Source organism: Sebastes fasciatus, chromosome 18 (assembly GCF_043250625.1).
Source record: "Sebastes fasciatus isolate fSebFas1 chromosome 18, fSebFas1.pri, whole genome shotgun sequence".
Classification (NCBI taxonomy): domain Eukaryota; kingdom Metazoa; phylum Chordata; class Actinopteri; order Perciformes; family Sebastidae; genus Sebastes; species Sebastes fasciatus.
Genome location: NC_133812.1, coordinates 9,620,942 through 10,678,441, shown reverse-complemented (window position 1 = coordinate 10,678,441; position 1,057,500 = coordinate 9,620,942). Strand labels below are relative to the sequence as shown.

General features: G+C 41.5%; 21 protein-coding genes and 2 long non-coding RNA genes across 54 annotated transcripts in view; 14 read left to right on the top strand and 9 right to left on the bottom strand.

Moving 5' to 3' along the window:
- plcb4b (phospholipase C, beta 4b) overlaps positions 1 to 51,599 on the bottom strand; it is an 89,311-nt gene extending 37,712 nt beyond the window's left edge. Inside the window, exons 1-5 of one of the 2 annotated variants that reach the window (XM_074615712.1) lie at positions 51,537 to 51,599; positions 49,031 to 49,356; positions 45,883 to 46,143; positions 38,586 to 38,631; positions 20,648 to 20,715 (exon numbers count right to left, since the gene is read on the bottom strand). The gene's annotated coding sequence lies outside the window, so the exon portion shown is untranslated. Of the gene's footprint in view, positions 1 to 20,647; positions 20,716 to 38,585; positions 38,632 to 45,544; positions 45,663 to 45,882; positions 46,144 to 49,030; positions 49,357 to 51,536 lie in introns of those variants that run through there. The other variant, XM_074615713.1, reaches the window with a different exon arrangement.
- Positions 51,600 to 52,931: 1,332 nt separating this feature from the next.
- plcb1l (phospholipase C beta 1-like) lies at positions 52,932 to 191,558 on the bottom strand. 3 transcript variants are annotated; one of them, XM_074615711.1, is made up of 34 exons: positions 191,189 to 191,558; positions 186,235 to 186,312; positions 154,005 to 154,073; positions 119,682 to 119,822; positions 117,805 to 117,884; positions 114,509 to 114,562; positions 111,843 to 111,918; positions 109,975 to 110,075; positions 108,287 to 108,453; positions 100,155 to 100,301; positions 98,850 to 99,007; positions 94,282 to 94,364; positions 93,931 to 94,015; positions 88,580 to 88,754; positions 86,458 to 86,544; positions 85,912 to 85,982; positions 85,556 to 85,652; positions 85,315 to 85,399; positions 82,948 to 83,072; positions 82,605 to 82,759; positions 82,320 to 82,484; positions 82,023 to 82,122; positions 80,835 to 80,939; positions 80,622 to 80,737; positions 77,556 to 77,694; positions 77,033 to 77,086; positions 76,192 to 76,411; positions 74,591 to 74,759; positions 72,660 to 72,736; positions 72,471 to 72,560; positions 72,266 to 72,323; positions 71,386 to 71,472; positions 70,424 to 70,448; positions 53,055 to 53,300 (listed from the first exon to the last, which is right to left on the bottom strand). In XM_074615711.1, exons 1-34 carry the CDS (start codon positions 191,285 to 191,287, stop codon positions 53,203 to 53,205), a joined length of 3,636 nt encoding a protein of 1,211 aa, XP_074471812.1. In that variant the 5' UTR covers positions 191,288 to 191,558; the 3' UTR covers positions 53,055 to 53,202. The 3 variants fall into 3 exon arrangements, 2 of the variants coding, with proteins under 2 accessions (XP_074471810.1, XP_074471812.1); XM_074615709.1 differs by lacking the exon at positions 70,424 to 70,448 and having other exon boundaries at positions 52,932 to 53,300; XR_012591411.1 differs by lacking the exons at positions 53,055 to 53,300; positions 70,424 to 70,448; positions 71,386 to 71,472; positions 72,266 to 72,323; positions 72,471 to 72,560 and having other exon boundaries at positions 76,202 to 76,411.
- Positions 191,559 to 224,241: 32,683 nt separating this feature from the next.
- bmp2b (bone morphogenetic protein 2b) lies at positions 224,242 to 231,885 on the top strand. The gene is made up of 3 exons (XM_074615971.1): positions 224,242 to 224,729; positions 226,063 to 226,443; positions 230,769 to 231,885. Exons 2-3 carry the CDS (start codon positions 226,077 to 226,079, stop codon positions 231,686 to 231,688), a joined length of 1,287 nt encoding a protein of 428 aa, XP_074472072.1. The 5' UTR covers positions 224,242 to 224,729; positions 226,063 to 226,076; the 3' UTR covers positions 231,689 to 231,885.
- Positions 231,886 to 253,002: 21,117 nt separating this feature from the next.
- LOC141755961 (uncharacterized) lies at positions 253,003 to 262,086 on the bottom strand. Its single transcript, XR_012591383.1, has 3 exons — positions 261,978 to 262,086; positions 255,199 to 255,255; positions 253,003 to 253,122 (listed from the first exon to the last, which is right to left on the bottom strand). It is a non-coding gene; the product is annotated as an uncharacterized LOC141755961 (long non-coding RNA).
- Positions 257,773 to 270,063, top strand: fermt1 (FERM domain containing kindlin 1). The gene is made up of 16 exons (XM_074615333.1): positions 257,773 to 257,877; positions 259,515 to 259,672; positions 260,254 to 260,351; positions 261,727 to 261,862; positions 262,034 to 262,171; positions 264,356 to 264,539; positions 264,642 to 264,744; positions 264,831 to 264,938; positions 266,233 to 266,364; positions 266,560 to 266,609; positions 267,054 to 267,178; positions 268,523 to 268,629; positions 268,756 to 268,980; positions 269,079 to 269,203; positions 269,298 to 269,439; positions 269,511 to 270,063. Exons 2-16 carry the CDS (start codon positions 259,522 to 259,524, stop codon positions 269,682 to 269,684), a joined length of 1,998 nt encoding a protein of 665 aa, XP_074471434.1. The 5' UTR covers positions 257,773 to 257,877; positions 259,515 to 259,521; the 3' UTR covers positions 269,685 to 270,063.
- Positions 270,064 to 273,328: 3,265 nt separating this feature from the next.
- Positions 273,329 to 280,311, top strand: trmt6 (tRNA methyltransferase 6 non-catalytic subunit). Its single transcript, XM_074615970.1, has 12 exons — positions 273,329 to 273,624; positions 273,762 to 273,889; positions 274,355 to 274,464; positions 275,318 to 275,409; positions 275,515 to 275,598; positions 275,695 to 275,819; positions 275,928 to 276,095; positions 276,321 to 276,490; positions 277,264 to 277,349; positions 278,031 to 278,133; positions 278,491 to 278,577; positions 279,668 to 280,311. The coding sequence occupies exons 1-12, from the start codon at positions 273,515 to 273,517 to the stop codon at positions 279,827 to 279,829; spliced, it is 1,425 nt and encodes a 474-aa protein (XP_074472071.1). The 5' UTR covers positions 273,329 to 273,514; the 3' UTR covers positions 279,830 to 280,311.
- Positions 280,312 to 280,356: 45 nt separating this feature from the next.
- Positions 280,357 to 285,904, bottom strand: chgb (chromogranin B). Of its 2 annotated transcripts, XM_074615968.1 has the most exons (7): positions 285,656 to 285,904; positions 285,451 to 285,497; positions 285,252 to 285,342; positions 282,666 to 284,853; positions 282,370 to 282,466; positions 281,890 to 282,000; positions 280,357 to 280,743 (listed from the first exon to the last, which is right to left on the bottom strand). In XM_074615968.1, the coding sequence occupies exons 1-7, from the start codon at positions 285,693 to 285,695 to the stop codon at positions 280,663 to 280,665; spliced, it is 2,655 nt and encodes an 884-aa protein (XP_074472069.1). In that variant the 5' UTR covers positions 285,696 to 285,904; the 3' UTR covers positions 280,357 to 280,662. The 2 variants fall into 2 exon arrangements, with proteins under 2 accessions (XP_074472069.1, XP_074472070.1); XM_074615969.1 differs by lacking the exon at positions 281,890 to 282,000 and having other exon boundaries at positions 280,523 to 280,743.
- A 7,452-nt stretch (positions 285,905 to 293,356) lies between these two features.
- LOC141756323 (solute carrier family 23 member 2-like) lies at positions 293,357 to 307,378 on the top strand. 6 transcript variants are annotated; one of them, XM_074615962.1, is made up of 14 exons: positions 293,357 to 293,579; positions 298,483 to 298,583; positions 299,287 to 299,372; positions 299,730 to 299,870; positions 300,606 to 300,763; positions 302,608 to 302,767; positions 302,988 to 303,169; positions 303,438 to 303,558; positions 303,689 to 303,845; positions 305,284 to 305,537; positions 305,621 to 305,785; positions 305,864 to 305,972; positions 306,119 to 306,214; positions 306,327 to 307,378. In XM_074615962.1, exons 3-14 carry the CDS (start codon positions 299,325 to 299,327, stop codon positions 306,599 to 306,601), a joined length of 1,866 nt encoding a protein of 621 aa, XP_074472063.1. In that variant the 5' UTR covers positions 293,357 to 293,579; positions 298,483 to 298,583; positions 299,287 to 299,324; the 3' UTR covers positions 306,602 to 307,378. The 6 variants fall into 6 exon arrangements, with proteins under 6 accessions (XP_074472063.1, XP_074472062.1, XP_074472064.1 ...); XM_074615963.1 differs by having other exon boundaries at positions 293,383 to 293,575; XM_074615961.1 differs by lacking the exon at positions 299,287 to 299,372 and having other exon boundaries at positions 293,381 to 293,579.
- A 7,174-nt stretch (positions 307,379 to 314,552) lies between these two features.
- gpcpd1 (glycerophosphocholine phosphodiesterase 1) lies at positions 314,553 to 332,765 on the top strand. 6 transcript variants are annotated; one of them, XM_074615957.1, is made up of 21 exons: positions 314,567 to 314,930; positions 315,100 to 315,182; positions 317,552 to 317,648; positions 317,767 to 317,851; positions 319,012 to 319,087; positions 320,925 to 320,966; positions 321,337 to 321,460; positions 321,696 to 321,939; positions 322,092 to 322,254; positions 322,407 to 322,536; positions 322,711 to 322,765; positions 323,564 to 323,656; positions 323,879 to 323,956; positions 324,455 to 324,494; positions 324,749 to 324,807; positions 324,956 to 325,021; positions 325,194 to 325,330; positions 325,463 to 325,598; positions 326,775 to 326,935; positions 327,758 to 327,807; positions 331,355 to 332,765. In XM_074615957.1, the coding sequence occupies exons 2-21, from the start codon at positions 315,134 to 315,136 to the stop codon at positions 331,396 to 331,398; spliced, it is 1,929 nt and encodes a 642-aa protein (XP_074472058.1). In that variant the 5' UTR covers positions 314,567 to 314,930; positions 315,100 to 315,133; the 3' UTR covers positions 331,399 to 332,765. The 6 variants fall into 6 exon arrangements, with proteins under 6 accessions (XP_074472056.1, XP_074472058.1, XP_074472059.1 ...); XM_074615955.1 differs by lacking the exon at positions 327,758 to 327,807 and having other exon boundaries at positions 314,553 to 314,930; XM_074615958.1 differs by lacking the exon at positions 327,758 to 327,807 and having other exon boundaries at positions 314,577 to 314,930; positions 317,517 to 317,648.
- A 9,462-nt stretch (positions 332,766 to 342,227) lies between these two features.
- napbb (N-ethylmaleimide-sensitive factor attachment protein, beta b) lies at positions 342,228 to 352,968 on the top strand. Its single transcript, XM_074615430.1, has 11 exons — positions 342,228 to 342,464; positions 345,162 to 345,241; positions 345,475 to 345,591; positions 347,390 to 347,436; positions 347,860 to 347,937; positions 348,053 to 348,108; positions 349,708 to 349,792; positions 349,899 to 350,003; positions 350,081 to 350,149; positions 350,262 to 350,312; positions 351,696 to 352,968. Exons 1-11 carry the CDS (start codon positions 342,364 to 342,366, stop codon positions 351,795 to 351,797), a joined length of 891 nt encoding a protein of 296 aa, XP_074471531.1. The 5' UTR covers positions 342,228 to 342,363; the 3' UTR covers positions 351,798 to 352,968.
- A 1,462-nt stretch (positions 352,969 to 354,430) lies between these two features.
- On the bottom strand, positions 354,431 to 853,384 carry gzf1 (GDNF-inducible zinc finger protein 1). Of its 3 annotated transcripts, XM_074615421.1 has the most exons (9): positions 853,373 to 853,384; positions 361,189 to 361,215; positions 359,316 to 360,319; positions 358,584 to 358,767; positions 358,248 to 358,417; positions 357,772 to 357,866; positions 357,450 to 357,617; positions 357,160 to 357,317; positions 354,431 to 356,268 (listed from the first exon to the last, which is right to left on the bottom strand). In XM_074615421.1, the coding sequence occupies exons 3-9, from the start codon at positions 360,302 to 360,304 to the stop codon at positions 355,495 to 355,497; spliced, it is 2,538 nt and encodes an 845-aa protein (XP_074471522.1). In that variant the 5' UTR covers positions 360,305 to 360,319; positions 361,189 to 361,215; positions 853,373 to 853,384; the 3' UTR covers positions 354,431 to 355,494. The 3 variants fall into 3 exon arrangements, with proteins under 3 accessions (XP_074471522.1, XP_074471523.1, XP_074471525.1); XM_074615422.1 differs by lacking the exon at positions 853,373 to 853,384 and having other exon boundaries at positions 359,316 to 360,316; XM_074615424.1 differs by lacking the exons at positions 361,189 to 361,215; positions 853,373 to 853,384 and adding an exon at positions 360,840 to 360,995.
- On the top strand, positions 412,469 to 420,420 carry trib2 (tribbles pseudokinase 2). Its single transcript, XM_074615168.1, has 3 exons — positions 412,469 to 413,804; positions 415,502 to 415,794; positions 418,145 to 420,420. Exons 1-3 carry the CDS (start codon positions 413,535 to 413,537, stop codon positions 418,617 to 418,619), a joined length of 1,038 nt encoding a protein of 345 aa, XP_074471269.1. The 5' UTR covers positions 412,469 to 413,534; the 3' UTR covers positions 418,620 to 420,420.
- On the top strand, positions 440,706 to 687,345 carry klhl29 (kelch like family member 29). 8 transcript variants are annotated; one of them, XM_074615419.1, is made up of 16 exons: positions 440,706 to 441,018; positions 455,619 to 455,687; positions 483,569 to 483,647; positions 523,166 to 523,477; positions 568,824 to 568,971; positions 572,347 to 572,871; positions 600,665 to 600,803; positions 608,659 to 608,855; positions 612,049 to 612,161; positions 613,574 to 613,720; positions 626,888 to 627,086; positions 644,521 to 644,703; positions 648,433 to 648,613; positions 672,844 to 673,037; positions 683,381 to 683,525; positions 687,003 to 687,345. In XM_074615419.1, exons 4-16 carry the CDS (start codon positions 523,205 to 523,207, stop codon positions 687,184 to 687,186), a joined length of 2,628 nt encoding a protein of 875 aa, XP_074471520.1. In that variant the 5' UTR covers positions 440,706 to 441,018; positions 455,619 to 455,687; positions 483,569 to 483,647; positions 523,166 to 523,204; the 3' UTR covers positions 687,187 to 687,345. The 8 variants fall into 8 exon arrangements, with proteins under 8 accessions (XP_074471520.1, XP_074471516.1, XP_074471517.1 ...); XM_074615415.1 differs by having other exon boundaries at positions 440,878 to 441,018; positions 608,659 to 608,882; positions 687,003 to 687,325; XM_074615416.1 differs by having other exon boundaries at positions 440,878 to 441,018; positions 455,619 to 455,692; positions 608,659 to 608,882; positions 687,003 to 687,325.
- ubxn2a (UBX domain protein 2A) lies at positions 669,632 to 792,552 on the top strand. Of its 2 annotated transcripts, XM_074615431.1 has the most exons (7): positions 785,040 to 785,171; positions 785,533 to 785,595; positions 786,763 to 786,865; positions 787,323 to 787,432; positions 788,800 to 788,937; positions 790,759 to 790,920; positions 791,594 to 792,552. In XM_074615431.1, exons 2-7 carry the CDS (start codon positions 785,552 to 785,554, stop codon positions 791,775 to 791,777), a joined length of 741 nt encoding a protein of 246 aa, XP_074471532.1. In that variant the 5' UTR covers positions 785,040 to 785,171; positions 785,533 to 785,551; the 3' UTR covers positions 791,778 to 792,552. The 2 variants fall into 2 exon arrangements, with proteins under 2 accessions (XP_074471533.1, XP_074471532.1); XM_074615432.1 differs by lacking the exons at positions 785,040 to 785,171; positions 785,533 to 785,595 and adding an exon at positions 669,632 to 669,637 and having other exon boundaries at positions 786,766 to 786,865.
- atad2b (ATPase family AAA domain containing 2B) lies at positions 689,634 to 780,343 on the bottom strand. 2 transcript variants are annotated; one of them, XM_074615412.1, is made up of 28 exons: positions 780,105 to 780,343; positions 776,938 to 777,101; positions 776,412 to 776,443; positions 776,158 to 776,299; positions 775,538 to 775,637; positions 775,296 to 775,425; positions 774,963 to 775,106; positions 774,761 to 774,836; positions 774,449 to 774,550; positions 773,386 to 773,497; positions 773,144 to 773,259; positions 772,758 to 772,932; positions 772,382 to 772,470; positions 770,647 to 770,806; positions 767,491 to 767,581; positions 766,939 to 767,250; positions 766,125 to 766,275; positions 763,253 to 763,439; positions 762,880 to 763,065; positions 754,125 to 754,260; positions 751,816 to 752,009; positions 751,563 to 751,722; positions 746,350 to 746,472; positions 742,507 to 742,635; positions 717,171 to 717,908; positions 715,689 to 715,819; positions 702,315 to 702,443; positions 689,634 to 693,089 (listed from the first exon to the last, which is right to left on the bottom strand). In XM_074615412.1, exons 1-28 carry the CDS (start codon positions 780,201 to 780,203, stop codon positions 693,048 to 693,050), a joined length of 4,350 nt encoding a protein of 1,449 aa, XP_074471513.1. In that variant the 5' UTR covers positions 780,204 to 780,343; the 3' UTR covers positions 689,634 to 693,047. The 2 variants fall into 2 exon arrangements, with proteins under 2 accessions (XP_074471513.1, XP_074471512.1); XM_074615411.1 differs by having other exon boundaries at positions 776,938 to 777,104; positions 780,105 to 780,342.
- On the top strand, positions 797,093 to 817,827 carry mfsd2b (MFSD2 lysolipid transporter B, sphingolipid). The gene is made up of 14 exons (XM_074615429.1): positions 797,093 to 797,508; positions 802,258 to 802,383; positions 802,505 to 802,629; positions 806,655 to 806,778; positions 808,427 to 808,505; positions 808,649 to 808,833; positions 810,083 to 810,173; positions 811,950 to 812,071; positions 812,569 to 812,652; positions 813,580 to 813,663; positions 813,800 to 813,909; positions 815,591 to 815,734; positions 815,969 to 816,145; positions 817,468 to 817,827. The coding sequence occupies exons 1-14, from the start codon at positions 797,125 to 797,127 to the stop codon at positions 817,526 to 817,528; spliced, it is 1,896 nt and encodes a 631-aa protein (XP_074471530.1). The 5' UTR covers positions 797,093 to 797,124; the 3' UTR covers positions 817,529 to 817,827.
- wdcp (WD repeat and coiled coil containing) lies at positions 819,178 to 824,374 on the bottom strand. The gene is made up of 4 exons (XM_074615427.1): positions 824,230 to 824,374; positions 821,239 to 823,159; positions 820,773 to 820,893; positions 819,178 to 819,886 (listed from the first exon to the last, which is right to left on the bottom strand). Exons 2-4 carry the CDS (start codon positions 823,138 to 823,140, stop codon positions 819,693 to 819,695), a joined length of 2,217 nt encoding a protein of 738 aa, XP_074471528.1. The 5' UTR covers positions 823,141 to 823,159; positions 824,230 to 824,374; the 3' UTR covers positions 819,178 to 819,692.
- fkbp1b (FKBP prolyl isomerase 1B) lies at positions 825,712 to 838,138 on the top strand. Its single transcript, XM_074615750.1, has 4 exons — positions 825,712 to 825,942; positions 828,158 to 828,205; positions 836,171 to 836,283; positions 837,340 to 838,138. The coding sequence occupies exons 1-4, from the start codon at positions 825,906 to 825,908 to the stop codon at positions 837,466 to 837,468; spliced, it is 327 nt and encodes a 108-aa protein (XP_074471851.1). The 5' UTR covers positions 825,712 to 825,905; the 3' UTR covers positions 837,469 to 838,138.
- mmut (methylmalonyl CoA mutase) lies at positions 839,388 to 860,998 on the top strand. 2 transcript variants are annotated; one of them, XM_074615425.1, is made up of 13 exons: positions 839,388 to 839,521; positions 841,073 to 841,503; positions 842,869 to 843,236; positions 843,342 to 843,499; positions 848,020 to 848,191; positions 848,292 to 848,540; positions 848,844 to 848,955; positions 850,142 to 850,257; positions 851,910 to 852,025; positions 855,239 to 855,370; positions 855,465 to 855,612; positions 857,203 to 857,370; positions 859,894 to 860,998. In XM_074615425.1, the coding sequence occupies exons 2-13, from the start codon at positions 841,107 to 841,109 to the stop codon at positions 860,020 to 860,022; spliced, it is 2,265 nt and encodes a 754-aa protein (XP_074471526.1). In that variant the 5' UTR covers positions 839,388 to 839,521; positions 841,073 to 841,106; the 3' UTR covers positions 860,023 to 860,998. The 2 variants fall into 2 exon arrangements, with proteins under 2 accessions (XP_074471526.1, XP_074471527.1); XM_074615426.1 differs by having other exon boundaries at positions 839,512 to 839,751.
- Positions 860,999 to 864,536: 3,538 nt separating this feature from the next.
- opn8b (opsin 8, group member b) lies at positions 864,537 to 885,531 on the bottom strand. Its single transcript, XM_074616046.1, has 4 exons — positions 885,102 to 885,531; positions 873,360 to 873,653; positions 868,398 to 868,726; positions 864,537 to 866,509 (listed from the first exon to the last, which is right to left on the bottom strand). The coding sequence occupies exons 1-4, from the start codon at positions 885,184 to 885,186 to the stop codon at positions 866,171 to 866,173; spliced, it is 1,047 nt and encodes a 348-aa protein (XP_074472147.1). The 5' UTR covers positions 885,187 to 885,531; the 3' UTR covers positions 864,537 to 866,170.
- A 10,331-nt stretch (positions 885,532 to 895,862) lies between these two features.
- On the bottom strand, positions 895,863 to 906,944 carry opn8a (opsin 8, group member a). Its single transcript, XM_074616445.1, has 4 exons — positions 906,850 to 906,944; positions 905,458 to 905,783; positions 902,971 to 903,296; positions 895,863 to 896,694 (listed from the first exon to the last, which is right to left on the bottom strand). The coding sequence occupies exons 1-4, from the start codon at positions 906,942 to 906,944 to the stop codon at positions 896,302 to 896,304; spliced, it is 1,140 nt and encodes a 379-aa protein (XP_074472546.1). The 3' UTR covers positions 895,863 to 896,301.
- A 9,288-nt stretch (positions 906,945 to 916,232) lies between these two features.
- On the top strand, positions 916,233 to 920,786 carry LOC141756128 (uncharacterized). The gene is made up of 4 exons (XR_012591404.1): positions 916,233 to 916,316; positions 916,597 to 916,788; positions 919,563 to 919,615; positions 920,047 to 920,786. It is a non-coding gene; the product is annotated as an uncharacterized LOC141756128 (long non-coding RNA).
- An 81,846-nt stretch (positions 920,787 to 1,002,632) lies between these two features.
- runx2b (RUNX family transcription factor 2b) lies at positions 1,002,633 to 1,050,405 on the top strand. 6 transcript variants are annotated; one of them, XM_074616163.1, is made up of 8 exons: positions 1,002,644 to 1,003,543; positions 1,003,764 to 1,003,887; positions 1,022,275 to 1,022,534; positions 1,024,184 to 1,024,340; positions 1,026,310 to 1,026,414; positions 1,040,313 to 1,040,480; positions 1,043,684 to 1,043,845; positions 1,047,100 to 1,050,405. In XM_074616163.1, the coding sequence occupies exons 2-8, from the start codon at positions 1,003,830 to 1,003,832 to the stop codon at positions 1,047,576 to 1,047,578; spliced, it is 1,389 nt and encodes a 462-aa protein (XP_074472264.1). In that variant the 5' UTR covers positions 1,002,644 to 1,003,543; positions 1,003,764 to 1,003,829; the 3' UTR covers positions 1,047,579 to 1,050,405. The 6 variants fall into 6 exon arrangements, with proteins under 6 accessions (XP_074472268.1, XP_074472269.1, XP_074472264.1 ...); XM_074616164.1 differs by having other exon boundaries at positions 1,002,644 to 1,003,547; XM_074616167.1 differs by lacking the exon at positions 1,043,684 to 1,043,845 and having other exon boundaries at positions 1,002,633 to 1,003,543.
- Positions 1,050,406 to 1,057,500: the final 7,095 nt, after the last annotated feature.

Here is a 1,057,500-nt window from a genome sequence, read left to right as displayed (position 1 = left end):
ATATAGTAAGCAACACACAAAAAAAGAGCTTAGCAGTTAAATGATGAACAGAAAAAGAGCAATGTATTTACATTTTAATACATAATTAAATTAGGTAATGTGATTTTAAACAAGGTCATGACCTGTTAAGTCTAGTTTAGCCTCGGGCCAGTGCACAAGACATTAATGGACATTTCTAAAAGTAGAAACAAATCCATCACTGCTGTCATAAAATCTGATTTTGGCTCTTAATTGCTAATAATCACTTGATTATGCAGTAACTGGCAGCACAACAGCACAAGTTTTAACAGCACAACCCTCCTCCACAACCTCTCTAAGCACATCCAGTACCTTATTCAACCTCACAGTATTTCAGTGCAATGTTTTATACAGCGAAGCAGACATTGTTGAGATATATATACATATATATATTTTATGTTTATGCTTGAAGGAAACCCTAGAAACTCTAGCTGCCAACAGGCCTTGCAATTCTAGGACTTACTCTTGGCTTTGCTTATTCCTAGAAATGTTGTTAATGTGACGGGCAGTAGGACATCTTCTAGATATTTATAAAGGGAGCAATTCACTGTGAAAGACCAGACTCTCCACCAGTAGCCTCACTACGCCAGAATGCAATGGAGCTGTAATATGTACAGTATAAGTACTGAAGTATAAGTAGGCAAGGCAGGTTGAGGGAACGTGGGTGCACCACATCATCACCGGATAACCCCTGGGTGGGACAGAACGACACAGGGTGAGCATATCCGACATTTAAATAGTATCTGAGGGTGGAATTTTCCATTAAGCGTCTACTTATATCTCGCACTTGGCCTGGAACGGTCTGGATGTGCACTGTACCTCCTCTTCTAACACAAAAAGCAAGTCAGACTTGATTCATGTGACACACACCTGCACGTGTAGCGTCACGTTAAGCTATCCAGCTCAGAGAGGGGAGGGGGGTCCTGACAGGAAACTGTAATATTGTTGATGACACCTCCCAAATATAGGCTCTCCTTACGTCAGCCGCAAATGTGCCAGGCAAAGCTGAGAACGTGACATACTATGTATAGACGAAGAGCTCAGCCGGTATTAAGTCATTATGGGAATACTCTGAGGTGTGATTTGAGTTTGATAAGGAGGTGTTTCAGGGCGAACATTCCTTCTTGGTGATAACTTTTACAGGCAGTATATGCATTGTATGATATACAGAAAATCACATATAACATATAATCAAAACAATCATATACTTTCCAATCGGCATGGCTGTAATTTAGTCTCTAAAAATACTCCAAAGGTGTACACTGAAGGTGCAATTTATTTCAGCGTTTTCACCGCAAGTTGTGTTGGTGAAAATGTCCGCCTTCATGAGTCTGTGTGTGTGTGTGTGTGTGTGTGTGTGTAGTTAGTGCAGAGATTTGAAGTACCACATTTCATGCAGAAACCACCCATTTTCCTCTAGGGATAAAAAGAGGGAAACTGAATGTTGATGGGTGAGATGACAAAGAGGTAGACAGAGGAGGGGTGATACAGAGAGAGAAAAAGAAATAGGGACAAACAGAGAGTAAGTGCTTCAGAGATGGGAGGAGAGAAAGAGACATGAGAGAGAGAGAGAGAGGCAAGAGAAAAATAAAAGCAGTGAACTTAAAGTAAGATATAAATCTGGTGAGAGGTACGGAGAGGTGAGAGACAGAAAGATGGAACAGAGAGGTGAGGAGAGAGTGACATGAGAAAGCGTTAGAGATACAACAGAACAGTGGTGGGCAGAGAGAGATGGACAGCTGTGTGTGACAGAGGCTGGGCTGGAGAGGCTGGAGGGCAGGGTGGTGAGTACAGCGGGGGAAGTCTGCTTTTGATGTGGGGAACACAGATCAGAGACAACATCAACAGAGGCTACAGAAAGCTACTAGCTGGGTGGGCTACAGTACACCCCCGGCGTGACAAATGCAGATGAAGAAAGGCTACTGAGGTGACTGTAGGCTGTCATTATGAGAATACAGAGTGATTGAAAAAAAAGCTGCACAATCATACAGCAGCTAATAAGAGATAATGTCACCCCCCCATGTGCATGTTCATTAAAAGATACAATTACACTTTATACCAGAGTTGTTCTGATACCGATACCAGTATCGGATGTGCGTCTCATAATTCGGTATCGGGTATCGGCGAGTATGCCAGTCTACGCATCGATCCAAAGACCATCATTTATTAACTCAGAAAAAAATTATCTTGTTTAACCGGATATCAATTCTTCTTCACTGCTCCAAAACAGTACCCTTTACTGTGCAGTCGCCCTGGACGTATCGTGGCTGCCACTGCCAAGTACTGTTTTAGAGCAGCAAAGAAGAACTGATGCAGGTAGTTCGTCGCGTGATGATAGCAAACAAACAGTGTGGTGCTAGAGGAGAGTGTAACTGTAACAGTAGTCAGAGCGAGGAAAATATTTCACAGTGGAAAATCCAACAAGTAAAACGTTGATATGTACAGTATGTAAGGTTTCTGTTTCGAGGGGTGACAGTAACCTAGTAGGGTGTGTGAATAAAGCACCCTGCAGGACAAATTAGCACACAGGCTGTCCACTGAGGAGACAGCTAAGAGAATACGGAATGGTTCTTTATTCCTAGCTTCATTTATTTATGTTCTTTGTAACTGACAAACTGATTAATAAAAGAAAGTTCTGTCATTCATTCTCTGTATGCATTTGTTCATGTTTTACAAAGGGTTTAACCTGAGCCAGGCCATACAACAAATTATATTAATCATATCACATCCATACATGGTCAGTAGTAAACAGCTGTTCAATAATAATAATAATAATAATAATAATAATAATAATAACAATAATAATAAGAATAAGAATAACTACTATATACTTTTTCTTGATCACACTGGTATCGGATCGGTACTCTGTATCGGCCGATACCTCAAGTTCAGGTATCGGAATTGGTATCAGGAAGGATTAAATTGTATCGGAACATCTCTACTTTAAACAGAGGGTGGACCAATCAGAAAATGAGAAAACATACTATTACTTCTTTTATTCGCTCAGCTCATTTTGGGTCCTGACCCAAAAGTGCAGTCTGCTTTACGTCACAGCGCTACCGGAGCTGTAGCAGCCAGGCCGGGTTAATACACCAAGTGATGTACAAAAAAGGAGCCAACTTTATCAAACCCAGCCCTCCACCATCTGTGGTGTCCTACCAGGGGACCGTAACACAGACACATCCTGTCAGGGGAATGAAAACACAGATGCACACTTCCTGTGGAGATTAAGAACTGAGGCCAGGCAGGGCGCCAACAACACAACCCTCAGAGAGAAGGCTAGTGTAAATAGGCTGCACCCTTGTCTAAGCTTCTTTAATAATAATAAACCAAATCTGAGGGAAATGTTATAAATTCCTGAAAACCGGATTCAAAAGAATTCAGATAGGACAAATGACATATCTAATTTGGACTAATTGGGTTGTGCTGTCCTGCCTGATGTTAGCCTAGATCTTGCCACTCTCAACAGTATGCATTAGATAACATTTTCCTCAGCGGGATGAGATCTGTCCAATAGCAGCGCGGCACGTTGAGGTGCTGTAAGGCCATGCCAGCGCCCACATCGGGCCTCTGAGCTCCTGGACGTGTGAGTGTGCACGTGAGGAGCCGAGGGAAGCTGATGGAAGCGAGTGAGGTCCGAGCCCCCTGTCCAACCCCTGACAATGAGATAATTACGATAGATAGGAGGCCCGTGAGGCACGTTGTTCCCAGCCTCCTCATCTAAAATGGCAGCTAGGGTAACACCCAGCGGTCCCACACCTCATAAACTAAAATTAGGCTACATCAGTCAGCCAGTGGTGGAAGGGTTGACTAGGGACACACTCAAACGGACAACACGCACAGAGAGGCACATCTGACGTGGCTGGCACAATAAGCAAAGCTCTCCTTTAATGCATAATCCACAACAGGTATTAAGTAAAAGGCTCCAACATACAAAGAACAACACATTTTACAGCTCTGTCTAACCAAGTGAAACCACAGAAAACAGGCCTGTTTTAGTCAGACCTGGTTTCATGCCTCACTTGATCTTACAGCACAAATTATCACCTGATATTTTGGGGTTTTACCGCAATCATGCACTCATTTAAAATGTGTCCCCATTCTAACTAATCTGAGTCAAGGTTTTGTTTTTTGATATTCAGTTATGGGGATAATGAGGATCTCCAAAGTACTTCATCTCTGCATTATCTCAAAATGATCTAGATTCACAAGGAGGTTCACAGGAGTTTAATTCTCAAATAAACAAGATGATACTTTAGATTCTGAGAGACCTGAATTAAGATTCATGGACTACTAGACACAGACAGTACAACCAATATTACCATTACAGTAAAACTTCAGATAATACAATAATAATAATTCAAGACCATATTCTGTTTATTATTTTAATCATACCTTGAATGTGGTCTTGACTATAATAGCCAGAATACTACACTATGTATGTGCAATACTGTAGTGAATTATACTCCGAGTCTTTTGGGCAAAGGGTTCCATTGAACCTTAATTCATAACAGCTAGAAGATGATTGGCCAATATAAAAGCTGAACTGAAAAAAAAACTACTGCATCAATGGCTTACAAAAAGTATTACAAGTATTTAAATTCCAATTAAACATCATTTTCCTGCAGTCTTCTCCTTCTGTAGCCTCTGAAGCAGGAAAAACATTGTTTATCTGGAACAGCTGGTCGGAGTTAGAGCGTAAGATAGATGTTAACTATATGATGGTTTCCATCATACAACTTGCCAGTGATTGTCCAGGTGCTGCTTGTCTGACCATGTATGGCCTGACTCGAAACAATCTTAAAGTTGCAGTCTCAGTGTTTGATCTAGGCTGGACCAGGAATTATTGGCTTTACTGTTGCATATTGTGTATTTGTTATCTTTCAGGGTCAAAATTGTACAACTTGGCTGATCAACAACAGACAGTTAAATATAATACAACATAACAGGAGAAAAATCAAAGGCAAAGCAAATGATTTTAACAGTGTAGCACTGAACACAACTTGTTAGGTGTATTTTTTTCCACAGCAGTGTCCTCCCCACTTTGTCTTTGAGTTTTGCTGCACTATATCTCCTGGACCTCACACTTATTTTCTCATCGGACTGAGGGTATGAAAAAAGTATTTTCCCAGAACATCAAACTTTACTTGTAAGTGCGTCGCTAAAGGGCATTTTGAAATAAACAAACACATTCTGAAACATCCATGATTCAGACCAGAGGCTAGCATCTCTGTTGGTTTGCAAATCAAAACATTAACTCACAAACTTCCCTTCATACTACACCCAATGACACCCTTTAAGACCACTATTTGTAGATTTTTTACAAACATAGCCTTCTTTTTCCGTCTGTGGCTGTCAAACATTGAAGTAAAAAAACATTATTATTCTATTATTTGTAACTGTATTGATTTGTGTGACCAGTCTCAGAAGAGATGAGGTTGAAGAGGAAGATCATTGTTTTCACCTCCGTTTTCCAGAAATCTGCATTTCTACTTACTTTATGTTTGTTATGCTTTTGTCCTCTCTACGGGACTATAGTTTTTGATTTACCAAATGCTGGGCCAACGTGCTGTTTCCATGATATTAATGAGCAGGTGAAGCCAGGTGACAGGCATCATCTATAATTGCTGTCAGAATCTAAATCTACTTCAGTAATAAAGAGGATATGTGGATTAGAAGAAAGGAGATGGGTGTAAAGGCCCTTTACAAAAGACATCTTCAGGTACTCTGGCTCATTAAACCTCTTTTCAGGTTCAAAGAGGGTGGACCTCTGCTACTTGAAAATAAATTAAAAGGAGGAAGTTGTCCCACCTATAGATGTCAATCAAGAGCAGTTTGTACATAACCACACCATTCTGAGAAAATATCCAATCAACTAAAATAAGTGAAAACAGCGGAGTAACATTCTTTGTTTCAAAAATGCATCGGCGGGCTAAACTCGACCTAATTACTCTTATTATTATTATTAAAACAAGCACAGGTTTGGCTTAACTGCGTTTAAACCAAGTGTCTGAGTCACCCGATGCACTAGGCGAGTCTGATGGCTTCCCAGCATGCACTGGGGCAATGGAATTACAATTGTTATCAGCATTTTATCGGTGTTGCTTTGCCGTTACTGGTGTTATTGTGTTCTGCAATGTTTCCACTGTTGTTCACATTTCCACATTGTTGTTGTGAATTCGTGACGTACGAGTGACTGCGATTACATCAGAGTGATGATACATACATGATTACTGAGGTTGTCACCCTTGGTTGTGATTTGCTGACTGGATGCAACATTGATAGTGAATTCAGTTCCACCAATGAACCAATGAATGAACCATTTTCTCCAACAACTTGACAGTGATCATTCACAAAATGGTAAACTCAACATTTACCTGAAACTCTATACTAAAATGAGTGATTTGACACAAAAACCTGTTATTGTAAACTGGGCCTATTTCTATATTTGAGCCTTTTCAAAGTGAGATTATAGATCAAAAACAGCATTCTGATTATCCGTAATGTTCAAGTGGCTTGGATTTTTCTTTCATAGTGCAGTGGAACCTAAGCCTGACAAATGATAATCATAATTTTTCCATCCAAAACGTTGTTCTGATTCAATGTTCTTTGCTTCTCCTAATCTGATAGGCAGCAGGCACACTTCAAACAGGACTTTCTAATATTACTTTATATCTGCTCATCATTGAAACACAATATAGGGAATCAATTACATACTGACCTGATTATATTCATTTCACTTGCCGCAGAGTGTCAAGAGAATTATGTTTGTTTAAGCACCGACCAAGCTTCGTCTAAATACCCTGCACACAAAGAAACGGATCATATTTTTCAGCAACGTTGCACTGTAATACTGCTCTAATGCTGGGTCAGTTTTAGAAAATAAAATAACAGGAGGAACAAAGTGTACGTATGCAAGTCAAACGTGCTGTAACATTCATGTGTGGCATGATTGCAGCGTGGTCCTTGATGTTTTATTGCACATGTAAAGTACATACCATACAATCACATTACTGTCTCACCGCTGCATCCGGGTCTCTAATCTACACTGTACATATGACAGAGTGTCATCATGTCCTCTTACCTGTTTGTCTAGGATATGTATAAAGTGAAGGCACAAAACATACAGCTCTAATCTTTCTACGCACAAGACGGCTCCAAACTACAGACCAACGATGACAACGGTAGAAGTGTAACAATACAGAGATTCAACTGAAAATACTAAAAGCATTTTGCTTTTTCATTACACACTTCATTCCTGTATGCATGCCTGCTGGAAGGCATAGAGAGACAGACACAGTGTGGACCCCCTACGCCGTTTCTTAATGTGCCTCTCCTTCAATAACACCATCAATCTTCCTCTCTCACTATCAGGGTCAGAGCAGCCCTTGAGGCTGAAGCCATCTTAGGACACACACATCTACCAACTCACCTACTCTACCGACTCTCTGCTACACATCCACTAAGAACAATTTCCTTGACGCCCATCACAATTGTCAAAAAAGTCAAATATGTGAACCTTTATGCGTTTGTTTAATAGCTCTGACAATCACCTTCTAAGAGAGTTAACACAAAACAGCAATCTGTCATCGTCTCTAAAGAATGGTGAAAAGGCACGACTTAAACCAATGCTCTCTATTAATCATTAAAATCCAGCATCACATAATGACTAGCATGTTAATTAAGCTGTAGGATTTTGCTGTCAATCATGATTGCATATTTTTTACTGGACTAGTCCTAGTAAATGCAACTCAATTTTAAATGTATCCTCTGCCTGCACACATTTTAATCAAAGAAAGCAAATAACAGAGAATCTAGACACACTGATAACTTGTCATGCACTATAGTGTATTATTATGTATTCTGTAAGATGTTTGTGAAGGCATCATATTCCTCTGGAGATCACATTTCAGCTCCTGACAGATAGCGCAAATCATTTCCCACGCATTACCTCGCTCTGCTAGCCTTGTCAGTCGACACAAACAGCTTGTTTACCTCAAAGCACAGAGCAAAACACCAACGCTTGCAAGGGTTAGAGGTCAAATCCCACTGGGGCCCACTCTTTTGAACAATGCTTCCGTGGCACTTGATAGGTCTTTAACAAATTGCATATTTATGTACAACAAGTTGCATCATAAATCTACTGGCAAAGGCTCATTAAAGTTGATTATTGAAAAGAGTGGGCATAGTGAAGGATAGGTATGAGTCTCAGGTCATCTCTGTATCCACACTGCCAGCCAGAAAACTGACGTTACAATTCTGAAAATCTGAGAAGTCCCCAACATTTGATATGTAGCTGAAGGAATTAGGAAGTATTTAACATATAGAGAAAATAAGATTCACTATGTCAAACAGAGAGGGGCTTTTTACAGAGAATTTGGCAACCAGTTGTTAGTCTGATTGACAAATTTGAATCAATGATTAATGGCCTGACAGGTTAACTGTGTCAAGTGTCAATACCTCCTTACTGATGTGAAAAACTGTGCAACTTTTCCTTCTTAGAGTTACCGTCAATGTCTTTTCTATTGTTTTTTTCCTGTGCATTTGTTGTTTGTGTTTTTGTTTGCTGTATTTCTATACTTTCAAATCAATAAAAAAAAAATGGCATCAATTGACAATTTCCATAATAATTATTTTTACCTTCGTATCTACAATTAACATTGTTTCTAAAACTTTACCTTCGTCATGACTCACTATCAAATTGAATTAAAATGATATTCATAATCCCTCAGCATCACATCATATTGCAATTAAAATTGCATCTTAAGTATTCAAAATTAAAACAGCACTTTGGCAGACAGTTTGGAAAGAAAGCTCTGACGCACATGGTTGCTCCTCACTCCTGTTGTTGTTGGATGTGGAGAGACGGAGGGAGACAGAGCACAAGGTTTGGAGAAAACATTGAAACGAGATTAAGAGAGATGTGAACCTTTAATTACTTTAAGATTTTTCAATGAATGCCCAGTTTGTCTATTGATGTCACACGTTAAGCAGGAGTTATACCTGACCAGTCTAATGTGTGCAGAAACAACAGATGTCTGTGTGGTTATCTAGCCTGGTGGATACGGTGCACATTATTTAATAAGGGGAACCACAGAGCCACTGGTCAGAGCCGGTTTTCACCAAGATATGAAACACCTTGCCTTGCATTGCCTCATCCGCATGGAACGTCCATCCAGTGTTGCCAGATCAGATTGCCATTTTCCAGGCCAATCACAACTTCAAACAAGCCCAATTCAATAAAGACAAGCCCTAATCATAACCTTGCCAGGAACCCGTGTAAAACTGTAAGCTGCATCAAATAACCAAAGATAAAATGTTAGATAACTACGCTGTTACAACCCACAAAGAGTGCAATGAGACAACCAAATACACAAATCCCCATGTCTGTCAATGATGATAACGTCAAGGTAAGTAGGTCCTCCCTTATCCCTAACGACCATTGAATACAACTCATGTCAATCAAATATTTCTCAAATTAAATGAGACAATAATATGAGTGAGTGGACAGAATGAAGTTTACAGAATTTTGCATCTGTGTTTTGGATAGGGATGCACCGATGCCGATACCAGTATCGGGTATTGGGTCCGATACTGTGCTCATGTACTCCTACTCGCAAAACGGCTCCAATACAACGGCAGCGATACCACATTATGGCAGCGTGCCTTAACCTCTCTTCACCATCTTTCGTGTCCTATTGCACACGCTCACGCTCCACTTCCCCGACGGTGCGGGCGAGACGGGCCGGTGGTGCGCCCAAGCCCGCGGGGCCGGGATCCCACCTCAGCTGGCGCGTGCCGGCCCTCACTTTCATTGCGCCACGGGGTTTTGCTTGCACACTCTGACTCGCGTGTGCGTTAGACTTCTTGGTCCGTGTTTCAAGACGGGTTGGGTTGATTGCAGACATCGCCGGAGACCCCTGGCGCCTTTTACGTGGGCCGAGCCCGGCCTGGGGGCACGATGCGGTTGGGGCACACTAAGGACAGTCCGCCCCGGTGACACTTTAGCCAGGGCCCAGGAAGCACCTTCGCCCTGAGCCTTTCCAAGCCGACATAGAGCGGGTCGCGGCGCACCGCCTTGTGTGCAGGATTCCCCAGCCTGCCGTGTGTCGCTCACACACTCCAACTGGCTGTTAACGAGGGTCTTTTGACACAGAGAAGTACTCGTATCGGTACTTGTATTGGTACTCGGTATTGGCGAGTACCCAAATGTAAGTACTTGTACTCGGTCTGAAAAAGGTGGTATCTTTGCATCCCTAGTTTTGGTCCATAAAATGACAGCTTGTTTGATTTGCCGAATGTTGACAACAACAGCCCAACTTAATCAAAAGTAGCCCAATTGGGCAGAAACCAGCCCTATCTGGCAGCACTGCATTCATCTCATTACACCTCCACACATTTGCACCATGTCCGCTGCATGACAAATAAAATACCAAAGCTCATTTAAAAGTCTGAAAAATGCCAAAATATGATTTTGCTGCCGAGAAAACAGAGCCCCTAGAGTGTGCACGCACACCTGCAGGGTTCCAGCACTGAGTAGGATCGTCAGGGGGACGAGGTTAGGATGAGAGCAAAGGGGAGGAGAGGCCAGAGGGAGCCAACTCCTGCAGACAGCACACTACACTGAGAGGTTCATGTTTAGGAGACACTTCTGTAGAACATGTTGTACTGTACTGTACTGTGTATGTGGCCGTCTGTCAGAACAATGGAGGTTGGACACAGTAACGTTACACCTCTACAAGAGCCCTTTGAAATTTTCGCTAAAATATGTCAGAAAGGTCCTAGGACATATTTTGTTGTATTCAACTGCATTATAATGTGTTCCTGTCATTTTGAAACTCATCTGCACATAAGATGAGGGCACAATGAGTGGAACACCTTAGAATACACTGCAATCTAACACAAACTATCACTGCAAAATGTACCGTTTTGTAGAATCAACATCTTTCTTATGTGATTTAAAGAGAAATTCAATAAAAACTTCCCAAGTACTGCAGGGCTTCTGGGTTGCATTATATTGAACAGGTGTTCATGCTTTTGTGGCACGTTTCCAGTATTCACACTAAGAGGAAATGCAAGAGAGATTAAAAAACACCACCTCAGGTCAACTGGTTTAGTTAAACAGCCAATGTTATGACCGCCGGCAAGACAACCACCAACCAGGATACACAGAATAAAAAAAGGGACACACACACACACAATATCCGGGAAGCAAACTTCAACGGGTTGCCCTTCTGAGGAGACATTGATTCAAGATCGTAGACAGACTACAACACTCTGGTGGTGGCAGGTTTCTTCAATTGCATTACTGTGAATTAGATTAAACTCTGCCCTATCAGACAGAATCCAGTTAGCAGAAGGGTTCATGTTTGAGCATACTTTACTGCACACATCAGTCACACACCGCTCAGGCTGTGAGACACAGAGCAATACCATAAAACTGCTACTGTTTACACTGATAAAGGTAGTCTTTAATTCAATGAGAGCCCTTAGCAAGGAACAGGTTGGTTTTATTACACCAAGAAGACCTCTGTTCTCTGAGCAAACAGCACATATGGCAGTGAAATCAATGTTACTATCGACTGCATTTGTTTTGCAAATTTCATTTAGTCATTACATAACAGGATGGTGTAAGAGGGGCCAGTGATCGCTAAGTAAACATGTACTTACCTGAACAAGGATGGAGATCCTGTGTGTGTGTGACCTGTGTAAGGTATCTGATTTCACGGACTTTCACACCTCCTCAACTCAACTGAAGCCTAATGCAGCATGCCAACTTGTGGGCTACGTGTTACTCAGAGGTGGGTAGTAATGTTACTTTTACTCTGTTACATGTAAATTGTACTTGTCAGAGTAGTTTTAATGCAGCATTCTGTTTAGTCTTACTTGAGTGGATTTATAGAGAAAAATCATTTACTTTTACTCCATTACATTTAGATGCATTCATCGTCCTGCTTTTATTTATTATTTTATGCATTCACAGCCGTGCTAAGAGGGAGGTGGTCAGCTGGTCCCAGGTCTGTTGACACTCTGTTATCCTACCGCAGCCACACCTCCACATGACTCCGTTCAAAGTCGCATGGCTGAAGCTACAGCAGGAGTAACGTTAACGTTATGGCTTTCAAATAACGCTACCAGCTAATATTTACAGACGAATTAACAGCGTGAATAGCAGCGTTCTCCGGTTGTGAACGCTGGTCTGAAGTCAGTACTTCAGAGAACCGTGTTGACACTGAGCTGACAGAGAACTGTAACAGTGTCTATTGTATTAATGGTAATAGCTCTAAAGTATATCATGCTTCAGAACTACTACTCCTGCTGCTGCTGGTTTCTGTTGTAATGTTAATATTCAAGCTATCATTATGCGTGCGGTGTGTATTTAACTAGTCCTGCTCATTAGTGTAGCCTCATGAAGAGAGATCGAAAAGTAGAGACCAGATTATGCACATGAAAAAAAAGGAAAAACTGCTTTTATTTCATGTGGACATGACTGATGTGTTTCAACCACAGAAGATCTTCCTCAGGTCAAAGTAAAGAAGTGACTACACATGTATTTATTAGGCAATTAATGATGAAACCTCACAGCATTATCTCATCCTAATTAGCCTAATGAGTCATCTGATATGAGACATTTTCAGAATTGGACCTGAAAGAATTTTTCCTCAACACTACCCACCTCTGGTGTTACTACGCAAAAACCTGGCATGTGGGGAACAGTTGCTGAACAATCTGATTTCGGAGAGCAGCATGACTGAGGAGAGAGCGAGTAGAGGAGTGAGTGGAAAAAGCTGAATCGTGAGACCAACCGCTAATCACTACTGAAATGTTGCTTGTTTCAATTGATCCACATTTTGGCTGCACTCTGCTTAGTGACTGTCGAGTGTCAACTGAGGTTTCTGTGGCGCCTCCAGCAGAGTGTGACTTTGTGTGCGTGCGTGTGGCTGCGTCTGTCTATGGGTGTCTGTGGCTGCGTCTGTCTATGGGTGTCTGTGGCTGCGTCTGTCTATGGGTGTCTGTGTCTGGGTGTTTGTCTATGCCCACGTCTGTTTGTGTCCATGTGTTTGTTAACCCATGCGTGTTTAAGTTTGTTTTCCTTAGCCCACTTAGACATATTAGCCCAAAGAGTCACTAACAGGAGTGTAAATCACTATTATTAGCCTACAGGTTGATGAGAAGATTGCAATCTTTAATCTCCACACTGTTGGACAAACAGGGCATTCGAAATAAAGAGGCAGCATTTTTTCTTACTTCAACAACTGGAAGAAATAAGACCCAGTGGCCTTCCTTTAGCTACAGGCTCCGTACAGACTTCAACAAAAACACAAGTAGATTGCACAAAAATCTATCACTGATGGCACTTTCTTGTGTTTATTGTAAACTGACCTGGGGACGAATTCTTCAAAATGAAGAGGTCTGCTACATGAAAAGTTTGTTTTTGTCTAATGACTCCTCATAAAGACAAGAACTTATGTTTCTTTTAAAAAACAAACTATAAAAATGCTATTTTGCGAGGCACATAACTTTGAGTTATACAACTGCTCCAGAGAAGCTGGCTAACAGCAGATTGTGTCAGAGTATGTGCCGGGTCCCAGGTGCAAATATGTCTAACAGAGAGGAAATAACAAGTGAACACTGTGGCAAATCACACACAGTCCACAACCTTACACAATGGATTATGGGAAACCTTGCAGGTAAGGAGTGTTGAGTGTCCACAAAACTAAATGGATTCCGGCTCGGCACCACTCTCCATATTCTTGTTCTTAAATTACAAAATGCTGAACATTAATCAATCCTGCTTCATGCATCTCAGAAACATTTCTAAAATAAAATCGTTTTTATCAACTCCTGACCTCAATAGAGTAGTCAACGCTCTCATCTGCTCCCGTTTAGACTACTGCAACGCCCTTTATTCCGGTCTCTGCCAAACTTCAATACATCGCCTGCAACTAGTCCAAAACGCAGCTGCTAGACTGATCACGGGTACGAGGAGATTTGAGCACATCACTCGGTTTTAGCTGCACTTCACTGGTTGCCTGTCAAATTTAGAATTGATTTTAAGATTTTATTATTAACTTTTAAAGCTCTGCATGGTTTGGCACCAAGCTACATCACTGAGCTCCTTACACCCTATGTGCCACCGCGTAACATGAGGTCCTCTGACTTGGCTCTACTGGTTGTATCCAGGTCTAGGCTGGTGACTAAGGGTGACAGGGCCTTTGCCATCAATGCCCCTAGACTGTGGAACAGCCTACCTCAGGACCTCAGGTTAGCCAGCTCTACTACCAATTTTAGATCTCTTTTAAAAAAACATTTTTATAAAAAGGCTTTTTTAACTCTGTAAGGCAACAGCTTGGTGCACCTTTCCCCACACCTTACATTGTCCTCTTTTGGCTTATGTGTAGTAACTTATTGTTTTGATACCACTGGTTACGGGTTTTAGTTTTCTCATTATTTGGTCTTTATGTTTTGTTCTTTTATTGTTGTTTTTATTTTGTCTGTATTTCATTGTATCTGTGCAAGCACTCTGAAACTATGTTTGGAAAGGTGCTATACATATAAAGATTTTATTATTATTTTTATTATTATTATTATTATTATTATAATAATCATGGTAATTTCACCAGTCATAACTACTCACTGAGAGAAAAATGTAATTGCGGTCCTATAAAAGTGTGTGTAATATTTTCACAGGTCACATCAGATTCTCAAGAAAACAAATCTGGAAAAAGTCCTACTTCTCTCCTCTCCAATATGTCTAAAAGTTTTATTTAAAACTTTTACATTCCACAGTCTACAAGCAAGTTTCTGATCACACATTGATTGCAAATTAATCACACATTTATTATCTGTTCAAAATGTACCTTAAAAGGGAGATTTGTCAAGTATTTAATACTCTTATCAACATGGGAGTGGGCAAATATGCTTGCTTTATGCAAATGTATGTATATATTAATCATTGGAAATAAATTAACAACACAAAGCCATGATAAATATTGTCCTCCAGAAACCCTCACAGGTTTAGCATTAACAAATATGGTCAAATCATAACATGGCAAACTGCAGCCCAACAGGCAACAACAGCTGTCAGTGTGTCAGTGTGCTGACTTGACTATGACTTGACTTGAAATTAATTTAATTTAACACATTTATATCGCGTTAACTTTGACAGCCCTAATATGTAGTAATTGATAATAGATAAAGAAAAGAAAAAAAAACATTCTACTGTCAGTTGGCTGATGTAAGCCATTTTGGGGGTTGAATGTACAAAAATCTGTAATCACTATTTGTTTCTCTGGGACTGCGGATGAGGAAGTATTATGCTGTTGAAGGGAAGAATGTCTTTTTCCAAGCCAAATGACCCTCTTCTACCCTCTTCTTTGCCTTTTATAGTTGAGGATCACCCTGCTCACTCTCGCTCCTCGGTCCCGGGTTACATAATTATTAAATTGAGCCTGGGATACTGGAAACTGGCTGTGTTTCAGTCACACGCGCCGACTACAGTGCCCAGCTGTGGTCAGAGAGAAATTATGTGCACACAAATGTCATACATACCGTGTGCACGGGCGTCAATAAAAACAAGACTTTCCCACATTCAAAAACAGCAGTAGGATCTCCCACACTTTCAAACTCAAAACCTTTCAGGTCAGTTAGTTTCCATGGTTCATTCCTACTGAACAGCAGATGAAGATGTAAATTAGTTCATAAAATACACCCATACTGGGACACGCACATCCACATGCTCAAAGAGTTCTATATATAGTCATCCACGTCCACCCTCTGCCAAATTGAGTTACACAAAGAATTTAACACATGGCCTAATGGACCGAGCATCCACCTAATAAATGATGGCCTAAGGCCTCTGCCAAATGTTGGATATTAGTGTGCATGTCAGAGGGAGTCTGCTGACCTGAGGGCCAATGACTCTCCTCACTCAGGGAATACTGAGGGCCCTCAGCGGGAACGCAAAGGAAGGAGGTGAGAGAGGGGGTAAGGGCTGTCCCCGGGTTATCGGCAATCTTAATCAGAGGTATTTGGAGCACTGCACGTTTGACTGCGCGTGTGTGTGTGTGTGTGTTTGTGCATGCATGTGTGTTTGTGTGTCTGTTTAAAAAGGCACTTAGTCAGGGAGTTCCCTGAATTTAATGAGGTAGAGGGGCCAGGCTGACACATTAGCACACTAAACCCAACCCTGTGACTGTGACACAGCTCTCTGGTTCAGAAAATCTGTACCACAACTACTTTTTTTTTTTGCAAGTATAAGGGGTGCTCAAGGAATAACTAAGTTATTGGGGAAAGACAAATTACAGAGAGCGGAACAAACTAACATTTTAGGGCAGATCTTTAGGGGAATCTCTATTATGTACGGGGAAAAGGAGTCTAAAATATAACTAGAAATCCTCAGTCTTTGCACAGTGATGAATATGAGTAACTGAAGCCCCCAAATGGAATATGGAAAAGACCATTCTTCACGAGCTGATGCTGAGGAGATGGTATCCGTGTCTGGTTAATAATAGAGACATCCCACCGGAACACTGGTATTAGAAAGACTTAAGTCTAGACAGTTGATTTTAAAAAGTGTTTGGACATACCATGGTTAGGAAATATATTGTTTTTTTTAAAAATAGCACAGATATGAGTGATGTAGATGTGTCTGAGGAGTGAGCCAGTGAGCAGCCTGTGTAAATGGCAGTACAATGTCTGTTCTGACAGACTGAAGACTGCAAAATGAATCTTCTGAAGTAGCACTTTCTTTTCTTTAACTTCTATTTCGATCCTAGCTCTCGCTCAGGAAGTAACATGTTTTGTCTGAACACAAGCCTTTCCGAAATTAGATATACAATTTCCTCTACTTAATAGTTTATATTTACACTGCATACTTTTCCTGTCCATACTGAAGAAGGGTATTTGACACCCATTTGATAATATTCCTGGAGGCATGCGAGGACACGGCGAGTATCGGACTCGAGGCTTAGTCTAATCTTGGCATAAATGGATTGATGTTTCTCTTGGAGGTGATGCAGGTAGGTGCAGGGCAACCTGCAAAGAGCCTGTTAATTTGGGCATGGAAGTTAGGTAACTGGCCTTTGCAGAGCGATGCCTGCAGAGTGAAAATGCCAACTTTTCCCTAAATTACTATGTTACATCACAGACTGCATTGCGCTGTGTGGCACTGGGCTGTGTGTGTGTGACAGTCTCATTTAGACCAGATTAGGGGGTCGAAGGTTTGGTTCGCCCAGCTACACATACCCTGCCGAGGGCTCTTCGGGGGCCAGGTTTGCCCAAACATGGTCAGAAATACTGAACATATATACACACACACACACACACACACACACACACACACACAACATATTCTGGTTGACCTATGTGAAGTGTTTGAGAAGCCGCCGAGTTGCATTTCAAAAAGGACTCAATTTTCCTCAGATAAACTCCACTTGGACTTCACGGTTTGTGCTGGCTACTGCAAAATGACACCGCGGGGTACCTCACACAGTATAAGGGGATTGAAATTAATGGATACATCTCCAAGTTGGAAGAAAATTGTCACATGAAATTCTACCCAAAGATGCCTTCCACCCATTTTTCTTACTGCTGCCCATCTCAGAGGAGGACACGGGGACTGAGGGATAACCCAGCAAAAGGAAGATGGAAGACAAAAAATGAGTAATAAATAGAAGCTTGAGAGTTTGAGACAAGGGGAACCGGGCAGGAGGAGGACAGTGGGAGGGAGGAGGGGGTGCTCAAAAATATGGGATTTCTCCCTTTGCCCAAATAAGTACCTATAAAAAGAGTATTTGTGCCCAGCTGAGCTGCCGATAAGGCAGCCAGGGGAAAGGAGCTGTGGAAATAGAACATGTCCATATAGAGAGGGGAGCTGTGAGGAGAGGGAGCAGGAAGGGAGCAGGAAGGGGGCAAAGGTTAAATGCTTCCCCAGAATGTGTGCTTTCCACTGGCGTAAGAGTCCCCGAGTCCCTGCTGATTGACACAGCTGGAGGGTCTACTGTGAGCATGATTGAGCATGGGCGGCTGAACTATTGCCCAAGAAATTACTACCTTTTAAAAATCGCTTCCACATTCAAGTGCCATGTTTACAAATGTTTGAAAACACTAAATGATGACAGACTGGAGATTTTTTCATCAGGCTTTACAACTTCAGTCCGTGGTGGTTTTGACTACGAGACTGAGAAGAGAGAAGACCGAGACAGAAAGAGGAAAACCTGTCTTGACAAACACCCCACAGATGTTGCTCCTCTCTGACACCGCTGGTCTCCATAGCAACCCTGCTGGCCAGTAATAGCCTCCAGCTCGCCTGGCTGCAGCGGGCGTCATAAAGACGCACACACACATGGACCATACACACGCAAACCGGCAAATTTCAGCCTCTGAATGGTGTGTATTTATAGGAGACAGAGGGACTCACTAGCCCACCCAGCCCAACAACCACCCCCTTAGGCATTACCAGACACATATCTAAACAGAGACCATCTACACCCATCATTAACAGCCCTGGCCACACACACACACACACACACACACACACACACAGCCATAAAAACAGATCCACCAAGTCCCTCGATTCTAGTAAACAAGCCCTGTAATTGGCGATAACAGATAGCTGGGACTTCTACATTAGAGTTGGCTTGTGTTATTGCTTTCCTGGGTACGTGCAAAAAGGATTTGTTGATTAGTCTGCTTAATATTAAGATACACTCAATTTAACATGGAGAAACTGCTAATGGTTTTCTCTCCATTTCGCAAGGCACCATCATGAAACCAATGCTAATGTGTTCACACATTCAAATTCTGCACAACATAGTTTTCATTCAGAACTGAAGCCTGTTGACAACAGGTGTCCTTGGCTACTAGGACACATCCTGTTAGAGTAATCATACATGAATACAAAGATATTATTTCTTCAAAAAAATCTTATCCTGCGCCTGGGTTAGCTCAGTTGGTAGAGCGGACGTCCATGTATCAAGGCTTGGTCCTGACCGCGGCGGCCCGGGTTCGAATTCGGCCTGTGGCCCTTTCCGCATCCACTCTCTCTCTCTCCCCCCTTTCCAAGACTCTATCCACTGTCCTCTGAATAAAAATGGAAAATGCCCCAAAAAAAATAACTTAAAAAAAAAAAAAAATCTTATCCTGCCTCAGAGGAAGACAGAAGATTCCACTTTAACTACTGTATCATATACTTATAGCTGAGTGTGTCAAGTGTTCACACATAACACCTAGACATGCTCCATTCTCATTACCTTTTCTTTGATGCACTTTGTTTTGTTCTAAATAGCAAAACATATAAAATTTAAACTGAACTGAATTGACATGCAACATATGTGGGGTTGCCAACTGTCTGTTGTTTAGCAATATAACGAGGTGTGTCTGACAATGTCTATTTGGAGGATGGTTTGATCTGTCAAGCTGCTCTGTGATCATTCAGAGAGGCATCCAAACCTAACCCAGATTTTTGAAGGTAGTGTTAGAGGCACTTTTTTTCCCCATCAAGAGAAAACAGTTAATTCTGTTGACATTCTAGGCCCTAATCTACCATATTGATTATCTTAACTTGCTGGACTATTCCTACACTGTCCAGATCCTGGATGCCCAAAGTGGGGCACGTTTGGCAAAGTTGGCACACGATCAAGTTTGATTTGGCCCGCCAGATGTTAGTAAAATTGTTTTTTAATTAAAAGGCCCACGGGATCGCCGACTTTACCGTCTTTCAGAGGGTGTAGCAGGCTCGGTTTTAGAGTTAGAGTGAATGTACTGGTATCATATGAAACGAGACAAACTAAGGAATCCATTGGTAACCAAGTCATGCTAGCTTGGAGGAGATTAAATAACGCTCCAAAGATACATTACATTTTGGTAAGGAAAAACTGGCATGGTGATTTTCAAAGGGGTCCCTTGACCTCTGACCCCAAGATCTGTGAATGAAAATGTGTTTTATGGGTACCCACGAGTCTCCCCTTTACAGTTATGCCCACTTTATGATAATCACATGCAGTTTGGGGCAAAAACATGCAGTTTCTTGAATGCAGTGTTATTTTTTGCCTATTTTAAAAATGGTGTATTTGAATATTTCTACATGCTTGAGTCCCCAAACAGTCCGGGAAATGTATAAATTGAGTATGACTGGAAATGAGCCCAATTGTATTCAGCAGGTGGGTTTTACGGGGTTGACTATGTAAAAGCTAAATTAATATTCAATTAGGGGAACTTGGGATCCTAGTACCATTTTGCATCTTAACAATATAATAGGTGTTTAATTTTGGCCCATGGCCCACCATCGAGTTCCAGTTTTGGCCCTCCAAGGAAAAAGTTTGGGCACCCCTGGTCTAGATCATTCATCCATCTAAAACAACAACAACAACAACACACTAATACTCATTATACTCATCAGCGCCGCTGTATGTAAACTGTATGCCCATTAATGTGCTATAAACCCTGTCAACTTCACACAATGCCTTTCCCTATACATTAACAGGAAATGACGCTCTGTTTCATACTGTAAAGGTGACAGCAATTTGCATTTCAAGGCAGGCAGTGAACTGATGATTACGTAAAAGGATTGAAAAACACTGAAAGCCTCTAAACTGTATATGTGGGAGGTGAATCTGAGTGTACTTACCGGGTGACGGACAGAGGGACAGAAAAATTGAGGGGAGGGGAAACACTGGAGGACAGCACTGGACCACTCTAGAGAGAGATTAATTGAAGGAAAAGGAGAGAGAGAGGAAGGAAAGTGAGGAACAAAAAAAGGGACAAAAAATAAATTAGTGAAATGTAATTTGCAGAAATCCACTGAACTTCATTATTCAGTTTCATCTTGTACACATACAGTAATATTAGATGCTTGTAATGCCTTTAGGGGAGACACTGGCACACAAACACACACACGTCTCTGCACAAGCATTCGCACACTGGGGTGTAATCACTCGCCCCCCCCCCCCCTCGTGCTCCTCATCCTATTTGGCTTGTGCAGAATTTTAATCATTCCTCTGGCTGCTGCTTAATAAACTTTTAATAGGGAGCTGCCTTCCCTTAAGAAAGGCTGCCTCCGTCAGAGAGAGTGGTGGAAATGAGCTGGCAAATTAGACAAACGGCACCACCTCCGCATCTGTTCTGCTGTAGCTTCTGAGCGGTAGGTATGTCACTGAGACTGAAGAGAGGGTACTAAAAGCTTCAAATGTAAATGTGAAGTACAGATCGGGTCAAAAGGACAGACAGAGAGACGGAGCGAGACAGGAACAAAGCAGCTATAGATGGAAAGGAGGATAATCCTCCACTTGGCAAGCCATCTTATCCTTATGTCTGCACCGAGGACGAGACAAATTCCTTAACATTTCCTGTACTTAGCGGCGACTGTGATTTCTGCTTGTGTCTCTTGTCACCTCATCGCCACAGTTCCATCTTGCTTTGCCCCAGCGCAGGACAGGAACTGTGGCGGTAATGGTTTCTTTATGCAGTCACTTTGCAAGATAAACTTTGGTCAGATAAGCGTAGAGACGGCAGGATAGATTTCAACTGCTAAGTGAGGGAAAATTGCTGTTCTGCAGATTGTATTTACATCTGGGATTATCAATGTTGATTTTTGTAAGCTTAGTATGAAAAAGTGTTTCCTGTGACTGGCCCCTTTGTTCCGCTTTGCAGAAGGCTTATCATACAGTACATCTTCTGAAGAGGATGAAACAACAATGGTTTACATGAACCTATATCATTCATTTTATATATGGACTACAATATTGTAACATTTACCAAATATTTTATATTCTAATTTCATATCATTTCCATTTTTCTGTTTTCTTCTGTTGTTTTTTAAGGGAATTTTGGAAACCCAACCACATTTTTAATGCATTTTGCATCAAATAATGCTATCCAACAATGCATTCTAACAATGTTATCCAGGAAACACTTGCCACTCCGTCATTTCCATTGTTTGGTAATTTACACAAGCCCTCGGCCTATTACTTCCTGTATAGCCATTTCCTGGAGGATGTGTCTTTCCCAGAGGAACCATGTTTATAACCCTCTGAATCCCACATACACCCATAATAAAGAAGCTTTCAAAGTGATGTCCTTTTGCTAAATGTGGACCAATGTACCAAACAAATATATTATTGAGACTAAGTACTGCAAGGAAATTCTGACAATATAAAAGGAGGCGTTCTTAATTATTACTCAGACTACACATATCTCGTTAAGGTTAATGTCAGCTACTACTCACAATAATCTAATAATATGAATGAATGTATATTGTTTCCGTTACCTTAAATGACATATTTTTAGAAGTAAAAAGCACATGTAGAAGGAACCACTTCTGTCTCTCTGGGAGACAGCAATTGGTCCAATGGGCACTTGTTATGCTCTCTTTGCGTGCTTGAATAGATGGAGTGTGTAATCATTTAACAATGGTGTGAATTGAACAAACCGTGCCTCTCAGTCACCGTGAATCATTAATATGAAGGGTAGCAAGACGCCTCATCAAGGTGTATACGAGGAGTAGTCGGGCACTGAGCTGCATACAGACACATTTAAAAGGACCACAAGGGTTTGGAGTATAATATATTGTTCTGGATAACAGACTTTCACAGAAAATAATTTACTTCGTGAGGGAATTAAACACAGAACAAAATCAATTTGTAATCAGGAACTGATTTAAGGTGTCAATATTTCTGCAACAGGTAATCTTCTATTGATCCAGTCAATATTGACCCTGCTCCATCCGTCTTGTCTTCTATCCATCTATCTTCCTCTCTCTTCCTCTCCATGTGGATGGGCCGCTCCCACAGTGGCAGCTTATGTGGATCAAATATTCTACATGTCAAGTGGCCTCAACGGGCCGAGAGTTGTTCACAGGCCTCTTCAGTCATGGGAGAGGATCAGAGGGTGCGCTCTGCACCAAAAAAGGGAAGCCGTGTCACATATACAGACAGAGACCGATATTTATGTTCTGCTGAGTGTTTTTGGTGAGAAGACGACAGTAGGATCCAAAAAGAGACACAGATAGACAGCTACAATAAATAGAGAACAGATTTATAGTAGGGCTGTCAAAGTTAACGCAATAATATCGCGTTAATGCAAATTTGTTTTAACGCCACTAATTTCTTTAACGCAACTTGCAATTCAGCCCCGCCACTATTCGATCTGTCGGGAGGATGTAAAGGGCTCAATGATACTGGCATCATATGAAACTAGAAAACCGAAAGAATCCATTGGTATCAACCATGTCATACTAGCTTGTCGTGAAGGAAGCTAATTAACGCTCCCAATTTACGCTAAATTTTGGCGAGGATAATCTGGCGTGGCCATTTTCAAAGGGGTCCCTTGACCTCTGACCTCAAGATATGTGAATGAAAATGGGTTCTATGGGTACCCACGAGTCTCCCCTTTACAGACATGCCCACTTTATGATAATCACATGCAGTTTTGGGGCAAGTCATAGTCACGTCAGCACACTGACACACTGACAGCTGTTGTTGCCTGTTGGGCTGCAGTTCGCCATGTTATGATTTAAGCATATTTTTTATGCTAAATGCAGTACCTGTGAGGGTTTCTGGACAATATTTGCCATTGTTTTGAGTTGTTATTGGATTTCCAATAATAAATACATACATTTGCATAAAGCAAACATATTTGTCCACTCCCATGTTGATAAGAGGATTAAATACTTGACAAATCTCCCTTTAAAAAGGTACATTTTGAACACATTTTGAAAAATGTGTGATTAATCGCGATTAACTATAGAAAATCATGCGATTAAATATTTTAATCGATAGAGCCATAATCTATATTGATAGCCAATCAAAATCCTCTCCATAGAAAACCAAAAAAAATCATTAGCTCTAACATTGATTCTAGCTGGATCCCCTCAGGTAGGTACACAGTCACACCTAAGACAGCTAAGGTCTTAAAAGCTATGTAAAAGTAATAAGAGTCCAATAATAGTAAAAAATTTAAATCAATTCTTCAACCTACTGCAGCCCAAAATACGATTGATGTGCTACAATTTCTTTTTTTAGTTTAAATCCGAGTTTGATTTGATTTTGATTAAGACCGGTGAGCGCTAATAGTATAATTGAAAGTAACACTGTTTTGGTCACACAGAAGAACTACACTGCGTGCACAATTATTAGGCAAGTGAGTATTTTGACCCTATCATCATTTTTATCCATATTTTCAGGGTCGCAAGAAACGTGTTGAGAAAAAAAGACGCAAATTAACTGCCAAAGATTTGTGAAGAATCAAACGTGAAATTACCAGGAACCCATTATCCTCCAGTGCTGTCATATTCCAGAACTGCAACCTACCTGGAGCGCCCAGAAGTACAAGGTGTTCAGTGCTCAGAGATGTGCCCAAGGTAAGGAAGGCTGAAACCCGACCACCACTGAACAAGACACATAAGTTGAAACGTCAAGACTGGGCCAAGAAATATCTGAAGACAGATTTTTCAAAGGTTGTATGGACTGATGAGATGAGAGTGACTCTTGACGGACCAGATGGATGGGCCCGTGGCTGGATCAGTAACGGGCACAGAGCTCCACTTCGACTCAGACGCCAGCAAGGTGGAGGTGGGGTCCTGGTATGGGCTGGTATTATTAAAGATGAGCTAGTTGGACCTTTTCGGGTTGAAGACAGACTCAAAATCAACTCCCAAACCTACTGCTAGTTTTTAGAAGACACTTTCTTCAAGCAGTGGTACAGGAAAAAGTCTGCATCTTTCAAGAAGACCATGATTTTTATGAAGGACAATGCTCCATCGCATGCATCGAAGTACTCCACTGCGTGGCTAGCCAGTAAAGGCCTTAAAGATGAATGAATAATGACATGGCCCCCTTCCTCACCTGACCTAAACCCTATTGAGAACTTGTGGGCCCTTCTTAAACGGGAGATTTACAGTGAAGGAAAACAGTACACCTCTCTGAACAGTGTCTGGGAGGCTGTGGTTGCTGCTGCACAAAAAGTTGATCGTCAACAGATCAAAAAACTGACAGACTCCATGAATGGAAGGCTTATGACTGTTATTGAAAAGAAGGGTGGCTATATTGGTCACTGATTTTTTTTTTTAAATGTCAGAAATGTTTATTTGTAAATTTTGAGTTGTTTGTTTATTATTCTCACTTTAACAGATGAAAATAAACAAGTGAGATGGGAAAATTTTCGTTTTTCATTTAGTTGCATAATAATTGTGCACACATAGATATTCTCCTAAGAAAGTCAAAACCTTACTTTTACTTTCTTAAATATTCAGGTTTGAGGTTTATCAACATTTTGGATTGGCCGAGAGTACTGTAGTTGTTCAATAACAAAATTAATCCTCAAAAATACAACTTGCCTAATAATTGTGCACACAGTGTAGACTAGCAAACTAGAGCGCAAAAGTGAAACCATGCACTCCCAGCAAACACCACTACCAGTAAAGACCAGTGATGGATAAACAATATCAAACAAAGACAGGATGAACTTTGCTACCTGATTGGCTCTCTCCCTCTTCCCTTTCTGTGTGTGTGTTTAGAGCATGTGTGTATTTTTAGAGGGTGCTATTCTGAGCACCATCCAGCGGTGCAGTAATAACTCCTTTGATTAGGGCAACAGGTGAGAGGCTGGTAATCTCACCCCCGCCTGCCAGATTTAAATGGTGTAAACAGTGGCAGTTCCACCATCATCACTCAACCAATGACGGCTCTACAGGGGAAACACACAGGGGTGCTGATTAAAAGGACAGCGCTGTTAACACAGCCAACCACGCACACACGCTCCCACAGGTATCACGAGATGGAATATGGCAGGGGAAGTGACATTAGCCATGTTACCTGGAATAGCCTAATCTAAAAATAACACGCATGCAAACTTTAACACACACACATTCAGGGAAAATACGGTTATAAAACAAGGGTGACATCACTTGTGACACATCTAAAAATAAATATATTCATGTGATATATTAGAGTGAATAACCACAGTGACTGTAAGGGTGACAGACACCAAAATGTTTCTTATAAACTAGCTTAGACGTGAAGAGAATGACTGGGTGGATCAAGAGCTAAGAGCATATGTCCTCGCCTCAGGCAATGGACGCAACCCGTGGTCTGACATGCAGCTCTCACTGTTGGCTGCTTTGCTGCCATGAACGGCACCTGTCAGGGTATTGAGAGGATAACTCTCATGTCGTCCCCCTGATGTCAGCTATCTTCCTCTTCTATATTGCTCTAGTGAAAGTCACAGTGAAGGGGACGTCAAACAACACCGAGCACTCTGAGAAAACCCGCCTCTTGTTTACGTGCAGCTGTTGTCCCACAGGGCGGCGGGGTTTCTGAGAGGGTCGAAATAGGGTCAAAGACCCTGGAAAGAGATGATTCTGTGGCCAGAAAAATGAAGCAGTGAGACCTAAAAATAGGGAGATTCATTCTAACACCATATTTTTGAGACCGCTAGTTTCTGTACAGTATATACGAAGCAGCCGCCAGCAGCCAGATAGGATAACAAAATCTGCCTACTAGCACCTTGAAAGCTCTACTAATTATTAACAGATTATTTCTCATTTCCAGTGTAAGTAAATTCACTCAAGTAAAAAATTTTAAGGTACCCTGTTATGACATGAATGAGGAAGTTGTTGGTTTTACACCCGTCCTCTGCCGTGTGACTGTCTGCTGCTGGGATTCCTTCTTCCCCTGCCAGCACTATGATGTATTATTGTAGATAGAGCATTATAGCAGCATATAAAGTAATTAAAATTAGTTCCACTTTTACCAGCTGCAACATTAAAATGATGAACACATTAATGCTTCAATAATTATAATCCAATAGTATAATATATGCTATTCTGAAATGGGCCATTCTGCATGAGTACTTTTACTTCTCTAAGTATATTAATACTTTTGTACTTTTACTCGACTACAATTTTGAATTTAGGACTATTACTTGTCACTGAGTATTTTTAGATTGTAGTATTGCTACTTTTACGTAAGCAAAAGATCCGAGTACTTCTTCGACCACTACTCGTTTGTTTAATCCGCACACAAACCCAAGTGCAACACGTGTCACGTTGTGGTTTTACGATGGGTTATGTATCGTCTTGTCATCCCTGTGAGGTTGTCAGGAAACCAGCCGAGACTCCAGGAAGTTACTGTGGCCCTGTTTTCAGTCTTTGTGCCTCTCGTGTACATTTTTGGCAAGAAAGTGAAAAAGGGGATTTCCCAAAATATCAAACTATTCTTTTTTAAAATGTTTACTGCCTGTCGCAGCTCTGTGAGATTCTGTCCTCTTTTTGTTAGGGTTATCAGCTTGGTTTCCATATCAATTTTGTTTAATTGGCATGGTATGAGTGAAATTAATAAACAAACTGCAGGCCACTACTTTTGTACAAATATTGCATAATCTGCAGCTGGTCCTATTATCTGCAGTGAACTGCTGACATTAATGAAGGCTCTTTTTAAATTCAAAATTTTAATTTAAAATATTTAATAAGTAAATATTCTAAATCAAGGAACCGTGAACTTATCCTAAACTAATCATAGACCCGGACAAGTGGATACCCTCTGCATTTCTGTTTCTGCCAAAATTCACCAAAACACTATTCTGTTTTTTACCTATAATGATGATAATTGTATTTTCTGTATCTCTTTCACTATGTGAAATGTGCCCGGATAGGAAAAAAATACGATTTTAAATACCTTTTTTTACCATGTCTAATTGTGATAAACAATAAAATATGTGATTTATATTTTTCCTGTAAAAATACATAAAATACATTAAAACGGCAAACCAACCAAAAGACCAGCACTGGCTTGAATGGATTGAATGACACTATTGAAACTATTTCTCACTGTCTTCTCAGTAAAATGTGGGTGAAACTGAAATGGAAGGTAAAGATAAAAGGAGAGGCATCCTGATAGAAGCAGAGAACGATGGGAGAGGAGAGAAAAGCAGTCAGACACACAGAGAGAGAGATGCACACGCATAAAAAACATTTCACATACACTTTGACTTTTCAATTTTTTTTCGTTTCTCTGTGATGCTGTCAGGAGCCAACTCCCTGAGGGGCAAAGAGAGAGGCAGCCAGAGAGAATCAAATCCAGGCAGAGAGAAAAGGTGAGAGTTTTTCTACTTAGTGAGTCATAGAGCGACATTCACTCTTTTTGCCTTGGAGAATGATGATGGACGACTGTCTCAAAAGAAGGACAAAATAAGGCCTGCTGGGTCTCTCTGCACACACACACACCGGGACAGCACTTCTCCCACTCAAACAACGTGCTGGCTAATAATGGATTAAATTATTCAGCAGTGATGGAGTCACGACGGGACATGTTCTTTACTACCAATGATAGGAAACCATTCAACCTCAGCTAATACTGATAGCTATTACACAGCGTCATTTGTGTTGGTATGACAACAACAAAACAATGTATAGATGAAGCTTTCAGTGTGACTTTAGCCCTTTTCAGACATGCAACGTGTAAAATCGATCTCTTCAAGTAATGCCATTTTGGCAGGGTCTGAAATTAGCACCCGCCACCCACCAAATGCGGGTACATTTTTGGCAGTGGCGGATAAAATCGTCAGGCCATCCGCTACTTTGGCAGACAGGGAAAACGCTAGGGATGGGAATAGAGAATCAGTTCCTGTTGACAACCGGTTGCTAGTGTTCTTATTCCTTGGCATGTCATGCCTCCGTGACTATAGATTCCTCTGTATCAATGCTTTCCGACAGTTACGCTTACAGAATGACGCATACGCATCTGCATCATGTTTCAGTTTGTTTAGGACCAGAGCCATGGGGGAGACAAAAAACAACACGTAATGGCGCTACTACTACTACTAAACCTGAGGGGAGGCTCCCTATTCTTTCCCTGATAATGCTACACTGTGAACAACAAATCTGTGTTGAAATCAACAGGAGGAGAGTTAGTAACGTTACCCGTTAGAAGCCTGTGGGCAGCACAGTCATGCTTGGTTAAATAACGGAGCTACTAACTTTAACGGAGGAACTTTATGGTTCAAGTTCTGTTCTGTAAAAATTAGTATTAAGTGAAGGCAAATTCTTGTTATCATGATGTGTTCAAATGTAATCTCGTAAAATTAGGTTTTTTGGTGAGAAGCTTGAATTACAGTATAGTATTCTATATGGTAGAATACAGTTGTTTGAAGGAGCTGTTTTCACAGCAAAATAAATGAGATATTAGAGAAGAAATTATGACCTGTTAAACTTCATAACACTAACATTAGCTCTCAGCATCTTATAATACATAATTAAAACCACTAATGCCAAGATAATTTTAGTAAAAGCAAATATTTAAATAAAAATACAATAATTTATTTCCTTATCATTTGTATCATTATTATCATTATTATTCCTCCATTTAGCGCATAGATTTCAAAAGTGGCAGATAAAACTCCCCGAGTGGCAGACAAAAAAAAAAATACTTGCCTGCCAAAGTGGCAGGCAGTGAAAAAAGTTAATTTCAGACCCTGCAATTTGGCTTTCAAACTTAAGTCTGAAGTTGTTACATAAATATTCCATTATGACTTTACTCAAACATGACATGATCATTACAGATGGAGCTGTAATTCCCACATGATATTTGGCATCTGGTTCATGAGCGGAGAGGAGCGGTGAGTTGGAAAATAACGTGTTCTCTGTTCCCTCACAGGCTGATGTTAATTTGTGACTCTCAATTCATATTTGCTCACGTGCTAATTTGTAAGATTTTAATGAAATCAAAGCCAGTTTTTGAAACTATTTATGGTTGGCATTATTTTAAAGAATAGCCATTCAAATGATTTACATTCTATAATTACCTCTCTATACAGTATATTAGTTTCATCATTACACGGCTTTGTTGAATCCTTGATTCTAATGGTCGATTACGGCATTCTACGGTCTGTAATTTCTTTATAGCAGACCAAAGAGTGTAGAAGCAAAGAGACGAAACTCTTTTTTTTGGTTTTTATTACAATAGCCCTGCCGCCATTTTGGACAGAGAATGCCTATTATATATTTCTATTTTCCTTTTCGACACAGACCATTTCAGTAGAATATGAGGCGCAGACGCGTTGCTTTGCCTCTGGGCGCTGGTGTTGCAGTGGAAATGAACAATTGACTTTCATTTGCTGCTGCTATGTCTAACAGACCATTGCTATGGAGGCAGTTCTGATGTCTCCCTGTGGGGTTTGATTTTGCAACAAGGACAAGTTCGCTGTACATTATCTCTTACTTGTTAGTGGCAGAGTCTGACACTCCTGTGTTGGTTTCAAACTGCCTGCCTTCACACGAGGGATTCACAGGAAATGAGGCATGCATGTAAGCTGCTCTTCTGTTGGATTTCTGACACAAAGAACTGGGACCGGTGGTATTAAACTTGCTGGTACCACAGTAACCGCAGGCGTTGCAAAATCAACCACGACTGAAATTCTAAGGATTACAACTTTAAGTGTGTTGTTGAATATTCATACTCTGAGTTTAAAAAAAAAAGTAAATTAAATAAAACAAACAAAAAAAAAGCCTCATGAAACTTTACAGCCACAAACTAGAGACCTAGTGCATTCAGAGGATGGATGGCTTTCTGAGGGTTTCTGAGCAGTTTCCAGAACAGGTGTGCTCGCCGAAAAATCAAATTCTTGACAAAAGTTTTTCATACCAAATCACAGCATGGCTTTTTCTAAGGTGTTCTTCAAGGTCTTGGTGTCTTAATGTGGTATTTTGGAGGGATTATTGATAATTTTATATCAATTCTCGAGTGGTAACAAATGGTTAAATTTTGCACCAAATCTGTGTGACAAATGGTATTAACCCCAAAATTGCTGAAACAACTTATGAGACATAATAGAGCTTGGGGATGGCCATTATATACTTCTATCATAATGTTCTAAACCCTTATACACTTTCACAATTTATTCTAATGAATTAATTAGTTACTTAATTCATTCATGTTTATTTCTGATTTACGACTAGAACAACTTGCCACACAGTGCTGAGCAGTCATGACACCAGTCATATGATTCTACTTCTCATTGACAAACTCTGGCATCTTGTATAACCATCTCCATCAGCGGGGGTTGCACAAACCGAACGATTGAGTCAATTTCAGCTGAGCCAAGAATGATAAAACTTGTTGTGAAATGATCAACCACTTCTTTGTAAAACAACAACAGCTATTGTGTTTGGCGAATGGCCACTTTACACCTCTCATTCATATCTATTTCAGCCAATATTTCCTGTTGTTTAAGTCCTCTGCTTTCTACGAGACCTGACTCACTAATGGGCTATGGAGACGATGCATGTTGAAGCTGCTGGAAAGAGTTTTCACTGAGTAATTGCCTTCAGGATTAAGACACTGCAGCTCGGAAAAACTGTATATATAATATGTGATGCTGTATATATCATTTCCTGTTATCCCTCATGTGGTATAATTGTCAATTTGTCATTGAGGGAAAAAAAAAAAAGGTCTCCCTGCATTTGCCAATGTGAGATTTACAACACTCTTCTTATGATGTGCTTTGACTGTCACACTTTTCTAAACTTTACATTACTTCCACAGTTTGTTATGATAGCCGTCTAATGGATTCATGTGCCAAGTCCTGACGTTTGTTTAAGTGACATGCGAGAAGTGTCTGAGGAAAAATGGCTGGTGGCCCTTTGACAAATATCTGGCACTGGTCGGAAATCCACTTGCATGAACTGTTTGTCTTTTATACCGTGTGTTTATACTCAGCCTAAAATTTGTTTGTTTCCCTCACTGCTAGAGTTCAGGGAGCGGTTTTTATTTTATGAGTTGCAAACTCATAACGCCGGAAGAAAAAAAAACGCCATTAAAATCCACTTTCAATACACGATAAGACACATAAATTAGGCCCATATTAGATACTTCATGGTGTTCCACGCAGGGATATCAGCATAAAACCAGGCATTCCCTCGCAGCCATTAGATTATGCAAGTCAATAACACAAAATCGAGACAATTGTGCCATGCTCTGTATTCTGCATTTCAGCTCATCTGAGCAGGATAAGTGATAAGCTCAGCAGCTAAATGTTACATAATTGCTTGGACTTGTTATCTGGTACAGTAGTGGGCTGATTAAAGATGCTCTTCTAGCACATACTGTACACACACAACATCTCTCTCTCTCTCCTCGCCCAGAGAGACAAGATCAGTGCTGTAAAAAATGAGGAAAAAGCAACATTCCTGCTGTTTATCGAGTCATCTGATCTGACCGGCGAGTCATGTGTTTGAGCCGTGTTACAGGCCTCGGCAGCATGCTTTAGGCTAACCCTAGCCTAATGTATTCTGCTATGTTTTCAGTTATTATTCTTTCACACTGCTCTCTATCTTAATGTGACTAAGCGGCGTTCCCTCTGTGAAACACTAATGCTGCAGTTCTGCACACATTTGTAGCCGGGGAAATGCTTATATATATATATATATATATATATATATATATGTGTCTCAAAACCGTTCTCGTTCCACAAACAGCATTGATTTTCTAGTTTTTTCTCTGCTTTTTGAAAGCTTTGTTGTAGAAAGGATGGTATCTATGGTGATCAAAAGGACAGGTTGGATTTGGTTTGGTCTCTTTATGTCACACAAACAAACAAATCAATACATAAGTAGACACAAAAAACAATCGATAGTTTAAATGTCTCTAAAAGGTGTCCCCCCCTCGAATATTGACGGTGCGATGAATGCACTAATTATTTTGCTGACTTTGATGATCCTCATCAGTGTATTGTGAAGCCTTGTTCTCTCTATTATTGGACTGGCTGGGTAATAATAGCTATCCAAGAGAGGATGTTACAAAATCAAGTTTTGCATTCTGGAGCAGAGGTCGACAGTTTAATTGGAAGTGCAAATTGCGTTCACATGTATCCCCATAGTGGATTGAGCCATGGGTAAAGTGAACGTGCACACCGCGAGCGTGTGTGCATTTAAAAGGGAGGATGGAAAAATCAAAGAGCGTAGGGGTGGCTAATGGCTCTGCTTTTCAGTTGCAATGTATTTTTAGAGTCGCACGTGTAGCAGAGCTACAATTATTATCACTGAAGTGTTGTTTTTACTCTCCGAAGCCTCTTTCACACAAACCAGGACGCTCGCGCCGCCTGCTACTGAATCAGCTAAGCTAACGCTGCCAATTTTTTGTTAAGCAACAGTAAATATTGACTTGATGACGGCAGATCCCATCTGTTGGTGTCAGAGTAAACGGCTCGGTCTCTTTCTGTCTGCTTTTCCACCTCTCCCTCTCTCTCCTGCTGGCTGAGCGTCTGCAGAGAATACCCCTGTCATTATATTCACCCTCCAGCCACACTTACCCTTGCTGTGAAGACAAACTCTCTCATCATTGATCGCTCTCTTCTCTTTAAGCAGCAAATACTGCACTCACATATTAATCTACAACATCTGGACCAGTAAGGGTTGAGGTTGAGGTTTGATCAGTTGTGTTGAATTTGAAGCGGAGACTGATGGGAGTTTGAGTTTATCAGCACACAGAGAGCAGAGGGCGATGCTGGGATTTACTGAGCCTTTCGGTCGTGTCACATGCCAGCAGAACTGAATATCCATAATGAGAAAGTGTTTCATGTAGCATGTAGTAGGTTTTCTATGCAAGTGCTCACCCTAAGTGACCTTGTTAGTCTTTATAGGATAAGGATAGTTCGAAACCGTATACTATACTAGTATACGTACTGATTTGGCCAACATGTAGCATGTAGTATGCAAACAAAAGCAAAATCTACAGTCACACTCACAGACCGCTATGAGCTGGCTGGAGCTCTCTCAAGAGACCGGTCTTGTAGACAAGAGGCTTTTATTTCCCTGTTGATGGATGGTTTGTTTAAATATCACAACATAAATGTCCATATTGAAATTAACGGGATCCTGTGGTTATCTGGCCTTTTGGAGTTGAAAAGCTCCACAAATCGCCCATGGGCGTATAGCTCGCTCGAGAGCCGGCCAGTCACGTTCACAGACCGGCGGCTACAGAGCAGCAGGCAGCGGCGAGGGAAAAAGCAGCCTCTGACGGGCCAAAGAGATACTTGCTGAGACAACAGGACCCTCCTTTTTTCACATCTAATATTTGTAGGGATATCATTCCACTGTTTTGCTGCTGTAACTGAATATTGTTTATGTGTTATATTTACGTTACAATCTCCCCTCGTTGATGATGCTGTCTGTCTTACTTACTTACTTCGCCATGAGCTGTTAAAATAAATTGTTTAAAGGGTGGTGGAGCTAAACATGCAGTATCTTATAAAGTAAAAAAAACACTGATCATATACAAAAACAAAATCAAAGCTCAATAAGTTGTATTTTTTTGATAATATTGCAATAGTGGAATGAATTCAGTCTTTTAAAGAGCTTGTTTAAAGGCTGAAGCCTGGCCCAGTATACTGCCAAATAAATCGATTTAACAGTTTCATACTACATACTACGGAGGAACGAAGTATGCAGTATGTAATGTATAATGCGGTTTCAAATATGTCATTTGACTACAAAACATTGAACTAAACCTTAATCGAGCAGTTACTGTGGCTTAAAGGTGCAGTGTGTAGGATCTGGCGGTATCTAGCACTGATGTTGTAGATTGCAGCCAACAGAAGCCTCTCCCGTGTGCCAAGCGTGTAGGAGAACTACGGTGGTCATGCAAAAACGTGAATGGCCCTCTCTCGAGCCAGTTGTTGTAAGAGTAGCGTAGGTCATTTGGATCAGAGGTGGGAAGTGAGTGGTAAAGCGAGAGAGAGAGAGAGCGGCAGCGACGGCAGCAGGTAACGTTATCAACAACCAAGCAGGAAAAGTTCACAGAGTTTGGTTGGTTCGTTCTGGGCTACTGCGGAAACATGGCGGTGCAACATGCCGGACTCCGTGGAAGGGGATATATAGGTAGATATAAACAGCTCATTCTAAGGTAACGGAAACACAACAACTTTTATTTTCAGGTGATTATACACTAAAGAAAACACTTATTAATATCATATTCCATTTCTGCCAATAGATCCCCCTAATTGTTACACCTTTATGTAGATGTAGACTTTCTAACGTTTTACCTCAACTAGTCAGACAGTACTTGAAGCTTTATCCTTGATAATTTAATTACACAAATAATCAGAAGTGTTACAATAATTCAAAACCTTCCTTCCTTCACTTTTTTACATTACAAAACTGCCATAGCACATTTAGATGAACATGAAAGTGTTTTGGTTTTGCCATTTTCTCTCTACTTGTAGATTACATTTAAAGATGCACTTCCTTTGAAAGTGACACCTTCTCTGCCTGGATGCAGCCTCGAGTGACTGTCACATCCATATTTTCAATGAATGTCAAGGTCTAAAAAAAGCCGCTGAGGGTAGGACAGCGTTTCAGGGTGCTGGATCCATGTAAACACTCGCAAAAGGAATTGATGTAGGTATGTTGACTCTGCTGCTGCCGCCGACACCGCTGCTAGTACAGGCACAGTTGATGCATGACTGCTGCTGCTGCTACACTAAACCATTTAAGTTTTTCACCGTTTGGAAGGATCTGACGGAGGTGCTTCATAGGCGCCACTATTGAATCCAACTTTGGCTGAGCCTGAAGTTCGTTATTATTACTTGTGTTTTTTATATGAAAGAACACTGAGCCCAATGATTTTTTTGTCATAACACACAGAGCTCTCAATTTAATACAGGAATGCTCTATTGAAGGTTCTATATATATGATAGTCAGAGTATTTATACAGCAGCAAACAACTATTTGTAATATAAAACATATACAAATATAAAAATAAAGATAAAGTGGAGTAATGTCTACCTGAGCAGAGAATGAAGTCGCTCTCCCTCTGTGTGTGTTGTAATTCGAGCTTCTCTGTGCTTTGTTGAGGTCAGCCGAGGTCAGCTGATGACGCCATTCCGACCGACGGCGTCGTCGCGGAAGCGCCCACCCTCCGGTCACCCCCCATGGATGTATAATAAGACATGGATACGGTGCCGCTGCTCAGCCTTTTTTCCAATTTTGCAAAGTGGCCACTGTATTGCAGTAAAAAATCCCCCTGTGGCCCAAAAAGTATTTTCCCCATAGATAACTCAACTGCAAACAATTTTGATTATGACTCTTTCTATTCTGAATTTTTAAACCATGGAGTTTTTATATTTGTAAAACTTTCATCGAGCCAAGAAAAGCGATTTAAAATCTGTGACATCATCACAATACAAAGTCTATGGGACAAGTGGGAGCTTGCAGGCATGGCCAGTGGGAGCAACACTACTGCGCATATTCAGTGGGCCGCATACCCCGGAAGTAAATCCGGAAGCTAGAAAACACTTGATGTACGCGCAAGGTGCCATCTTTGGGTCCGGTATCCAGTTCTAATAATACATCCATGTTCCCCTCAGGTAAACAGGTAAGGTTAGCTCTGTCAGCACTGTTGCCATTGTTCGCATTGTAAGCGCTGTTCGCACCGTTAGCTGCGAGCCGCATAGAAATGCTCTGAATTTCAAATTTAGCACCTTTAAATAAAACACTTTGACAAGTGAGTGCTCAAAGGATTTTTTATCAAATGTAATTAAACTGATATTGGTGACCTGAGCTTTGTCCCTTTATTGTATTTACAGATACAGATACAGAAGAGGCAACCATAACAGGAGGAAATGCAGTTTCCCTGTTGTACCATATACTACATGTTGAAATAAACGGAATCATGACCACAGAACTGAGAAACCTGAACCATGTCTGTTGTGAGTCATTTTATTCCTCATTGACCACAAAGAGGGGAACTCTGTTTCAGTCATATCTTTGCTAACATGCAGACACATTAGGACAAAATGGAAACACAGCAAGGGAGTGTTACGGTGACTGCCTCTTCATCTGAATTGGTAGGCCTTGAACCACTAGACAATTTCGGGCCAAGTTATATCATGTTTTATAAATAATCCCAACCAGTGGGGAGCCACTGATCAAAGGCTTGGTCAGGACCAATGACCTGGTAAAGTGGGAAGTCATATAAACATGATGTGTGCTATTAGAGTTCTGTGGTATCATAATCATAGATTACAGTGACGACCAAAAATAGGCAAAAATGAATAAGCTTACAGTGAGAAGAGAAAGACGTTGTACTAAAATATATCAAAAGGTGAATAACATATGTCCTACAACAAATTTAAGTTACAAGCATAACAGCCATTGGATTTTTCTAAAAGAGCCGTCTCTTCCCTGAGCACATATCACCGCTCAGTGCTGTGAATTTCAATATCAATACATATAAAAATATGTTTAATATGTATAAAGCGCCGGATAGATCAAGGACGTAGCCAGGAAATAACAGGACTCTGACATTTCAAAAGTCAGCAGGATAATCTCAGATATATAGCATATCTATTAGAGACAAAGCAATGTGTGAAATCTGTCTATACAGTATGAGATGAGATACTTTAGGATTTTAAAGTATCCAATTGTGCCTTATTTTTGTCGTTGCATTGATGCTTTGCTCATCATAGAAATAGCTGCCGGTTAGTGTTTTTGCAACTGTAAGACATGCAAGTTGATCCGTTGTAGGATTCAAGCTGTTAAACTAGACTTGTCTCACCCTCTTGAAAATGTATTCTATCATTTTTGTTTTTTAAAACAATAGCTCAATAGTATTATAGTGGGATTTCCTATTCATCGTCGTATGTCATATGCTTAAATGCTTAAAGGGTACTTGCAATGAAGCAAATATAATTTGGGATAATGAAAATGTATGCCTCTCTCCTAAAATAAAGCTTTAAGCAAAATTAATCAGGCTAAGGCAACAGACAAGCCCGCATGCTACACATTACATTATTAATACAGATTACATCATTAAAACAGAACATATTATAGAGAGCAATCACCTCGCAGCCCCATTACAGTTTTCTAGCTTGGCATGAAGGAGCATACAGCAGCAGCCACGCAGCCTGCTTATCAATGAGCGATGTCTGGCTGTGGATCGGCGAACGCTTGCACATCAGTCTTGCATGAAAGATACGGTGAAAAAAACGGGCCCCTTGCTTTCATCATTCAGCACAAATCCAATAAAATGTCAGTCGTTTCCAGCTCGCGATGCAACTTGTTTGCAATGTTGAACACTTTGAAGAAAAAAACGCCTCTTATGAGACCCAGACGACAGAGTAGCAACAAGGCAAAAATAAGAGCCAGATGGATATGTGATGGCGGGAAAATCTTTATCATTCCTCACCTTCTCTATAGTTTTTTTTGCATCCAGAAACACATTAGATCATACACTGAGACATCCAGATTACATAACTTGCCAGGTGGACCGACAGGCAGGATGAAGCCATATGTTTCATACACATTATGCATACACTTAAATCAATTGCTTTAATGCTTTAAGCTATTAATATGCAATCATGAACCGGATGCTCTGGAAAGAAGAAACTCATATTGAAGAGGTAGCCTGTGTTATGCAAAATTTCTGGGAACAGATCCTTTTCATCAATTGCTACCAGATGGCAGCCAGCAGTGCTGTTAGACAGAACCTAACTGTCTGGGACTGAATAAAAATAACCCAAGAATAAGAAACGTGTATAGCTACAGTGACCACTGGCAGTGAACAACCCAGGAAACTCACCAGTTCAGCATCAATAACGTTCAGTGGGAGAAGCTCATGTCTTGGCCTGCAGAGACAAAAAAGGACATACGGTAAGAAGGGGAGAGGATTTCATAAATCAGAGGCCTGAATCTGGACTTATTTGGCTGAGGTCTATAAACCCTGCTCTATAGTAGGAAGGGCAGGAGCGGAGACGAACCACACAGAGAGAGACGAGCACATACCACATCCCGCTACTCCCCTGCCAAGTAAAACATAAAGTAAATCACAATATCGACAAAACAGCTTCACAACAGCCTCCGCTTGTCAGACTTTTTAACAATGAGGGCAGACATGTTGAGGGCTGTGATTCAACATGCTTTTGACATACTACCACAACACTAGGCCTGTCAGTTGGTGTGCCAGGCTGCTTGTCTGTTGGCCTATCAATCCATCTGGCTGTCTCTGTCTGCACTTCCACGTTCACAGATCTCTCCGTGAAGCCTTCAAACATCCGCGAGGATGACTGACGGCTCTGTGAAGACCGCTGTGAGAAGAAACGGTGCTGTGATAAAAAACCTGATAACCCCATCAAAACAAAAGGGATCAAACGGAGGACAGCCAAGCTAATCAAGACCAGACCCTCCTAATTATAAGAAGCAGCAGCGCAAAATAAATAAGAGAGGAAACGAGCAATGGGAGCACGCCAGCCATCAAAAAAGAAACAGGCAATCGAGATGTACAGTAAACTGGCAGGCAAAAGGGACGGATTCCAACAAAGTCCCTCTGGAATAAAAACCTCTAACCTTCGAGCAATTCAATTTGATGCTGGCAAGTGCGCCACTGTGAAAACATAACAAACAGACAAAAAGAGATTTTCTCACTTCATTGCCGTTCCAACCAAACCCTGCAGCTACATTCAGGCTCACCATAGAAATACAAGCATCCCAAAAGATAACACTGGGCAATGTGTGCCTTAGACACAGATCATAGCCTAATAATATTGTATCTATGGCTGCAACACAGTCACATTTGTCAACCCTGTATCTGTAATAAAACAGGCTTGGCATTATGTCTTAGGATGTTGTTTTACTTCCCTCCTTCTCCATTACATGCTGTCATTTAATCCAAGAATCAAAATCTAGTTTTGTCGTTATAGCCCCTCTGTGACTCAAAGCAAATTGTTATTCTGTCTGGCTAAATGCACAGAGATATCGGAAAAAATAACGCAATTTACCTTCAATCTATCCAATTCTGAACAGTAAATGAAATCGCCCCCTCACTGCCTGTATTGAAAATTGTACACGTACATGCTACACACTTCAAGCCCGACACATTACGGTGATTTCACCAAAACAGCAACCATGCCATGTACAGACGTAGGCAAAGTTGTTGGTAACGTTCCGTTAAAGAGAGAAAAACCCACAATGGTCACTGAAATAACTTGAAACTGACAAAAGTAATAATAAATAAAAATTTACTGAAAATGAACTAATGAAAATCAGATATTGTTTTTGAATTGTGGTTCAACAGAATCATTTTAAAAAACAAACTAATGAAACTGGCCAGGACAAAAATGATGGTACCCCTAGAAAAGATGTAAAATAATGTGACCATAGGGACATGTTAAACTAAGGTGTGTCCTGTAATTAGCATCACAGGTATCTTCAAACTTGTAATCAGTCAGTCTGCCTATTTAAAGGGTGAAAAGTAGTCACTGTGCTGTTTGGCATCATGGTGTGTACCACACTGAACATGGACCACAGAAAGCTAAGGAGAGAGTTGTCTCAGGAGGTTAGAAAGACAATTATAGACAAGCATGTTAAAGGTAAAGGCTATAAGACCATCTCCAAGCAGCCTGATGTTCCTGTGACTACAGCTGCACATATTATTCAGAAGTTTAAGGTCCACGGGACTGTAGCCAACCTCCCTGGACGTGGCCGCAAGGGGAAAATTGATGACATATTGAAGAGACGGATAATACGAATGGTAACCAAAGAGCCCAGAACAACTTCCAAAGAGATTAGAGGTGAACTCCAAGGTCAAGGTACATCAGTGTCAGATCGCACCATCCGTCACTGTTAGAGCCAAAGTGGACTTAATGGAAGACGACCCAGGAGGACACCAAATCATAAAAAAGCGAGACTGGAATTTTCCAAAATGCATATTGACAAGCCACAAAGCTTCTGGGAGAATGTCCTTTGGACAGATGAGACAAAACTGGAGCTTTTTGGCAAGTCACATCAGCTCTATGTTCACAGACGCAAAAATGAAGCATCCAAAGAAAAGAACACTGTACCTAATGTGAAACATGGAGGAGGCTCGGTTATGTTATGGGGCTGCTTTGTTGCATCTGGCACAGGGTGTCTTGAATCTGTGCAGGGTGCAATGAAATCTCAAGACTATCAAGGCATTCTGGAGCGAAATGTGCTGCCCAGTGTCAGAAAGCTTGGTCTCAGTTGCAGGTCATGGGTCCTCAAACAGGATAACGACCCAAAACACAGCTAAAAACACCCAAGAATGGCTAAGAACAAAACATTGGACTATTCTGAAGTAGCCTTCTATGAGCCCGGATCTAAATCCTATTGAACATCTGTGGAAGGAGCTGAAACATGCATTCGGAGAAGGCACCCTTCAAACCTGAGACAGCTGGAGCAGTTTGCTCACGAGGAGTGGGCCAACATACCTGTCGACAGGTGCAGAAGTCTCATTGAGAGTTACAGAAATCACTTGATTGCAGTGATTGCCTCAAAAGGTTGTGCAACAAAATATTAAGTTAAGAGTACCATCATTTTTGTATAGGCCAGTTTCATTAGTTTGTTTTTTTAAATAATTCAGCTGAACCATAATTCAAAAACAATATCTGATTTTCATTAGTTAATTTTCAGTGAATTTTTATTTATTATTACTTTTGTCAGTTTCAAGTTATTTCAGTGACCATTGTGGGTTTTTCTCTCTTTAACGGAACGTTACCAACAACTTTGCCTACGTCTGTATGTGGTTACACAAAAAACAGAGTACAATATTTAACTTCTTAAAGCTATAGTGGGTATCAAAATTAGTGGCAAAGTTTCAAAGGTGTGCCAGTCAGCACTCACAAAATCTTCTAATTCCTAAGAATATTATAGAATATCAGCGATATCAAAATGACATACAATTTTGAAATAATTTTGAATAATGGTTGTTTTTGCATTATAAGCTCCTCAAATCATTAAAACGTATAATAGCAGGTGATAAGCACGATCACAGTACAGTATTTGCAAAAATAATAGGGATTATGATTAAAGCCCTAATCATGCAGCCATCCTATTACCAAATACAGCTGGATAGCACTGTACTGTGCAGCGCCTCTTGAAAAATAACAAAATAATTCCATCTGAGGCTCTGAACAACAAGTGCACCGAAGATATAGTACTTACAACGTCATCTGGTCCAAAAAAAGAAAATAATAAAAACACCTGCACACCCTCAGTTAGCCTTTAAGCTTCTTAGGCCACCGCTATTCATCACAATGCCTCACAGTCCGGGTTTAAGCCACAGGTAAGGGATTGTTATTGTGTGAGGGAGGGTAATGTTTGCCTCTGTAATCACCAGCGAAACATTTATGCGGCCAGAGCTGAATTTGTTTTTCTCTACATAATAGTTGTGATCTTTCATGGGCAGCAGAGGACACACTTTGGAAGGAGGGGTGGGGTGAGGAGACAACCTTCTGTAATTTTACAATAATAGACAATGACACACTCTGCTGCGGCCCCTGACCAAAAGCCTGTTGAGATTAGATAAGGTGGCCCAACAACGTTAAGATAAACTGTAATACACCTGTGCTTCATTTTACAAGAAGAAAATATGGCTCATAATGTATAAGTGGAAGTCGGTGTGAACAGGTGGAATAGACGCCATCTGTACACACATTCATCAATTAATTTTTTGAAGGCTGCCAAGCCAAGCGAAACCTTGAACAAAATATTACATTATGAGCTATTTGCACGGCAAATAAGCCTACGGAGTTACCCGCAGGTTATTCCTGAACAAATAACACTCTCTACCTCCTGAGTGTGTGTGATAAAACAGGTTTTGAAAATAGAAACCTGTCTGACTCTATGTCAAACTAAGCAACGCTTTAGATACACATCAGAGAAAGCCACTTTATATTAGGGATGCACCGATACTGATAGCAGATCAGATATCAGGCCGATACTGACTCAAATAGCTGGATCGGGTATCGGTGACAATAGGGACGATCTATTCAACTCAATTCTATGTTTATATACTATACATATTATATACTGGAATGTTAATTCCTGTTTAAGTATTGACCAATATGTTGCTGCATTAAAAAGGTTTACACGTGAATTATCATTCCTGTTAATTTTGAATTTTTTTTTTTTGCCAGTGTACAATTTATTATTTTAACGACAAATAACAATTCACTAAATATATTTATGTATTTCTTTGTTACATTTTGTTTTCCAAAGTTAGGAAAGCAATGTTTAAGTCAAGCCTGATACCTTACACATAAAAGAATGATCCAAGTCCCTTCCACAGAGACAGGCTTACATCCTATTAATTAAAGACTGGTACTCGATATCGGCTGATCGCCAAAGCCCAGGTATCACTATCAGTCTCTGGACTGAAAGGGTCGGATTGGTGTATCCCTACTGTATATATATACAGTATATTTTCCCCTTAATAATAATGGATGAGAAGTTCTAAATAATAAACTGACATTGATTTAACCTAGAATCAATGTCAAGGTATCATCACTGAAATCTAATATCTTTTTTCACTCATTCATTTAATGCAAATGGGTTGAATGCACTGAAAACTGACCAAACCAACATCATTTTGGTATAGACATAACACCAAAACCTCATACTAATTTAACATCTTACTGCTCATTGGTTAATCACTGATATGACATTGAAGATAGACACTGTTTTGTGAGAAACCAGGACTTTCTGGTTGCCCTGAGACACCTTGCTGTCTGGGATGTATGCATGGCAGCTGCAGCTCCCAGATTCACTTAGCTATACCTACACGACTATAGCTTTGAATGCACCAGTTTAACCAGATTTAATTAACATTATATTAAGATTCTTTGGCAGGTCAATAATAATAATTATAATGCAGTGCAGCAAGCCACAATGTACACACATCTGTGTAAATATAAGACATAAAAAACATCAATTTTGGTAGACATAACACCAAAAATCTCATACTAATTTAACATCTTACTGCTCATTGGTTAATCACTCATATGACATTGAAGATAGACTTAAATAGACACTGTTTTGTGAGAAACTAGGACTTTCTGTGTATGCATGGCAGCTGCAGCTCCCAGATTCACTTATCGCTATACCTACATGACTATAGCTTTGGATGCACCAGTTTAACAGATTTAATTAACATTATATTAAGATTCTTTTAGCAGGTCAATAGGAGGGCAAATAATGCAGTACAGCAAGCCACAATGTACACACACATCTGTGTAAATATAAAACATAAAAAAACATAAATTTTGGTAGACATAACACCAAAATCTCATACTAATTTAACATGCTCATTGGTTAATCACTGATATGACATTGAAGATCGACACCGTTTTGTGAGGACTTTCTGGTTGCCCCGACAGTGAATCAAAGACACCTTGCAGTCTGGGATGTGTATGCATGGCAGCTGCAGCTCCCAGATTCACTTAGCTACTACCTACACGACTATAGCTTTGGATGCACCAGTTTAACAAGATTTAATTAACATTATATTAAGATTCTTTTAGCAGGTCAATAGGAGGGTGAATAATGCAGTGCAGCAAGCCACAATGTACACACACATCTGTGTAAATATAAGACATAAAAAAAAACGTCAATTTCGGTAGACATAACACCAAAATCTCATACTAATTTAACATCTTAACTGCTCATTGGTTAATCAATGATATGACATTGAAGATAAATAGACACTGTTTTGTGAGAAACTAGGACTTTCTGGTTGCCCATACAAGTGAATTAAAGACACCTTGTCTGCATGACAGCTGCAGCTCCCAGATTCACTTAGCTACTACCTAAACGACTATAGCTTTGGATGCACCAGTTTAACAGATCTAATTAACATTATATTAAGATTCTTTTAGCAAGTGAATAGGAGGGTGAATAATGCAGTGCAGCGAGCCACAATGTACACACATCTGTGTAAATATAAGACATAAAAAACATCAATTTTGGTAGACATAACACCACACTGACACCTAACATCTTTTTCACTCATTCATTTGATACAAATGGGCTGAATGCACTGAAAACTGAAATAATTTTGGTAGACATAACACCAAAATCTCATACCAATTTAACATTTTAACTGCTCATTGGTTAATCACTGATATGACATTGAAGATAGACAAATAGACACTGTTTTGTGAGAAACTAAGACTTTCTATGTATGCATGGCAGCTGCAGCTCCCAGATTCACTAAACTACTACCTACACGACTATAGCTTTAGATGCACCAGTTTAACAGATTTAATTAACATTATATTAAGATTATTTTAGCAGGTGTAATAATGCAGTGCAGCAAGCCACAATGTGCACACATCTGTGTAAATATAACACCTAATAAAACATACATTTTGGTAGACATAACACCAAAATCTCATACTAAATGCACCAGATTAACAGATTTAATTAACATTATATTAAGATTATTTTAGCAGGTGTAATAATGCAGTGCAGCAAGCCACAATGCACACACATCTGTGCAAATATAAGACATAAAAACACCAGTCTGTGTGGGTTTGTCGGTTGACTTTTATAGCCAGTGTGTGCAGCAGCAGTGTGTGCAGTGTGCCTGCTGCTGCCATCGGCCGGCTGGCTTCTTCTGATCTGTCCCGCTATACAGCAGCTAGCTCAACTGGGCTAGCCTCCACAGAAACATCAATAAATAACCCCCCTTGCATTTGCACAAAGTTTACCAAGCCGTGGCGGCTCTCTGTTGTTTCTATATTTTACCTGGAAGAGGAGAAGGCACACCGCAGAGCAGTAAAAAGCGAGAGTAAATTCAAAATGCTAAAAGGTCCATTTTAATGCGTCTGTCTGGCTGTAAGCTAGCTAGCAATTAAGCTACTGTCTCCAGCTGTGTGTGTGTGCAGAGAGAGGATGTCTGAATGATGAGAGAGAGGAGGAGGTGATGGAGTTTAAATGAAAGGTCCTGTCTCAACACTGCAGCTAAACATACACCAAGTCAAAACCGCCTCTGGGTTACACTGTGAATATTCCATTCCAATATTCCAACATGCAATATTCCATTCCATTCTAGCAGCTATGAAAGACAGTTGTTTGTTTCTTACGTGATGTCGGTGTTGGAGACAGGGACGGGTTTAATCCGATGGTTTGCAGAGTCCTGGTTGGGATTTTCCTCTCTCTGTCTGTCTGTGTCTCTTCTGTGTTGTCTTCCAGCTGCTGCTCCTTCTCTATCCCGTCTCTCTTCCTCCGTCTGTCTTGCTCTTGCTCCGTCTCCGTCTCCGTGTCCCCGCTGCTGCCGGAGTGTCCCGGTGCTTCTTGTACCACTCGCCCTCCAGTGGAGAATCAACTGAGTGAATGGAGGATGCCTTTGGGTTGGCAGAGAGAGTGAGTCATCCAGCAGAACCAGACCCTCAGCTCCTCCCTTTGCTTCTCTCTCTCTCTCTCTCTCTCTCTCTCTAACAGCTGACTACTGTAGCAGCCATGCGTTGATCTCTAGACAAACACTGCCTCACTCCTCCTCCCTTTGTAATCATGCTCCTCTGTTTTTAATATACAGCAGGCTACTGTGTGTGTGTGCGTGTGTGTGTGTGTGTGTGACTCACTCATTATAGTGACTTCGTTGCACTTTATTTTCATCTATGGCATCACCTCGTGTTGGGTGGTTTTATTGTAGTGATGATGTAGTAGCTAGAAGTTTTTTTTTTTTATGAAATATAGATTACCAATCTGTTTAGGCCAGGGGTCAGCAACCTTTACTATCAAAAGAGCCATTTTTAGGCAAATAAAAAAAAAATCTGTCTGGAGCATTTGAGCATTGTGATGAAGGTAACACAGCTTATTGTGTGAGTATATAGTATTTAAGTCTAATGCAGTGAAGGCCAAAGTGCAAATGTAGTATTAGGGTCACATTAAGGGAAAAAACTTAATTTTGAGATTACGAGAATAAAGTCATAATATTACGAGAATAAAGTCATAACTTTACGTGAAAAAAAATCGTAATATTACGAGAATAAAGTCATAACTTTATGTGAAAAAAGTCGTAGTATTACGAGAATAAAGTCATAACTTTACGAGAAAAGAAGTCGTAATATTACGAGAAAAAGTCAGAAGTTTACAAGAAAAAAGAAAATAACACGTCAAATTACTACTTTAAAATATTATGACTTTATTCTCATAATACTATGACTTCTTTTCTCGTAAACCTATGACTTTATTCTCAAAATCTCAGATTCATTTTTTTTCCTAAATGTGGCCCTAATACTCTGTCGTACCGTTGTACCGTCATACAATAGACCAACAACAATGATAAATAAAATTGAAAAGTTATTCATTTCCACTAATTTTTAAAAAAATTCACAGGGAGCCACTGGAGAGGAGCTAAAGAGCCGCATGTGGCTCCAGAGCCGCAGTTTGCTGACCCCTTGTTTAGGCTGACATTAATCTTTTTAACCAGAATTATGTTTAGCTGAATCACAATGAAGTCAGTTAGCCTATAAGAGGGTAAAGTTAGATTAGATTAGTTATTTTCATTGACATAACTTTTGCTGTGATATATTTTGATGTAAATCAGCAACAGGATGGACACTTTATCTTTAACTGCAAGTGTAAAATAGGAAGGTAGACTTTGGGAAGTTATAGCTAAGTAAAATGCATCTTCTGTGAAAAATGGTGACGGATTTTCGCACGTTATCGCAGTTTCACAAGTGTGTTGGATAACTACAGTGGCCTTCAGGTAACAAAAAAATGTGAAAGGCTCTCTCTAGAGCCAGTGTTTGGTTTGTCCATTCTGGGTTACTGTAGCAACATGGCGTAGCAACATGGCAGACTCAAGCCCCTAGGAAGAGCGCCAGGCTTTGAAGAAAATGTTATTAGTGGCCAAACAGCGGCACTACAACTTCCATGTCCATCACGTGATGCCATTGGGCCCAAAAATACTTTTTCCCGTAGACTTACATTGGGAAAGTACGACGGAGTATTAGGGCCATATTGAGGGGGGGAAAAAACTGAGATTTCGAGAATAAAGTCAAATTTATCACGAGAATAAAGTCGTAATATTACGAGAATAAAGTCATAACTTTATGAAGTTCGTAAATCAGCGGATCATTTTTTTTTAGGTAAATCAACTTCCCAGTATGAACACTTGAATAGCCCTTATTTAAATCATCAGGTCCAAAAAGTTGTAAAATGAACTAATAGCCGAATCCAGAGTTATTTTCCTTCCTCCGTTCATGTGAATGGGACCCAGACCGAGGCTAGAGTGAGGGCTGGGAGGCGAAGTTGAAGGACAACTACTGCACCTGCTCTATCGGCCCAATGTATGCGGAAGATCGCTGGATGATCCGGATACTTTATCACTCGGCAGTCGAGCCATTTTGGCTTCCATGTGCCACTGAGCAACTCTCATAGGAATGAATGAGAGCCCGCCTATAACGCTATATCCAGTTGTCACTTGTCCCGGTCAAAACAGATGCAGCAGAGACAGAGATATCCTAACTTTCCTAACACTAGACCATTAGACATTAGACCCTCCCTGCCAGGCCAAAGCCTACACATTTCAAACTCAGCACTCCCAGTTTGTAGCACAGGCAGTGTAAAAAATTGGCAGTCTTCACACTGACCCAAAATAACCCTGATGACCTCATCAAGGCTGTTTTTTTTCCGACTTTAGAAACTTCCTCCAGAGCCACAGAAGAAATTATACAACTATTTTCACAGGCTAAGTAGTACCCCCAATGACAAGTAAATTGATGTTCATTAGAAAAAATCGATGGAGTATCCCTGCAACCACTGCGGGATGAATTTATTGTTTCCCAATTGCTGTGCCACAGAATACAAAACTAAAAGAAACCTGCTGAACCATTAAAAGGGAAATCTCTCTGATACGGTGCCTGCTCTTGCATTTCTGTGCTTATGAAGACTAAATTGTCTAGACAAGATGTGATGAAAGAATGGTGAGGAAAGAAAGGACACTGTGCTTTTCCTCATCCCTCTAAAGAGGGCACTTTTTTAGGCCATGGTTTTAGGGATAATGTTTGAATAACAATCAGAATTGGACTCTAGATTAAGGTTTAATGTTAGCATTACTCTAGGGTTATGTCTCTGGTTTAGGATTAAGACTGGATTAGGTTTAGATTAGGATATTTAGGGCAAAGTGGAGAGGGCTAAGATTTAAGGCTGTCAGTGATCCTTTCAAGTAGTACAGCATATCTGTAAATGTCTCAATGCATTTATGTGTGTGTCTGCTTAGTGTACCTTCCAAGCAGCACCCTGTGGTCCTCTCCTCTTCTGCTGTCCTGGAGTGCCTCATTAAAGCCCAGTTACAGGACGCCTCCTCCTCCTCCTCTTCTCCGCAGCAGATGGACAGACGCAGGGTGATAATATTCCTGGGAGTTTGTTTATATAACCCAGAGAATCTTATTAAAAAGTCGCTCTCCTTCCATCTTGAACTCAGGGTTAATTAGCTCACTTCCTAGTTGCCGGCATGCACGGAGGCCTCTGAATGGTCACGGTGGTTGTTACGGGCGACCAGGCTTGTCTTATCTCCTGTTGCCTGTTGGGATTCTGCTGAGGAGCTGAGACTGAGAGGGACACAGTATTTATGAAGTCTGAAAAACACACACACACTCACACAAGCAGCGCACTACACACAGCTGAAATATCCCACTATACAGCACATGGAGACAAGCTGTGAGGGCACACATGGCTTCGCAGACATAGTAGGCTTTTACACAGAAAACAACAGGCACGTCACTGACACTCACACAATGTGTAACAAGCTTTGTTTGAAAATGTGTTGAAGATTAAAAACGTGTTAACACTGGGCATGCTCAGAGCAAAATAGTGGCAGCAGATATACCATACTTGAAACTTGTGTGGATTTTTTCAAAATAAAAGTGATTAATTTGACTTTTTAGGCACATGGTGTATCGCACAAACATGCCCACGAACATGTGCACATACTCTATATTCTCATTTGATAAGCTATGACACAAATAGTCTTGCATTGCTGGACAATAGTCCACACTATGTTAGTGCATAGTGATATTAAAGCAAATTTGAATGACTCATAAAGCCTAACAATTCATGATTTCAGTCTTTAAGTGGTGATTCAGTCATGAAAGTGCTCTAATTCATCTCCCTCTTAGGGATATTTCAAAGAAATTGTTACCTAGGAGATGATGAGAAGTAGGTCGTCAAGGCCTTCCCCCTGCCCCTGAGTGTGACATACATACCACACAAGCACACTCGCCTACATACATACAGTACATACATGCCAAGACGCTCCACATTTGCTGCCAAACACACTCTCTATAGCTGGCTTTGGATCAATATTTCACATGTGACCTGCTTTCTTGTGATGCAGTTATTTAATTTTCAACACATTTTTAGTCTCTATTGTCCTCTTATTCTCCGGCATCATTATCCTGTCTTTGCTATGTTACAAAGACTGTGGGTTAAAGGGGACCTATTATGCTTTTGTGCTTTTTCCCTTTCCTTTATCGTGTTGTATAGCTGTTTGTGAATGTAAAAGGTCTGCAAAGATACAAAGCCCAAAGTCCACGCCAAAGGGAGTTATTCTCCCCCACAGAAACACTGCTCCTGAACTGCCTGAAACGCATTGCTTGAAGTCCCGCCTTTTCTTCTGCAACGTGGTGATGTCACCAAGTAACACATTTTCATAATACCTTCCTAGCGGCTAGTTTGGCACGTCCTCAAACAAAGCTAGTTAGAGCGGAGCTGGAGTGGAGTCCAAAGAGTTTGGTTTGATTTGGTTGACCAATCACAAGAGTGGGCCAGCTGACCAATCAGAGCAGACTGGGCTTTTCGGGAAGGGCAGGAGCTCGAACGGAGCGTTTCAGACAGAGGGTGAAAAGAAGTGCTGCCGCACAGCCGGTATGAGATAAATAAAGTGTTTTTTGAACATTAAAGCATGCAAACATGTTCTAGTAGAAACGCAAAATACAAGTAGGAACCTGAAAACAAGCATAATAGGTCCTCTTTAACAATGAAATCTCTATTTCAAGTAAAAATAAGAAAGCATGACGAGACAATGACAAGTGACACATTTGAAGGCAAACAAAATGCAAACAAAACCCGCAAAAGGAGAAAAAAAAGACATAAGACAATAGACCTACTGAGGAACTGTTTGATAACTCAATACAAGAAGGTGATGGAAAAGCAAAAAAAAAGTAAAAGACAATAAAAGGATGTATGAATGACATACAGTACACGTACACATACACATACACAAAACATAAAATACGTACAAATAAAATCACAATTCTATTCAATGACAAATCAAAAGACACACAACTCCACTCCAGCAAAGTACAATAATAGCCACATTTATTTTAATTACAGGCAAATTCCCTTTACACTATATATTTTTTTTATCAACTTCATATTTTATCCTTTATGTCATACATACATTTACATTTCCAGAGTGCATACACGTTAAGTTGATGAGAAGGGGAGGGGGACTTTTAAATAAAGTGTTTCAAGACTAAAAAGGAGGATGCCTCGCATTTCTTATGAGACGCATGTCAAATACTGCTCATCACAAGCATTACTCAGTAGTGGTACTGTACTTCAAAGTGCACACGGCCTATTCAATATCAGACAGCTTCATATAATATAATATAATGGCGATTTAAACAATGATGCATTTCACACATTCAACATCAAACAAGGCAAACCTATTCAAAGGCACAGGACTCTCACATCAACATCGTCTTTTTAAAAAGTAGTTTGTACTTACATGTCAGGTAATCCTTCACATTCAACTTTTTTTTTTTTCTCAGCTGAAATATGATTCGATATCAAATGACCCGTGAGTTAAATGGCACTGGACAGTTACAGTAAGGAAGTCAAAAACACTTCCTCGTGGTTACTGAATAGACAGTTTCTTACATAAAGAGGAAATAGTCCAGTTATTTATTAGATCGTGTTAACGCTGGTGTTTCACAGATATAAACTGAGCGTTTGGGCGTCTATTTGAACATAACTGAGCTATTTCCCACACTTCAAACTACAGCTACCAATTGTGGGTGATAATAATGCCAGTGGACGACATACTTCCTGTGGTCCCGTGCATCTGCTCTGTGTACTGGGGAACTGCACACACATCCCACTGTAGGTACACAATGAACCGGTTAAGAGGAAGGCCACTTCTATAAAACTACAGCAGGATCCTCTTCTTCTGTTTGAATATCCTGTTTTCACCCTTTCAGTTCAAGCGGACAAAGGTAAAGAACACAATGTGCGACCAGTTAACTTGAGCCAGCTACTGTCGGATCTATGAAAAGGTGTGTGGTTACTTATTTTAGTCCCATCCAGCTCACGCCACAGTGATGTATCAAGCCGCACTGGCTCCACACTGTTTTGCAGGTTTAGTTTAAACGTTTCCGAGAAAATAGATTTACATTTAATAAACATCTCTGCTACAGAGCTACCGTAACATTTACAGTTGTTCAAATACATGCAGATACTGTACAACACACGTTCTCTTCACTTCCTCTCTGGGCAGAATTGCCACACAAACAACTAGCCTAACCAAAAAAAGAAGAATGACACCGCATAATGTTACCATGCCAGATATCATACAAACTAAATAATGGTTAAAAAAGTGATGGGTTTTAAAACAAAATAGCAGCAACACATAGGCTTTAGTTCTGTGAGAACAAAATCGAGAACCAGCAAGCCACCAGTACCTCTGGGTTAAAGAAACAGAGTTACAGAGTTACATAGTTACGTAGGGAGCCGTCAGTGCAAATAAGTACGGGTGAATCTAAATCTTATAAAGATGGAAGCTTTAAAGGCTGAATATGCAGTGGCTTCTTTTACAGTACAAGTTGACTCCACTTAAATGACAACGTCCACTGTAAGTAAATTCAAAACCTTGGCACCACACACCTCACTAACCACCACTACTGTCAATATCATGATAATAAAAAGTAATAAAAAGAAACTACTCTCTGTGCAATAGTTCAAGTAAGTTATTTCCTGCAAAAAGTTAGTGCTTTGTAACACATCCTGTGGCCGTACCGAAAGAGACGACAACATAAAGATAACATATAAATACACAAAAAGGTACTATTTACATGAAACGGTTCTCCGGACAAGACTGCACTCTACGCAGAGAGGACCTCTACTCACCAGTTCAGGCTCAGATTTGATCTAATCCTCCCATTGGTTAAAATTAGGACCAAAGTCGGGGCAGTCTCGTCCTAGATCTGTGGTCACAAACACATCCACCAATCAGTGTCCCAGTGTGAAGCAAAGCGCCGAGGTTAAATCTCTAAAGGGGCGTGTCGTAGACTCGTTCCGACGAGCCGTCCTCCGTGTCGTCCTCCGAGTGCGACGCCTTGTGGTTGAGCTTCTCGGTCGTTGAGGAGGCAACGAGGTTTCCGTGGACACCGTCGTCGCTAAGCTTGGCCTTGCTGCTGTCCTGAACAAACTCTTGGATCTCCACGGGTAGCCGGCGGAATTTGTCCTGGTACTCCTGGTCCAGATCGCTCTGCAGCTGTGGAGGAAGAACATACACGTCAGCCACGAATTCTTCCATGAGCAAGAAAGATACAACTAGAAGATCAAAGCTGTAATTTGAAATGTGTTCAATACATTTCATGATGTTCATAAAGACAGAAAACAGAGCAGATTGTGCCAATATGGTCACACATCTAACTTTTTAGTCACATTAATTTATGACAAGAACATCAAATCCCTGCAGAGGTTGTGGAAACTAAATAAGTAATTCTTTCCCCAGTTTCACAAGCTAGCCAATGTTCCCTTGAGCAAGACTCTTAACTATTTTCCATTTCAGTTGAGCTGCTCAACAGCCAACAGTAGAAGATAGTGGTTATACTGGGATAATATGGCATGATCATTTCGTACATAAAGGCTATAAAAGCGGATTTGAAAACTGAACAGCTTATCATTCATCACTCATTTGCATCCATTCCTCTGCAGGCAAAGTAGGAGGAGAATAAAGTGAACAATCAGCTATGGAAAACACTCAGTAACAACCACATGTCGTGGACCTGTTGAGTACAGGCACAACAGCAACTTTCAGGCTATTTTTATTGCATGAAACTCGCAAAAATGTTATCCCTTTACATGAGATGCACATTTTCTAATTGTTTGTCTTCCTCGACAACGTGGTTTTTAGCAGCCACACCCTCAAATCTTGTCAGTTTTCTTGAACACATCAACAAACTAGATCTACCGCCATGTGGTTGTTTGCCTCCGCCAACCAGTCAAGTTGCATTTTGCATCCATGTCTGTGCAAAATGTCATGACTTCATCATTTTATCCTGTTAGACATTTGTGTGAAATTGTAATAATTAGCCTATGAATGAAAGAGTTATGGCCAAAAACGTGTTTTGTGAGGTCATAGTGACCTTTGACCATCAAAATCTAATCAGTTCATCCTTGAATCCAAGTGGAAATTAGTACCTAATTTGAAGAAATTCCCTCAAGGCGTTGCTGAGACATCACATTCATGAGATTGGGACGGACAAAAGGTCACAGTGACCTTTGACCTTCCAAATCTAATTAGTTCATCCTTGAGTCCTAGTGGACATTTGTGCCAAATTTGAAGAAATTCCCTACAAGCGTTCCCGAGATATCGCGTTCACGAGATTGGTCGGGCATATGTATGGAGGGACAACCGGAAAACATAATGTCTCCGGCCACGGCGGTTGCCAGCGCAGAGGCATAAAAAAAAAAGAGTATTGTAAATAGTTCCTGCTTGTAGCTACTTCACCATGCAACCATAATGTAACTAGATAGAGAGATATACAGATAGAGGTTGCTAGATAGAGATACAGATTTCCATGCCATGCTGGCATAAATGAAAATCAATAGCTACTAGGAATTCGGAAAAGCAATCCAACAAAATTAGGGTATGCTTTGGAAGCTTGACAAATCATGCCCTATGGAGTTTTCTTGTAATTAACAAAATGTATATTTATTCAGACTTTCTAACCAAAATACTATGTGTATATCCTTGTCAACTAACAAATGTGTCAAATGAATTTCCTTTCTCACAAAACTTCTTAAAAATATTTTAAATCCTGCATTGTTTACCTATCTATACTTGCAATCTTCTTATTCCCTGTCTTTCCTGGCCCTTTGGGGTGACTTGTGCGTTACCAACAACTGCTGATCAGTGAAATAGCTTGAAACTCTCAGCAAGAATTGGGATTGCGTTGTATTGTAATGTGAAGTGCACAACACAACAAGTCGTGAAAACGCGCTGCTAGTACGGTACCTTTAAGCAACAATAGTAAATGTTAGTCCAATATTCACATTCATTTTAGCTGTGTTTTGCTTTCCACCAACTCCTGAGGGAAATATCTGTCTCTTTGGCTGCTAAATGCTCCACTATATTCACCAGCTAGTTGCTAACTCTGTTTATTTGCTGTTTGAGTGGTGTTCATCAGAACTTTTTCAGTTGAAAACAGCTGGCTGCTGTGTCTGGAAATGACGCTGATGAGAGCTGTGAGGGTGAATCAAACTGTTGGTTGGGTTGTTGTGAGTCCTAACCAAAACAGTGGGCTGAAAGACGCTAAAACGCACCGGAGAGCTGAAGAGAATAATTCTCACTATGAGTGACCCCTTTCACATTATACATAGGCACGTGACCCATTGTTTATATACAAATACTGATTACAGATTATTTCAAATAGGAAATCTGCTTTGTTCCATAATTTACAATAAAGACTGAAAAGAAGATAGATAAGTGATGGCCTTGAAACCTGACATTCAGCACTGAACAGGTACCTTGGTCCGCTGACGTAGACCAGGATCTCCCCTGTTTCCAGGTATATACTCTCCCCTCCCCTCACCGAGAAGTAGAAAGGAGAAGCTGTTTTCTCCCAGGCATAGACGCCCCCAATGATTACAGATGACAAGATTGTATTCATTTCATTGTGAGCCAATAATTGCTGTAATGCTGATTTCTCTGTTTAACTACCCGGCTGGCTCCCACGGGAGAGCAGTAATTAAAAGAAAAGCCGGTAAGATGAATGGTGTCAGAGTCTCGCAGCTCAATACAGTCACGTCAGCATTATGAGAGATCGACAATACCTGCGAGTTCTGAGAGGATTCATCTGGGATCCATATTTCATCTGAGAGGCCTTTGTTAATCGACTGAGGGCCGACTTCAGACTCAGGGCCAACTTCCAACTCAAAAGTAAACAAATAACAATCTTAATAGAAAATGCATCATGGACTCACTCAGAGGAAGGTCGAAAATACTGATGCTGTAAATCTACAAAATGTTTGAGACTTAAACGCACTCCTGCACATTCTTCAGATAGAGAAAGCTACGAAACAAAAAAGCGGAACTCTCTGAGATTAACTAATCTACATCTATCTTCCAATCAATACGGCGGTCACGAAATTCACAGCTGGCAGGGAGGAGCCCTGAATCGTTCAAGAAATATTCATAAGAACATTCAAGAATGAGTGAGATGAGAGGAGAGGAGAGGAGAGGAGAGGAGAGGAGAGGAGAGGAGAGGAGAGGAGAGGAAAGGAGAGGAGAGGAGAGGAGAGGAGAGGAGAGGAGAGGAGAGGAGAGGAGAGGAGAGGAGAGGAGAGGAGAGGAGATAGAATGAAGGTCAAGGACTGCCGCCCTGCTCTTTGTCGACTTTCTAATTTTCTGCCCTCTCCACTTCAGTTTATGAGATGGCACATCCATTTCATTTAAGAGTGCTGCATTGCAGAATGAGAAAACCTGAGTGTTACAGAGCACTTGCCTTCAAAGCACTTTGATACATTGCTATAATGTAAATTAGATTGATATTAGATCCTGTAGTTTATGATTCTGTATGCAGACTGGGTATCAAACCTCCAGTACTGACCAAAATGTGTCCATACTAGTATGGAGTATCAAAAACTGTCAAATATCACAATTTGACATTGAATGTTTGCTCAGATTCTTGGGCTTGTTTACTTATTATTTGATCAGATACTTCCTGATCTAAATCAATATTTTTTTTAATTTTTATTTTTGACTATATTTTACTTAGACAAAGCTCTGTATTTAATACTGTTGAATTGAGAAGTTTGGCATATTTCGTTGAATAAAAAAATGGTTGAAAACATGTTCGAAATACCAACACGAAGGTACTGAAATAGTGTTGTTTAAGTAAATCATGCCGAACCTCAGTTAAAGTAGATCTCCCCTAATTATAGCAGAGACTAAAGCTCAAATGTTTAAAGTTGCGAGCAGAATTGCCGAAAAAGTGAAGTTTACTGCTGTGCCCTGTCTGAGCCTGTCAGAGGCTGTGGAAATAATTTTGAAAAATAACTGGTATTCATTAGTTTAACACCTCAGTTTCACAGTCTGTTGCCATAAAAATGTAGGCACAGATAACTCCACCAGATATCCACAGGTTCCTTTTCCCTTTTGTCATCTGTATATACCACTGCTACTTGTCTGTTAATCTCTATAAACAGATTCTGCATTCACACGTAGAATCTGTAGGCAACGGGACAAGATTTTGGTATTGGAAGCTTTCTGGTTTCTATTTGTAGTCTGAGTAGTATTGACCAATCCCGTTCAAGTAGGCTTTGGTTGAATGCAGGTAAACAGTCCGTGTGGAGAGCATTGGCCGAAATGCAATCTGGGAACTCGCCGGCTATCGTCTGAGGATGATTTCGCTTTTTATTGGTTTAAAATTAGCTTGTAAACTGGCTACTTGTGAAACAATCCAGTCGTAGGCTACATGTCGTCTCTCAACTCCAACTCCAGTCTCGCATCTCAAGTTGCTAATTGGACTGTTAACAATGAGCAGTGCTCGGAAAAGGAAGTCTTGGCCTGGATATCTGCTGGAACCCCAGAAATATAACGCCTTGCCACCAGAGGCTTATCCATCGTCAGACCGATAGCGGATTGGTTTCAAGATTGCTTGTCTGTGCAATCAAATTTCACTATAAAACCTTAACCATATTATCAAAATGAAAGTGAGCGCACTGACAAGTAAAATGTCAAACTAGAGTCAAGTGCAGACAGCTGGATAACACCTAATAGCTACTGTAGTTGATGCTGTCTGTCTTTGTGTGAAATGAAGGAGCTTTTGACTTGTGTCTTTCTAATGTCTTGAGTGATACAGCGGAGCCACTAAAGCCCCCACCAAGCACAGCTTCTTAAGGTCACCTTCACTGGAATATTCCTTTCTCTCTCTCTCTCTCTCTCTCTCTCTCTCCGTCTCTCTCTTTCTTTCTCTTTTTCTTTCTCACTCTCTCAGTGGGTCTCACAGAGCGGACATCCAGCCCATCACAACCAGATGGCTAAATATGCACCGCAGCTCGTCTCTCTCTCTCCCTGCTCTGCACTGCGCATGACCTACTTAGGGGTGGGACAGTCTGCACACCAAGTGTGTGTGCATGTATGTGTGTGCGTGTGCATGTACATGCGCAGCTTGCCTTTACCCTGCCTGCTGAGGCACAAACACCCTCTGATTAAAGCTGTCATCTTTCTCCCATCTGATGACACTCTGGCACATGTGAAGGAGGTGGGAGGAGCGGGGGGGCAGATGAGTCTTAGGGGTAGTTCTCAGAAAGATGTACGCATGTTATGTGTGTGTGTGTGTGTCCTCTGCATGTAATCAACAGCTCAGAGGCGGACACCAACGGCCGTCTGTTAGAGTTGGGGTGCTGAGCGATGAGGACAGCACTTCAACTTTCACCAAGGGGACAGTTTGAGTTATAAAAAATCCCAAGGATTGATAGAAAAATGGTTGGATTAGAGAACAGACTGCTAGACCGACAATCTTTTGAGAGTTTCCCCCCAATCTATGGCTTTATCAGCAACTTCCATCTGACATCTTATCAGTTTGGCAGTGAGGAGATTAGAGGAAATAAAGTGAAGGCATTAGTGAATCTTACTCCTCAGGCTTCCTGAGGCCTGTACAACGAAGCAGGATTTGGGGTTAGCGAGGTAACTTTAGGTTTAACCCTGGGTTGTATGTCCTATGACGGTGGTTCACTTCTTACCGGAGTAGATCGCCACAACTTATGCTGAACACCTAACCTGCTCCGGAGCAGAGGTTTTGTTCAAGTTAAGAGATCAACTCGTATCAAAGCACCGCATACTGACCAATCACAGCTCAGTGCGCGGCTCGTAAAATAATATTACACAAATACGGAGACATTCAAGACATTATCCAGGCTTAAAGCAACAGTTTAAACAGACAAATGCAGGAAGGACAGCTGGCAAAACATGTGTAAATCAATAGGCTTATGTCACTGCCCCATCTACAGCACGATACGACTATAATGTGTATACCCCTTTAAATTCATGTGGTTCTTACATGTATTCTTATGGCATGTATGACAATGTTTTTGCCTTATTCTTTCAGCTGCAAACCCAACGGTGTGAAACGGACTTGGGAGCAAATAAAAAAATAAATATAAAAACAAAATTCAAAGCAGTAAGTAGGCTTACTTTCATAAAAATTGTCATATACGCTATAATCTCCCCAAGGAGATCAATCAAGTGTCTTCTCTTGTACAAGAATTAAGGCTGTCAAAGTTAATGTATAATGTAATAAAGCGTTAACGCAAATTCGTTTTAACGCCACTAATTTCTTTAACGCTTTAACACAACAATTTTTAGGTTGTAGCGGGCTCAGTTTCAAAGCTAGAGTGAAGATACTGGTATCATTTGAAACTAGAATATAAGGAATCCATTGGTACCAGCCAAGTCATACTAGCTTGTTGCGAAGGAGGCTAAATAACGCTCTAAACTTACACTAAATTTCGGTCAGAAAAATCTGGCATGGCCATCTTCAAAGAGGCCCCTTGACCTCTGACCTCAAGATATGTGAATGAAAATGGGTTCTATGGGTACCCACGAGTCTCCCCTTCACAGACATGCCCACTTTATGATAATCAAATGCAGTTTGGGGCAAGTCATAGTCAAGTCAGCACACTGACACACTGACAGCTGTTGTTGCCTGTTGGGCTGCAGTTTGCCATGTTATGATTTGAGCATATTTTTGTATGCTAAATGCAGTACCTATGAGTTTCTGGACAATATTTGTCATTGTTTTGTGTCGTTAATTGACTTCCAATAATAAATATAATAATAATAATTTGTGTTTAGTCGTGATTAACTATGGACAATCATGCAATTAATTGCGATTAAATATTTTAATCAATTGACAGCCCTAAATAAGAATACATATAAGCAGCAACACATCCATTTAACAAAATACACAATATATAATATAGTCCGATCGACTCGTGCTTTAGATGGGACAGTGATATTATAAGTCTGTTAATTTACACATTCATACAGTCTGTGATTTTTTGCCAGCTGTCCTTCCTGCATTTGTCAGCTTCAACTCTCGTTGCTTTTAGTCTGGATTACGTGTTTAATTTCCATGTTTGTGATTAGTCGTAGGCTGCAGACACCTCCCCTTTCATGTGAACGCGCTCATAGCCAGATTGAGAAACCCTGGGTTGATTTACGAGTTGATAACCACCGTCGTAAAACCGCTTAGCGTGATCGCGGTTGTTAGGATTAGTTAAACCAGATAATGAGAACATATCCTGGGTATGTTGAACTAGTACATAGTACAGGCCTCTGGACCTGGTGGAGCTGGTTTGGTTAGTTTTTGTCATGCTAAAAAAATTTTGAATTCTGATATGCGACATCAAAAGAATCAAAACTTTGAACTGTAATGAGGTCAACTGTGATGCTTCAAGACTAGTCAACAAACTGGTTGAAAAGTCGTTTTGAAACTGAACACCCGCGACAAAAACAAAGATAGGTGTACAAAATTGTACATTTGCTTGTTTATTCTGTGCTTTTGCATTATGTTATGTTGCATGCATATATCACTGTATACACGTGTGAGTGTGTGGTCCAGTTCCTGTTTGGACACCAACCAGCAGCAGCTATCCAGCCAGCTTTCAAAACTGTCCCTCATCTCTGAAGACCTGTCATCTGTCAACAAACCGCACACACATTTCTGCCTTTCTTAAAATACAGCACTCAGTGACCTTCTTCACCAGCTGTCCTCGTTTTGAGGAGCTATCAAGGGAAGAAGAGAAGGCCTCCAAAGAGCCAAATTAATTCTTTGCTTTGAGCGGTGACATAACGCCTGCTGCAGCACCACAAAAAAAGCCTTCGACCCGGCAACGCGCGCATAGCTCACGCTAACCGTGCCTCGTCGTACAGCCACAATAAGGAGGTCTAAGGGAGATGGGTGCTTTTCTGTCTTGCCTTTGAATGTTGAATGTTTTAGGTAGCCGCTGCTCTTATTCCTATTCCTGACCTTGAGATATATTGCATATCCAAACACAGCCCAATTAGGCTAAAACCAAGCTCCCATATCCAAGAGATGAGACAGGGTCACCACCCTGTCAGCACTACAGGCTTTTAGAAGAAAAAGAAGCTTCGCCGTGCAATGCATGTAAGATGTGTGTGTGTGTGAGGGAGCAAGGAAAGGAAACGCCATTCCTTCATTGACATTCTTTCCACTGTATTGGTCATAACTATGAAAATGAACTGCGGCAGCCCGATCCAAGAGGATGAGCGACACGGGTAATGTAAGAGAGAGAGAGACTCAGAATTGGCTGCATGCTACATTTCCATCAGCTATCACTCTTTCTGCGTGTGTGTGTCAGTGCCCTTTCCCGACTCCTCTCAAATAAGTCATCTGTTGTTTTGCATTGGTTTTTCTTAGATTCCTCTCTTCAGGTTCAGGAATTTAAAATGACCCTCCTGCATACCTCCACCATGCATACAGTAATGAGTGTTTCCCCTAAAAGGATTGGTTCAAAAAGGAAAGGCTAGCTGTGAAATGTGCTTGGTGGTATCTTGATGTTTTTAAGTCAGATGTGGATGCTAAATAAAAGATGTTGCATTTGTATATCACTGTGAAATGAAAGTTATTTATATAATTACTATGGACAAACAAGTAAAATTATTTTTTTAGAGTCAGTTTTATCATTTTCGTTAAAACCTGCATTCATTAATTTTTTGGCCACTTGGGGGCAGCAGAACAAGCTCTAAACAAAAAACAGACATATCATCACCTTATAAAGTTGATATGATAAACTGCTGCCTACTAACAGGTCCTGCAGACACAGAGCAACAAGCATCCATTTGGAGATATGTTTCTTTTAGCTCTGATTTGGTTTCCACCATAGACTGTATACAGTATGTAGATGGACGACGCGTCTCCACTTCCTCCTACTGTACAAAAGTGACGCCAAAAAATACCAGATATGGGTGATGCCATCTAGAGATTTTGACGTCATTTGGAGCCAGAGTCTGCACAGTAGTGATCAGGCAGGGGAGACGCGGTATCGAGGTCCCGCCCACACACGCCCCAGCCAATCACGAGCCGAGCACGATCGCAGCTTGTTAGCGTTAGCCACCTAGCTGCTACGTTTGCAGCACGGTAGCTGTTTGACTAGAAAGACACAACAACTCACCATAATATCTCTAAAACTACATTTATGATCAAATTGATACATGTTCTATTACACAGACTCGAGACGGTTATGGAAAGTTAAAGTTACATCTCCTCTCTTGTACAATTCCCGAGCCTCAATCATGACGTCTCACCCACTTTTTATGGCATCAAATAACTAATTGAAACCAAACTTATCAGAAAAATTAACACTTCACCAAACATCAGCATGATAAGAACTATCTAAAATGACAGAATGTATACTTTGACTTTTTAGTGTGGCCCATGTCCCAACCGCTAACATGGGGGGGGCGGGGTTTATGACCTATACTGCAGCCAGCCACCAGGGGGCGATAGAGATGTTTTGGCTTCACTTTCGGGCAGCTGTTATGTCGTCCATCTTTATAAACAGTTTATGGTTTCCACCAACTCCTGAGGGAAATATCTGGCTATTTAGCTGCTTAATGCTCCATTACGTTCACCAGATGGTTGCTAACTTTGTATGGCTGCCGTCTGGTGCAGGGCAGGTAGCATAAAGTGGGTTTATCAGAGCTTTTTTCCTGAAAACAGCTGCCTGCTGCTTCTGGAAACAAAACAGTGCGGACCATTGAAAGACTGAACCGCAGGGTCAGGTGATAATTCTCTGTGGGTTCATCAGTACAAGCAACCCCTTTCACATTACACATTTGATCCATTGTTAATACATAAATATTGATTAGTGCAGCTAACCCTGCTGCGGAATTTGCTTACTCCTGACTTCTCTTTTGCTCCATTATCTGAATAATGTCCTCATACTGCTGTAAAGCAATCCAGCTAATTTCTTGGAAAATCTAATTTGGTGGTACAAAATCGAACATGTAGTTTTAAGACTAGCAGTAAATGTTCTTCAACAGTCTTAGTTATTTAATCTTTCAAAAAATAAAACAGTAATACTTTTAGTTTTGGTAAAATGCTACATCCAAGTTGACTTTTCTCATGTACTCAAATGCCTCCAACAAACTTTTTCACATTCTTCCATTCCTCTCCCTCACATAATCAGGTACCAAAGTCTTTCGTTGTTCTCACCTCCTATGAAAGGTGACTCATGCTGAAGCCAGAAACCTCCAAACTATACTGCGGAGAGAAAAGTTTCCAGCAGGAGTTTGGTAGTGAATGTTCCTTAGACAGAGCATAACCCTGGAGAGCTTCATTAGCACATGTAGGCATACATAATGAACACTCGTGCACTGATCTAAAATAGGAGCTAGCATAATAGAGCACAAGAGTAACCAAGCGTGCAACAAGTACGCGCACTCACACATACACAATGGATTTTACTTTGCTACCTCTGGTTTGCACTCAGTGTTCCCTGTGGGAATCGCATATGTGTGTGTGTGTGTGTGTGTGTGTATGGGAACAAGTGCATTATTGATGCAAACCCGGCAGGCAGAGATGATGCAGCTCAAAGTCTGTGATGAGGGAACATAGTGGCGACCCCTACATCACCCAATGAGAGGGGTGAGGCATAGAAAGCAACAGAGGGAGAGAGAGGGCGGCCACATACTTGCTTTCTCCTCCAACCTGTTTGCTCCCCCTCTCTTCATCCCTCCCTCCTCCCTCCTCCTCCTCCTCTTCCCGCTGCTTTCTTCCACCTCCAGTAACCATCCCCGGGATTGCGTCATGAGCACTCAGTTCCAAATTAACAGATTGCAGAGAGTCATGAAGAGGATATGAGCGGCGGGGAGGAGGGGGGCAGGGGAGGGAGAGTGGGGGACCCGAGTTTCCATGACGACCGCACAGGACTCCTGCTTGTCGAACGAACGGGTGTGTGTGTGTGCGCGCATATATGTGTGTGGTTCAAGGCTTGCACAGTGGGGAGACACCATCTGATTTTTTTTTTTCATCGAAGTAAGAAAGAATCAGCAAGTCGCCAACGTAATAACGTGCGTTCACACCACACTCACACACACGCCAACGCACACTGTGGTGAAACATATGGCCTTCATACTCTCTTTCACAGCCAAAGAAGGGTGTAAGTGTGTGTGTGTGTGTGTGTGTGTGTGTGGGCATGACTAGTACAGAGGAATTACAATATGGCCTGGTAAGCCTTTAGTACGGAGGCTGAGATGGAGTCCTTGTTACAAGATGTCTGTCTTATCCGTCCTTTTTGGTTCAAAAAGTGGATCTGACCATATTTGGGATGGTGGAAGAAAGAAGCCTTAACAGGTTCAACATATTCTCAACATATTCTCCTTTTTGGTTCGTGTTCCTACGAATGTCCAGCAACACGTGTCAATTTAAGCTTGTTAACGTGCATACAGTCTTTTCAAAATAAACTTCAGTTTTCACAGTAAACAACTTCCTTAGGTTTAGGCAACAAAACGACTTAGTTAGGTTTAGGAAAAGATTGTGGTTTGGCTTAAAATAACTCTGGAAGTGGGGTTACTTAAGTATGTAACTTACTTGACAAATAAATCAACGTAGACTTCTGGTTTCACAAGAGACACGAACGCCGGCCTCCTGGGTGAAAATTATTTTTTGACCAACCCATCCACCTCGACCTCCTCCCTATGTGGCGTTCACACAAATTGCTTTGAGGGATATACACAAATTACAGTGCATTCGTTTCGTAAGTATAGCTACGAACAGTGTGTGAGACCAGCGTCAACAGGTTAGATATACAAAGCTTAAAGTCAAACCATATTAGCTCCAATTTAATATAAGAAATGGATTTGTTAAGAAAAGGTTTCAAAAGGCCCTTCTTTGAATCAATTTTCACTTATCTCATTTAGCTCACTCCCTCTGTGTGGCTTTGACATATTGATAAAAACTCAATCACAATCAACATGAGGTGTGAGTAATCTAAGGTGGACATATGGCAATGTGAACTTGACCATGTGGCCACAAGTAACAAGAGAAGATGCAAAGAAGCAATAGAGGAGTGCCGGAACAGCGTTGGTCATCGTGCTGGGCCCGGCTGACCCCTGGGGGGCATTCTGATTGGATCATTAGCAGGAAAGTGGCACCAGAGTGCACACGCTGGGAGTGACGACAAACCTCGCCATGTCTCTTTTTTTCTCTTGGAACGACCTGCCAGATGAGATAAGGCTCGCAGAATCAATAATCTCTGTTAAATTATTTCCCGAAACCCATTTTTATAGACTTGCTTTTACGTCACGTCGTCCTTTTATCGTCTTTTTATCGTTTTTTTATCGTCTTTTTATTGTCTTTTTATTGTTTTATTTTCTTATAGCTTTTTTCCTTTTCTTTGTATTTATTTAATTGATATGTTTTATTGTTTTTATCTGTTGTACAGTTTTATCTGTTTGGCCTCACTGTTTGGCTTTTAGCTGTCATATTGCTTTGAATCGCGCTTTTGCTTGCTTGTCTGTCAAAGCACTCTGTAAACTCTGTTTTTTAAAGTGATATATAAATAAAATAGAGATGTCAATCGATTACAATATCTAATCGCAATTAACCGCATGATTGTCCATAGTTAATCGGGATTAATTGAACATTTTTTATCTCTTCAATATGTACCTTAAATGGAGATTTGTTAACTATTTAATACTTTTATCAACATGGGAGTGGGCAATATGATTACTTTATGCAAATGTATGTATATATTTATTATTGGAAATCAATTAACAACACAAAACAATGACAAATATTGTGACTGACTTGACTATGACTTGCCCCAAACTGCATGTGATTATCATAAAGTGGGCATGTCTGTAAAGGGGAGACTTGTGGGTAACCAGAGAACCCATTTTCATTCACATATTTTGAGGTCAGAGGTCAAGGTATGCCTTTGAAAATGGCCATGCCAATTTTTGCTCCCCAAAATTTTGCGTAATTGGAGCGTTATTAAGCCTCCTTCCCGACCAGCTAGTATGACATGGTTGGTACCAATGGATTCCTTATCCTTTGGTACCAACTATGTCTCCCTCTACTTTCATATGATGCTGGTATCTTCACTCTATCTTTAAAAATGAGCCCGCTACAACCTAAAAATCACAAGTTGCATTAATGCGTTAAAGAAATTAGTGGCGTTAAAACAAATTTGCATTAACGCGTTATTAGCGCATTAACTTTGACTGACCTCAACTAAAGTTATTCTTATTATTACTTTTTTCTCTCCCTTCTCATTCAATTTAATATGTGATCCTCAAACTATCAGAAGCTAGGACTACAGGATCTTACTAACACAAGTCAGAGGTTCCTAATAATGCTGAAGTCAGAGCAACATATCTCTCACATTTCACAACCCTTCAGCAACAAAGTGTTTGGAAATAATACCTATCAAGGCTTTGTACTAAGCAGCTGTTATTTACCTACTTGCATAGCAGAGATACTGTTGCTAGATTTTAGGTTGGCATATCACATGCATGTGTGTACACACACGAACACACGCAACTACCATTGTAGTGGGCTGCTCAGCTCTCAGGGTCTCCACCAGGGATAGTTATAGATGTCCATTAGTGGCTGCTCTGAGCCCAATGGAGAAACTGGGTCAGAACTGTGTGTGAGAGATAAAGTATGTTGCATCTTCCTCTCTCTGATTCATGAAGACAAAGGCACACACACACACATCAAACGTAGAGACACACAACAAAAGTATTTTTATATTACCCCTGCCCTGGTTATTTATGCCATCATCCATTAGCCCCCCATTGGAGTTCTCTACATCCTGTCTTTCAGCCCATAATGCTCTCTATGTTTATGTGTCTGTCTGTTGTTGTTTACATTCATCCAAGGACTGAATCATTAATAAAGAGCTGCTTCAACAACCCTTTGCCTCACATATCATTTTGGGGAGTTTTAACCACAGTGAATGGACTGCATTCACAAAGAGCTTCGATTACAAGAGCCAAGTGCTTTACAATGGTTCATATTCATCACACTCACACACACAGATGGTATCGGCGCTGCCATGCAAGCCAATGACCTGCTCGTTGGGAGCAGTTCGGGATTCAGTGTTTTGCTCAAGGACATTTCCAAATGCTATTAGGCCGAGCTGGAAAATGGACTTAACTCACTTACATGTAAGTGCTGCTGGGGGAGCAGGTTGCTTTCCAAAGCATGTATGCAAAGAGCTGGGCTCATGTTAACTCTCTGAGGCTATATTGACAGAACTGACTGGGACATGTTACGAGAGTCACATTGTATTGATGATCAAATGATATTGGTTATGGCATTGATGAACTTAACAGTGTTGGGAGCAGGTAGATACACAATTGACCTCGTCTAGGATGCGATAAACGAACAAATGTTCTCTTACTTTTGTTTGTATCCACGATTTGTTCTTATTTTGTTGATTTCTGGAATTCACTCATGTTTTCTCAATCTATCTATCTATCTATCTATCTTATGTATCTTGTTATATCCATCTATGCTCTCTTCAAAGCTACCAGACTCCTATGACCAAAACCATAATTTTACCTCGCAGAACACGGGGGTTGCTGATCTACCACTGCGTCGATCGGTTAGCTTGTTTGTATTATTTTTGTGACTTTGGTGTTTTAAAGCATTAGTTCGGATTCACCAAAGTCACACAATAACACAAACAAACTAACCGATTGAGGTAGCGGTAGTCCAGCAACTCCCGTGTTCTACGAGGTAGAATTAATGTTTTTTGTCAATGGAATCTGGTGGCTTTGAGGAGATCATAGATAACGGTTTCAGTTTCCCGCCGGAAAGAGCTGTCTGACGGCAAGGTAAAGTAGAGAAAATATTCTAAATATAACGTACACTTTAACGGATATTGTTTTTTTTAGGTGAGCCTTTCTTTTAGGTGGCTAAAATACATTTTGATGTCCACAGAAGTACATTGCTTTGCTCCTGTGACGGTATTCCTGTCTGCCTCCTCACACTGGGGGCGTGCCGACCGCCACCTACTGTACGTAATACATCGACTATGAATACGTACCTCATACAACCCCACTTCAAAAAATCCGAACTATCCTTTAGGCACATAATCCCACACAGAAATGTATCCTTAACTTTAGTTGTTATTCCAGCATTGTGGGTAGCATCCTGAATTTTTTAACAAACCTAATCCTGAGCATTCTCTGCTAGCTGTCGCAAGAGTCGTGTCCTCTGACATCTCTTGCATATTTTGCCATATAGATTGCAGAACAGATATTGCGATAGGATGGTTGATTACTATCTAATGGCTTTTCTTCAAGGGAATTAAATTTGCCAATGTCCGGATGTCGATTCAGAGAAGTGATTGCGACAGCGGGTTAGGTGATGGATAATCAGTTACAATTTTGTGGGAAACGACGGTTGCTAACAGAATGAAATCTGATTGGGACACTGAAGTGATCAGCAAGAGGAAACGGCAGCGTCTCTTTTTCTCATCTGAGGAAACTTGCTTAATGCCACGCTGATTACACACTGATGATCCTCTTTCATGCAGCTTATGTGACTTTGAAATCATTGTAATTCTGGTGTTATTGACATGAATGCTCTAGCAACTATGAAAAGATGATGAAGGTCACCATGGGAACACATTAAAAGGAGTTCAATATAACCTGAATGATTTACACAACAAGCAGGTGGTTAACAAGGCAAACACAGTCATCTCTGACTCCTGTATTTAACTCACTACACTCTGGTGAGCATTTTAGTCTCACTGATTTCTCCATACTGCAGTTTTGTGGAAAATGCAAAAGACCTAATGAATGTGCGGTATTGGGCTGGGCGTCTATACTGCACCTCTCACACTCAACTCCAAGTGGTTTCAAAGGAACAAGAAGTTGTCACTCTGAGAGTGGGCGGTTCTGGAGCTGTCCCCAACAGAACACTTTTATGACTGTCTTTGAAAAAGCACCCTACCTCATTAATGGTGAAAGTAACACTACGCTCTTCATTTGACATCAAGGGTAAAAACATGACAGGAGGATCACATCGGAGTGTTTCCTTGGCAAGCAGAGCTAATCTTGATTACACCGGCAGTCTGCTGCAATATGTAGTTAGTACTGCATTAGATTAAAGAGGACCTATTGTGCATATTTTCAGGTGCATACTTGTATTTTGGGCTTCTACTAGAACATGTTTACATGCTTTACTGTTCAAAAAATGCTTTATTTTTCTCATACCGGCTGTGCTGCAGCTACTGTTTTCACCTTCTGTCTGAAACGCTCTGTTTGAGCTCCTGCCCTTCCCGAAAAGCCCAATCTGCTCTGATTGGTCAGCTGGCCCACTCTGTTGTGATTGGTCAACTGAACCAAACTCTTTGGACTCTGCTCCAGCTCCGCTCTAACTAGCTTTGTTTGAGAGCGTGCCAAATTAGCTGCTATGCAGTTTTATATTATGCAAATGTGTTACTTGGTGACATCACCACATTACGGAAGAAAAGGCGGGACTTCAAGCAAAGCATTTCAGGCAGTTCAGGAGCAGTGTTTCTGTGAGAGAGAGTAACTCCCTTTAGTGTGGACTTTGAGCTTTGTCACTTTGCAGACCTTTTACATGCATAAAAAACTATATAACACACTAAAGGAAAGGGAAAAAGCACAAAAGCATAATAGGTCCCCTTTAAAAATCAAGAAGAGAAGAGAAGAGAAGAGACAATGACTGTTACTACCTTTGTGTTTAGTGGATGTGCTAGTACAGCAAGTTATTATATTTGCGCTATGATCATGACAAACAACATGTCCATAATTAGTGTAATAGTACAAACATCTTACAAGAGAGACAACTATGCATCCTGATAGGGTCCGGAGATCCTTGTGCAACAGTGTGTGTTACAGTAGTGCCTGAGTCATTTATGCTTTTAATAGAACATACTGTTAAGTTGATTTCATATACCTTATCGGCAACCCAAAATGGTGAAGCTCTTTCCCTCTGGTTGGTATCTACGATGATTCCTCAAGGACACATTGACACGGGGGATCAAATACGAGCACTTCCGACTGGGGTGTGATCGCACTAAACGCAGGCCAATCTGCTGTCCCTGTTATATTGTTATGCTGCCATGCTGTGCAGATCGCACCTAAATTTACAGCAATACAGCCACATTGTATTCGTCGTTCTTGCAGAAAAAATACACATATTTTCAAAACAGTATTCTGCATTGTTGTAATGCTTGGCAGGTCTCAGGCATAACAGAGATGCAATGCGCAGTCACTTGTTGCCAGTCAGTGGCCCGGGTGTATAAAAGCTTGCATATTAATACTGCCATACTGATGCTATATTAATACTGGAAACTGGGATGCAACGATGGTCTTACCATGCTCTTCAGCTGCACAAGTGTCCTACAATGACAGGTCACAATGGCAAAGTTGGGAACTGAGCAACTCATATAGGAAAAGCAGTCATGCTAAAACTCCCATGGGCACAATAAACCCACCCATGTGAATGTTGCATACAGCAGAGTGGTATGATGGTATTACATCTTGACTCCAGGTATCGCAATAGAAACGACAGCCAAGGACTGATGCAGCCACAGCAAGGTTTTCTCTAATAAACAACCAAGCAACTCTTTCACATAACCAATACTGTTTAAACTGTATGAAATCACATGAAGTGCAGCAGGTTTAGGTATTCAAACACATATTCTGATATCAGCATAAATATCGAAGTGGAAAAAAACACTCAACTTATTTTTGAATTTGAAGGTCATAATACAATCATGCACAAAAGTGCCAGAGCCATATCTCACTAAACCTGGGCCAGGTCGCCCCCTAGTGGTGTAAATGAGTTAGATATATAGGTTGGTTCAAGGACAAACAGTAATGTTTCTAGTTATGTTTCTAGCCACAGCTTATGAAACATCCATGTTGTCCATCAATGTTCTAAAGAGCACAATACTGACCCAAGGTCTGTGTAAAATCTATGTATTAATTCTGCGTGGCCAGACCAACCAACCAACCAAATAACATATTTATTTAAATTTTTAAAATGTCTGTTGCTGGATCGCCATTTGTAGCCACACCAATTCATACTCGCAAGATATCTTTTTACATTTCTTTTTGCACATGCAAGGATTCAAAGACATGCCGAGCTGTGCACCCTGGACACCCTGACTGTGGATCCTGCCATGCAACAGACCAGTAACTTAAAAAATGCGCTATGGGTGATCATGTGATGAGATTCATGAAAAAATAGTGTACAGTATCAATAAACACGTCACAAATCAAGACTTATTTCACATTTCAGGTTCATTTAATATTTTCTTAATAGATGTCTTACCTTTGGCCTTTCGTCCAAGATTTGCTGGCGGATGTCCTTTTGCTTCTCCAGTAGTCTCTCCTGTCTTTTACTCTGTGCGTCCTCCAACTACACACACAAACACACAGATACTATAAGGTTTTTGCATGTCATCAGAAATATTACTGTACCCACAAATGTTTAGTATTGTAGGTCAGTGGTTTCAAAAGAATACATACAGTTGGCCTATATTTCAGCATTTAATTTATTTCTGTGAAGAAAACAAAATTAAATTGTTCTATTTAAAGTTTGAATTATTATTTAAGATATAAACAGGATAAGGGCCTGGTGAAGACCTGAACACAAGCTATATTCACAGAGCCTTCCCTCTCTGTTAAACAGCCTCGTCCTGCATTAGAAAAGTACGCAGTTAAAACAAACTAAGAGCTAATGGAACAGTGGCCAGTATGAATGATTGTTAAAAATTCAAAGAAATACATAATACAAACAGAGAATTGTATTAAAAGTTCCTAAAAATAAAAGGAAAACTCATCTCCGATGCAATAGTCACAGGAAATAATCTTCTCAAAATTCCCCTAAATCGCTAATTTTACAAAGAAAACTGGCAGTTATTGTGCCTATTTGGGTTAATTGAACAGTTTATCAGCTGTTCTGTACTGTTATTGTTATGCATTGAATATAATATGATATATCCATAAAATATGTCACTTAGTCAGGGGGCGAAAAAGGGTCCTTTAAGGAGAAAGGTTGGGAACCACTGCTGTAGGTAGTGGTGCGCATCAGGAGTAAGTACAAATTTTAATTACGTTTTGAACTAAATTGCATTATTGGTGTATTATATGGTGATGATCATTATGGACCATGCATTTTCTATCAGACCATAGCCTATATCCTGTCTTACCCGTTTGATGTACTGCACCACCTCGTTGACAAACGATCTGTTGATCTCCAGCTTCTCTCTGTGGGAAGAATCAACAGTCAAACCAAGCAACCGGTCCCAACAGAGCTAAATCTTTAGAGTTTAGTGACATCTAGTGGTCGCACAAATACAGTATAACAACCTGCAAGCACTGTTTACTGTTAGTTATGAATGTTCAAATACTTACTCCTCTGTCACATTCTTGTCTTTAGATTTGGCTTCGTTGATCTTCTCTTGCCTTTTCTTGTCCATTTTCTTCTTGAGGTCCTTCTTTTCTCTGAAGATGGTGAGACGGAGAAAGAGGAAGATATAGAAAGAACGATTCCTTGTGTTTGTGTGAATGTGTGTGCGTGCTGTATGCTAAACACACTCTTACTTCTCACAGATGTCTCTGAGCTTTTTGAGCTGAGCGCTCTGGCACTCCTCTGCTATAGTGGTCAGCTTCTCAACCAGCTAGAGAAAGAAAGAGACAAAGAGAGAGTCGAAATTAGACACTAAAAACAAAACAGAGAAACATCTGCTCTTGATCATTTTAATCAATATTTCACTTTAATCCAAGCTACATTTTGTTGAGATCATAATTAAACAACATTCAGATGAGGGAGACAACACAATCTCCATTACGCTTGTTGTCTTTTGCTTGAATAAACCTTAGCTGTGCTCACTGTGCAGGCGTACTGGAGCAGAAGACATTAATTTTTCCACACCATACAACAGAACATGTGCACAGGCAGCAGAATAGCGGCTGTAATATCCTAAAGGGGGGTGACCTGGAGTTTACGGCAGCATTCGCTCATTCATTTGTTTAGTCATTGGTCTGTGTTAGCCTCTCTGAGCTCTGGGACAGCAGGAGACAGTCAGCACTTTATCCAGTCCAACACAAGTCAAGTCAAGCTCCTGTATGTGTGTTTTTTTTTATCCCACTGCTACATACAGTACATACTTGTTAACATTATGTATGTTTATATAATCAATCTGTCACTCAAGTTCAGTAGAGACGAGTATGAAATTAGCTACAAGTGTGGTGGCCATAAATAGGCAGCTAACAGATGTACAGACATGACAGGGAATATGACAAGTGAACTAGGGCTTTTAGTCTTCCAACCATATACAGTATGTTTAGTATGTACCGATAATAAAAAATATACTTCATGGGCCTTTGGGGAACAGCAACGTTTTGGCTGGAGCAGACATGAGATGAATCTTAATACAGATTTTCCATTCATTAGACCATTTCAGTTCAGTAAAATGCTAAATTGTTTTAAGGGCCTAAAGTGAATTGGAGCATTGCATCTGCATGCAAATGGCATTTCAAATGGATTTGCCCCTACACCATATTGTCAGTAAGACAGATTTGTTGCAGTCCTGTTACTTACTATTTACTTAAAGCAGTGGTTCTCAGACATTTTTTTATCATTCCCCCTTTGGAGGAAGAAAATATTTTCACCCCCTTTCCAATATGCAAATTAACTGTAACTTTCCTAAAATAATAATAATTCTCTGTTTTTCTTCAGATGACATTAATTATATAACTAATAATGTTTTGAGAGGAAATAAGTTACCATTTTCCTATGATGGTTGTTTCTTATACTGTAGTTTATTCAGTCAGTAGCCCTAGTATGTTAAACAGGCTGGTAGGATGAGGGCTGTGACTGGGATGTAATGTTTCTAAATATCTTCTGAATTTGTTAGATCTCATAACTCATCTGAGTTTTCCGACATAAAATACACACTGGTCTCTTATCATCTCCCACCACCTTCATTATTATTTATAGTTATACATTGTCGAAATCATCTAAATATTCAGCCATGACATTGAAAATCTTTTAGATAACACTAAGCTACGCTTTCTGTACTCCAGCACATCAAACTGCCCGGCTGGCACTCACGTTTCCACCATGGATATATTCCAGTTTTCCACCATTATCAGAAGTCACAAGTCACCTCGCCAGATTCACAACAAGACTTCTCCTTGAGCGAGACTCTTTCCGTAATGTCAGACACTTATAATAACAATCAGAGTCTGTCATGGTGAAAACAATCACCTTTAGTGGATGTAAATGACGCTGCCAGCTTGCCCCAATAGCACCATATTGCAGCCTGTGAGTGGCTGCCGTTTACAGCGCTCTCCCTCAATACTGGACCACCAATTTCAGAAATTGTTGTCCCTATTAATCAGTTAGACACAAAAACTGAGAAAATAGGGTCCAGGTATGAAAAATACCAAAGTTACCCTTTAACCACTAGCCAGCACAGCTGTCCCCACATCTACATGTGTGTGTATTTGTTGTGTGTGTTTGTGAGCACCTGCTTGATGTGTTCTCGTTTCTGGTACTTCTCGCTGTAGTACTGCTCCTGGCGAAGTGTGAGGAGCTGCTGCTGCTGCTGCTCCTTCAGCTCTGAAAGCCTCTGGCTGCACTCCTGATCCAGCTCACACAGCTCGTGATCCAGGGTCGACAGGGAGTGTTCGGACCGACTGGAGACACAGGCACACACACAAACGGAACATCCGCAAATTAAGATACCTCCTTCTTTTTCAGTGGAGTGGTCCTAACTCCTTTTATAACTGGACATTGGAAATTCATGATGCGCATCTTTATAGAAAATAAAATGTCTATAACGGGAATGGTACTATGAACATTGATGTATAACGTCATTAGGAGGAGCACTTATCTTCTACCTTGAAGTAAAGTGGTTGAAACGTGTTATCTGTCTTATGCAGTGGCTCTCTGCGGTCCACACTGGCTGAGAGGACCGTAATCTTTGCTGTGTGCTGAGTACCAGTGTGTGATGGACTCCTCAGGGCCCTGAACGAGTCCCAGTGGGTTGGAGGAAGCCTTATCCACACATTCGTATTCTACACATAGCCCCTGCTTTCGTTTCTTTCTGAAGAAGGTGATGTCTGCCCTGTTCTGTTTGTTTTGGAGCACTACAATATGCAGCAGTGGATTTTAGTACGTATTTAAAAGGGCATGATGTATTGTGCGTTTCTGTAGATGGAAGGCACAAAAAAAAGGAATAGAGAAGAAAAGGAGGGAAGTAAAATTCATACATTATACCGTATATACACTATGTGTAGTGTTATTTAATTTCTATGATATTTCTACTTTCCCTGAACTTGTCTCGTCTATTATTGCTTCAGATAGTAATTTACTTCATTTCCCAGAATGACTTTCAACTATCCAAAGAGATGTACAGTAGCTTGACAAATTGTAAGCTACACATACACACCAACACTGTAAAGTGTATGCAAATGAACAGAGCAACAACAGAGAGAGAATAAAGTTTCCTATATGTTTTTTAAAAAGAGAGAGCCATGCATTTATTCAAAATGTAACATGTCATTGAATTCTGGTCTATGGAAACTAGAATTACTGCTTAGTGCTTGTATGTCTCCGCCAACCAGTCAAGTTGCAGTTTACATCCATGTCTGTCCAAAATATCATTTTATCCTGTTGGACATTTATGTAAAATTGTCATAATTAGCGTATGAATTCTTGAGTTATGGCCAAAAATGTGTTTTATTAGGTCATTGTGACCTTTGACTAACAAAATCAGTTCATCCTCGAGGTCAAGTGGTCTCGGTCTAGGCATTCCTGAGATATTGCGTTCACGAGAATGGACTGGATGTACAGACAGACAACCCGAAAACATAAAGCCTCTGGCCACAGCTGTCACCAACGCAGTCAAAACCCTCTCTTTTCTTTTATTATGTAGTGAAAAGGTTAACTGCTAACTGTAGCTTTGCTGTAAAATATCTCAACTGTGTCTAAATTATTTTCTTAACTGTGTTGATGTGTTTTTGGTGGATTTCCTTTGATGACAGACAGAGCAACAGTGAGAGAAAGAGGTGAAGAGGGAAACCAATAGTAGGACAGTGCGAAGAGGAGAAGAGGAGGTCTACCTACCTTTTCTTACCGTCTCGTTTGTGGCTCTTCTGCAGGACAGAGCGCCGCCGCTGATGCTGGCTCTGCAGCTCGGAGACACGGGCCGTGTGCTCCTTGATCAGCTCGCTGGTCTTGCGGTGGTGTTTCCGAACCAGCTCCTTCATCTCCTTGTACTGCTTCCTCTGCTCTCGGACAAAGCCCTTCTGTTGTTTCAGCTCCTCTACCGTCTGAGCCTCTAATTCTGAAGGCAAGGAATGGAGGACCAACAGAAGATGACAGGTGACAAAAGTGAGCAAGAGAAAGGGTGACGGTCATGTTCTAAAACTTAGTTTAGCTGTCAGATGCAAATCAGTTTATACCAGAGGTGGGACCAAGTCATTGTTTTGCAAGTCACAAGTAAGGCTCAAGTCTTTGCACTCAAGTCCCAAGTCAAGACCGGCAAGTCCCAAGTCTTATACTTTGAGTTTCAAGTCCTAAACAAGTCATAATGTGCCATTTGCATCTTTGTATGGAAATACATTGTACATTTCTGGTAAAAAAACCATCTTTAAAATTACAAAAATAATTCATTTGCACAAGACTGACTTATTAAGTTATTAAAATGATTTCTAGGGTTATGATAGCTCTTAATTATTAAGTATAAAAATTGCTTTTATCTTGCAAAATGAATACCATAATAGTCATTTATATGAATTGTCATAAATCATGAATACGTAAACAAAGTATATCAATCAAAAATCTATATACTCACAGGATTATGCTTAAAATCATGTATCATGTACAGAACCAGTCTTGTGTCTGAATAATAATAACCACAGATATATGAGTGAGTGCTTGTGGAAGTTTGAAAACATAACCTTACCAGTGAGGACACTCTGAATGATGTCTTCAGTCTTCACTGCTGGTTTCAATGAGCCTGCATGTTAAAAACAAGTTCACATGTTGATTTGCCAGTTAGTTGCGACAGTTAACGTTAACTGAACTTCTCTGAGATGGTTCTGATTTGTGTATTTACAACAGAGAAAGTAGTCTCACATGTTGTTTTGTTATATATAAATGATATGGTCTGGGGGTCAAGTAACATTTATGTGAAGAGTTGTTTTAATCCCCCAGAAAATCTAAATTTAGAGCCAATCAACATGAGATACATTTTGTAATTTGGCATAATTTATGCATTAATTGTTTAATAATATATTTGATACATGTGTTACTTGAAATGAATAAGATGTTTCAACATAATAAATAAATAAATAATAAGAACAGTGCACATTTAAATTTCAGTGCAATTTACAAAGCACTTCAGGTGACATTTTAGCTATTCTTTAGAAACGACATTTTAAGAAAATGTGATGATGGGAGTTGCAGGCTGGTTATTGATACAGTACCTGCAGACTGGGGCTGGTGGCCGACCAGCGACGGGGGTTTCGGGGTGATGATGGGTGTGTGGCTCAGTCCGTTCTCTGCAGGCAACGTCACCCTCTGGTCCTGCTTAGATTCTGAGGGGGCATCACTTCCCGCCTCCACCTGTGCATCACATGAAAGATTCACAACATTCGGATCAATCCGGTCAACACGTGAATACAGCACGAACCACTGACTCTTCTGCAGAGTATTTTTTACACATACACAATCAAATATTGCACAAAAGTGAAACATTTGCCAACACAATTGCTTTTTTCTTCCTCTTTGTTCAAACTTGAATACAAAGTTCACTGAATATATTCTAAGTCCTTGTCACAGAGCCTCAAAAAAAACTATTATAATGTTTAAAATACATTCACAAAAGACTTTTTGAGGAATAAAAACCTCTTCCGGGGGTTTTCAGAAGTCTCTTGTTGTACCTGTGTCCTGCAGGATAGGTTGTAGACATAGCTTTGGTAACCCACTCTCAACATTGCAGATCTTAATTTCCCCTAGACTCCGCTGGATCTCGGACTATATGCTCTGATCTCGGCAATGTTAACGCAATTTTAAACAATCTCTGTTCTAGTCACAGATCTTCTCATTTCTTTCTTTCTTCTCTCTACTCCACATTCGTCTCCGCACACTGTTCTCCGCCTTTCCATGCTCCACCACTTTTGGTGACTGTTGCCATGGTCACAGCATGAAACAGCGCCCCGCCGGCCATCCTCGAGGGTAATCATATCAGCTGACAAATCAGATAAAAGAAGCCCCTCAGGAACAACCCTTTTTTTCCAGTCCCCTCTTGAATAACCCGAGATAACCCAGTGTCCTGCCGTGCCTCTCACATCGCTCCTCAGATATCAAACCATTGTCTGCTCCTTGTTGCATTAATCCTCGGCTGCCTGAGCTCTGCGTCATTCAAAATGACACCATTAACTAAGATTGCTGCTATTTTACCCCCAATGCAGCACTTAGAAGGTTACCATTCTCCTGCTATTGTGGTAATGTTGATGGTCCATTAGTGTGAGATGTTCGCAGTTCAATCTTTCCACTTGGAACGAAGCAGAAGGTCACATTCCCTTAAGCAGCCAGGACTTGTTAAAACTCTGTGAGCTATTTGGCATTTAGCTTTATTTAGCTGTACTAAAGTTAAAGGTCACTGACAACTCTAGTTAAAATTCATATAGTTGGCATATTTCATGTGTAGAGTGAATCACATCAGTTCAGTTAGTCAGTATGTGCTTTTAATGTGAAAATACGTTTTAAGATTCTTAGTGCCTGGGACAGAGTTAAAGGTACCCTGTGAAGTTTTATTGTAAACAAAGTTATGTTTACATTCACTGTTTCTCACAAAATCACACTTCCTATATCCTTGAGGTCTAATAAACTAAATGCATGTCCTTTCTCATAACACATTCTCAGAGACAATTTTTAGAATAATTTGTAACCTGCATTGTTTACATTCATATTTGCATGCTGGCTGTCTTCTTCTTCTTCCTTGCCTTTTGTTGGTGCACTGCTACATTTCTTGGCACATCACCGCCACAATCTGTCAATCAGTTTAATTGCGGGAAATGAAGTTTAGCGGAAGTTCTGTCAGGAAGACTCTCTTTACGCTCTCATTCACAAATCCTCTTGTTTCTCTCTCTCTCTCTCCGGCTCCCACTCTATCACCTAACTACCTACGGGTGTTCACTCTACAGGTGTTAACCAATCAGATTCTGCCATGATCTCCCTGAGCCAATCATATCGTTGCTATCAAATTTTAAAACTGTTCTCCTTTCTGCTTCTGTTCGTTGTCATTGCAGTACGAACCGATGCCACCCGCCTCCACCCGATCGCCTCCAGTCTACATCATATTCAGTGCCCAGTCCTGCTCTACAGCCCATCATCAGATCTTCAGCAACTCCGTCCACCACCACCACCACCACCACCACCAGTGTCTAGACTCCAGGGGGGAATATTCTGAACTACCCCCTTTAATATACTACGTCACGATGGGGTCTAATCGCCAAAGACTCTTTACTATTTATATTATTGTGCACTGTGTAATGAATTATTGGTCACTCTAAATGAAGTAACTCCGGAATCCAAATCCAAAATCTCAACAGAGTACCTTCAAAGTTACTTCGAGAAACTTTTAAATGGTTGTGAAATGTAATTGTGATCACCAGGTCTCCAGGTTAGACCTACAACCTTACAATTACAGACCTCAAGAGGATCAATATGAGGTCTAGTGAAGAGTCATAGGTATTATTTCCTTGGTTATGCTTGATTTGGTTGTCAACCTCAAATAATTTCCTCTTTTTGTGAATGGAGAATGAGACTTTCAACATGGTCAGAAAACCAAACCAAAGTAAACGTTGGGCTGGGGTAACTATGTAAGTCTTATCAGCCATTATGTCATTTCAGCCAGACAAATTAAGTAAACAGATTTGTAGAAAATGATGGTGATGTTTAACATCCAGCATCTAAACTTGAAAGTCGACAGAGTCCCAATGACAGACCTCCTAGAATCAGAGCCTGCAGGTGGACGCTGGAAGAGGCTTGATGAAAAGCAGCAACAATACTGCTGCAGCTGTGGCCGCAGTGCAGTTTATCACGGAGCGACTGGGGATGAAAAATGGCCCAAACAAAAGTCTGCTGATAATATCTATCTATGGGGATCTGTGCTGAAAACAAGCTGCGGTTCATAATCCATCCTTTCACTACGACGGTGCCGGTGGATGGCTGTGGGCTTTAAAGTTTGGTGATATTAAAAACCTCCTCACGATGCCACTTTCTAAATTGCATCTTAATATGTTTTTGTTGAAGAAAGGGAACTCCATCCTTGTCTGCATCCTCTCATTCTCCCTACCATCTGTTTTGAATTTCTAAACCAGTTAGTTCCTGACGATGAGGCGAGTGGCCAGCTGGCTGAGGGGCCGCTTATCTCAATCAGCAACTGATCACAAACAATTATGAGCTCACACATATGGGATGTCCAGCATATGTGATGGAGAGCAGAACACACACACACACACACACACACACACACACACACACACCTCTTTGTCACCCTCCTCCTCTCCTCCCTCCTCCAAAGTGAGAGCAGCCAGCTGATTGGCTCTCTGCTCCATCAGGTTGACATAGCGGATGGGATTGGACAAGGCTTCAATGACATCTGAGGAACAGGAGGAAAACAGAGCATGACTCTGGACCTGCAGTGTTTTCTGGACCAAACATTTTACTTTTGGTTTGAATATGTTCACCTGACTTACCTGCGAATGTGTCTGGGACATAGTCCTTTACTTCTACATACACAAACAGAGCCGGCAAAGTCAGGGACTGGTTCTTCTCGTTCCTTAGACTGATGTAGTGATAGCCTGCAGAGTCAGATTAAGGGTCTGTCAGTTCAGAATTAACAATTCAGGAGCTCAACCTGCATCATGACAATGCATCCAGATAATTGAACATATTACAGGGGACAACCAGAGCTTATGTTAACATTTACACAAATGTTCTGGTACTGTCTCTGCCCTCTTTTCTATTATCTAATGTTTTCATTGTTTTTGATGGTTTATTTTAAAGACTGAAATTAGGGCTGTCAATCGATTTGAATATTTAATCGCGATTAATCGCATGATTGTCCATAGTTAATTGAGAATAATCACAAATCAGTCACACTTTTTTATCTGTTCAAAATGTACCTTACAGGGAGATTTGTCAAGCATTTAATAGTCTTATCAACATGGGTGTGGGCAAATATGCTTGCTTTATGCAAATGTATGTATGTATTTATTATTGGAAATCTTTTAACAATACAAAACAATGACAAATATTGTCCAGAAATCCTCACAGGTACTGCATTTAACATAAAAAATATGCTCTAACCATAACATGGCAAACTCAACAACAGATGTCAGTGTGTCAGTGTGCTGACTTGACTATGACTTGCCCTAAACTGCATGTGATTATCATAAAGTGGGCATGTCTGTAAAGGGGAGACTCGTGGGTACCCATAGAACGCATTTTCATTCCCATATCGTGAGGTCAGAGGTCAAGAGACCTCTTTGAAAATGGCCATGCCAGTTTTTCTTCACCAAAATTTTGCATAAGTTCGGAGCAATATTTAGTTTCTTTCGCAACAAGCTAGTTTGACATGGTTGGTACCAATGCATTCATTAGGTTTTCTTATTTCATATGATGCCAGTATCTTCACTTTAACTTTAAAACCGTGCCCGCTACAACCTAAAAATCGCAAGTTGCGTTAATGCGTTAAAGAAATTAGTGGCGTCGAAACAAATTTGCATTAAACAATTATTGTCGCATTAACTTTGACAGCCCGAATTGAAATACTTATATACCTTTGCTTTGTTTCCTCTACTCTCAACATGTCTAAGAAATGTGGATTTAATCATCAAATTGAACTGATGTTTGAAATGATGGTGGACGATAAGAGCTGTCACCTGGACGGATGGCTGACACAGGAATGATACGGTGGCCGATGAACTTCCCTCCTTCTTCAAACACGGCTATCCTTATTGAAGCAAGTGTGGGCAGAACAACCTGAGGAATAAAATGCACCCATTAGTACATTAAAATGACACTACTAAGTTGCTATTTTGCTATATTTGATACAATTCCTTATCGAAAATTTAGATTTAAGGCTTTAGAACATACAGCCATTACAAATGTGTGTCTGTATTTGCCAGTAAATGTGTTTATTACAGGTATATTGAAAGCTACTGAGGACATAGTCTGACCTTCTTGAAGACAATGGCCTCCTCTTCCCAGACGGGGTTGATGGCGTTGCCTTGAGATGTCTTGGTCTTGAACGCTTTCCTCTTGGTGTCCACCGGTAAGCCGAACATGTCGATCTCCACGTACGTGCCTACTTTCTTATCGGACAGGAACTGGCCTGAGATGATCTGGAATGACGGAGTAGGAAAGAAAACAAGGGAGAGGAAAAGTTGATCAAACCTACACAAAGACAGAGACAGAGACAGAGAGAGCTTCACAGACACAACAAGTCCAACACAAACACTCACCTTTACAGACAATGTGTTGGCTACTATCCCATCCACTGTGCTCTCAGTGAAAGGGTCAAAGTGTTTGTCCGGCCGCCTCATAAACTCCGGTTTGAGTCTGAAGCCACATTTCCCATTGTACTCATACATGCCCAGGTTCAACTGCATGGACAAATCTGTGGAGTGAGGACAGAATAACAATATTTAGGTGAACACTGCAAAACATTACAATGCATACTTTAATATTATTGATTTTATTTATTTATCAGGCATTTCAAAATAAAAATAAAAGTGTGAAGAAATAAAGGATTTACACGATTTAAAAATAAATGTAATAGAAATGTCTTTGACTATCCTCCCTCACCGATGGTTTGGAAGTTGAGAGCCACCAGCTGACAGCCGGCGTTCCAGAAGAGCTGAGGATTGTAGTTGGATGAATCCACTCGGGTGCCTTTAGGGTAGATCCTGCTCAGCTGCAGCTTGTTGTATCTGAACAGAGCTGGTTAAGGACAATGTTGCATGACCTGTATTAGAAAGTATTACTGGTACTATTAGTACTACTGCTACTACTACTACTAATTACTTCTTCAACTTCTCAGTGTTACTTGCAACAACTTCTACTTGTATTACGACTTTAAAACTAGAATTACTGACTTCAAATCACACACAGTTCTATGTATATCACAATTACTTTTACTTAAAGGTGGTTAATTCAGAGCATTGTGCATGTTGTGTTTGTGTTTACTAGAAAGTTCATGTGTTTTTTGGGGCGACAAGACAAGACAGGCTTTCGTTGGCCAGTGTATTGCAAGCCTGGCGGCCCATAAAGTTTTCGGGTGAGCGACAGAGATAGAGATGGAGGGAGTGTGTGACTGATATGAAGTTAACAGTAACGTTATAGCTGTGAACATAGCAGTAGCAGTGTGTGTACAGTTTAGAATGTCGGTGAATAAATGCTACTAAACTACTACTGCACTAAAATGCACGCGCAGCCCGACCGGCTACGTAAACAAAGTACAGAGAAGTTCAGATTACAGCACACACAGAGGGAGAGTGACTTCATATCTGCTCAGGATGACATTACGCCACCATATCTTCACAGAGCAAATAATTGTTTGCTGCTATATTAGAGCTCTAAATCTCGAATGTAGCACCTTTAATGTTAGGAACTCTGTAGTTCACCACTAACCTTGAACATTAAACCCACCATTGCCATGTCATCTGCATCTCTTTAAGTATGCAGATTACATAGCAATAGTTGGCTAATGATGAATTACAGAGATCCTACATTAATCACATCAACTATCTATTAACATGGTGTCAAGAGAGTGCTTTGCTCATAAACACTAACAAGACCAAGGAAGTCGTTAACAACCAATGTGTCAGCCAATTGCAACTGAGGGCCAAGCTGTTGAGACGGTAGGCAGTTTTAGGAAGGATTTTAGATACCAACATCAATTTTAATGAACACTCAGACTACATTTTTAAGAAGGCAAAGCAACGTTTTTTTTCCTTTAAAGAAATAAATAGCCTTGACATGAGCAAAGAAAAGTCCTGAGGATGGTCTACACCAGTCTAGTGGAAAGTACAATTTCCTACAATATCACATGCTGCTAGGGAAATTTAAGAGCTAGGAGCAAAAGACAAGCTCCCAAAAATAGTTAACACCACCAGCAAGATTATACAGAGAGAGAGCTGGGGGAGCTGTACACTACACAAACCAGGGGGAAAGCTACATTAATAGTTCAGGACCGTTCATATCCTGTGTTTGCTGAATTAGAAAAACTCCCTTCAGGAAGACGCTATAGGGTCCCCACAGCAACGAGAAACTTCTTTAAGAGATCTTTTATTCCATCCTCTGTCATCTTACTAAACAGATGACTTTATTAGTTTTTAGTGCGTGCTGCTGTCTATTTAAGATATGTATTATTAATATCTTAGCACTTTCATCCCAACTGCTTTGCCCACTTATTACTTATTTATTGTTTTTATCTCACATATTCTAACCCATGGCGGTGAAGCCAAAGACAAATTTCAGAGCCGACCACCATAAGGAACATAAGGAGACGTACTGTAATGCAGGATATGCACTGCGGACACAGCTCGAAAAGACATCAATGCAAATTAGATTCAAACATTGTGAGTATATTAAAGGGATAGTGTGGATGTTTTGAAGTGGGGTTGTATGAGGTACTTATCCATAGTAGGTGTATTACTTACAGTAGATGACGGTCAACGTGCCTCCAGCATCGAGAAACAGACACCGGAGCATATATAGAATATTTTCAGACGGCGAACTGAACTGGAAGTGAAACGTATCTAAACTGTTTTTGTCATCTGAGCCTGCTGGCTTTGAAGAGAAGATAGATAACTTTCAATTTCAGTTCAGTTCCCCGTTGGAAAGGAGAATGAAAGGGCTGTCTGACGACAAGATAAAGCAGTGAAAATATTCTTAATATAGCGTACATTTGAATGTATATTGATTTTTTTTTTTTAGATGAGCCTTTCTTTTAGGGGCTAAAATAAATTTTTCTGCCGTTCCCGTCCACAGCACTGTATTGCTTTGCTCCGGTGTCGGTACTCCTGTCTGTTTCTCCAAACTGCAGGCACACCGACAGTCTACTGAATACACCTACTATGGAAAAATACCTCATACAAACCCACTTCAAAACACCCAAACTATCCCTTTAGGTAGTACAAACCACTGCTTCAGTAAAACTGAGAAGGATACTCCACAAACTCTACAGGACATTTGGTCAGTTGCTCCAAAGCTTTAGTCTCTACGAAGGACGACATCTGGTAGCTGCGATTGATCTCTGTGGGCAGAAAAGGCGATATGTTGATCACAGCGATCCAGATTCAGATTGAAGACATCATTTCTATGGAGTTGCCAATTACATTTAAAGGGTTTTATTCCAATATTGCTAATAAAGATATGGGGTTTGTCCTGTCTTCAGCTAGGTCTTACATACTTTTGGAAGCCTCAAAGCTGTTAAACTTGACTGGCTGGATGTAGGTGACCAGGTTGGACATTTCTTCTGTGGCAAACGCCTCACTGCCTGCTGTACCCTGTACATGGAAAAACACACACACACACAAATATCTAAATGTAATGCAGCACGATGTTTTAACTAAAGAAGAAATGAGAAGGATGTTTCGTGAGCTTCTCAAAAGACTTTGGAGACACATTAGCAGAAATAAAATGCATCATCAAATACATACACTAGAGGGCAGCCTCAGCATATGTATGTAAATACTACACTGAGCTGTAAATCAACATGACTAGTATTTGAACTGACTGCGTAGAGTGACTGCGAGATATACGCACCTCATCCATTGAGCCCTTTTTACAGTCGTCGTCATCATCATCTTCATCCTCACTTTCTGCCTCCACCTCACCTGCAACATGAGTCACAAACATGAGTCACAAATATGAGTCACACATAAGCATAAATAAAGCTAAATGAACCAAAGTTAAATTGACATTTCCACATACTTGCAAAATGTTGTACTGACTGGTTTGAAAGCTGAAGGCCATTAAACAAAGTCTTTATCTAAGATCAGTTGCCTCCATTACATCTACAAGAGGGACACAGATACAGCTCACACTTGGCAGGTCCCAAGCCACCGAGCTCCTGGCGACTGAGGAAATTAATTTCAATATTGTTTTGGTTGAGCTGACCCGTCCTCTGCGCCCACATAATGAGAGATCTACTAAAGATTTCCCACCGAATCCGAGATCACAGTGACTGAGGAAATTAATTTTAGCAGCGCAATGGTCGAACTGACCGATAGCGTCTGTGCAGCCCGCCTGATGAGAGCTCTGCTAAAGCTTTCCCGCAGAATCTGAGGTCATGTACTATGTATGACTCACCGATGGACTTTCTGCTCTGCGGCCTCAGGCTGAGCTCGGCTCCCTCTGAAGGCTGCGAGGAATCTGCCATGTCCTCTTTGGTTGAACCTGTGTGGAAAAAAAACAAAGTTATCAGCAACAAAACTGCATCCTACAACACTACAAGGTCAACCTACTGTATAACAGTAAAAGCTTCTGTTGATAATGTAGTGCTTAGTCTACCATCGTGTAGTACAGTATGTCATATAATACTGTAATTTGCAATTAATGATGATAGTAATTACTGTACTTGTGTAGTCATTATACAAAGTGCTTCATAAGCAGGTAACATCAGACTGTAAATGACAATAAAAGCTGTGTTGCTTCAAAGAGCAACAAGTAACAGCTACACCGATCCAATAAGCGTATGTCCTCCTCACTTTTCAAAATGCTATTTTTTTTTAATTATTTGATTTACTAAAATCTCTTTAAACAGCCTTCGTTTTACCATCAAGCCGCCACAATGGGACAACAGATGGGAGAAGAAAGGAGTTCATTAAAATGTTGATACACTTATCTAGGTAGCCTTCAAATGTTTTGTGGTTGTGGTTCCCTATGCCAGTGGTATATTAGTGTAAGAGCCGAAATCGATTATGTCTTATTATGGTTAAGTAAATGTAATGTATGGTGTTTGCTGCTAGACCGCCCTGTTAATACAGGAGCGTGCCTCGCTTTGTGTGTCAAGCGGGAGAGCAAATAGGTTTTTGACCGCAGTGAAAATGTTGTTTTTGATTGACTAAACGGCAACAATATCGATTGAAGCTGAATAATTTGTCAGATTTTGCTTCAAAGTACCAAAGATATATATCTTTTTAAATAGTTTTACAGACAGACTTTTGTGTAAATTATTCAGTTATTATGATTTTATGAGCAAATCTGATTTTGAAAACCTCAAAGCAGACAAACCCCCTGTGATCTTTGGCGCCCCCCCCTTAAATGGGGCCTGGACCCTAGGTTGAACGCCAAAGCCCTATGCCATATAGGACATTGAACTCAGAAGGACTGCACTAGGGAACACTTGTTATTTTATAAGATGTGCTCTCTTTTATTTATTATTTATATAACCTGCTGCTACCTGCCCATTGCACCATTGCATATTGTATACTGTATATTTGTGTTTCAATGGTGTGTTGTGTTATACGTATTGTATGTAACTATGCTGTATTTGGAGAAGCCAAAGACAAGTTTCCATCGAGGTGAACAATAAAGTCAATCAATCTATCTATTAAGCTGTTCTCTATCAATACAAATAAATACAAATCTCAGGTTTAGTGCATTAATAATACAGATATTTAGGCCACATATCTTGTGTAAGACACAAAGACCAGGTTATTGGTTATTATAACGTATGGAAATAAATATTTCTTTGTGTCTTTAAGGAGCCACAGGTGTTATTGGGCCCCACTTCTAAATCCAAACCTACACACTTTCACTGATCGGTGATTGTCTCAATGCTCACCAGTGCTGCGTATTTTCTTACACCAGGGGGCAGTATGTGTTAGTGCAAGAATGAAGCTTCTAGCTCAGCTACTAAAGTGCACTAAAGGTGATGATTGCAAGGTCTATAATAATTAACAACTGAGTGAGATCCTTTATATATAAACATGAATGAATGCTGGGAAATATAAAGTATATAAAAGAAGCACACACACACATATATATAAAAGGACACATATGAAGTGAGGCCAACTCAAATGCCGATATGAACGATCAGGGAAAACTAAAACCAGAGAGCAGCTGTGAAAATATAAAAATCCATAAATTGAGATATATAAAAGTTCAGCAGGCAGTTATAGTAATAACGTGCACACAGCAGCATGCACACACACGACACTCTGAAGGCCACTACTGGCCCGTGTTTAAGATGCCCCAGTGACTAGCAGTGTATATGCCAGACAGGGGAGTATATGCAACAGCCAATAATACCTTCAGCTGATGGAGAGGGCCATGAAAATGATGAATGATAAACAATAGCACCGTTTCGCTCCAGTGATTCAGTTTCTGGACGGTCAGGCTACATTTGACATCTGAAACATCATAACTCAGTGGTCCCAGTGTGACTTCACGGCTCTTTTTGGTGGGTGCGACTGTGTGTGTGCTGTACCTGCACTCGGGGAGGAGGGCTCACACACACTGGAGGAATCGCTGTAGGTGTTGGAAACCTGCTCCGACAGTTTCTTCTTGGTGCTCCCGTCTGTCTTGTGGTGTTTTTTCTTGTTTTTCACCAAGATCTTCCCCATCAGCTCCATCGGGCTCGGCAGCGGCATGCCGGACTCCAGCTGGACGGGGTGGGGGGAAGGTAAGGGATGGACACATGACAGGTCATAAACATTATAATAAGGTCATCTAAATTATGAAAGAAACAGGCACAGAGGAAATTCATGTGAGTAAATTCAAACTCTGTAGTTTGTTTGTATTATCTGGATGGAAAGACAGAGAAATGTGGGCTTTCTTTGTGACAAAAAATTCTAAAAACAAATGTTGTCAAGTTCCAAAATGTTCCTGTATGGGAAGATTGCTCCATTGCATTCATATTTTAAAACCGTTTGGAGACAAATTAGCTAATTACAGGAAGAAAATACTGAAGTTGTTTACTGGAATGAGTCATTTAAAATGTAAATTCATGGCGGTTTTAGAAAAAAATAAATCTTATTCTGCTCAAAATTCAGTATGGAAGATTCATAGATTGTATATAAAGATGGATAACACGACAGCTCCCCACAAGTGCCCCCTGGTTGCTGGCTGCAGTATAGGTCACAAAGACCGCCTCCTCAATCAACACATTCTCACTCCCAACTCGTCAAATACCGCCGGTTGGTCAGTGCCCCTTGGCGTTGGAGACTGACGCACGGGATACCCCCTTTTGTCAATATACGCTCGCTACATGCATACTGTCCTTTCAAAATAAAATTAAGGAAGTTAGGCAACACAACCACTTAGTTAGGGTTAGGAAACAGCTGTGGTTGCAGTTAACTTCACTGACTAACGACTCACGTGACTCACGGGGCTGACGATACTAAACGTCTCACGGGACTGACGACACGGACGAGTCACGTGGTCGAAGACTGATGTGACAAAATAAGTCAACGTTACTTTTAGTTCCACACGGGACACAAACACAAGTCTCCTGGTTGAAAGTCTTGTGTTTGTTTGACTCATCCTCCAAGCCTCCTGCCCACCCTTAGCGGACTCTCATGCTAGTAATACGACATCAGTTGCTCTGACTGTCGATTAACGGCGCGGATGGGTTTACATTGGAGTTAATTTGTCACATACTGCTGCTAAAGGGAGCCTCAGTGCGTTGGTTTTCAATGCAATTTTGACGAATGGGGAGTGAGAACGGGTTGCCTCCATGTTAGTGGATGGGACATTGGCCAAACTGAAAAGTCAAAGTACACGTAGTAGTTCTCATCACGCTGATGTATGTTCAAGTTTGAATTTTTCTGTTATTTAACGTCATGATTGACAGCTATGAGTCTCTCTCGCTGACAAGCTACGATTGGTTCGGGCGGGTGACCTCGATGCTGCGGCTCCACCGCCCGATCACTACTGATGGCAGCTCCCGTATCAGAGATATTTTGGCTTCACTTCTGTACAGTGGGAGGAAGTGGAGACAGGTCGTCCATCTATATCTACAGTTCTACAAGATTCTGCTGAGCAGAGCTTGTTAGTGACCGGGAGGATTGGCACCGAGCATTACAAACTCTGTTGATGTAACAACTCAAAAGTTTACACTTTCAACACTAAAAATCAGCTTCCTGGGGGGAAACTGTGAGCGTTAAACCCAAACATTCGCCCTCTCAAGGGAGCTGACTAGAAGTAGGGAGATCTCTTATTTATTTATGGGGTACACTGCTTTTGGATCACAGTGTTTAGGGATATTAATAATGCATTATGGTGAAAGTCAGCAGTGATGTTGAATACACTCCCAACCCACGGAGTTTACAACTTATCAGCTGTAAACAAAACCAAACTTTAAATGTTTCTTACTTTTAAGAGCAGAGAACCAGTGATCAAACTGAAGCCAAGATTTTCCGTCCAATAACCCAGTTTCCCAGCTGCCACACACATCCATCTACACCTTTCTGCTGTTGTTGTTGTTGTTGTTGTTGAGAAGTGATAAAGTAGAGATTAGATGTCCTGTTTGAATGGGCTTCACTCAAACAGTTCCACTTAAATGGAACCAGTTCAACACGTACGTAATCTTGACTGCACTCAAATGCACCGCTCTAAACCTGTTTGATTAAACTACAGTTCACCTGGATGGATTCAATTAGGCTTTGTCCCCAAATCCCCAAACCTGCTCAGCTGTACAAAAGCAGTGAAAAGAGGGCATCAATAGAGGCAGAAAATGTTCTAAAAAAGTAAACACACGGTTGCACTCGATTCTGGGAGCTTTCGCTCGACTTCTCATCACTTTCAAGCGCTGACATCTGGCCAGTGGTGGAATGTAACTACAGTATGTACATCTACTCAAGTATTATACTTGAGTACAAGATTTTGGTAATTTGTACTTCACTTGTGTGTTTTCATTTTATGCTATGTCATACTTCTACTCCACTTCATTTATATCACAGCTTTACTCACTAGTTACATTGTGTATTAAGATTTTACAAAGATCGACTTAATATCGACATAAAATATGGTGCATTGTTATAAACTACCAGTATGTAAAGTAGTTACAATTATCTCCAACTACAACAGTAGAAATCATAATGATTCAATAATAAAATATATAATAATATAACACTCAAGAGTAATTTTCTGCTAATTTGGTAAGTACTTACTTTAAATTCTCTAAGTACATTTTGCCAATAATAATTCAGTACTTAAAAAAGTATTTTTACATTGAGTTGTTGCCACTTTTACTTAAAGCAAGTGTGTAACATTTCGGGGGATCTATTAGCAGAAATTGAATATAATATTCATAACTATGTTTTCATTAGTGTATAATCACCTGAAACTAAGAATCGTTGTGTTTTCGTTATCTTAGAATGAGCCCTTCATATCTACATAGGGAGCAGGTCCTCTTCAGAGTCCGCCATGTTGCTCCACCATGATTCTACAGTAGCCCAGAACGGACGAACCAAACACTGGCTCTAAAGAGTGCCTTTTATGTTTTTAAGTTACCTGAAGGCCACCGTAGTTCTCCGACCCGCTTTTGAGTGCAAAACCGTGGTACCACCAGCTGCTTTCTGACTTCCGTTGCTCCTAAAGTAGTGTCATTATAGTAAGGATGGCTTCTGAGCGATGCGAGCGGCGTTACCACGGTTTAGGAATGGTCGGCGCACATTACCGCAGTCTTGGAAAGGGAGGAGTGAGTGGAGGGTACACAGTTGGTTGCAATCTGCAACCAGGCTGCTAGATGCCACCAAATCCTACATACTGTCCCTTTAAGTAACGGATCTGAATACTTCTTCAAAATTCAACGATGTGTTTCAGGTATCTGTGCAACCTCTGACTGTTTCTGGCCGCCTCTGGCAGATTATCAGGTCATGGTTCACTTTTATTGAACTTTGAACCAGCGCAAATACCCCCTGCTAGATTCTCCATTGTAAAGCCCATTTTCTAAAAGAAGGGATCAACCTTTCCCTTTGCAAGTATTGCCTGTTTATCTTCTTGTTTGTATTACTGTATGCTACAATACAAATAGAAGACTAGGAGTAATGCAGCCTTTGATTAAAGGTGTATCATCCTAAGTTTGTGGAAAGTTGTTAGCTACGCTACGCTACCTTCAACATCTCATGCTTCCTCTTCTGCCCACATTATTATCAATCCCTCCTGCTCTCTGCGTACAAGTACATCTAGTCTCGCCAACTCGGGTCTGTCCGCATCTTAAAACTAAGCCTCAATTAAACTGAATAAACAGCAAGAAAAATAGCTTTATTTCTCAACATATTTCATATTTTTTTCCACAGTTATAATGAAACTGTTTTGGCAATACGGCCTTCATCAGCATAATGAATGCAGTGATGAGAGCCATATAACAAACAGGAAAACATGTTCATGGCGAATCCAATTTTTAAGTAATTTCAGCTAATTTTTTTGGAAAGAGCAGACTGTTCTCAGTTTAATTGAACAAACAAACAATGTTGCCAGTCTCTCGTCTCTTCTATTCACCACGAGTGACGGTTTTGTGGAGGAGCTTGAATTTCTCCGAGAGTCATAATCCTCCTTATTCTCACCTAAGGCTCAGCTGAAACCAATCTAGCTATATTACCCTATCCGTCCCTGCCCCTATGGACTAACGGAGCGATATCCCATTTGATACGCTGTATACACGGCTGTCTCAGTGCCAGAGGGGAGTGGTTGTCATTGCACTCACCTTTCCCAGTTATTACATGCTCAGTGGTAGAAATCTGATTCCTCAATGGCGCTTTCTCTTTCTGTCTCTCTCTCTAACTTCTCCCTTGGTGTCTTTCTCCTTCTCCTTCGCTCAGCCACTCCATTCGAAAGGCTTCCCCCTGATAATACTTCAATGTCAAATCTAGTCAGAAGGCTGCTGGGAACTTAAGCTGCTCTACAGCGTTATATCACCAGGGACAAGACATCCCTGGTGAATAACGCGCAAGGAGTAAAGGGGTATGTTAAAGCACATATGTGTGCAGGACTACATGTTTTCATGTGTGTGACCCAGACACTACGAGAGGTGCATGCGGGAGTTTGTGCGACAAGTGTCTAACATTTGCCTCACGTAAGTGCCTGCGTCATTACTCACAAAGACGCCCGTGGGAAGAGGGAGAAAAAAAAAGAGTTTGGCCACAAAGAGACAAAGCAAGCTTTTGACGGGTAGCCATGGCAACAGAGGAGAGACAGATAAAGGGCTGCCAAGAAAAGCCACGTTCAGATTACAGCGTAAAACACTTCCATTTAATCTTGCATGGTTGTCGTTTGCAGTCTCTCCTAGCGATAACAGAGAGGTGATGCAAGGGAATAAAAATGACTGCGGGGATAGATCGTTAAAAGTTGGCTTCCATGGCACGTAAATAGCCACAGGTATGTGTGTGTGATTGAAAATGAGAATAGAGTGAGAGAGAGAGAGGGAAAAGTCTAGGAGGCCATTTAGGAGCGTGCCAGCAGTGACAAAAAGAGAAAAGACAGCAACAACACATTTTGCCAGGTGCTAGAGGACATGTCGATATGTTACTGTCTGTGAGACAGATGGAGAGGGAGCGAGGACATACATACAGAGATATAGCAGTGTGTGTGAACAAATTAATGATTATATATGTTGCCTCCTGAATGTATATGTGTATGGGTGGCATGCTGGCCAGCAGTGCTGGCCAAGGACACTTCTTTGGTGCACTCATCTGTGTGATAATATGTGCTGAATCCATTGCTGCTGGCCATGTATGCATCTGTGTGTGCATGCTAGAAAGAGACAGAGCCACAGAGAGACCACGCAGGTGTGAATGTATGTGTGAGCACATGCATGTGTGCGTCTTATGTACTCACAAGATATTTCTCCAGAGGTTCTGTCAGTAACGCGTCTCCAAATATTGACCGGCAGTACTCTGCCATCTTAGCCTGCTGCTTTGGCCTGTCATTCATCATCACACAAAAACAAACACAGACACCGTCATGCTAAATATCAACACACATTGAATATGTATGTTACTCCTAAGAAGCCCCGTGGAGTCATTAAAAGACAGAACAACCAATGAGAACTTTCCCCCTAAAGCTGTGTAGATGTTTACACAGCTGAAACACACAAAACGGCTTAATTGGGCCTACTGATGTTAAACCATCCAGTGACAGACGGCGCCGATCAATAAGGTCGACACTCGAAATGATCTGCTGACTTACGAGTCCACGTGGTTCTCAAAGGACAGGATGATGGGGAAGGGCGAGGTCTTGAAGGCACACTCTGCTATAGCCTCGATCACCTCCTAAAAACACACAAACAGGAAAGAAAACAATTAATAATAAAACTATGTTGAATACACACACCTGGGGCAGAATGTTGTTATTGTTATTTGAGTAATGTAAAGCGCATTAAGGTGAGACACCCCAGGCAAAAACTTTTTTTTAAATTTTGGGCTATTTTGCTTCCGTAACATGTCTTCTTTCAGACTAGTGGAAAGAAAATATTCAAAATACACATTTAGATGTTTATTTTACTACATTTTGTCTATTTGCGTCTGTTGATTTCTCCTCAATCCACTAAAAGCAAGCATTAGATAATGCTTCATTTACATATTTAAACATAACATACAATTTCAGAAAACCTGTAATACAAAACGATATTGTCTTAATGTAATATCAACTGGGGAAGTTTCATGGTTCATTTATTATTTCTTTCTTTACCCTATACACCTGTAGTGTCTTGCAAAATGTATGGAATTTTACAATCCATATCTTTAAAGGCCGTTTTCTCAAAAAGAGTTTTTTCTCAAACTCTTAGCCGGAAATCTCCACTTTAGTAGCACTTACATACACCAAACTTTCTAGTTATATTCCTATCTATATTCTGAAGGTTTAAACAAAGGGTTTGTTCATATATAATTCATAGCCTGATTTATGTAACATTTTATTCCTAAAAACACAGTGAAAATAGATTTTTTTTATGGCTGTTGACAGTATTTTCTGATTTATGGACTGATAAAAAAGAGATATCCTAAATTCCCTCTGTAAAAATTAGGGCTGTCAAAGTTAACGTGGTAATAACGCGTTAAAGCAAACTCCACTAATTTCTTTAACGCAATTCAATATTTTGGAGGTTGTAGTGGGCTCAGTTTTAAAGCTAGAGTGAAGATACTGGCATCATATGAAACTATAAAACCTAAGGAATCAACCATGTCATAGTAGCTTGCTGAGAAGGAGGATAAATAACACTCCAAACTTACACTAAATTTTGGTGAGGAAAAACTGGCATGGACATTTTCAAAGGGGTCCCTTGACCTCTGACCTCAAGATATGTGAATGAAAATGGGTTCTATGGGTACCCATGAGTCTCCCCTTTACAGACATGCCCACTTTATGATAATAACATGCAGGTTTGGGGCAAGTAATAGTCAAGTCAGCACACTGACACACTGACAGCTGTTGTTGCCCGTTGGGCTGCAGTTTGCCATGTTATGGGTTGAGCATATTTTTTATGCTAAATGCAGTACCTGTGAGGGTTTCTGGACAATATTTGTCATTGTTTTGTGTTGTTAATTGATTTCCAATAATAAATATATACATACATTTGCATAAAGCAGCATATTTGTCCACTCCCATGTTGATAAGAGTATTGAATACTTGAAATACAGTATCCCCCTTTAAGGTACATTTTGAACAGATAAAAAACGTGCAATTTAATTTGCAATTAATCGTGATTAACTATGGACAATCATGCGATTTATCGCAATTTAATATTTGAATCGATTAACAGCCCTAGCAAAAAACTTTGACTCTAATATGTCAACGAAATGAAACAAGAATTTTTTACCTGGCTTTATCCACAGTCCAGATTTCTGTTCTGGAAATGTATGCAATTTAGCGTTTATTTAATAAGATAATGCATCATTTGCATATTTAAACATACATTTTCTGAAAACTTGTAATACAAAAAAGAATTGTCTTAATGTGAGTAATAAACTGGGGAAGTTTCATGGTGATATCTATTAGTTCAATTTTGTATCCTATTCACCTGGGGTGTCTCCCCTTAAAAACAACAAATGTCACCGTTGGTTTGTGCGATACTATGCTGTGGAGTCACGAGAAAATAAATCATTCGGAAACACTGTTGAGCTCGTATACCAGCCAGAATCATATCTAGTTACAATAATAAGGTTTCGTACATTTCCTAGAATGCCCGAGAGCATTGTAGAGAGCAAGAGTGATAAGATAGTAGTACAAAAAATAAATTACACTCCGCCTTTACTCCAAACGCAACATGTTATCTGCGGCGACTGATGCTGGTAGAATTATATGGCTGTGTGTATCAAACGCTCGTCTCGAGTGTGTGTATGCATGTGCAGGATGTCAACATGATGGCACACTTTCTGGTTAATAATGTGAAAGGAAATCCTGTCAAGTGTATCACAAATTGCTGTGTGTGCTCAGTCATTCATGTCCCCACAAATTTCAGCGTGGATATGTTTACGGAAACGGGAGTCGAGCCATGGAGTGGTGTCACCGCTCAACTCCGGCGGAGACAGCTCAACATCTGATATCGGGTTTCTGAGCCGCTGATTGTCTAAGTCAATTACACCATCTTTAACAACGGTGTCAGCTCAGTTAATGCCTTCATTTCCATTTGCTCCATCTCCTCCAATAAAAATCTTTGTCTGTAACTCAACCCCCTCTCCATCTGTAGCTCTCTTCCATCCTACGTCTCTCAAAACTCTTTCTCTTTTTGCATTTCACTCTCAGAGTAATTCCATTAAGCTACTTCTTTTGTTACTCTCATTAGAGCTAAATTTCGTCTATCAATCAAACCACCCACCTCCCTCTTTCTTTTCCTCCTCACACCTACTCTGCCCTTAGATTTTCACACCCACACCCTCCTCCTCATCCTCCTCCTCCTCCTCCTATAAAAGCATTTTTTCTCTTTGTCTTCTCATGTTCAGAGACTTCAATTAAGCGTCCCTCAGCGCTTCAGTTTAGGGCCTTTCAGTGAGTCCCTGTCCTTTACGATTTGCCATCTGCTGAATGCGTGCCCCACTTCTCATCCAGCTCTGCTTTCCTCCATACTTACTTTTATCTTCCGTGTCTGCCTCTGTGTCTGTTGGCTTTTCTTTACATGTATATTTAAGTTAGAATCCTTCAAATTTTCATGAGATCAAACCCCACTTTTGGTACTGTTTATGGCGAACATTCTTTCCGCATCACTGTATTAACATTCACAGGAAAACGATGCACGCATGCAATCCAGCGCAGTGTTATCTCATTGATAACAGCCTCACTGTTTACTGTTGGCTCTCTTTACATCGTGTCAGAGCTGTATAAAGTTACTGCTAAAGCAAACAGAACATTGCTTACTACCGCTGCTTCACATTAAAGGTGTTCAACAAGCAAAATATGAGGTGGCTTTTTTGTGAAGCAGTCACACAAATTGTAACATGCAGTTAGCGCTAACTATGATGGTTAAAAAAATGCATCTACAAATCAAGACATCAGCATTTTTTGGGGTCAGCTGGGATCGGCTCCAGCCCCCCCCCCCCCTCCTCCCACGACCTTGTAAAGGATCAGTGGTTACAGATAATAGATGGATGGATGGATCTTTTTTTTTATTTTGGCACAGGAGTAATAGAACAAGAGGGAGCAGCCACAGTGAGCTGTTAGATGAAGAGTTGCAGGCGACAGGCTCCACTCTGCCGTTATGTGGAAAACGATTTGCGCCGTGTGCGGCATGAAATCAGATCATAGTTTGGCAATCGTTATGGGCTGACTGCTTTTATTCAAACAATGTGCGTTTGTTTGGCTGCTCTGTAAACAGATGCATCACTTGTTCTTCTTTTGTAAAAAAGTAGCTGCCAAAAGGAGTGTTTGCTGAAGTATCTGCACTTGTTGTTACTCACCGGGAATCACCGGTATCATCAAATAAATAGGATTAGTCACAAGTCACAAACAACACATAAAATGAACCTTCTACAGTATGACGTTGACAATGAGGGCATATGCATCTAGGCTAGCCTGAAACAAGCTCTTTCATTTTGGTGGAAGAGTGCATTATAAACCTAAATGGACAGTTTGGGTGTTTTGAAGTGGGGTTGTATGAGGTACTTATCCATAGTCAGTGTATTACCTACAGTAGATGACGGTCGGTGCGCCCCCAGCTTGGAGAAGCAGACAGCAGTTACCACACGTATAACGTACACTTAAACTGATATTGATTTTTTTAGGAGAGCCTTTCTTTTAGGTGGCTAAAATACATTTTTGCTCCAATGCCGGTAATCCTGCCTGTTTCTCCAAACTGGGATCGTGCCGACCTTCATCTATTGTAGGTAATACGCTGACTATGAATAAGTACCTCATACTACCCCACTTCAAAACACCCAAACTCTCCCTTTAAAGTGTGCACTATGAGGCAGAATCATGTTTATCAAATAAAATCAACTGGAAATAAAGATAATACCCAGAAACCTATTTTAACCCTAAAATATCTAAAAAGATTAAGTAACTAAAACACACAAAGTTGTGAGTGTTGGCCCAACCCAAATACCAATAAGTATTTGATGCAGTAAGAAGATCATGTGTACAACATGTGGATTACATCATCTTTCCATTAGGTCTGTTTACCCAGAAGCCCCCTCTCTCTCTCTGTGTCTGTACACAAAAGACATTAAAATGGATCTTCACAGAAACATGTTTGAGCCCGTGCTCCCTCTCCCTCCGCTCCCCAACCCCTCGCCTATATCGCCATCACTCTGCTCTCCTTGTGTTACCTTGAAGGAGATTTCAGTTGTTATGGTGAAGCCGTGAGTGATGACGGGCTCTTCTTCTGTGGTGCGACCCTTCCAGCAGTCCAGTTCGATGCAGCGGCACCCGGACAGGAGAACCTGCTTGTACATCTCGACGGAAGAGTTCCCCGCGAGCTGGCCGGCTGCACTCCGCACATAAACACACATAAACACACCACTTCAGGTAACTGTTGATCCCAAAAGTACCAGGATGCCCACAAAAGCACTTCCTCCCACCTTTCAAGAGCTCATTAACCGCATTAGTTGCTGGCATGCAGTAAAAACTATACTGTCGTTATCTGAAGCAGGCAAATCTCATCACCCTGTCACCATTAGCGAAGCAATTAGCTCGTCACATTAGCAGCATGCTTTCCTGCAAACGCTGTGGGAACTTTGTCAAAGTGAGAGGCAGATCTGTGTTCTCACTTCAGTCAGCATCATTCACTCCCTCTATTTTTTTAACATTCCTTTTTCTCACTCTGTCTTTCTCTTCCTCTGATAAACATCCTTGTCTAAACCCATTAGGGAAACACTTTCTTTCCTAAATGAGGTCATGTGCTGTACACGGCATAAAAACGTTGCTTTAATTTACCAAATCTTTATTATAAAGTTGTGAAACATAAACACATCCAGGACAGAAATGCCTCCGGCAGTGCCGCTCCTCTCTGTTACCTATAATGATAATATCACTATGATAATACAAAATGAAAAACTGTGTTCGTGAGGAGAGAATCAAGGACCTGTTGTTTGTTTTTCTCATTTCTTCATTTCGCAGGCCACGAGCCCAGCCTATTACAGAAATTCCATTTTTCCCATCGCTAGAGAAATTTGATCCACTTGAAAGATTCAATGCTCTCCAGTTCCCCCCCAGAATAGATTTGAATAGATGAATTCTAATATCCATTGAAGAGAAAATGGCCTCTGTATTGAGCCCTGCACGCTGGGAGCCAGTTACTGTGACTACCAGTCTAAAGAAATATTTAACTCATGAATATCAATGAATTGAGTATCATGGCATGACTTGATTGGATAACCTCTGGAGAGGTAACGCAAGAAAGGGGGCCTGATATGCGCCGCCGCGTTTGATTGACTGACCTGCAAGCTATGAAGTCGGGTGTATTCACTCGTGCAAACCAAAATTGTATTTTTAAATGAACGAGTGATCTGTTCGTGTGTAGAAGAATAAATTATGCCATGTGTCGGTAAAATCGAGTTGAGTGCTTGTTACGTGAGTGCAAACGAGACAGAGAGAGAGAGAGCTTACACAACACACTTTTGACTTGTACGTACCTGTGAGGTATGTGTTGTGTGAGGAGTTGATGAAGTAGTTGGAGAGGGGAAGGGTCATGTCTTCACTCTGGTCCAGCTTCTCTGGGGGGATGATGCTGTTCTCCTCCCCATTCAGATACCTGGCGAAGCCTTCCACCGAGATCTGACCTGCACCAATACAACACAACGCATAGATATGTTAGTCAAAATGATATGATACAGACTCCTTATAGGCACAGGAACTCCAAATCCTCAAATGGTACATGTCCACAGCCTCCGTTCTTTCCACGCTTCCCATTCATTGTTATGTAAGCAGTCGTGCAATGCATTCTGGTAGCGTGGCAGAGCGATTTGAAAAATCAGGGGCGTTCGGCGTGACTCGCCGCCTTTGGAACCTTTAGAGAAACTTTTAAATTAAGCCTTGTCGATCCAAACCAAAGACAGATTCAGCAACTGCGTGGCTTATTTCTCGCATAAAATGTTTTCAGAAACACATTTCGGTGAACTATTTTTGTGAGAAAGTTTCCTAACGAGCCGCCATGCTGGTTCCGGTTTGAAAGCTGGGAGCAGCAGCCTACGAGGGAAAGCGTTCGTCCAATCAGATGCCTTGTGTCTAGTGGCAGCCCATCAAACGTTCAATGCTGGGAAGTGAGGCGATACATCGCAATAAAATACGCTCCTGTGGGACACGTACCATGAGGAGTTAATGGATACATCTAATGATGTTCTTTGTGTTTCTTATGGTCAATAAATCCAATGAAAAGACCAAAACCAATGATGAATTGATTTAATAACAAGTACTGTCAAGTATTGGACACTGTCATTTATGTTTAGCCAATGGCCCCTTCCGCACTTCCTACTCCTCTACTTCCGGCGCCCTTACTCGGACCACACCCATCTTCAAACTCAACCTTCATTTCGATCGTGTAAGTGTAACGTGTAAAGTTTCGTGACTGCATCTTACGCAGTTTTAATGCAATGAACATATCTGTCCACAGACCGTCACGTATATAAACACCTGGCAAAGTACTCTAAACCACTTCTGTGGTAGTTCTCACTACAGTCGGCGTCTCCAGGTCAACATTTTCCCATGATGACACACAGAACACACAGACTCACAAGGTGAAAACAACATCAGCCACACCCTGTCACAATATTTACCCTTACTTTACTATTTTGTTTGAGTAATGTTTGCTAAGACCTACAGTGTCCTGCCAAAAATTATCTAGCCTTATTTAAAAATCAAATTGTATATTTGTGACTTAAGATTTACATCTTCGGTAGGGATCAATGGGTTTGTGTCCACAGACAGGGAAGGGAAGTCGTAAAGTATTGACAGACACACTAACACATTGTTGGTTTTAAAGCTCCCCCCTCTTAGTGGACTAATCAGTCGTTTTGGGCTTAAGGGCGTTACACACCGAGGGAATTTTTTTATGCAAATTGACATTTGTTCGAACTGTTGTTTTGTTCATGAAAAAAATTCAAAATTCAATAAATTCAAAATGTAATGTGGTGCTTTTGTGTGATTCTTTGTGGAGAAGCTCCACAGACCTGTCAATTAAATCATCTAATCGATTAGTCGACAAAATCGTGTTAGTCTATATAGAATTTCTTTAGTTGAGAACAACCCTAGTTTGTTTTGATCAACAACAAACATAGAATATAGCCAGCTTTATCATTTACACTACAACTATGTGCAATCCTACAAAGATAGAATATTTTTGAGATATTTTTCCCTATACAATGTCTGAAATAATACATGTACCATGGGTAACAGTCTTGGAAAAAAAATAATATGTTTGAGTGTTCCTTTACAGCCTATACATACTGCAGGTATAGTCAAATGAGCAGTTTGAAGACGGTGTTCAAATGTGTTTAAAGGTTACATTACAAAAATGTTCAGAATCACTAATTACCATTGAGATTACATTAGTGGTTTAATTTAGCTGTAACCCTAATTCACTGTTTGCTGAAAGCCTTTGTGGTTAATCCTTAAAGCCCGCGCCTCAGTGTTTCACTTTCTTACCTTTCAGTGTGGGTGTATATACTGTCAGATATTAGCCTTCATTAGAAATACTAAAGCTGTCTAGGTGGATAAAGGTATTAAAAAAACCTCCTGTTTTCACAGGTAGTTTATAATACAATGCTGATTTTCTACATTTCTGGCTCCACTAGCTTCAACTTGCGTAGCTGCTGCCCATAATAAATCATACAGGGATCTGAAAAGGCTGAACTACCCGTGACGTTGTTCTTTCCTTGTTCTGATTGTTCATCAAGGTCACTCATGTTAAGCCTTGCCTTTTCGCTGTCATCACTGAGCTCATGTCTTCTCTGAACGTGCTCCAGAGAGCGAATAACGCTGAATAAATAAGTAATAAGCAGCAGAAGAAGAGCTCCAGTCATCCAGACACAAGATGCAAAATTTCCATACACATTAGCATACGCGTCACACACCGCACCTGCATGGATTACATTTTGTACAACATACAGCGAGCGCTCAAAGCGAAACACTTGCAACCTCCTCCACCCACACACCCACACACACACACACGTACTTGACGTTATGCTAAATATGCTAAGTGATGCAAGCTCTACGGGCGCAGCAGGTCCCTCCGGCCACTTTATGCTAATTAATGCGGTGCCGCCCTCTGCAGAGTTGCTGGACTAATTAACGCTGGCTGCTGTCTGTGACATGTGAGCTCAGCGTCTTACTCCCTGCTGACTACCGGGACCTCCCTTTGCCAAGCGGAGGCTTAACCTCTGTACCGCTCACACTCACACAGACACAGACACAGAGTTTCCCCCAGTTCCCAAGACGTTTGTAGGTCAAACAGGGGGAAAATGGTGTTAACACGGCTGGGATTAGAGGTGCACTTGAGCGAGAACCTACAGGTGCTAATCTAAAGGTGATGCTTGAAAGGTGGATCTCAAAGGAAGGGGGTATAAAAGGCTACATTTGTGGCTTTGGGCCAAAATAAGGACTGAGATGAGCAGTAAATGTATTCTAAATGTAATGATAACCTGTGAGACAATCCGACAAAGAGCCACCTCTCTCCAATCACCGAAGATGAATATGCGATGATGTGCCACCGTCCTCTCTTGATGTGAGAGACTTTAAGCGCCTTGTTTCATTTAGCATTTTCATCTGCATTCAAACAATGTGGGAACGTTTGAGCGAGCACAGACTAAAGCAGTCAAAGACAATGATGGAGCACTAAAGCGATGAATGAGAGCTTTAATATTACCAAAATCAAAGCTGGAAACGGATAAGAGCGACAAAGAGAGTGAGCAGAAAAGGAAGAGAAAGGAAGTGGTTTCCCTATTCCTCTTTTTCCTAAATCTCACAGGCTATTTCGAGGCAAACCTAACCTAACCCACCCTATCTCCTACAAGCCCATGCTTTAGTATGCACAAAGTCACCCATAAATATTTCTATGTGAATGTATTGGTGTCCTTGAGAGAGGAGAAAAGTGTGTGTGAAGGTAGCATGTGGAGCTCTGGACCCCTTATGCAGAGCAGATGGCAGCACTTCCTCCGGCTAGATAAATACTTCACATGGGGAAATCTGTCACTGGGACAGAGAAGGGCACGCTTCCAGAGAGCTTGGGACGGAGCTCAACACACGACATCACATTACGAGCACATCGACGTGATCAGAGGCGAACGCGGGGCGGTCCGACGGGATATCTCAAAGCGGTTAAAAAACGTTATTTGATCTAATTTAGGCACCTGTGATTCATTTGGTCACACGTTTGAAAAAAAATAAAAAGTAAAGTAGGTACTTTAGGAGGAGAGATTATTAAAGCACTCATGCTCTTCTCGAGTCAGTTCAGGTCAATTTAGTTTCAGTGTAATCGGTAATAAAACGTGCAAATGTGATCGGCATTATAATGATACACTGAACAGGTTTTTCAGATAAACAGCCTCTCCTGGCACCAACGATTAGCATTTTTTAATTTGAAAACAGAAAAGTCTATTTAATTATAGCCTCCAGACTATTTGTTTTATTCTCCAAATATTTTTAAATATATTCAACTATGTACTGAACGTCAGATCTGCAGCAAAAGTTTTCCAGCTGAATGCAGGTGTGTAATTTAATGATCCTACTAGAATTGAGCAGTGCTCACTGTTGCTGCTCGGGAAACACACCCGAGGTACGAACATTTTCTGAATCTAGTGGCATGCTGTGATATCGTTAAACTCACATGTAGTATTGATTGGGAGGCTGAAGATATACGTCATGTAATCAATAGGTTGTTTTAATGTCTTTTCACACAGATCTCATCTTTAATCTTTAGATAAGAACAACATTTTTTAGTGGCCCTGACTACAGTACAACTCTTTATTACAGTTTTTGGTTGCCATGGTTGCATGGAGGAGGAAATAAACTGATGATGGATAAATAAAAAGTAATAAAATACACATAGAGTTAGTATTTTAAACATTATTATATTATATTATATTTTATTTTGTTTACATTATTTTAAATGGTTTGGTTTAACATAATGTGGGAAAAAACAGCCCAATGATGTGCTCGAGAATAAACAGAACGTGGTAAGTCACCTATTTTGGCACCCTTATAACATGCTTTCCAGCAGAGATACAATTTGAATTGGCAAGTACCCGACCTTGCAACACGTTCTCATTCCAACTCATCACATACTGACACTTTTTCAGACCCCTCGGCGTCACTTCTTGGGTCGTGGTAAACACATGCTTAATGTTGTGAATTAAACAAAAACACTTGTTTAGGATTAGGCAATACAACCACTTAGTTAGGTTTAGGAAAAAACAACATGGTTGGGCTTAAAATGACTACGTTTTTACAGTGAAGATGTGACTGAACGTTGTGAATACAGGACACGAACGAACAACTGATTGTAAAGTGAAAGTGAAAACGTAACGGACACAAACAGCGGTCTCCTGGATGAAAGCCTTCTGTTTGATAGACCCATCTACCTCCCCTCCCGCCCACCTGGTGTGTCTCTTTCACTCTTTAAACTACATCCCCACCACAGCACTTTCCCTTTTTACATTGTAGTTAATGGAAAGCCCGGTGCATCTCATACCGCCTCTAAAGTGTGCCTTGTGCGTCGGTATCAAACGCCGATGGCTGTGACAAAGTGTCGGTATTTGACATCCTGGGAATGAGAACGGGCTGGACCTCGATGTCTGATATCTGGAGTGGGATGTTCTTCAGCTCTCTGTCCACTGACACTTCGGACAACTTGACACAACGTGTCCAGGAGTGTTGGATCCCCTATACTCTCGTCCATCTTGATTGTTCATAAATTGTTCTGTGCCACTCCTGATGCTCATCTGCATCACGTGCAGTCTTGTGATGCTGATCATTATTCTTATTGTTTGAGTATGAAGTTGTAATAGGTAGATAAGTGTGGCTATCTATAGTACTACACAGTGTCTGTGACTCATGCAAATGTACACAACACTTGTTTATGGCAAGGCATATGTTGCATTAAGTAAATGGAGACACACATTCAACAATTTGACAACACATTTGCAGCATAAAGCAAATACATACACACTACAAGTTGCCAAACTACTGCTGGTTGACTGGCAACTGCTCCCGGCCAAGAAATAGTCCAGCACACAACCTCCCATGAAACGGCAGATTAAATTACAGATTAACCTTCTGAGACCTCTGCGACCAACATTACTGTCTTTAAGAGGCTGTAGTGGGCTAGAGTGAAGGTACTGGTATCATATGACACTAGAAAACATAAGAAATCCAGTCCAAAGTTAGGCTAAATTTTGGCAAGGAAAAACTGGCATGGCCATTTTCAAAGGGGTCCTTTGACCTCTGACCTCAAGATATGTGAATGAAAGTGGGTTCAGTGGGTACCCACAAGTCTCCCCTTTACTGACATGCCCACTTTATGATAATCACATGCAGTTTGGGGCAAAAACCAGGCAGTATTTTGCATTCAATATAAATGTGTTATTTTCACCTATTCTAAAAATGATGTGTTTGAATATTTCTGCATACGGGGGTCCCTAAACAGTCATGAAGTTGCATAAACTGGGTATTACTGTAAAGCTGAGACTCTTGTGGATCGAATGAGCCAAATGTATACACAAATGTATTCATGTGTGATGATGTTAGTCCCCATAGTAGCCATTTCATATAGTGAGATAATTTAAAATAAATTTGACCTCAGAGTATAAAATGACCTTTAGTGACCTCTAGGATAATCACAGCCTCATGCAACTTTACAAACACAAACTAGAGACCTAGAGCATTCAGAGGATGGATGGCTTTTTTGATACGAAATCACAGCATGGCCTTTTCTATGGTGTTTCTCAAGGTCTTGGTGTCTTAATGTGGTATTTTAGAGGGATTTTTTTTATAATTTTTATTCTCGAGCGGTAAAAAGATTATTAAATTTAGCACCAAATCTGTGTAACAAATGGTATCAACCTAAAAATTGCTGCAACAACTTATGAGACATAATAGAGCATGAGAATGACCATTATATACTTCTATCATAACGTTCTAAACCCGTCTCGAGATAACTTCTGTCATGATTTGACGCTATATAAAAATAAATTGAATTGAATTGAATTATACACTTTCAGAATGTTTTTTAATTAATTAAAAAATATATATATTTGTTTCTGATTTATGACTAAAACAGCTTGACACACAGTGCTGAGCTGCATCTCAAATTAATCTTCAGGTTCCCAGCTTTCAGATGATGTACACCACTTCTATGTGACATCTACTGTTGACCTGCTACAGTATCTCTCCCTTAAGACCCCCTGTACCCCCCTAAAAACGGATCTATGCAGGTCTCTTCGGGTTCAACAAACGAGATATACCATGTTAATTACAGAGCTTTAGAGTTGCTGGTAGGCAAGCTTTGTTGGACCTTTTGGACACAGCTGTTTCCAGTCTTTGTGCTAAGCTAGGCAAATATGAGAGCAGTATGAAACTTCTCCTCTAACTGTCTGACAAAAAGCGAATAAGCACATTTCCCAAAATGTCAAACTATCAAATTTAGTATTTTAGAGGCTGTAGCTCAGTCGGTTGAGCGGATCGTCCTTTACCCAGAAGGGTGGTAGTTCAATCCCCAGCTCCAACTGTCTGCATGTGCAAGTGTCCTTGAACGAGACACTTAACCCCAAGTTGCTCCCCGGGTACTTCACAGCATCCCACTGCTCCTACATGCTTAGGATGGCTTAAATACAGAGGTTAAATTTCATGAATGTGCCTGTGTGTATATGACAATTCTAATAAAGTTTAAGTCAAATCATTGGTCTGTGCACATTTTATGAATCAGATATGTTCATTTTAGGGCTATTTTGCCAGACATTTCATTTTTAGAAACGGATTTCCAGTAAACAACAAAAGTAAGCTATGTGAAGAACAAAACGAAAGAGCAGTCAAGAGAAAGATGTATACGACTCCCTAACAGTGTCTGTGTACATGTTAACACACTTGGATGTTCATTTGTGTTCAACAGAGCCACGCAAGTTCTCTGCGGCACTCCACTTGCTATTTGTTTGAGCTCTCCTGAAGCGCAAACAAACACCAGCACCTCTCCCTCCCTCCCTCCTTCCCTCCCTCTCTCTTTCACACTCTCTTTCTCTCTCCACTCAAGGATTCTACTCATGTAATCCTATTCTTGTAAATAAGATGGCAGGGAATATCCTCTGTTAAGCTTGGCAGTGTGTGGAGTGTGGGTGAAACATTTTGGCGGCGGTGTTTGGTGTGTGTATGTATATGTGTGTGTGTGTTATTTACAGACTTCTAACATTCCGTTCCTTGACACCCCGCTACGTCCCCTCACTTTCTGAGCGTTTGGACACCAGGCACTAGTGTTGCTATGGCAACACCCCTGCCAAATTTATTGGCGGTGGGGGCTGGAGTACAGGGTTAGGGGTAGGGTTGGATGCTATCTAGGTCAAATGTGTAAACATGTTTGTTGATGTTTGTGCTTTTTACCGCAAAACACAATTGTACTTTTGGTTACCTACACATCAAGGGTATTAATCTTGAAAAACTACTTTATAAGCACTTTAATTTTATATAAAAACTTGCTGTTGACTGTGCCTTATGTGTGTTTGTGTGTACATATAAGCATAACAGTGTGCCTGCGTTTGTACGGACAGACATTTGAGCCACTGACCTTTCTGTGCTAGCGAGGCGTTGGGTTCATATTTGTCCACCAGCACCTGGACCTGTTCTGGTTTGAGAGGAGGGTAGAGTATCTCGTTCAGACGAGGGTCTCGCTGTTTACTGTTAATAAACTCCGTCATCTGCTCCACACTGAGGTATGGACGACTCTTAGCCCCCCTGAGGAGAGAGGAGAGGATGAGGTGAGTAACAAAAAGGGAGAAAACAGGGAGGAGCGAAATGTGGGTGCAACAAGAGAGTTAAAAGAATTCAATGTGAGGAAATGAAACGATGATGGAGGGAGGAGCGGTAATTAAAGCAGCACAGGGATCCGGAAAGGGAGAGCAACAGAAGTGCAAAGGAGCGGAGGATTAAATCTTGTGTTGAGTAAATTATAAGATTTGATTAAAACGCCTTTCATATCTAAGGCTGCAGCACTAAATTATCATTCTCCATATCCTCCTGGCTCTCATGCCATCTCACTTAACTGTGATTAAAAATCTAGATTTATGACTTGGAGTGGCCCCGGTCATGCTGGCATGCTGCCTCAGCTGACGGTCCTTCTGGGCCAAAGGGGCAGCTCAGCACGAGAGGCCACCCCGCCAGGCTCCACGAGTCATAACCGGGGCCATTACAACACACGTTTCAGTACTAATTAAATGCTTATATGACTCTAATGGGTGAGAACAGGTGTCTTAAACATGCAAAGCCATATCGGCCTAAAAAGGATGGCAGCCATTATCTAGCTGCCAGTCTGAAACGAGCAACAGATGGCTTTGAAAATTGATATTAAACTAATCACTCTCACATTGTTTCAAGTTTTTCACTCAACTTTTCTTCTAAACTGGGAATTAGTGCAATCTGTTTAGGTTGAAAAGATGATTACTTCCTTTTTTAAACTTCTTTTTATTTGTTTTTTCTGAAAATGTACCTTAAAGGGAGATTTGTCAAGTATCTAATACTCTTATCAACATGGGAGTGGGCAAATATGCTGCTTTATGCAAATGTATGTATACATTTATTATTTGAAATTAAATACTAACACAAAACAATGACAAATATTGTCCAGAAACCCTCACAGGTACTGCATTTAGCATAAAGAATATGCTCAAATCATAACATGACAAACTTAAGCCTAACAGGCAACAACAGCTGTCAGTGTGTCAGTGTGCTGACTTGACTATGACTTGCCCCAAACTGCATATGATTATCATAAAATGGGCATGTCTGTAAAGGGGAGACTCGTGGGTACCCATAGAACCCATTTTCATTCACATATCTTGAGGTCAGAGGTCGAGGGACCCTTTCGAAAATGGCCATACCAGTTTTTCCTTGCAAAAATTTAGCGTAAGTTTGGTGCATTATTTAGCCTCCTTCGCGAATAGCTAGTATGACATGGTTGGTACCAGTAGATTCCTTGGTTTTTTTCTAGTTTTATATGATACTAGTATCTTCACTATAGCTCGCTACAACCTAAAAATCGCAAGTTGCGTTAATACATTAAAGAAATTGGTGGCGTTAAAACAAATTTGCGTTAAGGCGTTATTATTCCGTTAACTTTGCCAGCGCTATTTTTTTCATTATACAAAGGCATGTAGACACATTAATTTCGTTATCATCACCCCACTTCCTCCCCTCCCTCTCCCTCCCACATCCCTGACAGACTTTTTAAAAGACAACTGAGGGAAACGTGGTTCTTACACGTCAGAGAAGATGTGGTCCAGCTCAGATCGTGGGCAGATGTTGCTCAGGAACATGCTGTAGACGTCTGGAGTGAAATCCTCCTGAGGGATGGAGTCATTCTGCAGCAAACAACAGAAACATCATCGCATACATGGTCTCTGCATACAAATCACGGGGTAGCAGGTGGCCTTGTGGGTAGAGACACCGTGGGAGGACTACAAATCTACAGTATCTGTAGGTTCAGATTTGATCCACTATTTTCAAAGTAGTGTGTGGGTGCTACACCGTCACAGCTTGTACGTATGGGCAACTGAAAAGTTTGAACACAATGGGCTTCACACAAGAACACTTTGGTCTTCTTGTCCTAAATCTCTCTTACTTGTTTGGGGCTTGCATACGTTCCAAGTTGGAGTCAGCAAACTTTTGTAACTGCATAAGATGGATCTTTCTAGAGCTACAACAATTAATCGATTAGTTGTCAACTATTAAATTAATTGTCAACGTTGAGTGACTTTCCAAGAAAAATTCTCTGATACCAGCTTCTTAAATGTGAATATTTTCTGTTTCTTTTTTACTCCTCTATGACAGTAAACTGAATATCTTTGAGTTATGGACAAAACAAGATGTTTGAGGACGTCATCTTGGGCTTTTGGAAACACTGATCGACATTTTTCTGCTATTTTATAGACCAAACAACTAATCGATTAATCAAGAAAATAGTCGACAGATTAATCAACAATGAAATAATCGTTAGTAGCATCCCTAGATCTGTCTATGTGCACAAGTCAAGACCTATCTATCATCCTATGAGATGCTCTATAGCTGACCCCATCGTCTAATCTCCCTCTGGAAGTGATTACACGCGTATAAAGTTCAAATGTAAATAATTAACCAAAGACGACTGCCTGTAATTTGGAACCTAGACTTAAAAAAAAGCTGTGTCCAGTTCTCCCTATAGAGCTATCAGAACCAAACTGGTCTGATCTAGACACGGTGTGCTCGGCAGAAGGCAACAGCATTGTGCCAAAGAGAAACAGAGCAGAACCAAATACTGGGAGAAAAGAAGATGAGGAAGGATGCGCCGAGGGAAGAGGGGGGTTGCAGGTCAAGCCCTACCAAAGTCATTCTAAAGACCTTGGTGCAAGCTACCTTGTGTATGCGTTTTTCCCTGCGAGAGTGTGTGTTTAAGGGATTAACAGCACTACCATTTAGCCGTAATTACTTGTGCGTTGGAACAACAGCAAATCCCACCAGACCTTCATACGGCAACATGTTCGTACCTCCTGCTCCCCTCCCTGTGCTAATTATGTATAGCTTGTTTATGCATGTCTGTTTGTATTTCCTGTGTGTGTGTATGTGTTTGTTCTGTTTGTGTTCCGAAGCAATTCATTACCGCTACAACGCGTCCGCGCTACTGTGCGTGCATATGTTTCAGAATGTGTTCGGAACGGCATTAAACAGCATCTTCCCCACTTCCAAACATGCACATTGCTTGCTACTGCTGGAGTACAGAGATTGTTTGCTCTGTTGGGGGACTGTTTACACCCCTTATGCATGACGGGGCAGCTCCTCTCTAGTGGTGTCTGCGAGAGGTTAAGATAAAACAGCTTTTGTCATCTCTATTGCTCCCACTGGGTCTATTTGTTTCAAGGCCAAATCAGTTCTGAGTGGGAAGTCATGCGGACATCCAGAAAATAAGACTCCAAACAAACGAGCGAATCAGTTGCTGTTTTGGGAGAATGAAGAATGAGCTGGATGGTGAGACGACAGACTGATGGATGGATGGAGAAGATGAAAGAGCTCGGAGACAGAGATAAGACAGAGAGGCAGAGAAAGAGGGACACAGACAGGGGGGGACAGGGAGATTCAGTGTTTTGGTGTCTTACTCTGCCAGAAGGGAGGTTGCAGTTTTCCAGGGCTGTCTCCACTCGCTTCCTGTCTGCTGAGAACATCCTGAAGATACTGCGGGGGACACAAAAACACAACCCGTATGAGTGATCACAGAAAACACCACACAGACAGATGAGCTCTCACTCTGATCCTCTGTGTCAAACCGATAGAAAGTTCTGACGTAGCAGCAGCAAACAGTAACAAGGATGGATGAGGAAAACAGAAACTAATACAACCGCATAATTGCGGGGAAAATGACAAAGAAAATGCCAAGATGAAAAATGAAACTGTAATATATGCAGAACAAGAAAGAAAGATCTGAATAGAGACAATGTGGGGAAAAGAATAAAACTAATTCAGTCTAATATAACAGCCCTGCAATAAATGCTTTATTCATGAAGGCTATGTTATATTCCGTTTTTGTTGAAACTGTTTTAGAGAGCTGCTGAGTTCTTGTGCATATTGGAGGCTGTAGTTATACCATTATACTAAGAAGTGTTTCTACTAAGGAGGTCAATGGATTAAAATATTTAATCACGATTAATTGCAAGTTTTTGTATCTGTTCAAAATGTACCTTAAAGGGAGATTTGTCAAGTATTTAATACTCTTATCAACATGGGAATGGGCAAATATGCTTGCTTTATGCAAATGTATGTATATATTTATAATTGGAAATCAATTAACAACACAAAACAATGACAAATATTGTCCAGAAACCCTCACAGGTATTGCATTTAGCATAAAAAATATGCTCAAATCATAACATGGCAAACTGCAGCCCAACAGCATCAACAGCTGTCAGTGTGTCAGTGTGCTGACTTGACTATGGCTTACCCCAAACTGCATGTGATTATCATAAAGTGGGCATGTCTGTAAAGGGGAGTCTCATGGGTACCCAAAGAACCCATTTTCATTCACATATCTTGAGGTCAGAGGTCAAGGGACTCCTTTGAAAATGGGCATGACAGTTTTTTCTCACCAAAATTTATCACAAGTTTGAAGCGTTATTTAGCCTCCTTCCCGACGATCTAGTATGACATGGTTGGTACCAATGGATTCCTTAGGTTTTCATATGATACCAGTATCTTCACTCTAGTTTTAAAACTCAGCAATAAACTTCGAAAAGATGGATTGCATTAATGCGTTAAAGAAATTAGTGGCGTTAAACGAATTTGCGTTAACGGGTTATTATAGCGTTAACTTTGACAGCCCTAGTTTCTACAATATTTACATACAAATATGTGTACACATACACTGTAGCATTTACTTGATGATCTTTGCTTATTCAAATGTAAAAGGTACAATACACCACCTACAATACGATGTGGTTACTGCTGTTCACACCCTCTCAACTCCAGATGGCAACACCATATGTACATAAAAAGTGACAATGTTGTCAATCCTTTATAAAAGACAATATAACCCCAGACATGTTTGCGAAGATGAGCACATAAAGCTATATTGTTGTCGTTGCTTCTTATTATTATCATCCCCATTACAATGACCATTATCATTATCATTACCGTTATCATATTACAGTTTCTTAGACACATCCTATCTCACCAGTCGCAAAACAAGGCTTTTGTCTTGGATGAATAATCATGCAGATAAAACGGTTCCACAACACATAACTAACCATCGTGTGATCGCTGTCCTGTGAAAAATATGCATCTTCAAAGCTTCATGTTTTCATGAGCTAAGACAGCTTTGTGACACCGTATTTTTCAGATATCCCAGTGGGGGGTTTAGCATTGGAGATGCACAATTTTCACTGGACCTGCCTCATCCGTCATTTTGAATGTAGAGACTGTGTGGTCGGGCTACTGTCCTGTTTTATTCTAGTGTATATAGACAATAAATGAGATTTACTGCGATGAACCCAAGTGACGTTCCCGCTACCGCTGGTCTTTTTCCGTTGGCCACGGCCTGTTTTAATTACATGCAGCGGTATTCCTGTGCAGATCCGTCAGCGCTGTACTGTATGCTCAGCGGGAGAGCAGAGTCAAGCTGACATTAGTCAAGCTGACATGTCCTCCCAGCTACGAGGTTAATTCCCTAAACGGCAAGGAGTGTCTCTCTGCCTCTCTGTGTTGACACCCACTGTTTTCCTCTGCAGCTCTGAGGGAGGTTATCGCAGAAGTTCACTGTTGCGCCGCTTGAGAGCTCGACTCGACTAATGGAGACGGAGAGAGTTGGGTTTTCAATGAGCTGATGACAAAAACTCCCAGATGAGAGAAACTCATAAAAGGAAATTCTCACGCGCATCACACACACTGGCAGATGTTGAGGTGAAGTTGGTGACTGATATAAATGGGGCTATCCAAGGGCATACTATCACACACACACACACACACACACACACACATGTGTACACATGCACAAACCAATAAGGCTGGGCTCTTTACAGATAGGAGAAAGGTAGAAATAATGGAGCAAATTTCACCGCAGAGCTGAAGAGTCATGAGAAGAACAAAAGGGGGTATTGCGGCGACAGAAGAGAGGGGAAACATATTCTAATAAATGCACATACATACGCTGAGAAAGCATGTATACTGAAGCGTATACACGCCGAGAGTAACGAGAAAAGGCAGAGGAAGCAACGCATTGATCAAAAGAGTGGAGAGGTGGCAGGGCAGAGAGGGATGAGTCAGAGAGACTTACTTCTTGACGGGGATTCGGCCCTCAGGGTTGAGCTGCAGCTTCATCCGAGTGTATCTGTATTGGACAGAGCACGCACACACACCTTACACAAAATGAAATCAGCAGTGTGTCTGTGTGTGAGTAATGCTCAAATGTAATATCTGTGTGTGTGTGTGTGCTTGCTTGTGTGACTGAGGGACATAAACATTTGGCATGTCTGTCTATGTGCAAACTCACAGTACATACACACTTGTATGTCGCTATAACACCGAGCGGCTGACTGCATGTGAAGAGTTCTCCGTGCACAGCATGAATATTTGGCTGTGTTTACATGACAGGTTTGAATTGTGCGCTAATCCCTGGAAGTCTTGCATTGGCAGCCCAGAGCCATGCAGCAGCAGCAGCAGCAGCAGCAGCAGCAGCAGCAGCAGCAGCAGCAGCAGCAACACGGGCAGCGCAGCCTGGGCTATAAATAGCTTCGCTGCAACAGGAGCTATCATTACAGGCTGGGCTTTAAGTGGCTGCTGGCTAATAATTAATATCCATTACAGTGTCCACTTCATAGGGCAGGCCGGGTGCCACAGGCAAAGTCACCGATGACTGTAATGGTTAACAGGGCCGTACTGGGTTTTTTTCTCTTCAAAAAGGAGAAAATGTGAAGTGAAAATGTTGGCAGAGAGAGAGCTAGTTGACAACATTTGATGTCAGTAAAGCTAGATAAGGTTGGTTTCTGAATAGTAAGGAAAGAAGGAGGTGTTTCTTGATGCTCTCATCTGTCTTACAACTGCCTGTATTATTCATTAAGACGGGGAAACAGATCACTTGTATCTGTCTCTGTTTTACTCGCCACTTTCTCTTTCTCTGTCCGTCTCCATTCCGACTCTAGAAAATGTTGAACCAAAAGGTCACTTTTAATTCACCTCCAGTAATAAACCTACTTATTTCTGCACATCTACTTACGTTTTTTTGACATGGGATGGAATGCAAAATATAAAACTACAAAGCTGGTAAAGTTTTCTAGCATGGTCACAGGTCATCCCATTGTAAAACATGCAGTTCTAGAGCTAATCATTGATAAAGCACAAGGCTACATAATCCAAGGAGTGGCCTCACCCCTATGGCATTGATGGCAAAACAACATTATGTAGCAAGCAGTCACTTAAAGGACCAGTATGTAACAGTTAGGGGGATTTATTAATAAGTATGTTTTCTTTAGTATATAATCACCTGATAATAAGAACCGTTGTGTTTTCGTTACTTTAGAATGAGCCGTTTATATCTATTGTACATAGGGAGCGGGTCCCCTTTCCACAGAGTCCCCCATGTTACACTGCCATGTTTCTACAGGAGCCAGAACGGACAAACCAAACTCTGTTAACTTTTCCTGCTTGAGCCGGAGTCAATAACATTACTCTCTCACGTTAAGGCCGCTCTCTCTCTCTCTTGCTTCACAACTCACTTCTCACACACACTCTACGCACGCTCTCTGACGAGTGTCACCATTCCACCATCAGACATGGCCCGTCCATGCAGCCTGTCCACGCACATTCAAATGTTTCTAACTATGGGCAGAGAAAATAGAGAACTTTGAGGAGCTTTGAGAATGTCTGCTCATGTCCGTATGGCCATCATTGCGGAAAGCATAACCGGAGCTTAACTCTCTGCTCATTCCTCCCTTTCCAAGACTGTGGTAACGTGAGCTGCCGAGTGCAAAACCGTGGTAACGCCGTTCGCCATGCTCAGAGGCCATCCTTACAATAATGACACAACTTTAGGAGCAACGGAAGTCAGATGGCGGCTGGCAGTACCACGGCTTTCGTTGAAGAGGACCCACTCCCTATGTAGATATGAAGGGCTCATTCTGAGCTAACGAAAACACAATAATTCTTAGTTTCAGGTGATTAAACACTAATGAAAACATAGTTAAGAATATTATATTCCATTTCTGCTAATAGATCCACCAAAATGTTACACACTGTTCCTCTAAAGACATGCTGGGTTCTGTTTTATTTCCTGTTGCTATATTACAACATTAAGAGCTAGCAATGAGATATAACCACATGCAGAAGAACATCAACGTCTCCTCATGCTGTAGCTGTAAGAATCTCCATATTTGTAAGCAAGCCGTGCACCAACAACCGCTGCTGCGAGCAACCAGCGTGACTGCGAAACCTGCTCTATTCAATTCTATTCAGCTCTCTCTGTGTACTATGTGGTCGATGGCCACTTTTATTGTCTCATAAGTCAATTAGACTTCTCGGGGGTGCGAGTTAATGGCTTCTGTTTACTGATAAACATCAGACAGCTGGGAGTTGTCACCAAGCAGGACCCCGGCAAAATTCTCTCAATACAATACGGAGGATTCATATTTGGCTTCGCTCAGTCACTCACTGCGCACATAAATCAGATGTGAACCGCGGGTCAGTGTGTGTGCGTTCCGATCAGATCAATACGAGCGTGGCGCTGTTAGCCGTCGGACACCGTTATTACACAGGATCAGAGGTGGTGTGAGGGCGATTGATGATAACTGTCTCGCTGGACAAATAGCCACTGATGGGGGCTCGGGGTGATTTATGTAACAGTCTGGAGCCAACAAAACGGTGACTCCTCTTTAACATTTTGACACCACCTCAATTTCAGGTCAACAAACCCAACCTGTGTAAGGATGTACTGACACACATCTGTCATTATGTCATCAATGCAACAAGAGTATAGGCTACAGCACCATACATGTTGCACTCCTGCGCCGAGAAGCCAACTGGGATGCACAGAGTTGGGTTCATAAACTAATACATATTTCCAGCTGTTTTATTTACCCTCCTCCGTCCTTCCTGTCTGTTTTCTCTCTCCATCGATGTGAGGTGAAATGACCTTTACAAACTCAAACCCTCAGGCTGCGTTGGGGAGCTGTGAAAAGCTACCTCTTGTTTGTGTGTGTGAGTACAATACAGCCCATATGTACTTTGGTGTGTGTGCTGCAGGGTTTATGATGTTTTGTTGCATACTTTGCTCAGTTCCGTGCGTGTTACAAATATGCTTTTGCAGGCATTTGTGAGTAAACTTATTGTGCATAGTTGGGGAGTTGGAGCACATATGTCATATGTGTCTTTTGCACAAGATGCCTCATTTGCTTTTCCCTGCTGTTTCTGGTTATGTAAAACACAGTACATATCTGATGTGACGCTGGTGAACACTGACATTATTTTTGTTTCTGCAGACCTGATTTTCATATTTATCTGTGGGATTTACATTTTTTGTGCGACTGCTTGTGTGAGTATTTGTGTTTTTGTGTGTGTGTGTATGTGTGGATGACATACGCTTTCTCCAGGCAGTCCTCTCTGGACATGTTCTGTACAAAGAGGTTAGATGCCAGGTTGAACAGCTCTTCCGCCCATTCCTGCAGTAAATAAAACACACACGTACAGAGTCAAATGCAACAAACCCCCAGTGCTTGTAGAGGGTTGAAATGTGGTGGTCTGTTATCACGGCAATGTGTTAGGAATAAACAAAGACAGTAGTTTGCATATGTGGATGTGTTGATAATGTCCATTTGAATTCAGAAAACCCTGAAGCTACACACCATGTAGTTAACACAACAGAGAAATGGTGCCTGAACTGAACAGGGAATACATGGGAACTTGTTTTAATCCCACCTATTTATCACCACCTAAAAAATACAGAAGTTGAGATACTGATCACATTATTGTTATGAGATATTTTCATGATTTTAACTAGAAAAGTGCACTCAGTAGAGTGCAGATCTCCGCCAGCAGGTGTGTCTCCATCTCCCCTCCCAAACAAAGAAGAGTTGAATCTCACTCGATTGCCCCTCCCGGCTCCCTTACAGTCAAGATGGCGACAAAGATAACAAGAACGGGGAATTTATTCATCTCGTATCGTGCCTAACTTTGGTGGACCATAACATATCTGGTATGGAATTAATCTGCAGATGCTCCGGTTCAAAATAAGACCAAACTTTTCTATGGATGTCAGTTATTGAGTTGCGACAAAGGCCAAAATGTGGCCTGCAACAGAATAGGTATGGCTTGTTTTAGCATAGCCGATTGCCGGAGATGCCTTTTTCTGCCGAAGCAGTTGTTGATCACCTGCGGCCCCTATCTTTCCTTTAAGAGGAGTGAGGAGTCAGCAGTCAATGACAGTCAATAAAATAGGATTTTCAAAAATTGTGAATAAACAAAACCACAAGAGGTCCTTGACCATAGTCATGAATGAGTACAAAAAATATCAGACTGATGGGTCCAGTATAGGGATGCTAATTTAAAAAACTGATAGCTGACCCTTGTTAACCGATCATTACTTGTTAACCAACAAGATTGGTGCGTCGCATTCAGGGGTGCTGTATGGTTGAAGTGCCTTACAAGCCACCCAGCTGCAACAACAAGCAGATGCACAAACAGGTTTAATCCATCATTTATCGCCAGCTGCAGTGTATGCGCCAAACAGACAACTCAGTCATCAGTTCACCCGTCCGGGAGAGTTACTGTCGCAGCAATGATGCTGCGTGTATTGTCGTGGACACATGCAGCCACTTTCCCAGTAAAAGTCTCCGCCACATCAATTAGTTCAGCTACAGCTGTGTGTCTGCCTAGCGTACTCTGTCAAGGTGTCCGCCAGTGTATTGCAAGCCAGGCGTAACGTTAGCGTTAGTGTCCGGTCAAGAGACACAGTGTGTGTGTGTGTGTGTGTGTGTGTGTCGAAAGTGAGTATGAAGTTATAAGTAACATTATAGCTATGATCGTGGCAGTGCAGTGTGTGTACAGTTTATTTGTCGGTGAATAAATGCTACAACTCCTCAAGACCCAAGCCAAGTTCCTGTGTCTTGCCAGCCACCTGCTGATTAAAGTGAAGGGGGGTTAGCCCCGAAGCTAGCAACAACACCGGCTCAGGCTTACTTAAGGTGGGCTGTTAAGGTGGACCAGCTATTCTCCTTTAAGTGACAAGCCGCTGCTCTGCTTTTTGCTCAGCATTTTATTTAATTTTTACCATTTCTTTTAAGTGTTTAACTGATAGCATTTTCTGTTTTGTCTCTATTATAATTCACAGGCACGCCTAGATGTGTTTCACTTTATTCAATTGAAAACCTTTCCTCAGTCTTTTCAGGAAAAAGTTTCATAAACACTGATCGCACAGACACGAATGAAACAACTTATCATTATAATTGTTTTGTTGTTACCTTCGCCGTCTCCTCCTGGAAGGCCATGAAGTTCAGATAGGTGATGTTGACCATGTCGGGGCCGCTCACCACCGTCAGCATCCTGTTCTCCATCTTCCCCACCAGTGTGCTGACATCCAGTAGCTCACGCAGCTTGGCTTCCTGGACAACGAAACACAAACGAGACAGAAAGCGTGTCATCACCGAGATCAAACTGAGCAAACCGATGAAAGTCGTCAAGCGAAAGGTGTAAGGTGCGTTTTCATATCAAAATCAGTCACAGTGATATCATGCCAACTCCTACGCACTGTAAACTACCCCACCTTTACAACAGTGGACTACAGTTCATCCAAACCTGCATCCAAAACCTCTAACATCCAAGGCAAATGACATAAAACAGGCCATGAAAAAGAAAGACAAGGTATAAGGAAGTGAGAGACAGTACTGCTGTGTTTCAGGGTTTTGTGGTTTAGTGTTGAAATTTACAACAAAAATTGCCCTCTGAGTGCACTGAACTGAAACAAGACCTGCCAGTATTTGCGAATTCGCACCTTGTCTGGCAGCTGATTTATGTGATTAATGAGAGGTCAGCTGTCTGAGGCAGTCGGTGTGAGGAGCGAGGTGAGACGCTACAGCCCCGGTAGATCTAAATGTGACTTGCAGGTTCCGTATTACAGGCTATAAAAGCAGCAAACAAGGTGGGTTAAGCAGCTCTATGATAGGAGACATTTCAAGAGTAAACTGATTAAAGGGGCTGGAGGCACTGAACTGATATTAAAATACACTTAGTGGTACAATATGTAGATTTTTACTGTTTCAAAGCACAGGAGACCACCAAATATCTGCAGGGGATTTATAGTGGTATTTACTATAGATGACCCCACAACAACTCCAAATCCTGAGAGCTTAGTGGTTTTCTTGCTTTCCAGCTTGTTTTCAGCTCAGAAAACATCCTCCCATATGATCACACTTTTGGTTTAACTGTGGAATAAGTACTAAGAAGAGCAGCAGTGTCTCATGACCAGGCATAGAGATCCCATTAGGATGCTGTTTTGAATAAATGCTTTCACAAAATACTGCTAATTCATGAGAAGAAATTATCTCCACCGTGAGCGATGCAATTTTCAGATTCAATACAACTTTAATTCCCTGTAACCTTCCTCATCCAACAAATTGAGCAGGTTAAATGAGTCTGTTGTAAGACAACAGTTCAGTTCACACAGAGAAAAAATAAATGTGAAAGAATTTGTATTCAGCGGGGCTAACTGTCTGGGGAAAACTAAACCAAACTAATTTTAGCAAATATACATTTAGGCAGCTCATCTTTGGCGCGAATCATATAAAAAACAAACTGAGCTCTGAGGCGCAAGAGAGGAATAATAACAATGATCTTTTTTCTCTCCTTTTTTACAGCCCAGTACGCACGCAGCATACAAAATGGTTGCTCCGGCTTAATTAACACAACAAAAAAGCCCTGTAAAGGATTTTGCAGTGAAAGCAAATGAGCTCCCACTAATTTAACCAATCAAACAAAGAGCATTGTGTCCTGTGTCACGCTGATAAATGTCCTCTACACGTCCCTCACGCCCCCCAATCAAATTGTGCGGCTTAGCGGCGCCCATTATTATCACGCTGAACTTTTCTGAGGCAATACGTTTTCCCTATTGAAGAATCTCTCCCCTCTGACAGCCTGTCTGTCTGCATGCTTCTCACAGAAGCATTCACAGTTTAATGGAGAGCTGCTTTCTTGAATGAAAATAATTTCCAGAAGAGAAGAAGTCATATAACTAACTCTACATACAGCACATTGCAAAAATGATAAGTTGCCAGTGTTTTGTGATTAGGTTAGAGTTACATGATTCTGGGCTTGACCACCAATCAATTGGACACAAAGTGCGGATTTGAACGAGGATCCATCACCGTCCACTTACGTAATCTGAACGCCACCAGCCCCATCAATCACTGCATAAAAAGCCACTTTCAATTTGTTAAAACACACAATGCCCACGAACCCTTTGAGGGATGCTTTTGGCAGGCTGCCAAAGATGAAAGGCTTCAGAGACGACAGTAAGATGCATATTTCATTTATTGCAGCGCTCAAACGTCAATACAATTTGATACTGCTCTGACGTTATACTTGTAGCCATTAGCCCGAACATGCGGCTCATCTCCTTGTACGCAGTCAGCGCGGGGCTGATCTGGGAGGGAGCCTGCAAGCACTCACTGCACATCAACTGGAGAAGCATCAGCAGTTATGTCGGGGAAGGACTGAGTCGGAGAGAAACAAGCTGATGTCGGGGGGGGTGGGGCGGACCTTGCTGGATAGGAGGAAGAGGAGGAGGAAAAATGAAGAGAAAGAGAAGTAAAGCCATGAAAAGAGAAGAAGAGAGGAGTGGGTTCAGCCGTGTGAGCGAAATGTAATTTGTGCTGCTGCATTGTGGGAGCCATTGGAGGCATGCCTGAGGTCCCAGTCGCCACAAAGATGAGAGATTTAGAGCCAAACAGGCTAGGGGTGGCGGTCGACGGACACTATAATCTGAAAGTAAAAGTCTCTGCTCCGTGTGGAGTCTCAGCTCAGAGTAGCAGGTGTTTGTATTTCACAAACGGGATGAGAGACAGACAAGATGATGACGGAGGATTTGGTGTTATGGTTTCTATTTGGCAATATTTCAGATTTAAACCCATAAGGGAACCATAACGATAATGAGGTAGTCGCTGTAAAGAGGACGGAGCGGTCACAGCCGGGGTGCACGGCAGAGCAGTGCCGGGTGGAAACCTGCAGCCTCGCAGCGAAAGCTTGACCGGCGAGGCCAGACACCCGACGTTAAAAATCAACATAAGCGTTCTATACATATTGACCGTCATCTTTTTTTGTTAAATGTCCGGTGTATAATCGTTAACACCGGTGTTGTATATTCCCCGGTAGGACATTTTCCTCACCGTCACATCCCCTATGGTGTGGTTTAAAGCAAGAGGATACTTGACTTGGACCATTTCTAAGAGTGTATGCGTGTGAATTTGTGTCGTGTGTTTATTCAGGCATACATGTTAGCAGCTGTGGCGTGTCAGTGCTGGAGCCCTTCTCAGTCACTTAGCATTCAGGTGGAGCTGCTGCAGCCTGAGGAAATACACACACTTCCTCTTCCTGCCTCGGTTTGTCACCAGGCCCTACCTGTCACCAGCCCTGCACTCAAACTGTGTCACACTCTGTTGGGCACAAGGGAAAGGATTCAGATTGGCAAAGGGAAGCAGAGCCACGCCTCAGGTCATTAAACCTGCAGCAAGGCACCTGTCTAAAGTCAAACACACGCCAGCTTGGACGCACACACATGAGAGCAGACATGCGTTAAAGTCAAGTAGGAAGAAATCAAGACACCCACATACACATATGAATGCCCACACTGTCACATGAGAGACATCACATCAAAGGAAATGTCAATATGAATGATTGATGATGATCCAACTACCTACACACATGCCACTCAACACTGCGCCATAGATGTGATGGCAGGGAGTAAAAACCTTCAGAGATTCACTTTCAAATAAGCAGAGAAGATGACACAAAGGAAGCGCTACTATTCTAATTTTGGACAAGTAGTAGTGGCAATATTTATTTTCTTTTTTTTTAATGAAGCGTTTCGCTTAAAAAAAATATGCTGGTGGTGGTTGAAATAATTGATTAGGTGTCAAGGAAAGCAGCTTTAATAAGCGAACAGTGCCTCGTTCAAGGAAGGTGTTAGTGGTGTACAAATCGATGTCACGGTTTCTTCACAGGAACTTTTTTCTTCTTAATGTACCAACTCTCACAAGACATATATTTCACAGAGAACTGCGTAAAAAAAAAGAGAGAAAAAAGGCCATTCTGGTTGGACTCTTGAGAATGTTGCACTTTATTTGACCCTGCCAGGCAGGCTGTGCAGTTTGCAGCAGTTCACACTACATTTTTCAAAGCATCTGCACTTGTGAAGTGAAAGGATGTTTAAGCAGCTCAGAGCTCGATGTTTTCAGGGGGGTTTCGATAACATTGAATATTGTATGATTTATATAAGCTGTGTGTAGCGTTTGGAACCTGGTGTAAACTGTCAGACGCTATCATCGTCTGCTGTGCGTATCACCTCATTTGACCTCACACTTTTACGCGCTCCTCATGAATTGCTAATCCCTTGATCTCGCAAAACACCCCAATTATGGCCCTCTCCACCTCGGAGAACCACAGGTAGAGACAAACATAACCTCTGACGAGTTGAAGTGCATCAGTATTCAGAGGAGTGCATCTTGACGTATGGAGCTGTGACAATGAAGAGCAGCGCTGCAGGTTACGAGCGGGGGCATCCTCCCGCTGCTGGCTAGCCTTGTTAACTAACAGAGCGGCAAGATGCTGCCGGTGGGGCAGTAAAGAGCCTCGGGCGTTTTGGAGGGAAATTATGGCATATCAAGCTGGGGGTGATGTTCTCATTCTGCCACACAAACACTCATTTCTACGCACCCATGTGTGGGGAAAAGATGTGCAGTAGCTAGATGATGATCTGCCTAAAGCCAATTACCTTTATGCCATTTTAGTGGTGTGCCAAGGGTTTGTTCAAGTGTGTTTTTTGTGTGCCTTTTTGATGTGCGCTTTCTTGTTTATCAGCCAGCGTGAGTCACAGAGTCTACAGAGCATTTCTCCCACAGCAGAGCTAAATCCCGAGACGACTCCCTCTCCCGGCGATGCAGTCATTTATTTAAGAGGGTCACGCCGCATCTGCAGGGCATGTTTTAAACATTAGCCACATCATAACTTACACAGACAGAAAGCATTGAAACATTGATCCCATTAGAAGAGAGAGAGAGCCCCGTCTTCCTCGCCAAGCCAAAGCCGTTTCCTGCAAATGACCTCCTCCTAATCATCCGCACGCATGCATGCGCACACACCGACGCACGAAAATGTCACATTCTTCAAGCATACAGATGCCTTCAGTTGCAGTCTAAGTAAACACACGTAGACAGTGTATCAGTGGATATATCTGCCCTGCAAAATGCTGTGCTGTACATGCTGCATGTATACCTTAATAGGGATGCACAGATCCGACGTTTTCAGTCCCGATACCGACAGCGATACCTGGGCTTTGGGTATCGGCTGATAACGAGTACAGATCCGATACCAGTGTTTAATTAATAAGCTGTATGCCTCGCTGTGTGGAAGTGACTTTTATGTGTAAGGCAATATCAGGCTTGACTTAAACATTGCTTTTTGTAAAACAAAATGTGACAAATAAATACATAGATATAAAATTAATTTAATTATTTATTATTAAAATGATAAATAGTACACCAGCAACTTGGTAAAAAATCTTCAAATTTAACAGGAATTACAGTTCAAGTGTAAACCTTCTTAATGCAGCAACAAAATTGGTTAAAACAGGAATTAAAATCAAAGATATATATATATATATAGTATATAAACATAGAATTGAATTGAATAGCCGACCCCATTGTCAACGTTATCCGATCCGCCATGTGTTGCCATATACTGAACACTGCATCAAATACATTTTTTAAATGTTTTTCAGAACGGTCAAGAAGCAGGTAAAAAGATGACGACACTTGAAAAATGCTCAGTGCAGAAAGTTCAACAGCCCTGCAGCTAAACGGACTGTAGAAGCCGCATGCAGAGACACACACACAAACAAAGAGACAAACAAACAAAGAAACTTTTAAAAAAAGAAAGTTCTACACTTCACACCCTCACAGTGGGGAACGACAGTATGGAGCATTTCTGCTACAGGGGGACAACATGTAGTTCAGCTTTAAAGCTTTGCTGATCAAACGGCCTGTTTGATTCAGCCTCGATAGCAGCAGCCTTTCATATACGGATGGAAAGAGCTGTCTGCTCCCATTACAGCTCTGCAGTTTCTTATTTTAAACTTCCTCAGCTTGGAAAATGCCTCGCTAATTTTTCTAGCTTGGGGTGAATCTCGGCCACCATACAGTGCAGTCACAGTGTGTGTACAGACTGAGGATAAGCCGCGGATAAACCTCTCACAAACAACTGTAATGTAAACACGATGAGAGAACGTGAATGGGAACAGAAGATGGAAGGTGAATCAGAGAGGGATCAGGAGGGAGTCTTTCATTCTGGGGCTTCCATCTACATTTCCTCCTCCTCCTCCCACTATCTGCATCCGGCTCTCATCCCCTCATCTGTGAGGCTCGCTATCTCTGCTTCTTTTTATTATTCTCCCACATGGCCATAATTCATTTGAGCACTGAAGTGTCAGTGGATGCCGACCACCACAGTTTCATGAGGCGGAGAATTGCCCACAAGGCCAGGAGTAAAAGGTCAGCGCTTCATCAGTCAGCTGTCAGGTTATGCATCACTGACTGTGGGACCAAGTGTGCACACATTTTGGTTTAATGTGTGTGCGCCCCTGCAGTCATAAACCAAAAAAAGACCTTCTCAGAAACGGGAAAAGGGTTGTGCTACTGGTTGAGTGTGCCAAAACGATACTAATTACTTAAAATGATACTTATTTTTCCTTTAAGCTATCTGGCTCTCCTGCCTGCAATGCAGATGTATTGGCTACTTGTCCATCAATGATGCATCAGTGATGCACAGTTTGTGAGTTCAAGGATGCAGCGTAGCCAGTACAAGGATATGTATCAGCGGGAAATGTAATGATTTACACTGGAGGAGATGAAAAACCCCCCTCAGCTAAATATTTTCTCTTTATACTGCATGTGTTTGATTGAGGGGTTTAATGGTTCAGAAGGGAATTAGAGTAAAAAGAAAACCTGATTAGAGCAAAGCTTAAGATCATCATTAGCTCTCCACTGGAATACAGCGGTGATGTGTCGTTGGCGATCATGCATGACGGCACAGGCTGAGAAAGTGCGTGGGAGGAGCTCATATGGATTTAACAGTTCCAGCTCTTCAATAGGGGCACTTCATTAACCCCCAAAGCAGTGAGACTTGACGCGAGAGACGGAGAGGTGGACAGAGGGGAGATGGAGTGCACATATCATGCCACTTCCAAAATGCCAGCACATCAGCAATAACTTGCGCTGACAGGCACCCATTTTCATGTCTTGGGGAAGTGGCCTACCATTCACACCCAATGCTAATCATCTCATGACGCACAGTGGAGCTGAACTGAGCATCAAACCGGGAGAGTGAGTTATACAACCACTGTAGTTCTCATTTTATCATGAATAATCTAATCGTGAACTGCACCAACTTATTACAGATCAAGCTTCGTTCTGCTGCACAGCCAGACTTCTGTCAAACTTTCATTATGCCCACAGGGCAGCTGGACTCCTCACCTCAGGCAAAAAATGTATTAGAAAGAAATTGAGGAAGCTGAGGTGAATTTGATGTATCGTCCCAGAAACTTTTATAATTTCATAGAACTGCTTCTAATTCCACCCAGCACATTAAAGGAAAACTATTTATTGGATTTTTATGCCTGGAGCAGTTCTGACAGAGTGGACTATTACATTTAGGCAATCTGCAGCTTGCTTGCTGTGTATTCCTGTTTTGCATAAATGTGATGTAATGCAAAGATGATAGTAAATGCAGTCTTTGAATATATGATTTTGAATTCAAAGCAGTTGATTTAATTCCAGTGAGCAACCACCAGGTCTGAAAAGTGAAGCCAATATGGAAGTGCCTTAAACTTGCATTCTCTCTAATAGCCATCAGGAGGCGGCTGAGAAAATGAGCCTACTTCTCACTTGATTTATTACCTCAGTAAATATTGTAAACATGAGTTCATGATCTCAATCACTAGTTTCAAGTTTTCTTCAATACAGCATGATGTTCACTTAGTAAATTATGGTCCCATTTAGAGTCAAATAGACCATAAAGCCAGCCAATTAAACTGTTGCCAGGCTATTAAATAGGCGTTATCAGTCGCTATAAGACCAGTCGTAATTAAGACAGGAGCAGAAGCGGAAGTCAGGCGCTCTACTGTAGACAGTGTGAAACTCCATATGGGGTGGAGGTCGATGGTTAAAACACAGGGTTTTCACCCAGGAAACCAGAGTTCACATCCCGGGAGAAACCAACAATGTGTAGTTGTCTTTGTGTTCGTAGTTATTTTAACCCAAAACACGATGTTTTTCCCTAAACTTAACTCAGTGTTTTTTCTAAACCTAAAGAAGTTGTAGTTTTGTTGCCTATACCTAAAGAAACCTTTTTATTTGTGTCCAAAACGCAACATTTCATTCAGTTTTACGTGTTAAAACGTGTTGCTTTTAACTTTCACTTACACTTTTACAACGTAGTAGGTGTAGTAGGCCCCTAATGACCCACATCTATGGTGCTTATAGAGACTGATAATGCCTATTTAATGTCCTGATAACAGTCAAATCGGGTGATAAAGCAGGGTATGTTTTAGGGCGTGGCTACTTTGTGATTGACAGGTCGCTACCACAGCGTTGTCTGGTCTGGCTGTTGTCCGTGTTTTCGTCGTAGAACTTTAACCGTTTCACAGCATGTTTTCAGTTAATTATAACCTTTTTGGTCGCCTGAAATGTTGATTGTTGTTCGGTTGTACTTAGCTCCACCCTCTCGTGTCGCTTCTGGTTGCAAAAAACAACAACATGGCGATAGCCAAAAACCAAGATGGTGACAGCCAAAATGCCAAACTCAAGGCTTCAAAACAGCAGGCCACAAACCAACTGTGATGTCACGGTGACTACATCCACTTCTTACATAAAGCATATACATGTTTAATCCTGAATCTAAGAATAAAAATGATTGGGCTCAAGACAGATTTGAAGGGAGTCTGAAAGGAAGACAAAAGTCACCTGCCCACTATCACAGTGTTTAAGTGGAATAAAAGTGCTGATGTCTGACAGCTGTTGACAGCTGTGGCTGCAGCCCGGGCCAGAAAATGGCAGAAACTCCTAATTTAGTCTACCACCCCGCATAGGAAAACTCTTGACATCTCATTCAGGCTGCTGCTGTGTCATTGAGGAGAAACACATTCTTCTGGAAACATACGGTTGGCTTGACAGCATTTGACTGCAAATCACAGCCCTCTTCTCGATAACTAAATCATCTGATTTAACCGTCACCCGACAGAAAACTGTCACGGAGAATTGGCCGCAGAGGAGCTCTCACCGCTTCTGACGTTTCCTCCAACACATTTTTTTTCAATAACTCATCTCCTGAGCCGGAATAAGTGTGTGTGTGTGCACCTCCTACAAGGAAATAACATCTCATCAATTACCACAATATAATTGCTATACAATCATTTCATTTATTTCGTACCACTTCATTCAAATAATCTATGATATTAAAACAAGCTAAACTAATGTTTTTTTTTTTCATTTTACCGTCACTGTGACCGCAATCTGTCCCCCCCGAAAAAAAAAAAAGAAGAAGAAAAGAATCTCTATTGACTGCACATGATGGCTGCAGGGCTTTGAAGAGAATAATGCATCAAAAATGGGGAGGAAATAGGAAAATCTTGTTGAGAAATCTGCTTTGCTCTGGCACCAAGAGAAACACGAGGAGTTACTAGTACAGTTCTGATAATGTGGCACGAACATCACAGCTGGAATAATGCTTTCCACGCTGAATAAAGTACATTTTCACCACATAAATTAAATTTCTACTTATATAAATGAAAACTTTCACTTAGGGGCTGTACAGAAGTTGTCAGGGTGGGGAGGAGGGGTGAATCTTATATTCGATTTCACAAATAAGAAAATCAATATATTCACAGCAAACAATACAAAAAGGTGGTGGAAAACAGCCAGTCTCTTATTTTGAATAAAGCTGTTGTATAAATGGTTATTACAGCCACTGGATGAGTGAACCAGCCACAGAAAGCATTTCTGTGCCTCCAAATCCCACTTTGTATTTGTTTGTTTAAAGATGCAAGGACTGTTCAAGGACGGACACACACACACACACACACACACACACACACACACACACACACACACACACACACACACACACACACACACACACACACACACACACACACACACACACACACACACAGATATAAGCCTGTATAAAACTTTACTTGTTGATCAGTGAAAGCAGGTTTCAATCCTGTGTTTTAAACACTCGCACTTACATTTGTATCAGACTTTAAAATTAACTACAGGGTCTTGAAGATAAAATGTGTTGTTGTGTATCTTTCAAGCCGTATGGTGGGTGCAGATACAAAAAGTGCCACCCATAAAGCAAGTAGATGTTTTGCACTAAACCTCAAAGAGAACGTTTGTCATTGCAAACTCTCTAAAGAGAGACGTTCTTTAACAGCCGAGTCTTTACGTGCACATTCACAGACACCCAATCACAACAACACCTGGGCGAGACGCCGGAGAATACAAGATTATACTGCCATTAATGGCCCCAAAACAGACTTTTGTAGCAGATGCCGGAGTAACACGGGGAATAAGAGACCTGTAGGGAAGCAGACTGCCAGAATGGATTAAGAGGGAACATAAAAGCTTAGAGGGCAGGACATAAGGATAATTATACAGAGGAGACTAACCACATCTCTGTCACATAGAGTCCTTTTGCACCTCAATTCCTGGGAATGTAACCTGCATAACAATCTGTTACAAGGGCACACGCTCTGGATTCAGTGGCAAAAATGAGGTGGTAAATTTTACATGTGTTCATGCACTTGGGTGTGTGCACTCAAGGGTACTTGTGAGCCTCTAAGAGCAGGTCGGTGTCTGAGGGAGAGCAACCCTGTCTCCTGCATTCTGCACTGCATTCTCAATAGAGAGCTGCAGGAATGAGTCCTAAAACCCGGAAATGAGTTAGCATATTTGCACTTCCAGGTCCCTCGTCTGGAAGTCGATGGGTCTTTTCAATGGGTTTTAGTTAGATGCCTGAAATAAAGAGATTTTAGCGTTTTTTTCTGACATAAAATACAGTCAGTAAATACTCCACTTATGAATACGGAAGATTTTACGTGTCTAAAAAAAGGCGGGTGCTAACAAGTGGCTAAATGAGACTACTACACATCATCACACCAAACACTAGTTCACCTTAACTTAGTGGTGGTGACGTGAAGTCATGCAACCATGGTGTAGTTGGTTTATAGCCTAATGTTAGTTTTTTACTTCTTGCGATTGTATTTACACTTCAAAAATCATAAAAGTGGTGTTCAATTATGAAGATTATCTTGCTGAACATTTAAGTATCATTAACGTTTGTTTGCCACAGAGTTTATTTTCTGCAATTATCCAAAAACCAATGGAAAAATCCCATTGGCTCTCTGTCGAGGGAACCGTGGCGATGCTAACTTCCTGGTTGGCCTACAAAAATACGTCATCCCTGCAGCACTCTATCAAGTTTTGAGGGAAACATATTTTCTTCTGGATTACCGTCGCACTTTAAACAGTATTAAACACATGAAACAAAACTACTTTATTGAGTTTAGTAAAAAAAACATCATGGTTTGGCTTAAAATGACTATGTTTGTTATCTAAGCTACGAACGTAAATTCAAATAAATGAACGCTGACTTTTAGTTTCACATGGGACACAAGCAGCGATCTCCTGGGTAGAAGTCCTGTGTTTGTTTGATCCATCCACCATGTCGACCTCCTCCCTACACGGACTTCCGTATACGTCAAAAACACGTAACGTAAACTGCGACAAAATACCTTTCCCTCTAAATGTAATCCACAATGCAGTTTTTTTGTATGGAAATGTAATTTTTTGGGGACAGGGCTGGTTAGAAGGAGTGAGAGAGTAGAAGCAAAGACAAAGAGGCGAGAGGACGCTTCACGCTGTGTGTGAATCATCGTGAAGGAAAGACGGAGAGACAGAAGGGGCAAGGGGCAGGTTTGATGAGGTGGAAGCAGTCTACCTGGCACGCACTCTTCCTCTCGCTGGCTGAGCTCACATTGGGCAGACAGGAAGGCAGAGGCACAGACAGGAGGTAGCTGACCTCAGATACACCACACGAACTCCAGCAGGAGAAAAATAATCAACCGCTGTGACTCACCAGCTCAGCGCTTCTCATTAGAGCGAGCGCCGAAACAAAACTGGGAACTTAGTGGCACACAAGTCAAATAGCTTGAGCTGGCAATCAACTCAAACACGCAGCTCGCTTGGATGAAGGATTTAGTAAAGCGTGAGATGTGTGTTGTGTGTAATATAATGATAGACTGCCAAAAATGAAAAACGAAGCTGAGAATTTTAAAAGCAGGCAAATGTTAAAAAGAAAAAAATGTGCTCAGAGATTTTTGAGAGCTTTTGAGTGTGATGTCATTTCAACTAGCTAAATTAATTAGATAAAAAAGGGAGGTCAAATGATCTGGAATAAATGACTCCAAAGGTAAAAACAAGGAGGAATGAACAAGTAATACAATGCCCGTTTGATACCATGCTATTCAAGGTATCTGGTATAAGACTCAAATCTTTGACAAAGTTTGTGATTCCGCTTGTTTTTCCTCCCCATATCACTTAAAAGTACTTCTTCCATCTCAGTGTACCACAGGTATTCTGGTCATTACTCCCACCCACACTCTGTGACTCATTTGCATCAATTTGTGAGGTGGATGAACCCCATTATGTTCAAGCTGTCCATCAAGTGGCAGTCTTTCAGGGGTGGCACTAAAAACAGCTCCCGGGCACCAGAAACTGGCAGGTACATAACTACAGTAATTATCCTGTAGTCATTCAAAAGCTCTAATTTAGTGCAGGCAGACTTCTGGAAATGTAGAGAAAATGCTAACAGCATTCAGTACATAGAGTACATGCACACATGAAAGCGACGCAGGCATGCGGCACTGGCATCTAAGAAGGCACAGATGCATAAACACCCACACAAAGACTAATAAACATGGTCAGTGAAAAAATAGACACGGAGCAGAAACAGTGGGTAGATTGGCGGAACGCAGCATCCGCATTTTTGACACTGAATTCCCACCTGTTGTATTCTCTACATGACCCTGAACTCTTATTTCCCTGTGGAGGGGGATATTAAGAAGGTATCAATAATAAAGTATTATTAGTAATTGTGTAAACACATGCTGAAGGTAGACAAATACACCAAAGATAATTACCCAGATTTGTAACTCTTAACTTTACAAATTAAGCCCCTTTCACACATGCACTGCAACCCTGAACTTATCTAGACATTACCCGGAGGAGCTGGTTGTGAGAATGCAACGTCTGAATCATTGGGACCGGATATTAAACAGACTTTACCCTGCCAGCTCCCTAGAACAAAGTCTGTGTAATGTCGGATTGAGCCCATGTGTGAGAGCCGATCATTGTCCGGAGAATTCACAGCGAGCGAGTGAGCGTGTTGGTGATGGTCCTATTGTGTGGCCGTTGCAAAACTGGAAGAAAACAAACATCCGAGGGGGAAGAACAAGGGCCATTTCAGGGTTGGAAATTAGCACCAGCCACCAGCTAAATGTTGTTAAAATGCAAGTGGCTACTAGATTTGCTTAAGTCACCAGAAAAACAATGGCAATCTATTGAGTGGCTGGTAAAATTTGGAATCCACCAGCCACTGTGGCAGGTAGACAAAAAAGTTAATTGCCAACCCTGAACACAAATTCGCGCAGATAAATTCAAGGAACGGCAAGAGACCAAATTATGAAACGGCTACGTGATTCGCGTCATATCCTGCCTCCTGCACGCTCTACCCAGGCGCCACCGCTTGCCTCAACCAAACAGAGTATTTCCAGTATGTGAGAACGCGTCTGACACGGACAATCTCCTGTTGTGTGCTACATCTGTCAAAGGGCAAGTCCAGACAATGTCCGGACTTGACATTGAGAAAACGGATCCAAACCATCAAAAAAATGTGGGGGCGCCAATCCTTTTTCATGAAGTGCACTATCATGTCTTTCCCACTGATTCTTCAAAGCGGCCTTCAAAGACTCACAGTGGATCAGGCTGTGTGTTTGGAAAGAGGGCCATTTCAAGCCTTCAGTCCTCCCTCTGGCACCCTGCTCGGGCCCTCCAAGAGCCAGGAGACCCATGGAGAGAGGCCCCGCAGGGGAAATGTCCACAATGGGGTCCAGGAGTAAATAATTTATACGAGTCCCTGTTGGCATGGTGCAGCCTCCGGGCTGTAGATGCTCTGCCACTGCTGCTGCTGCTGCTGTAGGGACGCAGCATATGTCCTCTCCCTCTAGCTGTTTCCCTTCTTGCCATCTTTTACTTAAATCCCCTCCTTTCGCCCTTGCCTCTTCCACAAAGCACTCCAACATGCTGGGCTCCTCGCTGCGTAGAGGACACTAAGCAGACTCCAGCCCCAATGACATCTTTAATAATTCTGACCAGAACCAATTGGGTTTATTGGGGGACATTCCTGCAGCACTGGGGGGAGGGCTGTGTAGCATCAGAAGTAGTCGACCCGCTGTATAAAGTAATATTGAAGCGGCTGTGCTTCGTCTTCCCGCTGATTCAGACGTACATAGAGACCTGGCTTTATTCATCCCAGAGAAAGAGGCTAATACGAATGACGCACAGGCACAATAATACAGAGACACAAAATGTATTGCCACTGTCTTGTAGGACACTTTATGCATCCTGAGCATTTCTTGTTTTTACACTGTCTAATAATTAGGGTAAGTCACAGTCAGGGTAATGACATGTCTCTACACGCCATCATATGGCAGCTGTAAAGTGAAGGAAAACCATTAGGCTAAATGGAAGTGGAGATGAGGATATAAAGCTTCTTGCCCTGACTTGAAAAGCTTTTTCATATTTGATCATCTACTAACAATAAACTAGTGAGACATTTTACACAACATTTTTCTTCAGTTTTTTTTGTCTTCCATAATGTGACATTACGAGAGGGATTTAAATCAGATCTTCCACATTTGATTGGATGGCTCAAAAGGGAAACTGGCTTGGCAGATGCAAGGCTGTACTGAGATATGGAGCAGCAGAAGACTGTTGGCCTCCACCCACGCTTCCCTCACCCCCGTTGTTAGACCAGGAGGCAGAGGATGAGGGAGAAATGAATAAATTAGACCTCAACTTTTTTCAGAGGAGTAAGGGTGGGGGATGTTCAGGGCTAGATAAAAAGTCAACAGTATATGTCACATCGAAGTGGTGTACATCATCTGAAAGCTGGGAACCTGAAGATTAAACAGCTCAGCACTGTGTGTCAAGTGGTTTTAGTGATAAATAAGAAATACAAATTAATTAATTATTAATCCATTAATTAAAATAAATTGTGAAAGTGTATAAGGGTTTAGAACATTATGATAGAAGTTTGTGATGGCCATTCCCAAACTCTATTATGTCTCATACTGTAAGTTGTTGTAGTTTTTACCACTCAAGAATTGATAAAAATGATCAATAATCCCTCCAAAATACCACATTAAGACACCAAGACCTTGAGGAACACCATAGAAAAAGCCATGCTGTGATTTGGTTTCAAAAACTTCTGACATTTGGAGACTTCTGCAAGAATTGCCTTTTTCTGTGATTGGATGGCGAGCACTTCTGTTCTGGAAACTGCTCAGAAACCCCCTTATTGTCAATATAGCTAGGAAAGCCATCCATCCTCTGAATGCTCTAGGTCTCTAGTTTGTGGCTGTAAAGTTTCATGAGGCTGTGATTATCCTAGAGGTCACCACAGGTCATTTTATACAGTGAGGTCAAGTTTCAAAAAATGGTCTCACTACAATGAAATGGCTACTATTGGGACTAACATCATCACAAATGAATACAGTTGGGCTCATTGAATCCATAAGAGTCTCAGCTTTACAGTGATACCACATTTATGAAATTCCAAGATTGTAGGGACCCCAGTATGCAGAAATATTCAAATGCATCATTTTAGAATAGGCAAAAGTGTTTGTAGTTTCATATGATACGGTATCTTCGCTCTAGCTTGAAAACCACAGTTACAATCTACAGCTCTGTACTGTCATGGCAGATCTTGAGTGAAACAGAATGTTCCTCATTTCAAAGCTCATTACTTTTTTTCTGAGAAATCGGAGCAGAACTATTTCATGAGAACATCTTCTGCCAGCGAGGAGGTCAGGAGTTAGGTGCTTCAGACAGCAAGGTATGCTTGGCCATTCAGGCCTTCACAAGTCTGAGGAAACAGTTGTTTAGCACCATGCTGTCAAGCCAGTTCACACGCTGTTCCGCGTGTGGAGAGCAAAATTTACTGGGTGACATAATTATGTGCATAAACAGCCCTAATTGGGCCTCCAAATCCCTCTGCAAACATTTGAGGATCCTTGGTAAGCATCGTGCAGTGATAATTGTGATTTATCCTCTTTCTGTAGTCATCATTTAGCCTTTTGCCATCATTAGCTTCGCCGTGACACAGAGAGCCTGCTGTCCCGACATCCCCAGACCATCTGCCAGGCCGGGCCATGCCAACCACCAAACCAACCAACCAGCCACCTACCACCCTCGCATAACGCCCCATTTGGTATGGCATCTGTGTGCTCCAGCGATCTGCCAACAAAGGATTACTGAATGTTTAAACAAGCGCTCAGATATTTAAAAATATTCAAAAGGCCATTTAATCCTATGCTGGAGCTAATGCACTGAGTTGACAGTGGTCGTGGGGACACCCCATTTCAAGATGCCAAGGTGTTAATGACACGCACGATGGGAGAAATCAACACCTCATGCGGAACTAGCCTCCATATCTGATTAGCTTTGATTCTGTGTGACCGATCTCTGATAAAAGATGATTATAAGTCCCCGCTTGTTCAACAGACACCTATGGCACCTCTAAGCTTAATTAGTCTCGGTTTCTAATGTCAGTCCGGGAGATGTGTCTAGACAAAATGCCTGCTGCCTGTTAACAAGAAAGACAATCCAAAACAGCTTATTATCAGAGAGACCTCTGCTAACAGTGTTTCGAAATTTGGGGATTTTTCTTCTGTATGAGACGGAAAGAGAGGGAACCGTCACAATCCTCAGCTTTCACTACAGTCACTGCTTTTGTTTCTTGGCAGAACAAATTATCGAAACAGACTAGAAGGGTTTCATATAATCATTCTGTTTGACAATCCTCTTATTCACTCCAGAAACTTCACAATTGACAGACATATCAAACTCTAGGAGCACACTGTCTTAACAATTTAATGTAAAAGAAAAACAGAACAAAATATGTAATAATCTGTAAAAGCTTAGCCGGTGCAGATCAGTTCTTCTAGGATATCATCCTAACCGAAAGGCACATATCAAAGGAACAGTGTGTAACATTTAGGAGGATCTACAGGCAGAAATGGAATACAATATTAATACGTATGTTTTCTTTGATGTATAATCACCTGATGATAAGAATCGTTGTGTTTCCGTTTCTAGAGTAGCCCAGAACGGACAAACCAGACACTGTTAACTTTTCCTGCTTGGGCTGTAGTCGATAACGTTACTTGCTCCCGTCACCGCCGCTCTCCCTCTCTTGCTTCACCACTCACTTCCCACGTACACACACACACTCTACGCACTAGCATTGCTCCAAATGACCAACGCTACTTGGCACACGGGAAAGGCTTTAGTTGGTTGCAATCTCCTCACCTTACCGCTAGACACCGCTAGATCCTACACACTGGACCTTTATGTGCTTACCATCATAACTGATGCTTGCATAAAAGGAAGCCCAAATGTAATCTCATTCCCTTTCCTCCAACATTGTCAGCCTACATTGCAGAGCCAAAACATTTTGGACAAATCCAATCAGACATGCATCCTCTTCCACGTCCCTGTCCACCCTGAAGTAGAGCACATGAGAACTGCCATCACACTTGGTGAACATAATTACAGTGCATATGGCATATGGCTGTCAAAGTTGTGACGGCGTTAACGCAAATTTGTTTCAATGCCACTCATTTCTTCAACACATTAGCGCAACTTGGGATTTTTTACTTTGTAGTGGCCTCAGTTTTAAAACTAGAGTGAAGATACTGGCGTCATATGAAACTAGAAAACGATGAACAAAATGAAACCAACCACGTCATACTGCTAATTAAGCAAAATTTTGGTAAGGAAAAACTGGCATGGCCATTTTCAAAGGGGTCCCTTGACCTCTGACCTCAAGATATGTGAATGTAAATGGGTTCTATGGGTACCCACGAGTCTCCCCTTTACAGACATGCCCACTTTATGATAATCACATGCAGTTTGGGGCAAGTCATAGTCAAGTCAGCACACTGACACACTGACAGCTGTTGCCATGCGATGATATTTTTATGGTAAATGTAGTACCTGTGAGGCTTTCTGGACAATATTTGTCATTGTTTTGTGTTGTTAATTGATTTCCAATACTGAACATACATTTGCATAAAACAGAATATTTGCCCACTAACATGTTGATAAGAGTATTAAATACTTGACACATCTCCCTTTAAGGTACATTTTGAACAGATAAAAAATGTGTAATTAATTTGTGATTAATCGCAATTAACTATGGACAATCATGTGATTTATCATGATTTAATATTTTAATCGATTGACAGCCCTAGAAGATACATTATAAATGTCATCAATATACACAGTATATTGTACAGTACATAAACAATATATACAGACCAATCAGGCAGAGGGAGAATGTACTCATGACTTTACCGGCAGAGACCATTAATGTATATCCTACTCTCGGGCTGAATGCCCGGCAGTTGCTTTATATAGTAGTGTTTCCTACAGTGCAGTGCGGTATGCAACAATAGACCTTTGAGCAGAATAGCCTGGCTTGGAGGAATGTTTCAATAATTGCACTACAATGCATTACACACTGGGGTAAAATAAATCCACCGGTTTTTAACTGAAGATATTTCTGTATCGAGTGTGGATTTCCTGACGCTAATGGAAAGGTCTGCTTTAGTATTGAATGTTAACAAAAGATTTGCTTTGAAAGGTAATGAAATTAATCAAAAGGCTGGTATAATGAGGTGTGTAAGAGTGAAAAAAAAAGGATATTGAGCCGGCTTATCCTACTGACATAATTCTCACTTGCTTTTAAGATAATAGGATTTTAAAACTTCACGAGGCTACAATACGTGTTAAGTGGACATGTTTTTTCCAGAGAGTGTTGTCAGCATCTCTGGTAAGTGTTACACTTGTGAAACAGAACCTGCAGTCTGTCAGCTACAAAACCATGTGGTGGCCTGAATGGAAGTGGCCAAACAAATGGCTACAACAAAAGGAATACAACTTCCTGTGGAAAGTGAAATCCTTCAAGGAGAAGTGTCCAAGTTCTCGGATCTAAACTTAGTTTGTCCAAAACATCATTCAAATGGAGAAAAACAAGTGAGGGAGAAAAAAGAAGGTGAATGTGCCTTCCAGCTCCATTTGCTGTGGTTCTTTGGAAAGGAAATAGTTTGAGAGAGCTCCGCGGTCTCTGGAGCAGCAGCATTAAGAATCAGACATTTTCTTTACTAACCCTCCTGAGATTTACTATCGAAAACCAATTAAGTCCTTGGCATGCTTGTGTGCTTGGAAGGGATCGTTGGAGCGAGTGAGAAAGGTCACCTGTCTCTTCGTGTCTCGGCATTGAAAAGGTCCCTTAAACACACACATTTATATATACAGCCTCAAAAACGATCACACGAGCACATCCATGTGAGCTATACGTCCCCCGGTCTCACCTACGTAATTAATGGTGTTAGGAACTGACTAGTGTGACCAAGACGGCAATCAGTATTCCCAAGATCATCCGTCCTCCATGATCCGCTCACCACATATCTATTATGAATAAATGGCTGATAACAGTATGGTGGGAAACTTGGAGGAGATATTGATCACCCCAATTAAAACCGAACAAATTAGAGAGGAAAGGGGAGAAACTCTCTTCTGCCTGCAGGCCTATCTGGATGTTTATTTAGCTACGCAATTGCAGTCTGTTTACAAAATGAGACATCTACAGTTTGAAATGATCAATGATCATTAACATTGGTTCATTAGCACTGCTTCATTAGCATTCGTGATCTAAGATTATACTTTTCAATTAAAGCGATGAGTCATTTGTAGACGCTTGCTTCCAAAATCACAAACTTTTTAAAAGGTGGATTCATTTCTCCAAAAAATCTTGCAAGAAAATTAACATGAAAATGGTTCCTGAAGCTGTGCCAGTGGGGCTTCATATCTCCCAGTCCATGTAATGGCTTACTGCAGATATATGAACATTTAAAGCACCACAGAATTGCCAGCAAGTGTCACATTCGCTGGGTGTAATCAAGAGCAGATGGTGCAGTAGACTGTGTTTTGGAGAAGTTTGACACTTAATGAAACAGAATCAAGTGTTCAGTCAAGCAGAAAAAAAACATGCAAGATTTTAACTCTTGTCCCTCAATCACTTTGAGAATCACAAGTCTGGAACAGCTGACAGATCTCAGCAAATGTTGCTCCAATTACTGCAGTTAAACAAACTCCCTAGACTGACGGAGACATATCAGCCAAATTAGACGGGATAGAGGAGAAGAGAAGGGAAAAGGAGAGGTGTGAATGCTTCTCCATGTGAGGGGACTTAATTAGTGGTTCATGTGATCGTTCCTATGCTCTCCTGTCAAACGTAAAGTTACCGTGTGTCATAAAGCCTTTCCTGCCCTTGTTAGCTCCATGTTCGTCCTCTCGTCCTTATGGTTTCCATGGCAACAGACCCATCAGACTGGTCATAACCCCTCATATTTCTTACTCATCGGCAAGGTGTGTGAACAGCCAGTGCGGGGGCCACCGAATGTCTCTACTGAAAGTTAATTCCATTCTTTGGTCATTTCACTGGGTATTAATACACAAAGGGAAACATTTCTGAAGTAATTACATTGATATACAGAGACTATATGAGATACTGATATCACTACATGTTAGTTTTTTTTTAATTTAAGCCGTATTTTAAACTAAAAACCAACAAACCAATCATTAAAGTCTATAACTTAAAGCTGAAGCAGGCAAGATTGGAGCAAATATTATTAAAAAAAGTTATTTTTAAAAATGGTCGCTATATCCTGACAGTAGAGCATGAACAGGTAACCTGAAAAAAATCATGTGCCTCTGTGTCCTTCGGTGTCTTCCGGTGCTCCTAACGGCATCTGCAAGATTTCACAGACCGGAGGAAAACAAGCAGTCAGAGCTGATCTGGTATCTGCTGCTCATCTGCTGTCTATGAGAGCCGGCTGCTTATTTCTTGCCTCAAATGTTTTCAGAAACATCTTGTAGTGTACTGTTTAGCTGTAAAATGAGAAAGTTTGTGACCCAGCAGCCATGTTGAGATTTTTTGAAGGAACGCCAAGCACTCGTCACATGACTGGAGTACAGCCAATAGGAACGCTCTCTCTGAAATGACCTGAGATTGGTCAAAGTCTCCCGTCAAGGTAAGTTTTTTAAAGACTAAAAACAGAGCCATGAGGAAGTGCAGAAGTCTAGTTTTCTCTTGGAACACTTGAATTACAATATGCTGAAAGGTTATTATGGAATTTTTGCCCAATGATGCCAAAAATATACTGCTTACTGCCACTTTAAGCCTGTGATTAAAGCTAAATAAAGTGCAAGCTTTGGTTCAGTCTACCAAGTGTAGTCAAATATCTGCATGCTAAGTAATGATTGGGATCCCTATTGATGGCTGAAAAAGAGACACTAGTTCAATATATTGACACTGACTGATTGTCCCGCATGGAAGAACAGCTCAAATGAGACAGAGATCCATTGATAGAAGCACTGCTAAGAGCCACCGATTGTAGGCTTAAGTCACCTGGCAGTGGCTGCAGTACTTCATTACATTGATCTGATTGATCTTTAGTAAATATAGGTTTTAGTTAGCTACCAGCTACAATAGGCTGTCTGCACAGTGCATACCTCCCCTTAAGTTAACCTTAAAGCCATGAGAGTGCATGAAACCAAGTTAGAAAGCTAGCACTGAAGTTTAAATATAGTGGATAAACTTTTAAAATAATTAGCTAAAGGTAACGAATACAGTTGCCATGATTACCTAAACTTAATGGAGAAACTGTTGGAGTTAGCTAGAAGTAATTGATGAGTGGTTGAAATATGAACTAAAAGTAATGAATATACAGTTGAAATAATTAGCTAAAAGTAATGGTTGGAAGATCCAGTTTCTGTCACAAGTGGTACCATTAGGAATGCAAACTTAACCAAACTGACCTAAACATTGACACTTCAATTATATGAAAAACATATAACAACAATATCCCCTTCTAAAATCATTCAAAATGAACACATGTGGACCATGACATGTGGTGTTGGTGAAAGGGTACTTGAGCTTATCTGACAGGGATGTGGGGACACATCCATCTATCTAGTCTGTAAGTGTGGCCTGGCCTTCCCCTACCTGTAGGAGAAATGAAAGACAAATGGGTGCCTGTGTTAACACCCATTTTTCTTCACCAACCAAAACGCCGACAGACTTATTCGATCAGGTTCAGTTCCACTGGGACGACCTTTGCTGGGTTAACAAAATGTCACATCTGATTTCACTGCGGGCATCAAGTGACTTGGAGACGTGTTCCAAGTTCCACTGGAATAGACTGACACCAGCACAGTAAAGAAGAAGCTCATCACGAGCCAACAGTCCAGTAATTCAATTGTTTCCACGTTATAGTTCTCAGTATTTTGTTCTTTTCAGGACTTTCTGACTTCCAGTGAAGCTGCTGGTTGCTCAGTTGTGATATAATTTCTCCTTCCAGTTATACAGATCAAACCTCCATCAATGCAACCTTTATATTTGTATGAAAACATAACGTTTTTGTCATTTTTTAGATCATTTATTTGCAATACTTGCCATTGTTTTTTATCAACTGTTGCTTTTGTTTTTGTCCTCCTCCCCTGTTGCTGTGTCTGAATTACTTTGTAATTTAATGAGACCTTATGATTGCATCTAACCAATGGTCTTCTGTTTGAATTTCGTTGATACAATGTGCAGCACACAGAGTTGACTTAACCTAATTCAATAACGGGGTTAACTAAAACAAATACAACACTGTGAATGCCTTATATTATTGGATGTTACAACTTGTTTGTGAAGCTTAGGGTGAAAAATGATTCTTATTTGTTTTGGCTGATCCATAAAGCAGACTACCAGAGTCACCTGTTCCCTCTTTTGCCCTTTTCATTACCAAGCTGAAATAATACAAAGAAAAGGAAGAACTCTCTTTTCCTTCGTAAATTGTTTGAGACATTCCAGCTGGGTTCTACTAAAAGTGGGATTTTCACCTGCACAGGTGCACCATTGTGCTCCTGCTGGCCTTCTGACCAAGATAGTCATCTCTGGACCCACTTGGGTATAACTCTCCCTCTGTGCTGACACAGGCTTGCTCTGTTCATCATCACAGTCTCTATTTCATCTGTTCATTCATTCAGTCATTCTTCCTGGTCCAGCAGCTCGGCTCTCACGTACGTTAGCTGGGAACAGGAGTGGTTTCTGAGAGTGAGCATCACCTTCGATTCCTCCACTAGCGGTAATGAGATTCACATCAGGGGGATTCATCTGTGTGCAGGGATCACCTAAGTAATCGACTGAAGAATCAAACCCATCAGGGTCCATCGTGCTAACCTTCTCTTTGCGTTGTTTTCTTTTTTTCCTTCACTCTGCCACACCTTTCCCATTCCCTACTGCTGCTTGCCTGGAGGTTGCATCGATGCGTGACCCTGATCAATCGCTTGTCTTTGACTGATGACAAATGGAGCTGCTGTTTCTTTTATGAAAATCAATGAGTCCATATACCCGTTTACTTTAATCACCTCTTACTGCAAGCTGTGAGTAGCCATGCGGCCAATCCCCCCCTGATGAAAAGGATAGTTAGGAGCGACGGTATTGGTATCCAATCTCTTCTCCACATATTGGCACCGACTAAATTGACTGAACTGCCAGAGAGCGAGAGAGAGAGAGTCAAATATGGGAGGGGGGGGACGATACATGCTTGGATAGCGTGATGGCATGTTTATTTCAGTGAACACAAAGTGCCATGATGAGCATGATGCCGTGTGTGCTTGCTTGTCATGTGTATGTGTGCGTGAATCATGTCTAAAATGGGAGCGTGTGGGAGTTCTCTCTCCAGACGCCGTCAACTGACAGACAGTTTCATGCCTCTGTGCACTAAAACGTCTCCGAGCCCGCTGGGGAGGAAGGACGCGCCACACTTCTGTTTGTTCATTCACATGTACCACATACTGTACAAATCGCTGCCTTTTTCACTCAATTATTGTCTTTAATTATTATACTCTACCCCATGAGCATTGCGACAGAGCTCCTCGCTCTTTTACGACAAGCAACTGTAAAAGTGTCACATTCATTTTCGGCATAGACATTTCAGAAAGTCTTGATGTCATGTATTTAAAGCTTTGAAATAGAAACAATAGCTACCAATTGATTCATAGCTAAAGCTTGGTAGTAAACCTCAATGCTTATTTTGGCATAGACTGAAATGTGTCCATAGCACAAATTAATAAAAAACTGTAAAAGACAGCTGATTGATCAATAAATCGGTCATTTTGATAATCGATTACTCCTTAAAGTAATTTCTTTGAGCAAAGATCCACTTGTGCCGACCTCTAAAATGTGAATACTTACTGGTTTTCTTGATTTGTAATCGTGTTGACTTTATCTTTGATCAGATTGTTCCAGGTTTAATTCAATATTTTGCAAATCTTCCACTATATTCTATTTTAGGCATGTTGGGCAAAATGTCAGAAGATACCCACTCCTATTCATGATTATACAAGATTAAAAAAAATAGTATATTTGGTATTTAAAATGTAAAGTTGTGACACTACTAACTGTTTCAATTCTAGTTTAATGCCTGCACCATATAGGACATTTCATCTCTGTGCTACTAGTGCAAAATCCGGAGATATTATGCTTTCAATCTCTGTATTTCTCTCTTGAACACACACACATACACACACTCTCTCTCTCTATCTATCTCTCAGCCTTTCTAACAAAGGCCTTCGCAGAGACTCATTATCATTGATTGTCCCCCCTAAACTTTCCTTTTACATTCAGCTGCTCATCGCTCAAACCATCAGTGCTCGTTTGCACCATTGCCGTTCTTAAGGATTTGATCATTAATAATGCTGCAAAACACTAAATGGTTTCAAGTCCACTATTTCAACACACTGCCGTGTGACACTTATCTACAGCCTCATCACTGAGAGCAAGATGTGCTTCCAACATCCATCTAACTGAATCTCATAGCACTGATCCCTCTATGTCTACCTGTAAGCAGGGATCAACTATTATTCCTCTTTGACTACAAGAGACTGTGGAGTTGTGCAGCAGGTAAGACCAGGGGTTTGAATTACAATCTGCCTCTCTGGGATGGAGGGTGAGGCCATGGTTGTTTGCATATATATTACTCTGTTGCGTCTGCAACAAACAGGCTCATGCACAAATCACTGAAACATACTGACACCTCTACATAGCACAGATATGATCATACTACAGACACAGGAATAAATCAATGGTTGTGTGATAAGCTGATACATGGCTCAACTGGATTTGATATAAATGTTGGGCATCGCAATGTACAATATGCCACCACCAGCAGATGCACCTGCATACTATCAGCAGAGATCGTATATATCTTAACCGACTGTCACTCATTTGGTTACAGCTGCAGACACTGACAGTATACAGTGTTAATTATAGCCCACAGTATACCAAGCACACCATGCACTGTCACTGAACCATATACTGTATATAAGAAGTGGATGTAGTCGCCGTGACGCCACTCATTGGTTTGTGGACTGCCGTTTTGAAGCCTTCAGTTTGGCATTTCAGACAATGACGTCTTGATTATAGTATAGGTAACTTTCATGAACTAAAAACACACTGTTGTTAGACAAAACCATGGCAACACCAAGACCGAACAACGCCATAGCAGCGACCTGTTAATCACAAGGTAGCCACGCCCTAAAGCATACCCTGCTTTATCGTCTATTTGACTCTAAATGGGACCATAATTTACTAAATGAACATCATGCTGTATTGAAGAAGACTTGAAATTAGCGATTGAGACCATAAACTCATGTTTACAATGTTTACTGAGGTAATAAATCAAGTGAGAAGTAGACTCATTTTCTCATAGACTTCTATACAATCAGACTTCTTTCTGCAACCAGAGGAGTCGCCCCCTGCTGGCTGTTAGAAAGAATGCAAAATTAAGGCACATCCGCATTGGCTTCACTGTTCAGACCCCGGAGGTAACCCAGTGCACTGAACTCATGTTACCTAATATTTCCATGCTTTGTCAGCTATTCATCTTGTCATGCGGGAGTGTAGCTGTGTCCAGGGTCAGACAAAGGCCTTGCCCACTCTTCCATCGATAGATTTGAAGGGCTGTGATTGTTGCAGCTGGAGCAACTCAGTGTGACCCCGTCCTTCATCGATACACACCAGACAGCACACATGATGGAAATAAACACTGCCACAGCAAGAGCCTTCGAGCACCAGAGAGTAGATTAAAAATAAGCCTTTCCTCGCTTGTACTATTACATTTAAAGAACCTGTTTATTTTAAATTTCTTTTCATAAAATGTTTTCAGGATGCAGTCCACCCAGGATCTGGGTCTGTTTTCTGATATGTAACTTATAAAGAAAAGAAAAAGACATTTCCAAAAATAAATACCAGGACATTGATGGTGTATGAACAGTTTCATGTTTACTGTCTAAACTCCGTAGTCGCTGCCTTAAACACTGTCATAACACAGCCGCTCTGAATGTGCATTTGATAAGGGCACATCTAAACCCCACAGTAGCTTGCTGCGTACTCGGAGGAGCTGTTTAGCACTTACTGCTGTGGGAGATGGAGCTTTAGCCGACTTTGTTGGCCAGACAGAGCGGTGGTGATAATGGCCTGCTGGCCTCTCCCAGATCCTGTTACAGTGCTGGGGACACACACTCTGTATTTAGCAGCAGTCCTCTCTGCTGCAAGCTTACACTGTAACAGAGCTGGCGGCCACTTCCTCTCACCTCACAATAAAAGAAAAGTCTGAAGGAACAAATAGCTCTGGAGGAAATTAATATTGTAGCCTTGATTCTGCTGCCAACACCAGTCCGTTCATTACATTTTTATTCACTATAAAAAAAGACGACAAGGAACAAAGGAAACCAAAAGAGAAACCTAAAGCCTTTTTTTCATATTTAACATTTTTAACACTTTCACAGTGTGTTTCCAGTTCATCAAAGATAAATATAACCTTTTTGGTTGCATAAAAATGTCTTATTCAGCGTTTGGTTGTACATAGTTCCACCCTGTCGTGAGACTTCTGGTTGGTGATGGTCAATAACCAAGATGAGGACGGCCGAAATGCCGAACTCGAGGCTTCAAAACGGTGACGTCACGGTGACTATGTCCACTTCTTATATACAGTCTATGATTTAACTGCATATCGTAGCAGCATGATTATGTTTGTTTCCCAGTTTGTTTTGGAGTTGTGAGTGATTTCCATGTGTTTCTCGGCTGATAGCAATGGCTGCGTCACTCAAGACGGTCCACCATTGTAAACTATCCCGTTTGATAAGACCCCAGAAATCAATTTGTTCCCCTCTCAGTTAATTGTAATTATTTTTACCTCCACAAGCAAACATGCCTCTGTGCGCGTGAAATTCACCAATTCTGCAACCAGAAAATGTTATTTTGAGAACAATTCTCTGCCTGTGTGTGAGCATATGAGGGTCTGTGCAGCCATCTGCTACACTCAGTCAGTCAGCAGCACCTCAGTCTGATCATGTGTGTCGTGGGAAGGATGAGCTGTGTGATCCTCGTGTCTTGTTTAACACACACAGGGAAATAATTCACCTACCACATGGCAGACTCAGGCTGGGGGTAAGATAAAGATATCTAAATTATCAGACCACATTCTGCCCTCCCGCAGTGTAACAGCAGCTGTGCGCTTGATTTCTTACTCCCATTATAAAAGATAGGAAGATCTGAGAACGAAGTCTACGGTACGGAACACTAAATCATTAAGGTTTTCCATTTTCAAGATGTATGTTACAACCCTGAGCACAAGCAGGACATTTCTAAGACAGACATCCGTTTGGTTGTCAGAGAGACGGAGAGAAAGCATGTAATTTCATCTGTCAGACACCTACTGTAAGCAGCATGGTGAGATGCTGATTACATTTTCCTCTTGCCAGTTTCTGCGAGGAAAGAACAATTCAGACTGAAGAACAGTTCCAGAAAGCAGAGGGACGGCCTGGCAATGATGCCCTTCACAGCGTGAAAAGGAGGCAGAGTGAAGTAGATCGCAGTTATGTCGAAGTTTGCTGCACAGTAAAGTGTACACGAGAGATTGTAGATGTGATTGGCTTTAGTTGTTTGGCTGGTGCTGAGGAGTGGGAACACGCTGTGCAAGAACAAGCTAATCTGCTGATTTAATAAAGAGACAATATGAAGGGATGGTTTGGAACAGTGGGGCTGGGTACAGCGATGAAGGGGCTTTGACACATCCCATTTTTTCCCCAAGTGTATGAATTTTCTCTTTTTGTTTAGTTTTTTTCTCCCTCCACTTAAGTGACTTTGGATACAATCTTTGAGCAGATTTTCATTTGATAAAACTGCTCCATCAAATGAAAATCTGCTCAAAGATTGTAGGTCAACCCCTTGAGAAACTCTATGAACCAGCCTACCATAATAACGTGGCTGGCTAACAACATCGTCTCTGACCCCAACCACGACCTGAACAGTGAATACAAATTGATGCCATCAAATCAGAGATACTGGGTTCCAGGATTTAATAAGGTTAGACTGAAGTACTCTTTTGTGCACCAGTCAATCCTAAAATTAAATGTGGAGCCTCATCGCAGATGAAATGTACGCGGAAGGGTCTTGAATATAAATGTTTAAATGTATGTGTCCTTGTTTCCTGTCTTAAATTTTTTTGTCTGTGTTGATGTTGCAAATGGAGCTGCTGAGATGCAAGAAAAATTTCAGACTTGATCTAACAATAAAGTAACATCATCATCATCATCATCATCATCAGGAACTTGAGCACTGTTTGGCGCCGTGTTACTGTCCATGTTTTATTTAACTAGAAATAGGACTGTAGTATTTTTCTTTCTTTCAGACTTTCCCTTTAAACGTTTTAAAATAAACTGGAGTCTTATTATTTAGACAGTATTACGGTGGCTAACAAATATCAATGGAAGGCCAACGTCCATGAAACGTCAGGTAATTCTGAAATGAATAATCTCCACTGCATGTGTCTCCACAGATCAATTGAATACTTATTAGGTTTGTATTATATTATTATATTATTATCTGTTGCATAGGTAACACCCAATAAACACTATATAAGGACAGGTATTAGCATATGTAAAAAACCCTAAACACTAAATAAGGACAGGTATTAGCATGGGTAACACCCCCTAAACACTATATAAGGACAGGTATTAGCATGGGTAACACCCCCTAAACACTATATAAGGACAGGTATTAGCATAGGTAACACCCCCTATAGACTATAGGCAAAACAAGATGTAGCTTTCTTAGCTTGGTAAGAGTGCTCTCGACCAACCACTCGTAAAATTTCCTCTTACCTAAGGGATGAACAAAAATAACATTGGTGAATCCCAAGAATCAATAGGGTCTAACAAAATAAGAACAAATCGTGAATATGAACAAAAATAAGAGAAAATGTGTTCATATAACGCTTTCTGCATGAGGCTGCCTGTCAATTAATAATACCTTTGTCATATTTAAGACTGTAAAGTAGATAGGGATGCTGTTGTTCCATTCTTTGCCTAACAACTTACATTTCAAGAAGAAGCAATATCGTTTTTTTGAAACTAACAATTTGAGCAAAATACTACTGAATAACAAAATACTTGATGTAGACAAGATTAAACAAAAAACAAATTCATCCAGCTGATGACAGAGTTGCAATTGCCACTGCCAAAATGAAAGCGGTAACTTACTTCCTTGCCACCACAGTTTGAATACTCCATGATGACCATGTATGTGAAAAGAACCATACAGATCTAGAGGCAACAGCTAATGCTTTTTTTAGCTTCATGTCCTTTATTCTCTGAGGTGAATATGGCAAATCTGCCAGCTATTTGAGGGTATATGAAGTGGATGACTATTAGTGCTGAGCTTTGCTCACCAGACCTAAGGGTGTGTGATTTATTTCTGGAGCCACCCGTCAAACAACGGTTGCTTCTTGTCATTCTGACAAGCGGCCAATTTAATCAGCCTTCATTATGATGGGGAGGACACATGCTAATTAGCACCATCATCCTGAGCACGGTAGAACAAAGTGTACTGTTTTTATCGTGCTTTGCTGTTCTACTCAGCACAAGTGTGTTTGTGTATACAGTTGTAAGTGTTCCTCTCTACAAAATGAATTAGTGTTTTGTGTGAGTGAGTCTTCACCGTGATGAATCATATCTGAGTAGCTGGAGCCCGTGGGCAGGGTGGCATAAGTTCATCAGAGGGCAGACACGCCGCCCGCGCACTGCGATGAGCCGGCGAACACGGCAGCGTGCTAAAAAACCTTAATGACCTTCAGACAGAAAATCCGATGGCGCTCAAAGACAATACGAAGTAACTTGAGCCGTAGTAGAAACGAGAGCTCAAAAGGGAGGCGAGCCAAAACAGCCTTTCCATCTGGAGCTCATTCCGAGCCAGTCTGTTGAGGATGATTGCATCGGAGTCTGACAATATTGGGCTGAGACGCAGGACTCTTGAGTGGCACAATAAAAGCACTTCTGAAGCTTCTTAACCGACATGTCATCACCAGTTCAGCATCTCGTCTCATCTTGGCGAGTGTGTTGGTTTCCAGCAATTTGCATGAATGAATGAATGCTGCCAAGGGAGCTCTTGAGCGAGAGCAGGAAAGAGCGGTGCAAGCTTTAAAGAGGAAAGAGCATATAAATATAAAACTAACAAACACAACAAACACAACAACAAGAGTGTAAAAAATAGGAGTTCTATGTGCAGTATGACTTGCAGAGTATTAAGTTTGAACGTGAAATGTTGACAGGAAAAAAGGATTTTGTCTTTCGATCCACATCCTCCTCATTTAACCTCTCATAGATACAAGCATGGATAGAGAGCACTGATACATCCCTAATGTATCATCAGTTTCAATCATTTTCATTGGAAGGCAGCATTTTTATAACCTGACCCTGTGAGATGGTTCCTTACTCAGAACCATCTGAGAAGCTGTCATTGGAAACTGTACGGAAAATGGCAGGTACTTTCAAAAAGTACTTGGCAGGTGATTGGATGAACCATCTGTCAATCAAACTAACGACAGCGAAACTAAATCAAGGCGAACACATCATACTTTGCTCCTCTACTAGTGAAGAAAAACTCTCCAGTTCTGATATAACTGATCTCATGACATCCCGAGAATCCAGCAAGGTTAGTATTTTTAACCAGGGTTGATTCAAATTTGTTTTAAATGTTTAAATGTCATTATGGTGTATTTTTGAGCACATATACTGTATGGTACTCTGTCACATGACTCTTGTCTCATATGTAGGACTGTGTATTGACAAGAATCTGGCGATACAATACGTATCATGATGATTTTAGATACTATTGTCATAGTATATAGAACACACCACCATATGCATAAAATCTGAGTAAACATTTTGTATTCTTTTTATGCAGTCAGAACAGTGGGATCTGCATTTGCATTGATCACACTCCCTGTAACATCCAACATAATAGCACTACTTTAAGAGGGCACATACACTGAGAGGGCGCATCTCCTTGCAAATTAAATAAAGTATTATTGACTGAGTTAATCTTTGCACGTTAACTATTAATTAGAAATCAATAGTGTTTTTGAGAATTAATACAATATCACGAAACATAATGCAATATTTGATTTTTTCTATATTTTCTTACACTCCTACTCACATGTATCTTTTTTTTGCAACCCGATCTCATGGGAAGCCGGATAAATAGCACAACATTATAAGGACATTCCGTGCAACATTAGGTCTAGGCAACAAAACCACTTATATAGGTTTAAGAAAAACATCACGGTTGGGATCAAAATATGTACATAAACTAAACCAAGTACAATACGTAAGGAAACTAGGTAACAGAAGTAAGGAAAACACATCACAAATGTCGGTAAAAACATGTGGTCACTCACTCTGAGCGTTGCACATTTACGTGGATGCGTTTACATTGCAGTCAGTACAGACTACATGGCGTACAAACGACACGCCGAAAGCAAGAAAGGCGTTCTCATTGCACGCTAAATGCCTTGCGCATTCACACACCTTTTCCTGTAAACGGGCTGTTTATTGTAAACTCATTCTGATTTCTGTACCTGTCTAAATCAGTATTATGTGTTCTGCATAACCAACACCATCATTTTCGACAAGCTCTTTGTTTGACTGGAGAAAAAAAAAACATTCTTTCATCATTTTGTGCAGCATCCTTGCAAAAAACCTTCACCATTCTGACAGGATCCTTAAAACGTGGGAAGGAGAAATGCTTGAGAAGCAAGCCGTGAATAGTGCTGTCCACTTAGAGCAACTGCTGTCCGGTATTATCTGTGCTTCTCGCGTGACGTCTTCCTCTGACCTCCCATCATCTCTGTGTCCTTCCTCTCGTCCTTTCCCTCGCCTTCTGCAGACCTTACATAAAAAGCTCCCCTTGCTTTTCCCTCTCCTCTCTCTGCTTTCCTTCCTCTCATCCCCACAGTCTCTTCATCACTCCCCCCCCCACCCCCCCTCCCTAGCCTACCTCTCCCCTCTCCTCCCTTCCTCTCCTCATCCCATCAACTCTTCAGACACTGTGTCTCACTGGTGCTCCCATCACAATGCCCAGGGTGCATCACCGCTCCATCACCCAGTAATGGATTTCCAATGCTTCGACCATCTTACCTGTCACGTGGTCATGTCTCCTCCCTGGGTAGCATCACTCTGTAAGCTGTTTAGAAATGCATGAATCCTCTCTGTGTTATTGTACTCATTCCATCATTACTCACTCCCCAGACGGAGCAGCAGTGCGCGACCCCCACTCGCTTCCCCTGCTGCACCGAGTCAAAACGATGAAGACTGCCGCTGCTATGAAACAGCAGCTCATCACAAGACTAAATAGATCCAACAGATATATGAAATTGAGTCATTAAGCGGGGATATATAATACGAAAGTGGAAAAGAACGCGGGTTATTGTTCTAATTATCGCTGGGCAAGTGGGAAATTAACTGCGAGAACTGAATTTGGCTTTGTAGCTGCACCAGAATGTGCCAAATTCATTGACAGTCACAGCGTGCCAGATTAAAAAAATATGTGTACAAATTCCTCTCTCATCGCTCACAATGAAAAGCCTTTTAATTAGCTGTGAAATAGCAATTTGGATGCCCTGGAAACCATCCATGTGCTGCGTGGATTTGTATTCAAATTGTCAATCCTGAGTGTCATTTGATCTTCACTTCCTCTCTTTTGTCTTCACGTCACTGTCTAAAAACTGTCCTAAATATGAGCAGAAGAATTGTGAACTCCATCCATAACAGCCGCACAGAACACATATCAATCACAAGTCACATCAATGCAAAATATGACCATCTGAAGGTCATATGAGACACAATTACATTACCTACACCTCCCATACAAACAAATACACCCATATCTGAACGTACAAGTGTCATAGTTAAATATCAACCATTACAACAAGCACTTCAACCCATTTCAATTCTATCCGTAACAGAGTTCACAGCTAGATGGATGCAGACAGTGTCTGATTCATGATCGGGCTCACACCCACTCATGGCTTTCATTTCTGTGCAAAAATAAACACTTACAAAGCACATCATCACCCAAAATAAAAGCCCTCCTCTGTCCTTTCAGTACACTGCTCATTGTGTTCCCAGAGCCTCAACAGACGAAAACAAGAACAATATTGAAACTATTGTTCTTGATTCAATATGTAAAATTGTTGCCTCGCGGTTGTATGCCACCGCCAACCATCACTTCATCATTTTATGCTATTAGACAGTGTGTGAAATTGTCATGATGAGTTGTGGCCAAAAATGTGTTTTGTGAGGTCAAAGTGACCTTGACCTTTGACCACCAAAATCTAATCAGTTCAACCTTGAGTCCAAGTAGACAATTGTGCCAAATTTGAAGAAATTAGCTCAAGGCGTTCCTGAGATATCACGAGAATGGGATGGATGTGAGGTCAGAGTGACCTTGACCTTTGACCACCAAAATCAAATTAGCTCATCCCTAGTGGACATTTATGCCAAATTTTAAGAACTTCCCTCTAGACGCTCCTGAGATATCGCGTTCACTAGAATGGGACGGACGCATAGACGGACGGACGACCCGAAAACAACTATCGCCAACTATTGCCGGCGCATAAAAGCATCCATAAGGCATCTAAATGAATATGTTTTCATATGTACTGTATATACAAGTACATGGGGGCTGGGCAAGCAACCCAAATCAGTTAATTGCGAGCTTACCTTTGGCGTTTTGGTGCACTTTCCATTTCGGGCATCCTTTATGTACGCTATATCCAGTAGATCCGTATCCTGTAAACAAGATGAAGCACAGCGAAGTCAGTATCAATGTCAACCAAGTGGTTATTCAAAGGTTTCAAAGACATTCTGTGCCCATGGGAGCTGTTTGGGATCGAAAGGCGAAGGAAACATTTCAGCGCTTTCGATTTCCAAACCTGCCACCTGTGGCTGAGGGCCTTGTGTGTTTGTGTGTGTGTTTTTGAACAACCACAGGTGTTTAGGGACACACCCTAATGGCACGTTGCCCTGCAGAAGTGTTATTGTAGTGTTGTGCACAAAATTAGGACAAAGGTGTAAAGTTCCTATGCTGACTGATGACGCGGCCAAATGAGCACACACAGGTTTTGCTACCAGACTGGTGTGACATGCCAGAAAACAAAGAAAAAAGGTGCAAGATTGTGTTTCATGACAGACAATATGCTCAGCTGCAACACACCGTTGGAATCACTGCTGGCAAGGAAAAAAACTGGTTGGATGCAAAACATTCCACAGAATACACAATGTTGGGCTGCTCTGCCATAACACCTTGTCACGGCTTGGCTGGAGTCAGCTGTGTGAGTGGTAGTCAACTGGCAAAGATACAAACATGGCGCCCTAATGAAGACAGGTTTGAAAACACCACGAACAGCAACATCATGATTTAACCAAAAAGTTAAGTAAGGCTCTGTGTAACATCATTTTCAGTAAGTGGAAGCCTTGGCTCCGCCGTTGATTCATTATTGATATGGCAGTGTGGGAAGACAAGTCGGAGCTTCTTGTTCCATCTTACAGCTCTAATATTTCACGTCACACTGTTGTGGTGCAGAGGAAAAGTTGGACGGAATACAAAGTAAGAGCTCTGAAATATTGACACCATGAAGCGATGCGCATAGGGAAAGCTTCTTACGACTTAGTGCAAAGCATTGAACTTTCCTTCCTTTTCTTTTTTTAATCAAAGTCAAAACATGCGACTCAGAAGAACTTCCTGTTAGTGATCTGAATAGCTCCCCCTCCAGCGTTCCGAGTTCAGGAAAGGTAATCTGTGTCCATCTATAAGTGGACATACATCAAAGATATGCATCCATCAACTCTTCCGTCTGTCCATGCATTTATGGAGGACGGAACCTGCCAAAATCAAAAATGAATAAACAAATAAATAATTAAATGTCTCGATAGATGAATAAATTTGCCAATAAATGTACCAAAATAATATTCAAAATAAATGTTGGCATTAATTAATTGATGAAATGTGACATCAATTTATATTTCTGTTTTAATTGCTTATTTATTTTGTATTAATTCCCCTATTTATCTATTCTTTTATTTAATTTTCCCTTTTGTTTATTTATTTTTGCATTTATTTTGTATTCATTAGCTAGCATATAGTCGATCCATGCAAAAATTAAAAAATTAAAAATTAAAATTAAATAAAAAAATTAATTTAAAAGTTAAAAGTTATTAAAAATAAATAAATAAATAAAGGGAAAATGAAATAGAAGAGTAGATAGATAGGGGAATTAATACAAAGGTGAATAAATAAAGAAGCAAATTAAAACAGAAATATCAATTTATGTCACATTTGATCAGTTAATTAATGCCTACATTTATTTTTAATTTTTTTTTTGGTACATTTATTGGCATATTTATTTATTTATTCATCGAGTCATTTATTTATTAATTTTTTATTTTGGCAGATTCCATCCTCCATATGTATCCACCAATCCATCGACCAACTGTTCCAAGCTTATTTGCAAGTTTATTGTCCCTTAAAAGAGCCAGTAATATGGTTACTAGTGAATACACATAAAATACAATCCTACAGAGGGCCCCTGCTGCTACCTTCCTTCAGTCACCACATCCCTTTATCAGTCTGGATTATCGCTCTCTCCATCTCTCTGAGAGGGAGCCAGGACATGAGGTGGAAAATTAACCAGAGTGAACTGTGTGTGTCCACTCAGCATTATCTTGGGACACAAGGAGTGACGGGGGCTTGACTCAATCTCCAGCCGCTACGCCAGTATCAGACCATCTCAAGGCCAAGGAGGTTGTGGAAAATTGCCCCCAGCTGCCATTCTTCCTTATCTACAAATCAATACCAACCTCAGTGGTCTTTTATTTAAATTTCTAAAAATAATTTTGTTAGTTCTGTGTTTGTTTTTATTCTGCTACCTGGAACAGTTGGACATTTTTCAGTGTAAGGGCATATTTAACCCAAGGAATAAGACAGCAATATACAGTAGCATTACTAGACGCAAACTAGAGGTCATAAAGAATGTGGCCACTTTGCTACAGTAGACCCACAGCCACTGTCTGTCTCCGTACGCTGCAAGAAGCGGAAATTAAAGCACTCTATTCTATGGCTGCATAGAAGTTATTCCTTTTCCGCAGTGCATAGCATCAATTAGTCTGTCCCTGTTTGCACAGAGAGAGCCTCTGAGTCAAAGGTTAACGCCCACGTCGGGTCTGCGAATGCCTGCCTTTGAAGTCTCTTTAGAGCGATGGAGCTCGGCATGGGGGCCTGGTGGAACAGTCGGGCTTCAGGAAGCCGCTCGCTGATGGGGTTCCTTTTTTCGTGCCCTCTAGCCTTGCGAAGTTAACAACACGGCTCTAGGCTGGTTCGGCGTCATTGGTTAAGTGTTAACCTACAGGGCCGACTCATTAAAGGTAAAGCAAACTGCCCGTATGGGTGACAAGCTGCTCGCACAGCGCGTAACCAAGACGATACACGTGTAGCTATTACCGTGACATCCAAGAGCATGTGTCAGCATTCGTGTGCAGAGGCTTGCTCATTGTGCAGATGTACATACAAATTCATGCCAATGACGTTTTTATTAATATTGACTTGGATTTATAATTGCAGACACTGCAGAGTTAGTTAATTAAAGCTCTTTCTTTCTGGCAGTCTGGCCATTAATCCTCCCGTTCAATTCCCCTCATTTATTTCCTATGACATATGTTCTTTATCTGTCGTTTGTCTTTATTTACCGCCCTGCATCTCTCTCTCTCTCTCTCTCTCTCTCTCTTATTTCCCTCCCTCTCTTCTGTGTGCATCACAACAGTGAGCAGGCATCCAAAAGCCTATTAAGATCCACGACACGTCCAGGAAGCAAGCGGGGCCAGCAGGAGAGAAAGTACAGAAATGAATGAACATGCTTAAACATACGCTGGCCCTCTGGGGCTCTGTTTTCCCTCTGCCTGATTGTCTGTCTCTGCCGCGGAGCCGCTGTTTCACGCAACATCTGCAACATGCTGTCTTTCTTTTAATATTAAATCCATTCCTCTTCCAAGTAAGGAGTGCGGTGTTTATATGAAACTTTGCAGGAATTTCGTCAATGATCTGTGACTCATTTTGTTGTCAAACATGCCTCTGCTCCAGGCACTACATCTAATATATATACCATGTTCCTGTGTTCTTTGATTTCCTTTAATTTGAAGAACAGTGAGCTCACTAGTGTATGAAATGTGATATACAAAACGTGACTTGAGGCCAACTGGGGGAAAGAGGTCTGTTACAAGGAGCTTTGAACAAAAGTCGTAACTGTTTATCTACAGTGGGGGCTAGCAGAGTCTGGAGGGATGTGAGAGAAAAAGGGGAACATGGAACGGGGAGGTAGAGACGGGGAAAAGGATAAGTGGAAGTGGGGAGACTTAAAGCCACAGGTTAGCTTGCTCATTTACCAACAGCATGCTTGACAGCCTCCGGGTTCAAAATGGATGTGCACTCCACAGGGCTCGGGGTCTGTGCTGAGCAACGGAGACGAGAAGCAAAGAAAAGTGAAGGTAGGAAGGATTGAGAGGTGAATGAGCAAATGGAGGAGGGGATGACTGAGGCAGGACTGTTTTGTATGTAAGGCCAGTCTGGGGGAAAATCTACAGGAGACTCAAACTTTGCTGCTATTTGGGAAGGATTTTCAGGAGCGCTCCATAACAATAATAATAATAATGAAAGAGATAAAACAAATCATCAATCCACTAACAAGCATTTAATGGTTAATTCCATTGTGTCATGTTTCATCTATCACAATGCATGTCAGTGTCTTGAATCAGGTTGCTGGCCAGTCAGATGTGGTTTGCTTACAGGACTTGCTGACAGGCTGCTGGTTTGAGTCATGAGGTCACACAGGCTATACTGGTATAGAGTGGCCCCTCACCCCCTTCGTGCCATCACACGGACCCGAAATAAGCTCTCGGAAATACAGCATGTATGCCAGGACTCTTTGGAAGCCTGGGGAGGAGGCTGGGTTCTGTCTATACACACACACACACAACACGAGTTTTCAAAAGGCCTTACTCAGGGTTAGAGGACTCTGGGTATGGATGTATTCCCCTAATGCATATGCGGAACAAAACACACTGCAGCCGGGCAGCTGCTGTGCCTGTCCCTGTAAGTGGCCCTCCAGTGACACTTGGCTGCCAGGAAACATGTACTGTTACGAGGGAAAATGGCTCGTGGAGAGCTGTGCTTGAGCTTGGTTGAGAGTCACATCCACTCTGCTGCTGCTGCACTCCTGGGTTCCTATGGAGCGACTCTATAACAGCCCCACTGTGATTAAGTCACAAACCTCCTTACCTGAAGAGGCTGACTAAATAGATATATAGAACGAGAGCTGCAAACAGTCAGTAAAGAGGAGAACGCTTGTATGTGGGAGGAAAATGACTTTGGGGATATTTTGCATACGCATTTCTAGTGTAAAGACCTTGCACTGAGGTTCTGACTGAGGGCTGCCTCCTGTCTTATCAGTAGTCTAAGATGGCTTAGTATCTCACAGGAGGCCTTACTACATCTTAAATCATTTCCATTTCCCACGGATTAAATGATTTATTAGGTGTTATGACGTGGAGCGTGACAGCAAAAGTGGGAGAGAAATGAGGTATGGCATGCGACAAAGGCCTTGAGCCAAATTGGGGAGTCTGGCGTTGCCATGAGGCAGCCCGAGGGCCTATTTAAAGTGAGCAACTAATTCACTCTGTTCTTCATCCATCCTCTCTGTTCCATGTCTCTAGTTCTCTCTCTCCCTCTTCCCTCTCTTCCTCTGCTACATCAAAACATTTCAACAAATCTTCAGACAAATCAAAGCAGTGGGAATGAAATGCATCAAGAGAGCATTTGCAAAGGTAAAATGTCTCTCAATAGAAAACCAATCTGCACTCGTAAGCTCTGATTTTACACTGGTGACTCTCTTTACAGCCATCTAAAGGCAGGAGGTATCTGTTCCATTTGCAGTCGCTAACTTGAGTGATGTTGCGACCGTCAAGCCACAATTACACGCCGCAGATCCGCTGGTTAGATTTTGTGCAACCATCATCAGAGTGTTGTGTCGAGTGAGTAACCACAGATCTCCCCCGAACTTATCACACATCAAACATGTCTTTTGATTCATTATTCTACACAGTTCCTTCTGCACATCAACAGGCGTGTTGGAGACCCACACTTTGAAAGCAGTTCACACAGCTCCACTTTTTCACCCCCCTGGGGCCCCATCCTAAACACCGGGTGCAACGCTACCGATGGACTTGGCGGGATGCACTTGACTGCAATCTGGCCGCGCCGCTGGGTTCATGAGCCTGCGGAGAGCTGGCAACCCTGCCGTTGTCCAGAGCAACAAAATCAGCCATCATGCCTCATCATGTAAAGTCTACGGCTGTCACAATAACTGCAATACTGCAATACCGCATTATTTACAAGCCAACCATAGGGGATGGCAAGCAACAGCCACAACCGCTATGTTGACGTTTTTTCCTTTTTAAATTCTTTGCAATGGGAACGCCGCATTTTTACACTTTGCTACAAACGGAAGCAGTGTGATGAGGTGCTGAGTGTCTATTCTGTTCTTTTCTGGTCGTCAAGAGTTAAAAAGTGCTCAACTTTGGGTAAAACTGCACAAAGACCAACTGTCACATCCTACATGTAGGCTACAAATACTGGACAACAACAACAATGGAGGAGAAATGAATAAACATAGACCGACGGGTCCGTCCTCTCTCTCTACATGCTTCTACCTTCCCCTTCATCCAGAGCAAGTACTCTACCTTGTGCCGTCATTTTGATATTCCGCATCATAGCAACCAGATGCAACCATAGCGCAGCTGTGCTTCATTGCCCTTCTGTGTTCTGCATTTAACAATAAGCAAGTATTTAATTAGTTTTAATAGCCTTACAATAAAGCTTATTTATACAGCACTAAAATCCGGATAATCAATCTGGATAGTTGCAATAATATCGCATATCACACTGCTGAGGCAATCATTATCACCGCAGGGGGAAGTCCTTCACCGCAACAGCCCTAGTAAACTCAACATTAAGAATAATATTGCCTTTTTTCCTGCTTTGCATCAGGATTGGGGGAGGCATAAATCCCAATCCCATCCCCCCTTAGATGGTGCCACTGCTTGCACTGTAGATCTGTAAAATGGATTTTGAAGTGAAGCTTTCAAGTTTTAATTCATAAACCTAATTTCTATGTGCAGTTGAATGGGCTGCTCATGTATCCACTCAGAGAGATGTTTCAAACACTGGGCTTCATCTCTAACCTTCACCGCTGCAAAACCATCTGGGTTTTCGAAAGGGTAAAGTCCTCTATCTCAGCCAACAGACTAATGTGGTGTGCGGATGCAGAGATCTCAGCCAGGCGTTCCTAGCACCAGCCGCAATGTGGGAGCGACAAGGTGGAGCAAGGCTTGGTCCAGTGAAACCCATCATGCGTTTGAGCATCTTAAAGCTGTGATGTGTGCTGTTTCATTTTGATCTGCCCCCAATAAGACTGTGACATTTGAAAGATGTGAATGCAGTCGGACATTTGAGTGGTAGTGAGAAAACATGGCTCATTTCCATTAACGATTCTCATTAGTGATTCATTTTTTGATTTTCTATTGTTATTATTATTGATCTATTTTTATTTCTAGATTTGACCCTAATGTTTTTTTGTTCTTCTGTCCTTTTAAAGGTAAATGTAAAGGGACGTTTTGGTGCAACCATATTTGAATGTCCAGAGTAATTATGTTATTTTGTTTAGTTTGTTTTGTATATTGAACTAATGCTATTATGCAGTCCCATTACTATACAGTCAATTCCATGTCTACCCTCCTAGACACCAATTACAACACAGACCGCTGAGCCAAGTTTCCACAAGCTTAATGCAGGTTTTTAAAATGTAGGTGCAGACTTTCCCAAACACTTGCAAGTAATGCAGTGAGGAGAATATGGAAGCAAGCTGGAGACTATGCGGACGGATTCACTCGCACCTTAAGTCATCTGTCGAATCACAATCAGGATAACATTCAAAATACGTTTATTTGCTATAGGCACGTCTAGAAATACCATAAAAATGTATCTTTATGGATTTAAAACTACTCAGACACCCTCATTGTCAAGTAACATGCACATAAACATGAAACTAAATGTGCCTTTTCAGTGGGTTGAATGAGGACAGCTAGAAATACACATGTACGTAATCGGTTTGAGTCGGCTTCATGGTCAGACAGATGGGGAGAGGGCGTAGTGATTAGAGGTCAGAGGGAACGAGGGAAGAAAGGAGAAAAGGCGGCAAGGACGGTGCGAGGGAGGAATGTCTATGTGGGGGAAAAAAACGCAGAGGCCGAGGGCCGAGCGATGGAGGAGCGTGGCGGCGGCTGATAGTGGCTATCAGCCGCTGACACGCTCCACAAAACAACCAATGCTGAGATAAAGGCCGCGGGAAGCTTTGTTCTACACATCAGCGCGCACATTCATGCTTGCACACACATCAGGTAATACACACGCTCACAAACACAACTCTATAGGCATAAACACTTGCGCATACACACACACACACACACAAACTCCAACTCCTCTCTATCATCAGTCCGCAGTGTCTGCCGTGTTCAGTCATTATAAACACTCGGGGACTGAGAGCGATGATGTGACCGGCTCTCCGGCTCACACCGGTCACCATTTTCTTCGGAGCGTGCTAGACCAATCAAATCTTGGACACACACGTGCGCCGCATGCACAGTGACGGATGGAGTGTGGCGAGGGATACTGGAGGGAGTGTACTCCTCGCTGATAGATAGCAGAACCGAGTGGGATGACAGAGAAAGCAAAGCCGCTTCCCTCATCTGTCCATCATCCTCTGAGGTTCTCTCTCACTCTGTCTTTGTTATGCTTCTGGCTGGATTTTTTTTTTGCTTTCCCTCCACCCTCCTCCTTTTCCTCACTTGATCCAGTCCTCTCTTGTCCATGTCCGCCTCTTGGACATGTGCCTCTCTGTCTCACTCGTCTCAACTATCCTTTCCGTGGACATCTGCCTCCTCCGTTCCTCCTCATCCCGCCTCCCTCCATGCTTCCCCTCCTGTCTTCTTGCATCTTGACAGCAGCTCCCGCGTCGATGGATGACGGTTCACATCTTGTCTCGTCTGATCCCCCACCGACACGCGCACACACATGCCAACACATACCCCCCCCCCATCCCTTCCACCGTCTTTCTTCCGTCCTCACTCCTCCACACCATTTAAGTCTTCTCCTCTAGCTGTGCAGCTTCCTTCAGGCACATTGTGGACGGCTCTTATCTGCTGCAGAGGAACATCTGAGATTCCCTTCAGAGGCCTGGTGCGAGTGACACACAGTCGTGCATGTGCAGGAATGCATAAACACACACACACACACACACACACACACAAACACATGCATAAAATCCCCGGAAAGGATGAATTAAGGTAATTAAAGGCCAGATAAGACACAAACACAGACACTACCGCGCATACACATGCAAACTTTTGCACAAACTTTTCAATGTCACGTATTGTTTGCATTCAATTATTTAAAAAATACAGCCTCTGGGTATCTGCAACATATCCCTATATTCTTCTTCTTTCTGAATATTAAATTCACCGTGTCCTTGCAGGTAATACAAATGAAATTCTTGGCATTCAAGCAATGGCTAAAAGCTACATTTAACCACAACACGTCTCTGTATTCCGGTCTACGGGCTGAAAGTGATCAGCGTGCCTGCGTGTGCTTGGACCGGGGCTCTCCACTGAAGTCCTCTGAGAATCCCTGCCAGTGGCAGATAGAGCGCAGCTCTGGCTCTCATCTTTCACATCACCTCATTTAGACACCTCCTAAGTGCAATCCATGGGCCCTTTGAAGTCAGGACAAAGCGGACGGCTAAGAGAAATGAATTTTTCACTTTTCTTTCTGCAGGCAAAGCTCTCTGTCTCTCTGTGTCTCTTCTTCTCCAAGATCCTTCCTCTGACACTCTCTGGTTATCCTCTCTCTTCTTTCTCTAACTAGAGCAGTTTGATCAGTACAAGTAAACACTAAATACAGTGGGAGGAGGATGAGGGAGAGTAGAGGACAGGACACTGGTATAAGTGCAAAATTAATCACTTTACAAAATATGATTTTACTTAAAGAGGACCTATTGTGCTTTTGTGCTTTTCCTTTCCTTTTGTGTGTTACATAGTTGTTTGTGCATGTAAAAGATCTTCAAAGCTACAAAGCCCAAAGTCCACGTCAAAGGGAGGTACGCTTCCCCACAGAAACACTTCTCCTGAATTGCCTTTTCTTCCGTAACTTGGTGATGTAACCAAGTAAGAAATTGCCATAATACACGCCTAGCGGCTAGTTTGGCATGCCCTCAAACAAAGCTAGTAAGAGCGGAGCTGAAGCAGAGTCCAAAGAGTTTGGCTCAGTTGACCAATCATAACAGAGGGTGCCAGCTGACCAATCAGAGCAGACTGGGCTTTGTGGGCAAGGCAGGAGCTCAAACAGAGCATTTCAGACAGAGGGTGAAAAGAGGTGCTGCAGCCAGGGTCTGGCAGCATCCGCTGCGATAAAATCGTCAGGCCATCCACCACTCTGGCAGGCAGGGAAAACGCTAGTGATGGGAATAAAGGACCTTAGTTGTCTGATTCCTTGGCATCTCATGCCTCTGTGTCTATCGATTCTTCTTATTGATGCTTTCCAACAGTTACGCAAGCACAATGACGCAATGGCATACGCACGCTGGATCATGTTTCAGTTTGTTTGGGACCGGAGACACGGCAGAGGGAAAAAAAAGCACAAAAAAAAAACACGTAATGGCGCTACAACTACTAAACCTGAGGGGCACACCCTATTTTTTCCCTGATAATGCTATGAAGAACAAATCAACAGGATGAGATTTAGTAACATTGTCTGTTAGAAGCAAGTGGGCAGCACAGTCCTGCTTGGTTAAATAACGGAGCCACTAACGTTAACGGATGTGCAATTGAGTTATTATTATGAGGCGTTCAACCTCTGCTCAGCAAAAATTACTATTGGGCGAAGGTAAATTACAATGTTATCATGATGTGTTCAAATGTAATCTCGTAAAATTAAGTTTTTGGAGAGAAACTTGAGTAAATCTAGTTGTTTGTAGATGTTTTCACAGCAATATAAGAGAGATAATAGAGAGGGAATTATGACCTGTTTAACTTACTAACACTAGCTCTAAGCAGCTGGCCAAGATTTTTTTTAATCAAAGCAAATATTTAAATGATGAATAATCATTATCATTTGAATTGAGTGTTTTAATGCAAATAACCACTATCGATGACAATAGCAAAGTACAGTACAGTGTACAGTACCCTCCCTCCCCTGAAAAACAGGGCTCCCCGGAAGATACTAGTGTTTTTCCAACACTAGAATTGACCATGCATATAATGTTTTTTATGTAAAATATATTGAACATTGAATGACCTCAGATCTAAAATGTTATTCCTTCATTTAGCGCATGGATTTCAAAAGTGGCAGATATAAAAAAAAAAATGCTTGCAGGCAGTGAAAAAAGATTATATCTATATATTTTTCGAACATTAAAGCATTAAACATGTTCTAGTAAAAATCAAGTATGAACCTGAAAATGAGAATAATAGGTCCTCTTTAAACAGAAGTGCAAAAAAAATCAACTCCTTTTTCAAACTTGTGCTTTGTTGCGTGTGAGTGACCTATTATGTACACATTCTGTATCATTGACCATGAAGTCAACTGAGCAGTTTGCCTAAGTACACACTACAGGCATACGTATAACATAGAGGAGGCCATAAGGTATATCAGCATCCTTGACTAGAGCCAGACAGATACTAGATTTTAATCTTGCTTTCACACTTTCATGTTTTTATTTATTTCTGTATTTCATATGGTTACAATGGAAGAAAATATAGATTGCGAGTGACGTGGTCACAGGTTGTCATTTGTCAATTTTGATGGATGGATTTTACCTAGTGTGGTATTTTCCTTTAGTTTCTGTCTGTGTTTATTTGTTAAGATGAATGAAGTGAAACCAGTGAGCTCAGTGCACGGTGGGCGTCACAAGAAGAGGATCGGAGCGGGATGGCCCGGACTACGCGTGGAGCTTGTCGAGATTATCAGGGTTCAGGTTAAGACCTGCATTCGTTCTAGTATAAGAAGTGGTAATTAAATCCCCTAGACATAACAACAAAACATTTTACAAGTACTATCTGTGCTGTGACATAACATTTTTCACACAGGTGTCCTCCACATTAACATAGTCTACCTTAATCTGCCAGAGGAGATGATTGCCAACAGGTTAACCCAAACATCTCTGCTTTCACTGCCAGTCAAACTGCGTCCACTTCAACTCTAAGTAATGGCGTCAGTATCACTAGACAACAAAACACTTAAATCAGCCTACACTGTTAGCCATGCTGATGTATTGGTCAGGCTTTACTCACAACCCACTGCTTACTCAGAAGCCAAGAGCTTTTTTATCCTATTTTGTGTCAAAGAAACCACAGGCAATTATGAGTGTTTGTCAACAGGTCCTAAAAGCATTTGATTCAAATCATGGAGCGAAGCCACAGAGGCACAGACAATATCGGCGTCAGCAGAGCACAATGGCGCTGCTTAGAAAATCTGTGTGAAAGGTTTCACTGCCACCCTGGCTTCAGCTTGTCTGCTAATGTACTGATGAAAACTAATTCTCCATGTCACTCTCTTCTAATGGGTGAGGTTGTCTGTTCCTCTCCTTCCTATCATGTAACTCTCTCTCGAGGAAGGCTTCTGGAGAGGAGCTGGTATTTTAAGTATGGCAAACTGCTGCGCTTCTTGTCTTGCCCCAGAGCACCTTCAAGCTGTTTAAATTTGATACCTTCTTATCATTCCACCAAATTGAATTGACTTTAGTGGGGAAAGAAAAGCGACTGACCCACATTTGTGACACACTTAGTTGCTCAAGCGGAAATGGGACGGCGAGAGGAAGAGGGGGGAGTCTGAGGGAAATTCGGGGACGGACAATAGAAGGTTTGATTTGCAGAAAACTTTTTTTTAAATTACTCCGACACTCTATTTACCAGTCAAAGTAAATTGAGGTTACAGGTTATGTCTGTGCTGTAAGATAACACGTAACTCTGTGATAGTGGACAAAATGTCCCAGTAAAGCATTTACACATTCTGTCACAGAGGGTTCAAAATGTAGCGCCTTCTGTTGAGGCAAGTTAACCTGTCCCGCAAGATGGTTTGCTACACAGAACCATCTGAGAAGCCGTCATTGGAAACTGTTTGAAAAAGGGCAGGCACTTTCAAAAAAATACTTGGCAGGATTTGAACTAGCCGTCAATCAAATTCAGCACCAGTCGGGAGAAGAGCAAAAACATCTTTTCCATCGAGAAAACCCTTAGGTGCCGTTCTTTGCTCATCTTTCAGTGAATACTAGGAGTGGAAGAAAAAATCAATACGGCATAGTATTGCGATATTTTGCGTGGCAATATTGTTTCGATCTTTTATTTTACAACTATGAACAACTCTTAACAATCTGACAGCCCGCCAGCAGGCCCGGCCGCTATTCTGTCTTTCAGAGGTGTTAGCGGGCTCAGTTTTAAAGCCAGAGTGAAGATACTGGCATCATATGGAACTAGAAAACCTAAGGACTCAATTGGCTCCCATGTCATGGTCGCTTGTCGGGAATAACGCTAAATAACGCTCCAAAATGAACGCTATATTTTGGCAAGGAAAAACTTGCATGGCCATTTTCAAAGGTGTCCCTTGACCTTTGACCTCGAGATATGTGAATGAACAGATGCTGACAAACTTCATAATTAGCAGAAGAAAGTTAATAAATCGTAATATATCTTATGGCAATACTCAGCATATCGCAACATGTTTCAAATCGCAATAAGATCGTATCGGGACTTAAATATCATGATAATATCATCGTGGGGCCTCTGGTGATTCCCACCCCTCATGAATACTCTCCAGTTCTGATATAACTGATGCTATTGCAGCTATGCTAACCCATGGATATATTAAAAGAACTGGATACAGCGTTGGAGTCGGGGCCCCGGTCATTCCTATGAGAGTTGCTCATGGTTGCTCATTGCCTAAATGGCTCAACTTCCGTCTGGAAAAGTACCCGGATCTTGGCGGAGTAGCGTCCGTGATGACTTGGTCACGGCGTCCCAACGTCACGCCGTCGTCGCGGCTTGCCCTCCAGCCCCGGTCTGGGACTCACTCACATGAACGGAGGAAGGGAAATAACTCTGGATTCAGCTGTTAGTGCATTTTGCCACTTTAAAAACTGATTTTTTTAAATAAGGGCTATTAGAGTGTTTGTACTGGAAGGTTGATTCATCTAAAAAAAAATTATCCCCGGAGTTACAGACGTCTCTTTCTCAAAAAGTATTTTTAGGCCCAATGCATCACGTGACTGACACAGAAGTTGCAGTACCGCCGTTTGGCCACTACGAAAGTTGGGATCGACGACCGGCGCACTTCCTGGGGGCGTGCGCTAACCTCTTCAGGAGCCGCCATTGTTGTTTAGAACAAACAGTCGCCTCTCTGTGTCGTCGCCTCACACAGGGCCACGGTCGTAGGTGTCAGTAGCCCCTCACAGGACGCTGATTGGTCAATGGTCTGGCTTGCTGGCCACAACCGCATCACATGAAGCCTTACAAGATGGCTTTTGGTGTGATATATGACCCTGCGAGTCTCATGTGATCTTGTGACATCACGAGAATCCAGCTGCCGTGCAAGGTAAGTCGAGAAATGTCCTTTCTTGCACTGTATTTGGTTTTAACAGAATTTCTTTGAATCTTTTTCTAACTTTTATTTAGTTTGTATGTGTGTCTACATAGAGATGGTAATAATCTACAATAAACGAAGGCCAAAATGAGTCCCCCAGTGTGTTGTTAAGCTTTCTGACGTGAACACTCGGAGATGGAGAGACGGCAGCTAGATAATTGCTACAGAGTACAAAGGAATTCAGATCAAAACGAAAAGCAGCAGGATGGCATGAAAACCCAGAAACCCTGAGCTGGTGGGAATTACGGCCCTTTAAAACATCACAGGCTCATCCGATGTAATTATTAGGATTACTCTGTATCAAAGCAATCAATAAAACTGAGAGTGAACACCAGATATCCAGCCCTTCCTTGCATGCTTGTAAGTGATGAACAAGACGAGTCTTCGCTCTCTGTGATTATGTATGCTTACTGTCCTATTGACCACTCTGCGTCTGTCTCTTTGAAATGGAGTTAAAAACCTCTTCTTACCAGTCGCCCATTTGAGCAATTGGTCATTCGTTTATGTGCAGGAAGCACTGGAAATTGTTCGAAAGCAAAAATGCTTGTAATTGCCTTATTAGCATTAGCAAATGGGACTTCAGTGGAAAGCCATCCACTGCCCTGATTCCTCCAGCAAAATGAATTAAATAAAATTTATTGAGGCCTTTCACTGAATCTGGAAAAAAACAGCTTGAAACATTAGAGAGGGGGAAGAAAGACGTTTGACAGCTCTTTATATATTAATAGGCTTAATAAATGAATGCAGAGTGCCTATGTGCAGTGTTATGAGAATGAATAAGCGTGATACATAGTTATTAGTGAGGGTTGAAAAGGCTCATCGTTTTGATTTGCACTCTAACCCCGAGACATTAAAACCATATGTATGCATTTTTTCTATTAGCGTGCTGCAACTCGCGGGCTACTTGAAATCTCTTTCAGCATTGCTCAACAGGAAACTGATAATCTTGTAGACTACACAGATACGTCAACAATCTACACACTGATAAAATGTACTAGATTTCCTGTGTTTGGCAATAAAGTAGCGTGACGAAAGCAAAGAGTCTTGATAATGTTGACCGCCTGCAAGCCAGCCGAGCATGGTGCATTTGTGTCCTTGTGTAATTTGAGGTGCAAGCATTATATTTCATTTGATGGATATACCATTGATACCAAAACTAAATGTGCCTTTAGCTAATCGTCTTTTCTATTTCAAGCATTACATGGTTGAAATATATTTATAACTGATATGAGAGGCCAACAGACTATGCTTTAGTTGCTAGAAGTTAGTACATCTGGTTGACAGGTTAGTGGTGTGTTTTTCTTAATAATTCTGTCACTCATCTCTGTCAGGTCTGATAGTTTATATGAAATGACATGTTATACTGTATGTGGTGTAAGATTTCTAAGTTGAGTGTGATGCATAGACTTAAATTTCTGACTGACATATCTGCTTTACATCGCCTGCTTTACGTGCTCTACAGGAATTGCTCTTGGTGTCTGTTATGTGTGCTCTTAAAGGTGCTCTATTCGTTAGCCCTGGGGGGGTTTGGAGCTCAGTGGGTAGAGTGGTCGTGCAACGCAAGGTTGGCGGTTCGATCCCCGGCTCCTCCTGTCTGCAAGTGTCCGTGAGCGAGACACTGAACCCCAAGTTGCTCCCCCTGGCACTTTATAGCAGCCCTATGGGTTAAATGCAGAGGTCAAATGTCATGTAGGTACCTGTCTGTATATAACAAATCTAATAAAAGGTTAAGTTAAGGTTAAGATATCCAGAGCATTAATATAGCAGCAAACAACTATTGTCTATGTAAAGATATAGAGGAGTAATGTCTACCTGAGCAGAAAATTAAGTTGCTCTCCCTGTTTGTGTGTTGTAATCCAAGCTTCTCCGTGCATTGTTGACATAGCCGGGCTGGCTGTGTGTGCCTTTTAGTGCATGTGAGCGTGCCCCACTGGCTAGCTCACGGCCACCGCTCTGCACTGTGCTCATACAGCGGTTACAGCTGATAACGCTGTCCCGACCCACGGCGTTGTCGAAGAAGCGTAGTACCCACCATCCGTTTCCCCCCCCCAGGTAAACACTGTTAGTTCTGTCAGCAGTATTGCCTTTGTTTTCACTGTTAGCACGTTGGCTCTGAGCTGCCAGCTCATCTGTTGCCATGTTGAGAGCCGTGCGGAGGCAATAGAAATGCTCCCAATCTCACATTTAGCACCTTTAATGTGGTATTCTACTCCTTTGTTTAATTTGTTAATGACTTTTTTTAAAGATATGGTTTTGTTAAAGGGGACATATTATGCCTTTGTGCTTTTCCCCTTTAGTTTAGTGTGTTATATAGTTTTTTGTGCATGTAAAAGGTCTGCAAAGTTACAAAGCCCAATGTCCAAAAGGGAGTTACTCTCACCCACAGAAACACTGCTCCTCAACTGCCTGAAACGCCTCGCTTGAAGTACTGCCTTTTCTTCCGTAGCGTGGTGATGTCACCAAGTAACACACTTTGCCTAGTGGCTAGTTTGGCATGCCCTCAAACAAAGGTAGTTAGAGCAGAGCTGAAGCGAAGTCCAAAAAGTTAGGTTTGGTTGACCAATCACAACAGTGGGCCAACTGACGAATCAGAGCAGACTGGGCATTTGGAGAAGGCGGGGCAGAAGCTCAAACAGAGCGTTTCAGACAGAGGGTGAAAAGAGGTGCTTCGGCACAGCCGGTATGAGAAAAATAAAATGTTTTTGGAACATCAAAGCATGTAAACATGTTCTAGTAGAAACCCAAAATACAAGTATGAATCTGAAAATAAGCATTATAGGGCCTCTTTAACTTTTAACATCAACTTTCCGAATGTCAGCAGATGAAAAATAGCCATTTTGCTAATGTTGGCAATGCATGAAAGAGCAGTAACACTTAGTATTCTCTCTCTTCATCATGAATTTGCCATCAAAGCTAACTTCACCTTTTGTCAATTTTACATCATTCCTCAGAGGAGAAAGGAATAATTGAAGTGCGTGCAATTCTGTCTTCAATATTCTTTTAATTTCAGTTCAGTTCATCTCTCTGTTCTCAGCGACGGAGAAGATGAAAGAGAGGAAAAAGAGAATGGGGGAACTTCATCACTGGGTGAACTTCTGACCTACACTGAACAGTCAGAGACAAAATATTAAGTGTAAACTAAACTGTGTAACAAAAGGGAGGTGTATTCTCTCTCTATCAAGCCTTTGAATCAAGTTGTGTGTCATATTGTAGGTGTGCATGTGAGCGTGAACATGTTCTTCCCGTCTTTAAACCTGTGATTGGATATGATCCGTCCAGGGTGTTTCCTTGCCGTCGGCTGACAAGCTTTCAGTAACGCCATTTGGTCACACATTTTCAACATTTCATTCTAGTCCCTCAATTCGACAACCAAGACTCTATGGCATTTTGTATTTGGAGAGGAAACGAGTTGGATTGAGGATTATACGTTACAGTCAAAAATTCTTTATTTATTTTGCAGCATTAACACGGCAAACATGAGGTTGTGCTCCAGCTAAGCTTCCCCGTCAAAGCCTAGGATGAAACAGGAAGGAAGTGTGTTCTCTTATTGAGAGGCTTGTCTACAGTGGGACTTCAAAGTCTTTTGGCTGAATGCCTTTATTTGAAAGGGCTCCCTGAGGAAAGCAGCCACCTGGCTTGGTGCAGCGATGGCAGTCAAATCACAGCAGCAGGGGGGTTTTGAGTACTTTGCAGCATCAAAAAACAAGCTGCATGGTTTGGATTGTCATGGCAACTGGGCTGGGTTAGCATTTGAAGTGGAAGGACGGGAACGGAAGAAGAAAGAAGAGAGAGAGAGAGTCAGTCTCTCTGTGTACCAGTTGACTCATAAAACACAGTCCTCACAAATTTTAAATGTCAGTTTACTAGTGTTTAAATGTCTGGCCCATAAATTCTCTGCTGTAATCGATTTAGCATGATTAAAACTAGCGGCAAAAAAATCAATGACAGAGAGATTGAATTCATCTCTTCTGACCTGTGATGATAGCACTTTATCTTACTCAGAGAAACAGTTATCAGAGAACTGTGAACTACTGTGACCGACTGTAACCTCTGATTTTCTGACGCAACAATTCAAACGTGAGGTCGTCCCATTGCAACATACAAAACCACGGCTCTCCACTGATCTACACATGTTATTGACTGGGACCATAACAGTCAATGTCCGGCCAACAACTCATTAGGAAACGCTCTAGTGGGTCATGCAAAATCATTCACAATGGAGTCAATAAAGGATAGGAGAAAAAATGACAAAAACAGTGGTGTCAGGGGAAAGTCAGAGTTGCCCCAAATATAAGATATTAGGACTAGGGCTGTCAAAGTTAACGCAAAATTGTTTTAATGCCACTAACGCATTAACGCAATTGATCTTTCGGAGGTTGTAGCCGGCTCAGTATTAAAGCTAGAGTGAAGATACTGGTATCATATGTAACTAGAAAAACCTAAGGAATCCATGTCATAGCTTGTCAGGAAGGAGGTTAAATAACGCTACAAATTTGCGCTAAATTTTGGTTAGGAAAAACGGTCATGGACATTTTCAAAAGGGTATCTTAACTTCTGACCTCAAGATATGTGAATGAAAATGGGTTCTATGGGTACCCACGAGTCTCCTCTTTACAGACATGCCCACTTTATGATAATCACATGCAGTTTGGGGCAAGTCATAGTCAAGTCAGCACACTGACACACCGACAGCTTGAGTTTGCCATGTTATGTCATTTCCAATAATAAATATATACATACATTTGCATAATGCAAATTTACCACTCCCATGTTGATAAGAGTATTTTATTATTATTAACTTAAAAGTACATTTTGACCAGATAAAAAAATGTGCGATTAATCGTGATTAAATATTTTAATCAACTGACATAATTTGGACTAATAGTGGTTAGCCCTACACTGATATTCTGATTTTTTCGGGAGGCCTCTTGTGCACTACAAGCAGCCTTAACTGGTTCAGCTTGGTGGCACTGCCAGACCGGTGCAGATTAGAAAAAAAAAGCATAAACAAGCTGACACCGACTGATTCAGCTCAGTTCTGTCGCAACCATGCAAATATCTAACTGACAGCTACAACAGCAGCCCGGCCTCCGCTGCACATTTAAATCTATTCAAATCACGGCTATGTCAGAATGACAAGCCCAAAGTCCAGCTAAAGCCGCTGCCTGGGGGCCTATTAAGCTACAGATTCTTTCTTCTGACATTTCATGGTATGGCTTATTTACTTCCTGTGATGAAATTACTCCCAGTTGTCGAGGATGATGACGTTACTTGGAGTGGAATATGTGAATATTAGAGTTTAATTTCTTGGTATGAGAAAAAAAGCAATCTGGTAGGCATTGGCAAAGATTAGCTATTAATCAGCTTTTAATAACAGGTCATTTCATCGAGAAAATAAAATTACTGGAATGAAATAGGGATGGCTACCCTTAGAGCACGGCAACTTATTATTGCACCGAAACCAATGAGTGAACCGGGCAGGTAATAATGACGAGCTAATCAGCACGTCCACTGAGAGTAATGAGTGTGCCAAGAGAGGGAAAGACAGACAGACGGTGACGGAGACAGAATTGAACAAAAACAGGGAGAGAGAAGCAGACCTTTCAGCTGATTGCAGTCTATTGAGCAGAGATAAAGTCAATTTACCGGCATCACCGCTAACCACACATCTCAGTGCTCCACATCAAAATTTCATTAAGCCTTTTCCTTGGCACCGGAAACACAGCCTTACATTTTTTTACGCTTGAAATAAGAGAGTATTTTTGACAATGCTCAAGTGAGTGGAATAAGAAGAGAAAAGCAGTGTAATTGTTTGAGTCATCCTCATCCAAGGTACGTTACTCTTTCTTCATTCGCTCTTCCTTTTTCCCGCTCTGCTTTTTTTACTCCTGTGACTGTGTGAAACACCTCCGTCACACAAACACTGAGCACTGAATGTCAAACTGCATTCTGTGTGAACAGATGAAATGAATCGACACAATAGCGATCACTATTGAATAAGCGGCCCAGAAATAGGCCGGCATGAATGTTATAAATACCTGGACCCATGAGACGACGAGAAGCTTAATCATCCTCTTCACTCTGCTGTCGTATTTTAAACAGGCAGTCACACAGAGCACCCTTGATTGGGCCGACACGAGCTGCTGTCTGTTGGCAGTAAGTCATACCGTGCACGAGCACTTAGTCTAACAATAAGTATTTTATATGATGAGGATGACGTTTTGTTATAAAGTCATTATATCATCAATGTGTAAAACGAGCTTCAGATTTATTTTATTTTCTTTCTTTCTTCTTTTTTACAGATGATTGCCTGCTGATGATGTAACAATTCAAAGTAAATCAACTGGAGTCATTTTAATTTCTCTAATAGTCTTATTTCCTTCAGTCAACACAGGGCCATTAAATGTATAATATAAATCCTGAGTATTGAGCTGAACAGTTTACATGATGTAATAGTGTTACTGACATTACAGTCATTAAGTTATGTTAAAAGTATGCACATGTCACATTTAGTGCATAAAAATTGCAAAAACAATGTAATTGTTGTGTTATTAAATAATGTTTATATATATATATGACTTCTGGTACAGTAGGTAAGGTCTACTTGCAGGTCTACTCTTCATGGACAGTAATAACAGAGATAGGAGAATACTACAATTATACCTGTGTTATCCTTTAAACATCAGTCTGAGTAATCAAAGTCAATATTTTGTTTAGAGGAGTTGGTTACTACACTGAAGGAGAGTAGACGAAAATAAGAGAAATGCATGTCTTACCATATAATAAACTAGTTAAATCAACACCCTCTTAACACAGCCTTACAAAGCCTCTGTTCATCCCTAAATAGTATTACTGGCTGTTGGCCGTAACTGTTATCCTTCAGTTGCTGCTGCTCAACATCAGTTTTAAACCATGTGATTGGTTAAGCTTATCACTTGAATCCAGGGTGTCTGAGTTGCCCAGTCAGAGCTGCTGCCATCGCTATAAGTCACCTCCGTTACCCTGGCAGAGATTCACACTGAACAGTGTTGGCACCAACGGAGCCTTTAATCAGCCAAAAGGCTGTAAACGGACAAAAAGCCCCCTCTCTTTCCGGATCTGTGGCTCCAAGTTCTGGGAACGTCCAGTTGTTGAGAGGAAATGAACAGAACCATGTCTCTCCTCCCCTCAGTGTCACTTTGTGTGTGTGTGTGTGTGTGTGTGTGTGTGTGTGTGTGTGTGTGTGTGTGTGCCTGCTTGAGCATGTTATTTGTCTACCCGTAGACCAGCACAGTGCAGTGGAAGCGAAGTCCTAATCGGAATCCAAAGAGAAAAACGAGGCTAACTCAAGCGCAAACAAAGCCTTCTGAAGTCACCCAGGAACTGCTAATCCAAAAGAGTTTGGCAACGCTTTTTTTTTCTTTTAACACTTTTCTGCTTTTGACTCTCAGCTCTGATAAAGATTGATTCACTCTACAACGCCAAGTCCCCACATACACACAGTCAGGCCACTGTTTATCTACATTACAGTTCTGCCCCGCTAAGCAGATCAACAGTTTACATTCTCTTGTTTTCTGGTGGGTGCTCTGAGCCAAGATGCTGTTCATGCCACCTAATAAAAAATGGGAAATGGAAACAAGTTTAACATTTCATTGTGGGGAACATTTGCCGTTACCAAATAACATGGCATGGAGTGGCTCGCTTGACTGTCATAATATTTAAGTGGTACAGTAGCAACAGTGACAAAAGACAATGAAGAACCAATAAATAACACCTATAAAGACTCAGTACAGCGACATCTAAGGCCGATAACCCTTCCCTGACCTTCTGCTGTAAGCTTTAGCCATTCAGGGTTGATTACAAAGCCTTACCCTCTCTGTGTGGCTGATACAGTGTCTCCTGTAAGTAACGTCTGCACAACGTCAGCAATTTACCCTGTGTGGAAAGAGTTTCCTCAGCTTTCATGAGGAAAACATTTGGTAAAAAACTTGTTTTTTAAGCATGATGTCAGCATCCAAGGGAGCAAAATTGTGTAAGGGTGACTATCTGTGATTATCATTTTACGGGTTTTATTGAAAGCCGTTTGAAGACACACATTCGAAAATTTCCTGTGACATGACAAGCTGATTTTAGTACAGATAATCTATCAAAATAACAATCAGTAGTGCTGCTTATGTCAATAACTTATCAAGTCCAATCTTTAAATAAGTTTAGTAATGTTAAAATAGTTCACCACGGCCTCTACTGTTCCTGATAGTAACTGTGGTTAATTTTACACTCGTCATCTGAAACGCATTTTCTATCACCTGTGCATTGCAGAAGTCATTTGATCCAGAGCTCATCAGAAGTCTTCAAACTCACTTTGTGACCTGAATACTGGCCGTCATTTGGATGCAAGCCGCCAGTTTACGTGACCACAGTACAGATCTTGACTTAATCAGCTGTTACTTGCAGCTATAAAACTGCTTCCATTAAAAAAATAAATCCAAAATGTAACTGAAATGACAGGTATCATTTTTTTCTGATGAGCCACAATCAATCAAAATCATGTAATCTGATACAGAACGTGTTTTTATGGATTCAATAGCGTGCTGCCATTTCAAACCATTATGTGTTGGCTGTCGTTTAATAGACAAAGAATTGACAAAGGGTGGATCCCTCAGGGCAGCAGCTAAATCATGGCTTAGTAGACATGTTTAATTGATATTTAACAATTTAAAAGTATAATGATGAGAGCAATTGATTAACGGGCTGGGCCATATGGAAGAAAGATGAGCAACAGGAGATAAATGAACTGCACACAGAATTGTAATCAATGTAGATTTCCCATTGTTTGTACGTTCTTGTTGACTATACTAGACCCCTGCAGAGTCCGACCACCAGATATCGTTATCATATGACGTATTAGTATGACATTTGTTTATCATTATCACCTGTTATGAAATGGGTAACGTTAGATCAGACATAAGTGTGATTTGACTTGGGGGATCTCTATGTGTTTGGTTGAAACTCTGGAGTCCCTCTTGATGGACGCTGCCAGACACTTTTTCCTTAGTGATTCCTCAACAGGTATAATGTTAATATAAAACTGGAGATTTGGATTTTGGTCTTGCTGCCCCGGCAGACTACCAGACGCCTTTCCTTCAAAATGTAACGTTACGGCGCACTGGAGTGAGCTTTCCCCCGCCGTAGTCGCGTAATGTCACAACAATTTAGAGCCATAACGAAGTCTTGCATCACTTTTAAGTTTCAGGGCATAGTCGCTAAATATATATAAACATTTCCTTAGAGTGTGTGTCATTCACCCAGTTGTTGATCAGTTCATTTTTATCGATCTGTGGAGCATGACAGCTCGCCATGACCACCCGCTGCTTTGCTAGCGCTGTGTGACTAAAATGCTTTTGCCTATCAGGCCTAGATCCATAAACTCCTTCTGTTTTTAGTAAAGGCATGTGATCCCCTCGGAACATTAAACATTTTCAATCCATCTTTTCTGCTGTTGTTGCAGTTTACTGCACAACAACTCCTTGTCATCTCTACTTTGGAGCTTTGCTCAGCTAGACATGCTGTGTTTTCAGCCCCCTAGCTGTGCCGTCTATAGACGGGTAGCACAGAAACCCGTCTATAATGTCACTGTACTACAATAAGAAGGAAGACGCAACACTTGTAATTATGGATTAATTAAATTACGATGGATTTCCCTCAGGGTTTCCAAGTGGTATTATTGTTGGTGCCGCTGTTGCAAAGACAACCGAATCGCTCTCAGTTTTCCTCAGAGCCTAGCAGCGTCCAAGGTTCACTCTTGTTTTACCTCTGTTTTTATCTCTCTCCCTCTACGTCTCTTTTGCCTCCTCCGTCAACGGGGCTCTTTTCCTTTTTCCGGCTAGGTACCGATAGCTAACGGGGAAAACAAAAGTGATATCCTCTGTTTTGGTTGCCCAATAGTTGACGAACTTCCTGTACAGATTGTAAATCCCCCTGAGGCCAATTTGTGATTGGTGTGATGGGCTATATATTTATATAATTTGACTTGACTTGACTTCCTTTGTGCCATAAATCAAGCCTCCGTTTTCCTGGGAGATCGTACCCGATGGCAGACACAATTGCATAGTGAAAGCGAGGCTTATAGGGAGCCAATCTTAACACCGATGGTATCTTTATTTCTACAGCCATTACATTATGCAATCATTTACTTCATAATGATAAGTTAAAGCAAAAACAACATCTATTGCCACTTTAAGTAAACGAACTGATCATATCCCAGCTGGCAAAGGGGATGTGACATACGTCATTTTCTTCGTCGTGATCATCATCATCTTCTTGTTCGTCTCTCTCTGTCTCCGTTTCTCACTACTGGTTCAGATGAAATAGGGCCTCTGTGTGCCAGGCCATAACTTGGCAGAGGTCACAATTCACTTTCAGAAGATTGGCTGCAGATTTATACCTTGTCTCTCACTACCATATAGTGCTGACGGAGGTGGTGGAGGAGCAGCAGCCTCAGTAATCACAGAAAATTGCTGTGTTGGGGGAAACAGATGTGTGAACGGCACTATAACGGAGCGGAGAGAAGAGGGTGTGTGTGTGTTCGCGCATCAAGTGCGTGTTAGGTTTAATATGAACCCGAAACAGCCTTACTCATCCTCTGGATTAGGTCAATTCGAGGCTCATTCAGAAATGCCCCGCACACAACCAGCTGCCAAGTGCGCGAGTCTGGTTTTGGCCCGGGGTGAACTGTCTTTCACCTCCAAACATCATTCAATGCCATATGCTGAGTGCTTGTCCAGCAAATGTCCTGAAATTGGCACACTGCTGAAATATAAATCTCCCGAGAGAAAGCATTTAACCTTTTTGTTATAACCACAGCGCGCTCAGGAGAACACACACACACACACACACACGCGGAAACAATGATATCAGTTTCAAAGTGGTGGCAGCATTCTGCAGAATATGAGCGGGGGCCGAAAAGAGAACGTGACATTTCCAAGGTGTGTGCTGTCGCATGGCAACCATGGCAACTAAACCAAAAGGCTGTCAATTTGACTGAGTCAGTCCACCTCTCAGTGTTGAGTAGCTCCTCCCCTCGAAAGCAGACAAAATTATTTTGAACCTACGCAAGAAACACCTGTTCCTGGTCGGGCATTACAGGAATGCTGGTATGCGGGTGCCTACACGTGTGAGGTTGGTGAATGGGTGTGTTGAGTTGGGTGCTGCTACGTGCATTGATGCATATGAGTTACTTGAGTTGCTTGAAGAATGACAGATACATGTATGGCTTAAATACAGGCTGATCTCTGGTTACTTTGGCACTGTAACTGGTATATGTAAAGTATAGTGGAGGATGGAAATGAGGACTTGGTGACTTATGTCATTACAATAACGGGTTGTGTCGAGTAACTCAGAGGCAAACTATTTATGTGGAAGCCAAACAGTCATTCTCAAAATAGAAGCTGTAAAAATGTGCTAATCTGTGACCAAAACAGTTTAACAAAAGCGTTGTAATTGCCCGTTTCAAAGCCAATGATGCAGAACTGTTGCCAAACTCCAAAAGGAAGTGTTGCTGCAAAAAGGAACAATGAACTCAAGGAAGTTTTTTCAAGTTCCTTGTTCTTAAGTGTGGTGTACTTTTCCTTGAATGAGGGAAAGCACCTCACCAGAGGGTTGTGTTTTTAATAGCTAATGCTGGGTACACACTACACAAGAATCAAGACGATTTTGGGCCCGATTTCCCCCTCCCGACAACCGTCAGTAAAACTCAGATTTTTTGATGGTGTCCAGATCATCTTTCCAGATATTCCTGTGATGTGAAATAGGATCAGAGTGTTTTTTACATCTCCTGATCTGTTCAGAAGTCCATCTTTGCCTCAGCGTTTTCAAATTGTAAATAATAAACATGTTCAATATTTATGATCGGATATCCTATTGTGTGTGGGGAACCCAGAGATAGCCGATGACGCAGTCACATAGGAAAGAACGAGAACAAGCTGACTGAAGAAGGAAGGACAACAACTCTGGTCATGGCGGCCGCTGCAAATTAGGGCTGGCTGATATGGAGAAAATCAAATATCACAATATTTTTAACCAAATACCTCAATATCAATATTGCGACAATATTGTGGGGTTGACCATTGGTGCTTTTAAAAATATTTAAACAATGAGATTTTTGATAAATAATCATCAGTAATGTGGATATAATGACTAAGTGGTCAAAGGCGAATAATAGAACAGTCTGGTAAGCTCAGATAATTACATCACTTTACTGTAATACAGCCTTTAAAAACAGGAAAAGACAACACTTATTCCATATAACGATATCCAAAATCTAAGGCGAGATCATATCACGATATTGATATAGTATCGATATATTGTCCAACACTACTGCAAATGCAAAAGTGAAGCATAAAGCAGTAGTAAGATGGACCTCAGTAATGGAGGACCAACTTGCTGATTTGTGTCAAAAACGTGAGGGTTTATTTAACGTGTCTCCATGACTTCATCAATATCTTTTTATTTTTTCTTTGTGAATTTTCAGTAGAAAGTAGTGCAAAATGGAGACTCCCGTTTTTCATTGCCCTGTCCCAGTTTATGGCAAATATTTCCCACTTTTTTTTGCTTTTCGTTATCTTAGCCTGTTGCTGGAACTGAACAGTGTGTATAATCCCTACTGTTTCCACCTGGACGACAATAGAGCTACACCAACTGTCGTTTCCCGGCGGTAGAGAACAGTCTATGCTCTCAACACAGCGCAGTTTGAGCTCATGTTTAAGCTTTGCTCGCCACAGTGCGCAGCGCCCAAAGTTGGGCTTTGCTCGACGCAGCAAAAAGCCGTCGTGGCGCGGCGCAAGCCATTGGAAATACTGGGTTTCAGAGAACAGTGGTGCCGTTGCCGCATTGTGTCTGAAAGGACCTTCAGTGAGTGAGAGAAGCAGAGAGAAATGGAGACTACTAAGAGAAAGAAATACTCAAGCAGGAGCAAAAATAAATAAATAAAAACAGATGAATATTAGTTCATGCCAGAGATTCACACGCCAAGTTCACACCAGAGGGGCGAATTATTCAGTTGTCTTCCCTGGAAGTTAAAGGTAAAATCAAAAGTTTAACACAAAAATGCTGTTGAAGTGTACTTTTTATTTAGTTATTTTCACTCTTTTAAAGTCACCAGAATGCAGGAAACCCTAACCCCCGCCCCCCCCCCGCTTTTGTTTTGAAATCATCCCTTTCTTTTAAGGTATCAAGGTTGTCAAGTGTGAATATGGTTAATGTCTTTCTAATGTAAGATGGGAATATGCTGACAAAAGGTCACAATGTTGTATTCATCTACATTGAGTTTGCACATTTCTGTTTTGCTATGATGTTATTGTTACTGATGTTGTCATGGTCACCATCGCTATTATCAAAGGCATAATCTGGATTGTTGTTGTTGTGCGAGTGTGTATACAAAACAGCGGGTCTTTCAAGGTGAAGGAGGGAGCATGCAGAAACACAAAAATCCGGGCCAAATGGACTCTGAACCAAACACATACAAACACAGGAGAGTTATGACTGCAGAAGTTTACATAGGAGTATGCCCTGTTTAAAAATACAGCAGTGTGCAGAGATGGAGACAGAGCTCCCGCTACGATTCACACAGTTTGCACCTGTTTCTATCCACGGAATAAAGGGGAGAGATTGTGCAACACCCTTCAACTATATCAGACCATATTAACTATCTTCAACAGGAGTAGCATTGTTCAAGCTCCTGTTTTGGCAAGCGTTTTTACTAGTGGAGGGAGGGGGGAAGCGAAAGAATCTAATTAAGCTCATCTCTGAATCCAGGGTGTCTTCGCTCGTCTCCTGGGCCGCCGCCCTCGTTAAGTCACCTCGATTACCCTGACACACTCAATCAAGAATCAATAAAAGCATCTTATTGAATTTTCTGCACACAGAATACGGCGTTTGAAGTTGTGCCGTATTGTCCGCACAACTTGCCGTGACTACAACAAAGGCATCAAGATGAAACTAGAGGTTTTGAGTCTTGAGTCATCAACTGAAAGGCCAGCCAGGAAGAAAAAGGCAAAGAACATCACGCCTAAACAGATTTGACATTGAGTCTTCACTGCCGTCAAACTAAACTTTGCCGTTCTGACCTTAAAACATGGCTGAAGTCCACTGCTTGGATCAGACTCTGAGAGCAGAACTCATGACTAGATGGAAAAGACAGACTTGGGGATTAGCAGCAATGTCCTTCTATCACCCTTCCCCTCGCTCCGTCTCAGTGTTTCAGTCCCACACGTCAACATACTGTATACAAAGTCACTGATTTGCAAGTCACATTGTGGAATTAGCAACGTTAAGATAATTTTTCTGCTGGCCACCGAACAATGACAGACAGCTAACGTTTACATTGCCGATTGTTTATTAATACTAAAAGCTCAGCTCTTAGTTAATGTTAGCTTAAGCCACAGCTGGCCATAGAACATTCATGTTATCCTCAGCTTCCTGTTGTTTGTGCAGCCTCAAATTTCAGACGGTATTTTTTTAACTGTATGTTTTGAATGCAGATTTTTTAAAGCCTGAACACAGAGCCATGAGGAGGTGCAGAAGTCTAGTTTTCTCTCTGAACACTTGAATTGCTTAAAGGTTATTATGGATTTTTTATCAAATGATGCCAAAAACATTCTTCCTACTGCAGGCTTAACTGGTGAAACACGAGTTGATGTTTATTATGAAATAGTCACAGGAAATGCAATGAGTCTGTCAGAGTGCTGGACACTGACCGCTAACGTTCCATCAAAAATGCGTCAAAACAAAAAAAATGTTGACAGCTGATCAGTTTTAAATATTGCAGGGAGTAATGAAACAGTCTCTTGAGCTGTCAGATGAAGAGCTGCAGGCAACAGGCTGCACACCTCCAACTGCTCAGCACGGTAAACAACTACTTTCACTTTCGCTGTTTCGCAGACTCATGCAGTGTGCAGCAGAAAATCATTTGCTCACAGAATAACGAATAATGGAAAAAGGTCAATTATTGCCTGACTTCTTTATTAAAATGACAATAGTTTGTTTTGCTGCCCCCACGATTCTGGGACCTGTAGTATTGAACCGCACTGAACTGTTACCACCAGTAATTAGAGTGCCGCCAAACCAACCAGGACTGAAATCTTTAGTAGGGATTGCCACTTTAAATTCAAGGTCGAGCTGCAAGTCTTTTTGTTTTCATTTCGTCAAGTCAAATCGAAAGTAATCAGATTAATTTTGACTTTCAAGTCTGACTAGAGTGCAAATCACATGACTCAAGTCCAGGAGGCTGATACACACTATTAATAGTCTTAAAATGGTATTTGAGACAGCATGAGTCAATAAATAGTCTTAACTAAAATATATTTAGTAAATAAAATGTTTGCCCTGGTTCAAGGCCTTCAGTAAATAGTCAAATCGAAAATACAGTAAATAGTAATAAAAAAAACATCGGTGACAATGTGGGTTTTGAAAGCGCAGTAGGCACACTGAGAACAGTTCTGCTGTGCTTCTGAAGAATCCGAGGAATGCTTTTACTCTGCAGGCCATCAGGCCGAGTCTCTAACAAACACACACATAACAACTGGACACAGCATCGCAGCCTGTTTAAATTGGTCTGCTGAACAGATGTGCAATAGCTTCGCGAATAAACTCGAGCGAAAACACGAGACAAGACTTAATAAACACATACAAACGCACTTTTGTGTCGACCGTGGCACTGTGAGATATAGCGGGCGGCCTTTCCTTTATGCCCTAATAGAGTTTTGTCCGTGCGCCGCTTGGTATCAATTTGAGTTATTACGTGTGCGACGGCAGGACTGCTCCTAATGCTGAGAGACAGAACAGACATCCACACACGTAAACGCACACACACGAAAGCCTCATCATACAAAACTCGGTCTGTCTGTCTCTCTCTTTCCAGAAAGGGAAGTGTTTCCTCAATGATTGTTTAGTAGAACTGAATATAGGCTCTGAAGACATCTTTTTCCACATATAGTGTATTCATTTACAGTAGGTTTCAACATCCTTTCTCTGTTACGAAACAGGAGTAGCAGTACACTCGTAAAAGACATGTGTATGCGCATGTCTGTGAATGGAGGTGTGTGTGTGCACAGAGGTAAAGTCTCGGTCAGCACTCCTGCCTGTGCTCTGGTATGGCTGCAGCGAAATGCCCTCATCTTGGCAAACATAAAATCAATGGCAGCTATTAATTAGTCTACCTCTAACTGCCTTTGCTGATACAGTTGTATGCACAAATAGAACAGGAACACATTACGCCCGTCGAGCTGTTTGGAAGGCGGATTGGATTTTAAAGAATGGAGGCGCCGTATAGGCCGACTTGTACTGATGCTGTAGGTACAAAGAAAAAACACAGCAAACAACATCTTGACCAAACTGGATTAGCCTCTCTGCAAATTGTGTAAGCACTTCCAAGGTTAAACCGAGAGGAAGTCACGTGCTTGACAAGGTTACTGAGTCCGATAGCGTCTGGTATCTTACATTTCACAACCTTGTTCCTGGTTATTATGAAAGTCTTTGACATAACTGGGGAGGGGAGAAAAACACACACACAATGCACTATGGAATATTCTCACAGGTGTCAAGTTAAGCTCTGCAGGTGCAGCAGTTCAGATTTCTGTGTTTTTTTTCCAGCGCTGCTCTTTAACTGGCTTAAGTCAGAGTGGATAGTGGGAACCTCCCCCACTGGTGTGCCACTAAGATTATGAATGAAAGATGGGTCGGTGTCATCAAGCACACAATCAAAAATGGCTACCAATGACAAGTGGACGTGTCAAATACAAACTTGTCAGAGCGTTTCTGATCCTTCTCTAATAATCCTCGCTGTCCTGCGATAATTACTACAACTGGAAGGCCTAACGTGGCCACCGCAGAATTCTAATGGTGTTGCCATGGTAATGAGTGCCGGATCTTGCGATGACGATGACGATAAGTCAATAAAGTTGGATAGTTTCAAGAAACTGTTGCCTTTGCTGACACACATTGTGAGGAGAGACTATATTGTATCCATTTTATTTTTTTCAATTGTGCCTAATGCACACTCAATTGACTCTCTATCTTCCGCTGACACCTGCTCAGATTCATGCCAAACTAAATAAGAATGTTAGGCCGTTTTCACTTTCACTTCCAGACTAACTAAACAGAAAGCCGTTCGGTACTTTCCCCCTGTCAATCATCAGGATGTGAACAAGTCAGAGGACATCAAAAGCTTCTTACACTTAAATTGCGTCTGGGCTTTACTTCCTCCTCTACTACCAGAGAGCATTCAACAATGGAAAAACGCAAGCTTCCTCATTCATTTCAATGATATCACGGTGTTAGCACATCGGGTGCTCAAGGCACAGAGGCCTCCGGGTAAAATACCAACCCGATAATCACGCCAAAGCGTGTCATAGACCTGCCTCTCCACCAGAGGATAGCATCAAAACACACTGTGAAGGGGTTAAAGTTGTAAGACGAAAACACAGACAAGTCCCAGACCGGACAACGCCGTGGTAGCGACCTGTCAATCACAAGGTTGCCACTCCCTAAAACATCCCCTGCTTTATGGTCTATTTGACTCTAAATGGGACCATAATTCACTAAATGAACATCATGCTGTGTTGAAGAAGACTTGAAACTAGAGATTGAGACCATAAACTCATGTTTACAATGTTTACTGAGGTAATAAATCAAGTGAGAAGTAGGCTCATTTTCTCATAGACTTCTATACAATCAGACTTCTTTTTGCAACCAGAGGAGTCGCCCCCTGCTGGCTGTTAGAAAGGATGTAAGTTTAAGGCACTTTCACATTGGCTTCACTTCTCGCAAACTATCCTGTGTCGACCAATCAGATGTGTAAGCACATAGTCCAGGTTGAATACCTTGTGTAATGTAAATTTTATCTGTGCTAATTTGAGGTTTAGCATTTCAATACTGAGATAAAAGAAAACAATTAGTGCTGCTGTTATAACTTTGAAGAAATCTGGGCTCCGAGGAGTATAAACTGTTGTGTGGTGTCTTGCTGCTTAATAAGCTTTAAATTTGGTTTGCCTTTCATCTTCGATCTGAATGCGTCCTAAGAATTAAAAAGTTAGGACTGCTAAAAGAGTTTCAGGTGAGCTTTACAGGTGCAAGCTTCAAGGCTCCGTAGGGCCCAAACAGTTGAGTTGGTGCACTTTGTCTCACCTTGTTCTGGTCGGTCCAATACAAGAAGTAACCTTTGGGGTCGACGGTGAGAGTCACCGGGGTCACAGTGGTAGAATCCTGGAGGAAAACAAAGAAAAAGACATCTGGAGTCAATGTGTGTGTGTGTCTGCTTTCGCCCGTGTATCCCTGTCTGAGTCTGTGTTTTTACAAGAGTGCATGCTTTTGTGTGTATGGCAGAATATTCTCTGGGTAAACCAATTAATTGACTTCCCAGGATCAAAGCCTAGTTCTTGTAATACCACATGCATACCAGAATCTGAAATGACATTAAAAGTGCTGGTTATGTTGTGAGCAGGCACGCAATCATTTCCTTCTAGGGTACTTTCCCACCATGAACTGGCATCACCACAAATGACCAAGGAGCCTGGTGTGTGTGTGTGTGTTCATTTGAGACGCCTTCAATCATGAACGGCAGGTTGTTTCACAGCTGATGTTTCCATTTTTCCCCTCTTGTAACTGACAAATGCTTTCTCACAGTTCAGACGGCTCACAGACACACAGACACACAAGCACACACACTCGCACAGTTTGACCCTGAGGCATACATGGCAACGCCAGATATTATTGGATGCTTCTATAAAAAGAAAGAGCCTTTGCTTTTTTTTTTCTTCTGTGTCCACAGCGGCCGCGGTTCAGCACAACAGTGGCATATTGTCCTCCTCAATCAGCCATGGCTGTGAGATCAGAGAGATGGAAGCCGCATTTGCTGCACAGAGCAAGAAAATCTTCAAAGTGTCTTCATGAGGCTTCTAATGATGTCCCTTTCACAGCATTGGGAGACATGGCTAATGGTCTGCATCTGCTGCGCGCTTGTCATACTTGGGTGCGACCCTGTGTGACTTGTATATCATGAAAGGGTTGAGCTGGGAGCTAGCAGACAGCGGAGGAGTCTGTGTCGACGTGTAGCCGACTATTAGTGCTCTGAAATCACAATCACAGTTTACGGAACCTGGCACACCTGCTCCGTGATTGACCAATACCGAGAGCCACCCCTTTATGAACCCATGGAGGAATTGAAAGAAGTGAGAAAGAAAAAAAGGGAAGTGAGCGGAAAGTAAACAAGCGACTCGTTCGATGTAAGTCGCCGCATCAAAAGGCATTTGCGATAGTGTCGTTTGCCATGGCAACCCCATCATTCCCGTGAAATCTATTAGAGACTCGAGAGGAATCGTTTTGGTTCTGTTCACATGATTGCACAATCTTTGCAGGCTTGATTGAATGACAAAAGACGCAGCTCATACCGCCGAACGCATCCTGCATACTCGCACACAGTTACAGCCCGAGGGCAGGGGGAAAAGCCCCATGTTCGCAGTTCTTGGATACAGCATCTCATACCAACCGCAGTCCCATATCTCTGATCAAATCCAATTTCTTCAATTTAGTTTTTACAGATTAATATCTCTTTCCCATCATCCATGAAAGCATCGCTTACTCCTAGAAAACTTTGTAAAATGATAATGAGTTGGATCAGTCATTTTAGAGTGGGTCAAGTCAAGAATTCACTCAGTGGCGAGGATGTGGCGATTGATGGATTATCGGTGATGTCAGAGAGACGGCTTGAGAGCGCTGGGAATCTGCCTAATGATGTGAGAGAAGTCATTTTCACCAGCATCTTTCTTAATGTCCTAACTCTCCATGGACACCACTACAAACACATTAAGCCATTATGGACTCTTAGCGAAGCTTTTCTCATGGGTATTGCACATATATAAAAAAAAAAACACATGTACTTGTAACCTTGTGGATTACAGATCGGAGTGATTTGCCGAGATTACTACCTGTTGCTCGTGCTTTTTATTGTTATTTGACCATTTTGAGGATTTGTCACTAATGGGAAAACATTAGGCGTGAGCAGCGGCCTGCTTTTTTACTGAAACAAGATGAGATTAGTGACTGACTTGCGAAAGTACAAACACCCCGAGGGGAACCGATCCCAGGCATGAGACGTTGCATATTTTTTAAGTGAAGAGTTTGTACCATTAGCTATCACCTGAGGGGGTGCAGTAGAGAGGAGATTTGAGCGCAGCATATTTCTGTTTTGTATGCTAATGACATATTCTACTACTTTTTAATAGGAGTTTAGGCTCCCCTGTGGAGCCCGATGATATCTTATTCAGTACGCACCATTTGCCTGATATAAACGTAAGCTTATAAAAATCTCTGTTCACATGAGCCGTCTTTCACATATTTCACATCTTTCCAGTCGTTGTCAGTGATTTTTCAAGACGAAAGGTCCCTTTCCTAAAGGCCTCGGATGTCCGCCTATTCTCTCTTAACAGAAAGCAGCATTATGACACCCATTGGTGCTGAATGTGTCATTTGAACTGACTAACAAATACAATCCAGGCAGTGTTTAAAACCACAACCAGGCATTTCATGAGCCACAGCGGCAGCAGCAGCAGCCGGCTGTCTGCAAGTGGCAGCGAGAAAAATACAAGGTGTGTATGTGCACGCCTGTGTGAGGCCGGTTGGGGAGGTCTGGGACTTCGAGGATCTCACAAACATTTGGAGAGCTTTTCCGATTGCTCCTCTATTCTTTTTCAACAGCCGACAAGCAGGCGGTGTGCGCCGAAGTCTGCGCTGCTTCAGACAGCTCCTGGAAACTCATGGCTGTGTTGACAGTACAGTATGCCATCCTTACACAGTAAACAAAACTTAACACATTTTCTGCCTCCGCAGTGTGCTCAGCGGCGAGACAATAATCTGTAATTTTCACTGACACATTCAAATATTGTAATTTCTTGTACAATTTCCTGTTGAGAGAGGTGAGAGTGGAGCCCAACATCCAAAGCAACGATAAGAAGAAAATGGTTTAATTCAATCCTTTTTTCACTGACGGTGTATTATAGCTTTATCTCTCTCTCAGTCTGTCACGGTATTCCTCTGTGATTCTTTCCATGTAATGATACGGAGAGAGGAAAGAGGAAGGAAGGAGTGCATGGGAAATGAAACAGAACGTATCTGTTCGTACGTCTGTGTGTTTTCACAGGAAAGGCCTGGCGGGCGTTTGGTTCTGGAGACAGGCCCACATGTACAAACTACAGTACACAAACACGGCTGTTAGGGGAAACAGACTCACACCTCTCACACACACACACACACACACACACACACACCTCACAACATACCAAGCAGAGAGCTCAAGGGGTGAGCTCTCATTAGTGATTACTAGTTAAAGGAAATACACAAGTTCTGTTATCTGTGCGTACGATCGATGATTGACAGAGCGGCAGGTTTGCGAGTGTGCATAATTTCCTCTGTGCCATCTGCAGTGACCACATTCACACTCTTATAACACTAATGCCATCTGCGCTGTGCTTGAATCACCTGAGCTCAGTGAATAATTTCACTGTGTATTTGTTAGGATGATCTCATAACGCTATATTTCAAAATGTCACACAGTGCGACACTGTCTGTTACCAACAGCTGAATGTCTACGCTAATCTACATGTATGATTTAACCACAGGGCTTCAATTAAAGATTATTTTCATTGTCGATTAATCTGTCGATTGGTCTATAAAATGGCAGAAAAATGGTGAAAAGCCCAAGATGATGTCCTCAAATGTCTTGTTTTGTCCACTACTCAAAGATATTCAGTCTGCTGTCATAAAGAAACCAACCCATATTCACATCTAAGAAGCTGAAATCTGAAAATTTTGACTTTTTTTGTCTTCAAAAATGACTCAAACCGATTAATCGATAATCACAACAGTTGCCGATCAATTTAATAATCACAACTAATCGATTTATCCTTGCAGCTCTAATCCTATGTGATCCTTGATAAGACTTGATGCTTGTTTTATCAATACTTTCATACAAAGACAATAAACTCACTGCGAACAGCACATCACTCTGCATCAAACCCGTTCCCCCCTTAGAATGAAAGCAATCATGACTGTGCTCATAGTCAAAATGCTCACACAATAAAGATGCATGAAGGTTTGGAGAAACCAGAGGAATGCGAGCAGCTATATTCAAATGAGAAAAGATGGGGGGCTGCATGCAGCAAAAGAAATATCACAGAAAGTCCTTTCCACAATACGGAGGAGCTGTTATAGTGACAGCATAGGAGGTGATGAGAACCATTAAGGTCACTCAAGATGAAATTCAATTTGAAGCGCAACAGCTTCATAGGTTCATTGTGCCGCACAGAGGGATGTGTTGATGTGGTGTTTTGAAGGGGGTGGAAGGTGCAGTGCGCCATAGTGCTCCGTTACAAGGATACTACTGTATCTACTCAACAGGAGCGTGGAATCAATTAGAATCAAGGTCATTTCACTACGGCTAGACAGCTAAACGAAACCAAGAAAAGCACGATCATTCAACTCGTGTCTGTTGGTTCCACTGCGATCCACCAATTCATTGAATCAGAATCAGAATCGTGTTTATTGCCAGGTGTAAGAGGTATACACCAGGAATTTGCAAAGTCAAACCGTATAATACAAAAGAAGTAGATAAAAACGTTAGAATAAACTAAGAATAAAAAAATTTGAATTTCTACCAATATACAATATACAAAATAAGCTATAAACATAAATAAAGAAAAATGGAAATAAAATAAATAATAAAATTGGAGTTAATTGATAAAACGTTTCCAGTGAAGGGGGGGAATTCAAATATTTCATGTTATTTAATGAGCACACATTGTCACACACAAACACTGTCAAACACGCACCCACTCACACACACACATATATATGGGGAAATGTAAACAAAGCACATGTCAGTATATAGCTGCTGCATTTCTTTCTACCATTAACCAGAGGAGCCAGACAGATGCAGACAGTGCAGGTCTCCATGCTCTGACAATCTGTTGGCTATACTGTTGCATATATATATATATAGATTGTGTAATGCATCCTATTGTAGCATATATGCATGCAAAGTAAAGCGTGTAGGAAAACATCCAATGTCTCTCTCGCCATTACTTACATCATCCCATTTCATAAATTTGTTGCCTCTTCTCAGGCTCTCTGGCACGGACACCGGCTTGAGCAGCAGCGCGTGAACTCCAGGCTGAGCCCCTGCCATTGACTCGTCTTACTCTTCCCGACGCACGGCAGGGGGGTATAGGAAACCAGTCACTTCACTCTGTCTCTTCTACTCTTAGTGCTGTTCTTCTCCTTAGTGTGATCTGAGGCTGACGGAAGCCCACTACTGCTGCTGCCAGGATGTCATGCCCACATTGGCTGCTGCTGCGGCGGTGGTGGTGGTGGTGCGTCTCGGCTTTTGGAGAGCTGTGTGGAGGAGGACGCAGGCGCAGCGGACTGGACTGGCCACTAACTGACTGGACTGACTGACTGACTGAGCGACATGCAGCTAAAACATAGACGAGGAGAGAGGAAGAGCGACAGAGAGAGAGAGAGAGAGAGAGAGAGAGACAGAGAGGGAGAGAGAGGGAGAGAGAGAATGAGTTACACGTCTGGTTTCATATTGTCCAAGTCCATGCAGGGACAGGATCGATGCTTGAAGTGATCTAGCGCCTCCGTGCGTCCGAGGCAAGATGGTGGTTAATAAGTGGTACCCAAAGATGTTGAGCACATGAGAAGCCAAGAGTGTGAAAAAAACACTTAAAGGTCCCATATTGTAAAAAGTGAGATTTTCACATCTTTTATATCATAAAGCAGGTTTAAGTGATATATAAATACTGTGAAAGTATCAAAGCGCTCAATATACAGAGAAATAAACACAGCCCGTATTCAGAAATTGTGCATTTGAAACAAGCCGTTAGGATTTCTGTCCATTTGTGATGTCACAAATATACAATATTTAGACCATTACACGGTTTTAAACGTAAACATTCTAAATGTGTCCCAGTTTATTTCCTGTTGCAGTGTATGTGAATGTCATCAGCTGAACATGGACCCAAACTGTTGTCTAGCAATTCTATTGAAATGCACTAAAACGGAGCGTTTCAGACAGAGGGTAAATACAGGCATATTCTAGCAGACAGTACGAGGAAAATAATGTGTTTTTTTAACATTCGAGCATGTAAACATGTTCTAGTAGAAACACAAAATACAAGTATGGATCTGAAAATGAGCACGATATGGGACCTTTAACAATAGGTTATCGGGCCTTTTCTGTCTTAGCCCCAACTCTCTGGAATCACCTCACCCAATCTATTAGAGCTGCTGAATCTCTGGACTGTTTAAAAACCCATCTCTGTCTACACATATACAGATATTTTTAAAAACTGATATTTTCCTGTACGTTTTGGCCCCTTGTCCACACGCAAACAGAGTTTTGGGTCACAAAAACGGATGTTTTTTGAAAACGCCTTCTAAGGTGCAGATCTCAGGTCACTTTGTGTCGGTGTGGACGTGTAAAATGGAGCGTTTGGGAAACGATGACGGCATGTTACAGTCACAGGAGGCCAAAGCAGGGAACACATTAAACATGTGGAGGGCGAATGGTGATTGAATGTGCTTTTGGGCAATTGGAGGCGTGGTCTGGAGCACTCAGAAGGACTATGGACATAAACCTGAATGACAGCAGAGTGATGACAACCATGCAGTTTGACCAGGAATCCCAGACCCCATGAACAAAAACTGTTATCGAACTGACTGTAATGAAACTGAAGGAAAGGGAGTGAGATATTTTGTAAAACAAATGTCGTATGGACAGATTTTGTTTTCGAGGGGAAAATATAATTTTTTTTAAATATCTGTATACATGTAGACAGGGCCTCAGATGGAGCGGGGGGGGGAGTACATTCTAATGAGCCTGCATGTGACATAGGAAGGGGAGCCAAATCTGAATGGCTTGTTGAATCACATGTTTTCTGATCTAGGCAGCCCACAAAAAACTGACTGGCTGTCTTATTTCACAGTTTGTGTGTTGGTAGGCACTCCAGAGACCCAAATGTACGTGTACAAGCACTGAGAAAGTAATTTTTTCATGTTATGTCCCCTTTAAGGCTGATTCGAATATTTATTTAGACTCAACATCTTTAATTTGTACAGTATTATGCAAAAACAATTGATTGAAATAATATACAGGGATTTCCCTCCCCTCTAGAGGCACATAGATTCAGAGCCCGCAGGTGGATGCAGGCTGGAAGTGCGGCTTTTGAAATGTTATATTTCCAGAAGCAGTGGCAACAAGTGACAGCATAGTTTTCAGTCAAGCAGTGTGGCAGCAGGTATGCAGCAAAGACGGAGCAAAGCACAGGCAGCTTAAAGGAACAGTGTGTAACATTTTGGGGGATCTATTAGCAGAAATGGAATATAATATTCATAACTATGTTTTCATTAGTGTATAATCACCTGAAACTAAGAATCATGTTTTCGTTAGCTTAGAATGAGCCCTTCATATCTACATAGGGAGCGGATCCTCTTCACGGAGTCCGCCATGTTGCTCCGCCATGTTTCTACAGTAGCCCAGAACAGACAAACCAGACACTGGCTCTAGAGAGGGAGCCTTTTACATTTTTACGCTACCTGAAGGCCACTGTAGTTCTCCGACACGCTTGTGAAACTGCAGTAACGTGAGCCGCAGAGCACAAAACCGTGGTACCACCAGCCGCCATCTATCTATCTATCTATCTATCTATCTATCTATCTACGGCGCTACCAGGGTTTTGCACTCAGTGGCTCACGTTACCTAAGTCTTGGAAATAGAGGAGTGAGCGGAGGGGTAATAAGTTGGTTGCAATCTGAAACCACACCGCTAGATGCCGCCAAATCCTACACCGTGCACCTTTAAATAAACCGCCATAACCAAAAGCGTGCGTTCGATGTTGCAGTGAGAGGAAGAAGTAAGTGTAGCAGCGGACTCAATTTGATTAAAATAAAATGAAGGGATTTAATATTTTTCCAACCAAATTGTATTCTTGGGTTGGAATTTTCTCAAGAGGCTTTAAAATATTCAAGCTATCAGAAATTTACAGAAAATATAACGGAATAATTGAATGGTTAAAAAATACATGCAGACAAGTCAAGCATATTTTTGGGGGGAAATTTGCAAGCACCACCTTTGCATTTCCAAAAATCCTGGCTATGTTCCGGGGATCATGTTAATGTAATCTATCTATCCTCATCAGAAGGCAAATACGATGTATTATTCATGAATGCATATGGGGGGAAACAGGTGCTACTTTAATTTAAGAAATCAGTCCCCACCCATCAGCTCGATTGGACACTGATTTCTGCTTCAGTGCCCACATATGGCTGTGAGCCTTCTTACTTCTTCATGACTAAACTTCTTCAAAGTTCTGTGAGTCAGGAGTGCGTCACTGCCATGAGGACTTTTTAGTTTGACTTTCTTATTAAATAAAACATAGAGCCCCTCTGGGCTTTGTGCCACCCACACTGTTTATTTTCTGCCATTTCCAGAAAGAGACTACAGACTATTCGAAGTTCCTCCGAGCAGTTTTCCCCGTCTCTTTCTGTGGTCAGTCTTTGGCCGGCCCTGACTGTCAGACATGTCAAACCTGTCACAGTCTCGCTGGCACTTTTCATGTCAGTCGTAACAGTAGTTTGTTTGAGTTTGCCTCCTGTCATTAATGATTGATTAACAGTGACAGTTTGGGGACCAGGCCCCGAATAGAGTCATAGTCGGGAGACAGCTCAGAAAAGTGAGAGAGGATAAGTGTGAGTGTGTGAGAAAAAGAGAGAGAGAGAGAGAGAAAGAGAGAGAGAGGAAATATACAAAGGCATGAGAGAAAAAATGACCATCATATATATAAAGACAATATTTTCTGATGACAGAATTCCAAAGAAAAAACACCTTGTTTCGGAGAGAAACAACAAATGCACAAAATACTGTCATACCAATGCGGAGACACAATGTTTTTATACCGCAAATGAGTCATTGTTATCCTCCATGCCTCAGAGTTCGGTATCCGTCATCCGTCTTATCAGCCCTGAGGTTCCAACTAACTCTAAAATCAGCCACAGCACTCTCGCACGAAAGACAAAGCCCTACAGTAAGGAGAAATAATTGGATTGTCGGTATATAAAAGTACTTGGACCACAAATTTCCTATTACCTTCTTTCAGAGAAACACTGAGCTTTTTAAATGAAGTTATCAAACTTGTCAGCGGAAAGTTTTCTTTCTGTCCTTTTTGTTGAAACAAATAAAATGTGGATGTTTTTCCATAGAAGATGCAATCAGTGATGCGTCAAGAAGATTCAAAGGCAGAGATTAGAATCAAGAAAGCATTAATAAATAATTATGCTGGTCTCCATCAGGAGATCTAAAACTACACACACAAACTTGTGTTTTTTTTGTGTTGGTGGAGAAGATCAATTTCATTTTTGGAATCACTACTTGTCCTCTGGAAGCCGTGGTAGAGATTTATTTAATTTCCTAAAGAACAGCTCCTTCTTGAACTGACTTCCTCTAGTGCAGGGCCGGATTAACATGTTAGGGGGCAGAGGGGTAACAATGAGCGGGGGCCCTTGTTGAGCCTCCGCACGTACATGTTCCTCCAATTTAGGGTCCCAGAAATCAACCAGTATTCCTATGCAGTAATACTACCCTCCCCCAAGTTTGCTGCATTCTAGTTTGTGGTAATTTGATTAAATATAGATGTGTTTAAGAATAACATCAATTACAATATTAAAGCATAGACTGTATATAAAGATGGACGACATGACAGCTCCCCAAAAGTGAAGCCAAAACATCTTGATCGCCCGTTTTTGTCTGGCTGCAGTATAGGTCATAAAGCCCGCCCCCTCCATGTTAGCAGATGGGACATGGGCCAAACTAAAAAGTCAAAACACATGTCAAATTTCTCCCAAAGATGGTTTCTGTCATTTCAGGTAGTTCTTATCACGCTGATGTTTGTTCAAGTACCCATTTTCCTGATAAATTTGGTTTTAATTAGTTATTTGATGCTATAAAAAGGGGGTGAGACGTCATGATTGACAGCTGCTCTGAGTGAAGTGTGGCCGTAGGCTCGGGAAATGTACGAGAGAGGAGATGTAACTTTAACTTTCCATAACCGTCATGAATAGAACATGTGTCAATTTGTTCATAAATGTAGTTATAGAGATGTGACGGTTAGTTGTTGTGTCTTTCTAGCCAAACAGCTACTGTGGTGCTAACGTAGCAGCTAGGTGGCTCACGCTACCAAGATGCAGCCGTGCTCAGCTTGTGATTGGATCGGGCGGCCGTGTGGGCGTGACCTCGATACCGCGGCTCCAGGCCTCCGACCACTACTGCGCAGTCTCTGGCTCCAAATGACATCAAAATGTCAAGATAGCAGCTCCCGTATCCGGGATATTTTGGCTTCACTTTTGTACAGTGCGAGGAAGAGGAGACGCCTCGTCCATCTATATATACAGTCATGTGTGAAATGTATTAAAATTAGAATTTGAAACAGGGGCCCTCTGTAAGACACAACTTCAAGATTGGTGTTTATGTGCAGCATATCTTCAACGTATGTTATCTTAAAAAATAAATTAATTGACACAGCAGGGACTTTCTAACCTTGATTTATCTGAGGGTAGAGGTTTTCCTCTATATATAACAGACAGGTGTGGTGGTATGTCCAGTTGGTGCTGCAATGTCGTGGCTGAGATGGCTTTCATATTTCCAGTATGCTGGCAGATCTGTCAATCCAGTCGATCGTGTAAAGATGAATTGTCTTCTGCTGGAAGAACTGCCCCAAAAACTTGCAAGTAGTATATGGACCGGTAGTTTCTGCTCTTAAAATCCTCTCTCACAGAATTTTTTGGGGAAACTGCACAACTCAAACTTGCTCACATCTCTCTGGACAACTCAGACAAGACAATGGTAAAATTGATTTCTACATTTGAGGAGAGATAAAATAATGCCCAAATAAAAAGTGTGATCGGCATGTTCAAGGTTGATAACGTCCACTTCTATGGAAGGCGGGATCACTGGTTGGCTGGCTACTTGCTGATTTGTATTCAAGACAAGACCCTGGACTCATTCAAGCATTCAAGATCTGTTGTAGGTCAACGACACACGCTGAATATCCAACATGCTGCACTGACCTGGCTCTTGACCCTCATCCAGTAAAGGTTGCAGAACCTGCCCTATATACAGTATATACGCATACACACTACCCCTCAGGCCCTTATACTGGTACTGGTGAGGAGGGCGAGATGGGTGATTTGCTTCATATGCAGCGACAAGAGAGAATGAACAGCAGTGCAGCGGCGTGTCAGTGTTCCTATATGCACATGATGAGGAACAGGTGTTCTCAAATGACTGCCTGCTGGAGCTTTCATTATCAATATTAACTCAAGAGCTCTCCTAAGCTGCACATTCAGCATACCATTAACTGTGCTGAATTATGAGCCAAAGCCCAATGCGTCAAACCTGCATGCCAAGTGTCAGCTGTTTGTTTTGCTTGTATCATTCAGCTTTAGATGCCAAGACTGGCTTGATGTTTACTGGGTTGTCTCAACATCCATTTATGAAATAACTAACTAACTCTATTATCAACATTAGTGGCTCAAATGGGGTTCATTTCTGCCTAAATTCAGAGTTCTCTGCACAGCACAGCTCTATGTGAGAACACTGTAGTGTGGTTTTTCCAGTGAGCCTGCTGGGTCCGACAGGATGCAAAAAACATTTCTCCATCAACTACAGTCCGATCAGTTTGAGATGATTTTAAAATTTGCAATCAATGGTTTGGAATCAGGCCCTTCAGATGTGACAGGACAAGAGCATCAATGACTAGAGTATATGAATGTATAAACACTGCCTCTGGGAATGGCAAAGGGTCTGTTTAAGTTGATGTCTGTATTGTCCTCTCTATGAACCTATACAGAAACTAGCAGAACATTAGCAGCACCTTCTGGACCTCTGCTGCCAGTGCACGTTGTGGTCTACATACTGTATAAGACATGTCATACAACTGAATTCTCAAAATTATTAAGGATTTTTTTTCCCCCTGGCAAATAATTCCTGCATACAGCCATTTATACAGTGTATTGGATATGTTCTTATAATGTATGTATATATATTTGAAGAAATATGATGCATGTCTATCATACAGTAATTAGTCTTAAAGCATATGAACGGGCTTAGTTTGAAACAACTGTGCAAGGTTTTAAGATTTAAACCTAAATCATAAAACGGAATGATTAAAATAATATTTTGTGATTTATTTTCATTATGTGTATTTGAAAAGTTAAACAGGAAAAACTTCCATCACAGGCAAAATTATGCAACAGACACTAAGGCATTAGGAGAGGATTATATGGTTAAAACCCTCCATTATATTGCGATATTAAAATATTTTATGAAACACATAATTGTAAGGAAATTCAATTAATACATTTTTATAAGTAAAATAATATTATATATTATATATATTATATATATATTTTATATATTCCATAAAATAAAATAAAAATAGAATAATCTGGTTGCTTCATCACATTGGTGAAAAATAAAAATGCAATATTACCATAAAGTAGTCCTGTGCAATAATATGCCAACTTGCCAACAATGGCCTAATACACCCACAGATATTACTGTAAAGGAGTAGCTACCATGGTATAATTGGTAAGGCCAGACACTCAATGGCATGAACAATAAAGACCCTTTTCTATTGGTTCCACTGGCAGTATCTTTGACAGTTGACACATTTATATCATATGTTGATATAAATGTGTCAACATATGATCAAAATGTTGCCCAACCCCGATTGAAACCTTTATTGTCATAATTATTCATTCATTATTTATAATTATCACTGAAGACAAAACACTGAAATACAATCAAAAGGCAGTTATTCCACAGTATAGCCATGAAAAAATATCTTTCTAATTCTCATATCAATGAATCAATTTAAGGATGGATTTATCTGTATGCAGCCCGTTCGCACAAAAAGGTGTATGAATGACACGATAATGCAAAAGGCGTGCAATAAGAAAGCCTTTCTTGCTTTTGGCGTGTCATTTGTACGCCATGTAGTCTTTACTGACTGCAATGTAAATGCATCCGCGTAAATATGCTACGATCAGAGCTAGTGATGTAGAATAAAAAGGGAGAAAGACTACTCAAACACACGACTTTTAATCAGGATGCCGGTGTTTTGTAAGTTACATTAGAGAAGTTTGTCACATGTTTTTAGGTGAAGTTTGTGCCGTATTTTCCGTACTTTTGGTAGGTGGTTTCCGTACGTATTGAACTTTGATTACATACTTATTTTAAGCCCAACCCTGACGTTTTTCCTAAACATAACTAAGTGATGTTGTTGCCTAAACCTAAGTGGGTGTTTTTTTTTGCCTCAACCTAAATGCAGACGTTATCGTAATTTTGTTGCGTGGTGTACAAATGACACGTGAAAAGCGGTCATGACACGCAGACTGTCCATGTAGTGTCATGCTATTTATACGCCTTCCCGTGAGACAAGGTTGTTGTATGTGACAGTTTTACTGTTAACCTGTCAGAATTTGAAACATTGGAGTAACCTGGATACCGCTAGATTCACACTTAAAGGTACAGTGTGTAGGCTCAGGCGGCATCTAGAGGTGAGGTTGCATATTGCAACCACCTGAAACTTAGCATGTAGGAGAACTACGGTGACCGATGTTAAAATGTGAAAACGCGAATGGACCTACCTAGAGCCAGTTGTGGTAAGAGTAACGTAGGTCATTTGGAGAATAGCAGAGCCCGTGCGTAGTGTGTGTGTACGTGGAAAGTAAGTGGTGAAGCAAGAGAGAGAGAGCGGCGACGAATGTGTGTGAGCAAACAAGTGAGCGAGTGGAGCAGAAGACAGAGTTAGTTTAGCTCTGAGAATATCAAGCGAATGTACAGTGGAAGTTGCCATTTGTGCAGAAATAAATGCTGCAGCTCCTCAAGACCAATAGAGGTTTCCTGTGTCTTGTTTCCCGCCGGCTGAGTGGAGTGACGGCGGGGGTTAACTCTGGAGCAAGTGACGTTATCGACTCCGGCCCAAGCAGGAAAAGTTTGGCTACTGTAGAAACACGGCGGCCGCTCCGTATGTAGATATAAACGGCTCATTCTAAGGTAACGAAAATAATTCTTATTTTCAGTTTACACTAAAGAAAACATACTTATTAATATCATATTCCATTTCTATGTGCCAATAGATCCCCTTAAATGTTACACACTGTCACTTTAACTGGTTAGAATTTGACTATAATTAAAAGGTTTTATTGGTCAAAATTTAATTGTTTCCTGTGTGCTTCCTGATGTGGTTTGAGAGGCCCAACACTAGCATGGCTAACTGCAAATTCCCTTCTAACAATTACTTGGACAGGATGTGTCTACAGCCTCTGGTGCACATTGACTTCCTGTGCTGGAAGTGTGTGTCACGATATGCGTTTATAGCCGTGTGTGTGCATGTGTGAAAAATCAACATACTGTATGCTGGGGCACCAACTACAGGGACCGGGATTAAAGCGGTTAAAACCACTTCTCTTATGCACCTGTGCAAGGGAAAACACTCAGTAATTCATGGGCATCCCTGCTAATTATGTGACTATAGTCTATTTACTTCTGTATTATGAAACCATCAGCCTTGGGATTCTAAATGGGTTCAGTTCAAAGAGTTCCTCTACCACTCATACTTATAAAATAGTGAGTAAGTACTGGCAGGCCTAACTACTACTTAGTGAATACGAGCTCTTCAAAGACACTAGGGATGTGGTTTCTTGCCTATAAAAAGACCAAAGCCATACTGGGACTTTCAAGGCTTCTATTGAGACACTGCGTCAAGTTCGCCAACAGAGAGTGCTGTGGCATCACTTTATGCTTCCCCGGTGGCTCTCCTCTGCTTACGATTAAGAATAATCCTTCTCTCAAGGTTCAGGAACTTCATTGTCCATTCAATCCAAATTCCTGGTAACTAACATAACACGGAACATGTGCAGTGAAAAACGATATGTTAAAAACTTAACAGCTTGCAGAGGGGGCCCAGGGCCTGTGGTTCAGGTCAAATTATGAGTTTAAAGCAAAAAAAAACGCTGCAGCTCTTTTGCTCCCCAGCCCGACTCTATACTGACACAAAAATGTGTTTTTTCTTCTGACATTATTCACACCTGGAGAGTTTGCAGCGACCTTGTGGGCGAGACAGGGGGGCGGCTTTAATATGTCTCATTCCTCGCTCTGTTTCTGTGTGTAACCAAACACTTCTACTACTTCTATTGTCTTATCTGAGATTGGGAAAAAAAAAACTGGCAGGTGTTCTTCCCCTCAGGCTACAGACTTCAGAAATGAGGAAAATAGAGGGTGGGAGTTGGAATGAAAGGGAACACGCATGCATGCGTGTATACATATACGCACACACACACACACATAAGCATATACTTTGACACACATGTCTGAGTGTGTTGCAAGATCACACGGCCACTGCTGTTACATGCAGTGTAAACATGTCTGAGGGTGTGTATTAAATACTCATTACAGAGGACTGGGTAAGCTCTGGGAGAGACTGGGAGAGAAAACAAACAAACCCCACAGGGTGGCTGAGCGGGGTGGTGAGGGGCCGAGGGAGGCCTCTCCCAGTGTAATTCAAGTTCAATAACTGACCCTTAACCTCACTCTAACTCAGGTTACACAGCTCTGGTGAGACAGATTATAGGCGCAGTTACCTCACAGCTGTGGATACTATACACCTCTACAGAAGCTTTACACACACACCTTTACACACGCACACACATGGTACCAAAAACAAAAAAAGGTCAGTTGGTAATGTCAACAATCAGCTAAGTATTCTTGAATATCAAATGGCAACATGGATGACAGGTTCCCGATGCGTGCACCTTTTGGTATGATGTAAAGAAACTGGGACCACACAGAGCCCCTTTCACAGCCAGGAAGTAGGAGACATCATTCACCTGCGGAGCGGCAGCTGGGCCAGTTTCACTCTGTCAGAAAGAACTCATTACCCGCATGTCAAAATGATCAGAGAAGGAAAACACAGCCACTTCAAACCACTGACAAATGCTATAGTAATCGTTCAGTTTACACCTATGCAGATACGGAGGTAGTATATGACACGTCAGCGCTTCACTGGGTCCATATGTCTGCACAGATCCTGCAGTAAATGATCCCTCAGTGACCAGAATACAGAGCTTCTGGCTCTAACCGTTAAAAATCAAAGCAATGGAGAGGATGACGGAATTGCTTTTTGTGTTGTTTGTGATGTTTTTGTGTTTTTGGTGGTAGGGTGGCCGCACTGTTAGGCATGAGGGTGTCTGCATGGTAGCGGTTGCCATGTTGTTGTTTTATTTACTTAAAGCTTCAGTAGGCAGGACGTTTTTGGCATCATTGAGCAAAAATCATTGAGCAAAAATTCCATAATAACCTTTTTATTTCAGCATATTGTAATTCAAGTGTTCTGAGAGAAAACTAGACTTCTGCACCTCCTCATGGCTCTGTTTTCAGGTTTTAAAAATCTAGACTGTGACGGGAGACTTTGGCCAATCACAGGTCATTTCAGAGAGAGCGTTTCTATTGAGCATTCCTATTGGCTGTGCTCCAGCTGGTGGGCGGTGCTTGGTATTTCCTCAACAGATCTCCACATGGCTGCCGGGACACAAACTTTCTCATTTTACAGCTAAACAGTACACTACAAGATGTTTCTGAAAACATTTGAGGTGAGGAATAGGCATTAAAGTAACAGAATATTGATAGTATGACGGGTCGGGGTTCGCGAGTGAGACAGCTGCTCAGAGATGGCGGGCTCCAGCTCAGCTCTGATTGGTTGTTTTCCTCCGGTCTGTGAAATCTTACAGATGCCATTAGGAGCACCGGAGGACACCGGAGGACACAGAGACACATGATTTTTTTCAGATTACCTGTCTCATGCACTACTGTAAGGATATGACCTTTTTATAAACCTTTTTTAATAATATTTGCTCCATTTCTACCCACTGAAGCTTTAACTGTGCTTGTCAGCAAAGAAACTAAATACACAATCTCTAAGGCTGTCATGAATTATCAAACGTTATTACATTTTTCAAACAAAACTTCTGTTTTTCTGTGTTTGAATTAATATATCCATCCGCCACATGAATCCAGATTTTGCAACTTCCAGATGAGGCCAGTGGAAGGGCTGCAGATGCCACGGTCGTGGCCGCAACCTAAAAATGGTCCACATCCCATGCTGTGTTAGTATAACCACAGTCACATGTTTGAGGCAGAGAACTAAAGTGAGGGAGAAAGAGAGAGATGTAACTACTGAAATCGACTTTTTACAGCTCTGAACAATAACAACACACGACAAACAAGAGAGAAACATCTGGACAAAATCGATTGTCATTCCCTTTGACCACTTCCCTCCCAGTTGGGTATTGAGACAGGCTCACTCCAGACATCTGTGCCTGTGGGCATCTTTTCTTTTCACCTATTGTGTGGCGCAACAGTAGATGGGGCTGCAGCTCTGTAACACTACAACAGGGGGAAAAAGTCTGGCTATTTAACCCAATCTGTCTTTCTTGTCTTTTCTTTTCTTTCCACCAGTCCCTGTGGACTCAATATTTATGGATTGGTAAAACCAACATGGAACGGGGAGTTGACCAACATATCAAGTGTCAAGGTCTTGTCAGAAAGGCCCTAAATCTGCATCATTACGGCTCATCCTCTGGGGAGACGGCGGGGCTAATTTAAACCATCTACGCACAGCTGGGAGAGAGTAGTGGGCTCTCTTCTGGAGAGAGAAATAAAATGGAGAGAAACATGTTTTATGTCTCATCAGCCTTTTATTGTTTTGAGAGTCATGGCGAGCCTATATGGCATTCCCCTAATCATCTTTAAGTTACACAATGTCATTTCAAAACTGACATCTCGAGACAAAGCAAAAGGCATCATTGTGTCTAAATGAAAACCAGGATTTATCAGACCTCTGCGCCTCCCACTGTGACTTTACCATTAAGTGTGTTTGTTATGAGTAGATCTGCCAATCTGCGATGCACAAAGGGCCTATTGTCCACGGCCCTATGGCACAGTTCCAGAGAGGGCGTAAAACTCCTGTCTGCTCTGATAGCGATCTGGAGCTAAAGCCCTTCTCCCAATCCCTACACGCAGCGACTACCCAGTGTTGACTAAGCCTAGGCCGCGCTAAGATGCTGATCTAAGGTCAGTTTTGTGCCCCACAAATGGTTTTAAATGGAGGATTATGTGGAGGTAAGCTGGTCATAGGTCTGTGCCTAAGGCCAGGTGTGGAGTTAGGGATCAGGCTTTGTGCTGTGGTAGAGCTTTTTCCCCTTCAAGTGGGCCTAAAGCCTTTCAAGAAAGAAAATGTTGATGTTTACATCCTAGCTGTGACCCCTTCTTGGCCTCTCTGCTCGAGCATTCCTGCCATAGCTGTGACATCTAGCTAAGCTTTAGGACACCAGGGGGATAGTGAAAACAACGCTTAATCACAGCCACAGGGCACCTCCATGATAACAAAGCAACCCCTTAACCCCTCTGTGTTTGTGTGTGTTCCTTAATGCATGTATGCCTATATGTGTGTGTGTGTGTTCCGTCGTTGCTGTGCTCGGATTTCTTGGTCCAAAGGTGACCTTATTCTTAACACAGGGATTCAGGGGCCACAGGACATTGATTCTGAATGAGTCACCTACTTAATTTCCCAAGAATCAGCGTTGGGCTCGGGCAGGAATCCTGTCCGGATAATCACACGTAATTCCACACAGATCAGGCATATTTACTGTACACCTGGAGGGAGATTCCCAACACATGTCTTTCTAATATGGACTGAATGGAGCTGTCAAAAAACATAATGCCCCGAAGGTCATGCAATGGCCAGGATCACCAACACCAACAGGGCACGCAGCGATGACAGTTTTAACACAGTATAGAATGTTAAAGCACATCAGGCACGGATTTTTGTCCGAAAAGATTGCAAAAATATTTGGACGGACCTCATGATTGACCAATGATATCCTTTGTTCCAACTGATCGCTGTCATTCTGCATAATAATTAGCCATGTATTTCTGTTTGTTACATGGAGAGTGTGTATTTTCAGGGTCTTGGAACAATGGCCGTTTGTTGCCGGGTAACTGACTGTCGGACAAAATGGTCTTTTTTCGATCCAATGGGACATTTTTCGGACTATTGTTTTTTTCGGAATAACAATGGGCCGTCCCCTTCTCAACACCCAATAATGCATGACAAACACTACTACCTCAAACACCAAATAAAGGACAATATATGGCTTGAGATCATGACCACCAACAGCTGATGTTGGTGTTAGCATCACATTTGGGTTCCGATTAGTTTATGTATTTGATGTTAGCCCCTTAGACATTCTCAGCCTGGATAGGGTTTGTTTGTGTGGAGTGGACACGGCACTATTCAGGAGGAAACTCATCGCGAGAATGGAATACGGAAACGCGGATAATTCGCGCCGGACCCGGTGTGCATAGTTGTCCCGCACCACATTTTCGCATCGCACTGTTGAGCTTTTAATCTGAGGTATTTCAAAATCTTGATGAGTTTTGCTTCATTGTTATGCTCTTTTTTTTAACAAATTGTCAGTCACACTACACTGGAAATAAATCATCTACAAGACAACTTCAATTATAGCATCAGGTTTAAGATAAAAAAAAAGATATTTAATCAATTTTAATGAATTTCCTGGGATCAGAGTATGCATTCAACGGACCAGCAATCATATAAATTCCACTCCTGTTTTTCTGAATATCAATGATGTGCACACATTCCCTGTCAGTGCCATAGAAAAGGGAACCGTTTGGATAATGCCTTCATTCCTGTGTGTTGTAAAGCAGTGTAGTAAATTCTGTTTTGCTGGTGGATGGCTGTGGGTGCGAGGCAGGGCTCTGGCTGCGGACTGCTGAGCTCGAGGAGACAGGTCAACAGAGGTCAACCAAGTCCAGCTAAACAAACACGCGCTATCAAAGAGGAAATTTCCTGTCCAATCTGCAAGTTTTCTCTTCACAGTTAGCGTACATTCACCAGATGATCCCGAGGGACGAGACAACGGGTGTGTGCAAGTGACTGAGTGTCAGTACAAAGGAACTTTGTTGATTGGTCACCTTAATGCATATGGCATGGTTAGCTTGAGATCATAAGACAGTAAAGAGAAGAGAGAGTCATTTGGTCATTTTATATGAGAATACTTCTACTTATAAACTATTCTTGACAATTTCTTGTATTATAAAAAGATTTGGTATTTGCTATCTCATATACTGTAACAAAACTGTATTCCTATATGTGAGGGTTACATTTTCATTTCACGCTAACTTAGACCCAGCAAAAGGACTGCATGCAGGCTGTGTCACACAGCAATTAACCACCAGTGAGGGTTTGGCTCTAAAGCCTTGCAACGTTTCAAATTGCTTCCCAGCCATAATTCCTCCATCCTCTTTGACTCAATTACCTGTCACCTCCCCAGACAAAGGACACACTATGGAGGGCTATTTCTTATGCAGACATATACGCCTACGTATACGCATGCACTCACACCACATGCACACTTGCAGACGCACACGCTTACACACGCTGTGGAATGATACAATAGTTCTTATGGTTGCTAGGCGCTGCTGTAATTTATGGCGGTATAGGGTTGCAGGCTTAGCGCCGCATCAGTGTCTCCGCACCAGGTGATGAGCGTTTGCTGACAGGGCTTTAGCCCGTCTCCTCTAACTGGTGGGGATATTCAGCATAATACATGGATGAGAGAAGCGACTTCAGCACTTGCTGAATGTTTGGAGTATAAACAAGAAAGAGAAATTTTATAAGTAACTTAGCAGGTGGTGTTATTCTATCGAGGCTAGCGCAAACTTTTCAGGACCTGTTGAGATTTTGAATGGAATTTAATATAAATTTTGAGGAGAAAGCTGCCAAACAAGCAGCATCGGGGTCGCCAACAATATCACATATTTTCAGAGACTGTCAAAACTTTGCTCTCGGTGTGCAGATATGTATTTTTTTGCATTACCTTAACATTTTTCAAGGATAGAAAACTTATTTTGTGCTAAATATGTATCTTTTCTGCGCTTTCAATTATGCCACAGACTGCTTTTGTGAGACATTTGGAGTACAGCTCAGTCTAATCAGAATTATTTTCTGGATTACACTGCAATTTCATGGTGTATAATCACTTTTTCTCTAACTGGAAAAGTCCAATATATCCGTGTGTGTGTTGTGTTGCTATGTATCTGTGTACAACAGTTACTGAAAGTACAAGAGTGTATGTGCGTACGTCAATGTGTGTTCATGCTGCATTCATGTGTGCGTGTATGGCGCACGTGTGTATCACTGAGTGGACCTCCCCCGCCACACTGCAGAGATTTTTCATCACATGAAAGCCAACAGGGGGTGGTATGCATGCAGGGCGAGTCGCTTCCATCTGCCCTGTCCACTTAAATTAGTGGGGCCTCGCATCCAGCAGCATCTGGTTCCAATATGGAGCCAGGCGGAAGGGTGGGTGCCTCACTGTGCGGCGGAAAATACAGCCTACTGTACCTTTAAATAGCCCTCAGGAGGCAAGGGACGGATGCTGGCCCTATCGCCCTATCCCAAGATTCTTTGTATCTGGCCTAACACTTCTTCCCTTTGAAAGAGGACAAATGTACAATTAGGCAGGAATGCCTGCAATGCTGTTTTCCAAGCGTGTGTTCGCAGGGCTGGCTTGAGCAAATGGCGGATCGACAGGCGAGAGGCTACGCACCGTCAACCTCCCTCACTGCTCCGCGGTGAGATGCACCGCCTGACCCTGGCCAGGCAGGGTTTCTCCGGTTCTGCTGGTCCGTGTTTGGGTTAGCCTCTTGTTGTTCTGGTTCTGCTGCAGTTCGCTGAGCCAGGTCACTGTCAGCACTCCTCTGTGGCACAAGTCTGTTAAAGATCCCTCCTCCTCCTCCTCTTCTTCTTTCCCTGGACGAGAGGCACTTCGGAGCTTACCCATAATTCAAAGGTTTCCATCTCAACCATAATTCACACTGCGCTCTACCCTAACTAAAGGGGCCGTCTGTAACTACGGTGATTGCATGTTTGTCAAACGAATTGTCAGTGCAGCAGACTGCAGGAGGAGGAAGAGAGTAGGGATAGGAACATGAAGATGACACTCTTCCACACAGGACAATAGTATCCTATAGTCATATACGATCAGTAGGATGAACTTAAAAGACTGTCCTGATAAATAAATGCACACACAACAGAGCGTGCAAATGTGAGTTGCTGCTGGTTGGTTGGTAGTTTACTAGTAACACAGTTTACAGGATACTGAAGAAAATAGGTTTTATTCTACTTCCTATCACAGTGTCTTTGGGAAGGTTATGCTACTGAGTGCCATAGAGTGCTGCAGGGATGACGCATTTTTGTAGGCCAACCAGGAAGTTGGCATCGCCCTGGTTTCCTCGATAAAAAGCCAATGGGATTTTTCCATTGGGTTTTGGATTATTGCAGAAAATAAGCTCCGTGGCAAACAAACGTTTATGATAGTTACGTGTTTTGTTCAGCAAGATAATCTTCACAAATGAACATCACTTTTACGATTTTTGAAGTGTGAATGCAATCGCCAGAAGTAAAAAGCTAATGTTAGGCTATAAACGAACTACACTCGTTGTCGCCGCCACTCTCTCTCTCTCTTGCTTCACCACTCAATACGTACACTTCCAATGTACACACACACACACACTCTACACACTGGCTCTGCTCCAAATGGCTCTAGAGAGGACCATTTGCTTTTTCGTGTCGGCCACCGTAGCTCTCCAACACGCTTGGTACGGGAGAGGATTCAGTTGGTTGCAATCTGCTCTCTTCACCTCACTGCTAGATACTGCCAGACCCTACACACTGGACCTTTAAGCTTGTGTTGAACACAGACCTTATTTCAAATATCTAACTGAAAACCCATTTAAAAAATCCATTGACTTCCAGATGAGGGAAACGGAAGTGCTAAAATGCTAACTCATTTCCAGGTTTTAGGATTCATTCCTGCAGCACTCTATTGTCAAACACCATAACAGAGGAATGTAAAGCCACTATACTGGTGGGGTACATGTAATGTAAAGAATGACTAGACTAAATGTTTCGAGTCTAATTTTTGTCCCAAAAAGTTAGACAGTAGTTTCACCAAACTGTATCAATCAACAAAAGAATGATTCTATGAGTCTATGTATAGTATCTATCCTACAATGTACTTTGACTGAAAACATAAAGACAGCACAAATCTCTTTTTCTGTTCAAAGTACTTTTTAAAACGGCATGATATCATAGTGAAATGACTAAAAGAGCCCAGGGGAAAATATATGTACTGTATATATAAATACATCTGCTATACAGAAAGGCACAAATTATTTAAGAGGCCCTCTGCAGGCCCTCCCTTGAATTTCCCCGAGCACAGGGATTCTGTGTTTGCATTAGCCATGAGGGAGGAGAACATGGAGTGAGAAACACAGTGCGATCAGATAAGACTGATGACAAGGCAGAGAGAATCGATGACAAACTTTTGACAGCTTTGGCCCATGTCTTCAGACCAAGCCCGCCTGCTGAAATATAGATCGCAGTGAGCCTCCAACACACACACACAGACACGCACAGTCAGATACTTGTGTAATGTGCGAGTGATTAGCTGGGTGAACCACAGGAAAGCACTACGGTGCCCATGTCAGAGAAGAAATGCTATCTGAAATATCTGGATTTTTGTTTTTCAAAGTGCTAGCAGATGTGAAATAGCGCCTCCGCGTATCTCAGTCTTCACACTCGCTGCCATTGTTGCAAAATCATTGCCCTTTGACCTTACATGTTGGAGTGCACACATGCCCAGAGCAACAATCAAAGGGCACATCCATAACAGCAGGAGGTTAAACTCTATCTTGTAGCATCTCAAACTGGATAGAGAGATAGTCACTAACACGCTTTTTTGCCTATGTAAACAGTCCACCAGCCAAAGACAACCACCACAAGTGCTAACCACCAGGTAATTTTATTAAGTTGTGACTTCCTTTTTTTCCTTCCTTACATCAGGGGTTCAGAGGTCAAGAGGATCTGTCAGCGGTGACAGAGAGGATTATGGGTGTAGGCATTCCATTGGCAGTCATTACTGCCCTCAGTCAGCACCCGCTACTCTCTCTCCCCCTTTTTTCTCATCCTCTGTCTTTCTGTCTCTTCTCTCTCTTGTCCTCTGACAGACTAAGAGGCAATTAGTGTCACATTAGCGATATCCAGGGTATAATTCTTATTCATGCCAAAGCTGCCGCTGTTCATTAATTATTTTTTTTTTTAAATAAACAGCTGCTTTGTTCGATTTTTAATCTCAAACTCTTGTTTTGAAATCTTAAAAATCTTTAGAATATTCAGGATGTATCAGTGCAATTTTCTTGCACACCTCATGACTAAAGCCTCAGCTTTTTTTCCGCAGCTATCCCCCGAGACATTACTGTACAGTAACAGTTCCTGCTGAATTAAAATCACCTATCCAAGTACAATAGTAAAAGTGAAGAAGCGATGTGAGGTTTGGACCCCTGCACTAGAACCCCAGCCCAGTAGGATTCCTCACATTCCAGCCCCGTGCTGGAGCTGGAGCTGGTAATAGATCTGAGCAGGCCTGCTGGGCTCTATACGTATTGTGGCCTGTCCTCCCAGCCTCAGCTTTCTGCTTTTGGAACAAGACGGCGATTTTTCCTTGTTGGACACCTTCCTGAGAACAGCCTCAGGTACTGACTTACCCTCCCTCGGCCATCAAAAAAAAGCACACATGAATACGTTTCTTCTCTTCCTTTTCTGCCGTCCCTCCTCAAGCAGCTGTAACAGGATAGTGGGAGTTTACATCGCTGCAGAGCGAGGGGCTGGGTCTTTTTTGACAGTAATGCAAGGGACACTTGTTTATCTAACCTTATGGGTCACAGTGCAGTTTAGCAGGGAATGAATGACTTCATTTTTAGGGTTTAAATTAAAGGGTTCCTCCTCTCTTGAACTTAAAACAGATTTGTGCATGCTTTGGAATGAACAAAGCACTCACTCAGACCTTTCTACTGTGGCTGTAGCTACAACACAAGAAGAGGTAAAGAATTACAGTGATGGCAAGAATGTACAGTACCCCTGAGGTTGCACACGTTTGCGTACAATTATAGCTCATAATGCTTCATACATATTGTAAAAATTTCTTTCATTCGCCCTGACATGGTGTCAGTTACTTCGACAGTTATTGGGCTACGCCATATTTGAGGGAAATTGCTACCTTATGTGCCTTTTTAAAAAAAAAAAAAAAAACCCCACTGGGTTTTGAATGGGACCTTTTAAAAAGGGGGTAGTGTTTCATTTAGAGTTGGTGGTCATTTTGGCAATGGGATTTTACCACCACGGAGCCTTGGAACCATTTACACTCACACATGGCATCAAGGCCTGCTGTGGTGGTGATCAAGTGCTTTGGAGATGCCTGGACACCATGAGAACACAAATTAGAGCCCATCTCTCTCGTACTTCCCCCCCACACACCAAAATGTTCAGGCTACAGGAGCACGCTCCCTCTCTCCCTCTCACTCCAGCCTTTCATGCTGCTTGCTCGTCAAAGGAGAATTGATTAAAGGGCCCTTTTTAAATGACTTCCTTTTCAGAGCTATTATTTCCCAATAACCAAAGGAGAGCAGATTGAGATCAGTAGCCTAATCTGTTGTTTCCCTCTCCTTCTTATTGGTGTTTTTGTTAGAGCCCGGCAAAGGAGCTCACCCCATTTTTCCTGTCAGTCATCGGGTTGTAATACTGGGGCTCATGGCTGTAACTTTAGACCGCTCAAGCACTCACGCACGGGCCTTTTTTCAGAGAACAGAGTGAAACAAGTCACTCTCCGAACCCTCTGACAAATAACCCATGCCACAAAGAACCTGTAACTCTGCCGCCCAGGGAAAAATGCTTTGAAGCTGCAATAGAAAGGAGGGCTTCTTCACTGCGGCCGGTGCAGCGGCTGAACTTCTAATAGCGATCTTCCGAACAATAGAAATCCTTGAACTCTTTATCCTATAAACAGAAACGCAGCTACAAACCCGGAGGTTAGTGTGATGGATTCTTTCCCAGGAGGCGGCTATTTTGTTGTCACTGGTAGTATAAAAAGGCAAGAATATGTTTGGAATGGCAATATGTCATGCTTCCCCGGTGCCAAATTGAGTTGAAAGTCAAGCTTAGCCATCAAAACACACAGCAGATGGGAAGAAGAAATGAAAAGATAAGGAAGGGATGAGGACTCTTCATTCTGTGTGAGCAGAAACACCTACAGTGTCCGTCTCACTCGGGGCTCTAATCGGAACTCGCCATCTCCCCTTCAACTTCAAACATTCCTGTAAACACCTGCTTGTATCTCACCTCTGCATCTGTGTGGGTAAATACCGCCCGTTCTTGTTTCGCCTGTGTACAGACAAGACCTCCGCCTAGCCTTAGCTACCTCTGGACAGTTTCTTCTGTAGCCATGCATCACATCTCCTCTCAAGATGAAGAGCTCGGGGAGATGAAAAGCAGACTCTCTGACTCTCTGGAGGGGGGAAACCCGTTGTAAATGAGAGACCTTCAGGTGAGAAATGTGCGGTTTTGGCAAACAAAAGTCCGATTCATCCAGGTGGTCCCAGACGCCCTATCCAAACAGGTCTCAGATTGAGCGGCATCAAGATTGTGTCAAAAACAATGCCGCGGTGTGCTCATATCTCTCACTTTAATGATTAATCTGATCGAGCCAACTTTTCATCTGTCGACACCAATGTTCTCGGAGCTCTTTTGACTTGTCATCCGGACAAGTAATAACAAGAAGTGTTGTGTCTTACAGCAGTTTCAAAAATCACCTTCACAAGCCGAGACGCCTGTCTCTCAGACAGTTGTGATATACGGCACGGCGTGACATTAATGGTTTATGTACTTCAAAATCATCAGCAAGAAAGGCTGTTGTATTTGCTGCACTGATGCATATCAGGGAGGTCAATTGAAAAGTGAGGTTTACGTTTTAACGGGGATTCCTCTGTCCACTGCTTTGACATAATTGTTACTTTAAAGCGCAGTAAGTCAAGACAGACTGCAGAACTGCCTCTAATACTCTGCATTTTTAAGCGCACACTCTTTCATTATGGCTTGGATTGGTGGCTTAGCACTCACTTTTCACTCATTCCTGTGCAGGCTCTGTGCCTGCTCTCTCTCACCTTGCACGTCTGTTTTATGCAACTCTGCCTGACGTGCTCCGCTCGCTCCACGAGTCACCGATTGACCAAACGTAAACCCTTAACCCCCCTGTGCCACTGAGGCGCGAGATGTGACTTTTCTCCCCCAAAATGCTGCTTTCGGCATCGATTTCAAGCGTCAAAAGCGCCAGCGATTTTTTAAAAACCGGGAACCACAGAGGACTTTTCTAATGGTGAAACAAAGCTGGCTTTTGTGCCTTGGTTCTGGGAGGCCGCTCACTCTTGTCATGTACATGTGAAATTAATTAGGAGGAAATACTAAAACACTTGGGTGGAAATTGCTTTTCACCAGATGTTCTACATATGAGGATCAATTTAGTATTCTTAGCATAGCAAAATGACTTTATAACTTCTTCGCTCGCCTCTTTGATGAAAGCCAATCTGTCACTCAAGGCACGTAAAAAGACGTTGGGGTTATATGCTACTGTTTGTTCCACTTTATGGAGTCTTAGGTAATGTGATTACTTAACCAGGTTAGGAAAATAGAATGTTTCATTCTGGGGTAACATTCGACACACTGACAAGAGGCCCAGTGTTCCTCAATGATCCGTGCATAAACCCAACGAGTGCTCCTTTCCTTGTCCCTTGCCCCGAACGCGGAGAGGCCAAATAATCACAGATAAATCACTGTCGGATGTGAGAGAGCCATCATAACAGAGGTGTTTAGGTAAGTCCGCAGCTGACACCTCATATGTCATGCATATGTTTTTTAGTGTGCTTTGGAAAAGAACCAGCCTTCACACACATGTCTGTTTGTGGCAGAACTCCACGATATGGATATAAAAAGCGCAGCGTGCAATGACAAGGCAAGAGCCGAGATGAATCGGGAGATCAGAAACGCTCGTTTCTTGCCTTCTGTTTACATTGCCTGCTCGGCTGCACGACGTCAAAGACGTGTGAGGAACAAGGAAACTACTTTGATATAGCCTGTTACTACACTGCCAGTGGGACGAATTTAAACATCAAGGAAGAACAGTGTAGAAAAAAAAAAAAAACACTTCTCATTTGTTCAAGCTTAGTCATCTGCTCTTATTGTAACTGACAAAACACACACTAAGCCTCAATCCTTGAACCTTACTTAATAGTTTTCCTCATTTCCTTGTCTCACATTATGAGAAGCAAGTTTTCAGGATATAATACGCCACTGAAAGAGAGCTGGCTGTCTGAGGCTACACAGTAAAATACAGCAGCTCTTCCCATAGCTTCTGTTGCTCTGTGTATATTCAAGAGAATCCAAGCCATCTGGAGTCTGTTTATTGTATTACAAATGACACATAATGGTAATCTGGCATGTGATGAGAGAATGTGAATTACAGACAGGGGGCATGAAGCGGGTATTAACCTTCGTTTGATTTCCTTTAAGGAGGACATTTAATTTAAGGCCGCATTTTATCTACCTGATTATTCATTACAGTAAGCTCGCCCCATAACCGTATGAAACAGGATAAACAGAGGAAACCGCCAATTAAATCACATTCCAGGGAAGATTGGGGGGCTTACTGTATACAGAACAGTTGGTTTAGTGACATAAATATTTACACAAACTGCCACGAATTAAGACAAATGTTACCAGGAAATAGGCTACGTTGTGAGGGGCCGGAGCGAGGGTTCGTCTAAATTTATTGGCCTCTGTTGAGACCCGAATTTCTTGAAAACTGCTTCCCAGTTTTTCAAAGTGAATGAAGCAAGACAACTGTCGCAGCTCTCTGCGAGTCCACGCAGTAAATCACCCCGCTAAGCTCGTTCTCTTAACGTGATGTGCTTTTCCTTCAAACGTTGAAAGCTTAATGTGATGTGAACATTCATTTTCCATTGACATTTACAGCAAATACTAACATGGATCATGTATCTCAAGCAGACAGAGAGAGAGAGGGAGAGAGAGAGAGATGGGCGGAGATATGAATAGTTGCATCAGACTGGCCCTAGTAGAAGTTAAAGATACATACTGCATGCCCAGGGAGTGGATGTCAGCTAAATGTTTATACAGCTGCTCTGAAGATTATTATTATCATGAAACCACACAGCTATAATGTCATTCTGTGGATGCCAGAGTACAATCAGGTCCTCCCTATAGCCTACTAGCCTTCTCTCTCTCTCCCCCCGTCAGACAACACTGCTGTTCTGCTCCCTCCAGGCTGTACGGCTGGGATCGGACTCAGCACGACACCATTATAATGAAATGTGACAATGAAATGGGTTTGTTCCGGACTAACTTCGACCATGTGAAAGCCAGTGTTTGCATTTTGTTCCAGCTGCATATTTGTGTCAAGATGTTGTAGTTTTTCACCACAGCTGTGCAACACTGCTAATAACTGTGTTCAAATGAAGGGAGAGAAAAGAAATCAATACATTTATAGATTTTTTTATAGACGTGTTTTTGCACACCCCAGCTTGTCAACAAATAGTACAATTATTTTTTTCTATCCCAGAGGTGACCTATTTAGCTTTAAAGGAAAACACACAATTGAAGACCATAAAAAAGTTGGGCTAAATCATTAGCACCAGAACAGCAAGCATGTTTTCTGCTCTTAACACCACTAGTGTAGCTGTGAACACCTAGCCTACATTAACTGATTTTGTTGGCCACTTGGGGGCAGCAGACACAAGCTATAGACACAACTCTGACATATCATCACCTTTTAAGTCCATATGGGGATCCTGTTAGCTAACAGTTGCTTATTTCCACATCTAGCAGTTTTGGAACAACATTAGCATTCATTTGGAGTTGTGTTTGTGGCTACCTGGCAAATGTAGCTCTGTTTTGGTCTCCACCAGCTCCTTATTGAAATACTCTGCTATTTAGCCACGAAATGCTCAACAAATGCTGCCTTCAAATGGGGTAGTGTTAACACGTTCAAGAGAAGAGTCTATGTGAACATCCCCTCTCTTGTGGTGTTCTCAACCTCGCGAGTGGAAATTTTCTGAAAGCTCAGAGTTGTGGAGTTGTGGCGTGTTTGTTGACTTTTTCAGAAATGGCGGAGGCCTTGGAAGTTCATTTTTCGATGGATAGTAAATTACTAATATATTGTAATTTTAGTCGTATAGTTTTTCTTCGTGATTTTAAATATGTCTGAGGAAAATGTTGACATTTCCAACGGCCGCATCTTTTTCCTCCGTCATTATGCATTTCCTGCACTAGGCTTAGTTACCCACTCGCTAGCTTGATAAATTGTTAGCCTGTGTGGCTAAAGTAGACGACAGTAGCTTCCGTGTTGCCGTTGCCTAGCAGCGGTGTTCTCACGACTTAACCGCTTGAACGCCAAGCATATATATCGTGTACACGACTTCCCATGTCGTAACCACGAGCTCAGGAGTTCCATTTGAAGGTAGCACATGTTCACTAGCTAGTAGCTAACTTTGGTTTGCTGGTAAGTGCTGGGCAGGCAGGTACACTGGGTCTATAAGAGATTTTTTTGCTGAAAACAGCTGCCTGCTGATGAGAACCATGAAAGTGAATCAAAACAGTGACGTTTAATCTTGGCTAGAGCAGCTTTAACAATCACATATGTTTGTATTTTAGCCGTATAGGTGCAATTGTACTTGTATTTGTTTGGTACAAATGGTGCCTGCGAAAGAAATATTATCATGCTAATAGTGGTTGACTATAACTGGGTGGTAAAATAGGAAAACAAAATGTGCAATTCTTATTGTGTATTAAAGAAATTAAAGACAATGCAATACTCCTACCCAATATTGGGTGTATTTGAGAATTGTTTTTCTTTATTAGCAGAAACAATGTGTTTCTCTTTACCTAATATTATTTACATGCAAAAAAAAACTCAACATATTTGTTCTTTAATATCTTTGTGACTGATTATCTTTAAAATAGTGTATATACTGGCCTTGCCCTGGTTGAGATGAGATACTCAGCTTTGTCTAACCTTCTCAGTATCTCACATAAGATAAAACCCGCAATTCCCTACGTCATGCAACGGTCTAATCTCATTGTGTGTAGTTGAAATGCTTTTTGTGAAAGTGGAGAACATTTGAAGCTATGCAGTGTGTGTTACTGCTTATGGCTTGACACTGCAGATGAAATATTTGTTGCTCTTTCACCTTATCCAGCGGGTGATTGAAAATGCTGTCAGTGTGTGTTTGCCTTTGAAGGTCACAACACTTCTATCAGGATGTTTCTATTTGTCTCTCTTTGTTTTCTGATCCTTTAAAGGACCTGCAGTTGCACGCAAACAAGCTTCATTTCACACTGCAGCTGCATACACATATTAACGTAAAACCCGGAAGCAGTAGCACTGAGATTACAAAAAGCTCTCCACTATTAGATCTATACATAAACAACTATTAATTGAAACCGTCCTTGCTGGAGATGTGTCAGCTCCCGATCCCCTCTCATGTATAGATACTTGCTAAGTGTTTTCCTTCCTTGGCCCGTAAACAGCTGCTTGTGCTTAAGCGGTAAAATGTAAATCTTGACGCTGGCTGTTTATGTAGCCCAAGCTTCTAATCATGCAGACGTATAATTGAGTGACGCATGGTGTCTTTATGAGTGGAGCTGCATTCAAAGGGCAGATCCCTGTATTTATGTCTCTCTCTCCCTCTCTAAAATGGAAGTAGCTGCCTCTCATCCCAACTAGTTTGCTAAATGAAGCATGTGTTTATATGAATTCCTACTGTAAGTTGTTTAAGTGTGAGGTCCGTACAGAGCTAAATGTTTCGTAGGGGTGTACTGATTTTATAGCTGTGTGGTGTTATTACGGTTACATAGTGAGAGCATCCGGTATCAATCTTCACTTTGTTCAGTGTGTGTAGGAGCACGCAACAAAGACTTGGACTTCAAAAGACGTGTTTCATAAATAAAAGGCAATTTGTGCATTTTTCTGATATGAGACAAGTGATGGAGGACTTCATATCTAAATATTAAATCTCCTTCTTTGGTTTTTAATAAAAGCAAACCCTTTCATAATATGATTTATTTATTTTTCTACCAATGATAGCGATAATTACAAACTGCAGATCTGGATAAAGGATGCCTGATCAAAGCTCCCTCGTCCCCTATTTAGACAGGAAATGAAAACACAAACAAATAAACAGTGTGCCAATTTGCCAAATTGTGCACAGCTTCTAGTCAGCGACCAACCTCAACGTGCTTCTCAATATTTGAAACATGCGAGCAAAGGTTTGGAGCCTGTTTTGTGATCTCCGAGAGGCCATATAATCTGGGGGTGGACTTGTTGCTCAAATTAGTGGGTAGAGAAGTGTGCCACATGTTCAGTATCCATAAATATTGACTCTGGCTTTCTAGCTGGCCGTCTCTGACCTTGGTGGGTTTCCATTTTGGGAACAACCTATATGAAATGTGTCCCATTTCCCCGCAATCTCTTTCATGCACCATGTGCTCGTGCTCGGCGTGAGCCCGGCAGTCGTGCTTCTGCTGTCAAACACATGTGGATTGATGAAGGTTTTTATTGGTTTTCCAAATTAAAAAGACAACTCCGCTCGAGCGGCGAATTAGAGGCGAGTCGCGGCGACAAATCGTTCCCTGGTTTTTTCGAGCGACATCTCCGAAGATTATCTCCTCGTAGGTATGTTGCTGTGTGTTAAGACTACATCTGGCTCAAGGCGGAGGAATGCAGGCCCTGTGTCTAGCCAAGTTTCTGTTAACAGCAGGTGAAAGGCTAATAGTTGGATCTGCAGTGTCATCTCAGGGCTTCGTCTGCCCCCTGACTCCTGGAATGTACGTGATGACAAGAGAAGGCCGCGCCGTCCACATCCAGCACAACATGCGTACACAGACACACGTACTGTGGCATGCAAAGAAATGAGCATGTGCAGGACTCTGGTGAGCGGAGGACAATAAACCATGTCTTCTCGTCTTCCTCAGGATTTACGTATTACAACAACAAAACACATTCTATCCTAATCTCCCTCAAATAACCTCAAATATTCCCCCTTGAATAGATTACTTGTGTTATAAGTGTTATGTATTACACATTGTTCTCCCTTAAGGGGGTTTTCCATTCAAGAAAAAGATACATCTATTAGCCGAAGCAAAAGTACAGGATGCCACGGTGGTTTACTGTATATTATTCTTTTGGTTACTGAAGATGATTTCCCAAAAAGGGTGAAGGATGAATGGGACATACCAGAGGAGATATCTGACTTCCAAATGATTCGAAAAATATATAATATGGAGCCGGTGAGGGTCTTTGTGTTTCATAATACGAAACCTAGTCTGTGTTTGTGCTGTACTAACCTGGTATTTTAGCCTCAAACTGTCTTTCACTTGTCAGAGAGGGTTAATAAATCATGATCACAAGGGTCACAACAGAACATAAAGAAAAAAGAGAGAGTCAAACAGCAGCTAGAGACGGGACAAAATAGATTGATTCATGACAGGGTGTTCAGTTGTCTGAGAACTTTGAGTTGTGCTGTTGCTAAGCATAGACTGAAGGCCTCAGGGGTCGGATCAGAGACCAGTCGCGTTAGTCCTTACCGCTGGGACAAAAGGATTTCCGAGAACTCCGGTTTAAGCTGATAACAACAGTCTATAGCTAAACGATCGTTATGAGGATGTACAAATGTTCTAATGCATTGTTTTTAACTGTGGGTTATGGGAGATTTTTGCTCAAGACTGACCTGCAAACTTTCAAGCAGCCCTAAAAGTTAAATATTAAAGAAAGTAACACTCTTGTTTAAGCGGCAGTAGGTAGAATTGGAGCAAATATAATGAAAAAAAGGTCACTGTATCCTGACACTAGTGTATGAGACAGGTAATCTGAAAAAAAACATGTTCCTGTGTCCTCTGGTGCTCCTAATGGCATCTGCAAGATTTCACAGACCGGAGGAAAACAACCAATTAGAGCCGAGCTGGAGTCTTGCCGTCTCTGAGCAGCTGTCACTCACTCGCAAACTCCGATCAAACTGTCAAACTAGGCAGCGCTGATCAAATATGAATCAATATTCTGTTACTGTAATGACTATTTCTCGCCTCAAATGTTTTCAGAGATATCTTGTAGTGTACTGTTTAGCTGTAAAATGAAAAAGTTTGTGACCCGGCAACCATGTTGAGATCAGTTGAGGAAATACCAAGCACTGCTCACCAGCCGGAGCAAATTTTCTCATTTTACAGCTAAACAGTACACTACCACTACCACCACTATGTTTGATCGGAGTTTGCGAGTGACTGACAGCTGCCTCCGTTGAATGAACAGTCAATAGGAACGCTCTCTCTCTCTCTGAAATGACCTGTGATTGGCCAAAGTCTCCCATCACAGGCTAGATTTTCTAAAGCCTGAAAACAGAGCCATGAGGAGGTGCAGAAGTCTAGTTATCTCTCAGAACACTTGAATTACAATATGCTGAAGGTTATTATGGATTTTTTGTCCAATGATGCCAAAAACATTCTGCCTACTGAAGCTTTAAGTTCCTGTCTATGGTAAAGAAATGTTCATTGCAACAGGATCTGTGAAAACTGAGCTACTGCTGCACCGCCATAAAAACTGAGTATTATAGAAATATTATGGAATTGAGCCTAAACATAAGTGTGGGAAACCCAGTGCAACATATGCGCTTGTTTTGACAAAACTACATTTTCACTTGAGTAATGTTTCCCCTTCCTATAAGCTGGTCAAGAGAGTAGAACATCTAGAAATATTGCCAGAAAGAAAGTTTGTAAACTACTGTCCTAATGGGGCCGATGGCTCTTTAGTGTTACAGAGCAGCTGAGTACCTCTGTCTTGACCTTGAGTTTTATGCTGTATCTCTCAGAGACTATTTACTGCAATCACGTACAAACAAACGCCTGTTGGAAGGAAATAACGACGGTGGTCGTGCTGGGTTAGCGCTGTCTGGCTGAGTCACAGTTTAACCTCACAAAGCCCTCCTCAGTAGGTCGTTCATTTGTGTTGCAGATAGCATATCTCTACCTGAACCTCTCTGGCTGCCAGGGTTTCGCTCTGCCATGTTGTCCTTTCAATCAGTGTGTAATTGGATCAGCTGCAGCGATTAGATAAGCGTGATGTATCTGGCTGAAAACAATGATATATATACAGTATCAGGGCCGGGTGATCATCTCAAACAACTCTGGGCATCGCTGATCAAGTCCCTCAACAGCCTTGGCTAGACACATTCCTCAGCGCTGGCCTGACACAAGCTGTGCCAACACACACTCACACATAATGTGCATGTATGTGCACTCAAAACACACACCTTTACAAGCCCATTCATTCATACCACACACTTATATATACACAGAAAGAAAGAAAGAAAGAAAGAAAGAAAGAAAGAAAGAAAGCAAGCAAGCATCAGATAAAGCCCTCTCTTTCTAATCCTCTCACTTGGGTAATTAAAGATACTCGCAGCTTACTGTGTGAGGCCTTATCCTCCAATCTAAAGCATCTAAATGCCGAGCAGCTTTTACCTGGGTTTGGGTTTAGCGCACTAGGTTCACCAAGTGGTGTTTTGGCAACAGCGGAGACCCAACTATCACTGCCAACAGATTAACACGACAATAGAGCAAATCTAAGTAGTATGAATGAGTTAACATGTTCTCCCATACCACGATTTTATGAATGAATGGAAGAATAGATGAATGAATGAACTGAACTGGACTTAATTGGAGAAGTATGGACAGAAAGTCGTTTTCAACGAATTCTGGAAATTACATAAAAGGCAAAAACAAACTGGAAAGCAAAAGAAGCATAAGAGATTCACCACCAAATATAAGTATAATATCAAAAGTGCTTGGATCCAGCAAGGGGAAGGCCGAGAAAAAGTACAGTCATGGTAACGGCATGCACCCACGGGCCTCTCTTGTATTTTAATTGCTAAGTGGATGATCTGGGATTATCCCTCATAAAATGTCATTGTCCTAGAAGGAGAGAAAGATATCTTGTGATCTCTGCGGGATTTAATCTATTGCCATCTCTCCAAAGAAAACAAGGCCGGTGCTTTGGCCAAAACACAGCCGCCTGCCCCCACCATCATCAACTAATGGAGGGAATCAATGAAGGCTTTTCTTATGGAGATGACCCAAACATTAATGCCGTTGACTACACCCCACAGGCTAAAGAGCAATGCAGCAAAGTTTTCTCTCACCCCTGAGAGCATGCACTGTACAAATACAGCAGGTACTCTCCCATGTCTAGATGAATCTGTCATCATAAATGAAAAACGTTGGACGTACATTAAGCAAAAGAAGATATACATTTTTTATGTTGGACCAAAGCAGACTTTTTAAGAGAAATGTGGCGTTTTACCTAAACTAAGTGCAAAAATATGTCCTTCTAGGGAAATTGATGGGGTTTCTCTTGAGACTCTCAATATATCATATCTCTGAGATATGAGCCAGCAATACGTGCAGCCAAAATCTGCCACTGATATATTGATAAACTGCTGTGAATTGGAATGATATGAAAAGATTGATCCAGCCAGGAGGAAGCATGTATAAATCTGCCCTGGTGTCAGACACACACATACAAGCACCCACACACACTGTGTCGTTCAGCAGGAGGATGTGATAGTCCCTCTGCAGGGACTAATCCTTTAAAACCAGAAAAGCAACACATTGTAACGCCGTTGTCTATTAGCCTTAATCCATTAGCTAAACATGTTAGATCCAGCTATTAACACCTCCATCAATTATCTATTTATGAAGCAGCATAAGTTGCACCGTGTGGTCAAATTTGCAGGAATATTACACCACCTAGGGACTGCAACAAGCCATTTTGATGTTATTTAAAAACATTAAGCAAATAGACGCTTGCTAGTATGGAAAACCACCTCAAAAAAACAAACAACTAAAAGCAACAGTGACTGTTGACTTTATAACTATTTTTATGGAGTGAATTTCCAGGATATGTAAAGATGCAAAGGAAAAAGAGTTGTTTTTAACAAGGATGTATATGTTTTGTATATTTATAGATATGCTAATGGTTGTCAAATGTTTTGGGGGGCAGAGGGATCATCAAGGAGGGGGCCAGCATTTTGTGGAATAATCTAATTTCATTATAATGTAAATTAGGAAGACTTTAGTCAAATTTGAGACTGTATAAAAGACTATTCCCATACAAAAAATGGAAATATTGTACCTTTGAATCTTGTATACCATATTATATATAGCCACCAATAAAATGTATTTAAAAAAAAACTATTCCAATAGGAAAACATGTAAATATTGTACCTTTGAATCATGTATACCATATTATTTATATCCACCAATAAAAAGTATTAAAAAATGTATATTCCAGTAGGAAAAAATGTAAATATTGTACCTTTGAACCATGTATACCATATTATTTATATCCACCAATAAAATGTATTAAAAAAAGACTATTCCAATACGAAAAAATATAAATATTGTACATTTGTATATTATACATCTCTGCCAATAACGTGTTTTAAAAAATGACTATTTCAACAAAAAAAATTTAATAATGTACCTTTGAATCTTGTATATCATATTATACATCTCCGCCAATAACATGTGTTAAAAAAAATAGAAATATTGTACATTTGTATATTATACATCTCTGCCAATAACATGTGTTTAAAAAAAGGACTATTTCAATAAAGAAAAATATATATATATTGTACCTTTGAATCTGGTATATCATATTATACATCTCCGGCAATAAAATCTGTTTAAAAAAAGACTATTCCAATACGAAAATTTTTTTACTATTGTACCTTTCAATCTTCTATACCATATTATACATCTCTGCCAATAACGTGTTTAAAAAAAAAAGACTATTCCAATAGTCTAAGCCATTACAAAAGAAAATTTTCCCGTGGGGGTTCCCTGTGCACAAATCTTATCAAAAGTCTCTAATGCGTGTTTATTTGACATCGTTAGACATGAAAAAGTGTGGAGCCTCCTGGTTATGGAGGTCCAGCGGGAGGTGCTTTATAGTGGACAAATGATTGACAGCCCCTTGGTGACATCACTGTACGACAAAAAGAGTCGCAGTGGGAAGAGAAGGCACCAATCAATCCAACCACTACGCTGTGGCGCACAGAAGAGAGGAGAAGCGACGCGCTCCTCAACTCCAACACAATAAGAAAGAGTCCAAAAGGAGCGACACTTCGAGCGCGCTTATCTCTCCTAAAGACGCTCAACTTTAGTCTCAGCGAGCTGAAAGATGTTCAACCAAGATGCGTTATACTTAGATCGGTCCTGCCTACGCGAACCCGCTTCCTCATAGACTTAACATCTTTTCTTTTTTTTTCTTCTTCTTCTTCTTTCCGTGCTGACCAAAGACTAAACCCGAATTTGCAGCTGGTGAGAATATGTGCGAGAGGCGATCTGTGGAGGGCATGGGCTGTCTTTGGTCCCTCGAGGAGAAGAAGCAGCAGCGTGGATTAAACACGAATTAATGTGGGATTTATCGGAGCCTCCAAGGTGGAACGACGACCGGACACAGCGCTTCCTCGTCAGGTAAAAATAACAACACAGATTGGACTTTATGAAACCTTTTCAAACACAAACCTATAATGTCAAATAACACAGATTGGACTTTATGAAACTTTTTCAAACACAAACCTATAATGTCAAATAACACAGATTGGACTTTATGAAACTTTTTTCCAAACAAAACCTATAATGTCAAATAACACAGATTATGAAACTTTTCTAAAAACAAACCTATAATGTCAAATAACACAGATTGGACTTTATGAAACTTTTTTTAAGCAAAACCTATAATGTCAGCATGTAAAAAATAGTTTGCTTCATGAGGAAACTTTACAACTATAGAAAGGGACAGTTCTCCCTCTATATATAAGCTTATAGGGTGTGTGCGTAAAAGTTCCCATTTTGAACCTAGGGGGAGAAAAAACGCAGTGAAAAGAGAATAAAAAAGTTTTTTAGTTGTGCTACTCAGATGATATTTGATGTTTTTGATGTCTTGTCCCAGAGATACATCTGGCTCTGGTATATGCACGTCAGATCTAACACCTGCGAGCCTCTTGAAGTAACTCAATCCCTTATGATTATACATGACAAGTCAAAAAGCCTCTGCAAATAGACGCTTATAGTCTGACTGGTCTCTCCTGCTGTCTGTGTATTCACACTCTTTTCTCCTACATTCTTTCATGCATCCTGTGCTCTTTTCATATCACTTCACTATTTCTTATCTCTTCTAATTGGAGACTTTATGTCTGCAACTTTTCTTTGATTCCTCATGTGCCATTCCCCCTTTTTTTGTTTCCTCTCTTTCATAACTTCCCTCACCTTGATATTTTTCATGTTTCTGTTCATGTTCAGATCAATCTTTCTGGTTCAGTTAGCTATATTGCCAGAGGGCTTGTTATTCACAGCTCCCTTTTTTGTGTGTTCTACTTCAAAGCGAAGAGGTGTCTTCCCTTTTTAACCTGCTCTCCCTTCAATCATTCCTACTGTATGATCACACACACAGTTTGGGAGAATGCTGCAGTGAAGCCCCTACCTCATATGTCAGTATATCAGTCATATATCCGTCTCTTCTGCACTATATTCACTTTTTTAATAGTCGTGTATCACAGCTGTTACTCTGCACTATATTCAGTTTGAACAGTTTTCTTCTTCATCTCCTTGTATTTTTATATCTGGTGTGTTTTTTTGTACTTTGCACTACTAACTTTTTTTACTAACATGTTTTTGCACTATGGAACTGTGATGCTGGAAACTTGAATTTCCCTCGGGATTAATAAAGTTACTATCTATCTATCAATCTATGTCAATATACCTCAGCCTGCCAGTGTTATTGACAGAAACTTTTCTCCACTTGCAGGTGACTGACTGATCATGGTCGCCGTGGTCCGCTCTTTCATGGTACTGCTGCTCGCTCAGGTGTCGCTGGAAGGTGCTACGGGACTTATCCCCGAGGTTGGCCGGAGGAAGTACACTGAATCCGGGGGGAAGCAGCAGACGACCACCCCGGAGCAGTCTGAGAGCTTCCTCAACGAGTTCGAGCTTCGTCTTCTCAACATGTTCGGACTGAGACGCAGGCCGACGCCGAGCAAAGAAGCCGTGGTGCCGCAGTACATGGTGGACCTTTACCGCATGCACTCAGCCAACGGAGACCACAGCACGAAGAGACCCAAGAGCATGGGGAGACACGCAGAGAGGGCCGCCAGCAAGGCCAACACGATTAGAAGCTTTCACCACGAAGGTATGTATTAGTGACATACCTTTTACCTGTCAGACCTTTACCTCTCTCAGACAGCACCAAACCTATATTTAAACATGACTCAGTGCGTCAAGACTTCAGAGTCTTCACTGTTTTATGGTAGTCATTTACAGGTGACACGTGTCCAAGAAGTCATATGTAACTTTTTTTTAATAATGTAAGGCAGGCTTCACATTGCCTTAAAGGTCCCATATTATGCTCATTCTCAGGTTCATACTTGTATTTTGTGTTTCTACTAGAACATGTTAACATGCTTAAATGTTAAAAAAAACACTTTATTTTCCTCATACTGTCGACCTGAATATACCTGTATTTACCCTCTGTCTGAAACGCTCCGTTTTAGCGCATTTTGACGGAATTGCAACAGAATTGCATTAACGTTGCTAGTCAACAGCTTGGGTCCATGTGTACTTCTTGTCAAACTGATGACATTCACATTCACTGCAACCAGGAATAAACTGGAACACATGTAGAATGTTTTACGTTTAAAATTGTGTCAAGGATCTAAATATTGTATATTCGTGACATCACGAACGGGCAGAAATCCTAACAGCTTGTTTCAAATGCAGAGTTTCTGAATACGGGCTGTGTGAATTTCCCTGTGGATTGAGTGTTTCGATACTTTCACAGTATTTATATAGGACTTAAGCCTGCTTTGTAATAAAACATGAAAATCTCACTTTTTTATAATATGGGACCTTTAACTATAAACTTACTTGTTACTTAATTAAACTACTGTAGGGCTGTGGGTAAAGCAAGAGCACGGGGAGAGCTTGGTCTGTGCAACAGGATCTACTTTAATGACTCAACTCCAGCGTAGGACAATTGAACACCGATAACCAAAAAGGTGGCACATCACTTCTTACTTCATATCACTCCACCAATATTAATCATCACTCACCTTACAAGCACGTAAGGTGCACCAAATTATATAGTTCCAAATCTAACTTAAGGAGCAGAATACCATATGTATACTGTATAAAATAAATCTTTACAAAAATCGATCTGATTAAATCTGTAGGAGGAGTTCGTTAAAGTACACAACCTATAATAGGCTTAAAATGGGCGAAAATTGCATATTAAATTCAAAATGGCAGACTTCCTGTTTAGTTTTGGGCATACCTCCAAGAGGCTTTTTTGTGCATCTCCACATGTTACATATGCCTGCCAAATTTTATACATGTAGGTGAAACCGGACGGAGGGGCTTAACTTTTCCAATTTTCTAGGGGGGGCTAGCGAGCCATTTTGCAACACCCAAGCCCACCCAATTTTTCACCATGTCTAATAAGTGTGCCAAGTTTAACAACTTTGTGAGCATGCTAAGGCCCTCAAAAGGGCGATTCATTTGCATGAAAAAGAAAAAGAAGAATTCCTACAGTTTCAATTGGGCCCAACGTTGTCATTGCTCGGGCCCTAATTAAATGAACTCTCATATATGGAGTGATGCAACCTTTAACCAAACATTCCCCTTGCGCAGCTGTCACCGGCTTCAAAAACATCAAGGGGGCGGTGGTATCCCTGGGGTAATTTGTTTCTTAATAATTGATGGTGTTTGCGTGGGCTCTGAAAACAGTTTTTCCAGACACGCACCGCGGGAGCGGGATAAAGGGCGGTGTGCCTTTTTACGCAGGTGATAGTCATCACCCTGTTACTTCAATAACACAAGACATGACATTATACTAACACGCGTTATGACAAAGTCATCGTGTCAGACTGAATTCTGAGTCATTTCTAAACAGGACTGAAATTAGTCCTCCGTATGAGGAGGAGGAGGAAGAGGAGGAGGAGGAGGAGGAGGTAGTGCGCCTTATTCTTTCCAAATCTCTCTCTGTGCGCCATTACGCACGTTCCAATAACACCGTAATTGCTCACTTGGTTTATATATGCTGGATATGCGCTGATTGTTGAATTCAGTTTGAATTCATTTTACTTCCAAGTTAACATATGCTCACCAGTGTTTGTTTACACTATGTTACTGATGAAGTGGGTTATTTTAGGCTGTCTAAAACAATCCAACAGGTGAAATTTAAACATGACTGATGCTTTATTTAAGTTTAGCAGCAGACTGGGTGCACCTGGTCATAATATCAAAATGATTTATGCATGATATAAAAAAAATTGCTGTCAAACACAGCAACTCTGTATCTATACCGTTCAATTTCTTATAGCCCATATTCCAGTTTTTTTACAACATACAAGTTACTGAGTCCATATGGGGCTCTACACAGAGTCCTTATACAGAGTCCTAAGTGTTTGAGTGGGGAAGTTTCCATCAGGGGTGAGTCAGAGGGGTGGTTGAGTGGTTGCTTGGGTGCTCTCCAGAGGCCTAGTGCAATGACACCCAGTGGCTACACTGACACACTACAAACAAGCCTGGCCCAGAGGCAGCCAAGCTGAGTGACTGCTCCCTGCCCACTACTGGAAACCTCCGCACCAGGCCAGCACACACCTTGACACCACCGGCCATTACCAATGTGTTCAGACCGTGTTTACATACGCTCCCCCTGGCTCTTTCATCCTATGCTAACAGAGCTGCGGGGCTGTTAGTCTTCCCACGTCAAGGGGACGCACAATTGATGGCTGCTCCATATAATAAGCATGTATCTACAGATGTAAGCGCAGCACATCAAAGCGAGACGTCTCCCAATCGTTCATCACATCTGCCTGCTGATATTAATTTCACTCGGATAATTAGTTTCACTCCTATCAGTTTTCAAAAATAACCATTTCCCATGCCAAATAGAACATTTCCACTTATTACACAGGAAGTGGCTGCTCTGAGACAGGTCCGTGATGGATGACCCAACATTAGCCTTTATCTTTTGTTTTGGCATGCAGCGCAAAAAGAAATTAGGAATGTTGATACACTCATATCTGCGTTCACACGTTTTTGACAAGCCTCGACTCGTTCACACAGCCGTTCCTCAGAAGAGAGAGAGAGAGAGAGAGAGAGAGAGAGAGAGAGTGCTGCAGAAAGAAACAGAGAAAGAGTGACAGAGAAGGAGACGGAAAGAAAAGAGGATTTGGGGCTAAGAGAACAGAGGGAGAAGGGGATTTGGGAGCTGAGGGAGGGAAAGAAAGAGAAGGATTGGGGACAGAGGAGAGGGGAACGAGAGACAGGGGGCTTTCCCACATCAAATGAGGAGTGATAGGCCTAATTGAGGTCTTTGTGCCTCTGGAGGGAGGTTTAGGATGAGATGGTGGAATTTCCTAAATGCCGCCTTTGAAACAGCGCAGAGTTCAAAGTTTGTGTTTATTTTACCACACCAAACAGATTAAAAAGTGTGTCTATACATCATCTATGTATGAACTTCATAAAGCACGAGTTCAAAGGGGAGCCGCCTCAAAGAAAATTGCAGCTTTTACTAAGATTTCTGTCATTTACGGTGCAATATAGAGGGGAATACCAATATATGACTTTCATATGCTTCAGGACGTTTATAATAGATGTCTTAAAATGAGAGAGGAGAGCGTTTCCTGGCTCAGAACTGTTAGCAATAAAGTTAACAATATAATATCAAACATGGTATCAGCTTTCCATTTGTGGACTATAGATTCTCTCCGGAATCTCTAGATATTAATATCATCCTATGTCTTCTCTTGGGAATGGAATTTAATAACTTTCCCATTGCAACATCTACCAGTGATATTTCAGAGCCAACCAGTTCTGCAAAAGGTTAATGCAACAGTTGCCATTTATGTTAGAACATATGTAATCAGTTTTACATTGATTTCCACATTGCTCTTCTTTGATGATACTTATATGCTACAACTTGTGTGCTGCAGCCAATTCTCAAACGGCAAATGTGCCACTCAAAGGCAGGTTGACGAGCTTGTTTGATCTTATCGATAGATGGAAGCGCACTGCGTGCATCTCCTGACATTTAGCCTGGTGAAATTTACGAGCATGACACTAATGACGGTGTTACATCACCATGAGAATATTACACTGAGTCATACATGCAAAGTGTTTCTGTGTGTGTGTGTGTGTGTTATCCCTGTGTGACAGTGGCCCACACCCACTCAATGCAACCACGTGGCAGCTTGGCTGGCTGCGCAGAAAGAAGGCTATGCGAGTGCATGTGTGGTAGTGAGAAAGAGAGAGAGACGGCAAGCAAGGGAAAGCATGTGAGAAACCATCCTTGGCCAATGTTTCCCTGCTCACAGAGGATCCATAAAGCCAACTATGCTTTAATCATAGATGTTGTTTCTCATTCTTGTACTATGCGTAAACTCTTTGTTTCATCCTTGGCATGCCTTTCACATCCCATATCCTCTTACACTATGTTTTTGCTATCTCTTGCAGAGTCTATGGAGGCCCTGGCCAGGCTGAAAGGCAAAACGACCCAGCAGTTCTACTTCAACCTCACTTCTATCCCCGATGAGGAGCTCATCACCTCTGCAGAGCTACGTGTCTACAGGGATCAGGTCATGGGAGCTGCGCCCCCCAACAACAACAACAGCTCCAGAAACAGCAGCATCAGCGATGGCGCTCCTGTCGGTGGCTTCCATCGTATCAACATTTACGAGATATTCGGAGTTCCTACCGCTCAAGGTAGGGATCCCCTGGCGCGTCTTCTGGACACTCGGCTAGTGCAGGACTCTTTGAGCCGCTGGGAGAGCTTCGACGTCAGCCCCGCCGTGTCTCAGTGGACCTCTGGGAAAGGTCACAACCATGGCTTCATGGTGGAGTTGCTTCACCCAGATGAAGGGCAGATGGACAAAGAGCACGCCCAGAGACGTAGTAGGCACATTAGGGTGAGCCGGTCCCTGCACCAGGACCAGGACTCGTGGCCTCAGGCTCGGCCCCTGCTGGTGACGTACGGCCACGACGGCCGCGGGGACTCGGTGCTCCACACGCGGGAAAAGCGTCAGGCGGCGCTCCGCAAACAGCGCAGGAAGCACCAGCACAAGGCCAGCTGCAAGAGGCATGCCCTGTATGTGGACTTCAGTGACGTGGGGTGGAACGAGTGGATAGTGGCGCCCCCTGGCTACCACGCCTTTTATTGCCAAGGGGAATGTCCGTTTCCCCTGGCAGACCATCTCAATTCTACCAATCACGCCATTGTGCAGACGCTGGTCAACTCAGTCAACTCAAACATCCCCAGAGCCTGCTGCGTGCCCACTGACCTCAGCCCCATCTCCCTGCTCTATCTGGATGAGTACGAGAAGGTCATCCTGAAAAACTACCAGGACATGGTGGTGGAGGGATGTGGCTGCCGGTGAGAGACCGACAAGTGGGTCAAAAGAGACTGAAAAGAGACATCAGAGGTTATTATGGACACCCGGTTTCCCAATGAAGACGTTTATTTATATGAAAAGACAAAACAGAGCTATTGTGGAAGAAGAAAAAAAAAACTATATATGAATATATTTATGTCTACGTAAAAGTTGGGAAAAAATAAATATTTTAATCAGAGGAATATTCCTTTACTGGTTTTGAAAATGTATTTCTGATGTACATTTCGAAATGGGTGCAATACCACATGAAGTATAATGCTCAGATTTTTATTTTGTATTTATTTCTATTATAACCACTTTATTTGTAAATAAATAATGTGTATTTATCGTGAAAAAACAACGTGGTCGCTCCAGTTTTCCCAAGATCAGCTACGGTGAAGCAGTCAACCGTTGTTGATGTATCAGGGGCCAACATGTGTGGCCCGACATGAATAACAGAGTTTCAAATTCTGACAGAAATTAGCTGCACAAATATAACGCATGACAAGACGCTCACACTACACTGATTGCAAACCAAGCATTGAACGCTTTTGGTAAATGTAATTGGAAACCAACAACAATAGAAGCGTGGAGAGGAAAGTGACAGAGCCGGGGGTCAGTGTAATGAAGTGCGGTGGGGTGTAGGGGGTCACAGGACGGGAGTGACAAGTTACAAGCCCACAAATGTGATAGACTCCCATGGGAGGGTTAGAAAAACACCACAGCATGTTTTCATGCATCACACGTCACTGCAAAGATCCCTGGGAAGGTTCGACTAGAAGCTATGTTTTTTCTGTTCCTAACCAATATTAATGGAGTAAAAAAAAAAAAAAATCTGCAGGGCTTCTGAGGAAGGTCTGACGGGGCGCAGGGTTTATTTATAGTGAGATTTGAGACTGGAAGATTGCAAACTGTGGCAGTCAGACACGCCAACAGGCTCTCAGCAAAGAAAAGAGCCAACTGCCGCTTTAATTAATAAAGACAAACAAACACGCACCTGCACCTGTCCACATACTGCACATGCTCAGACAGATTCTTCCCCCACTTCAGAGTTTGGCTGCCTTTCTTTGTCGTCTCTGAGTCATAAGTCTCTGATGTGTTTCGGCACTAAAAAAAGAAAAGAAATGCAGTTTCACAAAACTACTCAGCAACAGCAGATGATGAACTGCAACACAAACAATACCAAACACTGACACCAAAAACAGCAACAGTGGGGATGGCTAGCAAAAACAAAAATCATATGTTGCAGTAAGACAGAAGCACGAACACCTGAGTCAATATCTTCATACTGCAATGTTTTTCATGGAAACAACGTAGTATCTAAACCAAACTGAATTGGCTAAATCTGCTCCAGAAAAGACAGATGAAAGTTTATAGTGTAGCCACAATAGCACATCAGATAATGAGAGGGAGAAGGGAAACAGAGAGGGAGAGTTTTGCGGAGTTTGACTGACTGCGTTTTCTGCTGTGTTTGCATTAGAAAAGGGTTTGGAGGGATCACAAGGCAGCTCAAAATGCTCTAAATAGAATGTTTTTTATGTGAGCGCACATTGGGACCGTGGAATGTTGGTTTTCAATCTCAGACACATGCATACGCTCGCATGGAAAACCAACCGTGGTTGTTTTTTCAATCATCTATTCAAGGGTTTCCTGGTGGGCTTTTTCTCTTCAAAAAACAAATGTGCGTCGAACAAAGATACGCTTGTTACTTATATAGGAAATGTAAATCAAAACATTTAGAAAGGAGCCGTGAGACTTTATTCACGGGCAGTAAAAACATTGAAATGTCACTTCTTTTTTCACGCCCCTCAGATCATATCTGTTTATCTATTCTTATCCTTCGAGGGTGTATTGCACCCGTCTACTCTAGATGATGCAACTATCCAATTATTTTATACCATTCCAACATACACACACACACACACACACACACACGTTCACCTCCTCCTCCTCCTCCTACCACATTTCAGTTTCAATCTTCTGCATGTGTTATTTTATTCTACCTCGCATCTCCACCCCCCTTGGTCCCATCTGGTGTCCATTTCTCCTCTGTGGACCCCACCATACCGCAACCCCGCACATGGGCTGCACATACCTCTGCCAGTAGCAGCACCATTTTAATGGACTTCAGTAGGAAGTCACTTCGTTTGGCACACTTAATGAACATTTGATAAAAATGTAAAAACCTTAACCCTAAAAAAAAGTTTCTGGAAATTTGTGTGTTAGATTTAGTGGTTTGCCTTTATAGTTCAAGTCCATAAACCTTTCATTGGGTTGGGTGGAAATACTGCTCCCAGTGTGGGTGACACATGGGTAGCACTCCTGAAACTCCCCATCCCAGCTGAACTGGGTTCCGGTTGTACTGCGAGTTGGCCACTGTTCCTCTGACTTCTGGGGCTTCTCGTTTTAGAGCCACGTTAGTATCAGCCAGCTCCTCGGGGACCACTCCTAAACTTCTCACTAAGAACAGGGGTCAACGGTCAAAGTAATAAGGACCTATTATCTACGCCATTACTGACTGACTTCCAGGCTCATCACGTCATTGCGGACTAGTGACTTTTAAGTGTGGTCAGCCACTGGTTGGGACTGAGAACATGTTTCCGAGTCCTCTTTTTATCCAGCAACATGGATTCTAAAACCATCTATTTTATGACATAAAAGAATTGATGAGGAGCTATAATTTAGTCTGTGTGTAACTGTGTATTCCACGATTTAGTTACAAAAGCACAACTGTGAGATATGCGTTCTTGGCAAGATCGTCTTCACCTGCTACACAGACCTCCGCAAAGTCACTCTCCAAAAACAGATTTTCCCCTTCCTTCTCCACGAACATCTGGTAAATCTGTTAAAGGTGTCCTTCGCTGGCTTTGTTTACGCGCAAACACACAACAGAGCGGCCGCACAAACTGATGAGCATAACACTGGAAGCTGAAGACCTACTGGCGTGGCAGGGCTCGTTCGTTTTGTTTGGTGCGCAGCAAAAACCACCCCAAAACTATCTGCAGCTCCAAACAAACCCAAATCATAAGGGCTATAAAATCAGATTTCCAGATTTTCTGGCTGGCCCAGAATTGGAAAGTATGCGGCGTGCCGTGTATCTTTGATGAGACAGAGGGCTCAGTCACGATGGGAGATCTCGGCTGGCTCTGTGCCAAGGTGAGACACGAAAATGTAGAGAAGTGAAGAGAGACAGTGCCCACTTTAGAGTCTTTTCTAACGTTGGATCTTTTCTCCTTCATGTGCTGCACACACTAATTTTAGAGGTGGTGCACATGGTGTTTTTTTTTTTTCTGTATTCTGAGAAACAGCCAGTGAGATGACGTTCAGCATAGCTAAGACTGTGGCATCTGTGCTGCAGCTCCGAACACATCAAACAGACGGGCGTCCACAGATTCAGGAGCAGAGCAAATATGGAAATTACTTTTCCAGGATGACTGCACGGACAATTGTACTTTTACATATATACAATCTTGGCCGGTCATTCTTCCACGTGTATACGTCTGCACGTACAAGCACACATGAATTATCTGTGAGCACATGTGCCGCAAATGCACTATTGAATGTGTTTGTACAGTCACATGACAAAAGGCATGTAGGAAATGAGAGTAACATTACGAAAAATTATCGCTCCTGAAATATGTTCTGCTACTACCATTACTGTAAGAGCTAATCATCCATGCAATCACAGTGCAGTTGGCCGGGAGTGACATGCTGAAATCATTACCTCTGGCTGGGACTCAATGGAAGAGACCATTATATGGCCTTATACTCACAGCAGAATAGTCTTGTAGTTGAGCTATAGTACAGAGTTAAGAGCCATTATGATACTCTCGAGAACAAGGCAATGAAACCTTAGAGGATGCACATGACCTTAGGCCTGACACTTTTTATCGATGGGCGATGGGGGGCAGCAGCAGGAGGAATGACCTCGTAACATCAGAGCTGTTCATCTCTCGTCCAAGGACTTCTAATAACTCACACATTTCTGGCGATATCTGGACACAGTGTGCAATACTCTCCCTATCCTGCTCCCTCTCACTGTTTTGATTATAGTAAATTACAGTGAGAGAAAATACAGGAGGATTTGGGTAAATTATCGATAAGATAATTCATTTTCCCTTTTCCATTTATTTTTAACTGCTATTCCGTGATCAAATAGGAATGGGCTCCAGGATGTGTACCTTGCACTTTCCACAGAGGATACAGGAAGGAGTTCCATATGGACCACATATGGGCTTCTAAAACAGGCTGGAGGATGGATTTGCCTCGAGACACTGATCTAAGGTCAGTGTCGTGTTTACTCCTCTGATGGTTACAGTTAGGTTTGGGGGGGAGGGGAGGGTGAACCCGACTGATCCTGGAACCTTGCCGAAGGGCGTCTCCTACACCCCGAGCTTGAAAGGGGTTGTGTGGTTACGGGAGCGGCCTCCATCTTTGTAGCAGGAAGTGAAGAGATCAATCAAAGGGAGCTACATGACATCCCCCAGCATGCCTGTTAAATAAATGTCAATCTGGAGCGCAGTAAATCTCGTGCATTACCAGGCATGCGACTTCAAATCAGCGATGTTGCCAATTTCGGAGCTGGCAAAGAAAAGGAAGCTCAAAACTCATCTGTTTTGTCTGATGACAGATAGTAAGAGGAAGCTCATAATACATGGGGAATAATGCCAAATAGTTACATTATAAAACAGAACACACTATCTGTCATATACACACATATCAATATCTCTATTATTTCTATATCAATATATATTCTAGGCCTGTCAATAGACTAAAGTATGTAATAGTGATTAATCGCATAATTGTCAATAGTTAATCATGATTAAGCGCACATTTTTTATCTGTTCAAAATGTACCTTAAAAAGAGATTTGTCAAGTATTTAATACTCTTATCAACATGGCAGTGGGCAAATATGCTTGCTTTATGCAAACGTATGTATATATGTATTATTGGAAATCAATTAACAACACAAAACAATGACAAATACTGTCTAGAAACCCTCACAGGTACTGCATTCAGCATAAAAAAATATGCTCAAATAATAACATGGCAAACTCAAGCCCAACAGGCAACAACAGCTGCAAGTGTGTTGACTTGACTATGACTTGCCCCAAACTGCATGCGATTATCATAAAATGGGCATGTCTGTAAAGGGGAGACTCGTGGGTACCCATAGAAACATTTTTCATTCACATATCTTGAGGTCAGAGGTCAAGGGACCCCTTTCAAAATGACCGTGCTTGGTTTTCCTCTCCAAAATTTGGAGTACGTTTGGAGCGTTATTTAGCCTCCTACCAATAAATTCCTTGGGTTAGTTTCATATGATGCCAGGATCTTCATTCTAGCTTTAAAACGGAGCCTGTTACAACCTAAAAATCATTGCGTTAATACGTTAAAGAAATAAGTTGCGTTAAAAACAATCTGTGTTAATGCGTTATTACTCTAGTAGAACTTTGACAGCCCTACTGTATATATAACACATATATGGCCTAGATCTTGATCACTCTACTTAATCATCTGTGGTAGACAACATACTGCATATGTCTTTAAATTGATGACCACTATCTACAATATTTACTTTACTATTTTATATATATACATGTCAATATTTTTCTTTTGAGCATTTACATGTTTTTTGCAACTTTATATAAGTATAGCATTTTTATGCAGTCTCTATATGTGTATTGTTGTAGGCTAGATAAAGCTATGATTCAATGAGCTTCTAAGACTCTTTTATTTGTCCTTAGCCAGTAGATGGCAACAACCCATCTGCAACGCTGCCTCTGTAATACCACAAAGCCTCCTATCTCAACCCTGTCTGCTGGCTGTCGCATTGGAGATAAGAAAGATAAGGAAGGTTTGACTTCTTTAGGACTACAGTACACGTCTCCGCGGTTTAGGCTTACAGAACGCTAACACTAACATCACTGTCACGAGTTGCAGAGTGTCGATGCGGCACCTTGAGGAGCTCCAGGCTCTGGAACCCAGTCCACCAAGCATCAGTTGATCCCCAGCTATGAAAGGAGACCTGTTATGGAGTTCGGGGGCCTCACTTGGTGGTCTATGAGAACAAGCTGGTGCTGAACCTTTTGTACTTAGAGCAGATTACCAGGAGGCTGCTTCCAGATGCAGTGCACCAGGGGGAAACAGGCTCTCTTTCCCTGGGTGGTATGGGACAAATCCATTCCCCCACACTTTTCTCATTAGCGTAATAAGCTTTGTATAAACCACTGGACTGACATTGTCAAGGACACACGCACCATCTCCTCCATCCATCCATGCGTTCATCCGTCCATCTGTCCATACAGTACATCTGTCACACATCTCTGTGCTGGAGCAATGAAGGTTGGAAAATGTTCAGATGAAATGCTTGCAAACACCTATTTTGAACATTGTCCAACCTGTATACATAAAAAAAATCTCTAGCCCTTGAGCATGTTCAGTGGTACGTGGGAAAAATCATTTTCCGTACCCATCTGCTACCTTGAAAGGAGGCTTCATCAACCTGATTGCAGATGGAGATGAAAGAAGCCTGTTTATGTAAAGAGCAGGTCCACAACCGGAGGGCCCCAGCCAGCTCAGCTTCGAGGTGTAACTCACACTCCTTCACCCCGCTCTCCCACAGCCTGTCAGTGGCATGGCAAAGTCTGCCTCACCAAGCTTCCTGTGACTCACTTCCTGTCCCGGCCCTGCACCTGCACTCCCCCCTGGGTGATGTCATGGCAGGTTTTCCTCTTGGAGTCGCACTACTGAGCACACTCCCCGTCTGGCATAATGCGCGTATGCAATGCATGCGTGTGTGTGTTTATGTGTGTACATCCATCAGCGTGCCTGGCTCCAACATCAGTCAGCGAACCTGCGGTGAATGCGGCCCTTCATAGCTTTAGTGATGACCTCTTCCGTGAGGGAAAGGCTTTGCAGAGTAGAAAGGCACATCAAACAGACGGGAGGAAGAGGACAGCGGTAGATGGAACATGGATTCGGTCCCAAAGCTGGATTATTGTGATTTTTTTTTTCCCTCCTTTGCTTCCTTTTTCTCTAAGATACAAATATGTCCATTTGTTGCCTCCTTATGTCTGCGCATTCAATTACCCCTTCTGTGAATCCTTCACGTAATGAAAACTTGACCTCTATGAGAAAGGAGTACTTCTGTTTTCCAGTGAGGAGAAACAACCTCTAGATGTCCTCAATATCTGTAGGAATAATTACAGTCGGCCTTTCTACCGTCGGTGACCGCAGTGAAAATGATAGATTGAGGGGAACACACTACTTGGACAGGCCCATGAGTAAATGGAAATATTGTATGAGAACGAGTGCATACTTTTTTCTCTTATCCTGGGCCGTTAGAGGTGATGTTTTTTTTTTTTTTTTTTTACTAAACCAGATCCCTCAGATTGAACGTGTACGTACGTGAACAGGAAATGCCTTACAGCTCCCGTCAGCAGAGGAGAAGCCCGTTAGAGGTCAAGGGTGGCAAGAGGAAGGCAGCAGGCATATATCAATATTCATTTCCTTTTCTGGTACATTCACAGAGCTCTTGCTAGTTTCACTCCTTTATAGAGCGTGTTATGGATCATTAGTTCTTGCTAGCTGCCCGTTGACAACATTAGCAGCTCTAATGGTCGTCTGTGGGAAACTCAGCACTGCGTTCTCCCTTTTGGTGTGTGCGTATGTGTCACATTCATCTAGCTCTGGTGCTGATAGATGGTATAGACCAGAACGAGGCCAGTGCGAGAGAAAAGGAAGGCTCAGGCCCACTCTGGTTTACTTTGACATCTACATAATTTCCTTATGACTGGATTCATATAAAGTACACCGTCGCCAAAGCAGTCTTGGTGAAAACGCAGTTGTGATGCACTATTATTACAGTAAGTATCCACAGTTGTGACAGCGGAAATTGATAAAGTATACTTAGAAACTTCTTTTCCTCATTAGAATGGGCAGCATTTAGAGTTTACCAACATTCAGGGGTTGACATTGGACTGAATCTCTGTACTGTCACTGTGCAAACAGCGGGCGTTCTGTTGACTGGGACATAAAATAGTGCTGTTGGGTTTTGGGTTTCCAGAGCGGGATCAGGGCTGCAGTATATTGAGTCCATGTGGGGAGTGCGTTTTTAATCTGAGCCTTACCCACAGTCCTTCCTGTTTCTAATTTGGCGCTGCAGCGGTTTTGTCCCGAGGCCAAGAGCCTCTCTTCCACAGAGTGTCTATTTCCTCTGAAGTGAATAGTAGCAGGTGTGCTGGCCCGAGATCCTTTGGAGAAGTCTGCTTATGAATGGCCCACATCTCACTCTTTCTCGCCTGTCTTTGTTTTCTTTTTTTTCTTCCTTTCATTCTTATTTTTCATTTTGTCTCGCATTCTTTCTCTCTTCTTCACATACTTTCTTTCTTTCTTTGCTGTTATGTCTTCACCACTCTGTGGTCAATCCTTTGTCTCTCTCATCCCTTCTGATTTTCTTTCATTTCTTCCCCCTTTGCTCTCTTTGCTTCCTTCAAGATCAAGGTGTAGTGCTCGGATAAGTCATAAAGCGTCAGCTTGGGCTGATGAAAACAATAAAAGCCAATAGCAAGAACAAGGGCAGCACAAGCACATATCAACCGGGCCAGACATCGGACATAATAAATCACACCAAACTGTGAAACTGTCAAAACATCCAAATTAGGTTTAGAGTTCAGTTTATGGAAATTGCCTTTATTTTGGCAGGCATAATAAACCACAAATACTTTAGCAGTTACAATCATTACTTTCCCGAATAAACTTGTGATAAATGTGTATACACAGTGCAAAACCCCTAAATAATGAACACAATACATTTATATATGCAGGAGGAGGAGGAGGAGGAGGAAAATGTGTGTGTGTGTGAGCGAGAGAATCAATCTTCCACACGTTGTAATCAGGCCCGTCTGATCACCAAGAACTCATCCAATCTGTGAGCAGAGGAGACATGCTGTCATGCTGCTTCAAGGAGGCACTGCGATTGGAATTAACCTCTAGTGACCTTCACTTCTCCTCCCCTCCTTCCCCAAAACACACTCCCTAATGAGTTGGGCTTGAAGGGGTGCAGCCTTTGCTGTAAGGCAAATAAATCCTATCAAGTCAGAGTCATATTCTCACTCATCTCGGAAGGAAAACAAGGCAAAAGAAACCATGTTGGTTGCCAGTGATTTGTGACTTAATGCCGGGCTGAAATACGGCTGCAAAGCCATTAAGGAAATGAGAGTCTAACCAAAGGGTTGTTTAACTGGAACACATGAACTCTTAATGATGTTTGTGTTTATTCAATTTTGCTTCCACATCCTTTGCCAAAGAAGAAGTTGGTGTAAAGGTCACAAAGAGAGGTTGCGGATTCTGTTCCCAGAGATTGTGAGTTTAACACGATTTCCTTGGACTTCAGACATATTTTATGTATTGATGATAATAATAATCTTTGTGGGGTTTTCTTATCTGTAAACTATCAAAATAATAGAAATTCTTTTAACCCATGTCACCCATAATCAATCTATACCCTTTCAATGTACTGATTTGCACATTGAAGAATTAGCCTTTGACCCTCTAGTAACAATGGTTAGTTCTCCAGCCTCTGTTCAGGCCTCATTCCCCCTCTTCTACTCTTCTGATTCTCTGCCAAAGCCAACCACGGGCATTTACGTTTCCAGCCGTGGCGTTTCCGGCATCTGCGCACGCTTGTGTTTACACAGGATGTTCAAACTTGATGCAGATTAAACAAATCCAATTTGGAGGCTGAGTTCAATCACCTCCTTTATTTCAACATTAAGTAGATGAAGCTGGGGGCCAGATCAACACTACCATTTCCAAGAGGATTGGGTGGGGGGGACGATCTGTACACCAGTAAGTCCAGAAAGTATTTTGAGAGTATTTATATGCGGATAGATGTCATCCGCTAGTTCCCACAGGCTTGCATGTGGTTGGATTTGCTCAGTGTGGTGAAGGGTATTTTTTCAAAAAATCTCCAGCTCTCCCTGGCAGAAAGTTGTGGGCCTTCGAAGGGCCCATGGATAGTTTGGCATTGGTTCTGTTCCCACACTTATGGTGTAAACGGAGGCCTGGCTTTGTGCTCGCATGCCCAGACCAGGCACACGTAGCACAATTCAATGTTATGAACATTTCATTTTGCCAGGACTTTTTCATCTTACATCAGATAATCACTGATTACTTAAACTCAGGAAACACACTATAGGTCAGACAGCAATCGTGCCAAGTTCACTTTTCTCATATGGGAGAGTAGTCGGCTTCCAAATTTGGCTGAGGGCGGTCCACAGGCTTGCTGGCCCAGTCCTCTGTTGAAGCCAAGCTTCAGCTCCATGGGTTCAGAATTGGGATGGGAAATGCTACAGAAGACTGGACGATCTCTGACCTTTTCACAAGTACAAAGGGACCTTCTTTGTGTCCAGAAGAGTCATTTGTTCAACAGGATTTTTAATTGCTGCTCACTCCAAATAACGCCCAGAGTTTGGCTGGCGTTTGTGTCCTCACCTGGGTCCTCTTTCGCATTTGGGAGGGGCTTTGACCTTCTGTGGCACCTGTTTGGCTAGCGTCCGGCTGCCCATCTGCTCCCAGCTAATGCAGCCATCCCACTTCTATGGAGCATTCAGGATGGCTAGCTGTCCGCCTAATTGTATCACATTCTACAGGCTTTGTCCCGGCATTCCCTCGCCAGCTAAAGGTTGCCGAAATCTCATCCGCCACATCAGAGGGGCCCTATTAACCCCTGACCCCTGGTTGGTGTGTGTGGACAAGGTCGCTCCTCACACCCAACTCCGGGCCCATTAACACGTCGCCCCACAGCAGAAAAACTATTTTGACGGGCTGTAATTGGCGCTAAGTGATGGTGGACAAAGGCCCCCTCTGTGCTGCCTGCTGGACTGAGCAGTACTGACCACTCTCTGAGCTTCACGCTTGACATTTCCTTTCTGAGTCCGATGTGAGAAGAGAGGAACTGGGGAAGCCCCTTCCTGCACCGCCACCTCCTCCGTTTCTCCATCCCTTCAGCCCTTCTGCTGTTTACCGTGGCGCTCCTTTGAAAACGTGAGATAATGAGGTTCTAGTGGGGAGAGCTGGCCGGAGCAGGATTGCATGGTCCAGATCTGCGGAGGCTGATTAATCCAATGGCGGGCCATTCCTTTCAGAGCCAGCCTAATTAGTTTATGTTAGCTGGGGAAGGTCAGGGGGCGTGTTTGACTGAGGCCTTTTCTTTAAATGCCACAATGGTGTGATGATCTGTGGATGCAGGTGCAGCAATCGGCTGCTTTAATGTCGCGGAGCTGCTTTGGGTATTGGTTGTACGGTTGAGTTGCAAACTGGCAAAGACAATGAGGTCTTTTACTTGAGAGTATATGACATTTATAAACCAGCCGTCCAGCCATCTAGTTGGCTTTGCAAGTTCATTAGTCTTGAACTCAAATGTTATAACGCTCTACAAATAACCAGGGAAAAACCCTCAGCATTGTTATGTGGGATAGTGGTTAAAAAACTGAAAAGATGGCGAGCCAGGACTTCCGAACAACTACAGACTGCGAAGAATAATTTTCCTGGTAGTCTTGGCCCGCTTTATTGTATTGCTAACCCAGAGTCCACCCAGTGAATTACAAACCACTTAGAATGAGTCACTATGTTAGTATATGGAAGTCCCTCCTCCTTCCATCTTATCACCATTTACCTTGACTGAATTCATATTTATGGCAGATGCAAATCCCTTTAATGATTGACTGTGATCCCAAATTCCCCCGTGCTGTGTACAACTTGTGTCCTTAGCAACACTCCGAGGGAACCCAGCCAGGCTTCTCTCACACAAAGCTGTATACTTAAGACAGGTCTAACTCCCTTCCCCATAGGCCAGGCCATGTCCTCATCCCCGTATTTAACAGCCTGACGTCAGACAGGAGCAGAGGAGGCAGCAGAGGAGACTTTAATACTAAATCTCTCCCCCTGTCATTACCGGCCTGTGTGACCGCCTATCAGAGGCCCTTGAGTGATGTGGGAAACCCTGGGCCCTGTCCTCCCAACCCCTGTAGGCCAGGCCGCCTGTTCTGTCCAAACCAAACTGAAAACTACAGGACAGGCACAGCTAGGGTTGACATCAATGAGGCGCCGGGCTCTTTATGCCCACTCTGTGGTCAGGAGGAGAGAAGCCTGGATATTAATCTCTCTCTCTCTCTCTCGCTCTCTCTCGTCTTTACTCGCATGCTTTCTTCCTCTTTCCCCTTCTCACCACGCGAGCCGTATTTCTGGGCTCACCATCCCATTAGGGCTAAATCAAACGAACGCAGAGACTGTTCATTTTGATAGCCGTTGCAGTTGCAGCTGGAGGAAGTATCCTCTCAAACACTGACACTGTGGATGGGAGGTAGAGAGAGAAATTAATGATCTGGCCTAAGCCCAGTTCAGAGTGATGGATAGTACCAGCAGCTTAAGCTGAGGTCTGGGTTATTTTTTTTATTTTAATCTCTCCATTAATAATTGCCTGGACTGTTTTGCTTTAACCCGAACAAGTCAACCACACCTTCCTTGACACTCAAGACCACTGAAGCCGACCACATTCTTATTAAATCCACACACAGATCACTGACATGTAATGGTATCATAAACCATCAGCAGAATTAAACTGACTGACTGGCAAAGTACTGACTGCTTATTTACACATTGTGAAAATACAAAAATCATTATTACAACTAATATTTCAAATAGCCTTATACTGAGCATATGGCACTTATATAATATTATATTAATATTGTCTTGGTTTTTCCAACACCTGTGAGGAGGAAAAACCCAAACATGCCAACTCAAGTCAGTCAGTCCACCAGCCCATGTGATGTGGCTCTTTATGAGAGGACACCTGCAGCACCCAGCGTCCCCAGTCGGCTTTGTGAAAGCCTCTGAACTGGGTGGGGGACAGAGGGGAGAGCCAGAGGGCCAGACCCAGGTTTGGCCCCGAAGGCCTTAACTATCACTCCAGTCCACGGGTTGCCTTTGGCCTTGCTAACTGTTCCATGAAATGGGCCCCAGGAACAGTGCAAACCTCCCAGAAACAGGCCGCTCACTGTTAGCCAACAGTGCTCCCTTTGTGTGAAAATTGTCAAAGCTGGCCCTTTTCTGCACCGGTCCTGCCTTTCTTTTGAGCCTCAGCTGTGAGCAAACAAAGCTGGCTTAAAGGTTTGCATGACGGTTAGCTAGCTAGCTGGCTAGTCGCGTTAGTGTTTGTGTCAATGAGAGCAATGGAGTTTGTGTTTCCTGTGTTCTGCAGGTGGGGCTTCAATGGCTAATGAGAGAAGACCCAGTCAATGCTCCACTGATGAGGCCATTAGAAAAACCAATAAAGCAATTTTTTTATGGCTAGTGCTCAAGGATTCATGATGTGATCCAAATTAAGCACTCAATGCCTTAGCGGTCCTTGGGAATATTCTGAGTTGAAATGTTCAATGCCAGCAGGTAAGCGGCAAAAATATCTAACTCTAGACATCACTCTTTTCTATTTTGTGTCATCCACAGTTAGATGAAATTGAGAAAAAACTCTGGTCTCTAGTTGGCAGGCTCAAGTGGTTATTTACAGTCAACAGCGTAATTGGTAAAAGCAGCAGTAACGGCCTGAAAAAGTGGGGTGACAAGCACTGAATAATATTCCGAAAATATTCCTACAAGTACTTATTGGTAGAATTTACCTTTTAGGATTCAGATTTTACAGAGACCATATTTTAAATGTTTTATTTAATTTCTTACATCACTATGACCTTTTCAAAATATTCCTACATCAAAGGGAACGTATGTTTATGTTTTTACACGTATAAATGTTTTTTAATCGTTTTTTATTGCCAATGTGTGAACAGGTTGTAACCTAACCCAAAAAATGAGACCTTCTGCGACTATCAGCCTGTAGACTGCTTTTAATGTGAAGAATGTGGGCCGTTTTTACCGCGAAAATCAAACGGATGTGACGCCTTTACTCTCTTCAGCTCCGCTTCAGGGCTAACAGTGTGCAACAAAAGTTAACGTTCGGTTAGAAATGGAGTCCGCTAACGCCAACAAACAACCAGCCCCCACCACAACTCAGACTCCAACACAAAAAGTTATATCTAGTGAAGCCAGGAATGTGACTGACGTCGGGAGGGAAAACTAGGATCAACTATCGATTCACCTTCGTTTGGTAAGATAACATTACTGCCAAACATTTGAAATATATAGTGATATTGTGGTTTTAGCTGGCTAATGTTGCTAACGGTAATCAACATGATGCCCGTCAATCACGTTTGGTCTCGTGTGTGTCGCCTCACTGTTTTGACTGATGCTCGCTCACGTCTATGTAGTGCGAGCACAAGCGCGAGTGCGAGCAACAGGACGCTGACTGTCGTTGACTTAACAGCCACAGGTGTCACTGTTAACAAGCAATTTCTGATTCTTACATCCAGCCCCTTTAACTCATGATATTCATCATGATATTATACTCTGTGACTTCATCCAAACATATCTGTTTTTAATGTATCACATGGTCACACATTGTATATTATATTGTAAATCATCCACAGTGCGTTTATAGTATTTTTCTCATACAGTATCAGTATAATATTACAGTCACTGTCTGCTTTGTGTATCCACCTGGCTTTTATTGCAGTTTATTTAGCCAAGTCACTCTGTGCATCCTGTCCAGAGGTTCTCTAAATAAAGAAGAAGAGATTTGTTTGCCAATGGCTGTCACAGGTGCTGACACTTTAATCTAACTTGAACACTGTCAGCGAAACACTGTCAGTATAAACATTACAAAGCTACGTCAAACCAAACATTGCAGTAATGTACAGCAATAACTAGTGATTCTGTCACCTGCTAAGTGAATATATATCACTGTAATTGGTGTTATCCACCAATTCCATATCCACCGTCATACTGCTGGCCTTTCATTATTGCTCTACAATATATTTGAGTTTAGAAATGAATGAATGCTTGAACAGATGCATAAATCATCATCTATTTATCTTATTGCAAAGGCAGACATAATTACTGTTTATCCCGAATGATATTTATTGTGTTGTCAGAGTAATACATGCTCTGAGGAAACAAACGAAACATTTATTAAATGCTTTTTGCTATGGGGTTTTATCTGTGGTCGAAATAGTCCGACGAGTCACCACAGCTCTGGGTTCACATGCATGAACTCCCTGTGTTCCCTTTTCAGGCTGTGTGTAACACCAAAAAAGCTATATAACACTACAAAAATGAGCTATAGTTACAACTTCCATGGCAAGGATAAATGCTAACATATTTATTAAGGGAGATCAACTTTGCTAAAGCAGTTTCTTTCCTTTTTTTCCCCTTTTTGGATGGAAAGGAAAACCAGTAGCACTCGGTTTAACCGCGCTTCACTTTGCATAATTGTTCCCAAGGTTGCTGTTTTTTATTTCTAGGCTTTCTGTGCCAATATAATTCAATTTCTGTGGCCAAGCCAAATATTTGCAGCATGGCTTACGCTTCTAAACTGAGCTGTAGTTTGGGCAGAAGAGGTTTGCCCTGCCAGCAGCAGCACTGCACAGACAAGGCAATAAACAGACTCACTGTTCATCAACAACAACTCTGCTTCTAATCCCACTGTCATTCTCATTACTTGCTCTGTTGTGCAATATATCCTTCGACGAGTGAATGAGGTAAACACACAATCGTCCGGGGCATTGAAGTTTTATGACACTTCAATCCACACCTTGCATCGCACCGAGCTATGTGCTGGATGGTTTGATGGTAAACTGAATGTTTACTACTTCTTAGGAACAGATGACACAAACTGGAAGGAGTCAGAGTCATTTACAGTTAGTTAAATTCCCTGCTGAGAGGCCCTGCTAAATGCTTCTTCCACAGACCTTGCTGGGAAATATTTGCAATGGTTTCCATCCAGATCTGGGTCACTCGGTTCCACATTCACTGCACAGGTGAGCTGGAGCAGGTTTGTTTGGCATTGGTCATTGGCTGTCCTTTCCTTTCCACAGAGCTGGGAAAGCAGCACCGCGTACAGCTTGCGACAACAAGAGATGCTTTTGTCCGTAGCTTACCGCGGCGAAATGACACCGCTAAGCCGCCTGCTGCCAATGTTGTCCAGGTCTCCCAGGACAGTCCCCGGGGGCTACGAGACCTGCTGCGGGCCAGTCCAATAGAGACAGAAGGAGAGTGAGAGCCCTCGGGAGAATAGGTAACTCTGTCAGCCAGCCGTGCTGCTGCAGCATGCAGATGAAAACAACCTCTTTCACATGGAGTGTGTTTTGGCTTCCTAGGCTGTAATCATGGATGATTAGCCTAAGAACTCAATTCCGAGCGTGGACTATTCCTTATTCCTGTCACACTGTCAGAAATGATATTTACCTACCACTTTTCCCGACTGTCCAAGGACATAAAGGGGGACTTGACTGATCAATGGAAATCTGGCAGGTGCATGATATTGATTTACATATTAAAAAGTAAAATACGCCTCATTTCAGAATGTGTCACGTCCAGGTAAACACAGGTGATCTCATGACAGGTTTCGATTCAAGATGTAGGGAAGAAAGATTTTTTTAAAAGCATCTTCACTAATTTAGATTTTTTTTAACTGCATATTAGGGCTGGGTAATATGACGATATATATCGTCAAAATGATATAAAAATGTCTATTGTATATATTTTTCTACATTGTTTCTTTCGCGATATAGGCCTATATTTACTTATTTTTTCTCTATATTTTCACTTAAAACTGTTCTGTTCATTTTGCTTTCAAGTTCCTAAAGTCAAGTATTTAATTCACACAGGATTATACAAAAATAGGTTTTACCATTAACAGTTATTTCATATTGACTATTTATTTATTTAATTACCAGAAAACATGCTATATCGTGATATATATCGTTATAAAGATATGAAATTACCTATGTTGTGATAGAAGATATTGGCCATATTGCCCAGCCCTACTGTATATTTCAATAAATACCTTCATGAACGTAGAAACGTAAAGCAAAACTTTTATATTTAGGTTTTACTATTTTCCTTTAAATAACCATTCGGAAATGTTTAGAAAGTCTAATTGTATTAAAAAACTAAAAAAACGCGCTGGCACTTTATTATATAATTTACAGACTCAAACTGACTCAAAACCAAACCAAACAAACAAAACCAACAATGACTTACAATCCTCTTAGAACACTTCAATCACTCTACATTAAATATACTGTACAATGTGTTTTTTATTTAAATTTCCAAACTACATCAAAGTAAATTATTCTGAAATTTGCACAAAAATCCTTCACCGGCTTGTAGTCGGTTAATGAACCAAGCAGCGTGACACGTTACGAGGACTGATGTCACCCGTGGCCAGATCATCACCCCACAACAGGTGCAGCCTTCTCTCTTCCCTCTCCTCATACTCATATTGCTGCAGCTTGTTTTCCTTCTACATGTGGAAAACATCTGCATAGGTGGTCCCTCTCTTTCTTTCTTTCTTTCTTTCTACCCCCTCTCTCTCTCTTTCTCTCTCCACCTCCCCCCCCTCATTTACTCCCACCCCTCTATTCTGTCTCCTTATGTCCTTCTCTTTTTATGCCGGAAGAGGGAAGTGCTGATTGTAAATATGGAGAGGTGTCAGCGCCAGAAGAAACGGGCCGCGTATTTCTGGATCCAAGCTGCGAGGTTTACCGAAGCATATTTTTATCATGAAAAGCCAACATGGAATGGGACGGCCATGCGCAGCTGCTGGTCTAATTTGCTCTAAGCATGTACAAATAGGACGGCCCACACAGACCATAAAAGTGGAGTGGAGGTTTTGCTCAACGCGGCACTTTTGTCTGACCAGAGGCACAGGGACGCCTTCCAAAGAACAAACAGATCACAAAAGAAAAGAGAAAACACAGACGCACTCACTTGATAGTTTGAAATACAGTAGAATAACTCAGAAGAGGACGAAGCACTGCTGCTTCAGCGTCAACACACAAGTAAACAGTGTTTCAAGCACTGTTTACTAACGCCGATTCCATTTCACATTTAATAGCTCAAATCATAATATAATCTCATTGTTCATTTTTCAGGATGCGTGCCTCGTAAAGATACAACAATGTAATATAAACGCTCTTTGTTGAACATTTCTAACTTCCTCTGCTTGTGATACTATTTTTTATTTACAGAGTCAAGGTCAGTGGCTGTCAGAACATATATATATATCAAACCCTTATGTATATATTTTTTCAACAAATTCTCAAGGTTGTTTCCCACCTTCAGAGCTGCACCAATGTCCCTCCTGTTCGTTCTCCATACGTTTTATTGCGCCATGGAAAGTTTTATTTGCTCTTAAGCAATTTGCTCTGGAAACCCCCCGTAGATCCTATGAGTACTGTACGTTTGTACAAGTACGCATAACTTGCCTGCGCATGGATACAAGCGCATGCACACACATACACTCGCATGTGTCGGAACGGGGTTCCCCTTTAGACACCGGATAAATAACTAACTTCAAACAGTAAACTAGGTGCTAATGAACTGGATCCTGACAGGGTTTGCTTTCCGCGAGCACAGACCCACCCCACAATGGATCCATTCACAGGATCTCAGCCATGGAAAGTGTTAGTAAAGTAATCCCGCTAGAGTTTATGCGACCTTTTCTAACTCTCAGTACGTCTTTCTCCCCTCGGGCCTTTAAGGCCCGGCCAAAAACAACACTGACCTGCATCAGCTGATACAGGCAGAGGCTACCCGCATTTGCATGTTTCAAAATGGCACCCATTCACAACCAGTTGGCAAATTGATGTGGGGAGGAAAGGAACACAACGCCCCGCTTCCTCTTACGCCGTACCTGAGATCAGTCACAGCAGCTTCAAGGCCGGCGTCAAGGGTTGTTTCTTCCAAGTCGCACTGTGGCACAGGACGTGGCTGGATGGCATCGAGACGCTTCCGTGCACATGTGGCCAGATCGCCCAACATCCTCTGCAAGAAAAGGTCTTATTTTATCTTTAACAGAATATGGGCAGTGTTCCCACTGTGTCTCCGTGTGCTCTGACAAACCTAATAAAACTCACAGCATTGCATATGGCTTTATTCAACGCATTTGATATTCGTACAGGAACTAAAATGTCAGCTGCTTCAATTTCAAGCACACCTGCTAAAACTGACCGAGACAGATTTGAGTGACAGCATTTCATCATAAATGCTGCTAACAATAAGGGCTTAATATCTGAAAAAAGGCCATCTATTTGTCTTTCTTTCTTTCAATTTTGGACTAACAGAGTATCTGCCTGAGGTGAATGATCACCATCTATCCACATGGCTGTGCTCGTCTATATCTTTTATGTTTCTGGGCAGCGAAGGGATGAAATACTACCGGTGACAGGTAAAGCGATACTCTGTAATGGAAGTTGTTTTACAGTAGCCACTTTTCAGAAAGAGGTGCAATATTTAAACATGTGATATCCTGTTCCAAACCACGGTTCAGAACAGCCTCTCCCCTCTAGATGTGAGGGTCACACTGCGCTGACAACCTGTATTTATGGCTATCTGACCTGACACCATGAAAAAGTTTTATTTCTATCAGATGTTTCCATGCAACGAGAGGTGAACAGAATATCAGTCTTGGCTGCGTCTTATGGAAAGTTCAAATGTCACTAAGAATGCATGAACTTTCTGCAAAGTTTTAACTTCTTTTTTTTTTGTATTCAGATTTTTTACAACATTGGTCCTGGCTTGGTTACATTTGTATAAGCTTCACTGGAAACATCCACAAGCATGGACGTAAGACGCCATTTACTGAAGCACCTATCGCTCCACCCATATAAGTAAACAATTAATTTTAGAAATAAAAGAGCCTTTATACCGAGCCTTCGCTGCAGTGCGAGGATTATACAGTCGGTAATACTTAGGCAAATACCGGCACTTTTGTCAACACATACAGTCTGTATTTAGTCAATCACTCCACTCTAAGTCATAGATCCTCTCCTGACCATCATCACACCTGTGTTGCTTGACTCTCATCACGACAGAATTTCACATTACGCTGACATTTGTAAAACAAATAACCTGCCAGGTGCAGGTTGCCCTTTATTTTTCTATTTGAACGGGAACTGGTATGGAATTTCATGGTAGCTATGGAGGTCAGTGGCTTAAGGATAAATCAATTCCCATTAAAAAAGAGAGTAAGAAACGGAACAAAGACATGGTTTTGACAGCCTCGAAAAGAGTGAAACTGAAGCAGAGCTGCAACACTTTGCAGGCCATAAGGCAGTGTAGCCTTTGCTCTCCAGAGCCCTGTGCTGTCAAGAGCCTCTCTCTCCCAGTGCTGTTTCTCAGGCCTCCTGACCCCCTCAGTCCTGGTCCCACAGGATAAGACCCGAGGTTTTGTGGGGTTGTGGAGGTGGGAGCGTCCAAGGGGATGTAGGGGCTGAGGTGAAGGGGATGTGGAACGCCAAGGTGAGCAGTGGTCGGTAACCTTATGAAAACAACACCTTTGAACAGTGTTTACCTCCGTACCCGTATTAAGTCATGAATGAGGCCGCCATCGACACGTCAAAGGAGGTGGTGAGGTAAGTTAGTTTCTTGTTGCATTCATTACTCCCTCTCGCTATATCCCACCTCCCCACTACATCCCTAAAAGAACAACCCCCCTACCCCACCTCACCCCGAAAAGCATGGGGCTCGGCAGCATGAATGGGGCATTGTGATGCGTCTCCGTCACGGCAGTGAATGTTTTCACTTCCATTTGATCCGTCGGCGAGGCTGCTAATTGGGTAAGCGTGTTCCCAGGTCACCAGGAGGTTTCTCTTTCCATAAATACAGAAAGCCGGCGAAGGCTTCTACAGATGTTGTTTCCCACCCGCTTCCAAGTAGGTTCAGACCAGCTTCAGGCAGTAGATGTAATTTATTGTGTCTAAAACCACAGTCCAAAATTTTTCCCTCTCTTTCTCTCCGCATCACTCTAAAGACTACTTTTTATCATTCTCCCATGCACTGTAGTAAAGCTCGATATTTGTCCTGTCTTTTAGCTTGGACATTGTGTGCTGTGCTGCCATTAAGACCACAGGTGTCATTATGACATGGACATGGTGTTACTTTGTCTGTACTCCATCCAAGCCTGACAGGTCCAAAATGATGTTATTTTCCATGTGTCTGTCCACCAATGACACAGTTTATGAGGCTCAGGGTTTATTTGTTTGTTTTTGTCATGGAATTTACATTTCCTCTCTTACACAAGGACTCAAGACGACCTTGTGTGCCAGCACTGAAGACTGAGCTGGAACAGAGAGCTTAGACAGACTTGTGTGGGCATGTTTGCTACACTTAATCCGTAGGGTGTGGTCAAAATGATCAAGTGGTCAGAGAAACGGTCCTGCGACTGGAGCGCAGCCCTCGTGTTGGCATGCACCCACCATGCGGAAGTGTCCTTACCAATTTCTAGGGCAAGTTCTTCTGCAGCTGACTCTGGCATCTGTCCTCACTGGACGGGACAGATAAAGAGACAAGTTCCCCACTTAATCAATAAAGTATGATATCATCATGTCAAAAAAGGAGACACCACTCTAGACGTCCCCTGAGATGGTTTGTGGCATAATGACAATCTAGAAAGCCAGGGCAGCTAGTGGTATGACACTAATTGAGAGTGACTCAAAAATACTGCCTTTCATTACATTACCATGTTCCTTTACAGGCCATTTTCATATTGGGAGAACTTGAGTGGCAATTGCCAGCTCCTACTTTCTTCCAGTGAGAAAAATATTGTGATGAAGGGGATGATAAAGATGTTTTTAAATTCAATACAGACTTGAATTTGTCCATTACAGTACCTCTGTGGTTCAGTGTCATAAAACGCACATGTAAAGAACGACAGAGTTAGAGCAAACAGTGGCTCGATTCTAAGCCAAAGACATGAAGCGGCTTTCTCTCAAAACTGGTTCACAAACTTGGGATCTTTTCCCGACTCTGGTGTGGTCCAACGGCGCCACCGTGTGGTGGCAACAGAACTTTATTAAAGTTATAATGTCCACTAACAGTTCTAGGATGTCCTTCACTCATCAGTTTGTTGATTTAACAGAAGAATATGTCAAACTGTTTATTAATGTCTCTCTCTACAGGCCAATGCAGAAGGATCTCTTAAATACAAAAAGTATTTGTGAATATTACTGTGATGCTAGAGATATGACACTCATTTTCTAGTTACAGCATGGATACTAATAACTACAACTAATAACTAAAACAATAGCTTATAGCCCATTAAATGACCATAAAAATGACTAATCAACTAAAAATGTCTTTGTCCACCAAGACTTAAATAACAGACTTTTCGACTGCTTGACGGGGGCAGTCATAAAATCATCATTTAGTACAAACTTCTTTTCTCTTTGTGTTGCTCTCTATTTTTTCCCTTTCTACAATTTGGAGATTACGTTGCAGTCGCTAACCTATATGCAAATGTGATATAAAGTTATTTTTATAAATTGGTCACTATATCCTGATTGTATTGCATGCAACATATAATCTGTGAAAAAAAATCATGTTCCTCTGTGTCCTCCTGTGCTCCTAATGGCATTTGCAAGATTTCAACGTGCCCGAAAGAAAAACAACCAATCAGAGCCGAGGATTCTCTACAACAGCTGTCAATCACTGCTCGGGAAACTCGCAAACTTCGGTCAAACTAGGCAGCGCTGATCAAATAGGAATCAAGATTCTATTACTACAATTTCTCACCTCAATTGCTTTCAGAAATATATTTTAGTGTCGTGTTTAGCTGTAAAATGAGAAAGTTTGCTCTGGCCGGTGGGCGGTGCTTGGTTTTGGCTCGACTGTTTTCAAAATGTGTCACAAACTTTCTCATTTTACAGCTAAACAGTGCACTACAATATGTTTCTGAAAACATTTGAGGTGAGAAATAGATATTACAGTAGCAGAATCTTGTTTCATATTTGATCAGTGCCACCTAGTGACTGTTTGATCGACGTTCACAAGTTCCGTGAGCAGAGATTGACAGCAGCCCAGGGACTGCTCGGCTCTGGGACTTTTTATTTCGGGTGAGGTGAAATCTTGCAAATTCCATTAGGAGCACTGGAGGAGGCAGAGTAACATGATTTTTTTTCACAGATTATCTGTCTCATGCACTACTGTCAGGATACAGTGACAGTTTTATAAAAAATAACTTTTTATCATATTTGCTCAAAGTTACCGACTGCACCTGGTGGAGAGGTGCATAGGAAAATGAAGTCAAGCGAAAGAAAGCATTTTATGCAATTTAGGCATTGGGTGCCTGATGAAAGTCTATGATTGAAACATTGCATCTTAAATAAACTAAGGAGTGACAGTGTGCAGGAATTGATTACTTTCTTTCACAATTTGGAGGGTGTCCTTTATTCAAAATAGAGACAGATATCTTAAAATGTAACTTAATCTTAAACTTTGATCAGTGATTATAAACTGCCCAATTACCCCCTGTAATCTCATGATAACATGAGTCTGATGTCCCCATCTAGTCATAGTACGCATTTTGCTCCAGCCAAGTCAAAAAGATACTGTGTGATCTTACCAGTAGAAACCAGGGGGTGGCAGGCTTCACACATGGGCTCCCCTCATGACCAAGTGGCTGTAACAGAAGAAAAGCCCACATCATGTACAATCGGCTTAAGAAACACACCTACATATTAAAATATACAAAACTGGCTACAACACGGTGTGGCGGACAGATTGTCAGTAGAACGCCATCTGTACAAATCAGTTATTGTAGTTTCATAAGCTGGCGATATCATTATGTGGAAAAGACCAACTCAAGTGACTCATCTTTATTTACTCATTGGGCAGGGTGTGGGCATTAAAGAAGGTGGGCTGATTCATCTGAGGTTAACTATTATTCATCATGTTGTGGGACCTTAAATCTAACAGCCTTGATATGATATTTTTACTACAACTAAGCTACACTGCCTTTGAAAGTATCCAAATTCAGTCCCTTCAGTTTTTGTTTTTTTCTTGTAGTCTGTGTAAACACGCCAACATCAGATTAAAACTTTAAACTTTTTAAAAAACTTTCTTAAAGATTGTCACTTTGTAATTTCACACCCTTGTGTTAGCGTTGCCTGGGCAGCTATTTGCTACATGTATGATCACCCTTAACACCACAGCGACCACTCGCTATTTCCACAGGCTTAGTAGTACTCCCAATAAGGGCTGGGAAATATGACGATATATATCGTCAAAACGATATTAAAATGTTTATCGTATATATTGTTTATATCACAATATAGACTAGGTCTATATTTATTCCTTTTTTTTCTCTATAATTTCACTTAAAACTGTAATGTTCATTTTGCACTCAACTTCTTAAAATGAGAAAATACTCAGTACTTTTAATTTGTCAAGTATTTAATTTCACATATATAAAAATAGGCATGTGGTTATTTCATATAGACCAGGGGTCAGCAACCTGAGGCTCCGGAGCCACATGCAGCTCTTTAGCTCCTCTCCAGTGGCTCCCTGTGGATTTTTTTTTTTTTTTAAATAAGTGGAAATGGATAACTGTTGTTTTGTTTACATTTTCAATTTTATTTATCATTGTTGTAGGTCTATGGTACGACGGTACGACGGAGTATTAGGGCCACATTGAGGGAAAAAAAGCAATCTGAGATTTTGAGAATAAAGTAATAGTATTACAAGAATAAAGTCCTAGGTTTACGTGAAAAAAAGTCGTAGTATTATGAGAATAAAGTCATAATATAAAGTAGTAATTTTACGTGTTATTTTCTTTTTTTCTCGTAAAGTTATGACTTTGTTCTCGTAATATTACAACTTTTTTCTTGTAATATTATGACTTTATTCTCATAATATTACGACTTTTTTCTCGTAAATTTATGACTTTATTCTCGTAAACTTCAGATTTTTTTTCTCGTAAATTTATGACTTTATTCTCGTAAACTTCTGACTTTTTTGCGTAAAGTTATGACTTTGTTCTCGTAATATTACGACTTTTTTCTCTTAAATTTATGACTTTATTTTGTAAACTTCTGCCTTTTTTTCTCCTAAAGTTATGACTTTATTCTCGTAATATTACAACTTTTTTCTCGTAAAGTTATGACTTTATTCTTGTAACATTCCGACCTTTTTCTCAATATATCATGACTTTATTCTCGAAATCTGAGATTTATTTTCCCTCAATGTGACCCTAATACTCCGCAGTACATTTGCTCTTTGGCCCTCACTGCATTAGACTTATATACTATATACTTAGACTATAGGCTGTTACCTTCATCACAACGCTCAAATGTTTTGCGGCTCCAGACAGATTTTTTTTATTATTATTTTTGCCTAAAATGGCTCTTTTGATAGTAAAGGTTGCTGACCCCTGATATAGACTATTTATTACCAGAAAACATGCTGTATCGTGATACATATCTTTATCGAGTAATGAAATGACCTATATCGTGAAATAAGATTTTGCCATATCGCCCTAAGCCCTACTCCCAATGACAGGTAAACTGACCTTTATGTGTAAAGTTGGTGAACTGCCCCTTTAATATATGTAACTTTAATTGACCTAGCTAACAGTTTAGCTAAATGCAAATAAGTTTTATAAGTCCTATCCGACCAGTGAAAGAAACAACCAAATAAAATGATAGCTACTTTATTACTATATTGTATATTCTATACAAATATCATTATATTATTGGACTCAGCTACTAATTATTGGTGTTGTCATATCACATTTAAAGACATGGGTGTTCTGTACCTTAACTTAGGCTAACTGACATTTTCTTCTGGTCCATTTGTTAATTAAATTAATTAAAAAAGTATGCTACAGTGAAAGCACCTTGATACTGACTGCTTTGTTTTTTGTTATTCAAAAATACTAGCTCTAATGTTTTCCAAGTTACATTCGCTTACTGCTATATGTTGCCATTCAGTTATCACACTGTGACCGACAGGCAGTATAAGCATTAAGCTCGTGTTAAGTATGTTGAGTTAATTAGCTAATTAAACCCATTAGAACATTAGAAATAGTGTGAACACCAGTGTTGTGAACAAACCCACCTCTGCTCTGAAGCGTTAGTTGCCCTGTAGTTAGTGCCCACTTCCTCTCTAACGGTCCCACCTCCTCCTCTCTACCTGTCTGAACTGGGCGTGTCTTACTCCCGGAGGAGCCTCATACCTGGTTCATTCCACTTCACAAGAAATATATCTAGGAATAGCTCACCGGCAGAACACTGTTTGAGTCAAGGTAAGAGTGGTTTCACAGTCTTTTTATGGGCCCTTTATACAGCTGGGATTGAATAAAGCAGACTTCACATCATAAGGATCCAGTTTGGACTTGTTATGTGTCTGTGGTGGTGTATAGGCCTACACAAAAGGAAGTTAATGGTTAATTTGTAAGACTTCATTGTGCTTTTATACTAAGCCTGAGGCTGGGCTCACACTGTACTGTATTCTGTGAATACTAAAACTTAACAGTAGTGTTGTTTATTGCTCAAAAGTAAGGCCTGATACTTGATAGTCGTTGCCACGGGGCTCACTGTCAGCATTTCTGTTTTTTATGTCAGACCATCTGGCTTATATGAGTGATTTTTACAATAAGAAGAGCTGCACAGTGCTTTTGGACATTGTCTCTTTTAGTATGTGTGTAGTTGTATATTTTTTATGATCGATGTCCTTTTCCAGTGCTGCATTCCTCTAGTTGCTCCAATATTAAATCCACTCTTCCAATGCAGTTTTGCTTGGAGATAAAACACCTGTAAGTTATAAATGGTACGGTTCACACTTGTTGTTCACACCTTTTGCATATTTTGTATGAAAAATAGATTTTATTTTCTGTTGTTTCGCATTTTTGATGAGGCCCAAATTACATCATTGCTCCATCGCATCTTTTTTTTGCACCTAGTGTAATATTGTTGTGGGAGTCAATTCATCACGCTCCAACACATCTCGACAAGCCTTCCTTCAGCAGACGTGTATGCAAGCTGAAACTTTTAACTGTACCCTACAGCTGGATAGGGAGGGAGCAGCACAAAGAAAGCAGAGCGGGCTCATTAAACCAAGCCTCCCGGCAACACACTTTCACACACACTATATACATTTCCACCGGGCTGCTCAGGACAAATGGACTTATTTCTATTGATAGCCCTATAGTCATGGCGAGTGTTTGTGTGAGGCATCTCTTTGTTCGCCACACGGTCAAATGTGAAATGAAGGGGAGATTGGTGCAATGTGTGTGGAGATTGTTGTTTTGCATGGTCTCTCTTGCACCAGATTCGTGTCCCTGCTCGTCACACATTCCTCAGCTGTACCCTCCCTGCTCCTCCTCCTCCTTCCCCTCCTCCTCCGCTCTTCTCCTCTTTCCTACCTGCCTGATGTCTTTTATCCATTCACTCTTTCTCATAATTTAAAATCCATCACCATAGTTATGCCCTTCTGTGCAGATGCCGTACAGTCTCATCTATTTTTCCTGCTGTACATCTGCCGTCGTTGATGTCTTATTTATAAAGGCATCGGCTGAGAGAAAGTACTTCAGGGGCTGCGGTATCGTTGCAGAGATACTGCAGAAGAAGCATGGTGAAAATCTGTTCCATCGCTACTTGGAACAGAAACACAGACAGATCTGTGGCTGTTAACTGTTGGCCAAGATGTTCCCACACAGGATGTTGAGAAACACTTAACCCCGCTGACTCATGTTTTCATCCCAGATGTTTCCTAATCTTCCACACAAAAGAAAGCAAGAAGAGAAGCAACATACTATAGTGGAATACCCCCCCAACCGTGTGATTAATTAGAGATTAGAGCGGTATTCCGATATTCCTCGTGTTATGCCTCTGTGAGGGTGAGCATCCTGTCTATAATCTGTGCACCTCTGTGTCTTTTTAGAACAGGTATGCTCAAAGCTGCAGAGTTAGGAGAAACATCATGGGAGCTGTCCGTGCAGGTGGATCAAACACATGGAGACGAGTCCATGAAGTTTAAGCTGAGGGTGAAGGGAGACTTGCACATCGGAGGCCTCATGCTGAAGCTGGTGGAGAAGATCAGTAAGTAATCTGTCACAATCCATTTTGGTTTGTTTACCTGGTAAATGCATACATCCGTTCGACTTTGCTTTAAGCACGGTGCCTCAACCTCCCCCCTGCTGCCACAACAGGTCTGTTAGCCTAGCCACACCCTTGTTTGCCCTGCATTTTTCTACACTGCTTCGGTGCCATTGTTTTGCCACAATGCTTTGGCTTGGGTAGCCTGAGGGGCCAAAGTTCAGCCACTATCTGATCTGATACTGTATCTCTTTACATAAATCCAGAGGAGCTAATGTAGTGTAGTGTGAAGGCAAACAGAAAGGTGGTTTAAAGTGCAGGAGACATAATAGATGACTAAGTAGCTTGTCATCAACAGACGGATTTCAGCCCGGCATCATAACATGATGTCAGGTAGACTCATAAAACCACTCTTTAATCATGCTCAGCCGCCTACACACACACAGTGGGTACAGGAAGTGTTTGTGTTGGTAGCAGTAGTGGTTGGAGTTATGAAGCCAGAGCTCCACCTCAAGACCCTAGAGTTAGAGATATGACAGTAACATGGTAGTAATGTGTTTTTTACTTAATCTGTCTGTCTGCAGAGGCTCCTCAGGACTGGTCAGACCATGCCCTTTGGTGGGAACAGAGGAAATGCTGGCTGCTCAAGACCCACTGGACCATGGACAAGTATGGAATTCAGGTAATGTGTAGATGCCAAAGTGATTGGGCTGTTTTTATCATTTTAATTCCAAAAGGGATTCAAAGTTCATTTGAATGCCCATGGCACAGTACAGTACTCCAATAACAATCAAATTCATGCTTAAAAAAAGATCAGGACAATGTAATGAGTGCAATGCACATTTATGTGTCAAAGTTCCCCTTCAAAAACAGGCTCACTGTCTATTTTTGGTGTCCATTATCTACACTGCATGTGTGAACACTTTATAATGCCAGGGGGTATCCTCCAAGGTCTGAAAAGTGAAGGCAATAGAAGTCTATGAGAAAATGAGCCTACTTCTCAATTGACTTATTACCTCAACAACATTGTAACCATGAATTTATGGTCTCAATCGCTAGTTTCAAGTCTTATTATACCCCCGCAACAACGTAATCAGGGGTATACAGTATAGCATTCCGCGTGTCTGTCCTTCCGTCCGTCCGTCCTTCGGTCCGTTCGCGTGTCACACTTTCGTTTCCGGAGCAGAACTCGAAAAATATTTAACTTAGGAAATTCAAATTTGGTATTATTGTTGATAGTGTGGTGTAGTTGTGACTTTTGGGGGTTAGAATTCCAAAGTGCCCAAAATGTTTGAAATTTTGGCCAAAAACACAGTTTTTTTTCGTCTTAAATTTCATTTCCCGAGCTGAACTCGAAAACTATTTTACTTAGGAACTTCAGATTTGGTATGATGGTTGACAGTGTGGTGTAGTTTTGCCTTTTGGGGGTTAGAAGTCCAGGGTGCCCAACATCTTTGAAATTTTTCCGAAAGGACAAAACCTATGGCCCTACTTTAGCAGGGTTCAATCAGTGAGCGGGGGTATGTGAGCCATGCTCACTTTTGCCTTCTTCAATACAGCATGATGTTCATTTAGTAAATTATGGTCCCATTTAAAGTAAAATAGACCATAAAGCAGGATATGTTTTAGGGCGTGGCTACCCTGTGATGGACAGGTCTCTACCACAGCATTGTCCAATCTGGGAGTTGTCCGTGTTTTCTTCCAATTTGAACCCTTTCACAGTGTGTTTTCAGTTAATTAAAGTTAATTATAACCTTTTTGGTCTCTTAAAAATGTCTTATTCAGCGTTCAGTTGTACTTAGCTCCACCCTCTCGTGTCACTTATGGTTGCAAAAAACCAACATGGTGACTGCCAAATACCAAGATGGCGATGGCCAATCTGTTGAACTTGAGTCTTCAAAACCAATGGGTGAATACGTACATATACCCTTTGTGTACATACGTTCCCCTTAGCCCAGCTAAGGTTGCACAAATCTCCAAATCAGCACAATAAGAAAAGAAAGAGCACAATTATGTATTTTGCAGGTGTGGTTCAAAAACATAATTTTCCTCCACAGGCTGATGCTGACCTGCGCTACACACCACAGCACAAACCCCTGTTGCTGCAGCTCCCCAATATGAAAACCATCAAAATGACCGTCAGCTTCTCCAATGTGGTCTTCAAGGCGGTATCAGAGATCTGTCGAATACTCAGTGAGTTTTTTCTGTCCTTTCTGATCGCAGCGTCCCTTTGTCCTTGCTGCTTTTGTTAAGATTCAGTGTGTCTTAGACAGAAACATTCCCTCATTGTTTTAAAATTAAGACTCACCTTCCTTCCATATTCCTCCTGATCCCTCACACCGTCTCCTGCTCGCTCCATCTCAGACATCAGAAGATCAGAGGAGCTGTCCCTGCTGAAGCCTCCAGACGATCCCTCTAAGAAGAAGAAGAAGAAAGACAAGAACTCAGCACACGACGACCTCTGGGATATCGATTTACTTAGCGGGGGACCACCAGGCTCAGGTACTGTGGAACATGCTGCTGTTTCTTAACAAGACTAAAAAACTAAAGTTTCACAGCACAGAAGCACCTCATCTCATTTTAAAAGCAATCTGCAGCATCTCCGAAACGATTCAGGTTAATACTCATATAATGAAAAGAAAAAGGATTCAGCATTGGCTGCAAAGAAATGGAAATGTTCCCTGAATGTTTCCAGCGTTATTAAACTAAATGTCTTAGCCTTTGTTATTTTGTCACAGTGTAAGGCTGTATTATAATTTTGCTCTCCACAATAATATAAACTTGTTGCCTGAAATATTAATGCTTTGTGTCTGGAGTGCCTCCTAAGGTTTATGAGTTTGCTTATTACAACAATATATTTAGCTCACAGAGGACACAGATTTTTAAGGACTAATTGATTTAATCTGATATATTTGACATGTTTGAAACTTAAGTTAAATAGATCCTTTTTACTGCAGACAAACACAAATAAGTTAAAGGGGCTATTGATAGCATTCAGCCACTAGATGTCGCATTCTCCCTCCCCCGTTCTATTGCATTCACTTCACAACAAGTGGTTGCCAGGCACTTACCGTCAAACTCAGACAGTTTGTTTCCTCACTAACTGGCAAATTCATCACTGACGACACAGAGATACCACGTTCTACCAACATTGTTATACTATTGGCTCACAAGCCTTGTTAGAATTGGGAATCAAACATCAGATATCTTCCACAGAGACAAACAAAACATTCATTTTGGACCCGCCAAAATCTTTTAAATGATTAATTCACAATCACAATCATTTTTTTTAGGAAAAGCCATACTCTTATTTGGCACCTTTCTAAAGGCTCTGTAGATGTTTGATTTTTAAGAAAATATCCATCTACATAAAAATGATATCAATAAGACCTTTAATTAGTTGCTAGAATGGATTAATTGAACAGAGTCATTATTAAAGCAGCAGTGGGTAACAGTGGGTAGCATTGGAGCACAGACCAGAGGAAAACAACCAATCAGAGCTGAGCTGGAGCCTGCCGTCTCTGAGCAGCTGTCAATCACTCGCGAACTCCAATCAAACGAAGCAGTGCTGATCAAATATGAATCAATTTTCTGTTACTGTAATGCCTATTTCTTGCAGTAAAATGAGAAAGTTTGTGAGCCGGCAGCCATGTTGAGATCAGTTGAGGAAATACCAAGCACTGCCCACAAGGCGAAGCAAACTTTCTCATTTTAAGCTAAACAGTACACTACAAGATGTTTCTGAAAACATTTGAGATGAGAAATAGGCATTACAGTAACAGAATATTGATTCATATTGGATCAGCGCTGCCTAGTTTGACCGTTTGATCAGAGTTAACGAGTGATTGACAGCTGCCTCCGTTGAATGAACAGCCAATAGGAACGCTCTCTCTCTGAAATGACCTGTGATTGGCCAAAGTCTCCCGTCTCGAGATTTTCTAAAGCCTGAAAACAGAGCCATGAGGAGGTGCAGAAGTCTAGTTTTCTCTCAGAACACTTGAATTACAATATGCTGAAAGGATATTATGGGATTTTTGCCCAACGATACCAAAAACATTCTGCCTACTGTCACTTTAACGTAATTAGTTCCACCTGTACTTTCCTGAAAATGTAAATGATTAAATGTAGGTGAGTAAGAAATTAATAATGTCTGTAATTTGACACATTCAGATTAATGTCCAGCCCTAGAAGAGGAGTAGCATCTTTATTTATATGACTTACTTCTGCCGGAGGAGGAGAAGAAATGAGAAACTTCTAAATATAGTGCTGTGGAGATCTAACAGGCCACAGTTTCCATCAGTGAAATCTGAAAGAATTGTTCAGTATGCTGCCATGTTCTTCTGGGTTTCCCCAACACGCACTACGCAGAGTATCCAGCTCGGATTCCACAGTCACACCAACCTAAGGATCACTCTAATTAAGACCTTTTGATCTCTGCTGCCTTTAATGTCGACCCACTTGGTACCTTTCCAGTTGCGTTATTTTGCCTTCCGGCAAACTTTTATTCTAACTGTTGATTCTTCCTTGAAAATGTTCTTTTGCTTCTATACATTTTTCAATCTGACAGCGAGTACCTCAACTTCAAGTGCAGCTCCCCTTAACAATTCCTTTAAATACGTTATAAAGGTATGCTGAGGCAAACCTGATTTTAATCATTTATCTGCTGTACTATTCTCCTTAAACAAGGCCCCCAGTACAGTAAGACCATGACAGCCACCTACGACCCAGAGAATGGGATGCCGGTGTCTGCCACCAGCCTCTGGTTTGGAGAAAACCCTCTGGCCGACTCCCAGCCAAACTTGCCTCCCGCTGAGCTGGCCAAGATGTACCAGCCGCTCTCGCTAGTGGACAAAGCAGCTAACTTCGCAGGGTAGATGAAAATACAGAACTATTTTTTTTTTGCAGTGTTATATAATTTGGATAATATTTCTAAACCACAGCCCTCCTAATTGGTTGTCGCTATGATTGACAGGTGGTTGGACTCATCTCGTTCTCTCATGGAGCAAGACATTCAAGATGAAGACAAGCTATTGCTTCGCTTCAAGTACAATGTCTTCTTTGACCTCAATCCTAAAGTAAGAGACCCAAAATATATCCCTTGGAATTTTTTTTTGGGACTTGGTTTTGAATTAAATTTGAGTGGATGTTTTTTGTGTTTTAGTATGATGCCATCAGAATAACCCAGCTGTATGAACAAGCTCGCTGGTCCATCCTGCTGGAGGAGATAGACTGCACTGAGGAGGAGATGCTGATGTTTGCTTCATTACAGGTGAACAACCATCACAGTTATGAAAGTGATATGAGGTTCTGCATGTTGAGTCAGTTCTTTAGCATAATTAAACCTGATGGCACATCTATAAATCAAACATTGAGATGAAAGCTATATCTTTAACATTTGCATGCATGTTTTAATTTCAGAACTGAACTAGCTTATGGCACTCCTGATTTAAATTGGAATGAACCACAGTTGTCTGAAAGGCACGGTGGTAATGTGGCCTAAATTAGCTCTAAAGGAACAGTGTGTAACATTTCGGGGTATCTATTTGAAGAAATGGAATATAATATTCATAACTATGTTTTCATTAATGTATAATTACCTGAATATAAGAATATTTTATGTTTTCGTTATCCTAGAATGAGCCCTTCATATCTACATAGGGAATGGGTCCTCTTCAGAGTCCGCCATGTTTCTACAGTAGCCCAGAACGGACAAACCAAACACTGGCTCTAGCGAGAGCCTTTCACATTTTTCCGTTAACTGAAGGCCACCGTAGTTCTCCGACACGCTTGTGAAACTGCGGTAACGTGAGCCGCAGAGTGCAGAACCGTGGTACCGCCAGCCGCCGTCTGACTTCCGTTGCTCCTACATGTAGTGTTACTATGGTAAGGATGGCCTCTGAGCGAGACAAACAGTGTTACCACGGTTTTGCACTCGGTGGCTCACGTTATTGCAGTCTTAGAAAGGTAGGAGTGAGCACAGGGGTACTCCGATCCTACACACTGTACCTTTAAGTACAGTATATGGGTGTCTTGGAGCTCTGAATAGTGTCCATCCGGGAGACGGGTTTGGTGTTTAAATCCACATGAAGACGTGTCAGGACATGAGGAAAATCCCACTGTAGAGGGATGATGGGAAGGAAGGGGCAGAGAGTTATGGGAAGAGAGATTGAATGGTGGGAAAAGTAGTAAGAATTGTATCTTCCCATCATCAGACTCATTTGCTCTCATGAGTAATGTGATGACTGCGGCAAAGTTTTAGCTGTGACATTCTCTGTGTCTAAATCTCAAGCCGTCCCTGATCCATTCTGCCGTTATTTTGCAACTGTTGGGGCAGTGATTCAGAAGTCGCAGTAATTCAAAGAGAGACTAATGTTGCACTCACCTACACATTGGTGCAATGGCTGGCACACAGGGCTGTGCTCAAACCTCCCTCTGACTCACGCCTGCCTTGCATAACCTCTTAAGTCATAATGACTTGTTCTTGTTTAAATATTTGATCAGAAAATAGTCAGTTGAGAATTTTTCTACTTACAGAGTAAAAAAACATTTTATTTCATTTTCAGTATCACATTTGTAAGTTGACCATGTCAAGCGAACCACTGGACCGCTCCCACGAGCCAGAAATAGATGAAGTGGAGGCTGCCCTGTCCAACCTGGAGGTGACACTTGAAGGCGGACTCGCAGACCGAATTCTGGTAAACATATATTTTTTAGACGATACTACACTAGAGTGAATATAAAACTGTAATTTGAAGGTTTTCAGCTCTGTTACAGTAGAACAGCTGTTTTTAAGCAGGAGTGATAGGTAGGCCTCTGATGATTGCATGTCTTAACACGGTGATGTCAGGAGAAGACACGGGATAATTCACAGTTGTTTGTCCCGCCCCCAGGAAGACATTACAGACATTCCAGAGCTGGCAGATTCCCTCCGGCTGTTTAGGTAAACCCACCTTTGTTCCTATCACATTTGAAGACCTTATTAATTACTGTAGTAAATTCTCAAATACCTCCATCTGAAATTGAGTCCTTTAAACCCTCGCCTCCCTAGTGCCCTTAAATCAGCCTATTTAAGTGGCATGCAGCCATAAGGTGATTTATGGGACAGGGTTAAAATATTCTCTATAAATGTATTATGTGTATTTATGTCTCTATTATTGGATTTAATCTTATAATGGCTTATACGTCGTCTGATAATTGATTAAAGGAAACAACCTTATGTTGAGCTACTCACTAAAAAATGTGTCTCATAACCTTCTAAAACATTTATGCTGTTTGGCTTATAGTCTTCAGTTTTTCACTCAGATGACTCAAGGCCATAACTTATATTGCAGGCAAGAAACATCTTTCTTTCTTTCATTTTTTCTTTCTTTCTGTCTGAAATCAGGCCCAAAAGACTAACGCTGCGGCCGTACAAAGAGTACTGGTTTGTATTCAAGGACACCACCATCTCCTACTACAAGAACAAGGAGTCCTCCAATGGAGAACCCATGGAGCAGTTTCACCTCCGAGGTCAGTGAGGAAGAACGATGTGAAAAGCACTTCTTAATGTGTTCTGTACTGTTGAGGATTAATAACCCTCAATGTAAGCATCCCCGTGTGAGCATGAGCAACTCTCTACAAAGGATAGAAAAGAGAGAACCAAGATATTCTCATTATTTTGGGGTGTGAATCACCAGAGGACCCATGAGACATTATTATCATGATACTTAAATCACGATCCGATCTTATTGCGAAACATTTTGCGATATGCTGAGTATTGGGATAAGATATATTGCGATTTATTAACTTTTTTCAGCTGCAAATTATGCAGTTTGTCAACATCTGTTTTATCTAATAAGATACAGTTTTTACTCTCTTCATCTCACTTCAGTCATTTTTACTGCAGCAAAATTGGATTGTCAGTCAAGCAGACAGACTGACCAACACTGTCATAAAAAAAACATAAATGATGCATCATGCACCTGACAAGCTGAACTGTTTGTATTAGAGTCTACATTGTAATTGCAATATTATTAGTTTAAATAATAAAAGATGGATACTTGACATCCGTGTATCGATACAATATTGCCACGCAAAATATCACGATACTCTGCTGTATCACTTTTTTCCCACCCATATTATTTAAAGGTCCCATATCGTGCTCATTTTCAGGTTCATACTTGTTTTTTGTGTTTCTACTAGAACATGTTTACATGCTGTAATGTTAAAAAAAAAACGTTATTTTCCTCATACTGTCAGCCTGAAGATACCTGTATTAACCCTCTGTCTGAAACGCTCGTTTTAGCGCATTTTGACGGAATTGCAACAGAATTGCAACGGAATTGCAACAGAATTGAGTTGCTAGGCAACAGCTTGGGTCAGTGTGTACTTCCTGTCACATACACTGCAACCAGGAATAAACTGGGACATATTTAGAATGTTTCCGTTTAAATCTGTGTAAAGGGTCTAAATATTGTATATTCGTGACATCACGAATGGGCAGAAATCCTGACAGCTTGTTTCAAACGCAGAGTTCCTGAATACGGGCTGTGTGTATTTCCCTGTGGATTGAGTGTTTCGATATTTTCACAGTATTTATATAGGACTTAAGCCAGCTTTATAATAAAAAAACATGAAAATCTCATTATTTTATAATATGGGACCTTTAAATAATAAATAGAATGTTATACAAATAGTTTATCCTGCATAGTTATGGGAAAAGTGGTAAATATCAACTATCACAGTCCAAATAAAAAGTCAGTTGTATTCTCCTTTAAGCTGCCACAGTAGCTGCATTTTTATTCTGTGATATTAGCAGATCCTGTAGCTCTTCTTCCGTAGTTAAATTCACTACTCTTCCTCTTGGTTTGACAGGTTGTGAGGTTGTCCCTGATGTCAACGTGACAGACAAAAAGTTCGGCATTAAGCTCCTTCTCCCAGTTGCCGACGGGATGAACGAGGTGTATATTCGATGTGACCATGTAAGGCCCTCCTCTTCGACGCCATGAGCATTTTCCTGTGATAACCAGCATTTCTGCCTCTTTTAAAACCCCTGTAAAGAATGTCTTTATGAACTGATATTGTAACTGTAACTGTAATCGCTGCAGGAAACGCAGTACGCCAAGTGGAAAGCTGCATGCATCCTGGCCTCTAAGGGCAAGACGATGGCCTACAGCTCCTACAAGTCAGAAGTGAGGAACATTCAGTCCTTCCTGCAAATGAAGAGCCTGGCGCCCCCTCCTGGTCAGGCAGCCCCTGACCTCGACGCTATGGAGATGAATGCCGAATGTTTCTTTTCCCCACGCTACACCAAGAAGCACAAGACCAAACAGGTTTGTTTAGGTGCAGTATACTTTGCAGACAGCCATCCGCGTTACATCACTGTTATATCACAAAATATTTGCTAAATCTGCCCTCTGATTGTTTCAAGCTAACCGCACGTATCCTGGAGGCCCATCAGAACATAGCACGGCTGTCCCTAATGGAGGCCAAGATGCGCTTCATCCAGGCCTGGCAGTCGCTCCCAGAGTTTGGTATCAACTACTACATTGTCAGGTACAGTGCATATATTTAGGTGTAATACACATGACATATTTAAAAGTCTAAATTTATGAATGATAATTTGGTTATTCTTTTACTTGTGTTTCAGATTCAAAGGCAGTAAGAAGGATGAGATTCTGGGGATCTCATACAACCGTATGATTCGTATCGACATGTCCTCTTGTCTGCCCGTCACCACATGGAGGTTCGCCAACATGAAGCAGTGGAACGTTAACTGGGAGATAAGACAGGTGAGGGATCGTTGTGCCATATATTATGATTTCAGGGATTCAGGGTTTTGACACTTTCTGTGTAATTCCAGGTGACTATTGAGTTCGATCAGAATGTGTCGATAGCCTTCTGCTGTATGAGCTGTGACTGCAAGGTGGTCCACGAGTTCATCGGCGGCTACATCTTCCTCTCCACGAGATCTAAAGACCAGAACGAGACGCTAGATGAAGAACTGTTCCATAAACTTACTGGAGGCCAAGAATGAGGGAAGATACAAGCCTGTGCTTCTTGTAGTACTTCTGTTGTGTATTTACATATGTTGTAATGTGAAAGTACAGCATTCATGTACTGTAGCAACGGTAAAATTGAGCAAATCACTGCCAAAGAAAATGTAATTCTGTATACTGTACATTTAACATTTTCATTCATTTTTTTTTGTCATCATATATCCTGCTGTGAACAGTTAAAGCAATGTATCCTGCACTAGAAAAATTATGCTGTTGATGTAAATATTGAGTCAAGATAACTTGATTGCATTGATATTTGTAGGAACTATGTTTTTTTTTTTAGGTGAAGAGATGTTCTCGTTTCAGACAGAAACACGTTTTGTAAAAAAATCATTAAAGGGTGTTTTTTTTTGTATTTCATAACTTGCTTCACATTTGTTCATTTGCTGCAAATGGAACTTCAATTTTACATTAAAGGTTAAGCTCATATTAATTCATAGACTGTAATGAGCTTGGTTGCTTACAATGATGAAATGTAATTTTCGCAAACATTATATTCTGTGCTTAAAGGAGACAGAATTCACGGTAGGCAGAGAATCTTTTTTTTCTGCTCATGTTCTTGTTAATGTGGCAAGGAAATGTCATATTAAAAGGTGCAGTGTGTAGGATTTGGCAGCATATGGTGGCGTGGTGGCAGATTGCAAATGAGTACCCCTCTGCTCACTCCTCCCTTTCCAAGACTGCGGAGTGCAAAACTAAAGCTGTTCACCTTGCTCAGAGGCCATTCTTGCCAAAATAACACTACTTTAGAAGCAATGGAAGTCAAATGGCAGCTGGCGGTTCCACGATTTTGCCCTCTATGGCTCACGTTAGTGTCACAAGTGTGTCGGAGAACTACGGTGGCCTTCAGGTAACATAAAAACATGAAAGGCTCTCTCTAGAACCAGTTTTTGGTTTGTCCGTTCTGGGCTACTGTAGAAACACGGCGGACTCCATGAAGAGGACCTGCTCCCTATGTAGATATGAAATGTCATTCTAAGCTAAAAAAAACACTACGATTCTTAGTTTCAGGTGATTATACACTAATGAAAATATAGTTATGAATATTATATTCCATTTCTGCCAATAGATCCCCTGAAGTGTTACATGCTGTTCCTTTAATATAACGTATAGGTTTGGACTGAAGTCACTATGACTTACTGCCTGATTGTATTTGGATCATTTGAAAAGTACTTGAGACTTGAAAGTGACTCAATATGTCTCCCAGGTTGCATCATTTATTTCAATCTGACCAAATGCTGTTATTGCTTGTGCAGTGTAGGATGCTCTCTTTTGCTCTTTCATCCGCCTCACTGCTACACTGCTGGTGGGCAGGTGGAGTTGGCACACCGTTTAAAGGCAGTTATAAAACACCAGATTGTGGCCCCATGGTGGGAAATGAAACACACCCACCCAGGCTGAATGATGTGTGATGACGTGGTCACACATCTGCCAGGTTTTAACTGTGTTGAAACGCAAACCAGCAGTATCTGCTCCCATGTTGATAGATAAGCCAGCAAGTGTATGTTTTATAGAACTATAATAATAAAATCCAGCTTGAATTCAATGTAGTGTTCAGGAATGTGTCATACAATCCAAAACTAAATATTCTCAACATGATTTAAAGCCGCAGGGTAGAATTGGAGCAAATATGATTAAAAAAAAGTTAAAATGGTCACTATCCTGACAGTATAGCATGAGACAGGTAATCTGAAACAAATCATGTGCTTCTGTGTCCTCCGGTGCTCCTAATAGCTTCTGCAAGATTTCACAGACTGGAGGAAAACAACCAATCAGAGCCGAGCTGGAGCCTTGCCGTCTCTGAGCAGCTGTCAATCACTCACAAACTCTGATCAAACGGTCAAACTAGGCAGCGCTGATCAAATATGAATTAATATTCTGTTACTGTAATGCCTATTTCTCGCCTCAAATGTTTTCAGAAACATCTTGTAGTGTACTGTTTAGCCGTAAAATGAGAAAGTACTGTGACCCAGCAGCCATGTTGAGAACAGTTGAGGAAATACCAAGCACCGCCCACCAGCCAATAGGAACGCTCTCTCTCTGAAATGACCTGTGATTGGCCAAAGTCTCCGTCATGGGCTAGATTTTTTAAAGCCTGAAAACAGAGCCATGAGGAGGTGCAGAAGTCTAGTTATCTCTCAGAACACTTGAATAACAATATGCTGAAATGTTATATCAATGCTAAGCATCCATTTTCCAATTAAAAAAAAAAAAGATGTGACAAGAGTTGGTTACAATTCAAATAAGTGTACAATAATTGGTATATTTAACATTTATTGCAACTATTTGATGTATGCCACATCTTTAAATATACACTAGATATGGAGATCATGTATGCCATCCTGTGACATCATGTATGCAAACATGCTGAAATATTGTGAGTTTAATTGACACAAATAATGAAAAAAAAAAGACTGGGAATATTCTGAATCTCCTCCCTGGGACTGGACAACGAATGGTGCTGTGTGGTCCTGTCCACTACCTAATAATAATATATTATAATTAATATAATCTAAAATTAAGAAACTAAATTTGAGGAAATTTGGAAGGAGTGGAAAAAGTATATTTCCCCAAAACGCCCTTCTTTTATTTAATTTTTCTTTTTTTCTAAATGTAGTTTTTTTAATTATTATGATTTATTTTATCTTATTTCACATGAATAGCACCCCATGTTCTATTTGTGTGTTATATAATTTCATTGCAAAAAGTGGAAAAGTTGGTTCACTTCATATTTGTATCTAATTAAGTATGTTTATGTAAATGTCTGAGTAAAACCAAATAAAGGAAAAACAAAATGAAAAAAATATATATATATATATGTGTATATATACATATATATACACATATACATATATATACACATATATATATATATGTATATATACATATATATACACATATATATATATATATGTATATATACATATATATACATATATATATATGTATATATACATATATATACATATATATATATAAACATACACATATATATACATATGCAAAAAATATATATATATACATATATACATATATATATACATATATACACATATGTATATGTATACATTATATATATATATATATATACACATACATATATATGTATATATATATAAATATATATATATACATATATATATATACATATACATAAATATATATATACATAAATATATATATATACACATAAATATATATTTATATTTATATATATATATATGTATACATAAATATATATATACATAAATATATATATATACACATAAATATATATTTATATATATATATATATATATATATATATATATTTATGTATATCATTTTGTATGTATATAATTTTAGATTATATATATATATATAATCTAAAATTAATTGACCAATAAAGCTTCAGCCATATACCTCATTCTGTCTGTATGCAGGATAATGTGCTGTTTTCAGCGCCCCCTCCCTCTCTGTATCTGACCATACATTCACCTTCATCGATGATTCTGAAATCTATTATTTTTACCCAGTCATCGCACTTCGCTCTTATTGGCTCACAAGCTCAGCGACGCACATCCAGCCAATCACAGAAGAGTATGTTGAAGCGTGGGCACGCTCTACAATCGGCAATTTGATTAGTCGTCCTGGGAAGCTAGGGAAATGAAAGCTAACACGTGGAAATAGTGATTTTGCTGTATTTTGCTTTTACTCCAGGCTTTTTTTAACCCGTGCCTTGTCAACAGCGACTTTGAATATTAAATAATATCCTGAAGGTGTTGGTTTCCTCTCAGCTGAGCGGTGAGCTGGTTTAATCTGCTTTATCATGGCGGACAACGTAGTAGAAGATGATTCAATGTGCAGAATTAAAGAGGATGACTACGTTGTGTTGAAACGGGGAGATATCTTCAAAGCTGTGCAGATTCAACCCAAGAAGTAAGTCATACAAACTGTAACATATGCCTCAAATTTGTGCCTCGTCATTTTAATTTCGAAACAGGCACAAACAAGCTGGGGCTAGCGAAACCATACCTGACATCACCTGTGTTTATCTCTGTGTGGTCTCCTCACAGGAAGGTGATCTTTGAGAAGCAGTGGTTCTTCCTGGAGAACGCGGTGGGGCAGCTGTACAGCACCACCTTTGAGATTGTGTCTGGAGTCCTGCAGCCCAGGAAGCCCAAAGACACACAGAGCTCCACAGGTGTGTGTTACCTGTTACCTGCTGCACACACCTGGCACATTCATATTTGACACTTTTTTTTTGCCTCCAGGGCATTTTAATCTGTGATGAATGATTGTTTATTTCCAGACTGTGTGTGCATGAACATCTAAAGGACTATTCCATGCTTTCATTTTCACTTTTTGTTTTTGTTTTATTGTGTTATAATACACAATTGTGTTATAAAGTGATACTCTTAAACACATATACTGTACACATGCACACATATCTACACACACACATACAGATATCCTTCCTTTTATGTGTAGAGCATAGGGGGAACAAAAACAAAACAAAAAGGAAATAACTGAGTAAAATATATATATATATATAATACAGTATATATACATACACATATATATTAATAATATGAATAATAATGAAGATGATGATGATGAGGTCATTTCTTTTTCACTTTGAGTAATCGCTTTTCTGTGTTCATCCCAGATGCAAAGGAGGCAGGCACAGACAACAGAAACATAGTAGATGATGGAAAATCCCAGAAGCTGACCAGGGATGACATTGAGACGCTCAAAGAGCAAGGTCTGAAGGGTCAGGTACATATAACGAATCTTGCTATTAACATACATAAATGGGGAAAGTATGACAGTACTGCCAGGTGTTGGGTCTGTTTGTTAGAGAATAATGTGGGCAATATTCTATTTTTTTTTTTTTTTATTGTCATCAAATTTCATGACAAACAAAAACCAACAATGAGTGGATCATGCTAACAGGCATTGTCTGTGTAACCAAAGGATGATATAGCTTATTCGTCTGTGCCATAGAGATCAATTATTGGCAAAAAAACTATTAAAAATGCATAGATGAATATTGAGGGCATGTTCCTTTATTACGACAAACATGAGCATTGTAGTTTAAATTGAGTCAATCCACGTACACGGTGCTGGTGCCATTAGTAGCTGGTTACCTATAGGTGCTTAGGGGTGCCAGCTGGAGTTTCATCCAACAATTTTAATGTTTGAGTTCTTTTAAGGTCAACCCTCTACATGGATAATAATAATAATAATAATAATAATAATAACGGCAGATCGCCACACATTGATAGTTGTGTGTGTGTGTTTTAATACGCAGCTGAAAATAGTCCCCAACAAATGTACTTTTTATTTGTAATATTTGCTAAAAACTCCAGTGCACAGCTGTTTCTGGAAATTACTCAGCCTTTTTAAAGGAAAAAAAATTAAATATTTGTGACCCATTGATTTACGTCTTAAGTAGGAATGGAGCTGAGTGCCACAGGCAGAATAGGGAAGACAAAAATACTTGCGAGATGGGCGAAAGCATTGTTGTTTTCTGTCATGTCACGAGAACCGTATCTTTGAAATCATCAGATAAAATGTTGAAGTGTAACAGAAGATGGATAAGAGACAGTTATGTGTTTGTGCTCCACAGGAAATCATTCAGCAGCTTATAGAGAACAGCTCCACATTCCGAGATAAGACTGAATATGCCCAGGCTAAGTACATCAAGAAGAAAAAGAAGAAGTGAGTCACTTCCGATGATGCACCCACAATTAGCTTCAGACTTAAAAATAACGCAAAGGGCTTTAATTAGTGTTATCGGTTGTTCCCTTTCCTGTGCTTTTCCAGGTATGAAAATACCGTGACGATTCTAAAACCATCCTGCCGCATCCTGGCTATGATGTACCACGGCCGGGAACCGGGGAAGATCTGGTGAGTCAGCAGCGCATGGATCAACAGCATGTGTGAAATAGCGATTTTCTAGAGAGATGAATGTATGATGTGTTTTTGTTTTTCCCTGTGATGCAGCCACCTGCGCTACGACACACTCGCCCAGATGTTGACTCTGGCAAACATCCACGCCGGCAGTAAAGTTTTGGTGTTTGAGACTTGTGCTGGCCTCGTGCTCGGGTCAGTCATGGAGAGAATGGGAGGTACGGCAGTCCTGTGATACTTAACTGTGATGTTTTTTTTTTTTATCTCTGAACAAAGCCTTTTTCTCTGCCCTTTTTATAATTACCCTCTGTTTCCTTCTCATCCAGGCTTCGGCTCAGTGGTCCAAATGTACCCAGGAGGTGGGCCCGTTCGGCAGGGTGTGGAGAGCTTTGGCTTCCCTGCACATTTTCACGATACGCTGCATGAGTTCCCCATCTGCCATGTCAACGCTCTGCTGGCAGGCACTCTGGACACCAGTCCAGATCCCAGTCCTGGTAGAGCCGGCCTTTTTTTTTTTTCTAAAATCTCTCCAAGATGTTTATAGCCGTGTTTTTGGATGCAACAGAGTAGCTGCAAGCTAGTGCTGAAATGCCATAGAATACTAAATATCTCCTGGTAACATGTGTTCCTCTGATGGTGATTTTATCTTTGTTTAACTACACATAGACTAAGATTGTGTGACATTCCTCTGATGTAGATTATCTCCCTCAACATTACAGATTCAAAGCAGTCCGACGTGGCTGTAAAAGAGGAGCAAGTCCACGAAACACTCCAGCCCAAGGAAGAACCGCAGGACAGTAAAGAGGAACAGAGTATGGAGACAAACAGTGGCGCTGATGGCAGCCACGACCAGGAGAAAGAAGAGAAGGAGAAACGCATGGAAGCCAGAGTATGTTCACTATTTACTAACCACGCTTAGGACAGCCTTAATTTACTGTCATGCCTTTAAGTTCCCAGACACACCAAACCGACGTCAAAGAACTAGCGGTGACGAAGGCCAACCGTTGCGTCGCCTCACGTCTGCATGTGTCTTGGCCAAAAAGTTGCACTTGAACACACCACAAAGACGACAGCAAACGGCCAACTACCACGTACGTTCTGCGCCTTCGTGAGAGGAAATAACTCTTCACACCAGCAGGTGGCGGTAGTCCGTGTTTGTCATTCAAAAAGGGAAACGGGAAGACCAGAGGGCGTTGGATATACAAGCAGTTGTTATGATACATACATGAAATAAAGCCGACTATTTTCACACCACTCTCGCTTGCAAAAAAAATGAGAAGAGCCTTCTGCGTGTGCCCTCTTGACTTTACTCGTTGGCTTGCTTTCTTCACGTCCATTTCTCTTCTCGTGCACTGATTCGCTTAAGCCGAACAGCCAATCAGAGTGATTTTTCTCACCGGCAAGCTCCGCCATGCTGAATCGGCCAAAAAGCCTCCGTCACGGGCAGACCAGAGCCGACGATGTGGGACACACCGCAAAAACTCAGCCGACAGACGCTCACCGACGGCCTGAAATTGACCTACCGTTGGTTTGGTGTGTCAGGGCCTTTATCTTTGTAATCAACAGGAATAAGGCTGTATGTTTAAAAAAAAAAATGTCAGAATTGGATCTGAAAGTGTCAATGTCCTGACTTTGTGTTTTTTTTTTTTTTGTTATTTTCAGGCTGAGGAAAAAAAGAAGAAGCAGGAGGAGAAACGAAAGAAGCTGGCAGCTGCTGCTGCCCTGCTGGAAGGCAGGAACGCAGACGGGTTGGTGTCAGATTTAACTTCTTGCTTTCCTGTTTCTCTGCTCTTTTCACAGCATCAGCCTCTTTCTCTTCCTCCTCGTCTGCTTTATCAGATCTGGATGGCGCCGTGTAGTAAACAACAGTAATTAAAATAGATCCACAGAGATTAAAAAGTGATGAATGATTAAATTAGCGTTAAGTACGTCCACAAAGAAAAACCCAAACGATTTGCCTTCCTCTGAGCTCACACACACAAAATGATTAGCACGCGGTGTCCTTACAAGGTGAACAAAGTGATTGCTTTGCAGTTTCCTGTCATATAAAATGAAGAACTTGCTTTATAGCTTTTTATGATTGATGGGTGAAGTGCTGAGGGTGACAACCGAGCCAGAAGTACAAGTATTGATGTGGTTAGCCTATTGACTTTCTCTGCATCATAGCAGCTATATCATAAACGGTTCCTCGGAGCACAATTTCCCAGGCTGCACTAAATCATGCCCGTTTTACTGACTCTTATCCAGCTACATAAAGTGTGAAATGATGTCTACAATAGGCACTAAATCCTCAAGTCTTCCGCTCCTACAGCACCGATGAGCTAAATTCTGCCTACCTACACATTTCCAATAACAAAGTGTGCGGTTTTATATTGTATTTCATATTGGACAGGTTTGCTTTGATCATCTGTTTGTTTCCTCACACCCAGGTTGGTCATAGCCAGCCGGTTTCACCCGTGTCCAGTCCTAATGGGCCTGCTCAAGTTCCTCGCCCCCTCCAGGCCTTTCGTAGTCTACTCCCAACACAAAGAGGTAAGATCATCATGATGATGACCAGCGGTATTTACTGGAACCGTAACGACCCGTTTGATGTCCCCTTGCTGAATGAGGATAATTAGTTATCTTAGATAGATATCTCATTAGCTGCCACCACTGCACACAGCTTTTTATTGCTTCGAGTTCCAGCGGGAATTGTCCTTTTTATTACATTACTGCGGCGGATACGCCTGCCACTTCCAAGGAGTTACAACGCCTATCACGTCCACGCCCTTATTACCTCTGTAGTGCTTACGTTGCTAAAAAGATCACCCTATGTGTGTGTGTGTGTGTGTTGACTCGTCCTCCTCTCAATGCTCCTTTTTCCATCTCTTCCCCTCTCCATCTCTGCAGCCTCTTATTGAGTGCTACACTAAACTCAAGGAACAAGGCGGCACGGTCAACCTCCGACTCACAGACACCTGGCTCAGACATTACCAGGTAACATTTAAACTCTGAATCATGTTTTTTTGTGTTTGAGTTATATTGTTAAAGCTGCTCTAATTAATCATTTTCATATTAACAATGGATCTGGGTAATGTGACAAAAGGGGTCGCTCATAGTGATGAACCTACAGAGAATTATCACTCGACTCTGCAGTTCCCCTCAGGCTAACATCCACAACCAATACGTTGTTGTTTAAAACCGAAAAGTCTAGACGGGCGTTTCACGTACACTGGGCATGCGCGTGCCGGTGTAAACAGGAAGCAGCGCAGGACACGGGAATTGATGCCAAACGCTCTAATAGCTTCCCTTCCTGCACATGTAGGCAGGAGTAGCATTATAAAATGCAGAATTTAACTGCACAACAGCTGCTAGCAGAGACAACAAGGTCAGCAACGCTTGTAACTCCTTATCCATGTTGAAATGAACCACTGGCGGTCGAGGCAGAAAAGCATGCTGGCTTGCATACTGCAGAATGTGACCGGATGTAGTAGGACATCCTGGTAATTTTTGGCATACTGTATTGACATACTATGTATTTGGACATTCACATTTTTTATTTCTGGCATACTAAATGGTAAAGTAATATGGGTATTGGAATGCTCAGCTATTGTTTGACGATAAATATTCGCAATTTGCAATGATATAAAACACAGGAAAGCAGCATTTTGCATTTTTGCTTGCCTTTTAAATTACTAAATAAATTATTGGAATTGTTGCTGATTCATTTTCTGTCAATCCACTAATTGTTTCAGCCCTGAGCAAGTCTTTTAATTTAGTGCTAGAGGAAGAAAAGTAATTTCCGTCCTCTTGTGTATTGGTTGAACTGTGTTACAGATATTCCACATTTTTAGCATCAATACTTTGCGATAAGTCACTGATCCATTATTACAGAGGCTCCCCACCATTTGCTCTCACTGCCTACTCTTTTGCTGCTGCTTCTTTCAGAATTGTGTACTATGCAGCAACTGGATGAAAACAATATGTGTGTGCATACTCAACGACCCTCAGGACCAAAGTGTTATTTCCCCCAGCGCTTCCTGTAGAATTAATGTCTCCTGACTGTGTTTCTGCATCTCGTCCCTAGGTGTTGCCTAACAGGACACATCCCGTGCTACTGATGAGCGGGGGCGGAGGCTACGTCCTCTCAGGGACAACGGTTACCATGAACCGCTCCAAAACAGCGGGTTCCCAGCAATCTGACGAACCAGCGCCAAAGAGACTGAAAGTGACAAAAACTGAAGGATAAAAACAAATACAGAAGCATCAAATCTTTTTGAAGGGGCACATTACCGACAAGCCTGTAGGGAATTTCACTCCAGCATCGACTTCTCTTTCCGCTGAACTGATTTGACACATCTGGAGTAAGAGAGACAGAGTGTCTGGTTTGCATTCATCAGAGCACTTTCTCCCGTCTTGTGTATTCAGATCAGCGCAGAGGGAGGCGTAATGCTGGGGGAGTAAACTATAAGCCAGTTTAGGCAGTAGGAGCTCAGTGTATGTGTTATGTAAGGAACTGCTGAAATAATCTCTTGTGTGTTTGAGAGTAATTTTACCAGGTGTAAAAAACATTTTTTTTCTCAGTTAATGCTCTCCAGTTTCCAGGTAATAACTTTTTTTAATTTCGTTATCCCTGCAGAAAGTGCCATTTGTTATGATCTAGTTGCGAATGCAGCTTCACTGTGGGTTACATCTGTATCTGCGCAGCATTAAAAAGCAGTACTAAAGAGACAGATGTGTTGTGTTTTTTTCATTAAGAAATAAAGTGAGAGATGCTTGTTTGGTCCCAGAATAACTCCTTTTATTGAGTGAACAAACTCTTCAAAATACAAGGATTTGAATAATTTGTCTCAGATATATTTTAATCTCATATTTTCTCTTATTATTTATATATATAAACATCAAAACCATTCCCATGCTGATTAATTTAACATCAAAATATCACAAATACGATGATAAACAAGTTGATAAAATGTTTTAGGCAAGGCTCCAGGTTTTTTTTTGTCGGTTTTTTTTAACACTGTAAGCACACTAAGCAGCTTTTATCCACCGACAGTGTCTTGAAATGCTGTCCATCCTGGCTTATGCATTGTTGTCATGCAACTTGGCAGCGATTTTCTGCAACTCTGTGTCCATTGCTGCAAGGTTTTCCAGCTCTTTCTCCTGAAAAACACAAGTATTTATACATCAGCAACAACAGCCATCTGTTATGACATCCAAACAATTTATGGAATAAGAAGTCAGGATTAAATGATCAGAAATTGGGCTTGTTTACTCATGCCTGCTCAAAGATAATATGCGTAAATTGGTCTTCGAGGTTAAACATTCCCTTATTATCCCTTGAGTCGTGTCACTGTAGAACTGATATCACTACACCTTTGTTTTCCTGCTTCAAAGCAGACTAGATAGGGAGATCTCCACAGGCCATCACTCTCTTTTTAACGGGCATATTATGACTTTGATTGCTCTGGGAGGCTATAATGATGAGCTTCTTCGTGTGATTACTGCAGTAGTCATAAAACGCCGGTGTGGGAAAGTGCAAATAGAAAAAGCTGACAAGTGTTGAAGAGCGATGCCGTGAAGAAGAAGAAGTGATTTCATCAAGGCAATAAAAAGTCATTTTAAGTATTCCAGAGTTGAGGAACAAATCACTGGCCATGAATCTACTGGTTAGAGTTGTCCTTCATGTATTTGGGACATGCTCATGAGGGAGCAGCTCTTGATGTGCATTTGCACAGATGCATATTCACTGATGCTCGGTGGCTCTGAAGGCTAAATCCTGACATCTCCATGCAGACCAGAGATTTCCATAATGAGCCTGGCTGCTCCCTCTCCCCTCCTCCACCCCCCCCCCCCCCCCCAGTGAAACTGGTGGTGGAAGCACTCGATGTGCTTCATGGCTTTACTGGGTCAGCTAAATATATATATAAATATATATATATATATATTCTTTTTTTTTAATGGAAACACCAGCAGCATAAAGCATGTATTATTTAAAAATGTTAAATAATACAAAAAATAATTATCTATTCTCAATGATCTGTCAGGGTAGATTATTGGACAACTGTACTTTAAGATTTATTTATAATTTTTAAATTTCCATTTTTTTTTTTGCCTGAATCCTGGCTCATCAGTATCAGATAATGCACAGTAAATTACAGTATAATAACATAATGCTTTTTCACTCCAGTTCAGTGGTCTAGTTAGAGGTTTAACAAAGTGAACATGACACCAAATACATCCTCACATCTATATATATATGTATATATATATTTTGTTGCAGTTAGTGGAAGCACGTTTTTTTGTTACCTCCTGTGGAGTGAGTGCTCTCTGGTGCATGCTCCTCTTTGGCTCCTCTTGATTAGAGTGGTCGGCCATCTGGTTTATCTTATAGCTCAGCAATTTGGCCAGTTCATCCATCTGAACACATTAAAGGCGTATTATTATTATTAATAAAGGATTATATGTAATAAACTACAATGTAGGACAAAATAATCTGCTAATCAAAACTTTACAGGTTATTTATAATTAAATCAAAATGGATGAAGAAACATAGTTTATTATTTAGAAAAATGCATGGGTGTTGGGTCAATAATACTAATTAACATTAGGTTAAATAGGCTTAAGAAATGTATAAAATCACCTAAGGACATATTTGCAAAAAATAGAGTGATAGCAAGATCAGATTTCCTCAATCTAAATGTTTAGGTTGTCTCTGACTTAAAGCTATTTGCAACAATATTACTATTTCATAAACAGTATGCAGGCAAAAACATATCTATCACATACCTTGTTTGAGTTTGCAGCATGCTCGTCTGAATCCCTTTTCCATGCAGGATGGTAGAAACCTCTGAAAATCCAGGGATTGCGTTTCTCTGCCAGATACCTGAAAAAACACAGCCCCAATTAGATGCAGTAGTTTTTGTGTCAGCACATGTACACTGCTAAAGGGGCTTGTTCATTTCTTGTGCACAATGTTGTTTTGATCCCAGTGTTACTGAGCTCTGCAGTGTTTTCTGCTCCAGGGTGCAGGGTACAAACTTGCAGATTTAAAAGTTGTTAGATACGATGAAAGATAGAAGTACCTTATTGCTTCCTCGCCGTCCTTTGGCGCCTCCTCGTTTTCCTCTGCATCCCCCCTCTGTTCTTCCTCTTCTTCCGATGAGCCTCCGCCACGCTTGTGATATTTCTTTTTATGGTGGTACCGATGTGTCGGTTTCCATATACGCTTTTCTATTTCTTCACCTTTTCCGTGTCTTTTGTCCAAGCCCCAGTACTCCTGGCTGCGTTGCGATTCCGGCTCCTCTCTCTCGTCCTCTGAGAGCTCTTCGTCACGTTTGTGTCTCCTCTGGTGATGCCTGCCGGTCCTCCAGTCTCTCTTTTCCTTTCCAGTGTCAAAGTCCCAGTACTCTTGGCTGCGTTCTTCATCGGGCTCGTCTCGTGCTTGTTCTGAGAGCTCTTCATCGCGTTTGTGTTTCCTCTGGTAGTACCTGCCTGGCCTCCACCCCCTCTTGTCGAGACCCCAGGACTCCTGGCTGCGCTCTTCATCGGGCTCTTCCCTGGCTTCTTCTGAGAGCTCTTCATCACGTTTGTGTTTCCTCTGGTGATATCTGCCGGGCCTCCACCCCCTCTTGTCGAGACCCCAGGACTCTTGGCTGCGTTCTTCGTCGGGCTCGTCTTGTGCTTCTTCTGGGAGCTCCTCATCGCGTTTGCGTCTCCTCTGGTGGAACCTTCCGGCCCTCCACTCCCTCTTGTCGAGACCCCAGGACTCCTGGCTGCGTTCACCATCATCCTCCACCTCTGATGGTTCATCGCCGCGTTTGTGGAACTTTTTCTTGTGGTGGTAGCGATGTGTGGGCTTCCATATGCGCTTGGATCTCTCCTCTTCCTCATCTACCTCATTGCCTTGCCTTTTGTCCACATCCCAGGACTCTTGGCTACGCTCTTCCTCTGGCTCCTCCCTCTCCTCTCCTAAAGGTTCCTCATCTCGTTTGTTTTTTCTTTGGTGGTATCTAGGCCTATAGCTGCTCTTCTTCTCTCTCTCTTCACCTCCTTCTTCATCATCTGATCTCTTTTCCTCGAGACCCCAGCTCTCCTGACTCCGCTCGTTGTCGTCTTCTTCTTCTCCTCGTTTGTTCTTCCTTTGGTGGTATCTAGGCCTATAGCTGCTCTTCTTCTCTCTCTCTTCACCTCCTTCTTCATCATCTGATCTCTTTTCCTCGAGACCCCAGCTCTCCTGACTCCGCTCGTTGTCGTCTTCTTCTTCTCCTCGTTTGTTCTTCCTTTGGTGGTATCTAGGCCTATAGCTGCTCTTCTTCTCTCTCTCTTCACCTCCTTCTTCATCATCTGATCTCTTTTCCTCAAGACCCCAGCTCTCCTGACTCCGCTCGTTGTCGTCTTCTTCCTCTCCTCGTTTGTTCTTCCTTTGGTGGTATCTAGGCCTATAGCTGCTCCTCTTCTCTCTCTCTTCACCTCCTTCTTCGTCTTCTGATCTCTTTTTCTCGAGACCCCAGCTCTCCTGACTCCGCTCGTTGTCGTCTTCTTCCTCTCCTCGTTTGTTCTTCCTTTGGTGGTATCTAGGCCTATAGCTGCTGCTCTTCTTCTCTCTCTCTTCACCTCCTTCTTCGCCTTCTGATCTCTTTTCCTCGAGACCCCAGCTCTCCTGACTCCGCTCGTTGTCGTCTTCTTCCTCTCCTCGTTTGTTCTTCCTTTGGTGGTATCTAGGCCTATAGCTGCTCTTCTTCTCTCTCTCTTCACCTCCTTCTTCGTCTTCCGATCTCTTTTTCTCAAGACCCCAGCTCTCCTGACTCCGCTCGTTGTCGTCTTCTTCCTCTCCTCGTTTGTTCTTCCTTTGGTGGTATCTAGGCCTATAGCTGCTGCTCTTCTTCTCTCTCTCTTCACCTCCTTCTTCGTCTTCTGATCTCTTTTCCTCGAGACCCCAGCTCTCCTGACTCCGCTCGTTGTTGTCTTCTTCCTCTCCACGTTTGTTCTTCCTTTGGTTGTATCTAGGCCTATAGCTGCTCCTCTTCTCCCGCTCTTCCTCCTCTTCGTTCTCGTGTTTCTTCTCCTTCTCGTCACCCAGCAGACTCCAGGATTCTTGGCTGCGCTCGTCCTCTGGGATTTCTCTTTTTTCCTCCACGGATTTCAGGAGAGCCTCGATGTCTTTCAAATCAGCTCCCTTTGCCTCGGGCTCTTCAGGTTGACCTTTGGCGACCTCTCCATGAGCTGCTGTCCCCTCCGCGCTCTTCTTGTCCAGCGGGGCATGTTTAACCCCTACGACAGAACAAAAGAAAAACAACAAGATCCACTTAATAGAGCTCTAAGACTTCAGCCTTTAGGTAAAATCCCATCTTGTATTTGCTGATTTGATCAATCACTTCTAGGTTCAATTAAATGTATTTGAAGATAAGGGAATATTTTTGAATGTCTCTTGTCTGTGGAGAAGTGGCATCAAAGCTGTAAGCAATCTTAATAGCTCTATTTTTGTCACCAGCTGGTTGCCAAGATATAGCCTACTAGTTTTTTTGTGTGTGTGTTTGAATATACTAGCTCCTCAATGCCTCAGCGCCCTGACAGTTAAAAGAGTTCTGCATCAACAATTGTTAATGCTTTAAATATGCCTGTTTGCAGTTTCTCCATGCACAGTGAAAAATTGGCTTGTGCTTACAAACCTGCTTGGAGAATGTCTTTGCATTCCTGGTTCAGCTGGGAGTCCGGTTTGGAGAGAGCTTTGGACAGGACTTCAACCAAACAGCGTGTCACCTGCAACGAACAAACAAACAAACTGAATATGTAGCTCTTTTGCTTCTTTCATTTCTGCACAGCTGCTTTTTTAAAACTTAATGATCAAACAGCATTAGAAAATCATACCACGTCTTCTCTCTGCCCCTCTTTTCCCAATGGAAGCGCTAGATTTTCTGCATTAGAAAAAAAGCATTAACGTTAGTCAAACTGAAGGAGGATTCATTGCATCTATTGAAAGTGAAAGAGCAGTCTGTCTCTGTCCATGGTCCTGAACTGTGCTCACTAACTCTCAGCACACTGCAAGAAGACAAACTATCACTCCATTACCTACCTGTCAGCAAAGCCGCAACAACAACAAAAATAAGTATCATCTTGGCGAGATGAAGGTATATCCAAGAAAATGTGAGAAAAAAGAAGCCCTGACTCCGGTCCCTGTGAAGCGACAGGAGGGAGCTGCGCTGACTGGGCGCCTGCTGCTCTGAAGACTGGAGCAGAGGAGCGCCTCTAATAAAGAGAAGAGTGGGCTGGAGCAGCGTGGGAGGAGGGCTTCAGGCTCTGTTAATGTCATGACTCATTAGACCTGCAATGAGAGTTGTCCGAGTGAAATTTGATGGACGCACAATGTCAACATTTTGCGGAAAGTGAATTAACGATTAGTGTCACAGTTCATTCAGGTGATATCCTCAACAGATTTACGAGAATTAGGTGCAAGCTGCGCGTTTGTGTTTAATGCCGTGAGACGCCTGAGGACAGGCCGGTACAGGGGGAGGACACAGCATCACGAAGATTCGTGCACTCGTGTGCAACCTGACCCTAAAGCCTTTAAAGCAACAAGACTTTATAAAGAAGAGTGTTTTTTATGTTAGAGAGAAGTTGATTCAGCTCAGCCTACAGTGTGTTTATGCTGCTGGTGTTCTTCTTCTTCTACTGAAAAGCAGTATATTTGAATGTTAAATCAAGTTCTGTTTATTGCAGGTCTGCTGTGTTGGATTGCATTAGACATATTCATGGTGCCCTGTGGTTAATACACTCTTTCTTCTTTGTGTTTAAGAAGAGGCTTACTCCAGCTGAAGTTATGTAATACCACCGTATTATCAGCTGCAGTGTTGCCCTACATCTCATGTTTGCTTAAATGATTGACTGTAGGCTAATGTACCATATATCATTATTATTATAAAGTTAAATATACATGTACAGCTGTGGAGTCTGACCAACCCTGAGTTATAATTTAGCCCAACTGACTCCTCAATAATTCATTCAGCCTTCAGCACATCCCGTCTCCCATGGGAACCTGTGAGCTTCAGCATCAGTAGAGGAAAACTAGTTAATGGAGACCTGGATCGATAGTTGTTATGGTTAACACTCAAGTGGCGTGGACGAGTTAGAGGAGTGTGTGCGTCGTTTTGCTGTTAATGTCTAACGTTGTTCATTGATCCGGTGATACTGGTTGCAGATATACAGTGTTGATCTGATCAGGAGTATTATGTGACTGACACAGCTGCAGAGAAACATAAAAAATTTACTCACTGCATTGACAAGTGCAAGGATCTGTGTGTGTAGGATGGTAATCTCACTTCTTCCTTTAAATCCCAACTTTCCGTGAAACTAGGCAATAAAAGAACAGTATCGTGTGTAGGATTTGGAGACATGTAGTGATGTGGTTGCAGATTGCAAAAAAAACTGAGTACACCTCTGCTCACTTCTCTCTTTCCAAGATAGTGGTAATGTGAGTCGCCAAGTGCAAAACGTGGTAACGCCGTTCGCCTCGCTCAGAGGCCATCCTTACCATAATAACACTACTTTAGGAGCAACGGAAGTCAGACGGCGGCTGGCGATACCATGGTTTTCAGGCTATTCTCATACGGAGTCATTTCAAGCCAAACCACAATCTTTTTGTAACCCTAACTAAGTAGTTTTGTTGCCTAAACCTAACTAGTTTAAGTAGTTTTGTTGCTTAAACCCTAACCAAGTCGATCTTTTCCTAAACCTATCTAAGTAGATTTCTTGGCTAAACCTAAGGAAATTGTTTCCTGTGAAGACGGAAGTTTATTTTGAAAAGGACGAACCTGTACGAACTTTTTTTATGAAAATGCGTTGCGGTTTAGCACTCTGCGGCTCACGTTACCGCAGTTTCGCAAGCGTGTCGGAGAACTACGGTGACCTTCAGGTAACGCAAAAACGTTAAATGCTCTCGCATAGAGCCAGTGTTTGGTTTGTCCGTTCTGGGCTACCGTAGAAACATGGTGGAGCAACATGGCGGACTCCGTGAAGAGGACCCGCACCCCATATAGATATGAAGGGCTCATTCTAAGCTGACAAAAACACAACGATTCTTAGTTTCAGGTGATTATACACTAATGAAAACATAGTTATGAATATTATATTCTACTAATAGATCCCCCAAAATGTTACACACTGTTCCTTTAATCTTCGTAACAAACCCTGGATTTGGGATGAGCTGACATGTGCAGCGACAGAGCTCAAACTTAGTGTGCTCAACTCAGCGCGGGCTCAGAACATTCAAACTGACAACTGCTGGCATCTACTTTCTGGCACTTTGCATGTTTGTTCTTTTTCTTGCTTCCTTGTACAGCAATTTGTTCTTGCTCAGTGCACATATGCTTTCATTAAGACACAAAAAACACAAGTCAAATAGTGGCCATATATATATATATATATATATATATATATATGTTGGCCCCTGCAGATTACATGGGATGTTTACACAACAAGCACTGACCTTTATGTATGGCAAAGTAAATTCAAACTCAATCATGTCTTGGAAACCACAAGCCCAGAAAGTGTAACAGCTGCAAGCAAAATGAGAATATCGTGCTCCATAAATCTGCTCTCTCGCCTGTGCCTCTTGTGCCTACCCGACTGGTTACTGACATCTATCTCTGCTACTGCAGACGGGCTCCATTGTGGTAACTGAAATAATTACTGGTCAGAGCATAAAACACTGTATTGTACATCCAAGCAGTATGCGGTAATCCAAAGCAGCCAGTGAACCCAGTCTTTTGTGTGAATGATAGATTTTCAATTTCAAATGTTTTGTGTAGTGAACATCGCTGCAGTTTCCTCTGCTGTCCCCGGGGAGGAAGTCATGTCTGTGACTGAAGCTCAGCGCTCCACAGTGAGCCATCCAGCCACTAGATATCAAAAGCGCCGAAGCACTAAATTATACAAGCCCCCGTGCTCTGAACAATGTGTCCGAGAATGTGTGTGCACTCACATGTGGCGCTGTGTATGTGTTTTTGTGGCCTTTCTGCTATTGCTCCGGGCCTGATTAATATTTTAGTGAGCCATGAAGATATAGGAGCTTACAGGCAGCAAGGAGGGGGGGGGGATTTTAGAGGGAATGCTCGATGCGTTCAGACTGGCTCATGTGAGCACGACTCAGGTCGGTCCCTGTCTGCAACAACACCACCCCTTTCATCACGACTATTTACATGCAACAAAAGGCGAGTGGCTCATGATGAGCACAATGCAATACGCCGCATGAAAGCCTCGGCTGGGCTTTGATCTTTGGTGGGGACGAGCTTTATGTTTGGCTCAAAACTACTGCGGGACTTTGATTATATTCCAAGAACAATGGGGGGGGTCTGTGCACGACCATCTGTGGTCAAATGCACTTACTTTTGCTAATGTCTGTCTGGTTAAAGTATCATTATTGTCTGACGTTCTGTTGAAAAGGGGGCTTTTTCTATCGTGGTGCCTCTTAGTTTTTAGCTTTTATCTGATGTAAGATCTAAAGCAAAGTTCTAACTAATTAGCAACCACCATCCATCCCTAACGTGAAATATGATATCATCTTCATAATTGCTGAAATAGTTATCTAACATAACAGTCTGACAGCACACTTATCAAAAAGTGGGCTATGAACACAGTCATTTAAATCACATTTGCACAAAAGTCATCTTTCTTAGGAAGAATAACTTCCAAGCAGCTTCTTCTGTTGTCTTTTTTTTCTGTCTCTGCATGATCAAACATTGTGTTTTCCACCAAGAAAATGTGTAATGTGTAATTATGCTGCTGTGTCCAGCCAACAATAGGCTAGCATATTAGGGGCCCCTTGTGTTTGCTGTTTCTTTTTAGTAAGAAGCAATACAGAAGGGTAATAAAAACAGAAATAAAAACAAAAATAAACATTAGAATTTTTATATTAAGATCTATTGATGAAGTTATATCAATTATTGCCAGATTGCTCTGCTAGAGAGCCCCAGGGCGAAGGTCTTGCCACTCCATTTTTAGCCCCGCTAGCTGCTCAGTACTATAGGGATGACGGTCTGTCTTCCCTTTTAGTCCAGAGTGAAATATCTCAACAACTATTTGATGGATTACCATGAAACTTTCATATTAAAATCTTTATCATGTCAGTTGATCCTGTGCTTTAATGCAGCATATTCCCAAACATTTTCAATAAATTAACAAAAAACAGTTAGCCATCTAACCATCTGCAACCTGTGGCTCCGGAGCCACATGCGGCTCTTTAGCCCCTCTCCAGTGGCTCCCTCTGGATGAATGAATACCTGTTTTTTTGTTTACACTTTCAATTTTATTTATCATTGTTTTAGGTCTATGGTACGACGGAGCATTAGGGCCACATTTAGGGGAAAAAATTAAATCTGAGATTTCGAGAATAAAGTCATAATATCACGAGAATAAAGTCATATGTTTACGAGAATAAAGTCATAATATTATAAAGTAGTAATTTTACGTGTTATTTTCTTTTTTTTCTCGTGAAGTTATGACTTTATTCTGGTAATATTACGACTTTTTTACTCGTAAAGTTATGACTTTATTCTCGTAATATTACAACTTTTTTACTCGTAAAGTTATGACTTTATTCTCATAATATTATGATTTTTTTTCTCGTTTAGTTATGACTCTATTCTCGTAATATTAACGTTTTTTTTCTCGTAAAGTTATGACTTTATTCTCGTAATATTAGGACTTTTTTCTCGTTAAGTTATGACTTTATTCTCGTAATATTATGACTTTTTTTCTCGTTTAGTTATGACTCTATTCTCGTAATATTAACGTTTTTTTTCTCGTAAAGTTATGACTTTATTCTCGTAATATTAACGTTTTTTTTCTCGTAAAGTTATGACTTTATTCTCGTAATATTACGACTTTTGTCGTGTAAACTTATGACTTTATTCACGTAATATTATGACTTTTTTCTCGTTAAGTTATGACTTTATCCTCGTAATATTACGACTTTTTTTCTCGTAAAGTTATGACTTTATTCTGGTAATATTACGACTTTTTTCACGGAAAGTGAGGACTTTATTTTCATAATATTACGACTTTTTTCTCGTAATATTATGACTTTATTCTCAAAATCTCCGATTTTATTTTCCCTTAATGTGGTCCTAATACTCTGTAATACATTTGCACTTTGGGCCCTCACTGCATTAGACTTATATACTATATACTTAAACTATAAGCTGTGTTACCTTCATCACAATGCTCAAATGTTTTGCAGCTCCAGACAGATTGTTTTTTGTTTTTTTCTCCTAAAATGGCTCTTTTGATAGTAACGGTTGCTGACCCCTGGCCTAACCTAACGTATAATAACCCTGGAGTTCAGAGGCCCTGTGGCAGTTGCCTGCTTTGCCCCGTTGGTAATCCAACTCTGCCCATCTATTAACTGTTAGATGCTATAAACACTGCAGAATCAGTACCCTTCACTGTAGGTGAAGTAGTGTTGGACAAGTGAGGAGAATAGGCAGGTTCTAAAATATCCACACAGGTGTCATTATAAAGCTGCTTGGTTGCTTATGCATTCATCAAACAGGATGATGAAGGGCTTGTTCTCTATAGCCCATGTTCTAATGTTATTAACATCACTATTGTAGCAGCAGGGTGCTCTCTCAATACAGCGCTCAATAGGACCCAAAAGGCCTGCACAAGATTGAAATAGCCCATAAAGAGGATTCAGCTCTGATTTATTGTGTAATACAGGATCTGAATGGTCCTCATTACCAGACGAGCAGGTGAGAGCTAGGCCTAATTAGAATGTGTAAAATACTTAATTATCAGATCTCCTTCTAAAATCATTTAGTGCCTATCTCTTCTTTCTGTTGCAAATTAGAATAAGATCCAACTCCATAATTAAACATCGTGGAGAGAACTTGAAGTGAACTGTGGAAAATAAAAGTGAGGGTCCACTTGAATCTTAAGACACTTTTTAAATTTGGAGAAGTGAGTACTTGTGGTGTCCACGTGCGAGTGAGCGTGTGTGAATTACTCAAGGAACTGCATACTCGAGTCCCTCTGCCATCACCCATGAGTATTTGTTTTTATTATAATAATGCAGACTGTTTTAGTAAAATGGTTTCCTTTCAGTAATATGAGTAAAGGTGAAGATCTTAATGAGGTCTTTGGGGAGAAAAGGATGTGGAGTACAACTGAGGAAGGGTAAATGTGAATAAATTATGAATGAAGCAGAGCGGGCAAGTCTTTACAAATATTGTGACAACTATAAAAAGTTTATTGTTCTCTGAGGAATAATGGCCATTAAGCCAGTAACACTAGCTGCTTGGGTGGGTGGTACTTCTTGCTGTTATACTTTGAAACTGCTGCTCCTAGGGGTATGGCCACGATGCAGTGGAAATGCATGACATGTTTTTTTTTCTCCACAATATTTTTATTTAAATTTGTAACACCATAAAATGCAGCCTTTTACATTGATATAATAAATTTATATAACACAATATACACATATATACTGCATTATGCATGATATGTTAATAGTAAAAGAGGATAAGGAGGGTTAAGGTTTTGGTGCAACTTGAGCAAAATAATGTGTTTGATTTAAGAGTCAAGGGTCAGTCTTTCTTTCTAAGATTGTTATGATGATGATGTGATCATGAACATTGAGGACAATGTAGTTCCAGACATAGCAATGTAATTAAGCATAAAACAGAGGAAGAAAGACACTTCACAGATATAAAATCAGTACAGTATGTGCTTATTCTGTTATTTGGCAAGATATTTCTTTATTTGTTTTCTATTTTTTTTATTTTTTTTTAATCTGGTTATGGACGGTAGATATAATATCTCTGGGCGGAGAACTCCAGAGTGCTACTGACGTATATAACAGTACATTTACGAAAATGTGTTCTTTGAGCCGGGATTGTGATGACACCGGAGGCTTCCTTGTCATGTTCCTAGACACCTGTTGTTATGACAATATTGTCTAGAGTTTAGACCAGGACAGTGAGCTATCAATAGTTACGCCCAGAAGTTTTATTGTGTTTACTTTTTCAATATCTGTGACGCCAGTTTAACAATTTTGATTGAGAGACGTTGGCCAAAACGTGTCGGGATCCAAACACAACGGACTTTTGTTGGAAACATTTCACGTCAACTTGTTGCTCTCAACCCACTTGTAAGTACGTATATGATTTGTCCTTTGGCCTTTAAGTGCTGCAATGTATCAATGGTAACCATTTTAACACGCCTCTTTAACTTGTATAGTATAGTAGTAATATAGCATTAATCTCATTTTCATATTAATGATTTTCAGACAAAAAAGCTGCTCTTTCCCAAATTATTACTGTGGCTGTTCATCATTCATATTTCATAACCCTAAACATAACAGATGTTGGATGTTTACAACCCTTTGGCACCGAATTTCTGCAGTGAATGAAAACATAATATTGCTGTATATGCTTTCCTATAAATGGTTTTTCATCATGAGTATTGATTTTGACGTGTTAATGGAAACTAGCCCTATTAGGCTACACAACTCTGTCAGCTGGGCACAATGCACAATTGTGAAGACGAGATCAACACAAGCTTACCGCAGGGGCGAACAAATGGTTTATTAACCTGTGAGGTCGAGCTGACAATTGGATTCTAAAATGTTATCGTTTTCTATTGAACTGTATTGTATAATATGTGTGATTTTATTTTGCATATTGATGGCAGATTGCATGTATTAAGGAAGTAAAAGTTTTTGGTTAAGAGACAATTTTAAAGTCAGAGCTTACAAGTCTTTCCTTCCTCTTTTCCCTCACTGTGGTTTTAGTAAGCTTTTTGTAATGACTCACTGCAGCTGTCTTAGTAGCACTATGACAATATGACTTCAATATGTCATATGAAAGATCTCACTAGAGGGAAGACGTCTTCAGTTTAACAATTTTGATTGAGAGACGTTGGTCAAAACGTGTCGGGATCCAAACACAACGGACTTTTGATTGGAAACATTTCAAGTCAACTTGTTGCTCTCAACCCACTTGTAAGTACATATATGATTTGTACCCGTATTATCTTATATTAAAGTGTCACCGTGAAATTCACTTTTCTCTTGAAATATGTTGTAACCGAGAGGTGAAATTATTCACTTCTATTTCAGTTTATGTGTGATCTATTTTTTCTTGAAAATCTTTGCCTTACATTATCTAAGATTTCACTGTAATTGTGATAGACTTGTTTTGTATGCCACTTATTATTATAGAGAGACAAATAAGGACATAAACACAAATACAGAAAATCCTGATGTGAAATAACAGGAAAAGTTCAACCTTGGCAGAAAATTGTGTCTTGATGTCGGACCTAGTTGCTCACAATAGGAAAGACGATTGAGAAAAAGGTTTTAGGGCCTTTAAGTGCTGCAGTGTATCAATGGTAACCATTTTAACACGCCTCTTTAACTTGTATAGTATAGTAGTAATATAGCATTAATCTCATTTTCATATTAATGATTTTCAGACAAAAAGCTGCTCTTTCCCAAATTATTACTGTGGCTGTTCATCATTCATATTTCATAACCCTAAACATTACAGATGTTGGATGTTTACAACCCTTTGGCACCGAATCTCTGCAGTAAATGAAAACCTAATATTGCTGTATATGCTTTCCTATAAATGGTTTTTCATCATGAGTATTGATTTTGACGTGTTAATGGAACTAGCCCTATTAGGCTACACAACTCTGTCAGCTGGGCACAATGCACAATTGTGAAGACGATATCAATACAAGCTTACCGCAGGGGCGAACAAACGGTTTATTAACCTGTGAGGTCGAGCTGACAATTGGATTCTAAAATGTTATCGTTTTCTATTGAACTGTATTGTATAATATGTGTGATTTTATTTTGCATATTGATGGCAGATTGCATGTATTAAGGGCGTAAAAGCTTTTGGTTAAGAGACAATTTTAAAGTCAGAGCTTACAAGTCTTTCCTTCCTCTTTTCCCTCACTGTGTTTTCAGTAAGCTTTTTGTAATGACTCACTGCAGCTGTCTTAGTAGCACTATGACAATATGACTTCAATATATCACATGAAAGAGCTCACTAGAGGGAAGACGTCTTCAGTTTTGTTCTTTATAGGAACGGTGAACAAGGGCAGACATTTCATTTTTTTTTTTTTAAATCAAACTTTATTGGAAACGTAGTTAGCTTTCCGATAACTCAAAAGGCACATTTTATGTCGACTTTTATGGCTGCACAGACAGGCCTTTGTCTAGTCAAGTTTGAGACACCGTTTTTAAAGAGCTCCCTTAAATCTCATATTTGCACAGGCTTTTCAAGTCATTGCTTTTTTTTTTTCCCACTAATTGCTGCAGAGGAAAGGCACCCAAAACACGGCGTACTAGAGAACTGCAATTTACTGATAATCGTTTCAGTGGTCTTGGTTTGTTTTGCCCTCTGTTTAAACACTGGGGAATATCTTGCGTTGCATAATTAGGACTGCAATCATGTATTAAGTACTTGAAAAACATTTACAAAATACCTACAGGAACAACTTTATCTAATTAGGCTGACTCACAATACTGTAAGGGATGTCATTTTTTAGAAAGCATAGTTGTTTTTTAATAAAAGATGCATACCATTTATAAGCATTGGTTGCAAAGGATTTATAGCTTTATCACTGCTCCCTAGCATACAATATACAGAGTGATATAACATCTTAATAGTCAAAGTATCTTAAGTTGACATAATATTAAAGATGATTGATGCTGCCTTGAGGCATCTTCCCTGCTGTGACCTTCAGCTCTTTGGTTATATTGACACTGATGTTAAACATTGTTCACAGGGGTGATAACATCAAGTGATATGGAGTCAGGATTGAGACAGCACAGAGAGAGAAACCGGATTACTTTGTTTACATTCTTCCTCGGGTTCAAAAGTAGAGGTTGTCACTTAGACTGACCTTAACACTGAGCCTCGAGGGCAACTTCTCAGTCCCATTCAATGAGGCCTTCTGGTTTGAAAGGTAACCTTTGTCCAGGATTTAAATCAACCCGGTCGCAAGAGAAATTGCTGGTATTGTGGGTTTCTGCAAACCACAGGATACACCGAATGTCAACGTTTCTAAACCAAAAATCCGTGTTTCATAAATCTTCAGCCTCATACAATGTCACATGGTTAAACGTGAAATGATTGCTTAGGTTTAGGCAACAAAACTACTTGATTAAGGTTAGAAAAAAGACCATGGTGTGTGTTAAAATAATAACGTGAAAACCGTAACTATGTATAGCGTGAATAAATAACAACTGCCCTTAGCGTACTGTCTTACGTAACGTCACTTAACAAGTGTAACAAAATTACGTAAAGTCTGTTTACTTTTGATTTCACGCTTGACACGAACAGCGTCTCCTGGTTGAAAGTTGTATTGTGTTTGTTCGACCCATCCACCCTTAGTGGACTTTCTCGCTTGTTATACTCGTTATTATACCGCGTAACTTTCAATAAAGGCCGCTCGATATACTACGTCACTTGCCCTGCGCGTCGCTTGTTGTACGTCACTTGCTCTGACCAAATGCAAAAACGTGGACATTCAACGTATCTGGTGTGTGATACCGCCTTACAAGGCACCCCATAGTAATGGTATGAAACGCACCGGACGTTACATTCAATATAAACCCATCCGTGACAACAGTAAACGCTCAGAAAAAGTGTGCCGGCAGTGTGGTGACATACAGTAGTTTCAACGTTCAGTTTAATTTTCACTTTACAAACGTATTAGTTTTAAGTCCAACCATGTTGTTTATTCAAACATAAAGTAAAGCCAAGGGTAGCTGTGATGGAATTTTCCATCAATTACTCTCTTATTGGTAGAAAGGTCAGAGTGTTTGTCAGAGTGTCCCTCTGTTGACATTATTGGGTTGGAGTCCTGTCTAGAGGAGCCACCGTTATCTGTACAGCTGTGCCTGTAGTGGAGACCGTAGAGCCAGTCGCTAGGGCAACCAGGGTTAGAGATGCCAGAGGAGCGAAGTAAGTCAAAACATGATAAGGGGTAAGACACTGAGCACCAGGGAGGAAGGACAGAGTTGTGAGGCCTTCACGCAGAGAGCATCTATTGTGGAGACCTGTCAATTCTCCTTGATCAAGCTTCAATAAACCTTCTTTTGTAAGACATCATCAGCTCCGGACCTCTTCCTTCCAAAGTTAACTTGTGTATCAATTATTCCATCACAGTAGCTATAGTGATTTTGTTGCGTAAACCTAAAGTGACACCAAGGGCTGTGACAAAGCGGTAATACATGACGAGTTGTGATGAGAACGTGTTGATAGTGCCAACATTTGTTCCTGTTGACTGGGCAGAAATAGAAAATCGTATTATGCCAACAGTAGCTCACATTGACACACTTCAGGTTATATAATTGAATGTGTTTTCAAGCCTCTCTATTCAAAAAACATATAACAAATCTACATATCCTCATATATCCAAATGTTCCAACCAATGTTTTTCAAAGAAAATTGCTTAAATAACTTTCTGAGTACCTTATTTACTTTCTGAGTCTGACCGCAGAAACTGGATCAACTCCAAGTGGACATCTGTCACACTTGTTCTGCTTATTCAACAAGGGGAACGAACATGCTTGTTGCGTTTGTTGTGCAAATTGATCGCTAAATATTCACGGCACATGAGTGACGCTGCCTCAATCTGTGATCCTGTCTAGCTGCTGCTGAATTTCCATGTGTTCCCTTACAAAAACATCCAAATGTGAACAATACACAAATCAATTCAGAGATTGTGTGTGTTTTACTTCACATTTGAATGGATTGGTGCTAGCACTTGTTTACTTTGAAAATGTCTGGGCTCTTTGCTGGAGATAAATTAACCATTCAACCATCAATCTGATTTTACTCAGCTGGAGAGTCTGGACACGAAACATCTGCATGCGTGATGTAATGCTTGCAAAGCCTCCTTAGGCTTTGATATGATACCAACACTGTAACCACTCTGCTGAGTAGAAATATAAACATGGATACACCCTTTTCAAAACTTTCTGAGACATATTTCACCTGAGAAAGACCTGCATTCAAAAAAGTCTACTCCTATGCATTTGAATGTTGGAACTAACTCTACTGGATGTAGTTTATATGTTGTCGTATTATGCTTTCAGCAACATGCTGCACTAAATATGCACAAAGAGCTTCCAGGAAGATGTGTTGTCTTTTACAACTCGTTCCCTCGGGCTCCACTGAGACACAATGGCTTGTTGCTGGATGAACAAATACTTTATGTGCTGTGACGTCTGCAGACTGAATGTTCTTTGCTGCTATCAAACCCCCTGTGCATCCCACTTTTTCCTGTCAGAATGTGTCACAACTGGTCTGTACTGTTGTGAAAATGATGTGCAGATTTGCAGCGTGACTCAGGATGTTTTATATGCACTACTTGTGGCAGTATTTGTTTTTTTTATGTAATGTACAGTTTGCATTAGCAGGAGCCGTCATCTAACGGAACAAAGACAAATAAGTCATTAGGGAGTACACTTGCTTTGTTCTAATGAGCAGAGAGCCGAATACACTACTTCCCCATAAATTGGCTGAAATTGTTTCTCTAAACTCAAAACGTGAAAAATGAACCTGCCCTGTTACAAGTCACAAAATGATAAAGCGCCATCATCTATGGAAATGTTGCAGGGAGTTAATGGTGTGCTACATTGCAGCCAGTGACATTAAAGTTTGGTGTTCTTTAGAATATAAATGAGTCCCTAAGTGCAGAGCCCAACTGCACATATTAGCATTATTATAAAAGCAGAGAATTTCTCGATGTGCCTGCGTGCGTTGCTGCCTTCCATGCCTTGTTTCAATTAGTTCCTACGTACTTCGTGGCAGATAAGTGGCATGTCAGTTTGACCTGGTTTAATCCTGTGAAACTGTTTCTCCTTGTGTCATTAATTCAACTCAGTGAGTCCGGGTGACTATGACCTGACATCAAACACACCGCTCTGGTACCCAAAGACAAGTGACGAGGGGGAAGAACTACACTTGACTCGCCGTCCTATACTTGTGAGCATCCTTCTGTTATAAAACTGGATTGTGTGTTTTCACATGATAATTTCCCATAATGCGTTGCTGCACTTGTCTTGACACATTAATCAGCATCACACAGAGAGATCATATCAAATCTCCACATTCTTTCCCCCCTCCCAGTGAGGGAAACATCTTCTCTTTGAAGGCCTAAATCTCTTTATCTAACCATCTTCCCTTTTTTGTCCTGTCAACTGATTGTGACAGTTTGAGGTAAGCGCTAAATGCAAACTGTGATCAAACAAACCGTTGAGCTGAAATTGTCAGAGTTCTCTCTGATCTCTTGGTTAAGAGTTTTCTTCTGTTTTTTTCCTCAATATGAATTGATTAAATTAAAAAAAACATTTCTGGAGTCATTAAGAAAACTATCCATCCATCCATGCAGCCTATTTGTATCTATCAATCCATTCTTGTATCAGTACTGCTTAACATGACTGTGTGTCTTTCAAATCTAAACACAAAAAATGTATCTATTTTGAGCATTGAATACGTAACTGTCCCTCCCCCAAAAACTAATAACTAACATATTAACATATAATATGTAACTGAGGGATGACATTGCTGAACTTTGTTCTGAGATGACCGTACACTACCAGCAGCAAATATGATTAACGGAAAGTGGTCTGCTTGGATGTCTGCGGTTGACTTCATTTTCCATTTTACCTCCTCAGTCCACCCCAAGAAGCAAAAAACAAGTTTCTATCTTGTACTGAAGTTGCAATGGCTTCAACGGAGGAAAGTGATGCATTCGATAATCGTGTATTTGATGTAAGTACAATGACTTAATCCTGTAAAATATGCCATGTGTTGGCATTTTAAGTAATCTTTCAGCATCACCAGGCACCCGTAAGCATTCAGGAGAGAAACTGCTTTTGATTCTGGATCTTGTTAAATAGCGGGAATTGCACTTCACAGAGTTCTGATTATTCCTGCTACACAGTGGGTTCAGGATTCAGAGAAGTGGGAACAGTTTAGGTTAGTTTCTAAAAAGTTGTGCAACTTTTGCTGAAATTCGCTCAAAGTTCACACAGCCTGCACCAATACAGAAACACAATGACAGAGATGTCTATCGGTTGACTATGGTCTCTATCTACCTGAAATGTCCGTTTTTATATGGTGCTGCAGATGGATTTCAATGATCAACAGAGAAAAAATGGGGGAAAGACACATGGACGCAGCCGTGAGACAGAGGAGGACAGAAATAAACCAACCTACTGTGTGACTGATGTTCCCCCCTGGTACCTTTGTATTTTTCTGGCCGTTCAGGTGGGTGTGACAAGGATTTTCTTGGATGTTGTGGCTGTTGAACCCACATTGTAATTGGGGCAATACAAACTACATGTTAAAATGTTTTAGGCTATTGGTAATGACGTGCATGTCTTCTTCATAAGTAAGTCTGCAGTTAAAGGGACAGGCCAAACTAGAATTACCGCCTCGCGGTTGTGTGCCTCTGCCAACCAGTCTGTCCAAAATGTCATCATTTTATCCTATTAGACATTTGTATGAAATAATCAGCATATGACTTCTTGAGTTATGGCCAAAAAAGTGTTTTGTGAGGTCATAGTGACCTGAACCTTTGACCACCAAAATCAAATTAGTTCATCATTGAGTCCAAGTGGACGTTTGTGCCAAATTTGAAGGAATTCCCTAAAGGTGCTCCTGAGATATCGCGTTCACTAGAATGGGACGGACGTACAGTACATACGGACAACCCGAAAGCATAATGTCTCCAGCCACGGCACATATATTCTCTAACACTGATAAATAACATATGATTAATGGTGGTAATCAGTTCGCACTGCTGTGACTGGTCTGTTTTGGCATGTCCCTTTAACTGCATAATGTAACTGTCTATTACTCTAAATGCAGACTGTTTTTATCAACCCAGAGAAAGAAGATACTGTATGTGGTATAGACCAGCATTCTTAATGTGTTCAGTGTTTGTAGGTGTCATCAATGCCGTCAATTCTTCATTCTCATCACTCCTCCTCTCCTGTGCAGCATTACCTGACAGCCTTCAGTGCGATGACCTCTGTCCCCCTCATTCTCTCGGAGGGGCTGTGTCTGCAGCACGACAGCCTGACCCAGAGTCACCTCATTAACACCTTTTTCTTCTCCTCTGGCCTGATCACCATGCTGCAGGCCACCTTCGGTATCAGGTCAGAATGATGGTGCTAGTTCATTCTACCACTCTCCATCCTGTAAACGAAAATCGGCAAGATAGTTGAACTTGAAAAACTTTTTACTTTTATTTTCCTAACAAAAGTGAGGACACAGTGACAAACAGCTGTCCACACAGCTTTTTAGCTCATTTTAGCTCATTGTTTTGGTTTCACGCCACATTTTCTTGATGGTTCAGTCACCATGCTCTTACCAAACCATGTCAAGCAGCCGCAAGCAGCTATTCCTGGCAAGAAAAATCTCTGGTAAACCTCCTATTGTATGCTACCAGCTGAGCACTAAATGCGGGACAGACAGACGTAGTTATTGATAGCTTGTGAAGGAATTAAAAAAAAAAAAGAACAGCTATAGACCTAGATATTTTTCTCAGGAGTTGGTGGAGACCAAAATAGAGCTAAAGGGGGAGTGAATCGGCAACATGGGCTTACATTTGCCTGGTAGACAGAAACACATGTGCAGTTGATAACATGTTACTACTACTACTACTGTTTAATATGTAACTTTGAGGTTCATTTTGACCAAATACCTGTAAAACTGATGACATGCCCATCAGCTTCAACTATGGCTTTAGAGCTAGCAATGTTAGCATGTTGACACAGTAAACTAAGATGGTGAACATGTAAACATTATAGGCTATCTCTTAGAGAGGCGAAGTCCGTCCTCTTACAGTGGACCCCATGGGACCTTATTTTGGAAAAAATATGTAGGCTACAGTAGTCAACGGCGAGACAAATATTTTTTTGATTCTGTTTGAATTGCGTCATGAATCACACATATGATGTTTGTCAATTTAAAAGATAATTTTACAAGTCAAGAAATACTCAGTTTGTCGCAGGTTTGTCGTCGTATCATTTAGTTTTGTGTGAAACCGCTCAGTGAACTACATCTCTCGTCTCGCACAACATACGTCACCAACACTAGCTAGCTAGCTAGCTAGCTAACTTAGTTAGCTAGCTAGCATTTGTAGGCCTACATTTGTAGGCCTACAAATGTAACGCTATAACCTAATGTGTTTTATCCAGCAACTTTTGATCTTTTAATCAACCGGGAAGCGAAAGAACGAGCAAAACCCGTTGCTGGTGTGAGTACAACCCTGGTACAAAACACACAGGCATCGTAGCTTCAGAGAGAGAGACGTCACTTACGCGACCTTTGTGTGTGTAGTCTTTCTAAATTTTAAAAATTATGTTTTAAATCGACAAACATCACATGTGTGATTCATGGCACAATTAAAATGGGATAAATATTTGTCTCTCGCCGTTGACTACCGTTCATATTTTTTTTCCGAAAAAAGGTCCAATGGCGGTCCACCAGAAAGGGCAGGACTTCACCTCTCTATAAATCAGCATGTTAACATTGTCATTGTGAGCATGTAAGCATGCTGACGTTAGCATGTTGGCACAGTAAACTAAGATGGTGAACATGTCAACATTATAGCCTATCTGCTACAAATAAGCATGTTAAGATTGTCATTGTGAGCATGTAAGCATGCTGACGTTAGCATGTTGACGTTCGCATGCTGACGTTCACATTTAGTACAGCCTCAGCTTGTAGTATGGCTGTAGACTATAGTCTTTTTACTTTGTAGAAGAAAGTCTCACCCATTATTGTGCATGCTATTTGATATACAATTTTAACTAACCTTAATAACAAAAATAGATTCAATAAGAAGAAAATGAAAAATGTCCATCAAATGCAAGCTAACCAGTTGGATACTGTACTGTTTAGTAGTCTTATACATCAGTAGACGTGGCGTCCTTTAACTGCTTTGTCTCATTCAATGTCTGACAGAGAATCCTTTCTGTTTATGTCACACTTGTAGGCTTCCCATCCTCCAGGGGGCCACATTTGCTTTGTTGACCCCCGCCATGGCCCTGTTGACCATGCCAGACTGGAAGTGCCCAGCTTGGACCCAGAACGCCAGTCTGGTCAACACCTCCTCACCTCTCTTCATAGAAGTGTGGCAGACCCGCATGAGAACAGTGAGCCAGCACATATGCGCATTCACAGATCTGATAGAAGCTTAGCCAACAAAGACGTGAAACAGCACTTCTGTGGAGCTCATGATTAATTCAGCAAAGCTTCTGTAGCTTCCACTCCGGGAAGTAACCAATCATTTTGGTGTTATAGTCTGCCACTCAACCAAAGAGAGAGTGATGACGTTGATGCTAATGATCTTGATTGTTGTGTTCCTGTCCACAGCTGCAGGGCTCTATCATGGTGGCCTCTCTCCTCCAGATCCTGGTCGGTTTCACTGGCCTCATCGGCTTCCTCATGCGCTTCGTTGGCCCCTTAACCATTGCCCCCACAGTCTCTCTCATAGGCATGTCACTGTTCGATTCAGTCGGAGCCACGGCTGGCAGCCACTGGGGCATCTCTGCTATGTACGTAAGCGCTCGCTGCCACGGTGAATGCCTCTTTGCTCAGTTGGAAGGGAAATGTTTTTACCGTGTGAACCGGCAGTGTTTGCATTTAGCACTTTTTCAGGAAGAAAAACACTAACATTAAAAACTGAACTAGCTCTTTTGAAATTGAGATTAGACAAGCTAGATTCTCCTTCAGTGGAGAATGTGTCATCACTGGCCTGTTTCAAGTATATCAGTCTCTAATTTTGCATTATCATGCTAACGACAGTTCTTCTCATACACACAGGACCACAGGGCTGATCATCCTGTTCTCCCAGTACCTCCGTCGCATACCGATCCCTGTTCCTGCATATAGCAAAGCCAAGAAACTGCACACCTCAAAGTTCTATATCTTCCAGTTAATGCCTGTATGTTCTCTGGAAAGTCATTACAATACTCTACGTTATTGATGGCAATGTATATTTTAAAACATTTTTTGTTGTATTTTATGGTTACTCGGAAATACTGACACTGATACTAATATTATATATTCATTAGATTCTGCTGGGCATTGCGGTCTCATGGTTAATCTGCTACATCCTTACCATCTCTGATATCCTTCCATCTGATCCAGCCAAATATGGCCACCTGGCCCGCACTGATGTGAAAGGAGATGTGGTGAATGAGGCTTCCTGGTTCACCTTTCCTTATCCTGGTAGGTCCACATCACCACTCCTTATCTGTCAGGGAGATAAGGGAAAGTAAGAGGTATAGTGGGTGTACAATCAAATATTCACAACATTGCTGAAAGTATTTAGATGTAGACTTTTCTGTTAGTGAACATGCTGACGTATTTTTGTGGGCAGAGCGTAACTGGAGGCAGAGTAATTCTCTGAACCCGTTAGCTAACGCTGGCTGGGAAGTTTTGTTGGCTTGTTTTTAACAATGGCTGACGAAAATACTGAATAGGTAGTAACTTACTCTCCGGAACCGTGAGTGTTACCTTAGAAAGTTATCATTTCGGGACCAGATTGGCCGACCCCTACACGCGGACTCAATGGCCAGACACATGATAGAGAAACCAAGCGAGCATTGTAGCCTAAGAGAAACTCAGGGTGTATAAATCTTTGGATGCCTGTAACTATCCTGCAGAAAAAGTTGCTATTCCAGCACTGGCATTTTTTGCCTACACTGCAAAGCAACCCAAAAAAGTCAGTCAAAAAGACAGTCTTACAATCTTGGCGAAGCATTTCAGAAATAGAGAGAAAATGAGCACCATCTCTAATATTTAAGCCTTCTGTGTGAGCGGTGAGCTCACTGCTGCGGTGCAGCAGCCGTGATGGCTGAGTCAACACATTCTCACATATTGACGCTTTGTCAGACCACTCGGCGTCACTTTTCGGTCGCAGTAAACACATGTTTAACGTTGTGAATTAAAGAAAAACTCCTGCTTAGGTTTAGGCAACAAAAACACCAGGTTTAGGAAATAACATGGTTGGGCTTAAAATTACTACATTAGTGAAAATGTGACTCGATGTTGTGAACAAGGGACACTAACGAACTGCTGTAACTGCATTATTGTAACGTAAAAGTGAAACTTAACGCACGGGACATGAACAGCGGTGTCCTGGATGTCACCATACTCGCTCCCGGCACACTTTCTCTGAGTGTTTACTGTTGCTGCAGATGGGTTTACATTGTAGTTAGTCAAGACCCGGTGTGTTTCATACCGCCGCTAAAGGGTGTCTTGTGCAGCGGTATCACACGCTGACAGCCGTGACAAAGCCTTGGTTTTTGATGCCCTGGGAATAAGAACGGGCTGGCAGCGGAGGTTAACTGGAGTCTATGCTAAACTGTTGGCAAAAGTTTCTCTTCATCTCTGAAATGCTTCGCTGATATTGAAGCTCGCTACAGCCTCGAATCACAGTTTGTCATCTCAAAGGTATGTAATACAATTTCAAGTTAGAGCCATACTCCTCTAATTCTGGCACCCAACAACACAGCAAGATGACATTTTCCATATATACCTTTGGCCTACTACTACTCCTCTGACGTGATTTGTGTTTGCCTCCAGTCTTTGTTTGGTTTTGCCTCCAGCTAAGATGGTCTATTTATAGACTATTCAATAAACACTATATTGACTCTTCATTCAGGTCAGTGGGGCATGCCAACTGTGAGTCTGGCAGGTGTGTTTGGGATGATAGCTGGAATAATATGCTCCATGGCAGAGTCTGTTGGCGATTACTACGCATGTGCCAGGCTGTCAGGGGCCCCTCCTCCCCCCAAGCACGCCATCAGCCGGGGCATTGGTGTCGAAGGGCTCGGAAGTTTGTTGGCAGGGGCCTTTGGCACAGGCAACGGCACTACCTCATTTAGTGAGAATGTGGCTGCTCTGGGTATCACCAAGGTAAGATATTGACGTCCAACCCTACAGTTTAACCTTCATTTCAAGCGAAACTGTCATATTTCAAACTGTTTGTGTTACAACAGGTGGCCAGCCGAACGGTGATTCTTGTGAGTGGAGCTTTCATGGTTGTGGTAGGGATGCTGGGTAAAATCGGAGCCATCTTCACCACCATCCCCACCCCTGTGATGGGGGGGATGTACCAGATCATGTTTGGAGTCATAACTGCAACAGGAATTTCTAACCTGCAGGTAACATATGATTTGATATTCAGTCAAATTGTTTCCAAATGCTTTGCTACTGTTTCACTGACACTTCTCGTTTTACAGTCCACAGACATGAATTCCTCCAGGAATATATTTGTTTTTGGTTTTTCTTTGTTTTCTGCACTCGTCATTCCAAACTGGATAAAGAAGAATCCTGATTTCGTAGAAACAGGTATCTACCAGGAAATGTTTTCATTACTTTTGAACAGCTTGCATTCAGTCTCGATTAGAACAGCAAGTGATGCATATCGATCTGAAAATATTTTGACTGTATTGCACTCCTATTTTTTCCTCTCTTGCCCTTGGTGTGTAACGCAGGTGTTAAAGGGGTAGACCAAGTGTTACACATATTACTGACCACAAACATGTTCGTGGGAGGGTTTCTTGGCTTCTTCCTAGATAACACAATTCCTGGTAAGCTGAAATGGAAAGTTGTTATTGAATCAAATAGCATTCATGAATGTAAACTGTGCTGTATTATAAAGAAAACTGTGGTCTAATAGTCTTTCTTATACCACTGTCTTAGGGACCAAACAAGAGCGTGGCCTCTTACACTGGGACAAAGCACAACTGGAGGACTCTAGCTCCACCTTGGGAACTGAAGAGGTGTATGACCTCCCCTTTGGCATAACTTCTTGGCTCTCGTCCCGATCGTGGGTCCGTTACGTCCCTTTCTGCCCATGGAAGGGTAACAGATCCGAGTGCAGGTCGGAAGACAATAATACCCCACAGGAGCGGAGGAGTGAGCAACTGCTCGATGGCAAGGAGGTCACTGATGAATTTGCTCTAGCGCTGAGGTAGAGGTGGTGTAATAAAATGAAATAATAAAAATCATATCTTTTTAGGTCACACAGCTGTTTCTAATTAAACAAAGGTCACAGAAATATTGTCTCTGGGATCTTTAAGCTAGCCATCACTGGTTGATAGGTGATTACAGTAAGTTTATGTATTGTTAACTGTCGATTTGGATGTTTAACCCATGTTTTCACTATTCTGGTCTGAATACGCAGAGAGAAATAAAAATACCTGTGAACTGGAGCTCTCACATTCTGTCAACACCAATTAAAAGAGAACCACTAAATGATCAAAGTGTTACTATGTTCCACCGTTACTCTGAAAATCTTCCAATAACTCACAGCCGGTCAACACCAACATATAGACAGAAAACTAGAATAATGCGTTCTTCATTCTCCTCTTTCAAAGGAAATTAAATTTAGCCCATGGATAACTGTATTATCACACAGCCCCTATCTTCACACTGATCTAAGCAGCTGCTTAAAAAGCCACCGCAGCAACCCTCTAGCTGTTATTGTGTTTCCTTTTCCAAAAGCAAACAGAGATAACACATCTATCTTGTCAATCTTTTTCTTTGACCCCCATGCCTTCGTCTCTTTCTCTGTGTATTCATTTCCTCAGCCTCACCAGCTCTTGACAGGCAGGTGGGATATTGCGTAATGCTTTGATCAGTGGAGCCATCCGTTTTCCCCGAGGCCCATTTGGACCACTGGTCAATGGTTGGCTGCACACTCTAATGTTATTTCAGGATGGTACAATAGCACGGTTGTAATTTGCACAAAATCTCACCTTTTTCTCTGGATGTACCTCACTGAAAAAGCGTTACAGAATATTACATTTTGTAAACTGGTGTTGTGGAAAGGGATTTTGCGCAGTGATTCACAATAGGGTTTTATGTAACACTGTGCCGGCGATCTGCATTTCAATGGGAAATGGTAATGATAACTCAGCAATTCTCTGCTCATCAGAGAAGGCTTCAATTTACCAGCACCTCATTTTTTTCTGTCTGTGAGACTTCAGCCTTGAGGAGTTGTTTTTATTTTTCTTACCTCATCAGTCCTCCTCAGCTTTCAGGCATTTTTATAAGATATATTGTTGAAAGCATTCAGACGCCAAAGTTTATCTTTTGGACATAAATATTGCCGCAAATGGAGTTAGGAGAGCAGGGAGAGAGACAAACAGAAGAAATGATGGAGAGAAAGAGACAGAAATTGTGTATTCATGAGCAGTAGATGAGGATCAAATGTGAGAGACTGCTCTACACACTCCCGCTGATTCAAATGCCCACATAAGTAAATATATTTCAGCTGATCTCATTTACGGTACCCACATTCATATGACTGACTTTTATACACTGCAGTGGCTTCATATTACTTCTCTGCCATGTGGGCTGGGATTTCAATATTATCTGCTATTTTTCTATTCTTAGAAAATTGATTTAAGCCAACTTGTTTTTATTTTCTCATCTTTAATGTTTTTATAACTGTTTTAATTATGTCTTAATGTTCTTTTGCACTTTGTCGCAATGTTCTTGAATGTTTATGTAAAGCACTTTGAATTGCCCTGTTGTTGAAATGTGCTATACAAATAAAGCTGCCTTGCCTTGCCTTAAGCATCACAGGGAAAAAAATATGATGTAGAACTAAATACAACTTCAAAAATAAGAAGGATGTATCTATAACTGTTACCCAGCCACTTGTTTAAGGAATCAACTTGAAATGTTTACAATATGTTTGTGCACACACTCTCGGGATATTTTTCAGTTCATATTCAGTATAAGAGTTCTGGCAATATGCTGCAAGAAACTTGGTGTTATGCACTCACACAACCAATGTGTGAGTGCATAACACAGTGGTAGATTATCATAATATAAGTTAGGTTAAGCCTCGGTCTCTTTTAGTGAGCCAGAAGAATCAGGTCTGTTCATTTGCTTGAGCTCAGAGGCGGGAATATCTGATACCTCAGTGCTCGGAAATACTGGATGAATCAGCACACTGAGTTGAAACTGGCTGTCACGATTGAGCGTGATCAGAGGGAGAATATGGTGACTATAGAGAGCTGCAGGAATGAGTGCTAAAACTCGGAAATGAGATAGCATTTTAGCACTTCCGGTTCCTTCGTCTGGAAGTCAATGGGTTTTTAGTTAGATGCTTGAAATAAGGTCTTTGTTTAACACATATGTAACAGATCTTGTTACATATTTGTGAATTGTCTTCTGTGGATTACAACTATTATCTACGGATCTGCTGCGGTACCAATCGGACAAAATTCTGTAAACAAACAGGAGGGAAGTTACAAATGTCATGTGGCCAACAAATCCACAGGAAGCGACCTGTAAATGCGAAATAGATGCACAAATGTGTAGATATCACTTTACATATAAACCTTAAAATACGTATTTACAGAGTAAGTTATGCGTATTTGCAAATCGCCCTGTATTTTTGTGGATGTGACTTTACACAACACAAATACAAAAATACATGTTTGTGGGTAGTGAAATATTTGCGGATCATGGTATACATTTGTGGAATGTCTTCTGTGGGTTACAACTAATAAAGTCCAATAAAAACTTCCATAGTTTACACCTGAAAATTGAGTCACTCGTTTGATCATTAACATAACTCCATTTAAAGCATTATGAAGTTCTTAGGGAGCATTTACATCTAGCCACATAATGAAAGGCTTGCTAACGTGCCACCCACCAAAGAGTCTTAAAACAGAAGCCAGAGAGATTTACTCCTCATCCTGAATTACCTGCCAGCTGTAAACTACAAGTCCCATTCCACAGCAGGAGGATCACACCTCCCATTAGCCTGGGCATAGTGCCGACAGCAAATGTGAGATCCGTGGTAGTCAGGAGGCCCATTTGGGACAAGAGCCTCTGTAAAGGCATCAGCTTTGCTGTCACCAAGTGACGAGTCTTTGAACTGTGCGTCTGTGTACTCAAGCCTTTGCTACGGTTAAGGAAGAGGCCAGAATAAAGGCTTCATTGCCCTCTTGTGGTGAAAAGATATGACATTCATCCAGCTCTATCTGTCTACCTTACAAGAGGCCTTCTATGAATCTCAGCATGTCAGTCACACGGGGCACATGACATGGTAGGAAAGAGAAGAAGTGTGTGCAGTTAGAGGAAACTAAGGAGAAGTTTCTATGTTTCTGTGCTTTACCTAATAAGTTGAATTTTGATGGCACGTTTCACAACTGCTGCAGGCTCGGTGGGGCCGGGAGGCACGTCGACCGTCAGCTCGACGGTGGGCAGACTCTGAGAGGGAAGGTTTGCTGGACGTGGATTTTTGGGCAGATAAGCCGATAGCCACAGAGTCTGATTCCTGTAGAGAAGAAGGATTTTTGTTTTTGAGTTGTTTTAGCATGGGCTTGGTTTGTGAAATTGGTTATTGTAGTAAGTACATACTGTTTAACAAGCTCAAATCGGCAGTCTGTTTTTAATGGAAACAAGGCATTAACTAGACCCATTCATGGTCAAGTAACTGACTTGACCAGTGACTTTTAGTAAACCCAATTCAATGCGTCTTCACGTGCTAGAAGAGATGCTGCATTTATCACTTCAACCATGTGATCCATGGCTGTTAGTTCATCTTGTTTATAGAATATACCAATTTACAATTGCATAACATCTGTGTGCTTTATCAAATATACAAAGATAATTTATGATATTTTGTATTTGATGAGGAGCACCGACGATAATTTAGTACAATTATGAATTATTCAAGTGGCATAATTTTGTTCTGTTTTGCCACTCGATTTAGCGTCGGCTGTAATATTGCTAATTTTGCTGCAGCCTCCGAGGACTGTTACTCCATAATTAACAATGACTGAGACATGTATACAGAAAAACACACATGTAAATGAACGAGGTTGTGACTCTGTAATGAGAGCGCTGCTGGGTGCTGAGAAATAGCCTGAAATATTCATAAAGCTGCAGTCCCTCTTCACTCATCAAGATTTCTCTCTGTTTCCTTTACTCTTTCATCAACTCCCCTCATGCCTCTCTCTTTCTTGCCATCTCAAACCACTTTTCAGCGTTGATCCACTGTTACAGCCCGTACACGCACTCTGGCAGCAAGTTAGCTCTCCAAACTTTTCACGCTTGAAACATTCAGCGCAAAGATTTTCAGCCTTTTCCCAGGTCAGATGGATAATTCTCTCCCACCCTGAGACCTGCCTCTGCCTCATCACAGCGTTCCCATTGGTCTTCATTAACAGAGCCAGACAAGAGGTGAACACAGCCTACTTTAAGGACCAGCTCATCCCAAAAAGAAAACTCACATCATTCCCATTGTACTCATTAGTACTCTGCAGTGTCTGCCTTATCCAACACAAGAGGGACCCTGTAATCCCTGATTCATCAAAAGACTTTGTTTCCATATATGTAGGATTCTTATAATAGGCCTGTTGCATGTCAGAGATGAGGGACTGCACCGTGAGGAAGCTTAAATCCTGATGGTGTATTTTTCTGGAAAAGCGTGATTTACGTTCATTTATACTGCAATGTTTTTTTTCCTCTTTGCCTCTCTACTGCATGGTGTATTATGTTCCTTTGAACACTGGAGGGGGCTACAGGCTTTAGTTTGGTTTTCAGTCAGAACCATTGCATCATACTGTGTGCAAAGAAGGCTCACAATCAGTGGTGCAACAATTCGTCAGCTCTTTTACTTAAACGTAAAAGTGTAAAAATACCATGTTACAAATTAAAGTCTTACATTCAAAAGTTTACTTAAGCAAAAGTACAGAGGTATCAGCATCAAAATATACTTAAAGTACCAAAAGTAAAAGCACTCATTATGCAGAATGGCCCATTTCAGAATAATGCTTAATGTTGCAGCTGGTAAAGGTGGTGCTTATTTCAACTACTTTATATACTGCTGGGAAGCTTGTGAATTTGGGATCAAGTCTCATCTTAATCTTTAGTAATATTCTATCTATCATAATTAATTTGTTGATTATATTTTGTATTATTAATCTGAATCTGCAAAGTAACTTGTAATTAAAGTTATTAGATACATTTAGTGGACTAAAAAGTACAATATTTGCCTCTGAGATGTAGTGTAGTAGTTTTCTAAAGACCCTCAGGGGTATTGATAATGTGCCAAGAGTATGTAAGTAAGAGTATGTTCACCCACTGCTGACGTTTCCTCATACACATAAATAGCCTACATTGGGATCTGATGGGGATACTGGGAACAGAGGGTGAGGGGGTTGAAGGCACCAGGAAGGCATTATTAATGTTCTTAAGAGACACAGGATTGGTGGATAGAATTTAAGAGTAGGGGTAAAGAGCAAATGACATGATGTTACACACTCTTGTACAGTAGGTGGCGGTATGCACCTTAAAGTTGGTTGCGATCCGCCAGAAACCGAGAGAAGAAGAAGAAGAACATAGTAGATGTAACTCACACTGTACCTCTTATTTACTCCTCTACTTCATGTTTTTTGACATTTATCCTTTGGTATTGTAATATATTGTTATTAATTGATTTTTATTTGTTTGTTTTATTGACACAACAAACATTAATTACTTCTTTATTATTTTCTTCCATGCATGTTCTTTTTAAATATCTGTATATTGTAATTTGCTTAATGAATTGTATATATGTTTTTATTTTTTTTATTTGTATTTATTATTGAATTGATGCTTTGTCAATATTGTTCACCTGAAAGTCATGCCAATAAAGCAAATTGAATTGAGGCCATGCCTCGTGGTGAAAACTAACCCTCTTGACCCACCAGCGTCTAAACTAACAGCTGCACGTCATCACGTGTTTAGCCATATTTCAGTTATGCAATTGGAGGGTTTCGTAGAAGAGGCCTTTCCTAAAATAAGCCTTTGTTATTGTGTTGTAAATCACTCCTTCCGAGGTGTTCTCGGTCAACAGTGAAGGACACAATGTTCTTGACGTAGCTTTCACAACATGCCCTCCTGCTTAAAGGATCACTCCTACCTCCTCTTCATATTTTCACCCAAAATGTGCGAGTTTATCTATTTCTGCTAACACGTATTTCCTTTACGCTGTAAGAGATCATTTTAGTTAACGTACATTTCCCTCCACTAACTTTGTCAGTGTTAGTGATGTGTTGGTCACGAACGAGCTGGTTCAAAGAGCCGGCTCCCGTCCGAGAGCCGTTTTTTTCTTTTCTTTACTTAATTCAAGGCAGAATGATAGGATGATCTTCTCCGCGTGGTCTACAGGTACAGAGCAGGAGGAAGAGGAAGAGAGAGAAAGGAGTGCGGTGCGCGAATAGCAGACGAGATGAGTGACAGTCGGAAACGAAGCAGCATGTAAAATTATGATATTCTGGAAATTATGAGGTTTAGTATGATTATATTGAATAATTTAAGTGATATATGTGCACACATACTAATCATAGGTCAAAAGAGCGCTAAATTTGGCTGAATTATAAAAGGCAGAAGTGGTAAAGATGAAGAGCCGTTTGGGAGCCGAAAGAGCCGGCTCTTCTTGGTGAGCTGAGCCAAATGATCTGGCTCACTAAAAAGAGCCGAATGCAGCGTGACAGATGCAACACGGATCCAGAACAGGGCGGTATGAGCCAGCTTCGTCAAGCAGCCACCGGAAGCAACAACACAACACGAAATGATGGAAATGATACATTCAAAATAAAAGTGCTAAATACCAGTAGGGAGATGAAGTATTTGAGACCATGTTTGAGACAACATCTTGATCATATTGACTATTTGTTATATTTTCTTATATTATTTATAATATATATTATAAATAATAATTTGCGCACTCCACTCAATTTATCTAATAACTTTAGTTACAAGTTACTTTGCAGATTCAGATTCATAATACAAAATATAATCAACAAATTAATTATGATAGATAGAATATTACTATAGATTAAGATGCGACTTGATCCCAAATTCACAAGCTTCCCAGCAGTATATAAATATATATAAAGTAGTTGAAATAAGCACCACCGTTACCAGCTGCAACATTAAAGTAATGAACACATTCATGCATTAATAATTATAATCCAATAATATAATAAGAACTATTCTGAAATGGGACATTCTGCATAATGAGTGCTTTAAATACTTGAGTGCTTTAAGTACAGTGGACGTTTGTGCAGAAATAAATGCTTCAGCTCCTCCAGACCAACAGAGGTTTCCCGTGTCTTGTGAAGTGACGGGGCTCCGCAACGAGTTACGTTATTGTCTCCGATCGGGTGCCGGTGTCTCCCGTTCCCTCCGGCCGCAGTCGGGAGGCCGAAGCAGGAAAAGCCAACACTAGCAGCAGTGATTCATGGAGAGACCTTCGTCTGGTCAGCTAACATTACTGCCAAGCAGGTGAAATATAGAGAGATATTGTGGTTTTAGCTGACGTGTGTCGCCTCACTGTGTCGCCTCACTGTTTTGAGCGATGCTCGGCGGCTGTGGCTCAGAGGGTAGAGCAGGTTGTCCACCAATCGGAAGGTCGGTGGTTCGATCCCCGGCTGCTCCGGGTCACATGTCGATGTGTCCTTGAGCAAGACACTTAACCCCAAATTGCTCCCGGAGGCATAGCCATCGGTGTGTGAATGAGTATTTAGATTAAATCCTGATGTGCAAAGTTGGCACCTTAGTAGCCTCTGCCATCAGTGTATGAATGTGTGTGTGAATGGGTGAATACTGACATGTAGTGTAAAGCGCTTTGAGTGGTCGGAAGACTAGAAAAGCACTATATAAGTCCAAGTCCATTTACCATTTACCATTCGTTCATGTCTATGTAGAGCGAGCACAACCGCCTGACTTTCGTTGACTTAACGGCCACAGGTGTCGCTGTTAACAAGCATTTCTGATTCTTACAAAGAGTCCCTTTAAGTTATGGTGATTAACATAGATTATATGACGGATTTTATCCATACTTTTGCTTTATTGTTTACCACAAAACTGCTCATGAAAGATTTCATCAACACAAATGTTTTACTTTGAAAGTCTACACCGGAAGTGCTACTAATCAGTATGTCGAACTTGATGCTTGACTCCGTTATATTGTTTGCTAACCCTCCGAATGTATCCTGTTGTATAACCTCCTCTGTCGCAGTCAGGTTATACAACGTTACATACTCTTGATAGTATTAGATCTATATTTCGACAGGGCGATATTGTTGTCGTCGGAATATAGTTGTTTGTAGTTAGTTTATCGAGGTTTTCCCCCGGTAGAGAAGAAGGAAGCAGCTGGTCGGGTAATGCTTTCGATTTATGCTGGTCCGGTGCGTCTCTGTTGGAGAGGAGAGCCTGGCTCTCTCTGAACCTCCATCTCCATCACTGCCTAGAGATACACAGTTCACCTTATAACCTGCCAAATTCAACAAGGTAACATTAGCAGCTATACTACTTAACCTTCGTGAAGTCAGCTACCAGTAAGACTTGTTTGATAACACACTTCTGAAATTGTATTATTTAGATAACAGCTTTTCAGAGCAGCCAGAAGTAACTCTTGGGTACTCACCATTTGTTTTTCCCATGTGTTGATGTCTTTCAGCTGGTCTTTGTCTCTGTGTGCCTGTGTGTCAACTATGGAGACCACTCGGGTGACTTTGGCTGTCAGAGGAGAAACATCCCCAGGTATGTTTGATGTTAAACTAATAATAATTATAGTTAGATATTATTTATAATATATAAATTGTATATTATAATTTCATGGTATACAACAGAAAGCTTTGAAAGAGCATGGAATAAAATAAATTGGGAAAACGTGTGTTTTTTTAAAGACCAGTTTTTATGGAGGTGAAATACATTATTTTGTAGGCAGGTTAAATTGCACTGGGGGCATGGCCTGAGTATTTTCAAAATCCTCAATGTCTCTCAGATACAATACTTTCTTTTCTTCAAAATGTATTTCGAACATGTGGAATACAAAAAAAATAAAATAACAAAAAAAAAAAATTATTATCATACCAACAAGTGGACAGTCAGAAACAAGTAGTATTTACATACAATGAAAAGCATAAGAAAAATAAATTGTCAAACACTTGATGCCTTGATTTACATATTCGAAAAGGAGTGAGAAGAAGTATAAACTTATTTAATCCCACCCCTTCTCCATAAGACAATTATTAATTATTAACCAGCTTCCTTATTGAGCCATACATATACTCCAATTACATTTTCCTAAATTTGTCTAACTATAATTATTATTTATAATTATTCTAACTATAATTATTACCTTTCTGTGTCATACAGAAATATAAATTAATTACTGATATAATTATCGTTATCAAAATATAGATTTGTTATCAATCCAGAATAACCAATTCATTACTTACATATTGAACTTAATCATAATGACTATTTGTTATCTTTTCTTATATGCGCAAATTATTATTTATATCATATCATTATTATTTATTTATATCATAAATAATAATTTGCGCATATAAGAAAAGATAACAAATAGTCACTATGATTAAGTTCAATATGTAAGTAATGAATTGGTATTGTGATTAAGTTATATTATAAGTAATGAATTGGTATTCTGGATTGATAACAAATTTATATTTTGATAAGGATAATTATATCAGTAATTCATTTATATTTCTGTATGACACAGATTAAAGGTAATTATTATAAATAATAATTATAGTTAGACAAATTAAGGAAAATGTAATTAGAGTATATGTATGGCTCAATAAGGAAGCTGATTAATAATTTACTTATGGAGAGAAGGGGTGGGATTAAATACATTTATACTTCTTCTCACTCCTTTTCGAATATGTAAATCAAGGCTTCAAGTGTTTGAGAATTTATTTTTCTTACGCTTTTCATTGTATGTAAATACTACTATGAAATGAAAACTTGTCTGCAGACACAAATAAAGATAAAAAAGGGTATATACACTTTGCTGCATTTAGAAATAGCCATGTAGCAAAATATTTTGTAATACAATGTTAATATTTTTTTATTATAGATGATCTATTTGTGAAGTGTAGTATTGCGAAAATATTATACTATCTTTCCCTCAAATATTGAAATCATTGTTCGAGTTGTGATGTGTTTATTATGGATTATGAAAATGTGTCAGGTTTTACATTTTAGATACTTTATTAGACACAGTATGTAACATGTAAGATGGTTTTTTTGGTGGCACATGTAGGGCTGTCAATCGATTTAAAATATTTAATCACGATTAATCGCACATTCTGTTCAAAATGTACCTTAAAAAGGGAGATTTGTCAAGTATTTAATACTCTTATCAACATGCGAGTGGGCAAATATGCTTGCTTTATGCAAATGTATGTATATATTTATGATTGGAAATCAATTAACACAAAACCATGACAAATATTGTCCAGAAACCCTCACAGGTACTGCATTTAGCATAAAAAATATGCTCAAATCATAACATGGCAAACTCCAGCCCAACAGACAACAACAGCTGTCAGTGTGTCAGTGTGCTGACTTGACTATGACTTGCCCCAAACTGCATGTGATTATCATAAAGTCGGCATGTCTGTAAAGGGGAGACTCGTGGGTACCTATAGAAACCATTTTCTTCACATATCTTTGAGGTCAGAGGTCAACGGACCTCTTTGAAACCCCCAATTTCAGCGTAAGTTTGTAGCGTTATTTACCCTCCTTCCTGACAAGATAGTATGGCATGGTTGGTACCAATGGATTTGGGTTCTCTAGCTTCATATGATACCAGTATCTTCACTCTAACTTTAAAACTGAGCGCGTTACAACCTAAAAATCGCAAGTTGCGTTCATGCGTTAAAGAAATTAGTGACGTTAAAACTAATTTGTGTTAACGTCACTATTTTTGCGTTAGCTTTGACAGCCCAAGGCACATGTCAACATTTCCTTGTTTAAGACGACATGTTTACATCTAAATATTTTAGTTAAAACTTTAAAAGGTTGTTAAAAAATGTACTCCTCTTTGTTTTTAAATTCCTGCTGAAGTTACATTAGGTAAAGGCCGATTTGAAAATTTCTAGGGGAGGTGATCGCAGTTGTCGGTAGCTGTGAAGCCCTGGGAAGCTGGAGCCATGAAAAAGCTGTGCCCTTACATCCTGCTGGTGCTGGGAATGATGGGTAGGTTAAACATGCCTCACTCATTAAAAACACACTTTTAGACAATGTCTGTATGGGATTTTCTCTACTAGGTTGCATGCAAAATAAAATATTAATGCATATTTTAACTCCCTTACAGAAATGTGTGGACTGCAACAATCACCGTGCCTAAAGGTGCTGTGTCCAAGTACCGCTATCTCAAAGGCTTCTTTCTGGAGCCAAAGGTGAGCAGTGTCTCCTGTCTTTATAGCGGTATAGCCGTAAAATTACTGATTTATTTGCTCATTGTTGTCATAGTTATTCTTTTGAAAGCAGTAGCTAAAGATAAATATTGTTAAATTCAAAGTCACAGTAAAGTCAGTCATTTATGCAATGATTGTGAGGATCTCATGTCAATTCATACTGCAGCAGCAAGGGGAAAAACAGGTTCTATTACAGTAGTTTAGTACAATAGACGTACACAAACATAAGAGGGATCAAATTTCCATGAAAAGAAACGAGACAGAAAATGTGTCTGACATTTACCTGAAAATAATTCAGTGTCTAGCTCTCTCATTGATTCATGCTATTGTTTCTTCTATGTCCAGGGTGGGGCTCACATTATGTGAGACTAAAAGCCCGCCCTGACTTGACTTCCTCATATTTTTTTTATTTTTTTTGTCCGGTCATTTGTTGTTGTTGTTCGTGAGACGCCTCACTTGAGATTTGAGATGAACCTTGTCTTTGACTTTCAACAGTTGATGCAGGTTTCAAGGAGTTTGCCCGGGTGGTGATTTAATCATACAATCTGAGTTGTGCTTGAAATTTAAGGTGCCTGTGGAAAGAAAATGTTAGTGGCAATACAGTTTTTAAACTCATTCCCCATGTTTTTCCATAATTGTAGACTTAAACAGTGTTGGGTATTTGTTTCCTCTGTGTAATATTGTCTTCAACCCTATAATGATATAATTAAATGTCAAAATATGATGCTACTAACATTAGGGTTGGGCGGTATGTTCAAATTCTCCAACCGGTCGTCGTCAGCCCAACAAGTGGCGATAGCCGATATAGGTACGCGTGGATGTGTGTGTGTGCCGATATATTCGTTCAATCGCCCAACCCTAACTAACATATTGTTGCTAAAATTGATTATGGTTTTATTGCAGATAAAGAGAGCAGCCTCATATTAACCTCAAGATTTTTTTTTTTTCTTCACTAACAAATTCACTTTTCAGATTTCAACCCATGGTGGCTGACTTCTCTAGATCGGGATCCGTGACTATACCAGCTCTAAATCCTTTCTGACAAGCTGGTCCGACGATGGCTTTGAGATGATGAGACTGAAAAGTAGTTCAATGTATCTGATTTGAAAACCCTAACATTGTACCCAACATTGGAATTGCAGAGTGCAGGTGGTCCCTGTCAAGTGATAGTCAATATGTGGGAGACCCATCAACAACCCCGCATGATGAGCCCCACAGGTAGAGAACAACAAAAGCCATTGGTGTGATTGGGTTTGGTAATGTCAAACTCAAACCTTCCCATTCCCTGCCCTGGCACCACATTTAACAGTTGCCCGTCAACACTAATGTAGTGGCAGTTCTTTAGTATTTGAATAACTAGTTTGGAATGTTGTTTTGGGCGCGTATGTCTAAATGAACATGCTACAACCTGACTGCGTTTCCTCATCAAACAATTTAATTTGCTGGTAGCATCTGGAGCTTCTTGCTCATTTGGCAGTGTGTTTATCCTTTTGCAAAGAGCAGGGACGACATTTGCTGGAGTAATCTATAGCCATAGAGGAAACACTGCATTGCAGTATGTGCCACAACCTGATATTGTAGTCCTCTCTAGTTAAATCTCCATTGTGTCGGCCCAACACAGTCAAATCTCATTCAAAATTAGCTCGATGGGGTAGCATATTTGCAACCATGTCTGCACGCTGATGTCCTTTTGACTCCAGCCTGTTACCGCACCCTTTTTTACGCATACTTTTTCTTTTTACTGCAGCTGCACGCAGTATGCATACAATTGGGACATACTACTTAATCTTAAGATTGCGCCTTGAACTTAAACCCTCTTATCCACTGCACAGAGGATTGTGGGTCAGAATAGGCAGAGAAGCATGAAGGCTTGCATATTGCAAACTGTGACCAGATGTAGTTGGACATCCTGGTATTTTGTGGCATACTGCCTTTGACGTACTATGTATTGGGACATACTAAATCTTTTTCTGGCATGCTAAATAGTATGTAGTATGGGTATTGGAACAGACAAGTATGTTTTCGGATTATCCGTCCGGCGTATGTCCGTACCATTCTCGTGAACATGATATCTCAGGAATGCCATGAGGAAATTTCTTCAAATTTGGCACAAACGTCCACTTGGACTCAAGGATGAACTGATTAGATTTAGGTGGACAAAGGTCACTGACCTCACAAAACACATTTTTGGACATAACTCAAGAATTCATACGCTTATTATGACAATTTTACACAAATGTCTAATAGGATAAATGACATTTTGGACAGACATGAATGTAAACTGCAACTTGACTGGTTGGTGGAGGCATTCAAATGTGAGGCAATAATTCTAGTTTTCTTTCTTCCAGCAAATCCTGCTACAACACGTCCCCCCTTAGAATAAGAATGCTTTACAAATATGAGGTTTCTTTTTATATTAAACCCAGAAGTGATTTTTGTTTGAATTCTGAGTAGTTTCACAAACATCCTGCTAAATTAGCCTCAATGACATGCTCATGCTCAGAGTCTTAAAGAAGTTAAAGAAGTTAAAGAGGACCTATTATGCTTATTTTCAGGTGCATACTTGTATTTTGTGTTTCTAGTAGAATATGTTTACATGATTTAATGTCCAAAAAATGCTTTATTTTTCTCCTATCGGCGTACCAAACTAGCTGCTAGGCAGGTATTATGCAGATGTATTACTTGGTGACATCACCGCGTTACAGAAGAAAAGGCGGGACTTCAAGCAAGGCGTTTCAGGCCGTTCAGGAGCAGTGTTTCTGTGGGGGAGAGTAACTTCCTTTGGCGCTTTGTAACTTTGCAGACCTTTTACATGCACAAAAAACTATAAGACGCACTAAAGGAAAGGGGAAAAAGCGCAATAGGTCCTCTTTAAATATTTTTTGGGGGAATCAAACAGATTTTATTACTCAAGCCGACTCTTGAAGTTGAGGCAAATCAATAAAGGCTTGAATATGTGGCATCTTGATTTAAGAGATTGTGCACAGGAAATACTCTGGTTTTTACTGTTGAGATGCTTCTATCCTGTTTCTAATGCGCTATTACTTTATTGCAGCATCACACCAGAATATTGACGATGGACAATTTGGAATTCACAGTAAGTTGGATAAAACACAAACACTATTAATCCACCACTCACTACAAACACCAAAAAAATATAACTAAGGTGCTCTCTAGCTTGATTACATTACAGTATGTAAAATCTCCATGAGATAGAAGTACTGTAACACTAAATAGCTTACTGGGAAATCTCTCTGGGAACTTGAAAACCCTGTCGTCCACATTGTAGTCACTTCCTCTGTTTTGTACAGCAGAGGTTTTGAGGTCATTCTTTATAACAGAACAAACAGCCGTCTCCTCCCTGCTATTGTCGCTGCCACCAGTTCTCTGGTCAGCAGTCACGTGTAGACAAAGTGGATATACATTGTCATCACATGCTCTCCTGCCTGTGTCCTGCCTTTTTATAGACGGTGTGAAGTGTGTTGACTCTGGGTGGCTCACGTGCCAGACAGAGATTCGCCTGCGCCTGCACCATTCGAAGATGTCGCCGGTGTCCATCACTAAGAAGAAATTCAAGAAGTCTCGCTTCAGGTGGGGGTGACACCAAGGTCGAATTTAACACCGACCAGAGAAAGTTCTACTTGAAAGTGACATGAGACGGATCAGCGGATCATTACAGTGCTACTATTACCCGACCTGTTACCTAAGTGTAACAGAAACCCTGCGTATAAATTAATAATAACAAGAGAAGCTTAAGAGTAAAACATAATTTGATTTAACCATATCTGTGTATTTATTTCATTGTTTATCTTACTTATCTATACAGAATCAAGCTGACATTGGAGGGCTTGGAGGAAGAGGAAGAAGATGAGGAGGGAGACGAATTTAGTCCTTCATCTTTGCACAAGGAGACCACCACTCTGGAGATCAGTATGATAAGTGCCAACGGCTACAAGTCGCGCCACTCGCAGCCTGAATGTGGCTACGCACTGGAGCCCTCCCAGTGGACTGAGTACATTATCCACACCATGGTCCCATACAACCTGGAGCTTACCTTTGAGTTCTTTGAGGTAATACTCACGGGAATACTGCCTCTGGTAACCTATTAGTATTGTTGACACACAAATACTTGTGTAAAAGGAAGAACATTTCAGGTGTCATGATAAGATTGATCCGTTTCCATTTGATTAGAATTGTACTAGCTTCATATATTTGTTTACAGGAGGATATGAGTGAGCACATGGTCGAGAAGGATGCTCATCCCGGACCTGTGGGCACAGCTTGCCTCCTCTCCTCTTCTTTTTCGGAGAGCGGTAAAGACTACGGACTGGCCACGCTACCCATAATGAGTCGAAATTCCAGACAGACTATCGGGAAAGTCAGAGGTAAGATTTTGCATGAACGATTTTCACACGGGCTGACAATGTGAAATCTGCAAAAGGAGGGAGGAACTGTTTAAACCTGTTAACCGGACATTTAACAAGTCACACAATGTACGTGGGAAAACCTGTTGACCTACTTTGTTGCTGTGTTCTAGTGGATTACCTGGTGATCCGGCCCATCCAGGAGTTTCAGTGTGACATGAGCTCCTCCTTCACCAAGTACTGGAAGAAAAGAAGCACTCTGTCTGTGGGCCACAGAGGAGCTGGCAGCACACATGCAGCCAAGTGAGTCATCAAATAAATCTTTGACTTGGACAGGATAAGACGCCTGGCATAGAACACAGACCAAAAAGAAAAAAAGTTAATGTTAAACAGTGTGTGTCAATAGCGCTGAATACGTCTGCATATCCTGCATCTGTTCCCCTGTCAACGAATTGTTTTTTATTTTGTGTTTTACAGGCACCACAGAGTCAGGGAGAACACAGTAGCCTCATTCAAAAGCGCTGCCAATCATGTGAGTTGTGCAGATGATTAAAGCATGAGTAAATATTTACCCTTTATAATGACTTCTGCCTTAAAGGTATCATATGTAGCAGTTGTAGGTTGCTGTTTGTAAAACACACGGCATTCAAAGTTGGTCACTGAGCCGAGAGAGAGCAGCGATGGTCAAGCGAGCTATCGAGTGAATGAAGAGAGGGAGCGGCGTTAGTGAAAACAGAGCAGTGAATCAGAGAAATAAAACGTTATTTTCTGATTGTTTCCCGGTGGTTACGTTCTTAAAACACAAATTCCACACACAACTAACCCCTCACAACTCTGCGGGAAGGTGCCCGGTTGCTGGATTTTGAATGAATGCAGCCGGAGGGGAAGGCTTCCGTTCGTTGTGGTTCAGCGCTGCTCTCGGTCAAAGGGGGGGGACACTGGAGCACATGCACATAAGAACACACAACCAGTTCTCATCTGCAAAATCCAGACGCTTTGTATCAGACAGAGCTAAGGGGGCACTTGACGCAACCTGAACAGGCTGCGCACCCTGCGTGCCGTTATTGGCTGGGAGTTACAACCCCACATGGGGCCCAAAGGCTGTTTTGCTGACACCCAGAAACATCCTAAACATAGCAAAATAATAAGAAAAGAGAAAATACAGTTAAAGGGCTGCTGGGTCTCTGTAGATACAGACACCACCACACACTTCTAGTGGGTCATAAGTGATGAATGAGAGGGATTATTTTTGTGTCAGTCTATACATTGTTATTTTTAGGAAATTCTTGCATATCATACCTTTTAATTATGTGTCAATTATGTACTCTAGGGTGCAGCCTATGTAGAGTTTGATGTTCACCTCTCCAAGGATGCTGTTCCCATTGTATACCATGATCTGACTTGCTGCATATCCACCAAGAAGGTAAAATAATAACAGGCCTGTCGTACAGTCTAAGACGATGGACATGAGAAAAATGACTTAAAGTCTTCAAATCTGAAATTTTATACTTCTGTTTTTTTGTTTAATAAAATATTTAATTTAATCGTGACTTGATTAACATACATTTAGAAAAAATGTTAAGCATACTCAAATGCACATCACTACTGAAGACAATTAATGTCATTCTTTCTTTCTCCTTGACAGAAAAATGACAAGACTTCTCTGGAGCTTATTGAGGTGCCAGTCAAAGACTTGACATATGATCAGCTGCAGCTTCTGAAGGTAAAAACCTGGAATGATGGTTCAAAACTATGCAAATAAGACCCAAGTTGGAAAAAAAAACCTTTATTATCATTTAGATGAAAGTGGACAATTATTGATATTAGGATACACCCGTGCTTTTCCTGCTGTGAGAAGTCAAAATGGCACTTAGTGCGCTTGCTTAGTGCTCCCTCTACATTTAGGAAATTTGCATATTCCGAATGAATAAAATGAACATTGAACAATTGTTTTTCGAGGAATTATTTATAGTTGCAGAGTCACACACGGGAACTGCATAGTAGCGGTTGTGTAACTGGCCTTTAGCATTAGAATATTCGGGTAGTTCCCAAAAATTACAAATGGGCATTATGCTAATTTATCATGATAAAATACCAAACATATACACCTGTAGCACAACTACCAATTCTTTATTAAAACCTGGAACTGAAACTATTGTGTTGACATGTAATAATGTATTAATTATAGAGTAGCTAATGTATGCTTTGTGTTGTTGCACAGCTGGCCCACACCACTGCGATGAAAGAGAACGATAACAAAGGTAAGCACCTATTGTTTCTCTGTCAGGGAAAAACTGAAAGTGGCACGACATGTTGTACAGCAACGTGCTTTCATTTCTGTGTCGTTGCATACTGTGTACTCGCACAAACTGTAGATCAATAGACTGGCACAAGTTCAAAGATTGCTCTGTATGTATTACATCACAGCTAAGTGCTGTAATCTGAATGTACACGTTAGTCAGCAGATCATTCGTGTGATGAGCATTAACAGTCGTCTGTTTGGTTTGTCATTTAGATCTGCTGGACGACGAAGAGGAAATCGATGAACATCAGCCATTCCCTTCACTCACACAGGTAAATGTTTTATGATGATCATGCTATTAGATATATATTAAATAACTGGTTATTTATTAAGTATTGCCTGCTGCTTCTCCTTGTAGCCGGTCTTTAGTTCATGTCAGTCACAGTAAAGTTAATAGCATCCTTCATACATCTTTTACAGATCTTCCAAGCTATTCCTGAGCATGTGGGCTTCAACATTGAGCTTAAATGGATCTGCCAGATGAAGGTAGGTACACTTTGTCAATAGGGTCAATGACAATAATCTGCTCAATAAATGGAGCTCAGGGGATCGCCAGTAAAATAAGGAATATCTACTTTTTATTTTGACTTGCTCAAACCTAATACAGCGTATTGCAAAGAATGTTTTGATTTTTGAACTGCATGCTTTTTATTGACAGGACGGGTCATGGGATGGCAACCTTTCATCCTACTTCAACATGAACACCTTCCTCGACATCATCCTGTCCTGTGTTCTGCAGAGAGGCGGGAAAAGACGCATCGTCTTCTCCTGCTTCGACCCAGACATCTGCACCATGTAAGCACAGGAAACGCTTAACGATTTTTCACTCTCTACGATTCAGTTTTCAAGAAAAATCTAGTTATAGTTATAAATACAGTAGGTGCTCTCCAACAGCTGCTGACATCTTTTTTCATGTGTTTCCCTCAGGGTGCGTCAAAAGCAGAACATGTATCCCATCCTCTTCCTGACTCAGGGAATTTCCGAGAGGTATCCTGCAATGATGGACATCCGCTGCCAGACCACTCAGATCGCCATGAGTTTCGCCCAGAGTGAGAATATTCTGGTGAGCAGTCAATTATTTATCATAATGTATCCACCGAATTTCCAGACTTTTGTGTAACTTCTACAAAAAACATTTAACGAAAAGGTAGTTTCACAATAACTGTTTTTAAAATGCCACCGACGGCTCAATTCAGTGTGTAATTCACCCGTCGCTAAGCCCCTCCCCCCTTGGTTACTGTTGCTAGGCCTGTCAAGCTTTCGCAACCTGCTTGTCAAGATGGCGTTTTCAACAATATCAGTGAGAGATATTCCAAAGGAAATAATGGCAGATTCCTGGAATAATCATTCTGAAATATCAGAGAGAAATAGACAGCAAGGACTAGAATATGCATTTGAGAATCACATTTGTCAGCGGCGTATTATGAATGAAAAGGCCAGGAAGGAGTTTTTTTTTGTTGATCTTTGATGGATTCAGCTGTGAGTGAGGTCTTCCACACTGTTTAAACCATATCCGACATCGCTCCCCTTACATTTTTTGGCTTCGGAAAAGCGACAACAAAATATGACACTCCCCTCTAAACTTTGAGGATATCTGATGTCGGACTTGCAGATTCCATACACACCGCCTGACGGGCCTCCTGTGCCTAGTTACGGTTTCCAGTGTAGGATTGGACAGCGGTCTTTCTAGGAAGGGGCTTAGCGAAAGGTCAACTATATGTCATAGTCAACACATGTATTGCTCCAGTGATAATGCAAAGGGAAGATTTCGCATGTGAAACGTGCTCTTCTGCCTTCACCAGCTAAAGCCAAAATGTCATCACTTCAATGCTAGTTGTATTGCAACACGTGCCCAAATCTGGACTGTGTTCATGATTTATACTCATATGGAATGTTTTGCACCTTCTCTCAACAAGCATTGCTAGAGAGAAGGCTAGGACGCTGAGCAAAGGACTTACAAAAATAGTCCCACCACTCTCACGTCAGTCAACATAGCGCTGTGTCAGCTGGCTTCAAGACATCCGAAGTGGTTTTAGCAAAAGCAGAAATGGACTCCAGACAGCTTATGCAGCATAATCTGACAACGTCACATACGGAGCTGTATTAGCTTACTTGCTATGTGTTTACCAGTGTTTTAAACCCAACATGAGAGCATGAGAGCATGAGAGCGGGCAAGATGGTAATTTAATATTGAGATGAACTCTTTTTCTCACTGGACTTCTTTGCCTGCTCCTTTTAGGGGATCAGTGGCCACACTGAGGAGCTGCTAAAGAACCTATCCTACATTGGGGATGCCCAGTCTAGAGGCTTGGTGGTGTTCAGCTGGGGAGATGACAACAACGAGCATTACACCAGAAAGATGCTGAGAGAGCAGGGAATTGACGGGCTCATCTACGATAGGTAAAAATACAAAATGCTCATCTGTGGCTGCTAAGTAGGTCCTCAACTCATGTAGCTTAGACCACAAATACAACCGTTTCTGTTAATGTTCAGCGTAAACCGATCTAAACTATCTCAAAGGTGAAATTATTTTGAACATGCAAAGCATTTTCTTCTATTCAAGCATTCACTTTCCTGCCACTTCTGTTCTGATAAACATTCCCATGATCATGTTTCAAGCTACAATCTCTGCTTGTTACCCAACAACCCGTACTGCAAACTGTACAACACACCCTGTGTCGTTATGAAAGCAGGGCTTTCCGGTTTATACAGTTAATTCCTGTAGTCACAACACTGCTACTTATTATGTCACTTTATGGTCACAAGGCCTTACTTATCAGCAAAGGCCTCCACGGTTCAAGGTTATATCATCAAGCATTGGCAGACATGTTAATCACTAATCATGTTAGCCACCTGCCATAGCTGTCGATGATGACGTTTTGATTAGTCATTGAACATTTTATCTGTGAACGCGTAACCGGTACACAAGAAGTGCCAATGCTGTTACATAAAGCCCGGGGTTGCTAGCAGGTTGAAAGAGTTTCCTCTGTTGTTAGAAAAAAGCCGCGTGGTCAGCAGGCTATGTTTGTTCAGCCGTTTCAGTTCTGTGTTTCGATTTGACAGTGACATTTGCTCTATATTTATGTTTGCACTTTGGCCTAGACTTTTTACAGAAACCCTTTGAACCCTATTTTACAACCCCAATCCCTGTAGATTTTTAGATGTAACTTCATTTAACACATCTCCAGGTTTTGTTGTTATAACTGTGCCTCTTTCTTACAGAATTTGTGAATGCTTGGTGCCGTATTTTGACTCAAGTTCTCCAGATTCCCGTAATGTCTCTCTGGTTCCTGACTGTGTTTTGTTCAGTGACTCACTCTTGGCTGATTTTTGGTTCCTCCCCCCCCCCTCCCCCCCCCCTCCCCCCCCCCCCCCCCCCCCCTTACTTAATAATTTGCAGGAGGAACAAAAAATAATGTTCCTTGACAATGATGCAAGACAGTTGACTTCTCTTATTATTACATAATAGTACAGTAACGTTTCAGTGGCAATGATTGTTTTTATCTTTTTAGCTCGTACTAAAACACGTTGTTTGATTGGTCAACTGCCATGTTTATCATTTTTATTTTATCAAACAGCTAGGTCACTTCCTGTTTTTAATGCCTGTTTATTGTTTTGGATATGCCCTGAAAGGCCTCTTCATCTAATGCTTTGCATGATATAAGTGATATTCGACTTCATTTTTTTAAGCAAGAGAGGCACCAAGAGTGAATGGCTTGTTCGATGCATGAGAAAGTGTTACTTGACATATTGGCTTCTGTATGAACCAAAGTATGTACACACGTAGGCAAAATTGTTGGTACCCTTCCGTTAAAGAGAGAAAAACCCACAATGGTCACTGAAATAACTTGAAACTGACAAAAGTAATAATAAATAAAAATGTACTGAAAATTAACTAATGAAAATCAGACATTGCTTTTGAATTTTGGTTCAACAGAATCATTTTTAAAAAAAACTAATGAAACTGGCCTGGACAAAAATGATGGTAACATTAACTTAATATTTTGTTGTACAACCTTTTGAGGCAATCACTGCAAACAAGCGATTTCTGTAACTCTCAATGAGACTTCTGCACCTGTCGACAGGTATGTTGGCCCACTCCTCGTGAGCAAACTGCTCCAGCTGTCTCAGGTTTGAAGGGTGCCTTCTCCAGACAGCATGTTTCAGCTCCTTCCACAGATGTTCAATAGGATTTAGATCCGGGCTCATAGAAGGCCACTTCAGAATAGTCCAATGTTTTGTTCTTAGCCATTCTTGGGTGTTTTTAGCTGTGTTTTGGGTCGTTATCTTGTTTGAGGACCCATGACCTGCAACTGAGACCAAGCTTTCTGACACTGGGCAGCACATTTCGCTCCAGAATGCCTTGATAGTCTTGAGATTTCATTGTACCCTGCACAGATTCAAGACACCCTGTGCCAGATGCAACAAAGCAGCCCCATAACATAACCGAGCCTCCTCCATGTTTCACATTAGGTACAGTGTTCTTTTCTTTGGATGCTTCATTTTTGCGTCTGTGAACATAGAGCTGATGTGACTTGCCAAAAAGCTCCAGTTTTGTCTCATCTGTCCAAAGGACATTCTCCCAGAAGCTTTGTGGCTTGTCAATATGCATATTGGAAAATTCCAGTCTCGCTTTTTTATGATTTGGTGTCCTCCTGGGTCGTCTTCCATTAAGTCCACTTTGGCTCAAACAGTGACGGATGGTGCGATCTGACACTGATGTACCTTGACCTTGGAGTTCACCTCTAATCTCTTTGGAAGTTGTTCTGGGCTCTTTGGTTACCATTCGTATTATCCGTCTCTTCAATATGTCATCAATTTTCCTCTTGTGGCCACGTCCAGGGAGGTTGGCTACAGTCCCATGGACCTTAAACTTCTGAATAATATGTGCAGCTGTAGTCACAGGAACATCAGGCTGCTTGGAGATGGTCTTATAGCCTTTACCTTTAACATGAAGGTCTATAATGTTCTTTCTGATCTCCTGAGACAACTCTCTCCTTAGCTTTCTGTGGTCCATGTTCAGTGTGGTACACACCATGACACCAAACAGCACAGTGACTACTTTTCACCCTTTAAATAGGCAGACTGACTGATTACAAGTTTGAAGATACCTGTGATGCTAATTACAGGACACACCTTAGTTTAACATGTCCCTATGGTCACATTATTTTACATCTTTTCTAGGGGTACCATCATTTTTGTCCAGGCCAGTTTCATTAGTTTGTTTTTTAAAATCATTCTGTTGAACCAAAATTCAAAAACAATATCTGATTTTCATTAGTTCATTTTCAGTAATTTTTTATTTATTATTACTTTTGTCAGTTTCAAGTTATTTCAGTGACCATTGTGGGTTTTTCTTTCTTTAACGGAAGGGTACCAACAATTTTGCCTACATGTGTAGCTTGTAAATTTCATGAAAGTGAATGGAGTGGATGGTCTCAAATAATCCCGCATTCAAGCCATTGTATAGCGATTCATCTCTCAGCAACTTTGTCAGATGTCGCAGCATATTTGTTCACAAAGTACGTTTTCTATGATTTGCACCTATTCAGTTTGCAAACGATCTTTCTTGTACTGCAGTTTTGGTTTCTTTTCAAAAGGGGTGATTGCACTGGATACTCTGGGATTGGAAATGAGTTACTGCTTTCATTTGATGAAGCCTTCAGTGGCTTCTCTCATGACATTGATTGAACATTATCAGAATATCTTACTTCACAAAAATCTAGTGTGTTCACTTTAAGAGATTGGGGTTGATAACTTTGGGGAACTTTTTTCCCCTGACTTCACCCTCCCAGATAGATGGTACTCTTAAACTGAGTTCCTCTTCTGTGGTTAATATTTGGCCTGCCTACTGTAAAGCATTTCATTGATTGAGCTCATTGTGGAGAGAATACACAGCCTGGGAAGAGCGGGCTTGCTCTTTTGTGTAACAGCAAGCCTGCATAACTATACTGTACTTCCATGGAAAATATTGTCCATACGGTGATGTAACGATGCCTTTGTTTTCCATACTTGACTGGTGAGGATGTTGGTCATACATGTGATTCGACCTTTGGAGCATGAACTTGATGGCAAACCAGTGCAATCATCCCCATAGCCAGAATGAATGGAGCAGATAACGCTGTTTCCATTAGCACGGGTGCATGAACAAAATGAGTGTGGGAGCTGTTATGGTACCATTGCCCCCTTTGTTAGTTCGTTTAGAGCTGAGCTGGAGTAGTCTTTATATTTTTGCATCTTGCCTGATGGATATTCTGACATTTTTGTTTCACTTATATTAGATACAATTTGAAAAAAAATAAAAATAATAATAAATTAGAGTTATAGTTTTTTGTAAATTAGTACTAACTAAGGTACACTTTGGTCGACTAAACTACTCAGTAGGGCTAGGTGATAATTCAATATTATCATTTAACAAAATTCAGTGGATTGTATGTATTGTGATATTATAATCATACCATTTTATCCTAACGTGTTACTGTTTTAAAAAATTATGTTGCCTAAATAAATGATACCACGCAATTGTAATTAAATGTAACCCAATGAGTTTCTGCAGATTTAGTTTTACAAGTGTGAAGAGTTTTGTCTGATGTAATGTAATAAGGCGCAGTTAAACTTATACATTTTTCTTACATGTGCCAAATTGCGATGTACAGTATATACATTAGATAGTGGATAAATATTCTTCCTAATTGTTATTTGGATCAGGAGAACTCTGCTATATCTTTGGTTTTATGAATTACCGATAGAAACTGGTGAGGTATACACAAACTACTTTCACTAATCTAACTCAAGGATGTCTTTTCTATTTCCTTTTAGTATCTGTGAGGAGCAAGGGGAGCAGCCAAACATCTTCCAGGTAGAGGAGCAACACACCCTGCAGGAGGTTATCACAGAGGAGACCCGAAATAGCTCCTCCTGCTCCTGCTACTCCATCCCCTGCTCCATTGCTCCCTGCTTGGCCTCCAAGACCCGCGCCGGCAGCGGAGAGTCCGACTCCGGCCTCAGCTCCTCGTAACTGTCCCATGAAACTGAACGTACACACTAAAGAGCCTATTGAGTATGGATGTGCAGTGAGGTCTTGGAGGACCGGGGTGGGGGGATGGATGATCAAAACAAAAAAACATTGAAAATCATTTCTTTACGCCCTTCATACATAATCACAATAGTAAAACCAGTTAAATCATCTCCACTCTACTCAATCGTAGATTTTGTCTATCGTCTCGCATCTTCACAAAAGTATTTGTTATTTATGCTTTCTATTGAAACAAGTGGATGCTTTGCCAAAACATTAAGGCAGCCATGTTTTCATTTGTTTCCTTCAGAATAGTCTGTACATAGGTCTTTTTTAATATTGGAAAAATGTCAAATTTCAAACTACATCTCAATGGGTATTTATTTAGCGGATATGTTGCACCACCTCATAGTCTAAGTGCTCAAATGTAATGAGTATGATATTTTATGGGCGTAAAAAGTAACTGCAAATTGTATGTCAAAGTTTCTGATGATGAAGCATTATGCTGTTTTTTTCTGTTTCGTCTTTTCTGTGCATGTTGCCATTACCTTTAGTGTTATTTCAAATAGCAATGAGGTTCGGCAAAGAAATCATTTGGGTGCAGGTTGCCATTAATAAATGTCCACCTCTTTGTGGATAGTCTACAGCAATTTAGAAGAAGCCTTCATGATTGATGTTTTTCCTTTTGAGTTGACTTGAAAGCACTTGCTCCTCCTTTTCACACCTCCTGCTTACCGACTTTTAACGGCTATTGTAAATTACAAACTGCATACTGGATGTACTGTATCCTTTATTCTGTTTATGTACATGAAAAGCAGAAGAATGTTTTATTTGTGACAATGCACATACCACAGCCTTAAGGAGGGAGAAAATCAGGTCTGTTTCAGTTTTTAAAACCGCCAATACCTCACTCATCATCTATTAGAATAGACTTGAGTTGAGATGCGTGTACAGAATGAACACATAACATGTTACTTCCCTCCTATAAATCCTGTTTAACTTCACAACACCCATCCTTTTTATTGCATGGAAGATCTTTTTTTTTTTTTAGACAGAAATTATGCTTGAAATAATTCATCATTTGCATATTGGATATGGTGTATTACATGTAAAGTATGTATGGCAATGGATTTTCTGATACATATACTTTAATGGATTGTAGTACGTAAGCTACTCGCCACAGAACATTACTAAATAAAAAACAACTTGATTTTATGAAGGTTGTGCTGTTTTACTTTTTATTATTGTATGAATGTTGGTCATTATCAATTTCTTATAATTTTGGACATTATATCCTTGGGTTTCCCCTCTGAATTTCTTTTAATTGTAGTTTTTTTAAATATTTGTTAACTTTTAAAAATGTCTTTAAATTGTTGCTGTCGTGCCATTTCCATACATATTACAAACTTACCACGGCAGCTACACGGTAACAAAACCTCAAAGATTTTAATTTTAAAAAAATGTCTGTTAGGTCTATATATGTCTAAATATATAAATATTACAGTACTTTCCTCAGTGGGCGATAGGCTCAATTGTGTTACCTCCTTTGGCAATAGATAGTGGCTTAAAGAGGACCTGTTATTCAGGTTCAGCCTTGTATTTTGTTTTTTTTACTAGAACATGTTTACATGCTTTAATGTTCAAAAAACACTTTACTTTAATCATATCGGCTGTGCGTGAATCTATTATGTAATATTAACTGCCACTTCAGGACAGAAGAGTGTGAAAGGTAATGTAAATAAAATCAAAACCAAGTAAGGATAACTAAACACATGCTTAACATGTATAAGCCTAAATATATATTAGAGCAGATGGCGTGGTGAGCTTTGTAGGCTACAACTGACCCTGCAAGTTACTTTACAAGTAGACTTCTTTGGTCAAGGTTAGAGCTCAGAGCGAGTCTACACCCATTAGGAGAGCATTCCTGGTTGAAGCTAACTGGGATAAACATGTTTTGTTACAGCAGGAAACACCCAGGTGTAGCTAAATCAAGAACACTGTTGCTTTCCAATGAAGTCTGCCAGTTCTCGTGCCAGTGCCAGTGCGTTGGCCTTGTTGTACATGCTGACTCACAGACATTATCTTTTTAATTATCAGCAAACTGTTCTTAAAAAGAAATATGACTCTTTTCAGAATGAGTTCTTTTAGATTATTTTATAACATTGCTGTATAAATATTACCTACACGTTAATGTAGCAGGTCGAGGTGGAGTCTATTTTACCTACATTATACACTGTGAAAGCTGACCGCCATTAGACTTATTAGTGCTTTTCCTGCCAAGACAAGTCTAAATGTCTACTATGAAAAGACCTATTTAAAACCCCATGAAGCGTTTGCATAACTACAGTATGATGTGAAAATGGAATGTAGAGATGGCTCAACTCTATTTTGTGAAATTACTTCCTTCTTAAGTCTGAAGAGAATAACGAGTCAGTTGTAATGTTTTTGCACCCTCTGTTGTACAGAAACACGACGTACACCGATCATGTTGCTTCTTTAGGCTTGTACTCGCCTACGTTGAATAAACCCACTTGTAGGATACAGTAAAGTGAGCCACCTGTTAAGTCAACTTACGAAATTTACAGAAACAAAACAGAAAAACATTTTATTTATGCTAAACACAGCAGTTCATCTAAGTGCTAATTTTGATAGAACAATCATGTTCAATGATATGGCTCCATTGTAAACCTCTGAAACCACTGGTTTACCTGAACCAGCTCTTAACTGCAGCTATGCTAAAGATAAAAAATAAAATAGAGAAGACATGCACTAATTTGTCAGTGTTTTTGCAACTACTCCCCAAGAAGAATCAGATATCCAAACCTATTATAGATTTGGGTTGAATGTACTCCAGTGACCTGAGGCAGTGAACCATGCACTGGCACAAACCTCAGCCTCAGCTGAGCCAACCAACCTTGTGACATCACAGGCTAGAGAGTACTGCAACACTCTTTCCACGAAAGATGAAACAGAATGTTCTTTTTCTTTTGAATGCTGACATTTGTCATGTTTGTTATATGATAGTTAATTATAGTGGAAATCCATTTAGTAAACCAGCTTAACTTGGGTGAACGTTTCATTTCAACTATAAAATGTTAATATTTCTGTGTAAATTTAATTATGCCTGGCTGAACACCCATGTGCTGTCCTCCTTGTTTTCTTTTTTTTTTACAGAACAAAGTCTGTGAGTCTGTGAGTGTGGACATTGGGATTGGGCCTATATATTGTATAGATGTGACATTGTTTAAAAGGCACAGTTTCTGAATACGGGCTGTGTGTATTTCTCCATGAATTGAGCGTGTAAATACTTTCACAGTATTTATATAGCACTTAAACCTGCTTTAAAAACACATGAAAATCTCACTTTTTACTATGTGGGACCTTTAAGATTTCAGTCCTGGTTGATTTAGAATTTCTATTTGAGTCAAAACGGTTTGTCATACTGCAAATATATAAATATTATAATACTTTCCTCAGTGGGCGATAGGCTCAATTGTGTTACCTCCTTTGGCAATAGATAGTGGCTTAAAGAGGACCTGTTATTCAGGTTCAGCCTTGTATTTTGTTTTTTTTACCAGAACATGTTTACATGCTTTAATGTTCAAAAAACACTTTACTTTAATCATATCGGCTGTGCGTGAATCTAGTGTGTAATATTAACTGCCACTTCAGGACAGAAGAGTGTGAAAGGTAATGTAAATAAAATCAAAACCTGTATTTGTTTATTTTGTCTTTGATTTATTTCTTTTATTTTTTTTCTTATATACATTTTGTTTTGCTGCAGATGCCTCTTGCTTTTCAAGTAATACAGAGAGTTTGTTTTGAACAACTAGGAGGTTGTTGAGGTTGCTTATTTAGGGGGGTACAGGGGGTATTTAGGGAGAGATAGCAGTCAGCAGTAGATGTCACATAGAAGTGGTGTACATCATCTGAAAGCTGGGAACCTGGCTAAGAATATTATGATGGGATTAAGTTATAGTAAATTGTTATTGTCATAAATTGTTGCAGCAATTTTCGGGTTGATACCATTTGTTACACAGATTTGGTTCTAAATTCAACCATTTTTTACCACTCAAGAATTGATATTAATGATCAATAATCCCTCCAAAATCCCACTTTAAGGCGCCAAGACCTTGAGGAACACAGAAAAAGCCATGCTGTGATTTGGTACCAAAAACTTTGGAAATTTGGATTTCTGCAAGAATTGTATTTTTGTGCAATTGGATAGCGACCACTTCTGTTCTGGAAACTGCTCAGAAACCCTCTTATTTTCAATCTAGCTAGGAAAGCCACACATCCTCTGAATGCCCTAGGTCTCTAGTTTGTGGTTGTAAAGTGTCATGAGGCTGTGATTATCCTAGAGGTCACAACAGGTCATTTTATACAGTGAGGTCAAATAAAAAAATGGTCTCAATGAAATGAAATGGCTACTATGGGGACTAACATCATCACACATGAATACAATTGGGCTCACTGGATCCACAAGAGTCTCAGCTTTACAGCTTTACAGGCTTTAGCCTCCTTCCAAGCCAACATGACATGGTTGGTATTCAGTGGTATTCAATGGATTCCTTAGGTTTTCTAGTTTCATTCACCTTCACTCTAGCTCTAAAACGGAGCCTGCTACAGCATCTGAAAGACAGTAAAGTCGGTCAGGTTCGCCGGTAAACCTGTGCGTCTCAGAGAGGGACACACAAAAAAAGTTTCAAGTTGACAGCTGACATAGAATTACAGAACATCTGAATTATTCACAAAACTAAGCTTTAACGGATAGGTTCACAATGTTTCTGTCTGTCTAAAAGCATTAGTCAGGTGCCTGTATGAACATTAAAATGGGTTATTCTTACTGTTAATATATACTCTTAATTCTGGTCATTAAAAGATCCCCTTCTAATTGCAGACAAAGCCCACAGTTGTGATTGTAAGCTGCAGTATGTTTGTACTCGTACGCACACGTGAGCCCAACTGATCGGACACAAGGCACAAAGATTATCAGATTTGCCCTGGAGGTTTAAACACACTCCACACAGCCTACTCCCATGTGAATAGCTGCTGGCACTGCAGTTTAGCCATTAGTTAATGAATAATACAATAGCACATGTACATTCAGTATATGCAGACACCACTGATGATAAGGGTTTTCTTTCTTATCTTATGATGATTGCCTTTGGCATGAACTTCGAAACCGATTTATCACTGATCAGTGTTTTCCTTTGCATCAGCCTTGTACATCCTGATGAGTAAAAGCACACGTCCTTTTCCAGGTGCAGGGTTGAAGAAGATAAGATTTAACACATGAGGATAACTAAACACATGCTTAACAGGTATAGGCCTAAATATATGTTAGAGCAGATGGCGTGGTGAGCTTTGTAAGCTACAACTGACCCTGCAAGTTACTTTACAAGAAGACTTCTTTGGTTAAGGTTAGAGCTCAGAGCGAGTCTACACCCATTTGGAGAGCATTCCTGGTTGAAGCTAACTGGGATAAACATGTTTTGTTACAGCAGGAAACACCCAGGTGTAGCTAAATCAAGAACACTGTTGCTTTCCAATGAAGTCTGCCAGTTCTCGTGCCAGTGCCAGGGCGTTGGCCTTGTTTTGCATGATGACTCACAGACATTATCTTTTTAATTATCAGCAAACTGTTCTTAAAAAGAAATATGACTTTTCAGAATGAGTTCTTCTTTTAGATTATTTTATAATATTGCTGTATAAATATTACCTACACGTTAATGTAGCAGGTCGAGGTGGAGTCTATTTTACCTACATTATACACTGTGAAAGCTGACCGCCATTAGACTTATTAGTGCTTTTCCTGCCAAGACAAGTCTAAATGTCTACTATGAAAAGACCTATTTAAAACCCCATGAAGCGTTTGCATAACTACAGTATGATGTGAAAATGGAATGTAGAGATGGCTCAACTCTATTTTGTGAAATTACTTCCTTCTTAAGTCTGAAGAGAATAACGAGTCAGTTGTAATGTTTTTGCACCCTCTGTTGTACAGAAACACGACGTACACCGATCATGTTGCTTCTTTAGGCTTGTACTCGCCTACGTTGAATAAACCCACTTGTAGGATACAGTAAAGTGAGCCACCTGTTAAGTCAACTTACGAAATTTACAGAAACAAAACAGAAAAACATTTTATTTATGCTAAACACAGCAGTTCATCTAAGTGCTAATTTTGATAGAACAATCATGTTCAATGATATGGCTCCATTGTAAACCTCTGAAACCACTGGTTTACCTGAACCAGCTCTTAACTGCAGCTATGCTAAAGATAAAAAATAAAATAGAGAAGACATGCACTAATTTGTCAGTGTTTTTGCAACTACTCCCCAAGAAGAATCAGATATCCAAACCTATTATAGATTTGGGTTGAATGTACTCCAGTGACCTGAGGCAGTGAACCATGCACTGGCACAAACCTCAGCCTCAGCTGAGCCAACCAACCTTGTGACATCACAGGCTAGAGAGTACTGCAACATGGGCGGCACTCTTTCCACGAAAGATGAAACGGAATCTTCTTTTTCTTTTGAATGCTGACATTTGTCATGTTTGTTATATAATAGTTCATTATAGGGGAATTCCATTTAGTAAACCAGCTTAACTTGGGTGAACGTTTCATTTCAACTATAAAATGTTAATATTTCTGTGTAAATTTAATTATGCCTGGCTGAACACCCATGTGCTGTCCTCCTTGTGTTCTTTTTTTTTACAGAACAAAGTTTGTGAGTCTGTGAGTGTGGACATTGGGATTGGGCCTATATATTGTATAGATGTGACATTGTTTAAAAAGGCACAGTTTCTGAATACGGGCTGTGTGTATTTCTCCATGGATTAAGCGTGTAAATACTTTCACAGTATTTATATAGCACTTAAACCTGCTTTAAAAACACATGAAAATCTCACTTTTTACTATGTGGGACCTTTAAGATTTCAGTCCTGGTTGATTTAGAATTTCTATTTGAGTCAAAACGGTTTGTCATACAGCAAATATCTAAATATTATAATACTTTCCTCAGTGGGCGATAGGCTCAATTGTGTTACCTCCTTTGGCAATAGATAGTGGCTTAAAGAGGACCTGTTATTCAGGTTCAGCCTTGTATTTTGTTTTTTTTACCAGAACATGTTTACATGCTTTAATGTTCAAAAAACACTTTACTTTAATCATATCGGCTGTGCGTGAATCTAGTGTGTAATATTAACTGCCACTTCAGGACAGAAGAGTGTGAAAGGTAATGTAAATAAAATCAAAACCAAGTAAGGATAACTAAACACATGCTTAACAGGTATAGGCCTAAATATATGTTAGAGCAGATGGCGTGGTGAGCTTTGTAGGCTACAACTGACCCTGCAAGTTACTTTACAAGTAGACTTCTTTGGTCAAGGTTAGAGCTCAGAGCGAGTCTACACCCATTTGGAGAGCATTCCTGGTTGAAGCTAACTGGGATAAACATGTTTTGTTACAGCAGGAAACACCCAGGTGTAGCTAAATCAAGAACACTGTTGCTTTCCAATGAAGTCTGCCAGTTCTCGTGCCAGTGCCAGGGCGTTGGCCTTGTTGTACATGCTGACTCACAGACATTATCTTTTTAATTATCAGCAAACTGTTCTTAAAAAGAAATATGACTCTTTTCAGAATGAGTTCTTCTTTTAGATTATTTTATAACATTGCTGTATAAATATTACCTACACGTTAATGTAGCAGGTCGAGGTGGAGTCTATTTTACCTACATTATACACTGTGAAAGCTGACCGCCATTAGACTTATTAGTGCTTTTCCTGCCAAGACAAGTCTAAATGTCTACTATGAAAAGACCTATTTAAAACCCCATGAAGCGTTTGCATAACTACAGTATGATGTGAAAATGGAATGTAGAGATGGCTCAACTCTATTTTGTGAAATTACTTCCTTCTTAAGTCTGAAGAGAATAACGAGTCAGTTGTAATGTTTTTGCACCCTCTGTTGTACAGAAACACGACGTACACCGATCATGTTGCTTCTTTAGGCTTGTACTCGCCTACGTTGAATAAACCCACTTGTAGGATACAGTAAAGTGAGCCACCTGTTAAGTCAATTTAAGAAAATTACAGAAACAAAACTAAAAAACATTTTATTTATGCTAAACACAGCAGTTCATCTAAGTGCTAATTTTGATAGAACAATCATGTTCAATGATATGGCTCCATTGTAAACCTCTGAAACCACTGGTTTACCTGAAACAGCTCTTAACTGCAGCTATGCTAAAGATAAAAAATAAAATAGAGAAGACATGCACTAATTTGTCAGTGTTTTTGCAACTACTCCCCAAGAAGAATCAGATATCCAAACCTATTATAGATTTGGGTTGAATGTACTCCAGTGACCTGAGGCAGTGAACCATGCACTGGCACAAACCATGAGGATACTCCTCTAACTGATAAGTGATATGAATTTTTGAGCATCAAACACTTAATTTCCTGTATTCTGATGAATTTTCTGCCTTTTCTGCATGAAGTTACGGTGGAAACGTCTTAATTTATGTAAAGGAAATATTGCTGTTGGATCGCTGTGCGTCTTCAGGCTGTATATGTTACAGTTCTAGTTATTAAATCAGGAGTAGAGCACCAACAGTACCATAAATCACAAACTGAATTCCCACTTAATCAATTAAAATGTTGCCCAACATTTGATTGAATTTTTTAAAATGTGACAATCTGACACCAGAGTAGTAGAAATTGTGGTCATTTAATTCCTCATACAGAGAATAAACCATTTAATCTCAGTTACAACTCAGTCTTTACTCTGGCGCCGCCTTCAGGACAAACTTATTTTGTTCTAAATTTTTCCTCCATCCACCATTTTTTTCTGGGTGGTTGAATGTGTGGGAGGAATTACATTTGTTTGTTGTTACTGATTTACTATTAAAGGTCCCATATTGTAAAAAGTGAGATTTTCAAGTCTTTTATATCATAAAGCAGGTTAAAGTGATATATAAATACTGCGAAAGTATCAAAACACACAGCCCGTATTCAGAAACTGTGCGTTTGAAACAAGCTGTTAGGATTTCTGTCCATTTGTGATGTCACAAATCTACAATATTTAGAACATTTCACAGTTTTAAACGTAAACATTCTAGATGTGTCCCAGTTTATTTCCAGGTGGAATTTCATTTCATTCTCACTGTGCAATAACATTTTCCACTTGTGCAATTTTGTTAATAGTCTGTTTATTGTCAATACTGTATATACTGCTCCTATTTTTATACTTCGTTCTATTTAAATGGTTCATATTTTGTTACAATTTGTTGAGCTCTTTTTTTTTTACTGTGTTAGCTGATGCATCTTGTTTTTTGCACTATCCCCTTTGCTGCTGTACACTGCAAATTTCCCCACTGCGGGACTAATAAAGGAATATCTTTAACATTGTGTTAACATGATGATGGAAGTATAAGATGGCCATTCCCATGCTCTATTATGTCTCATAAGTTGTTTCAGCAATTTTGCATGCGATTATCATAAAGTAAGCATGACTGTAAAAGGGAGACTCGTGGGTACCCATGGAACCCATTTTCATCCAGATATCTTGAGGTCAGAGGTCAAGGGACCCCTTTGAAATTGCCATGCCAGTTTTCTCACGCCAAAATGTAAGGTTGTAGGTTTTTTTTAAGGTTGCTGAGAGGAAATTTGTGTGCTTGAGCACCCCTAAAAAGAATCTAAAATTGCAACTGTGAAGATGTACAACACATATGCGGAATATGGAGTAAATAATGTCTTAAAGTGTGTTTCTTTACAATTCTTTTTACCAAAGACTGGCAGAGCCATGTAATGATGACTCCAGCAATCAATAGCGTCATAACAATAATGCTTGTCACTTAGTGTAAAATTGTGTGAGTATGAATGTAACTTTGGCTCTTATAATCTTTGACTGTTAATATCGATCAATTACTCTTACAGCTTATAGCTATGTTAACGTTGTAGCAGGTCGAGGTGGAGTTTATTTTACCTGGTTTTCACATTGTGAAAACTGACCGTCATTACCCTTATTAGCAACACCTGTGTTTTTCCTGCTAAGACAAGTCTAAATGTCTACTATGAAAAAAAGAGCCATTTATAACAGTGCTTTTTAAGACATGGGAAATACATTACATACATACATTACAGCTCAATACATACAATACAGTTAACATTTTATAAAGTTAAAGATGCTGTGTGTACAATATGTATACTGTATCCCAAAAACATGCATCATTCTGTGACAGTTTATGTTTTTGCACACATTGATGATGTCACTATCATCTCTCTGGACCAGGGTCAGTTAACCCGGGTCCAACCCTGTATTTGGTGTGAAAGAGGAAGTGTGAAGAGGATGCAGTCAGTTTTGCTTGTGATGTTTTAGCGCCCTCTGTTGTACAGAAACACGACGTACACCTATTATGTTGCTTCTTTAGGCTTTTTCGGACAATAAGACATTATATTTTATCTTTACGGAGAAGTGAAAATTAAACATAAATGAATAGTGAGTAAAATTTAACGACAAAAAATAAATAAATGGCTGTTACATATTATTTTCGCGAATCACGGTATGTAAAAATAGCTTTTCACTGGGAGTTGTAGTTTCTTTTGTCCTTGAAGCCAACTGTGTTCGTGACGTAAAGGACTACAACTCCCAGCGACACCACGGTTACTCGGCTAAGCCACTATAGCTTGTTACCCGCCTACGCTGAATAAACCCGTCGACTGTAATCCTCACTGTAAACAGCGGAATCCTCTGCAGCTGTTCGTTTCTGCCCTCACTTCTACGTTTGTATCACATAAAGCGAAGGAAATGGACAACACCGGGAAAGAGAAGGAAGCGATTCAGCTGATGGCCGACGCTGACAAGAAAGTCAAGTCCTCTGGGTCTTTTCTGGGAGGAATGTTTGGAGGGTAAGACAATAAGACAAGCACTGCACCAAAGAGCCGACACGCTGCCTAGCAACCGTTAACTGACAGCTAGCAACAAGCTAGCAACCGTTAACTGACAGTTAGCAACAAGGTAGCAACCGTTAACTGACAGTTAGCAACAAGCTAGCAACCGTTAACTGACAGTTAGCAACAAGGTAGCAACCATTAACTGACAGTTAGCTAACCTAGCAACCGTTAACTGGCAGTTGGCTAACCTAGCAACCGTTAACTGACAGATAGCTAACCTAGCAACCGTTAACTGTCAGTTAGCTAACCTAGCAACCGTTAACTGACAGTTAGCTAACCTAGCAACCATTAACTGACAGTTAGCTAACCTAGCAACCATTAACTGACAGTTAGCTAACCTAGCAACCGTTAACTGACAGTTAGCTAACCTAGCAACCGTTAACTAACAGTAGCAACCAAGTTAGCAACCGTTAATGGTCAGTTAGCTAACCTAGCAACCGTTAACTGTCAGTTAGCTAACCTAGCAACCGTTAATTGACAGTTAGCTAACCTAGCAACCGTTAACTGACAGTTAGCAACCAAGCTAGCAACCGTTAACTGACAGTTAGCTAACCTAGCAACCGTTTACTGACAGTTAGCTAACCTAGCAACCGTTAACTGACAGTTAGCAACCAAGCAACCGTTTACTGACAGTTAGAAACCAAGCAACCGTTTACTGACAGTTAGCAACCAAGCAACCGTTAACTGACAGTTAGCTAACCTAGCAACCGTTACCTGACAGTTAACAACCAAGTTAGCAACCGTTAACTGACAGTTAGTTGAGTGAACACGCAGCCCATCTCTCTGTAGACAGTCAGTCAGTCAGCTCTCGGGATATTAATCAACCATAGTTAGATATTAAACCAGTGGGACGACATTCAGTGTAACAATCCCTCATAGCTGAGTTAGCTGTCAGTATCATTGTAAACAAGCCATCAGATCACGACTCTACTGTACCTACAGTAGAGAGAAGCTACGCAGCACACTGCTGTTAGATAACCTTAACTTAGAAGGTTGAGATATCTATTTTAACATATTATTTGTACCCTTTCTATATAGTCTCACACAGCCTTCGCATTGTGCAAGGTGACATATACTGTACGTATGTCTATATGTATTTGTCTTATTGTCTGAACAGTTGATTTCTTTATGATTACTTGTCATTTAACCTCCAGGAGGTTATTTCTATATGCAAGTGAAGATACATCAGTTTTTGTGGAAAAAACACTCAACCTAAACACATTCAATTCTGACTTAACATATTAATCCCAGGAGGCAGTGGCCACAGGGAATTTATTGCTTGTAACAGTGTTTATAACGTGTTTTTTTTTTGCTTTTATCAGTGCACTCATTACCACCTGAATTAATCCCTAAAACCAGGGAATGAAATTAGCACCTGCCACCTGTCAAATAACAGGGGAAATGTTGGCTGTGGCAGGTAAATGTCAGGTCACCTGCCACCATGGCAGACGGGTTTTCCTTATATCAAGAAATATTATTTTTAAAAGGCAATTCTAAAGCCTAAATTAAATATAGTTATGGATTAAGGTTACATGATATATTTAAAATGTCTATGGTCTGGTACCACTGACTCAGTGCTTACAATTTTTGAGTGTTCTGCCTAGATTTCAGAAGTGGCAGACAAAAAAATTGAGAGGCCGGTAGAAATGTTCAGTGACCTGCGACAGTGAGGCAGGTGAGGAAAAAGGTTAATTTCAGACCTTGCCCAAAACCCATAGACCCAAGGTTCAGTAGAGGTTAAAGGATGATGTTTTTTGTTGACTCCATGCCATGATTACATGGTATGTACAAACATGGTATGGAGTACAGGAGTGACAATGGCACCAGGCAGGAATAAAGTGCAACAAAAATTACTTAAACAGAGGCAGAGCATTCTTCAAGAATGCACCTAATTTACAAGCTTATCTGACTGGTAATAACAAAATTAACTTAAACATAGAAAGCACTTTTCCCTTTAATTCATAATGCCTGCATTCACATTAGAAAATACTAATAATTCTTGTTTCTCTAACAAAGGTTAGAGACACTCTGATTCTTGTCTACAACTTATTTTCTACCAGTGACCTTGGGGAGATCATTAATATGCTGTTGTTTAAATCAAATAAATGCATGTAATTTTATATTTGAATATTTTACCAGCAAGACTTTGTTTACATTGTCCCAAAATGCAAAAAGCCAGCAGCTATTGTCTTGCATGACTCAGTCTTTTTTCCAAAGCTCTGTCCTAGGTGACCCCCTGATGTTACCAGTCTGCAGTTATTGGCAGGCTTTCTGGTAATTCTGTGGCTGACCAAGCTGTGATGTAATCCTCTGCCATGATTGAATGGCCAGAGTATTATTACAACTCCAGAGAGCTCTCAGGGGTCCACTTCTTGTCATGGAGGGAGGGAGATCTATAGTGGCCATGAAGAGGGATTTATATAAGCAAGTCCACCAATCTGACCATTGCATCTCCATGAGAAATGCAGCAACTTGGCACGATATACAGTTCATCACCCTATGGTGCTGTTTAGGCATAATTTACTAGATATAACTTCAATATGTAGGTCAGATTGATGATTTTTATTTTTTACCTTAGTATGTCATGGAGCCTGTATGAAAATGTGCACTATATTCAACTCTGTTTTCTTTTTGTTTCCATTCTTTGTCTAGAGGACCTCAAAAAGTGGAAGAAGCATGTGAGATGTACTGTAGAGCAGCTAACATGTTCAAGATGGCCAAGAACTGGAGTGGTACGAAAATCAGTTTTCTACTAAACATATTATCCACCTTATCAATCTCAACACACTTGAGAAGCTGTAGGATTATGTGCCAATTTGTTTGGCACTATAACTGCAAAGCGCAGCACTTGTGAAGGTGCTACAAGTAAAAAATAGGTGGAATTATGTGCATAAATTAGAGTGTAAGCTAAATGCAAAGTATGTGTGTGAAAGTTTCTGTCCTTCTCTTTTTTCCGTGACTTCAGCTGCTGGAGGTGCGTTCTGCAAGGCTGCACGACTCCACATGCAGCTGCAGAACAAACACGACTGTGCCACCAGTTTCATCGATGCAGGAAATGCTTACAAGAAGTCTGACCCCAATGGTGAGATGACGTGGTAACTCATTAGGTTCAAAGCTAATTTCAAACCACTCCTTTCATTTTAGTGCCTGGATTTTTATTTCCCTTTTATAAATAAATATTTGTACGGTTAAGTAATAAATGGTGACGAGACAGTTGTTGCTTTAATTTATCTCATCCATGACTAAAAAACTTATCACGAAGAGTGTTTTCATGAATACTGTTTGTAGCAAAGTTGACTAGCTAGAGCAGGGGTAGGCAACCTTAGGGGCTGATCACATAGAGACGCATCGCTACAGGTGTGGCCGCTTCAAAAACGCCTTGGCAAAGTGCGTCGGGCAAAACAGCGGTGCGCCTGTGGAGCTGGGCTGTGTGCTTGCAACAAATGTGATTTAACAGAAAAATGTGGTCTCTCTCTCGCTTTCTCTCTCAAAGACAGTAGCCTACATGAAACTATCACAACATAAGATATGAAATCCCCATTCCCTCTCACAGTCCAACAGTAAGCTAGCTAGTTAGCCTTACCACATCTACTGGCATCAAAACAGGAATAAAGTGGTTAAGTAGTAAAGCCTGCCTCTTGCTTGGCTGCCTGGGTCAAGTTTAACATTGACGAGTGGTGCAACTACATTCCTGACGCTGAAAAGTTGCAAAGATTTTAACTTTAATGCTCATCTAAAGACCGCTAGCAAATCGCATTGCATGGTGCAAGAGAGGAGCACACGACCCGGGCCCTAGGCATGCATGCCAATTGTGACACGTGATGGCTTAAACCAGTGGCACACTATTTTTTTTTGGAAATGTTAAAGTGCTGTGCCCCCTCATCCATATGTCAAATCAGCTATTGGCAGCTGCACGGCCTGTTATTTACAGTATTTTGATTGATTTTTTTTTCCCCACCCGCGTTCCGCGCAGACCTGCCCTACTCTGCCTCTGATTGGCTACTACTCTTTTCCTTCTTCGCAGAATTGCTAAGTGTATTGCTGATAAACAACACTGGTGGTGTGTTGGTAGGGTTAATGATTTCAACTCCGATTTATGTGGATGTTTTCATAAGGATTGCAGATGTTTTCATAAGGATTGCAGCCTTCTTGTATAGCGCTCTCATATATAATTACAGTCCTGATTTAACATTTTTTTGCTATGCACATTGCCTATATGGATGGAATAAAATTACACATTTGTTGGAAAATTTGATGTGGTGTCATAGTTAAACTTAATGTTAACCTTAATATTGATACGGCACTCGGATTAACAAGAACATTTTAAAATGGCACTTCATATCAGAAAGGTTGCCAACCCCTGAGCTAGAGGATTCCCACACCTAGCTGTGTGGAAATAAGGCGATAAAGGTGACAGAAAATGAGTCAAGTCTCCAGAGATGAATCATCATAGATTGAGAACTTTCTAGATTACCAAAACATTCGGTATACCAGGAATTCTCACAGATTTGACAGAACATCAGGGCAGTTTACTACTCTCTACTAGCTATGAGCCTGTAGTTTTTTAATGAGGCAGATCTCACTTTTTACACTCTGCCTTAGTCGCTTTGCTGTTGATACTTGTGCTGGAGTTATTGCCCTTGGAATGGCATTTACCATTAGTTGATATATAGTGCTCTTTGTACTCGCTGTGGCCTCATTTATTTATTTATTTTACCTGTTGCATAAAATAAGCTTTGCTTTGCATCATTCAGCTCATTTCACCCTGTTGAACTCAGCATGCAGACTGATCTGTATCAATGAGGTGCTATGCAATGGTTTTCAACAAAACTAACATGATGGCTAACTGTTCCCTCCTCTTGCCTCTATGCTGCCAAAAGAGGCAATCAAGTGTTTAAATGCCTCCATCGAAATATACACAGACATGGTAAGATGCGAATAGAAAGTGTCCGTCTATGTTCTGATCCACAACAGTAAATTTGGCCATATCATTTTTAATTTTATAGCTGAAAAGTGTTTAGTTGTGACTTCTAGTATTAGTTATCATATCACATCATCTGAATGATCCCTGCCTTTCCTCCCACTACCAGATTTAATTTTGGGCCCATATCAACATATTCAAAGCACACACACGTTTGTTTATTAAACACTGATACCTTGATCAAATTGTCTACTTGTTATTCCCTTTAGCGAGGATTAATTCCCGAAGCTAAAACCTTGTAGACGTGAAGCCACAGGCTACTGCTTGACCTCGCCTCTCTGCACTGAGAATGTAACGCAACACTTTTCATTGACCCGAAAGGCGTCTGTGGATAGATCCAGTTAGTAATGATTTCTCCTCCTCCTCCAGGGAAGATTCACCATTGCAGCCAAACACCACATCAATATCGCAGAGATCTACGAGTCTGAACTAGTGGATATCGAAAAGGTAATATCACATGATCAGAGGTTACATAGTCGGTTAATGCTGCTAATATTTATTAATACCACCACTATAGGGCATACTTGTTTTGAACAGCATTTGTTGCTTTTCTTTTGTAAAGGCTATTGCACATTATGAACAAGCAGCAGACTACTACAAAGGGGAAGAATCCAACAGGTACTGTAACATACTGTATATTCAGTCTTTTTCCCACTCTAAAACCCATCACTGTAGTATGTGTTTTTGTCGGTGATTTTAATTTTTCTACAACTTGATATAATGATAAAACTCTTTAAAAGGTACAGTGTGTGGATTTGGTGACATCTAGTGGTGTGGTTGCAGATTGCAACCAACTGAGTACCACTCCGCTCTCTCCGAGTGCAAAACCATGGTAACGCCGTTCGCCTTGCTCAGAGGCAATCCGTACCATAATAACACTATTTTAGGGGCAACGGAAGTCAGATGGCGGCTGGCGGTACCACGGTTTTGCACTCTGCAGCTCATGCAGTTTCACAAGAGTGTCGGTGAACTACGGTATAACGGCTAACGTAAAAATATGAAAGGCCCTCTCTAGAGCCGGTGTTTGGTTTGAGAAACATGGGGGACTACGTGTAAAGGACCTGCTCCCTGTGTAGACAAACGGCTCATTCTAAGCTAATGAAAACACAACAGTTCTTATTTTCAGTTGATTACACCCTAAAGAAAACTAACTAAACCTGCTAATAAATCTGCTGAAATGTTACACACTGTTCTTTTAAGACTAGAATGTTGTTGTAAAGAATAACAATTTCAGTTTTAATTTTGTTTTTATATTAATTTGTTAATGTTGACAATTTCAACTAGTAAATAAGTTGAACAGACCTTGGTGCGTGCTGGATAGCTTCTATTTCTATCTCCATCTCCAACTCCATATGTCTCCTACAGAATCAGAAATGCTCTTGTTCATAGGAGCCTTTTCCACATTCTGACTCACAGCAGGGAAAGCACAGCTGTCACTAATTACATTAACAAGCGTATGCAGGTGAGCCAACATGCAGGACACCAGGGCCCTGCACTCAGTATTGTTATTAGTTACACCTGTGTTTTCCCTGCTTTGATAAGCAAGGCTACATTTACCAGGTCTTTGTGTGGATTTCAGATCTCTCCCATGGCAGTGGAGAGTTTGCAAGTAGTTAACCTTCATTTAACAGAGCTTGAGTATATACCGGACGCCAGTAAAACATCCACCTAAAATGTTTGTCTTAATATATAGTTCCATTTCTTTCTTGAAAACATTAAAGGGAGATTTTACTTTCACAAATTTATTAATAATTTATGATTTATTATTATTTATGTAACACTTCGCAACAATGATAATGATTGATTAGAAACAGTAGGCATTTTTCCCAGAAGGCCTGTTCTGTGACATGTCACAGAAGGAAGTATACAGGTGTAAATAATAAAGTTAACAAGGGCTGTTTTACATTTACAGTGGCAGGTTCAGGGTCCCTGGTGTTGTGCATGCTGCCTCGCTTGTCACACTGTTATGCCTCACCGGGACACTTAAATAGAACAGAGTCATCGTTAATGTTATTAGTTACACCTGTGCCGTTCCTACTATGACAGGTCAAAAGAAGGCCATCGCATTTCCATTCATTTCTAGTGTCACATGCTATTGAAGTGCACACTACAAACTTTTAAAATAAAGTATCAAGTGATATCACATACTCCAGATATATACTGTAGCTCTTATAGTCTGTGATGTATTAAATGTGTTGTGTACCTTTTGTTCCTTAGCTCTGCCAACAAGTGTCTGCTGAAAGTGGGGGGGTACTGTGCTCAGTTGGAGCAGTACCAGAGGGCTATCGAGATCTACGAGCAGGTGTGCACTACTTGTATTTGAGTGTCGCGCTTGCGCTTTCTCAATCAACACTGATTCGGCGATGCTGACATTTCTAATACTTTTTGTACGATGTGGATGCATGTAGGTTGGAGCCAACACGATGGACAACCCATTGCTGAAATACAGCGCCAAAGAATATTTCTTCAAAGCCTCCCTCTGTCATTTCATCGTCGACGAGCTCAACGCCAGGGCGAGTTTATACCTCTGTGGTTCTGTTCTCAGGATTTGAGAGTTGTGATAGAAGTTTAACACGCTGTGTCTCCACAGATTGCTATTGAAAAATACGAGGAGATGTTCCCGGCTTTCTCAGACTCCAGAGAATGCAAACTGTTGAAGGTAACTCGACACTAAGAACTCCTGAGGAATCTGATGGCTTTTAATAATGGCTTTTCCCCCCTTAATCTGTTCAGTTTCTATGAGTAACCTACATTTTTTTTTGTCTCAACAGAAACTTCTCGATGCTCATGAGGAACAGAACTGCGAAGCTTTCACAGAGGCAGTAAGTCTTGTATACCCTAAGAAAGTTCTCAAGTTTTAAAACAAGGTTTTTTGGTGAGCACAGGAATCCCTTTGCTTCAGCTCTTGTACTTTTGTTGGATCCCTCGTGTGTTCAAAAAAAAAGTTGAAAGCTGGATCTCAGGTATCCATTCAGTCTCCCAGGACTGTGTGTTTATGTGGAACTGGTGCAGACTGATGGAGTGCATCCATATATAGCTGAGCTCCTAAAAGAGGTTTCAAAGTTAACTTGGAGTGAAGAGTCCTCATAAGGAGGGTGTGAAATGAGGGGCTGTGTTGCATGTATTTGAATGCACTTTACATCTGTTACTGCACTATAATTGTAATTTTTTTGTATGTGGCAGCCATAGACTGTGTATAAGAAGTGGACGTAGTCACCGTGACGTTACCCATTGGCTTGTAGACTGCCACTTTGAAGCCTCGAGCTCTGCATTTTGCCCGTTGCCATGTTGCTTTTTTGCAACCAGAAGTGACACTGAGATAGTGAGACAGTGACAGTGAGAGGGTGGAGCTAAGTACAACCGAACGCTGAGCTGAACAAGACATTTTCAGGCGACCAAAAAGGTTACAATTAACTTTCAGGAATTTCACACCTTGAAAGGGTTAAAGTTCTAAGAGGAAAACACGGACAACTCCCAGACCGGACAAAGCCGTGGTAGTGACCTGCCAGTCACACGGTAGCCACGCTCTAAAGCATACCTTGCTTTGAGTCTATTTGACTCAAATGGGACCATAATTTACTAAATGAACATCATGCTGTATTGAAGAAGACTTGAAACTAGCGATTGAGACCATAAACTCATGTTTACAACCATTTTGGACTGAAAACGACTTGTGGACGCCAGCAAAACGTCCGCCTAAAAAGTGCCGTACAAATGTAAAACAAAATTATTTTGATTCTATTGTCATATTCTACCGAAAATAACCTGTGTTGAACAATAAAATATTATAAATATAATAAGCGTTTTCAGCCCAAAATGGCAGCAGTGGCTGTTGTCAAAAAAACACCGGAGTTTTGTCTCTTTGCTTCTATACTTTTTGTTACAATGTTTACTGAGGTAATAAATCAAGTTTAGAAGTGGGGTCATTTTCTCAAAGACTTCTATACAATCTGACTTGTTTTTGCAACCAGAAGAGTCGCCCCCTGCTGGCTATTAGAAAGAATGCAAGTGTAAGGCACTACTGCACTGGCTTCATTTTTCAGACCCGGTGGTAGCCCACTGGTCGCAGCCTTTATGTCCAAGTTTCCCTATGGACAAATAAAGTAATCTTGAAATGAATATAATTGAGCAGAACCTTACCAGGTGTAATCCTAATTTTGGGGGAATAAAAAGCTCATCTCCGTGTCCCTTCCCCCCGCCTGCAGGTAAAGGACTTCGACGCAATCTCACGTCTGGACCAGTGGCACACATCCCTCCTGCTGCGCATCAAAAAGACCATCCAGGGTGACGAAGGGGATTTGAAATGAAAGAAACCCAGGGGTTGGAAATGCAGCACGGAGGGACAAATCCATCACGCATGCATTCACACACACACACACACACACACACACACACTTTTCAGTCACCTCACCGTGTATAGCATCTGGAGATGAGTGTCTGCTGATGACTTTGAATATTCCACCGCTCACTGCTATACTGTCAGAGTACTATCTTTGCTTTCCTTACGAGCATATCTGAATCTAGTCGGAATGTAAATCCTCTCGCCCTCACCTCTGTCTAGAGGATTGCTGCATACCTTTTCTGCTGGAATCTGTCCTGCTGGGGGATTTCAGAACGGTATATTGTATTGAAACTGATGTTAGTATTGACAACGAGCACTGCATGTTTTGTACAATTATCGTTTCCTAGTCAGACGCAGCGAGTTTTTTTTTTTTAATCTGGTTTATTATATATTTAAACTGATTATTTAAATGTTTCAGTTTGTTGTACATAAGATTATCATGGTGTGTATGTATTTCAAGAATGTACCATTATATTAATTTTGTATTTGTTGGAGCAGAAGGGAAGGGGTCAAATCAATGTCATGATTGTTCTCAAAGCTAAAGTCATTACAGACACACAAAAAGTGGATTTCCATTTTATCAACGGCGAGAGACTCTTCTTGAAGAAGGGCGATGATATGCACCAAGTGTAGACTGTTAAACATATGTATCTAATCACAACTACTGATTTTCTTTTCCCCCACACACCAGGATAACTTATTACTTTACGTTTTGTTGATGTAATAATACTTTGAATGTTTGAATCTGTAAGCTGTGATTTATAGTTTGCCTGTGGAATACATATTTCTGGATGAAAAACACTGACACGGAAACCTTTACTCACTTATTTCCAGGGCAGTAATCTTGGGGGTAATGTGCATCATTAGTCACTCATCTTGTGCCGTGTTGTGATGTGAACTCATCATCTGAAGGTCTACTGCTGCGGTGCACCTTCCAAATGGCCAGTTGCTAAGCATGTCATTGTGTATAGATTAGCGTCGTGTTACATTCACTAGTGTGAGCCAGACCAAAGTTTTTACTAAAGGGTCTGTCGCCCTGCGTATCCAGCTTCTTCCAGATGGAATGACAATGGACCTTGGATATGATCTGTATGCTAGTGCGAATGGACAATAATAATAAAGATATTATAATCCCTGCTGTGCTGTTCCGCCTTTGACCTTACCTTTCAAACAGCAATGTTATATGTAATACACTTCCAAGCTTTTATTATCTTTACCAACATAATGTCATGAGGCACACTCTGTACTTTAAACTGAGGTGTTCTCATTTTGTCGTATTGATTATAATTATATTTCCATAACACTTTCCAAGTTCAGGGAATATCCCAGTACCATGCATGTTTCCAGTAGTGCAAAAAAGAAAAATGAGAGGAAAATGAGATGGGTAAGAACATGGGCTAGCTGAATTATTAGTATTTTAAAGGGACAGTGTGTAGGATTTGGTAGCATCTAGTAGCCTGGTTGCAGATTGCAACCAACTGAGTACCCCTCCGCTCACTCCTCCCTTTCCAAGACCGTGGTAACGTGAGCCGCCGAGTGCAAAACTGTGGTAACGCCGTTTGCCACGCTGAGAGGTCATCCGTACCATAATAACACTACTTTAGGAGCGACAGAAGTCAGACAGTGGCTGGCGGTACCACGGTTTTGCACTCTGCGGCTCACGTTTTCCGCAGATTCACAAGCGTGTCCGAGAACTACGGTGGCCAGCAGGTAACGTAAACACGCGAAAGGCCCTGTCTACAGCCAATGTTTGGTTTGTCCATTCTGGGCTACTGTAGAAGCATGGCGGAGCAACATGGCATCGTGAAGAGGACCCGACCCCTAAGTAGATGTGAAGGACTCATTCTAAGCTAACAAACACACGATTCAAAGTTTCAGGTGATTATACACTAATGAAAACATAGTTATGAATAATATATTCCATTTCTGCTAATAGATCCCCTGAAATGTTACACATTATTCCTTTAAGTTTGTTGTCACTCCATATAAATGTATAAATATATTTCAAGTTGAATTTATGGCAACTCAACACAATGTTTGTTGCTATTATTTGAACTGACATATAATCAAACTCATATGTTACTTTATTGATCTATTACATTCCTTTGTGTGTCATTCATGCTGCTGCTGTAGATCCGCTGACTGTAACTTGATACTAAAAACATGACCGTTTGATTGGTGGAGCTTGTTGGGGTGGTAAATAGAAAAATCAATCTCTTACTGTAGTACACTAGCTCTGACATTACAGCTCCATGTCCTTACACAACAGTGATAGAGTGTCTACATTATGTTTAGTGTGCATTACCTCTCTCATGCTCTCATGCCACTATTGACATATGATCAGCCTTCCATCTTTGCAAGTGTCCAAATTGACAATATGGTTTTAATGGTAACGGATTCAAATTGTGTGATTATTTATGATAAAGTTTTAAAAGTTTACATTTTCTTGCGAGACCCGTTTGAAAAGAACTCACCAACTAATTCAAAACAGCCGAATCATTTTTCGTTCAGTTAAAAATCCCAAACTTCAAAGTTTTTCTTAACATTTAAGGAAAAACTAGAACTTTTATTGGAGGCAGCCCTATAAATCCTTAAGGCTTTTTACACAGGTATCTGCTGAGCATTGCAAAACATTTGGAAACACAGCTGTGGTTATATGGAAATGGTTCCAAAAGAGAAAAGTGCCAGAATCTTTGAAGGATTTACACAACTTCATTTACATTCAGACCCACACAAATCATCAGCAGAGTAAAGCAGACTACGCTGTTATTCCAAAGGTGTACAGAGAGCTACTTGAGGATTCACTGGGGTGCTGTTGTGCAGCTGCCAAGGTGTTTCTGACAAGGTTCGCTTCGAAGTTGTAACTCCTGCAATACATAATGTATGGGGAACAGATGTCTGATATTAATTTGATTGTTAAAAATGTACTGAACCTGATGTGATGTTTGGCTTTCTATGAAAATAATTTAACATTAATTTAATTTGTGTTCAATATAATTTGTGCCACATTTCACCCTATGAATTATAAGATATGTATAATATTATTTATTATTCCGTGGCTTTGTTGAATACTCGATTCTGATTGGTCAATCACGGCGTTCTACCGTCTGTTATTTCTTTATAGCAGACCGTTGCTATGTATAACAGACCGTTGCTATGGGTGCAGTTCTGATGTTGGACTCTGGCGAACCGTTTTTGTGACAAATTATTGATTTCTCAAGTAAGTAGCCGTGTAATAAGCATGATAATGAACAGCTAGCAGGTCATTGTTGTGAATAAACCCCAACAGTGTGATGCGGCAGGACCCTGACGCGAAGCCGTAGACCCGGCTCGCTGTACATTATCCCTGACATAAATCACACTAATACCATAATCATATTTTAGTTTTTATCTCTGACTATAGGTAATTCTTGTGATTTTTAATGAATACCTTCATGTTCCAAAAGAGTGTGACAAACACTGAAACGTCACATCCAAGTCTGTTAATGAAACACTGGAATTAAAGATCCTAATAATGATAAAACACCACATGGTCAGACCACACATTCACACACTGCTAATGCTAAAGTATATACATGATATAACGTGGAAAAGCGGGGGTTGAAATTTGATTTTAAATCCCCCCACACCCACATTAGATTCTTTCTATTCACATGCATTCTCTACACAGCATCTTGAGCTGTGGCCCCTTCAGGTTCACCTGAGGGGTTATCTGCCGTCCTCTGCTCTCCATCGCTCGGGACCTCAGCTGATTGTTCTTTCCCACACACCTCTTCGCCGACAATCACTGTCTGAATGCCAGGCAGCAAAATAGCCGCCTCGGAAGCGGCCTTGGCGTCTGAAACTGAAGCCAAAATGGTCTGTGAGGCTGCAGCTTCCAGGACAGAGGCCGTAGAAACAGTTGGGATCTCTGAGACTGATGCGAACGTGCCATCAGAAACAGGAATTGAGAGAGTGGGTATAGACAGAGAGGTGGAGGAGGCTTCAGAGCACAAGGGGAGAGTGTGAGCCATGGAGACTGGTATTGAGAAGGGGATGCCTGATCCATCTAAGGAAATAACGCTGGCCCCTGTGCTGTCGGTGGTTACGATGGGCTGGAGCTGGGTCCCGGGTGGCATCTCGGTGTGGATGACGGTGATCCCGCCGAGGGCGCCGTGGCTGACCACAGCAAACGCCCCATGACTGGTCCATTCAGATGGGAGAGTGATCGGCTCAGACGACAACACCAAGGAGTCAGTGGGGGTTTTACCATGACCGCCAGCTGTACCAGTACCACCAGCAGCAGAACCACCAGCACCTTTTCTAGCAGTGCTCCTTTTCTCCTTTGGTCCTGCTTTTTCTGTCTTTCCCTTAGTAGGACTTTTGGGTTTCTTATCCTCCACATTTCCCTCCAGCACCACAAGGTAGGTTTTCCAGGGAGCATCCGAGTCATGGATCTGGATGTTAAAAGGAGCTCATGTTATTTTTTACAGCACATGTGATGAGTCAAAGTACTTTAAAAACACAACATATCAGGTGATAAACATGCATTGGCAGTCATTGTACAAAAGCCTAACGCCCTTAACAATATCCCCTTTTTGATCATGGGTAACTAAATGTTGTCAGAGCACAAGTTAAGGGATAGTTCAGGTGTTTTGATTTATCCATAGTCAGCAGTGTATTACTTAAAGTAGATGACGGTCGGTGTGCCCCCAGCTTAGAGAAGAAGACAGGAGTACCAACACAGGAGAAAAGCAATACAGTGCTGCGGACAGGGACGACAGAAAAACTTATTTTAGCCACCTAAAAAAAAGGCTCACCTATAAAAAAAAAAAAAAATCGATATCCATTTAAGTGCACGCTATATTTAGAATATTTTCACCACTTTATCTTGCCGTCAGACAGCCCTTTTCCTTCTCCTTTCCGACGGGGAACTGAACTGAAAGTGAAACTTATCTATGCTCTCTCCAAAGCCAGCAGGCTGAAATGACAAACAGTATAGATACGTTTCACTTTCAGTTAAGTTCGCCATCGGAAAATATTCTAAATATAACGTACAATCAAATGGATATCAATTTTTTTTAGGTGAGCCTTTCTTTTAGGTGGCTAAAATGTGTTTTTCTGCCGTTCCCGTCCACGGCACTATACTGCTTTGCTCCAGTGCTCCTGTCTGCTTCTCGATGCTGAGGGCTAGCCGACCGTCATCTACTGTAAATATTACACCTACTATGGATAAGTACCTCATACAACCGCACTTCAAAACAACCCAAATTATCACTTTGAACCCATACAGATGAAAATACCCTGATCTGATAGTTAGTCACTACAGTAAGATAAGCACTGCTCACCATAGTGTGCCTGCGAAGGGTGGACTTGTCTGTAAAGGTGCGTCTACAAAGACCACACATGTAGGGCTTCTCTCCTGTGTGAATACGCTGGTGCCTCTGGAGGGCGTTGAGCTGGGTGAACTGCTTGTCGCAGTCTTTACAGCTGTACGGACGCTCACCTAACAATCACCACAGAGGGAACAAACAGTGTGTTAACAGAGGGGAACAGTTAAGAAGAAAAAAACAGCTGTAAAGTAGACTAAGCCTCCAAATGAACAGGAACAAAATACGTCAATGATTTATACAATTACCTGTGTGTATCTTTAAATGCTGGTGGAGGGAATTCCTCTGAGCGAAGCCTCGACCGCACTGCTCGCACTTGTATGGCTTGGACCCGGTGTGGATGTTTGAGTGGTGTCTCAGGTATTCTTTAGATGCAAAGCTTTTCCCGCAGGCCTCACACATGAAGGGTTTCTCTCCTAAACAGGAGAAAAACTAACTTTTGGTCTGGTATGTGCACATAGCCTTGTCTTCATTTGGGTGCAAGCTTTAAGGGCCCACTTCACAAAACCTCTTTTTACAGAGACAGAATGCAGAAATCAAAATAGTTTTGAAATGATATCACTCTCTTACCTGTGTGTGATCGCTTGTGATAGGCCAACATGTGCTTCTGAGTGAACCGGGCTTCACACTCGTCACATGCGAATGGCTTCTCCCCTGTGTGAGTCCTGCACATAGTGAAACAAACACATTTAGCCCTCAACTATTTTTCCACATATACATACTGAATGTTATTAATATGTATAAAAGAACATTCACATCGCACATTGTTACTCTCTGGTTTCCAGGTTTTTCTAGCTAGAAGTGTTTATGTTCACAACTGATGATTGACTGACAGACGGTAGGAAAAATCTGACTGGAATTTCTACCAAAGTCAAAGGTATTTTGTCAAAGAGAGGTATTTTGCTCAACTTTTTACATTCCTCCTCACTGACCCAAGATTACAACCTGTCATCTTTCAGTAACATGCCCTGCCCGTCTTTAGCATCTACAAACCTCCCACTCCAGTTCACCATCATTTGACCGGCTGTCATCAGTGAGCTCCGTACCTGCGGTGCATCTTGAGGGCAGAGTTCTGGGTAAACCTGGCCCCGCAGTCGGTGCACTCGAAGGGCTTTGCACCCGTGTGTGTCCTCTCGTGCAACAACAGAGCGGTTTTGGAGCTGAGTGCCTTTCCGCAGTCGGGGCAGACATGTCGCGAATTGTTACGTTCATGCACCTGAGAAGCAGCGGGGATGTAAGACAGGAATGATCTCAGGATTGACTCTTTAGAAATGATTATTCTTGCATATTATTTATATATCATATATGTATTTTATCATGGAAATAACACTTGTATATGACTTTTAGATATAGGAAGTGTGTGGAATTGAATTAATCTTCACCTGTCTTTGATGGCGGACGACATCCTTCTTTCGTTTGAAGGTCTTCCCGCAGGAGTCGCAGGTAAAGAGCCTCTCGTTGCTGTGGACGTGCTTTTCGTGGATCTTCAGATTGCTGCGGTTGGCGAAGGTTTGCTGGCAGGTCTCACAGCGGTAGATGACGTCTGCTTTCACTCCATGGTACGTGCTGGCCAAAGGGAGCAGCAACAGGTTACAGCAATATCAGAAGACAAATGGCTTAGCTTTCATGATAGGTTGCGTCAATGATCATCTGACATAGCTCAAGCTTTGGAGGTGACTTTGAAAGATTTACTCCAGTGAACATGGTAGAGCTGTGGTAGCACAGTGCTGTCGTCACTGGGAGAACTGGTGAATGAAATAATTCTTATAGTAACAACACAGTTAGAAAATTACCAGTCTTGTGTATGGACACATTTCAGTTTTCAGTAACTTTCTGCTCAGTTGTTCAACTCAAAAAAAAGAAAAAAAAGCTTTTTGTACATTTTGGAAATGATGGTATGACCATACTATTAAAAAGCTGTCATAAGACTATAAGACCACCTAGGAAAATATCAAAACATGTTTGATAATGAGGTTGCAAGCTTGCAAACAGCTGCGTGCCAACCTCACTCCTGAAAATTTGCTTGCAATTGCCCTGGAATTAATCCTGTTATATAGGGCATCTATGGTATCAATCAATAAATGAAACCCTGGTGGAGCACTAATATGTCCTACCTGATGTGCTTCAAGTAGCTTCTCTCATAGTGGAAGGTCCGCTGGCACTTGTTACACTGAAACTGGGCCTTGGATGTTTTCTTTAATGTGTCCTTGAGCTGTCCCTCTTCATCCTCCTCCTCATCCCCCATAGATAACAACAAGGAGTCTTCTTCAGGATCACTACTCTGCACATCTTCCATACCATTCCAATCCCAATCATCCGTATCAGAGGCTGGCATTCCCACTGATGACTCGTACCCTTTCTCTGCCTGAGCCTCGGCTTCAGTCCTGTCCTCATTCTCCTCCGTGTCTTCATTGGTAACTTGTTTTTTATTGTCAGGGTTAGCCTCTCTTTTAGTATTAAAATGACTCCGAAGGACTTTACGGCCAGCCATCCTCAGTTTTAGGCTTTTTCCTTGTATTGTTTCATCCTTCGCGGCTTTCTTTACCTTTAATCTTTTTGAAATGACTTCTTTCTCAGAGCTCTGTGGAGAGAGCCGCCGCTTAAGAAGTAACCGTTTAGGCTGCTTCTTCACTTTGGTCTTTTTGTCTTTCTTGGCACCATGTAAGTCACCTTTATCTACTGATGCGGATGCTTTCTTCGTAGGTTTTTGCAGGATTCCAGCACTCATGGCCTCACCGCAAACCTCAGACAGATCCTCACAGTCCAAAAGCTGTGCCGCTGCTTGAACATCACCAATCTTGTCTCTGACAACTTCAACTTTACCAGTGTACACAAACTCCAAAAACTTGGAGAAATCGTTGGAGTGCATATTGGAGAGTAATACTTTGTCTCGGGCGGCATCCTGAGAGAGAAGGATCTTCTTGAAGTAGCCACTGGATGCCGCGAGCATCAGCTGGTGGGCCTGAAACTCCTGCACGTCTCCCTGGTAGTCTACCTGCACTGTGACATCACTGAGCTGTCCCTGCAGCCTCAGCTGTTGCAGAGAGGCCAGGATGTTTTCGTGGTGGGACTTGGAGGTAAGCTGGACAACTTTGAGCCCCATAATTCATTTGTGCTGCTGAGAAATACAAGAAGGGGGAATGGTGACTTATAATGCTTAAACTATCGAGTTGTGTTTCATTAAATTTGTGAACACACTCACACATATTTTCTCACAGGTGGGACGATGAAGCTAAAATAAGATTCAAGATTCACTTTATTGTCATTTCACTGAGTATTTGCATACACAGAAGGAAACAAAATATTGTTTCTCCCAGCTCCCGTCAGTGCATTAAAACGGATAGAATAAATAAGTATTCAAATTAACATACCTAAAAATAACAATAAAAAAATAAAATAAGTAAACGTTTCAGACACAATTTCAAACAAATTTCAGTCATACACCAAATTTGCAGTCGTGTTTAGCAGCAGAGAAAAATGCATTTATGTCCATAGTAAAGTGCTGTTTGCATTACTGTTCAAGTCAGATAACAACAAATCTGCTGAGAAGTCAATTATAAAAAAATGATCCAAGTATACTTAGATTTTTCTGTATACTTGTCAGTATGAGCAAAGTGTACTTACTTAACTTACCTTACCTTGCTCAAAAGCAAAAAAGGCAGCTAGTTCTCAAGTCCATTAAAATAACTAACCTCTCTGACACAAAGTGCAGGTGAAACACCTCAAAGCTGCCATGCTTTCAGCCTGACAGGCTGACAGCGTTGTGATACTGTTGTTCTTTTAACTTGATAACATTCAGTGCTAACAGTAGCATCACAGACACAATGCTAGCTAATCAAGCTAGGTGAGCTGACTGTCAACACAACACAAGCTGGTTGAGATTACACATGTTCACACTGACTACACACAGGGATATGAGTGAACGTGTAGCAGCAGCACAGCTAACAAGGCTACACACAACAACAACACGAAGCAAGGTGTTCTTACCGTAAGCTCGGTAAGATGGCAGCCCTTAATGTTCTCTCTGCGGCGGAAGGTATTTCCTGTGGCACGTCTCTTCCAAACTGACGGACTTCCGGTGCCGAGGTGGTCGATTCAGGATCAGTCCTTCATTCATGGTTTGTGTTTAAAGTGTGAATTACAGAGTTTAACTGCTGCTCCTGGATCATTTACTCAGGTTTGTTGGCTATAAGCGCATAACGTTATCGCCTGACATTTGAGTCTTTTTGAGGCATCACTGTAAATTATTTTAGCTAGATAACAATGTATATTTGTGGTTTTTCCTTAGTTATCTCCAAAATACTGTTCATCTAACTCAGAGGTCTTTAAGCAGCCTGCAGCTCTTCAGCTCCTCTCCAGTGGCTCCCTGTCTGTGGATTTATAAACATGGAAATGAATAACCGTTTATCGTTTACATTTTCATTGTTATTCATCATTGTTGTAGGTTTATGGTATGACGGAGTATTAGGGCCACATTGAGGAAAAAAAATAAATCTGAGATTTTGAGAATAAAGTCATAATATTACTAGAAAAAAGTCATAATATTACTAAAATAAAGTCATAATATTACTAGAATAAAGCCCTAATATTACTAGAATAAAGTCATAATATTACTAGAATAAAGCCCTTATATTACTAGAATAAAGTCATAATATTACTAGAATAAAGCCCTTATATTACTAGAATAAAGTCATAATATTACTAGAATAAAGCCCTAATATTACTAGAATAAAGTCATAATATTACTAGAATAAAGTCATAATATTACGAGAATAAAGCCCTAATATTACTAGAATAAAGTCATAATATTACGAGGATAAAGTCATAATATTACTAGAATAAAGCCCTAATATTACTAGAATAAAGTCATAATATTACTAGAATAAAGTCATAATATTACTAGAATAAAGCCCTAATATTACTAGAATAAAGTCATAATATTACTAGAATAAAGTCATAATTTTACTAGAATAAATTCATAATATTACGAGAATAAAGTCATGAAATTACAAAAGTAAAGTCATAATATTACGAGAATAAAGTCATGCTACGAGAAAAAAAGGCATAATATTATAAAGTACGAATTTGACGTGCTACTTTCTTTTTTTCTCATAGTGTTATAACTTTATTCTCATATTACAACTTTTTTTCTTTTAAAGTTATGACTTTATTCTCATATTACGACTTTATTCTCATAATATTAAAACTTTTTTTTCTCGTAGTTATGAATTTATTCTTGTAATATTACAACTTTTTTTCTTGTAAAGTTATGACTTTATTCTCACAATATTACAACTTTTTTTCTTGTAAAGTTATGACTTTATTCTCATATTAAAAATGTTTTTGTCGTAGTTATGACTTTATTCTCATAATGTTAAAAAAAATTCTCATAAAGTTATGACTTTATTCTTGTAATATTATGACATTATTCTGTAAATCTCAGATGTTTTGTCCCTCAATGTGGCCCTAATACTCCGTAGTAAATTTGCACTGTGGCCCTCACTGCATCAGACTTATATACTATATACTTAGACTATAAACTGTGTTACCTTCATCACAATGCTCAAATTTTTTGCGGCTCCAGACAGATTTTTTGTTGTTGTTTTCTGCCTAAAAAGGCTCTTTTGATAGTAAAGGTTGCTGACCCCTGACCTAACGTATATATTCTTTTAACAGCCGTTGAGCAATAATGTGTTGCACTTCTATCGTTACTGTTATTTCTGTGGGATTTTATTTGAAGTAAAACTCTTGTTTCACCTCCTTTGGCAAGCTAAGTGTAAGCCCCTAAGGTTATCTTGTGAACATGTTGAACAGGTATACAGGTATATAATAACAGCAGTATAATTATTGCATTTTAAATAGTGATTTTACTGAAGTAATGACGTTACCGTAACTCTTAAGACTAATGACTGAACTTGAGTGTTTATTGGTGCAATACTGCCTCTTCTCAGCACTGGGGCGCCATTGCACAGAAGGACCACAGACTACAGTCTATGATAAAGGACATGACATGGTATAAGCAGCTACTAGTGTTGAATTAAAAAAAACAGATTAGCCTGCATCTTTAACAACCAAATTTGCATTTTCTTCAGCTTTTTCCACACATAGACTACTCTTATTCTAGCCGATAGTTTCACAGGGCAGACCTGCTCAGTGTTAAACTAGCTGCTTAATAGTCTGTTGTATGAGAATGGTTTCTAGTAATAGTCTGTTGTAGGAGAATGGTTCCAAAACCAGTACAAAAATAGGTCAACGCACTGAAGGATTTAAGGTAATTCTTTTACATTCAGACCAGCATAAATCATCTAGCATTGCAAAAGGTATGCTGTCATTCCAAAGGTGTATGGAAAGCTACTTGAGGATTCACTAGGGTGCTGTTCTGCAGCTGCCAAGGTTTTTTTTTTTTTTTTCCTTCCAGAGGAAATCCATATACCTTACATTTGTCTTAATGAATTCTGCAAGCTAGCAATCTGCTCTCTTCCGGTGACTCATGCTGCTCTCTGGGCCGAAGCTGTGCAGACTTCAGCTCTGACCTGGAACACTGTGTTCGCCTTGGTTTTTATTATTACTACTCTGCCACACACACACACACACACACACACACACACACACACACACACACACACACACACACACACACACCGCACACAACAAAATGTTTTAAAGATTACACTTTTCATACAACCACTCCTTCCTGGTTCATTTTTATACTAGACACACAACATCTGCAGATGTAATGATCTGTAACTGTATGCTCATGGGAATCAAACGTATTTGCATAGATATTAATATGGTGTAAAGTTTTACCATGGAACTTTAATAGGCTGCTCTATCAAAAAGTAAACACAACTACAAGCCAAGTATACCTTTCTGTAGGCCTATAAAGCAAGAATACTTAATTATACTTTTCTTAAGTATATCTTGATCAAAATATTAAGTACTAGTAGGCTTATAAGCCAAGAATACTTAGACTCTTCTGTATACTTGTCAGTATAAGCCAAGTAATGCGATTTTTCTGTATACTTGTCAGTATGAACCAAGTATACTTAGACTTTTCTGTATACTTGTCAGTATAAGCCAAGTATACTTAGACTTTTCTGTATACTTGTCAGTATAAGCCAAGAATACTTAGACTTTTCTGTATACTTGTCAGTATGATCCAAGTATACTTAGACTTTTCTGTATACTTGTCAGTATAAGCCAAGAATACTTAGACTTTTCTGTATACTTGTCAGTATGATCCAAGTATACTTAGACTTTTCTGTATACCTTTAAGTATAAGCCAAGTATACTTAGACTTTTCTGTATACTTGTCAGTATGAGCAAAGTATACTTATGTATACTTTTGTTAAGTATATCTCTGATAAGAACATATAAAGTAAACTGAATTTATACTCTCTTATTTTAAGTTTAAAAGAAGTACTGTATACTAATAGCACACTTCTTTTTGGTAAGGGAACAAGCGTAGAGTTTAATGGAATACATTAGTACAACTTTTGACATGACTGAGATTAGAGGAAGGAAAACTTTTTTCTCTTTGGTCACAGGAGTGCAAAACTTTTCTTTTTTGCCTGACAAAAGGACTCTGCATGTTATGGAAAAGTTGTTTTTTCATAGAATCTGCTATACTAAAATGATAAAATAATAGTTTCATATAAACAGTCATTGCAGTTATGGCCAGTTGGGTCACATTTTATTTTTTCCTGTGCTGCATACACTAAGTTGACATAAAAATGGTTCAGCAGGGTCACAGGCTCTGAGTAATACCCATGGTAATATTAAAACCCAAGTTGTGGTTTGTGATGTAACAGGATGCGTTGTCAGAACGAAGATATGGCAGAGAAACAGACTTGAGGTTTCTACATGTCATCACTGGTTGACATGTAATCAAGGGGATGAACATACTGTATGCTGCATCACTGAAATAACAAAAGAGTCATTTCAGAAACATGACATTTAAATCCACTTTCCGTGGTGATACTGATTGGTTGACTTTTCAGATGGCTCTGGGGTATTTTGTGTTATTCGGAAGTGCACAGTTAAGCTGGGGAGGGAGATAAAGTGGATGCCAAGTCAACTACAGTCAAGGGTCCAGATGTTGCCAATGCACGGCATGCTTGATAGCCAGCTGTGTTGCCAGGTTGTCCAGTAGCAAATTAAATTCCCACGTATACATCATCACGTTGTCAGCGAAGAAGATGAGGCGCTGAAAGGTGATGGGGCTCAGCACACATAACATTCTGCCGTGTTTGCTCTGCTATGGGTAGACTCCTCCACGCAACCGAAAATATCTGCGCTGACGTTCCACAGCGCACAAACAACATGACAAAATGTGCACTGTGTGAGAGAAAAAACTCAAAGCCAAGGCCGAATTTAATTTGAGGCTACAGAGCACGCACACACACCGTAGAGAAAACACAGTAGAATACAAGAGTTCGGTGGTGATGGTTGCGTCCGGATTCGGTTTTATGTGCTGGAGTCGTACAAACACTTTAATTTGGATGCAGCGAGGGAAGGTCAGTCAGTCAGTGTCCTCGCAGGACCTCTCAACAGCTTCTTAAGAGGGCTGACTCATAATCCCAGCAGATGAACTGAGCCAGTGATGGTAAACACAAGAACATTACAGTGCATGGAAGTGCAGACGGTGGTGGTCCAAGAATAACCGCAGCATTCTCTTTGTGCTCGCCCATAGAACCACACAGCTGATGCCAGACCAATCAAAAACCAGTCCAACTCAGTATTCTGTGGTGTCTTTCTCTTCCCCTCCAGTCAGTGAACTTGGTTAACAGAAAACATCTTTCATGAATTTATTTTTTCATGCTCTTAGAGACATCAATACCTTTTTTCATTTTTTATTTTTTATCAATGGCATGCTCCTACGTTGACACAAGGGGACACTTTATTGATTTTATGCAGATTTGGAGAGTGGTTTTAGTTGTTTTAGTAAACGGACATTTATCTCCACCCATGTTTATGTAAGGTACAAATTGGGCAGGAGTCAAATATTGTACATGTTTGAGCAATCCTGTCAAGGCCAAGGTTACTTTGCCAGGATACACATAGCAGTCCTCCAGACCCGTCTCTGGTAGACTCTCTGAACACTTCAACCTAACTTCTTTCCCCCTTTCCTCTTCTCTTTTCCTTTTTCACTGGCCGGATGCCACACCACATTCAGCCAGTCCAGAATATCACTGGAACCCCTAAAACCTCAATGTAACATCAGGACATAAACTAATGATTCACAAAAATTGCAGAAGACTCTTAGTGCAATAATGTGGAAATGTTGGCTGACGAGAAATTACAGTACTTGAAGAAGGACACAGCCTCACACATGACCAAATATGATCATAAACAGGCAAAAAAGATTTTTAAAAAGTAGCCACACTAGCAGCATGGCTCTAAGGATGGCATTATCTGTCTGTTTGTCTGAATTGATTGCCATCAAATTTGGTACAGGTATCCATGTTGCCAAGAGGATGAATCCTAATGACTTTGGTGATGCCCTGACTTTTCTTCCAGCGCCACCATCAGGTTAAAATTTCAATTTGTCCATACTTTGGGATCGCGTCTAGAAGGGAACCCGCAAATTGTGAAAACTTACAAAAACTATTGCGAGACTCGCTGCCCGATGACCTATCCTGACGTTAACCATTCAAGGTCAATGCCTCGCCTAACTATTCGAGGTCAATGCCTAACCTTAACTATTCAACGTCAATGCCTAAACTTAGCCCTTCGAGGTCAATGCCTAACCATAACTATTCGAGGGCAATGCCTAACCTTACAGGTTACTATTCAAGGTCAATGCCTAGCCTTAACTATTCGAGGTCAATGCCCAGCCTTAACTATTCAAGGTCAATACCCAGCCTCAACTATTTGAGGTCATTGCCTAACCTTAACTATTCAATGTCAATGCCTAGCCGGAACTATTCAAGGTCAATGCCTAACCATAACTATTCGAGGTCAATGCCTAACCTTAAGTATTCAAGGATTAATGCTCAACCTTAGTGAGAGTTGAGTTGAGAAGTTACCTTCTAGATGCAACCATACCTTGGTTTATGACCAAGTACTTGCAAAACTAATTAGCAAATGTTAGCTAGCATGCTAAACAAGATGGTAAAAATGGTAAACATTATACTTACCAATCAGCATGTTGTCATTGTCTTTGTGAACATGTTCGCATGCTAACACTCGTACAGCCTCACAGAGCAGCTAGCATGGCTCTAGTAGACTCTTGTTCTAAACTTCACTTCACTGCTGTGTGTTGCAACAAACAACTTCACCTACATGAAACGAATATAGTGCAAAAATAACCCGAGAATGGTATCTGTCCTCTCCCCCTCAAATAGGCTCCGTTTCACCAAACAGAGATGTTTTTCTTCTGGTTCGGAAAATACATTCCCTTCATTGATGAAAAGATATACTGCATTCAGAGATGAAATTACTTTCCAAATGGCCTCTGACTCACCATCTCTATTCCCAGTGCTCTCTCGCACTCACCCCCCCACACCCCCTCCCTCACCGCCTCTCCACCTTCACTCGTCCTTGTGCATGTTCTATCTATTGTAACTGTATACAGCACTTAGCACTTCAGACGCAGACAAACCAGCTCAAGGACAACCGCCCACTCTTGTGATGCTCATAAATAGACTATTTGTCCGGGCTTACCAATCACCTTACCCACCGAGCCTGTGTGGGTGCTTTATGGACATTGTGTAGCGCGCACCGAAATAGATCTCCACTTCTGCTGCGTGAGGGTGGATTCGGGCCTCCAGCCTGCAGTGTGAGACCAGTTTGCACAGGGAAAAAGCTTTGTTGTGCCTCTGAAAATGAACAATAATGACTCACAAAGTCTATCCCTTTAGAATGTGTGATTTTGTATCATCCGCTTGCAATCTGTAGCACACTAAAACAGGTGGTCTCACCTCCGCAATGCTTCCCAGAATGCAACACTCTCCCAGACTGTGTGGGACATGACCGTCAGCACATTCCTGGAGAGCTGGATCCCCAGAAGCAACAATTCCTCCTTCCTCTCTTCCCTCCCTTCCTTCCTGCCGCCCTCGTGTCCTCTCCTTCGCTTCCGTGGATTGCATCACTTCGTCTGCCTCCTGGCCTCTTCTGCTCGGACCCTTTAATCACATATGGCACACACACACAAAAAGTAAATGTGTGCACACCGCAGGCACACACGAATGCAGACACACACACACCCACTGCGGGCAGAAGGCACCCTCGTCAGTCCTCGTACTGGTTTTGTGGCTTCAGTTGGAATTTTATGGTTGGTTTGAGCAGAGGATTCTGGAGGCTTTCCAGCTGCCCTCCAAAGACTCTCTTTCTCTCCCTCCATCTCTTTGTTCCTTCCTTTCAGCTTTTCTCCTCTTTTTTTCCTTTCCTCCTCTCTTTCCTCCCCCCCCTCCCTGCATCACCCGCTCGCCCTCAAGGTCAGAAATATCCTGTGGTTTAGGTTTGATCCCCTTGGATATGCCTTCGCTCTCTCTCTCTCTCTCTCTTTCTGTCTCTCGTTTCCTTTTCTGTCTCGCTCGTGCTCGCTCAGGGACACACACACACTTACTGTAAGCATACTCTAAGCATTCCCATACAGGAAACACATGCTGGGATCAGCCTAGGCGGGTCTGTGTGTCTTGCAACACACACACACACACACACTCCCACCGGGGGTCAACAGTCTATCCGAACATGTAACATTCAGAAAGAAAAAAAACGCATAGTTCTCTGAGCTGAAGTTGTCATCACCAGAGACCTTCTTCATCTTAAATCCGATGGTTCAGTGACAGTAAATAAAAGAGACTGAGCCTCTACTTTCTTCCCATGGAGTTGACTCTCGCAGCGAGGCGACTGCACTGACCGTAGCCAGGTTAACCCTGTTCCTCTGGGTTCACCTATTCTCTGAGTTGTGTAACATGGCAGGGGTCCAGCACTTGTGTAATAACAGGGGCCTTGGCTGGCTGAAAGAATGCCAGTTCAACCACTCATCCTTTCGGGTTATTGCAGGAAAGCAAAGTCTTGCCTAATTAAAGTCCTGATCCGGAGTCTCTCCTGTTAGAGCATCAGTCATGGTCATACAGATGTTGAGTTAAGGTTTTCTACGGGAAAATAAAAGTTTTTCTTGGGATCTCCATAGCACTGACATAGAGAGAGCTAAATACTGACCTTGGATCTGTGTAAAAGAACCCCATCAGACATTGAACCGGCTCTCATTTTCCTTCAAGGCAAATTTGTTTTGTTAGGTAAAAAGGGAACAAGGGGTGGGTATTCTTGCCTCTTGCAACCATGTGGGACTTTCCTCATTATTTTTTATCACCACTTCGCACATACACGGGCCTCCCAGCATGCCGAACACTCTGCTGACATATCTGGCCTTGAGCTGAGTCAATCAGTTGCGGGGACAGGAGTTTTGACAGGGATTGCCGTATAGCGCCGTTTCGGATTGACGCCTTAACGGGTGGAATAAGAAAGGCTCTCCCAGTAAAATAAACCACAAAATAGTTCTCGGGAAACGCTGCACCATGCTGTTTCGGTTCCTGCTTGTTGACACAACGGCTCAAGACGGATTGTTTTTCAAATACGCAACCGGGCCCGTCAAATATACAATGTCAAATTAACTTTGGGGTCGTCTCTCAAATGTCTGCGTTCTCCATACGGCATTTGTCCATTTTCTTTGGGTGGTGTCCCAGAAGTGAAGGAGACCACAGACATGAAAATACCTATGTGAAATGAAGCCTAACCATACGGCCCACAGTCTCTCATGTAATAAAGCCGGCTTAGATTGTTTTGTTAAATTATTCTCATCATAGCTTAATTCTTTATATGCTGTTGTTTTAAATAGAAAATACATTGCCTTGTTTGATTTATATAGCCACCATTACTTGCTTCAGAAAAGGGCTTCATAACATAAAATACTCTCGTACTGGGTGAGAAAATGAGGGCGGTATTTGTTGTACAGTTTCTGAGCATCCAATCCCTGAAGTAAGATCTTGAATGCTGACCTATTCCCTTTTTGACTCTTTGTGGATCGCCACAAAATCCCGATAATCCCAAGAAACACAGCTTTCCTCTAAAAGCCACCATTTTCTTTTTGTTATGAACCCCGCTCTCCTCTCGACATCCTTTTGAAAATGTCCAAAAATGGAGAGGAGAAAGGAAAAAGATCATGGGGGGGGGTGGGAGGGGGAGGATCTGACAGGCTGCTCTAGCGATGAGACCCATGACTGACACATTTACTGTGGAACAAGACATCTATGTGAGTGTGTGAGGGAGATAGACACGGAGTGAGAGGACGAGATAGAAATAATGCCTCTCTCTCTCACACACACACACACACAGACAAATGTTAGCAGAGAGTGTCTCTTTCTGTCAGCTGAGTGAAGTCACGGGACTGAAGCTCCAGTTCACTTAATTTCATTCCATCCAGGCTGGCGAGGAATTCTGCAAGGGCACAGGCATCTCAGCAGGACTGCCATCTCTTTATACCCCGACTGTAAGCCCTCGCTGCAGACACTAATGTGTCACTTTTTCCATAATGAGCTCTCATTTGATCTGCTGCCATCGAAATGGCCCTCCGTCCAGACAACTGTCAGTGTTTATCCGTATTATGAAGATAACAGGGCCATCTTCTGTGGTTTCGGCGGTGTCAGATGAGTGGAGTGTGGAGGAAATCTCAGAGGAGAGGAGAATGATTCATTGTGTTGCTCTATAATTGAATGATCCAGCATTCATCGTGGGCATGATGGTGAGATCATCTCCCACCATTAGGCCTCCTAGCTGGACTACAAGGACAGCAGCGCTGTGCACAGACAATTAAAGGACCATACCAGTGGTTTCCCATGTGTTAACCAATGAGCTACAGTTTGATAAATTCTTCACTTGACTATGATTATAGTATTTAGTATATACTATTTTCTCAAGCAGGCAATAAGTGTTAAGAAATCCCACTTTAAAGAGGAACACCACCTAAATTAAGAATTCCAGTATGTTATTTCCACGGGAAAGTTCAATCAATATTAGTGAACATGAGCTCTTCTCTCTCAAAGCCAGAAACCAGAGAAGTAAGTTTCAAACTCGTGATGTCATAGGGTATAAAGTCTGGAGCTGCTCCACAGACAATGAATTGGAGACTGATTTTGTGTCTCAGTGCCATCTGTAACATATTTCCTAATTCATTGTCTTCGGAGCAGCTCCTGGCTTTATTCCCTATGATGTCATAAGTTTGAGTTTTAGCACTCTAGTTTTGGGATTTGGGAGAGAGTCGTTCATGTTTACTAATGTTTTTTGGACTGTCTTAGACCATAGGAATAACATGTATGAATTTTGAAAATGGGTGTAGTTCCCCTTTAAGATTGATATCCCACTTTACAGGAAGCCATTGGTTGCCATCTATTTCAACCAAGTGTGAAAGTCATTTAGCAGCAGCTTGGAACTTCATTGAAACAGTAATCAATCACACTAAACAGTTATTCTTATTTATGTTTTTCCAATGTTACTTTCCTTGACGGTGCATTCAGGAGCTTGAGATTTGAGAGCTTGCATGAACCTTTGAGCAAAATTCATGTTTTCGCTTTGCTTGTCTTCTTGTTTGGATTTCCCAACAACATAGTTTTTTTTCAATCCAAGATGACCTTGATGACATGACTGGGGTTATTTTTCCAGACATTACAAAGCTCCAACAAAAGATATCATACAGCTGTTTTCACAGACTGAGTAGTACTCTTAATGATGAGTAAACTGATCTTCATGTGTAAAATCAGTGGAGTGCCTCTTTAATGCTCCTTTAATGGTCTAAAAGATTCAAATTGACCACTATGGTCAGGAAACGGCTAAATGAAAGCATGTTTTACATAGCTTTCATTTGAGGGGTTAAGCTTCCACTGACTGACACTGAGATAATATTTCTTACTTCATTCTTTCTTTAAAGGTGGAGTCGGTGATTCTGGAGAAAGATTGTTGATATTTGAACTTGATCATCAAATCCCTCCTGTCAGTGCTCATTCAGAACGTTAGCATGTGCCAGATTTACCGTCCCTCCTACTCCCAATGCCTGTCTCTTACAACATACATGGCCTTTCCCCTGGGTCATGTTTAGATCTGATCTGAGATCTGCAAAAACTTGCAAAAAGTCTTGCGAGACAAAGTCAATGCCTAACCTTAACTATTCAAGGTCAATGCATAACCTTAACCATGTCGGGAGAGTTTCCCCAATTTGTTGGTTCCCTTCTAGACACAACCTTTCCTGTGTCCTGGCTGGAATAGTGCTGTGTGGCTTGATCCGAGCCACTTTGTTTGTTTCCCATTTACAGAGCCAGGGCTGTGTGCCCTGGCTCTGCACAGAACGGACAGCTAGCCGACCCTGAGGAAATATTTGCTGAATTTGACAAAAAGTGTATTGGATTCTTTGTGCTTTGTTTATGTAGCCGGTCCGGCCGTATGCCAATGTTAGCGCATGTGAGTCTCAGTGTGTGTGCCCCACTGGCTAGCTAATGCTGCGCTCTGCACTGCGCTCGGCGTCGTCGCAGAAGCGCAACGCCCACCCTCTGGTTGCCCTCAGGTTAACACTGTTAGCTCTGTAAGCGCTGTTGCCGTCATTTGCACTGTTCGTGCTGTTAGCACCGTTAGCTGCTAGCCGCCGGCTCAGCCGTCGCCATGTTGAGAGCCGTACGGAGGCAATCCCTCAATTAAAGATATGCTCTGAATTTCAAATTTAGCACCTTTCAGCAAAATTCACACGAGTGAAGTCTTTGCCTTGTCAATCTGCATTGCACATCTGTGATGTAAATAAACTTTTAACAGCACCATAAAATATTAATTAACTTAGATTAATTTGTTGCCTAGGGTTAGTCTGTTAGTGTGTTTAATGACCTGTCAGTCATCTTATTATTAAGTGAAGGGTGTAATTCTGTGCTGAGAATTTTGGTGGACAACTATTATTATTTTTTTTTTTGAAAACAGATGATACCCTTAAGCACCATACACGGTCATGATAGAGAAAGCTGCAGTGACGAAGGTTCTTTGTGAGAGATAGGAGAAGGTGCTTGAGGAGCCATCTGTATACTGTGTGTGCCTACAGTACAGTACAGACTGTCCCTAATGTTAACAGCACAGATACTAATACTCTCAGGGCTTCATAGGTTAACACTGAGATGAGAACTATGCTGTATACTGCTGCTGATATTTTAAGCATCCTGTCAGATTTGCCTTCATGCCTGTCCTGCGCTCACTTAATGTCTCGCTTCCTTTTACGTATTACAACAAACAAAAAGATCACTGTTGGAGCCTATTGAAGTCAGATGACACTTCTGATTACACTTCATTAGTTGGATGCAGTGCCATCGTGACATTGTGTGTGTTTGTGAAGCAATAGCAGAAGTAGCGTCGGGGTCACCTTGACTTTGCCACTGCAGAGCAAATCAGTAAGTTAGAGAGGGCAATCTTTTTCGCATTTGTCTAGCGAGTCTCACATCAGAGCACAGAGAAGCAATTTACCCTCTCAGCATTGCACAAAGTAAATACACAAGCTGCAGTCATAACCTCGCCTCCCTCCCTCTCCCCCCGCCGCCTTCCTCTGTGTGCACCAGTGATAAAAGGCACGAGGACAGGAGAAAGACTACTAGGTACACAGGTAGATGGACAAAATGATCCAGTTTGCCTCATTAGAGAGGAAACGTTATGTTCCCGGCGATCCTAGCAGAGCCGGGTTGTCATGGGAACCAAGCGGCATTGTCGCAGACTGTTTTCCGCGGGCTTCTTGTCTGTCTGTCTCTCCACATTTGCTCTTCATCAGGGACACTCAGATCACTGATATTCTACACCACGAGGCTATGACTCATACACATCTTTTTTTCTTTTTTTTTTGGCATCTGGAACAAAAAAAGGGGTGGAAACAAAATGCACACACACACACTAGATACACAACACCATGCACATATACACATATATGCACATATACTTCAAATGCAGAGATGCACATAACTGTATTTCTAAACCTATTACAGCAGCATGGCCTCTTAGGATACAAAGGTTATGCCTTTTTCATAACATGACAGATGTGCGCAACACCATGTAGCCCTCATTTCTGAGTGGTTATCTCTGTGTCCGTCTGCCTTTGTGATCTAGGCTGTTTCCCCCCTCATTATATATCAGGTAGATTATGCGCTTTAATCGCCCTTTAGTCTCACAGATCGGCTGATGCGCTCAGTGCGTTTCCTGCTTATCTAGGCCACCAGATGTCAAAATGTGGGGCCTCGTAGAAAGTCAGAACAGCATCCTCAGCAGCCGGGCAGACAGACAGGCAGGCAGAGAGAGGAGAGGAAGATGACTGATGATGGAGGAGAATGCCAAACTTTGTAAGGAGGAGAGAATGTGTGCAGGGGGATGTGAGAGAGACATGATGCAGGTGTTGTGCCAAAGATGTTTCAGGTACACGGAGGTGATTTGAGATGAAGATAGGGAGCCCAGCTTACTCAGGCCTGGCGTAGGACACGCAATCGCACACACACACACACACACACACACACACACACACACACACACACACACACACACACACACACACACACACACACACACGTACCCTGAGGTGCAAGGTAGAACAAAGCGATGAGTGACCCAGTGTCTCATCGTTCTCCTGCCATTGCCTACAGCTGCTTCATCAAAGCCTCTATTCTGGCACCTCTTCATGTGCCTGCCTCATACACACACACACACACACACACACACACACATGTACACGCACACATGCATGCTTGTCTCTTAGCAATTTATCTTTCCTGCCAGCTTGATCTGGCCGCTTATCTCTTCAATCTTTTCCTAACTTGGATGGACACACACACACACACACACACACCCCTCTTTAGACAGGCATTAACTACATATGGCTTAACTACATTCCACATATGGATCTATGGCAAAGGATAAAAAAAACATGCACAAGACATTTGATGTGGATTCTGTGTCGGAGAGAAAGCCTTTAATCATTACAATCCCCTCTACTGCAGCATCTTCCCTCAGTATACTCCTCCTCCTCTTCCTCCTCGCTTATAGATCATGCGCTTTCAATGTTGATGATTCTCAAAGAATCCATATGTGACGGTTCATGTATGTGCAGCATTTTTCTATCTCCTATACCAGGTGTAATATTGTATAACATAAGACCCAGCACGCTCAACTTGCGATTAGACCTTGAAGACTGGGTGCTGGATCCTTAATGAAGATGATAAAAAAAGGAAAGACTAGGATAGCACTCCAAATAATTAGAGTTAGAGCTGTCCTAGTGTGTCCTTATTTATAATATACAGCAGCCAATTGTAGAATTAACTTTAGTATACAGTCATTTCTGTAAATGAGACCTTAGTCTTGTACCAGCAGCATCGTAAGCATCCTATTTTCTCAAAGTGAAGACCACATTCCCATTAAATCCTGCTTTCTGATATGAATAGAACGCTGCTGGTTTGCCTCCCTGGCTTTGCTTCATGGTTGCATGCAGAAGGATAAACACATTAGCTGTGATTTTTCAAGCTGCCTTTTATTCGGTCCACTATATCTTCCATTTCAAGACATTTTTCTCACAGGGAGAACAGATTCATAGCAAAATGTGACCCAATTCTTCTAAGAAATGGTCTCATTTTTTCAAGGTAAATATTCTGTTCTCTTAAATCAATCTGGTTAGAATTTTAGCTATGCAAATATCTTAGCATAACACCTTTAATTGTCAAGCTTAAGCACCACCTGACGCCTCCGTGTGTGTATTTTCAGCATGCACCTGTCATCTTGACCTTGAAAATTCTGACTTTGCTCTGTTTATGTATTGCTTTAGCCGTGCTGTTGTTTGTGCTCAAAGCTTAATCTTAATCATTATATTCCAACACAGTAACTCCTTTGGGATTTAGCTCATATAAAACCTGTGTGATTTCCATTAATCTTCGAGGCAACATATCTTTGCAACTGTTCGTAACACAGGTAATAGGAAAACATAATAGGACTGTGGAATGAAAATGGCTCCATGACATTGACCTAATGAAGAAGGGCTGGAGCGCTGGCACGCATGCGGAATTTCGCCACCCTACGACTGCCTCTCTCCAAAAACCATCTGTACCCATCCTCCAATGCATTAAATGAACTAACGAGGTGTGAAACTGCCTGTTAAAGTCACTGATTGCAAAGTGTGGGGCCGCTTCCATAACAGAACACCATGTAACATGTAAAGGCAGCTATTTTGGCGGCCAAACTGCGAATCAAACATCAGTTAACAAGAAAGTCTCGTATGAATCTCACCGGAGTCTTGAGCTCAGCGGTGCATAGCTGATGAGTTTCCTGCCTATAAACTGCTTCCAACCAGCCAGCCGCTCCCTGGCAAACCAGCCTGGTGTATGACTCATCACATGGAGCATGTGATCGCTCGCATGTGATCGCTCTCTTAATGCACACACACACACTCACACAAACACACACACACACACAGTCATATCTATCTGCAAGGGGCTTCCCTCCCCAACAGCAGTGCATTACAAGAAATTCCTGACAAGCATACAGAAAAGGGAAGCCCTTTGTGTTTGTGTGTGAGCTTGTGCGTGTGCACGTGCGTGTGCGTCTATGTTTGACAGTGTTTATATTATTGGCAGAACGAATGGAGGTGTGAATGGGAGTGTTGATTTTCCTACAGGGCCACCGTTTGATGAGGGATGAGTCATCCGGATGGAGACCCCGAGGAAGACTGGCAGGTTGGTGACTCACCCTGCATGTGTTAGTGTGTGTCTGTGTGTGAGTGTGTTCTTGCCAGTATATATTTAAATATATATGCATACACTTTCAATACACATTCAATGTGTGTATATCCATATGCATGTGTATGTATGTGCAAGCATTATGAGCGAATATGCAAACATTGCAATCATTAAAAGCGTGTGTTAGTGTGAGCGTGTGTGTGTGTGTGTGTGTGTGTGTATGTGTGTCCTATGGGTAGACAACTTGCTTTGAGCTGTTTTTGTTTATCTTCCCGCAGAGTGGGGCGAGTCGGTATGTGCATAATCAGAGGAACGCCACGGGGAATTGTTGACTCCATTAATCCAATACGCAGGAGAGCGCTCCTCATTCCACACCCGAACTCACACTCTTATCAGCCGCCATGAAACAATACGAATGGCATAATGCAACGCGGATGCGAGCATCTGCATTTATGCGCAGATGTGATTGAAGTGATCTCATTATTTTTCTTGTCAGATATATGTCTATACCTGACAAGAGAAAGAGAGTGCAACACTCAGTGCGGCAGAGAGGACTTAATCAAATACATCAGAGACCGGTGGCTCCAAATCTGCATCTTTTTGTATTATTCACAAGTCTTTTGTGTCTGCCGAGAAAATAAAGCCTAGATTTTTCTGACAGAATTGCATTATTAAGAGATTCATTTTGATCGTCCAGCTTTGCAACTTTCATGAAAACTGCTTCTGAAAGAGAAGAGAAGACTTCTCAATAAACTTAGATAAAGATTTTGGTAACACGTTTTGTGACGCCCATGTCTATAATGCATTATAAACGTTCTTATAATGTGTTATAATCGGCTTATAGCACTATATAATTATAGTTATAAGCACTCATAAATATTTATAATGCTTTATAACAACACATTATAAAGCATGTTTTAATGACTTATAAGCACAAGTATCATAATACTTCATAATTGCTGGTTACTCACTGACTTTTTTTGCAAGGATCATAGTGTATTATAATTCCCATTGTTATAATGCATTATAATCACTGTTATAATGTGATTATAGGTTACTCTGTCGTTGTTTGCTTTAAGTAAAGTGAAAAAATCTCATTAAATGTATGCAAGAACAACACACAACACATTACTTAAAGCAAACGATGACCCCTTAAAGTAACTTCTAATCACATAATAATGTATTATAACAGTGATTATAATGCACTATAAAAATATTATAATGTATTTAAAAAAAAGGAAATATAATTCACTATGATCCTTGCATAAAAATGTCAGTGAGTGACCTGCAATTATGAAGTATTATATAACATTATAATACTTGACCTTACATTATAAAATGCTTTATAATGTGTTTTTATAGCATTTTACAATGACTTATAAGGTCAAGTATCATAATATTTCATAATTGCATGTTGTCACTCTGTGCCTTTTTTTATGCAAGGATCATAGTGAATTATATTCCTTCTGTTATAATACATTATAATATTTGAATAATGCATTATAATCACTGTTATAATGCATTATAATGTGATTAGAAGTTACTCTAAGGGGTCATCGTGTGCTTTAAGTAATGCATTGTGTTTTGTTCTTGCATAGATTTAATGAGATTTGTTTTTCACTTTACTGAAATCAAACAATGACCACTTATAGAGTAACCTAAAATCACATTATAACAGTGATAATAATGCATTATAACAATGGAAATTATAATACATGATATGATCCTTGCAAAAAAAAGTCAGTGAGTAACCAGCAATTATGAAGTATTATGATACTTGACCTTATAAGTCATTATAAAATGCTTTATAAGTGCTTATAACTATAATTATATAGTGCTATGGGCAGATTTTAATGCACTATAAGTATGTTTATAATGCATTATAGACATGGGCGTCATAGAAAGTGTTACAGAGCTTTTTATAACTGATTACAAAGGCAAGGCAAGGCAGAGAAAGACATAAAAGAAACACAAAGCAATATAAAAAGACACACATAAATCATCACTACAAACGCCAACAACTTTATGCTTTTTACACCAGTACCATCCACTAAGAATCATTTAAGGTCAATAAAATAAAGTCCTTCAGCTGTGTTATGTACATCATATAGTAGTGTTCACAGGAGGAGTTCACGGAAGGGTTAATGAGCGATCGTCAGACGAATGCGGCTGTGGTTAAAGCAGTCAGAGTCTATCTCTTTACATTAAGATGATTGATCAGCGAGCTTGGCCGATGATGAGGCTGTTATCCAGAGGAGACAACAGCAAGATCATTAATCTTCCCACCGTGATGAGGATGCAGGGATGTGTGTGTGCGTCAAAAAGAATGTCCATGTGTGGCTTTTTGATAGGTGAAAGGATCACTTGTTTGTTCACAGCGTCACTGATGAGTATTTATCAGAAAAAGGGAACACTGTCTCACTGGGTCTCTCTCTCTCTCTCACACACACACACACACACACACACACACACACACACACACACACACACACTGATTTGCTCTCCCAAGGGTCACCTTGAGCTGCACAAATTGGCTTTGGTTGGTTGAGGTCTCAGCGCTGGCAAATTAGTCATCTCTTTGAAAGTCTGAACTCGACTCTCCCAACTGTCTTTCCAAACATCATCTTTTGTTCTCCTCCTGCAGCCCCTCCCTCCCCTTTTTGCTGTTTTTGCAGCACTCTCTCGTGTTTTCTCTTTTTCTTACTAATTCCCCTTTGCTTGCCCTTCTCATTCATCAAATCTGTATCTCTTCCTCATTTTTATCTTTGTCTCCTTTTCCCTTCACTCTTCCTCTTTCACCGCTGATGAATGGAGTGGAAAGTTCTCCCCCAGTATCACTAAACACAGCTGCTGTGGCATTTCTTTACTCATTCATTCAGAAAGCAGTTAAATACAGTTCCGCTTCTCCACTGTTATTCTCCCCTCCGCTGTTTATGTGAATGCATTACTTCAGCTTTACTTATCGTCGCAGTGAATGAGCTTGTTTGCTCGGCTGACACGCGGGGACTTTGGAAAGTGCTTTCATTTGGGAAGAATGATATTGCTGTGTCACCAAAGTAGCCCAGACTATTAATTTCCCGCGAGCAACAGAGTCAGTGGAAACACGCACTCATTTTGTAACTGACATCAGTATGCATCTTTATTAAAATGGAGAAGCGGAAGAGTGTTAACAATCAGGTGTGTAAATAAATATTGCATCAATAAAATCCCTTTCCTTCTATGAATGACAATGAGTATTAATTACACACTGAGAAATTAGCATGTAAACACAGCTTATGGATGCTGGGTTTGGCATTTTGATTAGCGGCTAATGTTTACTTCCTGGTCTTGTCAATACACCGTTTAGTATTCCGCATGAGATCAGGACTTGGTGCATTATATTGATTGTCTTTTCACAATACTGTAAGAATTCATCCTTTGTGTTCTACATTTGCAGATGCGAATATTTAGCTACTCATTTTAATCCCCATAATTATATTTTGTTGCATGTTTTCCTGTTTCGCTTCTAATTAATCACTTCTTGCACCTCCAAGTGCACTGGAGCTATTTTAGTAACACCTTAATAAGGCACAGTAGCAATATCAATACTCTGCAACAGTGATTCCAAAGAATCCCACTGGTATTTCTGCAGTTGCCAGGGGGTACATGGAAAGCTTAACTAATTAAACTCGACTAACTCAACTAAAAACTATCAATTGTGATTTGTGAAAGTGCTGAAATGTCTATGTTGCCTCAGCCATATGTTCCTTCAGATCAGCACCTCTGCCGGTACCATGCCATTGTTCCAATGGACCGTTATTCTGAAACCCTGGTAGTACGAAAAATGTCCCATTTCTCCTGAAGCCCATTTGTCTGACAGCCTGTTATCCCGAAACAAATGGCCATTACTCCAAAGGCCCATTGCTCCGAAAGTACAACAAACAGAAGTATATGGCTAATTATTATGCAGAGTGACATCACCAGGCCATCCCGGCAAAGGCATAACCCGCTACTCGGCCTCTGATTGGCTTACCCTGATATTCTTACCTTAACCCTAATCAATCTCACTCCTCATGCCTAAACCTAACCAACCCAACCAATGAAGGCAGCGAGTACTAGCCAGACTGTCTCTCTGTTATCGGATATTGTTAACGCAAAAGGATGATGCTGATTGATGATGCTGATTTGGATGGAAAAAAAATCATAGGTGCTGCAAGAACATAGGGCTGACCCTGTAGGAGGCTGTACACATGCCGCGTCTTTTGCATGCTCAAATCCATTGTTGTCAATGTAGAAGCACGGTGGACGCTAAAACGCGAGCGTGACGGCTGCGCACTGAGACAAAGAACATATATTGCTAAGAAGTGAAAGTCCATTATACGTTCCATTGCAACGCCTGCGCCCAGCAGCAGACCTACGCCTTCGTCATTTTGGAAGGTAATCGAGTCGACTACCATAATGACGCCAGTAAAACGTCCTACAAAGTGCTGTACAAAAGTAAAACAAAATTATATTTATTTTATTGTCATAATTTTAATGACTCTACCGAAATGGCCTGTGTTGAACAATACAAATATTATAAATATGCATACTATTATATCTATTACTTAGAAATAGGAGGAGCATAAAGTGCACAGCGCACAGATTTTGAGAGCAATCTCAAACTTTTTCATGTCGAGGACCTCCGATTTTGATGTCCACTAGACCACAGACCATGGATGTATAAGAGCTTGTGCCCTGAGCTTTTTCCCTGCGTGTTAGTGAATACCCTACAACAACATTAAATTCTGTTTACGTCATGCTTCTAGCACTACTAGCTACTGGCCAATAGCGGGTTGTTTGGGAACAGAGCCGTTAATACATTCACCACGATACAGGCTTACAGCATACGACGTTCGCCATCGCATTCAAGCTCTACGACGCTCCACAACAGCTCACGTTGCTCATGTAAACGTTCATGTAACATGATGCGTGGTGTTGATGAAGGATTACTACAGGGCTGTGGGGGTACATTTGGGAACCACAGCTGTACAATATTTTCTCTTTTTATATCTCTATATAGGCTTCGTCTGAAATTTACATATATGCACTACATACCCAATATGTGTACTATCGTTCAACATACTTTTACTTTTACTTTTTAGGAATAAACAGTGGTATGTATCTTTTTGGACGCACTGAGCAGTAGTTCATGTCGTCACTTCCTGAGAGCCTCCTTGCTGGTTGGAGATGTGTAACCATGGTAACCCCTGCCAACCTCATATCAAAGTCTGAATTAATTTAAAATATATATTACTCTTAACAAAGTGAAATCTTATACTTACAGTTAAATTGAAGCGTTATTGATGCTGCTGTCCGTCAATGTCTGTTATGAAAGTTGTCGTCACTACTACTGTGAATTGTGGGATATTTATGCCGCCGTAGTGTCCAGCATTGCATACTGTAATATTTCACCCGAGATAGTATGCAATTTGCGTACTATTGGTTTCATACTGTGGTTTCAGATATACTAAAAGTCTCACATACTGTTGTCGTGTACTAAATAGTATGTTAGTTTGGAAACCTATGTCTACTGTATATCAGTTTCAGAACATAGATAGCAAAGGCAACAGACTGAAGCTGTGGTCTCTTTGATCAAGACCAAGTGAGTCCTCATCTTCTGTCTTGCCACTGGCTGCGTTGGCATGGAAACCCCGGCAGAGCGGGGAACACTGTGGTCGATCAGCAAATGGGTCACATGGAGAGGAAAACAAGCAGAGACCTGCACGCGCGCACACAGACACACATACTTAAAACTTGTGTGGCAACCCCCTTAGCATCAAGTGCAGTGTTACAAAGTAAAGAAACCCCTGACCTATTTCACCACCAGGCGAAAGAATGAGTCCCTTTCTTTTGCACAACATGCTTATGTTGCAACATGCTATACAGTTAAAGTATAAGCCCCGGGCCATATGGTTCACTTGTGAGAGTTTTTTTTTAGCATTGCAGAGGACTGTTTATTTCACTTTCCTTTTAAACATTCCTTTTAAGTCATTTATTATTGATATCTGAGATGGCTGTCGGTTAGGAGGATGGAAAAACCATTTGGAAGGCGGATGCAGAGGAAAAGTGTCCAGAGGAGCATTTGTTAAATTAACATTTGCCTCTCTGAGGCAGCCTCAGCTTCCTGCTGGTGATGCTGAAGCAGAAGGCAGGAAGAGGGCTAGGGAGGCACCAGTCTCTCTGCAATTGCCTCCTGTGCGAGGAGAGCCCAGCGCGGTGACTCATATCTGGTTAGCAGGGAATACTCACTGCAGAGGAAAGCACAGGAAGTGAGGAGAGGGGGGGAAAGGTGATTAGAGAAGAGACGAGTGGAGGAAAAAAGAGGTGATGGCTTTGACATTCATTCAGATCTCTGACTAGATGCCCTCCTGACCAGTTCACAGCTCGCGACAGTGTGTACTTGGCTCCAAAAGACTTGCATTTATGGTCCACAAACCAGTCAAAGATTTAGTGTTACAGGAGTTATGTGTGCCTTGGTCCACTGCCACATCTTGGTGACCTTGTAAAAGTATCTGCAGGACAACGTGACGCAATAAAAGATCGTGTTTACTGCAGCAAAAACCTGCGGAGGCAAGAATATAGAGTTGGCAACATGAAACAACTTTGCACAACCCTTTGCAATTAGTAGTAAATAGTGATACAAAGTGATGTAAAGAGATATAAAGAATGCACACGCAGACACACATTTGAGTGGCTGGCTCTCCTACTTGGTTTAGGGCTGGCATTCAGTTACATCATTCTTCAGAGAACGGAAGCTCAGATTACAGGAAAGGCAAACACAGGCCTCTGGGGTCTGCATGAGTGTGTGTGTGTGCACTTGCTCTCCCTGTATGCTCTTCTTATATAACCAATCAGAATGCCCGACACGTTGTTTTTTTCTCTATGGATGCGGTTTCGTTTGGGTTCAGATTTCATCATTCAATTCGACACACAGTTTCGGGGCTGTTTGTATAGTTGAGATTTTGGGTGGTGTGTTTGTCTCTCAGTGGTAGGCTACACTTGTGTGCATCTTGCTGGGATGTTACCATGGTTGCGTACACTTTAATTGATTAAATATGTAAAAGCCTTTTTGGTATTCCATTAAAAATATATTTTGATAATATTAATGTAATAACTCATGTTTAATACAAATTCACATATTGCAGCGCCAGCATGGAGGTAATACTAGAGCTAAATGAGCCAACAGTTCATGTATTTTGGGGCTTAAATGAAACAAATAGGGGAGAGCAGTAGGGGTTAGGAAAAAAAAATCAATTCACCTATGTATTGCGATTTCTTTTTTTTTGTAGGATTTTTTAATTTATTTTGAAATGCCAGAATCAATATCTTTGCTTCATTGTTACCGCTTTAGTCTGAGTAAGGTGACGTCATATTTTGCGGTAACGAGAAAAGAGAATGGAGCTGACAGGGAGAGCTCAGAGCTAGCGACGGACTTGGCGAATATATATATAGTATATATATATATATACTATACACATGACGTGTGACTACGTCCGCTTTTCAAAATAAGGTGTTAACAAAGGAAACTATATACAAAATCCATATATGGAAATAGGATTGATTGGATTATATTCACTAGAAGTATAAAACATTACATGTCCCTTATAAATTAATAAGAAAATACCACTAATTTGTGAGGGAAATGTCTTTATTCTTTGATTTTGGGGTTGCTGGAAAAAAAAATGCAATAAATAATGTCTGACAGCGACTGCTTTTTGTTGATTTGTAACAAGGGAGGAACTATAAACAATACTGTCGCAACTGCTCCAGGGAGAGCAGACACACTTTGTTCTAGCTACCAACAAAAATTCAGACAGCCAACACTAGCATCAACTGACAAGCCAGAAAATAAGCTTTCCAGCAATATGTTTTTTGTATGTGGCATAACTAAAAACAGTATGGTAGAAGGAAAATAACAAAAGAGCCCAAAATGTACTTACATGCTGTATATGTCAAAACTGTGAATAAATGTGAGGAATAGTCAGAATGTGTCCACTTTGAGGTTGAAAGTGAAGAGCTGAGTATGAACATTGTGAATGGCATAGTTGCTTTCTAACCTGCTAAAAAGACTCCGTCCTAACTGTCCCCCTGTCCCAACCGACCCCGGTCTCCCCTATGTCTAGGCTGAAGAGGCCATTGGTGGTCCTTGCAGCTTATCTCAGCCTTCACTGTAATTACTGCAAAAACCATCGGTATTGGATTTCTCCCGGAGTAGCTAGATTTATACTGTATATGTCCAAGCCTTAGAGCAGTTAACAATGCAAAAGGCTGCATAATTACCATGGAGATGTAGACAACGTCATCGACAGACAAGTTGAACAGGAGATAAAGTACAAGTCAGGACACAGTGCTCCACAGTTCACCAAGCATTCCCTCCCTTGTCTTTGCCACTGAGCGTGTGAGTTAAATTAGTGCTGTATAATTAACAAGACCAAATGGGCTCGCAGATGTTCCAAAGTCAATTGAACATCAATAACTCCAGCTGAGACCGCTGACTGACTGTCTCTCTGGGTCTCTCATCCCTTCTGTCTCTCCTTTCCTGTCTGTCTCTCTGTCCTTCTCTTGGTCTATAAGTCAAACTCTGTCCCTCTTCTCCCCCTCTCTCTTCACACTGTGGAGCCGAGATGGATTTCTCAGTCTGTTTGAAGCTGCTTTTCAGCCATGTGGATGGATGGGTGGTACAGTGCATTTATGTATGCCGCTGCTGATGCTGCCATTTCTCTCTCAAAGCATCTCCGGAGCTGTCACATGCGTCTGCTGCTCTCTGCTCTCTGCCACTCAGAGCTTTCATGCTCCGATCACGGCGATTTAAGCCGGCCCTATTGATTATGTGTGTCACAGTTCAGCGGCACATAGGAAGAGTGCTTCCCAAGCACCATTCACATAAGAAACTGTTAAGTAGACATGCACTTGCTGGCCTTTTAAGGCCTCACATTTTGAGTAATATTAACTCAGACATTTTCACACAGAACCAGGCTTCACACACTGCTAAAAAAGGTGGTCTGAATTCAGCTAATGGAAATCTGGTGCAGGTTATTCTGCGGTCTACTAACCCAAATTACCAAAGGCATATTTTCTCCATTACCCCCTGCAGCAGTATTCAGCCATAAATGACCATATATGCACACAATTTGGTGGTGCAGTGGTTAGCACTGTCGCCTCACAGCAAGAGGGTCGCATTTCCAAACCCAGCTTTGGACCCTTCTGTGTGGAGTTTGAATGTTCTCCTTGTGTTAGCGTGGGTTTTCTCCGGGTTCTCCGGCTTCCTCCCACAGTCCAAAGACATGCAGGTTAGGTTATTATTTATTCTAAATGGCCCATAGCTGTGAATGTGAGTGTGGTTGGTTGTTTGTCTCTATTACCACTTACACACCACTGACCAGGGTTGGACCAGGGTTAACCTACCCAACCAAACCAATCAACCCGGGTTGAACCCTGGTCAGGACAATTCCGATACGACCTGGGTCACACCCGGGAGCAATGCATACCAATTAGCTCAGGTGTATGAAGCTACCATCAGCAGCTACCTAACTTACCTCAGCATGAAGACCGGAAACAGGGGAAAACAGCTAGCCTGGCTCTGTCCAAAAGTAACAAACTTCACCCACCAGCTCACTAATTAACACTAATTTATCTCATTTGTTTAATCTGTGCAAAGTGCAAAAAGAAAAATTCAAAATTTTACTAATTGTTATGCGCCATACAGGTTCTTGAGCTTGCCAGGTAGATTTTGTTACCTCTTGACAGAGCAGAGAAGGTCAAGGCTAGGGCGGGATTCTCATAATACGCTTCTTGTATCCACTAAAAGTAAACCTTGAGTTTAGAAAATGTAATCACAGATGTGATCCCCAAGGTTACTCTAAACCGGGACACCGTTTCTGGAAATGTGTGATGCTGTTGACATTTTTTAAATGTCATTTTTAATGATTTAAGCACCACAAACAGAATTCTATTCACCTTCATTGTTTATACTCAAAACCTGAACAAACAAATCTAAAATGTGCACGGTCAGATTCCTCTAATGTGTATTTTGTAATCGGTAATTTTAACTCTCAGCACAAAAGGCATTGGGGACATTTAGGTTACACTGCCTCAAATGTGAAACCCAACACTCTTTTACTAGACGTTGTCCTAATAAACGTCCATGCTTGCATCCGCGCATTGATATGCTGACTTGATTTTTGCCAAAACTAGGCCAACATCTCACATGACTTCAGAGGCTTGGAGAGAAAAAAAACACACACACATTGTAGTTTTTCTCAGCAAGGATTCATCGAGCATTACGATCTTTTAAAATTTAGCTGGAGCAGCAACTTCTGCTGTTAATTAGTTCAAGAAATAGTGCACTTCCGCCTTAAGGCTTTATTAGTGGAGAATCAGATTGAGCCATGATTAATCTGTGCCGTGTTTAAATTGAAGCAAAAGGGCACAGCATTCTGCACACGCCGAACAGCGCTGTAAGACACAAGCTCGCTGGAGTCTGAAGGCTAATTCACAGGAGGCCAGGACAGAGTCTCCCCCCTTAGCGAGTACAGATTGAATTCACCCCTGCCTGGAGAAGATTGTCTCTCCGTCTCCTTTTTCCGCTCTCTGGAGTCCCCTTCGCTCACTTCCTATAATGCAATTCAGCAAGGTGACAATAATGTGGCCCACATGCAAAACCTGCTGGCCGTATGCAAAACACAGTCACTCAACTCGGGGGGAAGACGAAGCTGATAAGATGGCAGTGATGAAGGAGAGCACGCTGATGGCTAGAGGTTGATACTGAGGAGTCTAATTTCAATTTCGTAACTCTTTCATAAATCACATGCAGAGATAGCTATCTGTCAGCCATTCAGATCCTGTCCCTCCTTTACCTTGAGAGGACCAGGTGCAAAAGTGTTCCTCTTGGTGTCTTTTATTCTATTCACCCCCCGCTATGATTTATGCTCTTTTTTAATTGTTGTACTCCCTCCCTGACTCTTTTCTCTCTGTATTTCAGTCCCTCCAAGTGTGGCAGCCGCATGACTCATGCACACTGATAGGCTGACTGACTGTTCTGTGCCACTCTGTTCCACTGCTTTTCAACGAAACATCACAAGTATCATGCATTTTCCCCCCTCTCCAGCTCAGGCTGGGAGAGAGGGGAGATGATAAAAGGGGAGAGTAATAGAGGGAAGGTGGGGGTAGATTGACAGAGCCATAGAGACACACTGAGAGAGACAGAGATAAACTTTGACTTTTAGCTCTTGAATGAATAATCCGAGACGAGAGAAAGGCAGACAGAAGAAGAGAATGGGGGGGAAGGAATAAAAAGCCCTTTCTCCTCCAGGAGTGCTGTGATGTGGCGTGTGAGCCGAGGTGAGTCGATGGCGGGGAACAGCTCTCTTAGCAACGAGGAGAGGGTGTTCAGCCAGGCAACAGAATATTGTCAAAGTGATGTTGGTAAGCGAATAACCCACGGATGCTCCCGGCGGTTTTGGAACATCTGGCCTGTGATAACACAACACAAAATACATTTGTAAGCATACAAAACAGTTTTTGGCGGAGCAGCTTTGATCGTAGGCTAAAGTTAAACAAACTAGCAGCTTTTCACAGTGGAGTACGATGAGGTGTTTTATAAATACATACATATCTACATATGCAATACATAAATAATATAATACCTGAAATAACTTGTTGGCCTTTAGGGGGCAACAGAAATACAACACTGGCATATTATCACCTTTTAGGTTAAAGTTCTTCTTTTAGCTCTGTTTTGGTCTCCACCAACTCCTGAGGAAAATATCTGTCTCTTTTAGCTAGATGCTCGACTGTGCTCACAAGCTAGTTACTAACTTTGTCTGTCTGCTGTTTGGTACTGGGCAGGTTGCATACAGTGTTTTGTTTTTTTGCTGAAACAGCTACCGGTTGCAGCTAGAATCAATGCTAATCAGAACAGTGAGAGTGAATCCAAACAGTAAAGTTGCGGTCCAGAAAACCACAACAATTATCTGCTAAAGCTTCGTAGCACTGAAAGGAACAGTAGAGCTGGGTGATAATTCTCTGTGGGTTTGTCACTATATGAGCAATCCCTTTCATATGGTCGTTTCTAGAAGGTAACCCGCAATTTGGGAAATTCTCACAATATGGTTAAGGTTAGGCTTTGACCTCGAATGGTTAACGTTAGGATAGGTCGTCGAGTATTTGCATGTTTTTGCAAGTTTTCGCAATATGCAGGTTACCTTCTAGACACAACCCTTTCATATACAAGTAGTCATGTGATCCATTGTTAATATAAACTACAATTCCTGCCTCACGGTTGTATGCCTCCACCAACCAGTCAAGTTGCAGTTTACATCCATGTCTGTCATTTTGTCCTATTTGATATTTGTGTGAAATTGTCATAATTAGCGTATGAATTCTTGAATTATGGCCAAAAAAATTCTTTTGTGAGGTCACAGTGACTTTTGACCATCAAATTCGAATCAGTTCATCCTTGAGTCCAAGTGGACGTTTTTGCCAAATTTAAAGAAATTCCCTCGAGGCATTCCTGAGATATCGTGTTCACGAGAATAGGACGGACGTGAGGTTGCAGTAACCTTGACCTTTGACCTTTGACCACCACGGCTGTTGCCGGCGCAGAAGCATAAACATATTGGTTATAGCAGCTTTAAAGATTAAAGATTAGATAATATACTAGTTAAATTAAGTTTTTGCAAGTAAATATATATATATACACATACCGTATGTACATGCTTATGCTACACATGTCGTACTGTCGGCAACACTGTGTGACTTACATCCAGTGACTTTGCCATCATGCTGTCTGTTCCAGTGGATCATTTCTCAAAGTCAAATGATGTAAATCTATGTAAAGCGTACGCAAACCATCCTGGAGTGATGCACACCAGCCACCTGGTTAACAAGCCATTTGTCACTCTGCAGTGTGTGACACAATGTTAGAAATCAGAGCACATCAGAGGTAGATATCTGTAAACTTCCGGGTTTAACTGGTTTGTGATTGCAAAGAAGCAATAAGACAGAAACAAAGAGGCAGAGACTCAGTGAGTGATGTAGTTTATAGTTTTTATTAAATGTTTGGTGGCTATTTCTCTTTGAAAGGATGAGCAGTTTGTACAATAGTGTCACTTGTTGGCTATTGGCCATCCTTTACTGCAATGCAGTATATCACCACTGCAACAGTGTATAAGAATCAAACATTTAGTTTCCTGTCCCTGTGATAAATACTGGAGGAACTCCGACCAAATAAATTTAAAACTGCGTCGCCTCGGTGCTTCAAAAGACATTCGAGGGGGTGAATTATTCACTGAAGCATCTTGATTAAAAAGTGATTAATCAGTCCATCCAGGCCGGCCCAAATGGAAACACAATCTTCAAACACTGCAGAGAGGTATTAAGGTTGGTTGGAATATTTCACGACAATCTCATTATACAGGCCAACAGCATGTAATCTTCTCTCCTTTTCTTCCTCCCCTCTTTGTCTCCCTGTTGCACTCTCTTGCTCTCATATTCTCATGCCCTCAAATATGCAAAGGAGGCATTTCCTCCCGTGCTGTAATTAGCACAAAATATGCAAAGCAGATCAAAAGTTGGAATTTAATAAGTTTCACATTCACAACAAATTAGGTTTTTATTGAGGTGTCTCCTCCCCCCAGTGCAATACATTTATGAGTTCACTCATGTTTAATTGCTGAGCCTCTAAGCTGACCTTGAAACAATGAATTTCTATAAAAGTCACATTTTTCAATACAATTACGCCCCTACCCAGTGAAAGAGTGGATTATAAAACTTCGGCATGGAGAGGTCAAACATGAGCAGGTTTTTATTTTTATCATGCTGGGGATGATGTGTAAGTACGGCAGTGACTGTGCTCTCTGAACTTATTTAACCTCTGCAAAAAGGTCTAATGTCTGCAGCTCACAATCGTGTCAGTCTCTGCAACCCACATCCATTTATTAAACTAGGCCTGCTGAGTCACACACACACACACACACACACAAAGATGCCTGAGGCTCTACTGTTTGTGTGTGTTTGTGTGTGTATGAGCAGCACGTCTGCATGAATGTGTACAGTAGGTGCCCGCGAGTGTGTACGCACATGTACATACATGTGTGCTTGCCGCCTCGTGTTCATGTCAATGAGTATTCATCACGTCATTGACACATCATGTGCTCCCGAGATAATTTGCTGTTGCCAAGCATGAACCCTCAGGGGTGATGCATTAACTTGAACTCGTAAACTATATTTCTAATGAGTCAGGCGCGATGGTAATGTTCCTCTTGAGAGTGGCGGGCGTTGCAAACGTTTGACTGACCAAGAGAAAGTGAAACGTTTTAAATGCTTGCTGCTATTTCTTCACTACTTTTCATCTCAGTAGGCTATGACACAGAGTATGACCCTTGCAGAATGGCGTTGGCAGAAAACGCTGTGGTTATGATGATAATTGCCCTTGTGAAAAAAAATAGAGATGGTGTTCGCTGCTAGAGTGTGCATTGGTGGGGAAAAATACATACACAAAAAAACGAATGTTCATTTTGCACCCGTTAACCAGATCCTACGCTGACTCTCACACATAACTACGTTCACCTATACCTCAACAGCATATACAGCACAGGAACACTCAAAGCCAACAGCACAATAACTAGAAATAAATTCATCTGCATCTCTTCAACACCAGATTTATATGAAGGTTTCTTTCTTGCGCTTCTTTCTGTCTTCAAAGTGAATATTTAGGCTGTTCCTTCAGTTTTTCTGTAGGACTTTTTGGGGCTCTGTTATTGATATTAATGACTAAGACCTTTGACTGTCACAAGAAATGCAAAGTTAATAACAGCGACTTTATGCAGAGGCTCTGGTTTAAGCCTCGATTATACTCCCGAACGGACGCGTACACGACACAACATGGACGCATAGTGATTCTGTTGTTTACTGTCTGCTAGGAGGACGCATTCCACACATGTGCAGGAGATCGCTAAGCTACCACTTGTAGAGTAGTGGCTGCGTGGACAGGTCCGATGTAAGTGCATACTGCCCCCATTAGATCCGGAAGAATCGCATCTCTAGTACCTCCGCTCCGGTACCAAATGACCATTACAGGCATCGTTTCGGTACCTTTGGTACCGAAGAAAACGAGTACCGTCACATTTTTTAATTTTTGATACCGAGTTGGTACTGAAGTATCGGTCCTCGTGACATCCCTAGTCCTAGGGCCCCTGTTTGGCCTGTTTGGTAGTCCACCCATGCTCTCAGTCCCTCATCACATACAAATATCAGCCCAGTCACCAGGAAATTTTTTTGCCATTGTGCGTTTCTGCAAACCACAACGTACGACAGAGCAAGTGCCATAGTACAACAAGCAGCGACCATTATAGTTATGTATAACAAGTGAGAAAGTCCACTAAGAGTGGAAGGGAGGGGTGTGGATGGGTCAAACATACATACTAGGACTTTCACAGAGGAGGCCACTGTTCAACGCTGACTTTAAGCTTGTTAGATAATGTTGTTATGCTTGTTACGTAATGTTACGTAAGAAAGTCTGCGAAGGCCGATTATTATCTACACAAGTTCTGTTGTTACGGTTGTTACAATACCTTTTTACATTATTATTAAAGCACAAAACATGATCTTTTTTGTAACTTGTAGTAGCTTACCATGCAGTTTCGTTGCCTTAACCTAACCAATCGTTTCACAATGTTAACCAAATGTCATTTTGCATCCTGCAAGTGTGATACAAGGCTGTTGTGTAACGTATGTATGAAACAAAATATTTCAGAAACGTCGACATTCAACATATCCCGTGGTTTGCGTAAACATGCAATGCCAACATTTTTTCTGGCGACTGGGTTGCAAATACGTGCGCCCACTTGATTGAGCTCATGTCCCAACTTCCACGGGATTGAATTAGCGGAGAAGAATCGGTTTAACCTCTCTCCTCTGAAGTACTGAGCAGCAGTTCATATCTTGCCTCTGCCTGTCTGAGTTGGAGGAATGAATCCGGCATGGCTTCCAAGAAAAGAATCAATTCCCATCCAAGCGTTAAAGCCACCCTCAAAATGAAGTGGTTGAATTCCAGCGATGTACTGGGACAGATGAATAATAAGAAAGAAGGTGATAATTAGTGTGTTAGCGTGAGCACTCCATCTTAGCACTGTCAGGCCAACACACTCAACGTTTTGAAGATTAGCTTTAAGCATCGGCTTGTGTCACCGTGATAGTAACTCGTTGCTGATGGTTGCACGTACAGTACATCCTCGTGTATTTTTTCTCTGAAATCATGGGACATCTTGGCTGCTTTTATCAGTTCAAGAAAATCTCATTATGTGCCTTGTTGTGTCTCTTCAGGGTTGGAGCGCAGCTTGGTGTCTGAGTGCCTGGAGTGAAGTCAGCCCTCATCAGTAACAATCAAGGTGAGGTCCCTCTCCCCAGGCAAAGCCGAGCCACCAGCCACATGTTTCTCACTCACCGCCTACCTTGCATCATGTCCTGATCATAGCCACAACAAGAGACATAACATTGGACAGACAGCGGGTTGCAGACTGCTCGGGGCTGAGGTAAAAAACTGCAAAACTTTGCATCAGAACTTTTATTTTTAAAGGACTGGGTGTGTTTGTGACAAAATTGCTGAAAAGTCCCAAACAGAAAGTCAAAATGATTGTGTGCCAAAACTTTTATGATTCCTGCTGTAGCTATATTTGTAGTATTTTCCTACAAAATCATTGATCGCCACTGTATGTCTGGCCTGAGCCAAGCAGCTACATCACAAGCCTATCTGCTGTCAGTCCGCATCCAGGCGTGATGAATGGAAGTGCTCTGGTACTCCCCCATCAGGAGACAGGCTTTCCTGTGGCCCTGTCCATTAATGCATTATAAATGAGCCCACTAGCATCTTCAGAGAGACATGTGAGGCATGTGAGACACCACAGACCAGCGCTTCCTGTCTTCCAGTAAGGAGCGGCCAATACCGCGTGACCTGGCGGGCAGGAAACCATGTGACACAGCAGTCCAGACCAAAGACTGGCTGCAGACTCACAGTAGAGCAAACCCCACACATTGTACAGTCATACAACTTAAAGCTGCAGTGGGTGGGATATGAGCAAATATGATTAAAAAAAAAGTTATTATTATAAAATATCCTGACAGTAGTGCGTGAGACAGGTAATTGAAAAAAATCATGTGTCCTCTGTGTCCTCCGGTGCTTGTAATGGCATCTGCGAGATTTCACAGACCGGAGGAAAACGACCAATCAGAGCCGAGCTGGAGCCTTGCCGTCTCTGAGCAGCTGTCAATCACTCGCGAACTCTGATCAAACGGTCAAACTAGGCAGCGCTGATCAAATATGAATCAATATTCTGTTATTGTAATGCTTATTTCTCGCATAAAATGTTTTCAGAAACATCTTGCAGTGTACTGTTTAGCTGTAAAATGAGAACGTTTGTGACCCGGCTGCCATGTTGAGATCAGTTGAGGAAATACCAAGCACCGCCCACCAGCCGGAGCACAGCCAATAGGAACGCTCAATAGGAACGCTCAATAGGAACGCTCTCTCATAAATGACCTGTGATTGGCCAAAGTCTCCCGTCACGGGCTACATTTTTTAAAGCCTGTAAACAGAGCCATGAGGAGGTGCAGAAATCGAGCGTAGCGTTAGTTCAGGCAGGCCATGAAGTCAAGCGCTGCTCATGTGACAGCTGTCGGCTGATGGCGGCCGATCTTAGGCCGGCCAATCAGCTGACGCATCATCTGACAGATCAGCTGATTCCCTTCTAGGCATTCATTGGCAAATTTCATACAGGGCGCCTTATTTAAGCTCCTTCAACCTGGCCACCTGTGCTGCTTCTTCTACAAAGCCGCTCGCAACCCACCTCCACCCCACCACCTCCTTTAATAATGTGTGTGACTAAACCAATATCATTCTGTGTTATTGATGCTGGCTCTGTTCTGCACCCGGGGGGGTCTTTGCTGCTGCTCTCCCTGCCTTTGGCTTTCCATGTGTGCACATGGAAGGGCAAGGAGGAGTGCTCTCCTTGTCTCATGCTACCACGTAGGCTCGTGGATCCACGTATGCGCGTGGATGGGCAGGGAGATCCCAGAGCAGAGCCATACCACCAAATATAAATGTATATATTACTGCATGTAAATAAAGTTCTTTGACTAAAGTGGTCCTGACTGAAGTCTAGTTATCTCTCAGAACACTTGAATTACAATATGCTGAAAGGATATTATGGAAACTTTCTGCCTTCCCTCTATTTAATGCTGCTAACATATATTTTGATAGCTTAGTTTTGACTGAGGTGTAAGGAAACTATCTGACAATTTAATTTAACAGTTCAGCAACATTCAGCAACAAAGCACTCAATATACGGTACGCACCATTGTTTCTAACCTAATAATCAATCAGTAAGACAGTAAAGACGCAGCCTGCGTGAAATATGAATTTGAAAAGTGTGCGTCTGACTTGCAAAGTAGTCACGTGGGATTGGTAGACAGGCCTGTTCTCTGTTTGAGTGACACGCCGTAATGGCTGGCCTCATTTGGCTCTCCGAGGCGTATCAAAGGCTTGATTTCGGGATACTTTTCTCCAGGTATTACGCAGTAAGGAAAATCCTGTCCTTTTCATCTGCGGCAAAGTTACAGTGATACCGCGTTTGATGTCTGAGCCAAGAACTCCCAGCTAAAGCACCGCCGCACTTTGAAGTATAGCTTGTTGTGCAGGCACGGTTGAGAATTCACTTAATGTTGTGATAGTTGCGGCGTGTCACATGACGGGTCGAAGCATGAAAGCCGGAGCCTGTGTTGAGAGTGGGAATAAAGATTTCTCTTTTAAACCCCTGGCTCTGTGCGGTGTGCCACCATATGCTCTCTGATGCTTTATCCTGCCCCGTGCTCACGGCAGCCGCTAGCTATATCTCTTACATACATGCAGCACAAATAGAGCTCGCACTACATTAGGTATATGCTGCAAGAAAGAAAGAAAGAGAGAGCGAGAGAGAGATCGTGCTATGATCCACTTTGGTTGGTAAAGCCCCAGAGCAAGCACAGTGGTTCTATGAACAGCAGCAGACATGCTACACACACAATAAACACACACACCTGCACACACACGCACTGGGAGAGTGGGAGCCACAATGGAAACTCTGAGTCATGAGCGCTCCTTTGCCATTCTGAACCTAAATCATTGTGGCATTGAGTCACTACAGGGCTTCCTGTGTGTTCGTTTGCGTGTCTGCATGTGTACGAGCTTGATCTATAGTCGGGACTGTGTATTTAAAGATGTTTTATTTTGTATGCATGTGCAAGTCTCGTCGTATTTGTTTCCCTTTCACATGCACAGCGTGCTTAGGAGATGTACTGGCACATACAATATATATGACGTGTATATGTGTGTGCATAATGTACATTGAGATCAACCGCGAGAGGAAAGCCCTTTTATGAGAGCAGTGGAAACATATACTGTACATCCTGTGCGATGATTATATGAAGAGAAGAGACGCTAACCTGTACTCCTAAGCGTAGACTTCAGCCTGAACACGTGTCTGGTGGGCAGCTTGTCTTACAGATCAAGGGTGTAGGCAGTCAGGGATGCTACAAATAGCAACATAGAGGGGGATTTTTTTATCTCTCTTATTACCGTCTTACACATCTTTCACATCTCGAAACGTGTTCCCCTGCATCCTGCGGTGCTTGGATTTTATTAACAGCACAGTTCATTCTCACAATGCGTTCTGATAACACATAACAAGGTTGACATGTCAACACGACCCTGGTCAGCAATCATTTTTCCATAGAGATAATGAGGGCTTTTAACATTCCTGTTGCACCAACAAGATTGTGCAAATATACACACACACACAGAGAGAGAGAGAGTTCAGGGGATATGCAGAGGGCATAATGACCTGTAAGCAGCGCTGAGATGTGTTTGTGGTCGCAGTGGCTTGATAAGCAGGATGCCTACATGAAAATGAACGTGATAAGCCGCGGAACATTGTGCTCCTGCTTCCTCGGCACGATCCGCTTCGATTCGATGCTATCACACACACACACACACACACACACACACACACACACACACCACTTGGCAGGCCGGCTAGCAGTCATGGTAACATACTCGCCACAGAATTTAAAGATAGCATTTATAGGCCAGTCACCACCCAGATATATTGCAGCTCGTGGAGATGAGACAGGAGCCGTTGGATTCTGCTGAAGGAATGGGGAATTTTTGGACCAAAACACTGTTGTGTGGAGTTCACATTGTGGCCAGTCATTTTAAGCAATCATGGAAGATTGTGTGGACACCAAACATCCTTCCGAGACCGCAGTGAAAAAAAATGTTTTCAACCGGTTGTTGATCAGAAGTCATCTCAGTCTGAACTGGGGCCCGGGGCCGATTCGAAAATCTGTAGGAGTTATTATGAGACAGGAAGGTGGGAGGCTCTGAAACTGAAACTAGCCCAAACGGAGTCAGATGCATGTTCAGCCAACCGCCATCAGCCTACTGCTGGCTGCCTAAAAGCTTCTGACCTTTGAGAATTAGACGGATATGGAAATTGTTGCTTAACAGGTTTTGAACACACACACACAGCCTGCATGAGTATGCACGCACAGGTTCTTGGCTCTGGTGACTATGCAAACACTCGATAAATTATCAGAAATATATCTACATAAATGTGTTGCAATGGGAACGTACACAGGAACACTAATTGAGTCTCAAGTGTAGTGCATGTTTCACCTTATTATGTGCTTTATAAAAGGCGTGATCCACCAGAGAGAGCAGGTAGAAGCTAAGCATTTTGACTCTCCTCCACTTCAGGCAGGCAGACCAGGAGGAATGAAGCGGCTGGCTGCCTCAGATGACTCATCCCCATTGATGAGCTTAACAGCCATCAATTCCACTCTAGGGAGCAAGGCCCGGCACTCTCCCCCACCCGCTGCACTTCTGCCTGGGCAAGGCTTCCTCTCTACTCCCCCCGCCCCCCTCTCCCAGCAGAAGGCCTGGAGCTTAAATTAGAGCTCTGGCAGCGGGCCATGTGACAGAAGAGCAGCGAGCAGGCAGCAGCCATTCATTCCTCTGGAAGCCTGAGTCAGACTCATTGTAACACAGAGACGGGGCTGGGGGCCGGCTTACAGTGGGCCTGTTAGTTTTTTCCACAATGGAGCCGTGCTAGTCTTCCTCCGCACAAAGCTTCCATCACAGTTTGAGGAAAAAACTGCTGTCAAAATGCAACTCAGCACAAATTACAGATTAGCCGATGGCTTTTCATATGAAATCTGTTACTACATGATTGCGATGCTTCGTCTTTGTCATCCACAAAGAACTAAGTGCTTCATTGAAGCGAAGTATCCTTTCATTTGAGACATTTATTCACTTTTTGCACATTAAAAGATAAAGCAACGTACAGTAAATTATGTCACATATACATGGAGACATGTATTTACACAAACACACACACATAGAGTATACTGTATATAAAGTACCTATGCTGGGGGCATCACAGTGGCCAAGCAACTAACACATGGACCCTGTACTGCAACGCTCCCGATTCAAATCTGGCCTGGGAGCTTTGTTGCATCTTATCCCCGTGTAGCTCTCCCCACATTTCCATCTGCATCTAAGCTATATATACTACCAATTAAAGGCCAAAATGTCCAAATATATGTAGAAAACCTGAGGATGTGTAAATAAGCCTCTCCTAAAAATGAATCACAAGATAGATTCATTGTGAAAAATAACAACAATTTTAAAAATAAAAAATGGGGAAGAATACAACTAGATTGTAATAACAAATGTGATATTATGTTTTTTTCTAAAGTAACCAAAATGAGAATGGTGGACAATAAGCAAGTGCAACAACTGATAATTGATGACAAGAGATGGGCCTTAAAGCAGCAGTAGGAAGAATATTTTTGGCATCATTGGGTCAAAATTCCATATTAACCTTTCAGCATATTTTAATTCAAGTGTTCTGAGAGATAACTAGACTTTAAAAAATCTACAGGAGATGGGAGACTTTGGCCAATCACAGGTCATTTCAGAGAGAGAGAGCGTTCCTATTGGCTGTTCATTCAATGGAGGCAGCTGTCAATCACTCCAATCAAACAGTCGAACTTGCAGATGCCATTAGGAGCACCGGAGGACACTGTCAGGATATACTGACTGTTTTATAAAAATATATATAAATATACCGCCATAAGCGGTCTTTCTCACTTTTTATTCTACGTCACTATCTTTGAGTGTAGTATATTTACGAGGATGTGTTAACATTACAGTCAGTACAGACAACATGCCAAATACGCCAAATGCTAGAAAGACGTTGGTGCTGCATGCTTTTCTTGTGAACGGGCTGACTTATTAGCAGTTCAATAATTCACACGTCATTCCTGATTTGTTTCTCCCTTGTTGTAACTACTCAATATTTTGTGTACCTTATCATAAAGTGTTACCCAAGTTGCACCTATAGGCCACAGTACTGGAACATAATGGACGATACTACACATTCGCAGATTTTTGGGGACAGTTTATGATATATTTGAATGTGCAAACATTAATGTTGCCTCATCGGATTCTGCTGCTATCCTCAATATGTCATAATTCTGACAACATTACATGTGGGCTGTATATGAAAAACATCTTGAAAGGAACGTTGAGAGCGTCAGGGCCTCACAACAAGACTACACCACGTGCAGTATCTCCTCCTCTGATCAGCTGAAATCGATACAAAGTGCAAGACTTATTACACCGGCATCTACGATCCGTTGTTGTTTAATATTTGATATTTTATTTTTCATTCCAACCCCTTTTGTTTTCCGCGCCTCCAAAGTGTGATGTTATCACTGTCTGAGGAGATTGCTTTTCGCTTCGCTCCCTCATTTCTTTGGCAGTTATTACATCTGAAGTCAGAGAGGTCACCTCAACATATTGCACAGGTTGTAGAAAGCCATCTGTTAGATTTCATATAATGTAGCGGCCCGCTGGCACTCATGGCACATTTCAGAGCAATAATACACCGCATCCAAACTACATCCCCAAAGTAATTTACACAGCGGCGTCTCCGACAGGCAGACAATATGTGCTGTAGCTGCGCCACGTCGGATGCAGGATTGCATCACAGTAGGACACATTTTCGAAAGGTGCTTGTTCATGTCTGCAGGCTTTTGTGACTTTTAGATTCAAATGTGCGAGCATCTCATTGCTCTAATCACCATCTTTAGCATCATGATCATTATAATCGCCTTCTGTTGCAGCAGCAGCATAGTCGCTGGTATCATCATGATCCTTATTAACATTCTTTTGTCGTTGTAAATAATCCAAGGAGGGTATTGTTCTCACACTCTTCTGCGATTATATTGAAGCAAAGTGGCTTAATAATTCTTTAAAATCACATTTCCTTTTGCAAAAATTTGACATTCACAGCTGAATTAATTTAGAGAAAACAGTGGATCATCAGCACACTTAATGGTGATGTCAGTGGTCGGGTTGGAATGGGACTACAACATCTGTTTAGTCTGATGGAGAGCACTGTGAAGGAAATGTCTTCTTTCCTAGAGTACACACGTAAAAGCAACCACATGACTGTATCCACTTGGGAAAGAATAGTTGGCCAAACTACACAATTTCCATTTTTTTCTGCGTATAATACACTTCATTATATTACAAAAGAGACAAAAATATGCATTTTTAGTGAGTGTTTTTAATTACAGTGGCTTTCATTTGCAGGTCATTTCTCAGCAGGAAATGGGTAGAATTTTCCAATGCTGCAATAATTACATCATGCTTGTGTTATTTGCATCTGTGCGTGTTTGTGTTTGTGTCGCATGTGATGCATGCGTGTGTGTGAAAGCAAAGAGAGGAAATAAAATCAAATGGTAATGCTTCCGTGTGAATGTGTGGGTAAACAACACAGGATGGGAGGGTTTTGCATCCTGAACGCATCACCTCTACTGGGTGTGTGTGTGTGTTGTAGCATGACAGCTGTGTTTATTGTTAACAGAACATACTGATGACCCGTGATGGGAACATTACATGATGACCTTTGAAAACAAAAGGGATCAGGTGGGAATGCGAGCAGGAAAACCTTTCTCTTTTGCTTTTATTGGCCTACACACACACACACCTGTGAGGTCAGCATTAAAGCGCAGACCGACCGAGTCAGCAGAAAAGGAAAGCTAAAGTGCTACACTGAGAAACAAGCAGCCGAGCTGTTCTCATCCTCCGCGTTGTCTCCTGATCTGCGCTCCTTTTGCAGAGGTGTGCTGCTGAGGGGGCTGCCCTGCTCGTAGGAGGAAAAACCATCAAAGATACAATCACCGAGATTACATCTCAAAAAAGCTGCTCCACCCACCTGTCTCTTTAAGATGCATCACATTATCTGAAAATCTGACTTAAAATGAGTTACAGGGCCTATCTGGCAGACGGTATGAAAGGTTATGGTCACAGTAATCTGAGCCTTCATCAGAGGAATTTCCAGAGCTTTCATGGCAGCCCTTCTCATTATCCATCTCTATAAGCCATCATTTTCAAAAACATATAAGAAGAGGAGGGAAGATGTTTGCCCTGAAAAGAAAGGAATCTACATTCATAGACGTGCATTTTACAAGCAAAACATCTTATTGCTCTATAATGAAAGAACACTAATGTACCAAAGTTGGCTGAAAGAAATGGCAAGAAATATGTCAACGGAGAAAATAATTTAAAGTGAGAGATAGGTATAGGATTTTTACATTAATGTGAGGTATTGAGAAGCTTTTTATTTATTATTGATCTAAAAGTATGTATATGTGTGTATGCATGTATGTGTATAATATGTGTATGTATATATGTGTGTGTGTTTATGTATATATGCAAACATATTTTAGGGCTGTTGCAAAGCTAGAGTGAAGATACTGGCATCATATGAGACTAGAAAACCTAAGGAATCCATTGCTACCAACCGTGACATACCAGCTTGTCGTGAAGGAGGCTAAATAACGCTCCAAACTTGCATGCAAAACTAGCCATTTTCAAAGGGGTCCCTTGACCTCTGACCTCAAGATATGTGAATGAAAATGGGTTCTATGGGTACCCACGAGTCTCCCCTTTACAGACATGCCCACTTTATGATAATCACATGCAGTTTGGGGCAAGTCATAGTCAAGTCAGCACACTGACACACTGACAGCTGTTGTTGACTGTTGGGCTGCAGTTTGCCATGTTATGATTTGAGCATATTTTTTATGCTAAATGCAGTACCTGTGAGGGTTTCTGGACAATATTCGTCATGCTTTGTGTTGTTAATTGATTTTCCAATATATATATATATATAAGTATATACATACATTTGCATAAGGCAAGCATATTTACCACTCCCATGTTGAAAAGAGTATTAAATACTTGACAGATCTCCCTTTAAGGTACATTTGGAAAAAAATTGCAATTAATTGTGATTAACTATGAACAATCATGCGATTAATCTCGTTTAAATATTGTAATCGATTGACAGCCCTAATTTTTTGTTTTTATCTTTCTTTCTTTATTTTCATTATTATTTATTATTTTTTACATTTATTTAAGAATCAATTATTAGTACCTGGTCAAATATAACATATGTATTTGTGATATGTTAAAATTCAATAAAAATATAGGGGGTAAAGAGCATCAGCATTCCTCTGGCCTCCACAGATGCTGTGGTAGCAGACTGCAGTCACTTGAGCCATAATGGTATGCTAAATACACTGACCCATGCCCAGCACTGATTGCCACAGGCATGGTTTGTTTGACATGCCAGCCTCTGTTAGCCAGATATGGTAGAAACAGATCATTACTGTCACAGCTAATGCTGCTAATGTTGCTTTACTGTGACAGTAATCACAGGTCCTTCCACTCCTCCCCGACTCTTTCTCCCTCTGTCCACCCCTCCTTGTTTGTCTCTGTCAGGCTTGAGGCTATTTCGCCCGAGGCGAGGGCCTTTTGAGACGACAAGTCAATTATCATCTTAATAGCCGCACACCACCAAATATGTGAATACACGGCACATTCAAAGCAGGGAGGCAAACAGCCCACGCAAGAAGAATCTCTGCTACTGAAGGCAGGCATCCCCTCAGCGACTCTCATCATGTAACCGTTCATATTTTTTTTGACTAAATGATGCATGCTCTTATCTGATATCCGCTGCCCTCAATCTAGCGTGGCCTAGATTCTCATGTTACGATGACTTCCCCGTCCAGATTTCACAGCACAATAGGAAGCTTCTGCCTATTTTTGATTTTTCTTAAAGGCAGTGTCAGGAGTAAACAGGGAGACAGTCTTGTTTGTTTGAACTGATTGTCATGCAGCAGTTATCCCCGCTGTCTTCAACTATAGGAGTTGCTTGACACCCACAGTATGATGAGTGATTGCACAGAAGTAGGATTTCAAAGTGTATGTGTGTGTGTGTGTGTGTGTGTGCGTGTGTGTCTGCACCTGCCAGTGTCTGGTTATAGGTGCAAACACAGCGACTAGGCTTGTCACATGAGACACAGCAGCAACACTGCAGGCAGGAAGTCGAGCTGAAGTGATGAAGTACAGTAGCCAACACTTCATCACGCTGCATTCCCACCTCTGTGTCTCTGCTGCTTTCCACATGTTGTGTGGGACTCAACCTGTCTGATTGTTCTGCACAGTAACAGCATGAAAATCATCACACGGCGGTTATTATTCCTCTAAAATTGAAAAGAGAAGCTGCCGCCTTGCTCGAAACGGATTTCATTTGTATGGTCTAAATGCTGTTTGAGAGGCTGTTCCACCCCATCAAGAAAAAAACACGGGGAAAAAACGCTGTTGCATATAAAATGAATACAGGATAATGAAGCGGTAATTCACTTTAGATGATGGAAATGGCAGTAAGCCGAGCATAATCATGCTGTGATGGAGTTGTGTGACTACATCATGATGCATGGTATAGAAAGAGGAAAGTGAATCATGACTCCTCGCCATAATTTTCCTTTCTAAGCAGACATGAAACGTTACCTTTTGGCACAGAATCGCTCATAAAGCGAGCAGAGTGTTCTTTCCCAGGAGATTAGAGCACGGGGTCCCTGATGTGTGTGTTTCAGTGTGTGTGTGTGTTTGTGTTTATGTTTGCGGTCCTGTGCAATATCCCCTGGGGGATGGAGACAGGTTGCCATGGCAGCAGCTTGAATATTGCGTGAATTGCAGTGATGTGAGTGTGTGTGAGTGTGTGTGTGTGTGTTCTCGTGCAGAGGCCAGACAAGGACAGCGTGCTCTCGTCATTCCATAGCTTATCATACCGGCTCTGAATCACTGGAAAAAGGAGCAGTTTTTAAGTGACCTTCCACAATGTGAATATCCTTTCGGTGGGACCAAAATGCCGTCACATTAGATATAATAGCTGCCTGTATAGTCACGGTTACATTATATTTCGTTTTTGGAATAATATCATCCACATTAACGTTCATGTCTCTTTACAAGCCATCTGAAAAGGTAAAAAACACTGCTAGTTTCATTGTCCACTGATACAAGCATGTCACATAAGACTTTACATATAGCAGCTTACTACATTATGTGTGTGCCATGTGTTATATTACATGTTATACAGGTTAAAGTGAGCACTTCAATAAATATCACCTGAGTGAAGTCATTTTTTAGGCTGAAATATGTTATTTATTATTGTATTGGCTTGTATGATGCCCCTTTCATTGCATTGCCTTGGTATTTGTCCACACATGCCAGTGTTATTACATCCATCCCCTACGTGGACAAAATAACAAGAATTCATGACGATACTAGAAGTGCACTCGGAGAGCGCAGACCTCCGCCAAGGCAGGTTTCCTGTACGTCGCTGCCTCATTGCCAGCTACTAGTATTGTTTTTGAATGTACATCGTGTATTGGATGATGTTGTCTATAGTTATTTTGATCCTGAAATTTGACCCCTCAAGGTCAGGCCAGATCTTATGGGACCTAAAGGCCCCAAGGGGAACACCACCCAAATTAAGGATTCCACTATGTTATTTCCATGGCCAAGTAAAGTTCAATCAATATTTGTGAACATGAGCGCCTCTCTCTCAAAGCCAGAAACCAGAGAAGTAAGTCTCAAACTTGTGATGTCATAGGGTCTACAGTTTGGAGCTGCTCCATAGACAATGAATGGGAGGCTGACTTTGTGGACCCACAGAATGTTTGTTTTCTTTTTTTATACCCAAATGATCTTTATTCTATTGTAGTGTTTCTAACAGAAAATGTTCCCATATACTCAGAACGTTCCCCTGGGTGACAGCTCCGTAACATCAACAATGCTTCCATTTAACTGTAAGTATAAGATTTCACTTTGCTAGGCGTAATATATATTTTAAATTAATTCAGACTTTGACTCTCACAAACCGTCGTTTTGGTCACATGAGGTTGGCACGGGTTACCATGGTTGCAAGTCTCCAACCGGCAAGGAGGCTCTCAGGAAGTGACGCCTTAAATTACATTTCAGTGCGTCCGAAAAGACGCATACTACTGTTTATTTACACAAAAGTATGTTGAACGATAGTACACATATCTGGTATGTAGCGCATAGTATGTGATTTTGGACGAAGCCATCGTCTATGAAGCTCCTCCAGACTTTATACCCTATGACATCACAAGTCTGAGTTTAAGCACTCTAGTTTTTGGATTTGGGAGAGAGTTGTTTGGACCATATGAATAAATATGTATGAATTTTTAAAACGGGCGTAGTTCCCCTTTAAATCTCGATTTTTTACTTGAGCTCTTCAAGATGAGGCCTCAAGGCGTTATCTTTTCAATTCATATTGTGCTTTAGTGGTGCATACAGTAATGCAAAACAAATTCACAAATTACCACAAACTACTTGCCACACAGTGAAGCTCAAGCATTCTCGTCCCAACAACTGCCCAGCCTTGGTCAAGAGGAGCCTCGTGATAAGCCTCTGGGCTATTTGGCTCTGCCTGCACATCTGTGCTGACTGTATGATTCTTTCCTTGTGTTTTAACCTGTTTTTTTTAAGTTCAGATCTTTGTAAACTCTGCAATTCACCTGAGCTGCTGGTCTTTAGACGGTGTGAGGAAACCCACATAAGAGGAATCCGATTCGACACAACAACCACCCTCTTAGCACTGAGGCAACGGTGACAACCACTGAGCCACCAGGTGTTCATTTGTAGTCTCTCCAGATGTATTACATGGTTGAATCATGTTTAAAACCATTGTCAATAGCACAATGTAAACATTAGTGAAAAGGATCATTCAGATAAGATATTTTTCAACCATAAAATTTGTATTTTTACGAGGCATTACTGTGATATTATATACTGAATGCACTTTCCTTACTGTGCTGGGCTCCTGCGGTGTGACTCCCCTGCAGATCGTGGAGAGTTGCGACTGACTCATCAGTAGCAAACGCAGTATAACGTCGGTGTCTTTGCCTTTGCGTCTCCAAAATGTCAAGTATTCGGGAATGTTTTAATAAATCTGCCTGCTTTTTTTCCTTTGACGCCTTTGGCAGTTCCATGCAGGTGTCGCAGTGCCAGGAAATATTTCCTACACATGGAAGACAATATCAGCTGTCAGACGGAGCAGAGAGAAAACACAGATCAAGACACCAGCAGTGATGTTGTATTTTCTTCCATTTTCCTGGCACTTTTCACACGTCATGCTTGACGCCTTAATGCGTCTGTCACTTTTTAGAATATACACGCCGCATATTGCAACAATGTCGTAATGTCTTTCAAACAGTCAGCACTTCAGCTTGAAGACATTCCCATTCACATTATTGTCATCTGAACCTTTAAAATGCCACATAAACGGGAGATGGACAAGCCGGTGAAATGTGTTTTGCAGCCGAGCCATTTGGAAGGCTTAAGCTGCTAAAGCTGTGTGATTTCACTTCTGCGGCTCTAATGTATGACTATTATTAACCTCTCCACTTATGAGTGAGTGAGTCACCCTGTCCAGTGACAGAGCTGCCACAAGTCCTCACTCAGCTGTCTCACTTCATGAAGGAGAGATCCAAGCCAGTGACGCCAATCCTGTCTCCCCCTCGGGCCAAGATCCTTCCTCTTCGAGTAGAGGAGGTCTCGTCTGCGTGACATGCCACTCATAGACGCTCACACTTCCTGCTGCCTCAGAGAGGGAAGCGGGGATAATGTCTCACTGAAAAAAAAAAACTCTTTGGGCAGTACATTCTGCATTCATCAGCACGGGGCATTTTGATTTAGATTTTGTCTAATGTAGCAACTCATAAACTGTTGGTCAGAAGCCAGGAGGTTGAGTAAAGGTCAACGGAAGTGCCAGTGTTTATTTGATCTGATGAAATGTCCCCTTGGGTTTACCCTGATGCTGACTGGACAGCTTTTAACACATTAATTTGCACTCACACATTTCCTGTACTGCCTTAAGCAGACAAAATGTGTATGATGATAAAGTTATTAAAGTGACAGTGTGTAACATTTCAGGGGATCTATTAGCAGCAATGGAATATAATATTCAGAACTATGTTTCCATTAGTGTTGTATTTTTGTTCGCTTAGAATGAACCCTTCATATCTATATAGGGAGTGGGTCCTCTTCACCGAGTCCGCTATGTTGCTTCGCCATGTTTCTACAGTAGCCCAGAACGGACACACCAAACACTGGCTCTAGAGAGAGCTGTTCAGTTAATCGTGATTAATCGCAAATGAATTGCACATTTTTTAATCTGTTCAAAATGTACCTTAAAGGGAGATTTAGTGATTGAGTATTTAATACTCTTATCAACAAGGGCAAATAGGCCTTATTTAGCCTTCTTTGCGACAAGCTAGTAAACCTAAAAATCGCAAGTTGCGTTAATGCATTGAAGAAATGGCGTTAAAATGAATTTGCATTAACGCGTTATTATCACGTTAACTTTGACAGACCTAGTTTTTGCGTTACCTGAAGGCCTCCATAGTTCTCCGACACACTTGTGAGTCTGCGGTAACGTGAGCCGCAGAGTGCAAAACCGTAGGACCGCCAGCCGCTGTCTGACTTCCGTTGCTCCTACAGTAGTGTTATTATGGTAAGTGTGGCCTCTGAGCGAGGCAAACGGCGTTACCACGGTTTTGCACTTGACGGCTAACGTTACCACAGTCTTGGAAAGGGAGGAGAGAGCGGAGGAGTAGTTGGTTGCAATCTGCAACCACACCACTAGATGCCTCTAAATCCTACACACTGTACCTTTAAGGACCGATAAGGGTCAAAGCCAAATCATACAGTATGGAACATTTTTAGGCTTTGCCTGTGCGTGTACTTCTATATTTTAATAATATATTATGGGTTTCCTTCACATTCAGCTTTCTTTGAGTTTAAATGATTGAGACTGTCTCTCTATAGCTGGACAGACGCTCTACTGTATGTGCTATATAGTACACAACAGAGCTTTAAGGGTCCTCATTGTCTCGGTTCTGAGAAGGTTGCTGTATGCATAATGAAAATGGGCACTTCTGAACCACTTGGGATATAGAGAATAATACTATGCATTTTCACAATTACCAATGAGAGCTTTCCTTTTGTATAACATGCCATTTTAATGGGTAGATCTGATTACAAATTGATATTAAAAAACAAGCTGTAATTGCGCTTCTTTTCATGATTGCGATTGTTGTGTGACGAGCTGCTGTGCCAAGCGGATTATGTGGAGAGAATGGGAAGAAATGTGAGCATCGTCATAGCATCAGTGAAACATTATCTTCCCAGCTCTCTCCTCTCTTATCCTCTCTTCCTCGAATCCACAGCTCTGTCTCTCACTCGCTTGGTTAAAAACAGGCCTGAGGTCCCAAAGTGCCATGGAGGGCAGAATGTGGCACATGTACCCATCCCCAAAATAACTTGTTTTCTCTATTCACTCACTTGAAATTGAGGGGTACCGCAGCTGTTGCCCTGCACCAACACGCTCACTACGGGTCATAAAAAGAATAAGCATCATGTGAATTTGTATAATTCTCAACAGTAAATATAAAAATAAACCTAAAGAATCCATGGGAGCAGGCTCTGCAGTCAAAACAAAACTGAGAATATCTCTTTCATTATGAGTATGTGTCATGTTTGTCTTGTGAAGCATCTTTGCCTTTACTTGGGTTGACTGGATGCCCTTTACTCCCACACATTTCTGTACAATTATATATTAAACATGTTGTTCCTCTGCTCAGCTCTCCAGCTGCATGGCATTCACTGCCTGACACAAAGTATTTCCCCTGTTTTCCAAAGACGACGTTGGGGAGGACTTTCTGTCACTTTTCATCCCTCTTTCCTCCTTCTTCTTCTTCTTCTTCTTTCACTCTCACCACTCGTCACGTTCTCCTGTTGCCTGCTTTTCCATCCTCCGTCCTCCTGCCTGCCTCGCTCTCTCCCTCGCATCATCTCCTCTCACTTTCGCTGAATGATCTCATTCCTCCTCTAGATGCCTCTGCATCTATCTTCTCGCCTATGATCGAATTTCTCGGTGGAAGTTGCCCGCAGGGGTGTGGATGTGACAGCGCTGGTGTCAACGTGAGCTGGCTGGCTAGCATGCGTTGCTATGTGACAGTGTGAAATTGGCTATTTTCTGAATGTACAATGGTGAGGAAAATAACTCTCATTTGAGTGGGTTTCATGATGCACTCTAATGAATTTCATTTGATTTGCAACCACTGGTGGATTTCAACCCTTAGGCCTTCCTGCATCTTCAACATAACAGGCGAAACTGACCTTAGATCATTTTCTACAGGGCAACTCAGCCTATTAAGGAAGTTGGTGAGTAACACAGCTCCGGGGATTTCAAAGATGCTCACCCGTCCTCATTGACCTCTGTAGTCTTCCAGGACACATCGTGTTTCAGTAGTGTACACACACACACACACACACACACAATCAGAAGAAGCTCTGGCTAGAAGGCACTACCGGGGCAGCCTGCCGTTACTCCTCGGCATGTAGGCGTGTCTGGAGAGCTGATGAGCCTCAATGGATTTTCTCGAGTGCAGCTCTCCACTGCGAGTGAGTCACACAGTGTATCAGGGAATGGGGGCAAGAGGAATCTTTGGGGATTATTATTCTGATTCATGCACAGCTGTGGTCGAGGCTTAACAGAATCCCTATCTGGGGTTAGAGTGGTGGGCAAATGCAGAGATGGAGTGTCATGAAGCAGACATATACTATGGTAGCATGTGCATAAATATCACCATGTTTATCCAGGATGTAACCTGCACACATTTCCATCGTTCAGCAGCATGTTGATATTGTTCTCAGCTGAATGGGGTGAGACAAAAGCAAAGCTGTTGTGTGGTGAAGAATGTTCCAGCGTTATAACAAAGAATAAAGTGGGTGGCTCGCACAGATTATATCACAGAAACATACACATAAACTCGGGATATAAAAGCTTGTGGGTGCAGCCACATTCTGAAACTGTGAAGCACCGCTCTTTCTGAGATGAGAGGCCTCTGTGTGAAAAATGCATTTCCATGTTGCGGGGGTTTATTCAGGCAGGCAGCGAGAAACAACAAATTTAGAATAGTGCGTGTTTGTGTATGCGTGTGTGCGCCGGTACTGCCTGCAAGCAGGGGAATAAAGGTTAAATCGAACACTTCTGTCAGTGTCTTGCGTCCAGCTGCAAGCATTCCTCTCACCGCCCCGGATTCCTACATGGAATTTCACAATCCTGCTGTCACACCCCCTGGTAATCTAGGAAGAACAATGAATAATGAACCTCTTCCGTCCCTCGCTTTGTAATGTATTAGGGGGGCACAATTCTGCAAGATGGGGATTTGTTATGAGAGACACAGCCCTGTGCCAGCTTTTAATAAAATCTGTGGTCAAAGATTTTTTTTCCCACACTTGGCAAAAATCTGTAATACAACCCTACCTTTCTTTACATTTCAAAAATGCACATGTAAGCATTTTTTTTTCTTCAAGGACAAAGATTTAACCACTGATTAATGTCGTCGCACTCTTAGACCCTCTTTTCTTTTTGTCATCATTTGTTTTATGCTCCTATATTGCATTTTGTATTTTCAAAGGTCTTGTTCATCACATTTTTAAAAAAAAAAGAGAAAAAAATACATCCACACGGCCTTTAGAAAGATGCCGAATAAAAGTATGGCTTTTCCTGAAAAAAATTATTATGATTGTGAATTTTAAAAAATTGGCAGGTCCAAAATGATAGTTTTATTTATCTCTGTGGAATTTATCTAACTTTTGATTCCGACTTCGAACATGGCTTGTGAGCCAATAGTAAATGACGTTGGTATCATGTGGTATCTCTGGGTCGTCAGTTAGTGTGGAAAAAACGGATTATGGCTGGGCTTTACGGTAAACGTCTGGCAACGACTTGTTGTGAAGTAAATGCAATGGAACGGTGGAGGGAGAATGCAACATCTAGTGGCTGAATGTTATCAATGTTATCAATAGCACCTTTAAACCTGCAGTAGAAAGAACGTTTTTGGCATCATTGGGAAAAAAATCCATAATAACCTTTCAGCATATTGTAATTCAAGTGTTCTGAGAGATAACTAGACTTCTGCACCTCCTCATGGCTCTGTTTTCAGGCTTTAAAAAATCTAGGTCATTTCATTGAGAGAGCGTTCTTATTGGCTGTGCTCCGGCTGGTGAGTGGTGCTCGGTATTTCCTCAACTGATCTCAACATGGCTGCCGGGTCACAAACTTTCTCATTTTACAGCGAAACAGTACACTACAAGATGTTTCTGAAAACATTTTATGCGAGAAATAGGCACTAGAGTAACAGAATAGAGTTATCAAGCCCTGACGACAGCGTGACAGCTATGACCCCGTGACCCAATGGATGCGGAAGATCGCCGGAAGATCCGGGTCAGCTCCACATGGAAGTCGAGCCATTTTAGCATCATGCGCCACTGAGCAACTTTCATAGGAATGAACGGGGCCCCGCCTCCAACGCTGTATCCAGTTCTCTTGCAGATGCCATTAGGAGCACCGGAGGACACAGAGGCACATGATTTTTTTTCAGATTACCTGTCTCATGCACTACTAGTCAGCATATAATGACGCGTTTTATATCTTATATTTTAATCATATTTGCTCCATTTCTACCCACTGCAGCTTTAAATAAATACAGTCTAACATAATGGCAGTGTTTTCCATTTCACCATAATGGTGTCGATGCAACCTGCACATCAGTACTGTATATAGCTGTGCAGGATGGTGTGTATATATCTGTGTGTGCTATTGTGAGAGAGAGAGAGGGATCCCCCCCCTTTGCTTTCCCTTGAATGACATTTCAGGAGGAAACACATTTGTAACACAGCACGTATACAGTAGCTATACTCTCACTTTCCTCCCCCCTCCCTCCACCTCCACATCCCCATCCATCCACCATCCCCATCCAATTTACCAGCGTGTGATGCATTTAGATTCCTGGGAGTGTAGCCACACACACACACACACACACACACACACACACACTTACATGCTTCTCACATGACTGCACTGCATATTATTATAACTCAGAGTCAGGGAGCCAATGGGGTTGCAGATATAGGAGTGACGTCAGAGGAGGCAGGTCTGCACCCTCATGCATGCATGTGTGTGTGTGTGTGCAGAAGAAGAAGCCCCCTCTGCAGGCAGGCAGGCAGCAGCTCTCCGGCTCTCTGTATAGCAGGCGCAGTGTGTGAAGTGTGTGCAGCCTGAATGGACTAGATTTCCCAGCCACGTAAGAAGCAAAGAGAGAGAGAGAGAGAGAGAGGATGTCCTGCTGAATCAAGGGATAGGCCTGGGAAAGTCTACCGGCCGTCCCTTCCTTCCTTTCTTTACAGCATTAAACAGCAGACATACAAGATACTTTGTTTCCATTTGGACTACTAGACCAAGAGGACGTCGACGACTCTCCGCAACACACAAAGAGCTGCAGCTTTATGGGCTTTTCTCTGCTCTCGGTGGTAGAAGACAGTCACCGTGCCGTGCATGGATATATGTGATCCTGGAGAACACTAGGCCGTCGCACTGACCTGGAAGGAAGCTAACTAGTTAGCTCTGCACCTGCTAGCCAGTCCATTTGTCTGTCGGCTTAAAGCTATATTTAGCTTTTGCAAAAACTTGCTTTGTATATTTTTTTTTTCTTTCGTGTGCATGCAAAAGCTGCAATATTGTTTCCATTTTTACGAAACGTGCCATTAACAATTTAAACCGGTGAGATAAGCTAGCAGACATACAAGCTGCTGCTGCAGGTTTAACTTCGCCTCAGCCTTTCATTCATTGTAAAGCTCACTTATAGGTCGCCTTTGTTACCAGTAGCACTGCTTACGTTCATGAAATTGCAGCAGGTTTTTCAGTGGACTTGGAGTGAGTAAGTCAGTCATTTTTTAGCCTGGCCTTATCTCCTTGAATGGAAAACAAAGGGGTGCAAATGAACAGCTGAACTCTGCAACACATACTACCTTTTGTGTGCATGAACACCAAGGAGCCAGCTTTGCCACATTACCCTGCAGCAAGGTGCATTTAAATTTTTTTTTTTTTTTGTATTCAACATTTACTAAAGCATTTGTGCTTTTCCAACAAAAGTGGTGCACCTAATCCAGGAGGAAAAGAAGAAGAACAAGAAGGCCCCCCCATCCACCATCCTCCTCCCCCTCTCTGATTTTGTGGAGTTATCCCACTTTAATTCCTCATGAACATACAGAGGTCAAATCCAATTAACATTTCACGTTATGGCAGATCGAGGCACAAATCGCACGATTTTGAAGAATTGTCTTGCTTGAGGACTACCGAGTCGCACCAGAGCTTCAGCCCCAACCTCGGCTCCCCCAGCCCGCCGGAGACCCCGGACTCCTCGCACTGTATCTCCCGCATCGGGGACTACCTTTTGTTGGAGCCGCTGGAGGGAGACCACGTTTTCAGAGCCGCCCACCTGCACAGCGGGGAAGAGCTCGTATGTAAGGTTAGTACAGGCAATATGGTACCTTTTTATATGCTGATTTACTTCAAACAGGGCTTTAGCAATGTGAGATAAGAACATAAGGTTTCTCACCTTTTGCATTCACTACACTCATGCATGGATATGGCTTTATTCCAATGCATATGACCCCAAATGTAATGATCATAAGGTTTCTCACCTTTTGCATTCACTACACACATATGCATGGTTATGGCTTTATTTGCTAGTCTTTTGTATGCTTGTGTGATGATGTGTATGTATGTGCATATGTAATTGTATGAATATGTATATACTTGTTTCTTTATTTTATGTTTCATTGTATTCTGCTGTATATGATGTGAATTTTCCTTGGAAAGCACACAACAAGTGCTCTACAAATAATATTATTATTATTATTTTAATGCATATGACCCCAAATGTAATGATCATACCATACAGAGAAATATACTTTGGTGCAGCATAGTCCCCACCCCTGAACTTTTTTAAATAATTGCTTGCATTGTAAATGGAGAGCAGGCTCAGCAGCCTAATGGAAAAAGTGAATGGGGCGAGCTGCGTGGTTTGGATTGCATGATGTAACGTTGACAAAGGAGTGAGTAACCACGCACACACTCCTCTCCTCTCTCAGTGCTATTCTCGCTTACCCATGGCTTCTCTCTTTTCATAGTGCAATGCTATGATCGTATGATTTCACCCTTTGGTTTTTTTTATATTTGGTTGCATATGCATGGTCATATTGCACATATTAGTGGGATTGTAATCTTTTGAGCACTGAGAGAAAAGCAAACAGGAGCTATAGGGAACTTTAAAAGTTCAGCCAGCTGCTGTGACATTGGCTCCAGCGTTGACCCCCTTTACCCATAAGAAATAAACCACTTTCCCTCAAGGTTAAGGACAAGCTCGTGGCCTTCCCTCGCCACCATTTATAGCCTGTATTGACTTTGGTGTATAACAGATTATAAGGGCAGTGTCCCTGAGGTACAGTCCAGCTTAAGCAGGCCTAAGTGGCCTGATGAATCGAGAGATAGTTACATGCATCGTTGGACTCATAAGACATGACATATCCAATAACCCGTACCTTTTGACTCGCTCTAGATAATGTTTCGTCATGGCAATAACAAATTAATGGCCTTTGGCTCAGCCCTGTGAGCTAACTGCCTTTTGACCTCTTCTCCCTTTGTGCCGGTTTCCATGCAGCACCAATCAATCCCCCACTTCCAGGGTTGATCAATCCTTCCAAGCTGGAAGCCTAGGTCACAACTTCAGATGTGGAGAGCTGCAGGGTGTATTTGTATTGACTAGTGCGAGCAGAGGAGCCCTCTCACCTGAACTGGTTGTGCTGAAAGTCAATGGGGGGTTACTATGGAAACAAAAGAGACACTGCAACCCCTGCCTGCAGTACAATACCACTCACTAACACGATGCTTTTTACCCTCTGTGCGGGCTTACTTCCCTCTGCCAAAAGAGTAAACACAAGTTTGGTCTCACAAGAATGCGGTTAATTGTGTAAATTAAAGGACAATTTGAAGCTCTTGCAGTTAGATTTAATGGTTCTGTCTCCAAAGTGGGAAACATCCTGACACCAAAACAACCACCTAATGAGACAGTCGCACTCATAAATCACCCTAGATTAAAAAAAGAATGTACTTGGTTAAAATGTAGTCTGTGAATTTAAATGTTGTCCCGTCCTTTGATTGCAGGTTTTTGACATTGGCCGATACCAGGAGTCACTGGCGGCCTACTTCGCCCTGGGCCAGCACCAGCATATTAACCAAATCCTGGAGATCTTGCTCGGGGAGACTCGAGCCTACGTGTTCTTTGAGAGGAGCTATGGCGACATGCACTCTTTCGTCCGCACCTGCAAGAAGCTGCGGGAGGACGAGGCTGCCAGACTCTTCTATCAGATAGCCTCGGCTGTGGCACATTGCCACGACAACGGACTGGTCCTCCGCGACCTCAAACTGAGGAAGTTTGTCTTCAAGAATGAGGACAGGTGAGTTCGGCAGAAAACATAAGTCTCTGTTGCACATCGACTATCACTTTGGTATTTTTTTCTTTTGTTTCATCTGAACATGTTGCATGGGATGTAACTGCATAATGTAACCGTGTCAGTGGTACCGCTGTTATGTCTCAGCTTACACGGAGGATAGTGTAAACTGAGACGATCTAAGACTGGCATGCCTCTCCCAGATGTTATGCAGAGTACAGGAAACATAAGCCCTTTGTGTCTCTCTGAGCTATTTTGGTAGGTTTAGTAATGGGTATGACGCATATATCAGGGTAATATATGGCATATGGGATCACATATTTTTGCAGTTATTCCAGCACGGACAAAGAAGTTACCAGGACTAGCTTTTGCACGACAGACGACCAATTAAGGCAAGCTTTTGCCACTGCTGCACTTCTGTGGTGATCAGCAGGAGAAATCTGTAGAATCACACTTACACAACACAGGTCTGCTGACCCCTGGTGGCAGCATTTGAAAACTACACGCATAAAATCCAGGCATCTGTTGCCACAGCAACATGGGAGCACCTTTTTTTTTTTTTTATTAATGAAAATATTTTTGAAAGATGTTGCTTCAGTCGAATTAATATTTTATTACACTTTTTTACTTATGTCAATGCTGAAGTTTCTTAGGGAAACTTCTTTACAGCCGGTTCTGATCTGTCAGACTACAGACTGCACATCGATGCCCTCTATCTGAGAGTGTGACGTCAGACTTTGGCACTAACTGTGGAAAAGGGAAGTTGAGCTGCCTCATGTACGGGTCCAATGACCTTGAATGTCACACCAGACTGCTCATGAGCTGGGACGCCTCCCCCCCCCCACCCCCCCATTAAATGATTGATGTTGGGTGAATTTTAAGAGTGATAGTGCAGGGCAGTATTGGGTCACATTTACTATATGGCCTGTCAAGAATTCTCGTACACCTTTTCAGTCCTCCGGGCTCAGTGGACCGTTTTAGAGACCGAGACACTGAGATCTGCTCTGGGCCTGAACCCAAGTGTGTGACAAAAGGCTGTAGTGAAGGAAAAGGAACAAGACCAGACATAAAATGATACCTGAGCAGGCCTCCTCAGCATGTTCTAGCTCTCTGACCTGATTTTGTCATACCGCTGTTAGCCTTTGACCAAACAGCAGGCTGTTTAAAGAGCAACGGTCAAAGGTTGGCCTCGAGTGGAATCCAACACAGCTACTGTTGATCTGCTCCTCCTGCACCAAGCTCATGGGGCATTTTAGGATCAGCATGTTTTACATCCCATATAGCTTAAAAAAAGACAATGAACTACTGTTAAAGTCTTGTTTTATTATTATTTCTAAGTCATCTTAGCTGTAATAGCATGTTTGCACATGTTCTTCCAAATGAGCTTTTATCCAAGCAGTATTTAAAAAAGCTCATCGCTCTTTATCTCGCAGGAACAATGGGCATTTGGCTCATGGAAACAAAAGAATTTTCCCCCGATTTGCAAATGTGAAAATGCTTTACGGCATATCAATGAAAGCAAATTACTACTACAGACAATGAACCTGTGTGAGTGGGCTAATGTGTAGGTGTACGTCACATTTGGCAAAAAACACACCAGTGCTTCTTGGTTTCCGTTTTCCCAGTTGCTCCCAGTAGATGCTATCTAACACACACCCCGGCTCTTTGTCTGGCGCATCGTATCTCGTGGACCTCACACGCAGATGGCAGCGTTTGCACAACCCCACAAGTGTCTCTTACCATGCACATGGAACATTTTCTTGCCCGAGCCTCTCCAGATTCTTTAGTGACAACGCTTCTGAACAAACAGCCATTATTATCAGCACTCAAGGGTATTGTAGCTGCTATTGTGGGGTTTAGAGAAGAATGCAAATAGATGCTATTTTGAAGGGGGGAAGAGCAGGAGAGAAAGAAAAAAAATCCACATCGTCGGGTCCCTGATTCTCTGAGAACAGTTCAGTGCTTGCAACTTAAGACGATCAGTCACCGGTAATTGTTTCTTTTGAATTGTGGAGGTCTTTTTTGGAAAGCCTATTTCGACGTCAATGCTTTTTGGCCGGGCTTTTATCTAAGTGAAAGGAAATGTCAAACGTAAGCCTTGAGCATTATGTGCTCTACTTCCTCTGATATCCAAAAGTGATGGATCTAAAACACTTAAGATGCCCATCAGAGCAAATTACACCACTTGAGTGTCTTTTTTTGTATGTCATCTTTTGTTAGTTGGCATCCAAAGATTGGAACTATGATAGCAATTATCACTTAACATTTACATTAACAGATTATTCTGTGTAATCCATTGTTTTGTAAAGCGGTGTAATAATGTTCAGTGTGTTTTTGTTTCCCCGTGTGTTTCCAGAAGCCTCGTGAAGCTGGAGAGCCTCGAGGACACGTATATCCTGGACGGTCATGATGACTCCCTGTCAGACAAACATGGCTGCCCAGCCTATGTCAGTCCCGAGATCCTCAATGCCAACGGCAGCTATTCGGGGAAGGCAGCTGACGTCTGGAGCCTGGGCGTCATGCTTTACACCATCCTCGTGGGGCGCTACCCTTTCCACGACGTCGAGCCCGGCTCTCTGTTCAGCAAAATCCGCAGGGGCCACTTCAACATCCCCGAGACGCTCACACCCAAGGCCAAGTGCCTGATCCGCTCCATCCTCCGCCGGGAACCCGCAGAGCGCCTCACCTCTCGGGAGATCCTGGAGCACCCCTGGTTCGCCTCCTCCGGAGCACTAGGGGGCGCCGCGGTGCACGGCAGAGGAGAGCGAGAGCAGGAGCAGATGGTGCCTGAGGTGAACATGGAAGAGGAGCTGGAGCAGTTCTTCAGCTGAACAAAAACACCAAGCACAAAAAAACGGACGACTCCGCCACGGTCGGCTCGCCAACGCTCACACAGCGGAGCCAAAAAACAGTAGTTTAGAGATTAATAGGTGAACATTTGTCACTCATAATAAAGGTGTTTCCATCCTGTTTCCTTTTTCCACCATTTTCATGGAAAACCTTGAGCCTGGCATGACAAATGGCATCTATACGTCACCTGGCGACGCGAGCTCCCACTCGGGGACGCCGCTGCCGCCAGACATGCAAGTTGCAAACAATGTAGCAAATGTTCTTTTTTTGGATCTGTTTGGTTTAATGTGGTGCTCATAAAAGTAGACACATTCACCATTTTTGACACTATGGAAAGCATGAAGGGACATAAAGAACACAGGAAACCAAGGAGAGCAATTCAAAGTGAACTGACAAAGTGCAACACCACACCTTTTCTTACAGATTTTTGTTTGTTTTTTTGTCATAGCTTTAGGTGGTACCAATTTAAAAACCACAGACCCAGGGTCAGGAATCACAACCCCAAGTTCTATTGTTAAACAAATACACGGTGATTATCTCTGACCTGGGACCATTGGTTAATAAATGGAGCAGCTTAGGCTTTTTCTCATCATCAACATGGTTGGCGTCATCTTTGTTTCATGGTTCAGTTTTGTTTCGTCGTCTCATTTGTCTCCGTTTATTGATAATTCTGACATAGTCACTAAACTCCTTGATGGCCTTGTTTTCAGTCATTTGTATGTTTCTGCCTCATCTTTACCACACTTCATTCACCACCACACTTTTTATTTTTCAGCAACATTACTTTCAGTCATTTATTTGTTTTTAAGCTATTCCACTGTGTTGTTACTGCTGCTTTAATATCACTCCCTAAAACCTCAATCTTAAAAACAGTTCTGTCTCCAAACCTGGCATCATGCACTTGATGTGTTGTGTGAATGGACGATTCCACCTCCTAAAAAAAAAAAAATTAGCTTCCTCTTATTTAAATTCTTCAGTTGTAGGAACGAGAACGTAACATTTATTTAAATTGTAACAGCTATATATATATTATATATAAATAAATATAAATATATATATTTAAAAACTACATTGCAGGGTTTTTCTTTATTCAGAGATTCCTTTTTCATGTATGATGTAGGCAATATCTTGACACAGGACAGACGCAAAGAGGAGAATGTCTGTCTGAAGTTTTTTGGAATACACAATATCTTCTGTGCCAGTATTCCGGTGCCCCCGACAGCCCACGCCACCCGGTCTCCCTCATTTCTTTTTAAAAACTTGATACGAGATATTCAGTGATAGTATTGCTATGAACATGTTCACTCCAGGACCCCCATGTTAGTTTTCTACTGCCTGCGTAGGTTCTGTGAAACGGTCAGAATGGGTACCAGTGGACATGTTTTGTCGTATCTCAATGTTACTTGAATTTGTGTTTTTATCTAGTCATTGGCATGTGCCCCATGAATGCTATAGCCTGCCTAGCAGGGAGGGTAAGGGTGGGGGGGAGGAGGGTGCTTGTTTTTTAAGAAAAGTTAAAAACATGAAAATTCTCAATTTGCTACTTTTCTGAGTTGCTTTTCAATAAAAAAAAAAAAAAACTATTTGCTTTTATTGTTTTTGTAGACTGAGCTACCTTTTATTTAAGTTGGTGCTGATTTTGGTGCTAATGTTTTAGTCCTCTTTTGTTTCATGGAGGGGGGTGGTGCATGGTGGGATATCTGCCTCAGATGTTCTGATTGTATCGTAACAGATTCTGGTGTTTTGTCCAAATTTATTCAGTAAATAAATTGTGAACTGCTATTTGACTTTGTTGTTCTTTTTACATGATCGGCACATAAAGCTAGTTGATGACACAATATGCAGCATTACACCTCGTCGTACTGTACAGTTTTACCTAAACAAAGGTGTGATGTGTTCATTTTATGTCTGTCAATCGATTCATATATTTAATCGCATGATTGTCCATAGTTAATCGCGATTAATTGCAAATTTCTTATCTGTTCAAAAATGTACATTAAAAGGCCATTTGTCAAGTATTTAATACTCTTATCAACATGGGAGTGGGCAGATATGCTTGCTTTATGCAGATGCATGTATATATTTATTATTAGAAATCAATTAAGAACACAAAACAATGACAAATATTGTCCAGAAACCCTCACAGGTACTGCATTTAGCATAAAAAAATATGCTCAAATCATAACATGGCAAACTGCAGCCCAACAGGCAACAACAGCTGTCAGTGTGTCAGTGTGCTGACTTGACTATGACTTGCCCCAAACTGCATGTGATTATCATAAAGTGGGCATGTCTGTAAAGGGGAGACTCGTGGGTACCCATAAAACCCATTTATATTCACATATCTTGAGGTCAGAGGTCAAGGGACCCCTTTTGAAAATGGCCATGCCAGTTTTTCCTCCCCAAAATTTAGCGTAGGTTTGGAGTGTTATTTAGCCTCCATCTCAACACGATAGTGTGACATGGTTGGTACCAATAGATTCCTTAGGTTTCTTAGTTTCAGATACCAGTATCTTCACTCACTAGCTTTAAAACTGAGCCCACTACACCCTAAAAATTTCAAGTTTTGTTAATGTGTTAAAAAAAAAAAATATTGGCGCTAAAACTAATTTGCGCTAACGCTTTACTGCGTTAACTTTGACAGCCCTAGTTAATTTATACAATTATAAAAGTGTGTGTTACATTGGTATTATGTTACAAATATTCATTGAATTATGAAATGCAAATCTAAAGTCAAACATGATCTCTGACGTCTCAATGGAATAATCCGTAAAATTACATTCTGATGGCTTATCAACGGATTCATATTCTTTGATATTTGACAGGAAGACGGGAGACGGCTTTTCATCCCCCAAGCCACGTCTAAGTGATTCCAGCTCTGGGGATGTGTGGAGATTTTTCAGTCCTTTTCATATCCATGTATTAAAAAAAACAATTATTTTCCACTTCCAGTACACTCCCAGCCAGTGTTTCCTGACAAAAGCACTCCCCAGTTCATCACGAGATTGCAATCACCGACACAACTTGAATGGATTCCAAATGAGCGAGGAGAAAAAGGCTTTTTTGCTCCATTTGAACCGCTCTGTCAGCCCCACTTCATCTAAGTGATTGCACACATGAGGCACGAGGAAAAAGCTCTTTAGTCCAATAATTTTCCTGGTGGCACTCTTGTGAGAGACCCTCAACTGCAGTCTTTTATTTTTCTGTTCAGTATGACAACATTGCAGTTCAGCAAAGCTCTGCTGACCTCATGCTGTCTTTGAGGAGGAAAATCACTTCAGATTGCATTTGTTCATACATTGTGTGTATGTGGACCAACATCTGTGCACATGTGTGGCTGTGTGTGTGTGCCCAGAGCTCTTCAACCTGTCATGTTCATGTGAGTAATCCTGATTAAGGTTATGTCTATCAGACAAGGCATGCAGCTGCTGTCATGGCCCAAATTGTCTATTTCCATGTCTTAAAACAGGATAAATCAACATCCTCTGGCACACAATGACAATTTAAAGTCATCCGTCGCTGCTCAACAACACCTGCTGCTACACTGTTTTGTGTTTCTTGGTTTAGAGGACACATTTTTATACACGCCCTGCCTCGTCTTCCAGCTGATTCCTCTGAGCTGACAAAAGATGAGATGTTATTGAAGAATGAAAGTGATTTCACAAGCGAGGTACTGTGAGCTTCCTAAGCCAATCATATTCATATTCAGGCAGCTACATCAAAAAGGTAAGTAAATGGAAAATAGATGTGTTACTGTGGCACCGTGTATTCAGATTTTTGTCAACAGTTTATAATCACAGCGCGTCTGAAAATGATAACTTGCTATCCTGCAAATAAAGGATGCAAGAACAAGAGTGGACAGGTCGTTTCCCCTTATAGACCTGAGCTAGTGAACGCTAGCCTGACCTCTAGTGGCGTGAATGATGTAAGTAACGGGTGGAGATGCCTCAATGTAAAAATATTCAAAGTGAATAGTCCTACAATCAAAATGATAGAAAATAAAAGTGCAGAATATGGTCTGCAAAAGGTAATGTATTCATCATGCAATACATATTATTGGATAATTATCACTGATGCGTTGTAATGTGGGTACCATTTTCTAATAAGTGGTTATAAGTTGTAACTTATTAAAGGTTAATAAATAGTTTACAGATGCTTTGTAGATCAGTTAAAAGCCGTTAATAAAAACAACTTTGGGGTGTTTATCCTCCCCGGCATCACACTTGTTTTTGTTTTTTTGTCTTTTTAATTAAATTAATCATTTGACCTCTGACCTTCTGGAAATGGGTTACAGGGCATCTGGACCATAATTCATTTATTAACAACAACTTAGTAACATCTTCAACTGCATACTTGGTGATTACTAAGAAACACTGATCAATTACGTGTGTACATTTATAATTACTTACCAACTTTTGCTGATGGATTTTTAAAAAACAAGAAATGTTTGACCCTTTATTAGACTTTATAAATGACTCAACAGCTAGATATATCTTTCACAACTTGGCAACCCAAAGTTGATCTTAGTAAAGGGGTACTCCGACAGCAGTAATGCACTTCCATAAAGTTGGGGAACTCACAAGAGACATATATTTAGAAGAGAAAGGTCGAAGCAGTAGTGGCCGAGACACTAGACTTTTAGTGATTAATATGGGTCAAACTCCAAAAACGCCTACATTTCCCATGATACAACTGGTCTGGTCTGTTATAATGCTGCATTCCATTTGAATTAGGTAGTCAGAATTTCCGAGTTCCCAGTCGGAAACTTCAACTGGAATGCCCCCTGAAGTCGGATTTTCAACTCGCAAAGTCGGACGAACCTCACCAACCCGGATCTCTAAATCCAAGATGGCTGCTCCGCGCATCAACAGTAAAGAAGCTGCAGTAAATACTGTTTATTAGCACTTCTGCCTCATTTGTGTCTCATTAAATCAGCCATACACACAGCACTGTCCAACTTATATCTGTGTACATGTTACCACGCCCTTTGTGTGCACAAAATACCGGCGTAATGCGTTGTTATCAACTGGTATCGCTAACAGTGGCTAACCTGGCTAGAGCAAACCCCATTTAGTTTAAGACTTGTTGTATTGGAACAACTTGGGTGTGACGTGTGTCATTCCCAGCTCCGACCTCCGATTTCCGAGTTAAATTGAACTCAGCATTAGACCCATCCTGCCTACAAATGTCCACTAAGTCAAACCTCACGCCTCCAGTTAAGGTTTTCTGATAGAAGCCCAAACAAGCCCTTCTCAAGCCCAAGCCATAACCCTGATGACGTCATTAGGGTTATTTTTGCAAACTTTGGAAAGCTCCCTCTTGAACCACTGAGGCCATTATACCGCTGTTTTCACAGACTATTACTCTGCATGATGAGTAAACTGAACTTGTAGTGTAAAATTGTTTGAGTTCCCCTTTAATGGCTTATAATGGATCTATAAAGTATTAGTTTTTATAGATTGATAAAGTCACTTGTTACAGCTTAAAAAAGTTATTATGGGTGATTATTAGAAAGTGTCACCTAAATGTGTAAGAGGCGTTTAAATGTTGTAACTGGTCATGGTGGAGCCACCTACAGTACTATACTGTATACTGTTGGGTGGTTAAAATTATAATAATACATTATATTTCATAAGCTTAATGTGTTTGCATTTTATCAAACAGATGAACAGTGATTTCCTCTGTATAATATTGACACAAATGCATGGTTTGTGTGTTCAAGCTATGTATTTTCATAGTGTTTGGTTGCAATCGTGGCTTGTGCTTGAATTAGTTATAAGCGGTTTCGATCTCTCTACCGTGCAATTAGGACTTTGACTAGTTAAAGAGCTTCTGCTAAGTACACAGCGTGGCTTTGAAGCTTCCCAGTGTAAACAACACTCCCCGTTTTACTATTTCTAATTCTATATCTGACTGACCGGGTGTATAAATTTAGATAATTCTCGTTACAAAGGTCATTACTGGTTGCAAAGATAGAGATTTAAAGGCTGGTGCAAGCCAAGACCAGAATTGCAGATAGCCACATATTTCCCCGCACAGCTTGCTTGCGTTGCCTTGTTGACAGGAATGATTCATCTCGTGTTTACACATTCAGCGCTGTGCATTTCCACAATCTGTCGAGCTGACGGCGAAAGCTGCTGACATTCACAAACTTTTTTTCGAGACTTAGAAAACACACTAAACATCTCACACTCTGATTCTGTTTGAGCAAGTAATTGATGTGTGTTTGCAGCTTATTGTAGCACCAGGACAATGCTGTAGCTATTTAGTTAAAGGGGGAAACCACTCAAATCATGAGCTCGTTTTTCCTGTTTGACATTTCAAAGTGTTTATCTAATGTCCTCAGCCCTCTGTCAAGTGGAAGTGCTCCATTAACACTAAATGGAAGATTTACTTGCGGGATAAGCATAACTTTTTGCCTTATTTTAAAAGTGCTACTGATAACATTCAGCCACTAGATGTCGCCTTCTCCCTCCCCCGTTCCATTGCATTTACTTCACAACAAGTCGTTGCCAGGCACTTGCTATCAATCTCAGCCATTTATCCGTTTTTTCCACACTAACTGACGACCCAGAGATACCACGTGACGCGTATGTATGATGACATCTTTACTATTGGCTCACGAGTCTTGTTAGAAGTGGGAACCAAACGTCAGATATCTTCCACACAGATAAACAAAACATCCATTTTGCACCCGCCAAAATTTTATATAATAATTCATTCATAATCAAAATATTTTTTTTCAGGCTCTGTGGATGTATTATTTTTTAATTAAATTTTTTTTTAAATATTCGTCTACATAAAAATATTATCCAAATACGTCATGCTAGCACCATTGGTTCCAAAACATATGCAGTGACCCGCTGCCCTGGTAAATCCTGCTGTCGCAGTAATCTTCTTTGGCAATCCAATCTCTGAGGAGATTAATGAGTATGAGATAACAGATTTAGGGAGGAAGTACTGTGGGCTATTTTCTCTGATGAATGGGAGATATTAATAATACTCTCTCCCTATACTGTGGCAGATAGATAGGCTGAATAGTCTCAAAGCTGACAAATGGAACTGAAAGCAAAAATGTAGTATATTCCCTTTAATTATTTCCCTGACATTTGAGGACGTAGTAGATATGTGTTGAATAGGCAGACTGTTCTTTTTACAGTCACCTGGTTTGCACTATAGGGCGATGCAGGAACTCCAATTTTTGCTCTTGAATAGTTAAAGAGACATGTGATTCTCATATCGAGATGTTTGTTCAGCCTTGGGGCTAAATTAGCATCCTGAAAGGGTGAACTAAACAAAACGTAATTTAAGGGAGCTATCCCCACGTCCCCTAATGTCTTTCTTTATGTGAGTGTTTCCTAGGCTACACCCAATCACCACCATATGGGAATTAATTCAGTAGTCATTACCCACAAACAGAGGGAGGAGGAATTCACCCTACATGATGTGTAATATGTCAGTGATTATGTAATGGCCTTAGTATTCGGTCAAAGCACAGAACCAGAGAATGATGTCTTACTCTATCGCACTTACACCTCACTTACTCCCCAGTTCCTCAGCAGCAATGTAGGCCTAAGTATTCTGCAATTCAATTAACTCAGCCTGAGATCAGTTTTCGATTTTATGTAACTCAGGGGAACAACATCGCTGTCTCGGAGCATTGAAAGTTTTTCCGTGTTCCACCAAGCTGCTCCAATTAAGGTTAATGGCTTGGTTGTGTAATGCTCCTATCCTGCTTCAACAAGGCCCCCTTTTCAAACGTCGCTGCTATTGTGTCTGGGGCCATGGCAGAATACTGGCGTCCTCCTGACGGAGCCAGTAGGCTATAAAGGTGCTTCAGCGAACCGGTCCCCAGGCGCAGCGCCGTGCACATGGGTACCCTTGGGTGTTCTGGCAGCAGAGTTTTGTGGCAGGGCACCAAAGCAAACACACAGACAACAGATGGCCTCTGTTGTCTTCCACCCAACCATGAGGCTTCTGCTGGCTCTGGGTCACAAAACCCACTGAGCAGCAGAGCAGAGAAGCCTGGGACTCAGTCAGGTGGATGTGTGACTCATATGTGATGCTCTGATACTGCAAATGACCAACAAGCAACATATCGCTGTATTTCTCTATCTAAATGTTTATCTTCTTGCCAGTAATCATTTAAGGGGGCAGGTGTCACATTTTCTTTAATGGTGCATATCTCATTTGTATAATTAAAATAGAAACATATTCAAAATTCAGTTCCCATCCCATCTAATAAAAAACATACTGTGAAGGTATCAAACAGCTTTTTATAGTGCATGTACAGTAAAAGCAAGTTCTATTCTTCTTAAACCTTTGGGAAATAGATTAAAGATAATTGCTTTCAACACTAGGTGGTGCTCAACAACAGAGTGTTTGAGTGGAAACTGTTAACAGATAGGGACAGCTTTCATAACAGATTCTCTGAAGGATTACATTTAGTTTCATGTTATATTCTGTACTTTCTGGTGAAAGTTGGCATATTTTCAAAAGACATACACAGATAAACTTGCATACAACATTGCATACAATGTTTTTTTTTATAATTTTGGGATTCAATGGTATGTTTCTATTATTCATTTAAACAAATATTGAATGAAATGCTGGTCGAGGTGTGTCTAGACGCTTAAGTGAGATCATGTGCATGTAATGGAGATCACCACTGACTGCTAAAGGGTTAAATTGAGTGAGTGGAGGGGCATTCAGTTGGTTGCAATCTGCAACCACACTGCTAGATGTCACCAAATCCTACACAATTTACCTTTAAGTTTCTCTTGATAGCTTAATATTAAATATCAATGACTAAATAAGAAATAATTGAGCTTAAACTTACAAAAAAAAAATCTTTATACAGTATATTTTATTATTATTTATTAAAAGTTTAACAATCAGAATATGTGTGGGATGTGGTTTGATCTGATTTGACGGACAGTTGCCTGGCAACATAATAACCAAACAACCAAACAACTGTCATCAGATTCAAATGTCCTGATTGGTGGACTGAGGTACGTGACATCACCATCTTCCAGCAAAGCCCTGCTTACTTCAAACCAGTGAGAAAAGCCCAGATGAAAACCCAAATACAAAAATCTCTCATGTCAGATTATGTTGTCTTCATGTAGGATCCCATCACTCACAGTAAGACGCTGATTGAGAAATTAGGTTTTCTGGGTCCTTTAACTCCCTTAAAGCTACAAAACATATTTAACATTTAACATGGACTGATCACTGTCATTTTTATGTTTGTGTAGCAGAAACCATGATGATTAATTAATTTGGTCATTAACTCTTAACAAGCTGTTTAGTATCAATTTACACCCAAGAAAGCATGAAAAGCCCCAATGCTCTTGAACATAGCACCGCCCAGTGACTAACATTACATTAAACTCCAGGGAGCCAGGAAGTCATGAGTGTGTCGGGGCCTCACAAACGGTTGCAGAAAATAGCGAAGCATCATCCCAATTAAGTGCTCCGAGTCATTTTATGCAACTTTGCTTGCATTTGACATTTCACCCTTAAAATGTTTGTTTTTATCAAGCGTTTCCCCAATTATCTGGTCAGTAAACAGCATAATCAGAGCCTCAAGATGACAGAGTAAATTGGAGAGTGGTCTTGCATGCTGTCGTTGCTTTTCACCCCTCTTTTGTCAATACCCAATTATCCTCTCGGTTGCCTCTCCCACTGAAAGTGCATGACTTAAAATAGCTTTTTTGGAGCATTGTTTTCTAATTGCAACAATCCAGTTTGACTTGATGCATTGATCAACCATTATGGCTTTAAACAGTGTACAGGCGAGGTTGGGCTGGAGCGGAGGAGAGATCACATAATGTTTTTTTTGCAGGGTCACTAAAAGGTATTTTCTTTGGCTCGTTCTGTGGCTGGTGTAAGCATTGCTCTTATGAGGACAGCTACATTGACTGCAGGCGTCAGATGAAGCATTGGCTTTTTCATGTGCCAGAGCCCAAAACCTCATGCAGTAATTATTGGAGATGCTGTCCTCTGGGCCTCCAGGATGAATCGGTTTTGCAGGGCCTAATGTTTGGGATAATTACCTCCATGTTTGTCAAGGACGTCCTGTTTGTCCCACTGCTGATTAGTTACTAAGATATATGTAACCCCATCCACTCATCTCATCATGTATTAGTTATAAATATAGAACATGACATATGTTAGCTTTCAGCTGTCACTGCAGGGTAGACATTACTTTATGCTTTACAACATTTTGTTATCACACAGAAATATGCTTTTCCCAGAGTGACAAATGAGGAAGACTAGAAATAACATAGCTATTTTTGTCCCCGCAACCTTTAGTGGAGCAACTCGCGCTGCTAAATATCAACTGAGAATCATGGAGCAGTTTCAGTCCGAGTGGGCTGACTTGTGGCCCCCCAAAAGCTTTAAATCATCTGGCTCAATGAATCAGAGTCTTGACTGAGCCAAATTGCCTGACTGTGCCCTGTGGGAGAGATAATTGGGTGAAACAGGTTGTTTTGTGCCTTACAGAGGTACAAGAGAAGCGGGAGAGAGGAGAAAACAACACGGACTTCTCATTTTAGATAAAACCTGCAGTGTCTAGTTTTTGTTCAGGCTGAGTTTTTTCAATAAGGCAGTCAGGAGACTGTAACATCCTGCAAGCTCGCAAATGGCTGAGGGCAATTTTTGCACATGAATAAAATGTGATGTACACATTAAAAATACAAGCCTTGATCAGCCTAAGCCCGTGTTAAGTTAAATAGCCAAACGTGTGATGTGATAAAGTATGCATGGCCTGAGAATATGTTTTGCTAAAATCTGCAGAAATCAATTTCATGGACTAAACTCTACAGTTGCTACCACCCAACTAATCGCACATTTTCTTGAACTCCACACTGACATAATATCACCTTTAAATATCCCAGATTGTAGAAAGTGAGATCTACCTGTCTATTTTTGATTATAAAGCAAATCTAGGTGCTATATGAATATTGTGAAAATATCAAAACGCTACAGACAAATGCAACCAGCCCGTATTCAGAGACTGGGCCTTTTAAATGAGCCGTCAGGACTTATGTAAGGTTGTGATGTCACAATTGTACAGTCAACAGTAAAAGTGCCACTAAACCTCCATGTAGTTGACACCCACAGTGAGTCCCCGGCTGCATTGATGTTGTGAAGACGGCGACAGCGCAATGTGGAAAATGCTGACCAATCAGAGCAGACTGGGCTTTTTCAGACGTGGTCTTAAAGAGACAGGCGCTAAAACGGAGTGTTTCCGACATAGTGTGAACACAGGTATATTCAGACAGACAGTATGAGAAAAATAAAGTATTTTTTAACATTACAGCATGTTAACATGTTCTAGTAGAAGCCCAAAATACAAGTATGAATCTGAAAATAAGCATAGTATGTCTCCTTTAAGGAGGACCTATTATGCTTTTGTGCTTTTTCCCTTTCCTTCAGTTTGTTATGTAGTTATTTGTGCATGTAAAAGGTCTGTAATGTTACAAAAGCCAAAGTCCACTCCAAAGGGTGTTACTCTCCCCCACAGAAACACTGCTCCTGAACTGCCTGAAACGCCTCGCTTGAAGTCCTGCCTTTTCTTCCGTAACATGGTGATGTCATCAAGTAACACAGTGGCATAATGCCTGCCTAGTGGCTAGTTTGTCAAGCCCTAGTTAGAGCCGAGCTGGAGCGGAGTCTAAAGAGTTTGGTTCAATTGACCAGGAGGTCAATAGGTCATCTTTAAGTTGATATTGCTAACATGCTAGCAGCCCATTAATTCATCCAGCAGAAACTGTCTGTTTCTGTCCAGCTGACGAATGTAATTTCAATATTCACTCCCATTTTAGCTCTGTTCCTGATCTCCACCAACTCCTGGGGGAAATATCTGTCTCTTTAGCCTTAAAGACACTTATTTTCAACCAACTAGTCACTAACTGTCTGTCTGCCATTTGGAGCTGGGCAAGTAGCATATAGTGGGTTTTTAGAGCTTTTCATTGAAAACTGCCTGCTTCAGCCGTAAACGACACTATGAGAGCGACGAGTTAACACACTCAACATTAAAGGGAAACCAAAACAGTACGCTAAAATACGCCATAAAGCTTCACAGGTAAGGAGGGTAAATGGAGTCTGGTAACAATTCTCCTTGAAATACTGATTAAAGCTGCTTTAAATTGAAATGTTAATGGAAGTCATTTGGTTTTTCCCATTTGGTCAGTTTACACACCATTTATTTGTGTAAATGTCACTTTGGAGAAGCTTTAAAAAATAACAGTTAACTGTGTCAGACTGTAATGGTCCACTGGATAAATCTGCATTGCAATTTACTACCAAGCTGCCCACAATATAACATATTTTTGCTTCTTACTATCAAACACACAATGTAGCCCGCTAAGTGTTCATTTTCAGTATTTAAATCTCTACATGCCAATTATCAAGCCAAGTAAGAAATGGAGCATTGTCCCTTGACCCTACTGATCATTCTGCTGTGTTTTTCAGTTCACACTCTGCAATGAACATTTGCACACCCACACACAGGCACACACCGACAATCAGACACAACGGACGCCAGACAACTCTGCAGAGTTGTGATGTAATTAGACTTGTTAATTGGAAGAGAGCCTTTCGCCACCTGCGGCAGCGAGAGTGTGAGTTTGTGGTCATCTCTAACAGAAATAGTCCTGTTAATTGTTTTGGTTTCCAGGCATCCATGGCGGAGGAGGAATGGGACAATACAATTTCTAGTTGCTCTCAAGTTACACCTCAAACAGCAAAAACCTGGTAGCATTAAGGGACATTGTGATCAATTTGCAGGCTTTATTGTCATAGGACTGGCAATTTAATTCACATTCCATGCATATAAAAAGCCACTTGAACATCACGGCGAGAATGGCAGCCATTCAACCACGTACTAACCACCTGCGTTCACAGACAAGGACGGAAGATAAGGAACATCCTACTTTACATCAAAAAATCTGTCTCAGACAAAGACAAGGCAAGACATACTTTGATATCTTCAGAGGGTGAGCAGCATAAATGTCATTATGATTTAACGCAGGCCAAGTACCTGCACCCAAAGGCCCTCCGTTAACAGCATTTGCATTTTTAAAAACTTGGCATTGCTGCTCCATTCTCTTCCTCAGGAGCATCCTGAATGTAAATTTGTGTTGTTGTTGCTGGGAACCCTTTTTTAAGGATGCCCTGAATGTGCCTTGTTGAGGACGCTAACATGCATTAATTTTCCAAGGCTGATCAGAGAATCAAAGCAGCTAATTAATCATTTAAAAAAAAGCAAATTCTTTGGTGGTCAGACCATGATTTCCAAAGAAGACGTGGTTCGGAGACTGAACCGTTTCATTTCCAGACAGATATGGATTTCATAATGGATAAACACAGACTCACTGTCTCCTTCATTTCCTTCTAAGAGATAAATGTGTTGACTCTCCCCTTTTCTGTACTTAAAACAGTCACCCACACTAGGGTGGGGTCAATATAATATTATACTCTGTCATAGCTGCTGAAGACAAGAAGAAACTAACTAAAAGCTTATACGATTTGAAGAATTGTATCCTCACATAGATGGAAAAGATTTTTTTTTTTCGCATTAAAACAAGATGAATCTGCTTTTTATCATCTAGTGTTTGAAAATATAATTAACTAGGCCTATAATAAAACTGGGTGCTGCAATTAGCACAGGCATACAGTATATCCACAACTATTGCTGTATTTAATTCAAAACCTTGTATCTTCCAAATCTCAAATTCCAGTGCATTTTAAGTTTATATTACTGCTGTAAAGAGGACCTATTGTGCTCATTTTTAGGTGCATACTTGTATTTTGGTATTTTCCTGCCCCGTACTCCCTAAAAGCCCAGTCTGCTCTGATTGGTCAGCTGGCCAAATGTTGATTGGTCAACCAAATCAAACTCTTCAGACTACGCTCCAGCTCCGCTCTAACTAGCTTTGTTTGAGGACATGCCAAACTAGCCGTTAGGCAGGTATGATGCAAATGTGTTACTTGGTGACATCACCATGTTATGGAAGAAATGGCGGGACTTCAAGGAAGGCGTTTCAGGCAGTTTAGGGGCAGTGTTTCTGAGGGGGGGAGAGTAAATGTCTTTGGAGTGGACTTTGGGCTTAGAGGATCTTTTACAGTACATGCATAAAAATCTATATAACACACTGAAGGAAAGGGAAAAGAGCACAAAAGCATAATAGGTCATCTTTAAAAGAGGTTTCATAAACCCAAATCTGGCAGAATTGGGTCGCCCCATGGATTAGCATGTAATCCTTTAGCTGGAGTTGTTTTAATAAAACAGAATATAAGTTCTAGATTTGAATTCTAGCCCCTTATTCAGATGAATTTCATTAAATTTTACATATATTTATGGGGGGAAATCAATTATATTTGCATGGGAGTCAGTTCCAGTTGCTTCTTATCTATTCAGAATTGGGCTCAGGCAGGGTGTGTGTATAAAATAATACTTGTTATACAGTAACCTATATAGATACAGTCCTAAAAAACTCTGGATTTTTACAACCATTTCACTCCCTGTCATTCAGAAACACTTTTCACAACAGTTAAAAACGCAGAGGTTGCACAAAAAACTTTAACTTGTTTTGTTGGGGCACACGCACACACAAAAAAGACAGTTACACAATACGGAACTGACACATTTGGCGCAGTACAAACTACTAGCATCATAGAAATATTGCAGAGAAGACAACACTGTTTGACAATGATGTACACTGACCGTAAAAGAACAGCGCTGGTGGAGCTGCAGCCCTGGCAAGGCTGGTAGAAGAAGCAGCATGGATGTCAAAGTGCAAAGTACAACTAGGCTGATGTATAGCCCCAAGTAAATAATAGATAGATAGAAGAGGATTGATATAGTCTGTGGAAGTGAATGAAGGCATCAGCCAAGAAGAGTAGAGGTTCTCAGGTAGTTTTTGGCACACAGCCCCACAGCAGTTGTCTAACTATAACTTTAAAAAAAAAAAAAACTTGGACTAGACATTTAATTCTTTGTCTATTTTCATTCCATTCCTGTAGATCATACAGAAAATAAATCCACCGACGCCAAGATGAGATGAACTCAGATGCAGTTTGTTTTTGCCCACTGCCCCCTGAGCCCAATTACTGTTGTTTACAGGCTCCACATTTTGTCACATATAGGATACAGTAAAGGGCACGAGTAACACGCTGCCCTGCAGAATCACTGGCACTCTAGGTGAGTAATTACAAAATAACCTGTGAAAGATATAAAAACAAGTTCCAACATGCCCAAAACAAACAGCGAAAATGATAGAAAATATGTATTTTTATTCAGATAAACCTTTGACATTTATTTTCCAAAGAGGTTCCTGTTTAGTTTTGGATTAATATTAATATCACAACTTTTTCCACAAGTTCTTGTGAATGTGTTTATTCCCTGTTTTCTTAAATTCAACACACCTGCTACGCACGTGTGTAAAAAGATATAACTTCAATTACTTTTCCAAGCCTTTACTTCTGTCATTTAAAAACAAAATAATGTTTTTGTAGATTCTGATCTGTCCCAACACCAAACCTATCATGCAGAACACATTTAGGTTATCTCTTTGCTGTCACTGCAGATGCAGATACACTACAATTTTGTTAATTATCAAAATTATTGAACATGATGCTCATTTTCCTTTGGGGGATTAATTCCATAAAACCGAGATCTCAGATAGGGAGCTTTATTTGTACAATATAAAAGTCCTTTTTAATTCAAACCAGTTCCTGCTGGCTCAGATTAGGCTCTACGACGAATCAGTACACACCGTTGCACACCACCTCACATGCTGTTGTGGCTGAAAGGCACAGGTGGAAGACTTCTGAAATTACTGCAAAATAGAATTTGACCTCTGATAAGGCCCACTATCTATTCTGCCAAGTGGGACATTTTGATGAAACGCTGGTTGTCTCGGGAGTGGGGAGCACTCATTTGACTTGTTTTAATTTATTTATTTTAGTTTGGAGTACATATACATAACTTGTATGTGTGTGCATGGTGAACATGGTATTTATACTAAAGTTAAAAGTGAGTACTTTACTATTTCAACTATTGTTTTGTCTTTTTAAAAAATTAGCCACAGCCATTCACACATCACAGCTAACCGTTCATTTTACACACTTCTAGATGTATGTCATACAGTTTGTGTTCTCTTGTTTGAGGTTATTTCAGGGGTGTTAAAAAGTAGGCCAAGTAAAAAGAAGTAAGGGAAGATGGGGGAAGATGGCCCCCTTAAGAATAAAGTCAATTTACTGTAAAATAACATTAAAAAAAACATACAAACATATTTGGATATGAGTTTAACATGTGCAGGATGATGATAATGATGATGCATAAAAACACATTGTTGGGAGAAATAAATTGGTATAGTAGCCAAATTTGTTGTAATAGCACAAAACTGAAAATCTTGTACCCAAACTAAAACAAAATAAAATCCTAACCCATTAATGGATCATCTAGAAGTTTTAATCATTGTTAACTTTCCTTCAGGATAATCGTTTGTAGTTCAGGATGTCTTCTTCCAGCAAGCTTGCTAAACATGTTGACTAATTCTCGATAGCTAGGTATCTTACTTACAGTAAGTACCATTTTGAGGTACTTGTACTTTACCTAAGTATTTCCATGTTATGCAACGTTATACTTTTTACTTGACTACATTTATTTTAGTTACTGTGCAAATCAAAGGCTCTTCACATCCACACAGGCGTTTTCAATTCCTCCGGCTAATTAAATTACATTCAGTGGTGGAAGTAGTACTCTGATCTTCTACTTAAAGTAAAAGTACTTATACCACAGTGTAGAAATACTCCGTTGCAAGGAAAAGTCCAAAAGTAAAAATACAGTACATAAGTACTAGCATCAAAATATACTTAATGTACCCAAAATAAAAGTGCTCATTATGCAGAATGGCCCATTTTAGTATAAAATAGGTAGGCTATATCTTGTTATTGTAATATAATTGTGGATGCATTCATGTGTTCATCACTTTAATGTTGCAGCTGGTAAATGTGGAGCTAAGTTTAATTTATTTAGATGTTATATATATATACACTACTTTATATACCGCTGGGTAGCTTGTGAATTCCCCCCCCCACGATCAAAGTCATATTGATACAATAAAATCATAATTTAGCAGTTGATTGTATTTCGTATAATTCATTTTAATCTGTAAAGCTAGAAATTAAAGTAAAAAGTACAATGTTTACCTCTGAGATGTAGTGCAGTAGAAGTATAAAGTAGCATAAAATGGAAATACTCAAGTATTAAAAGTACCTCAAATTTGTGCTTAAGTACAGTTCTTGAGTAAATGTACCTTTCCACCACTGATTACATGTTTGTGGCACGTCATCAAGACTAAAGTAACTGCCTTGGATATGTTTTGCAACAAAATGGCAGCCTTTTCTCCAACAATTAACACGCCATAGGCCTTTTTCAAAAAAACATTTTTAATTTGTCATCACAGGTGTTACTAATAACATTAGCGTTGGCTCTGTTATATATGATGTGTCCCAGTAAGCCATGACAGTGTGACAGTGACTCATATGCACAATAAACTGAAGCAGCTAAATGGAATTCAGCCATCATTAATTCTATTATTTACACCTGTGCCAGTCACTGTAGGCGTAGACTTATTCTACTCTATCTATATGCTTTAGGTTTGAACACAGGTGTTTTCACTTGAGGCTGATTAGACCCCTGCCCAGGCAAAAAAACGTGACGTCACCAAACATAACTGGTTCCACCCTAACACATGCTTGATAGCACTGACGTGTTCAGGGAGTGGCCTTGGGTGGCACAGGCCACCCCTGAAATCTGATTGGCCACCCCAAGTGCCACCCCAATATCTTAAAATATGATTGGCTATATGCCCAGTCAGAGGCGGGCCACGGCACTGAATGTAAACTGCACTCTTGTTTAGAGTTGCAGTTCCTTCTCAAACCCGAGAGGCAGAGATGCGCGAAAGTAGTATGTAGCCTGCAAAAAAAAAAAAGGCGCGAAGAAGAAGTTTGAGCAGGTGAACCTACAGGTGAAACAAACTTTTTTTTTCTACAGTCAGTCTATGGAAGCAACACGTCTCTGGAGCGTCGTCCTGAAAGATGTGAGTAGCCTACATTTTACTACACTTACTGTGCCTGTAGTTAAACGCTGTAACGGTAATAAGCTAAACATTTACCCTGTCTTGTTTTATTTCTTTTTATTGTAATTGGCACAAGGCTGTCATCATCTCATCTCATTAGCAAACACTGTTTTGACTGTCAACGATGTACTGCGTAACATTGTTATGTTAGACCCGTGTTGCTGCATGTGAGCGGAGTTTTTCAGCTCTAAAGCTCATTGAAACTCATTTGAGGACAACCATGCTAGACAACAGACTAAGCCATTTAGGTTTGCTAAGTATTGAGTCAAGAAGAGCGAGGGCACTCAACATGGATGATTTTATCAAAGTGTTTGCAAACAAACACAAGAACAGGCGAATTGCACTGTTTTAACCCTCCTGTTTTCCTCAGGTCAAGGAAGGAAGAAGGGAGGGAGGAAGGACGGAATGAAGAACAGAGGAAGGACAGAGGGAGGAAAGAAAGAGAGAAGGACAGGAAGAAGGGAGGGAGGAAGGAAGCAAGGAAGGAAGGAACTGTCAAAACAGATTGGGTCTCTTGAATGGTAATACTAGGTAATACTATCCAACACTGTAACACATGTAAAGTTTATAATTTGTTTGGTTAAATAATTTGTTCAAAGAGGCGTATGTATTCTAAATATGTTTGCACTTTATAGGCGGAGAGTGACTGTGTTTTTTAATGTGCATTGTTTTCTTATGTTGGCTTTTGGAGTCACAGGTTATTTTGTAGCATTATTACTGTAACAAATCAGTGTTGAAACAAGATTTGTTACAAGTGATGTAAGCTTTTTTTATGCACACGTAAGCTCTGGTAAGGTCAGCTATCTCTGTTGATAAAATATTCTACACGGTCTGTACCTCCAACCATTTACATTGTTGCACATGTAATGTTTTGCACAGTTTTGTCAAGTAAATATTTTGCCCAAAGACTTATTTATTTTAATTTTGTTGGCACTTTATAAAGTGACTGTTTTAGAATGAGGATTTTCTTTTGTATGTAACCTACTTTGGGAATTTACAAATTATTTTGGCATTATTTAACAGTTCACTTTACAATGTTAAAACAAGATTTGCTGGTATGTGAGGAGGGATGTGACTTTTGTTTATACCTGGGAGTTCAGGTTTCTCTGTTGCTGAGAATACTACAGTAACTTACTACACTGTGGCACATGTGACAAGTTTTGTCAAGTAAATGTTTTGCCCCAAACAGGCTTATTTATTGTAATTTTGTTGGCACTTTATACAGAAAGTGCATTGTCTTTTTTGTATGTACTGTATATCATACCTTGGAAGGTTGTTTTGAGGTTAGAATAAAGTATGGTAGTTTTCAATCACATTTGTATGTTGCCTTTTCCTGAATGTTGTGACTAGTAGGTCTGTTCTTGCTTGCAGTGTTAGTAAATGAAGTAGATATGGGTTGTGGAGACAAATGGTAAATTAATGCTATGCCGACACCTGGGTGTGGGTGTGTATTTTCTTGTGCGTGTGTGTGTGTGTGTGTGCATACGTGAGTGTATATGTCTGTGCGCAGGCGCTCCTGCTCACACTTCATGCCACCCCTGCATAAGTCAGTGCCCCACTGGTGCCACCCCTATCAAAAATGTCTGGACACGCCCCTGCTTGATAGAGATGTCAATCAAACAGGCTGTACACTCCCACGCAGCCCCTATAGAGGACTAATCAGGCACATTAAGTGAAAACACCTGTGTGGGTGTACCATCTGTGTATACAGCATAGGGGCAAGTAAACGGTTATTAATACAACAGTAAACCAATAGATTCTCATGGATTCTACATCACGCGTGACTGACAGGGTGATAATCCATCAGGTGAGCACAAATAGCTCTTTTGCGCACCAACTAGAAAGCTTTAGAGGGGGGTTGTGAAGATATGGACAGTGTTTAAAGGTCCCATGTGTGGTCGAAAACTGGATTAGACGGTTCCTTTGTTAATTCCTCAGTTAATTGCCCCCCAGTAAATAGCCCTATCTATAAGAGGCAGCTGAGATAAGAGCTGGTCAAATTATCTAAAAAAGTTGCTAAATGGAATTCGACTAATTTTACTGTTTACACCTATTGGGACATGCCAAAATGTCTTCTTCTGTGAAAAAAAGCCCTGCTCTTTTAACACCATGGCTGTCTTTTTCCTTCAAATATCCCTTCTCTTCCTCGTCCTTGCTTGACCGCATCACATTTCTTATTGTGTTCACGGAAAAAAGTGGTTAGGGAAAAGCGCAAAGGACATTTGGAGAGCCCTGTTGATTTCCATTCAAGCCCCTCTAATCGGGGGCTGATTTACAACCGGGATGCAAAGTGAATGTAATTACCAGCATTTAACTAGCAGGTATAGGGTGGAAAAGCAGCAGTGCTCTCTGGGTACTGCAGGACCCTTTTGGAGAGATTTTGACCTGTGAAAAGCTTTCTTTCTTTTTATAAGCACTTCTTCATAGCCGTTTGGAATATGTTTAACTGCAAGTGGGTATTTCAAAATGACACTGTTATTGTACATCTAGAGCAGGGGTCACCAACCTTTTTGAAACTGAGAGCTACTTCAAGGGAACTGAGTAGTACGAAGGGGTACTTGTTTGATACAAACTTCCTGAATAACAAAGTTGCACAGATCACCTTTTAATAATAATAATAATAATATATGTGAAGAGACTATCTGATCACATGTCAATGTGAATTATTCCTCACAATAATTATTAACAATGATTTCCACAACAATAATGGTAGGAAACACATATATTTAAACATGCAACATTTATTTCTGTTAATCTGTTTCAACATTTGAAAGTCAGAGGTCACATCACATCTCTGATATTTTTGTAAATATCTTTCTTGACAAGTTTTGTATGAATAAGCATATTGGTAGCATTTTTGTTCAAAATCGCACATGTTATATTTTTGTACAAATTATCACTTCTACATTTTTTTTAGGAAATCATTAACTGTCATATCTTCAAATCATGTCTCGTTTGTACTAATCACTACCTTTTGTAACAGTCTCTAGATTCTAGAGACTTTAAAGGTCCCATATTATGCTCATTTTCAGGTTCATACTTGTATTTTGTGTTTCTACTAGAACATGTTTACATGCTGTAATGTTAAAAAAACAACTTTATTTTCCTCATACTGTCAGCTTGAATATACCTGTATTTACCCCTCTGTCTGAAACGCTCTGTTTTAGCCCATTTTGATGGAATTGCAACAGAATTGCATTAACATTGCTAGTCAACAGCTTGGGTCCATGTGTACTTCTTGTCAGCTGATGACATTCACATTCACTGCAACCAGGAAATAAACTGGGACACATTTAGAATGTTTACGTTTAAAACTGTGTCAAGGGTCTAAATATTGTATATTCGTGACATCACGAATGGGCAGAAATCCTGACAGCTTGTTTCAAACGCAGAGTTTCTGAATACGGGCTGTGTGTATTTCCCTGTGGATTGAGTGTTTCGATCAATGTTAATGCAATTCTGTTGCAATTCCGTCAAAATGCGCTAAAACGGAGCATTTCAGACAGAGGGTAAATACAGGTATATTCAGGTCGACAGTATGAGGAAAATAAAGTTTTTTTTTAACATTAAAGCATGTTAACATGTTCTAGTAGAAACACAAAATACAAGTATGAGCCTGAAATAGAGCATAATATGGGACCTTTAAGCCTGCCTTATAATAAAAAAAAACATGAAAATCTCACTTTTTTATAATATGGGACCTTTAAACAAACATCTCGACCTGCATGAACCTCCAGTAGCCCTTGACTTTATTGTTCATACTAGTGCTGTAGTGGTGGAGACACACAGCTCTGCGCAATTACGCATAGTGGCAGGTAGGAGGCGCTGTAGGGCCGGTGTGAACACAAGTCAAAGTGAAAGGGGAGGAGCAGCATCGAGAGAAAAGTGGCCACACGGTGTGCCAGCCTCGTCCAAGCAAGCAGCAGCAGTCGCTTACATCTCCAGATCCAACCACCGCGGAGGGAGCACAAGAAACAAGCGTCTTTTAGCCAAGTCCCACCAGGTGACGTGCAGCGCGGCGCTACTAGACAGACAGGCGACTTACCGAGCAGCTCTCAGCCGCTACCGGCACACAGCGGCGCTCCTCTCGCTGTACAATGCAACAGCGGGTCTTTGCGGGATAAAGACAGCATTCATACATAAGCAGGCAGCGTCGTAGCAGCAAAAACAAGGACAAACGCCGGGAGGACAGGAGCAGCGAGCGACCGGAGAGAGAGGAGAGGTAAGAGCTCAGTCAGTCGGTGGAGAGGTGGAAGCAGTTTCACCCTGCTGCTGACTTTTATGTACATTTTTGACGTGCTTGGTGTGAGTTCACACGGCACTTGTCCTATCATGAATGAATGAATGAGAAGGAGGATCATCAGTTTCACTGCCACCCCTCTTAGCTGAGGACCAGAGCCCAACAAATGGTGTGTGTGCGGCGCTCACGTTGTGCGCAAGCGCTCCTAGGAGGAAGGAAAAAACTTCATGTCTTTAGAGCTTTGTGACAGAAGCTGAGAGGGTTTAGGGGAAATAGTGAAGTAGTGGTCCACCAAGGGACAAACACATGGGGACTGCCACAGATGATTTATTTCTTATACGCAGAATAAAACTTGATTTAAATCAGTATGAAATAGTCTAAATTCATGTCAGAAATCCTTTTAATAATGAGTAAACTATTGTGCAAACACATGGTGACTGCCACAGATGATTTATTTCTTCTAAGCATTATACAACTTGACTTAAAATCAGTTTAATTTAGTATGAAATAGTCTAAATTGTGACAGAAGCTGAGAGGGTTATAGTGTATAGTATATAGAGGGAAATAGTGAAGTAGGCTATAGTGGTCCACCAAAGGACCAACACATGGTGACTGCCACAGATGATTTATTTCTTATAAGCATAATAAAACTTGACTTAAATCAGTATGAAATAGTCTAAATTCATGTCAGAAATTCTTTAATAATGAGTAAACTATTGTCTGTAAACTAATGTTGTGGCTTTTACATCTTTTGAATTTATGGTTTGCACAGCTTTTCCCAAAATAAACAATTCCAGTAATAAAACTTGAATTAATTTAGTATGAAATAGTCTAAATTCATGTCAGAAATCCTTTTAATAATGAGTAAACTATTGTGCAAAAATAAAGCAAACTAATGTTATGTGGCTTTTACATCTTTTGAATTTATGCTTGCACCGCTTTCCCAAAATAAACAATTCCATTAATATCACAAGTGCATATTTAAACCAGTTCACCATGCAGTCTGCATCCTAGCCCCAGACTCTGCTGCAAGTGTGTGTCCAAATGTATTTATAAAAATCCTATTCTTATATTCTACAGATGTACAGTATATAACTTGTATAGCCTGCAGCACGCAAAGACTACCATCCTTCCAGACAACAAAGCATTACTCATCACAAGTCCCATCTGTTGTTACAGTGAAGGGTTGTACCCTTGGCTGTGAAGTAGAGCGCTGCTTGTGAGGGACTGCTGAGCCTTTATCCATGCACAAAGTTGCCATCCATTTAGAAATGATGCCACTTCTTCCATGACAAGCAGTGTTTAATTTATTTAGGGGGTGAGGTTGGTGCTAATCATATAGCATTAATGCATGTAATCTTTATTTAATACGATTCATTGTCAACTCTTGTACCTATAATGATACTTGTCAGTCCTCACTGGTACCTGATGCTTGTGTTTACGAGCCCTGGTGTGTTACTAGCCTATATATATATAAGTAGATGTACAGCCACCAGCTTGACTGTATGTGCTCCGATTCATAAATTCATGCACCCCCGGTGTTGTTTTTGTATTAACATATGGAGCAGTAGCAGGACACACTTCCCAAACTGATGACATTTGAAAACCTTAGCAGGCTATCGTGCATCAAGGCGGGGATTAAAGGCATTAAGTCCTAGTCATCCACGAACAGGCAGGCAGCCCTGCACTCGACGAGGTAAGGCAATGCATTTGCCTCAGAGCTGGGGGCCATTTAGCAGGGGTCTTCTCGCCTCATCTGCTCCGTATGACGGAGAATTGTCTCTGCATATTTTTGGAATAACCACCCACTGTAGGCGGTGGATTACGCAGCAGCAGCAGCAACATACAGAGGTGTGTGTGCAGCCTCATTGTCAGGCACCTCTGTTGGAAGTATTGTGGTCTCCCCAGTTTGTCACAAGCTTCTTTGCAATAAACTCAATCAGGGATAATGCTTCTTTATCAAACGTGATTTGAAGTTGGCCTGGGGACCCACTTTGGACTGTGGAATTAATTTTGAAATTATCCCCAAGGCATTTATCCCATTAGTAAAGGCCAAGCGAAAAGCGACTCCTGTTATGGTCAGCAAATTACAATACTGTAGCTCAGGGCTGTTTATTTTGTTTTTATTCACCCATTTTTTTCCCTGAGAGAAGCAGGGTAAGGAGTTCACAATTTGATTGGTGTGTGTTTTATCACCAGGCTGTAAATACAAGGCAATGCAGGTAGGACTGTAAAAAATGCCGTACAGTATCTTCTTGCGCTCGAATGAAGTTGTGATCCGCTGCTTTTCGCCCTCTGGTGATGGACTGCAGTTTAAAGGGAGTCCAGAGAACAGAAGCTGCGCCAAGCTTTTCCCCAACAAACACGACCGCAGAAAGCCAGGTTTCTCAGTGTTTTTCATGTAACAGCAGTCAGATGAACATAATGATGCCTCGGCTGGTGCAAGGCAGGCAGGCAGCGGCTCGGAGGAGATGGAGCCATTTCCACTGTCTCCTTTTTAAGAATGCACATATAATGCCTCTGTTTATCTGCACCTGCTCTCCAAAGGCAAATATTAGCGTGCGAATGTAGCCGGCAATTACGCTGATTCTGTCGGAGCAGTGGGTATTAGAAGGACCAATCTGGACCAACCCGCCCCCCCCATCAGAATGAAAGGGAAGAGCAATTGTGCTTGTTTTTATGCCATTTGCTAGACAATGAACTCCATTTTCTCCAATTTTTTTTTTTTGTAATCACATTTCGAAGACATGCTCTACATTTTTAACACATTTTCAGTGATCAAAATGTCTTCCATAGGCTACTTTGAGTCTATATGCGCATTTATTCAGCGTATAATTTAGCTGTTATACAAATGCAGAGGTCAAAGGCCATTCAAAGATGCAATGTTGAGCATAAGCTGCTTTTTTTGGTCATTTCTTTGTCCACCGCTCACCTGGCGAAACTCTTTGTTGGTAGCAGGAGAGATAATGATCGTAGCTACATACATGGTTACAAAGAACAGCCTCCACACGCTGGAATCTCACAGTCAATTAAAAATAGTGTCCTAATCCTAGCGTGTGGAAGCTTTCCTTTGTGGTTTTGGTTCGAAAATGTTCAATGGATTGAGGGGAAAACATTTGTAATCATTTGCACCGCTTTAATATGCCTGCAGTTGAAAAAGCTGTGATCAAATTCTCGTATTCTATTATGACAAGTAGGCGACATTGAGAAAATAATTTCAAAATGATCCAGGTGTTATCTAATTTCACCAGAACAGCATCTTTTTTTTACTAAATTGGGGTAATTTAACATGTCCTTATTGACTTTAAACTCAGTGTTGCTTTGTGGTAGTTTAACATTTGCCCAGACGCCGGAGAAGAAGAATTCTTTTGTTTGTGATTTACAGATGGCGCTTGATCCACGAGAATATACTGTAAGAGCCTCTTGAACCTGGAGTGCATCATGTTGTTGCACATAGATATGAAGCTAATTATAACCACAGCTAAAACGAAATGCAAAGGAGGGGTTGGAGCAAATATGATTTAAAAAGTTATTTTTTATAAAACAATCGCTATATCCTGACAGTAGTACATGAAGTAACCTGAAAACTAGATTTTTTTAAAGCCTGAAAACAGCCATGACGAGGTGCAGAAGTCTAGTTTTCTCTCAGAACACTTGAATTACAATATGCTGAAAGGTTATTATGGACATTTTTGCCCAAAGATGCCAAAAATATTCTGCCTACTGCCACTTTAAAGGTGCTAAATTCTATATTCAGAGAATTAATATAGCAGCAAACAACTTTGCTATGTAAAGATGTAGAGTAATGTCGTCATGAGCAGAGAATGAAAAAAATAATAATACATTTTATTTGGTGGCGCCTTTCAAGACACCCAAGGACACCTTACAAAGATAGAATTAAACTCAAACAGACAAAAACAGCCAGACATGACAAAGAAGCATTTATGCAGACACAAGTCACTCTCCCTCTGTGTGTGTGTGTGTGTGTTGTAATCTGAGTTTCTTCGTGCTTTTTTGACATAACGGCGCGTGCTTTTAGTGCATGTTAGTGCATGTTAGTGCATGTGAGCGTCGCCCACTGGCTAGCTCACGGCCGTCGCTCTGCTCTGCTCTCATACGGCGTTTACAGCTGATAACGTTGTTGCCAAAGCGTAGCGCCCACCCTCCTGTTTCCCCCTCAGCTAAACGCTGTTAGCTCTGTCAGCACTTGTCATTGTTGTTTGCACTATTTACCTCTGTTTGCACCTTTAGCTGCGCGCCGCTGGCTTGCTGTCGCCATGTTGAGAGGAAATAGAAAATGCTCCCCATCCCGTGTTAAGCACATTTTAAAGGGACTGTTTGTAACTTTTTACACGTATAAGTCTACCGGGTCGGTGTCCCATGCGCGCTAGCGTGTGGCTACGCTGTTCAGACTCCAACATAATCTACACGGAAGCACCAATACCGCAAAGTTATATCTAGTGAAGCCCGTCTTGCTAAAACAGTGTTGGCGGCGGCCTTGGTACGCGGGAGAGAGCGTAGCTTTGGTCTCCAGGGCCGGAGTCTCTGCTGTACTCTGCTCCTCTGCCTGCCTTCACTCACACGCCGCGCTCGTTCTCGGTCCACATCACGTTCATGCGCGCACACAACACACTGTAGAAGACTTCGTAGCTCTGAGAATATCTAGTGAATGTACAGTGGACGTTTGTGCAGAAATAAATGCTAAGCAGGTGAAATATAGAGTGATATTGTGGTTTTAGCTGACGTGTGTCGCCTCACTGTTTTGAGCGATGCTCATTTATGTCTATGTAGAGCTAGCACAAGCGCCTGACTTTCGTTGACTTAACGGCCACAGGTGTCGCTGTTAACAAGCATTTCTGATTCTTACAAACAGTCCCTTTAAACAAACTAGATATAACTGTTCTAAAGTATGAGCTTTAGAGGTGCTGATAGGTGGATTTTATTACTTCTTGAACAGAGCCATGCTAGCTTATTCCCCCTGTTTTTCAGTCTTTACGCTAAGCTAAGCTAACCAGCTCCTGGTAGTAGCTTCATATTTACCGCACAGACTTGAGAGTGGTATCAATCTTCTTGTCTAATGCTTGGCAAGAAAACGTATTTCCAAAATGTCAAGGTGGTTTAATTTTTGTGACACATGGTTCTTGCCACGGACACCAAATTATGTTTTCCAGCAGTTCTTAGACACAGGGTAGCCTAAACAGGGGTCTTGGGTTGGGTCCCTTAATGTCACTTTAACCTATTCACATACATATACTTGTTGTTTTTTACTCGTGCTTGTTTTTCTTCCACTTGAAACTTGTAAATTGAATTCCCCCCAGCATTCACTGCGTTAAGAAATGGAGCCTATTGCTACAGCCCACATTAAGTGGTGCACACAGTTAGCCGAGTGCAGCGCGCATATCAAGGCGGCAGCATCTTTTTTCCTTTTCAAGTATAGTCATGTTGAAGTGGCGAAAGCGGCAGTTTAAATGACAGCAGGACCAAATTTAAGATTATCTTTACCTGTTGGAGACAACAGCCGCATCCGAGCTTTACCCGCGGCCCGCAGTCAAGTTAATTGCTCTGAAGTGGCGACCGAAGCAAGCTCCGTTTAACTCAGTCATTTGAAAAGATGCAGCCTCTCATTGATCACGGTGGGTTTTCATGATGTCCCGGCCATATTTAAAAGTGTATCAAAGGTAACGGGTTTGATAGCAAAAAGAGTTGAGAGAATGCTTGATCTGTCTCGAGTCGGTTGACTGTGTGCAGCTTTGATATCAACACGATGAAGGTGTTTTCAGGGGAAGGAGGAGGAGAGGATAGCATTTTCTTCTAAGGCAAAGCAGATTGAGGCCATGTTTTTTTTGCCATAAGGTGCTTTCCAAATCACACCTGTAAATAAGTTGTGACTGTAAAGTTTGGAGTTTCTATTAATATGGATTTCTAATTTAATTTCTGTAGCCAAGTTAGCTGAGAAACATTGATGAAAAACTGGAGTCATCCCTCAATACTGAAAGGCGTGCCCCCTTTCTTTAAGGACAACAAAGATGAGTTTGTTCTCGGTTCAAACATTTCAGGGCGAATTTTTCATCTTTACCAACAGTGCAGAATCCGTCTTCCGCTACTCCCACTGCAGCCTTTATGCTTCCCTTATTGCGTTTGCGGTGGCAGTGATATCTTTGCTTGAATACGCTGTTGAATATTTAGCATCAGAGGTTATTACAAAGCATAATATACTTTCTAATGTACGCGGGGCAAAAGGCCGTGAGCGAACGCTGTGCTTCTCAAGCTCTTTAGAGATCAGTGAACTATGAAAGGCAGTCGCTTCAGTAGCCCTCTTGAACACAGTCACTGAAGGGCTAGTGATGCTGGTATCATATTTCTAAAAAGCCTGCAGTTTCCCTGTACAGAAACCCGAACGGTCTCAGAATGCACTAAGCTGTGAACCTCCTACGTCCGTGGAGATTTGAGTCGGTAGCTCCCTTTTCAAATGTTAGTTTGTGGCATTTTAAATAAGGTTTTTAATTCTGAAACTGAGACATTTTAATAACATTTGATTGGTCTTGCTGAATTATTTTTAACAGCTTGTGTTTGTGGATGGTAAAATATGATTGTATCATTTTGATTGAATTGTATATTATAAGGAGTATTTTGTCCATGCATTTTAATATTTGATTTACAGTATATCTTACAGCACATTTAGATGTATATTAGTAAAGATAGAGTTTTAGCAGATTAATCATCCATTATCTTTTACTTTTTCAATCTATTTGCTTGAAAAAAAAAACTATTTCCATAAAATAAAAGAAACTAACCAGCAGCCTTGAAGTGCATACTCTTTGGTAGAACCATCCATGTTGTCCAGCACATACATGCATACATTCGTTGAGAGCCGTTGCATTAGCCCGTGTCGTAGTGTTATCGTGGCCTTAATATTTTCTATGTAGTCCATCAGCTGTGCTTTTCCAGGAAGAAGAGCCAAGCTACGCTGCCCGACAAAATGCTGGGACTCATTAGGCCCCCGAGCAAGCAAACTGACACCACGAGCCAGGGCCAAGGGCCATACTTACCAGATAAGGACCCAATTCCAAATTTACCTATAGCTTTAACCCAATGTCATTTCATGCGGTGTTTGGTTTCCCCAAGAAAAAAAAAGTTAGCCTTTCTGAGGAGAAAATTTGAAGCCATTACCATAATTTTAATACCCACACAAACGGTTTAAATTCACTTGACATGTTTGGGGACAGGGGGCGAGGATTTGGTTTGGACCCGGGGGCCTGCAGGGCTTCATCTCAGGGCCCCTGCAGTCCGCTAGGGCTGCTGTGTGGTGAGTGGCTCCACGGGGTGCAGGTTAAGCCTGTTAGCCCCATATGATGACACTGCAGGTTTGCTCCATGGATAGGGGGGTGGGGGGTGGGAGGGGGAGAGATGGGAAGGAGGTGGACATGGAAAATCGTTTCCATCTTGTAGCTCATCACCGCCGCCACAACCACCGCCGTGTTTCGTTTGTTTATGCAGGTTCCCATTAAGCCATGGCTACAGGAGTATTTCTGCTCTGCGGCTATCTGACAGCCACAGCTCCCCTGGCGTCTCTTTTATGAACCTTAGTCATTTTAATAAGGTGTATTTTACTATCTTATCTCTACTTTGGAATAAACATCATCTATAATAAAGTATAAAATCTATTCTAGGTATGTCTGCGCTGTTAAAAAATGCAGAATATACCAGACATTATTTGAGAGTGCGTTGGCCCCTTTAGAAGGACATGGATGTATTATGTAATAATTTATTTGAAATTGAATAATTGAATCTGCCTCGAGGAGAAGCGGGGCTTTAAAAGGGAGGCCCGCCGGAGCAGGTTTTTGAGGTGGAATGTCAGACTCGAACCAGCTCTGTCCGCTTGAGGCAAACCAGACTTCAAATTACTTCAAGAGGAAAACAAATTTCACCGGTCACTGAAGTCACTTGAACTCATTTCCCCCCCGCCTTTCTTCTTGGAAACCATAAGAAATTACAGTAAAACTATTTGCCACTGTCATTTGAGTGAGGCCACTAGCACAACAGCGGTATGTTGTTTATGCGCTGCAGTAATTCCACTGTGGAGTGTTTTTCCCCTTTTGTCTTTGGTATTCACATGAAAAGAAAGCATATTAAATATTTGATATCACGCAGGCTTTCCTTTCCCGGTAATCTTCTGAAATCATTACATGACCATTATACATTATAAAGAATAACCAGAACTGACAGTTTTTTTTGTCCGCCCGCATCTAGCAATATCACTGCTTATTTATCCTCCCATTATGTCTTTTGTTTTCAAGGGATCGGCTCGTTCTGCAAAACTCCAAATCAGTTATCTCCACTAAAGAACAAATATGTAAATAGTTCACATTTAATGGAAGTATACGTAACCGCGACTTACAGCCATGTCTGATTTGCATACTCCCAACAGTGCAAGTTGAAAGGTGGCTTCTGAGTTAAGAGAATACATAAATCATGTGTGTGTGCATCTGTATTAGCATCCTATTTACAACCTGTTTGACTTTAGCCTGGACGTATTCTTCCAAGGACTAGAGCAGCTTATAAAGTGTTGGCCTCGTCCCAACCACCTAACGCTGTGATGCGTGCACCCCACCGTTGATTAATTCATGTTGGCAGTGGACCTTGCCTGTATAAATACCTGCAGCACAATGACCAGGGTCATTAATTGTATTAAATAATTACCGCACGGCATCTGGCGACAAATAATAATGGAAACAGGCTGTTTTTATTTGCAGACTGTTTCCCTTAAACGCGTTCTTGCTGTCTGTCAGGGGGGTCCAGCTGTTGCCATTGATGCACACTGAATGATGATAAATTGGATGTTGTCACATTCACTTAAACTGGATGTCAAGGGGTCACGGAAATATCAAAATAGGACTATTTGTGTTAGTGAATAGGGGATAAAACAAAAAAACTAAGTATCAGTCACAGGGACATTGGTGTACTTGCTGAAAACCGAGTTACTTAACCTCTCTTCACATCCTTACAGTTCACTGGAGTGGACTTGAAAGCGAGCCGCTCATATCTGCAGCCAAGGAAACCAAGAGTGAGGAATGGGAGCGAAGTAAACTCCTGCTTGGACAGACATGAAGGGCAATGTTTCCCGGTCTCTGCGCAGCTCGTATATTTTATGTGTTGCAGTTTGGAGGTTTTCTTGTATTCAAAGACACACAGGCATTTGGCCGCGGTAAAAGTGACCATAACGTTAATAAGACGGCGGCTGAAGGTGGCATTGTAAAGATAGCTTTCGTCATTGCTCCATGCCTGTGGGGCTCCGTGTAATTTTACAGCTTTCACCGAGCAGACATTTCTATTTCTCAGCATTTGCAAGATAGGCCTATCCGTTCGCCCCTCTCTCCGGACATGAATTCATTGGAAAAAGAAGCCTTTTGATTTTATGAGAGGAATCTTTAAACTGTAGTTACGCCAGCAGTCAGTGGTCAGTTGGCTGGTCTGGCTGACATAAAGCTGCTCACAATATGCGGTGTTAGGAGTAGACCGTCGCTTTGTTTTCCTGGTCATACAGTGGAAATCACTTATAGTGATCCACTGCTTATATGGATCAAAAGGTTTGGGACAGAATCATTCCTATACAAATGCTGTTTAAATAGTTTGCTTATAGGAATCAAGTAGTCCGCTTACAGTGTTCATTTGGGGTCTTTTCGTACATGACAACATATAGTAAAGCATTTTAAAACTATAGTAGGCTAATGTTAATTACATTTATTTTAGGGCTGTCAATCGATTAAAATAGTTCATCGCAATAATTGCATATTTTCTATCTGTTTAAAATGTACCTTAATGGGAGATTTTTTAAATATTTAATACTCTTATCAACATGGGAGTGGGCAAATATACTGCTTTATTCAAATGTATTTATATATTTATTATCTGAAATCAATTAACAACACAAAACAATGACAAATATTGTCCAGAAACCCTCACACCTACTGCATTTTGTCAAGTGGATTGATAATGCTTTGTCACGTAATGCCCTCAAAGTGAAACTCTGCCAAATCTCTCAACCGGCTCTGCACCGTCACGAAGGGCGCCCACGCTGCAGTGACAAAGCGCTGGCCAAAAACTGGAAAAACCTCACCCTGAGCGGGCCCTTGGTGTGAGGGGGTAAAGGCAACAGTTTCATAACTTTGTATTAATGTAATATCAATTAGATTGGTAATCTGCTGACAAATAGAGAAATAAAAAAATCTATGTTATAGTAATCATCTGTTTATAGTTATCAGTTTGACCCAGACAGACGGTTTCCACTGTATAACAAATCTTAAATTTTGAGATGATACCTTCACCCTGAAATGATTAGTCCACTTAAAAAGCGGCTCCAGCAGCCTTTGGAGAATGGAGGCAATGTGAGAGCGGCCAAGTTTGATTATTAATGGCGGGTCTCTATCTCTCAGGCCCTAATTGGTCTCTGCTGATTGCTGAGCATTCTGATTAAGAAATGCCATTAAAATTGATGTATTATGCTTCCAAGTGTTTTTTCACAGCTAGATGGCTCCTTCAATCAATCGATAATTACATGGATGATTTATTGCCGAGGTTCAATTTGACAAGTTTACAATAATTGCCATGGCACAACTTTGTTTTTTTCTGTACGTCCTGCAAATTACAGCGAGCGGCTTCTTGTGCAAAATAAATTTAAACTTTGATAATGTGTTAATGCTGTAGCGAAGCCAAAAAAAATGATTTCACATTGTTCCACATTTATCCTGAAAGAAGATGCATGTTTTTCAATTTAACGCATTATCTGCCACTTATTATGATGTATTTATCTATTATCAGCTACTGCGGCCCGTTTTCTCATTTTAAATATCATTCCGTAGTGACTTTTTGGACTCAATCTGCATGTTTTTCATTACGGATATGCAAGTAGTTAATTAGAGGAAGAGGAGACAAAATATAAATCTATAAGGGAGAAGGCAATGAGGTAGTTAATGATTTGACTTTGTGTGGAGTTAATGGAAAACATCTCTAATTTCATGGCAAAGTAAACATTTTTCCTAGGGGGTTTTAACTCATTTTCTAGTTAAAAAAAGAGAAATTTCAGGATTTGTTTACACCACGGCTCCGAACAGTGTTCTAGCTCAGTGTATAATCTCTATGGATTAATATAGAGTACTATATGTCATAAGAAGGTAGCAACATATGATGTATTTAGAGGTAATATTCATGACAACTTCTTTAAATATTTCTAATATATGCACAGTTGAACACTAACTTTTAATGAGATTTCACTTAGTGTTATTTTGGCAGCAGGACATAAACAACCATATGTCAGAATTTTGTTTTTGAAGACTCGCTGTCCGTGCAACAGCAGCCGCTTTTGAGCTCCATAAACTGATGGTGGAAAGAATTGGTTTCGTATCAGCGGGCTACTGTCTTTTATCATCCTCTCGAGGAAGATTTGGCAAGCAAGCTGTTTCCATTCTTGCACAATCATCACAATGGAAATCAGATTTTTTTTTTTTTTTTTTTTTAGATATAAAGAAACATGACCATTTTTCATCTTAAAGGGGGGGAAAAATGCAGTCAAAATCATGTTCTACAGACTATTAAGTTTCGACGTGATGTGTGTGACTTGGAAGTAGAGTCAGCAAAACATGATGAATGAGCATTCAATAACATTTCCCTGTCTTCTTTACCTCAGACATATGGTGCTGTGCTCTGCAGCCCATCCTGAGAACTGTCTGTATCATCAGTGGATTATTTTGAAGGAGAGCAGACACTTCAACTGTTTCAATGTGTTTTTTTTTTATAATTCCTGGCAGCATACCTTAAGGAGAGAGCGTAAGAGCAAAGAAATGTACCTGTACATCATGAAAACGTCAAAATGGTATGACTGTAACTGCCCAGCATTATCAAAGCTTGTCAGTGCCTTGCTCGAAGACTCTTAAAGGAACAGTGTGTAACATTTCGGGGGATCTATAAGCAGAAATGGAATATAATATTCATAACTATGTTTACGTTAGTGTATAATCACCTGGAACTATAAATCGTTGTGTTTTCGTTAGTTTAGAATGAGCCCTTCATATCTACATCAGTGTATAGAAGCAAAGAGGTGAAACTCTGGTGCTTCTTTTGACGGTGGCTGCTAGATGGCGCTGGTCATGGTCATGCTCAGGGTCTGTGGTGCATCTATTTTGGAGGTCCTTGATATGAAAAAGATTGAAATTGCTCTCAAATTTTGTGTGCTGGATTTTTCTAACTTCCATTTATGTCCATCGCTCACTTTATGCTCCTCTGGGGAGCGGCCGGACAAAAAAGTTAAATAAATAAGTAAATAGTTAAGATAGTATATGCATATTTATAATATTTTTATTGTACAAGTCAGGCAATTTCAGACATTAAAATTATGACAACAGAATAGATATAATTTAGTTTTTTACTTTTGTACGGCACTTTGTAGGCGGACGTTTAACTGGCTTCATTATGGTAGTTGACTCGTTTACAGTCCAAAATGGCGGAGGCGTCGTCTGCTGCTGGGCACTGGCGTTGTAATCGAACATATAATTGACTTTCACTTCTTTGCAATATACTGTATGTTCTTTGTCCACATAGGGAGCAGGTCCTCAGTCCGCCTTGTTGCTCCGCCATGTTTCTACAGTAGCCCAGAAAGGACAAACCAAACACTGGCTCTAGAGAGAGTCTTTCATGTTTTTACGTTACCTGAAGACCACCGTAGTTCTCTGACACATTTGGAAAGGAAGGGTTGAGGAGGGTTGTTCAGTTGGTTGCAGTCTGCAACGTCACCACTAGATGACACTTAATCCTACACACTGCACCTTTAAGTTGTCATGCAGTTATACATGAGAGTTTGAAAAGGAAAACAAATTCCACCCTTGAATTCTCTCAGACTGCTGCATGTCATTAAATTGAGACAACTGATGAGTTTTTTTAAAATTCAAATAAAGGGGCTGTAATTGACCTTTTTGTCTCCCTGAAGCGGTCTCATCTACTTCTAATTCAGTATGAAGTTGCCTACATTTCCCAGAATGACTTTTGAGAACCCCCCAGAGAGCGTACATGAACATGCCAGAGGATTTCAGCTGTGGGCTTTTATGTGCAGGTAGAGAGAGAGAAAAAAAAGCAGTAATGCTAGACATCCTCGTGAAGGCAGAGCGAGAGGCTTTCCAACTAAGGAAAAGCAGGATTCACAGCCTTTAAAGTTCAACGCGGTTGCATTGCATTCTGGTTTATGGAGGCTGCTCTAGGCTACATTCCAAATCACAGTTTTTCTTTTTTCTTTTGGTACGTACTGCAGCTGCCCCTTAGAAAGTTCATACTGTTGCATGCAGTGTGCATACAATTGGGACATACTACTTCATCATAACATTGCGCCTTGAACTTTGACCATCTTGCTCATAAATCCACTGGACAGAGGATTGTGGGTCGGAATAGCCAGAAAAGCATGAAGGCTTGCATACTGCAAAATGTGACCAGGTGTAGTAGGACATCCTGGTACCTTGGCAATATACTATTTGATACTATGTATTGGGACATATTAGATATTTTTTCTGACATACTAAGTAGTATGGGTATTGGAAAGCACAGATAGAGAGGAATGTTGTATCTTGTATCTCTGTTTGTATGATTTAAGTCTAGAAATAAATACCCTTTGCTCTTTGATTCTGAGCGGATTCTACCAAAACTTGATGTTTCCACTGGTCATTATCTGCAGTGGAAATATATCATCTACATTTTTGGTACGTTGGAATGAGAAAAATACATCAACAAATCATCAAAAATGATTCAGAGTAAAGATTCAGTCCTTTCTTTGCCACATTAATCTTTATTTCTTTCATTCACTGTGATGAAGTCATAAAGGGTGTCTGCCAGGATTCGTTTTCACTTGTTTCAACGAAAGAAAATGCCCTTGTACACTGATTCCAAACAAGACTCTTTCATACTCGGACGCACACAAAGAGCGAGATGTGGTGACTTCCAAAGGCTGCCACCGCAGAGAAGTCAGATGATCGCTGTTTTTTTTTTTTTTTTAAACAAACACCAGTGCTGTTGTTGCGCGCGACAATGAGGGCCTTTGAAGTGTCATCTCCCATGCGAACCCTCTCCTTTTGTCGTCATCTTAAAAAGAGCAGAGCCTTCAGTTTTGCATATAATTGTAGTAATTTTTTTTTTAAGTTTTCACTTTGGCATTCATTTGCTACCAATTCCTGCTGGGAGTTTTTCCCCAAATGCAACCATATGCCTTGAGTTTGACCTTTTTCCCGCTGCCAAATTATCCGGCGTTGACCTCTGATGTTCTCTCAGGACAGTTGGGGAGTTATTGATAGGTTCTGCACAGTAGTCTCTGTGGAGTCGTTTATCTGTTCGCCAGACCAAAGATTACACTAATAAATCTCTTGATGCAGATTGTTCCACTCTTAAATGGGTTGCTTTTTGAGTGAAGGCATGCCTGATTTTTTTTTTTCCCCTCATTAACAGATGGCGAGCACGGGAATATTATTGGGGCCAGATTTATAGATGTTTTTCATTTGTGTTTTTTTTTAAAGCCTCACCATGTTCACCAACTGTAATTGTTTCTGCAGGTGTACACGGCAATACTCAAAAGATCTAATTTGTCTGTGATGAGCATCCCCATCCACCAGAGACCAAAGGTACGGTAAGATATGAAAAGCTCATTATCTTATGTCCCAATAAACATTTTATTATGCCACAGGCAAGCCACACAGCGTGATACACCAGCACAATAAAATATGAGTCAGTTCTGCCTCCTCATTTTATTGTATACCTGTATTCCCACAGAAACTATTTTGAACAGTTGTCACCTCACTAAAATTATTATCAAAAGAATAATAAATTGTACTCTACTTGACAAATTTCCCACTTTTCCAATCTCACCGTGCAGCGCTTGATCCCTCGCTACAGCTTATTTGTGCGTAAAGTGTACATGTTCTGTGGCGCTGGCCTGGTTTAGTGGGGGGTTGATCGTCTGGAATCATTTGATGTATGGCGTCATTAATTCTGCTTGACTTCCCCGCCGTGTTGAGAAAATGAGCTATGTCGCTCTTTGTTTCTCCTCCCCGCAAAGACCTCGCAATTCTGTCAGCATGCAAAACCAAATCGGTCTCCGAGCAATTATGGGGTTAGAGCCTGATCTCGGGGTCATTAAGAGATAGGATTACTCCTGGACCGCAGGACCCCAGGAATGTACAGACCCCTCTGGTGGTCCGCTCACCGCTGATGAAATAGAATTGAATTAATGGGGTTGCCCACTGCGAGGACTGATTAGAACGACATACTGCCTTTGATCCCTGAGCGAGGTGACCAGGCGCGGGCGCCACAGGCACATGGGGGGGAGGGCGGGAGGTGGGCTTTGTGTCTGTGTGCTAGTGTGTGTGTGTGTGTCCGTCCTGGGTCAGTGCATCACTGATGAGCAGGACTCATTATGTGTGCTTCTTTGCTGGGGTTCAACCCTCACTGGGGGGCTTCAGGTGTAAAATCATTCAGCGGTGTTTGGTTTGTGTGTGTGTGTGTAGCCGTGGCCTCTGTGGTCCAAAGCTGTGGTGGTCCATGCTGCGCTCAGCTTTCACAGTTTGGCAAATTAACTCTAGTGCTGCATACATTTTGAAAAAGTCTCACCTGCCATCACACCTGCGGCTAGCGTTATATATAGTCTGAACCATTGTAGTTTACATGCTGCTGATGCTACTATACTACCGATGCTGTTTTTAGGCTGTAGTCTGCCATGTGTTGAAGGAAAATAACAGCACTCACAAACAAGGAATTGTTTGTTTACCACTGGTATTTACCACCTCTTGTTGGTTCAAGTGCAAATTCTTGTGGTAAATTGGAAATTCCTGAAGTGTACGAGTTGATGAGGACCACTTTAGCATAACATCAGGCCCCAGTGCACCAGGGTGTCGTTACCTCGGCCATTCAGAAACCAATCATGAAAACACCAAAAACATATGTAATGTAATGTAATGGTGATTTCTACTCTAAATGCACTCATAAATCATTAGATATAAAAGAAAGTATTCAAATGCTTTATCATTATGTATTTTTTCTGTCCATTCCTATGGGCGGAGAATGGGCGGCTGTGGCTCAGAGGTAGTCGAAGTGTCCTTGAGCAAGATACTGAACCCCAAATTGCTTCTGAAGATTGTGCCATCAGTGTGTGTGAATGAGTATTTAGATCAGATCCTGATGGGCAGGTTGGCACCTTGCATGGCAGCCTCTGCCATCAGTGTGTGTAAGAGTGTGTGTGACTGCTGAGTGTAAAGTGCTTTGAGTGGTCACAAGACTAGAAAGGCGCTATATAAATACAAGTCCATTTACCATTTACCAATCTGAATGTGAAAAAAACTCTGAGTAAAAGCTATAACTCTTTCATATCATATTTTGACATGTATAAGTAATATAACATGTTTACTTTAAACACAAATTATGTACTTTAACAATATGATTAATAGATTAAAATGTGCTTTATGCTTCCTTCTTGCCTCATGGTCGGCCATGCTTGCTGAAAAAGGGGGAGTGGCTCAACTGCAGTCCACTTTAGATGATGTGGAACACTAATTGACTCATAGACATCCAATCAAATGAGTTTGTGCATTTGAGTGGAGTCAGATGACATCATGGATCTAGACATCCTTGGAAAACTGTTGTCCATTGGACTGGTTAGGGGATCTGAATGGGTCGGGCACCAGTATACTCCAACAAGAAATGCTTCCGGCCGATGGAAATGGGACGCTGCATTCAACAATTTCTTTAACTTTCCAAAACTGACAACCCAACATTCACACCCACATCATCACCCGGCGATTGGCCAGGTGTGTGGAGCAAAGGTGTGACCCTCTCTCTCAGGCTCTATCTTTTCAATCTTTACACAACAGATTTTGGCACTTTGAACACTATGAATGCTTTCCATTAGACACCTTCTGAAAGAGTACACCGTTATCCCCACATTTAAGTGATTATCGTGTGTTGTCGCTTTCAATTACGGCAAGCTTTTCACTCCGACTTTGAGTGTGTCCGTCCGGAACAGCCGTAATCCCGTTTGCCCCTAAACCACACTTTGTACAAACTAATTCTTTGAGCATACCCCGGCCTGTAGCCCACAAACTAAACCGCCTAACCACCTCAACAGTAATGCAACAACAAATCCCTACATTCTGTAACTCAAATGGCATAAAATTACAGGTTCTAAAGTTATGGTTTTGGCCTTGAAATGCTGCTCTGTATTATAATATATCCATTATGGAGAGTTTCAGCTGATTCATAACAAAGTGACTACAGCACACAATGTCTCCAATTTTCTATTTGTTTGCACTTGCAGTGAATATCACAAGAAAGGTGTTTAAACTTTTAAGGTCCACTATTTGATTCAACCCATCTACTCACTAATCTAAACTGTCTGTGGGAATATCTTATGGCCAGTGGTAACCACCGCCGGCTATAAGGTGTCACCATCCGTCTCCGCATACCCATAAAGCTCGGAGTGGTTTGGGGTTTTTCCATTAGCCGGCATGACTGTTCTTACTCCAAAACAAACAGCACCACATTTCGCTCGGAATAGGACACACAGTCTTGCATTTTCAGGCAGGCCTTGGTGTGGTTATTTGTTGCCCGAGCCAAGTTTGAATGCTGTTGTTCTCATTTTAACTAAAAAAAAAAGAGTGAGTGATCCGGAGTTTGTTTAAACCACTCCAGACATTGGTGGTGTGAATGTCCCCTGAATCATCACAGTAGACTGTGAGAACAAGAAGAAAGAATATTGTTTCAGTATAGAAACAAAAAAACAAATGATCCAAAAAGCCCCGCCGCCTGCCAAGCCTGCCTCCTGAATTTATGCCGGAACACAATACGCTTTTTTTAGTTTTTTTTTATATCACATACCTTGGGAAGTAATGGTCATCATCACCCTTGTTTGCCCGGCAGTGTGCTGTTTACGTTAGGCCCCCAGACGGTAAGCTGGAGCTGTCTGCAGGAATCATTCTCAAGGCCACCTCGAGTAATGATAGATGACAAGCTTCTGCGAGGAGGAAAACAGGTCTCCTGGTAGCACGCAGAGCCACTCAGACAGAGGTGCCATCAGCTGGCGGCCTACCTGCTGCACTGGCTGTTGAGGAGTGTTGGGGAGGGGGGGCGGTGCATAAAAGGCCGGAGGGGACTCTGCAGCGACTAATGAGAGAGAGAAAGCTACATCACTCCTGTTGAGGAGTGCAGTAAATTACAGCGAGGCGTGTGCAGCAACTCCTTCTTGTCAGTGAATACTAATAAAATCAAGTGGTCACCCCTTTTTTTTTTTGTAGCTGAAAAAGAAAGTTCCACTTTTGTGCCGGTCTGCAGGACTAACTTTGACTTTGGGCTGAGCATTACATTTTTATGACTTTATTATTAATTTTATATGTGCTATGCAGGTCTCATTTTTCTATCTGTAGTCATTATGTTAAGCACCTGTTTGGGAGCACTCTCTGGAACACTGGGTGCAGGGCTGGCATGCCATATGCCAACCAAGACAAAACGGGGAAAAAAAATGGTGTAGCTTACCTTTTGATATCTATAACTGGGGAACTGAGGGAATATCCACAGCGCATTTTGTGCAAATCTCGCCTTTCATTTGGTGACTCCATTTGCTGATGAAGACCGTGAGATGCTGTCGAAAGCTGATAAGTGGACTTTTGATTTAATCACAAATTAATCGCACTTTTTTTTATCTGTTCAAAATGTACCTTAAAAGGAAATTTATCAAGTATTTAATAGTCTTATCAACATGGAAGTGGGAAAATATGCTTGCTTTATGCAAATGTATGTCTATATTTAATATTGAAAATCAATTAACAACACACAAAAATGACAAATATTGTCCAGAAACCCTCACAGGTACTGCATTTAGCATAAAAAATGTGCACAAATCATAACATGGCAAACTGCAGCCCAACAGTCAACAACAGCTGTCAGTGTGTCAGTGTGCTGACTTGACTATGACTTGCCCCAAACTGCATGTGATTATCATAAAGTGGGCATGTCTGTAAAGGGGAGACTCGTGGGTACCCATAGAACCCATTTACATTCACATATCTTGAGGTCAGAGGTCAAGGGACTTCTTTGAAAATGGGCATGACTGTTTTTCCTTGCCAAAATTTAGCACAAGTTTGTAGCATTATTTAGCCTTCTTCACGACAAGCTACTATGACATGGTTGGTACCAATGGATTCCTTAAGTTCTAGTTTCATATGATGCCAGTATCTTCCCTCTAGCTTTAAAACTGAGCGCGCTACGCCCGTAAAATCGCATTTGCGTTAACGAGTTAAAGAAATTAGTCGCGCTAAAACGAATTTGCGTTGACGCCTTATCGCGTTAACTTTGACAGCCCTAGTCATTAGTAACCTGAGTCTCCAGTGACAGTAATGTTTTTCAGCATCTTAAGAGGGCCTTATCCATCTTGAAACAAATTACACATAATAACAATAATACATAATTACAAGCTGTGCTTATGTGCACATGTGCCTACCTAATGGAAGGTCCTGCTGTGAGGGGGATGGCTATATTAAAATACATTTTTCATCATAATTAGATAGAGCAGAAGTAGCCTTATGTAATGTTAAAAACCCTGACTTTGAGTCGGCTTGAAGGATGGGCCTCCGCCTACCATCATTATTAAGACTAGAATGAGCTTTCACCTGCTGACAAAGGGGGAAAAAGCCTCGAGAAGGTCATCTATCTGGACACAGCGCAGTAAAGTATTTAGCTGTAGAGACAGAAAATGATGGGGAGAGGACTGGGTAAAGGTATGTTCTCAGCAGAAAGGCGGTGTCACTAATGACGTGACCTCTGACCCGGCCGCCATGAGGTGCATGTCTGATATTGCCTTTGCTGCTGAGAGCAATCAGGTGTGCAGGAAGGAAGGAGAGCAGGAAGCAGGGAGCGAGGTCACGCTTTGATCCCCCGCTGCCACTCATGAGACGACCCCCTGCCCCTCGCAGCGCACAGCCACTGTCTTAATGATACAAATGGCGTCGGGCACACGGGGGGGGGGAGATCCCATTCACATGCCGTCACCAGACCATAACAAGAGGGCTGAACATAAACACACATGCATAACCACGCTGTCACACGGACCCGCTTTTTATCTCTTGTCACATAAACGGCGAGGCATTGTCTCCCGCTCGCCCCCGGGGTGATTAAGACGTAAAGGCGCCGCAGGGGGTCGGCCCGTGGTTAAAGGGGCATGGAATCCTAAGAGGCTGACACAGTCTAACACACACACATACGCACAGCGGGAGGTTTAACATGGCATCTTATCCAGCCCATTGAGGCTAATATCTGTGAATGGGGCATGCTGGCACTTTCAGGCTGCGCTATCAGTGTTGTCTCTTTTCCCTTAAAATGCCCTCGGGAACCGCAGCGCATAAACACATCATCATAAGGGTAGTGGAAAAGTATGTAACTGAAGTGTCCTCACTAAGGAGTAGAGGAGTGGTGTGAGTGCAATACTCCCACGTTTCAAGTCATTTAAGTCGAACTGTCACATCATGTTTTGCTCAGAGGAGAAAAACTTCTCTACTTTGCAGTTAAAAAGGTTCATTGCTACCTGCTTTGGCTCCATGATGTCACCGTCATGTACTCACAGTGATGGTTTTAAATAGTTTAACGAGCTCTTTTGTGCACTATTTTAAATAGCACATTGTAAATTGAATAGGCTACAAAAGGAATTTATTACAGCTTCGTTATAAGCTTCTCCGACATGGAAGAAGTATTTTTAACTAGTCTGCAAATGTCACCTTCCACTGAAAAGTACTCTTGTGTTTTAAACTTTTTTTATTGTCTCATTTAGTTTAAACCGAGAACCTCGCTGATAATTAGAAATCTCTCTCAATAGTGTCAGGTTGCGATGAGCAGCGGTGACATTGAGCCACAGACAAAACAACATATGACAAATCCATCCAAAAGAACGTGCATTTCATTGATTTTAACACGGCCAGCTGCAATTTATTGATAGAACCATGAGCTGAAGAAACGCCGGGCTTTACAAAAACACACCTGCAGTGGAAAAAATTATTCAAATTCACCAGTCAAGACATGCACAAAAACAGGCTTTACTTGTATTCGTTTATTGAAACATGTCCTTTTTATTTTTAAATTGGCAATTCAGCCGAGGAATGTAAGCGGAAACACGGCGACACGACGCAAAGAGAAAAGCTGCGAAATGTTCAGCATCAATAGCTGTCCGTCCATCCGTCTATTCATCCACTAAATCCTGTCAGCCACGGTTTGCCTGAGCCCTCTGTTGCCAAACCTTCACTTCCCCTTTTTTTGGTGAAGATGTCCTGCAGCCCGACGATATCAAGCTTTTACCTTTTCAGTACGTCTGTCATGTCAGCTGTGTTATTTAAGAATATCTACACCGGAGCGTCCCCCCCTTCGTGCTCGGCCTCTGTGCGAGTGATGCCATATTGATTTTTATGCTAGGTATGGAGAGGCGTTATGGCATGACCCATATATCAAAGCTTAGTGTGTGTCGTTAGTTGCCGTGCTATTGTAAGATACAGTAGTTATCGCAGCATATAAGGTATATTGTTTCGCTTAATGTCTCGAGCAGCACTCAACTCGAGCATGGATATATGCTTCAGGAACAGACTTATAGGTAATTTCATCTTTTGCAGAACATTATATTATATTATTTTATTACATTGTTCTTTCCCTCATATACAGAAGCTACTGTTAAAAAAAAGAGGCAATAAGCTTGTATTTTCACAGCCATTGTTTTATTCTACTGTAACCTAACACCATGCACCTCTAAAACAGAGCCTACACACTGCATTATGCAATATCTGAGACTCAGATAAAAACCAGAAGTCATTGTTGTTCCTTCCTCTTTGTCTGCTCGCTGGACTTGGCTGGACATTTGCAATTTTTCGGCTGACTCAAGCTGTTTGGTGGGCAACAAAAAACAACAACTTTGATTTCCTCTCCTTTCGCCTTCTGCGTCGAGCTGTTGCACTGCGCAGCGGCTTCCTGTCCGGCATCACTTTTAAAGAACACGCTGACATTGTGAATAGCCACGGTCCACCCGTTTCCAGCCCCTGTCAGATTTACAAAGATACATTTGAAAGGAAGCAAATTTCCATGCCTGGTATCAGAGCTCCCTTTTTAACCTTAATTACATCGCTGCTCCGTACAGGACCAAATGTTCTCCGCTGAAATTAATTTCCCAACAGGGACTCTTATCAAAGAATTCAGATATACCTTCCATTATCCGCGGTCAATGGGTCTGCGTGGAAAATGTACTCTGGATTAATAGCGAGGCATCATCTGCCAAGTTTTTATTTGGACATCTCCCTAATGTTGACATAAGCCTTAATGGCCATCTGCAGAGTGCAACTCATTATGGCACATATCTCCATGCCTACATATGTAGGGGACGCCTCAGATGTTTTAGGGCATTCTCCGCTGCTGTTCACAAAGCGTGACTCCGGTGCCAAGGCACGTTATTTCTGGTCGAGGCCGAAAAAAAAAAATAAATTAAACTGCATTTTCCACTTAAACAGGGACTTAAGAGGCTCCTGTTATTTGTCTGTACGGTTATTGCCGAAGCCTTTCAGCGCAGATGAGAGAGCTAATACACTAATACAGACATCAAGTAGTTGAGCGATTACCGGCATGCTACAGGTCATTTGTGGTTATGCATTTAGCCGGGGCCCTTGAGAATAACGTTTCGTTCTTCAGCTTTCTGCCTGGCCTTAAGAATACAGTCAGGGAGGCTCAGTGAGTAATCGCACCTCTTGATTTCGCAGGTTGTGCATTTGGTGCACACTATTAAAAGGATCCTCATGCAGTAGTTTTATGGGTTGGTGGGACACACATGTGTAGCGCAGATGTCAAAGCGATTCTGTAGGGGGGCTCAACAGAGTTTATACCCCATACTTGTAAATGTGCATTCCTGCACCATATGTGTTTTTCCTCAACTCTGGCCCCCAAAGCGTCTTCCAAAATCCTTGCATATCGCTCAGGCGGAAACAAATCAACTCTCAGTTTTAAAGCTGGAGTAGGCAGGTTGGAGCAACTATGATTAATATAAAAGTTATTTTTAAAAAACGGTCACTATTTCCTGACAGAAGTGCATGAGACAGGTGATCTGAAAAAAATTGTGTCCTCCGTTGCTCCTAATGGCATCTGCAAGATTTCACAGACTGGAAGAAAACGACCAATCAGAGCCGAGCTGGAGGCTTGCCGTCTCTGAGCAGCTGTCGATCACTCGCAAACTCGGATCATTCTTATTTTACAGCTAAACAGTACACCACAAGATGTTTCTGAAAACATTTTTCATGAAAAATAGGCATTACAGTAACAGAATATTGATTCATATTTGATCAGCGCTGCCTAGTTTGACTGTTTGATCGAAGTTCACGAGTGATTGACAGCTGCCTCCGTTGAATGAACAGCCAATTGGAACGCTCTCTCTCTCTGAAATGACCTGTGATTGGTCAAAGTCTCCCATCACGAGCTAGATTTTTTAAAGCCTGTAAACAGAGCCATGAGGAGGTGCAGAAGTCTAATTTTCTCTCAGAACACTTGAATTACAATATTCTGAAAGGTTATTATGGAATTAATGCTCAGTGATGCCAAACACATTCTGACTACTGCCGCGTTAACTCCCGCTGCTTACTAAAATAATCAAAATTCACGTCAGCCTAGCCGCGCGCACAACTCACATAACAATTTTTTCCCTCCAAGTTGTAAACTGAAAAAATGAAAGTGCTGCTTGTAAAATTGATTTTGAGATTGAAGCAGAAATTCGTGTTGACACTATAGCATGGAGAAGCTGAGCAGGAAAACAGTGCAGTGAGTGTCTAGCTAGGCGTGTTATCTGGAGTGTACTCGAGGTACATGAGCAGGTGTTCTTGGCTGTGGAGAGCAGTCTCTTCCATACATAGACGCTGACCTTGTGCGGCTAGACGAGCTGATGAAAGAAAAACAAATATGTCGGAGAATAGTCCATCAAAATATTGTCTCGCAGGTGTTACTTCAGCGGATGCCACCGACAGATTTTATTTAATGTATCGATTTCAGACGACTGACGGCACACTGCGGGATTTAAAAGCACCCATTCACTTGTCACAAACCTTTCTTGTCTTGCCATTTTATCTCATCATGTCACTTATGTTCCACAGCTGCTGTTTGTTTGTGTGTAGAATTTGCTCTTTCTGTATGTCTGTTGTCAAACTTAACACCCACCCACTGAGATCAGATTAAAGCAGACATGTCGAACACAACAGCACCGAGTCGCACGCCTGGAGCAAAGCATGCTGGGACGGAGCGATGCGTACGGCGCGCTGCTCTGTGACAGCTGTAAGGGCCGGTGATTTAAGCGGCGCTGTCTGCTGTAATTGCTGTAAATCTGATTTTTGGATGTATGGTCTGTGAGGGTATTTTAATGCAGCAGCCATACTGTAATATGTTTTTATGAGATTTCCCATAATCTGGTTTTCTCTGGGATTGTTGCTGCACATCTGTCGTTCTCTATTTTCTCTCGGTGTTTGGTTCAGCGATGAGTTTTTTTACACCTGGGCTGGAAAAAAACGCAATCAGAAAACTCATATTGGCTGATGTAACTCCTTGTCTAAATCGTTTTTAAGCAGCGGTAGACTTTTAGATTTACTTTGTTGAATTCAACATTTTGTGGTGTCCTGAGTCAGACTGAAAGATCGTATGAAAGCCTATCAAGGTCAATAGTTTAATATCATCTGAAAGCCCAGTCAAATTGTGATCCTTTGTTTATATCAACGATATCAACGATCAACGATCCAATATCATCCAAGCGAAAAAACATCCATACATGTCTTCATCTTTAAGATCCGCCTTTTATTTTGAAATTCCCATGGCACTTCTGTGTCTCCATTTCCGTCTAAGCGCACCTCCTTCCTAAACATCCAAACAGTGCTTAAACGTGAGGAATGTGGCACTTTATAGTGAACAACAGGAGGACTATTTTTATTATTTTATAATTAAAAAGAATACGTTGTTTTTCATTTAAATGTCTGGAAGAGCCCAGTAATAAAATTCTCAAATCATATTATAGTTGGGCGTTGATATAAATATAACCGTGTTAAGTGGGCATATGATTGTCTCATATCCATCGCAGGCCCCTGAACTGAATCAAATCAAAATCATATCGATACCAGCAAATATTGTATCGTTGTCCAAATAATCAATGTAGTATTGTGATACTATATCAACCCACTGTATCTCTCTGTCTACACCAGCTCTCATGTTTCTAGTGTAAACTGACATTGCCCACAACTTGTTGCCTTTCTAAATGCCAACAAATGTCTTCAGTGGGAAACTATTTTCAAGTGGAAAACGAAGCATCCACTTTTTGTATTGTCTGCAAATTCATCGTTCCTTGAAGCAGTATTAGGCTAAGAGTTGTTTACTCGGAATAATACAGATCTTCGGATGGTGTCTGTATATTTGTAACTAGAGCTGCAATGATTAATCAATTAGTTGTCAACTATTAAAGTAATCGCCAACTATTTTGATATCTTTCACCATTTTCTGACATTTTATAGACCAAACAAATAATTGATTAATAGATAAAATAATTAACAGATTAATTGTCAAGGAAAATAATCGTTAGCTGCAGCCCTATTTGTAACCTGATTTGTTTTACTGTTGTGTTTTTAATCAGAAAACAATTAAAGTCATTCCAGGAAAAGCTGTAATACAGGCTATTTTTTTCTTCATGCAAAATTCTTAAATTGCAAAGCATTATCAAGAATATTAAGCAATTGAACAGTGTACTGTGCAACGAGATTATATACAGAAGTATCTAATCAGGATATGCATATGAACAAGAAGTGGTGAAATGAATAAATCTGAATTTATACAATTATACTCTTAATGTACTTATCATTTTTCCAGAATAAATTAACTTGCATGTCTAGCCTCCATCCTTGTCGCACCAGAAGTTTAGTTTTGCCTCACTTTACCTAGAATATTATCATTTTTACATCCCCATGGCAAAAACACGGAACAAGTTTTAGAGGTAAAAGTTCTACTTCCCTATCATCTCTGGGGAATGAAGTTTTTTGACATGCCTGAAGTGATTTCAGCACATCCAAGCTTAAGAGCTGACAGGGTCACCAACCTGTGAGCCTCGGCCCCTTCTCCTTGCATCGCACCCATGCTATCTGCACTTTCTTCTATATTTTACCCACTCTTCTTTTTAAAACTTCATTTTTTTACCAATTCAGCCACTTCTGGGCCGAGAGGGCCTCTTGTTTTGGTTGTGAAAAATCAATAGCCATTACAGCAGGGAGCGAGAGAGAGCATGCTCAAGAGAGAGGGAGACGGACTGCTATCCCTGTCAGTCTGACCCTGCCTGACGGCTGTCATCTCCCTTAATTGCTTTGCTAATATCATCCCCACTCAGCCTGGATCTAGGTCAGCAAGGCCCCTCTGCTGGAGCTGACTGGAGGCTGTCCTTCTCCATGATCTCTCCCTCTCTCTGCCTTTTTTTTTTTTCCGTCTTTTTCCCCCCCATTAGGCCCGTCTCAATAAGAATAAAAACATACAGTAGGAATACAAGCAAGACACATTGTTTCTTGTTCCGATGGTGACCCCGGTTTGGATTAATCCAATCAGGAACCTTTTTTCCTTTCACCGGCAGTAGATAATCATTTATGCACCCTGCTCTATTCTGGGATTGGAAATAGGCTTGCCAGAATTAACCTTTATATTTCCCTCAGGTGATGCGAGATCTGCTTCTTCTTTGTCTAGCAGCTCTCTGCTGTTTGCACCTTCAGGTCACACTACAAAGCTCCTTAGTAACTGAGAGGTTTAACATTGATAACGTCCGTTTTTTTATGTTAGTTTCGATAATTAAGATGGTGAAATAAGTCATTTCTGTTACAGAGTTGCATACTAATCGGTGGTTTCATCAGCAAGGCTTGGCGTGACACAATTGACTACATTTATTGCAGTTGTAAATCCAAATGAGGGTTGGGGAAAAAAAATTTGATACAGCAGAGTATCGCAATACTTTACGTGGCAGTATTGTATCGATACACGGACGTCAAGTATCGACCTTTTATTATATATTCTATTAACCTCTAACACACTGACGGATGCTATTCTGTCTTTCAGAGGTTGCAGCAGGCTCAGTCTTTAAGCTAAAGTGAATACACTAGTATCATATGAAATTACAAAAACCTAAAGAATTGGTACCAACCATGTTATGTTTGCATGTCGGGAAGAACGCTTAATAATGCTACCAAAATTCCACTAAATGATGGCGAGGAAAAAGTGGCATGGCCATTTTCAAAGGGGGTCCCTTGACCTCTGACCTCAAAATATGTGAATGAAAACTCTGAGATGAACAGAGTGAAAACTGTATCTTAATAGATAAAAACAGATGTTGACAAACTGCATAATTTGCAGTTGAAAAAAAGTAATAAATTGCAATATATCTTATTGCAATACTCTTGACTTGTGTATTTTGATAATATTGTATTGTGGGCCCTCTAGTGATTCCCACCCCAAGAGGAATGACTTATTACTGCTGTTATTTAGCAGGGTAAAATTGTGTTTGAAAAATTCAAATCTTCAACTTTTATGCATAATTACTTATTTAGAAGCAACAAAAAATCTATTGCCTAAGGATGAGATTGATGATATGTCAGATATGTAGAATCAGAAGCAGCTCTATTCCGCTGCTGTTCCTTCAAAGTGATGCATTATTCGTAGACATGTATGAAAACCATTTGACCAATGAAAGGCCTGAGACGGACGTCAGTCAATGTGAAATAAAACCTGAAGGGCTAGGAGCTATGATGAAAACGAGGTTTGAACATTTGTTTCTGTCTGAATTTCCAAAAAGTGTAATCTCCCTTTCTCCTCAGCTCATTTAAAGCAGCTTAATGAAGTCTGCATTCTAGTTATTGTTCTAATCAAACCGTGGTGTTCTGTCCTCAAATCAATTATTTTTACTATCAAGTAGGTTTGCATAAAAGAACGTTTTCTGAGATTGAAATTTAATTTTTCCCTTCCAGCTTTGCTTGGCAAACTGTCCGCTGGCTAAAGGAAGTAGGCACAGTGGACTCGGTGTTTTCTGGGGGGAGAGGAGGAATATTATGCGAGTGTTGGGGATGAAGCACAGACCGGCTGTTTTCTGCCTCGGGGAAAATCGCAATATTCTCAATGTGGTTTTGCGAGTGTGTTATGGTTTAAGGCGTTTTTTCCCCCTATGTGTCCAGAGTATTTCTGCATACCTGTCTCACCTTTTTAGAAATAGTTTAAATGGCACTAAACATTATTTATTTAAAATGATAATATAAGCAGTAGAACAGCGATATTGGGATCTCGAATAGATCTGATCAGCATCCTGTACCCAACCTCCTACTGTCACACTTCAACACAACAAACAGATTAATAATGGAGAGAGAGAGACGTAGGAAAAAAGAGTTCTCGTCACTTGGGTGTTTGAAAGCTCGGCTCTCTCGGCAGCAGCTCCTCTGTTGTTTACATCCAGCCGTGGCTACAGGCAGCCATTTTAAACGAGGTAGCAAAGCGCGGATGAGGAACGAGGGGCTAGTAATTGTGTCAGTGGCGGAGCTCGGCCAGTAACTGTCAAGACCTCATACTTTCCCCCCGCTCCCGGTTTAATGGAGCGTGTGAGGGGCCAAGGTGTGCTGCCCCGGCCCCAGCCTAGGCTCTGTTCAAACGGCCTCCCATCCTTCTCTGATAGGCACTATGGAGCAATAAGCCTAAGGTGGAGCAGCTGGAGAAAGCATTAGTGGAAGACCCTTCCAGCAGGTTGCCATTTCAGCCTCACTGCCCTCCGTTTGCCTCCACAATAAGATCTTTTCATGACCTGTAACCGTAGCAATAGCCCCCGTTTCGTGCCTCAAGTTGTGCTGTTGAAATTTCCGAGTAAATGTACAAACCGATGCCTATAGGTGTAGCATTCACACCTTCAGGTGTAAATGAGCATTTGGAAAGCTGCAGCTAACAGTCTGCTGATCCCCTCCCCGTGAGACCAGGCAAAGGTTTTTTAACTCCAATCCCCCTGGTGGGCAGTAATCTTGTGTCTGTTGGCCCGCGGTCGCGGATTCCGAACGTGAAGCTTTCCCTTCATGGTAAAGAGTGAAAGTCCAGCTGTCACCCAAACTGTTTGCTTTGGAGGATCTTGGGAAGTGAATGGAAGCAGACCCTCTGTGTTGCACAAAGCCTGTTGTTTTGGAACTGCTATTGGTGGGAATAAAGCCCAGATTTCACAGATCTGTGGTATCACTGTTCAAACCACATCCAGGCTCGGCACTAATGAGCTTTTGACTCACAGAGACACATTTCTCATTCACAGTTTCTCTGCTTGCTCTACGCCTGCATTTTCTCCAAAAAACTCACCCCGCTGCTGAATTTAATTGTTGTTCGCCGCACGCCCCACTGCCCTCATGATATCAGAATTTTCACTTCATTACAAATACCAAATTGATTAACTATTTATATACGCTGAACTGTGATACCACTTCAAGCAAGTCGAAACATGAAGTGTTTGAAGAGATTTGTATCTACGTCGGTCCTGGGTCTTTGCTGTCGGCTGTGTGTGCGGTTGTGGCGACAATGAAATCTTACGTGTTCAGTCAAAGTATTGAATAGAGCTGTTACCTTGTGGGGCGAGTCGAGTCTCAAGGCTATATTATCATATTGTAATATCGAAGTCTTTCAGAGCTCTGAATACTGAGAATTAAAAGCGCACGTCACTTCAGCTTTTTCCTCTTCCAAGCTGTGTCGTCGTGGCTCCACAGATGGCAATTTATTTCAACAACTGTTGAATTGATTGTGTGAAATGTCTGCACAACTATTAGAGGGATTGTCATGAAATTCGGTACAGACAATACAGTATATAAGAAGTGGACGTAGTCACCGTGACGTCACCCATTGGTTTGTGAACTGCCGTTTTGAAGCCTCGATTTTGTCCGTCGACACGAGAGAGTGGAGCAAAGTACAACCAAACTCTGAATAAGACATTTTTAGGTGACCAAAAGGTTACAATAACTTTCATGAACTGGAAACACACTGTGAAAGTTCCAAGACGAAAATACGGACAACTCCCAGACCGGACAATGCTGTGGTAGCGACCTGTCAATCAATAAGTAGCCACGCCCTAAAGTATACCCTGCTTTATGGGCTATTTGACTCTAAAATTTACCATAATTTACTAAATGAACATCATGCTGTATTGAAGAAGACTTGAAACTAGAGATTGAGACTGCAGCGGCAAACTTTATTATTCCTTTCAACCTTGACAAAGGCAACGCAGACCAGATCCACTCCTTCCATTCTTACCTTTCACAATAAAAGCCCTAGACATATAATATTCATGTGTAAACCTGAGCTGGGGTCCTTTCAATGCACAAGACTAACAATTGCAATTTCAAACTACGTGGCTACGATGTGTTTTTTATTAATAAAAAATGTTTTTGCCTTTAGGTCAGTCACACGCCAAGTAATGTATCCCAGCAGTCAAATTCAAAGCCCTATTTTTTTGGCTAGTCTGCATCTCTGGCATTGAGCAAAATAATCTTTTGCACTAGAAATAAAACAGTAATGAAACTTGTCTTACTGAGACAGTTTTGCACCCAGGAGACTGCAGAGAACGAAAATCCAGGAAATTGTGCAGGTGCTTCCAACACATTGTTTCATCACTGTCTCCTCTGCAGCCAGCCCAGCGCGCATGCTCATCTCAGCTCGGCTCCGTTGTGTTCTCACGTCGATTAGCCAAAGCGTGTCTGGTGGCGGCACTTTCGCCACTCGCTCTCTCGCTGGAGCACCATCTGCAGCTCCCTCGCCTCAGTGTTTGCCTCACACTCCCAATCCTATTCGGATGTGAATGCCAAAACAATCAGATAGGAAGACATTGACATGAACACTCTGAGGTTGAATTTGTGAGTCAAATTTCCCCCCTTTGCTACCCTGCATCCTGGTAAACAGATTTTGAAGATGAGCTTGTTGAGTGGCGTCTTCTTCGCCTTGCGAGGCCACAGCCTCACGGGGGGAAAATAAACAGCAGTATCTAGGAGTGAAGATGATGACAAGGCTATATTAGGATGATCTTTCCATCGCTTTTCAAATGGCTTCATTTATTTCTTTTGAGCCTGGATTGGTCTGTTGATAGTATGTGTGGATCTGCAGCAAACTACCAGTTATCACGTTTGACATCTCCAATTGACTCCCATCAGTCTGCAGATAGGAGTCGCTTCGCCCACAAAAGTGTGTGAATCAAAAAGGCATATTTTCCTTACAAAGAACACCAACCCAGCAACACCTTTTTTAAAAAGATTTTGTGCTTATTCAGGCGATTCTGTGTTCCCTACTCACGTCAAACTCAGGGCCACGGTGTGCTCGAAAATATTCAAAGCACGAGAGGCAAAATGAAATTGCTTCAATCAATCCTTGATCATTTTTTATCTGGAGAGCTGTTGGGGAAACAGTAGATAAAATGGAATAGTTCACCTGAAATCAGTCTTGACACACAGAGTGACATCAGCAATACCCTTTCTCATCTCTGGGTCTTTATTGTAACAGGAGAATAAATTCGGAGTTGGTTTCACTGCTGGCACGGCCGCCTGTGTGGTGTAAACCCTCTTGAACTATTGTAATAACCCACAAAACACTGCACAGCCGGAGGTGAGATGCCATTTACTTCATGCTGGATAAGGGACGCACAAAAATGGATTCACTCGGGACATCAAACTGTTCAGTCATTGTGAAGGATGGCTGCTGGTACGAAGGCCTTGCCTGAAAAACGTGGATTAAAAAGTGCTACCGCTATGAGTCAAGAATCACGATGAGCTAGATGGATAGATAACGTCGGATCACGTGTATGTGTAGCTGCAGTGATGACGCAGAATGTTCCACGTGTTTCTTATTGTTATGATGATCTGAGGAAGTCAGAGTGGCTCTAGGGCTGGCAGTGTTGGTGGGTCAGTCCACCTCTTCATCCCCACAGTCCATGCTGAAATTGATTTGATGGATTGCCATGAGATTTTGTACAGACATGCATGGTCCCCAGAGGACAAAGCCCACTGATTTTAGTGATCCCCTGACTTTTCATGTAGCGCCACCATGAGTTTGGCATTTTTGTATTTTAGTCAAATGTTTGAAGAACTACTGGATGGGTTGAATGAACTTTGGGATGGATACCCATGGTTCCCAGATGATGTATCCTAATGAGTATCTTTACAGTGCCAGAAAGATGGGCCTGAATTTTGGTACACACATTCATGTTCCCCAGAGCACGAATCCCTACTTTTAACTTCTGACTTTTCCTCTAGCGCCACCAGCACGTCAACATTTGTCTTTCCCCAATACTTTGGTTTATGACCAAAATTTTAACTTGCAAAGATTGTCACATTCCCGTTATCTCAACTCCACTAAGCACTTAGCGCTAATTAGGAAATATTAGCATGCTAAACATAGCATGTTAGAATTTAACTCAAAGCACCACTATGCTTAATTACAGCCTCACAGAGCTGTTAGCATGGTTGTAGACACTTTATCAGTAGTAATTTAGTTCCAGCTTGAAATCATAGATTGTGTATATAAAGATTGAGGACATGACAGCTCCCCAAAAGTTGAAGCCAAAATATCTTGATCGCCCCCTGGTGGCTGGCTGCAGTATAGGTCATAAACTCCGCCCCCTTCATGTTAGTGGATGGGAAATGGGCCAAACTAAAAAGTCAAAGTACACGTCAAATATATGTTTCCCAAAGATGGTTTCATCATTTCAGGTAGTTCTTATCATGCGGATGTTTGTTCAAGTGTTCATTTTTCTGAGAAGTTTGGTTTTATTCAGTTATTTGATGCTATAAAAAGATGCTGAGACATCATGATTGACAGCTGCTCTGAGTGAAGTAGTCATGCAGCCGGAGGCTCAGGAAATCTACGAGAGAGGAGATGTAACTTTAACTTTCCATAACCGTCACGGGTCTGTTTAATAGAACATGTGTCAGTTTGATCATAAATGTAGTTATAGAGATGTTATGGTTAGTTGTTGTGTCTCTCTAGCCAAACAGCTACCGTGGTGCTAACGTAGCAGCTAGGTGGCTCACGCTAACGAGCTGTGGCTGGGCTTGGCTCGTGATTGGCTCGGGCGGGTGTGTGGGCGGGACCTCTATACCGCGGCTCCAGCCCTCCCGATCACTACTGCGCAGACTCTGGCTCCAAATGACGTCAGAATCTCAAGATAGCAGCTCCCGTACCCGGGATATTTTGGCTTCACTTTTGTACCGTGGGAGGAAGTGGAGACGTGTCGTCCATCTATATATACAGTCTATGCTTGAAATATTGACATTCCATTTCACAGTTGTAAAGGTAAACATTCCAAATGTGTCCCAGTTTATTTCCTGTTGCAGTGTATGACATCAGCTGACAGGAAGTGAACATGGACCCGAGCTGTTGCCCACCAATGCAATTCCGTTGAAACGGTTAATATTTTTATTAGATTTTCAGTTTCTTTTCTGCATCATTTCCTAGAATATAGAGGTATTTCCCTTGAAAATAGAAACGGCAATAACAGACGTTTTCACTGAATACAGAATTAAGATAAAATAAAAGACAGCGAGTAAATCAGCATTCACAATCTCACATCTCTCCATTATTATGTTTCACAGATCACAGAAATGGAGCTGTAAAATTACTACCTCTTTTTAGTCTCACCTTGTATCCCTCAGATTCGATTTACTGTGCCTGTTAAATATTGCAACAAAAGTACATCCATGCAATGACCCCTAACTTTTACATTTCAATGCGACCCAGACAGAGAAGTTGAGTGAATGTGATATTTAATAAATGAACAACAGGACTGTTCTTTTTTTCCCCTCAAAGTCCTCAGGTCCTTGTAGATAGATGTGTCTCAAATTATATTTTATGATTGGGCTAATTGAAGTGGCCAGTCATTTTTTATGTCTGTGGCAGGCGGCTTTACTACCTCCTTTGAGGCGAACGGGGAGAGAGTCACATCGTGGAAGGACAAGTAGGTTCCTTCATTACTCAAGGCCCCAACATAATCTCATTTCCTACTCGCGACCAGTCAAACAACCTTTAGATTTAGTGAAGTTTCAGGTCTCTCTGGCGGTTTTTCAATAAGAAAAGGGCGGAGAATGAAGACATTACGTTCCTGTGTCTGATTAACCTGAAGGTTGAATCAAAAGCCGTGTCGTTTATAGCTGTTTAAAAGCTTGGATATACTGTATATCATTCTTCTATTCCTTATAGATTTGGGATCATTATTAAATAAAGGCTGCATAATGAGGAAAACAGCGAGCCAGTAACTCTCGCTGTTAATAATAACTAATTAGAGATTCAGCTAAATTATGTTTGTTTATCACATAATTAATTAGCACCATCACATTATAGCTTGTCTTGACAAGAACGGGCCATAGACTTGTCCGTTCTTGCTCTGAGCAGCTGTGTTGCTTTAGTTTCCCCATGGTTGTGATTTGATATGAGATTCACTAGACAATTTCCAGTTTATTACTGCTGTGTCCAGGCAGTCCCTGATAAGATTAACCAATGTCTATGAATCATTGCTGGAGAGTATTTGAGGCGCCGGTCAGCGACTGAACGTGCGCATCCAGGGTTGTTCACAAGAGCAGTACAGTGCCCTTGTGATATGAGCAACACTTTGCAGAGACGGCCCCTGACTACTGATCCGGGGCTGCCGTGACGACGTCGCCTTCCCGCTCTGGCATTGGCTGAGGTTCGGATTGAGCGCACACGGGTGCGATGATCCCTGATCTGTGGAGAGGGCGGTGATGTGCCTGTGGGGAAAACTGCTCTCCGGCCCCCAAAACCCAATTTCCACTAAAAGATTGAGGAGGCTAACGTGCTCTGGGCAAGGCGCTGAACTCTCTTTTCTTTTCTCGTCTTGTCTTTTAATCGCATCAGGCTTTTAATTCTTTCATGAACTAGTCTCAGACCCTTTTTTTTTAAACATTTCATGAAGAGCGGGGGGAGATAAGAGAGCTGTGATTGCCGCTTTGGTCCCTTGAATCTCTGCAGCATGCTGCATTTTTAGACCAGGCTTTTGTTTTACTATAACACTTCTGGTAATTGTAGAACGGGAGGTGTTGACTTTGACTGATGGTTTACCCTTCCAAGACTTCCACACACACACACACACACACACACACACGCGAAGACTTGATGAATTATGTATTGGTGCGCTGGAAACAAACTAATCAATATAAAATGTCTAGCTTCAGTATTGACCAGAGATGTGGTGGCCAGAGATTGGCCACGAAGAGGAAAGCACATTGCATTGAGGTATACGATATGAGTTATTAATGGCTAAATGTGCTGCATACAAACATGTTTCCTCAGAGTGCATATTTGTTAATCTTTTGTCATCTCAAACTGAAGCGCTGGTGAGTTGATTTAAAGGTAGAGTGTGTAAGATTTAGTGGTGTCTTGCGGTGTGGTTGCAGATTGCAACCAACTGAGTACCCTTCCACTCACTCCTCCGAGATGGCGGTAACGTGAGCCGCCGTGTGCAAACTTGTGGTAACGCCATTCGCTTCGATCAGAGGCCATCCTTACCATGATAACACTACTTTAAGAGGTGGTACCACAGTTTTGCACTGTGCGGCCCACGTTACTACAGTTTCACAAATGTGTCAGAACTACGGTGGCCTTCAGGTAGGGCTGGGCGATATGGAGAAAATCAAATATCATGATATTTTTGACAGAATACCTCAATATCGATATTGCGACCATATTGTAGGTTTGACATTTGGTGTTTTTTTTATAAATAATCATCAGTAATGTAGAGATAATGAATAAGTGGGTAAAGGCAAATAATGGACCGGCTAGAACAGTCTGGTGACTTCAGAAAATTACTGCACTTTACTGTAAAACCAGGAAAAGACAACACTTATGCCATATTATGATGACAAAATCTAAGACGATATCTTTGTCTCACATCACATTATCGATATAATATTGATATATTGCCCAGCCCTACCATTCAGGTAACATAAAAATGCGAAAGGCTCTCTCTAGAGCCAGAGTTTGGTTTGTCCGTTCTGGGCTACTGTAGAAACATGGCGGAGCAACATGGTGGACTCTGTGAAGAGGACCTGCTCCCTAAGGGTCATTCTAAGCTTACAAAATCATTATTCTTAATTTTAGACGATTATACACTAATGAAAACATATACATCTTATATCGTTCCATTTTTGCTAATAGATCCCCTGAAGTGTTACACACTGTTCCTTTAATCCACCTATGGAGTATATAGATGGATGGATATCAGACGTGTGTGTCCATGTTTACATCATGCCCGTCTTGTCTCCGTCAGCTCGGCTTTACACACCTAATCCTGACAGGTGAAAGTGTTGTTCATGCAGTCTGTGTGGGCTGTTGCCTGTGATACAGATAAACTGTCTGAAATCAATAAGCTTCTGCGCCACTCTGCTTGTCCGCACATTCCCCCCCCTAACACCTTTTACCTTCAAACGGTCAGAGGCAGCCCAGTCTTTTAACTCCTCATTGTTTAGTGCGTGTTGTGTCCGGCTCTAATGATCTGGCTGGGAACACCTCGGCACCACCAGCAGGTTTTGATTGGCTCTGAGATTTCCTGGAAGACGGATGGTTCCAACGTCCTTGACTGGTTTGCAATATGCGCCGCCATACCCCCTCCCCCCCTCCCTCTATCCTGCATTTGGAATCACTGTTCTCTGTTTGATGGCAGGCAATTACAGGAGATTGTTTTTCTTTTGTTGTACACGCCGGTCGGCACGGTGCCCCCTTTTCTTCTTGGAAAGGAGTGCCCTGTTTTTCTACTTGACAGACGCACACAGCTCCAAGACGAGCACCATTTGGCTTCGCAAGCGCAATGATTGATGGGAGGTTTTATGAGTAAATACAGTCAAAACGTGTTTGCCTGAAATTAGTTGTCTCTGCTGTGTATAATCTTCAAACGCTCTGAAAGAATAATTATTGTTTATATTGATGGTTGGGTGTCTTGTGTTGGAACACCACCGGTCGTCATAGTTTGCTTTTTATTTACTACTTCTTGTCGCAGAGTTGTCATGTGGAATACATATCCGGAGCCTGAAGAAACGATTTCACAACACTATTCTTGTTCTTAGCTGCTGTGTATTGTTGTGGTTTATTTGCTGTACGAAGGCGATAATGGTGCGACTTTAACACCTACCCAGAATAGTTCAGCCAATTATGCGGGTTATTCAGATTTGATAAGAACCGTTTAATTAAAAAAGAACTTCATGGGGAAAAAAATAATAATTAAATCTTGAATTCCAAACAAACAAGGATGAGTTTAACCTGGAGCTTGCACTCTCTTTCATAAGATATCACCTAATCAAAACCATCATTTTTGCAATAAAATTAGGGGCTGCCGTTTTGGCACTGAAATGAGTGTTTCGTCTTTTTTTTTTTAAATCAGGAGATGTGAAGAGCGGAGGATGTGAGAGACGTGATGTATAGCGGTAATAAGTGACGGCAGAATGAGAGGTATGGTTAGCTGGAGGAGAATGACCTTGGCGTCAAACATTCATGTGAGAAGATGTGGGAAATAATCAGCATGGGCTCCCAGCACTCAGCAGCAGCAGCAGCAGCAGCAGCGTGCCCCTGATGACTGCGCTGCAAACAATGAGCTTCAGTGACGCAGGGGAGTGTGTTACAGAGACAATTTCTTCTCTTTTTAGTGTGTGTGCTCTCTTCTTTTGTTTTTCCTGAGTGCTATCGAGAGCCTTCGAGGCTTTACTTCATTAAAACTGGCCACCGCCAAATAACATCCCAGAATAAAGCTGCTCCTGTGATGTTTGTTTGTTTACAGTAATAACGCATTAGATTCCTACACTAAATGTAATTTGTGTTCATTTTGGAGGGGGGGAAAAAAATCAATATCGGAGCTTCTAATTCAGTTTGAAAAAGCACTATATGTAGTCGAGCAGTGACGCCCAAAAGTAGGGATGCACTGATACCAATACTGGATTGGATATCGGGCCGATACTGACTCAAATAGCTGGATTGGGTATCGGTGATAATGAGGCCGATCTGTTCAATTCAATTTTATGTGTATATACTATATGCATTATATATTGTAATTGTAATTCCTGTTTAAGTTTTGACCAATTTGTTGCTGCGTTAAAACACTTGAGTTGTAATTCCTGTTAATTTTGAAGATTTTTTATCAACTTGCCGGTGTACCATTTATTAATTTAGGAATTAGGAAAGCAATGTTTAAGTCAAGCCTGACACATAAAAGAATAATCCCAGTCCCACCCAGTGAGGCATACAGCTTATTAATTAAACACTGGTATCGGATCGGTACTCTGTATCGGTTGATACCCAAAGCCCAGGTATCGCTATCGGAAATGAAAAAGTCACATCGGTGCATCCCTACCCAAAAGTTCCAGCAGTGAACAGCATGAACACTCAACCAATCGCCTTCAGTCTTTTCTTTGCTTATTGATATTTATTTTTCCTCACTAGGGCGCGTTTTGTTTGATATTGAAAAAAGCGGTGATATTAACAGTGGGGAATATAGACGTCATGGTGCTCCACGGCGTTAGCAGTCACCCCAACAGTCTCTGTGACATTCAGCAGTTGGAAATGGCATTTGTGACATTCACTGAGTGAGAGTAATATATTCACCTCGGTTGGCTCATCTAGCCCTCACCAGAGCAGACAGCTGCTATAAAGGCTATGTGCACCCAGCATTCTCACACTGTCAACAACTTCTGCTGTAGCCGGGCTGCATGATTTTATCACCCCGGAATGGAGCGAAAAGCCAGTGATTCAGGGGTCATGCTTTATTTAGATAGTTGCTATATGGGCTTTTTGTTTTTTATCTCAAATATAATATATAATATACACACAGTATTTTCAAACTATGACATTTGTGGTGTTTTTTTTCTTCCCTTTTTATCGCGCCTCACCACGGTACACCCGCTTTAACCTGCGCCGCAATGCTTCGAAGACATGTCAGTAGGCTATTACTTCCTGACATATTGCAATGCACATGTCATTTAACATTTCATTCAGATGATGGACAGGGACGCATTACCACATTCAGCTTGTCACAAAGAGCGTTCCCTTAATATTTCCTGTTGCCTCGCGCTGTATTAGATGACAAAATGGCAACTGCTGCTGCTGCCATTCTCGCGGCGCTGATGTGGAAGCCAGGAATTTTATTTACTGTCACCGTGCCGCTTGAAGAGTACAACACAACCACCTCCTACGACTGTGGGAGAGGAAAACAGCTGCTCACCTTCAGCCCTCAGAGATGTGCTGGATTCCTACAGCTGCAGCGTGTATAGCCTTCAAGCCCTCAGGAACACATGTTTAAATGATCATACCCGTTGTTTGCATAAAACATAGCATACTTTTCAAAGTTTCTGAATTAATTTTCCTCCTTCTGGGGAGCCATCGGTTTCCATTCGTTTCGGATTTGAAAATCAACTTGCAGAGTCTTCAACTTAACTTGAAACAAGTAATCCATCACAGTGAACATTTCATCGCCTTTGGTGTTTGTCAAAGTTACCGACTTCACTCGCTCTGCCCTGCTCCATCATTTATTACTCCCTCTCAGCTATGCCTCAGGACTCCTATCCATTCATAGATCCATTCCTGCTTCACTCTATTATCCTATCAGTCTCAAATCTGAGATCCAGGTGTGTGCTTTATCCAATCATGTAAGCATTAAGCTGCCACTCCTCTCACTTAACTTACACAGGAGCTAATTCTCTTTATTAGCCTGGTTAGCTGCATGTTTAAAGCACTGCTTCATGGTGCTGACATCCAGCCGCCACCTTCCCCTGCCACCAGAAGCAACAGTATGGTTTATGTTGCAGCTCACACTGTGGCTGTATATGGAGTCTGTCTGGTGTGGTTAAAGCGGCAGTAGGCAGAATGTTTTTGGCATCTTTGGACAAAAATGCCATAATAACCTTTCAGCATATTGTAATTCAAGTGTTCTGAGAAAAACTAGAATTCTGCACCTCCTCATGGCTCTGTTTTCAGGCTTTAAAAAATCAGGAGACTTTGGCCAATCACAGGTCATTTCAGAGAGAGAGAGCGTTCCTATTGGCTGGTCATTCAATGGAGGCAGCTATCAATCACTCCTTTGATCAAGCGGTCAAACTAGGCAGCACTGATCAAATATGAATTAGTATTCTGTTACTGTAATGCCTATTTCTCGCATAAAATGTTTTCAGAAACATCTCGTAGTGTACTGTTTAGCTGTAAAATGAGAAAGTTTGCTAGTGGGCGGTGCTTGGTATTTCCTCAACTGATCTCAACATGGTTGCCGTAAACAGTACACTACAAGATGTTTCTGAAAACATTTGAGGCGAGAAATAGGCATTACAGTAACAGAATATTGATTCATATTTGATCAGCCCTGCCTAGTTTGATTGGAGTTTGTGAGTGAGGAAGACACAGAGGCACATGATTTATTTCAGATTACCTGTGTCATGCACTACTGTCAGGATATAGTGACCGTTTTATAGTAAGATATATAATATATAACATAAAAATTACTTTTTTTTTGCTCCAATTCTAGCCACTGCAGCTTCAAGGACCCTCTAAGCTAATGAAATCACCAATCTTTTCAATGTGTGACCAAGTTCACGTTGTATTTTCACACATTGTCCAGCGCTCGTTTCTCATATCTCATGTGTGCAGCGTTTCTTTTTTTTTTTTTTAAACGGCCAGGTCTTCCAGTAAATGTCAGACTTCGTGTGCCCTTGACCACACGCCAACAAGGAGGGTTTTCAAAACCAGCCCCTGCTCTCAACCGCATTATCGCACAACAATAGCATCGCTTTGGCTTTGTTCACTGTGATGGATGACCCATCCCAGGCGAGGTTCAGGGCTCTGCAGTGAGATCTTTGTAGTGAATTGAAGTAAATGTGAACCAATGGCTCCCTGGCAGATAGAACAATTCTTCCAAAATGGATGTTTTTAGTGAAGAAAGCAAGCAGCAAAACTACAATATGTGAATTGAAGCTTGAATGAAAGCACAAGAAATAAAAGGAGAGATGGGCCGTGTAGGTGATAAAAGATGATTCGGGGCGTCTAATGAGATATATGCAGTCTTCTCCTCTCCACTGCCAACAACTGCTGCTGCAGATTCCCCGCCGTGTCTGAAGGACGTCGGAGCACCCTGCGATGTCCACCCTCTCCTCCAACCTTCCCGATCACCCTGTAATTAGCGAACTCAACATTTAATCAGCGCCGTGATAGCTGCTGAGACCTGGAAGAAAATAAATAGACAAGAGAAGAAGGTAAAGATAGGAACACACTCCTATGGTCTCTGGCTCCATCTTGCTATATACTGTAGAGCTGTGATTGACTTGGCAAGGGCTAAATCCGAGCTTGCCAGGCTGCCGTATTGGAGTAGATTGACGGTGGGCAAGTATGAATAAGAAAAAGAGAAAACCATTAGAGCTCGATTGCAGCTCAAGAGAGAGCAGCCTATTGTATTTACAAGGCGAGCGTGTACAGTATGCATGCACTCTCCTCTCCTCGCCTCCCCTCCCCTCCTGTTCCACCACTAGAGGATCGAGAAGGCGTGTAGCGCTGCGTCCACAGAGGGTTCTCAACACCGCCGTGCATTTTACCGCTTGTAAAGCAATCATTTCCCCCTCTCTCTCTCTCTCTCTCTCTCTCTCTCTCTCTCTCTCTCTCTCTCTCTCTCTCTCTCTCTCTCTCTCTCTCTCTCTCTCTCTCTCGCTCGCTCTCTACTCCCCCCCCTCCACACCCCTCCGGCTGCTGGGACTGCTGAGTCAGCTCACCTTCATATGGAGAGTGGCTCCCTCAACCGAGACGTTATTGATTTGCCCCTGTTTGTAAGGGGGAAATGTTCCCAAACCTCTCAGGCCAATTTTTGCTGCGCTGCACAGCCGGGAGCACCGCTGGGCTTTGGATTGAGAGGAGAGAAACATAAACATTGCTACCATCACACACATGTACTGTATGTACACACACACACACTATAGCACACAGATACATTATTAATCGCTAGATTGGAGCAAAAAAGGCAGGAAAGTATGAACAGCAACATAATTACACACATGGATACAGAGGCACATCCCCGACACAAATACAGAAATACGTACGCGTATTAGTGGTGCATCAGTTGTTTGGCAGCAGCTGTGTGAACGCTGACTTCATACTGTATGTGTCGTGAACAGACTAGCGTGCTAAAGTGTTAAAGATCTGGTCATTACAACATATAAGCTTCATACCAAGGCAGCAGATTGTCTCCCTCTTTCTCCTCCTTCTTGTTTTCTCTCTATCTCACCACTACCATACTGGTGGGAGTACTCACACACACACACACACACACACACACACTGACTCACAGAGAGCACATTTTACTAGAGCACACACTTTACTTCAATGTGGGCCCGGGCCAGTGAGCTACATCATTGCTTCATTTGGATCAAACTCCAGAGCTCAGGAGTCATTTATCTACATAGTGTGTGTGTCTAACCTTCAGGCATCCCACTCTTCGCCACTGGGAGAAATCAATGCCAGGGTGTAGAACAAAGAGAAAACCCCCCTCTGACTTCACCAAGGTAGAGATTTGAATAATTTATTTGTTATTCTTCTGCTGTAGACAATTCATCAATGTGCAGACATTATGGGGGCAACGTTATGCTCTTTCTGGGCTGTTTTGTGTGGAAACAAACTTCCTTTTTTTGTGTGTTTTTTTTTACTTTTTCTCATCCGCTAGATAAGATCTATGATGAGTGTACTTTGAAAACCTTGGAGAAGTTTGCTGTGTATACTGTAGCATACAAATCCATAATTGCCTTTGGAAAAAATAGATTTGTTCTCTGTGTCTTAGAGGTATACAATATCCAGAGCATTAATATAGCAGCAAACCAATATTTGCTATGTAAAGATATAGTGGAGTAATGTCTACCTGAGCAGAGAATGAAGTCACTCTCCCTCTGTGTGTGTGTTGTGATCCAAGCTTATCCGAGCTTTTCCGTGCTTTGTTGACATAGCCGTGCAGCTGATAACGCCGTCCCAACCGACCGGCACCTGTTGTAGGGATGTGACGGTGAGAACATTTTCCCACCGGTTAATAAACTTGTGACAACACCGGTGTTACCGATTAAACTGGACATTTTACACAGAAAAGATGGCACTCAATATATGTAGCATGCTTACTTTGATCTTTATGTTGGGTGGCTGTGTGTCTGGCCTCTCTGGTCGAGCTTTTGCTGCGAGGTTGCAGGTTTCCACCCGACGTGGCTCCACTGTGCAACGCTTCCGACCGCTCCATCCTCCGCACGGCGTTTGCCCTCATTAACGTTATGGTTTCTTTATAGCATTGGGTTCAAATCCAAAATATTGTCAAATAGGCGCTTTTGCTTTTTTGCTTTGACACCAAATCCTCCGCCATCATCTTGTCAGTCAACTCTCTCTCTCTCTCTCTCTCTTGTCCCGTATGTGTGAAATCTGACTCCTGCTACTCTGTGCTGGGACTCCGCGCCGAGCAGACACTTTCAATATCTGTTTGTAGCGTTCGTCGTACTATGCATTGATAACACGGCGCTGATATACGCAAAAATGAATTTAATGGTTGATTTCTATAAAAAAAAAAGTGAAATGACGGTGGGGGCGGTGGGTAAGTAATGTAATCGGTGTATGCCCGAACACCGTGGCAAGCCTACACTGTTGCCTTTGTTTTCACTGTTACCGCTGTAAGCACCGTTAGCTGTAAGCACCGTTAGCTGTGAGCCGTCACCATGTTTAGAGCTGTGCAGACACGATAGAAATGCTCCTAATCTCGCATTTAGCACCTTTAAAAAATTGTGCACAGTGTCCTGACAGTAGAGGCTGATTTCAAATCTTTAAATTTGTTAGCGAACTCTCATATTGCCCCGCCTGTGCATTTATTAATTTATAAATAATTGCCTGCCCTGATAATAAACCTCATCATTCTCACGTTTAAACTAATTTCCATTACCGCTTCCTTTTGTGTCACTGCGGCCACCTCACAATCGCCTTTTATTTGCTTTAAAAATAGCGCGGTGGCGCTTGCCAAAGGAAGATGCTCTCGTATATAAAAGTGTCAAGGAGATTTAGACAGCTGCAAAATTCATGAGGTGGAAGTTTGCTATTATCAGCATGTCTGTGTTTGTCTAAGTCTGGAGTTTCCCCGAAACCTTCTCCCCGTATCAAGAATTTGTTTTTGTGTGTGTCCTCTGCATGTGTGTGTCCCAATAGTGACTGATGATATCTCACTAGACCAGCGACTGTCTGCACTCTGCAGCTCCTGAATTTCCCATCGTGTGTTCTCTAATACACACACACACACACAGGGATAAGCACGCACACACCCCCTCGGTGTCTCGCTATCCTGTTTTCCCATCTCCTGTGACTCCGTCTAGCTGGTACTGCTTGAGTGACAGCCCTTGGTTTGTCTGGGTATCCGTGGTTACAGCCCAGAGGCCTGTGCCGGGGGACTCAGACCTGTCAGCACTCTCTGAATCCTGAAACCAGAGATGGATGGCCGGGAGCCACCTCTGCCCTGAGCTGTGTGCTCTGCTCGCCTCTCCTGCTCCTCTCCACTCTTTATCCCAGACCCTCCTCCTACACAGAGCCATTGTTGGCATCTCGGCACTGCAGAAAATAGAGCCAAACATGTCTTGTTACCTGTAGGAGCGAGAAATAAACTAGAGAACGAAATAGAGCTAATTTCAGGAGCAAAGTGAAGTACAATTCAGACTTGATTGAGTTATTACAATTATCTTCTTGTAGTGATTTACATCCTGTATTTTATACCGGTGTTCGTTAACGTGCTCTGTTCCGATCAAATAAGCAAATAACTGATTGACACAGCAGAAGTCAAGGATAGAGCAGAAGTCAAGTCACAGCATTTTTGTATGGACAGCTGCTGTTAATCTTGATTCCCGTGCTAACAACCGGGATTAGCGGTCCCAAAGGGGAGCACCAGTAACTACAGATCAGGTGTCCGTCCATCTCCGGTGCCCCGCTGCTTCTGCTTTGACAGAGACATGTATGACACCGGCAGCGCCTGTTGCTCCAGCGCCCCGAAGCCGATGGAAAAGGGAGAAGGGTGATGAAGACAGGAGGAGAAGAAAGCGCAAGTGTTGTGGGGGTTGGGGTGGAGGGTGGGGTTGTTTTGGACTGCCTGGGGCTCAGACGGTTATGGGCGGTAGCGATGCTGCCGGAGTGTGTGTGTGTGTGTGATCTCTCAACCAGCTAATGAGAATATTTAACATTTGCTGAGTCCACAGTGTGTTGGAAGTCATTCATCACACCGCTGATTCACTTCTCAGCAGTTATATGTTGAGTGTGCAAGACGCCTTGCCATAGGGCCAGAGGGCGGCGCTAGGAAAGTGTGTTTAGTGTGAAGAAGAAACACACCAGGGTAATGGAGGGGACTTAATTGATTGTCTGGGATCTGCAGGCTGTATGTAGGATTTTGTGATGAGAGGATAAGCGTCTTTTTTTTTATCCTTAACATTTAAAGACTTTATATAAGTGATAATAATTGATGTATCGTTTGGTCATTTTTTCTAGCAATAACACCAACTATTATCTGGTTCCAGCTTCTCAAATGCAAAGACTTTTCCCACTTTTTGTTATTGGACATTGAATATATTTGGGTACTGGACTACTGGAGAAACAAAAAAAAGCAAATTTAAAGAATCAAACTTTAAGAATTAAAGTGAACTTGGCCTGTAGCTTACTAATGTCGCTTTTTTACCATTGTCATTGACATTTCATTCATCAAACTGTCTATTAATGAAACAAGACCAACAGTACAGCTATGCTTTCTGCTCTTTGAGACACAGAAGTGCTTTTAGCTAAATGCGTAAATGTCAGCGTACTGAGCATAAATTAGCCTATAGCTGAGGCTGATGGGAATGTCATTAATTTTCGTAATTATTTGGTCATAAATTTAAATATTGGATAAATTAGAAGTTTTGCCTGATGAAAAGTCAGGGAATCACCAAAATGATGATGAATGGCAATCCATCCAATACTATTTTCATTAGAGTAATCTGTAATGAAAATAATAATAATGAATCTCAGCCTGATTAACAACACAAAGACATTAAAAATAACATTTAAATACTCCTCTTCAAGGCCATAAATATCTGTCATTGGATCTTATCAATTTCAGCAAATACATGGTTGTAGTTCAACTACATGTATTTTTAAAGCACAAAGACACAAAACGGCTTGCTGTTGCTATTCCGTTATATGACAGACAGAGCTGAACTACTCCCTCCCACTGCCACACTGGAGGAAAAATGCACCATTTCATGACTCGCTATAAAATACGTACTTTCCATTGTAAACTCTGCAGAAAAAAAACAAAACAACAAAGTTTGTGAGGAAACCAAACTTGAAGAACATATCTCTTAAGCTATGCCACTTCACAAACGGGTCTCATTGGCTCCCACTGTTGAGCACTGCAAAGGGGCTGCTCCATTGTGACTGACCAAACGCACACATGGCACTCTTATCGCCCGATAAGAGCTCAAAGGCTGCTTCCTCTTTCATGCGCTTTGCTTGGTGACCTTCACATAACCAGCTTACACACACTCACTCAGACAGGAACATGTACCGACACGCGTGCTCACAAAAAAAAAAAGACCAGACAGAAAGCGTTTCCCAAATAAAAATCTGAAAAGCCCATCCCGTGTTTCTGTGACGCGTCAAACCGCTCAGTGACCGTGATGTGACCTTACTCCTTGCAGACATGCCGGCGAGGGTAAAGCGAGGTGAATGTGCACGTGTGTTTGTGCGAGTTTTTAGCGTTGCGAGTACCGAGGCTCGCATGTGACGATAAACTGGTCCCATAGCAGAAGAGCAGCCTTGCACTCTACCTGACCCCTGCGGTGATGAGCATAACATGAGCACTAAGGCTGGAGAAGCCCGGCCAAGCCCAGCCGGGCACGGCACAGCTCAGCACACACAGGGACCCATGACTATTTAATGACCGTTTCCAGGGCAGAGGCCTGGAAACGCTAGTGTGTGTGTGTTGTCGTCAGCCACCGAGAATGAACCCATAACCTGGGAATTAACATGAATGAATGTTGACAGTGGCAACATGGGAAAGTCAGCACTTTCCTGCTGGAGTATGATATGCGATCGTACTCTACTTCTGAACAGGGGGGGGATCGGGAGGACACAAAACACTCTTCTATTGCTCCGTGTAGATTGAGCCTATTTTTATTTTCCAGCTGACGTTGAATGGCGCTTTGAAACAAAACCAACTCCCGGTGACCCCCCTCCCTCGTCCATTTTTAATGGGATGTAACAGCAAAAGATCCATTTTTAAAAGGGCTTGCGCATCGCTAACAGCGTTTCTATTTATGAAGCGAGCGTTCACCAGGGCAGGTTGTCTGTTGTAATCACAGAAGTTGAAAAGTAAGGAAGATATTTCATAATTAAGGCCTTTAGCACATGGCCATTGTGGATTTTTCATGTTGTCATGGCAATGAGTGTGGTAATAGGTTTGGACATTGTATGAGAGTGAAATGTTTAAAGTTAAGTCTGCACCTGAAATGTTTGAAGTTCAGTCTGTACGTGTTGTATGGCGCCCACCTCTGAAATAGTCTAAGTCCACTATTGTCCTTTTTTATCATATGAATAATAGGATAAAGGTGTTTATACTTTTCTTTCAAATTTGGCACAAACGTCCACTTGGACTCAAGGATGAACTGATTAGAATTTGGTGGTCAAAGGTCAAGGTCATTTGGTCATTACTCAAGAATTCATATGCTTATTATGACAACATTTCACACAAATGTCTAATAGAATAAAAATGATGAAGTGATGATATTTTATAGCCGAAGTTTAAAGGTCATCATAATGTTCCGCAAAAACACTTTTCTGGCCATTATTCAACGCCATGACACAGGAACACAAGTGGATATTGTGACCATATTTCACATTTGGTCCGATTTGAATTGATGACAATAATCTTGGGTGCCTAACTTGAAACTGTATAGATCTTCTCTGAAGTAGGGCAGTCAATCGATTCAAATGTTTAATTGTGATTAATCGCACATTTTTTATCTGTTCAAATGTACCTTGAAGGGAGATTTGTCAAGTATTTAATACTCTTATCAACATGGGACTGGACAAATACACATGCTTTATGCAAATTCTGATTATCATAAAGTGGGCATGTCTGTAAAGGGGAGACTTGTGGGTACCCATAGAACCCATTTTCATTCACATATCTTGAGGTCAAGGGACTCCTTTGAAAATGGCCATGGCAGTTTTTCCTCGCCAAAATTTAGCCCAAGTTTGGGGTGTTTTTTAACTTCCTTCGCAAAACGCTAGTATAACATAGTTGGTATCAATGGAATTCTTAGGTTTTGTAGTTTCATATGGTGTCCGTATCTTCACTCTAGCTGAGCCCACTACAACCTAAAAATTGCGAGTTGCAGTAATGCGTTAAAGAAATTAGTGGCGTTTAAAACAAATTTGCGATAACGCGTTACAGCATAACTTTAACAGCCCTAATTTGAAGCATTGTCTGCTGTCATGGCTGCAACTTTGTTCTATCAGAATCGTTTTTATTGACCAAGCGTGTGAACACAGTCTTCACTTCATCTCCCTGGATGACAACCAGGACGGGGGGCCTCTTGTTCCTCTAATAGTCCACCGCAAGCTCATTGGTTTTGCTGATATTGAGCTTCAGCTGATTGTTGTTGCACAGTGTGATGAAACGCTCTACTATTCCTGTGTACTTCTCTGTAAAAATGGTCTCTATGTGAAGACAGCATGTTTCATTGGAAATGACTTAATAGTGTACAATTGTGTACTTTGTGTACAAGCTGGTAATTCTAGTTTTATATTAAGTTGCATAACATTGATAAACTGAACAATAGTGCTCTGGGAATCTACCTATACCTCAATATGGAGGGGCACTTTCCTGTTATTATGTTTTTCTATTTTCAAAGCATATTTTTAGAGTGCTCCAAGTAGCCAGTAAAATCCATGACCAGCATTGACGGTGCATTTTGCAGAGAGTAAACCCTAAAGTGTTTCATGCTTAAGGCGGACTTGACCGACTCCAACGCACCATATTTTCATGTGGCCCCTTTTGTTGCTTTGTCTTCAAGCTGCATTTTATGTGGACAACTACGCTCTTAAAGTTACCTTCGCCTGCAGCAGTGTCTCTTAGGGAACAGAGGAAACCAGGGATGAGAGAGGGAAATGGGTAAATAAAAATGGATGAGAGAAAGATCGAGTTAGTAAATAGGGAAGTGATGAGTAGGATGGGCCAGTCAGCGAATGGCATCATAGCCAAATCAGAGTTTTGATTTATAGACAAAAAAAGCATAGCACTTATTTCACTTGCATAACAAAGATTATATGCATGTGGCTCATTTTGAATCGGATACATTTTGGTTTTGTGTACATTTTCACAGATTGTATAAGCACTTAAAGCCATTACCTCAAGCAGATTAACTCCCACTCACTTTAGCACACTGTAGATCAAAAAGGGAGCATTGTGTTTTGCAAAGTAGCATTTATGATAGACCACTCAGAATCAGTATTCATGAATTAATGTGTATAAGACTTTAGGACATGTGCATCAATGCAACAGACAAATCAAAAGGAAGCTTTTATTCACTAGTTTCTGTAAATTTAAGAAAAATAGTGTTATATATTGCAAGTTAAACCTGCAGTAGGCAGAATGTTTTTGGCATCATTGGGCAGAAATTCCATAATAACCTTTCAGCATATTGTAATTCAACTGTTAGAGAGTGTTTGTGTGAGAGAAAACTAGACTTATGCACCCCCTCATGGCTCTGTTTTCAGGCTTTAAAAAAGACTTTGGCCAATCACAGTTCATTTCAGTGCGGCTGCGGCTGGTGAGCGGTGCTTTGTATTTCCTCAACTGATCTCAACATGGCTGCCGGGTCACAAACTTTCTCATTTTACAGCTAAACAGTACACTACAAGATGTTTCTGCAACATTTGAGGTGAGAAATAAGCATTACAGTAACAATATATTGATTAATATTTGATCAGCGCTGCCTAGTTTGACCGTTTGATCGGAGTTCGCTAGTGATTGACAGCTGCTGAGAGACAGCAAGGCTCCAGCTTGGCTCTGATTGGTTGTTTTTCCTCCGGTCTGTGAAATCTTGCAGATGCCATAAGGAGCACCGGAGGACACAGAGAAACATGATTTTTTTTCTCATGCACTACTGTGAGGATATAGTGACCGTTTTATAAAAATAACTTTTTAATCATATTTGCTCCGTTTCTACCCACTGCAGCTTTAAAATTGGGATTTGTCATTCTCACCAGAAATATATTTTAATATTAACAGAGCATATATCTTTGCAAAGGTTATTTTGAGAAAGAACTAAGATGAAGGGTGACGGTACAGTTAGGAAATGACCGTATTGCAGCAGTAAGGAAATTGAAAAAAAAAAAAATTTCCACTAAGAAATTGTCCTCAAGATGGATTCATCACAACATGAGAGTGCTTCTACCTCGGTGGCAGCAGTCTTGGTTATAAAGCAAATGTTTTCATGGGCAAATGCCATTCCTCGATGTGGATTGATATAATTACCTCAGCAGAAAGTTAGTTTTCCGATGAGTCAGACAGTCGCAGCCAACTTGACATTCAAGATTGTTGATCCATCCGGATGTGGAGGATGCAGTGCGACGTTGTGACTTCTTCAGGTCCCCCCTGTGTGCTTGTCCCTCGACGGAGCCAATCGGTGCAAAACTGACAAGTCATTGTCTTTTCCTAAGCCACAGTAATTCATCAGCACTTGAGGCGGCTTTGGCTGATTGTATTTTCGACAGAGCAATCTCCACTATGTCATAGAGAATTTGGCTTTTATGGCGGCACGGAACTTTGATGCCAAATACAAGGGACAGTGGAGGCGAACATGGATAGTTCACCACGCTGGGTCTGATTGCAAATTGAAAATCCTGTGTGTGCATCTCTGCGCCTGTGCACAGCTTGTGTACTTCAGTGTGTGTGTGCGAGAGAGAGAGAGAGAGTTGGTGTTTGTACCTCTTGAGATATGATGGAGTTTTTCCATCTGCTGCTCCCTCGAGCCGTATTTCTTTTCATCTCTTGAGATATTCATAAAGCGTAACAAAAATAATGGCCACCGCGAAGCACCTTTCATCTGACTGCCTTGTGTTTTGTGTGGCACAAACACACAAAAAAAGAGTCCTCTTCTTCATTTGCCGTCTCTGAGGCCACAATAGTAGCTGTCCAGCCACAGAGCAGCCGCCCCGTGACAGTTTTAATTAACACGAGAAACCCCTTTGAGGCTCAACGGACAAGGAAGAAAAATGGTTTGCATTTTCGACTATTTTACCATTTTGTGCTTACGCGTGTAAATTGTGGAGGGAAATAATGAGCGTGCAAAGCAGCGCTAAGATGTCCAGCTTTTTTAAATGTCAGTATGTTGCTGTGGTTTGACTCAGCCGGGGGAAATGAGTATTTCCAAGGAAATGCTCTGGAGAGCCGGGTTCTAACTGCAAAAAGCTGATAGGGTTCAGTATTCAGAGGCAACGTCAATCCCTGGGCCCGCGATAATATTTCACTGTCATTTAGAGAAATGACCATGAGAAGCCGGAGCTGAGGAAAAAATAAGTTAAATAGCCTGAGGGTATCCAACCTGTGAGCGGAGCCTTACGCCCGCTGTGCATTTTTTTTTTTCCCCCAATGGAGTCCGCACTACCTCTGGATTATGCTCTTTGATTATAAGTTTGAACATCGGGGTTTCCTAACAGAAATCATTAAATCTACACTAACGCCAGGCTGCGAGATCTTCAACTTTCTCACTCATATTCAAATGCCAAATTATCAGCGCTTCACGCACACCTTTTGCTCTATGGTTGATTAAATCCAATGTGCTCCACTAACTCATAACTGCAGTCATTTGGAAACGTAGAAGCTCCTTTACGGGGAGATTTCCAGAATAAAAGCCTGATGTAGCGCAAGTATATCAGCAGGTATTAGTCTTGCCTATTGTAAATCTCACCCACTTATTGCCTTCAGTGCGACAAGTAATAATGTAGAACAGTGTGTGTGTGTGTGTTTTCATTTGGTCGCATTGTAAAAGGAAGCCCTTCTAATTTCCACTCGGCTGCTCTGGTGTCAGTGCCAGCCTCAGTGTTTTCCTCAATCAAAGCCCATATTCAGCTCTCTGAAGTAGCCTCAACAGAGCCGTGTGTTGAGCAGTGCAGTAATCAATACTTCTTAATTCATATTTACTGTAGTTCTGGGCTCGGTTTTTGATGTCTTATGCCGGCTGGACAAGCTGTGCTGAATTCCGTATTTTCATTTACAGTAACAGATAAGAAAACCGCGCCGCTATCAGACGAGTCATGTAGTCCAGACACTGCTGATTGAATTTCCTCATTATTGCATTATTGCCCTCAAGATGTCTCTCGGCTATGTGATGTGCTGTGTGAATAAGGCACTTTATTATACTAACCAACCCCCCCCTATTCCTCTCCACCTCCACCTCCACTTCGTCCCCACGGCTCCACCCCTCGCCGTGTTTCAACCTGTCTCAGCAGTTTGGACATAATTGGTTGAATAAACTAATGGTTTTAGTTGCTGATGGTGCTGACGCAGGTTGCTTTGTCTACGACCTGCGTTTGGTAATATCACAGTGAAGTAGCAAGCCGATCAATCACATGTCAGATTAATCTGTTGATCAACTCCAAACAGACCTTACATCTTTAAACAACTGACTTTAAATCAACCTCAACAGCCTTCACCGTATTATTCTACTTGCTTGTATTGCAGGGACTTGGTTGGGGGGGTGGGATTGGCAGGGCAACGTGATAAGTGATGCCAAGGTATCCATTACAATTTAGTGACAAGGTAGCAGAGCTATTATGAGGATGTTCATTATTTTTGACTGACACGTCCAATTCACACAGAGCTGACTCAGACAGAGGGAACTATTTTAGATGTTGACCTGCCCTCCCTATTCTTAACATGGTAAGGTTTAGGTTGGTCCTTTAACGCCAATACAGGAATCATTGGTATGAAATCATACTTAATGGGAGACACTACTGGTGAATAGGGTAAAAAAAACCTAATAGATACCACCATGAAACTTCCTTAGTTGATTATTTACATAATTTTTTTTTTTTATTACAAGTTTTCTTAAATTGTATGTTTAAATATGCAAATGAGGCATTATTTTATCAATTATGCGCACATTTGCATACATTTCCAGAACAGAAATCTGAACATTGGATAAAGCCAGATTTAAAATTCTTGTTTCATTTTGTTGATGTATTAGAGTCAAAGGTTTTTACAGAGGAAATTTTGGATATCTCTTTTTATCACTCCATAAATCAGAAAATACTGTCGACAGCCATAAAAAAATTAAACTTTCGCCATGTTTTTAAGAATAAAACCTTCAGTATAAACCTTCAGGCTATAGATAGGAATGAAACTGGAAAGTTTGGTCTATGTAAGTGCTACTAAAGTGGAGATTTCTGGCTCAGAGTCTGAGAAAAAACCCGTTTTGAGAAAATGGCCTTTAAAGATATTGTAACGTGATTGCTCAATATGGATTGTAAAAGTTCATACAATCTGAAGACACTACAGGTTTAACTAATAGATATCACCATGAAACTTCCTCAGTTGATTACTTACATTAAGACAATTATTTTTTATATTACAAGTTTTCTGAAATGTTATGTTTAAATATGCAAATGATGAATTATCTAATGCCAACTTTTGGTGAATTTAGGAGAAATCTACATATGCAAATAGACAAAGTAGTTAAATAAACACCTAAATGTGTATTTTGTATGTTTTCTTTCACTAGTCTGAAAGAAGACTATGAAGCATTATGGAAGTAAAATAACCCCAAATCTCAAAATTGACCAATTCATGAAAAATGATGTTTTAGCCTGTAGTGTCTCACCTTAATCTGTTTTGTATATATGTTGCTGTAAAATAGCTTTAAGCCATCTAGATAGAGATATGGTTTTTGGTTGTATTACGTTGTGCATTTTTAGTGCTGCTGATTTTGGGCTGAAAGTCATCACCACAAAGACCTCACAGAAAGCCTGTCAAAACAGTATTTGCTCTACTTCATGCATGCTTTATGGACTCATAAAAGAATCGAATGCACCGAGCTCCTGAACACATCTGCATTGTAAAGAAGCTGTGGTAACAAATTGTCTCCGAGCTTCCATTGGAGAGACACACATGCATAATGCCAAGTGTGATCTTTGCCCCAAAAAAAAACCTTCTGAGAAAAGAGTGGCAGGGGAAGAACAGAGGTGCAAATGAAGAAGGGTCGGGCCATTTAATACATGGTAATTAGACTCCACAGCGGCACCGAGGGTGACCTTTTCAGCTGTGGCCACGAGTTGTATCTGGACAGAATGGAGCCTTTTCTGGAAATAAGAAAGGTATTAAGTGAAGAGACAGTAGGTTGATGCCATAACTCAGGGAGGGAATTATTCATCTTGTCAAGCAAACACTCTTTTAACTTCCTTATTTATTTATTTTGTCATACACAGCTTTGGTAATTGCATTTTGCTCTCTGGGAAAATGTTGCCAATTCAATCTCTCCCTTGTTTTTGATGGGAGTTTGTTTGGAGCATATATTAATAAATTGAACACGTATTCCTGATTGTACAGGCCCTCTCATCCAAATGTATTAGTCATTTTGGAGATAAAACCAATTTCAAAGCTGCTGATGCCCATGGATTTGTCTAACCAATAACTTTGTCTGTTTGTATCATTTCCTCCCTCTGTTCAAAGTGCTGAATCTATTTTATTATTATTACTATTATTAGGCTATTATTATTCTTATTATTGTGATTATTCTGTTTTATTCTGAGTGTGACTGTTGTAGTTAGCCTGCCAGGAGTTCATTCACATTAAAATGACTTATCCAGTATTTGTAAAGTGTAATGGCAACTTTGACTAACTGAACCTCTTTGAATATAACTGTGAGCCTCCTTTACTTAGTTGCATACCTGACAATTTAATTTTCTCAAATCTGATTTCTTTTTTTTTATGCGCATCAACCACCTTATGTGACCCAAATCACGATGCTTTACATAGAGGTAACGATGAACGAATTGACCATTCACTAAAAACCGCCTCCGAACAGCGATTTACCAATCTTAAATTAACTTAACTTGACTTAAATTTAATCAATAACAATCATAAGTTAGCAACCGTAACTAGGCACGGTAAGTCTGCCAAGCTTTGTGTTTCTCCACATGGCAAAGCTTATTTTCTGGCCTATCAGTTGATGCTAGCGTTAGCTGTCTAAATTTTTGTTAGTAGCTAGCTTGCTAGAATTTTGGGAAAATGCACTCCTTGTACATTTAACAAAATTGTGCCTTTCACGTTTGTGTTGGGCTCTAAAAAAACTTGATAAATTGTTAGCAGACACCTGTATCTGTTCAGGGATCAAATTATTTCCATTACTGTTCAATTAGTCTGTGAGTAATGGACGGTTATTTGATGTCGATACAAAAATGTCCCAACTGACCCCGCTCTCCCCTACATGGGAGCTTGTTCAGAGTGTCTTTTTGTTTGGCCTTTCAAAAACCAGAAACAAAAATGGGTTCTATGGGTACCCACCCTTTAGAGACATGCACACTTTATGATAATCACATGCAGTTTGGGGCAAGTCATAGTCAAGTCATCACACTGACACACTGACAGCTGTTGTTGCCTGTTGGGCTGCAGTTTGCCATGTTATGATTTGAGCATATTATTTATGCTAAATGCAGTACTTGTGAGGGTTTATGGACAATATTTGTCATTGTTTTGTGTTGGTAATTGAATTCCAATAATAAATATATACTGTACAATGCATTTGCATAAAGCAGCATATTTGCCCACTCCCTGTTGACAAGTGTATTAAATACTTGACAAATCTCCCTTCAAGCTACATTTTGAACAGATAAAAAAATGTGCGATTAATTTGCGATTAATCGCAATTAACTATGGACAATCATACCCTTAATCGCGTTTAAATATTTTAATTGATTGACAGCCCTACTTTCTACATTTTGTAAGGTTACAAGTTATGTTAGAAAAAAAGCACTCTTCACCGTATAGCACATCCACTATGTAGTATTCTCCCACTGTGTTTATGTCAGTCCTGGATGCTACTGTATAACAGTGTAGGGTTAGCTCCTCTGTCCTGCTTGTTATTGGATTTGGGGAAGTTTACACTCCAGCCAATCTCGTTATTCAAGGTAGCAATGCGTTCGGCAAACACATCCGTTTGTCCTCATCCTAGAACCCTTTTCTCTTGTACAGCATGTGAAAACATACTGTTTGAAAATACAAACAAATAAAGCATAAATGTAACCTGTCTTTCTTGTTCCAGTATGTAGGCTAAGCAGCCAAATAGGGTTATGTTAATATGATATGTCAATAGTAGGGGAAAGTAGCTTACACTGTAACATGAGAACGATACTGTTTGTTTATTTAGATGTCTTCCACATCAGCTGGTGAGGATGCTGACTTCAGCCTCAGTCTTTTCATATGATATAATGTGCTATATAGCCATCAAGGCACCTTTTTATTTGTTTTAAAAGGAGTGAGCTTGAGGAGTGAATGGTCAATTTTAACGTTAACACTTTTTAAAAATAGTTTTCATCGTTTTTTTTACAGGTTATAACAGGTTTCTCTGGTGTTGCGTCATAATATAACAAATAAGCTCTTTAAATATTCTACTTCCCAACTGTGGAACAGATTGCTTTAACACTTTGTGCGGAGTGCAGTACATATTGCATGAAGCGGACATCAGAATCCTGTTTTCAGCCTGGTCCGCTTTTCAAGGCCCCAGCCAAGTTCAAAGTCGACGTCGATTGAGAACCGTTTCGAGTCCGGTCAGTGAACATCAGGAAACGATTTGTCTCTAAAACACTTGCATAGCATTTTGAAATGAAAAAATAGGCAGCCATGACTTTGTACTTTAACACGTGTACCGACCAAAGAGGAAATGTAATGAAAATATTCTCCCAGAGCTCACACATTTCATTCCCAATGCTGAGTATACAGTCCTACCTTGAACTCCAAAGCCTTTGTACGGAATAATTGCTGAGGCATACATTCACTTTTCTTTCTGTACGATCGATAAAGAGGAGAGAAATAATGAGGGAGAAAATTCGGACTAAAGAGGACAAAAGAAAGGGAGGCTGGAGAATAAGAGAAGAACGGCTTAAACTAGATGGAGCTGGGTGCTGGTTTTATACTGGGATGAAGGATGAGCTAACACAAAAACCTACGGAGGACCACACTTCAACACGCGCGAGCACAGGGGTCCACAGCTGTGCAGGCCATTTATTATGGTTTGTTGAACAGTAATGCTCACTGTGAAGCCGACCAGATCAAACCTACCTCCGTTCCATGGATACAGCTGTTGCAGCAGCTTTAGATGAAGAACATACAGCTACACTGTGTGTGTGTGTGCGCTCTACATCTGTTTCCATACACACAATTCATGCCTCTAGGTGTGGGGAAAAAAAATCGTTTCACCTATGTATCGTGATTTTTTTGTTTGTTTTACGATTTTGAAATTGATTTTTTAATGCCAGAATTGATATATTTGCTTCATTTGAGTCTACGCAGAGGTAAAAGGAAGTTACCGCTTTTTTTGTTGTAGTCTGAGTAACATGACGTCATATCCATTCCGTATCCGTCAACCAAAACAAAATGCAGCCGGTCGCAGCCAGCCGAAACGACAAAGCAGAAAATAGCGGAGGGTCTGCGTGGATACGATCTGCACCCGAACATGTTAAATCCAAAGTGGTAAACACTACAACTACAGTAAAGTATGGAAACACTTTTTGATTTCCTGCATTACCAGGAAAAGCAGAGCTAGACATCATGGCTAAAGCTGCATGCTAACTCTGTCATGGACAGGAAACGTTATGGTATTGCGGTAACGTGCGGTCAAGCCGGCCGTCACTCTCATCTCCGTCGTCAAATCGGCCGAAAATACAACTGTAGAGCACCCATATACTGACATTTTTTAGATGCATTCAAACAGCCCCGATGGAGCTGACCATGGATTATAAAGAGAACAGAGCTGATGGGAGAGCTAGTGACGGAATTAGCGGAAGTGTACACATATGACTGTCTATTTTTCAAAATAAGGTGTTAACAAAAGGAAATGTATATACAAAATACATATATGGAAATAAGATTTAAGAATTAAAAGAAAATACCACTAATTTGTGAGGGAAATGTATTAATAAATAATGTCTGACAATGACTGATATATTTGACTTCAGGACATCTCAGACTACATACATGTTGAAAATCAAACAGTTTTACTGTATTAATTTAGACATTTTCCAAAATAAAAGTCCCTAGAAGTGTATGATTCTAGTGTTAAAAAAAGTTAACAAAAATCGCAATAAATCCTAATATCGAATCGCAATACATATCAAATTGCCACCCAAGTATCATGATAGTATCGAATGGGAAGATATGTGTATCGTCACAGCCCTAGTACTTACATGTGTACACGTATGGGTGGTCTTGGGTGTGTGTATATGTGTAGTTATACGTTTGAGAGAAAGTGTATGTGTGTTTATAGTACTGTGTCCTTGTCTGTGCACTCGAGTGTGTGCACTTTCACGAGTACGTGTGTCTACTCGTATGAGCTTTTCTATGGTCTTTGTGTCTGAGGTCAGTCAGAGTGCAGAGTGAGGAAAGTGTGTCATCAGGGAGGAGGCACTTTGATCCCTCCTGACTGGTCTTTTTCAGCCAAGCCAGCGCTGCTGACAAATATCTGAAGCAAAAGCTGTCTCTCTCTTTCTCTCACTCACTCACTCATTGACAAACTTTTCTCTGCACTCGCAGTCACTTCGTCACAAGCAGTCACACTATATATCGCAGTGTTTCCCAAGTGCTCGCACAAGCAGCAAAAGTGCACACACAGAATCACGGCCGCAATGGTGCAGAGTTTTTTGTAGACGCACACAAAGTCGGAGCACAGAATCGCTTTGTCACCAAGAGTCACGCGTTCTCAGGCTGTCTCTCACCCTCGCTCACACAGTCAGACAGGAAAAGCACACATGTCGATTTAAAAACCCACCAGTATTCATGTGCATACACTTCAGAGCAAGGAGGGACACATGTCCATAGGGGATATACGGGCTTATGCAAACACATGATCGAAACAAACGGAGCTTAATCACAAGTGCAAACACGCTGTTGCATGTCAGTGAACAGCATTCGTAAATAACAGAAAATGTCTCCGTTTCATACGTTTTCAAAGCAACCGTGTTGTAGATGGTCGAGAACAACCTGCAGAATGATTTCATGTCAAGAGGAGTAGTCTCAAAAATCATCACCAATACAATAAACATTAGTTCTGAACTGATCAACATTTCAGATCATTGATTAAGTTGGTTTTAGTTTGATATCATTTTAGACTGGAGTTGGACTGTTGGTGTGACATAACAAGCAATTTGAAGCCATCATCTTGAGGCTTTTACCACTCTTTTGTGATTGGGAAATTGCATTCACAACTACATACACATTCACACATTTCATAAAAGGTATAGAGCTCTAGGGTGACCACTCACTTTTTGAACAGCTCCAGTTCGGGAAGTGAATTTTTCATTTACTCCATTGACGTTTCAGAAAATCCTTATATAAAGAGTTTTAAGCACGGAACCAAGGCAACCAGCTACGAGATGAATAGTGACCATAAAAAACATTTGATTTCGGACCAAAAAAAACATTAGAAAACAGAAAATAGGCAAAGGTGCAAAACTGTGTACTTATTTTAAGAGTGAATGAACTACTAATCCCATAAAACATTGCGAATGGCGACTCGCTGCCTCTGGAAACTCCCGAAAAAGATTTAAACTAACCGTTGTCGATCTAAATTGAAGACAGATTCAGCAACTGCGTGGCTTATTTCTCGCCTCAAATGATTTCAGAAACACATTTCGGTGAACTATTTTTGTAATATAAGAAAGTTTCCAAACAACAACACTCACCAGCCGTTCATGGATGCAGTACACATTTCGGTGGTAACAGCGAGCTCCACCAATCAGAGTCGTCTTGTTACACTTAGGATTTTGGGTAATGTAGTACCTTTCTGTGACATTTGCTAATAAAACATGTTTTTTCTTAAAACACGATTGATATCATACAGATTTTCTGGCTTCTACAGGACCATATACCATCGTTTCACAATCTCCTAGCTCGTGGTAAGTCTACCTTGGATGGTAACGACATTATGGCGAATAATCAAATCAGCGATTCAGAATATGAATGGGATTTTCACTTCCTTAACCTCACTGTTGAGCTGCATAGCCTATAATTAACAAGGTAATAGAACATTTCAACATGTTCAGCCTTCGTCCCATGTTTCCCGGCTGCCCTCTGTTCTGAATAGATGATACCCATTCACTCTTTTCTGATGTTTCCTAGACTAAATGATTAAGTATTAACATTTATAGAATTTGAAAAATGAAAAACAGGATTTAAACGAATGCTCAGTAAAGCCAGTCATAGGTGGGTCTTTCAGTATGAAAGGGATATTGGAGTAGTCCTATTTCTGGATTCTCCTTTAGTATCTTAGAAAGATATTAGTTAGTTGCAGCCTTGATGAGGAGGAGCAGAGATTACATGTTAAAACGGTGATGATGATGATTACTTTACCTCTCCATACAGCAACACACCGGAGGATGCAGCACACCAGCACACACTCCCAAACAGAGCCGCAGACTTCCAGAATTTACACAAGGCTCACATACTGTAGCTGCACGACCGCTGTAGTTTCTGTTTGGGTTGTGGTGAATGAGGCAGGCAGTGCAGCGTAGTGGTACAAATACAGTAAACACATTTCCAACCAGGCGGGGAAGTTGTTTGAGTCGGGGAGAGGCCGTCCCCAGCTGAGCCGGCTGACTGAGAGTTTTGGGCCACGGTTCTGACAGGAACAGACCCTGGGAGAGGAAAACATGGTAGAGATGTGCATTTTAAGGAGGATGTTGCAGTATTTATTTGTGCCTGTATACAAGCGAAAGCAGGAAAGAAGAGAGGATATGACATTTTATTATCTTTGTGTGTTTTTTGTACTGTATGCATGGAATAGACCTGTGCATATATACAACTTTTTGTGTGAGAGTGTGTGGGCATGCATACTGTATAGACTCCGCATCAGTGTGTGTGATGGCGAGTGTGTTCATTAGGGTTTGCCTTTTGAACAGAATATATAATACACTTTAATGGCATGTCTTGAGCAAGTGCTTTAACTCTCCTTGGCGCCTTTTAATGGCTTGCTTAAAAAGAGAGAATTGATTTCCTGGTTTCTGCCTCTGAGACGCTTCCCTTGTAGCACCAAGGGCTACTGTAGCATTACATGTTTTTCAGTTTCCTGTGTGGAGAGAGAGCAGTGGGAGACAGGAGTTGAGAGAGAGAGAGAGAGAGAAAGAGAAAAAGAGTATGAGAGAGTCAGACTTTGCAGAAAGGGAGAGTTTAGTTTCTCCCCAGCTCTTTAGAGTTTCCCTGGTGAGTTGGCTGGCAGCTTGTTTGCTGGCATAGCAGCGGGAGGAGCAGCGGCGGCAGCAGTCGGAGGTAGAGAGATTGCGATAAGCCCCTTCAGAGGCAGACAATAGACACCATAATGCTGTTGGAATTAACGACTGGCATTCCATCGTTTCTCATCTGATTAAGACCCAGTGACAATCTTCCTGCTACAGTCTCTAGTTGTCACCAGCTATGACTAATGAACTGTGATATCCTGCTCCTCTCCTCTCCCTTTCTCCGTGTCTCACCCTCTCTTCACTTCACGCTCTATCGATTATTGAAATACTCTCCGATCCCTTCCATTCTTAACACGCCCTCGCAGCTTCTCCCTCTCTCTCTCGCTCTCTCTTTGCTCCTTTCATTTGCCCGTCTGCACACGCTCGCTCTCCTCCCCCCCGCTGTCGTTTATCTTGTACCATTCATTTGGCTAATTTGATATTTGGAGTTGATAGGGCTCTGAATGGAGGCCTGTGTTTTTCACACGCATTTGTCTCCATCTCCCGAGCGCTCATTTTTCTCTCTCTCCTCTCTTCCCCCCTTCCTCTCTTTTTCAGAGCAGCGATAATGAAATCAGGCTCCAGCCCTTCATCTATATTAGCGGCATTTTCGGGTCTAAGAGAGACTAACAGCCTGCTAATTCTCTTGCCTCTGATTCGTTAAACTGACAGACATTTGCATAATTTAGCCGCCCGCTTTCTCCTCCTCAAAGGTTGCCTGCAGACGCTTCTGTCATTGAATTGAAAGATGTCAACATAATGGCTTGTTTGATCAGATTTGAATATTTGTTTAGAGATCGGTGCGGGGAATCACAGAAATATGCCTCCAAAAAGCCGTTGATTTCAGAGCAATTAAATTGATCTGCAACACAGAAAGTTTTTCTTCTGACAAGTTAACCTTTTCTATTTCTTTTTTTTACAGTTTTTTGTACTTCTCTCTGATTCGCCTCACCTTCAGGGTTCTGCTGCTACAGTATTCACACACTCCCACTCTTTCCCCCCACCGAAAAATCCGCTCATGTGTTGGAGGTAGATTCTTCTTCTTTTTCTTCTGACAGATATGAGCGGTGGCGGCGCTCGGTGGCATCTCTCGAACCGTTTGATTTTGAGCGGCGGTGTCTCAAGGCTCGCAGCGTTTTCTAGTGAATAATGTACACATGCACAGTCGCATGCACAAGCCGCATGAGTTTGCAAAAAAAACACACACTTCCATTGACTCCCACGGATCATGCCTCTATCTCGCAGCGTGCATACAGGTGTTCTATTAACCCCGCAGGCTGACAGCGGCTCCAGGTAGCTTCATTACCCTCAGCATGATTAGCTCTAAACTAGACTGTTGCTTTGAGATCTCACACACACAAACACACAACCACACACACACACACATTCCCTTGCTCCCTGGCCCCCATTGTCAGAGGGCACCCGCAATGTAGTCATGCTTTTCACCATAGATAAGTGGCTGTGTGAGGGAATGAGAAGTTGTGTGTGTGTGACGTCCCCCCCCGCCTCCATGCATTAATGAAGAGATGCGGTACCCGGTGCCCTCTGTGAGAAAGAGACAGTGAGGGAACCCAGTGAAGAGGAGGAGGAGGAGGAGGAGGGGTTGGTAATACGGTTTGGCATTTTAGCGGCCTCCTTTTCCTAATGGCGCTTCGGTCTCGCTGGGATTATCCAGCCGGCACGCTGTGTCACGGTCGTTAAACTGCACTGCGCCGGAGGGAAAGGGCGTGCTGAGAGGGGGACAGGGTGTTGCAAGGTGGAAGTGTCAGGAGGAGAGAGTGGAAAATGTTCTCAAAAAATGCCCGGAGGTATGCAACCTTTATCAAATTGAAGGGGGCCTGAGGGAGCGCATGAAATAGCAGCCCTCTAACCCATCGCAATGCACCCGGGCTTCAGAGGGAACGAGGCGTGGAGGGGGTTGGAAAGTGTACCAGCATCAATTGAAGAATACAAAAAAAAAAAATGGTCTTGTACAATTAATGGATCGTCATTACGGTCGACGCGTTGCGCTGTGCATAATAATGCATTTGGAAGATTAGATGTCTTTACAATTCAGATGTTTCCATCAGCGTCATCTTTTGAATTCAACTTTACAGGGCAATTAAAAAATGGCTCCAAAGAAAGCACTCTGCCCTACTTGAATGTTCTGGAGGGACTACTTGAGAAAGTGTTCCACTCTCCTCTGATGAAAAATGTCTGTAGAAATTTATAAAACCGCACTCCCTCCAGAGAGCGGTTTGGCATTTTTGTTTTACTGACGTCCCCGCCAGCCCTGCTTTTACAATACCTGTAAATTATTGCTCTGCTCGGAAGCCCCCCTCCCCACCCCGTCTCATCCCTCTTTGTTTCCTTAACTTTCTTCCTTTAGACCTCCCACACAAATCACAAATCTGTCTTGCAGCAGCCTTAACATTTAGCTCTCCAGTACACAACCACGCGAGCAGCGGGTGTATCTTTTACGCGTTAATGTGTTTTTTCCACGCCGCTGCTGTCGTAGCTGAGGTCTCGGTCCATCCATACATAGTGTATGAATTCATAGTAGCGCGCCATGTTTTGTTTTGCCTGCTGTACACAAACATACTCCCCTCCTCCTCCATTTCTGGCTCATCTGCTTTTCCACCGCTCCCAGAGAACCTAGGGCTGACCCTCGCAGCATATCAAATTCTACATTTCACAGCTTTTTTTTTACTGACACTGCTGAGCGCGGGGAATATTATCCACATATTTATTCCTCTCTGGATGCAGGCTTCTCTCTGAATTTGTTCTCTACATGCACAGCCCTGTTTGTTGCCACCGGAGGTCAAAAGGCCACGGAACTGTCCCTATTTGCTTTGCATGTGTTCCATTAGCATCGATTTCCCATTCTACTCGAAAAGTGCAGTTAATACCAGGCAAGTAGCTCGGCTTGTTTTATTTATGAACATGTGCCCGCGGAGACATCCATTATCTTCAGTTTTTTGCAAAGCCCCAGTGTAGGAACTGGTAAGGGAGTGCTACACAGAATCCCAAACTGGTCTCACCGTGAGCCCATCTGATTTAAGCACATCTCTTTATACAGGACCCAGAGGCATTGTGAATGACACCGGAGCTATACCGTGGCTCATATTCCATATGAAAAAGCATGGTTCAAACAGTTCATATCTTGCATTGGAAATGAGAAGCGGCTGGTTAAAAGCCTGCATACAAGGGGAGAGCATCGACACATCCTGCGCTGTCCGCAGCAATTCCTTTGATGCCAATCGGATGATAAGCCGTCTCTCATTTGATGCAGATGAAACTGAAGCAAAGTGGTTAGTCTTGGCCATGTGTCTCGGGTTTGTCACAGGACCAGGAGTTATCACAGGTCATTAGACCTACATGTCATTAAAATGTGCGGTGTGAAATCTGAGCGACATTAAAAACGTCTTTAAAGGGGAGACGCAGAGCGTGGCGCCTCATCTCCATCCGTAGTGATGTGCTGCTCTTTGTGGTCAGCTAATTAAGATCAAATTGAATGAATTGATTGTCGCAGGGTTTGTGCTGCGTGTGGTTTGGCCCGTCAACCGCGCTGTCAGAGAAGAAGTAAGACTGCAGGAACAAAGCGGGCAGCCTTGGTCTGCCAGGGAGAGAACAACACATCAATTGCTTTAACTATAGTCAGATACCAGCTTCCTGCATTTACATTAATTACATACAGTCATATTTATACCATCCAGAGCGTAGGTGGCTCAAACCTGACCAGTGTATGTGACAAGGAAGACAATCATGAAAATGTAAGCACCAGAGGTTGTTTGATTTTTTTCCCCCCAAAATTAATAAAACTTATTGCAAAAATAAACTCTAGTTATGGAAGACAGAAGTATCAGTATTGTAGGGATGATTGAAAGATATGTGTGAATGTTGTAGGCTGCAGAAATGCAAAGATAGAATTGTTGGTGGTAAATAGGTCTGGTCAGTGGCGGATTCAGGTTGTCTGAGGGACAGGGGTGAAAAAAATAAAAGGGGCACCAGATGCATGCGGTGGGACACCAGTATGCAGATATGCTATATGGCTCTGCATTATGTTTTCGCCATTTAAGCGCACCCTAGAGGGCACTGCATCACGTTTTCTCCGCTGGAAGGGCCCCCTATCGGACTCTATCTTGTTTACTCTACTGGAAGGGCACCCTAAATGACTCTATTTAGTTTGCTCTACTCAAAGGGCTTGTTCATTTCACAACAACAAATCTTAAAAGCTCTACTGTATGTGAACCACAATGCATGTTGATGTGTCCTTCTCTAGGGAGCCATCTTTTTCCTCATCTGACATTCTTCAGCTGGACTGTGCCCTTGTTTTCTCGTTTTATCCGCCAGATTAGAGCGGGTTAACCGGCACATTGCGCAAGAGTGGACCCAGAGAGACACAAACCATGACAGCATAGTTCTACAAACTTCTTATTTGTGGAACTGAAATGATAGTATATAGTATAGCAGATGTATCAGTTGTCTGTTTTTTTTTTTCTCTGTCATTGTCAGAAAAGAGTAAAATATGCCCATATATAATTCCCCAGTACACGGTGATGTCTTCATATTGCTTGTTTTGTCCAAATAACAGTAGATTTTATTTGCATATATGACAACAGAGATACTCAAATATATCTAGAGAATGTTTGGTATTCCTGCTTGCAAGATGACTGAAATGATTAATCATCAAAATAGTTGTCCTTCAGCTACTTGTTTAAAGAGGACCTATTATGCTTATTTTCGGGTGCATAATTGTATTTTGGGTTTCTACTAAAACATGTTGACATGCTTTAATGTTAAAAAAACGCTTTACTTATCTCATACCGGCTGTGCTGCATCACCTCTTTTCACCCTCTGTCTGAAACGCTTTGTTTGAGCTCCTGCCCCCCCTACCAAAAAGCCCAGTCTGCTCTAATTGGTCAGCTGGCCCACTGTTGTGATTGGTCAACCGAATCAACCTCTTTAGACTCCACTAGCTTTGTTTGAGGGTGTGCCAAACTAGCTGCTAAGCAGGTGTTAAGCAAACGTGTTACTTAGTGACATCACCACGTTACAGAAGAAAAGGCAGGACTTCAAGCGAGGCGTTTCAGGCAGTTCAGGAGCAGTGTTTCTGTGGGAGAGAGTAACACCTTTTGGTGTGGACTTTGGGCTTTGTAACTGCATACACAAAAATCTATATATCACACTAAAGGAAAGGGAAATTGCACAAATAGAGGACACAATAGGTCCTCTTTAAATGATAATAATCTCAGCTCCTCTTTTCTTAGGATTTCTGACTGCTAAAAGCGATGGTGATGCAGTTTTGAAGAGATTATTAATGTAAAGCTTAGACCAATGTAATCCAAAGAGGGAGATGTGTTACTGTTGCGTTGGGGATAGCTAAGTTTAGCCTGCAAGTTAGTAACACATCCAGCCTTTCTCATCAGTTTATGCTGACCATGATGTAACTGAAGCCAAGTCTTGGGTGTTGAATTTCAGACTCTACATTTGAGCTACCTACGGTAACAGGCCATTCTTTCTGTTTCTCCAGACGGTCATTACACTTAGATTTAGCTGACATCTTGACATCTGCCAAGTGTTAAAATGAGTCTATGATGTAGTAAAAGGATGATAAGTCTAGCAGCCTACCTAGAATCGACCTCGACTTTGACAGTTGTCCAGTACTGCATTGACGCTATATGTCACCGGGGTCTCATCACAGGCCAGTCGGGCACTTCCATTTAGCTCATACATTTATCTCCATTTGCCCATCCATTAATCTCCCTTTACTGTAACCCATCCAGCGACTGGCTAGCCAAAGCAGATGAGACGCCCCATTACTTATTTAGCACCACTTTAAAGGGGACCCAAGTCAATTGAGAAGCCGCTCTCGTTTACGGTAACAACATTTGCCGACTGGTCCCAAACACGGCGAGCGAAGATGAGATTGAGCGAGATGGAATCAAGTCAATAAAAGACATGGAGGATGATGTGGCCCGCGGTCAGATAGTTAAGTGAAGGTCAACCTGCCGGGGCACTGTGTAATCTGGTGGCTCTCTGGACGGTGACAGACGGACAGATTCGTGACGCCGAGGTGGAAGAGTTGCCCGGCCTTCAATATCCCCTCTAAATCGATGTGACCAGAAGAGGAGAGGGATAGTTTTTTACCCCTGTATATGAAATCTTTTTCATCATATATAGTGGATTCTTGTTCTGAGGAGGGGCAGGTTTTGATGCATTGAGAGCTCATGAGAAAGGACGAGAGAGAGAGAGAGAAGAGAGAGAGAGAGAGAGAGAGAGAGAGAGAGAGAGAGAGAGAGAGAGAAGAGAGAGAGAGAGAGAGAGAGAGAGAGAGAGAGAGAGAGAGAGAGAGAGAGAGAGAGAGAGAGTGAGAGAGAGAGAGGAGGAGAGAAGGATAGAGAGAGAAGAGAGAGAGAGAGAGAGAGAGAAGAGAGAGAGAGAGAGAGAGAGAGAGAGAGAGAGAGAGAGAGAGAGAGAGAGAGAGAGAACTTAAGCCAGCCTATCATGATTCACCTGTTTTTATCTGAGTGCAGACCGACTGTCCAGGCCTATACATCACAGCTCCCCCAATACACACACACACACACCTATGACTCCCCCACTTTCTGCCTTCTCTCTCACCCTTCTTCCACGCTATATATTGCTGCGTATCACCCTCTGACACTCTGGCAACATATTAAAAAGAGGGATAGTGGCTGCTCTCTGTTATTGCCAGGAAAGTGATTTACCATGTGTCCACATTCCCACCTTATTGATTAAAGAACGTGTGTGTGTGTGTCACCGTCACCTTTTCTCCATCTCCCTGGGCTTTCTCATTTTCCCCCTCTGTCATTGCCTTTCCTCCTCTCGCTTCTCCTCCTCTCCTTTCTCTCTTCCTTTTATCTCTCACTTCACTTCCGCTATCTCTGATGTTGCCCAACAACCTCCACCACTCCCCCGTTTCTCTCTCTCTCTCTCCGTCTCTCTCTCTCTCTCTCTCTCTCTCTCTCTTCTATGTTTGCCACGGACTCATGTGGCTGATTGTGTGTGAGAGTACAGCTGAGACATGGGTAAGGCAGGGAGGGAGGGATGGAGCAGGAGAGAGGAAATAAGAGAGGGCAAGAAAGAAAGGGAAAAAAATATCCCTATTTTAGCTGTAACACAATTCATTCATTGAAATATTCACAAGCAAAAATAAATGCAGGCACTTCAGGTTTGTGGCATATTCAGAATTGTTCAGTTGTCTTGTCACACATTATTTTTCGAGATTCATAAATAAGACTACACATGCACCCTCCAATACCCCTGTTATACTGTAGAACCGCGTACGATGTACTCTACACAATATTGAACTCATGTTTAGGCCTGCAGCTAATGATTATTTCACTATCAGTTGATGGCGCCATTCAATTGATTATTTACTCTATAAAATGTATAACAACAAAAAAACAGTTAAAGGTGCTCAATTTTAGAGTTCAGAGGATATCTATTTCCTCTACACAGATCTCAACATGGAGACGGCTGAGCCGGCACCTAGCAGCTAACACAGCTAGCATTGCAAACAATGGCAACAGTGCTGACAGAGGTAACAGTATTAACCTGGGGGTAGGGTGACTATATTTTCAAACCCCCAAACCGGGACCCTTAAGTGTACCGCACGTTCGTGCATGCGCATTCACACGTGCACGAGTATGCACTAATATGCACGCAACATAGGCGTTTTCATCAGGATGGCTAACTTGGCGCACCTGTGGCGCATTTGAGCACGGAGTGGGATCAGAAAGAAGTCATTATTATATGGGGGTGCATTAGAGGCTGTGACAATCATGATTTATCACATTCACTACTTTCACTCCCTTTAATCACAGAGCTGTCCCCCTCATGACGCACTGGCATTGTCCCCCTGATGACGCACTGACATTGTCCCCCTGATGACGCACTGACATTGTCCCCCTCATAACGCACTGACAGTTTGGGAGTCCTGTAGAGAGTTTCCTTCAGAGGAAATTTACTGTTGTCTGGGCCTACGTACATTATATTTCAACTTGTTTTTTGTCTCAGGCTATTATAATTAAAACTGTGGAGCTCAGATGACATTTTGTCCTGGATGGAGACACCGGGTGAAAGACTGACAGGAACGGACAGTCCTGAGGGAGTTATAAGCGGAGCGAAATGCCTGTTGATGCGCAGAAGGAACTGTGTAGAATAATTAATCAAAACGAAACGTTTGATGATTATTTTAATTGTGGCGAAAACCGGGACAATTTGTTAGTGACTGTTGGAAACCGGGACATTTGAGTGTTTTACAGATATGTGTCGAGACTCAGGACACGTCAGCTTGAAACCTGGACAGTCCCGGACAAACCGGGACGTCTGGTCACCGTACCTGGGGGGGAACAGGAAGATGGGTGCTATGCCTCCATGACGGCGCTGTGGGTTGGTACGATGTTATCGGCAATAACCGCTGTATGAGCAAAGTGCAGAGCGGCGGCCATTAGCTAGCCAGTGGGGCACAACAGAGAGATGCACATGTACTGAAATGGACGAGTGTCTAGCCTGGCTAACAAAGCTCAGAGAAGCTCAGATTACAGCACACACAGAGGGAGAGCGACTTCATTCTCTGCTCAGGTAGACATTAATCCACTATATCTTTACATTGCAAATATTTGTTTGCTGCTATATTAATGCTCTGAATTTCCAATTTAGCACCTACTAAACTTTAACATGTTAGCTTTGTTATTGTTTTATTTATTATTGCATGTTAGCATGCTGAAGAAAGCAAACATTTGGTTTATGACCAAATATTGGCAAAGCTAATGACATTCTTATCAGCCTTAAAGTGGCAGTAGGCAGTATGTTTTTGGCATCATTGGGCAAAAAATTCCATAAAAACCTTTCAGCATATTGTAATTCAAGTGTTCTGAGAGAGAACTAGACTTCTGCACCTCCTCATGGCTCTGTTTTCAAGCTTTAAAAATTGTTTAGCCCGTGACAGGAGACTTTGACCAATCACAGGTCATTTCAGAGGGAGAGCATTCCTATTGGCTGTGCTCCGGTCATGTGACCGGTGCTTGGCATTCCTTCAAGAGGTCTCATCATGGCTGCCGGGTCACAAACCTTCTCATTTTACAGCTAAACCGTGCACTACAAGATGATTCTGAAAACATTTGAGGCGAGAAATAGGCATTACAGTAACATAATATTGATTCATATTTCATCAGCGCTGCCTGGTTTGACCGTTTAGTCGGAGTTTGCGAGTGATTGACAGCCGGCTCTCATAGGCGGAAGTTGGAAAGCAGATTCCAGATCAGAATTTACTGCTTGTTTTCCTCCGGTCTGTAAAATCCTGCAGATGCCGTTAGGTACACCGGAGGACACAGGTAACCTGGAAAAAAAAACATGTGCCTCTGTTTCATGTACTACTGTCATGATATAGTGACTGTTTTATAACGGGCTGTGGCTAGTACAGCTTCACAGAGCTGCTAGCATGGCTGTAGACCATTAGTTTTGTTGCTTAATAAATGACTTTGGTGATTAATTGCTTATCAAAATCAATTAACTTTCTGCCCATTGACTAATCGATGAACTGTTGCAGCTCTGGTCGCATTTGACCCCATCCATACGGGACTGCTGTCACTGATTGTCACAGTCAAGTCAGCGACTGTAGCTGCATTCACGTCACTGCCAATCAGAATTACATTACATCAAATAAGTACCAAATAAGCTTCTTTCTTACCTGCTCACTAGGGATCTACTGCTCGTGTTTTTTCATTTCATGTCACATATTTTTTCTAGCCGAGTAGAAAGTAAATGTCCATAAATGCCATTTTAACCACGGTAGCATTAAATACATTTTCCATCCCTAATAGAGACCGCTGTTCCCTAAATCTGGGCTGTGTCCGACCTTCATCCCACCTAGGTGGGAGGAGGGCTGCAAATCCATGTTGAATGACGCACATCGACCCATTCAGATTTAATTCACTCCGTCAGTGTGTCGGGGGTATAAAACTATACTGTGACAGAACACATTCCCCCACTCGGTACCTCTCCTACAATTTAGTGTACGCCTCATTCTCCTTATCATTACCTCGCTTTCCCCTTTTTTTCTCTTTTCGGTCATTTCAGTGGCCTCTCTATTTGTTCATTCCACTTGCCTAGGCTGTCTCCTGGGCCATTAATCTATACCGCTCCAACCGCTCCTCTGGGCCAGCCCGGGCTGCAGCGCCACTCACTGTGCGCTCTGAAAGGCCACTGTGTTCATACAGATATGAAACGACGGACAGAGACAGAGAATGGCTTTTAGAGAAAGCACCCAGAGACATGAGATAAGTAGAGAGAGAGAGAGGGATGGGAGGAGAAAGGAAAAACACACCCGTCCCTCCTTCTCCGTCCGTGTCATATAAGGCGGTAGTGACAGAATCGTGTATTTGAGAGAGCGAGACGATGTTACCCAGAACAACTGCACTGAGGTTACCGTGGCGTCTGCCCTTTTGAAAAGGTTGATATTTGAGGAGATTAATATGCCGTTGGATCACACTGGGGGGTTTTAGGGCCTGGACACGCAGCAGCCGTCAGCGGTGACGGGGGACTCAACCAGATGGCCTGGCTTAATCAGGGAGAGCGAGCTGTCCTGGGTGTACCTGAGTTAGCAGTAGTGTTTGTTGTGTGAGGGAATTTTTTGTGTGTGTACTCCATAAATGCATGCATGTGTGTGCACTTACACTTGTGTGTCTGTGCTGGAAAACAACAAACAGTGAATAGATGCAGCGAACTTGGCAGTAAAGACCGTCTAACTGGAGGCTCTGTCATTAAGCATGATAGAAAGTATTGGAGCTGACTGAGTTGGGAATTTGGTGCGCGGCACATCTGAACTCTTGTTTTGCTTTAGCTTTAATGTAATAAACTCTCTGAGAGGGAAACATCGGTCTTTGATTTATTAGATATTTCCTTGTAGTGTGCCATTTTGACTTAAATCTATAAAAGGGCCCTGTTTATCCAGCAGAGTACACAACACAACTCACTTAATCTAAAAGTGTCTCTGAACACTATTCCTCGGCATGTTTTCAAATTATTATTTTTCCACTTCTTTTTTTTTTGTATTTATTTGAAGTGAAGTGAGTGCCATCACTCAGGGGGAAAACATAAGAACTCAGTCAATGCCTAAAATACCTCGAATCAAATTAATTTGTGTATAATTGGGTAATAAATCAGCGTTATTGTCTTTGAAATGGCATTCTACAGGTGTTAGTCTGTCCATCTGTTACCAGCCATTCATTTTTATTTGATGTTGCTTTTCAGACGTAATGTTTACTTTTCTTCTAAATAAATGTTCTCATGAGGGAGCCGGATGGTACAACCAGGCTGTTACTGTTGTCGAGGCGGGTGTCACTCGGGGAGAGTAAAGGCTGGTTACGGGCAGATTATCCCTCACCCGGAGGACCTGGGTTCTATTCCCATACTGGCAGATATTCACACTGCTGAGGTGTTCTCCAGCAAAGCACTAAATCACCAGCTGGCCTTGACCTTGGATGGGGCCAAGATAAGAGGGACAACCAAGTATGAGTTGCAGTACAGTACATCTTGTTCAGTGGTGCATTGGCAGTGGTTGTTGAAGGCAGAGAGTGTTTTTTCTTCACTCTCCGTTTCCTCCGACAGTCTGGGGGGATTCAAACCAGTGCGTTTTCCAGTCATGAGCACACTTTCTTTACCACTGTCCCTGCTGTCAGGAAACACAGCTTAAAAGTTCTAACAAGGGAAAAACGTTGGCTGTATGAGCTGTCATTTCCTACTCATTTCCTCTAAAACGTAGACTTAACAAGAGCATTTAATGAAGGCATTTAATAAGTCCCGGGTGGTACTGGTTCTTTGGTAAATCGTCTTTTAGTGCTAGAATATTGCACGGTGCTTCACATGAATGCTTTGCAGTATGAATCTAATTTCATACGGTATACTTTATTCACCCTCTAGATGGGAATTCACCTCCTGCCCTGTTGTTTGAGGTGCAGGGTCAACCAGCAGGACTTGGCCCTCCAGAGCAGGTAGGGGTTAAATATCCTGCTCAAGGGCTGTTGGAGCGCTACGTGCACACAAGGGGATCAAACCACAGGCCCTCCAGTCCCGCGGACGACCTCTGTAACCGCTCGGCCGCGCTAAAGTCAAAAACGGCGCGCTCTTGTAAGGGAGGGATAGACCTAAATGTAGAGGCTTTGTTGCTTCGAGGGGCGAGGGGGGAGTGGGGAGGTCAAGATACAATCCAGCCCCGGAGCATCTCTATGGTAATAACAGGGAAGAGGAAAAATCGAAGACGCGCGGGGCATCTCCATGGCGACAGAGGGGATGTCATGATCCCTGCTGCCGGCAGACTCTCTGTAGCCGAGGATGCAACCACATGCCACGGCAGCTTTTTGTAGCGAGGGCCAGCGGGCTCGCAAACTTCTCCGTTGTAAATCACTGTCACTGTATCCGCTCCTCTCGCTCTCTCCTCCGCATTGTCTCCCCGTCTCTTGCTCTCGTTTAATTCTCTCCGTCTCTTTTTCACTCTCTCATTGCTGCCCTGTCTCTGTTATTGATGTATATATCTCTTGATCTCTCCTCCAGCTTGAAAGAGATGGATGCTCACTGCCCTCAGTAATCTCCACAGCAGCCATTTAGATAATTAAGTCACTATTCTTGCACTTGCCTCGTGTCCCGCTACTGGAGCTCAACTACACACACACACATACATATTGATATATTAACACACGTGTATCCCAGTAGTTGCAATAACGCAGCAGCCCATAGAACATGTCAGGTTTTTTGTCCTCACTGCCCCTGTGTGTGTGTGTGTGTGTGTGTGTGTGTGTGTGTGTGTGTGTGTGTGTGTGACACAGCAATGAGAGCTGTTTGTTTTGATGCCGTTGTTGGTTTTTATTTGGAGAACAGAGAAACTCGCAAAAAGGATGCAGCGGGGAGAGAAAAGGCGACAGCTGCCATGGGCCACAGAGAATACACACGCGCACGCATATATATATATACACACATGCATAAACACACTGCATGATTGGCGTGTGGAAATCTGCCGCTCCCACACCGCGTAGAAAAAAAAAAAAGCCTGCAGAAAAGGCTGGATGGGGAAAAGCGTGCTCACCAGCCCCAGGGTTTTTCTCCAGCTTTGTGTCTTGCCGTTGTGATAATGTGGCGTTTTGTTGAAAGTCTGTGTTTTAATTAACTGAGCAGCAGCGTGCTGCGGTGTGGCGGAGGTAGCGGCGCCTCTCTGTTCCTCAGGCTAATCACATGCCTGGGATACTGACATCCAAACACTGGCGGGGTGTTACTAACTCGGTTATTGCAATATTTCATAACGCCGCGGTCATTCCTGTCTGGACGGGCGCCAGTGAGAGTTTTTTGGACAGGAAAAATGCTGCTCGGCCCATGCTGTTTCCATTATGCAGAAGTAAAAAAACGGAGCCCGTGTGTTCAAACTACAGTAAACAAGCAGATTGGAAACCCTTGCATCACGTTGTATCCCCCACAAAAACACACATGGAGTACGCACGCATGCACATGCTGCTAAGTTTGACTCATTATTGCGGTGCTAAAAGAGGGGGAAGTTTGCTGTCAGCGGTGCAGGTATATGCAATATTTCTTAATCCTAAAATAAAATAACCCTTGGCCTCATCTTCTTTATATTTCTTTTTCTCTCTGTCTACCTAATACACCGTATCCCCTTTTTATCCGCTTTGAATGATTTGGCCTTTGCTTGCATGCTTTATCAAAGAGAAGATGATCAGGAAGTGTCTGTCTCTGGCAAAATGAGGCAGTGTGTGCATGTCACCCACCAGTGTTTCATCCATCAATGTGTCAGATTAATGCACAAGGTGCCATCTCTCACTATCATCTCCTCCGAAAACCTCCTGTGGAAATCCTAATAGGCTGATGAGATAAGGAAATGCGAGGCGCCGGATTCAGATTAGTGCTGGAATCTGCTCAGAATGAGGTGACTACCCCCGTGGTTCGGGTTTATTTGAGTGTCAAATGCTTCCCCGGTTGTCCTGTAGCTAAGTAAAACCAGCCTACGTGCCTCTAATCATCTGCTAAAATGGAAGCTATTTATGGTCCGGATGGTGCCTGAGCTGGTGGGCTTTGTTTTGAGACGTCCTATGTTTTTATGATACACCGCTGACTGCGCAGCGTCTCCAGATAACACTCACACCACTAATGAGGTGTACGAATTGTAGCAAAGTACTAATTCCCCTCAAACCGCTGGGATTAATTGGACCAGCTAATGCTAAGAATCAATCCCAACAATGGGCCCGTTGGTTTCCATGCCAGCAGGTAGTCGCATTCATCTCCGCTTCTCATCCCTGAAGATGGCCTTTTCCTCCTCCTCTCAGCAAACCCTCACACCTCGCCTCCACACATGCACATAAACCGTGTCTGAGCTCATGAGATAGACACAAAACTCTTTTTTTTCTCTCCTTTTCCTGTGTTTGCCTTTCCTCTAGCTTCCGCTCTGTTATTCTTGTGTTCCCCCCCCCCCCCCCGTCTTCTGGAACATCAATTAGGTTTCTCCTGTATCACGTCCTGATGAGGGAACGCTAAAAATACCCAGGAAGCCCTGGCTGTTTTCTGGCAGATCAAGTTTGCTTCATCAATCAATATAAAGATGCTGGAAAATAAAAATTCTCCAAATGCAGAACTCCGCATCGTGCAAATTACGATGTTTTAGTTTGCCAGTACATTTGCTTAATTAATGGCACCTGTATTGTTTGTTTGTGCAGGTGCACATGTGCGTGTATGCAAAGGCGTGAACGCTGCACCATCCAAATTGAGACTGCATCTTCATCATGTGGCGTGTCTTAGGCGGTACGGACTCGAGCCGAGGAGGAGAATTTAAAAAGCCAGAGACTCTGGCTCGCGTTGCTCCAGGCTATTCCTGTACCAACCGTCTCTCCCATTATTTAAATATCAGGATGAATACCTTTGTTGTCCTGGAGGAACTGTCAGCACATTTACTGGTCTGCGATTGGATTGGTGTGTATGTGACGTGCACCTGTGACGGTTAGTGTGTGTGTGCGCCGCTCGTTTACAGCCATATCTTGTCCCTCCTCGTAAAGTTCCGGTGCACCTACTGTCCCCGGGCCTCATTTGTACCATCCATCCAGACTTGCTGATGGACGAATTGATCATTAGCACAGAAGAGTGTAGCAGGTGGCTCTTTATGTGTGTGAGTGTGGTGAAAGCCGGGCTGGGTCAATAGAAGTAAACACTACTGCTACAGATTGGAAATGGAGCCTTTCCTCTTGGGGAGTATTCTGTAGCGTGGTGGACTAGCCGGGGGTATTAAAAGCAGAGCAGAATGTGCCAGCAAAAGCAAACATCACACCCTAGAACAGAAGTATGACACACACCCCACCCCACCCTGATCGCATCCTTTAACACCCTTCCTTTCTATTTCAGGCTGCACACACCACACACACATTCATACTGCTGTTATATCTCATTTGCTGAACTCGCTCGCTCACACTACTGGCTCGCCGTCTCCCCGTCGCTGCCGCGCTCTGTCCATCTGTTCCCCTCCCTCTTTCCTCACGTCTATCTGCGGCTCCCCGCGTATTCCCACATGGCTTTGTTAACGCAGCTCTGTCACACACGCGCCCCGACACGCTGCGTGCTGCCTCGGAGTGACAGATGCTGTTCTTTTAGGGGTGCGTTTGTCTCGCGTTCCCACCTGCTAGACAACTTTTTATTTTGGCTAATCACTCCGTCACTCGTCGCTGTGGAAATGAAGTTATTGAAGAGTCCTGATGTGCGCTGTGTGGGCTTACAACTCGCATAGGAGCATATAGGAGCGTGCACGGCATCCCCATGGTGACAGCAGCGAGGTCATGATGATGATAGGCCTTTGCACACATGCGGACATTGGCGTATGCCCACACATAAACACACACACACACACACACACACACTTGTCTTCTTTTACTCTCTTTCTTACGTATGTGCACACCCACGCCATCTCACTTTTCTGTCTCAGTTGCACATGCATTTGGAAGAACATCGTATGCTGGATGCAATTTCGATTCTGACGCAGCAGCAGTGCTAGAAAAGTCCCAGCGTCCAACACACACACACACACACACACACACACACATATACACACGCACACACACGCTGCCTCCTCTGCAGCTGACTGCTTCTTTTAACTCATGACGTGAGTGACAACACAATGGATATGCCAGTCAGCCAAGTCAGTCAGCTCATTAGGTTTGATTGCTGACACGGTATTTCTCACTTTCTTCTTCGGCTCTCCTGTTCCGGCTTGAAACCAGAGCCTGTTTGTTACTATTTGCGCTTTCCAGAGGATTAGAGATTTTAATCATTTGTTTAGATTGCCATCACTCTGCAAAAATGATTCTCAGTCTTCAGCTGCTATTTTTAAGTAGGAGGCAGAGACAGAAAATAGCATTTGGCGTGGGAAAGTTTGATACCTTCAGGTAAGATTATTAACATGCTGATAGGATTGCAGGAGCTGAAGAGCCTCATTAATTGCTGTAGGGTATGACTGGAATGCTGTCATTAGTTTCTTATGATATTGAACAAGCACTTAAAAAGGGTTGGCTTAGTACGCGAGCCTCCCAGCAAAGGTTATCGTGTCTCCTCTGGAGGGCCGTGGTTTTGTCTGCGGCTGACAGTGACTGCATTGGATGTGAAAGAAAATGGGCAAATCTTTATTGGCACCCTCTCCCTAGAGCAGTGCAGCGCAGAGCAAAGTGTCATTGTAGATGTGATGTATTTAAGTGTTTATCTGGTCTGGCAGAGTCCACAGGTGTGTTGGGTGTTGGTTTCCACAGGCACCTCTGAGAGCGAAATTTATTTTTATCGCCTCCTCGTACTACTCACAAACACACACTCTCAGCCTCAAGGTGATGCAAGCTTTCACACACACACACACAGACTTTAAAGGAGTTGCAGAAACGCAGTTGCGAAAGGAATTTAAGTGTCTGTAATTAGTAGCTTAAATCCTCGTGTTCACCAAGGACCATAAATGTAGTGGGATTTGTCTCAGTGACTTGCGTTCCGCGGGGATCAGTTGCCAGCCTCCGGTTACACAGTACATACTGACATGCATAGTGCCGGGATGACAGGAATTCACTCAGAGGATTGTGCACATATTGAAGTGTAGTGCCAAGATTCTGGAAATGCCACTTGGGTAAGTGAGTGAGAGTGAAGAATGGTAATGTGAAATGCTCCTCTTCAGAAAAACAACAACATTTGTCGTCTGTATATACTGCTTCAAACAACCCACATTTACACTGAGTATCAAAGGAAGAGGTAGGATGTATGATGTCTGGGTCGGAAATGGAACGTTGTATAGGTAATTTTCTACCTTAAAGGTGCTAAATGCAAGATTGGGAGCATTTCTATTGACTCCACACAGCTCTCAACATGGCGACAGCTGAGCCGGCAGCTCACAGCTAACGGTGCTAACATTGGAAACAATGGCAAAAATGCAGCTCTGTGATGAGGGCAGTGCAGAGCGGCGGTCGTGTGCTAGCCAGTGAAGCATCTCACATGCACAATCATGCACTAAAAGGCGCGCACGGCCAGCCCGGCTATGTCAACAAAGCGAGGACAAGCTCTGATTACAACATACAGCGGTAGAGTGACTTCATTCTCTGCTCAGGTAGACATTACTCCTCTATAGTTGTTTGCTGCTATATTAATTGTCTGAATGTTGAATTCAGCACCTTTAAACATTGAATGGGAGTTCATTTGAAGATTTAGATCCCAACATCATGGCAGGTGATTATGGTCCATCTTACACCATTACTGACACGATGCTCTATTCCAACTGTATAAATATGATGTTGCAACAGGATGTCAATTCGATCCAAAATTTGCAGACTTTTCTACTATCTTACCGGCACCACATTGCTCCTAAACCTTTTTACACATGCATGCTGAAAATTCCACTGACTCTGCTCCAAATGACCTACACTACTCTTACATCAACTGGCTCTAGAGAGGTCCATTCATGTTTTCGCGTCGGCCACCGTTGTTCTTCTACACGCTTGGCACACAGGAGAGGCTTCAGTTGGTTGCAATCTGCAACCTCACCACTAGATACCGCCAGATATCTACACAATGCACCTTTAACTCCGCGTAAATGTTGTTTAACTGATGAGAGGAAATGAAAAGAATGTGATAGCCTGTTAACTCCGCCTAAATTCATTTATTTGGTCTCATTTATAAAGTATTTAACGTGTGTATATGTTTTCAATAACACATACATAAAACAAAGTTGTGATTGGTCAAACGTATCTCTTCGAAATTGCTGGTTTACCTATTCAAGATAAAATAAGGTGATGCGGAAATGGCAGTACAAATGGTCAGGAATGTTCATTTAGCAAAAATTCGCTCTTCTCACGATTTATAGTTGAGGCCTATTATGAATTGGGTCACGATGGTTTGTCATATTTAAAAGAAACACTGCCGTAGACCACTAAGCCACCACGATGCCGCTTATTTAAAACAATTCTAGTGCAATGGACTTTACTTTCCACTTGTTTTCCATCTGCAGCCTTACTGAAGGTTATCCCACAAAGCTCTCTTGTGTGGGCTCTTTCAAACTTAGTCTAATGCCTTGTCTGCACAAACTAATGGATTTGTTCTCCAGTGCGAGACAAAACAAACTAGTCGAGTGAGTTTGCGGTAAATCACAAAACTGTCTAGACATGGCAAGCTCACTGGACGCACAACGGCATGTACCCACTTCACTTCACATCTGAAAAGGATTGGAAAAAATAAATTGCACAGAATCGTGAGTGCAAATGCACCATGCCCCCAATTCTGACTATTGTGGAGATAATGTCCCTTTCTTATTTTTTCTTTCTTTCTTCTTCGTCCTGTTTTTATGTGGAGGAATTTTCTTCCCGCTTGCCCTCTTATTTCTCAGCCGTGGTGTGGAGCTCGGGTGATAAGAGAATATTACCTGGCACTAACTCTGCCATTGTTCCACCGGACCAGCACCTTGTTACTCTCTCTGTCTGTCTCAAACATTTTTAGAGATAATGCAAGCTTGTTTCTATTGGAAATGTTGAGGCTGTTAAAAGGGGTTACCGCAGAAAAGGGAGAAAGGTTATTGCAGAGCGAGCGAGAAAGAGAGCGCGAGAGTGTTGCCCCCACAGCTTTTAGAAGCTCTATCGCCGCGTATCAGCTCGCTGGACCTTGTGTGAGAGAGAAATAAATAATGGAGAGAGTGGGAATAAAATGGATGATGAGAAAGAACGAAAGGGAGCACAACAGATACGGACATAAAGGAAGAAAGAGTGAGTGTTTTAGCGGGTAAATTAATGGATGGTCGCAGCAGCTAAAGATACAGAAGGGCCGGTGCTCCCACCACAGGCTGCATCGTGTATCACTCGCATCAAAGCTTTGGAAAGAACCTTTCATTTCCAAACAGCCTTGCTCAAACACTTACTACTACTACTACTGCTCACACAGTACACTGGGAGTTTTGTGTGTTCTCATTACATCCTTCCAAAACAGTATGTGCATGCACACTTGTAGTATGTACTGCTTTTGTACACGCACACACAGAGAGAGAGAGAGAGGCTGGCATTTCAAGGCGTTCGCTCCTCTGTGAGGCTAGAAGCAGCGTGACAGACCCCAGCGTGAAGAATAAAGACCTATCATCCGCTGTCATTCTCTCCTTACAAACCAGGGGATTTTGCATGGGGCTTGCTGAACCTGGTTTTTGAGGTTGTTATTTATTTATTTCATCTGTTATCAAGGGCTCGGGAAGCATAACGCGCCTTTGGTGAGGAGGAGTACAATGCGCCTGCAAACCCCCCCAGTGATGGATTTCACTTCTCAGATCCTGCGCCGCTTTGATTTATGATATGATATATAGAGTGATACGCCGCTCATGCTACACACAATAGCGCCATGCCCCATACTGATGTAATTCCAGCTCCCTGTCGCCTCTTAGCCTATCGCAGCCCCGCTGTGCTTGAAAAGGGGGGAGAACCCTCAAATGCACTTCAAGGGCAATCTGATTGAATTAACCAGCCATTAGATGTGTGAGATGAGCTGTAATTGTGGGGGTATTTATCTATTCCGATGAATGGGTTTTGACCGCAAGGTCATGATACTGCTGCGCCCGTCCTCGGCGCGACTCGACAGAGCGCGTACCTGTTTGCGCTCGGCCGTGTTGCTTTAACCTCTCGTTGTCGAGCCTCGGTGCCTCACGTAACAAATTTAGCTCCTTATGGCGTTGGCACTGATGGTGTTTTTTATAGACCTGCTTAGCAGCGCTCATTTCTCTCCCTCTTGTCGCAGCCCTCGTTAATGACTGGGAGAATAGAAATTAGAGGCAACAAATGAGCCGCAGTGTGTTCATGTCAGTCAGGTGCATTGGGAGCAGATGCTGTGAGCATTTACACCTTCATGTCAACATGTTCTCTCTTCAATTCACTCGGTGTCTCGCTCTTTCTTCGCCGCCCCCCGGTCTTTTTATATCTCTGAAACCCTGCCTTTGTGTCTCTTCCCTCACCATTTGCATACATTTAATGAAACACCTCACCTTTACCTTCTTCTCTTTCTGTTTTCCCTGCAGGCCTGCCCCTGTTGTTCCCTCTGAGAGGAAGAGGAAGTGATGTCACGCCACCACCACCGCTTCGAGAGGGACTACCGGGGACCCTGGGAGCGGAGAGACATCCGTCCTTCTGGCCTCCACAATGGAGGAGCCAATCATAGCTGTGCCTCCGCCGTCGTCAATGGCAACAACCGTCCGGGGCTGCTTCCCCTCCCAGTCATCCCCTCCCTCCTCCCCACCCCGGTTACAGTTGCCGTGACAACGTCGAGTGGCGACATTGCGATCAAGCGAGGCATCACGGCAGCGGGATCAGTGGCTTCCGCATCTGCCAAGGTAAGAGGCTCGTCCAAATGGATGCCGCAACACCTGCTTCCCTCTGACTCGTCCTCCTCAGCGCTCTGTCAAGTTTCTTTCTGGTCTTTGTCTCATCGTGTGTCAACTTTTTAATCTGTGAAGACTCCCCAACTGGACATAATCTCCAACTTTCCTTTTACTTTTGAAGCTTTCCAGTTTCCCCCTCTCTCTCTTTTCTCTCTCTCTCTCTCTGTCTTCCAGTTCTCATCTCTCACTTTCTCCAAATGTTTCTGCACTGTCCAACTCACTGGCATGCCCGTCTTCATGGTTCAACTGTCTCAGCTCTTCAAGCCCCTCCGCTCTCTCTCTCTCTCTCTCTCTCTCTCTCTCCCCCTTATCCCTCACTCCAGTCCTGCTGCTCTCTCTGCACTCTCTCTGTCCAATGCCCCTCTCTTGCCAAACCATTTTCCTTCCATCTTCATTTCCTCTCCCTGCCAAATGGCTGGCTTGTCCTGCCTTTGCCTCCTTGGTAATTTCCTTTCTTTCATTATGTAAATGACCTCTGACAGTGGCTCAAATGGCTGCGGCTGTCAGAAGTGATGGCTAGAGGTGGTGCTTTTCTTAACAAGCAAACAAACAAACAAGGACCACATCATTATATAAGCCCTGAGTAATATCATTGATAAAAAAAAAAACATTTCTCCTTTTCAAAGATAGGTTCACTTTTAATTAGACAGGAATAGTACAATATTTGAGTGTGGCTTATGTATTCCTAATTTGTCATCATGTTTGTGTACCTTTTTTATACAGAAAAGTGCAGCTTGGAAATGTCTGAGTGTTAGAGTCAAGAGCCGTACAGTTTGTGTTCTCCGCCCCCTCGCCCGGGGATTTGCTAGCTAGCTGTCTGTCAGCAGCGTGTGAAGAGAGGGGCCTTTACCCAAAAAAAAAAAGAGTTAGACATTTCAGCCTCTCCCCTGCCTCCTGCTTCCATGGATACCATTCATCTTCTCTCGACACTCCTCCTCACTATCAGATCATTTGCTTTAATTTGAACTCCAGCTAGATCCATGTGGGCTTTTCCCCCTCTTCTCCTCAGCCACCTTCTCCTCGCTCTCGGTGGGGCCTGCACTCTAGGAGCAGAGGTAAACAATGCTCTGGTAATTTAGCCCCGTAAGTGCACATCATTAGATACCCTGCCGAATGCACTGACCACAGACACAGTAAATCTGCTCTGGCACCGCGTCGGCCCCTCCTTTTGTGCGGCTGAATAATTACATACATCCCGACAAAGTCTCGCCAACTCCCTCCGTGGCCATTGTCATCATTCAATGGCTGCCAGAGCAATTAGGTGCCTCGCCTCGCACGCGGGTGCACTTTTGTTTAAAGGTACAGTATATGCGGGGAATGCGTGCGTGCGTATATGCAGCAGATATAATGCAGATCCATCCCTAGGTGCCACTCTGTTAGCTTTATTCCCGGATTTATTACCTCTCTACTTTGTCTCGCCTTTGACAGTCCTTTCTTTGTAAGGTTAGACAACAGAGACCAGCGCCGTTTTAAAAAAGGGAAATACCCAGAGTCTGGGCCTCAAGAGCCGGCCAGTACCATAGGAGCCTGTCTTCCTGTCTTCCTGCTGTCTGCTGTCCTCACTTGCGCTCTCTTTTTCTGTCATCTTCAATCAAAGCTGTTGGGAGTCACAAAGAGTCTGATGGACGGATGCAGCTCTCTCTCCGTGGTCCCTGTGTCTCTGCTCTGTCCATGGCTACACTAAAAACCTGACAGGCCGTTATTGATCTCCACTGTTTGGAGACTCTCTCTTTATAAACCCAGTGGCCCAAGTGGGGACGCAGTCCAGTAGCTACACATGTACAGGAGTGTGTGTGTGTGTGTGTGTGTGGGGGGGGGGGGGGGAAGTGATGCCCCCTGCACATATTACCGTGTAATGAAACCTTAAATGGAGTAATCATTCCCCTTAATATAAATCGGGACACAGGTGTATTGCTTTAGCGTTACTTTAGTGTTTTCTGTGGCCTGCTATAAATAATCCGTGGTTTGCTTCAGCTTTAATGATCAAGTAAAGAGCTGTGTGGGTGTGTGTAGGACAAAACGCTGAGAGTTGAAAAGTACCATCTGGTCGCATTGTCCATCCTGATGTAAAGTTAACCACATGGAACAATGGACTATAGTTAATTTCCACTTTGTTATCCCCTGCCGAGCCATTAATTATTTTTTTTTCATGTATTTTTGTGCGGTTGTCACGGGTGTATAGTCGCTGCACACGCTAAATCCATGTTGTTAATAACCACAACTGTTTCTGTGTCTCGCTGATAAACACAACCTTTATATGTCAGTTTCACTTTGTGTGCCATTCTATTTCTTCCAAGTGAAACTGTGATCCACAGCACCATTTTCTAGAGTATTAATTCCACTCAATTTACTAGGTTATAATTAAACGTCTTTCAAATGAAGTGGTCGCTTTGTCGTAGCTTATGGGATTTACAAAAATTAACAATACTGTACTTTTCAATCAAGTTTTGTAGCAAGCATGGTCATGGTCCAACACGTTCTCATGCCAACTCATCACATACTGATGCTTTGTCAGACCCCTCGGCGGCACTTTTTGGTCGCAGTAAACACGTACTTAATGTTGTGAATTATACAGAAACACTTGTTTAGGTTCAGGCAACAAAACCATTTAGTTAGGTTTAAGAAAACACAACATAGTTTGGCTTAAAATTACTACGTTTTTACTAGGGGTGGAAAAAAAATCGATTCACCTATGTATCGTTTTTTTTTGACAATTTTGAAATAGATTTTTCAGTAACAGAATCGATATATTTGCTTCATTTGAGTCTATACGGAGATAGAGGGAAGTTACCGCTTTTATCGTTGTAGTTTGAGTAATGTGACGTCATATCCGTTCCGTATCCGTCAACCAAAACAAACAAGCCAAAACGACAGAGCAGAAAACGGCGGAGGGTCTGCGTGGATACGACTTGAACCCTCACATTTTAAATCCAAAGTGATAAACACTACACATACAGTAGAGTATGGAAACACTTTGGGTGTGTTCCTTGCCAGGAAAAGCAGAGCTAGACATGATGGCTAAAACTGCATGCCAACTCTGTCATGGACAGGAAACGTTATCATATTGCGGTAACGTGCGGTCAAGCCAGCCATCACTGTCATCTCTGTCGTCAAATCGGCCGACGCTACAACTGTACAGCACCCATATACTGACATTTATGTTAGATGCATTCAAACGGCCCCGATGGAGCTGACCATGGATGTATAAAGAGAACGGAGCTGACGGGAGAGCCAACGATGTCCAGTTTTTGAAATAAGGTGTTAACAAAAGGAACTGTCTATACAAAATACATACATGGAAATAAGATTGATGGATTATATTTAGCAAAAGTATAAAACAGTATATGTCCCTTAGAAATGAAAAGAAAATACCACTAATTTGTGAGGGAAATGTATTAATAAATAATGCCTAACAATAACTGATATATTGGACTTCAGGACGTCTCTGACGAAAATGAAAATCAAACATTTTAATGTATTTATTTAGATATTTTCCAAAGTAAAAGTCCCTTGAAGTGTATGATTTAAACTTTTTCCCATGGTCTAGTGTTGAAGAAGTTAACAAAAATCGCAATACTTTAAATCGCAATACATACTGTATTGAGTCAGCACCCAAGTATCGTGAAAGTATTGAATCTGGAGATAGGTGTATCGTCCCAGGCCTAGATTTTACAATGAAAATGTGACTTGACGGGACAAGAACGAACTGATTGTAAAGTGAAAGAGAAACGTAACGCACAGAACACAAACAGCAGTCTCCTAGATGAAAGCTTTGTGTGTAAACTACATCACCACAGCACTTTCCCTGAGCGTTTACTGTTGCCTCGGAGGAGTTGTAGTTAATGGAAAGCCCGTTGCGTCTCCTACCGCCGTTAGAGGGTGCCTTGTGTGGCGGTTTTTAACGCCGATGCCCTGGGAATGAGAGCGGACAGCATGGTCATTAACAAGACAGATCTACAGTGAATAAACCAACATATCGCCATGATGTGATTGTTTTTCTCTATTGTACTGGAGTTGTAGGCGTGCAGAGACATGAAGACAGAGACTTGGAAGTGTCTGATTGAACGTAAACCCCGGGTTACACCCTCAGTATTTTTTGCTTAAAAAAGGATTTTGACTATAACATCTATAAACCTACACCATCTAGGTGTGGTGTTTTCACCCTGCTTGTTAAAAACACTACCTTTCACACACCTTATTAAGACTTGCGAATGCTTGTACTCCCCTTGAAATAGCACTTGTCTAATTGTGTCATCTCTGCCAGTAATATCACTAAAATCTTCTCCTGACTTAAAGACGGAGCACCGTTATTAGGATTACTTGTGATCACTATATAGATCCAAACAAAACGCGTGTGCTCTTAAAAGGCGTTGTCAAGGATCATTGCTGGGTTAATTAAATGTTTGCACATTAATGTTACAGCCTGTTATTTAGTGTTGGTGAGGATTTTATAGGGTTTAAACCGGGGCCAAAGCCAAAGGAGTTTGTATCTGATAACCCATACTATTACTCAGAAAGTATCTTCCCACAGATAGCCCACTGGAACATGTGGATTTCCCTGCATGGTCTAATCCTTCAATATGAGTTTTTTAATCCATCCTCCCTTGATATTTAATAGCAGCAGTGCTCTTACCAATCCGTACTAAACACAAACGCAGGAGCCGTACTTGAAATAAAATGATATACAGTTACATATTGATCTAAAGGAATGCCACAAACTAATAACTGTTGTTAGTATGGAGCTTTTGCCTATAGGCGTTGTATTTTGATTCAGTCTGTTTACATCCCATTCATCCATTTCTCTGTTGGATGTTTCTGACCTACAGAGCAGTCTCAAGACAGCAGCAGAATGAGCTATTCTTTTAGCCTGAAGCCATCTCATTAGTTTAATGTTGTTGGGAACAAAACTTGTTAGTTTTGGGCTAATGTTATTCTGGTCAGGTAGTTGTAGTACTATGGTGCATAATCTGTTTAAAGAGAGAGTGCGGGAATTTTGTAGTAAGTTTTATGTAGTACTGATCATAAGAAGATATTAGTTTTCTCATTGATAAGCCTCTTTCTTTGAAATCACTTCCTTCAGACGTGCTTATTTGGTGTGGTCAGAGCAGAAAGTAGTAGGGGAGACCGGGGTTGGTTGGCGCACTTTTCCCTCTGCCGTATTTGTCTGGCGAAAGGTTAAGGTCTCGGCTGTAAATAAATTAGGGCTGTCAATTGATCAAAATATTTAATCGCGATTAATCGCATGATTGTTCACGATTAATCGCAAATTAATTACACTTTTTTTTTACATGTTCGAAATGTACCTTAAAGGGAGATTTGTCAAGTTTTTTATACCCTTATCAACAGGGGAATGGGCAAATATGCTGCTTTATGCAAATGTATGCATATATTTATTATTGGAAATCAATTACCAGCACAAAACAATGACAATTATTACACGACTGTGTTGAATACTTGATTCTGATTGGGCAATCACGGTGTTCTGCAGCCTGCTATTTCTTTATAGCAGACCGTTGCTATGGGCGCAGGTCTGATGTGGAACTCTGGCGGAGCGTTTTTGTGTCAAATTATTGATTTCTTAAGTAAGTAGCCGTGTAATAAGCGGGATAATGTACAGCTAGCGGGTCATTGTTGTAAAAGAAACCCCTTCAGGGCGATGAGAGACCCCTCCGCGTCGGGGTGCAGCATCGCCCTGTCGGAGTTTCTTTCACAACAATGACCAGCTCGCTGTACATTATCCCTTACATCTTGTCCAGAAACCCTCACAGGTACTGCATTCAGCATAAAAAATATGCTCAAATCATAACATGGCAAACTGCAGCCCAACAGGCAACAACAGCTGTCAGTGTGTCAGTGTGCTGACTTGACTATGACCTGCCCAAAACTGCATGTGGTTATCATAAAGTGGGCATGTCTGTAAAGGGGAGACTCGTGAGTACCCATAGAACCCATTTTCATTCACATATCTTGAGGTTCAGAGGTTCCCTGTAGTTGTCAAGAAACAATTTGAATATTTAATTCAGACAAGGTCAACAATGTCTAATTACTTTTACCATTGACATTCAAAAATAATAATAATTAACTAACAATATAAAGATTGTTTTTAATCTTTCATAAATAGTTTTAAAATGTACCCCAACAAAATATACAGTAACAGTTACATTAATGGATATGTGCCCACCAAACATTTGACCCAACTTTGTGATAAAATGATGTTAGCCAGCTACCCATCACTCATCACATGGTTTAAAATCTTGTATCAAAATATAGCTGATTTCTGTGTCTATTAACTAGAAGTAAAACCTTTCCAATACCTCTATCTAACACGGTTTTATCATATGTTTAGTCCACAGACCACGTTTTTTTTAAACTTTTGATACTGCTACCGTCACCATATAAGTTAGTGCAGGGGTGCCCAATACGTCGATCGCGATCTACCGGTCGATCGCAAAGGTAGTGTGGGTAGATCGCATGGCATTAAAAAAAAAAAAAAAAAAAAAAAATTTTATTTATTTTTTTTAAAATAGACGTCAGCCAACAAATTGCAACACTGTTTCACCTGAACTCATCTGGAGTGGAGGATGAGATTTTGACACTACAAGCTGACATTCAGCTTAAGTCCAGGGCCCATGGACAGTTCTGGAACTTACTCACAGAGGAAAAGTACCTCATCATGAGGAAATGTGCTACCTCCTTGACTGCATTATTCGGCTCCACTTATTTATGCGAGTCAGCCTTTTCCCACATGAAGATTATTAAGTCCAAATACCGTTCCACCTTGACTGATGATCATTTGGAAGTGTGCTTGAGGCTGGCTATCAGCAGCTACTGTCCGGACTATGCATCCCTGGCTGATTCCATTCAGTGCAAGTCATCAGAGTAAGGTAATGACAAAAAATGTACAGAGTTATATTGTACAATATGGGTTCATGCAGTTATGCAAGGTACACCAACATATATTGTACATATAAAGAATACTCAATATATTTATAAATAAATATATGTTTTGCATTTTTATAGTAGGTAGATCATTTTGACTTGGTCATTTTATAAGTAGCTCGCATGCTGAAAAAGTGTGGGCACTCCTGAGTTAGTGACTTTCAGATGTGTTAACATAGTAGGTGAGTGCAGGATAAGAAAACAAACATTTTGATGATCCATTTTTGTTTCTTTGACCTTCAAAGGACCAGATAATAGCTGTGCGCCAACCAACCCCGGTCTCCCCTACTGCCTCAAAACCAGTAATAAACAGTGATTTTGAGTACTTCAATCAGTCATGAGGAGCTATAATATTAGTTATCTTTTACGCTTCACATTGGCGATTTTCTTAGCAGCTGCTGTACATTTCATTCATTTCATAAAGACCATAGCCGGGAAAACAAAGTAGCACATAAGCCGATGATGGATACATCTGATATTTACCTTTAGTTCTATTTATTAAAACAAGGAGCGTTACTCCAGCTTCAGCTACGATGCCTCCTGCTGTTTGATCTCCTATAATCTATAATACCTGCTGCTGGCAGTCCATTAAAGTGCTTCCCCCCCTGGCAAGGCCAAATAAAGCGTGCTGTTCTGCTGAGCACGTCTCCACACAAAACGCATCCCATGACAGTTGCCAGCCAGTTGAACGATTTTTTGTTTTTATTTTTTTTTACAATAAGTGGTTACTCCATCTCCATTTCTGGTCATATTTTTGAAAATTACAGTTTTGAAAGTTGATTTTAAGATATTTCCAAAAAGTACAAGCGCTGACGGCACCAATCGATAGAGCTCGTCTTGAAACCAAATCACCCATTGTGTGTTTTCGGTCATTGATTTGAGCCAGGTCGGCCCGCCAATGGATTGAAGTAGACCGCACACTGTGGCCAACACAACATGGTATCCAGAGAACAGCAGGTGTCATGGCCTCACTCTGACACAATCAGAAAAAGAAAGAAAAACACACACAAAGCCATGTCTCTTCTGAGTGATTTCCAACCAGATCGGGGCCCGTGTGTCATTTTCCTGACAGTGACGAGGCGAACGGATTACGATGCAATGTATTTCGTCAGCTTTGAAACATTTTTAAGGCGACTGCAGTAACCGTGTTGCTGGGCTGTGTGATGTGTCTGTAGTGCAACAGCAGTAGTTTAGCTCTTATTCTTTTACGAGGCTTTATATTTTTAGCTGGGCCTTAAAATCTGCATTAACTCTCTAAGACCTGCCTTTACTGTTTTTCAGAAGCCGTAGCAGGGCTCAGTTTTAGAGCGAGAGTAAAGCTATTCTAAAATGGTGTGTTTGAATATTTTTGCATACTGGGGTCCCTAAACAGTCTTGGAATTACATAAATTAGGTATCACTGTAAAGCTGAGACTCTTGTGGATCCAATGAACCCAATTGTATTTATGTGTGATGATGTTAGTCCCCATAGTAGCCATTTCATTGTATTGAGCATTTTCTTTTAATTTGACCTCACTGTATAAAAGTACCTGTGGTGACCTATAGGGTAATCACAGCCTCATGAAACTTTACAGCCACAAACTAGAGACCTAGAGCATTCAGAGGATGTACAGCTAGGTAAATTGACAATAAAGGGGTTTCTGAGCAGTTTCATCTAAACACCAAAAAATGCAATTCTTGCAGAAACCCTCAAATGTCAAAAGTTTTTGAAACCAAATCACAGCATGGCTTTTCTATGGTGTTCCTCAAGTTCTTAGTGTCTTAATGTTGTATTTTGGAGGGATTATTTATCCTTTTACGAGTGCTAAAAAATGGTTACATTTAGCACCAAATCTGTGTAACAGATGGTATCAATCCAAAAATTGCTGCAACAACTTACGAGACATAATAGAGTATGGGAATGGCCATCATATACTTCTATCATAATGTTCTAAACCCTTATATACTTTTACAATTTATTTTAGATAATTAATTCATGTTTATTTCTGATTTACGACTAGAACAACTTGACACACAGTGCTGAGCTGCATCTCAAATTAATCTTCAGTTTCCAGCTTCCAGATGATGTACACCACTTCTATGTGACATCTACTGTTGACCTGCTGTCTCCCCTTAAATACCCCCCTGTACCCCTCTAAAAAAGGACAAAAACTGGTCCATTGTGGGTCTCAGAGGGTTAAGAAAACCTCTCCATGTGAACATCACTGTTGTGTCAGGGAGAGCGGTAATGAACAGACTGGAAGGTTCTGAAATCACTGAATCTTTATTGAGGTTGAGGCGAAAAGGAGAAGACGTCTTTTGAAAACCGGCATAACCTCGTGACAAGTTTGCTGTGAAATGTATCGAATATATGAGACGATTAAAGTTTCACAAGGCGCACGCTGGGGAAGCTGGAGGAGGGAGACGGAGCGGAGGCAGCGTGGCGGCGGAGAGCTGCTTTTGAATTAGCTTCAGATAAGAGAGGAAGCCACAATTGTTCTATCAAATAGTGAAACTCCATCATACAGAAAAAGATGAACCTTTACATTTCCAAAGCAGACAGACTCACCATGGGGTCCTTCAAGAAAACCATCTGCGGAGGAAAGCCAAGAACACTAAACCTACCGGGAGGATAAATTATTGCTTCACAGCTTGAAGCCTGCATTAAGTTACTTTATACTGGTGGACAAAAATTGACAAAGCGTCCAATTTGATTATATCATTCAGAACGTTAAATCTTAATGCGGATGTCAAGGATGGAGGATATTGTGTTGTTCTTTTATTCTTGACATTTTCACTTCAATTGATATTCAAAATATACTCTCCAAAAATTCTCCTTAAATACTAAGTAGCAACGGCTTTCTGAGGTGCCTTTTATCTTCCTCTAAGGAGCAGCGAGGTAAACAATCTTCACACTCGGCTGCCTGGATTTGATTTATTAGCTTCTACTGTACGTGTTGTCATCCTATCACAGGCTTGCCGCGTGCCATTTGCATTCACAGTGAAAATGTCACAAAATCTCCGAAGACGAGTCCTCAGAAGGAGACCAAACTGATTGATGAGAAATACTTCATTTCAGCGTTTATTATCCATACGCCATCATGTTAAACCTGAAGGAGGTTTTATTTCTTAGATATGTCAAGTGTCTCTTTATCTGATTTTGAACAGTTCTGCAATTTCAAATATGTTGAGGCCAGAGGTCTGTTGCACAATTTGCTCTTTGTAAGCGGTTAAGTGACGAGCGTGTTGGAGTATATTTTAGCGTTGAGAGTCAGCTCGTCTGACACCGAGCTGAGACGAACCCGTCAGCTCTTTTTTTGCTTTGTCCGTCCGGGCTAAAATGTCAGTTTGGATAAAGACAACCCTCGGAAAGGCAACCTCAAGTAGCAGACGTGCCACTATTAAAAATGTCACTCCCTTTTTTTTTTTTTTGCTTCTTCTGATTTTTCCTCACTGGGAAAACATAATTTGAATCCCTGGCACAATGCAGCGTGCCCGCTCTGCGTCCAAGGAATACATTCATAGCTTGTCTGGTTAGATTACTTTCCATTTGTCATCTTTCTTTTTTTCCCCCCATAAACACAAACATCATTATACTGTTTGTGTACAAACAAATCTGCTGTCGAGCGCCTACAACAGTGTCATTAAGAGAGAGTGGACCTCGAGGGAGCAAAGCGAGGATTAAGCAGCGATTTTTTTTTCTTCCTTAAGATGATATATGGAAACTTTTTGAGTGTTAACGAGAAGCAGTGATTGCGTGTTTACCGGGAGCAATTGCACCAGGGTCTGGATGTCCCGGCGCCATGTGGGGAGAATTAAGGCTTTCCACTCGGAATCAGACCGGGCTGTGCTGCAGTGATTGCTAATCAAGGACAGAGATACAGAGCCAGACAGACAGACGGACGGAAGGAAAGACAGACAGACACCTCAGTCGTGAGGACTGCACACTGTCAAACTGTCAGAGGAAAGACACTGTGAAAAAGGGAACTGTCAGACTTCATTTTTTTTTTATCAGCATTTGAAATCAGATGGATAGAAAATGGAGTTCTGAATCTGACGACAGAGTTATCAGAAAATCTCAGCACCCCTCATCACACAGTCGGGACATCATCATCTTTTATCATCAACGGAAAAATATTGACGGCGGGTCTTCTTGATTTGAGAAAAAAAGATTCAAAAGACGGAGTGAAAGAATAGGTGAAGGCGAGCGTTATCTCTGTCTGACTTGTCAATCTCGCTGTGACAAGATGTTCCATCCAATCCCTATCCTCTCCTGGGTCTCTCTCTCTCTCTCTATAGGGGCTAGGATCCAAAGCTGACCTTTTTTATGCCAACAATGGAGCGCCACATTTCATCCCTCCATCCTGCCTCTGCTTTTTGATGCATCTGCTTCATCGGGAGGTGGATTTTAGTCCTCCTGGAGGAAATAAAACAGGCGGAGACGGGTTATTGTTCTGAAAACCATGGATATCCCAAAATAGGAGACCTTTCAGGGTCCTGGCTTTGTGGTGGGTTTGTACTGGTGACAGCGGGCTTTACAAAAGACTGTATGCACAGCTCTGGCAGGAGAGAATACGACGGTCCAGAAGGGGCTTGCTCTCCTCTTTATTCTGCTTTGTGTGTGGGTGGGAATGGAAAGCAGCCTCCCTAAAACACACCGGCTGTCTTATGAGTCTGGCTCCAAACTGACGGCCCGATGACTCGATCTAATAAGCAGTCATTGGATATCAGATTCGAATCTCTCTCTCTTTCTGCTTTGTGAAAGATGAGATGCGAGCGCCTTCTCTATTTATGCCACAATGACTATGCAATACGAGCGTGTGATACTGAAAGGGCTGAGGAGTGTGTTGTCATCCAATACTGTACATCTGCTCTCCCCGGCAGCAGCACACAGAGATCATTGTCTCGCCGGTCGTTGACTGAGCAGAAACTGGCGCGGCGGACGTCACTGCACAAACAAAGGTGTGTTTACAGAGTGCAGATTCGTCTCCGAGGCAAACTCTTCCTTTCCCCCTGTGTGTGTCCCCTGTGCTTGCTTTGTCTCCCGCACTCAGAGATGGGTTTAGGAGCTTATTCTGCTCTCTGCAGCAGCTCGATTGATGAAAGTTAAGTCATGGAAACCCATTCCCCCAGCGTTATCACCCCTTACGTTTTTATCACCCTCCATCACACTTCCATCTAATTCTTCAGCACATCCCCTCCCCGACCGCCACCCCTACAGCCACTTCAAACAACTTTCTTGTCTTTGTCGAAAGCACAGATCCTCATTCCTGCGTCAGCGTCGCCTCCCCTCTGAGCGCGCCTGTGTGAAATTGGATTGCTGATCCGTTGGCACTGAGTGGCAGAGATGTAATATGGGATAGCGGCAACCGCATGTTCTGATGCCGGAGACAGCTGTTACAGGACACCGACGGATCACAGATGATGCTTGACTCCTAGTCCTCATCCCTTCAAGACCAGAAATGCTCTCGGCAAATCCCATGACAACATAAAGGAGAACAACAAACACACAAGGCCGCGGTCACAGGCACATTGGACTGCGCAGCGTGTGGGAGGATGTCAGATTTGCCCGATTCGCTAAAGTGTCACAAGGTCATTGTCGATCCCCGGGCGATTTGAAGTGGCTGTCGCCTTAGATTTGCCATTATCGTTTGTCATCGCTGTCACTGCTGCATCTCACTCCCCCCACTTCCTCATCACAGGGTGAGAGATTGGTGTCAAAGGGGAAAGTGATATTTCACACATATTTACCCCGTAATTATCACACACTTCCAGCCTGAAAGGTGGATGTATAAAAAGTTTTTCGTTTGTTCCGGGCTCTGATCAGCTTTTCGGTTTTGGTTTCCAAAGTAAATTCAGTATGAGTAGTTTGGTTTTGTTTGGTGCTATATTATGGCTAAATCCACTGCTTTCCCTCTCAGCTGTCACCCTCCTCAAAGCTCAGAAACTCTTCCAGAAGTAGCTTATTCAGCCATATATCGGCAAAACTAATGTTATGATGATTTAAGGCGAGACACCTCTGGCAAAAATATTGTTTTTCATGCACTGGTGAATTTTGAGATATTGTGCTTTTTGCTTCCATAACATTTCTTCTTTCAGACTAGGGGAAAGAAAACATACAAAATACACATTTAGGTGTTTATTTTACTACACATCTATTTACTGTATGTCTGTAGATTTCTCCTAAATTCACCGAAAGTAAACATTAGATAATGCCTCATTTGCATATTTAAACATAACATTTCTCAAAACTTGTAATACAAAAAAATTTAAGTAATCAACTGGGAACATTTCATAGTTGTATTGATTACTTAAATTTACCCTATTCACCTGCACTATCTTGCAAAATGTATTGAATTGTAATCCAAATCTTTAACGGCCATCTTCTCAAAATTAGTTTTTACTCTGAGCACTTTCCAGTCACATTCCTATCTATATTCTGAAAGATTTTTGTTTCATATATTATTCATAGCCGGACTTATAGAACATTTTATTCCTAAAAACATGGCGAAAATAGATTTTTTTTTTTAAATGTCTGTTGACAGTATTTTCTGATTTATGGAGTGATAAAAAGAGATATCCAAAATTCCCTCTGTGAAAACCTTTGACTCTTAATATGTGAACAAAATGTAACAAGAATTTTGAACCAATGTTCAGCTTTCTGTTCTGGTAATATATGCAAATTAGTGCATTTTTGATAAGATGATGCATCATTTGCATATTTAAACATACATTTTCAGAAAAATAGTAATACAAAAAATAATTGCTTTAGTGTAAGTAATCAACTGGGAAAGTTTCATGTCGAAATCTATTAGTTAATTTTTCTACCCTATTCACCTGGGGTGTGCTGTTCTGTTACAAACTGTTTACAGCCACGTTTGAACCTACAAGGGGTTTGCTACTCAAGAGAATTTCACTTACAGACATGTAGCCTAAAACAAGTTTTAAATCAGCCATTTAATCTTCAACAAACGGTGTAGGTGTATTTATAGAGAAATGCAATATTGATGCTAATGTTATGCAGCACTAATGTCTACACGTACCACGATCAGGGTTGGTCTATTAAAAAGTATTTGCTGCATATTTTAGAGGCTACTTTTTATCAAGCTGAAATTCAGTTAACCCAAAAAAAAAAGGACTCTGCTCTCAAGTTCCCGGCTGCCATTCATCCGTCTATGTAATTGAGCACATCATCAAATGAGCGGATCAGATCTGTAGCCCTTCAAAGACCCACACTTAGTACCCATATTCGCCTTCAAGTGTTAAATGAACTCCCTGCTGAGCCTGGCTGATTGTATGTCATTTGGCTTTCCTCCGCTGGGAAATAATTCCCCATCCTCCAAAGCCACCCTCCCCTCTCCCCTTTGTCTGTCCTGTTCCACAATTGCAGAATAAAAAGCGGTGGCATTTAAAAAGGTCCACATGTGGAGGGGTTGACATTCAAAGTGCTGCCACCTTAAGGTTAACTCCGTACGAAAGGTGGTGGTGAAAGCAGGCTTTTAAAGCATCACGCGTGTCATGTGGAATATCAGATATCATCGAGGAGGCAGACGGAGTGGCGTTTTAAGATGCACAGGTAAACAATACGTCGCTCTCCCCGGCATGTCTGGCACTTCACTCGGCGGCGTCTCACACCTGTGGTATTAAGGTCTACGGCTGCTCTCGGCATCGGTTACACGCAGCAAAAAAGACTGACGATTGTTTGGCTGGTGCGCTGCCCGGGCTATATTTGTGCAAATGAATATGGCTATAAGAAGAGGAGCTGTGTGGACAATTACCCTCAGATGCTGCCTGAGGCTGAATCTTTACTCCCGGTAAAACGAAGACATTTACTCTTTCATTTGTGTTTGAAAAAGGTGGACACAAGTGCTTGCACTTCCTTTGACTGTAAATAGACATTGACAGCCTTTGCCTTGAAATTCCTTTGCTTGACTTGGTAAGGTTTTCAATTGGATGCACAAAAGAGGCAATAAGCGAGGCTTAAGAGAGGCTTCTTGAAAATACTTGGAAACAAAATCATTAGTCAATTGACTGTGTGCTCCTCTCCCCACTGAGCTGAGTATATCTGTGAAGGGGTCTTGGCCATGTTTTGTTTTTTAGCTTCAATGTGTGTCGAACAGGAGAATGAACACTTTGACTCAGATTGGAATATCTCAACAGCTGTTGAATGGATAGCCTTGCAATTTGGTATAGACATTCATGGTGTCCATATGATGTATCCTTGTGACTTTGGTGATTCACTTTTCATCTTGCACCATAATCAGGTCAAATAGTCCAACACTTGGTTCAAATCATCCTCAGCTTATTTAGCATTAGGGCTGTAAGAAAATATTGAATAACGCAATATTATGTTTTGTGATGCTGTATTGATTCTCAAAAACACTATAGGTTTTTAATCAATAATACATTAGGGCTGTTAATCGATTCAAATATCGAATCATGGACAATCATGTGATGATCATAAAGTGAGCATGTCTGTAAGGGGGGGCTCGTGGGTACCCGTAGAACCCATTTTCATTCACATATCTTGAGGTCAGAGGTCAAGGGACCCCTTTGAAAATGGCCATGCCAGTTTTTCCTCGCCTAAATGTAGCGCAAGTTTGGAGCGTTATTTAGCCTCTTTCGCGACAAGCTAGTATGAAATGGTTTGTACCAATGGGTTCCTTAGGTTTTTTCTAGATTCATATGATAGCACGACATCATCACGATGATATCTTCACTCTAGCTTTAAAACTGAGCCCTCTACAATCTCCGTTGCGATAACGCAAATTCTTCTTTTACAGCTCTAGTTTACATGCAAAGATGAACTCAGTCAATACTTTATTTCATTTGCAAATATATGCACCCTCTTATTGTACGTGCCCTCTCAAAGTAGTGCTATGATGTTGGATGTTACAGGGACTGTGATAAGGGCAGATCACTGTTCTGATTGCATTAAAAAGTAAATTGTGTTTTTTATACTATCAGTTTTCCTAAAATTAGATTAAATAAATCACAATATATCGAATCGTAAGCCCTGTATCATGATACGTATTGTATCGTCACATTCTTGCCAATACATAGCCCTAGTTAGCATGCTAACATGCTAAAATAAGACGTGAACATTATACCTGCTAAACATCCGCATGTTAGCATTGTCATTTTGAGCATGTTAGCATATTAGCTCAAAGCACCACTGCACCTATACAGTAAGTGCAGCCTCACAGAGCTGCTAGCATGGCTTTAGTCCCGTCACTGAAATGATGGATTTCGCACCATAACTATGGCACAGTTAAATTTCCATGAGATATCATTGTACGCGATAAAACCATACAAACATTTAATGTGTTATTTTGTCAGTGACAGCTTTGTCTAACTTGTTATTGCACAATAAACTGATTGTTTTATTGTTTAAATAGTATTACATATCTCCCTTCTCACCATTCATCATGTGTAACAACCAAATCTGTCACACAAAAAGAGATTTAGAGTGTTACGTAATGCTTTTCAGTCGTATTGTTTATTAAAATCTAACAAAGTCCTCATTATGGCAGACACTTTTCTTGGACTCCTGACAACTTTTTATCTCGCTCTCATTATTCTTCCATTCCTCCCTGTCCATTATTCGGGCCCTCAGTGTTGTGGCCCAGTTGCTGTGGGCCCTCCCTGTGCACTGGTGCTCAGGGGATCCACAGCCAGCCATTTTAATAATACACATATAAATAATAGATATATTTTAAATGCAAATTCTAATAGGGACTTTGGGGGTGACTCAATCATGCAGCATTTGTGGTCTGACCTTAACTCAGGCTAACAAATTACTGGGAGCTTGGTGTTTCTCATTAGACGCTCCACGCATCATCACACTGCCAAGTGCTCCTCTGCCATAACCACAACCACTGTACACACCATGTAAATGTTTTCCTTTCATCTTTACACACTTTAGTAGTTGTGACTTTTTACGTGTTTTTTTGTACTCTTGCCACACAGTTTTTAAGTGTTCAGTCGCATGCGGAGTTGAAAGTAACACTTTACATGAAATGGCATCACACTCATCATATTACGGGTGATGTGATCCACCATCTAACAACAGGAAGAGCTTAATGTTGACATTAGAGTAGAATGCAGAGGGATAATGACACCGCTGCTATTGTTGCATTAAATCACCCAGTGACTGATGGGATAATTGGTACTAAAGAAGTACAGGTGCTTATCAGAATTAGGCAGCGGTGGAAGAAGTATTCTGATGAGTAAAAGTATCAATACAACAATGTTAATGTATTCCTTTACAAGTAAAAATTCTGCATTAAATTTCTACTGAAGTGTTATTCCCAAAATGTTCTTAAATGATCAAAATAAATGTACTCGTCTGGCAGAAAAAAAATTATAAAACAGAAGAAAAAACAAAGTTCTGCTACACAGATCTCTTCATTGTTTTTTAAACTTTTCTCAAACAGTTTATTATTACAGTTATTTATATTAATTATACTATCTGAAAATTTAGAGGGGAAATCACTAATTGGTGGAACTGCTAACAACTCATAGACCTCTGACATGTGGCGAGGGTTAAGTAGACACTGCTTTTCTGTACAGGGCCACAAGCCAAAAAGGTTGGGAACATAGACTGTATATAAAGATGGACGACATGACAGCTCCCCAAAAGTGAAGCCAAAACATCTTGGTCGCCCCCTGGTGGCTGGCTGCAGTATAGGCCATAAATCCCGCCCCCCTCCATGTTAGCGGAGGGGACATGAGCCAAACTAAAAAGTCAAAGTACATGTTAAATACATTTTTCCCAAAGATGGTTTCAGTCAATTTAGGTAGTTCTTATCACACTGGTGTATGTTCAAGCGTTAATTTTTCTAATAAGTTTGGTTTTAATTATTTATTTGATGCTCTGGCTCTAAATGACGCCAAAATCTCAGGATGGCAGCTCCTGTATCTGGGATATTTCACTTCTGTACAGTGGGAGGAGGTGGATACTCGTCCATCTTAATATACAATCTATGGTTGGGAACCATCGGTTTAATCTGTAACAATTTTATTTTATAGACATATCATTTTTTTTTTACAAATATTAATTTGTAAAGTAACTATAGCAGTAAATAAAAATGCAGTAGAGTAAAAAAAGTACAATATTTCTCTCTGAAAGATAGTAGTAGAAGTATAAAGTAGCATGCAATGGAAATACTCTCAGCACCACAGAATCAATTGAATAAATCACTGGAATTTGGAAAGGAAAGGGAGGAACTTGGTGCTACAGTAGCTTATTGCCTAGCCTAAATGTCAGGGGTCACTTTGCGCACAGTTAAGATGTGGTTTATTACCACTACTTATTGAAACAGGAAGATACAGAGGTGTAATTGAAGAAGAAAGACTGTGTCAATATTGTGAACTTAATGAGGTTGAGAACAAAATTAATTTAATTTTGTTTTGTCCTTTATATCATGATTTAGGACAAATATGATTTTAAAGAGTTGATATTCCTGGTTAAGATTTGATAGGTATTATATATATCTTTTTGATAATGTTTTTGTATTTTCTGCATATCTTTCTAAAGCATACAGGAGGAGAAAAGTAACATAAACTAGATACATTCCTCAGACTCTTATGCCTTTTTGTCATGATTGGGTTTGTGTATGTGTCTTGTGCTTAGGGGGCTATTTGTGATTGTATATTTGTTGCATTTCAATTGCTGGATATATCCTGGAGCATTATTTGTGGGAGGTTCATGTTTACGATTATGTTTGGATGATGTTTATGTCTGGATGATGCTGGTGTATTGTGCTGTTTCTGCAGATGATGGTGGGCTAACATGCCGGAAGGTTTGATTTGTTGTTAGTTAATGTGTCTGAATAATCCCATGAGGGATGGGTTATGTAAATGACCAGACACGAACATCATTTTTTTATTCATTCCTTCATACCGCGTTGCTAGCAGATGAAACTCGCAGCCTATAAACCACTCGGTGAACTTCAACAACTATATAAGAGATTTTAAGTTCAAATGCCAGTATCATAACATCCGTCCATTCATCTATTCAACCTCTATAACTGCTTATCCTGTTGAACATGGCAGGGGGTTTACCCAGCATGCACTGGCTGAGCTGGCATGTCTGGTTTCATGCAGATACAAGTTTAAACCCAGGACCTTCTTGCTGCGAGGCATCAGTGGTAACCACCGAGCCTCCGTTCATGACAATGAAAAACATCTTGGAAAAACAGCAGTGTATTTGGAAGCTATTGAAACAATAAATCTCGGACGGTGTATCATAGTGGGGACATTTACTGCATCTCGCACACATATTTTAAGATATGCCTCCATAAAAGACAGCAACACATTCCACCAATCCGTGAAAAAAAAGATGCAAGAATAGCAAATATCTGTCAGAAAGATTATATTAAAATTATATTAATTGTGTTACGAGGTTGCTGGTTGAATTTGAGATCACTTCAGACAACTCTCGACTGCTTCAGCATCAATTCTCCAATCCTATTTGACAATTGCTCCGGTGTTCACATTCCTTTCTGCTATATCAACAGCTGGCCATCAGACTTACCTACAACTATAAATCCCTCTTAATCCCGGACACATGTTTTGAAAGTCTACGCAGCCACAAAAATCCAAATCGTCGGAAGAACAACAAAGGCCACACATGGCTTGTATTCCTCTGTATTCTGCTCTAATAACAGCACTGCCAACTATATTGCAACCGTAATCAGATTAGATACTTCTGGGAAATAACAGTTGATAATGTTTGAAGAGGAGGATAATATCCCTGTTCAAATTAGTCTGCAAATTGGAATGGAATAAATTGTCTGTTCAACATAATATTTTACCGAGTCTAGAGGCAAAGCAATCCAAAAGTAATTGAAAGCAATTAGATTATGATTACTGGATTTGATTAATCTGGTGGATTACACCACTGGTTGACAATTTAAAGTAGGTAATCTGTAACAAACCCGTAACAGAATACATTTTTAGACTTCTTTCTCTAACACATTATGGCTCTGGTGACAGAATAGTGGATGTTCTGTATAAATAATATTGCTTGGTGCAATATGAAGTTCGGTTCTCCGGAGTAACCGCTTAAAATTAGCATTAATTTAATTTGAGTTTTTTTTTTAGTGCTGCTCAGTTTTACTCCCAAACTCTGTTAGCTGCGACATCAGCTATAAAGTTATTTTCAACAAACTAGAAGTTAACTAATTTCCCCATAATCAATTATTGTCAGTGTAACAGCTTGATTAAATCAAGTAATTACTTTATAATTGCTCGGTGCTGAAGTGGAGCACTTCTTTACATACTGGGGTGATTATGTCTTAAATTACTACACAGGTGTGCGAGCAACTTGATGTGTCCCGACTCTCATCATCACAGCGCCGGTGTAAAGGAGTACATGACACCTCTCTTGTTGTCTTGTTTAAGATGTACTGATCTCTGTCGGCGTAGCGCTGTTGTCTCGGTGCCAGTGGACTTGGCGGTCTGATTCAGTGTCGATCTCCGCCAGCAATGCCAGGAGGTTCTGTCATTGGGTTTGTCATTGCATGTCATTTGGAGAGAGAGAGCGAGACTGTGTGCGTGGCGATTTGACACAAATGAAAATGTAAGGTATGATTGTCGTATCGCTGCCCGCTCCCCTCTTCCCTTATGCCATCCCCTGTTCATTTCATCCATTACTGGCGCTATTAGCGAAGAGCTATAGCCGAAATGTCAGCCCAGTTTGAGTCATCGTTCCATTTTGCGTCTCGGCCCCACAACACAGCCTTCCTTCTGTGCTGAGGTTGTTTTTGTTGTTGTTGGAACCCCTCCAGCTGCCATCTCAATTAAGGAGCTGATTTCGAGGGACTGTTTCCGCAGTCCTGCCGCATCTTGAGTGTCCCCCGATGGCGCGCTGAATGTCGGAACGGCGCATAAAGAGAACACTCTCAAGGTCAGATTGAAATTGGAACCATTTCATCATGAGGCATTACAGGGAAGTGCCGCGCATCAGAGGGGGCAATAAATATTGTCAAGCGCAGTTGGTATACAGCGCTCGCATGTTATTTTTAGGGCCGGGATTTATGGTGTTTTTCTTTTTTGCGGCGCTGTTTAAATGTTAAATGTTGCAGATGTGCGACCAGCCTTCTAGTGATGTCATGATTATATCATCTTTTCTGCCAGCATGAGTCCTCACACGAACTTGGTAGTGAGGTTCAGAACTATAACAAAGGAGTATGGGGAAACATTAGCATTACATTTAATTTCAGTAAAAGGGACCTATAACAGGATGTGTCACCGATTGAAATGCAAATTAAGTTGTTGAAGAAGTCTGGGGCATTCACGCCTACGCGTTTCAGCCATTAACACTAGGACCGCCATGACCCATGCCATTTAATGTTGTAGTTCCAAAACTTTAATTATCCTGTCACTGTGTATGATATGTTTCCCTCCTGCCCTGACTTTTTTCCAAATACCTGTTCTACACATATTGTCATATTGATCGAATAAGTTTAGTTTATTTTTTTGGTGTTATTTATTTTTTTTTTATGACAAAATTCCTCTTTAGTCGCCAGAAGTAGCGCTGATTTACATTGTTCCTCTCCTCCGGCAGCCAAATTGATGCGTTTGCATTATGTCCTTGTACGTATTGAGACAGTGATTGGGAGTAAGAAAATAATATATATATAATAATATTTATAATAACGTATCACACTATGATATGTAGGACCACAATATTCATCATGTGTGTAAAATATCAGAAATGAAATCAAAAATAATTACACTTTTTGTCTAACTATAGGCTAAAAGTTGTATCACATGTGTGCACAATACACATATATAATTACCGCCTTACCAAATAGTTTGACGCTTCATTCATAACGTTGATATTCTGATTATTGTTATTAATAGCTTACAGAAACATTGCGTGCAATAGTCCACCATTTCTCTCTTACAGTGAGCGACGCAGCGCTCTGTCCTGTCTGTAATTGTCTGTCTTCAGTCCAAAAGTCAAAATGTATTGAAAAAAGATTGAAGTAATAATTTCCAAAATTTACAAGATGTTTTTATTTAACAAAATATTCAGCTTTAATCCATATTTGTTGGCATTTAGCCTTTCAAAAACAACATTTTGTTCCGGTACTTTTGCTGAAAATATTAATTAAAAAAATAGATATGGTGACAATAACACATTTTACACTGATAAGAGTATATCAGTTTTATGTAGGTTCCAAGTCAGACAAGCTTTGTATGCTGTATGGTGCGTATCGAATGATGTCATTGCTACACTTTGGAAACACAGCGGCTCAGTCTGAGTCATCACAATGGGCTATAGAGATGGAGACTGATGAGGCGTTAATGGCCCATCAGCGTGAACAAAAGGATACAGAAGCTCATGGGTGTGGGATTTGGAGAAAATAGTAACCTAAAAGAGCCTGGCAGACCTAGTGTTAAGGCCTTCATCAGGGCAAGGACTGTACAGTGTATTTTGTTCCAATGGAGGTCTTGGCTCCTGGCAGGTTGTTGATCTGATACTGCTTGAAAATCCACACCACTAGCCAGCAGCTTCAATGACTTTTACATGACGGTGCCAGCAGCTGGGACATTAAGAGAATATGAAGTTTGCTGTGTATTTGACAAGGTCATGTCCTTCATTAACACAGAAAAATCATCAAATGATTAGACCTAGCTTGCCGTGATTCATTCAGTTTGGCTCACAGATTTGACAAGAAACGGATGTTAATATCTGCTCGAAAGGGCATTCTGAGTTTGACACAATCAAGGACTTGTTTGTTCACTCGTTGGACAAAATCTTAATTATATTTCAACAAGCAAGCAATGTCAGATAGCACTCGAACAGAATATGGGCTGACTTTTACCAAGGGCGCACACATATTGGGCTTTGTCGTGACTGTTTGTTGACATGCAGTCAGCCATTAAAAGTCACCATTGCTCTTCCTGTCGAAAACATGCCCGTTCAGAACTCCACACTCGACACTGCGCTTTCTTGGGTCCTGAGTAATACACCTGCCATGACATAGATGCGTTACACATCCAAGTCGCAGCTCACAGTGGAATACACTCTGGTTTAAGGGGATGGAAAAACACCAGGGGCAGACTTTACCGTTAAGCAAGGTAGGCCCCAATTAAAAGGGCTCCATATGGATTTATTATGATGTATAGATATGAAAAATATTTAATTATGCTACTATTCTAACTCATTGTACCCCAAAATAACTTACAAAAGGCCCCCAAAGCACTTAAAAAATATGCAACTCAATTGTATACTACTTACTGTGTACTTCTACTTCAGAGGGAAACATTGTAGTACTAAATTTACGTTACAGAGAAATGTTGCTTTTTAGTTGGTCCTATATTTTTTCATAGAAGGGCGGTCTAGGCTGCTTCACATTAAATCACAGAAAGTCCAGAACAATCCAGTTGAAAATCGACTGATTATTATCTTGGGCTTTGTGAACCCACAAAAGAGATTGTCAAAAATGAGGGTGATTGTCTTGTTACTGCAAATTTTGTCAGCCAATGTGGAAATGGAACATTTTATGAAGAGCATTGTGGGTTTGTCCATGTGTGTGTTGTCTATCTCTCTCTCTCTCTCTCTCTCTCTCGCTCTCTCTGGAGAATAAAAGCAGAGTGAAGACCATGTGGGTGTGTCTGCGTTCGCCGACAGAATGATTACCTTGACGAGGTTATAAATGAATAAGTGGAGCTGAATAAACCGTCGGCAATTCATTGAGCGACAGCTGCTGATTTGAACCGTGGTGCCTACACAATATAAGCTTGATGCAAATAGAAAAGCAGAATATCTAAGAATTTCTCTCCTCACAATATTACGGAATTATTGTACTGTATTGTTTCCATAAAGTAAGTTTAGTATAGAAATAAATCATGAGTCTCAAGAAGTACACACACAAAAGAAAGAAATAGAAATTTTGCAGCCTGAATAGTGAATGTCTTGGACCATAACAGATTTCTAATGCAAGCAATTTGCCCTGGTAAATAGCCCCGGACTCACAAATCTGTGTACCAACCCGCTCCAAGGGCAAATATTAAACTGATTGATTCACACAAAGAGCTGGGAATTAAAGGAATTGAAGTGAATTTTAAGACTTAGAATAGCAACAATGGTTGGGTTGATGGGTTTACTTTGGCATCATTAGAACGCAGTTAGCTACTAAGTACATTTACTCAAGTATTGTCCTTAATGGCAATTATGAGGTTTATTTCATGTTACTTTCGACATTTATTCCACTGTACTTTTTACTCCACTGCATTTATTTGACAACTGTTTATAGTTGAAGGCAGATATAGATTTTAAAAACCTCCTAATAAGCAAATATAAATACAATTCATCAATATACAGTACTGTAAATTAAATCACCAAACAGTATGAGAAACATTTGCTCTGCTGCAACTATCTACAACATAGAAATTCTGCTGACATGTTAATGCATCAATAATAATACTCATCTAATAGCAACATTTATAATACTGACTGAATCAGTTTTGGCTGCATAGTGTTACTTTACATTTTGTCAATAACACACACACTTTAACTTCAGTAAGATTTTGAAAGCAGGACTTTTACTTGTAACAATATTTTAACTGATTCTTCTGGCCACTTGGGAGCAGCGGGAACAAGTTATCAACACAACACTGACATATCATTTATTCAAGTCGATATGGTGGACTTGTTGGCAACAGTTACTAAATACACATCCAGCAGTTACAAATCAACATTATAATTCATTTGTTGTCATGTGTCTGGCGGTGGTCTAAAAAGTGAAGCCAATGCAGAAGTGCCTTAAACTTGCATTCTTTCTAATAGCCAGCAGGGGGCGACTCCTCTGGTTGCAAAAAGAAGTCTGATTGTTTAGAGGTCTATGAGAAAATGACCCTACTTCTCACTTGATTTATTACCTCAGTCAACATTGTAAACATGAGTTTATGGTCTCAATCGCTAGTTTCAAGTCTTCGCATTAACACGATAATAACTCAAATTCGATTTAACACCAATAATTTCTTTAACGCATTAATGCAACTTGCGATGTTTAGTTTGTACCGGGCTCAGTTTTAAATAAAGCTAGAGTGAAGATCCCGGCATCATATGAAACTGGAAGACCTGAGGAATCCATTGGTACCAACCAATTCAAGCCTGTCACAAAGGAGACTAAATAACGCTCCAAAGTTACGCTAAAGTTTGGCGAAGAAAAACTGTAATGGCCATTTTCAAAGGGGTCCCTTGACCTCTGACCTCAAGATATGTGAATGAAAATGGGTTCTATGGGTTCCCACGAGTCTCCCCTTTACAGACATGCCCACTTTATGATAATCACATGCAGTTTGGGGCAAGTCATAGTCAAGTCAGCACACTGACACACTGACAGCTGTTGTTGTCTGTTGGGCTTGAGTGTGCCATGTTATGATTTGAGCATCTTTTATGTTATATGCAGTACCTGTGAGGGTTTCTGGACAATACGTGTCATTGTTTTGTGTTGTTGATTAATTTCCAATAATAAATATATACATACATTTGCATAAAGCCATCATATTTGTCCACTCCCATGTTGAAAAGAGTATTACGATAAAAGTAATACTTGACAAATCTCACTTTTAGGTACATTTTGAAGAGATAAAAAATGTGTGATTAATTTGCGATTAATCGCGATTAAATATTTGAAGTGATTGACAGCCCTAGTAAAAGTATAATGCATACTGTAGGTATCTAAACATTATCATATAGCTCTGAGTCCAGTACATCAACCTTTAACATAGTAGTTGGATACTCTATATAGCAAGTGACGCTACAGAAATCAATCTTTGGGGGCCAAGACTGTCTTTCATCCCTTAGACATTTGAATATTGATTTTAATTAAATTTTACATTGCTGTATTATGCTTTTGTTCAGTGAATGTCACAATTTTACTTTTTGTCCTTGAACAAGATTGAAAGTCTAAAGGCTTAATGAACGGTTAACCATTAGCATTGTAAGCCGACATGAAAGAAAACACAGAGTCAACCTGAATATAAAAACCATGCATGGCTGACACCTACACATTTATGCAAAAGCCTTCAGCAGGGTTAAATGGAAACAGACATGACATGGATAGATTTCAGGTGGCTTTTTGCTCTTTGGGGATGACTTTTTAAATTACTTTGTTCTTGCGGTCTATAAAGCAGATGCACTATAGTTTTTTTCTCTCTTTACATTGTAAGCTGACATTTTGAAATAGCGTAAGTTAGGGATTCTGTCTCCTCTTGTTCACCTATTTCCTTTCCAGTGTTCCTTATTTTATATTAAAGTGCCCCTCAAACATCTACGTTGAGCTATCATTTTTCTCTTTCTGCTGAAGGCACCTATTTAAAATGTATTGTGGTCAAAGAAAAAGCAAACATTAATATTTATCAGGCGGAAATACAGCGAGAAAATTAAATGTAATAGTTGTTCTAATTCAAATCCTTTAAATTTGTATTGAGCGAGGTGAGGATGTGACCAGAAATCTCTCCGTGTGTGACCTGCATATTTCCCTGGTAAATGAGACATGTTAAATGATGTGCCAGAGGGAAAATGGGTCTTTTCAAGCAGCACACACTGTTCCGATCATCACAGATAACCAAGCTGGAAGGCCAGGGACCTAATTTAAGGGCTATTTACCATGCGCCAGATTTTCAATGAAGCTGCACCCGGCTGCAGCAATGGGTAAAGAAATAGAGAAAACCTCCAAGAGAAAAAGGATTTCAACCTTGCTATGCCAAAAAAACAGGATCATTTTGTACAGTTTACAAAGACACCTATAATTAATAATTCACCCATCTTGAGTTTCTTCGGCCGTGAATGTTTTTTGCATTAGTACTCTTCCTGGAAAATGAGGCGATACAGGACAAGAGGAGCCACTTCGATCAAAAACAAAGAGGTGGGATGTGATTAATTCCAGGGCACATCTTCTGGCTGTATCACCCCTGAATGATTCATCAGACTTGAGCAACAAAAGGAACACGGTTTTTTAATCAGAGCCATAATCCTAGATCAGCACTAAAGCGGGATTTGTCTCTAAACGAGTGATTGTTGTCGCGTCTCGACGTGTTTAGGCGCCTCGCAGTAGACGGGTAACAATGCATGTTGAACAATGAGCTCCCTCTGCCTCTGTCTCACTGCCTTTTTCATCTATTTCTCTTATTATCTTGGCATTACTTGTGTTATCTTTTTGTCCCTGCTGTCTTACACTCATCCCATTCATATTCATCTTTGACCATCCAGACTTCCAGCTTTCTAATATGAGACCCTTCTTAAAGGAACGGTGTGTAACATTTAGGGGGATCTATTGGAATTAAGGCTGTCAAAGTTAATGCGATAATAACGCTAATAATTTTCTTTAGTGTATAATCACCTTTTTTGTTACATTAGAATGAGCCCTTTTATATCCATAACGGACAAACCAAACACTGGCTCTAGATGGGGCCATTTGAGTTTTCACGTTTTCACGTCTTCACGTAGGCCACTGTCATTCCCTTACATGCTTGGCACAGTTTCTGCTGGTTGCAATGTGCAACCTCACCGCTATATGCCGCCAGATCCTACACATTGCACCTTTTAAGAAAAATGATTTGTCATTTAATTTGGAGGACTTTTGGGCTTTTTGCCATTTGTTTTGGCACTGCAATTGGTAACCATTGTTTAATTCACATGTAGAAATTAGGGCTGTGACGATACACCTATTTCCCAATTCGATACTATCACGATACTTGGGTGCCGATTTTTAAGTATTGCGATTTGATATTACGATTTATTGGGATTTTTGTTAACTTTTTTAACACTAGACCATGGGAAAAAGTTGAATGATACACCTCTAGGGACTTTTACTTTGGAAAAAAATCCAAATTGATAAAGTAAAAATGTTTGATTTTCATCATGTATGTAGTCAGAGATGTCCTGAAGTCAAATATATCAGTCATTATTAAGCATTATTTATTAAATGTATCCAGCAACCCAAAATCAAAGAATAAAGATATTTCCCTCACTAATTAGTGATATTTTCTTTTTAATTTATAAGGGACATGTAATGTTTTATACTTCTGCTTAATATAATACAACTAATCTTATTTCCATATATCTATTTTGTATAGTTCCCTTTGTTAACACCTTATTTTGAGCAATTTTGACTACAACAATAACTTCTTTCTACCTCAACATAGATTCAAATTAAACAAATATATCGATTCTGGCATTAAAAAATAGATTTCAAAATTGTAAAATAAATAAATCGCAATACATAGCTAAATCGTTTTTTTTAAGTAGAAATTCTCCTTCTTGGGGCGCCTCTGCTCACCTGGTAGAGCAGGGGGTCCCATGTACCAAGGCTGAGTCCTGACCGCAGTAGCCCGGGGTTCGAATCCGACCTGTGGCCCTTTGCTGCATGTCGTCCCCCTCTCAATACTATCTCTGTCACTATAGATAAAGGCATAAAAGCTACAAAAAAAAAAAAATCTTTAAAGAAATGCTCCTTCTTGCAAATGTCTTATCAAATGTATGTTATAAGAGTGTGCACACACCTGCTCGGAATGGCTTACTGTGCATACAGTGTATATGTGTGTGTAGATTAGAGAGATATAGGTAAGCGAGGACCGTCTCTGGCTCTGATGAGTGACCCCAGGTTGAATAATATCCGCTTTAGGGGAACAAATAAAACAGTCTAATTAAAGCATCCTAATGGCTGCATTATCAGGTTCTGCATACAACACTAACAGCATGTCGCAGTTATTGTTGCAGTTATTGCTGGTATTAAAGTTTTATTTGACAGTGATTGAGGATGTTGTGAACTGTCTGTAGCCGGTGACTTTTGGCTGCCCCAAAACGCCTTGGCCCTAACCCTTCCCTCCATCCAGGAGTTATGGCACACTTGACTCAGAAGAGATTGCGTACCAATGAGGAATGGCGGGCTCTTTCTTATGTTTCTGCACTCAAATATACGGCCTCATTTCATCGGTTTAACGACCTCGTTTAAATGAGCCTAATGACTCTCACTAATGTACAGGCATGACCAAGAGATTGTGACTGTTCTCGCAAGCGATGCCCTCTGCATGCACATTGTATATCTCCATTATGAGGCCTGGTCTCTATGGAGAACACAACCTATTTATTGTCCTCTCTCTGTTTGTTTAAGATTAATATTAATGTAACGCTTCTCTGTTATATAGTAGTTTACAGGTTACAACTTCTGGGGCATTGCGGAGCATAATTTAGCTACATTGTGGTTTAGTGCCGGGGTTGTCATCATTTTGTAACTTAAGGCCCACTTCTGATTGTTAGTTGATCAAATTTCCGAGGACCACCTTCCCAAATAAATCAGACAAAAACATAACATGACAAAAAAAGGAGAAAAAAAAACGTGCTGTAAATATGTGTTATGCCACTGTTGGCTATAGGTTGTCTCCCACATCACTTTTGCGTTTCAAAAAATAATCCATTTTGTGTCACTCCACCTGAGGGAACTTTGGCTAGCTAACAGTGGTAAAACACGTTTGTTTCTACCTGATGATGTGTCGTCATTAGTGTGGTGACATTCAAACATAACTGGGCATTGAAATTACTAGTGCAGTGCCCGTTCGGAGCGCATGCCCGTCCGAAATGGGCCGATTGCTTGGCCCCCAGAAGTGCTGCTTTCAGCGTTGTCGAAAACCGCGGTATGGCTGCTTACACCTGCAAAGTGTGAAGTTGATTGGATGAATGGTTCTTGAGATATGCAAAGTCATACAGAGAAAACTTAGTTTATAGTTAGATGCTGCTGCTACAGTGCCATCTATTAGCCAGATGGCACCAAATTGGCCATGGTCAGACATCATACTGTATCTACAACTGTCCACCAAATGTGGTTGCAATAGCACAAAGCGTTCAGGAGATATGACATTTTTTTTGCGTTAGAAGCCCTGCCCACAGCATTAGAGTCTCAACATTTTGTAGGAGGAGCAGCGAAAAAACGGATTCTGACCCAATTCGAAATGGTGAAAAATCAATCAATGCTTATATAAATCCAGGGGAAAAAACTATTTTGTTACTGAGACGTACGGTTTAAAGGTTAAAGGCCAAAACGTAATGTTCATTGCTATAGCGCCACCATCTGGTCAAATTGCACCACATTCAACACTGCTCTCCATGGGGTCCCCAGCAATACACACACCAAGTGTGAAGTCGATCGGCTGAACGGTTCTTGAGATATGCGAAGGACATACAGACAAACAGACAGACGGAGACGTTTTTCATTTATGTGAATTCTTGAGCACATTTAGATATAAAAATAACTAGCCTGTATATTACCAAAAGAATCAGTTTTTAACTTAATCTAACCATTTGGCAGTACCTCTGTGGCTCACTATGGCGCTCTGAAGCCCACCAGTGGGCCGCAAGTATAGCTGGTTTAGTGTTGTTAAATATTGTGTTTAGTAAATGCCCAAAAAAAGTGGAATACGTCCATTTCATCAGTTGTTTTAAGTGTGTCCGCTCCTTTTAGTTCATTGCTACCCAACATAGTTTTTGACAACTGAAGTGAGTGCTGGAAAGGTCACTGGAATGCTAATGCCAAAATCTAATTTCAATTCAGCTCTTCAAAATTCACACAGAATACATTGCAAAAGGGAAATGTTAAATCTCCACATCCAGACATATTAGCACTATTAGCTGTCTCTGTGTCACAGCCTGTGATAACGCCGCTGTGCCTTGCTCAGTGTACAGTGTGATAGTTTCCATTAAAGATCAGAGTGTGAAACCAGCACTAGGCTACTCTGTTATGGATCAATTTAAATAAAGGCCAACGCTTGGCGTCAACACAGATCGATATGTGGAAAGGCTTCCTGATGTGGTCATAACCACCAACGCAGGCCCAATATGCCAAGCGCTCATCAAAGGCGGATGTAAAAGCACATACAGTGAGTGGAATAAGTGACAGGAAATCAATGCTCTCTGATAGGGACTGAAACCTGACAGCTCAATAAGCTTTGGAAGGAAAGATGTTCCCTCTTATTCCTCCTCGTCCTCCTCTTCCCAACATCCCCATTCCTACAAGGGACTTAACAGCTCAACCCCGCAGACTATTTCAGATTACAAGCTCCTGTCAACAAGTGCATGGGGAACCAGTGTGCAGGGTTGTGCAGGGGAAATGGGAATCTGTATACAGCACAGATGCTGCTGCTGACAACAGAGGTGTCTTTAAAGGCCGCCTCCAGTGGCATCATTACCTCATTCAGATACAGTAAAGGGGCTTTGACTGGGCACACTCCTGGTCAAGAGGAGGGACCTATAGATACAACTTGACCAACTGCATCAGCTGCTGCAAAAGAACTCATATTTGTAGTAGGGCTGTCAAAGTTAACACAATAATAACGCACATTTTGTTTTAATGCCACTAGTTTCTTTAACGCTAGAGTGAAGATGGACATTTTCAATTCATATTCCATTGACCTGAAAATGGGTCCTATACATGATCACTTTATGATAATCCCATGCAGTTTGGGGCAAATCATAGTCAAGTCAGCACACTGACACACTGACAGCTGTTGTTGCCTGTTGGGCTTGAGATTGTCATATTGTGATTTGAACATATTTTTTATGCTAAATGCAGAACCTGTGAGGGTTTCTGGTCAATATTTGTCATTGTTTTGTGTTGTTAATTGATTTCCAATAGTAAATATATGCATACATTTGCATAAAGCAAGCATATTTGCCCACTCCTATGTTAATAAGAATATTAAAGCTGAAGTAGGCGAGATAGGAGCAAACATGATTCAAAAAAGTTATTTTTATAAATCGGTCGCTATATTGTGACAGTAGTACATGAAACAGATAACCTGAAAAAAATCATGTTCCTCTGTGTCCTCCAGTGGGCATCTGCAAGATTTTACATACCGGAGGAAAACAACCAGTAAGAGCTGATCTGAGGTCTGCTGTCCAGCTGCCGTCTATGAGAGCCGGCTGTCAATCACTCGCGAACTCCGACCAAACGGTCAAACTAGGCAGCGCTGATCAAATATGAATCAATATTATGTTACTGTAATGCCTATTTCTCACCTCAAATGTTTTCAGAATCATCTTGTAGTGTACTGTTTAGCTCTAAAATGAGAAAGTTTGTGACACAGCAGCCATTGTGAAATCTGTTGAAGGAACGCCAAGTTCTGGTCAAATGACCGGAGCACAGTCAATAGGAACACTCTCTCTCTGAAATGACCTGTGATTGGCCAAAGTCTCCCGTCTCCCGTCACGGTCACTAGATTTTTTAAAGCCTGAAAACAGAGCTATGAGGATGAGCAGAAGTCTAGTTATCTCTCAGAACACTTAAATTTCAATATACTGAAATGTTATTATGGAATTTTTGCCCAATGATGCCAAAAAATATACTGCCTACTGCCACTTTAAATACTTGACAAATCTCCTTTTAAGGTACATTTTGAATGGATACAAAATTGGATTAATTTGCAATTAATTGCTATGAACAATCATGTGATTTATCACGATTAAATATTTGAATTGACTGACAGCCCTAATTTCTTGCAGGTCATGGAAGTTTTTTATTTTTTTTTGCAAAAATGCAGATTTTTGAGAAGTGCTTGTTTTGAACATACCTAGTGCAAATGCACATATCCAGAATTGTTGTATCCAAGGAACATATAAACTACCAATGCTCTCTGTTTTTGCATTTTATTGATCAGTGGGTGTGTGATGTGTCTTCTTACATAAGTGAGTAAGAGACAGGGAGAGCGAAAGAAGACACATCAAGTATTAAGCCCCATTTCTATGCACATTGGTATTCTAGTTTTATATTTGGCTGCAGGAGCAGTTTTTAGTAACATGACTCATCCATGTAAGTGATTAATCATCTAACTCATGAATATTAATGTGCTCTTGTCGGTGTCCGTGAAGCAGAAACACTTTTTCATCTCTCACATTATCACATAACAAACAAGTAAATCGAATAACAAAATTAAATCATTTTATAAATGCCAGAGGGACTAAATATTGGCCCACAAAAAAATGCATTTCAAGAAAGTTTTTTATTCTGTGTTTGTTTTGAAGTCCCAGTTTTCACAAATGTACCTGCTACAAAGATCCAAAGCAAATCTTTGTAAGCCTGCCCATTTCACAGGCACTGTGACTGATAAAATAGATACCAAACTGTTATTCTCACAAGTTTTTGAGGTAAAATGGGGAAGAACAGACGAATGCCAACTAGCTGGAGGAATTTCATCCTGACACATTTGCTGTTTGTTTGATTCTCTACAATACTGTTGTTAGTGTGGAGTGTAACTTCAGTATATATGAGTCTGCTGAAGAAAGCTGTTTAAAACACAAAACAAAGGAAGTGGAGAATGTGTGTGAAGATTGACCGGCACACTGCATCAATTTTACCTCTTGAAATATGTACTTACAGACCAGACGGAGCTTTTCCAGAAATTATATAAAAAAAGGAAAGCCTTTAAAAAGATTGACATTCAAAGCACATAGAGGATGTGATGTTTTATAGTTGGTATGAATTGATTTATTTTAGTGTTACAATAGTGATAACATACCAGAATCAATTTTTTTAAGGCAAGACACCCCAGGCAAAAACATCTTCTTTCAGACTAGTGGAAAGAAAACATCCAAAATACACATTTAGATGTTTATTTTACTAATTTTGCGTCTGTAGATTTCTCCTAAATTAACCAAAAGTTAGCATTAGATAATACTTGTAATACAAAAAATACTTGTCTTAATGTAAGTCATCAACTGGGTAAGTTTCATGGTGATATCTGTTAGTTACATTTTTTTTTTTACCCTATTCGCCTGTAGTGCCGTATGGAATTTTACAATCCATATCTTTAAAGGTTGTTTTTTCTCAGTCTCTGAGCCAGAAATCTATACTCCAGTAGCACTTACATACACCAAACCTTCCAGTTTCATTCCTATCTATATTCTGAAGGTTTTTACTCAGGGGTTTGTTCATATATCATTTATAGCCTGATATATAACATTTTATTCATAAAAACATGGTGTAAATAGATTTTTTTTATGGCTGTTGACAATATGTTTTGATTTATGGAGTGTTAAAAAGAGTTATCCAAAAACCTTTGACTCTAATATGTCAACAAAATGAAACAAGACCTGGTTTTATCCAATGTTCAGATTTCTGTTCTTGAAGAGTATGCAAATTAGCGTATAGTTCATAATATATTGCCTCATTTGCATATTTAAACATAAAATTTCAGAAAAAATTGTAATACAAAAAATAATGGCCTTAATGTAAGTAATCAATTGGGGAAGTTTCATGGTGGTATCTATTATTTTCTTTTAAATTTTTACCCTATTCACATGGGGTGTCTCCCCTTAGTGGAAGACGTGTAGTGTCCTCAACGGTATTTATGCAGATTTCACTTTTGTAACTAGTTGTTGAGTTAGTTTGGACCATTTTCTTTTTTTCCACCAAACTGTGTGCCGTTAAGAAACTGAACAAGCATGGAGACATCAACCGATCTTCAAAAAGATCCTAATTTTACTTGTCGATTGTAGCTTTTGACACAGGACACGGACCTTGAAATTACTTTTGCCATCTCTATAGAACAGCATTAGCATTTGAAAAAGCAAAAAAACATTCGAAATCCAAATCAAGTGAAGCTCATTCAGGGGCAGTTGAAAGGCGTCTCCAAACGGACAGAAAAAGCCTCTTTTTTCACATAATAAATCCCCCCATAATTCAAGGCTAGGTCTGTTTATCCACCTGCCGCAGTGTAGTTCATGGCTATTTCTCAATTTCTTTAGGAGTCTTGGGTCTCTAATGATCCCAGCATGTCTCTCCAGTGTATATCTTACCCCAAGCAGTGCAATGTGTGGACTCCCCCCTGTGCTTGCAGCAGCACAGAGCTGCGCTGACCACTTCATCTTGTGGGATAAGCCAGTCTTTCAGTCTCCTCTCAAAACCCTGGGGGAGCAGTGCTGGAGCTCCGAGACTGGAACCTCAAAGGTTGGAACGCTGCCACGGGTTACGCATGTGGCTGCTGCCTGTGCACCACTTTAACTTGTCTTTTTGGCTGATAAAGTCTCAGGCCAGATGTCCGTATCCCTGCTCGAATCACTTACATAAAACAAATCTGCATTTAGAGTATGAATTTAGTTTTATTGTGAGGCTCAAATGTCGACTATTCAAGTAACATTTTGTTCCTTTTTACGCAGCAAATGCTCTGTAGTGAATTAAAAAGGCTGCAAAATAAGCGTTACTGAGAGACTCGTAGGCACACTGGTAATTATATACCTTAGTGGAGTCATGAGGGGTTTTGGTTTGACAGCGCTGTGATGCAGATTCTGCTGTACCTCACTTAATACGGCTATTTTTAGGAACCTGAATGAAAGGTGATAGGCACTCTGTAGCCAACTGGCGTATTCATTTCAGTGTCCTGAGTTCCTCTGAGTGAAGCTGATAAATTTTGGTCATTGTGCTCTCATAATGTTGCAGCACTGCGTCATTAATTAGGCTCATTTGCAGCGAATACTGGCCACTGGCATTGCCTCCGTTTCCAGTTTAATTACTCACACTTGTAGTCTTGATTAGAGATTTTTGCCTTCCAGGTGCCGAGGTGATGTAACGCTGTAAAACGCTTCAGTGTGTGCACTTCAACGGACTTAATCCTATGGATGTGGACGGGAAGTTAAACAGAATGCAGCCTTGTTTACTTTAATACCATCTGGTTTGAAAGGAGCAATTTCAGAGCTCATATTTGGGCATTTTGTCAGACCAGCATGGATGTTGGCCAGAAACCTGGCTGTTCTGTACTTGTGGTCCCTATTGACCAAAAGGCTGCTTCTTTGTCTGCCAGATCTCTCAGTGCCCAGCAGAAGTCAATAAGAGGCTCCATGGGATAGAAGCATCCGTCTAACTGCCTGTCTGCTCTGTCAGTTTTTATAGTCTTTCGGTGTATTAGTATTAAGTTATCTATTCAGCTCATGAAGCATGCTTCAGGCCTGCAAGGGTCCAGTCCATAGATGGTAGTACCAGATAATTTTTCCATCTGGTTTATCTCTCAAGATCATCCTTAAAGATGATCTGTAAACATGTAGTTGTTCTTATTGGACACGTAGACTACTGAACTCCACAGACTCCGTGTTAAGTGATCAACATCTCCTCTCCCTCCCATCACATCCTTTTCATACTTACTGTTTGAGAAGAAACCAGTGGGCAACCTCCGGGTCTGAAAAGTGAAGCCAATGAAGAAGTGCCTAAAACTTGCAATCTTTCTAACATCCAGCAGGGGGCGACTCCTCTGGTTGCAAAAAGAAGTCTGAATGTATAGAAGTCTATGAGAAAATGAGCCTACTTCCCACTTGATTTATTACCTCAGTAAACATTGTAAACATGAGTTTATTGTCTCAATCGCTAGTTTCAAGTCTTCTTCAATACAGCATGATGTTCATTTAGTAAATTATGGTCCCATTTAGAATCAAATAGACCATAAAGCAGAGTATGTTTTAGGGCGTGGCTACCTTGTGATTGACAGGTCGTTGTCCGGTCTGGGAGTTGTCCGCGTTTTTGTCTTATAACTTTAACCCTTTCACAGTGTTCACAGATGTTTTCAGTTCATGAAAGCTTAGCTTCACCCTCTCATATCACTTCTGGTTGCAAAAAAACAAGATAGCGATGGCCAAAAAACCAAGATGGTGATGGACAAAATGCAGAAATCGAGGCTTCAAAACGTCAGTCCACAAACCAATGGGTGAGGTCACGGTGACTGTCCACTTCTTATATACAAGCTATTGAAGAAATGAGTACAGAGGGTTGTTCGAGGTTATGGTCAAGCGAACAGGACAAAATGTAATTCACCATTAAATGAGGTGCATAGTTTTCTTCTTTCAGACTGGAGCTAAATAGTTACATGAATTTGTATAAACGCAGCAGCTATCTTGTCCTTGAAGTTATGAAGTGAAAAGAATTAAAGACTCACTTGAAACTGTTTAGACGCCACAATAGCAACCTGATGATATGAAGCCCTTTCACACATACTGTACGTTCTGTAACGTTAACAGAATCATCTACCGCAGCAAAGACGGCGAAATTAACAGAACATTCTATTGCCAAGGCGATGTTGAAGCTCTATATGTCAGAGAGCAATAGCTGTGTGTATGGACACGGCGGTAATGAAATTCTTTTGCTCAGACAATATGCCAGTTTGGAACTTGAACAGCTATGTAAGTGTGGACCTGTGCAATAAGCCTCCACTGCATTTCCCCCCTCATTTCCAGCCCAGCTGCCATATGGTCATCTGGTTTTTGGCCTTTCTCTCAGTATTTGGCTTGCAGATTGCATGAATTGTAAAATGCATTTAAAAACTCCCCACGCTGCACTCTTGGCAAAGTAGATATTGTTTCCCTTCATATTGCAATATCAATATAAATTCAATTTATTCTTTAGCACTAAATGGCTGTTTGCCCAGTTAACGCTCATTTACTACAGCCACACACACACACACACACACACACACACCCAAGGCCACACATAGCAGTCATTTTGCCTCAATTTTCCACCACAGACAAGAGCTACATGGTCATCTCTTGGTCTCGGAGGGTGCCGCTGTGACAGGCAGTGGATATTTTGTTCCCCAAACACTCACCACACATCAGGCAGGGTCATGGCCTGCTGGAGACCCGTGTCTCTCACTGTCCCTGCCAGTGCCAACGGAGGGCAATAGGGGTTTTCTGACACACTCCTCTGGGAGGTGTTACCATGACACAAGGATGTCTCCACAGCTCACATGTCCACCCTCTTCTAAGAAGCCTCACCGCCACCGCTTAGTCCCACAGATAAGACATGTTCACGGAGCCACTTACGCTGTCTGCAGGAGAAAGGAAAACACGAGGAAAAGGAGGGGGCCGAGGTCGGGTTTGGAGGGCAAGCGCTTGCAACCTCGGAGCACTCATGGGATATTAGGCGGGGTTTCCAGCCCTGCTTTGCCACTGAAGCTTGTCGGCCTCGCCCCTCCGATCACGCTTCTCTTTTCAGCGGAGGCTCGTGCGTCGAGCCAGGAGCTCGCCGAGCTGTCGGAGTGTCTTAGCTGGAATTTCAGTGGAAGTGAAGTCCGTTCCCCTTCAGTCGTTTGGCCCGGGGCTTGAAATTATAGAGTCTGTATCCGTAGCCGTCTCTCTGGTGCATCAATAGCATATATACCCACCAGTGTTGTGTGTTTTCATTATGTTTGTCTGTCGCGCTGTCCGGGGTCAGTGTTAAGCGTTGGCGCCCGGAAGGAGGCGCTTTTGTTTGTATTTTCAATTTTTAGTGCACAAAACTGCCACTCATGAACAGTCAAGCCGCAGTATAACGGCTGACATTCTTCTTGTATAAAGTGATATTGCCTCGACGCAGATGGTGACTACAGATATGACATGTTTTTAAACTGCTGCATTTTGTTCCAAGAAAGAGGCAGGTGTTTCTAAAACGGTGGCGAGCATTGTTCCGTAGACTCTCGAAAATATAAAAACACCGAGCAACCTCTCTTGACATCTTTTGGGTAAATAACGTTCGAGATTTTGAGTCTAAGTACAAGAACGTTTTAGCTGTTAGAAAACATTTAGCAGCCCATTTTCTTTCGATTTGTTATTACCTTTCTTTACTCTGACTGAGTTCTTTGTACCCTCTCATTATGGATGGATAATAGTGAGAAAAACACAAGGTTACAGACTGATTATGTAACGCAAGTATCGGTCCAAAAGGATTTTGAATTGCATGGAAGTGTATTTATTTTTTTTATTTTTTTTAAATGAGTCACCGACCTGGATGAGCAGAGAGGGATTTGTTAAGAGCTGTGCTGCAGATTTGTATCTGTAATCGTTTCGCTGGCTGTTTAAAAGATGTGCTCATCCAATTCACAACAAGGTCTTTAAACACCACACAGGATTTGATTTTTAATGCTCACCAAATGCGACATTTTTATACATCCACGATGCAGTGGATATGTCTAATCGCAGTATCTTGAGTGCAACACAATGGATCCTTCGGAGTAAAAATCAAATGTTACCTCTCTTCCTCCCTGTCCCTTCGGTATGCAGCCATCACATACTGAATACGCACCTTCTCCTTCGTCTATGGCATCACGCTGTTTCGACATGTTGGAGCACCACCACTCCACTATTTTAAGATGGCTGCCAAAAATGGCGCAGTAGTCTCTTTTGTTTACTCGTGAGATGCTCTGCTATGCTCCAGTCTAATAAATTGGACACAGCCGCCCCGCGGTTCGGGCTCCACTATTCAGCACCATTATGACGGAAACCCAGAACAAATCCACTTCTCATTTAGGTGTCAGCGCGTTGTCATGGAAAAGAGATACCTCTATACAGTAAGTGAATAATGTTCGAAAAAGAAAAATGCGCTTTTGTGAAACTCCTTTTTAGCGCTGCTGGTCAGTTTTCGGACCACACTTGGTTGGAGCTTTTGGACGGAGTAGGAGGAGGAGGGAAAAAGACTTTTTTCATTTAAGAAAAACTGAAAATGATCTGTCAAAGGCAATGATACGAGGCTATGTGATGGATGGGTTTGTCTTACTCTGCGTCTCAATCTTTCACTCGTTCGCTGCCTTTTTTTTTTCCTCTTTTCTCTTTCTCCGAGGAAAGCCATTATTTCCATCACCCTTCCACATTTCAGCCAAATTCGCTGTCCATGCCTGGCCAAAGGGAAAGAAAAAGCCCTTTCTGTCTGAGTTGAATTTCATTTCCTCTCCCGCTCATACCGTTTTTTTATGATTTGTTCATGGCGTGGGATTACAATGTGATATTATTTTGACGGGGTGCGCGCGATATAGCAAGACGCAGCGGTGACTGCTGTTATTGAAATTTTGATTATAATTAAACTTGTGTACATGCATCTCCCCGGAGATAGCGGGGCTGACGGTGGAGGTCCTGTGGACTGATGCATTTAAATTAATCCGTAATGGCAGCTCCACACCGGACAAGCAGAAATCCAGGAGCATTGCTAGTCCATCCATGTTTGGAATAGATTAACTGATAAAGCTATCAGGAAAACAACTGTGCATTAACAGGCCTGATTACCATGCTGCCAGCTGAGTGATATCACACACAACAGTGACCCTCCTCCTCTTCCTCTATTCCTCTTGTGCGTAAAGAGCTTCGCCACCAGAGGAACACAGGACCTTAAAAGCTACATAATCAACCGGTGTAGCGCTGGCCTGGACATTGTTATCTCATTGTGTTTGGCAGTTGTGCTAATGACATTTCACGAGATTAGCTCTTCGCTGTGGTATTGTTACCATCCTGCTCTGTTTATTGTGAGCCCCTGTTTCTCCATTTAAGGCCCGATCCGTCCCTCCACCCTCACCCTCTCTCTTTTTTATCCTGCTCCTCCTCCTCTCGCTTTCTAAAAACCCGCTTTGCTCTCACTGCGCCTCCTTTTTTTTTTTTTACCCAGACCTGTTATTAAATCTCATAGCAGTTAGTTGATTTGATCAGTGTGTGCTGAAACGTTGTTTACCCCAATGGGACCTGGGTGTTATAGACATACTCATCTCTCTCTCTCTCTCTCTCTCTCTCTCTCTCTCTCGCTCTCTCTTGCTATTTCTCCCCGAGTCGAGCAATAAAGTAATTTCTCTGGGGAACCTAAAGCCATCTCTTAACTGGATAGGAGGCGCTATATGCTCAGGCTACTGGCCCATACCAAAAGCACAATAGGAGCAAAGATCTGGAGCTCATGCAGAATGTCCATGGTGGTGGTTTTTCTGTGGAAGCCTAGTGTCCTATCCCGTGTTGTTATACTGTAGGACCGAACTGGTGTAATAACTCACCCAGACAAGGGCTGGCTCGAACAAAATGCAAAGGCAAACACAAAGCCGTGAGCAAACGTTTTTCTGTTTATTTGGATGTGGATGTTGTGGATGACTCAAAACAATCAAAGCCCAGAGCCCTGGATCACCACAAGCCCCTCCCAGACCTCCTCCTGTATGTACCCACAGCAGATGGTGGCCAGTGGCAGGAAGTTCTGGTAGGCACATTAATGCTGCCTGCCTACTATTGCGAGATGGCAGAGCGCACATAATGACAGATGTCAGCGTTCGCCATGTCCGAGAGAAATCGCTGATACGCCAGCCAGCAAATCCGACTGCTGTCTCCCCGCTGCCAGGACGGAAGAGGACGAGTATATATTTAGGCCTGATGCGTCTTGATTTTATCTTCCTCTCTTCAATACACTGATTCTGACATGTCTGCAACAGTCAGATGTTTGAGGAGGTGGAAAGATCCTTCTAGTTTTTTTGCAGTGTGCGCACGTGTGTGTGCTCATGTGTGTCTGCATGATTGTGCAGGAGGAGCAGATGGATAGCTGCTTCAATTTCTAAAAGAGGCTTTACAAGGTAACTGGGATGAAATGGAGGGTCATACTTTTTTTTTTTTTTAACAAAATCCCCACCATTTCCTGTAGACGAATATCCCTTCTACACCTTTTCATAGTAAAACTTGCTATCATGTTGTAAATATACAATGCAGCTTTAGTCTACCTGATAGAAGCTCACCTTTGATTTTGCACTAGGTCGGAAAAGATTGATTAATCCATTTCTTTTTTTTTTATATCTGCAACCGTTTTGATTATCTATTAATCTTTTCAGTCATTTTTCATGTATTCAGTCATCTTTTGCATTGCTTTTATTAGTCATTTTCAACTATTTTCTGTCATATACCAAACGATTAATCAATTAATTGCCAAAGTATTTGACAGATTGCAAGCTGTTTCTCACCAGTGTGATGCGAAAAGGCAGATTTTATCATCGCATAATTGACAATTATGCACACCGGGTCCGGTGTGAATTATCCGTGTTGCTGTGTTATGCTTGATTTATGCTTGGTCGTGAGTGTCCGCAGGGCCAACGTGATGTCACACCATCAGACACGGCCCTTTGCGGGGGTTTCGTGTGGCAGGTTTTTGTCTGTCCGCGCACATCCAAATTTGTATAACTACGTGGACGCGGATGGCCGGCGAAAATGGAGAACTTTCAGGAGCTTTGAGAATGTCCGTTTGCCGCGAGGATAAACCCGCACAGAGTATAAAAGATTCAAACGCTTCCTTGTCACGATTCCATGTCAGCTCATGTCCGTGAGGCCATCCTTGTGGAAAGCATAACTGAAGATTTACATTTTCGTCAACGAGGTCCAATGAGTTTTCTCCTTAATAGTGCCATGTCCACTCCACACAACAAAAACCTATCCAGACAGAGAATGTCTAAGGGGCTTACGTTAACTACGCAATACATAAACTAATCGGACCCCAAATTTGATGCCAACATATAACGTTAGCAAGTGTATATCAGCTACATTATCACCTTCATCGTATTCCAGATGCTGGCCGATCTTAAGCCATATACTGTCCTTTATGTGGTTGTTGAGGTAGTAGAGTTTGTCGAACATACGTACGTAAGTATTGGGTGTTGAGAAAGGGGCGGCAGATTGTTATTCAAAAACACAAATAGTCCGAAAAATGTCCCATTGGACCGAAAAAAGCTCATTTGTCCGACAGCCCATTACCCTGAAAACAAACGCTCATTCTTCAAAGGCCCCAAAAATACACACTCTCCGTGTAACAAACAAAAGTACATGGCTAATTATTATGCAGAATGACAGCGATTAGATGGAACAAAGGATTTCATTGGTCAAACATATATTCCCACAGGCGGAAATCCACTGAAATCAATAATTTTTTTCTCACGCACAAATGTTCCATAGGGGTCTGCAAGCATTCATAAGAACCCACAAAAATCAGTTTATATAAATCTCTGCCAATTTTTTCGGGCAAAAATCCCTGCTTGGTGTGAAACGTCTTTTAATGGATAATGAAAATAAGCCCCATTTTGCACGTAGTTGCTTGTGTGAATTGTGTGTAGACATTAAACTCAACCGGTGGCGAAGAACATCTTTCATGTGTGCATATGCAGATCGACGCGTATAGGTATGCATGTGTGATCAAACGTGCGTCTGTGTGTACATTAACTCCACACTTACAGTATGTGGTCCATATGCACGGATGCTGCGTACGGTGAAAAAAAAAGAAAAAGAAAATCTCCAGCCAGCTTGACAACAAACACAGAATGGCTTGGCACGACTCAAACATTATTTATCTGGCTCCCCTCCTCCTCTCCGGCATGGTTTTTTTTTGTCGAGTCAGAGGAAACCATCTGCTGCCCGGTGATAATGGGCGGCCAGGGAGGAGGGGACTGGAAACCGGGAGAGCAAATAAAATTGAGAAAATGACAGGCGCTGTCCCAGAACCTCCAGTACCTTCCTGCCTACCTGCAGCAAGTCTGCCATCTTAATAAACATCCCGTCTGATATCTCCTGGCTTCTTCTTCTTCTTCTTCGTGTGTGTGTGTGAGCGTGTGTGTGCGTACACACTTGTGTTTCCTGTGTGTATGTGTCTGTGTTTGTATTTTTCCCATCTAACCGTGATCATTTTCAAGTCAGGATTGTTCCTGAGCCGAGCTGATATGCTGTCAATGTGATGGCGCTGACTAAGAATCTTTTTTTTTTTGCCATTTTTTCCTGGTGCACTAAAACTGTGACAGCAGAAGAGAGTTTTTTTTTTCTTCTTCTCTGTTTTGGGTAAATGGGTGGGAGTATTAATGAGAGAATATTATGAGGCAGGTGCATCAGGGCTAAAGGAAAGTACGAGTCAATGCTGCGAGTTAATGAGGAGCTGCCTGTGTATAGGCAAAGGTAAAGCATGGCTGGAGAGGAATACAGTAAAAGCACACAGAGCGAAGGAGGGAAAAACTCTCATTAAAACAAATAGTGGGCTATAGAAAACAACTCCTCACCTTGAAAACGGTCCGAATTCTCACTCCCAGAGTCTCCAGGGCTCTCAGATGGAATTGAGCGCTTAGGGCATTCTCTGAGTAAACCATTTCAGTTTTCTCTTGTCTGAAGTCGACAGGTTGAGCTGGACAAAAAGACCTGACAGCCTGTCTCCCCCTAAACCCAGCTTCATTCTCTCACTCCATCACTCTGTTTTCTACTTTGCCTTGAGATGTTTCTCTTTCGCTGTTTTGTTTTTTTTGCTCTCTCCTTTTTGCCCCCAGCACTTACAAACTGTCAGATAACTTTCAGTATGAATTTATCAAGTAAGTGACACTCATTGCACTTGTCTACTCTTGTGAAGTTGTTTATTACGAAACAGATGTTGCGCTGCGTCAACACCATGTAATGTCTTTAAGTGTTAAAGGCCTCCGTAAAGCTGCGGTAAATCCATCCTGAAACAAAGGAGGGGGGAATTTTCCCGATCGATCCGATATGTAAAGCTGCGCATTAATTCACTGTGAATTGTTTGGATTGCATTTTTGTTTTGTCACGGTGTGGGCAGTCGGCGCTTTGTCAACACAGTTGTTGGAATGCACGATGGCGTGCTTGATAAAGTGGGCGCCGGCCGGGTCAGGGAGGATAATGGAATTGAGGGATGGAGGGAGGGATGGAGGGATCAGCCAGGAGGACACAGGAGGGAGCTCTGGTGACCAGGTCTTTTCTATTAACTCAGGAGGCTGGCTGAGGCGAGCAGGGGAATCAGGCTCTCCCTGCCCGGTTGTTAGACGGAGCGTCCAAGCTGCAGACGGGGAGAGGCGAATATTGCTCAGGGGTCCAGTGGTGATTGACCCGGCGTTTTCATCAGCCTGGGCTCGCCTGATAACATTTCTTACCCCCCTACCAGAGCAGAAATATTAAAGTTGTGGGTGCAAAGAAAGGCTTAGGGAACTCTTAGTTTGGTTTGGTGAAGTTGCATTAGATTTACCCCCCGTACACACATTGTCACCTAGCTTTTCATTTTCTTTTTTGAAATTGCATTTTTTCTTTTTCTCCCATCCCCGCAAAAAAAAAAAGGACTTCTTTCTATTTACTCTATTTGTCGTATTTGTGTTCAGAATTCTATTATCTCACTTGACTGAACACAATGTTTAATTCATTGCAAAATTAAGATATACAAAGTCTCGGGGGGGGGAAAGGGATCTGAATATGAATGTAGCCCGCACTAGAAAGTTAATTGTTGTTAGTGTATAAAAAGAGAAATACTGGTCTTTCTGCAAAGACTCTTGAGGCCGCTGAACAAGACTTTTTTTTTTTGCCCTTGATCCCATTATATATAGGCTGTAATCAGCGCTCACTCACTGCTAATTATATGCCATGATCCATCATCACGGCTCACTTCAGGGCCTTTTAAAGAATTGTGATTTGTTGTATTTTTTCATCATAAAATTAAGTATTATATTCAAACCATAGCTGTTGACAGAATTGATGTTAGGGTAATTCACAAACAAGTATGCAATCTAAAGATCAGGCAGCGTAGAGTGCTTTCTTTGGGGTATTTTTCTCATATGACGCTAATGGGTGATGTTGTTTTTCATTGCTGTGCTGCAGGTCTCCGGTCTGTCTCCTGGAGACAACCAGACACCAGGACTGCTGCTGGCTCCGGGAGTGAGGTGGGGGCAGACGCCCATCAACCAGCTCACACCCTGGGATACAGATGAGCCCCCTACCAAGCAACATCGAGACAGCGAGCCCACCGGTAATGAATCACACACACACACGCACACGCAGCATCTACATACACACACACGCATACGCACTGACAGACACATGCACTGGTTCCACCTGATGTAAGTTTCTCATCATCTCTAGTACGCCCTCCACACAGCAGATGTATGAATGCACACGGACCACTCACTCGCACACACACACACACACACACACACACACACACACACACACACACACACACACACACACACACACACACACTTGTGTGCTGCACCCCCAGACTGCTCTGGCCACAGCTAGCATCCAATGCTAATGAGACATCTTGGCTGCCTTGCCCTACATAAAATACATGCTTGCCTCCACAACATGCATACGCAATCATGCATAATTAACATCCACAAACACCATCTTTACATGAGCTCAGATTCACATACAGTATAATTATAGAAATGTCAGTGTGATATCAAGAAGTTTAACAAAAAGAGAGAAATGTAAAGTGCACCTTCACAAGTCCTCCACCACCTTCACTCTGCTGCTCTTTTTATTGTCCTTGTTAATGTTATTGTGTCACTAACCAACGCTGATTTAGTCTAAATTAAACCTATGCAGCAACGTCCTCCAAATGATCTCCACCAGGTCTAATTTAGATGCCGACCTTATTCTATTCACGCCCTTTCCCCGACATGTGCAGAACAACAGTGGTGCTGCTGCAGCGCAGTGCTCAAACCCGACATTAAAGAGTTAAGCCAAGTGTTTTACTCTTATTGTAATGAACTCACCCAGAATGGCTCTGCCCTAGAGCAGTTAATTTCCTTCCATTGCTCTGCTGGCCTCTGCCTCCTGCTCATCACAAATGTGTCTCATTTAAGAATAATACTGGCACGGAGCTCGTTCCAGTGGAAATTCCAAGCTCAACAAAATCCAGATTGTGGACAGCTGCTACTCTGCGGTAGCAAAGCGTCATGCTCAAAAACATGTTTCAGCACCCTGCTACTGCCTGTACGATTTGCCTCCTAATTAGAATTTGCATATCTTAGATATAGATCGTGCATTCATATGAATCAGTTTGATCAGTTACCTAAGAGGGATGTTTGTACCAGAAACCACTGTAGGTAGTGTTACGATGGAAGGATGCAGTTGTATAGAATATGGAGCTCCGTGGCGGTGGCCCCCTGCTGTGTGACCACAGCATCCCGCTGTGCTCTGAGGGTCTGGCTGAATTGGCCGTGAAGTTCTGGAGGTCTTGTTATTGTGTGTAAGCGAACGCTGCTTCCCCCACTCCCACCACCACCACAGCTCCCACACCCGCACCACAGCTTGGAGTAAAGCGCGAGGAGAGTGAGATGTCACAGACCCGGCACACTGTCGCATATGACACTCAAATCCGAAGCATAGTGTTGCATATTGATTTGCGCGTGTGCGCTATTTCAAACTGTGACTGGCGTTTGCAACGAAGCCAGCTCCTCTCCACACTTCACTGAACTGTGTTGCCAGAGAGTTCTCTGCCAACTGTGGCAGAATTAATCAACGGCTCCTTTCAACAGAAACTTCACTGTTGTGTGTCTGTTAAAGAAAGTTTGGCTTTGAAAAAAAAAAAAAAAGAAGTTTTGTTTCAACTTTAGTTTCTTTGTACGAAAATAGTTCTCGTTTTAATGCCATGATTTAGACTTAAGCAAATTATAAGTGGAGTTTTTAAAAGGGAACTTTTGAAAATTGTAATTCTGAGATACAAGTATATTTATACATTACATTTAATATTAATGCGGCTGCTTCATTTTGTTAGACTTTGCAGCCAAAGCTGATGAATGTAGGTCATTGTTGGGTCATGATAATGAAATTCTTTGCCTAATTAATTATATATTTTGCTGGTAAAAGATTGAAGAAATAGTTAAGGACAAGAGCATAGAATCCGAGGACAGATATGTCAAATTCTTATCAGTGCCATCACTGCATTAAAAACTTTACAAGATGTGGAATTATTATGCTAACCCATTTGATTAGAAACCTTTATCAAGATGAGCTACAAAATAAGGGAAATTAAAGAGGACTTATTATGCTTTTGTGCTTTTTCCCTTTCTGTTAGTGTGTTATATAGTTCTTTTGTGAATGTAAAAGGTCTGCAAAGTTACAAAGCCCAAAGTCCAAAAGGGAGTTACTCTCCCCCACAGAAACACTGCTCCTGAACTGCCTGAAACGCCTCGTTGAAGTCCCGCCTTTTTTATTCTGTAACATGGTGATGTCACTAAGTAACACATTTGCATAATGGTTAGTTTGGCACGCCCTCAAACAAAGCTAGTTAGAGCGGAGCTGGAGCTGAGTCTGTAGAGTTTGTTTCGGTTGACCAATCAGAGCAGACTGAGCTTTTCGGGATTTGGGGGGGCAGAAGCTCAAACAGAGCGTTTCAGACAGAGGGTGAAAAGAAGAGCTGCAGCACAGCCAGTATGAGAAATATAAAGTGTTTTTTTAACCTTAAAGTAGAAACCCAAAATACAAGTATGCACCTGAAAATGAGCATAATAGGTCCTCTTTAAATATAGTGTTGGCGCCGATTAACTAAATGACGTGTGAATTATGGATGGAACTGGCCTCTGGAGTCTTCTGTTCCCGCCGCCCTCTTCTCTTCTCACTGTCTGTCTTTATCTCTCCCTCCCTCTCCATCCTCTCCATCCTCCTCAGCCCGGACTATTATATCAGCAGGGCCAGTATCATGAATTATGTGGGCTTTTTCCGTAGCTTTTTTGCATGCTGTGATTTAGCCTTTGGCCCCTTGGCAGAGTGGTCGGCTATTTTTGGAGCTTGGACCACGGCGGGAGGAGCTAGAGATGAGGGAGTAGGAGCCAATGAATGAGGGGAGGGAGGGAGCGATCAGGGCCAATATGGCTTCCTCTTCCCAGCACACCCTCAGCATCTAACGCCTCAGGGTAGAGAAATGATTGGCTCCGAGTGTCTGGGTAAACACAGACTCCTACACAGATAATGGTGTCGACTGCCTGCACGCACCGAGCATGTATGCTTTCACATTCGGAGACGCATTTGTTCATCTTGTAGCAAAAGTCTCTTAATCTTATTATGATGTTAATCTTGGGCGCGGATCTGTGCACCGCGTCGGATATTTTCGGTTTTGATATTAAGTCTTGAGTCAAAAGCAAACTTGGACTGAAGCGGAGCGGCACGCTGACAGTTGTGGTGTGGAGAGGAACAGACTCAAGCTGGAGTCTGTCTTCTCATGCTGTTTTCTGTCTCTATTTGATCGTCTAATACCAGACTTAAATTCAATCTGCCCTTGTTTTCGGCTCTGTCGACGACTTCTGCAGTATAGAAATACATTTACCTCAACTTCCACATGGTTTTCTGGTATAAAAGCTGGATATCCAGTTGATGAATCTCTTTCTTTTGTCTGTAGGTCCTACCTGGACTGGACCAGTAGCAGCAGTGAGCCAGCCCAGCCTCCTGCCCCACACCTACGCCCTCCCACAGCCGCCCGCCTTTAGCCACAGTGTGACCGCGCAGTCGCCCATCATAGGAGTAACCCCCTCCATCCAGGCACCAATACCCCCGCAACACCCGCTCATGACGGCCCACTTCCAGCTGACGCCACAGTCGACCCAGCAGCCGCCCTCCATGGTGCTGAGCATGCCCAGCCAGCCTCCGTACCACGGTCAACCCACGGTCGCGCCGTCCGCCCTCGCCGCCCAAGCCAACCACGTGGTTCATCCGAACCCTCACAGCGTGATGGGCAACGGCCACTTAACCTCTCACCCCGGCCTCATGCAGCACCCTGCCTTGCCTCTGACAAACGGACAAGCGGCGGCGGTGGCTGCAGCAGCAGCGGCACACGAAGACAGTCAGGATGGTCCTAACGGGCTGCAAATGCTGCGAACAGTCGGGATGGGGAAGTACGAGTTCAGCGACCCGGGACATCCTAAAGGTAAGCACAGACAGCCTCAGCTGGTGCACTGTGCACAGGCGGATGTTTTTTTCCTCTCTCTTCCAGATATGGAACCTGTCAAGGCTATCTTTGAGAGGCTAAATCAAAGCAGATCTGTTCGGCTGGCAACTCGAGCTCAGAAGTAAATCCGAGCAAGGGAGGTGTTAGGTATTAAATCAATACTCTCAGCTCTCTATTCCTTGTGACCTCCCCTTATGCGGGGCCATGCTGGAATGAAACACATAGGCCTCTGCCCTCTGTTTGTATACCAGAGCACTTTCGGATGCCAGCAGTCGTAAACAAGGCAGCAAACACTCAAGCAAAGGGGTTGTTAAAATACAACTCGCCAACAGAGCCAATTCGCTTCAAAGCTGCTCCAAAGTCGCAGGGAACGGAGGTGCACCTAAAGCAGCAGTGAGATGGCCGCTTCTAAAAAACCTGTAATACTGCCTACAGCGGATTCTTTGGAGAGAACATGCTGTACTGATCTCCAACTACTATACTGCAGCAGCATCTCTACTGTTGTGCACTGAAATTGGTTAAAAGTGTGTCAGGTTTCTCCTCTCGGTTTGCAGTACTCACCAGGCCTACTAAACACGAGGCAGGAAGAGCTTTCAGTCGTAGCCCCCCCTCCCTCCGCCCTCGCATCTCTCTCAAAAAAACCGTTTGAAGCCTTGTTGACTCGCGCCGTGTTTGTGAAGGTGCTTCACGGCTCCGACTAGCGAGCCCGCGAGCCGTAAATTGGTGTTTGGTTTAACCTTGGAGTTTATGACGCAGGGCGCCAGAAACAGATGTTCGCAATTCCCCCGACCAATTTTCACATTTAATGAAGCTTTTAATTTAGGTTTAGATTGTTTTCTTTTTCCTGACTCATTTTGATCAATAAAATGTGTGCAAATGAACTTGTAGATTGCAAAAAAGCAATTATTTCGGGGGACTGCCTGCGATACATTGAAATGAGACGAGCAGGTAGAATTGGAAATGGATAATTAGGCGGGCTCGTCGCCGGCTTGGTCCGGCTTTTTAGTCTTTTAGTCTTCGTTGAATAGACTGTCGCGATCCATTAACCAATGCGTGTCAAAATTGATTGACCCTTCTTCTAACAGGCCAAAGATGCGAGGGTTTAACTGGAATTACTGTATTTATATGGAGCCATTTTACAAGGGAGGAAAACACTGTTAAAATTCTGGAAACACCAACGCTGTGATTCATGTTGTGATATATAATATATTCAGCTAGCAGGGTTACAGTTTGTCAGCTGCTGTATTTCAAAGGCAGAAGGGAAAGCACCCCTGTGTCAATTCCTATACACAATGTGCACTCGAAATCTTGTGTCGGCCTCTATGAAGGTCAAACTGCAAATACTTGAATCTCAAATCCCCTCAGCAATTTTAGCATTTTTTTTTCATTTTTTTTATCCACGCTTGGCCTTGGATAGACATTAGTGAGAGTAATGTCACAAGAACAGTGGAAATTTGCAAAACGTCGAGCACCAGTAAATTAGCGGTCGTGACATCTCTTCAGCGCGGCTCCTGAGTGGCGAGGCAGACCTCTCCCCTGACAGGAACACTTAACTTAGCAGCTGTAATCACAACAACGCCCTGCCCCTCAAGACGCTGCCCGCTGCTGTCCTTCTGTCTGCGCTTTTCTGTCTTTTCTGATTATCTCTGTCACTTCCTGTATCCCTCCATCCCTCCCTTCCCCTCTAGCTTTCTCGCTCTCTCCGAGAGGTCACAAATCTCAAGCTCCAACTGGTCTTACGCATTCTGTTTTTAAATCAATTAACGCTGCATATCAATGTGGCAAGCGTGCATACGGTCCCGCTGTAGCGCCATAGCGGTGAAATATGGAGGGGTAAGCTCTCGCGACCTGCATTCTGGCTCGCTTCTGTTACAATTATCTTAACCTGCTGTCGGCATTTTTCTCTTTTGGCTTAGACCGAAAAAATAACAGAAGAGAAGTAGTTTGTGAAAGGAAAGGAAAGCAGCTGCAGGTTAGAGGTCAGTGTTTCTGCAGAAACTCTAATGGCTGAGGTGAGGATAAGAGGGTTGGCAAATCTGATCCCAGGGCAGAGATTGTGGGTTACAAAGACACATCTGGCATAAAAGCTAGATTGTAAATGAAGTCCTAGCATCCACACAAACTGACAGACGTGATGTCTTGTTCTTTTGCTTCTCACAGACGCACCATGGCTAGACCCAAATATTCAACTATTCGGTTACCAATTTTGGTATTTGGATATTCAGGGTTTTTTTTGGGGGGGGGGGGGGGGGGGGGGGGGGGGGGGTGTTACCTCTTGGGATTACAAACATGCATTAAACACACCAAACCTTTTGGAAAATGATTTTTATTCAATAACAAATGAAAATATAAACAACAATACCGTATAATAGTAGAATCCTTAAAAATGAACGCTTGTAATTAAACCAAAAGACGCATATTGCAACGCTACGCCGTCCATCTCAGCTGAGAACGAAGTAATGTCTGGCTGAGTCCTTCCCGAGCCAGAGCCGCTGTTGCTTATATCGGAGTGCAACCCATTTGGGGATCAGGCCGAAAGGGCTGTGCGGAAGCCTCCACCGGCTGCATTAGCTTGCAGCTGGGCTCTGCCAGAGAGGCGGTGCGTAATACACAGAGACAGCAGCCTCAAAATGACGCTGTTTAGAGTGAGAGGGGCCCGCAGATGTGACTTTGAGCTGAAGCTGAAGCTCCGGAGTCCAAAAAATTGTATTCGGGGCAACCCTAACGCCTCGTTTCCACACTGTTTTTTTTTTGTGTCCGTAAATCTGTATAGTATTCGGATTACACCCCCTATGTTCAACGCAAGGAAATGCTACGGATGGATAGAAACACCACCACAGATTTTGAAGAGAAGTTACTACATACTGTAGATATAAATCAGTATTTTTATATATATATATATGAGTTACTGCTGTCCACTCTAAATGAATCACATTTATGACGTTACGTTTTTTCTCAGTGAAAAGTTCAACGGCTTATTTAGCTAACATTGGTAGTATGCCAGCGGTGTGTTCATACGTCTTTTAACAAATGAGTTCACAAAACTGCTAAATACGTTGTCAAATTTTTCACTTGGAAAACATTTTTATAAATAGAGCTGTATTATATCCTCAAAGAAATGTATTATTTAAAAGTGCGATACTAACCCTCAGATACAACTACTACACAAAAACTGTTCACCAATCCACTCACGTACTCAGCGCTTCTGGGGTAAAAGCCGCAAAAGGGAATAAATGAGGTGCACACTGCCACTGACTGACATGTGGGGAGACTTTGCTTGACGAGCTGATGAATTATCATCCTGACTGAGGTCCAAAAAAGAATGTAACCCAAGCTAATTTAGGTATTTAGTGAGGATATGTTGACTATTCTGGTGGTCATTTAAATATAGTGAGAGACTAAGCTGCAGTGTTTCCTTGCAACGGTCAAACCCTGCAAACCCTGCTCGCTCATCTCACGTCCGAGGATTTTCAGAAGTGATTATTGGACAAACGGTTTAAACACTAAAGCCGCTACTTAAGCGAATGTGTTGCTGCATTAAAAAAAAGAAAAGAAAGCTTGAGCCTCTGGACACAATGCTTGTAAGCGCTGATGTGCAGAGGAGGTTTTGTGGCTTTTTGATGGCAAAGGCCTGGATCTTGGAGGAGCTGACAGAGCTCTTCCACCTTAATCCAGCCGCACAACAGGCCGCCGTGCGTGCGCGTGTGTGCACAAATGCGAGCGCGGTTGCTCGCCTGCACAAACTTCTTGGGTGTGACTGCATGGATGTTTTGTCAGATGTCAGCCTCACAGCCTTAAAGCCAAACAGCACAGTGACAGAAATCACACTCCGTGTTTGATTTGGCTTTGCCTTCAAAGGGAGCAATTTGTCTTCGCTCTGCATCAGTGGGCACATCAACAACTGTGTGCTCCTCTCCCTCTCTCTCTCTCTCTGTGTGTGTGTGTGTGAGTGTATGTGTGTCTGTATAGGTATTTGTCTGTATTTTTCTGTTTACAGTACATAGTGTGTGTGTTTGCGTACGCCTGCGTGAATGCCATATGTTTGTGTGCCTGAGTTCGTGTGAAGATTCACACTGAGCAGCTTGAAGGCAGCTTTAACCTCGTCACCTACTGAGATATGCCAGTCACCCGGCTGTGATCTGCCTACCTGGATTCTCCATCGCAGCAGGGCGTTTCATAATACCTGCCTGTCATAGTGTACAAAATCAAACGGCGCACTTTCTTTTGTCGATTGTTAATTTCCTTCACACCGCCCACTCCTCGCTCATTTTCTGTCTTCTCAAAAAACGAGAAGCTTTTGAACACTTAAATAACCTCTCCGCATCTGTAGCTCGAGCCACGGCGATCACATCTGTCGGCACATTTTTGCGAAACGTGGTAATGCGGGATGACTGACGTTTGTTAAAAAGAACAATAAAAAAAAAAAAAAATCCAAAGAGCAGGACACAGGGGGAGAGGAGAGAGGAGGAGTAGATAGAGGGTGAACATGAGAGAGAGGGAGATGCTGAGAGCGGAGTCGTGTGTGTCTATTGACCAAATCATTAAAATCGATGGCTGTCCTGATGAATATCAGCCGGGGGAAGCTAGTGCCGAGCTCAGCAGGCACGGACTCGCTCTCTGCAAACGTGATTGAGCGCCATGTAAAGGCAGCTCGTGGCTGGAAAACACGTTCACATCAAAAGGGAAGTTATTATTTCCACACATCCGAGCCTGTTTTAAAGGTTACCTGCTGTTACCTACGCCGGCCACTCAAATGATGCTTTTGATATTGTTTTCCCAGCTTGGCATGAACTGAGAGGACTGCGTTATGGTCCTGCGAGCACACTGTGACGCTGATGGAAATGCTGTTTTTTGTTGGTAAATGCCTAAGGAGCAGATGAAGCATGGTTTGGAAGCTGTAGTTGGGATTGAAGTTCGAGGTCACGGGCAGATCTGTCGGGCCGCCTGCCGTCTACTGAGCATTAGCTTCTCGCCTCTCTTCTCATGTCAAACATCATTTTAATGCTTCCTTCCACCTCGCTGACCTTTACCGGTCCCGTTCTCTCTCACACATATGCACGCAGACGTTTGCATAAACGCACACACCGCTATAAGAGAGGGAAAGCACGTAGACGTCGTCCTCCACCGTCATCCAGCAACACCCGGCCTCCCCTCTCTGCCCAGGAAGTTCATCTTCCAGTCAGCTCACATCAGCCATCATCTGGGGACCGAGCGGCTCTGGAGCTGCTGGTGAAAGCAATTAAGATGCCTTGCTGAGTTAAGATCAGTGTGTTTTACCCTGCTACGGCGAGACTGGCGCAGCCCCGCATCCCCGCATCCAGCGCAGCAGGCTCACCTCTCCTCTGCTGCTGTGATCGTTTCATCTCCAAAAAGATTTTAATTATGTATCCACTTTTGTTTACTTTTGGACAAAGCATATTGGCACTGCGGCATTACTGTCCACTGGCGTTGTTGGTTCTTTGCACATCATTGCTGCAATATTACCTGTAAGTGAGGAAATTATAGATCACTAGATTAGTAAGATAGTGGGTGTTTACAAGGCCAAGCTGTGTGTGCTGCTGGTGTTTATTGAAGGGAAGACAGGGGCCTCTTTCCTTGACACTTATCGCACCTCATCAAATCTTATTTTGGACATGCTATTTTATTGTTTTATCATTTTGTTACTGGTTTATGATGTTACTGGATTTAATAATGACATTCTGGACATGTCACTTCAGAGATATTTGTCTATAGACTGAAGTACAGTTATTAGGTAGACATAAAGCATACAGTATTATCAGTATCATTAGTGATGCATAATCAATTTTATGGCTGTCAAAGTAGTGCAAATTCATTTAACAGCACTATTTTCTTTAGCGCATTAACGCAATTTGCAGTTTTTAAAGAAGCTATTCGATCTTTTGGAGGTTGTAGCGGGCTCAGGTTTAAAGCTAGAGTGAAGACATACTATATTATGACATTTGTAATGACTTTTTGGGTACCCACGAGTCTCCCCTTTACAGACATGCCCTCTTTATGATAATCACATGCAGTTTTGGGCAAGTCATAGTCAAGTCAACACACTGACACACTGACAGCTGTTGTTGCCTGTTGGGCTTGAGTTTGCCATGTTATGATTTGAGCATATGTTTTATGCTAAATGCAGTACCTGTGAAGGTTTCTGGACAATATTTGTCATTGTTTTGTGTTGTTAATTCATTTTTTTTAAATAAATATATTCATACATTTGTATAAAGCAGCATATTTGCCCACTCCCATGTTGATAAGAGTATTAAATACTTGATAAATCTTCCTTTTAAGGTACATTTTGAACAGATAAGAAATGTGCAATTCATTTGCGATTAAATATTTAAATCGATTAACAGCCCTATTTTCTGGACATGTAACCTCAGAGCTATTTGTCTATAGAAGTAGCTACAGTTATTAAGTAGACATAAAGCACACAGTATTATCAGCATTATTAGTGATGCATAAATATTTATTTTTATTCAACCACAGGGATACACTGCTAGCATGACAGGCAGCCAGTTTGTGATAGCCACACTGAGACCATTAATCGTAGCCCAGCACATTAATTAAACCCTCCCCCCTTTCCTTTTCTCCGTCTCTCTTTCACTTGATATAGTGTGGACCATCTCCACTACATCCTCACTGCAAACTACACAAAAGTACGCCTTTCACAGAGACGAATGTACTACTAAATCTGCTGTAAGAGTTGTCGTTTTTTTTCTTATTTTAATTTCCAATATGCTGACTCGGATCAGCGTCTGCGGAGTAAGCAGTGGTAAATTAATTAAAGCCACTGCGGTGTTGTGCTGGGCGATTATCTTAAAGCTATCCACATCAGGATTAGCTAAAGCAGAACTAGGGGTTATTATGATTCCAAAACAGGCTTAACTTGGAATATGAAATGCATGGATTTTAAAGTGTTTTTTTCTTCTCTTTCCATCTCTCTCATAGTATTCCTTAATTCTATGTAGCTCGAGTGGAAACTGAGAAAAGGAATTCACGAGAGCTGGGAGAGTTGCAAATTATTAATGAGGTTGGAAATTTATTCCAATCACTGTGGACTCTGTATGTGCAGGTAATTCCCTTAAATGAATACATGCGCTATAAGAGACATGAGTGACCTTGGCACATGAGTCCATATGGGGCCTACATATTTATGATATTGACTCAAACATCCAATTTTAGGAGACCACTACACTTGTGTGCAGGTGTAGCTGAGCTACCTGACTCTGTGTTTTAACTTGGCTAAGGATGGCTTTCATTGAGATGTCTAACTGTTTCCAGTACAGCTCTGGCTCTCAGCAGAGAGCAAAAAGAAGAGGGGGGAAGAGGAGGAGGAGGAGGAGGAGGGGGAGGGGGAGGAGGAGAGGAAACGTGAGGTGAGCAGCGGCAGTGTGTCATCAGCGGAGGAAGGAAAGCTGCTCGCCCTCGTTCTTTCTCTCCCTCGTTATCGTATTTTAAAGGAGAGGAGCCCCGCCAGGAGCCCCATACATTATATCCCCCCACAGTTAATATAGGGACGGCGGATAGCTCATTAAGATTGATCATTCCTCGTCCACCTCCTCCATGCAGAACGCGGCGCCAGCTTCATTAATCACCGGGATTTCAAGATAAAGCTCGGCGGCGGCACAGTCGCAGGACCCCGAAAAGCCTGACAGCCCCGGCTCCTACATGCATAATCACAGACGCAGTGCAGCCGCCCGGCTCCCTGCCACGCTAGCGGGGGCGCCGCATCCACGCCTCCCTCCCTCCTCCATCCTCTCCTCAACCTATACTCTCCTCCTCCCCTCCTCCCCACCTGTTCTCTCCACTGCAATTGTCTGTCTGTTGGTTTCACTCGGCTCCACTCCCACTCCCGGCATTCCCCCCCTCCCATTCTGTTGTCTCTCAGCCTCCCCACCATCCTAACATCCACCTACTTCCCATACCCACTTTCTGCCTTTTTCCTCTCCTTCTTTTTCATCTAGTCGCCTCCCTTCTCTTTTTCTCTCATCTTCTGTACATTCCTTCCATTGCCATACCTGCCCACCTGTTCCTTGTTTTTCTAACTTTCCTCTCCGCCTCCCTGCTTTCTCTACTCCATTGATGCTGGAGTTGTTAGCCATTTCTCTAATAGACTGTTTTTTTTTCAGCCCGGTAATGCCTCTTTTAGCAAAATGGAAAATGTAGGAGAAGAAAGGATTAAAGAGGGGTAAAAAAAACAGTCCAGTCATCCCAGATTGCTCGTTTGCCTCTGACAGCTGGACCAAGTGTCAGATGGCTGTTTTCATCTGAAACGCCCAATCAGACCGTCTCTTTTTGCCTTATTACCTTCACAAAAAGTCTGCACTTTTGGTCCAGAGCCTCAGCTACTGTAGCTGGTCGAAAATTGTACTGTAGGCACTACACTCTTCATTGAAATCATCTGCTAACGTTTGAGGTTAGCGTGCACAAAGTCCCGTAGTTTGTCTGTCAAACTTGGGATGAATGAAAAATAAGGATTTCGTTCTTTTATTCATTAAATAAAGATTAAAACATTTTAGCTCATCAATAGAAAAGATTATTTGAAAGGTATGTTTAAAAAAGGAGGATCTAAACACTGGAGGATGGAATTTCAGTTTGCTTGCTTTAGTCATCATCAAGTCTCACAGTTTTCTATAGAGAGAAAACCAAGAGAGATAATCATATAATAGATTACTTTCTCTTTGTCGTTAAGTGACACTTTCTTTTTACGACTAGTTTACAAACTTAACCAACTCGACCAGTACAACTGTATGAAATTTTTTTTTTTTTTTAACAATATCCACTTTGATATTGTTATGTTTATTCCAGTTTAAAGGAGCAGTGTGTAGGATTTGGCGGCATCTAGCGGTGAGGTTGCAGATTGCAACCAACTGAAACTTCAGTGTTTGGTTTGTCCGTTCTGGACTACTGTAGAAACATGGCGGTCGGCTCCGTGGAGAGGACCCAGTCCCTATGTAGATATAAACGGCTAATACCAGGTAACGAAAAACACAACAATTCTCATTTTCTGGTGATTATCAGCTAAAGAAAACATACTTATTAATATTATATTCCATTTCTGCCAATAGATCCCCCTAAATGATACACACTGTTCCTTTAAATGATCACATTTGGAACGACGGGTGTTGTCGATGAAGGGCTACTTGAGTTCACGTGACCGGGCTGTGGGGGTGTGTCAGATTAAAAAGGTTTGGAACCACTGTTTTATTTTAGTAGAAGTGGATTTATATATTCTTTTTATATTTTAATCTGTAACAATGATTCATGTTTTATAAGCTGTACAGTAACGGAGTAAATGTACCTGGTTATGTTCCACCAATGTTTTGTAGCATCTTTAAGGAAAATGTAGAGCCTCATTTTAAATAGGGGTCAGGGGAAAAAATTGATACAGCATAGTATTGTGATATTTTGCGTGGCAATATTGTATTGATACTTTGACGTGAGGTATTGATCTTTTATTATACATGTATAAACTATTAAACTCTTAACATCTTTAACAGTCCGGCAGCTGTTTCAAAGGGGTCCCTTGACCTCTGACCTCAAGATATATGAATGAAAACTCTGAGATGAACAGAGTGAAAACTGTATCTTATTAGATAAAATAGATGTTGACAAATTGCATAATTTACAGTTGAAAAAAGGTAATATATCGCAATACATCTTATCGTTTTATCATATTTCGCATATCGTAAAATGCAGTAAGATCGTATTGTGACTTAAGTATCGTGATAATATCGTATCGTGGTGCCTCTGGTGATTCCCACCCCTAATACACACAAACAAGAGTTAATGTGTTGCCTGGATTTGTGATACAGTGTGACACTCGCTCAGAGCTGCACTATCATGCATTGAATATTCGGGAGATGTCTCAGACTGGAACAGTGCCCTTTTTCCTACATGAAACATCCACTACCCTCAGTTATTGGGGAACAAATTGATATCAGTGTTTACAGTAGTGTCAGAGTGAATCAAGGCTACACCTCAAAAAACTGGTCTGAATCTCAAACACCTCGTGTCAGAGAGAGAGAGAGAGTGTTTTATGACGGGAGTAATTGCCCCCAAGTCAAATGTCGATGTGTTATTCCGCACATCAGCCATGAAATAGACGGTAATGCATTATCAATGAGGCCGAGTGTAAACACAGCAGATGTTACCAGGAAGTCAGTCAATAGCGGATGTTTCTCTCTAATGAGAAGGCATAATTGCAACATGGAGGGAACTCGGTATCCAAAACAGCAGCAGATGCGCCTCCCAAAAAAAACTCCAGAAGAAGTTCAGCAGTATTAGCTGGCTAATGTTTTCTGAGTGGATCGTCCAACTTTTTCCTTACACAGAAACTTTTAAATGGGTTTGATAATGCACACGGGGCATCTAATAAATTCTAATGACAGGACCAGACATTAGCAAGAATGCCCCCCCGCCCCCATTCCCTCCTACAACTCATTATTCCACAGAGTTAGCAACAGGCTTAGCATGTGAAGATATATAATTCTTCTGTGACTTAGACAAATGATAATGGCCCGAATTGCAATCAAGAGATCTTTGTGGGCTAGTGGTGCACTCTGTAAGCTTGATCCACTTAAAGTCTTCCTTAGCAGAGAGATAGTACACGATGAGATGCCGAAACAGCAATATGCCATTGCCCTATTAAGTTTACAGAATGGGCTTCATTGCTAGAGGCTGCGGCTATCATTATTCTGCTACAGTAGTCATTGTGCTCATTGTTCTCCTCTCTCTCTCTCTGATACAATGTTTTCTTATGTAATGCAGCTTGCTGGAGTGCAGGATACAGAAAGTATTATATTAGAGAGTTGAACTTAGATTACAACTTTTTACAAGGACACGCCAGCCGTACGTAAGCATTGGAGCATGCTGGACACAATCAGAGTTTGTGGGGCAGTTCCAGTCGTCTAATAGATTGTTTTCCATCCCTGGAGAGAGATAGAGAAAGAGAGGAGAGGAGGAGGAATGAAAGAGAAGAGAAAAAAATCTGATGAAATGCAAAGATTACTCGCCTGACTCGACTGTAGGAGCTCATCTCAGGTGTGCAGTGTGCTGAGAAGACTCCCACATACAACCTAACCCCACCACCAACCTTTCTGCTTGGGCTGCTATGACTTTCACAAAGTTACCCAGTAAACACACATAGTCTTCAGGGGGAGGGGAGATGTGACATTTATCTTAAGCTGCACTGGTGACATGGGATTTTTTGTTTATTTATTTTAGTTTTTTTCCGCGTGCGTGCTTGTCCTCCTGCTGTTTCGGGTCAACTCGGAAGAAATGTAGCCCGTAGAGGCGAGTATCACCCGTGGGCAAAGCTTACACAAACCAAACTCGTAAACACAGTCGAGATGTAAGACAAGCAGGGGGAAGAGTGTCTGCTTTCTCTCACACACACACACTGGCATCCGTGCTCGACCACCAGTACGTGCCCGGTTCCTAAATGTGGAAGGTAGAAGAGCTGCTTGGCACGGCCGAGGCTGTTGGTTCCAGACTGCAGTCGGAGGCAGCGGAGGAGAAAGTAACTCTAAACTTTTAATTAGTGCTTAAGTAGAGTTTGCACTTTGTTTTGTGTTTGGTATATATCTGCACTTTAAATCCTCTGAAAGGTAAACGAACTTCACAGCTATCCTTAAATAGGCTTCTGCATAATTTCCATAGAGTATTTTCAACATTTAAAGGGCAAGCTTTGTATTTCCCTAATGGCGCCTCTACTAGTTGCCTTTTAAGGAGCAGCTCAACCAGAACTCTGAACTTTTGTTGTATTTATGGTCTCACCCTAATGTCAGCTGGAGAAAGGTGTTATTTTTTTCATGCCAATATAACCTGCAGAGCTGGCACGGCTTCATTTCATCCTCCACAACCACAGCGGTGACTGTGGTCTGGGTCTTTTGTCCCACTCTCGAGCCTTTGATCACCCAGAGCACTCTTTGTCAGCTCGCACTTCTGAGTTGAAAAGGTGAACACGCACAACTAAACATATATTCATGTACCCTACTGTTTATGTCATTTTTTATGGTAAAAAGCTACTTTTTTACTGGTTGGCAGATGAAAATATTCACATTTATGATTGCAAATTGCAAATTGGTTGCAAATATTTAAATATTGAATAACTACATTTTGGACTTTTGGACAGTGGTGGAAGAAGTATTAAGACCTTTTAGTTAAGTAAAAGTTGCAAAACTACAAAATACTTTGTTACAAGTTAAAGTCCTGAAATTCAAAGTCTTACTTAAGTAAAAGTACAAAAGCATTAGCATCAAAATATGCTTAAAGTCTCAAAATTAGAAGTACTCAGGTCTATTTCAGCATTATATATATTATATTATTGAATTATAATTAGTGATGCATGTGTTCATCACTTTATTGTTGCAGCTGGTAAAGGTGGAGCTCATTTCAAGTATTTAATATACTGCTGGGTAACTTAACCTGTGATAATACGTCATAATGTATTAGTTTATTTATTTTTTTTTAAAATTTTGTATTAATAATCTGCAAAGTAAGTAGTTACTAAAGTTGTCAAATAAATGCAGTGGAGTAAATGTACAATATTTGCTTTCAAAATGGAGTGGAGTAAAAGTATACAGAAACATAAAATGTAAATACTCAAGTAAAGTACAAGTACCTCATAATTGTACTTAAGTACAGTACTTGAGTAAATCTACTTAGTTACATTCCACCACTGCTTTTGGACCCATTTGGGTGCACATAATCTGGATTATTGCTGTAATGGCAGTAACTAGGGCTGTGCAATTAATCAAATTTCAATTCCAATTTTGGCTTCCAACAATTATGAGAACAAGATAATCGACAAAAAAACATGATTGTGCCGTTTCACAATGATGCTCTCGTTATGTCTTGTGTTATAAATCCAGCGCACCCCTTTCTTTTTCCCATTAGGGAGTGCGGCTTACAAATGCCCGGGATGAAGGTGACGCTTTACCGCACCCCTCGCCCAGACCTCGCCGCTTAGTGCTCGCTGTACTTCTTTAACTGTGTCATCACCATTCATATCTATACAACCAATGTGTTTAGGATTAAATTGTTTGCTAGAGCACAAATTTCCTCCTAGATCTATTCTCTTCATTTTGCTCTAAAGGTTCACCAGATTAATGCGTTGAACTTTTAAACGTAGGCTACAACATTTTTCGTTCTAATTGCATGAAGTTTCATGAAGTCAATGAGTAATCGTGGTAAATAATCGTGATCTCAATATTGACCAAAATAATCAAGATTATGATTTTTGCCATAGTCATGCAGCCCCCACAGTACACCCCATAACACCACGGCATGTTAACAATGCCTCCCTAATCACTGGCTCAGCTCCCTATACAACGAATATGCGCCCTGTCATGTGCCCTCGCTCAGTCAATGGAAACTGTGTTGTATAAGAATGCGAGCCAATAGAGTTTTAAAAGACAACATGGTTTGTGATGAAAGTTCCAGTCAAGTGAAAACTCGGACTTTGGATGATGAAATGCCAGAACGGACAGGCTACCTGACCGAGGGCCCCGAGACAAGTTTGATATTTGTTGCAGTCATTGCTGTTGTGGTTTAAGGTCATTCTCGGTGAGTGCTTGGAACAGAAGCCATCCAGTAAAAGTGAATAACAGAAACCTGCATTGTGTTTGTACTGAGCAGCTCTCGGTGTGAGTAAGTGTGACACTCTCTCTAGTTGGTCGCACGCACAACCGGGTGCTCCAAAAGAACTTGGATGCTCAGTCAACCCTCTCAAGGTGAGGCACAAATGAAATTGCACAGATGTTCTCTGAAAGGTTGCATTCATGCCGACGCAACCAAGAAGACCTGTGTCCAGATGATTCATTTCACTCAATTAGCCTTGTTTTTCCACCGGGGTTCATAATGTGGGTTAGACAGAACACTGGCCCTTGCAGTAACTCATATGAAATAGTAACTTAGCAATTTAATTAAAAGGGAAAGATGGAGAAGTGTTGCACACCCACTCAGTTCTAGTCAAATCCCCCACCAAGCATACAGTATGTTATCTACACCAGCCAGCAACATTGTTATTAGGATTATTCTCTTATGACATTGTCTTGCCTAAAGTCGAGTGTGTGTTTGTGTGTAGGTACATTTGCATGTGTGTTTTGGTTCTGCATATGCATGGCCGCACGTGCGTCTCTCGCACAATGACAGCGTCGTGTGTCGCGGGGTGGATGAATAACTCAACCCTGAGCCGAGTTTGACAATGACGTCCTCCAAGCAGGATGTTTGCTAATCTGTGATGCGGCCCGGTCCACTTTTACAATTTCGTGTGGCATACTGTTAAAAGAAACAAAAATAACTACAATCCCTATTGGCATGTTGCCTCTTTGGCACTATGACAAATAAGCCAATCCACAAATTCAAGGCTTAAGCTTGGCCTGAGTGATAAAAAAAAGTGGGCTTTTTTAAGCTTTACTCCTGAAGCATTTTATCTCTGTTCCCTATAAGCAGTTCTTATTAGAAGTAAGGAGTTGTTGGATTTTCCTTTCAGAAAGCTGCAGAGACTAACTTATAATAAGGAATTCTTGGATAGAAAAATAAAAACCACAGTAAGTAGTTGGACTCTCCATGTGGTTGTCAATCCATTTATCTAAATCCATTGTTAGTTTTGGAAGAATTCCTTGTGATTTGTGTGGCCGTATTGCTTTCTAGGGATGCACTGACCGAACTTTATCAGTCCCGATACCGATAGCGATACCTGGGCTTTGGGTATCGGCTGATAACGAGCACCAATCCGATACCAGTGTTTAATTAATAAGCTCTATATCTAATTGTGTGGAAGTGACTGAGATCATTCTTTTATGTGTAAGGCAACATCAGGCTTGACCACAATATTTCCTTTCTAACTTTGTAAACAAAATGTGACGAATAAATACATTAATATACATTTACTGAATTGATATTTATTATTACAATAATAAATTGTACAACAGCAACTTGGTGAAAAATCTTCAAAATGATCAGGAATTACAATTCAAGTGTAATGTAATCTTTTAAATGCAGCAATAAATTGGTCAAGACTTGAACAGGAATTACAATTACAGTATATAATGTATAAAGTATATAAACATAGAATTGAATTGAAAAGATCGACCCAATTTTCACGAAAGACAATCCAGCTATTTGAGTCGGTATCGGCCCGATATCAATATCAGTATCTGTATCGGTGCATCCTTAGTGAAGTGGAGAAAAATATCTGGCAAACAATGCTATCATTGCAACAATTAATGACAAAATTGACATTTAATTCAAAGTTTAGCTTTAGTCCAGATACTTTGGCGACCTTTTTTTGGTTATTTCATATAGTTTAAAAAAAATGCATGCACTTTTATTTATTTGCCCAATGCTCAAAATTGATGGAGGAAACATAAATGATCCAATCAGAGGCTGTTGCTATGGAACAATTTAGCTGCTGCCTCTTATAAATTTGAATACATCTGTTGGCTATAGAAACAATCCAGTAGCGACATTCAGTTGTAGCATGTTAACATTGAATTCATTCAAATATATGCCAATACATATGTGTTTTTTTGTGGCATGTACTGTAGATGTCCACGATTGGCTGCCAGCATCGCCATTGGCTTTTAAGTCGACCAATCAGAGCCGTCATCCCCACCACACACCTCCGTCTATTTCCAGTGGCAGAAAAACCGAGAAGCGACTGCCACTTATCACCGGAGCAGTTAATTGAACTAATTAGTTTATAATTATTAGTTAATTCAGTGTTGAACACATCTCATTAGTCCCTTCTTTCTGCCCCACTCACTTTATTTAGTGAACTCTGACGTGCCTTTTTCTATATATGTGCAGAGCTGACACTGACAGACTGAACTGTGAATGCATTTGTGACCACGTCAACCCAACAAATTAACATGAAGTTGCCTCCGAGGCGCTGTCGGAAACATCACAATGTTTAGTGCATGAATCATACCAGCGAGCGGGTAAATATGTCAGAGAGATTTTGGATTTCCGGTGATGCCCAGGTTACTGTGATGTGACATTTATGACACAGCCATCGGTTGTTGGTGAAAGTCATGTTTTTCATTTTTAAACAGAAATAGGCTATATTTGTGTTGAAGATCTTCTGTGTGGTGGATGTGAAGTATCCGTGGCACGTCAAGTTTCTTTTATATTTCTGACTAGAACTTTTTTGGTGAGAGGCGAGTTGAATATTCAGTTTTGCTGTGATTAAAGACTTTCTATTATAATTCAAGGTTAAATCAGCACAATGTCAAGCACATCAAGCTTCACCCACTCTAAAATAAAAAGTCTACGCAGGTTGCCGTGCACCTTCTTTATTTTGAATTACCTTTTGCTGAAATCTGCTATAGGGGCTGCACGGTGGTGCAGTGGTTAGCACTGGCGCCTCACAGCTAGAGGGTTGCAGGTTCAAATCTGGCTTGGGGCCCTTCTGTGTGGAGTTTGCATGTTCTCCCCGTGTTAGCGTGGGTTTTCTCCGGGTACTCCGGTTTCCTCCCACAGTCCAAAGACATGCAGGTTAGGTTAATTGTTAACTCTAAATTGCCCGTAGGTGTGAATGTGGGTGTGAATGGTTGTCTGTCTCTATGTGTCAGCCCTGCGATGGACTGGCGACCTGTCCAGGGTGTACCCCGCCTTCGCCCAATGTCGGCTGGGATCGGCTCCAGCCCCCCCGCGACCCCTAACGGGATAAGCGGTTGCAGATGGATGGATGGATGGATGAAATCTGCTATATTCATAAACTTGCCTTGCCTTTATGTGAAGCTGTCAGCCTCTCTGTGGAGGATTGTGGACAATATTGGATTTCGAAACTCTTGTGCTTTTTTGACAATAGCCGCTAAATGGTGCTGCAGTAGCGCTGGTGCCACTTTGGAATGAAAACGCCAATGAGTCCATAGCCATGGATGTATAAAGAGACTTTTGTAAATCAGAGGATCATTTTGTTACAGGTAAATGAACTTCCCAGTACGAACACTTACGAAGCCCTCATTTAAATCATTATGTCCTAAAAGTTGTCAAATTAACTAATAGCTGAATCCAGAGTTATTTTCCTCGGCATAATAAAGGTACATCAGACCAACAGGACTGCACCGCCCTGCATGATCATATGACATATTCGGTTCTGCCAGCTTCCTGCTAGCTGTATGCAGCTTTAATAACGGATATATTGGCTGTAATTTATCACTTGTCATCATCATCATCATCTGCAACCGCTTATCCCGTTTGGGGTCGTGGAGGGGCTGGAGCCGATCCCAGCTGACATTGGGCGAAGGCGGGGTACACCCTGGACAGGTCGCCAGTCTATCGCAGGGCTGACACATAGAGACAGACAACCATTCACGCTCACATTCACACCTATTTATCACTTTTATTATCTTATAATACACTCATGGGCTGTATGCTGTCAGCCTGTACCGTGGTGGATGTATTAACGTCTCTGTTCCCAAATAACCGGCTATCGGCCAGTAGCTAGTAGCATGACATAAACTGAATTTAATGTAGTTGGAGGGTATTTACTAACACGCAGGGCAAAAGCACAAGACACAACCTCTTATACATCCATGGTCTGTGCTCTATTGTACATCTATTTTGATTTTGATTTTGATTTTTCTAACTTTATGATCCTCTGGGAAGCAGTCAGGCAAAAAAGTTTAATAAATAAATACGTAAAGAGTTTTAATAGTATGCATATTTATAATATTTTTAATGTTCAACACAGGCCATTTTGGTAGAGACATTAGAATTATGACAATAGAATAGAAATCATTTTGTTTTACTTTTGTACGGCACTTTGTAAGTGGACGTTTTACTGGCGTCTGATAGTCACTTTCAGTCCAAAATTCAAAAGCGTAGCTCTGCTGCTGGGCGCTGACGTAGCAATGGAACGAACAATTGACTTTAATTTTTTTAAATATATGTTCTACAAATCTTGTCGGTTAACAGTTAAAAATCGGTTAACGAGGGTCGGTTATCGGTTAAGAAAATTGTTCAAAATTGGCCTCCCTAGTCAGGATTGTCACATTAGTAGGTTGGCACCATATTGACGTTCACATTTTGAGCAGGTTTAAAAACAGCCAGGGAGGATTGCTGCACCGGTAATGACATGTCAGAAAGCTATAACGGGACAAAGAAAAGAAAAGAAAAATGGGAATATAAATCCATACACATCTTTGTCACCTTTGACGATGTGTCATTGCCAGCATTGAAGTCCACGTAATTACACCTTTTATGCTTTTGTGGTCCCTTTAAGTGGCTTCCCTGTCATGTGACCTGACTTGGTGACAGGCTTCTGCACAACCGGTATTACCTCTGCACCCCCTAATTAAGACCTGCTTTTAGTTTCCAGCCATGTTATAATAAAGACTTCGGAGTGTCTCCGATTCTCTTGGAACATTTTAATTGGAGGTGAAAACAAGCATCGTGACTTGATTTGTTTTTTTAGTTTAAAATGCGTTCAGCTCCACACTTCTCCTTTGAATTATTTTGGAACAGAAGTCATGTCCCAGTTATTCTCGTGGTAGAGTTATTCCTGTTTTAGACTCGCTCTGCATTGATTGCAAAGAGGAGAGATAGATGTGCACACTTTACTCTTTTGTTTTTTGCCATTCACCAGGGTAAAGTGTAGGGAGGAACCGATCCAACTTTTTCAGTCCTGATACCGACAGCAATACCAGGGCTTTGGGTATCCGCCAAAACTAAGAGTAAACTTTGCTTTCCTAACTTTGAAAACAAAATGTAACAAATAAAAACATAGATATAAATAAATTGAATTGTTATTTATTATTAAAATAATAATTTGTACACTAGCAACTTGGCAAAAAGTGCTCAAAGTTAACAGGAATTACAATTCAAGTGTAAACATTTTTAATGCAGCAACAAATTGGTCAAATCTTAAACAGGGAATTAAAATTCCAGTGTATAATGTATATAGTATATAAACATAGAATAGAATTGAATAGATCGGCCCCATTATTACTGATAGGAGATCCAGCTTTTTGAGTCAGTATCGGCCCGATATCGGTATGGGTATTGGTGCATCCCTATTGAAGTGGAGAAAAATATCTGTCTAACAAAGCCATCATTGCAAAAAATTGTTTTAAAATTGACACATTTAATTCAAAGTTTAGCTTTAGCTCATACACTTTGGTGACCTTTTTTCTTTGTTATTTCATATGGTTTAAAAAATTGCATGCATTTAAAAAAAACAACTCCAAAATAAAAGCACTTTTAAATATTTTATATCAGCAATGTTATTAAGGCACAGTGAGTAAAATCTATGACATGCACATGATTATTTTGCAATTATCATTCTTAAACTTAATTTTGTTTGTATCGGTGCCGAAACACATCAATACCTAAAAACAGCTGCTAGCCGACATGCTAACTCTCTCTAACTCAGTTATTCTCAAAGTGGGGTTTAATGAAAAGTTTTCAGATTATTTCTTTTAAATTCTCAATATTCTTTTTATTTTTTACAAAGGGCTTCATAGTTCTAATCTATACAAATCTATAACCCTATTCTAGGAGACATACATGAGGGGTCTCCGGTATATTCTTCATCTTGTAAAGGGTCTTTGGCTGAAAAAGGTAATTGCTGCTACAGTAAATTGACACAAAATTCATGGGCATTAATTACTAATTTGCATGCATGTGAAGATATTTATGTGAGCATCATAAATATAATTTTCATTTTCCAGCTAACAAAAGCACACTAAAGTAGCAGTAGCACGAACCAGTTAAAGCTCGCCTTACTGCAGAGTTTCTTAGGCAACCATTTTCCTAAGAAAACTCCCTCCCCTCTCTTAAATTTAGCTAGTTTTAGGAGCAGTAACTCTGCTACAGTAAATCTTTTTTTTTCACTTATGAACTGCAGTTTAAAATAGCTGCATCAGCCAGGGAGGGGATTCTTTTGAGCTGTAATGTCATAACTGCAGCTCTGAATGTAAATTTTAACCTCCTGTGAACTGTAACAAGCCTGAGTTGTAACCTATACAGTATATACATACAGTACATATTTCCACTTAGTGTCTTCAGAAGACAGTCACGGGCAACTTTTGCCATTTCCGTCTACTTATATAACTTTGACCAGACGTTGCAGCACCTGAGGGAAGAGACATGACGGTGCTATTGTTTGCTCGCCACCAGCGCGTATCCTCTTGTTAAAACCTGTTTGAGGCGCTGTGACCGCTTGTCACCCACTGTCCCTCCTGCCTGGTTAATGAGGAAGTCACCGCGCCAGCCGGGGACCAGAGACTTTCTCCTCTTCTCACTACACACAAACACAAAGAGAGCATTGCATGACATCCTGTCACACAGCTACAGCAGGCCAACGGATGCTCCCAGAGGCTCTTTTTGTTTATGCTCTTCCTCCTCTGAGCCCTGTACTTGCATTTGCCTCGACTTTGTTCTACTAGTGCCAATTGTTTGCTCGTGTGTGTGTGTGTGTGTGTGTGTGACCTGTGGACCAGAGGGTGTACGTGGAGGTTTGAGTGTGCAGTGCAGGACAACTGTGCTCTTTGCTGCTCCAGGTCCTTTCCTTGCATGTCTATTGGAGGAGGCAACAAAGGCCCAGACGGCGTCTTTGAGGGGGCACAAGTTCCCTCGCTCTCTCTTTCCCCCCCTTGTTCCTTTTTTAGATGTCATAGTCCCGGCTCAGTCCAGGCTGGTTGACAGCAGCGCCGAGGCTCAAGCAGCTCAGCTCAGCACATTCGAGCAGGGGAGAAATAAAGCGTCCTCATCATGGACTATTCTCTAAGGCTATGTGGTGCCAGTGCTGAAATCAGGACAGCTAGAGACTCAAGGGGGTCTCGAGGATTTCTGATGCCTCGCATGAGCTGATTTGCTGGGAGTAGGCACAAGCTGTCGAGACGTCTCCACGAATGAATGTGGCGGTGATTGTTAGAGGTATGTTTTAGAGGCTGTTTAGCGTAATTACGCCCTGAAAGAGACCCAGGCTAGATTGGGCAACACATAAGATCTGTCGTTTTTTATCTACGTATTTGTTCAGAAGATGGCATCTGGATGAGTGGCCTGATAGTGGTCATGACATTTTGCACCAGTTAAAGGCTGACATTTAGCCATCACTGCTTTTTCAAATGACCCGACCTGGGCAGAAGATGGGGGTGTTAAAAATAATGGCTTATGAAACGTTGTTCCTTTGGAGAAGTGGTTGAGTCCATGTTTCCTTTTGTGCCAACAAATAGGACATGATTCATGATCAGTGTGATTTTACAGTGTACTGTGTCCCTCTTTGGGATATTGTGTGAAAACTAACATTTGAAATTCTAAAAGAAAGACATTTTTAGATGAAGAAAATAAATTATACTTCATATATTGGCCTAGACTCTTTTAGTGAAATCTGATGGGCTCTACTCAATTTAAGGTAAAACTCCATTCATTCATTCATTCATTCAATCATATTATTAAAACCGGAGTTTCTGTAAAAAACCTTATTACAACGCCTGAGCATTATCCACGTGATTCAAAATAAATAAATACATATTTTAATTTAATTTTGTAAATAACAAATTAAATATATAAAAAATAAATGTTAATAAATATTTTAAATGTTGCATGCATTTATATAAAAGTTTGATATTCAGGCATCAGGGATCAAGTCGAAAATATTCCCCAAATTTCCAAAAATGTAAAATAATTTAACATTTTAAAATATATATCCAAATTTTCAGAAAAAACAATAAAGTGTGTTGCTTATCTAATTTCATACAAAACTTAATGGAAAATGTTTATATTTTATATTATTTATGTAAACAATTTGAATGTATGAATTTAGTTAGGCCTAATGAGCGCATGAGGAAATATATTGAAGTGGACCTGAGCTTTTTTTTTTTTTTTTATCTTCGTTAGCAATAAAAATGATAAATGTTTGATGAATAAAATATTTAAGCCACCTATAAGTAGTGATAAAATATAATATAAAGACTAAGATTTGCACATTTGAAATTTTTTTGTCATTATAGAGATTCAAGCTAGATGAAGCGTAGTAGGGAGATTTTAACATACAAATTAAATTTAATAGATTTTTTTTATATTTTTCGTAAAGTTTCCCTCCTCTGGTTCTCTTGGATTATACAGAAAGCTTTTGAGCTTAACAAAATGATTACTAATGGATTTTTAAAATAATGTAATTGACATATAAAATGACAATGAGGATTTATGTGAGGTTTTTTTTCACAATTCCAATTACCCCTCTACAGCATGCAATTATACACAACAGAAAATGTATTTTTGACTTTTTATTCTGACTGACTTTTTTCTTAAAGTTAAAACATTCAAAAAGCCAAGAAGAGTTCTTTTATATTTGAACAGCTCTATTTTATCTGGCTTTTGCTCTTTAACTAGCTCACTCACAAAATCCTCCGGAAATCTTTTATTTCCTTTTTTTTTTTTTTAAAACTATGGTCTAGGGACCTGGTTTTAAATAAGGTTTAGCTGCATAGAGAAAGAGAGAAATCTGTCAGTGAGTCAGTCAAGGCTTACTTCAGAATATTGTTTAAATGGCTCCTTGGCATCAGAGCTGAAATTTTTCCGGCTGTTTCGCGTTGGACCTGCAGGTTTCAGAATAGAGAGATTACGTTATCCAACAACTTGTGCTGATGGTGAACTTTTGACCACCTCTCCGCCTGCTGAATGCTGCATGTGGGTGTATTTAATGTGTGCAGTCAGAAACTGAGAAACCATTTAAAGTGTTTGCCTTCTCAAAGTCAGCAGGGGGAAAGCTGCTTTTTCCACATATCCATCACTCTGCTGCTCACATCTATCATGTTTTGAATTCTGAGACAAAAACAAGTGAACCCATAATTAATATCACATCATTTATTCATCCTGATTCAGTTTTATTATTAGAACAGCACCACTTCACATGGTAATATCCCTCGTACAGTAAACCCTCCTGACACTATTATATGGTGTGTTACCGTGGGGTTTCGGGCCCTTTGTTCTCAGCAGGGGAAAGATATGTTTTGGGGAACACTGTGAGAGCTTTTTGCTTGGAAAGACTTCTTTTGTGTGCATTTACTATGAATCATGCTCTTGGCCCGCTCTTCTTATTCTGTTGCAAGTTCCTCTTTGACATGGAATTCCTCAAAGGTCCCTACTTATCAAAAGGCTTTTGTAAGTTTGGTAGGAAGCCTATTTTGATCAGACTCCCTCGGACCAATCTGCTTTTCAGTCTTTCAACACTTCTGCTGCTTCTGCTGCTTTCAAAGAAGCTGAGAGTAGACTGGTTTTGTCTTAAAATCTGCTTCCATTTTATCTTGAAAAATGTAACCAAATTTAATTAAAAGTAATTATAGTGAACATCACGTACAGTAAATGGTACATTTCTGCGAGATTATTTGCAAACAAATGTGAGTGTAATATATTGCTTGAGGAAATTGTTGCATTTAAAAAAAAAAGAAGGTTAATATTAAATTATTATTTTTATTATTATTATGATTATTTAAAAAAAAAAATTCATTTATTAATTTTTTTTCATCATTTTGATCTCAGTTTCATCACCATGAAATGCAAACATGTTTACAGTAATATAACTGGAATGGTGAATTTATTTAATTAATATTTCTTTTTAACATTTAATGTAAATGTGTTATCAAAAACTATAATAGGTTTGAATTAAATATAGACACAGCATATATTACTGAAAAATAATCGGTAAAGAAAACTAACATTAAATAAAAACAATTCTATCTAATTTGATAAATTTTTTATTAATTTGACATTATTTTGAAGGATTATTTCCTGCTCATACAGCGTAACACATTTTAAGAAAATATTAGTAAAAGAGCCGCTTTACAGCTTTATCATCTGGTCGCTTTGAAGATAGAAAGTAATTATTTTCGTATGTGGTGTGGAAAATGTTCATGCTCCGCTTCAGTAAAAAATGTGCCATATACTGTAGTGTCCTCCAAGCTTAAGAAAAGCCATTATGGCAGAGTTGTACATTGAGTTATTGATCAGCTAGCATGGTTTGTAATTAAGCTGCGAGCGTCGGTGGGAATTGATTGTTGAAAGTTTAAAAGAGACCAAAAAGGTCAGGGTGAGCACATTAGCGTCCTTTCTGCTGCGCAACGTAGAATGTCATCCAGTTGGATAGAGATGGGTGGACGATTATATGTGTACTTGTGCTATAAAGACGTGATTTTTCAGAAAAGATGAGAAGGAAAGCAAGAGTGATGAGAGAAATAATTCTTAAATTGATTACAAAATTGTCACAAATTATTTTGGCTTTATTAACTGTATATATGTTACTTCCCATGGTCCTCTTCTTCTACTTGCTCTGAGAGAATTTTTAAAGATATTTTTTTTACAATTTTTTAACCCTTTTCCTCATTTTGTATTTTGTCAACACATTGCTTGCTTTATTTATCCAGAAATATATATAAATAAATACAAATTTTAAAATCTAAACATTTTGAGGTAGATGCTTTAAGATGATACAAAGAAGATACATTTCAGAGCGAAATATCTGAAAGCTCAACCCGATGCGTTGCCAGAAATTTATATTTATATTTGTGAGTTGAATTTAAATTTAAGAAACCATTTAAGACATTTTCTCAGCGACGTAAAATACAAATTCTAAGATAGTTCGTCGTCACAAATGTGTTAAAAGCATCACATAGCGACTGCCCTGCTTTGTACCAATGCGTTAAGTTGTGATATAGATATTTCCATATCATTTTTGCCCTTTATTTTTTCACAAATTGCACACAGCAGCTCAGGCTGAAAAAAAATACATAAAATATTATGAGCTTATGAATAGTTCAGATGTTTTTCTCAACACAAAATGGTGGGTCATGTAACATACATGTAGAACCCTAAAATGTCTCCGAGTTCAACAACCAATGGCGCGCTGCGTCGCCTTTTTTACACCGGCCTATCACGGCTCAGTGAGCGACTTACTACACCTTACAGTAGAGAGGGCATGGTGCGCGCTGATAGGTTACTGGAAATTGCACCCCATTGGACCCCATTGGCCATGGCGCCTCGGAGATGTTTGACAGTAGAGTTACTAGGCTGAGCAGCAGAGTTGGCACCGGCTTCATACCCCCTGTGCAGTGCGTCAACCAATCACAAAGAGCCAGCACGGGGTGTTGTTATTATTGTGAACGGCTTAGGGGCAGGAAACTACCCTAGCACATTTCATCACTGTTTGCAGCCCATGATGTACTCCAGAACTGCAGCACCACATACCCCCGTGAGAATTTCTGTACACTTCCCAAAAAAACAAACCATACCAGTATTTTATCCGTCTGTTGCAGAACTTGGCGGTCCTCAAGAGATTTTTTTTTTCCTTTAACAGTATTGAGTCGTTTGGTGTTTCAAAGCCGCCGTGGTCCCATTGAACAAGCCTGCACCTCCCCACACTCCGTGCCAAAACCCCGAGAATGGGGACGTCGTGTGCAGTTTCATGGTCCCTGCCGGTGATGAGTTGTTCTAGGGCGCTCACCGACCCACCCCCAAAGAAGCCATAATTAGCTTTTCCATCAGGCATTCAGGTGTGTCCGCAACGGCTCCGAGGGAGGCGGCCATTGTTTGCTGACAAGTGGAGTTCTCTGCCTCCCCCCCCCACCCCGCCACCTCTCACTTTCTCTATTCTCGGGGCAAATGGATGGTATGCGGTGTGGCTGATTGGAGGTGAGAGCCATATCGGTCGCTGGAGATTCCCCCTAATGCAAACTCAAAACTACTGTGTATTCACTATTCACAGTCCGTGCCCACACAGTAATCAGATAGCTGGCCAGCTGACAAGCAGCGGCGGAGTGGAATGTGGAGAGAGATGGATGAAAGACAAGGCCGGTCTTTTGTGTTTACATGTGCATGTGTGTGGTGCTGTGCATCAGGCCAAAATGCAGCAGACATATTGTCAAAAATGGCATCTATTATTATTTTTTCCTCCCCATTTTGGTATCCAGCGTGTTTAATAACCAGGTCATTCTCCCTTCTGGCCATTAATTCCTCGATGCTATAACTCTGAAGGATGCGCCGCTCGGAGAAAAAAAAAGCCTTTTACCAAAGCGCGCTTCTGAATTGCACCTTATTTGTCATGTGTCTTTATACTGTATAATTTCAGCTACCGAATTAATTCAGAGCGGAGCACCCCAGTGTCAGTCAGGAGAATGGAGGGAGCTAAATGAGTGGATATTCCAGCCAAATAGAGGGGCAAGTGTCATTCCAGGTTAATTAAATCCCCGCTTTGAGTCTGGCGCCGACACAGACCTCTTTCAGGATGATAAAGACAAACTCCTTTTATTTCAGCTCGGGTGTCCAATACAATCACAAGTCTGATCAGTTTCCCACATTTAATGGCTAGCCCGCTGTGTAAAGCACATTATTCACACACACACACACACACGCACACCTTGCTTGTTCCACATTTCTGACAACAAATGCATCGCCACTGTTACTGATTACCTAAAGCAAGAACTGTGAAAGTCCAGACAAGTCCAGACAAGTCTCACGAAAAGTAGCTCTGCTGATCAAAAGGAGGATTTGCCACCTTTTCTTTACCTACATCATTATACATCTCATACTGTAGCTATACTGTTTATCTTTCCCCCCAGCATGGAATATGTGCCTTTATATACAACGCAGTCTGCGCTTTGTGCCAAATAGATGTTTACTACGCCTCACAGCCTGCAGCCTCAATGAAAATGCTCCGTAAATGCTAAAAGACGACAGTATAGGAAAGCTGGCTCCCTCTGTAATCACGATGTTCCACCCTATCTGTGTCTGCGGCTTATTACTTGAATCTCTTTTAGTGGAATTCTCGATAGGAGATTAACAAAGCCGCGCTGTTGGGTTATCCCTCCCAAGGCCGTAGAATAAGTTGCTAGCCTCCCGCTGATTTTCACACTCAGCATCCCCTCATGGTGCCTCATTAAGACTCTGAGAAACAAGCGCCCCCTCCCGACCCGACGCTACTGTAAGGCCAGGCCCAACATGGTGCTACTACACCACATTAAACAGCTCGCTGTGTGTACTGTGGCCTTCAACAGCACATTGGTTCGCTCCGAGCATGTTTTCTCAGATTGCGTTTCCCTGTTTTTCTATCTTTTTTTTCTTCCCAGAGAGGAAGACGAGGGCGGGTGGCGGGAATTTTTTCTAAGAGAGAGCGAGAGAGAGGGAGAGGGAGAGGGGCGGGTGTTGGGATTTGGGGATAAGCAGTTGTTTTCTCATTGAGCGACATTTGAAGGTCAACTCCTCGCCGAGTAGGGCACTTGTGAGAAGCCAAAGAATTTTATTTCAATATGAATAATGCATTGACAGTGTCTGTTTTCAGCCCACATCTCTTTTAGACGCCTTTTAATCTCATTCAGCTTCCCTTCATTGAAGGTCTACTAGTGCTGCAGTGTAAATTTACAGGTCAAATACGGCTAAACACGTCTTTTCTCACAATAATGTTAGTTTTTATCTCATTCCTAGTTCTCGCACGCTCTGGTTATTCCTCAGTACAGTATAGAACATGAGAGCTAATTATGTCCTTTTTTACATGCACTCGTCTCTGCTGCATATCTATATACACATCTCATTATGCCTCTGCTGAAATGTTTGATCAAATCTGTCACTTTCTTCTCTATCACATAATGAACTGTGTTTCTTAAGACTGGCCAGTGAATATTGTGTTCTCCAATCTTGCACTTTTTTCAACATTTTTTGTGTTCTGTTTCTTGTTGCTGATGCATGCATGTTTGGAAGAGAGGCAAATTCTAAACCCAAAATGTGGCGTTGTCTGTTTCTTTTTCTTGTTCTACAGAGATGTTGAAGGAGCTGAACCAGCAGCGCCGAGCGAAAGAGTTTACAGACCTGAAAATTATTGTTGATGGCAAAGAGTTTGAAGTCCACCAAAATGTTCTAGCTTCCTGCAGCTTGTATTTCAAGGACCTGGTGAAAAGGTTTGCCTTCGCTTTCCCTCCCACCAGCTGTTGATCCAATCTGTTCTTTTCGTAGGGCGCATTTGTGTCGCTTTTCGTTTTTCTTTTTCTTTTTTTTCTTCTTCCCTTCCCCTCTCTCTCTTGCAGGTGTGTGAAGACTTTGGTTCCTAACACAGGGCCAGCAGCCATTCCTTCCCTCTTCCCGCTCAAATGAATGTATCTGAAACTGGAGACAAAAAGGTCAACCCTCGTCATTACCTTTCCTCCCCATGTAGGGCAATTTAACCACATTTCCATTTTAATGAGCAGTGAAAATGTTCCATGACTGGGGATGCTTTAAAAACTCACCAAAGGGCCAAAACAAAAGAATCATACATTCTACACTTTGGGTGGTAATTTGCCAAACGCCACGCTGTCTTCTGTGGGCAGAGGGATTTTTGTCTCCCGAGCTACCATATTTTTCTGTTGCTAATTCTTGAGTTTATGCTGCAAAACAGCCTTTTCATATGCTAATAACTCTTGGTTAGCGTAATAAAAAAGACATTTCAGAGTCATAAACAAAGGACAAAACAAAAGCACATCTGAGACAGCTTACTGAACCACCACTTTCACAGGTTAACACCACCCTTCACTAATGTATTCATTTGATGTGGATCTAAGTATTCCCCTAGTATTCTGCCCTTCATACTCCATATTTTTTTGTCTTCACGGGCTGTTTTGTTTCCGTGAGTGCTTGTCTGCATACTAGTGTGTGTGTGTGTGTGTCAGATACAGACCTTTAAAGTGTCTCTAGATGTGTGTATGTGCGCACACGCGTGTGTAAAGTCTGATAGCGAAAAGTATGTCTTTTTTCATCTGCCTTGTTTTTTTCCGGGGAGGGAATACCATAATTCCCTAATGTCCTCATCCTTACTTCAAATCCTTGCAGGTGTTTTCGGCTTGATTGAGAGTCCCCTGGACCCAAAATTGTTTTTGCCGCCTTGGTGTTGTTTGTGTGTGAGTGTGTGTTTGTTCTCGCTTGCACAGCTAGGGATGAAGTGGCGAGCGGCGACAAAGACAAACAGAAAGACAGTCACTAGCGGTAGCTGGAAATGCCTTAGGGAAGTTTGCCACTTCGCCCCGCAGCCACGCCGCCTCCGCTGCAAGCTCATCAGAGAGCAGAGAGCTGAGAGCTGCTTATCAGCCGCCGCGGCCTCCTCGCTCGCCACAGATACACTTGTTTCCTCCTGAATCGGAATGGGAGTGAGGAAGACCAGAGAGAGAACAGAGGTAGAGGAGCCACGTCTGTACTAGGGCCACTCATCTCCGATGACAGCGACACTCGTACACACCACAAGAATAAAAAAAGGAGACAGTCTTCCTGTAACCTTGACAATAGCAGAGAAGCTTCCTGAGAGACGGAAGTGACTTTAGAGGGAACTGAAGCCACCCGCGCTGGTCAACCTGTCTATCAGATTGTCTCGTCTGCGCCTCTTATCCGTTACCGAGCCACATCATTTATGCATAAAGTCACTGAAAGACACCGGCGCTCCCAGAGGAGGATTTTCATCAAGCTCATCCTCATGCCTGCCACCGCCTGCATTGTCTGATTTTTCTTGTTTAATTTGACAGTTTAATAGAGCAAATTCTCATTAATTGGTTAATTAATTGTAAAAGTGCTTTGATTTATAGTCATAACACTGCCATTTTTCAGCCAGATTATGTCTAAAATAGAAATCTTCTCATTTGACTTCACGCTGGAATGAATTTGTTATACTAATTGTTAGTTTTGTGAGACGTCTTTAGTTTGACGTAATGAAGTCAGGAGTGTCAGCGTTATGCTAACGCGACACCGTCAGCGGCTGTTGTTGATTCAAACAAGGCACCTTGACTTTATGGAAATGAGAGCTGCTTATGAGAAGAGGACGGCGTTTGAAAGTTGACAAGAGAAGGACAGAAAGGGAACAAAAACAAATGAATAAAAACGTGAGATCAGAGACAGAGTACAGAGAGAGAGAGAGAGAGAGAGAGAGTTGCTGTGAGGCGTTTTTATAGCCAGGCGGAAGCTCGGTCAGAGAGGAGCAAAGAGAGCCAAAGGCCCGTCTGTCATTGAGTTACGGCCTCCCATGTGCAGCTCGGGTCACTCCTTCCGTGCAGCTGGAATTATGCTGAGGCTACACGTGGCTCGCAACTGTCCACATCTTTATGAGGTCAAATAAAAGAGCGAAAGAGAGCGAGAGACTTCATCTATATGCTCTGTAACCCTCCCTCCCTCGCCCATCTCATTCAGGGAAGCACTCAATGCCGTTCAGACCCCCTGTCAGCTCTCTATAAACCACCACGCTGGGCATGTGTGTGTGTGAACAGTATGCGCTTGAAATAGGGGAAAATGTGCGCGTGTGTAAATGTATTGTGCACATGTTTTACTGTATGTTTGCTTTAGTGTGTGTGTGTGTGTGTGTGTGTGTGTGTGTGTGTGTGTGCGCGTAGGATGCAAGGACGTGTGTGTGTTATCCAGGCAGGCTGCCGTTAGTCAGAGTTAAAGTAGAGATGTGATACTGGAGGGTGAGGGAGTGCACATCACACTTGTTTTCCCTGGCCTACCCACACACACACACACACACATACACACACATGCACGCACACCAAGCCAATGACTCGTTTAAGAAATTAAAGGCTTAATTGGCAAAGCGCTGGAATTTAGCAGCATGGAATGGGAACGTAATTATGAAAATTTGCTTGAAAAATGTGGAAATGTTCTTCTAGGGGAGATGCTGCTCAGTCGCCACATTAGGGTGAAGACATTTTAAAATGGTGTTTCCAACAAAATCTCTCCTCAGGCCTCAAGTATTCAGGCCTCCCCTCTACAGTACGTGTCCACTCAACCTGCCATCTTCCCCCCTATGATACCTGAAGGATGTAATGCAGCCCCAAAAATGTACGCGCACGTCTCCCCTCGTCACCCCGCCCAAAAACCTATTACCTTACCCTTTAAAGGGCCGATGCACAGAGCAGGGAGACAGATCATCTCCGGTAATTCCATTTTACCCCTCAGGATTTTCCAATAAGTGTGCTCTGCAGGCATTTAATTTATGGCCACCGCATCTCCCGCACCACGGTAATGTAAAAAAGCTCCAGAATCTTTTTGAGCAGTCCCGGCACATGCTTCCATGCCATTTGTTTCTCTCCCTTTGTCCCCCCCCCACCGCTCTCCGTCGACCTATGGGCTCCCTGTGCTTGTGAGTCAGAGAGTGTTATGACTATGAGATGGGTAGAGAGCTGTGTTAAAGCCCATTACTGTGTCTGTGTGAACACTGCAGCTGAGCCCTGAGTGCACTGCTCAGCCCTTTGCTGCTCCATTCAGCCCAAGGGGAAGACAGGACACCGTAACACTCCCCTCAAATTTCAATTAGCAGCATTGTTCTGGCTAGCTTTATTTAAAGGGTCAGTTCACACAAATGGCTCTCACTTACCTCTAGTGGTATCTAGCCATGCAGATAGATTTGAGGGTTTTTTTTGTCCAAGTTTTAAGATAATTGTGTTGTGATTTCTGCCAAACTACAGAGGTGGATGCACTTCTGTTTGTGCAGCACAGCATTGAAAAATGACAACCGCAGTGGTTCTTTCCACTAACAAAGGGCCTCATGCAGGAACATTTTTGTATTGTTATCCTAAATCTCAGTGTTTATTGATGCAAGTGTTTCAAGTCTGATTCACAAAACTCTCTTTAACTGGACAAATTTGCTGTAAATTGCTATTTAATTAAGTGCAAGTTTGTGAGATTTGACCGTTAGCATATTCAACGCCCCTATATGCCATATAAGACTACCTGTTGCACTTCATTTGTGGCAAGTTTAATTCACAAAGATGTTACCAAAGAGTAAAAATAATAATCAATTTCACACCGCAGAGCTTCAGAGTCCTGCTGTCAGAAATCAGCAGATAACAAAAGATAACAAATTGTCAGAAGATTTGAAGATATTAATTCAGATTCCAACAGCGTGTCATCGGGAATCATTGGCCAACCTCTCGGTAAATTGTCAAGCCATGCGGCTGATGATATGGTGAACAGAAGAATCATTTTGTACTTTATTATTTTTGTTGATTTTTGTGACATTTAAACTCCAAATTCAACCATTAACGCATTATAATTCATTATAAGTCAAACTCTTGTGAAGAAAGACATATCTGTTCATGACTGTTATGGTACGACAGGTCTGGACCACTTGTGTATTTCATTTGTACCTAAAAAAAAAAATATATATATATATATATATATATGAAAATTTGGTGAATGCAACAAGTTCTCATAGAGAGCTTTCACAAGCCAATATTTAGTCCATTTGAATCGAACTCTGGTGCGGTTTGTTTGGGCAGTTGTGAACGCAGTAATCGTACTCTGGTCCGGACCAAAACAACCGGTCCAAGAACGCTTCTGTGAGGTGGTCTCAGACCACTTCCCAGAGAAGCAAAATGCAGGTCGCTGTGCGGGCATTTGTTGAGATGGACACAGGTAAATGACAGGTTAACATGAATTGGAGAGGACTGACTTGGATTTCTGCAGAAGTCAGATGTTTGCTTGACATCTGGGCCAAAGAGATCATACAGAATATGCTAATTAAAGTCCACATAAATAGTGACCTTTATAAAGTCATAAACTGGAGGAGAAGGGATTTGTGCACAGTCGATTAGTGCTGAGTGAAACTGAAAAAGCTTCGACAGCATCAAAACTTCCCTTTCGAGACGCAAAAGATAAATTCACTCTGTACACGCCCTTTAGCAACTTTTTTTTGTATTATTTGGTCCTCTTTAATTTGTGCACTGTGAAACCGAACCAGACTAAAAAGAAAACAAACCAAATATATCAATTTAACTCTGATTCGGACTAGCCAAACGGACTATGGCTTGTGAAAGCACCCTAAATCAGTTGTATGTTTAGAACAAATCCCTTCATATGACTAGTTCTTCCATGAGGCCCAATGTCCAGATGATTCACAGAAGACCCTCTCAACAGTTGCCATAGGGACTATTTCTTTGATAGGAAGTAGTTTTACTGGAAACAAGGACGATATATCAAGAAATACTGTAGATGTTGCTGTGGAATTTTTTAAATGAAATGCTGTGAGCAACACAAATAAAAACGCCATACACTTCCATTATATTTGGGTGAAGGCTGAAATCTCAGAGATGGATTTCTCAAAACCTGGGCAAATCTAAACTTTGTGTACAGCTAGAAACCACTAAAGGGGCGTGAAATCCTCTAATTGTCAGGCTGCAGTCCTTGCAATGACATCCCATAACTAACCTAACCTATTGGCACTCACAGATGGCCCTTCACTTCTATTTTCAAGTTTTAGTATCTGTCACTCCCATGTCCATGTACAGTTTTTTTTTTCTCTCACGCTGACAGCCCCCGTGTTCACACTTGGACGGTGGTTTGGGCTTTTAAACTCTCCACCTGTCACTCCGTCCTTTTTGCCCTTCAGAGCGCCACACAAACTGGACTCGTTCCAGCCAGATAGCCTTGAAGTCTCCCGTATCGCACCTGCTGTTAACGCTACCGTGGCCTCAATACCACAGAGCAAAAACGTGAATCCCAACACTGATAAAGCCACCACTTTATGTTTGTTTATTTTTATAATTCATCCCTGATTTATGACAGAACATGTAAATGCGAGCCATTTTTAGCCCCAGACGGTGGAGGCTTTGCATTTGAATAAGCTTCCATCTCGGTAGTGTACGTACTATCCACAAAATAGATGGTCTTGTAAGAACAAGCTAAATGTATTCCCTGTAAAATGAGTTTTTTTTTAGGTTGAAGGATGTATTAGGAAGTGTGTGAATGTGTGTGTGTGCAGCTCCCCTCCTCCCTCTCCGCCTCTGCTCACGACCATTCTGACAGTCTCTGCTGATTTTAAGACTTCCTCTTGAATAAGTGGTGCATTTTTCACAAACAAATTTCTTTGCCTGAGTGTGCCCATCCTTTTTCCCCTCCCCTCCTCCCCTCCTCCCCTCCTCCTCGCCCCTATCTCTCCTCCTCTGTCTCTCCTGTCCTCCCTGCCTCCCTCTTTCACCATTTAAATTCAAGTCTGCAATCAGACGCGGCATAAATATCCACCTCTTTTTAGAAGCTCCGGAAAAAAGTCATTTCCATAACATAAGTGCTCAGACAAAACAAACTGCCACTCGAGCTGGTTCCTATTGCACTAATTGAGCAGGTTGATGAGCATGCTCTTCTTTTATTTTTAGCTCCCCCTTTCCCCCCCACTCTCTTTTCTTCCCGACCTCCCTCCATCACTTTAACCCTGAACGACACTCCCCCTTCCCTTCTTTCTGTCCTCCTACCTGCCCCCACTGCAGGGCTTTGTGCGGAAAAAAGGGGCAATAACACTATGTGGCTTTTTGCTTTGCAGGAGGAAAATGAGTAACTGCCTTGGTTTTTCCAGCCAATGTCCATCCAGAGACAAATGCCATTGTCTTTTTATTTTATTTTTGGATGTCCTTCTCCCCCCTCTCACCTCCTGAGTAAATGACGACTAATGTCTCAGTTCATACACTACAGGCTACTGATGGTTATTGCAGCGGGGACAGAGGCTCTGTTTAGGTGTGATGGTGGATATTTTTTTTTTCGGGGGTGGGCGGGGATATCTCTTATTTAAAAGACCAAGGCACAGTCATGGAACAACCCAACCCCTCCCTCAGAAGGATGGCTGCTGGCTCCCCTGTGGAAGAACCGTCTCGCCCTGCCTCCCCTTCCTTTTGCTTCCTCCTCATCGCCCCCTCTCCTCTCTCACCTTCACTCTTAACCATTTCGTCTACCTGTCTCATCTCTGTTTGTTTTGCTGTGTCACTAAACGCTGACTGTTTGTCGCGACTTTTAGTCCGACAAACTGTCTCCAACAGAAAAGAAAAACACACACACGCACACACACAGACAGAGTGTTATCAATGAGCTACCATGAGTGACAGAAGCAAAGAGCCGCCATCCATCTTAATGTAGGCTGCTTCTCATATTGTTGATAGCCACAGGAAGAGAGACATTATAGTAGTGGGAGCATGCAGCGCTTTGATTCCATTTATTTTGCCTTTGAGTGGATTATTGTTTCACATGGAACATTAAACCTGGGTGTCGAGGTGTTATTTAACGCTCCCATACCTCTCCGAGGGGAATCCTGCATGTCAACTAATCTCTGGTCATTTGATCCCGGTGAACGTGGCCCCAGCTCTGATCCTCGCACACATCTCAGGCTCTGCATCACGAAAGGGATATCACATTCTATTTAATTTGCTCATCCAAGCACTCCCTGGCACTTCTTACACCACGCCAGTAGGAGCGGATACTTTGCACGGCAGCGGTGTAGGCTCACGCACAGCGAGAGCTCTCCAGCACCACATGCTTTAACCAGCATACTTTACATTCTGTCTTGTGTCCGTGTATGAACTGTGCCGCCACTTCCTTTCTCTCTCTCTCTCTCTCTCTCTGTTTTCCGTCCGATCAGCTCATACGTACCCCGCCATGTATGCATGTCCCACCTCTAAAACTATGCATACATGAAAACACACATGTGATAATAAAGCATGCCCTGTTGAAACAAAGCAATAACTTTTGTTTGCCTAATTCAGAGAGGACATTTTGTTTCAGATGCAGCAATGTAGTTGTAAAATCTGCTAGCCCCATAGAAAAGTAGATCCAAAGTTCTGTTTCTGTCCCCTTTTTTCACTTTATCTTATTGTGTAATGATTCTCTTATTTTCTCCCCACTCTCGTACTGGCCCAGGTGTGTTATGGGTGTTGTGTGTAGCATATGTGTCCCTATCCTCTGTTTTTTTTGTTTTTTTTTCACCCTTCGCTTTTCCACTCAGAATGTCCCTAACTCGCCTCTCTCTGCTGTGATCAGGTCATCGGGGGAGACGAGGAGCGGCGAGACGCTGGAGCTGAACATGAGCAACATCAGCGCCGACGTGCTGGAGCTGCTGCTCGAGTTCGTCTACACGGGATCGCTGGTCATCGACTCAGCCAACGCCAAGACGCTGCTGGAGGCTGCCAACAAGTTCCAGTTCAACACCTTCTGTAAAGTCTGTGTCTCCTTCCTAGGTAGGAACGGCTCAGCAAACAGCAGGGGTGTGTGCAAGTGCTTATATCAGCAAGTGTGCATGCTTTATTACATCAGATATTCCTATGCGACCTTTCCCGCTACATGCAGTATCTACAGCCTCGTGCATTTTCATCCCGTTGTCACGCTTCATCACTATGCACAACCTCACAGAATTGCCTCGTGCAGAACCTAAATCTCCTCCCCGACTCTGGCAACATCGCGCTCCTTTTTGTCATGTTTCCAAAAGCTCGCAGCCGTGTGAGAATTCTGCCTCGCTAACGCTCTCAGTCGGGCACGGTGCCTCTGATCTGGTCCCAGTGGGCCACACCGAGCACAGGGGCAGATTTATAAAAAGGTCAGGGAACAATTGTCACTTACTGTAAATGTCAAATCCTCTGGCCTGAAGCACGGGAGAATATCGGAAAAATAGCAAAACAGATTGATGCTTAGACAAGGTATGGAAAGTAGAGCAAAGGAGGAGGGGGAGGGGCTTTCTAGGAGCCCAAGGGGTCAACATGAAACGCAAATGGCATGTTCCAGATTTTAGTGGGTAACCAACCAAAAAGGCAACCCTGAAAAGCTGCAAATGTCAGGCTTTGCATTCCATTTAATAAATTGTTTTGAGTGTCGGTAACACAAGGGAAGTGCATGTTAGCAAAAAGGTCAGCGGCAGGAAAGGAGTGAAAAGAAAAGTAAAAGAGAACCAGCAGCCCACGTTATTGATTTGTTTTTCTCCATTTGGGAAAAAAAAAAACGGGGGGGATAGGGGGCATGGGGGGAATGGGGGGGCAGGGCAGCCATTTGTAGACTTCATTGCCAGTGAGACGTCAATCCATTTTTCCTCGACAAGATTCATGGCATTTCAGTGCACTAGAAAGGGGAGAAAATACAGGCGCAAGCGCGTGTCCTTGAGCAAAGAGAAATTGATACTGTGTCAGATATTATTGAAGTTTGTAACAAATACACTGAGGAGGAATAGCATCTCCTCGACCTACTTATACCACTTTGACTTTTATTCACACAACTTCACATTCAAGCAAATAAAAAGTCACTCAATGTTTGCCTGCTGCTACTCTGCGAGAAATCATGACTGTTTGGTATACCGAAGATTTAAGTGAGTCAGCAACATGCTCCACATTTCAACTGTTATTAATTAGGGGAGGGAATCATCAGAGGCCCCACGATACGATATTATCACGATACTTAAAGGGACTCTCTGTAAGAATCAGAAATTGCTTGTTAACAGTGACACCTGTGGCCATTAAGTCAACGACAGTCAGCATCCTGTTGCCCGCACTTGTGTTGATAACGTTACTCGCTCCGGATTTAACCCCCGTCACTTCACTCAGCAGTGTACATTCACTTTATATACTCAAAGCTAAATTAACTTTGTTTTCTCACACACTCGCTGCCGCTCCCTCTCTTGCTTCACCACTCACTCCCCATGTACACACACACACACTCTTGGCACTGGCTCTGCTATTCTCCCACAATTCTAGTTTTCCCCCCGAAGTCGGTCACATTCCTGTTTTGCAAGACAGACATCACTAGATGTAACATAGAATCTCCATTTCTGACCAAACGTTAGCTATGTTTGCACACTTTTAGCCCTGTAGCGGAGCTGAACATAAAAACCCTGGCGAGCGTGCATGACGTCACATCCCATTGGATTTTCTTGCAAAAATGGGCTCTTCACATTAAAAGCAGTCTACAAGCTGATAGAGGAAACTCAGAAAGTCACGTAACGGGTCATTTCATATTGAGTATTGCGATAAGATATATTGCGATTTATTAACTTTTTTCAACTTCAAATTATGCAGTTTGTCACCATCTGTTTTGTCTAAATAGATACAGTTTTCAGTCTGTTCATCTCAGAGATTTCAGTCACATATCTTGAGGTCAGAGGTCAAGGGACCCCTTTGAAAATTTAGCATAAATTTGGAGTGTTATTTAGCATTCTTCCCGACAAGCTAACATGACATGGTACCAATCGTTTTTCTAGTTTCATATGACACTAGTATCTTCATTCTAGCTTTAAGACTGACCCCTCTACAACCTTTGAAAGACAGAATAGCAGCCGTTGGACTGTTAAGAGGTTAATAGTTCCCCCCACCCCTATTATTCATACATTGGCCACAGTGGGAGAGGGGGTTTTCATATATTTTCACATTGTCTCAACTAAAACCGATTTCACAGACCCATTTTGTAGCCCACTTTTATGCAACAAATTAAACTGGAAACCTGGCGGTCTAGCTTGGAACAAACCGATGAAAGCATTATGCATCGTAATGTTCTGAGTGTTCGAGCATACTCAGTGAAATAAAGCATCATCTGCCCAAACGGCACAACAGAGGGTAATTTTCAAACAGCCTTTTGTTTAGCCCCTAACCCCCACTTTGATGCAGCGTGAAGCCCACTTTTATTTGGTCTTTGGTTCAGCTTTTGTTTAGTTGTGATTTAGCAGATGTTAGGTGACCTTTTATTGGCTGATATTTGTTTAGGAGGGACCCTGTCTTCAGTGATAAGGCTTGGCACTGCCTCCCTTTGATGGCTATTGTTTAATCAGGCCTCTTTCAGTGGCCACTGACCCAGTTGATTCACACGTTTGCCTGCCTGTGTGTGCACTACACTGCTAACACTTTTCCCTCTCTTGTGATGAATGGCGATGTTAAAAAACTCAAATTACAGACACACCACTTTAAATGCTGCACCCTTAAAGGAGATCACAGACGGTAGCATAAGCCTTCTCCCCACTGGCCAGGCTGTAAGGCTAGTTTCATATATTCTCAGCTGTGTGTGTAGTAGACCCCGAGATCTGACAGGACTTCTTTTAAAGTGGGCCGGCTAATCCCAAATCCCGCTCCTTGCCATCCGCCACCTCCTGCCCAGGCTGTGAGCGATCGATTCCCCTTGTTGTTTGTCCCCGGAGCTGTTTTGAGTTATTATACTTGTTCTCCCTTAGTCTCAGGCCGATATACACCCTGATAGGCTGCGGATCTGCGTTACCTGCAGCTGTTTTTTTTCTGTCTCTGCTTTCTAAGTCTGTGATCTTTTTATGGATGCCTGAATGATGTTTTTTTCCTCCGTCTTAATCAACCTGTCCGTGTCTTTGTTTCTTTCTTGTTTTCTCTCTCTTCTCTGTCTGTCTGTCTGTCTACTCCACGTCTCTCTGACCTTGTTTATCGACTCCAGAGAAACAGTTGACTGCAGCTAACTGTCTGGGAGTGCTAGCCATGGCCGAAGCCATGACTTGCACGGAGCTCCATAACATGGCCAAAGCGTTTGCACTGCAGAACTTCCCTGAGGTGGGTAGAGATTTATCATCTTCCCTAACAGTCCAGTCATTGATTCCTGTGATATTATATGTACCTTTTTTTGTCATATGGATTGTCTGTGTTGTATTTTCATGATGTTGTTACTCTGTACACACGACATCTATTGCACGTCTGTCCGTCCAGGAAGAGGGATCCCTCCTTTGTTGCTCTTTATGAGGTTTCTTCCATTTTTTTCCCTGTCAAAAAAGGTTTTTTTTGGTCATGTTTTTCCTCATCCGATGAGAGGGTCGTACTGTAAAGGGCAGAGGGTGTCGTACGCTGTACAGATTGTAAAGCCTCCATAGGCAGATTTGTGATATTGGGCTTTACAAATAAAATTGACTTGACTTAATTTAACAAGTTACACACTAGATCAGAAAGAATAAAGGCAAATAAAACTATAAATTCTCATTGAAATCATGACCATAATTAAAGAAGACCTATTATGCTTTTGAGCTTTTTTTGTGCATGTAAAAGGTCCGCAAAGTTACAACGCCCAAAGTTCACGCCAAAGGGAGTTACTCTATACAGAAACACTGCTCCTGAACTGCCTGAAACGCCTTGCTTGTCCCATCTTTTCGTCTGTAACGTGGTGATGTCACAAAGTAACACATTTTGCCTAGCGGCTAGTTTGGCATGACTTTAAACAAAGCTAGTTAAAGCGGAGCTGGAGCAGAGTCTGAAGAGTTTGGCTTGTTGACCAATCACAACAGTAGGCCAGCTGATCTATCAGAGCAGACTGGGCTTTTCAGGGGGCGGGGCAGGAGCTCAGACTGAGTGTTTCAGACAGAGGGTGAAAAGAGGTGCTGCGCCACAGCCGTTATGAGAAAAATAAAGCGTTTTTGAACATTACAGCATGTAAACATCTTCTAGTAGAAACTCAAAGTACAAGTATGCACCTGAAAATGAGCATAATAGGTCCTCTTTAAGTTAATATCCATAGCCACAATAAATGAATAAATGGCAGCTTCTGCCTTTTTTTAGGCTTTTTTTCCACATAAGGTATGATATGATGATACTGCAGGAGTTGTTAGATAACCAAATGTAAAAATATTCAAATAGTTTTTATAAAAAAGCACAATAGAAGTTCAGAGAGGGTTCTGCTTTCTTGTGGCTTAAGAAGCAGGTGAATCACACAGAATCACAGAGGATAGAAAATTGCTTTGCTGCACTCAAGGGTTTGGAAATATGTTGCTTTTCTGACCTGACCTTCATCTCTGATGCTACAGCAGTTTTTTCTTTTTTATTCGCCATCAAAGAAGAATGTTTGTAGTTAACCTTCGACTGCAACGCTGGATGCAGCTATTTGTCGAGAACCATTTATGAAGCGTTAAAGGACGTCAAAGTTCACTACTTCAAAAGTATCATTCTGAGTATGTCTCGTTTATTTCATAACTCTTCAGGTGGCAGGACAGGAAGAGATATTGAGCGTGTCCAAGGAGGATCTAGTGGCCTACCTGTCCAATGACAGCCTCAACACCAAGGCTGAGGAGCTGGTCTACGAGACGGTCATCAAATGGATCAAACAAGACCCCAACTCCAGAGTGCAGGTAATAAAAAAAAAAGAGAGAGCTACAGTAGATGAGTGTGTTTGTGATGTGTGTGTCTGCTCTGACACCGCAGTGTATTTTATCAAAATGAGCATACACTGTATGAGTACAGGCTGGTCTCATCCACACTGTTCGTGGTTATACCTCCGAAAAGTAATGCACTGTAATTCATGTATATCCCACAAAATCAATTTGTGTGTAATTCACATAATCGTGAACCACGATAGATAGTGACGAACGCCACGTCGAAAAATACTGGACTTTCGCCCAGGAGACCGTCGTTTGCGTCCCGTGTGAACCCAGAAGTCAATTTTGATTTATTTGTCACATAACTTACATACTTAAATTACGTCACTTCGAGTTATTTTCAGCCAAACCATGATATTTTTCTAAACCTAACCAAGTAGCTTTATTGCCTAAACCTAACCAAGTCGATCTTTTCCTAAAACTAAGTACTTTTATTGCCTAAATCTAAGTATTTTTGTTTCCTAATCCTTACCAAGTGGATCTTTTCCTAAGCCTATCTAAGTAGTTTTATTGCCTAAACCTAAGTAGATTTGTTGTTTAATCTTTACCAAGTCGATCTTTTCCTAAACCTAAGTAGTTTTATTGCCTAAACATAAGTAGTTTTGTTGCCTAAACCTAACTAAGTTGATATTTTCCTAAGCCTAACTAAGTAGTATTATTGCCTAAACCTAAGTAGTTTTGTTACCTAAACCAAAGGGAGTTGTTTACTGTGAAGACAGAAGTTTATTTGGAAAAGACGCATGTAATGCATGTAATGTGCGGAAATTGACATGTGTTGCTGGACATTCGGAGGAAAACAAACAGAAAAGAAGGAATATCTTTTTTGTAAGATATCGTACGAACCGTTGTATGAGAATACGTTGATGTATCATGAGACAAAGAAGAGATATGAAACTCTCGTCACCACCGGCGGTACAGATACTGTACGTCTGCAGAGCTGCATTAGTAAGGTTGTTACATCGACTATCCCCGTCTGCTCCGAGGGGTACACAGCATGAAAAACCTAGCAAAGTGACTCCCCGCTCTCTCTCGGTGGTGTTCATCAACTTTGTGCTTCTGATGCAGCCTAACACAGCAGTTGTTCATAATCCCAGGAGTGCTTTGCCCTCAGAACGTGCTCTATTCTTAGTTACACTTCATTTGTTCATGAGACACTGTACTGCATAAAAACAAAAAAACCTCGACGCCCCGCAGTCCTTTTTTCTGTGCGCCTAACAGGTGTGTGATTTATTCCTAGAGGCTGTTAATCACAATCAAAGGTTATATCCCCCAGAGAGGTATTGACACCGAGGTACAGCGGGTCAAATTTTAACAAACGTGGAATCGATAGGCCTCACGGTCAGAGCGTTGGCACCACGTTCATGAAAAGGTAAATGGACTGCACCGCAGAAGGATATCCATCCAGCGGGTAAAAACCCTCGTCATGAGATTTTTATGGATTCAGTCACAAAACCATGAATTTAAAGCCGATGATTTTCAAGTATTTTATAGCTGTTTAAAAATGGAGGTGAGATTATTATCAGATAAATTACGCCGGTCCATCACCGGAGGAGTCACTCATTCGGAGTAATGTCTCCTCATCAACCAGCACAAGGGGGGGAACAGCCTTACATCAGCTGGAGCATTCGCCGCACACCTCGCCAATCAATGTTACTTTATTGGCATCCACTTTTATGAGGCACATACGTCAATATTTGATTTTTTCCTTTTACCTTTTGGATTAAACATTTAGCATTTATCTTGTGATATGTGGCGCTTTGAGATTATGGTGTAATCCATCAGGCCTACTGAGTGGTTTAGATTAATGTGTGCAACACTAAGCATAAGGACGAGCCATTGAAAGCAGATGGCGATGCTCGTTAGCTGTTCGTATAGGTGCTTGGATTGAAATAAAAAAGAAATAGTATGGAATGAGTTTTTACAACATGGTGACACCTGAAATTGGAATTTCCGGGGGTGACTGATGGGAAATTTGACTCGGTGGTGCTGCGAAGGAGCCACAACAAGGCGGATGCACAGTTTTTTAAGCGAACATGCGACCCCTGTCATCTGCATCGGAAACCTCCAGCCAGCTCAGTCCAGCGGACTCCTGCAATCTCACACTCTAATGGAGAGGTGCAGAGGTGAGCTACTCGGATGAAGTAGAAGAGAAAAAAAAAAAATGGAACATTTTCCCGGTTGTCTGAACAACCCACCGCGCTGAGACGCGACAGCCGGGTCACCCCGTCTCCGAAGAGAGAGAGAGGGAGAAAAGAAGGAGGGAGTTGGAGTGAGAGAAAGAAGCAGAGCGAGACAGAAAGAGATGGTGAGAAACGAAGAAAGGGGAATGGAAAGAGAGCCCCTGTGCTCTGATCTGATACCCAACCGTTTGTGTGCCTCTGCGCACTGCCATGACATCCAGGCAGGGGAGATGTGATTGAGCTCTCGGTCAAGCCCAAATCTCCTGCCCATGTGTGACGGAAAAAACAACTAGCAAGCCCGGGGAGGAGGAGAGCAGAGAGAGAATAGGCAGCTCCCATCATGCCACAGGAGAAGGTCATGTGGCCCCGAGGGCTGAGTTTACACGCATGGTCCAGCACCAGCTCATCATTCCCACCCTCCGTCCCCACTGCCCGTTTGGAGGCAGAGAGTAGCGGAAATCACTCCCCCAGAACCTGTGACACTTTTTAATGACATGTCAGGGCAGAATGTCACAGCACTGCTGGAAAAAAAACTCCGGCGAGGGCGGAGGGAAAAGCTCTAAGCCTTGAGCTAAGTTTGTGTGCATTTTGCATTCATCTGAGTGCACGCGTTACGTGCGTCTTTTGTGTGTCTGTGCATGTGCTGTGGGTTGTAAGCTGCAGGCTATAGAGTGGAAAAGTGGCATATTGAAGGCGCCGGGTAAATAATATGCAATTTTCTCTCTCCGCTATGCTGTCACTAACATCCGATGGCACCAGGAAACGGGGCCCGGACATCGCTTAGAGACATTTTGAGCATTTGAGCGTTAATAATGGTTTGCTATGAGACACAGAGCCGCTGAACGAAAGAAGAGGGCTGTGTCAGTTTTCTTTGATTGAGTGTCATTGCAGGTGTGTTGCCCTGCAAGCATATGTCTGTATATGTTAGTGAAAAAGAGACTTCAAAAGAAAAGGAAACGCCACAGAATTTATTGCTGAAATAAATAGTTAGTAGACAAAAATCTACAACCATTCTGATAAGTGATCTTTAAAGGACCAGTCCGTAGGATTTAAGTGGATTTATTGGCAGAAATGTAATATTCATAACTATGTTTTCATTAGTATACAATCACCTGAAACTAAGAATAGTTATGTTTTCGTCAGCTTAGAATGAGTCCTTCATATCTACATTAGGAGCAGGTCCTCTTCACGGAGTCCGCCATGTTGCTCCGCCATGTTTCTACAGTACCACAGATGCTAAATGTCACTAAATCCTACACACTGCACCTTTTAAAGGAATAGTTCGATATTGGAAAATGTGTTCATTTGCTTCCTTGCGGAGAGTACGATTTAAAGATCAATACCTCTGTTAAATATAAAGCTACTGCCAGGGAATGGTTAGCTCAGCCTAGAATAAAGACTGGACTCAAGTCTTCATGAGCTAATCATAAAGGTTAAACTAACCATCTCCTAGCTGTATTCAATGGACCGATATGAGAGTGGTTTTGATCTTTACTTTTAACTCTCAGCAAGACAGCGACTAACCGCATTCCCAATGTCAAATTATTCCTTTAAGTCATTTATTGAGCAGAAATAATCAGACATTAGCTGTTTCCACACTTTTGTATGTGCTTTTCTTTGTCGAGTATCAATGTATTTAAAGGTGCAGTGTGTAGAATCTGGCGGTATCTAGCATTGAAGTTGCAAATTGCAACCACCTGAAACTTGTCCCGTGTGCCAAACATGTAGGAGAACTACGAAGGCCAACACAAAAAAGTAAAAACGCAAATGGTCTATCTATCTAGAGCCAGTTGTTGTAGAAGTAGCGTAGGTCATTTGGAGAATAGCAGAGCCAGAGTGTGTGTATGTGGGAAGTGAGTGGTGAAGCAAGAGAGAGAGAGAGACAGCGGTGGCGAATGTGTGTGAGCACAGAGGAGCAGAAGACAGTTAGTTTAGCTTTGAGAATATCAAGTGAATGTACAGTGGAAGTTGTAGTTTGTGCAGAAATAAATGCTGCAGCTCCTCAAGACTAACTAGCGAGTAACGTTATCGACTCCGGCCCAAGCAGGAAAAGTTAACACAGTTTGTCCGTTTCGGGCTGCTGCAGGAAATTGGCCGCCGATATTATAATATTATATTCCATTTCTGTCAATAGATCCCCCTAAATGTTAAACACTGTCCCTTTAATGTACTCATACATCTAAAACACAGAGACTCATCCTTAACTGATCATAAAACAGTACATCTGAGGACTAAATCCGCCTTCGGTCACCGGTTCCATAAGCAAGAGGTGTCCTGCGTCATGTTGTTCCCTGTGAAGGTGCTGACATGGAGAGACCTGTCCTTCTTTTCACCCGGCAGTCTTTTGTGGGACGACCACAGACGCATGGCTCCAATTATAACAGGTCGGTCTCTCCTGCCAAATCCCTGAATAGGACCTCCATTACGCCTCACTTGAACATATTTCATAAAGGATCCTATCTTGCCAGGTGACTCAACCTGACAAAAGAGGCTGATTAATTGGCTCTTTGGAAAGTGGCCAACTAATGTAACAGCTAAAAAGGACAGTTAATGGTGTGTTCTCATGATAAAAAAGGCCAGCCCTGCCATTAGCAAAGACCTGCTGTCCACTCATCAGAAATAACAATGGCCTGCCCTGACATTTGCGGCTCCCAAGCCAGATTAATATAGTAAAAGGTATTACATCATATCCTTATACTGTATGTTACTAGTTATTATTTGGGGAGATTTTATATATTTGACTATGTGGTAATGTGGTGAGGCCTCCAGCACTCATTAAGAAGGGGGGAAAAAATCATTTTCCCAGAACAAATGATGCTATCATTATGTAGTCGGAGTATAAAATTATCAAAGGACATAGATGCTTTGAGGCTGTGTAGGGATATAAACGTTTCCCTCACTGTTTTACGATTCATTTACCTTCAAAACTACAAAATGACCCTTCCACCACAAGCTTCACTTTTAATTTAGTGATTCTCTTTTTGAGCTCCGAGTTCAAGACGGAAACTTTTCATCGCCAGCAGCCCTTGAGATAAAGGTTAATTGTGTTTTTTTGAGATGAGGAGCTTTGTGTCACAACAATCATCCTTGAAGAGGAGACTGACGCTATTGTAGAGTGAGGAGAAATGCGCGCGTTTGGGCGGTCGCCGGCGTGACCCGTGACAAATTCGCACTCTTGAGGAGACGTAGCCAGGCAATGGAGATTGATGCAGTGTGTGCAGTCTTTGCTTTTTTTCCTCCGGCCCTCTCCAACTCACACACACACACACATATATAGAGATTTACACAAAATCCACAGGACGCCACTGTTCATATCCCAGTCCCGTTCTCAAAACGTTCACACAAGACTGAGAATCACTTGTATAACGGCCCTGGCACGACTTGTATATTATAGAGTGGATGGGATCTGATGCAAGCTGCTGAACTCCGGACCTCCGTTCTCATCTGTGTCCTTTTGTCGTCCCCAAAGCGCGCTCGGTCCTGATGTGTGCAGCCAGTTGAACCGTAGTTCGCTCAACCACAGCGGCTGCATAACCGCAGCAGAGTTGAAGGCGTCACATTTCCACTGGGCTGCTCCCTTTGGAAACACACAAGGGGATGCACGAGCGATAGAACAAACAAATTACGCTATTAGTTCAAGGGAAGCAATCTGTTTACCCAAGATTCGTGAAGAATAATAAAAATGTACCGCGCCATATTATAGAGGGGGAGATATAGAAGTAGCTACCGCTCGATGTCATGCAAACCAGAAAGTTTTATGTTAATAAAGAGCCAGCAGACGTTCATATGACTGTTTTGTATTAAATGAGCGGAAGAAAACTTCTTTTTTTGAATGAAGTCAAGCTGAAAAAAAAGCCTCAGAGGAGAACACATTGCACCTGTCAGTAGTTGCTAAGGGCAGCAGTCAGCGTCTGTCGTCCGCTACATCTCTCTCCATCCCCCCTATCCATCCTTCCGGCTGATGTGCACACATAGTCACGCAGTCGCAAAAAACGCACACAAACACGCTCAGCAAAAGCCTCTCTTAAACCCAAATGAAGAGCCATTTGCAAGAGCATATTTTACTCATCCATTGTGTATTACCGTAGAAGGGAAAAGCACATGCGTGTGTTTGCACACACACACTGAAAAGGACGCTGAAGCTGCGGTCATTTCAGATGAGTGGGTTTGTTAGCGCTGTGAGGCTAAACATGGGCACGCGCTCTACTAAACACACACTTGTGAGGGAGTGTGTGTGGTGTTTTTTTGTTTGTTGTTTTTTTGTCATATATAGAGCTGCGTTTTAAACATCGGGTTGTCCATTTTTCACACTAAAGCATACTCCTATCTGCTCAGAGCAAAGCAAATAGATATGACCGCTCATGTGTCATTTATTTGACGCCGCCGTGGCACTGAATCATTTCACACACACACACACACACACACAGTAAGAGGTGTTAGTCCTCGCTGACAGTAGTGGAATGGGAAATGCTCAGTGGACATTTGTCATCTGTATTAGCGGATGGCGGCTTCCCGGCTGCTTCGCCGCTGCCTCCTCTGACAGATCTGAGAGGCTCCCTGTTAGACACATTATCCCCGACTTTCACCAGGCTCAACCCATTCACATCCTCTGTCCACCTTCCAGTGTGTGTGTGTGTGTGTATGTGTGAAGAAGGAAAAAAGTGTGCTTTCTGGGGTGCTGGGCTGTGCAGCAGCATTTTTCTGCAAGATGGAGACCATTAGAGAGGTGAAGTCGCAAGGTGTTATCTGGGTTGCATATCAGAATACAAGTGGATAAGCATATGGACACCTCATAAATGATACTTTTTCTATGGAAAATGGAAGAAGAGGGAGGGAGAGTCTGTGTGGGCGGACAAGCTAAAAGTAGCGTCTCCATATGTCCACAGACTCCTGTGGATACTTTCCATATGTTCCACGTGTTAGAAAGACAGCAAACCTCTTACTAAGAATGTGAAAAGATCACGCTCATGTTTTCCCGAGGTGCTGTATCTTCCAGTATAATGATCCGCATCCATTAGATGCCATCTCTGATTAAAAGCACACAAGGATGGCTCGCATGAGTAGGCGACAAGATGAAAATGACATGTCGCACCGTTCGTCTGGAGGGACGGAGCTCACGTTCACTCCGCGTGACTGTGCATGAGAGAGCGATTGCTCAAGAGGTTGTCGGGGAGAAATGGAGTCGGTCGGATACACAGCGCCTGCTCTCGTCTGCTGAGTGCATGCACGTCACTCATTGGTCCGAGTTTCGTGAGCATTCTTCGTTTACCTGGTTCCTATCTCATCACAGACATATATGAGAAGTGGATGTAGTCACCGTGACATCACTCATTGGTTTGTGGGATGCAGTTTTGAAGCCTAGAGTTCGGCAGTTTGGCCATCGCCATCTTGGTATTTGGCCTTCGCCATCTTGGTGTTCATCCGTCACAATCTTGGTTTTTGTCCGACGCGCGTCTCACGCGGGCAGTGTGTCCACTCTAACCTGTTAACATGGACGCCGAAATAAAAAACAACACGCCATGCGAGACTCACGCGAGCCTCATGCGGGCAGTGTGTCCACCACTTAAGGCACTTTGGTTCACTTTTCGGACGCAGGAGCTTCCCAATGTATCTCACACATGCTCACATTAGTCAAATCTAACCCTTTTTAGCACACAGTTCACATGGCATGCAGTCTTCGCTCACCATGCTTCCAGAGAGGACGGTAAAAGCCTTTCACTTACCAGAGTTAACCAAAGGAAGGTTGTCAGTCTGTTTAAATGTCATATCTTATACTTACCTGTTGGATTGGCTTTTCAGATGCTGAAAAATCAGACTTCAACTCAATTTCAGCCGTGTGAAAAATCTTGACCTACGCAATTCTAGATGGCTACTACTGTATAACACAAGCACACAGTAATTTCATTTCCCACGCTGAAGACTTAAGCCTCGGTTCACCAGAAGAGGACACGTTGGCAATATTAGTTTAATCCCATCTGTCACAAAAAGAGGAAAGATTTCATCCACAAACATAATGGATGAAAAGCATTTTTTGCAGTTTGCGTTTTGATAGAAAGAGGAAGGTTCAGCCGGGTGGAGAAGATGGAGGAATGAAAGGGCTAAACTGTTTACAGCTGGTTGTATTTCTGCATTTTTAACATCATATCTCAACAAAGGGATTGGAGCACAGGATTATCACAGTGCAGCCGTGTTGTCAAGAAGGATATGCCTCTTAAGATGAAAGTTCAACCCCCAAATTCATGAATTACTTATCATTCCACTCCGTGTTGTCACTCGCACTTTCTATTTTAAGGTTTTAGAGGGGAATTAGTCGACACATAAATCCATAAACTGATTCGTAGCATAGAGGCGCAGGTACCGTGTGGCATTTAAAAGCTGTGCAAAGCAAATACAGAATTAATCCTCCCCCAAATGATTTAAGTGTATTTAGTAAGTATGAAGTGATTGAAAAGAAGACAACTTAGTAAGTGACAACATAATGAGTCACTGAGTCACACGGCATACATGAGCTACACTTGAGTTAGATTTGCATAAAAACATGTGATTAGACCAAGTATACCACAAGGTACTAAGTCTGCAGTGCAAAAAACTAAAAATATCTCATGAAATGCCCACCCAAATTACAGTAATGCTTTGTTGAACATGCAACATAACTGCCTTTTTTGTTTACTTTAAAAAACCCTTTATTTTGGAAAATAAACAAGAGCGTTGAGTAAACAGTATCTGCAATAATTCCTGCTCGAGTAGTTTCAACGGCTGGCACGAAGCAGAGGAGGGGTCTGACACTTTGGATTTGAATTTTAGCAGCAAGTGTGCAACTCTCCCTCATTTCCATGCCGATATATGCGTGTGTGGGAGTCGGAGCGAGGAGCGGGAACGGAGGAAAAGAGAGAGAGAGAGAGAGAGAGAGAGAGAGTGAAAAAGAAGTGGGAGAGATAGTGAGTTAGTTAGAAATAGAGATGGAGAGTTAATTATTTTTTACCCCCTAGAAATAGAAGAATTAAAGTAGAGGAAAAACAGCAAGGCATTACCCCTCCACTTTCCACTAAACACATCCATCCCCACACCATAGACTGTATATAAAAAGTGGACGTAGTCACTGTGACGTCAGCCATTGGTTTGTGGATACCCGTTTTGAAGCCTCGATATTGGCATTTTGGGCATCACCATCTTGGTTTTGGCTGTCGCCATCTTTGTTTTTTTGGCCGTCATCATCTTGGTTTTTGGCCGTCGTCATCTTGGTTTTCAGCCATAGCCTTCTTGGTTTTCGTCCGTCGCCATCTTGGTTGTTGGCTGTCGTCATCTTGTTTTTTGGCCATCACCATCTTGGTTCTTGGCCGTCACCATCGTGGTTTTTGGACGTCACCATCTTGGTTTATGTACGTTGTCATCTTGGTTTTTGGCTGTCGCCATCTTGGTTTTTTGCAACCAGAAGTAACACAAGAGGGTGGAGCTAAGTACAACCGAACGAAATGAACATCATGCTGTATTGAAGAAGACTTGAAACTAGAGATTGAGACCATAAACTCATGTTTACAATGTTTACTGAGGTAATAAATCAAGAGAGAAGTAGGCTCATTTTCTCATAGACTTCTATATAATCAGACTTCGTTTTGCAACCAGAGGAGTCGCCCCCTGCTGGCTGTTAGAAAGAATGCAAGTTTAAGGCACTTCCGCATTGGCTTCACTTTTCGGACCTGGTGGTTGCCGCCTGATCCACACACACATACTCAGGGGTTATCCCACTCTGTCCAATTGAATCCATGTTTGTTTAGAATTATAATGTTGTTTTTAAATCAGAAGTCAGCGACATTACATTCCCTTGATCTCATCAACAAGATTTAGAGTCAAATCAACCTTCAGACTGAATGCACCATCCAGATTAACACATGACTATAATACAGTACAATCATTCTACAGACTGTACCGCTGAAGTGTATCCATCTGTCTCTCTTTCTATACGTGGGTGTGTTTTTTGGGTTGGATATTTATGTGGTAGCAGTCCTTACCTTTTTTTGCGGAGACCAGATGCTGTCTCTTTGAGGTAGTTTGACTGCCATTTTAAAGATGTTTGGCAAGTGAAGAGAGGCCACAACAGATGTGGGTTTGTGCGTAGCTAAGACTTGCAGATGGTACAGTAGGATGCTTGTTTTTCTTTACTTCAGTTTCCACAGGTAAAGGAAAGTTAACTTGGTGTGTGAGTATTGATGCGGTTGTGCCATGACAGTACTGCTAATGAGAACATGTGTGCACTGAGCTCAAACATTGGCTTAGTGTATCACGCGTTGAACTCTCGACCTCATGACTCCGAATTCATCTGCTCTGTGAGTTCTGCAGGCAGTTTTTACTTCTGAGCTCCCAGATGACCGATTTTCTATACTCGCTTATTCCTATTCAAGATCGTAGATATCTATCCTTGCATGTATTGCACAAGAACCAGGGAAACACCTGGGGCATTCTCCAGTCCACCTGAGCTTCATGTTTTTCGGACTGTAAAGGAAACCAGAATATTTGGATGAAACCCAGGCAACATGCGGACTCCACGCCAGAGAAGACCAAAAACAAGATTCTAGCCTGTCCACCTGCTGTTCCAAATAGGAGCAAGATTTCCACCCCGCACCCCTAGACATTTTAGCACATTTATTACTGCTGTGCCACTGAGGGCACCACCTGGCTGGAACTGCCCCATATACAGCTTTAATTTAGCTCTGAGGGTCAGAGCGGTCAGTTGCGGACCTATTTCAGACGACCTGCAGATGCACACGTATGATCTCATGAGCCAAAACTGACTTTAAGCACAACACCGTCCGTTCCTCCTCAGATTCATTCAATGGATATTAATCTAAAGAGGATTTACAGTCCAATGTGTTTTTAAAATGTGTCCACATTCGATTACTGGCATTAATGATATGATGTGAGTATGTGAGATTGTGGCAGACCTGGAGAAAAGTAGCTTGTAATAGAAAAGCACCGCAGTTAGCCTGAAGCTTAAGTCACCTCCATTTGAGTGTGACATGACTCAGTAACTACTGGGGCACATCTCCCACTATGGGGGCACTTTAATTGGAAGTAGTATCTTCTCCTTAGCTAGTGATTCTTCCCTTAAGAATATCTCAGGATGCTAAGTAGCTTGCTTTGACTTTACATTCTTTGCTGCATACGAAGCAGAGGCGCTGGGAGCGACCGCCAGTGTTTGTGTGGGTATTGAGCTGTTTGTTTGATAAACTGTTGGGTAAGCTGTGTGCGTTCGTGGAGGAGGGGAAACAGACAGTCCTATCTGCAGGATGGCCGTCTCGCTCTGAGCACGCTCGCGGAGAGGAAACGTCATCGGCAGATTTCCCTGAGTGCTGTGGAACCGTCACATCCTCTCTCTCTCTTCCTCTCGTTTTGACTGATCTTCTTCCTCCTCCTCAGTCCTCCCTTGTCATCCCCTCCTCACGCCATTCTCTCCTCTCTTTGTCCCTTTCCCCCACTGTCTTATTTCCTCCTTTCTGGTCAGATGCGCCCGGGACATCGGTAGAAAACAAACGGGACACATGCCAGAGTAAAAGGGCCTCAGGTGGGAGTGGGAGTCGCTTAGGCGGAGTGTCAGCTTATTATTTGCTCTCCCCCTGAATGATGTTTCTCGGAGTCTGTTGTTTTGTCGCTCTACCCCTGCGCGGCTCGGTCACGTCGCTCCGAGCCGAAGGGTCAACGGGGTCAATCTCCATCCGGCTCTCTGTCGCTCCGTCCATGCTTGTTTACAGCTTTTACTGTCGACATAGATGAGACTCCCATGGGGGTACAGACGGGTGGGCACACATACACTTATACACACACTCTGAAAGAAAAAAAACCAAACATTCAGCAGCCAGAGCTATAGACAGGGTTGCCATGGCAACAGTCTGTCCTACCTCTGTGGCTGAACACCTATACAGTATAAGCACACGTAAGTGCATGCACACCCAGCGACGGGACAAACATGCACACAAAACAAATATTTATGTCGCCATAGTTGAGGATTTTCATCATTTCGGTTCACGCCGCAACATTAAATCTCCCAAAATCCTCATCATCACGCTCAAATCCTCACCTTTTAAAGGAAAAGGTGCCAATTATAAGCTGTAATTGTGTAACATCTAGTCTTTATTTCTTTTATTTGGATCTTAAAATCTGATGGTGCTGTAGCATGTTTTGGCTCGTCTCTTGACTTGAATGGGTTGTGATTAACCAGATCTGGGTCTTAATTTAGCCGCAGAAGAACATTTAGCTGCCTGTAAGATCTAATTTGGAGCCGGAAAAATCAGAAGCAGAAGGTGGAAGCGGTAAGATGCCCCCCGCTGCCTCGTTCCAGCTCTCGCGGCGCATACCAAAATGTGCGTGTGAAAGTGATATGGTGAGCGGATCTCACTGGAAAACTTGTTATTTGTGGCTTCTTGTTCAGTGATGAATAACTTTTAATTACTGAATTACAAGTCTCTGGAGTTGTTTTATGTTTGGAAATGCACAAGAGTGAATGCAACCTATCATGATGCATACTGTACATGAAAAACCTTACAGATCTTGTCTTGACACTGACAGTAACTGATCTAATGGTCTCGCTGCTACCAGGTTTCCTCCCTCTAACGGCACAGGCATTTATCAAACATGATTGTTGCTTTTCCCGTCCTCTTTTATGATATTATTAAGAAAAACATGTATAATGAGGGTGGGAAATAATCACGCTGTTCTTCATGAAAGATGTGAGAGTCTGTGTTTACTGACTGTGATCCACCGCGTGTTACTGCGCTATGTGTTTAATGTTGTTCATATAAAACCTCTTTGATCATCCCTGGCAGTTTCACTCAGCCTAAATTAATTTAAACGTCTGCAAATGCCGTTTTATTATGTTTGCATATGTATTATGTTATCTAAGCATTGCTTACTGATTGCCTTCAACCTCTAATCATTCTGTTTTCCTCCTCCCCCTCTTTTGTGTCAGACTTTGTCAGATCTGCTGGCGGTGGTGCGCCTCCCCTTCATCCACCCGTCCTACCTGCTGAACGTGGTGGACAACGAGGAGCTCATCAAGTCGTCGGAGGCGTGCCGCGACCTGGTCAACGAGGCCAAGCGCTACCACATGCTGCCCCACGCGCGGCAAGAGATGCAGACGCCCAGGACTCGGCCGCGGCTCTCTGCCGGTAAACTCACACACACATACTTAAGCGGAGATAAACTGATGTGCATCATCTTTTGGCCCCGATGACCTGAGAACAAAGTGGCGGTGACACGTTCTGACACCCACCAGTGTAATTGACCCTGAACACATCGCTAGGGTCTATGCACCCACACACACACATCCACTATTCATATTTCACTGCTACAAGGTGACAGAGAGGTCAGGGCTCCACAAGGAGAGCCTGACTTACCGCTGCATTGTATTGATTGTTGCCCTCAACTGGAAAGCAATGATTTAGAGCTCCATAATGTTCCACACAGCTACTGTAAATACTTAAAAGTACACACGGGCAACAGGTCAGCACAGGCTTTTTCTTCTCACAATCAAACAGCCAAAACTGATTGAGGTTACCATGAAAAGTTGGGCTTCCCAGGGCTTTGCTCTGGCTTCTGAACCCAAGTTCTTTTTACAGCAAACCTGGCACATAAACATCTTTTAACAAGTTTTTAACACAAGACACAGTCAGGTCTGTCATCCATTTCTAAGCAACTGGCCAACCATTCACTGTCCGATCGCCACGGAAGTCCGGGCCATTGAAGACGGTGTTTGTTTACATCGTTAAATTCAAAGAATCATTCATGGAAATTGGAAGGCGCCTGCAAATTGCTTTTTGGCCGTTAGGTTTTTCCCTCGGGTCGGCCAGGACCCCACTCTTTCCCCCTGTAAAGAGCTGCCTAATTATAGTGTCTGCATGGTATTATAAGCTTCGCAACAGCACACCTTACCATTCTGCAAGTTATTTTCTGCTTGGTAGAATAAAGATAATTGCCTAACAAATGGCACTTTATGGAGAGGTCGGTTTACTAGCCTAGCACTGTTGTCCAGCCAGTCCCGTGTGTTTATTTGCCAGTAAACAAACATTGCGGTAGGTTAATATTTTAGCATTTTCCGTAATTACCCGTAATGCAGTCGCATGAGGCTTTATAAAGAATCATTTGCGTCTGGAGAAAAGACATTTGTGCGGCATTATACGCGCTCAGCATCATCCCATTACTCATCCTCGATCCAGTAGTTTCTCCTTGTTCTCAGCAGTTTCTTGAAGCATTTTCCGTCAAGGACCATTTTATAGTGTTTGGTATGTGCATATCTTATGTATCCTACAGCCCCATTATGCGGGCTGAAGTGTGTATTGATTCCCAGCAGCTCGTGGCTCTGTACAACAGAATTATATAAATGCATAAATGCCGGCGGGATGAATACATTCATGATGCATTATACCCCGATGGCTCAGTCAATGAGAAATATATGTAAGTTTTCCCGATCAAGTTTTGAACTCCTCTGAAGCTGCAGTTCTTATTATGACTAAGCCGAGCATTTTATCGGTGTGTGTAGATAAATACAAAGGCGCTTTGACATTTTTGTGCAGTTTCTTGCAGGCCTGAGTATGTTTTTAATGCCTGAGCGTGTCATGAATGCGATTGTCTGTGTGCATGCATGTGTTGCTCAGCCATCTGCCGCATTGGACAGGGTGGGCTCTGCACAGCAGGGTGCACGGTCACTGGGACCGCAGGGTGGACGCGGAGACTATAGCGCATGTACATGCAGGACGGCGAGGAAGAGAAAGACTGGAAGGAGAGTTTGAGGTTGTTGTCGGTGCGCAGAGGACGAGAAGGAGAAGAGACGTGGGAGAACAGGAGGAGAGGTCGGGATGTGGTCAGAGAGGGGGGGAGGGAGAGAAGGAGCCAGGGGGATCAGAAATGAAATTTGAAGGGCAGACGTTTGATTGAGTTTATTCCTTGAGCATGTGTCTACTTGTGTAAGCAGTAAGTGAGTGTGTGTGTGTGTGTGTGTGTATGTGTGTGTGTCTTTTAAATGTGCGCAAGCAGATGGGGCACCACCTGAGCTCGGTTGATAAGTCTGTCGAGCGGAAAAAGAAAGGAAAACTGCCATCCGTGAAGCACTTCTTGCTGAGCACAGTCAATCTGTGAACTTGTGAGTCGCGTGCATATGTGGGTGTATTATAGTTGGCGTGTGTGTGTTCGTACGGTGTGTGCGTGCGTGCGCACACGGACACATGTCTGACTGCCTCGCACATTCAGCCTTTTTACCCGTGATAAATGCAAGTCGAATTTAATTTTTTTTTTCAGCCTCGAAATTTTATTTACTCTTGTGAGACAGATTTTTAATTAACATCCTTTCACAGCTCGATTTAAATCTCTGAATCCGATGATGGAGGTTATATTCACAGTGCAGGTGTTCCCTTACAGTTCATTAGCAAAGGCCAACCCACACTGCATTACTGAGGCTGATATATAAATGTACCATAAAAACAATAATGCATCACCTGATGTTGAGTTTTAACATAAACATATTACAAAAGCAAGCATTATTTTATTAGGATGTCAGTAGTGTTGGGAAATACGCTTATTGACACTTTGGTTTTTGTAGGGATGCAACAAATGAAACACAATGTGTTAATAATTAGTGAGCTTTAGAGGAGTTTGTAGGTAGATTCTGTTACCTTCAGACAGAGCCAGGCTCGCTGATTTCTCCTGTTTCCAGTCTTTGTTGAAGCTAAGCTAACCAGTTGTTGCCTATAGCCATATTTAAAGTTGCTCTATACGATATCCAAAGTATTAACATAGCAGCAAACAACTATTTGCTATGTAAAGATATAGAGGAGTAACGTCAATGCGTTCACATCCCAACTTGTCATATACTAACACTTTCTCAGACCCCTCGGTGTCACTCTTTTGGGTCACAGTAAACACATGCTTAATGTCAAGTAATCAAAAACACTTGCTTAGGTTCAGACGATGAAACCACTATAGTTAGGTTTAGGAAAAAACAACATGGTTGGGCTTACATTACAGTGAAAATTACACTGAACGTTGTGAACAGTAGACATAAACGAACAGCTGATTGTAATGTGACGCACGGGACACGAACAGCGGTCTCCTGGATTAAGGCCTTGTGTTTGTTGGACCCATCCACCTCCCCTCCTGCCCACCTGGTGTATGTCTTTTTGCTCTTAAAGCTACGTCACCACACTCCCGGCACACTTTCCCTGAGCGTTTTATATTGACGGTTTACATTGTAATAAATGGAAAGCCCGGTGCGTCCCATACCGAAGCTAAAGGGTGCCTTAAGCGTTGGTATCTGACACCCTGGGAATGAGAACGGGCTGGTAATGTCTACCTGAGCAGAGAATGAAGTGGCTCTCCCTCTGTGTGTTGTAATCCGAGCTTCTCCTTGCTTTGTTGACATAGCCGGTCCAGCCGTGCATGCTTTTAGTGCATGTTGCGGAAGCCATAGAAATGCTCCCAATCTCGCATTTAGCACCTTTAACGGATAGATATGAGAGTTGTATCAGTTTCATCTAACTCTACCCCAGAAAGCAAATTAACATATTTCCCAAAATGTTGGACTAAGGATCAAGAAGGAATAAAGCGTTGTGCTCAAACTGTCTGTGACTTGTCAGTGGACGACAGACTGTATACAGTAGTAGTGACTGTTTCTAAATGATGTCAAATACTGTTGGTATTTCTGCACTGTTACTTATCATCCAACGCATACAACACTACCCATATATCTGTGATAAGCTTAGATAGGCGGCACAACAAAAACAAAACCAAACATTGACATATTATCTCCTAAAGCTGTTGACGGCTGCTAACAGTGGGTAATTTACACATCCAGCAGACAGAGCGAAGTTGGCATTAATTTGTGTCTCTGCTCAACTGACTAATGTATGATTCACTCTCCTTTTAGAGAGCTGTAAGAGAGAATTTAGATTAGAACGCTTAAGTTACATAAGAGCAAACCAATTAGTTAAAAAGACGCTAAAAGGCTGTGTAGAGCTGAGGGGAGCTGCAGATCTAATGAAACTTCTCTCCACAAGTGACACCTTACACATTACATGTAGTCATTTTATCCATTGTTAATATAGAAATATTGATTAGAGCCGCTTTTAATATTATTTCATGGTGGTAAAAAGCTGGCAAAATGTTGATATTAAGCTCATATATCATGTCAAGGGTAAGAAAACCATTAATAAGAATATTAATGGCCTATGAAGATACACTCTGCAATGTGCTCATAAGATGGAATAGTATGAACTTTTTAAAATTTAACAAAAAGGCCGACCTTAATGAGTACTTGCTCCATTAGCCCTAAGCGCTAAAAAAGTTATTTCTATTGCAGCTGAATAGACGCAGCCAGATGGTTTCCACACACCCTTTAATTGTCTTGTTTTCCCAGGTTTTTTTTCTTTATATAGAGTCCCGCTGTGCTGCATTGTTGTAAATTATTTCTTTACTTAATAGCCCAGTTTTTATTGGTGGTTGATTTTTATATCAGTCACTCTCGACTCGGTCCTGGCCCGTCACCACATTGTTTCACTCTGCATGCTCCTATGCAGAGTTAATGGAACTGGATTAAAAGGAAAAAAAATACACGTATTACAATGCTGGGAAGCATTTGGACGAAGCTCTTTGTCTCTCACAATTACGACAAGGCAAGAGTCATAAAATCTGAATAACCACCATGACATAAAGTTTATTTTTGAGTTGCCTCGCTGACTGAAAATGAGACAGCACTCTGTCTCACTTTGCACCTCTTTTGCATTCTGGAGCGTTTTATTGAGTGGATGCTCTGCCCGTTAATTTTATTAGATGCTAATTAAGGAGCCAAAGAGATATTCAGCATAGAAATTAGCCCTCTGTGATTTTCAAATATAAATGCTCTTTTTAAACAGAAAGCTCGGTATGCTTCATTTTTTTGTGTGTGAACAGATGGCGTTATCATATCTTCTTCTTTCTTTTTTTTTAACATAGTGTGTGCACTAACTTTAGGGATACTTATTTTTACCCCGTGTCTGTCTTACTATACTTAATTTTCCTGCTGCAGCAGTGAACTTTCCAGGAAGGCAGGGGGTATTTTGTTAACAGCCTCCTCTCCTCCTCATTTGGCCAGAAAAAGAGTCTTGGGTAAAGCGAAAACTATGAGTGTCTCATAATGAATCCGCGGTGTTTTGCGTACTGTATGTGTATCCATTAGCTGCTAATTGGTTAATTAGAGTGTGGATGTGCATCTGATTAGCTGTCATTAGACTTTCCAGGGGACCGGGGGGATTAAACAGCCGTTGGTGCTGGGAGTTAACTCACAAACCGTTTTTTGTCTTAAGTCGTAAGATGCGCTCGGATTTGTTACATACTGTATATATGTGTGCTAGAAAAGTTCCCTTATGCTGCGTGTGCACGCGCCCCCGACAAAACCCCGTACACTGTTGTGTTCCCATTTCCCTCTCTCCACATGTGTCGCTGTGCTCGGCTCAGAGGAGGGCGGGGAGCGCCAGGGCAAACTGTTAACTCAACCCAGCCAAGTGGAATAGCACTCAGACAAATGAGCTGTAATGACTAGGAGACGCAGGGGTCCAGCTCAGCTCACACTGTTTCTCTGTCTCATACACACACACACACACACACACACACACACACACACTGTTATACCTTTAAATACATACGCTGTAGGAAGGAATCCTTTAACAGTTGCTCCGTTCTTTCTCAGCTTGTCTTTCTCTGTGTCCACTTCATCATCTGTAATCAAGCGCTCATGTATCTAAAGGCAGAAAAGTCAGGAATTACAATAATGTGCACAGCAGCAGCAGCAGCAGCAGCGGGGGCAACGGAGATAAGAGTTTGAGTATGCAGCAGGTTCACTCCAGTGTTTCTGTACATGCGTTTTATCTATGTGATCATTGCTTTTTACTAGATTACTCAGTTTAAAGCTCCCCAGAGATTTTTTTTCTTTTTTCAAAACTGAGTTCAGAACCGTGGCGTGTTGCATCAGGATTTAAACGGGATATGTTGATATTAAACGTTATTGACCGTTTTACATTCCCGCAGCAGCCAAATAAAATCGCCTCTGCTGTTAGTTTGGGGTTTTGAAAATGCCTGCATTTCATTAGATCAGCCCGCACAATAGCTTGGCCGGCATCCACCGTTTTGGAGACAATAAAACCCGGCTGTTCCGCGAGGTCCGAAGCCCGTGGGCGTGACATTCATCTACTCATTCACACCTCCGCCAGCCAGCAACTCCTTGGAGGGTGGCCGTAGCGCGCCTTCTGCAAAGAAAGGAGATTCACACCTTGTAAGGAGAGCATAAAAGATCATCAGATGTCTTTCCTCTCAAGTCTGCCACCTACTGCTTCTGTCTCAGGCCTGATTAACGCCCTGTCTCGCTGATCGCCTCGACGTTTTTCTCAAATGCTCCTCGTCAACACTGACAGTAGCTCTTTTTCACGGAATAATTGAATTTATTTGTCATCATCTCTCTGGCTGCACAGCCTAGACGCTAACCATTAAGCAAGGCGAACGCGACGGGGAAGCTGTCAGCAGTTTGGAAAGACAATTATAAGCTTTTTTTTATGTCAGGACTCTGTTGATTATTGTCCTGCTCTGTGTAATTATTCAGCCTGGTTTATCTTTTAGAGCCAATGCAGCGTGAGATTACTCTGTTTCACCTCTCAAACTGGAAAAGCAGGATGCTAGGGGAATGTGCCAGAAATGTCTTAATCACTCTATGTGAAGAGTGCCCTTCAGCGGATCCTCTTCCGATTTTATTTCTGGAGTCTGAGATGGTATTTGAGGCAAGGAGACGGAGGGAGGGAGAAAGAAAACGAAGCAGGAGAGGGAGAAAGTTGAATGCAGCTATTCACGGGAGAATTGGAGTGTGAGTTTTTGATATTCCTTCGGCTTATCAGCGGAATCTCGAGCAAACATATCTATCTTGGCTCATAAATGTAACATGGAGGCAGTAAATCCAGATTAGATAACCTCTGGTCTAGATGTCTGCAGGGGCTGCAGCCAAAATTAAGGTTCTGTCCGCTTGACCTTTTGGCTAGTCACTACTGTCAGCCTGAGCTACCGAGGAGGAAGGAAAGGGCGAGGGAGCGAGGGAGGGTGGGAGACAGGTGAACGATCGCCTCGGCTGCAGCCAGAAAACTTGACTCATTCTGTTCCTAGAGTTGCTGTTCGTGCTCAGACCCAAAGCGAGCAGCATTTACAGGAACACGGATCTGTCTCCGCATCGCTCACGCCACATCTGGCACGGTGACCTGCTGTAGCTGCTGCAAGGCAGGAAGGCTGCTTCAGCCTCATCCAATATTCAGCAGACAGAGGGAACCAGGTTAGCTGTATCATTGCATGTGCTGATGGAACAGATTTGGATGTTTGGACTGCATGTGTGCCTGCATCCATCGAATCATAATGTTAAAGATTTAAATACTGACAAAGTTTAATTCATCCAACTTATAAGAAAGCATTCTTTCACTTTCTTATTGTTGTGTCTAGCCATGCCGATAGCTTTGGATTTATTTGCCCAGGTGTCGAGGTATCCATCTCTTGTTTTGTTTCGTGTAGCTGCCCCAGTACAATACATGGAGGGGAAATGAAATTTCATGTGCACTGCTCACAGCATTGAGACATTACATTTTAAAAAATTCAACAGGAACATCTCTCTCCAGTGGCAATGTCCCAGTTACTCTGGAAACTCCACAAAACCCTGAACAGATTCTTTGGTAGAAAGTAACTCCACCAGAATCTGTTCACAGCGAGTTCACCAGTGTTTGGATCATCCTGAGCATCGGGATGTGGAGACTCAATCTGGAAAGACACATTGCGGTTGAGTTTTTTAATGTTATTACAATGCTGCGAGCACCACAAACCACTAATCCATTCACCTTCATTGAATTGGGATGGAGTTTAAATGTGGGCAAATAAAACCAAAACTATCTGCATGGCTAGATGCCACTAGTTGGAGTGAACTGACCCTCTGAGACCCATGGGCAGGCCGGTGATCGTGACCGACTTTACTGTCTTTCAGAAACTGTAGCAGGCTCAGTTTTAGTACTAGAGTGAAGGTGAATAAGATAAAAGACTTAAGGAATCCATTGGTACCAACATGTCATGTTAGCCTGTCGGGAAGGAGGCTAAATAGCGCTCCAAAAGTAGGCTAAATTTGACGAGGAAAAACTGGCATGGCCATTTTCACAGGGGTCCCTTGACTTCTGACTTCAAGATGTGTGAATGAAAATGGGTTGTATGGGTACCCACGAGTCTCCTCTTTACAGACATGCCCACTTTATGCTAATCCCATGCAGTTTGGGGAAAAAATCTGTTTTTTGCATGCAGTATAAACTGCTGACCTGCTATCTCCCCATAAAGACCCCCTGCACCCCCTAAAAAGACAAAAACGTGTCTATTGTTGGTCTCTTGAGGGCCATGAGGTTTGTCTTCACCTCCAAGTACACCAGCCAGTCACTGGAGTGCAAATCTTTTGCTCAACAGACAAACAACAAACATCCAAAAATGCACACACGCACACACAATTCAAATCGTGCACATGCATACATATTGCACCTCCCTGGACCCTGACATTACTTGAGAGCCTTTAGCCCACTGATCCTCACCATAGCAAATTAACACCCTGGGAGAGAAATCATAGGATTAGGAAGGGAAAAAAAGCAAAAGAGAGAGATTAGAGAGAAGCGGCTGAGATAAGAGGAAATTGTTATGGACCAGCAGTGAGATATGAATGGCTCTGAGCCCTGAGAGACAGACTGCCAGTGTCACTGTGCCTGTGATACCCAGTGAGTAAAAGTCTGCACCAGTTTTCCTCACTCATACAGTATATGAATATATTTACACATGTATTTTTTAACAAGCAGGCACTTTTGTTTCTCACGCGAAAAGACCAGATGTTTGTTTTTCTTTGTCATGAGTGTGCCTGTGATTTATGTGTTTAATGGCTGACTGCAGAGCAACCAAACCTCCTTCAGGATAATAATAAAGTTAAAGACTAATGAAAAACAGAGCTCAGACACTTGTAATCTGACTCTATGAACAACTATTTGAACGATTTACTCCTTCATAACATACACTGTTGAGTTAAATCCCTTGTGGAGTTCTCTGTTTACATCTGTGCTAGTCATAAGTAGGATATGTACAGTAAATAAATCGAAGCAGAGAAGTTGGAGAAGGACTTTTTATCTCTGAGATTTGAGATGTGAATTTTGCAAAACAAGCTGCAACTTAACATTTAGATACCACTAATGTTGTGTACTTTCTGTCTACTGCACAGTAGAGGTGTGTTTAGCACATGAAGGACCAGATGTGAGTCTACTGAATGACCAGAGTCACTGACCATGTTATATAGCTTCTTGCAGTGGAGCTCCCCTTACTGGTGACTGCAAGTGCAGAGTCTACTCAACTACGATATACAGTACAGTTAGCTATTTATGGGTTAAAAGCCCAATGAAAGACCGCAAAATCAACAGAATCACTTTTATTGCAGTACCTCTGTTGCAGATAGGTGGTTGCTAACCTCATAAAAAAAGTGTCTCTATACGCCTAGTTTTGTACCAAACTAAACAAGCAGCAAAAGACAAAGCAATCCAAGACTAAACTGGCCATCAAAAGCAGCGTGTAACCTGTCGCTCTCTGTTGTGATAATTTTATTTTAGGGCTGCAAATAACTATTAATTTCATTGTCGATTAATCTGTTGATTATTTTCTCTATTAAATGATTAGTAGTTTGGTCTATAAAATGTCAGAAAATGGTGAAAAATGTTGATCAGTGTTTCCCAAAGCCCACGGTGTCATCCTCAAATGTCTTGTTTTTTGTCCACAACTCAAAGACATTCAGTTTACTGTCATAGAGGAGTAAAGAAACCAGAAATATTCACATTTAAGAAGCTGGAATCAGAGAATTTAGACTTTTTTTTCTTACAAAATTACTTTAACTGATTAATCGATTATCAAAATAGTTTGTGATTAATTTAATAGTTGACAATTAATCGATTAATCGTTGCAGCTCAATTTCATTTAAAGCAAGAACATGGACATTTTTTAACAATACTGAAGGAAACAACTCGCAAGAATTAAAATTTCTCTTCATCATTATATTTTCGGAATTTGTAGATTCTTATTATTGTTATGACACCACCTGGTATGTGACAAAACAATCCCATATCAAGGTCTATTTAGGTGAATATCACATCTTCATCAGCAGATGGAATATGTAGATGCTCAAAATTCCTTTATTTTTAACCACTTTATGGACTTCTCCTTCGTGTTTGCTTAAAAGTTGAGCTTTAAAGTTCATTTCTGGCCTTAAAAACAGCATTGATGAAGATTATGTGATATGACTGAAAGCTCCAGAACAGTAACTGACCTTGGGGTGAGGTTGTTTTGTCAACTGCTGCTTCCAAAATCAAGATTCTTGGTGCCGGTATTTGTTGTAGGACAAACCACTTACAGTACAGACAAGGACATCTAATGCTGGGAGGACAATTCTTGCACATTCACATGACATGCATCTGAGAAAGGCACTTAAACCCTCAACTTCAGCCATGCTGAGTAACTATTAGGTGTCAGTGTGTGTGTGTGTGTGTGTGTCTGCAGCTTCACCCAACCCAAATGTCCCTTTGACTCTACCTGCAGCAAAGAGTGGCTGGTTAAAGTCAGGTCACAAGGAGCTGAGGGAGAGCTAAAAGGTGCACGAGGGTGAACGAGCAGGACGCAGTGAAGGAAGATGAAATGGAGAGTATATTGGGGAAAAGAGCACCGACTCTTGGGGTTTCCGAGAGAACGCCTTGAAGAGAGAGAGGGAAAGGGAGATAGAGGTGGAGCAAAGTCTCCCGTCGGTTCAGATAGAGAGAGATGGAGGAAGAGGGAGGTGTCAGCCGCGGGGTAAAAAAGAGGATGAATAGTGAAAGCATGGGGCAGAGAGCAAGGAGACACATAACAAGGTGAGATAAGAGCCAGTGTGGCAGCGGGGTAGAGGAGGAGACACCGTCTTTCAGTTCTGTCTTCATCTTTCCATCAACCTCTCCTCTTGTGACTGTACGTCCATGTGTGTGCGTGTGTGTCCACAGTGAGGATCCGGTTTGTTCTAGCATGGGGTAATACATGGGCGGTGTGCTCCTGTCACAGATAGGTTTCATTTGGTTGAGCTGGGTGGAAGCAATACGCAGAAACTGTCGGGGTGTTTGTGTGTGTGTGTGTGTGTGTGTGTGTGTGTGTGTGTGTGTGTGTGTGTGTGTGTGTGTGTGTGTGTGTGTGTGTGTGTGTGTGTGTGTGTGTGTGTGTGTGTGCGCGCGCGTCGCGCTCCGTGGGTGGGCATCAACTTCAATTTGAGATTCAGCTCTTACACAAGCCTGTCCGTCCCTCAGAACACATACTGTTTCTGGGCTTTATTTTGTCACACAATTCACAGCCTGCGATGACTGAAATCTCCTCCTGAGAGATTTAATGCTGGGCTCCGTCCAGATGTTCCCATTGTAGTCTGTGTTTACGCTCAATGCGCGCTGCCATACTGCTTCACTAGTCTCCTGTCTGACTGAATACTCGTTTGTTGCTGTTCTAATGGGCCATTTCAGGCATTTCTTAAAGCGCCGGTAGTCAGTATTTTTCTATAAATATATGACAATGGATCAAATCACTACATGTATGAAAAAAAGTGTTGTTTGTAGTGACAAACCTACTGAAAACTCTGCAGTTCAGCACAATTCTATGGACGGTTTTAGCAGCTCCTTTTCTTCCTGATTTCACGGCCTGCATCTTTACCGTTTTGGTTCACTCTCACCGCCGTTATCAGTGTCATTTTCACATGCAGCAGGCAGCTTTTCCAGTGAAAAAGCTCTAAAAACCCACTGAACACTACATTCACAGCAACAAACGGCAGACAAACGAAGTAAGCGACTAGCTAGAGAACATTTTTCAGTGTGTTTTAGTTGTAAATATCTGCACACAGGGATAGAGAAAGAAGTAAAGGGATAGTTTGGGTGTTTTGAAGTGGGGTTATTTGAGGTACTTATCCATAGTAGGTGTATTACCTACAGTAGATGATGGTCAGCGTGCCCCCAGTTTGGAGAAACAGACAGGAGCACCGACACCAGAGCAAAGCGATACAGTGCTGCGGACGGGGATGGCAGAAAAAACTCATTTTAGCCACCTAAAAGAAAGGCTTACCTAAAAAAAATCAATATCCGTTTAAGTATTGGCTATATTAAAAATATTTCCGACGGCGAACTGAACTGAGAGTGAAACGTATCTATACTGCTTATGTCATCTGAGAATGCTGCCTTTGAAGAGAGCATAGATAAGTTTCACTTTCAGTTGAGTTCCCCGTTGGAAAGGAGAAGGAAAGAGCTGTCTGACGGCAAGAAAAAGTGGTAAAATATTAGCATTTATAGCGTACAATTAAACGGATATCAATTCTTTTAGGTGAGCCTTTTTTAGGTTACGTTTAAAATACGTTTTTCTGCCATCCCGGTTCACAGCACTGTAGTGCTTTGCTCCGGTGCCATCTACTGTTAGTAATACACCTACTATGGATAAGTACCTCATAGAAACCCACTTCAAAACACCCAAACTATCCCTTTAAATAAAGTACTTCTATCAAAGTACAAATAAAGTTCAACAGTGGCAGCTTAGAGTTGCAAACAAGACACTTCCGGTTGAGCTGCTCAGACTTTATGTATTTGGTTGTATATGTTTCCCCTAAGCAGGTTGTAGCACAAAAGTTGTGCTTTTTCTTGAATATAGACAGGTTAAAAATATACCAGAAATATAACAAAAGGTCAGTAACAATCAGACGAAGCAGACATTTTCTTCCTAAACTGCCATGGGTATAAACTCCGTCAGGAAAAAAAACAAGAGCTGTCAAGACTTGGTTATCCCTTCATCCCCAACCCCTCGCCTCCATCCTTCGATCTTCCATCCCTTCATCCCTCTACCCAACTCCCATCAAACCTCCGACTGACTGACAGCCGTCCCTGTGAGGCTTCCTTTTCGAGGGAAAAGCTCACACATACACACACCCACACAACCATCTGATCCGACGCCGTGACTCCCCGTCAGCGGTGCCGCTCTCCTGTTTTGTTGCGTTCTGACAGGCCGGTGTTGGGTTGTGTTAGCTTGTGAATGTGTTCAGGGCTTCAGGGGTCAGAGCCGCGCTGCAGCCTCAACGCACAGATGTGGACTCTCCCTGACGTGTCTGGCCAAGCGGAAAGCCCCAGGACCAACCCTGCACATGTGCACTAGGTGATCATAAAGGCCTGCATGTGCACAGACACAATTCAGCACGTTGAGGCAGCATGTGGAATTGCTTAAGCTGGCCTAGTTAGACACTGTGGGGGTTCAAGGAGGAGAAATTCAATGTAGAAAAATAACAAAAGAAATTACTTTTTTTTTGGTCCATTTTTCCGTGTTCACATTGTCAAACGGAAGTGAAAAAAATCCGACAAACCAGAGGCATTAGGAATTGTAGTATTTGTACATCTTCCACCATGTTTTATTAAGATGTAATTTAATTTAGCATTTCTTCCTGAACAATATGAATCTATACAGATATTAAAACAAACAGTCCAACATTGATTGACGTGCACACAGAAGAAAGAAAACCCCAAATTGGCTCAGACGTAGATGCCGAAACTTTGACAAGTTAATTGAGGCAGTCAATATCAACAAAGTGAAACAGCTAATAGGGATGAAAGCAAAGGAGATGAGAAGAGATGAAAATGTAATCCTATAAAGGCAGAGAAAAGAGTCAAACTTTTAAAATCCAATAAAGTTGAAGAATTGCGTGTGATAAAGAGAAATGGAGTGCAAACACGTACGGCAATAGCAGCAAACTAATCACCAGGAAGAACAATAGCAGTGCAAAGTCAATATAATTAATGTGTGTGTGTAGGTATGGTTGGAGGCTCATGAGAGGGGAAGACAAAGAGCCTGTTTCCACTTAATTTTTTTTCAAAGAACAGCCGCTGTAGCTGCGACTGTCCTATAAAACTACACTCCCATTTATTAGCTGCATATCCAAGGTCTGTTGGAGGTCTTGAGGGCCGTTTGAGGTTTGGAGTCCGTGGCACGATGCCATGAAGCTGTGAAAACGGGCCCGTGATGGGAACGAATTCAAATCTTTTCTAGCAGCGCTCCAAGTTTGCACATCTTTTACACGCTGCCAGAAAGGGCGGTGACGCGCACGACTCCTACGCCCTCCATATATTGTCTCTTTTTTTTTTTAGCTTGTGTACCTTCATCCTGTCACAATTTCTCCTTGAGCCATCACCTTCTGTCTCGTCCTACGCAGAGGAACACGTTCTTAAAATCTCACCGAGGAAAAAGAGCCAGTCAGCTTTAAGCTGTCCACTAAGTCTAAGCTGTGTGTCCACGATATGTCTGAGGCAGTGCTTACTGCTCCGTCTGTTTGCTCAGCCTCACCAAAGCCCATTGTAGTTTTTGTATCTTTCTCCTCTTTCACCCTTTTTCCTCTTCCTGGAGAAAAACTCTCTGTTTTACCAGCTTTGAAAGAAAAAGAGAAGCTTAAGAAAGAGGGAAAAAAAATAAGGGGATAGTTTTTTAACAGAAAGAAACAGAAGGTGAAAAACTGTGGATGTGTCTGTCAGGCGAGTGTCTGTGTGGAAAAAGTATCGATCCAAGCAGATGAACCAGTGGTTAGCCTTGGTTCGGAGTGTATGAAGATTAGTCTTCCCACCCCTCCCTCTCTTTCTTTTCTCTCGCTTTCATTCCCTCCTTGTTTTCCTCCCGCGCTCTCTCTCTCTCTCTCTCTTCTCACACTGTCTCTATCTCTCCCCATCGCCCTCCTCCTCCTCGCTGGCTCGCCTCCCTTTACCCGCCTGCCCCGCTGCTTACAAACACACAGCTCATTTCTGTCTGGCGGCTCGTCGTCTTGCCTGCTCACTGGAGCCTGCTGCTGAAGACTGAGAGGACCTGAGACACGCATGTGGCAGCCTGCCAACCTGTTTGTGTGTGTTTTGGATCACTGGTGTCTTTATCCAGTAGCTCCGCGCGCATGTGTGTGCGTGCATGCGTGTCTTGAGAGCAGAGATCGGCTGAGGAGTAATAGGGATGAGCGCTGAATGTGTCTCAAGTATCTTCTTAATCACACGAGGTCCTCAGCGCGCGCGTACGTGTGTGTATATATGAGACCAGACACATCCCCATGCAGAAATGTACACAAATTGATTCTCACCTATTGATTTTGCGATTCTCTTATGCCATGCTCAAACACAGTGTATGTTTCACTGTGAGCGTGCGGACAAATGGATGTGTAGGGGAGTGTTTGTATCATGTGTGGGAACTTGGGAGAAGAGGAGAGCCGGGGCAGCAACCGAACAACTGGCAGCCTCATCAGTCTTGGTAATTGAGTTATACTTTCCCATTTAATTCAGTAGTTTCCTGTGACCAAGAGGAAACTTTTTCTATTTTGCATTTTGTTTTGCATTTCCCGACAAGCTTATTGACTCTGGGACAGCCAAGGCCTGCTGAATTCAATACAGCACACTTATAATGTATGACCGGTTGTGTTTGTCGGTTTCCACGTAGCCCGTCAAGGTTCTATGAAAAGGTTCAAAAGTTTTTTTTTTTTCTTTTATTGTGCCATTATTGCTGTAGATGTATACAAATGTTCACCTTGCCCTTGAAAGCTATATATATTGAAATACGTAAATGTCAGGCGACATGCCACAAAGCCTTATTCAATTCAATTTATTTATATGCCGTCAAATCGTGAGAGATCTCGAGACATTTTTCATTTAGTGCAGGTCTACTGTGGGTCGTACTCTATAATTTAGAGGGACCCAATATTCCCAGACTCAAAGGTTTCTTTTTTTAATGGTGCCATTATTGCTGTAGATGTATACAAATGTTCACCTTGCCCTTGAAAGCCATATATATATATATATATAAATATAAATACTTAAATGTCAGGCAACATGCCACAAAATATTCATTTCAATTTATATATAAAGTGTCGAATCATAACAGAAGTTAACTCGAGACACTTTTCATACAGAGCAGGCGTAGACCGTACTCTATAATTTACAGAGACCCAACATTCCCCCATGAGCAAGCACTGAGGCAACAGTGGCAAGAAAAAAACCTTTATCGAGTAGAAACCTTGGGCAGAACGAGGCTCTGGGTGGGCGGCCATCTGCCTCAACCGATTTGGTTGAGAAAGAGACAGACAGACAGACACAGAGGTGCACAGCAACAACAATAATAGCTTGTAACAGCTGTAATAATAATAGAAGAAAGACTAATAACAATAATGCTTGTGATTGATATAATAGAATGATAATAATAGTAGCAGTAATAATAATAGAAGTACGGCTGATAATAATTAGGGCTGTCAAAGTTAACACGATAATAATGCGTTAACGCAAATTTGCTTTAACAACACTAATTTCTTTGATGCATTAACACAACTAGCGATTTTTAATTATTCTCTTAAAAATCCGACAGGCTGCCGTCGGGCACAGACACTATTCGATCTTTCAGAGGTTGTAGCGGGCTCAGTTTTAAAGCTAAAGTGAAGATACCGGCGTCATATGAAACAAAAAAAACTAAGGAATCCATTGGTACCAACCATGTCATACTCCGCTAAACTTTGGCGAGAAAAAACTGGCATGACCATATTCAGAGGTGTCCCTCGACCTCTGACCTCAAGATATATGAATGAAAATGGGTTCTCTGGGTACCCACGAGTCTCCTCTTTACAGACATGACCACTTTATGATAATCACATGCAGTTTGGGGCAAGTCATAGTCAAGTCAACACACTGACACACTGACAGCTGTTGTTGCCTGTTGGGCTGCAGTTTGCCATGTTATGATTGGAGCATATTTTTTATGCTAAATGCAGTACCTGTGAGGGTTTCTGGACAATATTTATCATAGTTTTCTGTTGTTAATTGATTTCCAATAATAAATATATATATACATTTGCATAAAGCAAGCATATTTGCCCTCTCCCATGTTGATAAGAGTATTAAATACTTGACAAATCTCTATTTAACGTACATTTTGAACAGATAACAAATGGGCAATCAATTTGCAATTAATCACGATTAAGTACGGACAATCATGTGATTAATTGCGATTAAATATTTGAATAGATTAACAGCCCTAGTTTTAATGTGTTGTGTTCTTAAATAAGCTGTAAAAAAACATTTATGTCACTGATACCTGTCAAATCTCCCTTTAAGGTAAATTTTGGATGGATGAAAAATGTGTGATTAATCGTGATTAACTATAGACGATCATTAATCATTATCGCGATTAAATATTTAAATCGATTGACAGCCCTGATAATAGTAAATAATAGTAATAGTAGTATGGGTGTCAAGCAGGGCCACAGCAGCAGGAAAAAACACTATTCAGGTGTAACCCCCGATCCATGTAATCCTGCAATATATAATTATGCTTTACTGCAGCATTGGGCCGTCTCAAAGAGGCTTTGATTCAGTCTTGGCTCTTATTTACTGGTGCAAACTTTCCCTGATGGCCTGCTTTCTCCCAACTCTCTCCTTTCTTTGTCCACCCCTATCATCCTCTTCTTTCCATCCTCCTCCTGTTCCTTTTGTCCTCTAGGTGTAGCGGAGGTGATAGTTCTGGTGGGAGGGCGTCAGGCTATCGGGATGAGCCAGCGTTCCCTGACAGCAGTCACCTGTTTTAACCCCCAGAGTAGTAAGTGGTACCCGCTGGCCAGCCTGCCCTTCTACGACCGCGAGTTCTTCAGTGTCATCTCGGCGGGAGACAACATCTACCTGTCAGGTGAGCTAAATCGCCCACTCCACTGCAGTAGCACAATTGTAGCTTTCCCCCGTCCCAGTCATTTAGTGGCACAGAGCAGGAGGACAGTAGATGCCATCAGTTTATCTCACTACAGTAATGAAAGGTTATCCCAGCATCCAGGAATATTTCATATTCACTTTGGTTGGCAAAAAAATTCAATTCAAATTAAGTACATCATCAGATAGTTGGTTTAAATTAATACTTTAATCACAGCTTCCACACAGATTTAAAAGATTCAATGACACAATTGGTTTCTTGCCATGCTAGCGGCCTCTCTCTATAGATGGCAATGTCAGTCTGATGGTTGGTCTCTTGGTCCACCCTACACTTTGGTCCAGACTGAAATATCTTAACAACTATTGGATGGATTGCCATGAAATATTGTCCAGACATCCATAATCCCCAGAGGATGAATCCCGCTGACTTTGGTGATCCTCTGACTTTTCATCCAGCTCCACCATGAAGTTGACCGTTGTGGTTTTTAAAGAAATGTTTCACCAACTGTTTGAAACATTGGGTTGCCATGAAATTTGGTACAGACATTAATGTTCCAGTCAGGATGAATTATATAATAACTTTAGGGATTCTCTGACTTTTTATCTAGTGCCATCATCCGGTCAAATTCCAATTCGTCCAATACTTTTGTTCATGACTTAATACCTACTAAACCAATGACATCAGCCTCAGCTGTACATGTGTTTGCTATTTAGCAAAATGTTAGCATTAGTGATTAGCATGCTAACATGGAAACATTGGCTACGTTCCAAATCGCATACTTTTTCTTTTTACTTCTAGTACGTACTGCAGCTGCCCTTACAAAGTACGTACTGTTTCATGCAGTACGCATACTACTTCCTCATAACATTGCACCTTGAACTTTGACCCTCTTGCTCATGTATGCCCTGCACAGAGGATTGTGGGTCAGAATAGCCAGAAAAGGATGCTGGCTTGCATACTGCAAAATGTGACCGGGTGTAGTAGGACATCCTGGTAGTTTTGGCATACTGCATTTAACATATTATGTATTGGGACATACTAAATCTTTTTTCTGGCATACTAAATAGAAGGATAGTATGGGTATTGGAACGCACAGTACGTACTAAAGGCACAATGTTATGCATACTGCATGCAACACTACACAGCTGCAGTATGTACTAAAAGTAAAAAGAAAAAGTATGCGATTTGGAACGCACCCATTATATCTGCTAAACATTTTCTTTTCGTCTATTCAATCGCAGCCTTCGTCTGATAATGATAATACAACTCCACAACATTCACCAAAGATTTCAGACTTGACATGAAGAGGTGATTAGCAGACATTCCTCTCTTGATTTTACCATGGGAACAATTGATCATTTTTTAGAAGGTTAAAACACATTGTGGTTTTTTGATCAAGAAAAGCAAACCATGAGATTTCTGGTGCTCTGGATCTTTTGATAAAGTCTCTTTCATCATACTGAATCTTGGCAAAGGTCTCCACACTTTCATTCATGAACTCTTAGTGAGGACATTTTCTCTTTATGACAAATATAAATCGACAAAGTGAAGCCAGCCAGACCATCGGCAACTTCTTGTGACCTTTGCGAAACAGTTAAAGGGTTTTAAAAGGGTGGCTGCCCTCAACGCTTACTCGTCTGTTGCTTTCAAAACTCAGCTCTGCCCAACACTGCACACAACTTTGATGTCTCTCTTTTCAGAAGACTCCTTTTTGTATCGAACGTCTCTCCTATTTACCTTCTGTGGAGCATTTTTTTGAACTTGACTTTTTTTTTTTTCTCTGTGTGGCTTTACAGTCGCTGCAGTGTTCTGCAGTTTATTTTGTTCCATAGCGGCACACTGTGCACTCTGTGACTCCCTCTATGAGACACCTTTAAGTTGCTCCTCCAGAGGTAGACTGAATTTCTCCCTCCACGGTCCATTTGTGCGAAAATCCTGCACGGTACTCAGACCTTGACATTGCACCGTGGAAATGCAGCAGGATTTGTCCTGCGTGTACCTTTCCTCTCCCTCTTTTCATATAAATGTAAATTTGTGTTTGGGCATTGGAACAGGTATGCATGTGTCCGCTGGGAGTCAGAGAGCCAGTGGGGAAATCAGAGGTGTTCTAGCTAGCCAATCAACAGGCTTCGGTCTGTAACCTTCCTCACACTCTGAGCAGGGTCACTGAGTCACGGCTGGTGTTACATGTCAGACTACGCAGCTCACAGGGCTGCTTTGAAGAGAGCTGAAACAAGCTCAGTCTTGATGGTTGGCTGGTTGACTAGTCAACACAGCGGCAAACAACTTTCAGTCGGTTGGCCAAGTGTGTCACTTTTTCTTTTAAATCTCTGAGAAAACACAGGAGTGGAGATTTCAATATCGAATAGAAAACAGTTTGAAGAAAGAAAGAAAAAGGAGTATGTTTCAATATTTTAATCATTATCCTATCACTTGATGCCAAAGTTTTGCATGTACCACATGGAAGTCATATAACCCTTTTCAACCTAATAATTCCAGGTACCAAGGAACTACTAAACTAAACCAGAGCTGTGTCTCAATTCGGATACTTCTGTTAATACACTTCCATGTAGTACACAGTGCACACTATGTGCTCGCGTAGTGTGTGGATTTCAACAGGGGTAGTGTTGTCTCCAATCGAACACGGATGTTGTGCACTCACCGGAAGCTCGGTAGATCAGTTGGTGATAGTCAGCCACGGACATCACGGCGTATCGGCAGTAATTGCATTCAGACGGATAAATCAACCCAAAATGGCTTCTATCCGACTACAGCATAGTGGTACTTAGTTAAAAAAACACATGTATAACTTAAATTTGTAGAGTTCGGTGTTCGGCGTTAAAATCGCAACAGCTACAGCTTCCTCGCCCGCCATTTTCACATGTTTGAAATAGGTTGGTGGCCCCTTCTCTTGTGCTACGCAGCAAAGATTGCAACCCTTGAGGACGAGGAGTGTCCAGCGTTCCACACTCAACGTTTTGACCGTTTTGAGTACAACATCCGGGAACTTAGAGTACATTGCATTTTACCATACCTCTTCTGCACTTAAAACAGTAAGTGTAAGTACGGAAGTACGTGAATTGAGACACAGCAAACAAGCTTAAAGTTCCTTTTGCACTCCTGTTTGCGTTTTCGCCGCAATTGAAGAACACATGATGGATTAGAAAACAGTGGTTGAAAGTGAAACACACAAAGAAATGTAGTCTTGGTTCCCTGGAAAAGTTCATACAGTGCAAACATCCTTATAATTATTAGGGCTGTGTATTGACAAGAATCTGGCAATACGATGCATATCATGGTACAGGGGCCCCGATTCAATATGTCGCGAAATATTGCGATACTGTAAGCATGTTGATATATTACGATTTTTTTCAAATCTAATTTTAGGAAAACTATCATAGTAGAAAGAAGACACCACCATATACCTAAAATCTGAGTGAAAAAAGGTTACTTTTTTATACAATCTGAATGGTGGGATCTGCATTTGTATTTATTTAAAGTCCTTGTAACATCCAACATCATGACATTACTCTGAGAGGCACATCTCTTTACAAATGAAATAAAGGATTGTCAGTTAATCTTTACATGTAAACTCTTAATTAAAAATCAATACAATGTTTTTGACAGTATCACAAAACATAATATCGCGATATTCTCTTACACCCCTACCCTACACACCCACTTCAATAACTCTCATCCTATATGTTTCAGGGGGCACAGAGTCTGGTGTGATGGTGGCTGATGTATGGTGCTACATGTCTCTGCTGGACAACTGGAATCATGTGTCCCGGATGACCGTGGCCCGCTGCAGACACAACAGCCTGGTATACGACGGCAAACTCTACGCCATCGGAGGACTGGGCGTATCAGGGAACCTGGACCACGTGGAGAGGTAAGACTCACGTAAAAACCAACGGCAGCCTGTCTCCAAACATCAGACACCTCCAGCGGCTCCCAGCTGGTGACCGCACAGTCCCATACCGCTCTAACCCCGGGTTGACAGCCGTCCCGGAGAGAGAGTGCATGTGTGTGGACGATTCTGCAAAAGTAGGTGGATGCTGAGCAATCCAGTTTGAGCAAATAAATATTCACACTGCGCAGCGAAACATGGCAGATGGCGTGGCATGCAGTAGTGCGGTGCAGCATATTGCAAAAGTGGTCGGACAGGTTTGTTAGCATTTTCTGCGAGAGCGAAAAGGTGCAGAGGAATGAATCTGAGCCGGAGCATATTAAATGGTCACAGCTGTGAGTGTTGTTGTGGAGCGACGGAGCGCCTCTTACTTGTTTTTTGAGTGGGGCACGAGTGCGAGGATTCGCTTTCAGAGAGCAGAGTGGTGTACTGTGTCTGATTCCATCCACTTCAGTATCGACACATCACCGACACTTCATTTGAAGGTTGTCCACTGTGGCCTATTCAGCTGGGGCTTTTCGTCTTTTTCCGTATCTGTTGAAACTCTTCAGCACCAGACGGTGTCCTCGTGGAGTTTAATGAATTCCTTGCGGCATAGAACATGAATAGGGATTGTACAGATTTAATAATTTTATCCATATCACTTGAGTTTTGTCATACCGCTCCCCATTTCTTATTTTCCCCTGTAACCTGGGCTGAGGAGCAGAGAGAGGGGGCTTCCTCCCCTGCATGGCAGAGCGAGATTAACCAAAGCAATCAAAAGAACATTACTGAGTATATTAGAGCAGGCCGCTGCCGCTCATTACCTAGCAGCTCAATTGATCTCCAAAGCTGTTCGCAATGCACAACAGTCTTCCAAATGAAACAGCCTAATTTGATATTTCCCCGTAATGCTGCCATACAGTGTCGTTATGACAGGGGGTAGATGGAATATTTGCCCCGTAATGGAAACGCATTTGATTCCTCTGTCTCTGAGCTGCTTAATTTGAGAGCTGCCGTTGCATCTAGGGCATTCGCGGCTCCAAAGAAATCACCGTTTCACCGCGTGCGATGTGTTTGTGTGTGTTTTCTCCGTCTGTGCCCTCGTGTGCGTTTTTGTGCAACCGCGATGCTTCTCCGAAGCCCTCAGCAACTGGACTCAATTATCAGCATTGTAAAACTTTAACCTACTTTGCCTCTCTCCAAGAACTGCCAGAGGCCTCTTCTGCTTGGCATTAGTGCCCGAGCGCTGCACTCTCGAAGATTGCAGCGGCTCGGGAGAAATAACCCACACACACACACCGAGCAAAATAGTTGAACTCTTAATAGTTGGGAGGAGAATGCACGGTGCGGTGGCTGAAGCGAAACATTTGTAACGCGAGGTCAGGGTCATATTCAGCTGCCTTATGTAAAAGCTAACAGGTCTCTCAAGCTGTTTGTCGGAGCAGTCAACAGGCTTGTTTCTAAGCAACCCAGGCTTTTATTTTGTCTTTTTCAGAAATCACTATGTGGAGCGAAAGTCAAAATTGAGTCAGATGGTCTAAAGACTCTCTATGCTGGGAATAGAATGTATAAATACATGAAGCGTTGTGCTTTTAGGGAGGGCACATGCATATAGAGGGATGTATGTGTGATATTCTTATGACTGATAGACCTGCTGATGTATTATATTGAAATTCCAAGAGTTTTTGTGTAATTCTTTTTATGATAATGATTACAAATGCTTTATTCATTGGTTCAAATTTCCATTTGAAATGTCTTATTTGGATAGTCTTCCTTTTTTCTGACAAACTGTTTCGACCTGCTGTGAATGCCTCTACCATCGGCATTGTTGATGAATTGTAGATTAATCAACTGGCAGACGCTGCCAGGTTGAGCTGAATGCACCTTTATGGAGCCCAGAACATCTATCCAATGTGAGGAGGGTGACAGCTGTAACTGGGGAATAACAAAGGCCACTGTGAAGGTTGGAAATATTTAGCATTTTTGCTTATTTGCATTTGTATCAGCAATATTCTCTGCAAAAATACTTCACCGGTAATGTTACATCTTCAATGACAAACGTGTTCAATGCTTGTAGCCGGCTTAAACATTCAGATATCAGTCCGTATGCTTCTAGAGAGAGAAAGTACATCTTTTCTTTGAGTCTGTGAAGCAAAACTAATGTGCCGGGTTGTGCATAATTTACATTAAAAGTTTTGTAGAGAATTTATTACTATGAACGGAGTTGTATACTTCAAACATATTTTTGAAAACACCGTATTCATTAGGGCTGAATGACAATATGTCCAACTGTTCCACAAGCATAAAGACCCACGCTCAAGCCGCAATGCACATTTATACCTTTGAGCAATGCCGCTTTGAGAAACCCTGCTTTTTTAAAAAAGTAAGCGCTACAAGAGCTGTTCAACAATCACTTCAAGTGTTTTTTATCTCTGCAGGAATGTAAACAGTGAAGAAATTAGATGACAACAAAGACAGCATAATTGGTCGTCTTTGTCATGGACTCCAAAAAATACATCAGTGAGTCGCACTGACTGTTGAATAATCCCACTTTCCAACAACAATGTCACATAAATCCTCTATCCAACGTGAAGCACACAACCTCACGTCCATGCTCAATAGAGCTGAGGTTGAGGGTTGGACAGCTTTTGTACATTAAAGCGAGACTCTGTAGCCTAACTTTTGAAAGACAAACTAATTAAAACACACCCTTACTCATTTCAATACACTCAGGGGTTTTACTGTTACCTCTTGGTCTGGTATGATCAGAAGCTCATGGTGGCTTTGCTGTGTAACTGACAATACTGCATAAATTAGCTAACCTTTTTTGGACTCTTTTCCACTTGTGCTACTGATACACCAATCTCACAACCAATCTTTATGGTCTCAATCGCTAGTTTCAAGTCTTCTTCAACACAGCATGATGTTCATTTAGTAAATTATGGTCCCCTTTTCGAGTCAAATAGACCATAAAGCAGGGTATGCTTTAGGGCGTGGCTACCTTGTGATTGACAGGTCGCTACCATGGTGTTGTCCAGTCAGGAGGGGTTGTCCGCTTTTTCATTTTCTGTTCATGAAAGTTAATTGTAACATTTTGGTTGATTAAAAATATCTTATTAAGCGTTTGGTTGTTTGGAGAGGGTGTAGTTCCACCCTCTCGTGTCACGACGGGGAAAATGCCGAATGCTGAATGTCGATGCTTCATAACCGTAGTCCACAAAGAATTGGGTGACATCATGGTGTCCAATTCTTATACACAGTCTATGGTTTTGAATAGTAAGATATTCCATGATTGATTATTTTGACAGTGTGAAGGAGATGGCAAGTTTTTGCACCCGAATATGTATGTTTGTGTTGCTGAGGAAGAATGAGCTATTTCAAAAGAGGATTTTTGACACTACTGGAGATTTGTCAACAACAGGCAGCTGGTATGTCAAAGCAACCCAAAAGACGGATGCTACAAATCATACACAATCTCAATGGCTTGGGGAAGAGCTTGACAGATTAACAACAGAAGTTTATTTAATAAGACTCATAAAAGAGAGTTTATTTAATACTTCAAATTAGATTCTTTGTGACAAGACACAGCACAAAAGCACGATTATATCGTCTTAACTGATGTGTCTTCTTCCTGACCCTCATGAAGACCTACACAGGCCTTAATGCCATCCTATTCTTCTTTGTTTTTTTTTATATAAACAGCAATGTAACTAAATAAAGGCTTATTATATAACCTTGGCATTGTTCCCGCTCCTACGCATGAGTGCCTGAAGTTTGCTTCTGCATACATTGAAAGCACTTTTTTGACCTTCAAATTTCATTTCTTAACTGAAGCAGACCGCAAAGGTTACATATAAGTCATTACATAAATCTCATACTGTAGCTGAAAAAAAAAAAAAACATTTCTGAAAGTATTTGTTCATATCTGCTTTGATAAATGAGCCTCATTAACTGCTGATCCTTTATTTTGTAGCTAACCACCAGATTTGGCAGGTGTTGCTCTGCTGTGAGACACAGTTGGCTCCACTGCAGCTCAGTATTGTTGGGCCAAAACTCTAAAGATAGTCGAGAGTCCTACAGGGAGGCAGCCAGTCCACAGCAGGACTAAACCCTGGCCAGTGGAGATAAGGGAAATGTTACTCAAGCCTTTTTTTCTCTGCACAAGGAGGAAGAACTGCACAGGTCTGAAGTGCAGTTGTAATATGGAGAGCTAATAACATTCAGAAATCATTAGTCAGTGTATGTGAATGGCTGCCTTGTTTGATATGCAGATGGCTGGTGGGGATTGCATCTGAAGGCTGGGGAATGGCTTGAAACGGTGCGACAGCCAGAGTTGATTTGCTCCGCTCATAGAGTGATTGATGCAGAGATTGTTTACATGCGTCGCAGCCAATCTTTTTCGTTGTGTATGCATTTCTGTGCGCGCTTGTGTGTGTTCCCGTACTCGCTGTTCCGTGAGTATATATATTATGTACATATGTATGCCTTCGTGCGCGCACTTGTTTGTCTTTTTTTTTTGTGTGTCCGTCTGCATATATCAGGCGCCGGCCTCAGCCAAGGTCTCTCACCTTCCAGCTCCGGCTCCCGACACCCCGACTCCTCATTTGCAGTCCTTCCCGCCTCCCTCGCTCCCCATCTCTCCATCCATCTCGCTGAGGGTTTCACGCTCCTAACCGTGAAATTCACCCACATTCACAATTATGTCTTCAATCAGAGCCATCTCAAAGCTAGTAGGATGCAGCCTTTCTTTGGGAACGGCAGGAGGTCCAAATCAACACTCAAAGGACTGAGCGGGCTTATTCCCGTCTCCGCTCGCTGCACTAATCACTGACAGATTTTTAGGGATGGGAGCAGTCGAGTTCGGGAGGCTTTTAACTTGCAATCAGGTACCCTGGGCCTGCATGCTCCTCAGCATGTTGATCCTTTGGCAAACCAATATGATTGCAGATATTGAATAATTCATGGGTGTCTAATGATGTGTCAATCACAGATGGTTTTTGTTTTATTTATTGCGCACTATGCACAGGTTTGTGCGTCCTCCAAGCTCTATTGCAAGTTAATATTGCATGAAGACTGTTAGCAACATGACACTGAGTACAGCAACTAGCTTTTCTCATCAGGGATGTTGTGCTGTTGGGCTAACAAGACTGGAAGAGAAAAGAGCAATTTGCAAAGAGCATGTTCTGGCTTTTTTTTTTACGGCTTTTCAAACCAAAACGACCCTTTAAATTCCAGTACATAAATATGTGCCAGTAAAAGTGGAGCTCCATTGTTCATGTGTTGTTTCCAGGTTCATTAACGGGCACATTTGTTGTTGTTGTTGTTGCATAAGCGTCCCTGCACTTTACCACTGTGTATAGTTATTCAGGCCATTGTCTAGTGCTCATTGTCAAAATTTGTATTTTTCCATCTCCGTGAAGGTTGTTGAGCTCTTCTCGAGTGGCTGGCCTTGCTCTGACTTAACAAATGCCTTTATCCTACCACAACTCTCCTCCAGCTCTTTCTTGAGTTTAACTTTTTTCTTATAAGTGGCGTTATACTTTTGAACAGCATTATGGGCTGTTTCAAGAGTTTTGGCTTAGTCTGACGCAGGAGGCGAATCATAATGCATCGAAGACCTTGCAGAGGAGCATGGAAAGGCTCCCGGGAAATTTCACCATCTCAACCATGACCGAGGAACATACAGCGAGATGGAGATTCCAGCGGGAGGTTTCATCAGTCCTTAAGTACTTGATGTCCGCGGGCGGTGTGCACGCTGCTGGGTTGCCAGCCAGCCACCCAGAGAAAGGTCCCCTTCTGTGGGACGCCAGGGGTGGGAGAGACCCCACGTCGCGCTCATAGAAGGAAGAGTCTACATCTGCTTCTTTGGGTTGTGGCGAGGCAGAGTTTGCCTCCTGCCTGCCCGTATGAGCGGCGCGCTCTGGCAGGGATCTGCTTCTTTTGTCTGCAGGCAAAAAGGAGCTGTCATGCAGCCAGAAAGAGGAGACCACGGAGGAGTCCGGTCCATTCAGACTCCCTCAGCTCACACATAATGCCATCCACCTCTAGATCTTACTGCCTGAATGCAAATGCATTTTAAACACACCCTACATGCGTATAGGCAGCTCTCTCACACATGCAACCACAATGACTTGGAGATGGAGGTCCTTCTTCTTTGTCCATTCCAGCTCCCTGCCCAACAGCACTCTCTTTTGGAGACAGTGGGGAAATAATCAGCGGGGCGATGATGCTAATAACAACGGAGCGCCCCGCCGCTCTGCAGCCCCAGGTGGTCGGGGCCCTGCAGCGAAAAAGTCAAGAAAGAGGGAAGTCGAGAGAAGAGTAGCGAGCCAAGAAGAGTTTAGCAGCGCGCAGCCGACGGGAGAAGATGAGAGGAGAGTGGAGATGCAGCAGCCCCCAAGTGGGCCTGTGAGCTCCGCACAATCAGTCACACTGGAACCAATGGGCTCATGTGAAGACGCCCTCACTCTTCTCTCCCCTCCAGCCCCTCCAGCCTCTCTGCAGCAATAATGAGCTGATGAGCTGTTGTGCATGCCTTTTCTATGTCTATGTGTTGCTGCATAGATCTGTTTCCACGTACTTGGTCAGACGGTGCCTGGGGCTAGTTTTGGAGAGGGGGTAAGGGGTGGTGGTGGTGGTGGTGGGGAGGGAGGGGGTTGTCAGCCGGCCCCAGCAGCCCTGCAGCATGGCACTGTGGTTGGGGGACAACGGGCTCCCAGAGCCCCCCTGCCGAGGAGGTTCCCCCCTGCCGAGCTAATCCCCTGCTCCTCAGGATTAACCAACTTCACAGCGCTGGCCCCTACTGCGCTGTCAAGGCACCGGTTCAGCCTCCAATCGTACCTCAGCCACCACCACCCTCCACCCTCCACCCACCATCCACCATCCCGCCCCCCCGCGCTCACACTCACATTCACCCTCATTACCCCCTCGATACCCCCTCTCCCTTCTGAAACGTCAGTGTTGATTTTCACTTCCCACGTCTCCGTCTCTCTCTGTGACCCGCTCACTCTTTTCCCTTTGCATGTTGTAATTTACTCCAAACCCTGATTGCTTTACATCACAGCCAACCATATTTCAAACCAGGCTGCTTTTAGCTGCTGTTTTTTATCTTTACTAACAGGCATCCATTGGCTTCATTTCATTCCACCACAATATGAAAATCTAATTTTTGTTGAGCTGTGTAATCCATCACAGTGAACATCAGGGCTACAGTGAAGACATTTTAAATGAATCTGCTCTCAAACACATAGTTAGCACTAATGCTGACATTATTAGTAAATGAATGATTTTGTTGATTTACAGGATATTCATCGCCAATAATTTTGATAATCAATTAATAGTTAGTCATTTGTCAGGTCCTGTGAAAACCTGATTCCAGCTTTTCTGGTCCCTGTGGACAAAAGCTGTAGTATTTCCATGCACCAGAGTCCCATTAGAAAACCTCTCATTTTACTGCAGCAGGGTGTGACAGTCTGCCCCACATAATCCCGTTTCTGGTTCTCCCGTGCCTCCCTTCCTTCCAGCGGGCCAAGCAATACGGCCCGGGCCTCCAGCAGTGTGGTGTCTGTGTTGGCTCCCAGTGGGGAGCAGCGAGGCGAAGCTCTGCTCCTGGCTTGGAGGAGGAGCCGCTGCTGCCGGATGCGGAGCTCTCCACCACCCGCCGGAGCGCCCACTGCAGGTCGAAGGCGGCAGCGAAGCCAGATCTAGGTCTGTCCGCGGTGGGCTGGTCGCTTCCAGAGCCCCTGCTGGTGTCTGAGCTGAAGGAGTTTCTAGTGAACCTGCATGATTTTGCCGGATTTCGACCCAGTGGCACCAATGACAAGCATTAAGAATAACTATAGAAACAATCTTCTCGCTGAGGTCTCGTTTACTTATGTAGGTCAGAGGCATCAGTGTTAAAATGGGACTGTTTCATAACCAGTGAAAAGTTCCTCATAATAACTTTAAGCCACTCTGGTCTCTTTGACTGGGCAGTCATTAGTGGCATGATTAAAACAACCATGCTCTACCTGAGTAGGTCATTTAAAACCACCTATGTACATCTGAGTTTTTAAGACTTAATTATAAATGTTAAGGTCTCACATACTACACAGGCCTTTATGAATGCATGCTTGTAGTGTGTATACACCTTTGTTTACCGTCTGTGCATGCACAGTCATTTCCCAGCTCCATGGCGGAGCTGCTGTGTCTCTCAGTGATTTTGAGGCTCCGGGGCTGAGAGAGAGAGAGAGTGGGCCCAAATCAGGCAGATCATCACGTCTCTCTCTCTCTCTCTCTCTCTCTCTCCTCGCCTCTCTCTATCCTCCCCCACGGTTTCCTCTTTTAACCACAATCTCCAACCTCTCCAGTACCCTCTGTCCCATTGCTCCCTCCATCTCTTCACAGCGCTGATTAGGTGGGCAGGAGATGATGGGTGTATTTGGGGCCTGCGAGGCCGGTGATGTCGAATCTGTCTGACATGCTCGAGCAAAGACAGCGTCTCCTCTTCATTGTCCTCTAATGGGGCGCCGAGGTCTCGGAGACATGGAGGTAGATGATGCAAAGAGTGCGTGCAGTTATAGAGAAACACTGGCGAGCAGCGGCAGGTATGCCCGAGGATTGAGTTAGGGGAAAGGCAGAGAGTAATGAGTAGTTGGAGCTGTATGTGCTTCCGCCTTGCTGATAAACGATGGGCTGGCATTTCGGACAATTTCCAGCCTTTACCAACAGGCAAGTCAGTTTTTCTCTCTCCTTCTTTCTGTGCCTTTTTCCATCCTCTTTCTCTCTCTCTTTCACATAAACAAAGTTATATCAGGCTGCCAACCAGTCACCCAGTCGTTCATGCAGTGTGTTGCTGGCTAATTATCAGTGGTTAGGATGTGACAGATGCCGCGGTGATGGTTGGCAGTCAGTTTTGCCTTCCCCCCACAGGAGGAAGCAACAACTGACCTTTAAAAGCATAGCCCTGGCAAACCATAGCAATATCCAGACACCGCACCTCGCCGGCACCCAGGGAGGGATCGGCACTAGAGGTGGGAGGGTTAGTTGTTATATATAGATTTGTCCTGTGTGTCTGAGTGTGTGTGTGATTGTGTGCGCCCAAGGTGAAGGTGCATCAACATGAGAAAAGTGCAGACACTGTGCTTTTTTTTCAACTTTTGTACTGATCTTTCTAGTGTGCGTGCGAGTATGTGTGTGCCAGCAAGCATTTTCATTTATTTTAAATGGCAAAAAATGGGAATTATTTATTAATGGGCCCCATTCAGGGGAGCCAATACAAACCCGTCTTGCTGAAGACCTTCTTTCTTTCTAATATGTTCTTAACTCATTTATTTATTGATGAAGCTGCTTATAGTTTTCCCCTTTTTAAAATTCATTGGCATGTATTTGATTTACACTCAGCCTTCCTTCAAACCTGCTTTTGCTGGATGTTTTTTCTTTTTCTTTTTCTTATTGTTTTTATACCTCCGCACCAGTGATAGCCATGGCCAGAGGCATAATGTTTTTAGGTTGTCCATACGTATGTCCATCCATCCATCGTCCGGTCCATTCTCGTGAACGCGATATCTGAGAAACGCATTGAGTGCATTTCTTCAAATTTGGCACAAACGTCCACTCGGACTCAAGGGTGAACTGATGACATTTTCAAGGTCAAAGGTCACGGTGACCTCACGTCCATCACATTTTAGTGGTATCTCAGTAATGTAATATATGGAAATTTCTTCAAATTTGGCACAATCAGCCACTTGGTCTCAAGGATGAACTGATTATCTGTGTTGCTCCCGAAGGCATAGCCATCGGTGTGTGAATGAGTATTTAGATTAGATCCTGATGGGCTAAATTGGCACCTTAGCAGCCTCTTCCATCAGTGTATGAATGTGTGTGTGAATGAGTGAATGCTGACATGTAGTGTAAAGCGCCTTGAGTGGTCGGAAGACTAGAATAGCACTATATAAATGCAAGTCCATTTACCATTTACCATTAGAATTTGATGGTCAGAGGTCAAGGTCACATTGACCTCACAAAACACATTTTGGGCTATAACTCAAGAACTCATGCTAATTATGACAATGTCACACAAATGTCTAACAGGATAAAATGATGAAGTGACGACATTTTGGACAGACATGGATGTGAACTGCGACTTGACTGGTTGGCGGAGGCATACAACCGCAAGACGGTAATTCTAGTTTCTCCTTTTTTCGAATACATATTAATTTATTGTACATGTGTTCATGCGTACATACATCCTACTTTATGTAGGAAACCTAATAAACTGTTGCTTCTTTCAGTTTTCATTATTGTCACTGTTTCAACCCAGTTGGCAGAAAAAATGTTGGCATTGTACGACTCTGCAAACCACGGGATACGTTGAATGTCGTTTTTGAACCAAAAATATGTTTCATAAATGCGTTTCATATCAGCCTTGTATCACGCTTGCAGAAACACACAATGCCACGTGGTTAACGTTGTGAAACGATTGGTTTAGGAAACAAAATGACTTGGTTATAGTTAGAAAAAAAGACCATGGTTTGTGTTAAAATAATAACGTAACAACCATAACCACGCTTGGCGCACCATTTCTTTGCAACAGACAACAGTGACATATCCCAGTTCGTGGCTTCATAAAGACACAAAAAAAACACAACTGAGCAATCAAACCCCAAGCTATCACTGCAGCCACTATCTCCCCAGCGATTTTGGTGTCAATTTAAATTTGAACCCCCCCTCCCACCACCACCCCACAGTGCTGCCCTACATGGCTGCTATCAACACGGGGGCTTACTTTGTTAATGAAGTGGGGTCTCAGTCTTCCATCTCCTGTCTAGTTTTGAAGAGCGCGGAGCAGTAATTGGTGTACGACCGGCAGCACTCATGTCCCCTGTCCTACGTGACATTCCCATCCAATTAAATCTGCGTCTACACACACACTCGCACACACAGAGACACTAAAAGAGCACCACACACTCGCTATTATCATAGCTCCCTAAGTTCTCTTCCTGATAGTCTTTCAAGGTGCCTTTTTAAGTTTCTACGAGTGTTGCGCAGCATATCTGTGTTGTATCTACGTACAGAATATGTGTGTGTGTGTGTGTGTGTGTACAAACATACACACTTTGTGTGCTCACACTTTGACGAAACAGACTTCTGCTCTGAGTGACTTCATTCACGGGGATTATGGGTAAATCTGTGTGGCCAGTGGACGGATTGCTCTCTGTCTCACAAGGATTAGCTGAAGGTGACACTAGAGGTGACAGGTCCGTGTCCATCTGTGTTTGTATGCGTGTCTGCCCCAGTCCGGTGTTTGTGTGTGGCCGTGGGCATTTATGCATGGTGTGTACACGTATGTCTTTGTTATTAGCCTGAAATGTGCTGCAATCCATCAGAGTTAATGAGTTGTGTGTGTGTGTGTTCTCCGACAGCGATGGCAGTGGAGTGTGTTTTGTGTTTGTGTGTGAGTGTGAGTGTGAGTGTCTTTTGGCTGACCTTGACTTTAGTCTGTCAGATGAACACACTCCGAGGCTGTCCATACGGCGAGCGAGACTCCATCTGATCCCCAGATGTCATCATACACAATCTGTCAGGTGTGTGCACCATGAGCAAATAAGCAAAACGTCACCGGGCAGTGGAATGAGAGCGATTTGGGGGTCATAAGCCAAAATGTCCAGAGACCAGCTCTTTGAAAGTTCAAATATAGCCTATAGTCATAACACAAGTGTCTACTACTAAGAACTAAACTAAATTGGGTTGCACCACACAAACTAGTTCTTAGGTAGAGATGAATTGTTACTGAATGTTTGCACCCAGTAAACTAACAACAAACTAGACAAAACTAGCGTCAGCTTGGTAATATATGAATCTGCTGTCTGCTGTTTAATAATTATATAAACCAGGATGATTTTAACTTCTATCTTAGAAGTCTATCTGACTTCTTATCTAACTATAAAGCAAGGAATCTGTCTGTCTGTCTGTGTGTCCTTAGCATATCTTGAGAACCATTCAGCCGATCGACTAACAAATAGTTATTCATTGTTATTAACAATGAACTTTACGTTTTGGCCTGAAACTCATGAACTGTAACTCTCAAAAATATTTTTTTTTTCCTGCATTTTGTGGGTCCAGATGAATCTATCTATATAAGCCACACCCATATGCGTCTAGATTGATTTTCCACCATTCTGAAATTTGTCCAAATACATTTTTTTGCTTCTCCTCCTACAAATTTTGAGCAGTCATCACCTAATTTGATACAGAACATCTATAGAACAAGCTGGAAATAGTTACGTTTTTGGATTTTTTATGTTCCATACAATTTTTGCTATAGCATGCCCTCAAAGTTGGCTCAAATGCTGTGGACAGGGCTTATATTATATATCTCTGAACGCTTTGTGCTATTGCAACCACATTTGGTGGACATCTGTAGATATGATGTCTGAGTGACCGTGACAAATTTGGTGCCAATAGGTGGCACTGCAGCAGCAGCATCTAACTATAAAGTTAGCGCTCTGAACGGGCACTGTACTAGTTTCACAAAAAGAGCAGAATAACATTTCAGGTTAGGATAAGGTGATATTTCTCACTTTAAACTACATGCATACTACTAACTCTGAAACATAATATGATACAAGGAGAGTACAGCACTAGTCACTCATGCCATGTGTTAAAATGAAGAGCGAGTGCTGTTGTGTCTTTTCTACAGATTCCCAGATGAAGCTGCAAGTATGTCAGCCAAAATGATGCGCTTCCTATGGGATGCAAATATCCAAACATTTACATTTCCGAGCAATGCTGAGCCCTTCCTCTGCAAGGTAGGACTCAGTAGATTTCACCGTCAGACATTGATTAGCAACCCGGGGAGAGGAAACACAGGTACAAACAGCTGTCACATGCAGAGAAAATCAACACGGGGAACAGAGGTGCATACAAACGAGTTCAAATTAGTTGTCACAAAGCTGCTGTTTTTGTTTTCATCTCCGACAATTTGCGTACCGCTGTCGTTTGTGAAATAGAGCGTAGCGAAAGGTGAGTTTGTGTGTGTGTGTGTGTGTGTGTGTGTGTGTGTGTGTGTGTGTGTGTGTGTGTGTGTGTGTGTGTGTGTGTGTGTGTGCCTGCCATATTTGACCACCAAAAAACATCAGTACAACAGTCAAATTGCATATTAGATTAAGCGCTGAGAACATAAAAGGATATCCATTACTTCTCCATTATCGCTGTTAACCTACAATCTACCCGTTTACTGTTATCTGCTGTAAACGTTCATGCACTAAACACTGCAACCAAGCCATAATTAGAAGCATATATGTTTCTTAGCAATCACATATCACTATGCATATATTTTCTTACGATTAAATAAATTAAAAATGGCCAAACACAGATGGCTTCAGACCATAGACTGTATAAAGATGGACGACATGACAGCTCCCCAAAAGTGAAGCCAAAATATTTCATTTGCCCCCTGGTGGCTGGCTGCAGTATAGGTCATAAATCCTGCCTACTCCATGTTAGCGGATGGGAAATGGGCCAAAAAAAGTAAAAGTAAAATTTTATCCTAAATGTATTTATAGGGATATTTTGGTTATCTAGTCAAACGGCTACTGTGGTGCTTACATAGCAGGTAGATGGTTCACGCTAACAAGCTACGGCCGTGCTTGGCTTGTGATTGGCTCGGGCGGGTGTATGGGCGGGACCTTGCTACTGTGGCTCCAGTCCCCCCGATCACTACTGTACAGTGGGAGGAAGTGGAGACATGTCGTCCATTTATATATATACAGTCTAGTCAGTGGGGTTTGAGTACAGGACATTAAAATACCAAAACAGTAGTATTTGGTTTCATTCCTACAGAAATAGCCTAGAGATATTTATTCAAAGAAGTGCAAATTTGTTGTAGAAAATGCAGAGATATAAATTTTTTTATCCACACACCCACTGTGGATTGAAAGCAGTGTGCTACGGGTACCATATGTGTGCATGTGTCTGGCAAAATGCAACCAAATGTGTGTGAAAGAGAGACGTTGGTGGTTTGGAGACACGTGTAAGTGAGAGCGGAGGTGCCCAACAGACAGCAGGGCAATAGTGGAGGTGTAGGCACAGGCCTCACAGTTTCTGTGATGCGCTCTGACACACAGATGGCAGCTGACACAACACAGACTCTTACTCCGTCCTCTCGCACCCACTCTCACTCTCCTCCTCCTTCTCCTCCTCTCCAAAATGGATGTCCTCTCTCCCAATCATCCGCCTTTATGTGCCTCTATCTCTTGCCTGACTCGATAGACATTCAAATGAATGCAAAAAAAAAATATTATCACCACTCTCTTCCTGCTTTTCTTTCCTCTTCTTCAACCCCTTTCCTTCTCCTTCTGTCCTCATCCGCACAGTGATCTTGCCCAGGTGTGAGTAAAGCATTTTGAATGAGATTCTAGCAAATATGCAAAGAAGCAAGAAGTCACAGTTGAATGATTTCAAATGAACATCCACAGTTTCCTTTTGTCAAAACAGCCCACCTGCACCGTACAAATGTGCAGCTAAATTTGCTTTAAAATGAAAGTTCAGCAGACAATTTCAACTGCATTTTCTTCCTACCGGGACTCTATAGAGTAGTTCATGTCGTGCTGACGAGATATCCCCCCACCTAGCTGCTAATGAACAGTCTTGGCAAATGTGAAAAATGTTAGTGTAAGCAAATGATGCCTATATATGTGTGCAAATTGTTTTGAATGCCCTCCAGGCAGGAGCTGGTTCTCACAGTAGCCCTGTTTTCCTCAAGCCAAATCACAACCTCTCAGTTCATTACTTCTGACAGGAAACAGAGGGCTGTGAGGGATTGATGCACTCACATATACGTGCACTCCCTCTCTTCTTGTGCCCGTTCCAGTGGCAGTAAACGACTGCCACTGGAACGACTGTGGAACATGGGGATGCATGGAAATATCTTAGTATAGTGAGGTCTTCTGGTTTAATTACACTCGACACCAGATGCGGGAGCTTGCAAACTTGAGGGTTAATTGTAAAATAAGACAGTCGGTGTTTTTATATTCCCTGATTGTTTAGTTACTCAATGAACAAATCAGCGAGTCAAGGTTCATGTGATTCATCCTTGAAATCAACAGAGGAAAGAAAAGCTCAGTGTGTGTTAACTAATCTTATAAACCAGAAAAACACATGTAACGAGACTAAAAGTCTACAGATATGCTAGCAGCACTGTGAGGCACAGCTTTAAGCTAAATGCTAACATCAGCATGCTAACATGTTCACAATGATAGATGATTTTGAAATGCTGTGTAGCATGCCTATGTTTACTATGTTCTCCATCTTAGTTTAGCATGTTAGGATGCTAACATTTGCTAATAAACACTAAACATAAAGTACAGCTTTGGCTGATGGGAATGGCGTTAGTTTTGCAGGTATTTGTTCATAAATCAAAGTATTGGACAAATTACAATTGGACGATGTTTGATGATTGAAGGTTGAAGGATCACCAAACTTACTATAAAAAATATGTTGAGGGAGACATCAATGTCTACCAAATTTCATGGCATTCCATCCAGTAGTTGTTGAGATATTTCAGTTTGAACCAAAGCGATGGATCGACCCAACGACCAACTGACATTGCCATTCCTCAAGCTACACCACCAGCATGGGTAAAAATACAATCAGTGCAGCGAACTGATCTGTGTGAAAAATTCAACTAGTTTAGCTGTGGTGATCAAAACCAAATGTGCCACTTTGATTTGATTGCAATCTGACATTTCTTCTTTTGCAAACAAGGCAAATTTACCCACACCACGGCTTTAGTGATCTGTGTTAACGTGTGTGCATGTTCATCTGAGGGTGTGTGTGTGTGTGTGTGGGCAGCAGGACGAGGATGCATGAGAGACTGAGAGATAGTGTTCATGCGAGTCAGATAGATAGCTAGGGTGTTGCAGGGATTAATGTGAATTTGTAACTTAAGGGCATGAGTTGCTGCACCGATAGAATCTAGAGCATCAGCTCCTCTCTGCAGGCCATTAATGCATCGCTTTTTTTTTTTTTACCATCTTCCTGTACATTCCAGTGCACTCCGAAAACATGATGCCTCCGCGCCGCCAAAGCCCAGAGACATACGTCCGTCTGTCTGTCTGTCTGTCTGTCAGTCCGTCTGTAGTACATCACATTCTCCTAAATGCAAGATCTCCAGAACACTTGGAGGGAATTTCTTCAAATTTGGCACAAATGTCCACTTGGACTCAAGGATGAACTGACTAAATTTTGGTGGCCAAAGGTCAAGGTCACTGTGACCTCACAAAACATGTTTTTCGGCCATAACTCAAGAGTTCATATGCTAATTATGACAGTTTCACACATAATCTAATACGATAAAATTATGAAATGATGACATTTTGGACAGACATGGATGTAAACTGCATCTTGAGTGGTTGACGGAGGCAAACAACTGCGAGGCAGTAATTTTAGTTTATATCATACTACACTATGACTTTTTAATGACATACTATACTATGACATGTTTAATGACATGTATTACAACATACTATACAATTACTTTTTATGACATTTGTAATGACTGTTTTTTGTGACTAATATACTATGACATTTTAATGACTTTTCACTGACATTTGTTATGGCAGACATTTTTGATAACATACTATATATATAAAGAGTTTTTTATGACATTATACTATGACATTTTTTATGACATACCATACTATCAGGGTTCAACAATAATGTTTTGTTTTTCTAATTAAAGGTTGCAGTGCTGTGGTTGTGGACCTGTGTGGTGTTAGCGTAGTAAACAACTTGAATGAATGCCGGTTTTGTTAGTGCGTCTGTCCTGTATCTTCCTCTCCGAGCTGTCTGAATCTCAAGGATTTTAATTGCTGGTGTGGGGGATACAGTAGCTATTGTTAAGCAGTACGTGTTTGCATGGCATTCCAGTGTGGCTTTAACTGCAACATGATGCACCATTCTGCCACTTAATAGACCTTTTTGTCAGCGTTGAGGTGTATAGAGCCAGAGTGGTTTTGTTATCTGAGCGAGGCGTTTTTTCTTTCCTCCTCCTTACTCCCCACCGCTCCCCACTCTCGATTCTCACTCTATATATGCTGTAGTTTGTATCTCAGGGGAAATGGATATGTGTCAGTATCTCGGAGACTGGCAGCCCATATATTGTAGTATATAGTATGTTTGTGTGTGAAAGAGAGAGACGGAGCGGTATGGAGAAAAGCGTGGCTCATCATCCACGCTTCCCTGCAGGTAACCATATTAGTAAATTGGCTGTGATGCCTTGGCCGCCTTCTCCGTGGTTAGATTGCATCATTTGTGTGTTTTGGTAAGAGAGAGATACAGACGGCTTGTCTATTTACTATGTAGGTCATAATCGAATGATAGACGGTATGTAGTCAGCTTCAAGAGGCAGGCATTGGTCAAAAATTAGTATATTTGTCTTGTCAAGTGTCATTAGTTCAACTCTTTCAGTCATTCAGTGCATCGCAACAAAGTGCAGACATTGTTTTATGCTATCTTGACTTCCTGTATCACAGTATATCACACTTACTGATTCATGCTTTTCATATTTATTCCTCTTTTCTATAGCATCTTGATGCTGCTCCATCGCAGCTGTTCCATAAACAGAAAAACAAGATGGAACACACACGAGGCTTTTAGACGTGTAATGCCACCAAGCAAATCCAATGTAAAGGCTGCGTAACGGCGCTTTACTGCATCCATTCATTTTTGTGCTGTCTGACTCAGATGTATATTTCCTACTTAATGTTACAAAGTGTGGGCCTGAGTATCTGCTTATGCTCCACATTTCTCAGCCTGTCTGTGATGATGTCATCGCTGAGTGACCTAGTCTTAGCTGGTGAAGCCCACTACCAGACACATGTTCCAGTTTTTCGAAGAGGACAGAGACAAATGTTGAAATGCAGTATGAAAACAATCATAAAGAAGGGACATTTAAAATAATGTATTTTTAAAAGAGACTTAAATGGAGATAAAGAGATAACCCAGCTGATCTCAGAGTCAGTTGGTGACTGTAGTTTATTTTGAGTGAACCCCACGTACACCGTCCTGCTGCCGTAAACACTCACTAGAGCACTGGTTCCCAACCTGGGGGTCCCGAACCCCCACTAGGGATCACCAAAGCTTCACGGAGGTGAAGACAACTTTGTTTTGTTAATGTACAGTTGGCCTATATCTCAGCAATTCATTAATTTCTGTGAAGAAAACTAAATGAAAATTGTTATTTTTAAAGTTTGGATTATTATTAAAGACATAAACAGGATGAGGACAAGGTGAAGACCTGAACACAAGCCATATTCACAGAGCCTTCACTCTCTGCTGAACAGCCCTGTCCTGCATTAGAAAAGTACACAGTTAAAATAACCAAAGTAAACACTGAATTTGTCAAAAAAAGAAGCCTATATTAGGTATGAATGATTGTTAAAAATAAAAAAAATAATAATATATATATAATACAGACAGAATTGTGTTAAAGGTTGCCTAAAAATAACAGGAAAACTCATCTCTGATGCAAAATCCACAGGAAGTAATCTACTCAAAATTCATCCAAATCACTCGTTTTAAACAGAATTCCTGCAGTTCTTGTGTTCACTATTTGGGTTAATTGTACAGTTTATCAGTTGTTCTGTACTGTTATTGTTATGCATTGAATATAATGTGAAATATCCATAAAATATGTCACTTATGGGGGTCTTCTGTTTACTCAATGATAGTCCCTTAAGGAAAAAGGTTGGGAACCACTGCACTAGGGCATATGTAAGATATTAATCCGCCACCAAATAGTTCCCAACATATGAGCTATCTACTCCTGTTTGAGAAAAATGAAACTTTACATCTACAGTATGTCTTCAGTCTGAATGAAACTGCTTGTGGCTGAGTAAGGAATGTGCTAGTATTGAGGGATGGCTTAACACTTTGTTGGTTTAGGTCATTTCATGGGGTTTGGTGACAATTTAAAAAGAAAAACCTTTAAAATTGTTGTTTTATTAAAAATGTAAAATCTACTTTAAAACATAGAATAGATGTATACAGTACAACTAAAGTAGATATGCAATATAATGTGTTATATGCCCAGTTTGCCCACCTATTTGATCTTGTATTGAGTCTTTCTGGGGCATACTGCACTAAACCGGTCGCCAAATACCAATAAATGTGTGGTTTATGTGGGAATATGCCATTCAGATAATGCACAATCCACTCCCACCCTTGTATTTAACACCTGGTATTTATACTCCTTCCATACTGTAGGTTGCAGACGGGTATATTAAGGTTGGATTGAATGCAAGCAGGTGGGGGGATTGCAAATCCGTCTGCTGTCAACATAAACAAACATGGCAGGTGTGACTGTACATTTTCCACGGCAGCTGTCCAACTTCACCTGTTGTTACCGAACATTATGGTTCTTATCCAGATGAGTCAGTGGAAGAACAAAGGCCAGAGAAACGCTGGAACTCTTACCAACACAATCGCACTGCGTGGGTCGATTTTACACCTGGCTCACATCAAATTAAAACTCTGATTTGTTGACATGTCAGTCGCAGTGCGTGCTGCGAGAATTAACTTGTTTTTCTTTATCCAGATTACAGTACATACTCGGAGGCAAATCTACTTGAAAGCCCGGCCTCTTTCTATCATTTATATTCGCTTTCTGCTCTTCCTATCTGTCGTTCTTTCTGTCTCTCTCCGTACATAAAAGAACAGAATCCTACATTGTTTGCTGTGTTGTAACCCTGCAGCCGCATTTTGGAGATGATTGTCCCTGCGTGATGAAACGAGTCCTGTCAGGAGCTACAGCCGATTACATGGCTTCATGCAGTGATCAGTCTTTGTGTATAAACACTTGAGAAAAAAAATCAGTCGATGCAGTGCAACATGTTGATGGATAAACTCCAACAGTGTCTTAGTGACGATGAAAAAGCTCTGTCTGACAGAGAGCTAAGGAGGAGAGATATAGTCTTTGTCTTTCTAATGCATGCGCAACGTCTCTCCTTCCTCCTTCTCCTCCTCCTCCTCTGCCCCGGAGATATAATCAAACCACATACACTCACTCTGAGAATCTTTTTAGTGTCAGTCCTAATGTCACGGTTCATATTAAATGCTCGATGGTGAATCACAGGTGTAATGAATTCAATCAGATTCGTGACCTCTGAGTCTGTCTGAGACACCAAGTTTCTTTTGACCTGCACATGTTCCTTTTTATCAGAACTCCTGCTCCTTTCGACTACATTAGTGTTCACACTAATGGCCCTTAAAAACGTAGTTTCTTGATCCGCAGTCACACCTGAGCACATTATCATCTGACAAATGGGACAGGTCATGTTGTACGGGAGATTTCTGTATTTTTGTGTTGCGTTTCTCTGCTTTTTCTCATTGCTTTAAAGTGGGAAGGACTGTGTTGGGAAAAAAGGTAATGTCAGGTGTTTACGTGTACCCTTTCTGTATTTGAATTTAGAACTCTAAAAAACAGAAGATAATTTGAACTACACCCACAAAGCCCTGCAAGAAGATTAGTTTAGCTTTTTAGTGTGAAATGTATCAACAAAGATGTTTTATTCAATTTTTAAAGCTGCAATAGTTGGTTTTATTTTACCGCTCCGGGGCAGCAGAAACAACCTGTAAACACAATATTTACACATTATCATCACCTTGTGAAGTTGTTATGCTGAACGTGACAGCAAACACGGGCCTCATTACAGAAACTGTGTAATTCTGAAATCCTATCTTATCTCAGTTGAGGATGACATTTAGGATTGGTATTACGGAAACATGTTTCCTAACTGCATTTAGGAAATAATCCTATAGCTATAAAACAGAACCGTCCTAACTTAGGTATTTCCCTAACCCAAGTTATAACTGCCAAAAATGGCAGCAGCACTATTGTTAGGTCTGTATGGCAATGACAATGAAGATGAGGAACAACATGAGCACCGAAATGCAATGATTGTAAGGCTACTCAAAGATACAGGCAGTCTTGTGTACATTCTAGACATAGATACAGACAGGACGAGTGCCGATTGAAAAATGTAATTTACAGATATAGTTAGGATTCTTCAGATAAGATAGGAGGTCTGAGATAGGATAGGACACGGCCATGAGTTTAGGAATTGCTTCTGCAATAGAAAGATATTTTTTTCTGTAATGAGGCCCCTATATTTAGACATCCAGCTGACTGAGAGCAACATTAGCAATTATTTGGAGTTGGCCATCTCACAAATGTACGTCCAATATTCACTGCAGTTTTAGCTCTGTGTTTTGTCCCTGCACAGAGGGAAATATCTGTCTCTTTAGCAGCCAAATGCTCCACTATGTTCCCCAGCTTGTCACCAACTTTGTCTGTTTGGTACTTGTCAGGTAGCGTACACTCAGTTTATAAGAGCTTTTTCATTAAAAGCAGCTGCTTTCTGAATCTGAGAGTGAACCAAAAGGTTGCAGGCTATGAAATCAGAATTTTGAGCTACAAGATGCTAAAATGCATGCTCATGGGGGATCTATTGTTGGGTCTCTAGATTAAAGAGTATGGTCCTGCTCTATATGAAAAGTGTCTCGAGATAATTTCTGTTATGACTTGACGCTATATGAAAATAAATTGAATCGAATTAAAAAGCTCCACTGAGCTGAGAGGAACTGCAGAGTCAGGTGATAATTCTCCTCGCAACACCTTTTACATTACAGTACATGTTTGTTGATATGAAAATATTAATTAGTGCGGCTTTCACTTTATTGCTTATTTAGTCACAAACGCATACAGCTCTTGAGAAAAGCTTAAGATCTAATTTGGCAATATGAGTAATGTAAGAATAGCCAGAAAAACAGATATTACATCTGTGAGACTTTCTAGCTAACTTTAACAGATGTGAATCGAGTGTTTAGGATCTTTTTCATCATGGCCAGCTGTTTGCAGTAGTCCTGTTTGCCTTTTGTCGATTCCCGTAATCAGCTTCACTCAGCAGTGTCTGACCCTTAAATTTATGAACCTCCCGCATCGTGGTCTGAGGGGTAATTACGTCTGCCAGAGAATGAGACACGTGTTAGTCCTTCTATCTCAGCAGGACTCAGTTACTGATGCTGGTGTGTACGTGTGTGTGTGTGTGTGTGTGTGTGTGTGTGTCTCTGTTTAAACAGTGCTAATTGGCACTCTTGAGTGTTTTCGAGTCCACCTCTCCCAGAGTGTCTTCTGTGTCACCGCTCCCTGCCAGTCGATTTAAACCCCTCAGCAGGTGTTGCCAAGAACACTATCAGACCCCCAAAGAGAATATTCCCAAAGGCTAATTCACTCGTCTCCTCTTGCACTTTATCTAACGGCCTTCTCACAGGAAGGTGGATGCAAACAGAGCGTGTCTTTTAAATTCAGCCTGACTTGAAATGCCGCAGGAGTCGCAGCAGTAAAGCATCCATAACTAGACTCTTTTTAGGGATGCTCGAACACACCTAAACTTCATCTCAGCACCCCTAAAAACTAATTATCAAACCTTCTGCAACCCGCGGGTATACCGGCAATCCTGGCCGACATAACTTTCTTTAAGAGGCTGTATCGGCTAGCTAGAATGAAGATATTGGTATCTTATGAAACTAGAAAAACATAAGGAATCCATTGGTATCAACCATATCATGTTAACTTGTCAGGAAGGAGGCTAAATAATACTCCAAATAGGGGGGTGAATTCTGGTGAGGGAAAACTAGCATGGCCATATTCACAAGGGTCTCTTGACCTCTGACCTCAAGATATGTGAATGAAATTGGTTCTATGGGTACCCACAAGTCTCCCCTTTACAAACATTCCCACTTTATGATAATCCCATGCAGTTTGGGGCAAAAACATACCGTTTTTTTGCATGCAGTAGAAATGTGTTTTTTTCGCCTATTCTAAAAATAGTGTTTCTGAATATTTCTGCATACTGGGGTCCCTAAACAGTCTAGGAATTGCATAAATTGACTGGAAAGCTGAGACTCCAAGCTGGATCCAATGAATTGAATTGTCTCTTGGCGCCTGAATTTTGTGTTTTCCTTTACATAGATAAAGACATTTCCACCATAACTTGATGCAGATAAGGCAGGCATCCTAGAATCACCTTTGATCCATAGACTGAAAAATATCGTTGCACACCTGTACGTCAGATGGGAAAGCAGACACCTGTGTGCTTGTTAAAATGAGCCCAAATAAATCAGTGACACCAGTGAAAAAGTCCTACTTAAATTGACTCTAAATGACAGTATGGGAGTCTACTTTTTTGAGCAGTTAGCGTTTGATGTGTAAGGTTTGTCGTCCTGGGGGACATTGGCTACAGTTTTTCATGTAAAGGTGTTTTTTATTGTATAACAAAGAGACAACCTTGATTAGGAAGGCTTGCTTTAGTCTGAATAGATGTGTGCTTTAATCACAGATCCGTTTGCGGCTCTTTAATGAGGCCTTCTCCAGCTGGAAGGCTGTCGGCGCCGCTGCTTTGATCAGTGGCCCATGGACACGGGATTACACTGCTAACACACTCCGCTAATGGAGCCACGGGGCAAAAAACACACACACACAAATTTGTCATATCTAAACACATGCAGCAACGCAGACCAAATATGAATGCAAATTTAAGAAATATACATATAAACGCACACTCAACCTCCGACAAGGGCACAGTCGCATAAGCCAGCGTCTTGTTGTCATGCAGCCCATTGTGTCAGGCCCTTTCATCTGTTTGTGGCGGTTTGGGTCGGCTGAGTTTTAGGCGCGGCGTTGAAGTCTCTGCCAAAGAGAGGGCTCAGTGAGAAAGGTCCAAAGCTCAGCGCTGACACACAGCCCAACTCTAGAGACTAATGGTTTGTAGCTCCCAACATATGTTGCTTTGTGTAATTGCTTTAATTGCTGTCATTGTACGTAATGGTTGGTCTTTTTCATCTTCCCTGGTGGTGTAGGCATTCTGCTAATTATATCTGTCAGCCCTGCAGCCAAAACGAGCATTTCACAGCGAATTCAGAGCAGTGGGAGTGTTTCTCTATACTATTGGTGTATGTGTGCATGTAAATGACTGACTGCAGAGTGTTGGAATAGTTTATGAATCATTAAAGTTTAGGTAGTTTACAAACTCCCCATTGTGGCTCTGTTTAATGGCAGTGGGGTGAAGTTTGAAACTTGACCCGTTGTTTCTCTTGAGTTATTTTGGTTTTTAATTCAAATTCATCCAAGGTTGAAATTACTATAATGGTAAACCAAAAACATCTAAAAATCCTCTTTTTTTTCACTCCAGGTACGACACCATCACCAACCAGTGGGAGGCGGTTTCTCCTCTCCCTAAGCCGGTCCATTCTGCGGCAGCCACGGTGTGCGGAGGGAAGGTCTACGTGTTCGGAGGTGTGAATGAGGCCGGACGATCAGCGGGCGTCCTCCAGTCTTATGTACCGCAGAGCAACACCTGGAGCTTCATTGAATCCCCCATGATAGGTAAGACAGGTGTCAACACCCACAGTCTTCTGTCACCAAATGTGGTTTCGCACGCGCATTCTTTCACACACAAGCGTCAACACGGTGTGGAGATGTTATGTCCTCAGGGGACGTGTTGCCATTGTTACTATCACCTTTTGTATGATGACAGATCTGCTGTTTCCTTTTTATACCACAGTGTGTGTACCAGGTTGGGATTTTGATATTCCCAAATGTGTGGTTTCTCTTTAGTCCTCATTGTGCCTTTACATTTCCCATTTGAAAGAGAATTAACCGCTCACCAGCTTAAAAAAATTGCTTTTCATTAACAGAAACTACAAAACATATTGCAATATTACCGTATCCATTTATATGCATGCATTCCTCTAATCCGTGGTCATTGACATTGTGCTATCTTGTTAGTATCTTTGGGCCTCCATTATGGTTGCCTGGTTGCTTAGCAACAGTCTTCTCACAACCCACTTGAATACCTTCCATATCTCGTGCTTGGCATCTCCTGTCGAAACCATAAACTCCTGATTGCCTTTTGAAGGCAACATATTGTCACACAGGAGATGAATTTATGAAGCTGAATTTTTTTGTGAGTGCTTCATGTTCCCTCTGCACTTACGTAGCCTTCAATATACTATCTGTCTACGTTGACAGGTCGGTCAGTTTTATATATTGGAGTTTATATCAAAATGTCCTCAGTGTGCTCAGGTGGGGATAAAAAGCCAACTTCTTGATTATGATGTCCCATAATTCCTCTCAGTTAAAGACATAAAACAACCAAAAAATATGAAAAGTAAATGAAGAAAACCTTCTACAAATGTGATTTTTAGTCTTCAATATTAGTTTATTCAGTGAAAATGTTGACCAACACCCATGGCAACAGAAAATTCAGTGGTCTTTTCCATTCCTGTTGTTTTCTCCTTATCGTTATTATGGTCCTGCTCAGTATTTTCCATTATTCCCATGTTATTGCTCTATCATTATAATGAGGGGACCGTAGCGGAATGATGGATGTTACTGGCCGATCTCCGTAGTTATTCACCGCACAAACCTGCAGCCACATTCCAGTCCGAGCCACCGGGGACCTGTGAAGGACACGGCACCAGAAGAAACATTTTAAGTAAGCTGCCATAACTCCAAGGTAGCGGGAAAAACACACCGTTGTACACCGCTGCGTGATTTAAAACACCGGCAGCTGTGTTCCCAGTGCAAAGATCTTATCCACAGTCAGGTTTTTTTTCACAAAAACATATCCTTGAAATGTGCCGCACGGGGATGATTGCTATTGATTTGAACATAGCCTGTCGTACAAGTCTTTTCTTTAACATGATCCTGGACAACACTATTACACACACAAACACACGTGTGAAGTTAAAACCCAACTCGCAAAATTGTTTGCGTTCTAGCAATAGTTTGGGAAATATGCTTATTTGCTTTCTTGTGAAGAGTTAGATGAGAAGATTGATACAACGCTCCATGTCTGTCAGATGAAATTGGAGCCAGGAGACGGTTATCTTAGTTTAGCTTACAGGCTGAAAGCAGAGGGAGATAGCTAGTCTGACTCTGTCTGAAGGTAACAAGATCCACCTACCAGCACCTCTAAAGCTCACTGAAGAACATTTTATATCCAGTTTGTTGAACCAGTACAAAAACCGAAGCGTAAAAATGACAAATTGTCGTTTTACAGGTGGGTTATGTGCCTGACTATTCCTTGGCCGGGAGCTGCTCCCAGGTAACCTGTGGAGACTCCAGGAAGTTGTTGGTCCCAGCCAGGAAATAGTCCACTCCAGCACATAACCACCATAAAGTGGTGAATAGTAATTTTTACACTTTGGTTTTACGACTGATTAAACAAAGAAATATAACGTGTTAATTCCTGAGCTTTGGACAGAGCCAAGCTAAGCTGTTAATGGGTGTAGCTTTATATGTGACGGACAGATATGAGTGGTATCGATCTTCTTAACTAACTCTCCGCCGCAAAGTAAATAAGAGTATTTCCCAAAATGTCAAATTATTCCTTTAAAGCTGCAACAGAAATTAATATTTTCAAAAGCAAAAATACATTTATGTTCATTTTTAATTAATTTTCCACACGACTACAAATTCTACATTTCATGCTGGATTATCCCATTTTAAGATGTTGGCAAATGATGGAGTCCCAGGGCATAGAGCTGTCCAAATTCTGCTTTAAAAAATAGAATTAATATCTCACATAGCAAAGCATACTGTTGCTGCAGGCAACACTCGGAGCAGCGGGCATCAGACAGAAACACTGGGTCAAAAAATGTATTTGAATTCAAATGTTTTCCTGACGCAAAGTTGTGTCATTAAAGCGCCAGCGTGGAGGCACTTCCCTCAGCACTGATGCCCAGAAACTTTCTCTCCGTTATTAGTGCCTTTTCAGAGCGAGACTACTGTGAGCGAAATTATGATTATGTAACGCGGGTGTTTGGGGCGAGAGCTGAATGGTATTAAAGGGCTGCGAGAGCAGCTGGCAGAGGAGGAAAGAGAGAAAAGCCTGGTGAGAAACACACACACATGCACACACACGCACACACAAAGCTTCTCCTTACCTCATATCAACTATACATCCCCGGGGGGCACAGGTACACAGTGCATGAATTATTTAACTAGCCAGGAGGTTACTCCACATCTGTGTGTGTGTGTTAAAGACAGACGCAGACAGACAGACCGTCATCTGTCAGTGTGTAGATGAGCGTGCGTCTGACATCCAACGAGCCAGGAGATAATGGACAGGTTTAGTGCTTCCTGTGAAATTGGGCCGGCGATGATTTTAGTGAGCCGGTGGGGAGCGCTTCTCGATCAACCCTCTGCCTCCCTCCATCGCTCTCCCTCTCTAATCTATCTGTTCATCTCTCTCTCTCTCTCTCTCTCTCTCTCTCTCAACCCCCTCTCTCTGTCTCACTGTTTCCCCCCCTCCGTACGCCTCCCCTCTCTCCGTCTCTCGCGGTCTCAGCACCGTCTTATCGACTGACACAAATACAGCTATGTGCGTTTCTTGCGACTGTGTGTGCGTATGTGTTTTCCCTCTGCATGGACCATCTCCCGCATGAACTGCAAATGGGTTTCACAAACACTTATCAGGACTGACTTCCTATCTTTCGCAGAGTGAAAAATAATATTCCTTGTGCCAAAAATAGTTCCTCCAACAAGTCTATTGAGATGCCCGGTGTCTGCAGCTTCATCTATGTCCTCCTTTGTCTTCAATATATCTGTCTGCTGTGAGCAGTATACTGTATGTACTGAAACATGGGAGCGTGATTGAGCCCCCTCACATGCAGGAAACTATTTATAAAGCCTCGTTGCTTTACCTTAAAAGGTCAGTTCACCCAAATAACCATAATAATACCAAGGTTCTGAGATATTTCTCTCTCAGATTTCGGCCTCAACCCCAGCACAATGGAGGTGAAGGAACTTTTTTCATTGAAAAATTACATTTCTGTAAAATCCATAAGCCTCTGTGATTCAACCTTACTTTTCATACTGCGACATAGTATGGCAATGTGGTATGAGGATATTTTGAAATGTAGTATGTACTTATACAAGATACAGAGAGTTGAATCTCAAAGTTCAAAGTCCTCTAATCGTCATAGTATAGTATGTCGAAACAAAATCATACTATAGTATGTCAAAAAAATATCTAAAAAAGGTCAGAGTTTAGTATGTCGAAGAAAATGAAAAAAAGCCACAGTATAGTATGTCCAAAAAATAAAGAAAGTCGTATAGTATGTCGCAAAAAAGTCAGTGTAGTATGTCAAATTATTTTTTTTAAAAGTCATAGTATAGTATGTTAAAAAATAAAAACAAGTCATAGTATAGTATATAAAAAAAAAAAGTCATAGTATGTCAAGAAAATTTTAAAGTCATAGTATAGTATGTCGAAAAAAAAAAAAAGTCCCAGTATAGTATTTCGAAAAAAGTCATACTATTTTTTTTAGAATAGTTGTGCCTTTTGGGGGTTTGAAGTCCAGGGTACCCCAAATTTCTTAAATTTTGTCCAAAGATGTGATTTTTCCGACTTCGATTTCGTTTCCGGAGCAGAACTTGGAAACTATTTAACTTAGGAACTTAAATTTGGTATGATGGTTGACAGTGTGGTCTAGTTGTGCCTTTTGGGGATTAGAAGTCCAGGGTGCCCAAAATGTTTGAAATTTTGGCCAAAAACTGTGATTATTGTTTTTTACTTCACTTTTGTTTCCGGATTAGAACTTGAAAACTATTTCACTTAGGAACTTCAAATTTGGTATGATGGTTGACAGTGTGATTTAGTTGTGCCTTTTGGGGCTTAGAAGCCCAGGGTGCCCAAAATGTTTTAAAATTCTGGCCAAAAACTGTGATTGCTTCGACTTTTATTTTGTTTCCGGAGTAGAACTCGTTCCATTAGTTCCAAAAGGGCAAAACCTTTGGCCTTACTTCAATAGGGGTCACACAGTGAGCGGGGGTATGTGAGCCATGCTCACTTTTGCCTTGTTTATGATTTTTTTTATGACATAATATATTATGACATTTTCATGATACACTATACTACGGCATTTTCATGACATACTATACAATGCCATTTTTTATGACCTACTATACTGTGAATTTTCTTATAATATTTTTAACGACATACTTTACTATGACATTTGTTTGACATACCATACTATGACATTTTTATAACATACTGTACTATGACATTTTTATGATGTACTATACTACAACATTTTAATGACATACTATATTATGTCTTTTATGACAAACTATACTATGACTTTTTTATGACATATGATACTGTGACAGTTTCATGTAATTTTTTATGGACATTATATATACTGTCATATACTGTCTTTTTTGTGACATCCTATCCTATGACATTTTCATTTTTATTATGACATAATATACTACTAGTATAGTATATACTGTACCATCCTTTTTAGGATATTTTTAATGACAGCAATACTATGACATTTTTTATGACATACTATACTATGATTTTTTTATGATATTTTCAATGACAGCAATACTACGACATTTTTAGAACATTTTCATGACATACTATACTATGAATATTGTATGACATTTATAATTTGGGTAAAGTGTCGCTTTGAGAACTCATTTCAAAACTAATTTTCTATAACACATCTGTTCACATCAGATGCACATGGAGAAACACACACACACACACACACACACACCATGCTCCAACCAGCTCCCTCCAGTATTCACCCCAGCATCCCCTGCTGACAGACAGGTCTGCATCGACTGGCCGACTCCAGGTACCCGAGAGCAGAGGCGCTGCGCCCAGACTGCTCTATCGGGAAATTGACAGCAGAACAACTACTCGCGCAAATGACATATCAGCCGAACGGGCACGGCGGTTTAGAGCACCATTATGGAGGTGGTGGAGGAGGATGAGGGGGAACGTGACACAGCAAAAAAGAGGTGGAGAAGATGGAGTGTTTCCATAGCTACCTAATTGGACATACCCCCCCCACCCGTTCCCCCATCATACTTAATTAAAGTACATCATCCTCTTTCGCTCCCTCTGCTGTTTTTGGCCCGCCATTTCAAAGGCTGTTCTTATTCTCCTCGCACCACATAAAAGGACATTGTGTGAAAAAGAAAAAGTTTTTGCTGCTCCAATTACCTTCTTGTAATCTTATCTAAGCTTCTGGCGGCGAGAACTGAAGCGTCTTTGTCCTATTTACTTCTGTTCCCTCGTGCTCTCTGGTGGGACGCAGGAAGAGTGTACCCAGCACCTCATCCTCCTTCTTTTCGGAGGAGAACGTCTTGTGTTATTCCTTGTTTATAGTTCTTACCCCCGCCTGTGACCGACCGCACATTTCCATGTCGCTGTAATGCCGCGGCTTTGTGATGACGACTGCTGTTTGGGAGTCTTTATCAGAGAGGGCAGTCTTATCTAGATGTGTTCAGTATCCACGTATACTGAACGGATCTAGATATACAGTATTGTTATAATTTAGTGATGTATTTGTGCGTGTGTGTGTGTTATCGCTGCGGGAGTGTTCCGGTTTTATAGAATCAGATATCTGCTGTGTTGATGCAGGAATCAGATAAGAAGGGATGTTCGGGAACAGCAAGGTGTTTGTTTAGACAGCAGCCGCAAATTTCATCACAGCCGTGTGTTTGTGTGCGTTTTCCCTTGTTTGCTGTCCTTGACCCCAGCCCGAGGGGTCCCAGACTCTGTGACTAAGCTGTTTTATCAGAGTGTGAGAGGCTGCGTCAGCCCGTGTTGCCCCACAGGCACAGTTGTACTTCTATCACCGCTGCCGTGTTAAAACCTTGTTTTGCTGTCTTACCCCCCCTCCCTTCCCTTCCTTCCCTTTGCTCGTGTTTTATGTAGAATATGGTCAGCTGTGGATTCTTGGCTGAGTTTTCTAACATCAGAGATGTGAAACCAGACAAAGTCCATTGTGAGTCTCAGAATTTGAACAATTTCAGCCATACTTGTGCGCTTTTTTTGACAGTATCTCAGTGTTGTTTAAGCAGAAACAGCTTGTTTTCCGCGGCGAGGGCCAGAGGGATAAGAGCAGAAGCAAAGTGGCGGAGAGACACCCAAAGCAGTCCTTTGAGGCTTGCCAAATGAGAATGAGGTATACCTGCTTCGTACTTCTCCAAGGCACTCAGAGCCGCTGCTTGCTGTGGGTCCACTGGAGAGAGCGGCAGGGAGCGGTGGTGAGAGTTTCTGTGGGGAAAAAAAAGAGAGAAAGGTTTTTCCTTTGAGAGCATCCTGTTATTATTCTGCCTCAGGCGCCGAGCAGAGAGAAATGAGTGTTCTGTGTTTATGGGACCTAACACAAAACATCATGTACACACGCTTATGCTGGCACATACACACACACACACACACACATGAGCTCGGAAAGACTGGCAGCGGCATATCAATGAGATGAAGAAGGTAAAAGAAGAAAATAAACACGTCAGGCAGAATGCGAGGAGGACCGATCAGTGGCAACTTGTTTCTCAAGGGCTGAAATTGAAGCGGATGCCTCAGATGGTTGCAGTGGAATTTCAGATTGGATTTCAGTGTGTGTGTAAATGGACGCATTGTGGTCATATAACACATGAAACAACCGCATGAAGTCATTTAGACTTTTAGTCATTTACACCTGTTTAACATCAGCATGTTAGCATTGTCATTTTGCAACATACTTGTCAACCTTGAGACTTAAAAAATAGGGAGGATTTCAAAATGAAAGCGGGGGATCTGGCAGTTTCAGTTTCCTGCATTCTGGTGACTTTTAAAGAATAAGAATGGCAAAATAATAACTACACTGCAACAGCATTTTTAATCTTCAATACTTCAAATTTTACTTTTAATTCTCAGGAAAGAACACAGAATAATTCGCCCCTCTGGCATGAACTTGTGTGAATCTCTGGCATAAACTAATATTCACCAGTTTTTATTCATTCAATCATTCTTTAATTTTTTCCCCTGCTAGAGTATTTCTCTCTCTTAATACTCTCCATTTCTGTCCCGGTCTCTCACTCTCTGAAGGCCCTTTCAGACACAATGTGACAACGGCACCACTGTGCTCTGAAACCCCTTATTTCCAATGGCTTGCTCCGCGCCACGACAACTATTCGCTGCATTGAACAAAGCCTAACTTTGGGCACTGCGCGTTGTGATGGGCGGCAAACGGCATTTGGTGTAGCTGTATTGTTGTCCGGGTGGAAAGAGTAGAGCTTGTACACGCTGTACAGTGCCAAAAACAGAGCTGCTAGCGTGACTGATGACTCCTAGGGCCAGATGTAGCCTATAAATGAAACATACTCACAAAAAACATGCATAGGCTACACCATTTCCCACACATAAACTAGTATTTAAAAAATAATTAATGTGCAATGAGAATGTACACGTCACGCAAACTTCAGACCAGGCACACACATGGTTTTGATAAGGAGAAGATTCACAACAAGGTGAGAGATGTAATGTTAGAGTAAAACATTTTGTTTATGTTATTTACCAATTTCAGTTATTCATGGGTGATGAATTTAATTATTTTTTAGGGCTTTCAAAGTTAACACGATAATAACGAGTTGACACAACTTTTGTTTTAACCGATAATTTCTTTAACGCATTAACGCAAATTGCGATTTTTAGGTTGTTGTGGAGTTTTAAAGCTAGAGTGAAGATACTGGCATCATATGAAACCTAAGGCGTCCATTGTTACCAACCATGTCGTACTAGCTTGTTGCAAAGGAGGCTAAATAACGCTCCAAACTTGCGCTAAATTTGGTGAGGAAAAACTGGCATGACCATTTTCAAAGGGGTCCTTTGACCTCTGACCTCTGACCTCAGGATATATGACTGAAAATGGGTTCAATGGGTACCCACGAGTCTCCCCTTTACAGACATGGCCACTTTATGATAATCACATGCAGTTTGGGGCAAGTCATAGTCAAGTCAGCACACTGACACACTGACAGCTGTTGTTTTCTGTTGGGCTGCAGTTTGCCATGTTATGATTTGGGCATATTTTTTATGCTAAATGCAGTACCTGTGAGGGTTTCTGGACAATATTTGTCATTGTTTTGTGTTGTTTATTGATTTCCAGTAATAACTATATACATACATTTGCATAAAGCAAGCATATTTGCCCACTATCATGTTGATAAGAGTATTCAATACAAATACAAATCTCCCTTTAAGGTACATTTTGTACAGATGAAAAATGAGCGATTAATTTGCGATTAACTATGGACAATCATGCGATTAATCGCGATTAAATAATTTAATCGATTGACATTTACATTCATCTGTTAATGCCCTTTTCGTTTTATTCTGAATTGTGCGGTACTTTGTGGTCTGTTTCAATATGAGCTCTAGAAATTAAATATTTATCATCCTTCTGACATTTAATATTGATGATTGAGATATTACTGCGGCGATGGTTTATAGGTACATGCGATGAATTGGTTGCATGGGCTCTATAAATAACCGCAGCGGTGCGTAATGACAGCTGTTACCGGCGCTGTTGGAGAATCTCGTCGATGCGACACAATCGGTGAAATTGCACTTCTTCTTTGCCGTTCTTCTCATCGACGCTCCTAATGAGTGGTGGAGAATGGGCCGGAGAATCAATATGCACCTGGATGTTTAAGATCGTTTATGGAGAATTGTGGGAGTGGAAATGGGCTTGTGCATGTGCGCCCAGTTCTACAATGATTGAGATTTATAAACCAGAAGCATGCATAAAAGAATGCATTTTAGTCGTGAATATACACAGTTTTATGAGCCTGGCTCCTAGTCCTGTTGTTACAGAACATAATGAGTTGAAGTGTAGTAGCTGTAAACGTAATGCAGTGCAGCTCATTCAGAGTGTCAGCCTGCGGAGCAGTAGCAACACCTCTCGCCTCCAGAGATGACCTGTTAATTAAACATGTCGGACTCCTCTCCGCAGCCGGTGGGAAAGGCGGTTCTGCTACACGAGAGCAGCTTTTAGGGGCCTCCGTCGCCATTATTAAGGCGTCAGACGTTCCTCTTCCTGTTGCCCGTCGCCAATGAGGGATGTCAGTCCATTGTGGCAGAAAACAGCGAGGACGGCGGCTCACGGCCAAGTTGTCTGTGCATTATTCATGCTGCTTGTAAATTGGCCAGCTGCAGTCTGCTCGAGAGAAATTGCTCTGAGTTTGAAATACACTTCCTCTTCCCACACAGCAGGGCCGCTGCTCGCAAGCTGCAGGTTTCCAATGGCATTGTTCCGCACAAACCACTGTTTCATTTTGTTTCCCCATCATCTATAATTCTACAGCGGTGCTGCTTCAAAGCCTCTGTTTTCCTCCTGCGCTATATACTGCATCAGATTGAATTATACAGTATGCACAGTATGCAGTATCCCACCTGTTCATTCATGTATTTCCAATACATGCGCAGGGAGTTTTTTCTGTTTTTTTTCCCATTTTGAATCTATGGATGTGCCAGAGGGCATAATGCAATTGTGAATTATTGGGACTTAGGTAACTCTTTTATATTGCTGCCAAGCCCAAACATATTTTGGAGCAGAACCCAATAAAGCCGCTGTGATTTATGAACTCCGCTTTTTCACTGGTTTGCAATCCATTCTCAGTTTTTTTTTTTTTCTCCAAAGCAATCTCGAGAATGGCACATCTGTAAAGTGATAAGGAGAATGTTGATGATGATTTCTGCATGCGGCCTCGGGAGCGAAAAGAGAAAAGGAAAAAAACAAATTGATGCCATTATACTGAATGGAAATTTCTCCTGGATGTGAGAATGACATTCAAACAATAGCTCAACAATCTCTCTCCCTTCTTCCCCCCCCCCTCTCTCTCTCTCTCTCTCTCTCCTTCTCTTCCTCTCATATCTCCAGATAACAAATACGCCCCTGCAGTGAGTCTAAACGGTTTTATATTCATCCTGGGAGGAGCCTACGCTCGAGCCACCACTATCTATGACCCAGACAAAGGCAACATCAAGGCTGGTCCCAACATGAATCACTCTCGGCAGTTCTGCAGGTAAGAGATTATTAACGTAGCGGTGCCACATGTTAAGTTTAATCCTCCAGCGTGGAATTGTAAAGATTTTTTCAAAAAGCTCAAATTGTACGTCTGTTTTGTGTGAAGCTTCAAAAACACAGACATTATTACACGGCCTCAAAAAATATGTAAAACTCAAGTTTAAAGCTGCAGTAGGTAGAACTGCAGCAAATATCATTTTAAAAAAATGCTATTTTTATAAAATGGTCACTATATCCTGACAGTAGGATATAAGAGAAGAGCAGCCATGTTGAGATCAGTTGAGGAAATATTAAGCACCGCCCACCAGCTGGAGCGGCATTTTACAGCTAAACAGTACACTACAAGATGTTTATGAAAACATTTTATGCGAAAAATAGATTTTACAGTACCAGAATATTGATTCATATTTGATCAGCGTTGCCTAGTTTGACCGTTTGATCAGAGTTTACGAGTGATTGACAGCTGCCTCCGTTGAATGAACAGCCAATAGGAACGCTCTCTCTCTCTCTGAAATGACCTGTGATTGACCGAAGTCTCCCGTCACAGGCTAGATTTTTTAAAGTGTGAACACAGAGCCATGAGGAGGTGCAGAAGTCTCTCTCAGAACACTTGAATTACAATATGCTGAAAGGTTATTATGGATATTTTTTCCCCAATGACGCCAAAAACATTCTGCCTACAGCCACTTTAAATCTGTCAGTGTTTGTGTCGTAACACAGGGGAAATGTATTCAGGCCGGTTAATTAAAACAAAAATAAAACCGGTCGTGGGCTGACGATGTTTCTAACACGCTGCATTCAGGTTGTGAAACTTCTCCCTTGGTAGAAAAAATAGCTTTCTAATTCATGGGTTTGATTTTTTTTAAATTGCTTGATCAGTAACGTCTATCACGCTGAGAGAAAGACACATCCGTCGGAATCGCAGACTCGGCTTGATTTAATCAACTTTCTTTCAAAGCGCTGAATCGCTCTACTTTATCTTCAGATATGAGTCATTTGTATTCTTTGCACATAGTTATGATTAATGTTTGTGTTCTAAAAAAAAAAAACGTCAGTCCGCACCTGTAACTTTTATACCACTTGTGGACACGTAATGGCTCATAAAGGGAGATGAATGGAAATTAACAACAGCAGGATCACATCCTAATATCCCAGTCAGCTTGAGCCACTGAGGTGTGCAGTTTGCTGGATAATGAACCCACTCTATTCTAGACCCGAGAAGCCGAGAAAGAAAGAAAGAAGCATGCACGAAATACATTTGGGAAGCAATTACAGGCGGTGTTCTTATGTGCAGAATGTATAACATAAATCATGTTGTCAGAGTTATCGATAAGCTGCACCAAGCACACGCCAGGCAGCTGTTCTGCTACATTTAACTAAGTCTGACGCGCGAGAGAGAGGAAGAGATGCAGGGAGGGAGGCAACAACAAAACAGCACAGAGCTGCCAAAAAGAGAAACACAACAGCTACTCTCAGAAACGCCGCTATCTCCAGAGCACGCCCCCGCACGGAAGATGAAGTCTAGCAGGTCATCGTGCAGGAGAGCTGATATTCTCCCCTCGCTGCGTCCGGCTCTCCGCAGGCCTGCACCTCCCTCTCTGTTTATCAGGAAAGGAGCAGCTCCAGGCTTTGCCCCACGCTCCCTCCATTTTCGGATCAGCTGTGCTTCCTCTCTGAGTAGATTTAGGCTTTATGTAATAATCTGTTTCATTCCCGACAGCGTTGTGAATTTGTGCAATAGGACCGCATGCCTGCTCTGTGTGTGTACGTGTGTGTACTTGAGCGTGCACCTTATGTAAATGCAGATCGTTCCAAACCCCAATAGGAGTACAAAGCCCTAATCAGTTTACAGCCCAAGTTTTAATCCTCTCCGCACACAAACTCCTGTTTCTGTTTCTCATATCAAATGAGCACATTTGTAGAGATATTTGCTTTTTCATTAGTTTTTCTCTTTCGCCCTCGAGAGGGAATGTGCTAATGTGTGTCTGTTGTTTTTTTTTTTCTCCCCCTACCTTACAAAATAGCCTTGTTGGGCATGTCGCGAGCATGTGTGAGCGATGTCAAACAATCTCAGGCGTGACAATCGGCATGTTTATGGAGATGTTGTCTTCTAACTGGCTTTGTTTGTCTGATCACGATTGACAATAACAGCAATATTCCTGCTGCTGCGAGTTATAGATAGCTCATATCACAGCCACATTAGCTTGCACTTGCTTTCACCTACTTATCTTCCTGACACTGATTATCGCTCATTATTTCTTCCTAACAGTCAGTGCTTTCGATGGGAAGCAGCAGGAGTGGGAAATGGGTTTGCAGTAGCGGTAACTTAATACAGCTCTGACACAGACTCTAGTTCTGGTACTCTATACCCTTGCAGGCGTCTGCTAAAGTTGAGAAGCTCCACAAACTGGCACTACAGCAAGTAGCACCAACCCTGCGGGGGTCGGTAGCCAACCAGCCGGCCGGCCGGTCACGCTCACAGAGCCCGCTGTGAGCTGGCTGGAGCTCTCTCAAGCGCTGGCTTGCTGTCGCGCCAGTCTGTGGTGCTTTTCAACTCCGAAAACGTCGGAGCAAATTTTCGATTCGCCATCAATTGTCAATATTCGTAATCTACGCGGTTGATTTCTCGCCTTGAAAATTCTCAATAGTGAATTTAATGATGAAATATCATACAGAAATTGCATAAAAACAATTTCTCGCTCGGCCTTGGAAATCTTCGGACTACGGGAACAAAAACGTGAGCTGCCGACATTTAGGATTAGCAGGTGCCTGGAGGGGTACGGCCAATCAGAGGCTTCCCGCAAGGCATACTGGTTAGGCGCATCCAGCGAGTCATTTTAGTCTCTCCGGATCTGATACAGCTGTAAGAGAGAGAACAGTTAACAGTGAGGCTGACATTAATTAAATGCAATTAAAAAATACAATAGAAAAATGCCGACCAAAAATGTTAGCCTATCAAGAGCACTGTTTGATTTAATGCAAATGTTAAAGGAATAGTTTGACTTTTTGGGAAATACAATATGCATAATTAGAAAGTCAGAATGAGAAGATTTCTTTTTCAAATGGTAACAAAATGTCACATCTCGTTTGTTTAGTCCATTCAAAAATATGTCAAAACAATTCAAATTTACAGGGGGGTTATGTGCCAGAATATTTCTTATCCACAACCAACTTCCTGGAATTTCCGCTGGTTGTCAGGCAACTGCTCAGACTCAAGACATAGTCTGACCCATAACCCCTCCGTAAAACCAAAGATTTAATGAATTAAACACAATATAAGGTGATAATTATTGAGCTTTAGAGGTGCTGGTAGGCAGATTTTGTTACCATTTGACAGCCCATCTTTGTGCTAATCTAAGTTAACTGGCTATCTAACTCTCCACCTGAAAGCAGGCATATTAACCAAAATGTAAGTATTGTAACTTTTAAAAAGGAAGTTAACTGAACAAAACGTAATTCTGTCTTGCCTGTGCAGCGCTGTGATCCTGGACGGGAAGATCTACGCCACAGGTGGCATCGTGAGCAGCGAGGGTCCGGCCCTCGGCAACATGGAGACCTTCGACCCTTGCACCAACAGTTGGACGCTCCTGCAGTCGCTGCCCTGCCCGCTCTTCAGACACGGCTGCGTGGTCATCAAGAAGTACATTCAGAGCGGCTGATGAGGGCGGCTCGGACCCCGATCACACTGGGTCGACGGCGAACACCAGCTGAGCTCCGGTTGTGGGATGATGTGCGACGGCAGCTTAGGGCCGGAGACGGTCGGTCAACGACCTCTGGACTCGACGCCAGCATCCATCCACTCCGTTACTTGTCCCACCACCCCAAAAAAAAAAAAGCCCTGTGCAGAATGTACTCATGTTCAACTACTCAGCCATGTCAGGTGACGATGCCTAACCTCCAGTACTGTATGTGTCATGGTAGTAGTTCATCCTCTCATCCAACAGGCACAGGGGCCCTCTTAGTAAATTACAAACTCCTTGGTTTTTTGGTTCTGTCTTTTCCTGATCACTTAAACTCACCTCCCTATTTCTTTACTATACCCGGCGCAGTGAAAGCCATTGCAGGTCCATATTTGTGTCCCTTTTTTGAGAATTATGTTAAACAGGCGTCGGTCATTCGTTAGAGAGCAGAGTTTCTTTGTGGTGTACGAACATTTTTCAGTAGTGACATCTACAGGAGAGGAGGAAAAAGTGAACAAAAGGAGTGTTTTCCTCTTTATCGGTGCATGTGATGAGTTGCTTCTCTCTCCACTGTGACAGTAAGCGGATTCCTACTGTGAGCGTGGATTTATGAGGTAATTTAAAAAACAGATTTTGAACTCTGTGTAACCCGGTTCTTTTGATGACATGCTTAACATAGGAAAAACCATTAAATCTGGGTCAGGTAGGGTTTTAAAAAGAGAAATGTTTTATTTTTTTCCTTGTTCTTGTGAAAATCCAGCCTGATTGAGATACCATCTGGAGGGTGAGTGTCCTGTTTTTTGTCCCCCCTTGATTCACACTCTTTCTCTCTGGGATTAAAACAGCACTGCATTTAGAGAGAGAGGGAATTCCTCCTTCCGCTGACCTCAGATCAGATGTTCAAGTTGGGAACGTTCCTCCGGAAAAAAAGCACAATAATCACCTGTGACTGTTATCATAGTTATCCGTCGATTCCATGTTTTACGTCTTTCATCCGTTTCCCCTCCCCAACCTTCTTTTTTGTTTTATACAACGTGTTTCATTGCAACCCTCAAATGATTTTGGGGTTGGTATTCTGTAAATACAGGAAGGAAATATGTATATTTTAAAAACCTGAAGGCAATTCTGTATAAATGTTTTTAGAAAAAAAAAATAACTGATAGGTTGGATTCAAAATGGTATGTCTGTAAATCTGTACCCAAAAAGGAGAAATTAACAATTGTTATTATTGAAACCTAATACATATACCAGAACATGAACACATTGTCACAAGTCTTTTTTTTTGTATACTGTATTAATTAATTAATCATGTGTATATATATATATATGTAAAGTGAAGTCTTTTTTATTTTCTCAGAAGAAAAGCGCTCTACTCCATACAGGTAAGTTGCTTGTTCACATCAAAGTACGGGCTTCTAAGGTGTATTTATTTACCACACAACTTGGGTGTAGGGTTCATTTTGGCATACAAAAATATCAGTGTGATTTTTGAAAAGGAAATGCAACTACATGGCTTCACAAATTTACTTTCAAAATAACGCACTCTGCTTTTCTATAGGTTATCTGAAACTGCAGAGGTCTGTACTACGAAGCGAGTTCAACATACCCAGGGTTACCTTCTCGTTATCTGGTTTATCTAACCCGAACAACCGCGATCCCGCTAAACGATCCTATGAAGGGTGTTCAAAAGGAAAGGGGCGGTGTTTGCAGCATAAGACCAATCACACACGTGGACAAGTTTACTGTGAGCAGAGCGGCCCATTTTACAAACAAAGGGCAAACTATAATATTAGTCAAATGTGAAGAAGTAAAAGACATAATCCAGATTAAAAGTAACAAGGTTGAAGGACAGCTGGCGAAAGAAACAATTGCAGATGTGTGAATGCATAAATTAGCTGACTTATTAGTTTAACGGAATACTCAAAAGTCAGATAGATATGTCTAGATGGGGCAGTGATATATAAATAGTTTTCAAAATAGAATGGATGAATAGATTACACTTTATTATGTCCTCTAGTAACGGTGTGGCGTGTATGACTATTTCAGCCTTCTTTCAGCTGTGTCCTCGACTCCGGCGGTGTGAAACGGACTTTAGAGCAAGTAAACAAATAAATATAAAAACATAATTCATTGGATTTGTTTAATATCATATGATCTGCGCACCGAGATGTGATTGGTCAGTAGGCGGTGCTTTCATATGAGTCGATCTCTTATCTTGAACATAACCTGCTCCAGAGTAAGTTAGCTGTTCAGCATTAGTTACCATGGCGATCTAAGAAGTGAACCACGGTAGTAGGACTGAAAACCCTGAAGGGTTAAACCTGAAGTTACCTCGCTAACCGCAATTCCTGCTTTGTAGTACAGACCTCTGGTGTGGATTCCCCGTTCGTCTGAATATACAGTAAGAAAAATCAACAATAGAAATATACAGTTTGCACCTTTTATTCAAGTATATCACAGCAGTTTATTTGAGAAATACAGTAAATGTTCCATTTCAAATATAACTTACACTAAAGTAACAATTGCGAACAGGTGTGTTAAATACACAAACGAACAGAACTGACAAAGCTATGGAAAGTCTCGACTAAAATTAAGTGTGAAAAAGTAGGGAAGAACAAAGTAATTCAGGATAGAACAAACCCTTTCCTTCTGCATACTGGACTAAGTAGTCTCAACTACCAGACAAAAATTGGTTGTTAGTCCAAACTGGCTACAATTTATAATAAGAAAGGAAGATCACAATGTATGACATTTAACTACCCATTTTATTTCCATATGAGTTTTCTAAATTCATTAAAAAATAACTCTTTTGGCAGAAAGTGGAGACAAAGTGAACATTCAAAGAATCTGGTCCTGTTTCTCTTCCTGGGATGAACTAGACAGACACTACGTTTTAAATATCAATCCTAATGTTAGTCTCTTCCAGTATGCCACACAGTCTGTAACCACTTTGAACGAAGAAAACACCAGAACAATGAAATAAATAGAAAAGTCGAAAGGGCATGTTGTCGCGTGTTTGAACCTGAGAGACCTGTAAACCCTTTTATTCCCCCGCACACGCCAAATAAACCTGCTACACAAACGCTACGCATTTCAGCAAAAAAATTGTTTAAACGGACGCGCGACGCTTCCCGATTGGTTAAATTTCACACGTACAAAAAGACAATTGACTGAATATTAGGTGTAAAACGTGTTTAATAATAAATAATCAGAATCATGAGATGAAAATCTGCGAGAAAAAAAAGAAGCTGAATTTGAAATAAAGGCGATGGTTGTGTAAAGAGGCAGAAAATGTTTCTAAGTTGGGTGATAATATGATCGAGGAACAGATCTAAAAAAAAAAAATTAAGAGAACCTGAAACTAAAGCATAACATATACAGTCCATGAAATATGCTTTAAATTTATCATCATCTGGCTCAAATGCAAACATACATAACAATCGGAGAGATATAAACAACTCTTGGATTACTGCAGCAGCCGTGGTTTCACTGATCTGGTACCTATGATGGTACTGGAGATGTTGCAACAGTATTTCGGAGGGGAGAGAGTGGGGGAGGGGGAATACTGTTTTTGTACCCAGTAAACGGTTTTTCGCATTAAAATAAATTAAGCTGAGGTAGCGTTGGTTTTTCTGTCTGCAGTAGTCCAAGTGCTAACCTGTCGTTGCCAGTTTGCATATGGTCTTAGCTTTTGTCACCTAGAATCTGAGAAAAGGCAGAGGTGAGCTGGGGTCAGAGTTGCACCAAGAGGTTTGGAAGGGTGAAAGAAGGGGGGGGTCTTCTCCAGTCTACACCTGCTCAAAAATATGGCATCTCCACAACCAACTTTATAAAGCTTCAGTAAATACCTTCATTTACTGTAGTCAGAACACATTTACTGTGCCAATCCACAGAATCCAGCTTCTCTTGTCTGGTGTCGAGAAAAAAAACAGATGAAATAAATCCACAGAGTCGGTACACACATTTGAAAGGAGGAAAAAAAATAATAATCATGTAATGCTTTAAAACACCGTAGTGACGGGCACTGCCTAGAATGGCCTTGTTCATTAGGGATTCACAACCCATGCAAAAAATCTCAAGTCAAGCAAAAGCATTTTATAAAAAAAAAATTTAAAAAATTTAAGAAATAATTATCAAATACACAACATAACACGAAGATTTACCATCTAATAGAACATTTTCATAGTTGAATTCCTGTGAACAGGCACCGTTAAGTCAGCACCTGTTTTTCGGGAGTGGGATAACACTTGGCACGGTAAATCGTTTTTGACTCTCGCTTCATAATTTTGCATATGGAAAACTGAAGAAAAGCTGGTGTCGTCGACCTCTTCGTACGCCTGCTGTCCGCTCAGATGGAGACCGACCTCCCGAACAGGTCTGGGTTTTTAACAGGAATACATTTAAATGAAAATATCAAGTGCATCTTCGGATGCATCTGGCCAGACACTGACACAGCCATAGAAGTACTACTTTTGTAATCAGATTTTCAAATGAGTTTTGGCCCAGTTCAGAGATGTATAACCTAGATATGTTTTTAAACGACCTAATGGCATTGAAATATATATATATATATATTTTTTGCTTCAAGGTCACTGTGACCTCAGTGGTTAGGACCCACCCCAACGTCATAATTAGTAAATAAAAAAATCCTGCTAAATATATCAGTGTCATATGAGGTTTTTAAATAAGGCACACACTAGGCAGTGCAAACTCTAAGACGTGTTCCAATTTGTACTGCTTCCAGATCCTCAGCCGGGGTGTCGGTAGGAAAAAAAATCGGGCACAGCTTGAGTGGGAGGGGAAACATTCAGACCGTGAATGTAGTGAGGAGGGGCGGTTTACGCTACCACAAATTATTTAGGACAATCTGCTAAGACTGTGAACGCCAGAGGTGGTCCTGTGAGTGAAAGTGGTTGTACGGCTGACCTACAGGCGACGCTCCGCTTGTTCAACTGAACGCTGAGGGGGCTAACGGGCTCTCCGCGCCCGACGACCGCTGTAATGACGAGGACATAATCGCTTCCAGTCCTGCTGTGCTAACCTCATCGAAATCCTGTGTTCGCGCTGAAACTTCTTTGTAAACTATTGTTCTGGGTGAGTGTCCTCGACGGTGGCTCAGATATTGAATTAATCAAGTAGCTAAAAATGGCAGAAAAGAATGAGCCGCATAACAGCGTGGTAACGACTGGCCTATGACGAAGCATTCCACTCAGGGGGGAAAAAGATGGGCTCAGCAATGTGGTTCAGTGATTCAGAACATTATACTGTCCTCATCTCCTAGCGGCACTCTGCATTCACACTTCTGCTGGTGAGGATCTGGGTGAGGGTGTGTGCATTTCTGGTCTGTGTGTGTGTGTGTGTGTTTGTAGAAATACATGCATACCCAAGTGTATGCTCCGTGGAGAAGCGGCCAGGTTTGCGATATGACATCACCCGATCTGTTGGTTTTTGCTAGTCATCCGAGTTAAGAAGTAATCCCAAAGAGCAGCATGGATGAAAGTTAGGATAGCACCCGAGTTAGCACCAGGGTTGCGCCCGTCACCGGTGTTGTGTGCGTGAGTGTGCGTGCGTGACCGACACACCTCCAGGAGTTTGGTTGTGTAGAATGGGTCTGGATCTGGCCAGGTTCCTGAGACGATAGCACCATTGAATGTCTCTGTCCTCAACGTCGTCCTCGTCGTTGTGTCCCCTCCTCCCCAGCACGAAGAGGGCGCTGGATTTTGCGTGTGTTTTTTTTTTTGTGTCGAGGGGCTGAAGCTCCTTCTCTCACTCAGTTTGTGTGTGTCTTTGTGGTCCCGGGCTGTTTATCAGGATCTACCTGATAAGGTCTTCTCTCCATCTCACGGGAATGTATCAAAATGCTGGATTCTCTCCTCCATCTCCTGCGCCACAAAACAAGACACATAAACACATACTGCTTTAGTCTCGAACAACACTGCAAACTCAGATATGTGTGTATAAAGCATCTGTGCGCCGCGGTTTCAATATTACTTGGAAATCTCCCACAGCAAACAACAGCTTTCACCATGATAAATGATGTAAAATGAAGCAAAGCTGTGCCGGAATGAGACAGGCGATTTTTCTCAGCGTGAAAACAGCAGAGTTTGACACTGACTAAATCTGAACAGAGTCGGAGGAAGAGAGATGGATGTTAGCCTGCAATAGACCGTGATTAATGCCTTGAAGATGTTACACCGTGTGTGTGTGTGTTCAGACACAGTCAGTGCGACAGACGGCGCTACAAGATACCAATTCCAACATCTACAACAAAAGTTAAAAACTATCAACTTTACAGTAAAAAGCAATTTTACTCTTCTAAAGAGAGGTGAACTTTTCCTGCTTCACTGAATACTTTTTTTCAACATGTCTTTAAAGGGAGCCCAGACAGAGAGGTCATTAAAGTCTCCTTGAAACGGAATTTAAAGCGTCTCTAACTGCTGTACTGTGACGTATCTCACAATGAAACAGAATATTTGAACAGTGTACAGTTACAAGAGGGATTTAAATCAAATCATTTGCATTTGATTGGGCCGCTAAAAAGTGTGCAGGCTTATAGTTTAGCTCGATACTGGAGTTGTGATACCAATACCAGTATTGGAACCGCGTCCGATACTGCCAAAAATCCGGTATCGGCAAGTACACCAGTCTATGCACTGATCCGATACCATCATTTATTAACCCAGAAAAAATCAACTTGTTTAACTGGAAATCAATTCTTCTTCGCCGCTTCAAAACAGTAGCCTTCACTGTGCTGTCGACCTGGATGCATCACGGCTGCCACTGGCAACTACTGTTTTAGAGCAGCGAAGAAGAACTGATTGCAGGTAGTTTGTCACGTGATGATAGCAAACGACAACAGTGCGGTGCTAGTGGAGAGTGTAACTGTAACGGTAGTCAGAGCAAGGGAAATGTCAGCCATTTAGCAATATTTCACAGTAGAAAATCCAACAAGTAAAACGGTGATATGTACAGTATGTAAAGTTTCCGTTTCGAGGGCTGACTGTAACCTAGTAGGGTGTGTGAATAAAGCACCCTGCAGGACAAATTAGCACAAAAGTTGTCCACTGAGGAGACAGCTAAGAGAATACGGAATGGTTCTTTATTCCTAGCTTCATTTATTTATGTTCTTTGTAACTGACAAACTGAATAATAAAAGAAAGTTCTATGTCATTCATTCTCTGTATGCATTTGTTCATGTTTTACAAAGGGTTAAACCTGAGCCAGGCCATACAACAAAGATATTAATCATATCACATCCATACATGGTCAGTAGTAAACAGCTGTTCAATAATAATAATAATAACTATATATTTATTTTAGCACGCTGGTATCGGATCGGTACTCAATATCGGCCAATACTGCAAGTTTATGTATCGGAATCGGCATCGGGAAGGAAAAAATGGTATCGGACATCTCTACTCGATACAGAGCTAGGAGCTACGGAGCAGAGGACTGTTGGCTCCCCACCGCAGAACGTATATTGATTTGATCCACAAACGATTGGCTAGCTAGTCGCCCAACGTCTCATTTGTAAACGCCCCCGAGTGCTGGAAGAGTCAGCAAAAATTTTAAACCGTTTACAGGAAAAGAAAAGACAGATTTTGATGTAATACTCTGATACTGTTTTTTGACATATATTTGTCATTTAACAAGCGGTAAATGAACAATTAACTCATGGATACAGGATTAAAACTGGGAAAATTTATTTTTCATGTCATGGGGACTTTAAAGGTGCAGTGTGTAGGATCTAGCGGTGAGGTGAGGGGATTGCAACCAAATGAAGCCTCTCCCGTGTGCCAAGCGTGTTGGAGGGCTACGGCGGCCGATGCAAAAACGGGAATCTCTAGAGCCATTTGGAGCAGAGCCAGTGAGTAGAATGTGTGTGTACGTGGGAAGTGAGCGGTGAAGCAAGAGAGGGAGAGCGGCGGCAACCTACTCCCTACGTAGATATAAACGGATCATTCCAAGGTAACGAAAACAAAACGATTCTTATTATCAGGTGATTATACACTAAAGAAAAGACTTATTAATATTATATTCCATTTCTGCCAATAGATGCCCTTAATTGCTACACACTGGTCCTTTAAAGCTGGAATGATGTCATTCAGTTATTATTTGATCTTGATAATTGATTAAATGACATTTTTAAATGAAAAATGAGAAGAAAAGAAAAAATCCACTCAAATTTGAGCATTTGTCATTTTTCTGAGTCTTAACTATAATAATATATTGAATATACTGTATTTTTAGTATGTAATATTTTAGAGACCAAAAGGTTAACAGATACTGATTAAGCGAGCAGTCCAAAAAAAGTTTTTTTTTTTGTGTTATTGTATTATATTATATTATTTATTCCTTTCAAAATCCACTTAGAAATTCTCTTGAATATTTGGATTGATTGAAAAGTCTACCTGAACGCCTTGTTCATTATTCATGGCATTGAATTCAGACGCTAAATTCTGATGTTGTTTGTAATCCTCTCATGGCCACAAAACAAATGTTCAAGTGGTGCCAAAATTCTTGTGTTAATTGAAACTGTGCATTGTGGCCAGCTGTTCATTTGATAATCCAGATAAAATGAAAACTATACCCAGTATAACTATGCAATTCATTCTGAATGGATTTAAAAAGGTCAAAGAAGTAATGCTATTTCTGCATTTGATTTTAACTACCCATCCAACTCCAATTATAGCATCAATTAAGCCCTTTATCATACCCCCACAACTATCAACACCAGGTCACACACGCAGTAAAACTCAATGACGGTATGAAAAGTGAAGCTGGTGTGACTGAATAAAAAGTCACTTAGTTTAGAAAATTCCCTGAAAGTTTCAGCACATCAGTCACAGCCCATGTTTAGACACATCTATGCCACCTGCCTGTCTCCCTGTACACCCGCACGCCAACGCAAAAATAAGCTCTTTGCTGCCTTGACGCCTTGCACCTGTGTGATCTCGAGTCTATCTGCCCGAAGGCCTCTCACCTTGTCATCCCAAAAAACACAGCAGACAATCCATCGAGTCTCCACAGCGGCCACCCTCCGTCTCAACAACATAGAGTTAGGCCTGTAGTGCTCTCTCGCTCTCTAGCATGAAGAGGTTTAATTCCTGTGTCGCTCAACATGGCAGAATTGTAGATTTAGGAGTTTAATTTCCCAATGGGGCCATCAACACTATGCATTAAAAGAAAATCCGGCATCACCGCTGTCGAGATGTCATCAATTTGTGACAAAGGTGTTATAAATTACTTTGGCGTACCCGCCTTCTTTGAACCGGTCTTATCTACTTCCACCTCGCTTACTGATTTCCTCTATTTCCCAGATCAAATTTTCTACAACCCCTGGGAGAACAGGGTTCCCTGCGGTGTGAGCGTTTAGGTTAGGAGAGCAAAAACAACATCCTGCATTTTTTTTTTTCCCACAAAAGAAAAAGTGAGAGTCGAGAGAGAACAATCTTGTGCCTGGATGAAGGTTTTTGTTTTTTTCGAAAGCTACAGAGAACAGATTCACAGCGATGAAAGCTTGGGCTGCATTTCATTCTGTTCTACAGAGGCTACTCTCAATGGACAAACTGATTTCTCTGCATGATGATTTTTGTCTTTATATGTCAACAACATTGGTACAAAAAGTCTTGAGAGAAGGTCTCAAAAGAGGCCCTTGTCTGACATCAACCATCATTAATGATTTAAAGAGTACACATGCTCCAAATCGCTTTACGTGCCATAAAGTCACATCATCTACATTTTACCACCTATCGCCAGGGGAAGAAAAAGAGCCAATCAAATTACTAAATGGATGTAGAAATTAGAGGTGTCACAATTTCAATTCTAAATCGGAGACGGGCATGATGGGAAATGTGGGCCGTCCCTATTGCATCAATACTCAAAGCACTTCCTGCATATGCCTTTGGCATTTTAAACATTTCACACTGCATGAATTAGCCTAGCGGCTAGCAGACTTCAGTTCGTTAGTTAGTGACTTTTCCTTAGCTCTCATAGCTGTTCTACCCTTACTAGGTTTTTCATTAAGTCACTGTATCTTTCGACAGAACAACAACACGGCTGAATTTCAGCTTACGTGCATGTTTTTTCAGCTCAACATTGTTGAATCGGAGCAGCTGATATTGGTAGCGAGAGCAACAAGCTGGCGGACTGCCGACTGCCCTCTCTCAGCTCTGCCCACACAAGCCCTGCCTTCGCCCTTGGTGACAGACAGCAATCAGAGAGAGAGAGAGAGAGAAAGGGGGAAAAAGAGAGGAGAGAAACAAGCGCGACAACACAAGACAACACAACTGTATTTTTGTAGATTACAGCACACTTGTAATGCACTGCAGATGGATTTAGGTTTTGTTTTGGTAATGATTATGTACTGAGGTGGGTCACACAGATACTGATATTAAAAAGATGCAGCTTTTTATATTGTAGACTGTTGTAGTCTAATTCAGTTCTCTTTTTAAAGAAGAATTTGAAAGTGTAAATGACAGTGGCATAAAGGGGGCATACAACAAACGTTGAGTGATCTGTTCACCTTTACAAATCAAGACTCCATAGTCTAACAATGAATTTAAATCGAAAATGGAATCGTGACCTTAAAGTCGAAAGTGAAATCGAATAGCGGATTTGGAGAATCGTGACACCCCTAGTAGAAATCCAACATGTTTTAGGAACAATTTCGGCACTGCCCCTGATGTTGCTTCCAGTAAACAAGCCAAAAAAGGTTTATGAAATAACTTGCAGGCCACAATCTTCAGTAATTAACACAAATAAGCAGAGAAAGAACCAACGCTAATGATGTAAGGCCAGTGGCGTGTACAGCTCTGGCACCGCACAGATTCAGGTTAAAAGGTCAAAGGCTCTTCTTACGAAGCTTTAAATTGCTGTCTGAGGCAGGGGCACATTGTAATACTAGGTCTAGGGCAATGTGAACGCCAATTTGTAGATAGGAACATAGTTGGCGTGTTATTGTGTACAGGGCAGAGATGGTCCCTCTGGCTTTAACTGGAAGCAGGGTGTAGTCCACTCCATCTGCTGAAAGGTCAGCGCTTCTGGAAGCCCGAGACAAGCTGTACCCAGAGGAGGACGGGAGCAGAGTAAAGGAGACAAATGTATGGACACGCTCCATTTCACTCGCCTCTACAATGTAGACACAAACACCACGCGCTGCAACATTAAGTGGGAATGACTTCAGCCGCCATACTGAGTATCAACCCGGCATACGGGTGTGTATGTGCGCATGTTTTTTGCATTCCCTGGGGAGGAACAAGGAGATGACCTGCTGTGGAGTCAAGATGTGTGTTGGAAACACAGGCAAACAAAACACGTGCCAAACGAGCTGACATTTCTGCTCTGGAAACACCAATTTAGGTTGGCAGTATGAGATGAAACCCAGACATGCTCCCTCCCCTCCTCCACCAGCCGGCCTGTCGACAGGCGGCACCACCTGGCTGACTGCTCTCTCCCTCTCCCGCTTCCTCTCTCTGACATCCTGTCAGCCAGTTCTGGCTACCGGCACCAGGACACTGCCATTTCTGGCCCGCTGTCTGCACTGACATCCTGCAGCAGCAGCAGATGACCAGATGGGATTCTGGGAAAATATACAGCAGCTTTTTCTGTAGGGGACATTGTCAAGAGAGATTAAAAATTAAAATAGAGGAGCGACCCGATAGCCGAGCGGTTAGGGCGCACACCACATGAGCGCAAATGCCCTGAGCAGTGAGTCCCAGGTTCGACTCCCTTCCCAGCGGTTCGGACCATTTGCTGCATATCATACCCCTACACTGTTTACTAACATTTCCTGCGTCTCTCCATTATCAAATGATGCCATAAAATGCCCATAAATAACCTTAAAAGAATACCTTATATTAAGGCTATTTTTGCTAAAGTAATAAGAAACATGTATTTATTTTTATTATGGTTGTTAATTGATTAAAATATTTGATCACGTTTAATCGCGTGATTGTCCATAGTTAACCATGATTAATCGCAAACTAATCGCACATTTTTAATCTGTTCAAAATGTAAGCTTGCTTTATGCAAATGTATGTATATATTCATTATTGGAAATGAATTAACAACACAAAACACTGACAAATTTTGTCCAGAAACCTGCTCAAATCATAACATGGCAAACTGCAGCCCAACAGGCAACAACAGCTGTCAGTGTGTCAGTGTGCTGACTTGACTATGACTTGCCCCAAACTGCATGTGATTATCCTAAAGTAGGCATGTCTGTAAAGGGGAGACTTGTGGGTACCCATAGAACCCATTTTCATTCACATATCTTGAGGTCAGAGGTCAAGGGACCCCTTTGAAAATGGCCATGCCAGTTTTTCCTCTCCAAAATTGAGTGTAAGTTTGGAGCGTTATTTAGCCTCCATCGCAGTATGACATGGTTGGTGCCAATTGATCCTTTAGGTTTTCTAGTTTCATATGATGCCAGTATCTTCACTCTAGCTTTAGAACTAACTGAGCCCGCTACAACCTCCGAGAGACCGATTGCATTAATGCGTTCAAGAAATTAGTGGTGTTCAAATAAATTTGCATTAACATGTTATTATGTTATTATATAACTTTGACAGTCCTAATTTTTATAAAAAACAATTAAACTCAAATAAATGAAAAATAGAGCTCGTACATGTATTTTAACTCCTGGGGTCATAGAGGCTTAATTGTATCAGTAAGAAAATTCAGAAATCTCATTCAGGTTGTTGAACACAGAATTAAAATTTGAAAGTGTGATTCTTTCCTGAAGTCTGAATGAATTTGACCCCCCACCAAGAAGGAATATAAGGTTCTCTTATGAACTATTTTGGATTCAAGCTCCTGAACTTACTCAGAGTCCCCACTGTCCTTGTTAGATCTTATTATGAAGCAAAAAGAACACTGATACAAAAATAAATCCTAAATTTTAACCCTGCTATTGATTTATACCATCACTGCTGCTCAGCTCCACTTCAGTGGCAGGTATCTAAAGTATCCTCCAATAAGCTACACAAAGCTGTGGTTTGTGTCATGATGCCCGTCACTTCCAGACGCTATTCCCTGTTTTAACCTTTCTCAGTGTGTGTGGATGTCTACATCTAACCTCCCATAAGAGACACGAAAGACTTCTACTCAGATATTATTTGCCCCGATCCACTTTTCTATCATGCCTGGAATGTTATTAGTTCAATAAATGTTACCAGTTGTTTAGAAACTCACTGTCAAGTTGGCAACATTTGACTTGGCATCATGAAACAAGTTACTTGGACTGAGTTATTCTGCTTGCATGATGTCAAATCTGCAGCTCAGAATAAAAAGTGAAGTCAGAAAATACATATTTATCCTCAGGTTTCTTCTCCTGGCCATTTTGCCTCAATAACGCCTTTCAGAACTGCTAATGTCACATCTTTTGTACAACACACAAAAGATGTCCACCATCAGACAGCTGTAATAGAGGGTCTCACATTCACTCTCAACTGAATTTGCTATGTTCACATATTCTCTTAGAGGCTTAAACCTCCCTGCTGTTTAGCTGGTAACAAGATGTTCAAGATGTTGGGGGGAACATTGTGTGGTGAAAAGATGAGAGGTTGGAATCACGTAACAATGTCTCACATATAGGGCGGCAACTAACGATTCTTTTCACTGTTAATTAAAGGGAAAACTCGCCACCTTTTTATGTGGATGTCCAATCAGTGTGGATGGTAAATGTAGTCAATTGAAGCAAGGGTGTCGATTTCATTTCCACTTTTGAGCGACAAACACTTCATTTCCTGCATTTTGGTGAATTATTATGCACCAATTTATGGTGGAAATGTCTTTATTTAAGTAAAGGAACACTAAATTTAGGCGGCAGTTGACAATTCAAAATAAGGATGGGTAACGAAGCCCAGTATTAAACAGGCACCGGGGCAAAACCAGAGTATTGATAAAACAAAAGCTGTCTGTATGTAGTCATAACTGTTTAGCTTAGTTTGCCACGTAACTTAAAATTCTTGTAAACCTCTCTGCTGGCTGAGACAAAGCAGCTCCTCCTCTCTCTACCAGCGTTACCTTCAGGCAGTGAATCCCATCAGCAGAGGGAGGAGGACAGAGGACAGGAGGAATGACCGATTAACTTCACTCAGGAATATTGATTATTTTATTGACATTTTAGATTTGTTTCTAGTGAGATATTATTGAGTTTATATAGTGACTTTTGCTGTTGTAAACAATAATGTTGCTGCCTTAGAAATAACATTTAGTTATATTTAAAATATAAATAAATTCTTATACTGTTCTGAATTTATTATTTGTTTTAAATAATATATTAAAAAGCAATTATTTAGTAATGAAAAAGAACCAATAAGAGTGTCAAAGAACTGAACTGATAAAGAGTATCTATAAGAGTAGTAGTATCAATAAAATCCTAACTATTCCCATCCCTAATTCAAAATATAAAAATATAACGGACTAGAATGCAGCAAGGCTCTCAGGCATTTTGTATTGCTTTCAAATATTTATTCTCTTGTAGATAAACTTCTTTTATTTAATTTTATCCCTCCTGAGTCACCACACATGTAGGCATAATTTACTCCTCCATCCTCCTTTGTGTCTTTTGTTTGGGAAAGTAAACTCTTTAAATGTGCATGTGGTACTTACTCATGTCAATGCTACAGTAACTATACTATAACTTTTTAATGGCACACTATACTATGACTTTTTTTTGACATTTTTATGACATGAGTGCAGAGGGTGTTATGGACGAGGATGCATTTTACAATGTTTTGGCTGACTCGGATATTCAGCCATATTTATTCAAACCAGATTATATGGCCGGGGAAGAAATACAGCAGTGAGGGGCTGAGGCTGCGGCTGCATTAGCTGTGCAAGAGGATATGGCCGGCGAGGTTTCGGAAGATTGCACGCAATGCATCCTGGTACATGTAGGCACTGCCGGCACAGCTCCACGAATAGAATAACTCAGCTTTATCGGTCAATATAGCTCGCATTGAGGAATTTATGGCTTCAATTGACTACATTTACCATCAACACTGGACGTTCACATAAAAAGGGAATATTCCTTTTAATCTGCTGATTATTTTCTTGATTAATTAATTAATTATTCATGCAGAATGTGTGTTTCTGACCTCCAGTAGCTGGGTCTTTTCGTACTCTCTGCGGTGCTGGTAGATACACTGGCCGAGAAGGGAGTACAGTCTCTCCAGCTGCTCCACGCTGTAGCCCTCACTCTTCTTCACCGCCATATCCAGTAGAGCCTGAGGGGAGACATACAAACAAACACATTATAAATAAAGTATTAAATACTTATTTACTTCTTAAAGACACATACTATACATTATTATTTATATCCATAACTGGTATGGAGGAACAACAATGAAACAGACGGGCATACAGTGCTGAATAACTGGTCACACGAGCTAAGCGCTGATGTTTGGAGATGAAGCATTTGGAGGTCAGCTCTTTTCAAAAGCAATTAAGATCAGAGTGACAGCTAATTTGGGCTAATCATAATTAGAACCAAGTTTACATTTCACTGCTACTTTAATTAAAACATTCTGGACAGTCAAAGGCCCTTTTAATTGACCCGTTTCTCACATTTTACCCAAGCCAAAGTCTGTGTGTGTATATGTGTCTATTTAAATACAGCGCTCATCAGAATGCATAGACTGATTAAAGTTACCATCAACGACGCAAGGCAAATAGAGAAACCTCGATAGAAATTAAATGGCGAGTGTGTGAAAGTGTGAGACTATGTGAGAGACAGTGACCACATCTTAAACACATAAAACCAAGGCAATGTCAAGATTAATAAAGCGTGGATGTTTGTCAAAGCCTCTCATCAGCGAAACGTCTGAGAGATAATTACAGTGAGCAAAAGGAAAAATTACAGAGGCAAAAAGGTTAGCCTTGTATTAATGATTGCACTCCATCGGACTGCGACTCCTGTTTAAATGACAGAACAGTTGTCTTGATTAAAGTAACGGACTACGGCTTCACGTCAACAAACACTTCAGCAGAAACTTAATCCCAACACAGACTTAATCATGACCACATATTTGACCTTGAGAGCAATACTTCACTTCGTTGGGACGTTTTGACCTTTCAGCACAAACACCTCTAATGGAGTTAAGGCTGGCCTACATAAAAATATTTTTAAAATTTTAACAGATGTTGAAAGTGTGATAAACCCCACGCATAACGACATGTTGTGATACATTGAACAGTTTTGTTCCTATAGTGTGTGGAGAGCAAGGATGCAAAATCTCTTGCAATCAAACGTGACTTTATGGCGAACGGCGGGCAGGAGGAATTAGCAATGTCAGTTTTTGCACTGCTTTGTACAGGAAATTAACAAAGGATGGATGAAGTCATGAAGACGCGTTGATTAACCACTTGTGTGGTTGCCACAAATTAACAAGTTGGTCCTCCACTTCTGAGCTCCATCTTACTACTACTTTATGCTTCACGTTGTTTTCCTTCAGCTTCAGTCAGCTTGCTTCTCAATTGGCTATCGTTCTTTCCCACGTGACTGCACCATCGGCTGTCCACACAACAGGATATCAGATCGTAAATATTGAACAGGTTTAATATTTACGATCTGAGATTGGTGCGGAATGGACGGACTTCAGAGCAGATCGAGGGACGTAAAAACACTCTTAACATACCTCACATCACAGGAATATCTGGAATGATGATCTCTAGAACCATCAAAAAAAATCCGGGCTTTGCTACGATTGTCGTGAGGTGGGAACCAGGCCCAAAATTGGCTCGATTCTTGTGCGTACCCGGCATTACAGAAAAAGTTTGGCTCCACCATGACTGTTCTGAGTGCTTCCCCAAAGCTCTCAACTGAATTATTATGAACCTTCAAAAATAATTTCTTAAAATGTGACAGCAAAATCATCATGGATGCAACGTCCACAATACTTGGTTAGCAAAATGTTATTAAGCAGCGCTGCCGATGAGTCCCGGAAAGTCTCCAAGGACAACCATCAGGCCAAACTGTGGCTACTGTAGCATAACTCTTCCTTCATCTCCCCCACTACAATGCTGACAGTGAAAGTAATGGGCGACGGGGGAGATTATTAGTGCTTGTCAGAGGCCTGCATTGTTGTTTTTATTTGCATCACAGAAACCCATTACAAGCCTGTAAAAAAAAAAAAACTCTGCTCTACACTCAGCACAACAGTAGTAAGAGTGAGAAATGACACCTGTTACAGGATTAGACACTTGGTAGCTATTGAACTCCTGAGGTGGTAAACACATTATTCTACACTGCCTTCTCAAAATGTATTTATGATGTCATTATCTACATAAATGTTTTAACAATAGTAGATTTTGAATAGTATATTAAACTTAAGTTTAAACCTAATAAATAAGGAGAAGAGAGAAGAAAACTTTTTAAATCTCTCTTGTACTCACACTGAAAGCAGCAAGTTCCCTTTGCAATACTTTCTCAGTTTGACTTCCAGGAGGTGCCTATCACACTGAACTCAATAGCCTGGAAACATGGCTTGTAATTGAGTAGATAATACCTTTCAAATAATCACACTTCCATAACTTAATCTGGCAGTGTAGGAGGATTCACCGGTAATACGCCTTTGACATAAACCCCTCCACCTGGCCAATCTAATAACTGTAGGTCCCTTGACAAATAAAGTGTGCATACAGAAGCTTAAGAACACTGAGAATTCCTCTAATATTCAGAATCCATCCAAAGTGATAACGATCATCACGGCTGCCTTCAAAAAAAGCGCTGTCCGCCGCTCTATATTGAGCATATTTTATTGGATTCTTTTTGTGCTTTTTATACAGTAACTCTGGTCTAACATCAAGGGAGTTCTCAGGTTTCAACCCAGCCATGAGAGCTCATAAAAGAGGACCGAATGGAGCACATCACGGTGAGATGCCTATTTTAACAACACGCGCATAAAAGCTTTAATTAGCATCATTACAACCCATCTCACATATGCATAATAATGTGAAAGTCTCACACTTCAACCTTCCTTTTATCCGACTGCCACTGAATTTCTTTTCCATTTTTCATTATGTTTCCCATCTCTTGCTTTAAGTGCATTTCACTAGTTTATAGTGCATCGTCTCACCTCTTGGCTATTTCAATGTTTTATAGAGGCTCTCCTCATGTCTCCTTCAACCACTACTTTTCCTCCTTTTCTTCCAATGTATGTCTTTTCATTCTCTTTCTCTGTTCGTGTATTTCCTCCCTTGTACCCTCTCTCTTTTGTCCTTTCAATTTATTCTCCTCTTTACCGTTCGCCAGCTGATTGCAGCAGTGTACTTCCCCAGCCTCTGTCAGCTTGATCAGGATGGCTGTGACAGTGTGGGGTAAATGGTTGAGAGTGTGTGTTACACGGGCTCAGTGATTGAGTGAGCTCACTGCACACAAAAGGGGCAGTAATCCCATGCGTTAAAGACTGCTACTGACATGGACCATTTAACCTCGCCCCCCTCTAAACTCCCTGTTCCATCTTCCCCCTCCCCATCTTTACTCACATCCCTTTTCTTTACTCACATCTCTATCCATCCCCATTTTTCTTAAGACCACAGACGGAGCTGAGGCGGCTTGGGATGACAGTGGTTTTAGGGAACAAAGCAGAATAATAATGGTATATGGAGAGGATTTGATCATAAAGAGACTTTTTGTAGGTGTTAAGTTCCAGGATTGTGACACAATGACTAATTAATACTGTCTTTATGCGCACGTCTGAAATGTATGCAAAATTCTAACCAGACAATTACACTATTTAAATTGCATTTACCAAAATAATAGGGAAAAAATACAAGGGGGACTAGAAAAGTGCACTCAGTAGAGTACAGACCTCCACTCAATTGTCCCTCCCAGCTCCTAGTCAACAGTTACAGTCAAGACGGCGGTAAAGACAAAGAAAACAGGGATTTATTAATCTTATATCGTGCCTAACTTCAGTGGATCGTAACATATCTGGTATGGAATTATCCTGCAGATGTTCCGGTTCAAAATGAGACCAAACTTTTCTATGGATGTCAGGTTTTGAGCCATGACAAAGGCCAAAATGTGGCCTGCAACAGACTAGGAAATAGGGATGTCACAAGAACCAATATTTTGGTACCAAATCGATGTCAAACTTCTGAAAACTGTAACCGACCCGGGGGGGGGGGGGGCTTGAGACTAACGGGGTCTTAAATCCGAAAGGACGCAGTAAACTCACTATTGACACGTCCACGGGATGCACCCTATCTTTTCACCTGATAATGCTACACTGTGAACAACAAATCCGTGTTGAAATCTGCAGGAGGAAAGCTAGTTAACATGAGCTGTTAGCAGCCAGTGGGCAGGACAGTTCTGCAGAGCTAACAGCTAACATTAACAGAGGTTACATTGAGTTTCATTATGATGAGCTCAAGCTTAAGTAAAAATGAGTATTAGGTAAAAGTAAATTATAACGCTATCATGATGTGTTCAAATGCAATCTTGTAAAATGTAGGGTTTTTTTTATGTGAGAAAAGAGATGTTTTCACAGCAATAAAATATCGATTTTAGAGCGGGAATTATGACCTGTTTAACTTACTAACACTCACTCAAAGAATTGAATTGGATATCGAGAAACGTGGAATTTCACTGGTATTAGCATCAACTACCAAATTTCTGGTATTGTGACATCCCTCCTAAGTAAGGCTCATTTTTAGCTTAGCCCATTGCCGGAAAGGCTTAGGTCTGGCGGAGACAACAAATGAGAAGAGATTCATGTGACTGGATTCAGGCTAGAGACTGGGCACCAACAAAATTCATTACACCGTGTAGCAGCTCTGGTATTTAACCCCTGGCCTATGAACCAGACGAGATGTCAATCCTAGTCACACCATCAGCCCCCTGCACATGTGTGCTGATATTTCTCATATTCCTCTGCCCTCCATGCCAGGTTAGGATCACCGGGAGATAGAAAAACCACCACTGTGTCTACCCTCCTACATTTTTCAAACTATTTATGCTGCTCTTTTGACACCAGATTCTAAAATATGGTCCTTGTGCCTTGAGTTATAATGGAAAGGTGGGATGAAACCTCTACACCAGTCTATGTGGCTTCTGTGCGTTACACAACACATATTAATAAATATATAAATGTGGGAATTTCAACCACCGGCAGCCAGCGAAAACAAGATTTTCCATCGGTGTCAAGTTGCTCTTTAAACATAATTAGTAAAATGTCATGGTGAACTCATCCCACAGTCTCATCAAAATCCGCCCTCCAAAAAAACATCCCTGCTATTATGTAATCACAAATGTTGATGGTAATATAAATCTGGGCTTTAAGTTTTCAAACAAACAACCTATAAACAATCACACTTGCAGACTGGAGGTAACTGTGAGGATCTTTATCTTTGAACACGGAAGGATGCTTCACTAGCTGTGTGTGTGTGTGTGTGTGTGTGTGTGTGTGTGTGTGTGAAGAGCCATCCTCAGTAGTAAGTGAGAAAAAAGGGTTAGCAGGCAGTGAGAGGGAAAAAAAGCAAGGATTTGAAGCCCAACAGTCACCATCACCAGGGACACTATTAAGCCTGCCTCTCTTATGCCTCTAAGAGAACAATTCACCCTCTTCTTTCTGTTTTAACTTGGATTATTTTCTTCTCCAACACGAGTGAAAAAAATGAATTATAAATTATTCTGGTTTTCTTGTTACCATGTATACCATTAATGCCTTTAAGCTGGGCAGAGTGTGGACGTGGCACTAGTGGTAATGCAATATAGATAGTGTTATAAGGGTCAGAGACGATCATGACAAATCATATTACCATGGTCTCAGCACATTAAAATGAAGCGGTCATCCCTTTTGACTGGGCATGTAAAAACCCTGCTGGGGTTGACGACTCATCTTTAATGGTTGGCTTTACTTCTAACATCAAATCAGTGACAAATTCCCAACCATTTGATAAAAGCTGTTAGCTGTGCAGCCTCTTTTTTCTATATGGAGGAGGAAAAGGTATATGATATTATGCGGTAGGTCCTTTGTGCAAGATCAATATCTACTATGTGATTAAATAGATTAATACACCTTCTCCACTGATGTTGTTTAAAGATGTTTACTTGTGATTTTTAAATTAAAATGTTTGTTTTTTTAATCAAGATAAATAAGGATCTCCGTGTATTTTGATATCTATGTCCAGCTAAGTCTAGATGTCACCAAGTTTTATCTGGTACTCAGACATTCACATCATGAAAGTAGTAAATTTGCCACTAACAGCCCATCTGTGACCCAGCCAGACCAGATACATAAAATAAAAAGTAATATATAAATAAATAACTACGAAATAAAACCGTGTCCACTTCGGGGCAAAAATCAATAAAAGAGTTGTGTTAAATCAATGTAGAGCTTAGAGATTCAGGGCCAGTTTCCTGGCCAGGGTTTAAACTAAACCAAGATGAGGCCATAATGTAGTCAATTCCTTAATAAGTGGCTTCCCTAAACACTTCTTAAATGTAGTTTCTTCTTGACTGACTATGGATTAGGAAGTTTATCTTTTAACCGTAAAAAGTTGCTCAGTACATACATATCTTGGTCATAAAATAAAAAAAATAATAAAAACTAAGTGACCCATGTGAAGATTGTTTGTTTGCGTTATGTGTAAAAATAGCTCAAAATATTAGAGAATAAAATGCAACTATTTGCCACTCGAGGCAAAGGTAGGAATAATGAGAAATGTAAAAATGATGAAGTAACCTTTACTCCATTGTCAGTGACAGGTTTTGAGGCGAAAATGTTTTAAAGAATAAAAATCCTATTGAATAAAACAGATACATTTGAGAAAAATGCGATGTTTAGTAAGCAGGCTACAGGAGAGATTTTTAATATTTTATAGATTCAAGACAGCAGTGATCCAATATCACCAGGTAATAAAAAAGAGGAGAAACTTGCAGCATTGACTTTACATAAATAACCCCAAACACACCCCCACATACTCCTGCAAAATTAAATGAATATAGAAAAAGTTAGGATTCGGGGAAGGTTATGGAAAGGACTAGCTATCGACCAGCTTTGGTTAAACTTAGGGTAAACCTCAAGGGAAATAAAGGTTAATCGATACAATGTCCTTTACATGTGTAGTGCAAACAGTGCGTGTTTGTGTGTGTATTGGAGAGGGAAGGGTGTTAAACAGTGTAGCACGCTGACCACGCACACTAAGCATTTCAGTTTATGCATTATGAGAATGTGTTTTCAGAATATATAAACAAGTACAGCCTGGAAAAATCTAAATAAGCGCTGAGCCCAACAACCTGCCAGCGGGTATGTTTTCTTTAAAAAAAAAATGAACAAAATTGCATCATCTATCATAGCCAGAAACTGTAAAAACAGAAATAATCTATATTATTCCAATGGTCCTTAAATTACTCATGTGTGACAAACACTTTTGTCAGCAAAAATAACCTAATCTAAGCTTAAAATAGTGATATTTCATCGAAATCGCATTATTCTAAGTCTTGCTTAAAATTCCGCCCAAAAATAAGCTGTTTGCATTAACCAGATCCTGTAAAAAACATTAAATTCTGTGCTCCTCAGCGCAACTGGGACACCATGAATGACTCAGCTGAGTACAACAGTCACATAACAAATATTCAGCGAAACTGCGACTGAACTGCAGGCTGATCACACAGAGCCGAGAGGAGAGGACAAGAGAGGTTGCAAGGACAGGTAGAGGTACTAAAAATGCAAACTGTGACAAAAAAGGCCACAGTGAGTAAAATGTGACAGGAGCAAATAAAACTGAAACTGCTTGAGGCTCAGAGGGTTAAATCTTTACAGTACATTTCTGTCATCAAGGGATTTTAAGCAGTCTGTTGATGGGGCTGTAACAAAACCTGTTAACATGAGCCTCCTTTTATATTCATTATCTATTTGTGGTTTAATTGGTAATTGAGAGCAAATGTAAGACATTTAGTGGCCGGAGAGTAATGTTTGTTAGATAATATTTCCAATACTTCATCCTGACTAAAATTCCAGTCTTGGCTATTAGCTAACAAATGTAATAGCATCCTAACAGTATTCCCTCCAGCCGCCACAGAATGTCTCCATCAACCCTAATGCAGTGTTTTTTCTTCCAGTGGTAGACCAATGCTGTTGGCTACTATTATACGTACCAGGGTTGACTAGAGCAAGGCCATGCATTTAAAAAAAATCTTCTTCATGTGCTGTATGACTAATCATGAGTAAATAATCCCACACAATCTAAACCTTTAGTTCTTATAAACCAAGGGTTGAGTGGGATGCATGAGGTGTGAGAACTGTAAAAAAAAAAAAAAAAGGGCATAATAAATCCCCCGAAAGGCTTGGCAAAAGGGCAAACTACTACAGAATATAAAGGAAATACGAGAGACTGCTATGTTTATGTTGTGTGAGCTATTGACACTGCTGGCCTTCACACGCATGGCCAAGAGGCACAGCTTTGGAAGAGCAATTACATGCAGATAGCCACATTATCAAGGCCATCAGTGGGAATGAATGAAAATAAAAGAACCACTTCAAACGCTATCTATTTTTATTGACAATCAAACGCTGGTCCAGAACTACCATTAAACTGTTCTCCTTTGAACAGACATGTGGCATGGCTACTTTGCCAGAGGGCCCCCCGCTGTTATTAGTGCTAAAGATGAAGGAAGATGACAAACTGAAATGGGGCCATTTCTGTTGACAGGCTTCTCTAAAACAGGAAATCCTGACATGCTGTAATAGCTAAGCATCAAGCCAAAAGACTCCATACTGTGCCAGCAACTAGAAACACTAGCTCTTTCTAGGCAGCTGCTAAAGAAAACAGCAGAGCAGACGATAATCTGTGTGTCCTCTGTAAGAAGGAGGGAAAAAATTGCCGGGCCAGATTGGATTTCTTGTTCTGAATTCTCATTTGCAATCATTAGCACTACTTCTTTCCAGTCCCATCTGTGGACAAGTGTCTGATTATTGATGAAAGAAAACAGCTGACAATAAGAGACATTTTGGAGTAGTTAGAAAAGCAAGCCTCAGGACCTATTTATTCATTCAACAGCATCAAGCATCATTTCAGCGAAAACTGGCAATAAATAACAGAACTTGATTTTACTAAGTGAATGAGAAAATAACTGTGCCGCGGCTCTGAAAGGCGGGATGCAAATACTGAAATAATAATAATAATAATAATCTCCGTCCTACAGGCTTTCGAGTGCAGGGTCTGTGAACAAAACTCATAACACTCTGATGGTATTTAATTCCAGAGAGATTTCAGAGCCTCTTCCATCGAGTTAAAAGTCAGAAATAATCAGCCTCCTGCAATCAATGAGTGTGATTGAAGGAAGAAGAGAAGGAACAGTGCAACACTCACTGCGGACCCTAATACACATCAGGCAGCATGCCAGTCCCAACCCTGCCAGCAAATATCTGCTTAAATGGTGACTTTCATCCTGCGCACCGGATATTCAATTTGTTCCGTAAGCCGGGGATGAAAAAGCAATTATTCACAGTCCCCTCTTTTCACGATCTGTTTCTTTAAGATATCCCTCCCTTCTTCCCCCTACTAACAAATAAACCCCCAGATTAGTGCTGTGTGTGGCGGTCCGTAGGGGCAGCCGGTTGAAGCGCCAAGATCAGGCCAACTAAAAAGCCTGTCAATCAGTTTGAAAGATGGAGTCAGGTTCGGCAAGACAAAACACCCCATCATCCCCCCGTGGGACACGGGTAAAAGCCACTAGATAATGGCTTGATAGCTGGATGTCACTTCGGAGCATTGAGGAAAAAGTAAGAGCATGTCAGAAGAACACTTCTTTTACATGAATTACACTACACAGAACGCCCTAAAACCACGCAACCCCCCCACACCCGATCAGTGAGAAGCGCTGTCAGGGGAGCCCACTGAGCCGAGGCTCCAATTTACACTTGGGGTATTAGGTGGGACCCTAGCGTGACTGTGCAGAAGAAGAAGAAAAAACGCGGAGCTGCTATTATGTTCACTGTTACTTGAACACATCCTGGGACAAGTTGGCGGATCTAGTGAGGCAGAGAGAAGCTCATGTTTGAGTCATAACCTTGTTTCCTTCAAATGTCGCAGGAACAGCACCTGTTGATTGAGGGATGTGGAAATGGTCTGCCGCTGTAATTGGCTCCCTCCGTGTTCGGGTGGCAGGGCTACAAAATTGATGTTTGAAAGATGAAAAGGGGGGGAGAGAGACAGTGGCATGGCCATATGGTGAATGGAAAGGAGGGATAAGCCTCAGAAGTCATCCATCTGAGAAGGGCAGTGTGACAGCATCAGCTCCAGAACAGACCTATGGATCTGGAGGAAGCTTAAGGATGGTCATCCATGATTGAGTTTCCCCCGTCCTCTACACCTCAAGTCCCATTCCACAAAAAGAAACAGTCAAAAGTTTGTGCTGCCTTCTAGGCCTTGCTCAAATAATGCTGGACTTCTAATTATACAGATACCAACTCTGTTCAACTTCTCTGTGTTTGGGAGCTATAGAAAGCACGGAGGACAAAGGGATGAATTAATGCCAAATGCAGAAGGTTTTCGAAATGAGCCACCATACAGTGCTTGTGACAGGGTATGCCAGCAAGAGAATGGGATGACGGGTCTAGCTACCTCTGCTGGCTCACTAAAGATAACATGAGCGGTTAGCATTCAAAAGGGAGCAGGCCTAAGCTGGGTATGATCGTCAGTGCCATTTTTAACACCATTCTAACCGAAGTGGCTCGTTCATTCTGCTGCTTTTGCATATTGTCTGTGCACAAAAAGCGATTCGACAGTCCATAGGAGGCAATAAGTGACCGAGCTAGAGTATAGGAATTAACAACAGCTGCTTCTTTTACAGAAGGGAGGAGAAAACACTACAAAAACCCTGCACACACACACTGCCGACGACATTTAAACAAGCATGAGTATGAACTTAAATAACACAAAGACAAAAGCATATTGGTAACATTTTTAGATTATAGCTCCTCTTTTCCATAATCACAGTCTAATTAGACAGTTGCAAAATGTGACAGTTTGCCACAGCTGGCTCTGTTGAAAACGATAAGTCTATATTTCAACATCTTCGCACTTATTGGTGGGATGTTAGGCTGTTTATTTTTGCTGGAAAATATTTATCTTCTCTTTACAGCCTTAGTACTTTACATATGATAAATCAAAAGGGAATATGTATTAATATATATACAGTATTAAATGTGCTCTATATATGATATCCAGAGCATTAATATAGCAGCAAACAACTATTTGCTATGAAAAGATATAGAAGAGTAATGTCTACCTGAGCAGAGAATGAAGTCACTCTCCCTCTGTGTGTGTTGTAATCCGACCACCGGCTCAGCTGTCCCCATGTTGAGAGCTGTGCGGAGGCAATAGAAATGCTCCCATCTCAAATTTACCACCTTTAACTACACGGTAACTTCTGGATTTTCCTTCTCCAATATTGCCTGTAGCTAAACAATTCATTTTGCTTAATTAATTTAGTTTAATTATTTTGGGAATGTGATGCAATGTTCTTTGAGTGCTGTAGCATATCAACACTGATTCCTAATGCCTAATTTATACTTCTGCGGAAAAGCTTGTGCAGTGCTCCCGCTGAGGTGGTTTCCGGAGCTTGCAGAGAGATGCAGACGCACCGCGCACCTCCTAAAAAATATGACTACGCTCCAGACACCACGGATGCCACAGAAGTTTGAATCGACATCAGAGTTGTGAGGTGGGATTTTCGGACAAGTAACTCACATCCGTTACAAGAACAACAACCTTTTAAGGCACAGGAGCTCCTCCTCATCATCCAAATCTTCCATCTTTTTTTTTTTTACAGCCATGGAATAGTGTTGGGCCAAACTTATATGGAACTATTGAATCATGCCTATCGAATAAATCAAAGACCGTCTGACAAGGGATTTGAAAACCACGGGTCCAAATCAAAAAGAGTTATATGCTACATGCAATCCGCCGCAGTACTATGTATGCTTGGCGTGCGCGAGAGGTGCCCGCACCAGCCCGCACAGAACACACAGGCACACAGCTGCAGGAGTATAAATCAAGCATATCTGCTGAAATAACTGAATACATAAGGTGATCTTGATCATAATAAATGACCATGGACATTTGGTGTGACCATGTTTTCCCCTTAAGAATGTTCTTCTTCCTGTTACCAGATCATTGCTTTGATACAGATCACAGTACCTGTTAAATCTCCAATCCACAGTCAGTGCACAAAGCCAAATCACCCCAGCTGTTACATCCTTCATGGTCTGCATTAGAATGATGAGCGTGTAGAATCAAGCAAGATGGTGATGGGACACGCGCTGGGGTTTTAAAAAAAAGCTGAAATCTTGGTGGCACTAGAGTGGCTATGAGGGGTTTTCTAACCAATCAGTGAATGCGGTACCCTGCGGCCAATGTCTTCAAGCTTTGATGTAGATTTCCATGTCAACAAATGCTGCCATAACACAATGAAGGGACGACTGACAGATTAAACCTCGCTGGGTCTAAAACAAACTCCATATTAGAGGGAATTTATATAAAAATTGCCATCTATCACACAGTCCTGACACAAGATAAAGGGTTATATTGAATAAATAAATAATTAATAACGATTTTGTATTCAAATAAACTTGAAAAGATGTACCGATATGCACCACATTCCACTAAATCAATGCTAGGTAGTGACATTAGAAAAAGGGTTTAAAGGTAGGGTTGGTAGAAAAACATTTTTTGTTATATTAGTTGAAATTCTCATTACATCTCGACAGTAATCAATGAATCAAATGCTCTGACAAAAAAAGAAACAAAATCTGATATCTGTTGCAGGACTGTAATAAACCTACCTGTCTGTCTGCGCACTCTGCCCGGAGTCTTATACAAGCTGCTTTGTTGACAGCTATGAGTACTAACAATAGCCATGTTCGCCATTCACGTTCATCATATGTTTATAGTCATAATGATAATAGTGGGGGGAGTGAATTTGGAGGTAGGCCTTAAGCGACGGACTGTCAGTGTTGCCGACTTGACAAATTTTTTTGCTAGATTAAGGGACTTTTGGAGCTAGTGCTGCTAGCAACTTTATTTGGGGAAAAAAAGAGCCTTTAAAGCACCTCCACATTGAAATGCTGCTTTTCTAGTATATTATTTTTTATAGATGACCTTTTTATAACTTTGCGGGCACACTGTACAAATTGGATACTTAATTATTGTCCTAGTAAGAAAAGCACAGATGTTACAAATAAAATGAATTATGGCTCCATTCTATTCAAGTGTCCCAGTAAGCCATGACAGTATGGCAGTGAACCAGCATGCACAATACCAGGACCCTGACACTGAAGCAGCCACATAAAAATCAGCCTTCAGTAACTTTTTTATCTACACCTGTACTTTCTTTAATTTCCGTACTGTATTGAAAACATGCTGAACCATGACCCCAAATCCACTGTAGCCTTCAGACAGAGAATTGCATGTACCGATACACCAATAATGGGCAAAATAAGGGTTTTATTAGGAATATTTACCAAAAGTCGCTGGTGGTCAACCACTACGGGAGGATGGGGAGGGACTGGTTGTGGCTCTTCCTCTCTCTTTTCAGCAGATCCCTTCAGCTGCTCTGACGGGCTCATCTTGCATGTCTTGGCTATGGAACCGCCTATGAAAAGACAAATGGATTATTGATGGAAGCAGGGTTAACAATGAGGGTTATAAAGAATTAATACGGTGTGGTAGCAATCAAAAACAACCAACAATGAATGGGTGAGCTAAGTTTGAGACCTCTGAATAGCACAAACTGGATTTCAAAGGAAATGAATTCCAACTGCCATGGCTACAAGATGAATGCAATACATGAAGAAAATCTATTCTAAGCTACTTGCTGCTACTGAGGGCACAATATTTCACATCTGGCCTCTTTCCTGTCCATTTATAACCGTGCTGAAGAAACGCTTTGATGGAAACAAAAGGCCTGGCTGAGCTTGTAATGAGAGTGGGGGCGGAGTAGCTGAGTTGTCTGTTGTTTGAGGAGCCACAGTTTTGTTTGTGTTCTGTTGGCTGATCGTGCCATCCTCTGATGGCTCCTCCATATTCTAGGAGCGCCATTACCTCAGTTTTCCAGCTGGCCTCTACTCGTCGCAATCCAAGCCACAGGCCCGGAATCAAACGCATAAACGCATTGGCTTATCTCTGACTGAAATACTACACAACAATAGAAAGGGCATAATGGCTCATGGCTAAGGAAAAATTATATATGGCAAAGTCAGCCATCATTGTGAATATTTTACAGACAAAAAAATATATCAGGACACCTATCACAAGGTGACAAGTTTCTACAAAGGTGCACATGATTTCAAGCCCCTGGAGTTTCTCCATTAAAATATACTATCTGCTAAGCCGGGGGAAAGCATTTTTATATTCTGTATGACATACGTTGCATTATTCATGTCTTCTCTCTATTCTACAAGCTAACCCGAGTGCAAATCAGAGGAGCTGGTTGATGATCAAAAAAGTAATTTATCGTCGTAATTAAGTGGTGGGCAAAGCACCGACTGGATGTGTGAAAATTAACAGATTTTGTTAACTTGCTTAATTGCAAATCTACTGTGAAGATCATCTGATTAGCAAGTAAAATGAACAGACCAAAACAAGTATCTGAGAACTTGTACTTTTCTCTTCTCACTTAACTCCCTTCAGACGCAGTTCAAAACTCAGAGGATCAACTTTTATAAAAAAAAAAAAAAATCCTAGCTGATTAATAGCTTGTCCAAATATTTGCAAATGTGACAGGTGGGCTCTGAAATTTCACCAGTGACCCAAAACCCATTAACAGCCAAACATTACTTGAAATACAGCACGCATCCAGCACCAAGCAAAGTAGGTTAAAATGTTATGTACTCTATATTTGCATTTTGAAGGAATGCTAAAGACATTAAAACATATAAACACATACTTGAGATGGAGGGAAAAAGCTTTATGGATCACAGTAAATTCTAGGTCTAGCTGTATACCTTCTGTATCTTGATCTTCCTCAACGTTTTCCGTTACTGCACTCCCATCCCGGTGAGGGTGCTCCTGAGTTGGATGGCTCTCATTTTTGTCTTTGTGCTCTTCCTGTTCTGGTTCGTTAGAGCCCCCCGCCGTGCTCTGAGGAGTCCTTTTCTCAGCCTCACTGCTCCTCTTGAGGCTCTGCGAGTCAAGGCTGTCCATTGACTCGTTCCCATTCACACAGTCCGCTTGTGAAACCAGGAGACCCTCTGTGTGCTTAGGCTGGACCTCAGCATTTGAAGACTCTGACAATTTAATCAAAGGCTGGAAGTCAGCCTGCTTGGCCTGGCCATCCCTGTGTGCCTTGGGCTGAGAACTGCCACCAAGGCAATGCAGCTCAGTGTGTTTCTCTGTGTTCTCAGGATCTGCCTCTTTGGCTGTGGGCTCCTCTTCCTTAGGTGTTGGCTCTCCTTGGGCTTCACTGGCATCCGGAGGTTCAGCAGGAGCTGCGACAGGGGGCTCGTTGGAGCTCTCCTCCTCTGTGGAGGGGAGATGGGCATGGTGGCCGTTGGGCTGGGGACCCATGGTATCACACGACGATTCCTCATCCCGCGTCAGACACGAGTCACTAGGCCCGGCGACTTCCGCCTCTGCCTCGGGCTCCCCCTCCTCCTCTTCCGTTTCCTTCCTGTAGATCCTCTTCTTACGGATGATGCCCCGCCCCCAAGATGGCCTCCGGCGAATCTTCCGCTTTACATGATCTATGATGGAGAGAGGAAAGAGGGAGAGAAATGAGGACGAACACTCAATTCAAACAAGAACTAACACATTCACAACGTTTCAGAGTAACGAAGAGAAACTACAAAAATGACTGTTAAGGGCAGGTGTTTGCTATTAACAACATTCAAATCATTCTTAACCTTAAAAAGTCAATACACAGCCATCAACCACACCTTCCACACCACCACTGCAATTACCACCCTCTTAACAGGGGACAAAAAGTAGATCCACATCATGGCAAATGGCCAGTAACACTCTTTTAAGTACATGATTGGACATATCAGTCAAAACATTTCTCTGGGGCAAGAGGCTGTTAGGTTCTAGGTCTCAGAGGATAAGAGACAAAGGATAAAAGAGGATGAGACAATGAGACATGGCTGGCATGCAAGGTGTCAAATTGCCCATCAGGATCTAATCTAAATACTCATCCACACACTGATGGCACAGATTTCGGGAGCAGTTTTAGGTTCAGCCCAAGGACACTTCAACATGTGGACTAGAGGAGCCGGAGATCAAACCGCCAATATTCCTGCACTTCCTGGACAACCTACTCTACTTCCTGAGCCACAGCAACCCCAATGGTGTAATGTACAAATGGTGTAACTTCATCAGTCACTTAAGAACAATGGCGTCACTTCATCAGTCACTCACTTAGTGACAGACTTTCAAAAAAACAAAAACACATCTTTCTAATGTTAAACGCTGTAGATTAGAAAAAAAAATCTATTTCCACACATAGTATCATAGCATAACTTTTCTGGACATTTGGCCTTCAACAAAGAGTAACAGGCAGTGGGTGACAAAGATTGCCAGAGAGAGGAAGGCAGAGACAGCAGCCCTGCTACATCATGGATGTTGGACACTAATGACAACAGATGGTGCTTGGGGTTTTAAGAGGAAGGGGAAAGTGTCACAGCAAGCAAGCAAGGATGCTAAATGCAGTGGAACTTCAAGGCATTTGCCTTCATTTACTGCTTTTCCCAAGCAGACACAGAGATACAGATACCGTGGCATCAAAGTCAGAGAGAAGAGCAGACATAGAAAAAGAGTATGAGAGAGCAAACACATAGGGACCACCACAAGACAGTTTCCTAGAGACACAAGTGTTTGAACCTGACAATGAGTGGCGTTACAATGACTTGCCAGTGAGCACACCCTAACCCCAAAGAAACCCTTTGGGTTACTGACACCAAAAGGCCTTTACAGTTTAAAATCATCTGTTGAGTCACATCAGACAGCATAATTCAGAGCACCGGCGGGATAAAAACAGTAATCCCTTCATAAAACAATGATCTCAAAAAGGGAAAGAAAGGGATGACTTAAAAGGGTCCCACATGTGTGTGCGTGTATGAGCTCCGATGTGAATATGGATGGACACTAGATCACAATGGACTCATTAAAATCCATAAAGTCTTAGCCATTATAATTCTGTCGAGGGCCACTGGAATGAGCCAAATCTGCAAAAGTGGAATCTTATGCAGAATCAATAACGTGTCAGCCTGGTTCTCAAAGAGCTAATTGGACAGGACTGCATTATGTAATTCAATAGAAATCATATTGTACAGTATACATACACTCCTTATATGCTTTGAGGAAAGTGTTTGCCTTAATATTGCAGAAGGTCTCCATTGTATAATCTGCAATACATTCCCCCCACAAAGATATGAATAGGCAATCTCTGACAAGATATCATGATGTGGCTGCTTGTAGTCTGTCAAATCTCCTCTCCACCCCCAGTGCTTTTAACCAGGGCTCATCTTTCCACTCTAAAGATCAGAGGGAGGTAGAAAATGAAAGTTATATTTCGTCTCCTACAAAAACACAACAAAAAAATGGGATAATTTGTCGGCCAGTGCTTGCTGATGGACCCTCCTTTTTAGTAACTGTGCTCTCTGGTGACCCTCTTAATGACCAGAAACGCATTTCCTGTCAGCTGTAACCAGCGCACCAGACAACCCAGAGGGGAAATGGAGTACACTTGGTGCCAACTAATGCTGAACAATTATTGTAACAAACAGCAATTTGCATGTGTTGTGGCTGCGTTTGGGTACTATATCTTATCACGCGCACTTTCAAGGACATTTCAAAAGAGTACTTACTGAATGTGCTGCATAGAATATTTCACTGCACTCTCATTTTTATAATACACAAGAGTGTTCAAGCGTTGCTCGGGCTACATACGTTATCACGCTAGGGGACTAATGGAGACCTTTCAAAAACAGTGCTACGAGCATTCTGCACGCACAAGACAATAACCGCGAATCACAGAAGAGGACATCCACAAATAATTCAAAAATATCTACACAGTCTGGTATTTAGGACAGCGATCGGCGGCCTGTCCACTGGCCATCGTGCCCAGTTTGTCATCGAGGCTCTCTCAAGTGGTTGCAAGGGCTGCTGGCAGAGTGAATTTTAAGGTGGGATGCCGCTATATTTTTTGGTTCCTTACGATTTGATCTGGAAGGAGGAGACAGCCGTGGGGTAAGCTATAAGTGCACAGAGAGCGCCATTCTTCTTCAGGCGTGACTGGCACATGGGATAGTTGCTCTGCTGTAACTGGGGGACCCGAGATGGGGAGAGAGAGCAAGAACAAAGACGAAGAAAAAACCTGCCAGGCGTCTTGGATATTTCTGAATGCTGGCATGCCATCAATAATGTATCTTAGTGAGTGTGAACATGTCTTTTTCTCATCTAGTCAGAATTTTTTATTCAACCTTCAGAATTGAGATTCAATTCAGAACGGTCACTTTGCGATGTCATTGCTTGGGTCTTTTCAATTTCAGCACAGAAAATATTGCTTTTCTGCTCCAAGTTTTACATTTATATTATGTCTTTTATCAAACTCAGACAAGTAAAGGCAAGCTTCCAACATGGTTATCCTGAAAAGAACATCATAAAAAAGAAGCATAGAGGTAGGGCTGGGCAATATATCAATATTATATCGATATTGTGATATGAGAGTAGATGTCGTCTTAGATTTTGGATATGTAATTTTCTGAACCTACCAGACTGTTTTAGTTGTTCTATTATTTGCCTTTACCTACTTTACATTATAGCAACATTACTGATGACTATTTATCAAAAATCTCATTGTCTAAATATTTTGTGAAAGCACCAATAGAGTGCTATAGGAATGAGTCCTAAAACCAGATATGAGTTAGCATTTTAGCACTTCCGGTTCCCTCGTCTGGAAGTCAATGTGTTGAAATAAGGTCGGTTAACACAAACTTAAGAGATCTTAACGTTTTCTTCTACAACATAAAATATATCAATAAATACCCCAATCATGAATTTTGAAGCCTTTATGTGTCTTAAAAAAAGGGGGTTGCTTACAAGTGGCTAAATGAGACTACTAAACGTCACCACGCTGACTCGTTCGCCATTACAGCCTTGATGTTTATACCCGCGCTCATACGACCGTGGTGTAGTTCGTTTATAGCCGAACGTTAGCTTTTTACATCTGCCGATTGCATTCACACTTCAAAAATCTTAAAAGTGGTGTTCATTTGTGAAGATTATCTTGCTGAACAATGTTTGTTTGCCACAGAGCTTATTTTCTGCAATTATCCAAAACCCAATATAAAAATCCCATTGGCTTTTTGTCAAGGAGACCCAGGGCGATGCTAACTTCCTGGTTGGCCTACGAAAATACGTCATCCCTTGAGCACTCGCTGGTCAATCCTACAATTTCGTCGCAATACCAATAGAGGTACTTGCTCAAAAATATTGTGACATTTGATTTTCTCCATTCCGCCCAGCCTTACATAGTGGCTAATTTTCTGCTGATTCCTCATTTCCCTTTTAACCCTCTCTGTATCCACACTTTCCAGTCTGTTCTTACACATACAAAAACCAAAACAAACAATGCACAACCCAGTGAAAGAGGTCTAGATGGGGTCAGCTATCACCATCGGAGCTATGAAGCGTGCTCCTAAGGGGAGAAAAGGTGAGACAGAATGGCAGCAAATGACGCGTCATAGTCAGCTCTTAAATAATGCATGAAACAGCATGAACAGTCAACCACAGACGGGAGATATGCTGATGGGGGAGAGACGGAGGAAGGGAAAAGAGGACCAGAGCACTTTGTAATAATTAAAAGTGCCAAGCAAGATTGCCATGCAAGATTCAAGAAGTGGTAGAAGCATTTAAAGCTGACATCACACATGCTTTCAGAAAAGTGTGTGTGTGTTCGGTGTGTACGCACATGTATGCACACACTGACAAATACAGCTTTTGAGAGCAAAAAGCCCCAGGGGATGAGTACCCAAACTGCCGTACCAGCAAGTATTAAATAAATAAATCAGTCCAGTGACACTGATGGACAATTCAGCGGCATATTCTGCCAATGCCTTTGGGTGGAATTGTGAATCAGTGCCTCTGGTTCACTGATTTCTTTGTTTAATAATAAATTCCTAGTATTCCTAATAGTAAGAAAGTCACACGCCGTGTTGAAGAGAGGACAAAGGAGGGTAATGTCCTGTAGAATCTGTAGAGTAAAACTATAATCCAAAATGGATTTTATATGACTTTTATACTGTGTTAAATGTTAGACCTTTTCCCTTCCACAGGTATACACAGCCAGACAGATCCACTGTCTCTAAGGCACAGTCGAGCCAGTAAGCCCCAGAGCCTTGTCAGTATAATCCAGATACATATCTATGTGCAGTTTATAGTAGGGCCATTCAAGGAAACTTTGAAGCACCCAATGCCCATAACATTATGGTGTAGGCTATTTATTACTTTAATATGCTCCCAAGAAGACACACAAGCCCATAAAGGCAAGTGTATCCATCTCAGATAGATTGGTATGATGGGTCTGTGGGCTCAATGCCACACTATCATCAGTGCTAACTCACACTTACTGTGCACACCAAAGCTAGTTAAACACATGTAGGCAATCACTCCAATCTGTTACTGTTTAAATTCTTAATCTTGTCTACATTATGTTAAAACACATTGGACTGAGAGTTAGATGAGAAGATCGATACCACTCTCTTGACTGTACGGTAAATAAGAAGCTACAGACAGCAGCTGGTTAGCTTAGTTTAGCACAAAGACTGAAAGCAGGGGGAAACAGCTAGCGTGGCTCTGTCCAAAGGTAACAAAATCCACACCACGAGCACCTCTAAAGATAACAGAATTAAGCATCCCATTTGTTTAATCCGTAGTGTGAATACAACAGATCGCCGTTTTGTGGGGCAAAGAGCAGCAAAGAGACGAAATGCCGGTGTATTTCTTTTTGACAACAGCTCCTGCAGCCAATTTGGACTGAAAACGCTTATTACATTTATGATATTTTATTGTTCAACACAGGCTATTATAGTAGAATATGATAATAGAATAGTAATGATTTAGTTGTACTTTTGTACGGCACTTTTATGCAGACGTTTTACTAGCGTCCGGTAGTCACTTTCAGTCCAAAATGGCAAAAGCGTAGCTTTGCTGCTGGGCGCTGATGTTGCAATGGAACGAACAATTGATTTTCACTTCTTAGCAATATATGTTCTTTCTCTGCAAGACTTTTTCTTGGTCGGGACCAGTAACTTCCTGGAGTCTCCGCTGGTTGCCAGGCAACTGGTCCTAAACGTTTTTCCCAAAATGTAGAACAGGCCCAGAGCGTACAGTAAGAATATAATCTAAAAGGAAGGCATCAAACTTCCCCATATCCCCATGCAGACGCACTGCACACTTAACTGAAATGTAATCATCTCATTGTGACCCGCTCCCATATCTATTGGCAAACACGCTGTCCATTTACAAATTGTAAATCTGATCTCAGTCCAGACTCCATTTCCTCACTGGCGGCCCACATTTTAAAATGGGCATTTGGCTGAGGCGGCAATGCTGCAGGTGTGTACAGCGGGCCAAAACATAAAAACACATTGTAAAAAAAGAATTAATAAAGCCTTTAAATTTGCTGCAAAGCTAGAGTTGCATTTCTAAAATGATGATCCTAATAAATGTTCCAGATATGGATTATCACTCTCAATGATGTGAGGAACAATTAATGCCACTGCTACAATAACTAGAGTGTGAAAGCTAAAATCATGACACAGTTATTAGGTGCCATCAAAATGGTGAGCACTTCTCAAGTTCAAAATGTAACTGCAGATCATACCCATCTGACTGAATGCCTCATTGATATTCACGATTGAAACATCAACCTTAGCAGTCCAGGCTATGTTATTAGGTCATTAGCTTTAAACAGACCACTGCTGGAGCACCTTGGTGGCCATATGGTTACAGCGCATGCCACATTACCGCAATGTCGCCATATTACCGCAATGTCGCCACATTCCCTGTCAACTATACCTAACTAACTAACTGCATTGTAAAGGACAGAGGATGTTGTATCCTGTACAGAATTTAAAGCCCCCTGAGGCAAACATTTTTATTAAATTTGAGAGATATTTGTAGTCTAACCACCAATAATTATTTGCTAGTGATGTCACAAACTATACCGTGATACTTTTTTCCTCACATTTCACAAATAAATCTGAGGTCCGGTCTAAACTACGAGTATTTCATGGACATTTTTTCAGTGCTGGTCTGGAGAGTCAGCTAGTCAGCCCAAATCAGTCCAAATTCATAGAGACACAGTCCTCTCCTAACCTGGACAGATGCTCTGTTGTTTACTAACCTACTTACCTCCTAAGTGTGTTTCCATGGCAATGAACAACATTTTATTTGCCTCCAGAAAACGCTGGCTCTCCAATTCTCCTCTTTGAATTCACATTTAAGACACCGGGCCAACACTAGGGGTACACTCATGCTAGGAAATATATTACAACAAGTGCCAGAGAAAATATGTGAATATACAAATGGGCATTTTTTGTGTGTGTACACGTGTGTTATAACCATATTGGCTTTGTGTGCGTATTCGTAGTAGCAGAGTCCAATTGATTTGAGATTCCCATCAGTCACAGGATGTGGGCTACACATCTCAGCTTAGACTCAAAGTGAAGGAAGACTTACAACACGACTCCAAATTGAAAAATATTAGACTTTCAAATTGGAGCGAGAAAAAAATGGGACAAGGGGGCAGCATGTGAGATATGAGAGTTATTCTGGCAATATATGAATGCAAAGGGATTCAAGTTTAAAGTTGGTTGGAGGGTAACGGTGGATTACAACTATAATTGACACTAATTTTAAATATAGGATTGTATCATAGCTGTTTAGCAGTTCAATTAATTACATGCAATTGTATGTGTTAAAATATTGTTGTTAAAGGAAAAAAATCAATGAACACCATGATTAATAATCATTAAATTATTAAGAAATGGTTCTGTAAAGCAAGTCATTTCCAAAGATTTTATTAGGGTCGGCAAATTAATTGGCACAATTTCTTCCATAGTCTTTTAAGATTTATATCTGCAGTATACCTTTGACCCACATGAAAGAGCCTGAATGTTCGTCTTGTTCTGATAAATGTAGCCTACTTATAACATTGAATCTAATATGAAGGGCTGGCGGACATTTTACTGATGAGAGGAAAAAAAACGAGAGCCTGTTAACTCAGCCTATACGTATATTGTTAAACTGATGAGGAAAAAAACGAGACCTGGTAACTCGGCCTAAACGTATATTGTTAAACTGATGAGAGGAAATGAAAATAATGAAATAGCCTGTTAACGCCTAAATGCATTTATTTGGCTTATGTAAGTATTTAACATGCTTTTATGTTGTCAATAACATGCATAAAACAAAGTTGTAATTTATCAAACATGTATCTCTTCAAAATAGCTGGTTTACCTATTAATGATAATATAAGTTGACGTGGAAACGGCAGTAAAAATAGTCAGGAATGTTCATTAACGCACAAATTCGCTTTTCTCATGATTTTTAAAAGATTGGGATACACTGCTGAAAAGAATGAATAGATTGTTGCGGTGCAACTTCAAAATTAAAGTAATAACCTCAATAAATGACTGGAGAATCATAACATCCATGCAGGTGTACTGCATGCAACAAAGAAGCAATTACCGCCCCATCAAGCTCTGTGATGTACAGTAGATAAAATGCTGAGGAGGCCCTGGTCTCAAACTAATTAAACACTTATGGAATAATTGCTGATCTGCTACCCCCCCAAGCCTCTGCAACCGATAGGCTTTGTGTGCACTCATGCACACATTACAGTATATAAGAATAGCATGCATACTCAGTTACTCGCATACACTGTGTGCATGGTCACAGGCGCAACCCGGCATCCAACTCCTTTTTTGCCGTCTTGGTTCATTGGAATCGACTGGAGTTGGAGCCTCAATCTTGTAACATTAATGAAGTATTGATCCGCCCTGCTCTCATCACCTGCGACTGATGGGGAGGAGCTTGGGGTTAGGAGTTGTGTCACAATCTTAAAACAAACAGACTCACTCGCCGCGTTATGATTTTACACAGACGGACCGGGAGGCTTTCTTTTCTAAACGTGTGCAGTAGTTTTAAAGACCTGAGATTCTTCTCATTCATCAAGTTAGAATAAGGAGGCTTTCACATCCTGGATCCAAGTACACTTGACCCCAATGTCCAGTTCGTTTGAGTAGTGTAGTGTAGTTCATGTGTACTTGGTGCGGTTCGCATCAGGTGTGAAAGCCAACTGTACGTGAAGTGGACTGCTATTTAACACAAGTAACGTTAGCAATCAGCAAGTAGTTTTGTAAGGGCAGGCCTCAGAAATCTGTATATGCGATGCATATAAAGATGCACTGATCTCAGCATGCACTGATCTCCTCCTCTGAACTGCACGGCCATGGGTGATAAAGCAGGAAGGCAGGCGAGAGGTTCCTTAAAATATAAACAATAGTAGGCATTGGGGTTGGGCGATGTTTGTTGTTTTATTTAGCTAATTTAATGGCCTGCCTCCGAGGAAAGTACAAGAGCCGCTCAGACAGAGAGTCAACGGGGGAAACAGTGTAGAGCCGGCATATTTTCACATCAAACTCAGTGAAATAAGGGTTTATTTAGACCAAACCAGAGTTGGTGATTGTTAGAAAGACTAACAACGACATTTGTGGTTAGTTTTACTTTTTGTTTCTGTCAAGTTGGAATGAAGTGTTTTACGGTGCACCGCCACTAGAACAGCTGATCTCAACATAAACCATAACACGTGGACGATGACGCAAGAGTACTCGGGTACGGAACAACTTTACTAATGTGAAAGCTGAGCGACGGGGGGAATTGTACTCCGGTACGTACCTAATATGAAAAAGCCTTCTGTCTGCAGATTATATAGCTGAAGCAAAACGGTTTATTTCTTGGCAGACGTTCTATGAAGTTATGCATACTGCGTATTTTTAGACATGTTCTAATAGTTTTCTGTCAGCAACTCTTTATTAACTGAAGTATCATCAAAATTCACATGGGGTAAATTACTATTGTCCCTCTCACTATGATAAATGTATAATTAATAGCATGCTGTATCAGTATAGGAAGGTCTCTTGCTTGTGTTTATGATGTGTTTATTATGATAATAACAGTAAATAAAAAGTTATTCAAGTCGAGACAGTTTTATACAGTTATCAGTTATTGTCTCATATCCATACCAAGCAGACTAATGGCACTGACAAAAGAGGAACAGCCGTCATAACTAATCTGTTGATAAGCAACAGGCAGGTGACGTGCATTTTTTGAGGACATCAAAGCTTTGCTATGAGAATGTCATCACTATCTGAGAGTCTGCCTATGCTTATTAGGCGTCATCAGATACAGACATCCAACAAATGTCATTTATCATTAAATCAAATTAAAGCATCTTCCTCACACATTTCTCTTTTAGTTGGCATGTTTTAATACAAACAAAAAAGAAGAATAAATATAGGTTTGTGAACAACAAGGCACAATGCAACTGTATTCATGGTAACAGAATCTAAATTCTGACACTGCGTTGGTTTTGCTGCTCTAAGCATAAGCAATAAGAGCTTATTCTTGAAAACTATATTTTTCCAACTCCATCCCTCCCTCCCTGGGGATTTCAGCCATTTTTTTCTTTTATCTGAATCATTCCACTGAGCTGTAATTAACAGCACAAAAGCTGTATATCCCCTGCCGTGACTGCTGAACAAATTCCAATTCAATGGTTCCTAATCACTTAAACTAAATGAATAATTAAAATTTTGTCTTTAGAAATATGCATATCTAAAAAAAATAAAAACAGAATAACCACTCAGGGACATGTTAAAATACAGGTCAAGAGAAGTCCCCCTTTAAATGTTAATGTAACGTAAATGATGAGCATGTATAAATAATGATTTTTTTTTTTATACGATGCCTTTGCTCCGTTGAGATATTCTACATATAAAATTCTGAGCATAGGTGAAGGTAAAATGAAGCCTATTTATCAGTCTGGCATCAAGCCCAGCTGAATTTCAAATGACTTCTATTCAGCCAACGGGTAAAAGTCAGTTTATCTTAAGTAAGCATCGACTCAGCTTTAACTGCAATAGTAGATTCAGATCTGCGTCTGCTCCTTTCCATTTGCATTTTCTCATTCATATGTCATGCCCTCATTCCATTTCGAAATATCACTCTACATTGAAAAATGCAACTGAACAGAAGCATGTACCACATTTGCTTTGGGTGTTTTAATTATGGAAGTAAGAAAGTATGTTAAAGAATGGTTGAAAAGAAAACAGGAAAAGAACATGGGAAACACTGTAGGAGACAAAGAGGCTGAAGGGCTGTCATGGTGACACAGGGCCTCAGGGTCTCTAGGTCATGAAAGGAAGACAGCCGTTTGTCACCTGGTGTGACATTTCACGCTGACACTTAATGAAATGTCCAGATCAATAAATGATCCCATCCTTGCTTCTTGAAATGAAAGAGATCCGTCACTTCCCTCAATTGCTGTTTTGCGCCCTTCCTATTTCCCTCCTTCATACCGCCCTCCCTCTCACATAAAGGCCCAGACAGCCACACAACTCTGCTGGTTTAGAGGAATAGTTCGACATTTTGGGGAACACACTTATTTGCTTTCTTGGGTCAGACGAGAAGATCAATACTACTCTCACATCTGTACGCTAAATATGAAGCTAAAGGCAAAAAACGGTTAGTTTAGCTTAGTAAAAAGAAGCAGGGGGAAACAGCTAGCCTGGCTCTGTCCAAAGGGAACAAAAATCCTTCTACCAGGGAGCAAATATAACTTTTAGAGATGCCCGGATCAACCTGTTTTGCCCACAGATACAGATTGCAGATCGCCAATGAGCCATATCGGCCGACACAGATAGTTTTTGTTGTTGTTTTTAAATATAAATGGTATTCTTTTTACTTTGTTTTAGTCATCTATAGTGGTTATTTGCATAAAACACACGATTTATATGATTAGGAAAAATAAAAGATTTTATTTTTATTGATAAAAACGTCTTTTAACTCATAATATGGAATATTTTTCCCTACAGCCATTTCACAGAGCTCTCTGAGTCAGTCAGATTGGAAAGGTGGCTATGGGCTGACTGCATATCAATATTACTACAAAGTGGAAATACAGTCACAAGGTGGAGGAATTGAAGACATAATTCAGTCAAAGCATGTATCTTTCTCTGTCCTTCTCCTCTCTCTGCTGCTCAGTAAATGGCCAGTGGGATGACAGTGCCTGTGGTGCCCTCTCCTCAGAAGACAGATATGCCCTAATGCACCAGCAGCTCCAAGTGCTGTTGAAGATGTCAGCCTACGCACACACGTACATACAAAGCAGGGTTTGAAAGCCTTCTGGGGGAAAGGTCTGTCGCCCTCAGCAAAAAAAACATGCATGCAGACAAGCTGTAAGGCAGGAGTGATGAGGTAAAGAGATGTGCACTGGTTGGCTCATTTGACCGACGTTTGAGTCATCACACCCCTTGTGGAGGAGAGCATACACCTAGCATGAGTCCTCCAAGGAGAATAGCAATGTCTAACAGCCAGCACTGGTTCTTGCCTACCGTGCTGTGAAGAGCTCGAGCCCATCTTACATCCGAGACATGGACAAACGGTACCATTTTTGGGGTTGTACCCACACGGTTGAGTGTATTGTAAGTCGCTTTAGAAACAAAGCGTCAGCTAAATGAATGCGATGTAATTATGGCTATCAATCGATTAAAATATTTAATCACGATTAATCGCAAATGAATCACGTATTTTTTGTATCTGTTCAAAATGTACCTTAAAGGGAGATTTGTCAAGTATTTAAAACCCTTATCAACATGGAAGTGGACAAATATGCTACTTTGTGCAAATGTATGTATATATTTATTATTGGAAATCAATTAACACAAAACAATGACAAATATTGTCCAGAAACCCTCACAGGTACTGCATTTAGCATAGAAAAATATGCTCAAATCATAACATGGCAAACTCAAGTCCAACATGCAACAACAGCTGCCATGCCAGTTTTTCCTCGCCAAAATTTAGCTTAAGTTTGGAGCGTTATTTAGCCTCTTTTCCGACAAGCTAGTATGACATGGTTGGTACCAATGGATTCCTTAGATTTCTAGTTTCATATGATGCCAGTATATACACTAGCTTTAAAACCGAGCCTACTACAACCTAAAAATGGCAAGTTTCGTTAATGCGTTAAAGAAATTAGTGGCGTTAAAACAAATTTGCGTTAACGCGTTATTGCGTTAACTTTGACAGCACTAAATGTAATGTAATCTAGTCACTAAATACTGCGTACGTTCACTATAAAAACTATACAGATCAGTGCTGGTACACAAGGTGTATAAATAGATCTTCTTCAGAACCATACTGCATCCTCTATCCTTCGTACAAACAAATTGAAAAGACCTCATTATATAACAATCGCAGGTCCTTAATGGGATCATATGAGTTATGGATGTACCGTCGCTGCTATGTTTGCTTTCACTCTGCTGACCGTCTGACAAAAGCTGTGATCTGTGAAGGATAGCCATTGCGCTTTGTCAGAACACTTACACTTGCTAAATTGATTAGATTAGATAGCAATTAGATATCCTGTGAGTCTGTTAAGGGATTCAGGTCGTCACAGCTGTATAATAATAGGACTCGGCAGAAAGGGATATTAAATTAAACACTTTTTACACAGGGATTCTTTGCTCTACATAGACACCTTACTGGATCAGTTTAAGGATTCATTGACTTTTATATGCTGGCAAATTAAATTAAAATTAGGTCTTTTTCAGTCACATGCGTGAGGTCATGTCTTAATAAATTATTAGTTAGGACAGTGAGTAATTATTTGCTCAAACTAACAATTTCCATGACCTAAATTTCAACATTCTGTGTCCTGATGATAATCTGCTCCTCAGGAGTAATGCTAAAACAAATGTCTGCTTCCTACAGCATTAAGGAATAATGCTGCATATTAGACAGACTGCTGCACTCAGAATAATGGTTTCAGCTTCTGCAGAGATATAAAGTTTGCTCTTCTTAAGTGTTTTTCTTCAATACATCATATATACCTCATTATCTGATTTAAAAAAAAAAAAAATCAAATCCATAAGTGTAACAGCTTACATTGTCTTGTTCTCCTTGAGGGAAAAATTGGATATAAGTTTGGTCGTATGGTGGGCAATTTTCCCAGACAGTGTCTAGACTTAGACTAATCCTAGTTTAAACTGCCTCATGGTGTAGTTGGTGTTGGACTTTGAGATGTTGTGGGGTAACTATTGATTGCTCGCAGCTCCTGCTTTGGCTGATTCAACAACTTTGCCTGCAGGCAGCGATCAAAGCGGAGCCAGACACCAAAATAAAAGCCTGCATTAACATTTATTCTCAATAAAAATGTTCTTATGGAGTATGGAAGCTGTCTAGCTGAAATGAAGTGAGTTCAGGCAGGCTATTCAAGCGGTACTGTGCACTTGATCTGCTAATTTGTCAGCTGAGTTCTTGCATTGTCATTACACCAAGCGGATGGTCTTTTAAGGTGTCAGACTGAGTTGCAGATTCTTAACGGCCATTTGTGCTGCTGGTGCTTCCCGTGCATTCATACCCCACAGGAAGATATTACGGTTTCTTTCTTGCTCCTGCTTTTACTTGATTCTGCAATAAAAGTAGAATTACTGCCTTGCGGTTGTATGCCTCCGCCAACCTGTCCGGTTGCAGTTATGTGTGAATATATGAATCCTTGAGTCATGGCCAAAAGCGTGTTTTGTGAGGTCACAGTGACCATTGACCACCAAAATCTAATCAGTTCATCCTTGAGTCTAAGTGGATGTTTCTGCCAAATTTGAAGAAATTCACTCAAGGCGTTCTTGAGATATCACAAGAATGAGATGGACGTGAGTTCACAGTGACCTCTGACTACCAAAATCTAATCAGTTCATCCTTAAGTCCAAGAGGATGTTTGTGCCAAATTTGAAGAAATAACCTCCAGGCGTTCCTGAGATATCGCATTCACAAGATTGGGTCAGATGTGCGGACAGACAGACAACCTGAAATCATAATGCCTTCAGCCACAACTATCGCCGGCACGGAGGCATAAAAAACTACCTGGTGAAGCTGATAATATTTGGCTTTAGCTAAATTACAAGTTTAGATTTGTACAATTCGTATTTCTTGTCAACTAAAAGCATTCTACTTTCAGGTGGTCAGGCAGGTTGGACATTTGTATTGCATTTTTCAACAGCTGTTTGCAGTGTTACTGATACAATATCCCAATATATAGAGGTGATTCTGATTAACTATCACTAGTAATATTAAAATGAATAGATAAGCGATTATCTGTACTCACATTCCTGTGAATGAACACCCTGTTCTCTTTCAAGTTAGTGGTTGTACTTTTGGGAGATTTTCTGAGGCGAGGGAAATTCATATCTCCAGCCTTCCCACACTTATCTTACAATTACATTTCAAAACTTTTTTCATAACTTCAAAAACCAATTTTCCATGACTGTAATAGTGTAGTGTAATAAAGATCAGAGATTTGCAAATAACAAGTTTCCCAATATGCAGACCCCAAATTTAATTAGGAATTCCAAAGTGCATTAACTAAAAGCAAAATGTAAACAATAGCCTTCAGTAGTTTGTACCATGCGTAATATTCTACATTTACTGAGCAACAGCGACGGACTCTACTGCCCAGAAAGCTTCTAATGTGATACAATCTAATAGAAAAGCTCTGCAATAAATCTTATTGGTGATGATTCATTTTTTAAGTCCACCAGAGTGACGGCAATTCAACCTTATGTTAATTTGTAATGATGCAGTTTGTGGTGGCATGGGATTGGACTGCATTGGTAAGGTGCCTATGTATGGATGCATATACAAATATAATGCTGTTAACTCTCTAATTGGTGGGATGATTAACAATGCTTTGATTTGAGAGTACAGCTTTAGTGAAAGTCATTGAAAAGGAGAGAGAGCCATTTACAGCCACTCGTCCCTGACAAGGATCGCAATGTGGTATGATGGTGCCACCACAACAAAGACCAGAACTGGCTCATAAAACAATTAAACGCTCTTACTGAAATTTGTCATGTTAACGCTGCATGAACACGAGACCATTAGCAACGGGCATGACACAGATAAGATTGATATATAACAATGAACCATTCACAGATCTGACCGGAGAGTTACATAACTGCCCTCGACCTTTCATGACATGTCATAATGAGTGGTTAGCCGGGAAAGGGCAGTTTTGTTGAGAGCACACGCATCTCATCTCTGGGTTTAATGGAGATGTGGCGATTAGCCCGGACAAGTGCAATTCTAAGAGTAATTTGATGTAATTAAAAACCCAGCCGGCCCACATTCCTATTCTTATGGTGGTCTAATGCGACTCAATGTTGCTTAATGTGGCCATCTATTCCCCAGAGCCCTCAGGGATGTGAGCATGGATGGCTGAGTTTGTGTTTGGGAAAGTTAATCTCCGCTACACAACATGCAGACATTGGCTTATCTATTACTCTGGGAAAGATGAAGCTTCAGAACCAATAATCATCAAAACCAAAACTACTCAATGGAAGATTTCTAAAGCATAATACATAAAATACTAGGGCTGTCAAAGTTAACGTGATAATACCGCATTAACACAAATTTGTTTTAATGCCACTAATTTCTTTAACACTTTAACGTAACTTGCGATTTTTAGGTTGTAGCGGGCTCAGTTTTAAAGCTAGAGGGAAGATACTGTACTGTATCATGTGAGATTAGAAAACCTGAGGAATCTATTGGTACCAACCATGTTATACTAGCTTCTCGCAAAGGAGGTTAAATAACGCTCCAAAGTAACACTACATTTTGACGAGGAAAAACTGCCAAGGATATTTTCAAAGGGGTCCCTTGACCTCTGACCTCAAGATATGTGAATTGAAAATGGGTTCTATGGGTACCTGCGAGTCTCCCCTTTACAGACATGCCCACTTTATGATAATCACATGCAGTTTGTTGCCTGTTGGGCTGCAGTTTGCCATGTTATGATTTGAGCATATTTTTTATGTAAGTGCAGTACCTGTGAGGGTTTCTGGACAATATTTGTCATTGTTTTGTGTTTTCTAATAATAAACATATACGTACATTTGCATAAAGCAAGCCTATTTGTCCACTTCCATGTTCATAAGAATATTAAATACTTGACAAATCTCCCTTTAAGGTACATTTTGAACAGATAAAAATGTGAGATTAATTTGCGATTAATAGCGATTAACTATGGACAATCATGCGATTAAAAAATGCATTCAAATGCAAACTGTAATACACACGTTACAAAAAGGTGGATCTAAAGCCTAGTTTCTACTGCAGGAACTTTTCCCCTGAACTAGGAACCTTTTGAGGAACTCATTGCATTTCAACTGCAGGGTCCATGGTCTAAATCAAGTTCCTGGGCCTTTGGAGGGATGACGTCGCTGATTGGTGAAAAACACACAGCGCCACTGCTTCATTCATAAACAAGGAAGTACTCTAGTATCGATTTGGGACCACTTTAGGACAACTATTTTTTCTCTTTGTTTGATAACATTGAAAGTAAAGTTAGGAGAAACAGTGAGATGAGAAACAGATACCAGCTCACTTTCCATCAAGCTGGGTTTGAGTAGTGCATAAAGTCCAAAAGATAATTTGGATCTCACAAACAAATCCATAAGTCATTCCAACTAATCAAGCACTAATGCATCATGTTTGTGCAATTGTTCCAGTCAATTACAACTTATCAGAACCGAGCAGAGTAAGGGAATACAGCCCATTAAGCCGCTTGGCGTCTGATGTTTACTGAAATTGACTAATCGACTGCACTATGGTAAAAACAATGAGAGCAAAAAGCCCAGGAGACCTTGGATAAATTTTCTGTCTGTAGTAAAAACCTAAATGCTAAGATGTCGGGCTGCTCTTTAATGTTGGAGAGAAACAGAGAAAAACAGGACAGGCCTCTTATCATAGAAAACACAGTCCCAGATCCACTTTAATTGGAAAGGCAGGACAGCCAATCCTTTGTGAAAATCTAAACCTGTCTACCACCCGTGGAAGCCTCTGAATGTAATTTGTGATGGACAGATATTCCTAGAAAGAAAACACAATTTCAAAACAATGAATGTGTCATTTGAGGTCCAGCCATCTGATTTACCAGTCAATCAACAGAAATGTTGGCGTATGAAGACTGCTAAGCTTTACAAAGCGTTCCTCTCTCTCTCTCTCTCTCTCTCTTCTCTTCTCCCCTCCCATCACCTTTCTAACATTCTTAGCACAGCTTGCGGTTATTGGGCATGCACAGAGGCGATGAGCAGCAACGCTCAATCACCGCAGTGCAACTCTCCGGGCTCATTCGTTTTGGGGCAGAAATGTAAGCTATTTACCGTAATATATATATATATATATATATATGCTTATCTGCAATGCACAGTAATAAAAAAACAGACGTTCAAAATCCTGTGAACAGGATCACCGCCCAACCCTGTCAATTGTGTACACTCATCACGCAGCGACAACTACAGAGTGATATGCTCGGAGTGAAAAGACCTGCAGACACCGAATGAATCTTCAGAGACACCAACACTGATGTCAGCTCATCTGCACCCTAAAACAATAAATGGAAGCAAGAGGCATCATGGATGATTTTACATTCATTTCACGCTTGGTGCCACAATGATCCGAGAGGCATCTGTGCCCACAAAATGGCAGCTTAAGCTCAGCGCTTATTCGCTCAGGGCTTTGCATGCTTTGCATGGATTTTATCAGCGAGCGCCACTGGGTGTCAGAGTGTGCAGCTCGGGAGAATCAGCGCCCAGTTCTAATAACTACTAATGACGTCGCTATTTCAGTTGCAGGCGAGATGCTTTGTTTTCTGCTGTTGACCAATGGTATAGTCGAATTGTATCCCTTAGGAAGCTGAAGAAATATTGCATTCCATAGATCAACATGCCATTCATCACCTGTAGGCTGTACCAGATGCCGTTCAGAAGGGTATTCGATGTATATTGAAATGTGCAATGTATGATGATTGATATAATGTAATAAAATAATAAAAGGATTCACTTGAATATATGAATCTATTAGTGCAAAGACATGCCAGTATTTCAAAAAAAATGATTTAAGAAAACCCTGTTTTGCATTCTCTAAATCAATTTGCCAAGCAAGAAAGGATCAACTACAGGACAGAATTTAATTATCACGTTTTTCTTTTCCAATTTTCAGATTTGGAACAAAAATGTGAGATGAAGGAGGAACACAAGTGGAAAAATGTTAACGGGGGGATTGGGTGATTGGATGAGGGTGTTTACAAACCACTTGGACTGAAAGAGTAGCTCGCAACAGTGGCGTCCTGGCCAACTGTGCGTCCAAATTTCACTTAACTCTCAATTTACTGAAATGTGTCAAATGCAACACTCGCAGAGTCGAGCTTTTGGAAAAGCAACAATGGCAACAACTGGTTTGTTGCTCTTGCAAGGGAAGCAAATACTTAGGGAGATATTATTTACATCAGCATGCATGCAAAACACATTGGCTTCAAGGTTAAACGTCTCCCTTCAGTGAGAGCAGTAGGTTCAGTGTCCTTGTAAACAGAAGAGGCAGAGAGATGAGAAAAATCAAGTTAACAGAATTGTCTTCAGCCGCGCTTTGTGTTTCTTAAACAAAAAAAGTGCCCTCTTATTAACCTATTTCCTCGTCCACTGTGACCATCACAGCCTCCCTTTGTCCTGAGCAAAAAATCCAGGCCATCATTTTAAGCAGCAACTACTTCAGCCTGACGTAAAAGGAAGCGGGAGTGTTTATTATGACTTTAAATATCCCATCAAGGTCTTGTGATGGATTGACATTGGCGACGGGGAGAGGAGCTGTCTGTTTACTGTGATGTGAGATACAAGGCAGGGGAGAGGCAAGACACAGCAGTGTTCCATCTACATGAATACAGCCTGGTGGCTGTTGCCTTGGGCATGCTATTGAGTGACGCGGAGGACACATTATGCAGCTTCTGCATTGTGTCTTTTTCTTCTGCAAACAGTTGTTGTCAACTGGCAATGGAAAAACAACAGTGAACCATGCAAAAAAAAATAGACTGAGAAAGGTTTTTTACCAAACTGGAAAAGTAGCACACCACTTAAGGCCCCCCCTCCAGCCAGTGTTACTTCCTGTTTTTTGGTTAACGTTCTCAAACAGGGAATGAGGGCGTGGTTAATAGTCAGACGTAATTCATTACCACGGCAACCAGATTGCATTGTTTTTTCAACCCAATTTAGATGAATTTACTGTCAGACCACAAATGAGACAAGAATTAGCGTAACACACCAACTCTCTCTCGCTCGCTCTCTTCTTTACCGTCTCCTCTTGGCGTGGCGGCCTTCTGGATGCTGCTGCACCGAGGAGCCGCACCGCCGTACGCCGGTCACAGTGCACCGGAGGACGGATAGACATGTTGCTGAGCTCTGCCATTTGAAATGTATTTTTAGGACGTTTTGGAGGTGCACCGGCCTCTTTCACCTCAGCTCCCAACACCGACACCGCACTGCACTGTGATTCATTTATTTATCTACTGGGACTTTTCTCTTGTTTTCTTTCGGGCTGAAAGCGGTGTGCTCCCCGTCTTCCCGACCTGTTAGACTCACAGCTTCTACTATAGTCATAGGTCATATACCCATTTTAGCAAAAACCTTCTTTTCTTTTTTTTACTTTGAGCATAAAATTAGGTTATTTGTCAACAAAAAAAATTGGCAAACAGTGAGGCTAATCAACTTAGTCAGGAAATGACTCGAATAAATATGAAATATCATAGAAATGCCAAAATACACTGGAGGGAGGCTTTAAGTCTGACTATGACATTTAAGAAAAGCAGGAAAATAATCAGACATTGATATTTTGCTATAAGCAACAAACAGCACATGCCTTCTGACTGTCACTGGAAAAAAAACAGCTGATTGAGCATGCAAAAAAACAGTCAATGAGAAAAACGGAGAATTTAATTATGAATGAAAGGAAGGCACTCCATATGAACCAGATCCTTGTGGTAGTGCACTAAGAATGAACCCGGGGCTGCAGCCCAGGTAATGGGCCTTGGGTTTTCTCTTCCTCCAGGGAGGGAGCGACATGAGAGAAGGAGGGGGGGAGGTAGAGAAAAGGGCAGTGAGAGAGAAACCATGACAGAGCTATTCACGCAGGCTAATGGAAACCACATCCTTCTTCCTGTTTTCTTGTGCATTAACAGCAGAGAGGTCTCCCGTCTTCCTACCCCTGATTGACCCAGCAGCAGCAGCCCCTCAGCTATCTAGATCTCAACAAGCGGGCTTATCCACAGCCACTGCTTTTAACACCTGATTCAGAAACATCCTTAGCCTTCAAAAAGCTTTTCGCGTAACTTTCTCCACGGTTCCAAATAGTGCATCTCATCACCGCCACCACTCTCGGTTATATCTGAATGTCACAGGCAATTCTCAGCTCTAGGCAAACGGAAAAGAGGGATGGGAGGAGAGAGGGAAGAGGGTGGCCCAGATAAAAGCCCTATAGAACTGTAGATACCAAAACAGCTCCTGATAGGCTTCCCCCTGCGGGTTATGATCTAGGATATCTTTAACCTTCATGTGTCCTGACCTTCCACAGAGGAGGAAGAGAAGGCCAACGACCCCGAAATGACCTGGCATGCGGTTGGTGCAATTTCACAAAACAGTGCATTTCTTCAGTATCGGCACAGAGGATGCATCCCTCCCACCAGACGCACTATACGCTTTCATTATGATGTTGTGTCACATCTCCAGACATAACTGACTCTGTGATCAATTAGCCTAATAGCTGCCTTGCTGAGGTGCTCCAGGTGAGAACTGGCTGCCGATGTCACAAATTAATCACCTCAGCCAGTTAGCCTAATTAATTAAGCCTCTGGTGGAGGCTGATAACAACTCTCCCAAGAGATTCTAAATTGGTGGTCCGCATCTGTGACATTTGGCTTTGTAGATAAAAACTGCAGCTAAAAGTAGCATATATACTGTTGGCTGTCACCCTTAAAAAAAGAAGAGGATAGGTCTGCCGGGATTACACAAATACTAATTAGTTGATTAACATTAGCATGCACTCTTCTTTCACTTTGCTTTTATGTGTTTCACATCGTTACGGATATGTGAATGAAAGTGCTTCATTAGTTTGACATTATTAGGGCTGAAACGATTCCTTGAGAAACTCTAAAACTCGATTACCAAAAGTCATTGATACAAATTTGGAAGTTCGGATGACTCGCGCAGCCACAGTCTGCAGTGCGAGTGCTCAGCGCTCAGTCAAGCAGCGCAGCAGAGAGGAAAGGAGGGACAGATAGGCGAGACGTGTAGCGAAGGTGCACAGGGAACAAAATCCCAGAATATGAATTACTTATTAATCAATTTTGAATTCAAACATCATCCATCACCTTTATTAAAATAATTTGTAATAATAAAAAGATATTTGTTTTCTTTAAAACCCAGAATGTAATATGTCACATAAAAGCACTAAATGGGTTTAGTTTTGACACGTAATATTATTGTATGCAATTTAAGCAATACAATTTTAGATTTTTCTAAAAGAGGAAATTAATGAATAACATCTTAAAAATACATAATTCCTCAATGTTTTGGCCTGGCGGGGAGTCATCTCAGGTCCGACTGGCCACCGGGCTAGCAATACACTGGCGAAAACCCTGGTATCGGATCGGTGCATAGACTGGCGTACTCGCCGATACCCGATCCCGAACTTCGGGCACTATCGGACGGATTTTCAATACTGGTATTGGAAACTGAACAACTCTAATTCATTTTTAAAAGAGACTCGTCTCATTTTCTCTTTTGTATATTTAGTAAAAGTATTTCTTATCCGATTAGTGGATAGAATAATTGATAGAATACTCATCCATCTGCAACCGCTTATCCCGTTAGGGGTCGCGGGGGGGCTGGAGCCGATCCCAGCCGACATTGGGCGAAGGCAGGGTACACCCTGGACAGGTCGCCAGTCCATCGCAGGGCTGACACATAGAGACAGACAACCATTCACGCTCACACTCACACCTACGGGCAATTTAGAGTCCACAATTAACCTAACCTGCATGTCTTTGGACTGTGGGAGGAAACCGGAGTACCCGGAGAAAACCCACGCTAACACGGGGAGAACATGCAAACTCCACACAGAAGGGTCCCAAGCCGGATTCGAACCTGCAACCCTCTAGCTGTGAGGCGCCAGTGCTAACCACTGCACCACCGTGCACCACCGTGCAGCCTGAGATAGAATACTCGATTACTAAAATAATCGTTAGCTACAGTCCTGGACGTTATATAGGTTTAATGCGAAGAATGAATCAATACTGTAAATAACTATTAATTGTAGGCTTTATGCATTGATAATATCCACCGAGATGCGAGTTCATTCGGTACACCTGTACAATATCATGTGATAGTAAATCATACATTTGTGGAACTTTTCAAGTTCTGTGTCAGAGAGGTTGAATCAGCTCTATGGCAATTTAGGCTGTAGTTATTGACTGTGAAATGACTGTGCAAAATGAATCTTTGAAATATGGCCTCCCTTTAAATGTTATAGCTGTTTTCTTTCCTGGCTTAGCAGGACAAGATAATCTGTAGTGATCTCAACACTTCAACATGCTCATATAGTTTTACAGTATTAATGGCAGCCAACAGAGGCCCTCATCTCTCAAGAGGGGACCATCTCCCTGGGAGAAGGAATGGTTTACCCACACAGCAGGGGCTCCATTAGAGACGCTTTCATGAGAGACAAGCACCACCTTGTGTTGGACAGTTGTACTACACAGACGCACAAAAAGTGTATCTAAACTTCTACAATAAACAGACCACAATAATGATTAAGGCTCACTGCTTCAGCCAATAAATTCATCCATATCACATCGTTGCCATCTGTGTCGCACAGAAAAGGCAACTGTACACAAATGAAAATAGTTTGGTGACTCTTTGAGACAGAGGATATGTCACAACACATCCCACATATCCTACAATCACACTCAATCTCATGATGACTGTTGAGGGCGCCTCTTTTAGCCCTCATCATTCCCCTTATTTGGTCCAGGTGGAGGCTTGAGGGCATTTTTCAGATTACATGTAAAACCTGCTTATCTCTGATTTGTTCAGGTAACAGCCTCATTAGTCTGCCCCCTGCCCGTACCTGGCCCTCCCTTCGCCCTTAGGCACCTGCCGTTTACCACAGGTGGGCATGTAATTGCTCTGTGGCGTGGTCATGTTCTGAGTGGTTAGGAGAGAGCAGCCTCGCTAATGAGGCTACTCACTGTGATGCTTCTCCACCGCTGAGAAATATATGTGCATGCATGTGTATGTGTGAGCAGGCAGGTGTATGGCACCACATACATCTGGTACACTGGTGTAATACAACACAGCTGCTTGTTGCTGCGTCAGAGACGGAAAGAAAACAAGGTGAGTAGGCGACAGCCGAAGTTTGAGTGTGAGTGAGCGAGTCAAACAGAAAGCTAAAAGGGTACTGAAATTGCGGAAATTGAAATTGCAGCTTTATGTCTTTTTCACTCACACTGAAGAACTTCATCACCGACATGCTGTGTGTGTGTGTGTGTGTGTGTGTGTGTGTGTGTGTGGCATTGCTGACTGTGTCGCTGTGTGCTGACGTGAAACCATCATGTGGCGGCTGCATATGTGTGTGTGTGTGTGACCGGCAAAAACTTGGATATATGAGACTGCTGAAAACCGGCCAGCTCTGATCGGCTGCTGGTTGACGGCGCATCTCTAGCTGTTAGTTTAGGAAGCGCTTGATTTATGCAGTTCTCTATGAGCGGAGCACGTATTCTAAACGTCAATATCACAGTCCATCATGTTCATTTAATTGTTGGAAGCCAAAATCGTGATTGCGATTAATATTCGATTAGTTGTGCTGCCCTTGGTGTGACTGCATTGCTTTTCAAAATACGCAGACATAATCATGTACACAAAAGCTATCAAAACTGTACAATCTTATTCAGTATGATAGTAATTTTTCACAATTTCACAAGCAAATTGGATGGATAATGAGTCTACCAAAACAATTATTTACCAACATGTGGCACTGCTCTCATTTAACTTGTCCTATTAGGTGGGTGGGTGGGTTATGGAGGGCAAACACATGCATGATCACTCTGTAGTTCTCATCAAATCGCCCTGTTCAGGTTGTACTGCAATGATACAAGTTTTGGATAAAGGTTTGAATACTCACTAGTGGTGCACTGCTCGTCAGTGGCCTCGCCCTGAGTGCTGCTCTTCGCCTGCTCCTCTCCTGCGGCGTGCTGCTTTCTCGTTGCCACAGCGCCCGTCGGCGCCGCCGGCTGAGCTGGCGTCTGGAGGTCTGTGGTGCCCACAGAGGATCAGTTACTGACAACAGACAACACTCTTTGTGTGTGCGTGTGCAATTGTGTGTGTGTAAGTGGGAAAACACTTCTGAAACACACTGCTGGCAAGATAAGAGTGCTTGTGTGTGTGTGTGTGTGTGTGTGGATGCGGGCATAAACACCAAAAGATGAGGACTAACCACAAGTCAATCAGCAGAAATATTAAAAAACTACAACGATATCCCTTTGCTATGGCTTCATGTTTCGCTCCGAGAGCTTGTGTGTGACAGGAATGAAAAGCAGAGGTGGAGTGTGGAGACACGCAAGCCCCTGAAAATGAGACATTTCAACTCTGACATCCAGTGGTATTTAACTTTTTTGGCCAAAAATCAGAGCTCCTTTCATCTTGTCACGGGGGAGGAAATCTCCCAGGATGCACTGTGGGTTTTGAACACTGCTGCAAATGGACATCATGCAGTGCTGGGCTAATTGATAGCTTTATAGCAGGACCTCGACTGGAAGATGAAATATTTACACCGCTATATTCCTCCTCTCAGGCATTTGACTTCTGCTCCTGCAATATTGATTTAGCATCCTGTGCTTTTAGATGCTAAAAGAGGAAATCAAAAGCAACAGAGTGACTTTTGAAAATTGCTTCCTCTTTGATAAGTTTCCCGCTTGACATGGAAGAGCCAGGCCTCTGTGGCTTAAGTCAGAAGTCAATAGGCCCTCAGGGGGTAGGGCTGTACATAATACGGTAGATTAGGTTTTAAAAGAGAAATCGAGTCTTCTTGTGCAGTTCCCTCAATACACTTGTGAGCTTTAAAACATGTCTGAAAATGTAACCAGAAATGAATCATGACAGAGCAGAACAGAAAAGGGCAATAATGTGTGACGGTGTCTCATCTCTTTGAATGCGTAAAGATAAAGGATATTTCATGGGGGGAAAGCATTAGGCACTTTTCTGATGTAGCAGAATGGTTTTGTTTTCCCATGCCTGTAAATTCAAAAGCTATCAGTGCATTCATGCGCAAAGACTGGAATAATGACCTAAATGTTTAATCGATTAGGTGTCAACTACTTTTAGGGGAAAAAAATCCAAATTCTCTAATTCTAGCTTCTTGAATGTGAAAATGTTCTGGTTTCTTTAGTCCTCTATGACAGTTAACTGAATATCTTTGAGTTGTGGACAAAACAAGACATTTGAGGACGTAATCTCGGGCTTTGGGAAACACGGATTGACATTTTTCACAATTTTCTGACGTTTCATAGACCAAACAGCCAACTGATTAATCGAGAAAATATTAGACAGATTAATCGACAATGAAAATAATCGTTAGTTGCAGCCTTACTAAATATAGACTTTGATGAAGTAACCTGGTTATAAGGGCTGTCAAATTAATGAGAAAATAGCGTGTTATCGCAAGTTCATTTTAACGCCACTAATTTCTTTAATGCATTAATGCAATCGATCTTTTGTTGGTTGTAGCAAGCTCAGATTTAAAAGGTAGCTATTGACATCATATGAAACCTAAGGAATCCATTGGTACCAACCATGTCATACTAGCTTGTCGCAAAAGAGGTTAAATAACGCTCCAAACTTAAATCAAATTTTGGCGAGGAAAAACTGGCATGGCCATTTTCAAGGGGGTTGAGCATACATTTTTTTATGCTAAATGCAGTGCCTGTGAGGGTTTCTGGACAATATTTGTCATTGTTTTGTGTTGTCAATTGATTTCCAATAATAAATATATACATTTGCATAAAGCAAGCATAATTGAGTATTAAATACTTGACAAATTCTCCCTTTAAGGTACATTTTGAACAGATAAAGAATTTGCGATTAATCAAAATTAACTATGGACAATCATGCGATTACTCACGATTAAATATTTTAATCGATTGACAGCCCTACTGGTTACTATATGGAAATCGGCAAATAATATTTGATTTAGACATAAAATGGATTACAATAAATCGGAATTGTACATGAAATGCAATGCTGAGGCTTGGAGTTTTATTCATTGCGTTTGGACTTGGAAAAACATAGTGAATATACTACGCATAATTCTTGACATTAAACTGAACAAGGACCCTACGTGTCTATTGTTTGGGCTACCAGACACACAGCTTAAAAGTATACATTCCAAACAAAAGACTTCTATGTTGCCTAACTTACTGTTAAGAAAAAAAAAAACTATGTGGTGGTTAGATTTCTGTTCTGATTGTGTAGACTTAGCTAGGTATAGAGTACTCTAGGGATGACGTATTTTTGTAGGCCAACAAGGAAGTTAGCATCGCCCTGGTTCCCTCGACAAAAAAACAAATGGGATTTTTCCATCAGGTTTTGGAAATTTGCAGAAAATAAGCTCTGTGGCAAACAAACGTTTATGACACTTACATGTTTTGTTCAGCAAGATAATCTTCACAAATGAACACCACTTTTATACTACCACTTTGAGTATGAAGCCAATTGCTAGAAGTAAAAAGCCAACGTTAAGCTATAGACGAACTACACCACGGTCGCATGAGCGCGAATTTACACAACGAGGCTGTAAAGGCGGACGACTCGGCGCGATGACATGTAGTAGTCTCATTTAGTCACTTGTTAGCAACCGCATTTTTAAAGACATACAAAGGCTTAAAAATCCACGAGTGGGATAATTACTGAAGTATTTTATGTCGTAGGACAAAAAAATCTCTAAAGCTTGTGTTAACCACAGACCTTATTTCAGGCATCTAACTAAAAACCCATTCAAAAAACCCATTGACTTTGAGACGAGGGAACCAGAGGTGCTAAAATGTTAATTTTTCTAATATTTCTGCGTTTTAGTGCTCATTCTTGTAGCACTCTATTGAACATATACCGTGGGTGTCATTTGTCCCAATGTGTTAGTCTATCCCCATGTGGGCAAGTATAGCAGCAGGAATATGTGCGTATATGATTGCATTCCTGTGTGCTTAGTATTTGACAACATATAGAAAAGTCAATACTTAAAAAGTCAAGTGTACCATTTCACTGTATATGTGTGCTTCTATGTGCATAAACCTAATTTAGAGTTACCCTAAATCCACTCCGCACTGCTTAAGGCTGTTTGGTGAGTGTACAGATGCAGAGCGCCAGGCAGACAGCGAGCACAGAAGGTACTGTCTGGAACACTGGAGCCTCGGGCATCGCTCCTTTCCGCGCCACATACTCTACACTAAAAACTGACTGCTCCATCAAGTACTACTGGGCTAGATTTTTTTTTTTGCCTTCCAAAAAAAAAAAAAGGGTTTCTATTCTCTGAAATAATCTATCAAAGACTTTCTACCAAAAACCAGAGCAGGTTAGAGGGCAGGCCGGGAACTACGCAGCCAACATGGATCGGCTCGGGCTCATTATTCAAGTGAGCGAGTGTTCTTCCAAAATGTTTATTTATTTAGATAAACAAATTATGCTTTTCAGTTCAGTGTTATTAGCAAGCTATATTAGTCTGCTCTACCAATAATATACTGAAAACAACCATCACAAGGTAAAGAGGACAGTGCAGACAAAATAAACTGGAGTTATTAAAGTTTATGATCTTGCAAAGTTGTGCTTTTCATAAGAAGCTATATGTTTGGACCTGCACATTTTTCCATGTTTACAGAGAGATGATCAACTTTTATGGTGTTGCCCTTTAACTGTACAACAGTATACAGGTACAATAGCAAGTGTGTGTTATTTAATGACTGAAAAACTTCCTTACCCCTCTTCCTGCGTGCCTCCTTGATCTCCTCACACATGCGGTCGAACTCGGGGTCCAGCTCGGAGGCAAATATAGCATGGGCTGTGTCCTTTAAACTGCACGCTCGGTGCCGGATCACCTTGTCTGAGAAAGAAGGAGAAAGTGAAACATAACATTAGTGTCACAGGACACAAAACTGTGGTTTTCTGTGTGTGGACACGTGCGTGCATGTATGTTCAAGGGCATGTCCTTTATAACCGTGTTTCCCAAACTTTTCTTTCTGGGGACCCACTTTAAAAATGACAAACCACCGCGACCCAATTCACAACAGGCCTCATCTATAAATCGTGAGAAGAGGGAATTTGTGTATAAATGAGCATTCCTGACCATCATTTCCACATCACCTCATCTTGAATAGGTAAACCAGCCATTTGGAAGAGATATACGTTTGATAAATTACAACTTTTCACAACTGTTTTATGCATGCGTTATTGAAAACATACACACGTTAAATACTTATAAATCAGGCCAAATGAATGCATTTAGGCGAAGTTAAGGGGCTCTCGTTTTGTTCCCTCTCATCAGTAAAACAAACAGAATCTACGCTAGTCTTTCATCTTAGATTCAGTGTTATAAGTAGGCTAGAATTATCAGAACAATATGAACATTCAGCTCCTTAATGTGGCTCAAAAGTGTAAAAGTTAACAGTGTTTGGTTTGTCTGTTCTGGGTTACTGTTGAACCATGGCGATGCAACATAGCGGACTCCGTGGAGAGGACCCGCTCCCTATATAGATATAAACGGCTCATTCTAAGGTAACGAGAAAACATCAATTCTTATTTTCAGGTGATTATACACTAAATAAAACATACTTATTACTATAATATTCTATTTCTGCCAATAGATCCTCCTAATTGTTACACACGGGTCCTTTAAATAAGACTATGGAAGAAATTCTGCAGATTTATTTGGCGACCATAACAAAATATCCTGCGACCCTCCTGAGGGTCTCGACCCAGTCTTTGGGAATGACTGCTTTATAACGTAGGATATCAAACCGGTAGTTCTGTCGTGGCATTTTAACGGTATTTTTTTTTCTTTAGTCGTCAGTTTTTTTTTCTCCCGCCCTGTAGTTTGTTGCATGCTCTCCGCACCATATCGTATATGTAAATGAAAGGCAATGGGTTGATAGCAAGCCTGACCCACTCCACTGTATCTGTGAGAAAAGAGATTGTAGCATTTTCTCACAGGTTGAACAAAAGGATAGAGCCGGCTTTGGTGAGCAGCGTTAGCAGGCAGAGCTCAAGACATGCATGAGAGTCTTGATATCACCACTTCACCCATTCAAGACAGAGGTGGGTGCAAAAACACACACACACGCAGGCACAGATACATGCAAACTGAAATATTTTTTCAAATGCGTACTCATTTCTCTCTCTCTCTCTCTCACACACACACACACTCCATACACCTTCATAACTCTTATGCCTCTTTTCCCTTAGATGTACCACAGCATCATTAAATCCTCCTCTTTGCCTGCTCCTGCATCCGTGGAGGGAAAATAAAGACGGAGCTGAAGAGGCAGGCTAAAAGCATAGGCACTGTAAACAGACAGCCTCTCATTACGGCAGGCAGAGGGAGAACAGTTCAGGCAGAGAGTGGCAGAGGGGTCACAATCTGCCAAGCTTCCTTTGTCTAATTGGAGGATGGCTGCCTAATTGCGATAGAGGCAATTTGTCTGTGTGTGTGTCTGTGTGTGTGTGTGTGTGTTTTTCTACTGACAGAGTACGTCTGAGTGTGTGTACATGCAAGTGCATTATAATGGGGAAAAAATGCCTGTCAGGGGAAGAGGTGTCAAAGGCCAGGTGGGGATGCCGAGAGCTCATCAGAACCCTTATGAGCCCTGCCTAACCTCCCCATCTAGAACAGACAAGAACGTACTGACATACAACTCTGTTGCTTACGCGTTCCTTCATAGTAAAATGGGTTGTTATCGCCGTTTCCCTCAAGCAACAAAGAAGTATTTGTGACACCGAGTCACATTGCGTAGCGCAGAGATATCAGCCCTTTTTAACATAACCAAGTCATTATTTAGCAAGGTGAGGAGGTAACAGACAAGGAAGCCAACATGAATGCACACGGAGGACGGTACGATGAAGATAACATGAAGGACGAGGAGAGACAGACCACTGAGGGATAATGAGGTTTTTTCCCCAGCACTTCTTGAGCTGGTTGCAGCAGCATAATTGTGCGAGGCCATATTTCCTGGGCCAAGCGCTGGGTGAGAGGCTTCGTTAGTCGTCTTTATTAAACTGCCTAATTGCGTTTTTCCCTTTTAGTGTATCATTTGTAGACCCTGCATTCCAACAAATGACCCAGGCCCTCGCCTGCATAGACTGAGATATGATTTATTCATTTGGGCTGGCAGAGAATCGCTTCCCATTGGCGGTGGGCAGCTATATCATTGTGAGGGAACCAAGCAGCTTAACACACAAGGCGAGAATTCAAATGGTTATATCAATTGAATAGTCTGAAGCAGGCCTCCTGTATGCAGCTTTCAATTAACATCATGGTACTGCTGTTGAAGATTTGATTCTGGTAGAACGTTTTTCTCTTCTTCTGTGCAACACGCTCTTTATCGCCAGCAACTTTTCACAAATTTGACCATGTTTTTTTAGGCTGTCAAACGAGTAAAATATTATAATATTGATTTTCCATAGTTAACCGTAATCAATCGCACATTTTTTATCTGTTCAAAATGTACTTTAAAGGAAATTTGAAGTATTTAATACTCTTATCAACATAAGAGTGGGCAAATATGCTTATTTTATGAAAATGTACATATGTATTTGTTATTGGAAATCAATTAACTCAAAACAATGACAAATATTGTCCAGAAACTACTGTACTGCATTTAGCGTTAAAAAATATGCTCAAACCATAACATGGCAAACTGCAGCCCAACAGGCAACAGCAGCTGTCAGTGTGTCAGTGTGCTGACTTGACTATGACTTGCCCCAAACTGCATGTGATTATCATAAAGTGGCATGTCTGTAAAGGGGAGACTCGTGGGTACCCATAGAACCCATTTTCATTCACATATCTTGAGATCAGAGGTCAACGGCCCCCTTTGAAAATGGCATGCCACTTTTTCCTAAACCAAAATTTAGCGTACGTTTGGAGCGTTATTTAGTCTACTTCGCGACAATCTAGTATGACATGATTGGTACCAATGGATTCCTTAGGTTTTGTAGTTTCATATGATGCCAACATTTTTTTGCTTTAAAACTAAGCCTGCTACACCCTAAAAATCACAAATTGCGTTAATGCATGACAACAAATTTGAGTTAACAAGTTAACTTTGACAGCCCTATTTTTTTTAAAAATCCAATTATTTGTGAGATATTGCAAATAGCAGGACTCTGTGTGTGCGTGTGTGTGTGTGTGTGTGTGTGTGTGTGTGTGTGTGTGTGGTCTTGCACTCATTATGAAGCCTATATTTGGCTTTGGAAAAAGGTGCTGAGACGGGAAGGAGGATGATGTAAAAATCGGTTCAAATTGCAACACAAGAGACAATTAAATTTTCATGCATATGCAGCCTCTCTCAGCCACGGAGCACGAATTACACTGTGGGAATGTATTTTCAGTGGGGGCTGTATGCACTTTATTTCATTTGAATTTCCAAGTTGAAGAAAAACCATCTTGAGGTTCTGTAATTTGACTGCCTGGAAGCACTCTTCATAAGTCATTAAGTGTTAAATGTAATTACTTTTTACTCACACAATGACAGCCTAATGGAACACAACAGTTAACCACAGTGGTGGTCATACTTATTTGGACCGTCCAATGACGACTTAATCTCAAGGGACTGTCAGACACCATCACAAAAACTACAAAGAAGTAAAGAGTTTCATTGGGGGTATAGAAGTGACGACAAATCATACATACTTAATAGGCTTCTTCTTTTTTGACAGATTCAATGTTTCCTTCTCCCTGATGCTTGGCCATTGTTCAATTTAGTTTTCTCCACAGAAATTAATGAAATGATGACACATGGGCCAACTGTACATTTTTTAAAAGAGTTGTCTTACACCCCTTAAAATCAAGAAGACCTTGCGACCCCGCAGGAAGCTTTGGCGAGCCCTATCGGGGGTCAAGACTCCCAGGTTGGGAACCAGTGGTCTATAGATATTCATTGTAAATTCTAGGGATGATTTTAGGATTGAGTTTGGGATTAAAGGAATTCTTCGACATTTGGGTGAATTGATTCATTTGCTTTTTTGAAGGAACTCCCACAAGTTAGATAACACGACACAGTGGGTATCACAGGTCACATTCGGGTCACTTGCAAACTTTACTGCAGAAGTTCATGGCCTGTCTCACTCTGAGTTAATAGTTCAAACTCTCTGGCTCCAAGACGGACTAGTCAAGGGCGGCTGGCCTGATTAAGACCGCACTTGCTCCATCTCCAAAGTGAGGCAAGGACAGGAGGAAGAGGGGTTTACACGCAGAGGAGACATATACACCCACATCTTAGATAAGATGCACTTTATCTCAAATATTCACAGATGCTGCCTCCCTGTACATCTGAAATATGTACAACATGACTTGTGACTTAGGTAAGCATATTTTCATGTATAGGATCCAAAAGCATCTTTACACATACATAGATTGGTAGAGAAAGACCATATTTGGTGCTTTCTTATCTTGTAAATCCAGCACAGGTTAAATATTCCCCTGGAAAGCAAAACCTCAAAATTGGGGCGGCATTACACTGCGACTACAACCTGCAATTTACTTGCGTGGCTTTATCTCGATTGTCCTCGATCGAGCTCCAATATCTCTTCAGCGTAAGACATCAAGAGGTCTCATGCCACTTCTTTTAGTCTCAAATTAATCTGCTCAAAAGATTTCCATCACAGCTTTCTAACCAAGTCCTGGATGCAATGATCAATATTAATTTCATCTCTATGCATTAATAAAGAGATAGTTCTGTGACGTGTTTAGCCTATTTTAGTACAAAATTGCCAGCTATTTTGAATTTATTGTTTTATTTTTTACTAGGCAGATTGTGTTTATGTACAAGTAGGCACATGTCTGATGGAGTGTATGCATGTGAATTGCGCACACTTTAACTTTCATGTGCATTTATGTACAGTACCCTACATGTCTTTATGTATGTATGCATGTATGTTGTGTATTCATATGCGTGCCCATGTAATTTTCCTCCTCACCTCCAGGATCCTTGTCAGGATTGTATTCTAAAGCATTGCTGCAGATGAGGTCGATGTCATACAGGAAGTCCTTCACAGTCAGATACTGGTGGGTGTCGATCTTGGTAATGGCAGTGGACAGGTCCATAGGCTGCCGTATGACCTCCAGGTAGTCCGACACCTGACACACAAAGTTCATTTTATTAAAAAGGACTAAAACCGGCTTTGTCAAACTGTGAGTGAGACACCAGGGTGTGGGTCCATTCCTCTTTACCTCATCAATGTCAACTGGCTTGCTGAAGATGTTGAAACGTTTGTCAGTGGCCAGGCGCTTGGTCACGTCCCTGAGAAAGAGCCTGAGCTCCCGTAGTGTGTTATCCTCCTGCTCAGCCAAGCGGTGCTGTTCCTCCGTTGACAGGACTCTGGGGCCTGGAGCCTCTGCCACCGGCAGTGCCTCTTCACACCTCTCTGTTGGGAAAGAGGCAAAAACAGAGAAGTACGTTAACTAAATATAATGCATTTTCACACAGCTTCCATGTATAGAAAAGACCTAAAAAATTTAACATCAAGAGCTATCCAGAGACAAAATAAGGAATCTTTGAGCGCTTGCCCATAGCAACCAGACATAAATGCGTCACCTACAGGCAGTGGTGTAATGTAACAAAGTAATAAGACGTCCCCTCTCCACGGAGTCCGCCTTGTTTTTTTACTGTAGCCCAGAACGGACAAACCAAACTCTTAACTTTCCTGCTTTGGCCGGAGTCAATAACGTTACTCTCTCCCATCGCCACCGCTCTCTCTCTCTCTCTTGCTTCACCACTCACTTCCCACATACACACACTCTACGCACTGACTCTGCTCCAAATGGCTGTAAAGAGGGCCATCTACGTTTTTGCGTTGACCACCGTATTTCTCCAACACGCTTGGCACTAAGGAGAGGCTTCAGTTGGCTGCAATCTCCTCACCTCATCGCTAGATACTGCCAGATCCTGCCAGATCCTGCACACTGGAACTTTTAGTATTTTTTGGGAGTATCTGTACTTTACTTGAGTTTTATATTTCTGTCAACTTTAACTTTTACTCCACTACATTGCCTGAATAAAATGTGTAATTTCACTCCAATACATTTCCCCTAAGCATCTTCATTACTTCATTACTAGTGAAAGCAAGCAGGTTTGGTGAATCAGTGGTCCTAGCTTAGATTTTGTTCTTTAAATCCTTTAAATTGTAAAGACCTTGTTTTTTTTCAAGTGTAATGTAGCCTCCGTTTTTAAGGTTTACGGTTTATAAATCTCAGAATTCTGACTTGCTTGCTTTTTAATTAACAGCATTTACTTGTACTTTTACTTTCAATACTTAAGTACATCTAATATTAGACAATTACTGTTGATGCTTAAGTACAGTATCTATCAGACACTTTAAGACTTTTACTCAAGTAATATTCTAATAGGTGACTTTAACTTCTACTAAAGTCATTTTCTGGTTAGATATCTGTACTTTTACTTAAGTGTGGCTTTCAGGTACTTCATCCACCACTTCCTACAGGCAAAATCACTACACCAACAATGCAAATAAAATATAAACACACAGCTAGCACATTGAAAGTGAACCATCAGACAGTCCGATCTCAGACCTGATCTTTGACCGTTTCCTTTTATCATCATTGCAGACACAGACCAAAAAATATGCACCCCAGGTTAAAAAAAAAACAGGTTTTAAGATTCTTGCAGCTCTTTCCCAAACGCAGGTTTTGAAATACACTAAGGAAAAGCCTCTGGCCAATGACAGAGTGATGAAGCAAGGCAAGCAGATATCCTCTCCTCCTCTCCCAAGGCGCCAGTCCTCGCCCAAGGCATCTGCCGACATCGTTAGGAAGGCTCCACAGCACCTCGGGCCGCTTCACTCACTAGCTGCAATCCAAACCCTGATTCTAATTATGGCTAATAACAGCCGGGCCTCTCATAGCGATTCCTCTCGCCGCTTCTCTGCCAGCCTCTCTGCTGGAAGCCAGGCTGCTGTTTTAGTCAGGCAGGAACCCCCGAAGAGCACCAGGCGAGTAAAGCGGGGGACCCCTGCCTTGCATCAATGAGGAAACTGCGGATGAACGCTGGGCAATTTCCATTTGAAAGCCCGGGAGGACAGTTCTCTTATATTGAACCTGAATGTGGGGCTGGTGGACCACTGAGGATTGGGGTACTTGGAGGGATGGATGGGAGTTGCTGATTTTTGATGTGGGTGAGTGATAGAGATGTCCAGGAAAAGACAGGCTTCACACTCTGCACGTTTCTAATCTCAATCTTAAGTGAAATTAAACAGATTCTGAACGTGTCAAACATTTAACTGCAGTGTGCGAATGTGAATTAGACACACATACACACAGGAGGATCTCTCAAATACAAATGAAATGACATCTGCTTCTTTACCTTTCACTGGATACAACAAAAAGACTGTGGGAAAGGTTGAGACCAGAGCTAGGAAGGAAAGAAGCATATGCAGACAACACTGCCCTCTAGGACTGACAGCAGAGATGAGTCATAACTGTCTCATTCTGCATGTGTAACTCTAAGTGAATACAGTAAGTACCTGCACTCCTGAGGCGTGGAGGAGCCCTGGCCGCTTGGACCAACAGCAGGTTAGAGAAGAAGCTCCTCCTGTCCTCTTCTCCTGGAGGGCACAGCGTCACCACCTCCCCGTAGGTCCTCTGGAACATACTTCTCACCTGGATTGAAAACAATCAGAGGGTTCATAAGAATTCAGTAAACACCACCATATATTGCTGTGCTTTACAATTAAACTCCTCTTGTAACAAAAGCAGACAGTTAAAGCATAGAACAACAAGCGCAAAGGCCATGGCACCACCTAGCTAGACTTATACTATCAACTGGTATAGTAGAAAATGTGCTTATTGTGATGGAACTATGGTGGCTGTGTGGGAGGTTTGAGTCTCAGATTCTGGTCTTTTTGTTCATAGGGAAGTACACCAAATCTACTTCTTTCATTTCTTAATTTCAGCTCTGTGTAAAATTAATCAAATTTTGAGAATGCTGCATTTGAATCCAATTTAATTTAATTTCGTACACCCAGTGTATTGAACTGAATACTCCAATTTATGCTTGTCACATAAAAGGCAGCGTGTAGCTGATTGTGCCTGTTTTCATCAGCCACTACATTACGCTAAAGCATGACTGAGCACAGCAGAAACTAAGCATGATACTGCTTAGAAGTTCAGGACTTAATGAACAGATGAAATGTTTTATGTCCACATTACTTGCAACAGTAGTAAAAGAAAAGGGGGGTGGGGTAGGGGGACTTCAGTCATTTCTAGACCACATGAGACCTGATCAAAGCAAAACTCCCAAACTTCATCAATGATGCATCACCTTTATATAATAGTTTAAGGATGTGAGCCCAGATGTAAATGTAAATGGACTGTACGAAAGGTAAGAGGTCTTAGTACATTCAGTTCATATGTGAAAAAGAGCAATACTGGATACAGATTCAAAAACATATGTCCATAATACAATTGATTGCAACACAATCATTGCAACAAAATGTCAATGATTAAAAAAGTGCGATGGCAAAATCACAATAATAAAATGTATGAAGAGACAGAGACTAAATCTCCAATGCTGTATGTTTGATTTAGTAGTGGGAGCAACCTGATATGACATCTGGATGGCACCCTAAGGCCACGTTCAGCCATCCTATTCATTAGAAAGGAGCAAGTCCATCGGTGCAGCGAGGGCCAGTTGAATCTGGCTCAACTTTTGCTGCAATGCAACATCATCAGGCAAGGAGCTGCACTGGCCAATCGCATAGATGCAACAATTTCAGGGATTGCTTTGGAACATGAACGCTGTATTTTTTTATTTCCCTTTACTTAACAATCGTCATGATGGAAGGTAAAATAGTTGCCGTCATAATAGCCTTCCAGAGCTGTAAAGTCCTATCTGAGTACTACTACTAATACTACTGTGCAGTGTTTTGGCGTCTGATGAGCTGGGTTGTATTTCATTGTCTCACCGGTACCTTGAACCACACACCCCCACCAACGCTGCCCCCTGCACTGCTTTAACGCAGGACAGATTTCAGTCTTAATCCTGCTAGTTATAACCCCAGTAACAAAACCCCACCCAACAAAGACACAACTTTTAACCAGGAGACCCGTGTTCGAGACGCTTCTTGACCGCTGTTTTGTTTTGGTAGTTACATTAGTGACATTAGTCATGTGATGATCGTCACATGTTTTTTATTGACGTTTGTGGCGTGTTATCCGTAGTTGGGATACGTTGTTTCCATACGTATTTTACCTAGTTTACGTACTTATTTTAAGCCCAACCATGACGTTTTCCCTTACCCTAACTAAGTGCTTTTCATGCCTGAACATAAGTTAGTGGTTTTCTTACATAAAACCTAACTGCGGACGTTTGTGTGGCACACAAATGACACATGAAAAGGCTAAAATGCGCACTCATGACACGTGGAATGTCCATGTAGTGTCGTGGTATTTATACGCCTTCCCGTGAGACTGGGTTCGCCACATTTGTTCCAGTGTGTTTTATGCATCAGTTCTCAATTATAATGAGCTGATAATTGACAATTATGAGAGTTGAATGTAACAGTAATGGTGATGGTCATGGTCATAACAATAGCTAGCGGGGATACCATAAATCTACAACCAAAAAGCAAGGGATTATCCTGCAACTATACTGCTGGCCACTTATTATTATATTTTTGATAAATTAATATACAGTATTGGCAGACAAATACATGGGCCCTTTTTCAGCTACCTTAATTTCTGGTGTGCATCTATACTGGGGCTGCAGGGGGCTTCAAAGATCCCATTCACTTCCGCATTGGAGCTCAAGGCCGCTCCCGATGGGAAGCCCTGTTGCTGACTAAGCACCTTCTTTCCCCTTTATATCTCCCCCCCATCTGTCTTTCACATCGATCCCCTCCCTTAACCCATGACATGTTTGTTCTCCCTTTCTCTCTGCATTGCCTTCTGTTCTCTTTCTTATCCTCTCTCTCTCTCTCTCTCTGGATTTTGCACTCTCTCCTCAGACGACAGGAAGGAAAATGGAGTAAAAACGAGGAAGACGGTAGGGGAGCCAGAGACAGCCAAAGTGTATGTAGCACACAGCGGGTAATGATTCTCAGTATTTTTCATCATGATAAAGGCTGCAGGGGTGTTGACACAGGCAGCGTAGCAGAGATGTGTGGATAGATGAATGCTTAAAGAGAGGGAGGGGGGTTTAGAGGAGAGAGCTGAATGTACAAAGAAAATTGGGGATGTCTGGCTGGGTAGAGCGACTGTAAAACAAAACTGGACACCTGTTCTACTAGCGTGATCAATTCTTAACTGCAGAAACAGACTTAAAAGAAAACTAAAAAACATTTGTCAGACTGCCCTGTTATTGCATCTCTATCTCAATTTTCTGAAGAAAAAAATCCCTCCTGCAGGTATAAAATGAGATGGCAATAAAACACAGCTTGAGTGAATAACTCTTCATGTAATCCACATAAAAACAGCTATAGCTGAGTGAGACACCTTCCTGAATCACAATTGTCTAAAGATGATACCTTAATGCTCTCAGAAACTAGAAGGGATGACACAAAGAAGTCATGTAAAAAAACATCCTGTAAGAAGAAAAATGTTGACGTACAGACGGAAATGTACACACTGAAATCCAGATGTTTACAACTGAGTGTGGGTAAAATAGAGCGTGAGATTAACATGCTGACTGGTGCGGCGTCAGCAGTAATACAGGCGCTATGCTGGCCTGTAGTGGTGATGGGGGACCTGAGCCTGAAGGCAAAGCTCTCGATTTACTGCTCCATCTACATCCCAATCCTCAGCTATGGCCATTAGCTCTGAGTACGGACCAAAAGAATGAGGTCATGGATGTTAGCGGCAAAAAGGAGCTCAGAGCAGGACTGTTCCTCCTGCGAATTGAATGGAGTCAGTTGAGGTGGTTCGGGCATCTGATTCGGACGCCTACAAGTTGCATCCCTGTGGAGGCGTTCCAGCACATCCAACTGGGAGGAGACCACAGGGCACGCTGGAGGGATTTCGATCCCATCTGGCTTGGGAATGCCTTGGGATCCCCCAAAATGAGCTGGAGGATGTGGCTAGGGAAAACGACGTATGGATGCCTAGCCTGCTGCCACTGTGACCCGAACCAGGATTGGAGATTAGCAACAGCCACCAGCCAAATGCTGGTTAAATATGCAAGTGACTGCTAGATTTGCTTCACTCACCAGTCAAAAAACAATGGTAATCTGTGAGTGGCTGGTAGATTTTTGGAATCCACCAGCTACAGTGGCAGGTGGACAAAAAAGGTAAATTTCTAACCCCAAAGCCAGAAAAGTGGACAGTCTATGAGGGTCTCTTATAGGGATAATTGTACAGTAACCTAGGTACACTGATTTTGGAAAAGAGTCAGCATTTCTTTCAAATCTGCTGCATTTTGTGCCCCAACACATCATTTCTGTCATAGGGCTTATATGTAAAAATGTTGAGGTATTTTAAGCACATTGAGAATTTAGGCGCACTATAATTCAGGAGGAATGCGCGGTCGCTACTTCACCAGCCAACAGATTCTTCCTGTCTACCAGCTAGTGTTGCAGAGTTGTTTTTTCATGTTTGCATTATAATTGAGAACATATAATACATAAGTAACAAATGTATATTGTGCATAATAGTATGTCTTTAAACTGTTATAAAACTATAGTCAATTGTTGCACAGAATTATGATCAAGGTTTTTCTTTTAAATCTCAGATACATCTGCAGTGTGCTTGAACACACGTTAACTGTGCCCTCAGTAAAATAGAGCTCCACTATAATAAAGTGACGTGGTACATTTTCACAAATAAAACTCTGCCTAAATCTTAGAAAAATATTCTAAATGCAAGCAATTTGAAATTATGCTGCAAAACCGACCAAACGTCAAAGACCTGGACACTTTGGTGAAGACATAGCTGTTGATTGGTAGAGTATCTGCTTTATCTCAGCATTGAAACTAGATTAATGGTGCATTAATAATCAAGTACTTGTGGTAAAAGTGTGATGCAAAGCATTCATATTCAGTTCATACCTGGCCTGTCACAATAATTACGTTATCGACTTAATGGTACGATATATCGACATGACCTTGATACATTTTGATGACCTCGATATTGCCCGTTGTGTTTAAATGTGTGTTTGTTTACATAAGAATGTCACCAACATTTCAGCCAACATGATGCCAGAATAACAGCAAAGTTTCACCTACCATTACACAAGACCTGGGCATTGCACAGACATTGCACATCTTTGTTAACAGAGCCGGAGAAACAATTGTATTCATTGTTTTGGTTGTCTGGTTATATTTTATTTATGTTTTATTTATTGCGAATATTTTAATATTGTTTTCACATTCCAATGTCTGAATATTCTTAAGAAATAAAAGTTAATTGCTCTTTGAAAGGGTGTATTTGCATTAATATGCTATTACATCATCATTATATTAGTGGCATAATGGTCTTAAAATGACAATAATATTGTTCGCAATTATTTCTGGGACAATTTATCACCCAACAGAAGTACTAGTTATTGTGCCTATTCATACCGCTATAGTACACTTGTGATGCCTCAAAGCGCACATCCTAAAGAGTGTTACGGCGTTAAAAGTACAGACAGATGTGACACTATCGCTCACTCTAACTGCATTTACTTCACACTTAAAATCACATGTTCTAGCAATTTCTATCGGTCCTCCACCGAGAAGGAAGTCAATCTGAGCCGAGTGAACGGCTGTTAAGGGAGGGAGGGAGGCTGTGTAGTTGGACCCGAGCCTGTAGTGTCAGTTCTGGCTGGGGAGGGATGCTGCCTGCTCCCTGCTGCGGTTTGGAGCTGAGACAGCAGCTGTCACTGTGTTCTCGGTGCCAGAGATTGAAACAACACTTTCAGAGATAGCAAAATCACTTAAAGCATCATAGACTGCAGCACGTCTATGACTAAAAATCAACCAAAAACTTGCTGAAAGAAGCCACTGGTCCACTTTGGGGCAAGAGATAAGCGATATCATTTAATAAAACAAACAATTCTAGGAAATAGGAATTAATAGACCAAACAAAACTGCTTAACGTGTACACAACCTCAGCAAAATTACACTCATTCAGCAAAGAGTCTGCAAATCATTAGGGCAGTGTATCATGATACATCGATCCAGATTTATATATCAATACAATGATCAACGATCCAATATCATGGATGCAAAGTGAAAACATCAATGCATAGCATCATCTGTAAAATACGCCTTTAATTGGAAATTCCCACTCATTTAAATGTCTGGAAGAGTTCAGTAATAAAATTGAGCTGATATTAATGTAACTGATTGTGTTAAATGGACATATGACATCGTCTCACATCGATCACAGGCTCCTGAATTGAATCAAATCGAAACCGTATTGTGGTAAACTGTGATATCAGCAAATATTGTGTCGTTGTCCAAAGAATCAATATAATATTGTATTGTGATGAAACTTGTGATTTAAACCTCTACATGATGCAGGGGTTACAATTCAATATACCGCGATATATGGATATACTGTAAGTAATGCGATATAGTGTGATTTTCAAAATCTAATTTTAGGAAAGCCCTCATAGTATATAGAACACACCACCGTATGCATAAAATCTGAGTAAAAAAAGTTTAATCAGAACAGTGGAATCTGCATTGATCACAGTCCCTGTAACATCCAATATCATAGCACTACTTTGAGAGAGAGAGCACTCATACTGAGAGGGCGCATCTCTTTGCAAACAAAATAAGTATTGACTGAGTTCATCTTTGCATGTAAACTATTAATCAAAAACCGATACAATGTTTTTGAGAATTGATACAGTATCACAAAACATAATATTGCGATACTCAATATTTTCTATATTTTCTTACACCCCTACAAATGAGTGTTGTCAAATATCGAAGTATCGATACATATCGATATTGAATATTTGAAACAGTTTCAATACTCATTTTCCACAGTATCAATACACGGGTACCAGCTACGCTTTCTGCTCTCTCTTCTCTGCAACAACGAGTTGACACACACATCGTTATTTATCTTTTAATAAAAATCGAAAATGTTATGCCCTCGATATTGTGTAAATTGTTCCCTGTGGTGTCAAAAATGGTATCTAATAAATATTTTTCAAGGTATTGTATCAAAGTTCCAGTATCGTGACACTACTACAAATTGTACCGTCTCTCTGGAAAACCTGGGGCAATGTTTCAGTGGGACCAACTACTTGATATGTTCTCCTAGACTTCCCCACAGAGCTCGTAGTTACACCTGGATCACACAGAAAACCACTAGCAGCAGCAGTTGTGTGGAGTTTGTATGCCTGTCTTCCAAATAGTAGGAACCTGTAACCTGCTTGTAATCCATCACAGTTATGGTGTTGTATATATTAGAGCTGAAAGCATGTACTTATTTAAACAGTCCGTTTGGTGCATTCATGTGGTCACAGGAAGCTTCAGCATACGAGACTTGACAGTTGGATCCAAAATAACCAGAATCTAATGGAAATGACTCAATGATTCATTGAATAGCAGCCGTATCCAAACTAGTAAAGTAATTGCAACAGCAACAGTCTAGCACGAGGGTTTGGCAATAATATTAATCTTTTTGTGGACTATTTATACCAAGCATTTGTCATTGCCAGTGTGGGAACAAGACAGACCGAGGCACAGTGTGTGGTACACAGGCATAATGTTCTGCTTTTAAACATAGCTTTAAAACATGCATAGACTTGGTCTCCTTACAATTTAACTGTACAAAAGTTAAGAAAAGAACTGATTAAAGAGTGTAATGATGCAATCCCACTCCAAACTAGCAGCGCAAGACATTCAAATGGGGAAAAACACACAGGACAAAGCCAACATAGCCTAAGGACAATCTTGATATCATGCTGGCTCCATATTGACTTGAGCACACCATTTGTCCCATCATGAGCTTCCCAATTTTCCAGGCTACATGCTATGTGTTCACTGACCAAAGAAAAAGGTAATTTGATGAAAAAAAGTAATTGCCAATCCTACGTGGCTTCAGCCGGTCACCTAGCATGTAATGAATAGCAATCTGCTATGTGACACTGAGGCGGAATGGTCTGCAGGGTGTGATTACCTCCGCTTTCATACTTAACACAGCGTGTTAATCAACAAACATGGCAGAGGTAAAGGAAGTAAAACACCTTAGAAAATTGCTGCAACTTAACAGACATACATTAAGTGAGCATGGGAAAGGCCATCATATACTTCCATCATAATGTTCTAAACCCTTATACACTAATTAATTAACGTTTATTTCTGATTTATGACTAGAAAAACTGCTGGGCTGCATCTCAAATTAATCTTCAGGTTCCCAGCTTTCAGATGATGTACACCACTTCTACGTGAAATCTACTGTTGACGTGCTATCTCCCCATAAAGACTGCCTGTACCCCCTAAAAAAAAGATAAAAACTAGTCTATTGTGTGTCTCAGAGGGTTAAAGAAAGGGGAAAAAGTGGCAACTAGAACTACAGAGGATAAAAAAAGAGCTTAGGTCTCAATGGGTACAACAGCCCAGGTGCCTCAGTCCTAATGAGCGAACTACAGAGAAAGAATCATCCTGAGAGGCTCGCTCTCCTTGGAGCGTAGCCATTTGAGGTCTTGCAAAAACAGCAGCCACACACATACAGAGATAAACCTGCACAGTCTGCACGGGAATATTGATATGGTGTGTGTGTCCTGGGGTGCAGACCTGGGGCTGCCAAGCCCCGGACCTAATTAAAGCCCTTCTGCTGCCTGACTAGAGAAGACCCTCTCTTCCTTATTTTTATCTGTCTCTTTTTTTCCCCCCACCAATTTCCCCTTACTCTAACGCGATCCCTCCCTCACAGCCTAACCCTCAACGGGCGGTCTGCTTTGGCGTTCAGAAAGAGAATAATAAATCCAAGAGGAAGGATGAAGGAGCAGGGGTGGGGATACCCATGGTGAAGAGTGGGCAGTGGGATAAATGACAAGAAAAGGCAGATGGAGCCAAAGTAGATAAAAACTCTGTGGGAGCAGATGACCTTGACTGTGACACACTGTGTGTGTCTGCACTGGTGCTCCTTAGTATGAGAGAAAGAAAGAAACCCTTTGAATCATGCGTTAGCCTCCAATGCCACATAAAAGAAGACATCAAGGCAACACTCCTCTCCCACATAATAGAAGCAATCCCATCAACAGCAATGTGTAATCACAAAAAAACATGGGGCAGGCCTCCAGGTAAAAATGTCAGCTCAGGTGTGTGTACATTGTGTTCCTACCTCGTCTGACAGCTGTGAGTAGTGAGTCTCAGCGGTGGCGAGGATAAGCACCGGGCTGAACGAGGGCACATCCTGCAGCAGGGTGAGGAAGGTGCTCTTCACAGTGTCACTCACTGTCTCCCACCACTCAGAGATATGCGGCATGAACACCACGCTGGGCACGCTCCGACGGGCCTCGCGGAAAACCTGCAATCACACAGACAGGTCAAGCACACATTGTTGCTTAAATCTGAATGAATAAAAGAAAAGTTATAAAACTAATTATTAAACCCAAAAGCCATTAAGTTGCTTACTCTCTCCAGATTTCAACCACCTGTGTAACAGATGGCCTTGTGTGGATCTGCATGTGTGTGGCTGCGTCAGTGTGTGTTACCTGAGCACAGGACTCCTCTGGCGTCTTAGCGCTGATGGAGTAGAGAGTGGGCAAATCCAGGCGGTGCACTGGCAGCTTGTCCAGGTGGTGCAGCAAGGCAGGGGCCAAGTGGGAGCTCTGTCCTGAGCCCGGGGGCCCGGCCAGCATCAGACGAGGCCGGTATGATGTGGGTTGTTTGAGGGCAGAGCTGGAAGCAGAAGGGAGTTCATAGTAAGCATAGCATCTATCACCTTTTGATCACTGACCAGCAGTCACACAACACGGCAGAGGCCGTATTGTTGTCATGTCAGTTTTGTTCACTTGATTCAGTAAGCTAATGTTGAAGTGTAAAGCTACAGTTGATACTAACTGAACAACCCTGCAAGTGCTTCACTATGAATGCATTTTAATGTAAATGGCAGTAGAAAGCCTTTACTGGGAAACCAGCAAGCAAATTCTAGATATCATTGCGCACTGTTTTCTGTCAGTTTGACAGGGTTCCCACACCTTCTTAAACATCAAATTCAAGGACTTTTCAAGAACTTTCCAGGCCCAATTCAAAAACTCAAGACACAGTTTGAGACACGAATCAAGATTAATTACTGTTACAATACGGAGATTTTTTATAATGAGAACTAGCGGGCTTTATAAGCTTACAGAAAAAAATACCAAAGAACCTACAAAATATATAAATTCAAGCACTTTCAATGAACCATACATATTTATGTCTATTTTGATTTTTTTTCCCCTTAACTTCACAAACTTTCTAAGATTTCAAGGACCCACGGGAACCATGGTTTGAAACATTTAAAAAGGACAAAATTGAGTATATTACATCTCTGACCAAAATGAGAGCAATCAGAACACAATAAAGACTGATTTTGCCTCTTCTGAACAACGATGAACTCTTTGACCTGGAGTAAAAGCAACCGTGTGCTCAAGTGATGTAGTTTTAAGGCAGGGTGGGCGATCTTGAGAAACTAGCAGAAGCGTACACTAGATTTTAAAAAATGATCCGGCCGAAAAATCGAGACCAGTGTTGCCAACTCTTTTCCAATGAAAGTAGCTAGCAGCACTAGCTCCAAAAGACACCAAATCTAGAGAGAAAGTTGCCAAGTCTGCAACACTGACAGCCCGTCGCCACTCCCCACAATTATAATGAACATAAACGTAAACGGGCGAACATAGCTATTGTTAGTACTCACAGCTGTTAAGCTAACAGCTTGTGGAAGACTCCAGTGATGAGCAATGAGTGCACAGACAGAGTGCACGGCGCGCAGGCAGGTATTACAGCCCTGACAGCCACAGATACTGGATTCTTCTTCTTTTTTTTGTCAGAGCATTTGATGTATTGATTGCTGTCGAGATGTAATGAGGATTTCAACTAATATAACAAAAAAACAGAAAGAGTCGCAGAAACTTGTCACAGTTTGGACAAACCTCTAACTTCCACCACATTATGTAGAAGCCTTCCCTTGTGTACCTGTCATAATGACATGCACAGGGCCCGCAGCGTGCATTCTGCATGCAGCAGCACAGTAGGTGTTTGTAAGGTCTGCGTCTGTACACAGTGTCTGTACACAGTACCTGTGCTAGTACTGCATGTTTTGCGAGTATTAGACGAGCCAGAAGTGACGGAGTCTCACTCTTACATGATTTCTCCTCTATGTTGTGTGAAACTCTACCTACAGGACAAATGCATTGGAAAATTCTGTGAGTTTCCATTATGGCGCAGGTGTTTGATAACAAATAACTAAAGCTGGCAATCGATTAAAATATTTAACAGCGATTAATCGCAATTTTTTTCTGTTCAAAATGTACCTAAAGGAAGATTTATCAAGTATTTAATACTCTTATCAACATGAGAGTAGGCAAATATGCTTGCTTTATGGAAATGTATGTATATATTAAGTATTGGAAATTAATTAACAACACAAAACAATGACAAATATTGTCCAAAAACCCTCACTGGTACTGCATTTCACATAAACAAATATGCTCAAATCATAACATGGCAAACTGCAGCCCAACAGGCAACAACAGCTGTCAGTGAGTCAGTGTGCTGACTTGACTATGACTTGCCCCAAAACTGCAAATTGTGTTAGTGCGTTAAAGAAATTAGTGGCGTTAAAACTAATTTGCATTAACGCGTTATTATCGCATTAACTTTGACAGCCCTACAAATAACCGAGCCCTGGCTTTGAGAGCACTCTGATAAAGTCAGAGAGCCTATTGGCATTAAGTGCAGTAAGTTTAATGGCCATCCAATAAAGCCTTTCTGTATCTATAAATCTATACATTTGCCTTGAGGTTTTTCTTTCATATGCCACACACACACCACTACAGTACAGAAAAAGGTCAGCCTTCTGTACATCTGAAAAACTTGAGGCTTGATACCTGCTTAATAGGTGCATCAATAAATGGTTAGAGTAAATGAAGAGCCATAAGTCATCCAGTTCCTTCACCTCTCTCCATTTCTGAAAGGAAACAGCGATTGCAATTCTGATTTCCGAATTGCCTTATCTTATCTCTTTTCACTTTCATCCTCTCCTTTGATCAAGCTCGTTTGTCTCCGCAGTTGAGGATGTTGTACTGCGCTGCCTGTGGAGCCACTATTTGTTGCTCATTCCTCTTTATTATACAGACTGACTTCATGATGACCTTTATGTGTTATATCTTAAATAAGAGGTATTTTCGCTAGGACGAAAACTGTACTTCCAAGGCACACTAGATCTATATTAGTCTCTAATTAGATAACACTCTGGAGATCAGAGGTGGCACCTTGCTACAGTCACTCTGTATCAGCATTCAGCATCGGCTCCATGTTTGAAAATAAATATATGTTCTGTGTATGCTTTGTATGTTGGCAGGTTGTCTTTAAAATAGTACTCACGAGGAGAAATGGAGGAAGGGTCTGTGCGTTGCAGAAGAGGAGAGCCGACTCTTTGGGGATGCAGCAGGCAGGACTTCATAGATGGAAGCAGAGTGTTCCTCATTGTCATCGTCGCTGTACAAGTCCTCTTCAAGCAGTTGATTGTCACCGCCTAGCACAGAGGGAAAAACGCTGCTTATACAGCCATGCATATGTAGCAACTCACTTTTCCTGGAGTTATTTAAGACAATGGCGGCAAATGCACTTAAAAGTTTGTTTCTACAAAGTTGAATCCTCAAAGCAGCCCTATCACTGACATTAATGGGGCAATTTCACCGAAAAAGTGAGAATTAAAAAAAAGAGAGCTGGCTTATTAGGCGAGATGTAATGGGCATTTAAAGCGATACAGCACTCTGAGAAACTCGTGTCATTATTGGGTGCAACTCCCGTAAGCAATCTCCCACTGGTCAAGTGCTGCATTGTGGCTAATCTGCTGTAAACACTTTTGTTGACTGGAGTGGGAGTTGAGTTATTGAAGTGCAAACAGGATGACTGGTTATCCAATCTGTGTGCTATCACCTCTGCATTCTCAGGGGGAATGTTTCATCACACACACACTATGTTCAGTGTGTGAGGGTGATACAAAGCACTTTGGTAATAAGATGGGGGGAAAACAAATAATCAAATACTACAAAGTGCCAACAGGGAAAGCACACTAACAAGTAAGACAGGTGGCAAGGGAGAAGAGAGCAAGAGTCAACTTGGGAGAAGCAACAACCAGCAGTAGGAAAGTGATAACAATGAAACCATGGGCACCTGGGTCCCAGATCCCTACCGTGTGTGTTGTCCCCGTCAGTACACTGAGCATGGGGGAAGACTCGGAGCAGGTCTTTCAGCACCAAGGAGAAAGAGCTGGCCAGCAGGGGCCTGAGGGTGGGGGACAGGGCTCGGCCAGGGGGAGCCAGGGCCCTCTGGGATGCTGGGACGATTGTCCTCATGGCCTTGCTGAAGTCGCAGGGACCCAGGACGATGGAGGTGACATCCAGCCTCAGTTTGACGCTGCTGCCATAGATCTGGGGGTAGCGGCGGCGCAATGCCGCCAATGCTGCCTCTGTGCAAAGTGCTTTGATGTCAGCACCGCAGTAGCCTGGGAGTGAGCCAGAGACACAAAGGTTAGTTGTTCATTTGTTTGCCTAAATTTTTGGCTTTATCAAGGTTGTTTTCAAATGGCACAGAGAACATGAATGTCAGCAGGTTAAATCAAGACGCCTTTTTTCAAAAATGCTTTGTTGATGCCGTTTGGTGAGAATTGTGTTCTATGTGCTTTACAGGTCCACATTAGCCAGAACTGATGGCCTACCGTTTTATACATAGGTGTCACACTTACCGACACATTTTTCTGCAAGTTCATCTACGAATGGCTCAGCCAATTTGGGATTCCAGTCCCGTGTGTGAATCTCCAAGATGTGCTTTCTGGCCTTGGGGTGGACAAAGAGAAAGAGACACAGAGAAAAACAGAAAACGCAAAGTCAATAGATGAGTAGAACAACAGAAGTCCTGTGTAGAACAACATGTCAAAAAACACTGACAAGTTGAAACATAGTGGCTGGCTGCCACTGCTAACAATGTGAAAAAAATTGATTTAATGTGCCATTTAAATGGAATTAAGGCTGCACAATTAATACAAATGTTATCGAAATCAGAATATGACCTACTGCAATTTTCAAACAAATATCTTTTCAAGAAATATTCTTATTCATTTCTTATTTATACCATTCTGGCATTTATATCTAACACACTTAATAGATCCCACTTCTTTGCATTCTGTATTTACTCTTTTTGCACTGTGGTTATTTGTTATATATTGCACGTCTTAATGCAAATATTTGTACATATTTCATATTTTTTATATTCTAATTTTCTTATTTTTAATTGTAGTACTTACCTACATACGTACATATTGTAGCATTACATAAATAATTTGCATGTTACATACTCCTTTATTTCTATTTTCTCACATTTCTTTCTGTTTATACAACAGCAACTGTAACGCCGCAATTTCTCTCCGGGGCTCAATGAATGAATGAATGAATTTCTGATTCTGATTTTGAAATTGCAGGAGGCGCAATATTTGTTAAAGTCATACTGTATGTGTCAAAGTACCATTTTAAATTAAAAAATTGTGGTGCTGCAGAGATGTTCTGGCCTACACGTCATATTCTAAAAACTTAAGAAAACATCTTTGTTTGGTACAGATCCTTGCAAAAGTCACACTATAAACATTTATATATTTTTCAATGAAAATGAGAATAATGATGTAAAAGTGATCATACCCGCTAATATAGCAAATTGTATCACAATTGCAATATCAATCAGAATAATTCAATATTTTTTCAAAATTGTTCAGCCCTAAAAGAAACATTGCTTTAAGACAGGAAAAACAAAACCAAAAGCATGACACATATATATTATACTGTATAGTTATGATGTGATTTCCTCACAATAATTTAAAACCATGTCCTTACTCTATCCAGATCTGACAACAGTAAGAGAAAAATCAAAAAAGAATCCAGTGCAGGAGTGAGCTCAACAGAAGGGCTTGCTAACATTTCAGCACCATACGCCCTTCATCTCATTGTCTCCACAGGACTCCGCTTTGATGAGCAGACATTAAGAACAAAGTGTTTTTTTGTCGTGAATCAAGTGTAACAGTTTTCATCATCTTTCATCACATCTCCCCTTTCTATTCAAAAGACACAACTGAGCAAGATTTCACGCAGGTTTCCATCTTGGGCAACACCGGAAGGGAGCTGAAGTCGAATGTGTGGAGAGGATCGCTCTTTGCACAAAAGCAAGGTTTTTAAAATCAGTACTGGTGAGCTTAACCAGCAATGGCCTGCACAGATTAGGCTTTGATTACCAATGATCCCACTTGTGTGGACAAACGATCCAAGGCATCCCATTAGACAGGCTCGATGGAGAGGAGTCACCTACACTGAGCTTTTTATCTGACTCGCTGTCACTTTAAACACGTTTTTTTTGTGCTTAGCAGGAAAAAAAACAAGTAAAAAACAAGTCTACCCAAGTGCAAGTGCATTTGATCTGCACAGCAATAATTCTTCTGAAATTGATTTTTAATTTTCCAGAAACCTAATGAGCATCTGCTTTGCCACTTGCTTGTTGGATCAAAACATCCAACAGCGAGGAAAGAAACAGTTGTGGGGACTCTTAATAGCCAGAGGGCTGCGTCTACTAATTTCTTGGCAAGACTCTTATGAGTAAAACACCAATTACTTCTGCATTATACTGTTTACAGCTGGCTGTGCATGAGGGTACAACATTGTATGTACAGTAAGTTGTCCTTATACAGAATATTGCATTCTGCTATCTCACAGTTGGCAAGAAGATACAGATTCTGTGGTGCAACAATATCTTAGGTAAAACTGCCGTTGTTGAACTTCTATGTGTAATATCAGGGCTGTCAAAGTTAACGCGATAATAACGCGTTAACGCAAATTCGTTTTAACGCCACTAATTTCTTTAACGCATTAATGCAATTGACCTTTCGGAGGTAACACAGTACACAGCACAGTTAACTTTTGTTTGAGCACACTGCAGATTACGTGTATCTGAGATTTCAAATACAACTTGATCATGATTCTGTGCAACAATTAACTATAACTATAGTTTTATAACAGCTTAAAGACATACCAAATGTATAATGTACAATCATACTAGGGCTGTCAAAGTTAACGCGATAATAATGCGTTTTAACGTCACTAATTTCATATCATCATATCATATCATCATATGAAACTAGAAACCCTAAGGAATCTATTGGTACCAACCATGTCATAATAGCTTGTCTGGATGGAGGTTGATTAACGCTCCAAACTTGCGCTAAATTTTGGCGAGGAAAAACTGTCATTGCCATTTTTAAAGGGGTCCCCTGACCTCTGACCTCAAGATATGTGAATGAAAATGGGTTCTATGGGTACCCACGAGTCTCCCCTTTACAGACATGTCCACTTTATGATAATCACATGCAGTTTGGGGCAAGTCATAGTCAAGTCAGCACACTGACACACTGACAGCTGTTGTTGCCTGTTGGGCTGCAGTTTGTTATGATATGAGCATATTTTTTTTTATGCTAAATGCAGTACCTGTGAGGGTTTCTGGACAATATTTGTCATTGTTTTGTGTTGTTAATTTATTACCAATAATAAATATATACATACATTTGCATAAAGCCATAATTTTTGACCACTCCCATGTTGTCAAGAGTATTAAATAGCCTACTTGACAAATCTCCATTTAAGGTACATTTTGAGCAGAGAAAAAATGTGTGATTAATTTGCGATTAATCACTATTAAATATTTTAATCGATTGACAGCCCTATTACAAATAAAAACTTAATCCGCCTACAATGAAAAACACATCTACTGAAAATCCATGCGCAGTGAAAACAAGACCTTGCATGTGTAGCTGCATCAATGAACATGTGTCCACTGTACACAATATTGACGCGTGACTCCGTCTCACCTTCTTGTCGGGCAGGTTGAACAGAAACTCCCGGTCAAAGCGTCCAGGCCTCCTGAGTGCCGGGTCGATAGAGTCAAGTCTGTTTGTAGCACCGATGACCACTATCTCCCCACGACTGTCCAAGCCGTCCATCAAGGCCAGCATAGTGGACACAATAGAACTGGACAGAAGAGAGAGAGAGGTGGTGGAACATAATGTAAATACTCATGCAGACATTTAGAGCCCAAATACTTTATTGAGATTGAGACAATATTGACAAGACTCATCATGAGCCAGTACGGACCAAATAAACAAGACATTATTTCTGCAAATAGAACACAGACCGTGTCTATCAAACACGCATATTGAACAAAACAACGTGGGGCAAAAATATCAACTGTTCTATTTCCGTGTTGACTAGAGCTCCATGCATGTATTTATTTACCCAGCATGGCAGAAAGAGGAGATCATCTGTAAACTCAAGCATGAGCACGTTTCAAGTTTTGAATAAACTTCCAGATTTACATTTCACAGTTAGAAATATTCCATTTTCTAGATGGCAACCATATCCACAAGGATCAACTGGAAGCTGTGTTTGCATAATAGGATACTTCCTCACCTGCAGTTCATACTGAAATGGTCTAAATCAGAAGTGAAATTGTTACGATTTCCGATTTCCATTGCTATGGCTACTCAATGCCAAATAAACAAACAAATATGGACTCAAGCGTCACTGATGTGAAACACCCAAATTCAAATCCAGTCAATTTCATCCAAAATCAAAGCTACAGTGCCAGTAGTTTTGAACCTGCAGTATAAGAAAACCTGCACCACCTATTGGCAAGGAACATAAAAGCAGCAGCAGTTTAGACCTGCAGATGCAGACATGGCAATGTGTGCAAAAGTAAAAGCAGCTATGACACTTTCGCTGCTGCATGTCACATCTGCGGGGTACAGTTATGGGATAGTTTGGATTTTTTGAAGTGAGGTTGTATGAGGTACTTATCCACAGTCAGTGTATTACCTACAGTAGATGACGGTCAGCATACCCCCAGTTTGGAGAAGCAGACAGGAGTACAAGCACGGAAGCTCAGCAATGTACTGCTGTGGACGGAGGCAGCAGCAAAACGCATTTTTGCCATATTAAGAAATCAATATCAGTTCAAGTGTACGCTATAGTCAGTATATTTTCACCGCTTTACCTTGCTGTCAGACAGCTCTTTCCGACGTGGAACTCAAAAACTTGAACTTTATTAGATACATCATATACATACATACATGGAATTTGATCTCTGCTTTTAACCCATCCTAAGCATTTAGGGGCAGTGGGCTACTGTAAAGCTTTCAGGGAGCAACTTGGGGTTTAGTGTCTCGCTCAAGGACACTTCGATATGCAGACATTAAGACCGGGAATAGGACCATCATCCTTGCGGTCATAGAACGACCCAATCTACCCACTGAGCTACAACCGCCCCAAAAAAGCCGTTATCTATGCTCTCTACAAAGCCACCAGACTCCAAAAACAGTCATTTTACCTCGCAGAACACGGGGGTTGCTGATCTACTACTGCCTCGATTGGTTAGCTTGTTTGTGTCTTACTGTGTGACTTTAGTGAATCCAAACTAACCCTTTCAAACACCAAAGTCCCACAATAACACACATGTAGGTAATACACGACTATGTTGTAGAACCGCATAAAACTTCACTTAACAACCAAATCCAAGCTATCCATTTAAGGTTTGTTAATTAGCCTTACCTGTGTATCTGGTCTTGCCTGCTGGAGCGAACAGGAGCCAAACCATCAATCTCATCAAAGAAAATGATGGATGGCCTCATCAGGTAAGCCTGCTCAAACCAGAAAAAAACATTATACTCATTGAAAAACACATATTAAAGCTGTCTGGGTTCAGTTTACTTTAATAGAAGAAGTACATTTTCTCAAAAAAGTGAAAAGCAATAAGGCAATACTAAGTTACAATAGCTGAAATGAAAATGGATTATTCTACTAGCAGCCACCTGTTTTCTATTTACACTGTGAAGTCAATTCAGGTCAAGTGACTGAAGCTATGGTTACAAAGATATTATCCGATAGCTGCCTTCGACCTCACCAGTGTGCTGCCTGGGTGTCTCACCTGATCAAAGAGCAGGCGTAGCTGGCGTTCTGATTCACCGACCCACTTGCTGAGGCAGTCGGCTCCTTTCCTCATGAAGAAGGAAACCTTCCTGTCTCCCTGGCTACACTCATTGGCGAGCGCCCGTGCGACCAAGGTCTTTCCTGTCCCCGGAGGGCCGTAGAACAAACACCCTCTAAAAAAAGGGAAGGGAGAGGAAATGGAAACCGTGTTTATTTGATAATGGCACAGTAAGCCACTTTAATATCTTGTACCTGTGTACCAACACAAACATAAAATGTCCTCATGAAAGTGGACAGCATATAACATGTAAGAAAATACAACAAAATTTAAAACCAAATAAAGTTCTTGAATTAAACACATAATCACATCTTAGCTTCTCTCACCTGGGAGGCTGGATCTTAAACCTCTCAAAGATCTCGGGATAAAGCAGTGGGAACACTACCATCTCCTTTAGCGACTTGATGTGATTACTGAGACCACCCACATTGTCAAATTTCACCTGAGGAAAAAAGAAGATATCCATTCAAAGAGTAATTGGCTCATAAAAACTTGAACACTTCCACATTTTAAGACTAAAACTGTGCTGCTCTACTGCTCTTTGGTATTTATTAGCGTTTCCACTCACAGAGTTATCAAGGTTCATGGGATCCACATCAGCCAAGCTGGCACCCACTTTTGCCCGATCACGCAGCACCCCACTAGACAGGTCTTCTGCAGTCAGGTTCATGGGCAAACATCTGTGGAAAGAAGACTCAGTCAAAACCGAGTATATGGCTGCAATGTGTACGATCAGTCTGTGAATTTGTGGCTAAATTGTTACACAAGTAGTCAGTGGTCATGTCTGTAATGTTAAATCCAGCGGTACATGTCCACCAGGTCTGTCGAGGACACTATGGGACGCGCTGCCCCACTCAACAGGCCGTCCAAGCGGTGACCTATCGCTCAATGCATCTGATTGGTCCCTGGTTTTCTGCTCGCCGTTTCAAACAGGAAACATCATGGCGGCCTGCTCATAAACTTTCTGTTATTTCGTCTTAACAATCCACAAAAATCTACTTCTGAAAACAGTTTAGGCGAGAAATAGGCTACGCTACTGCTGAATCTGTTTTCATTTTAGAACTATATCGTCTAGTTTGTCAGCTTGGTCCAAGTTTCGTGAGATGGACGTGTCGCGCTAGACAGGCTTGTTTCCATAAAGTTGAGATTTTTCAACTTTATGCAAATACAGACCCTCTCCAACTCGCCACAACACTCCCACCATGCACTGGGCGAGTGCTTCTCCTGGTTTCCATAGAAAATTAATGAAAAGCGTTGAGATGCCCTCCGTCACTGGATCTGGTGGAAATGCGCCGATAGAGGAGCACTCGTGCCGGTGAATGGAACCGCTGACACGCCCCCCCGAAAACGTAAACGAAGGGCTGTTCCCACCTTTTCATTTTGAAAGAGCAGCGGCCAATGAGAAAACTCCAACACTCTGCAGACCAATTGTGTAACTTCATCACTCAGTCACAGACTTTTAGGTTTGTAGGGCTGGCCCTCTGCGGTCCAGGCAAAAAAATAGGATTGGCATGTATGGTAATAGATCTCACTTATTTTGTAGTTCCTTTAACAAAGAACTATACCAGAAAAATGTTCCGATGAAAGCAAAAGTAAAACAGAAGAAGATGAAAGAAAGCAGCAGTCGTCACCTGTTCCTGGCCCGTGTCATACTCTTGCTTTTCCTCCGCTCAAACCGCTCTTCATCAGAAGACGAGGTGGTGTCACTGCTGTGAATGGCATGTTTCTTCACTCTGGAGTTAAGTGTGACAATCTAGATTTAGTATCACACCATTACACAGTCATATTCCTGAATCAGCGGAGACCAATGAAAGTGTAAAAAGCTTTTTATAACCGCAGCTCAGTTCATTAGTCACGGTAGTGCAAAAGCTGCTTAGAAGTCACACATTGTAACGCGTTTAGCATCTGATCTGACTGGGGACTTTACACAAATTTCTACCGACCTGATATGGCTTCTCCTTGCTGGGGATCTGTGGGTGTCAAAAAGTGTGGGGTTGCTCTGTTTTCTGTTCACTGGCTCTGAGAAAGCAAACACACAGCGACTGGTTGTCACACGCCAAGCCTTTAAAAATAGTTTCGAACATGAACAAAGCTAACACTTATATAAAAAGGTTTGATTAATAAGGAAAAAAGATTAGCGATTACCAATAGGTGGTGCCTCATATCTCTGCACTGTCTTTCGCTGCCTCAGGTTGTACGGTCTGTCATTTTCCTCTCCTGCCTCTTCTGCTTCATCCCCTTCATCATCTTCATCCTCTGCATCCTCCTCTTCTTCCTCACCTTGAGAATCTGAAAGTCACAAAATGCAGTTTTTCAAACTTCAGACACTACCAAATTTGAGCTTTTTAAAAGATTTACCCAAAGTACACTAAGCAATCGACTCTGGATTTTTTTCATTTTGTGAGGTGGCTCATTAAGTTTTCATGATCTCTCTCTCGCTCCACTGATTCATAAGTACAATATTAGTAGGAACCTGACCTTCTGTCCCTTCCTCCTCTTCATCCTCCTGCTCGTTTTTGCTCATGACTTTGTGGTGTGTGGGCATGCTGAAAGTGCTCCTGCGCATAGATTTCCTGCGCTTCACCCGGGAATACATGTCCATGTTTTCCTGGAAAAAACAGGGCCTTTACATTAGCGCTTATATTCACATTAGATTATCAGGCAGTGGTACTGTACTTTTTTGGCTCTGGGTTGTGTGTTGAAGCAGGGGCCACACTCACCTCCTCAGTGTCTCCGGTCCACATGCGAAGGCGCTCCACCTCGCGGTTCTGCCTGATGCTGCTGATGTTGTCCATCTCCTGAAGCACAGCCTCAGCAGTGCTGCGCGCAGACACACAGAACAAAACAGTCACAATATGACAAACTGAAAAGCAACATGGGTAAACAATTCTTGTTTCATAGAGGTATATGATCTACAGAGTCTACAGAGCCGTTTTGGACAAACTTTTCTTATCCTTATTTTAAAGCATGACTATGGTGGTAAAGTGCTGACTTTCATCTCTAATTTGAGGGTATTCACATCCATATTAAGTCAACAGGTGTATAAGACTTGTAGCCCTGACTTGACTGCTGCAATGTTAAAAAAATTGGTCGGACAATGTATAAAACGGACGTACCAATGTCAAAATACTGAAAGTACAGATTGTGCTGTATATACAGTAGGTAAGCTTTGTGAAGGAAGCAGACCTGGACAACATGACAACTTTAGAAGTATAAATGTAAGGAGTCCAATTCCATATGTTCCAAGATAAATAAAGTATACACAAATGAAAGCATTTCCACTTCCTGTTCCTCTTGTGTTAGAAGCAATATTGCAAAGAAAGATAGTGTCGGTAGCTACCTGTTGACCAGCTGGTCAAACAGCAGGCTCTGATTGAGGTGTTCAAATTGGCTCTTCTTCTTCCGGCAGGTCCTCTTCAGCTCCACATGGCCATTCATATGAGAGTGATCTCCCCCTCCACTCTGATCATTCCGGTGATGGGCTGCAGGATCGACAAAACTTTAATTAGAGACCAATTTAACTGTATGTCCCTAAAATCACATGTTCAATGTTATGGCTTTTAAAAAGGGACAAATTGAAAAGAATTGTATTACCGTGTCCATTTTGCATTATGCGAGAGGACAACCTAGAAACAAAACAACAAAACAAGTTAAAATATGTACAATTAATCACACATAATGTTGTTTGAGAGCTCACGCTTAAGTTTGTTTGTTTAATACATGTCTTGAGAAGAATGAGATTTGATTTGACAGCCAGTGACAACAAATAACTGACTAGAGTATCCATCCATTATCTGTAACCGTTTATCCTAGTCAGTGTCGCAGGGGGAATTTTACAGGCAATTTAGAGTCAACAATTAACCTAACCTGCATGTCTTTGGACTGTAGGTGGAAGGCGGAGAACCAGGAGAAATACCCACGCTAACACGGGGAGAACATGCAAACTCCACACACTCCACTGCTTATTTTAACTTTTGTACAGACAACTTTGTCTTAACAAAACTTTACATTTCTGCCAAAGACAATGCAGTGATGTAGTAGCCTATCACTGCGCTGCACAATGTAATACTCTGTCATTCAGAGATACTCATGATGAGTGAAGCAAAGGCCAGCAACTGACCTGGTGCGGTAGGTGGGAATGTCCCAGCTGACCCTCTGGCCCTTCGTCTGAGGGGACGGGGAGGTATCACTGGAACTGGGCTCGGAGGCAGCCTGCCGCCGCGTCCGCTTGGAAGGGGGAGCCGACCGCGGGCTGCTGGGACTGCTCACATCACTGCTGGGCTCCTTCTGTCGAAAAATCACCAATTTAAGAGAGGATGGAGAGAATGCAAAAAAGAATCAGAACAAGTGAACAACAGAAAAAGAGGATGCCTCATCATATACCGTGACAGCCTTTCACAATTATTTGCATAAAACATTCACACCCAGTCAATCACTGTATAAACCCAGACTACTAAGCAAATAACATGAGCAAACTGCTCGAATAAAAAATCAAATCCAAAGACGAAGGCAAGAGCTTCACCAGAAATGGAGTATTATGATGAGACACCTTGTACTCAGCTCCTCAATGTATTCCCCAAATCACAACAGAGCACCAACCAGACATATGCCCTTGATGCTCACGCCCTTCACAGCTTAACTTCCCTGCTGATATGAGAGCATATCTCACTGTTGTCACTGGCATCTGTCTGCAATGTCTGCATAGAGGTTGTCTGACAGACTGCATAGAGACAGACCTGGTAGTGCATAATGTACAAACAGTGAAGTTGTGGCCTGATGGGTGCACCTTGAAGTCATTTAAATCATTTTCCAAACGCTGTCACAAAACAATGGTCGGGTTTTACACAACAAGGTCTACACACAGGAAATAGTTGAGAGTTTAATGTACAAAAACAACCTGATATCTTGAAAATAACATTGTGAAAGTGTGAGGTTTATGACCCTAAAGCCTTTTTAATCACAGTTGGCATTATCATGTGTCATCAGTGCGACCCACAGCCAGGAAAGACACAAATTACCACAATTCAAAAAAGTATAAACCCTCGCCAAACAGCCCATTAAAAGTCGAGAATGTGCAAATGACTATCTATAAATTATCAGATCAGTGTGCGTCTGTGTTAAGTAGCTGTAATAATCGTAAATAATGCAGGCAACACAGAAACCCCTATCCTTGCATAATTCAATTAAATTTGCTTTATTGGCATGACTGTCAGGTGAACAATATTGCCAAAGCGTCAATTCAATAATAAAGAAAAAAGAACAAAATAAAAACAAGAACATATAAATACATGTATACAATTCATTAAGCAAATTACAATATCTGGGTATTTAAAAAGAACATACATGTAAATGGCAGAAAACAATAATGAAGCAATTAATGTTTGTTGTGTCAATAAAACAAACAAACAAATAAAAAACAATTAATAACAATGTATTGCAATATCAAAGGATAAATGTAGAAAAACAAAAAAAACATGAAGTAGAGGAGTAAATAAAAGGCAGTGTGAGTTACATCTATTATGTGTTGTTGTTGTGGTTGTCTCTCAGGTTGTGACGTGCATTGACATATCCTGCAGCTTCTATGGCGATGACACTATTTTCTCCAAGTATTTTATTTTGGTCAGAGAGGGAAGTTTACATTTAATGTTTGTAAAGAATTTTTTCCTAATTTCTTCATATGTGCTACATTGTAGGAGGAAATGTTGCTCTGTCTCCACCCGTCTCTGTGTGTGCATAATCTCAATGTTTACATTTTGTGAGACAAAGACTGTCAGCTTGTGGTTTCAGGCTATCAGAGTCAAAACATAAACTAAGCTGAGGTAAAACCTACCTTTACAGGAAGGCCTTTTTATAGCAATCCCTTGTTTTAAATTTCATTATTGTTGACTTTTTGTACGAAAGTCTTATGTTCAACATTTTATTTTGGCCTATATTTTTATGTTTTTATTCTGTATTGTTTTTATCTTGATGTTTGCACTATGTAAAGCACTTTGTAACTATGTTTGGAAAGGTGCTATACAAATAAAGGTTATTATTATTTACTGTACATGTCGAATAAATAGGGAAAATAGCATTTGGTATAACGTTTAAAAGGCTTATTGTACAAACATGCTGTATAGGGGTCTCTGGGGCAATTACAACAGAAAGTTCACTAAGGTCAGACTTGCTAAATAGGGGACTAGAGCCAGCTAAGTGTTTTGAACCCCCACAGAAACCCCTGTCCTTGCATAATCTCAATGTTTACATTTTGAGACAAAGACTGTCAGCTTGTGGGTCAGGCTATCAGAGTAAAAACATGAGCTATGCATTTACTGTGCATGTCGAATAAATAGGAAAAATAGCATTTGGTATAATGTTTAAAAGGCTTATTGTAAACACATGTTGTATAGGTGTCTCTGGGGATATCACAACAGAGTTCACTAAGTTCAGACTTCCTAAATAAAGGACTAGAGCCAGCCATCTACCCTACCTATTTTCATCTACCTTACCTATTTTAGTGCAATTACCTCTGTTTACATTACATCTATTTTTATATGATACCTCTAGTGTAACACTTCTGTTTATATGTATTTATTACATCTACTTTCCCTGTTTTATCTGCTTTATAACTGTGTGTGTGTTTTTACCTGTTATATGTTTTTATCTGCCTTTGTTTTCAAGTATTTGTTTTAAAGCACTGACCAGAAGTGGCAATCTTGTTGTATTTAATACAATAACAATAAAGCTTTCTATTCTGATCAAGTGTTGTGAACATGGGACTCATTTCCCTTCCCCCACAGTCAGCTAGCTGCCTGAGCTAGCTCCAACCTTAGCTCAACTAAAGCTTTTATCTCTTCACATTAGAGGAAAACACTCACACTAACACAATCAGGACGAAGACATGAAGTAAAGCTAATAGTCTCATGTCAAAAAAAACCCTGTTGTCTTTACTTAGAGGGCTAATTTGTGGGAAACAATGGGTGAAACAAAGTCAGCCGGGTAGAAATTGCCCAAACACACAAAGGGAACTTGAAGCTAGCAGAAAGCTAACATCTCTAGCTTTGCACATCTGACAGCTGTTGCAACACGTTCAATACGACTGACACGAGTATGAACATCTGCATTCAAGAGTTTGATTGTGTATCTGCAAGACTGAGTGGGTGTCAAGTGCAAATACAGCTCGTGTTTGTGATGTGAGTGATATTATGTGGAGCACCTTGAGGCCACAGCTGCAGCTACCTAGCCGACTAGCTAGAGCACTAATGCTACAGCTCTCACCGGCACAAGAGCGAAAAGAAACCGACTTACATGATCATCAGAGTTGCGCTCGTTTCTCGACGACGACCTAGTCCTGGAGGAGATGAAGGGACCAGTCCGTGGCCGTGAGCTTTTCCTTGTGTTCACCATGTTTTCCTTTTGTCTTACCCTTTACTGAATGTCCCGAGCCGGCTGCAAAAGACTGCCTCAGTGAGCGCAGCATCGAGGCGCCATTTCTCTCTCTGTCTCTCTCTCTCTCTCTCTGCCTCTCTCTCTGTCTCTCTCTAGTGGATGTGGGTCTGGCTCTGCCAGGTGCATTCATTTCTGCTGACTTGACTACTACCAACCACAAAGACAACTTTAGTTATCATATAGATATTAAACAAATATCACAAAGACCGTAGTAATGAATAAAAACACAATAGTGTTGTGTTGTTATGGGTTACAGAGTGCAATTTACAGTCGGAGTATTTACAGTGTGACACATGGGGATACAGAATATTCCCAGAAGAATAAAACTGCTCCATATAGGCTACAACTGAAGCACAATAAGTCCCTTAAGGGATATTAAAGGACAAAAGTTAAGAAAAAGACAAATATATGATGTTTGTAAATTTGAGTACACTGTGTACCCTTCAGATGAACACCACTGGGACACTGAAAACAGATGGAAGTGGGCAGGCTCCAATTTATTTGGAAAAAGAAGTTCACTTTTCTTCACAAATTGTTAATTACTTATTACAATTCACTCAACTTTCTACACAATTTGTAATAACAATAGCCTATAAGTACACACTCAAAACTAGGCATGTAAAACCTGGACTGGAGTCAGCTCCAGAACTATGGACAGATAATGCAAATCGTTAATATTATTATTATTATTATTATTAATATTATTATTATTAATAATAATAATAATAATAAATTTTATTTATATAGTGCTTTTCTGGATACTCAAAGACACTTTACACAGAGAAAATGATCATAAAACAAGGACATCATAAAAATATAAAACACACAATATTCATTACACGTTAAAAGCAGTTCTAAAAAGGTGACGTATTACCTCTAAAATTTATTTTGAAGGCTAACTTAGACATGGAATGAATATTAATTAGGCTACTATCAAACTTGTGTTATTCTTTTACTATAACCTTAAAGCTGCAGTCGGTAGAAATAGAGAAAATATTACTAAAAAAAAATTTACTTTTATAAAACGGTCAGCATATCCTGACAGTAGTGCATGAGACAGGTAATCTGAAAAGAAAATCATGTGCCTCTCTAGTGGATGTGGGTCTGGCTCTGCCAGGTGCATTCATTTCTGCTGACTGGACTACTACCACAAAGACAACTCGTTTAGTATCATATAGATATTAAACAAATATCACAAAGACCGTAGTAATCAATAGAAACAATAGTGTTGTGTTGGGTTATATATAGAGTGCAATTTACAGTTGGAGTATTTACAGTGTGACACATGGGGATACAGAATATTCCCAGAAGAATAAAACTGCTCCATATAGGCTACAACTGAAGCACAATAAGTCCCTGAAGGAATATTAAAGGACAATAGTTAAGTAAAAGACAAAAATATGATGTTTGTAAATTTGAGTACACTGTGTACTCTTCAGATGAACACCACTGGGACACTGAAAACAGATGGAAGTGGGCAGGCTCCAATTTATTTGGAAAAAGAAGTTCACTTCTTCACAAATTGTCAATTACTTATTACAATTCACTCAACTTTCTACACAATTTGTACAATAGCCTATAAGTACACACTCAAAACTATAGGCATATAAAACCTGGACTGGAGTCAGCTCCAGAACTATGGACAGATAATGAAAATCGTTATTATTATTACCTCTAAAATATATTTTGCAGGCTAACTTAGACATGGAATGAATATTAATTAGGCTACTTTCAAACTTGTGTTATTCTTTTAATATAACCTTAAAGCTGCAGTCGGTAGAAATGGAGCAAATATTATTTAAAAAAGTAATTTTTATAAAACGGTCACCATATCCTGACAGTAGTGCATGAGAGAAAAAATCATGTGCCTCTGTGTCCTCCGGTGCTCCTAATAGCTTCTGGAAGATTTCACAGACCGGCGTAAAACAACCAATCAGATCCGGGCTGGAGCCTTAGCGTCTCTGAGCAGCTGTCAATCACTCGCGAACTCCGATCAAACGGTCAAACTAGGCAGCGCTGATCAAATATGAATCAATATTCTGTTACTGAAATGCCTATGCCTGTACTGTTTAGCCGTAAAATGAGAAAGTTTGTGACCCGGCATCCATGTTGAGATCAGTCGAGGAAATACCAAGCACCGCCCACCAGCCGGAGCTCAGCCAATAGGAACGCTCAATAGGAAAGCTCTCACCCTGAAATGACCTGTGATTGGTCCAAGTCTCCCGTCACAGGCTAGATTTTTTAAAGCCTGAAAATAGAGCCATGAGGAGGTGCAGAAGTCTAGTTTTCTCTCAGAACACTAGAAATTACAATATGCTGAAAGGTTATTATGGAATTTGTGCCCAACGATGCCAAACACGTTTTGCCTACTGCAGGTTTAATGCATGTAGTCTTAAGTTATTGAAATATTGAGCATCATTCTCCTCTCTTGATGTTTTCAGTATTGGTCCTCGCCTTGTTTTCCGCACCATCTGGTTCCCACATCTGAGAAATATTTTGGGCTATAATGAATATATGAAATATCATAATATCTGTCAAGCAGAATTCACATTGTCATGTTAAACTGGTTAAATTTACAAACACCCAATATGTTTTTGTTATTCTGTCTCTACTGAAGGTGGGGCAATATCAGTGGGAAGTTTGAAACCTTTGATCATACTAAGTTTCCTAAAGCAAAAGTGACATTTAACAAAATTGTAATTTGCCAAGAACTTCCTGTGATCCTCTCCAGAATCCAGCTGGGATCCCTTGACCCCAGTTTGGGGATCACTGCTGAAATCCAAACCTGTATGTGCATGCATGTGTTGCCTCTTCTATTTCTGGCTTGACTGAAGATGCAACTGTGCTCACCATCTGTTTCATGTTTTTGGTTCAAGCTATGTTTTAAAAAAAAGCCTAATCCAAACGGATAATACATTATGTGTGTGTGCATGGAGCTGCTGAAGGAACTATCTGTCATCTGAATGTAAGAAAAAATGGGTATTTCCACCACTGAACACAATATTGAAACCTTTTGTAATTTTCAGATGTAATAACTATAACTAGAAAAAAAACAAATCCAATGGTTTCTGATGCTGTAAGAAAAATATGTTTTTAAATTTATACTATTTTATATTATGTTCTATTATACATTATATGATTATATATTATAATTATTATTTTATATTGATTATTTTATATATTTATATTATTTATTATTATATTAGAATTACGATCTTTTGAGAAACACAAATTAAGCCATCTATAACTAAAACTCTTCAAGTTTATATGTTAATATACCTCGAATTTATGGTCAAATAAAGGATTTATATGGTCTTTCAGAGACCAAGAGTAGACAAATCACTTGTGTAGGCTACATCAGAGAGTAAAGAGACTGTGCCCTGACTGTAGTTGTAGGTTTAGTTGCATTGTTATGCATACTGAAAGTGACTCAGTCACATATTTAGTTAATTATTAATGAATGCATGTATTAATTAATTGACTCTGACTGATAGTATACTACAGTAATACAGTAACCTATACTGTATAACCACAGTGTTGTTTATATTATCTGCTCCTAGTGGTCAACAGGGGGCATGGCAATGTAGATAGTCCCCATACTCTTCATCAACTGATAACATTCTTCAAAAAGTTAAGGATGGACTTGTGGTGTAACATATCTTATAAGTCTAAAATTACACTGGACATACAAGAATAATATGCTTGCATGAAAAGACTAAGACTTCAGATAGCAGTCAACTCTTCAGTGTGACAGGTGTGGTAGCCCAGAATGTATGAACGATGTAAGTGTTGATTTTGAAAAAAAGAAGAAGTGCAATCTACATTTGATTATTAATATACCACAGAGGATGATAATATTATACAGTCCAGATGTGGTCGTTATCTCACTGCACCACAGATGCACTATATAATAAGAAGATTATGAGGAAATGTATAATTACTGCAATGCAATTAGGGAATTTACTGCACAGTGATGATTGATAACATATATCATAATAGCTTGATTATTGTCATTAAATCCCTTATGATGTGAGTGTGTGAATGCAGCGTGAAAGGAGATATCAACCAGGGCATCACAGATAGATAGATAGATAGAAAGATAGATAGATAGATAGATAGATAGATAGATAGATAGATATATAGATAGATAGATAGATAGATAGATAGATAGATAGATAGATAGATAAGATAAGATAAGATAAGATAAGATATTCCTTTATTAGTCCCGCAGTGGGGAAATTTGCAGTGTACAGCAGCAAAGGGGATAGTGTAAAAAAAACAAGATGCATCAGCTAACACGGTAAAAAAAGAGCCAAACAAAGTGTAACAAAATATGAACCATTTAAATAGAAGGAAGTATAAAAATAGGAGCAGTATATACAGTATTGACAATAAACAGACTATTAACAAAATTGCACAAGTGGAAAATGATATTACACAGTGAGAATGAATGAATGAATGAAATTCCACCTGAAAATATCAGGTTATTGTCAGTTTTTTGGTGTTATAGATAGATAGATAGATAGATAGATAGATAGATAGATAAATAGATAGATAGATAGATAGATGGATAGATAGATAGATAGATAGATAGATATAGATAGATAGATAGATAGATAGATAGATAGATAGATAGATAGATAGATAGATAGACAGATAGATAGATAGATAGATAGATATCATCCCTGTTTGTATCAGTGTTTCCCATGTCATTTAATACTACAGTATATCATCAGTTTCAGTTGTAGTCTGATTGTAGTGCAGTGCTGAGCTCAGCAGTACAGTTTACGACAAGAGAGAGTCGGCTTACGGCACTGCAAACGTCACAACATGCGTCACACACATTGCTCAGCAGAAGAGCTGCTGCACGAATTGTATGGCTGCTACAGATGTGTAGCCCGGGATTAAGCGACCAAACACGGACTGGTAAATCACTATTTGACCTTAACCTTAATACGTGCATGCAAACGAGCATCTACTGTGTGTGTATATGTTTATATAATCCATGTTATGATACACAGGCTCTGTTATATATGTGTCGTTGGCTCTGTGCGCGTCCATGGCTCTGTGTGTGACGCCCACTTACATCATTATTGATAACGCTACAGGCTGCTTGATCGATGAGGTTATAGAGTTATATACAAATGATTTGTGAATGCCAGTGAATGCATTTTCATAATAAACCGTTGAGCTAATAAAGGTTACCTAGAAATATATCAAAGATCCCTTTAAAGCTGTGATAGGCCCTGTTATGACGTTTGCTCTGTCCACTTGTTTATTTTCTTAGATGGAAAACACACAACGTCATGAAAGAGATTGACGCTGTGGGGGGTGAGAAAGATGAAAAATGGTAAGTCACAACAATTATTATGTTTTTTTTTCCTTAAAATCCCTTATTTATTCTTTTTTTTTTTTTTATTGTGTTATAAAGTGATTACAAAACAAGTGAAGACATATGCAGGGACATATATAAAAAAAGACCAAAATATATTATACAGAGAATAACAAAGTACAAAACAAAACCAACACAAGGGGATAAAAGCAGGTTGAAGAGTGTGTGTGTGTGTGTGTGTGTGTGTGTGTGATGTGGATAATGGGTGTGTGTTTGGCATTGAATGAGGGTAGATGGTCATATATGACATATATCTATTCTTAAACACATATACTGTACACATGGACACATATCTACACACACACATACAGATATCCTTCCTTTTATGCGTAGAGCATAGGGGGAACAAAAACAAAACAAAAAGAAAATAAATGAGTAAAATATATATATATAATACAGTATATATACATACACATATATATATTAATAATATGAATAATAATAAAGATAATGATGATGAGGTCATGATAATAATATCAATAACAATAATAATACCAACACTTACAATAATAAGTGAGATAAATAAATAAATAAAATCCCTTATATTTAAATGGAACAATTACATTTAGGAGTTCTCATACCTCCTATCAACATTTTCCTGAAAGAAACAATAGCAATACAACTCAGTCACTGGATTTTATATGTCAGTATCATGTGTGACGCATCTAGAATGAGAAATCAATTTGGTTGGTCAAGGAGAGCACTTTTTTACCTTGAGGTGCATTTTCTGGTGTACAAACCTGAATATAATTTTGGGGCGAGAACTCAATAATGCAATATTTCTGCACTATAAAGCCTGTGACTGCAGGCTGAATTCAATAAGACACCAATCTGAAGGTCAGCGGTTCGATCCCCAGCTCCTCCAGCCCGCATGTCAAAGTGTCCTTGGGCAGGATACTTCACCCCAAATTGCTCCCGAAGGCTGTGCCATCGGTGTGGTGAATGAGTAGATTAGATCCTGATGGGCAGGTTGGCATTTTGCACCATCAGTGTATGAATGTGTGTGTGTGTGAATGGGTGAATGCTGACATGTAGTGTACAGCACTTTGAGTGGTCGGAAGACTAAAAAGACGCTATATAAATGCAAGTCCATTTACTATTGTCTATTTCTTAATGGGTTGTCAGTGAAGAAAATGAAGAGGAGGCTCCAATGAGGCGTAGTTTCTCGGTAGAGGACCTCCTCGATGAGGTGGAGAAGATTTGTTACGATGCCTCGGGGACATCCAAGGTAAGCAAAACCACATTCACACCACTAGATCTTCAGGGCCACATCTCTGCACATGTGCATTCTGTAGGTGACACAGGAAAGCTCCAATATGTCCATAGTCGTCTTTTGGGATTGTTGACAGTGTACTAACTTTGCGTAAATACATTTCTAGACTTATAGCCTATGAATGAATGAAAAAAAAACTCCCACTTACTGTAATAATGTTATATAAATAATGTGTGTTTGATAAATACAAAATGAGCAGCAGGGAAATACTTAAAAATAAAATCAGGGGACATTGTTAGTCAGAATAATCTACAGTGATATCACAGTTATATGTGCTCATTAACCCGCTCATGTTAACACCTATGTGTCCTCCAAGCAGAGCCTTCCTTCAGCTTTGGAGTTCAGCACATACTGTACAGGGATAACTGTGTCTCAGGCTGATCAGGGTTAATTTACTTGTCCTGTATTCCAGGTGGAGATGGTGGTGAGGCTGTGGAAGGATGGCTTCACTGTAAATGATCAAGAGTTTCGCAGCTACTCTATACCAGAGAACCAAGACTTCCTGGATTCCATCAAAAGGGGGTGAGTGAAAAGCCAGGTGTCCACCAAAAAAAGTCCCCGGAAACCTACTTTTCAAGGAACTAAAAGTTTCCTTCAGCCCCTAGTTGTCTGCATTTCCACCACAGCCTAAAGACCCGTGAACATTAGGCAAATTAGTCCACCGACGTATGAAAAAGCGACGACTGATTTTCAATGATGATGGCATAAAAAGCGGCCAAGACAGAATTTTACAGGTGCTACAGGTGTATTGAGTAATATTTTACAATCTTAAAGCACAAAAGGACCATAATATACGGATGTTGATTGATATCAGTGACTTATCAGCTACTTCAACAAGCACTGGGATTTCTGGATTTTAATAACTCATCCTATGGCCCGTACTTTGTGCCCGAAACAACCTAATTTGTTCCTCTCACGTTGTCAAGCGGTTAAAGATGGAGGACAGTGCTACATACGATGGTCAGATATTGCCACACATATTGTTCTCCAGCCGATCAAAAGCAAATAACAAAGCAGTGTTATCGTTATTACTTTATTTTTTATTGTGGCGTTCCGCTTCATCACCTTCTGTTGGCTCTGGGGTGTATTGAGAAAATGTGGCTTGTGTCCATGACAAACCACTGTACCCTGTATCAGTGATTTATTGATGCAATTTCTGAAGTATAATAAAAACATTAAATAACAACCCTTTTTATTATGGTGTACCCAAGTATAAAACAGAATTACGGAGAAGTACATTACATAAATACCAAATAAAGTTGCGTTTCAGTTTCAGTTCTCTCTGCTTTGTTCGCTCTTTCTTCCTCCTTTTCTTATTTAAACTAGACTAATATATTGTTTAAATGTCAGTAACATAAAATTAAAGTTTGCTCAACTGCACTCAACTGTTATCCAAAGCCAGTGTCCGACCTGAAATCTCCATCAGTAAGGAGAACTGTCGTATAGCCAAGTCAGATGATGCATGTTGTTGACTCATTCAGATTGACCACAGGTCACAGTGTTTTTCAAAAATAAAGGTTAGGCTTTGCCGGTGAATGACCAATTTTCAGATTCCACTTAAGCTCAAAATGGTGGTTCACTTTTTCTTTTAAGGAATACAAATGCAAACAATCCCTTTAACGCTTCACATTACATGTGAAATGTATATACTGTATACATCCAGTGTTTATATAGAGCATATGTAGCTCAAAAGTAACATAATGTCTGTCCTTGGTTTCGATCTTACAGTCCAACCCCATCAGTCCCCAAAGGCAAATTAGCAGTCAAGATGTCCCTCACAGACCACAACCAGGCGACATGAGATAGATAAAGCATACTGTTCATTACTGCTCATTTGTCATATTGATTGATGTGACTAGACTCCGAGCCCGGTCTTTTGTCTGTCTCAGGGAGCTTCCGACGGAGTGGGAGAGCAGAGCGGAGGAGGAGGAGCTGGAGATCAGCGTGGAGGATCTGACGGAGGAAAATTATGTTCCCAGGAAGAGGGCCTTTCACCCCTTCAGCGGCCGAGGGTACCGACTGGGCAGGTAAGAGATTGCTGCTGTGATAATATTACCAAGTAAAAGGTTACATTTCAGAGTATTATATATGTTGACACATGATTTGACCTTTATTAAAAAAGAGTGATTTAGCATATAAATAATGTCATAAATAATCAATAATGGACCTGTTGAGTTGGCTTTATTGTTTTAAAGCTGGGGGAGGCAGTTTATTTCTGGCATTATTGGGCAAAAAATCCATAATAACCTTTCAGCATATTGTAATTCAAGTGGCAGTCTCCTGTGAAAAAAATGCAAAAAAACACCTGAATTTGGAAATACAGCCCTCATCCTGCAACTCTCCTTTCTCCCCTCTGTCCTAAGCCCCTCCCACCAGATGAGCGGGGGCATGTTGACACGCTTCATACTGTAACCTGTCCAAGTACTGGTCATTCATTTCAAACATCATCCCGATCATCATTGTGATGCTGATGCTGTTCTATAGCAGCAATTCTATGAGAACTACCCTCTTGTTTTCTTTGTAAACTTGTGGGCCTGTAAAGCCCTTTGAGATGATAATATTTGATCAATCCTTGACGTTTGACACCCATGTTAAGCATCTGACCAGATCTTGTTTTTTCCACTTAAGAAACCACTCAGTAAACTGAGATCTGTTGTTTCAACGACTGAACTAGAGATGCTTATACGCGCCTTTATTTCATATTGCATTGACTACTGTAATGCACTTTTCTCCTCATTCAGTATGTCTGCTCTTGATTGTCTGCAATCAATTCAGAATGCTGCCGCTAGACTACTCACTAGGAAAAATATAAGGTCTCACATCACCCCGATACTCAGATCTCTCCATTGGCTCCCGGTAGCCTTTAGGATCCACTTTAAAATTCCTACTCTCACCTACAGAGCACTGCACAGTCAGACTCCTGCATATGTGTCTGGTCTACTTCGCCCTTACTCATCATCTTGCTCTCTTAGGTCAAATATACAAAACTTGTTTGTCCCACGCACTCGTCTTAAGACCCATGGTGATCGAGCTTTCAAGGCTGTAGCACTTAAACTAAGGAATACTCTGCCCGCACCCTTACGGTCCGCTGACTCTGTAGATTCTTTTAAAGGTCAGTTAAAGACTTGTTTTTCGGAAACCTGTATGAACCAGGCTTGCACTTTATGTATTTACTATGTACTTTTCTCTATTCATTGTGTTTTTTATTTTTTCATTTATTAATCACGTGGCTCGTGTGGTTACCACATCTTTATATGAGCCCTTTCTTTATGTTTGCATAGTGATCTTATTACGCACTTTGTGATGCATGTCTGTGAAAAGCGCTATATAAATACATTTTACTCACATACTTGGATTCGAGGCTCTAATTAGCTACAATATCATCAAAGCGTTTCAGAGATGGAGAGAAAATGTTGCTAAAAATTAAGCCTTCTGCTAACCGTATGCGTTGCGCCGCAGCGGTGAGCATTGAATTACAATATGCTGAAAGGTTATAATGGAATTTTTGCCCAATGATGCCAAAAATATTCTGCCTACCACGGTTTTAAAGTAGTGTCTGTCTCAAGCTCCTAGATACTATACTACTTTTTACCACTAGGTGTCCTTCTAAATCCAGGTATCAAAACACCCACAAGCAAATCAGAGCAAACAGACCTTATGAACTCATCATTTTCATAGAATCACAGTATGAATACTAAATTGTCCAGAGAGTCCAAACAATATTTTGCTTATAAAAAGAGTTTTGTCTGCCTACACAGTAATTGACTTAGAAAACACACAGTGCACATGCTGTATTTATGCACTTTTAACTGATTTGTAATCTGTTGTTTACTTCTGTTTACTCCCAGCGTTGCACCCAGAGTAGTGGCCAGGTCACCATCTGTGCACGAGGATGGAGAATCTCCTCCTATTCCCATGGTAACACTAGACCACGCCCTTCCTGTTACCTCCCTGCAGATCTGGTTGGCTGACGGCAGGAGACTGGTGCAGAGGTTTAACCTATCGCATCGGTGAGTATCACAAAGTCCAAAAGGCCAAAACTCATCTGACGCTGACATCATCAAATTATATTTGAGTATTCTGCATAAGGAATATCTTGACACTTTCCACCCCTACTATACTGCTCTGTAAATCCCCTAATCTCAAGCATCGCAGGAAAAGAAGTAGTTCAAGGGATGACATAAGATTTTTTGTTTGTACTAGCTCTAGAGCTGCTGAGGGGGGTTTGTTTGAGGATTACATAATGCTTTGTTCTAGTCTGCTGGAGTTGAAGGCACGGTGCATGTTATATCCCCCGCCACAGTGCATGGGGCTGCAGAAAACATAATCTGAGATGTAGCAACGGAGTGGATCTATAAAATCCCCAGAGAGGGATTGCGTAACTCGGATGCAGCATTTATATAACAGGGTTAGCTTAAGGATAGGGAGGGCTGAACCCCTCCAACCTTCAGCCAGCCTCGGTGTGCGAGGAGTAGGGTCTGCCATAGGATCGCTCGTGTATGCAGGGCCGTGATTAATAATGGATGACGTTACTAGTATAGTGCTTCAGAGAGACATCATGTGTCACAAGAGAGAGAGTGGAGAATTTGAGCGGTGATGCTTTGCTACAGAGAAGGAACAGGCATGAGGAATCATTTCTTGTTTATGTTTTTTTTAAGTTTTCATCTCTAATTCCTTCTCTAGGATAACTGATGTTCAAGATTTCGTGGCACGCTGCCAGAGGAGCTGCCCACCGTTCGTCCTGACAACATCAGTTCCTTTCCGGGAGCTCAGCGACAAAGAATTGAGTCTAGAAGAGGCCGATTTGTCCAACGCCGTCATCGTCCAGAGACCCCTGGACACGCAGGCCCCGTTCGGACACTCCTGACTAAAAGGGCCCCCCCGTAACGCACTCAAAACACCGCTTACCCCTTCACTGACACCTCACCATGACCCTGATTGCAGTCTCAAGGCCTCCTATAACTTATAATCCTTCTTTATTCTGCAGTTTGTGCTGCATTTGTTGTATATTAACCTCTATGTGGGATTATCTACAGCCTAATGGAGATATTGTTAGTTCTTCACAGGTGCTGAGGTGCTGTTGTCAATGCTTACTTTGTCTTCTTCCTCTGGAGGATGGTGTTTACCTGCCAACAGATCTCCCAAAACCCCCAGACTCCAGAAAGGCAAACCAATTGTGTCGCCCGTGCAGATGGTCAACCATGTGTTTTCCGTCTGCTGGTCCACCACATGTAACCCTCCCTTCTTTCCTCACTTACAAACACACGTGCACAATACCACCACCAGCACCGCCAACCAACTCTCTAAAGTCTTCCCAAACTGTGATCACCAGTTTTTCTGCACTATTTACAGTAAAAAATAAATAATATATATATATATAAGGGGCTGATATTTCAGCTTGTATCTCTGAGTTTACAATTATACTTAACAAACGTGATGTTTTGTTTGCACATTATTTAAAGAGAGAAAAGATGTTATTTGTGTTGGCCTGACTGTTGAGGTCCAAGAATTGTTTTGCCATTTTTTTTGTGAACATTTGCCTTTGTTCTTGGGGGTGGGGATATTTAATTCAGAATGTATAATGTATTGTTTTATTTGACTGCATCCTTTAAGACATATCAAGGTACAATAAAAATCCTCATTCTGCGTATTTTTATTTCTTTTTTGGTGTAAAATAAAAGTTGCGTCCGAAATTCCATACTAACATACTATTTAGTGTGCTAAAACAGTATATGAGATATTTTAGTGCCCGAAACCTTAGTATGAAACCAATAGTATGCAAATTGCATACTATTTCCGGTGAAATATTACAGTATGTAACGCTGGACAATATGGCAGCATAAACATCCCACAATACAATGCGGTAGTAACGACAACGTTCATAACAGACGTTGACGTACAGGTCCGTAACATCAATAACGCTTCAATTTAACTGTAAGCATAAGATTTCACTTTGCTTGGCGTTAATATATATTTCAAATGTATTCAGACTTTGGTTCTCTTGACGTTTTCATCACATGAGGTTGGCACGGGTTACCATGGTTACACGTCTCCAACCGGCAAGGAGGCTCTCGGGAAGTGACGACGTAAATTACGGTTCAGTGCGTTCGAAAAGATACATACAATTTTGGACAAAGCCAAAATGAATACTGAATGAATTCATTCAAATGATTTTGATTCTGAAATGAAGTGTTATATTACCAAAAGCACTTTGGCCAATTTAAATTCATATTATTACTGCCCAGGTGTGAAGACTGCTGATAGAAATATTTCATATTTAAAGGGTAACTACACCCATTTTCAAAATTCGTACACGTTGTTCCTATGGTCTAAGACAGTCCAAAAATATTAGGGATAGGGTTATATTACACTATATAGCCTACAATATCATATAATGGAGCAGCTCCACACTTTATACCCTATGACATCACAAGTTTGAGTTTCAGCACTCTAGTTTTTATATGCGGGAGAGAGTTGTTCATGTTTATTAATATTTTTTGGACTGTCTTAGACAATAGGAATAACATGTATGAATTCAGAAAATAGGCGTAGTTCCCCTTTAAGGCATCCATCGGCTTCAAGTGATCATGATTATTGCAGTGATTATGACATGACACCAAGCAGCACCTTATTCCGTGTGGTAGTGCAACATCTGCGCTGTCATTACAGATTTAAATGGGGATTTAGATTAAGGAGGCAGGGAGGGGCTACTGATGCGTAATAGTGTTCACTGGGTTGTAGAATTAAGTTGCTTCACAGCACAACTACTCAAAAACGTGGCAAAAAATCGCATTGAGATGGGGTTGAGTAAAGTTGAATCCTTGGTTTTATTCTTGAATGAGGCATCTTGTGTTTCTTGGCATGTGTAAGGACATGCGTGTGCTTTAACGCGCTTGATTCTCCGTCTCCAAGCTTTCTGCCTTGGGAAGAAGGCGAACGCCATTATCCATCTTCAATATTTAAAGCAATGGGAGGGAGGGGTGCGCAGAACAGGAGAGGGGATGTGTTTGCTCGTGGCTGAGGAAGAAGACATGACAGCCTCAGGACGGTCAAGGTCAGGGGAAGAAATGACTTGAATATTATAATCCCCTCTGAAGAATTACCTTTCTATGAGGCCACAGTTTAAGCTTTTTACCTGAACGTGCAGGCTGTGGGCATCACTTGGTTGGCAGCCAGAGGGGGTCTGGCTAAAGACTAAAAGAGAGCACATTTCCTTTCTGCTACATATTTAATAAGCCTAAGCATGCAGGGAATTACTCTCCCTTTAACTCCCACATTTCCTTTCAGAATGACCCTTTTAGTCGTGCAGCAGCCAACCTTTCATTTTGCACATTCCTCTTCACGCATTATCGGAAACATACCCGTTCTAATGCAGGTCATATGCTTGACTTTTCTGCAGCGGTGCCTTTCTCATTGTCAATAATGTGGTTTTGGTTGAGGGTTTGCATGCTTGGAATTTATGGAGAGGTCTGGGTTCACCAGTCGAGGTCTCCGTGACATGTTTGCTGTCATGCTCTGAGGAGAGGCTTACTGTGGAGAGTAAGCATCTTGCACTGAAGGAGCCGCTTATGAAAGGACTTTGTGGGAAAATGAAAGGCACTTAATATATCATAAGTGAAGGGAAAAAAGGCCTTTAAAAATAGCATTACAAGCATGCGTAGAAGTGTATCTCATTCTCCAACCAGACAAAAATGTGTAGAAAAGACTTACTTTCTTTTCAGTCAAGCCTCGATGGAACTATTTTCATGTATTTTAAAGAATGATTTTATTTTATATAACTAAGGGTATCTCTAAATTAAACAAAATAGTAATCTTACAATAAAAATGTGACCCTGCACAACATAAGATTTTAGATAGATTATAAAGGCTAAGTTTTACATATGAAGTTCGACACTTCAATTCAAATGGGGTCAAAAACATTTGTCTCTCCATCAACTTAGCCATTGACTACCCTACATCATTTTCTGAAATAAGGTCCCATGGGGGACAGCGGAAGGGGTGGAACTTAACCTGTTTATTTGAATGTAAAATTGTAGGCCTATGTAAAATTTTACATGTTAAACTTAAAGTAGGCTACCAACTATAAACTTAATACAGTTACTGTTAGCCAAACAAACTATTTTGCAGTGTGAAGTGTAGCCTATAGATGATGATGATGCATGACTAGATGGTGATGATGATGATGATGATGATGATGATGATGATGCAGTGTGGGAAATATGCAGTTTGATACTTGATGCCCTAGTTGAGTTCACACGCACACCTTTCCGGCTCCTTGTTCCGAAGAATCACACAGCAGGTAAATTCTCCGTGACGGAAATGAAACCAAACTGCATTTCAGACATTCCGCGTACACCGAACCACTTATCATTAGATATGACATTCATGACAGGAATGTTAACAGCGTGGGGATAATGATTATACATTCTGACAGATGTGTCAGAATGTATCATTAAAACAATAACACATGTTCCACAGAACCATGAGTGCTACAGGAATGAGTCATAAAACCCGGAAATGAGTTAGCATTTTAGCAATTCCGGTTCCCTGGTTTGGAAGTCAATGGGTTTCCAGTTATCGTTAGATGCCTGAATTAAGGCCTGTAGTCAACACAGTCTTAAGAGATATTAAAGTTTTGTTCTACGACATAAATTACATCAATAAATACCTCACTCCTGAATTTTACAGCCTGTATGTGTCTTAAAAAAGGCTCTGGCTAAAAGGTGGCTAAGACTACTAAACATCATCACGCTGAGTCGTCAACCTTGGTGTAGTTCGTTTATAGCCTAACATTAGCCTTTTACTTCTGGCGACTGCATTCACACTTCAAAAATCATAAAACTGGTGTTCATTTGTGGAGATTATCTTGCTAAACAAAACCGTGTAAGTATCATAAACGTGTGTTTGCACAGATTTGTCACTATCATAAACCTCTATGAAATATTATAGAAACAGCGTTTTTTGTTGCATGGTTTCATTGCAATATGCTTTCCCATCCCAACCACAGTACACACTGCTTGTATCAAATACTAGTCTGGCATAATCTCCTCACATATGCACACATACACACACACACACACACGCACACACACAGCCTAGTACTTCTATCTTTGTGAGGACACTCATTGACATAATGCATTCCCAAGCCCCTTCCCCTTAACCTAAACCAAATTCTAACCTGGACCTTAAAACCAAGTTTGAACGCTCAAACAAGCCTTTAAAGGTCTGTCCGAAGGTGAGGACCGGCCAAAATGTCCTCACTTTCCAAAAGTGTCCTCGCTCTGAAGGTCTAAAACTTAAATTGGTCCTCACAAAGGTAGCTGTACAAGAACGCACACACACACACGCGCGCGCACACACGCACACACGCACATGCACATAGCCTGTATACATGCAATAGGCTCTGGTTTAGTGTCATGCACCGTGACGGCCGCTGCAGGGCGCAGCTCCGTCACTGCAGACTGACAACAAGAGAGAGTGGAGCCGCGCAGAGCATCTCCATCTCCATCCTCCGCAGTCTCCTTCTCATCCTGCCCGGCAGTCTGTGCTCACTGACTGGCAGCTAAGATCACCGCACTGACCGAAACTAACTCACTACGGACCACTGACAGCACCGTGCTGCTTTTCCATCTACACGGGGGTAAGATCATATATGTGTTTTCTTTTTTAAAGAAACATCAGCTTTCAAGGTTCTTATCAGGTGTGCAGTGGTTGTTTATATGGATGCACTTACAGTAATAGTAAGATGAGGGCAGATAACACACTCCTCCTGCACGGGACATCGTCGTTGTTTGGAGCCCCTGTTTGCTATTTTTCAGTCATATATAGTCAGCTGTGTGTAATACAGCAGATGATGGTTACCTGCATGACATTTGACTTTTAGTAGGCTGTATGTTTAAAAAGGTTGCTTAAGATAGAGTGTGATTATGTGTGTGTGTGTGTGTGTGTGTGTGTGTGTGTGTGTGATGTCTTACATTCTCCTGCATCTGCATTCAACTCTGCTCTCACGCATTGTCCCATTGATATGTGTTTTTGTGCATGCATCCAAAGTATTTGTATGTGCCTGCATTCTTGTGCTTGTATGTTGCAGTACATGCCTGTCATTGAGTGTGTGTGTGTGTGTGTGTGTGTGTGTGTGTGTGTGTGTGCACCGCCTGCCTGACTTTGCCCTTCCCTTCCCTCCTGGCCTCATTCCAGAGCAAAACGGCATGTGAATGGCGGCAGAAAGCGGCAGAGTTGTCACAGAGGAGCAGCAGGAGGAGCAGCTCCCAGCCTCCGAAGCCGTCACTCACGTGCACAACAACCACCACCACCACAACACCCGGAGTCAGAGTCACATCCAGTTTCACCCTCTGACACACACCACCTCCACCACCACCACCACCACCAACCAGTGGCAGGCTCCTCGCACTCTCGCTCACACGAGGAGTCACAGTCACACTCACTTCAGCGCTCCCTCACAGACACAGTCACAGAGGTACGGCTGCCGCCTCACACACAGCCTCTCAGCCATGGCCAAGGGGGAGAAGGGAGCTCAGGGCTCTGCGGGGAAGCTCATCAAACCTACCGAACCGCTGTTCCCCAAAACGCCTCAGCAGGTAAGATCACCTGGTTTTTGGTGCTTCTTTTTGTATTGTTGTTATCACCTGTAATGGCAGTGACCTTTGCTGTATCGTATGGCACTAAATCTAAGAAATCTGGTGTGTTTGCGGCTTAGTTTGGCTGTGAGTGACCTCTCATGATTGGATGGAGAGGGAAAAAAGATGGAAAGTGTGTGATCTCTTTAGTCGCTTATCTGTTCGTGATTAATCAGCTGCATTGTTTTCCTGTGAACTGTAATCCCCCAGAGATAGTAGATTCAATGCCGGGAAGTTGATTGTTTTCATTGGAGAAAGGCTGTTTCCATTGAAGGAATGACCTGCTTGATGAGATTGCTTTCTTTTGCCTGATCAGTGTCAACTTATGGTGATGAAGACTGTTGTAATCACAGCCATAAAAGGAAGCAAGACAGTGGATAGACAGTAGAAAGGGATGACTTAGTCAAGTTTTGCAAAGACCAGAAGATTGTGTTGACTTCCCTGTCATTTGTTTTGCTTTTATCTTATTATTTAGTTCTATGAGAGCTATTTGGGTGATTGCCATTTGAGTGCTAAAAGGTGATACGTCTGAGCAAACCTCTTGTGTGTGTGAGAGTGTGTTTGTGTTTGTATTCCAATGGAAGCTGCATGTTCAGATTGATGCTCTTCATGACCTACAGTATATAGGCTGTAAAGACAGTGAACCAAGACTTTACGTGGTGCATTACCCTTTTATTTTTTATTTTATTTAACCTTTATGTAACCAGGAGAAATCTCTTTTCCAAGAGTGTCCTCTTGCACAGTTACACGGTTGCAGACATGAAACAATTTAAAACAAAGACAAAGACCAAATTACTGAATCATAAGGTATCGAACAAACATTCATCAGCATTCAAAACATCAGCCAGATGTGCTTGCTTTCAAATCTTTTAGAAGCACTTTAAAAAAACATTCAGTGAGACCTGCTCTCAAAGATTCAGGTCATTTTGTAACTGATTCCAAGAAGAGGGAGCATTTAGGTAAATACCATGTAATGCAGACGGTGTTTCAAAAGCTGTCGTAATGCAATACCGTGGCAGTTAGTCACTGGTTTTGTCCATGAAACATTCTTACCTCACTCGATCTAACCAGTTCTGCAACTGTCTCCTCTCTGCCAAACCTCTGTGTAATCTGCAGCTTTATTTGTTTTGACTCATTGGAGTCGGATTTGACACCTGAGATTTAGATTTCACCAAACAGATCATTGTGAAGGTTGTTTCCCAGAAGATGGGAATTCACTATGAGAATTCATATTCACATAGTGGATGGAAACGCACAATAATTTGCATTTTATTTAGCTGATTTTCTGGCAATTAGTATGTGCTAAATTTGGATGGAAACATGACTATTTTCTTATCAAGAGTCAGGTTTTGTTTGCCCTAAAGACCTTACAGCTACTCTTGTTAGAGCCAAAGTAGGGACTGTAGTGGACACTAACTTTCATTGTGGTTAGCATTGGTTTCATTGAAATCAAAGGAAACAAACCATGATCTAAAATGTCTCAAATACACTAAGCAAGTTGTTCTCTTCAAACTACAATAAATACGTTTTAACCCCTAAACTATGCATTCTAGGAAAGGCTGCAGATATGCTATTAATTTCTTTAAATTTGATGAGTTAAATAACGCTAGAAAACTAGAAATTCTAAGTTGACTTGGCGTAAAAAAATAACAAAACTTGCATGTTTCTCTGAAAGACTGGGACCACAAATGGAACTTCTAAGTTGTATGTATGAGAAAAGTCAAATAAGGATGACTAAGTTGGACAAAATAGATGAAAGCAGTTTCTCCCTTTGTGAATGAGACTAAATGATGGATATCACTGCCACAGCCAATTCCACATGAAGAGCCTCCCGATCCGTCACAAAAGTACCATGAGAGTGGAGCATTTTTTAAGAGAATGACTGACTATAAATTCTGTCCTTCCCTGCGCGTTTAGCCGGCGTCACCGGACGACTCTTGACATTTTAATGGCTCGCTTCCATTGCTGACATAACCAACCTTTTCCTTTCATAATCCATAATCTGAAGTGACAGCACAAAGCTACTGTTGTCAACTCCTATAACTAGAACCTGTGATATGACCCTGATACCCAGAATTGTCAGAAAATCCTTCACCAAATCAACATTTAAACTGCTTTATGGATCTATTGTACCAGCTTAATGTTTTGAGCACGCAAACATTCAGCGTACACATTGTATTTGGAGAATATAGCTTAACTAGAGAGGCTTTTTTCCCCCACTAGAATTATCCTCAAACCTGATTTCAATCACTTGCGATGCAGTTCAGGCATTTTAAATTGTGTTCCCTCTTAACGGTTAAGGATTCATTAACTTTGGAGATTAGTCTTATCTGTCCTTGTCCCTTGCTTGTTGACAGTCTGAACTCTGCAGATGCTCCCTTTAGTCTGAGCCAGTGTTTCTGCATGTGTGTGTTGAATTGGGTGTGTATGCGGTTCTGTTTGTGCATCCAGACAACAGTAGAAGGGATATCCTGTTTATCCTCTTTGATGATAAGAACTCAGTAATGAAAGATTGAGAGTAAGTGTTTGGAGGGAAAGAATGAGAGTTTAGAGACAGAGAGAGAGCGAGAGAGAGAGAGAGAGAGAGAGAGAGAGAGAGAGAGAGAGAAGAGTATTTTTGCACATCATCAGTTAAGCAGCATTCTCCAGACACCAAAGACTTTAATTTTTTCTCTCCAATTAGGGGTAATTGCAGTGAGAGTGGAAGAAAAGAGAGTTCTGAAGTCGGGACCGCCACGCAGCCTTTACTTACCTCTGACCCGCTTGTCTTGCGATTGAATAATTACACACCTCCCTCCTGGTAATTGTCGTTCTCGAACCCCTCCATGTTTTGATGGGGGCGAAAAAAGGAGGAAGAGAAAACGTGAGCCGGATAATAACAGTGCTGGTTCGCGGCTGCGGTTACTTTGGTGATTTCCCTCTTTCATAAAGCTCTCTGGGGGGAGTCGCTGTGGGCCGAGCCTGGGCCGCTGGATGTGGAGTGACACTGTTGTGTGTGTGTGTGTGTGTGTGTGTGTGTGTGCGTGTGTGTCTGACACCAAAGGTTATACAGAAAGGGGGGGAACAGGCAAAGGTTGTGCACAGCCCCGGAGACAGTCGTAAATATTGAGCTCCCTAGACTGTGGTGTCTCGTCTTATTCATGTGTGAAGATGAAAGCTTGCCCTTCTTGCTGCACACACATACTGTACACACATACACACATATTCACACACAGAGTCACGTGCCTGATGGTTTTGGCAGAGCAAGGCGAGGGGAAACGAAGCCGCGGATGACTCGGTGGGTTTCTCAGGCTCCTCCACTTGCCTCAGTGTCTGCGCGGATAGACCACAATGCAAACAGCCGGCAGGGGGTCTCCTTCTGATCCTCTATCTATTTAACACACACACATATTTTATACATGAGCATCCTTCCTGTCTGCTAAAGTAACCTGTCATTTAGGGAGACGAAGATACGGGAAGATTGGTTGTAGTCGCGAGACTATTAGTGTGTTTTTAAGGGAGTGAAATTCATGAAAAAACAGCTCACCGTCTACACATCTTCCACATGCATCATAGCAAACGCAGTTTGACGTGGTAACACTTACTCTACTATCCTTTGCATTGCACTACATCACCGAATCGTTGCGACATGAAGATGAGAAGAATGTTATTTTAGGAGCACCTGAAATAGAATTGGAAAAGGATTCAGACAATGAATGACTACAGGATTCAATATTTATGAGTCATAAGTCTGTCTAATTACTTGTAGAGCGACACACCTTGCTTCACGTCAGTGTGTCTGGGAAGTAATTGAAAGTTTAGATTGGAATTTGCTCGGTCCGTAAAGCAGCAGTAGGTAGAAATGGAGCAAATATGATTAAAAAAAGTTATTTTCTATTAAACGGTCACTGTATCCTGACAGTAGTGCGTGAGACAGGTAATCTGAAAAAAAATCCTGTGCCTCTGTGTCCTCCGGTGCTCCTAATGGCATCTGCAAGATTTCACAGACCGGAGGAAAAACAACCAATCAGAGCCGAGCTGGAACTGTCTCTGAGCAGCTGTTAATCACTCGCAAAGTCCGATCAAACGGTCAAACTAGGCAGCACTGTACAAATATGAATCAATATTCTGTTACTGTAATGCTTATTTCTCACCTCAAATGTTTTAGAAACATCTTGTAGTGTAGATCAGTTGAGGAAATACCAAGTATCGCCCACCAGCCGGTGTAAACGTTCTCATTTTACAGCTAAACAGCACACTAAAAGATGTTTCAGAAAGTTAGTTTAGTTGGATTTTAGGGCTTCCAGTTTAAAATACTACTGTATATGCAGAAACACAAACTTACAGTGATTCATCCATGCTTATTGGCTGACAAAGTGACACATTCTTTATTTATACTCCTGACTTCCCTTTCCAGGAATTAGTCTGATGAAAATATAAGCAATGCATGCACACCCACTATTATCTAAATATATAATTTTGACATCATGGCCTTAGCCTTGAATGAATGGTGTAATTTGTCCATAAATGGATGACCATTTTGGAGGCAATTATAGTTTTATTGTGTGTCAGCAATAATTTTTCGGTGCTTGGCATCCTTTATTTCCCTCGTGGAATGAGAGTCTTCATCAGTGGAGAAAAGTTAATTTGCTCATTAGCAGCCTGACCTGTAAGGCCACCATTATCTCATCAAGTTTTTCTTCCTCTCCTTTGTCACCTTTGTCTTCACAGACTGAGTTAGGCCAGAAGTTGACATTCTGCAGCAAGCTGTGTTTCGCCATCGGCGGCGCGCCCAAGGAGGTGGCTGCCAGCGCCACCGCCTTCTTCTTTCAAATCTACCTGCTGGATGTCGCTCAGGTAATGTGTGTTTGAGGACAAAGACAATGAGAAAATTGGTGTGGTTCCTGTATATGAATGAATGAATGTGTGCCTGCATGTGTTTTTTTTAACTCCAGTCTGTCCCTGTTGTGCTTCACAGATCAATGCCTTCCAGGCCTCCATGGTGCTGTTCATTGGTAAAGCCTGGGGTGCGGTGACCGACCCCATTGTTGGTTTCTTCATTACAAAGAGCAGATGGACCAAGATTGGCAGACTCATGCCCTGGTGAGATCCCTGCTCACACTGTGAAGGAAACTCCATCATTGTTATTTTACTAGCCGTGTCCCATATTGCTGCCATTGTTTTACTCCTTTTACTTGTTATTCCTGCATTTCTACATTTAGATATTTTTATTTGCTCAAAGATAGGGCTAGGCAGTACTGACCAAATTAGATTCAAAGCATCTGATTGCACACAAATATTGATAATATGACAGTTCTTTAGGAAAGGACTATTACTGCTTTCAAGATATTGACACAAAATAAACTTACTAGAAATGAGCATTCGGCTACCAAGCACCAAATTCATTCACAAAATGTTATTGTTTAAAGAGGACCTATTATGCTTATTTCCATGTGCATACCTGTACTTTGGGTTTCAACAAGAACATGTTTACATGTTTTAATGTTCAAAAAACACTTTATTTTTCTCATACCGGCTGTGCTGCAGCATCTCTTTTTACCCTCTGTCTGAAACACTCGGTTTGAGCTTCAGTTTACTCTGATTGGTCAACCGAACCAAACTCTTCGGACCCCTGCTCCAGCTTCGCTCCAACTAGCTTTGGTTGAGGGTGTGTCAAACTGGCCACCAGGCACGTATTATGTAAATGTCTTACTTGGTGACATCACCACGTTACGGAAGAAAAGATGGGACATCAATCAGGCTTTTCAGGCAGTTCAGGAGCAGTGTTTCTGTGGAGGAGAGTAACTCCCTTTGGTGTTGACTTTGGGCTTCGTAACTTTGCAGACCTTTTAAATTCACAAAAAATGATATAACACACTAAAGGAAAGGGAAAAAGCACATAAGCATAATAGGTCCTTTTTAACTGTAATGCCTGTAAGACCAGAAAAGGATGACATGTAAGTGTCTAAGTGTCACTGCAATTGAATAAAAGAAGCAAAATAATATTTATTTATCTAAATAAACATAGGTAAAATGATCCTCCTTTCCTTAGGTAACGCACGGTAAAGTGCTGCTGTTGACATACAGATGAGCTTGCGTAAAGGACCTGCAATTTGTCGACAGATTATGAAACTTGTTTTGGTCTGCTCCCCCTCTCTCAGACATAATTATGACTGCTACATCGTGCTCATGTTTGTGCAAAATCTAAACAAAAAAAAATCCATGTGCTCCAATTTCGGATGGATTTGAAAAGATTCTCGGGGCCCGAGCAACTCATCTGAGGATTGGGCTGAATAATTAGCCTTTGTGCTTTAATTACACTGTTCCCGACGCTCCCTCTGATGAAATTTACATAGTGCATGCTTCAAGGGCGTAGGCTGATTTTTTGCTTTTTGAGGCCAGACAACAATAGACAAGGAAGTTCATCTGCATACTTTCATAAATCATTCTGCCACCGCGCTGTCCGTTGACATTTTATTATATTTGTGTAACACCTCATCTCACATTTGGGCATTATCCGGCTGTCTTTGTTTTTGTCTGCAAGATGTTGCTCAATATCTCACAGCCTTTCAGCGCAATTATTACTTTATGGCTCTATGATTGTGGATTATATACCACCATTTCTACAAATCCCTTATTTGCCAAAGATGATTATATAAGCGACTATCTGTGTGTGCAGTATATGTTTTTTGAACGCACTAGCGTGACACTCACTGTAATTATACATTCAGAATCTAATGCCTACTGCATTATAAACCATAGATTGCACACAAGCTGACAGTGCTGGAGGGGGACCAAGTCCACCGTGGCCAGCCAGCCGCGCTCAATAGCAGACAGATGCTGATGGCTGTTAAATCAGCTTTCATTACCCCCGGGAAGCTGTAGGCGTGTGTGTGTTCTTGCTGGTATATATATGGGTATTTTAAATGTGTGTTCATCAGTATTTGTGATGAGATTGCAAGACACTCCCTCAATTCTGACCCTGTTTGGAAAGTCCCCTCTGCCTATCCAGGCAGGAAGTGTTTTTCCCCCTCTGGCTGTCACATTCACAGCCAGACGTAAAGTGATTTCTATCTTCTTTAGGATGGAGTCATTTGGCCTGAGACGCCCTCTTGGGTGCTGCCGTGTTTATTATTTTGGGATGGTAATGCACAATCCCTGTGGGAAGTAAAACCTTATTTTTTCACATAAAAGATTGTCTCCGCTACAGAAAGACAAGGTGACATTGGTGGTATATCAGTGGAGGAAGAAGTGCTACTTTACTTAAGTAAAAGTACCAATCGATTTTTAATTTTTAATTTAGTATTATTATTAAAGTATTATCAGTAAAATACTACTACTCACTTGGCGATTGATATATCACGGCTTTGTTGAATACTCGATACGGATTGGTCAATCACGGCGTTCTACTGTCTGTTATTTCTTTATAGCAGACCGTTGCTATGTATAACAGACTGTTGCTATGGGCGCAGTTCCTATGTCGGACTCTGGTGGATCGTTTTTGTGTCAAATTATTGATTTCTTCAGTAAGTAGCCATGTAATAAGCGGAATAATGTACACTGAGCAAGTCATTATTGTGAAATAAATCCCTTCAGGGCGATGCAGGACCCCTCCGCATCGCCCTGTTGGGGTTTATTTCACAACAATGACCGGCTCGCCGTACATTATCCCTTACATGCAGTTTGTTTATTAGATTGTTTGATTAAAACCACTGTTTTAATCTTTAACATTAGGTTGTCTTTCATGAAATGATTATGTTTTTTATGTAAAATCTTAATTTAGATAGTAAAATATGTAGCGGAGTGAAAAAGTAAAATATTTCCCACTGAAATATAGCGTAATAGAAGTCTAAAGTAGCATGAAATGGAAATACTCAAGCATCAAAATTACATCTAAATACAGTATTTGAGTAAATGTACCTTCCCTCACTGGGGTGTATGAACACTAAACCCATAATCAACCAAGAAGGCATACTCTCACCCACCAGACCGCTTCTAAATCCCCTCCGTTCCACTGCACATCATCTAATTAACATGCTGCAAGTGTCCCGAACAAGCCAGAGAGGAGAGAAATATGCGTGCCAGCTTCCTATCAACCTGCTTAACTAAGACTGTGCAAATTATTGGGACAGGTGTGAATGTGTATTCACGCATGCCTGATGTGTGAGAAAATATGCGAGTGTGTTTGTGCTCCCTCCCCGGGACACAGTCATCTTGCAGGAACATTCTAACTGTCCCATTCATCGACCCCCGGAGCCCTTTCATCGCTCCCATGACCAAGCGGTCAATACTGCAGCACCAGCGTTGTCGGCCAACCTTTGTTTGAGCAAACAATCAGGAGGAGAGTGAGGTGGGTGGGCTGGACGATGCTAGAAATGACCATTCCATGCCACTCTATCTGCCTCTTTCTCCCACTTTCTCTGTTTATAAGTCCCGGTGCAGTCAGAGCGGGTCAGAAACCGCTGCAGGTTTTTGTCACAGTCACCAAAATTCCATCATCGACCTTTTCTCTACCTGTAGATGTGCAGCTGTTCCAGGCTCTCCACCGCATGACAAACAAAACATTTGCTCTTTAAAAGCAGAGGAAGAAAAGGGCGGATGATGTATCGGTGTTTGCAGACGAGTCACGCTGTTGATCATCCATAATCCGCCCGTTTCGCTCCATTTCGGAACACGCAGCTGTTCACTTTAACCATAATGACACACGCCACTTGTTTACCTATGAATTATACACGGCCCACAGACTGGATCCCTCCAAGTTCCTGAGAAAAGCACAACACAGCAGAATTGCTTCATGCTGCGTTTGCTTGAGTGTACTGCATATTCATGTATTTGTGTATGTGTGTGTGTGTTTATCTTTAAATGCTATGTGGGTTTGAAATATTGTGGTATTCCCCTGCTTGCCCGTCGCTTCCCCAGACAGATTCCTATCATACTTACAGCAACATAATCATTCAGCTTAGTTTCACTGTAATCTGCCAGAAGTATGGCCTGATTTTAACACTGCAATTCTATGAAAATGACATAACGCAACCACTGTCATCCCTTCTCTGACAGCTTTAAGTAAAAATAATAAAAATAAATGATGATATTTTTGCCTCAAATTGATCATGGTTGTGTTTTTTTAGGATGGTGGGTTGCTCTCCGTTCCTGGTGGTCTCTTACTTCTACCTCTGGTTCGTTCCTCCTTTCATCAGCGGCAGGTTTATCTGGTACCTAGGCTTCTACTGCCTCTACCAAACCCTCATCACCGTAAGTATACGAGCGCTCTCTCAGAAGTACATTTGATGTTTAAGAAATCTGAAATGACGCACGCAGGCATGCTTCAGAATCGCTCAGCGGGACTTCACACGCAGCTCAAGAGAGAGTGGGAGATAAAAGCTCTGATTGATGCAGCTCATACTTCTGCAGATGACACATTACATAACATATAGATAAAAATGCTGCAAACATTGCGAATAACAACAGGGAGATGATTACAGTCGTCTCATGCCAGACTCCGACAGCTCCTGGTGGGATTTGCACTTTGATTTGTGAGACAGTGCAGCAGATTAGAGCCCAGAGCTCTTAGATACCTCACCTCAAAGGGGAAGTGTAGTTATTTAGGTTGCCTTTTGTTATTATGGTCCAGACCATTCATCTCTCTCCCTCTCTGCTCTGGGGTAACCCATATAACATGTGCTACAGAGCGTGGAGACCGCTGCGGCCACACTGCGGCGAGCTGTAATGGCATGTCATTCTAACTACTTGATAAGTATACGGTCAGTCGTGCCAGGAACCTCTCGCTGGGTAAATGCTGGTTACCACTTTTAGCCTTTCCTCATTGTCTCTGGATGTGTGTTTGTGTGAAGTGAGCTGGGCAAGGCCAGCTGCTATCACTCAGAGGGTCACAGTCTGTAAACAGAGGTTAGGATGCAATACATCATCTGTTTATGCAATCAACCCATAATGGGCTTCTATACGATTTATTTGCTCACACTTCCATTCGTAGCGGACGGTTAAGCAGGTTCAATTCTATAAATGTTTGCATCCAGTAAAGGCCCCATAAATGACATGCCTTATAGAAGCAGTGGCTGAAGAAAACCCTTTCACGGCCGCGTTTATTTTTGTCACGGCTTCCGCAGTGCTGACTGAGCCCTTGTGTAAATTACAAAGTGGAGCAGGACTCGGTTTGCTCGCCTATTCTCTGGAAGAGGTGGTGAGGAAGGAGAAAACAGAAAGCTGAGGTTGGCCGACATGGAAACTGCAGAGATTGCTATATTTCGGCATTTTTCACAGGCACTTGTAGATAAAAGACATCTAAACATATCCTGGGTGTTCCCGTTTGATTGTGAGTCAAAATGTTATACGCTGACAAGAATAAAGAGTGCGAGGCCGTGCTGGCAGCTCCGTGAGGTTGAGCTAAATGAACGGCGGCATGCTGACGTGCTCACAACAACAATTCTACTGTTTAGCAGGTATAATGTTTACATTTGTTCACCATCTTATGGGAATGGCATCAGTTTTGCAGGTGTTTACCAGTGATAAGTCTGATTGTATAGAAATCTATGAGAAAATGAGCCTACTTCTCACTTGATTTATTACCTCAGTAAACATTGTAAACATGAGTTTATGGTCTCAATTGCCAGTTTTAAGTCCACGTCCACTTCTTATATACACTATATGGTCTGTACAACATTTCATGGCAATCCATTGAATAGTTGCTAAGATATTTTGGTCTGGATCAAAGAGGCAGAACGACCAACTAGAGCCATGCTGCCAGGCTAAGAAATAAAAAAACAAACTCAAAATTCATTATCTTTCTCCAATCTTAAGAGACTTGCGTGACTGCTGCTGTGCTATACTTGTGTTTTTTGTTTTTTTACCTGAGCCCTGACTGTGTCTTTCTGCTCCATTGCAGTGCTTCCACGTGCCTTATTCTGCTCTCACCATGTTCCTGAGCACAGACCAGAAGGAGAGAGACTCAGCCACTGCTTACCGTAAGCTCTTTTAATATGCAAAAGCAGTTGTTAATGCCTGTAATGCTGAATTAATCTTTGCCTTCTTCGTTTTTTTTTTGCAACAGTTCAGGTTAAAAATGTGTGAAGTACTAGAGCTGATTTTTTGGATCTTTTCTTGCCAGGAATGACAATGGAGGTGCTGGGGACACTTGTGGGCGCCGCCATCCAGGGCCAGATCGTGGCCAGCGCTCACACTCTGAAGCACTGCCCGCCTAACAACATGTCTGCCGGCGGTTACCTTGGCAACAGCAGCGGGGCAGAGATCGTCAAGAAGCTGGTGCGCTCCCAGGACTACCTGTCACACTCAGTAAGTGTCACCGTGCCAAACCCAGGAGCCCAGGTGTGCTCAAAGTAGGCCACTTTGAAAATAACTCGGACTGTCATCAGCATTCTGACTTAACTTGGAGCTGCGGTGTGTGCTCAAGGCAGTTTACTTTTCGCTAAATATCCGGGGGTCGAAAAAAGCAGTGCCGAATGAAAAGGAGGATTGTTCGAAATTGGGTCCATATTTACAGACTGTCTGCAGGTTCTGACATCCAAACTGGCCTCGTGTTTTAACCCGTGGGATTGAAAGGAGACGCCACTGTTTGATATCTGAACCCGACATCCTGAGCCGGCTCCCCTCTCACGACCACAAAGGGGGTTCCTCCCTCAGATCAGGCTCCAAAACTGTGGCCCCCACATTGAGGGGTCTTCACAGTCTGTAAGTCATTAGGCCTATTTATATCCCACCCACAACATTTGGAACAAGGCACTCCAGATTCAATATGTTGGAAATATTAGTCTTTTGACTTCAAGGTGGCTGTAGTTCATCTTAAAGTCGGAGGGAAAGGAACACGATAGGACACATCCACATTTCAGTTTGCAGAGCCGTGAATAAACTACCGCTGTGAATCCATCATGGGACTTTTTGTGAAGATGAAACGCGTCCAAACTGTCCTGCGCTTGGATTTTGGTCACACCGCAGCTATTTGGGCTTCAAATGGTTCTTTTCCAATGGATTTTGGGTGAACCTTATCGGGGCGACCCACTCCACCACGCCAAACCCTCTGCAGCCACCCGCTAAATTCCTCCGTGGTCGCTGGTGAGGGTGGCACACCGTCTGGGCAAACTAGGTCTGCCCTCGGAAACAGGGAGTGTTTGATGTGCATAAATAATAATGAACCGCCGGGCTGAGCCGCACGGAAAAAATAGCAAACAAACAGAGGCTGTTTAAGGCAGAGTAGTTCCTGTCGGGGTACGGCGTTAAACGGTTAGGGCTGTATTTTAGGATGCAGATGTACTTGTGGTTTCCTCCTGTTTATGCTTGTGTTTGTACAGTGACATGCCCAGTTTGAACTGGTGTGGAAAACAACACAAGCAATAAATCATGCACTGATGAGTAATGGATGTTTAGCATGTTGAAATGAAGCACTTACATATTTAAGGCATTTGAGATCATGAATTAAAGATTGAGGAAAAGCTCAGAATAGAGTGGATTGTGCCGGCTGTGTAAGAAGAGATGGGTTGATGTTGCTACATACATATTACATATGTGTTCTTTCTCTCTTCTGCAGAAGGAGGTGTACATGATAGCCGCTGGTGTTATAGGAGGAGTGTTCCTCATCTGCACCGTGGTGATGTTCCTGGGAGTCAAAGAGAGAGAAGGTGTGACTTTTTCTTTTTTTGGGTCTGCTGAAACAACTAGTTGATTGACAATAAAAATAATCCACCAATTTCACATTTAACGTTTGCTCATCACAAACAGTACTGCACTACACAGCCTGTCAAAACAGTTGTATAACTTCTTCTTGTGGTTCCATAACCCTGATGACGTCATGTCAGAGTGGGCTTGAGACTGGCTGGACAAACTGGAGGTGTCGATTTGCACCATTCTTATTCTAAATCCGTCTCTTGAGAGTCACCCAACATTATTGAAGTGCAACACTAAAATGCTTCAGTACCCCTTTAAAGAGGACCTATTATGCTCATTTTCAGGTGCATGCTTGTATTTGGGGTTTCTACTAGAACGTGTTTATATACTTTAATGTTCAAAATGCGCTTTATTTTTCTCATACCGGCTGTGCTGCAGAACCTCTTTTCACCCTCTGTCTGAAACGCTCTGTTTGAGCTCCTGCCCTGTCCTCCCGAAAAGCCCAGTCTGCTCTGATTGGTCAGCTGGCCCACTCTGTCGTGATTGATCAACCGAACCAAACTCTTCAGACTCCGCTCCAGCTCCGCTCTAACTAGCTTTGTTTGAGGGCGTGCCAAACTAGGTGCTAGGCAGGTATTATGCAAATGTGTTACTTGGTGACATCACCCAGTTACTGAAGAAAAGGCTGGAAAATTAGATTCAAAGCATCTGATTGCACACAAATATTGATAATAAGACAGTTCTTTAGGAAAGGACTATTACTGCTTTCAAGATATTGACACAAAATAAACTTATTAGAAATGAGCATTCGGCTACCAAACACCAAATCGATTGATTAAAAAGGACCTATTATGCTTATTTTCAGGTGCATACTTGTATTTTGTGGTTCTACTAGAACATGTTTACATGCTGTAATGTTCAAAAAACACTATTTTTCAAATTTTCTTACATGGTGACATCACCACGTTACGGAAGAAAAGGCGGGACTTCGAGCAAGGTGTTTCAGGCAGTTCAGGAGCAGTGTTTCTGTGGGGGAGAGTAACTCCCTTTGGCGCGGGCTTTGTAACTTTGCAGACCTTTTACATTCACAAAAAACTATATAACACACTAAAGGAAAGGAAAAAGCACAAAAGCATAATAAGTCCTCTTTAAGTCATTTACAATCAAAGTGCCAAACCTTAGCTGATCTCAACTTCACAAATGTGGCAGTTTGTTGCATTCCCCCCCCCCCCTTTTTTTTTTAACAACATTGTAAATTGAATATCCTTTAGTAAAACAAGCAATCTGAAGATGTCACTTTAGGCTCTAACGTGTGACATGCATGTTCTTCTTTTTACTATTTTTCAGCATTTTATAGGCTAATGATGAATTAAAAATCAACCCGTATATAAATCAGTGATGAAAAGAAGCATTAGTTGCAGCACTAATGAGCTATTCCATATTTGGGAACACATTTTGGATTTAAACTAGTATAGTTGGAGACAGAATTAGTGGCCTTGGGGCATCCCTTTGGGTTAGTGGTCTACGTAACTGCAACGTTCGCTGTTCTATTTTCCTTGCATCTTTTGTACTTTTCCTACACTGTGAGAGTGTCACTGGACTACTTGGGAATCTGCCAGTGTTAGCTCTCACTCTCTCTCTGATTCTTATTATAAATGACAAACAGCATCCACTGCAATGCAGGGGCAGTTCCAGGATTGCCAGTGAGCAAACACATCACCTCTCTCTTCCTGCACTGTTATTCGATATGCTGCATACTCATATTCGTATTCTGCATGTAACCTTTTCAGATCCGTACGCCCCGAGGACAGAGAAGCAGATCCCATTCCATCAGGGCTTCATCCTGGTGATGAGACACGGGCCATACCTCACTCTGACCGCTGCATTCCTCTTCATCACTGTCGCCATCCAGGTAAAAGCAAATTTGTTTATGAAGCATTTCTCAGACACGACACTCAGTAAATGGAGTCTCGGATCCTGACAATGCGGAAGAATTGCTGGCGCTCGATGTTGATTTGATCAGTGTGGAAGAGCACTTACTGACGGTTTAAAGCATGTTTTTAAGTCTCTCGGGAGTGATAGCAGCGCAGCACATTCTCGCTGTTTGTCACTTGTAGGCCGACGCTTCAGTTTTGACACCTGGGGTTTTAGGCTGTTTAAATTATTGCAGACTATTCCAACTTCTGCACCGGATCTATTTCTGTATTATATTCGCCCTCTCATCTCAGTGGAGGTGTCAGTTGTCATCCATGCGAGCCCGGAGTGGGAATAAATCACTGCAAAACGCCGTCAGCAGCTTCTCCAGTCACTTCGTTTGGCACTCGTCGCGGCGAGCCGAGGGCCCAGCGACAGTGCTGAGTAGACAAGACATGACTGAATATCTGAACGTTTGATCTCTGGTTTCTGCAGCTGGTACAGAGCAACTTCGTGCTCTTCTGCACTTACGCCGCCGACCTGAGGGATCACTTCCAGAATATTGTGCTGACAATCCTGGTGAGTGCAGTTTTTGTCCCTGATTCACCTCACAAAAGATATAACATGCAACTTGGCTGTAAAATACAAAGCAATAGTGGTATGATTAAAAAAAAAAAAAAAAACTTGAGCAACACTACATATATTGTTACCATATAACTCCTTCATTTTGTCAATATTGGTACTATTTTAATGACTGTTTCTCCCCCTGTGACCCCATTAGTTCTTTTCATGATTCAGAGATTTTAATGTAATAAAGGAAACTTGCCTCATTGCACATTTGCACACACTCACAATGACGCTTATCATAGTCATCATAATTACTATTGTTTTAACACCACTAAATTCTTTAACGCATTAACGCAACTTGCAATTTTTAGGTTGCAGCGGGCTCAGTTTCTAAAGCTAGTGAAGCTACTGGCATCATATGAAACTAGAAAACCTAAAGAATCCATTGGTACCAACCATGTCATACCAGCTTGTAGCGAAGGAGGTTAAATAACGCTCCAAACTTACGCTAAATTTTTCCGAGGAAAAACTTGCATGGTCATTTTCAAAGGGGTCCCTTGACCTCTGACCTCAAGATACCTGAGGGTTTCTGTACAGTATTTGTCATTGTTTTGTGTTGTTAATTGATTTCCGATAATAAATATATACATACATTTGCATAAAACAAGCATATTTATCCACTCCCATGTTGATAAGAGTGTTAAATACTTGACAAATCTCCCGTTAAGGTACATTTTGAACAGATATAAATGTGCGATTAATTTGCGATTAATCGTGATTAACTATGGACAATCATGCGATTAATCGCGATTACATATTTAAATCGATTGACAGCCCTAATATGTACATATATAAACTTCATCATCTTCCTCAGTCTTGCTTACTGAGACTGAATCACATTCAAAACTTCACATTATCCGCTTGCACATGTTTACCCAGGTTTCTGCAGTGATAAGCATCCCGTTGTGGCACTGGTTTCTGCAGAGGTTCGGGAAGAAGACGGCAGCTTTTTGCGGTATCACAGTGAGTATACTGTTTTTATTTTGGTTTGCTTTTAACGCTGACAATTACACTTTGATGTTTGTGCCATCTTGTGGACAAAGTTGGGAACATGGCATCCTTGTCTTTAAGATTTTTATCACTCTTTCCCTCTATCTAGTGGATCATGCCCTTCACCCTGATGCTGGTCTTCATCCCCAATGTTGTGGTGGCCTACGTCGTGGCCGTCTCCTCCGGACTCAGTGTGGCTGCCTCGCTTCTGTTGCCATGGTGAGACTCCAGAGCACATTGAACCACTTAAGAGGATTGTCTCTTTTTATTTGTAACAATTTAGATATATTTTACAAAAGAAAAGGACAAGACTAACACGTGCAAAGGCATAAGAACCAAGACAGGTATACATTTCTTGTCGTCATGTCCTTAGATTTATCTAGATCCAGATGTGCTAGCTTCTTCGTTGTTTGCAGTGAAGGTAACCCATTCCCCCCATTTTCTGGGAAAGGTCTTCCCACATTATTCCTCAGGGAACATGTCACTTTTTTTACATCACTTATAGGATCAACACTTATTTAAAAACACCAAATAATTTCCAAAAATGGTTTAAAGGTCCTATTAAAAAAAAAAAAAACATCCACAGAGCCTTTAGAAAGGTGCAGAATAAAAGTGTGGCTTTTCCTAAAAAACAAATGTGAATTAATATATATTTTTAATTCTGACGGGTCCAAAATTTATGTTTTGTTTATCTCTGTGGAAGATATCTGACCACTCTTAACAAGGCTAGCGAGCCGATAGTACTACAAGGTTGATATAACGTGGTATGTCTGTGTTGTCAGCGATCAGTTAGTGTGGAAAAACATCTGGTTTGACGTTAAGTGCCTGGCAACCACTTGTTGTGAAGTGAATGCCATGGAACGGGGGGAGGGAAAATGCAACATCTAGTGGCTGAATGTTATCAATATTATTATATTATTTAGATATTTCAGCTAAATAATCTATTATGAGATCACATGAATCAAGAGTTTCTTCTTCTCGGGCGCTCCAGTTTCCTCTGGCAGTTCAAAAGCAGGCAAGCCAGCCAGACTGGAGACTCTTTGTTGCCTTCTGGTATTTAAATGTGAGGGACTGTCAATGGCGTCTCCCTGCCAAGTTTATGTTCGGAGAGCCCCCCCAATGAGGATTAAAATAAATACACTACAGCTTATTTTATATCCTTAGAATATGTATTTATATCCTTAATTATTCAAAATCTACTAATCCTCTGACATTGTTTATGTAACTGCCATCCTGTTATATGTCTGTCTGTGCAGCTGCTCATGTTAGTTCCCTTTGATTTGATTCAAAGTGTCATTAGTCACACACCACAATAGTGCAGCAACCTGCTGTTAGTGGTGACTTCCCTCGGGTCATGTCACGGTCACCAAAGTGATGTCATTTTTATGAATTAGAGGCTACTATAAATCTTCTATACCGTCACAGAGAAAATACACCGCCAGAGGTAAAGCAGTCTTCTTCTCCTCCGTATCTGTTTTCCAGTCGTTTCCATGGTCCAGCTCCGCTCCTCACTCATCTCCTGTCCCCTCCCTCAAACCCCCAAATTACAGAGGCCTCCCGTGGGGGGCATGTTTATTTTGGAAAGGGCCGATTGTTTATCCTGTCTGTGGGCCGAGGCCGGTGGTACCGCGCCCGCTGCTCATCATCTAATCGTGTTATTAGCTCTGTAATTTCAGCCCACCAGGTTTATCAGAGCGCTATAAGTAGACCTCACATCATCAGCTGCTGCCATCTTGTTTAAGATGATTAAAGTAAGAGCGTGAGGGAGGTCTTAGGCACACATCAGATTAAACTTTTACCAGTGATGTTGAGTATTAAAGACAAAGAACGTATGCTCACAAAATCCTGCAAAAAACAAACGGTGTGTATTCAACTCTGCATGTATGTGTGTGCAATTCAGGTCTATGCTGCCAGATGTGGTGGACGACTTCAGACTGGCCAACCCCTACTCTAAAGGCCATGAAGCCATCTTCTACTCCTTCTACGTGTTTTTCACCAAGTTCGCCGCCGGCATCTCCCTGGGAGTGTCCACCCTCTGCCTAGAGTAAGTCTGCTTGCCTGTCACACATGCACCATTAATTTATGATGCTCTGTGTCTGCACTTAGCGTGTCATGATACCTTTGCAGAAACGCATTAACCCCAGACCTGATGTATGATTCATTATGTGAAAGGTGTGCAGATTGCTCATTTGCAGTATTGCAGAGTCAGGCTGGGATGTCGATTTCCTTTAACCTGTGTTTAAATTGGATCTCTGCATGTGTGTGTTTGTGTGTGTAGATTTGCAGGGTATGACACCGGCGCCTGCAAGCAGCCCGCTCCTGTAGTGTACACCCTGAAGCTGCTGATTGGTGCTGCCCCAGTGGCCTTCATCGTTACGGGGTTATTGATCCTAGTGCTCTATCCTATCAGCGAAGACGTGCGGCTCAGGAACAGACTCTGCCTGGATGAGCTACGGTGAGCAGAAATCATGATTGGACACCTGACGATAAAACTTTGTCTTTAAAGGGGCACTTCACCAATTTTACACATTACGCTCAGTTTACTCGTCATGAGGAGTTCTATTCAGCCCGTAAATGCTGTTGTATAATGCTGTCTGTAGCTCTGGAGGGAGCTGGTGAAAGTTTGAAAAAATAACCCTGATGACATCATCAGGGTTATTTGCTTTTAAGTTTGTCTCGGGTTTGACACTTAAAATCTTTTACAGAAAGCATTACAAACTGTGTGTTTGAAAAGTGAGCACTTACGAAGCAGTAATGGTCTAATGAAAGATGCCAATGAGTTGCATTATGGGAATTGTAGGAGTCGGCGCTTGACCTAAATACTATACTAAAGAATAAAGTCAGGATATCTCAGCTGCTGCTGATTTGATTTTGACCATTCTTCCTTTATTGTGACTCTAGTGAGTCCCTCAATTTAACGGAAGTGCGTTTCTAAATTGCTGGAGTAACCCTTTAATCCATGGCATTTATATGACTGGTTAGCTCCTCTCTGTGTCCAATTTTAAAAAATAGAGATTGCACTTAAACATGCCGTGTGAAAGAGATGTCATTAAATAAAAATATAAAAATTGAATCATGAAGATTTCCACATAAAGGACGGTTTTGTTATGAGAAATGTTTCCATTACTTCCCTCCTATTAAATATCTGAACCGTGGAGCAAACGGCATGTTCAATTGTGCCGTTACGCCAATGATGCTATAAACATTTAATTTACTATCGATCAGTGATGGAAGATGTATTCAGATCATTTACTTAAGTAAAAGCAATACCACAATGAAAAAATATTTTATTACAATAGCATTGTTAATTGTAAAATTGAAGTCCTGTATTCAAAGTTATATTTTTAGATCAAGAACAGAAGTATTGTGCAGAATGTCCCTTGTCAGTGTTATATTATTATATTATGGGATCAGTATCATTCAAATATTTACATATAAGAAGTACTTAATATCGTATTTGGTTGAGTTGGAGCTCATTTTAACAACTTCATATACTTTTGGGTAGTTTAATCTGTAACAATGCATATTTTATAAAGTGATTATATGTTTTGCATGTATAATCCTAATCCGAAAATTAACCAAATAACTGTAGCTGTCAGATTAATACAGTGGAGTAAAAGGTACAATATTTGCCTCTGAAATGTAGCGGTGTAGATGTATGAAAAAAAAGGAAATATTCAAGTACCTCAAAATTGCACTCAAGTAGAGTTCTCGAGATAATGTACTTAGTTACTTTCCCCCACTGCTATTAATGTAACACATTGATGTCTCCTACAGGAAACAAAGCATCAGCGCCAGAACAATGGAAGATTTGGGTAACGTGGGACCTGGACCTTGAATGAAGTGAATCCACAAAGCCACATATTCCAGTTAACGCCGCTGGAGTTCTTCATTAGTGTATATTACACTGATAAATAGTTAAATTGTTTTAATGTAAACATTTTTTGTTTCATTTTCACATGTACTGTACAGTCATCTTGGATATATAAATATATAATAAGATTACCTAATTTATATAAATGAATGTATATCATTATTTGCTGTGTTTAGCTCTACAACGATGTTATTTATTTATGATGAGGGCTGATGATATGAAATTAATAAATGTTGTAGAGGTTGGTTAGCAGACCGAATAAATGTGTGTGTTGTGTTTCTTTGCTGAAGTTAAAGGTGCTATTGATAACGTTGATAACATTCATCTACAAGATGTCGCATTCTCTCTCCCCCGTTCCATTTATCCGTTTTTTCCACACTTACTGACGACCCAGAGATACTACGTGATACCAACGTTGTTTTACTATCGGCTCACAAGCTTTGTTAGAGTGGGAACCAAATGTCAGATATCTTTCACAGAGATAAACAAAACATTCATATCGGACCCGCCAACATTTTTAAAATGCTTTATTCACAATCATAATTTTTTTTTTCAGGAAAAGCTATACTTTTATTCGGCACCTTTCTAAATGCTCTGGATGTATTATTTTTAGGGCTGTCAAAGTTAACGCGATAACGCGTTAACACAAATTTGTTTTAACGCCACGAATTTCTTTAACGCATTAATGCAATCGAGGCTCAATTTTAAAGCTAGAGTGAAGATACTGGTATCATATGAAGCTAGAAAAACCTAAGGAATCCATTGGGACCAACCATGTCACACTAGCTAAGGAGGTGAAATAACGCTCCAAACTTGAGCTAAATTTTGGCGAGGAACAACTGGCATGGCCCTTTTCAAAGGGGGTCCTTTGACCTCTGACCTCAGGATATGTGAATGAAAATGGGTTCTATGGGTACCCACGAGTCTCCCCTTTAATCACATGCAGTTTGGGGCAAGTCATAGTCAAGTCAGCACACTGACACACTGACAGCTGTTGTTGCCTGTTGGACTTAAGTGTGCCATGTTATGATTTGAGTATATTTTTAATGCTAAATGCAGTACCTGTGAGGGTTTCTGGACAATATTTGTCATTGTTTTGTGTTATAAATTGATTTCGAATAATAAATATATATATACTGTACATTTGCATAAAGCCATCATATTTGCCCACTCCCATGTAGATAAGAGTATTAGATACTAATAATACGATTAATCATTGACAATCATGCCATTAATCGCAATTAAATATTTTGATCGATTGACAGCCCTAAAAAATATTCGTCTACATAAAAATGTTGTAAATACGACCTTTAAACCAAGTAACAAACAAAGGAGTGCACACTAGTTATGCAGATTTAATATTCAAAAAGCTAACAAAAGATGTTTTTTGATACATTTCCACTTATTTGGTCTTAAATAGAGCTCTGAGCAACACTGTACAGCAATGAGAGGGAAGTTTCTGTTGAGTCTTGCCCCCTCTAGTGGTCGGCTGTGTTACTGAGCTCGATAACATTACAAATGTAGATGAAAAAGTGCTTCAACTATGTTCTCATCAACATTTTATATATGAAAATATATAACCTGGAGTGTTGTATAGCAATGTTAAATAACACTTGAGTGTAATACATTCGTTTGAGCATAAAAGTGCCCATCCAGGAATATTATGGGTAAAATCTCAATTTCATACAAATGGGGATTTCTGCAGCGTTCCATTAATAACAAATACAGATCAAAACGATAACATCATACATAAGCCTCTATCAGCTCTTGTACCAGGACGGCAGGACAATTGAAAACATGTCAGCCATCCCTAAAACATACTCAAAGCTGTTCATAGAGCACCATGGCACTACAATTGGTGTCCTCCACAACAGAACTGCTTTTTGTCACAAATTATTAAAGAAAAAACGTGGCTCGGTGCTCAAACTTCTTTCAGTGAAGCTCTAATTTCAAAGCAGCAACATGTAAACATCCCGTCTGAATAGGCAGCCCTTTCCAACTCACTACTGGTTTTTAAATAGAAAAATAAATGTGACATAATCTGCATTAGTGAGGCTCTGTGTGTCCATACTACATTCACTCTGTATTGCATATAGAGTCCATAAATTGAGGAGTGTGTTAAGAGGCACTATAGGGAGGCCTCTTTGGTTGTGTTGGGACTTTGGCCGGGGACTGGACTGGATGGGACGGAGTTCTCCGGACTCCCAGGAGTCCGTATGGTACTTTTCCGCTTCCCGTTCCGCACAGTGAGTTCCTCTTTGGGTTTGAACGTCAGAGGCACAAAGCCGTCTGCATCTGCCACGAGTACAATCCACAATGGACCTGGATAAAAATAGCAAAAGACGATTAGCATAAGCATGTTTTTCTATACATCTGAGATCTGTTTAATTATCAAATGAAGTGTTAAACCAAACACCAAAATGTAATTTGTGACAGCTATTACCTGCTACTGTGTCTCGGTTTAGGACAGTTACACACTACGCTCATTAAATAGCAGTAAGCTGCTTTTGTTTAAAACCTCATAATCTGACCTAGGCTTTTAATCACCTCCAATTATAGCTTATGCGTGGTAACAGAACAGCAATGCTAGAATGTGTTGTCTAAGATTGTACAATAAAATATGAGGTTCTTTATCAATTAAAATGCATCCTGAATGGGTAACTTGAAATTTAAAAAAAAGTTAAAAAGAGTAACTGCAGAGAGTTCGATTTGGACAACCTATCTATCGGATGACTTCCAGGTGACCTCACGTGGGAAGCCCATCACACCAACTGGTTTAAAACACTCACAGGTGGGAGAACTTCTCAAGAAGCCTGCAAAGAGTTTCCTCTAAGTAGTTTTAACTTATTAACCCAGTACACTTTGTCACAACATGGTTAATCTCACAGGCAAGAAGAGGGCAGCTTTGTAATAAAGACAATCCAATTTTAAAGGTGCTCCATATGATATCCAGAGCATTAATATAGCAGCAAACAACTATTTGCTATGTAAAGATATAGTGGAGTAATGTCTACCTGAGCAGAGAATTAAGTCACTCCCTTTATGTGACGACCAACGGCGTCGTCGCGGAAGAGTAGCGCCCACCCTCCTTAGCCGGTTAGCTGTGAGTCGCGTATTTAGCACCTTTATGTTTTAAATGGACCTATGACACCAAAATGAATGCCTAGGAAGTGCAATTTAAAAGAACAGAAAAAATGGCTGCACATACCATACATCATCTCCACTATAGTTAGGTTGAAGAGGTCTTGAAGGACGCGCAGACACAGCTTCCCATCACACAGCAGCACTGGCCTCCGCTCATCGATGAACACGTTTTCCGATAACTGCTTCTGCACATGCACAAAGAAGGACAGAGTAAAGAAAAGAGAGACAGTCAGCCATCAGGAATGAATCAAATAAGTCCAGCCAAATGCTATTATAACAAACTCTTGATCTGATATGTGACAATTAAACACGGCAGAGTTACAGAACACATTAAACGATTCCAGGTATTTCAGTTGTGTTGTGCTTAAATGGTAAATTCCCGCTGATTAAGCTGTTTAAGCCTCTCATGTAAAAGCTGCTCATGACAGAGATTGTAGAAAGAAAGTGATCTCCTCCTCTCTAGCTAGGGTTATTAGCCATGCACAGTCAAAAACAAATACACAGATGAAATGCAGTGAGTAAAACCGTACCTGACATGTGACATTGACGTAGGGGGGTTCACAGGCATTGGGGTAGACGCTCAGGGCCTTCTTGCCATTCTGGGTATAATCTCTGATTTCTGTCAGGCACTGCTGTACTTCTGAAAAGCGCGTAAAAAGCCTCTCCATGTTGTGAACGAGCTGCTCCAGGGCGCGATCCCTGGCGGGGGGCAATGCCTTTTCGGGCATAGGCAGCGTCGGGTCCGTGTGGAGCTTGTCCGACGACTCGAGGCGAGGAGAGCTGGCCCGGCTGGAGTCTCTGCTGGCGTGGCCGGCCACCGCCAGGCTGCTCATGCGGTTGATGTGGTCCATGTCGAAATTCTCCACGGTGATGGAGGAGGAACTGGACACGACTGATGCTCGGTCGGAGAAGTCAACAGAGCTGGTGACGGGGCTGAGATCGCTGCTCCTTACCTCCTCCACCAGCCTACGCCTGTTGCTCGGTGAACGAACAACCCCCCCTCCAGGTAGCATCAACTCCTTTATCCCTGGGCGCTCCCTGTCGTCTTTAGATAGGTGCTCCGAGTGCCTCCTAATCCCTGCACAGAAATTAGAAGTGGACTCATGGTTGTGAGCGGAGGGGGATGGTGTGATAGCTCCATCGAGCATCAGCTCTTTGGCTAAGAGCCGAAGGATATATTTATCCGTGTTAGACGATGGAAGGAAGGCAGGTTCGTTGGACTTCTGCTTGCCCACCATCAACAGCAGCATCTTGTCGTTGAGGAAGCAGACCCCTTTGGGCCTCTCGTTCGTCTGCAGAGAGATCTGCTGAATGTTTGGCATGGCAGAGGCTGTGATGCGATACACGAGCACCATGTTGCAGGTGTTGGAAGCCACCGCAACTGTGGAACCACGTGGGTCAAAAGCCACAATGTCTGGGACCAAAATCCCCGGGATGCTGACTTTGCGGCTGGTGGTGACTTTACGCTCGTAGGTGACCAGGATGAGGTGCGAGGAGTCCTGGCCGGAGCCCGTCAAGGTGTCTCTGCGACGCAGGTGAAGAAGGGGGCTTGGGTCAGAGCGGCGGTGCCTCGCCAGGAGGTGGGTGAGGTCTAAAGGGCCTGGGCTGGGGGTGTAGGACCTCTCTGATTCAAAAGATCTTCTTCTCGAGTCCAGGAGGCTGTCTTCTTCTGACATGACCGAGCCGTGGCTCTGCAGGGACTCAACCTCTGACGACATGTCAAAAGCCATGCCGGCATTTAACCCACAGAGTTTGTCCAGAGGCAGCTCCGTAGACACAGCTACTTGAGCCTCCCCCGTGGGCTCGATGGCACAGATGTAGCCTCCCACATCAAAGATGGGGCAGAAAGAGCAGGCCACCAGACCCTTCTGGATGTCATTCCAGACGTAAGAGTGAAGAGAGCTTCCTATAGCCACCACAAGACGTGTACCATCCTTAGTCCAGCATGCACAGTGGATAAGTCCACTACCTTTGATGTCCGCTTTGGTTCTCCTGTTGTCCACCCTGACTGAAAACAGAACGGACGTGTCCTTCTTGGTCAACACCGCCAAGATGTCCAGTTTAGGATGCCACACGCAGCCTTGGGCGAGCAAGGGGAAAGGCTCGCTCATCTCGCAGGTCTGAGTGCACAGCAGCTTGTTCTGCTCAGTCGCACTGAGCTGCAGCTGCCACACGGTAACATGTTTCTTGTGCTGAACAGCCAGCAAGGCAGGGGAGTCGTGGCAGCACAGCGGGCCCCAGAAGAGTCCGAGGACGTGCTCAAACTGCCCGATGATGTTCGTGTCCCCAAAATTCACCTCGCCGTTGATGAGGAAGAGAGACGTCAGGCAGACCTGCTTGCCGTCCGTCCATGCTACCCCGTGCACGGGGTGGATGGCTTGGTGCAGAGTGTTGAGACCCGTCCGAAGCAGCTTTGCCTTACCAAGATCCATCCTGGCAGGTGTGAAGAAGCTTGTTCAAAGAGGAAAAAGAAACTCAGAAAGTTAACATTGATGACAGAGACCGGTATATGGTCTGAGTGGGTCCTGCACTCCTGTAGCTATTGTTGCCTATGCCTATACCTATGGAGATTAAGAATAGCAAAAGCCTCTCGTGTCTCCTTCCAAGTACATGCCTTAATCTCTTCTGCCTGAGCTGGGGCAGCGGTGACGAACACTTATAGCTGCTTACGCCTGAATGACCTTAACAACACACCGGTCCTGTTAGGACCTCAGGGTTTATAACAATACTATGTGTTGCGTAGGAGTGTCTAGTCACAGCATTTCCTCTTTTAGACGTGGTGAAACTGTCATGATAGATTTGAGTCAATTAGGTCGTCCACATTCTTCATTAGATGTCAACAGAAGAAGACACATTAAGAAAATGTTTTTTTTTTAAATGAGTCATTCACAATTGACAATTTTAATACTGGAGCACATTAACTTGGATATGTAAAACATTATAGATAGATAGATAGATAGATAGATAGATAGTAACTTTATTGATCCCGAGGGAAATTCAGGTTTCCAACATAACAGTTCCATAGTGCAAAAACATGTTAGTAAAAAGGCAGTAAAAAAGTTAGTAGTGCAAAGTACAAAAAAATATACCAGATATAAAAATACAAGGAGATGAAGAAAAACTCTTAAAACTGAATATAGTGCAGGGTAACAGCTGTGATACACGACTATTAAAAAAGTGAATATAGTGCAGAAGAGACTGTTAAACATGAGTTTAGTGCAGGTAACTCCAGTAGCTTAGTCTATGAAAGTGCACTGTGTGCATTATTATCTATATAATATAACTGTATGGAGAGGTTATAGAAAATAACAAGATACTCATTTACTGAGGAGAGGTTATATTATGTGGTTAAAATGTGACATTTATACACTTTTACCACCATTATGAGACGCACAAGTTTTTTCCCAAGTCATACTCACTGTTATCATCATTATACAGCATGTAACACTAGTGAGCTAACAGTAAGCTAAGACTTTTCCATAAAATTCAACACAAACTATGTACTATTACTCTTCACGTACCTTATAAAAGCACAAACATCTCATGTGGAGTCCGTGTGAAGCCCTGAAAGCGACGTTTCCGTCTATTAAATCACGTTTTTTTTACAGTTGAAAATGTGTATGAAATATTCATTTTCTATTTGACCCCGGAAGCAAAACCATGACTGTCGTTATACCGGTGCATTATGGGATATGTAGTTGAATCGTAGTGGTCTTTGTTTTTTGTCGTTTTGCTCGCTCGGGGGCGCTGCGTGTGTGTCCAAATGCAGGGCAATTTAAGGGAACAAAAAAGAGCGAAATATTTACTATATTAAAAAAAGAATAAAGCTAACGTTAAGCAGAAAATAGAAAAAATGGCATAAGACTGATGTGAAACTTACTCTCCGCCGTGTGGCGCAAGTATTTCACAAAGCTGAAGACGGCGTACGTGCCGTAGTTGAAGATCTCGACGCTGTCTCAATACAAAAAATATCTTTGCTGTCCCATAGTTGGTTGTAGTGATGGGAAATCCGGCTCTTTTTAGTGAGCCAGATCATTTGGCTCAGCTCACCAAGAAGAGCCGGCTCTTTCGGCTCCCAAACGGCTCTTCATTTGACCACTTCTGTCTTTTATAGTTCAGCCAAATTTAGCACTGTTTTGACCTATGATTGGTATGTGTGCACATATATCACTTAAATTATTCAATATAATTATACTAAACCTTATAATTTCCAAAGTACCATAATTTGACATGCTGCTTCGCTTCCGACTGTCACTCATCTTGTCTGCTTTTCGCGCACTGCACCGCACTCCACTCTCTTTCTCTCCTCCTCTTCCTCCTGATGTGTACCTGTAGACTGTCAGCGCGCCGCGCACCCCAGCCCTTCCCTGCTTGATGGTATGATACTTGTCTGTCATCACCTGATTGGTTGCACGGAAGTCATTAACACAACATACATGGTACGTATCCACAGAGGCGTTTTTTATCGCGAGGGGACGCGACGCTTCCCAACATTGGACGCTTGTTGGGCGGTCACTAGACATAAGGCTGTCCCCACCTGATTGGACTAACGCTTTCCCTCCGTGGGCTGCTGTTCCCAGCTCTCAAACCGGAAAAAGTATGGAGGCTCGTTTGGAAACTTTCTTCTCTTATTTCACGAAAATAGTTCACCGAAATGTGTTTCTGAAAACATTTGAGGCGAGAAATAAGCCATGCTGTTGCTGAATCTGTGTTTATTTTGGATCAACAACGTTTATTTTAAAAGATACTCGGGAGTTTCGAGAGGCAGCGAGTCGCGTCGGACGCTCGTGATTTGCATAAAGTAGACTGGCCCTCAACTTTATGCAAATGAGGAACGGGCGTTGTGACGCTCCGTTTCTCGAATCGCGACGCCACACAACCAGAATGCATTGCACGGCTGCTTAACTAGGACAATGAATGGGGAGCGTGGAAAGCACTGAGCCTGTGGACACGTACCATTATCGTTCACTTATAAGAGCCGGCTCTTTACTACGACTCGTTCTTGACGACACATCACTACTTGGCTGCAGCTCCGGGTCGGTGGTGGTGGTCGGTTAACGTGAATGCATGATATTTCCACCGATCATATAGCCGCACTTGTAGTCTGCAAAACGGGCAACATTGGCTGTCGAAACGGCTTTTTAAGCTGTATGTTTCAGAGCACATTTTTTGTGAAGTAGCCCACTGTAGTGCGACCATGGGCGTGGATGTCGAGACAATATCTCCCGGTGATGGTAAGTTGATTTATCCGCTATGTGGGTGCTTTCATGCGGGGCTGCTGGTGGTGGTGGTGGTGGTGGTGGTGGTGGGGCTCGGTAGTTAAATATCAAGATAATCTACACAACATGTCAAGTTCAGTGTGTGGTAGTTTGCTTGATAGATAGGTTGCAACTAAAAATAGTGTTATTGATATTATTAGAGGTCTGTAAAGCCTATTATTATTATTATAGTTATTCATCATCACTGACGCCTGCACCGCATCTTTCTAGAACTCTCCACACTTTACATTACTGTAGCAACTCATAACCTAATAACTGGGCATAATATAATAATTTAAATGTAATAAAAGCTCCTAATGTAATAAACTCAGGGCATAATGCAATATTTTATATTTATTTATATTTTTTCATAAAGTAATAAGTTATTACATTATGAGAACATTATAAACTTAGCAAAAAAAAATGACGAATAATGTAATAAAGTCAGCAATGTAATAATAATTAAAAAAAAAGAGTACTCTCCTTGTATTCTTAAACCATAGGAACCCTCTAGTTTTACATGACACAAGTGGAGTAGATAACTTAAAGCAACTGTCTGTTTGGTCTAGAGGACATTTTCATCAATCAGTTGATGAAGCCTCTTGGATGTGAGACTACAAGATATCCAGTGACTTGGACAAAAGGAGAACCTTTACAGAGATGATGCTGAATACTGGTATACTGGTGATTCTTAGCATGTGAAATAATTGTTCAATATATAATTATTCCAGTTCTTCAGTACTTTTTTTGGGGGGTATGGTAACCCTTCTTACATTACATTAAAGGGACTGTTTGTAAGAATCAGAAATGCTTGTTTACAGCGACACCTGTGGCCGTTAAGTCAACGAAAGTCAGCGTCGGGCTCGCGCTTGTGCTCGCTCTACATAGACATGAACGAGCATCGCTCAAAACAGTGAGGCGACACACGTCAGCTAAAACCACAATATCACTCTATATTTCACCTGCTTGGCAGTAATGTTAGCCGACCAGACGGAGGTCTCTCCATGAATCACTGCTGATCCTAGTGTTGGCTTTTCCTGCTTCAGCCTCCCGACCAGGAACAGGGAAGACATCCGCACCTGGTCGGAGATGATAACGTTTCTCGCTGCAAGTTAGGGTTTACAACTGAGAGATTGTCAGGGTCAGCATGAGAGATATTGATACTAGGGCCTGAATAAGGGCCAACATGAGGGACAGTATCGGGATCTGCATGTGAGGCCAGTCTGAGGGACTGCAGTGAGGTACAGCATTGAGATCAGTATGAGATACAGTAGTTAGACCAGCGTGAGGTACAGTATTGATGATTGTTACCTAAATGGTTTGCTGCTTGGATCAGCTAACAATTACAGTAACTGGAATAAATATGTATTGAAAAATTATTTCACATGCTGAGAATCACCAGTATATTAACTTCAGCATCATCTCTGTAAAGGTTCTCATTTGTCCAAGTCACTGGATATCTTGTAGTCTCACATCCAAGAGGCTTCATCAATATGGAACTGATTGATGAAGATGTCCTCTAGACCAAACAGACAAAGTCCACTTGCTTTAAAGTATCTACTCCACTTGTGTCATGTAAAACTAGAGGGATCCTACGCTTTAAGAAGACAAGGAGAGTACTCTTTTTTAAAATGTGCTGAATTTATTACAGTATTCATCTTTTTTTTGTGCTAAGTTCATAATGTAATAACTTATTACGTTATGAACAAAACTGTTATTATGTTATGCGCTCAAGGTTTTATTACATTTAAGTGCTGATTATTACATTATGAGCGTTTATTACATTTAAATTATTACATTATGTGCAGTTATTACGTTATGCATTTCTACAAATGCTTTAACTCTGACAAGCTTAATCTGCAAGTCTCTTCAAATTGAGAATTTGCTCACAATGTAACTGAGATTTGGTGATCAGGATAAAGATAAGTTCAGTTTAGGTAGACTCCTCAAGGCTTATTTCTCTCTACTATCACATTCAGTGGCGTTTGATAGCCCCTTGCGCTGGAAAAAGAAGCCTCCAGGCTAAAGGTTCAAAATGTGGATGAGACTAACTCGCATATCTAACTTCAAGGCATAAGGACGGTTTGGTATTTCTGCCTTGAACACCTCACCAGACTTAACCCAGTCATTGTTAATCTATAAAACAAGCCAGACATGTTTCTAACCCTTGTTTTCTCTCTCTTCTCAACAGGAAGAACATTTCCAAAGAAGGGCCAGTCATGTGTTGTTCATTACATAGGTAACTGACCCTTTCTTTGCTTCTGGGAAACCAGACGTTTTTCATGTCTCCTCATTGAGAGAGGAAATTGGCTCTGGTTTGCGTGTTTTTGACAATATCTGGAGCTCAGTTTGCAGCCCAGCTCTCACACTGTACACAGTCTGCCAGACATGTATGCACCTGTGTGTCGCTTAAAGTTTCAAAGATGAGGTAGGAGCAGACACCGCACCCAGAAAACATAATATTTCTTTTGCTTTGTAGGAGGAACTTAGTGTCTTGCGGTGTCAATGCCACTTTTAGAGACTGTTGGAACTTGCACAATGCACAAAGATAGAATACACATGTGCACACACGCAGACACACACATGCTTTCCTGTTTGTCTCCTGTCAGATTGCCCAATTGTGAGGCGGGGCGGCAAGACGCTGAGACGTTTGGGAAATAAATTTGGGTTATTCGGTGCCCCGGGGTTGGCAGTCCAGACAACTAGGTCAGACAGAAAGTAAACAAAACCTAGTTCACAGTCATCAGTCTGTCTGAGTATCTGTTATTACATGGCCAGAAAAGCTACCGCACACTCCCTGGCTAAACAGGTTTGATTGTGTGCGAGTGTTGTTGTACTGTATGTGAATGTGTATGGCCAGCTCTTGCTTGTCCCTGATGCAGTAGATTTCCCATCCATCATTTAAAGTGGGTTCACGTGGTTGTCTTTTTAATCTGTTACAACATTAATTATTTGGCTTCTTTGACTTTCTTAGTATTTAGTTTCATAGAAGAATTTCCCCTTTGTTCGACTAGTGTGTGTGTGTGATGATAGTCAGGCCTAGATAACAAATGTTGTGTTGTTCTTTTTGGGACAGTGGAAAAAGTAACCAGATTTCCCTTTGGGCCTGATCTCTGCAGAGATACAGTACATCCCGGTTTGGAGTCTTGCATAGTGAGGGTCTGTTAGTCACTCGCTCTTTGTCTGGTGGCTCTGATTCAGTCTACCTACCATTATTTGGTTTGCAAAAGCAGAGAATGTGTTTTAGTCTCCATCTGTACCTCAACCAACACTCTGGGGTTGTACTTATTGTGGATCTTGAGCTCCATTGTTATAGTCACATCTGTTTTCTGTAGTACGCATCACCTCCCTGAATGGAACAAAACTGGCCACAGTGTCCTGTCTGTTACCAGGACTTTTTGTGTGCATTCCAATTCCCATTCTACCATACTATTTTAGTATGAAAGAAAAAGATTTAATATGTTAAAAAAAATACCGGGATATCCTACTGCATCTGGTCACATTTTGCAATATGCAAAAATGATAAAAGTGGTGTTCATTTGTGGTGATTATCTTGCTGAACAAAACGTGTATCATAAACGTGAGTTTGCCACAGAGTTTATTTTTCTGCAATAATCTAAAACACTTTTTTTTTTTTAGGCAACCAATGCAATGTTAACTTCCTGGTTGGTCTACAAAAATATGTCATCCCTTGAGTACTGTATATGAGCAAGAGGGTCAAAGCTCAAGGCGCAATGTTATGACGAAGTAGTATGTCCCAATTGTATGCATACTGCATGCAACAGTACGTACTTTGTAAGGGCAGCTGCAGTACGTACTAAAAGTAAAAAGAAAAAGTTTGAGATTTGGAACGCAGTCCTTGTTTTCCCTTTTTCGACTCACAGGATTTAGGTTACCCATGAGCTCCCGGTATCTTGGCAGTGATGGCACACAAAATGCAGAGTTACGCCAAAGCAGGTTGGCCAATGTAACACAAAAAGAGCTATAGATGTGTGTTATTGTATCAGCAGGGGAAACGCGTTGGCAGTGGAAAAAGAATGTGCCGGTATTTAAAAAAGGAACACCACCCAAATTCTAACATGTTATATCCATGGCCTAGTAAAGTTCAGTCAATATTTGTGAACATGAGCTACTCTCTCTCAAAGCCAGAAACCAGAGAAGTAAGTCTCAGACTTGTGATGTCATAGGGTATAATGTCTGGAATGTCTGCTCCACAGACAATGAAAAGAGAGGTCTTAGATAATAGGAATAACATGTATGAATTTTTGAAAATGGGTGTACTTCCCCTTTAAAGTCAGAGCTGCACACCGCGTGAAAATAAGACCTTAGTGTTGAACACAAGCCAGGAGATTAGCTTAAGAATGTGGTTTTCTTAGAGAAAATTAGAGCATTGGTATTGTAATAAGTAGTGTTAGATGTACAGTATGTACCTCACAGTAAGTAAGGCATGTATGCACCTGTCAGCAAGTCACACATTATATAATAATGAGGTATTTCTCATTGTATTTAATTTCCTCTACATTTTTTGTTGTGTATAATTTAACAGGCGAAAAAGGTAATCATAGAACAAGATGAAATAATTTTCTATCTGTGGGTTAGTTAGCCTGGAATTTGTATGAAAGCTAAACTTAATGAGGATTTAAGACAACACTTTTCAGGTCAGTAGGCGGAAGTAAAGACAGACATTAACCCACATTTGTTTTATTTAAAAGCTCAAATACAAGATTAGTCCAAGATCTGATGAAGAGATAGTACTGGTAATAGAGGTTAGCTGTAGATCTGGGGCTCAAGCCTTTTCCAAGTCCTCCAGCTGGGCTGGCTGTTAGTGCAAAACCACAGACTGCACCCTCCACTGCACCGGTGTTAGTTTTCCAGATAGCAGAGCTAAGAGAAACCATAAGGGTGGGAAGAGAGTGATTTCCCAACACATAATGGGATTGGAAACCACTCTGTTTCCAGCATTTAACATTAGGGAGACTCTCTCACTCGCTCACTGCTCTACCTTTTTGATCCTCAGTTTCACCTTTGGGATTTTAAACATGCAGACACACACATGCCAGAGCACAGAGACACACAGATATGTAAGTGAACCCACCCTTCCTCCTCTCTGACTCTGGTGGGAGTTGCGGTCGCCCAAATTAGCAGAGTGCTCATTGCCACGAGGCAGGTAAGGGCTCTCTCTGGCTTGGACAAAAATAATTAGGAGAGCTGCTCACTCTTTCACACGCAGTCTTGTTTCTGTCACGATATCGGACTACGAGTCTGTTCACAGAGCAGCAGCAGCTCTATCTGTAGCACAGACAAGCAGTCTGGTGGTGGGTCAAATTGGCCTGAGACCTGTTATCCTCTATGGATTAACTTTCACTGGCCTTGCTAGGCCTTCACACATGTAAACACTGGGCTAAGTTACAAATATATATGACTGACCATAGGCTGTATATACACAGTATGAAGTGAACGTAGTCACCGTGACGTTACCCATTGGTTTGTGGACTGACATTTTGAAGCCTCAAGTTTGGCATTTTGGCTGTCGCCATGTTGGTTTCTTTGCAACCAGAGGTGACACGAGAGGGTGGAGCTAAGTACAACCGAACGCTGAATAACACATTTTTAGGTGACCAAAATTTGAACAGTAATTTTTATGAACTGAAAACACACTGTGAAAGGGTTAAAGTTGTAAAACGAAAACACGGACAGACCGGACAACGCCGTGGTAGCGACCTGTCAATCACAAAGTAGTCACGCCCTAAAGCATACCCTGCTTTATGGTCTATTTGACTCTAAACGGGAGCATCATTTACTAAATGAACATCATGCTGTATTGAAGAAGACTTGAAACTAGCGATTGAGACCATAAACTCATGTTTACAATGTTTACTGAGGTAATAAATCAAGTGAGAAGTAAGGTCATTTTCTCATAGACTTCTATACAATCAGACTTCTTTTTGCAACCAGAGAAGTCGCCCCCTGCTGGCTATGAGAAAAAAATGCAGCTTTAAGGTGCTTCCGCATTGGCTTCACTTTTTCAGACCAAGGAGTTTCCCACTGTGACTGACCATTGGCTTGAAAAGCTAATGGTAAACTGCCTGATTCAAAGGCAGATCATAGATTTGAAGAGCTGTTATGGGTTTAGAGGCTTCCGTTCCCTGTTTTTTGCGCCAGGCTGAGCCAGCAATCCTTCAATCGCATGCTCGTTTCTCCCTGTGAGTCTCACAGAAGGAAGAAAATGAAAGCAGATCTGATATCAATCAATATGAAGAAAACTACAGCAGCCTGCGGGTTTCCGTGATTATTCAAGTTTGGCACCAGGCTATGACGATAAACAGCCTCATCGGTCTCCACTGACAAAAGACACGTGAGCTTCGGGAGCCACAGGCTTACTGGATATGATGTCATGCCTAAATGTGGACATCATTCCTTACCATGTTTGAGCTCCGGACTTCACCGTGAAACATGCCGAAGCCGCGACCTAATGGCTCTCAGCGTGTGCGACACAGAAATAGATAGACACGGGGTCGTGTGTCAGGAGATGAAACAAACTCGCCTTCCAAGGGAGAATGTTGTGATTGAATGCCGCGGTTAAGTGTTCAATCCCAACATTGTAGAGTTAAAGAAAAGAGGTGACATACAGCTTTCAAATTAGGACAAAAAAAATCAGCTTGAGCTTTTGTTGAATTATGGCCCCCAGGTGTCTTGGTGGGGAAACGCCACATCATTCAACATTGAGTTGTATTTGACCTTTTAACAGCTTATAGAGAGTCCTTTAAGTGCCCCTACAGAGAAGATGGGAGTGGAGGATATGTGGAGAAATATGACAGCGGTGTTATAGCACATAAATAATTATCCAGCAAACCCCGCTGGTCCAGGACACCCCATGTCTAATAATGATAGGATTAGAGTAACTTTTGAGTCACTGGTGAGGATGATTTTCAGGCTGTCCGTGCTGCAGCAGTAAACTTGCTCCTAAAACTCCTAATAACACATCGCACCTGCTCCCAGTTTGTCTCGATATATTAATGAAGCATGAGCACCATGTTATTCCTTCCATTGAGACATGCATGCTCGCAGCTGTGAAACGCGGCAACGCATATAAGTTTGTCGTAGACAGATAGCTTTTACACGCATCTCATTTCATCCACACTTGGGCCAAGGGCGGGTTTGGGGTAGGGGGGAGGGGGTGTTGTTGTGCTGGCAGCCGTCCTAGACAGGGGGGGTTGAGACAGGATACAGTAAACTGAGTAAAAATAACCCCACCCCTGTGCACCACAGATTTTTTTTTGCAGATCTAGCCAGAGCACTACCAAGTGAAAGCCTTTCACGAGGAGAGAGTCTGGGAGTCAGCCTCAGGAAGGGACAAGGCCCTGCTTTATTTTTGCAGAGACCCCACCCGTGCTTAGCTGTCCAAAGAGTGATAACGGAGCACTGATACATGTGGGGCGGAGGAGTACTTCTGGATGTTTTTCCTTTCCTACAAGATACAGTCTGACAGTGGAACATGCATGCACCTGTTTAGCTTTGCTCTCTTTGTATACTGTATATCTTTTAACAAGAACTGAAGGTAGCATAGAATATAACACAATGCATTACCATGCTGTAACTCAGGGAAATATTGGGATCCACATCTCTCTGCTGTGTGTTTGTTTCCACAGGAAACAAGAAACAGGTGGTGTTTTCTTTCTCAAACTGTTTTTTTAGCCGGTTGCCAGTGTGTACCACAGTCCACGTTGCTCACCAACAAGAGTGTTACGTTTTCTGGTGTAGGCTTTTACACCAGCAGTCTTTGAATAGACACCTCAACCAATCAGTAAGACTAATTAGAAGGGATATCATAATACCAGAAATTTAGTTGTCAATACCAATACCAGTGAAACTTCATGATTCTCGATACCAATTCGATACCACGGTACGAAACAAAAGTAAAACAATAAATCCCATGTACGTCATGTTTTTTTGTTAGGAAGTTAAAAGGTCACAATTCCCCCTCTATTATCTATTTTATATTGATTTGAAAACATCTCCTTCAAACAACTCTATTTATTCAAGTTTCTCAGAATTTTGGCATAGACTTGGTACCGAAGTATCGGTTCTCTTGACATCCCTACTAATTAGTGCAATGCCCAGGATATGATCCCTCACTGGCTTCCCACCCTTGAACATTGCCAATCCGTATTTCCTTGCAATTTGCAGCCTCCGCTGCCAGAAACTGAAACGGCTTTTCTGCAGATGACTGTAACTCGAATGCCCTGTAGCAGGTGGCATTTGCCTCGGTGTGTGCACTTGATGACTCCACGGTTGGACCGAGCTACTGTGATTCTTGGAAATGATGGACCTACTAAGTTTAGGGGGAATGAAAGGGGAGAAGCAGTACAGTACCGACATTCATATGACTAGATGACTGCAGTGAGCGCACAACTTTAAATGCCAAGTATTCACACTTCTGAATTACGACAGAGAAAGATACAGTAAAGCAAAAAGGACTGTCACAGAGCAACCTCCAAAATGCAAGTGGATGTTGTGGAAAGTTTTTGCATGACGCCACTTTGACTCGCTGCTGCGTGACTAGTTTTAAAAAGCTAATCATTCATAATAGGCGTTGTGGATAAAATCTTCAATCATGGTATGTCATTTTTATATCAGAATAATGATATATAACATAATGTGCATTTTGTGGAAACTCAATTGACGAAGAATTTGTAGATAAAATAACATTTGCTTTTGTCTAATGCAGGGAATTAAATACCTGACAGATCAAAGTAGGGCTGGGCAATATGACGATATATATCGTCAATGCAATATAAAAATGTTAAATATATTTTCTATATGGTTTCTATCGCGATATAGGCTAAGCTTATATTTATTTATCTTTTTCTCTATAATTTCACTTAAAACGGTTATGTTCATTTTGTACTCAAGTTCTTAAAATGAGAAAATACTCAGTACTTTTCATTTGTCAAGTATTTAATTCACACAGGATTATACAAAAATATGCATGTGGTTATTTCATATAGACTACTTATTACCAGAAAACATGCTATTTCGCGATATATATCGTTATCGAGAAATTATCTATATTGGAATATAAGATTTTGACCATATCACCCAGTCCTACATCAAAGTACTTCATCAGATTAACGCTGTAAATCCAATATTGCCATTAAAAACTCATAAAAAATTATTTGCATCATTGATCACGATGGACTTATGTAACCAGATTCATTCATTCATTTCCCACACTGAATGGTCTACTACTGACTTCTTATAAATGTATTACATAAATTATGTGTTTCTCCCAGACAGCTAGGTATAAAGTAGGATATTGACACTCTCATATATTGGTCTCTTTATTCAGATTGAGACTAATAGTGTACGAAACATTAGACAAATTCATGCTCATTGTTTTGGTGACTATGCTAATCTTTGTTTGTCGGTGCCCTTTGCATCACATTAGTTGTAAAATCTAGTGGAGGTCATTTAATATGCCCTTCTTTGACAAGCACTGTACTTCGGCTAAGATTCTCTAAAGATTGTTCGCCTACAGTTCAATATTGCTTGTTCCTCAAAGATATGTTGTGCACAGAATGTAATAAACTGCCTCTTCGACTTGCTCTCTTGGACGTCGAAAGGGTAAAAAAAGTTCATTTGAGTCATCAATGTAATACAACATCACTTCAAATGAAATGGGGCTAGTGTCTTTAGTAGTATTTAATGGCCCCAACGGGTCGGTCAGTGTTCTGAAGGAACAGTCCTGCACTGCTCCGCCTTTGTTACCCTTTTCTCCCCGTGGTCTAGATACAGGCAAGCAGTGGCCTAGTTAACTTTAAAAATAATCCACCAAACCAGGCCAATGCTTCCTGATTCACATTCCCTTTGTTCATTTGCGTAATTGAAACAGACCCAAGATCCCGATAAGAAGCCCCGCCAGAATAATTCCTCAGTCTGGAGCCAGAATGACTTTATTCCTTTAATCTTCCAAAACATTAGCCAGTGAGGAAAGGGCGCGCATTGATCTGGCATCGCACTGTGATAAAAGACGATAATGAATTAGGCACAGTATTAGTCATGAGAGCATTTAACTATGCAGATGTGGAAAATAGCCAAGAAAGTCAGTGTGTGTTTAAGACTTTTTGTTTTGTATCAGATGACCAAAATGTGGTAGTTGCTTCACTACTCTCTGAGTTTTGTTAATGTAGTTTCTCTTTGGCAGGTATGCTGCAGAACGGGAAGAAGTTTGACTCCTCCCGAGACAGGAACAAGCCCTTTAAGTTCAAGCTTGGAAAGAGTGAGGTCATTAAGGGCTGGGAGGACGGAGTAGCACAGGTAAGAGAGCAAAGTTAACGCAGCACGTCTTTGACCCTTTGTTGCATAGTTTGCATTGAATGGCTCATTACTGCTATTACTTACATTTGTGATGTTTAAAGGAATCACACCAACCAGATAGTTGCTGCTTTTATTATCGTCAAACTTATATTGTACTGTATGATACAGTAAAGGAGACATCTGAGACTGAAGAGTCAGCAAGAGTCGGTAACATTTCATTTTATAGGTCTGCAAATTTCATTGTAATTAGGCAATAATTAGCAAGTAACCTATTTTAAAAATGTTTTTGAAGTACTGCCAAATTACCCCAATATTTACCTCAAAATCTGTCCAAAACTACTTTATTTTAAATTACTTTACTTTTTCTTGTTTATTATTTAACAAGAAAAAGAAAGAACCACACGGACCTAGGGGAAATTGCCTCTTTTGTGGAGGAGGAATGACTTTTTTTCTAGTAAAGTTATGACTTTATTCTCATAATATTACGACTTTTTTTTCTTGAAATTATATTACTTTATTCTCATTAAATTATGACTTTTTTTCTCGTAATGTTATGACTTTGTTCTCGAAATCTCTCAAAACAAATTTTCTCCTCAATGTGGCCCTAATACTGCGTCATACCCTAGAACCTGAATACTTTGGTCATTTTAAAAAGCTCTAATTATAACAGGGCTCCCCCCCGGGGGCAACCGAACTTTATCCTTTTCACATTGTCTGTGTTTCCTTATCGTCAGTCGTCTGGGTTTCAAATGACTGGTGGAATTTGCAGGAATGCAATTTCCTATTGCAACTGTAAATGTTTGGCTATCAAGTCTCAAGTCATGAATGTAGGATTTTTCCCGAGGTGCTTTAAATTGCATTGCCATGTAGAAATATTATTAAGACAGTGTTAGCTATGATGTATTTGTTATCTCAAGCACATTTTAGGTCGCTGTGTTGAATTTTCTACTCTACTAAAAAGAACCGAAACCAGTGTTGTGTATGGCTTTAAAACAGCATAAAAACAGAGCATCAGCTGCATACTCGGTCATGTTTTCCTTTTCTCCTGTGCTTCAGATGAGCCTGGGCCAAAGGGCAAAAATCACCTGCACACCAGATATGGCTTATGGATTAACAGGCCACCCCGGGGTCATCCCCCCGAACGCCACGCTCATATTCGATGTGGAACTGCTCAAGCTGGAGTGATGCCCGAGGTTAAATACGAAGGGTGAAGCTTAATGAGGCTGCGTTCGCCACAACCTGTTTCCACAGGGAGACCATACTCGGCTCCTGCCTCCCGCCATCCACCTACTTCTTCTTTGATTTCTACAGTCTTCTTTAGTTCAATATTTAAACGTATCTACTGCTGCTTTGTTGTTGCCAACTTGTCATAATAGATCCTGCAAGAAAAGATTGACATGCAAGACTTTTTTCCACACACACCACAGTTTGGTTTCTGTTTGCTATTTTGTTTAATTTCATTTAAAGTTGTAAATTTTGTTGAACCATGAGGAAATCAGTCATCTGGTGAAAAGCCGTACTGCATTGCAATCACAACATATACTGCCTTATAGTTTCAACAACAGAGGAAGGGTACATACGTTGAAAGTACATACTGTAACTTCTGCTCTGTATCTTAACTGGGCATTATATACCACTGTCTGCATTGCCACTTTGATAAGGTTTGTCCTGCTGAATGCTCTGAATGATGTTGCTATGTGTAGTATATTTTATATCCCTCATAAACATTTACTGCAAGTGTACCCTATCCCATATAAACTAATACAATACTGTACAGAACTCTATGAAAGCCATTGCTACTATGACAGTTCATCGACCAACTCTTGAATAAAAATGGCATGTATTGTGTTGAGGAGTCGGTGTACTGTGTGTGATTTATGAGGAGATTATTAAGTGATAATCATGGATGTATTATTAGGTCTTATTATAGATCCATGGTGATAATAGAAAGATTTGCAAAATGAGTTACAGCATGTTTGATGGGATGTTAGACAGGCTTCTCTAGCAACATTGGCTCCTAATGGCAGACTGTATAAAAATGCACACTACACCAACAGTTTAAATTATTCATAGAACTAATAATGAAGTGTATAATGTGACTTGTATCCAGCCAGAGCTGTAATGAAGTTCATACCTCCTTTGCGATGTCTCAGACACTAGCACAGGTGTGCCAAACTCAATTTCACTAAGAGCCACACTGGGAAATGAAAATCACGTTAAGGGCCAGACATATATAGTTTATTGACATGCTTTTATTTAATCGAAATATAAAAGTAAAATGTCTGATTATATTGTTGCATGCCCATATGGCCCTAAACAAGTCAACAAAAAGCTGCCTAGCATTTAGTCAAGCATCTATCTACAAAGCAAATGGGATGAACAAATTTCACTAACATTATGTAAATAACACACAACTGGAGTAATACCTGGAATGTGCTAACAGTAACTTTTATATTATTTTTTATAATACTTAATTTCAAAAGTTCAATTCAATAGATTCATATACATGTTCAGATTTTTCATTACAATTCTGCAAATATATTTTACAGTGTAAAAATAATATAAAAAATAAATTATACAACAAAGAAAATGTAAGGAAAGGATGAAAAAAGATGAATAAAATAAATAAAAAAACAAAATAAATAAACATTCGGGGTCTGTTAAATAATTGGAATAAATTTGAAATGTTTAAACAATTTAATAGTTTTAGTCAATTTAGAATTTTTTGAGTTTTAAGTTATCAATCATAGTCAAATTTTAAAATCAGTATCTTTAAAAAATAAAAAAGGAGGACATTCTTTTAAACCACATCATTGTATGTATATATATATATACATACAATGATGTGGCTTAAAAGAATGTCCTCCTTTTATATATATATATATAAAAGGAGGACATTCTTTTAAAATCAGTATCTATATATATATGTATATGTATATACATATACATATATATATATATACTTATATATATATAGCAAATATAATACATTATATATATATATAGATATATATATAGATATATATATATATAATGTATTATATTTGCTAAAGCTGACATTGCATATCTCTAGTACATTCAACAATCTTGAATCTCCACATGTGCTTCCGGTGTGTTAGGTCAAAGGTCACGGCTTGACGGCAGCTCGCTATTGGCTGACTGCTGATGTTATGAAACTTCATTGGACAGACGAACACACGCCTTTAGTCCATCTGAAAGAGCAAAACAGACAAGCAAGGTCAGGAAATTATCTGAAAATATGCAAAATTGTGTGTTATAAAACGTAGTTACCGGCGTAACAAACTGTTTTTAATGCTAGCGGAATGCTAACAGTTCAAGCTAACAGCTACAGTTAGCGAGCGGTAGCTTAGCAACGCACCTAGCAACAGCCTACTTAAAGTTAACATTAACTTGTACGTTTTGCCATTTTACTACTCATTGTAAAGTTTCCAAAGTCATCCATAGCGAGTAAGTCATCCCGTGCCTTTTTGACTTTTGTAATGTTCATCTAGCTCGCGTTGTGGCTGTCAGATGTTACACCACTGTCCTCTGGGAGGTGTCACATGTTAGCAGCTGTGTTTAACATCAAGCCTCAAACCTTCATTAATGATCTTCAATATGACTGATTGACTAAACAGTAACATCTCTGAGATGCAGTAGCTACGTGTCAGCTTTGCATTATAGCCAAACATGCAGTATTGAGCATGATAATTAACATTAACTCAAGCTAAATGTGTTCTTTTGTTGTATTTCTCAAATGTAAGATAAGATAAGATGAACCTTTATTAATCCCTGGAGGGAAATTCAGGTGTCAAAGCAGCAGCATCAGTAAACAGAGTGAAACTCAGGAGAGGTAAAGGTATAGAAAAATTATAAAAACAATAAATACAGATATAAAGGATACAGAGTGAATGGGTGTCAGCTTTGCATTATGCTCCTGAGACCCAGCCCATTGACATGTGTCCTCTGTAGTGGAGGACATGCATATCCTCTTACCCTTTTGTCCTACTCTATCAACCCCTGGTGTATTGTAAAGAGGACATCCTAAGCTTTCCAGTGATATGGCATGTGTTTGTTTTTTTAAAATCAATTTGAATGTATTCTTGGTTTAATATCACTCTACAGCCATAATCTGTTCATTTTGTTAGTCTTTTCACACTGAAATAGTCCTGTAGTCCACTACAGTGGATAATACAAATACAGTTTAACAAACCTAAATTGTTAAGATTTGCTTTTAACCCTAAATAGGAAGGAAATCACAAAAAAAGTAATTGGAAGACACTTTTTTTTAACTCGGTTCCCAGGAGGATATGGCCAAACATCCAGTATTGAGCATGATAATTAACATTAACGCTAGCTAAAGTTCTTCTTTTGTTGTATTTCTCAAATGTCGTTAAACTAAATTAACGTTAGTCCAACCACAACTCGTTTTCTTGTCTGTAAATGTCATTTGTGTGTCAGAATATGCTATACACTAATGGTTGGCCTCTCATGTTAATCATCCACCAAAACAAAGTGAACTGTAGAGGGTGTCAGCAAGCAGGAAACACTAACATTTCTCACTGTAATGCTGCTTGTTGGGTGATATCCATGTGCAAAAAAACTATTGTCTTGTTATTAACTCAGAAAATATCATATTTGAAGCACTGTTTTTGTCTCTAAGCTAAGAAAAATGATCTTCATAGAAGATGAAATGTGTGCTGGCATCATTAACTCACCCCGAACTATGCTGACATGCAACCATCACAAGTATTTCGCCTTCCTATCTCTTTCTTATTGTCTACCTCAGGTGATTCATGTGCGTCTGACTGAGTCAACAAAGCATGCTGACTGCACAGAGGGCATGTGCAGCGATGGCTGCCCGGCGCCTGGTTAGAGCCTCCGTCTCCTCAGCACACACACACCGCTCTCTGATCCACACATCCACCCCGTGTCAGGATCAGGATGAGCTGCATCCCGAATGGGCCAGCCTGGCTAAGAAACAGCTGAAGGGGAAGAACCCGGAAGATCTGATCTGGCGCACGCCTGAGGGACTCAACATCAAGCCTGTGTACACCAAAGCAGACTCAGCTGATAGGCCGGATGAATTGCCAGGATTGTTTCCCTACACTAGGGGGCCCTATCCTACCATGTACACAAACAGACCTTGGACTATTAGGCAGTATGCTGGCTTTAGCACTGTGGAGGAGAGCAACAAGTTCTATAAAGATAACATTAAAGGTAGATTTTTATTGTTGTGTATGTTAACATTTGTAGATGAAACACTGTAGATTCAAGTGGAAACACATCCTTAAAGTGACCTTGGAATGATACACCAACATGTTCTCATCTCAACTCGTCATTACTGAAGCTTTGTCAGACCCCTCAGTGTCACTTTTCGCTAGCAGTAAACACATGCTTAATGTTGTGAATTAATCAAAAACACTTGCTTAGGTTAGGCAACAAAACCACTTGAGAAGCTACATGGTTGGGCTTAAAATTACTTTGTTTGTACAGTGAAAATGACGCAGCGTTTACCGTTTCCATGGATGGGTTTACATTGTAGTTATTGGAAAGCCCGGTGCGTCGCCGACCGGCACTAAAGTGTTCCTTGTGTGGCGGTATCGAACGCTGACGGCCGTGACAAAGCGTTGGTATTTGACGCCATGGGAATGAGAACTGGCTGGATACACGAGTCATTACTCTCACCAACTTCTGCACCACTTCAAATCTATTGTGCATCAACATTTTATATCCTACAATGGCATAATTTGTGTTTTGTTCACCACACAATTTTGGACATGTTCTTGGAACACATCTGAACCTTACGCATAAGGTTTTTGGCTGTCACATCTCCATAAAACCTGGCAGTTTAGATATATTTTCAGTTAGGATGGTACACGTACACTAGTGCAAATTTGAGAAAATATTGCGCTCCACACTTGAGCCAAAACTGCCTCTGAAATGCATTATTATACTAGAGGCTTCACATTGAATTACACAGAATAATTAGAAAACTACATAGAATATTAAGAAGATGGAAAGACTAAAATGACTTTGGCATTTTAAGGTGTCATGCAGATTTTGTGCATATGAGCATGTGCAGAAACTGCACAAGTAGTTTTAACCTTCTTGAAGGTCATCAAAGCTTTCAAGGGCCAACCACAAATACTTGTTATTCAAATATACAGTCCTTTAAATAACAAGGGAAAATAGAGGTCACATTTTGCTGTCTTAGTTCACCATTTAGTGTTGTATGAGAGGGAGGGATAACACTATGCTTCAGTTATGGTGGGCACAAGCCAAAATAGTTGACGACATAGACAGATTCATTAGTGGAATAAGGATTTCAAGTTGAATCTTGGTGGTGTTGGTGCTTGCAGGCGTGTTTGTTTGCTAGTCTTTAGCCAGAGGCTGGACGCTGCCTGTTGCTGATCTACTGTGACTTCTCTTTGCTTAAGTGTCCCCCTGTAAAGCACTGAACCCTCCCATCACTCTCATGAGTGTGACATTTTTTTTGCTATCTGATGATCTATGACTTCCCTTCCCTTTTTTGTATCTCCATTTTCTCATAGGCTCTAATCCACAATCTCTTTTTCATTTCAGCTGGACAGCAGGGTCTCTCCGTGGCTTTTGACCTCCCGACGCACCGCGGCTATGACTCCGACAACCCCCGAGTCCACGGAGACGTCGGCATGGCCGGAGTTGCTATAGACACAGTTGAAGACATGAAGATGTTGTTTGATGAAATCCCGCTGGAGAAGATGTCCGTCTCAATGACAATGAACGGAGCAGTCATCCCTGTGTTGGCGATGTTTATCGTAACCGGAGAGGAGCAGGGAGTATCTAAAGCCAAGCTAACTGGCACGATTCAAAATGATATTTTGAAGGAGTTTATGGTACGCAACACCTATATTTTCCCCCCGGAGCCTTCCATGCAGGCCATCGCAGACATCTTCGCTTATACCGCCATGGTAGGTACCACTTAAGTATTTAAGTAACCTGCTCGTATGCTGCTTACTTTATGTCATGTTGTTAATGTAATACTCGCTGATTTGAATGACTCTCCATGTTTCCAGAACATGCCCAAGTTCAACTCCATATCCATCAGTGGCTACCATCTTCAGGAAGCTGGAGCTGATGCCATCCTGGAAGTAGCTTACACCATCGCTAACGGCCTGGAGTACTGCCGCACTGGTCTGAAAGCAGGCTTAACCATTGATGAGTTTGCCCCAAGGTACAAAATAATAAGATCTAATAAGTGTGGAGGGACCAAGTTTGATTTACATATTTGTAGCTCACCGCCATGTCTAGATTTTTAAGGTAGAGCCGGAGCTGTTATGAAGTTCATACCTCCTTTGCGATGTCTCAGACACTCTAGCACAGGTGTGCCAAACTCAATTTCACTAAGAGCCACACTGGGAAATGAAAATCACGTTAAGGGCCAGACATATATAGTTTATTGACATGCTTTTATTTGATCGAAATATAAACGTAAAATGTCTGATTATATTGTTGCATGCCCATATGGCCTTAAACAAATCAACAAAAAGCTGCCTCGCATTTAGTCAAGCAAAATACTGCATTCTTATTACATTTTTAGCAGTAGGCTACCACACAGCCAACTCACAACAACCTGTTTCACAGGGCTGAATATGGCAACTCAATGGTTGTGTGGGACATTTAATAAAAAAATGAAACCATCGAATTTGATAGGATAGGAAATGAACAATGGTCTGGGTGGCTTACCAACTCGGCTGAACAATTTCCTGAGGGAAATCCTGTTGTTTATATTGTGTTTCGGTACTCCAAGCAACGTAAGATTATTTTTCCAACAACACAATTTCTCAAATCCCAAGTTGACATATTCAAATGGATTGTTATTTTGTCCAAGCAGGAGTCCAAATCCAAAAGATATTGATTTAGTATCATATCACAGTAGACAAAGAAAAGCAGAAACAAATGCGTCTTGCGTGTTTTTGATTGAAAAATGAGTAATTGGTTATCAAAACAGTTTCTGTAAATCAACTAATCAATTAATCAACTAAATAATTTCAGCTCTAAACTTTCCAATTTATCAAATTATAACAAACTATGTGCCAAACAGTGAACATGTTACATTTAGGGGCCCCTGAGGTAGTTGTCCCCTTTGCCCTTGTTGGCAAACCCAGCCTTGGGCATGTCTACTTCTGCACACAGGCTGCACATTTCCACATACACACTGCACAGCCTCTGGTTGCAGCAACTGCATTGAAACGCTTTGTTTGCATGCTATCGGCTCTAAAGCTTTAATCGTGTAGTATACATGTCCCATACAGCCACAACCCATAGGTGCAGATTGGCTCTCATAACCGGGTAAAACGTTTTTGTGCCATTCTGTGTTAGCTAGCTTGCAGACAGTGGAGGCATGCCTGTGTGTTTTGTGTAAAGGGCACGCGTTGCTGTGCAGGCCACAACTAGGCAGGACAACATTTATTGAGAATCTAAATTGATATGCGGGCCGGATCAAAATTTGCGAGGGGGCTGGATTTGGCCGCGAGCCTTGAGTTTGACACGTCCTCTAGCAAGAGAAAAGTGGTGAAATATGTATAAATGTAAATTAAGAATCATTTTCATCGAGCATTAAGTTAATAACCTCAGAATGTTTTTGAAGAGACAAAAAGCTACATATTGTGTGAACCTTCCTTTATATTCTTATTGAGGTAGGTATGAATCACAGTAATGAGAGTCCAACATTTTTATATATACAATGAAATATCTGATAAAAATGTAGGATGAATGTAGAGTCAGAGTCTGAAGCAGTAGTTGTTTGATAAAAGTTAGTCTGAAAAGACTTTTCATTTTTTAAGATCCCTACTTTTAGTTGAAAGCGTAGTTCTGTCTATCACACATCTCATAACACCATCACACTCTCCAATATGTTTATCACACATTCTACACTTCCTCTACAACGTGCGGCCCCATCCTCCCAAAGCTGAACTCAAATTAGGTCAGATATTCCCTCTAAAGGAACTGCAACAAACAAAATACTGGACTCAAGGGATACACAATGTCAACCATGACACCTGCTGAGGTGTGACTTAGCTCTTAGCACCACCAGTGTCAGTAGATGGTGTTACTGGTTCAATTTGACAACGACTACATTCACTTTAAGATCACTCCTTTTGAGCAGGAGCTTATGCCGTCAGTCAGTTCAGTGTTTCACTCAGGCGTTAGCTGAATGTTCTGTTAATGACGAAACTATCAAATATTTAGTTCTGCCATTCATGATGTTGGTCTTTTATTAATATTCCACCGACGCTGTGCATGTTTGACTAATGCATAATTAGTCATACGTGTGACAGCCACATTTAACTGGCAAACAAATACCGTCCTCCTTATTTGTTGAACCACCACATGTTGCTCACAGACTGAATTTGCATACAATTAAAGCCAGAAGGAAAGGCTGCTTGTCCAAATGGTAATTTATACAAATACTTCCCACTGAGCCCAACACAAAGTGTGTAATATAGATATCAATTCTAAAGAAGAAAATAGGATACATTTGGGTAAAGGCACCACATATTGGATGTGTTAACATCAACATTTTTGCTGTCATTTTGCCACTTGTTCCTTCAGGGACTGAACAAAGTTGTGAATTCTCTTCTGATTGTTGTTCATAATGCATCTTTTATGTGAATCTCTTTGGCTCAGCCCACCTGTTGCTCCGTAGAATGATGTTTTTCTTGTCCACTTTGAGCTAAATGATCTATAATGTGGTGCTGCCGTAGACAGTAGAAGGTCTTTTCAGTCAATTACACAACTGTACCACTTCACCTACCCTGCCCTCTGTCCAGTTCTTGTTCCTTGCGTTGCACTTCCATTATCTCCTATTCATACGTCAATTACTCCGATAATAGCAGAGTTACGTGTGGATGCAGTCCCCTGGAGCATCCTGATGGCCCAGTCCAGCTCTACCTTTCTCCACGTAATGACTTCCGAGGCCGGCCTTACAGACAGTCACTCTGAATCAATAGCGAGCTGTCACTCTATTGTGTGAAATGGAAAGGTTTCCACACTAAGCTATTATCTCTTATTGTTCAGACTCACCACCAGTGGGTTTGCACAAAGACAACTTAATGTTGATATTGTCACTGTGACGGTCACAGTCTTACTGTGTATCTGGAGCAAGGGGACGAGTTTCTGTAGTACAGTTAAAGGGTGGACGTTACAAGTTTGTAGAGAAATACACATATTGTATCAGTTGTCCTTCGCTCTAAACAATCATTTTTGTTTTATTTGATACACTGTAAAAACATGAAAGAACAGAAGTGGAAATTCATCATGATTAATTCCATCTTGGCCGTGCTGCATCATTACTTTGGTCTGCTCTGTTTACACAGCTGGTTGATGACCATTTTCTTTTATAACTCAACCGATATTGGATTTTTGAGAGTTTAACATCCGATTCATACATATTGACCATCAGTTTTTTCTTCATAAATGCATAATATTTTTGATAAGGATTGCAAAAATATTTTTTATATATAATTGTGACCACAATAGGACATTTTGTAGTTGAAAAAGAGACTAGTCAGTTCTCTCTGATAGACAGTCTGTCATGGAGACTCTCGATTACATAAACATATTTTAGCATTTCTGCCGGTCGGCTGTTAAATTTATTGTGTTGGTAACTTTGAGCAAATATGATAAAAAGTTATTTTTATAAAACTATCCAGATAGTAGTGCATGAGACAGATGATCTGAGAAAAAATCATGTTCCTCTGCCTCCTTCTAATGCTCCTAATAGCATTTGCAAGATTTCACCGCACTGGAACCAAAACACGAGCACTCTCTACAGCAGCTGTCAATCTCTGCTTGCGAAACTCGCGAACTCCGATCAAACTCTCAAACTAGGCAGCTCTGATCAAATATGAATCAATATTCTGTTACTGTAATGTCTATTTCTCGCCTCAAATGTTTTCAGAAACATCTTGTAGTGTACTGTTTAGCTGTAAAATGACAAAGTTTGTGACCTGGCTGCAAAAATCAAGCACCGCCCACCGGCCGGAGCATATTTTCTCATTTTACAGCTGAACAGTACACTAACATATGCCTCTGAAAACATTTGAGTTGAGAAATAGGCATTACAGTAACAGAATATTGATTTATATTTGCTCAGTGCTGCCTAGTTCGACCATTTGATCAGAGTTGACAGCTGCTTTAGAGACTCTTTGGCTCTGATTGGTTGTTTTCTTTCGGTCTGTGAAATCTTGCAATTGCCACTATGAGGACAGGAGCACACAGAAGAAAATGCTGAAGAGTGGAAAGGGCCGAAAGGTCGCTGTACCCCAAACAATGTTTCAGCCTTAAACTAACCCGAGTAGCATCCCAACCGTGTTCTTCTTGGGGTTTTGTCAGTATGGTAATTTATTTGTTTATTTAAACTCTAGCAGATGAGGTTTGTTGCTCGCTTGCATTTTCTGCCATCTATTTGTAGTAATAGTCATCACTGGATGAAGTCTGTGACTGTATCTAGTTGTTAGGTTACTGGCATTGCTATACGCCATAATGAGACATAAAGTGCTTTTTAGAGCGTGTTGTTTGTATTTGGATACTCCAATAGTGGTGGGTCTATCTCATTATATTGTGTTGTGCCTGTACAAATATCTCGGATTTCTATTTTTGTTTAGAATTGCTCTCATTTTCAATTTTCATTTAATTTGAATAATTGACTATATTTCTCTTTTTTGACATTTTGTGTGTGTGTGCTGCCAGGTTGTCATTCTTCTGGGGTATTGGGATGAATTTCTACATGGAAATTGCCAAGCTGAGGGCAGGCAGGAGGTTGTGGGCCACGCTCATTAAAGAGAACTTCCAGCCCAAGAATGCCAAGTCTCTGCTGCTCCGCACACACTGCCAGACTTCAGGCTGGTCCCTCACTGAACAAGTAAGCATAAGTTGGAATTTTGAAAGTCCTTCAAATGTATAGAGATCAAACTGAAACATGTCAAATGAACGAATAGTTATTAGAACTTTCCTCCTCTAAGGATCCATACAACAACGTGGTGCGTACAGTGATTGAGGCCATGGCGGCGGTGTTCGGGGGGACCCAGTCGCTCCACACCAACTCGTTCGATGAAGCTCTGGGCTTGCCCACAGTGAAGAGCGCTCGCATTGCCAGGAACACCCAGATCATCATCCAGGAAGAGTCGGGCATCCCCAAAGTCGCTGATCCCTGGGGGGGCTCGCACATGATGGAGGCTCTCACGGATGACGTCTATAACACAGCTTTGAAGGTTTGTCATGGGGCCAAAACAGGCGACAGCCTGGGCTTCCCTCCAAATTAACCAAAGTAATGTTTTCATTAACAGATTAGTTTTTCCTCTGTCCAATTTTTTCCCCAAAACTGGCCTGTAATATACAGCGAGGGGTTCATCTATTTCTGTGAAATATTAAAAATATTGTTGTTAATGTGAACTTTTTTAGAGCCATGTTGTCTTTTGAGGTAAATGTCATTGTACATTATGTACACAGTGTCTACACAAGTAATCCATCCTCATTGAGTCACTCTTTCACAAGCTCTGTTTTCCTTTGTATAGTTCATTAAAGAAATAGAGGAGGTGGGAGGCATGGCCAGAGCTGTGGCGGAGGGCATTCCAAAGCTCCGTATCGAGGAATGTGCTGCTCGCAGACAGGCCCGCATTGACTCAGGTACTGTAAGAATATATATCATAGGCTTATTTATGATTTATAACGCAGGACAAAATGGGAGCGCACGATAATCTTTTTATGTCGATTATCTTGTTTTCATAATCGTTGGAAGCTATAATTGTTTCATTGCACAGCCCTATGAAAAAGGATTCTCGTGTCCTGCATTCAGTATGTTATTTGGTTTGGTATATATATATATATAATGCGTCTCTTGAAAGTGCCTTAACTCTAACACGTGCCTGTTGAGTCCGCTAGATCCCAATGGGAGCAAGGCTACCACAAGTGGATAGGAAAGCAGCTCAAGATCGTATCACAGTTTGATTCAAGGAGCGAGCAGATGTGTGTGCACTTGGCGAGGTTGTTATCGGGGGAAGTTAACTGAGGCGTCTTTGTGTCTCTTTGGAATTTGCCTTGCGTCCCATAACGCCAGAAGTGACCGCGCTGGAGCAGAACAGAACCTTCACAGACTGCAGCTCTCCTCCATAATCCCCCTGATACTCGCTCTCATTGATATTCATTGACTTTCTGATTCACTGTTGCTGCACATATTTGTTGGCTGCTGACATTTGTTTCCTCTTCTGATGGGCCTTGAATTCTGATTGACCGTGTGTGGCTCTCGGATCATTTTAGTTTTTTCCTACATTGTGGTCAAATTGTGAGATTTTCTATTTTGGAGATATAGAGAATTCCAAGCATCTGTCTGCTTTCTGTGTATCTTTTGAACACTTGAATGTTCATAGCAATTACCATCTCTGGCCATGATATGCTGGCCATGATATGCAGGGCTTCTACATTTTGATTAGTCGCTGAGATGGTGAAGGAGATAATTATGACAGTTAATTAATTAAAATATACATAACATCAAGAATTAAATTATTTAAAGATAGATTCCCCCGAATCCTTGAAGTTATCCCCACTGAATATTAATGAAGCAATAGCTCACCACAGACGTGGTATTTTGTCCTTATATCACAGCTAAGGGGCGTTGTTCGGCTTTACACAAAGGTAAGGTGTCTAAAAAGGGTGTCTTATAGATGTAGGTAGGAAGTAATACACTTAATGGAGTGGACTTTTGCTTATTTAAAAGTGGATAATACCCTGAAAAGGTTGTTCACAAATGTATGTTTGGGTGGTTAATTTGCGTTTATTCATGTAGCTGAATACTTTTCTTCCTCTTCTTCTCCAGGATCAGAGGTCATCGTCGGGGTGAACAAGTACCGTCTGGAGAAAGAGGAGACGGTGGAGGTGCTGGCTATAGATAACACCGCTGTACGTCAGAAACAGATTGAAAAACTGAAAAAGGTCAGTGATCCTTTGAGAATCAAATGGATAAATATGTGCTGTCTAAAGAATAATGCTGTTGTTTTTCCACATTTTAGTTTCTGTTTAAAGCAATGCTTAAGGAATACCACAAATACAATTCCATGTCATGTGCATATGCAGTATATTAATATATTTCTACAAGAATCTCAAGATTTTGTTCTAGTTACTGTTCTTGTCTACTAAAAATCTATGAAGAATGTGAGCTTTTTACAATTATTTTGAATACTTTGGCAAATATCCTTATAATGAAAAGAAGATAAATTAGCCCAGTTAAACTTAAACCTAAATAATTAAAGGGGCAGTGTGTTGGATTTAGTGACATCTAGCGGTGAGGTTGCAGATTGCAACCAACCCTCTGCTCACATGAAAAGCTCTCTCTAGAGCCAGTGTTTGGTTTGTCCATTCTGGGCTACTGTAGAAACATGGCGAAGCAACACGGCGGACTCCGTAAAGAGGACCCGCTCCCTATGTAGATACGAAGGGCTCATTCTAAGCTAACGAAAACACACACAATTCTTAGTTTCAGATGAATATATGCTAATGAAAACATAGTTATTAATATTATATTCCATTTCAACCCGATCTCATTCCCAGGGCGTCAAGTGTTTTTGTTTAATTCACAACATTAAGCACGTGTTTAATGCGACCGAAATGCAACGGTATGAGGGTGCCAGTATGTGACCAGTTGGGATGAGACTGTGTTGTCCATTTTTGCCAATAAATCCCCCTAAATCCTACACACTGGACCTTTAAAAATAATGAATAGAGGACTCAACATATGCGGTTTTCTCATTTAGGAACCCTCTGGTGGCTGGCTGTGTTTGCCCAACAGCTTGTTAGTTTGGCTGATTATCAGAACTACTGTCTATCTTGTGTATGCAAGATACATAATACAGTGATTACTCAACAACTGTCCCACAATTCCTTGCGGCCGCAACATTTAAAGCAAAGCACCATTCGGCCGTTCATGAAAACAAACGATATGCCCATCTGGCATAATATTTTCATACAGTCATATACTAATGGGATTCATGTTGATAAATATGAGTAGACAGTGACAATCATTTTGTTTCACTTTTTATTTTATTTTTTTATTTTATTATTTAAATGTAACATTTAAGTAAAAAACCAAACAAGAATAAAACATATTAGTTTTTCTTGTTTAAAAAATGAATAGCAAAGCAACATATAGCAAACTGTAAATAAACAAATAATCAACATAAATAAATATTACATGTCCGAGGATAAAGCAAGCCGGTCACTGATGGAATTATGTGCAGTGGGATTATCTTTGCAGCGTGGTTGTCGTTTCATAAATCCTTATGAATTCTCCTTCACAACTTTCCTTGACCTCATGATGTTTTCCATTAAGGTCAAGGAATAGTTGTTAGGAAAAGACATTAGGGCATAATTTTTTGACTTTTTAACCGCAGCCAAAATGTCTGCTGTAAGAAAGGTCTATTAGCCGTATGAATGTTTTTCTTTCTTTGTGTTAAAGGGTACTTAGACACACTAGTTGACACATTCATATACACTGTGTATAGTGGATTCTATCAGTGGTATAAATGTTGTTAGCAGGGAAGATAAAAACTACCATGTTTATGGCATTTTGCCTCCTTTGTCTGTTGTAGGTGAGAGAGAGTCGTGACCCAGAGGCAGCGAAGAAGTGCCTGGCAGCCGTTGAGGAGTGTGCCCGAACCGGGGAGGGCAACCTTCTGGGCCTGGCTGTTGATGCAGCACGAGCCAGGTCAAAACTCCCTAACACAGTCACTAAAATCTCTAACTGTAATGACCACTCTTAAATGAATCTCTATAAATTAGGGCTGTCAATCGATTAGAATATTTAATCGCGATTAATCGCATGATTGTCCATAGTTAATCACAATTAATTGCAAGTTAACATTTTTTATCTGTTCAAAATGTACCTTAATTTGTCAAGTATTTAATACTCTTATCTACATGGAAGTGGGCAAATATGCTTGCTTTATGCAAATGTACAGTATGTATATATTTATTATTCGAAATCAATTTATAACACAAAACAAAGACAAATATTGTCCAGAAACCCTCTCAGGTACTGCATTTAGCATAGAAAATATGCTCAAATCATAACAGGCAAACTGAAGCCCAACAGGCAACAACAGCTGTCAGTGTGCTGACTTGACTATGACTTGCCTCAAACTGCATGTGATTGTCATAAAGTGGGCATGTCTGTAAAGGGGAGACTCGTGGGTACCCATAGAACCCATTTTCATTCACATACTGTATCTTGAGGTCAGAGGTCAAGGGACCCCTTTGAAAATGGCCATGCCAGTTTTTCCTCCCAAATGTATCGTAATTTTGGAGCATTATTTAGCCTCCTTCCCAACAAGCTAGTATGACATGGTGGGTACCAATGGACTCCTTAGGTTTTGTAGTTTCCGTTGATACCATATTTTCACTCTAGCTTTAACACTGAGCCCACTACAACCTCTGAAAGAGAGAATAGTGGCCGTCTGATTTTGAATAGGTTAATCTAACCATTTGTCAATACCTCCGCAGCCCACTAGGTGGCGCTCTGAGGCCCACCAGTGGGCTCCGGCCCAGTGGTTATCCTATTTATAACGGGAGTTTTGAATGACATTTTTTTGAAAATGCCAAAACATTTGTGCAAGTTTGGAGCACTATTTAGCCTCCTTCTCAACAATCTAGTATGACATGGTTGGTACCAATGGATTCCTTAAGTTTTCTAGTTTCATATCATGTAGCCCGCAACAACTTAAAAATCGCAAGTTGCGTTAACGCGTTAAAGAAATTAGTGGCGTTAAAACAAATCTGCGCCAATGCGTCATTATTGCGTTAACTTTAACAGCCCTACTAATAACAGATTCTGCATTAACATGTAGAATCTGTAGGTAACGGGACAAGATTTTGGCATCAGATGCATTCTGGTTTCCGTTTGCAGTCAGAATAGCATTGACCAATCCAGACAGAGGCTTATCTGTCGTCAGACTGAGAGCTGATGGGTCCCGAGATTGCTCGACTTTATCTTATAGTATGAAATGTAATTGTGATAATGTTTCCTGCCTTTCCTTCATTGTTTATTATATTTCACCACAATGTTCTCCGTTGAAAGGTTACATCCAGTTGAAATACCAGGTGGCATATTCTGTAGTATAACAATGTATAACTGCGGTGAAAGAATGTTCTTCTGATGCTTTGAAAATACCTTAGCTCGCGTACACCATACAGGAAGATAATCGTTGTGCTATTTTTCTCCAAAGCTCTTTTGTTCACCAACCTCGAGCAGTACGTCTGTGGTCAAAGTTTCTTCATACATAACAGTCAAACTCATCAGTGGCAGAGCAGCAATTGTAGGAAAAAGATTTCTATGCCTCCGCTCCAACGACAGCCGTGGCTGGAGACATTATGTTTTCAAGTTGTCTGTCTGTCCCCTTCTCGTGAACACAATATCTCAGGAACACCTGGAGGGAATTTCTTCAAATTTGGCACAAACATCCACAAACATCCACCTTGACTCAAGGATGAACTGATTAGATTTTGGTCAAAGGTGACCTCACAAAACATGTTTTGTTTTGGCCATAACTCAAGAATTCATATGCTAATCAGACAATTTTACACAAATGTCTAACAGGATAAAATGATGAACTGATTTTGGACAGACATGGATATAAACTGCAATTTGACTGTTTGGCGGAGGCATACAAACTGAGGCGGTAATTGTAGTTTGATTTTGCAAGATACTTCCTTAAAAATCTGATTTTATTAAAATAACTTTATAATTAGATGTCTGAGCTTAGCTAATGTCCATATACAGTATTTGGATATTTGGTAATACAAGCTTGTTAAATGTCTTTTTATAGCTGCCAGAATACCAAAGTTAGATTTCATTTTTATCTAATGGCAAGAAAGGTTTGTGTACACTGTTGACCAAAACCAAGTTATTTAATAGTGACTAGTTAAGAAGTTATTGGTCACATGTGAAATGAAGTCTTGTTTGGTATAACCAAGAATATCAAATGTACTATCTGACCTGATTATGAGACCCACACACACACGTGGATAAACTGACTATAGACACTGTCTGTTTCAAGCGAAGAAAGCTCTCACTAAAAGATCACATGCTGATCACAGCCCACTCGGTGAGAGGCACTGGCATGGCATGTTAGAGATTACTGAACTTCACAACTCTCACCGTCATCTGTAACCACTTCAACATCCCATGCACTTTTACTACCATTAAGGCCCATTTTTGGGCTTTGAGGCTTCGGTGAGAAATATTCGAAAGGTATTCGAAGCTTCGAGGAGCAGCACAGCACATCAGGCTGACATGTTCTTCTGTCTGTTTGTCTCCATCCCCTCCGTTTCAGTGTCCGAGACAGTGCTGCTGCTGCTGCTGCACTACTGCAAACACACGCACCTCTACACACAACAAACAGCGATATCAGTCTGAGAATGACTAATGATTAACATTGAGTATGAATAATGAATAATGTTGTGGGATTATTCCTTATTTCATGGGCTATTTTGAGAGCTATACATTCGGGTCAGCCCTGCTACCCATAGACCTTTAATCCATCTCAATATAATATGCTTCATACGTTGTATAAGTACAAGTTTCATTCCCACAATTGACATGCAAATTACACCAACGTTTTTTGATCATTGCTATTTTGTTACCCTCACTGCAACGGTGAAATTGTGGGAAATGAGACTAGAGTAAATCTTTCTGCCGTGTGACACAGACGGTAATATAAGGCACTACGAAATGATACAGGTAATCAAACAAACTGCAATCAAATGAAAAAGCAAGGACATTTGCATTCAGTTTATTGAATGGAGAAGTCTTAAAATGAATTAAAGCAAATTGAATAACAGGATTGCCTCGCATTATTTATCATCATAAAGTGAAAACATATTGAGGAAGATGCTGTGTGCTTTTTTCCTTTTCTTTTTTTAGATGTTCAGTCGGTGAAATAACTGATGCCATGAAGATCGTGTTTGGTGAACACAAGGCCAGTACCAGGATGGTGAGCGGTGCTTACCGCAGCGAGTATGGGGAGCATGAGGAGATTGCCGCGACCCTCAATAGGTAGAATATAAAGCATCTTTACATGCATTCAGACTGATTGCTCGACTGGTTGGAGTTACATATCCTACCAATTTTTTTTTTTTTTAAATCTCAGAGTTGCAGATTTTAAGAAGCACGAGGGCAGGAACCCTCGACTGCTGGTGGCGAAAATGGGGCAGGATGGTCACGACAGGGGCGCCAAAGTCATCGCCACAGGGTTTGCTGACCTGGGCTTCGATGTGGACATCGGACCGCTGTTTCAGGTCAGTGTCAGACAATAGAATGGAGCAAAAAACACCTTATAACATGCTTTAAGTACTTAAGGTTTGAGAAGTAAATGTAATTATCCTAAAATGTAAAAAATATTTAATAAGTATAAAAGGTAAGGAATAGATATAAGCAGATATAATTGAGATTGATGTACAATAGATGTAGCCTTTTGATGGTGAAACCCACATTGCGTTAAGTGTTATTCAACTTAAAAGACAAGGTTTGGCACTTTTGTCTTCTACTAAACACATCTTTGTATTTAACAATGTACAAATCTGCAGACTCTCAGACATTAAGAGGGCTCTTAATTGGTTCTTTATAAGAGCCAGGTGCACTGGGAAGTACAAATACTCAACCCTACGCATGGTAAAAACAACACAGTATGTTGACTGCTGCAGCTGCATAATAAGAGTAAGACCATTTCCACTTACATCTTGGTCTGGTCCAATTAAATAAGCTCACAAACACTTTTATAACACTTTTAAATAACACTTTTATTTGTAGGTTTTCCGTTATTTCTATTTTTTCTTATTTGATCGTATTTATAATGGGAGTTTTGAAATGACATTTACTGGCAAAGCATTTTGAGCTAAAAACAGCTTATTGACCTTTCTGTCAGTACACTTATCAAGCCGCGCAAATTAGCCCAAGAAATTGACATTTAGATATCTTAGACGCAGGTGCAACTAATGGCCGTAATTATTTCCATTACATTCAGGTGTGTCAGTACCAGGGCTCTGTTATCGTGCACGCTCGCTAACTCTACTGCAGAGCTCACAGACACACTCAAATGGAACAAAGGCAGTTGCACCTGTGCTTTTTACTGCTATGACAAGTTCAAATATTTGCTGTGAGACAGGTCTGTAAGCAGTTTGACTGCTTCCATTCTCTGTGTTAAAGTATAATTAAAACCACCCCAAAAAATGTAAACCCTATTTGATGATGTCATACCGGACATTTCAATGGCAAAACAATGTGGAAAGACTCTATTCTATATATAACACTCCTTAGTGTTAGCAAGCCAAGTGGGGGTGCAACTGAGCTAACCTAGTACAGCCGAGCCCCACTCTCTGACGCCATACCTCGTGACTTTAGTTGATTGGCTGAAGGGCAGTGTTTCGTTGCTCTTTAAAGTAACTACATGCTGCGGATACAGATTTACAGTCAGTTGTTTTTATATTATTGTTTGGTTGATTAAAGAGTTCAAGAGTTCAAAAAACCTCTTGTGATATCTTCAAATTCACCCAGATAATCTCAGATTCCCATGCTGGATATCATATGAGTTGATCAATGTAATGTGTAAATGACTCCCTGACCTGAAGTTGCTCAGGATGCATCTATATTTTCTTTGATAGCTTACAGTGCAGCTTACATCAGTAGCTTACTGATGATTAATGTTCTGAATGTTTTTCAGTGGAGTAGTTAAATAATGCAAAGAGGGGCGGATAAAGATTTAATGAAATGAAGTACTTTCTGGTGTTGGTATTGCACCGCATTATATTGATTTTTTTCTCATGTTTCATACGCCATTCAGAGTTGTCTATTATTTTTTTTTTTTCCATGTCTGACTCCTGGGTGAACAGACTCCGCTCGAGGTCGCCCAGCAGGCGGTCGATGCAGACGTACACTGCGTCGGAGTCAGCACGCTTGCCGCGGGACACAAGACCCTGGTGCCGGAGCTCCTCAAGGAACTACAGAAGCTCAACAGGCCAGATATCCTGGTCATCTGCGGAGGCGTCATCCCACCACAGGTAACCTTTGACTTCTTTCATGATTATCAAATCTCTAACCGAGAGAATTTCCCCCCCTCATTTTCTTGTCGTCCTTCTGTTGTTATATGCCATTTAGTAAACATCCATCTTGCTTTGTTTCTCTCTCATTGTCTCTTTAATTTCTCTGTTTTTACTCTTCCAAAGCAACCTCCTTAATGCCACAGTCCACAGCAATAGCACAAGCTTTGCTTTATTATTTTTTTACTAGAGCTGTAAAAGTTAATGCAATAATAACGCATTAACACAAATTCGTTTGAACGACACTAATTTCTTTAACGCATTAACGCAACCTGTGATTTTTAGGTTGTTGTGGGCTCAGTTTTAAAGCTAGAGTGAAAATCATCATCATATGAAACTAGAAAAACCTAAGGAATCCATTGGTACCAACCATGTCATACTAGCTTGTCGTTTAGGGGGCTAAATAACGCTCCAAACTTATGCTAAAATTTGGCGAGGAAAAACTGTCACAGCCATTTCCAAAGGGGTCCCTTGACCTCTGACCTCAAGATATGTGAATGAAAATGGGTTCTATGGGTACCCACGAGTCTCCCCTTTACAGATATGCCCACTTTATGATAATCACATGCAGTTTTGGGGCAAGTCACAGTCAAGTCAGCACACTGACAATCTCTTCATTGATTTTTGCACAGAAATTAATAACATAAACAATTGAGAGTAGTGTTAACAGTGTTCTGTGTTTATCTGCTGCAAACCCCACTCCCACCCACACTAATTCTTGTTTGGTTCTTGTTTGGCGCCTCCTAATCCTCTCAAGCCTAATGCACTGCAGTATCTCACGAGTCCATCTATTACGAGTAGCTGGGGGATCAATATGTCCATTTAAGGAGAATAAACCTCCTAGCAAGCAGACTGGTGCATGGAGTAACTTGTTTTGTGGCTTTGGGTGTGTTAGTCACGGGCATTGAAGGAATTCCGAAAAGGGCAGTGAGGGGGTCGCTGTCTAATTGTTTTACCCAAGACCCCACTAAGTGAAGGTAATGTTTGTTAATGTCCAGGCTTGACGTTTTGCAAGGGCAGTAAAAGCATCACATTTTCCCAGTACGTGTGAGGCATTTTCTTTCAATAAATAAAGCCGACCCTGAGGATTTGAATAATAAATCATAATATTAATAAGAATTAATTTAATTTATATAGCACACACAAAACAATCACAATACAATATTAAGACAATTTACACAAGAAACATGCAAATAAAAACGTCAAGTTAGGATGATTAAAATGATAGACAAAATATTTCCTGATACAAGTTAAAAGTAAAATTACTATAATATTATAATAATTTTAAAAACCCTAGGGGAAATCCAAGAGGAACAGGTGTGTTTTTAGATTAGATTTAAAAAAACAGCAAGAGTCTGAGGCCATAATTGTTCCTGGGAGCTGGTTCCACAGGTGTGGCCCCAGCGACGAGAAGTCCCGATCCCCCATGCTTTATCCTCTAATGAGTTGTGTGAGTTGTGTGAGTTGCTGGTGTCAGTTTGATGACCGCATTCTACACAGTGAGCTTTATTCATGTTGATATTGCCACCACACCGTGCACAGTAAGCTGTGCCTTTTAGAAGATGATAGAAAAATGACATGACGGCTCTACTAGGCAAGCTTTTAGCCTGCATCGCCCCCCGGCATCACTGCTAGCGATCTTGAAGCAGACAGCAAAGCATATACCCTGCTGTCATGTGGACAAGAAAATCACTCTGTAATGATGATTGGTATTACCATACTTAAGGATGTCCTTGATTGCACGCAGTGCACTCTCATTTCCTGTCATCTTGTTCATGTCAATCTTGTCTGCAAAACACATTTCATCCCTTTTCCTTTTGGGGGCTACTTCTAGTTTAATCATGCTACAGCATAATTAGCATCATAATCACATAGGGACTGTGCACGTCCTTCTTTCTCTACATGAATAAAGCTGAATTTCTCATTAAAGCTAAATTGTTTTTGGCATCATTGGTCAAAAACTCAAAAATATATTTTCAGCATATTGAAATTGAAGTGTTCTGAGAGAAAACTAGACTTCTGTACCTCCTCATGGCTCTGTTTTCAGGCTTTGGCCAATCACAGGTCATTTCAGAGAGAGAGCATTCCTATTGGCTGTTCATTCAACGGAGGCAGCTGTCAATCACTCGCAAACTCCAATCAAACGATCAAACGAGACAGCGCTGATTAAATATGAATCAATATTCTGTTACGTTAATGCCTATTTCTCACCTCAAATGTTTTCAGAAACATCTTGTAGTGCACTGTTTAGCTGTAAAATGAGAACATTTGCTCCGGCTGGTGGGCGGTGCTTTGTGTTTCTTCAACTGATCTCAACATGGCTGCTGGGTCACAAATGTTCTCATTTTATAGCTAAACAGTACCGGAGGACACAGACGCCGTTTTATAAAAATAACTTTTTTTAAATGTATTAGCTCCATGTCTACCTGCTTCAGCTTTAACTGCAATTCATATAAACCGTGTTCTACCTCTGTGTGTGTGCAGGACTATGAGTTCTTGTACCAGAGCGGCGTGAGCGCCATCTTCGGCCCCGGAACCAGGATCCCGCAAGCTGCAGTGGACGTTATTGACAACATTGAGAAGAGCCTGGAAAACATCCGGCAGGCCATGTGAACTCAAATTACAAACTTATAAAGAACTGTCTATTCATATTGTATCAGCAACAAAGCCACAACTGGGAGCTCACACTGCTGTACAGAATCAGTTTGACTTAACTTGAATAACAAAAAAATTTCGTTCCCCACCATGAGAACACAGCATGTAGCAGTCAAAATGAAAAGTATCCTCACTGTTTTCCATTTTCAGTCCTGTAACTTCACAATGAAAATAAGTTAACATCACAAACGTATTGTTTTAGTTTTGTTTATTGACAGTATCACTCAAAATCTAAAGAAATCCTGTCCCACATAACCTCTGCAGTCGGATTAATGGTGATTTCACCCTTTGCAGCATGCCTGTGTGTGAATTGCAGTGGTTACAGGGTTATTAATATCCTGTAAATATCCTAGAAATTCCAGAACATGAGTGGAAAACCTGCCTCTTGGTCAATACTATAGAGTTTAATAGGAAATACTTCAATATTTCTGACATTTCTGACAACAAACAATAAATCATACACTACATTTAATCAAATTAGTATTTGCTAAACAAACATTACCATGTAACACAGTACCATGTGATAGAAACATTGGCTTGAGCAGAGCATTTTTTGGCATCCAAGTTTAAACATTACATCACAGCACTATAAACTTACTTGGAATGTAATGCTTTTATTGTGAAATTTGTGAGTGTTTTCAATTATGTAGCAGGGTGTTATTAGTGCCAGTGAGATGCAGATGGAGATGGATGGGTAGAAATCACATCAAAACAAACCTCTTATTACCCCTGGGCTTTATGTTCATGGATATATTATCTTGAAAGTGTCCTTTCTGTTGTCGTGATCACTTGCATCATGTTTAATTCATCTTACTGCCATTCAAAAATAAAACCACCAAATAGTGATTATTTGGAAATAGTATTTTTCTACTTGTGATTCTGAATCAGGTTTAACTCTTTGGTCTAAATAAATAAAGTATGTGAACTTTGGAAATGTGACTTGTAGCACCTTTATTCTGAGATATTCAATCACATTAGATGTTTTTTAAGCCTGAATGGCAATATATCAAATCTAACTGGTGACAGCTTATGAAAATTCAGCGAATGATTTATTTTGACACCGTTTTGACATTGACTTAATTACTAATTGCTAAATTGCAGTAATTGGCTTGAACGGAGGTGGAGCTTATGTACTTCTTAGACCTTGCAGCAAGTACGAGCACAGTGATTGGGTGTAAACGTGAGGACATTATGTTACTTTCACGGTCCTCTATTTATTTTCAGTGCAGCACCTCCAGTTCACTATTTTAAATTCCATTTTCTGCAGCTCTTCTGGTGCTGTGGGAGTTGTTGTTTTTTCAGCCAGGCTAGGGCGTAAGTGGCACTAGGATGGCAATCGGTCAGTCGGTCCACCACTTTGCTCCAGACTGAAATATCTCGACAACTAGTGGACGGGGTGCCAGGAAAACTTGCTATTCATGGCCCCCTGAGGATGAATTGTAATAACTTTGGTGAGTATTCCACCCCTTTAACATTGTAGGACCAGCAATATCATCTTTCTTTTATTCCATGCATTCTTCTTCTTTGTCAAAACCTAGTGCCTACATTACCAACAATGCAAGTGACATCACTTGAGGACATTTATTAGATGTCACATCACGCAGTTCCCTCTGGAGCCACAAATATACATTTTACCTCTGCAGTAGTACTCCAGAAGACCTGTTTTGATATGTTTTATGTATGACCAAATACCTGTAAAACTATTTACAGTCCCATAAACATTATACCTATTACACATAAACAAGCTTGTATTGTCATTGTGAGTATGTTAGCATGCTGCCTTTAGTGTAGCCTATATTGTATAGCCCTGCTGGGCCAAGTACAGCCTCCCAGAGCTACTAGCCAGCGTCTTGTTGCTAGTTATATAACTAGTGTCATGGATATATTATAAAATGGAATATGTGTACTACATGTACACACTTCAAAGATCCATTACCCCTCTGCACACCATGTTGGATCCCGTGTCGAGAGTAAAGGCTAGCAATCAGGGAGGGAGTTTCCAAAGGTTGATGTAGCCACAACCGCTCTTCACCAGGGGCGTGTCCAGACATTTTTGATAGGGGTGCAAGAACAGACCAACATTCAGGAAAAGGCAACATACAAATGTGATTGAAAACTACCATACTTTATTCTAACCTCAAAACAACCTTCCAAGGTATGATATACAGTACATACAAAAAAGACAATGCACTTTCTGTATAAAGTGCCAACAAAATTACAATAAATAAGCCTGTTTGGGGCAAAACATTTACTTGACAAAACTTGTCACATGTGCCACAGTGTAGTAAGTTACTGTAGTATTCTCAGCAACAGAGAAACCTGAACTCCCAGGTATAAACAAAAGTCACATCCCTCCTCACATACCAGCAAATCTTGTTTTAACATTGTAAAGTGAACTGTTAAATAATGCCAAAATAATTTGTAAATTCCCAAAGTAGGTTACATACAAAAGAAAATCCTCATTCTAAAACAGTCACTTTATAAAGTGCCAACAAAATTAAAATAAATAAGTCTTTGGGCAAAATATTTACTTGACAAAACTGTGCAAAACATTACATGTGCAACAATGTAAATGGTTGGAGGTACAGACCGTGTAGAATATTTTATCAACAGAGATAGCTGACCTTACCAGAGCTTACGTGTGCATAAAAAAAGCTTACATCACTTGTAACAAATCTTGTTTCAACACTGATTTGTTACAGTAATAATGCTACAAAATAACCTGTGACTCCAAAAGCCAACATAAGAAAACAATGCACATTAAAAAACACAGTCACTCTCCGCCTATAAAGTGCAAACATATTTAGAATACATACGCCTCTTTGAACAAATTATTTAACCAAACAAATTATAAACTTTACATGTGTTACAGTGTTGGATAGTATTACCTAGTATTACCATTCAAGAGACCCAATCTGTTTTGACAGTTCCTTCCTTCCTTGCTTCCTTCCTCCCTCCCTTCTTCCTGTCCTTCTCTCTCTCTTTCTTTCCTCCCTCTGTCCTTCCTCTGTTCTTCATTCCGTCCTCCCTCCCTCCCTTCTTCCTTCCTTGACCTGAGGAAAACAGGAGGGTTAAAACAGTGCAATTCGCCTGTTCTTGTGTTTGCTTGCAAACACTTTGATAAAATCATCCATGTTGAGTGCCCTCGCTCTTCTTGACTCAATACTTAGCAAACCTAAATGGCTTAGTCTGTTGTCTAGCATGGTTGTCCTCAAATGAGTTTTAATGAGCTTTAGAGCTGAAAAACTCCGCTCACATGCAGCAACACGGGTCTAACATAACAATGTTACGCAGTACAGAATAGCTCAATGTTAGATTTAGCATCGTTGACAGTCAAAACAGTGTTTGCTAATGAGATGAGATGATGACAGCCTTGTGCCAATTACAATAAAAAGAAATAAAACAAGACAGGGTAAATGTTTAGCTTATTACCGTTACAGCGTTTAACTACAGGCACAGTAAGTGTAGTAAAATGTAGGCTACTCACATCTTTCACGACGACGCTCCAGAGACGTGTTGCTTCCATAGACTGACTGTAGAAAAAAAGTTTGTTTCACCTGTAGGTTCACCTGCTCAAACTTCTTCTTCGCGCCTTTTTTTTTTTGCAGGCTACATACTACTTTCGCGCATCTCTGCCTCTCGGGTTTGAGAAGGAACTGCAACTCTAAACAAGAGTGCAGTTTACATTCAGTGCCGTGGCCCGCCTCTGACTGGGCATATAGCCAATCATATTTTAAGATATTGGGGTGGCACTTGGAGTGGCCAATCAGATTTCAGGGGTGGCCTGTGCCACCCAAGGCCACTCCCTGAACACGCCAGTGCTCTTCACACATGTGAAGATAGTTTATTTCATTTTTATTCTACAGAGGATGTCACACTTGAGTTGCATCTGAAGTTTTCATACAGTATGGCAATTTTAGTACGTGGAATGTATGCAAATTTACACACTGACATTTTTTTTGGTACACTTTTTAGATGGATTTACACACCCTATGACTGACATTGCCATCCTTTGCGCGCCGAGCTCCGGCTGTCTTGAAGTTGAGATAAAAAACAGATTTAAATGTCAGAATTCAAGAAACTGAAAGGTGACTGCATGCAAGTCCCAAAAAGTTATCTGACTGGAATTCAGGATGAGAATTTTTTTCTAACGGGGGCTTGCAGTGTGATTGAGTGATACTATCATAGTGAATTTATTGTCCACTATTTTATTGTATTCAGTCAGTGTTTATTTTCAAACATGACCAATGGATTGCACACACAAATAAACTCAAGGTTCATAGCTCTACATTCACAATTTTTTAGAAATAATTCAACAGTCAGCAGTACAAGATGCAATAAAAAAAAGCTACACATTTAGTCAAGCTCAATGAAAGCGAAAGCTTGAAACAGGAATTGCGAGATTGCAGGTGAATATATGAGGAAAAAAAATATGCCTTGTGTAAAGCAAGGCGAGAGTAGTTCTCGTGTATGTGACATGAAGTTACTATCATCACAGAAATCCTTTTTTCAGTCTGAATTATATACAATAATATGCTGTTGTTCTGTAGCAGTGACTACAGGCAGTAGAATATCATGATTTGACCCGATTCGACTGTTATCAGGCCATTAAATAGGCGTTATCAGTCGCTATAAGCACCATAGAAGTGGGTCATTAGGGGCCTACTATGCCTACTACGTTGTGAAAATGAAACTTAAAAGCAACACGTTCTAACATGTAAAACTGAATGAAACGTCACGTTTTGAACACAAACAAAAAGGCTTCTTTAGGTTCAGGCAACAAAACACTGGTTTTTAACACCCTGGTGACATGAAAATCAGCTACACACTGATTTCTAAAAGAGCTTTTATCTCCATAGTTCTGAATGTTCACAAAGTTGCAAAGGGTTTAAAGGGATAAAGCTTTATTTGATATTTTTTATAGATCCAATCCAATGAAAGGCCAAAAGAGAAATATCCTATAAACAAGCACTGACTGTATAGACAAAGCATGAGATAGCTTATTTCTTTGTGCCGTAATACTCCATTGATACTGACAAAGCTCAAGGTCCACTTACTCGTTTGTTCTGGGACCTTCAACTGCATCACACGGTTCTCATTGGCGGACTGAGTTTGTCCAGTTGCCATGGAAATAGATGTTGAAACTTTCTACAGTTCTGAGCAACCATAGGACTTCTCATCCACTTCAAAGTATCAAGGTTGATGGTAACTGAGCTAACTCAATCTGCTAATGACGACTACGTGATACGGTTGATACTTGTTAGTAGGATAAATACAATTTTTAGTTTTGATCCAAATTTGTTGGTAATAAAATAATGAAATATTAATGACAGTTTTATCCTTAAAATATAATATCTGATGAAACGATAGGAGAAGCCAACATACATCCATTAGACATAGTAAACATGGACAGTATGTGTTGTTTTTGTAAACATTTTTAGAGGCAGACTTATGAAACATGATCTTCCAGTTTTCACTTAATGAACATTTAGCTCATACAGTACAGTAGCTAGTTGGTAAATATTATTCCTGAACTGAAAGTCATTTTTTTCTTGTTTTTTTTCTGGAAAATACTGATTTGTTGTCACAAAATTATCAAAAAGTTATTTTTCAAACAAACAAGCATCTATCACAGATTGAACCTGAAGCATTTAAGTAAACATGTCTTCTTTTCCTACTCTTTATCTGTGCTCTAAATACGTTTTTTTTTGTCATACCTTTGGTTTGTAATGTGTTAAAATTATTTTTCTTTAGTCCCCGTGAGGCTGCCACTTGCTTAGTTCACATCATTACTCAACAGTGAGTTGGCCTCTATTTCAGGGCTACAACGTTTTTTTATTTTTTTAGTCAGCTGTAAGCACAGTTAACTCTTATCTATAGCTTAGTTGGCTGAATTTCCACAGCATTTAACATATTGTGCAAACATGCCCTCTCATTCATCGTGGCCACACACAAAAGAGGCCAGCATTACCCTGCTTGTTATGTTATAATAGCACACACCATTGTACTCGGGAAAAAAATACAAAGCAAGTACAGTAACGTTTGTGAGATAACACATTATGAGACTACAAAGTTCTTGTCTTTCAATCCAAAAAATCTCTGTCTTTCACTCCGCGATCTCCGGCAAAGTCGACAGTACTTCTGCTTTGGACTTGATGTCTGCGCTAACCATATACATGTCGGTGTCGTTGATGCTGTTGGACGTTAACCCGTGGCACGGATTAGAGCCGGGGCACAGCCACAGCTGCTTTACCTCCCTTTTGAAGTGTTGGCTGAAGATGTAGTAGATCATAGGATTGTATACGGTGGAGCTCTTTGCAAACATGCACGGCAGTAGACTGACTTCAGGTGGGATGGTGCTACTGTCACCGAAGATAGACCACAGGCTTACCATGGAGTAGGGCGACCAGCAGACCATGAAGCCTAAGCTGGTGAGCACAGCGATCTGCAATAGAACAGGAGGACAGAGTCAGTAAAAATCCCATAAGATGTGAAAATAAAAATCTATCTCGACCTCAAATATGTACCTGGCAATATATACACTATAGGTGTGTGTGTGTGGAAAGTAAAATTTGAAAGACGAATTCTGAACATAACCCTAAACTACTCTCGCAGTTCTCTTTGACGTCCTGATGGCGAAGCACTGCACTGCTCTGTAGCTGTAAAATTGACATTTAGATTTGTTAGACGCAGGTGCAACTAATAGCCGTAATCATTTCCATTCCATTCAGGTGTGTCAGTACCAGGGTCCTGTTATTGCTCGCTAACTGTACTGCAGAGCTCACAGACACACTCAAATGGAACAAAGGCAGTTGCACCTGTGCTTTTTACTGCTATGACAAGTTCAAATATTTGCTGTGAGACAGGTCTATAAGCAGTTTGACTGCTTCCATTCTCTGTGTTAAAGTATAATTAGAACCACCCAAAAAAAATGTAAACCCTATTTGATGATGTCATACCGGACATTTCAATGACCTCAGAGGGCAAAACAATGTGGAAAGACTCTCCTCTTCATATAACACTCCTTAGTGTTAGCAAGCCAAGTGGGGGTGCAACTGAGCTAACCTACAGCCGAGCCCCACTCTCTGACGCCATACCTCGTGACTTTATTGATTGGCTGAAGGGCGGTGTTTCATTGCTCTTTAAAGTTAAATTACATGCTGCAGATACAGATTTACAGTCAGTTGTTTTTATATTGTTGTTTGGTTGATTTCAAGAGTTCAAAAAACCTCTTGTGATATCCTCAAATTCACCCAGATAATCTCAGATTCCGATGCTGGATATCATATGAGTTGATCAATGTAATGTGTAAAATCCTGATGACTCCCTGATTTGAAGTTGCTCAGGATGCATCTATATTTTCTTTGATAGCTTACAGTGGTGCAGCTTACATCAGTAGCTGTACCACTGTTCTGAATATTTTTCAGTGGAGTAGTTAAATAATGCAAAGAGGGTTGGATAAAATTTTTATGAAATAAAGTACTTTCTGGTGTTGGTATTGCACCGCATTATATTGATCAGCACGCTTGCCGCGGGACACAAGACCCTGGTGCCGGAGCTCCTCAAGGATCCTGGTCATCTGCGGAGGCGTCATCCCACCACAGGTAACCTTTGACTTCTTTCATGATTATCAAATCTCTAACCGAGAGAATTTTCCCCCCTCATTTTCTTGTCGTCCTTCTGTTGTTATATGCCATTTAGTAAACATCCATCTTGCTTTGTTTCTCTCTCATTGTCTCTTTAATTTCTCTGTTTTTACTCTTCCAAAGCAACCTCCTTAATGCCACAGTCCACAGCAATAGCACAAGCTTTGCAACATAAACAATTGGGGGTAGTGTTAACAGTGTTCTGTGTTTATCTATTGCAAACCCCACTCCCACCCACACCAGTTCTTGTTTGGTTCTTGTTTGGCCCCCCTCCTAATCCTCTCAAGCCTAATGCACTGCAGTATCTCACTAGTCCATCTATTACGAGTAGGTGGGGATCAATATGTCCATTTAAAGAGGAAAAAACCTCCTAAACTACTCTTGCAGTTCTCTTTGACGTCCTGATGGCGAAGCACTGCTCTGTAGCTGTACACCATCAATATAACACATTAACAAGTTATTTATTGCATAAGCAGCCACTGTGACTGTTTGCATTTGCAATATCGCACATCATGTTATTTCACAATGTCCATTTAGCCATCCTTAAATAGCAGACCACTGTCCATATAATCAAGAACCTGTTTAATTCAGTATTGAAGCCCCCCAAGAACAAACTGGTGTATTAAGGCAACCTACACTGAGAGTCCACATGATAACAGCGCTGTCTCATCAGAAAGAGTGACTCACCACTAAAAGCCTTCGATGGAGCTTGATAATATTGGGGACTCGGCTGTTGTTGTTCATCGACTTTTTGTAGGTGAAATAGAGTTTGATGGCGATGCCAAAGTAACAGCCGGAGATGATGACACAAGGCATGAGGAGGTTAAAGATGAACATGGAGATGACGAAAGAAAAGCCCTCATGTTTCATTTGTCCCCAGGCAAGAGAGCAGGACAGGCCGTAGGGCTCCGGGCCATAGCGCCCCCAGCCCAGGATGGGGAACACAGACCAGATCAGAGCGTACAGCCACGTCCACATGCACAGCATCTTCACCTTCCTCCAGCTGATCTTTTCTTCTGCAGAGAAAAAGAAAGGTTGGTTGTTATGGTTTCTTCTGTTGTTTAACCACACTGCACACTACAAACAGGTGGTCCTTTATTAAGATACTTATGTGGAGGAGCTTACATTTCATGCAAAAGAGAGAAGCTACAGACGTAGGCAAAGTTGTTGGTAACGTTCCGTTAAAGAGAGAAAAACCCACAATGGTCACTGAAATAACTTGAAACTGACAAAAGTAATAATAAATAAAAATTCACTGAAAATTAACTAATGAAAATCAGACATTGTTTTTGAATTATGGTTCAGCAGAATTATTTAAAAAAACAAACTAATGAAACTGGCCTATACAAAAATGATGGTACCCCTAGAAAAGATGTAAAATAATGTGACCATAGGGACATATTAAACTAAGGTGTGTCCTGTAATTAGCATCACAGGTATCTTCAAACTTGTAATCAGTCAGTCTGCCTATTTAAAGGGTGAAAAGTAGTCACTGTGCTGTTTGGCATCATGGTGTGTACCACACTGAACATGGACCACAGAAAGCTAAGGAGAGAGTTGTCTCAGGAGATCAGAAAGAACATTATAGACCTTCATGTTAAAGGTAAAGGCTATAAGACCATCTCCAAGCAGCCTGATGTTCCTGTGACTACAGCTGCACATATTATTCAGAAGTTTAAGGTCCATGGGACTGTAGCCAACCTCCCTGGACGTGGCCGCAAGGGGAAAATTGATGACATATTGAAGAGACGGATAATACGAATGGTAACCAAAGAGCCCAGAACAACTTCCAAAGAGATTAGAGGTGAACTCCAAGGTCAAGGTACATCAGTGTCAGATCGCACCATCCGTCACTGTTTGAGCCAAAGTGGACTTAATGGAAGACGACCCAGGAGGACACCAAATCATAAAAAAGCGAGACTGGAATTTTCCAATATGCATATTGACAAGCCACAAAGCTTCCGGGAGAATGTCCTTTGGACAGATGAGACAAAACTGGAGCTTTTTGGCAAGTCACATCAGCTCTATGTTCACAGACGCAAAAATGAAGCATCCAAAGAAAAGAACACTGTACCTAATGTGAAACATGGAGGAGGCTCGGTTATGTTATGGGGCTGCTTTGCTGCCACTGGCACAGGGTGTCTTGAATCTCTGCAGGGTGCAATGAAATCTCAAGACTATCAAGGCATTCTGGAGCGAAATGTGCTGCCCAGTGTCAGAAAGCTTGGTCTCAGTTGCAGGTCATGGGTCCTTAAACAGGATAATGACCCAAAACACAGCTAAAAACACCCAAGAATGGCTAAGAACAAAACATTGGACTATTCTGAAGTGGCCTTCTATGAGCCCTGATCTAAATCCTATTGAACATCTGTGGAAGGAGCTGAAACATGCATTCGGAGAAGGCACCCTTCAAAACTGAGACAGCTGGAGCAGTTTGCTCACGAGGAGTGGGCCAAAATACCTGTGGACAGGTGCAGAAGTCTCATTGAGAGTTACAGAAATCACTTGATTGCAGTGATTGCCTCAAAAGGTTGTGCAACAAAATATTAAGTTAAGAGTACCATCATTTTTGTATAGGCCAGTTTCATTAGTTTGTTTTTTTAAATGTTTCTGCTGAACCATAATTCAAAAACAATATCTGATTTTCATTAGTTAATTTTCAGTGAATTTTTATTTATTATTACTTTTGTCAGTTTCAAGTTATTTCAGTGACCATTGTGGGTTTTTCTCTCTTTAACAGAACGTTACCAACAACTTTGCCTACGTCTGTATATTCCTGAATTTTCGAAGATTACATGTATACTGCAAGGATCAAAGCAAGATGTGAGAGCCCTAATAATAGAGAAAAATACAAATTGCTTATATATAAGACCTGACTGAGCTGACTGCCCTAGCATAGAAAACTGTGCACACACTGACAGGAGTTACATTGGGCACTTTAGATTCAGAGAAACGGGAAATGAAATTCCATATTCAAAAGGTGACAAAATGTCAAATAAAAAAGTGAACATTTTAGACATAATACCATTGTCAGCTTTGTTCACAGACCGTGTAACTTTACAGACTTAAATATACTATCAGGGATGAAGGTGTCATTTATGAACTCGTCAACTAGATAGGCATGATTTAAAAAGGCAATGGTGTCTGGTTAAATATACATATCCATACTTTATAGTATGTACTGTAGCCTATATATGCACACACATGCACAAACACAGACAAGTAAATATCTGCATAGACATATATGTGTATTAAGACAATCACCTGGGCATAAGACAGTTTGGATCAGTCACACAAACATACTGTAGGGATGTATGGAGTAGATTACAATAAGACATTAAAATGACAAATTTGAAATAACTTCTCATTAAAGGGGACCTATTATGCTTTTTCCCTTTCTTTTAATGTTTTATAGTTTTTGTGCATGTAAAAGGTCTGCAAAGTTACAAAGCCCAAAGTCCACACCAAAGGGAGTTACTCTCCCTCACAGAAACTCTGCGCCTGAACGGCCTGAAATGCCTTGCTTGAAGTTCCGCCTTTTCTTCCGTAACGTGGTGATGTCACCATGTAACACATTTGCATAATACCTGCCTGGCGGCTAGTTTGGCACGTCCTCAAGCAAAGTCTAGTTAGAGTGGAGCTGGAGCGGAGTCTGAAGAGTTTGGTTCAGTTGACCAATAACAACAGTTGGCCAGCTGACCAATCAGAGCAGACTGGGCTTTTCCGGAGAGCAGGGCAGGAGCTCAAACGGAGCATTTCAGACCGACTGTTTTCATAAAGACCACATGGATGCAAAATTTGTTTTCATGTGAGGACAACACATCCAGAGGGTCTTCCTGATTTTTGGTAATGTGTTATTGTTGTCTTCCCCCTAGAGCCCTAAACTGACTGCCATTTTAGTTCTTGCATGCTAATTATTCCTAATGCTCATAAGATATTTCTCATAATGTGAGCCTTGTTTAGGAGGTTTATGTAAGCTAGCCCATCAGGCGTTTTTTGTATGTTTTTATGCATACATACAGTACTGCATATGCAGATATATGCATGTGGGTGTATTCTGTATATATTTGTGTTGTATGTTTATTCAGACATCCTTGTAAGACGTTCATCGTTCAATCACACACCTCTTACTACCTTCCACCTGACTTCTAAGTGCTGTTTTGGTGAATGACATGGTCTAGAAGTTGTGCTGATGATAGTTTCATATCTGAAACATCCACTTTTTCACACCTTTTGGCTACAAACTAAAATGAAATTTTTTTGCATCTGAAGAGCTCCTCTAATAATTTGACAGTGTGTGGGCTTTTTCTCTCTATATGATGGGACTGTTCAACTTGGCTACACCCACCTGATACCACTTCTTGGTGAGCCGGAGACAAGAGCCTAAACCTTTCCATACTGGTAATTCCTACATCTCCTGTCTGCACTGTCAAACCAGTCTGTTTATCTCAGACACAGAGCTGCCATTATGTTTGTCAGTAAGAAGAAGGTTAGCTGTCAGTACAGTATGTTCCGATATACTTTCAAGTGTCAGGGCATGAAGTTAATGAGCGAGGCTGGCTGGCAATATACCTGAATTGTTAATCATATAGAAAAAAAGTGATCACCTGGGGCATCTAAACAATTTTTCATCAAAGACATTTTTTGGGAAACGTGCTTATTTGCTACAGGCTGCTCAAACAGTTTTCACAGTAAAACAGTGTTAAAAGAAAATTAAAATCTAATGTAGACATATTTCTACTTAAAGACGATTTTACATATTACTGTTGGAAACATTTAGTAGATGCAGCAATTGCCGTCTTGCATGCAAAGTACATTTTGTTATTTTTCCTTTTTGAAGTACAGCTATTGAAAAGCTTGGAGAGTGACTGAAAAATGGTATAAAGTTTTATTAGCTTTAAAAGGTTTCATCACTACTGCTTGAATCCTTCGCCACAGGGATAATTGCCCCTTGAATAACGATGGCATTTTCTCTTGGAGCATAGAAAATAAGGTTCATGAGTATACCAAGTTCCTTATGTTCTCCAATTGATAACTCTTAAAATACCAGGTACACTGTAAACATTTTTTTTTTTTTACATTTTTTGTCTGTATTTCAAAATGACAGAATTTTTTTAATTATTTTTTGTAATCACAATCGTAATTATCTGTATTTAAGCTTTTCTTGATAATTTTTAAAGATAATTATTCAGTTTTTTAGAGGTTTATGATTCTATTTTAACAATTAATTTATGTTAGAAGAAAAGGATTTCATGGAATTCTAAAAATATTTCTTGTAAAAATACAGATTTTCTTCGCAAAACTTCTGAGAGTTAATGTAAATTTGGGCTTTTGCAACGTAAAATTTCATGTTTCATTTGTGATTTATATGTAAATGGTCTTAGCTTTACGGTGTATGACTATTCTAACAATAAATATATGTTAAAAGTAAAATATTTCTTTTAAAATTACAGTAATAAAGGCTAATTATATAAAGATAATTACTTTTTTTTTTACAGTTTATTTATGTTAATTAACTGACAGTATTTTTCCGTTTTTTAACAGACATTTTCTTGCGCCCCTGCTGCCGGAAAATTTCCATTATTTTACACTTTTTTTTTTTTTAGTGTAGTATTCTTATCAGCATTTTCGAGCCCTGCAATTACTCACTGGGTGACTGCAGATTGAGGGACACAATGAAGCGCACAATGGCCAAGATGGTCAGGTTCATGATGCTGGCGAGGCCGAAGAAGAACCCTGCAAAGCCGTAATACACGCAGGTAACATCTCCCCCGAGCCAGTGGTGGCTCCAGGCAGAGGCCACAGCCAGGGGATACATGGAAACAGCTGCTCCCAGGTCTGTCACTGCCAGATTCACGCTCAGTAGCTCCGGCGGTTTCATCCTTGATGACCTTTTGACTGCCATGATGAGGACCAGCAGGTTTCCCATGATGGAGAGAACAGCTGAGACAGACAGGAGGAAGACGAGGAGGCGGAGAAGGAGGAGACAGAGAGGGGAGTAAAAGAAAGTAGTTTAAATGAACAATGACGTTCAATTTAATTCACTAAATGCCTGCTTTGTTGTTATCAGATTTCTATTATTCTGTGTTGGGTAATTCTGTCCCTATAGGCAAACCTCAAGAGACAATTAACCAAAGACAGTCTGTTACAGGCTACAGGCAATAGAGTCGATTTGAGGAGGGTTGTGTTTTTCCCATTACAGCTATTACATCATTATTTCTCCTTTATGGGACAGGCTAAAGACATGCCAGGGGGCTGGCAGGTGACACAACTTGTTTAGGACATAAACAGTCCTCTGTTTGTTTTGAACACTGCTCAACTTGATGCATCCTAAATAAAACGGCATGCGCTCCTTCTGGACAGACAGACAGGCCAAACACAGAATGAATACACATTAATCAAACATAATGAGGAAGTGTGTGAGAAGGGTACAGAGTGGTCATGTGTGTAATGTATGTAAAGGTGAGTGAAAGTGTAAAACAAACACAGGATGGAGGTTGCCTGGGAGCCAAGAGAAAGGGCAACTCAGTCATTTTATAGTGCAGAAGGTCCAGAACAGATGTTACAGGTTTTGGCTAAAGACCCTCAACTCCACTTGGCAGCATGCAAAAGTGAGGCACAACGCTAAGCCAACCAACTACAAAATATACAGTAATACTTTAGGAATAGTTACAGAAAATATTTGCTTAATATTTGCTTAAAGTGGCAGTATAGGCAGAATGTTTTTGGCATCATTGGGCAAAAATTCCATAATAACCTTTCAGCATATTGTAATTCAAGTGCTCTGAGAGAAAACTAGACTTCTATAAAATAGCAATACAAAAATAGGTTTAGAAAATTAGCTGTAAAATGAGAAAGTTTGCTGCGGCTGGTAGGCGGTGCTTGGTATTTCCTGAACTTATCGAAACTTGGCTGCCGGGTCACAAACTTTCTCATTTGACAGCTAAACAGTACTCTACAAGATGTTTCTGAAAACATTTTATGTGAGAAATAGGCATTACATTAAGAGAATATTGATTCGTATTTGATCAGCGCTGCATAGTTTGACCGTTTGATTGTAGTTCGCAAGTGATTGACAGCTGCTCAGAGACGGCTCAAACTGGAGCCCGTTTCTAGCCCTGACCCTCCGGTCTATCGCCCTCAGCAACAAAGGAAGCATAATAAGAGGAAAGAAAACCACCAATCAGAAAAACAAAAATGGCTGGATCTCGACATCAGCCATTGATGAGGTAGAATGTAGGTCTCTTTTGTTGTTTGGAACAGGAAATTGGGAAATGGCTAATACTACCACTGTAACTCTCTGCTCTGTCAGTGAGCACTTGACCTTGTCCAACTGTCCAACCTTACAACCCAGGAAGCTTACGGTTGAACATCATCTCGCACCATGTCTGAGAAAAGTGTCAATTTATACAGTGAGACAAGAAATGCAGTCAATCCCATTTCCAGAATTGAGGGAGCTAGCCCCAGGGTCTGACTCAGAAGAGGAAGACAGCCCAGAGGGAATTGAATGTCCCTGTTGTATCTTTAAAATGTTATAGGTAGATTCACCTCAGGCCATATGGCCATCAGTAATGTATGGAGCACATCCCTGGGGACTTCCACCTGCTGCTGCATTAGCTTTTCTCTGCTGGTCACGGTAAAGGTTGCAAGTTTTACTAGCTGAATTACATTTTTCAATTTACTTGACTTTTATCACTGTACATTCATTTTCTTTCCCACTTATCTTTCCCAAAGCAATAAACCAACCGCGGTTCCGTCTACCACATGAGTTTGCGAAGCCTAATACTTTTCTGACACCTCACAAAGTCGTATGCCAATCTTCTGAGTTCTCAATTGTTGACAATTTTCCAGCACCGATTCATATGCTTCAAGAGTTTGGTAACTTCCACCATCGGCAATGCAGAGAAAGCCTTCTGGGTGTTACGAAAGAGAACTCACTGCAGTAGCATTCAGTGACTAATTATGGGAATCAGCTAAGAGTTAAACAGTTAAAAGGTCCTTTTCACTAAACCATGGGCTCTAACATTAGATTAACAGATATTAAAGGGTGGAGTAAACACAAGTTTCAAAATATTGAACCTTTACCTGCATAGCATAACATAACATGTAAGTATCATAAACTTTTGTTTGCCACACAGTTTAATTTCTGCAATAATCCAAAATCCAATGGAAAAACCCCATTGGCTTTTTGTCTAGGGAACCAATGCAATGCAATGGATGTATAAAGAGAACTGGCTACAGCGTTGGAGGCGGGCTCCCATTCATTCCTATGAGAGTTGCTCAGTAGCGCATGAAGCAAAAAAGGCTCCAGCTCGGCTCTGATTGGTTGTTTTCCTCCGGTCTATGAAATCTTGCAAATGCCATTAGGAGCACCGGAGGACAGAGAGGCACATGATTTTTTTTTTCAGATTACCTGTCTCACACACTACTGTCAGGACATAGTGACCGTTTTATAAAGATAACTTTTTTTTAAATCACATTTGCTTAAATTCTACCTACTGCTGCTTTAAGCTGGTTACACAATGGAAATGTTGTTATTACATAATTAAATATACATATAGATAGCTTCAATCTCCCATTCAAACTGGAGCCCGTTTCTAGCCCTGACCCTCCGGTCTATCGCCCTCAGCAACAAAGGAAGCATAATAAGAGGAAAGAAAACCACCAATCAGAAAAACAAAAATGGCTGGATCTCGACATCAGCCATTGATGAGGTAGAATGTAGGTGTCTTTTGTTGTTTGGAACAGGAAATTGGGAAATGGCTAATACTACCACTGTAACTCTCTGCTCTGTCAGTGAGCACTTGACCTTGTCCAACTGTCCAACCTTACAACCCAGGAAGGTTACGGTTGAACATCATCTCGCACCATGTCTGAGAAAAGTGTCAATTTATACAGTGAGACAAGAAATGCAGTCAATCCCATTTCCAGAATTGAGGGAGCTAGCCCCAGGGTCTGACTCAGAAGAGGAAGACAGCCCAGAGGGAATTGAATGTCCCTGTTGTATCTTTAAAATGTTATAGGTAGATTCACCTCAGGCCATATGGCCATCATTAATGTATGGAGCACATCTCTGGGGACTTCCACCTGCTGCTGCATTAGCTTTTCTCTGCTGGTCACGGTAAAGGTTGCAAGTTTTACTAGCTGAATTACATTTTTCGATTTACTTGACTTTTATCACTGTACATTCATTTTTTTCCCCCACTTATCTTTCCCAAAGCAATAAACCAATAAGGGCTATTCAAGTGTTTATACTGGGAAGTTGATTTACCTCCAAAAAAAATTATGACTGACTTACAGACGTCTCTTTCACAGTTTAAGTCTATGGGAAAAAGTATTTTTGGGGCTCAGTGGCATCACGTGACGAACACAGAAGTTGTAGTACCGCCGTTTGGTCGCTACGAAAATTTGTTTCACAGCCCGGCGCCCTTACTGGGGTCTTGGGCGATGCTAACTTCCTGATGGCCCACAAAAATACCTCATCCCTGCAACACTCTATAGCGCTCAGTCTCATTGCCTATAGCTTGAAGGTGAATCAGTTCAGCTGCAGGCTTCTTTCGAGAGGTGATGAATAATTTCTGAGCATCTTGAACTCTACAGTGCCACCATGTTCCCGACCCCTTGCTGACACGGTAACTTTTCTTGATAACATTTCCAGGAGAAATTGTACGTGGGGATTGTACCTCTGCAGGTAGAGATTCACTCAGAGAATTTGTAGGCTAACAGCCATTTCAATTAAACAGAGTTTTAATGTCAGCACCACATTTGCGTCGCTTCTTTGGGAGATTAAATGTGATAAAATAGAATTAGCAGATAAAACTAAATGCACTTTTCTGTACCGCTAACTCTGAGAAAGACTCATTCAGTATGCCACCTCACTTGCTCTCACTATCTACCTTCCCCAAACTAACTCTAAACTGTTCTAGATCCGCTGCCGGACTACTTAAGCACAAAGCCCACTGACCCAAACAACTTCCAGCTGGCTGATAATCACTTTCATTGAAGTGCAGCCGAGCCAACTGCTCTAACCACTCACCGCACAAATGAATCAATGGGGACACCTGAAGTGATCCTCACTGCTTAGGTTTACAAGGAAAGTGGGTCTTAGAAAGTTCACTGAGGAGTACGAGGAGACCTTAAAAAGCCCCTGTTGCATGCAGTGATGAATGAAATACAGAATCCGCGACTCTCATCTAAAAAATCAAATCATAACAGAAGTTATCTCAAGACACTTTTCATACAGAGCAGGTCTAGACCGTACTCTATAATTTAAAGACCCAATAAGAGATCCCCCATGAGCATGCATTGTTATACGATAGTGGCAGGTGGCCATCCCAAATTGTCTCTAGGAAATCTAATTTCGTACCACTTGGTTTAAGGATAGCAGTAAAATGGGAGACCACACACACACGCACAGTCGTAATTTAACAAACATTAACAATGTTTGACTGCGTGAGGTAGTCCATACACAGAATCAGAAATGCAAAAAGTAATTTTATGAACATTAACCAAACTCAAGCATGATCATGAGGTGTGTAAAGAGGGCACATATCGTCGTAGCGTGTGTAATATAGGCTATGTATGGGTGAGTGGAAATGTGAGAGGTTGAATAAAGGGCAATTGTATTTGAACTCTATTGTATCTGTATTTATACAATTACTGTTTTACGCCGTAAACCATTCATTTTATACTGTAAAATATATAGAGGAGTCAGATGAGGATGCTCAGGAGCGCTCAATAATGGTCTAATTGTACAATATTGACTGAAAAGGGATTACGTGAGAGATGGGGTGAGTGAAGGGAGCAGTGGGGGAGGGTGAAGAATGGGAGATTGACAGGTAGACAGACGGATGTTATGAACATTGCCCACACCGGTGAACCTCCCTTCACTCATTCTCCAGCTAAAAGCAACCATCTGAAATTGAAATGAATCAATACAAACATATAAATGTTTTAAAGCAATAATCATATGAATAAAAGAAAAGAAATATCTTGATCTTGATCTTGTTAGAAAGACTCCTTAGAGCGATTAACCTCCACAGCTTAACATCTTGTTGATCCTTTTGTTTCTGCAGTCTAGTCATATATAATGACCATATAGAGAGAGCAGTGTGCATCCATGGGCAAGACTCTCACTGTCTTCCCGAGATGCTTGTGCACGTTTATGTCGCTTTGTGACTAAGGAGATGTGATGCATGTGATGCATTATTCCAATGAAAAGCCAAAAGATCCCTTTGGAACCTCCAAATCATTCGAGGCTGAAACCAGGCTGTGACAACGCATAATAGCACGAGTGGGCTGATTTTCAATATACAATATTATATATTTATGTATTTATTCTTTATTCATTTATTTATGAATTTATGTCTGTGAGGCCGGCAGAGACTATTCATACTGGACCCCATCTTTTGCCTGTACAAAGTCAGGGCTAGGCACTGTGTATAATATTAGTCCTAAAGGACTGTATGAAAATGATTAGGGGGTAGTGTGGGTCAGAAAAGGAGAAGGGTGTTGTTATTTTTCTTTTGCCTGAAGGTGTTGTAGTTGTAGAGGGAAAAATTATCATTTAGTGTATAACCTTTGTATTAAGTGTGATTCTCTGTGTTATACTGTTCATGACTGGCTCCCTTTCCGCTGAACTGTACTCGAACCCCTGATACTGTAAATGAACTGTCCTTTTCTATCAAATGCCCGATCTGTATAAATGATGTAAGGATGAAATATAGTCTAGCCTGCACATTAACTCTTCTCTTTCATGTCTGAGACAAAGTATGTCTTCATTTATGGAAATTCCCTGCTTGAAAGTGTGCCTTCATTTATAGTATGTAATCAAATCAAATGTAACCAATGTAACCATCGACTCTTTGATCTTATGCATATAAAAACCCTGGTGAGGATGCACTCGGCATCGATCGCTCGGCAGTCGCTGACTGTCACTTTAGAGGTTTCGGTCCTTTTGCGCAAAAGCTTAATAAATATACAAAGATAAATTTCTCTTTGTTGGTCTCCCTTATTCGGTCAATTTCCACCACAGTAGTGAGGCAGGGGAGCGTCTTGTATTTGTTTCTCGTTCTAAATGTATATTTAATTTCAGCCTCACTTTACAATATAGGTATTCTCGTACAGCGGTTCGTATGATATCTTACGAAAAAGTTATTCCTTGTTTTTCGTTTGTTTTTCCGAATGTCAAGCGACACGTGTCAATATCCACTCGTTACATGCATGCAATCTTTTCACAATAAACTTCAGTCTTCCCAGGAAACAACTTCCTTAGGATTAGGCAACAAAATTATTTAGTTAGGTTTAGGAAATGATCGACTTGGTTAGGCTTGGGCAACAGTTATAGGTTTAGAAAAAGATTGTGGTTTGGGTTAAAATAACTCCGGAATTGGCGTAACTTAAGTACGTAAGTTAATTGACAAATAAATCAACGTTAACTTCTGGTTTCACACCGGACAGAAACATTTTTTAACCCACTCATCCACCCCGACCTCCTCCCTACACAGCATTTGCCGCTCTTTATACTTCCTGTTTCATGATTACATGAATTACACACTATCAAAAAGACAACTTTCGCCTGCACACAGGTTAAAAAAGGTGCATCTTACAATATGCAGAGGACAACAGTTCTGTCTCCGTATTTTGGTTACATTGACATTAGACATTCCATTAACATATTAAGGTTTAAATTGGGCTCTACAATTAAACAAGTTGTACTAATTTAATACTGTTATATTCTTTTGACATGTTGTAAGGGTGGGTGTTGCAGTTTTTTTTCAAAGACTTGAGGAGGTTTCAAAGAAAACATTAATTTCCCGGGGGAGGTCCTTCCTTTTCCACCACACCAATAATTTTCATACAGTCCCTAAAATGTCTATTTTTAGGTTTTATGAAATTGGTAATGAGCATTGACTGACACTCAGTAGGATATTTTTTGCGCCTATGGTGTGACTATTAGTTTCATCATTATGTCACATTTCTGAGAGGAGGCTTTCCTCATCCTAATGACCTGAATCCGGTCAGTCATGTTAGCGCTGACATACCACTCTATTCCGATGCTAATGAGAGAAGTAAGTGTGTACATTCATCCTTTGTTGGAAGCAGAGAAGTGAAAAGGGATGAGATATGTAATGAATATAATCCACCCTTCCCTTTACTCCTTCCTGCCACAACAAAGTGCTTGAAACGACTGGAGAGCTCATCACAATAACCAAATCAAGTTATGACACCACGTGTCCTCACAGTTCACAATACCACTGAGCTAATTCTATCTATGTGTGATGATAGGTAGGCTTTCGGCCTGCTAATGCCATCATCTCAGCTTGTCCTCTCAATGGAATCTCCGCCTTTTGTCTCTCTCACTGGCAGGCACTCACCTGGAGACCATTATTGTCTCATTAAGAACTGATATATACAGGTAACACGTTCTTGATGCATGTGTCCAGTGTGACAAAGGGGACTGGCTAGTCTCCTGGATGGTATGTTTTACAGCTTGTTTTATCCTTGATGAACACTTTTATTAACCAGTTTACCTCTTTACAGGTACTTTAAGCAGCCTGTAGGCCCTGTAGGCAGGATAATCAGTTTAAAGGTACAACTAGTAGCTTGTCTTAATGCTAGATAACCGACACATTCTCACTCCCAACTCGTCAAATACCGCCGCTTTGTCAGTGCCCCTCGGCATCGGAGGCCAACGCACGGGGTAACCTTCTTGTGTTAAGTTTGGACGGACCGGGGACAGTGCTTCAAAATAAAATTCCGTTTTCACAGGAAGTTAGGTTTAGGCAACACAACCTCTTAGGGTTAGGAAACGGTCGTGGTTGACACCAACTTCCCTGACTAGCGACTAACGTGACTAGCGATTCACGTAACACAAGTGACTGACGTGACAAAATAAGTCAACGTTACCTTTAGTTTCACGCAGGACACAAACACCTGTCTCCTGGTTCAAAGTCTTGTGTTCGTTTGACCCATCCACCACCCTGAACGGACTCTCACGCTATTAATACTACGTCACTTGCCCCGACCATCGAATAACACTGTGGTTGAGTTTACGTTGGCGTTGATTGAAAGCCCGCTTCGTCATATACTGGCCCTAAAGGGTGCCTCTGTGCGTCGGTTTCCGATGCGGCGGTATTTGATGAGCTGGGAGTGAGACTTGAGTGAGGTTGCGATAACACATGGCATTAGGTGATTTTAACGCCGTTAACACATTTTATACATAGTTAGCTGTGCTGGAGCTTTCTACAGTGAAGGCATTGGGAGTTGATATCTCATTGAGGTAAACTATACCTTGTAGTCTAGACATTCAGCTGTATGTGTGTACTGTATATACTGCCTGTGATTAGTGGTGGACTCGGTCTGTCTGAGGGGCAGGGGTGAAAAAAATATAGGGCAGCCTATATGAACACCTACTGCGTCACCTTTTCTCCATCTTAAGACCACTGTCGGGGACACTTTAGCACATTGTGTTCACTGGAAGGGCACCCAGAGGGCACTTTGTCACGTTTTATCTACCATACGGGCATCCAAGATGGCACCTCATCACGTTTTTCTCCATCTTAAGACCACTGTCGGGGACACTTTAGCACATTGTGTTCACTGGAAGGGCACCTAGAGGACACTTTATCATGATTTATTTACCATACGGGCATCCAAGAGGGCACTTCATCCTGTTTTCTCCATTTTAAGGCCACCGTAGAGGGCACTTTATCATGATTTATCTACCATACAGGCATCCAAGAGGGCACTTCATCACAATTTCTCCACTGGAAGGGCCCCCTAGAAGACATTTAACATATTTTATCTACCAAAGGGGCATCCAAGTGGGCATTTTTGCTGTGTTTCTTTCGAACATGTGGGTACCAATGGGGGGACGATCATTTTAGGGCTGTCATAGCCACGGCTGACTGTATGCTACTGTGCGGCTATCCGTGCCTGGATTTTGTACATGGATTCGTAATAGCCCCAGCTGATATAATAGGTGGATGGGCTGTAGAAATGTTGGTGCCAACTGCTAGGGTTTGCTACTGTTTTTGCGTTTTTCTCTATTGCGTAAACTGCCCTCCTGCCCTCTTACCTGTTTCCCCCTTTTTTCCTTAGTGTCACTACCAGCCCAATAGGCTGGTGTACTGGTGGCACGCCTCCTCCCTTCACTGCATGTGATGGTGTGATGTGGTAAGTGTGTGCACTTTCAACTCTGTCGCTATTGTGTGTTTTTGTTGACGGCATATGAGTGTGGTGGTGTCCGGGCATCCTGGTAGCCCTCAGGTAGTTCCCTTTATGTCCTATGGATTCTTAGGTGTTTTACTAACCGATTTTACAGTTTTTGTCTAGAATCCGTGGCAAGTCGGCATTAACATTCTGTTTTTAAAAAAATATTTTTTAATTAAGAACTGTTTTATCATCTTGTAATAAATAAATTAGCCTAAACCTATTCTTTCATAACTTGTGTTCAATAAATTGCCCATCCAGAGTCAAAATCCAGATTTCTCTATCATTTTGTTACCACCATTTGTGGGGAACCCATGTCAGCCTTTATTCACTCATCACTTTAATTATGTATGATATTATGTTAAAGAAAAGAATATTTTCAATTTACAACAACCGTATGATAAGCCAATAATGCTCAAAACCAATTTCCCTTAATAAAAAATGAGGCACCTGTATCAGAAAGACACCCGTTGGCAAAGCTCTCACAAAGTGTGAAATAACTAATGTAATGTATGCCTCAGTAATCATCCCTTACCCATAATGGAATTTACACAGCAACAAAAACCAGCAAGATTAATCTCCTAAGAACAGAGCTGCCTGTTATTTTTGCTTGCATTCTTTTTTTAATCTTCCCCATAACACCCTCTCTCTCTCTCTCACTGACAATGACTTATATACAGACACAGCACCACGGGTCATCTAACCCCATATTCCTTTCATAGCATTCCTGTTTTTGTGTTGTTGTTTGCAAACACACCAAATCTTGTCTCTCATATCATGTTCTCCTTGTTGACGTCTCAACAAGGAGAACATGTCAGTAGTCTTATGTCATCTTGGATGTTGTCATATTGCACCAAAAAAAGGTCATAGGGAGCACTGAGAGGTGAGCTCTTATAGCCTTTGAGTTAACGGTGTTGAATCCGTTGACTTTTCCAAATAATATTGGATTTACTTTAATGTCAACTGCACTAGAAAGACAGAATCAGCCATATACTCCTTCTGCTGGATAACTGGAGAAATGAGCAGGGATGAGCTACAGATGAATGTCAACCAAGAGGTCAGGGAAACAAATCGCATCACAGTATGGAGGTTTTATCACATGATGGATTTTATTGTATCGCCCCCATTCTGCTCCAGGGTCAGCCGTCTGTTTGCTTTTTGGCCAATTTACTCAGTGTGTTTGTCCAAAACACCCTCCTTCCATTATGCTCCGTAAATCTCAGTCTGCCTTTGGTTGTTCAGCAGATTCACTGCCTTATAATAAAGACGGATACCAGGTGTGGAATAGCAGAGGGGAAATAGATGGCTGCAGTGTCTGTCATCTGATTATTACTACTACTGCTATATCTAAGTGGCTGTGTGAGAGGAGAGCGCTCCCGTGGAGGGAGGATGGGAGCAGTCGTGAGCTGCCAGAATCTGTAGAAGACAGCTGTACATTTTCAGATCAAGGCTGGTTTACTGTTGGATAATGAAATGGAAATGAATGTGAGAATTATCTCCCAGCATGCTCAGACACCCTGTGGTGAATGTGCATGCCCTGGACTAATTGCTCATGAATTTGTCTTCTTTATAGCCCACATGAATGGTCTTAATATATCTCCACTAATTAACTCAATTAAAGCACTATATATAGATACTGCATAATGCCATAATGTGTTACCTTTCATATGACATATTATGGCATTAGGTACATGTCATCTGCCCTCTTACACTCAGACTCATTTGCTTTTGTCGCTTTGGAGGACATTGCATTGAATTACTCTTAGTCTCTGGAGACTAACCTTAATCATCACCAATACCTGCCTTAACCCTAATCTTAACTGAAGAGTCTTGAAATTTAAATGGTTAACACTATGGGGACCCTATTATGTGCTGCTGTCCCCATAACATGATTAATAGGATGAATGTGTGTAGATATAAGATGAGGAGTAGAGTTTGCCCAGGTCTTTATGCATAAAAGAGACATTTATCCATCAGCCTTCTTAGTTAAATGTGCGTAAAAATAGAAAAAATATATATAATTTTGTGCTTTTTGATTCTGTTTTCAAGTCTCCAAATCCTTGGAAATGAATTAAATCCTGGATAACTACATTTTTTCACTCACACATAACTGAGCCAAGCAGCCAATTCAGCAAAAAATTGAATTTCCTCGAGCTTTACGCGCGGCTTTGAACTCACCTACAAGCAGCAGATAACACCCTGCTCCGATGTCCACCGCTTGAGATAACGTGGAGGAGTAGATATCCATTGGGACTGTGGTCATAACGGAGAAGAATAATAATGACAGAGAGATAAGTGATCATCCGTCTTCATGGGAGGGAAGAAAAAGTCAAAATGTGCCGCTGTTGATGCGCTCCGGCGTCAGATCCATCTGTCCTCAAGTAGGAGGCTGAGACGCAAGAGGTCCTCTGGGCGCAGCGCAGCAGCGCGCTGGTTTCCTCTCTGGTGTCCTCTCTGCTCCAGCTGGCGTCCTCTCTGGTGTCCTGTCTGGTGTCCTCTCTGCTCCAGCTGAATGAAACCTGTAGCCTGCAGAAGGTGCGTCGCCACGGGCATCACGTTTTAAGGGCAGGGCCACCATCCGGAGTCTCCACTGCTGCTGTGGGACTGCGTTTTGGGCTTATCCTCCTGGGAACCGAGTAAAAAAAGAGTCTTCCAATTACCTTTTTTTGTGTGATTTCCTTCCTATTAAGGGTTAAAAGAAAATCTTACAATGTAGGCTTTTTGAACTTTATTTTTTATTTTACAGCATGTCCACTGTAGTGGAACACAGGACCATAAAAAGACAAAAAAAATGAACAGATTATGGCTGTAGAGTGATATTAAACCAAGAATACATTCAACTTGATTTAAAAAAAAAAAACACGTCATGTCACTGGAAAGCCCAGGATGTCTTCTTTACAATACATCAGGGGTTGATAGAGTAGGTCAAAAGAGTAAGAGGATATGCATGTGGACAAAATGTCCACTACAGAGGACACATGTCAATGGGCTGGGTCTCAGGAGGATATTATTAGCTCACTTAAAGGGACTGTTTGTAAGAATCAGAAACGCTTGTTAACAGCGACACCTGTGGCTGTTAAGTCAACGAAAGTCAGCGTCGGGGTCGCGCTTGCTCGCTCTAAATATACCTGAACGAGCATCGCTCAACACAGTGAGGCGACACACGTCAGCTAAAACCACAATATTACTCTATATTTCACCTGCTTGGCAGTAATGTTAGCTGACCAGACGAAGGTCTCTCCATGAATCACTGCTGATCCTAGTGTTGGCTTTTCCTGCTTCAGCCTCCGAGGCTGAAGAGGCTGAAGCAGGAAGAGAAACGTTATCGTCTCCAACCACAGTCAGAGGAAGACACCGGCACCCGGTCGGAGACGATAACTCGTAGCGGAGCCCCGTCACTTCACAAGACACGGGAAACCTCTGTTAGTCTGGAGGAGCTGCAGCAGTTATTTCTGCACAAACGTCCACTGTACATTCACTAGATATTCTCAGAGCTAAACTAACTCTTCTGCAGTGTTTAGTGTGCGCGCATGAACGTGAGGTGGAGCGAGAGCGCACGCGTTGTGTGAGTGAAGGCAAGCAGACAGCGAAGCAGCGGAACAGTCTGAACAGCGTAGCCACACGCGAGCGCGCAAGGGATCCCGACACGGTAGATTTATACGTGTAAGAAGTTACAAACATTCCCTTTAAGTGAGGGGAAAAAGACCTAAATCTAGATCTAAATTACCAGCCAGTGTTAAATCATCATATAATCATCTACACATTTAAAACATAAAAAGAACATGAGAGGCAAACCAGCCGGTAATACATTCATATAATTCAACCAACCGAAGTTTTGTGATTATGCTGCCTGCTGCTATTTCATATGGTCCCAGGGCGGTATGGATAATCGTGTTATATATTTTATGCATGCTGTGTGATCTTCTATAGGGCCAGAGGGCAGCTGCTAGAGTGTGTGTGTGATAAGGATATGTCATCTTTAATATCTTGGGCTCAGCTACACATTTTGGTGTTGGGGGACATGACTAATTCATGCACTCAATTTAGTTTTATTTTGAGTATTTCTATTTTGGGGTTTTATTTTCCTGACTTATTTCCAATCTCAAGAGTCATTTTTAGTGTTTAGTTTGAGGACACACATTTTTGTTTTATATGTTCAAAATGTACCTTAAAGGGGAGATTTGTCAAGTATTTAATACTCTGATCAACATGGGAGTGGGCAAATATGCTGCTTTATGCAAATGTATGTATATATTTTATTATTGTAAATCAATTAACAACACAAAACAATGACAAATATTGTCCAGAAACCCTCACAGGTACTGCATTTAGCATAAAAAATTTGCTCAAATCATAATGTGGCAAACTGAAGCCCAACAGGCAACAACAGCTGTCAGTGTGTCAGTGTGCTGACTTGACTATGACTTGCCCCAAACTGCATGTGATTATCATAAAGTGGGCATATGTGTAAAGGGGAGACTCGTGGGTACCCATAGAACCCATTTTCATTCACATATCTTGAGGTCAGAGGTCAAGGGACCCCTTTGAAAATGGCCATGACAGTTTTTCCTCTCCAATATTAGTCTGGAGCATTATTTAGGCTCCTTCGGATCAAGCTGGTATGACATGGTTGGTCCTTTAGATTAGATTTTTTCTAAAACAAAATTTGACTAGACCATCAAAAACAATAAATTATTCCAATAACAGAATTTTATTCCTACCAGTGTGGAGACAGTTAGCTGAATAAATGAAAATGAAAAATCCAAGTGATTGAAAAAATGACTTTGGGTGGAGGTTCATGAAGGGACATGGATCTCAATATTTCTAAAATCCTGGCTACGGCCATGTTCAATATAGGATTGGCCTCTCAGCATTCAATTGTGCAGGACAAGATGTTGCCCAGAGGGCATGCAACTTTTTTCTTTATCTGTTATTTTCAGGTGCCTTGACAATGTCAGCCTCTCCACAGATGTATCCAGGTTACTGCAGGGTCACTGTACGATGAACGGCTGAAATAGCCTCCGTCTTAGCAGCGCCTCAGATCAAACCGATTCACAGCTCTCACTATGAATTAAAATCTGAATTAATTACATCTAAGGGGACTTCAATTAGCTCTGCATCACCATGAGCCATAATTATGACACTAATTATTTGGTAATGATGGTTATCTCGTATTTGAAAGCCACAGCCTTTTGACTGTCATGATCAGTCAAAGTAAAGTAACATAAATGCTTCTGTGACAAATGTAGAAAAAAAAAGAAGCTTATCTTCAAGACTGAGAGAAAGATTGAGTTTTTTTCTCTTTGAGCTGTCTTTTTCTCTTTGGAGGCTCTGAATCATTGTCGGCACCGGCAGTAGAAAATCAATTGTGGCGGCTCAGTGACCCCCACTGACCAGACAGTGTGACAGTCAGTGTGCTGAATAAATGAAATTTTAAAAATAACTTGGGTTGTGTTGGGGGTCATTGGTGGACCTCAGTATTTGTTACCTAAAATGTTCAATAGGATTGCCTTCCCAGCATTCAATTGTGCAAGACAAAATGTTGGCAAGAAACTATCTCATTAATCTGTCCTTGACAACATACGTCACTATAGGCCTCTCCACTCAGGTGTATCCAGGTTACTGCAGGGTCACTGCATGATGAAGGGCTTAGGCAGCTGAGGGCTGAAATTGCCTTCCTCTTTTCTCCACAGCAGAACCTCAGATCAAACTGATACACAGCTATCGCTGTAAATTTAGCTCTAAATTAATCACATCTATAGGGGGACTTCTGTTAGCTCTACATCAACATGAACCACAGTTGTGACTGATTATTTTATAATGATGGTTATATGGAAATCCCCAGACTGACATGACCAATCAAAGTGAAGTACAAAGGATGTTTCTGAGAGATCTACAAGAGATCGATTGAGCTGTCTCTTCTCTTTGGAGTCTCTGTATCATTGTCGGCATCTGCAATAGAAGCCTATGTCATTTTTTTAACCCCTCATGTCACGGACCATTGAGAATTTCTGTAACACCCAATCAGGCTTCTCAGCAGCTTGATCTGCTAGATTTCTCATGTTCTGCGGAGGAGTTGGCTACTAACATTCATGAAACATTGTGCTTCCACTCTGGACACGGTAGCGTCCTTGAAAAAGCACGGGGTGGGTGCATGCTTTAATAACATTACCACCGTGGGTGAATGACTGTATTAGAAGGACGCGTAGACATAGATAGATAGATAGATAGATAGATAGATAGATAGATAGATAGATAGTAACTTTATTGATCCCGAAATTCAAGATGCCTAACGTAAATGGAAAGCAATGAGAGGTGTGAGACATTTCGGTCCTTTTTTGTCGAGTATCCCAGTTAGATTTACTGAGGATGATTAATGGCATGAAATGTTCTTCCTCTCCTTTAGATGTTTTGACAGACAAGATTTTTAAAAGAGGTTTCTGCCTTTTTATCTTCAGATATTGTAGCAATATTTAATAAGTCTTTAGTTATTCCTCCAATTTTTTAAATAGGCTGTTGTTAAATCCCCAATGAAAAATTTTTACTTTGACACAAACAATCTTAATAATTTTAGACCCATATCTAAATGAACCCTTCTTGCCAAAGTACTGGAGAAAGTGGTATATTCTCAGCTCAAATCCTTTATGAATGACCACTCAGTCTTTGAAAAGTTTTCGGTTTTTGAAGTCATCATAGTACAGAAACTGCGCTTCTAAAAGTTTACAATGACATCAGGATGAACTCAGATGCCGGCTGGTACTGTTCTGGTGTTGCTAGACGTCTGCTGCATTTGATAGAGTTGATCATGGCACATTAATTGATCGAATGGGTAGGCATGACTGGGACAGCTCCTTGTCCTATAGCTACGCAAATATCACCTGCGGCGTTCCTCAAAGGTCTATTTTTAGCCCTTTACTTTTCTGTATCTAGATGTTACCACCGGGTCAAGTTATCCGCAACTCCAATATTTCTCTCCATTTTTATGCTGACGATACACAAATCTATTTGTCCATAAATCCATCAGACCTCGCCTCACTCACAGCCTGTCCGGGTCTGGGTATGACGTATTTTTGTAGGCCAACCAGGAAGTTAGCATCGCTCTGGTTCCCTTGACAAACATCCAATGGGATTTTTCCATTGGCTCTGTGGCAAGCACACGCTTATGATACTTACTCGTTTTGTTCAGCAAGATAATCTTTGCAAATGAACACCACTTCGCCAGAAGTAAAAAGCTAGCGGGCTAGTCTGCATGATAATGTTTAGTAGACTCAATTTAACCACTTGTTAGCAACTGCTTTTTTTAAGACCGATAAAGTGTTCAAAATTCAGGAGTGGGGTATTTATTGATGTACTGTATTTTATGTTGTAGAACAAAACGTTAATATCTCTTGAGCTTGTGTTAACCACAGACTTTATTTCAGGCATCTAACTTAAAACCCATTCAAAAAACATACTGACATCTAGATGAGGGAACTGGAAGTGCTAAAATGCGAACTCATTTCTGGGATTTAGGAGTCATTACTGTAGACTCTATTGCCTAATGCTGAACAATGACAAAACTGAAGTGATGGTGTTTGGACCCAAAGCACACAGGGATTGTGTAAATCAGACTTTAGTTTGCAGTGCACCCATGAGGCCAGAAATCTGGAATTAATCTTTGATTCGGACCTTTACTTCTCGAAACATTTTGGCAACATCATCGGTCAAATCAGGAGCATTGCAAAGTTTAGTTAATTTCTTTCATTCAGCGATGCACAAACTGTCATTCATGTTTTTGTCTCCAGCCATCTAGATTACTTTAACCCTTTATATGCCAAACTTCCCCCAGAAATCAACCAACCGCCTCCAGCTTGTACAAAGTACCACAGCTAGGGTTCTAACAAAAACTCGAAAATATTATGAGCACATTTCCCATATTCTCGCCTCATTGCACTGGTTACCCGTAGTAGTGTTCAGAATTGGTAATAACATTTTTAAATCCATTTTATAGGCTCAGTGACCCTCACTGTCCCGACAGTCTGTCAGAAATGAGGTTTGTGATTAGCGGGCAAGAGCAGGACAGAGCGCAAATGTAATATGTTACAGCTGCGTAGGAGAGGGTGAGTGTGAAAAGAGACAGCATGATTATAGCATGCTGTCAAAGTTTAAAATGATACATGGCGAGAGTACAAAGCAATTTGCAAATGTAAATCTTGTTTTTTGGAGGTGACAGGTGTTGATTGGAGCGTTGCTTGTCGAACAAAAAGCTGATATAGCCAGAGGGGAAGGTGTCAAAAAGTATGTTAATACATTAATTAAAGGTCTGTCCAGGCAACAGTGAGAGCCTGAACAGAAGCCTGAGGCATTAAAGGGACTTTGTGGAGTTGTCACTGTAAACAATAGCACTTTTATTTATAGTCCACAGAAACACATTGTGTTTATCCTTAAGACCTGGGTTGAATGCAATTTTTAAAGACCATTTCACAGTTGCAAACCTAAACATTCCAAATGTGTCCCGGTTTATTTCCTGTTGCAGTGTATGGCTTCGTGCGAAATCGCATACTATGCACTACATACTTTACCCAATATGTGTACTATCGTTCAACATACTTTTGTGTAGATAAACATTAGCACGCATCTTTTCCGGATGCACTGAGCAGTAATTTACGTCGTCACTTCCTGAGAGCCTCCCTGCCGGTTGGAGACATGTAACCATAGTAACCTGTACCAATATCATGTGACCAAAACGACGATTTGTGAGAATCAAAGTCTGAATTAATGTAAAATATATATTACGCCTACAAAGTGAAATCTTATACTAACAGTTAAATTGAAGCGTTATTGATGTTATAGAGCTGTCCACCAACGTCCATTATTCATTTTGCCGTCACTACTGCATGATGGGATATTTATGCCGCCATAGTGTCCAGCGTTGCATACTGTAATATTTCACCGGAAATAGAACACAATTCACGTTCCTATTGGTTTCATACTAACTAGGGCATTTATTCGGAATAATCTGAAAAATTAGTTCCCCAACTGAGAAAATTCACGTGAACAAAAACAAGCTAACGTTTTTTTTTCAAGCAATAAAATACAACACATCTTCTTTGTAGCATCCATGTTGTTTCCACATTACGACTTAAAGCTGTGAACACACTGAAGTAGAAAGAACAATTTTCTAACTCAGAAAATTGTACAATCTGAGGACCACATGAATGCACCATTGTCTGCTGTCTTCTAGCTTTCTTATGAATTGCTTCTAAATTGTTCCAGTGTCACTGTTGTGCTCAGCACAGACCTGCAGGGTTTTAATCTGTGCTGGAGGAAACCTCGATGCCTTTCCAAAACTGTTTCTGCTGGCAAATGTCAAGTTCTGCTGCAGCTAACTGTCTGATATCAAGTGCTGTAGGATTTTGGCATGCAGTTGTTTCTTTTAAAAAAAATCTCAGAAATAAAATGACAGACAAAATAAGTTGTCATGTTTCATGATGTTCAGTTTTACTACAACACGGACAGCAGGTCAAACAAGCTATGCAACTTCTGCAACTCTGCTGGCATAATGGTGTGCATGTGCATCTTTACTACCTAAACACCCACTGTGCTTGTAAATTAATTGGAGGCTGGTGTGTTGGAGCCAATACGGGCGTTTTTTGGTTTCTTTTTGAGACTAACTTGTGGGTATTAGTATGCCACGCCACAAGGGGGCAGCTAATGTGTTGGTGATGGGTCACGCCACACAATCAATAAGTAGACAGGTATGTAGTCTCATTGTGTTTGGACCGCTGAAGTTGTAATATTTTTTTCCACAAAGATTAACACAATTAAGCGAAAAAAAAACAATAAGATTGTAAATATTGTACAAGTACTAACACAGCTAACTACAGTATGCAACTACAGCAAAACAGAAGAAGCGAGCGACTAAGGATTAACTACATGTATGCGCGTCAAGAACACATTGTAGCATTCAGTTCTTTAAATATCTGTTATTCATTATTTACACATGGTCTTTTATCATAGTTTTATCCATGATTTATTTAAATACTGAGGTCATGAGTCAAATTACCCCCCAGCAAATTCTTTTATTTTTCACTAAATTATGCATTACCAAGCTCCATATACTTGTGCTGAAAATCCCACTGTAATTATGCCCGTACTATCCCCATTTACTCTCTTTTTTATTGGCAATGTGTTTCCAGTGTTGCTGCAGTTTTCCTCATTAAACCTTTAATAGCATACACTACATGTAATGTAGCATAATCTGCGGCAGTAAAATACTTGTTCTTAATTGCCTAATCTTGTTTTACTCTATATAACAAATGTTATAGATTACTTCATCTAACCTTCACCCACCTCCTGATGGGAAATCAAACAGTGTGATCCTGACCTTTAGACCTCAATTTCAGTTAGCTCTGATAGTGGACCATGGTCTTATGTTTAGTTTGTCAAACCCCTACCAGGTACCATGTGTTCAACATAGATAGGGACCTGGAGTTAACTTAACCCGCCCCATTAATGGCACATTTCTGGGCTAGCATATTGACAGAGCAATTTAGATTTTTCTCAGTGTGGGGGCTGGTAACCCATTGCAAGTTTTGGAAGAAGAACAGTTACAAAGATATTTAACTTAAGATTTCAAGGCCTGTGAAACTAAACATGAGGCCCTGTTCAGACCTGGTATTAACATGCGTCCTGAGTGATCAGATCACAAGTGGACAGCTCAGGTCCAGGTCCTGAGCTGTCCAAGTACAGGTGTGAACGCACTCGAGACGCATTGAGGACGCATTAAGATCGCTCAGACCACATTCAGAGGTGGTCTGGGCTACATATGGCCACATTCTTTTAGCAGTGTGTACGCGAATGTGTCCTGGGCCACATTGAAGGTCCGCCTACTCAACTGACATCCCGGTTGGATCCACGGGGTCTCTGCGCTCCTCATGTGAATAGACTGGCAGACGTGAGCGCTTGTCTGCCTGACGGCATGGAAACTGTTCCAGTTCTGATCTAATCCATTTACGCCGTTTGTTATTTTCCTTAGTTATGAGTGAACCTTGCATCAACTGCATACTACTTTTATATATTTTTTTTCTATTTATTTGTTTGTCTCAATCACTTCCCTTTTTGTTTCAGTCCGTAGCTTCAATCAGAAAACTGAACTTCTTTAAATTAAATAAATGTATGCACATGTACTGAGCTGAAACGTATAAACAAATAAACATTCAAAAAAACTGCGTATACCACTAAGAGGAAAAAAAACATTTGTTGCAATATAACCAATTATGACTAATAAATATTTAAGTTAAGGGACACAAGCTATGGAACACTGAATGAAAAAGGACTGTAAATGTATTGCCTTTTTTCTTTAATACAATTTATATATACACACACACAGTCAACACAAGTGCATTTTCATGTTTAACAGATGTGTGTTTAGGCCATTCAGTTCGCTCTATATAATGCAGCATTGTGAACTTTTGCTTTGAACGTCAGTTGTATACTGTGTGATAAATTTGTTTGCATTCAAGGTAGAGTAAATGCCAATTAGTTATCCTTTATCTGAGCTCTGTCATTGTGCTCTTATTCTTTGTGTTAACGAACAACCCATGCTGCCCACACCATCTGAACCATTCTTCCCTCGTGTTGCCATCTTTTTGATCTTTGAAAAAAAAAAAAATAAATCATACATATCAATGCTGCAAGCTGTTCTTCTTCCTCAAGCTCCAATTAGCATAATCCTCTAGAAAAGCTAAATCATTGTTTTATATGCGCAAAACTGTGGGTATTACAGTGAGTCCCATGTGGCCAAATTCATGTTTAATGTGTGACCCACTCCATCTGTGCGGCATTCTTTACGTGCTCCAATGTCAGCATGATATAAATATAGGGAAAATGTATAATGGGAAAGCTGCAGGAGTTCAGGTTTTTGCACCATTGTGGGGTTTGCATAATGAGAACAGATGGACGAAAAGGCAAACCATTGTAGCTTTATGAAAAGTGCACCAGTTGCTTAAGTTGTCAGGTCCAGAAGTCACCGATAAACATTATGTGATTGTTTAATGCACACCATAATTGAAAGCTGAACGTTTTTGAGGCTGCCAGCTGACCTTGCATGCTGGGTGAACCCTCAGTGAGCTACCAGTGAGGAGGATGCCATGGGAACTAGGAAACTTTCACCAAAATTCACCAAAGACATAGAACACAAAGTTGATGGGAGGCCAAGGGAAGGTCACACTCACAAACAATAACATTTCAGCTTTTTTTCTGTCTCGCTCTGCTCTTTGGAAATCAAATCCAAACTTTCTTGTTCCCCCCTGTGGTGACCTTCTAACTTGAACTTAAAAATTGGTAGAGAGCAAGTGTTGTTTCAATTTTTCCACCATTTTGAGAAATTTGACTTTTGTGAATTTGCTTTTTTTGCTGAGATTTAGACGAGAAGATTGATACCACTCTCATGTCTCATGTCTCTACGTTAAATATGTAGCTAGAACCAGCAGCCAGTTAGCTTAGCTTAGCACCAAGACTGGAAACAGCTAGCACGACCAACACACTGGCACATAAAAACGTAACAAAAGAGATAATGTTCAGCCTGGTCTCATTCCCAGGGTGTCAAATATCGACGCTTGGTCAGTGGCCCTCTGCGTCTACACACAAGGCACCCGTTAGCATCTGTATGAGATGCACCAGGCTTTCAACTAACTCTTATGTAAACCCATCCACGTCATTATTAGACGCTCATAGCAACAGATGTAGATAAAAAGGATCAGTGTGTAGGATTTAGCATCTAGCGGTGAGGTTGCAGACTGCAACCAACTGAATACCCTCTGCTCACCCCTCCTTTTCTAAGCGTGTTGGAGAACTACGGTGGCCTACAGTTAACGTAAAAACCTGAAAGGCTCTCTCTAGTGCCAGCGTTTGGTTTGTCCGTTCTGGGCTACTGTAGAAACATGATGGACTCCGTGAAGGGAACCCACTCCTAATGTAGATATGAAGGGTTCATTCTAAGCTAACGAAAACACAACAATTCTTATTTTCAGGTGATTATAAACGAATTAAAACATAGTTATGAATATTATATTCAATTTCTGCAAATAGATCTCCTTCAATCTTACACACTAGACCTTTGAGAGCGAGAAAGTTGCCAGGTCACTGATTCACATACTGCGCCCATAGTTCACGTTACGTTACAAGCGTACTTATTTTAAGCCAAACCATGTTTTGTCTAACCCTAATGCCAATTTCACACAGCTACATATTTTGCTACTGTATCGACATGAGAGTGGTATTGATCTTCTCATCTAACGCTTGGCAAAAAAGCGAAAAAGGGACTTTCCCAAAATGTTGAATTATATTCCTTCAATGACAACTTGAGGAAAGCGATCAAATCACTTCATCACATGTATTAGCCCAAAGGCATCATCTGACTCCCAGACTGTCTGCCAGGAGCTCCCATTAGACCCACACAGGTTTCATCGGTCCCATTTTCAAAAATGGTGCATTCAGAACCTTTGCCCATATCGCCTTCGAGCTTCCCTCCGTCGGCAGGTGAATTGGCCTGATGAGAGCAACAGAACATCAGTCTCTGGAGGCGGAGGAGCTCGTGCCAGGAGGCGCGCTGGAAGATGAAGTATATGAAAGGGTTGTACACGGTGGAGCTCTTAGCGAAGAGGCATGGCAACAGGGTGAGGAATGGATTCATGCGGCCCTGCTCCTGGGAGTGCAACATGCTCCAGAAGCTGACAGCCACGTAGGGGGTCCAGGCAACAAGGAAACCTGAGCTGATCATCACAGCCATCTGAAATCAGAGGAGCAGATGAAAGAACACAAGAGGTGCAGGGAGGAGTAAAGACAATGAAACAGAGGGGTGCGTGGTGAGTTCGGTAAAGGAGACGAGAGGGGTCGGTAAGAGAAGAGGGGGAAATGAAGGGAGAAATAGATTTAAAAAATGAGCACCCTGCTGATTATTTGCTCTCTTGCTGAGGGTTGAGAACATCAATTCCACTTTCATGTGTGTACACTACATATGGAGCTACAAACCAGCTGCCAGATAGCTGAGCACATAGACTGGAAACAGGAGGCCTGGCTCTGTCCAACGGTAACAAAAATCACCTTTCAATATTATATTGTTTTTTCAGCAAGAAAGCAAATTCCCCAAATATCAAACTATTCCCTTATTTGTTTCAAGCTCTGGTGAAATTAAGTTTTTTATGATTCAAATGAAATGTTGTAAATAGGGCTGTCAAAGTTGACGTGACAATAACGTGTTAAAGCAAATACGTCTTTACGCCACTAATTTCATAACGCATTAATGCATTTTTACCTTGTAACTTAAGGAGTCCATTGGTACCAACAATGTCATACTAGCTTGTTGTAAAGGAGGTTAAATAATGCTTTGATGATTTGCGAGGATAAACTGGCATGGCCATTTTCAAAGGGGTCCCTTGACCTCTGACCTCAAGATATGTGAATGAAAATGGGTTCTTTGGGTACCCACGAGTCTCCCCTTTACAGACATGCTCACTTTATGATAATCACATGCAGTTTTGGGCAAATCATAGTCAAGTCAGCACACTGACACACTGACAACTGTTGTTACCTGTTCGGCAGCAGTTTGCCATGTTATGATTTGAGCATATTTTTTATGCTAAATGCAGTACCTGTGAGGGTTTCTGGACAATACGTGTCATTGTTTTGTGTTGAAAGAATAAAGCACTGCTGTAAAGGGTTTCATGGTGGGTGTATCATCAGAAATCACTGTGTTGCCATGGCTATGAGGGTAAGAAAAAAAAGCAGGCCATCGTTCCGGTAGGTAAATGAGGTCAGGCGAAATGAGCTATAGCCCATCTATTAGGCTGTGAGGGATTTGACAGTCTGTCATATTATGTAGGGAATAAAGAGGAAATGATTCATGAGGAGCAGGAAATTATAAATATAAAGTTATAAATTCATCCTTCGAATATTCCACATCAATATTCACATTCTTTTCATCGAGGAATATTACGCGATCAAAAGAGATCAAGTGAGTAATAATTCACTTAAATATGAATTGCAAGCAAATGTAAAAGATGTAAAAGCTCTCATCACGTCACATGTTTGACTAACCATCTAAACCAAAAATAATACCTCTATTTGCACGTAGAGACTTTTGATTTTCAGTGTTACCATATGATGAACAATACATTGTTCTGTGTGAAACAAACCTGAAGAGTTTTTGAATTATTAAAAACTAAATGTCATTAGAACAAACAAAAATCTAGGGCTGTCAATTGATTAAAATATTTAATTGTGATTAATCGCATGATTGTCCATAGTTAATCGTGATTAATCGCAAATTAATCACACATTTGTTATCTGTTCAAAATGTACCATAAAGGGAGATTTGTCAAGTATTTAATACTGTTATCAACATGGGAGTGGGCAAATATGCTTGCTTTATGCAAATGTATGTATATATTTATTATTGGAAATCAATAAACAACACATAACAATGACAAATATTGTCCAGAAACCCTCACAGGTACTGCGTTTAGCATAAATATTTTGCTCAAATCATAACATGGCAAACTGCAGCCCAACAGGCAACAACAGCTGTCAGTGTGTCAGTGTGCTGACTTGACTATGACTTACCCTAAACTGCATGTGATTATCATAAAGTGGGCATGTCTGTAAAGGGGAGACTCGTGAGTCAAGGCCTATGGAAAGGAGGCTGGGTCACGCGTCATCAACGCGTCATATCTTTAGGGGTATACAACGTGCGCAGTAAAATCTGGCCTGCACTCGCCGAAATTGAGCCAATTGCAACGTACAACTGCAGCTTCAGTTACACTGCGCATGTGTTATATCCCATACCCCAAGACCCATGGCCGCCTGTGACCCAGCCTACTTTCCATAGGCCTTGTCGTGGGTACCCATAGAACCCATTTTCATTCACATATCTTGAGGTCAGATGTCAAAGGACTCCTTTGAAAATGGCTATGCCAGTTTTTCCTTGCCAAATTTAACATATATTTAGCCTCCTTTGTGACCAGCTCACTAACATGGATGGTACCAATGGATTCCTTAGATTTTGCAGTTTCATATGATGCCAGTATCTTTACTTTAGCTTTAAAGCTGAGCCCTCTACAACCTAAAAATCGTTGCATTAATGCGTTTGTTATCCACTAAAAAGTTACACACAGTGCATACTTTCCACTTTTGTTAAATAACTTTGAGGTGGTACTGGGAGCAGTGTGGTGGTTATAAAATATAATCCTGCTAAGATCAGAGCGAAACAGTAAATGTATGAACATGTCATAGATTAAAACTACCCTGAGAGGTCTGGGGAGGAGAAGCAGAGAGATAAAAGGCATCCGTTTTCTTTATTCATGCGGCCTGCCTTTCTATAAGTGAAAATGGGGACTTTCAAACAATCTAGCAAGACTGATGAATCCACTTCTCTGATCTATGGAACATGTTAAATCCAGCTCTCGCTGTCTGAATCATAAATAATTGGAACCTGTTTGGTAAAAGAAAAATGCATTTCTGCAGGAGAACAAAGTTAATGTGAATGTTAAACATACAAACATGCACACTCACTCACTCACTCACACTCACACACACACACTCAACAGCCATATCCGCAGGACATTTGCTGCTACACAAACAAATCTGTTGTGTTCACAGGAACCCAGATGTGTAAAGCGAAGACCAGTTGCCAACCTGGCACGCTCTGTCAAGCTCAATCTGCAGATCAGCGAGAGACTTTCCCTTCCGATCTTTGTCAATTCCTTTACTCAATTTCCTGCAGTCACATCGCCTGCAGCCTGACCCAAGTTTGACAACAGATTTACAGCTTTTACAGCTCAAAAGAATTGTGACCTTTGCAGAAAGGCTGAACATTATATCACTTTTGTTTTGAATTACGACCTTGGCAATTCAATGCGCACACTTTGACACACTTTGTCCTAAATGGACACATGTGGATATACAATTAAGATGCTTAGATAAGGCGCACACCACCAGGGGCATACAGATCACATGAAGCAATCATTCCACCTCACACTGAAGTAGAGTCACATATCAAGGAAGTGATAAGATATATTTGTGCAAATCTCACAAGAGAGATCACTCTTTATCTAACGTCCTTCATTCTTAATCTATAATGGGGTGTTTTCAGTAGCGCAGTGTTGGTACTTAATACAGGTGGCAAATCCCTGACCCTAAAACCACCTTCTGCCACTTTCAAGGATAAGTCTGGTGATAGTCTGTATTTCTCTTATTATCAAAAACAATCCCAAGAAAAGACCAAAACCAACACTTTATCCTCCTAAATCTGGATGTAATTTATAGCCTTCTCTGTGCCATAGACCTCTGTTGTAATTCAAAAGCTAAACTAAGGGTGTTTTCACATATAGTCATTTTTAAATTAACCAAACTCAGTTCTCAGTGGACCAAAAAGTGGACCAGCAGAAAAGGGACTCGGTTCTTTTTGCGTTTACATAGTCAGTTCATTTGAAAGAGGACTCAATGTTTGCGAAAACCTCCACGGCCCTGTGTTTTAGGAAAAGACTTGGCCTTCATTTGAAAATGAAACTATACATATGTGCCCCATTTATATTTACAGAAATGTACCTATACTCTTTTTGTTGCTGAGAGGATCAATACCACTGGGCTCGAGCCAGCCATTGGGCAATTAGCTTGCATGTTTCACGGCCGTGGACGTGTGTCTAGAATGTAACCCGATAAATTGATTTTTTGACAGTTGCCAGTAGTCTTATAAGGCAAGAGCCTGGTAGACGTTCGAATTAGGCAGTAAAAACGTAAAATAAAAGTCCACAATTGGCATTGTCAAGATAACGTGATATGTCTCCGCAAAGTGCTGTCCCATTTATATTCATACCATTTCAAACTCTTGCAACCTCTCATACTCATTAGGGCCCCTGTGTTTCCAGTTGTTCCCTGTCTGTCTCTCTCTATTTGTTGGTGCCTTTAAATTGGGTCGTGTTTACCGTGTTCACGAGAAGAGCCCATATGAATGCCCCCCTCTTGTGGTATTCACAACCTCAACATATCAACAACGCCAAGCATATCGTGTACACGACTTCCCATGTTTTAAACACAAGCTCACAAGTTTCATTTGAAGGCAACATTAGCCTGTGTCGTGGGTGTGGCTCTTCCACTCACTCTCCCAGCTCCTGGCTCCCTGATTGCTGCCAAGATGTTTCACCTGCTCCAAACCACACACCTGTAATACATCAATCCATCAGCCCTGCAGTGTTGATGATGGCGAGTGACATTAAGAACCTTAACCTTACAGTATACCCACCTATCAGCCAAAAAGCCATTGGAATTTATAGGAGAGTATACTCACTTCGTCCTCTGTAACCTACCCATCTACCTGGCAGTACATCCACCTTATAAACTACCACTACACCGCTGGTTAAGGTACAGTTAAGAGGAAAGACGTGGGAGCTCTCACATATGAAGTACAGTAGAAAAAATATTTAACATTAAAATATACAATACTGGAAAATATTAAATTGAGTGGAAGAGGTAATGTTTGATTTACATTTGTGACAAACAATTTTCATTTAACGGTAGCTCGGACCAGTAATGTGATGCACAGTTAGATGTACTGCTATACTTCAGTGTGGACAGGCATACTTAAGTATGTACTGTATGTAGTAGTACGCAGTACGTTCTGCGATTTCGAACATGGACTAGTCGTTTTTTGGTCTTTTCATGGGATTTGTTGATGTAACAGGGTCTGTATAGACCTTTTCAAACATGAAAACATAACCATTCTAAATGAGCCCTTTTGTATTTCCTGTTGCAGTGTTTGTTAATGCAGTAGCTGACAGGAAGTAAACTTAGAGAAAGGTTGTTGCCCTAGCAACGTAATGGCAAAGGAATCATCTATAATATGTGATTCCCCTTGGCAGAAATCCAGTGATGTAAGACAATGTAATTGGCTCATGGGTGCCTTTGTACAGTAGATAAATGCAGCTGGTAGCTGTGAAACTTTGACACTGTTGGTCTTTTAAAGAGTGCTATGTCTGAGCCGGCTCTATGGCTGACCAGTATATATTTTGTTTCTATCCAGACAATAAACAGCAGCACAGACTCTGCACAATGCAGTCACGGGGTTGTTTAACTTGCCAGTTTCAGTGGTGTCTGGCTGAGCTAAGCTGAGCTAAGCTGAGCTGAGCAATAAGGAAATGTCAGCTGCATCCTTTGAGCGTCCTTTGAGCATCCTTTGAATATCCTTTGAGCCTTTCTCTGGGGCCTTCACATGCAAAAGCTAAACTTTATTCTTCATTTGTCTTGGTTGTGTTCAAAAAGCTGCTTCAAGTGAGAGGAGGAAGGGAATCAGGAGGCGGAGTGATCAATTATGTGCACTAATTAAATGGACTTTGTCAGTGTTGTCAGAATGATCCCGCTAACTCTGGAATCACTTTTATGTCCATGTTATTCAAATGAATCTGTACGCATTTCAAATACCTCTTGGCCCAGATATATGATATGTGATATAGACATGTGATATCTATAAATATTCAGCTTTGTAAAGATATTCAAAAGAACATAAAACAGACTGATCTACAGTATTTTAAAAATATGTCTCCACTTGACACATAGAAAAGCATAAAATGAACAGTGCTGCTGCTGACATATTCCTCCCAACTATGAGGCTATTCATGGGGAGTTTTGAGTGATATAAAAAAAAATGAATTTACATGCCTGAGGGGATAGATCATAATTCATCAAATGAAGTGAATGTTTTTCAGACGTGTTTTCACTCCTTTTTCTTTTTCTTTTGCTTCGGTTTTAGCAATTATTCTTGTGCTGTACATTTAATTTCCCTGCTTGCTTTTGTAAATCATGTTTGAAAAATGCTAGTTTTTTGTTGCTTATAGAGTTGAGAATACATTTCTGCGACTTAACACACATCCATTGTCTTTAAAGGACCAAGGATTTTTAGTCATTATCCGCATGTAACAAACATGTTTTTTTTCTTGTCTCGTGAAAATGTTCGAATCAGTGACAGACAACTGAAGGCACAGAGTCAATACAGCATCGATCGTCTGATTCTTACAAGAGTGATTTTCTTCTCTACATTGCCATAGTGAAAGTCATTGCTCTGGATGGATTGGTAGGCCCTGTGCAGCTTCCAGGCAATACCGAAATAGGTGAAGAGGATGACCAGACAGGGGAGGAATGTGCAGAGTACAGACAGAGTCGTGATGAAGGTGGAGTGGTTCAGGGACTCCCCATAGCCGGTCCAGTCTATCGAGCAGGCGAGTCCGAACGGCTCTGGCCCGTAGCTGCCCCAGCCCAGCAGAGGAAACAAGGCCCACAGGCTGGCGTACAGCCAGATCGCACTGATCACTATACTGATGGTTCTCCTCTGGAACTTGACACCTGCGCATAAAACACATTTTAAATTCAGTTTAGTCAGTTATATGTACTACTTTGCACTGCAGTCTGTGGTATCTCTTGTAATAAGCAGCCTCTTTCAGTGGCACAGCATGTAATGAGGAGTCTGATACGTGCTGAAGAGACAGCGGTGCGGAACCATTACAGTTCCGTCAGAGACACATGAAGAAATTTGCCGTTAGAATTGACAGAAAAGGTTCTGCTCTTTGAGTGAAGAATCGGAGCAGTAATGAGGATTAATGGAGAGCTCATCCCCACACAAACACGAACATTAGATCGAAGTTAAATCAACAATGCCAAAAGCTAAGCACATAAGGAGGAGGTTGTTGGGATGGTGGAAGGAGCTGGAGCAGCATGGCATGAGCATATCAACAGTGATATGTGTCAGGTTATGCAACTCGGTTACGTCAAGTGCCAATGTTTTTAAATTTTTGCATTCTACGACATCCTTACCTCGCAAATGTGGAAAGATCATGTTCACAGCAAATACATGATGGTTAAGGTATAGCTAGGGTTAGGCAACTAAAATACTTGGTTGTGGTTACAGCTGATGACTGAGCCAGTGATTGCGAAGCTTGGGTGAAACAGCTGATGCCAAAAAGTGTGAATAGAGTGATCTGCCTTAAAAACTTAACTTAAAGCTGAAGTAGACGTGATTGGAGCAAATATGATTAAAAAAGTTATTTTTATAAAACGGTCGCTATATCCTGACAGTAGTACATTTTCAGGTAACCTGAAAAAAATCATGTGCCTCTGTCTCCTCCGGTGCTTCTAGGGGCATCTGCAAGATTTCACATACCGGAGGGAAACAAGCAGTGAAGAGCTGATCTGAGGTCCGCTGTCCAGCTGCCGTCTATGAGAGCCGGCTGCAAATCCCTCCCAAACTCCGACCAAACGGTCAAACTAGGCCGCGCTGATCAAATATGAATCAATATTATGTTACGTTAATGCCTGTTTCTCACTTCAAATGTTTTCAGAATCATCTTGTAGTATACTGTTTAGAGCTCAGTGGGTTTTTCAGGGCTAATTTGGGAGCTGTATACAGGCTGCCTCCTATTGTTATGAACTCACAATAATCAATTGTGTAAATAACTTTCAATTCAAAGCTCCCTTTTGGGTTTACTGGCATCAGCGTGCCTCCCAACAGCGCTCTGATCAGCCATAACCATATCAATTTACACTTATAACTAAGAATAAGAATAATATAATTTCATGATATTGTTTTTATATCTCCAACTACTGATCTCAATCACATCAAAGAGGTGTGTGGTTAAAATCACGTTAAATTGCAGGAATTCACTGCATTTTATATTTTTTTCGGAGTGTGATTTGCTTATGATTTTGGTTCAGTGCTAACATGTAGCTTTGTGTGCTTATCACTTGTGGCTGGCTAATTGCAGAAAGAAACTTCCTTAAATGATTCTGTTATTATCCTTTCATACAGTAATGCTGTGCTTGTGGCAAGCAATGCAGGCTGCTACGGCATTCAGAGGTTGTGAGGCTACTTCCCAGCTGAGGCACCGAGGTCTCATGGGCTCATATATGCGTACAAATGGGCTGAACAATACTGTATCTATACAGTGCTTTATGGTAAGAAACAAGATACACTTAATTTGACAGCAAAGCCACTTTTCTTGCAGTTAAGGTCCTTACAGAATATGCCATATGTACTGTAGAACATTACTAAATGACGAGAACAAATGAACCTCAGGCCAAATGTCAGTTATGGCATCAGTTGTATCTATTATTCAGCAGACTATGCTGTGTGAACTGCTTGCTTGTGATCCTATTAAAACCGACTCCCTGACCAGAATGAAACCCTCAGTGAGTGGAGGGATGAAAGAAGACGGCACCCCCCAAAAAAGCCGAACAAAGGTTTGACCGGGAGTGAGCAGATCAATAAATCATTGGTATAAAGATCACACGTTTTACTGATTGCTGAATTACATTTGACTCTGGCACGGTAAAGTGCTGAGCCTCATCAATAATCCTTGTCAATACACTGGCAAGGTTTATGATTGATTAACCATAAATCAGAAGGTAAATCCCTGTGGCCTTTGACGAGATGGACTGCTTACTTTAAACATTGATTTCAACTGGTATTCATTTAAAAAGTGCTCTGATCTATAAATCCCATGTGAGATACCTGTCATGGGTGGACTTCCTGTTACCAGGTACCTGACCATCCCCAACACAGCCAGTGTCATGATGCTGGTTACGCTGAAGATCATGCCCATCAGGCCGTAGTAGAGGCAGGACGTGTCGCCTCCGATCCAGGCGTGGTTAAAAGCCGAAGCGATGGACAGAGGATACATACTGAGGGCCATGCCGATGTCCGTCACGGCCAAGTTCACCGTCAGCAGCTCGGGAGCTTTGAGCAGGGCGGCGCGACGAGCTGCGTTGACCAGGACTGCCGTGTTCCCAAAGATAGACAGGATAGCTGCAGGATAGAGAAACAAGAAAAAGTGGCATCTCAAAACAACACTTAACTTAATTAACTAATCCCTGTAGAGAGAGTTACTTGACCCCACTCATCGGTGGAGGTCAAAAGGCAGTGTCAGCAACAGAACAACCACTCTGGATGAGGTAAGGATGCTTCAGTGGGAAAAAATGTCCAAATGGAGCTCTAGTGAAAAGAGGTTTTGAGTGCGTGTAAAGCCAATGATCACTTGGGAGACAATGCGTCTCAGCTTCTCTCTGCAATTATGTTACTCAAACAATCAGAAGCTAAATCTATTAAACTTCTGTACAGCATTTACATCTAATCTGAATACCAACAGAATTATGAGCAGTAATTGCATCACATCAATATCCTGTAATTATGTTCTCTCAGCCCATTTCCTCCCTTTTCATCTATTGGTAAGAGACAAAGCAGTTATTAGTTGACCTCGATTCAACTTCTGTTTTGTGTTTATCGCCTGGAACGAGAGATTAATTAATGTAATGTAAAGCAAATGTACCCTAGTAATCTGATCAAACACCTTCAGCAGTGATTTATAGCATGCAGCAAATGAGAGGGTGGGTGGCCGTTCAAGTTATTTATTGTCATATGCACAACAATTACAGAGAAGCAGTTGTTGCCAATGAAAATCTTAGATCTCAAGCTTCCTTCAACAATGCTCATTAAATATCTATAGAAAGGGGAAAAAAACACACGCAAGTAAAAAAAAGAGAATCTATGACATAAAATAGTGCAAGTTAAAATATAGGGATAAATTATAACATATATAAAACATGAAATAAAATATGAGCACACACTTTTTGACCAATGGCAGTGTGTGCTGGTGACAACGGTCATCCATGGTGATTCATAGTGGTTCTTACAAAATAGATTTTCTTGCTATCAAATTCTGATGCTGCTCTCACCCTTCCACAACAAAGATCAGGATTCATTGGAGCATGTTGTTGAATCCACCAGTGATCATCACATGCTTACATTCTACATATTCTAACTCTTCTATTCTTTACAGTACTGTTGCACTGAGCCGCTACATGTACTGTATGTCCTACACACACACACACACACACACACTCACACCCATCCCCCCAGAGGCTGGCTGCCTGTGAGATGTTGAGGCTGGCGCCATTGATCATAAATGCACTGTTCTTTACTGTTTCCCCTGGTGGGCCCATGCTACAACTGACACATTGCATAACTACTTCACTATATGTACCTATTATTAGAGAAATTCTGATATTATAACAACACAATCAAAGGAATAGTTAGACATTTTAGGAAATATGTTGTTGGAAGATCGATACAACTCTCATACGTTAAATGTAAAGTAAATCAGTAAACAACCACATCTGCCTACCAGCACCAAAACTTTCTAAAAAACACATTAATCTGTTTAAATATACAAAAACTGAAGCGTAAAACCTACAATTGTGATTTGACAGGAAGCTTTTGTACCCGACTATTTCTTGGTTGGACCCAGTAACAAACAAACAAGATATACTGTGTTAATTAGTGAGCTTTAGGGATGCTGGTAGTAACCTTAGTTAGAGCCAGGGTAGCCGTTTCCCCATGTTTTCAGTCCTTGTGTTAAGCTGTAACTGGCTGTAGCTTCACATCTACATTTACAGATATGAGACTGGTATCAATCTTCAACATTCAACTCTGGCATTAATGTTAATAAGTGTATATCCCAAAATGTCAAATGATTCCTTTGGGTGAGAGCTCACATGTATGATGAATGAATGAATGAATTTCACGAATTTCCCTACGGAGATTAATAAAGATTAATCTCATCTATTTTATATGCATTTGTCATGCATATTTGACCATAAGTGAGACCATAATTGCAGCATAAATCACATTCTGAATATGATAAACTGATGTTCAGTTTATTAGAAATTGTTCTAGCCTCATTATGCAGTATTTCTCTTGTATATAGACCAGGGATGATGCATGGGATTAAAGTGCCTTCTTTGTGATGTCATGATGAATATATACGGGAACAACAATGGACAAAAATCGAAAGGATTTGGAATTTTCCTGTACTCGCTTTTGTTATAATTTTTTTAATCATGTGCTGATAATGTGTAATATTAATTAAGGGGAATTCCTGGGTTCCACAAATTTATAGTGAACCGTGTCTAACAATAATATATGACAGATTACATAGACTATTAAACATTATTTCTTTTACAATGCAATTCTAAAAATAGAATTGACTATTAATTACAAAGTGATTGCTAATATATAATGCCTACTCCATTAGAGAGATTGGTTGATGTGTTTTGGGTTCAACCTATTTTTCATAATCCCTCTTTCTTACATAAACCTATGGAAATTTGATTGACATCAAACATTGTGCTGACGTGTTCATTTTTTAGACAGTCCTTTTAATCTGTGAAAAAGCATGTCAGGTTTTTGTCCCTAGTCCTAATGGATTTTTCTTTCCCAGAGTAACCTTGAAACAAGAGCTCTGCATTCATACGTTATTCATGAACTTTCTGTCATCATTATCATAAAACAAGACATCAGTGCATACTTTTCTATTTGCAGATTTTTGGACAATTGCGTACATAAGTAAGTACTTTGAGCAGACCTTCATAGTAATTGCTGAAAGTGAGGAGCACTGGTGGAGCCCTCTATGGTGCCCTTCAAGTGGAGAAAATGTGATGAAGTGCCCTCTAGGGTGCCCTTCAAGTGGAAAAAATGTGATGAAGTGCCCTCTAGGGTGCCCTTCCAGCATAGAAATAATATGAAGTGCCCTCTAGACTGCCCTTCAAGTGGAGAAATGTGATGAAGTGCTGTAGGCTGCCCTTCCACGAGAGAAAAACTGCCCTCAAGGGGTGCCCTTCCATTGGAGAAAACGTGATGAAATGCCCAAGGGTGCCCTTTTAGTAGAGAAAATTTGATGAAGTGCCCTCCTGGGTGCCCTTCAAGTGGAGAAAACATGATGAAGTGCCCTGTAGGGTGTCCTTCCAGTAGAGAAAACGTGATGAAGTGCCCTCTAGGGTGCCCTTCAAATGGAGAAACGTGATGAAGTGCCCTCTAGGGTGCCCTTCTAGTATAGAAAAAGTGAAGCAGTGCCATCTAGGGTGTCCTTCCAGTGGAAAAAACATGATGAAGTGCCCTCTAGGTTGTCCTTCAAGTGGAGAAAACATGATGAAATGCCCTCTAAGGTGTCCTTCCAGTGGAGAAACTGTGATGAAGTGCCCTTTTGGGTACTTTCTGCACGCTGGTGCCCCACTGCCTGCAGCTGGTGCCCATGTAATATTTTCGGTATTAATACCATTCCGCCACTGGTGAAGAGTATCGTTATGTTCCCCCGTTTATGGTCCAGGGGATGGAGGAAGTAACAATAAAATGTACCCAGGAAAGAGAGACGGGCAATGGATGTGTGTAAACCAAAAATAATATAATTTATTTAACAATAAATGAAAAATGTAAAAAGTCCAACTTAAAACTACTTTCTATAACAGAAAGCGCAACTGAAAGTTACAGCTCAGAACTACAACAATAAACACTCTTAATTCACTAGAGGAAACCACTGCCGACTCCGGCACACACGCCAACCACCGACGCAACCACCACACACACAGTCTCAAACACTGTGCCGTTTGGCCCACTGGCCCCGTCTGCTCCTCTCTCCTCTCCTCTTATCCTCCCGGCCCTGATGGGTGATTGAGCGCAGCCGCGTACATCCAATTACTGCAGCTGCCCAGCGGGGGAGGGCGGCACCTGAGGAGACACAAGAGAGGGCACAAAAACACACAACACGGCACGTAACGCCTCCTCCCATAAGACCAAACTCAGCAGTTTGGTTAGAGGAGCAAACCATAACACATTCAACAGCAACTCACCGCTCACCACCAGGAGGCACTGCCAACCATTATAAGACACCAGAGGATAAGGTCACAGGTCACAGCGACACCCAGAAGACCGAACCACAAACATTTGGAAGAGGACGGACCACCTTTCGGGACGCCGGCAGATACCTCACCAGTTAGCGGAGGGAACACCTCAGGAGAAGTCACTGACACTACCACACCCTCACACTCTCTTAGAGTGCAGTTCACCCTCTCACCAACAGAGGTTAAACTTACCTCATGGAGGGCAGAAACACATAAAGGAGTAGACACGTCAGGCAGAAAATCACTAGCATTAGAAGCAGGATGGACTTTACCTCCAGCTAGGTCATTCCACATTACAAAATCAACACCATTCACCGGAAAACAGGAATGAACAGCCACCGGAAAGAAACCAGTGATCAGGTTAGATTGCACATGAATACGGTGAAGAGGTGCGGGCACAAATCCCATCTCAATACCCCTTACAACGGCGCTCTCATCACAAGCAATCTTTACACTCAAAAGGCAGCACACTGGAAAGAATGAAAGATTGCGAGCCGCCAGTTTCACGCAGCACCGTGACAGGACGCTGGTCCTCAGACTTTCCTGTTAAGGACACACAGATGCAGTGGAGATGAATGGTTTGAAACACTCATCAAGCCCTTTCTGAGAGCGGAATGAACCGCGAGACACAGTTCAAATTGAACCCTTTGGCTGTGGTGAAGCTTGTGATGGAATTTTCCATCAATTCCTCTCTTGATGGTAGAAAGGTCAGAGTGTTTGTCAGAGTGTCCCTCTGTTGACATTATTGGGTTGGAGTCCGTTATCTGTACAGCTGTGCCTGTAGTGGAGACCGTAGAGCCAGTCGCTAGGGCAACCAAGGTCAGAGATGCCAGAGGAACGGAGTAAGTCAAAACATGATAAGGGGTAAGACACTGAGCACCAGGGAGGAAGGACAGAGTTGGGAGGCCTTCACGCAGAGAGCATCTATTGTGGAGACCTGTCAATTCTCCTTGATCAAGCTTCAATAAACCTTCTTTTGTAAGACATCATCAGCTCCGGACCTCTTCCTTCCAAAGATAACTTGTGTATCAATTATTCCATCACAAAGCTGAACCCTGCTGCTTCCGTTACAGGGTCAGACAGTCAGCGACAATGTGACCAGGCTTGTGACGGAAGAAACACAGCTTTTCAACCCTAGAGCTCGATGGTACACTGGCATGCATAACACGTGTGTCATCAGTGCTCTGCTTAGAGTCACGATGGAGGGAGTAATCGTGTTTATCAAAAACGCTTTTGTGGGTGAGCGCAAACTCATCTGCCAGGAAAGCGGCCTGCTGCAGAGTAGTTACTTTCTGCTCATTTAAATAAACGGCAGAAACACTCTTAATTCACTAGAAGAAACCACTTGCCCACTCCGGCACACACGCCAACTACCGACGCAACCACCACACAAACACACAGTCTCAAACACTGTGCCGTTTGGCCCCAGTTGCCCCATCTGCTCCTCTCTCCTCTCCTCTTAACTGCCCGACCCTGATGGGAGATTGAGCGCAGCCGTTTAGTTCACATCCAATTACTGCAGCTGCCTAGCGGGGGAGGGCAGCACCTGAGGAGACACAAGAGAGGGCACAAAAACACACAACACAAATGTTCCTTGTGTATGGTGACTCATATCCTTGCGATGAAATACACTGAATAGACATTTAGCGCATTGAATGGTTTAGTCATATAGCTGATCTGAACTCACAAGAAACTAACACAAAAATGTCTTGAGAAAAAATAGTACCACATATAATACTGTACATACACCCTTATACATAAAGATACCTATGATTGTCAGCTACTCCTGCAGTCCTTGAAGATCTACTGCACAGTACAGTAGTATCTGAATAATTTATGTCAACTCAGATAATCTAAAGGCTTCAAATTTCCAATTTTTGTTCACAAGTCTGCAGCTCTATGTTTATTCCTACCCCAGCTCTTGAGAATATTCTCATGTCTGAATATTTTAGCTGTTTACAGACTATACAGTGCATTGTTGTTTGCTGTTTGCGTCAGCCACATTCCACAGGAAGAATACCAAACAATTGAAAGTTACTTTGTGAGCCAAAGCAACACCCTGACATCTGAATCAATTAATAAAGCAGACATACTGACATTTGATTGCTAAAGCACTCATCTGCAAGGATAAATTGGAAGTGAGATTTCCAATGAATGGACAAGGTGAATGCTATTATTATGAACTGTCTGTCGGACAGGAGACATCATTTGTTCAGATTCTGGGGCTTTATCATCCGGGCTTTCCAGCATTTACCTTGAACTGTCTGACAGCTGTGAACATTAGATGTTCTGCTTTGAACTTGTGAAAGGAAAACGACAATGAGACGGAACCACATTCACCACTTCCAGTCCCGCTGTCTCTTTTCTCTCCTCCTACATCCTACGTCATCTCATCCATCCAACCGCTGCCTGAGTTCCTCGCTTAAATGCACACTGCTTCCCCTTTTCATTAAGTTGCTCCTTTTGTCACTGTCTGAGTTGCTCATCTTGGAAACAACAATCATCACCCAATGCTATACCAACCTGGGCGGGCTCAGACGGTCTCTTGCGGGGGAACTTTACTCCAAAACATCAGTTAATTAAATATTTTACTTTTCATTAATGGGCGGTGAAATCTCCTCTATAGGTGAATTCATTTGTCATATGCCACCCAACATTTCTGTGGTTAATGAGGTCCCACCTTCAGTTAGACTACAAACTAAAGCAATGTGCTTTTGTAGAATGTGAAATGAAAGCTTGATTTTTCAAAAAAGAAAAATCTGAATGATATTAGTGACTCTTCTTTACTGGAATATTTCAATATTTATATCATTTTGAGATATTTCATTTGAAAAACAACCAAGATGAAGGAAAAATTTAATATATGATGATGTGATAAAGTCAATGGGAACCACCTGCACCATGATGGAAAGCTCCAATGCATTGTTGAGATACTGTGTCTGTGTGTGTGTGTGTGTGTGTGTGTGTGTGTGTGTGTGTGTGTGTGTGTATGTGTGTGTGTGTGTGTGTGTTGCATTTTAATTGCACACCTCTTCACTTGAGGTTTTTTTGACATTTGGATCACTGGGGGTTCAGGTCAAGTCTCCAGTGTGTGACTGATTATGTGTATGTGTCACAGGTCGCACTACGCAAACAATTACTCCCTTTTTTCAAACATTAACCTTTGTCAGGACGATGTGGCAAATCATGCGGTGACTGATCTTCACAGAATCATCAGTGTGTGTAAACTCTTCAGGCAGGGGAATATTGTGTTTGTGTGTCGGGACCAATGCATTAGGAAGGAAAATCAATCACTAACAGCATCTTATCTTGTTGTGAAGAGTAAAACTAATCTACTCTGGTGTCATGAGGAGGACATAGTTGACATTACACTTGGATGACACACACACAGACTTCACACTAGAAGAAGGATTATATGGTATTGAACAGTGTGATGAATGGGGATGGAATGATAATGTCTGTAGTTATAAAAGACTTCAGAATTTGTTTAATTGACCCTTTCTGGAAATGGTTATTTTAACTGTTAGAGCCGTCTGTGTTGAACACAATTCAAAGATAGACATGAGTTTGCACAATTTATAGACTCATCTGGAGGACAGATGTAAACTAAAACTGCAAAGCACTTAAAGAAAATCCTTTTAATTGGATTTTGACTGAGTTTGCTTCTAGTCAACCCTTGAAGTTGCATTAATTGATTCTTGGGGGTGCAAAATGGTCATAACAGGCTGACACTAATTAGTGGCAAATAGCATTCATTTGTCACAGGTATTTCTGATCACCTGATGAATGTAACTCCAGTATGATTAACTCTTTACCAAGCCAAAACCTTCACTATCTAAATAGCTATAGCGTAGTTACAGTAGGTTTTATCAGATTTTTGTTTTGCTGGATATTGCTGCTTATATGACAGAGGGAATAGTGTAGGCCTGTTATCAGTGTTAAGTCAGACTAAATAATGTTGGGTATTTGGGTAACAGTCCAATGACCTGATATTTACAGTGTGTTTATGTTTTATTAGCTTTTATGCTTCATAATGTTTTACTTCCAGCAGCGTAGTAAGAGTTATTACCAGTTGTCTCCAACTTCGGTAAAGTTGGAAAGATATTGACAGATTCAAACTTCCTGGATGAATAACTCATAACCAAAACGTTGTTAAAACACCAACAAGGGCTCTTTCTAACCGTAGTAAGGTAGACAACGAGCTACAACCTAATTTTAATCAACACATAACACATAAGATTAACCACCAAAATTACTTCACACATCAATGATCTCCTCATGGTTGTACTACAACACTTAGTTTGGAAAAATAGGCTTTTGCATAATTTTGGTAAATTTTTAATGGGAAAAATATTCAATATCTTGAGTAATGTTAAGTGTAGTACCATCAAAATTACTTCACACATCAATGATATCCTCATGGTTGTACTACAACATTTAGTTTGGAAAAAATATTATTTTGTATAATTCTTTAGAATTTTGAATGGGGTAAAAATAATCAATAACTTCAGTATAATGCAGTGTAGTACCACCAAACACACTTCAGACGTCAATGGTCTCTTCCTGATTACACTTATTAAAACATTTTGACGGCACTACACTTTATAAAAGTGACGTTATTGAATATTCTTCCCATAAAAAATTCACCAAAATTATGCAAAGGCATATTTTTCCAAACTAAGTGTTGTAGTGCAACTATGAGGAGATCATTGATGTGTGAAGTTTTGGTGGTAATACACTGTATAATACTGAAGTTATTGAATATTTTTCTCTTTTTCGGCGTTGCACTTTGTAGATGGTCCCTGACCTCTCTTCTCTCAGCCGGCTGCACATAGAGACCAACGTTATGTGTTATGTGTTGATTAAAATGAGGTTGTAGCTCGTTGTCTACCTTACTACGGTTAGAAAGAGCCCTTGTTTGTGTTTTAACAATGTTTTGGTGATGAGTTATTGATCCAGGAAGTTTGAATCTGTCAATAGCTTTCCAACTTTACTGAAGTTTGTCTCCAATAGAGGGAGTTATGACCAGTTTGTCTCCGGTAGAGGGAGTTATGACCAATTTGTCTCCAGTAGAGGGAGTTATGACCAGTTTGTCTCCGGTAGAGGGAGTTATGACCAGTTTGTCTCCGGTAGAGGGAGTTATGACCAGTTTGTCTCCGGTAGAGGGAGTTATGACCAGTTTGTCTCCAGTAGAGGGAGTTATGACCAGTTTGTCTCCAGTAGGGGTAGTTATGACCAGTTTGTCTCCAGTAGAAGGAGTTATGACCAGTTTGTCTCCAGTAGGGGGAGTTATGACCAGTTTGTCTCCAGTAGAAGGAGTTATGACCAGTTTGTCTCCAGTAGAGGGAGTTATGACCAGTTTGTCTCCAGTAGAAGGAGTTATGACCAGTTTGTCTCCAGTAGAGGGAGTTATGACCAGTTTGTCTCCAGTAGAAGGAGTTATGACCAGTTTGTCTCCAGTAGAGGGAGTTATGACCAGTTTGTCTCCAGTAAAGGGAGTTATGACCAGTTTGTCTCCAGTAGAGGGAGTTATGACCAGTTTGTCTCTAGTAGAGGGAGTTATGACCAGTTTGTCTCCAGTAGAAGGAGTTATGACCAGTTTGTCTCCAGTAGGGGGAGTTATGACCAGTTTGTCTCCAGTAGAGGGAGTTATGACCAGTTTGTCTCTAGTAGAGGGAGTTATGACCAGTTTGTCTCCAGTAGAAGGAGTTATGACCAGTTTGTCTCCAGTAGAGGGAGTTATAGCTACATGTGGGAACAGCAGCTGCTTTTAATTAGTTGACTTCAGACATGAGCTGAGGAAATACTCCGTGTTTCAGGTAGTCCCTGTTATTAATGTTGAATGATTAGAAGTGAGTTGGGTCTATGATGCCTATACCTGTCAAGGACACCATTTGTCTTTTAGCATGTTTTTGTTCTGTGAAGTAATAAGTTAACAGTAACTGGCTAGCTTTCCCCAAATGATAACAACACCTCCCATGGAGTAAGGTAACGTAACGCGACGTAATGTTATATTAGCTAGCTGGCTTGACCGCAGTGACGTCACCTTGAAGGTAAAATATGATTTAACGCCAGTATTTTAAATGCCAGATGTATAGGCAGCGCTAACTGTTACTAAACGTACAGTAAAACCTGTAACCTTCTCATATTTAACATTATACTTTCTTACTGGTATCTGAGAATAGTCTGTCAAAATATCAATGGAATTAGTATTCAGTGGTATTGACATGTCAACCTGCTGTTTTTGGTATTACCACAGCAGCATTGCATTTACACCTGCCTGTGTATCAGTGCTTGAGTTCCCATAGTGCCATAAACTAAATCAGCTGCACAGCATGTGGTTTTTATTTTAGGAGACACGTCCTGGTGTGACTACTGTACATGAAATTAAATGTCTACCACCCTGTAGTGATTGTCATTTTTGTAATTTGCAGTGTGGTTTGCACTGCAGGTGTCAAGTGAAGTTAGCAACAGGGGAGGACACAGCAGCTGAATTTAATGAAGATCATCAGTTGATGGAATTTCTTCAGATCCTTATGTTTTTTCCTCTTTTGGCAGATCTGTGCAGTTCACCAGAATGTAGTGGTACGCAATAAGAAGCCATGTACGAAAAAACTGAGTTGCCTATACTCAGTGTTGGTGAGTATATTCATTTTTCTAAAGTTGTTTGTTATCCCAGTCATTACAGACTGACTGTAAAACCAGAACAATGCACTGAAAGAAGGCACTATGAGCACTCTTTCACATTACACAGTATGATTTGAGTCACCTGATTCAATTTTAACATAAAAAAATATTGATTTCTGCAGGTTTTAGTATCTTTGGTACAGTTATCTCAACTGCATGTTGAGACAACTCCAATAACTGCAGATAACTGAGATAATGCAAATTTTGAAAGCTGATCCTTATCTTACCCCAGATCTCCCCACAATGGCCTGTGGACTGATGCTGTACCTGGGCACCAACTGGATCACCTATTTTGGTTTACTTCGTGACAACAACACCAGGGGAAATGGCAACACAGCCGACGAAGTGCAGGCGTACGGGGTCATTAGTCATTCAGAGCGACACCAGCAGGAGAGGATGTGAAGTGACCGAACTTCCCTCGGAGGTATAAATTTACACACACGCACAGACACACATTTCACAGAGATATTTACCAGCACTACCTGAGCAATGGTTATCTAACCTGTCGGTGAGTGAGTCAGTCCTTACAATCAATGCAGATGGTGCTAATCTTGGATGACTGTAGTACATGAAAAAATATAATGAGTGTAGTTCACATGTAGAAGAACAGTAACTTATTTTTCACTGAGTGCATTTAATTGCGCATTAGTACCCTGGTTTTGATCATATTCGGGATGTGGCGTTTACAAGGAACATGAGAAACCTGGTTATTCATTTCCCTGTATACATGATAAAAACAGATCCAGGTTTCGGATCCTTTCTGGTTTCTGTGTGTGTCTTGATTCCTCAACATCTCAGCCACTCATTTCTGTACCGACTGAGTTACATAAACGGTTGACAATTAACACATTTTGGTGTTTGGCTGTCCGAACTGATCTAGCTTCTCCATCTAATCTCTGGTAATTAAAAACAACACTGACAATAGAATTTACGATCTTTATTGCATTACTGGAGTCAGTTTTCCTCTATTCCACCAGGACACTTGTGCACATGTAAATACACCAGTGTCTCCCCAATATTCATTCTGCTGAAAGATAAAAATCTCATTTTCAGGCTGTTAAAAAGGGGCCACATAACTGATATCAAATAATATCCTCTTAAATGTTATACAGTGTGTTACTGTTTGGTGTGAAAAGAAATCAATAATGTGGTGTGGTTATTGGAGAGACTTTGCCAACTGGAAGACCATGTTTAAGATCTTGACTTCAACAAGTTTTCAAGTGTTTTAAAGTTATATGAGCAAGAAGCAAAGCAAATCAAACTAACAATATTGTACTGTACACACACACAACGAGGAGCTTAAAAGACTGAAGGGAGTTTGACACTGAAATCATCATTCATCCTGACTGTGTTGTTTGACTTCCAACAAAGAGGGCAAGCAAACCAAGAAGTCTTAATAAAGTGCTTATTTCTCATAAGTCAGTTATGGGATCTAGCTTCATGCCTACAGCCATTTGAAATAGAAGGTGTCAATTTTTCAGAATCCTAAAATAAATCAATGCAAGCTCAAAATATTAATCTTAGGAGACAAGTCGACACGATATGGCAATGAAATAAGTAAGCAATGTACTTACCAATTATCACCAGGTACATCCCTGCCCAAAAATCAACAGTAGGTGACAGTTTGGACATGTATTTATCATCCATGTTGGTCCAGTCAGTGGAAAAAACAGATTCACAAATTACTTCCAGTAGGAAAAAAAAACACCTTTAACAGGTTTTTGAGTCTAGTCCCAATTGCATCTGTACGGAATTTTTGAAAGACTGAGCATATTGTTTCCTGTCCCTTCTGTCAGCCCTCATTCTTTCTTATGTGATGCGGCATCTGACACCTAATATACAGGCATTAACCTGGATAGTTTACTGTACCGTACAGATCGACAGACCCCCCTCCACCCTGCTACATACATAAAGCACACACGCAACCAAACTGCAACATTGCACCCACTCACATACACACTCATGATTACTACCAATCACTTCATGCGACATTCTGCTCGTCCCTCAAACCACTCCACTTACAGTACACACACACACACACACACACACACACACAAACACACACATATTTATATATATATATATATATATATATATACACACACAGACACTTAGGCTGGATAAAAGCCAAAGATAATTACACAATATGATGTCTCGTCTGTGGAAAAAGTGATTCATCAAAAGACACTGCACAGCTTTTTATCTTCTACATTACTCAAATAGCAAGTAGTTACTTAAAACTAAATTAGACTATACTCATGACTGCATTTTTTGGAACCTTAATTATGAAAAATGAAGAATTATGCTTTTGATGGAAGATGAGATAGAATGGGATTAATATCTTACTCGGGGGGGATTTATGGTGCAAACCAGGCCATTGTCTGTCCATGAATATAATGTGTGCGTGTGTGTTCTCATGTGTGTGGATGCACCTCAGTGCATTGGGTTCAACATGGATTGCAATGTGCTTTTAATAGATGAAGAAGGTCTGGTTAATTATTCTTCAAGCACTGGGCTGTATGTGCGTCATTTTAAATTCACAACACCAAAGTTGGCAAGCTGTATACAAACAGGATATTGTTAATTCCCTTCATGTTTTGAGGAAGTTTTAAAGTACTTTGTATTGACTCCAGGGATAACTGAACTCTTGACCCCGGTTGATATAGCCTGCAGCATCTTTACCTTGCACCCTCTCCACATTTATCCTCAAGATCTTTGCACCTCTTTATGTGTGAAAAGGGCAGTGAAAACATCAAGAGTTCACATACTGTCCCTGTGAGGTATAAAAATGCTGTCCAAAGTTGAAGGTGTAACCGCTTTGACCATGTACCGTTGTCACAGTGTTCCATATTGTCGTATGCTGTAGTTCTACTTGTCAGTGGCATACTGGTCTATGCATTAGCTGAAACCTTGTCTGTAATCTTTTTGGCCTTGTCGCTGTCTCGAGGGAATTTCTCTCTCCCTTTTAGAAATGCCCTCCATTGTTTGTTGCTTCGGTGCAGCCTTTACCGGAGTTATTTGAATTAACTGTATTCCGTTGAGTGATTATTTTCGTCGACTGTATATCTTTTGCGTGTATGACATTCATAAATTAGTCTTATTAGCTTTTTGCTTGCAGTGCTTTTGGTGCACTTGTAGTGACATGGTGAGTGTGGTTGTTGTTGACTCTCTACCGCTATCTGTCTCTCCTCCGTGCAGGAGTTGGGCCCTGCTCGCGTTGAAACACTATGCACCACAGATGACACCGAAACGTAAGAGAGCTATTCCTTAATGGAGTTTTTTACCTGTATAACACATTTTGGTTTAAAAAACATCTTAAAAATACATAATTCCCCGATGATTAGGCCCGTCGGGGAGTCAACTCAGGCCCAGCGGGGCGCCAGGCTTGCAATACACTGGCGGAAACCCCCCTCTGTTCTGCATTCAGACAGCTGGGTTGAAATGCGCTTTCCTATGCAAATGGGATTAATGTATGAGGTTACTGTGAATTAACATTCATTAATTGATGACCTTTTTAGTGTTAAATGTGCTAAATTTGATATCCAGAGCAATAATATAGCAGCAAACAACTATTTGCTATGTAAAGATATAGTGGAGTAATGTCTACCTGAGCAGAGAATGAAGTCGCTCTCCCTCTCTGTGTGTTGTAATATGAGCTTCTCTGTGCTTTGTTTATTTACAGAGCTCTTTTCTAAACACGAAATATGTCTTGTACAAATTGGTGAAAATTATTTCTTTATTCGTAGTTATGTTGGGCTCGTGTAGCCTTATTGACAATAATCATTGTATGAAATATAGAGTGCTGAAAATATACACAAAACACAACTGCACTGCACAAGTCCTTATTTTTCCAAACATTACATTTTATAGGGCTATACATACCATACAAATCAAATTCTCTTACAAATATAAAGTACAGCATAGAAAGAACAGGTGTTTGAATACAGTATAGCAAAAAACAAACAAGTAACAGAGAGAGAGACAGAGAGAGGGGAAAAAGGTTGTCTGTATTGCATTCTAGCCACAGCACCTCATTAACATCATAACTGATGTTTATGTAAGTGTTACCCAGAGTGGCTTATCCAGCCCTTGATAGAATCCACATCCATATAACCACATGAATCCTCCAATATCACCACATGCCTTATCCGCTTACTGTAACAGGCATGCATGCATGTATTGGGTTGGCATTTATACACTTTCTATTGCCATGCCAATAACGGCTCTTCCTTACTTGTGGCCTATTAATAGCGCTTAACCTTTAGGTGCAAGTGAACTTTTATGTAAGTGATTGCATTGGAGGACTGGGGTTGACCAATGAAGGGTCATACTTTAAAAATAAAATATTTTATTGTTTTATTATTTTTCAAGTTAAGTTATAGACTCCGATGGTATATATACATTAAAAGAGATGATGATCATTGTAAGCATTCTTCCTCTTCGCACTGGCTGTGAAGTAATCCCTTCGTAATGTGATTCCAATATAAAATATGGTTAACAAAATCCAGTCCTTGTTCTGTATAAAAATGTATCCTGACATTCAACCGTAGCTATTATTAGGCTTCAGCAGTCCGAGTGGGCTCTCATCCAAAGTTAGTCTTTTAGGCTTTTAGTACAAAATTTAGTCTTCAACTTTGGACTTTGTAAGTTTGTAATGTATTTTTATGCTGAACAAAGACTGTGATTTGTCCTTTATCACTTATATTGGAATCACATTAAGAAGAGTACCTTTATGACACGTATGGACTAGGGATGCACCGATCCACTCCCGATACTGATACTGATACCTGGGCTTTGGGTATCGGCCGATACCGAGTGCCAATTCGATACCAGTGTTTAAATAATAAGATGTATGCCTCACTGTGTGGAAGTAACTGGGATCATTCTTTACGTATAAGGCAACTTCAGGCTATACTGAATTGTTATTTGTTATTAAAATAATAAATCCTACACCAGCAACTTGGTAACAAATCTTCAAAATAAACAGGAATAACAATTCAAGTGTAAGCCTTTTTTAAAGCAGCAATAAATTGGTCAAAACGTAAACAGGAATTCAAACATTGAATAGATCGGCCACCTATACCTGATCCAGCTATTTCCAGTAGTGTGTGTGTGAGGGGGAGACAGTCACAGGGGGGCGGATGGGCTGTTGCAGAGCCCTACTGCCATGGGGAAAAAACTGTTTTTGTGGCGTGAGGTTTTGGTCCTGATGGACCTTTACTTGCCCAGGGAGTTCACATCTGTCATGATAACAGCTGTCTATATACCACCAAATGCTAACGCTAAGCTAGCCTTGGAGCAGCTACAGAGTGCCATTAACAACTACATGTCAGCACAACCAGACAGCCTTGTTATTGCAGCAGGAGACTTTAACCATGCCAACCTAAAATCTGTCATGCCGAAGTTTTTCAAAAATATAAACTTCCCTACAAGAGAGAAAAACACACTGGACCAGGTCTACACCAGCATTCCAGATGCCTACAGAGCCACTCCACTCCCACATCTTGGACTATCAGACCATCTGTCCCTGTCTCTGACTCCAGCATACAGACCCCTGATCTGGAGACAGAAACCATCCATTAAAACAGTTCAGGTGTGGACTGAGGAAGCCACCTCAGCTCTACAGGACTGTTTTGATACCACAGACTGGGATATATTTGCTGAGGAGACAGATCTGGAGGGACACACAACGGCTGTCCTCTCCTACATAAACTTTTGTGCTGAAGGTGTGGTTGGGACAAAAACCATCAAAGTCTTTCCAAATCAGAAACCGTGGCTCAACGGCGAGGTGCGGACCCTGCTCAGAGCACGGGACTCTGCCTTTAAATCTGGGACCTCGCAGGAATACAAAGACGCGCAAAAGAGACTGAGGAGGGGGATCAGGGAGGCCAAACGCAGATATAAAGAGCGCATAGAGGAGCACTTTAAGAACAATGACTCCAAGAGCATGTGGCAGGGGATAAAAACCATCACTGGCTACAAAGACAACCGCACAGCCTCAAGTCCCACAGACAACACGCTTCCTGATACCCTGAATCACTTCTTCGCTCGGTTCGACCGGGAAAACAAGGAAACCAACATCCAACCTGCACTAACTGAGAAGGACCAACCGATAAAGCTTCAACACCACCAGGTCAAATCCGTCCTGCGCCGAGTCAACATCAGGAAAGCGTCAGGACCGGATGGGGTCTCCGGACGAATCATTAAGGCCTGTGCAGACCAGCTAACAGGGGTATTTACAACCATCTTCAACCTCTCACTTGAACAGTCTGTTGTTCCCACATGCCTTAAGGAAACCACCATCGTCCCTGTACCCAAGAAAACCAAAGTGAACTGCCTGAATGACTACCGGCCAGTTGCTCTAACCCCCATTATCACAAAATGTTTCGAGAGACTAGTTCTGTCCCACATTAAAACTGTCATCCCTGCCGATCTTGACCAACACCAGTTCGCTTATCGGACAAACAGATCGACGGATGATGCAATCACAACAGCTCTTCACGCAGCCCTTACACACCTGGATCACAACAACACATATGTAAGGATGCTGTTTGTTGATTTCAGTTCTGCTTTCAACACAATAATTCCACACAAACTGGTTCAAAAATTGAGCAACTTGGGCTTAGGCAGTTCACTGAGCACATGGGTGCTGGACTTCCTCAGGAACAGACCCCAGTGTGTCAGGATGGGGGACCACACCTCGGCCACTCTGAACCTGAGCACTGGAACACCACAGGGGTGCGTCCTCAGTCCTTTTCTCTACTCCCTCTTCACATATGACTGCTCAACTATTCACCCCACCAACACCATGGTCAAATTTGCAGACGACACTGCTGTAGTAGGACTGATAACCAACAACAACGAGACAGCCTACAGGGAGGAGATCCAACATCTGACACAATGGTGTTCCCATAACAACCTGGATTTAAACACAACAAAAACAAAAGAAATGATAATAGACTTCAGGAGAGCAAGACGGGTGGAGCACTCTGCCCTCTGCGTACGTGGAGAGGAGGTGGAGAGGGTGGACTGCTTCACGTACCTCGGAGTCCACATTTCGTCAGACCTCACCTGGTCCAAAAACATCTCTCATCAGGTGGGGAAGGCCCAGCAGAGACTCTACTTCCTCCGGAAGCTGAAACAGGCTCACCTTCCTCAACACCTGCTGATCAATTTCTATCGGGCAACCATTGAGAGCCTCCTGACCTACTGCTGCACTGTGTGGTTTGCTAGCTGCACAGTGGAGAACAGGAGGGACCTGCAGCGGGTGGTGAGGATGGCGGAAAAAGTGATTGGGACCACATTACCCCCCCTCAGTGACCTATACACTGGTCGGCTCTGTAAGAAAGCCAGCTGTATCTCCAAAGACCCCACCCACCCTGGACATGTACTGTTTGCTCCCCTTCCCTCCGGAAGGAGATACAGGACAATTAAAACACACACCAACAGACTACGAAACAGCTTTTACCCACAGGCTGTCAAGTGTGTAGAACCCCCCCCCCCCCCCAAAGGCTGAGGACACTAGCTGCTGAACCATAATTTGCACTTTATGATGATCCACTTATTTATTGTTCTACTTGTGACTGAATGTTTTAATGTTTGTTTTTCACTGCAAAGAGCTGCTAAACTGTTTTTCGTTGTTTTCAATGACAATGACAATAAAGTATCTATCTATATATCTATCTTAACCTCCTGCCAGATGGTAAAGTCTGAAAGAGATGGTGTCCAGGATGGGAGGGGTCGGCCACAATCTTCCCTGCCCTCCTTAAGGTCCTGGAGGTGTACAGCTCCTGGAGGGAGGGAAGGTTGCAGCCAATCGCCCTCTCTGCAGCACGGATGACCCGCTGCAGCCTGGCCTTGTCCTTGGCGGTGGCAGCGGCAAACCAGACGGTGATGGAGGAGGTGAGGATGGACTCGATGATGGCCGAGTAGAAGTGCACCATCATGGTCTGTGGCAGGTTGAATTTCTTCAACTGCCTCAGGAAGTACATCCTCTGCTGGGCCTTACTGATGAGGGAGCTGATGTTCAGCTCCCACTTGAGGTCCTGGGCGATGGTCGTGCCCAGGAAACGGAACGACTCCACCGTGTTGACTGGGGAGCCGCGCAGGATGAGGGGGGGGAGCGGGGCTGAGTTCCTCCTGAAGTCCACTGCCATCTCCACTGTCTTCAGAGCGTTCAGCTCCATGTGGTTCTGGCTGCACCAGGATGCCAGATGGTCAACCTCCCATCTGTAGGCAGACTCGTCACCCTCGGAGATGAGGCCGATGAGGGTGGTGTCGTCTGCAAACTTAAGGAGCCTGACAGATTGGTGTCTGGAGGTGCAGCCGTTGGTGTACAGGGAGAAGAGCAGTGGGGAGAGAACGCAGCCTTGGGGGGCACCGGTGCTGATGGTCTGGGTGTCGGAGACTTGCTTCCCCAGCCTTACGTGCTGACTCCTGTCTGTTAGAAAGTCTGTGATCCACCTGCAGGTGGAGTCAGGCACGCTCAGCAGGGAAAGCTTGTCCTGTAGTAGAGCTGGGCTGATGGTGTTGAATGCAGAGCTGAAGTCCACAAACAGGATCCTGGCATAGGAGCCAGGGGAGTCCAGGTGCTGGAGAATGTAATGAAGGGCTAAATTTACTGCGTCGTCTACAGACCTGTTGGCTCTGTAGGCGAACTGCAGTGGGTCCAGTGGTGATAGTCTTTAGGTGGTGGAGCACAAGGCGTTCAAAGGTCTTCATTATAACGGAGGTCAGGGCGACGGGTCTGTAGTCCTGAAGACCTGTGATCCTTGGCTTCTTGGGGACCGGGATGATGGTGGAGGCTTTGAAGCAGGCCGGCACCCTGCAGTTTTCCAGGGAGGTGTTGAAAATCCCTGTAAACACTGGTGACAACTGGTCTGCACAGTGTTTCAGGGTTGCAGGTGAGACAGCGTCTGGGCCGGCTGCCTTGCGGGGGTTTTGTCCTTTGAAGAGCCTGTTGACCTCCCCCTCTTTGATGGACAGAGGTGTGAAGGGGGGGAGGGGTGTGCACAGGCTCGGTGCTTGTGGAGAAAGCTGGGGGGTGCTGGTGTTAACAGTGTTAACTGCTGATGGCTGATGGCTGGGGGGAGAGGAGATGTAGTCAGGACTGGCACTTTGTCTGTCGAATCTGCAGTAGAACTCATTCAGCTCATTTGCCAGTCGGAGGTCATTCGTGGAGTGGGACGGTTTGGGCTTATAGTTTGTGATCCTGACCTCCATTACCATTAATGCACAACTTGCAAATATTCTCTTCACTGTGAACTTTTGCACATCCTGCACTAAACTGTTATATTGTACATATTTATATTAGTATTTTTATAGTATCTTTTTCATATTTGTTTTGCAATTTTATATATATATATGTATATTTATGTTCTTGACTTTTGCAGTACTTTTCCTGTATTTTTATTTCCTTTCAATATGTTTATTGTATGCACCAAACACCAAGGCAAATTCCTTGTAAGGGAAAACCCACTTATTAAACCTAAACCTGATTCTGATTCTGATGCTGGCTTATAAGATTACACAAGCAGCCATATGGAGAGTGAATGTCTCAGGAGATTACCGGAGAGTCTGATCTGTCTACATGGATGTTTGTATTATCTCCAGATTCATAGTGGTTTTTTAATAGTATTGTTGGATTAAGTTAAGAATAGAAAGTGTTATTTTTAGTCCCAATGAGAAAGATGCTGGACATCAAACAGCTTTTAGATGTCAAACAGTCCAGAACAGGGGCTTTTCCATCCACTACAATTACATAAATGTTTTTTAGCAGGAATTTATCTGGTTCAACTGCTGAGGAGTAACCCACAAAGCTGAGACAAAGCGCTGTTTTGTATGCATGTATAATCCTCTAATTTATAGTTTGCCCCTCCCTCCATCCGTACATCTTAGTCTAGGTCCTACTTTCCTCGAAAAGATGATCAGCTGCCCCTTCTTTTCAAAAAGACACATGAAACTATTAAATCTCTGACAGTTGCTGTATCAAAACTGAGACAAAGCACTATTTTCATGTATTTCCTCTTAATTTGTGGTTTGCCCCTTCACCCATACTTCTTAGCCTAAGTCCTACTTTCCTCTAAAAGATGATCAGCTGCTATTTCTTTTCCAATAAGCACATGAAACCATTAAATCTCTGGCATTGCTGTAAACTGTAAACACTGCTACTGGACAGTTTTGAGCACCTGCTGGAAAGTCCCATGAAAAAGATAAACTGTTAATTGCTAAATGAATGCCATGGATTAAGTCAATCATCAGTGGATCAATAAGAGCTGTGTTAATTAATTAAAGCATGCAAAACAGTCCTTAGTATCTCGGAAGATCTTCACTAAAATCATACTTTCCCTGTGTTATATCCATTACAGCTGTAATGTACAGTATCAGTTAACTGTGACAGAGCATAAAAGACCTGTTAAATTTACCTCATCTATGATACTAGCTTTCTGTTCAAATCAGTTATTCAATCGTGTATTTATTTAAGAAACCATCTATAATCAGATTTGACAGATAATTGCAAAGGGCTAATGCAGTTATGCGGGAAGATGAGTGATGCCTATTATGTCACCCTCATCATGACAACAATACACTCGGATGTAATTAGAAATACAATCATTTGAAGAGACGGAACAGCAGGCGTCAGCTTTAATAACCACAGCCCTCTCGTGACTGCTGTAGGCACGGCAACCGAAGCTGCAAACCTGGGTTTAAATAGGTAATTAGCTTTGACGAATGTTCTTCCATCCAAACACACAGCATTGACCACTCATATTCTTAAAACGCAACAATAACTTGTAAAACAAATAATAAACTGCGTGATATTGTGATTGTGATATTGGAAGAATACTGACTGGAGTTTTTATTTGATGGATATGGGACTGTAAAATGTTTAAAGAGCTCTCACATGGAATAAAATGTAAAGAAAGATATAATATGACATTGGATGGGATGTGAAGCAGGAAAGTAAGCGAAAATCAGTTGACAGTCCATAAGAACTTAACTTAAATGAAATGTCTATCTCTCAGCTGTGTTGTTATTCAATCAATAATAATTAAATGAATAATTCATGAAAACAATTTTAAATGAAGAGAAGTTGTCATTTAAAATGAGCTTGATAGTCAAAGCTATATAGCTACAAGACCAGGTATTGTACAGTATATACTGTAGGTATCAGTAGAGAGGTAGGTATTGAGTTCCTGCGGTGACAACGCCATCTAGTGCTGTGTACCAGATTGAAGGAAAGAAGCAAAATGGATCGGGTTTATAAATGACAATAGTTTATTTTCATGAATTAGTCATTAAATGGGGTCAGTTTCCACCCACTGATCACCTGTCACACCATAGCTCTAAAGATCTAGAGAGATACAGTGGTGATATAAGGCAATTACTTCTATCACTTCCCCTACTCAGTTGTTTATATACTAAGCAATGGCATATATCCCCATGCAACCTCAGCTCGACATGGCCTTAAAGGTTATATTGATAACATTTTTGTGTAGTCGAATATTTAAAAAAAAAAGAAAGAAAACAAAAGATGAATCTACAGAGCTTTTAGAATGGTGCTGAAAAAAAGTATGGCTTTTCTTTAAAAAAAAATAAAAATATTATGATTGTGAATTAATCATTTAATCACCAACAATCAATCGGGTCCAAAATTAATGTTTTGTTTATCTCTGTGTTTGTGCAACCAACTGGCAGCCACTTGTTGTGAAGGGAATGCAATGGAACTGGGGAGGGAGAATGCGACATCTAGTGGCTGAATGTCATCAATGTTGGATAAAGGCAATTTAAGTGACTTGATAGAGTGGAAATTCATCTGTAAATGACCTCAAAATAACTTTGGTGGCTTTGATGTAGTACCTTGAATGATGACACCATTTTTTTTTATTGGCAGGGTGACACCATGGGTTACTCAACAGTCTCAAATTGGACCAAAATGTGAGGTGAGATTCCTGATCTGTCTTGAACTGCAAACCTTTAAAATTCATCTCTGATTTATTGTCACTGAGATCCTGTTTTGAGTACTAAGAGGCCCTCTAGTGTTCCAGAAGAGCTTATGACGTGATTGCCCACTCAATACAGTATGCTCTGCTCTCTGCCTGGCCTTGTTTTACACTGTATCAGTTGTTATTGGTTTGCTTTTTCAAAAAAGATCTGCCACAATTCAAAAGGAAGGCGATGTCCATGAATAAAAGCCTTTTTTTCAGTCTTGTCAGGTAACCATGAAAAATTCAGCAGGAAGGAAGACAGGCAGAGCAGTAAAACCTCTCCTTACAAGCATGTCTCATGAATGTGTTTCATTTTTCCTTGGTATGTGCAATGGTGCCCAACTGTCTCTGCTTAAATTTCTAGAGCAGCAGAGAACATGTTTTTAAACGAAACCTCACTTCAATAATGCAGGTTCTTCAGAAGGCCTCGTTATAATGTATTCAATAGCTCTGTGTGCGGGGTAAAAGTCGCTATAAGAATATAAAATCAAGAGAATCCTAAAGGAGGGTCATTCATAATTCAGTGGTGTGTCATTTCAAACGGAGACACTGAGCTATAAAGGCATAGTCTTGAGCGTGTCAGGGATAAATAGCGAGGAGATGCTGCTTATATGGATGTCTACACATTACAGCCTGCATGGGAAGTGTAACGTGAGACAATAAGCTTCAATCAGACAATCGGCACTTGTTTTCTAGGAGCTTTCAAATGTGAAAGTAGCATTATAGGCTATTTTAAAAGTTTGTTTTAAAGCACACAAAGCAGAATTTTTTTTTTTTTCCATCAATACAGAGACTTGCAAGTCTTTATAAGCTGTAAGCTTCAACGAGGTTAGGGATTCTGCTACATTCGGCAAATTGATAAGAGCAGTGGTTCTCAACCATTTTTGTGTCAAGGACACAAGGACGCACAAGGACCCCTAAATTGATACCCATTAGGTCACAGACCCACATTTGATAAGAGTTCGCCTCAGGAACTATCTGAAACATTTTTCGTTGTTACACCAGAATTCTACAGTTAAGAAGATAACCGACGAGGAAGTAAAACCTATGATCGGATTAGTCACTCTTATCACTCTTATATAATAGTTAAAAATAGTTGAAATAAACTATTCCCAATTTTTCTGAAAATCCTCTGGAGCTCCCTCAAGGACCCCTGGGGGTCCCCGACCCCTGGTTGAGAACCACTGGATAAGAGTATGACTTCTGGCTCCCTTTTCATCCACTGGAACAGAAATTAATCTATTAAACATTTGTTTTTTAAGAAACTTTTTGTTAATGAAAATCAACTAAGGCTGCAACTAACTTTTTTACTTTTTCATTATCAGTTAATCGGTTAATCGTTTGGTCTATGAAATGTCTAAAAATAATGGAAAACTGTCTATTTTCAGTTTCCCAGAAGAACCCAAGGTGACATCTAAAATTTGTTGTTTTGTCTGAAAAACATTTAAAAACCCAAAGATATTCAATTTCCTACCATAGAAGACTAAGGAAACCACCATTTATTCAGATTTGAGAAGCTGGAATCAGAAAATTTTGGGTATTTTTGCTTAAAATATTATAATAAGGTTTAGCAGATTATCAAAATTGTTGCTGCCTAATTTGCCGTTGATCGATAAATCGACTAATTGTTTCAGCTCTGAATTTAACTACAGAATAGGATGGGAAAAATGAATTACTGAGTCATTACATTGCAAGGCAGACTATTGCCACTAGAGAGCAGGATTGCTCATCTCATTTATTCTGTTCGTTCACAGTACATGATCATGTACAATTTTACAGTATGATATTTCTGACTTATATAGATTATAGGCCGTTTTACATTTAATGTTGGGCCAAAAATGGTACTTTCCTCGAGTTTGCTTTATCAGTCAGACATATCAATCTGACATAAAGATAAATGTTGGAGGAAATTACATGCAGAGCTGTTGAAAACCTAATTAATCTTAAACTGGGAAGATGATTATTACTGTGAAACTCACTTTGTACAGTTTCATTAGAGAGGAGATGCCCATATCTTCATATATTACATTATATAGTTAACAATAAATTATAATTCAATACTAAATACTCAAAATGGCAATAAATGAAGACAAATTTTCCTCTCTGAATTTGTCAGGTCCCGATCACTAATGTTGTATCCTGTTAAACAACAATCTATTAAGTGAACCACAACAAACCTATTTCCACTCCTATCGCGGCACTGCAAATAATCTCTTGCTGAAATTTATTGATGTCAGCATTCTGTGACCACTAATGCAGATAAAGTTTCAATGTTTATTTTTCACATAAATAATCACACTCATTCTGTTTTTTTAAAAAACGCTGAATGCTCAGGAGAGGCATGATAAATTTAGTTTCCATGTGAGAGAGTAAAAACAACTTTGTGAATTTTGGCACCACCAAAGGCACTTTCCTGTATTTCTTTTTCAGAGGGTACATACAACTCCGCTTAATCAAGGCTGCTGCGCACAAAGGGGGTATTTGTTTAATCATTTTGGCTCTGACAGGGGTATGCACGGACAACCTGGACTCACAGCCGCTGCTTGTGTGGTGTCAGTGTACATGTGAACATGTGTGTGTTTCTTCAGTGCAGTTGTGTGTCTGCTTCTACTGTATCTCTGTATGCATGCAGCAATAAAAAAAAATATTTTCTTCTTTTTAATACGTTATCTGAGAAAAAGCTACATTTTGAAAAGCAGGAGAAAAGAGACACTTGAAGGTCTTATTGATAACATTTTTATGTAGACGAATATTTAAAAAAAAAAATACTACATCCACAGAACTTTTACAAAGGTGCTGAATAAAAGTATGACTTTTCCTAAAAAAATTATTGTTAATTAATCATTTAAAAAATTCTGACGGGTCCAAAATTAGCAGGTGCAGCATTTATTTCTGCACAAACTTCAACCACTGTACATTCACTTGATATTCTCAAAACTAAACTAACTCGGTCTTCTAAACCACTAGCTCACTTGTTCGCTCACACACATTCCTCGCCCCTCTCTCTCTTGCTTCACCACTCACTTCCCACGTACACACACACTCTATGCACTGGCTCTACTATTCTCCAACTGAGCTACGCTACTCTTACAACAACTGGCTCTAGATAGGGCCATTCGCGTTTTCACGTCGGCCACCATAGTTCTCCTACACGCTTGGCACACGGAAGAGGTCGCAATCTGCAACCTCACCGCTAGATGCCGCCAATTGTTACATACTCTACCTTTAAGCAAAGTAGCAGCTTTTTTTGCAATTGTCTCAGAAGTCCCTTAAACCATTGATCTTAGATCAATCTCGCAGATCTTATTTCACTCGCTCTGGATGTCTGTTTGATCAAGTGATGGTGCAGACGACACTTGATAGTATCTGCCCTGCAGCCATCCATTTTAAAGCTGTTATTTATGTTCTTTGCAGCACAGTCCCCAACAAAGGTCTAACCATAACCTGTCAGACACAACTTGAAAAGTGGGGTGCCATAATGACCTGCAGCGTAAAATATCCACTCACTACCTGAGGCCCTGACAGCACACTGTCAGCACAATGTCCACTTCTGCTGTACGTCGCAGGCCTTTTGAGCAAAAGAGAAACCATGTGAGGAACCCGATCCCTGTTGACACAGTGTTTAAATGACAGTATTCCACAAACACAGAGGCGGTGGGCCTCCTCTGGGGACTTGTACGAGCCCGCAGCTCCTGTGTACAGTTTAAATAGCTTGTAGATGATTAGACGGATCAAATGGTCAAGGGATGAAACCACAAAGGGGTGCTCTGCTCCGTGTGAAAACATTAAGGTGCTCATTATGATTACTTACGACCTGTTGACTCACTAAAATTGCTGTGAAATTGGCCATACTGTCGAGGAATGCTGCGCCCAGACAGACAGTAATTGCATTTCCTGTTAGTCTCTGAGTTCCCCTCTCCCTCTCTTTATGTGTGTGCGAGTGTGTGTGTGACTGAACACCTCTTTCAGCTGCCCTTGATCACAGAGCGTAGACTGAACTGACTGCAACAGAGACAGTCAAAAGAGATGAAGCGATATTGCACACATTACACTCTAGTTACATATGAAGTGAAAACCTCCAGAGAATGTTTTTCATTAGGATTTTATCATCATAATGAAAACAGCTTTGCCCAGACCTCACAAATTGACCTGACCCTATTAGGTTTAACTCGACTTTACAGGGTTTTCTGATGCCATTGATTGTCAGGAGAGCATTTACCTCAAATGTTCGTGTGTGTGCACGTATGGCACGTATAAAAAGCTCCTGCTGATGGGAAACCCAACTCCTGAAAATGGTTGACTGCATCCAGGCCTCCTAATGGCACTGAGCTGAGAGAACAAGCTCACTCCTCCATGTCCTGTTCGATAAAACCGGGGTTTGGGTGTGTGCCATCACTAGGGGCTTGGCAGGATGCAGTGACTCGCTGAGGTTTGAAACCCCATTAAATATTGTCACTTTATTTTAAGCAGCTGCCACACTTGTGAGTCCCACATCCTTCTGGAAAACTAATCAGACCTCCAGAGCTGGCTGTGGATTGGCCAAACGACATTCATACTGTGATTGTCTGAGTTGTTAAAGTTTGTTTCCCCTAGATGACTTAAGGGTAATGAAGGCTTTTAATTTTCTTGTCAGCTGAATTCAAGGCGTCTGTCCGGCGTGTTTTGTCTTGAGACGCTAGGAAGATTATTTATGAAACTTTCTCTGCATACCAAACCCATAATCCCAACTAGATTTAGTGAATTTGCTACAGCTAGACACTTTATAGCACAAACTGCCAATTCTCAAGGTTACCTTACTACAGCCCTCCTTTGTCAGCTAATAGCTGCACTTCCATCAGTGTTTCCTTGTGATTTGTCTGTCCACAGTGTACATTTTTACTGAATGATTCATTGTTTACCGGTCGTATCTGCTTTATTGATACACAGGATCAACAGAAAAGACGATGAAACAGAACAAAGGAGGGGATCTGGACTCCAATCCGCATATCCCATGTGCCTGAGCCTAGTGCAAGACCCATCATGTGAAAGAGGTCAGTGACATAACGCTGGATTTATAGTCGACGCAAGGAGTAGATACCTACAGTACGACATAGGTTTTGATTTTAACTTTAGTATCAGATTTGACAGCACCACCTTATTTTTAGGGTTGCGAATCACCAGAGGCCCCACGATACAATATTATAACGATACTTAAGTCACGATATGATCTTATTACGATTTTGCTTTATGCTGAGTATTGCGATATATTGTTATCGCCTTTTTTTTACTGCAAATTATGCAGTTTGTCAACATCTTTTTTATCTAATAAGACACAGAGTTTTCATTCACATATTTTGAGGTCAGAGGTTTTTCCTAGCAAAATTTAGCGTAACTTTGGAGCGTTATTTAGCGTTCTTGCAACATGACATGGAACTTGGGATTATACTTAATAGTTTATATAATAGAAGATTGATACTTGACGTCTGTGTACCGATAAAATATTGCCACGCAAAATATTACGATACTATGCTGTATCGATTTTTTTCCCCCGCCCTTACTTTTTTGCCTTGTGTCATTACGGAATAGGAGGCTTCTTTCTTTCGTTCATAGAGATCAGCGATCTTGGTGAGCAGAAGGTTTGTAGTGTAAAAGCTTTACTAGATGTGTGTTACTGAAAAGGAGAAGACTTCCTTCAACCTCTTTAATGTTGTCCTCAGTATCAACCATTTCTACTGGCATTGTAAACTTGTCGCAGTAGCCCCGACATGTACAGTAGTTACAGTTTTGAGAGGTGCACGTCAAGCTATGATGTGGGTATAGAGGCTACGGGCATAGGCTCTATAGCTACGCTGTAACCGCTTAACTCACATGTCTAGAAGTACTGAGTCAATGGCAACTGGATTTACAATTTCAGTCTGTTAAGTTTGGCTGCTGGTGTGAAAGGATTGACCAGGTCTTCATTAGGGATGTCACAGTGAGGACATTTTCCCACCAATTAATAAACTTTTGACACCGGTGTTACCGATTACACCGACATTTTACAAGAAAAGATGAAGCTCAATACATGTAGAGCCCATACTTTGATCTTTAACGTTGGATGGCGGTGGGTCTGGCCTCTCTGGTCGAGCTTTTGCTGCGGGGCTGCAAGTTTCCACCTGGTGCCAGAGTGACCGCTCCGTCCTCCGCATGGCAATTGCCTCATTAACATTATGGTTCCCTTTCAGCATTGAATTTAAATCTGAAATATTGTAAGTAGGCACTTTTGCTTTTCGCTTTGACACCAAATCCTCCGCCATCGTCTTGTCTGTCAACTCTCTCTTGTCCCATGTGTGTGAAATCTGACTCCTGCTGCTCTTTGCTCAGACTCTGTACGAAGCAGACACTTTCATTTTCAGTTTGTAGCGTCCGTCATCCGACTATGTATTAATAACACGCTGCTGATACACGAAAATGAACTGGGTTTTATTTCTATACAAAAGCAAAACAACGTCGGGGCATTGATCAAGTAATGTAATCGGTGTATGCCCGAACAGCATGTAACACTGGTAACACTGACTACCGCAGCAAGCCTAGTCTTCATCAGTTCTTAGTTACAGTAAAAACCACAAACATGTAGTGTAGACAGGTTATCAGTCTCAAAACAATGCAGTTGTGGTCTCTAAAACCAAAACAATGAGCCAAAAGACTCTAAAACGCTCCGTAGGAGAACTGCAAAGTCAGTTATAATTCCCTGCAGTTCATCGCCATGAATGAACCCTTTCACATTCGATTTAGTAATTCCATCCATTTTTCATATAATAATATTGATTGGAGCAACTGTAACTAAAAACAAGGCAGTAAAACGGAACATGACATTTACATACTGTATGAGTTTTACAGAATGAGATGGCTTCTGTACAGTAATAGCTGTCTGTGCTCTGTCTTAGTATTTCTCTCTCTGTCTGGTTCTCCTACACAGCCATACACAAAGTCACACAAACACACACATTCTCATGTATGTGGAACGGTTTTGTCTCGCTTGCTGGACATCAAGCTGGCAATTTAGTCCTTATAGCATGCAGATGGTTGGTGTCACTCCAAGGTAAACCTCAGCTCTGCCAGACAGAGCGCACAGTACCTGCCAGCAGCCTCCGCTCTATCATGGTCTAGTAGCGTCCACCAACCCTTCTCTTCGGAGTGGGCGCCTGCCTAGCAAATCCATACACACAGTCTAGTTCCTGTTGTGCCTCTGTCCTCGAACAGCTAGAGATGAGTATAAAGAAGCCCAGAGACCCAGCTGTTTATTGTTACAGGTATATGCAGTCAAGGCCTAGCGACAGGGGTGAAAACGCGACTGTTTATTTTATATCCAGTTCTGAAGTGTGCCTGGAGACACACGGAACAGGATGAATAACACATTTAGGAGGAAAGAAAAGACAAAAAGCAAAATAATCAACACTGGAGCAGAAAGACAGAGGGGGTGTGCGAAGGAATTTTTGGCCGAATTTTGCAACAGCAGCATAAAAATTGCAAGACCAAAAAGTTAGTAGAAGCATGTCCTCTCAATGCTTTATAAAAAAAATATTTTAGAACTGGGAGAAATGGGGGGAAAGAAAGGCGAAACGGTTTTGTTTTTGTCTATGAAAGTTAAAATGTTTGGCTTGGCTGCGTGCCAGCGTGGAGGACGGCCCGCTGTAGTTCCCCTGTTCTGGTGGGCCAACGAAGCAGAGGTCAGCTAAGTCTGCTGAAATCAAATCCAGTGTCTCCCACCCCGCAACAACAATGTGGCAGAATGGCCCAAGGGTAATGACATGATTATGTTGTTGTGTTCTGGGCTAAATCTAACGAGAAGTTCGAGCCCTGCCCTCTGCTGTCTCTCTGGATTACGTAGACATGCGAGGCCTGTCTAAGCAAAAGCCAGGTGCCTTATCCTATCGCCTTGTGTGGCACCGAAACAGCTGAATTAGCAGAACCATGGCGAGTCTTGGCAGTCTGGCTCGCTAAACGAGATCTCATATCCTCTTTCATGTTTGAAACCTGTTCGACATCTCTGTCAAACAGTCCTACAGTATTCAGACCTGATGACAAAAGCAGATATACTGTGACGGTAAAATACCTTTTTAAATGATATTGTTCCTGCATAATGCAACAACTTCTGACACTCAGTCAGGCTCTGATAAAGTAAAACCAAATCCGTTTCAGACTTGATAACACATCTGCTCAATGCAACATGAAATTTAACTCCAGACTGGAAGGTCGCTTGGTTGCAAACAGGAGATATACGGTAATGGGGCCTGCACACTACAGCACAGTGGATGTAAAAACTGTTTGAAATGTTACACTGTTACAAGACCCTGCTTAATCAGAATGAGCCACGGTCTTCAGATGGTATTTAGATATGTAATGCTAACAAATGAGGCTTTGCTATTATAGTAACAGTCTCATAATGTTATTTCAGCAGCCAAGTCTGCCTCTTTCTAGTGGTTAGTGGAGCTTAGACAGTTTCCTGAGGCATGGACTAAGCATGTTTGGGTATGCACATTCTCTTCTTAGCGTGTAATTGCGATATTATTGCCGTGAAATATTGGTACGCAAAGTCCACGAATTCAGCATTCGACGTGGCAGCAGTTTTGTATCTTCAATACATTGCAGGACTTTAGTTACATTTATTTGCACGTCTGGATCTTCTTAAAAGCCGCAGACACCTCTCGACCACAGTATTCATCTGGACAAACTTATTACAGTAATTGCCAATGGCTGCTATCAGTGATCAGGTTTAGACTATCTCAAACCACTTACGACTCAGTCCAAATCCTGGGCACGTAACCATTTTTGTAGATTAAATCTACGCTCGGCGGTTTAGTCTCTATTTGTTCTTTTTTTCCCGTTTTTTTTCTTCCACCTCACACGCCTCTCAGCTCCACATCAAGGAATGCATTTTTTCAGTCACGCCCCTGTGCTCCTGACAGGTAGCGACTGCATGAGAGGACAGTTTGTCCTGCAGAGCTTAAGCTGGCTGCAGGGGCCCATGTTTGGCTTGGATGCCAATGAATAACATTGTATGGAGAGAGGAAATTAAAAATGCAGGGTTGTAATTTACTGGAGAGTGGAACTGATTTAAAAGCTTTTTTTTTCTTCTTCTCGCCGCTTTGCTTGAAGTTTTCCAAATATGCCACAGCTGAGTGTGAACTGAGCTTCGTTGTACTGGCAATAACAAGCCAGGCGGAGCTGCCAGCTCTCACTACTGTACCCCCCTCTTCCCATTACTTCTTGGCAAAGACAGGGCCATGCTAAGGTAGGCTTTCATGAAATCCAAATGCTAGACATGCCTAACTGATTTCACATCTCAAATAAAATGCAGCTTTATGCAATCATGAGAAATGCAAAGGTATTCCCCCCTGCAGCGTGTGCAATGTGTGCACTATTTGCGAGCTAGCCAGAGCGATGACTGGTGTCATGAGCAATATTTTTGGTTACTGGTCTCACCGTGAGTTGCCTGCTTGAGGTCGCTGCGGGTGGTTCCCTGGTGTGACACAGGTAACAACGGATTAATAGTGTAATGAATCTAACTTTACAAGGCAATCAAGCTTCCATGAAATTGGAACTCGTGCCTGTCGTCTCTCTATTGAAGTACGCCACTGGATAATAACAATAAAAACAGTAGCGTTTTACGTTTCTTCTCCATTATCTCGGACCGTGTGTTGAGGGCGACCCCAACATTGACTAATGACAATGAAAGAATTACAGATTAAGACAGAGTACCTCACCGTGGCTAGCTGCTGAGTTAAAGGAAACTGCACTTGGATTTTTTTTACGGCTTTCTCCCTTTATAAACCTCAAATTTGCTGCTGGGTAACTCAACCACTTCCTCCCTTCCTGTGAGATCAGGCAGTCAGGCAGGGTGAAGCCAAGCAGCGCAGGGGCTGCTGTGGCTTGCAAACAGCTGGCACGGTGCTCACTATACCTTTGGCACCTGTGGGTGGGCGTCAACACTGTTGGCTAAACAAACAAGGCCATCATCCAGCTCTTACCGCAGTCGTGAACTCGGAACGGGATCAGAGCGCCACCTGGCGCTGAGGAGGCCAAGAAGCAAGACATTTATATTGACTTCTCTTTAAGCTGTGGCGTCAGGACTAAACTAGAGCCTGCTAATATGAAAAAATATAATATTACTCCTCGTTTTGTATTAATTGTATTGTTTTGGTAGCATTGAGATGTGGCAGATTTTTGTATTGGTTCCAATCCTGCTGCTCTCCTGCAGATGGCGATGTTGTCCTGATTTGTGACTATGCCCTGGCAAAGCCCAAGCCACTATGTGTGAGGCCTTTTTCCTAATTGGTGACTTTTAACAAGCCTATGCAAATGTCTCCCTGTCTCCATCTCCCATTCCCTCTTGGCCTCAAGCCTGATATCAAAGACTTTGTCACATGATGTTGAAAATAAAGTACAGCTCAGGGAGGGAGGTGACGGGTTGGCGCGGGGGTGGTGGTGGGGGTGGGGATTTTTGGGGCTTTCAGCGCCCACGCGCCCACGCAAGCGTCTGGTAGAACGTCAACTTCCAGGACAGAGGTAAACTAAATGGATGAAGTGGCAACTGATCTGTTTGCCTAAAACAAACACAAACTGGAAATATGCCCCCGTTATGGTCACATGGAAGACGTTAGGGCTGCAGGGGCGCACACCATTACCACCAGCGGAATTTTCCTAAAACAAGACAAGAAAGTCGAGGTCCAGATAGAGCGATATAAAACGAGCGCGGAGAGAAGGGGACCCTCCAGAGAGGAAACTTTCCACAGGTTCACCGTGTTTATGTGGGGGCTGGCAGGGCCTAAACTGAGGAAAGGATGCTGGGGAACTTGTTGCTGAGCAAAGTTCTCTGATTTCTCTGATCTCCTGACAGGCTGCATTTATTGCTATCTTTCCATCTCTGTCCTTGCTCAATGTCTCCCTTTCCCAGTCCCTTCTTTGCCTTTTCCTTCTCACACCCTAAATGTGCTGATGTGTGTCCAGGAAAAGAAGGCATTAACAGGCCTAGAGGGCAAGCCTAGATTTCCCACTTTACTACCTCCCCCATGATGACACAGCTTTTTCCTTGATGGGAGTCCAGAACAATAGTGGACATTTTGCTATTTATAGTTTTCAGACAAGAAGTTTGAAAAACAAGCACATTTCAAGGTGGCTAGAATAGTAATTCACATATAAACACATTACAATAGATTATTTTTTGTCAGGAAAATATGTCTATATTATAATTGTAATAACATTCATATTGAATATATTTAATTTACATTAAGAGATCACATAAAGATAGGCAAACTCCTCCAAAGCTTTGTACAATAGCCGCAGTGTAGCCTATGTCACCGTCGCCTCATCTCCATCAGCACACAGACGTTTACTCTTCAGCTCTCCTACCTCAGTCTCCGGGATGACAGGCACACTTGGAACTTTTGTATATGATAAAGTATGTGATAGGTAACCCCCCCCCCCCTTCCACCTTTCCCTTGCCTCTTCACATCCACCTTTTTTTCTTGCCTCCTTAATAAATCCTCCTCTCAGATTTCTCTCTCTGCCCTCCATGCGTCCCCCCCACCCCCTAGCTGCTGGCTCCCTGCCCACAGCTGAGGATGTGAGTGCCCAGCAACGCTGTGTGATCCCTGGGGATGGAGAGCCGGCGAGGCAGGGGGGCTGCTGATGGTGGTCAGAGCGGCCGCAGGAGAAACCACAGCGTGTGTTTGTGTGTCGTAGCGTGTGCGTCGGTGTGAACCCCACCCCCCCCCCCCGTCCCATGGGTCAACATACTGTGTCCTGCAGATCCAATAATGGCAGAGCAGACCCTTATACATGAACTCACGCATATACACGCTCTCATTGTGTCTGTTCAACAGCTCACAAGCACAAGGCCGGGCAGCGCTGGTTCACTGCTGTTGAAAGCATTACGTGTCCAGCCACTCTGAAGAGTGAGCCATTATTTAGAAGTAGCTGTCATAAAGAGATTCCCCGGTCTAATAATGAGGTTTGTTAAGTTAGGCCAAACAGGGCCGCTGCTGCACGCTGCGGTAAAGCTTGACCACTAAGCTGAGCACTAGAGAGGCAAGTGCGAAATCAAAGTTGAAAACAGTCTTTATTTTTTAATAAACTGCACAGTAGAGACTCGTCAGTCTGAGCCCACGGAGCTTTGAAGTCAATGGAATGTTTGATTGAAAATATATAAAATACACAGATAATTCAAAATATAAAAATTAGGGCTGTCAATCGTTTGAAATATAGCAATCGCATGATTGTCCATCGTTAATCGTAATTAATCACACATTTTTTTACCTTAAAGGAAGATTTGTCAACAGGGGAGTGGGCAAATATGCTTGTTTTATGCAAACGTTTGTATATATTTATTATTGGAAATAAATTAACAACACAAAACAATGACAAGTATTGTCCAGAAACCCTCACAGGTACTGCCTTTATCATATGGTCAAATCATAACATAGCAAACTCAAGCCCAACAGGCAACAGCAGCTGTCAGTGTGTCAGTGTGCTGACTTGACTATGACTTACCCCAAACTGCACGTGATTGTCATGAAGTGGGCATGTCTGTAAAGGGGAGACTCGTGGGTACACTTAGAACCCATTTGCATTCACATATCTTGAGGTCAGAGGTCAAGGGAACCCTTTGAAAAGTTTTTCCACACCAAAATTTAGCGCAAGTTTGGAGCATTATTTAGCTCTCTAGCTCTTTTAGCTCGCGTCAATTGCGTTAATGTGTTAAAGAAATCAGTGGCGTTAAAACGACTATGCTTTAACATGTTATCATTGCGTTAACTTTGACAGCACTAATAAAAGTTAGTATATACAAAAGTCCCTTTTAAGTGATAAAGTGCATTATTTACCAAAAGTGATTACATTTTTTTTTTACATTTATGTTTAATAAAGATGGTAATTTGTAATATGTTTTTAAATGAAGAAATCATGAAAATATTCGCATGTGGTAATTCTAAAACAAAACCCCTCTTGTTTATGGTGGACGTAGGTAGGTAGGATTGCTGAAAAGTGTGTATCGGGTGGTCGTGGCTTGTCGGCTCATAGCTTTTGGAGGTGTGATACCTTTCAAAACATGTTTGTTTTTCCGTGCAAAATGTGAAATCAACACCATAAGCCTCAGTAAGTATTATCACACTTTGCTGCTGTAGCTTTTCCACATGTATAGTTTTTTCATGACTGAATCTAATATAAAACAGGTTTTATATTTCACACCACCTTCCAGAACAACTGCTGTAGATTTCTTGTGCTGTGGGAGGTGACAATGGGAGGAAAGTTACAGATATCAGCTTTCAGTTTGTTTCATTAACTAGTGTGTCAGTGTGTGTGTGTGATGGGTGCTGGTTTGATGCAAACAGTGTTTAAAGAAACAGCGATCTAATGTAGTATAGTTTTGAGGTTTGATAATGTCTCCTGAGTGATATGAAAGTAATTTGCCTCTGTGTGATGCAACATGGAGCAAACTGTGCTCTGTAAAGTATATCATATATCATAGTATAAAGTATATCACAGGTGAAAAACCTATTGCATCACCTGGGATAGAAACACAGCAGAAGGAGGGCAGCATGTAGCACTCCATGTTGCTCCAATGATCCAGTATGGCAAGGAGTTTTGTTAGGAGCTTTCTCTGGTATCAACTTTAATTGCACATGTAGGGGGTAGCAGGTTGAGACAGATTTCGGTGCTGATTATGTATATATATTTTTTTATAAAATAAAATGCATGTGCATTTAAATTATGTCAAGGTCATTTGTTAATTTAAAAAAAAGCTCTGATTCAAAAGTTGCAATACAGGATTAACAGTGGTCTCCAATGCCACAAAAGCCTTGTTTTCACTGCAGAACTAGGAACCTTTTGAGGAACTCATTACGTTTCGAACCAGGGACCAGGGTCTAAATTAACTTCTGGGGACATTTTACGGGGCCCTTTTTTACCCCCCAAGAAGTCCCTCTTCAGGGGTTTAGTCCTTCTGAGAGAACAGGAACTTTAGGGGGGGGAGTTTGCCAAGGTGACTGTCACTGACTGGCCAAACACACACAAAGCACCGCTGCATCAACTGTACCACTTCATTCATAAAACAAGGAAGCTCTCTAGAATTGATTTAGGACCATTATAGGATGAGGCTAGAACATTTTTTTTGTTTCATAGCATTGACAGTAAAGTTAGGCTTTGCTGTCGGCCTCCCGACTAATAATGTGCATCAAAAAATACTATGCAGCAGTATGTCGTTTTATTTTTTATTTTTTATGTGTTTTTAGATGAATCGGGCGGGCACACTAAACTGCAGGCTGCAGAGTGTGTTCACCCCTGCAACCACCAGTAGCCCTCGTCCCTTGTCATGATGCTTTTTCATGCATCAGCGGACTAATTTGTCTAATCTTTGCAGGTCTTTAGACTGCAGTGAAACTCAGACAACAATGGGTTGAAGGAACATTGAAAAGTAGTCCCGGTACTAAAATTAACAGGAACTTTTGGAGGAAACCCGGCTATAATGTCATCATGATACAGAGCAAATGGCAAGATTTCCCCACTCTCTGTATAGTCACGAATGGTTCACGATGGTTTGACAGTAACCACTAAAGAGGCAAACACAGTTGCTCTTTTACCCTGTGTCAACATCCCTGATCTCAGGGTGGCGGTGGAGGGCTAGCAGTGGTGGTGCTTTGACCTGTAGTTGTATTAGTCTTGACAAGTCTTAACAGGATTAGAAACCCTCGGCCCGCTCTGAAAGAACAACAGACAGAAAGCGAGGGAAATCGGGACACATAGAGGTTGTGCTTGTCATAATACACGTGTGTCAAGTGGACCGGATTAAAGTCCGATGCAAGCGAGGCCTATTTGCATGTGTATGTGGAGTATGTACGCGAGTGTGTATACATACTGTACGTCGCTCCAGAATGTGGTGAACGGCGCCTCCCACCCCTCTTCACACACTCACATGGTGTTTGTTTTTACAGTTGCATTGTGGGACACCATCGCCTCGCTGCCCCTGCTCCCAGCTGTCAAACAAGATTATTGGGGTTGCCCCCTTCTCTCCTCCAGATCGCTAAAAGACTAAGCTTCCTCAATGACTCACAAAGAGACGCACTCTTGCACGCTCAGTCAAAGGCTATCCGAGACTACATTTTTACCTAACTCCACAGCAGAAATAGACCCATGAAGCCATAACAAATGGAAGTCTTTTAAAACAAAGGGTCCACTATTTTGAGTACAAACATATCCAAGAAAGACTGTTTCCTTTTTTCAATGACCGAAACAAAGACTCTTTAAAAAATGACTCTTAACGGTTTTGAGTTGCACAGAGAAATTGGATTGGGGTTCAAAGTCGACTCATTGAAGGTCTTCCCAGTACAACAAGAACAGTGAAGCTTGAGAAATAGCATATGGCTTGAGACAAAAAAAGAATAATAAGTGTCTGACTGGTAACTGGCATTGAAATCTTTGAAAGTACAGGAGGTATATTAGTATTGCAGAGGTATATAATCTCAGCAGGTACCTCACATTTACAGGTTAAAATCCCCTAAATACCCCTCAAGTGTGACTTGACATACAGTGTGTTGATTTATTTCTACTGATCTGGAAAGTGCATCATGTGCATGCAACTACTTCGCCATTAAAAGCCCTGGGTCATAATTCAGAGGGAAGAAGGCCAAATGTATATACAAGCCCACTTCTCCAGCCCAGGCCAGGGTCGACCTGATCAAAATGCGTGATTTGTGACAGACGGGAATCCTCCACTGGCAGAGATAAACCCCCATACAGGGCGCACACTCTCGGCCCTTCAAGTTTTGTCGTATTGCTGCTATTTGAAACTGCACTGCTGTGTAATTCAGCTATATTTTAAACTCCGCTCTGTGGCAGGTTTGAAAAATGCCACTGAAAAACATCCCACCGTAGAGAGTTGACATGTCACGCATTACCCCCAGTCAGCCATAAATGATGTCACATCCTATTAGCCCTCCCTAGAAGTAGATCCTTCTCCTGTGTGTGTATGTGTGTGTTGGTTGGCTTGCTGTGGTGCTAAGTCAGAGTCCAGACACCTGGAGAGGAGAGAGTGAAAAAGAGCGTTAAGGGAATAGTTGCTTCAGCAAAGAGAGGGGAGGGGATAAAGGAGGATAAAGGATGAGAAGTCTGTTAGAAGTTGTAGCCGTAAATCAGCCTGCCTCTAGAATCGCAGAGGATCCACACATTGATTTATGAAGTCTTTATAACCAAGGGAGGTGGCATTACGCACGGCAAAGAGTTACAAATGGAGAGGCATTAACCTCTACCTGTGCCTGTCAGCTTGATACAGTTTCCCCCTTTGCTTAGAGAAACAGAACCATCTGAGGCTGAGCAATGAGCTCAAGGAGTTATAACCCTCCATAAAGGTTAGATATTCTGTATGGTCAATGGTGGAAAAAGTGCTACATGTTTGTCTCTGTCATCACTCGGTTGGTTAAAGTGAACCTTTTATGTCTTCCCTTTGAAAAGGGCTGTTGGACAGGTTACTTAACTCTTTTAAGTGAGCTTCCTGAGCATATTTTACGCTGCAGCGAGCAGGAATCCTCATGAAAATGAAAAATCTCTGCAGCAGAAACGGCCTGTGTGTTCTCCATGATGAAATGAGGCGACGGAGTAACACCAACAAAAGTGAAAGTGATAAATTCGACAGCTCCGCTGTGAAAACACATCAAACTGAAAATCCCTTTTCCAAACATTCCAAGCTCCTTTGAGCACCTTCGCATGTATTTGTTTTTTAATTCGTCCTCATGCATTTTAATAGATCCATTACCTATAAATATCCGAACATACACAGGGACGTATCCTTCACGGGGACCAAGAATAACAAGCCCAGGAAGGCTCAGATAGAGGGGGCTGTGTGTTCATTATGATATGCAGCATTCAATTGCCACATTAATTAAGCAGCTTGAGGCAGCAGTGGCAGGATGATGGACAGGCCCAGTCACTGGAGGCCCGTCTGATTCGCTGCCAAGTCCGAGCGCCGCTGTCCGGCGGCTGATTTATGGACAGAGCCAGAAGTCGGAAAAGTATCCAGGAGTCGTATTTTTAGTGGGTGGTAGTGCTGTGCACATGTGCAGGGGCTTAAGCCGGCCCCGTGGGACGCCATTCATCTCTCATCACTGCCATGTTGATAACATCCTCCTCTATATGATACACACATCCCATCCAGCACACACACTCGGAGGAACCTGGTGGTGGTCAGCTTCCTACAAGTGGAGTCACATAAATACACAACCAATGTTTAGATGACACCAGGTCTCTGGTATACTCTGTTTTTAATCCCTTTGTGAGTTTGTGATTTGCGGATGTTTAACAGGAAGTTATTGAGCAGTGTATAAAGCCCGGTTTCCTTCCTGCTCAGACAGCAGGCCGTGTTTTAACAGCTCTGCAGCTCCCCGCGTTCGGCCCCTTTTCCTCAATATTTCTTCCTTATGCTTCACTTCTATCCATTTTAATCCCCCGTTTTACAAAGTTAAAAAAAAAAAAAAATGAGAGGCCATTTTCATGCCAGCTGTCCCTTGATGTATTCTGGTCATCAACTGCACATGTGCGAATGATGTTTTTCTGCACTCATTTGAATATCAGAATGGCTGATTATGAGGGTGGCATGCGTGAGCACAACCCTTCAGGGGCAGAGAGCGAAAAGAAAGGACAGAAAGATGAAAGGAGGCTGGAGTTAATAGCTATGGGTCTGGCATTGCATATCACACAGTCAAAACGCACTTGCAAGGACAGAGCATCAGTAAACAATGCGATTACGATGGATGCAATATTCAGTAGTTCCGTCATTTTCAAGTCAGGGGAAAATCATTGAATAATTGGCCATCAGGTCAAAAGCAACCGCTCCTTTGTATTTTAGTGTAGTTTGAAACTGCAGATGTCTTTGTTTCTAAAATACACTGTGTTACTTTCCAAAAAGATGGTCAATAGGCCGAAGAAATGGAAAATATTTCAACTGTTTTAGTATTAGGAAAGTTGTTTGGGTTCTTCATGTCAGACAGTGTTTGGTATACTTCACATCTATGAGGACCACACATAGCTCATAAGCCGCACTCATGAATAATAGACAGATATTCAACTTTTTTTTTGCAGTACTTTGGCCTGTATTGGACAGACAATAGGGAAGTTGACAGGAAACAATAGAGAGAAAGTGGGGTATGACCAAGCAAAACAACTTCTGTGTCCGTCACGTGATGCCATTGGGTCAAAAAAGACTTTTCCCCCATAGAGGCTGCATTCACACCAGATCAGGTGGCCATTCATTTTGAATGGGGATAGTGTGTTTGGACTGCGGTGGCCACAGGGGGTGCCGGAAAGAAACGCAGTGGCCTGCGATGGTAAGTAGAAACAGAATCATCTTCTGGAGAAACGCAACCCGACGTCATGCTGCTGTGGCCAATCACGCAACTGGCGATCCAGAGCTGTAAAACCCAGCCATGACGAAACAAAAGACGTTAACCGTCGCAGTTAATGGGTCTTTAAAGTGACCCTCCCACACCGCCGCACAACCCTGCAGCGAATCGCCGCAATACCTGATCGGGTGTGAATCCAGCCTTACATTGAGAAAGAGACGTCTGTAAATCAGTGGATACTTTTTTTGTGATGTAAATCAACTTCCCAGTATGAACACTTCAATAGCCTTTATTTAAATCATTAGGCCCTAAAAGTTGTCAAATGCACTAATAGCCAAACCCAGAGTTAATTTCGTGCTGCCGCTCATGTGGATGAGCCCCAGACTGAGACTACACCGAGGACTGGAAGGCGGGGTTAAAGGAAATGCTACTGCGCCTGCTCTATGAGCCCAATGGACGCGTACGATTCCCAGAAGGTACTTTTTTTAAGGTACTTTTATCACTCGGCAGCCGAGCCATTTTGCCTTCATGTGCCACTGTGCAACTTTCATAAGAATGAACGCTGTATCCAGTTCTTTTTATATCCATGGGTATGACATGCATCTAGCAGAAATAGAACCAGGGACTCTGCGGGTGGATGTGGTAGACGCTGTAACCATCTGGCTACCAGGGCGCCCCAAGATATTCATCCTTAATATTTTGTTGCATCGCTGTGCAGTGAAGCCAAACTTGCCATTTATTTAGACAAATTGAGCTGAGAAACCTGTCATTTGCATTTCTCTATAAAGAGCCTTTTCAGTGATATAAATATATTCTGACTTATTTTATAAAGAGGGGTATGCACATTGAAAATAACTTGTAAATTGTTCAAGAGTCCATGTTTTTTATTACGAAGGCTTATTGCTAACCAGGCAAAATGGAAAACCGCCCTAAGGCCCAGACATCAGGGTCCTCAGAAGCCCCAGGTTCACTCTGTGTCAGTTAGTTTGTGATAATTTGATTAATTCATATTTGTTTGCTAATCTTGATTCTGATCTTGATGCCCTGTCTTGTAGAGGGACCCTAGTCATTATACCTTTAATATCTATTATACTGTTCATATCCCTAGATAAGTGAAATAAAATGCCGACCACCTATCACAAACTATCTTGGGGAGCTGAATAGGGGCCCAAGTGCTTCCTTTTTCCCTTGGGCCACCGAAAGGGTTTTATCCAGTCCTGTTTGTTACATTATATACAGCTATATGTGCAACTTTTAACTGTAAATGAAAGTAACTTCATTTCTAATTGGTTACATCTTCCAAGTTTTAAGTGATTGACCTATATCACACATCTACTATAGAGTTATAAAGGCAAATACAGGCTACCCAAAAAAAGTTAAACAGCACTACATTTATCATACTAGATCAACACTTGGAAGTCATCTGATCTCAACGTATAGAGAAAACAGAATGTTAATGTTGTGGTGATCGAAACACGCTGCATTTTTCATCAGTGTCAGATACCAGCAAGTGACAGGAGGCTGGAAACTGGCAGGAGCGCTTGGCTCCAAAACTGCACAGTAATGACCAGATGAAATGTATTCATGTATGCTGATCTGCTGCTGGTTCTGCTCACAACGTGTCGCTATAAACCAGATGCTATTTGCTCGCATTCAGCTTCTCCTTTCCACCTCTGAAAAGTGGTGTTTCAGCCGCTGATGAACATTGTAAATGCAAAGGTGTGTTGAGAAGAAGTTTTTATGATGTGATGAATGAAACCTCAGTGAAGTCAAGATAAATAATAACAAATACAGCACACAGTACTTGCTACTGAAGATATACAGTAACTGCTCTCATATAACAGTAATACCACGCAGAGTGCGCTGTACCAGGCTGTCGCAATCTCATCATTGCATTTTGGAAAATGATATACGCTCTAATTTCTGTGTTACACAAACACGGAGCAGAATTATAATATAATAATTTTTGCCCAACCCAATTTAAATAAATCATTTTGAAGTGATATCAGAATAAAAGCCAAAGCCGTAATTGAACCCAGCTTTCATATTGACAAATGGGGAAAAAAAGGATGCTGACTTTATTTCATTTGCCACTGGGATGGTGCCTCTTTAAGAATGAAAACCGCAAATTGCTCTCAACAATTCCTATACCTCTGGAGTTGACCACTTTAAAATTGGCCCGTTCGGAGATTATAAATATGGCTATTTGATGGCTCTGTTATTACGCCTGAGAGGGGGGGAGGAGAGGGAGGGCTTGTGGCTGTAAGGCCGGATGGTTTCTCTTGATGTGGGCGAGAGCTTTGAGCTTCCACACCACACGCTTCTGTGCTCTGCAACAGGAAAAACACAGGAGATCACTTCCAAATGAAAATGCGCGCGCACACGCACACGCACACACACTCCATATGCAGTCGATAGAGTGAAGTGATAAACAAAATAAACAGCTCGTCCCTTCACCGCACAACACTCTAAGTGTTAGGTCGATGACAATGCCGGGTCCCGTTGCTATAAACAGAAGCTCCATAAATTATGTGTTTGCATGGTTGTGTTTTAATAGGTATACCTCTTTCCATATGCGCACACCTAATCCTATTCCCCTGGATGTGTAATGTGGGTTTTTATTGAACCCTCGAACCGACAAAGACAAATTCTCATTCGTGCCTTCATTAAAGGACGGTAAAGTTTTGCATCTTTACCCATGGTTTGCTTTAAAATGAGTCACTCTTTACTATCTAGTTATAAGGCACATGTGTATGTTGTTTACCACCTTTTTTCTCTTTCTATTCGTGTGTAGAGTATACACGTGCAGTTGTGGGTATGGGAGTTACATTAGGCCACAACAGCAAAGGTCGGCAGGAGCCTTGTATGCATCATAAGTCTTTATTGTCCCTGGTGAGCAGCATTTCCAGTAAACAGGGCCGTTATGGAGGCCAAGCTCCCCATTTGTGTTTGTGTGCTACGAGGTCAAGAGTGGAGTCATGGAGTCAAACGGTGAACGCCAAAAAAAAAAGTAAATCCCACAGCAGGAATCCTTAACAATCTCGTTTTAACAAGAACCATGGGTTGTTTTCTCTCTCCCCCGTTTTCCTCTTGGTTCCCTTCGCATCTGGCCATCTCGCAAGTACGCACACATCTCTCCCTCTCTTCCCCTTGCTGTGGGTAGCTGCTGCTAGGCTGACTCAGCCCTCGGCACTATTCTCGGGCCCTGACGAACACTGTTGATGTAGCCTGTCTGATGGCCACACGCCATAAACCAGTCTTTGTTCCCCCTGCCACTTCTGCTGAGCCGTTCGCCTCCGCCGCTCCTCCCAAAAACTGCTGCTTGACCGACCGACCGACCAACTGATGAAGCGTAAGCAAAGCACTTTAGATCAACAAAAGGAGTTTATCTTTCAGTAAGTGAGTGGACCACTGTAGTGAAATGCGATACTACAACTACTGCAGAGGTTTGACATAAAAATAAAAATGACCGCAAGTATCTCAATGTGTTCCTGTGGCCTTTGGGGGTCAAGTCAATGTGTGAAGATGTTCTTTAGTGGAAGCCTGGGGCTGGTGAAAATCACTTTATTAGCTGGGCGCTAAGTACTTTGATCCAATATTGCTAGAGGCAGGAAGAGACCTGAGGGAGAGGCCCAAGTTGTCCGAGAGGAAATGGGATGGTTTGATTGTTCGGATCACTCTGTAATGAGGTTTATTATCAGACAGACAAGCATTTGACAGCTCCCATGACCGCAGTCTTAACAGTTAAATGCAAGACCATTCATTGTGAGGCTCTTACCCCTCTCACTTTCTCTGTCTCTTCCTCGCAGGGACCAATTTGCCCCATTCCTCGAATCCAGTCAAATAAATACGGTAATAAACAGAGGGCGAGAGGAATGGTTCGGCAGTTTGCAAACTGCCTGTCTACCCTGTCGTCCATTAAGATGTGAGATAAATTCAAAGCATGTCTGATATTAGCGCGCGGCGGCAGGGCTCAAACTCAAACCATCTGTCTGCGTGTAATCACGCAACGCACAGAGAGAGAGCGAGGGAAGGGTGAAAGGTATAACCGTCGCCACGGAAGGCACACGCTGCTTATTATGAGTGTTGAGAGACACAAATAAGAGACTGCGGCGTCCCCGAAAATAGCGTAACCGTCATCATATTATCGCATTTGAGAGGAAATTCACGTCGCTCCCGCACTCAAAGGGACAAAGGGACCTTTAAACATTCTCGTCCCAGCGCGGTGCAGGCGCAAAGAGAGATTTGGGGTCGCAAAGAATGATTGATGGGATGCCCGAGGACAGTGAACAGACTAAAGAGTGTGAGAGCGGCAGAGATGTGCTGACACAAAGTGTTGATCTGACAGCAGAGAGATCAGGAGGTGTGTATCTGGTCTCTCTCTATGACCCACATGTCTGGATGCTGGGAGAGAGAGCGCACACACAAATCTGGCTACCGACGCTCATCAGTCATCTCTGTGAGCAGACTCTGCTTTTTGATAGTTGACATGGCTGCCATCAGCTGGATATGGAAAAAGCAAAAAGAGGCTGAGGAGTTTGAAATCTTACGCTCCATCGAAAGTATAACCGACTTCAGCAGATCGTGTGGAATGTTTGAAAAGGAATGCAATCCTTAAAATAAGAGCCACAGACTACTTTTATCAGTTATATAAGGCTCAACAGATGCCAGCCACTAATCTAATGATGAATATCAAGTGCAGACTTTGTCAAAAGCTTTTATATTGAAGGTGTTGTGATTTTAGCAAATCTCCAGATCGTTTTACCTCCTGAAATTGAAGGAGCTCGGGTAGCCGGTCATAATAAATTATGTCACATAAATCAATCTGCTGAAGAGAAAGAAGAAAAAAAAAAAAAGACCTGTGGAAGAAAATCTCCATTCATGATGGGAAGAATGAATGCATTGTCTGACCAGCACTGTACTTCACTGTACGGCGTTCCGCGTTAAAGAGACAAATCACCCCAGGCCTTCATGAGTGAAGCATAGTGGGAGGCCAAGATGAATACAGTACATTTCCCCTCTCTGTTTCCCTCTCAGCTAAAACATAGCAATTAAAAAGTCCCCATAGAAGCCGAGCTCGAAGGAGCCAGCAGCTCAGTGAGAGACACAGACCACGGCCTCTGCTCTAATTGAAACAGGGCCTAAAGTCTAACGGCAATACCCACATTTATTTATTTTCAGCCATTTAACATGTCTGAGATCTTTGTCTCGGAGAGCTAATTGCTCCTTCCGACAGGAAGACAGTGAGTCAATGGGTAGTTTATGTACAAAGAGATTTTAATCTGATCCCTCTTCTTGTTTTCAGCTTCATGGAATCAGCAGAAAATATGGAAAGTATGAGAGTCTTTTCTCAGTGTTATAACAATACAGGATAATCCCCGACTGTTTTACTAAGGCTGGTAAATATTTAAACTGTTTGCCGGGGTGTAAACTTTTGGTTATTGCTCTTGCAGGAGAGGAGATTTTTGTTTTGTTGTTGCTTGCGTCTCTCCAGTCCATTACATCATGAGATCATTTGTTTGAAAGTTTGATTAGGGGTCTAAGAAAATCCACAAAAATGCACAAAATTGTCCGTCCTCTCTGGCCTGGCACGTACTGTATAAAGGCAGGAAAAAAAGAGAGAAAGCAATGGGTGAAAGGAATGTAATCATGGCGTGTTCATGGATGTGCACTGAAAGATCTTTTTAAAATCCCATCCGATGAGTCTCCCAGACCACTCCAGTAAAGTAGAAAATGGGAAATGTTATACTTTCTCTCTCATCGACCACACACTCGCTTGACTAGCTAAGTAACAGAGGAGCAGAGGCCACTTCTGGAGTAACTAGAGCTTTTGATTTCTTTGTGCCTCCCGCCCCCTTCTGATTTTTTCTTACTGTCTGCATTGCAAGACCCCTTGTGTGTATTTTCAGTCTGCACACAATTTTACATGTGCGTGATTTTCTTTTTTTGTGCAGCCTACTCTTTGTTGCTGAATTAGCTGAACATCAGGTGAGCGGAGAGGAAGGAACCAAAAGACATGGTCACTGGCTCTCGTCTGAGCACATCTGCTTGCCAGCTGTGCATATGTTTACACCTGACCCCAGCCAAGTCACCGTCTGGGTCGCTCCCTCACTCTTCCCTTCACATTACCTCCATCCATCCCCCCACTCTCCCAAAGGTTTTCCTTCCTACTGTCGAGGAAACTCAAATGAGCTACTGCAGCAGTGTCTCACCTCAATCACGCACACGCCACCAAGCAGGCTCGGGCAGAGCTACCGCAAACTCTGAAAATTGGTTAGATTCAAAGATGATTAAAGCAATCAAAGCAAACTGAGGTTATTGAAAATAGGGGATCATATAAAATTTGCAGCAGAGAGCTAAGCCAGCGAGCGGTGGAAAAACTGCGATGGGATGGGACGGATTTCAGAGAGAGAAAAGGCCGATTCATGGTGGTCATATGTGTCATGGCTCACATATGACTGATACTGCAATTACTGCTTTTTCCCCCCATAAACACTAGCATTGCATCATGTGCTTCTGCTTTAGCAAACAATACAAAAAAATATACCATCACATTCACAGAGACATTTCTGTCCTTTCTTTATCCAAATGAAGCTGTTTTGAGAAGACAAGTGTTTACACTCGCACGGACAAGGGGAAGTCTCGGTTTGACTGATTACTAAACAATGTTAATCGCCATGATAAAACTGGAGCATTAAAATCAGCGTTCGATAAACACGAGCCGGGGAGTCACCAGAAGATAGCCTTTGATACAAAGGGGTTTTTCCCTCGTCTTTGTTTTTTTTTTTGCAGTTCTGTAGGTGGCCAACCACTGGGCCGAGTTTGGAGTGTAGTGAGACTTTGGTTTAGAGAAGGACTTGGGGTTTTAGCTGTCATTTTGTAGAAACAAACAAATCTTGGTAATCAAAGTCACTGTTTGGAGCGAGTCGAAGTCCCATTCCATCTCGTCTACCAACCATGGGGTTTTTCATTAAAGGAATTTGTATTGTATTCTAAGTGCTCTTTAGCTTCCTTTGTTTACAGATCGCTGTTGTGTTAGCTATTGTCTGCCTTACAATTTCTTTTTTGAAAGAACTCATGAGTTCATGGCTGAGATTATTTGACAGAAAGTTGTACAGTAATAAATACAATAAATTACAAATAGTGCTTTAATTTGGACCATTGAAAGACTCCTTTCCATTAGAGTTATAATCATTAAGATTTTCATCAAATCAAACACTGTTTTTGATACTATTTATTCTTTTTTTAGTGTTGTGTCATAGAGAAGTGCTGCTTGCAGCATTCTCGAGAACTGCTCATTAGATTAGATTAGATTAGAATAGATTAGATTACATTAGATTAGATTAGATTGTTTATTAGCCACACGACCAAGGCCGGTGGAATTTTTTTTCGATACAAATATAAATACAAATGTATAAATAGACAGCGGCGGACAATCATGGAAATAAAGCATGTCAGTGGTGTGTGAGGAGGAAGGAGTTCAGTGTCCTGTTGGCTAATGGAAAAAAGCTGTTTGTGAAATATTTACTCTTAGAGGATAGTGACCTGTGGCGCCTCTCTGAGGGAAGGAGCTGAAAGAGGTGATGAGCATGATATGAGGGGTCGGAGATTATCTTTGCTCGCCTTACAGTTGCTTTTTGACTCCAGGGAAGTGAAGAAGAGTTTAGTTATAACGTTAGTATATCCAGCATCCAGCAGTAGAAGTGAACTACAGTAAAAGAGCCGCGCTGCAGAGGACATGCTTGACTCAGTCCGCAAAGCCCTGAAGCCCCGCCCTCGCTGCTGCACAGAGCGTTATCGCTTCTGTATTCATTTACAAATTGCACCAACTTCAACACTGCACGTCCTTGGATCCCCAGCAATACAACCGCCAAGTGTGAAGTTGATCGGATGAACGGTTCTTGAGATATGCGAAGGATATACCCACATACACACATACAGACAGACAGAGATTCTTTGCTGTATAGTTAGATTCAACTACCAAAACATGAGGTAACTTTTATTGTGAAGTAGTAACAGGAAAAGTAAAGTCCTTGTCACTGAGGTTAGCGCTGACTACGATTGTTCCTATAACACGTCTACCAAACAAGACAGAGGTCATTTTCTGCACGTTTTCATTAGCAGATCATCTTTTATTTTTGCAAAGGATTAATAGAACAATAAAGATTACCCACAGTGAGTGGTTAGATTAAGAGTTGCAAGCGACACCTCCAGAAATTGGTGCAGTTAGTTTGGACAAGTGACATATTAAATATTAATAAACTTTGAAAGAAGCGTTTGCGCTCTGTGCATCAGCAGTGGCGGGGCTTCAGGGCTCTGTGGACTGAGTCGAGCATGTCGTCCGCAGCTGGCATTTACAGGCTGCGGCTCATTGACTGCAGTTCAATTTTGCTGGCGGATGCTGGATATACTAACTTTACAACCAAACTATTCTTCACTGCCCAGGAGTCAAAGAGCAGGTTCTCGAGAACACTGCAAGCAGGACTTCTTGGGACCAAGCATTCGGCCAACTACGAATGGGCGCACCCCCCCCCAACAACGCTGCAAGCAGCAATACTAGGAGCCAAGCAATTGGTCTGTTCCGAATGGGCACGCTCTCTGAACGGCCACGCCACACTGTACTAGTGTCCCTAATTTCAATCATCTGTTAAAATGTTTTTTGTACCCTGACTTAGTTAAAGTCAGCGACAAGATCCTTCTAATTGAATCTTATAAATACACTGTAATACTGCAGCCAGCAGGGACAGAGTGGCTAAATATGCCAAACTCAGAAAGGTGTTTATGATTAAAACAAGCTCACGTCTTGAAAGTGAAGGTACAGAACAAGCCCTAGAATTTGACGGTTACAATGAGCAGCCCGTTCACATGAAAAGGCGTATGAATGGCACGATAATGCAAGGCATTTAGCGTGCAATAAGAATGCCTTTCTTGCTGTAGACATGTTATTTTCACGCCATGTAATCTGTACTGACTGCAATGTAAATGCATCTGTGTAAATATGCCAGGTTCAAAGCAAGTGACGTAGAATACAAAGCGAGAAAGACCTCTAATGCTGGGCAGATGGGGAGGTGGATGGGTCCAACAAACACACGACTTTAAACCAGGAGACCGGTGTCCAGGACTGGTGTGCTTTGTTTTGTTACGTTAGGGATGTTTGTCACATGTTTTTTAGTGACGTTTGTGACGTGTTTTCTGTACTTAAGTTACTTTGTTTCTGTACACATTTTACTTAGTTTATGTACAGTTTTAGGCTTTGTTGCCTAAACTGGACGTTATTGTAGTTTTGTTGCATGGCCTACAAATGACACGCGAAAAGCCTAAAATACATCCTCATGACACGTGTAATGCCCCTTTAATGTTGTGATTTATACGCCTTCCTGTGAGACCGGGTTGCAATGAGACAGGTATGCTAGCTGGCTACAGGGCCAAGATGTCAGGCGTGCAAGTATAACGTTGCCCGCAAACCATAATTCAAGTTTTAGTGTCAAGAAATTGTATGGCGTTATGGCATATAACGTATACAATACGAATAAGTGCTTTGTTAAATGCTATATATAATTATACATCTCCAGTATAATAGGTTGTAAACTAAAGTGGCTGGTCTGAGGCCTGAAGCTCCCAGGCTGAAAATGAGTCCCACTCCGGCCCTGACTGCCGGTGTTGCTTTATAAGGGAGTCATGTCATTTTTTTTCTTAAAATCACTCCCACGCAGAGGCCAAACAGCCTTCGTCGGGGGCCAGGGGGTCTACGAGAGCCAATGGGGGCCACATGGATGAGCACGGCCTGGTGAGCCAGACAGTTACGGATCGCTTGCTTTTAATTAGCGGCTTCACATGCAGTCCGTGTGGAGCTGCAAGCCCACCGCAAACGCATGGAAGATGTGACAGTTCCCCCTTTGGGAGACACGGCCCGGGGAAAGGCTCCGGCATTACTGCAGCGTCTCGACTCAACACAATGCCCAATGTGCACGCCAGACCCACGGCAATTAGCTTCTAAGGTTCCCCCTCGTTCTTTGCCTTCTCTCTTTCTTTTTAATGTCGGAGCTTGGAAAGGCTCAATATAATCAAGTCAAGAAAAGTTTATTCTGTTTAGAATTCCATCTGGTTCCAGGGGGGCTAATTTTAGCGGCGCGCAGAGCGGTATGCAGTGAGGCTGCATGTACCATCCTACTTAGAGCGGTGGGGGGGAGAGCTCAGCGCAGACACCCAGGCTCCTAGGCAATAGACTGGCCGACTGGTGTTTCTAAACACTGCTGTAGCCGTTCTCCCATCACTCAGCACACCCTGTGTTCCAACAAAATGTGTCCCTCTGGCACTTACCACAGGATCCAAGACTCTTTCGCCCCCCCTCAACCCCCCTATCCCCCTTGCCCCCTTCTCTTTCTTCACCCTTTCTTTTTTGCTCCGTATCGGTAACTTTTACTGTGTTTCAGCGGTTGAGTATCACCTCAGCTGAGGAGCCTGCAGAGAGAATGACTGCGCTCCAAGCTGTGATGCTTTGTGGTGATAGTGCTGATTGGACGTGGCACTTGAAATTACCTCGGTCTGACTACGCAGTCATTACGTACGCCTGCATCATTTACAAGCAAGACGGAACGGCAAAATTCAATTCACTGGGAAAGTATCGTCTTTGTTTCTCTATGATGATTGCAGGATTGTGACAAAACATAACTCTCTCATTTCAAGGTTAAAAAGCGATGTCTCCGGCCCCTCGAACTGAACATGCACACATGGATTTTCCATTTTACAGTATGGCAAACATATAATGTATTCATTACATATCATACCTGTACAAGAGTGGAGTTTTTGATGAATTTTATTTTAGTACCGTGGTGCGTCGTGTTAATTTATTGCCACCTGCAGATGTATGGCGAGGAATCACACCTCACTGGACAGCTTTCACAATGTAATGATCTTTTAGGTTCTGGAAAATTATGGCCCGAATGTAGATGTGTCTGCCTCATCCTTTCGGGTTGTGTTTGACTCCGCTGGGACGGGGAATAGAGGCCGACTTGTCCTCTGTCAGGCTTGCATTACACCAGAAGGGAAGCCTTTTCACGCCTAGCTGAAGAAACTTGAGAGAGCTTATATACGAGCTCTGTGGGACCCGCAGAGTCCAGTAGTGATTCAAACTGGTTAAGAATAACACACCCTCACCTACTAAGTACTGTTTGGGCTAATATTTTCTCTTTGGAAAAAAAACCTCTGGTCAGAGCACTGATTTGTTCTCGTCTCTGGACTGTCATTTGTCATCGCACATTGTATGTCAGCGTTTCGACCCCTGTGAATACGCTGTGAATCCCCACTGGCCATAAGTAGATTGTTTATGGTTTCACTAATTTGAATTTAGGGTGTTTGATGGATCATGGACAAGAGCAGCAGCCACATAATCACTGCATTGAGGCATTTATACCGTCCATAATTAATAGTGAAAACACCGTAGCTTTTTAACCCTGGTATTATTTGTGCCCTGCTAATCAGAGAAATGTTTATTGCTCTCAACATAGAGCTGGGAGGATATATATATCACTAACGTGTTAATTTCATGTTTTTATAGTGGCAGTAAGAGATTTTACTTTCCTGTAATTAATCAAATTTAATTTGTGCAAACAGTGTAAAAAGGCTATTAAGACAGCGAATGAGAATCACAGGGAGAGAAATAATACTTCACGACAGATTAAAATACAGTCTACTATTAATAGTCGAGTAACTTAGAAATGTCTACGCGTGCGGGTAAAAACAGTCATTCATCCTGAATGTCCAGGTTTTCCTACCATTTCTTTCTTTAAATAACCCCAAGGAGAAGTATGGATTGGTCATCAGAAAATGCCGTTATTAATCTCTGTCTGTAGTCTTAACAAATGAAGGCTACAATCATATGGAAACAATTTGGCCCTTGCCCCCGAAGAGACAGAAAACAGAGCCAAATGAAGAACATCCTTTCTCCTAAGACCTGTAATTTGTTTTTATTACCTATTAGGTAAAACACCTCATTTATCAATGTCAAAGCCCTCACAAAATGATAGCTGTCCACATGTAAATCAGCTAATGCGATGTATGGTTCAGAATTAAGTGGGCTCTTTCTTATGAAATGCTCCACTCTGTGGGCTCAGTGACCCAGCTAAGCCACCCACGACCAGACGTTTTTCTTTCACGGGGCTGTGCTGGAAAACCGAGCAGAGAACACTTAAAAACAGAACTGATTAAGCACAGACCAAACTGTGTTTCTGAAACCCCACACAGTAGAAGCCAGGGACACGACTGTGTGCGTGCTACAAGTCTAGGAATTAACGCTGAATAATATTAAACACGAAAAGGCTGAGGAATGGAGAATAATCTCAAATTTAACGCAACGCTCGTCTCACTCTCCCTGGTTTTACATTTTATTTGACACAGTAATTTAATGCCTACATTTCATAAAAAGGGGATTCAGATCTTCACCTATTTTTCCACATTGTCTCAGTATTCCTTATACATTCTCTGAAATAAATATATAAGCTTATAACTAGGGCTGTCAATTGATTCAAATATTTAATCGCGATTAATCGCATGATTGTCCATAGTTAATAGCGATTAATCTGTTCAAAATGTACCTTAAAGGGAGATTTGTCAAGTACAATTTGTCATGTCAAATGGTCTTATCAACATGAGGGTGGGCAAATATGCTTGATTTATGCAAATGTATGTATATATTTGTTATTGGAAATCAATTAACAACACAAAACAACGACAAATATTGTCCAGAAACCCTCACAGGTACTGCATTTAGCATAAACAAATATGCTCAATGCCAACAGGCAACAACAGCTGTCAGTGTGTCAGTGTGCTGACTTCACTATGACTTGCCCCAAACTGCATGGGATTATCATAAAGTGGGCATGTCTGTAAAGGGGAGACTAGTGGGTACCCATAGAACCCATTTTCATTCACATATCTTGAGGTCAGAGGTCAAGGGACCCCTTTGAAAATGGGCATGCCAGTTTTTCCTTACCAAAATTTAGCTTAAATTTGGAGCATTATTTAGTCACCTTTGTGACAACCTAGTTTGACATGGTAGTTACCAATTCCTTAGGTTTTATAGTTTCATATGATACCAGTATCTTCACTTTAGCTTTAAAACTGAGCCCGCTACAGCCTAAAAATCACAAGTTGCATTAATGTGTTAAAGAAATTAGTGGCGTTAAAACAAATTTACGTTAACGCGTTATTATTATTGTTAACTTTGACAGCCCTAATAAATATATAGCCTTATAACCACACAAAGATGTTCAACGTCAAGCCGCGTACCCCCTACTGCTAAGCTACACATTACACATAATCAATAAAAGCTTTGTTTCAGTGTATATTCTGTCAGTCTACTGTAAATAACTTGCAACTTCATTTCTCTGACATGTATAAATATTTTTCTGTTCATATACCATTGCTTTAAGTTAAAACATGCCAGTCAAACTGGAGGATTTTGTCATTTTACGTGTGAGATCTCAGAGGCGGAGGTGAAATCTCCCCGTCTGCCACTACCCACAAGCGCCTTTACGATTACTTATTCAACATATTGCACACTATGCCATCATAAGCAACTCGGACCACTACTTTCAGCTCAGCAACAGCATGATGAATGACAAGTCTCGTCCGAGCTGTGCCAAGTAACACAACTCAAAATACATGATACGGAACCATCCAATACTACTGTAGAGCATATCTGTCAGTCTGGCAGACCTCTCCAAAACAGGGACCACACACTCTTTATTATAGCCAGTAAAATGTCCCAAAGACGTGGCTCGACTGTGCTTTCTGCCTAGCTACTATGAACAATAGTAGGATTGTGCTGCTCCTCTCTTTTCCTTTTTGTAGGCCTATTATTTTTCTAGCATTTGTTATTCTCACTTAAACTACAGGCTGGCTCCACAAGTGGGCCACAGCGTCTCAGAACCGGGCCTGCTCAGGCCAGGAAAAACCCGGCGGAGCCAGACGAATAAAAAGCCAAAGCGCCGACGCCGCGCGGCTCCCAATCTGGTTCCTGTCAGGGGGACATCAAGGGAACACCCGCAACGCAATCTCCAAGCGTCTCCCCTTCCTTTTCCTCCCTCCCTGCTTCTCTCTCCCTCCATCTCTCCCCACCCTTCAAGCGATACGTCTTGCAGATGACTGAACCATCGCCAAATGCTCCCAAAATGCTCCTTTTTTTTTCCCCTCCTCCATCTCTTTTTCCCCCTCTCGTGTCTCTGTGTTTGGAGCCAGCCCACATGGATTGGGATCAATTTAGGATGAAATGATAATTACCCTGTCAGTTTCAATTCCGACGTGATGAAGTGAGAAACAGGAAATGTAATAAACATAAATGGAATCAAGCGCTTTTGATTGGACACGGAATTGAATCAGACTCCACAAACTTGGTCAAATTGTCAATTCCGTGCCATCCCCGCTGAGAGACAGTTATGCATTTATGCCTCGCCTCACACCAAAATGCTGGATAAAGCATATTGCTGCAGATAATTACCGAATTCCACATTCAATGCCGGGACTATATGCCTGTTACTGTTTAGTTTGGAGCCCCCATACATAAGAAATGATTCGTGTCACATCTTTCCAGAGGGAAACTAAGGAGCCTTTTCCCTCCTTCAAAACCCCTCAGCAGAAGCCACATATCTCCGTATATTTGATCGCCACATCCAGCACCTGAACCAAAGTGAGTTTGTCGTTTTCGAGCATATTTGGCGTTGGGAGATCAGTGATAGCGCGCTGCTAACGGTAGCCAGCTCTAACCCTGTCATGTCGGCTGCTCCACAGCTGATGTATGGAGCTGATTCCTGGCGGGCCGCGCTGCCTGGATTTGTTTAACCCGGCAGATCAACCTTCAGACAGGAGCATGTGTGCAGGTAATGGCTGCCAGATGAGATGAGGCCAGCTCTTAGAGGCCTAGTGGATGCTGCAGACGAGCAACGAATGAAGCACACACATGCATACACAAACAAGCGCATAGCCGCTGGAGCTGTTATGAGAGACAACAACAAATGTGCAAATAAAAAAAGTCAATATTTAAAAGCATCACAACCCCCCCACCCTATTTAGGCGGTTCATTGAAAGTTCCAGCGTTTGGATTTTCAAAATGTTGATATAATCCTGAACTAATTCTAGGCTCCGTTTGCTGCTGCTGTGATGCCAGCGTGGCTTCGTGCTGAGCCCCGTTGCGCCAACGGTTGCCAGATAGTATCTTGACACAGAGAGTGAGAAGTGAATGGACGCGGGCTGAAGGCGAGGTTGCCAGGCGGCGGTGTCTGGACATCGGTCTGGAGGAGCGGCTGCCTGACCAACCACAGTCTAGCAGGATGAACGGCCCCCTGTAATGAGGATACACTAGAACTAATAGATGTTTCCAACTTGCATATTCATTCACAAAGCAAACAAATAAATGTCAAAGATTAAACACGGCGGGGGCATCTTTGGCACGAGCCACGGCCACCCAGGAGGCCACAAGAGCTTCGAATGACGAACTCAGTCGACAACCACTCATACTAAAATAAACAAAAACAACACCCTCTCACTGAGGATGCAAATAATTAATTGTGCATACGTTCTAGAGTTAATATTGTCAATGAATGCATCTTCACATTTAAAAAAAAGAAGTCTGAGCTGTAGATGTTGGCGATTTTAGAAATGGTAATTTTAGTATCTGATTTCATCCCTTTCACACTGTTTTACAGTGTGGCTTTTAGGGGCAAGCTAAAAGTAATCCTTTCCCCCAAACGTCATCATGTTCTAAACTGGTCAGCATGACTGTAAATTAATTTGTTCCCTTCGCTGTACAGACAGTGAACTCCAGCAGTAAATTTCCAAGAGTGAGCTCGGAAAGGATGAAGGAGATCAAGGAATCATTAGTGAGCGCGCCTCCTTTGATGGGTCAAATAAATTGAAATAGCTGCTACACAAACCATCTTTTCCCCTCAACATGGTGATTAAAGATCCTTGAGCAACGCAGCTCTGGAAAGACACACAGCGAACAGCAAGGGAGGCAAGAGGAGAAAAGCACAAAACTGTACCACCCTGGCTCATGAGGCCGCTTTTACGAGCTGGCTTCTTGTAATTAAAAAAAACGTACGGTGTAGCTGATATTTTACTTGACCTTCTGTGTGAGCAGTCGTCGGGCAGGGATCCGCCAGGGAGCTCCCCACATCTCCTGCAGTCTAATTTATAACGGCAACCCACCAAGCAGCAGCAACAGGAGAACAAACTAGACCCAGGGGTTTGATAAAGAAGCTTGGCGATGAAAAGGCCTCCGCTACCAGCAGCCACCCTCCTGCCTGCACAAGCCAGAGAGCAGAGCCAAGCTCTGCACCTGGCCTCTGCAGAGTCCGCCAAGTCTCTTTCCTGTTCCTGTTTCCTGTTATGACGTGTTTTTTTCAATTATTCTTTTTTTTTTTTCTCTCTGGCCGTGTAGTTTGGAGCAGGTAAAAGGGGCATTGAAGCATTGCAGCCACCTGGGATAGCAGGTTGAGCAAAGCACCAGGGAGTTATGCTCTGGAACATGTCTGCAGGCAAATTACTCTGCCTTTACTGATTAGTCCGGCCAGCCTCTCACCTGGCAAACACAATATCACCATGTGACAGTGGAACAGAGGTAACACTGTCAGTTAACATATGTGAAACATGGCCATGTTGTTCTTTGACATTTTTGGTATTATTATTATTAGTAGTAGTTGTAGTAGTACAAGTAATAGTAGTTTATAGCGATGGATGTTTGGGTTTTCAACATATCATATGCCTGTGTCAAATATAAAATCTATATCTGGAAAACAAATCTTAATTGTACCCTTCTATAAACTGTGTATTTTGTTCCTACATTAACAAACTCCGTCATTAACAACAAGAATTAAAAAGCTACGGCGCATTCTTACCCAAAGGCCTAATCTTTATTTTTAACAATATAAGTTACAATATTAGACTATTCACTAGGGCTGTCAATTGATTAAAATCTTCAATCGTGATTAATCGCATGATTGTCCATAGTTTGTTGTGATTAACCGCAAATTAAACGCATATTTTATATCTATTCAAAATGTACATTAAAGGGAGAAGTATTTAATACTCTTATCAACATGGGAGTGGGCAAATATGCTTGCTTTATGCAAATGTATGTATATATTTATTATTGGAAATCAATTAACAACACAAAACAATGATAAATATTGCCCAGAAACCCTCACAGGTACTGCATTTAGCATAAACAAATATATGCTAAATTCCTAACATGGCAAACTGCAGCCCAACAGGCAACAACAGCTGTCAGTGTGTCAGTGTACTGACTTGACTTACCCCAAACTGCATGTGATTTCTGAATGACATGACTTATGAAGTGGGCATGTCTGTAAAGGGGAATCTCGTGGGTACCCATAAAACCCATTTTCATTCATATATCTTGAGGTAAGAGGTCAAGGGACCCCTGAAAATGGCCATGCCAGTTTTTCCTCACCAAAATTTAGCATAAGTTTGGAGCGTTATTTAACCTCCTTCTTGATAAGCTAGTATGACATGGTTGGTGCCAATGGGTTCCTTCACTCTTGCTTTAAAACGGAGCCCTCTACAACCTCCGCAAGATCAGCGGCCCATTGTTTTTTAAGCTGTTAATTAAAAATCGCAATTTTGGTGGTAGGGTGACCCTTTTGGTACACTTAGATCATACATGTTGCCTCGTTGCACTCAGATGTTTAATATTATTTTATTGTCATAGTATTTGTTAATATTAATTCAAGAACCTCTGTTGCATATCATTCCATTTTCTATTCCAGGCTCTTCTGCCCCTCTCTACTCTGAACCTTGAATAAATGCTACAAGCATTGATAAATTTACTACTATACAACTCATTTTCTATTATTACCAGTTGTAGAAAGTAAGTACATTTACTGAAGTACTGTGCTTTACTACAATTTTGCGGTACCTGTGTTTTATTTGAGTTTGTCCTGCTTCTTTTTACTTCATACTTCACTACATATCAGAGGGCTATGTTGTGTTTTTACTCCGCTGCACTTAACAGATATAGTTATGAGTTGCTTTATAAATTAAGACTCTTCATACAAAGCATATGATCAGTTTATAAAATAAGCATAGATTCAACTACCAAGCAGCATATAAAACAGTTCAGATTAACTCTGCCTCGACCAACGACAACATTAAAATGCTGCTTACATGTGATGCATCAATAATAATGATCCAGTAATACAAATATACATTACTCACAGGGACCATTCTCCATAATTAATAAGTTTATTTTTGCTGATAGTACTTGATGAATGCAGGAGTTTTACTTGTACTGGATTATATTTATAGTGGGGTATTGTTACTATTACTTAAAGTAACTGATCTGAATACTTCTTCCACCACTGATTAATACTATAATTCATATTTATCATTGTTTACTCATCTGTCCATCTTCTTTTTCTGCTGTAATAAACCCCCGCGGTTGAACACTGGGTGGCAGTGTGCAGGCTCATGCTGAGATCTTGACAACAGCACACCACCAACAACACTTGAGGATGGAGAGAAAATGTAGCAGCCAATCTAACTGGTGGTCCACTCTCTCACCATCCTCCTGCATCAGCACAACGCCGGCCGAGAGCTGGGCAATATTTAGCCGTAAGAAAAATATGAAACCCTGTTTCTATGACGGTAGGCTGAAATACACAAAAATCTGGAATGAAAACACTTTGGAAGAAATACCCCCCCAGAAAAACGGACTCACATTTCAGCAGCAGTGTACATAATAATTAGTCTGACCACTCTTTTCCTCGCCTTTTTCTTCCTCTTGTCCTCCTCCTCCTCCTCCTCTCCTGCCTCCTCCGTGAAATAGAAATAGATTCCCATGCAGGGTGGCTCTGTGTTTTTATTCAGGATGTACTTCCACAGCTTTTTCTCCAAGTGCTACATTTATAATGCTAATCAAAAATTTATAGAAAAATCCACATCATTTAAATGTGAGCTGTGCATCTTTTTTGTTTTCGAGCAAGTAGGACATGCGTATGTGACTACCGCCTGTGTGTGTGTGTGTGTAATAGTGTTGGGTATTAGAAAGGCTGCTTATTATTGAATGGACTCTGTGTGAGGTTTCCGAGGCAGGAGGACATCTATTAGGAGGTTAGCAAAACACTATCAGCTAATACGACCTGTAATTACACCAGCAGTGAGGAAACGCAGCAAGCTAACACCAGTATGGAAACAATCTGACAATGCAAACACTGCAACTAAGCCACCGCGCGTGTGTATGTACATTTGTAAGCCCGTGTATGGGTGAGTGAGTGCACGCATGTGTGTGTGTGCGGATGGAGGCCTCCTCGCGCAGATTGTGGGTGTGCGAACTGTCAAATTGGAGTGGGTGGGTGGGAGTGGAGGGAGCACATCTGGAGGGAATTTATTGTATAATTCAGTCTATTATTGCTGCGGTCTGCGCTTAAGGAGCACGCACACAATTACCGTCCACTCTGCAAGGCTACAAGTGGCCTCTGGCCTAAACTAATAAACTGTGGAGGAGGGTGGAGAGAGGAGAATTCATTTGAGGTTATCATCATCACACTCCTCTCTGCTACCTCTCACACTGACACTTCCCAGAGTTTATAATAAATCAATGAGGAACACCTACCGATCGGGCCCAGATTATGGTCAAATTAGATTTGAATCTGGTTTTCAAGGTTTGAATTAGACACACATTGCTGGAACAGCACATGCCTTGGGAGATTTGGGGAACGCATGTCCAAGTGTGTTGTTTTGAAGTGCTGAAAGTGTACATTTGAATATTAGCTGAACATTTGTTATATGTTTTTCTGTTTGTGTTCAATATAAAACAATTCAAACATTTGTATGTAAAATAAGCAGTGGTGGAAGAAGTATTCAGATCCTTTACTGGGCAAAAATAATCCATTACAAGTCCAGCATTCAAAATCCTGCCCATGTAAAAGTACAGAAGTATTATCAGCAAATTGTACTTAAAAGTAAAAGTACGCACTTCATGAGCGATCTATTATGATACAGTATATATGATGATTAGATTGTTATTACTGATGAATCAATCCACAAGTAACAGGTCGTGGTGGAGCTCATAATGTTAGGTAGTTTGAGCTACCTTAATGCATTGTATTTTATAAACTCATTTTATGATTTTAATGTAAAATCTTAATCTGAAAAGTAACTTGTAACTTCAATTCAATTTATTTTTATATAGCGTCAAATCATAACAGAAGTTATCTCGAGAGGCTTTTTATATAGAGCAGGTCTAGACCGTACTCTATAGTAATAAAGAACTATAACTATATATATATATATATATATATATATATATAACTAATAAAGTAGTTGTGTATTAGAAACAAAACGTACCATAAAGTAGAAATGCTCAAGTAAAGCACCAGTACCTCAAAATTGTACTTACTTGAATGAATGTGCTTTCCAATACTGACAATATGATTATTTCAATGAATGTAATATAGTACTGTATATATTAGGGCTGCAATTAATGTGTATTTTCACTATTGATTAATCTGACGGTTAGTTACTTGGTTATTGCTTGTTTCAGTCCAAATCCCAAAGATATTCAAGTTTGTTATCATATATGACAAAAAAGCACAAAATCCATTTCACACTTCAGAAGCTGCAACAAGAGAATGTTTGATTTCTTTTGCTTGAAAAATGACAAACTATCATTAGTTTTTCTCAATCGCTTTGACTCATTTTTGGAAACATTGTCTAAACTGTAACTGCAATTGTCACAACTGTTTGATGGGACATCACAACTCTATTGCATGTCTGCAAAAGAGAGTAACTCACCCGCAACGCTTCATTCAGACAGCAAATTGGCCAATGACACCAAAATGAAAAGTTGTTTTGTCCTCGTGTGAGCCGTACTGATCTTCATATTAAGATGGGTTTTTTTTACCCTGGCAGTCCACCCTGGAAATGTTTCTTATATACTAATCTGTTTAGTTCTACTTTCTTGTTGACTGGCACTGACTGCTTACTGTACGATACCAGGATGTCAGTTTTGTCTAGCTGGATGCTGTTGTGTACCGCACTGAACTTTTTAGATTCCCATTTCAACAGGAGGTAAAATTACCGAGAAAAGTCAATACTGTACAATACTATAGTACACAGAAAATAGGATATGCACATTTGTATGTACACAGTAAATGTATTTGTGTAGCAATGTGCCACATATACTGTAAACAGATTCAAAATTCACCTTCAGTTTTTCATATAAAGTCATATATAGTTAAGTGAACAGACAATTTGCCACAAAATGACATCCATGCCAATACTGTAAAACAATTTAAAAACCCTGCAACAATGAAAAAAAATGTTCAGTAAAAAACAACAAATTGTACCTCCTCGTCATAGATATTTATCGAAAACACATGTATGTCTGACAGATTTGATAATTGAACGGATCCTTTTGACTCAAACAACGAAGGGATGTGTAGAAGTTGTGAAGAGTATGACAATTTCACTGAGAATCAACTCAAATCAATTTTGATCAGCAAGCCATGTGAGGGTGGTTATTGTGCAAATAATAGACAATTGTACTTACTCTTTTGCACACGTGCCAAAATACGTGCAATTTGCTTGAATGAATGATAGATTAAAATGTGTTGTGAACAACAAACTAATTGTTCCGAGATTTGAACGTATTGCTTTGGAAAGAAATTATTCTCATTGATGAATTGAGCCAAAACGAATGAGAAAAAAATGAATCAATAATCAAATGTTAAAATAGCCTATAGCAATAGTATAGTATCAATAACATAGATGTTTTTTTGTAAATCGTTTAATCAGTTTTTAGACTAATAATTTCGACTCTTTTAATATAATCACACAAACTGGCGTTCTGCCTTCACCATTACAGCTCATATAATTATCTGAATGCATTTTGCAGCTCTCATGTTTCATGTGGAGCACTCTGCATGGTGCATTAAGTAGGTGCATGAGCGAGGGAACTCTATTGGTTTATGAGGTGATGTCTTTTCATATACATTAGTCCGTATCATAAAATGGTCCGAAATAAAACCCACCTCGCCTTTTCCATTTCAGCTGCCTCTAGGAATAGACTGGTTGAGGCGTCTAGGATAAAGACTTTACCAGGGGAAAAATGTGCTCAGGCCAGGCAGTATCTGGCTCAGGCAGCCCCGAATGACCCGCAGTGTGTGTGCGTGTCCGTGTGCGTGTGTGTGATTTAGGAGCTCCTAACAGCGCTGGCAAGGAGCTCGTAACCCAGAACAATAAAGCGCTTCCCCTCCAAGCCTCCCGGCGGTGACCTCCGCTAAAAGTTGAAGGTTCAACTAGCTACACGTGTCAGGGTTGTGACCTTTCACCCCCTCAGCGTCTCGGTCCTCTCACTTTTTTTGGTGCCTCTTCTCTCCTGCGTTTTCACTCACTATCTCTTGCCTCCCCCCTGCTTTCTCTCCCGCTATGAGCCCCTCCACATACACCCCACCTATTTCCTCCCCATACCACTTAATGATGCTCTCTCTTGCTGTCTACCAAAATGTGGACATTAACTTATTCATTCATTAACTTTACATCTAAAATGTTTTTGTTTTTTCTTTCAGTGTAATCTAAAATGTATTCAGCTCCTATTTTGGTCAGGCAGACGTCCAAAGCTGCATTCTACAGGCTGACAAAATTGCTGCTTGTGTTGCTTCAGAAGAATTGCATATACACAACGCTTAGACACTCACGTCATGGGTTATGCATGTTTTGTTTTTCTCAGTGCAAGTTCATAACAGCTACCTGACCCACCCTGTTTCCTATTATTTTATCTGTCTACTGTCTGTTCTGCGAGTCATCAATGTCCTAGTCCATAATGGATTTTAGCAATAGTTTGACATCATGGGAAATATGCTTATAGGCCTATGCTTTCTTGCTGAGATTTAGAAGAGAAGATTGATACCACTTTCATGTCTGTACGTGAAATACGAAACTATGGCTAGCAGCTGGTTAGCTCAGCTTCGCATAAAGTCATGAAATACCGTTATATGCTTTTTTGCCGAGAGTTAGACGACAAAATTGATACCACTCTCATGTCTGTATGTGAAATACAAGGCTACGGCCAGCAGCTTGTTAGTTTAGCTTAGCATAAGTCTGTAAACATGAGGAACAGCTAGCTGATTTTCTTTTAGTGGTACTTTGTTTAAAGCATATTTGTATGCTGCATTGCAGTTTGTGTAAGTCAGTACATTAGATAGATAGATAGATAAATAGATAGATAGATAATTGTGATGATTTTTTCTTATTGGCTCCTGTTTCACAATGCAACCGCAGTATTATGTCTCGCCCCTGAGGTGTTATGTCTGCCGGGTGCAGCGCAGTCCCCAGCCTGTGGATACACTACAGTATTTACCAATATTGAAATAGCTTGGGATGAAGTGAGTATTGAATCAGGAATGTGCTTGTGGCAGATCTCCACCCTGATAATATAGGGTGTTTTTTTCCCCAAGTGGTTTTGCCCACTTGTTTTTCTCTCTGTGTTTTTTTCTCCCGTCGCAATGCTCTGTCACTCTTCCAGTAACTGTGTATGTGTGTGTGTGTGTGTGTGTGTGTGTGTGTGTGTGTGTGTGTGTGTGTGTGTGTGTGTGTGTGTGTGTGCGTGTGCTTTAAGGAGGCTTGTTTTTATTCCGGTTCGCTGTCTGTGTTTGTCGTTATACTATCTTTACAAGCCTTGGGTATCGTGTTGGAATGTAAAGTCACACATTTCCAAAGAACACAATAAGGTCTGATGGTGACACTTCCTATGCGCAACCACTGGGCTATGCATTATCCATTTATCCGGCTTATTCACATCTTATTCACGGTACTGTAAAATAATGGTTAGTTTCTGTGGCCTGTTGCGGTAAATGAGTGTGTTGCTTCTGCTGAATTCGGCCATTAGTGTGTTTTTTTGGCTTGTTTTACGATGAAGCCGATTTTATAAGATGAGAGTACATCATGTTTTGGGTGCTGTTTATTACGATGATAATAAAAAAAGATTTAAATATTGTTCTTTAACTGCTGAAATAAGGTTGAGTGTGGAATGAATGATTTTGTAGGTTAAGAGAGGTAACTCTCAGAGAAAAATATAAAGAGCAGCAAAGAAAAAATCATTTTGATGGGCTGTCCTGACGTTAAAAGACACTCTCTAGAATATCAAAGCACTGGAGACACTTCAGAGGGAGATCAAACCTGCGAACTGAACAGGCAGCGTGTGTGTCCGGCTTACTACTTCATTCATTTAATACTGTACCACAGCGTACAGTAGTCAAAATGATACCCTACTCTTTTGTCTGTCCCAATGTGCAATTTACACAGCTTGGTGATTTGGTCAGAGGGAGACCACACGATGAAGGGTGATAGACCACAGACCAAGTGGCAAAAGGACAGGAAATATGCGATGAAATGTGCAATGAAGTGGATGAGGTCACCCACACGCAGCAAACCGAAAATCAAGAGACTCGCAGCCTCAGAATTAAAGATAATAATTTCGGTGACCTACAACATTTATGCCGCCACCACTAAAAAACTTATACAAGTCTAGTTTTTTTTCTCTCCTCAAAGCAAGCCTGAGTGTACATTCATTTAAGTTGAGTGTAGAGAGACCACATAAGAGGAGGACACAAACAGAAGCCAATTAGAGAACGATGGGAAAAAACGACAAGAAAATAAATGTCACGAAACAGCTGCGGTCACTACTTGTGCGATAGTTAACAGGCTTTCATAAAAGGGGGAAGAGAAGAAACGCTTTACATATCTTGACAAGTACAAGGGGATGTGGAGCGGGCCACCACCACGCATTCCCCTTTTAGTTGGCTCACTGTTTTTTTATTAATGCCTTTTTTGTCACTTAAAAGGATCAACGTGTCTTTGTTCTCTGGATAGCGTGGAAAAGCATTGTTGGTTGTAATTTTTTTCTTTTAGAGGATGGGGTGATTCAGAGGGCTGATGCAGAGGATCAGAGAGCACCTGTGCTCACTCAACTCCACTGGCCAGAGTATCGTAAAAAACACTTCTCAGGATCAGCCCCCCTCGTAAACATGAGAATGTGTCTGTGTGTGTTTTTATAGTAGCGTGTTTCAATGGATGGTAATATCAGTCAGTCTGTCAGTTGGTTGGTTAGTCCAGAACTATCTCAATAACTATTGGACGGATTGCCATGAAATTTGGTGCAGATGTTCATGATCCCCAGAAGATGAATCCCTAAAGACTTTGGTGATCCCTGACTTTTCCTATAGCCCCAACAGCAAGCTGACAGTTTTTGTTTTTAGTGGTATGTCTTTGCAAATATTAGATAGATTGCCATTCAATTTTGTATATAAATTCAAGGTCTTCAGAGGATGAATCCTAATGAATCCTGATTGGTGATCCCCTGACTTCTCCTCTAGTGCCATCAGTGGGCAACCTCCGGTTCTGTAAAGTGAAGCCAATGCGAAAGTTCCTTAAACTTGCATTTTTTTTCTAATGGCCAACATGAGGCGACTCCTCTGGTTGCAAAAAAAAGTCTGATTGTATAGAAGTCTATGAGCAAATGAGCCTACTTCCCATTTGATTTATTACCTCAGTAAACATTGTAAACATGAGTACATGGTCTCAATCTCTTGGGTCAAGTCTTCTTCAATACAGCATGATGTTCATTTAGTAAATTATGGTCCCATTTAGAGTAAAATAAATAGACCATAAAGCAGGGTATGCTTTAGGGCGTGACGACCTTGTGATTGACTGGTCACTACCACGGCATCCAGTCTGGGTGTTGTCCGTGTTCTCGTCTTAGAACTTTTACCCTTTCACAGTGTGTTTTCAATTCATGAAAGTTAATTGTAACATTTTGGTCGCCAAAAAATGTCTTCTTCAGCGTTCGGTTGTACTTGGCTCCACCCTCTCGTGTTTCTTCTGGTTGCAAAAAAACAAGATGGCAACAGAAAAAAACTAAGATGGAACTTGAGGCGTCCAAATGGCAGTCCACAAACCAATGGGTGACGTCACGGTGAGTGCCACCCTGAAGTTGATATTTGTGGTTTTGAGTGAAACGCCTCAATAACTATTGGATGGATTTCAGTGAAATTTGGTGCACATATGAATTGTAATTGTAATCTTTAGTGATCCCCTGATTTTCTTCTAACATCATTATGTCAAAATTCGAATGTGTCTAATGCTTTGGTTTATGACCAACTACCTACAAAACTAATAACATTCCCATCAGCCTCAGCTATACCTTATTTTTGTTGCTAATCAGCAAATGTTTGCAGGCTAACATACTAAACTACTGCTGTGTCTCAATTTGCCTACTTCCATAATTACACTTGCTATTTTGAGTGCAGAAGTGCGTTCACTCTTGAGAAGTAAGGCAAAATGCAATGCACTCTAAGTACCCGGATGTTGTACTCAAAACATTCAAAACATGGAGTGTGGAACGCTGGACACTTTTCACCCTCAACGGTCGCCATCTTTGCTACATAGTGGAAGGGGAGGGGCCACCAACCTATTTCAGACTTGTGAAAATGGCGGGCAAGGAAGCTGCAGCGGTTGAGATTGAAATGGCCACAAAAAACATGTACCACATGTACATGTTTTTTGTTTTCACGAAGTACCACTATACTGTAGTTGGATAGAAGCCATTATTGGGTTAATTTATCCATCTGAATTAAATTCCTGCCGTGATGTCCGTGGCTGACTATGACGAGCAGATCTAACCGAGCTTCCGGTGATTGCACAACAGCCGTGTGCGATTTGAGACTACACTACCCTGTGGAAATTCACGCACTATGCAAATCAGTACATAGTGTGCACAGTGTACTACATGGAAGTGTACTAACAGAAGTATCCAAATTGAGACACAGCTTAAGATGGTTTAGCATTCAGCTTCCACCACCAATGTGCCTAAGTACAGCCTCACAACGCCACAAGCATGGCTGACTCTTATTTGCATGTATATAGAATGTGTTTTCGTGCATTGGTGTCCCATCTTGTCATTGTCAAAGTCAGACAAGCGTGCATGCTCAGTGTTATCCTGTTCACTTACATTTCTAGACTTGTCGAGCTAACGGTCAGCAGAAAGATGGTTACAGTGTGTAAACCCCAGCTGCTGTCAAGTTTCAAAGGCTAATCTGTGTGTGGCAGACATACACTCCAAATTCAATCACTCAGAATCTTACTCTGTCACAACCCATAAACAGTGGCACCACAATTACCAACAATTACAGAGTAAACTTCCATCTACAGTTACCAAATGATTTTTTTGTGTGTTTTAAGGGGCCTTATAAATGTAAGTAAATGTAAAGAGCTGTTTGTTTTTTCATTGGGTCCACAATCTTCTAATCCTGGAGTACTTCAAAGTATTTACAGGAACAAGCCATAACAGGATCAGCCTCCGAACAAGGCTGGAGATCAAAGCGAGGGGCTGCTGCCGACATAAATATGGAAATAATATGACTCAGTGGGAACATAGAGTGTAACAGAGCCTAGATTGGTGGACAAGAGAGAAAAAGATTGGTAGACACACAACAGCGGAAGAGACTTGGTTTCGAAGACAACGCTGATTTTGTACGTCTTTGTTTTTGTGAAACTCCATTACTCAAGTTCAGGAATTGTTTTTTCATTATTCCCCAGAGCAATTTGTCTTGCAGTTTGCTGATGATTTTTCCTTGACCCAAATTTAGCGTTGTGGGGGGTTCATGCCAGCAGGCTTTCTCTGTTGAGTGAGTTATGGCTTTTCATATAAAAATACTAAAAATAACAGACAACAAAGCCATGTGGCAGGAACTTGGCTGATTTATTTGTATGCAGGTAGTCGGAGACTTGTTAACTAACCATGACGCACTGGCAAACAGCACTCTATCTCTCCATCTCAAGAAAAACAGTAGCTCACAGCCCGCAGCATTCTGCTGACGAAACACTGCACATGACCCATGTTCATTTTCATAACCTTTGAAAAGCACAAAGGAAATGTTAACTTCTAAAACCAACACCATTCTGAGTACTTGCTGACATAAACAAGACACTGTTATAACAGTTTTTTTAAACTTTTAGGTTGTCCAAATGAATTCAGAGTGCACATATACACATACTGTATGAAGATACTGCAAACATTTACTTATCAAAATATATTTCATGCTTTTATTTTACAGTTTTCATGAATACGTATTTGGTACTGTATAAGCCAACTAGGCTTAGATTTATATTTTGAACCCAATCACCGAGAAATGGGATACAGCATTCAGCACGGTTATACCACTTTTATAAAGGTTGTCAACACCAATCTTGTCTTTGCCATTTTGGTTTGTGGTCTATTTTACTATTCTGTCCCTTTCTACCCTGTCCTTACTGTACTGTGGTTATCTTTTGATGAACACAGTGCAGCTGTTTTTCTTTTGAATATATATCTCTAATAATGGATGATCAATTATCTTGTGAGGGTGGGTGGGTGGTGTCGAGGGGGGGCTATATTAATGTACTCTTAAGGTCTGGTTGATTAGCTCATCAATGCTGAGGGGTGTAAGAGCCCCAGGACATTGGTATATTTTTAAAGAAAATGGTTCACCATTTTGGGCAGCACAGTGAGGGTCTGTAGTGCCTCACAGCAAGAAGGTTCTGGGTTAAAACCTGGAGCTTTTCTGTGTGGAGTTTGCCTGTAAAACAAATTGCCTGTAATGTAGTTGTGAATGTGAGCGTGAATGGTTGTCCGTCTCTATATGTCCCAATTAGGGATGGATCGGTTCAGATAAAAAATCCTAACCGTTCGGTTCGCTAGTCACGGTTCAGGGTGTGTATGTATTGTTCAGTTCATTTGAAATAAGTCATGAGGCCGATTGTGTATCTTTTCTATGTAGAGTTAGGCTCCCGTTTATTGTCACACTAGAAATCAAGCCCTATTGAAGGAGGCTGTGACACGGGTGGACATGGGTCTTTGAGGTATGGGGTTTGACACATGCGCAGTGTAACTGAAGCTGCGGTCGTGCGTTGCTATTGGCTCAATTTCGTCCATAAATAAAGTCCAGACCAGATTTTACTGTGCATGTGTTGTACCCGAAGATATGATGCATTGATGAAGCGTGACCCAGTCTCCTTCTCAGCTGGCCCGGATGAAGTGCAGAGTGCGGCAGTCAGTCAGTTTAGGAAATGGCGAGTGGACACGATAAAGTACAGGATCCACCAGCATTGTTTCTCTCTGCTGTATGGGAGCATTACGGATTTAGTGTTACCTGTGAAAATGACAGAAAAAAAGTGGTGGATAAAACAGCAGCTGTGTAAGCACTGTGCAAGACGTGACACTGTGCAAGACTCCTTTTCCCGGCAGCATTTAAACAGCCTCTACAAGCAGATTCAGACAGGGCAAAAAACATAACTAAAGCTTTTGGGAGGTTTATAGTGAAAGATATGCAGCCCTGCGCTGTCGTGGAGGACGTTGGATTTCAGCATATTATTAACGTTACTTGAGCCGCGCCATACACTTAAGCAACACAGTAATTCCCGAACAGACACGACTAGGTATTGTGAAAGAATTGTCCAACACAGATCATGTAGCTCTCATACAGACGGTTGGACATCCAGGGCTACTGAAAATTACTGAACTGTGACTGGCTGCCACATCACTTCAGAGTGGGAGATAAAAAGTTATGTTTTTGCAGATGCGCTGCCCTTATGAGAGCAACACAGTGAGCATCTCTCTGAAGCACTGACACAAGCAGTTACAGATTGGAAACTGGAGAGCGGCAACAGCACAATCCCTGTAATGTGTTTTATATTTATTAATTATTTTTAAATAACACAGTGGCACAGAAATCCAACCATATTCCTTTCCAGATACTGCACTTTTTGAGTGGAAAAACTAATCTTTCAATTAAGAGCTGATAATCAGGGAATTGAGACATGTTATACTGTTCTTTTTTTTCTTTAGTATAGTTCTGGTTGAGCTTATGCTTCAATTTATGTTGATGGCCTTAGTCAAAATAACAAAGTTGCATTTTTTGTTTGCACTAATTACTGTAGAACACCTATTCTTTCAATACAGTTTGACAATGAAGAAGTTTTTATGTTCCTTAAGTAAGCCATACTTTTGTTAAGGCAAACATTTGTTAACTTATTTTTGCCAAATAAATGAAAAGCACGTTGAAATCAGAACATGACCTCCTCGCTGTAACATAAATGTACCGAACCGAACGGAAAACCGTGACCCCAAAACCGTGATATGAACCGAACTGTGGATTTTGTGAACCGTTCCACCCCTAGTCCCTATAGGTCTATATACAGTATGCCCTGTGATTGACCTGTCCAGGGTGTACCCTGCTTAGCAACACTACGTAATGTTTGGTAAAAAGAGAATGTCTGCCTCTTGTCATGAATTTTTAATATGCATACGGTAGGGATTCAACTGGAACATGGGCTTGCTGTGCTCTGGTAAACAAAAGTCAGCATTTAACCAATTTAACACATTATCACTAAGTCTGAGCTTAAACTGAAACATTGCAACCGACTCTCGTCAAAACATGTCCTCAATCAACCCTGATATTTACCCTAAACTTGCTGGACTCAAATCAAAGTGACACATCAGATAGACGCCGGGTTGGGTGGCGTGTCTCTCGCTTTAAGGGTTTGTTCAGACAGGCAACACTGTGAGAAAAACACAGTTACCTCATTAATTTAATTTCAGTGCAGAAGGTTTGAGTCCTAAAACCCAGAAATGTGTTAACATCTCTCCACTTCCGGTTCCCTCGGCTGGAAGTCAATGGGTTTTTTTGAATGGGTTTTTGGTAAGAGGCCTGAAATAAGGTCTGTGGTTACACAAGCTGAAGAGATCTTAACGTCTTGTTCTTCGACAATTAATTAATTTATTCAGTTATCATTTATATTTTAATGTAATGTGTAACATGTCTTACTTACCACTAGGAGTAAACTTGAAAATGTGCTTTTTTGTGAGTTGGGTGAACTGAGCATAATTATCTCTTTATTGACTCAATTACTCAACTATTGTTTTCAGCACAAACGTTTTTATTGCAACATAATAAACATACAAATAATTATAGATGTATCCATGAATCAGAACCTTCATTAAAACTTAAAAGTTGTATTTGTGGACGTTACACCCTCTCAGTTCTAAGCCAGTGAGTTGTGTATTTACAGTTGGGGATGTTTGAAATAAGATCGTATATCTAACTCTACAAGCTAGTCACGGCCTTGTAAGAACTGTTTGCTTGTTTTAAATGACAGTTACAAACTTTTGTTCCTCTTCAAGCTTGACATAATAAATAGAATGTTTTTTTTGTTGTTTTTTTTTCACTTCCTTAATCACAGTGCATGTTTATATGCGTGCTGAGCCCGATGCGTGTGCACAGATCTGTGCGTGTGTGTGTTTTCTGTTTGTGTGTGTGTGTGGGCGAGTATGAGTGTGGGCACAAGGCAAGAATTAAAGAGGCCCTGGGATGAATATGTAGAGCAGATGTAGCAGCCGAGCTCAAAGGCTTATGCCTGGAGCCCATTTGACACTGTAGGAAATGTCGTCTCCGACAGAAGGCAAAGCGTCTGTGGGGTCACCAGGTTGAACTAATAACCCAGATCTTCAAAATGATATAAACATACGTATACAGAAGTATAAATGCTTGACCCTTCCAGAGGAGCGTTTCTGTTTAACAGAATAATGGAGGCTGTTGCCATAAGTCTGGGAGTGCGCTTTTACGACTTCCCCATTTAATTTCTGTTCCTAACATAAAGGCATTTGTAATATAATAAATGCCAGCAACTTCTAGGGGGAAAAATCTATAATTCACTCCAGTTGGGTAATTTATTCCATTTGTTTAGTCACAAAGGGCTTTGGTCCGGATCAGGAAACTACAGAGACAACTGTCTTTCGAAAGCGAGCAGACTGGCCAGTGATCAGTCGGTTCCTCCGGAGCAAAAACGAGGAAAGCGTTTCTCTGTAGTCTCAACAACGCCTCCGAACTCACGGGCCGTTTCTGCACCATAAGGAAACTCCATGTCAGCGTTTCATCTGACTCCCACTCTCTCTCACACAGCTCTCCATCTCTCAATGTCTCTCTCCCTCCCTCTTGGATTCTTCTCTCTCAACTCCCAAAAACACACACATGCCCATAAACAAGAAAAGAAACATCCATTAAAACTCTGTGAAATGAAGCTTGAGCACCACAACATAATGCTAAGCAGTGAGAAAGAAGTGTTTGATTTAGCAGCTGGCCTGCATTGCAGACAGTGTAGTAGTAGATTGGTCATTTAGCCTAAGGTTAAAGAAGATTTGTGACCCAAAAGTTGTTGAAAGGCTGGAAAGGCTGTCAGGCTGCCTTGTACATGTTATTCAGCCGTCTTCCACTCCAGCAGAGCTGCTTTGTGGCCAGCACTTGATGACTTTGGATATTTTTGCAGCTACCAGGTGTGAATGTGTGTAACTTATGTAAATGTGAAGCAGGGTGTTGCTGAAAAGACCATGTGTGCTCTGTCAACTGTTGTTGGAAAAATTAAGGTTTAAGGACGGTCTTAATTTCATCAACGAAAGTGATGACCAAAAAAAAGGTTACTTTTGGACTGAAGACAATATTTGAGATTCAAAATATTAAAAACTGCTGTATTTTGTTACTGCAGACCAATACCTGTTACCATGGTAACTTATTAATTAAAGATGGCAACACATGTTGGGAACACAAAATGAGAATGAAGTTTCTCTGATGAAAACCAGACTAATATCTTTTTCTTTAGTTTGTGGTGACTAAAACCAGACTATTAATAAAATCAAAAGCCGGTGCCAAAATGAACACTTTTCAAGGAAAAAACAATAGTCCTGATGTTGGTTGACTCCAGACAAACTCTTCACACACATATATACTATATATAGTTGTTAATCCCTTGAAAGTGTATGCTTTATCGCTATAATATTCAGAATTTGTCTCCAAAATGTTTACATTTCCACTGTGGCGTTGCTGCCCAGCCGCTCTGTGCCAGACACTATTTCGTATTCTCGTCCCAGTCTTGAGTGATAGTGTTTATTTTTCTGACAACGGAGGCACCAAGTGTTAGTGCAAGACACTGAACAAAGACAGAATAAGTAGATTTGGGTTGGGACTTGGTATATTTGGACATCCACGCTTGTCTACAGTAGAAGCCCTGGAGCGCATTGTGGTGTGAGTTTGTTTGCACCTATCTGTCTCTGTAGATATAACCATGAAAGATGCAAGCTTCCATATGGGAGAGGGACTAAAATACGTTTCTTTTGAGTGTCTATCTAGGTAGTGAAAATATCACTTTACAATTAATAAAAAACATCTGAATAGTAGAATCTCACTGGAAATACAGCGTTACTATACTAAGATTAAAAGGAATAGTCAGTTGGAGAATGAACTTGTATGGCATCATTCTGTGTCTGTCTTATATCATGTACTTAACACTGACCGATTCCTGTACAGTCCGTTTTACATCCTTCTGCAGTTCGTGGCATGCAACTTCAGCTATCTATTGAAACCATGTGTCTCGTATTAAACACTTCCCCTCCACTTCAAATAAATCAGCCATAGTTGACGTTCTAACTTTATTGCAGCTGTGTTAGGCTGCGTCATCCCTCTCAAACTGCTGCAGATATTCTTTTATTTCTTTATTAGAGCTCCTGTTTGGCTCCCCAGGCGTGCTAAAGGTACAACAGCTAGTTCCTAGTAATGCCATTTTGTTGCAGAAGAAGTGGAAAATTCCATGTTTCCTCTTTTTCATACATTCACCGAACTTTAATCTGGCATCAAATTCAAGATTTGCTTTGCTTAAGTTGATTTGAAAAGAAAAAAGCCTTTGATCCTTTCATGACTGAACGCTCAAATAGTGGAAGGATCTATTTTTAGGAGCGCTGTTTAGAAAGGAGCCGCCACAACCCCAAGTCACCCCACCCCGCCCGTGTCCCATCCCCACAGTGCCTCAGTCTGCCCACTGCTCAACCCTCCCACACACACGATCCTCCTCTGCCGCGCTCCCAAAGCCCTCCTGATACTTCTCTGTGATGAACTAATCTCCGAGGTGAGGGTCAGGCTGCAGGAGAGGATGACACGCCTCTGACTCTCCTCATCCATCCAGGCCTTTCATTACTAACCCCCATGCAGCTCCGTCTTCCGTGAAACCCCAACCTTATAGCCTCAGCCTCACTCTCAACCTCAGCCCAGGGCCCTGAGACAGCCAGGCAGCCAGACCCCTTAGAGAGGCACGGTGCCTTTGTGTGGCTGCGCTCCCCAGCTTGTCTGCCTCCCATTATTCCCCCATTCAAGCTCCAAATCAAAGCCAGCTCACATATGAAATGCTTTTGAGGTTTAAAGCTTAACTATACCACTAGTCCAACTACTGCAGCTACTATTACCGACGCTGCGTGATGGATCAATATTCATGCAAGCCTCCAACTGTACAGAATTATAGTCATCCTATGGCAACTAATAACTCCAATATCAACAATATTTTTGCGTTTCTGAGCTAATTAGGCTCCAGTGATCTAAGTTAAAAATATGGACTAATATATCTTATTTTCAGAGTCTTGTGGCGAGTCATAATTACAGTGTAACTTTTTCATTCTCAGTTTGACAAGTGGTCAGTCAAATGGAGACTCCAGAGTACAGAGGGGATTTTTTTTTTTGCAGCTCGCTCTTTATTTAATCTAGCGCGAGTGGAAATGAAATGACAGCTGCACCACGCTCGTACACTCCCCTAACAGCGATGATGGATGCTTTTTGATTCTTTCTTTTTTCTGATGTTCATTTTTTGCCACGGTGCCCTTCCAATAAATATTTTTAAATCTGTCAGTTAATTCTGAAATTCCATCGATGAACTTTGTCCAGAAAAATAAACATCCAGCAGTTGGCCTGGATGGGGGGAGTTGTTATTTTGTTCGGGCCATTGGCAGGGACTCTCCGCAGAATTATTGCTTATTTTGCTTCGTTTCAGATTCAAGCTTCTGACAGTTTATGTGAAAAACTGCAAACTGTATTGCCTTTTAAACACAACTGCTCGGCTCTGTAATTACAAGCTCCATTCACACAGATGAATGAGACGGACAGCCACAGAACGAGGATTGTTCTTGAGGCATAGACATTTGTAAGATCTATAACAAATTGTGTTTAATTTGCAATCAGAAGGAGGAAAAAAAGATGATTTTCCTCATCATATTTGTATCAATCTCTACTTTGCTTTTTTAAGGATTGAACTAGAAACCTTGGAAATCCCAACAGGGTAATTTGTTGGAGAGAATTTGGGAAAACACTGTGGTGAAATTCAATGTCCGCTCTGTCAGTCATATTTCTTTATAAAGGATGTTGCAGCGTAGAACTGTTGACACAATCACCTCAAAAATGTCCTGCGTCAAGAAGGCAGGTTCGTCGGGTGGTTTAGGCCCAATCATCGGGCTTTGTTGTAAAAGTCATGAGTGGGCCAGTGGCCGTAGTGGCCCACAACCCACTGAGTGGGCTCGCTCAGAAATAGAATGGTACATTCCAAACCAATATAACAGCGGCAGTGCACCATCACAAGACCGCAGTAAATGGCAAAATTATTGTGCATACTTTCTGAGGCACGCCTAAAAAAAAAAAAAACCCCGCTGTGTCCACATGCACTCCCGCTAACATCAGGTAGCACTTAAGTGTCCTTCGCCCTAATGTATGACTAAACATGCTGCCCCTTCACCGAGCTGCCCCTGATATGCAGAGAGGGACACTGCCATGTGCTGCTGCCTCAACCAGGCAATAAAGACACCCGGGCCTTCAATAACAGGATATGGTCTGCATTTCTCATTTTGAAAATGTGCACAAACAGCTCTTTAAAATAAAACGCAGCTTCTGTTTGATAAAAAAAGAAAAGACAAAGAGTCCCAAAAGCAGCCGCCCATTTGCTGGGAAACTTGTCGCTGTAGCGTTCTCAAATGTTTTCCTCTCTAACTGTGCCGTCTGCTGTTTTCCCACTCTTTATGTTGTAAAAATCAGGAATGTCCCCGCTATAATGAAGCGCCTCTCTGAAAAAGACAGGATGAGAGAAAATTGAATTAATGTTAATATGGCCATTAGGTTACCACCCAGCAGGAGAAATAAGGCGAACCTCAGCCATTCATGCTGTACCGCTGTTAATCACTTTGTTACACTCCAAACTTTCATCTGCATAGTTTTGGCCAGGAGCGGGGGGGGGAGAGAACGCAAACCCAGAGCTAAACCAGAGATCTGTCTGCAGCGTAGTCTGTCTTCCAACCACGCACTGAAAGCTCCTGGTGAACACACAAACTCCGCTGTGAGGTATCCTTGAGGAAAATATCCATTTACCTCACGGCAACACACAAAGGTGTGCCTCAAAGCGGGCTGAAATAGAAAAGCTGACACAACGCCGACACACTGGCTGCGTCAAATATCCCTCATGTTTCAACTTCTCAGGGGTGAGCGTATCTGCCAGTACTTGTTGGCCTTTGGGGAGGCCATTGGATGAAAAGGAGTAGTGACTTGGACCGAAGCTGTCAAAACCTTTAATTTAATCATGATGGAAAACTTCACCTCATACAAAAACGGAGCAATACAGAGCGTCTGTTGGGCTTTTATTTGTTGCAGAATTTATGGTCTAAATATTGACTTAAAATTGTGCCTTTAATTAGCTGTGCCAGTCTGAAATAAACAGTAACAGAGGCGATGAAATTGAGCATGCAGATGCAGTCACTGTATAGCACAGATGCAACCCTACGCTCATTCACAGTTCACAGATCTGAATCTGCCTGTAGCCTGTCAGAGTATTTGTATATATCCTGCGAATCATCTGTTGTATATCAAATAGATCCACAGTTTCATCTGACAATGGGAGTAACATCAACATCAATGTGTTCCAGATCTGGCAACGTGATAGCCTGCCTTTCTTCTCCCCGTGAACAGATCATCCATTCAAAGCTTCTACATTTTACTTAAGACCAGCCCAGGCTCAGTGTCCGCTGACTGGTTCCACGTGTGTGCAGGCGGCACTGAGACATGTGTGTATGTGGCTGTGTGTGTGCATGCACAGGCTCAACTAAGGGGGTCATGAGTCACTGGAACAGGGACGTGACTGATGCCCTCTCTAAGTCTTACTCTAATTACCGCTGAGGTGTCGGTGATTGCCCTGGTGACAATCCTGAGCTCTGCCGGTGTGCTGTTACAGTCCCGCCATGATGACACTGTCACAAAACCCAAGTCCGTAAGGTGTAATTGTGCATTTTCAAAAGTACTGCATTAGTCAATCACTACACACCTTGGTGTTTGGATGTGCGTAGGTCGTGGCGAGCGGCGACCCTGTCAACTGCTGTAGTAATTGCTGCTGAGTAATGTTCTTGCTTTGACTCGGAAAGTGAAAAAACTCACCAATAAATCTGGAGGCCATTTTAGGACGTCGCCCAACAGGCTATGAGTTCGCATGGGAAAAAAACCCTCGACTATTATAAGCCAAAGAAATGGCAAAGTTGAAACCATACAACCTTAACAACATCAAATTAAAGCTCTCATCAAAAGTTGGCCGCCGTGGAAAGAGGGCGAGAAGGCACAAAGTTGGCCAACAAAGCAGCACAGTTAAAGGAAATACCCGCACCACTGACTGCACAGAAGCACAGCCTCTAGTCATTTCCAATGCTTGCAAAGACAATGGGGATACGCTGAGGCTTAAGTAATAAGCCCAAAATGACTTCCAGAGCGGCAGGGCCTCCTCATTTCAGCGTGGCAGCGATGCGGGGAAATCAGAGCCACGCGAGCTGAGGGTTTCATGGAGGATCAAAGATCGTGATTAGCCTACACTGTCCATCCACCATTATGGGGAGATCTGCCGCCGATGGCAACCATATGCCGGCCGGATTAACCTCTCCATCACAATCACTATCCGAGGGAAGAGGAGACGAAGACGAGAGAAGAGAAGAGGAGAGAAAAAAAAGGGGGAAGCACAAAGCAGGAGAGGAGAGCAGAACAGAGAGGTGAGAGGAGCCCGAAGAGGCGGGGGGAGGGATGAGAGGAGTGGAAGTGGAGAGGTAGAAAACATCAAATGTCAGTCAGCGATGTGTGGCATAACACGTGTGCCCAATATGCAGGAAGCCGTTTGGCAGGTTTCCCTGACCTATATAGTCCGGAAGTTGGAGAAACTGCAGGCTGAAACAAGTCTTTCAACTTTTAAATGAGCCACAGTAGATGCTCTGTACTGCACATTTGGGATTTTAATAAAGTTGATACAAGCAGTGAAGTTGTGTAATTTTACAATCAGTGTTAAAGGGAGGGTCATCTAATTCAGTAAAAAGTGTGAAAATGTTTTTTGTCATGTTGTGCCTTAATTTGATAGCGATAGTAGACAGAGGAAGACAAGAAGAAATAAATTAAGGCTTTGCGTCCCCAACAGGACACAAACCAGGGACATAACTCTCTCCCGCCGGGGTGCCCCATACTGCAGCTATATTGCTTTTATCCCATTTGTCAAAAGAGGATAAAACGGTTTATGGACATATTTATGGAAACAGCATCTTAGCTACAAGTCTCTGGCATTTCATATGTCGGCAGCTGACTGACATATGAAAGCTGGTGTTCCAAGGAGACAACTTCTATATTGTGCTACTGACTGCAGCACATCATAGCCCTGTATAGCCTACGGACATTGATACATGGCTTTATCCCACTTTTCATAAAAGCCCACATAGCATTGGCTATAAACAACATTGACCCTTAACTCAGCAGCACCCATCCTGCTGTTGAATTTGTATTCCACTCACAAAGTGGAAGCTAGTTGGTTGATTTTCTCATAGACTTCTATACAACCTGACTTTTTTGCAACCAGAGGAGTCGCCCCCTGCTGGCTATTAGAAAGAATCCAAGTTTAAGGCACTTCCGCATTGGCTTTACTTTTCAGACCCAGAGGTTGCCGCCTGGTTTGCACTGACTCCCATTTTACGTAACTTTTTGTTCCTTTCATTTATTTATTCACCTGTATAGTGAAATTTTCAATGCAAACTCACGGGCAAATTCACAAAGATTGGATTGCGGCCGCTGATAGCACCATGAATTGTACATCACTTGCTACTGCTATCTGCCCCGTCTCAAGGTATGATTCACAAAATATATTGTGCTAATGATATTGTAGCGCAAACATAGCCATAAAGTTTTGCAGCTGAGTGCAATTTGCAAAAACCCACATTAGCTTTCTCCATTAGTCCCCTTATCTAGTTTACAAACATGAACACGCGTCGCAAAAGTCACTTCGGTCAGGTTAGATGCTGATGTGGTCCTTATTTTAAAAAAAAACACGTTGACATTATTTTTGACTACAAAATCAGAACTAAATGTGATTTCAGTTGGACTTTTAACACAAGTTAGAAGAAATTGAACAAACTACATAGTCAGGGACTGTGAATCTTTGAACTGAGCTGAAAGAAACTATTCCAATCAGCAAAGTGATTTGTAAATTTTACCTCTAAGTGACATCTAACAATGTTAGCTCCCCACTTGGTTAACTGCCTGTGCTGCCATTGGAATTGATATTGATAGGAGGCGCTATTACTGCAGTTACAATTTGTATTTCCTCTTTTTGGCAATTTTGGTAATCATGACCAAATATGTCAAATCAAACACCAAGGATCATTTCTTTAGGAAAATTTAAATTTCAGTTCAGCTTTAAAAGTTGAACCTAAACCCTATAAATGTCAGTTGTTTGTCTCTCTATCATTTCTCTGCTCCCCCAGCTCTGTGCCTGTTCCAGATTACTCAGATGAGCCGATGAGTCGTAAGGTTTAATGGGCCTCTGCTCTCTTTCATCAGCAGAGAGCCCAGTCATCACTGCTGAGTGGAAAGCCTATGAAGGCTTGGCTGCTCGGGGAATAGGAGCGGGATTAAGTGATATCATATTGTTTAGCAGGGGATCTCCCTCCCTTGGCAACGGCCCTGAGAGTCAGTCATGCCTTCAATAGGTGGGTAGTCATCGTCTCTTATGATTCGCCTCTGTGAGCGGCGATATCTGCATTGGTGATATTTTATCTCACAGCTGTCATGACAATAAATTGAAGTTAAAATGAAGGCATTTATAAGAAAAGGGATGAGTCACTTGTATATCACACAGGCACATTCATACAGTTATATTACACATACAGAGCATCTGCGACAGTCTGTCTTTCTGCTCTCTCCAGCTGAGAAAGTGAGTGGGTGGGACAACTCAGCCAATTCCCTTAAGGCCTGTTTGTGCATGGAGAGTGAGCTATCTGATGAATATGTGTTTTGTGAAGCTGTAATTATGGTTTATATATTTTCTGTGTAACCATTTAACCTTATATGGCAGAAGAACACTTGGCTCTGTGAAGTTTCTTAAAAGCATTTTGCAGTGAGATCATGTTGACACATTAAGGTTCTGGTAAAACTTCGATGAACTTACTGTAGCGCAAAGATGCTCAAGGGAAACCTGGCCCTGGTTATAAGAGAAGGTCAGGGCAGATAACTGCTGCTGCTGCTTAGAGACTTTGTAGAAGCAGTTCACACTGGGCCTCAGATGGCTCCCCCGTGGCTTTTTAGCTCTCAAAACAAAAGTTAATGTCAGTTTTTAGAGCCTTGATACTGTGAAACCTGAACTTCCCAAAGTCTTGCAGTATTTTTTGCAGAATTAAGGCGCCAGAGAGAAATTCATGTCCTGTTCAATTTGAATAATGCGACGTGTATAACGTCATTTATTTTGAGGTTTGCCGAAATTAATGAAATGAGGAAATACTGTACCTGAAACAACACAAAAGCATTGCGGTCGTTTTGGAGGAAAGGATATTTGTGAATCTGGTCTGGCGGTTTGTGCCTGTGAATAAGCAGAGCCTTCCATCCACCATTCCCCTCTAATTAGGTGCAACAGATTCAATATAAACGTCACGGCCTTTCATATAATCCTGCCCATTAAAATAAGAACCACCATTAGGGAACACTGATGTAATGACTGTTATGAATGCAAGCAGTTCTAAATGTCAAATGTCATTTATCACGGCCACCCAAGTTTGTCGGTGTTATGAAACCTTTAGGAACGTTCACAGAGGATTATCAAAATGCTACGTCAGTTCTTTTCTTGACCAAATGCACAAGCTCAGACATAGTAAAAGTGGAAGTATTAAAGGGAATAAAACAACACATTTCTGACAAATCTGGTAGTAATAGTGTCTCTTTTGAAGTAGACACTTAAACTAGGCTTAGTAGCGTTTCAAGTTTTGCCCTTCAGAACCAAGCAATCCAAGAATATCAACTGGTCTGAGCTGTCACTCCATAGGCAGGTCATTTCAGCAATACATGGATGATGTTATGATAAAGATGGTTTGTTAAGTAAATAAATACCACCCTGTGGCTTTTTCTACACATAGAAGCAAGGATTGCGTCTATTTACTGTTAAAAAAACATTGTTGTTACATAGCCTACATGTAAACTCTCTCACACACTTTCCAGCTCCGTACTTTTTAGCTTTAGACAGCAGTTGAGTTCTGAATCACAGCTAACTCTAGTCGTAATCCTTCAGTAACTCATAACATATATCATCACATATACAGTATATATATTTGAATCACTTTAATCAGGATCTTCAGCATCAGAGTTGAGCAGCAGCTTGCCACTTTTGAATGTAATGACTATTAAAGAATAATGAATAAGTATCCCAGTACCGTAGCTGTTGTAGCTAAATGTGTACTAAACAATTTGAGTAAATTGGTCTGGTTTTGTTGTTGACTTCATGTAAAACAAGAAGTGCATTGTATTGATCATCCTACAGTATTTTTTTTATATGATTTTATGATTTCATAAAATACATACATGTGAGGGGAAGAATATTAGAAACACATTTCAAAATAATGGAATCACCAGAGGCCCCACGGTGCAATATTATCACGATACTTAAGTCACGATACGATCTTATTGTGATTTTAAACATTTTGCCATATGCTGAGTATTGCAATAAGATATATTGCGATATATTGCAATTTATTACCCTTTGTCAGTTGCAAATGTTGCAGTCCGTCAACATTTGTATTATCTAATAAGATGCAGTTTTCACTCTGTTCATCTCAGAGTTTTCATTCACATATCTTGAGATCAGAGGTCAAGGGACCCCTTTGAAAATGGCCATGCCAGAAACTTTGGAGCATTATTTAGTCTTCTTCCTGACAAGCTAATATGACATGGTTGGTACCAATGGATTCCTTAGGTTTTGTAGTTTTCTAGCATCTTCACTCTAGCTTTAAGAATAAGCCCGCTTCAAACCCCTGAAAGACAGAATAGCGTCCGGGCAGGGGCCCAGTGGGACGTCGGATAGTTAAGAGGTTAATAGTTTATATAATAAAAGATCAATATACTTGACATCCGTGTATCAGTACAATATTGCCAAGCAAAATATCGCGATACAATGCTGTATGTTTTTTTTTCCACCACCCCTAATATATAACACCTATCTGACGATGTCAAACCTGATGTATTGGATTGCATTGAATTGTATAGTTGTACCTAATTAAGTGGCCACGGGGTGTACGTATTTATGTAATGTAATCTCAATTCTCATATGATTTTTAATATACTTTTGCAGCACGTAACTGGTGTATTGTTTTAAACGTATTGCTTATTGTCCCCCTTCATGGAGAAATGACCCTGTAGAAAATAATTTATGACCCATTTAACCTCCTCCCAAACAATCCTAGCTCCAACACTGCAGGGCTGTTCACAACTAATTATGTACACAACATTAATCTTCAAAATATATACGCATAGCTCATTATACAGTATGTCCTCCTTGGAACAACACACTACTATATACAGTACTTGTTACCTTTCTAGAAATACAGTACATCAGTGAAAACATATTTAACAAGAACAAGTGTTCTGTTTACTCATCTTGTGTTGACAAGTAACATAAATGTGTGTTTTCTAAAAAAAGATGGATAGTGTGTGCATGTGTTTAAATAGTTTTAAGGAGTGCAAACAGTGAATTACCACAGATTAACTCTGCATTATTAGTTAATGAATAACCTGTCATTCATGAAGGAATTTACAAGTACTTTCAATGCTTTTAAACCAGGAACTGTATAGTGATTAAGTGTTACTACATTCTGAAGTGAAAAAGCAGAACTCGGGTGTATTGATTGATTCCCCTCATGCTGTAACTTTAGTAGTGCCTTCTGGAAGTATCTATGCCTGCGGCTGGTTATCCAAAGGACAACACAAAAGACACTTCAGAACATTTCATCAAATTTCATGACACGGAGGAAAATACAACAAGACAAATGTTATTCTTACGTTTATGACAGTTGACATTAACGGTGATATATGAAGTGCGATGTGTAAGTTAGAAACTTCTTCAGTTCTCAAATACGGCGAGGAATTCTTCCAGAGGAAACAGCTTTAAGGATGAAATGTTCCTTCAATCTATTTTGAGTGAAAGTCAGTTCATTAAATATCCTGGAAAATCACATTTTCTATGCCGGTCCGCAGTATAAAAGTCAAAGACAGGATTTGGGATTCCAAATAAAGACCGAGACAGATTTTGTCTTTAATGTCTCGTTTCTGTTATTTCAGTGGGATCAAATGGTTACACTGTACTTTGCTCGAGTCAGTAAACAGTCCAGCAAATATGTAAGTTGGACAGGCTGGAATGCTTCTGCCTTTCAAATGTAAGTTTTGATTAACTTCATACACTCCTCCAGTGAAGACGAGCTTACAGTTTATTGTGCAGTGATGATGTCTGTGCAGACATAAAAAATGTTGCCTCCCCACCCCTGACTCTTTAGGGAAGACACCAAGGGAAAAAACTGTAAATCTCTCATATGCAAGACTCCCAACAATTTAGTCACCCTTTGAAATTTGCCTTGATGAGCAGTAATTGCCATCCGGACCCTTCCATCTTCTGCACACTTTCATGTCCCCTCAGTGGGTCTTGAATCATGGCATCTCGTGGTCTCCTAAACGGCCCTTCAGGTGTCTGATCTCCGAGAGAAGACCACCGAAATTGCAAAAACTTTGGCACCCAAGAGGACCCTCTAGTGTGCCCATTAAATCATCTTACCCTATTCCCATCTCAATATAGCCTCGTATTTCTGAACAAGATAAATATTTGACTAATACATACTGTAGGTGCGGGACTGAGCTCGGGCCAAAAAACACCGCTATCAAAACACGAGTGAATGAGGAGCATTCAGCAGTCGCTGATTATTGCAGCGTTTGCACATCTCTGATAAGGCTGGGTCTTGATTTTGTCACAGTTCAAATTTACACATCCTAAATAAAACATTGACCTAAAGCCACAAAGTCAATCTTTGTATTTTGATTATTTAAGGATACAAATTAGGTCCTCTTTACAAATAAACGTCTCAGCATCCAAAAACTATGCCGGTTTCATGCCATCTTGAAATCCGCTGGCCGAAGGACCATTTGATAATGAAATAGAAAAATAATTGCAGGCAAAATGTCCTCGGTTCCAAAAGAAACGTAGTCTACATTCAGAGCAGTTCCTTCAATTACAAGCTGTTTCAGAAATATCAGATATAATGTGGAAAAAATAAACACTGATAATTTGTTGAGAGACAATTTTGAAATGTTTACGGTATCTCAGTTACATAATGCCTTTCGGGTTGTAGTCCAATTCGAGAGACACTGCTGGCTTTCATTAGCAGCAGGCATTTTTCTCCATCATATTGAGCGATGCTGCCAGAAGTCTGTGCTTCTGAAAACATTGCAGGGCCCTGCCAACAAGTTCCCCCCCCCCTTCCCCAACCACCCCTCTCCTCTAAGCGCAGCCAGAGCGGGGCCAGATTGCTGAAAGGCAGCACAGGCAGTGTGGCCCGACTCCAAGCCTGGCCACTTTGGAAATCGCCACACGCAAGTGCTGGCCTCCCTGTCGGTGGCGTGATGGGGTCACCTCTGGGGCCTGGGGTGGGTAAACACACATGACCCAAGACAAACTTTCACAATTCCGCCAGGTGTGCAAACAGGAGGCCGCAAAAATACCCGGAAAAGTCTGACCATGCAAAAACAATATAACTGCCTCTGATGAACTCCTACGAATGCAGAGGGGGAGGCAGAAAGGCCGCTAACCAGGGCATGTTAGCGTTGCGCATAGACATTCGTCACGTCTTGGAGAACTGAGAGGGTTTCATTGGTTTGGACGGGGAAACTCACCTGCTCTGATTGGTCTCGAATGTGGATCTCATCCAGCCCGACTACTCAGCTGAGAAAACTCTAAACTTCATGAAGGAATAAAATGAGAAACAGGAAAAGGAGACATTTTTAAACAGTGTAGATTAAATCTGAGCATTTTGCTTCGTCTCTAGAATTCTAGCTCAATAAAGCTCCCCACGTGGCCAACGGTCTATTTAATCTCTCTCTAGTGTTCGTTTCATGGCCCGCACCATGCGATCCAATCCACCCCGTCTTCATCCATTGTCTCCTGGGCCGGTGAGGCCTGAAGCTGACCTCTGTGGGGAGTCTTCCAGGCACCACATGTTGGTTTTGCATCCATATGAACTCTACTTGCTTGAGCAGTTGGGCCTATGGCACCAAGTCTGAAGGACACAGCAAAACAAGGATTTAACTACAACCAGATGCAGCACTGTCCTCCCAGATCATCCGTTATGCTTTGTGTTAGATGTTCCTCAGATAGTCATGCTGCCAGTGGAAGGGGATGCCTGTTTGTTTGTTCGCGAGGGGGAAAATCAAAGCGTTTGCGATGTACTCACAAATATGTTTTAATTCTGGGCTGCCAGCTAATGCCATGACACAGACTGAACATCTGGCTTTGCGCCTCCGCGTATGTTATTTCCATTTGTGATTTCAGAATTATTCATGGATGATAATTAGTGGATAATCCTACAAGCGACGCTAACAACAAACAGATAATTCTTTCTAAACTGCAGTAAATCATAACAATCAGTCATAACAACATGCAATTTGAGACGCCCGATTTCTCGCTTTATAATGATATCATTGTTACAGCTTACCTCTGCTCACCCCTACTGCTAGACGTTGAGTAAGCACGTAGCAGCCTGCTGGTTATACTATTAGCAATACAGATGAGAGATGTCTGCATGTCTGTAAAGTCAACCTGTAATTATCATGGCTGTATATCCCCGGGCGAGAGACTAAAGTCAGATTTATAGATTTATTCTGTCTTCAAATTAGCATCATGCCTCAGATTCCAGCATTTCATCTCGCAGGCTGCTGGAATGTTTTGAGAGTAAAAAAAAAAAAAAGGAGTCATTGTAATTCACATATACACATCCCAAAACCACCATCTGTAAAATGATGTTGGAGAGGCAACAATATGCCAGTGGACTGTTCAAAGGAGACACATTAAAAGCCTCATTTAAGTGCAGCTGTACTCCTTTCGTTTTTTGGAACAGTTGTGTTTCACTGTTTGGATAAAAAGGGCACAAAAGTATCTAATTCTGTTCATTATTATAAGACTGTGCTCCTACTACAGAGAGGCACAGTGCTGGAAGTCACCATGAACCACATGAAGTCTTCTTGCTTATTTAGGATTCATGAATGATTTTTCCTGCTGCATTAAATGCGCTGCAGCCAAAAGGCACAGTTCAGTGTTGGGGTGGGAATCACCAGAGGCCCCAACATACCATATTATCACGATACTTAAGTCACGATACGATCTTATTGCGATTTCGAGAGGTCAAGCAACCCCTTTGAAAATGGCCATGCCAGTTTTTCCTCACCAAAATTTGTGTAAATTTGGAGCATTATTGAGAGTTCTTTCCGACAAGCTAACATGACATGGTCGTTACCAATCGATTCCTTAGATTTACTTTTAGTTTCATATGATACCAGTATCTTCACTAGCTTTAAGACTAAGCCCGCTACAACTTCTGAAAGACAGAATAGCGGCCGTCTGAGGTTAAAAGTTTATATAATAAAAGTGTCTCCATCCTTCCAGCTTAAAGATGTGTACCAAATATAATACTGTATGTGATACATTTCTTAATTCTTATCTTTAGCTATTAAAAAGATGCTTGTAAATGTTATATATTTTTAGGAGTTTTGAATTTAAGGAACTGGACAGCCGAAAGTGTCACACTAATTCAGTCTGATGAATACTCATTTTATTTCACAATGTTGAGTGCAGTGTTTTTAAACCCCAGGACATACTGTAATACATGAAATATACATTGCATTGAATGTAAGTAGAGTACATTAAAAAATATATTCCATTCAGTGACTGATTACCTTCACAAAGCTGCTGTTGGTTTCATTTAATCTGGAGATGCCTTTTATTTTGTAATGCGTAGTTGCTACTGTTCTTTGTGGTGGTACATGTATTTAAGATTTGGCTGGAAAATAGTAAAAAAAATAGAAAATAATAATAACTAGAAGAGCACTCGGACAGCGAAGACCTCTGCCAAGGCAGGTTTCATGTACGTCGCTGCTAAAATGCTGCTTACACATTAATACATCAGAATTTGTAACCCACTATTATAATATAAAATAATATACCACTCACACAGGCTATCTTTCTCCACAGTGAGTAGTTTCACTTTTGATACTTATAGTACATTTTGCTGATATTTCTTCTCTATTTTAATTTAATTTCAGGGCTTTCACTAGTAATGGAGTATTTTCACATAATAACATTATTACTTATATTTAAGAAGAAGAATATATAATATTTCTTACGGCAATGAAGAAATCACTCGTGTGAAAAAACCACACAATTTCATGAAATTTATTTCAGGTATGCATTTAAACTCATATTTTCTCCTGTGTCACATTCTATGAAAACACAGAACACCCACCTCTGTTTAACTGGGCTGTGTGTTTCTTGCTTTCTCTTTAAAACGACTCCCAGAAGCACAGTAAGCCTCTAATTTTTTACAAGCATATTTAATCTGCATGCGTGTTTTAACAGCACCTACTGGAATGCAGGTTCTTTTTAAGAAAGTGTTTACAAGTGCTCTTTACCCAGTCATATATGCATTCCTACGTGTCAGTATGCTGTTAGATTAGTCAAATTCCAGCGCACCTTATAATGTGATTTGTGCTCTCCGTTTGAAGTTTTTTCATGAGAAGTAAATACATTCCTTTCCTGGCCTGTCCCGGATTGATCTCTGCTGACTCAGAGAAAAGATTGCATACCTACCAAGCATCTAATAGACAATGCCTCGGGGTTTCTTCTGTGCACGTACAGTACATGTGCAGACGCCTTTGTGTGGAGAGCAATTTTTACAGTTCAACCGAGTCCTTGGGGTAGCAACACAGACTCTCATTTACACTGTGCAGACTGTAGTATACTGCTGTCAGCAAGAAATGAACGTTAATCTTTAAAGAGGTTCAGGTGATAAATAACAGCTTATAAATCCCTACTAAACAGCTTTATTATGCTCCTATTTAATACTGAAAATAATAGTAAAAATGATATATAAATGTCAGATGTAATATAATTGTACAATGCTACACACTACTTCCTTTTTTATTCAGTATAAATCAACTCTGAGTATTCCCATCTGATTTGAATTTGATATCCAGACAGCAGTAAGATATAAAGCCGTAAACTATGGTACAGTTTTAAATGATTATCCTAAGACAATACAGCCAGTAAACTCTGGGAGCTGGCCTGCCCGCCTGTGCTGCAGGCTGTATTATGACTGGTTCAAGTCGGCGTCCTGCTCGTACATCTTTCTAAAATTATACACCACAATGAAGAAAAGCGGCCACTTCTAAACAATGTCAAAAATTCAGATTTAGATCCCCTCTTATTTTTTTTTATCTTGTTATTGTGTTACACAGGGACTGAAAGACGAGTCACAGCATTATGAAATCATGTGAGGAGGGCAATTATCCATCACAAAAACCCCACAGAAAAAAAAAAAGAAAAAAAGAAATAACCCACCGACCGGAGAAGACAACAGAGCCTTTTGTTTGCCCCATTGTCAGTGACACACTGCCGAACTCCTCCTCATAATGGCTTGTTTCTCCAGTGAGCCGTCTGCCTTCATCAGGCGTACTTTGTTCTCGACAGCAAGACTTTCTGAGACACATAATGGGCAGCTTATGTGTAAGCTCATTCAGGTTGTGATTGGCTGTCGTGACCCCCCACATTTGAGTCACGGCCAGCGCAGAGTTAACTTATTCCTCCTCACACTTGCCGTGCGCGTGACACACACAGTCATTTCTGTTATTGACATTTGCCCAGAGTGACGGCATCTTGCGTCCGGGGGGGGGCATCATGTGACCTTGTAGTGGAGTTGTATCATCGGCGCGATGTAATTATAACGCTGACTTAGCAGTTCAGACGCTTGAACTCTGTCGACCTCGGCCTAGCAGCTATTGTAAAATCTCTCAGCTGTTGACAACTGACCACACAATGACAGGGTTTCCAGTGGCCGCAACTCTACTGTACCAACCTCAGTAGTAGCAGGAGCATCACGAGGTCCTCAGTCATGGTCAGCTAGTCTTTCGGTCTGAAGAAGCCGCTGTGAAGTCTCAAATCAGGTCTCAGCGGCTGGACCTGTCCTCACCTTTAACACAGCATGGCATATGTAAACCAGACAGCAGGACGTGTGGAGGACCAGTGTTGCTTTTCATACTGAGGAGAACCATAAAGTTTCACAGAGGTGGAGAAATAGCTGGAGAGTGCCAAGTAAGAAAGATATATATAAGTCCACCTCCATCTACTTAGCACACAAATTAAACCGAGTTGTCAGTGAACATTTAGAAATCATCGCTTGGGTCTCAGCGGGCCTCGCTGTTTGAACTGCAGTGTAGGTAGGCACTGTTTACACTGGACCGGGGTCTTGATTAAAATGAGGAATGGAGGAAAAAAAAAAAAAAAAGAGTCTCTCAGTGGTCAGCCACATCGCAGTGATCTGACTTTACCCCTTTTTCTTTTGCAATTTTATGTGATCGCAACTCCAAGAGCTATTTTTAATGTGTGTTTAGGTTGTGCGCGCGCCATTCGATATTAAACATTTCCCCTTATTACTTAAAGGCCGACTTTGTTTTCCCTCATAGCTGCGACTCCAAAAACAGCTGTCCAGACACCACAAGAAAGGACCTTAAGTCACTGGAAGATGTAGATACCACCGCTGGACTCCAAAAGAAAAATATCTACTTTTCCTTAAAGAATATACCGTACCGTACCTTACCAAACAATTCACACAGAACATCAACATCCTCTTGGCGACGCGGCGTCGTAGATTAAGTTTCTGCACTTCCATGAGTTTTGGACCGAGTTAAAGTGAACCCCCCTCTGTGACTCTCGCTGTACGTCTACGGGTCCAGGTCGCCGTCCCGCCTCAGCAAGCGCTGTAAGGAGATATTTACGTTCACACCAGCGGCGCAGCGGCCAACAGAAGCTGATTGCAAGTGGTGTTTGTTTCCAATGAAAGCACGTTAATTCGGGCCCGGCCACAGTGTAAACTACCTTGGCGTTTTACAGATGTCGCCTGTTAAAGTGAATCACTGTACCTGCCTGTTTGCCCGGTCGGGCCGTTCTGATGCCTCGCCAGGGAGAGTACACAACACGAGCCAACACGGCTATTAATAAGCCCTTCCTTTTCTAATACTGTAATACCTCCACGTGTGTAACGTCTGCTCCGGGCTAATTATGTCACGTCATTTTTAGCTTTCGCAGAGAGACGAACACAGACGGCCTCAGTCCGAGTTAATTTTAACTCATCTTAGGTATCATTATCCCCCAATATTTTTCCAGAAATACTCTGTTGCAAGACATAATTTTCTATGAAAACAAGTTCACTGCGAAGTTCTTCGGCTGTGACAAAGCGAGGGAAGTAGCAGCTCTTCAGTGCACACACACACTGTGTTAATAGCATGTGTAATTTTAAAGCATGTTCCAACACATGATACCTCTATTATGTTTCTGCGAGAGCTTGTGATAACAAAAGCGAGTCCATTTGAAGGTGTGTGGTCCTGAGTGGTAGGAGAGAGAAAGTGTCTGGCAGGGTGGGCCATCGACCACAGTCCTCAGGGCAGACCTTGGCCAGAGCTCAGAGTATGGCCAGGCTCTTCAGCTCCGCACACACACTCACACACACAAGTATAGCAAGTGTAGTATACGGCCACCAGTGGAGAGCCAGTAATGAATGAAATATTATATTCCACATCATATTCCAGCCTTAAACATTATTACCTTCACATAAAAGCTATTTTTTTGACAGCAAGGAGGACATATATTACAAAAATTGTCTGTACAGCAAAATGAAGGCCTTTCCAAACTGGCGGTACCTCCCTTGAGTGAACGTTCTATATATTATATAGAACTCTCTCCACTGCTTCTACACGTACACAGTATGATTAGATATGTTAAATCTGTCAATTGATTAAAATATTAAATCGCAAATTAATTGCAAATTTTTTGTCCGTCCAAAATGTACCTTTAAAGGTCGATTTGTCAAGTATTTAATTCTCTTATCAACATGGAAGTGGGCAAATATGCTTGCTTTATGCAAATGTATGTATAAATGTATTACTGGAAATCAATTAACAACACAAAACAGTGACAAATATTGTCCAGAAACCCTCACAGGTACTGCATTTAGCATAAAAAATATGCTCAAATCATAACTCAAAATCCAACAAACAGCAACAGCTGTCAGTGTGTCAGTGTGCTGACTTGACTATGATTTGCCCCAAACTGCATGTGATTATCATAAAGTGAACCCATAGAACCCATTTTCATTCACATATCTGGAAGTCAGAGGTCAAGGGGACCACTTTGATAATGGCTATGCCAGTTTTTCATCACCAAAATTTAGCGCGAGTTCGGAGCATTATCCTTCCCGACAAGCTAGTATGACATGGTTAGAACCAATGGATTCTTTAGGTTTTCTTTAGTTTCATATGATACCAATATCTTCACTCTAGCTGTAAAACTGAGCCCACTACAACCTAAAAATCACAAGTTGCATTAATGAATTAATTAAAGAAATTAGTGGCATTAAAAAAAATTGCGTTAACGTGTTATTATCACGTTAACTTTGACAGCTCTATTTAAAAATTAAAACACTCACACGAACTTCAGATCATTGGCTCCTCCAACAATTTAATTGCAAAAATCCCTCCAATCAGGCCAGAATAAATTCCAAAAATACCTTTTTTAACCAAACTGTTTATTTGCCAATTGTCCCCCAAAACATTATACTTTTGAAAACAAAATCAAAACCTTTAATTTGCATGTTTTCTGGATTAGATCAGGGGTGATCATCAGTTGAGTTAAATCTCCAGACTTGCTTATAGACACGAGTCGAGGTTGTGGTTCAAAGTTTTCAGCGATGGAAAACGGTTTGTTGTGGTTTTCTTAAGGTGGGTGAACCGCTGACCTGACCGAAAGTTGGGCAAGTAAAACAATGTTTGGCCGACTTTAGCTAAACTTTGTTACTGTATCGGGGTAAAACATCCTCCGTTCTTTGCAGTTTCAATCCCTGCAGCTCTTAAAGAAGTCATGCAGAGATATCCGAGACTTCAACATCATCACAGTTCAGATTTTCACCATCAAGGTTGTTTATCACATGCCATGCCACCCAAGAAGCTGTGCTTCCTGCCATGAGAGTTGAGGTTTTGACATTTATGCTTTATTTTTTCGCTCAGTATTTTAGATTCAATCACGATGTGCAAATTATATTCCCATCATAGTGCGTGTAATTTACTGTGGCTCAGAACAGCGGTGCTGCACTCTGTCCTAAAGTTTAATGCTTCTGACAGCTAAGCATCCATTCACAATAACCTTAAAAATGTTTATACATGACCTGGAATATTATTCTTGAAGTATCAAGTGCCAACCTACAGCTTATGTACAGCCTGTCTTTGCCATTGCACTGGAGATCCAAACCATATAGTGTAACCATTATTAAGGAAGACTGTTGTTGAATGGTATATTTAGCATTAAGGTAAACTGCACGGTTGACATGATCGATTAAATCTGTGAGTACTGTGTGTGTATCTGTGTGTACGTTCTGGGATATTCAGAGTGTGTGCAGCACCTGAATAGGCCTTCCCTAAGGATTCTGTAACATGCGCCGCAACTCGAGAGGCATGTTCTTGTTTTAGACAGCAAATATTTACAAAGCACCGAGCCAAGGCAAATGTTTCACTGCACAAAAATAAGGTCGGTGGCAGAGACGTGTGGAAATGCTGTTGTGCCGTTGAATTTGTGGGGATTGTTTGTATTTCATGTTTGACATTTTTATTCGCGACTTTTTTTCTAAAACTATATTAAGGTCGTTAAGATTTGAAACAAATAAGGGCTCCTTTGCTAAATGATGAAACTTGTTTATTTTCATTTTTTGAACAGATTATTTACTTAATTACTCAGACAGATGCTTTTATTATTCATATGTTTAGCTCAAATATCTCCATATTTCCTGTGTGTGCAAACATGAGTTACTAATTTGTTTATTGACCTCACTTAGATTTAATGTTATAAACTGTAAATTGATTTTGTGTTATCTCAGGCTTATGATTTTGTTGCTTCTTAGAATTACTGTAACTTTACTGCCTTAACAGATTTGTTAAGACAAATGATCTTAGAGAGTTACTTTTAGAAATGCTTCATTTATGTCTTAAAATACATTATTCTGCCTGTTTTAACATATTTTATCACTTACCTCTTTTGGTATCTATCTAGTCTTGAAAGAATTTTGGTTTTGAGTTGGGCTGTCAGAGTTAATGCGATAATAGCGCGTTAACGCAAAGTGAGTTTTAATGGCACTAATTTTCTTTAACACATTACCACAACTTGCCAGTTTTAGGTTGTAGCAGGCTCAGTTTTAAAGCTAGAGTGAAGATACTGACATCATATGAAACTTAAGGAATTCATTGGTACCAACCAATATCATACTAGCTTGTCGTGAAGGAGGTTAAATATCGCTACAAACTTGTGCTCAATTTTGTCGATGAAAAACTGGCATGGCCTTGACCACTGACTTTAAGATATGTGAATGAAAATGGGTTCTATGGGTACCCACGAGTCTCCCCTTTACAGACATGCCCACTTTATGATAATCACATGCAGTTTTTGGCAGGTCATAGTCAAATGCATGCTAAATGCAGTACCTGTGAAGGTTTCTGGACAACATTTGTTTTGTGTTGTTAATTGATTCGCAGTAATAAATACAGTATATACATACATTTGCTTAAAGCAAGCACATTTGCCCACTCCCATGTTGATAAGAGAATTAAATACTTGACAAATCTCCCTTTAAGGTACATTTTGAACAGATAAAAAATGTGTGATTAATCACAATTAACTATGGAAAATCATGCAATTAATCGTGATAAAATATTTTAATCGATTGGCAGCCCTAGTTTTGAGATATGTCTTCTGCTGCCACAGCAATGCAAAAGAGGTAAAAGTAAAGTATTTGTTAAAAGAAATCCATAAAAAACAGTGAACAGTTTTCTTTGGGACTATTTCTTAGGTAGAAAGGAGTTCCAATGAAAACCACTCACAGTGAGGACTGTCTACGTGCATATTAGTGGGAACATTGTTTCTAGAAAGACGTTATTTTTTTCAATAATTTTAATGTTGTGAGCAACAGACACAAAATTCTGTTCACCTCCGTTTAAAAATCAGAGAGGGATAGCTTGAATCCCATGAACAACGTGACATTTTTTTATTTTCTTTAAATCACAGGCTATAATTAAACAACAGTGACAGATTTATTCAAATGACTGATTGAGTTAGTTCCCACTGGCAATAACAAATCATAAGAAAAGAGCCCAAAGCACTGTTCTTCTCTTCACTGCTTAGTCACACTGTACTTTCCCACTGGCCATTGACACAATGTACTTTCGAACCTTTTTGAATTCTCATTCCACACGTTCCTCTGCTTCTGTACTAACACCCTGTCCTGTGTTTTGATGTGTTGAAACAAACACCTAAGGTCGTTGATCAAACACGAGCCGCGACGGGTGAGGATTGTGTACTGCATGTGCGTGTGTGGGAATCTGTGCGTGTGTGTGTTGAGCGTGATGGTGATTCATCGTTGATTGTCATGAGCTGCCTGCGCTGCACTACATGTTGGCAGGCCATTCTTGCAGGGTATCTAGTGTGTGTGTGTGTGTGTGTGTGTGTGTGTGTCTCCCAGTGTTAGCGAGACTGTGAGAAGGCATCTCTTTCACAGAGGAGACAGGTGGTCACGATTTACGGGCTCTTACAGGAATCGCCCCCGTCTGTCGCTTCTATGAGAGCCAATTAAAGGGTCAGTACGGGCATGCATGCATTCATGCACACAAGGGCTGTCAAAGTTGCCACTTATTTATTTAACGCATTAACGAAACTTGCAATTTCTAGCGGGCTCAGTTTTAATGCTAGAGTGAAGATACTGGTATCATATAAAACAAAAAATCTAAGCAATCCATTGGTACCAACCATGTCGTACTAACTTGTCGCCAAGGAGGCTAAAAAACACTCCAAACTTATGCAACATTTTGGCGAGGAAAAACTTTCATGGCCATTTTCAAAGGGGTCCCTTGACCTCTGACCTCAAGATATGTGAATGATAAATGGGTTCTATGAGTACCCACGAGTCTCCCCTTTACAGACATGCCCACTTTATGATAATCCCATGCAGTTTGGGGCAAGTCATAGTCAAGTCAGCACACTGACACACTAACAGCTGTTGTTGCCTGTTGGGGTTGAGTTTGTCATTTTATCATTTGAGCATATTTTTTATGCTAAAGGCAGTACCTGTGAGGGTTTCTGGACAATATTTGTCATGGTTTTGTGCTGTTAATTGATTTCCAATAATAAATATATACATACATTTACATAAAGCAATCAAATTTGCTCACTCTCATGTTGATAAGAGTATTAAATACTTGTCAAATCTCCCTTTAAGGTACATTTTGAACAGATACAAAATGTGCGATTAATTGCGATTAACCATGGACAATCGTGCGATTAATCTCGATCAGATATTTGAATCGATTGACAGCCCTAACGCACACACATTTCAGTAATGACACAATAACATGACTACTGTCTGTGACACAGCGGCAGAAAGAGCGTGAAATGAGAGAGAAAAAGCGTGGAGAAAGGCAAATTCAGGCTGCAGAAGTGACACTGAAGCAGCTTTCACACACTCGTCTGTAAATAAGCAGTTTCACGCCGCCTCCGCTTTCTCTTCGCACACACACTCACCCAGCCTCTCTGTCTCTCTCTTTCCCCATTCTCCCTGCTGCACATGCATACACAGACAAACACACACACCCAGTCTCACACCGCGAGCCAGCCAGTCAGCCAGCCATTCGCTCCTCACTCACACCCTCAAATCTTACCAAGCTCAGCTCTCCCTGCTCAGAGGCAGACAGGAGCAGCACGGCAGCCTGTTAAAGGAGTTGAGGGAAGGAGCAGCCGAGTCAGAGAAAGAGAGAGGGAGGGGGATGAAAGAGTGAAGGGAGCGCAAAGCAGAGAGAGCGCTGTTCCCCATATGCTGAGGAGGCATGGGCGGTTGAACAAGCTGCCCCCACTGAAGCCTCCTGACTCATGGGAGCGTCAGACCCCGATCCCCCAGAGAGCCTGGAAACGCTGCTGAACCACGCGTAAGAGAGAGAAGGAGGGGAGCCAAAGAGGAGAGAAAAAAGTCCAAGGAGAGAGAGGAGTGGAGAGGGAAGAAAGCCACAACGGTAGGCTGTCCCACTCCCAATTGCCGTGCCGTGATGACGTCAGAGGGCATGTGACCCAGGCTCTCCAGTGACGGCACATGGAGGGCAGGAAAGAGACGAGTTTTAAAGCTGGTGCCTTTTGGGTTGTGTGAGGGCTCTGCTCGCCTCCCAAACAACCACAGAACCACAGACGTGCGGCTCGGGGTTGGTGTTTGAGGGCGACCTGGAGTGTAAATGGTTAATCGTCGCGGGCCAGCACCAGTCACAAGGACGGCGCTAAGCGAGTAAGTACGTTCCAACCACACTCGCCAAGCAAGCAAGTCCGACACCATCTGATCTATCCGCAAAGGCGATATTTGCCTCTGCAATTTTTTTTTTGTGCTCTATAAAACCAGACCTGGTTGTTACTTGTGGTCATCCAAATAGTTGATACGTAAAAGCATGTCTTGTGGATGGCTTTTCCATTTTTTTTTCTTCATGACACGCTGCGTGCTCTTGGTTTAGGACGTGTCAAGGGTCACGGAAACCACAGAGGAACAAAAGTGGGGCTTGCTGCAACCAGAGGCAGCTATGGCATCTAACAGCCTCTTCAGCACAGTGACACCATGTCAACAAAACTTCTTCTGGGGTGAGTACTGCTTCGCCGGTTGCTGTTGTGTCTGGAGTTGGGTTGTAGGGGCTCGGGTCACGGGGAGGACTTGGGGTCAGGTGTTGAGGTTTTGGATAGAGGAATTAAGGGGTTTGGGTAAAGGGGGTAACGATCTTGGATCTGATTGAAGGATTTGGGTCCAGATAAATGGAGGGGGGATCAGCTGAGGTCATTGAGGACCTTGCTATCAAGGTCCAAGCTTTTGTGGTGGAAGAAAGACCCAACTATCATCAAGGCATTTTGTGGTGCGCAAATACAAAAAAAAAAAACCCTCTCTGCATTTAGAGATTCCAGTATTTACTCTACGTGATGTTTATAAATATTTCTCAAAGAGGAAGATGACATGTTTGTGCAACGTACCCTTAGATTTATAAAGCGATGCCATTGCGGAACCGAAAACAAAAGCACGGGTGATATTTTTGACAAACGTAAACAGACACCGCACAAGAGAGTTTACAGTCGAGCATTGAAACAAGATGTGGGGATTACTGGATCGTGTGTGTTGGGTGTCTCCGTTTGTGCGTAGGGAAGAAGTATCGATTAGCATGCCAAGAAAGGTCTGTAATCGCTTCCTGAAATTGTTCAGCCGCGCTGCTGTCATTAATTAATCAGCATAGATTTCTGCAGCCTCTGGGGAGCGTTTAATCAACAGACATAAATCCGCTTTGAACAAGAAGTTGCTCCATGTCAACTTCCATGAAATTAATTTGTCATTTGTGCTGGAATAATTCATTGGAACTTCGATCCATCAATTCACTCTGACTTGTTGCTTCTCCGCAAATGACTAAAAAAGATCAAATATAAATTTGTTTGTATAACATAACTCCTGATTTGTATTTTCTCCCTTTAAAAAAATATTTGTTTTCAAAGATTTGCTCCAAAAAAAACATTTTCAATTCAATTTCCAACTATATTTTGTTTGTCCCATCATATATTTAAGATCCTGCTTGGATCCCAAAGTGGATCTATAGGAAATAAGACCACACAAATTCAAGACCTGTGAACAGTAGCAGTGTCAACTTTATGATTCCCAATTACCTGTGAAGGCCAACCTTCACGCTGCAGTTTGCGGCCTCTGTTTTCGGTTTGCTGTATTCTATTGTGACAGCTTCTTTACACAATCTAATTTAATCAGCAGAATAAATGATGTCTTTAGGTTTACCAGATGAATTTTCAAAATTCAAACAAACATTTTCATTCCCGTGCGACACAAGGAATAGACAGTTTAATATACCCCCCCCTTTCGCCTCCCCCCTTTCTCTGCTTCGGTCCATAGCCTCCTCTCCTCTGTCCAAATCAAATGTTTAAAAGATGTTTTTAAGAAGTCGCTCCGTGGTCAGGCACAGCTGTTCTGGGCTCCGGCTCCGCACAGAAGCAGAAGTGGCTCCTAATACGCTCTGAAAGCCGGGAGAGAGTGAGCGTCTTCTACCAATCACCACCACCTATTACCATGTTAACCTCTGACCCCTCGGTGTGTCTCTGGGGTCGGGGCGCGGGAGAGCGAGAGGAGCCGCGCTGCAGGAAATTGAAAGCATGCTGTGAGCAGAGGGAGAGAGAGGAGCAGCTGTGTGCAGATGTTCAGGTGGAGAGGAGGAAAGATAATCACTGATCAATTCTCTCGTATAAAGTATTGCTGATTGATATTGTGCTGCGGCTCATTGATGTTGCCCCTGTTTATGAACATCTGGGTAGTAAATCTGTCAGTGCAACCACAAAAAGCCCCCTTGACAGCGCAATGTGATTTTGCAAGACCACCAGCGCTTTCTGTTGTATTTATGATTTAAAAATAAATAAATGTAGTTTACGGTAGTGTCTCAGAACTGGCAAAAATTAGGATTGGCACCGTAAACATTTTGGTTTTGGTTTAGTCTAAAAAAGAGTTTGAATGAAGTTTGATTTGGGGTATTCAGTAAACTGAAATAGGATGAAATTGATATCAAAATTACTACATACAGTTTAGATTTTAGAACATCTATTTATTTCTGTTAATCTTGATTTTGAGATATAAGTATTGATTGTCTGTTCCTCACAACTTGAATCCATTTGGTGGACAAAAAACATGATATTTTAGATTTATTTGTCCCAAGAGGGATATTTGTTTCCACAGCCAGTACACAGAAACATACAGATATATGCATAGCAACACATAGCAACATACAGATCTACATACATATAACTGAGCTCAAGTCTTGCCTTCTGTTGATTTTATATATTTTCTTAAGTACAAGTACAAGTTCTCCTTCTCCAATGTTTCTCCTGGATCATTTTGTCCGGCGTCAGACAGTTTTATGAGAACACAAGTTACAAAATATGTTTTGTTAGTTAGAAAGCCACATTACTCCATCCCGTCCCTACATTTGTATTTAAGGACATTTTTAATTTAAGACTTGAGTTCCCAGCGATAAATTGAGCCGACTTGAGGGGAGCGGGGCAAATATACCAAATTGAGAAAAAAAGGGGGCTCATTAAAATTTGTCTTGGCATTTACATCAAGCATTTTTTTTTCTCATTTAATTGCCTCAAATACATTTTTTATAACTCCTCAGACTGGCAGATCAGATGAGGAGGGCAGAATAATCTTCAACATGTGTGGCACCCACTCAACCACCATGGCTCTCTGGGGAACATTTAAGTGCCTATTTTCTCTATTACAAACTTAATTACATATAGACAATTAAGTCATGGGAGCAATTATCGTTCAGTAAAGTTGTGCAGTCGCATTAGAGAGAAGAAAAAAAAAAAAAAAGTGCTTACACAGACGGACCCAAATCAACACGATCAAAAGAAAAAAGCGGGTAAATATCTGAAGACTCCGGGCGGAAAACTTTCCCCCAGAAGAAAATCTCTGATAATTTGCAGGGAAACCGTATATGTATTTGAGAAAGGCAGCTTCTGTTGCATAAGTGTTGCCTTAGATCTAACCACAGGCCTGCTTCTTGGAGACATCTTAAAAGTGAACCAGACATCCTCCCCTCCTCCTCCTCCTCTCTCCCCCCCCCTCCCCCAGCCAGGGAGAGACGTGAAGCCCACTCATCAATAGGTAATTTGAAAAAGCCAGGGGGAAAAATCCGAGCGCTTCACTGGCTGCTACTGTGCAGAGAAGACTCTTCCCTTAACTCCAGGCTCAAAGGAACTCTATTTAGCAATGCTTAATTGTACCTCTGAGGCAAACATGTTATTTAATCCCAGTAGGGTCATATTGATGGAGTAAAACGGTGCTATGTGTGTATTTGCACCAGCTATTAGGACTTATTAGTGCTGGAGGTTCACATTAGTCTCCATGATTCCTGAGGGTAATCAGAGTGTTAATGTGATCAGTGTTTAATCAAAGATAGATTAATTGGTCTGTATTTTCACTCATAATGTAGCAACAGTGAATGGTGGGTTGATTATGGCCCTAAAGAGGCTGTAGGCACTTATTAAGGTCTAAATGAGAGTGTCAGGGGAGCTAGTGTTCCTGTAACCTGTGATTTGAACGGCCTGAAATACGTCCTCCCCCCACTGTTGATGTGAAAGTTCAGGAGAAAGTTTTTCTTTTAATTTGTAAAGTTGTTCGCAAAGGCCATAGAGTCTATTTTAGCCATGAAAAGGTGATACAAATTCAACCAATAAATCAATTTTCTGTGGCGTCGACTGCCACGCTTTGTCCTCTCGTCCTCTGAACTGCAGAGATGTGCACAATATTTTGCTTCTCCTCCTTCCAAATGAAGCAGTGAGGAGTTATTGAAACATGGGAGTCTCACTGCAGAGTGAGATCACATTCACTCCTGTATTACGGAGACTGCAACAACAAACAGTGAGTTCAGTGTAAATACTCCCAAGGCACTGTGTATTATCCCTTCTTTTATGCCCATATTCAGTAGCTGGGGGGCTAATTACACTGTTATGATAAGGCAACCTGCCAATTGACTGCGCTTACTGTGTTGATAATAGACTCAAAAAAACAATTTCCCCCGATGGAGTGATAAAGCCTATTTGTTAAACGCCGTGAGTGCTAACATCTCTCTCTTTTTTTCTCAATAAATCAAATATCTTTGCTGTGTTTACTCTAGCCAAATTGGTGTGTGTGTTTTTTGGATAGCCCTGCATGCTACTGTACGCGAAAGCTATGATTTTTTTGAACGCACCATAATTACCTGGTAGTTTAATGCCATCGCGTTAGCCAGTGAGGCTTTTAATGCGGCGCTTGTGCTATTTTCACACTTAACAAGATCCTGCATCCATTTCAATTGCATCATGCTGGGCGAATTACCGTTATCCTATATAAGCCCTCAGAGAGGAAGTAACTACCTAACACTTTGAAAATTGGTCTATCTTGGAACCGGTTCACCCTAATGAAACGGAACACCAGTATTATAACCCAGATTCATATACCTCTTTCACTCCGCTCATGTCCTCTCTTTTCTCTCTTCTTTGAGTTATTTAAGGCAGAAGATAGCTGATACAGCAAACCGCAGGAAACCTGAACACCATTGTTTAGCGTCCCCCTAACCCCCCTCTTTGCTTCCCCGCGAAACGGCCGAGGCGGCTTCGCTTCCACGCTCCCGTGTTTCTATAAGGGGGAAATATGGAGTGTCGAGCCTCCTGGATGTTTGGGTTCAGCCCGTAACGACGTGAGTGAGAGCGCGGCCGCAGCACCTACACAAGGCCTTACCTGTTCTGCCCCACGCCGGAGAAAAAGGGCAGGTTTTTCCCCCCTTGTTAGTTTAATCTTAAAGGAATGCGGCATCCCCTCTGACTCAGGCCAAAACTCCCAAATATATAAACCTACTTACCAGCAGGTCATGAAAAGAGCAGCGCGTGTTGGACGTGTTAGGCATATTTTTTAAGCAATTCTGATTATTTACATCAGGTAACACGCACTGTGAATTGTGAGTGTAAACACAGAGTAGGATTCTGCTGGATAGTAACGGAGCATCAAAGAGCTCCAGCGAGCTCTGACTGTGATCAATAGCTTGGCAGCAGATCAGTAGGGCTGTCTGAGGGGATAAGTACACCTTGTTACAACGTGTCTTCAGACGTTGGTATCAGCGCTCACTTTCTCACAAGTCGTTTGTCACTCAGCGCACATTTAAAAAAGACTTCAGTGAGAAACTTAGTGTTTTTAAATGGGAGTTTAGTATGTGGCAATGTCGCGGAATAACGACAGTGGGGTTTGTAGTCACTACTGTGCAGGCGTAGCACTGTAAAGAGTGTATACAGTGTTGCTGGAGGTGTCTGTGACAGGAAGATCTGTCTGCTTGATTAATGCTCTCACTCAAACTGGCACCTGGAACCAATCCCCTCCCTCCAGCCGCCCCCGTCCCATGTGCACTGTGTGTGTGTGTGTGTGTGTGTGTGTGTGTGTGTGTGTGTGTGTGTGTGTGTGTGTGTGTGTGTGTGTGTGTGTGTGTGTGCATTCCATACACCGGACTGTTGGGTGTTGAGCAGGAGGCACAGATGGGACCAGGGGGGACTCTGAGCGGAAGAAAAGAAAGGTGCGTGTAGAGGAGGGAACAATAGGTGGACGTGCAGTGGAGGGTGCTGGGTGTCGTTAATAACACACATGCCCCCATCTCCTAATTTGCTCAAATTACCTGCCCACACAGTGGGCCCCCCGCCAGCGCCGAGGTGTGAACACAACAGATCAAATACACCTGAAAATCAGACTGCCCACCCACTCGGCAACGCCCACGCAAGCCTTTTAATGGTGTCCTGACAACTCTGAAGTCCTGCGAGTGTGTAGAAGAGAGGGTTTCGACGATATTCTTTCATGTGAGAGCGGGGGATAAAAAAGTGAGAAAATTAGAGAGCGAGAGAGAAACATTAAAAGAGTAAGTGAGACAGAGATATGATACAAAGGGAAGGATCGGTTTGCACTCATACAGTAAGAGCAACACAAGACAGGACTCTTTCAAACCACCTCCCATATGGCACCGCGGGGGTGGCCATTTACCATCATCTACCTTCCTCTTCTTCCCTTTCCTTCCTCCTTCTTCTCCTTCCCCTTATGTCCACCCTCCATCCTTCCCCTCCCACCCACGCTTTCAGGAAAGGGGCGATGACAAATGTGACGGGGCGGCGATGCTTCTGGTCACCGCAATAATCAGAGCAGAGTCACCAGCACCGTACCACCTGTGGCGCACACACACACACGCACATGGAGGCATAATCAAATGTGTGCACAGACACTGAAATTAAATATGCCCTAGAGACACAAAAGGGGCCGGGAGAGTGTGCGTAGGTGTGTGTAGTGGGATGCTAGGCTTTGAACTTTGAATAGTGTGTGTAGCTGATATTGACAAGTCTCAGGGGAGAAGTGGAAAGCTAGAAAAGGTAGCTCTCATCTGTAAAGTGGCCTCCAGAGAGAGAGAGAGAGAGAGAGAGAAAGAGAGAGAGAGATAAAGAAAAGGGGGGAAACAAGCATGCAAATAATTGAGATTAAAAGCTAAAACATTACAAGGTTATGTGGTAACACTTTATTTGAACCCCCTTACTTAGCTTTTCTAAGCAGCATATAAAAACGGAAATAGATAAATAGTTTAAAACACACTATAGTGTAGTCGTAAGCACCTATTAGGACATTTGAAGTGTTTATTAAAGTATTTGTGAACAATTATAATCCATAAACTGCCCGTTCACTCGCCAGATATCTCCTGGGGCTTTCACCCGCATCACATGGCCTTCGTCAGCAGACCGAGTTTGCTCAGTTGTCATGGCGAGTAAACGAGGGGTATTTGTAAATAAATACATACGTCATTATTAAATATAATTAGAACGAGACTTGCACGCAAGTATCACAGGGTTCAAACACCCCGCGCAAGTCAGAGCTGAACGCTCACTAAACCAGAGTGAATGGGTTAAATAACTACTTCATTAATGTAGATAATAAACCCTTTCAAATATTTCATAAAAAATATGTATTTTAGATAGGGCTGTCAATCGATTTGAATATTTAATCGCGATTAATCACATGATTGTCCATAATTGCAAATGAATCACACATTTTTTTATCCGTTCAAAATGTACCTAAAAATGGAGATTTGTCAATTATTTAATACTCTTATCAACATGGGAGTGGGCAAATATGCTTGCTTTATGCAAATGTATGTATATATTTATTATTGGAAATCAATTAACAACACAAAAAAATGACAAATATTGTCCAGAAACCCTCACAGGAACTGCATTTAGAATAAAAAATATGATCAAATCATAACATAACACAACAACAGCTGTCAGTGTGTCAGTGTGCTGACTTGACTATGACTTTCCCCAAAACTGCATGTGATTATCATAAAGTGGGCATGTCTGTAAAGGGGAGACTCGTGGGTACCCATAGAACCCATTTTCATTCACATATCTTGAAGTCAGAGGTCAAGGGACCCCTTTGAAAATGGCAATGAATTTAAGTTTGGAGCGTTATTTAGCTTCTTTGTACATGGTTGGTACCAATGGATTCCTTAGGTGTTGTAGTTTCATGTGATGCCAGTATCTTCACTCTAGCTTTAAAACTGAGCCCGCTACAACCTAAAAATCCCAAGTTGTGTTAATGCGTTAAATAAGTTAGTGGGGTTAGATTGCAACACGTTATTGCGTTTACTTAATTTTAGATGATTTAGTATTATATTGTATTGTCAAATCATAGTTGTTGACAGATACATTAAGAGACACTTAAAATGTCCTTATATCTGATTAAACTGCATTATAGTGTGTTATAAATTGTTCATTAAGTGTTAGCGTACTGTTTATAAAGGCAAAATAGAGGGTTAAAAGAAAGTGTTGCCGGTTTAGTTTTCCGGTTTACAACTTTGCTGCAAATTGTCAGAAGTCTGTATGACTTTTGCTGTGAAAAAAAAAAAAAAAGAAAAGTTTCGAACAATATCTGCTTGTACAGCAATGTTACAAAACTGCAAAATCCCCTCCGTTACACACAAAGCTCTCTCCTGTGACTGAGGCTGGCATCTTTTGAGGACTTGTAGCTGGTGTGTGTTTTATGTTGATCCCCGAGCTGTTCCAGTTTACATATATTCAATCCAATCATCACTGCGCCGACAAGCAGCTCCGTGTGATCAAAGCCTACATACGTACACGTTGTCTGATCCGCGCTGGAGCAGGCTCTCAGTCTGGAGCTGAATCCTGTCACTCACCCAGACAGCTGCCCTCTTACAGTCGTCTGTAGTTCATTTTTGTTGTCGCAGTTAAAAGTTTTCCGTCAACTGTTGCGCCGCTCATTCTATTTTCTGTCTTTCCCCAAAGGAAATAGGTCTCTCTCTCTTCTCCCTCTTTCTCCTTTTTGGACGGAGACCAATAACAGGCGTTTTCCACTTCTTCACTTCTCCTGATGCTGAATGAGCAAAGGAGGATCCCAGAGGAGCAGGAATATTTTATTAGAGGGATATTTTGAAAGTTCCTCTCCTCCTCTGTCTTTCTTCCTCTCTCGTGATGGAATTTTTAGGATGCTGCAACAATTCTGTGTGTGCAAAAAGAAAACAGCTCACGCAGAGCAAAGACAATTCAAAGTTACAGCTAAATGACAGGCTGGGAGCTCCGGTCTTTTGAATTGCATTGTTTTCTTTTTATTCCTGCTTTGGGAGGAGGATGGGGTGGAAAAGAAAAAGCCCAATTGGGACAGAAAGCGCGCAGTTTAGTCTCGGGAGAATTACTCTCGGCAACAAACAAAAATAGCAGCCATTTTTTGCTGACAAACACTTTTTAATGTGAGGGTGTTTTTGTGTGAAGTTGAGCTCTTTTTGTTTTCTTATTTATGACGAAGCTACCATTTCAGGAAAGAAAGGGCGGTGTATTGTAGCCTTGATTTACTGTAGCTTAAAGGTGGAGGAGGAAGAAGAAGTATGGGGGATGTCAGAGTTAATTGGAAGCGCTGGTTCCTTAAATAAAGAAGTCCATTAGAAAAGGTGTTACTTTAAGGAAATGCGTAGTCCAAATGGTCTTTACAATGCCCACAGACAGATGTATCTTTACATATTCTACAAAATATCACTTTCACACAAATACTGCACACCTACACACACTTGTGCACACACAGCCAGACAGATGCACACGCCCTTTTCCTGCAGGACCCTGCAGATGCAGCAGAAACAGTCTCTCTGGTAAACAAACAGTGAGAGGCTGCTGGGAGTCTTCACTGGGCCTCCAAATTATAGTCCGGTTAACCAAAGTCTCAGAGCCAGCCCCTTTACTGCTCCACACATACTGCGCACACACACAACACATGCATATGAGCACACAAGCACATTAAAGGCACCATAGAGGCACACTTTAAAAGCGCATATACAATCAGGTTCTAATGGGACCTTGTCTGCGCTGCAGTTGAGCCAGGAGTAAAAGATTTTATAGACATGAGAGAGACTGAGAGGGAAGCAGGCCCTAGGGGCCCATCATAAATATCACCCAATCATCAGGCTCACAGTGTGAGGCAATTACTAATGAAAAAGAATCCCTTGCAATGTAAACACGGGTTTAATGTTTACAGCTTTTAACCCTGTATACCTGTATTATAGTTTTCTTTACTGGTAGAGGCTGCTTTGCTTGGACTGGAAGATGTTCAGAGAGCTATGTGATAACACTTTGAGGTTTGTAAAGTGTCAAATATGTGCCCCTTTTGCAGGAAAGTTGCTAAAACAGCTCTAGTTTGGTGAGAGACTGTTTTCAACAGTGAGATGATGTTGGCTTATTTAGAGCTTCTTTAATTGTCTGTAAATGAGTTCTGCAACTACTGGGGACAGTTTTCAGTCTCCCGAGGACATATCAGAGTGATCTATGACGCCACAAAATCCACTTAAAACATTTAAGATGATCAGCTCTCGCGAAATTATTCGCCATAAATATTCCGCGCTTCCAGAGCGACGGCGTGTTCCAAGCGGACAATTTAATTGTCAGCCTTAGACCACATCCCAGCAACCCTGTTGCCAAAGAGGGATTTTTTTTTTTTTTTATGTGTGTGACGCTCAAATTCTCAGCTATAATGCAACACCACAGAATAGATTGTGTTTGAAGGACAGCATTTCGCAACGTAATTGATGTTCCCCGTGGGACCCGGCAGTCGATGAGACTCCCTGCTCACGACCTCGAATTTAGGCGCTATAAAGCTGGCGTCATCTCAGTGAGGGGCAGAGCAGACACGCCATGAAAAGGCTCTGTCCCGGAATAACCGACAACTTGTGGAAAATACAGGGTCATAGGTCAAATAATCACACAATAGTCATGTATCTGCTCTGAAAATCATGTTTTCCCCCAAACTTTCATGACGTCTTCTTTCACTGAACCCGCTTTTCCAAAGATGACTGGATTCGATTTCATGTGAGGACATCTCAGGCTAGAAACTATGAAAGTGAACTCCATCCACCCTTCCTCTTCTCCCCCTCTTCACCCCCACCTTGTTGTGAGTCATTTCTGACCAGTAGCTTAATAGGCTCAGCGTAATTACAGGCTAAGGTTTTCAGCAAAGGCCCATCTCTTGAGTGTGCTGCATCAGCGGTGACACTCTCAACTTAATTTGTTAACTCGTTCGGCTCACGGAGCATCAGATGCTACATGCGAGGCCTTTTCCCAACCCTAGCCTTCCCGGGGCCATTTTGACGTCTGAATGGTTTGGAATCCGATCCAGTATGTATGGCTCCGGGTCGCAGAGTTCATGCTCAGTGTTTTTTGGAGCAGCTCCGAGCTGGACTGCGATCAGGAAGAGATCGGAGGGGGAGAAAAAAAAGAAAAGGAGAGCGAGATCCAAACCCTCGGAAGTTGAGCGCTAGTTGCTCGATGCACGCCCAGTGCTGCGGCTGCATGTGGTGCCTGCCCAGTGCTGTTTTTTCATTTCCTGTTTATCTGATTGGCTGTTGTCTCCGTTTTGGACATACGGACTGACAGCTTTGACATTGATTACCCCCCAGAAATGAAGTAGCAAAGCAATGCCAGGATATGGGCTCAGTGACTGTCAGCAATATTCATGATACCCAGTCTGTGGTGATGGCCAAGCAAAACAGATAGTATATTTAACACATTTAAACGCTCCAAGACCAAAAAATGCATATGGTACATTTCAAGGCGTGGGTTTGCACCGTCTATGTTTATGTCTGCGTGCAATTGAGCATCCATGACAGACTTTTTTTTCTCTCCATCTGGCCCTCCTCTACAGCTCCTTATATCGATTTGGACCCAGTGCACCTGGACCTCAACCCTGCCTCCATTCATAAACATACATACATCCTTACCTCCTGTCTCCTTCCTCTCCCTCCCTCGTCTCAAGCCGCCGTCCCTCCTGTCTTTTGCCTCCCTCCAGTCTCGAAACAGGAGCAGTGGAAACGGCCGAGTGATAGCTGATAGCCCCCCTGCGAGTGCTAGTCTGGGCCGCGGCGTGTTTGCCTCTCGCCGTGTAGTCACTCTATCTATCTCGCCGGTGCCTCTTCGCCTCGCATAAATCATCCTCAATCGCACCAGCCGGACAGGGGAGAACAGAGAGTAAATCTCCCCCTATAAATCTGGTATTAGTTTTACCTCGCGTAATGAACACACGGCTAAACGGTCCTGGATACATGAGAACAGCATGTCTTGCAGATGTACTATAAATATTTTGATACTAGCCGGCTAGTTTGCAGAGGGGAAGTAGACCAGTGAAATACACAGAGGAAGGGAAAAGTGTAAAGTGGAATGTTGGCCTAGCCCGAGTGTCTGTATTGTCTTTAGCACCTACAGAGGGTCTCGGTCCAAGAAAAACGCTCTTTACGGGGTTCCTGTTCCTAGCCGCGGTCCGGTACCACTCATGGATACGCTGCGTTTCCTTCGAGCCAATCCTTCAAACTGGTCTCCGAGGAGGTGGAGGGGGGGGGGCTCATTGTTTGATTAATAGCACGATCAGACCTGATTGAGTGATAGATGCTTTGAAGGGGAAACCAGCACGCCTTAGGGACACTCTGGGACTGAGTCTGGGAAAGGCCGCTCGAGGGAGGGTGTGATTGGTGGAACGGCTGAATTAAAGCGAAGGGCTAATAATAGCACGGCTAATGACACAATGGCTGCATAGAGTGGGGCCAAATATGCCTGATCACTCTACAGATATTTAGTTGCAGCTATGTAAAGAAACTGAAACACACACACTCATACAAAAGTGGAAAAACTGAACTCCCACTTTTTTTGGCATATGTCTGGCCTCAGCCCCGGGCGCTGTCACTCTACCCCATCAAAGAGCCACCCACACACACACACACACACACACACACACACACATACACACTCTTACACATGCACAGTTGCAGCGCTGTGACAGCAGGTGGTGTGTGACACGTCAACATCTGAGGGTTCCCTGGCAGACCGAGAAAGAGCTCTCAGCTCCGTGTGCGCCCCAGTCGCTCAGATCTATCATTGGGACTCTTTAATGGCAGCCTTCGTCACGTATTACTGCTTTATTTTCTCCTCTCCATCTCCCAGCCCACAGAAGTTCCTTTTTTGTTCCTATTTTTAAGTACAAGTGATCTCAATTAGGGACCTCCATGAAGGCGGTAGGCGGCAGACAGTCAGAGCAATAAGAGCAGAGAGGAAATTGTCTTTATACCCCCCCTCCCTCCATCCCTCCCTCCTCTACCCTCCTGCCACAAGCAGTGAGCAGCCGCCCCCTCCATGTCTCCATCTCTTTCCATGCTGCTCTCTGCCATTTCCAGAACAGAGTGAAATATCAGACAAAACTTCTTTCTGTATTCTCACTGAGAAATAAATACATTAAACTCTGTCTCTCACTCCAGCCACCTCAAAGTCTGATACAAAACTTGGATTGCACTCCGTGAAAATGGTCGTTCGAGAACTTGCACACACACACACACACACACACCGCAGAACGTGCCGTCCTCGTCCTAACAGTTCACGGTGATGTCACGGGCTCGGTGACAAACAGTCATTAAGGGCTTAGCTGTGATCTAGGATCAGTGCGTGAATGCGAGTCGGTTGAGGTTGTGTCGATGAGCTCACGAAAAGTAAAGTTTCTGCCCATCGTCATGCTCTTCTGATGGCTGGCCGGTTCGCTAATTGACTGCCTGGTTGGCCGGCTACCAGCCCCGAGTCTAACTAAGTGACCGGCAGTTTTGGTTTGGTTGATTGGCTAGTAGACTGGATCTTTTGGCCGCTCTGCTGCCTAGCCTGGTGGGCTCGCTGATTGGTTAGCTGGCAGGCCGGTCGGGCTGGTGGCCTGCCAAACATGGAAACATCCCGTTAGAGCTGAAAAAGCCTGGGCCTCGTCACAGCCCTCCTCTAGAAAGCTATAATTAAGTGTCTTGAAAAATGCACCACTGTGAAATGGAGCCTTTATCCTGAGTCTTAAGTGGCTGTACTTTTCCTCTTGGATGATGAGAGTATGTGCTTGTGAAAAGGAGAAGGATAGAGGAAGAGTGTTGTGTTTTTATTATATAGTCAAAGTTATTGTCAAATATAAAAGTGTGTGCATGTGCACGAACCCAAAGAGACGGATGTGTCCTGCTCTAGCTGTTGCCCCAGACTATTGATGCACTTTTGAGCATCAACACCGCGCTCTGTTTGTCCTGTCATCTTTCCCAATGAGGTGTTAATAGTGAGGATAGATGGACCTCTAAGTGTGTGTTTGTGTCTCTGTGTGTGTCAAACAGCAAGAGAGACGTAAAGACGTTGACAGACGCTGTAAAAAAAAAAACATGTAAGAGAGAGATTCTGCTTGGTTAGTTAACTGACAACATTAAAGACAGCATGCATGCGTGCATTAGCGGTTCACACAGCCTTTGTCATTCCAAGTGGGAACGAGAACAGAAACTTTTTATTGCGCGCTTGATATCTCGACAGGAAAATTAGCCAGGGAGCGTCAGCTGAGTTTGATTTTTATTGGAAACAAATAATTGTAACTGAGCGGCAGAAATACAATATTACCATAAATCATAAAACGCACATCCTGCCCGATGTGGTATACTGTGGTTCTTCACTGTTAGTGACTTCTCCTACTGTGCAATGACTCCAAGCCAGTGTAACACAGTAGATGAATAATACCAGAGCTGAGAGAGACGATCCAGCTGTGCGCCAGGCGAGCAGCAGCCGCACTGAATGAACAGCTTTATGCTTGATTCATTACTACATGATATTAAGTTTGTTAATACTGAGAGAGATAGGTCAAATATACTCCAATACTTGCGTTCACATTTAATCAGGAGTTGATTTTTGGCTGGGTTAAATCCAGGACACCGAAGGCGGTTGATTTTTTTGATTGAACAGCGTATTCTGGCACATTAACGCCTCCTCTGGTGTCTCCCTCACATCTCCGGGACTTCAAACGACAGATTTCAAACTCAAGAGGTCGGCCTATACCTCTGAATGACAGCGAGTCAGACAGCAGGCCTTTACTGTATGAATGCGGGCCGTATCCTGTAGGGAGCTGGAAGACAGATGCTGGACGTACAGCGGAGAGGCAAAGCGGAGTCAGATGGGACAAACACTCTTTGATGAGCCGAGCTTGTCAGGGTTTAAGTCACGACTACACCGGGAAGGGGGTGTTGGGGGGGGGGGTTGGGGGCCTGGGTTCAGGCTGGGAAAATCAAGAGTCTCTTCCTGCCGCTGCCTCTGATGGGACAATAACAGGGTGCAGAAAATCCAAAATTTAAGACTGATTAGTTGGCCTGAAAGTGAGTGTAAGTTGATGGCCTTGATAAAAGTGGGATGTGAAATCTTTTAGGAATAAACCATACAAAAAAAAGAGTTCCAAAATGAAATTCCAGCTCAAATTTCATTCAAAATAACGTAAAAACACAAATGCATTATAAATAATTAGACTGATTAAATTGATGGCATGAAATTGACTCAGATGACATTTCCTAAATTAAATTCCACTACAACATTAAGGATGTTTTCCACATTACCCCAAATGTATTCAGTGGTGAAAAAATGATATTATCGGAGCTGAAACTTAACTCTGTCGGAATGAACCGCCTCCACGGTTCCTGCAAGGCCATGTTTATCACTATTACAGATTTAATTACTACTATTCACATTTATCCATCCATGAATTGTTAGTTGATCTTTGAGAATGTTGGACAATGTGAACCATATTTCTGGTGTTTGGGGCACACAGAGGGGAAGTGTAACTCAATCACTCTTTTTTTTTTTCCTCCCTTTCCCCCCGTCCACATGACGAGGTGCCAGATGCATGTCAATGCTTTCAGACTTTATATATATCCCTCCCACATCCTCACACACACACACACTAACAGACATGTATGCGTGTGCACACCCACGTACTTACGTACTTATGAAACACAAGAAGTCAAGTTATTTCAAGTTACTTACAGTCCTCAGGCTTTAGGCTCTTTTTTTTCTCAACACAGAAACCTTATTATAAAATGTATAAGACTGTATCCAACTTTAGAGCTTAAAAAACAAGCTGACAAGACCCAAATAACCTGACAGCTGTGCCTCCTATAGTCCCTTTTATTTTGAAAACAGGCCCGGAGTATCAAAGGCCTTTGTCTTAAAGACTCTCTGCAATAAAAGCCTGTGTGGTAGCAACGGAAAAGGAACACAGAGTGGCAAATACGCATGCCGCTGTGTGATGTGGCACTCAAAAAAGCCTCGCTGGGAGACTGATGGGTGATCAGGGCAGAGGGTGGGGTGGGTGATGAGAGCCGGCTGAGATATGGAGTCTCACAGAGGGTAGATGATGCCCTCTACAGTAGACACAGGAGGCCTTCGCAGTGACTGCATTCAGAGCAGCATCCACACTAAAATATAACACAATTCAGCACTAAAATAAAAGCATTAAATTATTTTTATTTGAACAATTTTTTGTTTATTTTTTTTGTTTAGTGGGAAGTTGTAATTATGTAAGGATGTAAATATGCTATTAATGCTGTTTTTATTTATTTTCTTATTACATTATTGTATTTAAAAAATGGCATCAAAATGTGTGATTTAGGGTTGTATTTGTCTTGGTTTGAAAAATGTGTGATTTGCAAGTTGAATATTTTTGCATCGTTCATTTTGCTGTGGTGGAATAAGATCCTTTATTTAAGTATAAGTACCAATGCCACACTGTGAAAGTCCTAAGTTGTAAATATTACATGATAAAAAAATATATAAGTAGCCTATTCATAAAGCAGAAAAATGGCTCCGGTGAGTGTTATACTATTATATATATTATGTTATTGGAGTATTATTACTCATGCATTGATGTGCAAGTATCATTGTACTGTTGAGGAACAGCTCATTTTAACTACATTATATACTGTTGGGTAGGTTAATCTAAAACAAAACATCATATTTTATGAGCTCATCATGTGTTTTGTACCTCAAATCTGCAAGTAACTAAAGCTGTCAAATAAATAGTGGTGTAAAAAAATATTTTAAAATATTTCCCTCTGAAATGTAGTAGAGTATAAATATAAAGTAGCATTAAAATGGAAATACTTAAGTAAAGTAACTCAAATGTGTACCTATAAGTGCAGTCCCTGAGTACTTAATTACTGTCCTTTTTGAGATATACATATGAACAGTCAGAGTTTGTGCGTAATTACGCATTGTCCAAATCATCCAGAGGCTCATCTTTTTGGCCCTGTTATGTTTAGTTTACGTGCAATTGTAAATTACACTACGATACAACTTTATTGTCAGTTTGCACTGAAATTCATTTTGCATCCATAGGCAGCTCAGTTTGAGAAAAAGTACACATACAATAGATATACTGTTGCCATAGAGAGGCAGACAAGTAAGACCCATCAGACAAAAAAAAACAAAACACATCACCGTTATTCATACATAACCCATTACAAAAAATTACCATCTGTCCTTTGGATTTGCATGTCTTTTTAAATTGTAGCTATATAATAATTTTACAAGCTTTATGAGGCACAACAAGAGTGTGATTTTACACAGCTGACTTTCTCACAAGAGAGCCTTCGCTTTTACAAGAAGCGGCCACACTTGTGGATGAACATAAAGTAAAGCCCGTGTATATATACTGTAGCAGAATACCTGTACGTACACCTGCACAACAGCTCTCCCGTGCGACCGAGTGAAACTCTACTCCCTAGTCCTGCCGCCTCTACCTGACTCACTGCTCTCCGGTGACTCACTCACTCCTTCCTATCTTATGGAGTGTAACTCACTTCTCTCTCGGCTCTCTCTTGAACGCTCTTGTGAGCTGCACATTGTTTGGATCATAGTGGTAACACAACACTGGACTGATGGCGTGTTAATGACTTGGAGATGACCATCCTCAGAGTTAGGAGCGCACGGATGGTCCAGGGTGAGCGCTAACATGTCGGTATGTAGGCTGGTGTGTGTTAAACTCTTTATCTAGAGATGATGGGTGTGAAATGTGTTTGATGAAAGTATAAGATATTACTGAGACCTGTCCGGTCGTCTCTCTATAGATAGGCGTGATAGATTATGGCAGAGGGAATGGATCTGACTCCAGACACCACGTGTTGGAGTCGCATCAGCGCAATAATTGCTGGGCGCCCGAGCTATATAAACCACAAAAAAAAGCCTGAGCAACGGGAAACCCCGGCCTCCAAACACTAAAAACCACATTTACGGCTACAAAATACGGGATTCTATTTTCCGCCTCCTTCATCTCACCGGCGATGTTTTTTTTTTCGACTTCATCCACCTTTTTTAACCCTATATATCCAAAACTTGAGAGACTTTACGGAAAATACGCACACTTTGCTTTGGCGTCGCGGGGGTTATAAATAAGCTCTATTAAGTATTGTTAAAGCGTAATCCTTTGACTTTGAAAACTTTTTTTTTTGTGTGTGTGTGTGTGTACATCGCCCGAGGGCTTTTTTAGAGAGCCTTTTCAGTTTGGCACAAAGACTTCAATGACGCACCTGGAGCAGCAGCGCTTTGACTTCTCACTAAAGGAAGACAGACAAAAACGTTCTAAACATCTGGCTCGACGACGAGTTCCATTCTAGAAACTGCTGCTGCTGTTGTTGTTTTGTAATTGTATAGCCCCATTACGTGCTCGGACATTTATTTGATGTTATTTATATCCACACACGAGCAGCTACGCCTGCGTTATGGCGCATGGACGCTTCACAGGAGAAGTTTGACAAAAAAAAAAGAGCTCGCCATTTAAAACATCATCAAGTTTTTCAAGGGTTTGTTTTTCTTGCCGGGAGATTCTGTGTCGTTTTTTTGAAGGCGACCACTAAAGTTTGTAGTGGAGAGAGTTTTTGTGCGCTCACGGAGTCCCATTTTCCATTGGCAGACGCGCTGAGGTTCAGCGAGCAGCGGCGGATAGTTTCTCCCTGAGCGTGTGAGAGAGAGAAAAGAAAAAGAAAGAAAGAAAGAAAAGAGAGGAGCTTGGAGAGCCTCCGGTGCCTTTTTTGATAATCAACGCTGTTGTGATGCGAATTCCCGTAGATCCCAGCGCCAGTCGGAGGTTCAGTCCGCCGTCCAACAGCCTCCAGCCGGTCCCAGGGAAGATGAACGATGTGAACTCTCCAGTCGGACAGCCGGACGCGGCGGCGGTGCCAAGACTGCGTCCACACGAGAACCGCAGCATGGCCGAGATCATCGCCGACCACCCGGCCGAGCTGGTCCGCACCGACAGCCCCAACTTTCTGTGCTCGGTCCTGCCCTCCCACTGGCGGTGCAACAAGACGCTGCCTGTCGCCTTCAAGGTAAGTCCTGTCTCTCTCTGTGATGTGCTGCGGAATTAAAAGCAGGCTAAACCACAATGTGACTTTACTGTAAGACAAACAAACACTAAATTAAGCATTAAAAAATGTTTTTTAGAAAAGAGTGAATGCATTATTTTTTATCAACTTAATTTAATAATGTTGGATGCCGAGTTTTTTGTTGAGTTGTTTATCCTCGTGCCTCATGTGTTATTTACTTGTTTATTTTAATAGTTTCTGAAAAATATATTCTTATATGCTCTTATTACAAATGCCAAAAAATGTAGTCTGTTAAGCATGAATGCTGCAATGTTATCTTATCTGGCAGATTTTGATGTCTTTGTATTGTTTATCATCTTCCCTCATGTGTTATTTACTTGTTTATTTTACCAGTTTCTGAAAAATATATTCTTATATGTTCTTATTACAAATGCCAAAATTTGAGTCTGTTAAGAATGAATGCTGCAATGTTATCTGGCAGTTTTTGATGTCTTTTCACAAACAAAATATGTTCAGAAAATTAATTTACAAAATGAGAAAGCATTAAGGAAACGTGGTGTTTAAAGGGCCAGACATTTTTTTTTAAAGGTTTGGTCAAATATATCTAGATATAAAAAGAAGGAAATTAACCACATGTTCATATTGTTTTCTTTTAATATTTTGTAAACAAACAAAAACTAAAATGTATTTGTTGCCAATAATCAGCTAAACAGCCAGTGTATAATCCCACAATCAATGCTTTGTTTCCATGGTGATTAATTACAGTTTTCTATCTATATTAGGCAATTATTTTCATATGTTAAAACAAAATATGATAATTATATTACAACATGTTATAAAAATGTTACATTAACCACATTATGGCCTATTATAACCAGTATTTTAATGAATATACGAAATTATTGTAATTAGTCTTCCCATGTTGATTTTACTGAAATGTCAATGAGCAGAAAAGCAAAGACAGAAAAAGATATATTTCCACATGCAGCAAGCCTTGACAATTTTTTTTGCTCCCATGATATTTCACAGGAAAGGCCCTATTAATTACTTGACAGATATTATTTAAAGGATGGATCAAAGACGAGCCAAAGTGGAAATTTGTAGCTGTAGCCCTGGCTCCAAATCAAATGTGACACATTTTAAAATATATGCCTGATTTAGCCGTTCTTATTACTACGCCTCTGTAATTATTGCTGCTCTGTGGGCCTTTACTCGTGCTCTTTTATCTGCATCCAGGAATCTAAATGATAACATGAGGCCTTGCCGCTTTTGTTTTTTAAGACTGCATTTGAGAAGTGAAATTAAATCCATTTATCAACGTGATTCAAAGGAAGATGGTATAGTGTAAAACAAGTCTGTCACATTAGCTAGATGAATTCTTTTACCAGTGAAACTGAGAACGAGGTTTGATTTCACTCTTGTTTTTGGCTTTTACACTGAAGCGATCCCTTTATTAAATTTTTTTCCTGGAATCATTTTCTAATTTTCTTTAACCATGAACAGAGGGAGAGAATATGTTGTAACGCACTGTGGATGGAGATTAACATTTAACCAATTTTGAGTCACAGCACGAAGGAGTAAAATGTGTGTATTCCCGTAAAAACTTTTCCCAAAGTAGTTCCTGAATTTCTGCCCTTTGACCTTCATGACAGGTGGTTGCCCTGGGAGACATCACTGATGGGACAGTTGTCACAGTAATGGCTGGCAACGATGAGAACTACTCCGCCGAGCTGCGGAACGCCTCAGGTGTGATGAAGAACCAAGTAGCGCGCTTCAACGACCTCCGCTTCGTGGGCCGCAGTGGCAGAGGTGAGACCCTGAAACACTCTTATGCTCCATTCAATGTGCACTACTACAACTCAGTAGGAGCTATTAGGTTCAGTGGTGTGGATTAGTGGTCACATTCCCTTCGTGGCGACCACATAATGATCTCTAGCTCGGAGCTCAAATCCCACCGCCCGTCTTCCTAAAGTCTGAGTGGTGAATCGTGTTGCTTTATGAGGATGAGGATCCTTGATTTATTTTTTATCTTTTAACCCAGGTGAGACAAAAGAGCTTTATAAAACCCACTGTTTCCATCTCCTTTAGTTTAAGAAACAAAGCTTTGCATGTGTGTCAGTTCAACATCAGCTGCATAAGACAGTGTTAATCTGATAACAAGAGAAACAAGTCTTTCTTTTATAATCCTTTCCTTAATGTTCACCTGACATGACCCAGTTCAGTTCAGGCTTATAAACATGTTGGGTGGCGCCGCAGCCCCACAGCTGATCACTCTGCACATATCCTCAGGCTGTCAGACATCGGGGAGGAAGCACACTCCTATTGGGTCAAATAGCATTCCCTGAATATTTGGCATCGCCAAGGCGACTCTTTGCATCATTTACCGTCTCACTTAATCGTTTAATTTACGATTTGAGATTTGGCACCGCCGATGTGCTCTCACCCTCGCCAAATTCACTGGAAATATTTTCTTAGAGACTTTTCTGCGAGTCTCACAGAAAGCGGTCGCCTACGATAAGTTGCTGGTGATAAGCGCTGTCAGCAGCTCCACCAGTGACTTTTCTTCTCAGTTTCCTTCTCTGTTGTAGCTGTCAAAAAAGGGAGGAAGCAGAAGGCAGTCAGGAGAGGTGAGGGGTGACAAAGTATAGCGAGCAGAGGAGGCGTGGCGGCTGGACCCGTTGCCACGGAGACCTTTTGCGTGCGTCCCTTAGATGTGACACAGAATCTAGTCACAGGAAGTGACATGGGAGCCAGGGGAGATCAGACTACGAGGTGTCTGAAATGAATACCCAAGATAAGTGCAAGCAGAGCGAACTGATAGGATGTTAGATAGCTAAAAGTCATGCACACAGAGGCGGGGAGGGCCAACAGAGATGGACAAGGATTGAGAGTCGCAGGGCTGAAATGGTGCCACAGTACGATGACAGCAAGGATAGATAGGGCAGGTGATTCAGAGAGTAATCAGACACTTGTGATAACATCATTAGAGTTAATAGTGTGGTGCAGGATTGCCTCGACAGTAAACCCGAATTAGATCGCAGGTAACCGCGATGTTGGCAGGGGAGCTCTAGGCGTCCCACTTTATCACAGATCACCCACATGCACCTCAGATCAGGTATGTGGAACACCTGTTGCATCTGTGCTCTGCTTATCTCCCCGGATCATCTCCTCACTTCTCTTTGAAAGGCATGTTTACAGTGAGTGTAGAGCAGGAGAGGGGAGGACACGCACGGGGTAGGTGGCGTCTGCGACTGAATGGACAGCTGCTCCAATAAGTCGCTGCAGCAACCTGCCCCCCACTTCCTGTTTCCTGCACGTAGCCATGGCTACGTGACGCGTCTGCATACCTCAGACGTTAGTGCTGCTGCTGACTTGGCTGTTGCGCTCTGATTCATAGCGTGCTTCGCGCATGCACAGAGGAGCATACACACACGCACTCAACCCCAAGGCAGCAACTGCTGGGGATTATCGAGAAAGGAAGTGACTATTAAAATGCCTCTCGCCCACTCACACTGCGTTAGACAGGGAGAGAGTCTGGATAACAAGATACTGGCTCCTCCAGTCATTTAGGCTCTGCCAAAAAAGCTAAATAGACCCTCTCAAACAGCCAGCGTTGTCTGTCGTTAAACCTCTTAAAGTCAATTTTTTTTTTCCCCAGTTTGCATTGGCTATTATGTGATCACAACCACACTTGTGACTTGGGGATGGTTTAGCGATGAATGCGGGTCATTGTCTCTGCGGATGGTATGTCATTTGATGTTGTTTGATGTCACCACAGGCAAGAGCTTCACGCTGACAATCACAGTATTCACCAACCCACCACAAGTGGCCACTTACCACCGAGCCATAAAGGTCACCGTGGACGGACCGCGTGAGCCCAGGAGTGAGTACAAAGGCACGCACACACAGTACAGTATGGGAATATGCTGACGCACACACACTCAGCCAACAGCGTACTGTACTACTTCCGTTAATTTGTCTTTAAACGGGTACACCAGCGATTTAGCATTGTGCTTAAAAAATATGGGGGATTCACAAGAAGCGCTGGATCCTACATTTCCCATAATGCAACTCAGTAGCATCTTTCAATTACTATAATTTACAAAGCTCCCTCCAGAGCCACAGAAGACATTATACCAAAGAACGTATATTGCTGAGAAGTGAAAGTCAATTGTTCGTTCCATTGCAACGTCAGCGCCCAGCAGCAGAGCTACGCTTCCGCGATTACCGGATACCGGTAAAATGTCGGCTTACAAAGTGCCATACAAGAGTAAAACAAAATTAATTCTATTCTATTATCATAATTTTAATGTCAGATGTGAAATGGCCCGTGTTGAACAATAAAAATATTATAAATATGCATACTATTATAACTATTTACTTACTTACTTATTTATTTATTTAACTTTTTTGCTTCCCAGAGGAGCATAAAGTGAGCAATGGACATAAATAGAAATTAGAAAAATCTAGCACACAGATTTTAAGAGCAATCAAACTTTTTCGTGTCAAGGACCTCCAAAATCGATGTACAACAGAACACAGACTGTAGATGTATAAGAGGTTGGCCCTGTTTTTTCGCCCTGCGTGTTAGTAAATAGCCTACAACTACATTAAATTCTGTTGATGTCATACTACTAGCACGACTAACTATTAGCCGATAGCTGGTTGTTTGGGAACAGAGACGTTAATACATCCACCACAGTACAGGCTGACAGCATACAGCCCATGGGTGTATTATAAGATAATAAAAGTGATGAATTACAGCCAATACAGTATATCCATTATTACAGCCGCATACAGCTAGCAGGAAGCTGGCAGAAACGGATCATATGAGCGTGCAGGACGGTGCAGTCCTTCGGGTCTGATTCACATTCATTATGCAAAATAAATAACTCTGGATTTTAGTGAATTTTACAACTTTTAGGACACATTAGTTTACATGAGGGCTATTTAAGTGTTCGTACTGGGAAGTTAATTTACTTTGAGAAAAATGATCCTCTGATTTACAGACGTCTCTTTCATGGCTATGGGACTCGATTGCGTTTTCAGTCCAAAATGGCGCCAGGGTTACTGCAGCGCCATCTAGCGGCTATTGTCAAAAAAGCACCAGAGTTTCATCTCTTTGCTTCTATACTCTTTGATTATACTATGAACTGTTTTCACAGGCTCAATAGTGAACTTCATGATGAGTAAACCAAACTTCAAAAATCGGTGGAGTGCCCCTTTAACTCAGCTGTGGGCGTGGCTGACTGTGCTCTCAGCCAATGGCAGCAAATGCCCAGCTAAAATGGTGACGGGCTAATAAAACAAGTTAATTAACAAAAAAACAAGTTTTACGGGAAAAGGTTCTGATTGTGTTAATTAGCAATCAACAGACTTTTAATTAAGTTGACCTCTCAGAAAGCAGCTCAGCCTCCCGTGTGACGATCTGAGAGAAAGACGAGAAATAAAAAGCGAGGCAGAATATTCCTGAGAGGGTACACTGGGTAGCAGAACGCTAGCATCAGCTCATTTTAATGGGCCATATAAAAACAACTGAGGAGGGAAAAAAAAAACTTTACTATAGCCATCAGTGCCAACTGGTCTGGCATGCAGCTGTTTCCCCAACCCTCCTCCCTATTCATAAAAAAAACATATTCTCATCTCATGGCGTCTCAATGAACAATATCACATCACAAACAAACCCACCCGCCCCGACTGCCCCGTCACATATGGCACCAGAGAGCGCTGAGACACAGAGGAGCCGGGAGACAGAAGGATTAGTACCACCATCAGTCTCCGTTTGTAGGAAACCTGCCCGTGGTGCCAGAAAATGCCTCTACGTTCAGCGATCATCAACACGCACCCCGAAACAAAGGCACATGCTTATCGTCAAACCCACATGTACTTGCAATCACACCCACTTTTTCCCCTCCATCTCTCCTTTGCTCTCGAGCCATCTTGTTTGATCAAAAGCATTTCCTGTGCATCTGCTGTCCCCTGTCAGATGGCTTTCAAACAAGTCCTGTTATTTGGTGGCGAGCAGATGGGAGTCGGAGCAGAATTTGTTTAGAAAAGCCTCAGTTTGGTCTCAACAAAGTTGCGGCCTTAGTGTCTAGAAGGCCTTCCTGTAAGCCTGGACATACATGTATGTGAAGTGAATCACCAAACTAGACAAAGGCAGTAGTACCTGATATCAGGTGAGGGGATTCTGGCATTGTGAAGAGACTTTACACTTTCATCCATTGTTCTATTTGCTCAATTTGTGGTCTGAGACGAAGCTTTAAAGTCAAAGTCTGCATGTTCTGACTTCAGTCTCGGGACAGTAATTTAAGCAATAAAGAGTATGTCATCATACGTAACCCCTGACCTTTTTTACTTTGCTGTTAAGTGGTCCGAATTGCAGCGGCGGTGTAATTTACCCAGAAACTACAGCCAGAACACGTCTCCCTCTCAGGGGTCATTAAGCCGAGGTCGGAGGGTGGCAAAACACACATGTGCCCTCTCAACCGCACCTCCCCTCCTCCAGGGTTTCAGCACGGAGGGACTCGGAGCTGAGAGCACCGGCTGTCTCCAAAACTGTGATTCTATCTGTGAACGCTTCATTGGCACATGGGGGGGCTTTGTCGGCCATTACAGCTCTATTTTGTGTTAAACGAGTGGGTAATTAGGAGGCCTGTGGTACGTCGGGCCCCTGCAGGGAGGGGTCCGCACAGAGACACACGGAGAAAAAACAGTGGGCTGTCTTAAGGCTGACATACACTGGCACTCTGTGGTCCTTCTCTGTAAAAAAACACTGTGTTGTTTCTGGAAAATAAGCTGACAATAACACTTTTTTTCAACGTGGGTTGGTAACTGGTCTGAAAAGCTAAAATTAGCATCCATTCTCTGTGCTTTTTTTACACTTTTTCTGATGTTATTGGCAATTTTTGCTTCCTGTTAATGACTCGGTCGTGGGTGTCCCATTCAGGAAGGACATTTTGTGTCGGCGTGTTTGATGAGCCTTATGGTAGCCATATGAGCCCTCCTGAGGGATGTCATTTCCCCAGCGGTTCCTCATCTAATATCAGTGTGGGTGGATAAAGCTGGACCACCCGCAAAACGAACGGGGCTCGTATCTCTGAACTGTGGCGCTGAGCTTTAGCTAATTAATTGCGTGGTCGGAGTGACGAATATCAGCGAGGCCCAGTTTAAAGATCTGCGGTATGATTTTCCTCAGAGGTTGCAGCGTATGTGTGCGTGGATGTGTGGGTATGGTAAGTGGTTAGTCAGGTCCCTCTGGCCACTGTGTTATTAGCGGGAGGCTAACTCGGTTTCTGTGGCTCGCATTGTGCTTAATCGCTTGACAGCTCTTGGTTACCCTGTGGTTTGCCGCTGCACCAACAACTCAGCGAGTGTGTGCATATGTATGTGTCTGTGTGTGTTCAGGCGTACTGTATAGGCATGTATAGGCGTCTGTTTGCCCTTGTAGATATGACTCCAAATGCATGTATATCTGTCCCCTAGTGCCTGCATGTGTGGACACACATGACATGTTTTGCAGAGAGAGAGAGTGTTATTGGTGCCATTAGTCTAGTGTAGCCACAGTGCTGATTTGGAGCAGAGCTAATAGGCCTCATTAAATGTCATTTTGAGCTAATAGACAGGGAGTGGCTGTTTAAACCAATGTGCTTTTATAGGTGGTTCTGTCTCCTTTCAGCTGCTCCTGACGGTGGCTGCGGCCAGCTGAGACAAACTTCCTGAGTGATAATAGCCGAGCCGTAATAACAAAATATACTAGGTTTTCTGTCCAAACCCACTGTTCTCATTATAGTTAATTGATCACAGACAAACATAGGAGGTGACAAAAACCATTGTGGCGTCACACGTACTGTGTCTTGCTGTGGCATATTGCAGTGGTTACTGTGCATAACTGAGAGAAAGTGGTGTGTGTGTGTTGTCAACTTGTGTGTCAGCGGTGGAGGTTAGCGGTCAGGCCCGTCTCTGGTGTTTGAAGCAGCTGGGTCTGGGGGATTCTGGGCTTGGGGACAGGGTCGTGTTTTGGTTCGATTTTGGTCAGGGTGTTAACAAGTCTGGTGAAGAGGCCCTGGTTGCTTAAAGGCCTGCAGACAATATTAGCGGTTCAGGAGACCTGTCTGCCAAGCCAAACTCTTCCTGTGACACACACATGCTCATACTCACATACATATATACGCACAATACTTGCAGATATGCTTCTGTATACATTACATGTATAATAGCTTTAATAATAATGGCATTTGTATGGCATTTTTCAAAACAAGTTGGGCTTCACAGAGCAAAAATTAAGACAAGATAAAGCATAAATGTAACAAATATATAATATTAATAATATATAGACAAAAGGGAAAAATAAAGTAAAATGTAAATCACATTAGATGATACCGTGGTTAATAGCAGGCTGGAAATTGTGAGCATGAAAACACATGCAAAGGAAACCTAAATTTTCTCCGACAATAATTCCAAAGCCGAGGAGCCCTCCCAGCGAAGGCTCTGTCACCTCTAGTTACTAACCTGGGAACAGCCAGGAGACCCTTGCCAGAGGACCTCAGGCTGTGTTCCAGCTCGCAAGGGTTCAGAAGTTGACAGATGTATTTTGGAGCTAGACCTAATGATGTGATCACACCTCCTTGAATCTGTTAAGTAAAAGTAAGTAAGTAAGTAAAACTTTATATATATAGCACTTTTAAACACAGATTGCAAGCATTTTACAATAACACCAGTACAAAAAACACAATGCCAAGCGCAGAGCGCATACAAGAAAAAATAGTAATCAAAAATACATAAAAACGCAATTCACGTAAAAACACAGAAAGCATACATAAACCAGTTACCACACATCAACCCTTGGACTTATAGAACGTTATTGAAAGCCATCTTAAAGAAATGGGTTTTTAGAAACAGTCAACTTTGTTCCAAACAGGGCTCTCAACTAACTTTTTCCACCATCCTCCCAGAACCGTTCTGAAATACAATTTAACGAATGTGGACCTTCCCAAATTTAAAATCGATGTTTTTTTACATTATCGTTAGTTAAAATCATTCAAAGTAACCTTTAACATAAACAAAACATCAAAAGTGAGAGGCGTAGCATGTTGCCAAGGACAAAATGCGAAGGAGAGATCTCATGGCAGCCCTATTACCCATAGGAGGACAACGGGACGTCCTTAAACTTGAGCCCTGGTTCCAAAGTCTGGTTGCTAGGACAGAAAAAGAGCAGTTGCCTATGGTTTTACGTTCCTTGCTGCACTACTTTGGACCAACTCTCGTCAAACAGTTGAATAAAGTGAGTTACAGTAGTCCAGATACGATAAAATAAAAACAATGGATACCTTTCTCGAGGTCAGCAGAAGATAGAAAAGATCTCATTCTGCATATGATTTTTAATTGAAGAAAGCAGGACTGTGCAACCTTCCTGACTTCCAAATCTCTAGACGGACTGCCAAGGTTATTAAGGATGAGCAGAATGAAGTTGAACTTAGATTTATTGCCATTTAATCTCAAGAAATTGTGAGACATCCAGCTTGTCAGGGGAGTTAATGAGTGACAAGATTGCTATTATGGCCAGGTGTTATTGATACATACGGGTGGATGTCATCCGCATAAAAAGGTACCTTAACCACTCGTACGAACAGATCTGTTCTTAAGTGGCTTGTACGAGTGTTTTAGGAGAACTTGCCTTTTCTCTTAGGTATGATCACAATTTACAATTGTGGTCCAAACCTGTCGTAGGAGTTTAAGTTTTTCACTAATGGATTGTATATTTCATTACTTGAAGCAATTTTGAGTTTGAAAATTCTATATGAATTACACATTAGATATTATCCTGTTTAACTCTGCAATTCGAATTATAGCCTAATATAATTCTAAATGTATTCAAATAGTCTAACGATAATCGTTAATTTGAATTGGCTATTGATGCTATGGTATAACACTACGGTATCAATATGAACATCTCAAACTGGAAAACGACTTACGCATGCGCCGTCCTCTTGTTGTTCTGTTGTATTGTCTTTTGTCTTGCAATAAATAAAAACAAAAAACAAAACAACAACTGTAAAACGACATAAATTATGCAGTAATTGAAGGTTACTTTGTCTCTGTATATAATAAGGTCAACGGGTGTAACCAGGCGCGTCATGGCCGACTTCCTTTTGGATGCCTTAGCGCGTCAGGCCCTTGGAAGTGAGCGTGTCTTTAAGCAGCTGGTTGATATATTGGCGGAGACAGATGAATGGGGCAGGACACATAGCCTTATATGGCATGATTGGGGTGTTAATTATGCTTATTTACAATTCTCATGAACGTAGGCTCATTTACGCACACGTGGCATTCATCACGTTTACGCAGGTCTTTTTCACAGTTATCCGAAGTAAAAAACATTTGCTGAATCTGACATGGCACACTCGTACAGGCCCACGGCATGAAAAAAAGTAAGAGAAAGTTACGACAACACAAGAGGGTCATTGTCCCCTACAGGACGCATGCAAACAGAAAACAGTAGTGGTCCTAAATCGGAGCTTTGTGGCACACCACAAGTGAGATGGGCAGTAGAGGATGATGAATAGTTCACCGTAATAAATGCCACGCTAACACCCATGCTCACTCAAATGCACTCAGACAAACACCCACACACCTAAAAAAAAACTTATAGGAGTGGTTGCTAGGCTACGCCTCGTTAAAACTCTTAAAAAAAACTGCCACCTTCAGTGCTGCTAGGCTGGAAAACAGTATGAGTAAGTGAGACGCCTTCATTAACATGTCTGTCATGATGACACCAAAAGGCCTCCGAACAGTGTCATCACTCACACATGCCATTACATGCGCTCGTAGGATACTATTACCTGCTGTAAGGCCTGGGCTTTGTTTCCGACAACAGCCGTTTACGCTCAGTGCTAAATGCTAAGATACACACAGATGCTAATTACATAGTACCACAATATTTAGATTATGTCAGCCATTATGTACAGGAACAGAACAGTTTTGGATTATCATGCCTTGTCAGTGACTGCCTTGAGCAACGTGTCTTTTCTACAGCATTCAGGTACTTTCAGGAGGATTTTAGAAGACATAATACTCTTTTCTCCCTCACAGACAGTTACACACCCACAGTATCTGCTGCTGCCTTACTCGAAACAGCTTTTAACAATGGGAGCCGGACAAATAAAACTCACCCAAAACATCAGGAGGAAAAGGAATGAAAAGAGGGAGGGAGGAGGGGAAAAAAGAGAGAGAAAAAAGAAAGACTGCAGGCTTTTCCAGAGGCAGTCAGTCAGTTGAATGTCTTATGAAGTTCCTTGAAGAGGTGCCAAGGCCTTTACAACGCAAAACACAAAATCATTCAGTGGGAGGGACAGACAGAGAGGAAGAATGAAGAGTGAGAAAGGGAGACAGAAAGTGAATCATAAAAATAGATAAAGACTATGAAAGAGGGTCTGGAGTTGGTTGGCCCCGAGCTGCAGTTAAAAAAAAAAAAAAAAAAAAATATCTCGGAGGGATTTGAATCAAATCGCTTTAATGTGAGCAGAGAGGTGCAGAGGGAGCACACGCCAGCCAAACTGTGTCTGTATGTGTGTGAGCGGTCTTTAAACTTCGTACAATATCATACGAGTGTGTATATAATGTGTTTTTGTGTTCAATAAATGTTTCGCCTTTGGGAATTGTTGTGTATGTCTGTGTGTGTACGTAAGTGTGTGTGAGTGTGTGTGTGCCCTTCCCTTGCCTGGCTTGCTTCCTCCAGGCTGGAACGCATGGACCACACAGACGGCTGGCAGCGCTCCACGACAGCCTGGCTCCCCCTTTCCCTCCGTCTCCTTCTCTCCTTCGCTCGCTGCCTCATCTCCCGCACCTCCTCTCTTTTTCACTTCTTCCACTTTTCTTCTCTTTTTTTTCCAATTCTGTTTTTATTGTCTACCCTCATCTCTTTCCCTCCTCCCTCTCTCTCCCTCCTCTCCCTTTATACCAGACCCCCATGGTAGACGGGCGTCTGGCTGTCACCCACACAGCGCTCTGCCAGTTTCAGATCGCCACCTGAAATAATTCATTGTTTCTGACCGCTCACAAAAACAACATGGCCACTGTGAGGGCTCCAAATAAAAAAGTGAAATATGGAACCAGTGTATTCATTCATCGAATTTACTGGCCGTTCCACTGCGAGATGACTGACACACACATACACACACACAAACACAGACAGGCTGATTCAACCCAGGCTCCATGAGCATGGGGGTTTTTCTGAATCAGCCCCAAAGATACATTCATCCGAGCTCACCCAGTGATCATAAACCAGCCTGAAGGGCTTACAGGGCATGACGCGACACCAAATTTATAAATTATCCCATTTATTCAGGATTTGCTGGCGCTCTGCTTTTTCCTCACATGTTACTTAGTCAGGCAGCAGGCAGGAGAATTTCCTAATGATGTGTCTGTAGTGATAGCTGAAACTTGATGTGGGGGAGGAGGTTCTTTAAAGGCATAAATCAACATTTTGGAAGCATTTTCTCACCGAGACCTGAGAATCATGTAACAAATTATTGTATCAAAATCGATCTACCAGCACTTCTAAAGCTCACTTATTTACGACAGCGTATTAGAGCCATTGTAGGTAAAAAAAAAAAAAGAATTACAGAGCCGGGGAAGGGGGGTAATATTCTGAGAAAAACTCAGAATTTCCGAGATTTAAATCGTAAATTTACAAGAAAAAAATCACAAATTTGCAAGATTATAAAGTCATAAATTTACGAGAACAAAAACTCGGAAAAATAGTGGAGTGCAAAACCGTGGTAACGCCAGCCACTGTCTGAATTTCTTTGCTTCTAAATTATTATGGTAAGGATGGCCTCTGAGCTAGAGAAAGATGTCGGGAATTCCCTGCTTAACCGGCTGCCCCGGATAAGCGGATGAGACAGCCCTTTCTCCTAAAAGGTACTTTCCTATACAACTTCATTGCATTCTCAATTACGTTTGGAAGGAAACGTATTTTGTCGTGGATTACGTTTGTCTTTTACGTATCACAAATACATTTGAAAATCGCAAATGGCCACAGCGAGTGACATAGTACAATGAGCGGTGCGCAGAGCAGGTGATGTGGTATATCAAGCAGCTATGTATGAAAGTTACGTTGAATAGTAACGTTATTGTATAATAACGGGTATAATAAGCGAGAAAGTCCACTACTGGTGGGCGGGAGCAGAGGTGGATGGGTCCAACAAACAATGGACTTTCCCCCAGGAAACCGCTGTTCGTGTCCCGTGTGAAACATAGTCATTTGTTAAGTTTTCGTTTTGTTTTGTTTCAATGTCGTAGTCATTTTAAGCCAAGTCAAGTCAAATTTATTTGTATAGCCGAATCACCAATCACAAATTTGCCTCAAAACGTATTTTGGTTATGCAGTTTAGGTGTATGGGAACGTCATTTTGTGGGAGACAGGGTTGGGATGAGAATTGATGAATGGAGGAAGCGTCCGCTACAATATAATATATTTTGCATTCGGCGGCTCACGTTCCCGCAGTGTTTAACAGTGGCATATGTAGTGTGATGAGGTTGATCCAACCTTGCAAAGCGAAGTGATGTGGTTACTTAACCAAAAAAAAACAATATTTTTCATTAGCATTGTTTTGCTACACAATTTTAAAAAAACATAAAAAATACAGACTTTTTCCCGTGAATATACGACTTAATAATCTTGCAAAGTTGTGAATCTTTCTTCGTAAATTTGCCCCTTTAATCTCAGAGAATATCCGTGTTTTTTCTTGTAAATTTGCGACTTTATTCTCGGAAATTCTGAGTTTTTTCTCAGAATATTACCCCCAACCCGATTCCTTAATTTAAAAAAACAAATGTTTTACCTACAATGGCCCTAAAATGCCGTCGTACTTATTATCTTGTTTGTAACACATTGTATTACCTTTAGACAGAGCCAGGCTAACTGTTTCCCCCTGTTTCCAGTCTTAATGCTAAGCTAAGCTAGCCTGCTGCTGGCTGTAGCTTCATGCTTACCGCAACGACATGAAAGTATCAATCTTTTTTTTCATCTAACTCTCAGTGAGAAAGTGGATATTTCCCAAAAACTACCCCTTTAAACTTTTTAGCCCTTGGAACTAAGTTCTAAAAAGCACATTGGTAGCCTTGTCATGAAAAATCCCAGTAAGCTAGCTAAAAAAAACGTTGGTATTTGAGGAACATTTTCAGCCAGGACATATGAGGGAACAGCTAACTATACGTCAAAGATCTCTGTGCTCAGCCTCAGATCCAATCTAATGCTGCCATTAATTACAGAGGACTTATATTCTGTTTGCCTACTTGCTCTTACTAACTGTTATCAGATCAGCAGGGGCGAGTTGAATCCAGACTCATGTCTCTGGGACGGCTGAAATAATACTATTCTAGGATCAGTGTGCAACTGTGTGATTAGAGATACTATCTATAGAGGTGTTATCTCATCATTATTAATCTTTCTTTGCGTGTGCATGTGTGAGCCCGTACTGTACGTGCATGTGCAGACGTGTGCTTGCATACGTCCATTCTTTGCATGTGTGTGTGTTTTCTACGTGTGTTTTTGTGTGCGAGTCGCTCACATCTGGTCTGAATCTGTCCATGTTTCCGGCCGCTGGCTGGGCAGGGAAGTGGCAGGCGCTATCGAAAATCTCCGCTGTTTTCACAGGGATGATGGGAATCTCAGGGACTTTCCCTACGGCAGTGAAATCATCCGCCTTTCCCGCTCCTTTAAATACCCCCGGCTCATTCCTCCGCCCTGCTAGGGTTCCGATAAAACAGCTGAGACGTCTTGTGTTTGGCAACAGTTGTCGTCTAAAAGGTGTAATTAACTCATGAAAAACTGTATTTACTGTCAAGGCAGGCTAAACTAATGGACTTGAGGTCTGGCTGTTTGGAGTGTAAATTGGACCTTAATGTGGTGGTTGACATGCTGCATTCCTATAGGAGGAAAAATACGTTGCTTTCCTTTAAACTGAGTTGCATCCATAGGCAATCTTGACAATATGGGGGTGGAAGCTGAGAGCTACTGAAATTGTGACAACAAGCTTAAGTTACCAGTGACAGAGAGCTTGCTTGTCATGTAGATCAGAATCTTTATCTCCGTAAATATACTTATAAATAATATCTGTTATCTGTATTTTGGGATCTTCCTCACAGATGTCGAAATCCTAAACCCTCTAACTATTTCACCATTCGCTGAGCTCTGTGCTCAGCACTCCTCACTCCTCACAGAGCCCGCGTCTCCTGACTGGTTCAGACCCATCCAGTGCTCTTAATTTACTGGTCATCAGGGTCTCTTCCTCTCCATGTGCCTCCTCCCCCCTCATGTCTGTCCCTCTCTGTCTCCCCTCATCTCCCTCGGTCTCTCCCATTGCTATTTATTCCCATCACTAGGAGACGGGGCTGTGCACAAAGCCCGCACTGTGTCCCGAGGCTTTTTTAGAATAGAAATTCGGTCTGTTGAAAATGGAAACGCTATGATTGACTGGGCACAGCTTGCACAGAGAGATGAGGAATGCCAGCGAGAGGCACAAATTATCCGCGGGAACGATGGAGGAATATTATTAATGAAATATGGCCATGAATTATGTTGTGAAGCAAAAAAAAAACTTCAATAAGCTGAGGTTTTTCAAGTAGCCGATATTAGTCGCGTTCCAAAGCAACTATGTAGAGAAGCGGATGATGAGATTGTTTATTTTGAACTGGATGATGCCAGTCTGGTAACGTCACTGTAATAAAAAATCATGGTCTGACTGTCACTGGCTGCCTTTTCAGTCCCGCCATTCTCAAGTCCAGAATGAATTCATTTTTTGTGACGAGGCTTTATAAAGGCATTTTTGTGGTTGAAATTTTTTTTTTGAACTTGCAGTAGTAGAAACCTGATACACAGAGAGGATGAGGCTTTTTTTATATTATTTTCTTGTCATTTAGTGTTTAGTTTAGAGTTGTCAAAGTTAACACGATAACTCGTTAACGCAAATTTGTTTTAACGCCACAAATTTCTTTTACGCATTAATGCAACTTGCGATTTTTAAGTTGTATTGAGCTCAGTTTTAAATCCATTTGGTACCAACCATGTCATACTAGCTTGTCCCGAAGGAGGTCAAATAACACTCCAAAATTTTGGTGAGGGAAAATTGTCATGGCCATTTTCAAAAAGGTCCGTCCCTTGACCTGAAAATGGGTTCTATGGGTTCCCACGAGTCTCCCCTTTACAGACGTGCCCACTTTATGATAATCACATGCAGTTTTGGGGCAAGTCATAGTCAAGTCAGCACACTGACACACTGACAGCTGTTGTTGTCTGTTGGGCTGCAGTTTGCCATGTTATGATTTGGTCATATTTTTATGCTAAATACAGTGCCTGTGAGGGTTTCTGGACAATATTTGTCATTGTTTTGTGTTGTTGATCGATTTCCATTAATAAATATATACATACATTTGCATAAAGCAAGCATTTTTGTCCACTCCCATGTTGATAAGAGCATTAAATACTTGACAAATCTCCCTTTAAGGTACATTTTGAACAGATAAAAAATGTGCAATTAACTATGGACAACCATGCAATTAATCGCGCTTAAATATTTTAATCGATTTGACAGCCCTAGTTTATTTGATGGTGAAAGTGACATACAATCCTCAGAGGGAGGGAAAGGTGGGGCTGACATGCGACAAAGCTCCTCAGCCCGGGAGTCATTACTACACATGTTAGATTATTAGTCCACAAGGACCCCCGGTGAGGCTAATTTTCTGTGGTCTTTGATCTTAATGGTGATTTTTGTGACGATCTCGTCTCCCTCCACAACACCCACCCAGTCCTGTAGGTAGGTGTAGTGCCAGGCCTTTGTTCCCAGCCCAGGCAGCAGGCAGGTTGGGCAGGATTCTGAAGTAGCTCGTTGTTTCTGCCTGAGTCAACTGGAGCTCTGCCAAGCACAGCAGGAGTTTCTACTCTCCTCTGTTTGATATTTACTTTACCGCCTTTGCAGGAGAACTAGTGCGAGACCAGACAGACCCACTGACACAGACCTGTCAGTGATAAAAAAGGACTGTGTGTGTGCACAAGACTCTCTATCTACCCCACCTTTACTAAACTAAAGTGTACACCTGGGCACCTGGGCCCCTGGGCAGGTTCTGCTGTGGTTCCCACTCCAGGGCCTGCTGGGATAGAGATGGGCTGGAGCGAGTGACACATTGTTTTGTGTTTGTGTTGCATGATTTATGTGTTTGCAATCTGCGCGTACTGTATTGGTATATTGGAGGGGTCTAGAGTTACCAGAGTGATGAGAATAGAATCAGGGATATAAAGGGTGTAAAAGTATTGGCAGAGGAATGCAGGAAAAGATATATATTTGGCATAAGTCGAGACTCCTGTGGGGATAATGGGGCGATGGCGTGAGAGCTAGTGTTTACCTGAGGAAGAAGCCTCAGGTTAAAACCAAACATACATGTGACTTCTCTCTCTCCCCGTCGCTCGTAACTCTCTCTTTTTTCTCTCATGCAAGGCGATACGAGATAATTGCCTGAGTCTTCGTTAATTAGCAGGATGTAGCATCCCATTCCCGAGAGCCTCTCTTTACCATCTCTTTATTTAGGAGCGCAAACTGTGTTTACTAAGTTAGGCATGGCACACAGCAGAACTGAGTCATTAAAATGTATATTATGGAGAATAATTGACAAACTGCATGCCAGGAGAACAAACAAACACACTGACATGCAACATTACAGCAGTAATAAACACTATTATCAAATAAATTACCACTAAAACGCGTGTTTTTTGTGTGTCCACAGGACATCGCCAGAAACTTGAGGACCCTCCCAAGACCGGTCTCTTCTCAGACCGCCTTAGTGAGCTCGAGAGAATGAGGGTGAGGGTGGCCATTCCTACTCAAGGCCCCCGGCCACCTCTCAACGCAGGGCCCAACTCCTTCAACCCGCAGGGACAGACGCAAATAGCTGGTGAGCGCCTGATTCTCAACTTTTATCTCCGTGCCAGAAAATATCAGGTTTAATTAAGCACCATTACAGTAAGCGTCCGCCCTCGTGAAGTGTCGTAGAGCAGGATCTTACTGTGCTGTAGATGATCTTGACCTCTGACCCCCCCTGTGAAAAGATCCTCTGGGATTCTCAGGGGTCGACAAGTCTTGTATTGTTAAAATAAGATTAAAATACAAAATGTTTTTTACCGCACAGTCTTTGCAGTTTTAGCATCAGGAGTTTATTTCAAAGCGTGTGTCATCTATCAGAGGTGTCATACCATAAAATGATACCAACACCTTATTTCCCTGTACTGAACAATGAAACCTGTTTTAACCAGAATGAGAATAATTTTAGGGCTTTACCTGTTGGGTTATCATGTTTCTTTTGATGTATGAAATTATGTTTTAATGGCCTGCTTCCAATGAAACAAGACATTTAATTAAGGCTGGGCGATGATTCAACGTATCCACTTTCGGCATTTTTGTGTTATAATACGATCAAAAATCAGTTGGCGAAAAAAAACAAGAAAATTATAATTCAAAAGAACAACATGAGTCATTACAATTTTAGTTTTACATATGTTAAGATTTTTATCTGATGTTATACACAACAGTGGAACACACTTTATTGCTTTGAAGAACAATTTGATTTATTTTTTTTAATCGCATATTTTTTATCTGTTCAAAATGTACCTTAAAGGGAGATGTGTCAAGTATTTAATACTCGTATCAACATGGGAGTGTGCAAATATGCTTATTTTATGCAAATGTGTGTATATATTTATTATTGGAAATCAATTAAAAACACAAAACAATGACAAATATTGTCCAGAAACCCTCACAGGTACTGCATTTAGCATAAAAAATAGGCTTGAATCATAACATGGCAAACTCATTCACATTTCCAATCACATATCTTGAGGTCAGAGGTCAAGGGACTCCTTTGAAAATGGCCATGGCAGTTTTTCCTCGCCCAAATTTAGCGTAAGCAAGTTGCGTTAATGCGTCTAAGAGACTAGTGGCATTAAAACAAATTTGCGTTAACGCGTTATTATCGCATTAACTTTGACAGCCCTAATTATTTAATATGTAATTATGCATTTGCCATATTGAGTTTTTTATTAATATCAGAAAGTTTTCTTAATAATATTGATTTCAGTCAGATTGTCCAGCATTACATTTTATGTTTGTATTCAAGGATATGATGTGAGGATTTATGTGTTTTTCACATCGTATTTTACACCCAAGAAAATCAAAATAAGTAGGAATATTTACAATATGCACCACACATTTTCTGAACAATGTCACTAAATAAGCAGAGTATCAAACTAAGCAACATTTACTGTATGTAAGGTGATATATCAAACCCCAACTGGAGCCATGGTCACATCATGGACCACAGAAGGCCCAGTGCAGTATGTTCCATTGCCTCCGAGATCGTCTGTCTTTCTCTTCTCCGTCACTCTTATCAATCTACTTCCTAGAAGGTAACACCATCTCTCACGGTTGGGGGATGGCTGCTACCTGATCACACCTCTGGAGGCTCGTCACAGGTCGTCATTTAGCTCTTAGTTACTGTCTGGCAGGGCCTTGTAGTGTTACTTAGTGGATCATTTTTAGGGATGGTTAAACAGCGTAGCAGAGTGGCGGCGAGTGGAGGGTATTATACACTGGATTGGACATTAATTGATGTGAGCAAACTGCTTCTCAAGTGTAAATATTCTGAGGTGAAGCTTGAATTTGATATCCGAGTGCAGCTTTGATTAGCAGTGGTTCCCAACCTTTGCTGTCTGACGTACTCCTACGGCCCTGTCGCATGAACCCAAATACCCCTTCTACTGATTTTAAACTGGATGTTATTTAACAGTATTCATTATATTAAAGTAGATATTAATGTTTTCGTACAACTATTAATGAGGTCGGTTTGGTCACGTTTGCATTAATACGTATCACTTGGAGTGGCTGCTGGACGTTCAACCATTATCCATTACTTTTATCTAACTTTTTAAACCATTTCTCAGTTACTTTTAACTAACTTTTTTTCACCATTTTCCGTTACTTTTAACTAACTTTTTTAATCATTTCTACGTTATCTTTAGCTATCTTTTTAAAACCAATTCTCCATTACTTTTATCTAACTTTTTAACCATTTCTCAAGTATTTTTAGCTAACAATTTCAACTTTTTACCCAATAGTTCTTTTATTTAACTATTTCAAATGTTTCTCCATTAATTTATCTATGTAGTTCAACCATTTCTTCCTTACTTTTAACTTAAGTTTTTTAACCATTTCTCCATTACTTTTAACTAAGAATTTCAGCTGTTTATCCATTAGCACTTTTAACTAAATAATTCAAATGTTTCTCCATTAATTTATTTATCTAGTTCAACCATTTCTCCATTACTTTTAACTGACTTTTTCAACTGTTTATTTTATTATTTTTAGCTATCTATTTCAACCTTTTATCCTGTTTTGATATCTCTGCTTGCTTGCTCACTACTTTTCATGCACCCTCGATCGCAACAGATAGCGTTCAGGAATTATAAACTAATTCAATACGTTTACATTTTTTCAGTTCAGCAAATCTACAATCTCCCAATCTCTACAATGTCCCTGGTTGGGAATCGCTGAATTAGAGATTGTAAATCATCACACATTTGTTGACAAACATCACCAAAACACATAACAATAATTCGCTTACAATGCAGTATCAACCAACTTTAAGGCTCTACAATCGTGTTGCAACACAGACGCACACAATAGAGTGTGTGGCGGTTATTTTCTTGGTTGTCTGCTGGTGTGTTTACACCCTGGTTGTGTGCCAGCAAGGCTCTTTCTGTGCCTCAGCTGCAAGCACAATGTTTTATAAGGCAAACAGGAAGATCTTCTCTTCGAAGGTAAACATTAGATGTGTCATTATGGAGGATGTTACATAACGCGTCCAACTGATACTTACCTCTAAGCCTAAGCACAGAGAAACAGAGACGCTAATAATGTCTGCAGTTGTTGTGAATGTTATTGTCAATTTGGTACCCAAACAAAAAAAGAACATTTGAAACCAGCCGATGGGCCACTGCTAATTATCCTTTCTTTCTTTTCTGTCTGTTTTTGCTCTTTGTATGTCTTTCTGGGCTGTTTTTCTCCTTCCTCCTCTCCTTCCCTCGCTTTCCTTCTCCCCATCAGACCCTCGTCAGTCCCAGTCCTCTCCTCCCTGGTCGTATGAACAGACGTACCCGTCCTACCTGAGTCCCATGGCGTCCCCCTCAGTCCACTCCACCACCCCCCTCTCCTCCAGCCGAGGCACGGGCCTGCCTGCCATCAGTGACGTGCCTAGACGATTGCCAGGTAGAACCACTACTCTCCTTGTCCCGTCAGAACGGCCTAAACTGCCACAAATAATCCAGATAATAGATTTTCTTATGCGATAGACAGAAGGGAAAGGGGAGAGAAAAAAGACAAGACGCGCATACACACAAGCTCAACACTCAAAAGCAGAAACATAAACAAGAGACGACAAAAAACATCTATGTGCCACTATTTACCAGAGACTTATACAGCACAGCGAGCTGCTATTGGCTCGTTCTCGAATGAGAGGAACGAGGCATGTAGTCAGAGTCCGACTGTCTCTCCAGAGAGCGGTTTGGATGGCGTGGATGACAGTGGAGGGAAAAAAACGATTGTTTCCGTTTTCTTCCTCGCTCCAAGCCTTTGATCCCAGAGGAGTATGGGTAATAACAGGCCCGGGGATAATAACAGGCTCGTGACTGACAAATAAAGTGTCTTTATAGCAATACGCTACTCTCACAAGGCATTCTGGGTAATTGCCTTAGCTAGTCTGTTTGCTGTAACGGCGGCATCTGTGTTCCAATTTGTCTCTGTTTTTCCCCCATTGTGAAAGCTCCTTTAAACTCCCAACATGCCGCCAGACAAGTTTCTCCCCCGTACACCTGTTTGACTCACTGCCATGTGAGCTTTTTTCCCTACTTTTTTCCCTCTGTGTTTTCCTGTACTACACCCTCCTGTGTGTGTGTGTGCGTGTGTGTGTGTGTGCCCCGAGCGAGGGTGAGTGATTACGCGACGCAGCCGTGTGACTCTGCATTAGAAAGGGTTTAAAATCCAGCCAGCTGCCTTGTCAGCTTTGATTAGTTCGGTCTTTCCTTTCAGCTTTCATCTCAACGACGGTCAGGCTTTGTTCTCAAAGTGACACACACGGTGCACACGCGCGAGCACGCGCACAAAAAAACACACAGGCACTCACCTCGCCTTGCCTCCCGCCTTCGCCCGCTTGCACACCTCGAGCACTTAATGCTTTCTAAGTGATGTGACTAAGGCTCTCAGATCTCTGGAGATCATGTTGACACCTCGCCAGGCTGCTCCGTAACAGTATCCAGCCACAGAACATACCGACAAGTACGAGCAGAAGCTGATATGGATGCTCCAGTGCAAAAACTCTGCACCGCCCCTCTCCGCGCACACACACACCTTCACGCAATCCAGCTCATGTGTTGAAATGTTGTGGTTTGCTAAGAAGCAAAGTTCATCAGTCAAGTAAAAACACCTAATTCGGAAGTGATGCTCTAGAGTTTGCGAAAAACCCTTCCAAATATTTAGACATTGTTCCACTCTGGTTTCATTTAAACTAATAAAGTTCGATCTGGCTCCTCATCACAGGGCTCCTTTGAGAAACTAAAATAGGTCCAAATGTTAAAAGCAGGAGTCAGGAGTTTATTGAACAGCGCCGGTCACGTCTGAGATCACACTGCTCCTCTACAGCGGAGACAATCACCTACTATTTTCTATTAGAATCAAACGGATCTGGTGGAAAGAGGAAGTTTAAAGGCCTTAATTGGCAGCATATGCTATCTGACGCTAGCGACAAACCCGGCTTCGCAATTCCTCCCTGCACATAAACACTGCGTCCCCCCCCCCCACCCTCCTCTTTCCCGCCACCCCCTGTCCTCTCGCAGCAGACATGGTGACACGGAAGACGCCTGGTGATTTATGATAAGAGCGCCATGGCTGGACTAAACCACTGAGAGTGAGACGGGGAGGGAGCGCGAGAGGGGGAGGACCTCCTATTCTCCTTAAACTCTGCGCCCAGCGCGAAGCTCGCCGCAGCCAGTTAGTGGTTTTTGGGTATTTTTTAAGGGATGAAGCGAAGAGAGGAACGAAGGGTGAGATGGAGCGGCTCCTTCTCGGCTCGCTCTCTCTCCCGCTCGTGCACGCGTGCACACGGACACACACGTACACACACACGCTGGAGCCGATGGGAGGCGAGGAGAGGAGCCACATCAGAGCTCAGCCCTGCCTCATTATGGATCTCATGGAAACTGTTTCTGCTCAAAGTGTTTCCACATGTGCAGCTCCTGATTCATCCCAACTGCTTTTTTATGTGCATACAGTATTCACACACACACACACACACACACCCCTCTCACACACACCCACCCACCGTTTGCACACACACATTTGCATGCATAAACAGTTTTACAGATAGAAATGCGCCAACACACACACACAGAAACATAAATATGCAGAGGCGTAAACATGTTAAGGCATATGCATGCGTGGGACTGATGTGTTTGTTAACTTTATCAAAACTCAAAGAGTTGAAAAAACATCAGCGGAGTGGATGAATATAACAATATTTATAGATGAATGAACTGTGCCCACAAAATCCATTAGCCAAAGTCTTTTCTGAATTAGTTAATACACATATCTGGCTCGAAATATTTGATCGCATACAATTCCGTTTACTACTGTCTCATTTCTCAAGGGACTGATTTGTTAAATTCAATTACTCAACAAGACAAAGTACTAAATAGTTTAAGATTCCAAAGCCACATTTCAAACTGACAAATTGGTAAGAAGAAGTGTACTTATTAGGGTTGTCAATCGATTAAAATACCGCATGATTGTCCATAGTTAATCATAATTAAATCGCAAATAAATCACACATTTTTTATCCGTTCAAAATGTACCTTAAATGGAGATTTGTCAGGTATTTAATACTCTTATCAACATGAGAGTGGACAAATATGCTTGCTTTATGCAAATGTTGTTTATATTTATCATTTGAAATCAATTAACAACACAAAATCCTCACAGGTACTGCATTTAGCAGAAAACAAAAATAAGGCTCAAATCATAACATGGCAAACTGCAGCCCAACAGGCAACAACAGCTGTCAGTGTGTCAGTGTGCTGACTTGACTATGACTTGCCCCAAACTGCATGTGATTATCATAAAGTGGGCCTGTCTGTAAAGGGGAGACTCGTGGGTATGCCAATTTTTCCTCGCCAAAATTCTGCGTTTTGGAGCTTTATTTTACCTCCTTTTTGAAAAGCTAGCATAACATGGTGGGTACCAATGGATTCTTTAGTTTTTTCTAGTTTAATATGATACCAGTGTCTCCACTCTAGCTTTAAAACTGAGCCCAGTACAATCTAAAGATTGCAAGTTGTGTTAAAGAAATTGGCGTTAAAACGAATTTGCATTATTATCCTGTTAACTCTGACAGTCCTAGTAATTATTTCTGTTTTCATGATATCTGCTGCTCTGAGAATCCTAAAGAAATTATTGTTTTTCTGTGTCAATAGGTTCCTCTGACCTGAGCCCATTCCCTGGTCAGTTCGAGCGCCAGTTCCCGGGCCTCTCCTCCCTCACAGAGAGCCGTTTCTCCAGTCCTCGGATGCACTACCCGGCCACCTTCACCTACACCCCGCCCGTCACCTCGGCCATGTCGCTGGGCAGCGCCCACTACCACTCCTACCTTCCCCCTCCGTACCCGGGCTCCACCCAGAGCCAGAGCGGACCCTTCCAGACCAGCAGCACGCCCTATCTCTACTACGGCGCCTCGTCCGGCTCGTACCAGTTCTCCATGCTCCCCGGCGGGGATCGCTCGCCCTCCCGGATGATCCCGCCTTGCACTAGCGCCTCCACGGGCACCTCCCTGGTGAACCCCAACCTGCCCAGCCAGACGGAGGGAGGGGTGGACGGCGACGGGAGCCACAGTAACTCCCCGACTGTCCTCAACCCCGGAGGCCGCATGGATGAAGCAGTCTGGAGGCCATATTGAAGAAAACCAACGGGGGGCGGAGATTAGAAGTCAACTGATGTCATGGTTTGAAAGCACAAAACCTTTTTTTTTTTATTGAAAAGGGGATTTTTGAGCTCTCATCAGCTATCTCTACCTTTTCCTTGGAAATTAAGGTTGAGATAAAAAAAAAAAAAAGACCAGACTTGTATGGACTTGTCTTCCTGGAATGTGTTTTGACCAAGGCACTACAAAGGGAGTCATTCTCACAGCAATAATGAGAGAGACAATTTTGGTTTACTCGGCCCAAGTGGATGAGACATTATTTCAGTTTTATTATAATCCACAAGCTAAGGGATGCTTCAATATTTGTAAAAGACTGCCTCTTTTGTATAGTGTTTGTATTTCAATAAGGCTTTTTGCAGAGCATGTTTTTGTACTACGACAATATCAAGATGCAAGTTAGGCACTGAGTAGCAAGTGATGAGCGTAACGCGTATGTTACCTTAAGTGGTATGGACAGTAAATTTGCTTTAAACCAATTAATTTAACTTGTATATTGTGGGTGAAACGTTGATGTAGATTGAGGCGTTTTTCTTAGTTTTAACTTATAAAGCCATAAATTATGTATTGTATTTGAAACTTGAGTCAAAGAAGTGTAATCTGAATATTTTTGATGCATCTATATGACTAAGTTAAAATGTTTTTTTGGATAGGTAATTTAAAAGAGTGAGAGGTTTAATTTCTTTTTTTTTTTTTTTCTCGTAGTACCCAAAGATTTAAATCGTTTCGAATATGAAATGTAATTTCCAAAGAGTATTGCAACATGTTTCTTCTGGTGTAACTTTCAGTTTAACTGCTCCACACATTAAGAGGCCGACATCCTCGCTAGGCGTTGACACACATTTGGCTCGGAATGAAACCTTTGGTATTTATTGAGCAAGAACTGGTATTGTGCCTCTTGGCAAAATACCACGAAAGAGAGCTTCAATGGGGGAAAAATAATTATCCATTGGGGAAAAGTCTGCTTGATTTTCTACAGTTTGTCTCATGTGACATGCACACAGATACATATGTATTTTACTGTCCAAATATGAAAATGGTACATTTACACACAAACTGACATGTAGCCCAAAGATTATTCTGGCGTTGCCACGCCTAGTGGCGCTCTCCAAAGCAGCAGGTCAGAGTTTAAGGTTCGGTTATTTTACGATACATATGAACTCCTCAGGACTGGAATAATCCCTGCAAGTCCAACACATACATACAACGGTACATCTTTTTTCATATCCAGTCTGGCTGAATCCTCTGTCAAGATTATAGGGAAAACATGCCAATATCATGTGCAAAAGATAGCTTTGAAAAAGTTTGTCTTAGTGTGTGACACACACGGGTACTTTTTTGTTTGCTTTTTTCCTCTCTTTCAGTCTCTGAGACTGAAATGAAATATCACAGTTCAAGACAAAAGAGGCTGTGACATTCCTTCATTTATTTATTTCCCTTTTTTTTCTGCTTTTGTTAACACGGTTTACCTAATAGATTTCCTCACTTACCAGTGTCCCAATCTAAAATCATTCAGTGGCACCAGTATGAAGGGAGGTCTGATATTTTCCAATTTGAAATTACTATGTGAGATTTTTGATTTTTTTTTTTTCAAGTGTTGGAGTTAAAGGAAAAAAGTGCAAAAAGCGAGGTGATTGGATGCAGCTGCTGGCAGCAAACTGGTAACCAAAAAATATGGGAGACTTGTGTATGTTTGTTTCATAAAGCACTTATTTCTTGTTTTATTTCTGGCGGCACTTGCGGCAGGCTGCCAGCAGGGCTCGTGGTTTTGGTCCTCAGTGCAGATATAACGCCACTGGAATCACACACACACACACACACACACATATACACACTCCGAATGGATAACACTTGGCCAAACAAGCCATTTACATTGGAGTTGAATCTGATCTCACAAGGCATTTGGTATTTGTTTGAAAAAAAAATCATTTTTTTCTTGCTTTCATACAATATGATATTCAGCGCATGTAGGTAATATAATAACTCAATTTGAAAAAGCTGAGAAAAACATGGCCCTGTCCAAGGATCAGACTTCAAGCCTTTCATTGAAGGTTTGCACGCAGTGCCTCTTTTCCAGTCTCTGCAGAGGATGTTCTGAACTCACTTAATGGAATTGAACATGTCACACTACATTTCCCCGACTGCTTCAGCCCAAACGAAAAGTCTTTTTGCTGTTCCAGTGTAACATAAGAAAGCAAATAAAAACCTTTTAGATTGTTGTGATTTTATAGCTTTTTTCCCCCCAATACAAATTTATTCAATGTCTCCATAGTAACTATGCACATCTGTTGAAATTTATTTAATCTGCTTCTTCTTTCTTTCCAAACTTTGAACAGGAAATGGTCTTTTGAAAACTGTTTACACATCAACGCAGCACTGACATCCCATTTTGTCCTCATCTGCTTTTGTTTGTGTTGTGTTTTTTTTTCTTCCTCTTCTTAAAAAAACAAGGTTTTTTTTTTTCCTTTGGTTAAATGTTGCGTACAAACTGTCATCAGAAACCTTGTATTATTTAATGATCAACATGTATGATATCCAGGAACCATACCGTACCCTGCTCTTATGTAAAGTTTACTTGTTATGTCTATTGTTATGCTTCTTCTCTCATGAACACTTGTCAGGAAACTGAGACTAATGGACACTCTGTTAGATTTTTGCTGGTACGTTTCATAAAGATCATCAAGTGATTTTTTTTTTTTTTTTTTTTTTTTTAAGGGACAAACAGACCTGACAACAGTGAGTGAAATTGGCATTGTGATTGTACATTTGTTTATTTTAAGAATAAAATAGGAATTTTGTAACTTAATTTCCCCTCTTAATCTCCTCTTTCCTCTGAAATAACAGGTCACATAGTATTTACATTTTCATTTAAAGTATAATGTGTTTTGCATTTTGTTACTTATTGAATGATGTACTGTATGTGCAGAGTTTGACACTAGAAGGCTGTTTTCAAGTTCATCTACTTGAAGGGGGAAAGCTTCTTTGTTTCTTTGCTTACTTTCAAACATTTTAAGACGTGTCCGTAGAGCAGAATTTTGTGACATCACAACTATCCAATCATGGTTCAGTGTGTAACTTACACCAGTGTGATGGGGAAACTTGAAGCCTCCAGTGACAATGGACTTTTCAATGAAGTAGGAGACACCTTTTTTCCAGGTTCTGAAATTAACAATATTTACATATTTATATATATATTTTTTTTTTAATGAGGGAGAAGTGTGCTTTTAAGAATTTTAACCAGCTAATTTAACCTTTTTTTTTTTTTTTAAGAGGATCTTTAATTTAAAAAGGTTTATGTATGTATCTAGAGCTCATCCACAATATTTTCTGGATGTTTGGATGATATTTTGCTGTCTGCTGATTCCCATTTAAAGGAACAGTGTGTAACATTTCAGGGGATCTATTGGTATAAAATAGAAGATGATATTCATAACTATGTTTTCATTGGTGTCTAATCACCTGAAACTAAGAATCGTTGTGTTTTCGTTAGCTTAGAATGAGCTCGTCATATCTACAGAGCCTTTCACATTTTTACGTTACCTGAAGGCCACCGTAGTTCTCTGATATGCTTGTGAAATTGTGGTAACGTGAGCCGCAGCGTGCAAAACCGTGGTACCGCCAGCCGTCGTCTGACTTCTGTTGCTCCTATAGTAGTGTTATTATGGTAAGGAGGGCCTCCGAGCGAGGCGAACTCAGCGGCTCACGTTACCGCAGGCTTGAAAAGGGAGGAGTGAACGGATGGGTACCAAATTGGTTGCAATCTGCAACCATACCACTGGATGTCTCCAAATCCTGTACCTTTAAATATAAAGGGCCACCACTGATCACACTCTTAATTCTCCAAGAACATTTAGCACTTGTTTAAAGGAAAAACTCACTTTTTCAGTGCTTGTGCACATGCATTGGATATCTGGAGTGCCTACCAACCCACAAACTGTGAAATAGGACAACCAGTCAGTTTTTTTCTGAGCTGCCTATATCAGAAAGCATGTGATTCAACAAGCCATTCACATTTTGCTCCCCTTCCTGTGTCACATTTGGCTCAATAGAATATATCGCCCACAGCTTGAGAACTGCCTTTGCAAAGATGTTCCAAATTTTTCTCGCAAGCCAATCAAAGCAGACCGCACTTTTTTTGGAGAGGGTTTTAAAGAGACAGGCGCTAAAACGGAGCATTTCAGACAGAGGGTGAATACAGGTATATTCCGTCAGACAGTATGAGAAAAAATAAAGTGTTTTTTTGCACATTAAAGCATGCAAACCTGTTCTAGTATAAACCTAAAATACAAGTGTGAACCTGAAAACGAGCATGACATGTCCCCTTTAATCTTTTCTGAAACGGTTAACAAGCAGATCTCCGAGTCTGTGTTGCAGCGTAGGAAGCACATTTAGCGGTGTCATCTCTGGTCTGCCGTTCCGTCTGCACCAACATTGTCTTTGGACGGGAACTAAGGCGGGCTGGGGCCCCCGGCTCGCTCAGCCAGACTAGCTACTACTGCCACTGCCACTGCCATGGCTTCATTTCAAAGGTACACTGGGAAACCAGAGAGATGGAGACAGGAACAGAGACAGGGAGACCCAGGGAAGCTGTTTTACATTATTCCAAGACATAATAGAGCCAATCTAAGTGTGCGCACACACACACACATGCTGAAATAGAGAGAGAGAAGAAGAGAAGGGAGAGCTACACCATCCCATGTGTTTTTTTAAGGTTTCAGATTGGGAACATTCTCGGGATTTCCCTGAATATAGATTGCATGGAAAAAAAGCTTCTGCTTGGTTTCAGGTTCACATTCGCCGCGTTCTCAGCCATGTCTAGCAATTATAATAATGAACTCCGGAGGAGCAACGGGACCCAGACACCCAGAGAAATTAGCATAATGTCCTGCATGCACGGGAGAGACAGCAGGGCCGAGGCAGACTCGTTTAAGAGAGGGCTGGGTATGGACTTTTTGAGTTGGAGAGTGATGCCAGCGATGATGTGCGCTTGATTTTTATACCAGGTCATAAGTAGTCTTGCAGCAGCAGCAGCACGAAATAGACTGCACTCTCTTCCTTACGTTATGCAATCAACAGATAGGAGTTTATGAGGCAAACTCACTCCAGTTCAGATGACTGTGCACACAAACACACAGCTGACAGCCCATACAAACTGTTTACTTGACCCCTACAAAGGTTTCAGAGGAGCAGCTCAGGCGGGAAGTGATCCTCAAGGGTCCCATACCACTCACAGAGCTGTATATCTCTGTCTATGTTTCCGTCCGCACTAACAGGGCTGTGTGTGTGTGTGTGTGTGTGTGTGTGTGTGTGTGTGTGTGTGTGTGTGTGTGTGTGTGTGTGTGTGTATGTGTGTGTGTTTTCTGCAGGAATCCATGCATCTTGATTTCTCATTTAGTCCTGAGATAAACCCAGGTCAGTGAGCTCTCCAGTGTGAGGAGAGCTGACCTCCCTGAACCTTTCTAATCTGTTGTCATCTGATCGTAACAAATGGCGACGGGCCACCTTAATATCTCAGAGGAAGACCATCTTTGAGCTGAGGCCATGCCCACCATAACACACACAAAATTGATCTTAATTTGATCTGATTGTAATTGAGCAACCCCCCCTCCTCCAGCTCCAGGAGAATTTCAAACTGAGTCAACAATAACTGTGTACTTTGGCGCACTCTAGTGGCTTTTTTTATTTAACCTTAGGGACCGGGGCGAGGGGCCCACCCATATGGTGTTCCATACAGCCAAAAGGCAGGCTGGATGTGGCCAAACTAGCGCTTATTATGTTAGCGGTGGTACTCCTGCTAGAGTTCCAACACCCTACGTTTTGTCTCTGTGGACTTCAGAGGCTTTTTTGCTCCATAAATGAGTGTAAGATCTGAAAAGTTCTTCACCCTCACAGAGAGGGGGGGATGTAAACGACGACTTGTCTTTTGACCTGTAATAAAAGAAATGATCAATTGGCAGGCGAGCTGCATCCGGGCAGCCGCCCAGAACCTCGCAGACATGGTAGGGTTGCGAGGCGTCCTGACATCCAGCACCAGGATCCATTCATCACTAGATTAAAGCGTGCATGTCTTTAGCCTGCCTTGGAAACATTTGATTCCATGAAACCATTTGCTGCCGCTAAGTGAAACGCAACTCGGAGAAAAGTGCACTTATGAAACATAAAAAGCCTACATTTAATGGGTTCTGCCAGTTCATATTATGCAATCTGATACAGGGCCACACTGCCTGAAAAAAGAAAGGAATTACTGTGAAAATGCGAGTGTCAGGACCATGGACAGCGACCAAACACACAAACAAAAGGCCTCTTTGTCCGAGGGCCTCCGCTTCATGTCAGTGTTTCAAATTATACACCATCTCAACTGTCAAAAAATGGCAAACTGTTGCAGCACGACTGAGTGTACAGAACATAAGACAGGATAAACGTCCGCCCGGTGCCAAATATTCATGCAAAACAGCCCTTTTCCATAGGTTTCAGCCAGGCAATAAAATTTCAAAAATTTGGGCAGGGGCCCCATCTTCGCCTGAAAGTCAAGCATGAAGGAGCCCTGTGTGTTCTTCCTGTCAGATGAAGGGCTGTTAAAATTTTATCAGGCGAGTGTTAATTGAGAACTAATGGACTGGTAATTCAGAGCATTGCGATCCAGTTCACTGCTGAATGACATACAACTCTGGTGACATTTAGATCATGTTGGGGCTTTTTTTGGAAAATCTACCACACGGCCGTATAGCTATGTGGGGATGCCAGGCGAAAAGGGGGATGGATGAAGGATGCCCGCCATCGTGTCTGGTTCTGCTTTAGACATTCATCCTCCCGGTCTCCAAGGATCATAACTCGTGTTAGAGGCAGGTTTTATGGTTTATGACTGGAAAATAAAATGCTGCGTGTTTCCTGCAGGCGAAGCGATGATTTACAACTATGAATGATAAAGTGAGCGCCCGGCTGACAGTGCGGATGTGTGAGGGCTGCCGAGGATCCAGACATGTCCGACATGTGGATGTGAGTGTGGTCGTATAGCGAGTGTGGTCGCCACAGTGCGGTTATATACATTGGAACGCGGCATGGAGGGGGAAAAGTTCTGGCTCACTAATAGGTATCAATACCTGACATCATCATCTCACATAATTAGCACGGTGTCCACATCCTTCTCCAGTGACCATGGATTATTTCATGTGGTCCGCAACTGGAACTGAAACCTTAACCAGTAAATCTAACCGAGAGCGTAAATACCCCCGGGCTCTGCTGTCTGCAGACATGGTTACTCATTTCAACTACTCCTCTCCAAAAAGCCAATGTTTATTGTTATCTTCTGCCTAAATTTGGTTCCTGATTATTTAAATACACAGAAAAATGTCTTGATCACCTGGCTCCGAGCTCAAACGGTCCACACTTCAGGCCACGACAGGCCTGTCCTCCCAGCCTCCACTCGGCTCTACCGCTGATCTAAGACAGGGGCCGGCGTGCGCCAAGAACTCTCTCTGGTGAGGTCGTCAGTCTTACGCCGAAACCGCAGGCGCGCGCCAGGCAGATCAATAATCCCCATCATGCTTCACCACAAGTCACTCAAACCTCCAAGGGCAGGCAAGCGGAGGAGGGTTGGGGGACCTGCTGGAGAATTTGATACTCTCTTAGATGCTCTCTGTCTCCGAGTGGAAGAGATGAGGACTCGTCTTCCGCAGCCCTGTCTGTCTGCCCTTTTAAACATGATCTCCTGTTATGACATGGTTCCTGTCGTTGCCGGCCGACCTCTGATTAGACACTTCCCCTCTCAGGCCTGCGGGACCTCAGCCGCCACCTTCTCAGTAGGTTGATGCTGATGTCACATGTCAGTCATTACCCGACGCCGGGAGTTAGTGATTGGAGGGCGTATTCCAGTGGCCAATCTGCCTCTCATTTATTAACATTACGTTCAGGTAGCCGGAATTGTACGACACAAGAAAAATATTTAATTTGTATAAGAAAATATAAAATAATAGAAAGTAAGGTCAATATAGAGATTTATAGCTAATGAAAAAATAATTTAATTTTGGTTCACGTCGTAGAAATTGAGCAATGATATGTCATTTCCTGCAACCATCTTTGGTCATGTCTAGAAAGTAACCCGCAAATTGCGAAAACGTGCAAAAACTCTCATGAGACTCACTGCCCAATGTCCTATCCTAACATTAACTATTCGAGGTCAATGCCTAACCTTAACCATTGGAGGTCAATGACTAACCTTAATCATTGGAGGCCAATGACTAACCTTAACCATTCAAGGTCAATGCCTAACCTTAACCATTGGAGGTCAATGTCTAACCCTAATCATTGGAGGTCAATGCCTAACCTTAACCATTGGAGGTCAATGTCTAACCCTAACCATTGGAGGTCAATGCCTAACCTTAACCATTGGAGGTCAATGTCTAACCTTAACCATTGGAGGTCAATGCCTAACCTTTACCATTGGAGGTCAATGACTAACCTAACTATTCGAGGTCAATGTCTAACCTTAACCGTTGGAGGTCAATGCATAACCTTAACCATTGGAGGTCAATGTCTAACCTTAGCCATTGGAGGTCAATGTCTAACCTTAACCATTGGAGGTCAATGACTAACCTAACTATTCGAGGTCAATGTCTAACCTTAACTATTGGAGGTCAACACATAACCTTAACCATCTAACCATAACTTGGGAAACAAGTAAAAAAAAAAAATGTTGTTTGTGCTATGCACAGAATACTTTTTCATCCAGATGATTAAAAGAGTCTTTGAGGATTCTGGAAATCCTTAAAGTACAGCATTACGTGTTGTTAAACAAGGTATTTATGCAGAAAAACAGATGGTTAGCGAATGTAATGATAATACATGAGGCACAAGCCGGGGTTATGTCTGGTGGTCTGATGTGTGATCATACTGAAAGTGCAGAACAGGATATTATATGACATTACACAACAAATGAAGCTGCTCTTGCAGTTAAAGGACATGGATAATACAGGGTTTCTGCTAAAATAGCGGGACAGTATGAGGTAAAACCAGACTTCACCTCCGGCTGAAACATATGTGTCTGTCTCCTGGGTACAATATCTATGGTAAGCAGCAGCTAAAGGAGCGCTGAGGTCCATAGGCTATGTATGCAGTATTTCTTAAACTATGGGTCTGGCCTTTAATTGGATCACGGGTCTGTTTCTGGTGGGTCCTCACACGTCAAACACACCAGTTTGTTTTAATCAGCTCAGGTCTCAAAGCAAGGCTCAATTTAGACAATTTATGCCTGCAGAGCTGCAAAGGTTTACTAAACCTGGCTGTAAAAGTGCACCGTGTGTGAGTCCCTGTCAGCCTATATGGACTCCCCGCGCTATGGTGGCCAAGCCAAGGCCAGCGACTGGTAGATCCACTGGGAGTGTAAAAACAGATTAATGTGGCGTGCCAGGCCCCGTGACCAGACGTGTTTGACGTTAATGCTCCACTGTATATTATCCAGCTTGCAGAAAATGTTGGATGTGAGCGATGGGATCCAAGGACAGGGATGTTTAGGTACTAATTACCAAACAGCAAGGCACAAGTCTCGCTCCATATTTCCTTACTCCTGTGGAAACACTAGGCAGGCTCCATTTATTTTCTTTGACTGTTGTTTCTGGCAACGCCGCGTCTCAGTAAACACCACTCGCCCACCATTGTAAATCCGACAGGCGCAGATCTTTCAAGTTAGACTCCTTTGAGGAAAAATGGAGACAGATCGGATGGCGGCGCTCGGGTTTTCCGTCTTAATGAGAGAGTGGAGAAGAGGGATGGCGTTTGATCCCTGGCATGGAAGCCTCTATTTAAGCCTGTCAACGGTCATCACTCTCTCTCTCTCTCTCTCTCTCTCTCTCTCTCTCTCTCTGTTATGGATGGAGAAACAGACCTGCACCACTGGATTTGATCA

Bases quoted from the DNA above. Each gene is read 5' to 3' on its own strand.
- plcb1l (XM_074615709.1), bottom strand. From the start codon at position 191,287: ATGGCAGGGGCTCAGCCTGGAGTTCACGCGCTGCTGCTCAAGCCGGTG. The intron at 83,073-85,314 runs GTATCCTTCTCA...AGCTCTGTTCAG, and splicing joins TGTCCTGTAGAGTTTGTGGA to ATACAACAAGCTGCAGCTGA. The intron at 82,123-82,319 runs GTCAGACTATGT...TTTATTCCTCAG, and splicing joins AGGCCATTGTCTTCAAGAAG to GTTGTTCTGCCCACACTTGC.
- bmp2b (XM_074615971.1), top strand. From the start codon at position 226,077: ATGGTCGCCGTGGTCCGCTCTTTCATGGTACTGCTGCTCGCTCAGGTG. The intron at 226,444-230,768 runs GTATGTATTAGT...TATCTCTTGCAG, and splicing joins TAGAAGCTTTCACCACGAAG to AGTCTATGGAGGCCCTGGCC.
- fermt1 (XM_074615333.1), top strand. From the start codon at position 259,522: ATGCTCAAAGCTGCAGAGTTAGGAGAAACATCATGGGAGCTGTCCGTG. The intron at 264,745-264,830 runs GTAAGAGACCCA...TTTGTGTTTTAG, and splicing joins TCTTTGACCTCAATCCTAAA to TATGATGCCATCAGAATAAC. The intron at 267,179-268,522 runs GTCAGTGAGGAA...TTGGTTTGACAG, and splicing joins GGAGCAGTTTCACCTCCGAG to GTTGTGAGGTTGTCCCTGAT.
- trmt6 (XM_074615970.1), top strand. From the start codon at position 273,515: ATGGCGGACAACGTAGTAGAAGATGATTCAATGTGCAGAATTAAAGAG. The intron at 275,410-275,514 runs GTGAGTCACTTC...GTGCTTTTCCAG, and splicing joins ATCAAGAAGAAAAAGAAGAA to GTATGAAAATACCGTGACGA. The intron at 275,599-275,694 runs GTGAGTCAGCAG...CCTGTGATGCAG, and splicing joins CGGGAACCGGGGAAGATCTG to CCACCTGCGCTACGACACAC.
- chgb (XM_074615968.1), bottom strand. From the start codon at position 285,695: ATGATACTTATTTTTGTTGTTGTTGCGGCTTTGCTGACAG. The intron at 282,467-282,665 runs GTACTTCTATCT...GTGTTTTTTCAG, and splicing joins GACGGCGAGGAAGCAATAAG to GTATCTGGCAGAGAAACGCA. The intron at 282,001-282,369 runs GTATGTGATAGA...TAATGTGTTCAG, and splicing joins ATGCTGCAAACTCAAACAAG to ATGGATGAACTGGCCAAATT.
- LOC141756323 (XM_074615961.1), top strand. The intron at 303,559-303,688 runs GTATGTTCTCTG...TATATTCATTAG, and splicing joins ATATCTTCCAGTTAATGCCT to ATTCTGCTGGGCATTGCGGT. The intron at 305,786-305,863 runs GTAACATATGAT...CTCGTTTTACAG, and splicing joins CAGGAATTTCTAACCTGCAG to TCCACAGACATGAATTCCTC.
- gpcpd1 (XM_074615955.1), top strand. From the start codon at position 315,134: ATGGAGACCACTCGGGTGACTTTGGCTGTCAGAGGAGAAACATCCCCA. The intron at 322,766-323,563 runs GTGAGTTGTGCA...TATGTACTCTAG, and splicing joins TCAAAAGCGCTGCCAATCAT to GGTGCAGCCTATGTAGAGTT. The intron at 323,657-323,878 runs GTAAAATAATAA...TCTCCTTGACAG, and splicing joins GCTGCATATCCACCAAGAAG to AAAAATGACAAGACTTCTCT.
- napbb (XM_074615430.1), top strand. From the start codon at position 342,364: ATGGACAACACCGGGAAAGAGAAGGAAGCGATTCAGCTGATGGCCGAC. The intron at 345,592-347,389 runs GTGAGATGACGT...TGCTGCCAAAAG, and splicing joins CAAGAAGTCTGACCCCAATG to AGGCAATCAAGTGTTTAAAT. The intron at 350,004-350,080 runs GCGAGTTTATAC...GTGTCTCCACAG, and splicing joins TCGACGAGCTCAACGCCAGG to ATTGCTATTGAAAAATACGA.
- gzf1 (XM_074615421.1), bottom strand. From the start codon at position 360,304: ATGGGGCTCAAAGTTGTCCAGCTTACCTCCAAGTCCCACCACGAAAAC. The intron at 358,768-359,315 runs GTAGGACATATT...CCCTTTGGCCAG, and splicing joins AGCTACTTGAAGCACATCAG to CACGTACCATGGAGTGAAAG. The intron at 358,418-358,583 runs GTGAAGATTAAT...GCTGCTTCTCAG, and splicing joins TCGTCCGCCATCAAAGACAG to GTGCATGAACGTAACAATTC.
- trib2 (XM_074615168.1), top strand. From the start codon at position 413,535: ATGAACATACAGAGGTCAAATCCAATTAACATTTCACGTTATGGCAGA. The intron at 413,805-415,501 runs GTTAGTACAGGC...CTTTGATTGCAG, and splicing joins GGGAAGAGCTCGTATGTAAG to GTTTTTGACATTGGCCGATA. The intron at 415,795-418,144 runs GTGAGTTCGGCA...GTGTGTTTCCAG, and splicing joins GTCTTCAAGAATGAGGACAG to AAGCCTCGTGAAGCTGGAGA.
- klhl29 (XM_074615413.1), top strand. From the start codon at position 523,205: ATGTCACGCCACCACCACCGCTTCGAGAGGGACTACCGGGGACCCTGG. The intron at 523,478-568,823 runs GTAAGAGGCTCG...GCTGTGCTGCAG, and splicing joins TGGCTTCCGCATCTGCCAAG to GTCTCCGGTCTGTCTCCTGG. The intron at 627,087-644,520 runs GTAAACTCACAC...TTTGTCCTCTAG, and splicing joins TCGGCCGCGGCTCTCTGCCG to GTGTAGCGGAGGTGATAGTT.
- atad2b (XM_074615411.1), bottom strand. From the start codon at position 780,203: ATGGTGAACACAAGGAAAAGCTCACGGCCACGGACTGGTCCCTTCATC. The intron at 773,260-773,385 runs GTGAGTGGAAAC...TTTTTTCCTCAG, and splicing joins CCATGAACCTTGATAACTCT to GTGAAATTTGACAATGTGGG. The intron at 702,444-715,688 runs GTAAATATTCCT...GTCTCCCCTCAG, and splicing joins TTGACCACCAGCGACTTTTG to GCTCTACTGGATATGGCGGT.
- ubxn2a (XM_074615431.1), top strand. From the start codon at position 785,552: ATGAAAGAGATTGACGCTGTGGGGGGTGAGAAAGATGAAAAATG. The intron at 787,433-788,799 runs GTGAGTGAAAAG...TGTCTGTCTCAG, and splicing joins CTGGATTCCATCAAAAGGGG to GGAGCTTCCGACGGAGTGGG. The intron at 788,938-790,758 runs GTAAGAGATTGC...GTTTACTCCCAG, and splicing joins CGAGGGTACCGACTGGGCAG to CGTTGCACCCAGAGTAGTGG.
- mfsd2b (XM_074615429.1), top strand. From the start codon at position 797,125: ATGGCGGCAGAAAGCGGCAGAGTTGTCACAGAGGAGCAGCAGGAGGAG. The intron at 810,174-811,949 runs GTGTGACTTTTT...TAACCTTTTCAG, and splicing joins GGGAGTCAAAGAGAGAGAAG to ATCCGTACGCCCCGAGGACA. The intron at 813,664-813,799 runs GTGAGTATACTG...CCCTCTATCTAG, and splicing joins CAGCTTTTTGCGGTATCACA to TGGATCATGCCCTTCACCCT.
- wdcp (XM_074615427.1), bottom strand. From the start codon at position 823,140: ATGGATCTTGGTAAGGCAAAGCTGCTTCGGACGGGTCTCAACACTCTG. The intron at 820,894-821,238 runs GTACGGTTTTAC...GTGCATGTGCAG, and splicing joins ACGTCAATGTCACATGTCAG to AAGCAGTTATCGGAAAACGT. The intron at 819,887-820,772 runs GTATGTGCAGCC...ATTTTTATCCAG, and splicing joins TATAGTGGAGATGATGTATG to GTCCATTGTGGATTGTACTC.
- fkbp1b (XM_074615750.1), top strand. From the start codon at position 825,906: ATGGGCGTGGATGTCGAGACAATATCTCCCGGTGATG. The intron at 825,943-828,157 runs GTAAGTTGATTT...TCTTCTCAACAG, and splicing joins GACAATATCTCCCGGTGATG to GAAGAACATTTCCAAAGAAG. The intron at 836,284-837,339 runs GTAAGAGAGCAA...CCTGTGCTTCAG, and splicing joins GGGAGGACGGAGTAGCACAG to ATGAGCCTGGGCCAAAGGGC.
- mmut (XM_074615425.1), top strand. From the start codon at position 841,107: ATGCTGACTGCACAGAGGGCATGTGCAGCGATGGCTGCCCGGCGCCTG. The intron at 848,541-848,843 runs GTTTGTCATGGG...TCCTTTGTATAG, and splicing joins TCTATAACACAGCTTTGAAG to TTCATTAAAGAAATAGAGGA. The intron at 857,371-859,893 runs GTAACCTTTGAC...GTGTGTGTGCAG, and splicing joins GAGGCGTCATCCCACCACAG to GACTATGAGTTCTTGTACCA.
- opn8b (XM_074616046.1), bottom strand. From the start codon at position 885,186: ATGACCACAGTCCCAATGGATATCTACTCCTCCACGTTATCTCAAGCG. The intron at 873,654-885,101 runs GTGAGTTCAAAG...TGTCTGTCTCAG, and splicing joins GTGTTATCTGCTGCTTGTAG to CTGTTCTCTCCATCATGGGA. The intron at 866,510-868,397 runs GTGAGTCACTCT...GTTCTATTGCAG, and splicing joins TCCATCGAAGGCTTTTAGTG to ATCGCTGTGCTCACCAGCTT.
- opn8a (XM_074616445.1), bottom strand. From the start codon at position 906,944: ATGGGCCCACCAGGGGAAACAGTAAAGAACAGTGCATTTATGATCAAT. The intron at 905,784-906,849 runs GTGTGAGTGTGT...TGTTGTTTTGAG, and splicing joins GCCAGCCTCTGGGGGGATGG to ATGCCACTTTTTCTTGTTTC. The intron at 903,297-905,457 runs GTATCTCACATG...TTTTATGCGCAG, and splicing joins AGGAAGTCCACCCATGACAG to GTGTCAAGTTCCAGAGGAGA.
- runx2b (XM_074616163.1), top strand. From the start codon at position 1,003,830: ATGGCATCTAACAGCCTCTTCAGCACAGTGACACCATGTCAACAAAAC. The intron at 1,024,341-1,026,309 runs GTGAGACCCTGA...ATGTCACCACAG, and splicing joins CGTGGGCCGCAGTGGCAGAG to GCAAGAGCTTCACGCTGACA. The intron at 1,026,415-1,040,312 runs GTGAGTACAAAG...GTGTGTCCACAG, and splicing joins CGGACCGCGTGAGCCCAGGA to GACATCGCCAGAAACTTGAG.